This window comes from Stegodyphus dumicola, chromosome 4 (assembly GCF_044657685.1).
Source record: "Stegodyphus dumicola isolate Sdum_Otavi_A_Nest chromosome 4, ASM4465768v1".
NCBI lineage: Eukaryota > Metazoa > Arthropoda > Arachnida > Araneae > Eresidae > Stegodyphus > Stegodyphus dumicola.
The window spans coordinates 52,135,525-53,288,957 of record NC_140771.1 but is presented as its reverse complement, the minus strand read 5'-3'; the positions used below and the strand labels follow the sequence as shown (position 1 = coordinate 53,288,957).

General features: G+C 34.1%; 6 protein-coding genes across 27 annotated transcripts; 3 read left to right on the top strand and 3 right to left on the bottom strand.

Annotated features, from left to right (window-relative positions):
* The first annotated feature begins 368,297 nt into the window (after positions 1 to 368,297).
* On the top strand, positions 368,298 to 522,050 carry LOC118197575 (serine/threonine-protein kinase D3-like). 8 transcript variants are annotated; one of them, XM_035369102.2, is made up of 24 exons: positions 368,298 to 368,486; positions 368,900 to 368,933; positions 374,922 to 375,010; positions 387,330 to 387,481; positions 388,192 to 388,330; positions 402,338 to 402,469; positions 407,055 to 407,215; positions 416,234 to 416,429; positions 422,113 to 422,190; positions 434,474 to 434,627; positions 435,409 to 435,532; positions 436,888 to 436,932; positions 443,589 to 443,666; positions 464,728 to 464,944; positions 469,182 to 469,231; positions 483,969 to 484,041; positions 485,374 to 485,537; positions 497,748 to 497,852; positions 497,954 to 498,052; positions 498,212 to 498,296; positions 499,656 to 499,731; positions 501,406 to 501,512; positions 510,255 to 510,340; positions 514,608 to 522,050. In XM_035369102.2, exons 4-24 carry the CDS (start codon positions 387,338 to 387,340, stop codon positions 514,854 to 514,856), a joined length of 2,562 nt encoding a protein of 853 aa, XP_035224993.2. In that variant the 5' UTR covers positions 368,298 to 368,486; positions 368,900 to 368,933; positions 374,922 to 375,010; positions 387,330 to 387,337; the 3' UTR covers positions 514,857 to 522,050. The 8 variants fall into 8 exon arrangements, with proteins under 8 accessions (XP_035224993.2, XP_035224991.2, XP_035224992.2 ...); XM_035369100.2 differs by lacking the exon at positions 368,298 to 368,486 and adding an exon at positions 368,493 to 368,660; XM_035369101.2 differs by lacking the exon at positions 368,298 to 368,486 and adding an exon at positions 368,493 to 368,779.
* A 1,457-nt stretch (positions 522,051 to 523,507) lies between these two features.
* pcx (pecanex) lies at positions 523,508 to 790,850 on the bottom strand. 3 transcript variants are annotated; one of them, XM_085814871.1, is made up of 38 exons: positions 790,541 to 790,850; positions 772,316 to 772,515; positions 761,730 to 761,926; positions 749,075 to 749,221; positions 745,671 to 745,784; positions 736,846 to 737,961; positions 723,078 to 723,287; positions 721,290 to 721,433; positions 711,453 to 711,506; positions 710,681 to 710,786; positions 695,962 to 696,125; positions 695,636 to 695,741; positions 684,981 to 685,469; positions 670,690 to 670,843; positions 667,061 to 667,093; positions 657,949 to 658,123; positions 654,820 to 654,930; positions 651,519 to 651,610; positions 633,119 to 633,225; positions 630,652 to 630,760; positions 622,577 to 622,669; positions 621,304 to 621,454; positions 618,864 to 618,999; positions 614,130 to 614,307; positions 611,429 to 611,537; positions 610,994 to 611,123; positions 604,430 to 604,488; positions 596,289 to 596,504; positions 592,263 to 592,322; positions 587,503 to 587,696; positions 586,713 to 586,943; positions 584,055 to 584,158; positions 575,975 to 576,122; positions 569,057 to 569,208; positions 561,732 to 561,810; positions 561,349 to 561,623; positions 548,542 to 548,666; positions 523,508 to 527,726 (listed from the first exon to the last, which is right to left on the bottom strand). In XM_085814871.1, the coding sequence occupies exons 1-38, from the start codon at positions 790,691 to 790,693 to the stop codon at positions 527,341 to 527,343; spliced, it is 6,807 nt and encodes a 2,268-aa protein (XP_085670997.1). In that variant the 5' UTR covers positions 790,694 to 790,850; the 3' UTR covers positions 523,508 to 527,340. The 3 variants fall into 3 exon arrangements, with proteins under 3 accessions (XP_085670997.1, XP_085670998.1, XP_085670999.1); XM_085814872.1 differs by having other exon boundaries at positions 745,671 to 745,778; XM_085814873.1 differs by lacking the exon at positions 684,981 to 685,469.
* A 377-nt stretch (positions 790,851 to 791,227) lies between these two features.
* Positions 791,228 to 855,364, top strand: LOC118202383 (mitogen-activated protein kinase kinase kinase 11-like). The gene is made up of 9 exons (XM_035374555.2): positions 791,228 to 792,221; positions 813,537 to 813,717; positions 818,504 to 818,652; positions 826,759 to 826,934; positions 831,324 to 831,570; positions 841,035 to 841,163; positions 845,169 to 845,360; positions 852,057 to 852,317; positions 853,759 to 855,364. The coding sequence occupies exons 1-9, from the start codon at positions 791,510 to 791,512 to the stop codon at positions 854,757 to 854,759; spliced, it is 3,048 nt and encodes a 1,015-aa protein (XP_035230446.1). The 5' UTR covers positions 791,228 to 791,509; the 3' UTR covers positions 854,760 to 855,364.
* Mocs1 (Molybdenum cofactor synthesis 1) lies at positions 848,920 to 949,101 on the bottom strand. 8 transcript variants are annotated; one of them, XM_085814870.1, is made up of 11 exons: positions 948,895 to 949,100; positions 943,244 to 943,340; positions 936,410 to 936,577; positions 934,479 to 934,571; positions 922,077 to 922,210; positions 921,871 to 921,942; positions 921,637 to 921,789; positions 866,422 to 866,532; positions 866,189 to 866,309; positions 864,056 to 864,111; positions 849,072 to 849,240 (listed from the first exon to the last, which is right to left on the bottom strand). In XM_085814870.1, the coding sequence occupies exons 1-10, from the start codon at positions 949,009 to 949,011 to the stop codon at positions 864,056 to 864,058; spliced, it is 1,122 nt and encodes a 373-aa protein (XP_085670996.1). In that variant the 5' UTR covers positions 949,012 to 949,100; the 3' UTR covers positions 849,072 to 849,240. The 8 variants fall into 8 exon arrangements, with proteins under 8 accessions (XP_085670994.1, XP_085670996.1, XP_085670988.1 ...); XM_085814869.1 differs by lacking the exon at positions 849,072 to 849,240 and adding an exon at positions 856,992 to 857,131; XM_085814868.1 differs by lacking the exon at positions 864,056 to 864,111 and having other exon boundaries at positions 848,920 to 849,240; positions 948,895 to 949,101.
* Positions 949,102 to 966,279: 17,178 nt separating this feature from the next.
* On the bottom strand, positions 966,280 to 1,032,731 carry LOC118185470 (protein FAM50 homolog). Of its 3 annotated transcripts, XM_085814859.1 has the most exons (7): positions 1,032,584 to 1,032,706; positions 1,020,785 to 1,020,832; positions 1,014,694 to 1,014,916; positions 1,010,596 to 1,010,721; positions 1,007,455 to 1,007,706; positions 974,674 to 974,802; positions 966,280 to 967,250 (listed from the first exon to the last, which is right to left on the bottom strand). In XM_085814859.1, exons 3-7 carry the CDS (start codon positions 1,014,910 to 1,014,912, stop codon positions 966,903 to 966,905), a joined length of 1,074 nt encoding a protein of 357 aa, XP_085670985.1. In that variant the 5' UTR covers positions 1,014,913 to 1,014,916; positions 1,020,785 to 1,020,832; positions 1,032,584 to 1,032,706; the 3' UTR covers positions 966,280 to 966,902. The 3 variants fall into 3 exon arrangements, with proteins under 3 accessions (XP_085670985.1, XP_085670986.1, XP_085670987.1); XM_085814860.1 differs by lacking the exon at positions 1,020,785 to 1,020,832 and having other exon boundaries at positions 1,032,584 to 1,032,731; XM_085814861.1 differs by lacking the exon at positions 974,674 to 974,802 and having other exon boundaries at positions 1,032,584 to 1,032,707.
* Positions 1,032,732 to 1,032,942: 211 nt separating this feature from the next.
* On the top strand, positions 1,032,943 to 1,138,313 carry PolA2 (DNA polymerase alpha subunit B). Of its 4 annotated transcripts, none has more exons than XM_085814855.1 (17): positions 1,032,943 to 1,033,157; positions 1,033,296 to 1,033,423; positions 1,047,909 to 1,047,994; positions 1,059,724 to 1,059,754; positions 1,059,854 to 1,059,927; positions 1,078,714 to 1,078,993; positions 1,081,436 to 1,081,552; positions 1,081,675 to 1,081,737; positions 1,082,588 to 1,082,639; positions 1,084,190 to 1,084,308; positions 1,085,445 to 1,085,483; positions 1,086,478 to 1,086,551; positions 1,088,130 to 1,088,226; positions 1,097,169 to 1,097,275; positions 1,104,033 to 1,104,089; positions 1,104,180 to 1,104,306; positions 1,130,997 to 1,138,313. In XM_085814855.1, the coding sequence occupies exons 1-17, from the start codon at positions 1,033,082 to 1,033,084 to the stop codon at positions 1,131,147 to 1,131,149; spliced, it is 1,680 nt and encodes a 559-aa protein (XP_085670981.1). In that variant the 5' UTR covers positions 1,032,943 to 1,033,081; the 3' UTR covers positions 1,131,150 to 1,138,313. The 4 variants fall into 4 exon arrangements, with proteins under 4 accessions (XP_085670981.1, XP_085670980.1, XP_085670982.1 ...); XM_085814854.1 differs by having other exon boundaries at positions 1,081,436 to 1,081,591; XM_085814856.1 differs by lacking the exon at positions 1,085,445 to 1,085,483 and having other exon boundaries at positions 1,081,436 to 1,081,591.
* The last annotated feature ends 15,120 nt before the right edge of the window (positions 1,138,314 to 1,153,433 follow it).

The window sequence follows — 1,153,433 nt, the reverse complement described above, 5'->3', positions numbered from 1 at the left end:
CTGTACACCAAGTAATTTTTGTTAAAAAATGTCTTACAGGTACAGCTTTAACATTAATAAGATCAATTCGTGGAATTACTAATTGGGAACAATTAAAGCGCCATTTATTAGATGAATTTTCGGATAAAATTAATAGCCTTCAATTACATAAAATAATGGAATCTCGTCGCATGAAACAATTTGAAACCTTACAAGAATATTTTTTAGCTATGAGAGACCTCACACACAAAGGTTCTATGGATGATTCTTCTTTGATTGATTACGTTATCAATGGTATTCCTGATTCATCAAACAACAAAATAATTTTATACGGTTGTAAATCCATTCCTGAATTTAAAGAAAAACTGAAGATTTATGAAAAACTCTTTAACAATTCAAAACGTTTGAAGCAAAACACTCCAAAAAAATTTACAAATTCCTTTCCCAATGCTAAAATTCATGCTAAACATACATCAGACACTCAACCAGTATGTTATTCCTGTGGTTTAAAAGGCCACAAAAGAAATACTTGTCCTAATAAATCTAATGTCAAATTCTGTTATGGCTGCCAAAATTATGGTCACATTCATTCCAACTGTCCCAAACGTTCTGGTAGTTCTACCACGGAATCTGCTCCTAATTGTTCTACATCTGATAGTACTGTAAATGCACTTTCTACTCAAAATTTTCTAAAAATCCTATGCATGTTGATATTCAACTTAAAGAAACTCAGTTAACTGCTCTCTATGACACTTGATCACAAGCATCACTTATTACGAAGAAAACATACCGCAAAATTGGTTCTCCACCATTACATCCTTCCAGAATTACTTTCTCAGGACTTGGCCGAGACACAGTTCAAAGTATTGGATTCTTTCAGGACTACATTCAAATTGAAAGCACTATTTTACCTGCTAAAATCAATGTAGTAAAAGACTATATGATTCCTCTTGATGCAATTATTGGAATAGACTTTTTGCAACAAACTCGATTTACATTTCATAAAGATGGGATTCATTCATGCAACAATAATAATGATCAAATGCTTGTTAATGTTGTTAATGTTACTCATGATCACACAGTTCCACCTGATCTTTCACACATCTCAAAATCGGAAATTCTCGAAGAAGTTCAACATATCATTACTCCTCACAAACCACACAAAGTTAACACAGCTATGGAAGATTTTCAGAAAATAACAGAAAATGAAAATCAGTTGAAGAAAACAAGTAAGGAAAATGATGATGATACACATGACGATTTAGAATTGGATTTAGATTATGACAATTTGGATTTGGATGATCACGATGACAAAGATGATGCTGATACCAATCATGGAGCTCATGACGATGATGTTGAAGAAGACAGTGATGACGCAGACGACGACATGGATCAAGATCATGATATTGATGATGACGACAATCATAGCGCTAATGGTGGTGCTGCTGCTGCTGATGATGATAATGATGTTGATTAAGATGACGTTGCTGTTGTTGATGAAGATCATGTCAATGAAGTTGATGTTGATGACAACTTTGGTGGTCGTGTGCTTAATGCATGATATAATTAAAAATAAGAGTAGACAATCTCCTATAACAAAAGAATATATTAAGTACTAAATTACAATTTAAATTACATTGCAGAGATCAACACAGAGCTCGGAACACAGTTTATGCTACCTTCACGTACAGTTGTTTTGCGAGAAGTCTGAGTGAGTAAAGATGTCGCTTTGCTGCTCCGATTAAGAACTGGATTTTACACGTGGCGCCATCTCATGAATAGAAGTTGAAGTATCTGTCGGAACGCCACAGTACTCCCCCCAAGTACCATCGGTACGTTATAAGTACTTTGGGTTAAATTTAACCTTTCTTCCAGATCTGGTAGTTTTAGGTTGCTCTTTAACGGGATGTAAGCTTTCTTCCGGGAGTGATGTTGATGAGGAAGTTGTTGGATCTTGCATTAGAAATGCTGGTTTGAGACGATCGATTCCAATCACTGATTGTTTGCCATTGCAGATGATGGTGAAATGTTTCGGTGTTCGTTTGGCAACTTTGAATGGACCATCATGTGAAGGTGTTAAAGGTGGCTTAATTGCATCGTTGCGCACGAATACGTGCGAAGATGTCTCAAGCGCAGGATGTACAAAATAGCTTGGCTTGTTATGCGAAGATGCTGGGGTTGGCGAGATATTGCTCATGGTCTCAAGTAAACGTTGAAGGAATGTTGGAGGGTCAATAACTGGAGTAGATTCTGGGTGAAAGAATTCACCTGGCAGACGGAGGGTTGCACCATATAACAGTTCAGCACAAGTGCTACCAATGTCTTCTTTGAATGCTGTGCGAAGACCAAGCAAGACTAGGGGTAAGGCTTCTGTCCAGTGTGTGCTACTGTGGCACTTCAGACCTTGTTTGAGAGATCGGTGAAAGCGTTCCACCATCCCATTTCCAGATGGATGGTATGGTGTTGTGCGAATATAGCGAATGCCAAGAAGAGAGGTGAGGGATGCGAACAAGTGACATTGAAATTGTCGGCCTTGGTCAGTAGTGATGGTGGTAGGCATGCCAAATCTTGAAAGCCACTGGGAGATGAATGCTCGAGCTACAGTTTCAGCGGATATATTTTCAATAGGAATGGCTTCAGGCCATCTTGTGTACCGATCAGTACAAGTGAGGAGGTAAGTGTAACCATTTGAAGGAGGCAATGGGCCAACCAAGTCCAAGTGCACATGATCAAAGCGTCTTGCTGGAAGGTTAAATTGTTGAATGGGGCTGTGAGTGTGACGGGATACTTTACACCGTTGACATCTAATACATGAACGAGTCCATTCTGTGATGTCTTGATTCATTGCTGGCCAGACAAATCTGTCTGCGATCAGCTTTTTGGTGGCACGGATTCCAGGATGTGCCAAATTGTGCAAGGCATTAAACACTTCACGTCTAAAATTGACAGGAATATAGGGACGTATTCTATTGTTCTCTATGTCACAGTAAATTTTAAGCGTTGGATCAATGTGCAGCGGTTGTAACTGAAGGGAGGTTTGTGGATTTGAGATTATGTTCTTGAGTTCCTCATCATGCAATTGAGCTTTTGCAATTTCAGAGAAATCTGGGGTAGTGAGGTTGATATTGTTTACCCGAGACAAGGCATCAGCGACACAATTATCAGTACCAGAGACATATCTGATATCTGTACTAAACTGGGCAATGAAATCCAGATGTCGAAGCTGACGAGGAGAACATGAGTCAGAGTTTTTTCTAAAAGAGAAGGTTAATGGTCGATGATCGGTGAAAATGATGAAGTCGTGTCCTTCCAAGTTGTGCCAGAAGTATTTAAGAGCACAGTACACAGCAAGTAGCTCTCTGTCATATGTGCTGTATTTCCTTTCTGCAGTAGTAACTTTTCTGGAGAAGAATGCCATTGGGGAAAGTCCTTTAGTGGTATGGGCTTGAAGCACTGCTCCTATGGCTGTGTCAGATGCATCTACCATTATAGAGAGCTGATCACTAGGTGAGTGATAAGAAAGTGTGGCTGCATTTGCCAGATCGTGTTTGCATTGCACGAATGCTGCAGATGCAGATTCAGTCCAAGGGACAGCTCGTTGATCGTTTTTTTTTGCTATTCTTCAGAAACTCATGTAGGCAGGCTTGTGTTTTTGCGGCATTTGGCAGAAAGTGTCGGTAGAAATTTAACATTGCTAGAAAACGCTTCAGTTCAGAGATGGTTTTGGGCTGAGGTAGGTCGTTAATTGCTTTGACTCTTTCCGGTAAAGGTTTGACTCCATTCTGGGTGATAAGACATCCAAGAAAGGAAACTGAGGGTTGACCAAGTGCACATTTGGATGGATTTAGTTTTAATCCATGATCTTTAAGGCGAGTGAAAATCTGACGCAGATGATGAAAATGTTCTTCCGCATCTGTAGATGCAACCAGAATATCATCAAAATATGGGATGCAGAAATCGAGGCCAGACAGTACTTGGTGTATGAAACGCTGAAATGTTTGGCCAGCATTGCGAAGGCCAAATGGCATATATAAGTACTCAAAGAGACCAAATGGTGTAGTCACTGCGATCTTGAGCACATCTTCAGCATGCACTGGGATCTGATGATATGCTCTGGCAAGATCGAGGGTAGAAAATATGTTTGTTCCATGAAAAAGATGGGTACAGTCTTGGATATGTGGGACTGGATATCTGTCAGGGACTGTGACGGCATTAAGTCGACGATAATCTCCACAAGGCCGCCAGTCACCATTAGACTTTTTAACCAACCATGTGAAGTGGACTGGCCCATGGACTTTTAGATGGGCGAATGGTTCCCTGTGCTAGCATGAATTCAAACTCTTTGCGAGCAGCTTTTAGCATCTCTGGAGAAAGACGACGAGGCTTGGAAAATACAGGTGGGCCATGTGTTTCAATGTGATGATACACTTCTGGCTGATGAGTATGCTGCCCTGATTTGGATGGGTTTAAAATGTCAGGGAATTCTGCTAATAACCGATGAAACCGTGTGCTGCCCGATACAACACTTATGTTGGTAGGTACGTTCGATATGTGAGAAGTTTGGCCCTGTGATGTCAGCTGAGTTGTAGCATCAATTAAGCAATTATTCTTGACATCCACTAGAAGGTGGAAATGTGTCAAGAAGTCGACACCAATAATTGCTTGAGTTACATCCGCAATAATAAAAAGCCAGTTGAAAGTCCGGCTCAAGTTTAAATCAAGTGTCAATAGTTTGGTGCCGTAGGTTGCAATTTGAGTACCATTGGCTGCATACAGTACAAGTTTATTAAGTTGGTGAGCATTTGTTTTAGTTCTCGGGAGCACTGATATGTCAGCTCCAGTATCTACTAGAAAACATAACTGAGTTGAACGATCAGCCAGTACTATTCTGTCGATGTGGTAGACATTCTGTTGGCCAGCAGAAGACCGCCCATTTAGTTTCCCGCTTGTACAAAAGTGCATGGAGGGGCACACTTGCGAGCTTGAGAGCCAAAATTCATATGATAAAAACATATGCCACTTGTGGGTTCTTTGTACTGCATTCGAGTATTAAGACGAGATGGACTCCTGTTTCGGGCACGAAATTTATTACGTGGGCCCTGATTTGATCGATTGTATCTCCGCGAAGCATGAAGACTTGTAGAGAGTTCAGATACTTTTTTGGTCAATTCAGCCACTTGTTGTTCGAGGGATGAACTGGAAGGTGCAGCATTAGCCGCACTGACATAAGCTGGAGTAACAAGTTCATTAATTTTGTCAGCCATTGCTGCTAAACGGGTTAGATCTTCATTGGAAGCAGCAAGAATTATTTGTATGTTATTAGGGAGACGCGAAAGCCAAAGTGACTTCAACAAATCGTCACTAAAATGGCTTCCTGCCAGATCACGCATTCGTGACAGCAAGTATGAAGGTCGCTGATCTCCAAGTTCAAGTCCTTGTAGTAAAGTACGTATTTTTGAAGATTCACTTTCTGAATAGATTTCAATGAGCCGCTGTTTCAGTTTGGAGTATTTATCACAATCAGGTGGTTTTAGAATTAAGTCATGCACTGAATTCAGAATATCAGACTCAATTGCTGCAACTACATGGTTGAATTTTGTAGAATCCTCACTAATGCGAGCGATAGAAAATTGTGCTTCGATCTGAGCGAACCACAATGAACGATTATTTTTCTAGAAAGGCGGTTGCTTCACCGCAACGCGTGTGATTTGTGGCTCTGGTGGAATATCGTCGGGCATACTGTTAGATAATTTTCACTTTAATTAATAAACACTTAACAGCACAAATATCGTAGCATGAGGATACACTATTGATATTTTACCATGATAACAATAAATATTTTAACCATGCAGAAAAAATTTACGTAACGATACACACACAAAAAAGACAGGGTCAGCAATTACACACACAAATAATATTTTACCGAAATGCATTTGAAAAGAAAACCTTATTTGAGAAAAAAAATGATGCGTTCATTTTGTATTGCGCACACACAAAATCATTACTTCACACTGCTAAGGCACTTTCGAAGGAAAATGGAAATCATTCCTGTAGCACATGAGAAAAAAAATTCACTACTTTCGAACACTGAGGAAAGAATTTTGCCGTAGCACGTTGCAGAAAAATTACTGATGTAGCACATTTAGCGAAAATCACTATTGTATCACATTTGTCACAAAAGTTGAATGATCGAAGAATTATTGCACGACTGGCGAAGTCAGCGGAACGGAACAGATCACATTGATGATTTGCTGAAGCTCCTTGCGATGATATGCACGACTTTGAAAAAACACAAGCACTATATATCAATACTTCTAGAAATAATTGAAGGGGTACGTTGTAGCATACGTTTAATGTCCATATTCGTTGTTATTTTTAGTCAGTTCTTCAGAATGTCTTGGATGCACGTGGCTTAGGGTCGTTGAAAATCCATTGTCAGTAGCGTGCTCAGTCAAAAGGTCACCACTTTTGGTGGTCGTGTGCTTAATGCATGATATAATTAAAGAAAATAAGAGTAGACAATCTCCTATAACAAAAGAATATATTAAGTACTAAATTACAATTTAAATTACATTGCAGAGATCAACACAGAACTCGGAACACAGTTTATGCTACCTTCACGTACAGTTGTTTTGCGAGAAGTCTGAGTGAGTAAAGATGTCGCTTTGCTGCTCCGATTAAGAACTGGATTTTACACGTGGCGCCATCTCATGAATAGAAGTTGAAGTATCTGTCGGAACGCCACACAACGACGATGATGATGATGACACTCATGAAGCTAATGATGATGATGATGTCGATAATGATCCAAGCGTGCAGAATACTGAAGAAACTGTGAAAAATCAGCTGAATCAATTTGAACAAGCATGTGCTGATCAAGCAAACGAGAAAATACCTGCTAAAAGTGCAGAAATTCCCAAAGAACAGAAAAATAATCCAAGGAAACTACTTGTCTCTGACACTCCAGTTGAAGCTTTTGAGGCAAAAAAGAATGCTGAAATACTTGGATGACAAATTACTGTTTCATACACTTTATCTGCTTCAAGCCCAAAGAAACGCAAGAAAAGAGCCTGGAAGTATAAACGAAGAAAATTTAAACGAACTTCAAAGACAATGAAATTGCTGACACAGCATCATGATGACAAAGCTGCATTATGCATTGAAGCTCAACGGAACCTCCTCCGTTTACAGCAAGCACATATAGGAAAGTATAAGAAACGTCGCAAACCTGCCTGCAAATATAAACTTGGACACCAAATGCCAATCCAGCCTGAACTGAAACTTCCACTTGGACTGAATCTTCGATTTGAACTGAAACTTGGACTTAATCTTCGTCCCAAATTGTTCGGTCCTTATGAGACAGTACATCCCTCTGATTGTTACGAAGTACGAAAGATACGCCATGAAGGAACCATTATGATGTCAACCTGTGCTGATAAGATGAACTGATGGTGCACGAAGCTAACATTCGCCACCTGGACATTGATTTTTTTCCACTCTTTCTGCTTTTTTTTCTTTCTTTCTTTTCAGATCAACCCCCAGGCGAGGACGCTCGGCAAGGCAGAATGGCCGTGTGGTAATTCGCTCCTACAACACATCCGCCTTTTCCTAAATCTGGCAACAGCTACAGTAGCGAGATACTTCTTCAAACTGCGTGAGGAAATGGACAGACTTCCATTCCGATGGACGTGGCGATGGATAGAGCTGAACTTTCGTTCGACGATGTTAATTGATGATGTAGCCAGTCCGTTCGCTGGATTCGAACCTCGGACCGCACTACCAGTGTTCAGAGATTTTACTGCTTGGCCACTAGTGGGATCGATTTAAAAAGGGCATAAATAGGAATGTGTACTGCAATTTCCTTTCAGTGCATATGTTAATATATTTATAATACATTTAGTAACTTATTTATTTAAAACAGGTTTTGTATGTCTTAAATTTTTATGCTTTTGGAATTTACGAGAAATATGTTTGTAATGAAGCCCATGCAGGAAGCCCGATCGTGAGATTCGAACTTCCTTCCGAACTATCAGTGTTCAGAGATTTTACCGCTCGGCCGCTAGTGGGATCAATTTAAAAAGGGTATAAATAGAAACATGTACTGCAATTTCTTTCACTGCATATGCTGATATATTTATAATACAGTTATATTTGTATATAGTTATTTATTTAAAAAAGGTTTTGTACGCCTTAAATTTTTATGCTTTTGGAAGTTACCAGAAATATGTTGTTAATGAGAAATATATTAGTAATGACAGATATATTGATATATTGGTTACTAGAGATATGTTGGTAATGCAGCCAACCCGTTCGCGATATTCGGACCTCGGAGTGAACTACTAGTGTTCAGCGATTTTACCTCACGGTCGCTGGTGAGTTCGATTTAAAAAGGGTATAAATAGGAATATGTACTACAATTTCCTTTCACTGCATATGTTGATATATTTATAATACAGTTATATATATATACATTTTTTTCCAGTGCTGTATGTGAATTATTCCTTTTTACAAAAGAATTGTCATTTATCCGTTCACTCAATAAAGAAGAACATAAATTTTATCAACACATATATCGTTACATTGATGATATTATTGCCTTTAACAACCACAACAAAATAGAAGTAGCTAATATCTATCCCACTTGCTTAAAACTAAATAATACAAATACGGTGCAAAATAATGTAGTCTACCTTGACTTAAATATTATTGATTACAATTTTATAAAAGTGTACGACAAGAGAAGAGAATTCACTTTTTCTACACTAAAGTCAACCAACTGGAATTCTAATATTTCCAAAGAATCATCATTAACATAATTTTTTCACAGCCACTTAGAAATAAAAGAATATGTAATACCACAGAAAACTTTCAAGAAGAAATACTTTACTTCGTGACAATTTTGAAAAATAATCTAATTAATCATAAAATAATTAAAAATACTTATAAAAGCTGGCATTAGCCTTACCAATTTTTAGATAATTTTTTTTGGATAATGAAATTTTATACTTAAAGCCCAATGGGACGGTATAAAGTGGATGGCTGATTCAGATAATCTAATGTAAAAATGTACAGATAATTCTCGTCACTACATTTTCTTTCGTCCAAAGATTTTGGCACAATACTTTAATACTATTGTTTTAATAGTTTTGAATTACTTAGATGGCCAAAATTCTACTTTTATTAACAAATCGGGCCTCTTCATTTTTCATTGTAGCTTGATCGCCTTCTAGCTTGAAGAATTACGACTTTTATTCACAATTGAATTTTTCCATTTTACTCTTACTTTGCTGGCCATGATGAGTAATCTTAGCTGAATTAGCCATTTTCACAATTTGAAGCTGTTTTGTTTTTCTAACAACTTGACTGAAGCCATTTTGAATTCTTTCCATGTCTTTTCGAGTCTCTCTACCCCTCTTTAACAAGGGGTGATAAGAGTTCCCGCCAAAGTACAATCTAATCGCATTGGCCGATACGGAATAGCATTGCTTCACCCGCCTCCGTCACACGACGAGAGGGATGGCTTGATAAGACACGGAGGGGATTACTCCCCTTTTCAAGTATGTTTCGCGATCCAAAGGTCGGCACAGCCACAGGTCTGTTTTTTTATATTTTTTATGTTTCATTAAATCTTTTTCTTGATCCTAGCAAGACCCATTTATAATACAGTTATATATATATATATATATATATATATATTGTAAGGATCCTAAGTTTTACTAACGTTTATTTTATTTTAAATCTTTACTATCACTTCTTATTTTCTACTTCCAGCCAGAATTAAAAGCTTTAACTTATTTATGCAAATTTGTCTTGCTAACGCCAAGTAATTAAGTTATGGCTTTTTGCCAAGCAAGAGAGAGGAAAGAGTTATTGCAAGCCGCTTGCCATAGTAGTTTTACTCGGTTGCTGGTTGCCTTCAAGGCCAGAGGTTTAGTCCACTTGATAATTTTAAACGTATCGTAGTTTTAGCAGCTTTCTGTACTACATACGGATTTTGTTAAATAACGGCCAATCTTAAAGCTAGGCACTTGTATATTAATCCAAAGTTAGTTTTAGTTAGTAGTTTTATATTCTTACGTTCAGACCACAAGTGGTTGGTCTCTGTATTCCGAAGTTTCGGAAATCTCTGTAAAGATAGAAAAATAAAGGGTTTCGTATACCCTTCCTGTGTGTATTGTCTACTTCACAATTTATTGAACATAGCTTGAGTAAGCTCCCTGTTCCGAGTCAGAACAGTTCATGTTTCCAAAGCAAGTGAAGAGGAATACAAGTCCTGATAGTGGCGCCGACGAAGAAGAATAACCATGGCCGAGTTTCAAGAAGAACCTGTGGTGCCTGCAGAAGCGGCTCAGAATCCAAAAATGCCAGCTGCAGCCCTGGAAGGATTTGGGTACATCCTCCAGAACATGCGCGCATCGATGAAACCAGAAGCAACATTCAATGGAAACTCACCGGTAACCAATTGGAAAAATTGGATGACCACTTCATGCTGTATCCAGTCCATGAATTCCAGAAAGTCACCTTAGCTACCAGCGCTTTAAGGGGCCAAGCGCTTAATTGGTTCAAATGTATAGGCAGAAACCTCTTGGGTCAAGCGGGAAGTCCCACCTATACTTACGAAAATTTTAAGACTGCCTTAGTAAAAGCCTTCCCTGTCGTAAGATATCGTTCAAAATTAGAAGCGGAACTCTTCAGCATATACCAGCAACGAATTGAAAATCTCACAAGCTTTATTTTAAGAAAAATTGAAGTCTTTAAACTCTTGTATGGAAGCCGTCCGGATCTTGAGATAATCCAAGTGATTTTGCCGAGGTTACTTCCCCAAGTACAAGACTTTATTGAATTAAGGAATCCGACTACACTTGAAAAGTTATTTGAGCTAGCAATCCAGTTTGAAAGTAGAAGAACGGCAGACATTGAAAGAAGACGCCAGTATGAGCAACGAAGCCAATTTGGTGCGCGAAGACCACAGCAAAGGCAAGAACACGGATACGGAAGCAAATCGAATCAGTGGGCAAGGAAACCTGAGTATCCAAAAACAACCGGCGAACGTCGACAGTTAAATAGTAAGCCCGAAAAAAGTCTGAAGACCAGCGGAAAAAGAAGGAAGGCATGGAAAGGAAGAAAGAAAATATAAACTAAAACGGATTTCTGCTGACGGGAGTGTGCGGAAATCCGAACGCCAAGAAAACCCCTCTTCCTTCAGGTTAAATACAGTTATTGTGAAAAATTTGACTCTTCCAAAGATAGAAGTTTCGGTGAACAACATCCCAGTCACCGCACTCCTGGATACAGGCGCGCAGTGTTCCTGTGTGGCAGAAGATTTTTTAGGAAGTATTTCCGTAGATACAGAATATGTAATTCGGATAATACGACAGTGTTAGCTGCGCAGGGAGAAAGATGCAAATGCATAGGTAAAATACCATTATATATTCGCATTAAGGACGAGCAAGTAAAGATCATGTATTTTATCGTAAAAAATCTACAAGCACATGTGATTCTAGGGATAGATTTTCTCTCAGAGGCAGAAGCAACATTGGATTTTAACCAAGCGTCCCTTAAGCTGACCCTGAAACCAGTCCTGGAATAAAAAAGAGAACCACCCACGTTGAATCCCAACCACCTGCCTACGGGAGAGCAAAAAAAATTCGCCAAGTGGTAAGTGAATTTGCTTCGTTATTTAGTGATATTACCGGATTTACTCAAGTTACTAACCATAGTATCGACACAGGAGATTCACTGCCAGTTCGCCACGAGCCGTATCGGTACGAATTAGAATAAAGAAAAAATTATAGAGTGGCACATTCGAGATATGTTACGTAAAAAGATCATAACGCCCATCTCAAGTAGTTATGCTAGCCCGGTTGTGTTATGTAAGAAAAATAATGACTATCCAGTAACACATCCGAAAAGGTGGCGTTTTGCAATTGACTATCGTAAATTAAACTCCATGACTAAATATCCGGTATATCCGTTACCTATTATTAAAGAAATTTTAAGGAACATAACTTCTACGAAATACATGACTAAGTTAGACTTAACGACTGGTTATTTTCAAATAGGTGTTAAACCAGAAGATGTGCCTAAGACTGCTTTTATAACCAAGTCTGGCACTTATGCATTCTTGCGTATGCCGTTTGGCCTTTCAGAAGGACCGGCAACATTTCAGCGATGTATGGACATTGTTCTAAGGCCTGTTCTAGGAAAGACCACATTTATCTATTTAGACGATATCATTATTACTAGTGATAATCTGGACCAACATGTAGAGGATTTAAGACAGGTGTTTTCATTATTAAATGAGACCGGTATAAAAGTTAATGTCGAAAAGTGCAAATTTGCAGCCCCTGAATTAAAATACTTAGGTTACAAAATACCTCAGAAAGGAGTAGAGAAGGACGAATCAAAAATAATCGCTGTGCAAAACTATCCGCAGCAAAATACGGCGAAGTAGCTGTCTTCTTTTCTAAGATTTTGTTCATATTATAGGCTCTTTATAAAAGATTTTGCAGCTATTGCTGAACCATTGTTAAAATTAAAAAGGAAAAAGGCAAGATTCTCGTGGACGGCCGAAGCCAATAGTGCTTTTGAAAAATTAAAGCAAGCACAAACGCAAGCCCCTGTTTTGAAATTTCCTGAGAACAATGAGAATTTAGAAATTTCAGCGGATGCTTCAGATTATGCGCTAGGAGCTGCACTTTTGCAAAATCAGCAGCCCAGGGCATTTTTTAGTAGAACTTTAAATCAAACACAAAGAAATTATTCCGCGACTGAGAGAGAGTCACTTCCAGTTCTGTTAGCAGTGCAAAAGTTCCGAGTCTATTTTGGAAGGGCGCCAGTAACAGTGTATTCTGATCATTCGTCGGTAACTAGATTGTACTCAGGAAAAAACATATCCCCAAGGTTAATAAGATGGGAACTAATATTACAAGAGTATAATTTGGTAATTAAGCACACCCCCGGAAAGAAAAATATCGTAGCAGATGCCCTATCCAGAATAAAAATAGATAAAGAAGGTAATACTGTAAAGGTGGCAATGCTCACAGCATGTACGATACATTCCCGAGAAACTCTAATAACCGAACTGGGTAAGGATTCGGAATTTAAAAATATTTATGATTATTTAAAAGATCCTGAAAATTTTGGCCACCAAGATATTGTGGCGATAAGAAATAGGGCGGCCCATTACGAACTAATAGGTGGTCTATTATTTTATACAAAAACTACGAATTCAAACAACGAATTTCGACCTGTTATCCCAGCTAGTCTTAGATAAAATATACTGCAGCAGTTGCACGACTCCCCTTTAGCTTCTCATGCTGGTATTCGAAAAACCATCCAACGCGTACGCGAAGCAGTTTATTTTCCTGAGCTGCAAAAGTTAACAAGGGCGTATGTCCAGTCCTGCCCAACATGTCAAGCAGTTAATTATATAATTTCCGCCCGGCCGGGTTTCTAAATAGCATTAAATCGGAATTTCCAAATGAAATAATTGGCATCGATTTATTAGGCCCTTTCCCGAAAAGTCAGTTAAATAAAAGTCGGTATGTCCTTGTTATGGTTGATCATTTTAGTATGTGGACCGAAATTGTTCCCTTAAAACGAGCCTCCATGAAATTAGTTAATGATGCTATTTTAAATAAATATATTTTAAAATACGGGGCGCCCCTAAAAGTTATATCGGATAATGGTCCTCAATTTGTAAGTAATATATTTGAACACATGTGCGAAAAACTGGACATACGTCATTTAAAAATGGTCCCGTATTGGCCGCAATCAAATATAGCGGAACGGGTTAATAGAAATATAGTGAAAATTATCCGTAGTTATGTTAAAAATGTTCATAAAAGCTGGGATAACTATGTCAATGAATTTGCTTTTGCCCATAGGACCGCAAAACATGATACGACGGGCAAAATTCCTGTTGAGTTATTTTTAGGCAGAAAGATTATAACGCCGTTACATATATTGTTTTATGTTTAACAAAGAGCCCCAGAATTTAAAATGGGAGATATAAAAAAATTAATTAAAGAAGCAAAATAGAACACTGAAGTAGCACAAAGAAAACAGAAGCTAAATTATGATAGGAAACGACGGGGAGTAACTTATAAAGTAGCGGATAAAGTGTTAAAAATTAAGCATTCACTTTCTTCAGCACCAGAAGATAAAACTGCCAAAATTTATCCACGATTTGAGGGACCATATGTCATAGAAAAAGTAACTTAGGCTGTAGTGGTGTTAAAAGCCAGGAATGGTGAAACATGCTTCGCAAATATTGACCAGATAAAACCATTCTATAATCGTAATAAAATGCCAATATTTGAAGATCTTTTGCAGGATCCGGCACGGCCGGCATTGCAGGCACAAGCTCCAGAGGTGGAACAACGACAATCACAAGAGCAAGCCATTAGGAGGCAGGAGCAATTGAAAAGAAAGTTTCCCCGTTGGAAAATTGAAGGTAACAAGAAAAAGAAGCCGTTCCACCGACCAGAAAAGAGAGGGCAGGACCACCCCCAGAATGAAGATGAGAGAAGTACGACGAATGCAAAGAGAGCCAGGAGAAATGACTGCAACTATAACCCGGCTCCAAAACGGAAGATCTACCCATCGGATAGGAGTCTGCGCAGCAAATGTCGACGAATTGATGAAGGAAAACCAGCTGCAGATGCAAGGAAGCAAGAAACGTTTGAGCAGCTAGCAACGAGATCCAGGCAACAACGAGAGAGAGTTGCCCCGGTTCCGCCAAGACCAGCTGCCATCAAACGGCCGAGACCACAAGCAGATGCTAAAAAGAAGGTCTTCAAGGGTGACCGAACTGGAAGAAAAAGAAAGCTCATGGAGGAAGGCACCGAAGGGCCAACCCCCACAAGAGGGAAGATCAACCAGACTGTAGTCTTCGCCACTTTCCAGGACTGGACAGAAAAAAGGATGTCTTATTTTTATCACAAAGATAAGTAAAACTTTATGTTACTTTGAAACTTTTAAGTTAATTATTCATTCTTACTGCAAGTGGCAGAATTCAAGAAGTTTTACCTCATGTGAGGTCTACCTTTATCGCCAAAAAGGCGAGAAATGTGTTGTTACCTATTTTGGTATTTTTTTTTTCAATTACTCGCGAGTAAAACTAAAATTAATGTATAATAGGAATGTGTAAATACTTGAATATTGTAAAAGCATTGATAATCTTTAAGAAAGGTACCTTAAGAAAAGTGTAAAAATTATTGTATAAAATTTTATTTAAAAGATTCTGGCAAGAAAGAAATTTTAGTCTGAAAGACTCTTGAAATGTAGTATTTCAATGTAGAAGAATTGGCACTTGCTTGGAAAAGAATAGAAGTTAACAATGTACTACTAATGTATGTTTTAAAATGCGTAAAATTAACGGCATGTTAATATGTCCTTATATACAATGTGAACTGTTATTTTAAACGTTAAGAAATACTGTAATATGTTAAAAGTGAAAGTAATGCCAAAACTTTTAACTTATTAGTGTGACTGTAAAAGAAGCAAATTATTGTGAATATGTGTTAAAGGCTGAATGAATGTAGTTAGGCTGTCTGACACTACACTTCAGAGTTAGCAACTTTTCAGAATAGTACCGCAGGGTTTAGAGATAAATATAAGGTGTGTTCTGAGGTCTTGTTATGTTGAATTTTAACACGTTAGTGTTTTGATTGCAGGCGGTAGTGTTGAACACTTGTACATAAACACGTTCGTGTTTGGTGTTTTCCTTTACAACACATGTCAGAGAGCAAGGGAAGATAATTAAATAACGTCATGAATGAAATAAGAATTTTAAAAGAGAAATATAAATATTCATGTTATCAGGTTCTGTGTTCCTCCTTACTTGCTTTGGGAACATTAAATGTCCTGACTCGGAACAGGGAGCTTACTAAAGCTATGTTCAATAAATTTGGGAAGTAGACAATACACACAGGAAGGGTATACGAAACACTTTATTTTTCTGTCTTTACAATGATTTCCGGACTTCGGAATACAGAAACCAACCACTTGTGGTCTGAACGTAAGAATATAAAAATATTAACTAAACTCTAACTAAACTAACTTTGGATTAATCAAACAAGTGCCTAACTCCAAGATTGGCCGTATATTAACAAAAAGCAGTATGTAGTACAGAGAACTGCTAACACTACGATACGTTTAAAATTATCAAGAGGATTAAACCTCTGGCCTTGAAGGCAACCAGCACCCGAGTAAAACTACTATGGCAAGCGGCCTGCTTCTAGTAGCTCCTTCCTCTCTCTTGCTTGGCAAAAAGCCACAACTTAAGTACTTGGCGTTCGCAAGACAAATTGGCATAAATAAGTTAAAGCTTTTAATTCTGGCCGGAAGTAGAAAATAAGAAGTGATAGTAAAGATTTAAAATAAAATAAACGTTAGTAAAACTTAGGATCCTTACATACTTCCCGCCAGAGTTAATTAGTTTGAAACTGAGGTCTAAAACGACCTTGTTGAAAACTTTTAGTTTTAGAATCTAACGCGAGGCCAATCTTTTACAAACATTTCTCACTAGAAACTAGGGATTAAAAAAAAAAGTCGTTTTTACATTATCAACACCTTGGACAATTACGTTTCATCTGTACTGCATCTAAACAGGAGTTCTTAGTTGAAATCTGGTTCCTCTAGTTTAATGAAATGTTACACAATTAAATGGCAAGTAACATGAATACTTATATTTCTGTTTTAACATTCTTATTTCATTCATGACGTTATTTAATTATCTCCCTGTGTTCTCTGACATGTGTTGTAAAGGAAAACACCAAACACGAACGTGTTTATGTACAAGTGTTCAACACTACCGCCTGCAATCAAAACACTAACGTGTTAAAATTCAACATAACAAGACCTCAGAACACACCTTATATTTATCTCTAAACCCTGCGGTACTATTCTGAAAAGTTGCTAACTCTGAAGTGTAGTGTCAGACAGCCTAACTACATTCATTCAGCCTTTAACACATATTCACAATAATTTGCTTCTTTTACAGTCACACTAATAAGTTAAAAGTTTTGGCATTACTTTCACTTTTAACATATTACAGTATTTCTTAACGTTTAAAATAACAGTTCACATTGTATATAAGGACATATTAACATGCCGTTAATTTTACGCATTTTAAAACATACATTAGTAGTACATTGTTAACTTCTATTCTTTTCCAAGCAAGTGCCAATTCTTCTACATTGAAATACTACATTTCAAGAGTCTTTCAGACTAAAATTTCTTTCTTGCCAGAATCTTTTAAATAAAATTTTATACAATAATTTTTACACTTTTCTTAAGGTACCTTTCTTAAAGATTATCAATGCTTTTACAATATTCAAGTATTTACACATTCCTATTATACATTAATTTTAGTTTTACTCGCGAGTAATTGAAAAAAAAAATACCAAAATAGGTAACAACACATTTCTCGCCTTTTTGGCGATAAAGGTAGACCTCACATGAGGTAAAACATCTTGAATTCTGCCACTTGCAGTAAGAATGAAAAATTAACTTAAGGTTTCAAAGTAACTTAAAGTTTTACTTATCTTTCTGATATTCGGACATCCTTTTTTCTGCGCAGCCCTGGAAGGTAGCGAAGACTACGGTTTGGTTTATCTTCCTTCTCGTGCGGGTTCGCCCTTCAGTTCCTTCCTACATGAGCTTTCTTTTCTTCCAGTTTGGTCACCCTTGAAGACCTTCTTTTTAGCCTCTGCCTGTGGTCTCGGCCGTTTGATGGCAGCTGGTCTTGGCGGAACGGGGACAACTCTCTCTCGTTCATGCTTAGATCTAGTTGCTGGCTGTTCAAATTTTTCTTGCTTCTTTGCCTCCCCAGCTGGTGTTCCTTCATCAATTCGTGGACATTTGCTGCGTAGACTCCTGTCCGATGGGTAGATCTTCCGTTTTGGAGCCGGGTTATAGTTGCCGTTATTTCTCCTGGCTCTCTTTGCATTCGTCGTAGTTCTCCCTTCTTCATTCTCGGCGTGATCGTGCTCTCTCTTTTCTGGTCGGTGGAACGGCTTCTTTTTCCTGTTACCTTCAATTTTCCAACGGGGAAAATTTCTTTTCAATTGCTCCTCCCTCCTAATGGCTTGCCCTTGTGATTGTCGTTGTTCCACCTCCGGAGCTTGTGCCTGTAGTACCGGCCGTGCTGGATCCTGCAAAAGATCTTCAAATATTGGCATTTTATTACGATTATAGAATGGTTTTATCTGGTCAATATTTGCGGAGCATGTTTCACCATTCCTGGCTTTTAACACCACTACTTTTTTTCTATGACATATGGTCCTTCAAATCGTGGAAAAAACTTGGCAGTTTTATCTTCTGGTGCTGAAGAAAGTGAATGCATAATTTTTAACACTTCATCTCCTACTTTATAAGTTACTCCCCGTCGTTTCATATCATAATAAAGTTTCTGTTTTCTCTGTGCTACTTCAGTGTTCTTTTTTGCTTCTTTAATTAATTTTTCTATATCGCCCTTTTTAAATTCTGGGGCTCTTTGTTGAACATAAAATAACTTATCTAACGGCGTTATAATCTTTCTGCCTAAAAATAACTCAGCAGGAGTTTTGCCCGTTGTATCATGTTTTGCGGTCCTAAGGGCGAAAGCAAATTCATTGACATAGTTATCCCAGCTTTTATGAAAAATTTTAACATAACTACGGATAATTTTCCCTATATTTCTATTGACCCGTTCCGCTATATTTGATTGCGGCCGATACGGGACCATTTTTAAATGACGTATGCCCAGTTTTTGGCACATGTCTTCAAATATATTACTTACAAATTGAGGACCATTGTCCGATATAACTTTTAGGGGCGCCCCGTATTTTAAAATATATTTATTTAAAATAGAATCAGTAACTAATTTCGCGGAGGCTCGTTTTAAGGGAACAATTTCGGTCCACTTACTAAAATGATCAACCATAACAAGGAGATACCGACTTTTATTTAACTGACTTTTCGGGAAAGGGCCCAATAAATCGATGCCAATTATTTCATTTGGAAATTCCGATTTAATGCTATTTAGAAACCCGGCCGGGCGGAAATTGATATAATTAACTGCTTGACATGTTGGGCAGGACTGGACATACGCCCTTGTTAACTTTTGCAGCTCAGGAAAATAAACTGCTTCGCGTACGCGTTGGATGGTTTTTCGAATACCAGCATGAGATGCTAATGGGCAGTCGTGTATCTCCTGCAGTATATTTAATCTAAGACTAGCTGGGGTAACAGGTCGAAATTCGTTGTTGGAATTCGTAGTTTTGGTATAAAATAAAAGACCACCTATTAGTTCGTAATGGGCCGCAATATTTCTTATCCCCACAATATCTTGGTGGCTAAAACATTCAGGATCCATTAAATACTCATAAATGTTTTTAAATTCAGGATCCTTACCCAGTTCGGTTATTACAGTTTCTCGGGAATGTATCGTACATACTCTGAGCATTGCCACCTTTACAGTATTACCTTCTTCATCTATTTTTATTCTGGATAGGGCATTTGCTACGATATTTTCCTTTCCGGGGTAGTTCTTGATTACCAGATTATATTCTTGTAACTTCAGTGCCCATCTTATTAACCTTGTGGATAAGTTTTTCCCTGAGTACAATCTAGTTACCGCCGCATGATCAGAATACACTGTTATTGGCGCCCTTCCAAACTAGACTCGGAACTTTTGCACTGCTAACAGAACTGCAAGTGCCTCTCTCTCAGTCGCGGAATAATTTCTTTGTGTTTGATTTAAAGTTCGACTAACAAATGCCACGGGTTGCTGATTTTGCGAAAGTACCGCTCCTACCGCATAATCCGAAACATCCGCTGAAATTTCTCAATTCTCATCATTTTCAGGAAATTTCAAAACAGGGGCTTGCGTTAATGCTTGCTTTAATTTTTCGAAAGCACTATTGGCTTCGGCCGTCTACGAGAATCTTGTCTTTTTCCTTTTTAATTTTAACAATGGTTCAGCAATAGCTGCAAAATCTTTTATAAAGAGCCTATAATATGAACAAAGTCCTAGAAAAGAAGAGAGCTTCTGCGCCGTATTTGGCGGCAGATACTTTTGCACAGCGATTATTTTTGATTCGTTTGTCTCGATTCCTTTCTGAGATATTTTGTATCCTAAGTATTTTAATTCAGAGGCTGCAAATTTGCACTTTTCGACATTAACTTTTAGACCGGTCTAATTTAGTAATGGAAACACCTGTCTTAAATCCTGCACATGTTGATCCAGATTATCACTAGTAATAATGATATCCTCTAAATAGATAAATGTGGACTTTCCAAGAACAGGCCTTAGCACAATGTGCATACATCGCTGAAATGCTGCCGGTGCCCCTGTAAGGCCAAACGGCATACGCAGGAATGCATAAGTGCCAGACTTGGTTATAAAAGCAGTCTTAGGTACATCTTCCGGTCTAAGCCCTATTTGAAAATAACCAGTTGTTAATTCTAAAGTAGTCATGTATTTAGTAGAAGTTATGTTCCTTAGAATTTCTTCGATAATAGGTAAGGGATATACCGGATATTTAGTCGTGGAGTTTAATTTACGATAGTCAATTGCAAAACGCCACCTTTTTGGATGTGTTACCGGATAGTCATTATTTTTCTTACATAACACAACCGGGCTAGCATAACTACTTGAGATGGGCGTTATGATCTTTTTACGTAACATATCTCGAATGTGCCACTCTATAATTTTTTCTTTATTCTTATTATATCGGTATGGTTTGTGGCGAACTGGCAGTGAATCTCTGGTGTCGATAGTATGGTTAGTAACTTGAGTAAATCCGGGAATATCACTAAATAACGAAGTAAATTCACTTACCACTTGTTGAATTTTTTGTTGCTCTTCCTTAGGCAGGTGGTCGAGGTTTAACGTTGGTGGTTCTGTTTTTTCTTCTCGAACTGGTTTCATCTTCAGCTTAAGGGACGCTTCGTTAAAATCCAGCGTTGCTTCTGCCTCTGAAAGAAAATCTATCCCTAAGATGACATGTGCTTGCAAATTCTTTACGATAAAAAACATAATCTTTACTTGCTCGTCCTTGATACGAATGTATAACGGTAATTTACCTATGCACTTGCATCTTTCTCCCTTCGCAGCTAACACTGTCGTATTATCCGAATTATATATGCGGTATTTACGGAAATACTTCCTAAAAAAATCTTCTGCCACACAGGAACACTGCGCGCCTGTATCCAGGAGTGCGGTGGCTGGGATGTTATTCACCAACACTTCAATCTTTGGAAGAGTCAAATTTTTCACCATCACTGTATTTAACTTGAAGGAAGAGGGGTTTTCTTGGCCTTCGGATTTCCGCACCCTCCCGTCAGCAGAAATCCGTTTTAGTTTAAATCTTGTTTCTTTCTTTCCATGTTTTCCTTCTTTTTCCGCTGGTCTTCAGACTTTTTTTGTGGCTTACTATTGAACTGTCGACGTTCGTCGGTTGTTTTTGGATACTCGGGTTTCATTGCCCACTGATTCGCTTTGCTTCCGTAGCCGTGTTCTTGACTTTGCTGTTTTCTTGGTGCACCAAATTGGCTTCGTTGCTCATACTGGCGTCTTCTTTCAATGTCCGCCGTTCTTCTATTTTCAAACTGGATTGCTAGCTCAAATAACTTTTCCAGTGTAGTCGGATTCCTTAATTCAATAAAGTCTTGTACTTGGGGAAGTAACCTCGGCAAAATCACTTGAATTATCTGAGGATCCGGACGGTTTCCATTCAAGAGTTTAAAGACGTGAATTTTTCTTAAAATAAAGGTGGAAAGATTTTCGATTCGTTGCTGATATATGCTGAAGAGTTCCGTTTCTAATCTTGCACGATCTCTTACGACAGGGAAGGCTTTTACTAAGGCAGTCTTAAAATTTTCGTAAGTATAGGTGGGACTTCCCGCTTGACCAAAGAGGCTTCTGCCTATACATTTGAACCAATTAAGCGCTTGGCCCCTCAAAGCGCTGGTAGCTAAGGTGACTTTCTGGAACTCATGCACTGGATACCGCATGAAATAGTCATCCAATTTTTCCAAAAAACTGGTTACCGGTGAGTTTCCATTAAATGTTGCTTCTGGTTTCATCGATGCGCGCATGGTCTGGACGATGTAACCAAATCCTTTCAGGGCAGCAGCTAGCATTTCTGGATTCTGAGCCGCTTCTGCAGGCAGCACAGCTTCTTCTTGAAACTCGGCCATGGTTATTCTTCTTCGTCGAGCGCCATTATCAGGTTCTGTGTTCCTCCTTACTTGCTTTGGGAACATTAAATGTCCTGACTCGGAACAGGGAGCTTACTAAAGCTATGTTGAATAAATTTGGGAAGTAGACAATACACACAGGAAGGGTATACGAAACCCTTTATTTTTCTCTCTTTACAATGATTTCCGGACTTCCGAATACAGAGACCAACCACTTGTGGTCTGTAGGTAAGAATATAAAAATATTAACTAAACTAACTTTGGATTAATCAAACAAGTGCCTAACTCCAAGATTGGCCGTATATTAACAAAATACCGTATGTAGTACAGAGAACTGCTAACACTACGATACGTTTAAAATTATCAAGAGGATTAAACCTCTGGCCTTGAAGGCAACCAGCACCCGAGTAAAACTACTATGGCAAGCGGCCTGCTTCTAGTAGCTCCTTCCTCTCTCTTGCTTGGCAAAAAGCCACAACTTAAGTACTTGGCGTTCGCAAGACAAATTTGCATAAATAAGTTAAAGCTTTTAATTCTGGCCGGAAGTAGAAAATAAGAAGTGATAGTAAAGATTTAAAATAAAATAAACATTAGTAAAACTTAGGATGCTTACAATGTTACTTGCCATTTCATTGTGTAACATTTCATTAAACTAGTTTTCCTTCCAGAAGGAACCAGATTCCACTAAGAAACTCCTGTTTTTAGATGCAGTACAGATGAAAATTATTTGTCCATGGGGTTGATAATGTAAAAACTACTTTTTTAATTTCTAGATTAGGTAATTTCTAGAGAGAAATGTTTGTAAAAGATTGGAATCGCGTTAGATTTAGAGCTAAAAGTTTTCAACAAGGTCGTTTTAGACCTCAGTTTCAAACTAATTAACTCTGGCGGGAAGTATGTAGGATCCTAAGTTTTACTAACGTTTATTTTATTTTAAATCTTTACTATCACTTCTTAGTTTCTACTTCCGGCCAGAATTAAAAGCTTTAACTTATTTATGCAAATTTGTCTTGCTAACGCCAAGTACTTAAGTTATGGCTTTTTGCCAAGCAAGAGAGAGGAAAGAGTTATTGCAAGCCGCTTGCCATAGTAGTTTTACTCGGTTGCTGGTTACCTTCAAGGCCAGAGGTTTAGTCCACTTGATAATTTTAAACGTATCGTAGTTTTAGCAGCTTTCTGTACTACATACGGATTTTGTTAAATAACGGCCAATCTTAAAGCTAGGCTCTTGTATATTAATCCAAAGTTAGTTTTAGTTAGTAGTTTTATATTCTTACGTTCAGACCACAAGTGGTCGGTCTCTGTATTCCGAAGTTCCGGAAATCTCTGTAAAGATAGAAAAATAAAGAGTTTCGTATACCCTTCCTATGTGTATTGTCTACTTTACAATTTATTGAACATAGCTTGAGTAAGCTCCCTGTTCTGAGTCAGGAGAGTTCATGTTTCCAAAGCAAGTGAAGAGGAATACAAATCCTGATAATATATATATATATATATATATACAATTTTTTTCTCAGTGCTGTATGTGAATTATTCCTTTTTACAAAAGAATTGACCTTTGTCCGTTCACTAAGTAAAAAAGAACATAAATTTTACCAACACATTTATCGTTACATTGATGATATTATTGCCTTTAACAACCACAACAAAATAGAAGTAGCTTATATCTATCCCACTTGCTTAAAACTAAATAATACAAATACGGTGCAAAATAATGTAGTCTACCTTGACTTAAATATTATTGATTACAATTTTATAAAAGTTTACGACAAGAGAAGAGAATTCACTTTTTCTACACTAAAGTTAACCAAGTGGAACTCCTAGCAAGACCCACGGCGTTTTTTTCGTTAATATTTAATTTCATTTTAATTTGTTTTCAGTTCCTTTATATTTATAAAGGTTTTATTCTTCTTTAAGCTAGCAGGACCAGCCCGTACGTTATTGTATTATTTGACTAATAGCAGACCGCTATTCATTTTATTTTGATTTTAATTTGTTTTGCTCGGAGTTGCTTTTACTTTTACTTTTTCTTACACCTTAATGTGTTTTTCTGCGGACGCGTCGGGTAATTGGAACAGAGAATTGAGGCTCCAAAAAGATTTTTTCGGGACAATTATATTATTTAAAAAATAAATAAAATTTTTTTTCGTCAAACAAAGAGCTTCAATTGTCTGTTTCGGCGAAACGCGTAATGGTGTTAGCTTGGTTCGACATTCAACTATTTTTCCCTTGAAAAGCCTGGTTGGAAATCCAGTTGAGCTAATTTACCATTTTCCGCTTTGTAATTTTATTTTTGCAATTTATGTTTTAATTATAATTTTTATAATTTTTGCAATTTATATCTTAACCCTTAGCCTGACAAGTGATTATCTGCGAATCTCTTTAAAACTGTAGCTAGTTTTGGACCGAACTTCCCGTAAAATGTCGCGAAAATAACCCTAAACCTCTGAAAATTGTCAAGCAGTTCTTTTGTTATTTCCCATCCCTCTCAGAATTTTACTTCAAAGATTCCGCTAAGTGAGATTGATTGCCATATATTGTTCAGTACCTGTGAGCTCTCAAGAGAATTGCAAAAGGCTAGACTCTCCGTGATGTCCGTCTTAATGCCGAAGGCTACAGCTGCGAAACTTGAAAGTTTCCTTCCCTTAAACAATCTTATCTCTACATATCTTCTCTACATATAATAACAGAAAGAGTCTGTCTGTGTGTGCGTGCCTTTCGTTCGCGCTGCGCGTAAGCTAATAGACCCACGGCTACGAAATTTGGTACATAGGTACATCTACACAAGAGCCAGTGCACTTCGAAGCGATTTTTTCGAAATTCGAATTCGAATCTTTTTTATTTCATGTTTTGTAACAAAATCGTGTCATTTTGAAACATAATGGGCTATAGGAAAGTGAGATTTTACTCTACACACTCCATTTTCACATCGTCATGAAACGTAGGCACTTAGCTATTTTACGAACTTAAAATAAATTTCGTGTTTCAATAAATCGATTAAATACGAATTTATTTAACAAAGGGAGCTTAACACTTTTTCAATGGGATTTTTTCTAAAAAAGTTTATTTTTAAAAATGTATAGATTATTTTTCTTTGATTTTTGGACACGTTAAACTTTCATCCTTGCGAATGCTTTTACAAAAAAAATTTTGGAAAAATGATAATATTTTGTATTTTTAAAAGATTTTTTAAATGAAGCTTCCGAGTACATTTCTCACATCTCACATCTTTAAAAATGTGATTTGGGCAACAATTTTCCTGTCTTATTGTTGTTGATAGATTTTTGATGAAATCGCATCATTTTGAATAGTTTCATTCTTTTAGAAATATGGGTTTGGCAACAATTTTTCATCGTATTTCTGATGTCACTATTTTTAAGAGATTGGCCTATTTCATTGTCATTTTTATATAAATAGAATATATTTTTATTGATTTTTTTTTTTTTTTTTTTTTTTTTTTTTTTTTGGATAAAGTTGTTCTGTGGAGTAAAATTCTGCGCGGAATTTTATGTTTTTTGAGTTGCTTTCATGTCATTTTTTTGCTTATTTCACTGTTTATAAGATATTGAAAAGTTTTACGTGATTTTTGTTCTTCTACGGAAAGTTGGTTAATTTTTTAATTAGGATAATTAATATTTGTATTAAGGGATATAGCTTATTTCATTCTAATTTTTTCCCTTGAAAACATAAGATAAAATATCATTAATTATACTTTGCTTTTCAGAATTTTTCGTTTTTTGCATTCCTTTATTTTATTTATTGCTCATTTCACTGTTTTTAAGATATTGAAAAGTTTTGACTGATTTTTTTTTAGGAAACAAAGTTCTTAACCTCCTTTATACCATTTGAGTTCTTAAGATTTTGCAAAGGGAATTTGGTTAATTTATTTATTAGGATAATTAATATTTGTATTAAGGGACATTGTTTATTTCATTGTAATTTTGTTATACGTAATAACTTTTTTTATGAAGTTGTTCTGCAGAGAAATATTCTACGCAGTTTTTAAATTTAACGTTTGGAGTTCCCTTCAGCCATTTTTCCGGTACATTTAAAAGCCAGACGAAGGCTCGCAGCGAAGCTGACAGTTTTCAAATAAATTGGTTTAAAATTTACCCGGTTAAATTTTAAATTATTACGCATTTTTAACCTAAGTAACCTAAATCTGTATGTCACTGATTATCACCGGAATTTCAATGCAGACTGATTAAACTGCTATCACTAAAATTATATTCTGACAAATATCTGGTGCAATTTTCATTCCTTCTGAGATATTGCTGAAACATTTCGTATTATTTCCGATTTTCTGTATTTTTGTCATTAATTAAAAATCTTTAAAACCTTCTGCATTTTCCTATATTCTTCAACTGCAGGCAACTAATAATTATTTTAAATAATTTCTTTTTTCCTTAATTATTATGTAGTTTTAAGAGAGTAATAAACGAAATATTTGGGTGTTTTTAAGGGTGGTAATATTAATATTAAATTTGCATTTTACTTTTTCATATACATTCAAGATATTCAGAAAGGGAATTATAACATGAAACCGTTTTCAGTGTATCATAAATTTATGGATTCAAATTAAAAATTCTTGCTTTCCTGTCCAAGAAACACTAGTAAATTTTATCTGAAATAGGAAGGATGAGACATATTAATAACAAACAAAGCAATTAATTTGGAAGTCAAAGAACAAAAATCAGCGTTATATTTTCAAATTTTCACAGGACTAGTTTCGATGGTTTTACCGAACTATCATCTTCAGCTGCAAAAGCGCAAATGAACGAGATAAGATATAATGAAAATTAGATTGTGAAAATTTGAAAATATAACGCTGATTTTTGTTGTTTGACTTCCAATTTAATGTTTGTTCGGCTTGTTATTGTATCTTAATTAAAGAAAGCAATGTTGTTACTTATTAGCTTACAATATAATTTATTCAATATGGTATTTTTGTAAAGAAAGAGTGTTGCTGTACATTTGGTAAAGTATAAATAAGCATTTCATTTAATAATTATAAAAGTTATGAATTATTTAATAATTAATCATAAGAATATGAATAATTAAATATTTTTTCGAAGATATATTTTCCGGCGATATTTTTTTCTAGGTATCCCAGCATACATTTTTGAAGCATTATGCTCTAAATAAATGTCTTGTTTAAACATAGCATTTATTATTGACAAATATCCAACCAAAGGAAATACCTTACTAGGGAGGATATTCAAACAAAAAGTTTTATTAGAATAAATATTGTCGTTATTTTAATACTACTAATAATATACAAACATTTGTTTAAGTTCACTATAGTTGAGTGAATAAGATTGCTGGATGTTGGTATTTTGTTGTTGGCAACCGAACAGTTTAGCTGCTTGTGGTATTTATGATTTTCTCGATGCGTAACGTGAATTCAAGCCAATTTTATTTAGAAAATTGCCCACGAAGGTGTTCTCTTAAAGCAGACAACCCATGACTTCCTAAAAACTGTGAAATATAATCTGTGGATATTTTCCGTTATACGATAACACCAAGAAAATGATTTCCTATACGAAACATATGATCAGCGCTGTTATTGCCCGCCGTTGAATTAAATGCATCCATCTTATTCCTTACAATTAATTTTCCTTTTTCAAAGAAAGTTTGATTTCAGTAAAATGTACTATTTGCAATGTGTCATTTTATTTTGCTCGTTTTTTATGCAAATATTCAAATTCAGATAGATATTGCGTAAGTTCAGAAAGCCAACTAGTCTCCAAGCGGTAAGATAGCTGAGCACCGGTAAATTCTAGCGGCTGCATGGGAGGCTTAGGGGTTTTTCATAAGTACAATTGATTGTGAATTAACAGTTTGTTTCCCACAAAAAAAAAAAAAAAAAAAAAAAAAAAAAAAAAAAAAAAATCTACTCTGAAGACTTCCTTTCCCTTAGACAAACAGGTCCTGTGTGCTTTATCATAATCCAAAATCTTAAGCGTATAAATCTTTTATCATAGCCGATGATGACGATAAAATATTTTCTATCTGATGTGTCAAGTTAGCATAATTGTATATTTCTAACGAAAATTGTTTGGCTCATGTTACCCTATAATGAAAAAAAGATTCAAATCGGTTTTTAGCTTAAACAGTATTTTCATTATTAATTATATCACGAATTTTATCAATAGTATTCTTAGTATTAATTGCAGGCATGTATTCAAGAATATAATATACACAAAGCTGTGTCTAATGATTACGGCTAATTTTTATATAAAATTTTATAGTATAAAAATTTAGGTTCATAGGTCAGCCATATTTGAAAGAGTACTTGTGTATTATAAGAAAAGAGAGAGAGAAATTTAAGAATCAAAAAATTTACCACGAAGTAATATAAAAATGCAATAGAATACAAAAGAGTACAATACTATTTCATGTTTTGTGGATATACTTGAAGACAGAAACATGTTTCAGCTGTATTCGTTCATCGGAGAAAAACTTTTCATATGAAGCTATTTTTTTCAAATCTTTCACTATACAAGTAATACAAAAGCAGTATAGGAATTTCTTTTCTTAATACCCAACCGAAGAGCTGAGGGGACGTACAATGATTAACATACAATGGGTGCCTTGAATTATTTTGCTTTACATGCAGTTTCCTTATATATGTAAAACAAAATAAATTTTCACCCATTCCAAGATTTCAAGAACTCACAGAGAGAGAGAGAGAGAAATATCTATAACAAATTTTATTGCTGTCTGACTGATTGCTTCGGGAACGTCTTCCAACTCAAGCTTTCAAGCTTCAAGCTATTCAAATACGAAAGCTTCTCAGCAAAGCCATTTGGACCGCATGTGCTTTGTTAAAGAAAACTTTTTGGGGGTAAAATCATCCACTTCATCGGGTTTTTCAAACAAAGCAGTCAGTGGTCCTGTTACTACCGGCTCACCTAGAGAAATTTCTCAGAAACTTTTGTTCGAAAAAAACAAGTTTTATATTTTTAAGAATTTCCATTCTGACAGCAAGATTTTGTTATTTTTTCATATATAGATGAAAAGAAACTAATTTGTTTTTAATAAAGAAGAAAAAAATTAATAAGCTTATTTAAATTTTTTACACAGCACCGAGTAAGGAGACGAAATTTAATTTTCTTTATAAATATTTTTCTCAGACAATACTTTAGTGTTTTTCAAATTACGAGAATAGTGCGCTAGTGCATGCATTTTCAAATCAGATTTATTTAATTAATATATATGGATATGCCGAACAAGCACACTTTCGCACACATACGCTGTTTATTAGTACATACATAAAAATGAAATAAAATTTGAAAACAAGCAATTTAAAAACTACTGTATTGAAAAATTATTGAAAATTTGTTTTTACCTCATTTTTTTTTCGTTATATACATTTACTTCAATTTTTTTATATGCATTTACTTAATTTTATTTTCTTATATGCATTTACTTAATTTTATTTTCTTATATGCATTTACTTAATTTTATTTTCTTATATGCATTTACTTAATTTTATCTTGTTATATGCATCTGTTAGGCTTTTTGAAAAATTTTTAGATTTTTTTGAGTATGGCAAAGGAAACGAGACCTATCAGCCGAAGGCAATGTATGTCTGCATGGACGACTTTCTAAGTAAAACGTACTCATGTTCATGTTACACATAGGGGAAATCATAAAATTCAACCAGTTCGTTTGTTTGGGTTCGAATATGAGTCGAAATAGCGATAATCAGATATCTTAGCCAGGAGGCCATTGATTGGGTTTGAGATTTGGAAACCTAATAAATAGTATTTAATAAATATAATATTATTAAACGAATCGGATTTATATAAACCAAATAAAATTCTTATATCGAACACAACTAAAACTCGATATAACTTACACTGATAAACTGATGTGTAATAACACTGATAAATTAAAATACTAAATGGAATATACATTAATTCTACATAGATAATTTTTTGTAATTTATTTCGCTGGGAATGTATGGCCGCAAAATCCTGATTATATATACCCTTATTTTAAGGTTGTCACATATCTGATGGTTTGACTTTTACCTCAAAACACAAAGAATCCACAAAATTCAGTAAAATTAATAACTTTATTTCCATGTTGAAAATTCTCTGAATCTTTTCAAATATAAAAGCACACGCGCCAAGCAGTTTGCTTTAAATAAATATATGCATCAACGAGAAGATGCGCTTTTGACAGCAACTCGTTTCGAAAATCGAAAATTTTTCTAAATATAAGAGATTTGTCGTTTAAATTAATTTTTCATTAAACAAACAAACAAAAAAAACAAAAAAAAAAAAAAAAAAAAAGAATCGCATATTATTAAAAGAATTTTATTAATAATTCAGATTCTGAAAACAAGAACATTGTTGTTATAAAAAATAAACAACATACTTCATTCAACGGGGGCCAACTTTGGCGCATAAACTTTTCAACATAAAAATAATTGAAGCATTTTATGGATAAAGGTTTATTTGATTATGGCAAAGTACTCGATGGTTATTTGCCTAAGGTGAAGGATGCCTTCGTTCGAGGACTGCCTAACGGAAATTGGCTTGCATACATGTTACACATATGGAAAACTAAGAATATCATCTTGGCAACCAGCTCGTTTGCCGGGATTCGAACCCCGGACAGAACACCAGTTGTTCCGTTAGACTCCGCTCAGTCGCTGGTGGGCTGTCCGATAACGGAAAAGTTCAAAATTTCATATTAGAGTAAAAGTGGTAGCATAGTATAATTCGAAGTTATTGCCATTTCAGTAATGTGAAGAGATTTCAAGAATGTTTAATTATTTTATTTAGCTTATGACAAACTAAATAAAATAATTAAACATTCTTGAAATCACTTCTCTTAACACACTGGTAGTTTGACCTGCATTCAAACCCCCGTGAACAAGCTTATTGCATCGGCGTTTTTATGGTTTTAACTTTTTGTAGTGCGAGATTGTTTCCCTTAGAAAATCTGTCACGAAAGCATACCTTCCCTTAGACAGATCGCCTTCACGTGCTTAATAATCTAACAAGCCAAACCAAACACAACCCGAGCGAGGACTCGTAGTCAAGGCACGTCATCATGAAAAGCTAACTAAAATTGGCTCATATTCACATTAAACATGGGCAGCAAAAATTCGCTAAAACTGGTATGCAGGCAATCCATTCGTCAGGATTTGAACCCGCTTCAAACTATTAGTATTCAACGATTTTACCGCTACTTCGTTGGCGGCCTTTTGTAGTATCTATAAGAAAAGTAATCGCAAAGACACAATCATTGCGTACAGACGGATGAATTAAGTTCGGAATTTAAAGAATGACTTTCATTCGTGCTATTGCTGTTAGCATTGACATTTGAACAGGTGTTAATTTATTTTAAATTCTTTTAATGTAATTAATTCATATCTTTAAATAATTGATCTTCTGACTGTAATTTTTTGTGCGGAGTATATCTAACCCTTCCGTACACTAACTGTTTTAATTAATTTACACTCCATTAATTTTAAGAGATTTTATATCGATAGATTTCTTTCCAAAAATGTTTCAAGGATTACATATTTTTTTCTTTAGATTTCAAAACATTTTGTATTTAAAATCTTAATAATAAAATTTTTAAAACAAATATTTCTAGAAATTCCTTCGGCGTATTCATTCATTCCATTTAGTTGAAGTTTCGAGTAGAATATCTTCCTTTCAACATTCATGTAATATTTATATGTCAGTTCGCCATTTCTACGGAGCATAGAGCCACACATACGAGTACAAAACTCAGGCATGCTGCACAGTTTTAACATTTAAGAACAGCACAGTTTTAACATTTAAGAATGTAAAAAGAAGAATATAACATTATAATAATGCGCATTTGAAATACGAAGGCAAACAAGAAAGCTGGTTGCAACATTTTATATTGTTTCCTGACGAATCAGAAATTGTAATCGTTTTTCAATACAAAAATAAAATATTTGATTCTATAACATATAGGCATAAAGGCGTCCTCCGTTACAATTCTTATTTTTTCTTGTTTCTACTAAAATTCGGCAATGTACTATAACAACGTCGGATCCTGTTTGACTTTCATTTGTATAAAGTACCACAAGGCAAACAGTTGTAAAACGATTTATCTTCTTTCGCAAACTTTTAGTCGGCACACAGATAATACATACCTGCTGTCTGACAAAGATACTTCACTCTAAGGACTTTTTCCTAAAGTGCTCTTTTGAAAGAGACTTCACACCCTATTAAGAGCTTTGTGTCAACTGACAGCCGCTTGCAGAAAGGTAGGGGAAGGAAGACCAGATCGCGTCGTCTAAACACGTCTTAAGCAATCTTCGCGAAATTCGGGCTTCGTGTATACACGTCTTAAGCATTTTTCGTGCGATTTGAAATTCATGTAAAGACGTCTTAAGCATTTTTAAAGAAATTTCAAAAACGTTTAAACACGTCTTAAGCAGTTAAAGGGTTAATTATTATGTTTTAATTTTTTAAAATTTTGTTTTAACTTGTTCCGTCGATCTGTTTTCTATGTATTAACTTTTCACATATCACAAACGATCAGATTAGTCTTTTTGTGCTTACACTTGTTTTCCAAAATTGATTTTAACATTTTTATTTCGCGTGTAGGCTGTTGTTTCACTTTTCCATGTTAATATTTTTTTAAAAAATTACTTCTATGTTAATATTTTTAAAAAAATATTGCGTTGAGCTATTTCATGGAGCCACAACTTCTGGTAACTTTTTAGCAAGATCACTACAATATTTCTTCCTATTATTTCATGTTTTTGTAGCATTTTGCGCAAAAAATTTTTAAGACCAGAACGGTCTTACGTCGCATTAATTGTTAGCTTTTCAATTTCTATTTCGATTTTATATATATGTATATCTATATATATATTATATAGTTATTTATTTATTCAAAACAAGTTTTGTTTGCCTTAAATTGTTTTGTTTCTGGAAGTTACCAGAGATATATTGTTAATGGCAGATATATTGGGTTGAGAAATAAATATCAAGTTGGTGCATTTGAGAGGTTACATTGTAAGGATCCTAAGTTTTACTAACGTTTATTTTATTTTAAATCTTTACTATCACTTCTGTTAGCAATTAATTAGTTCCTTTATTAAAACACATTTCGTCAAACATTAATTGTTAGTTACTTGCTTTATTCAGAAACATAACCGTCAACATTACTGCTCAAAAAAAAACATTACAGTTCAAATTATTATCGTTCTGAAAAAAACTGTTGTTGCCAATCGGAAAAATACATTTTAAATAAAATTAATACGTTGCGTTTACATTCGGGCATCCTGACTTAGTTACGACCTCGGAACATTAAGAATTTATATTTAAAAAAATTAAATCTGTAATATTAATGTTTATAGTTCGAAAGTCTTTAGCTGTCATATAGATTCAGCGTCGTTTTCTATTCTTTTTCCGTGTCCTAGTTTTAGTTATATGCGGCGTGTTGTTATCGTTATCCACAGGAACACTAATGTCATCACCATCATCATAGTCTTCTTCTGATTCAGCTTGACACTGCCATGACTTTAATTGGCTCACATGAGCTGTCGTACTAAAGAAATGTCCTTTCACCTTCTCTTCTAATTGAGTCACTCTATAGGTATCACTTGGTAAAACTTCTGTAACTACCAAAGGTCCTCGATACTTTTGTTGTGTTTTGGTTGATTTTCCAGTTGATTTAGGTACTCTTCTCATAACTACTATTTCTCCTCGTTCGAATGTTAAAGAATTGCTTTTCTTCTTGTCATAATTTGCTTTAATTTTCATCTGCATATCTTCAATTCTCTTTCTAGCTTCATTCTGTAAGATTACTGGATTCTCCCATTCATCTGCGTCTTCATCTGTAATCATCCTCATCAATCCGTCGTTAAATTTTGGTGAATAACCGTGAAGCATTTCGAAAGAAGTTTTATTTGTAGTCTTATTTATCATATTGTTTAAATTTCTTTCGCATTCCTTAATCTTTTTGTCCCAGTCTCTCTGATTCGGATTTTCCATACTCGTTTTAATCGTAGCCAAAATTCTTCGATTTGCTCTTTCCACCATTCCATTACCACTTGGATGTTGAGTTGAATTGAGTGTATGACTGATTCCATTATTTTGACATTATTCTCGAAATTCTTTCGCTGTGAAACATGTTCCTCTATCGCTGATAATTTTTTCTGGTAACCCAAAATCATCTACAAAACTCTTCAATGCAACTAACACATACTTGGTTGCAGTACTTTTCATAGGATATAAGCGTGTAAATCTCGTAAATTTATCAATTATTGCAAATAATTCTGTATTTCCTCTTGAACTTTTTACGAATGGTCCTAAATGATCTATATGTATAATTGCAAAAGGTCTTCTACCAGGTCTAATTGGATGCAGTACTCCTTGTTTCTTACCACTAGGCATTTTATTTACTAGGCATTCGAAACACATCGAAATGTGACGCATAACATATCGTTTCATTCCTTTAAACCAGTATGATTCCTTGATTTTGGCAACAGTTCTGTCTGCTGAAAAATGTCCCAAAAGATCGTGAAATTTTACTACAATACCTTTTCTCATCGATTTAGGTATGACATATAACAATTTCTCCTTTTCCTGATCTTTCACTTTACGAAACAATCGATTATTCTTCAAGACGTAATTTTCAGTTACATATTTCTCTGCATTCGTTCTATCATTTATCTTTTTCTTTAAAATGTCTCTTAATTTGCGTAATTCTGGATCTGAATGCTGAATCATAAGAATTTGTTCATCTATCGTTAGCGTTAAACAAACTTCCAAGTTGTTTTCAATTATAGAGTCTAAAGTTTCTTCTGGCTGATCAACTGGCGATCGGCTCAATGCATCTATGTGACTCATTCTTTTGCCTTGCCTGTGCTTTATTTCAAGATTGTATTCATGGATCAGACTACTCCACCTTGCTATCTGAGGATTTGAAGTTTTCTTCGCGTTTAAATAAACTAAAGCTTGGCAGTCTGTAATTACCGTAAATCGGATTCCAATTAAAAATTCTCGAAGTCGTGTCAAAGTCCAAACTATAGCCATTAATTATAATTTGCTTGAATGATAATTCTTTTCTGTTTCTGTTGTTCCTTTACTTACACAATAAACTAAATGCCACTTTCTATCTTCACCTTTTTGCTGCCAGCCCTTTGTTGCTCGCGTCTGTGTGCACTTCAGTCTCTGCTTCGGGATTATATAATGCTAGTATTGGTTCATTAGTTAAATGATCCTTTAAAGTACTGAATGCTTCTTGCTGATCTTCGTTCTAACGAAATGTTTCATCCTTCCTCGTCAGTCTCGTTAGCGGCTCAGCTTTCTCTGCGTATTTCGGTACAAACCTTCTAAAGAAACTTGTAAGACCTAAAAATTGTTTAACTTCATGTTCATTGGTTGGTTTAGGAAAATTTAATATGGCTCGTACTTTTCTTGGTCCAGGTTGCATACCATTTGATTTTATTAGAAATCCCAAATACTCAACTTCATCTTTTCCAAATGCGCATTTTGTCAGTTTCATTGTCAGCATTGCTTCTCTCAATCTATCAAACACTTTCCTAAGTTTTTCCATCATTTCTTCCCAAGATTTAGCCGGAATTAATGTGTCGTCCAAATAGCACAATACTTCTTTATTAAGCAATGGACCTAAAACTCGATTCATGAGTCTCTGAAATTCTGAAGGTGCATTAGCTAACTCAAAGATCATACGTTGAAATTGACCAGTATCATCTGGAGTGATGAAAGCTGTTTTCAGTTTCGCTTCTTCAGTTAAAAATCTTCCCGAAATCGCTGATAAAATTCACGAGCTGGCCATTTCTACGCAAATACACGCAGTGCAGGCTCCCGATCCAGGTATTGTGGCGTTACAGGCTCAAATTGATGATTTGTCCAAACAGGTTGCTCATTTCGTAGCCATCCAAGCTGAACCTTTTCAGCGCAACCGCTCCACATCACGTGGTCGAAATACACGTCGTAGCTCACTGAGGAAACGTTATGAAAGCCCTCCTCCGGGTATTTGTTTTTTACCACCACAAATTTGGAAACAAGGCAAGAAAATGCCACCCACCGTGTGTCGTTATAACGACCAGGGAAACGAGAAGGGCCGTTGCTCGAAGTCGTGAATGACAGCGGCCGGAATTTTGCACGCCTTTTCGTCATCGGAAAGAATTCAGGCTTAAGGTTTCTTGTAGACACCGGGGCTGATGTTTCTGTCCTTCCACCACATTTTCACGAACAAAAGCGCCTTACCAAGTTACAACTTTATGTAGCAAATGGAACTCCTATTCTACTAACTTTTGGTGAACGCCTGATATCTATTGATTTAGGATTGCGCCGCAACTTCCAATAGCCATTCATTATTGCTACTATCCTATTATTGGCGCTGACTTTTCACAAAAAATTTTCTTTGCTTGTCGATCTTAAGAATCGCCGTTTGATAGATTCCACATCCAACTTAACTTATGCGGGAGTAATTCGCAATAGTGAAGATTTGAGCATTAAACTGATTTCGGGCAACTCCCCATGGCATCAACTTCTCAGAGAATTTCCTACAATCACGCGCCCAGTTATTGATATTTCCGAACACAAGCACGATGTACTACATTATATTGAAATTAGCGGACCTCCAATTGCCGCTAAACCAAGACGCTTACCTCCGGACAAGCTTAAAGCTGCCAAAGAGGAATTTGAATACATGACGGGATAAAAAAGTTCATGGGCCAGTCCTCTCCATCTAGTTCGGAAACAAAATGGTAAGTGGTGATTATCGCCGGTTAAATGCAGCTACAATTCCTGATCGTTACCCAGTCCTGCATATTCAGAACTGTATGCAAGTTTTAGAGGGAAAAGTTATTTTTACAACCTATGATCTTGAGCAGGCGTATCACCAAGTGCCCGTTAACCCAGTTGATATTCCCAGCTGTTAACCCAGCTGAAACTGCGGTTATTACGCCTTTTGGACTATTTGAGTTTCCGGTCATGACTTTAGGCTTATGTAGTGCTGCTCAAACGTTCCAACGCTTCATGAATAAGGTGTTAATCGGCCTCGACTTTCGTGTACCTAATTTTGAGGACGTTTTAATCGCCTCCTCTTCAGAGCAAGAACACCTATAACATTTGCGAACAGTTTTTGAACGTTTTCAGAAGTACGGTGTCAGTCTTAATCCTTCTAAATGCGTTTTCGGTCAACCAAGAGTATTCTTTCTTGGTCATGAAATTTCCGCTGATGGCGTTCGACACCTTACATATAGTCACCGCTATCCGCGATACGCCCGAACGATCTACAGTGAAGGACTTAAAAAGATTTCTTGCTATGCTCAATTTTTATCGACGTTTCTTACTTCATGCAGCGACCATACAAGCACCTCTAAATTCTTTTTTGGTTGGCAGCAAGAAAAACGATAAACGTGTTATAACCTGGACCACAGAATCTCGCGAAGCGTTCCAAAAATGCAAAAATGATTTAATATCGGCAACAAATTTGCAATATCCTTCAGCGTCTAAACCATTATCACTCTATGTTGACGCATCAACAACAGGTATAGGAGCAGTTTTACAACAGAAAGATCAAGAATTATGGAGACCACTTTCATATTTTTCAAAAACTCTCACCAGCACAAACCAGATACAGAACTTACGATCGCGAATTATTAGGAATTTATGAAGCTGTCAAATATTTTCGACATATGGTAGAGGGACGAGTTTTCATGATCTTCACAGATCACAACCTATACTTTTCAACAGGATAAAACTTCTCCTCGTCAGATGAGACACCTAGACTTCATAGAGCAATTTTCAACAGCTATCCCTTATATTGAGGGTGCGCAGGATATTGTTGCAGACACCTTGTCTCGTATTGAAGAACTAGCCGTTCCTTCGCCAATAAAGTTTGCTGCCCTTGGGGATGAACAACACCGGGATTCAGAACTACAAACCTTCTTGAAGAGCAAATCTTCCACCAATCTCAACTTGCAGCCTATGCAGCTGTCACCTGGAAAATCACTTTATTGTGATGTTCAGGATTCAAGATTTCGACCTTATGTTCCCTCCGGATTTCGCCATGCCATTTTTAGTCAGTTACATCGTCTGTCACATCCTGGCATCAAGGCTTCGAGGAAACTGATACAGCAACGTTTCGTATGGCCTAGCATGCAAAAGGACATAGCCAACTGGACACGTTCGTGCTTGGAGTGCCAAAGATCTAAAATTGTCAGACACACCTCCAGCCAACTTAAAAATTTTAATTTGCCCTCATCTCTCTTCAATCACGTGCACCTCGACTTAATCGGCACTTTATATTTATTAATAATAATATAATACGTGAATACAATTAATTAGTATGTATACATTTTTCTGACCTTGGATGAAGCAAATTTATCATTTACTTCATCAAAGTCGACCCTTTCAAATTTTTCTCTTTCCACACTTAAAAATGCTAGATGACTTAAGGGATCTTGTCCCATCGCTGATTGTACATATGTGAAAATTTATTTTAATTTGCTGAACGAACGTTCATAGTTAGCATTTGATAATGAAATAGTAAGTAGTATTTGAAGTGCGACTCTTAGGTTTGGAAAAACATTTTCTCTATGCATTTATAGTTGAGTTTTAGGTTCCGTTTCTTTTCTACTGCGGAATCTCTACGTCGAAAACTATGCGTTTTAGATAAGGAGTAAGGAGCGACCTGCGTATTCCTCTTGTACTCGTAATAGGAGATTAAAAACAATTGACATGCGTTGAATGCTTCGTAGCAGTAAATATACCATGTCTCAGCAAGATGACTTAGTTGAATCGGTAGCCAGGAAGGCCATCAGTCGTTTACAGGAGAGTCAAACTCAATCCATTGTAGCGGAGGCGTTAGGATTTTCCTAAAATGGCATTTCCAGATTATGGAATCGGATTTTGGAAACTGGATATGTTTGAGAAATTCGGGACAAGGTCGTGTTCTCGTTTTAAAATAAAAAGTGGGAGATATACGTGCATTTCGTTTAAAAAAATAAAAATATATCTCTGCTTTGGAGAAATAAAGTGGTCAGGAAGAACGTTTTGGTTGATGTACTGCAAACATTTTATTACACATTTTACCAGACAAATCAAGAAAATAAATAATTAATTATATTACAATAGTTATTAATTTTAAATATATTTTTCAGAAATCGATCAAAATAAAAACTAAAATTTTCCGGAAACCCTTGTTTGGAGACCATTTGGCGCCCCTCTACGAGCGGCGCCCGGGGCATCATGCACCCCCTTGTCCCCCCGTCGCTACGCCACTGCTTCAAGGAGCAAATAAAATTTATGATGCAAAAGGAAGATATTTGGTTTCATTATCTTTGTTGAATTATGTCAGGCATATACCGTTTACCACAAAAAGTTTGAAAAGTCTCATTGCCTCCAAAAATGTGACCCGACTACCGCTATACTTGTTATTGTCGATCATCTGAAAATTTTATCGGCTGGTTTAAAAGATTTGTAACTTAAAACAAATTGATTTTCCAACTTGGATGATACAGCCAATGCTAGTAGATTTGGCTGAAATTTCAAATATGCAGTAAAAAGAAGAACTCGCAGAAATGCAAAATGATGAGTCAATTAAAACTTTATTTAATATGAAAGGAGCGATGACATAGCTTTGTGAGGAAACTAGAATCAGATATCCGAATACAACAAAATTTTCAAGAGAACTATTGTTACCGTTTACGTCTTCATATTTTACTGAATGCGGATTTAGTGCCATAAATGATTTTCAGCAAAGAAAAAAAAAAAAAAAAAAAAAAAAAAAAAAAAAAAAAAAAAAAAAAAAAAATCTGAAATGTTTCAGATTTTAAATTACGTCCAAAGGGGCGTTTTTTTAACGTTTTAAGTGTTACCTTTATTTATTAAATATCATGTTCTTTGCACTTAAACCATAAAATTCAGTTCAAGAGCAATATCGCAAAATAATGTTAAATTAAGCATATCTTTAGAATTTCCGATATACACAGTCTCGCGAGCTGGAGATAAAAGTTTTTTTTTTCTATGTAACGTTGCCATTTCTCGCTTTTAAAGCATTGAGTTTGTAAATCAAAAATTCGTTAAAGTTGTACAAAATGTAAAATCTATAATAAAACAAATTCCAAATTTGGGATTTCAGATGCCCATATTCGCAGTAGGATTTCGACATTCAAAATTCGATGGCTCTATGTACCATTGTTTTATCACAATGCGAGAAATAGACAATAATTTATGCAGATTTTTCATTATTTAATTTCTTCAAATATAATGCAGGACTCTAACATTTTGTGGCAACAGTTTGAAAAGTGAACCGACGTTTATGAGTCCGACGCAAAATCGCAAAACGAAAACAATAGTCCTTCAGGGACAAAGCCCCTTTAGACTAAAAAAAAAAAAAAATCGTTTCGATATAATGAAACCGGGAGACTTGAGACTCAAGTTATCTAAACTGGAATCTTTGCAGCGAGTATCAAGCGCAAGGAACTCGCTAAATTTAAATAATAAAAATTACTAATACTTAAAATAAAAAACTTTCACTAAAATGAGTTTTTTCTTGAATTTCAGTTCTCCATGTTTTGAAAGTTCACTTACTGTGTTTGCTCATAAAATTTCGTAGTCATTTCTTCCTAAAAGCTATCATTCAGGTTTCTTTCGTGAAAATTTCTATTTTTAAATATTAAAAATTATGTATATGCAAGGGAGAGCTTAAAATTTTTAGAGAGGATCTGGTGAGATATAGCACAAAAAAGGTTGGGAAACACTGTTTTAGAGGAAGATGCCATTTTCGCAAGTACATTTCATCAAAAACAAATAAATACGGCATTAAAATTTTTGCAGCAGTTGATGCTAAAACACTTTATATATTGAATTTAGAAATATATGCCGGAAAACAGCTCGAAGACCCATTTAGTGTCAGTAATTCCCCACTGCGATTATTTTACCCAATTTTCAACAGCGGTCGCAATATCACCGCAGATAATTGGTTTACCTCTATTGATGTTGCAAAAGCCTTAAAATATAAAAAAAAATTCTTACGTTGGCACAATAAGAAAGAATAAAAAAGAAATACCTCCCTGTTTTGCGAAATCTAAAGGAAAAGAAGTACATTCAAGCTTATTTGGTTTTTCTAAAAACTGCACACTCAGTTTCATACGTACCGAAAAAAGGCAAAATGTTTTGCTTGTATCAAGTATGCCCTTTGATGATGCTATAGATGCAGACACTGGAGATGAAAACAAGCCAGATATAATCACATTTTATAATGCTACAAAATGCGGTGTTGATGCTCTGGATAAGATGTGTGGAACTTATAATTGCGCTCCCAATACGAGGAAATGGCCGATGATAGTATTTTATTCGATGCTAAATATTTCAGCTATAAACGGACTAGTTGTATTTTTGGGAAACCAGAATACTGTTCAGAACAGGAGACAGTATTTGAAAATACTGGTGAAAGAATTAGTCAATGAAGAAGTTGTTAAGCGCATAACTAAACCCAATTTATCGAAGAATTTGCAAATGAAACTTCAAACCTACAGACCAACTGCTGAAAGAAGAAAAAAGCAAAGGTTCCCAATAGCCAAAATAAACGCAAAAGGTGCTCTACATATCAAACAAATAAGAAAAGTAGATTGACCTAATATTCCTGCATAAGATGTGCTGAATATTTTTGTTTGGAACATGCAGTAATGATGTGTCAGAAATGTTCAAATGAAAACCAAACTTAAATTTAGAATTGAGTTAAAGTATAACTGATTTATTTTACATTTTATATTATGTATTTTTATGTGATATTAATTATTTGTGAACAAAATTATTTGTGAACAACTGCCATATTTTTATTTTTTTCAACTGTATTAACATGTTTCATTGTGTGTGTTTTTACACGGCATTTTAACCTGTGTAATAGTGACTGTAAATAATAAGTAAAGAAAATTAAAAATAAAGAAAGAAAGGTCTGGGTGTAAAAGCCTGGACCTAAAAAGAATAAAAATAGAAGATTTAAAGTAATACAGATCACCAGAAAACACGTAAAATAGAGATATATCTGACAGATACAGCGCGCCCGATGCCGCAAGATTCGAGACGCGCCCGACGGAGTGTTGAGAAACTTCCTTTTGTCCGAAAAGTTCGTCCACCCCCGTTCCCGTCTAAATGGGGAGTTCAAGCCGTTTGCTCAAGAATGAGTTTATTGAGGTATTCTAATGAGCTTCAATTTCTAGAGGAAAAAGAATCTGTGGACTTGCGAATATTATGACTAAAACCGATTCACGCTTCTTGGCTTGTGCGCGTATTTAACGGTATTGAAGCTAAACATGAAGTAATTTTGAATGGCTTCAAAGAAGCTGGTATAAATAGTATTTTAAGTGAATGAGCTGCCTTCTATTAATTTTATTGTTTTATATTCGAGAAATATAGTTGTATATTATTCAAAAAATAGTTATAAGAAAGAAAGTTGTCAAGAAAAACTTGTAATTGTGCAATAAATCATTGAATTTTGGGTAAGTGAAAAATTTCTGATTTTTTATTATTATTTGAGGCGAAAAAAAAAAAAAAAAAGGATTTCGTGAGGCTTAAATTTTCGCGATTACGACGAGCTCGCGAAAATTAAAGCCTCGCAAAAATAAGAGCCTTTACAGTATGTTGAAGATGAAACGGAGACCATAACAATTGTTTTCTCCTCTTGGCCAGTGAATGAATATTTTCTTTCTTCATCGAGAGGGGGAATGAGGTCAGGGTTACTAGATTTTGCAGTTTAGCCAGTAATGGCGAAAAGGTTATAGTTTCTTATCGATCTCTGAATGACTGTATATTTTAAAATAAAAAGTTTCATGAGACATAATCTATTGTTTCAAACTTTTTTTTCATTCTTTGCTCGCCCACCAGCGGCGGAGCGTTAAAGTCGCTGAACACTGGTAGTTCGGTTCGAGGTTTGAATTTCGCGAACGGGCTGGCTGCATGGGTATTTTCATAGTTTTCCCCATGTGTAACGTGTACACGAGTTTCCCTTAGAAAGTCCTCCACGAAGGTATCCCTCCCCTTAGGCAGATTGCCTTTGAGGCTTTGTCGTAATTAAGTAACCTAACCTAACCATTCTTTGCTCAACAGTATTTATATTTCTTATCATAATTTTTACAATATGACTTCTTGAAAGCGTAGAACTAAGATAACGTTTCAAGTATTTCTGAGCATTTTTTATAATTAAATTCTTGTTTTCATATTCCACTTCTGAATTCCGTGTAAATTTAAACAATAAGTCAGGTTACAATTCTTGATAATGGAAACAAATTCTCATGAGTAGCTGCGACTGACACTAACAATATGTAAAAAATTTTTAATTTGCATTCCTATTGGGGCAAAGTTTTTGCCCCTTCCTATGCCACAAAACATTTGCTATTATTATTTTTATGAATTTAGTTTCATAGTTTCAGTTTTCGAAGAACTATTGAATATCTTTTAATTCACAATAAATGTCACATATTATTTTTATGATAAAATTGTTTGCTGCGACTTATACTTGCATGAAATTTCTCCTGTAAGATAACTTCTCTTCAGTAAATGTTGTTACATGCCTAATGCAGCAAAGATTCGTTTTCTCTGTGCGTTCACTTTGCATGGTACGTTAAGTTTTGTTAACTAAGGCAAAAATATTACTGTTGCAAGGCTTGTAGGGTTGCCAGATTTGGTGCAAAATAACCCATTTGGTTACATGCCATAGACAGATGGAGAACCTTCTAGAACAAATTCTTACCGGTTTGGCCCAGAATGTTCTCAAAAGCAGGCCAAAAGCTATATAAACCTTGCCTGTATGAGGGGTAGAGTTTATCGAGTTGATCATCAATCTAGTGTCGAGCGTATCATAAGTTGGTGTATCGAGAGTGTGCATTGTTGGAGGCTCTTGTCGAGTGCATCGCGAGTTGTAGCGTGGAGAGTCTCGAGAGTATGTTGAGTTCTGAGAATGATCGAACAGAATTGGGAGCTGTACTGTAGTACTTTGCCATGAAGCTGTCTTCACCGTTATAGCCTGATAGCCTGAAGGCTGTGTTGCTGATTGTTTCACCGTGTTTGTCATGGTTTTTCGATGACTGTAAACGTGTTTTTGGAGCTGTCCTTAGTAATATTGGTTAATAAATTGCGTTTTAATTCTTCATCAAGTGTTGTCATCAATCAATCCAAATCCACGAACTCGTAAGAAATGCAACATTACTCATGGTTTCACATGTATAAGAGCCTTTGTGACAATTTGAATAACCTTATCACTAAATGCATTTGAGTAAATGAATTTTTTTTTTAAATTTGCATGAGTAAAATAGTAATTTTGGAAGTATACGTGATGGGGCAACACATATTACATACATAGTGTTTTTTTCATCTACATGAACAAGTGTATGATTCTGCAAATTTCTTCTATATCTGAAAGAAGTGGTACTTCATATAATAGGTAGAAACATGTCTTTGATCAGCTATAAATCACTAGTATAAAATTTCTGTCTACAATGCAAGCTGTGTAAGAGAGTGTGTTTTTTAAATTAATTTTTAACTTATAATTTATAATCTACATTATGTATATAACAATAATATTATTGGATGAGTCAAACTGCTATTTTAGTACATCAGATTAGAACCATTCGTTAATCAGTTCAGTTATGACTCATTGCTCACTTGAACTTGAAGAATAACCATGATGAAAAACATTTGGAATGATGCGAGAATGGAAAGCATCTAGTGAGCATGAACTGAAGAGTAGGGAGATTCAAATGAGCAATGGAATCCAGAATAGTAAGCGAGGTTTGGAGTGAAGAGAAAATAAAAAAGAATGTTGCCATGCCAAAGAATCTGAATAGGAGAAAGCAAGCTCTCGTAGACATAATGTAAACCAGCCTAACTCACCTCAGGTGACTTTCAAATTGAAGTCAGTATGCAGGAAAGCAAACGCACAGGGGGTTAGCGGAATTTCTTCTGTTCGAAATGTTAATGACGGACGAAACATAAATCTGTTATTTCAGGATTAGATTTTGCTCTTATTTATACTCGAAATTTTTATTCTGCATTATACTTTGCATACGATTTTTTTTGTTACTTTACAGAAAAAGTGTTCGTTTTACAATTAATCGTTTTCTCTCTTAAATATTTAATAAATGATTACTATTATATTCATATTTCTAATGTAATGCTATATTAAATTATGCTTTCATTTTAAATGTATGTGGTAATTCATTTCCATAAATAAATCTATAGATGTAACATTTATTATTATTAAAAAATGTAGAGTATCGAGAAGAGCTTAAAGGAATCTGCAAATATCCATGAGCTAAGTCCAATGTATTGAAAACTTTACACTCACTAAGACATTCAAGGAGATCATCTATCCTAGGGAGTGGAAATTTATCTTTAACAGTTTGCGAATTCAACTTTCTATAATCTATCACTAATCGTAATTCACCTGTTTTTTTCTTTACGAGTAAAACTGGACTAGCGTACGGAGATCTTGTTTTAGCAACAATTCCATATTTCTTCCATTCATTTATTATCTTCTTTATAGAAGCACGCTCTTCGGCATTGGTTTTATACGACTTCATGCAAATAGGCTTACTCCCTTCAATTTCTTTAATATCCATTTTTGTTAAGTTTGTACACCCTAATTCCTCCATATTTAATGCAAAACAATCTCGATACTCATTTATCAAATGTAAAACTTCCTGTTTTCTCTCTGGCGTAATATTGTTATTAACTTTAATTTCTTCTAAAGTAATCGGTCTCCTAAACTTCTTAATTTCATTTATTATCAGTATTTCCTTTTGACTTGAATTTTCAGTTTTCTGATCTGAACTTGGTTCAACTAATTCTGCTACTTCCGCTCTACCGATACATTGATTTTCTTTCAAAATTAGTTTTCGATCGCTGTAGTTAGTGACTGGTATCACTGTTTCTCCCTGTACTACTTCCAATAATGAGCCCAACTCATCTTCCGATCCACTTATTAAAACATAACCGTTATTTATTTCATCAGTTTTAACTTTCACGAAATTAACCGTATTACTTTCGATTTGAGTTTCTTGGGAAGCCTTCAGTTTAATTCGGGGAGTGTTGCTATCATTTTGCAACTGTGAAAATGGGCAGTCATTAGCATAGCGTAAGTGCAAGGTATTACCTATCTTGGCGTATGCAATATGTGGTAAATCAATCCATGTTCGACCAACTAATAAGTCGCATGGTTGCGTTTCATCTCCTACAATTAGAACTGTAATGTCCTTTCCTTCCACATTATCAATCTCTAAGTTAACAGTTACTTTTCCCAATTTTCTAGCGGCTGGTTTATTCTGGTTCCCAAAACCAAACAATTCCTCCACATCAGGTTTTATAATAAGATTCAGTCTCTTAGCAGCAGACTGTTTCAATAAACACGAACTAGAACCCGTATCTATGATTGCAGTAATTTCGTCTCCATTATTGATGCGAACATATTTTAAATATACAGCTGGTGAAACACCTGAATTCTGGTCCACGGATAAATAATTTTTAACATTTGTCAAGTCTGGATTCTTAGACGTACACTTTTTAAAAGTATGACCCTTTTCCTTACATTTCCTGCAAATAATTTCTTTTTTAGGTTGAGGACAATCCGTCGCTATATGTCCATATCATTACAATTGAAGCATTTCGGCTCACCCTTTTCATTGCGGATGCCAGGATTATATTCCCTTTTCCTTTCGTCCGTTTTATAAAATTTATCTCTCAGATTGTATTTATTATCAAAACTTGTTTTTAAAACCCACTTTGAAATTACCATCTGTCTGCATGGGATCGTTAACATTTCTTTGTCTTGAATACTGTTTATAGGATCCTTCATAAAATTTAGAACCAGATTTGGGCTTAGAATTATGCCTAAAAGTTTTATTTTCTACTTGAAGTACTTTTATCCCTGCCCGAATAATTTCATATTCATCTAGTTTTTCAGCCAACTCTTCAGGATTAATGAATTTAGACCAATCATCAATGAAATGGTCTCGGATAGCAGCGGGGACCCTCTTCTTTAATTGATCAGTAATAATAAGTTGTTTTAAAGAGTCAAAATCTGTTACATTTAATCCAGCAAGCCACTCTTCAAAATAATTTTTTAATTCAAACGTGAAGTCCTTCCACGTATTACGCAATGTTTTAATATGATCAACGAACTTTTGCCGAAACTGTTCAGGGCTTAACTTAAATTTTCTCAGTAGCAGTTGCTTAACGTGCTTATAGTCGTTAGCTTTCTCTTCTGATTCACGGGCAATTAATTGAGTTATTTCATAAGGCAATAGACCCAACAGCTGAGAAACCCAGTTTTGTTCTTCTAACCCAATACGTCGTGCCTGTCTCTCAAATAAAACTAAATAAAAACTTATATCACTTTCATTGAAATCATACTTATGCATTAATTTACTCATATCACAAATATTACTTCTACTAACATGAGAAGAAACAGAATCATTTACATTACTACTTCTGATTTCCGCTTCTATTTTCAATTTTTCAAGTTCAAAACTTCTTTGCTTATCTCTTTCTATAATTTCCATTTCAAATGCTCTTTGCTTATCTTTTTCTATAATTTCTAACTTTTCCCTGTCTAAACGATCATTTATAATTCTATCTAGCATTTGTTTAGTAAAGTCTTCGTTATAATTCTTACTATTCAAAATCATATCTCTTAAGCCTACAATTTTAATATCAGAAGCGACATCTACATTAAGTTCCAAAGCAAGTTCTTTTAAATCAAATTTTTTACCTCTTGCCAAATAAGCCATCTTAGACTTCAATTTTCAAATAATAATACAATAATTATACTTATGTTCTTTCCGTTTAATACTTAGACATACCATAAACAGTTTATAAATTCACGTACCTTTCTACTTTCAGTTTTGGCGAGCTTCCGCATTCAGTTTAGGCTTAGCGTACGTTAAGGCAATACGTTGTTAAATCTAGATAATAATTCTAGTTTATCCCACTTCTGAAATGTTAGCAATTAATTAGTTCCTTTATTAAAACACATTCCGTCAAACATTAATTGTTAGTTACTTGCTTTATTCAGAAACATTACCGTCAACATTACTGCTCAAAAAAAAAAAAAAAAAAAAAAAAAAAAATTACAGTTCAAATTATTATTGTTCTGAAAAAAACTTTTGTTGCTAATCGTGAAAATACATTTTAAATAAAATTAATACGTTGCGTTTACATTTCTTATTTTCTACTTCCGGCCAGAATTAAAAGCTTTAACTTATTTATGCAAATTTGTCTCGCTAACGCCAAGTAACTTAAGTTGTGGCTTTTTGCCAAGCAAGAGAGAGGAAGGAGCTATTAGAAGGAGGCCGCTTGCCATAGTAGTTTTACTCGGTTGTTGGTTGCCTTCAAGGCCAGAGGTTTAATCCTCTTGATAATTTTAAACGTATCGTAGTGTTAGCAGTTCTCTGTACTACATACGGCTTTTTGTTAACATATGGCCAATCTTTAAGTTAGGCACTTGTTTGATTAATCCAAAGTTAGTTTAGTTAACATTTTTATATTCTTACGTTCAGGCCACAAGTGGTTGATCTCTGTATTCCGAAGTCCGGAAATCACTGTAAAGAAAGAAAAATAAAGGGTTTCGTATACCCTTCCTGTGTGTATTGTCTACTTCACAATTTATTGAACATAGCTTGAGTAAGCTCCCTGTTCCGAGTCAGAACAGTTCATGTTTCCAAAGCAAGTGAAGAGGAATACAAGTCCTGATAGTGGCGCCGACGAAGAAGAATAACCATGGCCGAGTTTCAAGAAGAACCTGTGCTGCCTGCAGAAGCGGCTCAGAATCCAGAAACGTCAGCTGCCGCCCTGGAAGGATTTGGTTACATCGTCCAGACCATGCGCGCATCGATGAAACAAGAAGCAACATTCAATGGACACTCACCGGTATCCAGTTTTTTGGAAAAATTGGATGACCACTTCATGCTGATCCAGTACATGAGTTCCAGAAAGTCACCTTAGCTACCAGCGCTTTGAGGGGCCAAGCGCTTAATTGGTTCAAATGTATAGGCAGAAGCCTCTTGGGTCAAGCGGGAAGTCCCACCTATACTTACGAAAATTTTAAGTCTGCCTTAGTAAAAGCCTTCCCTGTCGTAGGAGATCGTGCAAGATTAGAAACGGAACTCTTCAGCATATACCAGAAACGAATTGAAAATCTCTCAAGCTTTATTTTAAGAAAAATTCACGTCTTTAAACTCGTGTATGGAAACCGTCCGGATCCTGAGATATTCCAAGTGATTCTGCCGTGGTTACTTCCCCAAGTACAAGACTTTATTGAATTAAGGAATCCCTCTACACTGGAAAAGTTATTTGAGCTAGCAATCCAGTTTGAAAGTAGAAGAACGGCGGATATTGAAAGAAGACGCCAGTATGAGTAACGAAGCCAATTTGGTGCACCAGGACCACAGCAAAGTCAAGAACACGGCTACGGAAGCAAAGCGAATCATTGGGAAGGAAACCCGAGTATCCAAAACCAACCGGCGAACGTCGACAGTTCAATAGTAAGCCACAAAAAAAGTCTGAAGGCCAGTGGATAAAGAAGGAAGACATGGAAAGGAAGAAACAAGATTTAAACTAAAACGGATTTCTGCTGACGGGAGGGTGCGGAAATCCGAAGGCCAAGAAAACCCCTCTTCCTCTAAGTTAAATACAGTGATGGTGAAAAATTTGACTCTTCCAAAGATTGAAGTGTTAGTAAATAACATACCAGCCACCGCACTCCTGGATACAGGCGCGCAGTGTTCCTGTGTGGCAGAAGATTTTTTTAGGAAGTATTTCCGTAAATACCGCATATATAATTCGGATAATACGACAGTGTTAGCTGCGAAGGGAGAAAGATGCAAGTGCATAGGCAAATTACCGTTATCCATTCGTATCAAGCACGAGCAAGTAAAGATTATGTTTTTTATCGTAAAGAATTTGCAAGCACATGTCATCTTAGGGATAGATTTTCTTTCAGAGGCAAAGGCAACGCTGGATTTTAACGAAGCGTCCTTTAAGCTGACGATGAAACCAGTTCGAGAAGAAAAAACAGAACCACCAACGTTAAACCTCGACCACCTGCCTAAGGAAGAGCAACAAAAAATTCGACAAGTGGTAAGTGAATTTGCTTCGTTATTTAGTGATATTCCTGGATTTACTCAAGTTAGTAACCATAGTATGAACACCGGAGATTCACTGCCAGTTCGCCACAAACCATACCGATATGATAAGAATAAAGAAAAAATTATAGAGCTGCACATTCGAGATATGTTACGTAAAAAGATCATAACGCCCATCTGAAGTAGTTATGCTAGCCCGGTAGTGTTATGTAAGAAAAATAATGACTATCCGGTAACACATCCAAAAAGGTGGCGTTTTGCAATTGACTATCGTAAATTAAACTCCACGACTAAATATCCGGTATATCCCTTACCTATTATCGAAAAAATTCTAAGGAACATAACTTCTACTAAATACATGACTACTTTAGAATTAAAGACTGGTTATTTTCAAATAGGGGTTAGACAGGAAGATGTACAGTCGGTGACAAAAGTATTCGAACACCGGTACCCTATCAGAAAATGACAAGATGGCGTTTTTTTTCTCTTTCTCTCTGTGTGTCGTGTTATTCCATCCTAGGTTTTCTTCTCCCCCCATCTTGGAAAAAACTGGAAAAAATTGGTTACGATCTCGTTTTGAATGGGGAGATGACATTTTGAGAAAAAGCTGACGACCCTATCTTGGAGAATGAACATGACCGCTTTACACACCCTTTCACTCTCTCTCTCTCTCTCTTTGAATTGGGAAACCATTTTGGGAAAAAGCAGACGACCCTATCTTGGAGAATGGAAATGAACGCCTCTCCCTCTCTCTTTGAAATGGGAAGCCATTTTGGGACCCTCTATTCTTGGGGAGGGAGAAAACTGAAGTCTGCACTTCGCTGTCTCTGAATGCGGAAAGCCATTTTGGGAAAAGCGGACCCTCTTCTTCTGATCTTGGAGAACTGGAAATGAACGCTCTACACGATCTCTCTTTGAATTCAGAAGGTATTTTGGGACCTTCTAATGTTGGAAAACTGAAATGGACGCTCTACGCTTTTTCTCTCTCTCTCTCTCTTTGAGATGAGTAGCCATTTTGGAGGATTCTCCACCACCATCCTAACCTTGGAAAACTGAAATGAACGCTCTACACCTTCTCTCTCTCTCTTTCTCTCTTTCTCTGAAATGGGTAGTCATTTGAAAACTCCCTAACTTTGGAAAAAACAGAAATGAACGCTCTACACCATCTCTCTTTGAAAATGGGGGGTGTCATTTTGAGACCTCCCTCCCCTAAACTTGAAAAAAAAACTGAAATGAACGCTCTACACTTTCTCTCTTTGGACATGGGTAGCCCTTTGGGGACCCTCTCCTCTTGGTAGAAAAAAAAGAACTGAAGTGAAGGCTCTACACAATCTCTCTTGGAATGGGATCCATATTTCGGGAAACGTGGATCACCTCATGCTGGAAAACTGAAGTGAACCACCAAGATTGGACTCTATATAATATTTTTTTTTAATTGACATCATGACCCTCCTCCAATTTGTTATTAAAAAGTTTTTTTGTTTTGGTTTTTATCCCATTTCCGATGTGATTTCAGAAATGCAATTCCATAACAGTTCAATTTCATTCGAGGTTAACTGATCTAAACAGTCTTTGACCCACCCATCCGTATGATTATTTTCTTCTCCTTCCTGTTGCATCAAATTTTGTAAGTCCATATAATCATTCCATACGGAAAGGGCTGGAGCCTCACAAGGCTGTCTTGAAACACTTGGAGTGTCTTTGGGATGAGTGGAGGGATCTAGGATGTCTGGACCCGGCTGCGATTCTACCTCCATGATTTCTGGACCCGTTGGAACTTGTGGACCGGGCTGTGATTCTGCCTCTACGATTTCTGGACCTGTTGGAACTTGTGGACCCGTCTGACATTCTACCTCTACGATGTCGGGACAGGTTGGAGGAGAAGAAGAAGAAGAAGAGGATACTGGAAGAGGTTCTGTCTGTGAGGAGTCCGAAAGAGGCTGCCTGTTTGAACAAGTCAGGGAAGAAGAAGAAGAAGCTTCTGGGTTCTGAAGCGGATCTTGCACGCCAGGTAGGTTCCGGTAAGTCGACCGTTTTTTAAGAGATAATTTTTTTTCTTCCTCCTCATCTTCAATTGTGATGACTTCAATTTCATTCCGTTGCCGGGTCGATTTTGTTTCGGGCCATGACGGTTTGGTCCAGCTCCTCCTATCATCTAAGGAAGGGATGGGTAAAGGTGGCGGGGGGGGTTCTCTTCTTTTTCTTCTTGAAACACCATCGGCGATTGGAAAGAAATCTCCTTTTTCAATTGTTTCCAAAGCGAGTACGAGCACCGATCGACGAGAAAGAGACTCTTCTGGGTCGTGACGATGAGATATTGCGTTTTCGGGGGAACGACATAGTTTTGAAAAGGTCTTAGAATATATTTCTTATATTTCATCCTGTCGCTGACTTTAAAACTTCTTTCCTTCAGATTGGGGGACGATGATTCGTAATAGGCGAGAGGAGCGGCTGTGGTCTGAACAATATGAACTTCGTCCTCAGCCGTCGTTCTCACTCCCAACGTAAAGTATCATTTCGTGAAAAAAAATAATCTTCCACCGAAAACTCGTGCGCGGATCCGTATATCGCCGGTCTGTTTGAATGGGCCGTCTCAAAGCTCGATCCATCCGATTCCACGAGAAGGGAGATTCCTCTTTCGTTTGTTGCGATTCGAATAAATTTCTGTATATATTCTGAACGAGCAGGTTTGAGGATTCGACATCTTGGTTGAAAGAAACGATCGCTTGATGAGGTGGTAAATGCGGAATAAATGTCGCACAATGACACGCCAAAAAAAATTTCAAGTTGGAGATTTGCTTTAGCGTCTTCAAATCCTCCCCGTTCGAAATCCGTTGAGTTGGAAAAACGTCTAACAGCGACATGGCTCCCAATGGAAAAGAAATGATCTCGCCCAGTACTCTCGCTTTTTTATATATATATAGACACACACAGACACACATAGAGGCTCTATGACGTCCGTTTTATTTGTTTTTTTTTGTTTCTCTCTCTCTTATTTCCAAGAAATCTTATCTGCTTGACCTCTTTTTCTTTTCTTAAAAAGATGAATGTGTGTGGGAATGAGGAAGTGAAAGTAATAATTTAATAAACAAAAAATTATCCAACCATGACCTTCTTTTTTTTTTCAGTCACCCTTTCCAATCCAAGGACGTCCAGAGATAGAGGAAGCAGGGGGAGAGGAGGAGAGAAGGGAAGGTCACACTCTGTTTCTCTTTATAAATAAAAGGGGAGAGCCCCAAAGTCGTATTTTTGTCCAAGTGGATCATGAGGAGGCATCCCCAGCTCACTACGTGTATTCCTTTCAAATATAAATATGTTGATCTTTCCTTTTATATCATCCAAGGAGTCGTTTACTTGACAGCCTCCGATTTTTCAAAATGTGCGGGTTATCATACCGTGGGGAGTTGTCAAAAGATGCGGGACGAATTTTTGTCCGACGAAAACGTGTTGATGGCTCGTGACATTCCACCTTTGGATGCACAAATTTTGTTAATGAAACGAGCCAAATATTTTTACACGTCCCAATTTCTAACCGTCTCGCAAATGAATAGGATTATGGATCGTCTTGAGAAGACAAAAGGGATTCTCGTTCATTTTAGTGAATGGTTGCACAAATGTCTGCACGAACCTCTCTCGATCGAGAAGACTGGGAAGAATACCTATTATATTCTTCTCGAGGACTCTCCTCCTCCGTCTCATCTTAAGGAGGCCACGACTTTTGAAAAAATCCTCGAGCAAGAAAAAATAGAATGGTGGAACAACTACCCCATCCCTCTCCCCGAGCATCAAGAGGAGCCTGTTCAGAAGAAAAAGAAAAAACCTTTCCAAAAGCCTATCCTCATCCTCCTCGATAATGATGGGGATGAGGAGAAGCCTGTTCAGATTCCTCTCCGTTTGTCAAAACCCGTCGAGGATGAAAAACCTCTCCCTTTCTCAAGACCCCTTGAGGAAGAGAGACCCCTCGAGAAGGAGAGATCTCTCCCATTGTCAAACCTCCTCGAAGATGAAAAACCTCTCCCTTTCTCAAGACCCCTCGAGAAGGAGGGACCTCTCCCTTTATCAAACCTCCTCGAAGATGAAAAACCTCTCCATTTATCAAGACCCCTCGAAAATGAGGGACCTCTCGATTTGTCAAGACCCCTCGAGGATAAGGGAACCAAAACTTCTCTCTCTTTCTCAAGACTCCTCGAAGAGCAGAGATCTCTCCCGTTCGAAGAGGAGGGACCTCTCAATTTGTCAAGACCCCTCGAGAATAAGGGAACCGAAAATCCTCTCCCTTTCTCAAGACTTCTCGAGGAGGAGGAGGAGAGACCGCTCCATGTCTCAAGACAGGACCCCCCTCTATCTCTTGAGGATCCGAGGGAAACGATTCCTATTGAAAAACCATCTATCGACGATCCACAGAAAAGGTCTTCGGAGGAGACTAGACTTCCATGTAGAAAACGAATCTGCCACAATCATCATCATAATAATAATAATAATATACCCCCTTCTCAACAACAGAATCCTACAACATTTGCAGATAAATGCATTCAAACCAATCCCTTTATAGTAACCCTTTTGATTGGAGAACCCGTGCATTAGCCTCGAAAAAAAATGAGATTCTAGACTGTTTCTATGACCAGAATGTTAAGCCAATAGATAGGTCTAGCTCAGAATTTTTCTTTTTAAAAGAAAATAAATAAATAATCCAAAGACTATTCGTAAATATAAATGGTAAAGTCTCGAGTCGGCTGGAAAAAAATTTTCAGAGCTGAGAAAAATTCTCCAACTAAAAAAAAAAAAAAAAAAAAAAAAAAAACTTTTTGTTAATTTTTATCATGTCTTAGACATGATAAAAATTAACGACCCCCTTCCCTTTTCGTCTGGGAATGTTGTCTCACTCTTTTGAAAAACAAATCGTGATTCATTCATGGAATGATTGCCATTAGAGAAAGGATGAGTCATGGTCTATTTTTAGAAAGGGTGAAACATCTTTCCCAGACAAAAAGGGAGGATCATAAATTTTTCATAAATATAATGTCCAAGACATGATAAAAATTATCCAAAATTTTTTTTTTTTTTTTTTTTTTTTGAGTTGGAGAATTTTTCTCAGCTCTGAAAATTTTTTCTCCCAGCCGATTCGAGACTTTACCATTTTTTTTAAGAATGATTTCTCCCTGATCTATTATTTCAAAATTCCAAGTTTCGCTTCAGAACCATCTGTTCTGTTGAAGAAGTAACGTGATATATGTATTTTTTTTAATGAGTTCTGTCAAGATTGAATTGTGCAGGATCGACCTTGCGAATTTCTTCTCTCTGTCTTTAAATAATAATGATACCGAACCGCTTTTTGTAGAGCGCAATGGAAAAAACCTTTTGTATGGTTAGGACAATTCATGTGTTCGATCCCATTGTATTTGAGAATCTCTTGCGTCGATCCCGAAATGCAATAAATGGATCTTTGCAACCATTTCTCTAAAAACCGCCGTTTCATTTCTCCTCGCACCCAAATCATGGAAAAAGGTTCCGTCAACATCGTTAACACCCATGGAAGATAACTGTACGGAATTTCTCCTTCGAACCACGACAAGCCGTGATAATAATCACTCGCCAAACAGCGGTTCGTTTTTCTTTCTCGGTGAGCATTTGCCATGGAAACGGGAGTTTAAAAACAAATACCCCTCGAGAAGTACCGTCCAATGTGACGTAAACCAATTCTTTCACAATAAAGGCTCCTTGAGAATCGTAGAAACCTTCAAAGTCGAGCACGAGTTCCATGTCTTTTATTTCTTTTTCTTTCCAAGGTGACCTTTATTATTATTATGATGGGTGTGTATTGAGATACGTACGATATTATTCAAAAACAAATATATATACGAATGTGACCTTTCCCGGAATTCATACGACCTGTCACGTGCAATCTTCTCTCTCTATAAAAGAGGAGACGGCGAGAGAACACTATCCATTTTTTCCTTCAGGACACACAGCGAGAGAGAGAGAGAGAGAGAATTTTGTTTTTTTTTTCGCAATTGAAGAAGATGGACATTTTGAGTGCCAAACCTCTCAAAGATTCCTACATTGTTCTGGACATGGAATACTTTCACTGTTATGATCCAAAGACGGGAGATATATGTTTCATCTTGAAAGAACTGGGCTACATCACTTGCGATTTAACCTTATGCGGATCCATGATTTTTCTCCCTCCTGTCCATTACGATGACTTATCGTCCCGCAATCAAGCTGTGGTCAACCAGACTACAAATAACCGACACGGCCTGCAATGGACCGAGGGTCGTCTTTCCTACGAGCATCTTCCTACGATCCTGAAATACTGATCGAAAATGTGGAGGCGATCTACGTCAATGGATACGATAAAGCCGAATTTTTCAGCAAGCTCTGCCAGCGATCCGTTTACGAGTTTTACATCCCAGGGAAAACCGAGTGGCGGAACAAGTCGAAATGCACGCGACACCAATATTTCCAAAAGATGATTCATTCTGCCGAGAACAAAGTGAAAAATTTTCGATACCATTTGATGGAGGATAGTTACGTTTTCCGGAAATTACATTGTTACCCCTCCGAGAGCAAAGCTGTCGAAGACGAAGAGGAGGCGGAAGAATCTCCCCAGGAGAACTCGTGCTACGATGAGGAGGAGGAGGAGCAGGATGAACTTTCTAATAATAATAATTGTCTAAGTTGGGATGCTTTAGAGACCCAAGAATATTGGTCTCAACCCTTCTCTCACCTAGACCTGAAAGAGGATCCTCAAGTGTACTCTTTGAGGTCCTCTTCTAAAATTTGGTCTTGGAGAGAACCCTTGAATGTTCATGAATGAAATGGTATGTAAATCCCTAGAGAAAAAAATAAAAAAAAGTTCCTTTTTTTGTAATATGTTGATTTCTTTCCAATCCCATTTCTTTTCCATAACTCCACCCCAATCGACGAGAAGAAGAAGAATTTTCCAAGTTACACAAGACGAATCTTCCAAGTTACACAAGACGAATCTTCCAAGTTACACAAGACGTAGAAAGATTTCGCAAGGATTTATAAATCACACGCTCCCACATGATATATATATAGAGAGAAAAAGACCCTCTGTTCTCTAGCCAATACGTCAAGACTTCCCTAAACTAAGAGAGATCATGAGTACCGAGGAAACCTTAGCAGAGCAAGTGGAAAGACTTTCAAAGAGATTAGAAGAGTTAAGACGGGAGAGATTTACAGTTCCGCCGACTAAAGAGGAAACTATCATCGATTTCAACAAACCGCTGTACTTTCATCCCCTACCCCAAAGAATGAGACGAGTGGACTCGCCGTTGAACAATTCCAATGAGAAACAAAATATCACTTATTTGAATAGCCAATTTCAACACATGAATATTTCATAAGTATTTTTTTGTTTTTTTCCCTAAAGCGTAGGGAGATCGGATCAGTAGTTTTTCCCTTTTCATCGTCGAAAAAGATTGGGAGGAAAAATCTTTCTCAGCTCTCTCAGAAAAATTTTTCAGCCTTAAAAAAAAAAAAAAAAAAAAAAAAAAAAAAAAAAAAAAACTTTTTGTTAATTTTTATTATGTTTTAGACATGATAAAAATTAACTCTACCCCCCTTTTGTCTGGGAATGTTGTCTCACACTTTCTAAAAATAGACCATCACTCCTCCTTTCCTAAAGAATAGAATTCCAAGAATGGGATCTGGTCTATTTTTAGAAACGGTGAGACCCTATTCCCAGACAAAAGGCGGGTAGAGTTAATTTTTATCATGTCTAAAGTTCAGGGTCCATCCATCTTCTTATGTGAAACGGTGACCCTGACGAGATCGAGATAAACAAGTCCTGTGAGTTGTTTTGTAATCTTGACGCGATCCAAGAAAGAATTTTTATTTTTTTTGAAATAGGCGGGGGGGGAGAGAGAAAATGTTCTCACGACCCTCAGATATCTTTTCATAAATATATTTTTTATCAAAGTGTTTCTTTCATTCCGATCCTTTTAAGAGGTTGGAATGACCCTGACATTTAGATGGGGTCGCGATCCCGACAGATGTCGCGCGAGTATAAAAGTGTGTGTCCTCCGCGAGATTTCTTCAGAGAACAGAAGAAGACGTGAACTGAGCTGGTAAGTCCCTTTGGTCCTATGAATATGGTTATCTATAAAATCGATTTGATTCTTAGTTTTTTTTTAATAATCATAATAATCATAACTTCATTTAAAAAGAACTCTCTTCTTAACCCTTTAAAAAGAAAAATGTCTCTTTCAAGACGACGACTCTAAAACGTTTTATTGTTTTTTTTTCCTTTCTAGGTCTTCCCTGTTATACATATATACCTTTCCGATTCTTTTTTTTCTTCCTGTTTGTGGAAGACATCACCGTATTCATCGCCATGGCGTGTTCAGAAAACTTTATCGTGCTCGATCTAGAGGGTTTCCAGTCCTACAACCACAAGAAGGGTGAATTTACCTACGTTTTAAAAGAATTGGGCTATGCGACAAAAGATTTTTTGACCGTGGGATCGTTGACGTTTGCTCCTCCACAACCTTTCCACCAACTGAGTGACAAAAACCAAAAGACGAATGCCTGGCTGACGAGAAACCGGCACGGACTTCGTTGAACGAGGGTCATATTCCCTACAACCATTTAGGACGCATTCTCCAATCGCTCACTCACAGCTTCTCCACGATTTATGTGGTGGGATGCCAGAAAGCTAAATTCTTTGCTAAAGCCTTGGATTATCAAAACCCCGTGACGGAAATTTATGTGCCAGATGGAATCATTTGGAAGTATCGGGAAAAATGTGCCCGACATCATCAAAGGAGGAAATATTTCCATTGTGCCGAAAACAAAGTGCGCAACTATCGATGGCATATTACGGAAGGAGATTTTCATATCAATCACGTCTATCCAGACGGAACGGAGAAAGAGGAGAGGATTCAGGAGGAAGCAGACAATCCTCTGCAAGCTTTTGATAAGGCCTACGATCAGTTAGAGAAGGATCCGTCCCCAAAAGCGTACGATGACCTCATCCAGAAATGGGATAATCTGTCCTGTTTCCAAGTGATGGAACATCCGGATGAGCATACGCCTTTAAACTTGATGGGCTCTTCTACTTCTTCTTTGTCGTCAACTTCCTCCAATAACTCGAGGAAAACGGAGGGTTGGGGAGACATACCTGAAAATATTCCCCATTACGATCCAGCAGCCTGTTGGGACGAACCTTCCAAAGAATCTCATGAGACCCCCAAAATATCTTCAGAGGATCCAAAGACAAAATCCACTGAGTGTTGGGACGATTAACGGACGACTCATGCTCCAAAATCCACTAAGACTATGTCCACTGAGTGTTGGGACAATGAACGGACGACTCATGCTGCAAAATCTACTGAGACTATGTCCACTGAATGTTGGGACAATGAACTGACGACCCATGCTCCAAAATCTACTGAGACTATGTCAGAGTGTTTGGACGATGAAACCGAAAAGACGACAGAGAATTGGGATGACCGTTCTCAAAAGTATTTGAATTGATATATACATAAACTCAGGAGAAAAAATAAAGAAAAGATTTTTAGAAATAAGTAGGGAAAGGTTCTCCGCTTTCCCTATATTTATGGAAATGGACTGAGAAGAGAGAGACGAATCAGGAGACCAAAAAAATGGATCTTGGAAGGAATGAGTGCAAAGGCATTCGATTCCTTCCGAGACCCATTTTTTTGGGTCCCTCTCTCATCCAATCTTGGAAAAGAACTTTGTCCTATTTTTCTAGGTCCATTCAAAAAGAAATGAATCTATCCATAAATTTTCTTAAAAGAAAAAAAAACAAAAAGATCCTTTACCTCTTGACGGTCCAAAGTCGAGAATCTTGGAAAATGTCATCCACTCTCCATCCAGTCAAGCTTCTCTGTAGAAAATCTAGTAGGTGCATCTGCATTCTTGAACACCCGGCAGATATTATTGGACGCGAAACGTCGAATGCTGAAATAGTTAACAGTGATCCCATTCTCAAAGAAACGGGGATGTTTTATTCATCCAGTCGAGTGCGGAAAAATTTCTGAGAGCCGGAAAAAAATTTCTCTGGCTGGAAAAAAAAAAAAAAAAAAAAAAAAAAAAAAAATTACCCCCCTTTTAGTCTGAAAATTGATTGAATTTTTCAAAAATTGAAGACATCAATTTTCAAATTTTCAGACTAAAAGGGGGGGTAATTTATTTTTCTAATTGCATCCAACGTCAGATCCAAGTCACGGTGGGTGTTTTCAAAAAATTGAAGACATCAATTTTTAGACTAAAAGGGTTTTTTTTTTTATATCTAACTTTGAGCCACAGAAATTTTTTCCGGCTCTCAGAAACTTTTCCCAGCCGACTCGATGTGAATAAAACTTTACTGTTTTTTAAGAATGTTATTTAATGGATCGATTTCAACCTATCGAGTTTCGCTTAAGTTCCGGCCGTGCTGTGGGCCCACCTGGATACAAGTTTTTCCCTTTTGGAATAGAATTTCCGTCAAGGTAGGCTACTTTTCCTCTTTTTGCATTTTTCATGTCATTTCATTTGTATTACAATATACTGAAAACGGGCGTTCGAACTGATTTCTAGGCTATTTCTATACAAATGGAGCTCGATCCAAGAAAGAAATGATGTCCTTTTTTTATTTTGTGGACTGCCAATTTGTATTGGAATATACTGAAAACGGTTGCTTGAGTCGGTTTTCAGTATATTTCAATACAAATATAGCTCGATCCAAGAAAGAAATGATGTCTTTTGTTTATTTTGTGGACTGCCAATTTGTATTGGAATATACTGAAAACGGTTGTTTGAGTCGGTTTTCAGTATATTTCAATACAAATAGAGCTCGATCCAAGAAAGAAATGATGTCTTTCTTATTTTGTTGACTGCCAATTTGTATTGGAATATACTGAAAACGGTTGTTTGAGTCGGTTTTAAGTATATTTCAATACAAATATAGCTCGATCCAAGAAAGAAATGATGTCTTTTTTTTATTTTGTGGACTGCCAATTTTGTATTGGAATATACTGAAAACGGGCGTTCACGTCGGTTTTCAGTATATTCCAATACAAGTGGAGCTCGATCCAATAAAGAAATGATGTCTTTTTTTTATTTTGTGGACTGCCAATTTGTATTGGAATATACTGAAAACGGGCGTTCACGTCGGTTTTCAGTATATTCCAATACAAGTGGAGCTCGATCCAAGAATGAAATGATGTCTTTTTTTTATTTTGTGGACAACCAATTTTGTATTGGAATATACTGAAAACGGGCGTTCACGTCGGTTTTCAGTATATTTCAATACAAATGGAGCTCGATCCAAGAAAGAAATGATGTCTTTTTTAATTTTGTGGACAACCAATTTTGTATTGGAATATACTGAAAACGGGCGTTCACGTCGGTTTTCAGTATATTCCAATACAAGTGGAGCTCGATCCAAGAAAAAAATGATGTCTTTTTTTTATGTTGTGGACAGCCAATTTTGTATTGGAATATACTGAAAACGGGCGTTCACGTCGGTTTTCAGTATATTCCAATACAAGTGGAGCTCGATCCAAGAAAAAAATGATGTCCTTTTTTTTATGTTGTGGACAGCCAATTTTGTATTGGAATATACTGAAAACGGGCGTTCACGTTGGTTTTCAGTATATTCCAATACAAGTGGAGTTCCATCCAAGAAAAAAATGATATCTTTTTTTTATGTTGTGGACTGCCAATTTTGTATTGGAGTATACTGAAAACGGGCGTTCACGTTGGTTTTCAGTATATTCTAATACAAATGGAGCTCAATCCAAGAAAAAAATGATGTCTTTTTTTATGTTGTGGACAGCCAATTTTGTATGGGAATATACTGAAAACGGGCGTTCGAGTCGGTTTTCAGTATACTCAAATACAAATGGAGCTCCATCCAAGAAAAAAATGATGTCTTTTTTTATGTTGTGGACTGCCCTATTTTGTATGGGAATATACTGAAAACGGGCGTTCGAGTCCTTTTTCAGACTATTTCTATACACATTCCACTATATTAAAATGACGTCATGGTTGAGTCCAAACAGAGTCGTCCCCGGACAGAGTCGTCTCCGGACAAAGTCGTCCCCGGACAATTTTATACCGAATTTGTATAGAAATATACTTAAAATGGGCTTGGCGGGGGGCGCTTTCTAGTATATTCCTATATACATTCGGTTACATTCAGAAACAAAAAGAATGTCTTTTTGAATGGACAGGATGACTATGGAAACCGGATCTCTCTCTCTCTCTCTCTCTCCCAAGATTGGATGAGAGAGTGCCTCCTATTTGTATTGTAATATACTGAAAACGGGCTTTCGAGTCAATTTCTAGACTATTTCTATACAAATGGAGCTCTATTTACGAAAAAAATTATTTCTTTTTTATTATGTGGACAACCCTATTTGTATTGCAATATACTGAAAACAGGCGTTCGAGTCGGTTTCTAGACTTTTCCTATACAAACTTCACCATCTATATAGAAATGATGTCCAAACAAAGTCGTCCCCGGACCATCTTAATGACCGAATATGTATAGAAATAGTCTGAAAATGGGCTTGAGGGCCGGTTTCTGGACGATTCATCTACAAATTCGGCCGCATCCAGAAAAACAAAAATACATAATTTCTTTTTTGGTGGACAGGAGATGATAAATTTCTTTTCTCTATCTCCCAATATTGGAGGAGAGAGTGGCCCAAAAAATGGGTCTCGGAAGGAATCGAATGCATTTTGAAATGCACTCATTCCTTCCAAGACCCATTTTTTTTGGTCTCCTGATTCAACTCTCCAGTCTATGGTATAGGGAAAGCGGAGAACGTATCCCCTTCCTTAAGCGACTGGAGACTATAGCGCATCATCATCATCATCATCATCACCATCATCCTCTTTCTCATACTTTTCAACGAAGGCTTGATGTCTCTGGATGATTTTGGGGAGATGATGGATCCCGAATGGAGTGATGAAAAAGAGAGGACTCTTTTTCCTTTCTTGTTCGTCTTGCACAGTCTCTCGGAGGGTGATATACGTTTCCCCGTCCTCCTCAATTTTCGTCAGAGGTCTCATGAATATTTTACACATCCAAGGGAAGAGCGACTTGTTATGCAGGGATTTCGAAGCGACGAAGGCCGCTTCATTCGAAGTGAGGACAATCTGTTTCGGATGACCCCATTCTTTGGAGTAGTTGTCCAAATCGCCTAGTCGAAGAAAATGGTGTCGATTAGGAAAAAAGACTTGGAGAACACTCGTCGTATGCGAGACGTTCGTAGGCAAGAGAGTCAAGATATCTTTGGCATTCCAGTACAGGAATCCTAAATCCACATACGCGTGCACGTAATAGTCATCGTTATATTCCAGTTTGAGCAGCATGGCTTTTGTTTTTTTTTCCGTTCTCAAGGCGAAACACTCGTCTGATATGAACAAGAGCTCGCTGGCGATCCATTTATATAGACTCCTCAGGGAGAGAGGGAGAGGGGGGGAGGAACAAGGTTGATGAATTCTAAAATAAAAAAAATGATAAAACATGAGTGTTTGTAAAGGTCATAGAGAGATGATTATAAAGTTGTTTTATTTTTTATTTCCTCAAAAGAAAAAACCAAAAGGGTCCCATTCCATACGACATGGCCTTTGAGAAGGTCACGGGGTCATGTGTCTACAAAGTTGATAAACTCTAGAATAAAAAAAAAGCTGTCATCACGTAGCTTTCGAGAAGAAAATGACAGGGGTCTCTAGGAGAAGGTCATAGGTAGTATACAAAGGATGGTTGTTTTTTTCATTCCTCTCAATCCCATGACTTTTAAGAAGGTGACGGGGTGTCCTTTAGGAAAAAAAAATAGAAGGTCATAGAGAGAGGTAGACAAAGTTGTTTTTTTTTTCTAGAAGTCAACCGTCACGTCACCCATGACGTGGTCTTCTCGTATATATAGAGAGGCGAGTGGAAGACAGACTATTTCCCAGAGAGAAAGACTGCTGTGCGTAGCCGTATTTCTACTCAAGATGATGATCCGCGTCTTATATAATGCGTTTGTGAGCATTCGCTGTTATGTGGATGACGGAAGATTGTTTTGGAACGCTACGGACATTTTGCCTCTGATTCATACTTCCAGTAAAAGAACCTGGGACATTCTCTCCGTGTTTTTCGACGAACACCATGTCTTCAGGAAAATAAAAGATCTTGAGAGTCTTGGCAGTTCTCAAGAGGGATATGTCCTCTCCAGCGAAGAAATGTTACATCTGGCCGAAAAGAATCCTAAAAATAATCAGCTTCTGGCCTGGGTGTATAGCATTTTAACTCAGCCGCTGGTTCGAGTTGTACCCAATCAACCCGTTTACCGACTGCTCTATCCGGGGGAGAGATTTCCCTTCATCACCCTCTTTAATCTGGGAGTGCGCTACATACCGCCGCATCCAGGCATGACGGACTCTTCTACTTACCTAAAGAATATGCCAGCGCTTATTGCCAGACAGACCCCCGTCAAGAAAAGGTCGCCGAGACTCAAACGGATCCTCTGGTGGTCTCTTTAAATTTCACTAAAGTTATCACCTTCTAAAACAAAAACACCACCACCACCCCAAAAAAAAATTTGTTCCTCCTCCAAATTTTTTTTATCTTCTCGAAAGAAAAAAAAAGAAACTTTTCCATCTAGCCTATTTCTTTCAATCCCTCTTACGAGAGAGAGAGAGGAGAAAAGAAAGAGAGTTCTGAGGAGGCAAAAGAAATGGGTCTGGAAGGAAACGGGTGCATTGCGAGAAAAAGAGGGTCCTCTTTTCTTTTCTCGAAATGCACTCTTTTCCTTCCAGACCCATTTTTTTTGATCACTTCTTCAAGCCAATCTTGGAAAGGGGGGATACAATAAATTGTGCGTAAAGTCCATTTCGATCAAGATTGGATTTTGTTTTTGAAAAGAAAACATGATGTTATATATAGATAGCTAAATCTTTAAGAATCCAAATTTCCTACACAAAAACCTTTGAATAGATCCCCAACCCCCATAAAAAGCGAACTGAGGGGCAATGACTTTATTAATCAAGATATATATAACAAAAATATGGAATCGTATATTATTCTTAATTACGAAGGTTTTGAAATTGAAAATGAAAAAACTCTCAAAGAGTTGCACATGTCTTGCAGCAATGAGCTTCCCAAATACATAATAAAAGAACTGGCTTATATAACAAGTGACCAGTCGAAAGGAATCATTTATGTAGAACCACCTATACCATGGACACAATTATCTTCTTCTACTCAGAAATGTTTCACTTCCATTTACTTACCTTTAGCTGACAGCACGCATGGCTTTTCGTGGAACGAAGGACATTTACCATATGATGAAATACAAGCATTCCTTATTTCATTAACTAAAGGATATAAAACCATTTATTGTCCCGATTATTGGAAGATTAATCTTTTATCTGAGATTCTCGCTCGTCCAGTTATAGTAAATTTTCGATCAGAGAGGGAAAATTTATCTGATTCAAAGGAAAATTTATGCGATTTAACGAGTGTATCTTGTACAGATACATACACATCGTTTTGTTCTAAACATTTAGGCCGAACAAAATATTGTGCTTTTCAGGAAGCTTTGGTTTATTTTCATCGTTTACAGGAATATAAATCAGAAATTCCCGAGTTTGTAATAATAGATAAAGATAAGGATGGGAAGACAAACGTAAAAGGTACAGAATAGTAAAAGAGTTGTCTCAGTGTTACTAATTAATAAAAAAACCTTTTCGTCTGAAATTGATGTCTTCAATCACTCTCTCATCCAATCTTGGGAGAGAGAGAGAGATCCGGTTTCCATAGTCATCCTGTCCATTCAAAAAGACATTCTTTTTGTTTCTGAATGTAACCGAATGTATATAGGAATATACTAGAAAGCGCCCCCCGCCAAGCCCATTTTAAGTATATTTCTATACAAATTCGGTATAAAATTGTCCGGGGACGACTTTGTCCGGAGACGACTCTGTCCGGGGACGACTCTGTTTGGACTCAACCATGACGTCATTTTAATATAGTGGAATGTGTATAGAAATAGTCTGAAAAAGGACTCGAACGCCCGTTTTCAGGATATTCCCATACAAAATAGGGCAGTCCACAACATAAAAAAAGACATCATTTTTTTCTTGGATGGAGCTCCATTTGTATTTGAATATACTGAAAACCGACTCAAACGCCCGTTTTCAGTATATTCCCATACAAAATTGGCTGTCCACAACATAAAAAAAGACATCATTTTTTTCTTGGATGGAGCTCGATTTGTATTGGAATATACTGAAAACCGACGTAAACGCCCGTTTTCAGTATATTCCAATACAAAATTGGTTGTCCACAAAATAAAAAAAGACATCATTTCATTCTTGGATCGAGATCCACTTATATTGGAATATACTGAAAACCGACGTGAACGCCCGTTTTCAGTATATTCCAATACAAATTGGCAGTCCACAAAATAAAAAAAAGACATCATTTCTTTATTGGATCGAGCTCCACTTGTATTGGAATATACTGAAAACCGACGTGAACGCCCGTTTTCAGTATATTCCAATACAAAATTGGTTGTCCACAACATAAAAAAAGACATCATTTTTTTCTTGGATGGAGCTCCATTTGTATTGGAATATACAGAAAACCAACGTGAACGCCCGTTTTCAGTATAGTCCAATACAAAATTGGCTGTCCACAACATAAAAAAAAGACATCATTTTTTTCTTGGATGGAGCTCCACTTGTATTGGAATATACTGAAAACCGACGTGAACGCCCGTTTTCAGTATATTCCAATACAAAATTGGCTGTCCACAACATAAAAAAAGACATCATTTTTTTCTTGGATCGAGCTCCACTTGTATTGGAATATACTGAAAACCGACGTGAACGCCCGTTTTCAGTATATTCCAATACAAAATTGGTTGTCCACAAAATTAAAAAAGACATCATTTCTTTCTTGGATCGAGCTCCATTTGTATTGAAATATACTGAAAACCGACGTGAACGCCCGTTTTCAGTATATTCCAATAGAAATTGGCAGTCCACAAAATAAAAAAAAGACATAATTTCTTTATTGGATCGAGCTCCACTTGTATTGGAATATACTGAAAACCGACGTGAACGCCCGTTTTCAGTATATTCCAATACAAATTGGCAGTCCACAAAATAAAAAAAAAGACATCATTTCTTTATTGGATCGAACTTTATTTGTATTGAAATATACTGAAAACCGACTCAAACAACCGTTTTCAGTATATTCCAATACAAATTGGCAGTCCACAAAATAAACAAAAGACATCATTTCTTTCTTGGATCGAGCTCTATTTGTATTGAAATATACTGAAAACCGACTCAAACAACCGTTTTCAGTATATTCCAATACAAATTGGCAGTCCACAAAATAAAAAAAAGACATCATTTCTTTCTTGGATCGAGCTCCATTTGTATAGAAATAGCCTAGAAATCAGTTCGAACGCCCGTTTTCAGTATATTGTAATACAAATGAAATGACATGAAAAATGCAAAAAGAGGAAAAGTAGCCTACCTTGACGGAAATTCTATTCCAAAAGGAAAAAACTTGTATCCAGGTGGGCCCACAGCATGGCCGGAACTCAAGCGAAACTCGATCGGTTGAAATCGATCCATTAAATAACATTCTTAAAAAACAGTAAAGTTTTATTCACATCGAGTCGGCTGGGAAAAGTTTCTGAGAGCCGGAAAAAATTTTTGTGGCTCAAAGTTAAATATAAAAAAAAAAAAAAAAAAAAAAAAAAAAAAAAAAAAAAAAAACCCTTTTAGTCTAAAGATTGATGTCTTCAATTTTTTGAAAACACAAACCGTGACTTGGATCTTACATTGGATGCAATTAGAAAAATAAATTACCCCCCTTTTAGTCTGAAAATTTGAAAATTGATGTCTTCAATTTTTCAAAAATTGAAGACATCAATTTTCAGACTAAAAATGGGGTAATTTTTTTTTTTTTTTTTCAGCCAGAGAAATTTTTCTCCGGCTCTCAGAAATTTTTCCGCACTCGACTGGATGAATAAAACATCCCCGTTTCTTTGAGAATGGGATCACTGTTAACTATTTCAGCATTCGACGTTTCGCGTCCAATAATATCTGCCGGGTGTTCAAGAATGCAGATGCACCTACTAGATTTTCTACAGAGAAGCTTGACTGGATGGAGAGTGGATGACATTTTCCAAGATTCTCGACTTTGGACCGTCAAGAGGTAAAGGATCTTTTTGTTTTTTTTTTCTTTTAAGAAAATTTATGGATAGATTCATTTCTTTTTGAATGGACCTAGAAAAATAGGAGAAAGTTCTTTTCCAAGATTGGATGAGAGAGGGACCCAAAAAAATGGTTCTCGGAAGGAATCGAATGCCTTTGCACTCATTCCTTCCAAGATCCATTTTTTTGGTCTCCTGATTCGTCTCTCTCTTCTCAGTCCATTTCCATAAATATAGGGAAAGCGGAGAACATTTCCCTACTTATTTCTAAAAATCTTTTCTTTATTTTTTCTCCTGAGTTTATGTATATATCAATTCAAATACTTTTGAGAACGGTCATCCCAATTCTCTGTCGTCTTTTCGGTTTCATCGTCCAAACACTCTGACATAGTCTCAGTAGATTTTGGAGCATGGGTCGTCAGTTCATTATCCCAACATTCAGTGGACATAGTCTCAGTAGATTTTGCAGCATGAGTCGTCCGTTCATTGTCCCAACACTCAGTGGACATAGTCTTAGTGGATTTTGGAGCATGAGTCGTCCGTTCATCGTCCCAACACTCAGTGGATTTTGTCTTTGGATCCTCTGAAGATATTTTGGGGGTCTCATGAGATTCTTTGGAAGGTTCGTCCCAACAGGCTGCTGGATCGTAATGGGGAATATTTTCAGGTATGTCTCCCCAACCCTCCGTTTTCCTCGAGTTATTGGAGGAAGTTGACGACAAAGAAGAAGTAGAAGAGCCCATCAAGTTTAAAGGCGTATGCTCATCCGGATGTTCCATCACTTGGAAACAGGACAGATTATCCCATTTCTGGATGAGGTCATCGTACGCTTTTGGGGACGGATCCTTCTCTAACTGATCGTAGGCCTTATCAAAAGCTTGCAGAGGATTGTCTGCTTCCTCCTGAATCCTCTCCTCTTTCTCCGTTCCGTCTGGATAGACGTGATTGATATGAAAATCTCCTTCCGTAATATGCCATCGATAGTTGCGCACTTTGTTTTCGGCACAATGGAAATATTTCCTCCTTTGATGATGTCGGGCACATTTTTCCCGATACTTCCAAATGATTCCATCTGGCACATAAATTTCCGTCACGGGTTTTTGATAATCCAAGGCTTTAGCAAAGAATTTAGCTTTCTGGCATCCCACCACATAAATCGTGGAGAAGGTGTGAGTGAGCGATTGGAGAATGCGTCCTAAATGGTTGTAGGGAATATGACCCTCGTTCCAACGAAGTCCGTGCCGGTTTCTCGTCAGCCAGGCATTCGTCTTTTGGTTTTTGTCACTCAGTTGGTGAAAGGGTTGAGGAGGAGCAAACGTCAACGATCCCACGGTCAAAAAATCTTTTGTCGCATAGCCCAATTCTTTTAAAACGTAGGTAAATTCACCCTTCTTGTGGTTGTAGGACTGGAAACCCTCTAGATCGAGCACGATAAAGTTTTCTGAACACGCCATGGCGATGAATGCGGTGATGTCTTCCACAAACAGGAAGAAAAAAAAGAATCGGAAAGGTATATATGTATAACAGGGAAGATCTAGAAAGGAAAAAAAAAACAATAAAACGTTTTAGAGTCGTCGTCTTGAAAGAGACATTTTTCTTTTCAAAGGGTTAAGAAGAGAGTTCTTTTTAAATGAAGTTATGATTATTATGATTATTAAAAAAAACTAAGAATCAAATCGATTTTATAGATAACCATATTCATAGGACCAAAGGGACTTACCAGCTCAGTTCACGTCTTCTTCTGTTCTCTGAAGAAATCTCGCGGAGGACACACACTTTTATACTCGCGCGACATCTGTCGGGATCGCGACCCCATCTAAATGTCAGGGTCATTCCAACCTCTTAAAAGGATCGGAATGAAAGAAACACTTTGATAAAAAATATATTTATGAAAAGATATCTGAGGGTCGTGAGAACATTTTCTCTCTCCCCCCCCCCCGCCTATTTCAAAAAAAATAAAAATTCTTTCTTGGATCGCGTCAAGATTACAAAACAACTCACAGGACTTGTTTATCTCGATCTCGTCAGGGTCACCGTTTCACATAAGAAGATGGATGGACCCTGAACTTTAGACATGATAAAAATTAACTCTACCCGCCTTTTGTCTGGGAATAGGGTCTCACCGTTTCTAAAAATAGACCAGATCCCATTCTTGGAATTCTATTCTTTAGGAAAGGAGGAGTGATGGTCTATTTTTAGAAAGTGTGAGACAACATTCCCAGACAAAAGGGGGGTAGAGTTAATTTTTATCATGTCTAAGACATGATAAAAATTAACAAAAAGTTTTTTTTTTTTTTTTTTTTTTTTTTTTTTTTTTTTTTTTTTTAAGGCTGAAAAATTTTTCTGAGAGAGCTGAGAAAGATTTTTCCTCCCAATCTTTTTCGACGATGAAAAGGGAAAAACTACTGATCCGATCTCCCTACGCTTTAGGGAAAAAAACAAAAAAATATTCATGTGTTGAAATTGGCTATTCAAATAAGTGACATTTTGTTTCTCATTGGAACTGTTCAACGGCGAGTCCACTCGTCTCATTCTTTGGGGTAGGGGATGAAAGTACAGCGGTTTTTTGAAATCGATGATAGTTTCCTCTTTAGTCGGCGGAACTGTAAATCTATCCCGTCTTAACTCTTCTAATCTCTTTGAAAGTCTTTCCACTTTCTGCTAAGGTTTCCTCGGTACTCATGATCTCTTTTAGTTTAGGGAAGTCTTGACGTATTGGCTAGAGAACAGAAGGTCTTTTTCTCTCTATACATGTATCATGTGGGAGCGTGTGATTTATAAATCCTTGTGAAATCTTTCTACGTCTTGTGTAACTTGGAAGATTCGTCTTGTGTAACTTGGAAGATTCGTCTTGTGTAACTTGGAAAATTCTTCTTCTTCTCGTCGATTGGGGTGGAGTTATGGAAAAGAAATGGGATTGGAAAGAAATCAACATATTACAAAAAAAAGGAACTTTTTTTTATTTTTTTCTCTAGGGATTTACATACCATTTCATTCATGAACATTCAAGGGTTCTCTCCAAGACCAAATTTTAGAAGAGGACCACAAAGAGTACACTTGAGGATCCTCTTTCAGGTCTTGGTGAGATAAGGGTTGAGACCAATATTCTTGGGTCTCTAAAGCATCCCAACTTAGACATTTATTATTATTAGAAAGTTCATCCTCCTCCTCCTCCTCCTCATCGTAGCACGAGTTCTCCTGGGGAGATTCTTCCGCCTCCTCTTCGTCTTCGACAGCTTTGCTCTCGGAGGGGTAACAATGTAATTTCCGGAAAACGTTACTACCCTCCATCAAATGGTATCGAAAATTTCTCACCTTGTTCTCGGCACAATGAATCATCTTTTGGAAATATTGGTGTCGCGTGCATTTCGACTTGTTCCGCCACTCGGTTTTCCCTGGGATGTAAAACTCGTAAACGGATCGCTGGCAGAGCTTGCTGAAAAATTCGGCTTTATCGTATCCATTGACGTAGATCGCCTCCACATTTTCGGTCAGTATTTTCAGGATCGTAGGAAGATGCTCGTAGGAAAGACGACCCTCGGTCCATTGCAGGCCGTGTCGGTTATTTGTAGTCTGGTTGACCACAGCTTGATTGCGGGACGATAAGTCATCGTAATGGACAGGAGGGAGAAAAATCATGGATCCGCATAAGGTTAAATCGCAAGTGATGTAGCCCAGTTCTTTCAAGATGAAACATATATCTCCCGTCTTTGGATCATAACAGTGAAAGTATTCCATGTCCAGAACAATGTAGGAATCTTTGAGAGGTTTGGCACTCAAAATGTCCATCTTCTTCAACTGAGAAAAAAAAACAAAATTCTCTCTCTGTCTCTCTCGCTGTGTGTCCTGAAGGAAAAAATGGATAGCGTTCTCTCGCCGTCTCCTCTTTTATAGAGAGAGAAGATTGCACGTGACAGGTCGTATGAATTCTAGGAAAGGTCACATTCGTATATATATTTGTTTTTGAATAATATCGTGCGTATCTCAATACACATCCATCATAATAATAATAAAGGTCACCTTGGAAAGAAAAAGAAATAAAAAACATGGAACTCGTGCTCGACTTTGAAGGTTTCTACGATTCTCAAGGAGCCTTTATTGTGAAAGAATTGGCTTACGTCACATTGGACGGTACTTCTCGAGGGGTATTTGTTTTTAAACTCCCGTTTCCATGGCAAATGCTCACCGAGAAAGAAAAACGAACCGTTGTGTGGGCGAGTGATTATTATCACGGCTTGTCGTGGTTCGAAGGAGAAATTCCGTACAGTTATTTTCCATGGGTGTTAACGATGTTGACGGAACCTTTTTCCATGATTTGGGTGCGAGGAGAAATGAAACGGCGGTTTTTAGAGAAATGGTTGCAAAGATCCATTTATTGCATTTCGGGATCGACGCAAGAGATTCTCAAATACAATGGGATCGAACACATGAATTGTCCTAACCATACAAAAGGTTTTTTCCATTGCGCTCTACAAAAAGCGGTTCGGTATCATTATTATTTAAAGACAGAGAGAAGAAATTCGCAAGGTCGATCCTGCACAATTCAATCTTGACAGAACTCATTAAAAAATACATATATCACGTTACTTCTTCAACAGCACAGTTGGTTCTGAAGCGAAACTTGGAATTTTGAAATAATAGATCAGGGAGAAATCATTCTTAAAAAAAATGGTAAAGTCTCGAATCGGCTGGGAGAAAAAATTTTCAGAGCTGAGAAAAATTCTCCAACTCAAAAAAAAAAAAAAAAAAACTTTTGGTTAATTTTTATCATGTCTTAGACATGATAAAAATTAATAACCCTCCCTTTTTGTCTGGGAAGGATGTTTCACCCTTTCTAAAAATAGACCATGACTCATCCTTTCTCTAATGGCAATCATTCCATGAATAAATCACGATTTGTTTTTCAAAAGAGTGAGACAACATTCCCAGACGAAAAGGGAAGGGGGTCGTTAATTTTTATCATGTCTAAGACATGATAAAAATTAACAAAATTTTTTTTTTTTTTTTTTTAGTTGGAGAATTTTTCTCAGCTCTGAAAATTTTTTTCCAGCCAACTCGAGACTTTACCATTTATATTTACGAATAGTCTTTGGATTATTTATTTATTTTCTTTTAAAAAGAAAAATTCTGAGCTAGACCTATCTATTGGCTTAACATTCTGGTCATAGAAACAGTCTAGAATCTCATTTTTTTTTCGAGGCTAATGCACGGGTTTTCCAATCAAAAGGGTTACTATAAAGGGATTGGTTTGAATGCTTTTTATCTGCAAATGTTGTAGGATTCTGTTGTTGAGAAGGGGGTATATTATTATTATTATTATGATGATGATTGTGGCAGATTCGTTTTCTACATGGAAGTCTAGTCTCCTCCGAAGACCTTTTCTGGGGATCGTCGATAGATGGTTTTTCAATAGGAATCGTTTCCCTCGGATCCTCAAAAGATAGAGGGGGGTCCTGTCTTGAGACATGGAGCGGTCTCTCCTCCTCCTCCTCGAGAAGTCTTGAGAAAGGGAGAGAATTTTCGGTTCCCTTATTCTCGAGGAGTCTTGACAAATTGAGAGGTCACTCCTCTTCGAAAGGGAGAGATCTCTGCTCTTCGAGGAGTCTTGAGAAAGAGAGAGAAGTTTTGGTTCCCTTATCCTCGAGGGGTCTTGACAAATCGAGAGGTCCCTCATTTTCGAGGGGTCTTGATAAATGGAGAGGTTTTTCATCTTCTAGGAGGTTTGACAATGAGAGAGATCTCTCCTTCTCGAGGGGTCTCTCTTCCTCAAGGGGTCTTGAGAAAGGGAGAGGTTTTTCATCCTCGACGGGTTTTGACAAACGGAGAGGAATCTGAACAGGCTTCTCCTCATCCCCATCATTATCGAGGAGGATGAGGATAGGCTTTTGGAAAGGTTTTTTCTTTTTCTTCTGAACAGGCTCCTCTTGATGATCGGGGAGAGGGATGGGGTAGTTGTTCCACCATTCTATTTTTTCTTGCTCGAGGATTTTTTCAAAAGTCGTGGCCTCCTTAAGATGAGACGAAGGAGGAGAGTCCTCGAGAAGAATATAATAGGTATTCTTCCCAGTCTTCTCGATCGAGAGAGGTTCGTGCAGACATTTGTGCAACCATTCACTAAAATGAACGAGAATCCCTTTTGTCTTCTCAAGACGATCCATAATCCTATTCATTTGCGAGACGGTTAGAAAGTGGGACGTGTAAAAATATTTGGTTCGTTTCATTAACAAAATTTGTGCATCCAAAGGTGGAATGTCACGAGCCATCAACACGTTTTCGTCGGACAAAAATTCGTCCCGCATCTTTTGACAACTCCCCACGGTATGATAACCCGCACATTTTGAAAAATCGGAGGCTTTCAAGTAAACGACTCCTTGGATGATATAAAAGGAAAGATCAACATATTTATATTTGAAAGGAATACACGTAGTGAGCTGGGGATGCCTCCTCATGATCCACTTGGACAAAAATACGACTTTGGGGCTCTCCCCTTTTATTTATAAAGAGAAAGAGAGTGTGACCTTCCCTTCTCTCCTCCTCTCCCCCTGCTTCCTCTATCTCTGGACTTCCTTGGATTGGAAAGGGTGACTTTGAAAAAAAAAAGAAGGTCATGGTTGGATAATTTTTTGTTTATTAAATTATTACTTTCACTTCCTCATTCCCACACGCATTCATCTTTTTAAGAAAAGAAAAAGAGGTCATGGAGATAAGATTTCTTGGAAAGAAGAGAGAGAGAAACAAAAAAAAAAACAAATAAAACGGACGTCATAGAGCCTCTATGTGTGTCTGTGTGTGTCTATATATATATATATAAAGGCGAGAGTACTGGGCGAGATCATTTCTTTTCCATTGGGAGCCATGTCGCTGTTAGACGTTTTTCCAACTCAACGGATTTGGAACGGGGAGGATTTGAAGACGCTAAAGCAAATCTCCAACTTGAAATTTTTTTTGGCGTGTCATTGTGCGACATTTATTCCGCATTTACCACCTCATCAAGCGATCGTTTCTTTCAACCAAGATGTCGAATCCTCCAACCTGCTCGTTCAGAATATATACAGAAATTTATTCGAATCGCAACAAACGGAAGAGGAATCTCCCTTCTCGTGGAATCGGATGGATCGAGCTTTGAGACGGCCCATTCAAACAGACCGGCGATATACGGATCCGCGCACGAGTTTTCGGTGGAAGATTATTTTTCTCACGAAATGATACTTTACGTTGGGAGTGAGAACGACGGCTGAGGACGAAGTTCATATTGTTCAGACCACAGCCGCTCCTCTCGCCTATTACGAATCATCGTCCCCCAATCTGAAGGAAAGAAGTTTTAAAGTCAGCGACAGGATGAAATATAAGAAATATATTCTAAGACCTTTTCAAAACTATGTCGTTCCCCCGAAAACGCAATATCTCATCGTCACGACCCAGAAGAGTCTCTTTCTCGTCGATCGGTGCTCGTACTCGTTTGGAAACAATTGAAAAAGGAGATTTCTTTCCAATCGCCGATGGTGTTTCAAGAAGAAAAAGAAGAGAACCCCTCCGCCTCCTTTACCCATCCCTTCTTTAGATGATAAGAGGAGCTGGACCAAACCGTCATGGCCCGAAACAAAATCGACCCGGCAACGGAATGAAATTGAAGTCATCACAATTGAAGATGAGGAGGAAGAAAAAAAATTATCTCTTAAAAAACGGTCGACTTACCGGAACCTACCTGGCGTGCAAGATCCGCTTCAGAACCCAGAAGCTTCTTCTTCTTCTTCCCTGACTTGTTCAAACAGGCAGCCTCTTTCGGACTCCTCACAGACAGAACCTCTTCCAGTATCCTCTTCTTCTTCTTCTTCTCCTCCAACCTGTCCCGACATCGTAGAGGTAGAATGTCAGACGGGTCCACAAGCTTCAAAAAGTCCCGACATCGTAGAGGTAGAATGTCAGCCGGGTCCACAAGTTCCAACAGGTCCAGAAATCGTAGAGGCAGAATCACAGCCCGGTCCACAAGTTCCAACGGGTCCAGAAATCATGGAGGTAGAATCGCAGCCGGGTCCAGACATCCTAGATCCCTCCACTCATCCCAAAGACACTCCAAGTGTTTCAAGACAGCCTTGTGAGGCTCCAGCCCTTTCCGTATGGAATGATTATATGGACTTACAAAATTTGATGCAACAGGAAGGAGAAGAAAATAATCATACGGATGGGTGGGTCAAAGACTGTTTAGATCAGTTAACCTCGAATGAAATTGAACTGTTATGGAATTGCATTTCTGAAATCACATCGGAAATGGGATAAAAACCAAAACAAAAAAACTTTTTAATAACAAATTGGAGGAGGGTCATGATGTCAATTAAAAAAATATTATATAGAGTCCAATCTTGGTGGTTCACTTCAGTTTTCCAGCATGAGGTGATCCACGTTTCCCGAAATATGGATCCCATTCCAAGAGAGATTGTGTAGAGCCTTCACTTCAGTTCTTTTTTTCTACCAAGAGGAGAGGGTCCCCAAAGGGCTACCCATGTCCAAAGAGAGAAAGTGTAGAGCGTTCATTTCAGTTTTTTTTCAAGTTTAGGGGAGGGAGGTCTCAAAATGACACCCCCCATTTTCAAAGAGAGATGGTGTAGAGCGTTCATTTCTGTTTTTTCCAAAGTTAGGGAGTTTTCAAATGACTACCCATTTCAGAGAAAGAGAGAAAGAGAGAGAGAGAAGGTGTAGAGCGTTCATTTCAGTTTTCCAAGGTTAGGATGGTGGTGGAGAATCCTCCAAAATGGCTACTCATCTCAAAGAGAGAGAGAGAGAAAAAGCGTACAGCGTCCATTTCAGTTTTCCAACATTAGAAGGTCCCAAAATACTTTCTGAATTCAAAGAGAGATCGTGTAGAGTGTTCATTTCCAGTTCTTCAAGATCAGAAGAAGAGGATCCGCTTTTCCCAAAATGGCTTTCCGCATTCAGAGACAGCGAAGTGCAGACTTCAGTTTTCTCCCTCCCCAAGAATAGAGGGTCCCCAAATGGCTTCCCATTTCAAAGAGAGAGGGAGAGGCGTTCATTTCCATACTCCAAGATAGGGTCGTCTGCTTTTTCCCAAAATGGCTTCCCAATTTAAAGAGAGAGAGAGAGAGAGAGTGAAAGGGTGTGTAGAGCGGTCATGTTCATTCTCCAAGATAGGGTCGTCAGCTTTTTCTCAAAATGTCATTTCCCCATTCAAAAAGAGATCGTGACCAATTTTTTCCAGTTTTTTCCAAGATGGGGGGGAGAAGAAAACCTAGGATGGAATAACACGACACACAGAGAGAAAGAGAAAAAAAAACGCCATCTTGTCATTTTCTGAAAGGGTACCTCTGTTCGAATACTTTTGTGACCGACTGTCTGATTATACTGGGAGAACCATGAAATCGGAAAAGCGATGGGTTTCACAGTTAACGAGGCAATCGAAGACAGACTGGGAAAGAGAGATCCTTTTTTTTAGCTGAGAAGCAGATTGCCCTGGAAATCCGTGACTCTGACCATATAATTTCTCCATAGACTCTTTGAACTGTATTCAGGAGACATCCTCCATGAGGGAAAAAAATCTCCCCTCCCCCTTCTAAATCGACTGGAAAGAGAATGAGGTGGAAGAGATCCATCCACGAGAGATCATACTCTTGAACGTCAGACAAATATGAAGTCGAATAGCTTAAACAAGAAGTGCTTGAAAAGTCATCGAGTCTCGAAAATCTAGTCTCTCTCTCTCTCTCTCTGAAGGAAATGAGAAAATGGGAATCTGCGTTTTTCTTCCTCAACGGCTGACATTCATCTGAAGTGACACTCGAAATGCTTAAATAGATAAACGAGAGTCCATTCTTAAAAAAATGGCGCTGTGTCGTCAATTGGAGAATCGAGTCGGCTGGGAAAATATTTTGAGAGCCAGGAAAAAAATTTTCTAACTCTGAAAAAAAAAATTTTTGGTTAATTTTTATCATGTCTTATAGACATGATAAATATTAACTACCTTCCCCTTTTGTCTGGGAATGTTGTCTCACCGTTTCTAAAAATAGACCAGAACCCATTCTTGGATTTTTATTCTTTTTAGAAAGGATGAGTGATGGTCTATTTTTAGAAACGGTGAGACAACATTCCCAGACAAAAGGAGGGTAGAGTTAATTTTTATCATGTCTATAAGACATGATAAAAATTAACCAAAAGTTTTTTTTTTTTTTTTTTTTTTTTAGAGTTAGAGAAATTTTTTTCCAGGCTCTCAAAATTTTTTCCCAGCCGACTCGATTGTCCATTGACAAGACAGCGCCATTTTTTAAGAATAAACTCTCGCTTATCTATTTAAGCATTCCCAGTTTGGCTTTAGATGAGTGTCAGCCGTTGAAGAAGAAGCATCCTGTCACTTGGGAGAGACATATTTTGAGGAGTCAACATGTTGTGTGGACCGTTGAGATAGATTTTTCTCTTCCCATTGTGTGGACATTGTTGAGCGTTTTGTGAAGCTTTGAAAGAATGGAGAGGTTTTGATAGAGAATATTTCTTTTTATTGAATTTAAAAAAAAAGATTTAAGAGTGACATTTTATAACAGATTTTACATGAAAAGAAGGTTTTTCTTCTAGTTTGACGACTTCTTTTTCTTGGGAGATGTTTCTATTGGAAAGATGGAAGGAAAGACGATTCCCACATTGAAGAAGGTTCATGAGAAACTCGTACGGATCTTGGTTCTCTTTTCGAGCCGATATATCATACGGAATCCGGGACATGTTTTGCAATCGCTCCAGTTCCTCCTCGTATTTTTGCTTGCTCGCCAATTTCATGCGGGGACGAAACTGGTCCAGAATATACAATCCCTGGGGTTGAGTCACTCGAGAAAAAGCGACATATTGCTGAAATCGATTAAAAGGTCCGTGCATGTAAATTGCGATCGACGGAAAGGTGGCTCCTTGGGCTTTATGAGCCGTGATCGCTTCGGCTAACATCAAAGGAAACTGTTCGCGATAAAATGCGAGTCTTTTCGTCGAACAGGTGTCGATACGAATGGAGACGCGATCGATAGGAGCTAGACTATTGGAAAATTGCAGCCAGACACGCGTCACAACTCCGTCTTCATCCTGGTCTATTTGGTGTAGTGTTCCAATCGCTCCATTCATCCATCCTTTGGATCTGTCGAGCGTTTTAGCCAATTGATATCGCGCTCCTCTTTGTAAATGGAGGACGGATTCGAGATTCGCCATCTGAGATCGATGTAAATGTCGACTCCGTTTCATCATCCTCTTCCGCAATTTTTCGCTCTCGGAATACATCACGTCTCGAGCGAGACACGAACAGTACGTCCCTCAGGATTGGAGACGTTTCATATTATATTTCTCTGCATCCTTGCTCGAAAAACAGAGAATAATAGCTTCGCGAGGAATTTCGTCGAAACTGCGAACGCGGGACTGGAAAAATGCCACATCGTCCGGTTCTAAAAAGTGATTTCTCGTTAAGCGATCGAGTCTCTCCTCGTAATCCAGAGAGAATCGCATACATTCGACTAGTTCATAGTAGAGTGTGGATTGAGGCGTCCACCACCCTTCAGAATAAAAAATGGGCGCGTCGCGAATCGGTTGGAGCTGCTGCAAATCTCCGAATTTAATCATATGCACATTCCCAAACGGCTTATCCGGCACATGACACAATTGTCGAAGTTGCTGGTCGAGGCGCGAAAATAAATTGGATCCGATCGTGGAAACGTCATCCAAAATCACCATCCGTAAAGGAGCATACAGGGGTCTGTAATAGTCTAAAGTCTTTTGGGTCAGAGGTCGAACAAAAGTCCCGTTCATTTGAAGACGCAGGGCATGATGCAAAGTATCTCCCGTAATGTAGACCGCTCCTTGAGCACTAAGTGTGAGTTTGAGAACCGAGCACGCTTCGATAAAAAGAGGCGTTCGAATCAGAGTTTGGTATAAAGCTTGGATCAGGAAAGATTTACCCGTTCCGGCAGATCCTTGCACAATAATATCCAGAGGAGGGGGACGTTTTGATTCAGGTAACGCGTAATAGGTGTACAAACGGACGAGAACGTAGATCAGGAAATTGTATTGCTCTTTATTACATTGTCGAATACATTTTTGATAGGCTTCTTCGGACCACATATCCTTATACTGCAAATTCGTATAGCTTTCCCACTGCTTGGGAGGAAGATGTTTCTTTCGCGGTCGGAAGTTCTTTTTAAAAACAGCATAACGTTCCCTTTGAAGTATTCGTTCTCGCTCTCGATTAGCTGAATTGCTTCGCCAGCGTCGTTTCTGTTCACGCATTCTTTCCCTAAGACGTTCTCTACTGGATAGGCTCATCGTGACACCACTCAAAAAAGGTGAAGTGTGTGTATGAAAATCACTTCCTTTAATTTATATATATACTTTTTGAGGAGGGGGGGTGTGAAATGACCTCGTCTCGAAACGAACCAATAGCACTTCGAGAAGACTTGGAACGAGATAGGTTTCTTAGAGAGAGAGGGACACAAAAAAATATATAAAAAATCAGAATGATTTATCCGTCGACCTCTGGGCTAAAAGTAAACAAACAAAATTTGAAAAGGTCAAGGTGAACTCACTGAATTCATTTTAGAAATCAGATAGGAAAACAAAATGAGGTTACCCATGTTTCCTCTTCAACAACATAGACTCATCTAAAACGAAACTCGGAATGCTTACACAAATAAACAAGAATCCATTCTTAAATAAAAATGGGGACGTCTTGTCAATAGAGTCGGCTGGAAAAAATTTCTGTTACTCTTAAAAAAAAAAAAAACTTTTGGTTAATTTTTATCATGTCTTCTAGACATGATAAAAATTAATGAACCCCCTTTTTGTCTGGGAAGGATGTCTCACCCTTTCTAAAAATAGACCATCACTCACCCTTTCTAATGGCAACCATTCCAAGAATGAGTCATGGTTTTTTTTTTCGAATGGGTGAGACATCCTTCCCAGACAAAAAGAGGGGACAGTTAATTTTAATGATGTCTATAAGACATGATAAAAATTAACCAAAAGTTTTTTTTTTTTTTTAGAGTTTTGAGAATTTTTTTCCCAGTCGACTTGGCTGGACAAGACATCTCCGGATTCTTTCTGGAATGGACTCTATCATCTATTTAAACATTTCGAGTTCCGAGTTTCGCTTCAGTTGAGTGTGATCCGTTCAAGAAGAAGAAACCATCCTGTGAGTGGAGAGAGAGAAGTATTCCTTTTTCCATTCACCCGTTGTGTTGAACCGTTCAGATATTTGCTTTTATTATTATTTTTTTTCCTAACCCACCCGTATTTAAAAAATGGAATAGTTTGAAAGGGTCAACCCATTTTATAGATATCAACCTCATACCCTCATCTCAACGGGTCTCGAGTGGGAGGAGGAAGGAGCAGGCGACGAGAACTAAGCATGTTTGTTTATCGAGTAGACGCATCGGGGAAAGAACGATACCCGACCGACCCCCAACATCCTCGTTACGAATTATACGTTACGGATCCTGAAGGAAATCCTATCTTGGCTCGAGACGAAAACGGTCATGAGTATTACGCGGTAGATTTAAACGGAAACCAATACATTTTAGCTCCTCGACGGTATGCCCGAACGGCTTTTGGACGAGAATACTACCCGAAATTTCAAAATGGGGACGAGTATTCGCTTTATACATCTGTTTTATTCCCTTATGCCAAAGACGAATCGGGGCATGAAATGTATCCTAAAAAGGCGAATGGAGTCGAATATTGTTTAACGGCCGGCGATCGAGTTCGTTATGCTCGCGATGCTTGGGGCAACGAGTTTTATCCTCGAAGAGCGGATCAGCAAACGGAATACCTCTGTGAAGAAGTGGGATATGCGAAAAGAGCCGACGGATCCGAAACGTATCCTAAATTTTATATCTACACTTCTGGTTAAGATCTCTCTCTCTCAAAAGAGAAGAAAATAATAAAGAGTGTGTTACTGCAATGGAGCATTCTGACGCAGAACCTGTTTCGTATTCCATTTGGTGTGTGAAATGCCGAGCCAAGACCGATACGGTCGACGTCCACTATCGCATGTCGAAAAATCGACGGCCGATGGTCACGGGAAAATGTCAGGTGTGTGGAACCAAGAAACAACAGTTTATTACAAATGCTTCCGTTCCACCTGGAATTCAGTTCCTGGATGAGGAGGAAGAAAAAGGAAAATGTTCCGAGTAAGAAGAAACAAGTATATTCAAATCGAAAATTGGAAAAAGATGGATCTTACTATTATATGCTCTCCTAAAGCGGGTGGTTCTCCTTTACAGTTTGGCATACAGACGGATTCGCATAATCCGGTTCCAAGACTCGTGAATTTTCCTCAACCGGCAACTCCACCCTTAGATACTTCTTCTTTGAAGGAGTTTTCTAGCATTCTGAAAGAATATCTAAACGTCGTGAAAGAATTGATTCTTCCGCTGCATCGAAATGTTGAAGAAAAGAGCTCTGAATGTGGAAGAAAGGACACGGATCCAAAGCCAAACTTGGAGTGTTGAAAGGGATAGGTGAAAGTCCATTATTAAAAAAAAACAATGGTCATATCATGTCTTGTCGATCGAGTCGGCTAGAAAAATTTCTCTAGATCAGATTGAAAAAAAAAAAAACTTTTGGTTAATTTTTATCATGTCAATTTTTATAATGATAAAAATTAACTCTCTCTTCTTTTTGTCTGGGAAGGATGTCTCACCCTTTCTAAAAATAGACCATCACTCACCCTTTCTCAAGGCAATTATTCCAAGAATGAGTCATGATCTATTTTTAGAAACGGTGAGACAACCTTCCTAGACAAAAAGGAGAGACAGTTAATTTTTATCATGTCTAGAAGACATGATAAAAATTAACCAAAAGTTGATTTTTTTTTTCATCACTTAGAAAATATTTTCCAGAGCTCTGAGAATTTTTTTTCCCAGTCGACTCGATGATCAAACAACAAGACATCCAAAATTGTTTCTAGAAGAAACTCTCGCTTCTCTATTTAAACCCCTCGCATTTCCAACTTCAGATCCGTGTGCGCTGTGCACTCAACCTAGATACGCGCTTCTCCTCCCTCCTGGAAAGAGCCTTTTTTTTCTGAGCTCTTAGCATTTTTTCTCAGCTTCATTTCCATTCTCCAGGTTTCTGTCTCCTCCTTTCCGTTAACACTGCAAAATTTCTAAATTTCTCATCACTCGGAGCTTGGAAATCTGTCATCAAAAAAACATGACATAGCTCTGCTTTCAAGGAGTCGGTTTAGATCCGTCAGGATAATGGCTGATTTTCCATGACGGCTCTCCAACCTCAATATTAGAGTTTGAAAGGAATAAGGTAAAAAAGTTCGTCCTAGATATCCAACGAAACGTAAAAAGAGCGACGAGGATCTAAAAAAGCTACGATCCTTTCCAGAAGGGGAGGGAGCAATGGGTATTCAGGTGAGTCCACAGCATGGACTGCACGAAAATGAAACGGCTTCCGCAGATAACAGAATGTTCGATGTCTCTCGTCGATCAAGTCAGCTGGTAAAATTTTCTAAGAGCTGAGAAAAATGTTCGCATACCTTCACGAAATTCTTTCCAGGAGGGAGAAGTGTGTATCACGGTCGAATTCACAGCACAGACTGAACTGAAGTTGGAAACACGAGTGGTTTAAATAGAGAAGGGAGAGTTCCTTCTAGAAAGAATTTGGATCTGTCTTGTTTGGATCATCGTGTCGGCTGGGAAAAAATTCTCAGAGCTTTGGAAAAAATTTCTGAGTGATGAAAAAAAAAAAAAAAACTTTTGGTTAATTTTTATCATGTCTTCTAGACATGATAAAAATTAACTCTCTCTTCTTTTTTTCTGGGAAGGATGTCTCACCGTTTCGAAAAACAAACCGTGACTCATTCTTGGAATAATTGCCATGAGAAGGATGAGTTTTGGTTTCGTTTTCGAAACGGTGAGACATCCTTCCTTGACAAAAAGAGGGGACAGTTAATTTTTATCATGTCTATAAGACATGATAAAAATTAACAAAAAGTTTTTTTTTTTCATTACTCAGAAAATTTTTTCCAGAGCTCTGAGAATTTTTTTCTCCCCCAACCAACTCAATGGACTAGACGATAAGTTTTTAAGAATGGACGTTTTGTTATTTATGCAGATATTCCGAGTTTCGCGTCAGGTAAATGCGCGCTCACCTTAGAGTGGATTCCCTTCAGACAGGTCTAGAGAGTGGATAACCCATCAAGAATTCTTCGACAGTTTTTTGGAAAAAAAATCGTCAAGAAGTGAATATTGATTTTGATATTTTTTTCAACCTTGGGTCAGTTTCTAGTACATTCCTATACTAATTCCATTGTATTTAAAAAAAATAATGTCAGCACGGACTGATCTGACCTGAAACGCTTGCCCATCCAGTTGGCTGGAGGGAGGAAAAAAAATAAATTTGTTTTGAAGGATATGTCAATTCTTTTCTAAAAATAGATTTCTAAGAAAAGAATGAATCTTTGTTGGAAATCTATTTTTAGAAACATGTCTAGACAACATGTTGACAAGAAAAAAATTCTTTTTTTTTCCTGAGAGTGAAATGATTTTTTTCTTTCCACCCACTTTTCTTTCTTTGGGAGGAAGGAAGAACTTCCCTTCCCCCCCCGCCTTTTTTCCACTAGTATTTGTATAGATCCGAGTTTTTCTACCTACAGGGTTCATTCTCGTTCTTCCTTCCCAACCAAGCAAAACTAAAATGTCGACCGATGCCGTTGCAGTTCTACCTACCCTGATGGAAATCACGCCCGTCTGTCATCTCGAACGAGCTCATCAATGGGAAACTCTCTCCCGTTTCGAAGAATGGTTTCGGGACCCGGAGCGTATGGAACAAATCGTCCAAGAAACCATGTGCTATTTATCCTGTTACGATGGAAAAATCCTGCATTATTTTTCGTCCATCGAAGCTTTCAAGCATTTTGCTTTCCAATCGATGATGGAGGCAGGAACCTTTCGCTTACACGCTTATCTGCAATGGGAAAATGTGATCGCTGTCGATGCTGGAACCTTTTTAAAACTGTTTTACGTTTCACCCGAGTGGGTTCATATTCTTCAAACCGGAGAAGCTTCTATCCGTCTTTATGAATGGGAAATGGAATCAGAAACCGACGGGTATCGTATGATTCCCTATCGACTGCGAGGTCGCTCCGTGTACATTATTCACGGACCTCTTTACTACCAACTCCAATTTCATGACAAGACGGTGTTTGCCGTAGACGCCCTCTCCAGGAAGAAAATGGAGCCTTTACGAGCGTTGCATCCTGAACAGCATTTCCAATTCCCTGCTCGCGAGAAAGAGAGGAGAAGGAAAACATCCAGAAGGAGGAGACACCTAAAGAGGTACTAAAAAGAAGTCGGAAGGTGGAAGCATTTTTTTTTCATTAACGGAAAAAAACTGTGGATCATTCTTTGTATATTTCTTGGAAAAAAAGAAAAGACTAATAGTCATAATAGAGGGAGTTAGGAGGGACCCTATCTATATATAGCTCTCTATATAAATCGGAAGCGTCAACAGGACGGTCCACCGAAAACAATCTGTCTTATCTTTCTCAGAGCAGAGTGGAAGAAAGGCCAAGATGCGTGGACTCATTGGAAGCAAAAATTCGAGTGGTTTAAGTAGATAAGTGAGAAAAGATTTTGAGAGGTGTTGTTTTATGGATGGAGCTGGCTGGGAAAAAATTGGCAAAGCTTAGAAAAAATTTCTGAATTAAAAAAAAAAAAACTTTTGGTTAATTTTTATTATGTCTTCAGACATGATAAAAATTAACTCTCTCTTCTTTTTGTCTGGGAATGATGTCTCACCGTTTCGAAAAATAGACCATCACTCATCATCCTTTCTAAAATAATAGAATTTCAAGAATGGGATATGTTCTATTTTTCGAAACGGTGAGACATCATTCCCAGACAAAAAGAAGAGAGAGTTAATTTTTATCATGTCTATAAGACATGATAAAAATTAACCAAAAAGTTTTTTTTTTTTTTTTCATAACTCGAAATTTTTTTCCAGAGCGCTGAGAAATTTTTCCCAGTCGACTCACTCATCCAAACAAGACATCTAAAATTGTTTCTAGAAGGAGCTCTCATTTTTTTCTATTTAAGGAACTCGAGTTTCGGCTTCCCATCAGTCTGTACTGTGCATTCAACCTGGATACCCATTTTTTGGAGATAGGGGGGGGGGAAACTTTCGCAGTTTTTTTTCTGAAACCCTCTATGGATCAGAGAATCTCACACATATCCTCCTCCGTGGATCGAAATGGACTGACCGCCACATCTGTTTTAGATAATAGTTTTGAATTTTCCACCTCCTCCCCAAGATTGGACTATCTCAATATTTTTTTAAAGAAAACAAAATTATTTTTTATGATTATTCTATAATTTTTAGTTTTTCTTTCCCCCCGACACTTTAAGAAGAATAAAAACATAAAGCACATTGAAACAGTTCCGATAAATTTTGAAATTGAAAGTCCATCACCTTGTTCTCCACGGGACTAAAATAAGTTTCCCCGGTCTGAGAATCTTCTTGGATTTGAAGAGGTTCTCTCATCACACTCTGAAGCCAGGTCGAAAAGAGGAGAGCGTCTGGACCCAAATCGTTGAGCAGTCTTTCCAGGGAATCGAAGGTGATAAAAGGGGTATGGCGGAGAATCCGGCTGGGGCGGTCCGACGTATCGATCCAGAGATCCGTCGTTAAGGATCGGTAAGGGCGAAAAGGGGCTCGAGAGATCCATTGCTGAAGGGTCCGTTGACCTTTCGGACTCATCCAAGTCCCTTGCTGGGAAAGGCAAGTCACGAGTTCCGATCCTCGAAAATAGAGCGTGCCCGACCCCAAGTAAAACGTGAGGGGGATCGTCTTGGCGAAACGGAAACGAATCGCGAAGGAAAAAGACTCTCGCCGTAACCACTCCATGGCGTTTGGTTTTCTCTCTCTCTCTCTCCTGAGGACGAAATGGAAAAAAAGAAAAGACAACTTTTCTCTCGGCTTCTTTTATATATAGGAAGAGAGAGGGGGAGGAGTGTTCTCGAAAAGACTCATGGGAAATTTCCTCTTCTTCTTCTTTTTGGGATAGGTGGGAGGAACTCGTTTTTTTTTTGGCAGAGAGAATGCGTCGGATGACATCCCTAGACATTTAAAAAAAGAATAGATAGGATGGATTCTTAAAATGGGAAATGCGGGGTGGCTAAGGGATCTTATTCCATTTTTTTTACTTTTCTAAATAACAAATAGAATCGGGTGGATTCCATTTATCTCCTTCTAAAAAATATAGCAACACTTGATCCTTCCCGTCCTTTTTCATTTCCTGTTGACGTGTTAGATACTTTAGAGCCTCTTCGATTTTAATTAAGTAACCCCGATAGACCATCCGATCATCAATACTCCCGATACTGCGTTCGAGAGCCATTCTATAAGCAGCTTGAGATTGGAAAGGAGAATAATTATCAAATTAGGTATTACGGCGTAAATGTTTAGGATGTTCGACTATAAAAAAATATTGTGTATAAATGCATTGATCTAATCCCGTAAATTCTAGTTTGATTAAGGGATACTGAGCCACGTCCGAGGGTTGGTAGGCGAATCGGTAGCCGGACTCTTCTTCAAATTCCTGATACGCGACTCTGAACCATTTGAATCGAGGGTCGTCATCTTTCTTGAAGCGTCTTTTATCCATTTGTCCATGCGGGAAATCCCATTCATCATCATAAGCTAATTTAGCCTTGTACCGATCATAATCGTCTTGTAAATTGGGATGGAGAGTCGGATAAATATGGTTTTCAAATTCATCTTGAAGCACCGATATTTTTTCCAAATCGAAGGGTGGTTTGATACGTTTATTTTTTAAAAGCTGAATTAAATAATTTTGAAAACAGTATGGCATTTTTCGATGAATCATCACCACCTGTCCTGATGAGGTCTTTACCACTAAACCATATGAAGTAGAGTATTTGTTTCTCTGGATCATCTGAAAAAAGGAAAAAGAGAGAAAAATTCCTTGATTACCTATCCACTGAATGAATACATTTATGAACAGCAAATTTCACTAATTGTTGGAGCGCTAGCATGGCCATAAATCGATGACAAGATTTCGATCGACAAGATGGACATTGCTGTGGCTGACGATGTTGAGGTTTGTAAATAACAGTCCATAAAAACTTGAGATGTACCTTTTGATGAATTTTTTCTCGAGTGGGTTCATTCGCCACGTAGAGTTTTTCAATATGAAGTCGTTCCAGATCCGCATTCAATTGCCGAATAAATTCCTTCGTGTGTGTTTTCAGGTCTCTGGCTATAAACCGGACGCAGTTCGTAAGAGTATATCCATCAGAGGTGACAGCCAACACACCAACAATTTTTTGGTGGAGCTTGGTCTGTGAGGACTTCTTCTTCTTTCTAGAGCGCTGATGAGTGGATGACGAGGGAGGAGAAGACAGTATTTCCAAAAAATGAGTTGGAGAAGGAGAAGACTTTTTCGGTACTCTAAAAACGGGTGAAAATGGTCCATAAAAAGTGGGTTCGTATCTGGAATATCCACAAAAGGATCTTCTTCACATGAAATGACTAAGTTATCCGTTGCCATGTGTTCGCTATCTTTTTACGAAACAGAATGAACTCCGATTTCTTTTTCAACCATTTATATACTAAGAGAGGAGGAGGGGGGGAAATAAAAGTAGGTAGAGGTATCGAGACATCGTAAATATTTTTGAGAGCTGGGAGAAAAAATTCTTTAACCTTAAAAAAAAAAAAAAAAAAAAAAAAAAAAAAAAAAAAAAACTTTTTGTTAATTTTTATCATGTCTTTTAGACATGATAAAAATTAACCCTCCTTTTCGTTTTGAATGATGTCAATATGTTGTCTAGACATGTTTGTAAACAATAGACTTCAAGGAAAATATGATTCATTCTTAGAAATCTATTTTTAGGAAAGGTGAGACATCATTCAAAACAAAAAGGAGGGTAGAGTTAATTTTTATCATGTCTAAAGACATGATAAAAATTAACAAAAAGTTTTTTTTTTTTTTTTTAACCTTTAGAATTTTTTCCACCTGATTCGATTGACAAGACATCCCAGTTTTTTTTTTAAGAATGGAATTTCTCTTCTATATATTTCAGCATTTCAAGTTTTGATTCAGATCCCTCTGTGCTGTTGAAAAAGCCTGCACTTCAACTCTCCTGGAAACAGTTTAAGCCATGTCTCTCTCAAGATTCTCTTTAGATCCAGCAAAGATGTGGATTGAGTCTCGTGAAAACAGTTCATTGTTCAAGAAATTCATAGAAGGATGGGGAGGTCTTTTTAAATGTATTATTTCTTTTTATTAACTCTTTTCTTATGTTTACGACCTTGACAACTTGTTGCTTTCTCAACTTCAGGTTCTTTGGTCGGCTGTCTAAAATCAGCTCTTACCTCAGTGGACGATGCATCAAATTCCATTGCACTGAATTCTCCATTTCCCGAAAAGACTTCTTTCAACATGTGGATGGCTTCTTTGGTCAATTCTAATGTTTTATCTATCATCTTATTCTTTTCATTTTCTCTACGTTGGAGGATAACGGGAGTTAAAAAAGGATTTTGACAACAGGGTTCAAATTCTTTCGTTTTGTCTTTGCGATTATGACGATGTATTTCTATAATCTTGTCATCCGTATCATCGGGGTTTATCCATATTTCCAAATCTAACTCTTTACCTTCAGAATTTTTGGGAGATAGATGAATAAGTACAGGATCCATCGCCACGGTAAAATTATTGCTTCTTCCTTTTTTATTACTCTTCTCCCTCTTCATTGTTTTTCAAAGTTTTTTATATAATCCCCTCTTCAAGTCCCATATTCAACGAATATACTTCTGGCTTTCTTTAAAAGCTTGCAATAGCCACTGAAATCGGTATCGTATCAAGTAGGCCAGAGCTCCAAAGTAAAATAATAGAATTAAACAGACGACATAATAATGAATCTTCAATACGTTGCCCAGTAAAGCAAAAAGAATCGTAGGACCCGCCGTTACCAGTAGTAAATGAATGGCGAACGTTTGTCTCTTCGACCATCCTTCCTCTTTGGGGCTTTCGTCTTCCTTTTCAAACCGACTCAATTCTTGGTCCGTTTGAAAATTTTTCTCGATTCGTTTGAAATGAGATGTCATTCTTGACCTCTCGAAATTTTAGGAACACTTCTTCCATGTACAATGACATAATCGTACGCTGTGTTGCCTCGCAAGACCCGTTTTGTGAACAGTAACACCGACTGATTCTCTGGACAATAAATCGGTCGGAATTCAACAGATTGGTCGGTCATACATTCTCGTTTTCCCGTTAACCTATGCTTTTCGTCTATGTGTGTATATTCCAAAACACAGGGGGAAGATAGATCGCCCAGAACTCGATGCACGTAGGGTCCACATTCACAGACGTGTCGTTCGGCGTCCCATCCTAGTCCGGGCACGTTCCACAAATCTCGAACGCAGTAATCGACAGAACAGACCCACGGAGATGTTTGAATCATTCGATTACCTCGTCGATCTAAAGAATGGCATTGACACTGGTATCGGAACGATCCATCTTCTAACGTTTCGTAATAATCGGCTACTTCTTGAGCGGGTTGTTGGGTTCGACGATCTATTAAAACATTGAGAGAAGGATCACGGGCTTCTGGATGTTGACAGGGATGGGTGAAAGAGGAACGAGGAGCACAGAGCCATCCCGAGGCCGAAAAAATGGGAATTTCCGAGGAAGAAAGACAAGCGGTCCAGATCCCTTGGGGAATACAATAAGTACCCGGTTCAAGATGATTCCATGTTTTATCAGAAAGAGTGAGTTTTTCGTAAAACGTGGGATTTGTTTCACAGAGCTGAGAACAATCGCAATGGCTATCGGGACACTGAAAGATTTGGAAGGGGCAATACGTCTCGGTTGAAATTTCTGGTAAGGCTAATGATGATGAGGGAGGAATAGAAGGCATCCGGAAATCGGGTTTATAAAAAAGATTCAAGAGAGTCACTAGAAATACAATGTATAGAATGATCGCGCTCGGGTGTATCATTTTTCTTTCTTTCCTTCTTTATAAATTAGAACCGGTTCCGATCCCTACGAGTTCTCATTATACTGTGATTCGACACTTTTCCAAGGACAAGTCGCTTCTGCAACTGTTTCCTCAAGACGTTTACGTGTTCGTCGATCAAGGTATTTGTTATTTGTACGAGAAAACCAACGAAGAAAAAACCTATATTTGAGCTATCCGGCTCGATACGCTGAGACGGCACGATCTTTTACATTATAAATACATGCTAAAATGGCCTCATACGATTGAAATCGTGTCGTATCCGAATCATCTCACCCATCCGATGGATATTTTAAATTACAGAGCTTGAGGTTCGGTTTTGATGAAAGGAGCCGTATTCTTCATGGCAATATCGTTTTTATTCTCCGTAGTATACCAATGAGCATCGACCTCCCAAATATTTTGAATAGCCTTGCGTTGTGTTTCATAGACGGGATCGTCGAGCGATTTGAGAGGCAATAACGCGTTCGGTTGTAACCGTTGTTCGGCATTCAAACCTTGGTGAACGATCCGTTTCAACATAAACGTGAGAAACAAGCGACGTTTTCCAAAGAAAACCAGCGACTCTTCTGTATGGGTATCCATAGCCGGATGAAAGAGTGTGAAATGGCGTCCTTTTTGGGGATCCATCGCGTATTGGATGACGATATGATGATACCAATCGCGTTGCCGCATTTGCGAGAGGAAGTGAAGCCGTTGCAATTGACGAAAATAACGTCGGGTTAGACGATACGAATCCATTCTGACTTACTTTTTTATCGCGCCAAGATCTTTCTTTTTTGTTGACAGGATAAACATTCACGATACAGAGCCGGCATTTCATCCAACGCGCGATCTTGTTTTAAAAAATGTCGATAATTCGGTTGGGAAACAACACGCTGCTGCGTCCTTTTTCGGAATTTTTTGCTCTTTCCATAATTGGCACATCTCGTTCATGAATAAAGGCTGGATGCTCGTCATACTTTTATTCGTTTTGGGTTTATACTACTGCTACTTGTATTTCTATAATTTTTCGGTCCCGTCCCCGAAAGTTCCTTTTTCTCCTCCGACGACAACGACGCGTTTCCAATATCAGATCGAGACCTCAAACGACAACGAGGTTTCGTTTCACACCTCCACGGGAAAAACATGGACGTTTCCTCTCCCACCCGAATATTATTTCGCGGAAGGACGGATTTGGGAAAAAGATGAGTGTTTTGGACAGCCCGATGATACTCAGCTCCCCGCAACGGGGAAAAACCTCTACCTGTTTTTATTACGATCGCAGAGTTTTGTACCCCGCGAAAAGTCCATGATGTATTATTATTATCGATGTCGGCACGGTCGTGTTCTAGACGTGCTCATGTATCAAGAAGAACATTCTCCTTCTACCTGCATTCCTGTCAATCCCTGCATCGATCAGCATGACGGATCGGTTTTACCCGATTCAACCAATCGACGTTTTTATTACGAATGCCAGAACGAACAACCGATTCGAATCGCCTGTCCACCCAAGACATTTTTCTACTACGACGCTTGCACTTCGCGAAAACATTTCGTATCTTACTGTGAAGACGGTCAACATTTTCCGATTGACGAGGTGACGTATATCGAGTGTCGTGGCCATCGACCGAAAATGATTCGATGTCCGCCCGGAGAAAAATATTCGACACATTATCGGCGATGCGTGTCTGATCTCTGCGACGGATTTCCGGATAATACGCAACGACCTCTCCCCATCGTCCAAAAAGGATCTTTTCTGTACTCTCCGGGTTACGCGATTTGTGAAAACGGAATGGTTCGGGACACTGTATCCTGTCCTCTTTCCTGGGACACATGGACCGGCGATGCCTTATTCCATTTACCGATGGTGTACGACGAAACGTCCCAAACATGCCAACCGCCTCTTTTCTGTGAAAATGTTCAACCGAGCTCGAAAGAAACTGTCGTTCCCGCTCACGAGTATACGAAACATCTCCCGTCCTATCAATTTTCAACATCCTTGGATCGAGCTGTAGCTTACACGTGTGATCCAACCCGAAAACGTACGGTTCTAGAACCAGGCTATCGAGTGTCGGATCAATATACGGTTGAATGGGCTTGTGAGGATAAATCGTCGTCGTCGAAACTCGCGATAGGCGATACGAGCGATCAATATTTTGATTGCGCTCGGAGGGAAATTCAAACGGGTCCTCCTCAAACATTTTTTGACGGAAATGAATGTCGACCGCGCATCCCCGGCGCGTTTCAGTATCGGCATCTCGATGTGTTTAAATTCGATCATTTATCGATCGTTGCGAATTGGATTCGGCCCTGGACGACTCTTGATCATGAACCTCGTGCCTCTTGTGACGAAACCAACGAAGAAGTTTATATTCCCGGCTATAATATTTGTTCTCATCCCGACTGCACGCCGTACCCATTCCTCAAACAATTGAAAACAGCTATTTATTTACCCACTTCTCCTCACATGTGTCTTTTCGAAAAGGGAAAAATTCGAAAGAAACGCGTTCGACGGCAAGGTTTGAAATTTTGGTCGCAGCGATTCGTGAAACAGGCTTCGACTTATAGCGTTTCCGAAACGTGTCGTGAAGGCCATCGCATACGATCGGGACGATTTATTCCCGATTCCGTATTATACGCCACTTGTAATTGGCGTCAACCTTTTGTCTTTTGTCCTTCTTCCTCCACAGAAGGAATTCGAGCCACTCCGTACGGGTATCACGTATGCGAACCCAAAGAAGAAGCCTATGAAGGGATTTTACCGGCTGGATTAACCCTTCGACTTGAAGTTCAAGAGCTGAGTCGTATTATACCGGAACATGGAGCGCGATATAAAATAGATGGACGAGAAGCTGTTTTTGATGCGACACAGCATCCCGAAGGTATCCCCCTCCTTACCTCAGTCTATGAAATTTGGACCGAGCGCGACATGAAATTGTTTTTTAGAATTCTCGTCACGCATCCTCGTTCAGCTTACTGGGAAGACCGAAAATTAAAAGCCCTCCCCGATCCTGACATGACGTTGTTGTACACGGGTGAAATGACCTAAAAGCCCGTCACGACCGATGACTATCCGGTCTCGGCCGACTCATTGATTCAAATGGAATAAAGTAGAAAAAAAATGGATCGTTATTTAGGTCAAGGCATATTGTTTTACTCTACGGTTTATATCAGCATCATCCTAGTAGCAGTCACCCTCTTAACGAACCGGCTCATCTTTTTATTTTTATTAGTCCTCACGTTTGGTCTAGCCGCTTACATAGCTTATTTGACCGTTCATAATTCCGAACATCTCAAAACGACGGGCCAATCGATTGAAGACTGGATTCGAAAGATGTATCAAAAGATAACTGGATAATCGTTTTTTAGGGAGGTGACTCATGTAAATATCAAGATCGGTAAAGGAAAAAAACATGGTTTCGGTTTACACCATAGATGAATTTGGAAAAGAATGATATCCGAAAGATCCTAAAAAACCTAAACAGGAGCTGTATTATTTCGATAATGACAATCGACCTATTTTTGCCAAAGACGAACATGGAAATGAATATTACGCTGTGGAATATCGGGGTCATGAATATATAGCGCTTCCTCGTCGGTACGCCAAATCCAATTCCGGAGACGAAATTTATCCTAAATTAAACAATGGAGGAGAATACCCGTTAAATTCATTGGATGTAAATGTGAAAACGTATGCTGTCAATGCGAGGGGAGGAGAGATTTATCCTAAATCCAGCATTGGAAAAGAATATTATATACAGGATAGAATTCGGGAAAAGCCAGAGACGAATTACATCCGATATGCACGAGACGAAAATGGAAATGAGTATTACCCGAAAGATCATAAAAACGAGGAATTTCTCTATATCTATCTAAGTTATGCTAAAAAAGCGAATGGTGATGAATTTTATCCGAGAAAGTGGTATTATTGAAAGATCTTCAGGAGAACAGTATCCGCAGCACGGATTCATTTGAAACGAAACTTGGAAAGCTTAAATAGGTAAACGAGAGTCCATTCTTAAAAAATGGTATCTTGTCCATCGAGTCGGCTGGGAAAAAATTTCTCAAAATTTTTTACAGCTGAAAAAAAAAAAAAAAAAAAAAAAAAAAAAAAAAAACTTTTGGTTAATTTTTATCATGTCTTCCCCCTTTTGTCTGGGAATGTTATCTCACCGTTTCTAAAAATAGACCAGAACCCATTCTTGGAATTCTATTCTTTAGAAAGGATGAGTGATGGTCTATTTTTAGAAAGTATGAGACAACATTCCCAGACAAATGGGGGAGGTAGTTAATTTTTATCATGTCTAAAGACATGATAAAAATTAACCAAAAGTTTTTTTTTTTTTTTTTTTTAATCTATAAATTTTTCTTAGCTCTTACAGTTTTTTCCCAGCCGACTTGATCCACAAAACCAGACATGTCAAAATTGTTTCTGGAAGGGATTCTTGCTTATCTATTTAAACTCCAAGTTTCACTTCAGATCACTCTGTGCTGTGAAAGAAGAAACATCTTCTTATAATTTGTAAGTACTAACTGATTTTTTAGTTTATTCACTGGTTAGTTACTCCCCCTCCAAGTCATTCGTTTTTTTTCCCCTCCAAAAATCTTCAGCTTTCATTTAGAATGACGATAAAAATAAAACACAAATAGGAAAAAGATGGTCACGCATAAGTAATGCATGTAGGGTTGAAATAGGAAGGTGAATCCTGTTAACAAATAAACAATTATCGTGAAATAAATCCAATTTTTCGGGGCTCTTTCGTCTGTTCGTGATTTTTGGAGAAATGACATTCGCGTTTGGGGTCGATCGGTCATGGGCACTTTATGGATAGCATCTAAATATTCTTGCACTTTCTCGGCAAAGAAGAGGTATCGATCGCTCGCATCTTCTTCTAACACGTCCCATAGAAGATCGGGTGTGATTTTTAGAACATGGTCCGTTTCCGATTGATAAAACTGAACGTCTAATCGCCAGTCGATATCGTAAAGAGTTCGAGCGGTCAGCACTTTATTGAAATGAAACGGATCCAATATATCGAGTACGGCAGACAGAATACTTATACCCGTCAGCACATTGGAAGTAACCGAGAATCCTGTCGCGGCGATTCTGGAAAGTGTTGCGAGCGTACTTAATTGGGTCCGAACGACGGCTTGAAGGATGGCCGATTGAATGGGAAGAGACTGCATACTCAATTTGGTTAAGAGTTTAGGCATCCGTTTTTCAAGGATTTTTTGCGCGGCTTCTAATCCAATATCGATCCCTACATCAATCGCCAATTCATGAACCAAGGACCGTTTCACATGTTTCTTGGGCCAGTTTTGTACAAAGTCGGGAAGATGAGGAGGATATGGTGGTAACGTATGATTTTTTTGCAGAGTGGAAATAGATCGATAGATACTGCTTCCCAAGAACACGCCAATATCTTGCCCCGTCGTTGTCACACAATCAGACCCGTTGAAAACAAGACCGTACGCTTCACAATAAGGCTGGTTGAGTCGTAAATGACCCTCGACGAGATTGAGGCCGGCATGATGACGAGGAAGAGAAGGATGATTCGATTGAAAGAAAACTTGTTCGGGCAAGAGAGCTAATAATTTCTTGGCGAGATTTACGGCTACACATTTTCCATTTCGATATTCCGTGTCCATACTCTGCTGCGTGTTGGAATAGGAACGATCGCAGGCGGGTTGGCAAGCTAAACTGAAACCCGTTCCGAGTCGAATCCATCGCGGTTCATCTTCCGGGGAACACGATTCTAAATTTTCTTGGAAAGGGAAGCAGGCAATCATGTCACATTCCGTTTGCGTAAAAACAAATTTTTCGACGACGTGACATTGTTCCGGATCGAGGGTTTTAGGTATGTAGTAATCCCGTTTGGAGTCGGCTTTTCTTATTTGGAAGGTGGTATGTTTAAAAATAAAAGCGTACCGACTTTGAAGAGCTTGTTCGTAAATATAGAGTTGAGTCGCTTCTTGAGCATACCGAATAGCGTGATCGAGATCGTAAGAAGTGACAGTATATTCATTTCTATTTTGAAACGAATCCCATTTCATCTTGGAGGAGGGCTTTGTTCCTATATATCGAAAAAAAGTTCGATGTTGTTTCTTTTTTAACAACAAAAATAAAAGGATTCTTTTTTTTTATATAGTAACAAGTATAAAATGAGATTCAATTCAGTATTTACAGTTGCGTATGGAACATATACAAAAACCAGTTCGAAAAAAAATTTTTTTAATTAAAAAATAAATTGTCTCAACTATAAAATCCTATAAATTTTAGTTTTTACAGTTGCGTATGGAATAGCGATAAAAACCAGTTCTCAAAAAATTTTTTTAGTGAACTATCTTATCTATAAAATCTTGTCAAAATCAGTTTTTACAGTTGAGGATGGAACCTGATGAAAAAATATTTTGGAAAGGATGCTATTCAAAAAACATTTTATCATGGTTAGTAGTTCTTGTAAAGGACAAAAACAAGTTCATTTCGTCTAATATTTGTGCATCTAAAGTATTTAAATCTATTCCAAAAAAATATATATATATAGTCTCCCACATACCTTCAATGTATTATTGGACTGTCCACTCTTTATATTCCATTAAAGAGCCATGGAAAAAATGTTCCGAGTCTCTAGGGGTTCATTTTGCCTTGTTCACTACTTGTAGTTTCTACATTTTCGTCTTCACACTCTAGTCTTTCGAAGGAAGCTTCTACAGGATCTTCTCCTCCTCTTTCCGATGGAGGTGGACTCTCGGGAGAAATAGGATCTTCTTCCCCCTTTTCCGATGGAGGTGGACTCTTGGGAGAAGGATAACGAACAGGTTGCAAATCGACAATCGAAGGGTCGAAATAATCACTCGAAGCTAAAGTAAGGTCCGACATATTATTTCTGTTTTTCTTCTTGATTCTAGGATCCTCTCTCACATTCTTTCTCTTTTGAGAATTATTTTCTTGTTGATTCTTTTTCGCCTGGTATTGTTCCAATTCTTTCGTCTTCCAGACTTTAATTTCGTAAAATATATTTGAAAATAGATCCTCTCCAAGATACTTTAAATACAATGCACCCCATTCGCTTACTTCATCACTGGTAGAAGGTGTAGTGTTTATTATTTCTTCTATAGTACGTCGAATCACATCCACGTAGAGAAGAGATTCCGATCGTTTGGAAACTTCGTGATATAAACAACGGACGATTCGAGAATGAACTGCTTTAAAATCTAGAGCTTCTTGTTCGTTTAAAGGTGTTTTTTCATCTCCTCCGTACTGTAGATTAAAAACATACTTTTGCAGATCCTCGCCCAGCAATCCGTCTACGGCAAATAATTTATACACTTCTATCTTAGGTATTTCCTGTCGTTTGAATAAGATGTTGGAAAGTCTTATTAGATCGGTCGATCTAGAATAGTCTTTAGATAAAACTTTCTCGATCATATTCCATTCATCTGGCGTGGAGATGGTTTTATTTTGTACCAACTGCTGTTGCACATCCATCCATAAACGCCAAATGGTATTTAAACAGTATCGATGGACGGGTACAAGAGGTTTCAAACCTTGAATCAAGGTCCACGGAAACATCATCATATTAGCTATTCTTTTTAAAACTCTCAACTGAACGGTGGTTTTAGTCGTAAACAAATTAGATTGACTAAATTCTTCCAGCACGACTTCATCCAACACGTACTTGAGACGATCCTTCAAGGGTAATGTCGAAGGTTCCAGGGTTCCAGTGTTTTCCTGCTCCATCTTGTCCTCAGTATCAAATGAGAAAATCGTCTCAGCTCCAGCTGTTTATATACTGTGAAATGAAAGGGAGGGAGGTAGAAAGGAGAAGCAAAAGTTGGGTAGTAAAAAAAAAAAAAAAAAAAAAATTTTTTTTTGTTAATTTTTATCATGTCTTTAGACATGATAAAAATTAACTCTCTCTTCTTTTTGTCTGGGAATGATGTCTCATCCTTTCGAACATATTTCTAAAAATAAATTTCCAAGAAAGAAATGAGTAATTTTCTATTTTTAGAAACATATCGAGACAACAGATTAACATCATTTGAACAAAAGGGGGGATAGTTAATTTTAATCATGTCTGAAGACATGATTAAAATTAACAAAAAGTTTTTTTTTTTTTTTTTTTTTTTTTTTTTAATATAGCTCTGGAATTTTTTCCCAGTTGGTTCGATCGATAAAACCAGAAAAAGGACTTCCACTTAACTATTTAAATTACTCGAGTTTCGGTTTCAGATCAGTCTGTGTTTTGGATACCAGCTTCGAAAGAGCTTCAGTTAAAGTCTATTATATACACATTTTGGTAAGTGAACTTTATTATTTTGTTGAATTGTTTTTTGGCTTTTGTGAATTGCTTGGATATTGTTTCTTTTTCTACTCGTTGTGTTTAAGCTCTTTTCTTTCTCAAAACAATACGAGCTTGTCGTGGCAATCGATCTCGAGCTGTTGGATGCCGTCGTGAGCAATGACTTAATAGATATCGACAAGCTTTATTGGGAATTTTCTTATTTCGTATGTGGGCCCCACCTTCGGTCACAAACGTAATGGAATGGTTACCATATTTATGAAGCAATCGATTAGGACCCACACGAACGGTTCGAGATCCAAGAACGTATCCTCGACGTTTTCTCATAGGTCTTCTACGAATGGGTCTTTGTGTTCCTCTACGATTCATATTGGAAGGAGAGGAAGAAGAAGATGCAGACGATGAAAAGGAAGCCGAACGACTTCTTATTACAGGACTTCTTCTTCTAGTATGACGTATTTCTAAACTACGACTACGATTTCTCCGACTTTTTCTTCTTCTTGGACTTGGACTCCTGCTCCTTCTTGGACTCGGACTGCGTTTTCTTGGACTTCTTCTTGAACTTGGACTCGAACTTCGAGAAGAAGGAGAAACGGACGGTCGAATAATGTAAGGGCTAGTGGTTACATCGGATTTGGCATACGTGTGGAGAGGAAATTGAAGTTCGAAATCGTCGGGAAGGTCGACTTGGTTTTGAATTTGTGAAGGTAGAATATCGTCATAATAAATAACTTCGGGTGTTCCAAGAGGTGGAATTTCCTTCGAAACATCATCTTCGTTAGGATCATTCATTCTGACTTTATTTCAATCGAAACACGGATCCGACGACAGGATCTAAGTTATATCGCATAGAAGCTCGATACGCATCTTGAACGGATGTGCAAAGAATATATTCCAAAGGTCCGAATCGTTTCTTTTCTAAAATAATGGGAAGATCGACTGTCCCTGCTCGATAAAAAGGCGTGAGGGAAAGAATTTCATTCAATTGTAACACGTTCCCGTGCTGGAATTCCCTACAACAGAGATAATCGATCCATTTCTGAACGAGTTTCTTATAAGCACGAGCTTCCGCGGACGTTTTAAAACACAATTGCCAGCCTTCAATGCGATCGATATGATTCAGCATGTAATCAAAAGCTGTCCAAAAATGAAATAACAGTGACGACGTATTCCGGAAGACCGTGAGATCGATTAAAATCCATGACATGTTTTCTAAGGGAGTCGGATCGGGATTCTCGGGACTGATCCATCGATCCAGGGTAGGACTAGGACCGATCGAAAGAGCTTTCTTGGATTCTTTAACTTCGGGTAGATCCGTTTTGTAAAGGAACGTCTGTTCCAAATCCATCAGCTGTTTGGTTTTTTCCATATACCTTTCTAAACTTCCTGGGAAATGAAAATAGGATAAATAGGAACACGTATGGTATCGATCGATAAAAATCATGTGGCTCGTTAAAATGACGAGGTGTTGAGCCGTTTTAATGTCGTGGTGTAAAACGGCATGCGGAAAAGGTTCAATGTAGAATAATAAATCGCACGTGTTTGTGCTCAATTCTTCCGGTTTAATCACACGCACATGAGGGGAAGACGGGTACGTATAAAAGGGACAAATGACAAAAATGGTGAGGTGGGATAAATGTTTGGAAATGTAATCGTTGATCACATAGGGTAATCGACTCAGGTTCCCAAACACAATTGTTTTCTTGTGTTGGAGAAGGTACTGAAACAATTCGTCTAAATGATTCATTCTTTGTTCTTCTTTTTCTTTTTCTGAAATAAATGAAAAAAATATTTAAATTAAGGAACCATGAATTCAGAAACGATTATGAAACAAACTGTAGCTTGCATTTCTTGGTTTTTGAATGAAACGTTCGGTCCCTCGATTGCCGATCGGTTCAACCAAGAAATTCAATGTTGGCCCGAGACGTGAAACCGGTTACGCGAATGGTTAGTTCATACGCCGATAAGTAACCCCAAAGACTGTATTTTATCGTTTGCTCAAACCCTGCCTCAGTACGAAACGTTCCAGGCCTCTTTAGAAAATTCGCTCGCTATTCACGAAGAATTTTGGAATAAAGTATTTACTAACTTGAGAGTTACCCAGTCGCTTTTAGGATCACCATGAATATTTCGAAGCTAGAACCGTTCGGTATCTTTGCTTTAGCGGGCGGATTACTCTATTCCATTTGCGTGTTGATTGTGCGTGAGGAAGAAACTCACTTTAAATTTCATTTCACGGTCTTAACGCTCGTCATTTTTCTAGCGCTCATGGCCATCACATCTTTCAAATATTTAAAATACCGCTATCAATGTGAGAGAATGGAAGATATAATGTCCGCTTTGAAAATTCAATAATAATAAGAAGAAAAAAGCACTTCCATCATGAATTTTGTCGAACAATTATACGAAATGACGTTGGATGAAATGGCCACTTATTTAAGTGAGAAAGATCCTATTTTCCGGAAATTGTTCACTGAATATGTGGACTATGCCAATTTATTACCCGAAGAACAAACTCAAGCCGAAACGCTTTACCGACAATATTTTCCAGATTCGGAGGATACTCTCGACGCGTTTATTGACAATTGGCGACGGTTTAAATTACAGTATCGTTCCGACAATGGCCGACAGGTCGAAGAAGATGTCGAACCGGACGAGGTGGAAGTTCGTTCTCAAAAAGGTGGACCTTGTCCGGGTTTCGTCTTTGATCCGAAGGGGAAACGACTTTACAGTCCGAGAGTCCTGAAACCGTTCAAATCCGATCGCCGGCCAAATGAATTTGATGTGTTCAAGTTTCTCATGGACAAAGAACGCAGTCATGAAGTGTATCACCTAAATATTGAACCGAACGCCAATGAGCTGTATTTAGATATGTCTTATGAAGATAGACGCAACATGGACACTCGATCAGATCAAGCGCTACGGAAAATGGCGAAAATGGTGACCATCTTAAATTAAAATTGCGATTATAAAATATTGGATCTCTATAGCGAAAGACGAATCACATAAACTAAACGCGAAAAGCCAAAGAAACAAAAAATATATTATTAACATACCTGAACAGAAGCTTGTATTCAGGTCATAGCACAGACTGATTTGAAGTGAAACTGGGATGGTTTAAATAAATAAGTGAAAGTTCATTATTGCAAAAAAAATGGTGATGTCTGGTCAATCGAGTTGGCTGGGAAAATTTCTGAGAGCTGAGAAAAATATTCTCTAGTAATGAAAAAAAAAAAAAAAAAAAAAAAAAAAAAAAAAAAAAAAAAAAACCTTTTTGTTAATTTTTATCATGTCTTCTAGACATGATAAAAATTAACTCTACCCTCCTTTTCGTTTTGAATGATGTCAACATGTGTCTAAAAATAGATTTCCAAGAAAAGTGATTCATTCTTAGAGATCTATTTTTAGAAACACGTTGACATCATTCGAAACGAAAAGGAGGGTAGAGTGAATTTTTATCATGTCTAGAAGACATGATAAAAATTAATAAAAAGTTTTTTTTTTTTTTTTTTTCAGCTCTTAGGAAATTTTTCTAGCTGACTCTGATCATTCCTGTTCTTCCTTCTTGAGTGGGCAAGATGTCAATAAAAGCAGTTGTTGGTATATTTCTTCTTGGATTGAAGTTACGCCCGTCCATCACCTTGAACGTGTTTATGAATACGAGTGACTCATCGTTATCTATGAAAGTATTTCTCTGAAAGATTTTGGATTCATCTTGGGTAGGTCTTGTCATATTTTTTTTAATTAAATCATTACTTTTTCATAAAAATGCCTCCACCTAGCATCAGAGCTATAATATGTAGCATTATATTTCCGTTTGCGTTGATTAAAATGTTCGGCTCCTGTTTTGGGTGTCGCATCACTGTAAATAGCTGTTGCAAGGTAGCCGAAATTGAGTAACGAGACAAATACAATTCCTAATAAGATAATCACCATGATAGCCTTTGTATCCATCGTGATGTATTTTTGAATCTAGTCTTTATTCTCTTTTCGGTTACACGTAAAGTAATAAACCGACCATTAGTATATTGATCACATTGACAACCGTTGGAGCAATGAGCAACATTTTATTGTTGGCCCAGAAATCGCTCGCTGACAAAACTCGCTACATTAAAGATCCGACTAATATGTGGTGTATACACATATAGAAATATGTGTATACACCACATATTTCTATGAATTTGAAATTTATCTTGGGCTCCTTTACAAGCAGAGCAAAACGCGGGATCGCACCGGTTCATGAAAAAACGACAATTCTCCGCAAATTTGTGTTGCGGATTCTCTTTCATGCTTTCGCCAATTTTAGTTAAAGGAGCACACAGTCGAGTCATGAACGAAGTTCCTGTTTTATTGTTCTCCCCCGGTTTCAAATACCAATAACCAGCCACGAGAACATTATAGCAATTTTGTAAACCAATAATGTTTCGGATGTGAACAGTATCTTTTCGAGTTCCTTTGGAAAATTGAACTTTTTGTTGACAATGTGTCTCGTACAGCGGATCGTGATTTAAAACATCTTCCCAGTCGGGACATATTAAGTTGAGAGCACCTTGACGTTCTTTTAATTCGTCGATAGCTTTCTCAAGGATGGGAGAAGAAAGAATATTCTTGATAATCAACGAATAATCCATTCTTACTCAATAAATTTCTTTTTTTCGAACAAAGTAGAATGTAGTATCTTGGTTATTAGACTACTGGCCTTAGATGTTACCTCTTCAGCAGCACAAACTGATTTGAAGCGAAAATGGGATGACTTAAATAGATAAGCGAGAATTCATTCTAGAAAGACTTTTGCAATGTCTTGTTTGGTTGATGAAGTCGAGTGGAAAAAAAAATTTTGTGAGAGCTGGAAGAAAAATATATGAAGAGTAAAAAAAAAAAAAAAAAAAAAAAACTTTTTGTTAATTTTTATCATGTCTTAAGACATGATAAAAATTAACACTACCACCCTTTTGTCTGAATGATGTCTTACCATTTTTAAAAATAAACTATGACTCATTCTTTTCTTGGAATTTTATTTTTAGAAATGGTGAGTCATGGTGTATTTTAGAAACATGATGCTGAGACATCATTGAAAACAAAAAAGGGGGGTCATTAATTTTTATCATGTCTAGAAGACATGATAAAAATTAACAAAAAGTCTTTGTTTTTTTCTTTAAATGGTTGTAAATTTTCCTGACATATTTTTTCCAGCCAGATTTTCAACCGACCTTTTCCCAATCATCATTTTTTAAAACTGGCTCGCTATTGGTTTGTTTAAAAATGACGTCATTGCTTCAAGAACAATATACACATAACTTTCTCGTACTCACTTCTTTATACGGAATGGGGTTTTCATCTGACATAGCAAAAACCCTATCTCGCTTCATCTACAACTCTCGTTGATGATCTATACAAAATTGGGTAATTTTTTCCACGACTTTATACAGTTCTTGGTCACGGGGATATATCTGCTTGTACGGCTTCACGTGAATTCCTCGTCCATATTTTCATTGACGTTATCATCGACCCCAATTAAAAGAATGTCGTAATCGTACAAAACTCTGATATGTTCCGAACATTTTGAAATATTATATTTTCGGCACGACGTTTCACATTGCGTGCGGCCAAATATCCGATACGCATATCGTGCAATATCGTGCAATGAACTGTTGATCACTCGCTCGACATAATCATCCGAACCTTTACTCCACAAAATGATATCGATATTGCAGAGACGTAAAAACTGGATCAGGAAATTGGTTTTGGGTCGAATTTGAAATGTTTCTCCTTCAAAGTATCCAAGCGTCTCATCCATATCTAAGACACAGACCACCACCATCTTTCTTTTTTAAAGAAAGAAGAAGATGAGTCGATCCACCACTCATACTATTATTGAACACGTAAAAGAAATTGTTTATTATGCTCCTTCCAAATGTCCTTGGCATTTTGATTATGCCTGTTTTCTCATTTTAAATAATTTCAATCAAAGACGATTCCACTGCCTGTTTACTTCCCACTCGATGCAATGGAGATCTTACAGTGCCAGCAGCTCTTGTGACTTGCCCGAACATTTTTTCGATTTGATCCTTCTTCATCGACAATTGAGTTCGGAGTATGTGTTGCCTTTTGCGACGCATTTCCGAGAACGTTCGGGATATACAATAGGTCTCTTTGAAATGAATCCTGGACTTTATAGTGCTCGCATTCTTCAACCGGAATATTTAGCAGAAACGTTTTACACGTTCATTGTTTTCTTGTGTAGTATTTGTTATCGACTCGGAGGAACGGCTCCCGTTTTAAAATTATGCTCTTTTGTGTACACGGACCATCATCCCGTGCTCGTGGATATTGGAGCTCTGAATGTGGAAAAGAGAGAACGCATCGGTCATCGAGAATTTTTAAACGAGAAGAAATGGCATCGGTTCTTGAAACGACGAACGACTCGAGACATTATTCGGTACGTGAAACTCATGCATCCGGATTATTTTAAGAAGAAATGTCGTGGTCAATGCATTCTCTCCGAGAAAGTCGTCTTCAACGATATTACGCATCAACTGATTTGTAAAAGTCGACAACGCAGTCTGGCCGAGGTTTTAGATACTTTTCAAGAACTCATGCCCCATGAGCCTATTCGTCAACTCATTCGAACGTGGCTTTCTGTGAGATAAACAAGAAGATGGATTATAAACAACTCGTCCTCGATTTATTGAAACAGAAAAAATATCCCATTTTAGTGGATTATGTAGTTATGGATATTTATTATAAAATGGTTTATAAATCAGACGGGAAAGTAAAACGATTCGACTCTCCATGTTTCGAGCTGAATCAAAGATATTTAGAAGAACCCAATCCGTATAAACTGGAATTTATCACTTCGGATGATAGTAGTAAATTGGTTATTCGACGACAAATCGATCCTAAACATTTTATTATAAATCAATATCCGGAAAAATGTTTTCGTGTTAAACTGTCCAGCCACCATCTTGCTGAATTTGATATGTTTAAATACAAAATGTTCGAAGAACAAATTTATAATTTCATAATGTACCTGAATAGTAATATTCCTGCCATTCGAGAATTTTTGAACTTAACTCACGACGAAAGTACTCGATATTTACCTCAGTCCATACGACTGTGGGTGTATAACTATGAAACGGCCAAGATCACTCATCAAGCTATGGATCCCGAATATTTTGGACCGCGTTCATCTCTTTTACTGGAAACACGCATGATTCAAGGTTTATTATCACCATGTACTTCTAAATCAGTATTATTGTCTCTTCGAGATGATTATGCTTGGAAGAATCATACCAATAAAGCCATTTTACCGTCTTATATATACGATTACGATCCTTATAATTTACATTATTCGGATCACTGGAAAGCTCTTGTCCCGCTGGCCTTTAACCCGTAAGAAAATCCCATCATTCATTAATATTCCAGTTGCAGCACATACTCATCGTCTTCACTCCCGTCACGAACAAAATTGATGTAACGTTTCGTTTGAGGATCCTTGTAGCGACAGACTTGGCGAATACCCCGACAAATAGATCCCGGCAAATTTAAATCTCGATCCATTCTTCGAGTCGGTTTTAGAATCAGACCTGATTCGTTTGTCTCGAGGGCTTTTATAAACTTTTGATCGTAGCCAACACGAGCTTTGAGTTTGGACTTTCTCTTTCTCCCTCTTTTTTTGGGTAGAGGAGCCAAGTAATGCCGAATGGGTATATCTATACTCGAAGAGCGACTTCGGGATCGATTTCGGACTCTTGTTGGACTTGGAGATCGACTTCGGACTCTTGTTGGACTTTGAGATCGTGTTCGGACTCTCGTTGGACTTTGAGATCGACTTCTCGATCGACTTCTAGAACGTTGACGTTGAGATCGATGCCGCATATTTGGATTTATTTCTACTTTATTACGGTTTAAGAAACGTTTTACATAGTCTTGGACACGAGGTTCTTCACTCATAGCGTCATACCAGTAATTTCCCGGAATGATTATAAATTTATCGTCTCGAAACTTTATAAACTTTTCTGGACTATAGCGGGGAAAAAATTTTTGTAAATGAGACAAGTCGAATAAAACGTGCCCCAACGAACATGTCCCTGTCAATTCAGAACGACGCACGTTTCGATTTAATTCCTCTTCTAACACTTTTTGAACATACTCAATAGGAACTTTGGAAGGATAAGACATTTTTTTTTTGCTTTATATTCCCCAAATGACTTGTCCATAGAAATATAATCGGAAGAAAACTGAATCTCGAACGTGCTGGTGTGTATCATAGTAAGCGTGATCATATAAATCAAACACATCTAAATGAGCCAAGGCATGTAAAGTAAAAATGAATAATAATTGCCATGTCGTTTCATTACGATAAAATCGAGTTTGATCTACATTGACCTGATTAGCATAATAGGTGTTCATATTGATCGTACCCCTGTTTTGATCTACCAGCATCTTGTTCGAAGTGGAATAGTTTAAGCAGTAATTGCGATGAATTTTAATAAACTTGAAAAGATTAAAAATAACGTAGACGGGAATTTTTCCTTCCTCGGTTTCGGTTTCATTAATATATAACTGAATAATCTCTTTGGGTCCTCCTGGCTCTTCACAATAATACATGGACATTTCGTAACTGTCCAATCGACGAATTGGATTTTCCAAGATACGATTGAGAATCGAGACCCATCGTTCAAATATGAAATGGAATTTTTTAAAATCGATCGTGGCCCAATCATCCATGATTTTAAAGCATGCCGTAAAAGCATCTCGCCAAGTATTAATTTTAGACTGAAGAGCCGTTCGACGACAAGATCGACGTTCTTCGTGTTGATCAACTCGTCTTTCCATATCCTTATCCTTTGTTTTTTGTCCAAAGAAAAAAGATGGTTGAAATATATATATTCTTGATGATGTTTGGTCTCTTTCTATTTTTCTTTCCTACTTCTGTTATGGAATCGGATTCCATCCCCATGAACGAATCGATACCGCTTAAAGATTGCCGACGAGAAAAAGTCTGGTGTGTGGATACATGTGATTTTCTTTGCACAAACGGGGAAGAAATGCAATTTGTTCGAGGACTCTGTATGCCCAAACTGAACCCTTACCCGTGTCAAACTGAAAAGGGGGGAATGATTATTCTTACGGAAAAAAATGGATTTTATCAGTGGTCGTGTTACTGCACGGATCCAGCTTTTTACAATGGACCAGATTGTGGAGAATTGGCGAAAGATGTTTGTCAAAATGGTACATTTATCTATAGGGGGTTCAATCAGCACGAATGCATGTGTCAATTTCCACAAGTAAAGGCTATAATTCAATGAAAACCTCAATGTGTACATAGGAATATAGCTCGGTTTTATAGGGAACCATAATGAACTGTTAGGATCAAGTCAATTGAGTTGGGTGAAAAAAAAAAAAAAAAAAAAAAAAAAAAACTTTTGGTTAATTTTTATTATGTCTTTAGACATGATAAAAGTTAACTCTACCTCCCCTTTTTTGTTTGGATCAGGTCTCAACATTTTCAAGAACAGATTTCCAAGAAAGGTATAATCAATCTTTTCTCACAAATCTATTTTTAGAAAAGGTGAGACATTATTCCCAGACAATTTTTTTAGTTTATTCATTCAACAAAACATTTCAAAATTCTTTCTAGAATAAACTCTCTCTTATCTATTTAAGTAATCTGACTTTCGCTTCAAAATCGCCTGTGCTGTTGAAGGAGGTAACATCTTCCAAATTGGCTTACATATGCATTATGACAAAGACTTCAGTAAAGGTAGGAAATCTTTTGCTTTTTACCTATTTTTCATTTTGTTTGAAAGAAATTTTCTCTGACCAACTCCTTTCATGGAATATTCTTTCATAACTCTGATTCTCTGACATATTTCTTCACTCCCATTTTTTTAACTCTATCTAAGCATTTCGACTCAATCTATAAACATTAACAGTTACTATATTTTTAAAAAATAAGCTGTTACGTTTATGATTCCATCTCTTTTTTTTGCTTCTTCTAGCATATGTTTACGATAACCTACAATTTTCATGGAACGTTTAATGATAGTATAGGAAGGATTAAAAGGTCGATACGGAAACTATTTTCGAAAGAATCGTTTTAACTTTCTTGAACAACTATCTAATCTTCGAGGGAAAAGTGGGCCGGCAATAACCCAAGCCAGAAATTCATACAAAAACCGATTACGTTGATCCCATATATTGGACGATACCAATTTTTTTTTGTGCATAATGCCGTCGAAGATCTGTTTCGTTCAGAATTTTTAAAATTTCTTTTGCTTTTAAATCAGTTTCAAGAATGATGAGAATAAATAATGCCATTTCTTCATATTCATAGCACTTTATAACTATTTCTTTCAGTTTCTTTAGGTCATCTAATGTAAGAAGAGGGCCTCGACACCTTTTAATATTAGTTTGCTTCGGACGCTCCCATTTAACACTTAATAAACGATATAAAAACCATAGTTTATTCTTCACTTGATTACGCGATTTCTTTTTTTCCTCAGTCAGATACTCTTCATATTTCTGTAGTGCTCTCTTATAATGATATTTTATACCATCACCATGTTTTCGATACCAGTCATAGAATTCATTAAAATGAAATTCATAATTAGTTCGTGTTGCTTCCGAAATATTCATCCGTTTAATAATATTTTGACATTCCTCCATTGACGGACATGGTATGAATACTGTATTGTCATACTTGTGTCTATGTTTAGGAAGAGAGTTTTCCCAACATTTCCATCGTCTCATTCGTTGGTATTCCCTCTCTTTGAATCGAACGTTTGGATCTCTTCTCCTCTCTCGTAATCTCCATCGATTTGCTTCTTTTACTCTTTCCAATGACCAATAATGTTTCATATAGGCCTTTTTCTTCCTTTTCCTTTCAGATAAAATTGTAGATTCCTCATTATTCATCTTGATTCAATCCCTTCATATTAATTATTATATATGTTATTTTTGATTCCGTCTTATATTTTTTTAATCTAATCCTTTTTTGGTATCTAAAAATTAAATTGATTAAAAAAATATAGGGGTTCTATAAACCTTTTAAATATCCTTTAACCGTAAAATACAAAGCATAATAAAGTTCTAACCCCTCTATTATTACCCCATTTCTCGAACAAGGCACCTTGATCAAGTAATGGGGTTATGATAGAAGGGTTAGAACTTTAGTTATTTTTGTTATTTTACAAAAATTTAAGAAAAAGGTTTATACTAGAAGGTTTCAAAATTTTATTAATGATATTAAATTATTATTAATGATTTTTTGAATGGGTGCCAGGATCTGACGCTATTGATAAAGAAATAACTTAATCCATAATATATATGTCTGAAAAACAAATACCATGAAGGGGGAACATAGTTTTCCTAATGTTTATCTTGCTGTGTTTTATAAATCATGTAGATGGTCAGACAAATCACTAATGTAATGACAAATAAACAGTAAAGCTGAATAGTATGAATAAAAGGCATAAATGTCTTATAATTAGATCCAAAAACGGATCGGAGAAATGATTCATAACTCATTTTATCTTGTTCATTCCTTTCTCTCTATTTACATACAAGTTCTATCAATATCCTTAATGGATCCAAGATTCTACTTCAACTATAAAATTGACTCATCGTAAGATTTTTTACTTGCAGATACTCAAGGCAGTTTGGTCTGTTTATTAGAATTCCAAATACATTTCCCGCATCTGTTCTAACCAATGGATTCTGGATTTACAACGAGCGGTTTTTATCAGAAGCATAAAAGACTTTCCCATCTATTCTCTAGCCATGGATTTTAGATTTTATTAGACCCCTTAGCGAATGTCAGTTCAGATACTACGCCAACTATAAAATCGGCTCATCGTAAGCTTTTCCACTTGCGGATACTTTCTCAGATGTCTATTTTCTTCTTTTTTTAATCCGACCCTCTCAAAAACAAAGGATAATGAATATTCATAAATACGCTACACTTTACAGCCAATTTCATGGCTTGCATTTAGGAGGATTCAATGTGATTCAAGATACGATTTTTTTCCCTTAGCCCATATGCGGCTTCAACCTTCTGTGATTCGAAAACTCGTTCATTTCGATAAAGTCGTCCCGAGTCAGAAACCACTCGTTCTCGCCCTAGCCGCCTATTGTAAAATGTCGGACTTGTCGTGTACCGTTTTTCTTCAACGCAATGCATCATGGATCCTTCTTTTAGAAAACGAACGGGTCATTTTCCCCACGATCCCGAATTCATCGGAATCCTCCCACAATCTTTTCAAACTTTTCGCCACACCATTTTTTGTGAAAGATCCTAAAACGGTCGAACGGTATTTACAAAATCCCGTGTTCGAAAACGTATACCGCTCCCAAAATAATAATACAATTCTCTATTTAGACGAATGGGATATACCGTATCCAGGAGGACATTACTTTGATGACGATAACGGGCCCAGATTACATTTACCAGAAGATGACGGAGGGAAAAGGTATCGTCTTTGTTTTTTGTCCAACCAGGTCCATCACGAGAACGACCTCGTCCATAATTTCATCAACGAATGGAAAGATCGACCGGACGTTTATTACGATCCTCTGAAAACGCGAACGGCTTTTCCGTCTTCCTTTATTGAATTTTTACCGTCCGTGAATCCTGAGAAACCCATCCCGTTTCCCATTGAGTACAATAAGAGTACGGCGCTCATTCAAAAACAATGGACGTATCAGCACCATCCTCAATATATTGTCCAAGATATTTTGAATACGTACGATCAGAGAAATTCGCTTGAGAAGGTCGGACTCTTGATCGAATACCCGTTTCAAATCAGGTTCGAAAATGCTACTCGATCGAATCCTAACGGGAAATGCATTGGACTCGTCGTCAACGGTTCTGAACCGGAAACGATTTTATACGTTCGATCACCGTATCAGCGGTACATGGAATATCAAGCCATCCCCACGACCGTGCACTGGATTCCTATTCTTTACGAACCAGAAACCACGTATCCACTCCAACCGGTCGTACTCTGTTCGACGGTCATCGGGTTTGAATACAAAAAGGCTTTCTTATGTTTAAGTTATGTCATGCTCGAATCTCATCCGAAACAACCTGCTAATAGAAACACGGCGTGTCTGTTCCATCCCGTCACAGATGTGAGCGAATTGACGTTTCTCGAGAGTTACGAATACGATTGTCAGCATGCGCTTCACCGAGTTCGATATGCTTCCATTCCTCATGATTTATGGTGTCTGACCAAAATCGAAGAAGAAAAACCAGTTCCACTTGCTAAACCCTATGCTCATCTACCTTACCTGGTTCAATCATGGCTGGAGTTTTATCATCAGAATTGTTCCACGGATCCAGAAATCAGGTACGGCAATCTGAAACTCTTTCAATTGGCTCTAACTTTGGCTCGACATAAAATATGCTTTTCGGCCGAAACGGTCGAAACCGAAGAAGAAGAAGGTATCATTGTACCAAGAAATTCATCGTCCCCGATCGTCATTCGCCTAAGTCGGGAAGCTCGAAAATTTCTCGATATTGTCCGGTTAAGAATTGAATTTATGGAACGACCAGTTTCCTCTCCATGTGTTCTGTTGTAAAGAGAAAAAAAAAACGAAACAAATATCTGTAGATTGAGAAATGGTGATTCCCTTAGCTCAGCTAGGAACTCAACTCACAAGAAGTGCGAAAGTTATCCACTGATATACACAATTCTTGAAACGATGACGTCATCTTGAAATGTCTTGTGAATCGAGTCGGCTGGAAAAAATTTCTGAGAGCTAAAAAAAAAAAAAAAAAAAAAAAAAAAAAAAAAAAAAAAAAAAAAAAAAAAACTTTTTGTTAATTTTTATCATGTCTTTAAGACATGATAAAAATTATCTCTCTCTTCTTTTTGGCTGGGAAGGATGTCTCACCGTTTCGAAAAACAAACCGTGACTCATTCTTGCAATGATTGCCATGAGAAAGGATGAGTTATGGTTTGTTTTTTCAAACGGTGAGACATCCTTCCCAGACAAAAAGAAGAGAGAGTTAATTTTTATCATGTCTTAAGACATGATAAAAATTAACAAAAAGTTTTTTTTTTTTTTTCATTTACAGAAATTTTTCCTAGCCGACTGCCGACTTGATTGGCAAGACATCTCAAAATTCTTTCTAGAATGGACTCTCGCTTATCTATTTAAACATTTCAAGTTTTACTTCAGATCGCTCAGGAGGGTTGAAGAAGAAGCATTTCGTCACTTGGAGATCATATTGTATTCTTTTCCATTTCGGAATTGGTCAAGATTCGATTAGGAGCAGCAATCAAGTAATCATACATCTGATTACATCGTAGCAAATAATCGACCGTGATCCAATTGAGTTGAATATTCACAATCAACACTGAAAAATAGAGTATTTCAACGCGAGTTATTTCGTACGTCATATCTCCCCGTTGAGCGAACTGGTCGGCTATCTGATCTATTTCCGTAATGATAGTAAAAAAGTTCAATGGATCCACGACCAATTCTGTATTCCATTGAATTGTAAATGGAAGTACGAGGTTTTGTTCACTCAAAAAATACAAATAGCCGTATTTCTCTTTTTCTCGAAACAGCGTTTGAATATAGTCTCGCACCGCTTCCCGTACTTCTGGATCGCGCACCAGTTCGAGCGTGACGAGGCTCGTGAAGGGCGGAAATTTATGAAATTTGATATATTGAGGTACCACGGTATTCAGTCGAGGACGATATTTATGATGAAGAAGGTGATCAATAGGAGTCTTAAATGATTGAAGTGTAACGATATCCATCTTTTCTTATACGAATTTCCAAATAATAAGGCCGATGATGACAAGAACGATTCCCAACAAGATTGGTTTTAGGTACGGTATATTACCCAAAACATCCAAAATACCACTCGTGATGGAACCCGTCACGTCTTGACTGAAATGCGTTAAAGCTTCTCCGATCGTGGGTCGACGGCATTTCAATTCTTGCGTCGGTGTACAATCGTGATATTGACAATCACATAATCGACAACACGTATCTTCTTTCTCGTTGTCGTACCCTTCACACGCATTCCATTGCTGAATAGGAAATCCCGTGCACGATTCGATCCCGTGAACAGGTTCGGGTTGACAACTCAATTCTTTAAGTTTACAAACCATGTCCCCTCCGTTGTAGAGAAAACAGCCCGAATTGTCCCGAATGTATTGGTTGACATATTGAGAACCGAGCGCGACGGCCGTCACCGCTCCTGCGGTCAGAAGAGCTTTCTTACTAAACACTTTATCAAAAGCTTTTTGAAGGGGTTTATTCTTCGCGATGACTTTAGCGACCTCCCCTGCTCGTTTGACAGGAATGTCGAATCGTTTAAATTGTTTAGCGACTTTGCCTCCAGACTTGTTAAAAAATCGCATGTCTCTTGACCCTTGCCAGATTTTCAGAAACCAAGACAATGAACGAATCCAATTGTATTTTTAGTAATCGAAAAATTCCTTGTGGATCGGACAATATTTCGGCGTTTCGGAATATTCTCTGCCTGAACCATCTTCGAAATCCTTATGGATTGCAAATTTATTATCATCGAATGGAATCGGAATCGCATACCAAGGTCGTTGGACCTTTCCTGATTGTGAAGGAAAATTTCTCGTTTCCGAAAAATACTGTCATTTTACCGACGCGCGAATTCCTGGATAAACATTTCCGACCCGATTTACACGACGTCCAGTTGGACGATCTCACGTTTAAACTCAACCCGTGCATCGAGCACTATATCAACAACCTGTATTCTCAAGACCCGACCGACTTGAAACGCAATAACGCCATGGATGTGTTTGATCGGCGTTTCCATTACGAACTGCTACGGAATTTAAGTGTTGGCAACACGAACGAAATTGGTTTAGGCGTGAACAATACCACGAAGATGCAAGAAGAAATGATGGTGCATTTCAAGAGCACGCTTCAGCAACGTCTTTGCGGTTTATACCACTATATTAATAATTCAAATGTAGCGACGCTCTTCGACAAGATAAAGGTATGCGACATGGCGAATGGAGGTCTTTTTGTCGACCCTAAAACGGAATTCTCTCCTTTTTACAATTTCCTGCTGGCGCATTGTTTATTCGATTTTCATAAACTACCCAATTTAGACCTCGTTCCCGAAACCGTCATTTCGAATGTCGCGTACAAGAAAGGGGTTGGGTTTTATACGTTAGAAGATATTTGTTACCCTGAACCGATTGTTGTGATGGGAGAAGAAACATGATCTTCGTATCTCTATCAATCCAAATGCATCACGTATCCCAAAGAAACGGCTTTAAATAAACAATTGACGAGAAAGGATTTGCCCGATAATCTCATTATGAAAAATGCCATGCAGTTTTCTGATACGCGGTTCCTAACTTGCTAAATGCGAAAAGGTTTGGAGAAAAAAATTGATTTGGTTGGGGGTTAAAAAGTCAGTACAGAAAAATTTCTATTATGTAAAAAGGAAAAAAAACAAAATGGCAATATACCTTGACACAGAATCTGTTTTCATCGTGTAGAAGCTTGTACACAGGCCACAGCATCAAACGATCTGAAATGAAACTCGAATGGCTTAAATAGATAAGTGAGAACACATTCTTGAAAAAAAAATGATGGTCTTGTTGATCGAGTCGGCTGGAAAAAATTTTTAAAATCTAAAAAAAAAAAAAAAAAAAAAAAAACTTTCTGTTAATTTTTATCATGTCTAAAGACATGATAAAAATTAACAACCCCCTTCCCTTTTTGTCTGGGAATGTTGTCTCACACTTTCTAAAAATAGACCATAACTCATCCTTTCTAATGGCAATCATTCCAAGAATGAGTCACGGTTTGTTTTTCGAAAGAGTGAGACAACATTCCCAGACAAAAAGGGGAGGGTAGTTAATTTTTATCATGTCTAAAGACATGATAAAAATTAACAAGAATTTTTTTTTTTTTTTTTTTTTTTTTTTTTTTAAATTTAGATCATCCAGATCACGACGAGACCTGAGAGCGTACGGTTTATACGCAAATTTACTAAACTTGTTCTTCATAGAACTGGCAGAAACCTCACCTACATAGACTGGATCCTCATTGCCTTTTACATCCTCAGCCTCCTTCTTAGGCTTCTCTTTCTTGAATGGTTTGCACAGATCTGGATTGATCTTGCTTTTGATGGGAACCTGGTCTGGATCCACCTTTTCAGTTTTGATTTTCTCTTTATCGAAGGTAGTGGAAATGGTTTCGTTAATAATATTTCTCGAAGAAGGTTCTAAAATATTTAACTGGAACACGGGTTTTTCGATCATATTCAGAGCATCTTCTTGAAAGAGAATCATATCTCTACAAATGCCTCCTACTCTACAATACAAAGCGTCCGTTTCGTAAAAGTACCGCGAATTAATTTTAATATTTAAAATACCAATAAACATATCGTTATTCACAAATTCTTGGTCCAGGGTTTCTTGAAACACGTTTAAAAGGGTCGTTCCATCAAACACTTTGGTTTTGCGTAAACACCATTGATTTTGAGACATCTGAGAATTCAGGTCATTTCGTTGACTCATTTGCCGACACGCTTTACAGAGAGAAGGTCTACATTTTTCAATGAAGAACCGACATTGTTCTGAAATCAGCATTTGGGAATGATCGGCGGCCACGGCTTTGGTAATGTCCACCAGAGGAGGACAGAGTTTACATATGAAAGAATGGGCATTCAGATTCCTCTTATAATTAGTAGCGCAGAGAACCCAATACCCCGCTACGAGAATATTATAATGATGATTGAAATCTTTAATATTTTCAATCTGAATATAACCTTTTTCTACGGGATGCTGGAACGGGATCGCTTTAGCTTGAAAATCTTGAAACTGAGGATTGTTGGCTAATATATTTTTCCATTCCCGGCTCACGAGGTTTAACGTTCTCGGGTTATTTTCAACGATTTCGTCAATCCCCGCTTTTAAAATTGGGTGCGCAAGAATACGATCGATTAACTCTGAATATTCCATAGTTCCCCTTTATTATTATTTTATGGACTTCTAAACATCTCGGTCTGTTTTCTCAATTCTTTCGCGTACCGGTCAATGATTTCAATCGTTTGATTCATGCAATAGGTTAAGAATTCATCTTTAATGTAGGCTGTATGCGACCCCTGCCAATCTAACCCTCCTGTCAGAGTTTGTACGTCCCACTTGATGTATTGCAATAAAACATCGGTCCATTCTTTCACAGTCATATTGGATCGAATGCTTCGATCCACGAAATCCAATTTATTCAGCACGGATCTAATATATTCCTCCGACGAAAAAACGGTTTTTCCGTACACGACATCAAATCGTAATCGAAAATAGGACACGTATAATTGATAAAACAGGTCGCTCAACATTTTGAAATCGGACGATACGGAGGGAGAAGGGGTTGGTTCGGTTTTAATGTGTTCCAATTCCTTTTGCAAGTGGGCTTTTTCGTCCAGACATCGATCTAAAGCGTGTTTGGCCTCTTGTAAATCCAATGACAGACCTCTTACATAGTCTTCGTCGACCGTCGATACGTGCTTTCGTTTATATTTCGAAGTATCGGACATTTCTACATCCTGCGGAGCTACGAGAGCTTTAGCCAGTTGGCTTTCTAAAGTTTGGTTTCGAGACCGAGACACTTCCAGTTGGTTTTGTAAATCTTTCACTTCCCGCTGTAATTCTTCCACTTGATCCGTAGGATACGTAATGGCCGGTACAGTAGTGGGTTCTTTCACTTCGGTGATGTAAGGACGTTCCTCCAACTGCCGTCGATATAGGTCTCGTTCCTGCTCGAAATATAAAATCACCGAATTCGCCAATTCTTCAATGGGATCCGGTATGTTCGGAAACTGGGCTCGAAGCGTGACAATTTGTTTATAAACGAGATCTTGAAATTGTCGATGCTCGTGAATCACGTTTTGGAGTTGATGGACAACAGCTTGCGGCCAATCTTCTCTTTGATCACTAGGGTCATTCTGAAGGATCGTTTTTAGGAACGTGGTCAATTTCGTTTTGGCGTAGAGAAGGTACTCATTACATTTCGTATAATTACTTTCGACTTGATCGAGTTTCTGTTTCAATTCGAAAAGTTGTTCTTTGGTTTTACGGAGCTCGACTTCACAATCGTTGTGATTCTCGACCTGTCGAGCCCATTCGATCATGCTCGACGCCAAATTATCGAATTGAACGACCGGTATTTCGGGAAAATGACCTTTCAGTTGCGCCAATTGCGTTTCGAGGGTCCTCTCTAGATTTTCTTTGAATTGGAATACTTTTTCGAGTTCCGCGAGAATCTGATCGTAATCCTTGGCCCCAAAATACGCATTCCATTTAGTCCGTATCAGAGTTACCAAATTCGTTTTCAGGACCTCCAGTTTCTTTTCCAAAGCGACGCGTTGCCGTTTTTCATGTTCTAGACTCTGCTGTAATTTTTTATGTTCTTGGCTACGATCCCGATGGAGTTGAGCTTGGATTTGTTGTAGGACCTCCTTCGCTTCGTTCTGGTTCTCAATCGATTGTTGAAGATCGTGCAATCGTTGCAAGAGGGTCGTGTCTTCCATCATGCTTTTAGAGGAAGAAGGGAGACTGTGAAGAACGGTATGAGCTAAATTGTCGGGCGTTAGCGATTGATTTAAAGCATTCCCGAGAAGTGTTAATTGGTTCAAAAGCTGGGTTTGCCAATTTTGTAAATACTGGATATACGTTTGAATTTGCAGGAAGAAAAACGTTTTCCAATCTTGGTTCGCACCTAAAGGTTTCCAAAATGAGGGGGGAAGGATCGTCTGTAAAAACGTCATAAACTGCGTTTCGTGGAACTCCTTCATTTGTTTAGCCATTTCGTCTCGAAGAATCGTCTCGATATGAGGATTTTTCTTTTGCAGCGTGTCAAGAACGCGTTGAATACCTTCCTGGAAATGTGTTTCGGACTCGATTTTCCATTTTTGCAGGAGGTCGGTTCGTTCTTTCTGACCCTGCTCCAACTGCTTTTCCATTATCCGTTTTTCGTTTTGACAAAGGGTCAATTGTCCTTTCAGTTCCTCGTTCAATTGCTGGACGTGCTGTTTTTGTTCCGATTGATACGATGTTAAAAACTGGTCGAGGGTTTCTTGTAATTGCTCTAATTTAGATCGCGACGACTCGATCATGAGCTGCTGAGAAGGAGGCAATTCGAGCGGTAAAGTTTCAATGACCGTAGTCGTAGAAGAAGGAGGAAGTTTCAGTTGCTCGATCGTTTCTTGTAAAGCCATTTGCAAAGGGCGGATTAAACTTTCCGTTCGTTACATCCATTCTTCAAGTCCCGCTTCGTAGTGTTGGTGGAGCATTTGCCATTCGCTCATCAAACGGTTTGGAAACTCGGTATTATTATTATTCAATTGTTGTTGTTGTTGTTGTTGTTCTACTATTTGCCTCTGCCATTGTATTTTTTCAGACTCGTGCGTTCGAATTTGTGTCTGTAAGGTTTCGTGATCTCGTTTCAATTGCTCGCACTGAGTTTGTAAGGTTTCGTGATTCCGTTTCAGCTGCTCCAACTCAGTCTGCAGGGTTTCTTTCTCCCATGTAAGGCGTTCCAATTGTCGTTGCAAATCCACGACTGAATGCTCTTTTCCGAATCGCGCGGTATTCACATATTGTTCTTTTTCTGCTAGAAAATAACGCATTTCGTTCCGGTGCTCTTGTTGGAGCGTCTCGATTTGTTTCTCGAAAGCTTTCCGATCCGCCTCCAATTGAGTTTCCAAAGAAGCGATTTTGTTTTCCAGGTCCTGCGATTCCATCGGAACAGTCTCTTCCAAATGCAAACCCGAAATGCGAAACAAGAAATCGATGATGCTCGAACTCTTTTTATACAGTTGAGGATAGAGATGGAGTAAAGGTCGACTCAGGAGAAAAGCATCGATCACGTCGTCTCGAAGATTTTGTTTGAGACCATCAACGACATTTAAAGATATAAAAGTGGGGTCGGACTGGTAATAAGACAACGAACCAGTTCTCGTAACATTCTTTTCTTTTTGCTTTTTTTAAATCATTAAAAGGTAGGCTACTTTGTTCAAATTGAGCAACATATATTGATATTTTTCTTCGGAGCGGGACGATAACCAAATCATGACTTCTTTCAAGTAGCGACGATTCTTTCTAAAGTGGGAAACGTATATTTTAAATCCTTCTCGGGTCCATAATTCATTATTTCGGTAAAACGGTAGCCAATAATTACATTGTTCACGATTCACGTCGAGGAACGTTTCATGATGGAATGACGCAATCATGGGCGAAACATACATCACTAAAGACATATTCAAAACGACAAACCAAACACCGGTTAATTTCGTGTCGTCAAAAGTAATTTCACAAGTATAAAAGTCCGATGGAGTAGAATCCGTATGCAGGTAAGGTGGAAAGGAGCGTTTCCACAATTTATGAAGTTTGGCAGCCAATTGAGCACTCGCAGCTTGTCCCGTTAAATGTATGAAGGGGAGGATGAGCATGGGATGTAAATAGTGATACCAGTTGGACCATGATTCCCAGACGTGCGTATTTCGTTTGAAAAATCGGAGGCGCATGCAGTGCTCTAACTGGAAAGGTTCTCTTTTTATGTAGGTCATCGTCAGATCGCTTAAGGCGCGAAAAGCCATATTGCGAGGAAGTACTTTCCAGAACAAGGAAAACGGATTGATGGTCGAACAAACAAATAAGGTATTATTTTCATAGGAGACCTTGATAAAATCTCGAGAGGGAAATAAACTTTGTAAAAACTGATCGGTCGTATCTCTAGAGACGTTAATCCAACTAGGATCCTCTTTTGTTCCATGCACGCAAAAGACTAAAGACCCACGAGGAAACGGATAGTCTTCGTCTAAATTTTCTCCTTGGAAAATGAGTCGATTTTCACTGACCACGAGAATACAAGGTGCTCGAACGAGACCCGGGCTAAAATGCTTCAAAGTATCGACATGGAAGATGGGTAGTTTGAAACGAACAGCCATAAAATAATATTGTCTATAAACATTTCCATACGCTTCCACATAATCCGAAACATTGTAATACTTTTCATTATCCATGACAGAGCTTACTTTATCTCGCCTTCTTCCTCGAAAGGAATAAGTCTACAGAGCCAACTTACACGCTTTATATATACAGGAGAAATGACGTCATTCAAGGACATAAACAAGAACGTTTATGTCTAGAAAAGTAAAAGCTGGCTGGGAAAAATTTCTCAGATAATCTGAAATGTATAAAAAAAAAAAAAAAAAAAAAAAAAAAAAACTTTTTGTTAATTTTTATCATGTCTTTTAGACATGATAAAAATTAACTGTCCCCTCTTTTTGTCAGGGAAGGATGTCTCACTCTCTAAAAAATATACCTTGACCCATTCTTTTATTGGAGTTCTATTTTTAGAAAGGATGAGTCATGTTCTATTTTCCGAAAGTGTGAGACAACATTCCCAGACAAAAGGGGAAGGTAGTTAATTTTTATCATGTCTAAAGACATGATAAAAATTAACAAAAAGTTTTTTTTTTTTTTTTTTTTTTAATATCTACTTTGGAATTTTTTCTGAGCTCTGGCTAGAAAGAACTCTGGTTTATCTATTTAAGACGTGCGAAACGAATTTCACTTTAAATCATTCTGTGCCGTGAATTCAACATTATATAGGAACAGACTTTATGAAGGTAAAAGTGCTCAGTTTATTTATTCTTTAGAGGAGCACGTGGAGATTTTATAGGATATTTACTTACAAAGCATTGCTTGTATTTTTTTAAGAAATATTAATCAAGTTAAAGATATATAATCATGTCGCAGAGCCTCCATTATTTAACAAGGATTAATTCGGGTTGAGATGCGCCCAACGATGCTTACATTTTCTACCAGATGTCGGGAGGAATCTTTTACTGTAACCGAAAAGACTACGCACAATTTTCTCGATTTTATACTCGAACGTCTGCCGAAAATCTTTTTTTAACGATGGATCTTTGCTCGACGACCCATCATTCCCTTATCCTAGATATTGATATTAAAACCGAATGCGATGCATCCCTTCCTTCATCAATGCTCTACGATTATGTAGATTCTATTATTCTCTCAACCTTAAAATTTTACTTTTTATCCCTTAAGCATTTTACTTTTATTGTGGCTATTCGTCCAGAAGGTGGTATTCATGTCCATTTGCCGGAAATCTCGATCGGTCATGATGATTATATTCAATTCTGCAGCCAACTTCAACCCCGGTTCTATCACGAAACATCTGAATTTGTTTTCCAGTTGGACGTTTTAGCGAATGCGACGCTTGTGAATTCCTCCAAGCCCTATACGAATAAATACGAACCCATGCTGATTATTTATGTAGACGAACAAACCACCTGGCGTTTAGATTTGACCAATCCCAATGCTTTCAGCATGCGATTGTTAGGCATTCAATCAAAATTTAAACGTCGCAAGGATAATACCAATTCCTTTTTTCGTAAACTGCTCCACCTCCAGCCAATGGATATTCAAAAACAACTTTATGAATATATGATGCCTGTGGTGACACTGTACGATCCTTTGTATCGAGTATCGTATCCCACGCTTATTAGCAAAGATGAGGAAGCTGGACCCGACGATGAAAAAGTGGCTACGTTTGTGTATAAACTAAAAACCCCGATGTATATTTACAAAGGGAAAGATTTTGGAACCGAAGGTCATCATTGGTTAAAAACGTTTTACTTTATCAAGTTTAACGGGTTTGTGATTTCAGACTTTGAATCGAATAACCGGGCTCTAAAACGATGGTACCGGGAAAGTCAAAATTCTATCGTCATCGAAAACGATGTATTCCAGACGGTGAATCAAGCTCTCAAGTTAGACAATCCTAGTTTGCATTCCGATCCCAATCCCCTTCGTACGATTATGCAGTACAATCAAGGTTACTATTTTTTACCTGTCTTTTGTGCCTTGTGTCAACATTTACGAATGTCCTCCCATACACTCGCATCCCATTTGCGTACGATATTAGAATCTCACGAACTCATAGATTCTGTAGAAAAAATCAACAGTAAAATTATAGATATCATTTCCCAAGATTTTACTCTCGACACGATCCTCTTTTGTGGTTCGAATCTCAATCCTAAAATTTACAAATTTAAAGATAAACTGGAAGCTATTATCAAAACCATGAAAGGCGTTATTTTATATTCGGTGTCTGGAGATCAGCTCGTGGAACAAATTCATCGAATTCAAGAGCGATATTTTCCGATTCTCGTCATTACCATGCACAATTCCTGCAAGAAACCTCAACGCTATATGTGGAATAATATCCACGAGTACTGGCAAGAAGTGCCCCACCAGATAGAAATTCTAAACCTGATGAATGCCATCTGGTCCTCCATTCAGGCATATGCTCGGAATCAGTTTGCCGATAAAACTAAAAACATGTGTCCTTTCACAGACATTATGAAACAGGTCGACATTAATTATGTGGTCTCGTCCATTCTGAGTCGAACCAACATTGATCGTAAAATCATTCAAATGGATCGACATAAATGGCATATTCGAACCCACGATGGGGTTCTGAATCTCTTGACGGGTCATGTAGGAGGGACGGTTCCGGAATTTTACCTATCGGATCGACGTCTGGGCATCAATTTTAGTCGACACGAGTTGATACAATTTCGTCACGATCCGGATTTGATAGCCATCTATCGTTTATTAACCGACCGGAAATTTTTTCGACAATACCTGAAAAGCTGTTTTCTCGACCTCACGGACGATTTAGTGGATACGCTGCGGGAAAAAGTGCGCGAGTTTCATGACAAACTAGAAACCAACCCGCTCATTCAAAGCATGCTTCATTTTTATGTGCACATGTGTAAATATACGTGTTTCGAATACGATCTGTTCATGTACCTTTTAGATGTCCTGGCCAGTCTTCTCATTGCGACCAATTACGGTCGCAAATTTTTTATTTTGAAAGGCAACACGCGCAATGGAAAAAGTAAATTCTTTCAAATGATCTCGAAGGTCTTTGGAGGCTATAGTCATGGTATTCGAGCCGTCAATTTACAAACGACGAGTGGTCAAGGACTATCAGCCCAACCCGAACTGGCCTCTTCGTTATTTTGGTGTCGGGTAGTGACTGTTGAAGAAATGTCGGGAAAATTAAACGAAAACCTCGTGAAAGAAATCACGGGTAATTCGACCACCAGTTTTCGGAATTTGTACGAACAAAATGTAGGAGCGATTCCCAGTGCCAAACTCATGGCTTCTACCAATACGTTCCCAGTGTTTACGGCCACAGAGGCGTTTAATGATCGCGTGGTAGCGATTCCTTTTGACGCCGTGTTTACGAAAAATGCTCCATCCTTCACCTCAGAACAAGTGATGCAGGATCAATATTTACTCGAAACCAAAGATTCTATCGTCGAAGATTCCTATAAAGGTTTCTTTTTAATGATTTATCTGCATCTGGCCCACAATATTAACATGGAGGACGGCATGATCCGTTACCGTTCCGAACCTGAAATATTAGTGGAATTCAAAAAAGAATTTTTATCTTCGACCGATATTTTTACACAATTCAAACAGTATGCCGATGTACAAATCATTCCCGGTTCTGTTATGACCTTTAACGAACTGAAATCGGCCATTCGACAATTTTTGAAAACGATGCGCGACACCTCCATCCACGAAACGGAACTCATTATGCGTTTCAATGATGAATTTGGACATTTGAAACGGACCGAAATGGATTTCAGTTCCTTTTCAGCCGAAAATAATATTTCCTCGTCTTTGGATATAGTAGAACCCCTTCAGTTTGAAAATGCCGAATTGAATTCGTCTCTCAAACGAAAGCATGACGACGAAGAGGGAGAACACTCAACCACGAAACATTTAAAAGTGGATGATGAACCCATTGATCTGCCTCAGCATAAAAGACAAGTTATTTATTACGATAATGTTATCATCAAAAATCTGAAAAAAGACAAGAATTACTAACCTTTTTACATATGCATGAGGTAGGTTCCCAACATTTCATTGTGTAATGACTTGGAAAAAACAAAAGTTGACTGAAGAAAGCCAGATTTCATGATGTTTCTTCTTCAAAAACACAGAATCATGTGAAGTAAAACTCGCAATGCTGAAATATATAAGTGAGAGTCCATTCTTAAAAAAGGGTGATGTCCGGTCGATCGAGTCGGGTTGGAAAAATTTCTAACAGCTGAGAAAAAATTCTAAAGATTTAAAAAAAAAAATATATATATATATATATACCCCCCTTTAAGTCTGAAAATTGATGTCTTCAATTTTTCGAAAATTGAAGACCTCAATTTCGGAAGAAAAAGGGGATTTTTTTTTTTTTTTTTTTTAATAGAATTTTTTCTCAGCCAGCTTCGAGTCATTCTTTCTCTTCTCACTGACTATATATAAGAACGTTGTTCTTACAGTCCTGGTATTGACATTAACGTAGCTGCTAGAATAAAAGCCATTGTAGGTATTTCAGCTAAGCACAAACAGAGGCATGGAAACAACTTTTTAAGAATTTCTTCAACGGGTACCGTGGATTGATAAACGCAGTTTCCTGCAGCATCGCATGTGCGTTTATAATGTTCTGAGAGAAGATACTTGTACTGTTCAAAATAATTCCAGGGAATGAGGACTTTTCCACTACATGTTTTAGCAAAGTAGATTTCACCTTGGGCATCTTTCAGGACGTAAGGTTCTTCATTTTTCACTAAATAATATTCGTTCCCTCGGAAATCCACCGGGTATCGTTCTTTTCCGTCCGCGTATTTGGCCAGAACGAATTCGTTTTGAATTTGAATAACGAGGGATTTTTTATGTTGTAGAGGATATTTTTCATTTCCTTTCCGATCTTTGGCATAATATGGAAGGCCGTCTCGGGTTTTAGCGAAAGGATCACCTTTGTCGGGATAGATTTCCCCCTTTTGGGAGTGAATGGCATACCTTTCATGACCATATTCACTTTTCACAAAGACTGGATCTTTTTTTCGATATTTGTAATATTCGCTACCATATCGATTCGGATAAAATTCCATTATATTGCTTTATCTTTTCAAAAATAAATTTCTCGTCTAATGATTTTATTTTTACTTTTCTTCGTGAGAATGTTTAGCTAATAAATATTGATGATATTTATTGCCGTGCATTAAATAATCCATTGTGATCCAAGTATATTTCGGATTCGCGAGTAGTGCGTAAAAATATAAGAGATAGATGCAAGTGATATGGTAATGAGCAGAATCTTTAGGAAAAAACTGACTGGCCATTTTGCGAATAGGGTCTAAGACTTCTTCATTCGATAAAATAAATTCTTCATCATTCCATTCCAGGGCATTAAACAGGGGCTGATGATCGATTAAAAGATATAGGTGTCCATATTGCGACATATTATCTAACACGTGACGGATATGAGCAACGGCCTGTGATTGAAAATCTCGAACGAGTCGAGGCGTAATCTCAAAAAATAGATTCAGAAACCGGTACGTCGCTTGATAGTTTTCAAGTTGAGGATTTTGCCCAATCACGAATCGGATGAGTCGATCAATCGGTAATTGAATAGTTTTCAAAACAGAAATATCGTAATACTCTGCCATGCTTGTTTAATCCTTCGAACCGAAGAAGAAAAAAAAATTAAATTAAATTGAAAAAAAAATGAATCATTCAACCTTTCTTCCATGGCGAATCACCGAACGGTTCAATCGACAAATAGGTCCCTCCTTTCGATATATTGTTCTTATTTCCCATACTGCCACGTTTGATTTGGAAAGAGATTTAAAATCGACCTTGGGTCTTCAATCTTGGTCCTTAATACAATTTCTACAAAAGTTTCGTCAACATCGAGTGGGTATAGAATATATAACTCTGTTCACTCGCAAGGATAAGATACGTCTAGGACCTATTGCAGTACAAGTATCAGAGCGGATTTGTTTCCAACAATTAAAGAAAAAATATGGAACTCAATCCATCCACTTACTTGGAGCCACCTATCTAAAAAACGAATTGAGAGATTTTCATGTGATAACCGTAGAGGATTTTAGATTCAATGTTCTCCTGAAACAAGATGACCGATAAAAATAAAACATGGAATCCTATATCGTTCTCAATTTCGAAGGTTTCGAATTGAATGGTGATCCTCTCGCCAAAGAACTCAATCTTCCTTATAATGATGACTTTTCCGACTATATTATTAAAGAAGTGGCTTATATCACCCATGATCGTTCCCAAGGCATTATCTACGTGGAACCACCCATACCGTGGTCTGAATTATCCTATTCCGCCAAACAAAGTGTATCGAGTGTTCATTTACCGTTAGCGGATATAACGCATGCCTTTTCATGGAATGAGGGTCATTTGCCGTACGATCAATTAAAACCGTTTCTCGTAGCTCTAACGGCAGGATATAAAAACATTTACTGCCCTCATTATTGGAAAATTAATGTTTTGTACCAGATACTGGCCCGTCCTATTTATTTCAATTTCGTCTCCAAGAACAAGGAGGCGTTTCATACCGCGCCCATACCAATGAACTATGAATATTCATCGTTTTGTCCGAAACATATAGGTCGGACCAAATATTGTGCTTTCCAAGAAGCTTTGTTTTATTTTCATCGCCTTCAAGAGTACAAGAAAGAAACCTTTCCGATTGTCATTCATAAATCTTTAGAAAAAAATGAAAAAGAAAGAGACTTACCTCCAACATTATCCAACACGTTATAGAATACTTTTTTTTCCTTCCCCATGAATGAGTCAACTAGGATCTAGGTGGGTCCCTCTTCAACAGCACGTACACATTTGAAGCGAAACTCGAAATGCTTAAATAGATAAGAAAGAGTTCATTCCTAAAAAAAATGGTGATGACTTGTGAATCCAGTCGGCTGGAAAAAATTTCTCAGAGCTATTAAAAAAAAAAAAAAAAAAAAAAAAAAAAAAAAAAAAAAAATTTTTTTGTTAATTTTTATCATGTCTTCTAGACATGATAAAAATTAACTATCCCCTTTTGTTTTCAATGATGTCTCACCATGTTTCTAAAAATACACCATGACTCATTTATTTCTTGGAATTTTATTTTTAGAAAGGGTGAGTCATGGTCTAATTTTCGAAAGGGTGAGACATCATTCCTAGACAAAAAGAGTAGATAGTTAATTTTTATCATGTCTAGAAGACATGATAAAAATTAACAAAAAGTGTTTTTTTTTTTTTTTTTTTTTTTTTTTTTTCCAGCTCTGAAAAATTTTTTCCAACCGACTGGATTGACAAGACATCCCAATCTTTTTAAGAATGGATTGTTTGATATTTTTCTTTCTCTCACGACTTTAGTTTTTAAACAGTATATTAATGCAGATTAGGAACGCAAGTATGGCCAAGATACCTATCATAGAAAGAATGATTTTAGTTCAGTTGGTGGTGGATTGATGATTATTTTCGTCAGACTGTATCGGGTTGGCATATATTTTCTTCTTTCTTTTTTTCTTTTTCTCTTCCTCTTCCACTGGATTTCCTGTCCTGGAAGACCGCTTTCCACTTTCTCGACCACTTTACCCTCCAAGTTATTATATATAACTTTATAGGGTTGGAACCCGTGTCGAGAAGCGCGTTTAGATCTCAAATTGGTCAAATAATCCATCGGTTTCGAATGCGATCGGTACAAGTAGCCTATCAAATTTTCGGGTTCAATTCTAGGGTCTCGTATAAATGCAGGCATCCAGGGCTTGTCATTTAAATTGGGAACAATGATGATTTGATCACACGTGATGGGGTATCCACTCGCAAAGATTTGTTCCTCACTCACTTTCTTGAACTGGACAATGTACTCGTTATTGTATCGATCGACCGGGTAGTAATATTCACCCAATTTATTTTGAGCGTACCGGTTTCCTAGAGGTTTTTGGGTAATGCGCTTATCGGCATGAATAATTTCCGGATAGATTTCATTATTGTCTGCATCTTTGGCGTATCGTTTCACGGCCGGATCTTTCATCAATTGATCGTACGATCCTTTGTCCGTCACTAAATATCGTTCGTTGCCGTGTTGATCGACCGGGTAAATAATGACCCCGTTCTTATCATGAGCATAAAAGAATTCTTTCAGCCTCGTCATGGCGAATTGACCGCTGTCCGGGTAAATTTCGCCTCCATCCGCTTTCCGCGCATACACTTGGTTCTGATCGGTATCTCTTCCAAAGATGACTTGCTGAGTGAAAGGGTGAAGGATTTGATAAAATTCATCGCCTGTAGCATTTTTAGGATAGATGGGTTTACCCTGAGAATTGATAGGATAGAACGGAATACCGTTTTTATCGAGGGTGTAAGACATGTATTCGGGCTTGTGTTCCGTATCGTCGGCGAACAAGGGATATTTTTCATTTCCTGTCTCATCTTTAGCATAATAATACCGCCCGTCGGCATCTCGAGCAATCATGTCGTTCCCAAACAAATCTTTGGGATACATCTCGGCCCCGGAATGCTCTTTGGCATAAATTTCTCGACCCTGGTACTTTAGAAAGACGGGCAAGTTATTGATTTTTCCATAATACTCCTCAAATGTTTTTTCTCCACCGATATATCCGGGTTTTTTAGCATAATGGGGAACTTTATATTTGTCTAGGGCATACAGTAGACTGGGATCGTCAGTGGTAATATATGTTTCAAATTCCCTTCGATCCTTTCTATATCGTTGATTTCCAAGATTGTCGACTGCATAATACTCATCTTTTGCCATCGAAGATCCTTTGGTAATCGTTTTGCTTTATTCGTCATTGTCGTCGTGGTAAATTCTCGGATAATATTCGTCCAAGTTTTCATCTTTCGCATAAATGCCTCCTCCTAAAGCATCTAAGGCCGGTTCGTCCCTATTTCCAATTCGAATATACGTTTCGAGACCGTTGAGTTGCTTGGGATAGTATTCGTCCCCACTCGCTCTCTTAGCGTAATAAGGGGTTCCATCGATGTTCCTAGCCGGCATTTCATTGTGCAAACGATCTCGAGCGTAAATTTCATCGTTGAATTCGTTGACGGGATAATATTCGCCTAGCGTATTGTTTCGGAAATACATTTCGTCCTGATCCGGAGAGAGTTCAAACAGCGGTCGTTTTGTGACGAGATTAAACGGGTATTGGAATTTATTGTTCTCTAAGGGAATATAGATCCGTTGACCGTTGGAATCGAGAGGGGCATATTCGATAGGGAATTGATTGGCATCGAGTTTTCGAGCATAGTAAGGCTTTTGATGCTCGTCTTTGGCAAAATAGGGTCGATGGTGCTCGTCTAAAGCATAGATTTGTTCTTTGGTCTGAGGATTTTCCGGATACCATTCTTTTCCTCCGTAGAACAGATACACCATTTTTCCGTTTTCCATGGGAAACATGGGTTCCCCATCACTATCAAATCCATACACGGGACGGTTTTGGGCGCCGACGGGTAAAATAGAACGGTTCAGATGATCGACGGCATAGACAGGGGTTATTTTACCGGTGATGGGAGAGATTTGTTTTGCAAACACAATATTTCCATCGGGATCCAGCGTATAAAATTCATCTCCTTGTCGATTCTTAGCATAAATCTCATTTCCGTCAGCCAATTTGGCATAGCGCTTATCTGATTTCATTCGATCGGGGTAGTATTCTTCGTAATTCAGGAGATCTCGCCTATGCCGACGAATTATTTCCTCATCCACGTCCATGGGAATATTGCCTACATTATCATTATTAGGAGGATTGTCATGGATTGGAGGAGGATGGTTAGATGGATTGCTTGGAGGGTGATTGTTAAGGGGGTTGTCAACGACTGGGTCTCCTACATGATTAGGAGGAGCTGCTTCCATTCGAAGCAATTTTCGTTCCGCTTTATCAGATTTGGATTTATCCCTTCGAACCATTTTTTTAAAATTAATATGAGTTACTTTATTATTATCTCTTCTCTTCTGACTCAGAACAAAGAAAACAAAAATATGGTATCGATCCTCTTATGGATTTTATTATTTCTCTTTATCCACCATCCCGTTTATAATGCTTACCAGAATATTACGTATCGGACCCTTTATTACGAGACATTAGGTCAAGAATAGAGAAGAAGAAAAAAAAAACAAATGGATTCCTTAACATTAGGAACGCTTTTAGTCGCTGGAGCGTATACGTCCTTCGTGATCCTGTTTTGTCTCATTTTAACACAAAGCTGGTTCTATCTCCTTTTCCTCCTCATCAACGGACTCATTTTTCTCTTTCTGGCTTTTGGATACATTCGCAAGCTAACGATTTTTACAACCTTCGGCGAATTGCTCGGCAGTTTGGTGCAAAATAAAGACGTGGGAGATTGGTATTGCCGTTTTCGTCAATAGTGGTTTAAGTAAAGAGAATGGATGCTCAAACCTTTAAACGTTTAAAACGAACTTATTTAGAAGATGAACCGATCGTTTCGAACGAACTCCAAGAAAGCCAGGCTCGTGTTTCACCGTTCGTGGCTCATAAAATTCATGAACTTTTACACTTCAAAACCCCTTCTTCTCCACCTCCTCCTCCGGGTATCGACGTCACCCACTTTACGACCGCTTTTCGAGAAGAAGAGCCCCAACAACGATTAGATGAAGTCGTCGTCACCTATTTATTATTCATGGCCAATTTAATGAACCAAGATAAATGGGGACGGACGTTTCTACGACCTGGAGCTTGGGTAGGCGAATACAGTTGGATTCAACTCTTTAAATTGACCACGTACTGCGTCTTAACGCTCCTGTACCGTATTCGATGGAAAAGCGAATACTTTTTCTTTTTAGACGAAGCGGTGATTGAATTACTCCAGGGGAAAAGTCAGGCGATTCGAGACTTCATGACCCGGATCGGCCTTTCCGTATCCCCACAACCTTTTTCAGCCGAAGATTATTTTCATCACATCAATTACCACAACACGTTGATCTTTGGTCCTTATTACTGGCGGCTTTTACATTGGATGGCCGAAGCGTTTTCGGTTCAGGACGAGCAGGACGAGGATATTCGTCTCGCGAAAACTCTTTGGAGAGACTTTGTGACAGAATCTTTATATCGAACTCTCCGATGCGGGATTTGTGTGTATCATTACTTATCCAAACTCAAAACGTATAAAGAACGGTTTTTAGGCGAACACTTTGCCAACGTCTGGTTTCAATTTCATAATGAAGTGAATGCCAGTCTTCAAAAGCCACCTTATCCTGAATCGGAATTCCAGAAAGATCAAGAATATATGCGAGCTGCGTTAAAAAAATAAAGAATAAGAAGCATGGGATCTTTTCTGACTCGTCTCGGGAATCAAGTATGCGGAACAACCACCATGGGTTCCATTCAAGATCTTTTCAAGAAATGTCAAGACGCACCCGCGACCGTTGTATTAGGTAATTTAGGAAGGCATCCTTCCCTCTTATCCTATCATTTGGAAACCCTTTTTGTTCGACATCATAAAACGGTCCATATTCTTCTCGACGATTCCAACGATTGGTTCGTCAGCGGGTTAGATCCGTCTTACGAATGCGACGGCACGCATTGCGATCTTTTCATCTGGATCGAACCGAATTTTGGAGACTCGGTGGTCAAACCAACCTATGCCGATCGTCTCATTGTTTTCACGAGCCATCTTCATCTCAATTTATCTAATTGTCAGTTACTGAATTATCATTTAGGCGATCCCTACGACCTTCCTTCCAGTACCATGAAACCGTGGATCGAAGATGAGGCTGAAATATATCCACACAATGAAGTGCTGTACCCAAGGAAATATTAAACTGGGAGATGGTGGAAGCAAGTCGAGAATAAAATGGATGTTGTCTTTCATTTGAAACTGTGTCGGACAGCTCAAGAATGCTATCTCAGCATGTTAAACGCTCTCGAGATTGTTGGAAAGTATCGTCCCAAAACCTGGCGATTCCTTCTTTCCGAATATATGAAAAAGTCATTGGCTTTAAATCTTCGGATGGGATTAAAGAAATGGGATGAATATCAGTCCCAATCCATTCCATCGGTTCGAGTCCGATCCCTACATCCGTCATCGGCTAATTTACTCAAACCCATCTATGGTCTCGATTCCTTTTTCCAGTCTCAATTAGTTTCCTCACTCTGGTTTTCTTCCTCAGGTTCGATTGATTCTGTTTCCTCCTCCTCTTCCTCCTCAGAAGTTTCCCAAGGCCCCAATAATTCATACATGAGTAAATCATCTAAATCAGCCTCATCCTCATCGTCTGAAAACCTGATGCGGTTTTCATAATCGTAAATTACATCATATAAAAAAGAACGTCGAAAAGGGAGAAACATAGAAATTAATTTCTGCAGAGCATCTTCAAACGGTTCTCGGCAGACAGGACACGTCAATGCTTTTTCTCTCCAAATGTCATTTCGTGTGGAACTGATGTTGACACGTTAAAGTAGAAATGGTTTCTACATCTTCGGCGATGAGTTCGTCTAAGCAAATTGGACAACATTCGGCCATTTTGTTTCTACTGTTTCTTCTTCTTATTATAAATATTTTTTTTTGATTCAAAACCTATTAAAAAAATTATAAATAAGTAAGAGTTCTTCATTATACCAAAAATAAAAGAAGCATCATGTCTCCCTCAAAAACTAGTAAATTAGTCTACTCTATTTATGAAAATCAATATGAAACTTGGTGTTTACAAATGCATAAAGATCTAAATCATACCGAAACACTTCAAGAATATCACCAATATCTTATCGATCAAAAACAACGTTCCGCGAAATATATTTCAAACGCTTTAAATGCTATTCGACGAAAATGGTTCTTACCTTCTGCAGATGAGGTGGTGGTCAAGAAACCTCGTCGTCGAAAACACCAACGTTTTACAGCAGAGCAAATGAATCAAATCCGTAATCACTGTCTCTCCAATTATGAAACAGATGAACTGTCGCTGATAGTCTTATTACTTTTAGAAACGGAATTGAGGATGATTCACATCTTGGGCTATCTAAACGATGATCCAGAGAAACGAGAAGCGTTTGCGTCTAAATCTTTAGAAGTCTATAAGGATCCAAATCAGATAAAGTTATTCCAGTTTCTTTTCAATGCTCCTCCATCCAAACTATTTGGAAAAAATCATTACCAGTATTTATTTAATCTAAAGCGACGATTGAAGAAACAGTATAACATCAAAGGGGCTTCCTTCGAAATGCTGAAGCGGTCTCGATATCTCGTGAAAGCAAAGGCGAAAACGAATGAATCAGAACCCAGTGAGTGAAACTTATATATCGTTATCAACATCTCCAAAAAAAGAAAGTAAAACCGACCGACTGGTGGAAAATATTTCTCAAAAATATCTAATGTAGTATTTAAAAAAAAAAAAAAAAAAAAAAAACTTTTTGTTAATTTTTATCATGTCTTAGACATGATAAAAATTAACTCTACCCTGCTTTTTGTTTGGAATGATGTCAACATATTGTCTAGACATGTTTCTAAGTATAAATTTCCAAGAAAAGCATGATTCAATCTTAGAAATCTATTTTTAGAAAAGGTGATATCATTCAAAATAAAAAAGAAGGTACAGTTAATTTTTATCATGTCTAAAAGACATGATAAAAATTAAAAAAAGGTTTTTTTTTTTTTTTTTTTTTAATACTATCAAATTTTTTGAGAAATATTTTTCAACAGTTGGTCGGTTTTACTTTTCCATTTAGAAATAGATCTGTTGATATAACGATGTATAGGAGATGGATCTGTTGATAACGAAATATTATACACCAGTCGTCAGTCTTACTTTTCCATTTTTGTTTACTGTTTTTATTTTTATTTTAAGAATCATCTAATTCCTTCTACTTCGTCTTTGTCGTCTCATTTCTCTCCAAAATGCATTCGGTCGACCAAAATAAGGATTGACTTCCCGTTCTTCATCATCTGAGGTAGGTGAACTTTGTCTAGGTGTATCCATATAAACATAATCTCCCACTAAATCTTCTCTTCTCTGTCTTCTGGGTCTCGTCTGACTGGTACTAGGCCCTGAAAAAATGAGACCATGGCCTCCCAGATCGACTAATTCTTCTTCGGGTCTTTGTCTTCGTCGTTGCCTTGGCGGTTCTTCCACCTCTGGTTCTTCCTCCTCCTCCTCTTCATCCGAATCTATTCTTAAATGTTCCATTTGCAATGTTCCGCTGGTGAAATAGAGCATATCATCCCGGCTGATACGAGTCCGACAGGTCGGGCATTTCTTTTTACCATACTCTCGAATCCATTTCTTTATACATTTAATATGAAAGGAATGCTCACAATCGAGATTGTAGACTTTATGGCGTTTCGTTTCTTTGAAGGCCTTCAGGCAAATTCCACAGATTTCTTCCTCTGCGTCTGCCATTTTTCCCAATGATTTACTTGATTATGACATATCCATCTCTTCGCCGTCTTCGTTTCTTCCTCCTCCTCCTCCTACTTGACATATTTCTTGACGAGAGGGAACTTGAGATTCCTTCATCGCTACATTGAGTAACATTCTCAATTCTTTTACCATATACCCGTCGGAACATAAGAACAATTTCACCATTTCCATCGTCCAGAAAATTTCTTCGTCGGATTTTTCAAATTCGCGTATTTTCAAGGCCACTTTCTGTACAAGACGGTAAAATTTCTTACCCATCGCGATCGAACCTTTCACTAATCCTTTACCTTTGAGCTTTGAAATAATAAACCCGGTCCCGAAAAGGTATCCGAGGTACTCATCAATTTGGGTGGCTTTTTTCGTCGTCTCTTCGTCTTCTTTCGGAACAAACAGGACGTAGGGGAAATTTTGTTTGAACGCAAACTGCTTTATTCGATCATCCGCTTTTCCTAGGAACACTTTCGCTAAAAAGGTTTCGATTGGACTCATTTTTTCAATAAATTCTAGTAAAAAGGCATCGCACGTGCCGCCTTGTTGAATCTCTCGAAGGAGGTAGTAGAATTCTGTATTCCGATGGTTCGTAATTTGAGAAGTGACCAGTTTTCGCAATTGCTGGGTCAAGAACGATTCTTTGAAGAAGAAGGGGCGACGACAAATGCGAACTCCAAACTCAAACACGAAATTTGAAACCACGTTGAGTTCGTTCCGGCATAAATTGCAATAAATCATGACGTGCACAAGATCAAATAGGGTCGTGTAAGGAGAATAACGAGCCCGAATTTGATTCGAGGCTTTCATTTCACAACATAATTGATAAGCGGGACCCTTTTCAACATCCTTGCAAGTAGGAGGTAGAAGGAACGAAGCATCGTCGCCGTCACATATTTTTACGTAGGGAGCTAGGACTTTGTGATAATAACTTAAGAAATTGAAAGGTTGGTCCTCGTCTTGATGGACATTTTCCATGAGCGATTTCAAGTTGGTGAAAAGAGCGTGCAGAGCCGCTTTATCGACTTGGGAGTGATTCTCTTCGTTGGCGATTTTTTCAATATGATGGGCGTATTCCTCCATGTATTCGATCATGAACCGTTCGAGCGATTCATACGATTCAAAAGGTTCGGCCTGGGATCGAAAAGGGGCATTCACGCATTGTAATAATCGAATCCCGTTTAATAAAATACGTAACGTGACGGAAACATTACGGATCGGTAAAATACCAGGAATCCCTATGAGAGGAAATGTGCAGGGTACGTTCAAATCTCCCGTCCAATTCGCATATTCTCGAGCTAGACGAGCTGATAAGAACGGATCACTGTCATCAGGAAAGGACGCTCGTAAAATAAAAGCATACGCATCTTGAATTTGATCACATTCCGTGCACTGCAATTGACCATTGACACCTGCTACGATTTTATCGGGACCGTGACACGTTGAAATGAAATCAAGGAACATGGTAACCAAGATCCTACTTGTATTATTCTTATTCTTATCATGCCGTATACACCTATTGAAATAAGACGGGAAATTCGTCGTTCGTATTATGAACGAGGGCAAACTGTTCGTCAAAGTGCTCGACACTTGAATGTCGCTCCTTCCACAGTTCAATATTGGATCTCCCGCTCCTCGGAAAATGAGGAGAACTATCAAACCAAACACAAATCCGGCCGACCTCGAGCCACGACCCAAGAAATGGATCAACGTATTTTTGAAATGTCGACGGGTGATCCCTTTTTACCCGCGACGGATATTGGTCGTCGATTACAAGTGCCTTGCACCGCTCAAACGGTTCGTCGACGATTAAAAGAAAAAGGATTAGTGTCGCGCATCCCCGTCCGAAAAGATTATTTGCGGGAGATTCATCGTCAACGACGCTACGACTTTGCTTCTCAGCGTGCGGAATGGACGGTTGACGATTGGTCCCGGATTATATTTTCCGACGAGAAAGTATTCAGTTCGATCGGGTACGGTCCTATTCGCGTATGGCGGCCTCGACAGGTCCTGCGTTATCAAGACGAACGTTATTTTTCTTCTGCGTTAGAAGGCCGTCAACGTTCCGGTCGTTTTAATCTCAGTGTCTGGATGTGCATGAGCGGAAAATTTCCCAACCAAATCCGTCGAATCGGGATCCAGCATTTAAATGCCGACTATTACCTCTCTAATATTTTAGAGCCGGTGCTTCTCGATCATAGTTAACCTCCCGATGTTTCTTTAAACCCTTTGATCACCGAACACCGTCTCTTGTTCATGCACGATCTCTCTCCGATCCATACGAGTTTACGCGTCACACAATGGATTCGAGAACATGAAATTCCTATGGTCGAAGACTGGCCTCCTAAAGGAGCCGATTTGAATCCCGTCGAAAATGTTTGGGCGGAATTAGAACGTCGATTAGCGAATCGGGTAGCTCGAAACCGACTGGAATTATGGGACTTGGTCCGCGATGCTTTTTATAGTTTGGAAGAAACTTATTTTGAAACATTAATCGCGTCCATGCCTCGACGAATTGCATCTGTCATATAACACAGAGGAGGTTGGACAAAATACTAATCATCATCCATAAAAAAAGACACTTCATTTGGTTCTTCAATGAATATATTTATTGACACCATATTTCACTATTTGTTGCAGGGCGATCATAGCCATAAATCTATGACAATATTTCGTTCCACAATACTCACATTGCTGTGGACGACGAGAAGGTTTATAGCTTACTGTCCATACAGATTCAACACGAGCAATTCATAAATTTTTTTTCGACAATGTTCATTCGCGACATACAGTCTTTGAATATGAAGTTTTCGCAGATCCTCATTCAATTGCTGAATCCATTTGGTATGCGGTCGATACGTTTTCATGTCTCTAGAGGCAAACCGGACACTGTTTCTCAGAGTGTATCCATCAGACGTGATGGCCAGCACACCTATGACACTCGGATGAATTTCAGTTCGATATTTCTTTTTTTTAGTAGAAGAAGTAGAATGAGATGGGGAGGGAAGATCTTCTTCGATTGTAGAACGCATGCGTGGTGGAGAGGATTGGTCCATTATTTCTGAATAATGAGAGGAAGAAGACGAAATGGGCGATAACGGCGGATTGAAATTCAGAGAAGAAGTATCACGAATTGGATTAGGTTTCTTCTTTTTGATCCTACGGCGGACAGGTGGGGGAGAAGGAGTTGGCGATATATCAGACCACGACGTCATATACTCATTCTCCGAAGAAACACATTCATATAAAGGCGAAGAAGGTTGCAAGTCCAAACAGGGTTCATCATCGTCTTCACACGTCATGATTAAGTCTCCCGTAGCCATCTGTTCTCGACCTATCTGCTCAAGAAAATGAGCCGCGATTCCTTCTGCAATCGTTTATATAGAGAAAGAGTGAGAGGGGGGAATGAAAGTAGGTAGGAGTAAAAAAGATAAGTCGTTGGGAAAAATATTTCTCTCAGAAAAATTTTCAACCTTAAAAAAAAAAAAAAAAAAAAAAAAAAAAAAAAAAAAAAAATTTTGTTAATTTTTATCATGTCTTTAGACATGATAAAAATTAACTATACCCTCTTTTTCAAATGATGTTGATAACCTGTTGTCTCGATATGCTTCTAAAAATAGAACATGACTCATTTCTTTCTTGGAAATTTATTTTTAGAAACATATTCGAAAGGATGAGACATCATTCTCAGACAAAAAGAAGAGAGAGTTAAATTTTTATCATGTCTTAAGACATGATAAAAATTAACCAAAAGTTTTTTTTTTTTTTTTTTTTTTAAGGTGTATAAATTTTTTTCTTGGCTCTCAGAAATTTTTCCCAGCCAACTCGATGGACAAAACCATCCAATTTTTTAAGAACGGACTATCATCTATTTAAGCATTCCGAGTTTCGCTTTAGTTCAATCCGTGTTTCCTTTTAGAATGAGTGTGTGCTCTCCAACATGGTTCTACCCTCTCTTCTCAAGAAGCCCGTCCAGTGAAGAATTTAAGGATATCTCCTACCTATCTATCAAAGAAGCTACGCGTAAATTTAATAGAGTTGAATTCAATATGAGTTTTTCTAACAGTTTTCATCAATGGATATTCACAAAATTAATAATAAACGCGAAACCACCCGTTTTTTATAAACACAGAGGCACGAAAAGAAATGCTTTGCATTTCGCTATTTTGTTCTCCATGGATGATATCGTTCGGCAACTGATTCTTCTTGGATGCGACATGAACAAACATGATATTTTTGGTTTTACCCCTTTACATTATGCCTGTCAATTACGATGCAAACTCATCGTGGATATGTTGTAGCTTGCTGGTGCAAATGTCCGGTGTTGCGATCCCAAAACAGTTTTAGAACGCTGGCGAAAAAATGGAAAATTGGAAGAGGAAAATATGCGGTTACTCAATTATGCTGTTGAACCACGTATTCTTAGCCTGGAAAATTTATGTTACATAACTATTAGAAAACATATGAGGCATGTCAAAAGGAATGCTCATCATCTCGGATTACCTGACTTAATGGTAAGACGTCTCACCCTCGAAGAATGGTAATAATATTCTTTAAAATAAGATCCCTTAGCCACCCCGCATTTCCCACTTGAAGAACCCATCCTATCTATTCTTTTTTTAAATGTCTACGGATGTCAGCCGACGCATTCTCTCCGCCAACAAAAAACCAGTTCCTCCCACCTATCCCAAAAAGAAGAAGAAGAAGAGGAAATTTCCCATGAGTCTTTTCGAGAACACTCCTCCCCCTCTCTCTTCCTATATATAAAAGAAGCCGAGAGAAAAGTTGTCTTTTCTTTTTTTCCATCTCGTCCTCAGGAGAGAGAGAGAGAGAAAACCAAACGCCATGGAGTGGTTACGGCGAGAGTCTTTTTCCCTCGCGATTCGTTTCCGTTTCGCCAAGACGATCCCCCTCACGTTTTACTTGGGGTCGGGCACGCTCTATTTTCGAGGATCGGAACTCGTGACTTGCCTTTCCCAGCAAGGGACTTGGATGAGTCCGAAAGGTCAACGGACCCTTCAGCAATGGATCTCTCGAGCCCCTTTTCGCCCTTACCGATCCTTAACGACGGATCTCTGGATCGATACGTCGGACCGCCCCAGCCGGATTCTCCGCCATACCCCTTTTATCACCTTCGATTCCCTGGAAAGACTGCTCAACGATTTGGGTCCAGACGCTCTCCTCTTTTCGACCTGGCTTCAGAGTGTGATGAGAGAACCTCTTCAAATCCAAGAAGATTCTCAGACCGGGGAAACTTATTTTAGTCCCGTGGAGAACAAGGTGATGGACTTTCAATTTCAAAATTTATCGGAACTGTTCAATGTGCTTTATGTTTTTATTCTTCTTAAAGAGTCGGGGGGGGGGAAAGAAAAACCGTTTCGAAAAATAGAACATATCCCATTCTTGAAATTCTATTATTTTAGAAAGGATGATGAGTGATGGTCTATTTTTCGAAACGGTGAGACATCATTCCCAGACAAAAAGAAGAGAGAGTTAATTTTTATCATGTCTGAAGACATGATAAAAATTAACCAAAAGTTTTTTTTTTTTTTTAATTCAGAAATTTTTTCTTAGCTTTGCCAATTTTTTCCCAGCCAGCTCCATCTATAAAACAACACCTCTCAAAAATCTTTTCTCACTTATCTATTTAAACCACTCGAATTTTTGCTTCCAATGAGTCCACGCATCTTGGCCTTTCTTCCACTCTGCTCTGAGAAAGATAAGATAGATTGTTTTCGGTGGACCGTCCTGTTGACGCTTCCGATTTATATAGAGAGCTATATATAGATAGGGTCCCTCCTAACTCCCTCTATTATGACTATTAGTCTTTTCTTTTTTTTTCCAAGAAATATACAAAGAATGATCCACAGTTTTTTTTCCGTTAATGAAAAAAAAATGCTTCCACCTTCCGACTTCTTTTTAGTACCTCTTTAGGTGTCTCCTCCTTCTGGATCTTTTCCTTCTCCTCTCTTCCTCGCGAGCAGGGAATTGGAAATGCTGTTCAGGATGCAACGCTCGTAAAGGCTCCATTTTCTTCCTGGAGAGGGCTTCTACGGCAAACACCGTCTTGTCATGAAATTGGAGTTGGTAGTAAAGAGGTCCGTGAATAATGTACACGGAGCGAACTCGCAGTCGATAGGGAATCATACGATACCCGTCGGCTTCTGATTCCATTTCCCATCCATAAAGACGGATAGAAGCTTCTCCGGTTTGAAGAATATGAACCCACTCGGGTGAAACGTAAAACAGTTTTAAAAAGGTTCCAGCATCGACGGCGATCACATTTTCCCATCGCAGATAAGCGTGTAAGCGAAAGGTTCCTCCCTCCATCATCGATTGGAAAGCAAAATGCTTGAAAGCTTCGATGGACGAAAAATAATGCAGGATTTTTCCATCGTAACAGGATAAATAGCACATGGTTTCTTGGACGATTTGTTCCATACGCTCCGGGTCCCGAAACCATTCTTCGAAACGGGAGAGAGGTTCCCATTGATGAGCTCGTTCGAGATGACAGACGGGCGTGATTTCCACCAGGGTAGGTAGAACTGCAACGGCATCGGTCGACATTTTAGTTTTGCTTGGTTGGGAAGGAAGAACGAGAATGAACCCTGTAGGCAGAAAAACTCGGATCTATATAAATACTAGTGGAAAAAAGGCGGGGGGGAAGGGAAGTTCTTCCTTCCTCCCAAAGAAAGAAAAGTGGGTGGACAGAAAAAAATCATTTCACTCTCAGGAAAAAAAAGAATTTTTTTCTTGTCAACATGTTGTCTAGACATGTTTCTAAAAATAGATTTCCAACAAAGATTCATTCTTTTCTTAGAAATCTATTTTTAGAAAAGAATTGACATATCCTTCAAAACAAATTTCTTTTTTTTTTCCTCCCTCCAGCCAACTGGATGGGCAAGCGTTTCGGGTCAGATCAGTCCGTGCTGACATTATTTTTTTTTGAAATACAATGGAATTAGTATAGGAATGTACTAGAAACTGACCCAAGGTTGAAAAAAATATCAAAATCAATACTCACTTCTTGACGATTTCTTTTTCCAAAAACCTGTCGAAGAATTCTTGATGGGTTATCCACTTTCTAGACCTGTCTGAAGGGAATCCACTCTAAGGTGGGCGCGCATTTACCTGACGCGAAACTCGGAATATCTGCATAAATAACAAAACGTCCATTCTTAAAAACTTATCGTCTAGTCCATTGAGTTGGTTGGGGGAGAAAAAAATTCTCAGAGTTCTGGAAAAAATTTTCTGAGTATTGAAAAAAAAAAAAAACTTTTTGTTAATTTTTATCATGTCTTATAGACATGATAAAAATTAACTGTCCCCTCTTTTTGTCAAGGAAGGATGTCTCACCGTTTCGAAAACGAAACCAAAACTCATCCTTCTCATGGCAAATATTCCAAGAATGAGTCACGGTTTGTTTTTCGAAACGGTGAGACATCCTTCCCAGACAAAAAGAAGAGAGAATTAATATTTATCATGTCTAGAAGACATGATAAAAATTAACCAAAAGTTTTTTTTTTTTCCATCACTCAGAAAATTTGTCCAAAGCTCTGAGAATTTTTTCCCAGCCGACTCGATGATCCAAACAAGACAGATCCAAATTGTTTCTAGAAGGAACTCTCCCTTCTCTATTTAAACCACTCGTGTTTCCAACTTCAGTTCAGTCTGTGCTGTGAATTCGACCTGGATACACACTTCTCCCTCCTGGAAAGAATTTCTGTGAAGGTATGCGAACATTTTTCTCAGCTCTTAGAAAATTTTACCAGCTGACTTGATCGACGAGAGACATCGAACATTCTGTTATCTACGGAAGCCGTTTCATTTTCGTGCAGTCCATGCTGTGGACTCACCTGAATATCCATTGCTCCCTCCCCTTCTGGAAAGGGTCGTAGCTTTTTTAGATCCTCGTCGCTCTTTTTACCTTTCGTTGGATATCTAGGACGAACTGTTTTACCTTATTCCTTTCAAACTCTAATATTGAGGTTGGAGAGCCGTTATGGAAAATCAGCCATGATCCTGACGGATCTAAACCGACTCCTTGAAAGCAGAGCTATGTCATGTTTTTTTGATGACGGATTTCCAAGCTCCGAGTGATGAGAAATTTAGAAATTTTGCAGTGTTAACGGAAAGGAGGAGACAGAAACCTGGAGAATGGAAATGAAGCTGAGAAAAAATGCTAAGAGCTCAGAAAAAAAGGCTCTTTCCAGGAGGGAGGAGAAGCGCGTATCTAGGTTGAGTGCACAGCACACACGGATCTGAAGTTGGAAATGCGAGGGGTTTAAATAGAGAAGCGAGAGTTTCTTCTAGAAACAATTTTGGATGTCTTGTTGTTTGATCATCGAGTCGACTGGGAAAAAAATTCTCAGAGCTCTGCAAAATATTTTCTAAGTGATGAAAAAAAAAACAACTTTTGGTTAATTTTTATCATGTCTTCTAGACATGATAAAAATTAACTGTCCCTCCTTTTTGTCTAGGAATGTTGTCTCACCGTTTCTAAAAATAGATCATGACTCATTCTTGGAATAATTGCCTTGAGAAAGGGTGAGTGATGGTCTATTTTTAGAAAGGGTGAGACATCCTTCCCAGACAAAAAGAAGAGAGAGTTAATTTTTATCATGTCTGTAAGACATGATAAAAACCAAAAGTTTTTTTTTTTTTCAATCTGATCTAGAGAAATTTTCTAGCCGACTCGATCGACAAGACATGACATGACCATTGTTTTTTTTTAATAATGGACTTTCACCTATCCCTTTCAACCCTCCAAGTTTGGCTTTGGATCCGGGTCCTTGCTTCCACATTCAGAGCTCTTTTCTTCAACATTTCGATGCAGCGGAAGAATCAATTCTTTCACGACGTTTAGATATTCTTTCAGAATGCTAGAAAACTCATTCAAAGAAGAAGTATCTAAGGGTGGAGTTGCCGGTTGAGGAAAATTCACGAGTCTTGGAACCGGATTATGCGAATCCGTCTGTATGCCAAACTGTAAAGGAGAACCACCCGCTTTAGGAGAGCACATAATAGTCAGATCCATCTTTTTCCAATTTTCGGTTTGAATATACTTGATTCTTCTTACTCGGAACATTTTCCTTTTTCTTCCTCCTCATCCAGGAACTGAATTCCAGGTGGAACGGAAGCATTTGTAATAAACTGTTGTTTCTTGGTTCCACACACCTGACATTTTAACGTGACCATCGGCCGTCGATTTTTCGACATGCGATAGTGGACGTCGACCGTATCGGTCTTGGCTCGGCATTTCACACCAAATGGAATACGAAACAGGTTCCGCGTCAGAATGCTCCATTGCAGTAACACACTCTTTATTATTTTCTTCTCTTTTGAGAGAGAGAGAGAGATCTTAACCAGAAGTGTAGATATAAAATTTAGGATACGTTTCGGATCCGTCGGCTCTTTTCGCATATCCCACTTCTTCACAGAGGTATTCCGTTTGCTGATCCGCTCTTCGAGGATAAAACTCGTTTCCCCAAGCATCGCGAGCATAACGAACTCGATCGCCGGCCGTTAAACAATATTCGACTCCATTCGCCTTTTTAGGATACATTTCATGTCCCGATTCGTCTTTGGCATAAGGGAATAAAACAGACGTATAAAGTGAATACTCGTCCCCATTTTGAAATTTCGGGTAGTATTCTCGTCCAAAAGCCGTTCGGGCATACCGTCGAGGAGCTAAAATGTATTGGTTTCCGTTTAAATCTACCGCGTAATACTCATGACCGTTTTCGTCTCGAGCCAAGATAGGATTTCCTTCAGGATCCGTAACGTATAATTCGTAATGAGGATGTCGGGGGTCGGTCGGGTATCGTTCTTTCCCCGATGCGTCTACTCGATAAACAGACATGCTTAGTTCTCGTCGCCTGCTTCTTCCTCCTCCCACTCGAGACCCGTTGAGATGAGGGTATGAGGTTGATATCTATAAAATGGGTTGACCCTTTCAAACTATTCCATTGTTTAAAGACGGGTGGGTTAGGAAAAAAAATATTAATAAAAGCAAATATCTGAACGGTTCAACACAACGGGTGAATGGAAAAAGGAATACTTCTCTCTCTCCACTCACAGGATGGTTTCTTCTTCTTGAACGGATCACACTCAACTGAAGCGAAACTCGGAACTCGAAATGTTTAAATAGATCATAGAGTCCATTCCAGAAAGAATCCGGAGATGTCTTGTCCAGCCAAGTCGACTGGGAAAAAAATTCTCAAAACTCTAAAAAAAAAAAAAACTTTTGGTTAATTTTTATCATGTCTTATAGACATCATAAAAATTAACTGTCCCCTCTTTTTGTCTGGGAAGGATGTCTCACCCATTCGAAAAAAAAAAACCATGACTCATTCTTGGAATGGTTGCCATTAGAAAGGGTGAGTGATGGTCTATTTTTAGAAAGGGTGAGACATCCTTCCCAGACAAAAAGGGTTTCATTAATTTTTATCATGTCTAGAAGACATGATAAAAATTAACCAAAAGTTTTTTTTTTTTTTTTTTTTAGAGTAACAGAAATTTTTTCCAGCCGACTCTATTGAGAAGATGTCCCTTTTTTTATTTAAGAATAGATTCTTGTTTATTTGTGTAAGCATTCCGAGTTTCGTTTTAGATGAGTCTATGTTGTTGAAGAGGAAACATGGGTAACCTCATTTTGTTTTCCTATCTGATTTCTAAAATGAATTCAGTGAGTTCACCTTGACCTTTTCAAATTTTGTTTGTTTACTTTTAGCCCAGAGGTCGACGGATAAATCATTCTGATTTTTTATATATTTTTTTGTGTCCCTCTCTCTCTAAGAAACCTATCTCGTTCCAAGTCTTCTCGAAGTGCTATTGGTTCGTTTCGAGACGAGGTCATTTCACACCCCCCCTCCTCAAAAAGTATATATATAAATTAAAGGAAGTGATTTTCATACACACACTTCACCTTTTTTGAGTGGTGTCACGATGAGCCTATCCAGTAGAGAACGTCTTAGGGAAAGAATGCGTGAACAGAAACGACGCTGGCGAAGCAATTCAGCTAATCGAGAGCGAGAACGAATACTTCAAAGGGAACGTTATGCTGTTTTTAAAAAGAACTTCCGACCGCGAAAGAAACATCTTCCTCCCAAGCAGTGGGAAAGCTATAAGAATTTGCAGTATAAGGATATGTGGTCCGAAGAAGCCTATCAAAAATGTATTCGACAATGTAATAAAGAGCAATACAATTTCCTGATCTACGTTCTCGTCCGTTTGTACACTTATTACGCGTTACCTGAATCGAAACGTCCCCCTCCTCTGGATATTATTGTGCAAGGATCTGCCGGAACGGGTAAATCTTTCCTGATCCAAGCCTTATACCAAACTCTGATTCGAACGCCTCTTTTTAGCGAGGCGTGCTCGGTTCTCAAACTCGTACTCAGTGCTCAAGGAGCGGTCTACATTACGGGAGATACTTTGCATCATGCCCTGCGTCTTCAAATGAACGGGACTTTTGTTCGACCTCTGACCCAAGAGACTTTAGACTATTACAGACCCCTGTATGCTCCTTTACGGATGGTGATTTTGGATGACGTTTATACGATCGGATCCAATTTATTTTCGCGCCTCGACCAGCAACTTCGACAATTGTGTCATGTGCCGGATAAGCCGTTTGGGAATGTGCATATGATTAAATTCGGAGATTTGCAGCAGCTCCAACCGATTCGCGACGCGCCCATTTTTTATTCTGAAGGGTGGTGGACGCCTCAATCCACACTCTACTATGAACTAGTCGAATGTATGCTATTCTCTCTGGATTACGAGGAGAGACTCGATCGTTTAACGAGAAATCACTTTTTAGAACCGGACGATGTGGCATTTTTCCAGTCCCGCGTTCGCAGTTTCGACGAAATTCCTCGCGAAGCTATTATTCTCTGTTTTTCGAGCAAGGATGCAGAGAAATATAATATGAAACGTCTCCAATCCCGAGGACGTACTGTTCGTGTCTGGCTCGAGACGTGATTTATTTCGAGAGCGAAAAATTGCGGAAGAGGACGATGAAACGGAGTCGACATATACATCGATCTCAGATGGCGAATCTCGAATCCGTCCTCCATTTACAAAGAGGAGCGCGATATCAATTGACTAAAACGCTCTACAGATCCAAAGGATGGATGAATGGAGCGATTGGAACACTACACCAAATAGACCAGGATGAAGACGGAGTTGTGACGCGTGTCTGGCTGCAATTTTCCAATAGTCTAGCTCCTATCGATCGCGTCTCCATTCGTATCGACAGCTGTTCGACGAAAAGAATCGCATTTTATTGCGAACAGTTTCCTTTGATGTTAGCCGAAGCGATCACGGCTCATAAAGCCCAAGGAGCCACCTTTCCGTCGATCGCAATTTACATGCACGGACCTTTTAATCGATTTCAGCAATATGTCGCTTTTTCTCGAGTGACTCAACCCCAGGGATTGTATATTCTGGACCAGTTTCGTCCCCGCATGAAATTGGCGAGCAAGCAAAAATACGAGGAGGAACTGAAGCGATTGCAAAACATGTCCCGGATTCCGTATGATATATCGGCTCGAAAAGAGAACCAAGATCCGTACGAGTTTCTAATGAACCTTCTTCAATGTGGGAATCGTCTTTCCTTCCATCTTTCCAATAGAAACATCTCCCAAGAAAAAGAAGTCGTCAAACTAGAAGAAAAACCTTCTTTCCATGTAAAACCTGTTATAAAATGTCACTCTTAAATCTTTTTTTTTAAAAAAATTCAATAAAAAGAAATATTCTCTATCAAAACCTCTCCATTCTTTCAAAGCTTCACAAAACGCTCAACAATGTCGACACAATGGGAAGAGAAAAATCTATCTCAACGGTCCACACAACATGTTGACTCCTCAAAATATGTCTCTCCCAAGTGACAGGATGCTTCTTCTTCAACGGCTGAGACTCATCTAAAGCCAAACTGGGAATGGTTAAATAGATAAGCGAGAGTTTATTCTTAAAAAAATGGCGCTGTCTTGTCAATGGACAATCGAGTCGGCTGGGAAAAAATTTTGAGAGCCTGGAAAAAAATTTCTCTAACTCTTAAAAAAAAAAAAAAAAAAAAAAAAAAAACTTTTGGTTAATTTTTATCATGTCTTATAGACATGATAAAAATTAACTCTACCCTCCTTTCGTCTGGGAATGTTGTCTCTCCGTTTCTCCGTTTAAAAATTAACGACCCCCTTCCCTTTTCGTCTGGGAATGTTGTCTCACTCTTTTGAAAAACAAATCGTGATTCATTCATGGAATGATTGCCATTAGAGAAAGGATGAGTCATGGTCTATTTTTAGAAAGGGTGAAACATCCTTCCCAGACAAAAAGGGAGGGTCATTAATTTTTATCATGTCTAAGACATAATAAAAATTAACCAAAAGTTTTTTTTTTTTTTTTTTTTTTGAGTTGGAGAATTTTTCTCAGCTCTGAAAATTTTTTCTCCCAGCCGATTCGAGACTTTACCATTTTTTTAAGAATGATTTCTCCCTGATCTATTATTTCAAAATTCCAAGTTTCGCTTCAGAACCAACTGTGCTGTTGAAGAAGTAACGTGATATATGTATTTTTTTAATGAGTTCTGTCAAGATTGAATTGTGCAGGATCGACCTTGCGAATTTCTTCTCTGTGTCTTTAAATAATAATGATACCGAACCGCTTTTCGTACAGCGCAATGGAAAAAACCTTTTGTATGGTTAGGACAATTCATGTGTTCGATCCCATTGTATTTGAGAATCTCTTGCGTCGATCCCGAAATGCAATAAATGGATCTTTGGAACCATTTCTCTAAAAACCGCCGTTTCATTTCTCCTCGCACCCAAATCATGGAAAAAGGTTCCGTCAACATCGTTAACACCCATGGAAAATAACTGTACGGAATTTCTCCTTCGTACCACGACAAGCCGTGATAATAATCACTCGCCCACACAGCGGTTCGTTTTTCTTTCTCGGTGAGCATTTGCCATGGAAACGGGGGTTTAAAAACAAATACCCCTCGAGAAGTACCGTCCAATGTGACGTAAGCCAATTCTTTCACAATAAAGGCTCCTTGAGAATCGTAGAAAGCTTCAAAGTCGAGCACGAGTTCCATGTTTTTTATTTCTTTTTTTTTCCAAGGTGACCTTTATTATTATTATGATGGATGTGTATTGAGATACGCACGATATTATTCAAAAACAAATATATATACGAATGTGACCTTTCCCGGAATTCATACGACCTGTCACGTGCAATCTTCTCTCTCTATAAAAGAGGAGACGGCGAGAGAACGCTAACCATTTCTTCCTTCAGGACACACACCGAGAGAGAGAGAATTTTGTTTTTTTTCTCAATTGAAGAAGATGGACATTTTGAGTGCCAAACCTCTCAAAGATTCCTACATTGTTCTGGACATGGAATACTTTCACTGTTATGATCCAAAGACGGGAGATGTATGTTTCATCTTGAAAGAACTGGGCTACATCACTTGCGATTTAACCTTATGCGGATCCATGATTTTTCTCCCTCCTTTCCATTACGATGACGTATCGTCCCGCAATCAAGCTGTGGTCAACCAGACTACAAATAACCGACACGGCCTGCAATGGACCGAGGGTCGTCTTTCCTACGAGCATCTTCCTACGATCCTGAAAATACTGACCGAAATGTGGAGGCGATCTACGTCAATGGATACGATAAAGCCGAATTTTTCAGCAAGCTCTGCCAGCGATCCGTTTACGAGTTTTACATCCCAGGGAAAACCGAGTGGCGGAACAAGTCGAAATGCACGCGACACCAATATTTCCAAAAGATGATTCATTGTGCTGAGAACAAGGTGAGAAATTTTCGATACCATTTGATGGAGGGTAGTTACGTTTTCCGGAAATTACATTGTTACCCCTACGAGAGCAAAGCTGTCGAAGACGAAGAGGAGGCGGAAGAATCTCCCCAGGAGAACTCGTGCGACGATGAGGTGGAGGAGGAGGGGGATGAATTTTCTAATATTAATAAATGTCTAAGTTGGGATGCTTTAGAGACCCAAGAATATTGGTCTCAACCCTTATCTCACCTAGACCTGAAAGAGGATCCTCAAGTGTACTCTTTGAGGTCCTCTTCTAAAATTTGGTCTTGGAGAGAACCCTTGAATGTTCATGAATGAAATGGTATGTAAATCCCTAGAGAAAAAAATAAAAAATAAGTTCCTTTTTTTTAATATGTTGATTTCTTTCCAATCCCATTTCTTTTCCATAACTCCACCCCAATCAACGAGAAGAAGAAGAATTTTCCAAGTTACACAAGACGAATCTTCCAAGTTACACAAGACGTAGAAAGATTTCACAAGGATTTATAAATCACACGTTCTCTAGCCAATACGTCAAGACTTCCCTAAAGTAAGAGAGATCATGAGTATCGAGGAAACCTTAGCAGAGCAAGTGGAAAGACTTTCAAAGAGATTAGAAGAGTTAAGACGGGATAGATTTACAGTTCCGCCGACTAAAGAGGAAACTATCATCGATTTCAACAAACCGCTGTACTTTTATCCCCTACCCCAAAGAATGAGACGAGTGGACTCGCCGTTGAACAGTTCCAATGAGAAACAAAATGTCACTTATTTGAATAGCCAATTTCAACACATGAATATTTCATAAGTATTTTTTTGTTTTTTTCCCTAAAGCGTAGGGAGATCGGATCAGTAGTTTTTCCCTTTTCATCGTCGAAAAAGATTGGGAGGAAAAATCTTTCTCAGCTCTCTCAGAAAAAATTTTCAGCCTTAAAAAAAAAAAAAAAAACTTTTTGTTAATTTTTATCATGTCTTAGACATGATAAAAATTAACTCTACCCCCCTTTTGTCTGGGAATGTTGTCTCACACTTTCTAAAAATAGACCATCACTCCTCCTTTCCTAAAGAATAGAATTCCAAGAATGGGATCTGGTCTATTTTTAGAAACGGTGAGACCCTATTCCCAGACAAAAGGCGGGTAGAGTTAATTTTTATCATGTCTAAAGTTCAGGGTCCATCCATCTTCTTATTTGAAACGGTGACCCTGACGAGATCGAGATAAACAAGTCCTGTGAGTTGTTTTGTAATCTTGACGCGATCCAAGAAAGACTTTTTATTTTTTTTTTGAAATAGGCGGGGGGGGGGAGAGAGAAAATGTTCTCACGACCCTCGGATATCTTTTCATAAATATATTTTTTATCAAAGTGTTACTTTCATTCCGATTCTTTTAAGAGGTTGGAATGACCCTGACATTTAGATGGGGTCGCGATCCCGACAGATGTCGCGCGAGTATAAAAGTGTGTGTCCTCCGCGAGATTTCTTCAGAGAACAGAAGAAGACGTGAACTGAGCTGGTAAGTCCCTTTGGTCCTATGAATATGGTTATCTATAAAATCGATTTGATTCTTAGTTTTTTTTTAATAATCATAACTTCATTTAAAAAGAACTCTCTTCTTAACCCTTTGAAAAGAAAAATGTCTCTTTCAAGACGACGACTCTAAAACGTTTTATTGCTTTTTTTTCCTTTCTAGATCTTCCCTGTTATACATATATACCTTTTCGATTCTTTTTTTTCTTCCTGTTTGTGGAAGACATCACCGTATTCATCGCCATGGCGTATTCAGAAAACTTTATCGTGCTCGATCTAGAGGGTTTCCAGTCCTACAACCACAAGAAGGGTGAATTTACCTACGTTTTAAAAGAATTGGGCTATGCGACAAAAGATTTTTTGACCGTGGGATCGTTGACGTTTGCTCCTTCTCAACCCTTTCATCAACTGAGTGACAAAAACCAAAAAACGAATGCCTGGCTGACGAGAAACCGGCACGGACTTCGTTGGAACGAGGGTCATATTCCCTACAACCATTTAGGACGCATTCTCCAATCGCTCACTCACAGCTTCTCCACGATTTATGTGGTGGGATGCCAGAAAGCTAAATTCTTTGCTAAAGCCTTGGATTATCAAAAACCCGTGACGGAAATTTATGTGCCAGATGGAATCATTTGGAAGTATCGGGAAAAATGTTCCCGACATCATCAAAGGAGGAAATATTTCCATTGTGCCGAAAACAAAGTGCGCAACTATCGATGGCATATTACGGAAGGAGATTTTCATATCAATCACGTCTATCCAGACGGAACGGAGAAAGAGGAGAGGATTCAGGAGGAAGCAGACAATCCTCTGCAAGCTTTTGATAAGGCCTACGATCAGTTAGAGAAGGATCCGTCCCCAAAAGCGTACGATGACCTCATCCAGAAATGGGATAATCTGTCCTGTTTCCAAGTGATGGAACATCCGGATGAGCATACGCCTTTAAACGTGATGGGCTCTTCTACTTCCTCTTTGTCGTCAACTTCCTCCAATAACTCGAGGAAGACGGAGGGTTGGGGAGACATACCTGAAAATATTCCCCATTACGATCCAGCAGCCTGTTGGGACGAACCTTCCAAAGAATCTCATGAGACCCCCAAAATATCTTCAGAGGATCCAAAGACAAAATCCACTGAGTGTTGGGACGATGAACGGACGACTCATGCTCCAAAATCCACTAAGACTATGTCCACTGAATGTTGGGACAATGAACTGACGACCCATGCTCCAAAATCTACTGAGACTATGTCAGAGTGTTTGGACGATGAAACCGAAAAGACGACAGAGAATTGGGATGACCGTTCTCAAAAGTATTTGAATTGATATATACATAAACTCAGGAGAAAAAATAAAGAAAAGATTTTTAGAAATAAGTAGGGAAAGGTTCTCCGCTTTCCCTATATTTATGGAAATGGACTGAGAAGAGAGAGAGACGAATCAGGAGACCAAAAAAAAATGGGTCTTGGAAGGAATGAGTGCAAATGCATTCGATTCCTTCCGAGACCCATTTTTTTGGGTCCCTCTCTCATCCAATCTTGGAAAAGAACTTTGTCCTATTTTTCTAGGTTCATTCAAAAAGAAATGAATCTATCCATAAATTTTCTTAAAAGAAAAAAAACAAAAAGATACTTTACCTCTTGACGGTCCAAAGTCGAGAATCTTGGAAAAAGTCATCCACTCTCCATCCAGTCAAGCTTCTCTGTAGAAAATCTAGTAGGTGCATCTGCATTCTTGAACACCCGGCAGTTATTATTGGACGCGAAACGTCGAATGCTGAAATAGTTAACAGTGATCCCATTCTTAAAGAAACGGGGATGTTTTATTCATCCAGTCGAGTGCGGAAAAATTTCTGAGAGCCGGAGAAAAATTTCTCTGGCTGCAAAAAAAAAAAAAAAAAAAAAAAAAAAAAAAAACCTTTTAGTCTGAAAATTGATGTCTACATCAATTTTCAAATTTTCAGACTAAAAGGGGGGGTAATTTATTTTTCTAATTGCATCCAATGTAAGATCCAAGTCACGGTTTGTGTTTTCAAAAAATTGAATACATCAATTTTTAGACTAAAAGGGTTTTTTTTTTTTTTTTTTTTTTTTTTTTTTTTTTTTTTTCATATCTAACTTTGAGCCACAGAAATTTTTTCCGGCTCTCAGAAACTTTTCCCACCCGACTCGATGTGAATAAAACTTTACTGTTTTTTAAGAATGTTATTTAATGGATCGATTTCAACCTATCGAGTTTCGCTTGAGTTCCGGCAGTGCTGTGGGCCCACCTGGATACAAGTTTTTCCCTTTTGGAATAGAATTTCCGTCAAGGTAGGCTACTTTTCCTCTTTTTGCATTTTTCATGTCATTTCATTTGTATTACAATATACTGAAAACGGGCGTTCGAACTGATTTCTAGGCTATTTCTATACAAATGGAGCTCGATCCACGAAAGAAATGATGTCTTTTTTTTTATTTTGTGTACTGCCAATTTGTATTGGAATATACTGAAAACTGTTGTTTGAGTCGGTTTTCAGTATATTTCAATACAAATGGAGTTCGATCCAATAAAGAAATGATGTCTTTTTTTTTTATTTTGTGGACTGCCAATTTGTATTGGAATATACTGAAAACGGGAGTTCACGTCGGTTTTCAGTATATTCCAATACAAGTGGAGCTCGATCCAATAAAGAAATGATGTCTTTTTTTTATTTTGTGGACTGCCAATTTGTATTGGAATATACTGAAAACGGGCGTTCACGTCGGTTTTCAGTATATTCCAATACAAGTGGAGCTCGATCCAAGAATGAAATGATGTCTTTTTTTTATTTTGTGGACAACCAATTTTGTATTGGAATATAGTGAAAACGGGCGTTCACGTCGGTTTTCAGTATATTTCAATACAAATGGAGCTCGATCCAAGAAAGAAATGATGTCTTTTTTAATTTTGTGGACAACCAATTTTGTATTGGAATATACTGAAAACGGGCGTTCACGTCGGTTTTCAGTATATTCCAATACAAGTGGAGCTCGATCCAAGAAAAAAATGATGTCTTTTTTTTATGTTGTGGACAGCCAATTTTGTATTGGAATATACTGAAAACGGGCGTTCACGTCGGTTTTCAGTATATTCCAATACAAGTGGAGCTCGATCCAAGAAAAAAATGATGTCCTTTTTTTTATGTTGTGGACAGCCAATTTTGTATTGGAATATACTGAAAACGGGCGTTCACGTTGGTTTTCAGTATATTCCAATACAAGTGGAGTTCCATCCAAGAAAAAAATGATATCTTTTTTTTATGTTGTGGACTGCCAATTTTGTATTGGAGTATACTGAAAACGGGCGTTCACGTTGGTTTTCAGTATATTCTAATACAAATGGAGCTCAATCCAAGAAAAAAATGATGTCTTTTTTTATGTTGTGGACAGCCAATTTTGTATGGGAATATACTGAAAACGGGCGTTCGAGTCGGTTTTCAGTATACTCAAATACAAATGGAGCTCCATCCAAGAAAAAAATGATGTCTTTTTTTATGTTGTGGACTGCCCTATTTTGTATGGGAATATACTGAAAACGGGCGTTCGAGTCCTTTTTCAGACTATTTCTATACACATTCCACTATATTAAAATGACGTCATGGTTGAGTCCAAACAGAGTCGTCCCCGGACAGAGTCGTCTCCGGACAAAGTCGTCCCCGGACAATTTTATACCGAATTTGTATAGAAATATACTTAAAATGGGCTTGGCGGGGGGCGCTTTCTAGTATATTCCTATATACATTCGGTTACATTCAGAAACAAAAAGAATGTCTTTTTGAATGGACAGGATGACTATGGAAACCGGATCTCTCTCTCTCTCTCCCAAGATTGGATGAGAGAGTGCCTCCTATTTGTATTGTAATATACTGAAAACGGGCTTTCGAGTCAATTTCTAGACTATTTCTATACAAATGGAGCTCTATTTACGAAAAAAATTATTTCTTTTTTATTATGTGGACAGCTCTATTTGTATTGCAATATACTGAAAACAGGCGTTCGAGTCGGTTTCTACACTTTTCCTATACAAATTTCACCATCTATATAGAAATGATTTCCAAACAAAGTCGTCCCCCGACCATCTTAATGACCGAATATGTATAGAAATAATCTGAAAATGGGCTTGAGGGCCGGTTTCTGGACGATTCATCTACAAATTCGGCCGCATCCAGAAAAACAAAAATACATAATTTCTTTTTTGGTGGACAGGAGATGATAAATTTCTTTTCTCTATCTCCCAATATTGGAGGAGAGATTGGCCCCAAAAAATGGGTCTCGGAAGGAATCGAATGCATTTTGAAATGCACTCATTCCTTCCAAGACCCATATTTTTGGTCTCCTGATTCAACTCTCCAGTCTATGGTATAGGGAAAGCGGAGAACGTATCCCCTTCCTTAAGCGACTGGAGACCATAGCGCATCATCATCATCATCATCATCACCATCATCCTCTTTCTCATACTTTTCAACGAAGGCTTGATGTCTCTGGATGATTTTGGGGAGATGATGGATCCCGAATTGAGTGATGAAAAAGAGAGGACTCTTTTTCCTTTCTTGTTCGTCTTGCACAGTCTCTCGGAGGGTGATATACGTTTCCCCGTCCTCCTCAATTTTCGTCAGAGGTCTCATGAATATTTTACACATCCAAGGGAAGAGCGACTTGTTATGCAGGGATTTCGAAGCGACGAAGGCCGCTTCATTCGAAGTGAGGACAATCTGTTTCGGATGACCCCATTCTTTGGAGTAGTTGTCCAAATCGCTTGTCGAAGAAAATGGTGTCGATTAGGAAAAAAGACTTGGAGAACACTCGTCGTATGCGAGACGTTCGTAGGCAAGAGAGTCAAGATATCTTTGGCATTCCAGTACAGGAATCCTAAATCCACATACACGTGCACGTAATAGTCATCGTTATATTCCAGTTTGAGCAGCATGGCTTTTGTTTTTTTTTCCGTTCTCAAGGCGAAACACTCGTCTGATATGAACAAGAGCTCGCTGGCGATCCGTTTATATAGACTCCTCAGGGAGAGAGGGAGAGGGGGGAGGAACAAGGTTGATGAATTCTAAAATAAAAAAAATGATAAAACATGAGTGTTTGTAAAGGTCATAGAGAGATGATTATAAAGTTGTTTTATTTTTTATTTCCTTAAAAGAAAAAACCAAAAGTGTCCCATTCCATACGACATGGCCTTTGAAAAGGTCACGGGGTCATGTGTCTACAAAGTTGATAAACTCTAGAATAAAAAAAAAAGCTGTCATCACGTAGCTTTCGAGAAGAAAATGACAGGGGTGTCTAGGAGAAGGTCATAGGTAGTATACAAAGGATGGTTGTTCTTTTCATTCCTCTCAATCCCATGACTTTTGAGAAGGTGACGGGGTGTCCTTTAGGAAAAAAAAATAGAAGGTCATAGAGAGAGATAGACAAAGTTGATTTTTTTTTCTAGAAGTCAACCGTCACGTCACCCATCACGTGGTCTTCTCGTATATATAGAGAGGCGAGTGGAAGACAGACTATTTCCCAGAGAGAAAGACTGCTGTGCGTAGCCGTATTTCTACTCAAGATGATGATCCGCGTCTTATATAATGAGTTTGTGAGCATTCGCTGTTATGTGGATGACGAAAGATTGTTTTGGAACGCTACGGACATTTTGCCTCTGATTCATACTTCCAGTAAAAGAACCTGGGACATTCTCTCCGTGTTTTTCGACGAACACCACGTCTTCAGGAAAATAAAAGATCTTGAGAGTCTCGGCAGTTCTCAAGAGGGATATGTCCTCTCCAGCGAAGAAATGTTACATCTGGCCGAAAAGAATCCTAAAAATAATCAGCTTCTGGCCTGGGTGTATAGCATTTTAACTCAGCCGCTGGTTCGAGTTGTACCCAATCAACCCGTTTACCGACTGCTCTATCCGGGGGAGAGATTTCCCTTCATCACCCTCTTTAATCTGGGAGTGCGCTACATACCGCCGCATCCAGGCATGACGGACTCTTCTACTTACCCTAAACAATATGCCAGCGCTTATTGCCAGACAGACCCCCGTCAAGAAAAGGTCGCCGAGACTCAAACGGATCCTCTGGTGGTCTCTTTAAATTTCACTAAAGTTATCACCTTCTAAAAAAAACACCACCACCACCCAAAAAAAATTTGTTCCTCCTCCAAATTTTTTTTATCTTCTCGAAAGAAAAAAAAAAAGAAACTTTTCCATCTAGCCTATTTCTTTCAATCCCTCTTAAGAGAGAGAGAGGAGAAAAGAAAGAGAGTTCTGAGGAGGCAAAAGAAATGGGTCTGGAAGGAAACGGGTGCATTGCGAGAAAATGAGGGTCCTCTTTTCTTTTCTCGAAATGCACTCTTTTCCTTCCAGACCCATTTTTTTTGATCACTTCTTCAAGCCAATCTTGGAAAGGGGGGATACAATAAATTGTGCGTAAAGTCCATTTCGATCAAGATTGGATTTTGTTTTTGAAAAGAAAACATGATGTTATATATAGATAGCTAAATCTTTAAGAATCCAAATTTCCTACACAAAAACCTTTGAATAGATCCCCAACCCCCATAAAAAGCGAACTGAGGGGCAATGACTTTATTAATCAAGATATATATAACAAAAATATGGAATCGTATATTATTCTTAATTACGAAGGTTTTGAAATTGAAAATGAAAAAACTCTCAAAGAGTTGCACATGTCTTGCAGCAATGAGCTTCCCAAATACATAATAAAAGAACTGGCTTATATAACAAGTGACCAGTCGAAAGGAATCATTTATGTAGAACCACCTATACCATGGACACAATTATCTTCTTCTACTCAGAAATGTTTCACTTCCATTTACTTACCTTTAGCTGACAGCACGCATGGCTTTTCGTGGAACGAAGGACATTTACCATATGATGAAATACAAGCATTCCTTATTTCATTAACTAAAGGATATAAAACCATTTATTGTCCCGATTATTGGAAGATTAATCTTTTATCTGAGATTCTCGCTCGTCCAGTTATAGTAAATTTTCGATCAGAGAGGGAAAATTTATCTGATTCAAAGGAAAATTTATGCGATTTAACGAGTGTATCTTGTACAGATACATACACATCGTTTTGTTCTAAACATTTAGGCCGAACAAAATATTGTGCTTTTCAGGAAACTTTGGTTTATTTTCATCGTTTACAGGAATATAAATCAGAAATTCCCGAGTTTGTAATAATAGATAAAGATAAGGATGGGAAGACAAACGTAAAAGGTACAGAATAGTAAAAGAGTTGTCTCAGTGTTACTAATTAATAAAAAAACCTTTTCGTCTGAAATTGATGTCTTCAATCACTCTCTCATCCAATCTTGGGAGAGAGAGAGAGATCCGGTTTCCATAGTCATCCTGTCCATTCAAAAAGACATTCTTTTTGTTTCTGAATGTAACCGAATGTATATAGGAATATACTAGAAAGCGCCCCCCGCCAAGCCCATTTTAAGTATATTTCTATACAAATTCGGTATAAAATTGTCCGGGGACGACTTTGTCCGGAGACGACTCTGTCCGGGGACGACTCTGTTTGGACTCAACCATGACGTCATTTTAATATAGTGGAATGTGTATAGAAATAGTCTGAAAAAGGACTCGAACGCCCGTTTTCAGTATATTCCCATACAAAATAGGGCAGTCCACAACATAAAAAAAGACATCATTTTTTTTCTTGGATGGAGCTCCATTTGTATTTGAATATACTGAAAACCAACGTGAACGCCCGTTTTCAGTATACTCCAATTCAAAATTGGCTGTCCACAACATAAAAAAAAGATATCATTTTTTTCTTGGATGGAACTCCACTTGTATTGGAATATACTGAAAACCAACGTGAACGCCCGTTTTCAGTATATTCCAATACAAAATTGGCTGTCCACAACATAAAAAAAAGGACATCATTTTTTTCTTGGATCGAGCTCCACTTGTATTGGAATATACTGAAAACCGACGTGAACGCCCGTTTTCAGTATATTCCAATACAAAATTGGCTGTCCACAACATAAAAAAAAGACATCATTTTTTTCTTGGATCGAGCTCCACTTGTATTGGAATATACTGAAAACCGACGTGAACGCCCGTTTTCAGTATATTCCAATACAAAATTGGTTGTCCACAAAATTAAAAAAGACATCATTTCTTTCTTGGATCGAGCTCCATTTGTATTGAAATATACTGAAAACCGACGTGAACGCCCGTTTTCAGTATATTCCAATACAAAATTGGTTGTCCACAAAATAAAAAAAAGACATCATTTCTTTATTGGATCGAACTCCATTTGTATTGAAATATACTGAAAACCGACTCAAACAACCGTTTTCAGTATATTCCAATACAAATTGGCAGTCCACAAAATAAAAAAAAGACATCATTTCTTTATTGGATCGAACTCCATTTGTATTGAAATATACTGAAAACCGACTCAAACAACCGTTTTCAGTATATTCTAATACAAATTGGCAGTCCACAAAATAAAAAAAAAAGACATCATTTCTTTCTTGGATCGAGCTCTATTTGTATTGAAATATATAAAAACCGACTCAAACAACCGTTTTCAGTATATTCCAATACAAATTGGCAGTCCACAAAATAAAAAAAAAAGACATCATTTCTTTCTTGGATCGAGCTCTATTTGTATTGAAATATACTGAAAACCGACTCAAACAACGGTTTTCAGTATATTCCAATACAAATTGGCAGTCCACAAAATAAAAAAAGACATCATTTCTTTCTTGGATCGAGCTCTATTTGTATTGAAATATACTGAAAACCGACTCAAACAACCGTTTTCAGTATATTCATATACAAATTGGCAGTCCACAAAATAAAAAAAAGACATCATTTCTTTCTTGGATCGAGCTCCATTTGTATAGAAATAGCCTAGAAATCAGTTCGAATGCCCGTTTTCAGTATATTGTAATACAAATGAAATGACATGAAAAACGCAAAAAGAGGAAAAGTAGCCTACCTTGACGGAAATTCTATTCCAAAAGGGAAAAACTTGTATCCAGGTGGGCCCACAGCACGGCCGGAACTCAAGCGAAACCCGATAGGTTGAAATCGATCCATTAAATAACATTCTTAAAAAACAGTACAGTTTTATTCACATCGAGTCGGCTGGGAAAAGTTTCTGAGAGCCGGAAAAAATTTCTGTGGCTCAAAGTTAGATATAAAAAAAAAAATCCCTTTTAGTCTAAAAATTGATGTATTCAATTTTTTGAAAACACAAACCGTTACTTGGATCTTACATTGGATGCAATTAGAAAAATAAATTACCCCCCCCCTTTTAGTCTGAAAATTTGAAAATTGATGTCTTCATTTTTTGAAAAATTCATCAATTTTCAGTCATCAATTTTCAGACTAAAAAGGGGGTATTTTTTTTCTTTTTTTTTTTTTTTAGCCAGAGAAATTTTTCTCCGGCTCTCAGAAAATTTTCCGCTCTCGACTGGATGAATAAAACATCACCGTTTCTTTAAGAATGGGATCACTGTTAACTATTTCAGCATTCGACGTTTCGCGTCCAATAATAACTGCCGGGTGTTCAAGAATGCAGATGCACCTACTAGATTTTCTACAGAGAAGCTTGACTGAATGGAGAGTGGATGACGTTTTCCAAGATTCTCGACTTTGGACCGTCAAGAGGTAAAGGATCTTTTTGTTTTTTTTCTTTTAAGAAAATTTATGGATAGATTCATTTCTTTTTGAATGGACCTAGAAAAATAGGACAAAGTTCTTTTCCAAGATTGGATGAGAGAGGGACCCAAAAAAATGGGTCTCGGAAGGAATCGAATGCATTTGCACTCATTCCTTCCAAGACCCATTTTTTTGGTCTCCTGATTCGTCTCTCTCTCTTCTCAGTCCATTTCCATAAATATAGGGAAAGCGGAGAACCTTTCTCTACATTTTTCTAAAAATCTTTTCTTTATTTTTTCTCCTGAGTTTATGTATATATCAATTCAAATACTTTTGAGAACGGTCATCCCAATTCTCTGTCGTCTTTTCGGTTTCATCGTCCAAACACTCTGACATAGTCTCAGTAGATTTTGGAGCATGGGTCGTCAGTTCATTGTCCCAACATTCAGTGGACATAGTCTCAGTAGATTTTGCAGCATGAGTCGTTCGTTCATTGTCCCAACACTCAGTGGACATAGTCTTAGTGGATTTTGGAGCATGAGTCGTCCGTTCATCGTCCCAACACTCAGTGTATTTTGTCTCTCGATCCTCTGAAGATATTTTGGGGGTCTCATGAGATTCTTTGGAAGGTTCGTCCCAACAGGCTGCTGGATCGTAATGGGGAATATTTTCAGGTATGTCTCCCCAACCCTCCGTCTTCCTCGAGTTATTGGAGGAAGTTGACGACAAAGAAGAAGTAGAAGAGCCCATCAAGTTTAAAGGCGTATGCTCATCCGGATGTTCCATCACTTGGAAACAGGACAGATTATCCCATTTCTGGATGAGGTCATCGTACGCTTTTGGGGACGGATCCTTCTCTAACTGATCGTAGGCCTTATCAAAAGCTTGCAGAGGATTGTCTGCTTCCTCCTGAATCCTCTCCTCTTTCTCCGTTCCGTCTGGATAGACGTGATTGATATGAAAATCTCCTTCCGTAATATGCCATCGATAGTTGCGCACTTTGTTTTCGGCACAATGGAAATATTTCCTCCTTTGATGATGTCGGGAACATTTTTCCCGATACTTCCAAATGATTCCATCTGGCACATAAATTTCCGTCACGGGTTTTTGATAATCCAAGGCTTTAGCAAAGAATTTAGCTTTCTGGCATCCCAACACATAAATCGTGGAGAAGCTGTGAGTGAGCGATTGGAGAATGCGTCCTAAATGGTTGTAGGGAATATGACCCTCGTTCCAACGAAGTCCGTGCCGGTTTCTCGTCAGCCAGGCATTCGTCTTTTGGTTTTTGTCACTCAGTTGGTGGAAGGGTTGAGGAGGAGCAAACGTCAACGATCCCACGATCAAAAAATCTTTTGTCGCATAGCCCAATTCTTTTAAAACGTAGGTAAATTCACCCTTCTTGTGGTTGTAGGACTGGAAACCCTCTAGATCGAGCACGATAAAGTTTTCTGAACGCGCCATGGCGATGAATACGGTGATGTCTTCCACAAACAGGAAGAAAAAAAAGAATCGAAAAGGTATATATGTATAACAGGGAAGATCTAGAAAGGAAAAAAAACAATAAAACGTTTTAGAGTCGTCGTCTTGAAAGAGACATTTTTCTTTTCAAAGGGTTAAGAAGAGTGTTCTTTTTAAATGTAGTTATGATTATTATGATTATTAAAAAAAAACTAAGAATCAAATCGATTTTATAGATAACCATATTCATAGGACCAAAGGGACTTACCAGCTCAGTTCACGTCTTCTTCTGTTCTCTGAAGAAATCTCGCGGAGGACACACCCTTTTATACTCGCGCGACATCTGTCGGGATCGCGACCCCATCTAAATGTCAGGGTCATTCCAACCTCTTAAAGGATCGGAATGAAAGAAACACTTTGATAAAAAATATATTTATGAAAAGATATCTGAGGGTCGTGAGAACATTTTCTCTCTCCCCCCCGCCTATTTAAAAAAAAAATAAAAAGTTTTTTTGGTTCGCGTCAAGATTACAAAACAACTCACAGGACTTGTTTATCTCGATCTCATCAGGGTCTCCGTTTCACATAAGAAGATGGATGGACCCTGAACTTTAGACATGATAAAAATTAACTCTACCCGCCTTTTGTCTGGGAATAGGGTCTCACCGTTTCTAAAGATAGACCAGATCCCATTCTTGGAATTCTATTCTTTAGGAAAGGAGGAGTGATGGTCTATTTTTAGAAAGTGTGAGACAACATTCCAGACAAAAGGGGGGTAGAGTTAATTTTTATCATGTCTAAAACATAATAAAAATTAACAAAAAGTTTTTTTTTTTTTTTTTTTTTTTTTTTTTTTAAGGCTGAAAAATTTTTCTGAGAGAGCTGAGAAAGATTTTTCCTCCCAATCTTTTTCGACGATGAAAAGGGAAAAACTACTGATCCGATCTCCCTACGCTTTAGGGAAAAAAACAAAAAAATACTTATGAAATATTCATGTGTTGAAATTGGCTTTTCAAATAAGTGACATTTTGTTTGTCATTGGAACTGTTCAACGGCGAGTCCACTCGTCTCATTATTTGGGGTAGGGGATGAAAGTACAGCGGTTTGTTGAAATCGATGATAGTTTCCTCTTTAGTCGGCGGAACTGTAAATCTATCCCGTCTTAACTCTTCTAATCTCTTTGAAAGTCTTTCCACTTGCTCTGCTAAGGTTTCCTCGGTACTCATGATCTCTCTTAGTTTAGGGAAGTCTTGACGTATTGGCTAGAGAACAGAGGGTCTTTTTCTCTCTATACATATATCATGTGGGAGCGTGTGGTTTATAAATCCTTGTGAAATCTTTCTACGTCTTGTGTAACTTGGAAGATTCCTCTTGTGTAACTTGGAAGATTCGTCTTGTGTAACTTGGAAAATTCTTCTTCTTCTCGTCGATTGGGGTGGAGTTATGGAAAAGAAATAGGATTGGAAAGAAATCATCATATTAGAAAAAAAAGGAACTTTTTTTTTATTTTTTTCTTTAGGGATTTACATACCATTTCATTCATGAACATTCAAGGGTTCTCTCCAAGACCAAATTTTAGAAGAGGACCACAAAGAGTACACTTGAGGATCCTCTTTCAGGTCTAGGTGAGATAAGGGTTGAGACCAATATTCTTGGGTCTCTAAAGCATCCCAACTTAGACATTTACTATTATTAGAAAGTTCATCCTCCTCCTCCTCCTCATCGTCGCACGAGTTCTCCTGGGGAGATTCTTCCGCCCCCTCTTCGTCTTCGACAGCTTTGCTCTCGGAGGGGTAACAATGTAATTTCCGGAAAACGTAACTACCCTCCATCAAATGGTATCGAAAATTTCTCACCTTCTTCTCGGCACAATGAATCATCTTTTGGAAATATTGGTGTCGCGTGCATTTCGACTTGTTCCGCCACTCGGTTTTCCCTGGGATGTAAAACTCGTAAACGGATCGCTGGCAGAGCTTGCTGAAAAATTCGGCTTTATCGTATCCATTGACGTAGATCGCCTCCACATTTTCGGTCAGTATTTTCAGGATCGTAGGAAGATGCTCGTAGGAAAGACGACTCTCGGTCCATTGCAGGCCGTGTCGGTTATTTGTAGTCTGGTTGACCACAGCTTGATTGCGGGACGATAAGTCATCGTAATGGACAGGAGGGAGAAAAATCATGGATCCGCATAAGGTTAAATCGCAAGTGATGTAGCCCAGTTCTTTCAAGATGAAACATATATCTCCCGTCTTTGGATCATAACAGTGAAAGTATTCCATGTCCAGAACAATGTAGGAATCTTTGAGAGGTTTGCACTCAAAATGTCCATCTTCTTCAATTGAGAAAAAAAAATTCTCTCTCTCTCTCACTCTCTTTCTCGCTGTGTGTCCTGAAGGAAAAAATGGATAGCGTTCTCTCGCCGTCTCCTCTTTTATAGAGAGAGAAGATTGCACGTGACAGGTCGTATGAATTCCGGGAAAGGTCACATTCGTATATATATTTGTTTTTGAATAATATCGTGCGTATCTCAATACACATCCATCATAATAATAATAAACGTCACCTTGGAAAGAAAAAGAAATAAAAAACATGGAACTCGTGCTCGACTTTGAAGGTTTCTACGATTCTCAAGGAGCCTTTATTGTGAAAGAATTGGCTTACGTCACATTGGACGGTACTTCTCGAGGGGTATTTGTTTTTAAACCCCCGTTTCCATGGCAAATGCTCACCGAGAAAGAAAAACGAACCGCTGTGTGGGCGAGTGATTATTATCACGGCTTGTCGTGGTACGAAGGAGAAATTCCGTACAGTTATTTTCCATGGGTGTTAACGATGTTGACGGAACCTTTTTCCATGATTTGGGTGCGAGGAGAAATGAAACGGCGGTTTTTAGAGAAATGGTTGCAAAGATCCATTTATTGCATTTCGGGATCGAGGCAAGAGATTCTCAAATACAATGGGATCGAACACATGAATTGTCCTAACAATACAAAAGGTTTTTTCCATTGCGCTCTACAAAAAGCGGTTCCGTATCACTATTATTTAAAGACACAGAGAAGAAATTCGCAAGGTCGATCCTGCACAATTCAATCTTGACAGAACTCATTAAAAAATACATATATCACGTTACTTCTTCAACAGCACAGATGGTTCTGAAGCGAAACTTGGAATTTTGAAATAATAGATCAGGGAGAAATCATTCTTAAAAAAAATGGTAAAGTCTGGAATCGGCTGGGAGAAAAAATTTTCAGAGCTGAGAAAAATTCTCCAACTCAAAAAAAAAAAAAAAAAAAAAAAAAAAAAAAAAAAAAAAAAAACTTTTGGTTAATTTTTATCATGTCTTAGACATGATAAAAATTAATGACCCTCCCTTTTTGCCTGGGTTTTGCCTTTGTTTCACCCTTTCTAAAAATAGACCATGACTCATCCTTTCTCTAATGGCAATCATTCCATGAATGAATCACGATTTGTTTTTCAAAAGAGTGAGACAACATTCCCAGACGAAAAGGGAAGGGGGTCGTTAATTTTTATCATGTCTGAGACATGATAAAAATTAACAAAAAGTTTTTTTTTTTTTTTTTTTTTTTTTTTTTTTTTTTTTTTTTTAGTTGGAGAATTTTTCTCAGCTCTGAAAATTTTTTTCCAGCCGACTCGAGACTTTACCATTTATATTTACGAATAGTCTTTGGATTATTTATTTATTTTCTTTTAAAAAGAAAAATTCTGAGCTAGACCTATCTATTGGCTTAACATTCTGGTCATAGAAACAGTCTAGAATCTCATTTTTTTTCGAGGCTAATGCACGGGTTCTCCAATCAAAAGGGTTACTATAAAGGGATTGGTTTGAATGCATTTATCTGCAAATGTTGTAGGATTCTGTTGTTGAGAAGGGGGTATATTATTATTATTATTATTATTATTATGATGATTGTGGCAGATTCGTTTTCTACATGGAAGTCTAGTCTCCTCCGAAGACCTTTTCTGTGGATCGTCGATAGATGGTTTTTCAATAGGAATCGTTTCCCTCGGATCCTCAAGAGATAGAGGGGGTCCTGTCTTGAGACATGGAGCGGTCTCTCCTCCTCCTCCTCGAGAAGTCTTGAGAAAGGGAGAGGATTTTAGGTTCCCTTATTCTCGAGGGGTCTTGACAAATTGAGAGGTCCCTCCTCTTCGAACGGGAGAGATCTCTGCTCTTCGAGGAGTCTTGAGAAAGAGAGAGAAGTTTTGGTTCCCTTATCCTCGAGGGGTCTTGACAAATCGAGAGGTCCCTCATTTTCGAGGGGTCTTGATAAATGGAGAGGTTTTCATCTTCGAGGAGGTTTGATAAAGGAAGAGGTCCCTCCTTCTCGAGGGGTCTTGAGAAAGGGAGAGGTTTTTCATCTTCTAGGAGGTTTGACAATGGGAGAGATCTCTCCTTCTCGAGGGGTCTCTCTTCCTCAAGGGGTCTTGAGAAAGGGAGAGGTTTTTCATCCTCGACGGGTTTTGACAAACGGAGAGGAATCTGAACAGATTTCTCCTCATCCCCATCATTATCGAGGAGGATGAGGATAGGCTTTTGGAAAGGTTTTTTTCTTTTTCTTCTGAACAGGCTCCTCTTGATGCTCGGGGAGAGGGATGGGGTAGTTGTTCCACCATTCTACTTTTTCTTGCTCGAGGATTTTTTCAAAATTCGTGGCCTCCTTAAGATGAGACGAAGGAGGAGAGTCCTCGAGAAGAATATAATAGGTATTCTTTCCAGTCTTCTCGATCAAGAGAGGTTCGTGCAGACATTTGTGCAACCATTCACTAAAATGAACGAGAATCCCTTTTGTCTTCTCAAGACGATCCATAATCCTATTCATTTGCGAGACGGTTAGAAAGTGGGACGTGTAAAAATATTTCGCTCGTTTCATTAACAAAATTTGTGCATCCAAAGGTGGAATGTCACGAGCCATCAACACGTTTTCGTCGGACAAAAATTCGTCCCGCATCTTTTGACAACTCCCCACGGTATGATAACCCGCACATTTTGAAAAATCGGAGGCTTTCAAGTAAACGACTCCTTGGATGATATAAAAGGAAAGATCAACATATTTATATTTGAAAGGAATACACGTAGTGAGCTGGGGATGCCTCCTCATGATCCACTTGGACAAAAATACGACTTTGGGGCTCTCCCCTTTTATTTATAAAGAGAAAGAGAGTGTGACCTTCCCTTCTCTCCTCCTCTCCCCCTGCTTCCTCTATCTCTGGACGTCCTTGGATTGGAAAGGGTGACAAAAAAAGAAGGTCATGGTTGGATAATTTTTTGTTTATTAAATTATTACTTTCACTTCCTCATTCCCACACGCATTCATCTTTTTAAGAAAAGAAAAAGAGGTCATGGAGATAAGATTTCTTGGAAAGAATAGAGAGAGAAACAAAAAAAAAAAACAAATAAAACGGACGTCATAGAGCCTCTATGTGTGTCTGTGTGTGTCTATATATATATATATATAAAGGCGAGAGTACTGGGCGAGATCATTTCTTTTCCATTGGGAGCCATGTCGCTGTTAGACGTTTTTCCAACTCAACGGATTTCGAACGGGGAGGATTTGAAGACGCTAAAGCAAATCTCCAACTTGAAAATTTTTTTGGCGTGTCATTGTGCGACATTTATTCCGCATTTACCACCTCATCAAGCGATCGTTTCTTTCAACCAAGATGTCGAATCCTCCAACCTGCTCGTTCAGAATATATACAGAAATTTATTCGAATCGCAACAAACGAAAGAGGAATCTCCCTTCTCTTGGAATCGGATGGATCGAGCTTTGAGACGACCCATTCAAACAGACCGGCGATATACGGATCCGCGCACGAGTTTTCGGTGGAAGAATATTTTTCTCACGAAACGATACTTTACGTTTGGAGTGAGAACGACGGCTGAGGACGAAGTTCATATTGTTCAGACCACAGCCGCTCCTCTCGCCTATTACGAATCATCGTCCCCCAATCTGAAGGAAAGAAGTTTTAAAGTCAGCGACAGGATGAAATATAAGAAATATATTCTAAGACCTTTTCAAAACTATGTCGTTCCCCCGAAAACGCAATATCTCATCGTCACCACCCAGAAGAGTCTCTTTCTCGTCGATCGGTGCTCGTACTCGCTTTGGAAGCAATTGAAAAAGGAGATTTCTTTTCAATCGCCGATGGTGTTTCAAGAAGAAGAAGAAGAGAACCCCCCGCCACCTTTACCCATCCCTTCCTTAGATGATAAGAGGAGCTGGACCAAACCGTCATGGCCCGAAACAAAATCGACCCGGCAACGGAATGAAATTGAAGTCATCACGATTGAAGATGAGGAGGAAGAAAAAAAATTACCTCTTAAAAAACAGTCGACTTACCGGAACCTACCTGGCGTGCAAGATCCGCTTCAGAACCCAGAAGGTTCTTCTTCTTCTTCCCTGACTTGTTCAAACAGGCAGCCTCTTTCGGACTCCTCACAGACAGAACCTCTTCCAGTATCCTCTTCTTCTTCTTCTCCTCCAACCTGTCCCGACATTGTAGAGGTAGAATGTCAGACGGGTCCACAAGCTTCAAAAAGTCCCGACATCGTAGAGGTAGAATGTCAGCCGGGTCCACAAGTTCCAACAGGTCCAGAAATCGTAGAGGCAGAATCACAGCCCGGTCCACAAGTTCCAACGGGTCCAGAAATCATGGAGGTAGAATCGCAGCCGGGTCCAGACATCCTAGATCCCTCCACTCATCCCAAAGAGACTCCAAGTGTTTCAAGACAGCCTTGTGAGGATCCAGCCCTTCCCGTATGGAATGATTATATGGACTTACAAAATTTGATGCAACAGGAAGGAGAAGAAAATAATCATACGGATGGGTGGGTCAAAGACTGTTTAGATCAGTTAACCTCGAATGAAATTGAACTGTTATGGAATTGCATTTCTGAAATCACATCGGAAATGGGATAAAAACCAAAACAAAAAACTTTTTTAATAACAAATTGGAGGAGGGTCATGATGTCAATTAAAAAAAATATTATATAGAGTCCAATCTTGGTGGTTCACTTCAGTTTTCCAGCATGAGGTGATCCACGTTTCCCGAAATATGGATCCCATTCCAAGAGAGATTGTGTAGAGCCTTCACTTCAGTTCTTTTTTTTCTACCAAGAGGAGAGGGTCCCCAAAGGGCTACCCATGTCCAAAGAGAGAACGTGTAGAGCGTTCATTTCAGTTTTTTTTCAAGTTTAGGGGAGGGAGGTCTCAAAATGACACCCCCCATTTTCAAAGAGAGATGGTGTAGAGCGTTCATTTCTGTTTTTTCCAAAGTTAGGGAGTTTTCAAATGACTACCCATTTCAGAGAAAAAGAGAAAGAGAGAGAGAGAAGGTGTAGAGCGTTCATTTCAGTTTTCCAAGGTTAGGATGGTGGTGGAGAATCCTCCAAAATGGCTACTCATCTCAAAGAGAGAGAGAGAGAGAGAGAAAAAAAGCGTAGAGCGTCCATTTCAGTTTTCCAACATTAGAAGGTCCCAAAATACCTTCTGAATTCAAAGAGAGATCGTGTAGAGCGTTCATTTCCAGTTCTCCAAGATCAGAAGAAGAGGGTCCGCTTTTCCCAAAATGGCTTTCCGCATTCAGAGACAGCGAAGTGCAGACTTCAGTTTTCTCCCTCCCCAAGAATAGAGGGTCCCAAAATGGCTTCCCATTTCAAAGAGAGAAAGAGAGGCGTTCATTTCCATTCTCCAAGATAGGGTCGTCTGCTTTTTCCCAAAATGGCTTCCCAATTCAAAGAGAGAGAGAGAGAGAGAGAGTGAAAGGGTGTGTAGAGCGGTCATGTTCATTCAAGATAGGGTCGTCAGCTTTTTGTCAAAATATCATCTTCCCATTCAAAAAGAGATCGTGACCAATTTTTTCCAGTTTTTTCCAAGATGGGGGGAGAAGAAAACCTAGGATGGAATAACACGACACACAGAGAGAAAGAGAAAAAAAAACGCCATCTTGTCATTTTCTGATAGGGTACCGGTGTTCGAATACTTTTGTGACCGACTGTACCTAAGACTGCTTTTATAACCAAGTCTGGCACTTATGCATTCTTGCGTATGCCGTTTGGCCTTTCAGGGGCACCGGCAGCATTTCAGCGATGTATGCACATTGTGCTAAGGCCTGTTCTTGGAAAGTCCACATTTATCTATTTAGACGATATCATTATTACTAGTTATAATCTGGATCAACATGTGCAGGATTTAAGACAGGTGTTTCCATTATTAAATTAGACCGGTCTAAATGTTAATGTCGAAAAGTGCAAATTTGCAGCCCCTGAATTAAAATACTTAGGTTACAAAATATCTCAGAAAGGAATCGAGACAGACGAACCAAAAATAATCGCTGTGCAAAAGTATCCGCCGCCAGATACGGGGAAGAAGCTCTCTTCTTTTCTAGGACTTTGTTCATATTATAGGTCCTTTATAAAAGATTTTGCAGCTATTGCTGAACCATTGTTAAAATTAAAAAGGAAAAAGGCAAGATTCTCGTGGACGGCCGAAGCCAATAGTGCTTTCGAAAAATTAAAGCAAGCATTAACGCAAGGCGCTGTTTTGAAATTTCCTGAAAATGATGAGAACTTAGAAATTTCAGCGGATGCTTCGGATTATGCGGTAGGAGCGGTACTTTCGCAAAATCAGCAGCCCGTGGCATTTTTTAGTCGAACTTTAATCCATTGCCGGTTTTCACTTTGACGGCAAAAACAGACCAAAATGTCTCACAAAAGTTTTCACATTTGTCCTCAAAACGGGCTTGCCTCCAAGACTCAGGGTGTCTCAAAATGGTTTTGCCTAGAGCAAAAACATTTCTTCCCCCTATTCGTTTTCCGTCTGTTAAGCATTCAAGAAGAGAGAGTTATAAAACTGAAGCGTAACTCAAAGCTTAGATCCTCCTAATTTTCCCCTCGGGTTATTTGGGGCAGGGATGAACCATAAAGCCTTCAACTTGTGTTCTGTAAAAACGTTAGCCCGTGTCCCTGACTTATTCTATGACTGAGGTGTTTGTATGAAGCAAAAATTAAGGATTAGAGTTTCTACGACGTTTCAGCAAGATAGCCTTTCCTATTAATCTAGATATTAATACAATATAAAGCAATAAATGTTTCTATGGAAACCCTACAATAATATTTAATTTTCATTTTATGCTTCTTATAACCACATTTATTAATACACAAGTCTATTATACGATTATAGTTCCATTAAATATTTGAAATTAAATTCTGTAGAGATTTTTGTGGAAATTAAACTTATCAGGTTCAATGTTCCGTCTTACTTTCTTTGGGAACATGCAAGGACCTGACTCGGAACAGGTAGCTTACTAAAGCTATGTTCAATAACTGTGGGAAGTAGACAGGATACACAAGAAGGGTATACAAAACCCTTTATTTTTCTCTCTTTACAATAATTTCCGTACTTCGGAATACAAAGACCCACTACTCGTGGTCTGAACGTAAGAATATAAAAATATTTAACTAAACGCTAACTTAACTTCAAAATAATAAACGTGGAAGATTGGCCTTATATTAACAGGAAGCCGTATGTAGTACAGAGAACTGTTAACACTACAATACGTTTAAAATTATCAAGAGGATTAAACCTCTGGCCTGGAAAACAACCAGCAACTGAGTAAAACTTCTAAGGTAGGCGGCCTGCTTCGACTAACTCCTTCCTCTCTCTCGCTTGGCAAAAAGCCACAACTTAAGTACTTGGCGTTCGCCAGACAAATTTTGCATAAATAAGTTAACGCTTTTAATTCTGGCCGGAAGTAGAAAATAAGAAGTGATAGTAAAGATTTAAAATAAAATAAACGTTAGTAAAACTTAAGATCCTTACATACTTCCCGCCAGAGTTAATTAGTTTGAAACTGAGGTCTAAAACGACCTTGTTGAAAACTTTTAGCTCTAGAATCTAACGCGAGGCCAATCTTTTACAACCATTTCTCGCTAGAAACTAGAAATTTAAAAAAAAAAAAAAAAGAAATTTGTTTTTACAATAGCAGCTCCAAGGACACGCAATTTTTCATCTGTACTGCATCTAAATAGGAGCTTTTATTCAAATAAGGTTCCTTCCAGACTAGTTTAATGAAATGTGCACAATGAAATAGCAAGTAACATGCATATTTATATTTCTCTTAACATTCTTATTTCATTCATGACTATTTTAATTATCTCTCCCCGTGCTCTCTGACATGTGTTGTAAAAGAACACCAAACACGAATGTGTTTATGTATACGTGTTCAACACTTAATCCTACAATCAAAACACTAACATGTTAAAAATTCAACATACCAAGACCTCGTAACACACCTTATCTTCAACTCTAAACCCTGAGGTACTATTCTGAAAGTGGCTAACTCTGAAGTGTAGCGTCAGAGAGCCTAACTACATTCATTCAACCTTTAACACATATTCACCATAATTTAGTCTTTTTACAGTCACACGAATGAAAAAAATTTTAACATAACTTTCACTTTTACCATATCACGGTATTTCTTAACATTTAAAATAACAGTTCACATTGTATATAAGAACATATTAACATGCCGTTAATTTTACGCATTTGAAAACATACATTAGTAGTACATTGTTAACTTCTATTCTTTTCAAAGCAAGTGCCAATTCTTTCTACATTGAAATACTACATTTCAAAAAGTCTTTCAGACTAAAACTTCTTTCTTGCCAGAATGTTTTAAATAAAATTTATACAATAACTTTTACAATATTTAAGTATTTACACATCGCTATTATACATCAACTTTAGTTTTACGCGCGAGTAATTGAAAAACATAATACCAAAATCGGTAACAACTCATTTCTCGCCCTTTTGGCGATAAAGGTACACTTCGCATGAGGTAAAACTTCTTGAAATCTGCCACTTGCAGTAAGAATGAAAGATTAACTTAAGTTTGCAAAGTAACCTAAAATTTTATTTATCTTTGTGATATTCGGACTTTCTTTTCTGAGCCCAGTCCTGGAAGGTAGCACAGATTCTCGTTTGATTTATCCTCCTTCTTGCGCGCGCCCTTCAGTGCCTTCCTCTAGAAGCTTTCTTTTTTCTCCAGTTCGGTCACCCTTGAATACCTTCTTTTTCGCCTCTGCCTGTGGTCTTGGCCGTTTGATGGCAGCTAGTCTTGGCGGAACCGGGAAACTTCTTTCGCGTTCCTGCTTGGACCTCGTTGCTGGCCGTTCAAATTTTCCTTGTAACTTTTCCTCCGCCGCTGGTGGCCCTTCCGCAGTTCGGCGACATTTGCTGCGGAGAGTCCTGTCGGATGAGTAGATCTTCCGTTTTAGAGCCGGGTTATAGTTGCAGTCATTTCTCCTGGCTCTCTTTGCATACGTCGTCCTTCTCCCTTCTTCATTCTGGGGGTGTTCGTGAGCTCTCTTTTCTGGACGGTGGAACGGCTTCTTTTTCTTGTTACCTTCAATTTTCCCGCGGGGAAATTTTCTTTTCACTTGCTCCTGCCTCTTAATGGCTTGCCCTTGTACTTGTCGTTGTTCCACCTCTGGAGCTTGGGCCTGCCGTGTCTGCCGTGCCGGATCCTGCAAAAGATCTGTAAATATTTGCATTTTATTACGATCATAGTAGGGTTTGATTTGATCAATGTTTGCGGAGCAGGTTTCACCATTTCTGGCTTTTAACACTACTACAGCGTGAGTTATTTTTTCTATGACATATGGTCCTTCAAATCGTGGAAAAAATTTGGCAGTTTTATCTTTTGGTGCTGAAGAAAGTGAATGCTTAATTTTTAACACTTCATCTCCTACTTTATAAGTTACTCCCCGTCGTTTCAAGTCATAATACAGCTTTTGTTTTCTCTGTGCTACTTCAGTATTCTTTTTTGCTTCTTTAATTGGTTTTTCTATATCACCCATTTTAATTTCTGGGGCTCTTTGTTGCACATAAAATAATTTATCTAACGGCGTTATAATCTTTCTGCCTAAAAATAACTCAACAGGAGTTTTGCCCGTTGTATCATGTTTTGCGGTCCTAAGGGCGAAAGCAAATTCATTGACATAGTTATCCCAGCTTTTATGAAAATTTTTAACATAACTACGGATAATTTTCCCTATATTTCTATTGACCCGTTCCGCTATATTTGATTGCAGCCGATACGGGACCATTTTTAAATGACGTATGCCCAGTTTTTAGCACATGTCTTCAAATACATTACTTACAAATTGAGGACCATTGTCCGATATAACTTTTAGGGGCGCCCCGTATTTTAAAATATATTTATTTAAAATAGAATCAGTAACTAATTTCACGGAGGCTCGTTTTAAGGGAACAATTTCGGTCCATTTACTAAAATGATCAACCATAACAAGGAGATAGCGACTTTTATTTAACTGACTTTTGGGTAAAGGGCCCAATAAATCGATGCCAATTATTTCATTTGGAAATTCGGATTTAATACTTTTTAGAAACCCGGCCGTGCGGAAATTAATATAATTAACTGCTTGACATGTTGGGCAGGACTGGACATACGCCCTTGTTAACTTTTGCAGTTCAGGAAAGTAGACTGCCTCGCGTACGCGTTGGATAGTTTTTCGAATACCAGCATGAGAAGCTAAAGGGCTGTCATGGAGCTCCTGCAGGATATTTAATCTAAGACTAGTTGGGATAACAGGTCGAAATTCGTTGTTGGAATTCGTAGTTTTTGTATAAAATAATAGACCATCTATTAGTTCGTAATGGGCCGCCCTATTTCTTATCGCCACAATATCTTGGTGACTAAAATTTTCAGGATCCTTTATATACTCATAAATGCTTCCAAACTCAGGATCCTTACCCAGTTCGGTTATTACAGTTTGTCGGGAATTTATTGTACATGCTGTGAGCATTGCCACCTTTACAGTATTACCTTCTTCATCTATTTTTATTCTGGATAGGGCATTTGCTACGATATTTTCCTTTCCGGGGGTATGCTTGATTACGAGATTATATTCTTGTAGCTTGTGTGCCCATGTTATTAACCTTGGGGATAAGTTTTTCCCTGAGTACAATCTAGTTACCGCCGCATGATCAGAGTACACTGTTATTGGCGCCTTTCCAAAATAGATTGGGAACTTTTGCACTGCTAACAGAACTGCAAGTGCCTCTCTCTCGGTCGCGGAATAGTTTCTTTGTGTTGTATTTAAGGTTCGGCTAAAAAATGCCACGGGCTGCTGATTTTGCGAAAGTACCGCTCCTACCGCATAATCCGAAGCATCCGCTGAAATTTCTAAATTCTCATCCTTTTCAGGAAATTTCAACACAGGGGCTTGCGTTAATGCTTGTTTTAATTTTTCGAAAGCACTATTGGCTTCGGCCGTCCACGAGAATCTTGCCTTTTTCCTTTTTAATTTTAACAATGGTTCAGCAATAGCTGCAAAATCTTTTATAAAGGACCTATAATATGAACAAAGTCCTAGAAAAGAAGAGAGCTTCTTCGCCGTGTTTGGAGTCGGATACTTTTGTACAGCGATTATTTTTGATTCGTCTGTCTCGATCCCTTTTTGAGATATTTTGTAACCTAAATATTTTAATTCAGGGGCTGCAAATTTGCACTTTTCGACATTAACTTTTAGACCGGCCTCATTTAATAAAGAAAACACCTGTCTTAAATCCTGTACATGTTGGTCCAGATTATCACTAGCAATAATGATATCGTCTAAATAGATAAATGTGGACTTTCCAAGAACAGGCCTTAACACAATGTCCATACATCGCTGAAATGTTGCCGGTGCCCCTGAAAGGCCAAACGGCATACGCAAAAATGCATAAGTGCCAGACTTGGTTATAAAAGCAGTTTTAGGCACGTCCTCAGGCCTAACCCCTATTTGAAAATAACCAGTCGTTAAGTCTAAAGTCGTCATATATTTGGTGGATGTTATGTTCCTTAGAATTTCTTTAATAATAGGTAACGGATATACCGGATATTTAGTTATGGAGTTTAATTTACGGTAGTCAATTGCGAATCTCCACCTTTTTGGATGTGTCAATGGATAGTCATTATTTTTCTTACATAAAACCACCGGGCTAGCATAACTACTTGAGATGGGCGTTATGATCTTTTTACGTAGCATATCGGTGATATGCCATTCTATAATTTTTTCCTTATTCTTATCATACCGGTATGCTTTGTGGCGAACTGGCATTGAATCTACGGTGTCAATACTATGGTTAGTAACCTGAGTAAATCCTGGAATATCACTAAATAACGAAGCAAATTCACTTACCACTTTTCGGATTCTTCGTTGCTCGTTATTAGGCAGGTGGTCAAGGTTTAACATCGGCGGTTCAGCCTTTTCTTCTCGAACTGGTTTCATTGTCCGCTTAAGGGACGCTTCATTAAAATCTAGCGTTGCTTGTGCCTCTGAAAGAAAATCTATTCCTAAAATAATATGTGCTTGCAGATTCTTTACTATGAAAAACATAACCTTTACTTGTTCGTCCTTGATACGGACATACAGCGGTAATTTACCTATACACTTACATCTTTCTCCTTGCGCAGCTAACACTGTCGTATTATCCGAATTATATATACGATATTTACGAAAATACTTCCTAAAAAAATCTTCTGCCACACAGGAACACTGCGCGCCTGTATCCAGGAGTGCGGTGGCTGGGATATTATTCACCAACACTTCAATCTTCGGAAGAGTCAAATTTTTCACCATTACTGTATTTAACTTGAAGGAAGAGGGGTTTTCGTGGCCTTCGGATTTCCGCACCCTCCCGTCAGCAGAAATCCGTTTTAGTTTAAATTATTTTTCATTTACGTGCTTTCCTTCTTTTTCCACTGGCCTTGAGACTTTTTTCCTGGATTGCTATTGAACTGTCGACGTTCACCGGCTGTTATTTAATGCTCGGGTTTCCTTGCCCACTGATTCGCTTTGCTTCCGTAGCCGTGTGCTTGAGTTTGCTGTAGTCTTGGCGCACCAAATTGGTTTCGCTGTTGATATTGGCTTCTTCTTTCAATATCCGCCGTTCTTCTACTTTCAAACTGGATTGCTAGCTCAAATAACTTTTCCAGTGTAGTCGGATTTCTTAATTCAATAAAGTCTTGCACTTGGGGCAGTAACCTCGGCAAAATCACTTGAATTATCTCAGGATCCGGACGGTTTCCATACAAGAGTTTGAAAACGTGAATTTTTCTTAAAATAAAGCTTGAGAGATTTTCGATTCTTTGCTGATATATACTGAAAAGTTCCGTTTCTAATTTCGCACGATCCCTTACAACAGGGAAGGCTTTTAGTAGGGCAGTCTTGAAATTTTCGTAAGTATAGGTGGGACTTCCTGCTTGACCCAAGAGTCTTCTGCCTATACATTTGAACCAATTAAGCGCTTGGCCCCTCAAAGCGCTAGTAGCTAAGGTAACTTTTCGAAACTAGTGCACGGGGTAGAGCATGAAGTGGTCATCCAATTTTTCCAAAAAACTGATTACCGGTGAGTTTCCATTAAATGTTGCTTCTGGTTTCATCGAAGCGCGCATGGTCTGGACGATGTAACCAAATCCTTCCAGGGCGGCAGCTGGCATTTCTGGATTCTGAGCCGCTTCTGCAGGCAGCACAGGTTCTTCTTGAAACTCGGCCATGGTTATTCTTCTTCGTTGGGCGCCACTATCAGGTTCAATGTTCCGTCTTACTTTCTTTGGGAACATGCAAGGACCTGACTCGGAACAGGGAGCTTACTAAAGCTATGTTCAATAACTGTGGGAAGTAGACAGGATACACAAGAAGGGTATACAAAACCCTTTATTTTTCTCTCTTTACAATAATTTCCGTACTTCGGAATACAAAGACCCACTACTCGTGGTCTGAACGTAAGAATATAAAAATATTTAGCTAAACGCTAACTTAACTTCAAAATAATAAACGTGGAAGATTGGCCTTATATTAACAGGAAGCCGTATGTAGTACAGAGAACTGTTAACACTACAATACGTTTAAAATTATCAAGAGGATTAAACCTCTGGCCTGGAAGGCAGCTAGCAACTGAGTAAAACTTCTAAGGTAAGCGGCCTGCTTCGACTAACCCCTTCCTCTCTCTCGCTTGGCAAAAAGCCACAACTTAAGTACTTGGACAAATTTTGCATAAATAAGTTAACGCTTTTAATTCTGGCCGGAAGTAGAAAATAAGAAGTGATAGTAAAGATTTAAAATAAAATAAACGTTAGTAAAACTTAAGATCCTTACAAACTATATATTAAAAAATGTTTCCTGCGAACTGATTGGTTGTGTAAAGTATTATTAAGTTGGGTCAAAAATAAAATAAAGGCACTTATTTCTGTTACAACTAAAATGATTATACTTATTACTATTGTTGTATTTAATTTATCAAGAAATATAAACATATCCCATTTCTTTCACGATTAGTAATATTGTATCCTCAAAATTTTTGTTATAAGAAGGAAATATTTTTTACCAAGTTGGATGTCAATTAGATCAAATTATGTGCATTTTTATTTTATTTATTGGTTATTAATAATAAAACTTCATCTTAAAATCGTTAAGTCTTTGATTCATGCCTACTTGCTTCAAAAGAAATGCACAATATTGTCATTCAGGTTGAATAATTGTTAAAAATTTCACAAATGTCAAATTTATTAATACTACCTTTAAGTTTTTAAGTTCTAAATTAGAACTGGGTTTTAACTTTCACAAGGATTGCTGAGGTATTTGTCTATGAAAATTTAGTGAATTATCACAGTTTTAATTCATAAACTTAAAATTTTAACTAAACATTTAATATTCTATAATGTTATAATTATTCATTTTAAAGCAACCTTTTTTATTACAAAATAAAATGTTATATTATTAACAACTTTTAATAAGCAAGCAATCTTAATGCCATCGTTTAAATATTTCAGTGTCAGTTGCTGTATAAATTTGAATGAAATGATCAAAACATTTGAATGAAATGATTTTCGAGTTTCTTTCCCTGCTACTATAAGTTAATATACAACTTTAATGTACATTATAAACGATATTTCTGTTTGAAAAATTAGTGACAGTAAACTTCTAGAAACTAGAGACTATGTTTTAATGTTACATGCAGCATGTTTAATGTTACATGCAGACTTCTTTCCATCACATTCACGAAATATTAAATTTTGAACGTTTCAGAGAAAGTTAATATGAAACATTCTGCGCTTATAATAGACAGAAGCTTATTGTCCGCGTCAAGTTGCAGTTCACGGATATGAAAACTCTCTAACACATAAATAAATAGTGGAAAAAAATACGAATTCACGTAGATTTTATGTAAAGTAACATCGATTGATCGATGTGTATTTTTTGCATTGAAGAGGGAAAAAAAAAGAAAACTGCAGTTTTTGACACCATTAGGAGTCATACATTAAAAAAAGAGATTCTTCTGTCTAGTAGAAAAGGTTATGCTATTAGAATATGACAGAGTAGATTAGGGCTATTTGCATAAGATGAGGAATGCTTTCGTGAAGGATTTTTGAAGGAAAACTGACTCGTATTCGCCTTCCACAGGTGGAAAACCACGAAAACAAATCATGCGCTCAATATTTTCTACTGGAATTGAATACCGGTTGAACTACCAGTATTCGACTGCCACATGTAGGACCTTTACACTTACAAAGAGCCTTTCGCTTAAGAACTGTTTATCACCTCTTTCCTTCCCCGATTTTTTGTCGTTATTAGGGGACGTTGTTTACTGTTGTTTGATTTCAATGAATAAAGGCAAATCAGACAAAGCCTCTCAACCTGAAAGATAAAATGCCTTCAGGCAGGATTTATAGGAAACTGGTTCGCGTTCGTTTCATGCATCAGGGAATTTCATACATCCGAATTTTGTTTACGTTTCTTTCATTTAGCTCAAAACTTAGGAGGACTCTCTATTTTAAGAAAAGAATGTTTTGGGAGAGTACTTTATAAGGGTAAATTACTTGTATTAATGTTACACATGGAGGGAAAATGACGAAAAGATCCGTACAGTTAGCTCGTTCATCAGTATTCGGAGCCATATTTAACTACTGTGGTTCAATGACCTTAATCACTTGTGTTCCAATGGGCCTCAGGAGCACTGCATTTTTGTTGATCAGGCTAATTTATGTCAAAATCGCACGAAATTTACCAAAATTTAAAAAACTGCTTTCTAACGAAATATTCCAGTAATTTTGATTTATCTTAAATTTCGAAATGTGTCAGGTTTCTGGAGTATGTGTACATGTGAGCATATAACATTTAAATTTAGTCATTTTAAACATAAATCAGATAGCATATCTTTTATGTTACATTGAGTAATCTTCAGTGCTATGTAATTAATTCCCTAAATATGAAAGTATGTGAAACTTAAATTAACTGTAGCAACTATAGCAAACCATTCCATAGAAATATGCTATGCTTGTATTAGTCTAGAAAGGATCAATTATGCGTAAATATTGTATTATGCATGTCAAGTAACAATTTGTCAGCGGTATAGATATCATTAATTTAAAGGAGATAATTACGATATGTGTGGCTTTTGTTTTAGCACACTTTTGCTCCCGTTACTTTTAAGCTAAACATATCACTTGAAATAAACTTCTTTCTAAATTCATAGGGATATTATTAACAATTCTTCTTTATAAATATAAAGTTTATCCTTTATTATATAAATAATTGAAATGTTTAAATTTGACATTCTAATAAATATTTTATCTTAACTTTCTGAAAAATTGAATTTCTTTTAAAATGAATAAAAATGAATTAAATCCTTATTTTTTTCCAGTCTTATGATAATAAAATTTTAGAATCATCAGTTTGCATATCCGTATATATTATAAGAAAGTATCTGATTCTTTTTTGAGGGCTTTTGTGATGTAAATGATAGTAGATCGGACTAGCAGTCGGAAGGTCTGCGGTTCGTATCCGTGAGAGAGCATAGAAAATTTTTCGTATTTTCTCCTGAGAAAAACGGAATGTATGGAAACGTGATAGACGATAATTCGTGAACACATGAATTAGGCCGACAGAGTCTCGTGCTTCTTTTCTTTCGCCCTATAAGTGGGAAAAAATAAGGAATTATGCCATTCTCCCTATCTTGCTACAAATGGATGTTCTTCCCATTAGAATTTGGAAGACTTTGTTGGTAAAAGAATAATGACAGCCCTGCTGAATTTTCGCATTTCTTGCTTCGAAAAAATCCAAGGTCCGCCTATTATTCCGCCTTTCGCAAATTTTTCAAATTTACTTTTTGTGTATCGCTTTTCCATTACAGTATGTTGATAGGTGAAACAATCATGTAAAACGTTTTTTACATAATTTACATTCAAGTTACTTTGAAACACAATTTTCGGAATTAAACTTCCTACATACGGGTTCCCTCATTTTTGATACTTCTAGTAAATTTATTTTAAGAGATAATATAATCAATATTTCTTTAGTAAATAAATTATTATTATCTTACTTTGCGCAAGTATTAGAAAAACTTGTTTTGAGCTAAGTGAATTTTAGATCATTCAACATTATACCTTAGAGAGTATATCTTTTCTAGTAGATTTCGTATTGCTTGAATTTTGAGGGAAAAGGAAAGTCCAGATTTCTACAAATTAAAAAAAAAAAAAAAAAAAAAAAAAAAAGAATGTACTTTCCTCCGTCCAGTGCTGTATCTCTTTTACTGACGAATTAACACCAATAGATAGGCTGTTTTCTCCCGAAAATTCAGCCTTTGTGTAAACGATTAGGGGAAACCGGAAAAGAACTAAAATAATTTTTCACTCATGAATCGGCATCTTCAAGAAGCATCGACTCCGAGTGAGTAAAAGCGACCATATGGGAAGATGTATTTTAGCATAAAATGGTTTGGAAATCCAAATAACATTAATTTAGAGAACTTTTTATGGATGCAATATATAATTCTTAGATAAAAGTATAAAAGTAAGTAAAAGGGGGCGATGTAGGGTGTTTTTCGCTACTTTTAATTTTTAGAATAGGGTCCCAAACATATTACTGTCGACCCTGTATTTAGATTTGATAACTTTCTCGATAACCTACCCAGTTCAAATTTTGTACTCGGTAGCACGCGATATCTATCTTCTAGGATAGAAATATTCCGCTTCCGGCGAACTTTCTAAGGAAAGCTTACATGCATTTAGGTTTACATATAGAGAAAAATCATGAAAATTCCATGCAGCTGATCTATTCCGTCGCTGAAAATAGAAGCCTACAAAAATTGATAGTGTTGTGTTGCTTCAGCGACTAGATTTCTCACTTTGATATTGAAATTAGAAATATAATTACAAAGATCTCCACTATAGGAGATCATAATTCATTATTTTTTTCACACGTATAAAATCTGGTTAAATATGTTTCCTCGTTTATAAATTATAGAAGTTTTTTTTTTCAATAATTCCTGATATTTTAAAAGAAAATTTTTATGTTTTTTTTTTTTTTTTTTTTTTTTTTTTTTTTTTTTTTTTCTTGTAGCAGGTTTAAATAATCGTTGATTGAAACCACACTAGTTTTAACTAACAATCTGAAAATGACACAAATGACGTGAACTCTTTCATAATTATATTATTCATTAGCATAAAAAAAAACTTAACTTGAAGATTACCTTTTTTTTTTAAATTTCTTAATTTAGATACCATACAGTCTGGTAATACATATCTAATAATACATAATAATAAGTCTGGTTATACTACAGCCATATCAGTGGCCGATAAAACCGCTAAATATTAGTTCTTCGATTTGGATTCAAACTCAGACGAACGAATGCGATGGCTGTAAGGTATTTTTCTATGTATAACATGAGTATGAGCTATTCGTTAGAAAGTCCTCTATGAAGGCATCTTTCTCCTTAAAAGCAGATAGTCCTCGTGTGTTTTGCTGTATTCAAATAATCCCAACCTTCAAACTACTTCACCTATCACTCTAAATCAAGATGAAAGCTTTCTAAACAAGATTTTTAAATCGGGCTGTGGGGGTTCCAGTGGCCAATCGCTAAAACCGCTAAATACTGGTAATTCGACAGAGGTTCAATTCCTGACGAACGCGCTTGTTCTATGAAAGTTTTCCGGGGTTTTTCTACGTTCACTGTGGATGAGATCTAGTTCCCCTCAGAAATTCTCTCCATGATAGTTTCAGTCCTCTTGCGCAGATTCGAAATCCTTTAAATTTTCTTTATTAAATGCAATTATAATTCTTTCTTTTTAGAGAAATCGCAGGGAAAAAACTGTAAACATCAAATCGAGTGCGATTACGAATATTTTAAAACAGTTAAAATTTTGAGCGGAAAAGTTTTTTTAATACGCTCATAAGCAACTGAAAATTAGGGAAAGAAAAAAATTTTAAATTGGCATAAAATTTTGTCGATTTATACAACAACTTATATAAATGCGTTTTCAAAAACTTCTGCTGAAATATGAAGAGTTGTATTTGTAAAGCATTTATTAGTGAGATCTGTAATTATATACTCAGCTTTTAGTTTTCATAACTTCCATTCATCAGAATAAAGTCATTAAGCGTAAGGGGGGGGGCGAAAAAGGAATTTTAAAAAAAAGATTATTTTTTAAATGACTCAAAATTTCCTGAGCTAGTATAAGTAATTATGTAACTCAAATGATTAAATATTTGCGAAAATTTTGTTGACCTCTCTCGGTCTTACCAATATTTCTGTATAGATAAAGAACATAATTACATATCGATAATGAGTATCATAGACAGTGGAGGATGTAGAACATCACATTATATAATTGTGCTTGTCGCAAAAGCAGCCACTTTGATAAATGAACATTACTGTCGGGAATCGCTTATGAATGTCACATACATGCTTTATAATACCAAGAATGTTATAAAAATGACGGTTATCTGATATCAACATTTACCGAACTTTCCAAAATGTTTAAAAATATAATATTTAAGAGTCGGCAAGTTTGTTTAAAAAATTGTATGCATTTCAATCACGGTGTTTGTCGCTATAATCAGAAGCTCGTCATCGATATTTAGACTATTTCTCGATAACCTACCGAGTTCAAATTTTGTACTCACACCGTTTACAGATGGAAATACGCGAGGTAAACCGAGTTTTATAAAATTCGATTTAGAGGTCTTAAAATTTAATGTTGAAAAAAATTTTTGCGCATATTTCCATTTAAAGAATAAACTAAAAATCTCACAGATTTTAAGTTTGCATCACTTTACAGAGCGTAAAATAGTTTTTGAAATAAAATTTGCATAAAATTAATATAATTTCTGATTTTGGGTGAATTTTTAAAACTTTATACTTTTATGAGGTAAGAGGAATTTTGGAAGTAAAAAACTGTACCAAAAGGAGAAAAATAATTTGTCGTACAGATTAATGGGAATAAGAGCCCCTTTGAAAAATTCCTGTACAGTTTTATAAGAATAATAGATTCTTAAATAACGAGATCAAATATCGAATCGCATTGTCAAAAGTATAAGATTTATAAATTTATCAAGAGAACCGCACGTTTGTTATTCGTGATATAAATTTGTCGAAATTTTTTTAAAGAGAATTATTTAATCACCTGTTCCCAGTGAATTATATAATACATTATTTTTCTCATTTCAATTTATTAATAATTTTATGAGTCATAAATAAAAGTTTATTTTGTAAAAACTTGTTTATTTTATTCAATAATTGTTCTAAAACGAAAATTCTTAATTCCTTTTATATATACATTCACTTTGTAACTGGTAATAAATTTGTTTCCTTAGAGTCAGTGTAAGGCCTTTATCTCAAAACATCAAGAAGACTTCTCCCCGCGATAATGACAGCCATTACCCATTGTCGTCAGGGGTGCGTGAACCCTTGTCCCCTTAGGCAATGGGGGTTGGAAGACGTACAAAAATACGGGCTAGTCCTTTTTGGAGCATTTTTTCGCTAATACAAAAACACGGGACGATCCGTTTTCGAGGGTACATTTAAACTTACAATAATCCGTAACGAACCGTTAAGAGACCTGCATAAAAGAACGAGATAATCCGGGTTAAACCGTTAAAGGGTTAAATCAAACACAAAGAAATTATTCCGCGAATGAGAGAGAGGCAATTGCAGTTCTGTTAGCAGTGCAAAAGTTCCGAGTCTATTTTGGAAGGGTGCCAATAACAGTGTATTCTGATCATGCGGCGGTAACAAGAATGTACTCAGGGAAAAACTTATCCACAAGGTTAATAAGATGGGCACTCAAGTTACAAGAATATAATCTGGTAATCAAGCACACCCCCGGAAAGGAAAATATCATAGCAGATACCCTATCCAGAATAAAAATAGATGAAGAAGGTAATACTGTAAAGGTGGCAATGCTCCCAGCATGTACGTTACATTCCCGAGAAACTGTAATAACCGAACTGTGTAAGGATCCTGAATTTAAAAACATTCATGAGTATTTAATGGATCCTGAAAGTTTTAGCCACCAAGATATTGTGGGGATAAGAAATAGGGCGGCCCATTACGAACTAATAGGTGGTCTATTATTTTATACAAAAACTACGAATTCCAACAACGAATTTCGACCTGTTATCCCAGCTAGTCTTAGATTAAATATAATGCAGGAGTTACACGACTGCCCATTAGCTTCTCATACTGGTATTCGAAAAACCATCCAACGCGTAAGCGAAGCAGTTTATTTTCCTGAACTGCAAATGTTAACAAGGGCGTATGTCCAGTCCTGCCCAACATGTCAAGCAGTTAATTATATTAATTTCCGCCCAGCCGGGTTTCTAAATAGCATTAAATCCGAATTTCCAAATGAAATAATTGGCGTCGATTTATTGGGCCCTTTCCCAAAAAGTCAGTTAAATAAAAGTCGGTATCTTCCTTGTTATGGTTCATCATTTTAGTAAGTGGACCGAAATTGTTCCCTTAAAACGAGCCTCCGCGAAATTAGTTACTGATTCTATTTTAAATAAATATATTTTAAAATACGGGGCGCCCCTAAAAGTTATATCGGATAATGGTCCTAAATTTGTAAGTAATATATTTGAAGACATGTGCCAAAAACTGGGCATACGTCACTTAAAAATGGTCCCGTATCGGCCGCAATCAAATATAGCGGAACGGATCAATAGAAATATAGTGAAAATTATCCGTAGTTATGTTAAAAATTTTCATAAAAAATTGGGATAACTATGTCAATGAATTAGCTTTCGCCCTTAGGACCGCAAAACATTAAAAACGGGCAAAACTCCTGCTGAGTTATTTTTAGGCAGAAAGATTATAACGCCGTTAGATAAATTATTTTATGTTCAACAAAGAGGCCCAGAATTTAAAATGGGCGATATAGAAAAATTAATTAAAGAAGCAAAAAGGAACACTGAAGTAGCACAGAAAAAAGAGAAACTTTATTATGATATGAAACGACGGGGAGTAACTTAGAAAGTAGGAGATGAAGTGTTAAAAATTACGCATTCACTTTCTTCAGCACCAGAAGATAAAACTGCCAAATTTTTTCCACGATTTGAAGGACCATATGTCATAGAAAAAATAACTCAGGCTGTAGTGGTGTTAAAAGCCAGGAATGGTGAAACATGCTCCGCAAACATTGACGAGATAAAACCATTCTATAATCGTAATAAAATGCCAATATTTAAAGATTTTTGCAGGATCCGGCACGGCAGGCACTGCAGACACAAGCTCCAGAGGTAGAACAACGACAATCACAAGGGCAAGCCATTAGGAGGCAGGAGCAATTGAAAAGAAAGTTTCCCCGTTGTAAAATCGAAGGTATCAAGAAAAAGAAGCCGTTCCACCGACCAGAAAAGAGAGAGCACGACCACCCCCAGAATGAAGAAGGGAGAAGTACGACGAATGCAAAGAGAGCCAGGAGAAATGACGGCAACTATAACCCGGCTCCGAAACGGAAGATCTACCCATCGGATAGGAGGTCTACGCAGCAAATGTCGACGAATTGATGAAGGAACACCAGCTGCGGAGGCAAAGAAACAAGAAAAATTTGAACAGCCAGCAACGAGATCCAGGCAACAACAAGAGAGAATTGTTCCGGTTCCGCCAAGACCAGCTGCCATCAAACGGCCGAAACCACAGGCAGAGGCTAAAAAGAAGGTCTTCAAGGGTGACCGCACTGGAAGAAAAAGAAAGCTCATAGAGGAAGGAACCGAAGGGCGAACCCGCACAAGAAGGAAGATAAACCCAACCGTAGTCTTCGCTACTTTTCAGGACTGGGCAGAAAAAAGGATGTTTGAATATCGCAAAGATAAGTAAAACTTTATGTTACTTTGCAACCTTAAGTTAATCTTTCATTCTTACTGCAAGTGGCAGAATTCAAGAAGTTTTACCTCATGTGAGGTCTACTTTTATCGCCAAAAGGCGAGAAATGAGTTGTTACCTATTTTGGTATTATGTTTTTAAATTACTCGCGAGTAAAACTAAAATTAATGTATAATAGGAATGTGTAAATACTTGAATATTGTAAAAGCATTGATAATCTTTGAGAAAGGTACCTTAAGAAAATTGTAAAAGTTATTGTATAAAATTTTATTTAAAAGATTCTGGCAAGAAAGAAGCTTTAGTCTGAAAGACTTTTGAAATGTAGTATTTCAATGTAGAAGAATTGGCACTTGCTTGGAAAAGAATAGAAGTTAACAATGTACTACTAATGTATGTTTTAAAATGCGTAAAATTAACGGCATGTTAATATGTCCTTATATACAATGTGAACTGTTATTTTAAACGTTAAGAAATACTGTGATATGTTAAAAGTGAAAGTAATGCCAAAAATTTTAACTTATTCGTGTGACTGTAAAAAGAGCAAATTGTTGTGAATATGTGTTAAAGATTGAATGAATGTAGTTAGGCTCTCTGACGCTACACTTCAGAGTTAGCCACTTTTCAGAATAGTACCTCAGGGTTTAGAGATGAATATAAGGTGTGTTCTGAGGTCTTGTTATGTTGAATTTTAACACGTTAGTGTTTTGATTGCAGGCGGTAGTGTTGAACACTTGTACATAGACACGTTCGTGTTTGGTGTTTTCCTTTACAACACATGTCAGAGAGCACGGGGAGATAATTAAATAACATCATGAATGAAATAAGAATGTAAAACAGAAATATAAGTATTCATGTTACTTGCCATTTAATTGTGTAACATTTCATGAAACTAGTTTTCCTTCCAGATCTCTGGAAGGAACCAGATTTCAACTAAGAACTCCTGTTTAGATGCAGTACAGATGAAAAGTAATTGTCCAAGGAGTTAATAATCTAAAAACGACTTTTTTTTAATTTCTAGTTTCTAGTGAGAAATGTTTGTAACAGATTGGCCTCGCGTTAGATTCTAGAGCTAAAGGTTTTCAACATGGTCGTTTTAGACCTCAGTTTCAAACTAATTAACTCTGGCGGGAAGTATGTAAGGATCCTAAGTTTTACTAACGTTTATTTTATTTTAAATCTTTACTATCACTTCTTATTTTCTACTTCCGGCCAGAATTAAAAGCTTTAACTTATTTATGCCAATTTGTCTTGCGAACGCCAAGTACTTAAGTTGTGGCTTTTTGCCAAGCAAGAGAGAGGAAGGAACTATTAGAAGCAGGCCGCTTGCCATAGTAGTTTTACTCGGTTGCTGGTTGCCTTCAAGGCCAGAGGTTTAATCCTCTTGATAATTTTAAACGTATCGTAGTGTTAGCAGTTCTCTGTACTACATACGGCACGGCTTTTTGTTAATATACGGCCAATCTTGGAGTTAAGCACTTGTTTGATTAATCCAAAGTTAGTTTAGTTAGAGTTTAGTTAATATTTTTATATTCTTACGTTCAGACCACAAGTGGTTGGTCTCTGTATTCCGAAGTCCGGAAATCATTGTAAAGAAAGAAAAATAAAGGGTTTCGTATACCCTTCTTGTTAGTATTGTCTACTTTCCAAATTTATTGAAGATAGCTTTAGTAAGCTCCCTGTTCCGAGTCAGGACAGTTAATGTTCCCTAAGCAAGTAAGGAGGAACACAGAACCTGATAACATATGCTATCTGTTCTGGTATTTTCACCAAATAGATAAATTTACATAGTTTTCAACAAAACAAAATCAAATTACGATTCAATCGAAAGTTTGGATTTTCTGGTGTCATCAGCGCTGTAGGATGGTACCCACGTATCTATAATTGTACCTACTGACACGGAAGAATGCCAGAGTTCATTTATATAAACAGAGAAATCTTTCCATTATCTTAATATGCAGCTGTTATGCAATTTTCTCTTCCATTTTATATAATATACATATGTTTATGTGTGTGCATTTATATGCAGGATGATATGTTTTGTGATTTAACCTATAGTTATTTAACTCTTTTTATTTTCCTTGCCATTACTTCTGTTAAAAATTTGTTAAATTTTTACTCACTAGTAAATCGTCTTTTAATGCATCAATCCAAAGTTTTCTGCTTTTTGGTATTTTCGATACATGGTATATTTGTAGCTACGTGATAAGTATAATTCCTGAATAAATAAAATTATTGATGTAATCATGGGCTGCTAAAAATTTAAAAAAATTTTGATTCAAATTCAATAGGAATATTAAACACGCGTACGCGATGCTATATTTTAATGATTTGATTTAGGACACTGTTACATAACCTTTTAAGACAAAAAATATTTTAGCCATAAAACTGTTAACAAATAGTTTACAAACATGTAACCTTTTAGAAAATTTCCATTTTGCAAAAGATCATACGTAAAATTATGCTTACGCTCTTCATATATCTGCAGTTTTGTGTAAAATATTCATTGACACTTCCCATTCCTTTTTTCTGTGCTCTTTACTAAATATTCTATCAAGTTTATCACTTAACAGCTGCAGAGGTTTTCGAAAAATTTCACCATTTACTCCAACTGATTGGTAATTTTTTTTTTTTTTTTTGATAACGCCATCCTCATTGAAAAGCACGTGCGAAGCAGCACTTTTGACAACAAACTACCCCCTTTCCCTGAGCCTCGAGCAATGTAGAGGTGAGACAGACTAGTTGCTATGCAATAAACGTCACTTCCGCACGGAATCTCCACTTCATTTTCCGCCGACGGAATTTGAAGGGGTCAGACTCGCTCTCCTGTCGAGGGCAAAGAGAACCCCGACTGGTTTTCCGATATCGATCTCGACAGGTGTCCAGACTAGACCCCTAAATCTCAACACTTTACCCACCAATCGGCTTTTATCGCCGACCGATAGCCTATTAATTGGCTTTTTTTCGCCAATACCTACCGACCGATAACCTATTAATCGCTTTTTTCTCGGGGCTACCAAAAAATAGCCTATCAATCGCAAGCCATTTGCTATATCATCTGCATTTTGTTATTAGTACTGAGGTATATTGCTCACTTGTGCCAAGTGTGTTGCTTCGTAAACTCCCACATTTTCACACCGTTTTTAAAAAATTTACCGTTCACAATGAGAAAAAAAAAAAAAAAAAAAAAAAAAAAAGAAACTCGTTATTTTTTGTTAAAAACTTCTATATTTAGGCTTTATTTTCTTTTTTCCTTAGTAATTGCTTTTCAGGTTTTATTTTCTGTGCGAGTATTTTCTCAAAATTCTTCTGGTTTGAGCAAAAAATATTATGGTAAGCCTAGTCATTACAGGATCGATGAAGAATAAAGTGTATATTTTTTAATCAACAACAAGAAAATATAAATATATAATATGGAAGATAGAGATATATAATATAGAAGAAAATACAGATATATAGATAGCTATAAAAACTGCATTAGAAAAAAATTGAAAAATGAGTTTCAATTAATTGATTATGGCAAAGCACTCAACAATTATTTGGATGAGAGATGCCTTTGTGGAAAATATGAATTCAAATAAATTTCAAAAGAAATTTTATAACAGTAAATATAAGATGGAATATCAAACAAAAATGCATTAGGAAATAAATATGAAATAAGGTTAAGTGAATTGATTATTAAGCGTTACAGAAACATACAGTATTAATTTAAAGCAATTAAGAAACATCAACAGGTCAACAAAGAACAACGTCTATTTTGAAGAAAGAACAACGTAGGTTACTGAGGATTTAAAAGCATTTCACATTTCTGGATTTATCTGAATAACAAATCAGTAATTCTTAATTCAAACAGTACTGAATATAAAATAAAGATTTATTTTTTGTATATGGATAAAGAACACAGCACACACAATTCGCTTAAATTTACAATGCGTGAAGCAAAGAAAGTCTATGTTACATATTTTTTGACTGAAGTCTACATTCATCACCAATGGACGAAGGTTGCCGTGCGGAAAAAAAAATGTGTTTTGCGCGTGCGTGAAGTTCCCTGAAGCGTCAAAAATTCGAAAAGTGGGGTATCCAAACCCTACCCCACTTTTCGAATTTTTGACGTCATGAACAAATCGACTAGTTTCGATTGGATGGTAATTCTTGAGCATGCGCTGAAGGGCGAGAAGTAACATAAACAGAACTTTGGCTTGCATTTGTAAACAGTATTAAGTATATTGTCTGAATGTGCATTCGTTTATGTAATTGCATAATTTTACTGTTTCTGTAATAAGAAAACTTCATTCAGATAAAATTTATTTTAATATTATTATTATCTGGTTATAGGATTATACGAAATGCTGAGTATTCTAGGTACTATCGTAATCTTTGCATAACCTTTCACATTGGATTTTGCCATATCATTGTAAAATATATTGTATTATAAAGATTAAATCAAAGCAAATTACTTTGTTAGAGATGTGAATGTTCTAACTGAATTTTCTTTTTATCACTTATTATTTATTTCCTCTTTGAAAAAACATTCATATTTGAATGCTGAAAATATTTTTTATTGTTTGAAAACTATATTTGTCAACAATGTAATAAAAACTCACTAATCTAGTGCTTCATAGATCAATATGACAACGAATTCAAAATGTTTTAAAAACAGTTCTTTAATCTTTATTTTGTAGTAGATGCAACTAATGTCACAGAGAAAAATATTTCAATAAAAAAGTTCTCCATGTTAATTCAATAGCAAAATTATTTCTATTTCAGTGAGAAATCCACTTTCAATGCTTATATAACAGAAAAATGGTATATAACATAAGCATTTTAGCCATACATAAGCAATGGGCTTATATAACATAAGCATTTTAGAAGTTTTAAATGTAAGCTAAAGGTTTACTGTACAATTTTATGTTTCCTCATGTGTAACGTGTACACGAGCCAATTTCCCTTAGAAAGTCCTCCACGAAGGCATCCCTCCCCTTAGGCAGATAGCCCTAGTGTGCTTTGCCGTATTCTCAATAAACCTGTAATGTTTCGCGCTTCCAAACTGCACGCAACAATAGTGGTGACTGCTAAGAACTTGAAAGTAGACAAAGTCTTGAGAAGGGTTTAAATCCCTTTTTATTCAACTTTAGAAATTACAAATGCGTGCTCTTGACGCTCACAAACTACGCCGACCCGGCGGTAAAATAAAAATAAGAAACTAAGAAAAGAATAGTAACAAGTGACTAACTACGAGGCTCTCTAAACGTAACTAACCTCACCGCGTTCTAAAATACCGCTGATAATTCAGCAAACTTCTGAATATTACGTTGAAAGATTAACAATCTGCCGAGGCAAGCACACAGGCCGAAACGCGTGGTACTTCAATTTCTAACTAGCCACCTCCACGCTCGTGAAGCAAGAAAGCACACTTTCGAACTCGTTTCCCTTCTATTTAACTCAGATTACTTCCGCTGACAATTTGAATCCTTCGCGTTCTACTAAAATTTACATACTCTGGCATTGGTAATTCCAGGGGAAAGTAAGGCTTGACAGGAAAGATAGTTTAAACTTAAAATAAATGTTAGTTGAAATAAATATAAACCCTACAAACCAATCAAGACAACAAAATTATTTTCTCTTACTTTGGCTTATTTTGTATTTGTTTTTATATTAATTAGATTATTAAATATAGTTCTAATGTCCAATTTACTAATAAGTATAATATTATTGAATTTACATGTAGGGAGAACAATATGATCATCTTCTACATTTGATCTACATTTGAAGAAATATGATCTCCTCTTTTCATTCGATATTCTTTTTTTCTATTATCCCATAAAATCGGATTCTGTTGCACTTCTGTAATTAATTTGCCGTCAGCCGTAATCAAATCTTCCGCCAAGTTTTTCGCATATAGCATCAACAAAACCCTCCTGAAAGTTTGTAAGTCTGTGATTGGCCAAAGCTTTCATCTCATAGGCGCCATCTCTTGGATTTACGTCCATTCCCTTTGAAGATTAACCGCTCGACTTAGGTTACGTTTCTTAGGACGTTAGCGTACGTTTCTTGGGACCAAAGTTCCGCTAGTGTAAACGGGCCTTAACTCTAAGTGAGCACCTCATCTTTGCTCTTACAATAGTTAAGTAGAATTGTAAATTCTAGGTAAGAGCGAAGATCAAAGGCCCACTTAGAGTTTCAGGAGATTGCTGGCATATTTCTTTCGCTGGAACGACTTTTTTGTAGAAAACTGCAATATAACTAGTTTTGTACAATTACCATCCAGATTTTGCAGAGTACTTGATCTTTATTATATCTCTTTTTAGTAAATTTACATTTTATATGCTATGTCATTCCAAAAATAAGCTTCGAATAGGAAGAATATTTGCACATTCTGCTGAATTTCCTAGATCTGAAGAATTGCTTCTGCTTCCAGATTTTTACCTTATGGACGTCTTCCTATTACTGATAGGAATTTGAGAGGTTTAGAATACTGAAGTTCATATGAACGGGAACAAATACGGCATTCTGTCATAATTGACTAATACTCTGAATAATAAAATTTTAAGAAAACATCAGTTTCATTCACTTGAATAAAATAAATACATTTTCAAAACAAAAAAAAAAATCATCCAGGAAATCTATCACAAGTGTCAACATAGACGATCTACAAATTTGTTTTTAAGTATTCAAATATTTCATAAGTTGAAGATAAACCAAGAAAGTATCTAGAATTCATAGGCATATACCAACCGCAAAGATAAAATAGTTTTCAATAGCAAAATGAAAACAGTTTCAAAATGTCTAAAGACTACCGAGAGCACACTTTCAAAACGTTTGCGAAAAGACTATGACATCACAAATACAAAAATTTTACAGAACATGACATTGTTTAAAAATTTTCGTTCGAAATTTTAGTTCTGATATAGGAAAATACACATTAAATAATTAAATGTGTGTATTCGTGTAAATGTTTGCAATAAAGGTAAGACGTGTAAAAGAGAATCCGCGAAGTTTTGTATAGTTGGCCAAAAAGTTAGTATAGTCATTAGTAATTAATGCAATACATTAGAAGAGAAAATTCTGAGTATCTGCATCTTAGGAGTATAAAAAGTAAGAAATGTAGTATTCCAGTTAAACTATATTAGAGTGAATATTGTGTGTATTGGTTTAAAGCTACAGAAAATATTATCCATCCAGAGTGAAGTTATATGCATGTAAAGCCCAGCTTAAAATTTCGTACTCAGAGATGTAGTTAACTTTACTTTTGGAGAAATGGAAGTGTAACATCATGTTTTATTTAACACAAGGGAAAAAAGTTAAGGTTAAAATAAAAATGTAACAAGGAAGAAATTCATTCCTTGTCATGATCGCCATATGGGGATCGCCTACATTTGTATACATTGTGACGTCTTGCTGCACCTGGATGGTCATGCTTTCCTGAAGATTGCAACTAAGGGTAGAAATCTTAAACAAACACATGGACTCAGTTAGTTGAGCTCACGAGTTTATTATTCTTGCTCTCTCGTTACTTTTCACGAGAAAAATAATGCGGTTATTTTAAAAGCACAAAAAAGTTACTTAGGAACAATTATTTTTGTTGTACTAAATTTCCCTTGATCATTGGTAAATAATTAATGTATTTATATATTATTTATCCTCATACTGTAATTTGGATGGGTACAATGAACCTAGATATATCGATTCCCATTTGAGGATCATGGCTGATACTGACTAAAATTGTAAAAAAAACTGCTTTTCTTTTTTTTTACAGGAAATGTCGCGTAAAAGATATCTTTCTTTAAAAGAAATAGAAAAAATAGTAAATTCTGATGATTTTTTTTTTCTTTTTTTTTTCATCTGACCATGACGACGATAATAGCCCCATAGCGATATTGTTGAAATTCCATCAGAGCGGGTTGAGGAGATTTCAGATAATGAGGGTATGGATGACAACGCAATTGATGATGAAGAACCACTTGATGTTTCTGGGTGTGTAGAAATTCACCATGTGGCAGGATTTGAGGAAAATGTTTTAGTGAATGCAACTAAATCTTCAGTAAATGAAGTAACAAAAGGTAAGTAACAAAGGAAGTAACTTACCACCTGCTAAGAAGAGAAAAGAATCATTGACTTCCAATTGGAAAAAGAAGCAACCTAAGTCCTCGAAACTATATGAAAATTCTGACGTTATAGAGACAAGGCAAAATGATGTCATTAGAACACTCAGGGAAAAATACCCGGTAGAGTGTTTTGAAATACTTTTTGATAATGAAACTATCACCTATATTGTCCAGCAGTCTGTAATATACGCCAGACAGATAAACAATCATCAATTTCAACTTTCTAATAACTGCCTAAAAAATTTATTGGAATACTTCTTTTCACTGGCTATCATTCACTTCCGCAAGAACAATTATATTGGTGTGAAGATGAAGACATGAACATTCTGTGTGTTAGAGCATGAATGAGTCGGAATAGGTATCTGGAAATTAAACGGTACCTACATATTAGTGACAACTCCGATTTAGAAAGGATTCCACTAGATAAACGTGATAACCTCTTCAAGATTCGCCCATTGACTGACAAGCTGAATGACAAATTTCAACATTTTGGGGTGTTTTCTGAAAGTTTCAGCATTGACGAACAAATGGTTCGTTACTATGGACATCACTACCTCAAACAATTTATAGGTGGTAAGCCAGTGCGGTTTGGGTTCAAGCAATGGGCTATCTGTTGTTCACAGACTGGATATTATTATCAGACTCAAGAGTATGAAGGCAAATCAAAGAAATTAGGAGATGATGAAAGTATCAGTGGCATTGACGAACAAATGGTTCGTTGCTATGGACATCACTACCTCAAACAATTTATAGGTGGTAAGCCAGTGCGGTTTGGGTTCAAGCAATGGGCTATCTGTTGTTCACAGACTGGATATTGTTATCAGACTCAAGAGTATGAAGGCAAATCAAAGAAATTAGGAGATGATGAAAGCATCAGTGGGCTTGGGACATCTGTTGTCCTTCGGATGGTATCTATTCTTCAGACACCAAATGCTCATAAAGTTTACTTCGACAATTTTTTCACAGGATTTTCTCTGATGAAACATTTGCAGGACATTGACGTTAGAGCAACAGGAACTGTTCGATTTAACAGAATGAACAAATGCCCTATTGCCACAGACAAAGAGATAAGGAAAAAAGAACGCGGGGCATATGAGTACAGATTTGATTCCCGTAATGACATTTTAGCTGTCACGTGGAATGACAGCAGTTGTGTAAGGCTTCTGTCTAATCATGAAACTATCGAACCAATATCAGAGGTGAAGCGATGGAGTAGAACAGAGAAGAAAGATATTCAAGTACCACAACTCAAACTGATATCAGAATATAACAAATACATGGGTGGAGTAGACAAGATGGCTTGGAATGTTCAAAAATACAGAATCAGAATAAAGGGGAAAAAATGGTATTTTCCTTTGCTTACTAATGCCATAGACGTAACACTGGTTAACGCTCAAGCACTGTATTGTATTTCAAATGATAAAATTCCATTGCTAGATTTTAGGAGGATGGTTGCTAAAGGATATCTTGCTTTATCTTCAGAACTCTCAGATGCAAAAAAGGGTGGAAGGAATTCTTTCACTAAAGCATCAATTAATCGTGTTCCTACTGTTATCTACTGTTAAAATAAATCTGGTAATCATTATATTGAACGGACCGAAAATGGTAAACAAAGAAAATGTGCAGTATGCAAAACAAATGCAAGAAAACAATGTGAAAAATGTAATGTTGGATTACACGTAGACTGTTTTGAACGCTGGCATTAAAAGTAGACAGTATCAGCCATATCCCCATTTGGGGATCGGACTTAAATTTAAAATTTCTGAAAAAAAAATTCACGCATTTATGAGAAAAACATGTTTTTTTTTATTATTTAGATGTAAACTAACAGAAATAAAATAAAAATTGATGAAATAAAAATTTGGCAGTTAATGGATTAAAGGTGTGTAGTGTAGTGTAGTGTATTGAGAATACGGCAAAGCACACTAGGGCTATCTGCCTAAGGGGAGGGATGCCTTCATGGAGGACTTTCTAAGGGAAACTGGCCCGTATACACGTTACACATGGGGAAAACCACGAAAACGCCCATGCAGCCAGCCCGTTCGCGGGATTCGAACCTCGGACCGAGCTACCAGTGTTCAGCGATTTTACCGTTCGGCCGCTGGTAAGCCCATAATAAGTTAAAGGAAAGAAAAAACTGAAATTTACGTTTGGAATTAAAATACATTAGGGGGGAAAACTGCATTTGTGTAAACAAAAAACTGAAAAAAAAATTAAATTTATGAAAATAAATTACTTTTAGAAAATAAATAAAGTTAAAAAATGTAGTAACACTTTTTTTAAAATAAAAAGCAAAAAGAAAAAATTAAATTTGAAAATAAATATCACTTTTGTAAAAAAAAATAAGTTTAAAAAAACCCTTTTTAAAGTTAAAAAGTTAAATGTAAATAAAAAATAAAGTAAAAATATCAAAAGGAATAAATTTGAAAAAAAAAAAAAACTTTTGCAAAATAAAAAAGTGAAAAGGAATAAATTCATAAAAATAAAATATTACTTTTGTAAAACCAAAAAAGAAAGTTAAATATAAAAAAAAATTAACGTAAAAATACGAAAAGGAATAAATTAAAAAAAAAAGGAAAAAACTTTTGCAAAATAAAAAGTAAAAAGAAAATGTAAATTCACTTTAGAAATAAACGTCAATTTGGGAAAGTTAAAAATAAAATTTTTTTGGGGGGGAAGGAAAAAAATGGAATGAAAAATTAATAAATTAACTTTAGTTAGAATGAGAAAAAAGAAAACAATTAAAAATATCCTAATAATAAAAAAATTTAAAATGTGGGAAAATGTTATATTTAAATCAGTAATGAATAATGTAATGATTTAGAAGACAAAAGAAATCCTAGTCGTCGTGTAATCAAATGTGTGACGCGGTTTTCATGTCAAAGCGCATGCGCAGACTTTCAGCCTCATGACATCAATGGTGCAAATAAGTCATAGGAACAAAGAGACTTTCAAATAACAAGATTAAAAAGATAAAGCATAGCCTTGTGGCTACTATCAAATAGCTATGAGACCCGAAGACATACATAAAACTGCGTTTATCACAAAATCGGGCACTTATGCATTTTTACGTATGCCCTTTGGGTTGTGTGGGGCTCCGTCAACATTCCAGAGAGCTATGGACATTGTTCTAAAGCCTGTCCTAGGAAAATCGACTTTAATCTATCTAGATGATATAATTATAACGAGTAGTTCGTTGGAACAACATATTAAAGATTTAGAAGAGGTTTTTAAATTATTAAAAGAGGCCGGTCTCACAATTAACGCATCAAAATGCAAGTTCGCGACTAAAGAACTTAAATATCTGGGTTATAAAATTTCGCAAAAGGGTATAGAAACTCAGGATTCAAAAATAAAAGCCATCAAGAATTTCCCACCTCCCAACACCGCCAAGAAGCTTTCTTCTTTCCTTTGGTTATGTTCTTATTATCGGTCGTTCATAAAAGATTTTGCGAACATTGTTGAACCGTTGTTAGTAACTAAAAGAAAGAAAAGTAAATTTACGTGGACAGCAGAGGCAAATACTGCATTTGAAAGGTTAAAAGAAGCACTCATCAATGCCCCTGTTTTGAAATTCCCAGAGGGGGACGAAAATCTGGAAATTGCAGCAGATGCGTCGGACTATGCCGTAGGTGCGGTTCTCATGCAAAATGGCTATCCTTTGGCATTTTTTTAAAACTTTAAACTCTATGCAAAGGAATTATACAGCTACAGAGAGAGAAACATTAGCCGTATTAATGGCTGTACACAAATTTCGAGTTTATTTCGGCAAAGCGCCAGTAGCAGTCTTTTCGGATCATGCGGCTTTGGTAGACTTTACTCGGGGAAAAACCTAACGCCCAGGTTAATAAGATGGGCTTTAAAACTTCAAGAGTATAACCTAATAATTAAATATAAACCGGGTAAGGAAAACAATGTTGCTGACGCACTATCTCGAATAAAATTGGACGATGAAGGCAATTAACTCAAATGCACTGTGTTGACTTCAAAAACTTTAGATTCTAGAGAAACAATTATTGCCGAATTGACAGCTGATCCTGAATTTGGAAGTATCTATGCGTATTTGAAAGACCCCGAAAGCTTTGAACACACAGATATTGATGCAATAAGAAATAGAGCAGAAAACTGTGAAATAATAGATAATTTATTGTTTTATACCAAAGCAACAAATGAAAATTTCGAATATAAACCATTCATCCCAGCCTCGCTTAGATTAAGCATTTTGAGGAATTACACGACGCGAAAAGAGCGGGTCATTTAGGGGTCAGAGAGACTTTAAAATGGGTACGCGAGGCGGTATATTTCCCGCAATTATACAAAATAGTAACTGCGTATGTCAGTTACTGCAATCAATGTCAATTAATAAATGATATTAATTACAGCCCGGTCGGGTACTTAAATGGCATTCGCGCTACATTTCCGAATGAAATTTTAGGCATAGATCTTCTTGGTCCTTTCCCCCAGAGTGAGTTAAATAAAAATCGTTTTCTCTTAGTAATTGTAGATTATTTTTCAAAATGGACATAAATTGTTCCACTTAAACGCGCGTCAGCCAAAAAGTCGCAGATGCATTCTTACACAGATACATTTTAAAATACGGTGCACCGATAAAAGTCATTGGCGATAACGGTAAACAATTCGTTAGCCAAATTTTTAAAAACATTTGCACTGGACTTGGCATACGCCATATCAAAATGGTTCCGTATAGACCACAGGCAAACATCGCAGAAAGAGTTAATAAAAATATTGTAAAAATAATTCGAAGTTATGTTAGCACACATCACAAGCGCTGGGATGGCTACATAAATGAGTTAGCTTATGCTTTAAGAACAGCAAATCATGATACTACGGGGAAAACTCCAGCAGAATTATTTTTAGGACGGAAGTTAAATACGCCACTAGATAAATTATTCTTTGTGCAACAAAGAGAGGAAGAATTCAAACAAAAAGATATACAGAAACTCATTGATCAGGCGGTTAAAAGTTCGGATACGGCAAGAAATAGACAGAAACTGTACTATGATCGAAAACGCCGTGAAGCAGATTTTAAAGTTGGGGATAAAGTGTTAAAGCGGAAATTTTCTTTATCAAGTGCCCCATAAAATTTCACTGCAAAGTTGGCTCCAAAATTTGAAGACCCCTATGTAATTCAGGAAATCAAGGGAGTCGTATTGTACCTTAAGAACGAGAGATGGGAAATCTGTAAAGCAAGTCCCGACCGGGTGAAAAAATATTATAATCAAAATGATTTTGAAATCCTTAAAAGTTTCTTGCAGGACTCAAGCGTAAAAGAAGTAGAAGGTCCAGAAATAACGTCACCCGTTCCACAACACAAGAAGCAGAGAACAAGAAGAGAAACCTAGCCGTTCTATAAGTCATGCGACGGTACCGAAAAGAAGAAATGAAAACGTCAGACTCCAGCATTTAAGAAATACAAGAAAGCAAAGCCGCCGCGTAAAGACACTTTGGTAAAGAGGAAACACCACTTACAACTTATCGCAGTAGAAATTCTACATCGAGGAGAACGCTTCCAGGGCCAGAGAGTCAGGTGCAAACAAGGCCGCCGTTCCCGAAAATGAAAAGACAGCAGGAGGAACGAAAAGACCACCACCAACAGAAGAAATCCAAGCACGATTCCAGACCGGAGGACGTCAAGACCAGCCGTCCAGGGGCAAAACGGAAAAGACAGCAACCCGACGACTACCACTCAAAGAGGCCAGCATGCAGAGGGCGAAAAAGAAGAAGCAACGTGGACGACACTCGAAGGACCCTAAGGAGACGACTGACGTCGATGAAATCTATAACATGGGAGCAGTTCTGCCAGAAGAGGATGTCAGAGTTACAATCATCGAAAACTCAAAGATAAGTTAAAATCTTCTATAACATTTTTTTTCTTTTGTTCCGAAATGTTATGCGTAAATACAAAGTTCTATGTTTTGACGGAAGTCAATGTGTCTCGGTTGAGACTTAGTTTTGTTTTACTCTATTTAGCTAAGGCAAAAGTATTATTTTCTTTAAGTATAAAATCTAAGAACAAGCAGTTTCTGTTGGTCGAAAGACTAATTCTGTTATGTTAAAGCCAAAATTTGGCCGAAGATAAAAATAACTTCGTATTCTTGTATTAATAAGAACTTCGCCAAGCTGGCGGCAGTTTCAGTGCCGCCAGCTTGGCGAAGAATGAGTAAAGTAAAAATTTATTTTTCTCTTATTCATTTTATGGTAAATTGTAAAAATCATATGTATTAGAATTTTGTAAATATATGTAAATACTTGAAAGTTATGTAAAAGTAGAATTTAGTCTAGAAGCATAAAATTTTAGATGCTAAAAGTAAATGCTCAAAAGCGATGAATTCAAATTTAAGTATTAAACTGTAGATAAAAGCATGCTTTAGAGCGAAAGCCTGCATGTTTAAAGATGAGTGAGGGGGAATTTAGAATGAATGTGTTTTGTAGGGTTCTCCACCTACACTTGAATTTTAAGAATGTTAAAGTAGCTCATCGAGTTGTAGAATGTCGAGTAAGGTGTGTCTATTTGGTCGTTGAATTCTAACAAATCATTGTGGTTAGGGGAAGTTTTGCAATACTAAAACACGAATATTCCCGTTTGACACCACACATGGTGGAGAGCCAGGGTAAAGTTAAATTCATGTTTGAATACTTGAATGAATGTGAATTAAGCAGTAACTAAGGAAAATAAATCGTTCAAAAACAAAATCTTATTCAGTGTCAAGAAAGTGTAAATTATAATGTATTTAGAAGATACAGATACTTATTCCTTCCAGATGCTGGAAAGAAGAGAAAAGATTGATTGCTGAAGACCAGAAAAGGATCCTGTAAGAAGAGATGGTAATTTTATGCGTCTACAGAAATTATTGTAATCTTATACGAAACAGTTTGGTTTATGTAAACGGAGCTCTTGGGTTTTAGATCAGAATGTGGAAACTTTTTCAACAGGTCGTTTCTAGGACCTGCTTCCAAGTTTACCAATTTCTGGCAGCTACAAACCTAGGGTTTATATTTATTTTAACTAACATTTATTTTAAGTTTAAGCTATCTTTCCTGTCAAGCCTTTACTTTCCCCTGGAATTGCCAATGCCAGAGTATGTAAATTTTAGTAGAACGCGCAGAGTATTCAAATTTTTAGCAGAAGTAATTTGAGTTAAATAGAAGGGAAACGAGATTTGTAAGTGTGTGCTTCTTGATTCACGAGCGTGAAGGTTGCTTGGTAGAAATTGAAGAACCGCGCGTTTCGGCCTGTGTGCCTACTTCGGCAGCTAGTTGAATCTTTCAACTCCTTAATCAGAAAGTTTGCTAAATCTCAGCTGTATCTTAGAACGCGGTTAAGATAGTTACAATTATAGAGCCTCGTAGATAGTGACTTCGTTAGTTATGCATCGTGTTATTTATTTTTAGTTTTACTTTTCTATTTTTATTTAACCGCCGGGTCGGCGTAGTTTGTGAGCGTCGAGTGAACGCAACGGTTATTTCTAAAGTGAAATATAAAGGGATTAAACCCTTCTTACGAGTTTGTGTAACTTCCAGTTCATAGCAGTCACTACTACTGTTGCGGACAATTTGGGGCCACGCAACATCACAACTGTATTATACACAATTAATTTCAATTAGATTCACAATATCAAGAAGAACCATTCAATTTAGAAAAAATATATAAAGATAAACTAAGGCAATAATAAACTGCCAAATAAAATTTCTTCATATGAATTCAGAATTAAGAACCAATAACTTTGGTAACTAAACAATATTATCATAAAATGCACTGAACCTGAGATATTATTACAATACAAAACATAAGTTTGGTTTAAAAACAAAATACACTCCAAGTAATATAAAAACTCTACATCAGGTTTGCTGGCAACGCGATAGAAATACAATACAAGAATAATGCCAACATAAAGATATGAGAAATTTCAAATTCAAAAACCACATTAATTAAAAAATAAGTCAAACATTCAAAAATAAGTCAAAGAAAATTATTATAAAATACTGCCTTAAATGCACATTTTACAATAGAGAACTCAAGGAAAACCAATCAAATTCACAAAAACAGGTCAACTGTTCAATTCAGAAAAGTGCAAAAAGGTGTACAAAATAATTATTCTAGATTAGGTTTGCTGGCATCGCTAAGACAAATGCAATACTAGAAAAATGCCGACATAAAATTTTACAGAATTTCAAAATCAAATACAAAATGCATTCAAGATTAAAATAAAGAAAATTAATATAAAATGACTATCATGAATGCAAATTTTTATAATAGAATGCACAATTAATGCCTATCAAATTCACCAAAGCGAATCAATTCAATTAAAAAGGAATGCATTAAAGTATGCAAAATAATTAAAATTGTCACAAAAATTTTCTGTTAAATTTAATTAACAATTGCAAAACTGAACAAAATAATCATGATATATATATGATTAAGAACGATTTCAGTACCATACAACAAATACTATGTGCGTCACAAATAAAACTGACTATTTGTACAACATAAGAAAGTAATAGGCTACAAGTAACCGTTACAATTTATAAGAGCATAGATGCATTCAATGTGAGATACGTCTGTTCTAAGTAAAACCATTTCTAATTTTAAATCAGTAACATAAGTAGTGGAAACAACAAAACTAAACAATAATAAGCATCAAACACAATAAGTTAAACTATTACTATTATACAGTAAAAATCTAACAGTCGCTGAAAGTCAATTACTCACTCCCAATAGAGATGATCTGAGAAAATTATTTACAGAAAAATTTAATTCCTGACAGAAAAGCATAATTTCCTTAAATTTCTTACTCTCACTAGAGTTTTTTAATATCAATTCAGCCCATTTTGGCCTGTGTTGATCTAAAGGTTTATTCAAGTGAAGTTTTTTTAGTAAATGAACAGTGAAAGATAAAGTGTTCAGGGTCTCCCAACTCCCCGCAAGAACAAAGCTCAGTCGTACGTAGTCCAAATCGAAAGAGATATGTATCAAAAGGTCCATGACCAGTGAAAAATTGAGTATAAAAATTCGATGTGCTTCTTTGATTGAGTGAAACTTTTGGAAAGAAAGAGAAGACTCGTCTTCCTGTTGAGTCATTAGTCCATCTTTCCTGCCATTTCACAAGCAGTGCATTTAAAGTCTTGCTCTTCAAGTGTGAAAAAGGCAATTTCGTTGGATTTTCAATTCTGTTGATATCATTAGCAACCCATTTAGCTAAAGTATCTGCTTCTTCGTTGCCCAGTATGCCAACATGAGCTGGCACCCAGGTAAGAAGTGGTCTTTCAGATGAATTAAATCTAAGCAATTTCTCTTGAATAACTTGTACAATCGGATTTCTATTCGTAATGTCTAAGATAACCTTCAGACTAGATAATGAATCACTGAAGATCTTAGTCTTGCCCGATAGATTTCTTTTAACATAAATGAGAGCAGCGTTTATCGCTAAAAATTCTGCCTGAAAAACAGTATTTCTGTCATCAAGCCTTTGAGTCCATGTATATACCTTTTGAGTATTGTTAAATACACAAAATGCACAAACTGTTCCACGTTGAGTTTCAGAACCATCTGTAAATACAGCAATGTCATTGGCTACTGGAGCCGTATAGTATAAATTGACTGCAGATTTGAGTTTTAAAGAGGCAGGATGGCCAAGATTAGATGGAACCCGTAGTTCATAATCATTTACTAGGTGATGTTGGTTTCATAAATCCCCATTCAATCGTAATCGTAGGATCCGTCCTAAGAAAGAGTCTCTTTGAGCCTGCAGATCTAATGGAGGTATACCCGCCAAAATCTGCAGTGAGGCTGTCGAGGTTGTTCTATAACCTCTGGAAATAAGCAATAGCTGATACCTCTGTATTGAATTCAGTAAGCCACTCATAGTTTTGTTCATATCAGAACTCCAAATGGAGACTCCGTACAAAGAACTCTTTCAGTGATTGTTTTATACCACAGCCGCAAGATTTTTGGGGAAGTACCCCAATTAAGGCCCATAATCTTTGTCATGCCATTCGTAAGAACGGCACATCTCTGCTTAAGATGTTTCACATGTGGAAACCAAGACAGCGTATTGCTGATAACAAAGCCTAAATATTTCAAGGTGTTTCCACATTTTATGGGCCTTCCATGGATTTTTATAGACGGATTTCGACGCATTTTTCTTTTCCTACCGATAAACAACATAATAGTTTTTTCTTCGGAAATTCTTAATTTATGCATGTCTACCCACTCTAAAAACTTATTAATCGCTTGTTGAGCTCTTACTTCAATGTCCTTTACGCCTGAGATAATTAACAGAAAATCATCGGCATAAGCTTGCAGAGTTACTTGTTCAGTATTTTCAAACATACCAAAGGCCGTATTAGCGACTAAGTTCCACAGGGTTGGTCCTAAACAGGAACCCTGCGGACAGCCTCTTTGCAAATCTTTTATTAAAATTTCATTATCAAGGGTTAACTGAATTTTGCGTTGTTCCAAATAATTTCGAATTAAATTCAAAATTTCTACAGGGCAGTTTGCGCTATCTAATGCATCAATTATGTCAGGCCACCAGACCGTGTCAAATGCACCACGTATATCAAAGGAGATGACTAAGGTGTGCCTGTTACCATCCCTGTTGCCTTTTACTGTATTTAGCAGATTAAAAACAGCCATTTCAGTTGAAACCCCCTTTTTAAATCCAAATTGAAAGTCGCTGATTACTTTATTTTCAGTTAGAAAATAATTTAATCTGTTCAATATTAATTTTTCAAAGAGTTTATTTAAAGAAGAAAGAAGACTCACTGGTCTATAAGAAGACAAAATGGCAGGATCTTTACCTTTTTTGCCAAATAAAACTATTTCGGCAATTTTCCTATGTCGTGGAAATAAAGCCAATTTCCAACATGCTCGATATAAAGATAACAACAATTGGGGGTATTCTTTGAAAAGTATCTTTATGATAATATTATCAAGACCGTCTGGTCCGAGGACCTTCTTAGACGGTAGAGAACGAATTGTATTTTCTAACTCCTCAAGCTCCAGCAGGGCAGAGTCACTTAAAGTAGAATTCCAAGTTTGATTTTTAAATTTTTCTCGCATTACTTTATGTAAATCCATATCGTCAATCTCTAAATCCAATGGAAATAACTCATCTAATTTTTTTTTATATTTCTCTCCCAGAGAAGTACAGTCCGGAGCTACCTCTACTGGCAGCTGAAGAGGTCGAAATACTCTGTCCACTGCAATCTTTTGAGTGATGCCATGAGGATTTTCAATAGCTGAACAGAATACCTTCCAAGATTCACTTTTTGTCTTTATAATCAATCTTTTAAAAATTGCTAGTTCCTTCTTATAAGGAATTTTAAGTCAATGCATTATATTGTCATCCCTTTCTTTTTGCATACGTCTCCTCAAAGTACGAACTTTGTTCCTTTTTATTGTGAGCGAGTCAGACCACCATGATGTAGAGGTTTTAATCCGTACTCTTTTCGACTTATAGGACGCTGTTGCTGCATCCATCAATGAACCAATAAAAAGTCGTAGTTATTTTCTAAATCCTCTCGAGAAGTATTAGATTCAAATAAATTTATAAATTGAGAAATTCGTGGACGAAGTTTCTCAATGAATTTTTCATGTCCACCATATGAAGTTTTAAATCTACGTTTCAAAATTATGTCTCCCGAGATTCCAATTTCAAACAAAATAATTTGATGATCACTAATAGACAAACCTGTCAACACCCTCCAATTTGTTATAGAAATTGCAAAAGGAGATGAAGCTAATGTAATATCAGGCCAACCCTTGGCTCTGACAGTCAAGAATGTTGGCTCTGAATCGGAGGAATTAAGAACAAACAATCTGTTTTCGAGGATAAAATCAAGAACTTTAGCAGCCCTATGATCTTCTTGATTTCCACCCCAAAGAGGACTCGTAGCATTAAAATCACCCGCAATTAAGCAAATGATCATTATGAATAATATGTGAACAAAGTTCGGTTAAATTGCTATCTAAATCTGCCGTCGGTGGAAAATAAACGTTAGTAATATTAATACTTCTATTGATAAATTGCAAGCGAATTGTCACTGCATCTAAAGTTCTCGCCACAAAAAAAAAAATGGATTTAGAGGGCCGTTATATATTATCAACGCTTTAAAAGAACCAGAAAAGAATATCTTACTACAATTTGGTAATCCAATGATCTTGCCATCTTTGACATAAGGTTCTTGTAAGAGAGCGAGCTGTATTTCATATCTAATCATAAAATCAATAAAATTTAACGTAGCTGCCCTTGATCTCTGTAAATTTACTTGTGCACAAGTCAGATCCGAGATGCTCTGAGTAACCGGTATGTTCATTAAGCCTGTCACTTCTGAGTGTTGCTGAGGCGAAGAATCTCCTGCCTGTATAGCGGACATTGTGATGAGCTAGCCTGATGTGATGTCTCGTACTTCGTTCCTGCAGAGGCGTTGGAGTGAGTACAATTGACGCAATTTGCAATGTTTTCGGAGCACTCCTGAGTAAGGTGGCCCTTCCCGCACTTTGCACAGGCCGGTGGATATTTGCAAATTAGACTTAAATGACCAAAGGCTTGACAGTGATAACAACGCGTCACTTTATGAAATTACCGAAAGAAGCACGATGCGAAACCAATATAGACTCTCTTCAGGTCCTTCAACAATTATGCCTGTTCTCTGGACACCTCAACAAGCCAGTTGCACGTACCGTCTGTTCTGGGTCTGGGTTCCTTTGGAAAAACAAAATTCTTCTCACCTGATGATAAGAGTTCTTGAAAAGCTATTTATAGTTCCTCAGAAGTAATATCCTGAGGAACCCCAAAAACTATGAAAGACACCCTTCGCAGTCTTGGAATTCTCAGGTCCAAATGTTCCTTCAAATCCGAGTTTTCCAAAATGGCTTTTTTTCAATGTCACCAATTATTCTTCCCCTTTACAACGAACAAGTAACTCTTTGGCTCTTGTTGGACGAACTTGTAAAATGCTTACTCCGAGCCTTTGCGGTTTAATATTCTGAACTAATTGCGTCTTAATACTGTTTGGCGATCTACTCGTACTTGTATCTTTAGCCTTGATAATCAAAACGTGATCCTGTTGAGCTGGAATCTTCCTTACCTGTGAAGGCTTCGAAGTAAGCCTAACAATTTCTGCAAAAGATAACTCCAAATTCACTTTATCAAATTTACCGTCTAAACTATGTGAATGACAAGCCTGTAAATTGGACGCTATTTCCGAATGTGGTAAGACAGTGGCTTGGTCAAGCTGTGTTAACTGATTAAATTTTAACTTAAGTTCCAAAAATCTTTTTTCCAACAAAGAATTCTTTTCCTCCAATGAAGAGACTTTTTCCTTCAAGCAGGCGTTAAAAACCTTCCAGGTGAGCTATGTATAATTCACGTTTGTTTGAATGTGATCTGATATTGCTTACAAAATTTTTAAGTTTCGCTGCATCTTTATTATTTAATTTATGTTTTGCATTAGCATCAACTAAAATGCTAATATACCGTCATAGGATTCATTAATAAATGATAGATGGTTCCCAGTTACCTTTTCTGGTGCCAAATCTTTCACAGAGCCAGGAGAAGATTCAAAGACTGAAGAAACTGATTGTGCCGGAGAAAGCGTTACATTAGAATGAGACATTTTATTATAATTCTATAAAATGGGCTTTTCTGCAGAGGGAGTTACTGTATAATCATAAAACTCTTAAACATATGACTTAAAAGTGAAACAGAAATAGAAACACTATGAAAAACAAATCGGTAAGCAGAAAAGAACCGATTAAACAAAAATCATTAATTAACAAAAGACTAATTAAAATTAAGTACGATTTGAATTATTAAATTAACAAAAAGGACCCCAAGGAACATTATAGCACAGAAATTAAAACAATTATCACTTGACTTCAAGTAGTAATATAAGCATGAATTTAACATATAGTCTATGGAGTTTTCCAGGAAAGAACCACGGTCTCAAAACGTAAGTTTCACAAGTTCAAAAACATTACTTCTCTAGAGATTATAATCAGTAACAACATATAAATTCAGAACATATTTTCTATGCGTATGGCAACTTCCGGTTACAGACTCTTAAGAATTTCGAGGGACGGTGGTGTAAGGTAGCGTCCCGTTTGTACCATAGTATAAAAATCTTAATTATCCTAATTGTGATAAAACTGTCCAAAAAATTTTTAAAAGTCATAAAATCATAAAAACATTAACATTTAAAAGAAAATTGCAATTACTTTCACAAAAAGGACCATAATTAATTCGAAAACTGTCTCTAGCTTAATATCAGTCTATTAACACAAAGTACAATGTAAACAAATACAAAATTGAAGATAAATCAGTAAATACTTATCTAAAATACATATGACGCAAATAGATGCAATCCACGGAAGCTGTAGAACATAATTTCTACACCTGTTTGGCACAAAACTTCACAAAACGAAGACCCCATTGCTGGAATCTCGCAACACTAAACCACAACTAAGTATCCAAAATGACCATAATTTTAAAATTTGCAGGTCGAATTTCACAAAATTGGTATCTACTTGATCAGGAACACTTTATGCACACATTTTAAAACATGAAAAATACCAACTGTAGCTATTTCCACCTTTAAAATCCACTAAAATCGGAGCACGAAGTTTAACGGCCACACCATCGACGATCCGGTCTGAACTTTTTGGTCAAGGTGACAGCCGGGGATGCGCGAGGACAAGGGAGAAAACCCATTTGGGTTGGTCTATTTCTTATAAAGTCCATGCATGCAAATGGCTGGTCGCCTCACTTACAGACCCCTTTCGTGAAGCCTTTTACGCATGGTTGACGTTGACATCAACTTTCCAGTGGCTGCAGAAAGGTAGGTCTGAGTCGAGTCGGAGTTCAGCTTTTATTCCTTCAGGCGCATAACAACAAATATCGGTCATCAGCGCTCGTCGTAGCGGTTGGCCGTCCTTGGATGAACCTTCTGAGTGCTGAATTAGTGGATATAAATTGTTGCCGAAATCTATGAAACACAGATAGACGCACATTTAGCCATCTGACCACCTCTGCCTGACTCTGTCCTGCCTCTAGTCTCCCAATGAGATACATTCCACAAGAGAAGGAGAGGAAAAATGTGGTCACGTGTTTAAGAACAACAATATCTGCATGTGCTATGTTTACAATTAAAAAATATGCTTGGAAAAAATGATTTCTCTTTTCTTGATGTCAATACGTAGGGCCTTCTGTTACTCAAGGAAAAACATGTGAACAATATTTGTTTTAAAGTAATGCCGGATATCAGGATACATATAAAAAGCCGTCAGTGTTAAAGCCGAAATGCAGAAATCAATTAATTATGAAACATCTGTGCAAATTTCTGCAGAAAACGAGGTAAGATTTATAAATTTTTCTTATGCGTGATGCTTACCAGTATTATCAATGTTTTTATTAAGAATATTAAGTGTATATCAGTTAGCTGAAAACTATTCCCAAGACCTTGAATAACGTTTTCCAAACTTTTAAATGTAAGTGTAATAATAATATATTCATAGTTCATGAATAGTTATTCTAAATTACTGAAATAGCCGAATTCGGGAAAGATCTGTTTATCTGCAAGAACAGACATACAAAGTCAATTTTCTCTCATGACTGTTAATTAATGTCATAGAACATTTTATGCTGCTAAAATTTTATTAATTTCATCAGGCTATGTTTTAATATTTTAGCTGTTGTAATCGATTTTTAATGAATACACATACGAGTAAATATCAGAATGTTAATTTTTTTAATACCTTTCATTGTAGATATTAAGGATACCAAGAGCTGTAATATTAGAAACATCAGTAATACTGAAACATTTTAATATAAAAGGAAGCTTTTATAAGAATTTTTAATTATAAAATTTCATGGGAGATTGCTGAGTTTTTTAATGTAAATATTGAATTAGCATGTATATTTAATGCTTGAAAATTAGTGGTTGTGTAACATAATAAATATTGCACATGTTACTTAAGTATATGCATTAGAATTACACTAGTCTATTTCTTATGGTAGATCTTTTCAATAAATACACTTAAAAATCTTTTTGAGCTACATGATTTTAAAATAAAAAATTCTGCACATAAATTATGTAACTTACAAGATTAAAAATAACTTCAAATTCATTTTTTGAATATTTAAAATGTATACAGATAGTACTTTTTTATTATTTATTATTATAAAATGAAAAAAAAATATTATGAAAAATTATTAGTTTCACTGCTAGTACTGCAGTGAACTCAGTTGCACAAATCTCCATATTTTTCTTTGTGACATTTAAATTATAGTATACAAAATTTGTTAATTTGCAGTTTATACTCTCAATAGAATAAGAGTCAGTTGCTAAAAATTAAATTTTAAGTTGCATAAAATTATATATTAATTTTGAACTCCGCAGAACATTGGCATCGTTATTCTTACATGATTTAAGGGCCAACTGTATTTACAGTCTTCTGAAAATTTGACTATTACGATTTTCAGAAACCAACTACTATTTATATTTACCGTTCTGCTTGTTAAGCTGATAAAATTATGACTTAAAAACATTTAGAGTAACTTTCTTTTCAGTGCAGAAGAGCACTCTATGTAAACATGATTTAACGTATTCATTTTTACATTTTTTGGTACTTTTCCGTTTCGACGGCGCAAATCTCGCCAAGCAGACTTTGTTGGCGACAACATACAATATACACATAAAAAATTTTGGTACTTTTCCGTTTTACCGGCGCAAACGATTGAAGTCGCCAATAATGGTACAACTGATGCCAAACGGAATATCTTCGCCTCAATTTTTACGCTTCATTTTCAAAACAAGTCGCAGCCATTTCTTACCAGATTGATTGTTTCTTTCAATACTAGCATACAATTACATAGAATATTTACAAAGATAATTAAATATTATGCTCTAAGACCATTCGCGGTAATTAAGTCAATTAGGATGCGATCACACCGCTCACTCGAAGGCGAAAATATAGAAAAGGCAACAAATCAAGGCTTAAATCCATCCATTCTAATGAGAATGCACTAGCGAAGTAAAGACTGCGGTTTTACATAATTTATGAGTAAGCTATTCTTACGAATTGAAATAATTCTTGCATTTAAACTTGTATTCCAAATTAAGATTTAACTTAAAGTTAATGTAGATAATTACTGAGAGAATTATATTTTTGTAGCGTAGTTTACGTGAGATGAGATCACTTGGCGTCACGTGATACGAACCGGCGAATCAGGATGTTGAACCATGATAGCATAGTAAATTTTCATGCTTCTTTTTACAAATTATCTTTATAAATTATCTTTTTACAAATTTGTTATCTTTATTTATTGGCTTTTTACAAAATTTTAAACCATATTAAAATGTTTATGCCTTCAAAATAAAAAATTCTTAGAACTAACATTTGTTAAAATTTTGGTACTTTTCCGTTTCGCCGGCGCAGGCGATAAAGCCGCCAGTAATGGTAAAACGGATGCCAAACGGAATATCCTCGCTGGCAACCTTTAACGCTTCATTTTCAAAACAAGTCGCAGCCTTTTCTTATCAGATTGATTTTTTTTTTCCAATAATGGCATAATTTTACATAGAATTTTTACCAGATAGTTCAATTTTATGGCCTAAGACCATTCGCGGTAATTAAGTCAATTAGGAAGCAATCACACAGCTCACCCGAAGACGAAAATATAGTAAAAGCAAAGTCAAGGGTTAAATTAATCCATTCTAATGGAATGCACTAGCGAAATAAAGCACTGCGGTTTTACATAATTTCTGAGTACGAATTGAAACAATTTTTGCACTTAAATTTGTATTCCAAACTAAGATTTAACTTGAAATTAATGTAGATAATTACTGAGAGGATTAGATTTTTGTAGCGTAATTTACGCGAGATGAGATCAGATCTCTTGGGGTCACGTGATATGAACCGGCGAATCAGGATGTTGAACCATGAAAGCATAGTAAATTCTTAAATTAATGACTTTTTACAAATTTATTGTCTTTATTTATTGGCTTTTTACAAAATTTTAAACGCTTATAAAATGTTTATGCCTTCAAAATAAAAAATTTTTAGAACTAACATTTGTTAACATTTTTTATGTGTATACTGTATGTTGTCGCCAATGAAGTCTGTTTAGCGAGATTTGAGCCGGCAAAACGAAAAAGTACCGGTTAAATTAGTACTTTCATATAGCACAGAAGTAGAATAAAAATAATGCTATAAAAACATTGCGCCAACGTTTAAATTGGATAAAAATATTACGTAAATTGAATATCGAATTTAAAACCATCATACCAACGTTTAAAAGAATTAAAATATTGCTTAAATTAAATACTTGAAAATAAGTAAATAAGAACGCTTCGTACACTAGAGCTAAAATGACAGCAATTAGTTTATTCTTGGTAAAAAAGGAGGAATGTCTAATACTTTTCTTACCGTTACAGCGGTTATTTCTTCCAACACGACCACAATACCATATAGGGCCGTCCTCAGAATCGACTCTTCTAACGATCTTCATCTGTGACCTACATTTTCGCACTTCATTGAAGAAGCAATTAGCGAGGTTTCCTCCAAAAATTTAAAATAAATTTCCTCTGACCCTTGTAACAATTTATAAATAAATCTTAGGAAAGCCAGGATAGCCAAAATAAGGTCTCAAAGGACAATTTTTTGATTTTGATACCAATAATTCTTGGTACTTACCAATAACATCCTTCATCTTTGAAAGAGACATTTTTGAAGTAATTCCAAGATATGAATTAAATTTTAAAATGGCGCGGTAATGCACAAATTTTCAGTAACCAATCAGGGAGCTGATTACAGCTCGTTAATGCACAAATATTCTATAACCAATCAGACAGCTGATTACATCACGCCTAGAATTAAAATTATTTGAATAATCATAAAAATCAGGTATTATTTGATTTTGAGGGCCGTAAAAAACCGCCAAACTATTGTTGATGCCAGTGCTGCCAAAAATAATTGCGGCAACCCTAACGCAAGAAAAGAAGTATAATAGTAAATAACTAAGACTGATGTTTTAATTTAGAATGAAAAGTTAATTTCATATAATACATTTTTATTATTATAATTTATATAAAAAAGGCTAAACATGACTGAATGGAGTAAGCAACTATTTCAGATCATTATTATAATTTATATAAAAATTGGTAAACATAACTGAATGAATGCCTGCATCGCTATTTCGCTACCAAGTTATCGCTAAAACATAATTTCATCTCACTGGTTGTTCAAACATAATTTTCTATAATGAATGATGCCTTTTCTTTGAAAAAATTCTCGGTTTACAGATTCTCAGTACAGAATCGCCCACTTTTGTTTGCCGCTTTTTACAAGGGAAAAAACAATTGGATTTTTGTCAATTTTCTTTTAAAGTGATAATAGGTCGATGTGTACATAGATAAAGTCAAGAGTGTGCGCAGTGCCATTTTTGTGTTAAAATGAAAATAGGTTGATGTGTACATGGATACCGAGTATGTGCAATTCTTAAAAACGCGTCAAGCAGTGGGTAATTCTGCACTTTACCAAAATTTTATTGCAGACTTTTCGCCATGGGCAGTTCCCAAATTGTTAAATCCATAGAATATCAAAAAAGGATTTAAAAATTAAACTAGCATTTCAATGGCGTCTTAAGAAATATAGAACTATATAAACTTACGCAATCTGAAATCAGCGCGTACATTAGATTTGGCGCGGTGCTAAATGGGCGCGTTTGCTAGATTTGGGACTTTTGCGCCTAAATTTTCGCTGCAATTTTTTTACGGTCCTCAAAACGGAATAGTACTTAAAATGATTTTAAGAAAAATGCAAAATTAAATTGTATTTAAGTATTTAACAGCCATAAATAATGTTTAAAACATTAGATTAAATTTATAATTAAAACCAATTACATTTAAAGTAAGGTGATGTCATTGATTACATCATCCACAACATAAAATATTATAAACAATAATTTTAATAAAATTTTTATTTCAAATAAAAATGCAAAATTAAATTGATTTAATATTTAGAAGACATAAATAATATTTAAAACACAGAATTTGTGCATAATAAAACGCATTATTTTAAAAACAAAATGACAACAAAGTATCGGTTACCATAAATAACTTATCCAGCAATGGGTTTACCATAAGTCGTATTGCTTGCCAAAAGAAAAATTGCCAAAATCCGTGCAACCGTCTACTAAAGTACCACCGAAGTAATATTTAAAGATTCAATGCAAATTTCATAACTAATTAAAAATAAACAAAGTTTCCGAATTTTCAACACATCTACCATAGCACAAGCTTGTTTGTTTACATTAGCAGTTCTTACATCACGTGACCTCCAACGTCACCGGAATGCATCTCATAGCTCTCCGTCGCAGTTCTTCGGGCAAATGATACCTGGAGGTCGTTTTTACGAATTGGATATCCCAGATTTCTTATCTTAGTATCACAGTGAAATTTGCAGACTTGCTTTGAAATATGCAATGTTATGCACCTGACAGATGACGTATTTCGATTGCAGCGCAACTAATTTGAATACCGCAGTTTTACTCAGCAATTCTTATTTGACAACATATTTAAATTTTTTACTTATTTTTGAACAAGTTATCTCTAGATTTGGGACTTTTCCGTAATTTTTGGAAACCAATACAATTTCTTAAATACTAACATTTATGACAAGTTATGATTCCAAGTTTTGAAACATTTTAAGATAAGAAATAATCTCATTTAAGTAGTCTGGATTTCTTACCAGTTATGAATAAGTATTGCTTAATAATACCCCTGCTATTTGAATTTATTTCAAAGTGTGAATAAATATAAATTCATAAACAATCTAAACTTTAACAAAGAAAAATTATGCATATCAAATTTATCACATTCTTTACTTATGAGCATCAATAAAGCATTTTTTGTAGGACTAGTACACAACTTTTATTTAATTTTTCCTTAGGATCATCTGAAATCAAATGATGTTAAAGAATAGATTCTGTTTATTTTCTTTTCTGATTAACGAGAAGGTGCTCTTTAATCGCCAAACATATACAAAGCAGTTTAAAAGCCTATAACTAATCCATCTGTTTGACTTTCAGCTGAAGATACACAATTTCATTTCCAAATGTAGATAGCAAGCAATTACATTGAGTGTTACAGCAAACAGCAGTATTCTGTTCGTTATTTTCTTTATAATTAACATCAAATGAGCAGTTTGTGATAGGAAATCAACCATGTTCCTTTAAATGAAGATTAAATACACTTTTATAGTTCTAATAAAACAATCTTGAAACTACACTCATCATACAAATAGAATATTGGGGATACAACTGCACAATCTTGAGGATATATGAAAATATTTTATTAATTCAATATATTACTTTATATAATTATGCCACATAATTTAAACTCTTATTTTCGTATAAAGTATTTTATGTTTGGAAATCAGTACGTATTAAAGTGTTGCTGACAGTTGTTAATTTAATTCTTGAGATTCAATTAACTTATAAAATTGGTTAAATTATAAGATGGGAAGAAATCAATACATATACCACAATTTCATATTTTCCCTTTCAATTTTAAACATAATTGATGTAAATTTTCTATTGTATCTTCAATGGTAAGTGGCTGCAAGACGATGAATTCCAACAATCCGTCATTCGCATACAAGAAACGTCTTGTGCATTCCATTTCCACAAAGGAATTTTTAAATAGAATTTCTGATTGTTTTCTTGATGACTTTTTTGAAACATTAAATACCTCTTTCAACAGAATACGAAATATCGTTAAGGATAATAATACAAAATGCATTTCAGACTGAATGATATCTGAATTTCAGAGTTAAAAGATCACCTGATTAGAATTTGAATATGTTGCCATACATTAGATTAGAATTTAAATTGTGTTAGATTATTTTGTTTCAAGTATCATTTCATGAGTCAAAATTGTTGAAGTTTTGAAGATTTGGATTTTTGAAGTTTCAGAATGAAGAACCTGTAGTCAGGCTATAGCTAGCATTTGTCTACTTTAAAAAAGTAAAGTAAAATAAATAAATGAAATAAAAATAGGTAGATAAATGAAAAAAGAAAAGAGGAAAAGCTTCAGATTTTAACTGTCGTCCAAAGCAGTTTATTGAGGTTTTTTACGCTCTTGCTGAGCTCGCAGTCTACCAGTCTGCTCTTGCACTCATTCCTACTAACCCATCTTTTTTTTTTTTTTTTTTTTTTTGTTTTTTTTGTTTTGTTCTTTGTTAGTGTCATTCTCTTCGTACTTACGTCAAATACAGTTCGACAACAAAAGCATAAAAAATTTCAAAGTTTAGAATTCTTAATGCAGTGTTAGCATACATTTATATTTCAGTCTTTTTTGAGATTATTAAATATAACGTTCCCGCACTTACGCCATATAAAATCCAATTCAGGAACAAATTCACAAAATATTTAAAATCAGCATGTGACGACAAAGTTTGCAACACTGAGATTCCATCTGTCAACCGGGCCCACCAGCGGCCGAGCGGTAAAGACGCTGAACACTGGTAGTTCGGTCCGAGGTTCGAATCCCGCGAACGGGCTGGCAGCATGGGCGTTTTCGTGGTTTTTCCCATGTGTAACGTGTATACGAGTCAGTTTTCTTTAGAAAGCCCTCCACGAGGCATCCCTCCCTTTAGGCAGATAGCCCTCGTGTGCTTTGCCGTAATTGAATAATTCAATCCATCTGTCAAACACTTGGCGTTTCTACTTACGTTTTGCTGAAGTGGCAACAGTAAAACGCGTTCGGGATAAAAAATAAATATTGAAATTTGTTTTTAAAAAGGAAACTCGGTATCATACGTTTTACTCCTGTTCTGTCATTAATAGCTTCATTTAAAGAAGTTTATTTCACATATTAACAGTATACTCTGCAGTATACTGTTAATACGTTCGTCCCTAATCAACGAACTTACAAATTTGCGATCATGATTGATTGATAACGATTAAACGTCTACAAATAAGAATCTTCAAACAGTATTGGAGAGAAGGTAAGCCTAAAAATTCCTCCCTTTTTGGATACCTGACCCCAAATATGCTTTGTTCAGTTCGAAGCACAATATCAATACTAAAATATGTGGTTGAAATGCGGTTTAGCACTGCTTGGCGATTGTTTTTTAATGGGCAATAAACGCGCCAACATGGCTAACCCGATGTTTTGAAGCTGTGTTGTTATTCTGCTGCCACTAGATGTTATCGCCCTGTGTTATATTTAAAGAAATTAAATATTGAAAAATCTGCATAAATGTTTCTCGCATTGATATAAAACAACGGTACCTAGAGCCATCAAATTTTGAATAACATACGTTTCCAAACTAATATGGGCATCTGGAAGCCCGAATTTGGAATTTTTTTTATTATCTGATTGATATTTTGTAAAACTTGAACGAATTTTTGATTAACAAACTCAAAGATTTCAAAGCGAACAACGGCAACACAGTACGTGGGAGAAAGAAAAGAAAAAAAAAAAAAAAAAAACATTTTTGCGTGCAAAGCGCAAAACTGTGTATCGGAAATTCTAAAGATATGCTCGTTTTAAAATTATTTTGCTATATTGCTGTTGAACTGAATTTTATGGTTTAAGTGTAAAGAACGTTATATTTAATAAACAAAGGTAACACACAAAACGTTAAAAAAAGGCCCCTTGGGCGTAATGTAAAATCCGAAAGCTTTAACTTTTTTTTTTTTTTTTAAATTTTTACTTGTTAATTTGAGCAGTTAATTCTGTTGCGGTTTGAATGTTCTTATGTGGTGGTTCTTTAAAGATGAGGGGGGTGGGTCCAAAAGGGTTTCCCACTGAGATAAATTCAATATACATATATAAAACCCCTCACAAAGACTTTACATTTTTCTTCAAAAGGGTAAGTGAAAAAATTTTCTTGGTTCGTTTTAAAGTTGCTTATTTTTAATATATTGTTTTTCTTTTTGGCTCGATCCTAGAAGATTGGAAAAACTGAGATTGTGCAATTCTCTGATGTTTTTTAAGCGAAAATAGATCGATAGGTACATGGGCAAAGCCAATGCAGTGCGCAATGCCGAGTTTGGGCAATTCTCTGATGTTTTTTTAAGTAAAAATAGATCGATGTGTACATGGGCAAAGCCAATGTAGTGCGCAATGCCTAGGTTGTGCGCGATGCCGAGTTTGTGCAATTCTCTGATTTTTTTTAAAGTGAAAATAGGTCGATGTGTATCGATAAAACGATCATTACCAAACGATTGAAAATATTGAATGCATGGGTTAAAAATTATTACCGTAATTCTGAAAATACAGAAAAGAATTCTTTTGCTTAAAGAAAATTTTGATTATTGATGAGTGTGTCAAAATTGGTGCTTACTGCAGAACGGATGAGTATCTGAATCTGGATTTTTTTTAACAGTTGGAGCGAAGAGGTAAAAAGAGCGTTATTGAGTGGTGTATGGAGAAAAGTTTGATTGCAATATGGTATAAGTGCCCAATTTGTGGAACAAATGTGAAACTAGTACAGCGAAAAAATCGTATAGAAGGTTTTGAGTGGATATGTAGAGTTACTGGAGGCGAATGTAGGCATCGAATTTCAAGGTCTGTTCGAAAGAAATCCTGGTTTGCGAAGAGTAAATTGAGCATGTGTGATGTTTTGCGAGTTACCTATATGTGGTTGGGTAAGTGCGGGAATGATTTTATACGAACGGAATTACGTATTGCTAAAAATACGGTGACAGATTGGAAAAGTTTTTGTAGGGAAGTATGCATGGAGTTATGTTTGAAGGAGAATGTCATGTTGGGTGGGGAAGGCGTGGTTGTCGAAATCGACGAAAGCAAGTTTGTCAAGCAAAAGTATTGTTACGAATTTGGTATTTGAAAATCTAAGGTTAGTTCAATTATAAATTAAATGGTTTTATTTCTCGCGCAGTGCAACGCGTGACGAATATTAAAAGCTAAGACAGAAAATTGAAAATACAAGAGCGCGTGCATTAAATAAATAAATATCTCTTTTTGATTTCGAGAACGTACTGGAAAATTCTAGCGCGTGATTTTAAAATCTTATAAAAGGAGGAAAACATCTCAGTTTGTAGTAGTTGCTTAGTTTGTTGTTGTTTAGAAAACTGCTCTTGTTGATTGTAGCGAATTCGCGGATTAGCGTTCTTTAGCTGTTTTGAATTACGTTCTATTGGACATTTGAGTAGTTAAAAGATAACTACTGTGAGATATTGTAAAACTGCATGATAATTTGAGAAAATTTAAGCATTTTTGTTGTGATAATAATAAATTTTTGTTCATTTTTCCTCGGACTTGTGCATTCATTTCATAACGAACCCGTACGCACGCAACAATTTTTGGTGTCAGGAGTGGGGTTTGAATGCCAGTAACAAGAGCGATGGAAGAACAATTCAGGCAAATAATGACTGCATTTGCTGCTTTCCAAGAAAAGATGGAAGGAGCAGTCAACTCCGTTAAAGAAGAAATTAAAGGCGAGATGAAATTGGACCAAGAATCCGTTAAGGAAGAGTTGAAGGCCATTCAAGCTGGTCAATTAATTATTAAAGACGAAATAAAAGCCGTACAAGTAAAGATTGAAGAAAGTCAATACGAAACGAAAAGAGAAATTGCCTGCATAATAGAAACCAAATTCGATGCTATGGAAGGTAGAATAGATGTGGTAGAAAATAAAGTTGGGCAAATTGAAGAAAAGGTTTCCTCTGTCAAAGATGAAATAGAAGATAGAGTGTCGGCTGTAGAGCGACGAGTCGAAGGAAGAGTTTCGGCCTTCCAACAGCAAATTGAAGAAAGAGTTTCTGCCGTCCAAGGACATATTGAACAACAAATCGAAGGCAGAGTTTCTGCCGTCCAAGGACTTATTGAGCAACAAATCGAAGACAGAATTTTGGCTGTCGTCGCCAAAGAAGTTGACACTTTAAAGAAATTCGTAGCGACGGCAGGAGCACTTCGGATGGTTTAAAATTTCTACCCATGCCTGCTCGTCCCTCTCTGAAGCTATCGACATATGATGGGAAGACCTCCTGGCAGGTGTATAAGACACAATTTTCTATCGTGGCGGATGCGAATGGATGGGATTCCCAAGCTAAGGCCTGTCATCTCGCCGCTTCTTTAAGAGCCGACGCAGCGGATATCCTTCAGACTCTTCCCGAAAACAAAAGGTTAGATTTCGAAGCTCTTTCCAGCGCTTTGGAGCTGCGCTTCGGGGAGAAATGTTTAAAAGAATACAGCAGGCTACAATTAAAATCCCGTCAACAGAAGCTCACCGAAACACTTCAGGAGCTCGCCACGGATGTTGAAAGGCTGTCACATCACGCCTTTTCGGAGTGCCCGACAGAAACAAGGGAAATTCTGTCCCTGCAATATTTCATCGATGGCATCCGGGACCATGAAATACAGAAAGCACTGCGAATGGCGGATGTTAAAGATCTGAAAAGCGTTTTAGTGTGCGTCATGAAATTCGAGGCAGCCCAGCAAGCCACCCGTCGAGACCGCCATCCAGTCAGAGCTGCTCAGGTCCAGGAGCCAGGGGATCAAGTCACTGCTCGTTTAGACGATTTAACTAGACAACTAAACGCCTTGAGACTATTGGTGACAAGAAACCGACCGTAAAGTGCTGGAACTGCGGTGCTGAAGGACACATACGATGAAACTGCAGAACACCCCAGGGTACGGATGTTAAAACCGCTCCTAACAAACAGCAGGGAAACTAATTAGTGGCCATCTCGTGGGCGGAGGTTGCCAGATAATGAAAAGCTCCAGTTTAAAGCGCTTCAGATTCCTGCAGTGAGAGGCGTCAGTAATGGACTTTTCATAATAGGACATGTTAATAGAGTTCCCTGCAATATGACGATAGATACAGGAGCCAACGTTACCATCATCCGAAAAGATTTGGCTGAACAACTGGGAAGCAAACTTATCTGGACGCCGCCCTGCGTTACCCTACAGACTGTGTGCGGTGAGAAGATCGACATCGATGGAAAAGTAAATGTTAACATCACGTTTGGAAGTGCCGCTTACCACCACACGGCATATGTAGCAGAGATCACTGATTCTTGCATACTCAGATTGGACTTTCTAAGGAAATACAATTTTTCCTTGGATTTTAAAAATAACGAATTGCATTCTACATCTGAGGGCATAGCGTTATTTGGAGTTAATGATGAAGAAGTTAAATCTGTTCATAAAATCATAGCACATGACAATATCACAATACTGGCAAGAACAGAAATTTTACTTCCTGGATCCATAGCCGAAAACAGAAATTTCCGCTACGGCATCATAGAATATCCCAATAACTGTAATAGCCCAAAAGGAGTACTAGTAGCCTCAACACTCGTCGACCTATCCAGAACGGTTATCCCGGTGAGAGTCGCCAATGTAACTGAAAAGGGGAGAATTATTAAGAAAGGTGAAGTGGTTGCAGCATGTACTCCAGTAACCAGCGTTGAAAGAAAGAGTAATATCCAAGAATCCGTGTCCTCAGAGAGCATTACATCGGAGTTATTGCAGAATGCGCAATTAAACGATAAAGAGAGGAATGCTGCCGATCGCGTCATTAAAGATCTTCAAGTTGTTTTCTCCCGTTCGTCTTCTGACGTGGGTCGAACTAGTTTGACACAACATAGAATAGATACCGGCGATCATCTCCCGATCAAGCAACATCCAAGACGTCTACCGTTTGCTAAACAGGAAGAGGTGCGAACACTGTTAAAAGATATGGAAGAAGGCGATATCATCGAGCCTTCAGTAAGTCCATGGACATCTCCCATCGTCCTAGTCAGAAAGAAAGACGGCTCAACAAGATTTTGCGTCGACTATCGCCGGTTGAATGAGGTTACGAAGAAAGACAGTTACCCTCTTCCTAGAATTGACGACATTCTAGACACTCTTTCTGGAAGCAAGTGGTTCTCAACACTTGATTTAAAGAGTGGGTATTGGCAGGTAGAAATACAGCCTGAGGACCGAGAAAAGACGGCATTTACTACGGCACAAAAGCTTTGGCAATTCAAGGTGATGCCGTTTGGACTGTGTAATGCGCCGGCAACATTCGAACGTCTTATGGAGACTGTTTTGAAAGGCCTTTCCTACGAAGCCTGCCTGATATACCTGGGCGACATCATCATCGTAGGAAAGAGTTTTGAAGAACATTTAGAAAATCTTAGGAAGGTGCTTCAGAAACTGAAAGAAGCCAATCTGAAGCTGAGTCCCGCTAAATGCAAATTGTTCCGAAAGGAAGTGACTTACCTGGGACATGTCATCTCTGCAGAAGGTGTGCGCACGGATCCTGAAAAGGTATCAGCGGTTAAATCCTGGAAACGTCCCGAAAATGTCCATCATCTGAGAAGCTTCCTAGGGCTTTGCACCTACTATAGAAGATTCGTGAAGGACTTTTCTTCCATCGCAAGACCCCTTCACAAACTGACAGAGAGCAACCAAAAGTTCTTGTGGACAAAAGAATGCGAGGATGCATTTAACAACTTAAAGGAGGCTTTAACATCTGCTCCAATCCTGACGTATCCTCAGCTCGACCGACCATTTATTCTCGACACCGACGCGAGCAATGAAAGTGTCGGTGCTGTTTTGTCCCAAGAAATTCGAAACGCGTCTTATACCGGAAATTCGAATCGGATGATGGGAAGACGTTCCGATGGCAGCTGATACTTCCAAGATCCCGCATTCCCGATGTCCCTAAAGAACTACATAACAGCCCTACGGGAGGTCACTTTGGAATAATGAAGACCTTACAGAGAGTTCGTGAGCGCTTTTACTGGAATAATGCAAAGGATGACGTGCAAAAGTGGTGCCGATCCTGCGATGCCTGTGCAGGTCGGAAAGGACCGAAGAGACGCAGCCGAGGCAAGCTGCAACGTTACAACGTAGGGGCGCCTTTTGAACGTATCGCCTTTGACATCTTGGGACCTCTGCCACGAACTGCTGATGGCAACAAATACATACTCGTTGTCATTGATTACTTCACCAAGTGGGCTGAAGCGTACCCTGTTCCTGATCAAGAGGCTGTCACAGTAGCTGAGGTAATGATACAGCACTGGATTTCCAGGTTCGGAGTGCCTCTTCAGTTACATTCCGATCAGGGAAGGAATTTTGCCTCGGCAGTAATCAAATAACTATGCAAACTACTCGGCATTGACAAAACTCAAACGACGCCATTGCATCCCCAGTCGGACGGCATGGTAGAGAAGTTCAATCGAACCATCCTTAATAACCTCTCATTAGTGGTTTCCAGAAACCAACAGGACTGGGACAAGAAATTACCACTGTTTTTACTGGCTTACCGCAGTGCTGTCCACGAGACTACTGGCTATTCTCCATCACAGATGCTCTTCGGTCGTGATCTTCGTCTGCCTTGTGATCTACTGTTTGGCCGCCCCCCCGGATGCTCCTTCTTCGTCTGAGGAATATATTCAAGATCTCCAGGCCCGGTTTGAAGTGATGCACAACTTTGCACGAGAGCGAGTCAACTTGGCGACGGAGAAGATGAACACCCGATACGACACAAGAGCTACTGAACATCAATTCCACGAAGGAGACAGGGTGTGGTTGTGGAATCCGACTCGACGGAAAGGACTTTGTCCGAAATTACAGTCACCTTGGGATGGCCCGTACACAGTCCTAAACAGGCTGAATGACGTCGTGGTTCGGATTCGTAAGTCTTCGAACTCTAAACCTAAAGTCGTTCATTACGACAGGTTAGCTCATTACTATGGCCATAGTACATAATGTAAATAATTGTAAATAGTATAAGACCATGGTCCATTTTGTTTCAAATGTGTCTTTGATTTGATTTGTATTTAGTATTTGATTTGCATTTAGTATTTGATTTGTATTTGATAGCATTTGATTTGTTTTATGTATTGCATTTATTGTTCATGTTGTTTATTATTGTAATGTAATGCTTATTAATGCATTTATGCCACAGTTGTAAGTTTAGCTTCCTGTCCAGGGATTGTACTGCCCGGGACGTGCAGTCCTTGGGAAGGGGGCAGTGTTACGAATTTGGTATTTGAAAAGCTAATGTTAGTTCAATTATAAATTAAATGGTTTTATTTCTCGCGCAGTGCAGCGCGTGACAAATATTAAAAGAAAGCTAAGCCAGAAAATTGAAAATACAAGAGCGCGTGCATTAAATAAATAAATATCTCTTTTTGATTTCGAGAAAGTACTGGAAAATTCTAGCGCGTGATTTTAAAATCTTATAAAAGGAGGAAAACATCTCAGTTCGTTGTAGTTGCTTAGTTTGTTGTTGTTTAGTAAATTGCTCTTGTTGATTGTAGCGAATTCGCGGATTAGCGTTCTTTAGCTGATTTGAATTACGTTCTATTGGACATTTGAGTAGTTAAAAGATAACTACTGTGAGATATTGTAATACTGCATGATAATTTGAGAAAATTTAAGCATTTTTGTTGTGATAATAATAAATTTTTGTTCATTTTTCCTCGGACTTGTGCATGCATTTCATAACGAACCCGTACGCACGCAACAGTATCATAGAGGGAAAAGAGTCGAAGGAAGATGGGTTTTGGTTTGGTTGAGAGAGGGACAGATAAATGCGTCCTTAGAGTTGTTGAAAACAGAGGTTCCGAAACATTGCTGGAAATCATTAAAGAGAATGTTCTACCAGGATCAATTGTTAAATCGGATTGTTGGAAAGCGTACGACTCTCTCGAGTTCGAAGAGTATGCGCACTTGAAAGTCAATCATAGCTTGGGTTTTTAAAGATCCAGAAACAGGTGCGCATACCAATAGTATTGAGGGAACTTGGGTAGCAATCAAAAGAAGCTTCCGTGGGTCTAGTAAAAGGACAGTTTTATTCCTATCTTGCAGAATACATTTGGAGAAAGAAATACAAGAAATCCGACGTCAGCCAATTGATGCATATATTTCTCAATGAGATCACAGCCATATATTCTGCAAAAAGAGAGGACTGAAGGTAAGTTTCATTTACTATTATTCACTTGAGTAAAATATTGGGTGCTTTTCTAATATGGCACTTTGGATGTTCAGTAGTAGCTTTATTCTGGCAGCTTTATTTTTGTTTTGCATCATTTTTCTGGACACATTTTTTTGCAACTCGAATCAATGGAGTTGGTTACGCGTGAGTTTCTGCAATTATCTGATTTCTTTAAGTGAAAGCAGATTTCTGAGTGTATAAGCAATAATTTATTCAATGTCTGATTTTTTTTAAAAAAATAGATCGGTGTGCACATGGGCAAAGCCAATGTGGTGCGCAATGTCGAGTTTGTGCAATTCTGGTTTTTTTTTAAAGTGAAAATAGATCGATGTGCACATGGGCAAAGCCAATGTGATGCGCAATGCTAAGGTTGTGTGCGATGCCGAGTTTATGCAATTCTGGGATTTTTTTTAAGTGAAAATAGTTTGATGTGCACATGGGCAAAGTCCATGTGGTGCGGAATGCCGAGTTTGAGCAATTCTCTGATTTTTCTTTTAAGTGAAAATAGATGGATGAGCACATGGACACCGAGTTTGTGGAATTCTTTGATGTTTTTCGAGCGAATACTGATCATTGTGTATAAGGGAAAAGGAGGTTGTGTGTGATGCCGAGCAGTAATGTAACTTTATTTATGTGCAATGTTTAACATATCGTTTGTGTATTTTAAATTTGTATTGTAGTTTTAATTGTGAATTATATTTAAGACATCATTTTTCATTTAAATTGTATTTTTAATTTTTTGATTTTGATATGTTTATAACACTTTCCGACTTACGATATTGTTGCGTGCGTACGGGTTCGTTACGAAGTGAATGCACAAGTCCGATGAAAAATGAACAAAAATTTATTATTATCACAACAAATATGCTTAAATTTCCTAAAATATTCGTGCAGTATTACAATATCTCACAGTGGTTATCTTTTAACTACTCAACGTTCAAGAGAACTTAATTCAAAACAGCTAAAGAAAGCTAATCCGCGAATTAGCTACAGTCAACAAGAGCAGTTTTCTAAACAAACTCTTAAACAACAACAAACTAACTAATCACTCACGAATTTTCCAAGTTCCAAGTACCGCTGGATGCGCCGCTGATTAACTTGCAGGATTTGCAAGTTTTGTTCCGGCTGTCTGAGTTAGTTGCTATAGAGCGCTGAAAGTAGGAGAATACATGAGTGAGACCTAAGTCAGGATTGCAGATGTTGAGAGGGCGTGACTACCTTGTCACGTGAGGTGTGAAGAAGTCGTTAATACGTTGCGAGATTTCAGGTTAGAAATGCTGAAAAAAACCTTAAATGTACAAATTTGCAGAAATAATTACATAAAAGGGAAATTTTTCTAGTAATCATCAGAGTAACAACATATGGAATAAACCAAATTTCATCACATAATACAGTCTAGCAGTCCTCTAAGTTGAAATTCTGAGTCCATGATAACGTGATGGGGGTGGTGTAAACAGAATCATGGTTTCATTATAACAGTCGAAGATGTTTCAGGAAAGCAATAATTTTAGTAAAAGTTACAAAATAACAAAATAAATGCAGAACAAATGTTAACACAAAATACATATATTACAAATTCAAAATGTCTATCCCAGAGTATACTTAGAATAAGTCACATATCACGTGAGCGGAATCAGGCATTCTGATTCGCTTAGCGTAAACTTGTCCAAAACTGATGAAAAGAGTAAAATAATTAAATAATGGGTTGCAATAGCGAAAAATCACTATTTTTCTCATGTTCTTCAATATGATAAATATAAGGAATACCAGAAATTTCAGTCCTAAAAAATGCAGAAAATCCTACAACAAGGCTGAACATAGAACTCAAGTTCTTAGGTCACGTGGGAGGTCACTCTCCCAGGCGCTGACTTTTAAAAGTGCTTCTTGAATATTGAAGAAAAGCAGTATTCTGGAGTAAAGTAAAGGAAAATAAGAGTAAAATCACTATGTACAGATCAAAATTTCCACTAACTTGGTATTAGGTGGGGAAATTTTCGTTTCCACTGAGTATGTAAGCTGCGAAAGGTCGAAGAAATCGATCATCGGTGAGAACTTCATAATGAAACATGTTGAAATGATTCATAAAGTTACATTCCTGCGCATTTTTGAAGAATTTATCGTTAAGTTTCCGCAGATGTACCGCGATGGTATCAATTTTGAGGTCCTCATGGAGGGTCTTGTTGCGGACATAATAGTGTGCGTTCGTGATAATACGCAGGAGTTTATTTTGAACGATTTGGAGTTTGTTCACATCTGAGTCTTTGGCTGCCGCCCAGGCAGGAGATGCATAAGTCAAAATAGGTCTAATTGTGGAGAGATAAACAAGTCTTTTCTTGCCCAAATCCATTCTAGAGTATTTACCGAGTATAGGAAGCAAACACTTGATAATTTGTAGTGCAGTGGTTCGAACATTGTTGATATGGTCAGTCCAAGTAAGACGATCATTAAGAGTGACTCCGAGAACACACGAATTGAGAGGTTTTCCTCCTTTTATAAGATTTTAAATCGCGCGCGAGAGTTTTCGGGAACGTTCTCGAAATCAAAAAGAGATATTTATTTATTTATTAAATGTTAAATGCACGTGCTGTTGTATTTTTAATTTTTCCGCTTAGCTTTCCTTTGTCACGCGCTGCACTTCACGGGGAATAAACATTTAAATTTATAATTCAACTAACATTAGATTTTTAAATACCAAATCCGTAACACTGCCCCTTCCCAAAGACTGCACGTCCCGGGCAGTACAATCCCTGGACAGGAAGCCAAACTTACAACTAAAGCATAAATACAATAATAAGCATTACATTACAATAATAAACAACATGAACAATAAATGCAATAAATAAAACAAATCAAATGCTATTAAATACAAATCAAATACAAAATACGAATCAAATACTAAATATGCATTTAGAAAGAAAAAAGACCATGGTATTACACTATTTACAATTATTTACACTACGTACTATGGCCATAGTAATGAGCTAACCTGTCGTAATGAACGACTTTAGGTTTAGAGTTCGAAGACTTAATGTTTTAATTATTTTCTTAATTAAACCATTACAGTCTTTCCTCTTTCTAACACCAAAAGAAAACCTAGATAAGAAATATAAAAATATCAGTAAAAATAAATTATATTATTGAATGACACTTTACATTAATTACACTTATGCATATATTATTTTATTATGAATTATTTCAAAATCAAAGAAGAGAAGGGGGAGAAACTTTAATATTGGCATTTCTAAAACGATATAAACATTAATCATTTAGTACAGTTTATTATTTCAGGCAAAAAGAATTCACTTTTCTGGATAGCATTTATATTTTCATCTCACTTTCAATGAAATATTAAGAAAAATGCATATAATTTAAACACCAGTTTATTTTATTTATCAGACAGATTATGTCAACTCAAAAGAAACCTATCAGTAAAATTCGGTTGTAATAATTCTGAATGTTAGACAACTTGCAAGATTCAACAAAAATTATCAATACTTTTATTATAATGACAATACTACAGTAACATGAACATAAAATTAAACTGCATATAACTATAAAATAAGCCAGCATATAATAATGGTGCATTGGTTTCTAAAACAATGGGCTGGATGAAAAAATACATGTATTATGGTAGCTACTTATATTCTTCAGCTTTCCTAATATTCCCATGTTCACTTTACATAACTAAAGTATCTAAAATACAATAAAAATGCAAACAATATTTATGAGAAAATGTTAAAAGCAATCATAAGCATTTGATTGAATGACCATATTTTGTCTTCCTGTAAGTCAAATCTTAAATTGATATGCAGTTTGAAAAATGCTTTATCCTTTTATAAAATATTCAAAAAAGATTAAAAAAAGGTACTGTTCTGTTATCAGGAAGGGTTCAGAAATGTATTTATGTATGCTTGTATATTTCCGATTCTGGTCCCGATAACAGAACAGTACCCCCCAAAAAACTTAAAACTTCTAATTCTCCATGTTTTAAAATTGAATTACAAACTAGATTAAGATAATGTTTCAACCATAAATATTTTCAACAAAACAATGCAAACTCTTATTTTTATACAATTGTTCAAACTAATTAACATAAATTTAGTGCTGCAATAAAATAATAAGCAATCTGATCACACATATTATTTTGAAACTGAATCCATAAACTAGACTAAAAGTAATACTGTCATAAACATTTGGATTTCAGGGCAACTGTGATAGCTAACACATTTAACTGTCAAAAAGACATAAATAACATAAATTCGAAAAGCAGAAAACGTAAACATAAAAGTATTGTAACTGAACTTACCTTTCATGCAACAAAAAATGTCCATACAAGTAAACCTCATGACGCAGCCATTTTGGATTTCGCTTCAAATCACACAGACGTTTACGGATTTGCAGAAGAATACGAGGAACTAGTAGTTTGCCGGATACAATGTGTAATGACGCGAAAGAATATAGTTCTGCAGAACTTCCAACATTATTCCGTAATAAACAGTACTATTTCATAATTTTTTCTTTATCTAATTAATTAATTAATAGGGAAATAGTTAAATAATGCTGAATTCATTTTTAATGAAATGTAAAATTTTGCATGTATGTGACGACCACCTTCTGTCCGAAATTTCTGAGAATATAAACAAATTTTGGAATCTGAGAGTATCAGTAAATAAATATATAGAATATCGCCTCTCAAACGACCACTTCTGAAAGTGACCAATAGTTCTAAGATTATAAATAAATATTGATATTAAGCATTATTTCTGTAAGATGAACCATCTCTATATAAGACTAAAGCTTCTAGAATCTTGGATAGTCATCAGTGAATTATTTTTACTGCGAAATTATCGCACGACTGTAATTTAATATCAATAACAGATTGTGCGATTGAAAAACATTTTCAGTCCTGTAATCAGAGGAAAAATTTTGTCCCCTTATAAGGTATTTCTCCCGCTTTCCTAGAGTGCCTTCGTGGTGTAGTAGTTCTGCCCGCTGGGCCGGAAATTCAGAGGTCCGTGGTTCAATTCCCGGCGAAGGCGGTGGCTAATTTTTCTTCTCTCCGGCACTCCAAAAAATCCTAATGTCTCTACAGTGGCGCCCGAACTAAAAGGGTTTTGGAAGAGATATATCCACACCCAGAATTTAGCAATTGGGTCTCTCTTTTAAAAAAAAAGTCGCTCTTTAAAAAGGGGGGGATGGCCCACCAGCGGCCGAGCGGTAAAGTCGCTGAACACTGGTAGTTCGGTCCGAGGTTCGAATCCCGCGAACGGGCTGGCTGCATGGGCGTTTTCGTGGTTTTCCCCATGTGTAACGTGTATACGAGCTAGTTTCCCTTAGAAAGTCCTCCACAAAGGCATCCCTCCCCTTAGGCAGATAGTCCTCGAGGCTTTGCCATAATCACACGCACACACACACACTTTAAAAAGGGGAGTAATATAAGGTATTTCTCCCGCTTTCCTAGTGTGGCTTTGTGGTGTAGTGGTTCTGCACTCTGGGACGGTATTCCAGAAGTACGCGGTTCGATTCCCGGCGAAGGCAGTTGCTAATTTTTCATATTTCTTCCTTCCAAAAAAATACCTAATGTCTCTACAGCCTAATTAAAAAAAAAATTCGTTTCCGTACTAAGAAAAAAAAAATTTACTTGTATTTATAGTAGGGTTTGTAATCTGTAAGTAATTTATACATTTTTTATAAAAAAATATATGTTATTTGGAATTTAGCAAATATTCTAGAAAATGCTAATCCATTGAAAAAAATCTTTTCATGACTAAATAATTTTTAAAAACCTCAGGAAAAATAGCAGTTAAAATTAATAACAAAATAACAAGAATAAATTATCAATCATATCAATATTTTTAGTGTACAGCATTTAGAAACAACTTAGTAAAATACATATGAAAATTAAATAATGTGCAAGTTTCAGATGTGCAATGTCAAAAAACTAAAACAGGTAAATTTGAGAACAAATATCCTCAGAATGTTTGACAACCAAAGTCCTCTGGACGATGCAGTATGAATGTCCTCAGGATGTGAAATTGGTGAAGTCCTCAGGACATCTGAGAATCAACATCCTCAGGACATCCTCTCCTATCCCGGGGACATAGCGACTTAAATAAGACATCCTCAGTATGTTAAATTACGATGTCCTCAGGACATTTGAGAAACAACATCCTCAGGACATCCTAAGTATGTCCAGGGATATTGCGACTTAAATAGGACATCCTGAGGATGTTTTGAGCTATGGGGGTTAGTTTTAAGCATGTAGGGTAGATATTAGCAACTTCTATTTTGTTGTAGTTGTTAAAGGCAATGACAACATCAATATATCGATAGATGTGTTGGTAAAATTTATGTTCTTCTTTACTGAGTGAACGGATAAAGGTAAATTTTTTTGTACAAAGGAATAATTCACAGACAGAACCATAAAAATTATCTCCCTTTGGAATTCTCTGTATTTGTTTAAAGATGCTATTGTTAAATTTAATAAAATTATTGAAAAGCACGCTTGAGAGAAAAAGTTGCCATTTTTCGGTATTTATTATTGTAGAAATTTGCGGAAATAAATCTGGAAGAGCAAGTAAACTTATATATATTTCTTCAAGTGGTAAAGTAGTATAGAGGTTTTCAAAGTCGTAGCATTGGATATGGTCCGTTTTAAGTGTATTTACAGTTTTTAGAACAAGTTCGTTACTTGAAATCCTCCACTTGCAATGCAGATCCTTAAAATCATAGTTATTAATTAAGTCACGTGTTGGGCGAAGTTTTGTGCAAAAAGATAATCTATTTCTTTAAGATAACTTTTGGTACTATTGGCAATGAACCTGAATTTGATCGGAGATTTATGAAATTTTGGTAGAGATAGGCAAATATGTTATTATATTTTCGGGGATGTATTTTAAGTCTTTAATGTAGTGCATTAAATTTATTGAGAAGAATCTTAGTGCTGGTAGTAATTTTTTGGTAAGTGCAAGTGTTATTCAATTCATTATGCAGAAGGTTGAAGTAAAACTTTTTTCAAATAACACTAAAATTGTTGCTGGCTTTGTCAACTTTCGTGATGATAAAGTTATCTTGCAGTTTTTGAATAAGATTTTCTAGTTGCTTTTTACTGTGCAAAGAATTGAAATAAGGTGACTTGAAAAGTAAAAGTTGAAATTCTTTAAGTAGTGCAGCTTTCCATATATATATATATATATATATATATATATATATATATATAATATTTATTCTGATATATATAGTCCAAAGAAGCTTTGCCCCTGAAGGACTATTGTTTTCGTTTTGCGATTTTGCGTTGAATCACTATAAATGTCCGTTTCTCTTTTCAAACTGTTGCCACCAAATGTTAGAGTCCTGCATTATATTTGAAGAAATTAAATAATGAAAAATCTGCATAAATGTATGTATATCTCTCGCATTGTGATGAAACAAAGGAAAATAGAGCCATCGATTTTTGAATGACGTAATCCTCCTACGAATATGGGCATGTGGAAGACCAGATTTGAAATTTGGAATTTGTTTTATTATCGATTTCATATTTTGTAAAACTTTAACAAATTTTTGAGTAACAAACTCAGCGATTTATAAGGGAGCAATAGCAGCACTCTACGGGGAAAAAAAAAAAAAAAAAAAAAAAAAAAAAAAAAAAAAAAAACCTTTTTGTCTCCAGCGCGTGGAACTGTGTATCAGAAATTCTAAAGATATGCTGCGACATTGCTATTGAACTGAATTTTATGGTTTAAGTGCAAAGAAAAGGTAGGGTACGAGCTGCGCCAAATTTGATCGAAAATTCCCGTCCCCCTCTTTTTTAATCCACGAATTGCGCGACGTTTCCTGTCCCCCATTTCTTTCCAAGAAGATTGGGTGCTACAAGAAGTCGTTTATCGATATTAATGGGACATTCTATTGAGACTGCAAGCCTTTATTTTCGTTTATCAATATTGTAAAAACTGTGCATGTAAAACAAATATTAATTTAAAGTCTGGCGTGTGCTAAAAAATAAATTTCTTTTACACTCATTTTAAAGTTTTATGATTCTTAAAGGAATGATGAGCCAGATCTTTTTTATACTCTGTAAGAATTAAAAACTTTCCAAATTGTAGATTTTAGTCGCTGATATATATATATCAGTTAGTAAGATTGATAGATTAATGACATACACAAAACTGATACATAATCAACGTATCAAATATCGGATTTGTAGCTCACCTTAAATAAGTTTCTTGTCTAGATAAATATTAACAAATCTTCTTAGACAGCAGAATGGTTTTAACTTTCAAATTTACCATTTTAGGTAAACAGTTGTAATTTAATTATAAAAATTATCTTTATTAAATCTAAAAATTGGGCTTCTTAAGTCGTTCTGAATTCACCCTAATATTATTGCAATATATTCCCGTATTAAGCTTTCCATTTTTAATCATTGAAGTTGTTTTAAGGTTATTTAACTTTGTTACGAATTCCATATTTTAATACTAGAAACGAACTTTATTATATTTAATACTAGAAACGAACTTTTAACAAATTCCATATTCTAAAACTAGAAAATATTTATTCTGTTTTCCACCTGATGTACTTTGGCATACATTTAATTTCTAATACACATTTAATTAATAAATTGATAATTATGAGCGTCATCAGAATTTTTATAATTAAAAAATTAAAAAAAAATTCAAACTCCCTTATATTCATATCCTGGGATTTTCAGTCTCCCTTTTAATCCATTCCTTTTTCACATATTGTTGCACTGTATTCAAGTTTTCATGTATGTAAAATTTATATAATTTGTATTGTATTTATGCCAATTTATATTTAAATAATAATTTTTACAAATTCTTGCTCAGTTGGCATTCTGAGTTATAATATTGAGTTCGTATTATTATTTTGCTCTACGAGTGTGATTCTAAAATTTAGGAAGTGAAGGAAATTTATTTATAAATAGTAAGTGTTTTTCGTTGGTCTCTTTCGAGAGGTGTACTTGGAGTAGCTCATCTGGACAAGTTCGTGAGTATACTTTTGATTTCTACGCTTTCATTATGGACATTGTCTTGTACATCGATAGGATAGCTTGACTTGGTAAATATGGATGAGATAAATGATTTAGCAATCCTTAATAAGCGCGATATTGTTGATAATATTCTTAAACATGGCACGATTGAGGATTGTAGGCAGATTATGTCTGAGTTTAACTTAGCGTTTAACACGCTTAGAAATGGCTTACGGAAAATCACCCCAGAAATGGAGCAATGGCTCCAAAAAACCTATGCAGAGCTTGAGAAGTGTGTAGCGATTAAACAAGCTGCAGGAGATTCAGTGCAAAATATCTGCGGTAGCATCCCGTTAGTTAATACTAGCAATGATTCAACATCTAATCAAACTACAAAGCAACCCAAACCAGTTTCAAATGTTATTCAGGAAATAAGCAAAATAAATAATTATAATGAAAAATGGATTACACCCAAAAAATACCACAAACGCACACTTAGTGAAAGCAGCAACGGTTCAATGACGTCAACCAAAAATAAATACGCTTCACTAAAAATAGATGATAAAATGGACACTACAAATGTTAGTTCGCTAAACTCACAAGAAGACAGTACTAATAATGAAGGTGATTTCATTACGCCCAACAAAAAGGCTAACAGAATTCCGCTGATTATCATTTCAGATGTCACGGACTGGAAAGCCCTCAGAGATAATATTAAGCAATTTACCATATCCATGGAATATGTAGAGAAAGGTGGTGATATCCACATTAAAGTTAAATCGGACACTGAGTATCGTGAAGTCACGAGATACCTAAACGAAAAGGAAATTCCTTACCATACCTTTCCTCTCCCTCAGGATAAACCGATAAGAGTTGTAATCAAAAAATTATCTGTTCACACCAAACCCGAGGACATTATGGAAGAACTAATAGACAATAACATCCCGGTTAAAATAGTAAGACAAGTTACCAAGAAAATAGACAATGAAATTGTCAAACTACCCACTTTCATGGTTGAAGTCAAACGCAGCATAGAAAGCAAGAAAATATACAACATAACGCATATTCTAGATTTGGCTGTTAAAATTATTCCCTTCAGACCCACTCCAGGACACAAACAGTGTCACCACTGTCAGAGGTATGGCCACAGTCGTGCTCACTGTAAGCACAAGCCCAGGTGTTTAAAATGCGGGCAAAACCATATTACTACTACATGTACAAAAGACAGAAACTTACCCGGCAAATGTTGCCTCTGCGGAGGCCCCCACATTAGTTCGTACCGTGGTTGCGAAATGCATCCGGATAACTTGAAAAGAAAAATTACAGAAAAAGAATTCCAAAAAGAAGCGAGAAAAACTTCAAAAAATAGTCCCCCTGATATCAACTTAAAAAATTTCCCACCTCTTCCAAGAAGAAACATAACTCAAAATAGCAGTGAAAATGTTAATGAGCAGAATGCTTCATCCACCAATCAGGACGCAGCTGTCGAAAGTGAGAACTTAGGCTCCGTTTCCGATTTCATAATTTGGCTGAAGAAATTATTCCTGCAAGGAAAAAATCTCTTCGAGCGGTTCTTAAAATCTAAATCAATATTGGAAAAAATCCAAGTCGGCTGGGAAGCCTTTGAACTTTTATCAAGCATCAATTATGAATTTTAACCACATTAACAGTAATTCAAGAACTCACCTCACTGCCCCCAGCAGTTTCAATCTTGCATTTTTTAACGCCAATGGTATTCGCCACAAGAACGTTGAAGTTGCAAACTTCCTTACTCACCATAATATTGATGTGTTTCTAGTGAATGAAACTTGGCTCAGACCTAATGATAAGTTCAAGATCAATGGTTACAACGCATTCAGGACGGACAGAGACCATAACAGGGGCGGCGGTACTATGATATTAATTAAAAGGCATCTGCACGCCAACGAGTTTAATATTCCAAACAGCAGCAGCATTGAAACCACTGCGATCGTTGTGCATTCGCGGACAAATGAGCCGATTGTCATCATTTCGGCTTATAATCCCCCCAGAAACATTCTCACCAACAATGACTTGCAAATTTTTAACAATATCACTCACCCTGTTATTATAGCAGGGGACCTGAATTCTAAACATCATAGCTGGAATTCTCAAAGAAATAACACAAATGGCAACAAACTTTACAACTATGCTCTTACGAATGACCTTAGAATTTTTGGACCAACGGAACCTACCAGGTATCATCATACAGGCAGCTCGGATGTTCTCGACATTGTTATTACAAAAAATATCCAGCAAATCCCTTTCCTACAGGTGATTAATCAATTAACCTCTGACCATCTCCCTGTTAAATTTACTTATCATGGCTTTGAGAAGACCTTGCCTTTAAAGAAAATTATAAACTGGCAGAAATTCAATAATTCTCTAGAACAATTACCTGCACACCCGGCTCTTGCCGATATTGTAGACATTGAGTACAATATCACTAAGATCAATAGTAAAATTAAGAAAGCCCTTGATGATTCCACCAAATTCAAAGATTATAAGAAAGATAAGCTCCCCGACCACATCATTGAGAAAATAAAAGACAAAAACCGCACAGCAAAAATCTGGCGAAGAACAGGCGATCCCACTGTTAAAAGAAATCTGAACAGAAAAATTAGGAACATCAAGACCCTCCTCCTAGAGTACAGATCAAATTGTTGGGACGATTTCTTAGACTCCATGGATTTCTCTCCGAATACAGTCTGGCGTATTGGAAATTCCTTAAGGAATACTAATAACAGAAATATTGGTCCTCTCCACACCAGTAGTGGAATTGCTTATTCTGAACATGACATGGCTGAAGCCCTTGCGCAGCATCTAGAAAAGACGTTCACCAATCATGCCTCTAATAATGATGAGACAGATGAAGAAGTCGATAATTTCATTAACCACCTAGCTGACAGAAATTGTAATAATCACTTCAACCCAACTTCTCCAGCAGAAATAAGTAATATAATTAGCAACTTAAAGTCCAGGAAAGCTCCCGGCTACGATAGCATCACCAATACGGTTCTCAAAGCTCTCCCAAGAACCTACATAGTCCTCATTACAAACATAGTTAATGCTTGTATGAGGCTCAATTACTTTCCGCAACAGTGGAAGCACGCGCAGATAATTACGTTTGTCAAGCCGGGGAAAAACCCAAAGGACTTAAACTCCTACCGTCCGATCAGCCTTCTCCCCAGTTTGGGAAAGGTATTTGAGCGTGTGCTCCAAAAGAGATTAACTCAACATCTAGAGGATAAAGAAATTATATGTAAAGAGCAGTTTGGTTTTAGAGCCGGTCATAGTACCGTGCACCAACTACTGAACGTTACAGAATTTATTGCAGACTCCTTCGCAAAAAAGAACACAATCGCCAGCTGCTTTCTAGACCTAGAAAAAGCATTTGACAAGGTGTGGCATGAGGGTCTCCTCTACCAGCTGCACCTTGTTCATCTTCCCATCAGTTTTATTAAGCTCATGAAAAGTTATCTTAAAAACAGGACCTTTCAGGTAAAAATTAATGACTCTCTCTCTTCAAGAAAAAGAATTAAAAGCGGAGTGGCTCAAGGAAGCGTTCTGTGACCGCTTCTGTTTAATATCTACACGAATGATATGCCGGTTCCTTTGAATGCAAAAGTAGTGAAATATGCCGACGACACAGCAATTTTAACCAAGTCGCTAAAACCTCAGCTCGCTGTAGATAAACTTGAAAGCGCAGTAAATATCATAGCACACTGTTATGATTCATGGAAATTAAAAGTAAATCCGTCAAAGAGCCAAATTCTCCTTTTCAGACGTCATCGGAAGTTCACTCCTGTAAATGTAAAGATAAAAATTAATGATCAAGCCCTAGCAATTGTTTTAAGTACCAAGTATCTAGGAGTGGTCTTCGACTCACAGCTGTTATTCAAAGAACACACCGAGTATGCCTTGCGCAAAGCCACCGCTGCTAAAATGTCTCTTTACCCTTTAATAAGAAGAAATGCTAAATTAAATATCAGTCTCAAGAAGAAGATCTATACCAGCTTAATAAGACCCACCCTACTTTATGCAGTGCCTATCTGGGCCACTGTGTACAAGACTTATAGACACAAACTACAGGTCTTTCAGAACAAAATACTCAGACAAATTGTTGACTCCCCATGGTTCGTACGTAACCTGCAGATACATAAAGAACTAAAAATAAGACCCATAGATGATCAAATTCTCACCACGAGCCACAATTTCTATGCTAAAATAGAACTTTCTCAATACGAACATATCCGTAATCTGATAAATTATGATCCTACTATAGAAATTGCAGCAAAGCGCCCAAGAGGCATCTTCCATAACAGCAAATGTTGAAATGTGTATATATTGTACATAGTACTATTATCTTTATTTTATCTTCATTGTGTCATTTTACCAGTGTCTTTGAAACTTTATAGACTTATGGACATGATCCGTGTACCTGGATCTTCAAAGCACTGATCTTATATTTGTCAATTTCGTAATCTTCTTATTGTTATATCAGAGACTTTGTAATATTGTGGACTTATGGGCATGATCCGTGTACCTGGATCTTCAAAGCTCTGATTATTTATTGCTAGTGTAAAATGTTTTTCACCATTTGCCACTTCGCTCAAATACCGCCGTCCCTATATGTACATAGTGTATAGTTACAGTAACTCATGTGCCTCAGTGTTGTACAAGAACTTTAGTGTTTAATTTCTCAGACCAAGACTTCACTGAATTGTGATATCTACTATTTCAAGATGCATTGGGCTGTGGACAGTTCACGGGAGGGTGACTCCCACGTGACTACCACTGTCCAATCTGTGTTTTACAGAAAGGATGAATTTGAATATTTTGTTTAGCTAATCTGTTGCACTTAGTTGTGCCATTTGTCTTCATTTAGATCGTGATATTAGTTTAATTATTCCAATCTAGATAACCTGTTTCAAAACTTGATAATTATTAATATTTCCAATATTTCTCATTGTACGCGTAAGCTGGTGACCACCCGCGTGACAGGCTCCTGCCAATCATCTCCCTTACTCCACCTACATTTCACAAAATTTGACAAGTTTCGCCTAGTTGGCGCGGCGTAAATCGCCTTAATTAAAAACTTAAGTACCAACGCCTTAGGGAAATTTACCAACAGAGACGGTTAAAGTAGCGGTTGGCTACTAATTGCCGCCTAGCCATTGACTCGATTTCGATTTCGAAATTCTTGCTTCATAACTCTAGTTAACAGAAGATGTTTCTAACACCTTGGCAAAGCTTAATCTTCAGCATGTAGCTTATTTTCTAACCTAGTTTCAGGCTGACTTATTTGTAAAATTAGTTACTTGAAATTATTTGTTAACAAAGATGGTCGCTAAATCACGCTAATAATATTTCTAACTGTTGTAATTTATAATGCAACGAGTTCATACGATTTATAATATAATTCATTTATAATTTTTTCAGCAGTATTGAAATTAATAGCAGATACTGATAATGTTATACATTTAGATTAGAATGATTTAGTTGCCATTGCCTTCTTCACTCATGCTTTTATGCTACTTCCTAATATTTCATAATGGCATACAGGTAAGTTTAATTTATTCATTAAACATGTAAATCTCTAATTCAGCCCATTTTTGTTCTTACGTGTGCTGTATCTTCTATTTTCTTTAATATACTGTTCAGCCTAATTTCAAAAGGTCTTATGATCAAGCGGAAAAGTCACTAAACATTGGTAGTTCGACCCGAGTTTCTAGTCCCAGTGATCCCCTAACTCTTTCTTTTTTTGTACTTATTTACTGTGTAAAAATGTATAGTAAAAATTTCAGTTCATGAAGTAAAAATACCTTTAAAATTTATTCTTTAAAAATATTGCAAAATTTTTCACCTTAGCGTGTCTTTTTACAAATCCCTCTGATAAGAAAAAATAAGGAAACAAATTAACTGGGTTTCGGTGATTGATACCTCAGTGCAAATTATGTGTAACTTTTTCCAAAAGCATAGAGTTTATATGGATATCAATAAATTATGGATTATTTCTCATCTAATTTTCTTAATATTTTTATTCCAGAATTTTCCTTTCACACTGTAGTGTTTAACTTTAGGCGTTTTCTATAATAATTTACATTTGTTTATAATTTTACGCGAATGAAAGTGATTATTTAATTGTATAAGCTTTGCTGAAAGATAAACGAGAAAACAAAATTCTATCACTTGCGGTCAAGAGACTGTTTGATGTAATAATTATTATATATTTTCTTTGATAGTTTGTATTTAATTTCTTTCATTTATTTATTACTACATAGTTCTTTTCAAAAAATATTTTTCTGTGCCGATATGTCCGTATTTCAGTTTCAAGGAGTGCGTGCTCCGTGTAGGGTATATAATGCTTAATAAACTTATGATATGAAAGATATCTAAATTCTCTTCTCATTTCTGCTGTATTTTTTAAATTTCAACCCCTAAGAAATTTACTCTAGAAATCTTAAACACTTATTTCCTGGAATAAATTCCAGAAAGGATTAAGCATGACTTAATTCACAATAATAATAAAAGAAGGCGTTATCTTTGTTGTTGCCGAAGCTTAGTTTCTCTAGATTGGCAACTAATCCACTATTCATTTATAAAAAATATATTTCTTTACTTTTATTTTCCTCTTGGCTACAGTTGGCTTCGAAAAATAAAATTGTAACCCTGTGGCCAACGAGGAAAAGAAATTTTGATCGGCACAGTTGGACTATCTCAGGACGAGGGGGGGGGGGGGATTTTCATCAGCGCAGTTGGAGTACACCCAAAGAAAATGATATTTAATAAATAAAGGTAACACACAAAACGTTAAAAAAACGCCCCTTTGGACGTAATTTAAAATCTGAAAACTTTCAGAATTTTTTTTTTCTCTCAATGGCGGGGTAAAATGAATCATTAAAAACGAAGCTAAGCTTCTTAATATCATTTTGCAGCTTTAGAATGATACCGCTAATTTGATTATCCAGAACTCGAAATATTGAATAAATTTGAGTTAAATAAAATTCAAAATTAATGCGAAAGAATTTGTTTTAGCAAATTTCATATGTGTTTTCAGTTATAAACTAAATTTTTTCTTTCTGCGTTTGTTGAGAGTGAAATAGGTTCTGTTCTGCTGTTCTGTAATTTTTAATTAGGATCGTAACAGAAATGTTTCTTGACGAAGAGGTGAAAACCGTTTAAAACAGTTTAAAACAGTCAATTTTCTATTTATGAGAAAACTTTATTATGACTTTGGAGATTAAAAAGTACATATAAATATTATATTTCTCATTTTTCATGTTTTAAATAATTAGCAAGAAATATGGATTCGAATGCAGCAATTGTAGTTTTAATTCTAAATGAACTATTTATAGCCATTGTTATCAATGAAGGAACAATTGTATAATTAAAAAATGAATGCAAAATTCTATTCTTGTTGTTTTGAGCTTAAGTTCTATGTTTCAAAAGCTTTCAAGTCTGAATGAATTACTTTTCAGACTTAAAATTCCAGTATAACTTTTGTGTTTCAAATTCTGTTAGCAAATTCTTAGCAGTTCCAAAACAAATATCATGCAGAATTTTAGCAGTATTACAAAAGGACTCAAAAAGAGCTGATAAGGAAACTTCTGCCTATCTTTTGGTTTTTTAATTGTTGAAGTGTATGGAGTCAAAATTAAAGCAACCAGTTTTGAAACAACCAGTTTGAAGGTTGTCATTACTTAAAACATTTGTAACTTTTAATAAGCGTCATGTTTATGAGGAAATGACAATTCAGATAATAAGTATAATAACGTCCACTGGTAAGACAAGATTCATGATGCGAAACTTAGCTGAAAATATCCTATTCCTATCTATTTTCATGGTTTAAAATTTTAGCCATTTATGGTGAAATATTTTCAGTTATAAAGCATTCGTGGTAGTTATTAATTATAAATGAAATAAATTCTAATAAGCAGATTTCGTAGCATTGCCCGCTTTTGTATTTGAATACAAATACGAAAGTGTTGCATTAGGTAAATATTTGATTAAAGGTATAATTTACAACTAAGTGAGAACCCATGAATCAAAAGTAATGTTATACAATGTCGCTTCTCAGTTGTCTTATTCGATGTCGTATGTAGAACAGAATGATTTCTGAAAAATCAATCGAATTTCAAGTTATTATGAAAATGTTTTCTACAACCAAATTTACCTGACAGAGCCATCGCATAAATGCTGCTTATTATTAAGTCGTCATTTTGAGGAGCTGGATTATAATTATAATTATAGAAGATATTTAGAAATACAACAAGATTTAATAGTTTAGGAAAATTGAAAAATACACTAATTATCATAAAAGATGAACAGAAAATAATTATAATTTAAGAAAGAAAAATTTTCTTCTTTCTTTTTGTTTATTTTCACAATTTTAGAAAAATGATATAACTCTAAAATTTGGTTACGGTGCTACTTTGGTAGACGGTTGCAAGGATTTTGGCGATTTTGTTTTGGGCGAGTAATACAACTTATGGTAAACCCATCGCTGGATAAGTTATTTATGGTAACCGATACTTTGTTGTCATTTTATTAAAAAAATAATGCGTTTTATTATGCATAACTTCCGTGTTTTAAATATTATTTATGGCTTCTAAATATTAAAAATCAATTTAATTTTACATTTTTATTTGAAATAAAAATTTTGTTGTTTAAAATATTTTACATAATTTTATGTTGTTGTTGATGTAATCAATGACGTCACCTTACTTAAAAAGTAATTCGTTTTATTAATATCTATAAATTTAATCTAATGTTTTAAACATTATTTATGGCTGTTAAATATTAAAATACAATTTAATTTTGCATTTGTTTTAAAATGATTTTATTATGAATGATTATTTAAATAATTTTAATTCTATGCATGATGTAATCAGCTCCCTGATTGGTTACTGAATATTTGTGCATTACCGCGCCATTTTAAAATTTTATTATTCATCTCTTCGAATTCGTCAGATTTCAAATGGAATTGGTATCTTCGTTTCGAAGATGAATGTTGTTATTGGTAATTACCAAGAATTATTGGTATTGGAATAAAAAAATTGCCCTTTAAGACCTTATTTTGGCCAACCTGTCTTTCCTAATCAAAGATTTATTTATAACTTGTTAATAGCGTCAGAGGAAATTTATTTAAAATTTTTGAAGGAAACCTCGCTAATTGCTTCTTCAATGAAGTGCGAGATATGTGGATAACAGATGAAGATGGTTAAAAGAGCCGATTCAATTATGATTTCGATTTTTTTTGTGGTACCTTTCAATAAAGAAGAGGTTAAATTACTCAAAAAAATGTAAGTACATATTTTTCTTTTATTTTATAATTGTATACTTCAATTTTTGTTAAAAAAATTAATACACTATTTTCAAAAATTGCTGAGATAATTATTGTCACATATGTTTTAATGTTAATTATATTTTATATAACGTATTTTAAAGTATTTGAATTTAATAATATTCTAATTCTTTTAAATGTTGGTAGGATGGTTTTTAATTCGATATTCAATTTCAGTAATATTTTAATCTAACTAACGTTGGCACAATGTTTTTATAGCGGTGCTTTTATTCTCTTTTTCTGCTATATGAAAGTAATAATAGCCTTACTTTAGTATTTTATACTCATAGTAAATATATTTATTTACACTTGCCTGCCATCTTAAAAAACGGCAACAAAACTTTTCAACAAAAAATTAATCCATTACTTTTAACGATATTTATTTTTTTTAAGTTTCGAATACTTTACTATGCGTAAAAACAGCGTTTTTCAAGATGGCTGACGATTTTAAAAAACGCGCCAACAGTTGCGCCAACGTAAATCGCCAAAAATCCGTGCAACCGTCTACCAAAGTAGCATCTTTGATTACTTAGGGAAATTACTATAAATTAAGCATAAAACAAATCAGCGCGAGAATGGTTTTGCATACGAACTGAGACTGCAACACATTTCAACCAGTTTTAACCAGCTTCAGATGTTAAAAAGTTCCATAATTAAGATCTTCTTATTGTAAATGCACAAAGTTTAAATCTTGGTATGAAATTAAATAACTTGGGCATTTAAAGCCCGAATATTGGAAAATATCATAATTAAGAATTTTAAAATTTTTGCAATAGCATACGTACAAAATAATGATCAACAATTGATTCAAGGCTTTCATACGAATACAATAATCCGAATGGAATGTAAAAGATTATTACTATTCTAATTTATATTGAAAGTTGTTACACGACCTTGAAAAATCAATATTATAATTTATAAGGCAGACATGTAACTGAAATTATTAAATGCCACAAAAATGCAAATATAATGAGACTTCTCTAATGCGACCACTAACGGCGGCTTCAAGCGATTTAAGCCACTTATATAGATGGTTGCATTAGAGAGGCAAATGTATAAAAGCCTATTTATTTATGTTGTAGGAAACACTTTTAGAGTTTGCCGTCATGAGATTCTCTGTACTTATATGTAGAATAGTTACAAATAATATGGCTTACTAAAACGATCTGACATATTTAGGCTTCTAAAATGATGTCAAAAATTTTAAAAAGGAAATCTAACAGAAAAAATTCCTGATTTGGTTAATTTAAAGCAGTTAACACAGTTTATGATAAATAAAACATTAATTAAAGCATCACAATCTTCAGTATGAGAAAAGATTAGCATGATCATCAAATCAGATTATTTAGGTTATCAGGTTCAGTGTTTCTTCTAACCTTCTTCGGAAACATACAATGACCTGACTAGAACAGAGAGCTTACTAAAGCTATGTTCACTAATTGTAGTAAGTAGACAGGATACAGACGAAGGGTATACAAAACCCTTTATTTTTTCTTTATGTACAATGACTTCCGTACTTCGGAATACAATGACCCTCCACTCGGGGTCTAACTTAAAAGATATCAAAATAAAACTAAACTCTAATTTAACTTTAGAATAAGATTGGCCTTATAATAACAGGAAGCGTATGTAGCACAGAGACTGTGAACACTACAATACGTTTAATTTATCAAGAGGATTAAAACCTCTGGCCTGGAAGGCAAGGTAGCAACTGCGTAACTTCTAAGGTAAGCGGCCTGCTTCGAACTCACGGCTTCCTCTCTTCTGCTTGGCAAAAAAGCCACACTTAAATACTTGGCGTTCGCCAGACAACTTTGCATAAACTCCTTCACGCTTATAATTCTGGCCGGAAGTAGAAAATAAGAAGTGATAGTAAAGATTTAAAATAAAATAAACGTTAGTAAAACTTAAGATCCTTACATACTTCCCGCCAGAGTTAATTAGTTTGAAACTGAGGTCTAAAACGACCTTGTTGAAAACTTTTAGCTCTAGAATCTAACGCGAGGCCAACCTTTTACAAACACACTTCGCTAGAAACTAGAAATTTAAAAGAAAGAAATTTGTTACAATAGCAGCTCCCAGGATATACAACAATCTTTTTTTCATCTGTACTGCATCTAAACAGGAGCTTTTATTCAATTCTGGTTCCTTCCAGAGATCTGGAAGGAAAACTAGTTTAATGAAATGTTACAGAATGACATGGCAAGTAACATATACAATTATACTGCTCTTAACATTCTTATTTCATTCATGACTATTTTAATTATCTCTCCCCGTGCTCTCTGACATGTGTTGTAAAAGAACACCAAACACGAATGTGTTTCTGTCTGCGTGTGCCACACTTCCTCCTACAATCAAAACACTAACGTGTTAAAATTCAACATAACGAGACCTCTTAACACACCCTAATTTCAACTCTAAACCCTGAGGTACTATTCTAAAAGTGGCTAACTCTAAAGTGTAGCGTCAGAGAGCCTAACTACATCATTCAACCTTTAACACATATTCCCCATGATTTAATCTTTACAGTCACACGAATAACAAATTTTTAACATTACTTTCACTTTTACCATATCACGGTATTTCTAAACATTCAAAATAACAGTTCACATGTATACAAGAACATATCAAGATGCCGTTAATTTTACACATTTGAAAACATACATTAGTAGTACATTGTTAACTTCTATTCTTTTCAAAGCAAGTGCCAATTCTTTCTACATTGAAATAATACTACATTTCAAAAAGTCTTTCAGACTAAAACTTCTTTCTTGTTAGAATGTTTTAAATAAAATTTATACAATAACTTTTTACAATATTTAAGTCTTTATACAACGCTATTATACATCAACTTTAGTTTTACGCGCGAGTAATTGAAAAACATAATAAGAAAATCGGTCACAACTCATTTCTCGCCCTTTTGGCGATAAAGGTAGACCTCGCATGAGGTAAAACTTCTTGAAATCTGCCACTTGCAGTAAGAATGAAAGATTAACTTAAGTTTGTAAAGTAACATAAAATTTTACTTATCTTTGTAATATTCAGACATCCTTTTCTGGGCCCAGTCTTTAAAGGTGCTGCAGACCGTAGCTTGGTTCATCCTCCTTCTTGTACGGGCTCGTCCTTCAGTGCTTTCCTCTGGAAGCTTCCGTTTTTCACCACTACGGCCACCCTTGAACATCTTCCTTTTGTGCTCTGCTTGTGGTCTTGGCCGTTTGAAGGCAGCTGGTCTTGGTGGAACCGGGAAACTTCTGTCGTGATCCTGCTTGGACTTCGTTGTTGGCCGTTCAAATTTTTCTTGTACTTTTTCCTCCGCCGCTGATGGCCCTTCCGCAGTTCGGCGACTTTTGCTGCGGAGAGTTCTGTCGGATGAGTCAATCTTCCGTTTCACAGCCGGGTTGTAGTTGGCGTCCTTTCTCCCGGTCTTTTCCACATACGTCGTCCTTCTCCCTTCTTCATTCTGGGGGTGTTCGTGAACTCTGTTTTTTGGACGGTGGAACGGCTTCTTTTTCTTTTTACCTTCAGTTTTTCCGCGGGGCAATTTTCTTTTCACTTGCTTCTGTCTCTCATTGGCTTGCCCTTGTACCAGTCGTTTTCCCACCTCTGGAACTTGTACCTGCGGTGTCTGCCGTACCGGATCCTGCAAAAGATCTGAAAAGATTTGCATTTTATTACGATCGAAGTAGGGCTTGATTTGATCAATGTTTGCGGAACAGGTTTCACCATTTCTTGCCTTTAACACTACAACAGCGTGAGTTATTCTTTCTATAACATATGGTCCTTCAAATCGTGGAAAAAATTTGGCAGTTTTATCTTCTGGTGCTGAAGAAAGTGAATGCTTAATTTTTAGTACTTCATCCCCTACTTTATAAGTTACTCCCCGTCGTTTCAAGTCATAATACAATTTTTGTTTTCTTTGTGCTACTTCCGTATTCTTTTTTGCTTCTTTTATTAGTTTTTCTATATCACCCATTTTAAATTCTGGGGCTCTTTGTTGCACATAAAATAGTTTATCTAACGGTGTTATAACCTTTCTGCCTAGAAATAACTCAGCAGGAGTTTTGCCCGTTGTATCATGTTTTGCGGTCCTAAGGGCGAAAGCAAATTCATTGACATAGTTATCCCAGCTTTTATGAAAATTTTTAACATAACTACGGATAATTTTCACTATATTTCTGTTGACCCGTTCCGCTATATTTGATTGCGGCCGATACGGGACCATTTTTAAATGACGTATGCCCAGTTTTTGGCACATGTCTTCAAATATATTACTTACAAATTGAGGACCATTATCCGATATAACTTTTAGGGGCGCCCCGTATTTTAAAATATATTTATTTAAAATAGAATCGGTAACTAATTTCGCGGAGGCTCGTTTTAAGGGAACAATTTCGGTCCATTTACTAAAATGATCAACTATAACAAGGAGATAGCGACTTTTGTTTAACTGACTTTTTGGGAAAGGGCCCAATAAATCGATGCCGATTATTTCATTTAGAAATTCGGATTTAATACTATTTAGAAACCCGGCCGGGCGGAAATTAATATAATTAACGGCTTGACATGTTGGGCAGGACTGGACATACGCCCTTGTTAACTTTTGCAGTTCAGGAAAGTAAACTGCCTCGCGTACGCGTTGAGTAGTTTTTCGAATACCAGCATGAGAAGCTAAAGGGCTGTCATGGAGCTCTTGCAGGATATTTAATCTAAGACTAGCTGGGATAACAGGTCGAAATTCGTTGTTGGAATTCGTAGATTTTGTATAAAATAATAGACCATCTATTAGTTCGTAATGGGCCGCCCTATTTCTTATCGCCACAATATCTTGGTGGCTAAAATTTTCAGGATCCTTCAAATACTCATAAATACTTCCAAACTCAGGATCCTTACCCAGTTCGGTTATTACAGTTTCTCGGGAATTTATTGTACACGCTGTCAGCATTGCAACTTTTACGGTATTACCCTCTTCGTCTAATTTAATTCGTGACAGGGCATCTGCTACGATATTTTCCTTTCCAGGGGTATGCTTGATTACCAGATTATATTCTTGCAGCTTGAGTGCCCATCTTATTAACCTTGGGGATAAATTTTTCCCAGAGTACAATCTAGTTACCGCCGCATGATCAGAATATACTGTTATCGGCGCCTTTCCAAAATAGACTCGGAACTTTTGCACTGCTAACAGAACTGCAAGTGCCTCTCTCTCGGTCGCGGAATAGTTTCTTTGTGTTTGATTTAAAGTTCGGCTAAAAAATGCCACGGGCTGCTGATTTTGCGAAAGTACCGCTCCTACCGCATAATCCGAAGCATCCGCTGAAATTTCTAAATTTTCATCCTTTTCAGGAAATTTCAACACAGGGGCTTGCGTTAATGCTTGTTCTAATTTTTCGAAAGCACTATTGGCTTCGGCCGTCCACGAGAATCTTGCCTTTTTCCTTTTCAATTTTAACAATGGTTCAGCAATAGCTGCAAAATCTTTTATAAAGGACCTATAATATGAACAAAGTCCTAGAAAAGAAGAGAGCTTCTTCGCCGTGTTTGGAGTCGGATACTTTTGTACAGCGATTATTTTTGATTCGTCTGTCTCGATCCCTTTTTGAGATATTTTGTAACCTAAATATTTTAATTCAGGGGCTGCAAATTTGCACTTTTCGACATTAACTTTTAGACCGGCCTCATTTAATAAAGAAAACACCTGTCTTAAATCCTGTACATGTTGGTCCAGATTATCACTAGCAATAATGATATCGTCTAAATAGATAAATGTGGACTTTCCAAGAACAGGCCTTAACACAATGTCCATACATCGCTGAAATGTTGCCGGTGCCCCTGAAAGGCCAAACGGCATACGCAAAAATGCATAAGTGCCAGACTTGGTTATAAAAGCAGTTTTAGGCACGTCCTCAGGCCTCACCCCTATTAGAAAATAACCATTCGTTAAGTCTAAAGTCGTCATAAATTTGGTTGATTTTATGTTCCTTAAAATTTCTTCTATAATCGGTAACGGATATACCGGATATTTCGTTATGGAATTTAATTTATGGTAATCAATAGCGAATCTCCACCTTTTTGGATGCTCCAAAGGATAATCATTATTTTTCTTACATAAAACCACCGGACTAGCATAACTACTTGAGATAGGCGTTATGATCTTTTTACGTAGCATATCGGTAATATGCCATTCTATAATTTTTTCCTTATTCTTATCATACCGGTATGGTTTTTGACGAACCGGCAATGCATCTCCGGTGTCAATACTATGGTTAGTAACCTGGGTAAATCCTGGAATATCACTAAATAAGGAAGCAAATTCACTTACCACTTGTCGGATTCTATCTTGCTCGTCATTAGGCAGGTGGTCAAGATTTAACCTTGGAGGTTCAACCTTTTCTACACGCACTGGTTTCATCGTCAGCTTAAGAGACGCTTCATTAAAATCCAGTGTAGCTTGTGCGTCTGAAAGAAAGTCTATTCCTAGTATTAAGTGTGCTTGCAAATTCTTTACTATAAAAAACATCACCTTTACTTGTTCGTCCTTGATACGGATGTACAAAGGTACTTTACCTACGCACTTACATTGTTCTCCTTGCGCCGCTAATACTGTTGTATTATCCGCATTATATATGCGGTATTTGCGAAAATACTTTCTAAAAAAGACTTCTGCCACACAGGAACACTGCGCGCCGGTATCCAGGAGTGCGGTGGCCAGGATATTATTTACCAAGACTTCAATCTTCGGAAGAGTTAAATTTTTCACCATTACTGTATTTAACTTGTAGGAAGAGGGGTTTTCGTGGCCTTCGGATTTCCGCACCCTCTCGTCAGCAGAAATCCGTTTTAGTTTAAATTATTTTTCCTTTCGGTGCTTTCCTTCTTTCTCCACTGGCCTTGAGACTTTTTTCCTGGGTTGCTATTGAACTGTCGACGTTCGCCGGCTGTTTTTGAATGCTCGGGTTTCCTTGCCCACTGATTCGCTTTTTCTCCGTAGCCATGTGCTTGAGTTTGCTGTAGTCTTGGCGTACCAAATTGGTTTCGCTGTTGATATTGGCGTCTTCTTTCGACGTCCGCCGTTCTTCTACTTTCAAACTGGATTGCTAGCTCAAATAATTTTTCCAGTGTAGTCGGATTTCTCAATTCAATAAAGTCTTGCACTTGGGCTAGTAACCTCGGCAAAATCACTTGAATTATTTCAGGATCCGGAAGGTTTCCATACAAGAGCTTGAAAACGTGAATTTTTCTTAAAATAAAACTCGTGAGGTTTTCCATTCTTTGTTGATATATACTGAAAAGTTCTGTTTCTAATTTCGCACGATCCCTTACAACAGGGAAGGCTTTTAGTAGGGCAGTCTTGAAATTTTCGTAGGTATAGGTGGGACTTCCTGCTTGACCCAAGAGACTTCTGCCGATACATTTGAAGCAGTTAAGCGCTTGGCCCCTCAAAGCGCTGGTAGCTAAGGTAACTTTTTGAAACTCGTGCACGGGGTAGAGCATGAAGTGGTCATCCAATTTTTCCAAAAAACTGGTTACCTGTGAGTTTCCATTAAACGTTGCTTCTGGTTTCATCGAAGCGCGCATGGTCTGGACAATGTGCCCAAATCCTTCCAGGGCGACAGCTGGCATTTCTGGATTCTGAGCTGTTTCTGCAGGCAGCACAGGTTCTTCTTGAAACTCGGCCATGTTTATTCTTCGTCGGGCGCCACTATCAGGTTCAATGTTTCTTCTAACCTTCTTCGGAAACATACAATGACCTGACTAGAACAGAGAGCTTACTAAAGCTATGTTCACTAATTGTAGTAAGTAGACAGGATACAGACGAAGGGTATACAAAACCCTTTATTTTTTCTTTATGTACAATGACTTCCGTACTTCGGAATACAATGACCCTCCACTCGGGGTCTAACTTAAAAGATATCAAAATAAAACTAAACTCTAATTTAACTTTAGAATAAGATTGGCCTTATAATAACAGGAAGCGTATGTAGCACAGAGACTGTGAACACTACAATACGTTTAATTTATCAAGAGGATTAAAACCTCTGGCCTGGAAGGCAAGGTAGCAACTGCGTAACTTCTAAGGTAAGCGGCCTGCTTCGAACTCACGGCTTCCTCTCTTCTGCTTGGCAAAAAGGCCACACTTAAATACTTGGCGTTCGCCAGACAACTTTGCATAAACTCCTTCACGCTTATAATTCTGGCCGGAAGTAGAAAATAAGAAGTGATAGTAGAGATTTAAAATAAAATAAACGTTAGTAAAACTTAAGATCCTTACAAGGTTATGGCAAAGTATCATAAGATTATCTGCCGAAGTGGATATGCATGCTTTCATGGAGGACTGTTTGTTTATGTACGCACTAATGTACCCTATTCGAATCACGAATGTCGCTGCCTACGCATCTAACTATCTAACGACGTATCTAAATGCCACATCTAAATTTCTGCAAGCAGTGGTTCAGCTATAAATCTATGATCAAATACTCAATCTAGTTTTAAAAGGAGTTATTAAAATACTAAAATTAATCTAATTTAGAATCTACAATCGAATCTAATGTTACATCTCATGAGCAGCGTTCTAGCTGCGTCATAAGAAATCGAAAGTCAAGTTCTCACTGTTGCCATTCTAAGGCAGAGAAAAGTTTGTTTCTAATCAAACCGGAACATCGGCATAGTGAAAGTTTCTAGTCAAACCGGAACATCCCGGCCCCCGTTGGACGATTGTCCAACATCATTTGGAAATGGGAGTGGACTGATATTGGAGACGGCTCGGCGAAAGATTCCATCTGAAGTTCTGACGTCTACGACTCGTACTAGTCCATGTGGACCAGGAAAGGTCTCCTCAATGCGAGCTAGTGTCCACTTCATGGGTGCCATGTTTTTATCCTTTAACAAAACTAGTTGTCCTGCCTTGAGATTGGATCTCACTTGATTCCATTTAGAGCGGTTCTACAAATGATTAAGATATTCCACGCTCCAACGGTTCCAGAAATTAGCTCTAAGTTTTTGAATTAAGGTCCATCTAGAAGACAAGGTCAAAGAATCTACAGAATCATTCGGTTCTGGTATCGACAAAAGTGGAGCTCCTATTAGGAAATGTCCTGGAGTCAAGGGCTGAAGATCTGTTGGATCAGCCGAAATAGATGATAGAGGTTGAGAGTTCAAGCAGGCTTCTATTTGCGTAATTAATGTATACAGCTCTTCAAAGTTCAAAATTGTCGTTTTCGCGACCTTTGTCAAAATTCTCTTCATTGATTTTATATTAGCCTCCCATAATCCGACAAAATGCGGGGAAGAAGGAGGAATGAATCTCCATGTTATACCTTCTTCGGAACTAAAGCACTGAATAGGATCCGATTTACAAATTCTAAAGAGTTTATCAAGAACATTCTTCGTTCCCTTGAAGTTCGTAGCGTTATCACTCCAAACAATGTATGGTTTAGATCGTCTGGCAATAAACCTTTCTAAGACATGCTACAAATGCTTCAGTAGACAAATCCGATACTACTTCTAGATGAATAGCCTTTGTACTAAAGCAAATAAATATCGCTATGTATGATTTTAACGTAACTCTAGATCTTTTCAAATTAGGCTTGGTGATAACTGGACCTGCAAATTCCAGTCCTATTTTCTCGAATGGTCTAGTTATTACAAGTCTATCTCTAGGTAAGTCTCCCATCATTTGGTTTATGGTTTGGTTCCTTGTTCGAAAGCACGTCATGCATTTACTTATAACGCGTCTAACTCTATCTTGTCCGGAAGGTATTCAGTATAATTGTCTAATAAGAGAAAGTGTTGTTTGAACGCCCGAAAGAAGAGATTTTTTGTGATAATAATCTATGAGTAATTCAGTGAAATTATGTCTTTTGGGTAAAAGAAGTTGATGTTTGTGGTCTTCTGAAAGATTGGAGTAACGTAGTCTCCCACCAACTCGTAAAAGTTCATCATCATCCAGAAATACATTTAAGGATAAAACCTTACCATTACTTGGAACTGATCGTTTCGACTGCAGGCACTTAATTTCAGGTTGAAATTCAGAATGTTGTATACATTTGACTAGCACCTTTGTTGCATTCTGTAGTTCAGAAGCACTAAAAAAACTTTCTTTACTTAATGGTGGATTGGTTCTACGGTTGTTCGCAAACCTTAAACACGACGCAGTAGTTCTAATCAATTTGCTGAATGACGAATACCTTTTAATGAATTCGTTCTCCATGGAATTTTCACCTGTGACTGTTGAGTTCACTACAGTTCACTACAGCTCCTTGAACCTTCGAAGTTCAAGCTCTTCATGATCCTTGAAATCTCTTACTAATTCTGAAAGTTTAGGCTATGAATCGATGCTCTGTAATAGCCACTTAGGTCCATACCACCACATGTTACTATTTCGTAGTTTAGACAACGTTATTCCTTTCGTGGAATTTGTCTTTGTTCCTCTGGTCAGCATATCAGCCGGATTTTCATCTCCAGGGCAATAATTCCAGGACTCAGGTGATGTTTTCTCTCGTATTTCCATTACTCGATGTTGGATGAATGGCTTCCATTTATTGAAATCGCCCTTTATCCAATGTAACGTAACAGAAGAGTCTGACCAAAAATATACATTCATCTGGAGTCTTTTTCTCTAACTGTTCTTTGACATTTGAGGCTAATCTTGCTCCGATGAACGCCCCCATCAGCTCTAATCTTGAAAGGGACAGCTTCTTCAGTGGAGCTACTCTGGTTTTGGAAATGACAAAACTACTTCCTATTTCACTGTCCTTCGTGACGTATCGCAGGTATATCACAGCTCCATATGCCTTCTGACTTGCGTCGGTAAAGCAATGCATTTGAATATCTCTCAATTCAGACTTGTTAGTCTTTCGGAAGTAATGTCGCGGAATGTTTACATCCTGAATCGCTGACAGTTCATTAATCCATTTTTTCATTCGTTTTTCAAAGTCCAATGGTAACGGATCATTCCAATCTACCCCAAATTGCCAAATTTCCTGCATTAGTATTTTTGCCCTAATAGTGAATGGACTTATAAATCCAATGGGATGGTAAAGCTTTCCAATGGTTTTAAGAACTTTTCTTTTTGTCATTAATTTTGTTTTCCCTTGATTAGTTAGATTTTGTGATTCTATCTTCAGAAGGTCTTCCTTGTAATTCCATTTATACCCCAATAGCTTCTTTTCCAGAACTTTCTGGATTTCACCATTTTCGTATTCGTCAAAAACTTCCTGCAGATTTCTACAATTTGTTTTCCCTTTTCGCATGTTGAAACCAGCAGCCTTCAAAATATATCTAATATCTTCATACATGAGTTTGGCTTCGTTTTCGTCTTCATCCCCACCTATTAAATCGTCTACGTATAAACATTCGTTCAATAGTTTAACTGCTTTCTGATTTGTTTCTTTAAAGGTATTTATGTGATGTTTGATAGTAGCAGTAAGCAAAAATGGACTGGATGTAGCTCCAAACAAAACGCGAGTCATCCTAAGTATTTTCGTGTTAGGTTTCCCAATCCTTATCTGTAAGGTTATTTGTCCACAAAAATCTTACAGCATCCCTATCTTCAGGTGACAGAGAAATCTGGAGAAAGGCCTGTTGAATGTCGGCAGTAAATGCTATGCTATGTGTACGAAATTGTATTAATATCTCTAACAATGGTGGATTTAAATTAGGGCCGGAATAGAGACAATCGTTTAAAGAGTATTCATTTTTCGAATGGCTGGATGCATCAAATACAACTCTTACGGGTTTATCAGGTCGAATAACTGGCTGGTGAGGCATGCAATAAATTCTTCCTGTTTCTTCAGAACTTGGATCAATTTCCTCAGCTATACCCATTTTTAAATGCTGTTCTATAACTGACTGATACTGCTGATGAAGCAGTGGATCATTTCTCAACCCTTTAACCAGTTTATTAAAGCGAACTTCTGCATTTACGTAATTCGTTTTTAATTCAGACGAATGTTCATTCCAAGGGAGTTTAACCTCATATCGCTTTTCTTTAAATTTGATAGTTCTGTTAAAATTCTCTAAAATGTCATTATCTATTTTACTAATTTCCTTCCCTTGTTCTATTCCCAATGTTTCCAATTCCCAAAATTGCTTTAACTGTGTTGAGACCAGTTTGTCGTCAACAATAATGTCCATGTTTAACAATTCACCGTTAGAATCAGTCCGGCCTTGGAGGCACCATCCAAATATTGTTTCGGAAGCTATAAGTTTATTTTTAAAACGTTTAAGTCTGTAAGGATCTTAAGTTTTACTAACGTTTATTTTAATTTAAATCTTTACTATCACTTCTTATTTTCTACTTCCGGCCAGAATTATAAGCGTTAAGGTTTTTATGCAAAGTTTGTCTGGCGAACGCCAAGTATTTAAGTGTGGCTTTTATGCCAAGCGAAAGAGAGGAAGCAGTGAGTCAACGCAGGCCGCTTACCTTAGAAGTTACGCAGTTGCTGTTTGCCTTCCAGGCCAGAGGTTTTAATCCTCTTGATAAATTTCAAACGTATTGTAGTGTTCACAGTCTCTGTGCTACATACGCTTCCTGTTATGATAAGGACAATCTTCCACGTGTATTATTCTAAAGTTAAATTAGAGTTTAGTTTTATTTTTTATACTTTTACGTTAGACCCCAAGTGGCGGGTCAGTGTATTCCGAAGTACGGAAGTTATTGTATATAGAGAAAAATAAAGGGTTTTGTATACCCTTCGTCTGTATCCTGTCTACTTACCACAATTAGTGAACATAGCTTTAGTAAGCTCTCTGTTCCGAGTCAGGTCCTTGTATGTTCCCGAAGAAGGTTAGAAGGAACCTTGAACCTGATAGTGGCGCCCAACGAAGAAGAATAACCATGGCCGAGTTTCAAGAAGAACCTGTGCTGCCTGCAGAAACGGCTCAGAATCCAGAAATGCCAGCTGCCGCCCTGGAAGGATTCGGTTACATCGTCCAGAACATGCGCGCTTCGATGAAACCAGAAGCAACGTTTAACGGAAACTCACCGGTAACCAGTTTTTTGGAAAAATTGGATGACCACTTCATGCTCTACCCCGTGCACGAGTTTCAAAAAGTTACCTTAGCTACCAGCGCTTTGAGGGGCCAAGCGCATAACTGGTTCAAATGTATAGGCAGAAGTCTCTTGGGTCAAGCGGGAAGTCCCACCTATACTTACGAAAATTTCAAGACTGCCCTACTAAAAGCCTTCCCTTTTGTAAGGGATCGTGCGAAATTAGAAACGGAACTTTTCAGTATATATCAACAAAGAATCGAAAACCTCTCGAGATTTATTTTAAGAAAAATTCACGTTTTCAAGCTCTTGTATGGAAACCTTCCGGATCCTGAAATAATTCAAGTGATTTTGCCGAGGTTACTGCCCCAAGTGCAAGATTTTATTGAATTAAGAAATCCGACTACACTGGAAAAGTTATTTGAGCTAGCAATCCAGTTTGAAAGTAGAAGAACGGCGGACGTCGAAAGAAGACGCCAATATCAACAGCGAAACCAATTTGGTACGCCAAGACTACAGCAAACTCAAGCATACGGCTACGGAGAAAAAGCGAATCAGTGGGCAAGGAAACCCGAGCATTCAAAAACAGCCGGCGAACGTCGACAGTTCAATAGCAACCCAGGAAAAAAGTCTCAAGGCCAGTGGAAAAAGAATTTAAACTAAAACGGATTTCTGCTGACGAGAGGGTGCGGAAATCCGAAGGCCACGAAAACCCCTGTTCCTACAAGTTAAATACAGTAATGGTGAAAAATTTGACTCTTCCGAAGATTGAAGTCTTGGTGAATAATATCCCAGCCACCGCACTCCTGGATACTGGCGCGCAGTGTTCCTGTGTGGCAGAAGAGTTTTTTAGAAAGTATTTTCGCAAATACCGCATATATAATGCGGATAATACAACAGTGTTAGCGGCGCAAGGAGAAAAATGTAAGTGCGTAGGTAAAGTACCTTTGTATATCCGTATCAAGGACGAACAAATAAAGGTGATGTTTTTTATAGTAAAGAATCTGCAAGCACATTTAATCTTAGGGATAGATTTTCTTTCAGACGGACAAGCAACACTGGATTTTAATGAAGCGTCCCTTAAGCTGACAATGAAACCAGTGCGTGTAGAAAAGGCTGAACCGCCAAGGTTAAATCTTGACCACCTGCCTAATGACGAGCAAGATAGAATCCGACAAGTGGTAAGTGAATTTGCTTCCTTATTTAGTGATATTCCAGGATTTACTCAGGTTACTAACCATAGTATTGACACCGGAGATGCATTGCCAGTTCGTCAAAAACCATACCGGTATGATAAGAATAAGGAAAAAATTATAGAATGGCATATTACCGATATGCTACGTAAAAAGATCATAACGCCTATCTCAAGTAGTTATGCTAGTCCGGTGGTTTTATGTAAGAAAAATAATGACTATCCTTTGGAGCATCCAAAAAGGTGGAGATTCGCTATTGATTACCGTAAATTAAATTCCATAACGAAATATCCGGTATATCCGTTACCGATCATAGAAGAAATTTTAAGGAACATAAAATCAACCAAATTTATGACGACTTTAGACTTAACGAATGGTTATTTTCAAATAGGGGTCAGGCCTGAGGACGTGCCTAAGACTGCTTTTATAACCAAGTCTGGCACTTATGCATTTTTGCGAATGCCGTTTGGCCTTTCAGGCGCCCCAGCAACATTTCAGCGATGCATGGACATTGTGTTAAGACCTGTTCTTGGAAAGTCCACATTTATCTATTTAGATGATATCATTATTACTAGTGGTAATCTCGACCAACATATACAGGATTTAAGACAGGTGTTTTCTTTATTAAATGAGGCCGGTCTAAAAGTTAATGTCGAAAAGTGCGAATTTGCAGCCCCTGAATTAAAATATTTAGGTTACAAAATATCGCAAAAAGGGATCGAGACAGATGAATCAAAAATAATCGCTGTACAAAAGTATCCGACTCCAAACACGGCAAAGAAGCTCTCTTCTTTTCTAGGACTTTGTTCATATTATAGGTCCTTTATAAAAGATTTTGCGGCTATCCCTGAGCCATTGTTAAAATTAAAAAGGAAAAAGGCAAGATTCTCGTGGACTGCCGAAGCCAATAGTGCTTTCAAAAAATTAAAACAAGCATTAACGCAAGCCCCTGTGTTGAAATTTCCTGAAAAGGATGAAAATTTAGAAATTTCAGCGGATGCTTCGGATTATGCGGTAGGAGCGGTACTTTCGCAAAATCAGCAGCCCGTGGCATTTTTTAGCCGAACTTTAAAACAAACACAAAGAAACTATTCCGCGACCGAGAGAGAGGCACTTGCAGTTCTGTTAGCAGTGCAAAAGTTCCGAGTCTATTTTGGAAAGGCGCCGATAACAGTATATTCTGATCATGCAGCGGTAACTAGATTGTACTCAGGGAAAAATTTATCCCCAAGGTTAATAAGATGGGCACTCAAGCTGCAAGAATATAATCTGGTAATCAAGCATACCCCCGGAAAGGAAAATATCGTAGCAGATGCCCTATCACGAATTAAATTAGACGAACAGGGTAATACCGTAAAAGTTGCAATGCTGACAGCGTGTACAATAAATTCCCGAGAAACTGTAATAACCGATCTGGGTAAGGATCCTGAGTTTGGAAGTATTTATGAGTATTTGAAGGATCCTGAAAATTTTAGCCACCAAGATATTGTGGCGATAAGAAATAGGGCGGCCCATTACGAACTAATAAATGGTCTTTTATTCTATACAAAAACTACGAATTCCAACAACGAATTTCGACCTGTTATCTCAGCTAGTCTTAGATTAAATATCCTGCAGAAGCTCCATGACAGCCCTTTAGCATCTCATGCTGGTATTCGAAACACTATCCAACGCGTACGCGAGGCAGTCTACTTTCCTGAACTGCAAAAGTTAACAAGGGCGTATGTCCAGTCCTGCCCAACATGTCAAGCCGTTAATTATATTAATTTCCGCCCGGCCGGGTTACTAAATAGTATTAAATCCGAATTTCCAAATGAAATAATTGGCATCGATTTATTGGGCCCTTTCCCAAAAATTCAGTTAAATAAAAGTCGCCATCTCCTTGTTATGGTTGATCATTTTAGTAAATGGACCGAAATTGTTCCCTTAAAACGAGCCTCCGCGAAATTAGTTACCGATTCTATTTTAAATAAATATATTTTAAAATACGGGGCGCCCCTAAAAGTTATATCGGATAATGGTCCTCAATTTGTAAGTAATATATTTGAAGACATGTGCCAAAAACTGGGCATACGTCATTTAAAAATGGTCCTGTATCGGCCGCAATCAAATATAGCGGAACGGGTCAACAGAAATATAGTGAAAATTATCCGTAGTTATGTTAAAAATTTTCATAAAAGCTGGGATAACTATGTCAATGAATTTGCTTTCGCCCTTAGGACCGCAAAACATGATACAACGGGCAAAACTCCTGCTGAGTTATTTCTAGGCAGAAAGATTATAACACCGTTAGATAAACTATTTTATGTGCAACAAAGAGCCCCAGAATTTAAAATGGGTGATATAGAAAAACTAATAAAAGAAGCAAAAAAGAATACGGAAGTAGCACAAAGAAAACAGAAGCTATATTATGATTTGAAACGACGGGGAGTAACTTATAAAGTAGGAGATGAAGTTTTAAAAATTAAGCATTCACTTTCTTCAGCACCAGAAGATAAAACTGCCAAATTTTTTCCACGATTTGAAGGACCATATGTTATAGAAAAAATAACTCACGCTGTTGTAGTGTTAAAAGCCAGAAATGGTGAAACCTGTTCCGCAAACATTGATCAAATCAAGCCCTACTTCGATCGTAATAAAATGCAAATCTTTTCAGATCTTTTGCAGGATCCGGCACGGCAGACACCGCAGGCACAAGTTCCAGAGGTGGAAAATCGACAAGTACAAGGGCAAGCCATTAAGAGGCAGGAGCAAGTGAAAAGAAAATTTCCCCGCGGGAAAATTGAAGCTAACAAGAAAAAGAAGCCGTTCCACCGTCCAGAAAAGAGAGCTCACGAACACCCCCAGAATGAAGAAGGGAGAAGGACGACGTATGTGAAGAGGACCAGGAGAAAGGACGGCAACTATAACCCGGCTTTAAAACGGAAGATCTACTCATCCGACAGAACTCTCCGCAGCAAAAGTCGCCGAACTGCGGAAGGGCCATCAGCGGCGGAGGAAAAAGTACAAGGAAAATTTGAACGGCCAACAACGAGGTCCAAGCAGGATCACGACAAAAGTTTCCCGGTTCCGCCAAGACCAGCTGCCTTCAAACGGCCAAGACCACAAGCAGAAGAGAAAAGGAAGGTGTTCAAGGGTGGCCGAACTGGTGAAAAACGGAAGCTTCCAGAGGAAAGCACTGAAGGGCGAGCCCGTACAAGAAGGAGGATAAATCAAACTACTATCTGCAGTACCTTTAAAGACTGGGCCCAGAAAAGGATGTCCGAGTATTACAAAGATAAGTAAAATTTTATGTTACTTTGCAAACTTAAGTTAATCTTTCATTCTTACTGCAAGTGGCAGATTTCAAGAAGTTTTACCTCTTGCGAGGTCTACCTTTATCGCCAAAAGGGCGAGAAATGAGTTGTGACCGATTTACTTATTATGTTTTCAATTACTCGTGCGTAAAACGAAAGTTGATGTATAATAGCGTTGTGTAAAAACTTAAATATTGTAAAAAGTTATTGTATAAATTTTATTTAAAACATTCTAGCAAGAGAGAAGTTTTAGTCTGAAAGACTTTTTGAAATGTATTATTTCAATGTAGAAAGAATTGGCACTTGCTTTGAAAAGAATAGAAGTTAACAATGTACTACTAATGTATGTTTTCAAATCTGTAAAATTAACGGCATGTGGATATGTTCTGTTATTTTAAATGTTAAGAAATACCGTGATATGGTAAAAGTGAAAGTAATGTTAAAAATTTGTTATTCGTGTGACTGTAAAGACTAAATCATGGCGAATATGTGTTAAAGGTTGAATGATGTAGTTAGGCTCTCTGACGCTACACTTTAGAGTTAGCCACTTTTAGAATAGTACCTCAGGGTTTAGAGTTGAAATTAGGGTGTGTTAAGAGGTCTCGTTATGTTGAATTTTAACACGTTAGTGTTTTGATTGTAGGAGGAAGTGTGGCACATGCAGACAGAAACACATTCGTGTTTGGTGTTCTTTTACAACACATGTCAGAGAGCACGGGGAGAGATAATTAAAATAGTCATGAATGAAATAAGAATGTTAAGAGCAGTATAATTGTATATGTTACTTGCCATGTCATTCTGTAACATTTCATTAAACTAGTTTTCCTTCCAGATCTCTGGAAGGAACCAGAATTGAATAAAAGCTCCTGTTTAGATGCAGTACAGATGAAAAAAAGATTGTTGTATATCCTGGGAGCTGCTATTGTAACAAATTTCTTTCTTTTAAATTTCTAGTTTCTAGCGAAGTGTGTTTGTAAAAGGTTGGCCTCGCGTTAGATTCTAGAGCTAAAAGTTTTCAACAAGGTCGTTTTAGACCTCAGTTTCAAACTAATTAACTCTGGCGGGAAGTATGTAAGGATCTTAAGTTTTACTAACGTTTATTTTATTTTAAATCTTTACTATCACTTCTTATTTTCTACTTCCGGCCAGAATTATAAGCGTTAAGGTTTTTATGCAAAGTTTGTCTGGCGAACGCCAAGTATTTAAGTGTGGCCTTTTTGCCAAGCGAAAGAGAGGAAGCAGTGAGTCAACGAAGGCCGCTTACCTTAGAAGTTACGCAGTTGCTGTTTGCCTTCCAGGCCAGAGGTTTTAATCCTCTTGATAAATTTCAAACGTATTGTAATGTTCACAGTCTCTGTGCTACATACGCTTCCTGTTATTATAAGGCCAATCTTCCACGTGTATTATTCTAAAGTTAAATTAGAGTTTAGTTTTATTTTTTATACTTTTACGTTAGACCCCGAGTGGCGGGTCAGTGTATTCCGAAGTACGGAAGTTATTGTATATAGAGAAAAATAAAGGGTTTTGTATACCCTTCGTCTGTATCCTGTCTACTTACCACAATTAGTGAACATAGCTTTAGTAAGCTCTCTGTTCCGAGTCAGGTCCTTGTATGTTCCCGAAGAAGGTTAGAAGGAACCTTGAACCTGATAAGTCTACCAGTTATTACTTCATGATAGTAATCTGCTCCGATCAAAACAGCAATATTTTTGTCACTTAATTCACAAGAATCAGCTAATTGTAGTCCTATTATCTCTTTGTTAATTTTGGAAACTGGGATATCAGGGAAAGGCAAATTAGTTGCCCATATTTGGTTAGTTTCTAAAGCTTCAATTTCTATAATTAGGGATGGTTTACTTCTGTTTTCTAGTTTAATTTTCACAACATAGTAAGTTTGTTCTGTTGCCTGGTTAACCCAAAGGCAAATACGGACAAAGTCTCCTTTCGAATAACAGGTAATTTACACTTATCTGAAATGTTCCGAATTATAAAACTTCTCATCGATCCATTGTCTAATAGAATACGAACTGGTTCTAAATTATCCTTATCCGACAATGGACGTATCATCACAGTACACGTTTGTAGCAATGCACTGCGGAAAGTTTCGGTTTTTAATTGACTAATCTGAACATCTTCTTTACTGGATGGAATTGTGGACACGACCTCGTTTTTCCCCGATTTGGTTTCGAGTTGGAAACAAATAGACCTATTGTGTTTTTTATTACATATTTCGCACATTTTTCTTTCCTTACACTGCTTAATTTTTTGCTGAGATTTTAAAATATTCCTTTTCTCCTCCACGGTTTTAATTTCACAGCGCTCCGAATCGTGTAGTTCGGCACAATATAGGCATTTACTGCTAGCGACTGGAGCAACATATTCATACGTTTTAGGCGAACTTTTTTCAAACTGTTTAATGCGCTTGTTGTTTACATTATCGTGAGCGGAGTGGAGACGATCGTTTGATTTATGCCTCCAGTTATGAATCATTTCCGCTCGGTGTTTTGTTTTTGTTTCTCTACTCTCATTTAACTGCGTAGCTCTTTCGCGGCTTTCTATTTCTTTACGAATAAATTCCATTAATTCGTTAACGTTCCATGTTTGGTCACTCTTTCTACTGCGACTGTATTCTAATGTTATCTCTGATGGAATTAATTTTAACAATATTGGGCAAAGTAAACTACCGTAAGTTTCTGATACGACGTTCATTGACTTTAAGCATCTAATTTGAGTTTCACACTGATCATATAAATTCCTAAGATTTTCTATATCCCTTACATTTCTAACAGGGAAAAGATTTAACAGTTTATTCATGTGAGCATTTATTACCAAATCTTTTCTCTCAAACCTGTTAGTTAACAATTCTATAGCTGAATCGTAGTTCTCATTTGTAAGCGAAAGACAGGAAACGGCATTATAAGCTACCACACCTAGTAATGACTTTAAGTAACTGAGCTTATTTACTTTCGATAATGAGTCATTGTTATGGATAGCTGCCTCGAATTGACTCCAAAATTCCTGCCAATTGCTAGAATCACCAAAAAATTTAGCGATAGCCAATTTTGGAAGGCGAATAATTTTATTATTTTCTAGTTTGGAATCTATAGCGGTTTCATTAGGAATCTTCATACTTTCCTTATCCGAATTTTCGAGTTTGTGTAATTCCCTCAATTTTTTTCTTGCTCTAAATTGCCACAGTTGGATCTTCATATTCTAGAGCGGATGAAACTTCAAGTTCAAATTCATCCTCTGGGACCTTCAAATCCTGTTCTATTTGAGTGTTTAAATCACTCAGAGTTTTTGGCTTTTCGTTTAATATGTCTGAAGTTTCTTCTATTACATTTATACTAACGTCATCTTTGCTTAATTCTGTCTCAAGTTTCTTTAGTACCTTGGACATTGCGGCCCTTACTACTTTGCGTTTCGATTTAAGCTTAGCGACAGGATCTTCCATAATTACACTTTAAATAGAAAACTTATCCTACCTGTTTTTTCTAGGCTTCGCACACTTCACACCGTGCTAATCCATACTTACGAATCCATATGTTAGCATTTAATTAGTTCCTTTATTAAAAATACATTCCGTCAAACATTAATTGTTAAATACTTGCTTTATTCAGAAACATTACCGTCAACATTACTGCTCAAAAAACTTACAGTTCAAATCATTATCGTTCTAAAAAAACTGTTGTTGCCAATCGGGAAAATACATTTTAAATAAAATTAATACGTTGCGTTTACATTCGGGCATCCTGACTTAGTTACGACCTCGGAACATTAAGAACTTATATTTAAAAAATTAAATCTGTAATATTAATGTTTATAGTTCGAAAGTCTTTAGCTGTCATATAGATTCACCGTCGTTTTCTATTCTTTTTCCGTGTCCTAGTTTTAGTAATATGCGGCGTGTTGTTATCGTTATCCTCAGTAACACTAATGTCATCACCATCATCATCGTCTTCTTCTGATTCAGCTTGACACTGCCATGACTTTAATTGGCTCACATGAGCTGTCGTACTAAAGAAATGTTCTTTCACCTTCTTTTCTAATTGAGTCACTCTATAGGTATCACTTGGTAAAACTTCTGTAACTACCAAAGGTCCTCGATACTTTTGTTGTGTTTTGGTTGATTCTCCAGTTGATTTAGGTACTCTTCTCATAACTACTATTTCTCCTCGTTCGAATGTTAAAGAATTACTTTTCTTCTTGTCATAATTTGCTTTAATTTTCATCTGCATATCTTCAATTCTCTTTCTAGCTTCATTCTGTAAGATTACTGGATTCTCCCATTCATCTGCGTCTTCATCTGTAATCATCCTCATCAATCCGTCGTTAAATTTTGGTGAATAACCGTGAAGCATTTCGAAAGGAGTTTTATTTGTAGTCTTATTTATCATATTGTTTAAATTTCTTTCGCATTCCTTAATCTTTTTGTCCCAGTCTCTCTGATTCGGATTTTCCATACTCGTTTTAATCGTAGCCAAAATTCTTCGATTTGCTCTTTCCACCATTCCATTACCACTTGGATGTTGAGTTGAATTGAGTGTATGACTGATTCCATTATTTTGACATTATTCTCGAAATTCTTTCGCTGTGAAACATGTTCCTCTATCGCTGATATTTTTTTCTGGTAAACCAAAATCATCTACAAAACTCTTCAATGCAACTAACACATACTTGGTTGCAGTACTTTTCATAGGATATAAGCGTGTAAATCTCGTAAATTTATCAATTATTACAAATAATTCTGTATTTCCTCTTGAACTTTTTACGAATGGTCCTAAATGATCTATATGTATAATTGCAAAAGGTCTTCTACCAGGTCTAATTGGATGCAGTACTCCTTGTTTCTTACCACTAGGCATTTTATTTACTAGGCATTCGAAACACATCGAAATGTGACGCATAACATATCGTTTCATTCCTTTAAACCAGTATGATTCCTTGATTTTGGCAACAGTTCTGTCTGCTGAAAAATGTCCCAAAAGATCGTGAAATTTTACTACAATACCTTTTCTCATCGATTTAGGTATGACATATAACAATTTCTCCTTTTCCTGATCTTTCACTTTACGAAACAATCGATTATTCTTCAAGACGTAATTTTCAGTTACATATTTCTTTGCATTCGTTCTATCATTTATCTTTTTCTTTAAAATGTCTATTAATTTGCGTAATTCTGGATCTGAATGCTGAATCATAAGAATTTGTTCATCTATCGTTAGCGTTAAACAAGCTTCCAAGTTGTTTTCAATTATAGAGTCTAAAGTTTCTTCTGGCTGATCAACTGGCGATCGGCTCAATGCATCTATGTGACTCATTCTTTTGCCTTGCCTGTGCTTTATTTCAAGATTGTATTCATGGATCAGATTACTCCACCTTGCTATCTGAGGATTTGAAGTTTTCTTCGCTTTTAAATTAACTAAAGCTTGGCAGTCTGTAATTACCGTAAATCGGATTCCAATTAAAAATTGTCGAAGTCGTGTCAAAGTCCAAACTATAGTCATTAATTCTAATTTGCTTGAATGATAATTCTTTTCTGTTTCTGTTGTCCCTTTACTTACACAATAAACTAAATGCCACTTTCTATCTTCACCTTTTTGCAACAGCATTCCTGCCAGCCCTTTGTTGCTCGCGTCTGTGTGCACTTCAGTCTCTGCTTCGGGATTATATAATGCTAGTATTGGTTCATTAGTTAAATGATCCTTTAAAGTACTGAATGCTTCTTGCTGATCTTCGTTCTAACGAAATGTTTCATCCTTCCTCGTCAGTCTCGTTAGCGGCTCAGCTTTCTCTGCGTATTTCGGTACAAACCTTCTAAAGAAACTCGTAAGACCTAAAAATTGTTTATCTTCATGTTCATTGGTTGGTTTAGGAAAGTTTAATATGGCTCGTACTTTTCTTTGTCCAGGTTGCATACCATTTGATGTTATTAGAAATCCCAAATACTCAACTTCATCTTTTCCAAATTCGCATTTTGTCAGTTTCAATGTCAGCATTGCTTCTCTCAATCTATCAAACACTTTCCTAAGATTTTCCATCATTTCTTCCCAAGATTTAGCCGGAATTAATATGTCGTCCAAATAGCACAGTACTTCTTTATTAAGCAATGGACCTGAAACTTGATTCATAAGTCTCTGAAATTCTGCAGGTGCATTAGCTAACCCAAAGATCATACGTTCAAATTGACCAGTATCATCTGGAGTGAAGAAAGCTGTTTTCAGTTTCGCTTCTTCAGTTAAAGGAATCTGCAAATATCCATGACCTAAGTCCAATGTAGTGAAAACTTTACACTCACTAAGACATTCAAGAAGATCATCTATCCTAGGGAGTGGAAATTTATCTTTAACAGTTTGCGAATTCAACTTTCTATAATCTATCACTAATCGTAATTCACCTGTTTTTTTTTCTTTACGAGTAAAACTGGATTAGCATACGGAGATCTTGTTTCAGTAACAATTCCATATTTCTTCCATTCATTTATTATCTTCTTTATAGAAGCACGCTCTTCGGCATTGGTTTTATACGACTTCATGCAAATAGGCTTACTCCCTTCAATTTCTTTAATATCCATTTTTGTTAAGTTTGTACACCCTAATTCCTCCATATTTAATGCAAAACAATCTCGATACTCATTTATCAAATGTAAAACTTCATGTTTTCTCTCTGGCGTAATATTGTTATTAACTTTAATTTCTTCTAAAGTAATCGGTCTCCTAAACTTCTTAATTTCATTTATTATCAGTATTTCCTTTTGACTTGAATTTTCAGTTTTCTGATCTGAACTTGGTTCAACTAATTCTGCTACTTCCGTTCTACCGATACATTGATTCTCTTTCAAAATTAGTTTTCGATCGCTGTAGTTAGTGACTGGTATCACTGTTTCTCCCTGTATTACTTCCAATAATGAGCCCAACTCATCTTCCGATCCACTTATTAAAACATAACCGTTATTTATTTCATCAGTTTTAACTTTCACGAAATTAACCGTATTACTTTGGATTTGAGTTTCTTGGGAAGCCTTCAGTTTAATTTGCGGAGTGTTGCTATCATTTTGCAACTGTGAAAATGGGCAGTCATTAGCATAGCGTATGTGCAAGGTATTACCTATCTTGACGTATGCAATATGCGGTAAATCAATCCATTTTCGACCAACTAATAAGTCACATGGTTGCGTTTCATCTCCTACAATTAGAACTGTAATGTCCTTTCCTTCCACATTATCAATCTCTAAGTTAACAGTTACTTTTCTCAATATTCTAGCGGCTGGTTTATTCTGGTTGTCAAAGCCAAACAATTCCTCCACATCAGGTTTTACAATAAGATTCAATCTCTTAGCCGCAGACTGTTTCAATAAACACGAACTAGAACCCGTATCTATGATTGCAGTAATTTCTTCTCCATTATTGATGCGAGCATACTTTAAATATACAGCTGGTGAAACACCTGAATTCTGGTTCACGGATAAATAATTTTTAACATTTGTCATCTGGATTCTTAGACGTACACTTTTTAAAAGTATGACCCTTTTCATTACATTTCCTGCAAATAATTTCTTTTTTTTTTGGCTGAGAACAATCCGTCGCTATATGTCCATATCATTACAATTGAAGCATTTCGGCTCACCCTTTTCATTGCGGATGCCAGGATTATATTCCCTTTTCCTTTCGTCCGTTTTATAAAATTTATCTCTCAGATTGTATTTATTATCAAAACTGTTTTTAAAACCCACTTTGAAATTACCATCTGTCTGCATGGGATCGTTAACATTTCTTTGTCTTGAATACTGATTATAGGATCCTTCATAAAATTTAGAACCAGATTTGGGCTTAGAATTATGCCTAAAAGTTTTATTTTCTACTTGAAGTACTTTTATCCCTGCCCGAATATTTTCATATTCATCTAGTTTTTCAGCCAACTCTTCAGGATTAATGAATTTAGACCAATCATCAATGAAATGGTCTCGGATAGCAGCGGGGACCCTCTTCTTTAATTGATCAGTAATAATAAGTTGTTTTAAAGAGTCAAAATCTGTTACATTTAATCCAGCAAGCCACTCTTCAAAATAATTTTTTAATTCAAACGTGAAGTCCTTCCACGTATTACGCAACGTTTTAATATGATCAGCGAACTTTTGCCGAAACTGTTCAGGGCTTAACTTAAATTTTCTCAGTAGCAGTTGCTTAACGTGCTTATAGTCGTTAGCTTTCTCTTCTGATTCACGGGCAATTAATTGAGTTATTTCATAAGGCAATAGACCCAACAGCTGAGAAACCCAGTTTTGTTCTTCTAACCCAATACGTCGTGCCTGTCTCTCAAATAAAACTAAATAAAAACTTATATCACCTTCATTCAAATCATACTTATGCATTAATTTACTCATATCACAAATATTACTTCTACTAAAATTAGAAGAAACAGAATCATTTACATTACTACTTCTGATTTCCGCTTCTATTTTCAATTTTTCAAGTTCAAAAGTTCTTTGCTTATCTCTTTCTATAATTTCCATTTCAAATGCTCTTTGCTTATCTTTTTCTAAAATTTCTAACTTTTCCCTGTCTAAACGTTCATTTATAATTCTATCTAGCATTTCTTTAGTAAAGTCTTCGTTATAATTCTTACTATTCAAAATCATATCTCTTAAGCCTACAATTTTAATATCAGAAGGGATATCTACATCAAGTTCCAAAGCAAGTTCTTTTAAATCACATTTTTTACCTCTTGCCAAATAAGCCATCTTAGACTTCAATTTTCAAATACTAATACAATAATTATACTTAAGTTCTTTCCGTTTAATACTTAGACATAACATAAACAGTTTATAAATTCACGTACCTTTCTACTTTCAGTTTTGGCGAGTTTCCACATTCAGTTTAGGCTTAGCGTACGTTAAGGCAATACGTTGTTAAATCTAGATAATAATTCTAGTTTATCTCACTTCTGAAATGTTAGCATTTAATTAGTTCCTTTATTAAAAACACATTCCGTCAAACATTAATTGTTAAATACTTGCTTTATTCAGAAACATTACCGTCAACATTACTGCTCAAAAAACTTACAGTTCAAATCATTGTCGTTCTAAAAAAAACTGTTGTTGCCAATCGGGAAAATACATTTTAAATAAAATTAATACGTTGCGTTTACACATATTTTCGAATATTAGCCGGTTTCCCGACCGATGCACCAAAAATGTTTATGTACGCACTAATGTACACTATTCGAATCACGAATGTCTCTGTCTACGCATCTAACTATCTAACGACGTATCTAAATGCCACATCTAAATTTCTGCAAGCGGTGGTTCAGCTATAAATCTATGATCAAATACTCAATCTAGTTTTAAAAGGATTTATTAAAATACTAAAATTAATCTAATCTAGAATCGAATCTAATGTTACATCTCATGAGCAGCATTCTACCTGTGTCATAACAAATCGAAAGTCAAGTTCTCACTGTTGCCATTCTGAGGCAGAGAAAAGTTTGTTTCTAATCAAACCGGAACATCGGCATAGTGAAAGTTTCTAGTCAAACCGGAACACTGTTTATACCGAGGAGTTGATACAAAAATTGTTTCATACGTCTGATAGAAACTGACTCGTATTTATGTTAACATGGAGAAAACCACGAAAATTTCCTGGTAAGCAGCACATCCGCCATGATTTGAATGCCAGTCGAATTACCAATATTCAACGATTTTTACCTCTCGGCTGCTAGTGGTCGAAGATCAAATCATCCATGTTATTCTGTGAATTTCAAAGTTATCGGTCTGTGCTTTATTTCACGATTATTCATGCTCAGATTTTTGGAAACTAGCGATAAATTAAAAATTGGAATTCGGATAACCAAGTTAAATAATTAAATTTATTTAATTTTCCGTTTTGATACGTTTTAGGTTATGAATACGAAAAGCTCCCACGTATGATTTATTTGGAGCTCAATTTAGAGAGTAGAATGAATAAGGTTCTTTAATTTTGTTGGTTTACTTGACTATAACAAAGCGCACGAAAGTTATATGCTTAAGAGAAGGGTTGCCTTCGTGGAGGGCTTCCTAAGGAAAACTAGCTCGTAACCACGTTATATAGGGAAAAAACCACGAAAAGCTGCTTTGCTAGGAATCGAACCCAGATCTAACAACCAGGGTATTCAGCAATTTAACTGCTCGGCCGCTTTTAAGTTTCCATAAGCTTTACACGTAATTGTAATTAATATAACTACTATGAGTAAAAATCCTTTCTAAGATATCCATCAGTTATCCATCAAATTTCAGCCTATCAGCGGCCGAGCGGTAAAGACGCTGAACACTGGTAGTTCGGTCCGAGGTTCCAATCCCGCGAACGGGCTGGCTGCATGTGAACTTTCGTGGTTTTCCCCATGTGTAATATGTATACGAGCCAGTTTCCCTTAGAAAGTTCTCCACGAAGGCATCCTTCCCTTTAGTTAGATATCCCTCGTGCGCTTTGCCATAATTGAATAATCCTAATCCATCCATGTTTCTAGTTAATTTTTGGTATTCTGTGAAGATCATCACCCTAGAAAGATGATATTCAGTGCAAGTGTTTGTTTATACCTATAGAAATGCCTATCACTTTTGGAAGCGATGTCGATAGTTGGCAATCGTTTATGGGCTACTAGATGGTCCGGCTCTGAGTAGGTTGCGCATTGGTGCATTGTAAAATGCATTAAATCCTCTTTAAGACGATCATCCCCGTTTCTAATTATTTTGGTTTTTGGTGGAAGTGATCGTCTTAAAGAGATAATGCTCGGTACAAGTATTAATTTCTACTCTGGGAAATTATTTTGAAGAGGTCGCCATAAGAGGGTTCATTGCATATTAAATGTTTAAATCCAGATCACGTGGTTATAGGATCCATTTTAATTAGATTTTAAAATTTTAGTAAAATAAAAAATTTGAAAGGTTTCAGATTTTAAATTACGTCCAAAGGGGCCTTTTTTTAACATTTTGTTTGTTACCTTCATTTATTAAATATCATGTTCTTCGCACTTAAACCATAAAATTCAGTTCAAGAGCAGTATCGCAAAATAATTTTAAATTGAGCACATTTTTAGAATTTTCTATTCACAGTCTCACGCCCTGGAGATAAAAATGTTTTTTTCTGTACAACGTTGCCATGGCTCGCTTTGAAATTCTTGAGTTGGTTAATCAAAAATTCGTTAACGTCTTACAAAATATAAAATCGATAACAAAACAAATTCCAAATTTCAAATTTGGGCTTCCAGTTGCCCATATTCGCAGTAGGATTACGTCATTCCAAACTCGATGGCTCTAGGTACCGTTGTTTTATCACAATATTTCGTGGCAACAGTTTGAAAAGTAAACGGATATTCAGATTCGACGCAAAATCGCAAAATGAAAACAATAGTCCCTCAAGGACTAATAATTTCGGACTAATAATTTTGAAATAAACCTCTTAATTTTAATAACTGTGGTATTCTTGTTTTCAAACTTAAGTGCAAAATTAAACAATTGTTTCCTGTGCAAATACGTTACTTTTAATTAAAATCAAATGAGAAAAAAAATTATGCGAAAATGAATTAGCTAAAAAATTTAGTATTATTCTTATCGCAAACCGTAACTTGAAATTGCATCTACAACTATTTCTTATGCCAAAGATCAGGATGAATTAGTTTTCTGTTGTGCGTCAATAAATATTTCACTAAACCGCAGCTTAAGGGGACTCATACACCTTAAAACCCATAAGGTGTTCGAATAGGTGATTGTTTCAAGAATTGGGATAACTTATTTATTTTAAAAGAAATTAGTACCAAGTTTTTACAATTGACAACATAATATAGCTGCTTTCTGAAATAGCTATTTCAGAAAGCAGCTATAATTTAATCCGCTTTGTGAAAAAGCGGATTAAATATGTTATAATTTAATCCGCTTTGTGACAACATTTTTCGTCATGTTTCCAACTTGCGCGCACAGTTCAAAACATTCTGCTTCATAATTTAATTCCATATTTAATATATAGCTTTTTATAACATCTGGAAACTACTGTGAATTGTTATGTAGAGAAATTATCTGATAGCGGTATAAAAACTATGTGAATGATTTTCTGATTTATGGAAATCTTAATTTTTATTTGATTATGAATTATTTATTTTAAGGCTTTAATTTTGGGGGAAAACAGATGCTTCTGGAAATATTATTTAGTTTAAATGAATATTATTTATTTTCTTTTATTTGCAAATCTTGTACAAACTTTTATTCATTGTGAAAGAAGCAGGGAAAGGGAGGCAATTTTTTGCCAAGTCATGATTTCGCGCGCTTTGTCCTTTAGAATGTTCGAGAAAGAATTTTCATTGTTAGTTGACCTTAAGAGAGGAAAGTACGTGACAGAAAGGTCAAAGGTTGCTACTTGTCTTTCAATGTAAGTCATTCAGGTTTTTGGCGATTGAGGGTCCGGTTGTTGGCTAAGTGAAGAAGGGCGCGCATGCGCGATCACCCTTATTTCCGCATTCTGGAGTTGAAAACGAAGATTTTGCCATAATTAAGGGGGCGATAAGTGAAGCCATAGTGGGGGCCCGGTTTGTGAAGGAGACGAAGGAAAATTCGAGTTGGATTCACTTTTTGACTCACTCTCTGACTGACTCGCTGATTTTCGGGCTTGCTGGACTTACGGGCTTGCTGGACAAAATGTAATTACGAAGAGAGATGTTTTCCGGCGGGGAGCGGCAAATATGCTCCCCGGCCGCGTTTGGTTAAGAGGCGAGACTCACTTACTCTTGGACTCGCTGACTTTCGGGCCGGCTGGACTAGTGGACGTTGCTCTCGAGACTCTCACTCTTGGACTCTCGGACTTTCGGGCTTGCTGGACTTGTGGACGTTGCTCTTGAAAACCGGCTGGAAAGAGATCGACAATATGTAGTTCACTACGAGAGATGTTTTCCGGCGGGGAGCGGCAAATATGCTCCCCGGCCGCGTTTTGGGTTAAGAGGCGACTCTCTCTTGCTGACTGGCGGGTGGAACTTACTTGAGACGGTACTCGTGAAGCTTGCGCTTGGGATGAGTAAGAACAGGCGAGCCGTAATTGCCTAAAAAAAAAACGTTTCTGGCCTGAAGCTGAAAACTCTCTTCCTTGCGGCGTGCTGGTAAAGAGGCGAAATTTGAACGAGTTACCTGCGGTTGACTGAGGACTTTCAGGACCAAGCGGATAGCCGTCCTGGGCAGCAGTGCTCCTGTTTCTGTTCTACAGTGGTGAAGTGGCGTCGACATCATGAGAACCAGTGTAAAGATGAGCCCGGCCGACGTCAACGCTTATTAAGATACATGATGTCCACATCAAGATGTCCACTCAAGATAAGTTTTATTTTTTTTTTTTTGGTGTGTTTGAACTTTAGGCAAGTTTTTGAAAAACGTCCTTAGCAGTAAAAACAACGTCGAATCTACAATTTAACTCTCAGGCCTTAAATTGTTTCCCTTTCCTTCTTTTAATTTACCAGACAAACCTTAAGTTTTTTTTATGAATTTAAATGAAAAGACTCTCAGATGAGGTTAAGATTTTTCTTATTGTGATGTAATTGAATAAACTGATATTTAATCTGGAACCTCTTACAGTATGTTTTCTTTATATAGTTAATATGTTTTTTCCTATATTTCTTGTATATGTTTTTCTTATGTTTTCGATCCTCTCACGGCGCGGTCCCGGGATGCATTTTTTTCACAACGCAAAAATGCTGTACACGTTTCACTATACCATCACTAAAATTTTGTTAGTTGGCAAATTCTTAAGAGTTTAGTTTTCCTCCCTAAGAGGAAGTAGAAACCTTTTCACGGCAAGTAGTTTCATATTTAACATTTAACATAATATGAATTTAAGATATAACATTGGTCAAGATGTCTTTACCAGATAAGTAATTTTTTTTTTTTTTTGGATTGAATTCTCACGGTAATCTATATAACATTGGTGCCGTGAAGTAAGATTCATAACATTATTTCCCGGCGTGAACTTAAGCAATTTAACATTGGTGCCGTGACCTCTGCTTAGTGAAGGATTGAATCAGTAATTGATTTTGAATTTACCTATTTTTAGTAATTTACTGTTTTAATGAAATTGTTAATACTAGAGGATAAAGTTTGAAAATGTGTGTGAATTTCAGGAATTTTGGACTTTAACGTTAGTCAAACAGAATTGAACTTTAAAATTAGGAAGAATATATATTTTTAATGTAGAATAGGTACTGTATATTTTTACTGTTGGATATCCTTGAGTGTTTTCTGGATGTATATTTTTGATTTCTGATTTCTGATACAAGATGGAAAATGAATTATTTCACGATAATCCTATGCTATTTGTATATCCTTGTAACAAGTTTCGAGTGCTTGTCTTTAAAAACTGGACTCATTTTTTGAGCACTTCTAAGAGAAAGAGATTAAAGACTCTAATTATTTTACTGAATGAGACAAGCCATAGCTAGAAATTTTTTTTTTTGTGTGTGTGTTTTTGCTAATTATTTAACCTAGAATCTTGTGAAATGTGTAATTGTGAGGGGTAACGTTAGAGAAATTTTGATTTTTTTGACTTAATTGAATAAAATTTTGTGAAATGTATGTAATGTTTTCATGATTATCTAGCGTAGTATATTATTACTTTTTGATTTACAATGTTTTGATATGATTCCAGTATATTGTGTAATGTGTTAGTAAATTTAATTTAGTTTTGAGCAATGAATTTTATAAGTTCTTAAGGCATAATGATACAAATGAATGAGTAAAAAAAAAATTGAAGGTTATTTTTCAATTGCAAAATTCTGTTTTAAAGTTAACATGGGTTAGATTTGAATTTTTGCCTGAGATCAGCAATAGTGATGTTTGGGTTATTTAATTTTTTTTTGATTGAATTCTTCAGCTTGAGTGAAGTTCTGATTAGTTAAATGAGTCAGAGTAATTGGGATTAGTTATCTTCTGAGTTTTAAGTTTGTGAAGAGTTGTCATGTGAGAATTGTTTAAACAGTAGAAATTGAGTTAGTCTTGTGAATTGTAGAAAGTGAATTTTAATGAGAATTTTGTGACAACGGGAATTTGTTTTATGAAATTTTTGAAATAAGTTTGAGAAGATTAGTTACTTTTGCTCTGTACTTATGAGTGGGAATTTTCGGTTTATTACAGGTAGTTTGTCTTGAATTTACTAGTGGATCGTAATAGATTTGATTTGAGTTATTGAATTTTCTTTCTTGGTTGGACTTGTTGCAGAATTTGGGGTTAATTCTTGTTTTGGCTTAAGTTTTGTATTTGAATTGGTAGTATCAAGATAGTTGTATCAGGTTTTTGTTTTGTTTTCTGGTGGTTTCTGCCAAGGTCCGTAAAATGTAAGTTCTCTGATGTTTAGTTTCTGTGGATGAATTGAGATTTCTGTGGTTATAGGATATAGTAGAATTTGAGTTATGGATTTCATTTGTGTGATTTTTAGGGATTTTTTGAGTTACGAGTTATCAGTATTTTTTTTAGTTTAGCACTTTTGAGAACTTTGCATTTGTTGCTTGCAGTTAGGTCTTGCGTGAAGTTGTAATGTCCTGAAAGCTCGTTTTTCTTGTAAATACTTGCACTTCATGGTGGCACTTGACCTCTTACACCGGGGCAAACAGGAACTTGTTATCTGAGAAATCTATTGTTGTATCTCTTTCATTGTGTTGGTTCAGAATTGTAACGTTTCAGTCAGCGCACTTTTCTTTCCGAGATAAGAGATCTTATGTTCTCTTTCAACGTGTCTGGAGGTTTGCTTGATACGTAAAGTTTGAGTCTGTCATTTATAATACAGCGCTTTTCTCAGCTTACATGGACGCGGTAAAGAGTTACTTTGCTTCTTTTGTTTGGGTGGAGGTGTTGCTGAAAGCTGCTACTTAGGTTACTATACAACGTTTTGGAAAAGTCTGATGCAGAATAGATCTCAGTTTTTGCCTAAATTCGGGGGTTTGTTTTGAACACTTTTTTTTTGATTTGTGATATTTTATTTAGTGTTCTAGTAACGTGCTTCAGTCCAGCTTTGATTGATTTCTTTGACTAGGTTGAATTTTTTTTTCTCGTGGACTTAGTGGATTTTTAGAATTACTGAATTTTTTTTGTTGTCTTATTAAGGGGACTTAAATATGGTGTTGTTACTCACTAGTGTTTACCGTGAGGTTTGAATGTTTTAGCGACACTTCACTCTTGCTGGTTGACTTTTTGGCTTGATTTGAATTACAGTGAAATTTTTTTTTTGACTTGATATGGTTTAACGTAATGACTATTCGTGTATTTGTTTAGGTATTGCAGTTTAAATTTTTTTTAAGTATCACTGATCTCATTGCTCATTTGAATTATGTACGAAATTTTTACAGTTTAATTGTATTTTCATTTTATGTGTATATGTGTATCTTGGTAGTATTTGTAAACTTCTGGCCAAACGTTATTTTGTATATGCATTAGGTTGTATTAGTATTATTTTTGTGTGTTTTGGATAAATTCTAATTGGTATTTGCACAGCGTATTCTGGATGCTATTTTTCGGAATTGATTTTGGTTGGATTGAATTTTTGGACAATCACGTTTTCTTTCTTTCTGATTTTTTGTGTGGGGTATTTTCGGCTGGTTCCGAGGTTCCTTGTGTTGTAACGTTCTTTTCTTTTCTAATGCTTGGCCCTGATCAGGCCGCTTCTGTTCTTAGACGTGATTGTTTAGGATTCATTCCTGGAAGTTATTCAATTTCGTAGTACTTAAGGGGGTTTTTACTCTTTGTTTGAATACGTTCATGTAACATATTTTATTTGGAATTGTTTGAATTATTAGTGTGTTACTTTTCTCAGGAATGTATTTTATGTATCTGCGGCGCGTTAATTATCTTATTTTTATTTATTTCCTTTTTTTTTTGTGGTGTGAGCAATTGGATTAGATTATTTCTTTCTTCAGGTGTGTGTATTCGAACACATTCAGTGGCTTATCTATCGTAAGGGAAAAATTGAAAGATAAAGTCTTCTTCAACTTTGAAAGAGTGATTGTTCTTCCTTGGTCGAAGGTGAGACGTAGGAGGGTGAAATCTGGTTTCTTTTAAGGTCAAGTTCCTCTACTAAGGAGTATTGTGGTGCTGAGTTCACATTACGGGGTTGGTTGCTTTCATTTTCTCGCGTTGAAGGCTGCAGGGGGGAGTTGCTAACACAATGAGTTCTAACTACAGGGTTTTCCCTCGATTGCATTGACAACTCCGTACTCATTTAATGTACTCCATGATTGTGCTCAGAAATTGTCACAATAGTAGAATGTGTTCGACCTCAGGTGAAATTGTTTACATTAATGGACTGAAAAGGAATGAATAGATAAATAAACGTTCAGAAATGTGGCCACACAGAGACTGCAACACTAGTGTGATGTAATGAACTGGAAAAAAAAAAAAAAGGAGAAATTCTTTTTGTCATAAAATTATTGAATGCTTGATCTTAGACATATTTTGTTTGTGATTAACGCCTTATTTTATATTTTTATTTTTGCATGTGTTCTGAGTATTTCTAGGTTTAATTAATTGATTTAATTGATGTTTTTGATTAATTGTTTTTGATGATCTTCCTTGAGTATTTTAATTAGTAATTGCTTTGATTAATCTTGTTGTTTTACTTGCACATTTTGGACTTGAAATTTAATGTGTCAGTAACGTCACTGTACCAAGGAGTCGTGTGAAATATTGTTACATTATGTTATCCTTTAGCCTTATTGCACAGTATGAGTCATGGTATTTCAAGAAGTGTCTGTCTTCTAAATTTTGGTAAACCAAAATTTAATTCCTTAGGGGAAAAGAATGTTATGTAGAGAAATTATCTGATAGCGGTATAAAAACTATGTGAATGATTTTCTGATTTATGGAAATCTTAATTTTTATTTGATTATGAATTATTTATTTTAAGGCTTTAATTTTGGGGAAAAACAGATGCTTCTGGAAATATTATTTAGTTTAAATGAATATTATTTATTTTCTTTTATTTGCAAATCTTGTACAAACTTTTATTCATTGTGAAAGAAGCAGGGAAAGGGAGGCAATTTTTTGCCAAGTCATGATTTCGCGCGCTTTGTCCTTTAGAATGTTCGAGAAAGAATTTTCATTGTTAGTTGACCTTAAGAGAGGAAAGTACGTGACAGAAAGGTCAAAGGTTGCTACTTGTCTTTCAATGTAAGTCATTCAGGTTTTTGGCGATTGAGGGTCCGGTTGTTGGCTAAGTGAAGAAGGGCGCGCATGCGCGATCACCCTTATTTCCGCATTCTGGAGTTGAAAACGAAGATTTTGCCATAATTAAGGGGGCGATAAGTGAAGCCATAGTGGGGGCCCGGTTTGTGAAGGAGACGAAGGAAAATTCGAGTTGGATTCACTTTTTGACTCACTCTCTGACTGACTCGCTGATTTTCGGGCTTGCTGGACTTACGGGCTTGCTGGACAAAATGTAATTACGAAGAGAGATGTTTTCCGGCGGGGAGCGGCAAATATGCTCCCCGGCCGCGTTTGGTTAAGAGGCGAGACTCACTTACTCTTGGACTCGCTGACTTTCGGGCCGGCTGGACTAGTGGACGTTGCTCTCGAGACTCTCACTCTTGGACTCTCGGACTTTCGGGCTTGCTGGACTTGTGGACGTTGCTCTTGAAAACCGGCTGGAAAGAGATCGACAATATGTAGTTCACTACGAGAGATGTTTTCCGGCGGGGAGCGGCAAATATGCTCCCCGGCCGCGTTTTGGGTTAAGAGGCGACTCTCTCTTGCTGACTGGCGGGTGGAACTTACTTGAGACGGTACTCGTGAAGCTTGCGCTTGGGATGAGTAAGAACAGGCGAGCCGTAATTGCCTAAAAAAAAAAACGTTTCTGGCCTGAAGCTGAAAACTCTCTTCCTTGCGGCGTGCTGGTAAAGAGGCGAAATTTGAACGAGTTACCTGCGGTTGACTGAGGACTTTCAGGACCAAGCGGATAGCCGTCCTGGGCAGCAGTGCTCCTGTTTCTGTTCTACAGTGGTGAAGTGGCGTCGACATCATGAGAACCAGTGTAAAGATGAGCCCGGCCGACGTCAACGCTTATTAAGATACATGATGTCCACATCAAGATGTCCACTCAAGATAAGTTTTATTTTTTTTTTTTTGGTGTGTTTGAACTTTAGGCAAGTTTTTGAAAAACGTCCTTAGCAGTAAAAACAACGTCGAATCTACAATTTAACTCTCAGGCCTTAAATTGTTTCCCTTTCCTTCTTTTAATTTACCAGACAAACCTTAAGTTTTTTTTATGAATTTAAATGAAAAGACTCTCAGATGAGGTTAAGATTTTTCTTATTGTGATGTAATTGAATAAACTGATATTTAATCTGGAACCTCTTACAGTATGTTTTCTTTATATAGTTAATATGTTTTTTCCTATATTTCTTGTATATGTTTTTCTTATGTTTTCGATCCTCTCACGGCGCGGTCCCGGGATGCATTTTTTTCACAACGCAAAAATGCTGTACACGTTTCACTATACCATCACTAAAATTTTGTTAGTTGGCAAATTCTTAAGAGTTTAGTTTTCCTCCCTAAGAGGAAGTAGAAACCTTTTCACGGCAAGTAGTTTCATATTTAACATTTAACATAATATGAATTTAAGATATAACATTGGTCAAGATGTCTTTACCAGATAAGTAATTTTTTTTTTTTGGATTGAATTCTCACGGTAATCTATATAACATTGGTGCCGTGAAGTAAGATTGATAACATTATTTCCCGGCGTGAACTTAAGCAATTTAACAGAATCTAAAATTCTAAAAATTTCATGTTAAATTTTTATTTTATTTTGAGTTTATAAAATGTATTTTATTAAAAAAATTTGTAATGTTTTCGTCCATAAACTTTTTCAATATTAAAATATTCATCAGATTGTTGGTTCAGTTATAAAATAGTGCCCATATAAAGAATTCCATCGAATTTCAAGTATATACAATTAGCCATTTTTAAAATATCATGCGCGCAAGGTGGAAACATGACGGAACATTTTGTCACAAAGTGGATTAAATTTCAAAAATATTTGTGGCAACACAAAGTTTCAGGTTACTATTTTCTAAAGCAGCTATATTATGTAAGTCAGCTTTAAAAAGTTGGAAGCAATTGTTTTTAAAATAACTAAAATATCCCAATTTTTGCAACAGTCACACATTCGAAGATCATAAGGGGTTTAAGGTGTATGAGCCCCCTTAAGGCTATAACTACATGCGGTGCGAGGAGAGCAAATACTAAAGACCTGATAATGACTGAGCTTCCCCGCTGGCTTCCATCGCGAAAGATTTCCCCACTTAACACCCCTTTATTTTTAACCTTAACGAAGAAACCAGCAGCTAACATATCTCCTTGCTTCTACTCGCACATGTTTTCGGTAATCCGAAGTTACGGTTGTTGAGATAAAACTTTTATCACCCATCTTGGTGATCTTTCTCAACATGCCTTATATTTCCCATTGCAAACGAAGGGTGACATTTTTTCCGTTCCTTATTTTCCTGGGACATTCTTTCCGTTTCCCTTTTTTCCGAGTGACATTTTTTCCTACAACCAATTTTTTAGCCTAATAAAATTATTCTTCTATTTATACATTCAAATTAAAGCAAGTTAAACCTCGTACAGACTAGTTTTTAAGTGCGTCTGTAAACTAAAATTTCGTTTTTTTAAAAAAATTATTGTTACTTATTACTGCACAGGACTAAACATCATTCATTACTAATATAATAGTTTAAGAGATCAAAAAGTATTTTTTTCTTTTGCAGTTTTAAAGTATAGTTTGCTAAGAACTAGCTAATGGAACTATTTTTGGATCTAAATCCTTTCAGTAATACGTTTTGCTCTAAAATCTTCGATGAATTTAATGGAATACTTTTATAACTTGATTTAGTAAGTGCATGGTTCAGCCATGCCTTAATATCCCGCATTCCGCCATATTCTTAAGCAACTTAATGCTTCATTATTTCAGATTAGTACCGCAGAGACGGGTAAGTGTTTAGTGAATGATTGCCGTACAGAAGGGCCCAAGTTCCAATGCTAGATAAGGCACGGATGTTAATTGTCTGTACCCTCATAGGAGGCAACGATGGCCCATCTTATTACCCTCATAATAAAGTGACCACCGCTTCCGGCCTTAGTAATGTTTTTTGCCTCTAACGGCTAGTGCCGGCCATTGGAATTTTTTTTTAAATTGATTAGCCTGATTTAAGGATCTGTGGCAAAGCACTCGAGGCAGTCTGACAAAGGAAAGGAATGTCTTTACTAACGAATTTGCTTTTTTAAGAGAGATTGGCTCGTTTATACGCTATATATGAAAAATGGGAAAAACATGAAAAATCTCACGCAGCCTGTTCGTTTCTCAGGATCTGAATCCTGTGGAGCTACCAGAGTTTAGCGGTTTCATTCTCTGCACCCTGAAGGATTATTTACTTAAAGCATAGTACATCATGTCCATCTGTTCATAGGATAAATGTCTTCGTAAGAGATTTTCTGAGCAAACCTATAATATAAATAATATTTGGGTTCAAAGATATTGGCAAAATATCTAAAATAATGTTTACAAAATATATTATGTAGCAATTAGAATTTAATCTTAAACACACTTTCAATATGAAACTTAAAACGGCTGAAAACACGTGCCTATAATTTGTAAGAAAGTGCTCTGACCACTAGGCACTGTGAAACAACAACAAAAATTTGAAAATATTATTACTTACAGCCGGCATATATAAGTGTAAGCAAACAATTAAATTTTCATATGCAGAATAGTAATCCATAGAGTAAGATTTCGATTCTTATAATATGACTTGCGTGTGGTACAAGATTACTTTATTTTAATATTTTCAGATATCAGCTTCCATAAAAAGTAAGTACTGAAGATATCTGAGAAACAACATCCTCAGGAGATCTTCATATATCCCGGGACATTACGACTTGAACAGGACATCCTTAAGATGTTAATTTACGAAGTCCTCAGGATATCTGAAAATCAACATCCTGAGGAGATCTTCATATTATCAGGTTCAATGTTTCTTCTTACCTTCTTCGGAAACATACAATGACCTGACTAGAACAGAGAGCTTACTAAAGCTATGTTCACTAATTGTAGTAAGTAGACAGGATACAGACGAAGGGTATACAAAACCCTTTATTTTTCTTTATATACAATGACTTCCGTACTTCGGAATACAATGACCCTCCACTCGGGGTCTAACGTTAAAGATATCAAAATAAAACTAAACTCTAATTTAACTTTAGAATAAGATTGGCCTTATAATATCAGGAAGCGTATGTAGCACAGAGACTGTGAACACTACAATACGTTTAATTTATCAAGAGGATTAAAACCTCTGGCCTGGAAGGCAAATAGCAACTGCGTAACTTCTAAGGTAAGCGGCCTGCTTCGAACTCACTGTTTCCTCTCTTCTGCTTGGCAAAAAGGCCACACTTAAATACTTGGCGTTCGCCAGACAACTTTGCATAAATCCTTCACGCTTATAATTCTGGCCGGAAGTAGAAAATAAGAAGTGATAGTAAAGATTTAAAATAAAATAAACGTTAGTAAAACTTAAGATCCTTACATACTTCCCGCCAGAGTTAATTTGTTTGAAACTAAGGTCTAAAACGACCTTGTTGAAAACTTTTAGCTCTAGAATCTAACGCGAGGCCAATCTTTTACAAACATTTCTCACTAGAAACTAGAAATTTAAAAAAAAAAAAAAAATTGTTTTTACATTATCAGCTCCATGGACAATTACTTTTCATCTGTACTGCATCTAAACAGGAGCTTTTATTCAAATAAGGTTCCTTCCAGAGATCTGGAAGGAAAACTAGTTTAATGAAATGTGCACAATGAAATAGCAAGTAACATGCATATTTATATTTCTCTTAACATTCTTATTTCATTCATGACTTATTTAATTATCTCTCCCCGTGCTCTCTGACATGTGTTGTAAAAGAAAACACCAAACACGAATGTGTTTCTGTCTACGTGTGCCACACTTCCTCCTACAATCAAAACATTAACGTGTTTAAATTCAACATACGAGACCTCTTAACACACCCTAATTTCAACTCTAGACCCTGAGGTACTATTCTGAAAGTGGCTAACTCTAAAGTGTAGCGTCAGAGAGCCTAACTACATCATTCAACCTTTAACATATATTCGTCATGATTTAATCTTTACAGTCACACGAATAACAAATTTTTAACATTACTTTCACTTTTACCATATCACGGTATTTCTAAACATTCAAAATAACAGTTCACATGTATACAAGAACATATCAACATGCCGTTAATTTTACACATTTGAAAACATACATTAGTAGTACATTGTTAACTTCTATTCTTTTCAAAGCAAGTGCCAATTCTTTCTACATTGAAATAATACTACATTTCAAAAAGTCTTTCAGACTAAAACATCTTTCTTGCTAGAATGTTTTAAATAAAATTTATACAATAACTTTTTACAATATTTAAGTCTTTACACAACCCTATTATACATCAACTTTAGTTTTACGCGCGAGTAATTGAAAAACATAATAAGAAAATCGGTCACAACTCATTTCTCGGCCTTTTGGCGATAAAGGTAGACCTCGCATGAGGTAAAACTTCTTGAAATCTGCCACTTGCAGTAAGAATGAAAGATTAACTTAAGTTTGTAAAGTAACATAAAATTTTACTTATCTTTGTAATATTCAGACATTCTTTTCTGGGCCCAGTCTTTAAAAGTATAGCTGATAGTAGCTTGGTTGATCCTCCTTCTTGTACGGGCTCGCCCTTCAGTGCTTTCCTCTGGAAGCTTCCGTTTTTCACCACTACGGCCACCCTTGAACATCTTCCTTCTGTCCTCTGCTTGTGGTCTTGGCCGTTTGAAGGCAGCTGGTCTTGGTGGAACCGGGAAACTTCTGTCGTGATCCTGCTTGGACCTCGTTGTTGGCCGTTCAAATTTTTCTTGTACTTTTTCCTCCGCCGCTGATGGCCCTTCCGCAGTTCGGCGACTTTTGCTGCGGAGAGTTCTGTCGGATGAGTCAATCTTCCGTTTCACAGCCGGGTTATAGTTGCCGTCCTTTCTCCCGGTCCTTTCCACATACGTCGTCCTTCTCCCTTCTTCCTTCTGGGGATGTTCGTGAACTCTGTTTTCTGGACGGTGGAACGGCTTCTTTTTCTTTTTACCTTCAGTTTTTCCGCGGGGCAATTTTCTTTTCACTTGCTTCTGTCTCTCATTGGCTTGCCCTTGTACTTGTCGTTTTCCCACCTCTGGAACTTGTACCTGCGGTGTCTGCCGTACCGGATCCTGCAAAAGATCTGAAAAGATTTTCATTTTATTACGATCGAAGTAGGGTTTAATTTGATCCATATTTGCGGAACAGGTTTCACCATTTCTTGCCTTTAACACTACAACAGCGTGAGTTATTTTTTCTATAACATATGGTCTTTCAAAGCGTGGAAAAAATTTGGCAGTTTTATCTTCTGGTGCTGAAGAAAGTGAATGCTTAATTTTTAGTACTTCATCCCCTACTTTATAAGTTACTCCCCGTCGTTTCAAGTCATAATACAATTTTTGTTTTCTTTGTGCTACTTCCGTATTCTTTTTTGCTTCTTTTATTAGTTTTTCTATATCACCCATTTTAAATTCTGGGGCTCTTTGTTGCACATAAAATAGTTTATCTAACGGTGTTATAACCTTTCTGCCTAGAAATAACTCAGCAGGAGTTTTGCCAGTTGTATCATGTTTTGCGGTCCTAAGGGCGAAAGCAAATTCATTGACATAGTTATCCCAGCTTTTATGAAAATTTTTAACATAACTACGGATAATTTTCACTATATTTCTGTTGACAAGTTCCGCTATATTTGATTGCGGCCGATACGGGACCATTTTTAAATGACGTATGCCCAGTTTTTGACACATGTCTTCAAATATATTACTTACAAATTGAGGACCATTATCCGATATAACTTTTAGGGGCGCCCCGTATTTTAAAATATATTTATTTAAAATAGAATCAGTAACTAATTTCGCGGAGGCTCGTTTTAAGGGAACAATTTCGGTCCATTTACTAAAATGATCAACCATAACAAGGAGATAGCGATTTTTATTTAACTGACTTTTTGGGAAAGGGCCCAATAAATCGATGCCGATTATTTCATTTGGAAATTCGGATTTAATACTATTTAGAAACCCGGCCGGGCGGAAATTAATATAATTAACGGCTTGACATGTTGGGCAGGACTGGACATACGCCCTTGTTAACTTTTGCAGTTCAGGAAAGTAGACTGCCTCGCGTACGCGTCAGATAGTTTTTCGAATACCAGCATGAGAAGCTAAAGGGCTGTCATGGAGCTCTTGCAGGATATTTAATCTAAGACTAGCTGGGATAACAGGTCGAAATTCGTTGTTGGAATTCGTAGTTTTTGTGTAGAATAATAGACCATCTATTAGTTCGTAATGGGCCGCCCTATTTCTTATCGCCACAATATCTTGGTGGCTAAAATTTTCAGGATCCTTCAAATACTCATAAATACTTCCAAACTCAGGATCCTTACCCAGTTCGGTTATTACAGTTTCTCGGGAATTTATTGTACACGCTGTCAGCATTGCAACTTTTACGGTATTACCCTGTTCGTCTAATTTAATTCGTGATAGGGCATCTGCTACGATATTTTCCTTTCCGGGGGTATGCTTGATTACCAGATTATATTCTTGCAGCTTGAGTGCCCATCTTATTAACCTTGGGGATAAATTTTTCCCTGAGTACAATCTAGTTACCGCTGCATGATCAGAATATACTGTTATCGGCGCCTTTCCAAAATAGACTCGGAACTTTTGCACTGCTAACAGAACTGCAAGTGCCTCTCTCTCGGTCGCGGAATAGTTTCTTTGTGTTTGTTTTAAAGTTCGGCTAAAAAATGCCACGGGCTGCTGATTTTGCGAAAGTACCGCTCCTACCGCATAATCCGAAGCATCCGCTGAAATTTCTAAATTTTCATCCTTTTCAGGAAATTTCAACACAGGGGCTTGCGTTAATGCTTGTTTTAATTTTTTGAAAGCACTATTGGCTTCGGCAGTCCACCAGAATCTTGTCTTTTTCCTTTTTAATTTTAACAATGGCTCAGGGATAGCCGCAAAATCTTTTATAAAGGACCTATAATATGAACAAAATCCTAGAAAAGAAGAGAGCTTCTTTGCCGTGTTTGGAGTCGGATACTTTTGTACAGCGATTATTTTTGATTCATCTGTCTCGATCCCTTTTTGCGATATTTTGTAACCTAAATATTTTAATTCAGGGGCTGCAAATTCGCACTTTTCGACATTAACTTTTAGACCGGCCTCATTTAATAAAGAAAACACCTGTTTTAATACTGTATATGTTGGTCGAGATTACCACTAGTAATAATGATATCATCTAAATAGATAAATGTGGACTTTCCAAGAACAGGTCTTAACACAATGTCCATGCATCGCTGAAATGTTGCTGGGGCGCCTGAAAGGCCAAACGGCATTCGCAAAAATGCATAAGTGCCAGACTTGGTTATAAAAGCAGTCTTAGGCACGTCCTCAGGCCTGACCCCTATTTGAAAATAACCATTCGTTAAGTCTAAAGTCGTCATAAATTTGGTTGATTTTATGTTCCTTAAAATTTCTTCTATGATCGGTAACGGATATACCGGATATTTCGTTATGGAATTTAATTTACGGTAATCAATAGCGAATCTCCACCTTTTTGGATGCTCCAAAGGATAGTCATTATTTTTCTTACATAAAACCACCGGACTAGCATAAGTACTTGAGATAGGCGTTATGATCTTTTTACGTAGCATATCGGTAATATGCCATTCTATAATTTTTTCCTTATTCTTATCATACCGGTATGGTTTTTGACGAACCGGCAATGCATCTCCGGTGTCAATACTATGGTTAGTAACCTGAGTAAATCCTGGAATATCACTAAATAAGGAAGCAAATTCACTTACCACTTGTCGGATTCTATCTTGCTCGTCATTAGGCAGGTGGTCAAGATTTAACCTTGGCGGTTCAACCTTTTCTACACGCACTGGTTTCATCGTCAGCTTAAGGGACGCTGCATTAAAATCCAGTGTAGCTTGTGCGTCTGAAAGAAAGTCTATTCCTAGGATTAAATTTGCTTGCAAATTCTTTACTATAAAAAACATCACCTTTACTTGTTCGTCCTTGATACGGATGTACAAAGGTACTTTACCTACGCACTTACATTGTTCTCCTTGCGCCGCTAATACTGTTGTATTATCCGCATTATATATGCGGTATTTGCAAAAATACTTTCTAAAAAAGACTTCTGCCACACAGGAACACTGCGCGCCGGTATCCAGGAGTGCGGTGGCCGGGATATTATTTACCAAGACTTCAATCTTCGTAATGTAAGGATCTTAAGTTTTACTAACGTTTATTTTATTTTAAATCTTTACTATCACTTCTTATTTTCTACTTCCGGCCAGAATTATAAGCGTGAAGGAGTTTATGCAAAGTTGTCTGGCGAACGCCAAGTATTTAAGTGTGGCCTTTTTGCCAAGCAGAAGAGAGGAAGCCGTGAGTTCGAAGCAGGCCGCTTACCTTAGAAGTTACGCAGTTGCTACTTTGCCTTCCAGGCCAGAGGTTTTAATCCTCTTGATAAATTAAACGTATTGTAGTGTTCACAGTCTCTGTGCTACATACGCTTTCTGTTATTATAAGGCCAATCTTATTCTAAAGTTAAATTAGAGTTTAGTTTTATTTTGATATCTTTTAAGTTAGACCCCGAGTGGAGGGTCATTGTATTCCGAAGTACGGAAGTCATTGTATATAAAGAAAAAATAAAGGGTTTTGTATACCCTTCGTCTGTATCCTGTCTACTTACTACAATTAGTGAACATAGCTTTAGTAAGCTCTCTGTTCTAGTCAGGTCATTGTATGTTTCCGAAGAAGGTTAGAAGAAACATTGAACCTGATAGTGGCGCCCGACGAAGAATAACCATGGCCGAGTTTCAAGAAGAACCTGTGCTGCCTGCAGAAACAGCTCAGAATCCAGAAATGCCAGCTGCCGCCCTGGAAGGATTTGGGTATATTGTCCAGACCATGCGCGCTTCGATGAAACCAGAAGCAACGTTTAATGGAAACTCACAGGTAACCAGTTTTTTGGAAAAATTGGATGACCACTTCATGCTCTACCCCGTGCACGAGTTTCAAAAAGTTACCTTAGCTACCAGCGCTTTGAGGGGCCAAGCGCTTAACTGGTTCAAATGTATCGGCAGAAGTCTCTTGGGTCAAGCAGGAAGTCCCACATATACCTACGAAAATTTCAAGACTGCCCTACTAAAAGCCTTCCCTGTTGTAAGGGATCGTGCGAAATTAGAGACAGAACTTTTCAGTATATATCAACAAAGAATGGAAAACATGTCGAGTTTTATTTTAAGAAAAATTCACGTTTTCAAGCTCTTGTATGGAAACCGTCCGGATCCTGAAATAATTCAAGTGATTTTGCCGAGGTTACTACCCCAAGTGCAAGACTTTATTGAATTGAGAAATCCGACTACACTGGAAAAATTATTTGAGCTAGCAATCCAGTTTTAAAGTAGAAGAACGGCGGACGTCGAAAGAAGACGCCAATATCAACAGCGAAACCAATTTGGTACGCCAAGACTACAGCAAACTCAAGCACATGGCTACGGAGAAAAAGCGAATCAGTGGGCAAGGAAACCCGAGCATTCAAAAACAGCCGGCGAACGTCGACAGTTCAATAGCAACCCAGGAAAAAAGTCTCAAGGCCAGTGGAGAAAGAAGGAAAGCACCGAAAGGAAAAATAATTTAAACTAAAGCGGATTTCTGCTGACGAGAGGGTGCGGAAATCCGAAGGCCACGAAAACCCCTCTTCCTACAAGTTAAATACAGTAATGGTGAAAAATTTAACTCTTCCGAAGATTGAAGTCTTGGTAAATAATATCCCGGCCACCGCACTACTGGATACCGGCGCGCAGTGTTCCTGTGTGGCAGAAGTCTTTTTTAGAAAGTATTTTCGCAAATACCGCATATATAATGCGGATAATACAACAGTATTAGCGGCGCAAGGAGAACAATGTAAGTGCGTAGGTAAAGTACCTTTGTACATCCGTATCAAGGACGAACAAGTAAAGGTGATGTTTTTTATAGTAAAGAATTTGCAAGCACACTTAATAATAGGAATAGACTTTCTTTCAGACGCACAAGCTACACTGGATTTTAATGAAGCGTCTCTTAAGCTGACGATGAAACCAATGCTTGCGGAAAAGGTTGAACCGCCGAGGTTAAATCTTGACCACCTGCCTAATGACGAGCAAGATAGAATCCGACAAGTGGTAAGTGAATTTGCTTCCTTATTTAGTGATATTCCAGGATTTACCCAGGTTACTAACTATAGTATTGACACCGGAGATGCATTGCCGGTTCGTCAAAAACCATACCGGTATGATAAGAATAAGGAAAAAATTATAGAATGGCATATTACCGATATGCTACGTAAAAAGATCGTAACGCCTATCTCAAGTAGTTATGCTAGTCCGGTGGTTTTATGTAAGAAAAATAATGATTATCCTTTGGAGCATCCAAAAAGGTGGAGATTCGCTATTGATTACCGTAAATTAAATTCCATAACGAAATATCCGGTATATCCGTTACCGATTATAGAAGAAATTTTAAGGAACATAAAATCAACCAAATTTATGACAACTTTAGACTTAACGAATGGTTATTTTCAAATAGGGATCAGGCCTGAGGACGTGCCTAAGACTGCTTTTATAACCAAGTCTGGCACTTATGCATTTTTGCGAATGCCGTTTGGCCTTTCAGGCGCCCCAGCAACATTTCAGCGATGCATGGACATTGTGTTAAGACCTGTTCCCGGAAAGTCCACATTTATCTATTTAGACGATATCATTATTACGAGTGATAATCTAGACAACATGTACAGGATTTAAGACAGGTGTTTTCTTTATTAAATGAGGCCGGTCTAAAAGTTAATGTCGAAAAATGCAAATTTGCAGCCCCTGAATTAAAATATTTAGGTTACAAAATATCGCAAAAAGGGATCGAGACAGATGAATCAAAAATAATCGCTGTACAAAAGTATCCGACTCCAAACACGGCAAAGAAGCTCTCTTCTTTTCTAGGACTTTGTTCATATTATAGGTCCTTTATAAAAGATTTTGCGGCTATCCCTGAGCCATTGTTAAAATTAAAAAGGAAAAAGGCAAGATTCTCGTGGACGGCCGAAGCCAATAGTGCTTTCGAAAAATTAAAACAAGCATTAACGCAAGCCCCTGTGTTGAAATTTCCTGAAAAGGATGAAAATTTAGAAATTTCAGCGGATGCTTCGGATTATGCGGTAGGAGCGGTACTTTCGCAAAATCAGCAGCCAGTAGCATTTTTTAGCCGAACTTTAAATCAAACAGAAAGAAACTATTCCGCGACCGAGAGAGAGGCACTTGCAGTTCTGTTAGCAGTGCAAAAGTTCCGAGTCTATTTTGGAAAGGCGCCGATAACAGTATATTCTGATCATGCGGCGGTAACTAGATTGTACTCTGGAAAAAATTTATCCCCAAGGTTAATAAGATGGGCACTCAAGCTGCAAGAATATAATCTGGTAATCAAGCATACCCCCGGAAAGGAAAATATCGTAGCAGATGCTCTGTCACGAATTAAATTAGACGAACAGGGTAATACCGTAAAAGTTGCAATGCTGACAGCGTGTACAATAAATTCCCGAGAAACTGTAATAACCGAACTGGGTAAGGATCCTGAGTTTGGAAGTATTTATGAGTATTTGAAGGATCCTGAAAATTTTAGCCACCAAGATATTGTGGCGATAAGAAATAGGGCGGCCCATTACGAACTAATAGATGGTCTATTATTTTATACAAAAACTACGAATTCCAACAACGAATTTCGACCTGTTATCCCAGCTAGTCTTAGATTAAATATCCTGCAAGAGCTCCATGACAGCCCTTTAGCTTCTCATGCTGGTATTCGAAAAACTACTCAACGCGTACGCGAGGCAGTCTACTTTCCTGAACTGCAAAAGTTAACAAGGGCGTATGTCCAGTCCTGCCCAACATGTCAAGCCGTTAATTATATTAATTTCCGCCCGGCCGGGTTACTAAATAGTATTAAATCCGAATTTCCAAATGAAATAATTGGCATCGATTTATTGGGCCCTTTCCCAAAAATTCAGTTAAATAAAAGTCGCCATCTCCTTGTTATAGTTGATCATTTTAGTAAATGGAGCGAAATTGTTCCCTTAAAACGAGCCTCCGCGAAATTAGTTACTGATTCTATTTTAAATAAATATATTTTAAAATACGGGGCGCCCCTAAAAGTTATATCGGATAATGGTCCTCAATTTGTAAGTAATATATTTGAAGACATGTGCCAAAAACTGGGCATACGTCATTTAAAAATGGTCCCGTATCGGCCGCAATCAAATATAGCGGAACGGGTCAACAGAAATATAGTGAAAATTATCCGTAGTTATGTTAAAAATTTTCATAAAAGCTGGGATAACTATGTCAATGAATTTGCTTTCGCCCTTAGGACCGCAAAACATGATACAACGGGCAAAACTCCTGCTGAGTTATTTCTAGGCAGAAAGGTTATAACACCGTTAGATAAATTATTTTATGTGCAACAAAGAGCCCCAGAATTTAAAATGGGTGATATAGAAAAACTAATAAAAGAAGCAAAAAAGAATACGGAAGTAGCACAAAGAAAACAAAAATTGTATTATGACTTGAAACGACGGGGAGTAACTTATAAAGTAGGGGATGAAGTACTAAAAATTAAGCATTCACTTTCTTCAGCACCAGAAGATAAAACTGCCAAATTTTTTCCACGCTTTGAAGGACCATATGTTATTGAAAAAATAACTCACGCTGTTGTAGTGTTAAAGGCAAGAAATGGTGAAACCTTTTCCGCAAACATTGACCAGATAAAACCATTCTATGACCGTAATAAAATGCAAATCTTTTCAGATCTTTTGCAGGATCCGGTACGGCAGACACCGCAGGTACAAGTTCCAGAGGTGGGAAAACGACAAGTACAAGGGCAAGCCAATGAGAGACAGAAGCAAGTGAAAAGAAAATTGCCCCGCCGAAAAATTGAAGGTACAAAGAAAAAGAAGCCGTTCCACCGTCCAAAAAACAGAGTTCACGAACACCCCCAGAATGAAGAAGGGAGAAGGACGACGTATGTGCAAAAAGACCGGGAGAAAGGACGGCAACTATAACCCGGCTGTGAAACGGAAGATTGACTCATCCGACAGAACTCTCCGCAGCAAAAGTCGCCGAACTGCGGAAGGGCCATCAGCGGCGGAGGAAAAAGTACAAGAAAAATTTGAACGGCCAACAACGAGGTCCAAGCAGGATCACGACAGAAGTTTCCCGGTTCCACCAAGACCAGCTGCCTTCAAACGGCCAAGACCACAAGCAGAGGACAGAAGGAAGATGTTCAAGGGTGGCCGTAGTGGTGAAAAACGGAAGCTTCCAGAGGAAAGCACTGAAGGGCGAGCCCGTACAAGAAGGAGGATCAACCAAGCTACGGTCTGCAGCACCTTTAAAGACTGGGCCCAGAAAAGGATGTCTGAATATTACAAAGATAAGTAAAATTTTATGTTACTTTACAAACTTAAGTTAATCTTTCATTCTTACTGCAAGTGGCAGATTTCAAGAAGTTTTACCTCATGCGAGGTCTACCTTTATCGCCAAAAGGGCGAGAAATGAGTTGTGACCGATTTTCTCTTTATGTTTTTCAATTACTCGCGCGTAAAACTAAAGTTGATGTATAATAGCGCTGTATAAAGACTTAAATATTGTAAAAAGTTATTGTATAAATTTTATTTAAAACATTCTAACAAGAAAGAAGTTTTAGTCTGAAAGACTTTTTGAAATGTAGTATTATTTCAATGTAGAAAGAATTGGCACTTGCTTTGAAAAGAATAGAAGTTAACAATGTACTACTAATGTATGTTTTCAAATGTGTAAAATTAACGGCATCTTGATATGTTCTTGTATACATGTGAACTGTTATTCTGAATGTTTAGAAATAACGTGATATGGTAAAAGTGAAAGTAATGTTAAAAAATTTGTTATTCGTGTGACTGTAAAGATTAAATCATGGTGAATATGTGTTAAAGGTTGAATGATGTAGTTAGGCTCTCTGACGCTACACTTTAGAGTTAGCCACTTTCAGAATAGTACCTCAGGGTCTAGAGTTGAAATTAGGGTGTGTTAAGAGGTCTCGTATGTTGAATTTTAACACATTAGTGTCTTGATTGTAGGAGGAAGTGTTGAACACATAGACAGAAACACATTCGTGTTTGGTGTTTTTACAACACATGTCAGAGAGCACGGGGAGAGATAATTAAAATAGTCATGAATGAAATAAGAATGTTAAGAAAAGTATATTCTATATGTTATTTGCAATGTCATTCTGTAACATTTCATTAAACTAGTTTTCCTTCCAGATCTCTGGAAGGAACCAGAATTGAATAAAGCTCCTGTTTTGATGCAGTACAGATGAAAAAGAAAAAAGATTGTTGTATATTCCGGGAGCTGCTATTGTAACAAATTTCTTTCTTTTAAAATTTTCTAGTTTCTAGCTAAGTTATGATTGTAAAAGGTTGGTCTCGCGTTAGTTTCTAGAGCTAAAAGTTTTCAACAAGGTCGTTTTAGACCTCAGTTTCAAACTAATTAACTCTGGCGGGAAGTATGTAAGGATCTTAAGTTTTACTAACGTTTATTTTATTTTAAATCTTTACTATCACTTCTTATTTTCTACTTCCGGCCAGAATTATAAGCGTGAAGGAGTTTATGCAAAGTTGTCTGGCGAACGCCAAGTATTTAAGTGTGGCCTTTTTGCCAAGCAGAAGAGAGGAAGCCGTGAGTTCGAAGCAGGCCGCTTACCTTAGAAGTTACGCAGTTGCTACTTTGCCTTCCAGGCCAGAGGTTTTAATCCTCTTGATAAATTAAACGTATTGTAGTGTTCACAGTCTCTGTGCTACATACGCTTCCTGTTATTATAAGGCCAATCTTATTCTAAAGTTAAATTAGAGTTTAGTTTTATTTTGATATCTTTTAAGTTAGACCCCGAGTGGAGGGTCATTGTATTCCGAAGTACGGAAGTCATTGTATATAAAGAAAAAATAAAGGATTTTGTATACCCTTCGTCTGTATCCTGTCTACTTACTACAATTAGTGAACATAGCTTTAGTAAGCTCTCTGTTCTAGTCAGGTCATTGTATGTTTCCGAAGAAGGTTAGAAGAAACATTAAACCTGATAGTAAGAGTTAAATTTTTCACCATTACTGTATTTAACTTGTAGGAAGAGGGGTTTTCGTGGCCTTCGGATTTCTGCACCCTCTCGTCAGCAGAAATCCGTTTTAGTTTAAATTATTTTTCCTTTCGGTGCTTTCCTTCTTTCTCCACTGGCCTTGAGACTTTTTTCCTGGGTTGCTATTGAACTGTCGACGTTCGCCGGCTGTTTTTGAATGCTCGGGTTTCCTTGCCCACTGATTCGCTTTTTCTCCGTAGCCATGTGCTTGAGTTTGCTGTAGTCTTGGCGTACCAAATTGGTTTCGCTGTTGATATTGGCGTCTTCTTTCGAGGTCCGCCGTTCTTCTACTTTCAAACTGCATTGCTAGCTCAAATAACTTTTCCAGTGTAGTCGGATTTCGTAATTCAATAAAGTCTTGAACTTGGGGTAGTAACCTCGGCAAAATCACTTGAATTATTTCAGGATCCGGACGGTTTCCATACAAGAGCTTGAAAACGTGAATTTTTCTTAAAATAAAGCTCGAGAGGTTTTCCATTCTTTGTTGATATATACTGAAAAGTTCTGTTTCTAATTTCGCACGATCCCTTACAACAGGGAAGGCTTCTAGTAGGGCAGTCTTGAAATTTTCGTAAGTATAGGTGGGACTTCCTGCTTGACCAAAGAGACTTCTGCCGATACATTTGAACCAGTTAAGCGCTTGGCCCCTCAAAGCGCTGGTAGCTAAGGTAACGTTTTGAAACTCGTGCACGGGGTAGAGCATGAAGTGGTCATCCAATTTTTCCAAAAAACTGGTTACCTGTGAGTTTCCATTAAACGTTGCTTCTGGTTTCATCGAAGCGCGCATGGTCTGGACGATGTACCCAAATCCTTCCAGGGCGGCAGCTGGCATTTCTGGATTCTGAGCCGTTTCTGCAGGCAGCACAGGTTCTTCCTGAAACTCGGCCATGGTTATTCTTCGTCGGGCGCCACTATCAGGTTCAATGTTTCTTCTTACCTTCTTCGGAAACATACAATGACCTGACTAGAACAGAGAGCTTACTAAAGCTATGTTCACTAATTGTAGTAAGTAGAGAGGATACAGACGAAGGGTATACAAAACCCTTTATTTTTCTTTATATACAATGACTTCCGTACTTCGGAATACAATGACCCTCCACGCGGGGTCTAACGTAAAAGATATCAAAATAAAACTAAACTCTAATTTAACTTTAGAATAAGATTGGCCTTATAATAACAGGAAGCGTATGTAGCATAGAGACTGTGAACACTACAATACGTTTAATTTATCAAGAGGATTAAAACCTCTGGCCTGGAAGGCAAATAGCAACTGCGTAACTTCTAAGGTAAGCGGCCTGCTTCGAACTCACTGCTTCCTCTCTTCTGCTTGGCAAAAAGGCCCCACTTAAATACTTGGCGTTCGCCAGACAACTTTGCATAAACTCCTTCACGCTTATAATTCTGGCCGGAAGTAGGAAATAAGAAGTGATAGTAAAGATTTAAAATAAAATAAACGTTAGTAAAACTTAAGATCCTTACAATATATCCCGGGATATTGAGACTTGAATAGGATATCCTCAGGATGTTGACTTAAGAAGTCCTCGGATATCTGAGAATCAACATCCTCAGGATATCCTAACTGTTTCCCGGGGCATTGCGACTTAAATAGGATATCTTTTTTAAGAATAAATATTTTTTAAAACGGGTCCCTTGGAACACTGGACATTCTGCATCTGCAACTTGCTTAAATTATGAATACATTTCAGGTCTTACATAGCATTGCTTTAATTTTGCGAACAATAAATATTACCTTTAGTTATTGCATAAGGTATTTTCGGGTATACTCCAACTGCGAGAATCAAAATTTCTTCCGTTGCCTACAGGGTTATAATTTTACTTTTTGAAGCCAATTGTAGCGAAAAAGAAAATAAAAATAAAGAACTAAAATTACATATCACAATCACAAGAACAAGTAAAGAATATATAACAAGCAGGCTAATTACTTGAATAACAGTAATAAGTGCGAGATCTAACAAAGAAAATAAAAGGTATTAGTAAATATACATACTAGCATGTACATATTAGCATTACAAATATCTTTCATTAATTACAATATTAGAGGAAAGAGTATTATAATATCATAAATAATAATATCATAAATTAAATAATTATAAAGCATATCAATTATATTTTTTTATAAATTACATCAATAATAGTCATGATGTCTGAACTAAACTGGAAAATTTAATATAGTTCACTGGCGTGGAAAAGATTATTCCGTATCAAAGTGTGTTAAAGTGCGCTAGAAATATTTTTTATTGACTTGTAAGGATCTTAAGTTTTACTAACGTTTATTTTATTTTAAATCTTTACTATCACTTCTTATTTTCTACTTCCGGCCAGAATTAAAAGCTTTAACTTATTTATGCAAATTTCTCTGGCGAACGCCAAGTACTTAAGTTGTGGCTTTTTGCAAAGCAAGAGAGAGGAAGGAACTATTAGAAGCAGGCCGCTTGCCTTATCAGTTTTACACGGTTGCTGGTTGCCTTCCAGGCCAGAGGTTTAATCCTCTTAATAATTTTAAACGTATTGTAGTGTTAACAGTTCTCTGTACTACATACGGCTTCCTGTTAATATACGGCCAATCTTCCACGTAGGCCCTTGTTTATTATTCCAAAGTTAAGTTAGATTTTAGTTAATATTTTTATATTCTTACGTTCAGACCACAAGTGGTTGGTCTCTGTATTCCGAAGTCCGGAAATTATTGTAAACAGTGAAAAATAAAGGGTTTCGTATACCCTTCCTGTGTATCTTGTCTACTTCACACATTTATTGAACATAGCTTTAGTAAGCTCCCTGTTCCAGAGTCAGGTCTTTGCATGTTCCCAAAGCAAGTAAGGCGGAACATTGAACCTGATAGTGGCGCCCGACGAAGAAGAATAACCATGCCCGAGTTTCAAGAAGAAGCTGTGCTGCCTGCAGAAGCGGCTCAGAATCCAGAAATGCCAGCTGCCGCCCTGGAAGGATTTGGTTACATCGTCCAGACCATGCGCGCAGCTTTGAAACCAGAAGCAACATTTAATGGAAACTCACCGGTAACCAGTTTTTTGGAAAAATTGGAGGACCACTTCATGATGTATCCCGTGCACGAGTTCCAGAAAGTTACCTTAGCTACCAGCGCTTTGAGGGGCCAAACGCTTAATTGGTTCAAATGTATAGGCAGAAGTCTCTTGGGTAAAGCAGGAAGTCCCACCTATACTTACGAAAATTTCAAGACTGCCCTAGTAAAAGCCTTCCCTGTCGTAAGGGATCGTGCGAAATTAGAAACGGAACTTTTCAGCATATATCAGCAAAGAATCGAAAATCTTTCCACCTTTATTTTAAGAAAAATTCATGTCTTCAAACTCTTGTATGGAAACCGTCCGGATCCTGAGATAATTCAAGTGATTTTGCCGAGGTTACTTCCCCAAGTACAAGACTTTATTGAATTAAGGCATCCGACTACACTGGAAAAGTTATTTGAGCTAGCAATCCAGTTTGAAAGTAGAAGAACGGCGGACATTGAAACAAGACGTCAATATCAACAACGAAACCAATTTGGTGAGTCAAGACCACAGCAAAGTCAAGCACACGGCTACGGAAGCAAAGCGAGTCAGTGGGCAAGGAAACCCGAGCATCCAAAAACAGCCGGCGAACGTCGACAGTTCAATAGCAATCCAGGAAAAAAGTCTTTAGGCCAGTGGAAAAAGAAGGAAAGCATGGAAAGAAAAAAAGATTTAAACTAAAACGGATTTCTGCTCACGGGAGGGTGCGGAAATCCGAAGGCCAAGAAAACCCCTCTTCCTTCAAGTTAAATACAGTAATGGTGAAAAATTTGACTCTTCCGAAGATTGAAATGTTGGTGAATAACATCCCAGCCACCGCACTCCTGGATACAGGCGCGCAGTGTTTCTGTGTGGCAGAAGATTTTTTTAGGAAGTATTTTCGCAAATATCGCATATATAATTCGGATAATACGACAGTGTTAGCTGCGCAAGGAGAAAGATGCAAGTACATAGGTAAATTACCGCTATACGTCCGTATCAAGGACGAACAAGTAAAGGTTATGTTTTTTATAGTAAAGAATCTGCAAGCACATATTATCTTAGGGATAGATTTTGTTTCAGAGGCAGAAGCAACGCTGGATTTTAATGAAGCGTCCCTTAAGCTGACGATGAAACCAGTTCGAGATGAAAAAACGAACCGCCAATGTTAAACCATGACCACCTGCCTAAGGAAGAGCAACAAAGAATCCGACAAGTGGTAAGTGAATTTGCTTCCTTATTTAGTGATATTCCAGGATTTACTCAAGTTACTAACCATAGTATCGACACCGGAGATTCAATGCCAGTTCGCCACAAAGCATACCGGTATGATAAGAATTAAGAAAAAATTATAGAATGGCACATTAGAGATATGTTACGGAAAAAGGTCATAACGCCCATCTCAAGTAGTTATGCTAGCCCGGTGGTTTTATGTAAGAAAAACAATGACTATCCATTAACACATCCAAAAAGGTGGAGTTTCGCGATTGACTATCGTAAATTAAACTCCATAACTAAATATCCGGTATATCCGTTACCTATTATTGAAGAAATTCTAAGGAACACAACGTCGACCAAATACATGACGACTTTAGACTTAACGACTGGTTATTTTCAAATAGGGGTTAGACCGGAGGACGTGCCTAAGACTGCTTTTATAACCAAGTCTGGCACTTATGCATTCCTGCGTATGCCGTTTGGACTTTCAGGGGCACCAGCAACATTTCAGCGATGTATGTACTTTGTGCTAAGGCTTGTTCTTGGAAAGTCCACATTTATCTATTTAGACGATATCATTATTACTAGTGATAATCTGGACCAACATGTACAGGATTTAAGACAGGTGTTTTCATTATTAAATGAGGCCGGTCTAAAAGTTAATGTCGAAAAGTGCAAATTTGCAGCCCCTGAATTAAAATATTTAGGTTACAAAATATCTCAGAAAGCAATTGAGACAGACGAATCAAAAATAATCGCTGTGCAAAAGTATCCGCCGCCAAATACAGCGAAGAAGCTCTCTTCTTTTCTAGGAATTTGTTCATATTATAGGTCCTTTATAAAAGATTTTGCAGCTATTACTGAACCATTGTTAAAATTAAAAAGGAAAAAGGCAAGATTCTCGTGGACGGCCGAAGCCAATAGTGCTTTCGAAAAATTAAAGCAAGCATTAACGCAAAGCCCCTGTGTTGAAAATTCCTGAAAAGGATGAGAATTTAGAAATTTCAGCGGATGCTTCGGATTATGCGTAGGAGCGGTACTTTCGCAAAATCAGCAGCCCGTGGCATTTTTTAGTCAAACTTTAAATCAAACACAAAGAAATTATTCCGCGACTGAGAGAGAGGCACTTGCAGTTCTGTTAGCAGTGCAAAAGTTCCGAGTCTATTTTGGAAGAGCGCCAATAACAGTGTATTCTGATCATGCGGCGGTAACTAGATTGTACTCAGGGAAAAACTTATCCCCAAGGTTAATAAGATGGGCACTCAAGTTACAAGAATATAATCTGGTAATCAAGCATACCCCCGTAAAAGAAAATATCGTAGCAGATGCCCTATCCAGAATAAAAATAGATGAAGGAGGTAATACTGTAAAGGTGGCAATGCTCACAGCATGTACAATAAATTCCCGAGAAACTGTAATAACCGAACTGGGTAAGGATCCTGAATTTAGGAACATTTATGAGTATTTAAAGGATCCTGAAAATTTTAGCCACCAAGATATTGTGGCGATAAGAAATAGGGCGGCCCATTACGAACTAATAGATGGTCTATTATTTTATACAAAAACTACGAATTCCAACAACGAATTTCGACCTGTTATCCCAGCTAGTCTTAGATTAAATATCCTGCAGGAGCTCCATGACTGCCCTTTAGCTTCTCATGCTGGTATTCGAAAAACTATCCAACGCATACGCGAGGCAGTCTACTTTCCTGAACTGCAAAAGTTAACAAGGGCGTATGTCCAGTCCTGCCCAACATGTCAAGCAGTTAATTATATTAATTTCCCCCCCGCCGGGTTTCTAAATAGTATTAAATCCGAACTTCCAAATGAAATAATTGGCATCGCTTTATTGCGCCCTTTCCCAAAAAGTCAGTTCAATAAAAGTCGCTATCTCCTTGTTATGGTTGATCATTTTAGTAAATGGACCGAAATTGTTCCCTTAAAACGAGCCTCCGCGAAATTAGTTACTGATTCTATTTTAAATAAATATATTTTAAAATACGGGGCGCCCCTAAAAGTTATATCGGATAATGGTCCTCAATTTGTAAGTAATATATTTGAAGACATGTGCCAGAAACTGGGCATACGTCATTTAAAAATGGTCCCGTATCGGCCGCAATCAAATATAGCGGAACGGGTCAATAGAAATATAGTGAAAATTATCCGTAGTTATGTTAAAAATTTTCATAAAAGCTGGGATAACTATGTCAATGAATTTGCTTTCGCCCTTAGGACCGCAAAACATGATACAACGGGCAAAACTCCTGCTGAGTTATTTTTAGGCAGAAAGATTATAATGCCGTTAGATAAATTATTTTATGTTCAATAAAGAGTCCCAGAATTTAAAATGGGTGATATAGAAAAATTAATTAAAAAAGCAAAAAAGAACACTGAAGTAGCACAAAGAAAACAGAAGCTCTATTATGATTTGAAACGACGGGGAGTAACTTATAAAGTAGGAGATGAAGTATTAAAAATTAAGCATTCACTTTCTTCAGCACCAGAAGATAAAACCGCCAAATTTTTTCCACGATTTGAAGGACCATATGTCATAGAAAAAATAACTAACGCTGTAGTGCTGTTAAAAGCCAGGAATGGTGAAACATGCTCCGCAAACATTGACCAAATAAAACCATACTATGAACGTAATAAAATGCAAATATTTAAAGATCTTTTGCAGGATCCGGCACGGCAGGCACTGCAGGCACAAGCTCCAGAGGTGGAACAACGACAAGCACAAGGACAAGCCATTAGAAGGCAGGAGCAATTGAAAAGAAAGTTTGCCCGTTGTAAAATTGAAGGTAACAAGAAAAAGAAGCCGTTCCACCGTCCAGAAAAGAGAGCGCACGACCACCCCCAGAGTGAAGAAGGGAGAAGTACGACGAATGCAAAGAGAGCCAATAGAAATAACGGCAACTATAACCGGCTCCCAAACGGAAGATCTACTCATCGGACAGGACTCTACGCAACAAATGTCGCCGAATTGCGGAAGGACCACCAGAGGCGGAGGAAAAGATACAAGGAAAATTCGAACGCCCAGCAACGGGATCTAAGCAGGAACGAGAGAGAAGTGTCCCGGTTCCGCCAAGACCAGCGGCCATCAAACGGCCAAGACCACAGGCAGAGGCGAAAAAGAAGGGTATTTAAGGGTGACCGAACTGGAGGGAAAAGAAAGCTCCTAGAGGAAGGTACTGAAGGGCGAGCCCGCACAAGAAGGAGGATAAATCAAACACAAATCTTTGCTACCTTCCAGGACTGGGCAGAGAAAATAATGTCCGAATATCACAAACATACGTAAAACTTTATGTTACTTTGCAAACTTAACTTAATCTTTCATTCTTACTGCAAGTGGCAGATGTCAAGACGTTTTACCTCATGTGAGGTCTACCTTTATCGCCAAAAAGGCGAGAAATGAGTTGTTACCTATTTTGGTATTATGTTTTTCAATTATTCGCGAGTAAAACTAAAGTTGATGTATAATAGGAATGTGGAAATACTTGAATATTGTAAAAGTTATTGTATAAATTTTATTTAAAACATTCTGGCAAGAAAGAAATTTTAGTCTGAAAGACTTTTGAAATGTAGTATTTCAATGTAGAAGAATTGGCACTTGCTTGGAAAAGAATAGAAGTTAACAATGTACTACTAATGTATGTTTTAAAATGCGTAAAATTAACGGCATGTTAATATATTCTTATATACAATGTGAACTGTTATTTTAAATGTTAAGAAATACTCTGATATGGTAAAAGTGAAAGTAATACCAAAAATTTTAAACTTATTCGTGTGACTGAAAAAAGAGAAAAGTATTGTGAATATGTGTTAAAGGTTGAATGAATGTAATTAGGCTCTCTGACGCTACACTTCAGAGTTAGCCACTTTCAGAATAGTACCTCAGGGTTTAGAGATGAAGATAAGGTGTGTTACGAGGTCTTGTTATGTTGAATTTTAACACGTTAGTGTTTTGATTGTAGGAGGTAGTGTTGAACACTGGTACATAAACACATTCGTGTTTGGTGTTTTCTTTTACAACACATGTCAGAGAGCACGGGGAGAGATAATTAAATAAGTCATGAATGAAATAAGAATGTTAAGAGAAATATAAATATGCATGTTACTTGCTATTTCATTGTGCACATTTCATTAAACTAGTTTTCCTTCCAGATCTGTGGAAGGAACCTTATTTGAATAAAAGCTCCTGTTTAGATGCAGTACAGATGAAAAGTAATTGTCCATGGAGCTGATAATGTAAAAACAATTTTTTTTTTTTTTAAAATTTCTAGTTTCTAGTGAGAAATGTTTGTAAAAGATTGGCCTCGCGTTAGATTCTAGAGCTAAAAGTTTTCAACAAGGTCGTTTTAGACCTTAGTTTCAAACTAATTAACTCTGGCGGGAAGTATGTAAGGATCTTAAGTTTTACTAACGTTTATTTTATTTTAAATCTTTACTATCACTTCTTATTTTCTACTTCCGGCCAGAATTAAAATCTTTAACTTATTTATGCAAATTTGTCTGGCGAACGCCAAGTACTTAAGTTGTGGCTTTTTGCAAAGCAAGAGAGAGGAAGAAGTTAGTCGAAGCAGGCCGCTTGCCTTAGCAGTTTTACTCGGTTGCTGGTTGCCTTCCAGGCCAGAGGTTTAATCCTCTTGATAATTTTAAACGTATTGTAGTGTTAACAATTCTCTGTACTACATACGGCTTCCTGTTAATATACGGCCAATCTTCCACGTAGGGCCTTGTTTATTATTCCAAAGTTAAGTTAGAGTTTAGTTAATATTTTTATATTCTTACGTTCAGACCACAAGTGGTTGGTCTCTGTATTCCGAAGTCCGGAAATTATTGTAAAGAAAGAAAAATAAAGGGTTTCGTATACTCTTCCTGTGTATCTTGTCTACTTCCCACATTTATTGAACATAGCTTTAGTAAGCTCCCTGTTCCGAGTCAGGTCTTTGCATGTTCGCAAAGCAAGTAAGGCGAAACATTGAACCTGATAGACTAAAGTAATCATGTAAATGTTTGCAGAAATTAATAGTTAAATTTAAAAAAAAACTTAGCACGAAATCTATTATAGCAACAATATTATGCTTTTGGAACACTGACGTATATATTATAAATAAATTTAAATTGTTATGCTAAGAAGTTTTTTCTAAAATTTATCTAAAAGAAAAGAATTAGATAAACAATACTGCAAATTAATATAATCAGTCAGGCCTCTCAATAAATAAAAGCTTAGTTTTTTAACCAAAAATTAAAAATTGGGATGCAAAAGTTTGTATAATATACTAGGAAATATTTGAACATATAATTAATTAGAAACGTATAACAAAATTAATAATAAACTAATTAACAACAACATTAAGCTTAATTTCATTCAATATAAAACAAACAATTGATCAGAAGCTCCGCATAACTGAAGTTTTGATGCTATTTTACATAGATTTGCGTATAAAATAAATATTTGCACTTATGAAACAAGTGCAGGAATTAAAATACAGTGGTTAAAAATATGACTACTTGTCAGAAGGTATGCATAATTGCTATAGCTTGAGAAATTGAATGATTATAGAAAATTCATAAAGTTAAGCACTACAGTATGAAAAGAAAATTCTGGAATTAAAAATGTTAAGAAAATTAGATAGAGAAATAATCCTTAATTTATTGATTTCTATATAAACTCTATGCTTTGGGAAAAGTTACATATAATATCCACCGAGGTATCAATCACAGAAACCGAGTTAATTTCTTTCCTTATTTTTTTTTCTTATTAAATGGATTTGTAAAGAGATATGCTAAGGTGAACATTTTTGCAGTATTTTTAAAGAATAAGTTAAAAAAAGTATTTTTACTTCATGAGCTGAAATTTTTACGATACATTTTTACACAGTAAATAAGTACAAAATCAACAACAAAACAAAACAAAACAAAACAAAGAAAAAAAAAAAAAGAAAGAAAGAAAGAAAGAGTTGGGGTATCTTCTTAGATTAGAAACTCGGGTTGAACTACCAATGTTTAGTAACTTTTACGCTTGACCGTAAGACCTTTTGAAATTAGGCTGAACAATATCTTAAAGAAAATAGAAGATACAGCACACGTAAGAGCAAAAGTGGGCTGAATTATAGATTTACATATTTACTGAATGAGTTAAACTTATCTGTATACCATTATGAAGTACTAGGAATGTAGCATAAAAGCATCAATGAAGAAGGCAATGGCATTCTAAATTCCGCTATTAGTTTCAGTACTGCTGAAAAAATTATAAATGAATTATAATGTAGAGTTCCTCATTTTGTAATTCTAAGTTAATGTTGGAAGTGAAGAATCTAAGAACTGATAAGCGAATAATCGCTTAAGTTCGGTGACAAGAAACAACAAGATAGAAGGGTAACTAACTCTTTATTATTTCAATAAGATTTAACAAAACTCCGCCTGGGAGTGTACAAACAAAGTCCGCACTTGGGCTTGAACTTAAAAGACTAAGAATTAAACTAAAACTAAGATTAACTTAAAGAAATATAGCCGAAGCTATCAAGGTTCAAATTGAGTTGGGCCCTTAATTTATTTGACTACGAAGCTTAGCAAGGGCCTGAGTACGGCCGAGCGTAATAACAGCTGTGAAAGAGAGAGTGGACAAAAGGGCAGACACGCGTAAATCAGAAAACTCTGATTCTCTCTGACTCAGTAAGTAACTTCGTGGTTTAAATACTGCTCCTCCTCATTGTTCAGCAAGATTCCAAAACTACGTTCTGGCCGGAAGTAATAAGTTGAAGTTAAGATCAACTGTTAGTACCCGTAGCTGCTGTAAAGGTTTCGTTTTGAGTTTTAGCTTGAAATGCAGATGCGTGTGCATTTAACGCATTGCTGTTTTGATCACCCAACTCCTGATCTGAAGTGTCTGCTCTTTCTACTGTGGTACCAACGGAATTATTTTCGTTTTGATAACATAAGAGAAAGCTATGTTTTTTCTTACACTTCTTGCACAAGTAATTAGAACGGCAATTTCTCACACTGTGCAAATTAAAACAACAAAAACATAAATTCTGTTTTTTCACTAATTCTACCCTTTCTTTTACACTTAATTTCTGAAATTTAGGGCAATTAAAAAGCTTGTGATTGCTCAAATTACATAATTTACACGAATTCTGTATATGTTTTTCATTTGCATTAGAAACGACCTCGGTAACTCTATGTGTAACTTTTTTTGTAGTCACACTATTTTGAAGCGTTGAGAGTTCTTGCATGATCTTTAAGAAATTCCACAAGATCTGTTAAATTAGGCAAATTCTCTTTCTCTAATTTTTTTCCCACAATATTTTGGTGTTAGGATTTAATTTTTGTCCTAAGATGTATGCAAATACATTGGAAGAAAATCCTTTAACACTCTGATTTAAAACTTCTAATGATCTCAAGCATTCATTTTTAATGTCAATTATGTTTAATATTGCTGACGCAGACTCATTTTGCATAGGATGCATATTCATAAATCGTTTCAGATGAGCATACACTTGTTCGCGGTGATTAGAGAACCTTTCTTCTACTAATGAAAAGGCTAACTTATAATTAGAGTCAACTATGGATATTAACTGCACACATACGATAAGCATCTCCTCTTAGCGCAGATTTTAAGTACTGTAATTTGACTGCATCTGTTAAGTTAGGATTTGAATCAACCCTGGCTAAAAAGATATCTTTAAATGAAAGCCACTCATGTAAGTTACCCGAAAACGTTGGCAAACTAATTTTGGGTAATTTAACATTGTTCTCGGTATTTGTGCAAACCGAAGGCTCCGATTTATTTTCTTTGGAAAGTTTAACTAATTTACGATTTAATTCGACTTCTACATCTAAGAGAATATCCTCAGTCTTTCCTTTCTCTTTTACATAAGCATCAATACTTTCTTCCATACATAACCCGAACAAAGAATCGAAATTGGAATTTATCTCTGTCTCAAGCACTTTAAACTTACTCTTCAGTACTTCCAAATCACTTCTCTGGACATTTTCGTCCGCAACTTTTTGTTTTAACTTTGTTAACTGTGTTTTCAATGTACATTTTTTCGCTAATACCTCCTTTAGTGACATTTTAATTAGCAAAAGTCAATAAACAAATAAAGATCTTCAAAAAGGGGGAGGGTACTGACCCTTTTGTTTCTACAGAACTTCAATCTGGAAGTATCCAAAGTAATCCTTCGTTTCACAAAACTGAAAGCAATATCATAGTCTCATAAACTTCATTAGCTGTTTCGGCTCTGACCGGCCAAAAGAAAAACTTGAATTGTTCTATTTCCCGTCGATAGCTATATATCACAATAAAATAACACCGCACACACATTACACAGAAATAACACGCTCTAACTTTCAATACATTTATTTTCCATAGCGACACTCTGGTGCTTGGTTTTTTTCTTACGGCGTAACATATGAATCGCGACTCCGAATGTACCACAAAAATCAAGTTTCTCACAGAATATATTTCAGCGCCAATTCTGGTGGCGCATGCGCTATTAGAAAAGATTCTCCTCTGTCGCCAAGTGTTTCTCAACTAATACAAAACAGAATAGAATGGCGTAATTAATTCGCCAGCGGTATTTATACTAAGTCTGATATAATTGTAGAAACAAGCTATGATTGATTAATTTGAGATTATTACATAACATAGGAGGATCTCGAATTTGGGAGAACAGATGAATTTTGGGGGAATCTAGAATCGTTAATTTTGAGTTTGCCAATTATTTTTAAAGCAGCTATCGTATTTTCTTACAGCTTACGCACTATATACACACACACACATTTAATAAATCATATATTTACATACACATAGAGAGAGAGATGCGATGGTTTAGAAATGTTTATTAGTATTAATGTAATGAATAAAATTTATATTAATGAATGCATATAAATTGTTTTTCATCATTCATAATAATAAATTCATAAATTTCCAGTATTTCAATATGTAGCATTTATAATAAAATATATTCCTTAATGTATTTATAATCTAAAAAGCATTTCATTAATAACATAAAGATAATAGCATACAAATTTAATGTGTATCCTCATTATTATATAATCTATGTTTTCCTTTTTTACGCACCATATATGTTGTTTACAGTATGTCGCTGATTATTCATAAATTTCATTGAAATTTCAATTTAAAAGTAGTAAATGTAATTAGCAGAAAAAGTAAATTTGCGAATATACAAACAGATTTTAAAAGATTAATTCACCTTACATTTAACAAACTTCTAATATATAACAATAACATTTCTTTTCACACGATCAGAGCGAAATACGACAAATTTGGCGAACTTTTGGCGACGAATAATTTGTACACAAACCATCAGAAATCTTCTTCTTCTTCAATGGCCAGGCAGCCCAGGATGGGCCCTTGCCTTCCTCAGGATCGAATTCCAAGCTCTTTTATCCCTGGCCATGGACATCCAAATGGTTATTTTTAAAATTCTTAAGTCTGTTTCCAAACAGTCGAGCCACCTTAGTTTAGGTCTCCCTCTTTTTCGGGTGCCGAATGGTCTGGCCGAAAAGATCTTTTTAGTTACTCGATTTTCATCCATTCTGCACAGGTGTCCTGCCCATTTAATTCTCTGAATCCTTACATAGTATATCTATTTCTTTAAAGCATTTATAGAGTTCAGAGTTAGTTCTTCTTCTCCAGATACTGTTACATTTTATGCCACCAAAAATACTTCTCAAAATTTTTCCTTCAAAGACAGAAATAATACTTTTAGCTTTTTCTGGCATCGCCCAGGTCTCAGCAGAGTATGTAAGAATGAGTCTGATTAAGCTTTTATAAATTAAGGTCTTCGTTTTTATGCTAATGAAGTTAAACTTCAAGTATTTTTTTAGACCGAAAAAATATCAGTTAGCATCTGTGACTCTATTACGGATCTCTGGCATTAAATCATTGAGAGTATTAACCTCTGATCCTAAATATTTAAATTTGTTAACAGTTTCAAATTTGTAATTCCCAGTTTCAAAATTGGGATAGCTGTTATTACCACATGGCATGTATTTAGTTTTATTTTGGTTGATTACTATATGCATTTTGCTGGCTGCAGCCTCTAGAGATGTAAAAGCCTTTCTAAGTGACACGGAACTGCGTGCGACTATGTCAATATCGTCAGCAAAAGCAAAACTTCTGAACATATTTGTTAAAGATAGTTCCACGGTATTAATATTGGAGTTTTTTGTGATTTTTTGAAGGGCAAGGTTAAAAAGCAAGCAGGCCAGTGTATCACCCTGTCTGAGCCCATTTGAAACAACAATAGGCTCAGAAAGATTATTCTGGATTTTAACCCTAAGCTTTGTCTCAATAAGAGTAATAGTGACCAAATTTATAAGTTTTTCAGGTATTGCAAATTCTCTCATAGCTTAGATTAAATATTTTCTGTTTATTGAATCGTAGGCAGTCTTAAAATCAACAAAAAGGTGGTGCGTTGCAATGCCATATTCACTAGTTTTTTCCAAAATTTGCCTGATGTTAAAGATTTGTTCTGCTGTAGAACTTCCTTTGCGGAAACCACATTGGTAATCACCCACAATATTTTCTATATAAGTTACATAAAAGTTACATTTTCTGTATAAATCTTACTGTAAACTAAAAAGTATATTGGAAAATAGTTTGTAGAAAACACGAAGGAGACTGATTACCCTGTAGTTGGTACATTCCAAAATGTTTCCTTTTTTATGTATAGGACTGATGATGCTCAGTTTCCAGTCTTCGGGTAAAACTTCTTGGTTCCAAACTGATTCGATGAGGTGGTGTATTTCCTCAATGTTTTGACCTGCAGCACTTTTAATGAGTTCTGAAGTAATTAAGTCAGGGCCTGGGGCCTTGTTATTTTTGAAATCGTCAGAAATAGTACGTCATAAAATACTATTTACTCTGAAATTTCCGCTATTATAAATTTAATGAATATATAAACATTTTTAAAATGACTTAGGCAGTTATACTACAACAAAACAGCAATTTATATACGGCTTTTTACCGTCGCCGTTCAGGATCTCACAGTCCCAGTCTTCGCCATACTGAAAAATACCCGTGATCCTTCAGAAGCAGAACTTTCGTCTGATTGGCTGATTTCTAAGTGGAACACAGCTGCGAACGAAACATTTTCGGAAAAGTTTCAAAATGTTCCTCATAGCTGGGACATCCCTTCCTCGGCTGGATAAACGGCTTTCACTTAACTTTCTATCCATCCTTACATGATTAAAGGCGAAATATACTTAATAATTAAATAAGGGTCTATAAGATACACCCGTCAAAGGTGTATATTATACATCCTTGACGGGTGAAGTAACAATTCACCCGTCAAAATACTATTCTTGATAAGAAACTCAAATTTAGATCCTACCTTGCTAAACTTAACAACGAATTTAATATTTCCATTTCATTATCAAGATTTCTTCTCGGAAACCATAAAATCTTACCAGTATATTTATATTAAAAGTATACTAAGCGAAGCAATAATTCATCTGATCTTGCTTTTCATAAATCCGTTTGAAGTACATAAACATAATATTCTCATAAATAACGCCAAAACTCTTTATTTTGTACAGAATAGTATTAAAATCTAGCGTATAATTTAAAAGTATATAGAATTTAGTTAAATATATAGTACGGATATTCTTCGGATTCATCAGAACAGCTTTGCTGGCGCAAATTTGGCTCCTTTAAGGATATGGGCGACATTTGATTATGCATGTATACATAAAAGTCAAAGCATTGCGCAATGCCGAGTTTGTGAAATTTTGTGATTTTTTTTAAAGTGATAATAGATCAATGTGTACATGGACACCGAGTTTGTACAATTCTTTGATTCTTATTTTGTTTTCGTGTTGTGGCCATCTTGAAACTGTGCCTTCCTGGTGCTGATCTTGGCGTCATAAAAGAATTGTAAAAAAAAAAAAAAATAAAAAAAAATAAAAAAAAAATCAAGAGGCACCCAATTGTAAACTTTTAAACTAGAATTATAGTTTCAATACAAAATCATGAACCGCAACCATTAGGAAAACCCAAAAGCTGATACTTTCTACTGTGGTGGCCTTTTAAACGCAAAAGGTAAATAACAGAAGCTGGAGGCAGCGTCTAGACATAACTCCGAAATTTCTAAATAAGTGTTTCAGTAAATGTTTTCAGTTTAATGCACCTTAAGTTTAATGCACCTATCCTTTGCAATGTTTCCTCCTCTAAACAATATCTGATTCTCTATCACTAAAGTTGTAAGGATCTTAAGTTTTACTAACGTTTATTTTATTTTAAATCTTTACTATAACTTCTTATTTTCTACTTCCGGCCAGAATTATAGCGTTAAGGTTTTTATGCAAAGTTTGTCTGGCGAACGCCAAGTATTTAAGTTGTGGCCTTTTGCCAAGCGAGAGAGAGGAAGCAGTGAGTCAACGCAGGCCGCTTATCTTAGAAGTTACGCAGTTGCTGTTTGCCTTCCAGGCAGAGGTTTTAATCCTCTTGATAAATTAAACGTATTGTAGTGTCCACAGTCTCTGTGCTACATACGCTTCCTGTTATTATAAGGCCAATCTTCCACGTGTATTATTCTAAAGTTAAATTAGAGTTTAGTTTTATTTTTATACATTTACGTTAGACCCCAAGTGGCGGGTCAGTGTATTCCGAAGTACGGAAGTTATTGTATATAGAGAAAAATAAAGGGTTTTGCATACCCTTCGTCTGTATCCTGTCTACTTACCACAATTAGTGAACATAGCTTTAGTAAGCTCTCTGTTCCGAGTCAAGTCTTTGTATGTTTCCGAAGAAGGTTAGAAGGAACATAGACCCTGATAGTGGCGCCCAACGAAGTAGAATAACCATGGCCGAGTTTCAAGAAGAACCTGTGCTGCCTGCAGAAACGGCTCAGAATCCAGAAATGCCAGCTGCCGCCCTGGAAGGATTCGGTTACATCGTCCAGACCATGCGCGCTTCGATGAAACCAGAAGCAACGTTTAATGGAAACTCACTGGTAACCAGTTTTTTGGAAAATTTGGATGACCACTTCATGCTCTACCCCGTGCACGAGTTTCAAAAAGTTACCTTAGCTACCAGCACTTTGAGGGGCCAAGCGCTTAACTGGTTCAAATGTATAGGTAGAAGTCTCTTGGGTCAAGCAGGAAGTCCCACCTATACTTACGAAAATTTCAAGACTGCCCTAGTAAAAGCCTTCCCTGTTGTAAGGGATCGTGCGAAATTAGAAACAGAACATTTCAGTATATATCAACAAAGAATCGAAAACCTCTCGAGCTTTATTTTAAGAAAAATTCACATTTTCAAGCTCTTGTATGGAAACCGTCCGGATCCTGAAATAATTCAAGTGATTTTGCCGAGGTTACTGCCCCAAGTGCAAGACTTTATTGAATTAAGAAATCCGACTACGCTGGAAAAGTTATTTGAGCTAGCAATTCAGCTTGAAAGTAGAAGAACGGCGGACGTCGAAAGAAGACGCCAATATCAACAGCGAAACCAATTTGGTACGCCAAGACTACAGCAAACTCAAGCATACGGCTACGGAGAAAAAGCGAATCAGTGGGCAAGGAAACCCGAGCATTCAAAAACAGCCGGCGAACGTCGGCAGTTCAATAGCAACCCAGGAAAAAAGTCTCAAGGCCAGGGGAAAAAGAAGGAAAGCACGGAAAGGAAAAATAATTTAAACTAAAACGGATTTCTGCTGACGAGAGGGTGCGGAAATCCGAAGGCCACGAAAACCCCTCTTCCTACAAGTTAAATACCGTAATGGTGAAAAATTTGACTCTTCCGAAGATTGAAGTCTTGGTGAATAATATCCCAGCCACCGCACTCCTGGATACCGGCGCGCAGTGTTCCTGTGTGGCAGAAGAGTTTTTTAGGAAGTATTTTCGCAAATACCGCATATATAATGCGGATAATACGACAGTGTTAGCGGCGAAGGGGAAAAATGTAAGTGCGTAGGTAAAGTACCTTTGTATATCCGTATCAAGGACGAACAAATAAAGGTGATGTTTTTTATAGTAAAGAATCTGCAAGCACATTTAATTTTAGGAATAGATTTTCTTTCAGAAGCCCAAGTTACGCTGGATTTTAATGAAGCGTCCCTTAAGCTGACAATGAAACCAGTTCGTACTGAAAACGCAGAACCGCCGATGTTAAAACTTGACCACCTGCCTAATGACGAGCAAGATAGAATCCGACAAGTGGTAAGTGAATTTGCTCGTTATTTAGTGATATTCCAGGATTTACTCAGGTTACTAACCATAGTATTGACACCGGAGATGCAATGCCAGTTCGCCAAAAACCATACCGGTATGATAAAAATAAGTAAAAAATTATAGAATGGCATATTACCGATATGCTATGTAAAAAGATCATAACGCCCATCTCAAGTAGTTATGCTAGCCCGGTGGTTTTATGTAAGAAAAATAATGACTATCCTTTGGAGCATCCAAAAAGGTGGAGATTCGCTATTGATTACCGTAAACTAAATTCCATAACGAAATATCCGGTATATCCGTTACCGATCATATAAGAAATTTTAAGGAACATAAAATCAACCAAATTTATGACGACTTTAGACTTAACGACTGGTTATTTTCAAATAGGGGTGAGGTATGAGGACGTGCCTAAGACTGCTTTTATAACCAAGTCTGGCACTTATGCATTTTTGCGTATGCCGTTTGGCCTTTCAGGAGCCCCGGCAACATTTCAGCGATGCATGGACATTGTGTTAAGACCTGTTCTCGGAAAGTCCACATTTATCTATTTAGAGGATATCATTATTACTAGTGATAATCTCGACCAACATGTACAGGATTTAAGACAGGTGTTTTCTTTATTAAATGAGGCCGGTCTAAAAGTTAATGTCGAAAAGTGCAAATTTGCAGCCCCTGAATTAAAATATTTAGGTTACAAAATATCTCAAAAATGGATCGAGACAGATGAATCAAAAATCATCGCTGTACAAAAGTATCCGACTCCAAACACGGCAAAGAAGCTCTCTTCTTTTCTAGGACTTTGTTCATATTTTAGGTCCTTTATAAAAGATTTTGCGGCTATCGCGGAGCCATTGTTAAAATTAAAAAGGAAAAAGGCAAGATTCTCGTGGACGGCCGAAGCCAATAGTGCTTTCGAAAAATTAAAACAAGCATTAACGCAAGCCCCTGTGTTGAGATTTCCTGAAAACGATGAGAATTTAGAAATTTCAGCGGATGCTTCGGATTATGCGGTAGGAGCGGTACTTTCGCAAAATCAGCAGCCCGTGGAATTTTTAGCCGAACTTTAAATCAAACACAAAGAAACTATTCCGCGACCGAGAGAGAGGCACTTGCAGTTCTGTTAGCAGTGCAAAAGTTCCGAGTCTATTTTGGAAAGGCGCCGATAACAATGTACTCTGATCATGCGGCGGTAACTAGATTGTACTCAGGAAAAAATTTATCCCCAAGGTTAATAAGATGGGCACTCAAGCTGCAAGAATATAATCTGGTAATCAAGCATACCCCTGGAAAGGAAAATATCGTAGCAGATGCCCTATCAAGGATTAAAATAGACGAACAAGGCAATACCGTAAAGATGGCAATGCTTACAGCATGTACAATAATTTCCCGAGAAACTGTAATAACCGAACTGGGTAAGGATCCTGAGTTTGGAAACATTTATGAGCATTTGAAGGATCCTGAAAATTTTAGCCACCAAGATATTGTGGCGATAAGAAATAGGGCGGCCCATTACGAACTAATAGATGGTCTATTATTTTATACAAAAACTACGAATTCCAACAACGAATTTCGACCTGTTATCCCAGCTAGTCTTAGATTAAATATCCTGCAGGAGCTCCATGACAGCCCTTTAGCTTCTCATGCTGGTATTCGAAAAACTATCCAACGCGTACGCGAGGCAGTCTACTTTCCTGAACTGCAAAAGTTAACAAGGGCGTATGTCCAGTCCTGCCCAACATGTCAAGCAGTTAATTATATTAATTTCCGCCCGGCCGGGTTTCTAAATAGTATTAAATCCGAATTTCCAAATGAAATAATTGGCATCGATTTATTGGGCCCTTTCCCAAAAAGTCAGTTAAATAAAAGTCGCTATCTCCTTGTTATGGTTGATCATTTTAGTAAATGGACCGAAATTGTTCCCTTAAAACGAGCCTCCGCGAAATTAGTTACTGATTCTATTTTAAATAAATATATTTTAAAATACGGGGCGCCCCTAAATGTTATATCGGATAATGGTCCTCAATTTGTAAGTAATATATTTGAAGACATGTGCCAAAAACTGGGCATACGTCATTTAAAAATGGTCCCGTATCGGCCGCAATCAAATATAGCGGAACGGGTCAATAGAAATATAGTGAAAATTATCCGTAGTTATGTTAAAAATTTTCATAAAAGCTGGGATAACTATGTCAATGAATTTGCTTTCGCCCTTAGGACCGCAAAACATGATACAACGGGCAAAACTCCTGCTGAGTTATTTCTAGGCAGAAAGATTATAACACCGTTAGATAAATTATTTTATGTGCAACAAAGAGCCCCAGAATTTAAAATGGGTGATATAGAAAAACTAATAAAAGAAGCAAAAAAGAATACGGAAGTAGCACAAAGAAAACAGAAGCTATATTATGATTTGAAACGACGGGGAGTAACTTATAAAGTAGGGGATGAAGTTTTAAAAATTAAGCATTCACTTTCTTCAGCACCAGAACATAAAACTGCCAAATTTTTTCCACGATTTGAAGGACCATATGTTATAGAAAAAATAACTCACGCTGTCGTAGTGTTAAAAGCCAGAAATGGTGAAACCTGTTCCGCAAACATTGATCAAATCAAGCCCTACTTCGATCGTAATAAAATGCAAATCTTTTCAGATCTTTTGCAGGATCCGGCACGGCAGACACCGCAGGTACAAGCTCCAGATGTGGAAAAACGACAAGTACAAGGGCAAGCCAACGAGAGACACAAGCAAGTGAAAAGAAAATTGCCTCGCGGAAAAATTGAAGGTAACAAGAAAAAGAAGCCGTTCCACCGTCCAGAAAAGAGAGTTCACGAACACCCCCAGAATGAAGAAGGGAGAAGGACGACGTATGTGAAGAGAACCAGGAGAAATGACGGCAACTATAACCCGGCTCTAAAACGGAAGATCGACTCATCCGACAGGACTCTCCGCAGTAAATGTAGCCGAACTGCGGAAGGGCAATCAGCGGCGGAGGAAAAGTTACAAGGAAAATTTGAGCGGCCAACTACGAGGTCCAAGCAGGAACACGACAGAAGTTTCCCGGTTCCACCAAGACCAGCTGCCATCAAACGGCCAAGACCACAAGCAGAGGAGAAAAGGAAGGTATTCAAGGGTGGCCGAACTGGTGAAAAAAGGAAGCTTCCAGAGGAAAGCACTGAAGGGCGAGCCCGTACAAGAAGGAGGATAAATCAAACTACTATCTGCAGTACCTTTAAAGACTGGGCCCAGAAAAGGATGTCCGAATATTACAAAGATAAGTAAAATTTTATGTTACTTTGCAAACTTAAGTTAATCTTTCATTCTTACTGCAAGTGGCAGATTTCGAGAAGTTTTACCTCATGCGAGGTCTACCTTTATCGCCAAAAGGGCGAGAAATGAGTTGTGACCGATTTTCTTATTATGTTTTTCAATTACTCGCGCGTAAAACTAAAGTTGATGTATAATAGCGTTGTGTAAATACTTAAATATTGTAAAAAGTTATTGTATAAATTTTATTTAAAACATTCTAGCAAGAGAGAAGTTTTAGTCTGAAAGACTTTTTGAAATGTATTATTTCAATGTAGAAAGAATTGGCACTTGCTTTGAAAAGAATAGAAGTTAACAAGGTACTACTAATGTATGTTTTCAAATGTGTAAAATTAACAACATGTTGATATGTTATTATATACAATGTGAACTGTTATTTTTAATGTTAAGAAATACCGTGATATGGTAAAAGTGAAAGTAATGTTAAAAATTTGTTATTCGTGTGACTGTAAAGACTAAATCATGGCGAATATGTGTTAAAGGTTGAATGATGTAGTTAGGCTCTCTGACGCTACACTTTAGAGTTAGCCACTTTTAGAATAGTACCTCAGGGTTTAGAGTTGAAATTAGGGTGTGTTAAGAGGTCTCGTTATGTTGAATTTTAACACGTTAGTGTTTTGATTGTAGGAGGAAGTGTGGCACACGTAGACAGAAACACATTCGTGTTTAGTGTTCTTTTACAACACATGTCAGAGAGCACGGGGAGAGATAATTAAAATAGTCATGAATGAAATAAGAATGTTAAGAGAAGTATAATTGTATATGTTACTTGCCATTTCATTGTGTAACATTTCATTAAACTAGTTTTCCTTGCAGATCTCTGGAAGGAACCAGAATTGAATAAAAGCTCCTGTTTAGATGCAGTACAGATGAAAAACATTTTTTGTATCCTGGGAGCTGCTATTGTAACAAATTTCTTTCTTTTAAATTTCTAGTTTCTAGCGAAGTTATGTTTGTAAAAGATTGGCCTCGCGTTAGATTCTAGAGCTAAAAGTTTTCAACAAGGTCGTTTTAGACCTCAGTTTCAAACTAATTAACTCTGGCGGGAAGTATGTAAGGATCTTAAGTTTTACTAACGTTTATTTTATTTTAAATCTTTACTATCACTTCTTATTTTCTACTTCCGGCCAGAATTATAGCGTTAAGGTTTTTATGCGTTAAGGTTTTTATGCAGAATTATAGCGTTAAGGTTTTTATGCGTTTTAGAGTTTGTCTGGCGAACGCCAAGTATTTAAGTTGTGGCCTTTTGCCAAGCGAGAGAGAGGAAGCAGTGAGTCAACGCAGGCCGCTTACCTTAGAAGTTACGCAGTTGCTGTTTGCCTTCCAGGCAAGAGGTTTTAATCCTCTTGATAAATTAAACGTATTGTAGTGTCCACAGTCTCTGTGCTACATACGCTTCCTGTTATTATAAGGCCAATCTTCCACGTGTATTATTCTAAAGTTAAATTAGAGTTTAGTTTTATTTTTTATACTTTTACGTTAGACCCCAAGTGGCGGGTCAGTGTATTCCGAAGTACGGAAGTTATTGTATATAGAGAAAAATAAAGGGTTTTGTATACCCTTCGTCTGTATCCTGTCTACTTACCACAATTAGTGAACATAGCTTTAGTAAGCTCTCTGTTCCGAGTCAGGTCCTTGTATGTTCCCGAAGAAGGTTAGAAGGAACATAGACCCTGATAAAGTTCCATTGAATTTCTTTATTTATTATTTTCATAAGATTCTAGTATTATACAATAGTTAGTAATTGCTTCAAGTCATGTAGTTCTTTTGTTCCTAACTATTCCGTGGAGACGTCACATCCTTTATCAGTAGTTTGTTCTTATCAGCAAGTCCCATCCTTCGGAGGCACCCCCCTTTTCGTGCTTAGGAATTTATTGCAAAGGGAAAATGGGGATCTTTTGAACCTCGATAAATATAGATTGTGATATTTGTAACTATTAATATCCCCGACTTTTTTCAGGTCTCAAACTTAGAATTATGAGCAAATATAAATACAGTGTGACTGAATTTGTTAAACTTGTACTATAATAAATTACAACGGTTAAATTAATAAATAAATTTTACATTTAACTAATATTTAAGAAAAATAAACTCTATAATTTATTTATTTATTTTTGCTGATATGCTCTCACACTGTGTATGGATTTATGATTTTGTCAATTACTGTTTTTCTGAAATATACATGATTTTTGGGGGAACGGTAATAGTTAATGTTACTTTAGTTACATATTAACGTACATCTCTGTGATGTCATGTGTCTTTTGTAGTTAGGTCTGAAAATAAAGGCATAGACATTGCCATATAAGTGTTTTAAACATATTAATATTTATTGATCTATAATTAAGTTCATTACAACACTCTCACATAGCACATTGTTTATTCCAGACCAACATCAACTGACAATTACTTCACTTCAGTTTGACCAGCAACTAGTGTATTGCCACATATATGTAACATCTCCCCTCTTTTGAGAAACTCACAGGAATCAATGCATTACATAATTATCATATTTGGATAGTCGATATACATTACGACCAGTTCTTGTTTTATATACACAATCACGATTAATATTATTGCTATTATTTTGATGGTGAGGATCATTACGTATTTTTGGATATTTTCCTCATTTTCATTACATAGATCATAATAGTCTAATGTCACTAAATTCTGATTTTTAGTTTTTCTTAAATGGAATTTATTCCGTCTAATTACCCTATTATCTTTTGTTCTAATCCAATATGATCTAGGAGTTGAATGGTTTTTTAAAACTATAGCAGGCTCCCATTTATTTTCCCATTTCAACATTACCTATTCCCATGGAATAAATTCAGGTCTTTCCCTTGCATGCTTATCATAATAGATTTTAGCCTGTTTCTGCTTACTCCTCACCTTTTCTCTATATTGATCTTTTACAGTTGGTTTCATTCTGTTTGTGTAATTGGTAATCGTGTTCATAAATTCCTATTTAATAGCATTTGACTTAGTGATAAATTTATACATGAAATTGGAGTATTTCTATATTCCAGTAAAGCCTCATTTAATTTCTCTAATCCTGCTTTTCTAAATAAACTGTTAGCTATACCTACCAACTTTTCTGCAAATCCATTAGATTTATGATATCGAGGACTGCTAGCGATTATTTCAAGTCCCCAATTCTTTGCGAAACTCTTCATTTTCAAACTATTAAATGGTACGTTATCACAAATTAAAGTTTTGGGTATTCCATGTGTTGCAAATATCGATTTCAATTTACTAGTAACTTCCAAGGCACTTTTATTTTTTAGAGGAATTATGTCTACCCATTTAGTTAAGTAACAGCCTATTACTAGATAACTTTTCCCCGCATACTCACAGATATCAGCACCAACCTTTTCATAAACTGGGAATTTCATGAGAAACGAGAGGTTCTTTTACTGTTTGAGGCCTGAACCTATCACAAATTAGGCATTTAGAAATCATATTCTCAATGTCACTGTTGATTCCTGGCCAAAATAATACTTGTCGAGCCCTAGCTTTTGATTTTTCAATCTCACTGTGAGCTTCATGCAATAATGTTAACATACACTTTCTTAATGCAACAGGTACTACAATTCGATTATTAAAAAAACCTAAATCTTGTTCAACACTCAACTCATTTTTAAATTTAAAATAAGATCTTGCTTCTTTAGGAACTTTATCAACACTCAAAGGCCATCCATTTTGCCAATATTCTTTCACTAACATTAACCCTTCATCATCTAATGTAGCTTTCTGAAATTCCCTTTTCTTACTCTCGGATATTTGCAGTTGTTTTGTTAGTGTATGAACAATCTCTTTCATATCCATGTTTTAATTTGTGTGTGCGTATCAATAAAGGAACGTGACCGTAAATCTGCAATATACATATATTTCTCAAGCAAATATTTAAGTTTTATGTTATATTTTAAGAACTTAATTTTTATCCTTTGCAATCTATTTGACAACACATTAGCAATATTTTTGTTCATAATTGAAACTAATGGTTTATGATTAGTAAGCACTTCTACCTCTCTACCATAAATGTAATAGTGAAATTTATTAACAGCAAATAAAATACTAAGAAATTCTTTCTCAACTTGAGCATATTTTTTTCTGCATTAAACTCCGAGACGAAAAAGCAATTGGTTGCCCCTTCTGCAATAAGCAGCAGCCTAACCCATCTTTAGAACTATCTGCCTGTATAGTTATAGGTTTACTGCTATCAAATATTCTTAACACAGGTGCATTGTAAATTAATTTTTTAATTCCCTGAATGCTTTAGAACGTAGCTGTAACCACTGCCATTCTACTTTGTTTTTCAAAAGTTCCCAAAATATGGCTGTTTTCTCTGAAAAATGTGGTACAAATTTCCTCGAATAATTACACATTTCCAAAACACGCTGTAATTCATGCTTATTCTGAGGTTCCTGTAACTCAGTAATGGCTTTAATTCGATCAGGATCAGGTCGCATGCCTGATACATTAAATAAATGACCTAAATATTTAACCTCACTAACCCTATAAGCAGCAGCATAACCCATCTTTAGAACTATCTGCCTGTAAAGTTATAGGTTTACTGCTATCAAATATTCCTAACACAGGTGCATTGGAAATTAATTTTTTTAATTCCCTGAATGCTTTAGAATGTAGCTGTAACCACTGCCATTCTACTTTGTTTTTCAAAAGTTCCCTTAATATGGCTGTTTTCTCTGAAAACTGTGGTACAAATTTCCTCAAATAATTACACGTTCCCAAAACACTCTGTAATTCATGCTTATTCTGAGGTTCCTGTAACTCAGTAATGGCTTTAATTCGATCAGGATCAGGTCGCATGCCTGACGCATTAAATAAATGACCTAAATATTTAACCTCACTAACACTATATTGAAGTTTTTGCTTGTTGAATTTAATATTGAGTTTTTTAGCTCTGTTGATGACCTCTGTTAAAACTTTATCATGTTCTTGTATAGTGCTAGCAGCAATGAGGATGTCATCAAAATAGATCAATACTCCTGGTATACCAAAGGTATCCTGCTGACTACGCCATGTTTTAATCATATTAATATTTATTGATCTATAATTAAGTTCATTACAACACTCTCACATAGTACATTTTTTATTCCAGACCAAAATCAACTGACAATTACTTCACTTCAGTTTGACCAGTAACTAGTGTGTTGCCACATATATGTAACAATAGGAACTTATTTTTTTAAAAAATTTAACTTAGCTAAAATTTTCTTCTTAAGACACTAATTTTTGCAAATGAACACAGCTTCCTCCCCTTTTGTCTACACTCATGGACACAATCGTATTGTAGGAAATTTTCTGCTTCTTTTCCTTTTCTCTCTATAAGGCCTTTTTTCCTCCTCTACTACATTCTCTATTACATTTGGGCCATTTATTTTTATTTTATTTTGTCCTATCTTTTCTTCCTGGCCTTTCGAACTCGTATAAAATGCACGAAGTTCCTTTTTACTCTCCTCTGAAATACGAAATTGCCCTTTTTCTATATATCTTTCCTTTGCACCTAAGCTTAATTTTTCGCCCATTGGAACAGAAAGACTTAACGGCTGCAAAACAAAACATCTGTCTATTTGTCTCTGTCTGCTTTCTACTGTACAAGGTGTAAAATCAAAAATTTAAGGCCTGCGTTAAATGAAGGAAGCTCCACTGTGTTTTTCTGGCAACTGTGGCGAGCATATTTGGCATCAATTTGTTTCTTGGTTGACGTCACGCCAGAAATGTTTGGTTTGGTTTACTGAGATTACGGCAACGCACACTAGGGCTATCTGCCTAAGGGAAGGGATGCCTTCGTGGAGGACTTTCTAAGGGAAACTGGCTCGTATACACGTTACACATGGGGAAAACCACGAAAACGCCCATGCAGCCAGCCCGTTCGCGGGATTCGAACCTCGGACCGAACTACCAGTGTTCAGCGACTTTACCGCTCGGCCGCTGGTGGGCCTCACGCCAGAAAGGAAGCTCCGCGAAATGGTATGGTTATGAGAAGAACTTTGAAGAGTATCTTAATACAGAACTGTTAATTTTGTGAGGTAATGAAAGTTATTTTGGTATCGATAATCTGGTTTTTAATTTCACTGAAGGACTTTAACTTAGTTCTTAAATATCAGGAAACAAAACTCATAAGATTTCATAGCATATTAAAATACAATAGCATATTAAAATTGAACTTTTGTAAAAGTATATCGTGAAACTTGTGTTAGCCAAATAATGGAATTATTTAAATCCTTTGAATTGTTTAGGTCGTTTAATATAATCAGAAAACATTAATGAAATGAAAGTACTGATGACTCAATGTAACAGGGAAGTTACCTATATCTGATGTTCGCTATTGCCCGATTTTCCTCTTGTAAACGTTAACAGATTATTATCAGAATTGTATTAAATTAGAAGTAACCGTAAAAAAAGAATTCTACAGTTTTGGCATAAAATTTAGATTATTCACAAAGTAATTTTTGTGTATGTATTTGCAGTATATGATTTTTTGCGATTATACTATAAATGTAAAATGTTACCAATCTTATTAGTATACGTTTGTAATCAACCAACGTTGGAATTAGTCTTTAAAACAACATTTTTAAAATTTCACCTTAAATTAATAAAGTTTAGAAAGTTAACTTGTTTTCCAATAACATCACATTAAAGGAAAAAGTTTTTGGAAAACCTTAAAATAATTCTCATTTAAAAATTATAAAAACTGAAAGTTAAAGAAATGCATATATTTTTTCCGTATGGAAATTTAATTTGCCATACGATATTAGAACAATTTAGCAGACACAACTTTGATGTCTTTGTCAATTTGACAAATCAATTTAAAAAATTAAAAACATATTATTAGTTTATTACTATATATACTATTATTATAGAATTACTTCAATAAGCAAATTTTATAAAAATTTAGGAATGATATTATTTTAATATTGTGATTCTTAACACTTGAATTACACAAGACATCAAGAAGAATGCTAACTCATAATGCAGGAAATTGGTGTTCAAGAAATGTTTAAAAATGTATTTGAAATGTTTTCAAATTTGCATATGATTTTGCTGAAGATTATAAGCATTATTCAAATAGGCAATAGTTTTTAGAACTTTATTTATCAAATGCCAGCCTTTTGGCCACTAGGTCATCAGGCTGTATGTTTTCCAGTATTTTTCAACAAGGCAATGAAAATACGTGTGGGGCATTTGTCAGTATCAGCAGTGGTCATATCTTGTTCAGTTAAGCACAAAATACACACAGAAGAGTCGGCGATATTAAAACAAGGTAAATGAGCACAGATACAGTTATGCAATGCATAACATGTGAAATTTGTATTCACAATGTAAGTTGCAACTACTTAGATTTTGTAATTAGGAATGTTATGCAAACACATATGTCTTGTCGTGCAAAAAATAAAAGTTGGGCAGAGTAGTTTGTGTGAACTTAAATTTGATACCAAATCAAAAATTTCAAATACAGAATGTCAGTTGGGAGCTTAACTATTGTACACACTGTTTCAAATATTTATTCACCAAGCAGTTCAAAAATCCATACTCTTATTCAAAGCACACCGAGTTCTCAGATTAATAAATCTGTTGAATTAATTCAGAAGATTAGCAGTCTAATAAGACAACTAGATCCTGTGACCCAAAACTAATGCTATAATTAAAACAAACAGAATATTAAATGATTTAAGCACTTTTTTAAACTCTCAGCTAGATGTGTCAGTTCACAAACTGCCTTCACCAACATGTCAAATTGTGAGCATATAAACCCAAACATCTTTTTCCCTATAAAACGGAAACCCAAAACTAGAAGAAATTAAATTTCTAATAAATGAAATGGATTATATTAAGGATGAAATTTTAAATGTTGCAAGTGAAGTTACTGATTATGTTGTTTCTTGTGAAAACCACACATATTCAAAAAAATAAAGAAGCCAATTTTTAATGAATAAAAATAAAGAAATTATTAAGATATAATTTGAAAATTGAAAAAATGTTTTAGTTAGTGTATTTATTTTTATTTGAATTGATGCTTCATTTAATACTGAATATATTTAATAAATTTTGCAAACTCGGGGGAAAAACAAATGCTGCACTTTTGTGTGAAAATTTTAATTTAGTGTTCAAACAGATTTTTAAAGTTTTGTTTTATAAAATCATCTTATATATTTATCTTATATATTTAGTTATATGATTTTTTTAGATAACAGTAAATCTAATTATGTAAATATTATTTCTATATCTTAAGTTTCTTGTTTTTTGTAATTGTGTGCTTATAATAAAAATACTGGATGAATACTTCATTAAGAAAAGAGTTTGATAAAATGTCTTTTCTATTGGAGTATTTTTCCAGACTTATAAAAATCAGCAAAAGCAATTAAATATGAAGTTCTTGTTCATTCTTTCAGTTTAATATTTTCCCTATACTTTCTTTATATATGTAACTATAAATTTCAAAATTTTGTGCGATTATATGAAACAGTATTTGTTTTATAAATCTAAAAATATTTCTTAGGTATGTTTTGTAATCCTTCTAAATTTTAAATTGTTATGTTATTAATATACATGTAATACTTATACTCATCTTAAGAAGCAACTGAATTGCACAAAAACTGTAATTTGTATTGTAGATTGTAAAAATAAAAGATGATATTCCTGCATGGTGTGCTAATGCTACTGAATATAAAGATACTTAACCAAATGGCTGAGTAAATTTTCAGTCAAATGCTTCCTCTATCATGTTAACTTGTTCAGTGGAAGTTAAAGTCTTGTCTAGTGTAAGTTAAAGTGGTTCAAAAGGAGTTTAACTGAAATACAAATTATTCTTTTGTTTGCAGAAGTCTGTTAAAGTACTAGTGCTTTTTCAGTGCCAGCGTAATTAAAGTCATTGAGCACTGGTTGTTTCATTAACATTAAAAAATAACATTTTTGCATAACCATATTCATGTTATTAACAGTCATAGAATTGTTATGATAACAATAAACAAAATATTTCCAGTTATTATACAGGCTGGTTACATGAGATTTTTGTGGTTCTTCTCTCCTCTTATGTCATATAAGCATAACCAGTTTTCCTTAGAAAGTTTTCTATAAAAGCAGTTTATATTGCTTCCCATTAATAAACTTAATAGTGCTTTGTCACAATAAAATATTTCAATCCTAGAAGGAATGGATGCATAGAACTTAAACATAACCAAACAATATTAGTGTGGCAGATATGTGTAGCAAACCTTGCAGAGCATGTTGGCAGACGCGAGCACTGTGTGGCCGGGCGTTATCCTGCTGAAAAATTGCATTAGGCAGCCCCTGAAGGTAGGGTATTGCCACCGGTCGCAGTACATTATCCAAGTATCGTTGGGCCGTCATAGTGCCCTGAATACGAACTAGAGGTGACCTGGAATCGTAGGCAATAGCGCCCCAAAACATTATGCCACGTTGTCGCGCGGTGGCGCGTCCCCCAGTTACTGCCGGATTAGATCTGTCTCCACGTCGACGCCACACACGTATGCGGCGACTGTCACTGGATAAACAGAAACACGATGTTTCACCATTCTGTCATTCACATCGCTCCAGTCCGGCACCATTCTAAACGTTGGCGTCTATGCTGTGAGGTCAATCGCAGTCTTCTTAACGGACGCCGTGAGTGCAGGCCACGTTCAACCAATCGACGTTAAATGGTTCTGATCGATCCGGGAACATGAGTATCTTGCACATGCTGCAGAATTGCAGTACAAGTGACTTGCGGGATCGCCACATCTTGTCGGCAGATGCGTCGATCCACGCGTGCTGACGTCACTCTGGCTGCACCTGCACCCCTTCTTCTTCCCACAATTCCTTGTTCCAACCATGTTCGCCATAGCCGATGCACCGTGCTCGCATCCATGTGAGTATCAGCTGCGATTTGACGTAATTACCAACCCACCCTTCTCAGTCCGATCACCATACCCCTCGTAAAATCGTCTATCTCCTGGAAGTGCGTTCGTTGACGGCGGCCTGGCATTCTTTCCTATTACCCGTATCCGCCGGGACAAAAACCAACTTTCTTCGCTAATTCGTCTGGCAGAAATAACGACACGAATATTGCCCATTCTGCTCGTTCGTTTCCCAGTAGGCGCTCAATCCCGGAACGAATTCTATTGTTTGCTGGAAGAGTCCAAGATTGTAGGTATGGTACGTGAAAGTAGGAATGAGCTAAGAGGAGAAAGGAAAAGGGATTTTGAGTATAGGGAATTTCAGTCGTTCCGGGATTGAGCGCCTACTATGAAACTAGCTCCTACTTTGTGAGCGTAGCTAGCGTTTCGTTAGTAAGTATATTATTTATTATTCTTCTTGATTGTCTGCCACCCTATTTTTACAGTTACAATTTTCTACAATACCTTAAGTAAATAAAAACTTTACTGTTACGTATTGTAACTTCATGTAATACTCTGTTACTTTACCGTAATAAGAGTTCTGATAAATATTAAATTTCGTTGGAATAAACAAAATTATGTAATTTCAGCAAAACTGTTATGCCTTTAAGCAAATTTTAAATAAACATATAATTTTACATGGCAAACACGTATTTCTCTACGAAATATTTTTTTTGTTTCATAAATTGATAAAAATTAATCTGTCCTTAAACAAAATGTTCAATAAAACAAGGAGGATAAAAATAAGCAGTGAAACTCCTTCCACGGTTCCGGAATAAGTCAGTGAGCATATCCATTTTTTCCCTAGTACCCATTGAAAGCCATTCCACTATCTAATTATTTTAGTTGGAAACAATTCCGGAACCTTTCCTTTCTATTCCTCTCACCTGCGTATATTGAGCTCGCCCAGCTAACAATAGCAGGCATTCCGAGATTGACGGTCTAGTTTCGTTCCCTTATATCTTACTTCACGTGCGTCGGATAGTTGCGCATTTCACATCATTCGCATAACTCAGTGGCGTGCGTCTACTCTAAAATTTGCATAAATTTCTGAGCACTCCTTCTTAGTGTTGCATTTTCAATGTCGAGCAGTATACTATATGTATCCTTTTTTTCCTTAATAAAGTAACCTTATACATGTCTAATTTAGACACGAGTTGATTTCAATTCACACTTCAGTAGAATTTAGTTTCATTAAAATTGTCAGGACTAGTGTTTCTCTTGCTTTGCGTTAGAACAATGAATGGTCCTGAATCGGAAAAGGGAGCTTACTCAAGCTATGTTCAAGAAGGTGTTAAGTAGACAACACAAGCAGGAAGGGTATACGAAACCCTTTATTTTTCTTTCTTTACAGTGATTTCCGGACTTCGGAATACACTGACCCGCCACTTGGGGTCTAACTTAAAAGTATAAAAATAAAACTAAACTCTAACTTTGAAAACTAAAAGCTAACTTTGAATTAGTATACAAATGCCTAGCACTAAGATTAGCCTTTATTTAAAAAAAGGTACGTATGTAGTACGCCGAGCTGCTAAAACTACGATATGTCTGCAATTATCAAGAGGGCTAAACCTCTGGCCTTAAAGGCAACCAGCAACACAGTGAAAACTCGTAAAACTACAATGGCAAGCGGCTTGCTTCCTATAACTTCTTCCTCTCTGTCTCTTGGCAAAAAGCCACAACTTAAGTACTTGGCGTTAGCAAGACAATTTGCATAAACAAGTTAAAGCATTTAATTCTGGCCGGAAGTAGAAAATAAGAAGTGATAGTACAGTTCTAAAATAAAATAAACGTTAGTAAAACTTAGTATCCTTACAAAATTACCTACTAAAATTCTTATCTGATGTCTAGGAATATGTTATTTTTTCCTCTTAACTGCTGCAAGCTATCTCAAATGAAAACATACTAATAAAACATAATCTTGGATACACTATTGAATTCTAAAAACTTTTCTACTTGGTTTGGCTGCACAAGCTTTAGTATGGTCTACCTGAGATCACATGCCTGTTGTCATATATTGAATGGAAAGCATTTTCATTCTCAGCAATATGGAGTTTCACACACACACACACATCTCCTACAAAAGAAGATCTGGTGCTTAATCAGTTTTGTAGTAGGAAGAGGTAAATTTTAAATATACCAGCAAAAGAAAAATATCGGAATTCTCCTTTATAGAAAAGAAATTTTGATTGCTTTTGATTAACTATCCGTGCAATATTTTTCCCTGTTGGCAAAATTCAACTTGAGACTGATGTACAACAATTGTATTTTGAGTGATTACCTGGTGCACTTTAGTGTCTGACGTACTCTGGTAATCTGCTCTAGATTCTAAATCTAACGCGAGGCCAATCTTTTACAAACATTCCTCACTAGAAACTATCTAATCTAGAAATTAAAAAGTCGTTTTTACATGACTAATTCCATGGACAATTACTTTTCATCTGTACTGCATCTATAAACAGGAGTTTTTCTTAGTTGAATTTGGTTCCTTCCAGAGATCTGGAAGGAAAACTAGTTTAATGAAATGTTAAACTATCAAATGGCAAGTAACATGAATACGTATATTTTTCTTTTAGAACTATTCTTATTTCATTCATTCCATTATTTAATTATCTCCCCGTGCTCTCTGACATGTTTTGTAAAGAGAAACACCAAACACGTGCGAGTCTATGTACAAGTGTTCAACAGTACCACCTGCAATCAAAACACTAAAGTGTTAAAATTCAACATAACAAGACCTCAGAACACACCTTATATTCATCTCTAAACCCTGAGGTACTATTCTGAAAAGTGGCTAACTCTGAAGTGTAGCGTCAGACAGCCTAACTACATTTATTCAACCTTTAGCACACATTCACAATAATTTGCTCTTTTTACAGTCACACGAATAAGTTAAAATTTTTGGCATTACTTTCACTTTTAACATATCACAGTAGTTCTTAGCTTTTAAAATAACAGTTCACATTGTATATAAGGACATATTAACATGCCGTTAATTTTACGCATTTTAAAACATACATTAGTAGTACATTGTTAACTTCTATTCTTTTCCAAGCAAGTGTTAATTCTTTTATATTGAAATACTACATTTCAAAAGTCCTTCAGACTAAAACTTCTTTTCTTGACAGAATTTTTTAAATAAAATTTTATACAATAATTTTACAATTTTCTTAAGGTACCTTTCTCAAAGATTACCAATGCTTTTACAATATTCAAGTATTTACACATTCCTATTATACAATAAGTTTAGTTTTACTCGCGAGTAATTGAAAAACATAGTAACAAAATAGGTAAAACTCATTTCTCGCCTTTTTGGCGATAAATGTAGGCCTCACCATAGACCTGTTATATACTAGACGGAGCATCGCCATTCAAAACCGGGTGAAAAAGTGGCACAGGAATGAGCTGCAGGAGTTTGGGCATGAAATGGAACTGAATCCAGACTTTGGCGTACTATCGCCATGGTTGGCGATTTTTTCCTCTCTTTTCTCTCAGTTCGAAATGCGAACTTGGAAAGACGTCATTTCGCAGAAGCTGCCGTTGAATTTGCAGAAGAGGTTAGATCGATAAACACCAGCCAAAATTAATAATTTCCCTAAAATTGGACACTTTATTTTAAAATTTAACTTATTTTAATTTTTAAAATTTAAATAACTTTCATGCTGTTGAATAATATTTTGCAATATGTCCATTGGCGTCTACAAAATTTAAAATAAAATAAAAAAAACTGGAGAGAACAAACTAAATAATAAACTAATAACTAAATAATAAACTAATAACTAAATAATAAATAATAAACTAATAGCAAACTAAAAAATAAATAAGTAAAATAAATAAATAAAGAAGAAGGCCTTTTTAGTACTTAGGACAGAATAAAAAATAAAAAAATTGATAACATAAGAAGAATGAGTGAAAACAGAAAATAGTACAAAAAAGAAAATTTAATATTAATACGAAAAGGAAATTTAATGTTAATACGAGAAGGAAATTTAATATTAATACGAAAAGGAAATTTAATGTTAATACGGTGTATTACAGAGAACTACAGAGTAGGCAAATCAAAGTGAGAAAGATATTAAATAAAATGAACTAAAAATGAATGTCAATATAGCAGATATAAGTTAAAAGGAAGAGAGAGAGTGGTAAATAATTAAATTATGAAACAAAAAGGTGGTAAATTAAGACTTCCTTTTACTAGCAAATATATATATATATATTATGCACGTTGCACAATGTAGTCGCACTTATTTTAAATAATTTTAGAAGGTAAAATTTAAATAATGTTCATTATTTTTAAAAAGAAACTTAAAACTATTAAAGTTTTGAAATTTAACTGCTATATAATTGCTGTTTTCTTAATACTTAACAAATTCTTAATATTTGAATAAATGCCAGAAACATGACATAAGAAAGAAAATATGTGATTGAAGGTAAACAAATTTGTTATATTTGGATGCAAGAAAAGAGGATAAAATAAAGTCATTCATGTCCCCCCCCCCAAAAAAAAACCATAATTTTATGCAGTTCTTACACAGTGTTACATCAACATTACCAAGTATTAAATACATACATTACTACTTCGCACATGTCCGCATGAGCAAACGCATACAAAGAATATATAAACAAACGCATTCAAAGCAGTCTGTTGGCGTATAAAAAATGTCGCCAAAGCAGAATACTAGACTAATTAAAATTATATTGTATTACTAAAATTTTAACATTTTTTTCAGAAAACAGTTATTAGAAACATATATATATATTAAGATACTTTTATTTAAATGTTATTTCAAGTATGCATATATTATATAAAATTAGAAAATCTATTTTTTATTAGAAAAAGGCAAGTAGAGTGGATAAAAAAACCTCTACATTTTATAAAATTAGGTTTTAAAACATTAGAAAAAGCTCAGTTGTGAAATGTTACTCCTCCATCTTTCACATATCTGGAATTACATCCATATGCGGAGCACGAAAGTATCATTTTTGAAGTCTGAAACAATGCGCTTACACGCAAAACACTTGCTTCTCACAAATTCTCCATAGAACTGTAATGGCAAGGAAGATCCGCGGGAAATACGATTTGGGAAATGTTCCAAATGTCACGTGGTTCGCATTCCTGTTCCCCTTCAGGGTTGCCGTTTCTCTCTCTAGTACATTACAGCTCTATGGGCCTCACATGAGGTAAAACTTCTTAAATTCTGCCACTTGCAGTAAGAACGAAATATTAACTTAAAGTTTCAAAGTAACATAAAGTTTTACTTATCTTTATGATAATCCGACATCCGTTTTGCCGCTCAGTCCTGGAAAGTGGCAAAGACTACCGTCTGGTTTATCCTCCGTCTTGTGCGGGTTCGCCCTTCGGTTCCTTCCTCCGTGAGCTTCCTTTTTTTTCCAGTTCGATCACCCTTGAAGAACTTCTTTTTAACATCTGCTTGTACTCCCGGCCGTTTGATGGTGTAGAGAAAAGAGATAGAGGGCGCTGCGCCGCCCGTATGTTTAGCTAATTAAGAGTTTTCAGCAGAGAGGGTTGAGAGGTAGATGAGAGTGGTTGAGAGAAGTGTAAACCAATTATCCTGTAATCTGTATATAATACTTGTACATAGTCTTCTCTTCATTAAATAGATTTAGTTAAAGGAAAGTGTCTTTGTTTGGCCAATAGAACACAAGAACCACCGATAAAAGAAGATGTAAGTAAGTTATTACATACATCAAGTTTTTGGTAGCATCAGGCCAGAAGGTGAGTCATTTCATTTTATCTGCATGCAATTTATCTTTGAAAATGAGTTTTGATGAAACCGTCGAGAGAAATAGAAAAATTAGAGGTTCGGTTCGTACCAGAGTAACAAAATTAATAAGGAAATTGGATGAGGAATTGCAAAGCGAGAATCCGAACCTAGAAGTGTTGCAGGAATCGCTTTCAGTGTTAATCCAGAGAGAAACTAGCTTGTTAAAATATGATGAAGTTATTAATGCTCAAAGCGCTGTTCAGGAATTAGAGACAGAAGTAGAACATTGTTTAGAATACAGCGAATCCATCATTAGAAGTAAATCGAAAGTCAATAGAAATTCAAAATGTGGGTAAAACCGGAACAACTTCACAAGTTTCGGAAATCAAAACTAATTATAATACTAAATTGCCTCGCATAACCTTAGAAACTTTCAGCGGCGATTTATGTAAATTTACTGAATTTTGGGCTTAGTATAAAGCTGCCATTCACGAAAACAATACCCCTCAAGATGTTGAGAAGTTTAACTATTTAAGATCTTTACTCACAGGCTCAGCTGCAAAAACTATAAACGGATTGCCATTAATAGGAGAAAACTATATAAAGGCCATCGAAATCTTAACTGACAGATTTGGGAAAAAAGAAATATTAGCGCGCATATGAACGTTCTCCTAGCTTTGGAGCCAGTACGCCGTTCAAGTGATGTATCCAGTTTAAGGTAACTATATGATGAAATAACAGTTCAAACAAGAAGTTTAGAGACATTAGATATTAATTTTAATTCTTACGGCAATCTATTACTTCCTATTTTATATAAGTGTATACCGCAAGATTTAGTGTTACAGTTTAGTAGGGAGCAAAAGGTCGACACAGAGTCAAGTCAACAGTGTCAGATTTATTGTTGTTTCTAAAGAGAGAAGTAGAAGCGCGCGAAAAGTCATTAACTCTGGATCTTAAACAACAAACACTTTCGATAACTAGTGAAAGAAATACCGAAAACTATCGTAAAAACTATTGCTCCAATTAAAAAGAAAATGGTATCAGCGGCGACGCTTAATACATCAGTCGAAAATTATATGTGCGACTTTTGTCTTAAATCTCACCTCTCAAAAGACTGCGGCTTAAGTATTTCAGAGAAACTCAAAGCATTAAACGATCAATTTAAGTGCAAGGGCTGTTTAAAAAAGGGTCACAAAAAGCCATTTTGTAAGGCAAAATGGGTTAAATGTAATATTTGCAAATCTTTGTCGCATTTAGAGAGCCTGATGAAAATGGGCAAGAAAATAAATCCATTAAAAATACTGCGAGCGCAGCAAAAGAGACAACTGTTAGTTCACTATTCCTCGAAACACTGGTAGGAACTGGTCAACTGGTAAGAAATAATTCCACATTTAACGTTAGGTTGTTATGCGATTCTGCTTCCGAAAGATCTTTGTCAGTCTATTTCCAGAAAAGCAAGTTTACCAACTATTGGTAAAGAAAGATTAAGAATTCATACATTTGCATCTTCGAATCCTCCAGTGCGAGAATTTAAAAGAAAAAGACTTTCTTTAAAAAATAAGACCGGGTTCACTGTAATCATCGAAGCACTCGAAGTAAAAACCATATGTTCCAATGCATTACCCAGGCCATCTGCAGAAATTATAAACAAGTTTCGCCAACAAGGATTTCACTTATCTGACAGCTGCGATAGTGAAGTGACAGAGGTACAGATTTTAATTGGGAATGATTACTTGAACTGCATTTTAACGGAGAAAACACATCGGTTAACAGACTATTTAGTATTACATGAAAGCATATCCGGTTGGACGTTGAGTGGTAGAGTGGGGGGAGAGAGTAAGAAGCTAAGTTCAGGGTCAGACTCCACCGGCTTGTTTATACATATCGATTCGGAAGAGGAATTAAAAATATCGGAACAAATTCGTCAGCTTTGGGAGATTGAAAGTCTAGGAATCTCAGAGTGCGCGTCGGAAAGGAGTGCTGGCGATGAGCGAATGATTAAACAATTGAAGAGGATTTGAAATATGAAGACGGAAGGTATGAGGCTCGCTTGTTGGGAAATAGGAGTCCAGATCATTTGGAAAATAATTTTGGTTTAGCGAAAAGGCATTTCGAAAGGGTGCGGCGAGATTTAAAATGTAACAGCTTTGTGAGGGAACAGTTTATGGAAATAATTAAATTTCAGACACAAAACAACATTATTCAAGAGTGTGAGGATACGAGAGAGGGATACTTTATGCCATTCCGAGCAGTGGTCCGTAAAGATAAAAAAAGCACTCAAGTTCGAATGGTATTTAATAGCAGCAGTAGCGAAAGAGGAAAGCTATCGTTAAACGATTGCTTAGAAAAGGGCCCAAACCTAAATCCGAATATTTTGGATATCATTCTTTCCTTTCGAAAATTTAATATTGGATTTTGCGGTGACATAGAAAAGGCATTTTTGATGATGGGATAGCAAGGGATGATAGGCAATATTTAAAATTTCTCTGGTATCCTGATAATGACAGCGAGGACTTTAAAATTATGCAAATGAACAGAGTATTATTTAGATGTAATTGTTCACCGTTTTTATTGAGTGCAACGATCAAACATCATTTAAAGAAATATGCGGAAACAAGCAAAAACTGTGTCGAGATGTTAAATAGCTCACTGTATGCATACAATTTGTGTTATGGAGGGGAAGTGTACAATCAGCTTTCAGTCTTTCATCAGAGGCGGTATCTATTTTGACAGACGCGACTTTCAGTTTGAGAAAGCTAAACACTAATTCTGGAGAGCTGTATGACTTGTGGATTCAGAAAGGGTTGTGTGAAGAAAGTAGGTTTGAGAGAGTTAGTAAGTTGAAAGTGTTAGGATTAGTGTGGAACTTAGAAGAGGATGGTTTGAGAGTAGACGTTACATCATTGTTGAGTAGTTTAGAATCGTTGAGAAAGAGCAAAAGATCGGTGTTAAGCACAGCAGTTAAGGTGTTTGACCCAGTCCGATTTATTTCTCCATTTGTGGTGCAAGTTAAGAGACTGATGCAGGAAATATGGGAGAAAGGTTTGGAGTGGGATGCTGAGTTGCCAAAGGAGTTACGATGCAAATGGATAAAGTGGTGCACTGAAATTGAGGAATTAAACGCGTTGAAAATAGAGAGGTACTACTTTAAAGAAGTTCTAAGTAAAGGTCAGTCGGTTGAAATTCATATTTTCAGTGATGCGTCAGTAGTGGCATATGGAGCGGTGGCATATTTTAGATATAAGAATGAGAGAGAAGACGTATGTACGTCGTTTATAGTGTCGAAGAGTAGGATAGCTCCGTTAAAAAAGTTGTCCCTCCCTAGGTTGGAAATGATGGGGGCTGTAGTTGCAGCTAGGTTAGGAAAATATCTATTGAAAATGTTTCAGGATTTGGTAGGTAAGTTAGTTCTGTGGACGGACTCCAAAAGTTGCTTGTGGTGGATAAAGGGGTCAGCGTGTGAGTGGAAGCAGTTCGTGTCGAATAGAGTTGCAGAAATACAAGACTGTACCTCGCCTGATAAGTGGAAATATTGTCCAGGGTCGGAAAACCCAGCAGATAAATTAACTCGTGGTGAAACAGCAAATGCATTGGTGAAAGATAATAACTGGTGGCATGGTCCATCATGGTTGAAAGATTCTAAAGATCAATGGCCTGAGCAGAAGTTTAAAGTAGAAACTGATACTCAAAATTTGGAACGTTTAAGCACTTATGTTCAGGTGACTATTCCAGAAGAAGAAAATGCGTTAAACATTACCAAATTCAGCAATCTCGAAAAATTGTTGAGAGTTACAGCTTGGGAAAGTGGTTTGTCGCCAAGCTAAGAAAATGTGCCTGTGAAGAAGGGCCTCTTACTGTATTGGAGATCCAAGAAGCTGAGGAGTACTGGATAAAACAAGTACAGAGAGCGAATTACTTTTCGGATATTCAACAATTAGAGAGGAATAATCTAATAACACCAGATTCTAAGCTTTACAGTTTAGCACCATATCTGGACAGTAGAGGTATTTTGCGTGTCAGAGGTCGTTTGGAACAAGCAGAATTAAAAGATGACGAAAAACATCCCATTGTTCTGCCGAAAACGAAGTTCACCGAACTAGTGATATTTAGTGGACACATAAAATTATTCCATTCAGGAGTCATGGCAAAATTGTCCAAAGTCAGGAATGAATTTTGGATACCTAAAGGAAGACAAGTAGTAAAGAAAGTTGTTAACGCTTGCCTGGTATGTAAAAAGGTCACAGTGAAGCCCGCCAAACAGTTAACGGGTCAGTTACCCAGAGATCGTGTAGTCCAAAGTAATCCTTTCACAGTTGTAAGCATCAACTTAACGAGAGCAGTTACTATTAGAGAAAAAGCGGATAACCACAAAAAGGTGTACATAGCCCTTATTTACTCGCGTCGTCACTCGTGCTGTACACATTGTAGTGGTTTCAGATATGTCAACAAAAAGTTTCATTTTTTCATTACGACGTTTTTTTAGCAAGAAGAGGAAGATGCAAAGTGATTTATTCAGATAATGCCAAGAATTTCCGCAGCACATGTGAAATAATTAAAGGATTTAAAAGAATCAAAGCAGATCCAAGTGTGAGTGATTTCTTGACATCCAAAGAGGTAACATGGAAATTCATACCTGAGCGTTCTCCATTGTGGGGAGGGTTTTGGGAGCGTTTGATGAGAAACATTAAGGAACCTCTGAAGAAAATCTTAGGCAGAGCATTACTGACTTTCGAAGAGCTCTCTACAATATTAACTGAACTCGAGTGTGTGCTAAATAATAGACCTTTAACATACGAGAGCAACGAGCTGGGTGAACCTCGCCCGCTCACACCTTCAGTTTTTATTGCCAGGACGTGGTACATTTAACTTTCCCAAGCATTTCTTGAAATTTTTAATAAGGTATCCGACAAAGAGACTTTAACTAGGAGGAAGCTTTACCAATCTAAGCTCTTAAAATTAACATGGGTCAAGTGGAAAGAGCAATATTTACTCCATCTTAGAAATGCGCATAACTTTGCTAATCCTAAAACTGAGCGGAACATTAAGACTGGAGACGTTGTGTTGGTAGAAGGCCCAAAACAATCCAAACTACTTTGGGACATGGGTGTAATTGAAAAGGTTATTATAGGAAGAGATGGATATGTTCGAGCGTGCCTCGTTCGCACGCCCAAAGGACAATTCAGAAGATCGATCCAGATGTTATATCCTTGAGTTTTTATTATATTATTAATTATTATGTTCATTTGTGGCTTTGATATATACTAGTATAGATTATTCTTTTATATTATTCATTTGTATATGTCGTACTATTTAGTATTAATACATTATTAATCAATGTTGATATTGTTATGTAAGTAATTTTGTGTACTCTTATTAAAGAGTACAGGTGGGGAGTGATGTAGAAAAAAGAGATAGAGGGCGCTGCGCCGCCCGTATGTTTAGCTAATTAAGAGTTTTCAGCAGAGAGGGTTGAGAGGTAGATGAGAGTGGTTGAGAGAAGTATAAACCAGTTATCCTGTAATCTGTATATAATACTTGTACATAGTCTTCTCTTCATTAAATAGATTTAGTTAAAGGAAAGTGTCTTTGGCCAATAGAACACAAGAACCACCGATAAAAGAAGATGTAAGTAAGTTATTACAGATGGCAGCTGTTCTTGGCGGAATCGGGATAACTCTCTCCCGTTGTTGCCTGGATCTCGTTGCTGGCTGTGACACCGTTTGTTGCTTCCTTGCATCTGCAGCTGATTTTTTTTCCTTCGTCAATTCGTCGACATTTGCTGCGTAGACTCCTAGCCGATGGGTAGATCTTCCGTTTTGGAGCCGCGTTATGGTTGCTGCCATTTCTCCTGGCTCTCTTTGCATTAATACAACTTTTCCCTTCTTCATTCTGGGGGTGGTCGCGGCCCCTCTTTTCTGGTCGGTGGAACGGCTTCTTTTTCTTGTTACCTTCAGTTTTCCAACGGGGAAACTTTCTTTTCATATTCACCTGTCTACTCATGGCTTGCCCTTGTGATTGTCGTTGTGCCACCTCTGGAGATTGTGCCTGCCGTGCCGGATAATGCAAAAAATCTTGAAATATTTGCATTTTATTACGATTATAGAATGGTTTTATCTGGTCAATGTTTGCGGTGCAGGTTACACCATTCTTGGCTTTTAACACCACTACAGACTGAGTTACTTCTCTATTACATATGGTACTTCAAATTGTGGATAGAACTTTGCAATTTTATCTTCTGGTGCTGAAGAAAGTGAATGCTTAATTTTTAACACTTCATCCCGTACTTTATCAGTTAATCCCCGTCGTTTAATGTCATAATAAAGCTCCTGTTTTCTTTGTGCTACTTCAGTGTTCTTCTTTGCTTCTTTAATTAGTTTTTCTATATCGCCCATTTGAAATTCAGAGGCTCTTTTTTGAACATAAAAAATAATCTATCTAACGGCGTTATAATCTTTCTGCCTAAAAATAACTCAGCAGGAGTTTTGCTCGTCGTATCATGTTTTGCGGTCCTAAGGGCGAAAGCTAATTCATTGACATAGTTATCCCAGCTTTCATGAAAATTAACTACGAATAATTTTCACTATATTTGTATTGACCCGTTCCGCTATATTTGATTGCGGCCGATACGGGACCATTTTTAAATGACGTATGCCCAGTTTCTCGCACATGTCTTCAAATACATTCCTATTATACAATACCTTACAAATTGTGGACCATTATCCGATATAACTTTAGGGGTGCCCCGTATTTTAAAATATATTTATTTAAAATAGAATCAGTAACTAATTTCGCGGAGGCTCATTTCAAGGGAACAATTTCGGTCCACTTACTAAAATGATCAAACATAACAAGGAGATACCAACTCTTATTTAACTGACTTTTCGGGAAAGGCCCCCAATAAACCGATGCCAAGAATTTCATTTGGAAATTCTGATTTAATGCTATTTAGAAACCCGGCCGGGCGGAAGTTAACATAATTAACTGCTTGACATGTTGGGCGGGACTGGACATACGCCCTTGTTAACTTTTGCAGCTCAGGAAAATAAACTGCTTCGCGTACGCGTTGGATAGCTTTTCGAATAGCACCATGAGATGCCAAAGGCGAGTCGTGCAACTCCTGCAGTATATTTAATCTATAACTAGCTGTGATGACAGGTCGAATTTCGTTGTTTGGAATTCGTAGTTTTTGTATAAAATAATAGACCATCTATTAGTTCGTAATGGGCCGCCCTATTTCTTATCTCCACCATATCTTGGTAGCTAAAATTTTCAGGATCTTTTAACTAATCATAAATATTTTTAAATTCCGTATCCTTACCCAGTTCGGTTATTACAGTTTCTATGAAATATATTGTATCGTATTGTATATGCTGTGAGCATTGCCACCTTTACAGTATTACCATCTTCATTTATTTTTATTCTGGATAGGGCATCTGCTACGATATTTTCCTTTCCGGGGGTGTGTTTGATTACCACATTATACTCCGGTAACTTGAGTGCCCATCTTATTAACCTTGGGGATAAGATTTTCCCTGCTTATAATCTAGTTACCGCCGCATGATCAGAATACACTGTTACTGGCGCACTTCCAAAATAGACTCGGAACTTTTGCACTGCTAACAGAACTGCAAGTGCTTTTCTCTCAGTCGCGGAATAATTTCTTTGAGTTTTATCTAAATTTCCACTAAAAAATGCCACGGGCTGCTGATTTTAGGAAAGTACTGCTCCTACCGCATAATTTGAAGCATCCGCTGAAATTTCTAAATTCTCATCGTTCTCAGGAAATTTCAAAACAGGAGCTTGCGTTAACGTTTGTTTTAATTTTTCAAACGCACTATTGGCTTCGGCCGTCCACGAGAATCTTGTCTTTTTCCTTTTTAATTTTAACAATGGTTCAGCAATAGCTGCAAAGTCTTTTATAAAGGACTTATAATATGAACAAAGTTCTAGAAAAGAAAGACAGATTCTTCGCCGTATTTGGCAGCGGATACTTTTGAATAGCGATTATTTTTGATTCGTTCGTCTCGATTCCTTTCTGAGATATTTTGTGTCCTAAGTATTTTAATACAGGGGCTGCAAATTTGTACTTTTCAACATTTACTTTTAGACCGGCCTCATTTAATAATGAAAACACCTCTCTCAAATCTTTTATATGTTGTTCCAAATTATCACTAGTAATAATGATATCGTCTAAATATATAAATGTGGTCTTTCCTAGAACAGGCCTTAGCACAATGTCCATACATCGCTGAAATGTTGCCGGTCCTTCTGAAAGGCCAAACGGCATACGCAAGAATGCATAAGTGCCAGACTTGGTTATAAAAGCAGTCTTAGGCACATCTTCTGGTTTAACACCTATTTGAAAATAACCCGTCGTTAGGGCTAACGTAGTCATGCATTTCGTAGAAGTTATGCTCCTTAAAATTTCTTCAATAATAGGTAACGGATATACCGGATATTTAGTAATGGAGTTTAATTTACGATAGTCAATTGCAAAACGCCACCTTTTCGGATGTGTTACTGGATAATCGTTATTTTTCTTACATAATACAACTGGGCTGGCATAACTACTAGAGATGGGCGTTATAATCTTTTACGTAACATATCTCGAATGTGCCACTCTAATTTTTTCTGTAGTCTTATCGTACCGATATGGCTTGTGGCGAACTGGCAGTGAATCTCTTGTATCGATTTCGTGTTTCGCCACTTGAGTAAATCCGGAAATATCACTAAATAACGAAGCAAATTCACTTACCACGTGGCGAATTTTTTGTTGCTCTTCCGTAGGCAGGTGGTTGAGATTTAACGTGGGTGGTTCTCTTTTTTCTTCGAGCACTGGTTTCATGGTCAGCTTAAGGGACGCTTGTTTAAAATCCAGCATTGCTTCGGCCTCTGAAAGAAAATCTATCCCTAAAATTACATGTGCTTGTAGATTTTTTACGATAAAAAACATAATCTTTACCTGCTGGTTCTTAAAACGAGTATAGAGTGGTATTTTACCTATGCATTTGCATCTTCCCCCCTGCACAGCGAACACTGTCGTATTATCCGAATTATATATTCTATATTTATGGAAGTATTTCCTAAAAAAATCTTCTGCCATACAGGAACACTGCGCACCTGTATCCAGGAGTGCGGTGGCTGGGATATTGTTCGCAAAAACTTCAATCTTTGGAAGAATCAAATTTTTCACAATAATTGTCTTTAGCTTGAAGGAAAAGTGATTTTCTTGGCCTTCGGATTTCCGTACCCTTCCGTCAGCAGAAATCCGTTTTACTTTAAATCTTCTTTCTTCTTTTCCATGCTTTCCTTCTTTTTCCGCTGGCCTTCAGACTTTTTTTCTGGCTTATTATTGAACTGTCGACGTTCGCCGGTAGTTTTTGGATACTCGAGTTTCCTTGACCACTGATTCGACTTGCTTCCGTACCTGTGCTCTTGCCTTTGTTGTGGTCTTGGCGCACAAAATTGGCTTCGTTGCTCGTACTGGCGTCTTCTTTCAATGTCCGCCATTCTTCTATTTTCAAACTGGATTGCGAGATCAAATAACTTTTCCAATGTCGTCGGGTTCCTTAATTCAATAAAGTCTTGTACTTGGTGAAGTAACCTAGGCAAAATTACTTGGATTATTTCAGGATTCGGCCGGCTTCCATACAAGAGTTTAAAGACGTGAATTTTTCTTATACTAAAGCTTGAAAGATTTTCGATTCGTCGCTGGTATATGCTGAAGATTTCCGCTTCCAATTTTCACGATTTCTTACGACAGGGAAGGCTTTTACTAAGGCAGTCTTGAAATTTTCGTAAGTATAGGTGGGAGTTCCCGCTTGACCCAAGAGGTTTCTTCCTATACATTTGAACCAATTAAGCGCTCGGCCCCTCGAAGCGCTGCTAGCTCAGGTGATTTTCTGGAACTCATGGACTGGATATGGCATGAAGTGGTCATCCAATGTTTCCAAAAAACTGGTCACCGGTGAGTTTCCATCAAAGCTTGCTGCTGGTTTCATCGATGCGCGCATGGTCTGGACGATGTTACCAAACCCTTCCAGGGCGGCAGCTGGCATTCCTGGATTCTGAGCCGCTGCTGCAGGCGCCTCAGGTTCTTCTTGAAACTCGGCCATGGTTATTCTTCTTCTTCGGGCGCCACTGTCAGGACTAGTGTTTCTCTTGCTTTGCGTTGAAAACATGAATGGTCCTGAATCGGAAAAGGGAGCTTACTCAAGCTATGTTCAAGAAGGTGTTAAGTAGACAACACAAGCAGGAAGGGTATACGAAACCCTTTATTTTTCTTTCTTTACAGTGATTTCCGGACTTCGGAATACACTGACCCGCCACTTGGGGTCTAACTTAAAAGTATAAAAATAAAACTAAACTCTAACTTTGAAAACTAAAAGCTAACTTTGAATTAGTATACAAATGCCTAGCACTAAGATTAGCCTTTATTTAAAAAAAGGTACGTATGTAGTACGCCGAGCTGCTAAAACTACGATATGTCTGCAATTATCAAGAGGGCTAAACCTCTGGCCTTAAAGGCAACCAGCAACACAGTGAAAACTCGTAAAACTACAATGGCAAGCGGCTTGCTTCCTATAACTTCTTCCTCTCTGTCTCTTGGCAAAAAGCCACAACTTAAGTACTTGGCGTTAGCAAGACAATTTGCATAAACAAGTTAAAGCATTTAATTCTGGCCGGAAGTAGAAAATAAGAAGTGATAGTACAGTTCTAAAATAAAATAAACGTTAGTAAAACTTAGTATCCTTACAAAATTACCTACTAAAATTCTTATCTGATGTCTAGGAATATGTTATTTTTTCCTCTTAACTGCTGCAAGCTATCTCAAATGAAAACATACTAATAAAACATAATCTTGAATACACTATTGAATTCTAAAACTTTTCTACTTGGTTTGGCTGCACAAGCTTTAGTATGGTCTACCTGAGATCACATGCCTGTTGTCATATATTGAATGGAAAGCATTTTCATTCTCAGCAATATGGAGTTTCACACACACACACACATCTCCTACAAAAGGAGATCTGGTGCTTAATCAGTTTTGTAGTAGGAAGAGGTAAGTTTCAAATATACCAGCAAAAGAAAAATATTGGAATTCTCCTTTATAGAAGAGAAATTTTGATTGTTTTTGATTAAGTATCCATGCAATATTTTTCCCTGTGGGCAAAATTCAATTTGAGACTGATGTACAACAATTGTATTTTGAGTGATGACCTGGTGTACTTTAGTGTCTGACGTACTCTGGTAAACTGGAGTTTTATCTCTGCATTTCAAAAATTATAATATGTGGGTTGAATTTTAATTGCTTTTAAAATCTCTGTTATTCCCTTACACTTGTTTTAAATTATCTTGGTTCTGAACTCTAGCATTAATATGTTGCAGCAAATTCTTGCCTTGCTGTTACACTGTTTCATTCTTTTCTGGAAAAGGCATGCGTAGATACTAATTAGAAATAAGTGAGAGCAGCCCAGTGGCCCTTTATGAATCATAAATATAAATGAGACTTACAGGTGCTGCTATTTGTCTTATATGTGGATTAATGGACTTAATATATATTAACCTTTCAGTATATAATATGCGTAGCACTAGCTGATAAAGAATGATTTGAAACAATAATAATTATTTAACATAACTAATTTTTGTCCCTTCTAGGTGCTCAAAGTTTTTCTCTGACAGTTTCTTAGCGTAATGAATAAATAATTCAGTAATAAATAATATGAATGAAAAATTGAGTAACAAATGTAATATTGTTACTGTGAACATAATGAACCACTACATCATATTATATAACCTAATTTCCATATAATAAACATTAAATAAAGTTTGAAATTTTGTAACAAGTATTACAATGTGTAACAGTAGTACAAATAATAAATATGGTTAATAAAAAAAGTGAATTTTCTGTATGTTTACAACATATCCATTTAACACATATTTGGTGTTTGTGATGAAATGCAGTATGCCTGAAACACACAAATCAAAGCAAAATAAAAATGACATACGCTCTTATCATAAATCTGGTTTTGTGCAAATTAAAGACATGTTTTTGAATTAAACAAGGAAACAAAAGAAAAAGTAATATTAATAAATTTCAGCAATTAAGAAACGAAATACTAAGACTGCACTATTGTTACAGTAATTTCAAAACATTTTGAACATAAGTTTAAATCAGTAATAACATAAATATAGGTGTATACACTATAATATTATTTACGGTATAGAAACAAAGATTTATGAACGTTTCAGTCAATGTACATGTGAAGCACAAACATAAAGTAATATTATATGCGCATATAAAAATTAAATTCAGGGTTCTGCCAAAAATATTATTAATCAAGTGCACTTCAGTTTCAATTACAATCCAACGACTTCATATAACAGGTAGACGGCTCACCCACAGAGAATTCGTCTGCTAGGCTGTCACCAACATATACCACGTGACTTATGGCCTTGGCGCTCTTGGGGAGTGATAGCTTAAGCTATTCATCGCCAGTTTCGCGTGCTTTTGATATGGCAGGTAGTGTTTTTTATTTCCGTTTGCTGGCAGATGGCAGACAACGACCTCGAATTAGGTTATTCGATTTTTTACAATTATTTTTAGATATAACTTAATCCCTTTTTTCCTGAATATTTAATCTATATTTTTAATAATCGCTTTAAATTATTTGCGCCATTGTTTAAGATGTTTAGGTTAAATAATTTTAGGAAGAAAATCTAAAATAAATAATAAAAAATTGAGATGGAAACTTTAATTTTGAATAACGTTTAAAAATTAATTGCACTACTGTTATAATATTTGAGAAGGTAAATAAATCTCGTTTATTTTTAATGCATTGCATCCTAAAGAGAAAAAGAAAATCACATTGTAATATATGTATTTATGCAATTCATGAAATATATACTTACAGACTGTTGACTTTCAGCTGGAACTATAAACTATTACTGTCCAAACTTATAATGTAGTTTATGATACAAAAAGATAAATTTATTACAGAAAAATATTTTACTTTCTTATATTTAAGTAAACATAATTTTACTTAATTTAAAGTCAGAAATAGTTTTTGTATCAATTTCATTTACCTTTGACCTTTCAGTGTTACCAATAGTACTTGCATTCTGGAAATGTACGATAGTAAATAAAATTTTTATTTTTAAAAAGGTCTTTCACTGATTTTAAATGCCCATTTTATTCAGTTACTTGGGTATTAAAGTGCTCATAAACTTAGCAAAATCCAGAAAATAATTTCATGCAAACTTAGAAGCTACTGCCTTAACTGTATGCTACTGTACAGTCGGTCACAAAAGTATTCGAACACCGGTACCCTAACAGAAAATGACAAGATGGCGTTTTTTTTCTCTCTTTCCTTCGTGTCATTCCATCCTAGGTGTTTCTTCTTTCCCCATCTTGGAAGAACGAGACTTACCACGCTTCTCTCACTCTGTTTGAGACGGGAAACCATTTGGGGAGGGGGACTTTGGAAGTCTGTACCCCGCTGTTTTTTTTTTTTTTTTTTTTTTTTTTTTTTTTTTTTTTTTTCTGAATTCGGAAAACCATTTTTTGGGGGGGGAATGGACTCTCTGATCTTGGAGGATTGGGGGGAAATGAACGCTCTACGCGATCTCTCTCTGTCTCTTTGAATTTAGAAAGTATTTCGGGACCTTCTAACCTTGGAGAATGGAAATGAACACTCTATATACCCTCTCTCTCTCTCTCTTTGAATTGGGTTACCATTTTGGACGATTCCCTAACCTTGGGAAACTGGAAATGAACGCTCTACACGATCTCTCTCTCTCATTGAAATAGATTTTGTTTCGATTGCTTTAATAGGTTAAGTGCCGTCTAACGTTACGTAAGCCAATTCTTTCACAATAAAGGATCCTTGAGAATCGTAGAAACCTTCAAAGTCGAGCACGAGTTCCATAGTTTCTTTTTTTCTTTCCAATGTGACCTTTATTATTTATATATTTTTTTATTAAGATGCGCACGATAATAATATATTGGGGGGAGGGAAAAAATGTAACCATTTCCCAGAATTCATAGGACCTGTCACGTGCTCCCTTGCCTATCTCTCTTTCTATAAAAGACGAGATCGCAGAGAGAACGCTATCCTTTTTCCTTCAGGACACATACAGAGAAAGAGAGAGAGAGAGAATTTTTTTTTTTTTTTTTTTTTTTTTTTTTTTTTTTTTTGTTTCATTGAATATGGAAAACCTGAGTGCCAAACATCTCAAAGGTTCCTACATTGTTTTGGATATGGAGTCCTTTCTCTGAAATGATCAAAAGACTGGAGATATATGTTTCATCTTGAAAGAGCTGGGCTACCTCACCTATGATTTAACTTTATGTGGATCTATGATTTTCTCCCTCCTGTTCCTTACGATGACTTATCGTACCGCAATCGAGCTGTCGTCAACCAGACCAAGCGGAGCCGACACAGCCTGGAATGACACAGTCGTATTTCCTACGAGCATCTTCCTACGATCCTGAAAATGCTGACCGAAAATGTGAAGGCGATTTACGTCAATGGATACGATAAAGCCGAATTCTTCAGCAAGATGTGCCAGCGGCCCGTTTACGAGTTTTACGTCCTGGGGAAAACCGAGTGGCGATACAAGACGAAATGCACGCGACACCAATTTTTTTCCCAAGCAGCAGTTGGTTCATTGTGCCGAGAACCAGGTAAAGAATTTTCGAATTCATTTGAAGGAGGTTAGTTACGTTCTCCGGAAACTACACTCCCCAGAGAACAAAACCTTTGAAAAACAAGAAGAAGAAGAGGAGCCAGCGGTGGAGGAAGAAGAAGTGTACGGGGTCGAGGCTTCCCAGGAGAATAATCCCTGTGATGATGATGAGGAGGAGGAAGAGAAGGATGAACTTTCTACGAAATGTCTAAATTGGGACGCTTTAGAAAACAAGAATATTGGTCTCAACCTCTATCCCACTTAGATGTGAAAGAGAATCCTCAAGAGTACTCTTTGTGGTCTTCTAAAATTTGGTCTTGGAAAGATCCCCTGAATATTCATTAATGGAAGAGTAGGTGGGCATTTTCTTTTTTTAAAAAAATTTTATGTATATATATGTAAATCTCTAGAAAAAATAATAATAAAAAAAGAGTTCCCTTTTCATGATGTGTTGATTTCTTTTCTTTTTTTCAATAAATCCACCAAAGTCTATATACGAGAAGAAGAAGAGGAATCTTCCAAGTTACACAAAACATATATATATAGAGAGAAAAGATTTCACAACCCTTCATGAATCCCAATCTCTCACACACACTCTGTTCTCTCTAGCTAATCCCTTTTTTTTCCTTAAGACCCTTTTTTTCCTTCCTTCCTTTTTAAGAGACACGATGAGTACCGAGGAAACCTTAGCAGAACAAGTGGAAAGGCTTTCGAAGAGATTAGAGGAATCAAGACAGGACTGGTGGACAATTCCGCCGGCTAAAGAGGAAACAGTTAGAGATTTCAATAAAACGCTGTTCTTTCACCCTCTACCCCAAAGAAAGAAACAAGTGTACTCGCCATGGAAGAGTTCCAATGAAAAAGAGAATGCAACTCATTTGAGTAGTTTGTAGGGTTTATATTTATTTTAACTAACATTTATTTTAAGTTTAAACTATCTTTCCTGTCAAGCCTTACTTTCCCCTGGAATTGCCAATGCCAGAGTATGTAAATATTAGTAGAACGCGCAAGGATTCAAATTGTCAGCGGAAGTAATATGAGTTAAATAGAAGGGAAACGAGTTCGAAAGTGTGCTTTCTTGCTTCACGAGCGTGGAGGTGGCTCGTTAGAAATTGAAGAACCACGCGTTCCGGCAGTGGCGTAGCAAGCATAACTGGCGCCCGGGGCAAAATACCTTTTTGGCGCCCCCCCCAAAAAAACTTTCAGTATATAATGTATAGAATATATTCGTAATAGGAAAATAATGCAAATAATAATAAAATGCTAAATCTGCCATAAAATACTCAAAAATATATTAAGAATAGTCACTACCTAACTACAGTAGCCTTGGGTTCGGAAATGCATCTGTGTCGGCGAAAAAATCAGACATACGATGATCTAGAATTAGATAAAAAGCTGTTATTTATTTTACATATTTATACAAGTGTTTTTAAAAAGTACAATTTTTAAACAATTAAAAGTAACGATACATTATAGATAAATAGATATGTGGCAACTTGCCTACTACAACTCAACTCTGCCAGTCTGGTAACCCATATCAACCAAAAACATTCTATTCAATTGTTATAATTATTTAACGATCTGTCTAAAAAAATTGTACTACCATAATTGGTAACCCGTATTTATTACGAGTAGCAATCTTCAATATTGCACGAATATGCACCTGTGATTTCAAGCGTTGTGCCGCATTCCGATGAGTCAATATACACTCATGTCCATAAATTAAGGATAATGCAAAATCAGGCAAAGGAAGACTTAAAAGCAAAACAAATTTGACTTATTTGTAAAGCTTATTTATTAAACAAAAGGTAAAGAGCAAAAAAAGATGCTATATGTTTAATATTATTAAAAATTAGCGATTTTTTCTCCCTGGAGCAAATTACAAAAAAAAAAAAAAAAAAAAACTATTTACAAAAAAAAATATTACATGGTTGGTATGATTTTTTAATACATTGCATGTTTCCCAGACGATGCAATACAGTCCGTACAACGCCTAGGCATGCTGAGTATCAAATTATCGATCTGATCTTGGGGGATATTACACCACTCAAAAAGCAATGCTCTCCGAAGTTCCGGTAGACATGTAGGAGGAGGTTGACGGGCTGCAACTCGTCGGCCAAGCATGTCACACACGTGCTCTACTGGATTCAAGTCCAGTGAGAATGCTGGCCAGTCCATACGGGTGATATCCTTCCATTGAAGGCATTCACTTACGATGTTTGCACGGTGAGGACGGGCGTTGTCATCCATAAACACAAATTGTGCGCCCATGGCGCCCCGAAAGAAACGTACATGTTGTTCCAGAATAACGTCCCGATAGATTTGGCTTGTCATGGTTCCAATTTGAACACGCAGGTCAGTTCTGGAACCCAGAATAATTCCACCCCAAACGAGCACTCCGGCACCTCCGTAACGGTGTCGTTCAATGATGTTTTCTTGGTGGTAACGGGTACCTGCAGCTTTCCATATGAAAGTCAGGCGAGAATCAGACTGCAAGCTAAACCTGGACTCGTCGGAAAACATGACACAAGCCTACTGTTGCGGTGTCCACAATGCATGTTCTCTACTCCAGGATAACCGGAGGCGACGGTGAGTTGCAGTAAGTGGAACGCATCTGACAGGTCTACGGGCATATAGACCAATGTGCCTAAGCGTCTGTACACGGTCTGCCTTGAAATTGTCGTACCAGTGGCTGAAGAGAGCTGACGAGACAGGTCTGAGGCTGTGCTCCGCCTGTTTCTTTTGGCAGTAACTGCCAAATACCGGTCCTCATTCGGCGTCGTTGTAACTCTGGGGCGACCTGTGCTGTAACGTCTACTCACATTACCATCATCTTGGAATCATTGCCAAAGCCTGGAGATGACACTTTGGGCAATTCCAAGTTCGTCTGATACTTCCAGTTGGGTAGGCCCACATTCCAGACGGCCGATAATTCTACCACGTAAAAAATCATCCAAATGCGTCCTTTGTGTCATAACTATTCGGTTATTGCACTGAAATGCTTATAAAGCGCCTGCGAACAATTTTACTTCTTTGCCTGTATTCCTTGTATATCACTCTCTTACACGCTCGTCATTGTGACGTACCATCGGTGTCATCTGGTTACTTCCTGAAATTTGCATATGATTCTTGAAGACGTGTGTAGTGATTTTACAGGTGATATATTTATTTTAGATTCCGATTTCCGCGTGACTCCGAATTATCCTTAATTTATGGACATGAGTGTATTTCTGTCATAATTTGCTGCATTTGAGCCGTCAAATTCTCTGATTTCAAGTACCAAGAAACTGTGTCACTATATACATATTGATTATTTTTCTATACATATTATTACTGTGCATATTTGATTGATCTAAAGTGGTTGACAACGATGCTGCTTCACAATTGGCATGAGTGGCAGTTAAGCCACCGCCTTTTTGTCGCCGAGACCCATCGTTATGGTTCATTCAATTGGATGCGCAGTTTAAATTGAGTTACATTACTGTAGACGAAACTCTATTTTATACAGCGATCGCCGCGTTAGAATCAGAGGTACTGCAATCAGCTCGTGAAATAATTTTGAATCCACCGGCGACGGACAAATACAAATCTTTAAAAAAAGATTAATTTCTGTTTATGAAGAATCCGAGATAGTTAAAATCAAGCAGCTGTTGCACGATTTACAGTTGAGTTATATAAGGCCTTCTTAGTTGCTATCTAAAATGTCAGACTTAGCCGCCAGTAACCTAACGGATAACATTCTTAAAACATTATGGACGAATAGACTCCCATCTAACATGCAAACCATTTTAGCGGCCAGTAGCGAGCCACTTAACAATCTTCCCGAAATCGCTGATAAAATTCACGAACTGGCCATTCCTGCGCAAATACACGCAGTGCAGGCTCCTGGTCCAGGTATTGTGGCGTTACAGGCTCAAATTGATGATTTGTCCAAACAGGTTGCTCAGTTAGTAGCCATCCAAGCTGAACCTTTTCACCGCAACCTCTCCACATCACGTAGTCTAAATACACGTCCTAACCCACTGAGGAAACGTTATGAAAGCCCTCCTCCGGGTATTTGTTTTTTACCACCACAAATTTGGAAACAAGGCAAAAAAATGCCATCCTCCGTGTGACCCACCGTGCCAACAAATGCCACCCACCGTGACCAGGGAAACGAGAAGGGCCGTTGGTCGAAGTCACGAATGACAGCGGCCGGAATTTTGCACGCCTTTTCGTCATCGAAAAGAATTCGGGCTTAAGGTTTCTTGTAGACACCGGGCTGATGTTTCTGTAGTTCCACCACATTTTCACGAACAAAAGCGCTTTATTAAGTTACAACTTTATATAGCAAATGGAACTCCTATTCAAACTTCTGGTGAACGCCTGATATATGTTGATTTAAGATTGCGCCGCAACTTCCAATGACAATTTATTATTGCTACTGCCCTATTATTGACGCTGACTTTTTACATAAATTTTCTTTGCTTATCGATATTAAAAATCGCCGTTAGATAGATTCCATAACCAACTTAACTTATCATGGAGTAATTTGCAATAGTGAAGATTTGAGCATTAAACTGATTTCGGGTAACTCCCCATGACATCAACTTCTCAGAGAATTCCCTACAATCACGCGCACAGTTATGGGTATTTCCGAACCCAAGAACGATGTACTACATTATGTTGAAACTAACGGACCTCCAATTGCCGCTAAACCTAGACGCTTACCTCCGGACAAGCTTAAAGCCGCCAAAGAGGAATTTTAATACATGATGGAAAAGGGAATTTGCCGTCTTTCAAAAAGTTCATGGGCCAGTCCGCTCCATCTAGTTCGGAAACAAAATGGTAAGTGGCGATTATCGCCGGTTAAATGCAGCTACAATTTCTCATCGTTACCCAATCCCGCGCATTCAAGACTGTATGCAAGTTTTAGAGGGAAAAGCTATTTTCAAAACCCTTGATCTTGAGCGGGCGTATCACCAAATGCCCGTTAACCCAGCTGATAGCCCCAGCTGTTAACCCAGCTGAAATTGCGGTTATTACGCCTTTTGGACTATTTGAGTTTCCGGTCATGATTTTCGACTTATGCAGTGCTGCTCAAACGTTCCAACTCTTCATGAATCAGGTGTTAATCGGCCTCGACTTTCGTGTACTTTATTTTGATGACGTCTTAATCGCCTCCTCTACAGAGCAAGAACACCTATCACATTTGAGAACAGTTTTTGAACGTTTTCAAAGGTACGGTGTTAAGTCTTAATCCTTCCAAATGCGTTTTTGGTCAACCAAGAGTATCCTTTCTTGGTCATGAAATTGCCGCTGATGGCGTTCAACCCCTTCCAGAGTCACCGCTATCCGCGATATGCCCGAACCATCTACAGTGAAGAACTTAAGAAGATTTCTTGCTATGCTCAATTTTTATCGACGTTTCTTACCTCATGCAGTAACCATACAAGCACCTCTAAATTCGTTTTTGGTTGGAAGCAAGAAAAACGATAAACGTGTTATAAACCTGGACCGCAGAATCTTGCGAAGCGTTCCAAAAATGCAAAAATGATTTAATTTCGTCAACAAATTTGCAGTATCCTTCTGCATCTAAACCATTATCACTCTACGTTTATAAGGTATTTCTCCGCTTTCCTAGTGTGCCTTCGTGGTGTGGTGTGGTCTGGTGATTCTGCACGCTGGGCCGGTACTCCAGAGGTCCGCGGTTCGATTTCCGGAGAAGGCGGTTGCTAATTTTTCAATCTCTCTTGCTTCCAAATATCCTAATGTCTCTACAATGGCGCTCGAACTAAAAGGGTGAGGATTCTCCACACCCAGGATTTGGCGATGGGGTTCCCTGAAAACATCAGTCGCCCTTTAAAAAGGCTTATGCTTTATGCTTTTCAACAGGATAAAACTTCTCCTCGTCAAATGAGACACCTAGACTTCATAGGGCAATTTTCAACAGCTATCCGTTATATTGAGGGTTCGCAGAATATTGTTGCAGACACCTTGTCTCGTATTGAAGAACTAGCCGTTCCTTCGCCAATAAAGTTTGCTGCCCTTGCCGATGAATAACACCAGGATTCAGAACTACAAAACCTCTTGAAAAGCAAATCTTCCACCAATCTCAACTTGCAGCCGATGCAGATGTCACCTGGAAAATCATTTAATTGTGATGTTCAGGATTCAAGATTTCGACCTTTGTTCCGTCCGGATTTCACCATGCCATTTTTAGTCAGTTACATCGTCTGTCACATCCTGGCATCAAGGCTTCGGAAAAAAATGATACACCAACGTTTCGTATGGCCTAGCATGCAAAAGGACATAGCCAACTAGACACGTTCGTGCTTGGAGTGCCAAAGATCTAAAATTGTCAGACACACAACCAGACAACTTTAAAATTTTAATTTGCCCTCATCTCCCTTCAATCACGTGCACCTCGACTTGATCGAGCACTTATATTTATTAATAATAATATAATACATGAATACAATTAACTACTATGTATACATTTTTCTTACCTTGTATGAAGCAAATTTATTATTTACTTCACCAAAGTCGACCCTTTCAAATTTTTCTCTTTCCACACTTAAAAATGCAAGATGACTTAAGGGATCTTGTCACATCGTTGATCGTAAATATGTGAAAATTTATTTAATATGCTGAACGAACGTTCATAATTAGCATTTGATAATGAAATAGTAAGTAGTATTTGAAGTGCGACACTTAGGTTTGGAAAAACATTTTATCTATAGATCTGTAATGGAGTTTTAGGTTCCGTTTCTTTTCTACTGCGGAGTATCGTCATACAGTCCCATTCACTGCTCAAAACAATTAGGGGATATTGTGGGTTCGGTATGAAATAACCATATAATCAACAACCTTTTTGAACAAAAGGAAATAGAAGAGATTATAAAGGAAAATTATAACGTTTACAAAGTTGGGAATATGCAAATTTAGTCTGTGACGTCAAAAACTATGCATTTTAGATAAGGAGTGAGGAGCGACCTGCAGTATTCCTTTTGTAATAGGAGATTAAAAACAATTCACATGCGTTGAATGCTTCGTAGCAGTGAATATACTATGTCTCAGCAAGATGACATAGTTGAATCGGTAGCCAGGAAGGACATCAGTCGTTTACAGGAGAGTAAAACGCAATCCATTGTAGCGGAAGCGTTAGGATTGTCCCAAAATGTCATTTCCAGATTATGGAATCGGGTTCTGGATATGTTTGAGAAATCGTTTTAAAATAAAAGCAGAACATATACGTGCATTTCGTTTAAAAAAATATAAATATATCTCTACTTTGGAGAAATAAAGTGGTCAGGAAGAACGTTTTGGTTGATGTACTCCAAACATTTTGTTACACATTTTATCAAACAAATCAAGAAAATAAATAATTAATTATATATAAATAATTACAATAGTTATTAAGTTTAAATATACTTTCCAGAAATCGATCAAAATAAAAACTGAAATTTTCCGGAAAATCTTGTTTGGAGACCATTTGGCGCCCCTCTACGAGCGGCGCCCGGGGCATCATGCACCCCCATGCCCCCCTCTCGCTACGCCACTGCATTCCGCCCTGTGTGTTTGCCTCGGCAGATTGTTAATCTTTCAACGTAATATTCAGAAGTTTGCTGAATTATCAGCGGTATTTTAGAACGCGGTTAGGTTAGTTACGTTTAGAGAGCCTCGTAGTTAGTCACTTGTTACTATTCTTTTCTTAGTTTCTTATTTTTATTTTACCGCCGGGTCGGCGTAGTTTGTGAGCGTCAAGAGCACGCATTTGTAATTTCTAAAGTTGAATAAAAAGGGATTTAAACCCTTCCCAAGACTTTGTCTACTTTCCAGTTCTTAGAGTCACCACTATTGTTGCGTGCAGGTTGGAAGCGCGCAACATTACATTGGCGCCCGAACACTTGTCGAACTCAAATGGCCGAAAATTGGATGGAAGCTGCGGGACAACAACAAGAAATGGCAAGCCAATTGGAAGGATTTGGATACCTGGTCCAGACGATGAGAGTGTCAATCAAGCCAAACGTCAATTTCGACGGAAAAAATTTGGTGGCGATATTTCTAGAAGGCCTAGAAAATCACTTCCAGCTCTAACCTGTGCCTGAAAGACAAAAGGTTGCCATCGCCACATCTGCAATGAGAGGACAGGCCTCGATATGGTGGAAGAATATAGGCAAATTTTTATTAGGGGAATTCGGAGGCCAGACATATACATTTGAAAATTTCAAAAAATCGTTATTAAAGGCCTTCCCCATAGTGAAAGATCGAGCAAGGCTAGAAGCCGAACTGTATAGTTTTTATCAACGGAATATAGAACAGTTGACGGACTTTATTCTGCGAAAAATTAAGCTGACGGATATGCCGTATGGGAAGAAACCCGACGCGGAGATTATTGAAATAATCTTACCAAGATTGTTACCTGCTGTTCAAGACTACTTCGAAATTAGAAACCCAAGCACATTGCAGGAGCTCTTCAAATTGGCGGTCAAGTTTCAAAATCGCAGAATAGCAGAAAAAGCTAGAGGGGCATCGTATTCTCAAAGTATCCGAAGACAATCTTCAAATGAGCAGACCAGAAATGCAAACCGCTCTTATGGGGAAAAGAGCTATCACGCTGACTCATCGAAGCTCGAAGGTCAAGCCCAGAAAGGAAATTTGAAAACAACCGTCCGCGTACACAGAAGGCAGAAGTTGAAAGGAAAGCATTAAACGAATAGAGGGGCCTGTGAAAGCGAGGGTCCAGACCCCGGAAGTTTTGAAAAAACCCTCAAAAAGATACTTAAATACGGTCATCGTAAGGAACTCAAAGTTACCAATTATACAAGTCCTGGTTGCCGATGTACCAGTAAAAGCCCTCATCGGTAGAGGAGCAGAAGGTAATTTTATGAGTGATATTTTTTTAAGAAGAATTTTAATAGGTTTCGATTATTTAAAAATAAAAACACAGAAATAATAGCAGCGCAAGGACAAACTTTTCATTGTATTGGAAAACTATCTTTATAAATACAAGTTCAGAACGAAAGCCTTAAAGTATTAATTTTTGTAGTAAAAAACTTGCAAAATCCACTTATTTTAGGTATGGAGTTTTTAAGGGCCGCGAGGGCCAAACTCAATTTTCAGGAAAGTTCTATTGTGCTGGAGATGGATCGGAGGATGGTGGAACCAGTGGAACAACCGCAAGTTGACCTTAGCCATTTGAATGACCATGAAAGTCAAGCCATCCAGCAAGTGGTGAGTACTTTTTCAAAATTGTTTTCAGAACGGCCTGGTAGCTGTCAAATAGTTACGCATGAGATACAGTTAACTGCCGACAAACCCCGTAGGACTAAACCTTACCGCTATGATAAACAAAAAGAGCAAATCATAGAAGAACATATTCAGGAAATGTTAAAGAACAAAATAATAACGCCCATAAATAGTGAGTACGCGAGTCCAGTCGTACTATGTAAGAAAAAGAACGAGTTTCCTCCTTCGGATAAAATGGCTTGGAGGTTTGCTATTGATTACAGGAAACTTAATAGTGTTACTAAATTCCCAGTTTACCCTTTGCCGGTTATAGAGGAAATTATTAGAAAGATTAAGTCTACGAGATACATGACTACGTTGGACTTAACGTCTGGCTACTATCAAATAGCTATGAGACCCGAAGACACACATAAAACCGCCTTTATAACAAAATCGGGCACTTATGCATTTTTACGCATGCCGTTTGGGTTGTGTGGGGCCCCGTCAACATTCCAGAGAGCTATGAACATTGTTCTAAAGCCTGTCCTAGGAAAATCGACTTTAATCTATCTAGATGATATAATTATAACGAGTACGTTGGAACAACATATTTAAGACCTAGAAGAAGATTTTAAATTATTAAAAGAGACCGGTCTTACAATTAACGCCTCAAAATGCAAGTTCGCAACTAAAGAACATAAATATCTGGGTTATAATATTTCGCAAAAGGGTATAAAAACTCAAGATTCAAAAATAAAAGCCATCAAGAATTTCCCACCTCCCAACACCGCCAAGAAACTTTCTTCTTTCCTTGGGTTATGTTCTTATTATCGGTCATTCATAAAAGATTTTGCTAATATTGTTGAACCCTTGTTAGTAATTAAAAGAAAGAAAAGTAAATTCACGTGGACAGCAGAAGCAAATACCGCGTTTGAAAGGTTAAAAGAAGCGCTCATCAATGCCCCTGTTTTGAAATTTCCGGAGGGGGACGAAAACCTGGAAATTGCAGCAGATGCGTCGGACTATGCTGTGGGTGCGGTTCTTATGCAAAATGGCCATCCCTTGGCATTTTTTAGTAAAACGTTGAATCATACACAAAGGAATTATACAGCTACACAGAGAGAAACATTAGCCGTATTAATGGCTGTACACAAATTTCGAGTTTATTTCGGCAAAGCGCCAGTAACAGTCTTTTCGGATCATGCGGCTGTTGGTAGACTTTACTCGGGGAAAAACCTAACGCCCAGGTTAATAAGATGGGCTTTAAAACTCCAAGAATATAATCTCATAATCAAATATAAACCGGGTAAGGAAAACAATGTAGCTGACGCACTTTCTCGTATAAAACTGGACGATGTAGGCAATGAACTTAAATGCACTGTGTTGACTTCAAAAATTTTAGATTCTAGAGATACAATTATTGCTGAATTGAAAGCTGATCCTGAATTTGGAAGTATCTATGCATATTTGAAAGACCCCCGAAAGCTTTGCGCACACAGATATCAATGCGATAAGAAATAGAGCAGAAAAACTATGAAATAATAGATAATTTATTATTTTATACGAAAACAACAAACGAAAATCTCGACTAAAAACCAGTCATCCCATCCTCGCTTCGATTAAGCATTTTGAGGAATTACACGACGCGAAAAGAGCGGGTCATTTAGGGGTCAGAAAGACTTTAAAAAGGGTACGCGAGGCGGTATATTTCCCGCAATTATACAAAATAGTAACTGCGTATGTCAGGTCCTGCAATCAATGTCAGTTAATAAATGATATTAATCACAGCCCGGCCGGGTACTTAAATAGCATTCGCGCTACATTTCCGAATGAAATTTTAGGCATAGATCTTCTTGGTCCCTTCCCCCAGAGCGAGTTAAATAAAAATCGTTTTCTTTTAGTAATAGTAGATCATTTTTCAAAATGGATAGAAATTGTTCCTCTTAAACGCGCGTCAGCCAAAACAGTCGTAGATGCATTCTTACACAGATACATTTTAAAATACGGTGCACCGATAAAAGTCATTAGCGATAACGGTAAACAATTCATAATTTCATAATTCATAATTTTCCAGAAAACACCATTCCTTCGGAAAAAGATTCGAATTTGAGCATAAGAGAAGCCTAAAGTTTGAAATATACCTTATTTTTCACTATCAGTTTGTTTAAAAAGCAGTTTTAAAAGACACATCATATTCCGTTGATTAAACTTGCAGAAATCATAAAACACCATTTTTTTATAATAATTATTCGAATATTATGCTAAACATCTTAAAAATATAAAAAGGTAAAAAGGAATATATCTATAAGGAATTATAGAACTGTTAAAAGATAATTATTATTTGCATGCAAATAAAAAATATAGAAAAAGATTAATTTCTCAAAGATTTTTAATTTATGCAAAAAAAATCGGAAAATAATGTAACATTCAAAGGAACTAATAAATAATGCTATTTAAATGTTGTAACAGTGTCGCAGAAGGAATGAAACATGTACCAGTTAATACAGATTTTATTAATAAATTATACTGCAATTTAATCGATCTGCAATGAAATCAGTGACTTCGAAATCTGGGTAACTTGGTTATAAAATGCATAAAAATTAAAAATGAAAACAGGCAAATTTTAAAAGCAATTTATTCGAAAATGAGATGTTTGTATGAAAGAATATCCTTTTAGTTCTGATACCGTTTACTCATGAAATGTTGATGAGTATTTGGTGGACAATTACCCTAGAGCACTCCCAGGGTCCGTCAGAGAGAAGCTATTCATTCGCAAAGTTCTTGACAGTTCGCATCTACTAATGTTTACAGTGCAATCAATCTCTTTTAGGCGGAACAATTGATCTAAAATTCTGGGAGGGACGGGAAATAACAAAAGAACTGCTTGACAATTTTCAGAGGTTTATTGTTATTTTCGCGACATTTTACGGGAAGTTCGGTCCAAAACTAGCGACAGTTTTAAAGGGATTCGCAGAAAATTACTCGACAGGCTAAGGGTTAAACATTTCGTAGAAAGTTCATCCTTCTCTTCCTCCACCTCCTCATCATCACAGGGATTATTCTCCTGGGGAGCCTCGACCTCGTACACTTCTTCTTCCTCCACCGCTGGCTCGTCCTCTTTTTCTTCTTCTTCTTTTATTTCGAAGGTTTTGTTCTCTGGGGAGTGTAGTTTCTGGAGAACGTAACTACCCTCCTTGAAATGAATTCGAAAATTCTTTACCTTGTTCTCAGCACAATGAATCAACTGCTGCTTGGGAAAAAATTGGTGTCGCGTGCATTTCGTCTTGTATCGCCACTCCGTTTTCCCCGGGACGTAAAACTCGTAAACGGGCCGCTGGCACAGCTTGCTGAAGAATTCGGCTTTATCGTATCCATTGACGTAAAACGCCTCCACATTTTCGGTCAGCATTTTCAGGATCGTAGGAAGATGCTCGTAGGAAATACGACTGTGTCATTCCAGGCCGTGTCGGGCCCGCTTGGTCTGGTTGACGACAGCTCGATTGCGGTACGATAAGTCATCGTAAGGAAAAGGAGGGATGAAATCATAGATCCGCATAAAGTTAAATCATAGGTGAGATAGCCCAGCTCTTTCAAGATTAAACATATATCTCCAGTCTTTTGATCATGGCAGAGAAAGGACTCCATATCCAAAACAATGTAGGAACCTTTGAGAGGTTTGGCACTCAGGTTTTCCATATTCAATGAAACAAAAAAAAAAAAAGAAAATTCTCTCTCTCTCTCACTGTATGTGTCCTGAAGGAAAAAGGATAGCGTTCTCTCTGCGATCTCCTCTTTTATAGAAAGAGAGATAGGCAAGGGAGCACGTGACAGGTCCTATGAATTCTGGGAAAAGGTCACATTTTTCCCCTTCCCCCAATATATTATTATCGTGCGCATCTTAATAAAAAAAATATATAAATAATAAAGGTCACCTTGGAAAGAAAAAAGACAATATGGAACTCGTGCTCGACTTTGAAAGTTTCTACGATTCTCAAGGATCCTTTATTGTGAAAGAATTGGCTTACGTCACGTTAGACGGCACTTCTCGAGAGGTATTTGTTTTGAAACCCCCGTTTCCATGGAAAATGCTCACCGAAAAAGAAAAACGAACCGCTGTGTGGGCGAGTGATTATTATCACGGCTTGTCGTGGTACGAAGGAGAAATTCCATACAGTTATTTTCCATGGGTGTTAACGATGTTGACGGAACCCTTTTCCGTGATTTGGGTGCGAGGAGAAACGAAACGGCGGTTTTTAGAGAAATGGTTGCAAAGATCTCTAAGTAGCATTTCGGGATCGACGCAAGAGATTCTCAAATAGAATGGGATCGAACGCATGAATTGTCCTAACCACACAAAAGGTTTTTTCCATTGCGCTAGACAAAAAGCAGTTCGGTATCATTATTATTTAAAGACACAGAGAAAAAATTCGCAAGATGGATCCGGCACAGTTCAATTTTGACAGAACTCCTAAAAAAATATCTATATAACATGATCTCTTGAACAGCATGGATGGTTTGGAAGCGAAATTTGGAATTTTTTTATCAGGAAGAGCTCATTCTTAAAAAAATGGCGATGTCTTGATAATCGAAAATCGAGTCGGCGGGGAGAAAATTTCTGAGAGCTGGGAAAAAATTTTTCTCTGACTCAGAATAAAAAAAAAAATTTTGTTAATTTTATGATGTCTTACATATCCTTTTTGTCTGGGAATGATGTTTCCCCTTTCTAAGAATAGATTTCTAAGAAAAGAATGAGTCATCTTTTTCTTGGAAATCTGCTTTAGAAGCATGTTGAAACATGTTGAGACCTGATTCAATCCAAAATAGGAAAGGTCAAGTTAATTTTTATGATGTCTAAAGACATCATAAAAATTAACAAAAAGTTTTTTTTCTTTCTTTTTTTAATCTGAGCCAGAGAAAATTTTTTTCCAGCTCTCAGAAATTTTTTCCCAGCCCACTCGATTTTTCGATTGGCACGACACCACCATTTTCTTAATAATGAGCTCTTCCTGATCTATTTATTACTTTTTTTTATTCTGAGCCAAATATACCCATTGATTTTTACTTTTTACTTCCCCCTCTCCTCCCTTTTTTTCCTAAACTGTCATACAAACATAGTAGAATCTCATTTCCCCCCTCCCGAAGCTAATACAGAGGTTCTCCTATCAAAAGGATTACTATAAAGGGATTGGTTTGAATGCATTTATCTGCAAATTCTCTAAGATCCTGTTGAGAAGAAGAAGATGTCATATTATTATTATTGCAGAGCCGTTTTTGGAAGAGAAGCATAGTTTCATCAGAGGGTCTTTTCTGAGGATCGTCCCTACATTGTTTTTCAGTAGGAATGATTTCTCTCGGATCCTCAAGAGATATAGGAGAATCCTATTTTTAGATATTGAGAGGTCCCTCCTCCTCCTCGAGGGGTCTTGACAAAGGGAGAAAAGTTTCGGTTCCCTTATCCTCGGAGAGTGTTGACAAATCGAGAGGTTTTTTCCTCTTCGAGAGATCTTGACAAAGGGAAAGCAGGTCCTTCCTCATTCTTCAGGGGTCTTGACAAAGGGATTGATTTTTCGTTCTCGAGGGGTTTTGACAAAGGAAGGAGATGAATCCGAACAGACTCCTTCGTGTCCTCCTTCTCATGGATGAGAATAGACTTTTTCTTCTTCTGAACAGGCTCCCCCGCTTTCTCATCCTCATCATCGGTGAGAGAGATGGGGTAGCTTTTCAACCATTCTATATTTTCTTGCTCGATAATTTTTTGAAAAGTCGTGGTCTCGTTCAGATGATCGTTCTCGAGAATATAATATGGATTCTTCCGAGTCCTCACGATCGAGAGAGTTTCTTGCAGAAATTTGTGCAACCAATCGCTAAAATGAACGAGAACCCCCTTTTTCTTCTGAAGACAATTCATGATATGGTTTATTTGCGGGAGAGTTAGAAAGGTAGACGTGTAATGATATTTGGCTCCTTTCATCGACAAAATTTGTGAATCCAAAGTTGAAATTTCACGAGCCGTGAAAATTTTTTCGTCGGCCAGAAAGTAATACCGCATCTTGTGGTAGTTCCCCACGATATGATACCCCGCACATTTTGAAAAATCAGAGGCTTTCAAGTAAAGAACTCCTTGGTTGATATAAAAAGAAAGTTCAAAATTTTTATATTTGAAAGGGATGCATGTGGTGAACTGGGGATTCTTCATGATGATCGACTTCTCTTCCAAAAAACATAACAACTGTTTGGCTCTCCTTTTTCTATTTTACATATAGAGAGAAAGAGAGAGTTCCCTCCCCCTTTTCCTCTCTCTCTATATATATCTCTGGACGTCCTTGGGATAGAGAAAGGGTAACTGAAAAAATAAAATTGAGGAAGTTCATGGTTAGTTCATGGTGACTTTCACTTCCGCATTCTGACCCACTCAAACCAAAAAAAAAATGAATGAAACTATGACGTCATAGAGATTCTACGTGTGTGTGTATATATATATATATAAGAAGGCGGAGAGCACTGAGCGAGATGATTCCCCCCCATTAGGAGCCATTCGATGTTTTTCCAAATCAACCCATTTCGGGTGTAAAAGATTTGAAAACGCTCAAGCAAATCATAAACCTGAAAATCTTTCTGGCATGTCATTCTGCAAAATTTATTCCACATGTACCCACTTATCGAGCCAACGTCTCTTTCAAGCAGGATGTCGGATCCTCTGACCTGCTCGTTCAAAACCTGTATAGGAATTTATTCGAATCTCAACAAAAGAAAGAGGAATTTCCCATCTCTTGGAACCGGGTGAATCGAGCTTTGAGACGGCCTATTCAAACAGATCGGAGGTATACGGATCCCCGCATGAGTTTTCGATGGAGGAATATTTTTCTAACGAAAAGATATTTTACGTTTGGAGTCAGAACGACGGCCGAGGACGAAGTGCATATTGTTCAGACCACAGCTTCCCCCCTCGTCTATTACGAATCCTCGTCGCTCCATCTCCAGGAAAGAAGTTTTAACATCGCCGACAGGACGAAATTTAAGAAAGATGTTTTAAGACCTTTCCAAAACTATGTCATTCCTCCGAAAACGTGCTACCTCATCCTCACGATCCAGAAGAGCCTCTTTCTCGTGGATCGATGCCCGTGGACGCTTTGGAAACAAATAAAAAAACAGATTCCTTTTCAAACGCCGATGATGTTTCGAGAGGATCCACGGCCACTTTCACCCATCCCTCCTTTAGATGATAAGTGCAGATGGATCAAACCGTTCTGGCCCGGAACGAGTCAACGGAAAGTAAGTGAAATCATCACCATTGAAGATGAGGAGGAGGAGGAAGAGGAAGAAGAAGAAGAGAAAAAATTACCGATTAAAAAACGGTCGACCTATCGTAACATGCCTGCTGACGGGGAAGATTCCTCCAAGAACCTGGAATCTTCTTCTTCTTCTTCTTCGCAGACGGGTTCAGACAAGCAGCTTCTTTCGGACTTCTCTCAGACGTGTCCAGAACCTTTTCCAACATCTTCTTCTCCAACGTGTCCACAGATCATGGAGGTCGTCGAACTTCAGCCGGCTCCAGAAGTTCCAACGTGTCCAAAGGTCATGGAAATAGAATCTCAGCCGGCTCCAGAAGCTCCAACGTGTCCAAAAGTCATGGAGATAAATTCTCAGTCAAGTCCAGAAGTTCCAACGTGTCCAGAGGTCATGGAAATAGAATCTCAGCCGGGTTCAGACATCGTGAATCCTCCCACTCATCCCAAAGAGGCTTCAAGAGTTTCAAGACAATCTGGGGAGGATCCAGCCTTTCCCATATGGAAAGACCATCCACTTACAAAGTTGGATGAATCCTGAAGAAGAAGGAAATAATAATACGGATGGATGGGTCAAAAATTGTTTAGATCAATTATCTTCGGATGAAATTGAACTGTTATGGGGTTGCATTTCTGAAATCACATCGGAAATGTTGTAAAGAAAAAAAAATTTTTTTGTAAGAGGGTCATGATTACAATAAAAAAAGAATTATACATACCAATCTTGGTAGTTTCCCAATTCAGAGAGAGAGAGAAGGTGTAAAGCATTCCTTTTCCATTTTCCAAGATGGGAAGGATCTTAAAATGACTACCCAATTCAAAGAGAGAGCGTGTAGAGCGTTCATTTCCATTCTTCAAGGTTAGAAGGAGGGGGAGGAAGAATCCTAAAAAAAATATGACTTACCCATTTCAAAAAAGAGAGATTGTGTAGAGCATTCATTTCAGTTTTTTTTTCCCCCCCCCAAGTTTGGAAATGGCGACGCATTTCAAAAGAGAGATTGTGTAGAGCGTTGATTTCAGTTTTTTTTGTTCCATGTTTGGGGGTGAAGGAGTCGCAAAATGGAGACCCATTTCAAAGAGAGAGAGAAATCGGTGTAGAGCGTTCATTTTAATTTTTTTCCCCAACGTTAGGGAGTCTTAAAAAAAAAAAAAAAAAAAAAAAAAAAAAAAAACAGAGATAGTAAAATGACAAAAATACTGGAAATAAAATAATAAATCATGCAGTTTTAACTCAGTTATGAAAGGTTACTGGTTCTCCTTTTACAAAACTTTCTTTACATACATAGGCGCTGCAGCGGATAACCATTTTTTCTTAAATTTTATGTGACCAAGCAGAGCAGGTGTCTTTCGTGCCTTAGAAATGAATGTAAAGTATTTCCGGACTTTCGGAATTCGACCAGCAGTCACGTGACACTAATGTTTTAACCTGTTGGAGGTTGCAATAAGCTCTCAACCAGTATATATCTCTTTGTTACAATCGGCAAAGTAAGGCACCATACACAAAAAGATTTAAAAGCTGCAAAACAAGACATGTTTTTAATTTTTGCCATTGGCGATATTGTCGCCAAATATAGTTTCCGTACTAATCACAGTTCAGAAATACTTTGGAGCTTCCTAAATTTAACGATGTGTCAAATTTAAACCCTCTTCGAAGCCGATCTATTATAAATAATTACTTCTGATTATTTTTTTTTGCAACGGAACAGAGAGGCCGGAACTTTCAAAGTATCATGTGTGAAACGACTAGCTGCGATCTATCAGTTTCGAATTGGAAATATATTCATTTAAGCACTTGACACCAGAGGGCGCACATTCTGATATGAACGTGAAAAGTATCATACAGGTTGCTTTTTATGTTTTTTTTCCTTTTTGGCAATACGTCAGAATAATGAACAATATTGACGTTAGGAAACTGTAATAGTAGCAAGTGTTTTTAAATGTCAAAATGGCATAAGGAATGGGTTTTAGTTTTTTAATTCTTATTTTCTTTAGTAGATAAAAAGCATTTGTTAGAATGGTGCGTATGTAGATGATGATGAAAGCATTTTTATTTATTTTCGGTGTAAACAGTGAATTAAAAATACAGTCATAGTACATAGGAAATAAAATATTTTTTACATATTTAGCTTTGCATGGGTAAATTGTCAAAATCTTTTTAATCGTATTAAATAATTAGAGACCAGAAGCATGCTAAGTTAAAAGAAAAGTTTCACCTTAATTTTTCCTGTCTTATGATTTCTTTCTTCCCCTCACTAGGAACTTGATGGTAGTTCGAAGTTTCCATTGACAGGTATAATATTTATTCATTTATTGTAAGGAAATTTTTGATTTTGTTTAGAAATTATTTTTATTGGAATTCTAAAATGTCTTCAGATAAAGTATATGTTTAAAAAAAATTCTTGTTTTCTGGATTTTTATGCAGTATTTGTGTTTTTTCAAAGTTAAGAGAATTCATTAGTTAATATAATAACCTGTATGCTAACTGAGGAAGTAAAGGAGACATTCAGTAAAGTAACTTCAGTTTTGTTGGAAAATTTCATGGCTGAATTGTCTTAGTCCATAATTATCAGGTCATTGGGAAAGTTATCAATTCATGCTAAGTTTTTAAAAATTGTATGTGAATATTAATTTTTGATAAGCAAATATATTTATTATTAGTAAATTAGTTTCTTAATCTCATACCACTTATGAAAATTAACATGGATGTTTTAACTGAGAAAATTAAATAAATGGAGTAGAAATTGAAAATATTACTTTTTAATTCTAAAGGTGCGATTTTCAAAAATTAAGCATGGTTTTGCTTCAGGCATTACTATGGTAATACATTTACCTGAATTTCAAATAAGGGCAAAGCATTAAGACCACACATTTTTTGTATATTTTCAATAATTTTACCTCCCTTCTGGAGTAGTTATGATGAATGTGGTAAAGTTAGTATCTGCTATGTTTATTAGGATTATGTCTCAAGCTATTATATACCAGAATACTTCTTATAAGTGTTAATATTATCTTTAAAAAAAGTAGAAATCAGTAATGAAATATTTAATCAAAATTAGCAACAAAAAAAAAAAAAAAAAATGACTGGTAATTAATTATAATGAAGTGTTAAAAATTTTATAGTTCTGGATAAATGTCTTGGTAAAGGAAAATCAGTTTATGTTTATATCATGTATGTGGAAGAATATGAAAGTATGCATCCATTCAAGCAGTCTGTTTTGTAACTGAAACATGCTTTTATGTCTTTATGAGAAATATAGAAAAAAATGCACGTTGTAAAATTAATTTATGATGAAAATCTTTATTATGTTTATAAGTTCTCTTGTATTCATTCCTTTTAATTTATAATTAAAAAAACTCGTATTATGCATAGCTTATTATTTTGAATATTTTTTGCTGACTTTATTGCAAAAATGTGCTACAATGCTCTTTCAAAATAAATGCCAGTCTTATTATGATTGAAAATTTGTACAGAATAATTTTCATCTTTGAGGGTATTGCCTTCTGTAAAAATAAGCCTTTTGTTAATAAAAGGCTGGGCCATTTGCTGTATTTATTTGTAATAAATTACTCACTTGGAAGTGAAATTCATTCAAATACGCGATGGTAAGCTTTACAGCAAAGAAATTCAACCTTTGACATGTGTGTGCAAATGTGTTTTCAACCGATAGCAAACAATTGTGTCAAAGAAAGGCTGACTGGTTAGCTGTTTTTAATTGGTATTGCAGAAAATAATGAAGTTTGTAATAACTTTATGGTAGTATAATACAAAATTAAAATGAAAGTCAACAATCCATCAGAAAATAATTTTCAATGTCAGATATTTTTCAACTAAACTAAGAACATGAGTATTGTTTTCCTAAACTTCCTCACGGTTTTGACTGAAAGCAAGATACCTTGCCCAGAGTTCCATGTCTATGCCTTTCAGAAATTTGAAGTTTGGTTCCAATGATATGTGTGATGCTAATCATTACGCCATTTTGGTCTGCTTTTTAAGTGTTAAACAAAAGTTTACTGGACACCTGATGAATAGCAAAAGAAAAAAAAAATGTTGCCATTTACGTGAAGCCATTCTTCAAATAAAATTTGATATTTACATATTAACGCAACCACATTAGCACAGGTTTGTGCTTTTTGATTATTGAAAAGGAAAAAAGTTATTTAACAGGGCCAAACTGTTGATTTTTACAACTTTTTAAAAAGCATTTGCAAGTTGTTGATAAATATCATTATATTGGCAGATATTATCAACATATCAAAAGAAAAGACACCTTTAAAGATTTTAAATATAAACTTTAATTGTTAGAAAAGAATTTTAAGATTGCAAAATCCTTTTCTAATTTTTTAATGTTGTTCATCTTCCCATATACCCAGTGATCTGGTTTCGGCATCGCAAAGCAACTTGGTACTGCTTTATGTGTACATATCAATCTTTAACTTGAATGAACATCAGAGAATTATCTAAGTTTACTTCATGGCATGTGAATTCCTACAATCTCCACCATTAAGCGATGCAGCATATTTCTGAAAAAATACAGTGCTTACTTTTTCACTAGTATGCAAACTACAAATTGGCATTACAATTAGATACAAAGGAGAAAAAACACTCCACACACTAATCACAATAAGCAAAAACCGCAAACATGACACTTAGATTTGAATGTTCGAAATTTCACGAACTGATTTCCCACAAAGGTTGCTGCCACAATAAAAGTCACTAAGCTCCATTGACTAATTGTCTCACAAATGCATAAATACGATCTGAGAAACCACTGCCAACACTTTTATAGCTTTTCATTATGCATTACATCATCTGCCAGAGGCACTTCGGTAGGGGATTGTCTGGATACTTTTGGCCAGGTAGTGTATTATCATTGGGAATTTCGGTTGATCTTTACAATATGGTAACTGGTAGTTTGGCGACATTTTGGAGGCGATAAAGGTTACTACCTGGGACTTTGGTAATAATGTGAGCAGTACTCAGTTCCGATTACGCATTATTTTGTGTGAGGGAAATGAGAGATCATGGGATATGTCATGTGATATTAATGAACGAATTACGGTTCTTTAATCGGAAAAGGAGGGAAATCGGGAAAAAATCTGGAAATTTTGTATTTGGTTTATTCTGTGTTGTGTGAAACAGTGTTCGTGAATTTTTGGATCCTATGGCCGTAACTAAAGAAAAGTTTATCGAACACGTAATCAAGATTCTGAAGAAGATTAGGTAAGTTAGTATTTTTAATTATTTGTGGATATTATTTTTATGCATTGTTCTAAATGTAAGGTGGAAGTAAAGGAATTTGGTATTATTGGGAAAATTGTTATTAGCAATGATTTAGTTTAAAGTAATTAGGATTGTAAGGTAATTTTTATTAATTTAATGTATGTGCTCATTTATATTTTAAGTAGTGTTTTTGAATTTAATTAAATGAAGTAAACGTGCATGAAAATAATTTAAATATTTGATACTAAGTATTTGTAATGCTTGCGGTATGAATTTGCTGGTGACGTGTATATAATGTAATAGATGATTTAGAGGTAAAAGTTTTTGGATATTTTATTTATTAAATATGTGGAAATGTTCATATTTGGAAAGGGTATAAACGTTTTCGCAATCATGTAATTTCATATATGTTCTTTTACCGAGTTTAAAGATTCAGAAAATTGTCATGTATTTTCGTGAAATTTCTGTAATTTATGAGAAAAAAGCAGTGTACATGGATATAGTGAAGAGTGTGCGCAATGGCATTTTTGTGTAATTCTGGGATTTTTTTTTAAGTAAAAATAAGTCGGCGTGTACATGGTTTATGTGTATGTGTTATTTTGAGAAACGCGTAAGGAGTATGGTATTGTTCACTTTTTCCCAATTTTGCAGTGAATATTTGTCATAATTAAGCAGTTTTGTTAGATAAAATTTCTAGCATAAGTGTAATTCGGCTAGTAGATTGTTGGAAGAAGTGTTCAGTAGATAAAAAGAAATGAAACATGTCTTTACTTCGTGAAGACAAAATGGCGGCGGGAAAAAAAAAATAGAGGGTTGCTGTAGGAGAGTTGGTCGACAAATTTTCGCCAAAAAAACGCCAAGTTACCATAATGTAAAGATCAACCGGAATTTCCATTTAAATTTTATTAAGAATTTTAACAAAGATCATTATATTAAGTGATGAATAATTAGCATTAAAAGTTATTTTTTTAAATCATTAATTTTAGGACTGTATAGGCAACACGTGCACAGATTTTTTGGTTAAAATTTTTACCAGCAAGTGAAAAATGAAAGTTGTTCAGTTTTACTTTGAAAACCAACATTCTATTATTTTGATGCAAAGAGCAAAATGCAGTTTCTTTAATGTTCAGAACATGCATAGTGCAGTTCAGTGGTTTTTGACAAAAAAATAATTTTTATAAGAAATTTTCAGCAAACATTTACAGCAATTTCATGTGCATAATTTCTTAATCTTTGAATTTTAATTGGCCGTCACAGTTGCCATATATAACAGCCGTAGATTTTTTCTCTGGGGCTACCTAAATGGAAAGCTATATACAGAAAAACCATGGGCTATGTATCGCAGTATTCAGCGAACAGCTCTAGTGCTGCAAAATTCTGTATTAGTTTTATTGAAAATTACCTGGATAGACCACATCAGGTTGCAGTATCACCATTTCCCAGATATTTTTTAAAGATACAATTTAATGTTAAGAAGGGGCAAATTGAAAAAAAAAAAAAAAAAAAACGTTATTTCATTATTAATTATAATGTCATATTCATCACCATACATTAAGTATCTTACAAAATTATGTGTATGCTGCAAAATATAAAGTACTTACAATTACATAAAAGCATTACAGTCAGAAGTCGTTAATTCCTCAAAGCTACAAACTTTCTGCGCATGCGTCGCACTGACGCGAAAGACCTTTACGGCTGCGAATATGCTTGTGCGCGTGCACAAAATACGTTTACGAGTGCGCGTTTAATGTACAACGGACGGTATAAGCTAAGCTAAAATTACCTCATTTTCTATTTCAGTTAATGTTGCAGATTGCGTTGTTCCTTAATCTTCGAATTGGATCCGGCTTATTATTTTTTGCAGACTGTTAGAGCAATTTTATAAAAGTAAGCTTGACCTTTCGATTATGTCAAATAGAATTTCTGATATATATTTATTAATATGTAAAGGATCTACAAAGCGAAAGTATGTTTCGAAGTTCATTAAACAAAAAGTGGAATCGCTGCAAAAAATGGATAAAGGCATATCCTTTGTTTATCTAAACTTTAAATTTGTTTATCTTTAACGCTGCTGCACGCAATGAATTGGAAGTTGATCTGTCAGCACCATCCTTATCTTCAGGGCAGATGTTTTTATTTTATTTCGCTTATAATTCCTTACTAAATGTAGTATTTCATTTCGATGTACTCCGTCTTTGATATGATTTAAATCAAATTCCTCGTCATTATAATTCGCTTCCGATAGCGAAGAAAGTGACAGAGGTTATTGAAAACGAAAAAATTTCGATTGACAAATTAGTCGGTAGACACAGCAATTATAGGACTTGAACAGCAGAACTTTGTAACTGAACAAGAAATTATGTCTGTTTATAGAATTAAAGAGAATGTATTATCACATAAAAAACGAAGCAACTTAAACAACTTACATTGAAAGAAATGTTTAATAAAGTAAACAAATATTAAGCTTTTTTTTTTGTAAATTTTGATACCCTTTAGATCATAATTGTTCTTTATTTCATAAATTATGGTCTCATATTTTTAATTTTATAATTTCTGCATGCCATCTTACCAGATTTAAACTGATGATCTATAATCCGGAAAAATCGATAATCCGTAATCGCCGAAGTCCCGACGAGTCCGGATTAACGACTTTTGACTGTATAAAAGTTATTAGACTTAATAGAAGTCATTTTTAAGATTTGTGTAATTTCTGGAAATTTGTAATTTATACAAATTATGTAAATATTATAAGGATTTGAGATTATATATAAGGCATCGTAATCTTAATCTATTAGTTAGGTTAATGATGAAATGTATTGATTAGGTGTATTTTACATCAGATTTTTTTTATTTATTTCTGTTAAGGATAATGAACTTACAATTCTGAGATTTTTAAATATTAAGTTCTCATTTTTATTGAACTAATATTCTTTAAAATTTGCTTAATTCCTGGTTAATGTAGATTTACCCTTCTCTGTTTTCTTTTTTTTTTTTTTGAAATTTTAATTTACGTATGTTATTACATTATTAAATTTAATCTTTTCCATTAAATTTTAGGTCAGTCAAGTCTGAGTATGCCATGATACCTAAAAGTCAAAAAATGGAAGCATTCTTCTAAAAACTATAAAATATTTTTTAATCTGCAGGTAAATTATAAACTTTAATTTTCACTATCTAATTATGAAATACATTTTTTATTGATATTTTAATCATTGCATCTCTTCAGTGTGCTGTCAAACAATGACATTAGGTAGTATACCTCTCAGCTGAGAACAAGTTTTGTGTTCGGTCAAGCATTGAACAGCTGTTTCTGTGCCCGATAATGTTTGATGCAAAACATTGGGTGAATTTTTTTCTTATTGGAATGCATCAGCTTGAGTCATTTTCATTTCAGAATCTCCAGACCATGACATTATTTTCCTGTAGGTCACATATCTTTGTTTCAGGAAGTAGTTTATTTCCTTTCTTAAACTTCTGAAATTTCTTACTCTTCGTTATTTCTCTTAACTGTACATGCTGAAAAATGGCCATGTATCAGCTGCTTGAAAAAGTACTATAAGATTTAAATTTTTTTTAAATAAAAAAACTTTAATATTTAAACAAAAAATCATTTCTGTATAATGCCTATTATGTATTTTTTTTAAATTATAAGAAAAAGCATTCTTGTAAACATATTGTATTTAAAATACGTATTTCTTTTTTTTTATTAATTTTTACCAAAACACTTGATTTTATGTTAATTTATGTATTTTTTACTAGAGGACCCTTGAATATAATATTTTCTATATTTTAAATTAAAATATAAGGTGTATCTTTTATTTCTTTATTTTGCAAAAGTAATGGTAAATTGGTTTAATATTGCCAGTTAAGTTGGCATGTATGTTAACATAAATTATTTTTGTTTTGCATATTTTATATTTATTTTAATGTTACCAGTCATCTTACATGCTATATTATGTATACATTAATAAAAGCCTGCTCGCCTACAGAAGCTAAAACAAGTTAAGCATCCAAACTTTTGAAAGGGTTTGAAAAATATACATTTTTTAAAATTGAACTTTTTTAGCAGCAAATGTATTTTTATATTAAAAAGCAAACATTATTACAATGGTAATTTAATTTAAAGTATAATGTAATACATTTTATAAAATACTTTAATATTTTCATAAGAGTTGTGTTTCTTGGACCATAAAAAAGCATTGAGAAATCTTTCACTGCAGTTATAGTCTGACATCGACATCACATGGAATAAACCAATGAATTTTGTTCATCAAGTATTTTAATACACAGTCCAGTCACATTAATGTGACCACCACGTACTTTCCATGTCAGAGTTAAATAACCAATCACAGAAGGCAGGTGGCAGCACAGTGCAGTTGAGCGTATATAAAGGGTGTGTGAGGGCTTCGGGAAAACATTTCAATCGTTGGCGTAATGCAGAAACGAAGCGATTTATCCGACTTCCAAAAGGGCATGATCATTGGCTTTCGGGCCAAGGGTGGAAGCATTTCCGAAACGGCTGAGTTTGTGAACTGTTCGCGTGCCACCGTGGTAAAAGTGTACCGTGCATGGCAAAATGGGACTGTCCAAAATCCGCGATGTGGCAAATGTGGTGCACCACGGGCCATAGATGACAGAGGCGAACGACATGCTGAGATGCGTTCGGGCAGATAGACGGGCTACCGTTGAGCAACTGACCACCAAAATGAACCAAGGGGCTACCAAAAGTGTCTCCCAAAGTACTATTCAGCGAACATTGCTGCGTCTGGGCCTCCGAAGCAGACGCCTGGTTCGTGCACCTATGCTGACTGCTGTTCATCGACGGCGAAGGCTAGAATTTGCACGCCAGTACAGCAGCTGGACGTCCACTGAGTGGTGACAGGTTGCGTTTTCGGATGAATCGCGTTTTATGCTCCATCAGACAGATGGACGTTGGCGTATAAGGCGTGAAACCTCTGAAAGGAACCACCCTGCAACCATTGCCGGAACGGTCCAAGCTGGAGGCAGGAGCATTATGGTCTGGGGAATGTTTTCCTGGCATTCTCTAGGTTCACTGATCATTGTGGAAGGCACAAGGATCAATACAAGTACACATCTGTCCTTGCGGACCATGTTCACCCCTACATGCGCATTGTTTTTCCTCAGGATGATGGCATCTTCCAGCAGGACAATGCGAGGTGCCATACAGCTGCCAGTGTACGTGCGTGGTTCGAAGAGCACCAGGATGAATTTACCGTCCTCCCCTGGCCAGCAAACTCACCTGACTTAAACCCAATCGAGCATCTGTGGGACCATCTCGATCGAGTTGTTCGCGCCATGGATCCTCAACCGCGTAATCTAGCGCAGCTGGCCACGGCATTAGAGTTGGCATGGCTCAACATCCCAGAGAAAACACCTTCAGGGACCTATGTGACTCTCTTCCTGCACGTCTCGCAGCAGTCCGCTCTGCGAAAGGTGGTTATTCTGGCTTTTGACAGATGGTCACATTAATGTGACTGGACTGTGTATGATACGTGATTATGTAATTGCTTTAAAAAAAAAAAAAAAAAAAAAAAAAAAAAAAACTGTATTTTATCTCATTTTTTCTGATTAATAAGCTTTTTATTCGTCTTCAATGGACTTAGTGAAGGCCATTCCTAGCCATTCAAACAATGCAACTTTATTTACCCAAAACCATTTTTCATTTTTTTGAATGGAAACATGATAAGGCTCTTGAAATATAAAAGTTTCATTAGCAAGGAAAAGCTAGACTGGTGGCATTAATTCAAGGACTTGTGTCGTTAATTCTGACTCTGATACATCAATAAATTTTCTGTAATTTAAAGTGTCATTAATCACAAATTTTTCTCACATCGTTTGTTGCCATATGATACAACCACAGCATACTCTGGATGCAAATATGCATTCAGAAGATGTGTATCCTCTGATTCGGTTAGAGTATATTTAAGGGTGCCCTTGAATTATCGCTAAGTTACTAATTGAGAAGTCAAACAACAAAAATCAGCGTTATATTTTCAAATTGTCACAGGACCAGTTTCGATGGTTTTATTGAACCAAGATCCTCAGCTGCAAAAGCGCAATGGTATTTGTGCTTTTGCAGCTGAGGATCTTGGTTTGGTAAAACCATTGAAACTAGTCCTGTGACAATTTGAAAATATAATGTTGATTTTCGTTGTTTAATTTCTGAATTAGTATTTGTTAGGCGTGTTATTGTGTCTTAATTATCGCTAAGTTGTTTCATTTATTGCCAAGCTCGTTGTTTCATTTATGGTAACCTAAGTAGTTGAAGCTTGTGAAACCCTATTGCAGTCAAAAGTCTTTAATCCGGACTCATCGGGACTTCGGCGATTCCGGATTATCGGTTTTTCCGGATTATAGATCATCAGTTTAAATCTGGTAAGATGGCATGCAGAAATTATAAAATTAAAAATATGAAACCGTAATTTATAAAATAATGAGCAATTATGATCTAAAGGGTATCAAAATTTACAAAAAAAGAAGCTTAATATTTATTTGTTTACTTTATTAAACATTTCTTTCAATGCGCGCATGCGTAAAGCATACATTACTCATAGCCGAAATTAGAAAATTGCAACCAGGAAACTATTTGATTTGTATTCGTAATATTTATAATGACAAGGAATTTTATTTAAATCATATCAAAGACGGAGTACATTGGGATGAAATACTACATTTAGTAAGGAATTATAAGCCAAATAAAATAAAAACATCTGCCCTAAGTTAACAATAGTGCTGACAGATCAACTTCCAGTTCATTGCGCGCCACAACGTTCGCCCCCTCGCAGAGCAGCGTGAAATTGATAAACAGATTTTGGAATGGTTAGATAAGCAAAGGATATGCCTTTATCCATTTTTTGTAGCAATTCCACTTTTTGTTTGATGGACATCGAAACATACTTTCGTTTTCTAGATCCTTTGGGAGCTCCAGCATCAGAAATTCTATTTGACATAATCGAAAGTTCAAGCTTACTTTTATAAAATTGCTCTTACAGTCTGCAAAAAATAATAAGCCGGATCCAATTCGAAGATTAAGGAACAATGCATTCATCAACATTAACTGAAATAGATAATTAGATAATTTTAGCTTATACTGTCCGTTATACATTAAACGCGCACATGAAAACGTATTCTGCGCTTGCGCAGATGCATATGCTCAGTCGTAAAGGTCTTGTGCGCAAGCGTAAATGCCGCGGCGCATGCGCAGATAGATTTTAGCTTTGAGGTCCGGATTATAGATCATTCCGGATTATGGGTGTCCGAATTAACAACTTTTGACTGTATTACATAATTGGTTGCGTGATTGCGGTGAATTTGACTGATGGGAAAAGATTTGTATGGGCTTGTTTGTGTGTTGGATGTTGGTTAGGAAGTATGTTGCTTATTTTGTGGTTTACACGTGAAAATGGCTAAGATTAATTTGAAGTTACTGTATGATTTGGAATGAAAGGGAAAAAAGCCTTAATTGACTGGTGTGTAAATGTCAAGTTTGTGCAATTCTCTGATGTTTTTTTAAGTGAAAATAGGTCGATGTGTACATGGATATTGAATTTATGCAATTCTTTGACTTAATATTTTGGCTTTGTGTAGTAGTGATTTTTGATGCAAAAAATAACACAAAGCCAAAATAACAAGTCAAAGGATTGCACAAACTCAATGTCTGTGTACCGCCAAAAATTGTCAATTTTCACCAACAGGCACCGTAAATATATCTTTTCCTCTGATTCTTCATCTGACACATTTCATTTTATTACTGTGAAATGTGGATTTACTGATTTCATTATTTGAGATGACACTCTTCCACTCTTTTATTCAATTAATATGTTTTTTTTAGCTGTTCTAATTTTCAACAAAAAAGGTTTTTTTCAAATGAAAGTCTTATTCCTTTGAATTCTAGAATGTAATCCAAAATTTCATAATTGCATGTAACGGTTTTGGCACTAACAAAAAAAGAAAAAAAAAAAAAAAAATCCAAAGGGCTCGCATTTCAACGATTACCCAAAAGGGTTTGTTAAGAGTTTTCTGTGCTCTTGCTGAGTTTGCATCTGCTGTTAAACTTAACTCCTGCTAACTCATTTTTAGTCCCATTTAAGGGCTTTGTATTTTTACCCATTTAGGGGCTTTGTATCTGAAGGACTATTGTTTTCGTTTTGTGATTTTGCGTTGAATCACTATAAATGGCATATTACTTTTCAAATCGTTGCCACCAAATGTTAGTCCTGCATTATTTTTGAAGAAATTAAATAATGAAGAATTTGTATAAAAGTATGTATGTTTCTCATATTGTGATAAAACAACGGTACATAGAGCCATCCAATTTTGAATGTCGTAATCCTATTGTGAATATGGGCATCTGAAAGCCCAAATTTGAAATTTGGAATTTGTTTTATTATCGATTTCATATTTTGTAAAACTTTAACAAATTTTTGATTAACAAACTCAACGATTTAAAAGCAAGCTGTGGCAACACCCTACCGGGGGGGGGGGAACCTATTTATCTCCAGTGTGCTCAACTGTGTATCGGAAATTCTAAAGATATGCGCATTTTAAAATTATTTTGCGACATTGCTGTTGAACTGAATTTTATGGTTTAAGTGCAAAGAACATGATATTTAATAAATAAAAGTAACACACAAAAAGTTAAAAAAAGTCCCTTTAGACATAATTTAAAATCTGAAAACTCAGATATTTTATTAGTAATTTATTTTTCTTATATATATATATATATATATATGTTTTTTATCTTTATTATTAAACATATTTTTGGCTCTACTCTTATATGCGCAGTAAGATCACCAAATGTGGTGATATGTATTCTGCGGTGGTTTTTGGCACGATTGCGTCTTGTATGGCAACCCTTTTGACGTTGAAATACTCTTTTGCTGGAGTGTTTTAATTGCTTAATGGTTCGGGTCATGCATGTTTTGAAATGGCTTATGTTGCAATGAGAGATGTGGCTGCAAGATGATCTGGGAGATTATTTTTAGTGGCTGTGCATGATAGAAGTAAGGAAGCACTGATGCAGTGTATTAAAGAGTGGATTGAGCCTTGTACAACTATTATTTCGGATCGCTGTAAATCTTACAAGGATTTAGGAAAAGAATGTTTAAATATTTATTTGGGAACCATAGTATGAATTTTCTGGATAGTGTGGGTCTGGCTTTCATATAAATACGATAGTGATTACGTGGCAGCATGGAATTGGCATTTCTGTTGTTCAAAAAAGCATTCATTCATGGTAAGTGCATTTTATTTTATTCTTGTTCTTATTTTGTAGATTCATTGTTTTTTTTTAGTATGAATTTCTGCGTAATGCTTAGATTGTGCAATTTGTAGATGTTTTTTTAAGTTAAAACCTATCACTGTGTACATGGATTCTTGTCAAATATTTTTGGTTGGAAACTTTACATTTTTGCTGTCTAAAGTATTTGTTTTTGTTTCGGATTTTTAGCTTAAATTGTGTGTTCAAAACGTGGTTTTTGCATGTGCGAAAACCACGTTTTTGGAGACATTTTAGGCTTAAAGATCGAAATATAAACAAAAAATTTAGATAGTAATATGGCACCATGGATTTTTGGTGAGAAATTTGGCGAGAGGGCACATATAAGAGTAGTTCCATATTTTTTTTTTTTTTTTAAAACAGCACATGTTAAGAATTCTCAATGAAGTATTAAGTGTTGGCATACATTTTTCTTTCTTTCATTCTTTTTTCAGTTGGTTGCATCAATGTATAGTTTTCTTAATAAGATGACTTGCAAAATTTTTTTTTCTTTTTATTAGTAATTATTAGTTATAACTTTTTATTAGTTATTTTCTTTGCACTTATACTATATACAATTAAACAGAAAAATTTAAAGCAACATGTGTTAAGAATTCCCAATGAAGTATTAAGTGTTGGCATACATTTGAACCAAAAAAAAAAAAAAAAGTTGGCATAAATTTTTTTTTTTTTTTTTTTTTTCCCAGTTCATCATATCAATGTATAGTTTCCTTAATAAGATGGCTTGCAAAACTTTTCTTTTGTCATTTTATTAGTAATGTTTTGTATGTTAAATTTATTAATTAAATATCATGTTCTTTGCACCTATGCCAGATAAAATTCAGTTGAGTAACAAAGTCACAAAATATTTAAAAAGAGCATATCTTTAGAATTTCCATTAGACATTCTCACATGCTGGAGATAACAATGTTTTAATTTCTACTGTGTTGTCACTGCTGGCTTTCAAATTGCAAATTGTTCAGTGTGTTAAAAATTCATTTACAAAATTTAAAATTCAAAATTCAGGTTCACATGTTCGGGCGAACAAAATTTGATGCCCCTAGGTACCATCGTTTTTTCTCAGTGCGAGAAACATAAATACATTCATGCAGATTCTTCATTATGTAATAGCTCTAAAAGTAATACAAGGTGATAATATTTCGTGGCAACAATTTGAAAAGTGATTCAGACACTTAAAGTGATATGCCGTCAAATCCCATTTCGAGACTAATAAGCCCATTCAAGTAGTGCCCTTTAGGGCTAAAAAAATAAACATTAGCATAGGTCTTGATTTAGAGAATGATAAGTCAAAAGGTTCTGTTCTTTGGTTGGGGGGGGGGTTCAAAGACAAAACATTTATGGGCCGAAGCTGTTTGAACTGCAGGTTATTTATTAAATCGTAGCCCAACAGAAGCATTTGCTTTAATACCAGAGAAATAGAATAAACAAAGACCTGAATAATCAAGCTTAATAATTTTGGAAGTATTGCATAAGTAAATAAGATTGATGAAGTAGAAAGTATATTTTTGTTGAATATAGAATAAACCATGAATCATTGGAGAGAAATACAAGAAAATAAAAATTTCCAGTGATGTTGTAGTATTTGATAAAAGTTTTCATTCAGGAATTAAGAAAATGTGAATCGAAGGAAAACAAACATGTAGACGCAAAAATAATTTTGTATGAAGGGAACCGAAATGAAATTTTAGAAAATTTTCAAGAGTAAACCATTTTCTTTTTAAAAGATGATGATTCAGAAGCTAGATAATGAATAATAAATAAATGGAAATAAGAAATAAAGCTCAAAATGAGGAAAAAGTTATCAGCAAACTATTAGTAAAGTTTAGGGATTTTGTGATGTTGGGATGCCAAAAAACAGTACGAGAAGAAAATGGGGGGGGGGAGAAAAGAAAATGTAAAGGCTATTAATTAAAAAATAATATATATATATAATTAATAGTAAATCTTCGAAAGTTCTGAATAAAAGTGAAGCAGAAAATGCGAAGATTTTGAGCTGTAAATGAATATTTAGTCCTCTAACTGGCCAAGGATTTGCCTTGGAAACTCCACATTTTCCAAAGATGCAGTGAGAAAAAAGGTATTTTCTATGATACTAAAATGCTCTTAATGTTTTGTACCTGGATTCATTTAGTATGCTGCCTGCATTTCATAGACATATTTCAAGATGCATATATATACTTAAAGGTATTATTAAAATATTCTAGAACATAAATATATTTGGCTTGTCCAGTTGTGGAGACTTAATTTCAAAAAAGATGCTGGTTCAAAGATAGACTTGTTGCTAGAGAACTTCAGTAAGAAGATGGATTTTACCTTGAAGAAACATGTAGTGCTTTGTAAGCAATGTAGTATTAAAGATATTGTTTTCAATAGCAGTTAACGACAAGTTTGAAATGACATTGTTTGGTATAAAAATTGCTTTTATTAATTATTGGAAACATTAAAAAGGATTTTAACAAGTTGGCTCAAATATAAGCTGCCCTACATGTAAACAGCACTCTAAAATATGAAGGAGTGGAAAAGAAGAAAGGATGATCCACAGATATAAACCAAGGGAAGAAAAGAAAATGCCGGTAATCATATACCAGCAAGATTCAGAAAAATATAATTATCAGTAGGTAGACAAAGTATTTTATTTTATCATAAATAGTCATATGTCATAACACAGTAAGTCATAACTTACTGTGTTTTGCACACAGTTACTTACTGTGTTATGATATATGACTGTATTTATGATAAAATAAAATACTGGTGTCTATCTACTGATAATTATATTTTTCTGAATCTGTTTCAAATCTAAAATAAGGTAGTAGTCGAAGACTAGACAATTCAATTTAATTTTAAAGTTGGCTTACAAGCCTAACTGGCTTAGAAATTCAAATATAAGTAATTATAGTGCAAACCTGAAGACAAGAAATCTTAACTGAGGTAACTATTCTAGTATCATTATTGAAAAATGTATATAACTCCTGGCTAAATGTATATAACTACCTCAGCTTAAATATTCAACAACATATTTGCATTCTGTTGAGGAATATGAAAAGAAGAAGTTTTAGATCATAGTAACTGCTAAATTAATGTAAAATCTTACAAGTCAGAGTACAATGAAGCAACTTATAAAGTTTAACCTTTTTAGCTATCACAAATTGTAGCCAAACTTTAGATAGACTTATCTCTAAGTTTGAAAGTTAATGACAGAAATTTGAGAAGGTTTAAACAAACCTTTTTATTAAATCAGAATTTGAGCATAAAATGTACTTCTCGTGCTTACAGTTCAGCGAACCACTTGTGGTGAGATAGCTTAAAGCAGGGTTGGCCAAACTTCATGTCAGTAAGAGCCGCACATTTGAATTCAGGAATGTTCGAGAGCTGCATCTAGATTTTCTAAAAGCCTTAAGTTCATATTTGCATCATTATAGAAGTAGAGGAGATGGTTTTAAATAGAAAGAAATCCCTGGTAAATTTGTAAAAAGAGTCTAAACTAATTAATTACTTCTTTTTGGACACTGAATAATTTTGGGGACTTGCGTATTATCGCAACCAGGTTGACGCTATTTGTAACTTTGAGTAAAAAAGTATGAATAGAAAGAAAATGTACATTTATTAATTACAGATAATTTTTAATACAGTTTTTTTATATTATTTTGTTTTAAAATATAAAATAGCAATTAAACCCTTCCGGTTTCGAATTTGAATAAGTTGAACCCTACTTACGGCTTTAGACCCTACTTACGGCACCCCTATGTGTTATACGTAGTTTTGTAAAAAGAGCATGTGGAGATTCACAAAATTTTCCTGCATTTTCGTGCAAATTTTTTTTAATTTATGAGAAAATAGCAGTGTACATGGATAAAGTCAAGAGTGTGCGATGCCATTTTTGTGCAATTCTGGGATGTTTTTTTAAGTAAAAATAAGTCGATGTGTACATGGTTATGGCGGATACAGTTTTCAATCAGTGCTAAAAGCAATAGCGAAAAGATTTCCGTTGAAAAAATAATTCTGCAAGTTATTCAAATTCAAAACCGGAAGGGTTTAATAAGTTGCAGAATTATTTTTTCGGCGGAAATCTTTTGGCTATTGCTTTTAGCACTGATTGAAAACCATATTCGCCATAACCATGTACACGTCGACTTATTTTTACTTAAAAAAAAATATCCCAGAATTGCACAAAAATGGCATTGCGCACACTCTTGACTTTATCCATGTACACTGCTATTTTCTCATAAATTACAAAAATTTGCACGAAAATGCAGGAAAATTTTGTGAATCTTCACATGCTCTTTTTACAAAACTAGTTATAACACGTACGGTTGCCGTAATTAGGGTTGCCAAATTTGGCAATTTATGCGAATTTTGGCCTGGTTGCGTTAATACATAAGTACCTAATTTTGGTTTACCATATTTCATACATATATTTTATAAGCATGAGCCGTACAAATTGCCTTCGAGAGCCGTACTTTGGCCACCCCTTGCTTAAAGTAATAGTAAGTTCAAATTTAAAATAAGCTAGTAGTTGAATACTATACAGTTCAGTTTAACATGAAGTTGGCTGACAAACCTAACTGGCGTAGGTATTCCAATATCAGCAATTACAGTGCAAGGTGAAGACAACAAATTTTATCTGAGCTAACTAACCTAGTATTGTGGCCTCGAGATGCAGAACATGCTCTGTTTTACAGTCTAAAAACCTCAGTTTTAAATACTTCTGGATTAATTTGTATTGTGGTGTGGAAATGGAAAGAAGTGACAGTAAAAGCTAAATCATAATAACTGGTTGATTAAAATAACAAACCCTACAAACTAATAATTGCCTTATCAACTATAGAAGCTGAATAAGTGGCAGAATCAGATTGTGTTAAAGAAATTTAATATTCAAAAACATTTTTTGAAGAAATAATTAATAAAACTTTTAAAGCCAGTTTGAATGGCGATAATCAGAGTTGATTAAAAATAGTATTTTAAATAGAAGAAGTAAATATAAAGATAAGAAGGGTTTATCAGATATAAGATAATATTAATTTAGGCTTTTGTAAGTTCTAATAAGCTGATATGTTTACAAAGTGAAATTAAGTAAATTAAGTATGTAAAGTGAAATTAAGAATTTCTTAATATATTAAAAGTTATATTACATTAAATACAATACAAAGTTAAAAACCTGGATGTCCCACGTTTAGACCTCCCGACCACCAGCAATTCTTATTATTTTTTTTTTTTAAATTGTTTTGCAAAAACGAAGAAAAATATAAGAATCCGAGAGTAGCACATGCTTAATGCTTCATGTATAGTACAAAGTCCATAATCCGGACTCGTTAGGACTTTGGTGATTCCGGATTATAGATCATCAATTTAAATCTGGTAAGATGGTATACAGAAATTATACAATTAAAAATATGAAACCGTAATTTATGAAATAAAGAGCAATTATGATCTAAAGGGTATCAAAATTTACAAAAAAAAAAAAAAAACTTAATATTTATTTGTTTACTTTAATAAACATTTCTTTCAATGGAAGTTATTTAAGTTACATTGTTTTTTGTGCTAATACTTTCTCTTTAATTCTATAAACAGACATAATTTCTTGTTCAGTTACAAAGTTCCACTGTTCAAGTCCTGTAATTGCTGTGTCGAGAATACCGACTAACTTTTCAATCGAAATTGTTTCGTTTTCAATAATGTTGTCTGTTACTTTCTTCACTATTAGAAGCGCGCATGGGTAAATGTTTGACTGGCTTTACGCACATGCGTAGTGGACGCATGCATCAAATGCGCATGCGTAAAGGCATTATGTTCATGCGTAAGTTTGTGACTTTGAAGTCTGGATTATAGATCATTCTGAATAATGGACGTCTGGATTAGAGACTTTGTACTGTATTCATTATCTCATGTATACTCAAGAAATGCCCAGAACACAGCAATTCTATCAACTGTTTGGAACCAAGGATGTAGATAATTGAAGTATCCAATTATGCTTATAGTTTAAATTTCATTATTCTGTTTGACATTTATACTGTACATGCCAGTTAATATTAAATTGTCATTTGATATATCATTACCACTCAGTATTATTCTTTTATTATTAAAGTACATTAACGAATGAGTGAAGCATTGAAACTACTTGATTTGTTATTTATCTAACTGGTTTCAAAATCTTATTTAATTGCACACAGGTTGAGAGATGGAGCCTCCAACTCTTAATCTTCCCGATGAAGTAACATTCATGATGCAGGCTGGTTTAACCAGAGATTCTATAACTGTAGATGTAGGTGACTTGAATTTGAAGAGTCTCAAAGATCTTGCTTGTAATTTTGTTGATAAGAAGGTATTTCTTTTTGCAGTTTGGACTATTTTCTAAAGTTTTAAAACTGAATAATTTTGTATGCAAAGAAGCATTTCTTGCATAATTTGTGATATGTTGAGGAAATCCTGAAATGAATATACTTCGAAGTTTTTGGCACAAAATTAAGTTTTATGTATCAGTCATGTTCTTTTGTTTACTGCATACTTAAATGTTAATGGAATTTAAAAATTAACAAACAGTTGTTTGTAAATAATTTTCTTTCAGATACTTTATAAAAAAAACTCTGATTGAATTTTTTCTATCATTATATTTAAAACAATAATCTGTGCATTTATTCTAACTTGATACTTCCGTGTGAAAATGAGCTGTATGCTTAATTTCCAAACTTAGCAAGCTTAAATCATCTGTTTTGTAATATCTAAATTTCAAATGTCACCAAAGGTTTATTCATTGGCCACTTCAGCAAGAAAGTACTAATTTCTTCAGCAGGTTTACCATATGTTGCCTAAATTGGCTAAAACATGCATTCTAATTGCTGTTTATGTACTCAAAATTTTTCTGAAGAAGGCAATAACCGATAATAATAATTTTTATTAATATCAGATGTGTAAATTATGAAATGGAGATATTGAAGATTTCTATTAGTTAAAGTAAATATCGTTAAAAATAAACATATTTATAATAAAATTAATAAATAAATGTGTTTCATAATATTTTACTTTCTCTTTTAGTTTCCTGAACATAATTTAAATAGACTAAGTGAAAGATTAATCCTGTTCCGTCATGACTATTCATCTACAAACATTCTACATCCTATAAATGCAGCATCTGAAGTGTCAGAAGGAACATTAGTAGAAATAGTAGTATCAGGTAAAACTAAGAGATTTACTAATTAACTATAAGTTTTTTAGTTTATTTTCTTATGTGTGTATTTTAAAATTATTTTCTCTTATGAAATTCTTTTTTGAGTTTAATATTTTAAAATGTATATTAACCAAGTGGTTGATGAATGTATGATTTGGAATGTATAATTGGTGTTTAAACATTTTGCAAATACAGTACGAAGTCCGAAATCTGGACGTCCATTATCCAGAATGATCTAAAGTCCGGACCTCAAAGCCACAAACTTTTTTTTTTGGTATGCTTTACGCATGCGCATTTCATTTTTCCTTCCATAATAAAACATGGGGATTTTCACTTAAAAATTCCGATTCTTAATTTTACTTAAGCACTAAACAAAATACCTCGTTATGGAAAAACAATCATGTAAGCATAAATTTGTGAGATTAATAATTTGGATCCGTAGCTGAGTATCTGCTTTTCATACATCTCAAACTGTAACATTCACCTTTTTTATACCCCTGACGCTGACCTGGCGAGTCTAAATTTTGCTTTCATTACTGCATGTTTATGAATACATGACAGCTTCAGTAATAACTCATGCAGTGATGTCTAAACTTTTTTTATATTAGTAATTGAATAACAAGAGTATGGCAACCTTTTATGCTAACATTACACTTGGCGATGATTATAGATTTTTAAATGCTCTAAGAAATGTTGACGAAAAAAAATTCAACAAAAATTTCTTTTCATATGCTAAAAAAAGATTTTGTTAATGAAACTCATAGGCCAAAAGATTACATTTAGTGCTTTAATTAAGAATAACTGATATGTTATTCACCATAAATCCAGAAGTGGCGGCAGAATATGTCGGCTCCAGACGGCAGAATTTAGGGAAGATGAAATATTTGGAATTTGGGCAAGCAATGAGCGGCAAAATTAAGGGATGAAAAGTTTTTTATGATTTAGGGAAAGCACTGGGATGCAAAGTTTAGGTGCTGGGAAAATTTAGAACTTAGGAGGAAGGCGCTTTGTAGCAGAATGTAGGACCTGTAGAGACTGCACCAGGTGGTATTTAGCGCAGGTCCTAGATAAAGCGTTAACTATATGTGGGAGTTTATTTATTTAGGACTCAGATTAGTTTTAAGCATGTGCAAAAAATAAGCATAGGTATAGTAAATAACTAAACTAATACAATTCAGGCTTAATTCCGTGCACAATAAGAGCAAGACAAAATTTAGCGAAACCACTTGGCTTTCATCGCCAATCTTGTGATACACAACCAATAATGTATAACAGACACTATTAAGCTAGGCTAAAATTATCTTTACTGATTCTAAGACATTTCACTTAATGTAGTGGACTGCATTGCTCCATAATCTTCTAGTTTCATCCAGCTTATTATTTTTGCAGAGTGTTATTATTGCTGCAATTTTATAAAAACTAAGCATGAACTTTCGATTATGTTGAAAAGAGTTTCCAATTCTTGAGCTGCCAAAGGATCTACAAAGCAAAACCATGTTTCGATGTCCATTAAAAAAAAAGTGGAATTGCTGCAAAAAATGGATGAAGGCATATCCGTCTCAAAATTATGCAAAGAGTATGGCATTGGAAAGTCAACTGTGTATGACATAAGGAAAAAGAAAAAGGAACTTTTTAAATTTTTTGTGGAAGCAACCAGAAGCGTAGCTAGGATTTTCAGCGCTCGGGGACAACTGAGATTTTGCGCCCCTTTCTGTGTACCAAGAATGTAAAACATTTCATTCAAAAGTTTCATAACATCAATTTGGCGCCCCCTGGATGCTGCGCCCGGGGACAGCTGTCCCTCCTTGCCCCACCCTAGCTACGCCACTGGAAGCAACTTAAACAACTTACATTGAAAGAAATGTTTAATAAAGTAAACAAATAAATATTAAACTTTTTTGTAAATTTCGATACACTTTAGATCATAATTGTTCTTTATTTCATAAATTACGATTTCATATACCCATCTGAAAAAGTACAAAACATAGAGTTCAGTCATTAATTCAGTTTGGACTGCTTTATGTTTTAATGCTGTTTGCATTAGCAATTCAGACTTCCTCAAAGAATTATCTGATGGTAATGAAACCAGTTAAATGAATTTGATAGCTGTTGCATTGCTACTTTCAAGCCGATAGTTTCATCATACCAACAGTTCATCTGGCAAGAGAGACAGAACAATGATATTGTCGCTAGCACGTTCATAACATTTGTGAGAACTGAAGTGCTTAAATTATGGAGAGCACACTAGGATATTTGCCTAAATAGAGGATACCTGTTCAGAGAACTGAATTTGTGGTTTATTTCTTTTCCCATATACAGTGTAAACACTGGCTGATATTCATATTACATATGGGTCATAAAAATTTCTATGCAATCAGCTCATTTGCCTGAATTTGAATTTGGGTTGAACTACCAAAGCATAAAAACTTACCATTCGGCCAATGCTAGGCCTATGTTTATGGCAGAAGAGGCAGTTATATACTGTATTTTACCACTGATTATTTTTTATATTTTGGTTTGATAATATTTACGTGAGCAATCTTAAATCCATTTTAATTATTTTTTTGTGACATCTGTTTGTACAGACAAACTAAAGGACTCTTTATTCCAAAATGGATTGTAAATGGTTTCAAAATGGATGCTTTTGGAACATCCGTATGTGCGTATGTATCTCACATAACTAAAAAACGATTAGGCATAGAACATTAAAATTTTGGATATGGGATTGCTATTACAAAAGTTGTGCACCTCCCTTTTCTATTGCAATCGGTAGTACCGAAAGTATATATATATATATGTTAGTTAATTGTAACAGAACAGGCAATTAATTAAGCAAACTTAAGCAAAAATACTAAACATTATTAATCAAAATGAAAAGTGTGAATTTAGTGTATGTTAAGTAAAAAGCAAACAGCATTTGGTTGAGTTTGACAAGTTATAATTATTAATCTAAATATAAAAATAAAATACAGTAAATACAACTTTGATAAAGCTGTCTTATCACTCTCAGATTCAAACTTTATCAAGTTGGTAGAATCTGACCCTGATATCTCTACTTTATCTGGCATTTGGATATGTTTTTGCTCATCTCAAATTCGCATGGGTATCAAAGTTAATTATTTAAAAATTATTTGTGCCTCTGAAAATTAATGCCACTGCTCCAACACATTGAGCATGCCAAAATAAATTAAATCAAAATTCAAACAGAAAATCAGTGTATCAAAAATTCTGGAAAGTTTGCCAAAAAAAAAAGGGGGAGGGCTTGATGGGGGCATTTAATATGAAAACCATGAACAGTGGCAAAAAATGGTAATTTGTACAATCTGGAATTAATTAAACTATCATCCTTGTTTAATTCCTATTCATGTTTACTTGCCAAGTGGTGTAAATAAGTAATCCTGGAAAAGCATTACTTACTCTAAGCTAGTAATCTATAAAATGGCCACTGAAAAATGTAGGGGAAACATGGTTGTTAGAAGGAATGTTAAGCAGGATTACTATTGGCTTCTTTTAATCTCACCAAGTAATATTGGTGAAAGAAGTTTCAAACACAAAAGAAAAGCTGTAAACTATCAAAATGTAATTAAATAAGTAAATTAATTCTGGCAAAGCTAGGGAAAATGAAATAAGAAAACTAGGACAAAGTAATCGTTCTTGACACTTTTTTGGCTGCAAAAGCCATCAGCTTCTCCATCATTTTCCGATATTTCATTATTAAGGGTGGTAGCAGCAATAATTTCTGTATTAGACGTAATATGTTGCTCAATATCATTCTGGAACCACTGTTTGACGTCATTTTCATTGGCTTCTGCACATCAGGAACTCGTTTCAGGATGTCGAGTTAGTTTACATTTTCTGCATCATCATGTTCAATGAACTCATTTCCTTCACAATCAAGGAGTTTTCGTCAGGAACAAACTAGTGTTAATGACCCTAACTTGTTCCAGGCATCCGCCACCCATCCAACTACATCTAATAATGAATTTTAATTAAAATTTGTTTTTTTAAATTTCTGGATAAGACGTTGACCATCATCGTTTGCTGAAAGAAGAGAGGATAATAGAATAGCTTGTGCCTTCTCTTGAGACTAAAACTTTTTGGTCCATTGGCTGGCTTAACACTGTGATATTGGGCGGTAAAAACATTGCTCGTATGATACCATTTTTTAACTCTTCAATGTCTAGGAGTGAAGATGTGTTGTCCAAAATCAAAATAGCTTTCCTTGGCTGGTTTTTAGATTTTAAAAATCTGATGTGTACACCACATGACTACCTTGTACGGAATATTAAATTATATGCATTTTTTTCTTGCATTTCATTTAAAATAATTGGATTGAATTAAATTTACTTCATCGATAGCACATAAACTACAATAGAATAAATGCACTCTTTAAAATTCACTATGTTTGTTTACTGGCCCTAAGCAGTTTACTGGCACACTCTGGCCCTAGGTTCACTTAACAGCATTACATTTCATTTATTTTTTAACTCATAATGGATAAATTTTATATCATCTTAAGAATTATCTAATAATTGCCACATGTTCTATTTAAATACTATAATAAATCTAAAATGATGTATAAAAGAAATTAAGCAAACAACGACAAAAAAAAAAAGTTTATCACAGACGATTTCAGTATTTCTCATTCAATTAATTCAGTTTTCACTTCGTGACAAGGCAAAAATACATAAAAACTCAAAATATCTGTATTGAAAGTTATGAAGTAAATCTTAAACACTTATTTTCTCGAATAAATTCCAGAATGGATTAAGCATGATTTAATTTGCAGTAATAAAAGAAAGCGTTATCTTTGTTATTGCAAAGCTTACTTTCTCTAGATTGGCAACAGATCTATTATTCTGCGGTTTCAAATGTAAACAAACATTGCCGCCATTGCAAAAAGGATTAGGCTTAGCTGCACTTAAACAACTTTTAACCCTTTGCGGCATGGTGGGTCAATATCTGTCCCACCTAATTAATATTTTTTTTCTCAGTTAGCAATTCCCATTAGAAGTTTTCTAATCTTTTAAAAGTAATCGATTTTAGTTATTAGTTTTCTCAGTAGATGTCACTACTATACCAGGGCTTAAGTTTATAAGCAAAAAATATTCAAAATAGGATCACAAGAGTGATATGCAGGTATCTCGCATTTTTCAATATTTTAAAAAGTTTGGTATACAATTTAGGATATCTATGATTGTTTTTAATGTTCAAAGGTATTTTATTTTCAAAAATCTTAATTGGATTCAATATTTTATAGTATTAATTTTGAAGTTGAAATAAGTGGGTTAAAATTTGTCCCACCACACACTTGAATTTCTGCTCAATAGATGGCAGCACTCACGATTATTTTTTTTCTTTTCTTTTTTGCATCTACTTTTTTCGTGATTGCGCGCGCTTTTACATCCTTTGTTTGCTCTGATGTGCTAAAATGTCTAGAAAAAAATTAACAACTCAGGAAGCTTTGGATCTTTTTGCTGAATTGCCATCCGATTGCGACTCAAATGCTTCAGATGTCAGTTCTGATTCAGATGAAATTGAAATCCAGGAGAGAATAACTGAGGTTGAAGTTATTGCTGAAGAAGAAAGGGATACCTGTGAGAACGAGGCTGAATTTACAGAACTCTCAGAATCTTCTGTTCCGTGCTGGAACAAACAAGAAGTTGATATTTCACTGCCAGAATTCAAAGAAGATTCGGGACCGACAGGTGAGATTTTTGATTTGAATGATCCAACACCTGTAAATTTATTTTTAAGTATATTCACACTTAAGTTCATTGAACATATTGTTTTTCAATCAAACTTATATGCAACACAGAAAAACAGTGTATTTTCCCCTCATGATAGTAACGAGTTTTTGCGATTTCTCGCTGTAAATTTGCTAATGGGCGTAAAAAAGTTTCCAAGTTATCGGGACTACTGGAGAAGTACTCCACTATTACACGATGATTATATAGCAAACATAATGCCTGTCAACAGGTTCAGTTGGATATTGAGAAATTTTCATATAAATGATAATTGTTTACAACCTAAGAGAGGGGAAGCTAATTTTGATAAGCTATACAAAATACGCCCTCTTTTAAATCATCTCTCAGAAAGGTTTATGGCAGTTTTTAATCCTAATGAAACTCAGGCAGTTGACGAATCAATGATTCGCTTCAAAGGGAGAAGCAGCCTAAAGCAGTATATGCCTAAAAAACCCATCAAACGCGGTTACAAAGTATGGATGCGATGTGATGTCACTGGATTTGCATGCCAATTTGAAATTTATACTGGCAAACTCGGTGACTCTGTGGAAAAAAATCTAGGGGAGAGAGTAGTGAAAACTTTGTGCCAGCCTCTTTATGGTAATAACCATAGAGTTTTTATGGACAACTACTTCAGTAGTTATAATTTGTTTCGCTTTTTAAAGACACAGAACATCTATGCATGTGGCACTGTAAATATGAATCGGAAGTATCTACCCAAAAATTTAAAAGAAGACAAATTTATGTCAAGAGGAGATATAGGCTTTTCAGTTAGCGATGATTCAATTTATTGCATAAAATGGAAGGATAAAAGATCCGTTTCTATACTGTCTTGCTTGGAAAAGGCAACTGAAATGAAAGAAATTAATAGAAAAGAACGAGATGGAAAAACAAAAAAAGTACTGTGCCCAGACAGCATTATTTCATATAATAAGAATATGGGATATGTCGACTTATTTGATCAACTGAAAGGATTATATGAAATAGACCGCAAAAGCAAGAAATGGTGGCACAGGATCTTTTTTTACTTTTTAGATGCGAGTATAGTAAACGCTTTTATTCTATTTAAGTTTGTTCGCAAAAGTGATCATGATGTAAAAACAATGAAAGATTTTCGTCTCTCAGTTATAGAAGGTCTAATGGCACTTGCAGGCAAGAAAGAGCTGAAAAGAAAACTGAAATCCCCAGTTCAAATAAAAACTAAAAAACCGTTCGTACAATCAGAAAAGAGACTAAAAAATGTAAGTCACGCGCCAAAGAGAACGAGCAGGAGAAGATGTGCATATTGCAGCACATCGAAAGAAGAACGACGAACATTTTGAATGTGTGAAACATGTGAAGTGCCTCTATGCTTACAAAAGAATGAAACAACATGTTTTTCAAAGTTTCATGAAAAATGACTTTTTCAATTTTAATCATATATAAATGATTTTGAATCAAGTGTCAATTTTAATATTTTATTTAGTATCATATGTACGAGTATCAAATTTTAATCTTAAAATAATATCCAAGAAAATATTTTCTTTTGTTCCTAAAATTAAAAATTATTAAATATATTGTACAAAATGCATTTTAATGTATTTATTATCAATATTTTAGGAAGCATGCTTTATTTTGTTTATTCATTCCGCATACGATTTGTTTTTCCTGCTGTACACCAATATGCTATAAGACATGTGCTAGTTGCATGGTGGGACAAATGGTATCCCACCTTCCCCCGTAAAAAATAAAAGCGCAGAATTTTTTTCAAGTCTGAAAGGCACTTAAGTAAGTCTATCTGACTTATTCTAAGACATTTTTTTAAAGATTAAAATATATTTTAAATATGCGTGTCGCAAAGGGTTAAATTGTTAATAATTCTAAAAATATTGCATGCAGATTTGCTAAAGGCATAAAAACCTAAACCGGAAGGTAAGAACAACATAATTCAATCATTTTTAAAGCAAAAGTGCACTATTTATAAACATATAAGAATAATGAAACAGAGATCACCGAGCCGAGTAACAAAGTGGATATATATATATATAGATATATACACATATTATTTATATACTTTTTGGTGCAGCAAATCGCAACCAAAATATGAGGTGCACATCTACATGTTATAGCATTCCTTTATACAAAATTTCAATGTTCTGAGGCTACACGTTTTTGAGTTATGCATGGTATTTACATATGCACAGATGCCACACAAATTTCTCTTCAGAATTCATTTTAAATCAGTTTCATAATTTTTTTTTTTTTTTTTGGATGTCGCACAAAAATATCGTTAAATTGCATTCAAATGGATATTTTCATTGGAAATATAAATGGATATTCAAATAGATATTTTCATTGAAATATGATGCCTGAAGTTTTTCGCGATTACAATACTTCCTTTTTACTTGGTACAAGAAAGTAAAAACTGCTCAACCGATGGAACAAATACTTCATGGGACCATTTTTTTGAAAATTGCATAACTCATTCAGGCATTTGACTGGTTTAGATATCAAACGAAAAATATATCCATTTCAGTGTGCTTAAATGCATTTGGTTTCTTTGATTTTCCTATGACACCAAATTTTAATTTGTGGTCACCTATTGCATTATTGCATGCTAGTATTGTTACCCTGTCCTTGCTTCTTTTAATACCAGAGTCTGACTGTTCATCCTTGAAAGCAAGACTTTTAGCTGGTAAGAGTTTATAATGTAACCCTGTTTCATCAGAATTGTACAATTGCTATGTGGTCAAACCTTCAACTTTGATAAATTTCTGAAAGATTTCGTTAAACTGAGGCATACCCTTCGTGTTGTCAGATAGTTTTCCTTCACAAACATTAAGCTGTCGCACTTCATGTCATTTCTTCCAGCGATCAAGCCAGCCAGCACTTGTGACAAATTTAGGATCGTTGTCTTTTTTAATTTTTCATAAAATTTCAAGGCCTTATCTTGCAAAATTGGCTCACTAATTGGCATGCCCTTCTCTCTTGTTTGGCGAAACCAAATGTAAAGCGCTTTATTTACCTCATTAATTTCACTTTCCTTCATTTCAATGGTTGTGTACACATTCTCTTAACACACAATGATTCAATTTCTGTCCCCTACTTCTTCCAGTCTCCAGTCGTATTTTTGCTGACTCCCAAGTCCTTAGCCACTGTGCTGACACTTTAATGCCTCCAACTTTTTCTCCATAGACAAGTTCATTTGTTTTCTTTCAATGGAAGATGCAATCGCAGAGTACTGTCCAGCACCCACAAACTTTGAAGCAGCTCTGAACAATACAGTACAGTCACTCACATCGAATTACGCAACGTGGCTAAGAAATCAAGTAATCCTGGCAGAGACTGCAGGTAGACTGAACAGCTGGCCAGTCACATGGTGGAGGAATGAGAGTGTGAGGCAAGACAAAGGAATGCAGGAAGAAATGGACACATGCAGATGACCTTGAATGGGTCTGGGCACAGGTTTTTTTTTTTTTTTTTTCAACCTGTCAGGGTGTGTCCAAGTTTACCTGGACTTGCAGGTTATCGAGTACTGAGTTTATCAGAATGTACTGTATTAACAATAATTTACATAAAAATATTATTTTTCTGTTTTGCATCACAGAAAAACCTAATGACTAAAAGAAAGGGAATAGGTTGTCATCATTTAATCTCAAGTTTTTTTTTCTCTCATGGGAGGCTTTCGTATATTTCTTTTTCGTTTGAGTAGTATTTAGTTTTAACCTTTTTGTGACGGCACACCTTTGTTTAAGACACTGGTGCAGGACGGAAGGGAATTGAAGGCAGTCACTGTACAGGACGGGAATTTTGCATTGCCTAATTTTATAAAAGCCTAATTTTATAAAAAAAAATCAGAAAAAAATTTTTCACTTCTAGCATCGTAATTTTTGGTATCGTTTTAGATTATTACTTGAGGTCTTATATACATTAAAATTAGCATTTATAAACTTTATTTTCTTTATTTTACATGAAAATATATTAAAAAAATTGCTTATCTTGATAAATAATTTTAATATTTTCGGAAGTTTAAAATTAATAAAACAATACAATAAAGCCTATTTACAGTAAGAAGTAATAGAATTTAAGGTAAAATTCCGTTTCGGGGACCATAAAAAATTACAGCGAAAATGCATGCGCAAAAGCGCCAATCTAGCAAACTCGCCCATTAAACAGCATGCCAAATTTCGCGAACGCGCTGATTTCAAATTGCGTAAGTTTTAGATAGTTCTATATTTGTAAGTCGCCATTGAAATACTAGTTTAATTTTTTAATTCTCTTTTTGATAAAACTATGGATTTTACAATTTGGGAATTGCCGAGTGAAGAAAAGTCTGCAGTATAATCTTTAAAAAAAAAAAAAAAAAAAAAAGGCATCATTTATGATAGAAAATTGTGTTTGAACAATTATGAGATGAAATTATGCTTTAGAAATAACTCGGTAGCAAAATGGCAGTGCAGGAAAGAAACCTGTAATGAGAAGAAAGGATTAAGAAGTCAAAATTGGTTTGAATAATCGAAAATCCTTTTCTTTACAGCCGTTAGGTTCATCTGTTTTTGGTGTCAGGAAATGACATCTGTTGAATTTAGTGAACTCCAGCTCAGGATGAACCACAGTACAGTTGTAGACTGGAACAGTTACATGCGTGAAGGTGTGTGCCACAGTGTTAGTTGCTCGGCCCAAGTCTAAAATTGACAGATGTGGCAAAATTATTGAAGTAGACGAAAGCCTTTTCAATAAAAGAAAGAATAATGTTGGACGTGTTCTTCCACCACAATGGGTTTTCGGCGGATTATGCAGAGAATCAAATGAGTTTCTTAGTCGCTGTTCCAGATCGATCGGCGAAAACCTTATTGAACATCATAAAGGATAATATTGCAGAAGGAAGCATTATTTATACTGACTACTGGAAATCATACAAGTCAGATGAACTGCAAGATGCCGGTTTTGAACACTTTACTGTCAACCACAACTACAATTTTGTGGACCCGGAAAGTGGGTGTCATACACAAACAGTAGAGCGACTGTGGGGCCATCATAAAGGATAATATTGCAGAAGGAAGCATTATTTATACTGACTGCTGGAAATCATACAAGTCAGATGAACTGCAAGATGCCGGTTTTGAACACTTTACTGTCAACCACAACTACAATTTTGTGGACCCGGAAAGTGGGTGTCATACACAAACAGTAGAGCGACTGTGGGGCAGTGCTAAATGGCGTAATAAACGCCATCAGGGCACTGCTCGACAGCATTTTGATTCTTACTTTTCCGAGTTTATGTACAGACGTTTGCACAAAAAAACTGAAATTTTTTCTGCTATGTTGGAAGACATAAAAAATTTTATGCCACCCGTTTAATTTCAAGTATATTTAACCTTTTTTTCATAAAGTAATACAAAATTGTATTATATGAAATTAATGTCTCATCTAAATTAAAATAAAAATCTGAAATAGGTATTTACTATTATGTTTCCATTCAGTTATTTTAGCCTTTTTTATATAAATAATAATAATAAAAAATTGTATGATGTGAAATTAACCTTTTATCTAAATTAAAATCATAATCTGAAATAGTTATTTACTCTTATGCTTCCATTCAGCCATGGTTAGCCTTTTTTATATAAATTATAATAATAAAAAAGTACTATATGAAATTAACTTTTCATGTAAATTAAAACATCAATTCTAAATAGTTATTTACTATTATACTTCCTTTCTTTTGCGTTAGGGTTGCTGCAATTATTTTTGGCAGCACTGGCATCAACAATAGTTTGGCGATTAATTACGGCCCTCAAAATCGAATAGTATCAAATTTAAAATGAAGACAGAGTGTGGTAAATCTCGAAGCATGGAGAAGTATCACTTTCTAACTCTTCAGAAAATAAATCATCACTCTTATCCGTGTTAGTAAATGGTTCATTAACCATACGAGTGTATTCTTCCTCTGAAAAATTGCACCTTCACACCATAATAGACTGGAGGTGAGGCTTTCCAAAATAAGAGCCCACTCTTGTTTGCGCCCCCCCCCCCCCCACCTTCGCAATAGTTGATCAGTAAAATACCAATGTCAGACAGAATATATCAAACTCAAGGTCAGGAACCCAAAACTGTGTTAATTTCAAAAGTAATGGACATAGGATGCCATCTAGTGGTCTTCAGAAAAACGTTTCAGCTTAAAATGCATATATGCATCACCTGCCCTCTGAATGCAATCCCTAGTGATGCATGGATGAAATACCCGGCTGTAAGAGATGTTCTTAGGGAATGAGTATATGGGATGCCCATCCTGAAAGGATTAAAGTAAGTTATTGGGTAGTTCAATATATTATAATTAGTTGAAAAACACCAGCCTGAATATTTTAATATTTAACTCTCTGTTTGAATTCCAAATTGTGACCAACAGAAATTTCTTGCAGATACCAACTTTTAGATTTCAGGCAAAATATAATTATAAATTTGATATTTTTCTTTGTGTTATTTTTATTTGTATGTTTTTACAAATATCTAGTAAAAAGTTTTTAATAACAAATTTTACTTTGTTGGAAAAAAAAAAAAAAAAAAAAAAAACCTGCCTTTTTTTTGGTAACTGCTGCCCAGCAGCTACTTTTAAACTGTGCAAACAACATGACCCGCGTGCAGTGTAAGTTTGAGACCACTGTTCTAAAGTATCATTTATGTAATATGTCTTCTTGCGTTGTAGCCATAAAATTCATGGAAATAAATTTGAAAACTCATTTTAAGGTTGAGTACGAAAATGATGATAGGAATAATAAATTAGATACGAATGATTTTAAAAAAGAACTTGCCAATGATGATGTAAACATTGCTGAATGACCCAAATGTAAAAATATACAAGAATGCATTGATAATTTGTAAAAAATAAAGATAGCTCAGCAATTTAGGTAATTTATAATCCTATACAGCCTCAAATTAATTTCAAATAAAAAAGATCTTCCTTCTTTGTCCTCTTTTGAAAGATTATGTAATAGTCCTTAGATACTGTAAGCAAAGTTGTTTTGTGAAACTTAAGACAATGATCACATATTTGTTTAAATGTAATGCATGTGTATAAATGTGACTATAAGTTAGACAATTATTTTAAAAATACCTGCTATTATATAAAATCGGAAGAGAAACAAGCCAATGTGAAATTCATTATTAGGTCAAAAAAGCAGTCTTAGATTAGATTAAATTTTGAATAAAAGTATTGATTTCAAGGGTAGTCAAACATAAGTTCATCTTTAGCTGCAGGAGGGGGAAAAAATGACACATATATTCAAAACAATGCCAAACTAAGGTGTTATTTTTTGGGCCTAACTATGAGAAGCTATTATTATAGTTATTATTAGAAAGATTAATAGAATTCACCCACTTAGAATGCAGATGAAGAAAAGATAATGAAAGCCATCGTTTTTTTCTTCATGATTTAATAATAAATGCAGATAGGGGAAAAACCTGCAACTTACGTAGAAAACATAGTGTGATTTATCCATTATTTTAAAATTAATAGACAGGTATTTTTAACTTTTTAAATGTTATAAGTGCATACAGTAATAACACCTTCTCTTTTAAATTATCTAAATCAAAGCTCTTTTCCATGCACAGTTTTTTAAGGCTGCTTTTTGAAATTTAAAATGTTTATTTCTTTGCTGCAAATTGCGTCTTTGCAATCAGTGTCAGCATGACAATGCCATCATTCTTCTCTTTCTATTTCAGGGGAAAAGCTCTATGAACTAGCCCTTCTCTTCTAAGTCCTGGCATATAAATTAGAAAAGCTACTGTATTCTGAATTTAGTGATAATTTAAGTTTCTTGTAAAAAGCATGAAGCTTATTTTCAAAATTGTTGGTTGTTGACATATACTTTTAGTTAGAAAAGTGTTTTAAATGATGAAAGTACTCATGTTTTGCCTTTTTCAAATTTAGAAAAGAAAAAAAAAAAAAAAAAAAAAAAAAAAAAAAAAAAAGAGGACAAATAATGAAATGTAACATTTAATGTTAGTTTGTCAGTTCCTATTCATTTTTATACTTATTATGAAAGAATAAAAATACAAGAAGTTTGTCTCCCATACAACAAAAATTGACTGGAATATTCAATTTCAAAATTTGTAGTTTTTGACATCATTTTGAACTTACCCTGGTGAATTGATAAATTTAGAATAATTTGAGAAAACAAATTTAAATGAAGTGTAGCAAAAAGTGTGTATAATTTAATAAGTGTACAAAGAAGTTACGTGGTGTCCATATCAGATTATTTTAATATATAATATTAATTTTCTTAAATAGGTAAAGATCCATCTGAAGATATCCAGATCATGCCACATTCATTAATGGTCCATTCATACAAATCTCCTACATTCTGTGATTTTTGTGGTGAAATGCTATTTGGTCTTGTTAGACAAGGGCTCAAATGTGAAGGTATGTAAAATATCAAATAAAAATACATTTTATGCTGTTTTTAATATATGTGGAGATAGGAAGCAGAATTATTGGAAATAATCTTGCTGTATGAGTTATATGCATTTTGTATTCTATATTCAATTTATGGTTTTAAACAAATTTTAAAACTTTTAATGTTATATTATCTAATGCTATATATATATATATATATACAGTCAAAAGTCGGTAATTTTATAAAAGTAAGTTTGAACTTTTGATTATGTCAAAAAGAATTTCCGATTCTGGAGCTGCCAAAGGATCTGCAAAGTGAAAGTATGTTTCGATGTCCATCAAACAAAGTGGAATTGCTGCAAAAAATGGATAAAGGCATAGCCTTTGTTTCTCTAACCATTCCGAAATCTGTTTATCAATTTCATGCTGCTGTGCGGCGGGGTGGGGGGGACGCCGTGGCGCGCAATGAATTGGAAGTTGATCAGTGAGCACTATCCTTATCTTTAGGGCAGATGTTTTTATTTTATTTGGCTTATAAGTCCTTACTAAATGTAGTATTTCATCTCGATGTACTCCATCTTTTATATGATTTAAATCAAATTCCTTGTCATTATAATGATGTCAATGAATTGGAAGTTGACATCATTATAATGACGAGTAAATGAATTGGAAGTTGACCTCGTCAATGAATTGGAAGTTGATCTGTCAGCACTATCCTTAACTTCAGGGCAGATGTTTTTATTTGGCTTATAATTCCTTACTAAATGTAGTATTTCATGTCGATGTACTCCGTCTTTTATATGATTTAAATCAAATTCCTCGTCATTATAATTCGCTTCCGATAGTGAAGAAAGTGACACAGAGGTTATTGAAAATGAAAAAATTTCGATTGACAAATTAGTCGGTATTCTTGACACAGCAATTATATTACTTGAACAGCTGAACTTTGTAACTGAACAAGAAATTATGTTTGTTTATAAAATTAAAGAGAAAGTATAATCACATAAAACGAAGCAACTTAAACAACTTACATTGAAAGAAATGTTCAATAAAGTAAACATATAAATATTAAGCTTTTTTTTTTTTTTTTTTTTTTTTTGGTACATTTTGATACCCTTTAGATCATATTTGTTCTTTATTTCATAAATTACATTTTCATATTTTTAATTTTATAATTTCTGCATGCCATCTTACCAGATTTAAACTGATGATCTATAATCCAGAATCGCCGAAGTCCCGACAAGTCCGGATTAACAACTTTTGACTGTATGTGTGTTCAGTCTACCATAAAGTTTTGCCCATTTTTGGAATAAAACAAAACACAAATTTTCTTACCCTCAGTAAATTAAATAATATAATTGCCATTATTATTAATGACTTCTTGCCAGCGTGAGGGCAATTTATCCCATTTTTGAAAAATGTTGTATCTTTTGAAGCGAAAATTTGAACCAGTGCTTGTTTGATTTCATTTTTGAATTTTTTGCTCTTCAAAAAGTTTTGTAAGGACAAAAACAAATGATAGTCGGAGGGTGCTAAGTTTGGAGAATATGGTGAATACAATAGAATTTTCCAGCCTAGTTCTGCAAATTTTTGACAAGTCCCCAAAACAACATGTGGCCTGGCATTATTATGATGCAGTATGATGTCCTTCCTGTTGAATATTGCCAGCCTCTTTTCTTTGCCTGCTGGCTTTAAATTATCATTTGCTGACTACACGTCTTCGAATTGAGCTTTTCGTTCAGTTTTAAAAGCTCATAAGGTATTGGTCCTCGAATGTCCCATCATATACACAACATTCTCTTATTCAGAGTCAAATTTGGTTTAGAGGTGGAAGGGCTAAGTCTTCTGGGTTCACAATATGCCCTTTTCCTTATGATGTTTTCATAGGCAATTCACTTTTCAAACCCATTTATCACTTGATTCAAGAAGGGCTCGATATTGTTCCGAGCAAGCAGATATGTGCATATGATGACTTGATCATCCAAATTCTTCTGACTTAATTCATGTGGCACCCATCTTGAATATTTCCACACTAATCCTATCATCCGAATATTGTCCAAAATGATTTGATGAGCTGAATTAAGCCTTTCTGCAATCTCTGATATTGTCAGAAAAGGATCTTGCTCCAACATGGTCTTAACAACATTATTGTCTATCAAAGATGGTTGTGCAGAACGTGGCTTATCAGAAAGTTCAAAATCGGTTGTTTCAAATTTCTCAAACCATCTTCTGCATGTCCTATCAGAAACTGTACCTTCACCAAGCATTTTTAATAAATTTCTACATGCTTCTGTAGCATTTCTTCCTTGTTGAAATTCATATAAAATACAGTGGCATAAATGAACTTTATAGTAGCCATGGGTACAGTATCACTTCACCCTTAAGACTAACATGAATCAATTTTATTTTAGTCAATTTGGTACATCAGTATATATATATATACACATTAAGCAATAAAAATAGAAAACCAAACATGCGACAAATGAATATGAGTTTACATGTCGGAAATTGTTGTCATAAAAATGGACAGAACTTTTCTGTAGACCTAATATGATATATATATATATATAACTAAAAATTTCAGAGATTAGCCGTTGGGTTAGTTCACAGGTGAGAAGTTTGTGAAGCAGATGTATAGTTGCTTGGGAACAGATAAATCACATTAAACTAATCTATTATTGACTTGTATGAAGTCAGCAAAATAATCAGCTCCTTTACTATTTGTTAATATTTCATAATTTTTTGTGCATATTTTAACTCTGTTTTACTGACTTTTTATTACTTCTAGAATTTATTCATTTAATTAAACATATATAATTTTATATTATAAGCTGTTAGTTATACTGAGCTAGCTTTTGATAAGTTTTTTAAAGCAGTAAGTACAGTTTTTTTTGTAAGATTTTGTTAAAGCAGCTACTTACTATGAAGGAAAGTCACCCCTTTTATGATTAATCATCAAAGCTGTTTCCCAATTGAACCCCATTTCTATTTAACTCCTCATGTTGGCAACATAGTTACTTTACTTTTTGTTATGTTCCCTCCAACTTTTAATTAATTTTGCCTCTTGAAAGGAAAGTGTAGAATGTAAATCTTTTCTGAAAGCAGGCATTAAAGCAAGAACTCAGTATTGCACAAGAAAAAATATCTTTTATTATTATTACTGTTTTCCATTTTTCAAGGAAATCAGTTGAGAATTACTGCTTTCAATAATGTTCTTTTATCTACTTCATATGCATTTCTGTAGTCTCATATCTTGTATATAGTTGCCATAAATAAATAAAATTGTAAATCATATGCTTGAAGAACTATTCAAAAATGTAAAAGGAGAAGAAATGTGCAATAAATTCAATACTTTAGTCAACAGTTTCACATTTTAAAACTGCTTCTTGCACTTTTTAATCTGCCCCAATTTCAATGAAGTTGCCCAAGTGCAGTTCAAGGGTCTCACACCCCTCTTTTCTTGTTGCCACCCACTTGAGAGGACTTCCGGCTTGATGTTTATTTTGAATACACCATTGTCACACGGACACTATACACTTACAAACATCCATGCGTTCTGTGGGATTTTAACTTTGGCCACTGGTATGGCAGGCAGCATCATGGTATTATTTTTAATGCATCACAGTTCTTCTGCCAATAGTTAAATAAATTACACTATTATCAGAAATGATAGCTGGAAGGCATAGAACCAATATCCTATACAGATACCTTACTGTGAATCAAGTTTCACAGTAACTTTGTATAAGTATATAATATTTTTTGGGCAAAAATTTTTATTATTCTCTCAAAGAGTGTCTCTTTGCTTGTAAAAGTTAATCAAATGTGACATCTTGCCATTGCTACTTATAGAGTTGACTGATCAATTTGTGTAATCAAGTTTTCTAAGCTTCCAATCTGACTGGCCATTCTTTCCTCCAAATACTCATTCTGTAGGCATATTTGTTGGTGAGTTCAGAACCATATAAATGAGATCAGATGTAAAAATAAAATGAAGACTTTTAGAACATGAAGTTTTTTTTTTTTTTTTTGAACTATTTTATATTTGGGCATAACAACACATTCTTAGATCTTGGACAATTTGTGTACATCCTCAAAAAAAAAAGAATACTTCATGCATATTCTAATGCTCTTCCTATTGATATATAGATATCTTTCATGACTATTTTTACATGTTTTATGGAAAAGTAAAATGCCTTTTTTTTTTTTTTTTTTTTTTTTTTTTTTTTTCAGAAGCCTACTTTTATGTGTACATGACAGTTATAAATTACATGTGATAATTAAATGCAATAATAAACTGTATGCAGGAAATAAGTCTAAATAAAGTGTAACAAAACTGCACTTTATTTGCAACTGTTTTATTCTTTTTGTTTTGACAGTTTTTCCATGCCATACAATTTATGCTTGTTGATTTCCTCTAAGCACCATTTGAGATAGTATATGTCACAAAAAGTTTTTTAGTAAGTTGAGAAAAATTTAACTACTAAAAAATTGGTTGCATTATAAATTATTATTTACTACAATGAATACAAATACAGTATTTAATGAAAACAAATCCTGATAAATACATATAAACAGTTATGAAAATTCTATTAAAAATATTGTCCTTTTTCAGGGTGTGGACTAAATTTTCATAAACGCTGTGCCTATAAGATACCGAATAACTGTACACACACTCGGCGGCGTCGATCTGCTACATCCCTTTATCCTCGAAGTCCAACAGAAGCATTAGGACATACTGCTAGTAATGCTGCTGTTTATCCTGATGAGTCATTGGTTAGTATAAATCAAAAATATTTTTTTGGATTACATAGAATCATTTACAGATTTGTTTTCCACATAATTAAAAAATATATCATTATATTACCATTACACAAGCTTTCCTTTTAAGGAATTTTTCAGTTTCTATTATTCTAACTTTTCAGTAGGAGTTAAATTTCTTAGAATTTTCATTTTAAATGACAATGCTTAGTTGTGTAAATATTACTTAAAGAAATAAAGACTTATTACTTTCAAATTTTGATTAGATTAAAATTAGCAGGGAAAAAGAATTCTTTTACATGAAGGAAATGTTTTGTTTGATTCTTTTCCTATTATTGAAGGACTAAATTTACACCTTGTCCACAAAAGTTCTGATGCAGCTTTTATGTAAGCATACACATCCAATTACGAAAATGTTTTAAATGACACAAAGATTGATGTTTGCATTTTTCTAATTAAAAAATATATAAAAATATGAAATCTAACTTTTTACATATTCCTCTGGTCCTTCTACTAAATGTTTAGGAAAATTTTGTACTTGTAAAAAATGAATACTAAAAGTTTGACTTCCACGTTATAAAAATTAACTGAGATATTTAAGGGATTGGTTAATAAATAAGGTAGGATAATTTAAGTGATTTTTTTCCCTAATTAAATACCATTCAACGTTATAAAAATTGACTGAGATATTTAAGGGATTGGTTAATAAATAAGGTAGGATAATTTAAGTGATTTTTTTCCCTAATTAAATACCATTCAAGGATTCACTGTTGTTTTTACTCGTAATTTTTGGGCCCACCAGCGGCCGAGCGGTAAAGTTGCTGAACACCGGTAGTTCGGTCCAAGGTTCGAATCCCGTGAACGGGCTGGCTGCATGGGCGTTTTCGTGGTTTTCCCCATGTGTAACGTGTATACGAGCCAGTTTCCCTTAGAAAGTCCTCCACGAAGGCATCCCTCCCCTTAGGCAGATAGCCCTCGTGTGCTTTGCCATAATTAAATACAGACACACACACACAATACTTGTAATTTTTGTTACATTCGGTATAGCTTTCACATAAGTAATTTATAAGTCCAAAAATAGGTTAGCAATACTCTTATGAAGTTCTCTTACTTTACAATCATTATCTGGTAATCTTAAAAAATTCATTAAAGTACAAATATTTTTCATTTTTAGTTCATGCAAATAATAATACAAATTGACTACGGGTCAATACTGCAGCCTATGAATGTTTTCCAGTAGATGAATTGTATGAGATTCTGTTTAAAAAAAATAATCAATAAATTTTTTGAAAAAAGTGTAGTATTCAATATTTTATCACAATAATCTGCATACAAATGCTTGTCATATAATATCTTAATATCAGAAACCTTTTTCTAAACAATATTTTATTTTTAATTACATATAAATACCAAACCTTTCTCCTTTCAGTTTGCATGTAACCCCTGAATGTGATTCCAATTTTTGTATGAAATATCTCAATTTTTGTCATACAAGAGGTAAACTTTGTATTTATTTTTTTTTGTGAAAAGTAAAAATATTTCTAAACATAAATATTGGAACCTGAAAAATGTGTAAGTGTTAGATTTCCTAAATTTTACAAAATTGATTTCTTTAAATTTAAAAGTGCCCAATCATGAATCTTTGTGTTATTTGAACCATTTTGTAAGCAAAAGTGTATGTCTATGCACAGTAGTTGTGAAAATAAGGGCTGGGTAAAGTATACTTTATTTGCAGATTTTTCCAAATTACTATGATTTTGAAATCTTGCTTATATTTTATTCATTTTTAAATTTATAAATGAATATAATGTTTGATTATTTCTGATTTCGTGTTTGTTTAAATTTCTAGTATACTGAATTCATTAAATGATTTTAAGATGGGAGGTGGGATAAAAATTATTTCTTGTGTAATGAAAACATAAGTCAAAATTTTGAAGGAATAATTTATAGTAATAATTATGAATAACATGGTAAAATATTTAGTTTCAGTATTCTAGAGTACGTTAACATCAAAACAATGGCAATTTATTAGTAAAAAAAAATTTTTCGAAAATTATTTCATATAGAAATGATTTTTGTTCTCCGAAGTCACAATTGATTTTAATAAAATAAAAAACTTTAAGAAAAGCTTTTTTAAAATTTTAGTTTTATATTCTTGTTTAGAAAGTTTGCTTTTTATATATAGCAAGTTATATACTTACATATATATATATGTAAGATATAGTAAAATTTGCTGGCTGCTTTAAGAATAATTGGCGATCTCAAAATTAATATTCTAGATTTGGTGCTCTCCCTCTAAGTTTATCCTTTCTCCCAAATTCAAGATCTATCTAAATTACATAACACTGCTTGAAAAAGGTAACTAAAAATTAACCATTCTCAACTTTGCATTTGCATCTACATAGTATAAATACTGTTTAGCAATTATGCTGACCCTTTTTTCTGACTTCTGCTATGCAAATGTAACCATGCTGCGTATGCTTTCCTGCTTACATCATACTTTTAAAATCAGTCTGCATAAAAATTTATTATACAGTCAAAAGTCATTAATTCGGACACCCATAATCCGGAATGATCTATAATCCGGACCTCAAAGCTACAAACTTTCTGCGCATGCGTCGGATTACCGCATGCGCGTAACACCTTTACGGCTGCGAATATGTGTGTGGGCATGTGCATAATACGTTTACGCATGCATGTTTAATGTATAACGGATGGTATAAGTACTAAGCTAAAATTATCTAATTCAGTTAATGTTGCAGATTGCATTGTTCCTTAAGCTTCGAATTGGATCCGGCTTATTATTTTTTGCAGACTGTTAGAGCAATTTTATAAAAGTAAGCTTGAACTTTCGATTATGTCAAGTAGAATTTCCGATTTATATTTACCAATATGTAAAGGATCTACAAAGCGAAAGTATGTTTCAAAGTCCATTAAGCAAAAAGTGGAATTGTTGCAAAAAATGGATAAAGGCATATCCTTCGTTTCTCTAACCATTCCGAAATCTATTTATCAATTTCACGCTACTCTGCGGCCGGGGTGGGGGGGGACATCGCGGCACGCAATGAATTGGAAATTGATCTGTCAGCACTATCCTTAGCTTCAGGGCAGATGTTTTTATTTTATTTGGCTTATAATTCCTTACTAAATGTAGTATTTCATCTTGATGTACTCTGTCTTTTATATGATTTAAATCAAATTCATCATCATTATAATTCGCTTCCAATAGTGAAGAATGTGACACAGAGATTATTGAAAATGAAAAAATTTTGATTGACAAATTAGTCGGTATTCTCAACACAGCAATTATAGGACTTGAACAGCGGAACTTTGTAACTGAAGAAGAAATTGTGTCTGTTTATAGAATTAAAGAGAAAGTATTATCACATAAAACGAAGCAACTGAAACAACTTACATTGAAAGAAATGTTTAATAAAGTAAACAAATAAATATTAAGCTTTTTTTTTGTAAATTTTGAGACCGTTTAGATCATAATTGTTCTTTATTTCATAAATTATGGTTTCATGTTTTTAATTTTATAATTTCTGCATGCCATCTGACCAGATTTAAACTGATGATCTATAATCTGGAAAAATCGATAATCCGGAATCGCCGAAGTCTCGACGAGTCCGGATTAACGACTTTTGACTGTATTCAACGATGATTGAAAAATAATTTATCTGCCAAAGAGATGATTTGACATGTGTAGAAATAAAGATGGTGATTCTTCAATTCAGTTTTGTGTTCATCTTATTCCTGCCTTCCACCCAGCTATGTCTACAGCCAGAAGTTAAACTGCACTCTTAAAATATTACATATATATTAAACAAGGTGCAGCTACTTACTGCTCCCTGAGGAAACCCATTTTGCGAATTAAAACATTTAGAGAAGGAATCTTCAAACTTTACCCTGTATATCCTCTGACTTGTTTAAGACCTAATCCAATTAAATAATTTTGATGAAATAGCAATACTCAGGAGCTTCTGGTAGAGCTTTTTCCTCTAGGCAGAATCATAAGCCCCCTTGAAGTCAACACAAACAGCTGTCAAAATGTTTCTCTTATCCAAAGCATCCTTAATAAACTGGCTGAATTTTGTCACCTCCATCACACATTGACCTATTCCTTCAGAATCCATCCTGTTATACATCTAAAATATTATATTCCTCAAGATACTAGTTCAAACAGTTTTCTACTAGTATTTCCATAGTTTTTGCAAAAATGCTGATAAGCAAAATGGGCCTATAGCTGTCGTGCTGCCTTGGATTCTTACTTTTCTTTAGGACTGGAATAATAGCAGCTCTTCTCCAATTTGCCAGAATCTAACCTGACTCCCATACTTTATTAAAGACATTCAGTAGTGTATACAGGGTGTCCTGTAAATGTTGCGACAAACTTTCTGGGGGAAGTAGGGTACATCATAATGATTAAGAATTGCATAGGGACCCATGCCCAAAAATGTCATTGTACACCGCCAGGGGGTGCTGTACAGCAGAGTGCTAGTGGAAAGTGAGGATTGCCTCATTCGAGCAGTATGCACCATACGAAGAGAATGGAACGCTATACCAACAGGGAGCTTGTAGACATGCACTTAAGTATATGGAATAGCTGAGAATAATGATAATGGGCAAGCCACTGTACGCATTTATTGAGAACGCTTCTCGGACAAATATCAACCACACCACAGTTTGTTTGCATGTCTGCAAAATTTATGCAACTATGGGCCATTAAGAAGTGGCAGGATAAGTGAGGGCAAGCCATGATCGACTCGGTCACTCGTTAGGGAAGAACATGTATTGGATGTGGTGGAAAGTAATCCAAGGACCAGCATAAGTGCTATTGCCCTTCAATTAAGAATGTCTCATACCAGTGTCCAGCATGTCTCGAATGCCCAGTCCTTCTACGCCTCTTGTCACCAGAGGGTTCAGTTACTGCTTCCCAGTGACCATTCTAGTAGTTTCTGCAAGAAATTGCCTGTAATGTTATTTTCCCAGCTTATGTGCCGTTCATGGAGGAGGTTACATTCAATGGGGATGGCATATTCAATCACCACAATTAGCATTTGTGTGCTCAAAAAAACCCTCACTGCGTGCGGCATAAAAATGCTTCAAAGTTAATGTGTTAGCAGGGTTGTTTGGCGACTGCTTAGTTGTGCTGTACCTCTTACCATGCAGGTTGAATGCCGCGAATTATCTGATATTTTGTGGAGCAGGTTCTTCCTGGCTTGCTTGACGATGTTCCACCAAATGTGAGGCATAATATGTGGTTCCAAAATGACGGGGCACCTGCTTATTTTGGACTGGATGTTTGTAGCCATTTGAACAGATCATTCCCACATCGAAGGATTGGGTGTGTTGGACAGGATCCCTGGCCCCACACGCTCACCAGACTTATTGAGCCTTGATTTCTTTTTGTGGAGAGCCATCAAAATTTTGTGTATCATGATCCTCTTGTGTCTGAAATGGATCTCGTGGCAAGACTCGCCTGTGCAGCAGCTACAATCAAAGAGACTCACGGTATGTTTGAACATGTCTGGCAATCAATGGTCTGATGGTGTCAGGCATGTTTGGCATCTGATGGTGCAAACTTTGAGCATCTGTTGTAACATTCAAGCTGTCGTACACCATTTGTATTCATGCCCAATAAATGTTTAAAATTAATCACTGTGTTGTTTCCTTCTCCATCTTCTACCTCTGCAAACACTTACCCCTGGCATTTCCGGGCTTGGCTTCCTATGCAATTCTTAATCCTTATGATGTACCCTACTTTACTTAGAAGTTTGTTGCAGCATTAACAGAATACCCTGTATATATATATATATATACACACATTCATTTTTAGCCCTCTTGTAGAAATTATCCAAAACTTTTATCTTCTGTACTTGAATTATTAAATTTATTTTTCCTTTGCTATTTCATCATTTTCTAGTTAGTAAGTAATTTTATCATAACAGATTATCTATGAAGATTTTCATGAATTTGAGGTGATTTTTTGAGATTTTACAAATTTCAAAGGTGTTTTCTGATTATCTGCACCCCCACAAAAAGTCGACTGCTCATTAGTAAAACATATTATCTGGCTATCTTTAGGTACAGTGTATTGCATACATAGGTATAATTTTGTTCATAAATAACAATATAAAGAATCATTTATAAGAAACAAAAATTGTTTTGGGGAAAAAATATTTTGCTTGATATCTGTTTGATATCTTGATTTGATTGCTTGATATCTGCATTTTGGATTGCATTGCATGTAATTTTGTCTATACATAAATGACCTTTAAAATTTCTTAAAAGTGCTTATTTTCTGCTCTTGTATGTAGTATTTTCCACCAAATAAATTCCATGTGTCTTTTCACATATGTGCGTGTTTGCATGTATGGTTAGCATATATGCCTATTGTCTTTTGTGTACTCTAAAGTACATTAAAAAAAAAAGTGGGCAAACCTATGGAATTTTGAAACTGGAGGTGCAAATAATTAGAAAGTACATATCAAATTATTTCAGTTGTTTTACCTACTTTTCTTAATTTCTGTTATGATTGCTATCTTTATATTTAATATTAATAATCACACTTTTTAAATTAATAATATAATAATACAGTGATACTTCAGTACACATTATTCATTCATTCCAGGTACTTAGATGCATACTAAATGAACTTTTCCAGTAAGAAATGAAAAAAAAATATGTTTTTACATTAAAAAAAACTTTATAATTGTTGTTATAACAGTGCTTAATACTAAAATACTAATTCAGTAAGTGGAATATGTATTTCAGTAGGTGGAATATGTACTGTACTTAGGGAAAAAAAAAAAAAAAAAACACTGCATATGACACTTGTATATAAATATTTTTCTGCTACCCATATCAAAAGCAATTTTTCGACATGTTTTAATATTTCTGATCTTTATTTAGTAATTGATTTTGCCCTCTTTGCAATGTTAGACAAATTAATTTTTTCCTTGGGGGCTGTGGCATATATGTCTCATGCAAACTGTGTACATACTGTTTTCATACTTATTAACAATCTATTTTTTCAGTTCCATGGTGATTCTAACCATTTTCTCCACTGCCTAACTTTTCTCATTAACTTGTCTAAAACTCATTATTAATGAAGTTACAAAAAATTTATATGAATGAAAACAACATTTTTTGAAAATTTTCAGAGTTATAGCACTTGTTTACTGTATAGTACCAACATGCATAATGATGCTTATGGGCAATCATCAAATTTGAATTGTATTCTTAAAAGAATTTTGTACACGAAGCAAAAATTTGGTGTCTGAACAGGATATATATATATATACCAAGGTACTGTTGTATTTTTATTCAAATTTACACTAAAATAATGCTAAAAAATAACTCTAAATTCTAAACAAGAACTTTGAATCTAGAATCATAGAACTTAAAATTACTAAACATGTTGTATGCACCTGTAGGAAAGCATTAAGCATTATTGTTGGAAGTATTTTTTCTTCTGCCCCAAACTTTTTCGAACATGCACATCAGTTTATTTCTTTGGATCATTAGGTAGATCATAACAGTATGTTTTTTTATGTTTTTTTTTCCCCAGCTATATTCCTGTGTTTAAAGATGAGGACAAACCAGTGTATGAATTTTATTAATATAAACTGTGTGTCAAAGTCTTTTATGTAAAGGAAAGTGTACAGTCAAAAGTCGTTAATCCGGACTCGTCGGGACTTCGGTGATTCCGGATTATAGATCATCAGTTTAAATCTCGTAAGATGGCATGCAGAAATTCTAAAATTAAAAATATGAAACCGTAATTTATGAAATAAAGAACAAATATGATCTAAAGGGTATCAAAATTTACAAAAAAAAAAAAAAGCTTAATATTTATTTGTTTACTTTATTAAACATTTCTTTCAATGTAAGTTGTTTAAGTTGCTTCATTTTATGTGATAATACTTTCTCTTTAATTCTATAAACAGACATAATTTCTTGTTCAGTTACAAAGTCCCGCTGTTCAAGTCCCGTTAATTGCTGCGCCGAGAATACCGACTAACTTGTCAATCGAAATTTTTTCGTTTTCACTAACCTCTCTGTCACATTCTTCATGTCTTTATCCATTTTTTGCAGCAATTCCACTTTTTGTTTGTTGGACATCGAAACATACTTTCGTTTTGTAGATCCTTTGGAAGTTCCAGCATCGGAAATTCTATTTGACATAATCGAAAGTTCAAGTTTACTTTTATAAAATTGCTCTTACAGTCTGCAAAAAATAATAAGCGGGATCCAATTCGAAGATTAAGGAACAACGCAATCATTAACATTAACTGAAATAGATAATTAGATAATTTTAGCTTACACCGTCCGTTATACATTAAACGTGCAGGCGAAAACGTATTCTGCACTTGCGCACACGCATATGCGCAGTAGTCAAGGTCTTACACGCACGCGTAAAATGCCTGTGTGCATGTGGCAACGCGGCACATGCGCAGAAAGTTTTTAGCTTTGAGGTCCGGATTATAGATCATTCCGGATTATGGGTGTCCGAATTAACGACTTTTGACTGTATTAGATTTCTTGAATATGAAAAAAAGCAAATAACTCTTTTCTGAACTTGAAAATGTTCATGGCTACACATTTTCAAGTTCAGACAGTGCATTAACTAAAGACTACAGACAGTGCATTAACCAAAAAAATCTGTGTGTATGTACACTGTCTTTATCGAAACACTTTACATTGAAATAGAAATCTTGATCTCATGAAATAGCATTGATATTAATGACAAAATTTGACTGTTTCATAAAGCTAAGTATCAATTAAAAAGACATAATGTTTATAAATTATTTATTAACTATTTTTATTAGTATTCTGTTTATGCTGGACTTTTGTGAAATATTAGTATAAATCTGAAGCCACAAAATTTTTGTGAACATGGTAATGGGAATCCGGCTGCAAAATTTCATGATTTACCCCTGAACACCCTTCAATTTTACCTTCTCTTCTCCATGATAAATTTATTATCTTAGTTATCTCACATAGTTTATAAATTTGTAACTTTTTTAGTTTGGTGGATCATCTCCAAGTCGTGCCAGATCACCGTCCTTAAATATGGGACGACCAGTTTGGGTAGAAAGAGAACTTGCAGGCCGCATAAGAGTTCCCCATACATTTGTTGTCCATTCTTATACTAGGCCTACAGTTTGTCAACACTGTAAGAAATTACTTAAAGGACTTATTAGGCAAGGTTTGCAATGTAAAGGTGAGTGGTTTATGTATTCATATCAAATTTTATTAAAGTAGCATTTATGCTTTTTCTAGTAATAATTTATAATAGTCTAACACAAGGTCTGTGTAAAAAGTACCTGACTTTTAGCTAGGAAAAATATATTACTCGCATGACAGGATTGGGACTTTAATTTCTTTCAGAGTAGGCCACTTGCATCTCCACGCGCTTAACCCCCCATTCCTTCCACTGCTGAAAACACTTTCAGGCTTCTTTCAGAATGGTGTTCAACTTCACCGTTGCATTATGCATTCAATTCCGGAAACAACCAGAAGTTCCGAGGAGCCATGTCTGGGGGGAGGTTAGTGAATGATTGGAATTCCATGTTTTGCCAAGAAAGTGTCATGTGGTGAATGAGATGTGGTGAATTATCACATGTGGTAAATGAGATGAATTATTATGATGCAACTGTCAATTTTTTGCAGTCCAGAGGTCAGGTGTTTTTCACCTAACTGCATTACGCCGTCGGCAGAGAACTTCTTGATAGTACTCTTTTCTCGCTGTTTGCCCTTCAGGCATGCATTCTTGACACATAATTCCTTGGATATCAAAGAGCATAGTTAGCATCACCTGTTGCGTTTTTTTGGCCTTCGGTATCTGGGATGCTTTTATTGCGATGACTGCTTTTTTTTTCAAGTCGTAACTATACACCCATGACTTATTTCCAGTTATCATGCTATTAGAAACTCACGATTAGTGTCAGCAGGTCTTGTGCAACCTCAAGACAAAATTCTTTCTGTTTTGCCAACAAAAGCTTGGACACAAATATCGCAGCCACTCTGTGCATGTTCAAATTACCACTCAAAATTGCATGTACAGAATATTTACTGATCTTAACTTGTTCGGCAATCTCTCATGTGGTCAAACGACGATCTCCCATCATTAGATTTTCTGTCTTCTCAACAGCACCTGCATTTCGAGCTGTTTGTAACCTCCCTGAATGCTGATCATTGTCCACCAGTGTCTAACCATTTTTGAATCAGTTGAACTGCTCCTTAATTTGTGTTACTCTCATAGCCTCATCTCCAAACACCTGCTTAAACTAACGAATTGTTTTGCTTTGAGAATCACAAAGTTTCTGACAAAATGTTTTACATTACCATTGTTCAACTCATTCAGTCATTTTAACAGAAATCAAAATTCAGTGTACACTTAGGAAAAAAAAATTCACTTGACAACTAGTAGGCAACGACTGACTGAAGTGCCGAGAAAAAATTGAAGCATGTGCATTAAGCTCTTTCCACTGTGCAAAGTGGCACCATCACTACTATGCACAGGAAAATTCAAGATTGGGTACTTTTTAGGTAGACCTTGTATCTTTGAAAATACCTGGCCTCCATGAATTTAAGAATGAATTTATCTATGTGTGGAGATTGGCAGCAATTAGAGTACTTAAAAATAAGATGTTAAATAAAAGATATGAGTATTTTTTTCATGTATTTCATATATAACCAGTGCGTGCGATCTGTTAAGATTGAACTTCCATGTAATGTGCAGCAATTGGAAATTGCCAGGCCATACAAAAAATACTAAAGGGACATATCCTTTAAACTGATTTTCTGTGCAGGTCATTTTCAGAGTTACCGAGTAATATATTTACTGTATATTACTCTAATCAGGCAGTCTATAATTATATATTTATTTATCTTATGGTATTATATTTATTTATGTCATTATTAGTTTTATAAAGTTTACATTATTTGTTGTTTTAATCATATTTAAAATAATTCTGATGTGATAATTTTTGTCCTTTCTTTTCCTTCTTCTTTTTTCCATACTTTTTACTCTACATTGTTTTATTTAAAAAGCTTGGCATTTAAGTGAATAAGATCGTTGAAATTTGTTATATTTTTTGTTAACTTTTTATTGTCTCATTCCCTAAAACAAAACATGTTCCATGGATTCTTCATAAAAAATACTTTTAAAGCAATTAATCTGTTTATGGTAATTTAAATAAAAAGTTCTGAATTTCTTACAGTTTTAATGCATGTAGAAACACTGTTCATGCAATTTGTATGCAGTTGGTACGGAATTTATGAACTATGTGAAAAAAACTCCAATTCCCTTACAAAACCAAAACTCGATGGAAAATACTGTCTTTTTAAGTGTTTGGGTATATCGGGAGTTTTCTGATTTGAGTCATTTCAATATAAAATCGAATTTTTATAAATAATATATACAGTCAAAAGTCGTTAATTCGGACACCCATAATCTGGAATGATCTATAATCCGGACCTCAAAGCTAAAATCTTTCTGTGCATGCGCCGCATTGACGCATGCGCATAGGCGTTTTACTCGTGCGCCCAAGACATTTACGACTGCACATATGCGTCTGCGCAAGTGCAGAATACGTTTTCGCGTGCGCGTTTAACGTATAACGGACGCTATAAGCTAAAATTATCTAATTATCTATTTCAGTTAATGTTGATGATTGCGTTGTTCCTTAATCTTCGAATTGGATCCGGCTTATTATTTTTTGCAGACTGTAAGAGCAATTTTCTAAAAGTAAGCTTGAACTTTTGATTATGTCAAATAGAATTTCCGATGCTGGAGCTCCCAAAGGATCTAGAAAACGAAAGTATGTTTCGATGTCCATCAAACAAAAAACGAATTGCTACAAAAAATGGATAAAGGCATATTCTTTGTTTATCTAACCGTTCCGAAATCTGTTTATCAAATACCACGAATACAAATCAAATAGTTTTCTGGTTGCAATTTTCTAATTTCGGCTATGCGTAAGGTATGCTTTACGCATCCGCGCGTTGAAAGAAATGTTTAATAAAGTAAACAAATAAATATTAGGCTTCTTTTTTGGTAAATTTTGATACCCTTTAGATCCTAATTGCTCATTATTTTATAAATTACGGTTTCATATTTTTAATTTTATAATTTCTGCATGCCATCTTACCAGATTTAAACTGATGATCTATAATCCGGAAAAATCGATAATCCGGAATCGCCGAAGTCCCGACGAGTCCGGATTAAAGACTTTTGACTGTATAACAATTTGATGCATATATGACACAAATGAATTCTTAATGGAAATTATGTAAAGTTAGATCCATTACATGAAGCTTTCTTATGTGGAACAGTGTCAAAAATTGCTAAATTATTTTCATAATAAAATTGCAGTAAAGATGCTACTTAATTATTTACAAATTTGTTAAAAGTTCAGCTCTTAGATTAAAAGAAAATTGTTATTATAGTTAAGTATGGTTTCTTCCCTTGTGGAAGAAATACAGTGAAAATTCTTAATTCAGAAAATATCCAGAGTAAAACATTTTTGAAAAAGGTGAAATCAAATCAATATTAAATTCATATTTTACTGGAAGCTCAGAAAATTCTTTGCTGGTAATATATGATCTTTTATCAACAGATTATCAGTAATAATAGCTCCTGCATTTTAGATATTATTACATGGAATATGAAATGGATGATAATAGCAATTGTAAGTTGTTATATTTTTCAGTTTCTTTTGGGTAATAATAACTGGTATAGTGAGAATTTTGTTCTTTTTATCATGCTTTTATAATTGGCCATGTTCTTGTTTATACTTTTACTAAGATTTTTATTGATGCCATTAGAATGGAACTTGTGTATGAATATGATTTTAGAATTACATTATAATAATTTAAATATTGCTATTAATATCAAAGGATCTGTAAAGAATTAAAAGCAAGTAAACAAGATAATTAAAAATTAAATTTTCATGTTATGTGTAAAAATAATCTTTTCCTATCATTCACATATCAGTGAAAATGTTCTTTTCTGTTGTTTTGCATTCAAATTTGTTTAAGAAGAATACAGCATATCCAAAAAATCTGATGTGTGCACCACATGACTTCCTTGTACAGAATATTAAATTATACACATTTTTTACCTGCATCATTTTTAAACTTATTTCCTCGAATTTCATTAGAAATGTATTTCTCATTCAATTAATTCAGTTTTCATTTTGCGGAAAGGCAAAAATTCATAAACACTCAAAATATTTTCAATAAAAATTGAAAATTACAGAAAAACATAAAACACCAAATACAGTTAAAATAATTAAAAAAACAATTTTGCTATTAAAATTTCAGTTTCTATGCAAAAGCAAGCAGTTCAGCCAGCAGGCAAGAAGACAGATTTTTCAGTCTGCAAAACTAACAGTTTCCTTTTTGTCCCATTTGGTAAAAAGGTGCTGAAAGACTTAATTCACTATTCTGCTAAGTTTTAAATGTAAATCAAAATGGCTGCTATGGTTTAAAAAAAAAAAAAAAGGCTTAGCTGCACTTTAACAGCTTTTAAATTGTGATAATTTTACAACTATTGCATGCAGATTAAAGGCATAAAACCCTAACTGAAAGATAATAACAACATGATTCAATCATTTTTAAAGCCCCCCCCCAAAAAAAATGCACAATGTACCAACATATAAGAATTTAAAAAAAAAAACTGAGTTTACTGAGTCGAGTAACAGAGTGGGTATATATATTTATTTACGTACTTTTGGTGTGGCAGATTGCTACCAGAAATGGAGGTGCTGAACTACATGCTATAGCAGTCCTATATATAAAATTTCAGTATTATGAGGCTATTTATTTTGAGATATTTATGATACATACATACATATAGATGCCATGAAACAATCTCTTCTGAATTTATTTTAAATCAGTTTTGTAATTCGTTTGGGAAAAAACAGTCCTGTATTCTGTTCTTATGTACAGATGTCAAGCAAAAACATCATTAAATTGCATTCAGTAGTGGTCAAAATGAATATTAATGATGAAATATTGTGCCCATCATTTTTCGTAATTACAATACTTTCTTTACTTTGTACAAGGAAGTAAAAATAGCACTCATTTAGTATTAAAAAAAGAACAAAAGAAATTAATTGAACAGAACATTTTATTTTCCAATGTCCATACCTTCTACTATGTCACAAAAGCATTTGCAACACTCAGATATTTATCATACCAGAACATAAGTTTTTTGTGTAGTTTTGTCACTTGCTTTAGCTTTTGTGTACTTTTATCACAGTGTTTGATATGGCACTGTTTGCTATATGTTATTGTTGTCAGCAGTGCAAAGATAATAATTGATGGGGACAAGTTAATTCAATAAGCAGCAGACTTCCTCTAAAAGTTCTGAAGTAACTGTTATGTGAATAGAAAATACATAGCAAAGCTTTGCCATGGAAGATAGTTGTAGTAATAATAATTTAATAGTAACATAGTTAATTGTAGTAGTAATAATTCAGTAGTCTGTAAGTGAAGAGTTTCGCAAATGATATAACTGCATTTCTCAATGAATTGGAGGTAGATAGAGATGTATAAAAACTCATTTCCCGCTATGATAAGTGCCTAAATGAAATAATATGCTCCAAATGTGTACATTTGAATCAAACAAGTCTTGTTCATCTAATTTGTTTCAGTCTTTTTTTTTTTTTTTTGGTTAGTTGACAAGTATATTACTTTTTGGATGTTACTTGCATCTTTGTTTTATTAAACAAACTGGCAAAGCTATTTATATTTAATTTTAATATGTTTAAAAGTACCATGATGAATATTAGAGGAATAACTTTGTAATAGGCAGATCATGGCATAATTATTTACATTTAACTTCTCATTTCTTTGTATTACTAATTTCTAATGCAGCTTTATCATTGTTGTTGCAGACTGCAAATTTAATGTTCATAAAAAGTGTATGGATAAAGTTCCAATGGATTGTGCAGGTGAAGCACCTAAGGAATGGGGTAAGTAATCATAAAAGATTAAAATATTTCCTTCATGTTTTTATATGCAACTAAATGTGATTTTACTTTTTATTGTAAGTAGTTATCATGCTCTATTTCCTGTATATTGGTTTCTTGCCATATTGTAATATTTTAGGTTCCCGCCCCCCCCCCCCCAAAAAAAAAAAGCCATTGCTGTAGACTTATAAACTGGAAGAAAAAAAAAAAAAAAAAACAAAAAAAAAAAAAAAAAAAACAAAAAAAAAAAAAAATTCATTTTGTGAAACAGTATTTTTATGTGTTTACATTCTTGATTATCAGATTTAACACAGTGAGGGAATCCATTGTTAGTGCAGTCCAAATGTAACAAAATAATTCAAAAGCTGTTTTTAGTAAAGCTAATATTCGCTATTAAAAACTGGCATTTTAACTGCAGTATATGCCAATTATTCATTATTGCTTAATCTGCAAATGTCTGTGATCTGCATTTATTTTTGAATGTAACAAAAAATATTTTGGTTTCCAGAAAAATTCAGCTTGTCAAATTTAATGAGAATTTCTTCTTATATGTTAGTAAACATTTTAACAAAGATATACTATATTATTAACCTATTCTAATTAAGGAAACAATTTTATTATTGAAGTTATTTAGCATTTTCTCCATGTGCATCAGAGCTCTCATCTTATAGTAAGTGTATACTGTAAATTTCTACAATATTTTCCCCTTTAGATAAATTTGTCTTTTTAGATGCAATAGAAGCCCCATTATCTGTCATTCAGCTGACCAGAAAATTCAAGTAATTGGAATATTTTTGAATTTTAGAAAAATATTTGTAACTCCACTCTAAAGAACAAATAAGAATACGATTTGAATTGAGTAGAAACTGTTCCCAAACAGGGCAATTTACCACCAATAGTGATTAAGGATGATGTAATGCTTTGGCTTTGTGTAGACTTAATTAATTCTTGATAAGTTGGTTTAGTTTTTGTGAAAAACAAGTTAACTGTTATTTATCTGTTTTTCAGTTGTACTAAATATTAAAAATTCACTTGTCTTCAGTGAAACCACTTGCAGTAGAGTATTTTCAAAATTATGGTATCCTGGCATCAAGAAAAGTATGACTTATGTAAAAATGAATACATTAGCTGTTCAATGCCCCTCCCCCCAAAAAAGAGTGATTAAGTTTTATATGTTATGCGTGCCACTTATTATATGTTGATTATATAACTAAATAAAGAATGATTTGTTTCTTCTGACTTCTACTAAAATGAGTGGTGCACATTTTGGGAGATATCTGCCAGTTTTCATATTTGATGCAATTTCATAATTAAATATGATGCTTTACTTTGCTGTTTGTCGGATACGCTCTTTTTTTTTCTTTACAAAATGTCACATACAGTGGAACCTTGAGATATAAGCACCTCTATATATGAGAAATTCGAGATACAAGGAAAGTATGAGCAAAAAATTTGTCTCTAAATACGAGCATTGACTAGAGTAACGAGGAATGAGTCAGGCTGTTGGTGCACGTGCTACATTTCTCAATCTGACTCGACTGAGGAATTCCCTCGTCAGGTCACTCAGTGTTCTTTGATTAATTGTTTTTTACATTTAATGTGAAAATAATTATTTCACGATGCCCCCCAAGAATACTTTTTCCTCAAGTATTGCTGCAAAGAAAAGGAAGGAAGCTATGCCCTTTTAAATTAAGAAAGAAATCATAAATAAACATAAGCAGGGTGTAAGAGTGACAGAATTGGCAAAGACTTATGGTCGTTTCACATCGACAATCTGCACTATTCTGAAGCAGAAGGAAGAAATTAAGAAACTTGATGTGACCAAAGGGGTTACTGTTACTTCCAAGCACCGTCCAAAACTCCTAGAAGAGGGAGTAAAATTCCCAAGAAAAGAGCCTTCCTGAATCAGAGGTAGACTCTCTTTTCCCATAGTAACCCGTTTTGTCTTCCCCACATCCTTATCGCCAGCCAGTACACTGTTAACTAGGGTTATATTATTTTTACTAGTGTTATTTATTAGGAAACTTGATTTTTATATTGATATTTTTGGGGGTGCAGGACATATTAACTAGATTTCCATTATTTTCAATGGGAAAATTTGTTTCTAGATATGAGAAATTTGCTATAAGAGCTCAATGCTTCAACAAATTAAACTTGTATCTCGAGGTTCTAGTGTAATTTAAATGTAGGCATTTGGTATTCAAGTTGGTAACAAATATTCATTTGACTTTTTTATCATGAGTGGCACTTCTTGTGCACAATTTATTTAGAATTTTCATGTATTCTTTCTGGATAGCTGAGCTCTTACCATATATGTTCCTCTGTCTTTTTTTTAATTAATTTTTTGAAGACAAAAATTAATTTGGGTATATGTGGTTTACATGTGTAATAATTTGTTTATCCATAACTTTTCAGACATTTGTTTCAACTTAAATGCACCTCATAACTGGTTTGTGCACATTTCTCACAAATAGTGGCTTTTTTGTATTAGCTATTCAAATACAGATAGATTGTTAAAAACAGCATTTTTTAAGGTCTTTCTGTCATAAAAAATGATGGGAAAAATAGGTTAACCTTAATAAATTCAAAGTTTCATTTCTGGCACTTTTAGTTAGTTGCTGATGGTGTTAGAAATCCAGTTGCGTATGTGGAATGTGATTAAAAAAAATTGTGTGAAGAATTAAATTTAGGGAAAATATTACTGTAGGAATTTTTGTAAACTATATTATTTATTTTTTTGGTTCTTTTTGATTATCTGCAGCTCTCTCAAAAGTGTTCATGAAGCAAAACAGATAACCCATGAAATCACCAAAGCTTATTTGTGTGGTAATTTAGGTATGCACAACACACACATAGCAGATGAGAGCTGATTTCTGCCTTCAAATTTGACTGTCTTTTCCTAATTTGTGTTTATTTTCAATGCATTTGAGTACCTTTTTTTTTTTCTTCTTTTTCTGTAGGGTATCATAATGGGACTGTAGAATTTGTTGGCTGTTGGAAAAGAAAGCATGTCTTTTTTTTTCATTTTTTCAGCAATATGACATTTTGTTCAACAATACAGAGTGCAAAAATTTGCATTTTATAAAGTTGTACTTCTCAAAGGATTGAATATTACAGATCAAAATTTGTTCACAATGCCAAATACCTGCAATTCTCTTACGTTTTAAGTGAAAACAAATTGCTATGTACCTGGGAAAATCGGGGATGGGAGGAGTTTTTTTATTGTTGATGTTTCTTGCATTTGAAATTTTTAATAATTGCTTGCTGTTTTATGTATTCTTTATGTAACTCATTTTTGAAACTGGTTCTCTTTCATATTTTAGCTTGGTGAAAAAGTAGTTGCCAGTGGTCAGTGGTTGGTGATTTTTCGGGAGGAGGCAGATAATCATTTTCCCCCTTTTGTTTAAGAGCATAAAAATTATTTGAAAGTAATATGATAATGTTTAAAGATAAGTTTTTCTTTTCAAAATATTTCTCTGATATATATCTCATATCATATGCAGAAGCTAAGAGGGTAGGGAATCCACGGCAACATTCAAATAATTTTTACGCTGTAAAATTGGTAAAGTCAACTGGCTCACAGACAGTTATTATCATGTAATATCTACTTGTTTATCTTCTTAAGTGACAGCTGAAGTATGTGTAGGAACCACACAGGAGAAGGGTTAAAAAGAACCCCTTATTAAACTCTTTGAAATTCACAATGGGTCAATTTGACACTAACAAACTATGTCTCACTCGAGCGATAACTCAAATAACAAGAATTAAACTAAAATCTCGGAGATATTAAGAAGCAGTAGAATTACTCTACAGGACTAAGATAATCCTGTTACCTAAAACCACGTCGAATCTAGTGGCAGCAAAGATAGGCTGTTACACCACTTTAACCAACAAGAAATTCAGAACTAGAAGCTCGCACTATAGAGGTATGGTGCTTGTTCATACTCTCTAACTTTGCCTTCTAGGACTCAGTATTTAAACCTTTTTTCCTCCTTTTGTAGTAGAATTTGGATGCTAACAAATTTAAATATTCTGGCGTTGACAATTAGGGGAATGGAGGCTTATAGGAAAGCATAAGACTTAACTTATTAGTGAAAATAACTCTAAATTCCTACAAGCACATACTGTAAGAAACTGCACAAACATCATCTAAAAGTAGTACTTCATCTGAAACCAAAAAAAGAAGCAATAATTCAGCAGGAAACTGAAAATAAAAGTATTTCTAAATATAGGAAAATTATGAAAAAAATTAAGCAGCCCAAACTCAAGATATCAGTTGAACTCCTTTGAATGCTGAGAATGCGGAAATGGAAAAGGGATTGGAATTACCCAAAAGTCTCCTTCCTCATCTAACTAAGCAGCAGCATTGGCAACATAAGTACTCAATTATGCTAATTCAGAAGTCAAACAACAAAAATCAGCGTTATATTTTCAAAATTTTCACAGGACTAGTTTCGATGGTTTTACCAAACCTGGTTTCACCAACAGATGGCGCCACTTGCTTATTTTTGTCCAGGCTTTCTTATCTTATGTAATCATTATTTCCTATCTTGTTCATCTGCGGTTTTGCAGCTGAGGATGGTGGTTTGGTAAAACCATCGAAACTAGTCCTGTGGAAATTTTGAAAATATAACGCTGATTTTTGTTGTTTGACTTCTGAATTAGTATTTATTCAGCATGTTATTGTGTCTTAATTACTCAATGATGGCTACTCTAATATTGTGGAACTGCCGCAATTTCCTCGCAAAGTCTCCTAAATCAAGAACCGGATTTTGCCCATGATTGATATCCTTTGTACTGGTTGCTTAGCTGTGGAAGAAATGTTCTTAAAATCTGATTAGAATGTTAAGCTCTGGAGGCATTTATTAGTGAGAAATGATGACATGAATAATGCAGATTGTGTTAATGGTGGTGTTGGCCAGATAACTGCTGACAGTATTTTATTCATGCACACCTAGAGAGTTATATGTGGGGAGTAGTGTGAAAGGAAGTATGTTTCCAATGACCTGGAGAAAAGCTTTTGTTATCCTTATACTAAAGCGAGGTAAGGACTCAAATAACTTCACAAGTCATCTTACAGTCACTCTTACAAGATGTCTCTGTAGAATTTCTCCAAAAATGGTTAACTACTGCTTTATACCTATATTATCTAGAGTAATATGGTCTCTGTTCTGTTTATCAAAGTGGATTTTAAAGAAATTGATGATCTATTGATGATATCTTGGTTTTGGAGACAGCTATTCGGAAAATTTTTTGAAAAAGAACCACATAGTTTCTTTTCTTTCTTTCTTTCTTTTTTTTTTTTTTTTCCAATACAAAAAAACCTTACAATAAGATCTGGTGGTATATCATGCTCTGAATAGTCTCGTAGTATGTGCAGCTAGCTACCTGCCAATTTTTTTTTTTTTTACAGAACTTTTCGAAGGACAGAACTGTTTACAGAACGAAGCTCGGAACTTCCAAAGTAAAATGAGTTACTCTGATGTCTGATAATTTCATTTAAAAAGAGGATGTACCACAATGATGTGTTCTGAGTGTTACACTTTTAGCCTCAAAATTAATTCCATTTTAAATGAACTCCTCTCAACAATAAGAAGAGCATTACACATTGATGGTCTCCAGATAAGCTGCCAAGACGCTGATATACATTGCATAGAAAGACAGTTGTAAATTGCCTTGAACAGGATTGTTTTCTAGGCAAATACCGAAAGATTTAAGTTGTGTAACCATAAGATCATTTATGCCCATTTGTGTCATAAAAGAAACCATTGCTTTGCATCATGATCCAGAGCTCTGTCTGAAGAGATGCTGCATTCAAGTGCTGTCAGAAGAAAAATTTCTTGGCCTTATATTCGAAAAGAGTTAATCTTTCAAATATAAGGCCAAGAAGAGAGTCTCCATTACTTTATACATATGAAGAATAAATGTTTAAAACTTCTGAACATATTTAAAGCTCCGTCCAGTAATTTTAGGAGTGCAGATCACATGGTTCTGTCATCTTTGGTGCAGCACTGGTTCTTTATAGGTAAGGCTTACTCCCGTACCTCACCAAGCTTTACTGATGTTCTCAGATGCATTCAGGATTTCCCTGGGGCAAAGCTTGTGTGCCAAATGTGTTGAACCATTATCAAAATTAGGGCATGATAACCATTTATTTTAGCTATTATTTTAAGGTCATATTTTATCCATGTCATCATGCTCATATCCATGTACAAGTTGATATTTATCTTTCTGTGTACCCAGCGAGGCCATTTTGTATTTTACCTTTTGGTTTGCAAATTTGATTATGTTTTGAAAAGTATTCACTGAATGATTTGAAACCTAAAACTGATGAGTCCATGGGAAAATGCAAAAATAGAACTTTTGAATATTTTCCCACTTTCCAACAGGAATGACATCAGTGAAATTACATACATTCATATTGTCTATGAGCATACAAATATTTACAGTGATTGTACTGTTTTATTTACTGATGGATCAAACATGTTGGATCGTCATATGTTTGCGGCAGTGTTGTTGAGGGCATTTAATAGTTTACTCAATTTTTTTTTTTCCGCAGAAATTATTGCTATTCATCAATTACTTATACTTATTTCAAAATTACAGAAAAGAAAGTTTATCCTGTACTGTTACTATCTGATAGCACTTAAATTGTTAGAATATGGAGGTCATTCTGTAAATCCTCTGCTGATCAAGGTTTTTAATCTCCATTTAGATCATAAGATTCGAGGGTATTGTATTGATAATGTGTGATTCTTGACCATGCTAGTATAAGGGGCAGACAGCTTACTACCATTGCTGCTAAATCTGCTAATGCAAGTTATGTATCTGATACCCCTTATACAAACATCATAAAATATATACAGCAGCAAATTAAAAAAAAAAAAAGAATAGGAGCAGTACTCTGAATCACAAATGAATAACAAGCTACAGCACATGAAGCCTGAAATCAAATATTGGGTCGTTAGAGATATATATATTAAAAAAAAAAAAAATCATACCATACAGAAAAGAAAAAGCTTCTCTGGCATACTTACAGGTTGGTCTCTTCTGGATTACCCATCAGCGTATGCTGAAAAGTGGTGAATAGCCTAATCTGTGCAAATTGTAATGCTGCATTATCTATGATTCATACATATTTTAATTGTTTGTCTAAGCCTTAAACTCTTAGGTTGAAACATTTTGGTTCATTCAAACCATCTATGTTTCAGGTAATTGGATCCTCATTTTAATGGGATTTTAGTAAAATCTGTAAAGCTTTGCATGGTGCAGTTATATTTTTAACCCATAGTAAAGTGTTTTTAACATTGTGCAATTGTTACACATGATGTTGTACAGTATGTTAAAGATCATTAAAAATAATTTGGAACAGTTTTTCTGACTAAACAGTCAACTGTAGAATTACAGCTATTATGACAGATTTGTCTTAGTCTGTGACTATCTGTAGTTATCGTTTTGGAATTCCCACCATATATTTAAATGATGTGCTGAATAAATTATTGAACTAAACCATTAGTAATTGATTTTTACTTTATACTATTTATGTTGTATTTCAGCTTTAATTTATCATCAGGGAGCACTGTAATATTATTTGTATATGCTGAGAAAATAAATATGTCATATTTTTAACCGTTGTGAAAAGATTATAAGCTTTAGTTGCTGTTATAGTTTTAATTTCTAGCATTTGTAATGACTGAATGTAATTATTCCCCCATTTTTTGGTATTAAAAATGTACATAACATAATTTTTCCATTTTTTACACAAAAATATTCTGAGTTGGTTACTGCATAAATAACATCAACACAGCCAAGTATACTGCCATTTCTGCGATTTTTTTTTTTTTGGTCATTATCTCGCCCCCCCCCAAATGACTGGATACTCGCTTGTTAAGCAATTATTTGAAGAGGTCAAATCCATCAATTGTTTAGTCGTATCATTATCGAGAACATAGACCAGGGTGCATTTCAGAAAGTAGACCAAATATTACATTCACAAGAAGGGAATATACACAAATACACCTTCTTCCAGGATTCGAACCCAAGCTGAACAGTATGGCAGTTGACATTGCTGCCATTAGCTTATCATGTTATAGCAGAATATTTGTCTTCCATGGCAAAATGCCAATCCTAATGGTTGTTAATGATATTGAGTTAGAATAATATTTTTTTATTGTAGCATATTTCTAAATTGTATTTTTTAAACAGCATTTAAGAAATGATTCAAGAATTTCATAATTTGTCTTTCCTTTTTTTAATAATATACCAATTTTTATATTGTAATTTTTTTTTTTTATAATGTAATGAAATCATCAGTTACATACATCATTTAACTGCATCAAACAATGTAGCATGCAATGCATCTAGTTGATGTTTTTATTAGCCATTTCAGGGTTCGTACGGTCCTTAAAAGTCCTTAAATTTTTTGGAATTTATTTTTGGTCCTTAAAAGTCCTTAATTTTGGTCAAAATCAGCAGAAGGTCCTTAATTTTAATCATCTAAAATTTCTGTCTGTTTTTATGACTGCCATTTTGAGTGTGAATTAGCATTTTGGAGGAATATTTTTGGCGATTCACTGACATATATGGTTATCTTTTGAATGGGTTCGTGGGTTATAATTTGTTTCTATTTCTAATAAAAATGATGGGATACTTGAGTTTCTAAGCAAGAAGTGAAACATAAGCATTTTGAAATTCCTTTTTTCTAATAAAGAACTCTTAAACAACATTTCGCTTTTGAGGATGTGAATTCTTTTATTAAACAGCTCTAAATTTGGCGACTTGTCAACATTTTGGCGATTTTAAGATCAGTTTCTATAGAAAATTTTTAATTCCGAGATCTGACAATTTTTCGACCAGTTTTTTTAAAGCATCATAACATTGATAAATTTCATTAAAATAATGGTAATATATTGAAATTATATATAAAAAATAACATTCTATTTTTCCCTGTCATATTTTAAAGTTTCATTTTGGCAACTTATACAATATTATGAATCTGATAAATAAGGCATATTGCTATAAAGCATAATTTACGAAACAGCTCTTAGCAAGAGCAAAATTAGCTATGCAATTAACTAAAAATGTCTTCTTTTTAATTTTTTCATAGTAAGTTTAATTTTTTCATTCTTTTTAATTTTTTCATAGTTTCAAACTGTAAAAAGGGAGTTGTGGCTTTCATTGTAAGAATTCAGCCGTCTACCTTCTATATATGTGCAACAACAGGGTTCGTACGGTCCTTAAGAGTCCTTAGATTTTTTTGGAATCGATTTTTGGTCCTTAAAAGTCCTTAAATTTGGCCAAAATCAGAAGAAGGTCCTTAATTTTAATCATCTGAAATTTCTATCTGTTTTACGACTGAAACATAAGCATTTTGAAACTCATTTTTTCTAATAACGAGCTCTTAAACAATTTTTCGCTTTTGGGAATGTGAATTGTTTTATTAAATGGTTCTAAATTTGGCGACTTATCAACATTTTGGTGATTTTAAGATCAGTTTCTATAGAAAATTTTTAATTCAGAGATATTTTCAACGATTTTTTTTTAAAACATTGTAACAATTATAAATTTCATTAAAATAATGGTAATATATTGAAATTATATTTAAAAAACAACATTAAAATAAAAATTTTTTATTTTTCGCTATCATATTATAAAGTTTCATTTTGGCCACATATTATACAATATTTTGAATCTGAAAAATAAACAAGGTATAATGCTATAAAACAAGATTTACAGCAAACAGCACTTAGCAAAAGCAAAATTAGCTATGCAATTAATTAAAAATGTCTTCTTTTTAATTTTTTCATAGTAAGCGTTTTTCTCATGTAATTGTCTCAGAATATTCAAAATTCTCAGAATATGCATCGGTTTTCTCTATAAAAGTTTTCCCTCCTTCTTTTTTTTCAAAATATTTCTGACTTTTTGCTGTTAAGGAATTGGTAGGGATAATTTTTCTTTAGTATTTTAGACATTGCAGCTTGGAAAGTTTAGAAGGGTTTGAAGTCAAGATTTATAGACCCACGATTCTAGAAGATTCGAGAAATATGTGACAAAATGAAAAATGTCTCCATGATATCGACACGTAATGGATGTATTTTACAGAAAGTTTGCGATGAATTTCTTACCTTTTGGAGAACGTCTGGAAGAACAATGAAAACATAATATTTAAATGTTTTACTCCTGATACTAGAATCTTTTTCTTAACATGTTTATCTGCCCTTTATTTTCTCTACCTTTCACTAGACACAAGCATCAAAAATATCAAAAATGCTTCTAATCTTATCACTGGGCAGGCATTATAAAAAGGGATTTTTTTATTCATAAAGAAATTGAAAACTTACAATTTAAAAGATTCATCTAATATGCCTTAGTGCATCATACACAGAGCTGGCACTAGGCATTTTCCCACCTGATGCAATCTCTGTGAATCCTAAAATCTAAACGTTTTGCTATTTCTAGATTTTGTTGTTCAGTGTGTCACTAAATTCTAAAAATTCTGCCACACCAGCTTTGGAACCGGGTTTTACCATATATATTTCATATCTCTTCTGAATGTTCATATTACTAAAGAAATAAAATTAGCCACTTTTTCTATACATTCTAAATGCATTTAGTGTTTTTTAGAATAACAGAAATAATTGGATCAAAAAATTCTAAAATGAAAAGGAACCGTGTTGAAGAAAGAAACTGAATACGTAAAGAAAATTACTCCTCAAAGATATGTGCTGTTATTATTATGTAACTTACCCAATTGTTTATAATTTCAGCCTTTCAGTTTATGATTCAGTGGGGGGGGGGGTTGGGACTATTTATTTTTTTACCAGATCAAGTAAGCCCTCATAGGTACCTTGTGGAGATGTTGACAAGTTAGGAGATAAGCACGCAGAAACTAGCGAGAGCATTGGTTTGCATATTGAGACAACTTTCTAATTGTTAGAAAAGATGATTAAAGAGAAGGAAATCTATATAAACTAGCCAAAATGTTTGGAAAGGCTTCAAATTAAAATGAAGGATAAATATTTTGTTGAGTGTTGTTATAAAACATAAATGTTTTGTAGCTTTTAATGTGTATCCTAATATCATTTAAGAATCAATGTCATAAATTACATGTATTTTAAACTGTGAAATTTTATCAGATTTTGATTTTAATAGGCTTTTTTAACAAATATTGTTAAAAAATAAAATTTAATAGTGGCCATGTAAATCCATAATGACTAAGGTTATCTAATTACCTAATTTAATTATTTATAACTAACTGCTTACCCTTAAAAGTTATCTCTACATATTAAAGTGAGTTATTGCCTTTCATTAACACTTACTGTGGTCACAAGATAAAACACAAAAATTTAAAAATTCAAGTAAAACTTATTCTTTGCATCTAGTGAAACTTAAAAATAATACAAAACAACTTATCATCTCTGGTACTTTAATCACTTATTGGAACATTAAAGTATATTAACTGGGCTACAATTCCTCTTTACACAAAGCTATGACACTAACTGCATCAAACACAGCCTGACTAAGTTTCAACACTTTCCAACTGTGTCTACATCAGACCTTTCAGGTTTGTTCTAATGAGCAGGTCTCTCTCTAGACAAGCAACAGCAGTGATAACATTTAGTCTTTTGTTATGAATCATGCTGATTATGATCTTACTTCTCATTTTAACCTATACCGTTTGACATAAAATCTACCTGCTATTTACTAAACCTCTAGACTGACTAAGTATGTAACAAAATGAGACATAAAAAAATCAACATAAATCTAACTATTAGTAAAACATAAGTAAATGACATCTTCTTTCAAATATGTCCAACTATTATAAGTGTAAAATATTTAATCCTACTTGATAAATTGTATAAAGTTTATTTTATTCTCAAACTTATTAATCATTATGTTAATTAATTCATGTTTAGTAATAATGCATACTACTCACGGATCTATTTTATTTTTAGGATGGTATTACAAAAGTGAAATTCAGGCATAGAATAGTATTTTTAATTGAATTTATTCAGTTCCCATTTGCTCATAGGTCCTTTATTTTTTCATTAATGTCCCTTAAAAGTCCTTAAAAGTACTTAATTTTTGTGTGCAGAAATGTGTACGAACCCTGCATTTGCACCATTAATGCAATTAATGATTTTGTTATAATTTACTAGTCGTGTAATAATAATTTTTTTTTTTTTTTTTTTAACTTTTATTTAGAAGAGTTAACAGTATTTCAGTCTGTATGGAAGTAATAATGATATGAAATTTGTTTGCCAATTAGTAATTTTTCTTTTTTCAGCTACTGATGCCAGTCGAAATGGAGAATGTGAAAATGAAGGGGAGCGAGAAAGCATAGAAGATGAATCTGATAATGAAAGTGAGCAAACGGAGAAAACAACTGAAACTACTGAAAATCAAGATAGTCAAGATGATGATTCTAAGATGCCAGCAAAGTATTATTTTTCTTTGTGAACAAAATTAATTTATTCATAAATTTGTCATTTATAATAGTAAATTTATCCTTAATTTATGATAAATGTTGAATTGAACTATTAAATTTGTAGTTTATTCATATTAAAATAAAATAATATTTATTTGTGGAGGCATGATTTCTAGTTATTGTATTGTTTAAATAAGATTTACTGAAATTTCTAAAATTTGGAAGTTTAAGAATTTTAAAATTTCATATGTAGGAAATTCCTCAGTGTTTTGGAATGGCATCCTCATGATGGAGATGTTTTGAGAGCTGAAAACAACGCTTTATCAATTTTCAGAAGTTGGGAATGCATCATGAGTGTCACTATTTTAATGTTAATTGTGCATTTTATAATGCAATCATACACTTGATAATTTGATAATGATTAAAAGATTAATGAAGCTAGATATTATTTCTCATGTTAATAAACATGTCAATAAAAGTATTTTTGTTATATAGTTTCTCCTGTCATTTATTTTTATATTTCCAGTGAACTATCACTGAATTTGTTATGGTTATTGAATTAAATATATATTTTTTAAAATTTAATACTAAAGAGTAGAATCCACTGGAAAATAACATATTCATAATCTTACTGGAATAAATTGTTTGCATTTTAAACAAATTTTTGAATGAGATTGATTTTTGATTGTAATGAATTCATTGTATGTTTTTTATCAGTTACAATAATAGCTTTCTTTGAATTCATATGGAAGTGATAGTTGTTTTTATTAGTGTTTGCTATTTTTATATTTCAGTGTTACATCTAGTAATAATATTCCATTAATGAGGATAGTTCAAAGTATAAAACAGATGAGGAGAAAAGGTTCCAAAATATTGAAAGAAGGATGGGTGGTACATTTTACAAGCAAGGATAATATGGTAAGTCCTCCCCCCCCCAAATATTTCAAGTTTTTGTCTTCTTTCTTACAGTATCAAAATCTTGAAGAAACAGTGTATTGTTTTCTTATATAAATTCAGAACTTTTTTGTTAATGGGGCAACATATGTTATTGTGTGCCAAAGTGCCAAACGTGGTAACCTGTTATCTCACCTCTCTAATAGCTATGCAATGATATCATTTGGAATAAGCAAGAGGAATTAACATCGATCCAGTTATTTTCCCTGTGCCATTTTCACTTGCTTCTTTTTTTTTTTTTTTTTTTTTTTTTTTTTTTTTTTTTTTTTAAGTATTGATTTTTTTTTTACCCCTCTAAATAAAGGATCAATATGGATTACATGATAGTCTGTAGATGAGTGATGAAAAGTTGCGTTGCAATTGCATTCTTTCAAAACAAAGCTATTATCCATACTGAAAGATTTTTTTGAAAACCACAAAATGGAACTGTATGTTCTTCTACCAAATGCTAAAAACCAGTACGCTGCAATGAAAGATTCCATTGCAAAAAGAATATGAAAGTTTGTGCATTTTTCATCTGAAAGCAGTTTCTGTATTTCAAAAATTCTATGAACTATGTTTACGAATGAATCGCTGTACGACTGTCAATTACACTAATTACATACATTTCTATTTGTAAATTTCTGGATCTATTCTTTTTTTTTTTAAAAATTATTTTTTTATTTTGGATTTAATAAAATGGTCATTAATTAATGTCATTCCTTCTCTAGTTAGATTCCACACCACAATTAACATTTAATACCAACTGCCACCACGTTAACAGAAAAGTACCATACATTTATTTCACTTATTATTTTAGCAGAGTTGTCTGATTCTCTAAAATGTATTTTGAAATACATTGGACATTTCTTTAAACAATGCATTTAGAACTATTTAATATATTAAAGCATATGATTATTATGTTCAACTGAAGGTAGAGTCTAAATTAAAGTTATTAAAAAAAGTGATTGTTTTTTATTGTATGTGATATTAAATGACTAGTCTAGTTTTACGATAAATGATATTCTTTGAAGATTTGATTTTTTAGGACTTTCCAATAAAATATTTTTTTGTTAAATTTGAAAAAGGATATAAAAAGTAATTTAATGATAATAATGATTATATTTGTATTAGTAACAGTGATATATTTTTGTACTAAAATTTTGATTGATAATTCCAGTAAGGTAAGAAAATGTATTTTCATTTATAGTTGTGACCTTATTTTGCATGTTTTTATTTGTATGTGCACGTTAATTATAACTGTTTCATAAAATTTCTTTATGGGCTATGATGATGCATGTTTGTTTTTATTTTGTAAAATTCATGTACTTCCATTATAGAATTGGAAATTCCGAGGTTATTCATCAGAGTTTTGCGTAGTCAAGGTTAGTATCTCATTTAGGCTAAAAATATAATATTTTAAGCTGAGTGTGCTCTGGCAGAAAGTGGTTTTTTGCATTTTAGATTTTCAGGCTTCTTTTCTAAAAATTTTCAAATTCAGAATGTATTTTTAGCATTAAGTATTCATGAATTGGGATGCTACTTAAATCATGTATCTAATTTTATGAAATGAAAATGTTAAACTTATTTTACTTATTTTTAAGTCTCATAAAAGTTTATTCTATTTTGAGAGTCAAGATAATGTAAAGGAAAGACAAGTTTGTGTATATAAATATAAATTTTCATATATATTTTTAACAGATGCAATTTATTTTTGACATGCCAGAACAGAATGTCTATGTCAGAATGGAATTGATAGTTTTATTAACTTCATTAATAACATTATATTATTCTCTCATACATTATGTAAAATAACTCCTGCTCAAGAAATAAGCAACAAAGGCAGAACACAGAATAAAACAAAAACTATTTAATAGATATGTGTGAAATTGATCCAAGAGGTTGATGTGGCATTACTAGATCACATAGCAAAGATGTACAAAAACACATGTATTAAGACCATCACATCGTGAAAAACCAAATAGGTCAGAAGATTGCACAGTGGAAACATCACACTAATAATGGGCATGATACTGTCTAGTTGAAATGCGTGCTTAACAATGGCAAGGCAAGCTGAACAGTGTTTCCTGTAGTAGTGCATGTCAGAGCTTGTGGAAGGTGCCTGGCGACACACTGTGACCTTCTGTCTGTCATTACAACATGTCTTGTAGTTGCTGTATGGGATTCAGGTCTGGTGATGTACCAGGCCAAGGCAGATGTGGAATGGTTTCACTCTCCAGGTGGCTCCACAACACTCAAGCTGTATGTGGGTGGCATTATGGTCCATAAATATTGCATTGATACCCACTGCAGCAATTAAAGGACACACAAGAGGGTGTAGAATATTGTCGGGATATTGGATAGCTGTGACAGAACAACCAGGAATCATGTAGAGGTCTGTGCCGCTGTTTGTTGCTATCCCAGCGCTTACAGGTAAGTCACCTCCTCTTTAATGGTCTCTTTCAATTATATTTGATGCCGATAACATCTCCCTGACTGACACCATATTGTTACCCTTCAGGAATCATTGTAGGTGTTATGTCAAAACTCATCCATAAAGAGTAAAAGACCCTACTGCTCTGAGGTCTGATTCAATTATGCTCTGATATGCGATGGGTAGAAAGGAACACAAATAGTCATTGGATGTACATTGCACATTCATGTAGTCGATACGATACAGTTTGACAGGATACGATACAGTTTGGCAGGATATGGGCTGTATTACAGCAGCAGAGAGATGCGATGCCAGTTGTCATGTTGTTAATGATCTATAGTGTCTTGCACATAGCAACACGAAGCAATCGTCTGCCATTGTGGTAATCCTCTGGCATGCAGACTTACATTTTCTACAGGGGTTTTGATCCCTTTAATAACAATTCCTTAGCCTGTTGATGGCAATGTGATGTACATTCAGCTCTCTTGGAACAGTGGATTGTATGGCACCAGCTTGCAACATCCTGATAACCTTCCAACATATTTCATTGTATAAATGGTGTGTTTGGTTATTTTAGATTACATGGAACTATTGCTACTTTTGAACTGATGCATAAATCCACTATACTTTTGAATTGATGCATAAATCCACTATGTCCCTTTTTAAGGCATTGTGGTGTTACTGCAGGACTACATTTTGTGCTAATTTTGGTTGCCTATTTGCATTTGGCAATACAACTTTTACCTCATAGGTAAATTGTATGTTTTAATTCTCCTTTTCACATTTGTACTTTTTCTTATAAAGCATTTATTGCATATTTTTTTAGCATGGGTTTAAGATATGTGACTGAGTACTTTAGAGCGTTGGTTTGCTCTTTATGCATTAAAGAAATTTCTTCTTCTTTTATCCTTTGAATACTATTTTCTTCATAATTACAACTGTATTATTGTCATTAAAAATATTTTTATATGATAATTATATATTCAAATTATGCAAAAATCTACTCCAATAAATTAATATTTTACTTAATCCAAAATGTTAAATGAATGCAAGCAGTATTTTTGTGCATACAGTGCACAAGTATGTAAATTTTATTGAAATAATCATTTCTAGAAATTCATATGGGAAGAGTTACTTATTTGATACACCTACACTATCCCAAATTACCAAAAAATCACCCCAGAGTAATCATAGAGATCGTCAGACAACTTTTCATCCCGTTCTCCATCTAACTAACAACATCAAAAACTAAGTAAAAGTTTTAAAAAAAAGCTATTTATTAACACATTAGCTTAACAGTTACATAAACTCCAAGTGTACAGAAACTAGTTTATTGTCTTGACATTTACACAAACTCAAAATATAACAGAAACAGAAATCCATTAAGTTGTGAATAACCAGAATTCAAATTAAATGAAATGTGAAGTAAAAAAACACAATTAAATCTCACTCACTCTTAAGTGTTTGTGAAGCAATTGTATCTAACAGAAACTTGTACCAGCATGTGAAATTGCAACAGCAAGAAAGTAAAGCAAAGTGAGTGCCAATTGTGAAAATTCAGACTTATTTATTTTGGGAGATGGGAACTTTTGCACACATTCAAGTTTTCTCATTCTCATCACATTATGAATGTTTTTAAGCACTCTAAACAAGAAACATACACATCTACATTAAATTGTCCATTTACTTTTTTCCCTCAAGCAGTAAATAATTCATAACACATCGTTCAATAAGTCCCGGGACTAACCGACAGATGGCGTAGTATTATCAACGTGACTTCGTTGTTCGAAAGAACTAACCTTCAAATGACACACGTCTGATTTTCATGCCATTCATACCGGAAACAGTGAAGCTACTGTGGTGAAGGGGACACTACTTGTGCATTTTGGGACAAAATGGAGGAAAACAAATTTCAAGTGTTGATCAAACATTGCTATTTAATGGGCAAAAATACCGTCCAAGCTCAGCAATGGCTTGAAAAATGTTATCCAGACTCTGCTCCATCGCGAACAACCATTTGTCGTTGGTATGCTGATTTCAAGAGTGGTCGCACGGATACAAATGATGCGGCATGTTCGGGTAGGCCAAATGAATCAGTCACTCCGGAAAATGTGAAAAAAGTGTTGAAAATAGTGATGAATGACCACAAAGTGAAAGTTTGTGAGATTACCGAGAGGGTAAACATATGAACTGGAAGTGCATGTGCGATTTGAGTGTTTTCCGAATGGGTGCTGCATGTGCTCACAATGGAACAAAAGCAACAACCAGTCGACGATTCACAGAGCCGTTTGTCACTATTTACTAACAATAAACAGGTTTTCTTACGTCGGTATGTGACAATGGACAAAACGTGGATCCATTATTTCACTGCAGAATCGAAGCGGCAGTCAGCTGAGTGTCGTGCAGCTGGTGAAAGCCATCCGAAGCGTCCAAAAAATGCAACAGTCAGATGGCAAAGTCATGGCATCAGTGTTTTGGGATGCGCGAGGTGTAATTTACATCGACTACCTTGAAAAGAGAAAATCTATCAATAGTGCCTATTACAATGAGTTACTGGTGCATCTGAAGAACGAAATCGCAAAAAAAAAAAAAAAAAAAAAAAAAAAAAGGACTGCTCATGAAGAAGAAAATACCATCTTCCATCAAGACAATGCCCCGTGCCACAAGTCAATTCAAACACTGGTTACATTGAACAAGTTGGGCTTCACTTTGCTTTCCCACCCACCATACTCCCAGATCTAGCCTCTAGCAACTACTGGCTGTTTGCTGATCTGAAAAAGATGCTCCAGGGAAAAAGATTTGGCTCGAATGAGAAAGTCATCGCTGCCACTGAAGCATATTTTGCAGACAAGGACAAATCGTTTTACAAGCATGGTATAGAAAAGTTAGAAAGGCGTTGGAATGATTGCATAGCACTTGATGGTAATTATGTTGATGAATAAATGTGAATTTTGTGAAATGGATGTGTTTTTCTTAGTTAGTCTCGGGACTTATTGAACGATGTGTTACTGTCTCTTTACTGTTAAATTGGTGACTTGTACCTTTCCTGATTTTGTTCTTGTTTAACTAATTTTCATTTTCATGGAAGTTAATGGAAGTAGAAGTAAAGCCAAAGAATAGGATCGCTGGGTTAACTAATATAAAACCTTGCATTATAAGAGGTTTATTGATTATTAAAAGAAAAGATCTTATGCCATACACGTGAGATGTGTTATTCTTCTAATCAAACGAAAGCTCTTTTTAATTGCAAGTTACTTATGCACATTATTCATAAAAACATTGCAAAATTTTTTTTTAGGTTGAGTTTGTCAGCTATCAGGCACTTCTGCTAAATAGCATTTTGTGCCAAATTGCAAAATTTTTAAATTAGCATCTAAAATAGCAATCATAGATATTTCATTTTAAGTTCAACAAATTGCAACACTAAGTTAAGCATTAAGATTAGTAATTTTAATTATACAATGCCATTTTGAAAGAGGTTGTGAGATGCAGACTTCTTATCTTCAAAGAGCAGTTTTATAATTGTTTGTACTTAATTAAACTATATTAAACACCTTTAAACTATTTAAAAGTCATTAATCATAAATATATATGCTATTTTTTTTAAACATGTTCTGAAATATTTAAAGAAAGCTGTGAAAATTTATAAGAAAATTTAAAAGATATTATACTTAAGTTTGATTTTAATTAAAAGAAATGCTAAACATATTTAATGAGCATATATAGATAGACCCTAGGTATTAAATCAGTATCATAAAAACACTCGCTTGCAATTAACTCCTGAACATTTGTAGTTAGAGCTAATTTCTAATCTTGATTGCATGGAAGTTTTCTTGGTTTTTACCACATGCAGTATGAATATAATTTAGTTATTTCTAATGAATCCTCCACAAAGACAGTCTTTGCATTAGACGGGTAACCTCTGTGTTCTTTATCATAATCTAGAAAATAAATAAAAAATAAATAAGTTTAAAGTGTATGAATTAATTCTAATAATCTAGAAAATAAATAAAAAATAAATAAGTTTAAAGTGTATTATGTATGAAAAGATTGGTAATCCACCATCATAAAACTTTACATACGAGAAAGCAATTACAAAGTATTGCACCAATAAAATCAGAAAAGATATGAGTCACAAATCTTCAGAGTTAGACAGTATGAAGCAAGAAGACAAGTTTCTTATTTCCTGTTTGAAAAACATATTTCATAAAAATGGTAGATAGACAATATGTAAAGCAGTAGTATAAGTTTCTTATTTTTACAATGCTTAAAAAACGTACATATAATGTGGTAAGAATGGAAAAATTTGAATTTGTGTAAGGAATTTCCACTCCCTCCCAAATCTCTTGAATTTAAGAGATTGAGTTTTGCTGTTTCTGATCTTATTGATTCAGTCATTATGGTAGTTAATCAATTCGGTACCACTTAAAATATAATAAAAAGTTACAGTGAAATGAAAGTAGTCAATAAAAATACCATAGCAAAAGAAGTAATTTTTAAAAAAGAAAGCATTGTTTTAGAATATTTTTCAAAGCAGCAAAAAACCTGCAGTTCTGAAATGAAATTTGCATTTAAAATGTTAAAATTCTGCATTGTGTATTATGGCTTGAAATTGAGAAATTGCTAGAAGACTGAAAGGCATGGTTGAGAATACAGATTGCCAAAGAACCAGCTGTGTTATTTTATGGTATTGCTCAAATATAAAGACTTCATTATGCTAGTCAGCAATCAGACAAGAATTTTCATAAATTTATGCTTAGGACCACAAAAAAAAAAAAAAAAAAAAAAAAAAAAACAATATTTTTATTTTATTAATTTCCACATCCATTACATTAATAGTATGTTTCTGAACTATTTTTTTAAAAATAATTTCTAATATTGCATGTGAAAAGATTGTACTTTTAAAGATAATTTGCATGGATTATTTTTTATGAATGAAATTTTGAAGTTTCCCCATAAAAGTCTATTATGTATTTTTTCTTAATAATAATTTTTCTATGTAACAGTGCCATCTGTTATAAGGCATGTATAATTGTCTTTCATATCAGCTGAATGGTTTACTTTTTGAAATTATTATTCTTTTTCAGTTTTTATTAGCAGATATTGTTGATTCTTTTTTCTTTGTTTTGATACACTTGCTTTAAAATTGGAGCATGAGTTTTTCTTGCATGTAAATGCTATGCTTTTGAATATGTGATTATATTAAGAAAGTCTATGTATGCATGAGCTATGAGCCAAACATAATATTTATGCATTTTAATATTAATTAAATGTGAAATTTTTGTTTTTTTAATTATATATTATTTTGTGATATAAAAGTACTAGTATTGGAATAGGAAATGAATGAATTTTATTTGTAATTTTGCACAAAACCTTAATTAAATTAAAAAAAATTCCAAGATAATTTCAAGTCACAATTTCACTGTATTTGCATGAGGAAAAAGTAGTGTAATTCATGCATACTGAAAAATTATTTTTATGTGTATGAATACTGTAGTTCATACTGATTCCTTTTGCATTGTAATATTTTAAAGTTTGTATTTTAAATCATGATTTTAATTACTTACCAAATTAAAAATTTTGATATTTTTAAAATTTTGTTTTCAGAAAAAACGTCATTACTGGAGATTAGATACAAAGTCAATAATTTTATTCCAAAATGAAACAACAACTAAATATTACAAGGTAACAGATTTTTGTGTTTTTAATTAAATATTAATTTTATGGTAAAAATTTGTATAAGTAAAAAAATGAAATCAGAACTCAGGATACTACTAAATACTTTTTATTAATTTTATATCTATAAAATCTGTATGTGCATAGTATAGTTCTTCAGTTAAAGCATTAAACTTATGTCTATTTTTTCATTTGGTTTGATATGAAAATTGTTCCTCAATATTTTGAGGAATGTGTAATGCTGCATGAGCAGTATTAAAAAGAGTTATATTTTATTACATGTTTCATGTAAAAAGTATGATTTTCATAGAATTTTATTGAAAGAATTTTATATGATCTGTCATCTTAACTTTTTTAGTTTAGATAAATTTTCTGTGATAAGATATGTATTATATATTATGTATGTAAAGATTGGTTTTCCAAATCAGTCAGTTTACAATAATGCAATTATAAAGTGCTTAGCCTTATGAAGAAGTCTTTGTGTTCTTTGCGAAAAGATATTTATTTTTATTTTGTAATTTTGTGACATTAAATGAATTCAAATTTTCTGTAGTCAGCTATTTTGGGTCATGTTAAAAGCTCTGCATTTTTCAAATCGAAGCATATTTTTTCCTAATTGTTTTGTTACTGCTAATATTAAGTGACCTTGATTGAAGCAGGTGTTTAAATATGATCTTTTTGGCTTGCATAATTCTAAGATGCATTTTGTAATTCTAGGGTGTTGCATTGCATAATTCTAGGATTCTCTTATGCATAATTTTTATTTCATTCAGTGCTAAGCATGGAGAACCAAAAAGATGATTTTTGTCATATTATGCTGTTTTATTTAAAAAAAAGGGGGGGGGGGAAATGTTAGATAGATAGGTTGTAAAATTTTGTTATGAGTGGAAAAGTGCAGTTTGTGATGACAAAGATCGAAGCTAGTTCGAGAAGTGTGGAAACTTAAGCCTTGAAGAGCATGTTCACTGTGGACTACCAACTTCTGAAACAAGAACATGTCTATAAGAAGAAACTGTAGCTGAAAATCCATGTGATACAGTTCAGGAACTACCAGACTAAATATTCCAAAAAATACAGTATGTGATAGTTTGAAGATGACTGAATATGAAAGCCACTATGATGTATGAATATCCCATACTTTAACATGACAGAATGTGTTTGCTTAATTTTAGCATGTGATTATAAACTGGAAAAAAGAATAAAGAAGCTGTTTGGAGGTATTATTATTGCATTATTTTCACTTCAACAAATTAATCAAGGTAAAACAAAAGGCGCTTACCTTGCGGGTTCGTTGCCAGGGCCACTGGTTGGTGATCTTTCTTCCTTTTCATTTATATCCTTAGAGATTAAAAATCCAAAAATGATCAATACAGTCTTTACACAAAACACAGGTTTAATATGATGCAAATATCTACATAATATATTTACAGATAAAAAGTTTTTAACTTGGCACGACGCAGCATGCAACTTCTCCCTTCAGAGTTCTCGAGTGATCTCTGACCGTGAGTTATGTTATGTTACCATGAGTTAGATGTTGCTGTGTGACGTATGATCAATACAGTCTTTACACAAAACACAGGTTTAATATGATGCAAATATCTACATAATATACTTACAGATAAAATGTTTTTAACTTGGCACGACGCAGCATGCAACTTCTCCCTTCAGAGTTCTCGAGTGATCTCTGACCGTGAGTTATGTTATGTTACCATGAGTTACATCGATCTTGACAAGGGTTGAGTTGCAACATCACTGGCCTGAAAGGACAATTACTGAAATTGTCCTTATTACATTCCAGCTGCACTGGATATAGTAGCTCACTGGGCTTTTAATTTTAAATTGTATGGCCATTGGGCAAGCAGACAGCACATGCTCTCAGCTTGCCATCTCTTCCTGGAAAGATTTTCATTAGGATACCCATCAGGGTTGCCACGTTACCTGGAAAACCAGAAAAAGTCAGGGAATTCTAAAATTGACTAAAAAAGTCTGGGAATTTAAATATTTTAGACAAAATCTGGAAAAGTCGGGGAATGTCATATGTCCATCCCCCCCAAAAAAAGCGTGTTTTGCATCAATGTTGGAAGCGATGACTTTGTTGGCGAATTATGTATCGGATGAGTGTCATTCGGCTGGCGTAGAGCCAATTTTTGCCGCTCCAATCAGATTGTCTTTTAGAAAGGCAAAGCAAGTTTCCGGCAAGTTTGGTTTCCAGTAACCTCTAGAATCCTAAAACTCGCATGTGCAGGTTATGTTGAACTAAAGAAAATACCTTCCCATTCTCGTATACAACAGATTTTTCATTTTGCAGTAAAATAAAAAAATAGTAATCAGTCATCTAGGCTAATGTTTAATATTTGCAAAAATAGCATTGATTATTGAAATTCAATTTTTAAGTAATTACTTCATTTTAATGTTATTTATATCATTTAATATTCTTCTTTCCTCTAAATTTATTTATTATTAGTTAATAATACTTTCAAATTTCAGGCAGATTTCTCTGGCATAATTCTGAAACTAAATCTAGCAGTATGATGACATACTATCACAAAATTTAATGCACATATTTTTGTTTATGTATGTGTTTAAATAAATATAAAATACCTGAATTTATTTAAAAATATCATTAAATAGATTTCTTTCTTTTGTTTAGCTGCAAAATGTGTGCACAAAAAAAAAAAAAAAAAAAAAAAAAAAAAAAAAAATTAATCCAGATTGGGCAGATTCTAATCCCAGTCTTCAATGGAGAAAACAACTTCTATTATAGCTATAATAATAATTCTTTCAGGATTCTATATATAACAAGTCATATGCAAATTTTTGTGTTTTCAAGTGGTAACATAATTAATTTACTTCTCAGCGCAGCAAACTCATACTATGCGGATAGACTGGAATTTACTCAAAACACACCTGGAAAACCTGGAAAAGTCAGGGAATTTCATTCTCCTCTTTAAGTGGCAACCCTGACCCTTCTTCCACATCATGCTTGGAATTTTATCTTCCTGCACTAATACAACAGATCCTTTTTTCAAACAGGTGTCAGTTTTTGCCAGTTTGAAATGATGAGCAGATTTTAAATTCATCAAATAATCCTGTCTCTATTTTCTCCAGATTCTTTCTACCAGTACTTGTTGATGTCTAAACTGATGTGTAACTCTCCTTTGTTCAAGTTTGTTTGTTAATTTAGTGCTTCCTTGCAGCAATGATAGAAACCTTCTTCCTATGAAGAAATGATCAGGGGTCAAAGATTCTGGCTGTCCTAGATCCAGGTATATATATGTTAAAGGTCTGGAGTTCAATATAGCTTCAACTTCTATCATGGCTTTCTATAATTCCCTGAATGTCAAGGATAATTTGCCTAGGATTCTCTTCAAAAGAATTTTGAGAGACTGAACCATACATTCCCAAAAGCCTTCCCACCAGGCTGCCCTCTCAATTATAAAATTCCATTTGATTCCTTGTTTAGAGAACTCATCTTGAACTTTATTGTTTTTCATCACCTGGTTCAATAACTCTAATTCTTTTTTTTGCTCTTTTAAAGGTTTTGGCATTGTCTGTATACACTATTGGGCACAAACCTCTTTTTGCTACGAATCATCTAAATGCAAACAAATTTCTGTGGAAAGGTCAGCTGTAAGTTCTAAATGCACATCTCTAGTTACAGCAGAAGTAAACAGTAAAATGTATGTCATATAATTCTCTTCCATTTTTGATGTACAGTAGACCTGCGTAATCTATCCCAGAGTTTTCAAACAGGAAGGCTTCTCGGCATCTGTCTGGTGGGAGGGGTGCTATTCTTGCATGACAGATTTTGTTTGAAATATTTTGCAGACATTGCAGTTGTACAGAACACCACTTAATTTTCCTATAAGCTTTCAGCAACCAAAATTTATCTTTTATTTGATTGGATGTGCTTGTTTGTAATCCAAATTTGAATTTTCTAATCGCCCACCAACACGAATTACACCATTTTCAACAAATGAATCAAATGTCAATTCATAACAAATGGATTTACGGACTTAAATTTTGCTTCTGAACTTAATTGCTTGTTGTTCTTTAATTAATGCCCATATTTCATTTGGAAAATTTCACTCCTGAACCTGTTTAATCTAATAAGTTTCCTCTGTTTCCAATTCAGGAACCTTCAAGCATCCTGATAACTTTGAAGTATTTCTAACATTGTTAATAAAATCTTAAGCACCACGCAGTAATTCCGTAATTCGGTGTAAATTGCTGTAATTTTGGGTTTTAAATAAATCTTCGGAAGGTTTTGTGATGCATGAATTTACGAGCACTTCCTTCAGTGTTTTTCTCAGTTCTTTGTTGCAAACTTCAATGTACTTTGTGGAACATAAATTCAGTTTTGGCCAGTGTTTCATTTCTTCTTTTAACCACATGGGCCTTTCCCACCATATGCTATTCTGCTTCAGATGTTTGACGTTTTCACTTCTAATTAGCAAGTCAGTTGGATTATCTTCACCAGGGGTATATCTCCAGTTGAACACATCTGAATTCTACTGTATTCACTCTGTTCTGCACGAATGGCTTCCATCTTTTCATATCACTTCAAATCTAGTGTAATGTTATACTAGAATCAGTCCACATATATACAATTAAATCAATGCTTTTAAGTTTCTTTGGGATGTATTTTGACAATCAGGAGCCCATCAAAGCACCCATCAATTCCAATCTGGGAAGTGATAATTTTTTCAAAGGTGCTACTCATGATTTTGATGTAACAAAGCTTGTATGAATGACTCCATTTTTCGAGTAACGAAATACAGAACAGCCCCATAGGCCTTCTAACTCGCATCTGTGAAATGGTTACAGCCAAAAACATCGCAGATGAAAATGTCGTGGAGAAAACAACGCAAGGCGAAAACTTAGTGCTACAAAACATCGTGGGAGAAAACACCGTGGTACAAAACATCGTCATCGAAATTAAAGCGGTTCAAAAACTTCGCAGTTTGAAAACATTGTCGTCGAAAATATCGTGGTAAAAAATAAAGTATCTACAAATCATCGCATAACGATAACATCGCAGACATGCTTTAATAACTGTAAATGGATATTCCCATAATGACTTGTGAACGCAAGATGGAAAGAAGCATAACTTTTACTTTCATATTTTTTATTAATTAATAAATTTTTGCTGAGAAAATAAAAAGGAAACTTAAGCATAGAAAATTAATGCAACTTATAGCACTTGATAGAATTTTAAACCGGCATAGTTAATTAACAAAGGCCATTAATAAATCATTTTTATGAAGTTTTTACTGGTAATTTTTCATGAAAAGTATAATCTATAAAACACATTTAATTTTCTATGCTTAAGTTTCCTTCTTACTTTTTCAGCAAAAAATTTATTAGTTAATAAAAAATGTGAAAGTAAAAATTATCCTTCTTTATACCTTGCGCTCACAAATCATTATGGGAATATCTATTTACAATTATTAAAACCTGAAAAAAAAGCATGTCTGCGATGTTATCGTCATGCGATGATTTGTAGATACTTTATTTTTTACCACGATATTTTCGACGACGATATTTTCAAACTGCGAAGTTTTTTAACCGCTTTATTTTCGACGACGATGTTTTAGAACTGCCATGTTTTCTCTTTGCGATGTTTTCTCCCACGATGTTTTGTTTCCCACGACGTTTTCACCTTGCGTTGTTTTCTCCGCAATGTTTTCGTCCTCGATGTTATCGGCGGACACCCTGTGAAACAATGTAACTTTAAACAATCCTTTATATCCCTTTTCCCAGCACCTGCAAACTGATGTCTTGGTATTTCTAAACTAAAAATATGAGGTAATTCATCACGCCAACTTTGCCAATTCTTTCTGTGATTTTCTAGTATGTCATTCTCCCATGCTATCTTTAGTTCCCATAAATCTTGCAATAAAATCCTAGCTCAAATTGTGTATGGATTTAAAAATTCCAGTGGATCAAAGAAACATCCTACAAATCTCAAGATTTCTCTTTTAGTTGGTATGTTTACTATCCTTTTGGCGTCTTTTACCAAATCTTCAATGTCTATCAAACATGTATCATTTGACCTATTCCATGTATATCTCAATACTTTAGAATAAGTCTTTAGAGTAATCTTGTGTCAAAATCTTCTTCATTTTATAGTCTAGCATGACAGCATGTTAAATCCATCTTCTTTCAGTATGTGTTTAATATGTTCCTGTTCTTCGAATGCTTCTGATTCTTCATCTGCTTTAGTGATTAAGTCCTCCACATATATATTTTCACTTAGCATGGAAAATACATTCGGATACCGTGACTTGTACTTCTTAACATGACCATTAAGAGTTGCTCTAAGAAGAAACGAACTAGATGTTGTTCAAAAAATTACCCTTGTCATACGAAGAACCTTTATTTTGGTTCTGTTTAATCCTCCATTGTTCCATAGAAACTTTACCGCATTTCTGTCTTTATTAGTAAGAGAAATCTGCGAGAATGCTTGCTCGATGTCAGCTGTAAATGCAATTCGATTTTGATGAAATTTAAGGAGCAATTCCAGTATGTCTGGACACATCTTTGGGCCTGAATGTAAACAATCATTCAATGACAAACAATTCTCCGCATGTGATGAAGTGTCAAAAACCACACGAAGTTTTGTAGTTTCTTTATTTTTCCTTATAACGGTTTGATGGGGCATAAAATATGTTTTTGATGTTATTTCAATGTTGGTCTCCTTGGCGATTCTTTCTTTTGAATGTTTATCAATTATTTTGTGATATCTCTCATAGAACTGACGATTATTCTGAAATCTATGACTTAAACTCTTAAATCTAATTCTAACAATCTCCTAGTTCATTTGAATTATGATTCCAGGGAAGACAAACAATATAACGATTGTTTTCAAATTTCACGGAGCTTTTGGAATTATTGAAAACTGAATTATCTTTTATTTCAGGTTCTTTATCTGAATCGTAATTTATCCCTGTAGATTCAAGCTCACACGGATTTTTCAGCAAGCTAGACACTGATTTGTTTTGTGTTTATCTTCGTTATTATGAACTACAACCTTCATAGTATTCACATTAGTTGGCGAAATTCCATAAGCCCTTTCTATTCCACTAATGGTTCAACCTAATTTTGTTTCGACCGCTACTAAGAAATTAGACAGTCTGTGAACCTGACCTGTAACTATTTTCCAATAAAAATCCACTCCTATCAGCAAAGAAATTTTCAATGTTTTATTCCCTTATCCCCATTCATTGGAAAGTTGTATTCCTTTATTTTAGTAATGTTAATTATTTCATTTTTTGGAGAATGGATATGTGATCCATTAATGACAGCAGTAATTAAAGCTTCTATTTTTATTCCTTATTGATTTGCACAAAATGAGACTGGTTCTTTTCACCGTCTGTGCCTTCAGTGTAGTGTAGCTGAAAGAGAATATTTTTATTTTTTCTTCTCGAATAACCGGAAGTTTTAATTTCTTGCATATGTCCTCTGTAATAAAAGTTCACTGTGATCCTAAATCCAGCTGTCTGTGAACTCATTCCTGCCACTGATTGTTTATAATTTCTACTCTAAGTGTCTGAAGAAATGAGTTATGTGCTGTTGCACAGTCAGAAACAGAAGAGACTACTTGCCTCTTGAATGGGCCTCTTGTCTGATGCATTCGTTTCATCATAGTGTATCAATGTGTGATACCATTGATCACAAATACTACAAGTTAGTTCCGATTTACAATTCCTAGCTAAATGATACCTTTTAAGACTCACGAAACAATTCCTGCTTTACTTTAATGCTTCCTTTTTTCCTGGTACAGTCTTTTGACATGATTCTGAAGTATGATTTTCAGAACAGAATAAACAGCTATTGGAAAGAGATGTGTTTAACACTGCCACTGAAGGAATTCTATCCTTATTATTATCCTGATTTCTTTCATTGTCTCAAAGCCGTTCTCGAAACTTCCGCGTGTTTTTAAAGTGAGATTTGCTTTCACTGACTACAGAATCTGTTGGCTTAATTAAAAATCCAGTTCGCTCTCGACTTATTTCCTTTCTTAGAAAATTTGGCAAATTGGTAATTTTTGTCTAGTTATCATCTTCATATTTCTTAAAAAATTCTATTGCTAAATCAATCGGAATCACTTTTATTAGTAATGGGTACAATAAAGTACTATACAAATTTGGCAAAATATTACATGATTTTAATCCTCTAATTTGTACTTCACAACGGTTATATAATTTTCGAAGTGCTGTCACATCGCAAGACCTATTAACAAGTTTCAGAGTTAACAAATTATTTATGTGAGAATCTATTATTAGTTCCTTGCATCCGAAGAGATCTTTTAATATTTTCACAGCTTTCTCGTAATTTTCTGCTGTTAATGTTAACCCTTGTATTGCAACAAGGTCTGTCTAGCTTGCTGACGAATCCCTACATTAGAAGTAAGAATTGGGGTTAAATAAATAAATTTATGTACTGCGTGTAGACTTTCATTTTCGTGTACAGCTGTCTGAAATCGGGCCTAAACCTGGGCCAACTATGCACATCTTTTTCCGAAAAAGTTTCCAAGGCCAATTTTGGGAGTTTAATTTTGTTTTGCAATTCAGTGACTGTTCCACATGAAGTAGAATCAGCACTGTGTGGATTAATATCTAAATATCTTTTCGCACCTAATTTCCAAACAATAATTTTACCTTTATACTCTTCTCTAGAAGTTATTTCATCTTCTAAATTTTTTACATCAATTAAAGTTTCAATATCTTTGTCCGCTAAGATTAGTTCTTCTTCTTTACTAATTAACTGAGCAGTTGTTTCTTCAGCTACACATTTATCCCCCTCATTGGCAATTTCTGTTTCTATCTTATTTATTAGTTTTGTAACTAATCCTGTTATAGCAGATTGTTTCTTTTTTAATTTTTCTAGATCCATCTATTAAATTTTTATTCAGATTCGACCCAGTGGCCCAATGTTGGGCACAACAATATTATTATTATCGTACTATTTTCTCTTCAACTAATTGATCAAAGTTAAGCAAAAGTTGCTTACCTTGTTCTCAGCGGGTTCGTTGCCAGGGCCACTGATTGATGATCTTTCTTCATGTTCATCTATATCCTTAGAGATTAAAAATCCAAAAATGATCAATATATTCTTTACACAAAACACAGGTTTAATATGATGCAAATATATACATAATATATTTACATATAAAAAGGTTTTAAACTTGGCATGACACAGCGTGTAACTTCTCATTTCAGAGTTCTCGAGCGATCTCTGACTGTAAGTTCGTATTTCGTAATGACGTCACACAGCGACATTGGATCTCAACAAGAGTTGAGTTACATCCAGGAGGATGGGACTGATTCAGTTTAAAAGGATTTGCTGATACTGCATTGGGTCTATGGAGATATATGATCTTCAGATCATGCTTGTACAGTGGAATATCTATTAACAAAGCTATATTATAGTTAATTTCTTGCAGCTAAAGTAAGATATGAATTTTCTTTTCATGTTAGACATGATGTTTGCTAAATAGGGGAAAAATTATGAAATATAGCAGCATACTTGTTTAATCTTTTGAAGTTTCACTTATATACAGATATGCATATACAGCAGTTCTTTCCAGTAAGGGATATCCACTGAACCAGACTTTCCCCCCTAAAATAGAGGTGTTCCCGTTTTCAGAGGATACATTCTAAAATAGTTTACATTGATATTTAGAAATTCAGGTTGTATCAAGCTTTAAATATATAATATATCTCAATAACTTGCATAGTCACAGGTCTTAATTAAAGTTTAATCGTTGTAGAAATGTGTGAAATGAACAATAGAGTTTTGTACTTGCAGAAATTTATTGAAAATAATCCGTTACACACATTTGTTTGAAAGTCTGCATTGCAAGCATTTTTTTTTCCCAGGTGCCTATTTAAATCACTAATCTAAAGTCCTTTACCGAACAGCCAACAGTCACGTGTTTGAAAGTCTGCATTGCAAGCATTTTTCCCCCCCAGGTGCCTATTTAAATCACTGATCTAAAGTCCTTTACCTAACAGCCAACAGTCACGAACAGTTATCATGAATTCTTTTAATTGGGAGGTGTACTTTAAGCCATCTGTGTAGTTTTTTATATCACAGTTTTTATCTGGCTTTTCTTTGTCTTCCTCTGCTTTCCAAGCTATTTTTGTTAAAGATCACATCGTCAGCTACAGTTGAAATAAAAGATTTTATGTCTTCATTGGTCTTCAGTACACAAGCATTCATAGGTTTCTAAATATTCTTGCCTTTTAACACTGCCACTGATTTTGACAAGTTGAATAATTCATTTTCATTAGTAATTAATTTCATTGAGGGTATTTGAAACTGGAATTTTAAAGCATCTTTTCATAAAATGGCATCCTGCGGTCTCCTCGGAGCCTTCAGACCCTTATATATATATGGCCATCAGAATACTGCACACAGAGCCGGGACTCATCTGAAAAGATAACATTGTGCCCCTCCTGTATGCAGCTTTTTTGTTCGGGGCATCAGAGTTCCCATTTCTCTCTATGCTGCATTGTCATGGGAAGCCCAAGTAATGGTCATTGTGCTCATAATCCACGCTGCACAAATGTCGTTACACTCTATAAGTGGATACCGGGCGCTCTGCAAACATGCCCATTTCCTGACTTATGGTCTGTGATGTGGTTGTATGGTTTTGCAAGGCTCACAGTATATCTGTCCTCGTATGTGTTAGTAATAGGAGGGCATTAAGTTCTACATGCCATTCAGTATGACCCTCCACAACCCATTGATTCCATATTCACATGATAGTGGTTGGATTTTGACCAGTGCAATGGGCAATATCATGGCATGATAATCCACATTCTCAATAGGCAGCATTCCTGCGTGTATCAAATTCCGACATTTGCTGGTAAGCATTTCTTCTTATTATTCAAAGCATAACAGGATATTCTGAGCAAACTCCGACCTTACAAACTGATTTCCGAATGAGAAATCCACTACAGAACTTTTCTTTTATGCAGTGTTTCAGATGTCATTCGTCCCTCCTGCGTCGTCTAAATGTGCTGAAATGTTAATCATTTGCATATCGTAACCTCTTCTTTCTTTCATGTGATTTTGACTTTGATCAGATCATCAGGGTTCGTATGGTCCTTTAGGTTTTTTGGAATTGATTTTTGGTCCATAAAAGTCCTTAATTTCGGCCAAACTCGGCAGGAGATCCCTAACTTTAATCTTCTGAAATTTCTGTACTATTTTTTACGACTGCCATTTTCAATGTGAATTGGCAGTTTGGAGAAATATTTTTGGTGATTCATTGATAAATATAATTAACTTTTGAATGGGTGAATAGGTTCATGATTAATTTGTTTCTATTTCTAATATAAATGGTGGGATACTCAAGTTTCTGAGGAAGAAGTGAAACATAAGCATTTCGAAATTATTTAATTTTTTCTATTCAAGGGCTTTTAAACAACCTTTTGCTGTTGGGAATGTGAATTATTTTATTAAACGGTTCATAATTTGGCGACTTATCAACATTTTAGTGATTTTGAGATCAGTTACAATATTTTTTTAACATTGATAAATTTCATTAAAATAATGCTACTATTTTGAAATATATTCAAGAAATAACATTAAAATGAAACAGTTTTTCGCTGTCATATTATAAAAAGATGTTACTTTACATTTTCGCTACCTATTATACAATATTTTGAATCTGAAAAACAAACAAAATAATAAATGCATGAAGCAATTCTTAGCAAAAGCAAAATAGCTGTGTAATTAATTAAAAATGTCTTCATTTTAATTTTTACATGGTAAGAGTTTTTCCCATGTAATTGTCTCAGAATGCATCAGTTTCCTCTATAAAATTAATTTTGCACTTTTTCCTCCGATTTTTTTTCTTCACAATATTTCTGGTTCTTTGCTGTTACAGAATTGGTAGCGGTAATTTTTCTTTAGGATTTTAGACATTGCAGTTTGGAAAGGAAAAAAAGATTTTAAGGCAAGATTTATATACCCATCATTCTAGAAGATTCCAGAAACAAATGACAAAATGAAAAATGTCTCCATGGTATTAACACACAATTTCTTACTTTTTGGCGAAAGTGTGGAAGAACAATGAAAACATAATAGTTAAATGTTTTTTACTTCTGATACTAGAATCTTTTTCTTAACATTTTTATCTTCCCTTTATTTTCTCTACTTTTCATTAGACACAAGATATGGACTGGCATTATAGAAAACACATTGTTTATTAATAAAGAAATTGAAAGCTAACAATTTAAAAGATTCATCTAATATCATAATGCATCATACACAGGGCTGGCACTAGACATTTTCCCACCTGAGGCAATCTCTGTGGATTTTAAATTCTGCTGCCTGATGCCTTTCTAAATTCTGTTTCCAATGTCTGTTCTAAATTTTAAACGTTTTGCCATTTCTAGATTTTGTTGCTCGTTGTTTTACTAAATTCTAAAAAATATACCTTAGCAGCTCTATAATCGGACCTTACCATATATATGTATTTCATATTTCTTCTGAATTTTCATGTTACTAAAGAAATAAAATTAGCAGCTTTTTCTAGACATTTTAAATACATTTAGGTTTTTTTAGAATAACAGAAATTTTTAATTAAATTCAAGAATTCTAAAATGAAAAGGAAACATGTAAGAAAGAAACCAAATACATAAAGAGAAAGAAAATTATTCTTAGATATGTACAGTTATTATTATGTAAATTACTCAGTTGTTTACAATTTCAGCTTTTACTATAATTTCCCATTTCTATTTTCAACAGCAGAATGCAAATCACTTAGACAGTTTACTTAGGTTTTTGGAGTGTAAGACAAGAGTGTGTTTCTGACCTCCACTTATTCCCTGTATTTGTTGTTGCCAGCTCTGATAATTTGTAATTATTTGTCTTTGCTTTACCACTGCCGACATTTGAATTTGTTATGATGTTAAAGTTACTTAGCCAGCTTAAAATGAAATTAAATTGTATAGTCTTTGACCTCTGGTCCATATTTTTAGTTTGAAATTGACTCTTCTTGTTTAATTACATCACTACATGCTGTAATTGACTTTGTTAGCATGAACATGCCTTTATGTTCCAAGTTTCTTTTAAATAAGAAGCTTATTTAAACTTTTGTATGACTTTGTATTTACTTTCAGACATAGCAATAATTTGCTTCACATTTGTCAGTGGGTTTTGAAATTTTAACTTTTACCAGATCAAGTAAACCTTCATAGATACATTGTGGAGAAGTTGACAGGTTAAGAGATAAAACACGCAGAAACTAGTGAGAACATTGTTTTGTGTATCGAGACAAATTTCTAATTATTAGAAAAAATGCTTTAAAGAGAAAGAAAGAAATCTGTATAAATTAGCTGAAATGTCTGGGAAGGCTACAAATTAAAAAGATGCATAAATATTTTGTTGAGTTTTGTTGCTGCAAAATGTGAATGTTTTGTAGCTTTTAATGTGTAGTTATTCAAATATTGTTTAAGAATCAATGTCAAAAATTACATGTATTTGAAACATGTTAATAGATTGTGATTTTAACAGTGCTTTTTAAACCATTTCACTATCAATATACCCTATCCATGGGACATATATGTCCCAGTGGTAATGAAAGGGTTAACAGATATTTTTTAAAAATAAATTTAATAGTGGCCATGTAAATCTATAATGACTAAGGATATCTAACTAGCTAATTTAATTATTTGCAACTAACAGCAAAAGCTGCTAGGGTCACGTGTAAATGTTATCTCTGCATATTAGAGTGATTTATTTCCTTTCATTAATCCTTACTGTGATCACAAGATACAGCAAAATAATGTAAAACTCATTCTTTACATCAAGTGAAACTAGTGACTTATTGGAACCTTAAAATATATTAACTGGGTTACAACTCTAGAAACTCTACATGAAGCTCTGACACTAACTGCTTTAGACAGGCAGAAGACAGCTAACTTTCAAAATTTGCCAACTATGTCTACATCAAGCCTTTTAGGTTTGTTCTGGTCAGCAGGTATTTTTCTAGGCAAGCAGCAGTGGTGGCAACAGCTAGTCTTCTGTTACGAATGATGCTGATTATGATTTTACTTCTCATTTTAATCTATGCTGTTTGACATAAAATCTACCTGCTAACTGAACAAGTACGTGATAAAATGTGACATAAAAGAAAAAAAATCAACATAAAGCTAATTATTAGTAAAATAAAAAAATGTCACTAATCTTCTTCAAATATGTCCAACTATTTTAAGTCTAAAATAGTTAATGCCACTTAATAAATTTTATAAAATTGATTTTATTCTGAAATTTATTTTATAATTATATTTAATAATAATGCATTGTACTTGTATATCTATTTTGTTCTTAGGATGGTGTTACAAAAGTGAAGTTCAGGCATAGCTAATATCTTTAACTAATTTTTTTCAGTTCCCATTTGTTGATGAGTCCTTAATTTTTTTTCATTAATGGTTCTTAAAAGTACTTAATTTCCACGTACAAAAATGTGTCTGAACCCTGGATTATTCCTTTCTGGTGTTGCAATTTTAATGGCCAGCAGTGCAGATGTTTAGAGCCTCGTATGCTTCACAAATTTAATTTAGTTTTTTTTTTTTCTTCTTTCTTTCTTTCTTTTTTTTTTTTTAATCCAGTCTGCTACATATTGTATATATTTTTCTCTACCAGAAATAGTTTTAAAAGTAATGTTATGTCCTAATAAACTATTTGAAGTTTTGTAGTCCCAGACATCTCAAAATTTCTTTTGCCTTTTCTTGCAGTAATACTCCAGTTATAGAAATATTCTTTGCTGTTACGGAATAAAATCAATTGAACATTACTGTATCAATTTCACATGCTTCAGTTTTTCCAAATTTTAGTATTGGAATGTTCATATGAATTAGTAATTATTAATGTTTTTATTTATTCTCTATCCTTTAGCATAACATACTTGGTTTTTATTTATTCCAAATTTCTGCTGTAAATCCCTCAAACTAAGCTTTTCAATTTCTGCTATAGAGCCCACCAGCGGCTGAGCGGTAAAGTCGCTGAACGCTGGGAGTTCGGTCCGAGGTTCAAATCCCACGAACGGGCTGGCTACATGGGCTTTTTTGTGGTTTTCCCTATGTGTAACGTGTATACAAGTCAGTTTCCCTAAGAAAGTCCTCCACGAAGGCATCTCTCCCCTTACGCAGATAGCTCTAGTGTACTTTGCCATAATTAAATAATCCAAACCAAACCAATGTCTGCTCTATGAATTCAGGGTTGCCACGCTACCTGGAAAACCAGGAGAACCGGGAAAAGTCAGGGAATTCGAAAATTGACCAAAAAATTCAGGGAAAAGTCAGGGAATTTAAGTATTTTTGTCAAAATCCGGAAAAGTCAGGGAAGTTCATACAATGATCTCGCCAAAAAAAGCGATTTTTGCGCTGACGTCGGAAGAGATAACTTTTTTGGCGAATTGCCTATCACGTGAGTGTCTGCTGGCATAGAGCCAATTTTCGCAGCTCCAATTTGATTGCCTTTTAGAAAGGCAAAGCAAGTTTCCCGCAACTTTTGGTTTCCAGTATTCTCGAGAATCGCATGTGCAGTGCATGAACTAAAGAAAGTACCTGTTCTCGTATAAAACAAAATGGGTTTAATCATAGTATACGGTACCATGGAGGTTAGAATCAAAGGATATGTGTTGTAAAGAAGGAAAACCTCTCTGCAACAGATGTGGCTCCGTTCCATCATAGAGGGAAACAGCTGTGCATGCGTGATATATCTGCCGCCAAAGCTGGAAACCGGTGTCGAAGTTCGAAGGTCACGTTATCAAGAGTTCATTAAATGAATATCCTTTAAAATTTCTTTAACCACTTGCGCTAAAAAGACGTGCCACACACGTCAAGATGTTTTTGTCTCAAACCGCGAGCGACGAGAACACCACGTCGATAAGCATTTATCGCAAAAATGAAAATAACATGGTGCACACGTCGCCTAACAACGAGATTGTTTATTTCTCGAGTTACAGCTCTGGATTGCACTTGCAGATGCGGAGCGGCGTAAATGAGACACTTTACCACTTGCTATATTGTAGCGCACGGCACCACAACCGTGAAGCTTAGTCTTAGCGCAAGTAGTTTTAAACTCTAAATTAAAAGAAAACATTTTTTGGCGCAAGTAAATTAATTCATAGGTTAGTAATTTTCAGAGGGTGAAAAAACTACGAAAATCCGTTTTTAAAATTATTGCAAAAAATCCAAGAAGAAACGTCCTATGATAAAACGTTTCTTCTTGGATTTTTCGCAATAATTTAAAAACGGATTTTCGTAGCTTTCTTTTTGTCAAAGAACGTTTCTTCTTAACACGTTTTTCAATTTCCGGTACACATCGCGGAGAGGGAAATTCTGGCCGCCAGGTTCCGTCGCCAAATCCCTTGGCAAATTTTCCCTCCGCATTCTAGCGGCGTAATAGCATTTTACTGGTATGGAAAATTTTCTTTTTTACATAGACCAAAGAATTAGAGATTCTTTGCATAGACGTTTTTTGGTTAAAATAATCTCCATGTATGGATTTGGCGACATGATGATGCGCAGTAAACGGGTCATTTTGGTCTTGGCGACAATTTTCAAAATCGTGCCAAAGCCTTACCGTATACTAGAATTTTACCGCAAAATCTTTTTAAACTTTTCTTTTTAATAAATACCTTGCCATTTTGCAGTAAAATAAAAAATAGTAATCTGTCATCTAGGCTAACCATGTAATATAACTAACTATATTCGCTAAAATATCGTTGATTCTAATTCAGTTTTTAAGTAATTATCTTTATTTTGATGTTATTCGTATAATTTAATGATGCTTCTTCCCTCTAAATTTATTAATTATTAGTAAATAATATTTCTAAATTTCAGGAAATTTTCTCTGGCATAATCTTGAAATTAATTCTAGCAGTATGATGACATACCATCACGAAATTTAATGCACATATTTTTTTCTTATGTATGCTGCGAACTAAATATAAAATACCTCAATTTATTAAAATAGATTTCTTTGTTTCATTTAGCTGCAGAATGTCTGCAAAAAAAGCCTTATTTTATTCCAGATTGGGAAGATTCTAATCTCAATCTTCAATGGAGAAAACAACAACTATTATAATTATATTTGTGTTTTCAAGCGTTAAGGTGCTTTTTCAGAACATACCTCACTCAAATTAAATTTACCTAAAATCTAACCTAACTATTTAGCCTTGCGTTGTGATTTATAAGGACCGGATTAGGCTCGTGTTGAACTGGTGATGATCATGAGTAATAATTAAATAAAACATACATTTGTTATCCAATGTATATATCTTAAATTTTATTAAGTTTCTTAAGTGGAAAAGTAAACAAAATTATTAAACAAAGTATACCAAGAATAATTAAGAATAAATGTCCTCTGGGATTTATTGAATAATTAAGTGAATTTGCTACACAAGTAATACCATAATTTACCTCTTAGCGTAGCCAACGTACATTACGCGGATAGACTGGAATTTTCTTGAAACGCACCTGGAAAAGTCAGGGAATTTCATTCTCCTGTTTGAGTGGCAACCCTGGAATTACATCAACTTTTTCTTTTAATGTTAATCTTATCCTCTTTTAAGCCATTGTAGCTAACATATATAAAAATAACACACAAGTACCAAATAACATTACTTTTACTTCCCAACTCTAGTAAGAACTAAAAATGATAGTTTTCCCTCTGTTCCATTTCTTGGCAAATGGTCCTGTCATCTCACCCCTTTTCTTTCTCATTGGTTTATGTCTTAGATTGCCTTACAGCTTGCTGTGTAGCAAGAGTAACTAGACTATAGACTAAATGTAGCAAGAGTATCTAGATTTTGAATTCTATGAATGTGAATGCACCATAACTTGTTTTTTCTCAATATATTCTTTTCCCTACTGAAAAGCAGTTTTCAAAAGAAGGGGTTAATTTTTATTTTATTGTTCCTTTGTCTTGCTTTTGAAACCTCAAAAGATTACTAACAAAGAGTATTCTGTTTTTGTTTCTCCTCCTGTGTCTAGTTTTTAAAACATTTTTCAATCTCTATTAAATAGAGTGTCCCTTAATAAGAGTAAATATATTAAGGTCCCTATTAAAAGGGACCGGGACCAACAGATTTATCCCTTAGATAGAGGTGTCCCTTACAGGAGGTGCTACTATATATATATATATATATATATATATATATATATATATATATATATATATAATCGAAACAGAAATTGAAAAGCTAACAAGTAATGTGACGTAAATGCGTAGTCGTGATAGGAGTGGAAAGACGAACAGATGATGGCAACACAAATGAATTTTGAATAAGTCCCAATCTTTATTTTCACAATATGAAGCCATCTTAGTAGACATTTATCCAATTATAATGAATTACAATAACTCTTATGTACACAGATAGAGGGATTCTACATCATTTGGGCTAGTAGGCTTAGAAAGCGAGGATATATTAGCAGTGACCAAGCTAGGGAAAGGAATGATGTAATTAACTCGCCAGCAGTATTTATACCAAAGTAGATGGAATTGTAGAGATAAGCTAAGATTGGTTAATTTTAGTTTTGGTTACCCTTTCCAAGTAAATGCTTAATTCAGATACCTCTTACCCAATCAAATAATTGTAAACCAAAACTTAACTCGAACTGAAACTTTTGACTCCCTCCCTTCTTCCTCTGAACTGCTACATCCTTTTTCACTTACTCTTTCCTCCTGGTAATATGCTGCCATGCTCCTGGCCACGCTGCTGCTTACTTGCCTAAGATGATGTCATACTTTAAAACCTGTGTACATGGAAAGTATTGTACTCAACTAAGATTGAAAAATATTTTATCTACAGAAAGGTGATCTGATGTGAATTATCCTGCAATAAAATTGTTTTAAAACAGCCATATCTGGAAGTTTTTGGTTTATACATCCATCCTTCCAACTACGTAAATGGTCTTTGGAGGCCAGAAGTTCCTTCATTAAAACATGATATGTAAAATATAACAAAATATGAAGCAGTAGTTCCCAACCTGTGTTATTCCTTCCCCTGAGGATATGTAAAAAATAATCATTAATGGCAGAAAGTAATAATGTGTTACAAGAAATGCTAATAAAAAGAAAAACATTTAGAAAATATGAATTTGTCATTAAAGGAAAAGGAACCAGCTAAGAGGATTTCTGATATGACCAATACTGACGTATAACAGCAACAGATAATGATACGTTGCATTTGTACACATTAGCAAAGTATAATTAACTAACCCCACTCACAGCTGCCATATTACTCAGTTCCTTACACATTGCATGCAACTATTCCTATTGCCCCTTAATCACTACATATTGCATAAAGCAGTTGAGAGTCAGCCATATTTTCAGTACTAAGGAAATCACGAAATCAGTTATGAAATTCTCTTTCTTTACAAATATGGCATTCTAATCAGTTTGAGTATAAAGCTTTGTTCCAAATTATCTTTTATTCTTTTTAGGTTGTTGAAATGTAAAGTGTTCTTCATATAAAAATGGGTAAATGGTTAAAATGTTCTTTGCTGGAACTGAAATTGTCCTAGATAATTGATTTGATGTCTACACCTAGCACTTTTTTTTAAAGATTGCTCACATTAGCAAAGTATAATTATATTACACATTAGTTCATTTCAGTTAAGTTTGAAATTTCATGATGATAAATAGCTTCAGAGACACGTATAAGCATCTGATAGTTTTTTAAGAATTGCTGAACAGTTCCACAGTTGCTTTCAAAGTTTCTGATAAAACTGATTCATAGGTAAAAAGTTATATTTTTAGATATTCAGTTTTGAAAAACCAATGGACCAAAGTATTTTACAATTTTATGTCTAAAAATGGGTTTCAACTTGCAAACAAAACTTGTAATCTGTTTAAGTGGTATTAACCTCTGTAATTTTAGTTGTTTATTTATAGACCATGATACCCATCTGAATATATTGCAAGAGTCGTAATTTCAAATCTTTTTAATGAAAATTTCTGTAATTTAACCTCAAAATTGTTATTCTGTGAATAGAGAACAACAAATGGATTTTATGATCATTTTATGATCTTATTTGTTGCAGTTTATTGAATTTATTATTTTAAAATATACAATATTAAAATATATTGTGGAAATACTGAAGGGGGTGAGGTTCATAGGTTCTGAAGGGGGAAGTTAAAAATACCCTATAATTTTATTTACCACTTCTCTGTTTGCTCTAAGACAGACTCGTTGATTTGAAAAGTATTGTTAGTAGCTCTGAACAATTTTAATAATTCAGATAATATCAAATAATGCCAACGACCATCTTAAATACACAAAAAAATTGTGTAAAATATGTATATATATATATATATATGTACATTTGTTATATTAGGGTTCAAAGCTACTGACAACATTTTTCAAATCAACAAGCTTATCTCAGGTAAATGGGTAAATGGTGAAATGTTTAAGTGCTGAAGAAGTACATGAAAGAGAAAAGGTTGGGAACTACTAGCGTAAGGCATAAAAATTTTGTTTTTTTTTTTGGACGGAGACAAGCTGGTGACGGGTTGTATTATGCTGTGGGCAATGTTTTCATGGAGCACATTAGGACCCATAATTCCCATAGAACAATCCCTGTGCGCTATGGAAACATCATTGCAGACCAGTTTCACCCATTCATGACAACAGTATTTCTGGCAAGGGATGGTGTTTACCAACAGGATGTCATATGGGTCGAATTGTCAGGGAGTGGTTCGAGAAATATCCGAGTGACTTTCAAGTCATATTTTGGCCTCCAAATTTACCTGAAATTAATCCAATAGAACATTTGTGGTCCCACTTGGAAAATCAAATTCGTGCTGCCACCAATGAGCAAGAATTGCAGGAGCAGTTGGTGAGTGCTTAGTATCAGATACCTCAGACTACCTATCAGCACCTTGTGGACTGAATGACATACCAGGTGCTGGCAGTTGTGAAGGCTGAAGGTGATCCTACATATTATTAACAGGTTGGTCATAATATAATGGGCCTTTGGTGTATATATATGTGTGTGTGTGAAAAGGAATTTTATAATACACAGTTCTATCTTTATTATAGGAAATACCTTTATCTGAAATCCTTTCTGTTGAAGCTACCAAACCACAAGTGAGTTCACAATCTGGACAGAGTTATTGCTTTGAATTAAGGACTGCTAACGTGGATTATTATATTGGTGAAGATCCTGATATATCAAGAGGTTGGGAAGTAGCAATTCGTCAGGCTTTGATGCCTGTTACTGCAACCACAACTATATCTCTCATCAAAGATGTGGGAGGTATAACTTTTTTTTAAATTTAATTTCATATAGTATTTACTTATTGTCTTCAGAAGGATATATACAGTTATCCTCATAATTTCCAAAATTGTCTGTTTTGAATGGAAAAGAATAAATAAAATTATTGCATTATGACAGACATAATTAGGCAAAAAAAATCTGGTTTGCCACAATTTTTACCAGTAACATATCTTTTTCAGTGAGCTGAAAATATTTTCATAGTACTAGATATTTGAGGGTATTACATACTGTATTATTTACAGGGTACTGTACTCTGTAGTTAACACAGATATATGCTGCTGCAGAAGCATATGAGAGATTGTGTACTTTTACTTCATACTCGAAATACAGATAAAATTATATAAGTAAAAGTAACTATGCATTCCTTAGTAACTTTACTCTGTTATTACATTTGATGACATAAATATTAATGTGGAGCTATAAAAAAACTTGATAATCATGTAGCATGCTTTTAGTTAGCTATTTATGTTTTAGATGGCAGGTCTAAAATTGTTTATTGTTTTCATAATTTTTCCTTCTGCCATTATCCCATGTTTAAAATTAAAAACAGCATTTAATAGTTCTATCTGAGTAATAATTAATGCCCCTTATTATGCATACACACACACACACACACACACAAAAAAAAAAAAAAAGAAAAAAAGAAAAAAAAAAAAAAAGAAAAGCTCATTCTCAAAACAGTAAATTTCTAATAAATTTAAAATTTTTGTTCTTGCAAGCTTTTTTATTTTTCATATTTTTTTTTTTTTCAAAAAGCTATCATAGTTTAATCTAAGTAACTGGAGTAGAACATTTTTAATAGTTGTACTACTTCATGTCAATTTTTTAAAGATGTTAAGAGAAACGGATAATTGTTTGTTGTTACAACTTAATTCTAGCTTCTGAGGCAAATTTTAAACAATTTTTATTGTAGCAAGAGGGATTTTTCTGTATTAAGTTATTTGAAAAAATAATTTAGGGGAGGTGAATTTGTGAGCTAGGTGCATTTGTTCTTTGATTTTAAGATGTAATCTTAATGTAAATAATATCAGTAAGGAGATGGAGTCTTTTGATTCTGATTATAAATAAAATATACAAAACATTCTGATACATTAGGGAAAAATTATCAATTTTGATTTATTAATGACAGTAATATATTTATTAAGCTTAATGTTTTGGAATTATTCAGACTAATTACCTATTTTGAACATCTAGAATTTTTAGACACCATCTTTTCTAGGAGACACACCATTCAACCTTTTTATATGCATAAAAAAATGTTTTAAAACGGAAGAAATGTGGTAATAATCAACTAAAACCTATTACTACTGTTTTTTAAATTGCATTCATCATTTTTAATCATTTTAACCAAATAGATCTGCTGACATTTTTTTGTATACTTGTTTGCATAAATTATTAATGAATAATTAAAATTTTTAACTGAATAGGAATTCATAACCCTTTTCTGGTAGTCATGTCAGTCACTGAACTGCTCTCTCAGAATGGTGCAGTAACAGCAGTCACTTTTGGGAACTATAAATTAAATTTATGGCCCAGTTATTCCAATTTTTGGTACATTATGAGAAGAGCGCTTATAATTTTCCTTTAAAATTTTTATAAAAATAAAAAAAATCTGAAAGGTTTCAGACTTTAAATTACGTCCAAAGGGGTGCATTTTTAACATTTTGTGTGTTACCTTTATTTATTAAATATCATATTCTTCACACTTAAACCATGAAATTCAGTTCAAGAGCAATGTCACAAAATATTTTTAAAACGAGCATATCTTTAGAATTTTCGATACACAGTCTCGCTCGCAAGATATAAAAATGCTTTTTTTCTTTACAGCGTTGCCATTGCTTGCTTTGAAATGAGTTTGATTATCAAAAATTCATTAAAGTTTTACGAAATATGGAATCATATAAAAAATTCACTAAAATTTTATGAAATATGAAATCGATAATAAAACAGAAGCCCATATTCGTAGGAGGATTACATTATTCAAAATTTGATGGCTGTAGGTACAGGCTGTTGTTTTATCACATTGTGAGAAACGTACATACATTTATGCAGATTCTTCATTATTTAATTTCTCTAAATATAATACAGGGCGAGAATATTTGGTGGCAACAATTTGAAAAGTGAATCAACACAAAATTCCAAAACGAAATTAATAGTCCTTCTTGGAAAATTGCCCCTTTGGACTAATAATCAATTTTAGAGTAATATAATTTTGGGTAGTGTATACTTTAAGGTACTCCTTGTATTATGGCGAAATTGTTGTTTGATTTATCGCCAAGTTGCTGTTTGATTTATCGCGAAGTTGTTGTTCATTTATGGTAGCTTGAGTAGTGGAATGTTAAGGAAACCCTATTGCGACGTAATCGGGTGCATGATTCTGGGAAATTTTGAATCATGGTATGTTTTTGTAAGCATTTTTTTGGTGTGTGTTGGTTTGATTCTTTAGACGGTAGAATGGCCGAATGTAGTATTTTGAACATCTAGATTAAGTATTTAAGATTAATTTGAAGTTTATGTACGATTTGGAGCGAAAGTGAAAAGAGCTTTAATTGACTGGTGTGTAAATGAAGGTTTACTTAGTAGCCAGTAAACCTTAGTAGCCAGTAAGTGTTCTGTATGTAGGAAGGATATGCGTCTAGTCTAACGTAAAAACCGTTTAGATGGATTTGAATGGGTTTGTAGGAAGGAAGGTTCAGATGGTCACTATGTGAAGCGTTCGATCAGAAAGAGTACTTGGTTTGAAAAAGTCATTTGATTATGATTGATATTTTGATTTTTACGTGGCTCTGGGTGTAAGAAGCGAACTTGAAAATCATGGTAAGTGAGTATTTGCTTTTGGTAGTGCTTAAATGTATAATATGTTTTTCCTTTTTTATGTTATTTTATTGAGATTATGTGTTTTTTGTTTGCCTTTATTGTAGAAGTAGGTGCTCCTTTGACTTTTTAAGTGAAAATATATCGATGTGTACATGGACAAAGTAAAGGGAGTGCGCAATGCAAGTTTGTACAATTCTGGGATTTTTTTTAAAGTGAAAATAGGTGGACGTGTACATGGATAAAGTTAAAAGAGTGCCGAATGCCATTTTTGTGCAATTTGGGGATTTTTTTTAAGTGAAAATAGGTCGAGTCAAGTCAAAGAAGTGCGCAATGCCATTTTTGTGCAACTCGGGGATTTTTTTTCTAAGTGAAAATAAGTCGATGTGTACATGGATACCAAGTTTGTGCAATTCTTCGACTCGTTATTTTGGCTCGTATCCATGTATTGCCAAAAATCGCCAAGTTTTGCCAAGGGGTACCGTAAACTATACTTTTACCATAATTTTTGATGTGCCTTAAATATATATAGAAAAATATCGAAACAATCACAGGCTTTATTTAATACAGGGCATTAATAAAAATCAAAATTATTAAAACTCTCTTTCATAAGAAACCAGCATGTATAATATTTAACTTACTTTAAATAAATATATATAAACAAACTAATATTTCTATGTTAAAATTGCTCTAACTATCATTTTCCAATTCTGCAGAATTATGGGTTTGTAGTACACTTATGGGTATGTCATTTATCATCAGTGTCAGAAAAAGACTCATTTATCATTCCTGTATAGGCTTCTTTCTGTTAAATGTTATTTTTATTTTGCTGTTTAGGTGGAAAAAATGCTTAGCTGAATGGTATAAAATATCCCTTTTAATGCCAGAAAAAAATATAAGAGGAGTAAATAAAACCTCTGAAGTGACAGATCATCTATCCTGCTATATCAACTCCCCCATAAAAAACACATTTTAAAGCATCTCAAATGAATCCCACTCTCATTCTTGAACAAAATACCAAAATTAAAAGTTATTGGAAAGGAATGTCAAAATACTTTACTTTTGATAAATTTTGTTATAACAGACATAAAGCTGCATCTCATGGCAACAAAAAACATTATTTAAATGTTGTATCTGAAAATTGGGCGACAGAATGAATTTAAACGATGACACATCAAGCACAAAAGGGTTAAGAAACTGAGTATTTTGGTAAATTATAATATGTAAGGGAAATCAGAAAGTAAGAAATTATTGTTTTAATTTTGAAATTTACTTAAATATATGAATTGATTAGACAGTGCTTTGTCAAGCATGTACTTTAATTACCAGCAGAAGAAATTTAATATTTTTAATTAAATAAACTTGTAAAAATTGAAATTATGATATTATTATTGTTTATTAGCACCTCACCATGATGATAATGGCAAGACAGAAAATGTTGACCAGAATATTGTAAGCACTTTTGATAAAATTTCTTGTGACTATTAATAATATCTTTCTATATGTTGAAATATTTTTATTGGATCATTATTTGTGTATGTACTAGAATTTTATTTAATCATAAAAAATTTCTGTTCTGATCAGTTGTAGATAAAGATATTTTTCCAGATAATTGAATATATATTTCTATAACTTACCTAATCATGTTTTATGTACACTGCACAAATATAAAAAAAGGACAGTTCTATATCTCCCGTTCTTCTGGGCTGATTGACAAAATTCAAATTGTGTTTTTCCTGTCTCGAAAGCACCACTTAGGATATATATTAGATTTATATATAGCATTGTTCTAACATAGTTATTTTGACACAAAATCGGACTTTTTCTGAAATAACGTACCAATTCTTTTCCATATTTCGATTCTACGACTCAAATTATGCCTAGATATTAAATTTTGTAAAATTTGGTGCAAAATTTATGGAGAAATTCAAACATTTGTCTTGGCACAATTTTTTCAGTTTTCCCCAAGAATAATTCACTTTCTACCTTTTTATATTGTGCCTTGTCACCTTGTTTCTACCTTTTTATATTGTGCATGAGTGGAAAAAAGTCCCATCATTTCTACTTCCAAACTAATTTTAGAAAAGGACTTTATTTTCCAAAACAGATTGTAAAATGTATAAAAAAAACCGAAAGGTTTCAGATTTTAAATTACGTCTAAAGAGGCACATTTTTTAAAATCTTTTGTGTGTTACCTTTATTTATTTATTATCTTGTTCTTTGCACTTAAACCATAAAATTCAATTCAACAGCAATGTCGCAAAATAATTTTAAAATGAGCATATGTTTAGAATTTCCGATGCACAATCTCACGGGTTAGAGGTAATTTTTTTTCGTACAGTGTTACCGTTGCTCACTTTGAAATTGTTGAGTTTGTTAATAAAAAATTCATTAAAGTTTTACAAAATATGGAATCGATAATAAAACAAATTCCAAATTTCAAATTTTGTCTTCCAGATGCCCATATTCGCTGTAGGATTATGTTATTCAAAATTTGATGGCTTTAGATACCATTGTTTTATCACAATGCAAGAAACATGCATACATTTATGCAGATTCTTCAATATTTAATTTCTTCAAATATAATTCAAGGCATTAGTATTTGGTAGCAACAGTTTGAAAAGTGGGTATGTATTAACGCAACCAGGCCAAAATTCGCATAAATTACCAAATTTGGCGACCCTACTTACGGCAACCCTACGTGTTATACGTAGTTTTATAAAAAGAGCATGTGGAGATTCACAAAATTTTCCTGCATTTTCGTGCAAATTTTTGTAATTTATGAGAGAATAGCAGTGTAAATGGATAAAGTCAAGAGTGTGCGCAATGCAATTTTTGTGCAATTCTGGGATTTTTTTTTTAAGTAAAAATAAGTTGACGTGTACATGGTTATGGTGAATACGGTTTTCAATCAGTGCTAAAAGCAATAGTCAAAAGATTTCCGCCGAAAAAATAATTCTGCAACTTATTCAAATTCGAAACCGGAAGGGTTTAATTGCTATTTTATATTTTAAAACAAAATAATATAAAAAAGTGTATTAAAAATTATCTGTAATTAATAAATGTACATTTTCTTTCTATTCATACTTTTTTACTCAAACTTACAAATAGTGCCAACCTGGTTGCGATAATGCGTAAGTACCGAAAAGTGAAATGGACATTCAGAGTGATTCAACGCAAAATCGCAAAACGAAAACAATAGTCCCTCAGGGACAAAGCCCCTTTGGACTAAAACATGTCTAAATCACATTTGATCTTTCATCGCTTTCAACAAATAAGCCAAATTTCAAAGCGCACCAATGTAGAAATTCACGTGTATCTTCGAAAATTTTGAATAGAAAAACTGTAATTTTTTGCAGGTATGTTTAGAAATATGTCTATTTTAAGATGATGGTAAAAATTTTATAGATTATAATTCAAAAATTTTGTTATAAAATTTATAAAAATTATTTAAAAATACAAATTTTAAATATAAATAAAAAAAGGGTGAATTTATTTGGAATGAACGTAAATTTTGAAATGTGAAAGGAAGAATCAAATAAGTTAAAAAAAAAAAGAGAGATTAATAAATATATGCCAAACTCAATTAACATTGAGGAGCTGAAATTTTGAGAGCCAATTTTTTAAAAACTACTTGTGCGGTTTTTACAAAACTTGGTAGTTTGGTGTAATTTGAGAATTACAGAATTCGTAGCATCGGAATATGGAAAAAAAATTGGTATGGTATTTCAGAAAAAATCCGATTTTGTGTTAAAATACTTATATTGGAACAATGCTATGTATAAGTCTAATACATATCCTAAGTCGCGATTTCGAGACATGAAAAAAGCAATTTGAATATTGTCAATCGGTTTAGTTGAACGGAAGATATAGAACTGTCTCTTTTTTTTCCCCTCCCCCGCAGTGTACATATTCATTGCAGCATGCAAAGTCCATTGGTTTTGTTTTTTGACCATTGGCCACTATTAAATAAATAATATAAAAAATCCTGCATTATATTTAAAATTAAAACATGGAAAAGTGATTTTATATTTCATAAAAATAAAATTAAAAACAATATTTTAAATTTACCATATATTGTAATAATTATAAATTATGTGGACTGTTTCTGATAGTCATGGACACTATATTCAAAATTTAAACATTGACACATAAAAAGAGATTAATAGTTCCATTTTTATGTTCTGGATAATTCAATTTTTTAGTAAGCTTTGTTATGTTGGATGGCAGAAACATAAAACAGATGTTTTCCACTTTTAAATTTTCAGGTTTTTAGTCCATTACATATCTTTTTATCTCATAAGTCTAAATTTTGCATTTAAAATTTAAACCTTCAAAATGCCATTATTTTGATATTGCTGATTAACTTGTATCATGTTTTTAAGAGATTTTACTGCACATAGCTATGTAGATTTTTTATAGAGCAGTGGTTCTCAATCACGGGAATTCGCCCTGAGAGATAATTTCATGGTTTCAGGTTAAATGTGTTTAGCCCTTTTTTTGGGGGGGGGGTATATTTAATTCTAGTTCATCGATATTAATAGCTACTTTTATTCAAGTTTTGGTATTTATCAACATTTTATAATTTTAAATACTGTTTGTTGTTTAATCTATAAAAGCACATTAAAAAAAGTATAAGTAATTGTATATTTATTTTTTGGGTTTAGGAAAGGTAGGGGGAAATGATCTTCTAGCTGTGGTGAAAGGAGTGCTTTGGATAAAACCAGTTCGAAAACTTCTGTTACAGTGCATATTTTTTTTTTTTTTTTCCTTTTAAATTCAAGCTGTGTATTACAAGTACCAAATATTAAAGCATAATTGTACAATATATAGAGAGATTATCATTGGCTTATCCTTAATTATTACTTATTTATACTCCATAAATTATTTCTGCTCTCTAATATTGAGTTATATATGTGAAAAATTGCCACAGAAAATGCTCATGGCTGCTCCAAGTAAAAGATTAAAGCTTATAATTGTCCTGATGTGTTGATCAATATGTCATATTGAGCCTAATTGTTGTGCTGGTGTCACAGTTGATACATCGTATTGAATCACCGGTTGTGCTGACTTAATATGAGCATCTTATGTGAGCTATGTCAGGCTTTACTTTATTTCTTATTGAAGCCATAAATACATTCATATGATTTTCATGTATAGTTTTATTAAAAACTGCTATGATAAATATACTTACAATGTCACTTTGAAAGAAATTAAAAGTTCTTCAGAAATACAAATAAAATTGTAGTGAAGAATGGGCATATTTATTCAATTCAAATAATTTTATAAAATGTGTTATGAAATTGTTATTTTTCAGTTGGTCATGGAAGTCGCAACAATTACAGGCAGCACATGCAGTCTAATAGACTTTGTGAAAGTAAAATATACTTTGAAAGCAGTATCAACATTTTTCATAAAAAATGTGATAATTCTGTTAAAAATAGAGCTTTTATCCTCATGATTTCTGGTGGAATGGATTATTCCGGTTGCTTGTTCCAACCAGGCAAATTCTCTCTTTTGATCAAGATTTCCCACCTTTGCCATAACCAAAAATATTGCACATAGAAGGGCATGTTAATCTTGTTAAGTACATGGCAGATCCTACAAAGAAACAAATTGTTCCAGTGTTATAAAATATGCTTTTTGCATTAGCTACCAATGGTAATTCATGTTATGAATTCTATAAAGTAGTATCCCATTCTTGTTTCACATTACAATAGTAATCACAGCAAAATAATGCTTATTGTTACTGTCAGAATCCTTCAATAATTTAGGGGAAGGAATTTACAATGTCCTTAGTAATGATTTTATTCAAAAGTATATATCTATGGGAAATTGTGTAGCCTTTGGTTGTAAGACACTATGTTGGGCAGTATAAAGGGATTGTGGCTTTCATTGTAAAAATTCAGCCTTCTACCTTCTATATGTGTGCAAGAACAGGGTTTGTACGGTCCTTAAGAGTCCTTAGATTTTTTTGGAATCGATTTTTGGTTCTTAAAAGTCCTTAAATTTGGCCAAAATCAGCAGAAGGTCCTTAATTTTAATCATCTGAAATTTCTATCTGTTTTACGACTGAAACATAAGCATTTTGAAACTCATTTTTTCTAATAAAGAGCTCTTAAATAATTTTTTGCTTTTGGGAATGTGAATTGTTTTATTTAATGGTTCTAAATTTGGCGACTTATCAACATTTTGGTGATTTTAAGATCAGTTTCTATAGAAAATTTTTAATTCAGAGATATTTTCAACGATTTTTTTTAAAACATTGTAACATTGATAAATTTCATTAAAATAATGGTAATATATTGAAATTATATTTAAAAAACAACATTAAAATAAAAATTTTTTATTTTTCGCTGTCATATTATAAAGTTTCATTTTGGCCACATATTATACAATATTTTGAATCTGAAAAATAAACAAGGTATAATGCTATAAAACAAGATTTACAGCAAACAGCACTTAGCAAAAGCAAAATTAGCTATGCAATTAATTAAAAATGTCTTCTTTTCAATTTTTTCATAGTAAGCGTTTTTCTCATGTAATTGTCTCAGAATATTCAAAATTCTCAGAATATGCATCAGTTTCTCTATAAAATTAATTTTACAGTTTTTCCCTCCTTTCCTCCCACCCAAGATATTTCTGGCTTTTTGCTGTTACAGAATTGGTAGGGATAATTTTTCTTTAGTATTTTAGACATTGCAGCTTGGAAAGTTTAGAAGGATTTGAAGGCAAGATTTATAGACCCACGATTCTAGAAGATTCGAGAAATATGTGACAAAATAAAAAATGTCTCCATGGTATCAACACGTAATGGATGTATTTAACAGAAAGTTAGCAATGAATTTCTTACTTTTTGGAGAACGTCTGGAAGAATGAAAACATAATATTTGAATGTTTTACTCCTGATACTAGAATATTTTTCTTAACATGTTTATCTTTCCTTTATTTTCTCTACTTTTCACTTGGCACAAACATGGAAAATGTCAAAAATGCTTCTAATCTTATCACATGGGCAGGCATTATAGAAAGAGATTTTTTTATTAATAAAGAAATTGAAAAACTTACAATTTAAAAGATTCATCTAATATGTCTTAATGCATCATACACAGAGCTGGCACTAGGCATTTTCCCACCTGATGCAATCTCTGTGGATCCTAAATTCTGCTGCCTAGTGCCTTTCTAAATTCTGTTTTCAATGCCTGCTCTAAATTCTAAAAGTTTTGCCATTTCTAAATTTTGCTGTTTGGTGTGTCACTAAATTCTAAAAATTCTGAGACACCAGTTCTGCGACCGGCCTTTACCATATATATTTCATATTTATTCAGAATGTTCATATTACTAAAGAAATAAAATTAGCCACTTTTTTTATACATTTTAAATGCATTTAATGTTTTTTAGAATGACACAAATCCTTAATTAAATCCAAAAATCCTAAAAGGAACAGGAAACATGTTGTAGAAAGAAATGAATACATAAAGAAAATTATTCTTTAAAAATGTGTGCAGTTATTATTATGTAAATTACCCAAATGTTTATGATTTCAGCCTTTACTATAATGTCTCCTTTCTATTTCTTCATATGATATAGTTACTGAGCCAGATTAAATTAAAGTTAAATTGTATAATCTTTGACCACTAGTCCACATTTTTAGTTTGAATTTGACTGTTCTTGTTTAATTACATCACCGTGAGCTGTAGTTGATTTTGATAGAATTAGAACATGCCTTTATGTTCTAAGTTCTTTTAAAAAATCTGATATGTACACCACATGACTTCCTTGTACGGAATATTAAATTATACACATTTTTTCTTGCATTTCATTTAAACTTATTAGATTGAATTAAACCTACTTCGCCGACGGCGCATAAACCACAATAGAATAAATGCATTCTTTAAAATTCGCTTTGTTTACCATAGCGACACTCTGGCGCTAGGTTTACTTAACAATATTATATTTCGTTCATATTATAACTCAGAATGCACAAAATTTATATCATTTAAAGAATTATCTAATCGTTGCCACATGTTCTGTTCAATTACTATAATAAAGCTAGAACTGTGTATAAAAGAAATTAAGCAATCAAAACAAAAAAAGAAACAGTTTTTCACAGACAATTGAGTATTTCTCATTCAATTAATTCATTTTTCACTTTGTGACAACACAAAAATACATAAAAACTCAAAATGTCTGTATTAAAAATTACGAAGTAAATCTTAAACGCTTATTTCATCGAAAAAATTCCACAAAGGATTAAGCATGATTTAAATAATAAATGAAGGCGTTATCTTTGTTGTTGCAAAGCTAAGTTTCTCTAGATTGGCAACAAATCCACTAGTCTCCTGTTTCAAATGTAAACATCAATGGCCGCCATCAAATTAGGCCTAGCGGTACTTAAACGATTTTAAAATTGTTGATAATTCTAAAAATATTGCACACAGATTTACTATAGGCATAAAACCCTTAACCGGAAGATAAAAACAACATAATTCAATCATTTTTAAAGCAAAAAATGTACAATTTACAAACATATAAGAATAAAGAAACTGAGATCACCGAGCCGGGTAACAGAGGGGATATATTTATAAATATATTTATTTATATACATTTGGCACGGCCGATTGAAACCAAAATACGAGGTGCACATCTACATGTTATAGTAGTCTTATATACAAAATTTCAACATTCTGAGGCTACTCGTTTTTGAGTTATGTGAGATACGTACGTACGTACATACATTCATACAGACGCCACGAAAAATTCTCTTCAGAATTCATTTTAAAGTAGTTTTATAATTTTTTTGGAGAAAAAGAGTGTTTTATTCTGTTCTTACATACAGATATCACGGAAATACATCGTTAAATTGCATTTGAAAAAGGTCAAAATGGGATATTTTCGTTGAAATATGCTGCTTGAAACTTTTTGCAATTACAATAATTCCTTTTTACTTCGTATAAGGAAGTAAAAAGAGGCTTATTTAAGCCTTTGTCTGATATTGTAGTTACTTTCAGACATAGCAATAATTTGCTTCATGTCTGTCGGGGGTTTTAGACTATTTAACTTTTACCAGATCAAGTAAACCCTCGTAGGTACATTGTGGACAGGTTGACAAGTTAGGAGATAAAACACGCAGAAACTAGCGAGAGAATTGGTTTACATATTGAGATAAATCTCTAATTGTTAGAAAAGATTCTTAAAGAGAAGGAAATCGATATAAACTAGCCAAAATGTTTGGGAAGGCTTCAAATTAAAATGACGGATAAATATTTTGTTGAGTTTTCTAGTTGCTAAACATAAATGTTTTGTAGCTTTTAATGTGTAATTATCCTAATATCGTTTAAGAATCAATGTCATAAATTGCATGTATTTTAAACTGTGAAATTTGATTAGATTTTGATTTTAATAGGGCTTTTCTAACAAATATTGTTAAAAAATAAAATTTAGTAGTGGCCATTTAAATCCATAATGACTAAGGTTATCTAATAACCTTGTAGAGTCATTAGGTTATTTTGAGGCTGGAGAGATGAAAAATTAGCAAACGCCTTCACCGGGAATCGAACCACGGACCTCTAGAATACCGGCCAAGCGTGCTACCGTTACACCACAAAGGCACGCTAGGGAAGTGGGAGAAATACCTTATGTACTCCTCTTTTTAAAAGGCGACTAGGGTTTTAGGGGACCTAGTCACCAAATTCTGGGTGCAGAGAATCATCATCCACAATCCTTTTAGTTTGGGCGCCACTTGTAGAGTCATTAGGTTATTTTGAGGCCGGAGAGATGAAAAATTAGCAACCGCCTTCGCCGGGAATCGAACCATGGACCTCTAGAATACCGGCCCAGCATGCTACTGTTACACCCCTAAGGCATGCCAGGGAAGTGGGAGAAATACTTTATAACCTAATTTAATTATTTATAACTATTTGCGTATCTTTAAAAATTATCTCTGCACATTAAAGCGAGTTATTGCCTTTCATTAATCCTCACCATGGTCACAAGATAAGACACAAAAACACAAAAAATTCAAGTAAAACCTTTTCTTTGCATCTAGTGAGACTTAAAATAATACAAAACAACTTATCACCTCTAGTGCTTTAGTGGCGTATTCAAACCTTAAAGTATATTAACTGGGTTACAACCCCTGGAACTCTACACGAAGCTACGACACTAACTACATCAAACAAAGCCCAGCCAACTTTCAAAACTTGCCAACTGTGCCTACATCAGGCCTTTCAGGCTTTGTTCTAATCAGCAGGTCTCTCTTTAGACAAGCAGTAGCAGTGACAACATTCAGTCTTTTGTTATGAATCGTGCTGATTATGCTTACTTCTCATTTTAACCTATGATGCTTGACATAAAATCTACAAACTACAAGAATCACACAGCATCCCATTTGTATCTGCTCCAACAGCCACTCATCTCTCCATGTCATCCTGAATCACCGCCACTCATCACCAGTAATTACAGGCATACAGAGTCAACTTTACCTCAGCAGATATAGCAGCATTCAACTAACCATAGTCAAGGCGCTCGAGGGCAACGAGGCTGCAGACGTCCTGGCAAAGGAAGCTGCAATGCACCCGACGCCCATTTAGAGAACATCCCAGTTCTGCCGTCTCATCTAAAACCAATATTGCATCAAGCAGTCCTCAGAGATATCTTTCTTCCAAAAGTGTCAACGGCCTGTCTTATTGCAACCCCATAACTCAACTTTCACTGGATCACTGGACACGTCCCTTTCCCTTCATATTACTTCAGACACCATATCTCTAACACAGACACCTGCATCTGCGGCCGACAAGGAGCACCCGATCATTACATCTTCCACTACCCACTGACAACCTTAACTCATATTAAGCATGCCACAACAACAACTGAGGCCTTCTAGCGCTACATTATCAGCACTAAGCCAACAAAAACACAAATCTGCAAAACCATCAATGCTAGCCTCCGTGGGCCAAGATGTGTACCAGCCACATTAAACCCTTGCCAGCTTCCCACTTACAAGAACACGATCTACATGAGCAACCAAAGAGTATCGACTTCAAATATTTTAGGTTTCATGAAATTGTCACAGGATGCAATGCCTGCACTCTACTAATGCACAAACTGTGAAACTGCAGAGTGTGTAAATGTTCATCCTCCTGTACTACAACTGCAGCCAGCTGCATCCTTCTGTGCACGTTCCTAAACAGAGACCTGAATCAACTGTAAACTATGTGCAAATTATGAACAACGCATGCAAACAGCGAATTATTTGCGACTACACACATGTGCAAACTGTTTACCTGTATGAACTACACAACCATGGGCAACCTTATGTGCAAACGCTTGTGTAATCTATGCCCTACGAACAGCGACCTATTGTCTTTCATTAATATTCACTGTGGTCACAAGGTAAAACACAAAAATGTAAAAATTCAAGTAAATCTTATTCTTTTCATCTAGTGAGACTTAAAATAATACAAAAAAAAAAAAAAAAATTATCACCTCTGGTGCTTTAATGGCTTATTGGAAGCTAGTAAAACGTAAATGTCACTTATCTTCTTTCAAATATGGTCAACTATTATATGTGTAAAATATTTAATGCTACTTGATAAATTGCATGAAGTTTATTTTATTATCTAACTTATTAATAATTATGTTAATTAATTCATGTTTAGTAATAATGCATGCTACTTGCGGATCTATTTTATTTTTAGGATGGTATAACAAAAGTGAATTTCAGGCATATATAATATTTTTAATTGAATTTATTCAGTTCCCATTTACTCATAAGTCCTTAATTTTTTTCATTAATGGTCCTTAAAAGTACTTAATTTCCGTGTGCAGAAATGTGTACGAACCCTGAAAAATGTTCTTGCTATTTTCTTCACATAACTGTTCAGAATGCTTCAAGTCAGCTTATGGACTTATATGCTTAATAGCTTTTAATTCAGTTATACTAGTTTGTTCAGAAACGTTTTGAATGTAAAACTACTCTCACATTGTGCCAAGCTGTGTGTGGAACTAAACTACACAAAATTTTTAAACTTATGGGGAGCACCTGCTGCTTATGTCTTTTAGATTCTGTTAACAGGATAATTGGACAATTTTATTTTATAGCATTTCTTTTCTAATGAAAATATTGATTTTATAATTTACAGTTGTAAACAGAAAATCCTGCACGTAACGTTTACTGTTTGCCTGTCTGTAATAAACAACCCCCTTTTTCCCCCTTTTATAAGAAGCTCCTCAAACATATATTCCGTGGGAAATTTGTTGATTTTTGCAGATTTAATCAGAAGATTTTTTAAACTTGCAGCTATTTAAGGCTGGTGCTGATGATGCATTCAATTTTTAATTTTGACTATCATTGACAGAAAAACTAGGAACATGTTCTTGATCTGGTAATACAAGACTAGAGCTTATGTTCTGAAAAAGAAATTTACAATTTTATAGATAAGTCAGTTTTGTTCCAATGTAAGGAAATTTTACAAAGCAAGTTGCGATTGCATCCTTAAGGAAATGTCTACCGACAATGAACCTCTGAAGCTTACAAAAATAATATATGTTTCTTTAGGGAGAAAGATTTAATTTTCTGTTCAGTACCTGGTTTGGTTGTTTGGAAATTTGTCTGTTAATGATATTAATTTGAAAATGAATTTGCTTCTTGTCAGTCCACTGATTTTGGATGAGCAAATTTTTGTTACACCTCAAATTGATGTATCATGGCACTTCATTTCAAGATTGTGAGATAAAATTAAGTTGTAAAAATTAAAAGGCCTTAGCAAAGTAATGCTGATTGTTTTATTAGTATCTGGCATCAATATACTACTTGAAAGCATTTTCAACATTGTGAGGTAGATTATAATTCAGTTTAGACTGAGTTTATTCATTGACACACTGAATTGTACATAGCGTGTTTTTTAAGTAAGGGCCATTTTGTCGTATACATTAATAGATGCCGCGTAGCAACAAGTGCTTGCGCCGTGTCCTGGCAACCCTTGGAAGCAACTGTGCTTGGTTGCAGCTGTGTAGGTAACTTGGATGGTCTATCCTGTGTCTTTTAAAATGTTCAAGATTATTGAATCGCCTGTCCTGTGTAAGGTACGGTCAGTGTACATTTTTTGTCGGCAAGAAACTTGTCTGCTGCAGACGTTCACCGGCAGATTTGTGAAGTTTACGGAGCTCTTGCCAAGAGTAAAGAAAAGCTGAGTAAGTGGGTCAGAGACTTCGAAACTGGCCGTGACAACGTCCATAATGAGTCTCACTCTGATCGCCCATCTGTGATCATAGACAATATGGTGGCTTCAGTTGAAGAGAAAATTCTTGAGAACGGATGCTTTACAATAAGCACTCTTTCAAACAGCAGCAGGAGGTTGCCAAACATTTTAGCATTTTTTATATTTCTTTAACTTTTTATAATAATTTTACAACTATCAAATATTTTTACAAAATGTATCTGAAAATAGATAAAGATAAGACAATACAGACAAAGAAAAAACGAAAACGTTTCAAGGCATTCTTTTTATAATAGACGTTCATTTTCCTTGCTTTGCACGTGACGTTGTCATTTCATCTATTACTTATTTAAAATTTCATGTTGTTCTATGTCTTAAAAATAGAAATTAAAGTTAATGGCCTAAAACTGCAATAGTATATTACAGAACAAGTGAAAAAATTGACAGTTTCACTCATGTGTGTGTCGGATTTGCGCAATATTTATGGAGTCCCACAAAATGTTTCTAAACATTATGCCATCCTGGGGGTCGCGAAAAAATCTCTGTGATAAAAAGGGGTTACGACTGAAAAAAGTTTAAAAAACCCTGCTGTAGAAGATTATTTTTGAAAGTTAAGATTTAAGAAACTGTGCTCCCATTGGGTTCCTAAACTCCTAACGGAGGACCACAAAAGCAAAAGATTTGAGTATTTGCTTAATTTTTTGACTCGTTATAACAAAGAAAGAGATGCCATGTTTAGTCAGATCGTAACTAGAGACGAAACAAGGTTTTCACATGTCATGCCCAAATGGAAGCAACAGAGAACGGAGTGGAGAGACACACATTTTCCTGTAAGAGTCAAGGCCAAACAAACTCTGTCTTAGTATAAGATAATGGCATCCATGTTTTGGGATAGGTATAGGTGTTTTGTTGGTCGACTTCATGTAACGTTGAACCACCATAAATGCAGTAATCTATGGCCAAACCTTGCTAAAGCTAAGAAGAGTGATAAAAACAAAAGACATGGCATGCTGACGGAGAGAATTTTGCCACTCCATGAGAATGCAATGCCACACACTGCAGCTCAGACCCAAGCTTTATTGGAGTCTTTTGACTGGTTTGTTTTGGACAACCTCTGTGCAGATCAGACTTTGCACCGAGCAATTAGCATCTTTTCCGCTATCTCAAACATCATCTCGGCAGCAACCACTACAATGATAATGAAGATGGGAAAATGGCTGTGACCTCTTGGTTATCAGAGAAGGCGGCTAGTTTCTATGAAGAGGGTTGTTCAAAATCCATTTCTAAGGTATGATAAGTGGTTAAACAAACTTGGCAACTATGTTGAAGAATAGAGGAACATATGTAAAATTTGAAAATAAATTTGGTTTTTGAAACTTTTCCTTTGTTTGTTTTTTTATTTTCAAACGTCTCTTACTTAAAAAACACCCCTCGTATTTCTTTTGTGGAAAACCCATAACATTATTTGTTACCAGAATAAATTTAACCACAGAAAACTGGCTCAGCAAAATGTGCTACGAAGTTTACCTTATTAGGCCAGGGAAAGTAACATAGGAAAATATACCTTAATTTTTTTTTTTTTTTTTTTTTTTTTCTTGTGCAAAATTGCAACTTATTTTATACAGTATAACATCCATCCAAGCTAGGAAATGCTCATAGATCAAAGTCATATGAGTATTAAACTATATGTCATTGTGAGAAAAATTAATCTTTACTAGAATGAACACAAAATTCTTTAACATAATTTTACAGCTGTATCTTGAAAAATTCTAAAACTAAAGTGTAATAAAATATTGATTATTTAGTGAAAAACAGTGACATTATAAATGCAGTCAAAAATGTTATTACTAGAAGATGTATGAAAAACCTTGTGTTTTACTTTATAAAATGATGGAATAAGTAATAAACTTTACTGAGAAACATAAAACTGGTAATTTATAAAATCTAAGTTGATTTCTATTGAAAAACCCAATTTGATAAAATGATAAATTAAATAAAGAATTGAGAAGTATTTAGCACAAAATTCTCTTCAGATACCTATTGTGTGATGAATTTTTTATATTTTATTGTAACTAAAATCACCATGCTTACTTGTAATGATGTTATATTCATCACAACTGTCATGTTTAATGTAACACAGTACACATCTTATTGTAGCACTTAAGAAATTTGTATGATAAATATTTTTATCTATCATAACATATGATCTATCATATAAATCTTATGTTATAAATCATATAACATATGATCTATCATATAAATCTTATGTTATAAATCATATAACATATGATCTATCATATAAATCTTATGTTATAAATCATATAAATCTTGTTATAAATCGTATAACATATGATTAATATTATTTTTAATTACTTTTTATTAGTTTTGATTTCTGATCTGAAAAATCATGACCTTAAGTAATATAGCACAGTTGAATACTGTGTTGAAAATAAGACAACTGAAGCATTTATTTGACTGAGGGGAAAAATAAGGAGTAAAATTTAATGTGCAATAAATTAAATGCTAATGTAATTAATGCTAGTAATAAAATGCATTAGATTATTTTGAGATTTATCTCAAGTATTAAAATTTGCCAAATATGGCTCCTGTCCAAGTCCTTTTGACTCATGTGACCTATTTTATCTAATGATTTGGTTTACTTATCTGAAGAATATCGTATCTCCATTCTTTTATAATTTTGGGTAATAGTAATGAGTGTATTTTATTTCGAAATACAATTATTAATCATTTACATGTGTATACATTGTATCAATATTACTGGTTGCATCTAAATTTTATATTGTATTGTACAAGTTAAGAGTTTAAACTTTCATCTCTCCAGGTCTTAACATTTTGGTGTAAAGTATACAAAATATATGTTTTAATTAAATTTTTTTTATTTAAGAGGTTTTGATATAATTTGAGAACTATATTTTAATAATTAAATATTTGGTTGTTGACATTTTTAGGATATAAGTTTACAGTATCAAATTTTTCCAGAAGAAGTTTTAGGCTCAGGACAGTTTGGGGTAGTTTATGGAGGTAATAGCATTATTTCATTTCTTGGAACAATTGTGCTATAGAACTGTATAGTTGTGCATTAATTATATACCCTTTTTTCTTTGTTTCTCATTCTTATGTCCTGCCATCAAAATTTTCTTTATAAAAGATTCGTGATACATTTTTTAAATACCTAATGCTTCTCTTTGCATTGTCTTTATCTTAGGCAAATGATTAGATTAAACTTAGATTAAACTTTTCCCCTTAGTTAGAAAGGTAATTATGAAATTATGATATGCATATATAAAGAAAATATACTTATTTTTTATAATTAGTCAGTGTTATAAAATTAACATTCTTCACTGAAAAAAAAAAAAGAAAATGAAGAATATTAAAATAAATAAAAAGTCATGTAGAAATAAAAAAAGCAAAAATACTTTTCAGAAATCAAATATGCCAAATGGTAACAAAATCAATAGTTATAATTATATTGAAATACATTAACTGATTAAATAAGTACTGTCTCATAAAAGTGACCAGTAAAGAAATTAAAAGCACAAGTTTTTTCAAGGTAGTAGCAGTGTAGAAGAGTCATCAAATCCAAGTAAATTACATTTCTGATTATGGGAAAAGATGAAAACTTTAAATAATGAGAATTATAGGGTTTAAAATAAAATATAGAACTATTGAAATAGCTCATTTTAATGATTACTTTCAACAACAGTTTTTTTCTAATTTGTTGCAGCAATAGTTTCTGTTCCCCCCCCAACAACAACAGTTTGTTTCCTAATTGTTTAGCTTATTTATTTTAATCAAATTTAATCTATCTAATGAGAGTTTTTACATATTGCATTGTTTTGGGTGCTGTTTTACATATTTGGTTTTATGCAAATAATTTTTATTTAGTTCTGCATCATGATTTTGAAATGATTATTTATTTAGCCTTCACTAAGGCTTTGTTTTCATTTAGAGAATGAAAATTAATTATATAATTATGAGCAGTTTTACATAATTACTATTTGCAGCAGTAGTTTTTTTTAATAGAGTTTTTCTGTTACTTATTTTTTATAACAAAATTGAGTTTTTACATTGATTTTTGTAGCAATTATACATTTTTGGTTTTATGCAAATAGTTTTTATGTATGCATGCTTCCTTATTTTTAAGTGTTTATTTACCTAATATTCTGTTGCACTTTTTTTTATCCAGAGAATTGTGAAAATTAAATATTCAATTATGTTCAATTTTGCATTTTGAGTCCTATGTATGAACAGTTTTTAGGGTTAAAATGATTCTTATTAATATAATTATGTCATTTTTTAAATGTTATGTATAGATATATTCATGTCTATATGCATGTGTTTGTTTTACTGCAGGTGTTCATCGGACTAGTGGTCGAGCAGTAGCAATCAAGGTTATAGAAAAAGTACGCTTTCCAACAAAGCAAGAGGCTCAATTAAAAAACGAAGTCTCCATATTGCAAAATATTCATCATCCTGGTGTTGTAAATTTAGAAAAAATGTTTGAAACACCTGAGAGGGTTTGTTGAAATATTTCTGTTGAATATATATATTTTTTTAATACTTTGTTAAAACTTAGGAGTTAAAAGAGTATGCGAAGTATAGAAATGACTCTTTAATTAGCATTCTTTAACAATATTTAAAATGTGTTGTCTTTTCCTTAAATGGTAAATATGTATAATCTAGCTCAACTACTTTTGTTTGTCTTGCACAAATATTTAAAAATTAATTTCATTTCATTAAGAAATTTGTTTTTTTAATATTTGCCTTTACTTTTATTGTAAAAAGTTTGCTTCACTTAAAAGCGCATATTTTTTGGCAAATTGGGAGAGGAGTAAAATAAAAATGTTAAAACATATTATATATGTGTTCAAATTTAAAGCAGTTTGCAGCAACAATGATTTATAAGTTTTCTTTCTATGAGAAGAGGCAAAATGTAAGGAAACTTTACTATGCCTATTTTGCTGTGAATCTTCTTTTTTTAATAATCAGTGTTGCAGAAATAGTTTTAGGTACTTGAAATAGTTCTAGGTAACTGTATATTAATTTTATTTTAAACATAGGAAGTTTAGCAAATATAATATACTCCAGTTGTTCTCAACTTTTGACTAACGCCTACTATCTAAACAAAAACTGAAAAACTTTAGTACCACCACTACAATTTACAATGATTATTTTTCAGTATCTTAATAGAAATACTAAAAAAATATATTTTGCCATTTTCACAACAAATTGGCTATTTGTATTAAATAGGCACACATAAAGAAATATTAGATTACAAATTGGTTACCATTTTAATTATCAAAATTTAAGTTATAATACTTAAGTGTGAAATTTGGACCTTTTTAAAAGAGATAAATTTCTTTGTGTCTGGTCTTATTTTGCTTAGTTTTAACCATAAATTAGGATTCAATTAGATTTTGTTCTGTGTTTATTTTTTAAATATAACATGAAGAAAATCTTTGTTCACACAAATAGGTTGTGCAAAAAAAGGCTATAAAATTTAATAGTTTTATTTGAAATGCCTTTAAATTCATTTTTTCGGTTTAACCAAAAGTTAACAAGTGTGTTATTTTTTAAATCTTGAGTTAGAGTTTGATAACGTGAAATTTCTATTAATTGTTCTTTTTTTCAGGAGATAAAATTTTAGATACACTTGGTTAAAATGAATTTCTAATTCAGTTTTCTCATTCATAATTGGAAAAAAATACATGTTGAAATTATTTATCAATGAAAAACAATGATTTTTAATTTAGGATGCTAATTATTTTGTTTTTGAATTATCTTCAGTTGGAAAACTCTCTAAAAGTAATAAAATGCTTAAAATATTATTATCCAATTCTCTGATTATTAGCTCAAGTTCTTTTTATCATTGCATTTATTTTATCATTGAGGGTAAACAAATTTACACTTTGCCCTTGTAATTCTAAATTTAATTCATTTAACTTCCGAAAAGTATCAGTTGAATTTGCTAAATGGGCCAACCAAAATTCACTAAATAAACAATTTTGAAATTGAAATTTTGAATCTTAGAAGAAAATTTGAATTACTAATTGAAGTTGTAAAAGACAATTTACAAGCTTTGGCTCTGGATAATTAATTACCTTACTTTGGAATGTAACAAAAGCATTTCATGTTCACTGCCCATCTTTTGGCATAAAATCGTTAATACTTTTTACTTGCTAAAAGGTCTTTTTTTTTTTTTTTTAAATTAACAATTTTCACAGCTTGATTCAAAATAATTTTCAGGTTTTATTTATTGTTTTGGCTACTAAAGCTTCATGATGAGTGGAGCAGTAAGTAAATTTAGTTGCAATTGCATCTTTCTTTATTTGAGAAATAACAAGGAAATATTTTTCTGTTAAAGCCCGAGCTCCGTGACTCCATCGAGCAATGCACTTATTCTAAGGAATACAATTTTAAGAGATAAAATTGTCAATTACTTTGAAAATTTCATTTGCAGTTGCTCTATCATGAAGAGATTCACAAAATAAATATTCTTCGGTGATTCATTTATCTTCTTTGAAACATATGGAAACTAATAATTAAATAAAGTTATTTATTATATTATTATACCTTATATATTATTTTATAAAGTTCATTATACTTTTATCCAGTTGCAGTGCGAAATATTCACTGTGTTCTATTTTTGAATTAGTGTCTATTATGAAATTTACCATTTCATGAATTCGTCAGCTTACTATACATTTGATAATGAAATATTTTAAAATTCATTAGTGGCATTTTTGCTGAATAGTGTTAAAACAATATCTTTAGCTTCTGGTAATGTAAGGTTTTTCTCTAATAGTGTGAACCTGCCCAGTCTTAACAATTTGTAGCTTACTAAGGTCACTAGCTTCCAAAGCTTTTTCACTTGAAGTAACAAAACCTTTCATTACTTGTTTACTATTTTGAACTCCAATAAGTTCCTTTTAAAATAGGCTTCAGGTTTATACTTTAAATTGGCATGCTTAGATTCAAGATGTCTATTAAGAAACGATGGTTTCATACTTTGATTGGCTAATAGTTCATCGCAAACAACACACTGAGGTTGAGGGTCCATTTCATCTCCATTCCAAGTAAACCCAAATGATAAATAAATTTCACTGGATTTTCTATAAGGAATTTTGCTTTCCTTTTCAATATTCTTAGTGCTAATATATTGTCCTGGATCCATCACCTATGAATCAACTTTTTTCCGCTTAGTCAATCCTAGCCATTTTTCTATTTTGAAAATCTAGGTTTCTTTTATTATTTTTTCACAAATATTTAAATGCACAATATATTACGAGTTCTTCAAAAACAGACCACGATATTCTTAAATCATGTAGAAAAGTAAGGAATACAAAGCAACAAGGAGACAAAATACTAGTGGTTAAAGACAGCAAATCACCGTCAAAAATTATTCTAATTGAAAATAGAGCAATAAGAGCTTGAAAATGGTGGCGAGATATAATGTAGATATGCTAATATATAGATCAACTCTTTAAGAATTAATGAGATGCTATTATCTTTTTATGAGAGTTTATTTTTATTTCCTATTTCATACAATATCCATTTCTATTACTCCTTTTAAAAAACATCATTTATGACAAATTTTGTTATGTCTATGGCTCAAAGAATATTTGTGAAAATAAAAACGGATTATTATAAGTCTATGATCGGCTATGGACCTCGAACAAAACGATGATCGCATAAATTTGCGTGTGTTAGAGAAAGAAACTTGAACAGGATGTTGGGGTATTTTATTTTTTAATTTGATAGTTAAAAATACTTTGTTTCTTTGCATACCACCTTTTTTCGCTTGCACACCACCAATTGAAAATCGTTGGTCTAGTGCAGGGCTCCTTAAATTTTTTTTTAGTCGCAACCCCTTTCTATTACTGAGATTTTTTTCATGACCTCAGGACCCCATAATATTTATGAAAATTTTGTGGGACCCCATAAGCATTGTGCAAACCCAGCACACATGTGAGTGAAACTGTTGATTTTTTCACTTGTACTGTAATATAGTATTGCAGTGTTAGGTTATTAACTTTAATTTCTAATTTTAAGACATAGAACAATGGGAAAATTTTAAATAAGTAACAGATGAAATGACAGTGTCATGTGGACAGCAAGTAAAATTAACATTTATATTATAAAAAGAATCCATCGGAAACATTTTAATTTTTTCTTCGTCTGTATTGTCTTATCTTTCTCTATTTTCAGATACATTGTGTAAAAATATTTTGTAATTGTAAAATTATAATAAATTAAAGAAATATCAAAACTGCTAAAATCTTTGGCGACCCCCTGCTGCAGGTTCCGCTGACCCCCATCGGGTTACGACCCAAAGTTTTAAGAAACTCTAGTGTATTTAAAATCATTAGTATTTCAGATGAAAACTTCAGCTGTTTCAAAAAAATAATTTGTTGATCTGTGCTTTACTGAAGAGTATTACAATTCAGGATAAGGAGGAGTGGCCTAATTATTGAAGATAATGACATTGTATATTTAAAGCAGATTTCTCCAAGCAGATTAAGCTCGAATGGGATAAAACTATGGCATAGTTATTAAGTATGTGGGAGAAAAATTTTTTAGCGTACCCATGCTGGAAACAGAATGTTTCAACTTCTATCAAATAACTAAAAAAAGAAAATTATAATAAATGAAAAAATGACACAATACAGTGGTTTTCAACCTTTTTTCCCCTGTGTGCCCCTTTCACTATTGCTAGATGATCATATTTCTCTGTTATCCAAAACTTGAAAAATACATATAGATGTATTTAAATTAAGATTTTTAAGTGCGTTTGAAAAACTAAAAAAAGGAAAAGTATAGAAATGTAATTGCCAAAAGTTGAAGTAAAGTAGTCTTTTATAAAATAAAATTAAAATACTTAGCAGATAAATTAAAGGCTGACGGCAAACCCTCCTGAAACTGTAAAATGCACCCCCAGAGGAGAAATCCCCCCCCCCCCGAGTTCAGAAAGTCTAATATAATAGATATGTAAAATGACTTGCGTATTATTTTGTAAACTGTCTAACATAGGAAGATTTTAAATATTCTGTAAGTTTAAAATGAATTATTTTTAGTTTTAATTATAAATACAATTATTAGTGAAAACCGTATGGTGTGTAATAATTATTCAGATATAATAATTTATATCTGTTAGAATAATAGGAAGTATTCGAATAGTCAAATGCCTTAAGAGTTTGTAGAGTCATTAAGATTGTTTTGATGTTGAAGAAGAGAAAAATGAGCAATGCTGTCACCGGGACTCGATCTGTGGACCTCTCGAATATGCACCAATTGTGTTACCATTACACCATGAAGGCATGCAGAAAGATGGGAGAAAATACTTTATAAAAACACCCCCTTTTAAAAAGCGACTGGGGATTAGGGGACACAGTCGCCAAATCCTGGTGGTGAAGAATTATCATCCACCACCTTTTTTTAGTTCAGGTGCCACTGTAGAGTCATTAGGATTTTTTTTATGCAGGAGAAGAGAAAAATGAGCAGTGCCTTCAGTGGGACTCGAAAAGTGGACCTCTTGAATACACGCAGAGTGTGCTACTGTTACACCACAAAGGCATGCAGAAAGAAAGAAAATATACTTTATAAGTTATTTACCGTTTTATTGTTTGTAACCAATGCAATTATGTATACTTTGTTTAAAAATCTCTTAAATAATATGAAATGAATTCATTTTATAGAGTTGCCAACTCTCCCAATTTAGATGGAGACTCCCAATTTCTGACCACACTCCTGCCAAATCGATTTGCAAATATTTCTCCCGACTTTCTCTTATTTTTAAAATTTCATGTGATTTTCATATAGCCTAGCAGATAATGTTATTTGCACCCAACAAAAGTAGTTTTTTGCATCCAAAAGTGCTTTTTTTCCTCCTCTAGATATATATAAATGGAAACCGAAGTCATTTCATTAGTGAGATACTGTGCGTTTCTGCTTTGTGTGTGAAAGTCCAAAATACAAGCTACGTGTGATTGTGTATACTAAAGAACATGGAAGTAGGGCTGCAGAGTGGCATTTTGGGCCACCCCCAACTGAGAAAATAAGAAATTGGTAGAATCAAGAAGATCTATAAAAAGCAACTCACAGTAAACATAACCTACGAAGGGGAACTGCGCAATGGCCTGGACTTGAGGCAGAGCTGAATACTCTGATTTTAGACCCAAAAAAGTGGGACTTTCAGCCTCTATGAAAATGATGATTCAGCAAGTGAAAGCGATAGTGACTGATAAAGAGATTGCCGATTTTACTGGATCAACTTCATGGTGTTCAAGATTGATGAAAAGAAACCAGCTATGTATGAGGACTAAACCAAAAATATCACGAAAGATGCCTGATGAATATGAAGGAAGAAATATTGAATTTCATCAATTTGTCATTAATGCATGAAAACAAGAAAATATTGAATTGTGCAAATAGGAAACATGGGCGAGGTTCCTGTGACTTTTAAGGTGCCCTCAAATGAAACTGTAGATTCCAAAGGTACAAAACATGTTACTGTTTAAACTTTAGGGCAGGAAAAAACTCACTACACAATTGTTTTATCCTGCTCTGCTAATGGGGCAAAATTGACTACACTATTGATTTTTAAAAGGAAGACACTACTCGAAGAAAAATTTCCTAAAGGAATGTTTATACATGTTCACTCAAAAGGCTGGAGGTATGGAAGACGAATGAAGTTATGAACAGATAGAAATTTGGTTGAGATGCCCTGGTGGACTGTGTAAGAAACCTGCCATACTAGTATGGGATCAGTTTCATTCTCACAGAACAGAAGGTGTTAAAAATAAACTCAACTGACAACTCAGTTAGCTGTAATTCCAGGAGTTCTAACTAGTCAGCTTCAACCTTTAGATGTCTGCATTAATAAACCACTTAAGGGATTTATGAAGGAGAAGTGGAACAGCTGGATGCAGTCTTCAAATTGAGGCTACACCATCAGAAAGAAGGAAAAGGCCTCCTTCTTGATTATGCAAGTTTGTGAATGGGTCAAAGCTTCATGGGGATGCTGTGAAAACAGAGACAGTGGTTAAATCAATTTAGAAGTGTGACATTAGTAATGCACTGGATGTTACAGAGGACAATTTGTTGTATGAGGACTCAGATGCTGATTTAGAAGCAGTGTCAAGTGACTCTTCATTTAGCTCTGGAGATGAGTGTCTGGGTTTTGATGAAGAAAATCAAAACGTGTTCTTTCCCAGGTAGATTAGGTATTTGTAGAAATTATTACTTTATATTTAAAATACTGTAAATTCCTTATAATGATCAGTATAAAATTCTTCAAAAATGTGTATAAAAAAGTGGGTGGGTCTTGTATGCCGCCAAATACGGTATTAGCCAACAAGTACAAAGCAAGATCAAGGTTGTTTATTTTGTTTGTCTCGGCAGTGAGCAGCGTGAAGTTTCTTGTGCTACCCAGAAACATTTTATGGAACTGCAGTCTTTTGTCTTAGTTATTTCTGTGAAAAATGTAAAATATTCATGTCCTTTTCAAAAATCCTCCACATATGACTTTCTTTCTATTATTTCGTGAAGGAAATGCAATATTGCACTGTGTACCATTTGTCATTGCAATTTTTTAATTTCACACGGTGGAAGGGCCAGTCTTTTTAAACACAAGGACAACGTGAGTTGTATTGGGTAAAAAGTTAAATTTTTCCGTGCAAACAAAGGACCAAAAATTATTAATGCAGAATGCCTGTTCTTTGCCTTTTTATTTTAACACAATGTGCTACTGAATGCATCATATTATGCTGTAGCTCTTTTAGAAAAATGTTTCCTTTCAATAAAATCGCTAAGAAATACTCAAGTGTGGGGTCAAAAAAACCTTGCAGTTGTAGGAGAAATGGGTTCAAGAAATTGTTATGAAAAATAAGTGTGTAGTTATTGATTGCATTAAAACAGTTTCATTCTGCCTCTCAATGGATGGAAGCAATAATGCCAATGAGAGTCTTTAGAAAGAGTGTAGTTTACTTTCTGTCCCCACTTTAGGAGATTCGATAGGCTTTAATATATAGCACAGCTATTTATTACCTTAATTTCCGGAAAAAAAGGCCACGTCAGTATGCACTCAAGAAAAATAACGGAAAGATAAACTAAAATTGTACCTTCATCGTGAACATTATAGATGCAAAATCTTCACATTTGTCCTATTATGTGGCATATCAATTAAGAAAAATGCATGAAATTAAATCGTAACTCAGAAATAAATGATGGGTAAGAAATGTTGAAAATATACTTACGTTCACAAATGTACTTATATTTACCCACTAAAAAGGTCCATGTTTTTAATATTCATACTAGATTATAAAAAATATCGCAGCAATGAGATATTAAATTTGAGTGACAAAAGAAAATTTTGAATGTTACTTTTGCTTACAAAAAGGATTACAGCAAACTGTACACCATACGAAGCCATCAAACTTCAATTTTTCACTATCTGAATTAAAAAGATTTAGCAAATCCCGATCTAAATAGTCCAAATCTTCCAGATCGCCACATTTATCCTCTCAGTTTTCAGTCTCCTTATCTGAGGATGTTATTTTAGCTACTTTGAACCCTGCTGATATTGATGATGTTGTCACCAATTTCCACTTACATTGTACCCACTTTTTTACGTCTTTATGCTTTGTTCTATGCATTTTGCCGCTTTTGGTATATGTGTGTAATCCTTCAGTCATCCACATTCCTACTTAGACCTGTTGCAACACAAAGACACACTGTGAGTAAAATTGTACCTACCAGAGTCGCAACACGCTATATTGATAGAACTGTGCCGTATAATACTTATAATTGACCGGAATCTGATCCTTACATTACTCATCGAACGACTTATACCTATTACACAACGAGGCTGAGGGGAGAAACTTCTCATGTTGATACAAGATATGTTATGGAAACAAATATAACTCCTAATCCAACGGTTCCCTATGTTAGAGGTTCAACTGTTTATGCGCAACCAAATTACGATGACAGTTATTATGAAACCGTATGCCCCACTGCTTTCAGACTTCAGTTTTGAAGGATTTATTAACTGACAAATCTAATGGTTGTAAGATTTTTGTCAAGCCACCAGGAATTACAATAGAAAGTCTGAGATCCAGACTCATCATGAATTAAGTGATTCTGGATTTGGGGTTTTTCTGGATATTAGATCATCAGTTTGAATCTAGTAAGATGGCATGTATAAATTATAAAATTAAAAATATGAAAAGAAGTAATTATGATTTAAAGAATAACAAAATTAAAAAAAAAGCTTAATATTTATTTCTTTACATTATTAAACATTTCTTTCAATGTAAGCTGTTTAAGTTGCTTCTTTTTTTATGCTAATGCATTCTCTTCAATTCTGTAGACAGATATAATTTCTTGTTCAGTCATAAAGGTCCATCGTTCAAGTCCTAAAATTGCTGTGTCAAGAATTTTGACTAACTTGTCAATTGAATTTTTTCATTTTCAATCATCTTTCCTTCACTTTCTTCACTACTGGTAGTATTTTCTGGATCTTGAACTATACTACAGATTTCAATGTCCATTAATTGATTAATGATTAGGGCATTGTCCTGACTATGAAAAACTTTTGTTATATCATCTTTTTTTATTACTGCTTCTCCACATTTCTTTACAAAATCCATTAATTGGAAAGTTTTATCTTTGGTTTGCAATATCCAAAAAACTTCAAATTCGTGCTTATTATCTTCATCTTCCTTACCATGAAATATGGTAGCTGGCCATAAATTATGTTAAGTATTTTTGAAAGCATCTGGAAGCATGATCCAACGAAAAGCATCCCACGATCTTGTGACGCTCAACACAGCAGATTTTATGCTAAAATATTTCAAAAATGTTTTGAATAGTCTTGCCATTATTCAAAAAATTTAACATGGATTTTAAAAATTCTACTTAATATTTGCATTTCAGGGCATGCACTATTATTCTGGTATTTATAGGCTGAATGATGGTCACACAATTTAGAGGAAAGAATAATACGGATGTGTTATCTTTCACTAAAGCTTTAAGTGAAGTATGAACCTAACAGTTGTTTATAATCAGGTTACTTTTTATCTGTTTCTTCGAGTAATCTGATGGCATTTTTTTACAGCACACAAATTTAAATTTATACAGCACTGTAATATATCAGATAGACTGGGGGAAAAAAAAGTGACAGTTCTGTATCTTTCGTTCTACTTGGCCGATTGACAAAATTCATCTTGCATTTTTCATGTCTCGAAAGTTCAACTTAGGATATGTATCAGATTTATATATAGCATTGTTCTAATTTAAGTATTTTAACACAAAGTCAGACTTTTTCTGAAATAACATGCCAATTTTTTTTCATATTTCGATTCTACAACTCAAATTATGCCAAACTACCAAGTTTTGTAAAAATCACACAAGTAGTTTTTAAAAAATTAGCTCTCAAAATTTCAGCTTCTCAATGTTAATTGAGTTTGGGATATATTTATTAATCACTCTTTTTTTTTTTTTTTTTTTTTTTTTTTTAACTTATTTGATTCTTCCTTTCACATTTTAAAATTTGTATTTTAAAATCATTTTTATAAATGTTTCGAAAAAAATTTTGAATTATAACCTATAAAAATTTTACCATCATCTTAAAGTAGATATATTTCTAAGCATATCTCAAAAGAATTAGTGTTTTTTATTCAAAATTTCCTAAGATATACATGAATTTACATATTGACGTATTTTGAAATTTGGCATATTTGTTATAAGCAATAGTAACACCAAATTTGGTTTACTCACTTTGTTAAAATTATTTGAAAATATGAACGTTGACCTTTGTCTGATCATGTACAATGGAAAAAAAAAAAAAAAAAAAATATTTGAAAATATGAACATTGACTTTTGTCCGCTCATGTACAATGAAAAAAAGGAAAATAGATTGCTATAAATTAAGAAGTTCGCCAAGTGAATTATTCTTGGTGCAAACTGAAAAAATGCAGAAGTATAAATTTTAAAATTTCTCACCAAAAATTATGAAATTTAATATCTAGGCACATAATTTGAATTGTAGAATCGAAATATGGGAAAAAAATGGTATGTGATTTCAGAAAAAGTCTGATTTTATGTCAAAATACCTGTGTTAGAACAATGCTATATGTAAATGTAATACAAAGTCAAGTTTTCGAGACATGAAAAATGCAATTTTATTTTCGTCAATTGGCCCAGCAAAAGGGATGATGTAGAACTGTCTTTTTCCTTCTTTCTTTTTCTTTTCTTTTGGAGGGGGGCACAGTGCACATGTGAACATAATGTAGGCGCATTAGTACTCTTTTTACTCCTTTAACAAAAGCAGCAATCAATTTTTTATTAGTACACTGCTTCCTACATTTTTCGTGGCTCTCAATTTTTGTACACCTTGTAAACAAAACTGCCTTTCCATCCTCTCATTTTTTACTTGTTTCATTGAAAGATGTCAACCACTTTGGCTTCAGCACAGCCGTCTATATTCCATCATGCAATGATCTGTCAAATATAATGCACTCCCGACATTATGCTGTCATAATAACTAAAAAAGGCTCATAATATTTTACAGCTTGATCACAGCTGAACATCAACTAGGTGGATGGTTATAATATGAGGTGGCTTCTTGAAGGTTTGGAGCTTGGAAGGAGTTGGGGAGAAATCATGCAGGATTGATGCTAAAAATGTATTCCGCTAATCACAATTAACATATTTACAGTAATACATTTTTCATGGAGAGCCAAAAACTGGCCCTTACTCAGCACATTCTAGTAGCATCACATATTGTTTAAACATTTACAATATATGCATTTTGTAGGAAATTTTGTCTACTTTAATTTAATATAGAGATATCATCTTTGAAAAATGCTTAGATTTTTAGTTATATGCCAAAAACTGAAAAAAAGGTGCCAAAAACTTTGAGGTTTTATTTCCATTTCGATAGTGAAGCTGACCTGTAATGAGGTGGCAAACTTCAAATTCGGATTCAGTACCTCAAAAGACATAGAACTGGTGATGGGGGGGGGGAACAAAAAACTTCCGTTCTTTTTTTTCTGAAAGCATCCTATATTGAACTTTGGATGACTGGACCATAAATAAAAATATAAATAATGATCGCTTTTTTGTTTATGAATTTCTTTATATCATATTCATGGCAATTTTTGAACAGTTCCTCTCAGTGCATTGTTTATCAATTTACAACCATAATTTTGGGAAGAAATTTTAAGCCACTTAATAATTTGTGACTGTCTTAAATTGTATTTACTTGGAAATATACAAAAAAAAAAAAAAAAAAAAAAAAAAAGTAAGCTTCACAAATAATACATATATATAGTTGATATGAAGGTACTGATAACATTTTTAGGAAGGAAATTATTTGCAGAGTTTTAACATAGTAGGATGTTGTTGCTTATGCTATTCAAGTGTAAATTCTGTAATATATATCCATGTAGAATTGTTAACTACAGAATTTAAACAAAAACTTTTTCTTATTTTTATTGAATGTTGAAATATTGCATGTTTTAATTCAAACAGTTAAATGGAAAGTTAACATTTTTTTTTCATCATACAGATACAAACTTGTGTTGCATTTATTGTTTACAATCCAGTGTAAATGGAAATAGTTGAGTGTTATTATTTAAATTTGAAAATGAATATCATACAACTTCTGCTCTTATTGATACTGAATTTCCATTTTACCTGTGTAACATAATTATGTACTTTGTATCTAGATTTTTGTTGTGATGGAGAAATTAAAAGGTGATATGCTGGAAATGATTTTATCTAGCGAGAAAAGGAGATTATCTGAGAGAATTACAAAGTTTCTAGTGTTTCAAGTATGTTTATTAAAATTTTGTTTTCTGTTTAACTTAAGTAAAAATACAAATTTTACAATAAATCGAATTTCTTTCTGTACAACTTTTCTGTTTCTTTTTAGATATTATCAGCATTACGTCATCTTCATTTTAAGAACATAGTTCATTGTGATCTGAAACCTGAAAATGTGCTTTTATCATCAGATTCGGATTTCCCTCAGGTAGTGCATTTATTTTCTAGAAAATTTTCATTTCTTAAGGAATTATTTGATTAATAATTTACTGAGTTATTTTCAATAGTTTATGTTGATGATGACTAATATCTAGATAAAATTCTTGAATTAGAAATTCTTTTAAATTAAAATTTGATATTTGAATAGGTAAAATTATGTGATTTTGGATTTGCTCGGATAATTGGTGAAAAGTCTTTCAGAAGATCAGTTGTTGGAACGCCTGCTTACCTTGGTCTGTTTGTAATGAAGTTTGAATTACTTAAATATTCTTTGGTCTTGTACATGCACATTTTAATTATTCTTGTAATAATTTTTAAATATTTTTATTGCACAAATATGTTATTGTATACATTTTCAGTTCATTAGTTGTATGTTTCATTTTCAAAAATAATCAAGTACTTTTAACTTTTTGAATGATTTTTTTGGGGTACTTAATGTATTATCTTGTCGACCATTGGTAAGAATTTTATCTTTGTTGCCATTCACCAGTAGTTACTGTGGAATTCTAAAGGACATGGTCAACCATAATTGGCATTTAATCACACTACTTGTGCTACTCATTTGATGTGATAATACACAAGTACCATTTTTTTGTTATGTAAATAGTGAAATTTTTCTGATTTAAGTAGCTTTTATGTTTTATAAAAGGCTAATCTAAGGTTATCTAAGGATGAGAAGGGCTGAGATCTATATCTAAGGCTAAAAAAACTGCATACTTAAGGAATATTAAATAAATAGAAAAATATGTTGCTGATAAAAAGAATATTGAAAATTTTTAAATATTGATTTCACATAAATTCTTGATATCATGTATTTTTGGCTGTTTATTGCAAAACAATTTGGGGAAAGGGTCTTTTTATTTTATTTTTTGTTTGTTTGTTTATGTGAAAAATTTAAGTTTTTTTTTTTGTTGTTGCTATTGTTGTCTGAAAAGAAGTGTAGAAATTTACGTTATGAACCATACTGAGAGCATCTTATATGTTTAAAAACATTTATTTTAAAAGTATATAATTGATTTCATTTTGAAACTAGTTTTAGATAGCCTCTAAAAACTTTTGTGAGTTATGAATACTCACAAAAACATTTAAATTAAAGATAATTTTAAGTATTTTTGAATTTTTTTAGTATTTTTGTGTTTTTTTATACAAATATTTATGGATTTCCTTTTTTATTTTGTACTTGAAAATTATGACTTATTTTAATAATATTTATTAGATATTATGATTATGTTGTATGCTGAAAATAGATTCTAAAGTACAGATTTTTGATTATTGGTGAGTAATTCAAAAATCTCTATTTTAGAACCTATTTTCAGTATAAACGAAAATCATTTAAATTATTGAATAGCTAAAAAACTGCTATCTTTCAGATTTAAATTATATTATGGTAACAAATATAATATATTTAAATTATTAGCTAGCATAAAAGTAATTATGTGTTTCCTACCTTTCTTAGCATAGCTTAATTGCAAACTAAAAACTGGTAGAAATTATTGAGTGATCATATTTTAATTATGTTATCACTGCTATTTCTATAAATGAAAATTTAAGAATGTAGTTGAAATTAATTAGAAAATTTCATTTATTTTTAGCTCCTGAAGTTCTTAGAAACAAAGGCTATAATCGTTCATTAGATATGTGGTCTGTAGGAGTTATAATTTACGTTAGGTAATATATTTGTTGCTTTTTTATAAACATATCTACAGATAAATTTTTATTTGATCAGTAAACAGCAAAAATAATTTATTGATTTTTTAAGCTTTTAATAATTCATAAGTATTCATTATATATCTGTATCATATTGTTATGAAATCAAAATGTAGAATTAGAAATCTTAGACGTGAAGGAGGGGGCACAGATGCATATTGAAACAGTTTCCATAATTTTGTTTTGAAAAATGTGTGTGGTGCTGAAGTGGTCTATGGGAGGCAGATGAAAGTGATATTGGATCGGGGTTGGGACACTATATAGCAGTTGGTGGGAGGTAAAAAAATGGTGTTTATTTAGCAATATGCAAGTTGTTCCTCCACTTTAATATTGAAAGAGCTGATGACTTTAAAGCAAGTTCAGTAAAAGTGTTTAAAAAATTTTAAAAATCAGTTTTCTTTTATTTATACAGTGTGCTTATGCAGCATTTTATAAGTGCTTTTATCAACAAAAAGTTATATTTTATGCTTCGCTTTAAATAAATAGTTGTCAACATTAGCATGAATACATTATGATAGTGATGAGTAGAATCCGTGTATACAATGACTAATATGCAATTAAAAGATTTTATTAGCTTATATTTGTCAAAAATTATTTAGCAGTGCAAAAAATATTAGAATTGTTGGTTCGAAAATCACATCTTCAATTTTTCTGCAGCCAAAATTATTTAGAAAACGTCTTCCTTTGGTGAATTGGATTTTCTGGAAGCATTCCACCTTTAAAAAAAAAAAAAAAAAAAAAAAAAAAAAAAAAAAAAAAAAAAATCATTCTGTTGTAGTAAACGACCCTAATTCAAATCCATCTTTGCCTTCAGCCTTTAAGGAGATTACAAATTAGTTCTCGTTTCATCAATAGATGGCACCAGTAGTTTAACTCCTGTTCAGCCATTCTTATCTTATCTAATCACTATATCTTATCACGTTCATTTTTGCTTTGGCAGCTGAGGATGATGGTTCGATAAAACTATCAAAACTAGTCCTGTGAAAATTTGCAAATATAATGCTGATTTTTGTTGTTTGACTTCTAAATTAATACTTGTTGGCATGTTATTTTATCTTAATTATTTAATGTATTTTTGGATTTTATTGACAAATAGAAATGTTTATTCACTAAGAGGCATTGAGCATTTTTTTTTTTTTTTTTTTTTTTTTTTTTTTTTTGTAAGAGGGTGATGAATTAAAAAAGTTTGAGGAACATTGCTCTAGGCACTTTGAAATTTTCTCTGCATTTTGGATAAAGGTTTCTTGGTGCTTCTATATTTGAAAAAATAATATGAGCTTTAGACATTATATATTTAACCAAAAGCTCAAGGCTGTGATGTAGTTAAAAAAGTGAATATGAAGTATACATTTTCTTATATTTTTAACAAAATTCCAAAGGCTGTATGCAATATATGTACTTATTTAGAACAAAAATTAATCAATATTTGTACATTTCCTAGATTTTTCATTGAATGCTTTCACAGTTTCCTGAATACATTCACATGAATCTGCTGATATGCTGCTTTCCTATACACATTGTGTAGAATCTAGATTTTGCTATGATTTCGAATTTTCAATTATATCCAGTTCTCATGAGAAATATTCATGGTATTTTGGATGTTGTAAATTTTTTGAAGTTATTCCTTTTTTACAGTTTAAGTGGAACATTTCCATTTAATGAAGATGAAGACATTAATGATCAAATTCAGAATGCTGCATTTATGTACCCTCCTTGTCCATGGAAAGATATATCGTCTGATGGTATGGAATTTTATTGTTTTAAATTTTAATAATTGTAGAGATGTTTTCAGTTTCCTGATATAAGTACTGAAAGTTATTATATGTCTATTAGTAGACTTTGATTTCAAGAAATCAAATATTTTCTTATGAAATCTAAAAACAGTATGATTAGTAACCAAAAAATCAATTAGTTTTATTATTAGTGTTTCCAGTATTTAATACATTTTTGTGTAGATGAAGTGATCGTACAAATGAAGAGGAAAGTACTTCTCGACTCAAGCTGAATAATTTACTGTGTATATACACTTCATTAATGAGGCAGAATATTCTAGACTTGGAAGTTTTAGAAAGTGGAGAAATTTTTCCATTAAGTGGGACATAAAGGGAAATTAATTAAAAAGAAAGAAATTTAAACAAAAATTTATTTTAGGTGACTTGCCTTTGATGGATTTTGAACCTGACACCTGAAACCTGACACCTTACCGAGCCTCAGTGTGCTCATTCGAAAGGAATCATTTTTGCTACATTTCCCCCTTCACTGCCCTCTGGTCTGCCTTCTTATAACAGATTTCCTGGAAATACTGGGCATTCTCCCATTGTGTAATCGTCTTTTTGTATCAAGGTTTCAATCTTAATACATGAACGATGTCTTTTCAACTCAGTCATCTCCTGATTTGTTCCGTACTTTGTACATTAAATCTGATAGTTGCCATGTTATTTAATACTGTTAGCATCTAAGGAGTTTTTCTGCTAACCTTGCCTTTTGTCCTGGAGTGAAGACCCAGACTGCAATATAAGTCTCCGATATTGTAGCTGACAGGTCGATGCCTCTCGTCATATCAGTAGTTGTCTATGGCTTGTGCTTTGAGGATGTAGAGTTTTACAAGCTGTCTAGCTTCTTCAGTTCTGGTGATCAGTCGTCAGGATCCTCGGCATTGGATGGTAAAGTTATGTCGAGAGGAGTCTGGATTTTCTACCATGAACAAAAAAGAATGGCCTGAATCCCGTTGTCTCTTGTTTTGCTAAATTAAATTATTACTAAATTATATTTGCTGATTGTTTTTCTAAATTGTATCTTGTTTAGCTAAAATAAAGTCACATATGGTAGGATGGTATCCCAGTTTCCCATTGTATAGGATGAAGCTGTCCTGGTGGAAGTTGTGGTGCTGATTTCCATCTTTAGTATTCTCGACAGTGGGATACATACCATTGTGTGTTATATACTTGGTTGTATGTTTCAGCAAATCCGAGATGACTGGTGGTTGGAGCATCATGAAGAGTTCTCAGAACATTACTGTGAAATAACAAGCACTGATCAGTAACTTTCTGAGTATTGCAAAAGTTCCCTTCTGTGATGTGTTCCAGGAAAATTTTGCATCTTTTTTCAAAAAGTCGTGCAGGAGTTTTGTGATATCAGTGAAATTTCTGTTAAATTGGGTGTAATAGGAGCTCAAAAAAATTAATTGGATGATTTTTTTACTTTTTTAAAAGATATGCAATGAAGAAGAATGGGAAATATTGGGCATCAATTTGAAAGATCGGTTTCAAAGTAATAATCTCATTATACCACACTATATTTATGACATTATTTATATATATAAGTTGTTATTGTTGCCAGTTGTTAGTTCAGCGTGAGATCGGAGATATTTCCGAGTTAACTTTCTCTTAAGGAACGTTTTGCATTGCATTGCGTTTAATGTTCTTATTAGATTGAAGTGTAACTACTGATTATGATATTCTAAACACTTGTATGAGTATTTCTGTGGAAAATTCCAGAACTTTGATGTGTTTCTGTTGATAAAATAAATTAATTAAGCTATCATCGTATTTGAGTGCAATGATAATCATTTACAAACTATTATCAGTCTATTACGAACCCGTACGCATGCAACAATATTATAACTAATTAACGTATTAAACTTGTTTTGAATGTGTTTTACAAAACAAAAACAGGTAAAGAAAAATTCTGTTTGCATTTTATGATGTTTTTGCAATTTTTCTGCCAGATAAGGTTTTAAAAAAGGTTTGTAATTTATTTTTATATTTACCAATTGAATAAATAGCACTAGGTTTGATATATATATATATATATATATATATGTGTGTGTACTGAAATTCAGTAATAAAATTTTAAATAAATTTGAAATGATTCAGTGTCTATTTAGACAGTTTGTATTCTTTAAACTGCAAATGCAAACTGAGAAACCTTTTGCATTTTTTCAAAAAATCCTCTTACTTAAAGTCCTAAAACATATACAGGTATTGACTGAATTATTTATTATTTTTACTGCGCATTTAAAATTGTATACTTTATAGAAACAAGGATAAGTTTTGCAAAATACTAAAAAAAAAAAAAAAAAAAAAAAAAAAATGAAAATGTGACTGTGATCATATTTGTTTTAAAGATTTTAGATAAAAGTGTATTTTTATTTTTTCTCAGAAACTAATTTATTAATTGTAAAATCATTCCTTTAAGTTACTAAGAACAGTGTAATAAATACAATAAAAAAACTGGGGGGAGTCATTGAAAATTGTAGGAGAAGAAAGACATTTTTATTGTGAGATTTTTCTTCAAAAATTTAAATTTTAAAAAATTACTAGCAAAAACTTTTTTTCAGCTTAAAATTATTTTGTCTCACAAAACCATTTAGTAATATTCATAAAAAGTAGATGAAAATGCTTAAATGAAAAAAAAAATCATTCAAAAGGTACCGAGTCCCTTGTCGTGTTGAAGCCGATATGCACTTGTCTTAACTTTAGTTTTAATTTGAACGATATTTCTGGAATACCCAGTATCAGATAAAATTGTCTGTATTTGTCTATGATTTCCGTATCTTGTACAGTTCTATCTAATTTTTTGGGGAATGCTATCACATCCCCAGACATCTATCAGTGCGATTGTTTCGCTGACAGTCCAGCAAGCAGTAACTAAAATTAAGTGAACCATGCAAACGCTCAGTATAGTATGGAAAATCCCCCCATTTGCTCTGCTCCTGAGAGGTAGGAGTATTCTAGTAAATTCTACCTCCAATTCGGAGAAGCAGTTAATGCTTGTTTGCCATGTGAATGGGACACGTTGGAAGAACCGGTTTTCCCCGCCGGTCGAATCTGCTCTTATGAAGGGGGTTTGAGTCTCTTTGAACCATCTCAAGTCTGACCACTCCGGGAGCAAAAGCCTAAGTTCATCCCTTTTGGTGTCAGTAGGGTTCATCAAGAACACTTACTTTACTTCATCTTCCATACTTTACCACAACCATCTTCAGTGATGGTGATTGAAGATATCAAAGCTGTCTTTCACACATCAGAAGTCTGCTCACAACAATCACAGCTTCATCTGCATCCCACACTTCTGGATTCAAGGGCACATATTTGTCTTGCCAAATTTCCTTAAGTAATCTATTGCAGCAAACAATGATTATTCTGATTTATTTAAACCTTGATTGTCTGGAAATTTTCTGAAAGGTGAAGTTCTTGAATTCCGCTATCAATAATGGCATCGGTGGCATGAAAAAAGTTCTATTCAAGTAGCATTTAATGGCTACATTGCAGAAACAGGAGGAATTCAAATGGCCTTTTAGTTCCACTCAAGTCAACTTTTAATATACAGTGTCCCAAGACAGGTACAGATTTACCAGTTCACAGTATAGGTTCATTCTCAGAGCATTCTATTGGTGTAATTCTTCGGATTTGACTGAATAATCAAGATTTTTGTTGATTCCAGTTGAGAATCAACAAGGGCTATTACACACTGTCCATTAATGGTGATAAAGGTGGCATTCTTTTTTAACTTAGCTGTGTTACATATCAGAGAATTTTCTTCTATTGTGGCTTCACTTCCTGCACAGGTCGCTTGAAATAATTTTCGTCATTGAGTTGGCATGAGGAACGGCAGGAGCAGTGTACTGGTAACTGTGACTGTCAGTAATTGTGAGAGCACCGCAGATAAGGTGAACTGCTCATTCATACTTATCATCGAAGCTGTATAGGGAGTTGGTTTTCATATTCCATTGAGGGTTGTATATCCTAGCAGTTTTTTAAAATATTTGACATCTCTCAATACAGTACCTCAGATTGTAACCTGGGCTTCTGCAGTGATAGCAGAAGGGCATATTATTGTCAGTCTTTGACAGGTCTGCCCTGTGAAGCAGCTCTCTTGCTGGCTTGGCTGTGGCCTAACTGGAATGGAGCTTTGGAGAGTGGTTTTGCTTCTTCCTGTATCTATGAGTGGTGCTAGAGTCTCCATAATTTTCTCCCAGTCATTCATTGGCTCAGGTTCGTCGTCTATATAACCCTGAACCTTCTGAAGCTCTTCCCTGATGATGGCACACTCTATAGACCTTAAGTCATTAATGTCTGCACCGGCCAATATTGTGGCAAGATTAGGTAGCCTTCGAATTTGTGGTTTGGTGATACATCTTCGTCAAAGGTTCTCTATGTGATAGCAGCATTTCATGAAAGCATTAACTGTGTCATACTCCTGAAATGACAGGACCTGGTACAAGTCTTCGCCAGTGCGTTTTACAAGTTGGGCCACTTTCTAATCTTCGAGCATGATGGGGTTTGCTTTTTCGCAAAGAGTAAGTACATCTTGAATGTACTTACTCTTTGCGAAAAACCTCTTATCAGACCTCTTATCGATTTGCTGCACATGTGTGAGTAGCAGTCTTTCAGCTTAGCACTGTACATGAGCTGCATTGCAAAACATGTTTTTCAGAATATTTCAGAAAACACTCCAACTAGTGAAAGTGTCTTCATTATTAAAGCAGCACTGTTGAACGTTTTCGGCGAGGTAAAAAATGGCATTCATCTGTCACATTTGATTATCCCAGTTTTGGTTTGAATTGTAATTGTAAATTTGTTTGAATGTAAGCTTGAAATTACTTATGTTATGGAATTGTTATGGCTTCACATAAGTTGCTGCCCAGCACAAGAACTTTCAGAGAATGTTGAGTGCAATTGCTTCACAAATGTGTCGGGAACGTTCAAGCAGAACTTTATGTTACAGTTTTAAGATGGACAATAACATGTCAAATACTTGTATATGTAACACTTTCATGCAATGTGTCATTAACATTCTAGTATATTGTTTTTGGCATGTTTTATCTGAGCATTCTGAACCATGACTGTGTATTGCAGTTCAATAACGGACAGTAGCACATCAAAAGCAGTTCCTACTAACACTTTTTTATAACATTCTATGAATGTTCTAACAGAGCATTTCTTTAACATTCTGGCAGAATGCGGTGAATCACGTCAAAATGTTACAGTTCAGTAGTCGTTACTACCACTTTTGTAAAATGGTCCTAGAACATTCCATGGAAGTTCTGGTAACCTTCTAACAGAACGTTTCTTTAAAGTTCAGGCAAAACGCTCAGAATTACATCTGTAGGATGTAGTTCATTATTGGACAATAAAATGTCAAACTTCTAGTAACTGTGATACAAGTAGCAATTTTATGTAACTTTCATAGAATGTTGTAACGTATTAACAGAATGTTCTTTTAATGTTTGGGCAGAATGTTCTGAATGTCATCTACAGATTACAGGTTTATAACGGGCAATAGCATGTCAAGTGCTTGTACTATTAACACTTCTGTATAACATGCAAAGAACATTCTGAATTCAAACTGGAACATTCAACTAGAACTCATTCAAACTAGAACATTTTGAATTGCGTCTAACTAGAATGTTCTGAATCCTGTCTCTGTGTACAGACTCTAAGGAACAACAGTGTTTGAAATATTTGTGTTTGTAATACTTGCATCTAATGTGCCAGAAACTTAGTTTCCAAATTGTGAATTCACATAATAATTTACATTTCTTTAATGTAAGAGAACACTGCAATTTTCTCGAAAAAACATTGCCTGTTTGAAGACTTGAGCTTGAAATGTTACATTTACAGATATTTGGCATGCTTTATATATGCATCTAAATTCATATTCTAATATTTTGTCACATTACTCAGTACTTTTTTTCACTCACTCAGTACTTTTTCTGCAGTAAATTAAAATTTTTTTTTCTTTCAACATTATAAAGCTCTGATGATCCAATTTAATAACTTTATTTAACCTTTATATGAGACTACTGTTATCTAGAGTTTTAGTCATTGTAACATCCTAAAAGTATCATGATGATGGAAATTTAAAGTGAATGTTTGGATATTTCTTATTATTAAAATTAATTTTAAAATTTAGATTTAAATGTATACAAATTTAAAAAATAATAAATATTTTTTCCTGTGTTCTGTTTGCAAGCAATTTAGCTGTACTAAGCAGTTCTTTGAAAAAATTACTTCTGACCATAAAATTTTACAATTTGAGAAGACTTGTTTTGGAAGTTAATAAAAAATAAAATGATGATATAGCTTTGTTAAATTCATTATTTTGTCATAAATTTGATTTATAAAATTAATTCAGTATGACTCCAGTCAACAGACAAGGATCTTAACAAGCAGTTTTCAGTTAAAATATAATTATTGTTATTATTTAAAATTTGAAGCATTTATTGCAAAAGGTTTTCAATTTACTTTTCATTTAATTCAGCTGATAGGAATGCATTAAATTTCCAAAATATATAAACTTATACTTTTATAAAATTTTAAAGTATTAGAGGAAATGTAATGAAATTTATTTCCATATTCATATGATAAATTTCTCTTCTAGAATTCAAGCATTCAAATTTAATAAACTATTTTCATATTCAGTAATGCAATGCATAGGATACAATATTTGCTTAAGCTAAATATCCTCCAGCAATCCAAGTCTTCATGAGAGTTATTAAACAAACTGAATAATCAATAACTTTAATTATAGTATTTTCATACAAGATAATACACAATTTTTTTTATTCTGTTAATTGTTTCCTAGCTTCCTTCTGTTGAAACTAATTTTCCTTTTTGTTTATCATACTTTTCCAGAAAGGAAGCATGCTTCAACAAGTCTTTTATAATAATATTTTCAGTAACATTGCAAGGTACCTCTATGGTGGCCTGATTTTTTTTAAATGCACCTAAAAACATTTTTAAATATTTGTTAAACTAAATAATGTGGAAATATTAAATTTTCTCGAATTTTAATAAAAGCGATGCTGCTTTACTCTATGTCGGTTTAATGTAAATATGTCTTATCTTGAAATAGTACTACAGAATAATGCTTTAAAAATTTTAGTATTTGAGATTTCATCATTAAAGCTGATTTAAAAAAAGCACATAATTTTTTTTTTTTTTTTAAGAATTAAACAATTGTAAATTGAGTTGTCATTTAGAAAACAGGAACTAAAAATGCATTGAATTAAGAAAAAGGATTTTTTATCAGATATTATGAGCTTTGAAATACAAATACCTCATCTTTTGGCAGTTTAAGTAAAAAATTATATTTGTTTTCTTGCCAGAAAACAAACAAAAATGATGATTTAAATGATGAAATTCTGCACTAGTTAAATATATTTGAAAAGAAGCTATAAAAGTTATAAAATTATCAAATTTAAGATTACAAATTTAAGTGAAATAAACATCTATTCTTTTTCTCACTGACAGCCATCAATGCTGAAGGTGTTGACCACAATTTTTAACTGGCTTGTCCTTATTAGAAAACAAAGATATTATTTTAAAATTGAGAAAAACAAAAGATTTGTCATTCTTTAAAAAGTGAATTAAGATTGTGAATTGAGATTAGAAAATAAGATTTTAAACAGAATGAAACATAAGGTCAAATGATTTCAGTTAAATATATGGAAGTATAAGACAAATTCTTTTGACAAGAGTGACAAGAATACCTGTGGTGGTGATGGGGTGATCAATTAACAGTGCAAATAAGAATGCTGATCAGTGAAGGAAATGTCCACAGGAACTTCCATTTGCTTTTTGTGTTTAGTGGTAACTCCTTAGAGTTAAATGTACCTATTTTTTACATTTGGAAATTCCATGAATTTCAGCAGATGGATTGAATAAAATGGATCTGAAATCTCAGTAGAATGGTTCTTCTCTGTATTCCAGTGGTGCCAGCAGTGCAACCTCTCCACCACTGAATGAAAGTTGAAATGAATTAAATGAATTTGTCCTGAGATGAGTGAAGCTCAGACATGTGGCTATAATACAGCACTCAGAGTTTGAATTTATAGAAAACTTCAAAATTTAATGGGATCACTGTTAATTGATCCCATACAGATTTTCAGTTACATTCATAGAGAATTATAAATTTATTAAAGAATTTGTTTTAGTCAAAGTTTAGGTAGAACAGGATCTTACTATAAAAGAGTCTCCTTTCTTAACTAATGATATTGATTTAGTGATAGGCTGCTTTGTGGAAATTACATAAATAACCAATAAACTAAAATCTCCTCTTCATCTTGTCATTTAAAATTAAATAGATATCAACCTAATTTCCTCTTTTCTCATCATGATGTTATCTTTTTCACATATTTGTGTCTTTGTAATAAGATGTAGATCCCGTGAATACATAAAATAAAGAATTCATGTATTAAACATAGGAGCTCTAAGATTTCTTTCTCCAGCAATGTAATAAGCTGCTTAATAAAATGAATGGTTAATTGTCATGATCAGTTATCAATTTTATGTAAGCTTGTTAAGGAGAGAGCTTTAAAATCATCATTTATAAAATATTTAAACTCGCATATATTTTACAAAATCTATCAAGTAAATAAAATTTTACCAAATAGCATATAAAAGTGCAAAACTGGAACCTGTTTTATAAAACTTATATTAGTTAAATTTCTGGGTACTAATATGTGCATTTTATCTTTTCAGCAATAGATTTAATCAATAATCTGCTTCAAGTAAAGACCAGAAAGAGGTTTACTGTAGATAAATCACTCTCTCATGCATGGTTGCAAGTAAGACATTCGCATATATGATATTTTTGAACTAGTTCGTATAGTGATTTGGACTGCATTTATAGTACTTTACTAGTTATATGACAGTTTTTAAAAATGCAGATGATGATTTTTATCTTTTGAAATCCCTAAAAATTTACTTACATGTTCTGTAAGTAAATTTAAAATTAAAATAAAAAAATAGAATTTCGAAGAATTAAACTTTTTTACTTCCTTGTATGAAATAAAGGAGGTATAGCAGTCATGAAACATTTTGGGTGTCATATTTCAGTGAAAATATCCATTTTGACTGCTCTGAAATCCATCTGAATGATGTTTTTGCATGACATCTGTATGTAAGGACAGAATAAAGGTCTCATTTTCCCAAAACGAATTGAAAAAGGCGTTTAAAATGAATTCAGAAGAGATTGTTTTTGTGATGTCTGTAGATATGTACGTATCTTGCATAACTCAAAAATAAGTAGCCTTAGAATGTTGAAAATTGTATGTGAGATTGCTATAACTTGTAATTGTGCATCTCCCTTTTTGGTTGAAATTGGCCGCACCAAAAGGCCGCATTTATATACTCACTCTTTTTCTCAGCTCGGTGAGCTCAGTTTATTTTATTATGTGTTGTCAAATTGTGCATTTTTTGCTTTAAAAGTCATTGAATTATGTTTTTCTTCTGTTCCAGTTAAGGTTTTTATGCCTTTAGTTAATCTGCATGCAATAGTTGTAGAATTATCAACAATTTAAAAGTTGCTTAAGTACAGTCAAAAGTCGTTAATCCGGACTCGTTGGGACTTCAGCGATTCCAGATTATCGATTTTTCCGGATTATAGATCATCAGTTTAAATCTGTTAAGATGGCATGCAGAAATTATAAAATTAAAAATATGAAACCATAATTTATGAAATAAAGAACAATTATGATCTAAAGGGTATCAAAATTTACAAAAAAAAAAGCTTGATATTTATTAGTTTACTTTATTAAACATTTCTTTCAATGTGCGAATGCATAAAGCATACATTATGCGTAGTCGAAATTAGAAAATTGCAACCAGAAAACTATTCGATGTGTGCTCATGATATTTATAATGACGAGGAATTTGATTTAAATCATATCAAAGACGGAATGCATCGAGATGAAATGCTACATTTAGTAAGGAATTATAAGCTGAATAAAATAAAAAAATCCGCCCTGAAGATAAGGATAGTGCTGACAGATCAACTTCCAGTTCATTGCGCGCCGCGACGCCCCCCCCTTGCAGAGAGCAGCGTGAAATTAATAAACAGATTTCAGAATGGTTAGAGAAACAAAAAGGATATGCCTTTATCCATTTTTTGCAGCAATTCCACTGTTTGTTTGATGGAAATCGAAGCATACTTTCGCTTTGTAGATCCTTTACATATTAGTCGATTTACATATATCAGAAAATCTATTTGACATAATCGAAAGTTCAAGCTTACTTTTATAAAATTGCTCTAACAGTCTGCAAAAAATAATAAGCCGAATCCAATTCGAAGATTCAGGAACAACGCAATCTGAAACATTAACTGAAATAGATAATTAGATAATTATAGCTTATACCGTCCGTTATACATTAAACGTGCGTGCGTAAATGAATTAGGTCAGTTTCTGCACCTTTAGTGTCTTTTTGCCAAGTGGAACCTAAAGTAAACTTTCAGTTTTGTACACTGGAAAATCTGCCTTCTTGCCCGTTGACTGAATTACTTGTTTCTGTGTAGAAATTCTAATTTTAATAGTAAAAAATGTTTTTTTTTTTGAACTGTTTGAATTGTATTTGGGGTTTTATGTTTTTCTGTATGTTTCAATTTTTAATGAAGATGTTTTGAATTTTTATGTGTTTTTTTTGCCTTGCCACGAAGTGAGAACTTAATTAATTGAATGAGAAATATATCTCTAATGAAATTCGAGGAAATAAGTTGAAATGAAATGCAGCAAAAAATGGGTTAAATTTAAGGAAATCATGTGATGTCCACATCAGATTTTTTAATTTACTTTCAATTTTTTTTGTGCAGATGTGTTTTAGTGCTTCTTGGGTTCCTGAAGAAGTAATTTTTTTACCTTTTGGTGGGAAAAGAGACAAATTTTTTATAATATATAAATATTTTATTGAATTATATATTGTCTAATTTTGACTCAATAACTTTTGCCGTCTTTCTCATAATAGTGTGACTGCACACTTATAAAAGCTTCAATCATTATTTACCCCCCCCCCCCCGAAAAATAAACACTTCAAGTAATTTTTGACATCTTCATTTGAACTAAAAACTACTTAAAAATTTTTGTAAAGCTCTGTATGAGTAATAATCCAAGAGTTCCAGATCTGGCAAATATGGTGCTCATGGTAGCACATCACATCCAAGCTTACAGCTTCTGATGAGTTGTCAAACTTATGTGAGATTTGGTGTTATCATGGTGAAACATTACTGCTGGTCAATTCTGGCCTTTTTTGTGTGATTGTATCACTGAATTGTTCAGTTGATTGTAGTACCCTTTTGAATCAATTGTGGAATTTACTAGTGAAGTTAGATAAAAAATTAATAAAACCCACCAGATAGCTTTTTAGCCTAAAAGGTCTTGAAACACAATTTTGTGTTGCTTCACTTTAATATGTTTTTTTCACTTTTCATTCAAATCCGTTGCCATTTGAAAAAATGTTAAGATATTATTCTTTTACATTTAACCTGTCTGTTATTAATTAACAAAGAAGTTATTTAAAAGCAGTAGATGCAGTGATTAATGTTATTTTTTTACTTTTTAATCTGATTGATTTATATAAAAATACATCTAATTCATCATATATCTAATTAAAAACATGAAATATTTTTACAGAATTAGATTACATATTTTTTGATTTATTAAATATGCAGAAGATATAGTGTTTCCATGTTAGACTAAGTGCATATTCATCTAACATCCTAAGAAATGTTTCACTCTTCCACCTGGCCATGTCTATTAATCAAATAATGTAAGCATGTAATAATTAAAGTGATCTCTACTGGTAAGCCATATTAAACTTTAAAAGAAACCTTTTTGGTGATCATTAAAATCTGAACCCTTTCAGATTTTGTTTAACTTCATTTTTTTTTAAAAAAATCAATATCAGCTTTTGAAGTGTTTTGACCAGTTTCATTTTTCCTGCTTCATGATAACTTCCTTTTTTTTTTTTTTTTTTTTTTCGTCGTAAACAATACATTTCTGATTGATCACCAGTTATGATTCACTTCAAAACAAGTTTGTCACTTCAAACAAAATTTTCTTGTTTGAGAAGCCAGTAGCAGATGGAAGTGTGGCAGGGCAATCTCTTTCTTTAAGAAATGTAGAACCCTGCACTAAGCTTTGAAATGAAACCAAGCCATTTCATGTGATTATAAGTAGCTGAATTTGACAAATGTAATGGCTTTAATGATTTCTTTTGTTGTTATTTGCCGCTTTGCTTCAATCAATACTGATATTTTGCTTTCATCAACTTAGCTGGTCTTTCAGAATGTGATGCATCTTATATATTGAATTTGCCAGAATGAAATTTTGCATGCCAGTTTTGACAGTGGTTTTCTATTGACCCTTTTTCGTACGTGTCATGAAGTTTATCTTCTTGCTTGAATGGCATTCTTACTTTTAAGTAATAAAAAGGCAAACAAAACATGTTGAAAATACTTCTTTTGATTTTTTATATTTGATGGGGGATTACCCCCCCCCCAGGAGAAAAAAAAAAAAAAAAGGAAGTTGCACTGAATCCAAGAAAAGTTTTTACAAATAAGCTTTGAAATATCGGCTGTCAAAATGTATAATGAAGATATGTTTTGAAATGAAGTTGGATGGTTAAAAATACAACTAATATTCAATTTTTTATTATTTTATGTAAATTTTTGTCTGCATATCATCCTATAAGGGAAGAACTTCGAAATTATTTGGGAAAACTGATTTTAAAAGAGGAAAATTATTTTTTTCATATTTGTATAGAATTGATTAAACTAAGATTGTGCATGTAGATAAAATCATTATAAATATAGATTCTTTTCTTCAAGTTAAACAAGAACATTAAAAACCAAAATTAATATTTTAAAATCATTACCCTTTTAAAGCCTTCATAATATGCACTTTTTGTTCAGGATAAGTGCCATACAACATGATTAATCCATGTGTTTATTTCTTAATGAGTTGAACTATGCTGTTTCTTAAAATGTCCTTAATGCACTGTTAGTCATAGATTTTAGAGCTTTTTTTCAACAGAATTATAATATAACTCTTTTGTTCCTAGGATTATCAAACTTGGTGTGATCTCCGAGAGCTAGAATCTCAGGTTGGTTGGCGTTACTTGACACATGAGTCAGATGATGCTCGTTGGGAAGCGTACCGCCGTGAGCATAACCTCCCACCCCCACCTCCAGTTCCCCAAGAGAGAATGACTGATCGCATTCCTCGTGTTCCCTCAAAACTTATGCCATGTCCAGAAGCTAAAAAAGAAGAAGAAGCTAATAATAATGTTTTTGGAAGGATTCGCTTGTGAATAATGTTAAAAATATAGCTGATTTGAAAAAAATATTATGCCTTTCTATGTTGTGATCTATCATCTCAGCATTTGAAATGTGCTCAAAAGTATTCCCAGTGATGTATTTTGACACTGTATTATGTTTGATGGATTTTAGATAAAACTTTGTAAATATAGTATATGTTAAGGCAACTGGTTTGCCAAACATTGGTGCATGTTTTATAAATGATTTGTGCATTGTTTGTCAGTGTTTTTGTATTAAATAGTCATATGCTTTAACATTCCAATTTACAATACAGTTTGTATTTTGAAACAATGCCATTGTTCAGTATTCATTTGATATTGTACATAAATCTGTTGTGCTAGATAAATGAGATTTTTCAAAATTCCATTTTGATGTGTACAAGAACATCGAATAAAACAAAAATATTTCTTTCATCAAACATACTTTATTCTGATACCATCTGTGCTGTTATATTTGATTAACATTCTTTGGTGATATCTGTTTAAATATGAGTATGTATAATAAACATTCGTTCTTTAATGAGTACTTATGTAAAGTTAAAAGCTCAATGATATATATATTTTTTTAAATTGTGATAAATCTCTGGAAATTATTTTATTTATTTATTCATTGTTGAAGAAATGCAATTATTATTATTTTTTTCAGTCTACCAAAATTTTCAAATTGTATTTGTAAAAAAGCCTAAAGACTTTTTATGAAAGTTGGTTTTTTTTTTTTTTTTTTTTTAAATTCATGAAAGAACAAAGTACATTTTTGCAGTATTTTTTAAAATGTGATGCTGCAGTTGTATTTCAAGGTGTTCAGATTTAATGTTCTCTTTTATTCATATTTAGCATAATTTCTCTTTAGTGCCAAATACTTATTTGGCTCTTACATGTAAACTATTTGGAATTTCATAGATGGTTTTTGAAAATTTTAACTTTGTTTTTAATGTAGTGTATACTTAGGAGTAGTTGAAATAATAATAATTTCTGTTTGAATTTTTAGAAAAGTTGTAGCTTATACCTAGTAGTATGTGATTTTATTTATAAATGCAACATTGAATATTAAAAGATCTGATGAATTTTATAAAATCATATTTAATTTATGTATACAAAACAATGTTTTTTTCATTATTTGTTAGTGTTAATTGTAAATACGTGTTATTTTTATTCATCTTAAAATTATTACCTTCTTATTTACTTCTACATAGTTTTAATTTTAATTACTAGTGTAAAGCAATAAAAATAAAAACCCAGGAAAAAATCTTCACTCTTTCATGAAAATTATAGTTAAAAAAAAAAAAATAGCTTCATTTGAAATTTCTCATTTGTTATACATTTTCTACTGAATGCAGAAACTAACTATTTTAATATTTGAAACAAGTGATAGAAAATTAACAAAACATATTTTGAAGTACAGCTATTCAATTTTTTAAAAATTTCTTATGTGAAATGTTGCTACACATAAGAAATGTTGAAACATGCAAGTTTAAATTCTTTGAAATGAATACCTCATTAGTTTTTTGTTCCTATACTTTTATTTGATTTACTTGTGTTTTAGAATGTTATGATTTGTTTTCTTTTTATTTATGGAGATAATTATATATTTATGTTTCATGTTGTGATACACAGGATTTATTTTTTAAATTAATATTTTACTTATCAAAGTGCATTTTGATGTTTACTCTTGTGGATTTATGGTTTGTCAGACTTTTATTCAATTACATAAATTGATTTATTACTTGCATTTTGTCTCTTAGAATATATTTATAATTTTTTTAATGAAAAATGTCATTGAAATTTGTATATATCTATATATTTAACGTTATTTGTCATTCTTTGAGCTAAAGATGGTTTATACTGATGATGTCAAATATATTTTCAATAAACTTTATGAAATAAAGAAATTTTCCATTTTCTTATTATTCTTTTTGTACCTTATGCGAGTAATAGTGGTAGGTACTCTTAATTTCAGATATGATTGAATTTTTCCTAATATCCAAAATTAATTTGTATGTGCTATATTTCAGATATTGTTAGAAAATATCTTCACAAATGTACAAAGTTAAACTGATGAAGTATAGAAAATGTAATAATATGAAAAAGAAATACTTTAATGGTATGGAAGTATTTCTGAAACAAGCATAAAACAGGAAGTATCTCATACTTTTAGGAGAGGGATAACCATTCCATAGATCTGGTGTAAAATAACAATAAGCAATAATTTTAATGGTATTATCTGTAACATTAGTCTTCTCCTTTATGCACAGTATAATATTTTGTATTAAAGATCTTGCACTTTATATAAGCTAAGTGTCATAGTAAAAGGCCTGATTTAAAAAAAAAAAAAAAAAAAAAAGAGAGAGAGAGAGAGACTTAATATGTAATATAGAATTTCTACTAAAGTATTGTTCCTGTTTTATAACTACAATTTGTTTTAAACTTAAAATATGAAATGTGTAAAATATTTGTGGAAGTTAATTTATACAGCATTTCAAAGCTTTGAATTTAGAAGATAAAATGATTACATTTTTGTTCAGGAAATATGTCAGTATTATGTTTTCAGAAATATGGCTGATGTGTGTGTGTATATATATACGTGTGTGTGTATATATACACACACACGCACTCTCATATATTTATATATATAGGCTATTTTAGGAAGCATTTTCTCCTTGAGAATTAATATGAAATATCATTTAAATGAAAGAACTAGGAACTGTTATTTCTTTTCTATTCAAGCTTATCTAATTTTTTTCCAAAAACTTGTTCCTAGTAGCAGCATTAAATGAATAATTAGAATCACTTTTAAAGCACATATCAAGGGAATATCCTACCTTTGTGCCTTACAAGAAGATTTAAAAACTAAATTATAGCTTAAAGTACTAATTGCAAAAGAATTTTGTACTATTAATAGCAGTATAGGTATTATTTAACATTTGAAGTATAAATTTTTCCGAAATAAACTGATGAATTGTAATTTGAATATCTTTTTATTATCAACAGATGTTAGAATTTTTCATATTTTGAGTCATCTTGGAGTCTTGAGTCATTTTGATTTCATCTTTGGAGCATTTCAAATTTCATGAATTTTTAATTATTATTTCAAAAAATTTTGAACTATACCTATAGAGTGAGAAGTCTTTAATCCGGATGTCCATAATCTGGACCTCAAAGCCACAAACTTTCTGCGCATGCGTAAATGAATTACGCGTAATATCTTAATGCATGCGAATATGCGTTTACGCATGTGCATTTAACGTATGATGGACGGTATAAGCTAAGCTAAAATTATCTAATTATCTATTTCAGTTAATGGTGCAGATTGCGTTTTTCCTTAATCTTCTAATTAGATCCGGCTTATTATTTTTTGCAGACTGTTAGAGCAATTTTATAAAAGTAAGCTTGAACTTTCGATTATGTCAAATAGATTTTCCGATATATATTTACTAATATGTAAAGGATCTACAAAGCGAAAGTATGTTTCGATTTTCATCAAACAAACAGTGGAATTGCTGCAAAAAATGGATAAAGGCATATCCTTTTTGTTTCTCTAACCATTCTGAAATCTGTTTATCAATTTCACGCTGCTCTCTGAAAGGAAGGGGGCGTAGCGGCGCGCAATGAACTGGAAGTTGATCTGTCAGCACTATCCTTATCTTCAGGGCGGATTTTTTTATTTTATTCAGCTTATAATTCCTTACTAAATGTAGCATTTCATCTCGATGTATTCCGTCTTTGATATGATTTAAATCAAATTCCTCGTCATTATAAATATAACGAGTACACATCGAATAGTTTTCTGGTTGCAATTTTCTAATTTCGACTATGCGTAATGTGTGCTGTACGCATGTGCGCGTTGAAAGAAATGTTTAATAAAGTAAACAAATAAATATTAAGCTTTTTTTTTTTTGTAAATTTTGATGCCCATTAGATCATAATTGCTGTTTATTTCATAAATTACGGTTACATATTTTTAATTTTATAATTTCTGCATGCCATCCTACCAGATTTAAACTGATGATCTATAATCCGGAATCGTCGAAGTCCCGACGAGTTCGGATTAAAGACTTTTGACTGAATTTAAACTTTCTAGAAAATGTGTAAGATATATATGATTTAACTGCTTTATTATTATTATTAGTTTTGAAGAGTGTAAACAGGAGGGTTCATTTTTGAATTGAGATACTTTTTAAATTTGAAAAGTTAGAAAAAATATTAATATAGGTGCTAGAAAGCAGCTTAGTGGTATATTAAGTATTTTCCAGTTTCTGTTACAAAAGCTTGAGGAGAGTAACAACTCAAACATGAATTTCCTAAACACTTTTTAAAGAGAATGACATGCTTATTTTATAAATAAGTAGGAGAGCTGTCATAGAACATGTTAAAGGAAGAGATACATCTGTGAGTAACTGTTATATTTGTTAAAAAAAATTGTTTTCAGTTTTGTATTGACTAATCTCACGATGCAAATAAGTTAAGTTTAAAAATATACTATATTTATTTCAGTGTTGGATGAATATATAATCAGGTAGTATAAAGAAAGCAGCTGTTGTAAAAACCTGGAATGGACCCTGAAATAATTTCATTTGTATTGATGCTATTAATATGTTGTCATCCGGAAAGTTCTGCAGTTTTTTTATGATGAATAATACACATGAAGCAATACAAAAATATGAAATTTCAATTGAATAAAATAAGCAAAAAATTTTTTTCTGTGAATTTTCACTATCTCTAGCAGCTGGAAAAGTCCTTTTATAAAGAAGTTATTAGGTTTATTTGTAAAAAGTGATCAACATGCTGTTAAATAACATCCACTGAACTGAATTCCAGAGAATTTTGAAGCGACTTGAAGAGATGAAAATCTAGGTTAAGGTTTCGCGGGATGAGGAGGTAGTGACATAAAACATCTCAACCATACTCAAAAAGTTTTGACTGACATTCAATTGAAATTTAGGGTTGAACATTGTCATAATGGAAAACACATCGTTTCTGGGCACTTCACATCATTTTGGGAAGACTATTTTTTCTGAATTTACTGTCTGATTTGGTAGCAATAATTCTTAGTATACAGTTCCTTTGTATTCCTACCATAAAAAAAGCATTACTTTTTGGAAATGCAGACAAGATTATTTTAGCTTAGCCTATGATCTTTTTCTTGTAACATAATTGTAGTATCCATTTATCATCTCCAGTAATAAATTTAAAAAAAGGAGCTTCTTTATGTTTCTTCAGCAAAGAATCATATGCCAAAACTCAAGCAAGCATCCTGCTGTGTTAGAATGTGGGGTACCTATACATCTTAGTAGCTTACATACCAATCTTCAAATGATCATGTACTATTCTTTTTGAAATAAGTCTGATAAGTTCCTGAAATGTATAGGTGGTTTTTCAGTAATAGCTTGTATTAATAGGTCCTTGTTTACAGAAGTGTAGAGTGGGCATCATCTTTGAGGCTTAAATTTCCACATTTAATTTTATCAACCTGCCTTCGAACCTATCATCAGAAACACTTTATTTAATGAAGCACAAATTTTAAGGGCAGGTGTGGCAAGCATTTTTTTCCTTTAGCATATGTCGAAAATGAATTTTTGGTTCTCCATTAGCACTGCTATAAACCACAACACATTGTAAAGTTGTGCAATATGAGCTGAGAAAACCATATTTAAATATCTGCCTTGACAAAGGTCACACCTTGTCAATAGTAACAAAATAATTAGAAGAAAACGTGATTCAATTTGAAAAATCGCATATCTTTTCGGATGACCCTATATTTTGCATTTCCAAAAAATATATTTTAATGATGTTAATATTTAAGCTTCGCGAAATGCATTTCTGTGTTATTCATTCACAAAATGGCTAATATTTAAATACACTCAAGAGCCAAAACATTATGACCACCTGTCAATAACGAGTTGGCGCCACCTATGGCGCGCAACATAGCTTCAACCCGCCTTGGCATGGATGCCACAAGTCCTTGATAGATGGCTGGAGACTGATTGTACCAGATGTTGTAGCAACGGTCACGCAAATTCGAGATATTGCGAATTGATGGTCTTTGACCTCTGAGCTGCCATCGCATGACATCCCAAATGTGTTCTATCGGATTGAGATCCAGTGTGTTAGGCAGCCAGAACATTAACTGGAAATCAGCATCATGTTCCTGGAACCACTCCAACACAATTGTAGCCTTGTGACACGGGGCGTTGTCCTATAGGAATATTCCATTTCCAGCTGGAAAAACTGAGGCCATGTAAGGGTGCAACTGGTCCGCAATGATGTTCAGATACCCTGTAGCATTCATGGTCTGCTCTACCATAACCACGGGTGAGTGCCCAAGAGAACGTCCCCCAGAGCATAATACAACCACCACCCCCGGCCTGTGTATGACCTACTGTGCATTAAGGGAGCAACTGTTCGCCTGGAAGACGGCGTATCCTGACACGGCCATCAGCGTGATGAATGACAAACCGTGATTCATCTGACCAGGCAACTCTCTCTCACTGATCCATGGACCAGTCGCGATGTTCCCGGGCCCAGCACAGGCGCAGTTGGCAACGACGCTTGGTCAGCAAAGGCACACTAGTAGGACGTTTGCTGTGTAGCCCCATATCCAACAGTGTATTCGACTGCCAGTTGAGACACTGTCTGGCTCCAGTTTTGCTTCACCATGCGAGACAGTCTCCGACGACCTTTTTCTTTGATAGCATGTGGACATCCAACACCATGTCGTCTACTGCTGGTTTCACCGTCATTCATCCACTTTTCATATGTACTAACAACTGTAGATCGCGAACAACCCACAAGTCGTGCAGTTTCGGAAATACTTGTTCCGAGCCTTCGAGCCATTACAATCTGCCCTCTATCAAAGTCGCTTAGATCCACAGCCTTTCCCATCACACACAGAAGTAAGTGAAAGAATGTTTCTTCAGACTCTCCAGCAGCAGTTAAATACTACTTCCACGTCATCCAGGCGCGTTCATCGCAAAATGTAGGGCTGGTCATAATGTTTTGGCTCTTGAGTGTATTTTGATACTGTTTGAATAGGTCTGGGTATATGTATGTATATGCATAAATGCCTCGATGTAAATATTGAAAATATGTAAGTACCATATAGAAAATACACAAATCAAGAATCTGTAGAAACTGATCTTACTACTAATCAAAAATAAAATTCTTTTCTTGCTTTTAGCGTTACTGATTCAAGATGGTTTCTGTGCATTTTTTATATCTTTGATATTGTGCAATTCTGTAGTTATAATTTTCTTATTCCTGTGATCATTATTATTATATATAAGCTTTGTTCTGCTGCTGTACCAAGTTAAACACTGTAGACAACAATTTTCATGTAGCAATAGTTTAGAATAAAACAAAAGCTTCCTTTAAATTCCCATTGTTGTTATATTTTAAAACCTATTAAAAATATCTTATTGTTAAATAAATTTAGATTATGAATATTGTTAATAAAATAGAAATATTTATATTGAGCGACAAGTAGTCAAAAGTAAATTAATGAGAAATAGCAAATTATTTCATACAAAATATTCTTGGAAATCTTTTTTAAGAAATTTTTTCCCATTTTCTTTAGGATTGGTCATACATATCATGTTTTGTAAAATAACAATTAAAATGCAATGATTTTCTCCATTCTGTCTTAATTTACTCAGGTAATTAAATTTTTTAGGAAAAAATTATTATAAAATACATGTTAAATTTTATGTATGTATGGATAACTTTTCATATAAAAGCTTGTTATTATGGAGAGGGGAATCCAATTTTTCATATTTTATTACTATTAAAGGACCATTTGCTAAACTGATTTGAAGCACCTTATAGAACTTTTTTTTAAATCCAACAACTAAATATTTTTCATAGCCTTTATTTATTTGAGACTAGCAGCTATGCTGCCAGCCATCGTCTGGCTTTTAAATTTACCAGAAAAATGCCTGAGGAATATCAAACGTTAAATTTAAAAACTGCGCAGAATTACTTCATAAAAAAAGTAGTATTACATATAACAAAATTACAATGAAATAAGCAATATCCCTTGATACGAATATTAATTATCCTAATAAATAAATTAACCAATTTCCCGTTGCCTTCTCTCAACAAACATCCAATATCCAAGAGTCTTAATGCTAAATGTTCAGTTATGTCTATTATATGAAGGAAATGCAAAACATGAATTTTCTAGTATCCTTAAGACACAAAGAGTAAAAAAAGTAGCTTCAATATGGCAATCAGAATTAATACAGTTGGCAGTTGTAATGTATATGTTAAGTTTCTTATTTAAAGATATTAGTGTGTGCATTGGTTTCACGGTTTCATCAGAAATAAGATATTAGTGAACAATATGGTTTCAAGCAATGTTTAAGAAAGTAAAGTCAGAGAGAAGTTAAATGAAAACAGTCAATCAAAACAATTATTTTTTAACCATGAATGAGAGATTCAAGTACAATGAAATAACTAACCTGATTCAGGACATTTATTTGAGCTCTAATGAGAATTATATTTAAAAAAGAAATAGTTTTCAATCTTATTTTTGTATATTTTATTAATAAATATTGAAGTTACTTTTTGATTCTTCCTCATATTGTTTTCATTAAATAATTCATATATATGTATTATAAGCCACTAAATGTAATATTTAAGAAAACAGTCAATTTTGTCATCAAAACCATTTATTGAATGTGATAAAATCTTAAATAAGTATCACAATATATATAATATATATTATATATATATATATATATATATATATATATATGGCTGGATAGCATTTCTCAGCTTTCAGTTGTGGCAAGATTATGGAAACATATTCAACATTTCACAGACAAAAACAAAATTATTTAATTACATTAAATATAACAGATTTAAAAAAATTAGTTCAAATTCTTTGTGGTAGAAATTGTATAATATGTGATTATGCATTCATTCTCTACCTTCAAAGCAACAGGAAATAACAATGACAACATTCGCTAAAGCTCATTTTCAATTATTTGAATATAAATAAAAATTATCCAGAAGAATCTAGATAAAATTTACTATTAAAAGAAATTAAATATTAATTACTGAAAACAACAAATTAATAATAAAGAATTTCATTAATTTCAAATGTATTTCATTAAATCCAACAGTTATTTAACTATTACATTTAATTTATTAAATAAATTTGATATTTCTTTGCTTTAATTTTATATCTTATGGATGAAAGTCTAGAATGAAGGTAAATTATACAAAGATTGTCATTTTAGGCCGTTTTAAATGCAATATGCATTCATGTCAAGATTTGCTATGGAAAAAAGATTTTGAGAATATATAACATTTCTAAAGCAAATGACTCAAATTAAATGCTAAAAATCAGCTCTTAATTTCACATAAAACATTATATAATTTATGTACATAAATCATTTATAGTATTTACATTTTTCATTGATTCCATCAAGTTACTTCTGGATTTTAAAAATATGTAATAGGTTCTTTTTATGTGTAAACCATTACCATCATTATTTTTATTTTCTGTTTATATTTCCAGTTTTAATACAAAGTAGGTCAACATAATATTCATTCAATTAAGCTGCTGTACCAACTTAATAAAATGAATCCAAATAAGACTTAATCCAACTAAGTCTACATTTTATACTTACTGTGTAAAAATTTTTATAATAATAAGCATATATTGAATTTCTGACATTTTGTACACTGTCACAAAAATACGATAAAAAATTATCTAATTTTCAAAGCCAATATATTATTGCACAATAAATGTTTAAACTAAACATCTGTCAATCCCATATCACTAGTACCAATCAATCAATAGCAAGTTTATATGTGAATATTAAAGTAACTGCCAATTTCTACTAATTTTCAACAATAAGTTAATAAAAAAGTAATATTTTGAAAATTTTCATAAAAGAATAATGTCAATTTACATACATTTAAATATACATTTGCACAAAAATGAAAATCTCGGGGAAAAAAACAAGTGAGTAGTGATAGAAATAATGTATTTTTTAGTTCTGAATTGAGTGTTAAAATAAAATGTAAAAATTAACAGTCTCAATTTTTTAAACCTATTAGTTTTATATATATTACTTTCTTATATCCCTTTTTTACAACCATTACTTAAATAATGAATCCTGCTCTACTTTATTTGAATAAAATTAGTTATTAAAAATTATTAAATTTATCTAATAAAAACAAGTTTCTTCATTCTAAAAACAATGGTAAATTTTGCAAACAGCACAGAATAAAAAATATACTTTATTCAAGTAGAATATTAATTATCGTTCATAGGCTTTTCTGTTGTTTTATAAATACAAAGATTCACAAATATATTATTATTTTTATACAATGTGAAGAAAATATATGTTTTATTTACAAAAAAACTTCTCCCTCTCACATCTATACAGTCATCCCTACACAAAATAAACAAGTGTTAAGACAATAAAGGAATTTAATATTGTCATATATGAAAAATAAATGCAGTAACTTGATTCGAACACATGTAAATTTAAAATACAAACTATGTTTAATTTCATTAGTTAAAACCCTTATACATGTTTATAATACTGAAAATCAAAGAATTACACAGAAGTAAAACTGCAGATATAATGCTGATTATAGAATGTCACAGCAAGCTTTCCTTGGAAATTTTTCGTTGTTTTATTGAGCAACAACCATGTTAAATATTCTAACATGGTCTCACAGTTAAATTAAGCTGTATTATTATTTAACAAAAATGGCAACAAATATAATAGTGGAAAATGTTTTGGTTTGTTTTACACTTGGATGACATAAGACTGCAATGTAACTATAGGTCATGAAGCACTCTTACATACTTTAACAATACACTGATGTGCATCAAAATGCATTAATATATCAGATTCATTTCAAAATGGTAGTCAAATTAAATACACAACTGCTATGAAACACAAAAACATACCTTACTACATAAAACACAGAACTTACATTATGTATTAAAATATTTAAAAGATACTTAGTTCAAAAAATGCTTTTATACCTTATAGAAAAAGCATTTTTTTAAAAATATGCAAACATCTGTATAATCCAAGTCTTTATTTTAAACTTAAGTTTTATCATATAATAAAAGGTGACATGTACAAGATTTATGAGGGATGACAGCATAGTTTACAGCTTATAAAGAAAAATGACATATTTGGACTGCAAATTTCAATTCCATAAAAGTAACGAATCCTTGTACACATTTAATTTCTTACTTTTTTATATAATAGCATTTTTATTAAAAAATTTGCATCTGTTTTTTTAAACCAATTTTATGATATAAAGCAGAATATGCATAAAAATATAAAAATTAATTTTCTAATAATCAAAATCCTTTTATTAATTACAATATGATAATAGTCATGATAAAAGAAATTGGGTATGCCATTCATTAAAAAAGAGCACAAATGCTGCTTTTAGAAATCTAAACATACTAGTGCTGCAATAATGAACACAAATAAATTTCTTTTTTTAAAAAAACTGTTGTTACAAACAGCATCAAAATTTATTTCATGATCCAAATTTACTATAGCCATTACTTAATTATTACTTATTGTCTTTAACTTAAAGAAATATAAACTTATAAGAATCAATTCTATAAATTTATAAATACAATGAAATAAATAAATATAAAATTAGAAAATATGGCTATTTCGTACAAGGCATTTTCACTAACAATTGCATTAAACTTATAGTAAAAGCAGAAAGAAAATATCTTCAGAAATTTCTGAAGAGATCTTTCTGCCTCAGAAAAAGCAAATTCTCCTGAAATCTTTCTGCTTATTGAAGATTATTATTACAAAAAATACTTATTGAAGATAATCAAAAAATACTTAGGATATTTTCTTTATCAAATGTTGTCACTAAAATCTATCCTCAAATAGCTAAGTTCCATACCAGAGTTTCTATTGTTAACTTGAAACTGGTACAAATTATGACTACTAAAAATCTTTTACTCATGTCAAGTACAGTACATGAAATTTATTCAAACGGGAATGACTGCAGTGATGAAATCGTCTTGGCATCTAATAAGGAACCATAGAAATGTGCTAAGCTCATTAGAAGGTCACACCACCAGTTAAATGGAAAGAGATACACACTGCAGAAATTTTGTAGGTGACTAGCATTTGCCACATTATATGCTCAAGGAGAAAACATACTTGTTTCTCATTAGAAATGGAAGTTTTCAATTAACTACATTTAAATTTCTCACAACTATTTACCCAATCTGAACTGTATAATAATTACAAGATCAGTACTAGAGTCACTCAACATTAATAAATCCATCAAACACCAGTTGTGAGTACAGCAATACTAGACACACATCTGATTCTTTTGGAACGTAAGTAGTCCCTATCTTTCTTTGCGTCACAACACTTAGACGGAGAGCAAGGCACCTTATCAAAACGAAGCTGTCACTCATTTTGAAGAGGAAACTTTAAAAAAAAAAATAAATAAAATAAGCTTAGTATCAAACATGTACATGATCCGAGCGGTGACTGTGGTGATTAAAAATTGTCAGAGTTCGTGTGTCTTCTACACTACCAGAGTTGGCCGGGATATTTAAGCCATTGCTCCCAAATGTACTAGAGTCACAAAGTTCTCCATTTAGAGGACGAAACGCTGTGAGATTAACTAAAGTGGCAGATGTTTTCCCAACACCTGCCGCTGCAACATTTCCAGAACTAGTCCTTGTGAATGAAGTACTGTTCCTTCCGAGACTTCCAACAGTACTACCACGACCAACACTACTCGTGGCACTAGCACGTCCTGTGCTCCTTGCAGTGTCACTGGCAGCATCTCCAGAATGACTGCCTGAGCGAGATCCACTTTGACCGCTTGAATGACTTCCTCTTTCTGCAAAATTAAATAATTCCTTAAATTGTTATAGTTATGAAAAGTATTTAATCTCATAAATAAAATATTGTAAATGATCTGAGACTTAAATAAAGACTTAACTTTTAGAATCTTGAAAAACAATTAATACATTCAATAATAACTTTTTTTCATATTCCTGAAAAAAGGGCTTTAAGTAATATTTTTTATTCATATTTTCAAAAAATAAAAATGTGTTGCAAAATTTTAAAAAGTTGGAACTTTCATGAACTTCAAAGCTTATTGAGAAACAATACAACTATTTCTATAGATCAAATACATAAAAAATTTCAGTTTGTGAGAAACAGTAATGAAAACCATGATTCTAGTTCAAACAATAAAAACCAATTCTTTGTTATTCTGAATTGCTAACAACAAACTAAACAAAACTCTTCACACCCAAACCAAGCAAACCATTTCCTAAAAAGGGGGGAGGGGGCTGAGTTGTGTTCTTCTTATAGGTATTCTCACAAGCTGCATAAATATGCTCAAGCATGATTTATCAGATCAGATAACAAAGTCTGCAGATCCTCATAATCCTGTTTAATAGGATTTGGGAACTAAATGTTAATCTTTTGATATCTTGGAAATCAGTAAAGGAACACAATGTTACTACAGTACAGCCCATATTCCGGACTTGTCGGGACTTCGGCGATTCCAGATTATAGATCATGAATTTAAATCTGGTAAGATGGCATGCAGAAATTATACAATTAAAAATATAAAACCGTAATTTATGAAATAAAGAGCATCAAAATTTACAAAAAAAAAAAAAAAAAAAAAAAAAAAGAAGCAGCTTAATTAAACATTTCTTTCAATGTAAGTTATTTAAGTTGCTTCCTTTTTTTGTGCTAATCCTTTCTCTTTAATTCTATAAACAGACATAATTTCTTGTTCAGTTACAAAGTTCCACTGTTCAAGTCCTGTAATTGCTGTGTCGAGAATACCAACTAATTTGTCAATCGAAATTCTTTCATTTTCAATAACCTCTGTTACTTTCTTTACTATCGGAAGTGCGCATGGGTAAACGCTTTATGCGTAAGTTTTGTTGGCTTTAGTTTTTCTTATGCAAATTTTGATTGGAGGTCAATCGGTGGTAAGCTAACATGGTTGCCACTGATGTCAAGATCAGCGAGTTGGCCGAGTATTATACATATGTACGCCGGTATCGGCGAATGTCTGATTATGAGTTAGCATTATGCTAGTTTTCTCTCCCTTAAATGGTTTTAAATGTAAAGGCTACAGTGTTAGCTTATTTTAATTTACGGAATAAAGCATGAATTTTATTTAAATTAGTCTTAGCTTTATTTAAGGGAAGCAAAATATGCTTTGCCTATATCCCCACTGCCAATAGGGTTATAGGCCTAGCGCCAACGGCTAGCCTGTCACCCAGTTCAACTCAGCATTGAAGGAATGTAGGTAACGAGGGCCGTTACTCGCGAAAAGAAGCTGACCTGTCTTAGAAGTTCGTTCAAGTTGTTGTGCTCACACTTAATTGCAGATGTCATTACTACCTGTAGGTTATAAGCTGTTAAACCATGACAACTGGGATCGATGGAAAGTAAATATGAAAATGCTGTTATTGGATAAAAATTGTTGGAGCTTCATAGAGGACAAAGAAAAAGAATTAGATAAAAGTGCAACAAGGCGTGAAAAGCAGGAATTCACATTGAGAGAGAATAGAGCCTTCATTACATTATATTATGGAATTAAAACTGAGTTCAGGCCGCTGATACAAGAACGTTCAAGTGGTAAAGAAGCATGGGAAGTTCTACAGAAACAATTCGAACTCAAAACAAGAGCAAGGATAATTCAGTTACTGGATGAATTTTTTAGCATTAGATATACTCTAAATGAAGAAATAGGATTATTCATCACGAGGGTAAGAATGACTGCAAAGAAGTTGGCTGAAGCTAGACACAACTTGGTAGATCTTTTTAAAGGATTTCAAGCTATAAGGAGATTACCCCAGGAATACTCCAACATTGTACAGGTGATCTATAGGTGGAAGGATGAAGATTTTATGCTGGAAAGAATTGCTGAAGAACTGGTAAGGGAAGAAAGCCGACTTCGCCAGGTGAATGATGATTTAGAAGTCAGCAAGGTAAGCGTGTTTAATACTATTAGTTCAAATGCAGGGAAAGATAAGAGTTGAAAATTAGACTAAATCTAAGAAAAAAATGGGGAATATGAGACTAGGACCTTGTTTCAGATGTTATAAATTTGGACATATAATCGCTCAATGTAAAGAAAATATAAGTAAAAATCAGAAGTTTAAAATAAGACGATAAAAATGGACAGTTTAAAGATAAAGAATTAATGTCAGTAGAAAATTCTGTAACAACTACAGATAAAGGAGGTAACGCAGATAAATTTAATTGGGTCTTAAATACTAGCTGTAGGAAATTGTGAAAGTAAAGTACTAGAAAAGGGTACCATCTAATTTGCAATAAAAGTAGGCAATTGAATAAATTGGATCGAGTTAGATAATGTGTTATATAATCCAAATCTAAGGAGAAATTTACTATCAGGAGCAAGGTTAGAAAAGGCAGGTGCTCATTTTCTGATTTTAAAAGGGAAGATGTGGATATACTTTAATAACGGATAGATTATGCTATGCTAAACAATATGACAGACTTTATCACGTAAAACCATTTAGATATGCTACAGATAAAAAGGAAGCTGGTTACGGTACAGAAATTGGAAAGTTAAATAAAGTAGACAATGCGATGCTATGGCATCGGAGATTTTGCCACGTAAATTTTGATTATATTAAGAATACTAGTAAGAATCAAAGTGTGAAAGGGTTACAAGAAATTGAAAAACCAATGGAGAGGTGTGAACCATGTATTATTGCTAAATCTAGTAGAACAACTTTCAAAACTGTTCCGAAGAGATCGGATAAACCATTGCAGTTGGTTTATTTAGACGTTTATTGCCCACTCCCAGTTCTATCTAAGGGTGGGAGTAAATATTTCCTCGCTATTGTGGATGAGTATAGTAGATTAGTAACAGTGTATTGTATGAAAAATAAAAATGAATCGTTCTACAACTTTAAAGAATTATCATAGGCAAATGGAAAGACTGACGAATGGAAAATTAACAAGTATCCACACCGATAATGGTGGGGAATTGTGTAACAGGCAATTCGAAGGGTACTAAGTTGAAAATGGAATTAGTGTTGAATGCACAGACATGTACACCCCAGAAGAGAACGGTGTGTGTGAATGTTTTAACCGAGCGGCATTAGACACAGTTAAAACTATGCTTAATGATGGTAAAATGGGAAAAGAATGGTGGGCAGAAGCTCTTGGCTGTTTTGTACATTCGTGGAACAGAGTATGTCATAAAAGCAACCGAACCCCTTATGACATGTTCCTAAATAGAAAACCCAGTGTTGTTTATTTTAAAATATTTGGTTGTAAAGGTATTGGCATGCCGAAACAGATTAGAAATAAATTATGAATGAGGTGCAAAGAAGGAATCATGGTAGGATATGCAAAGAAAAAGTATCAGACTTAAACTGAAAAGATACTAAAGAAATATCAGACTTAAACTGGCAAAGAAAAGCAGTTAAAAGGCCAGATGGAACACGTACAGATATATATTATTATGTAGAGGGAAGACATCCGTTTTAGATCCTATAATGATATTGAAAAGTATGGTGAGGCAAGAAATATTAAATTTGAAAAAGATAAGTTTGATTTTAGTGGAAAAAATAAATACTTGGGGAAGTTAATTTTGTAGAACAGGAGACTAGCTCCGTATCTAAAGAGGCAAATTCCGTAGAAATTGTTATCCCACAAAATTTTAAAGAAGCACGAAAATCAATAATTGCGGAAGAATGGGATAAGGCAAAGAAAAGGAAATTGACACAATGAAGAAAAGAAAGGTTTGGGAATTAGTCGAAAAGCGAGAAAATAAAGCTATGCTAGGAAACAATGGGTCTATACGCTAAAAAGAAATGAAAAGGTTAGATACAAGGCATGTTTAGTAGCACAGGAATTCAGGAAGAAAAGAGGTGAAGATTTTGATGACATTTACAGTCCTGTAGTAAATTTTTCAATCATAAGAATATTTTTCACTATACTGGTATGTTTATATGAATGGACTAATTGTCAGTTAGATGTAAAGAACGCATATTTATATACAAACCTAAATGAAAAAATATATATGACTCAACCAGAGGGATTTATTGAAGAGGAAAATAGAGTGTGTTTATTACACAAGGCCATTTACGGTCTACATCAAAGCGGCCATGAATGGTTTTGTGAATTTGAAAGTACTTTAGAAAATCTACATTTTAAGAAAATACAATGGTGTAATTGTGTTTATAAGAGTTCAAATGTAATTTTCTTGTTATATGTAGATGATACTGTGATTTTTAGTAAAGATCGATATAGTATAAATAAAGTAATTTCACAGCTGAGTTAATTTTTTTATCTTAAAGCATTAGGCAAAACTAAAACTTTACTTGGAATTGAATTCTTAGAGAATGAGAATGGCATTTTTATACATCAGCAAAAAATATCGAAGAAATTTTTGAAAAATTTAAACATTTCCAGATACCAATAACTTCACTTCCCACAGCTAAAAGCACTATTCTTACAAAATTAGATTGTCCATCTACAAGTGCAGAAATTGCAGAAATACGTATATTATCCTTTAGAAATCTGTTGGGATGTTTAGTTTTTGTACCTAACAGGACAAGGCCTGATATTATATATACAGTGAATATCTTATCACAATTTCAGGAGAATCCTAGAATTAGGCATTGGGAAGCATATTTGAAATTGATTGCTTGGTTATCTCAATAGTACTAAATTATATAAGTTAAATTTATCAAAGATTAAACATCTAAATTTATATTGTTATTCAGATGCTGATGATGCAAGTAATAGGGATGACTGCGTGTCCATGGGAGGATTTATATTATATTTAGATGAAGTACTGGTAATCTGGAAAACTGTTAAACAAAAATGTGTACGTTTATTAACCATGGAAGCGGAGTATATCGCCTTATCGGAGGCATGGAAGGAATTAATGTGGATGAAAAATGTCTTACAAGATAAAATTTAAAAATTTAATTTAAGAGAATGTAAACTATATTTTGTGATAACAAATGTGCCATTGATTTTTCTAGATCGCCAATAGAAAATCTCCAGACTAGCACATAGACATAAAATACCACTTTATTAGAAGACTAGTAGATGATGGAGCATTTGACCTTGAATTTATCACCAGTAAATTATATACTGCAGACTTATTTACAAAAGCGGCGACTACTGTTAATTTAAGGAAGTTTTGTTTAAATGCTTTCAGTGTTTAAAGACAATAAGTGTTTTCGTATAATAGAATTGAACTACGAACTTCTGTAATTCTGTGGAAGTTTTGTTTTTGTTTTTGCATGAGGAAAAGAGGGCCGTTTGTTGGCTTTAGTTTTCCTTATGCAAATTTTGATTGGAGGTCAATTGGTGGTAAGCTAACGTGGTTGCTGCTGATTGGCCGATGGTGTCAAGATCGGCGGGTTGGCCGAGTATTATATATATGTACGCCGGTATTGGTGAATGTCTGATTATGAGTTAGCATTATGCTAGTTTTCTTTCCCTCAAATAGTTTTAAATGTAAAGGCTACAGTGTTAGCTTATTTAAATTTACAGAATAAAGCATGAATTTTATTTAGATTAGTCTTAGCTTAATTTAAGGAAAGCAAAATATGCTTTGCCTATCTCCCCACTGCCAATAAGTTTGTAGCTTTGAGGTCTGAATTATAGATCATTCCGGATATTGGATGTCCTGATTACGGAATTTGTACTGTATAGCCTACTTTTCCCATAGTACAATGAAATCTTTGGGTATAGGCTTGTCAATAAACCTTCAATTAAAAACTGGTAGAATAATACAAGATTATATTTACAACCTCATGCCAGTGTTGCTGCTGAGCAACCTCACAAACTGAAATGAACTGAGGACTAAAATAAAACCAGAGAGATTTAGAACGAGAACGAAGGGGAAGCAGCCATGATTGCTGCTTATGTGGTTGAAACAAAGAGAAGCAGCCACGAATGCTGCTTATGTGGTTGAAACAAAGAAAAGCAGCCATGAATGCTGCTTACATGTTTATAATTTATATGCTTCTATCATTTAAGTTCTTTTGTAACTACTAATAAATATGCTACTACGCTTTTGTAACTACTAATAAAGTATGCTACTACGCTTTTGTAACTACTAATAAAGTATGCTTGTCTTGTGAAATGAAGCCTCCAATTTTTTGACTAAATTAGCTCATTTTAAATTGGATTTTTAGAGAGCTTTTGTCAAGCCATCTACCCATGAAGAAGACAAAAAGTAAGTTTACCTTTCGACATATTTTATTGATCTTCTAAAATATTTAAATGGCACCCCCGGGTGGGTGGGTTTGAAGGATTTATTCATTGTATTATTGTATGATTATTTATAAGCTCTAAAAGTGGAAGATCTAAAGAAATTACATACTCATTTAGGAATTGTTTTTACACGAATATCTAATAAACTGGACGACTGTTTAGGAAAAGAAGTACATGATATAGAAGAAACCAAAATCCTAATGACACAGTTAGATGAAAATGGTCAGAGCTTGATTTGGTAGAAAAAGAAATTATAAAATTGTTTTCTGATCATCCTAAATGTTCTCAGAGTAATTTTGATAAAGAATATGAGGATAAAGTGAAAAATATGCGAGGCCTAGAGCTAAGGTACAGAAAATAATGAGTAATACTAGTTCAGATAATAACAGCACTCTTAATGCTACAGTTCAAAACTGGAAGTTTAAACTGCCAAAAATCGAATTTAAGAAATGGTTGGGCTCCTGGGGTCAATTTAAGAAAATTCACGATGATCCAGAAATTCCACCTGAAGACAAATTTCAATAGTTATTTCAAGCCACTGTTGAATGATGCAAGAACTATCGTTGAGTCTTTCACCCCGTCGGCTGACAATTATTACCAAGTACTGGAATGTCTTAAAGGTCGATTCGGCAGAGAGGATCTCCTCTTAGAATTATATGTGAGAGAATTGTTGAGCTTAATTTTGAATAATTCATTGAGCCAAAGCAAAGCAACACAATTCATCAAGCTGTACGGTGAAATTGAAACTCAATCTGAGAGCACTCAAGACATTAAATGTCACGTCTGACAAATATGCATGTATGTTATACCCTCTCGTTGAATCTTGTTTCCGGAAGATGTTATTAAAGTATGGGAAAGAAGCGTAGGTTTACATGAAACTAGTAAATCATCAAATAAACTTACTGCTTTAATGAAATTTCTAAAATCTGAAGTAGAGGGTGAAGAGAGAATATCGCTGGGAAAGCAAGGTTTCGGTTTCTCGAAAGTAAAGTACAACATTTTACCCTCCCACCATCTGCTAATGAAATGCAAAACATTCCTACTGCCAATGGACTTTTTGGCATTACAGACACTGCGAAAAATAAACAAACTGTCTGCTTTTTTTGTGGAAAGGGTCATGATTTATAAGCATGTAAAGCTGAAAATGCAACTAGATGATAAGAAAAAATTATTATCGAAGAAATCTGTTGTTTTTTATGTTGTTGAATCAGGCATAGGGCGCGAGACTGCACGTCTAAAATTATTTGCAAAAATTGCCACATCAGACATATGGAATGAAGAAAAATTGAAAAATATAAAGAACAAAAGGAAAATACTTCAGAAGTAAAACAAAATGTTATTAGTGATGCAGTGTTAAATAATAGAATATGTATGCATAAAGTCCTTTCACAGACATTGTATGCAAGATTACGGGGTACAAATGGAAAAATAATTCATGAAATAGTACAAATGGAGGAAAAATAATTCGTGCTCTCATCGATACAGGCTCCCAACGATCTTATTTAAGTAAACATGTCGTAAGGGAAATGCAGTACCCGAAAATTAAGGAGGAAAACCTTATTTATAATTTATTTGGTGGTAAAGAACATTCTAAGAAGCATTTTTGATATCGGTGTATTTAAGCAGTGTAAATGAGGATTACCACTGAAATTTTGAAGTCCTTGACCAACAAGAAATTTATTCAGAAATTCCTATTCCAAAACTAGAACCATGTTCTAAAGAACTTTATGATAATGGTATTGTAATGACAGATGAATTAATCCTTGGGAGAGATAAATAATTAGAAATTGATCTGTTAATAGAGACTCATGTAGCAGCTAAACTCTTTAATGGCAAAGTAATACATTTGTCTTGCTGGTAGCTATTGGAACACTGTTAGGATGGATTTTAATGGGAAAGATACCTTATACTATAGATACTGATGCTAATTCTGCGATGACAGTGACAAGTCTTGCTTGTTTTTAATGATGCCATACTCTCAGAACCGTCGAAACATATTTCTGGAACAAAAAACCCAGCTGACCATCCATCAAGAGGTTGCACCACCAAACAACTTTTGGCAGTTAGATGGTGGGAAGGCCCCGACTGGCTGAAGAAAAATCAGGAAGAATGGCCAAGATCAAGATTGGTCTATAATCATGAAGATATAACTCATGAAATGAGATAAAGCATAATGAAAACTCATTTAAGCATAGAAACTGAACTTCCACAGAATTTCATCCTACGAAAAACTCATTAGAGCAGTTGCTTAGATTTTTAGATTTTACTTTAATCTAAGATTTAAAGCTGTAATGATCTTAAGTTTTACTAACGTTTATTTTATTTTAAATCTTTACTATCACTTCTTATTTTCTACTTCCGGCCAGAATTATAAGCGTTAAAGTATTTATGCAAAGTTTGTCTGGTGAACGCCAAGTATTTAAGTTGTGGCTTTTTGCCAAGCGAGAGAGAGGAAGCAGTGAGTCGAAGCAGGCCGCTTACCTTAGAAGTTTTACGCAGTTGCTGGTTGCCTTCCAGGCCGGAGGTTTTAATCCTCTTGATAAATTTAAATGTATTGTAGTGTTTTCACAGTTCTCTGTACTACATACGCTTCCTGTTAATATAAGGCCAATCTTCCACGTTTATTATTTTAAAGTTAAATTAGAGTTTAGTTCTATTTTTATATTAGACCCCAAGTAGCGGTCTGTGTATTCCGAAGTACGGAAGTTATTGTAAATAGAGAAAAATAAAGGGTTTTGTATACCCTTCTTGTGTACCCTGTCTACTTCCCACAGTTTTGAACATAGCTTTAGTAAGCTCTCTGTTCCGAGTCAGGTCCTTGCATGTTCCCGAAGAAGGTAAGGCGGAATATTGATCCTGATAGTGGCGCCCAACGAAGAAGAATAACTATGGCCGAGTTTCAAGAAAAACCTGTGCTGCCTGCAGAAACGGCTCAGAATCTAGAAATGCCAGCTGCCGCCCTGGAAGGATTTGGTTACATCGTCCAGACCATGCGCGCTTCGATGAAACCAGAAGCAACATTTAATGGAAACTCACCGGTAACCAGTTTTTTGGGAAAATTGGATGACCACTTCATGCTCTACCCCGTGCACGAATTTTAAAAAGTTACCTTAGCTACCAGCGCTTTGAGGGGCCAAGCGCTTAACTGGTTCAAATGTATAGGCAGAAGTCTCTTGGGTCAAGCAGGAAGTCCCACCTATACTTAGGAGAATTTCAAGACTGCCCTAGTAAAAGCCTTCCCTGTTGTAAGGGATCGTGCGAAATTAGAAACGGAACTTTTTAGTATATATCAACAAAGAATCGAAAACCTCTCAAGCTTTATTTTAAGAAAAATTCACGTCTTCAAACTCTTGTATGGAAACCGTCCGGATCCTGAAATAATTCAAGTGATTTTGCCGAGGTTACTGCCCCAAGTGCAAGACTTTATTGAATTAAGAAATCCGACTACACTGGAAAAGTTATTTGAGCTAGCAATCCAGTTTGAAAGTAGAAGAACGGCGGACGTTGAAAGAAGACGCCAATATCAACAGCGAAACCAATTTGGTGCGCGAAGACTACAGCAAACTCAAGCACACGGCTACGAAGCAAAGCGAATCAGTGGGCAAGGAAACCCGAGCATTCAGAAACAGCCGGCGAACGTCGACAGTTCAATAGCAATCCAGGAAAAAAGTCTCAAGGCCAGTGGAAAAAGAAGGAAAGCACGGAAATGAAAAATAATTTAAACTAAAACGGATTTCTGCTGACGAGAGGGTGCGGAAATCCGAAGGCCACGAAAACCCCTCTTCCTTCAAGTTAAATACAGTAATGGTGAAAAATTTGACTCTTCCGAAGATTGAAGTGTTGGTGAATAATATCCCAGCCACCACACTCCTGGATACAGGCGTGCAGTGTTCCTGTGTGGCAGAAGATTTTTTTAGGAAGTATTTTCGGAAATACCGCATATATAATTCGGATAATACGACAGTGTTAGCGGCGCAAGGAGAAACATGTAAGTGTATAGGTAAATTACCACTGTATGTCCGTATCAAGGACGAACAAGTAAAGGTGATGTTTTTTATAGTAAAGAATCTGCATGCACATATAATCTTAGGAGTAGATTTTCTTTCAGACGCACAAGCAACGCGGGATTTTAATGAAGCGTCCCTTAAGCTGACAATGAAACCAGTTCGTGCAGAAAAGGCTGAACCGCCGATGTTAAATCTTGACCCCCTGCCTAATGACGAGCAAGGAAGAATCCGACAAGTGGTAAGTGAATTTGCTTCGTTATTTAGTGATATTCCAGGATTTACTCAGGTTACTAACCATAGTATTGACACCAGAGATTCAATGCCAGTTCGCCAAAAACCATACCGGTATGATAAGAATAAGGAAAAAATTATAGAATGGCATATCACCGATATGCTACGTAAAAAGATCATGACGCCCATCTCAAGTAGTTATGCTAGCCCGGTGGTTTTATGTAAAAAAATAATGACTATCCTTTGACACATCCAAAAAGGTGGAGATTCGCGATTGATTACCATAAATTAAACTCCATAACTAAATATCCGGTATATCCGTTACCTATTATTGAGGAAATTCTAAGGAACATAACATCCACCAAATATATGACGACTTTAGACTTAACGACTGGTTATTTTCAAATAGGGGTTAGGCCTGAGGACGAGCCTAAGACTGCTTTCATAACCAAGTCTGGCACTTATGCATTTTTGCGTATGCCGTTTGGCCTTTCAGGGGCCCCGGCGACATTTCAACGATGTATGGACATTGTGTTAAGACCTGTTCTTGGAAAGTCCACATTTATCTATTTAGACGATATCATTATTACTAGTGATAATCTCGACCAACATGTACAGGATTTAAGACAGGTGTTTTCTTTATTAAATGAGGCCGGTCTAAAAGTTAATGTCGAAAAGTGCAAATTTGCAACCCCTGAATTAAAATATTTAGGTTACAAGATATCTCAGAAAGGAATAGAGACAGACAAATCAAAAATAATCGCTGTACAAAAGTATCCGACTCCAAACACGGCGAAGAAGCTCTCTTCTTTTCTAGGACTTTGTTCATATTATAGGTCCTTTATAAAAGATTTTGCAGCTATTGTTGAACCATTGTTTAAATTTAAAAGGAAAAAGGCAAGATTCTCGTGGACGGCCGAAGCCAATAGAGCGTTCGAAAAATTAAAGCAAGCATTAACGCAAGCCCCTGTGTTGAAATTTCCTGAAAAGGATGAGAATTTAGAAATTTCAGCGGATGCTTCGGATTATGCGGTAGGAGCGGTACTTTCACAAAATCAGCAGCCTGTGGCATTTTTTAGCCGAACTTTAAATCAAACACAAAGAAACTATTCCGCGACCGAGAGAGAGGCACTTGCAGTTCTGTTAGCAGTGCACAAGTTCCGAGTCTATTTTGGAAAGGCGCCAATAACAGTGTACTCTGATCATGACTCAGGGAAAAACTTATCCCCAAGGTTAATAAGATGGGCACTCAAGCTACAAGAATATAATCTGGTAATCAAGCATACCCCCGGAAAGGAAAATATCGTAGCAGATGCCCTATCCAGAATTAAAATAGATGAACAAGGTAATACTGTAAAGGTGGCAATGCTCACAGCATGTACAATAAATTCTCGAGAAACTGTAATAACCGAACTGGGTAAAGATCCTGAGTTTGGAAGCATTTATGAGTATTTAAAGGATTCTGAAAATTTTAGCCACCAAGATATTGTGGCAATAAGAAATAGGGCGGCCCATTACGAACTAATAGATGGTCTATTATTCTATACAAAAACTACGAATTCCAACAACGAATTTCGACCTGTTATCCCAGCTAGTCTTAGATTAAATATCCTGCAGGAGCTCCATGACAGCCCTTTAGCTTCTCATGCTGGTATTCGAAAAACTATCCAACGCGTACGCGAGGCAGTCTATTTTCCTGAACTGCAAAAGTTAACAAGGGCGTATGTCCAGTCCTGCCCAACATGTCAAGCAGTTAATTATATTAATTTCTGCCCGGCCGGGTTTCTAAATAGTATTAAATCCGAATTTCCAAATGAAATAATTGGCATCGATTTATTGGGCCCTTTCCCAAAAAGTCAGTTAAATAAAAGTCGCTATCTCCTTGTTATGGTTGATCATTTTAGTAAATGGACGAAATTGTTCCCTTAAAACGAGTCTCCGCGAAATTAGTTACTGATTCTATTTTAAATAAATATATTTTAAAATACGGGGTGTCCCTAAAAGTTATATCGGATAATGGTCCTCAATTTGTAAGTAATATATTTGAAGACATGTGCCAAAAACTGGGCATACGTCATTTAAAAATGGTCCCGTATCGGCCGCAATCAAATATAGCGGAACGGGTCAATAGAAATATAGTGAAAATTATCCGTAGTTATGTTAAAAATTTTCATAAAAGCTGGGATAACTATGTCAATGTATTTGCTATCGCCCTTAGGACCGCAAAACATGATACAACGGACAAAACTCCTGCTGAGTTATTTCTAGGCAGAACGATTATAACACCGTTAGATAAATTATTTTATGTGCAACAAAGAGCCTCAGAATTTAAAATGGGTGATATAGAAAAACTAATTAAGGAAGCAAAGAAGAATACTGAAGTAGCACAGAGAAAACAGAAACTCTATTATGACTTGAAATGACGGGGAGTAACTTATAAAGTAGGGGATGAAGTTTTAAAAATTAAGCGTTCACTTTCTTCAGCACCAGAAGATAAAACTGCCAAATTTTTTCCACGATTAAAACGACCATATGTTATAGAAAAAACAACTCACGCTGTAGTAGTGTTAAAAGCGAGAAATGGTGAAACCTGCTCCGCAAACATTGATCAAATCAAACCCTACTATGATCGTAATAAAATGAAAATATTTTCAGATCTTTTGCAGGATCCGGCACGGCAGACATCGCAGGCACAAGCTCCAGAGGTGGAAAAACGACAAGTACAAGGGCAAGCCATTAAGAAAGTTTTCCTGCGGAAAAATTGAAGGTAGCAAGAAAAAGAAGCCGTTCCACCGTCCAGAAAAGAGAGTTCACGAACACCCCCAGAATGAAGAAGGGAGAAGGACGACGTATGCAAAGAGAACCAGGAGAAATAACGGCAACTATAACCCGGCTCTAAAACGGAAGATCTACTCATCCGACAGGACTCTCCGCAGCAAATGTCGCCGAACTGCGGAAGGGCCATCAGCGGCGGAGGAAAAGTTACAAGGAAAATTTGAACGGCCAGCAACGAGGTCCAAGCAGGTACACGCAAGAAGTTTCCCGGTTCCGCCAAAACCAGCTGCCATCAAACGACCAAGACCACAGGCAGAAGCGAAAAAGAAGGTATTCAAGGGTAACCGAACTGGTGAAAAAAGGAAGCTTCTAGAGGAAGGCACTGAAGGGCGAGCCCGTACAAGAAGGAGGATAAATCAAACAACTATCTGCACTACCTTTAAGGACTGGGCCCAGAAAAGAATGTCCGAATATCACAAAGATAAGTAAAAATTTATGTTACTTTGAAAACTTAAGTTAATCTGTCATTCTTACTGCAAGTGGCAGATTTCAAGAAGTTTTACCTCATGCGAGGTCTACCTTTATCGCCAAAAGGGCGAAAAATGAGTTGTTACCGATTTTGGTATTATGTTTTTCAATTACTCGCACGTAAAACTAAAGTTGATGTATAATAGCGTTGTGTAAAGACTTAAATATTGTAAAAAGTTATTGTATAAATATTATTTAAAACATTCTGGCAAGAAAGAAGTTTTAGTCTGAAAGACTTTTTGAAATGTATTATTTCAATGTAGAAAGAATTGGCACTTGCTTTGAAAAGAATAGAAGTTAACAAATGTATGTTTTCAAATGTATAAAATTAACGGCATGTTAATATGTTCTTATATACAATGTGAACTGTTATTTTAAATGTTCAGAAATACCGTGATATGATAAAAGTGAAAGTAATGTTAAAATTTTTTTATTCGTGTGACTGTAAAAAGACTAAATCATGGTGAATATGTGTTAAAGGTTGAATGATGTAGTTAGGCTCTCTGACGCTACACTTCAGAGTTAGCCACTTTCAGAATAGTACCTCAGGGTTTAGAGTTGAAATTAGGGTGTGTTACGAGGTCTTGATATGTTGAATTTTAACACGTTAGTGTTTTGATTGTAGGAGGAAGTGTTGAACACATAGACATAAACACATTCGTGTTTGGTGTTCTTTTACAACACATGTCAGAGAGCACGGGGAGAGATAATTAAAATAGTCATGAATGAAATCAGAATGTTAAGAGAAATATAATTATACATGTTACTTGCCATTTCATTTTGTAACATTTCATTAAACTAGTTTTCCTTCCAGATCTCTGGAAGGAACCAGATTTGAATAAAAGCTCCTGTTTAGATGCAGTACAGATGAAAAAAATTGTGTGTCCTGGGAGCTGCTATAGTAAAAACAAATTTCTTTCTTTTAAATTTCTAGTTTCTAGCGAAAAATGTTTGGAAAAGATTGGCCTCGCGTTAGATTCTAGAGCTAAAAGTTTTCAACAAGGTCGCTTTAGACCTGAGTTTCAAACTAATTAACTCTGGCGGGAAGTATGTAAGGATCTTAAGTTTTACTAACGTTTATTTTATTTTAAATCTTTACTATCACTTCTTATTTTCTACTTCCGGCCAGAATTATAAGCGTTAAAGTATTTATGCAAAGTTAGTCTGGCGAACGCCAAGTATTTAAGTTGTGGCTTTTTGCCCAGCGAGAGAGAGGAAGCAGTGAGTCGAAGCAGGCCGCTTACCTTAGAAGTTTTACGCAGTTGCTGGTTGCCTTCCAGGCCGGAGGTTTTAATCCTCTTGATAAATTTAAATGTATTGTAGTGTTCACAGTTCTCTGTACTACACACGCTTCCTGTTAATATAAGGCCAATCTTCCACGTTTATTATTTTATTTAAGTTAAATTAGAGTTTAGTTCTATTTTTATATTTTTACATTAGACCCCAAGTAGCGGGTCTGTGTATTCCGAAGTACGGAAGTTTTTGTAAGTAGAGAAAAATAAAGGGTTTTGTATACCCTTCTTGTGTATCCTGTCTACTTCCCACAGTTTTGAACATAGCTTTAGTAAGCTCTCTGTTCCGAGTCAGGTCCTTGCATGTTCCCGAAGAAGGTAAGACGGAATATTGAACCTGATAAAGCATCATTATGCTCTGGTGAACTAACTATAAAGGAAGCAAAGCAGAATTTATTGTTTTGAAAACTGCCCAATGAAAAGAATTTCCTGATGGAATAATTGACCAGCAAATAAAACCTCTTCGTCCAGTACTGCTTGGTGATGCGGATAGTGGGAGGGATTGATCAGCATGGTCAAATAGATTTTGCGCAGAGTATTCGGTCAAGCTTCTCTTAATTATGAAGAACTAAATACACTGTTGTGTGATAAGTCTGATAAATTCAAAAATTTTTCTAAAAGAATTTCCAAACTGATTTCTATTGGAGATATAGTACGCATTGGTTCTGATAATTTGAAGCGTCGTCAATGGCCAATAGCACAAGTTGTCAAAGTCATACCTGGAAAAGATGGTACTGTGAGAATTGCAAAATTGAAAATAAAATCCGGCATCGTCACAAGACTATACACCGTGCTTATACTTTAGAACTATCAGATGATCTTCAAGGTCCTGATTTGAGAGGCAAAGCCCTTAGTAATTATAAGACAAAGACTAAAATTGATAACTCCAAAAGTTATGTTCCACTAGAAGGACAATCAGAATCCTCACCTCAAGTAACAGTCACTCGTAGTGGACAAATTATGAAACCTGTTCATAGACTGCAGTTGTGGCATGTGTGACAGTAGGTTTTCCTCCAGAACTCAAGGTGGGAGGATGTAGCTGCTGACAAACTGAAATGGACTGATGACTAAAATCAAAATCGGAGAGACTTGAAGTCAGAACGAGAACAAAGTTCTTTTTTAACTACATAACTTAATAAAGTATTAATACTACTAACTTAATAAAGTATGTTTGTATTGTGAAATGAAGCCTCCCATTTTTCTACTGGATTAGTTCATTTTAATCTGCATTCCTTCCCCTTTTCAGACTGGATTTTTAGAGTGCTTCTGTCAAGCTGCTCACCACAAAAAAGATGAAAGGGTATGTTTTACCTTTTAACATATTTTACTGATGCTCTTAAGCCAAAGTTTAAACAATACAGAACAATTTGTCTTTACATTAGGAGTCAAAACCTATTTAACAAAGCACTTTCATTTCTAGATTTCTAGCTGAACGTTAGCATATGGCTAATCCCTTAAGTTAATAAATCCCTTAACTTCAATAGTTACAAAAATATAAAAGTTAGACCTCATAAAAATTAAAATTCAGCAAACTGTCAACACTACCAATGTTGACTGCTGCTAGATCCCATGATGCATTCTGGATTTCTCTTTTATCCATGATCATATTTTTGTTTCTATTTCTAAATGCATGGAAACTTGCTTTGCTTATTGCTAGCATCAGTTGTAACTGGTCATGAGATATGTGGCACTATTTGATTGCACATTATTATCAAGCTATATATAATAATTTGTTATTTTAGTTTATAAATCATGAGCTAAAATATTCAAGTTTTCTGCCACTTCTGAAATTAGCCAGCTGTAAATCAGCTATACCAAAATAACTGCAAAGCAAGCTACTGACTTCTTTGTTAATAAATTGTAAAATTATAAAAACAATGCTTCAATGAGTTTAATGGAGAATATCCATTCCTAATGCAAGACTTTTAATGCTGAATAATATTGTCTGCTTAAAAAAGTCATAGAGATGAATTTTGAGAAAAAGCCATCAATCAATTAGAAATCCATGCAGTTATAATAAAGCTATTGGAGAAGAGACAGCATAATAAGCCTATTAGTCTAACATACAGAAAACATGCAAATGAAACATTTACTAACTATCACTACCAATCTATTATCTATCTTAACATCTTATCACAGTGAAGAAATTATCAATTTTTGACATTTTACATTTGCCAGCTTTCCAAATAAAATTCTATAAACATATAATACTATTTTATGGGATTAATGAATCAAATTCCAGCATTCTCTTTTTCTCATATTAAAATATCATAGCCCCATCCTTCTACCAGAAAACTAGCACAGAATCTTGTACATTTTAAATACATAAAGCTTAAGTTTCATGTGATCTCAGAATAATAAGCAGTTTCACATGAAAACATAATTTTAATATTAAACTTATTATGAAAGTAAAAATTATTATATCACACAAAAACGGAATACAGTCTATAATGAATTACAACTTTTTTTTTCTGAAGCTGAAATTCCAGAGTATAATATTTCTTACTTTTCTGTTAAAGCCATATTACTTGGTGGTATTTTTTGTTTTGGCATATTTCTTTGGTGACAGTTGTTACAAATTTGATTTGGCTTCTTTCCTCACTATAGTTGTCGTTATATTAATTGTTTGTAAGAGTATATGTTTCATGTAATGTCCTTTGTTTTTTCTTTCTTTGTAATAACAAAGGATTTTTTAATTTGAAATTTTCCACGAGATAAAAAAGCACCTATCATGTTTCTTCAAGACAGAGATGTTCTTCACAAAGAAAGATTACCTCCCCTTAGGCAGATAGATATGCTTTGTCATAATTTATCAAACCAGCCGACTTGCTTTTTCATATGTCAAAGGTTGACACACATTGTTCATCTATCCTGTTTAATCTCAGGAAAGATCCACTAAATATTACGTTATTCACTTACATCCCATATCTCCACGAAGTGGTAATCCATCCAGTGTAGAATTCTGCTGTATCTACAGCTTTTAAGACCCAACATATAGAAAGTTCATTCTATATAATAATATACAAAAAAAACATGCATTTATTAGAAAAATTTCCTTTCCAGCTTTAATTTGAATTTTTTTTTCATTACAGTGAAATTCCAAAAATATTTATGTTGAATATATTCATCAGATTACAAAAAGATGTATGTTTTTAAACCACACAACAAAATATGAAAAAAAAGGGGGGAAAGGAAAAAAAAAAAAACAGGGAAGGGATAAGAATTTTATCAGGTTAGGTTTGTAACTGATTTTAAAGTACTAAATTTAACAATGTTTAACTTAGCAGAAATAAGATCTGAAAATATGTTCCTTGCAAATGCTGTGCTTTTGGCTATTATGTCATTACCACATTAGCTCTTTTAAACTTTTGATCAATGTTACTACAGTTCTGACATGCAACACATGTACCTAAATTTCATTATTAATTTTTAATTTTTTTTCCAGAAATACAAAAAACACAGATGAGAATCAACAACATTAAAATGAGTAAATAAAAAGACATACATCATGCCCTATCAAATGTCTAACACAAATTACTGACACAGAATGATGACAATCCAGAACAATACCTTTCTTTATAAAAACTAAGCTTCTTTCCGTCAGCAAATATGTCAGTCTGCCCTTATAATATTAACATTCCTTTTAAGCATAAGAAGTCTGGCTGAATTAAAGAGACATATGGCAGATAGGTTTATAAACAACAGTGGTAGCCTTTTTACCAAGAAATCAGCCGTGTTATTTGTGTACATATATACCACAATGAATAGGTCTGGTTGGTTTGTAGTTTTTAATATGGGAAAGCACATAAGGAATTACCTGCGTAAGGAAAGGGATGCCATTGTGAAGGACTTTCTAATCACAATTGGTAGGAACCCATTGTAAGACCACTTCAGCATTAACTGCTTTATGATGGTCTTACAGTGCAAAATATGAGGAATAAAAAGTACACTTACTATTAGAAATGGCCTGTGAAAGTGTATGCTAAATATGACAGGATCACAGTTTTAGTGAATCCATGTTGATGAATGTGTAATTGTTAAAGAGCTGCTAAAGGACTCTCAATGTCATCATTAATTTGCATACTTGCCAACCTATGACACTCAAAAATCAGGAGATTTTTTTAAGAAATCGGGAGATTTTTCACAATGTTAAAAAGACTTTTTAAATGATGAAAATATAGTTTTTAATAATGAATTAACTTTAAATAGTAACCAATTCTTAAATGCAAGCAACACAAAATACCTTACACATAAAAAACATTTTTATTACTTGCATCGATTAAGAAAAAAGAAAACCACTTTAATTAGTTTTCGTACAAATGTTATAAACAGTGGCAGATTTTGCTTTCTTTAAGAAAGAAACTTCATAATTTTGTTCGTAGTAATTGCCACGTAGGCCTGCTTTTCTAATGTGTCATCACTAATATTAGATTCAAATTTAGTCCTCGTTTTCGCAACAATACTGAAAATTTTCTCACACTCTGCATTATTATGGGGAACTGTCAAGATGGCCAACATAATTCTAGACAGCTCACTATATTTTAAAATTCCATCAGCAGACATTTTGCATTAGCAACTTTTTGGTCCTCTGTTTCCGAAGAAAAATTTTATTTTTCGTTTTTTTCAACACAACTCATGTTGTCCTTGTGTTTCTGTGTACGCACATGTTTGAGAACATCCGCCCTTCCACCACGCGAAATCGAAAAATCGCAACGACAGGCAGTACACATCACAAATTTATTACATTTCCTTGAGGAAATAATGGAAAGAAAGTCAACTGTGTACGATTTTTGAAACGTACACGAGTATTTCACCTTCCTGGCAGACATAACAAAAGATGATAATTTCTAAAACTATTTCCCTAAGGCACGTATACTCAAACAACTCAGGACAAAATGACCGAAATAACTAAAGAACATCCAAATAACAGCTTGCTTTGTCCTCATTGGCTAATTAATATATGCCAGATGACACGTAGTGGAGCACGATGCCCCACTGGAGAACGACGTTTCTGGATATGTATATGCTCTGCTCTCACTTACAAAGCAGAAGTTATCTAATTCGCAATGTTTTGTTTTAGATATAACCTAGAGAAAATTCAATTGCTTTCAGACTGCCAAAATCACTTTTTATATATATATATATATATATATATATATATATATAACAAAGTATTAAGCCAAGTTCCATAAAAATCGTGAGAAATTTTAAGAATAAGAAAAAGTCGGGAGAAATATATTGTAAATCGGGTTGGCGGGAGAGCGGTCGAAAATCGGGAGTCTCCCGCCTAAATCGGGAGAGTTGGCAACTCTGAATTTGATATGAAAATGTACTTTTTTAAATCAAATATGTTTTTTCCTGCTTCAATTTTTACAGTCAATATTTGCTTTAAATAATAAAAAAAATACAATTTGAGATATTTTTACGCGATCTCTGTGGTAATGATTTTGACACAGTTCTTTAATTTCAAAAATAAACTACAAATTCAAACTTCAATACATTTCCTAACATTTTTAATAAACACCTACGAGTATATAAATTACTAAAAGAATAAGTAATATTAGATTAAATTAACAACCTCGTGGTGGAACATTGTCAACTATTGATGCTGAACCTAATGCACCAGAATCACGAACAAAGCCATCATCACTGCACTGAGCTGTACCACCACTGGAACAACCTTCACCACACCTCGTACGCAGTCTGTTAAAATTTAAAAATAATTTAAATTTCCAATAAAAAAAGCATAAATAATTTTTAAAAGGATTAAAAACATTCTATGACCTTAAAATTATTTTAGAAAATATTTCACCATTAAAAAAATAATAAAATGTACTGCTCAATAATCTTTACAGCTGAACTGAAAAAAAAGTGTACAAAAATATACACTGCTGCTTTCAAAAGAATTTCAATTTTGAAAGCAGCAGTGTATATTTTTGTACACTTTTTTTTTAAACAAGAAATTTCATAAATAGGGATATATCAAATAATGAATAATATACTATTGCTGGGAATGAACAGAAAAAGTATATACACCAAAGGGCCATTACATTATGACCACACTGTTATTAACATGTAGGACCGCCTTTAGCCCTCAAAACTGCCAGCACCTGGCCTGGTATTGACTCCATAAGGTGCTGATGGGTAGTCTGAGGGATCTGGTACCAAGCACTCATCAATTGGGCCTGCAATTCCTGAACATTGCAAAGGGGTAGCGTTGCAGCACGAATTTGGTTTCCGAGGTGGGACCACAAATGCTCTATTGGATTAATGTCAGGTGAATTTTGAGGCCAAGATATGACTTGAAGTCACTGGAATGTTCCTCAAACTACTCCCTTACGATTTGACCCTTATGACATGGTGCATTATTCTGTTGGTAAACACCATCCTCTGCCAGAAATACTGTTGTTTTGAATGGGTGAATCTGGCCTGCAACAATGTTCACATAGCACACAGATGTAAGGGATTGTTTTATGGGAATTATGGGTCCTAATGTGCTCCACGAAAACATTGCCCACACCATAATATCCCGCCATCAGCTTGTCTGTCCAACTGTGCATCTGGGAGCCACGGTTTAATTTGGCTATTGGCGTAATAACACATGCCCATCAATGTGATGAACCAGAAAACATGGTTCATCGGACCATAAAACTTTCTTCCATTCTTCTAATGTCCAATTCTGATGTTTTTTGGCCTACTGGAGATGCAGCTGGTAATGATGTGCAGTCAGTGCAGGGACATGCTTTGCCCTCCAGCTGCGCAGGCACATACGCAGCAATATACGGTGCACAGTGTGCTGAGAAACACTGTTTGGGTCACCACTGTTGTAGCTGGAGGTTATTTTGGCTGTTGTAGCTCTTAGGTCACGGTGAACAATGTGTAGCTATCTCTGCACTCCTCTGGAATCAACGTGCCGTCGACAACACATTGTTGGCCGGAGACTTGTTATTTGACCATCCATATACCACTTTCAATATGTGCTCACAACGACTGCACGTGAACAGCCCACTAAATGCACTGTTTCCGATATTTTTCCCAGTTGCCAAGCCATAATGATTTGACTTTTATCGAAGTCTGATAAATCAGCTGTTTTTCCAATTATGTCGCTAATCGCACTATGTTTGGAAAGACAATTGTTGACACCAGAGGCGCCAGCTGTGAAAAATATGTAATATTTGTGTTCTAAAATGATGACGCTGATGTTTTTATAGTGCCACCTGGCGGCCACTTGCATTGAGTTTGAGTGTGTTCTGAGACGCCGCCAAGAGATGTGAACTAATAATGCGGCTTTTTGAGTAATTAATAAATTTTAGTATACAGTCCATTTTTGAGTTTTTGTGTAAACTGATTTATTTAATTATGAGTTTTACTGAGCTATTGATGGGCCCATTGTTGGTCCTTACCGAGCTGGAGTTTGAATTGTGTTTCAAAGTCGGAAGACAAGTGTTGTGGAAGGAAAACTAGCGGATTACTCTTAAATAGAAGGTAAGTGGCTTTAATTGTAATGACTGTGTAACTGAAAAAGTAGATTCAAAATGTTTAAAAGTGCAAAAAAAGAAGATTATCAGCGTATTGCTGTAGAGCTAAATTTAGACATTTCAGAAATGAAAGCTATATCAGATTTAACTGATATAATTAAAAACAGTGGAAGATATAAGAAGGATCCTGTATTAGTTGAAAGTATAGCTAATAATATTATTGACAAAAGGAAAAGTGACGAGAGCCGATTGCTCGAACTTGAGAAATTGAAAATGGAACAAGCGAAATCGGAGCTAGAACTCACGAAGTTGCGAGCAGAATCAAAGAGTGAAAACCTCATAGAATATGAGAAAAGAGAAAATGTAGAATCTCTTGACTCTCTTATTAAAAGTATACGCGCATTAACAACTAAAATTCCAATTAGACCGGAAGGTTTGGGTTATTTCTTTTCATCGTTAGAAAGGGCATTCATTTCAAAAAGTGTTCCAGAGAAACTTAAATCGAAAATTCCTCTAAATTTGTTGAGAGATAAAGCCACAAATGTTATTACCTATATTAAAGACGATGAATTAGGAGATTATTCAAAGGTGAAAGAAATAGTGCTAAGAGAATTCGAACCATCCCCCCAAATTTGTTTAGAAAATTTTAGGAAGACACAATGAATGACGAATGAAACTTATATGCAGTTCATGTCTAGATTAACCACGAGGTGGGAATATTATTTGAAACTGAGAAAGGTAAATGACTTTGAAACATTAAAACAATTAATGGTTTCTGATAAAATATGTCAAACACTTGATAGAGGGGTTATATGTTTTATAAATGCAAGGCAAGGAAATTCTTGGTTTAAACCTGTAGAATTGGCGAAGGAGATAGATTTATATTATATATCAAAGGAAAAACCTGTAGCGGATAATTCTAGGTTGAGTAATAAAAACAGTTATCCTAAAAATATGTCAAAGGTTTTTCTAACTGATGTAAAAAATTCGAAATGTATTTTATCATGCAATGAAATTCATCCTTTGTACAAATGCCCTGTTTATAAAAACATGACAGTTAGCAATAGAGTTGGGCTAGTGAAATTGAAACAGCTATGTTTCAACTGTTTAGGAAATCATAAGGTGATTAATTGCAGCAATAAATTCTCTTGCGGTATTTGTAAAAAAAAAAAAAAAAAAAATCACGTGACTCTTCATTTCCCTCATGACTCTTTATTTCCCTCGCGAACAAAAAATAAACAAAGTCATTGCTCAGGTGGTGAGTCATGAAAATAAAAATATTCCTTCGAATTTGGACGCTTTGCTTCGGCTCCATCATCTGAACCTCTGCAAGCTAAAACGAGTACTGATGAAAATTTATTATCAACAACGTGCAGTCTCATGAATGAATTAAAAGCTGTCTTACTCAGCACTTTTGTTTGTTTAGTTAAAGATGCATCGGGTAACTTTTTAAGGTTAGAGGTTTGTTGGATGTTGGCACTAATTCAAATTTCATGAGCAAAAGGTTAGCAGATTTGCTTCAATTAAAGGGAGAAAAGACTAACATTTCTGTTTTAGGAATAAATAATTTGTCTTTGAATATAAAATCTAGAGTTAGTGCAACTATTTTAAATAGGGACAAGAGTTTCGATTTAAGTTAAAATTTTTTGGTGGTTCCTAAAATGACAGAATACACGCCCTCTAGGCCTCTTGAAATTAATGTTTCCTCTTTCGATAATATCAATTTAGCAGATGAGAAATTTTTTGAGCCATGCCCAATTCAGTTTCTGATAGGTGCAGACATTTCTATGAGCTTTTAAAACCAGGTCAAATTTCCCTTCAGGATTCAAATTTAAGATTACAAAATAGTGTTTTCAGCTATGTTGTAAGTGGGACTCTTCCTGCTAAAGGGAAAAGTAAATTACATTGTGGGCTTATTACAGATAATTTGGAGTTAGAAAGAGCAGTAAGAAAGTTCTGGGAGAGAGTCGAAAACGTAGAAAGAGAGCCTGAGATTTCTAAGAGTAAAGAAGCAGAAATTTGTGAACAGCATTTTCTCAAAAACTATTACAGGACTGAAACTGGAAAATATGTAGTCAAGATACCATTTAAGGAAGATCCAATGTGTTTAGGGAATTCGAAACAAAGCGTGCTTAAGAGGTTGAACTCGTTGTGAACTCATTTAAGAAAGGATGAAAATTACTTATTATTGTACTCTGATTTTCTACAAGAATATAGTGAACTAGGTCACAGGACTGAAGTGAAAGATGAAGCTGAGCAAAAGGGGAAATATTATATTCCACACCTTGGTATATATCGCTCTGAGAAATGTTCGACACCTTTGAGAGTAGTGTTCAATGCTTTGACTGCAACGTCAAAAAATAATTCGCTGAATTCAATTCAGTATAATGGTGGTGTAATTCAAGAGGACTTGCTTTCAATTATGGTACGTTTCCAAAAACATATTTATGCTTTTACAGCGGATATCAGAAAAATGTACCGAATGATATCGCGGCAGCTACAGAGAATTTTGTGGAAAGAGTCAATTAATGGTCCAGTTAAAACTTTTGAGTTAAACGTGGTCACCTATGGCACAGTAAGTGCACCTTTTTTAGCTATGAGAACATTACGTCAGCTTGCTATAGATGAGTTCACAAATTTTCCATTAACAGCTGCAGCTCTACAGAGTGATTTTTACACGTATGATGTTCTAACAGGGTCCAGTTCATTGAGTTCGGCAAAAGAGCTACAGCATGAATTAATTGAGATTTTAAAAAGTACAACTATGACTCTGCACAAATGGCGTAGCAATAATCCGGAGTTTGCAGTTAATGTTGATGATGAATACACATTTCAATGCGCGAATGAAGTGTCAGCCATTGGTGTTTCCTGGAAAGCAGATAAAGATTGTTTTCATATTAAAGTAAAACTAGAAAATGAGCCTAAACTTACTAAAAGGCAAGTTTTGTCAACAATAGCGAGAATCTTTGACCCACTTGGTTTATTGGGTCCTGTGATAGCTAAAGCTAAAATATTTCTTCAGAGACTAATTTGTTTTGAAGCTCAATTGGGACGATCTTGTACCTGATAAAGAAGCCAAAGAATGGCAATGTTTTTTCTCTGAACTAGCACATATATGTAAATTAGAAATTAACAGATGCATTCTTGTCGCAGAAGCAATTGTTATTGAGTTACACGGATTTTGTGATGCCTCTGAGTTAGCTTATGGAGCTGCAGTTTATTGTAAATCCGTCTCCCAATATGGTGAAGTGGTGATAAGTCTGGTAACAAGTAAATCAAAAGTTTCTCCTATAAAGCAAGTTACCATAACAAGATTAGAGTTATGCGCAGCTGTATTGCTTGCGAAGTTAATGACTCGAGTAATATCTGCTCTGAAACTTAATGTGAATAATGTATTTTTCTGGAGTGACTCTTCGATAGTCTTGGCTTGGCTGAAAAAGGAGCCCTGCTGTATGAAAACGTTTATTGCTAATCAAGTTGCGATGGTTCAAGAAATGACGGAGGTGCGACAGTGGCATCACGTCCCATCTAAACAGAACCCAGCGGATCTCATATCAAGAGGTGCTGATCCGGTCAAACTTCAATTGTGTGAAATGTGGCGTTGTGGTCCCCCATTTCTTCTTCAACCTGTGTTGACTAAGTGCCAAGGTGATATCCCTGAGGAGTCCGAAGAACTGTATCTTCACGAATTAAAACCAGCAGTAGTAAGTGAAATATGTGCACTTATTAACACTTATGAGCCATTAGATGTCATCAATAATTGTTCATCTTACAACAAAGTGGGTTGGTGCAAGAGATTCTTGCATAACACCAGGCATCCATTGCATGCTACATGCGGAACGTTGACAAACACTGAACATTCTAGTGCATTATTGTGTATTGTGAAAAACATTCAAAGGACTTCATTTGTGACCGAAATCTGGTGCTTAGAAAAGGGTGCTCGTATTCCTAATAGTAGTAAACTATTGAATCTGTGTCCATTTTTAGATCATGATGGAGTACTCAGAGTGGGTGGCAGACTGAAAAACAATGACTTAAGTGAAATGAGAAAACATCCTATGATTCTGCCAACTAAACATAATTTTACTGTTATTGTGATTAATCATTTTCATATTCTTTATTTTCATGCAGGTGCTGAAACAACCCTATCACTTATAAGGATTAAATTTTGGATTGTTTCTGCAAGAAATATAATTAGAAAAATTATATTTAATTGCATGATTTGTAAAAAGGTAAATTCTAGGTCTGTGTAGCAACAGATGGCTGATTTACCAGCTGCGAGTGTGACCATATCAAGAGTTTTTGCTAACACAGGACTCAATTTCTGTGGTCCATTTGCGGTAAAAAATTTTGTAGGCAGAAGTAAACATGTAAGAAAAGTATTTGTATGTATTTTTGTATGTTTTACTACGAAGGCCTTGCACTTTGAAATTGTAAATGATTTAACAAGTGCAGCATTTATAGCAGCACTTAAATGCTTTATTGTCAGATGAGGTAAACCTTCATATTTTCAGTGATAACGGCAGAAATTTTGTGTGTGCTCATGGTGAATTAAGAGCGATTTTAAAATCTTTATTTAAGGATAAAAGTGAGGAAGAAATCAAAGGTTATTTGGCTACTGAAGGCATAAATTGGCATTTTAATCCTCCCTCTACTCCTCACTTTGGAGGTTGATGGGATGCTAGTGTGAAATGCCTTAAATAGCACTTGAAACATGTGGTGGAAAAAACAGTTCTAACTTATGAAGAATTTTTTACTCTAACTGTTCAAATTGAATCTGTACTTAATTCTTGCTTTCTTTGTCCCATATCAAATGATCCAAATGATGTAGAAGCATTGACACCTGCTCACTTTCTTATTGGTTCATCTTTAATTGCATTGCCTGCACCTAATTTTACAGAGATTCCTATAAATTGGATAACTAGATGGCAAATGGTTCAGAAATTAAATCAAAATTTTTGGAGAAAATGGTCATCTGAATATTTAAACAAACTTTTAAATAGACCTAAATGGTATAAAGGAAAAGTAGAAATGAAGGAAGGAGATTTAGTTTTAGTAAAAGATTCGAATAATTACTCTCCTTTAAAGTGGCATTTAGCATGAGTTATTAAAATCCATCCAGGTCAAGATAATATTATTCGAGTTGTAATACTTAAAGATAAAAATGGAAACTATAAAAGGCCAATGAGAAAAATTGTACCTTTGCCTTTTGTTAATGAAAAAGTTTCAGTTACTTAAATTTTATTTGTAGTTAATTATCAAATTGAGTTTGTATAATTGTATAACCATCATTATTATTATATTGGAGTGTGGAGTTTGTATTTTATAACTTGTGTTCTAAATTTATTGTTGAATGTAACATTCAAGGCCAGGCTGGATGTTGATGCCAGAGGCGCCAGCTGTGAAAAATATGTAATATTTGTGTTCTAAAACGATGACGCAGATGTTTTTATAGAGCCACCAGGCGGCCACTTGCATTGAGTTTGAGTGTGTTCTGAGACGCCGCTGAGAGATGTGAACTACCTATGCGGCTTTTTGAGTAATTAATAAATTTTAGTATACAGTCCATTTTTGAGTTTTTGTGTAAAGTTATTTATTTAATTATGAGTTTTATTGAGGTATTGACGGACCCAACAATGCATAGCTATTTATATACTCCAACATCAGCTGCGCACGCACAGTGGTCTTGTTCCTGGGCGAGTCCATTGTTATAGAAGGAGGGTGGTCCCAATGTAATGGTTCTTCAGTGTATATACGATTTTTTACAACTTCAAACTTCGTATTTCTCTTGCCGACCGGCTTCACTACCTTCATAATAGAAAGGAACTCGACAAATACAACTTCCGCGTACAAAAGTAATAATTACCCAAATTGATAAAGAAAGCAATAACTTCAGTATTTTATGAAAAGCATTCTATTACAATTTTATTAAAAAGGAACTACAAAGTACTATCACTTAAAAAAAAAAAAAAAAAAAAAAAAAAGTGGTAAAGTCCAAAGGCAAATCAAAGTTTTACATCAGAGATTTAAAATTACAGCTGCTACTGACAACAACAGATTTTCAAACCAGTATGCATTCCCTAAGTTGCACAAGACACCAGTTAAATTCAGATTAATCATCAATGGGACTAGGAATTACTTATAAGAAATTGACTATAATTTTGGTAAAAATGTTTCCTGAATTCTAAACACTGTAAATAATTCGGAAAATCAAGAACACAATTACAACTGGATTATTAATAACCATGAACTGATTCTGACAGCCTTACTATAGTGGACATCAAAAATACTAATTGCTACGACACTGAGAATCTGTATGCCATGTTACCAATACAAGAAATTTTTCATATTCTCTTAAAGCAGCTTTTTTTGGAGATTCTTACAATTGCTACACAAGAAAATTTGTATTTTTACCTAAAAAGTGTGTTATTTCCCAATTATGTGAAATCTAATGGCACTCGAAACAACTAAATGGTATCTCAATGAGCTCTTGCTCATCTTCAGCACTTTGTAACCTATAACTCTTCATGAAAGAATATCAATTCCCAAAACAGCTTAGTAAAGACCAATACACCTTTTCCCCCAATATTTACATGTATGTCAATGACATTTTAGCAATCAAGAATTATGACAAAATTGAAGAAGCTAATATTTAACTCATTTGTTTTAAACTTCAGAAAACTAACCTTCAACAAGAAAATACTTACTTAGCTTTACAAAGTCTGAATTCCAAAAAGATTAAAATCTATGATAAAAGAATAGACTTTTAACTTTCACACCTTTACACTCATTAATTGGCATTCCAATATTTCTCTCCCCCCTCCTTCCAAAAAATCTATAATACCATTCACACACAACTGCTTAGAATTAAAAAAAGTATGCAATAAGATTGATTAATTTCAAGAATTACATCATTTAATTGATTTGCTCATTGATAATCAAATTCCCAAATTTAATTTGCCTTAGATTAAAAAAAAATTTACATGTTGACAGCAATATAATTATTGTTACCTAAACTTATAAGGAGGTTCCAGTAGGATGGCTAAGACAGATAATTTAATTTTTATATGAGATTAATTTGTTTGATATCATCTATTCATGTAAATATTTTTTTGGAATGTATCTATCTATTTTATGAGTTTTCAGATTAGAAATTACTATTCTGGCAACTACTTTCACTAATAAACCAGGCATTTTTTTCTTTTCTAAAATGTATTGCAGCTCAATAACGTTGACTAATTTTTCATTTTCAAAAACTTTTGGCCAGAATTTTTAAAATCATCCGAGTTTCAAGTAAATAGCCATTTTTGTTTATTTGAACGACCTTGCAAATTCTGATGCCATTGCTCCTACTGAAACCTTGACAATAACCCCCAGGAAATACCTCCCCCTGTAATTAGTACAATTACCCCCGTAACACTTCTATGCGATTGGACAAAAATCTTTAGCTAAGAGACCACAAAACAGAACCATTTGAAAGTATCCTTTTACTTTTTCTTTTGTTTTTCAACCAGTTCAAGTCCCCCCTTCTTTTTCAATGATTGGTTCTGCTTTCCCAATGTGATAAGCAGAGTTCAGATACTGAATTTGGCAACCATACTGTTCTCATGCTTTTCAGTTTGAATTTTTTCAGCTATTTTGAGGAGCGGCGTCTACTACAATAGTTAGTTTTAATAGTTCATCATATTTGCAAATTCTTTTTTTTTTTTTTTTTTTTTTTTTTTTTTTTTTAAATTTTATAGTTTTTATCCACTGAACCCAAAATGACTACAAAAAGTTCTACTTTTTAATCAGTTGCAAAAATTTCTATGACTAAAAAGATAAGTTTCAGGTTCTTGAGACAGCCCTCTTCATACTTGATTAAAAGACTTTTAAGTTTGGCACTAAATCACTCTTTAGATTAGTTCCTTATGTTTGTGGATTTTTCTTAGTTTTATTTGCATATTACTTTCTTTTTCAATATATTGTTTTTAATTTTTTGTACATTTCGTTCAATTATTTACTATCATTACTTAAGTACTCTTTATTATTTACTTTTAGTTTTCATTTTAATGCTTTTTAAGAGTATGAATGTATGTAGAGAAAGCTCTGACCTTATTTGAGACTCAATTTGATATTTTTTTAAATAGCAATATTTTGTTTAACAAACAGTTTTAAGTTTCATATAGTCCAAAGGAACAAAATATGTATTCAGAACTCATTAATCAACCAGTTTAAAGTTTCAAAAACTTGCCTCTTGACAACTTCTTTTTGAAACAGTAAACATGGAAGATTAATATTTTTCCACTTATCTAAGTTTCATATGTTCATTTTTCACTTGTGCTTACATGAATTTTTAGCTTTAATTTTAATCTTAAGTTCAAATTTAAGATTTAGCTGGTTCATATATGTAACTACAAAACAATTTCTTTAAAAACAAAGAATTTAAAAAATGTTAAAAACCAAAACTTTTAAACAAGCAATACCCAAATTCAAAAAATTAAAATTTAGTGAAAAAAGAACATAACAGAAGAGGAATCCAATCAACTTTAGTGCCACTTGTCGGGGGGAGGAACATTGAAATCAATTGAAATCTCTCTTCTACAAGCATGAGATTTTGCAAGCAAGGATTTCTGTGTGTGTGTACCGTACATGGAGGTTAGAATAGAATACATGGAGGCTATTCTAACCAAAGAACGTCTATGTAAAGAAAGAAAGATTCCATCAGACATAATGCTATTGCACTGCTAGAATGCGAAGGGAAAATTCGCAAAGGGATTTGGCGATGGAACCTGGTGGCAAAAATTTCCCTTTCCACGATGTGTACAGGGACAAAACTTTTTTTCTTTGACTTTTTGCAATAATTTAAACACGGATTTTCATAGTTTTTTCCCCTCAAAATTAACTAATTCATTAATTAATTTACTTACGTGAAAAAACATTTTCTTTTCTTTTAAAGAAATTTTAAACAATATTCATTTTATGAACTCTTGATAACGTCCTTCGAACTTCAACACCGGCTTTTGAGCTTTGGCAACAGACATTTCGCACATGCTCAGCTGTTTCCCTCTACGTTGGAATGGAGCCACTCCTGTTGCAGAGTTTTCCTTCTTAATAAACATATTCTTTGATTTTAATCTCCATAGTACTGTATACTAGGATTAAACTGATTTCATTTCTATCATTTAGTTCAACATGTACTGCACATGCAGATGCGATTCTCAAGGTAACTGAAAACCAAAGTTGCTGGAAACAAAGTTGATTTATCTTTGTAAAAGACAATCTAATTGGAGCTGGGAAAATCGGCTCTATGCCAGCAGCCTGAATGACGCTTAAGCGATATACAATTCGCCAAGAAAGTGGCTGCTTCCAACGTTGGCGCAAAACTCGCTTTTTTGGGGGTGATCACCATATAAAATTCCCCGACCTTTCCAGATTTTGACTTAAATATTTAAATTCCCTGACTTTTCACTCAACTTTTTGGTCAAAGAATTCCCTGACTTTTCCCGGTTTTCCAGATAGCGTGGCAACCCTGACACAAATACTGCATCTTAACAGCCAATCCTGATCTACTGTCTAAATATATGGTAATTTAGCAACCATCAAAGATGCCAGCATTTTGAGGGAATTAAAGAGGTTCACTTAAATGCTGATGCAAAGTGTTTATAACTTTCATAGGATAATATTTTATGATATTTGTGCATCTACGGATGAAAGAAGACCAATGGCAGATAGTGGGCATTGGTGCACTACCATACCTATTAAAGAAGGACAATCAATCAAGGATGTTACTTTTTTCTTTCATCCTGATCATTCAGTAATTCCTTAGATGTGGAAAATATTCTAAACAAGTCAAGCAGTTGATTGGACACGTGCCTGGTCAACTCTTCTGAAGACTTCTATAGTCGAAGAACAGCCATATCTTATTGTTGCAATGTCACTTGGTAAGACAATATCTGCCAGTACTGTTCACTAAAGGCTTCACATGAAAGGCCTCTATACTGAAATACTAAGTGTCTGTAGTTCATTAACCATCCACAGAGGTTCAAGATTAAAACACAGTCACCAACAACTTAATTAGACTGTCTCAGATAACATGTGCAGTGATGTTTTGATCACTAAAACTGAAAAAGCAAACAAACATGAAGGCAAAGATGGTGGTAATGATAATGGTGCATTGAGTCACTGGAGATATCATAGCCAGAGATATAACGTTAGTGGAGTTGAAATGAGAGAACAAGTGTCAGTTACTAATATATTAGCATCATTTCTATCCATAAGTTCACCAAGTTGAAAAGTCTAAAGTTTTAATGTTTGCCTTATGAAATGCATAAAATCGAATTTTGTTACGCTTTTCTTATCGCAAAAGGATTGAATTAAATAAAAACATTTGACTTCTGGGACAACTTCCCCTTCCCGTAATATAGTTCTTCACAGGTAATCAAAACATCTTTAAAAAAATCAATTTCATTCTGTATGCTATATGCACACAAACACACACGAAAACAAAATTAACTAGACTTTTTTTAAAAGTAAAAATCCTCTTCTTTAGATTTCTTTCATTAATCCCCTTCCAAAAAAGGCACTAATATAAGTTTTTCCTAAAGGTTCGATTTTTGTAAAGTAAATGTTCATAAAGATGTACGGACATCTGTATTATTGCAGAAGTTTAAAACATTTCTATCATACTCAGTCCTGGAATGAAACAACCCATTAACTAAGATCAAGAATTACAAAATTCTGCAACAAAAAGTACATTACATCTTAATCATAGCTCACAGATACATCAAATTTATACAGAAATCACACGATTATCCAAATATTTTCAAAGGGAATGGAGAATGACTGTTATTAATATTAAATGAAAAATATGAATCTACAGCATACATTACAAAAACCTAAAATCTAAAAATACAAATAGAACTCACCTATTCCAAAAGTCTATTATTATCTTTTTGAATAAACCAATACTAACAGGTCCACCAATTATGCTACTTAAATTATCACTTGTCTCAGCATATGAAGTTGTGAGAGGTGAAACATATATTGGGTAACCTATAGGCTGATCACAGGAAGAATTTATGATGTTTCTCAAAGCTTGCTTAGCATTTTGGATGCTTCCTCTTTCTGGATTACGATTTCTCAAATACACAAGTTCTTGCTGCTGTCCTGCCCACAGTCCACGAACACATTCTCTATTAATCTGCAATGATTTCAGATTTCAACACACATATATTCCTTCCCCATAAAACAGAGCAAAATATGAAAAATGCAACATAGCTGTGAATAATAAATTTGAAAAAAGCATTACCTTGATGACTCTAAAGCTTAAAAATCTTTTGTTCAACATGATAATTTTATATTCATCACAGCTATCTTCAAAAACATGCCTTTAAGAAAAAAGACATGATAAGAATACAATACAATATATAACTCAGAAATACATAGGTTACAAAGATATTTTCCTTACAGTTGTAGTCAGAAAAAATTTAGCATAAATTTATTATTCATATAGGATGGAAAATGAAACACTTTGCATCTGGATTATAATATTTTTCTAACATGGTATAAGCCTACTTTTGGAGATTAATATTGCAGCAATTCTTCTTAGAAATAACTGAAACAAATTTTGTACAATCAAAAAGTGTATTTTTAGTCATTTCTCATGCAAAAACAGACATTTATTTTATGATGATGGAGGTGGAAAAATGTTTTCCAACTCACTTCTCAAGCATACCCCCCTACAGGTTCAATGGTATTCACATCACACAATTATAAAGAATATGACTGTACTTCATAATCGATAAGCTGATTTTCAACTTCTCTTAACTCATTCTAATCACAGTTTAGTGGTATCACCTGCAAAAGTAGCGACTGAAGATTTCAGTGTGAATTAGCAGGTCTGATGGAGGACACCTGATTTGGGATAAAAATGTGTGGACTTGTCCTTTATCATATGTTGATGGTCCTTGATAATTATGTGACCATCAAGAACATTTAGTAACACTCATGATACTCTGGCTCGAACAGTCATCATTTTACTTTCATGTTAATTCTTCACAAAACAGCCTCCATCAGGAGTCAGAAACATTGTGCCTGCGAAGCAATTTTAAAGTAACTAAAATATCTACATACAAATTGAGATATTTGAACACTGCCTATTAGAAGCACTCATAATTGCAATAAACATTTTAATAAAATTTATCTCGGTCATTTAAAAAAACTGTACGAATTTTATATTTTACCTTAAACTGAATCTTAGCAACATCTAGATAACATTACATGATTAGACGAATAAATTTTTGACTGTTAAAAACATTTGATTTTACATACAGTTAACCATTTCCTTATACATTTTATACAGCCATGGTATGCTATGCATTACACTGCAACCTCTTTTAATATATAAACTTGCCATTTTATGAATTTGCATTTCAGTTGCAAATAGAATACACTTTCTTCTCTTCAAATTAAAAGATAACAAAATGATACAGCAATCCATAGCCTTTTGTTATAGTTGGTACAAAGGAAATAATTTCATTTCAACTGATTGTTGTGTGTCAGTAAATTATTTCAGCTGCATAACAACAATTTTCAATGTCCTTACTTAACTAGCAACATTTATGAACAACATGCTGTAATAAAGCTTTTTTTATAACTGTATTTGCAGTAACAACTTTGCTAAACATTACAATGTTTACAAGGAACATAAACGAAATATTTTGATATAATTCTATATTTATTTTTACTATTACTAAGGGTACCCCATGGTGTTTGCTAAATTCCCTCATTTTTTAAATACGCCCTCCTAGTAAAAAAAGTTCCTGGAACCTGGCTAGTTCATATGCCTGTGAAGAAGTTCTCTACATATAAATGCTGCCAGAAGCAAAAAAGGCAATGAAATTGGATTCATTGAGGAGCAATACACATTTTGCATCTGTGTATGCTTTGCATTCCTGACATCACTGAAACTGGAGTTTAACATGGGCACTGGTTATTAACCATTTCGAGATGGCATATTTTTGTTTAAGACATTTTCTTGGGATGGAGGGGAGTCAAAAAGAATTGTACCAAAGGACAGGGGTTTTGTGCCACTAAGGCTAACTTTGGGGGAGGGGGAACAAGTCCCTCAAGCCAATGTAACATTATGTCATCAGGACTGATCCTTAGAACTGGGATAAGCACATCACATAATTGCTCTTTGCTTGTCGGGAAGTACTGAATTGCATCACCGGAGTCTCACCATTTCAGTTGAAGTATGGAAGGCAACCAAGAGGTCCTTTAGCAGTACTGAAGTCTTCATGGTCAGGAGAAATACCTATACTACCTAATATAAGTAAGTTGACATTGGATTACTTACAGCATTTAAAAATAAGGTTGAAACAAGCAACCGAACAAGCCAAGTTAATTGCAACAAACTTTATGCATGTTGGACTGGACCAAGAGAAATTGTAAGTCAACGTCCATCTCATTCCTATAAAGAAAAGCAACCCGACGGAAAGATGAAGCATGTATGTTCAAACAAAATTCAAAAATTTCAAGCAAGCATCAATGTAGTTGGAGTAATATGGGAAAATGCAGAAAAATTTGGAGAAATCATAACTTTGGAGAGAAAAGATTTTTCACACCCCCTGGAAGATTTGAAAATAGAGGTGAATCTGAATTTAGAAAATTTAAATCCCCAGCAAGGAAGAAAATTAATTACTCTTATTAATCAACACCAAACATGATTCACCAGAAAGTTGAAAATAGTCAAAGTTGAAACTTATAAAAATAGATTAATATCCAATATGGAGAGGAATAAATCTTATATCTACAGGATTCCTGAAGCATTGAAAACAAAGGTTGATGAAGAAGTAGAAGATTTACTGAAATCAAGACTAATAAAAGAAAGTAATGCAAAAATAGTTTACCCAGTAGTGCATAAGTAAGAAAGATGGAAACATTAGATTGTGTGTAGGCCATCGAGCATTGAATGCCGTGACGAAGCTAAACGCTTTTCCAATGGATAACATCATTAATTTGATGTACAATATAGGAAGAGCAAACGTCATAACAACATTGGATTTACTCAAATGATATTGGGCTATACGGATGGCAGAACGAAGTAAAAAATACACATCATTCAAAATTCATCAAGGTCAATATTAGTTTAAAGCATTACCTTTTGGTCTAATGAACGCAGCGGCAACTTTTCAAAGAGTAAAGAATAATGCATTGTAAAATTTCAACAATTTTCAATAGCCTACATTGATGGCACAGCTATATTTTCCACTGATTTCAACACTCATCTCCAAGATTTAGATTAAGTTTTCACCAAACTAGAGTAACTTGGATTTACTATCAATCCAAAGAAATGTTCTTTTGCAACAGGGTTCATAGCCACATTTTAGTTAAAAAAATAAGCACCTATAAGCACTTTTCAAGCACATTTTAAGGAAAAAATAAGCACCTGTCTAATTACATTATACACAACTGCATAACCTTAAAAGAAAAATTAGACTTGTAATTTAAAATATGAGCAATGCAATATTTATTAAGAGAATGAGCATTACCTCAACCATGGAAAACAATTAACTTTTTTTTTTAATTTTAAATGACAGTTCAATTTACAGAATTGGTTTACAATGAGAGAAAAAAAACTATGCAGAACTAAACTATATTACCAGATTTAATGATGAAATTTCAGTTCAAAATATAGAAAATAAATAATAATAAGCCATTTTAACTGTATTCGTTTGGCACCTAATAATAAATACAATTTATTTTTCCACTCATATTAATATTTAAATAATTTAACTTAAAATCAAAATTTTGAACATTTTCTAAATTTTCATTGCATAACAGTTTGCCCTTAACATATATTCCAAGCAAAGTAATTTAAGTAAAAAAGAGGCACATTTCTGAAATCAGAAGACGGGAAATTGCTTCATGTAGTCATCCTTTAACAGTAGAAGCTTAACTAACCCGCATACTGGGAAATTGCTGAATATTCCGGGTAGTAACTGGAAAAAGAGGAGTGAGGAGATATTGTAGCCGTTCTTTAGATTTCTCGGCTAAATAAATGATTTTGACATTTGAATATGTGCATCATATAAAAATAGACCAACTGAACTGAGAAATATTCTGCTTAGAAAGCACAGTAAAAACTCTTTTAAGTGTTCATAAACAAATCTCAGACTAAACATCAAAATTAATTATCTCTGCAAAATACCGCAAACGTTATTGCGCAATACATGTGGCATAATCTTCCATATGTGATATTATGCAATCGGAATCAACAGCTGCCGGTATTCGGAGAATAAAGAACTAAATAAAAGAAAAGAAAGAGACTTACTAATCTGGGGTGTTTCCGATTCTAATTTTCAACAGACTGCGTTAAATTTCCGAAATAGAATCAATCTTCGCTTAGGTTGGGTAGACCGTAAAAACTTTTAGTCCTATTCAATCCAGATCGGACAGTGACAAAAAAAAAAAAAAAAAAAAAAACTCTGCTGCTTCAATATTAGAGATTTTGCGGAGAAAGGGGAGAACCTCCCAACCTCCGTACTGTATGATGTATTGGGAGGGGGGGGAATTCTTTTGACTATTTGATTACTTTCCTTTTATTTAAGCCATTCCGAATATTATTCCTTAGAAAGCTATTATGTGTAAAAACACACCCATTTTTTGGAAGTTTTATCTATACTTCACCAGTTACTGCAACTATATTATTATAAATATTCATGCATATACTCATAATATAAGCATAACGATCATAATAAATTGACCACGCGGAACAAGAATGCAAATTATTAAAATCTTGACAGAAATTCAAACATGTGTAGTATTTGGATGGGAGGAAAAGAATACCGAATGTACCGAATTTTCTACCGTTTTCCCAATTCTTTAACCAATAGAACGACGTGCACCTGTCTGTACTCTCGCGTGTACCATAGGTTACGTTCATGCAGAGAAAGGGGGGAAAAGCAATTTCCGGGAGTATGATTCACCATCTGACGTTGCATATAAGGAAGAAAAGTTGTTTATTTAGTTTTGGCTTTGGTACGGGGAAAAATGCGCATTCATTAAAAAAAAGCACTAAAAGCAAAAAATAAGCACTAAAAACAAAAAATAAGGGCTTTACAGAAAAAGTAAGCACCTATAAGGGCCTTTATATTTTATTTTCAAATATAAGGACTTATAAGCACTTGTAACGACCGCTACGAACGCTGTGCAAAATCACAAATTAAATATTTAACACACATTATTAGATTGGGGAAACATCATTCAGATCCCAAGATAATAAAGGCAATCAAGAAACTGGAAATATCAACAAACGAAGACCCATCTGAAAATCCTTTTAGGATTATGTAATTACTATCATGATTACATCTCAGGGTATGTAGAGATCATCTATCCACTCATGGAACTCATTAAAAATAAACAAACAGAAATACTAGAAATTCATGAGTCAGTACTTCAACAACTGAAGGAATGATTAGCAAAGTCAACAGAATTGATTAACCCAACAGTGCAGGATCCGTTTGTTGAAACTACAGAAACCCCAACAAAGCTGGCTGACTATAGAGCATGAAGCTTACACTACAGTATGTGCACTGATTTGGACTGTGGATATTCAGTTCAGCTCTCAAAATTGTGATCGATCCCAATCCACTGGCATTTATAGTTAGAAATGCTGTGCAGTTGACCAAATTGCAACGATGGGCCATAGCATTGCAAAAATATAATCTTGAAATATAACACTGCCCCAGAGGAAATCTCTCTAATGCCAATGCAATATCCAGACGCCCCACCAGTGAACTTTGAACATTAGTGATTAAGCAGTTTTTCTTTTCTTAATCGTTTTACAATTTTGCACAAAAAAGATATTTATATAAGTTGAAATAAGTGGAAAAAATTGTGTTGCAACACCACTAATTAAAAACTTTAATAGAATCTGATTGAGAGGAAAAGATTTTCTGTGTAATAAAAATGTTCTTTTTATTTCACGTAACTGAAAAGAACAGAATTATATACTAATTTAAATAATTTGAATATAGATATTTTGACAATGTTTTTAAATAATCTTTACATGTAAAAGTAAGAAGCTAAATTTTACTTTCATTATTGGAGTAATACTATCATGGGTATATTTTAACATATTTAGAAAGAATACAAACTTGTTTTCTTTTTTTAAGAACTTATAAATTTTTATGAGAATAAAGAGTATTTGGAATCACTGGGTGAAGTTAAGGAAAAAAAAGTGTTATCTATGTTGATATAGTAAAATGGTGTGTAATTGCAAGTATTTCATTGCAAATATTTATAGTAGTTAAGATTTGAATTTTAGTGTAAAATGTTTAAATGTATATGTAGGCTTTTTTTTTTTTCCTCTTTTTCTTTTCTTTTTCTCATTGATGACAAAAAATTTCTCAATCTTGGTTTCCAGATTGATGATTCATTTGTAAACAGCAACAACAAACAATCTTACGACGGGGGTCTAGTATCTGGTGAATGTTTGGTGATCAAACAAGGCATGTTTGGCTTGCTTTTTCTCTTCTCCCAAAAGGTTGCTATATTTAAAGTAGTTGAACGTTTGCCATGTAGGCGTGAGGTGCTTTCATTTTCTATGTTGTAGGAGCAATATTCTGTTCAGAGTTAAATAATATGCCTTAATGTTATTTTAATAAATATTCTGTTTCGTTTTGAAAAATGGTGCCTTCTTAACCACGAAGCCATCGCAAGGTAAAAATTTATTTAGTATTTCACATTTATTTACATGCTCATTATAAAATACTTCTCACCTTTTTTTATTTCTATCATTAGTAAAATAATCTAATAATTAAAATTCAAAATGAAAAATCTGAATTTTAGTTTTGTAATAAATGGAAATACTCGATGGTCAGATAAAATAAGCACTTCCGAGGAAATTGCAATTTCCCTGCAATAATTTAACACATTAACTAACATATTTCTTTAAACAATTTTTTGTCTTAAAAATGAAAATGAAATGAGTATCTATCAACTGACAGATGTTTTGATAAGAATAAAAATCAATGAATAAGTGTTAACACTGAGATTTTTGATGGACTTCTTCAATGCAGTCATGACTTAAAGAGTGATTGCTTAAATGGTTTACAGATGAAAACACAGAAATTTCCAAAGGGGGAAAAGTGCTGGTGGCTGAGTAAAAAATTTCAGGCTGGGAATTGATAGAAAACATGGTGTTAAAATTAATTAGAAATTTTAGTAATGCAAGAAATGTGATAAATCTTTGTGGTCTTTTGCAATCAATGAAAAATACTGGAAGTTAAGATTAGTGTATGAATATTTCTATTGCAAATGGGGAGAAGGGGGAAAAGAATGACAGTGCCACTAAACAGATCATAAATAGCAAAACAATAGCTAGAAAAGCAAAATAATAATTTTCAAAGCAAAACACTAGTAGAAATGATAGTAATTAAAAGCAAAACAATAGTTTGTGACTGAAATATTTAATAAGAGTTAAAAGAATTATTAAATCTACTTAATGACCTATACACATGTATATTATTAAGGTGTCAGATGTCCTTAATGATTGATAAATACAGTGTGCGCATTCTCTGACTGAGTTAGTGAATGGGTACTAAAGCACATTTAAAATTTAATTCAGACCTTAGTGCTAATAACGATGGAACACTTGACAAAACAGCATTCCTCCAAGCAGGATCAGCTTCATGTGTGATGACCATAGTTTTCTCGTAATTACTAATTGCATCATATAATGTAGCATGTTCTTCATACTCATCAGATGTCATAAAATGATCCTAGAAGGAAAAATGTTTGTTTGGTTGAAATATTGAAAATCAATTCAAATACTCGTTCAAAGTCTAAAATTTCTCAAGAAAAATTTCAAATAAAATATTAAAAACTTTCCCTGTTATTTTGATAGAGTTAAAAAGTAATATAATTAGTTCTAAGAAATTAATTTCAAAAATGTCTCTTGAGATGAAGATTCAGTTGAAGAAAACTGCAACTAATCCCAGGAAGCCAATAAAATCTTTTAACTGACCAATTAAATAAACAGAAAAATATGCAAACAGATCATTCACGCTGAATGTATGTAAAATCAAATAAATAATAGATATTACAACATTAAAAAATATTTAAGCATTTTATTGGCAAATAACTGAAAAATAGTTTTCTTACTGCAACATGAAAATAATTAGTAAGATCATCAGTAACTTTATTTAAGGATGAGGAAAATTTTTTTTAAAAATCTGTTGCCAAGGGTTTTAACCCGGCAGAAGGACATTGGAAATCGCACGGGGTGGCTGCATCACCCGAATCAGTGTCATTACGAAAATGTGTTATAAATTTTATAGAAACCATTTAATTATAAACAACAATTGCAATATTTCATTAGGAAACTATACTTCTTTACTTAAGAAAACTTATTTCAATCTTTAAGAAAAAATTCCATTCAAAATAATTACATACCAAATCAAGGATCAGAAGCTAACATACACTTCTGGCAAACATAGAAAGAATGAATTTTACATGAAAAATTATCACATATTTTGCAAGAAATTGTAATTTTATTGTCTTTGGACCTTGGACACATAGCATGTCGGCCTTTGTCGAATTTTGGTTTAATATGAGAGTGAGTTATGAGAATAAGGCAACTCGGGCATTTATTGCAGCGACGTTCAACACAGTAAAAAACAACCATCGGCCATTCGTTGATTTTTCGAGCTGTTGACTATAAAGATGACATTTCATCAACTCTGTTTGCACCATCTTTTGTTGCATTATAAAAGTGAATTATTTATGGGGTTTTCGTATGACCACTTTCATCAATGGCGTCATCGCAATGCATTGTAGATAACTAAACTACACATTTTGAGTTTTAAAGGCACATACGATACTAGTGTAGCGTTCTTTTGGAACCCGAATATAGGTGAATAAGCGTTCCTAGTTTTTGTCTGGACGAACTCGGTGTGAATTTCAGCCTTGTTTCTCTTCAGGGTTTCTACAATAGTTAGCTTCTTTGATAAAAGTTCCTTTGCTAGAGCATAACTCGTATATAATTATCCATTGCTACGTTTCTGCCTGATCCAAACAAAGGGCTGCACAGGCATTTTCTAATTTCAAATGGTAAATTTTCAACTCTAAAAGGACCTTCTGGCTGTTGCCCTGCGTATATCTCCATATAGTTGTAGAAAGTTCTTGAATCTACTAATCTGTCAAATATTTTGATTCCATACTTTGCTGGTTTGCTGGGTATATACTGAAGAAAGGAACACCGCCCTCAAAATTTCTTTAATTTTTATTCGATGGTTACGTATTCACCAATAATGTATATCTTCTGGCAATTTTCATTGAAATCGGCAAAAAATTCTCTCGCATCCGCCAGTTTGTCCAATTTTTTCCGAGCTTCACGATTGGTCACATTGTCTAACCATAGATACCTGAGAAGAAAATTAAATCTTTTATATGACATTGTGTTCCATGAAATTTCAATGCCTGATCCATCAGTAGCCTACAAATATTGTGTATTTGTACGTGACATGTGTGTGTTTGTGTGTGTGTGATTATGGCAAAGCCTCGAGGGCTATCTGCCTAAGAGGAGGGATGCCTTCGTGGAGGACTTTCTAAGGGAAACTGGCTCGTATACACGTTACACATGGGGAAAACCACGAAAACGCCTATGCAGCCAGCCTGTTCGTGGGATTCGAACCTCGGACCGAACTACCAGTGTTCAGCGACTTTACCGCTCGGCTGCTGGTGGGCCCCATTTGTACGTGACGATTTATGCAAGCCGCACGGATATAAAAGTGCTCTAATTTCCACATCATTTGTCATTTTGGCATCCCGATCTCTGGTGTAATTTATCGATATTTTTTCAATATAATATTTCTACACTCTACAATGGATCGTATCATTTTAGCATTGAAAAACAATTCCCAACTCTCTACAGGCTTTTTTATATTGCGTGCAGTTCCTTTTATCCTGGTAAATGAGTTATTATAATTTGAGAAGACGTTTTCACTTTTTGATTTGGTTTTCCTTTCTGCCAAACTGTTATTTTTGCTAATAAAAATAATTTTACTAAATCAGGATTTCCGTCGTCTTCATTCTTCTTCCTTATACAAAAAAGTATGCTCAAATTCACTTTCGCTGTCATGATAACTGTATATTTCTTCATCAGATTCATTTTTAATATATTGATCAATTTCTTCTTCAGAAGACACAACTTCATCTAACAGAGTTCATCCAATGTTTCCATATTTGGTAAATTTACGTTTGTAAGCCATTATCTATCAAATAATCCAACAGACCAGCAATGGCAACACTCGAGAGCACGAAGCTATACTGCTACTAATGAAAAGTTTCGAAGCAGTAACGGTCGCACGGGGTGACCGAGTCACCCCATTCGCTTATGGATTCCAAGAAACGATTGCTTCTCTCGCAGAAAAGAAACACAAGCAAAAATAACAATACACATTCCAAGGAGAGCATCAAACAGGAGGATACTAGAAGGATGATTCATTAAAATGAAATATTTCCGGTTAGGATTGTTGATTTGTGACGCATGGGGTGACTCTGTGCCCTGCGCGACCTCTCCCGGGTTAAATGTACTTTTGGTTTTAAAAGGTGGCTTCCTATATAAATATTTTAACAGAACAGAATTTTTGAACATTAAATTATCTTTGAAATGAATTTTCACAAAACACAAGAAATTTGAATTACACTCTGATTTGAAGGTTAGAGCTTAGAGGTGAATCAAATATGATAGTTTTTATATGCTACCTAATGAATAAGCAAGTTTAAGTTTTTTATAAGCTAAAACTTGTTTATTCATTAGGTAGTTTATGCTTGTATGCTATGTAAATAGTAGTTTATGCTTGGAGAACTATATTTTATAAAAGACAGATAAGAGGAATTATATTTTCACATAAGGCTATCATGACAATTTAAATATGCTTTAATTGTAATTTACTATAAAGTCACTTTGCTTCTGATAAGATTATTCTATATACAATAAATAAAATAGTCAGATACTCTACAACTTATTACTGTCCATATTTCACTGAACTGTGTACTTTTCAATGTTTCAGTTTATTATATTTCTTTTAGTGGATAGCTTCAAAATTACATGAATGATTTCCATGGGTGAAGGAAGTGTGGCCACAATGGTGTTTATTTCACAGCTATGAGATAATATCAATGAATAAATAAATAGAAGTATATGAAGCCACTTTAAAGTAGAATTAACTTATGCATGAAAAGATTTGACTAAAATGAAGAACAAAACGTTGCATCCATGACATGGTACATGAATTTGAGATAGAAATGAGTTTTAGAACTACTACAAAAACATTTGAGACATATATTTGGAATGCAATTCTGATCTTAGTACCATTAAGTGGCGCAAACTTCAAAATAGTGAATATAATTTAAGTCCTGTTCTGGGAAACTTTCCCAACAAAAATAACAATATCATATGTGCTTAAGTGAAAAGAGTTCAAGAATTGCAAGTGAGAAGATTACAGACAGGCTTGAGATTGATAAATCACTAGAATTACCCCATTTATAGAAAATTAGATAAACTTCCAAGGTTAATATATTGTGTGTCACACTGTTTGACGATAAAAGTTGGACAATATTTCTAATTTTGCATGTTATGAAAAACAGCAATTTGCAGATCAGGTCATAAAGGAGCATAAGAACATGCTGAAAGGAGCTGAAAATGAACAAATGAAATTTCAGAGTATAAGCTTACAAAAGCTGCCTTTCAGGTGGTGAAAGTATTATTGTCTATTAGCTGAAATTACATGGAAGTCTTTTTATCTGAATTACTTCAATCCAGTAAAACAATCATTGTGAACAAGTACTAAACACAAGCAAATTACCAAACACAATAAGGAAATTTTGAAGAAAAAAAAAAAAAAAAAAAGTGGTATTAGAAACTTGAAAGGGCATTATTCTACTGCACAATGGTAGGCTGCACAGTGCTCATGCCATGTATAAAAATTCAAGGATTTCAAATAAGTAGTCCTGTAATAGCCACCTAATCTTCCTGATGTTTTCACTCCACAGATTTACATATTTTGTTCTCTATAAAATAACGTGAATGGCAAGAAGTTGAATTTAATGGAAGCTGTTAAAAACTATTTTAGGATCTCTTTTGAAGAAAAATCAGTTTCTACGAAGAAAGAACACAAAAAATTGGTAAAATACAAGGGGCAAAAAAATAACATTTAAAACAAATCTGAAAGCTTTCAGATTTTACATTATGCTCAAAGGGACATTTCTTTAACATTTTGTGTGTTACTTTTATTTATTAAATATCATGTTTATTAAATATCATGTATTTACGAGGGCCATCCAGGAAGTAGATTACGTTTCCGTCTGTGTCCGCTAGGGGCGGGGCTAGCGCGGCCATCTTGGGGTCAGAGCGTTGCGCAGCTCAGTCTGCATCTAGCCGTGCTAGTGAGAGGTTCGTGCTGTGCTCCGTTCAGATACTGTGACGGTTTGAAATGTCTGCGTTAATTGAAAATCCCGCGAGCTGCGAGGTGCGCTCAGTAATAAGGTTTCTGACTGCAAAAAACTGTAAACCGATACAAATCTATCGGCAGCTTCGTGAAGTGTATGGGGACAACATTATCACTGAAGGTGGAGTGCGTCAGTGGGTCATAAGATTTCAAAATGGCCGAACCAATGTTCACGACGAAGATCGAAGTGGGAGACCCAGCATAGTGACCGCCGAACTTCTCGAAAAAGTCGATGCTAAAGTCCGTGAAAATCGAAATTTCACAATAACGGAACTTTCTTTGAGTTTTCCACAAATTTCGCGAAGTTTGTTGCACGAAATCATCAGCGAAAAGCTTGGTTACCACAAGTTTTGTGCAAGATGGATTCCAAAAATCTTGACAGAGGACCACAAAAATCAGCGAATGGCTGCAGCGTTGAACTTTTTGGACGCTTACCATAAGGATGGTGACTCTTTACTCGATCGCATCGTTACTGGTGACGAAACATGGGTGAAACATGTGAACTGTGAAACGAAATTGCAATCAATGCAGTGGGGGCACACAAGTTCTCCCCAAAAACCCAAGAAATGCATGCAAACAATGTCGGCAAGGAAGATGATGGCGACTGTTTTTTGGGACAGAAAAGGTGTAATTTTGGTGGACTTCCTGGAAAGAGGCACTACAATAAACTCTCAAAGGTATTGCCAAACTCTCCAAAAACTCAGAAGAGCAATTCAAAACAAGCGCAGAGGAATGTTGAGCTCTAAGATCTTGTTGATTCACGACAACGCAAGGCCCCACACGGCAAATGTCACTCGTAAAGTTCTTGAATCTTTTAAGTGGGAGTTGTTTCCTCATCCGCCGTACAGTCCCGACCTGGCACCGAGCGACTTCCACCTATTCCCAGCAATGAAGAAGTGGCTGGCTATGCAGCGTTTTGATGACGACGCACAGCTGCAAGAAGAGGTAACGAAGTGGTTGAAGGCGCAGGCGGCCGAATTTTTCGACGAAGGAATTTCCAAGCTCATACATCGCTACGATAAATACCTTAATTTGTATGGTGACTATGTAGAAAAGTAGTATTTGAGTGTGGCTTTCATCTGTATATAATAAAATTTGTTTCCTATACTTTGTTTATTTTTTTATTCCAAAATGTAATCTACTTTCTGGATAGCCCTCGTATTAAATATCATGTTTTTTGCATTTAAACCATAAAATTCAATTCAGCAGCAATGTCACAAAATAATTTTAAAATGAACAAAGCTTTAAAATTTCCGATACAGATCTTTTTTTTTTTTTTTGTGTGTGTGTGTGTGTGTGTGTGTGTGTACAGTGCTGCCACTGCTCACTTTGAAATCCTTGAGTTTGTTAATCTAAAATTTGTTAAAGTGTTACAATATATAAAATTAGTAATAAAACAAATTTTAAATTCCAAATTTGGGCTTCCAGATGACCATATTCGGTAGAAGATTACGTTATTGAAGATTTGATGGCTGTAGGTACCATTGTTTTATCCCAATGCAAGAAACATACATACATTTATGGAAATTCTTGATTATTTAATGTCTTTAAATATAACACAGGGTGATAATATTTGGTGGCAACAATTAGAAAAGTTAACTGACATTTATAGTGAACCAACACAAAATGCCAAAACGAAATTAATAGTCCTTCAAGACAAACTGCCCCTTTGGACTAACAACAGTAGAAAATGATTGTGAATAAATTCATCAGATATGAGTGCTTGTTCTCTGTTCTTAGAACAGGCACATACTTCTGCAATCACCCAACTCTCCAAATCTTATGACTTCAGTTAAGACATCTGGATGCAGCCCATTAAAAAGAAGGTGCTTGGCACTGCTTAATTATTCAGGGCCTTAATAATATGGAAAACTTAAAACTATACTCAAATTTGGCATCCAAGCTGAACGTTATAACATATTTATACATTTCCAATTACACTGTTCAAATTATATAAAATTAATAAATGTATATATTAAGTTACATATAAAATCTAAATTACGAGAATTTGATTTAAAAAAATAATGAAAGATACTTGGTGTAATTTTAAAGCCATGCGAACACTTGGGGCAATAACTCTTCTCAAAAGGTCCATATCTTGAAATACCCACTCATCTCTGACTGATGTAATTCGAAAATCTCCTTTAAATAATGCATGCAGACCATATAACAGGAAATCCACACTGAAAATAAAATATTTTAATCATGAAAGATGGTAAAAAGTGTATTTACAACACAAAAATAAATTATAAATATTAAATTACAAATATGAAATAAAAAAATATAAATATTTATTTGATGAAAAAATCTTAAAAATTTTGTTCATTTTTTTTAACTTCTTAATTTTTAATAGAATTTTTTTTAATACAACTTTCAAGTATAGTGCATCTGAAAAGCCTGCATGTTTTGTCTCTTTGTTGTATAAAATTTAAAACTACATATAATTAGGGTGTCAATGATTTTAATCAGCACATTAAAAAAATCATCAATTAATATCAGATATTGCCCAATTTTTTTAATAGTACACAAGTGTTAAAATGAAAGATTAAGATAACCTGTAATGCTGTTACACAGATTTTAATAACTGAATGCAAGAAATAAGAAGCTTTTTAAGAGGAGTTATTGTTTAAAATATCTTTGACAGCAAGTTAATACACTGCAAAAAAATGCATGACTTCCATGTCCACTTAATCTCAAGCACAAATCTGATGATGGGTGCATTAATTCAAAATACAAGATGCAGGATATAAATGTAGTATCTGTAAGTGCGACACAACCACCAGAGGGCCTCACCGATGCGCCAGCAGCGAGGTGAAAGATGAGTATGACATAGACAGAGAGACTCTTGTGTTATCCCACGCGAAGGTGGTGAGCTGCACGTGAAGGTGTAGAATAAGGAACTGTAGTTTTCCACGCGAAGGTGGTAAATTGGACTGTACTGTTTAATACATCAGCAAATGCGAGTAGGCACTAATCGGTTATGTGATAAGACTGGTAAAAGCTATACATAATCCTCTTTGTATCAAACGGCACTTGTATTTAATCTAATTTGTACCTTTTCTGATTATCTTATTAATTAAATGTTCTGTAGTGTGGAAAACAAAGTTGGAACTGTTATTTAGCATCTTCAAATCCCCTACTACAGAAAATCTGGGGGCCTGTCCGGGATATTTGGATATTTGGATACTTCAGAGAAGGTACTGTGAAAACTTTGCTTTATTTCTTTCTTGAAGATAGTGATACTTTTGTTTCGTTTTTAAAATGAGTTTCCTAAATAATTTAAAGAAAAGTGATTTAATAGTAATTGCGGAACAAATTGGACAGACTGTTCCAGAAAATGCTAAAAAAGCTGACATTACAAAAATTATTGAAAATTCTGATGTTTTCAAAACGAACGCTGAATTTGTTCGTGGTGTCGTCAAGTCGATCGCAGAGGATCGGACGCCTAAAACAAGTAATGAACACTATCTTTTAGAGATCGAACGTCTTAAATTAGCTCAAATTGAGAAGCAGATTGAATTAGAAAGTTTAAAATCACAATCATTATCGAGTGATAGAAGAAACGCGCAGACTAGTGTTGAAGATATTATTAAAAGCATCAAAACACTAACTATAGCTGTACCTCAGAAACCGGAAGCTATGCATTTGTTTTTTCAGTCACTTGAGAAAGCTTTTACTACTAAAAGTGTACCAGTGGAGTTAAAATCAGAAGTGTTGATTAATTTGTTAGGTGATAAATGTAATAATGTTCTAACGTATGTTTCTGAACAAGAAATCGCGGATTATGATAAATTAAAAACTCTAATCTTGAAAGAATTTCAGCCAACACCGCGTGAGTGTTTGAACAATTTTAAAAATGCGCAGAGACATTTATCTGAATCGCATGTTCAGTTCGCGTCTCGACTCAGTGCAACTTTCAATTACACTCACGTTTGTGAAAATTGCAACACCAAGAAGGAATCGTCATAATTGAATGCAATTTAATACACAGTTGAGTGGTAGTGGTACAAATAAATGATTAAATGTTCAAAGCAAACAAACAAGAACAAGAGATCAGAATCAGTATTTTGTGTGGCCACCACGCGCCGCAATAAGTGCTGCTACACGACGTGGCATGGAGTCAAACAAAGTTTGAATGTCTGACTGAGGAAGAGCATTCCATATCGTTTGTACGCATACCCAAAGTTCGTCTGCAGACGCAACAGGACGAGGATCACGAGCAAGACGCCGACCAATGACATCCCACACATGTTCAATTGGCGACATATCCGGGGAACACGCAGGCCAAGGAAGAAGCTGTACCTGCTGCGCTGCAAAGAAGGATTTAACAATCCGAGCAGTATGAGGGCGGGCATTGTCCTGTTGAAATACAGCGCCTTGCAAGCTTTGAAGGAAGGGAACAGCTTCGGGCTGTAGAACTTCACGGATATACCGGTTGCTGTTCAGATTGCCCACAATTCATAGCAATTGAGATCGTCTATGATATGCTATGGCGCCCCAGACCATAACTCCGGGTGTTCGTCCACTGTGGCGTTCGATAATGCACTCCGGAAGGTGGCGTTCACCGGCATAGCGTCTGACACGAATGCGGCCATCATGGTACCACAAATTAAAGCGGGATTCGTCAGAAAACACAACATGCTGCCAATCAGCACGCCAGTCTCTATGCTGATTGGCCCATTGTAGCCGCAGGCGGCGATGGTCGTGCGTTAGGGGGATCCTGTATAAAGGAGTCCGTGCGTGCAGTCCACACTGCAGCAGACGTCTACGAATTGATGAAGCACACAATGAAACACCTGTAGCTATTGACCACAGTGCTGCCAATTGTCTAGAGGAAGCTGTACGGTCCGTCCGCGCCATGCGGACCAGGTGTCTATCATCGTGAGCTGATGTCACATTTCGGGGTCCACTCCCGGATTTCCGAGTTGTCCGACACTCGTCCGTCCACTGCTTCCAAACGCGCATCACTGTGCTGCTGTTACGCTGCACACGAGAGGCTACTGCACGATACGACAATCCAGCTTCACGAAGGCCGATGATTCTCCCTCGTTCAAACTCTGTAAGTTGTTCAAATCTCGCTCTCTTTCGTCGACGAGGCATAAGTACAGATTGAGTTAATGTTTACCACTAGTGGATAACCACCGATAACCATACACGCCTCGCTACAGCCGTCTATTTATTCGGATCCATCAGCCGTTCAGAGGGCGCTGCTCAGCATACGCATGCGCTACGGATTTGCAATTCTAATCATTTGCATATCATGCGCTACTTTGCATTTCCTGAAAATTTCAGCTCACTCGCGTAAGTCCTTCATGGTGTTACAATTTTCACAAACATGAGTGTATTATTGCAAGTTAAGAGAGGTAGATGACTTTAAGAAATTGTGTGATCTTATTGTATCTGATAAGTTGTATGAAACTCTTGATTCTAAAACAAAGGAACATATTAGTGTTCGGGAGGGTCAAAGTTGGTTCCCACCTAATCAATTGGGAAGAGAATGTGATTTATTTTATTCATCTAGGGGTAAATCTTTAGTTGATACCAGTAACACACGAATTGAAACTCCAGAAAATAAAAAGCTTAATTTTTTCAAAAACAATCTTCGAAAAGCTCAGAGCAATTTCAAGGATTCAGGGAAGTTTGTAAATCAGGGTAGTAGTAAACCAGAACGTATTTGCTATGTTTGTGGGAGTAAAGGGGAATTATTTCATTTTGCTAGAAATTGTCCCAAATGGTTAGGAAAGGAGGAAAGTTTGTCTCCAAAAAAGATATCTGGGTTAGAGATTGACTCGGACAATGCAGCTAGAAATAAGCTAGAATTTATTGAACTGTTGATTGATGGTAAAAAAGTAAAATGTTTAATAGATTCTGGAAGTGAATTGATAGTTGTAAAGAAATCCCTTTTTCCGAATAAATTATCAAGTGGATGTATCGAGCTCAAAAGTTCGTTTGGTCACGTGGTTAAAGCGGAAACGGCTAAGTTTATTTTTTCTTTATGCGAAAGCAAAAAACAAAAAGAGACTGAAGCAGCGATAGTTGATGAATTGATAACAGACTGTATTTTCCCCCCTTCCTGTCTAAAAATGATCTGTTGTGACCAAATGATGAATACGCAACATGAAAATGATTCCGTCTCTTCGGAAAGGAATTTTTTGTCTTTTATTTCTGCAGCCATTGAGGCAGACAGCGAAACAGATTCATGGCATATTAAAGATGAAGGATTATGCAATACTGTTTCCACTCTTATTAATGAGTATAAACCGTTAGAAAAGCCACGCAGTACAGACTTAAAAATGAAAGTAATATTAAAAGATGATATTCCAGTTTCTCAGCGTTCGAGGAGAATTCCTTTTGCTGATCAAAAAATTGTTGATAATCAAATAGATGAATGGTTAAAGGATGGGATTATAAAGCCGTCGTGTTCAGAATATGCTTCGCCAATTGTTTTGTGTAGAAAAAAATCGGGCAAGAGGATTTGTGTTGACTTCAGGCAATTAAATAAAAAAATAGTTAAGGATTCTTTTCCTATGGCACAAGTAGAAGAAGTTTTAGATCGTTTGGGTGAAGCAAAGGTTTTTCGACATTAGACTTAAAGAAAGGTTTTTTTCATGTTCCAGTTGAGGAAAACTGCACTAAATATTTGGCATTTATTACTCATGCAGGCTTGTATGAATTTCTAAAAGCACCTTTTGGTTTGTGCACGTCCCCTAGTGTGTTTCAAAGATTTATTTATAATGCGTTTAGAGATTTAATTCGAGATGACACTGTTGTTAATTACATGGACGATTTTATTATTCCAGCACGAAATGAGAAAAAAGGCTTAGAAAAGTTGAAACGCGTTTTAGAAGTAGCCAAAGAATATGGTTTGGAGATTAATTTTAACAAATGCCAATCTTTGAAAAGAAAAATAGAATTTCTCGGGTATGTTATTGAGGATGGTACAATTCGCCCCTCTACTGAAAAAACCAGGGCTGTTCAAAATTTCCCGGAACCCAAAAACCTTAAGCAGATTCAAAGTTTCTTGGGCCTTACTGGGTATTTTAGGAAATTTATTGCCAATTATTCAAAAATAGCGAAACCACTAAGTGATCTTCTTCGTAACGGAGCAGAATTCAAATTTGGGCCTGAACAAAAAGATGCATTTAATAAATTGAAAGAACTTTTATCGACAAGTCCGGTTCTTCATATTTTTAAACAAGGAGCACCATTAGAATTGCATACAGACGCAAGCAGTCATGGTTTCGGCGCTGTATTGCTACAAAAGTCAGATGATGGACAGTTACACCCCATTTACTTCATGAGTAAAAGAACTAATCTCCAACAAGAGAAGCTATCTAGTTATGAGCTTGAAGTTTTAGCTATAGTAGAAGCTCTAAAGAAATTCAGGAATTACCTTTTAGGATCTAAGGTCAGGATAGTTACGGATTGCGATGCTTTCCAGAAGACCATGTTTAAGAAGGATTTAACTCCTAAAGTGGCGAGATGGGCGTTACTTCTAGAAGAATTTGACTATGAAATTGTTCACAAATCTGGGCAACAAATGAAGCATGTGGATTCCTTAAGTAGAAACGCGGTCATGATGGTTACTTCTTCTCAGGGAGAAATTACAGCCAAAATTGCAGCTGCGCAAAGAAGTGATGAGCGTCTCCAGTTGCTAAAACCCTTAGTCGAGCAAGGACTAAAGAAAGATTTTCTAGTGAAAAATGGAATATTATACAAGTTCGACAGTGGTCATGAGTTACTTGTGGTACCCGAAGTATTAGAGCTAGAAATCATACGTAGTATCCACAACAAGGGACATTTTGCAGTGTCTAAAACAGAAGATCTGCTAAAAAAACGACTTTTATATTCCTAATCTTAGAAAATGAATTGAGCAGGTTATTTCAAATTGTGTAGAATGTATTTTGTGCGACAGAAAACGAGGTAAGAGCGAAGGGTTGCTGAATTCCATACCAAAAGATAGTATCCCTTTGAGCACTTTTCATATCGATTTTATAGGACCATTACCGTCGACAAATAAGAACTACAATCACATCTTAACTGTGGTTGATGCATTCACAAAGTTCGTATGGCTCTATCCAGTAAAGTCTACATCAGCTCAAGAGGCATTGCAGAAGTTGAAACTGCAACAATCAATTTTCGGTAATCCTTTGAGAATTATAAATGATAAAGGTACGGCATTTACCTCTAAAGACTTTGAAGATTACTGTAATCAAGAGATAATCCAGCACATATTTACAACTACAGGCATTCCTAGAGGAAATGGGCAAGTGGAAAGAATTCATCTCACTCTGATTCCAGTCCTATCCAAATTATCCATAGATGATCCAACCAAGTGGTACAAATATGTTGGAGATGTACAAAGGATCTTAAACAGCACTAAGAGCAGAAGCACAAAGAGTTCTCCATTTGAGCTTCTCACTGGTGTTAAAATGAGAAATCGAGAAGACTTAAAGATTATGGAAATTCTTGAAGAAGAAGAAAGAAATACTATGATGAAAGATCGAGAAGATATGAGGGAGGAAGCAAGGAAAAACATTCTAAAAATCCAGGAAGAGAATAGAAAAACATACAACAAGAAGAGAAAAGAGGCACAAGTATACAATGTGAACGACTTAGTTGCCATACAAAGAACGCAGTATGGAGGTGGTCTAAAGTTAAGGCCAAAGTTCTTCGGTCCATATCGTGTAACAGCGAGGAAAGGCAAAGATCGTTACCAGGTGGAAAAAGTAGGACACCATGAAGGTCCTGGATGTACCACTACAGCAGCTGATTTCATGAAGCCGTGGACTTCTACTATATAAAACTATGTGTGGTTCTTCCACACTTCTTTCTTTTTTCTTTTTTTTTCCCCCTTTTTTCTTTTCTCTCTCTCTCTCTCTTTTTTTTTTTTTTTTAAATTTATTTTCAGGTGCTGTCTTGATGTTCCAGTGTTGCTGATCCGTGTTTTCGAGGACAAAAAAGCGTCAGGAAGGCCGAACTGTAGTATCTGTAAGTGCGACACAACCACCTGAGGGCCTCACCGATGCGCCAGCAGCGAGGTGAAAGAGGAGTATGACAGAGACTCTTCTGCTATCCCACGTGAAGGTGGTGAGATGTCTGTCTGCACGTGAAGGTGTAGAATAAGGAACTGTAGTTTTCCACGCGAAGGTGGTAAATTGGACTGTTTAATACATCAGCAAATGCGAGTAGGCACTAATCGGTTATGTGATAAGACTGGTAAAAGCTATACAGAATCCTCTTTGTATCAAACGGCACTTGTATTTAATCTAATTTGTACCTTTTCTGATTATCTTTATTAAATGTTCTGTGGTGTGGAAAACAAAGTTGGAATTGTCATTTAGCATCTTCAACTCCCCCACTACATAAATATGTTTAAAAATGCCATCATTTAAATGATTATTTTGACTCTGAAAGTTATTTACACCAAAAAGCTCCCAAAATATTTTATGTTTCTAATTAATAAAATTTTGTACAATTCATATTATCATTAACTATTATTTTAATTTATACATTACAATATGTGTTACACTTCTTTTTATTTCATCCAATGAGAGGTTTAATTACTTCAAAAAATTTCAAGACATGGTAAGCATTTAGCATGCGATGTAGAGAAGGAAATACAATTTAAATGAATTAAGAAAATTTAAATAATTTTTTTTTTTTTTTTTTTTTAATGCTCTATCTTTACAAGCATCTTCAGGAATTGAAAGCCTTTATAAATATAAAAAAAGTACGAGAACATCAATTAATTTTTTAAATAAAAATATTATTTTTCCTGACTAGTGAAGAATTTTAATATTATTATATACATATATGTCATGTCTATGAACTTTAACAGGACCACCAGTGGCCGAGCGGTGAAGTTCCTGAACACTGGTAGCTCAGTCTGAGGTTTGAATCCTGTGAACTAGCTGGCTTCTTTGGTGTTTTCATGGTTTTCCCTATGTGTAATGTGTATAAGAGCCAGTTTCCCACGAAATCATCTCTCCCCTTAGGCAGATAGCCCTCGAGTGCTTTGCCATAATCAAATAAAATAAACCAAGCCAAACTCTATGAACTTTTAAATATAATATCTAGATAGCATATAAGGAAATTTATCTAGACTCACTTACCTAGCAAAAGAATTGTGTGAAGCTGTTCCAAGAACTCGCCTGGCTAAAAGACTTAGACCAAAGCATAAAGACACCATTGGTGAATCTTTAGCACTATTAATAGACTGAAATCAAATTCAAGAGAAATTTCAATGTGAAAATTACATTATCTACATGTACACAAATTTATGTTAAAAGAAAAATGCAATAATATATATATATATTAAAAAAATTTTGACTTCAAATAATTTAATGGCTACAGTAACTGAGTATTTTTTTAAACTCATGTCTAAAAAATGTAGAAACATTAATAAACTGAATTTCTCTTTTCTGAAAAATAAACAGCTTTAACATCCATACTCACACATGAAATAAATTAATAGCCTATATATTAAAAGTTAAAATTCAGATATGAAGTAATAAATAAATAATGGCAAAAATTTCAAATATAAAGTAAACAATGGCCTTATATGTAACAGCAAAAAATTTAGACACAACAATTTGACTTATGAACTGTATTTTAATTATAAAAGTGTGTATAGGTGTGGGGAGGAGAATAAACATAATTTCAAAGAAGGAAGACTATATTTAATATCCTCCTAGTGAAGAATAAATTTAATAAACTACATAACTTATCAGTTAATTACATATTTATTTTTTCTTTAATATAAATATATTTATTTTTGCATGCAATGTTTTAAGATTGTTATATGATACCTCCCATCTTTATAAGAGCAAAAATCAGTAGACTTTTGAAAAACGCATAAAATGAATTATACAGAGAAAAATGATATAGATTTTGGAACAACTTAATTTGGGGGAATAGATAATTAGAAAAACATTAAGTAAAATAGAACATAATTTTGATATATTAACAACATTATCATATTTAAATATATATATATATATATGATATATATAAATATCATGGAATTCAGAAACACCAAATGAAAAATTTTGTATCTTTCAAAAAAAAAAAAAAAAAAAGCTTTACACTCTAAAAACCATGTTAAACTTTGCTAATTTTTCAACAGCATTTTTTAAAACAGCTAAAATATTGATAGGCCAGCAAACATAGCAGCATGTAACAAAGGAATGTTCGCCCCAAAAAGTGAAAAATGCATTTTTTGAGGTAATTAAAAAAAGAATTAAAATGTTAGCCCAAATGTATACAATTTAAATAGAGATTTAGTGACAAATGGTCAAATTTGCATAAATTTTGGGTTACAGGTGAAAATATCACAGCCAAAACATTGCAGAGGAAACAGCGCAAGGCAAAAATATGACTGGACAAAACATCATGAGAAAAAAGAAAGCAAGCAGAAAACACTGCAGCTCTAAAAGATCATGATACAAAATATCGTCGTAAGAAATAATGCAGTTTGAAAATTTCACAGTTCAAAAACATTGCCGTCTGAACTTACATTCCTGTAAGAATGCACAGTAATATTAACATTACAATATCTAATAAAATATTTTCATTTCTACTTCCCTGTGACTAAAATCTTGGCTGTTTTTAATGCTATCTCTGCTACTCCTTAGGCCTCAAATTATCCATAAGTAATTAAAGGTGAATATTCAGCTGTCTCAGCAGAATCATAAACTGAATGTTAGTTTGTGTTTGCATGGCTGTGCTTGGTCAGTTCTCGTATTAGGTTAGCGTAAAGTTCAACATTAGAAGAGAAAGTTTTGGCATAATCTTCACAGGTGGTTTACAAGGGTTTTATTAGTAAGACAAAAAACAATCATTGCATAGAAGAATCCATCTTAAAATTTATTTGATCCTGTTCTCTAAGCACACTGAGAAAGGAGAAAATCGTGAACATTAAAAAAATTTTCAGGGTTCTGAAAATTTTAAAGCAGCTGGGGGAAAACACAGAAAGAAGAAACTACAAGAGGAAATATGGCACATGTGTACGATTGCAAAACCAGAACAAAAACATTAGCAGATATGCTACATCTTGAAGCAAATACACAAGTAAAATTGTAAAAGCATAACACTCATTTTGTTGAAGTATACACAGACTACATTCAATTTTAACTTTTTATAGTCATATTTTCCATATGCACAGCAGTTTACAGTTAGAATTATTTTAGTATAGCCATGTTTTTTCAGTTACTGTTTAAAAGCACGTAGCTTTTATTCAGATAATTTTATGTGAGCTATATGCATATTATTTACTATCAAAATATTGGATATTTCATAATTTAATGTCACTGCCAAAATGATTATTGAATGAAAAATTACTCAGAAAAGAAATCATATTGGTTTAGATTTTTGTTCTGCTAAAAGTATCCACTAAGCTCCTCCATTTCATGAATTTGTTTGAAATCTTTTACATTCATAAAAACTAATGAATTCCACAATATATTTTCATAGCTTTCTCTCTCCGATTATTATTATTTTATTAATTTACACTTTTCAACCTTAAAAAGTACTTTCATTTAAAATCTATGCCAATCTACGATTGCTTTTTACCTAAGTTCACATTTTATATAAGCATTTTCCCCAGCTTATTGATATTTCTGGTAAGATATCCTGGCTTTGAATGAAAGAGTTAAAGATTAAAATTTAGAATAAAGTCTTCTTTTATCTGTCTGTTGAAATCAAAAATATATTTTCCACTAGAAGGCAGATAATGTGGTGAACTATATATGGTTGCTAATTTTTTCACTTACCAGTTTATTTTTAGATATGCAAAACTGAATCCAGTCCAAATACACATTACAAAAACTATTTCTAGATACACCAGATGCTCTAAAATCATAGTCTTCATCTACTGTCATATTAAAAACAGGATCAAGGTCAGCATAATTTTTATCCAATGTTGGTCTGAGTGCTTCTTGAATATGTTCTGATTGCAACCATTCCTCTAGCTTAGGATTATTTACAGTATAATAGACTATACTCTGAAAGGGCAATAGAAATTCATTAAATAATATATAATAAGTTTATAAACAAATCAACATTTCATATCAGATTTGGAAATTTACAGAAAAAGGTTTGTTATCTTTCCCTAAACACCAACTTTATCTAACAACAATTTTACCAATTTTACCTATTTTTTTCCATTTAGAAGTCACATTCAAACTGTCATTTAATGCATTAAAATACACATAATATTCCATTAAAAAATTGTAGACTTTTAACTAACAAAAGTATATTTTGTCATATCAGATCTTGTTTCAATGAAATCAATTTTAAAAAAGTGACAGACATTCCAAATGAAATTTACGTAAGCTAATGGAATCGTTAAAAATATGGCTCAAGTGCATATTCTTTAAAAGTATTGTAATAACTCAAGCAAAGTCAATTACTTATAACTACTTAGCATAAAATGAATGAGGATTAAAAAAGTACATTTGTACATAGAAGTCACAAATATGAAATTCATGTAACTTGGCATTTTTGTACAGGCAACATAAGAACTAATTTATGGGTGACTATTAAAAGCATATTTTTAATTACCTTGACATAGTAAGTTATTAGGGCTTTTCTAAGATCAAAAACTTGTAACATTGATACAGCACTGTTATCAGAAATACTGTAACCCTCTATTACATATTTTGAAGCTGTCACTTCCCAAGCTAGCCACCTCTGATTGAAAGCAGCATTAACTGAGAGCAGATGAGGAAGATGTCCTGGTCGACAACAGCAACAACCTGAAAAAAATGCAATTGGAATCTTATATTATACATATAAACTTAATTATTCTCCTCAAGGTGAATTATTTTTTTGCATAAGAATTATCTTAAAAATACTATATTATAAATAAACACTAACTGTATTTTTAATATTAAGTGCTGAAAAATAGCTCAAACATAAAATAATATATTATAAAAGAAAAATCAATAAATTTCATGTACATTAAGGTGTTTTCTTTTAAAATATGGTAGTTATTCCAAGCACATTTGATTTTGCATATAAATTTAGCACTGAAATCAGCATGAAATTATTTTTATTTCAGAATTATACAGTTTTTAACCCTTTGAAGGGCACTGGTATATAATATATACTGCTTGTTTGTCAATTTTTTAACCTCGGGAAAAATGCTAATTTCTCTACACCAAAAGCTGTAATCGTAAGTTTCTAGTGTTTCCTTTCGATTAAAAATGGCAGCAACACCCTATGAATGCTCAATATTTTGCAGTTATGAAATTAATATACCTTATTCCAAGGTATCATCTTTGAAGATTGATGAATTCTTTGGAGGGAAAGAAAAAATTCAAAATCTGTAAATATATGTGCTGAACCTTTTATATTTACTGCATTTCAATCAAAACTGATAATTAAAAGAAGATTATGTATATGTTTTTAATACTGGTATATAATATATACCGGCGCCCCTACTGAAGGTACCTTGCCAATAGATGGCAGCACCAGGATTGTCCTTCTCTACTCTGTGAGATGACAGCATTTCTTTAAATTATAATAGTTTATGATGTAATAATTTGTTTATGATTAACTTACAAGTTGTTTAGGATTCTGTATTATGTTTATGAAGGGATGGGGAATTTACTGACCCTGCACTAGAACTGAATACAAGTATATTTGTTTCTTTTCATTCCTTTTTTACTCTGCGCGATTTTCATTCGTCTCTATTTAGCTAAATTAGCTATATTTTTTAACTTCAGCAATTCACCCTTTCCCAAGAGAAAGATTCACCGATTTCAAAATAGAAGCCGTCTGGAGTCAAAATTTTACACAATTGTCCCAAAAGACACCCATTGCTTCGTGTTTTCCAAAATCCTAGAATCCAATGAAAATGAAGGGAAGTGATTGACAACTGATTTGTCATTCGGAAGTCATGCCTTCTTCCCTTTATGTGGTGTGATAAGATCACACAAAGAGAAAGCTCACTTAAAAATATGAGAAATGGAAGTGCACTTTAGGTCGATCTCTTAGTGTAATCACAAAAACTGCTAATTTGAAAGCATGCTTTTATTCTTACCGTCTTTGTTAATTTTAGATGGAAGACTGGGAATGCAAGAGAAATTTAGGGTTGGGTTACAAATAGGTTGTTTTTCAAAAAAATTTCACAGTTGGTTAAATAAGAGAAAATATTTCTAAGGCCCATTTTAGACGCAAACTAGAATTTATACAAAAGTTGAAAAGGAGCCCCTAGGAGGCCAAAGGGATTGAAAATCGAGATAAGAGCTTTGGGGTGCATAAAATAATAAAGTTGTTTAATGGCGTTTCTTCCTGGACAAAAAGATATATTACAACCTATATTTACAAAAAATAAAAAAAAGGGGTCCTCGATAATCTAAAGCGTAAAGTGTGTGTGCATGGGGGGGGGGGGGCGATTGTTAGTAGTTAGTATCATAGTATGAACCATGGTTTTTTTTTTTTTTTTTTTTTTTTTTTTTTTTTTAACATATTATCTAAAGCATAAAATATTACTTCAAAAATGCAACATACTTTCTCACCTGAGTAGCAATGTTTCATTTTTAAATTTTTCGGCTGTTATATCTTCTTGTAATATTATACTAGTTCAGTTACAGCATGATACGATTCACGCATGCAGTGTCAAATTTACTAATTTTTTTTTATAAAATAATAATATTGAATTTAAATCAAGTTCAAAAGCTTTTTACCCATATTTTACATAAGTATGTTCAGTCAAATTGCATCATCAAAGTGCATAAAAATATAAATTTTATTTTTAAAATTTTAAATTTCTACTGAAATTTAAAAAGTTTTTGTCTTTAGAATTACATAACTATATTCAAGCACCCATCTCTACAGATGTACATCAAAAGTACACAAAATTAATTTAAAAAACAAAAATTAACAGCAGGCATACTTATATATAAATTTTAGGCAGCTACCTGAAAAAAAAATGTCTTAGAGGGGCTCTCAAAATTTGGGATTTCGCTTTAGATTTTTAATAAGTCTCAACTTTTTGTCCTTAGGGTCCATAAGTTATAGTTCATGCAAAATTTTACTGCAGTTTAAATTATTTTATATACCGCCCCTCAAAGGATTAAGTCATTCACAAATTTCCTTCAATCACGGATATAAGGCGTTTTCTCCCTCCTTACAGCATGACTTCATGTTGTAATTGGATAGCATGCCAATTGGCATTGGGAGATATGGTGTTCAAATCTCAGCCAGCCTTGCGTTAGGGCAAAGGTGAACCAACACCTTTTTTTGCTGTAGCACATTAAAAAAATAATATGAGCAGAATAAAACTGAAGCTATGAAGATAGTTTCTGGATATATATTTTTTAGTTTTAAAAATCAGAAAACAGAGGCATATTTGAAAGAATAGCATTTTACACTGTTTATTGAAAATTAGCTATAAATGTTATTTTTTAGTTATTAATAAATAAAAGAACCTTAATTCACCAAAAATACTAACTTATTTAGCAGTGGAAAACCATAGTGGAAAGCTACCTTTTTTGTTTTGTTTTTGCAAATTCTCGTCTTTCTTTCATTAATCTCACAGCTTAAGAAGATAATGTAATTTATTGCATAAAATTTTTTTACTATATTATTAAAATTACAGTAACTTTTTTATTAAAAAAAGTGTTCGAATTGGAAGGGAAAATGCACAGAGTATACAGTTTTTGAAGGACTGGTTAAGAAGAAATCATATGATAATTAGTTGTTGTCTTCAATACCTTGAGTTATTTACACAATTTAACACTTCATGAGCCCTTGAAGAAGTTTCATCATTTCTTCTTCAGTCTTTTCCTTTTTGGCATAATGCTATAAAATGATAAAAGTAACTCCGAAGAAATCTTGAGAAAATGTAGAATATTCTAAAGCAACAAAGCTGTTTATGATTTACATACACAATTATCGCAGATTCTGATGTGGTAACAATGAATAGGGAAAGTCAGAGACCACTGAAAGAGATTTGTGACTAAATCTCCAGGTGCATCCTATTTTTAACACTTAACTTTATCCTTTCATTATAGAAAATGGAGGGGAAAAAACATGATTAATAAAGTGGACATCCTCACTTTTCAAATAGAGAATACTACGACCATTATAATGGTCTTCCCATCCAGAAAGAGAAAAAATGAATAATTATTGCAAATTAATGAACTATATATTCAATAGCTCAAATACTAAAGTACTTCAAAAATTTGTAAAAGGAGTGCCTCAAAACGTTGTGCTCAATGGTTTAAATTACTTATGCAAATTAGAAAATTGTTTTTTTTTTGGGGGGGAGTGGTACTTCCACATTTTTAAACATACAGATATGAAATATAGTTAGAATTTCTAAACACACACATCAAAGATAATTCTGATAATCACAGATAATGTTCAGAGACTACTATTAAAAACCTTTTCTCATGAAGCTAAAAAAATGAAAAATGTTTCTTTTGCACAAAATGCAATTATTAAATGTTTAAAAAGTTCCCTTATCAATCTATTCCCAACAGGAAAATTCTGAACATTGACACTTTAAAAGATGGAATGCAGAAGTTGGATTTCCAATCCTAGCAGTTTTCCACGGAAAAGGAGCAATTACTATTTCTAGAATATTTAAAATACTATTGCTAGAAGATTATGTTAAGATAGAGATTCAAATGTGCCTCTCTTTAGTTAGCTGTAATGGTCATCCGATTAACAATTTTTCAAAATATGTCTCAAACGTTTCACGTAAGGGGAGGGAGATGCTTTAAAAAAAGAAAAAATAAATAAATAAATAAATTTTTTTAACGCATTATATAGTTGACTGATAAATAGGCCACTGTAACTGTTAAGATAAATTGTTCTCACAGATAATGAAAACTGAAACCCATCAAATTTGCAGAATACCAATCTATATTACAGACTTTTAATTTAAGCTAGAATTTAATCTTTAGATCATCTATATAATTACTCCTTTTTGAAATGAGACTGTCTTTTAAATATGCATATTTCATGTCATCCATTTACTGCAACTAAGAACTAAAGTACAGTTTTAGTATTTTGTCTTTATCTACACATTAATTTCTGTTTTCATCATTAGCTTTTCATGTAATTTTGATTAATGCTGTTAATAAGTAAGAGTAATATGTACAAAAAATATAATTCTAACCAAAATATGATTTAGATTTATTAAACATTTATAAATGAAAGTTTTATAACACTGCCTCAATTGCAATCTAAAATATTTCACAGCTAAATCAAACTAAAGACACGACTAAATAATAACAGAAGCTCAAAAATTTGTGATTACTGCAGAAAAGTATTAAATTTAATTAAAAAAAAACATCAAATTTTAATACCTTCATCTTCATGAACTCCTTCATTTATTGCCTCTACTTCTCTTTGTTGACAGTATGTACCTATAATAATAATAACGATGATAATATTAAAAAGCAACTCAATACTCTTACCTAATTTTAAAATTTTACATCAAGCTAAATACATATTATTGAAAAAATAAAAGGAAAAATATAATTTGCAACTTATTTACACACATTTAATGTAAAATATGAGCTCTCTTTATTTTATACTCTCTTGACCTATCAAAGGAATATTTAAAAAAAAAAATAATAATTATATTTCCACTACAATCTTAAAATGAATTCCTCCGTCTATACTTCATTTTCGACTATTCATTATAATGATTAAAAAATTCACCTTCTGTGTATTCAAGATCACATCATAATTTTCAACAATTAACTATAACTGTTCTACACTTATTATTTTTAAAAATTTCAAATACACATAACTGGCCCTTTTTAGCAAGCAAATTTAATTGGCACAATTCATAATCATGTATACAACGCATTAGTTATCGGAAGTGCCAGTTCTGCATTGTATATAATAATTCATTAAAAAATTATCTTTAGATATATAAATAAAAGATAAATATCTACAGAGTTTTAGCAGAGAATAAATGAATGTATTGTTCGTATTGTTCATAAACAGAATAAATACTAACTGATTTATTAATTTTCATTATTAAATTTTAATATAACATTCAATTGTTAATAATTGTCCTAAAACCTTTTTTTCAGCAACAGCAATAAAGAATCAGCAATGATTTTAAAATGAAAATTATATATGACCTGCCATTAGATCTCTACCTCAAAATTAGATCTCTCTTTAGAATACAAAAATCAGAAAACAAAATTAAAACATGTATTACACATCAACACACATCAGACAGACTGGAGATCTTGGAAGTCTCTCTCTGGCCTGCCAGTATCTAACATATAAATGTCCAGTCACTTCAGAAAATTCTTTGAGATGAGAAGCATTCATAACACTGTCTTTCCTACATAATACACAGTTAGGGGACAAAAAGATGTTAAATCTAAATAAACGTTCCTGCAAGGATATCATGCCTGGTCTCTAACCAAAAAGCTGCAACAGTAATTTATCTAGGGGCAGCTGGAACCTTTAAAAGAGATTCCCTCCAATGCTTTTCCTTAATTTAATCTGCTTGCATAGATCGAAAGTCTTTATTCAGGCATTCTTTTATTACTCAAACTGTAGTAAATTAAGTGATAGAATTCCATGGAATGTATACGATTTTAGTTCCCTTTTTGGCTGAAAAGTCAGCCATTTCATAAATATATATTCCACAGTGAGCCAGAACCCTATGAAATATAACTTTTTTATGTAAGGTTTGCAATATAAAGTCAAAAGTCGTTAATCCGGACACCCATAATCCGGTATGATCTATAATCTGGACCTCAAAGCTACAAACTTTCTGCGCATGTGTCAACGCATAATGCGTTCATGCATGCACATAGGCGTTTATGCAGGCGCATAATACGTTTACGCATGCGTATGCACATGCGCATAATACGTTTACGCATGCGCATTTAATGTATAACGGACGGTGTAAGCTAAGCTAAAAGTATCTATTTCAGTTAATGTTGCAGATTGCGTTGTTCCTTAATCTTTGAATTGGATCCGACTTATTATTTTTTGCAGACGGTAAGAGCAGTTTTATAAAAGTAAGCTTGAATTTTTGATTATGTCAAATAGAATTTCTGATGCTGGAGCTGGCAAAGAATCTACAAAGCAAAAGTATGTTTCGAATTGCTGCAAAAAATGGATAAAGGCATATTCTTTGTTTCTCTAACCATTCCAAAATCTGTTTATCATTTTCAAGCTGCTCCGCGAAGGAAGGGGGAAGACGTCGCATCGTGCAATGAACTGAAAGTTGATCTGTCAGCACTTTCTTTATCTTCAGGGCAGATGTTTTTATTTTATTTGGCTAATAATTCCTTACTAAATGTAGTATTTCATCTCGATGTACTCCGCCTTTGATATGATTTAAATCAAATTCCTCGTCATTATAATTCGCTTCCGATACTGAGGAAAGTGACACAGAGGTTATTGAAAACGAAAAAATTTCAATTGTCAAATTAGTCGGTATTCTTGACAGAGCAATTATAGGACTTAAACAGTGGAACTTTGTAACTGAACAAGAGAACAAGAAATTATGTCTGTTTATAGAATTAAAGAGAAAGTATTAGCACATAAAACGAAGCAACTTAAACAACTTACATTGAAAGAAATGTTTAATAAAATAAACAAATATTAAGCTTTTTTTTTTTTTTTTTTTTTTTTAAATTTTGATAACCTTTAGATCATAATTGTTCTTTATTTCATAAATTACGGTTTCATATTTTTAATTTTATAGTTTCTGCATGCCATCTTATCAGATTTAAACTGATGATCTATAATCCGGAAAAATCAATAATCTGGAATTGCCGAAGTCCCGACGAGTGCGGATTAAAGACTTTTGACTGTACTTATATTAAATATACAATTTTTAAGTCTTTGAAAGCCAGCAGGTTACAAAGAGATGATAGCATGAATTGCAAACTTACAATCTGATAAAGTAACAGCATTATCAGAATTCTCACACCTAGAAATCAGTTATTGAGATGCCAAACTAATGGCCTGCACTTATCCATCAAATGGTATGGTGAAGTAAACAATGGACAAATAGAATGCAAACAAAGTCAGAGAAGACACCAGCTCCAGCACTTCAATCTTGTGAAAGTCGGTATCCATCAGTACATATAGGCAACAGTTCTGATCGGGATAATTAGTACGCATAGTCTCCAATGGTTTCAACTCCGCTTGTTATTTTCTTATAGAGAAAATGGATCAATTGGATTCTGTCTTCGGAACAACCATCACACTGAGTGTCCATTTGGTTTGGAAAAATTTCAGCAGTAGCAGGTGCCAAATCTCTCTTTAATGGTCAGGAATCTCTGAAAAAAAAAACCTGACAGAAAGCGTTTTTTTTTTTTTTTTTAATCATATTTTTTTCAGTAGGTGTTACCTGTATTTTTCAAAAAGACACAAGGCTTTTTCCTCAAAAATTTCTTCTGTCAGTCTATTATTGGTAAGCAATCACATAGACTGGATTTGAGTCGTTTTTACTGCACCAGTAATCAGTCTCGGGATTTTATTTTGAGCAACTTCCAGCTTATTCATTACCTTGTAGGGATTTATATTTATTTCAGCTAACATTTTAAATTCAGACTTATCTATAAGCCTTCATTCCTCTAATTGTCAGAGCCAGAATAGTTAAATGTTGTAGCGCATGTGAACGCATGCAAATTTTTTATGTTGAAGGAAGTAGTTAAAAGCCGAGTTTTGGTAGGAGAATGGGAGAGTTAGGCTCTAGCTGCCGTCTCTGTCATAGGTACGTTTGCTTATTACTGGTTCAAGTGGCTTAATTGCATTGCCTTGCTGTCACTAGCATAGAAGGGGGTTGAAGTTCGGGATTTCGCTGAGCCCTGTAAGTTAGTTTATCACTTGTTAAACATTTAAACTTTTAATTTTCAATTATTTGACTTTCAGTTAGTGCTCAAGTAGAGGTGAAGTTTGTTAGCGTTGAGTTGACGCATTGTAAATTTTAAAGAATTAATAAAGGGTTTGAACTCTTCTTCTGTGTAGTTTCCTGCTACTCCAGTATCCAGACAGAAGTTAACCCACCTGGACTCTACAACCTCTTGACTAAATGTTGTAAGAGGTTTGCTGCAATAGGTTAAAACAGGTCTAATATACACTTTAAGCATTAAATTAAGAACGTTTCTGCTGTAAACCTACCTTGCACCTGCGAGTCTTTCCCAAATCCCTGATCTGTCTTTCACCTTTGATTTAAGTTAGTTAAATTCCAAGTTAACTTCTTATCAAATACAACTCTTTTTTTTTTATTATTTTTTTATATTTTTTTAGTATCCTAACATGCTATATTGATGTCAAATCATTTCTTAAACACATTGAAAAATAAAACTAGTTCTATGAACCTGAAACTTATGTGTAAATCTTACCTCGGAATTCTAAGCCTCGGACTTGAAAAGTAACAAGCCCATTTCCCAATTCGATAACATGCACCAGACAATTTAGATTATCTGACGCAAGAACAAAGCAATCACCTTGGGCTACAGCACCCCATCTTCCAAGTGCTATATCACCATACAAGGAATGCTGCAGCGAACGAGTCAGATGTTCATAAAATATTGAATTTAAATTATTGTCATCAGCTCCTGAAAAATTACTGGCATTAAGACTTTTTCCTTTTTAAGAATTTATGACAAAAATATAACTCTTAAAGAGCAAAGCATACAGTGAGACATAGTGAAATGGTTATAGAAAAATTAGCACTCACTGAAATTAGAAACTTTTTCTTAGCAATATCGCAAAACACAAAAATAAAAGATATGTTTAAAGTTATTAATAATACAATGAACCTTCTGTATAATGACCAACCACAGCGCCAAGCAATTTGATCTTCTAAGGAGGTGGTTCACTCTATACAGACAGTGCTTAGTACAGATGTTTTCCAGAAATATTCTTTTTCAGAGGCAGTAATCCACAAGGAGGTGGTTGCCATAAGAGGATATATTATATGTTTATATTTAAATGAAAATATAATGATTATCTTATTATGAATTGATTAACAAAATCCATATCATTTAAAACATTAACATATGTGGTAAATCTATGGATTAATATAAAGATACCTTAAAACTACTAAAATCCTTATTAAAATAAGCATATTAAAAACTTCAGATAGATTAAACATTAGATAAGATAGAGCTTAACTGATTATATTCTATAATTTTAACCGTAGCACCTTTTAGTAGTCTTTAATTTAACTTTACAAAAAGTCACACTTTAGGGTCATTCAAATCATTACTATAAAAACATAGGTAATATAATAACAAAATAAAATATCACAAATATAATTTTTAATTAATGAGATATGAAATCACATCAGTACGAGTACAAATAAATATGATAGCCTTTATATTATGCACATGCGAATATAAGTATAAATTTCTTTCAACAATTGTTTGAAATATATGCATAGATTATTTATACATGTATTTCTAAAATACTCTTAAGAAAGTCGAGAAAGAATTCTTAAAACTAATCTTTAAAAAAAAAAAAAAAAAAAAAAAGCAAAGAGATGAACCTGCGTTTTTTCTTGACAGGTTTTTTTTTGAAGCATCAACCAAACATTAATACATAGTTTTTGCTTATTGTTCTAATTTGTATTATTTTCAGGTCTGTATACATAGTTGAAGTTTCTTTTAATTTTACGCATACTCCTTTTTGGTTACGACTTTGATTAAGAAAGAAATGGCTAGGAACTTCATAGGGAAGAAATTATAATCTATCTTTTAAGTTCCGATTTTTTCTTTTAATTTTATTAATTTTGTTATTTCTAAAATACATAGACCAAAAAAAAAAAAAAAATCTTGAAAACATATGCAATTTTATTACTGCTACGAAATTCGTTAATAGACTTTATCCTTTTTCTACAGAGAAGTGTCATATTCTATTCTAGAACTATTCTGAAGTTCACTCTTACTGACATAATAGTATTAGAGTTTAATAACTTTGCTAGTTCATAAGCAAACAGTAATGCTTAAAATATTGATTTTTATTTGTCGAGAATTGTTTCTTGCAAAGGTACTTCTCAATTCTATTGCTTAGTCCCTCAGAGACTATTGTTTTCGTTTTGCGATTTTGCGTCAAATCACTCTGAATGTCTGTTTCACTTTTCAAATGTTTCCACTAAATATTATTGCCTTGTATTATATTTGAAGAAATTTAATAATGAAGAATCTGCATCATAAATGTATGTATATTTCTTGCATTGTGATAAAACAACGGTACCTAGAGCCATTAAATTTTGAATGATGTAATCCTACACCAAATATGAACACCTTGAAGCCCAAATTTAAAATTTGGAATTTGTTGTATTATCAATTTCATGTTTTGTAAAGCTTTAACAAATTTTTGATTATTAGACTCAAGGATTTCAAAGCAAGCAATGGCAACGTTGTACAGAAAAAACATTTTTATCTCCAGCGTGCGAGACTGTGTATCGGAAATTCATGAAATATGCTCAATTTAAAATTATTTTGCTATATTGCTGTTGAACTGAATTTTATGGTTTAAGTGCGAAGAACATGGTAATTAATACATAAAACTAACACACAAAAAAAATGCCTCTTTAGATGTAATTTAAAATCTGAAACAACCTTTCTTTTTTTTTTTTTTTTTTTTTTTTTTTTTTTTTTTTTTTTTACTTTTATTTTCTGTTTTCAAAATAAATTATTTCAATGGATAAACTTATTATAGCTTATGGTGATTTCCTGTTATGTTTTTACCACCAATCCTCAAATTCCATATCACAGATTATGTTCTTACTGCAATACTGCAATTAATATAAATATTAACAAGACATAGTGCACAATAAAAATTAAACTTTATTTAGGAACATCGCGCATACTCCCCAACAGCCTGCCTGTTTCGCTCTGCTCGCTACTCGTAAGAAAACTTCCCCTCTAGGGTTGCCACACTTATCGGAGGGCGCAAGGCGCGCTCCTTATCGCCATCACCACAGAGTTTCCCCCCAGTTCCTTTAATGGCTATTCAAAGGAACGACATAGGTTATGAAATTATCTCAGAGTATCCGTACTGTCGGGTATTTTTACATGATTACAAAATTAGAATATAAAATTAGAAAAGATCAAAATGCAATTCAATATATAACAAGGTATTGACACATATAATAAAAATGAAATAACAAAAAATATGTTAAGATATGAATTTAAAAAAAATGTTTTAAATTGTTATGTAAGAAGCAAGTTTCTTAGGGAAGCGAACATGTCTTCCCGATCTGGTGACAGTTTGTGTCTTAGAGAGTTCGTTTGCAGATTTATTCTGCTGAACTGTCTTTAAGTCTTTATTTGTTTTCAGTTCAGGCAAATTAGAGTCCGAAAGCAAATAGGCTGGTTTCACACGGTCTATAGACACAGTAGATTTCAGACCGTTAATATCAATTGTGAAAGTTTTGTCCGTTCTAGAAAGAACTTTATGTGGACCTTGGCTTTACTCGATCGACACGTAAGTATACATGCGTACACGACTTTAAGGTAGCACTTACGTAACATTTTTCTTGGCAATATGCAGATGTTGCTATTGGATTCAACTGTTGCATTCTATGCCTAAGATTCGTGATAAATTGTATGTCATACGGAGATATCTTAGATGACGTTATCATATCACTAGGCAGCTTGAGAGTTGTGCCGTACACCAGTTCAGCACAAGATGACTGTAGATCTTCCTTTACGGCTGTCCGAATACCAAGCATAACAACTGGTAGTGTTTCAGTCCAGTTATTGGTCTCGTGAGCCTTGAGAGAAGATTTTAAATGTCGATGAAATCGTTCAACAATGCCGTTTGACATTGGATGATAGGCTGTTGTTGTGATTCTGTTCGTACCCAAAATGCGCGTGAATTCTGCAAAAAGTGCGGATCTCATTTGAGAACCTTGGTCTGTTGTTATGATCGATGGGCAGCCAAAACGAGATATCCAACAGTTGAAGATGGCTCTGCAAATGGTTTCCGTTTTCATATCCGGGATGGGAATGGCTTCAGGCCATCTGGAGAATCTATCTATTAGAGTCAAAAGGTACACGTTGCCTTCTGATGGAGGTAACGGTCCAACAATATCCATATGGATTTCTGAAAAACGTGCATCAGGAAGAGAGAATGTGCCCAGTGGTGCTTTAGTATGCCTAGTAATTTTCGATTTTTGGCAAGATTCACAGGATTTCACCCAATTTTTGATATGACATTTCATATCGGGCCATACATAACGAGAACAAATAAGCTTCGTAGTAGCTGCAATTCCTGGATGTGACAGATTATGCAGATGATTAAAGATGAGTCTACGAAAGGAATTTGGAACAAATGGACGAGGAATGTCTGTTGATATGTCACAAAGAATATTACCATCAGAATATTGGCACGGTTTAAATTCCAGTTTCAAAGATGATGTGTTGTTTTTGAGAAGGTCTTGTACCTCCGGATCATGCCTTTGAGCTTCCGAAAATTATTTAAAATCCAAAAATGGAGATTTTGTTATGGAATCAATTTCGATTCTTGAAAGAGCGTCAGCAACGACGTTTTTTGAACCTTGCACATGCCTAATATCAGTAGAGTACTGAGAAATAAAATCTAAATGGCGCAATTGTCGAGGTGAACATTTATGAGGGTTCTGTTTAAAAGCGTATATTAACGGTTTTTGATCCGTATAAATTATAAAATTTCTGCCCTCTAACATGTGTCGGAATTTTTTAATTGCAGAATAAATAGAAAATAATTCCCTATCATACGCGGACCATTTCTGTTGACTTTTACTGAGTTTCATAGAGAAAAATGCTATAGGTTCCCATGTTTGTTGAGACAACTGCATAAGTGTGCCGCCGATTGCGACGTCTGAGGCATCTACCCAGATGCTTAGCTGGGCTCCGGGAATAGGGTGTCTCAAAAGGGTAGCCTGAGCAATGGCATTTTTGGCAGCAATAAAGGCTTGTTCAGCATTCTCGTTCCAATTTAATTGTGGGGATGAATCCTGAACACGAGAACGAGATTTCTTTTTATTAATATAGCCTTCTAACAATTTTATTAAAGGAGAAAGAATATGTGCTGCTTTAGGTATGAAACATCTATAAAAGTTAAACATGCCTAAAAATCGGCGAAGCTGAGTGAGAGTGGTAGGTTGAGGAAAATCTAAAATACATTTGACTTTGTCAGGAAGAGGTTCAATTCCGTTTTCACTAAGGTGAAAACCTAAGAAATCAATAGATGTTTGACCAAAGGTGCATTTTGAAACATTTATGCAAAGTCCATATTCCTGAAGTTTGGAAAATAAAGCTTTCAAATGCCTGCAATGTTCCTCAGAATCTTTAGAGGCTATGAGCAAGTCATCGACAAAAGTGTAAACACCTTCTAAATCCCGCGTGACTTCATCTATAAAACGTTGAAAAGTCGCGGATGCATTGGATAAGCCGAATTGCATACGGGTACTTTCGAATAAACCAAATGGTGTGCATATGGCGGTTTTGTGGATGTCGGCTGGGTTAATTGGTATTTGATGGTATGCCTTAATCAGGTCGACATGACTAAAAATTTTAGTACCGTGCAATGCAGCAGTAAAATCGGCTAAGCATGGAATAGGGTATTTGTCTTTTATTGTTTGAGCGTTCAATGCTCGATAATCTCCTACAGGTCTCCATTCCAGACTTCCCTTTTTTGGAACCATGTGAAGTGGGGATGCATAATTGCTGCTCGAAGGTCTCAAATGCCCCAATAGCATCATAGTTTGAAATTCTTGTTTTGCTATTTTTAAGCGATCTGGAGCTAACCGACGAGGTTTTGCAACCACAGGTGGACCTTTAGTTATGATATAATGAACGGTGTTGTGTTTAACAGGTTGGTTAGGATCTGGTAATCTAGTAACTGAAGGAAATTCTTTTAAAATTTTGTGATATGGTGTATCACTAAATACAGTTTTTACTGAATAAATGCTTGCATTTTTCACGCAACCGACGGTTTTAAAATGCATTTTTAAATCTTTGAGACATTTGTTTCTGAGATCAGGGACCAATTCAAAGAAATGGGGAAAATCTGCTCCAAGAATGGGTGTACTAACATTTGCTATAAGAAAAGTCCATGTAAACTGTCGTCTTAATTTGAAATCCAAAGAAAGTGTTTTTTGACCATAAATATGAATAGTAGAAGAATTAGCAGCGAAAAGTGTTTGTTGGGACGAATTCCGTTTTTGAGAATTATTTGCTGGAAGTAAGGACACGTCAGAGCCGGTATCGACCAAGAATGAAAGGTTTGTTCTACGGTCACGAACGAACAGGCGACGTGAAACTTGAGGCAAAGAATAAGTCGCCTCTATTCTTTGCTGGTTTCGTTTCCCTGCCATGAACAAGGTTTTGTACATTTGTCATCTCCACACTTTTTCCCAAAACGTCTATGATACCAGCAAACAGAATAATCTCTCCTTTTGGAATTGCTTCTTTCCTTATTGCGATCTCCGAGATTTGGCGAGCGACCACAAGAAAGAGAAATGCGATCAATACGTTTGTTTAATATTTCTATTTGTTTAAATAATTTATCCTCAAGAGACTGATCGACTGTGCGAGAAACGGCACAAGTCCCTGGGGTTGGATTTACTTCTAAAATTCTGTCGGCAATTTCTGCAGCTTTATCTACAGTTAAATTGGAAACCGCTGCCAAAATAGACTGAACAGTCGAAGGCAAACGTTGAAGGAATAATTCTAACATTAAGTTATCAGGAACATTTAAAGATTCTGCTCGACGTTTCATATTTCTAAGCAAATCGGAAGGTTTTCGAGAACCTAATTCTTCTCCAGATAATAATTGGCGAATTTCTTGCTGAGAAGATTCTCCTGAACGATTTATTAACTCAGTTTTAAGCTTTGCATATGGATCAATAGGGTCTGGTTTCATAAGTAAATCCCGTACTAGTGATGCAATATCTGGAGGAAGATGAGAAACTACATAATTATATTTAGTAATGGATTCTGTGATAGGTTTGGGGGTGGCAAGAGCAAAAGTACTTTCACACATAATAAACCATAAAGATGGGTCTGATCGGTTATAAACCGGAATTTGGACGGCATGAACATCAGACATTGTGCAAGGTTTTTAAGCCAAAATAAAAGCAAAAATTTAACTAAAGAAAATGAAATTAAATGATAAGTAGAAAACAGAATTATAAAATGATCTATAATTAGTACTCATCTGTGATTCGGAGGATGAAAACCGATGTAATCCATTACTTCTGGTTTGGAGATCTTGAGTGATGGCTTGTAGTCAAAACCGAAAGTGCTTGAGAACTGTTCATACGATTTAACACAGTCCGGGTTACCATTATGGAAATTTCCGGTTATGTTTTTACCACCAATCCTCAAATTCCATATCACAGATTATGTTCTTACTGCATTAATATAAATATTAACAAGACATAGTGCACAATAAAAATTAAACTTTATTTAGGAACATCGCGCATACTCCCCGACAGCCTGCCTGTTTCGCTCTGCTCGCTACTCGTAAGAAAACTTCTCCTCTAGGGTTGCCACACTTATCGGAGGGCGCAAGGCGCGCTCCTTATCGCCATCACCACAAGCTTATAAAAATATCTTAAAATAAATTTCATAAAATTATATACCAGCAACATTGTCAGTTACCTAATATTCAAAACTTCTCATATCTACATATAAATCTTAAAACTTAGCTGATAAACTTCACTTACTTGAATTTCGTATGCGAAGAACTTAACTGTTCTTCACATATGAAATTCAAGTGAATGAATTTAAGAAAATAAAAACCGAGAAGATTTTTCCCCCCCCTTAAATTAATCTCAAATAGCAAATGGCATTGATAGCATATAAAGGTAAAATTTAGATGTAAAGAGGAAAAAAGTAATTAAATGAATTTTATATTTTACTGAAAGAATTGCCACAAATCAAAATATTTTAGTATACAGTTACAAAAGGAAATAAATACCATTAGAAAATGAAAAATTATACAAATGCAATTTATTTCAAGATATCTATTGTACCTTTTATTTTGTTTTTGTTATTTAGCTCCTCCTCTCTTTGTTAAATAGAAATTAGAAAAATTATGCTAAAAACATTTATTACTTCCTTCAAATATTAAACCTGAATTTTAAAAAATCACTAAATGTGATACTTAAAGCATTAAACATTCAAAACATTAAAGTGATAAAATTTCTAAAATCACATGATTTTATCATTAAGGTTATATTAACAATATAACAATAACATTATATTTTCTGAAAAATCATGATGAAAATGTAAATCAGAATTTTTGAAGCTAAGGTGATCTTAAAATTATTAAAACTGTAAATGCACAATTCAGAATCTAAAAAGGAGAAAATGATTCTAATGCAAACTGGATTTTTGAAAACATAGATTTGACTTTAATACTATTTTAAGAATTTTGATTATAAAAAGTAAAATTCATACAGATTTCATAAAACTGAGAAAAATCATTCATAAAAGTTTTCATTCCTAAAGAATGAATAGCTATCTTAGTTTGTTTAAAAGCATACCTGGATTGCATTCTAACTGAGATGACAAACGTGTATTTGAGTGATCCACTCTCTTTGTGCTGGAATAATAAAAGTTGCATTTTTTATCAATAATACAGAAAAAACATGCTTGTGAGATAAAAAAACAATAATAATAATAAAGAAGCGGGAAAACAGCAATAACTTTTTCAATTTAATGAAAAATTTGTGATCTACCAAGCATGCTATGAATGAAAACTGAAAGAGGGAAGGGAAAAACCATCAGGTGATCAAAAGTAACAGAAATAGTAAAAATTCAATAATTTGCAAAATACAGACAGTAGCATGACATGGTTTCTTACTGAAATGTGCAGTAACACAGGGGAATTTTTTTTTTTTTTTTTCCAGAAGTTCGTATTATAACTAGGGCTAAAATGTTCAGTGTGGCTGTTATTCATGCAAATGGACATCAGATGCAGCATAACATTTTCCAAAGTATCAAAGAGAGTTCAGCTATTAATTCCTGTCATCATGAAAGCAAACAACTTCTTTCAATATAGCCAAAATTCTTGGCCAACTATTGCATACTTACAACTTTAAAGATCCCATTGAAAAATGTCACTACACATAATGCCATTTTTCTCTGGGAAACAGCGAGTAAGGATGCAATCAACAACAAATGATGACTGCAGCAGGTGCTGGTTAGAAACTATGCTAGATCACTATGACTGTTGCATTATGGAATACTTGTCTCCCTTGCAACGAGAAAATGTACCACTTCTTAAATAGCACTGCGTAATGCTTGACTATGATAAAATGATCTCATAATGCATCACTGTGAAATTTACCATATATACCCGCGTATAAGTCGACCCCCCCCCCCACTTTGACATAAAGAATTCGTAGAAAATAAGAAACCTGCGTATAAGTCGACCCCCCGCTTCCGAAATCGATCGAGAAACTTCGAAAAAACTTTTTTAAGTACTACATTTATTCAAAATCATCTGAGAAAAAAAAAAGTAAATATACGATAAAAAATACCTTGGTAAATAAACAAAATCCAAATCCTTCAACATCCGATTCATGTTCAGATTCGCCAAACATTTCACAGAACTCTTCTGTCGTCATTGGCTCGTCATCATACATATTTTCAGTCTCGAACTCTGTATTGTTATTTACTACTAGATTACTTTTAAATTTTAACGTGTATGCCTGTTAACAAAAGTATTTCATGAATGAACAATAACTATTATAAAGACTTATACGTACGTAAAATCTATTATATTCATTTCTCTTTTCTTGGCGTGTTGGCGAAACTTTTTTATTGCTCGATATTGATTGGTTGTTCGGGGGCAGAAAATTCTTTGGTTTAATCAAAACTTACTCTAGTTAAAGTATGAAACTCTGTGATTAGTTCTTCACATAATTTAAGTCATGAAATTACTTCAAGAAGTGACTTATTTGATTAAGTCGTCCAATTTGAGTGCGGGAAGAAAACAACTGCATTATATAAAGAAATTTTTGAATTTCCGATTCTTTTAATTTTTTATGGCCCCGCGTATAAGTCGACCCACCACTTTGAAGTCTTTTTTTTTTTTTTTTTGTCCAAAATATCTCGACTTATATGCGGGTATATACGGTAAAAGACTTGTAATGAATGCCCTTAAAGATAATGCTGCTACTTAGGTTGATGCAATAGTCTCCAAATTTGCAAGAGGCTTCTTTAATACTCAAAGATGGTAGTAACACTCATATTAAAATGAAAAGCACTTCTCATCAGTCGACAATACATTTGACAGCTAGTTCACATTATTTTTCTTCTGTTGCTAGATTCAATTTGCAAATACGTGATATTTCTCAAAATCAGGCCTTATATATGTTGCATTTTGTAAGGATACATTTTTAGGACAATCCTAAATAATCGTCACACACCCAGTACAAAATGGCAATTCTGCAATTATTACAATGCAACTTATATGTGAAAAATTTAACTATTTAGGTAATAAAATTTTTCATAACTAAAAATAATCCCATATCTCACTGTACATTTCTATGAAAATTACATTGTGTCAATGCCTATAATTTTTCAATAACTGAATTTTTACTTTTTCTGCTACTTTTTAATCACCCAGTATTCAACAGCATCACAAAAACTACCCAATCACCTGTTGATTGGACAGTTTTTCAAACAAAATGACTGAAATATCATGTGGTCTCGCTCCCAATCATATATGAGCATTCCTTAAAATATATTTTAGTCAAAGAAATTTTGCAGAACATTTATTGAAATCAAGTAACAAATAGTAACAAAGTAATATCTAGTAACAAATCAAACGGAGACAGAATGGTTCAGAGTACCTAATTATTTCTGAAAAATGCATGAAATGATACATTCAGTTAAAACTATGCTGATATCAATAATTTAAACCAAAAAACACAATTTTGTGGCTTCACAAATGTTACAGTAATTCAATTAAATATAGTTTTTCACTTTTTTTTTTTTTTTTTTTTTTAAATGTGTTACTCATAGCAGTATTTTTTATCTTTACCCTTAAACAGAAGATTTAGCCTTCTGTTAAAATAAACAATAAAGTTAACTATTTCACAGAAAAATTAGTTTGTCAATCAGCACATATTCTGAACTTACTTATCACATTAATTGTTGAAACATCTATTTTAAATCCATTTTCTCAAAGTCATTTATTTACAAATAAATTAGACTGAAAAAAAAAAAATACTCATAGTTTCGAGGAGAAAAATGAGCTTTGTGATATGCTAATCAAAGTATTGTTATATACAAATCCATTAAGGTAATACAGTTACTATAAATACATCCATTAAATATATTTCATTTTATTTAGTTTGCATTTCCATCCTGTTGATGATGTTGATATTATAATGTACAATAGATAATTCTAAGAATTAAAGAAATAACGTGATCTTAAAAGCTTATAGCGATTTGAATAATAATTAATGTTTTCAACTACTTAAAAATATAAAATAAATTTACTTTTCGCAAATGAAGTATACTTAATTATTCAAATAAGTAAAAAAATTAAAAATTCCTGATCATTAGTTTGCTGAACTAAATTTGTAAGAATATATTACATAAAGTTAATTATTTAATGCTTTCAAGTAATTTGTTAGTTTAATTAATGATAATTTATTTAAATTAATATTTTTTCTCTACAAAGGAAAATCTAATACCCTGAACACATCGATATTCTAGCAAATTTAGTAAAATTGAGCATTAACACTAAATAATTGTAAATTTCAGATACTTTTACTAAAACACATTGTGTAACTAAAATTGTTGTGCCCTGAAGATCTATCCTAAGTTAATCCTTTAATTTCAACAATGAATTTGCTAGCAGCCATTCAAGAGTATGCAATTCAGTTGTGGAGTCTTGTTCAAACACCCTCCTTTTCTTAACCAAAAATTTCATTAAGTATGGTAGCTTTACTTTTGCATCTATGAAGAATGACTTCAGAAATATATAATTTACTTGATTTCAATATAGTAAGAATTTATGACCTATTCCCCCTCCTTCAAACTGGCTGCACGATATGCTAAAAAAAAATCAATAATTTTCCACAAAAATTAATTACTTTTTCCTTCTATGGGTACCTGTCTCCTTTTCTAACATTTGATACATTAAAAAAGTATTTTTATTATTTTATAGCCTTCACTATACAATCAAACCTTGCCACAACAAATTTTAAGCAAGCAACAAAAGTTCAATTTCCTATATATCTTATGTGAGAAGGGAGATTCAAATTACCTCATGAAATAGTATAAAAATTAATCAATGAACTGAAACAAAAAAATCTCATGAGTACTATTACATTTTTTAAAAGAAATTAATAACAATCTAAAAATATTTAAAAACAATAAATAAATAATTTTAAGAAATCACATTAATGTTTAATTAATGTAATTAATGTTTAATTAATTTAATTGCATGTAATTACTACATTTCTTTTTTGTAGTTCTTAGCTTCATCATATGTTAATAATTTTACATGATAAATTAGTTTGCATATAAGTCATGTTTTAGATTCATCCCTGAATTACATATTTGTAATTTGCCCAGATAATAGTTGCAGCTTCTTTGAACGATCAACCATTTCAGCAATATTCTTCAACATCCTTAGGCTTTGTCTTTGTAAACTTCTTCATTATTTAAACATCTTCCTTCCTTCTTCATTTTCCTTCACCAACAGAAATTATCAAGACTCAAATTTTCTACATGATACCATACATAGATTTGAATAAACTGTATTCCCAACACACTGGCTATACCCATTCTATAATTCTTTTAATAATACCCATTCTGCATATTTATTATACTATATATATTGAATAATATATGTTTACTGTTCAAGACTCAGGTGCTAAGTACATGTTTTGTCAGGCATCTGGATTTAAAACCACATCCTGTGTAGAAAGAACAATGTAAGAATGTACATATCTTTCTTGACATAATGTATGATAGTTCATATGAGAGAAATTAATTCCCATGCATTACATAGAATCAAGTCTTCGCATTTCAGTTACTTCGGCTAACGATGTCATTGAAATAATGGCAATTTGCTGCTGCAATTATTAAGGCATAACGATGGTGAACTGCTAACCTCAGAACAGCAAAGTCTCTACTGATCAAGAAGGTGTAAGATATGATGGAGGTTGGTCGATGGGCGGAGCTAACTGGTTCAAAACATCCTGTGGCCAATGGCAATCCTAGAGAATAAGCGAAGATATTTACAGTTCAGGCATTGGTTGAAGGAGGGGGTAAAAGTACAAATTTTGAATTTGAGGAATTTGAGTTAGAAATAATAATTAAGTTACAATATGGAGAGGGAATAAATAAAGAGATCAGGGAAAGAATTAATAGCGGTTTTCATGCTGGTTTTCAAAACTTAGTGAATCTGTGAACAGGCTTTTAGAGTGCCCAGTAATTCCTGTAGTAATAAAGGTTTATTTACAATGAAAAGTACCTTGAAGCTCTAGTAGAGTGCCGGGTGGAAGCTGTAGTGATGCAAGAAATCATCCTAGCCCACCCCATGCATGTTTCATCAGATTTTAATCTGCAGAATATTTGGTATATTTGGTAAGGATGGAATATTTGCTATTCCATCCTTTTGTCTCAAGATAATCAGTATACATGATAAGAGCAGCATGATGGGTATAAGAATTATCATCCATTAGGAGGAATATATTATCGATTACACCCCTAAACAACTTGATTAGTAGGATGAAGAATCTCATCTTTGTACATTTCAGCATTCATTGTTGCACTGGTAAAAATGTCTTGGCTATTCAAAATGATGTCTACCTATACAATGATTCCACCACCTCTGCATTAATTCCTTCCATATTCTTGGGCTTATTGCGTGTATTTGCTTCCTCCAGACTGTAACACATCTGAAAATAACTCCTCAAATATAAACAAGACTCATCAGTAGAGAGAGCTTGACCCTAGTCAGTGGCATTACAAGCCAGATAATCTTTGCATCACTGCAAATGGGTATGCTTTGCAGCCCGCTGCAGTGTTGCAGATAGTCCTTGCAATATAGGCTGACATTAATTATCCATTTTTTTTAAGCAAATGAGCATATTTGGCATTTTTTAACATTGATCTAATTGTCTGTATACATTACCTGTTCTTCTAAACAATTTTTAGACTTTTAATCATGGTAATATCCAACTGCTAACAAAACATTTGAAATATCTCTTTGCACTTCTTTCCACATGTGCTGAAAGAACTGGAGCAAAAATTTCCATATTTCTGAGTAGCAGAAGATAATTCCACTGGATTGCATAATAATGTCAATCTTAAGCTATCTTACACTTACCTCAACAGAATTATAGCACTTTTCATAGTTGCTCCTTTAATTCCCCCTATAAGTACATTACTCGTGTGAAAAATAGAGAAACATCACGCAACCATTCAAAAACAGAACTTGAAATGGACTATCAAACCTCTGCTAGTTTGTTGGTAGGAAATTTTGTATATGAAATATTTTCAAATCGATTCTCAGTCTATGAAGTTTTACCATCAAATAAAAAATCATAAGCATTTTTAATGTACAAATTTATACAAGTTGTTCTAAATTATGCAAGATCACAAAAATTAACAAGAAATGTGAAAAATCTAATGAACCTTTGACAACTTCAGTTTCACATATAATAGAGAATCAATTGAGAAAAAGATGAGAAAGTATTTAGCTTGCAATGGTTTCCATAGGATATAGTATAAAGGCTTTTTAATTTTAATCTTTCTGAAACTATATTTTTTAATGACAAAAGTTTTTTTCATAAACTGCCCACTTTTCATTTCTGAACAATAAAAATGTTTTCAATAACTTTAAAAATTACAACTTTATGTTTTTACAGCTGCTCTGCAATTCTACATAGTTTCACAGATGTTTAGGCTCCGACCAGCATTTCATACAGTATATTACAAATAATATAGAACAGTCTTAAAAAAAAGGCTGGATGATGTATTAGATGATGAATACTAATAATAAATAAATGTAATTACATTGTTACTGTACAATTAAAATCCCAGCAGAAAAAATTACAAAAAATAATATTAAAACTTACTTATAATCACGTTCCCAAAATTTCACTGGCCGAACGTAAGATGTAAAAAAGATGGCACTACCCAAAATAGGACTAAGAGGAGTAGATAATATGGATGATATTGCAGCTTGTACAAATAACATAGCAGAATCTTTCATTTGTTAAGAGTGAAGCAATAGCTAATAATTTATAAACAAGTTCTTGATCTTCTTATTAACAGAAAATGAGGAAGAAACACACACTTCAATTTTTTATTACACAAAAATTTTTTATTATAATGAGTTAATTATTAAAACTATATATAATTCTTAAAGGGAGAGATTACTATTGTATCATAACATTAATACCTATATCTTAAAAACATTGATACCTATATCTTGTAAGATTCACATTCTTACAAAGATATAGGTTTCACACAATAAAAATTTAATATCAATTATCATTAAAAAAGGATACGGGGCACACTGAATGGCTGAGCAAAAGCATGAAAAGCAGAGCCCCATGTAATTTGCCAAGGTGCAATGTAAATAATGATGAATCGAACTTTCAGCAGAAACTCATAACACTGAAACAGTAATAATAAACAGCAAATAATGATAAATAGCTTAATGAAACTTAATTACATATCTAATCATTAATTACAAAACTTATTTTATAAAAAAATCATGCCAAATACACAAAAAAGCAAATTTCTTTCAAGCCCACACATAATAAAGCAGCTCAAAATAAAACCAATAATTTTTCTAAAATTAAATTCTTAAAACAGGTCTCATGACTTGGGTTTTCAATAACACACTTATTATCAGCGTTAAAAAATTCTGTAATGTGCTAAGTAGCATCTGAATTAAAATGATATACAGAATTAAAGAACAGATTCACTGTATTCCCCTGCAAATAAGCTGATATTAAATTTCAAATAAAAACAATATAACTTACAAAAATTTATAATTAACCCTCTGACTGTTAAGGACATATATAGATATATATATATATATAACCTAGAATATTTTTTGACATCTTGAGGAAAGTATTTATATATGCATCTTGAAATATATCCAAGAAATTAGGGCAATAGCTTAAAGTATATAAATTTCGATGTAAAGAATCACGGGCATTTTCGTATTAAAGTAAAAAAAAAAAAATACCTCTTTCTTATTGCCCTTTTTTTTTGGGAGGGGACTTTTTTAGTGAAACCCTTAGGCAACTGGAGAGTTAAACACCACCATGAAACATGACATTAAAATAACAAATGATAAAATTATTGCCATATAAATTAAATATATATTCCAGAATGAATTGAATAATTTTAGTAATGTAAACTCTTAATTTGCTCTTCTTTTATAAACAAACATCTTTCAATACAAGATGACATACAAACCAACATTTACTGCAATATTCACATAAATTTATATAATTCATGTTATAAATATATATTCATTAACTTATGATTTTTATAAATTATATATTAATTAATTTATTATTTTTATAAATATATATTAATAACTTATGATTATATTCGTATTCAGAGTCTTTACTTCAATAAATAAATATTAATTTCACATCCACAGTTTAAAGACTATAGAAACTAATATCAGAGTACTGTTAGATGAGAAACTAAAACATTCACCTTAAGTATTTTAAAGTATGTGACACATAGAATAAGAAATATTATTAGAAATACTTTCTTATTGATTAGAAGAGTGGTGCAAATGCTCCTAATTATCAATTAGAAGCATTACAAACTAAATGTACTTAAAGATATATAAACAGACATATTTTTAGAAAATAAAACAAAATTTAATCATTAATACGTTCTTTAAATCATTCAATTTACTAAGCAATACTCTTGCAGTTTGAAAAACAAATTGAAAACTTTATGCTACATCAAAAGGGACTGCTCTGGGAACTACAGGCTTTACCACACTGTTTTTTGGGGGAGATTAAAGATATATATCATAAATCATGCTATGACATTACAGCTTCATTATTATTGCTAAATTGTGAAAGTCATTAATGTACACTATACCTAGCTAATTTGCAAATTAACTGATTTGCTCTGTTAAAGTGCAGAAACAAGAGTTATCCGCATTTAACCCCAATAGTGTGTACATTAACGGCTTCCATATTGTTACAGTTCAAAAGTTTTTCTCATTCTCTTTTCCTCTCTCTCCACTTTCCACATTACCTAACAGGCACCACATTGCCTATTAAGTACACATTAAACTGAAATTAAGATCTTTCCTGGAACAACAGCTACATTTCTGTATGCTTAAATTAACACATAATGTTATTTATTTATATTTCAATACCTGAAAAATCAAATTAATAGAATCAAACTATCAACAAATAGGTCGATAGAATCAACCATCAATCAATTAAAATCTATTATAAAAAGAATAAAATAGTTAAAAATATTATTACAATCAAGGAAATGGAATTTGCAAAGCCTATGATAAAATTATGTTCACTTATTAGTGCAAATGAAAGATTGGTGAAACTATGAATTGCATAGCAATTGGATTTTGCGACAAGCACATCTATTTAAAGTACATTTAGATTTGCAGTAACATTTTCTGAAACCCTGCCTTTCAAAGTCTAAGTGGAAGCAGTTCAAAAGTCTAAGTGGAAGCAGTTTTAAGCATACAGAAATGTTGCTGTTGTTCCAGCAAATATCTTATTCTACCTTTAACAAGTGCCCAGTAAGTAATGCGCATATTATCTAGGTAATTTGCATATTACCAAGTAATTTGAGAAATGAAACAATTTCCCGCACTTTATCGGACCACCTTATTTAATCTTCAGATTAACTAAATGATTTCCGCACTTTAGCGGTAACATCACCATATTCTGACTTAGCATTATTTTTGAGCTATTCACCAAACATTTTACAAGACTTCACAAATGGAATATGAATCAAAATTTTTCTGCTTTCTGATGGGATTTCTGTAACATTGTAATTACTGTTGTCTATTTTACTTACAATTATAAACCTCTTTATCGCACCTATAAAATAGTAAATTATTATAAATTTCATTAATTTAATCACTTTTAGACACACACTTTATATTCATAATCAAATTCTTTAATTAGCTGTGAAGAAAATTATTACTACTTTTTAATGAATTACATACTAAAATAATCCATGACAAAAACTTACCTTACTAAAAAATATTAAAAAAACAAAAAAGTTGATTAAAAATGGTTCCTTATATCCATTAAAATCAAAGTTGAAAAAGAGTGTCATAAAAATGAGCACAAGATAATGGTGAGAAGAATCACAAAAGGCACTGCGCAGGCACTTGAAACTGCACACTACCACAATCAAAGAGCCAGCGCTAAGGAAAAAGGAAGATGGAAACTCATTAATAATATGTTATAAGTAATTATTTAATCATTTAAAAAATATTATTATAACAACTGCAATATGCACAGGGTTCATACACAATTCCATGTATGGAAATTAAGTACTTTAAAGAACCATAAATGCAAATACATTTTTCATAAATTAATTAGCGTTATTATGACCATAATTTGAAGAAAATGTTTAAGATTTTAATGGTTTTAAAGTTCAGTTTTAAACTATGTTCATTATCACAAACAAATGTAATACTTCGGAAAACCTAGAAAAAGAGCTAATTAATTTACACCGTGATATAATTCTTGTTCAAAGATTTTAATATAGAAATTTGATTTACTTTTATTAGTACTTGTCAAAATATAAATAAATACCTTAAGTTACAAATTTTTGCAATAAGAATACTCACTTTGCTTTTGACTACATATACATGGTAACTTTTTTTGGGGGGGGGAGTAGTTCAAAATTAATAAGTCTACGAAAAGAATCAGACGGCCGAAGGGCAACCACAATTTGTGATCATACTTTTTAGTAATTTCCCTCCAAGATTATAAACTTCATGAAAATTGAAACATCGTGAGGTGGTGAGCTGAATAGTGTAGTAAAAAACAAAGATGTTTACACTAATTTACATATAAATATTTTTTTTTTTTTTTTTTCTATTTTGTCACATAGATAAACCTAATAAATCAAAGATAGAGATAGGTTGTTATTATACTCAAGTTTTGTTCCTCTTGGGAAGCTTTTGTATATTTGTTTTTAGCTTAATTTACAAAATCTAATTAAATTAAATGTATGTTACATAGTAATCAATATATTGCAATTAGTTGAATATATGCAAATCTGAAAATTTTAATATTTAGCAGTTTGAATTCCTAATAGTGACAAAGAGAAATTTCTTGCAGATACCAATTTTTAGATTTGTCATCTTGTTTGAATGCCTTCAATTTGTTTTGAAAATACATCCTTTGTCAGATAAGTTCCAGGACAGAGGACGTAAGAATAGAAAATTGCATTTACCAAGCAATGATCCCAGCTGCTATCAAAATAGTCCGCTTGATTAGTCTCTATCTACACACAACTGCTAATGTTTTTGGAGATCTTGGAAGCAAGCATGGAAATCTTCAACTGCGATGCATGCAAGCTCATTTGTCATAGCCTGTTGGATGTCTGCAATAATCTTGATAAAGCTTTCCTTTCAGTCACCTTTTCACTCACAGAAACAAGAAAAGATTACAATAATCTTTGACACAAATATGGGATCACATCTGGCTCTATCCAACAGTTCAGCAGAAATTTTTCGTCTTTCCACTTTCTGTTTCTTTATCTGTTAGTGGGTGAGAGACAATTCTTGCATTAAGTTTCCATTTCCCTAAATTTTCATGTAAAATCTTATGACATATATCATGATTCAAATTCAGTTCTTCTGATATCATACACACAGTTACACTATGGTCTTCTTGCAATAGCTGCCTTACATGCTCCACGTTTGCGTCGATATGTGCTATAGATGGGCGACTAGCTCTGGGATCGTCTTGCACTGAATCCCTAACTTTATGAAACCTTTTGTGCCACTCGAAAACACAACTTCCTGAAAGTACCTCACCTGCATATGCTTGCTTAATCATGTTCCACATTTCACTAGGTGTTTTCCCAAGCTTAATGTAGAACTTAATATTCACTCTTTGCTCACAATCAGCATCCATTGCATCATCTTAATAAATGTGACAATAGTCCGAACAGTGTGTTGCTAAGCACAGCCCTGCACCCTAGTAAGTTTGCGCGAAAACATGGCCAAGATGAAGTCAAGAATACTTACCAGGTTAACATGAAAACAACATTTGTTCTTTTTCAGTACTGTAGATGTAAAAAAAAATTTTTTTAAATTGTCCTGGAACTTTTCTGAATAAATTCAATACTTTTCTTTTTTTTATTTATATGTTTTTACAATTATTTAGTAAAAAGTTTTTAATTACCAAATTTTGTTTTGTTAAAAAAAATCCAACCCTCTCTTTTTTTAAATGCTGCTTGTCAGCTACTTTCAAATTGTGCATTGGCCCGTGTACAATATAAGTTTGAGACAACTGTTGTAATGTATGCTTTTATGCAAATCCTGCACTGCGTCTAATTACTGGTGCAGTGAAAAAAAACTAAGACTGATTGCACACATATATGTACCAATAACAGACCTATCAGTGTGACTATTCGGGAAAATGATGTACTTTTTTGGGAGATAATTATCAGAACTTACCGATGGTTTTCCTTTTGGTATTCAAATTTCATTTGGGCCTGAGCAAAAGCTGAAGATAAAAAGAGGTTTTGTCTAGGAAGTTTATAAAGTGATTTCAAATTTGGATCTAAATTTTGAAGTTGAACGATTCTTACTATCTCGTAACCCTATAGAAAACAAGAGTTTCTCAATCCACCTTAGACTTGAATAAGAAATGTTTAAAACTGTCACTAATGAAAATATGCTCAATATACAAAACTATAAATTCCTGCTACCCAGAAGAAGAATGTTTGTGACTGTATATGTGTGGTTACAAAATATGATTCCACTAATGGTGGTGCAGCATTCATTGTGAGTTATTTATGCACCCACTGACCCATATGCAACTGCTCTTGATGGTGAAATTGTGACCATCCACTGAGCCCTGCTACAACTACAGACTCGACTGGGGCAATTTTTAAAGGTGGTCCAGAACCATTCTTCAATCTATCAATCATCAGCATCAGATTCCAGAACCACTCTTCAAGCTATTAATTACAGAGTGACTTCTGCTCTTCAAGTGTTGATTTCTGTTTTAATCTCTTTAACTGGCTCTCATGTAAAGGGCTGCTTGATTTCTTGACTAGGAGCTTCTATCCTTCAGATATCACTATCTGGTCTTCGCTACAATTTCATTAAGTTAATAGCTATGAAAGCCCTCAGGGACTGTATTTTCCAAGAACTTGCAGATAAAAATAGAAATAAATTATGGTTTAGACATTCTTGAAGTACCCAAATGGCTTAGAAAGAAATCTGTTGCACTTTTCCGTCTTATGTATGACCTTCATAAGAACATCCAACCCATCAATGTTGCTCCCGAATCTCTTTGCCCCTTATGCAATTTCAACAAAATAATAGATTTCTGTTAACATGAAATATTCTGCTGCTATACTGCTGCAACTCTCAGAAAAACTAAATTACTGTACGGCTCATCCTCAGCATACAAAATGATATCTTAAAAATATTTTCTTCAAGATGCATTTTCTCATTAAAAAGCCTAACAAAACGAGGCAAAATATCAATTGCAACTTGTTATTTCATCTATGATTAGAGGAAAGCTGCAAATCATTAAAACCAACATGGAATTTTAGTAACAGGATTTTTGAGCACTAAAACCTGCAATCTTAATTTATAAAGTTCTTGCTTAGCTAATGGTAGGCAGTATTAAAATTACTTCAGTCTAAAACAAATCTAATAATTACAGAAATTTAAAAGAATGTTGGGGGGGGGACTTGAAATTTTTTACTTTATTTGGCATTTACAGAAATCTGCTCTGTAATAAAGTTACTGCAGTACATGGCATCCATGCTCTATTCCTTTATTCACTATATGTCTTACTTCTGAAGCATTCACTGACATTTTAAACTTTTCTTTGTTATATGTTGCCCACAGACTTTAACAAAATATATCCACAATAAAATGTATTCTAATGGGGGAAAAACATACTGAAATCATAACTTTTACACACTAATTATATAAACATATTTGTCATCAGCTTTCTTTTCAGTCAGTTCGATAAGTATGCATTATTCAAACACTTGTTTGTGCACAGGTTGCATATTTACTACTACTGATGTAATGCTAATTTCTGATATATTATCAACATGGTTGTTTTAATATACACACAGCATTTAAGGTATCTTTTGAAAAAAAATTTTAAAGCCATATGTTACAAGTACTGATAACATGAATTTGTGAGGCAAAAAATGCAAATAGATAACATAGACTTTTTCCAAAAGTTATTGTATCATGAATCACATAATGCACTTTAAGTCCATTATGACTTTCAAATTTCCTCCTTAGATATTGACTAATTAACAATTATTCATATATAAAACAGATTGTTAACTGCAGGCCCTAAGATTAATAAAGGTCCTTGTTGAGTCATTAGGACAGCTTAGCTTTAAGATTAAGCCGTTTTTTCTCTTCTTAGCGCCTTGCATAGTGCAGATGGTCATTACAGTTACTGTAATGACCACCGCTCAAATTTTTTTTTGTTGTTGTTAGATAAGAAAGTCATCACTTGAAAAGATGGCATGCATGTGATTAAGGCCGTAAAATAAAATATTACTTAGTACAGTCCCTTTAGTTAATTTTGAATTGTACGTATAACAAACCATACATCAGATAATCAGTCCTTAAGCATTAACCCCAAACAAGTATTTGCCATACAGCTTACACATTTATACAATAACAAAATACAGCATTTAAAAATCTTTTATATACAAGTAATTCTATTAAAAGATAGTGAGCATACTCAAACTTACTAAAGTCCAAAATTCTTAATTATAGATGGAGAATCTGTTGTCAAGGCACTGAGAAAAAGCAAAGGATAAAGAGCATTTTTCTCCACAAACCACAACCAAACTTGTACTTTTTCAAACCACATGATCTTAGCAGCTTCTAAACAATGTGAACAGAAATATTTAAATATGCAACATACTTAAAAAAAGTTTAAAAAAATACTTTATATTTACATAATGCTTTTGTAACTAAATTTTTATGCTAGAACAGATAAATTTTAATAAAATAATTGAAGTATATTACAAAATTATTAAACGTAACCATAACAATCAAGAAAATTATAAAAAAATCCAGTTTGAAGAGAAAAGGTGGTGGTGTATTTAATTATGGCAAAGCACACTAGGGCTATCTGCCTAAGGGGAGGGATGCCTTCATGGAGGACTTTCTAAGGGAAACTGGCTCGTATACACGTTACACATGAGGAAAACCACGAAAACACCCATGCAGCCAGCCCGTTCGCGGGATTCGAACCTCGGACCGAACTACCAGTGTTCAGCGACTTTACCGCTCGGCCGCTGGTGGGCCCTTGAAGAGAAAAGGACATTATGAAGTACACAATATTAAAACATAAAAACATTCATCAAAACTTGAAATGAAGAATGCTTTTATGTTGCACACTAGTATACTATTACTGCACATCACACACTAACTTAGCATAATAATTAACCAAATTTGTTTATAATTGTGCCTCTGACATATAAAATAACATAAATTGAACAGGTAAAAATAATAAATAAAAAGTGAATTTATAAATACCATTATAATTAAAAATTATAAATGTTTATTTAAATAGTTATGCATATATACTTAATTGTCATAAAAGGGTTATGCAGAAAGTAAGTTTCCACGGTCCATAAAATGAAATAAAACATTTTAAAGAAAGAAAAGATTTATTGAAAAAGATACGCAAAACTTCAGGGACTTCTCAATATAAGAAGCACCAGAATTGTAACACTTGTCATACTATGGGTTAAGTTTTTGTAGTCCAGCATCATACAGGTCTGCCACCTGCATGTCACAGTTGTCTATTTTTCTTCATGTGTGGAAAAGTGATACCCAGACAGGAATTTCTTCAGGTACAAAACCAGGTGGAAGTCACTAGGAGCAAAATCTTGACTATAGGGTGGATGGCCAAACATCTCTCAGCAAAACTTCTGCAGCATTTTTTTTTTTTTTTTTTTTTTTTTTTTTTTTTTTTTAAATTTGCCATGTAGGAGCACACATTTTCACGGAGCAATGCAACACCAGCACTGAGCATCCCACATCTTTTGTTCTGAATGACTCCTCGCAAATTCTTTAGTGTTGCGCAGTAATGTTCAGCATTCACCATGGCACTCCTCGGCAAGAGGTCAATAAGCAGAATACATTTTCTGTTTCAAAAGACAATGCTCATCAGTTTCTGTATAGAGGTATCTGCTTGAATTGGGTCCGGCATGAAATTCCACTGTGATGGCAATACATCAGATGTTGTTTGGGTGAAGTGAGCAACCCATGTCTCATCATCTGTAATGATCTTGTTGAAGTACTCATCACCTTCACTGTGGTATCACCGCAGAAAAGTTAATGTTGCTCCCAAGCATTTTATTTGTAGTTTGGGTGTAAGATTCTTTTACACCCTCTTGGTGCACTATTTCTAAAACAATAGGTTTTTCTTCGTGATGATTTCAGCATAGTATGTGATATCCGTGGGAAATGGCTACTGAGTTCCGTTACCATAAAGTGACCGTTCTAAAAAATGCACTGCTGCATCTGCTCCACAGGGCCATCATCGATGACAGATGGCCTATTGCAGTTGCTTGCTCATCACATCCATTCCATATAATAAACACAACTGATGACAGATTTTGATTAGTGCTACCTTCTGTGTACTAAAAAACTTTATCATGGACGTCACCTCACAGTCAGTGGGAGAAGAAATAAAAGCCAACATTTTTACACGTTACAACAATATTAATGTAAGCGAATGGGAAATTACAACTGCCACATATGATAGCCATACCTACAAACTAAATAGCTTGTGTCTTCACGTTTCAGTTCTTTTGCAGCACCATTTTTTGCTGATGTGGGAAACTTACTTTCAAAGCGATCCTTGCATATGCAAATTATTGAGTTTTAGAAAGTTAAATCCTATTTAATATTACACTAATTCTAGGCTTTTAAGTATTGAAATATTAAGAATACACCAGTTTATTCTAAAACAGAATTTATGCAATGAAATAAGTTTCTTAATCTAAATTTAAGATTTTGTTTCACAAACAATTTTTGAAAGTTTTTTTTCTCAGTTTAGGATAACCTCAATCACTAACACCATAAATTTAAAAATATCAAACATTATATGTGTATGTAATAGATTGTTTGGATATTAACAAGTTTACTTTCAGCCTTCTAAAAATTGCACTTTACCTAGCACTTCAAACTGATCGAATTCGTGAGCTTTCAGAATTGGATGAGCACAGCACAGCCATGGTAACTGCTTTTTCATTTGAGGTATAATATAATGTAATAAAAAACCCCAGATTGTTACAGCTACATGAATCACCATTTGAAGATAGGGCTGAAAAAAAGTTAGAAAATGTATATGATTAAAATATAAATTTAAAGAAAAATATGCTTTAAACAGGTGTTAGTAATTCAAATAACATTCGTATGATAATATTTGCATAATTTTCCTACCTAAAATGAAATAAAATACCATAAAATGAAATAAAACATTTTAAAGAAAGAAAAAAGAAAAGATTTATTGAAAAAGATAAGCAAAACTTCAGGGACTTCTCAATATAAGAACCACCAGAAATGTTTACAACACTATAAAAACAAAGGTTAAAAATCAGAATTTGGTAATTTTTAGAATAAATATTTTGAAAAGTTTAATTATAGTAAAATAAACAGAAAAATTTATGATACAAGTTATACATAATACAAGTATATTTGCAACAGATCAGAAAAACAAGCCCCCGCCCCAAAAGGAGCACTCATTGCTGAACTTAAATCCTCTCACAAAATGTAACCTGAAATCGCAATTGCAACCCAACAAAACATTCAAGACATTACTGCTTAAAAGTATAGGGAACGCTTATGAATAATGGAGAAAAATATCAGACATTTTTTGTGGTGTGAATAATTTGTAATTCTTTTCCTGGCATGATCATTGATTTCTTTTACTGAAAAAAATTAATGGATTTTCATCATTTGATAATAGGTAAATACTGAAATCCATCTCGTTACTTTTTCAAGAAATCAGAATGAATTAAAACCTTGTCCAACACAATGCTCAGCACAGTTGGTGTCACCAGCATCTTTGCATACATTTTGGCTTCTTGCAGATTAACAGAAAAGCATCAGATAATAAAATATTATAATAATTGATAATTATTAAAACTTATACTAAAATGCACAAAATCTGAACGAATAATTGCAAGATATACAATGCTAAAACAAAGGAGAAAAGTTAATACATATAGATATCAATATAAGAAAGTTAAAGCATATCTTTAACACACAAACTTCAAATTTTTTAGCTAACAATTCATCAATAGAAGGAATTTTTAAATACAATTTTACAGTAACAAAAATTAACAAATTCCTTAAAAATTTACTGCCAGAAGTTAATGGCAACTTTTGAAAAACTGACTTAACATTTAAAAACCATACATGTATATGCACAGAGTTAACATACCTGTAATACAGTAAAAACAGTGCTGACATGTATCGCAAACACAAAAACAGCAATAAAAACACAAAGAATGGCATCAGAAAGAAGTCTTGTTAGCTATATAAAAGTAAAATAAATATATCATAACATAAAATACATTGTAAATTATACAATTTTAAATTTTCTTAAATTTAAAATTGTATAATATACATTAAATTTTTGCAATCTAAAAATAACTGCATTCACACTAAAAATTTTACTTTATGAAATGATGCATCATACGCATATTAAAAAGATAATTTTAATGTAACCCAAGTTTACATCTATGTAACATGATTTAGCTAATGCAGTTGATACTCTTATAATTACTCATTAACAAGGAAGTTATAACAAGTGGTTAAATAGTCCCTACAGTGAAATATATTTTAATGTACTTGCATCAATTGGAGATATTTTGTATGAATAGTCGTAATGAAATAGTTATAATGAATGATCATTATACCAACCTCCATGTATATTTTTAAAAGTGACAGCCCATTATACCAACCTCCATGTACATTTTTAAGAGTGCCAATCATAAGGCATGGCAGAAAAAGATATAGGTAAAAAACTTCAGAATGAAGGAACCTCAAAAATACTCGAGTTTAGTTCCTTGCACTGTAATAGATGATACTTCTGATCATTGTAAGTCAAATAATTTTTTTAGGAGCTCTTCCAATCTTTGTACAATCAGTGCAAGGTAATGATATATATAGGGTGATTATAAGTTCCACTTTCAAAAGGTTGCAAAAACAAAAACCACTAGTCTAAATTACCTGAATGTACATGAAGAAATGAGAATTTATTTGTGGAAAACAATAGTTCAAAATTTTACGAGTAGATGGTGCTGCACTTATCATAATTTTAAACAAAGACATGACATGTGCAACACATGTTTGTTGAGAGGCTTTAGTAACTTTTATTATATTTGTTTCTCTAAATATTTGCTGTAGTTCAAAATTATATCTTATTCTCCACACTCCATTACTGCTCCAAAAATTCTTCTCAAAATCTTTCATTCAAATCTCATTACTTTATCCTCATTTACTTATTCGTTGCCTAGAACTCACTTCCATACAACACTACAGAACCATACACACTTACTAAGGTTTTATACAACAGTACTTTAACTTTTACTGCTTAAGTATTTTGATTTAAACTGGTATTGTAATCCATAATAGCATCTGTTAGCCATGTTAATCCGGTTCTTGATTTCGGAAGTTATATTACTGTTATTATTTATAATTGTATCCAAATATTTAAATTGTTCGACTTGCTCAAAAACAAAGTCATTTATTTTCACAGGTATCAGGTTATGTTTTCTGTTTATGTTCTTGTAACTTATGTTCTTATGTTAACTTCTTGTTGTAAATGTCATGAACTTAGTTTTTTCTTCTTTGATGGTTACACCAATATTTTTGACTGTCGATTCAAGCACACAAAAAGCCCCAACTATTGCCACCTTCATTCTTCCCACGATCTCAAGGCCATCAGCAAAAGACAACAACTGCAGAAAATTTATTAATGTAGTCTTTTGAGTTTGTATGCCCTAAATTTAGTCTCATTGCTTTTTCAACGATGAAATTAAACAGCTGGCAAGAAAGAGAATCTCCTTGCTTTAGTCCTTTTTCAGTATAAAAGAAATTGGATAATTTAGCTTTCCCAATTTTACTCTCCTAAGGGTCATCTTTATCAGATTAATCAATTATCCAGTTATTAAGTCCAGTATCACCTGAAACAGTTTCTCCCTGCTAATGCTATCATAAGCAGTTATCATAGCATATCATAAAGGTGTTAAGTATCTATTTCATGCTTTGTCTTTTCGAGTATTTGTCTAATACTGTGTATTTGGTCAGTCACAGATCTACCATTTTGAAATCCACACTGGTATTCTCCCACTATTTGTTTTTGTAAAAGCAGCTAGACATTCTGATAAAATGTTTGATAATATCTTATGAGATGTGTTCAATATTGTGATTTCTCTGCATTTCTTTCATTCCATATTATCTCCTTTTTTTATATATTGGTCATACAATCCACAACATTGTATGGAACTATCTTCCCATTTTATGGGTATTTTTTCCAAATGCCAAACAGAGACAATAGAGTGTATTTCTTTAGTCAGTTTAGGCTCCTCGATATTCAAGAGCTTGACCTTGATACCATACGGTCATGCTGAACTGTTATTACTTAAATTATTCATTATTCTTACCACATCATCCACAGTTGGTGGTCACCTGATTCTTCTCCCAATTCATCCAAAATATCTTTTCCATCAAGAGCAGTCTTGAAATATTCTCACCATCTTCTAAGTATTTAAAATTTGTCATTAATAAGTTGATTGTTTTTATCACAACAAGAGTGCATTCTAGCATAAAAACCTTTTCTGATATTTTTTACTGCATTATAAAACTTCCTTGCCTGTTTCTCTTTTTTTTTTTTTTTTTTTTATAGCTCTGCTCCAATATACAATCTTCTTCATTTCGAATAATCTTTTTTCCCGTATTCTCTATACTCATCCTCAGCATTTCTTATATATCTGAAATATATATATATATGTATGTGTGTGTGTATATATATATATATATATATCTGAAATGTAGAATCTCATACATTATTTATGTTATGCAGCCGGGCAACAGGAATGATACAAATTTTAGAATATAAAGTGATACGTTTATTTTAGCATCCATCTCACAAGCGTTATTCCTGTACCTCGAGAAGCTCTATTTATAGATATGTGTGCATCATGGTGCTAATCCAATCAGCGATATTAATTGAAATCATGAGATGACACTACCTTCTCATCAGGAGTGTTCTTAAGGACTTTATGTAATATGACAGATTTATGAGTTTGGTGATTTGGCAGGCACCAACAAGTTAATATAATATATAATAAAGAAAGGATTTCGACAAAATTTTGGAACAGATATACAATTTAGGTAGAGAATCACCAACACATTATTAAGCAATGTGATTAGAATTTAATTTAATCAATTGATTTAAAAATATCATTACACACACACACACATATATTTTTTTTAAGGGACTGGCAGCACTTCTTTAGCTGCTTCTAATGTTAAGGGCTTAAGTTTTTCTCACCTGGGATCCTCATTATTCTCAGTCTCAGTCATTACAAGTTTTTCCTTTATTTTATTTTTATACACACTAATAATCTTAGGAGTTCTTAAGATCTGTGCCCAGGATACCATCCCCCCTTTTTTTATGGATAACAACACTTGGAAATCCTGCCTCTTACTTTGGAATGACCATATAATGGTCAGAGTCTATGTTAGCCCCTCAATAACTTCTAATATCATGTAAGTTACTTTTATGGCTCAAGTCCATCAATACATGATCATTCTGATTCAATGTATTCCCAACTAGGGAGCACCATGCACTTTTATATATGTACTATATGCAAAACTTGTGTTCCTGATGACTATTTCCACTCCAATTGCAAAGTCCAAAAGTTTATTTCCACTGTCATTGAACTTTTTATGCACACTATGCTTTCCAATATAGTTCCGTACATTATAATCTGTACCTATCTTCGTATGAAAATCTCCTATCACCATTCTTATATCATTAGATAGACATTTTTTGTAAGTCTCATCTAGCTTGTCATAAAACATCTCTTTTTTTCTGGTTCTTCTTAATCCTCAGTAGGTGCATGTACACATATAATGCTACCATTTTGTGGTAAATTCTTTTGTTAATAGATTCAAAATTTGTAACTTTATCTCTATTTTTTTTTTTATTTACCACCAACCCTGTACCAAACTGACATTTTTATCTAGGCAGCTACAGACTGCAACTTCTCTTATCTAGTTTTCCCTTTCCTGACCATTTTATCTCCTGCACAGTCAATATATCAATTTTATATCGATTAGATTTTTCAGTACTCCACTCTCAAAGAATGTCAATCTCCGTGCCCTTTTTCATTCCATATCATTTGGGTAAGGTCCATCTAGTTTTTTCTTCCTGAGATTTCTTAATATGTAGTTTTTTACAGTTTGAGGTTGTCAGCCTCATACCCAACCTAGAGGAACAGTTCACTTATATAATTCCCAAGGGAGGTTACTTTGAACTACCCCCAGAAATTGGGTACCTATTTTAGTCACCTTTTTTTACATGCATAGGCTACGCTGGGACTATTCTTTCACACCCAGTCACCATATGGGTGGCACCACATAGTAGACTAAAAAAAAAAAAAAAAACAGTGTGCATGCAGTTCACATTATTCTGCATCTGAGACACTCATCATGACTCTATCAATGAACTATTGGGCTCTGCTTGTGAAGCCTTTTTATACGAATCGTGACTGCACTTTAATTGCCTTAATAGAGTGAGAAACATTAACGGTATCAAATGCAGCTCTGGTTAGATGTCTGTAAAGGACTTGCAGAAGATTTTTCCAAAATTTAGAGACTGGTTTATTTTGGCAGGAGATGAGAAAAGTTACTGGTTCATTTTGGCATGAGATGAGAAAAATTATTGCATAAAGAGGGAGGAAAATGATTGCTCCGACATCAGGGGAAGATGTAGCTATAGCACTGCAAGAAGAGATGAGAAGTGGTGGGGGAATGTGAGTGCAAGGAAAATTGTCTGATCTGTAGACATGACTTTCAGCATAGTTTGTAAAATTGTATGAAACATCCTGCAAAGCAATCTATTCAAAACTATACAAATTCAAGGGTTGCTTCCTGATGATTTGCTAATTTAGCAAACTTTTGCCCTGCAATTACTTGCTCAGACAGAAGCAGACAATGTATGGCCATGGAATATTTTCTGGAGAAACATTTCCATCTCCAAAGTTCTGTCAATACTCAAAATTAAAGGACAATGCAGACATTGGACCAGAACAATGTCTTACACTATGACAAACTTCTCATACACTGATTACTGGATACTGCAAGTACTCCATGTTTTTATTACGTCTAATGTGTGGTGTGCATGTCATGTCTTTTAATTACCATATTATGGAAGTATAGCACCATCTACTGGTAAACATTTTTTACAATTTATCCCCTTCTGTGAGACAAATTCCCACTGCTTCATGTATATTCAGATCAAATTTCTGGTCATTCTGACAAGTGGTTCTTTTTACACAGCCTTCTGAAATTAGAACATTAAAATACAATCATCCTGTATTTATAAAAGAAAATTGCATTCTCAAGATTTCAAACAATAGTCAAGATCTTGAAGAAGAGTTTACTACACTACAACGTCCGAAATCTGGACATCCATTATCCGGAATGATCTAAAATCCAGACCTCAAAACCATTAACAACTTTTCACGTAGGCTTTATGCATGCACATTTGATTCCCCATTCCATGAACAACAAAACATCTGGAGAGTACCAATTCTTAATTTCACTTCGACACTAAACAAAATACCTTGTTATTGAAGAAACAATCATTTTAGCTTAAATTTGTATGATCAGAAATTTGGCTCCTTTGCTGCATATCCATTTGGCATACATCTCAAACCGAAACATTCTACGTAAGTATACCGTTGATCTGACACCAACCTGGCGAATCATTATTTATTATACTTTCCTTTCAACACCACATGTTTATCAAAATATGACAAATTGAGTAATGACTTATGCAGCAATGCCTAAACAATTTTTTTATGTTAGTAAGAATTGAATAATAAAGGAGTGTGGTAATCTTTTATGTTGACATTACGCTTGGCGATGATTATAGCTTTAAGTTAAATGGGCTAAGAATGTTGACAAGAAAAAATTTAGCAAAACTTTCTATCCATATGCTAAAAATAGGTTTTACTGATGATATTCATAAACCCAAAGATTACATTCAGGGCTATTTGAATTAAGAATAACTGATTTGTTATTCACATAAACCCAGCAGAAACAGCGCCAGGGCTCGTATGGCCGCATTAAGTCACAGAATTTAGGACCCACAGAGACTGCATCAGGCGGTAAGATATCAAGCGCCAGCCCTCAATAAGGCTTAAGTATATGTGAGAATTTATTTATTCAGAACTCTGATGAGACTTATGCATGTGAAAGAAATAGACATAAATATAATAAATAACTGAACTAATACAATTCAGGCTTAATTGTCTCAGTGCATGATAGAAGCAAGATAAAATTTAACTGAACTACTTGTCATTAGTTGCGAAACTCATGATGCATAGCCAAATATGTATAATGAAGAATAGCTAAATTTGATGATGTTAGCCACTAATTTTAAAGGTTTTTGGATATCACAAATTTTCCAATTAACGGATTTTGTAAAGAAATGTGGCAAAGCAGTAATAAATGAAGATGATATAAAAGAAGTTTTTAATTGTGATGACAATGCTTCTCAATCATCAATCAATAAATGAATGGCGAAATCTGAAGTATGGTTCTAGATCCAGAAAATATTGCTATTGATAGTGAAGAAAGTGACAGAGAAGTTACTGAAATCGAGAAAATTTTGAATGACAAGTTAGTCAGAATTCTCGAAATAGCAGTTACAGGACTTTAACAATGTAACTAATTAAGAGATTATGTCTGTCTACAGAATTAAAGAGAAAGTATTAGCACAAAAAATGAAGCAACTTACATTGAAAGAAATGTTTAATAAGGTAAATAAATAAATACTAAGTTTTTTATAAACATTTTTGATACCCTTTAGATCATAAATACTTCATTATTTCATAAATCGTGATTTCATATTTTTATTTTTATAATTTCTACATGCCATCTTACTAGATTTAAACTGCTGATCTAATATCTGGAAAAATCCCAAATCCGGAATCACCGAAGTCCAGACGAGTTCAGATTTCAGACTTTGTACTGTATTACAAATTTCCAAAGTAAATAACTAAATAAAAAAAGAGTAGAACATAATGTATAGCTTACTTTAAGTTTCTAACAGTTATTTTACATTTAAACATGCTTTACTGTCTACTCTCATTTCCTATCTACTATTCCCTACTAGAATGAGTTTTTAGTATCGTGTTTCATGCAAATAAGTTAGGAGGAGTACTTAAGGCAGGAGGCTTTCCTGTAAGCCCGAGAAGGGGTCATCTGTTATTATTTCTTTGAGTACTACTCTGTCATAAATACTTGAATTCAGTGATAAGTCGCTACTTAGTTCACAAGGGTTCTCTACATTTAGCATACACAAAGTACGAAGGAGCATTATAAAAATTAAAATCTCAAATGACTGTATACAAGTTATGTAACATATGGTGTTATAAATATCATATATTTAATTACAATATAGCTGGAAATATAGTTTAAATCAGCATTTCCCAACTGGAGTCAACAGGACAAAATTGTATTTTGGGGCACAAGGAACCCATGATAAAATATCGCTAATAAAATAATGTAATAATAATAATAATAAAATAAATTGATGTCATAAAATAGACTAAAAATTTGTGGTTAGAAGATACTCACACTTTCCACAACTTATTTAATGGGAGGGGGGAATTCTGTTCTTAGAAAACTGTGAAGAAATCATTATTTAAACTCAAACCAAACAATTCCCTTTTCCATAGTCAACCACTGAAGCTTGAAGTTTAAGATAATTACATAAATAGTAAATATTAAGATTACTCTCACAAAATATGAGCCAGATATTAACATGCTAATGTCAAAACAACAGTCACAAGGTTCTCATTGGTAGGGCCTGACTGTTTAATGGGATTCCCTTGGAATATATGTGCATATTTTGCCTGAAATGGTATACAATTTATGTAAATAAATATATGCTTGTTTCATCAATAAAAATTTTTTAAATTCTTAAATTACTTTTTTTTTTTTTTTTTTTTTTTGTACTACATAGAGTTGTTTAATTATTATCGTTTAATGCCCTAGAAATAAATATTTCATTTAAAATTGTTTTTATTGTTTAATTATTAGCTTTTAATATTTTACAAAAACTATTTTATTTAAGAATATTACACATGTGCATAAGGGAGTCCAGAAACAAAAAAAGGTTGGGAACTCTTGGTTTAAATAGTACACTTGGTTTTTATAGTAATTGCTACTATAAAAACATCATAATGCATGACAAATTGTTGATATAGAACTTACCACAGTGTTCTGAAGCTTCAATGGTAATGGGTCAACTAACTCAGTACCATCATCCTCTTTACCTTTTTTGGGAGCATCCTCAGACCAAAGATGTCGTTTTATAAGAGACCTTAGTAAAGCAACATAAATAAATAAATAACATTAAAAAGATGAAAAATGTTAATTAATTAAAATTCAAAACTTAAAAAAATCTTTAAACTTTAAATAATAGTGCAAATTCAATTTAAAAAAAGGCTTTCATGCACATCATGCAATAGCTTATTCATCCTATCCAAAATATATTAAGCCTACTAGAAGCCTATGTGCATCAACTATAAGAACTAAAGTGAAAAAAAATTAAATTTGCATCAATGCAGAGCAGCAGTACATACTATGATTTTAAATACAATTTAATTATTTTTAAAATGCTTTGGCAAAATGAACAGAGAAAGCTAATTAAATCCATATTGGCTTTTTAGAGTGAAAATTAATTATAGAGGAAAGGTTAAATACATTTATAAGGTTAAATTTTATTTTTATCAATCAAGAAAAATATCACCATTAATATTATGGCAAAACAATTTTTGGCTATAGTATGAAATATTCTGAAAGTTTTAAATTTATTTCCATTCTTCACGAGCTTCTAATTGTCAGAACACATGCTTTCAAAAGTAGAGTTTAAAAACATTTTTTAGTGAGCGGGGAGTAAAGCCTTCAACAACCTGTAAGTTAGATTTACATTTTGTTCATATTTTACATTTTGTTCCAGTTTTTCTGGAAAATTATAGAAACAAATAAATGGCCAATGATTAAATTATGAACAATATACAGTCAAAAGCCTTTAATCCGGACTCATCGGGACTTTCGTGATTCCGGATTATCAGTTTTTCTGGATTATAGATCATCAGTTTAAATCTGGTAAGATGGCATGCAGAAATTATAAAATTAAAAATATGAAACCATAATTTATGAAATAAAGAGCAATTAGTATCTAAAAGGTATCAAAATTTACAAAAAAAAAAAAAAAAAAAAAAAAAGCTTTATATTTATTTGTTTACTTTATTAAAAATTTCTTTCAACGTACGAATGCATAAAGCATACATTACGCATAGTCGAAACTAGAAAATTGCAACCAGAAAATTATTTGATGTGTATTCCTGATATTTATAACGACAAGGAATTTGATTTAAATCATATCAAAGACGGAATACATCGAGATGAAATACTACACTTAGTAAGGAATTAAAAACTGAATAAAATAAAAACATCTGCCCTGAAGATAAGGATAGTGCTGGCAGATCAACTTCCAGTTCATTGCATGCCGCGACGCCCCCCCCCCCCGGCAGAGCACCATGACATTGATAAACAGATTTCAGAATGGTTAGAGAAACAAAGGATATGACATTATCCCTTTTTTGTTTGATGGATATCGAAACATACTTTCGCTTTGTAGATCCTTTACATATTAGTAAATATATATCAGAAATTCTATTTGACATAATCGATAGTTCAAGCTTACTTTTATAAAATTTCTCTAACAGTCTGCAAAAAACAATAAGCCGGATCCAATTCGAAGATTAAGGAACAACGCAATCTGCAACATTAACTGAAATAGATAATTAGATAATTTTAGCTTAGCTTATACCGTCCGTTATCCTGAATCCTCATGTGCATAATTCGGTTATGTATTATTGTATTCTGTTCCTTTTTATCTGTAAATAAAAATGCTATGTATTGTGTTATAACATAGATATGAAATTTAAACGTACAGTCAAAAGTCGTTAATCCGGACTCGTCGGAACTTCGGCGATTCTGGAGTATTGATTTTTCCGGATTATAGATCATGAGTTTAAATCTGGTAAGATGGCATGCAGAAATTATAAAATTAAAAATATGAAACCATAATTTATGAAATAAAGAGCAATCAGTATCTAAAGGGTATCAAAATTTACAAAAAAAAAAAAAAAAAAAGCTTTATATTTATTTGTTTACTTTATTAAAAATTTCTTTCAACGTGCGAATGCATAAAGCATACATTACGCATAGTCGAAACTAGAAAATTGCAACCAGAAAATTATTTGATGTGTATTCCTGATATTTATAATGACAAGGAATTTGATTTAAATCATATCAAAGATAGAGTACATTGAGATGAAATACTACATTTAGTAAGGAATTATAAGCTGAATAAAATAAAAACATCTGCCTTGAAGATAAGGATAGTGCTGACAAATCAACTTCCAGGTCATTGCGGGCCGCGACGTAACACTCTACATGTGCACTTAAAGTATGTTTAATGGATATGTCACAAGTATCATTTTCATAATTATGTTCTGAGAATAAAATATTTGACAAAATACTTTCTTAAGGTGAGTAAAAGAGTTATTTGCACTTAAGGAAAATTCTTAATAAAAAATACTGATCACTTAAAGTGTATACATCAAGTAAACTAGAAATACAAATTCAAACAGCATAGGAAAAGGTATACCATAGCACTGTAGGATCACTGGCATTGCGACTGAGATGATAACACAACGATACCAAAAAACCACAATAGATGGAAAACATGATATTCTGAGATGGATTATTAGGCTCCTGGAAAAAAGAATGAGAAGTAAATGATGCACACTCACATAAAATTTAAGGCTTGTAATATGATTGTTGAAAAGAAATTTTTCAATAAGTTTATAGTGTTCCTCCCTTAAATATTATCTCAGTGTTGAGAAACCTATTGAGAATAATCACTTAATATTATCTGAGGGTTGAGAAACCTAGTGAGAACAATCGCTTAAGTTCAGAAATAAAAGCATAGATAAAGAAGGGTTAATTATGTTTATTGCTCACAGTGAAGATATACAGCCAGCCCCTTTTTCAGGGCATACAGCAAAACCTCCACTTGGGCTTGAACTCAAAAGTGTAATAAATAAAACTAACTAATGAGGTTTAGCCGAAGCTAACATAAATCTAAACTAGTTGGCTTCTAAATATCGAATTATTTAGCGAAGCTATTAAGAGCACGTAATATAGCCGAGCGTAGTAACAGATTACAGAGACATAGCTAAAAGGCAAGCATGCACTATTCAGAAATTCTGATTTTCTCTCAAAAATCAGTGGAACTTCAACTTAATTACTACTCCTACTCATTTGCCTTAAATGCGTTTCTAAAAACTCATTCTGGAAAGGATTTGTAAGCTGAAGCTAGGAGAGATAGAAAAGGTTCATAAACTTAAAAATAACTCTTATAACGTTAGGATAAAGCTTACATCTTGTTTTAATAAATATAACATATATACATAAATATTAAGTCTATCTCGCAACTAAAACTTTTTGCAGATATTTCTCGATACCTAAAAAAAAAAGGGAGGGAGTGGAACAAAAATAAAGTGCATTTGAAAGTTAAATAAGCAATGAATTACATAAAACTATTAACTACAGTTACTAAAACCATTGCTACTGACTAGGAATACTTATTCAAGGCTCTATTACAAACTTCCAGGAATACTAACAATTCCAGCAGGCCTATTGCTGGATTTAAATAATTTCAGAATGATTTTAAGAACATAGCGATAAATATACTAATTGGCATGTTCTTGGAATTGCTTTTGTAATAACTGAATCTTATTGTTCAAAGATCTTTGAGATAAAGTTATATGGATTTTTAGCATAAGAAATGAAATATCCTCTAATATGCAAAAACACACATACATGCTGACCTTAGCCATGCTATGTATATATATGGTTCTAGGAAACAAGTCCACAGGAATAATGCTCACAGGAAAAAGCCCACACAGAAATATGGCCACATATAAAAAAGCTCACAAGGAAAAATGCTCACTTAGAAATATGCTCAGACGGAATAAAGCTCACATAGGAATATGTTTACATGGAAATAAGTCCACTGATAAATAATGCACGTAGAAATATCCTTACATTAATGAATCAATAATTAATAGATTTAAACATTCTACACCTACTTGAATTTTCTAAAGGAAAATTATTTAAATTACCAAAACATATAACTGGCACATATTTCAAAACCTGTATAACTTATGTGTAGATTCAGTTGCTATATAAGATTAACAAATGGGCTGTTTTGAATTATGAAAAGGAGAGGGAGAAGGTAGTAAAAATGAAATAGAATATACAGTGAAAAATTATTACAATTTTAATTGTTAAAAAAATAAAATAAGTATAAATATAAGTTACACATTTTATAATACGGAGTGTTTCGAAAAGAATATACCTATTTCAAATGCATATGTTTATTAAACTGTATGACATACAAATATAAAACTTTACACACATATGTACGAACCTCTCAAGTTCAGATTACAGATGTTACAGATGTTCAATATGTCCTGCATTTGCGACACGAATAATATCGCATCGACACTCAAATTCCTCCCATACTCAGGCAAGCATGTCTGTTGTCACTGACGTGGATCCGGTTTCGGCAGTAAGGATCTGGTTCTTCACCTCTTTCAGGTGCTGTGGGAGTGGTGGTACAAAAACATTGTCTTTAATGAAACCCCACAGGAATAAGTCACAGGGTGTCAAATCCGGTGACTGTGGAGGCCAGCTGAGACATGCTATGCCGTCAGCTCCTTGATGACCAATCCAATGGTTTGGTGTAGAGTTTCATTCAGATAATAACAAAATCGGCAACACCAGTGGTACCCCGTCTCGTTGAAAAATAAAGTTGTCTTCGTGCAGCCTCGGAAACAACCAGTTTTGTAGCATAGCGTGATACTGCTGACCATTAATGATGTTTCCATCAAAGAAGAATGGGCCGTAAACAGCTGATTGAGGTATCGCGCAAAACACATTGATTTTGGGCAAATCTCGTACATGTTCAATGTTTGCATGTGGGTTCTGTAGCCCCAAATTCGAACATTGTGTTTATTTACATGAGCACTAACAAGAAAAGTCGCTTCATGACTGAACACGCGCTGTGTGAAAGTGTTATCATTGTCAATAGCATCAATAATCTCGTTACAAAATGCCCCACATTTGCGTTTGTCATCAGGAAGCACAGCCTGTAAGAAATGTAACTTGCACGACTTCAAAACCAACCAACGTCTCAAAACACACCAACTTGTTGTTGTAGGCAGTTGTAACTCCCGACTGACACGAGGAGTTGATTTTGAAGGACTGACTACATTGAAAGCAGTTTAAATTCGTGCAATATTTTCGTCAGAAACACGAGGGCGACCAGCACTCTTTCCTTTACATACACACCTTGTATTTACAAACTGGCAATGCCATCTACAAATGTTCCACCCATTCAGAGGATTACTTTGGTACCTCAAACATCTTTGCACTGTAATCACGGAATTGCATTTCGCAAACTCGAGAACACAAAATGATTTCTGCTGCGGAGTAGCGATTTTAAACGTGATGGTTACCACGCAAAACAGAAGACAACTGACATCTGGCGGCTATTAATATAAACTAGATTATGTATTTGTTTTGACAATAGCCAAGCTGAGGCACAGTGATCGATAGTTTGGACAAAAGAACACTTTGTAATTCATATATTCTTTTTGAAACACAATGTATAAACATTTAGAAGAATAAGCAAAAAGAAAAGATTATTTTATTTAAATTACATAAAATAGTTAATTTTTCATCGATTTTATGATAGTTTCTTACATGATTTTTGATTACCAAATGTAAGTTTTTATATTTTCTTTCTTTTTATTTCAGTACATCCTGTATTTACATTAACTAATAACAAATGTTGACAGGTTAAATCTTTTTTCAGTCTGTCAGATAAAAACCACATACTGGGATGGCTACAATTAAATAATCAATTTAGTGCATTATGAAATGATGAAAGCTTTTACAACAATTTGTGGTTTTAGGAGATTTTTCGAAGGCTACTTCATAATGTTCAACTGAGAGGCATCATTAAAGTGCCTAAAAAATGTTAATTTTATTTCTAAAATTTTAAATTTCTGCAGAAATTTTACAACTTTTCTGGCTCCAAACTTAAATAACTACATTCAAACATCAATTTGTATAAGATACACATCAAAAGTATGCAAAAATAGAGTAAAAAAGCAAAAATTAATTATTGGCAATTACAGGAAAAAATTGTTGCACAGGGGCAGTGGTATAAACATATTACAGAACATGACAAATTTTACTACAGTTTTTCAAGCTTTTATTTACTGCCCCTGAAAAGGTTAATGCGAGCATTTGTCCATGTGAACATATTTCATATGAGATTTTTTCCGTGTGAGCATATTTCTAAGTAAGCATTTTTCCATGTGAGCTTTTTTCTATTTGGGCATATTTCCTTGTGGGCTTTCTTTCTGTGAGCTTTAATACCTGTGAGTATTTTTTCTGTAGTCCTTTTTTTCCGATGTGCATTTTTTCGGTCACCATATATATATATATATAAGATAAAAAATATGAAGCAAACTTCTAAATTTAATTCATTATAACCACTTTTATTTTCTATTTCATTTGGGAACTTCATCAATCTGTCCTAAAAATAGCGCTGCAAGTCTAAATTGTGTCATTAAAATTAATCATGCGATCTTACGTAACCCTCAATGCGGCCTCTTGACCAATCACCAAATCGTAAACCAAAACTTTTTCTCTTCATGTGCTTCCGTCTTTCATAACTACGCACTTTAGCTTCTGTCTCTGCTTTGCTTGAATGCAATTTCCCTATGTGGCATCCTATTGCAGAAATATCAATAATGTAAATGTTCTTGAACAGGCACGACTAGGGTGTCAAGTGATCTGTGGTCACATAATGTCAATTGGAAATAAAAATGGAAATAAAATCGCCTCTACTGCCAAGTTTTACTTACGAAGTCAACATGTTAGTTTATGACGCAATCAGAATACTTCCTCTTCAATATAGGATCAACAGTGTTCTGTATTTTCTTTGCTCTATTATGTCTATGTAGTGCCAATGTTGAATACCAGATGGTGTACAGATTGCTCATCGTATAATTCTTTTAATGTTTTATTTTTTGTTTTGTGAGTTGGACTCGATGCAGTAAAAGATCAACGATAATAAAGACATAAATAAAAATATATTGAAGAAGTTAATTCAGTTTATACTAACTTATTTGTTAAAAATGTAAATACTTTAAATGTAATTAAGCATGCTGTCCTTTCAAGTAGTTTCTTAGATGTCTTTTCTAGAAGGTATTACCACATATTATATCAGAAGTTGGGATTAGAGAATACCTCAAGCAATTACTGAAATTCTATGCAAGATTATATGTTGAAAAAACATCGAAGATAGAAGGTATGTAGATTTTGTTTTCATATTTGAAAATGATCCTAAGTAAAATTAATCAATCAAATCAATGTTGCATTGAAGAATTGTACAGCAGAAAAAATTAGAACTTCACACATATTTATTTTCAATACACACGGTGACAGATCTAACAGAAAATAATTAGAAACTTTTCTGGTTTTGACTTTGCTTCAGATAGTGATGAATTTCAAAAGAAATTAAAAGATGTAGAAGAAAACTTTTCATTTAATGAGCTAGTTACAATTTCTAACATTTTAAATAATTTGATGGCAATAAATCAGAAATAGCAAAAAGAATTTTATATCTATTATGTGATAGCTGAAACTCTAGCTGAAAATGTAAACAGCGCTAAAACATCTAGTTCCGATGAATTAGAAACAGAAGTATTAATAAATAAAAAAGTGAAAATGATTTTTCAATGCAGTGCAATATTTTTTATGAGAAAATTAACCTCAATTCTTCTATACAGTGTGATTATGCTTGTAAAAATGTAAGTACTGTAAATTCTATAATTCAGAGTGTTAACATTAATTATTCTAATAATGAAAGTACTATTACAAAGTTTAATGCTGAACCGCATGAAAATGTTGTTCAAATGGTAAACATTTTGAAAATACTTCTACATTGTTTAATTTGTCAGATTTACAATTATCTTCGCCAAACGATCACTTGGCTGGTATGTAGCATTATTTTTTTTAACAGAACCGAAACTCAATTCCTGGCCAAATTTAAGAAAAGACTTAATTGACGAATTTTCTTTTGAAATAAATTCTGCTAATTTACATGAGCTATTAGGTCAAAGGAAAATGAAAAATACTGAATCAGCTCAAGAATATTTTTTAAAAATGAAAGAATTATGTAATTTTGGAAAAACAGATGATGCTGCCTTAATACATTATGTTATAAAAGGAATAAATGATAGGCACAAAAATAAAATTATACTGTATGGATGTAAAAACCTAATCAAATTTAAAGAAAAACTCGAAATATTAATAGACACTGGGAGTCAAGCAACACTGCTTAGAAAATCTGTTTTGATAAATTAAATGTTGAAGAATTACATCCTTCCAATTCTACTTTGATGGGGTTTGGAAAATGCTGAGTAGAACCATTACACTGTTTTAAAGAATGTATTCAAATTGATGACTTTAAGTGTAATGCTGACATTTGTGTAGTGGAGAATGATGTTGTGCCTTGCGACGTCATCGTAGGACTTAATGTGTTAATGCAGGGTGAAACTCTAATAAATGAAAATGGAGTTACAATTAGAAATAAATCTCAGTGCATAAAAGATATAAATATTTCTTTTATTCTTCCAGTTGATTTAATTTGTGATGAAACCAAAGTATATATTGAATCTGATGTTCCAAATATTTTCAGAGATAAGGTGCACAATTAGTTTCGAGGTATGTACCGTGTAAAACTAAAACATCAAACATAGAAATGAACCTTTTGGTAAAAGAATAATGAACCTACGAGTATATTTCATCAGCCTCATAGGTTGCTGTTTTCAGAAAAAAGAATTGTTGAAGTTCAAGTAGCTGAATGGTTAGCACAAGGAATAGTAGAACCTAGTTCTTCAGAATATTGTAGCCCTGTTGTAATCGTTAAAAAGAAAGACCGAACACCTCATTTATGCATTGATTATAGGAAATTAAATAAAGTAATAGTAAAGGACAGGTTTCTACTTCCTTTAATTGAAGATATTTTAGATCGGTTACAGGGATCACATGTGTTTAGTACGTTTGATCTCAAAAATGGGTTTTTCCATGCTGACGTAAGCAAGGATAGCAAGAAGTATACACCATTTATAATGCATTAAGGTCAATATCAATTTCTCAAAGTTCTTTTTGGTCTATGCAATTCTCCTGCTGTATTTCAGAGATACAGCAAAACCATTTTTTGATCTTTAATTAATGATGGTATTGCTTTGCCATATATGGATGATGTAATAATCTTGTTCTCCCTTGAAGAAGGAATCGAACGGCTTGAACAGGTCTTAAATACAGACTCAAGATTAATTTTAAGAAATCTCATTTTTTGAAGAAGCGAATCAAATTCTTGGGTCATGTTATCGAAGAAGATAGAATTTTTCCATCCACTTTAAAAATGAAAGCGGTCGTTAATTTTCCAGAACCGACTAATTTGAAACAAATTCATAGTTTTCTTGGACTCACCGGATATTTCAGGAAATTTATTCCAAAATATTCCATTACTGATAAGCCTTTGAGTGATCTCTTGAAAAAGGCTCATAAATTTAAATTTGACGAGAAGGAAAGATATTCTTTCAATTGGTTAAAGTCATTAATAGCTGAAAAGCCTGTCTTAGGAATCTATACCCCCAATTATGAGACTGAATTGCACACTGACACTAGCTTAGATGGATATGGGGCAATTTTAATGGAGAGGTCTCCAAACGATAATAGTTTCCACCCTACCTATTTCATGAGTAAAAAGACCACAGATGCGGAAAAGAAATACTCTAACTACGAGCTTGAAGCTCTAGCAATCATAGAAGCATTAAAGAAATTTCATGTGCACCTATTGGGAATTCCTTTTAAAATTGTTACTGACTGTTCTGCATTGGAAAAGATTATGTTGAAATGTGACTTATCAACTCATATTGCTCAATGGGCTTTATTACTACAAGAATTTAATTATGTGAGTGAGCATCGCTCTGGTGCTCGGATGGCTCATGTCAATGCTTTAAGTAGATCCCACATTAATATTCTCTGTGTTTCAGTACATAACATCTTACCAAAGTTAAAATCGGCCCAGGATAAGAATAATGGAATAAAAGCAATTAAAAGTATTGCTTAAAATTTCTAGTTATGAAGAATACTGCGACAAAAAGAGAATTTTATTTAAATTTGTTGATGGTAAAGAATTAGTGGTTGTGCCTGAAAGTATGCATTACACTGTTTTTGTTACACAATAAAGACGTAAATAAAAATGTATTGAAGAAGTTTATTCAGTTTATACTAACTTATTTGTTAAAAATGTAAATACTTTAAATGTAATTAAACATGCTGTCCTTTCAAGTAGATTCTTAGATGTCTTTTCTAGAAGGTATTGCCCCATATATAATGAATAAAATACAACGTAAAAAGCAGTTCGAAACCTAACCAAACTGCACGCTGAAAACACACCAGATAAATGAAAACATACCAGGTAATAAACTGCAAATAGAAATAATAACAAATGCTCATGAGAAAGCACATTCAGGAGTCAAATATATTGAGAAAAACATTGAGCAGTATTATTTTATCCCTAAACTAAGACAGAAAGTAGAAAATATCATATCAAATTGTGGTCATTGTATTCTTGTGAATTATAAGAGAGGAAAGAAAGAAGGTCTAATACATCCATTACAGAAAGAAGATGTGCCATTAAAAAACATATCATTTACATCACCTCGGACCTTTGGAGAGTATACATAAAAATTATAAGTACATTTTAGTGGTTATTGATGCATTTATTAAATTTGTATGGATTTACCCGACAAAGTCCACAGCAAAGTTGGAGATACAAAAGGTTGTATTTAGCATTTCTTCTCAAATAATTTTGGATAGAGGTACAGCATTCACATCCAGTGAATTTGCTGATTACTGTTCTAAAGAGAACATTAAGCATCATCTGATTACTACTGGCTTGCCTACAGCCAACGGTCAAGTCGAACGTATCAATCAGACTATCATAACAGTTCTTTTAAAGTTATCTTTAGAAAATCTGGCTCAGCTGTATAAACACACAAATGAAGTGCAGGAGGAATAACTCAACGTACCAGCGAAGTATACATACCCCACACTTTGAATTGCTCTTTGGGACAAAAATGAATGCTAAGCGTATTGATTGAAATGATCTAAGCTGAATTTCAAGCGAATTTTGAAGCTAAAAGAGAACTTAGAAAACATGCAAAGCAAAAGCTATTTAAAATTCAGGAATAATATAGGAAGACATACAATTTAAGGAGAAGAGAACCAAGACCTTACAAAGTCGAAGATTTGGTAGCTATAAAAAGAACAGAGTTTGGTCCCCATTTGAAATTAAAACCAAAATAGCTTCGACCATACAGAATAATTAAAGTTAAAGGAGGAAATACTTATGACGTAGTCAAAGAAGGAAGTAATGAAGGTTCCAACTGTCTTAAGACGAAAGGAAAGATGCTTAACGACGAAAAGAAAGACGCCTAAAGAAGAACGAGAGGATGCCTAAAGATAAAGAAACTGTGGTTAAAGATGTTAACTACTGTTTCTATGGCAGATGAAGCTTGAAGACGATGTTTGCTCATTTTCTTATTCTTGAAACTGAAAGACAATCAGGATTCTAAAAACATTTAACTTTTATTTTTATTATCTTTCTTGCTCTGTTTCTGTCTTTTCTTTGTATTTGCAGTGTCGCCTGAAGGACCAGACGAGTGCAGGATGGCCGAATGATGTAGCGCCAATGTTGAATACCAGATAGCGTACAAATTGCAATTCGTATAATTCTTTTAATGTTTTATTTTACGTTTTGTGAGTTGATAATTAGATGAGTAGTTGGCAATTAGATGAGTGAGATGCAGTAAAAGAACGACGACAATAAAGACGTAAATAAAAATGTATTGAAGAAGTTTATTCAGTTTATACTAACTTATTTGTTAAAAATGTAAATACTTTAAATGTAATTAAACATGCTGTCCTTTCAAGTAGATTCTTAGATGTCTTTTCTAGAAGGTATTGCCCCATATATAATGAATAAAATACAACGTAAAAAGCAGTTCGAAACCTAACCAAACTGCGCGCTGAAAACACACCAGATAAATGAAAACATACCAGGTAATAAACTGCAAATTAGGTGCAAAAAATACCAAAAAAGAAAAGAAAAAAATAAACATCTTTCGGTGTATCATTATCAAGAGGTGGCTTCTTTTGCTGCACCATTCATCTTGCAGTTTGAAATTAAGCTTCTGGTTTTCTTTTATTTATTGCATATGGTTCATTCCGAATTAAATAAGGGATGGATTTTAAAAGTATTTTATTTTGCATTATATATACATGTATACATGCAGTACCCACTGCTTATTAAATTATTTATTACATTCAAATTTTCAGGAACCAAAACAAATACATTCTAATCAATAGAAAAACTACCATTTATTACACAGTCAAAAGTATTATTATACAGTCAAAAAAATTAAAATGAAATCGGGGGAAGAAAGTGCCCACTGTTTCTTTGGGAACTACTGTGGAATGATAATACAGTCAAAAGTCATTAATCCAGATTCGTCAGGACTTCGGTGATTCCGGATTTTCAATTTTTCCGGATTAAAGATCATCAGTTTAAATCTGGTACGATGGCATGCAGAAATTATAAAATTAAAAATATGAAACCATAATTTATGAAATAAAGAGCAATTATGATCTAAATGGTATCAAAATTTACAAAAAAAAAGGTTAATATTTATTTGTTTACTTTATTAAACATTTCTTTCAACATGTGCATGCGTAAAGCATACATTGCACATAGTTGAAATTAGAAAATTGCAACCAGAAAACTATTTGATGTGTACTCGTGATATTTATAATGACGAGGAATTTTATTTAAATCATATCAAAGACGGAATACATCGAGATGAAATACTACATTTAGTAACGAATTATAAACTGAAAAAATAAAAACATCTGCCCTGAAGATAAGGATAGTGCTGACAGATCAACTTCCAGTTCATTGCGTGCCGCGACGTCCCCCCCCCCTGGCAGAGCAGCGTGAAATTGATAAACAGATTTCGGAATGGTTAGAGAAACAAAGGATATGCCATTATCCATTTTTTGCAGCAATTCCAATTTTTGTTTGATGGATATCAAAACATACTTTCGCTTTGTAGATCTTTTACATATTGGTAAATATATATCGGAAATTCTATTTGACATAATCGAAAGTTCAAGCTTACTTTTATAAAATTACTCTAACAGTCTGCAAAAAATAATAAGCGAGATCCAATTTGAAGATTAAGAAACAACGCAATTTGCAACATTAACTGAAATAGATAATTAGATAATTTTACCTTAGCTTATACCGTCCATTATACATTAAATGCGCATGTGTAACGTATTCTGCGCATGCGTAAAAATATTACGCCATGCGTAAATGCCTTTGCGCATGCGTGAACGCATTATGCATTGATGCATGCGCAGAAACTTCGTAGCTTTGAGGTCCAGATTATAGATCATTCCGGATTATCAACTTTTGACTGTACTCATTTTCTCCAATTATTAAACTCAGATTGGCAAAAGACTGATTCTTCAGTGAGAAAATATCCTACTTGTAGGGTTTTCATAATTCATCTATTTGACACATTGTGGACTGTAGCTTTATCAGATTTTTCGGGTATGTAGTGCTTCAATAAAATGAGTTTGAGTAAAATTTTCCTTTCCCCTGGTCCTTGTACATGTAAGACACTGTTCACTGTTTGAATTGAACTTAAGCAGAATTTCTTTATCATAAGGTTAACAAAAACAATTCTCTAGAAGAATTGCAAATGAGTGAAGGCACTTTCTCGAAAATCAGCTGACACAGGTGCAATTTTTTTATCCCATCTTTTTAAGATTCAATCTTCAAAATCCTCCACTTGGGATATATACATTATATTCACAGAGAGTTACAGAAATGTTCATGAAATGCTTCTAAGCATTACAGCACATTAAGAGTCTCTTAATGGAAAGAATATGACAGCTTGAAGAAAAAACAGTAAAAGCATTTGTCATGCTTGTGATTTTGAAGGGCCAGATTGACTAAATAGACAAAAAGCAATTTTTCTCTTGGCTAGAAGCACAAATCTTGAAGTTAATAAATTACTGAGAGAAGTTTTTGTGTGTGTGCTCAGCTTGCAGTTCATCGAAATGCCAAGCAAAAAGATTTAAGAATAGGGGGTGGAGATATGCTGTTAGAAGATTTTAATGTTGTTCATAATTGCAGATCAAGGAAATCTACATTTAACCTGACAGTTTTCCAAACAACATTGCGTAATTTACTTAAACAAGGGAATATAATTAATGAAGAATTGGTAAAACATGCAATATCTCAAGAAAGCACAAAAGAGACACAAAACCGAGAGACACTCAAACTAGCTTTTCTAGAAAGTTTTCAAGCTATACAGCTACAAAATGCTTCTATTTTTAGCACTTTTCACTAATTTGATAAATGCTAGAAGAGAATTTTATTCAATTGACATAAGGCTCACAAGTTGGAGAAAGAAAATTCCAACATTATTCACCAGGGACTATGTATGGTGAGAAGGAAGAAACAGAGCATCATGCAACTGATAACTGACTATGAAAGTGTAACTGCAAAAACTGACTGTGAAAGTAATAACATTCCATTATTAATCAAAAATCGAAGCAAATTCTAAGAAAAATCCTTGAATGTTGATCAAAAAAGCTATCAGCAATTTTACGAAATTGACAATGTTGAAAATCTGCTGAACAATATGAAAAAGAATAGTTGTTTATAAGACATTGAATTTCATCAAGAATATAACAACAAATATATTTTATAAAAAATTTTAAAATGAATTTAAAAGTTTCATAAATAACTAAGTTTTAGTGTTAAATTTAATTATTATTTTAGGATAAATTAAGGAATAAACAGTTAGTTATAATTTCACTTGAAAAGTTTAAAACTGTTATCACAATTTGCTATATACAAATTGTCATTTATTAAACTCAGCTGCTTAATAAACTCAATAAAAAGAGCAATGTATGTTCAATGTAAAGATTCATGGATGCATGTTCAATAAAAAGATGGAAGTATGTTCAATAAGAAGAGGGATTTATGTTCTTTATGTATATTTCTAAATTACGATATGTTCCTTTAATTTATTTATTACATGCCTTCATAAAGGACTTCTAACAAAATAAGGAAAAGAATGACTCGTGTTCACATGACACACTATATTTATATACATGTAATGTATGTCTGCATATATTACAATATATATATATTGTAATATATGTAGTATCCGTAAGTGCGACACAACCACCAGAGGGCCTCACCGATGCGCCAGCAGCGAGGTGAAAGATGAGTATGACATAGACAGAGAGACTCTTGTGTTATCCCACGCGAAGGTGGTGAGCTGCACGTGAAGGTGTAGAATAAGGAACTGTAGTTTTCCACGCGAAGGTGGTAAATTGGACTGTACTGTTTAATACATCAGCAAATGCGAGTAGGCACTAATCGGTTATGTGATAAGACTGGTAAAAGCTATACATAATCCTCTTTGTATCAAACGGCACTTGTATTTAATCTAATTTGTACCTTTTCTGATTATCTTATTAATTAAATGTTCTGTAGTGTGGAAAACAAAGTTGGAACTGTTATTTAGCATCTTCAAATCCCCTACTACAGAAAATCTGGGGGCCTGTCCGGGATATTTGGATATTTGGATACTTCAGAGAAGGTACTGTGAAAACTTTGCTTTATTTCTTTCTTGAAGATAGTGATACTTTTGTTTCGTTTTTAAAATGAGTTTCCTAAATAATTTAAAGAAAAGTGATTTAATAGTAATTGCGGAACAAATTGGACAGACTGTTCCAGAAAATGCTAAAAAAGCTGAAATTAGAAGAATTATCGAAAATTCTGATGTTTTCAAAACGAACGTTGAATTTGTTCGTGGCGTCGTCAAGTCGATCGCAGAGGATTGGACGCCTAAAACAAGTAATGAACACTATTTGTTAGAGATCGAACGTCTTAAACTAGCTCAAATTGAGAAGCAGATTGAATTAGAAAGTTTAAAATCACAATCATTATCGAGTGATAGAAGAAACGCGCAGACTAGTGTTGAAGATATTATTAAAAGCGTCAAAACACTAACTATAGCTGTACCTCAGAAACCGGAAGCTATGCATTTGTTTTTTCAGTCACTTGAGAAAGCTTTTACTACTAAAAGTGTACCAGTGGAGTTAAAATCAGAAGTGTTGATTAATATATTAGGTGATAAATGTAATAATGTTCTAACGCATGTTTCTGAACAAGAAATCGCGGATTATGATAAATTAAAAACTCTAATCTTGAAAGAATTTCAGCCAACACCGCGTGAGTGTTTGAACAATTTTAAAAATGCGCAGAGACATTCATCTCAATCACATGTTCAGTTCGCGTCTCGACTCAGTGCAACTTTCAATTATTATTGCAAGTTAAGAGAGGTAGATGACTTTAAGAAATTGTGTGATCTTATTGTATCTGATAAGTTGTATGAAACTCTTGATTCTAAAACAAAGGAACATATTAGTGTTCGGGAGGGTCAAAGTTGGTTCCCACCTAATCAATTGGGAAGAGAATGTGATTTATTTTATTCATCCAGGGGTAAATCTTTAGTTGATACCAATAACACACGAATCGAAACTCCAGAAAATAAAAAGCTTAATTTTTCCAAAAACAATCTTAGAAAAGCTCAGAGCAATTTCAAGGATTCAGGGAAGTTTGTAAATCAGGGCAGTAGTAAACCAGAACGTATTTGCTATGTTTGTGGGAGTAAAGGGGAATTATTTCATTTTGCTAGAAATTGTCCCAAATGGTTAGGAAAGGAGGAAAGTTTGTCTCCAAAAAAGATATCTGGGTTAGAGATTGACTCGGACAATGCAGCTAGAAATAAGCTAGAATTTATTGAACTGTTGATTGATGGTAAAAAAGTAAAATGTTTAATAGATTCTGGAAGTGAATTGATAGTTGTAAAGAAATCCCTTTTTCCGAATAAATTATCAAGTGGATGTATCGAGCTCAAAAGTTCGTTTGGTCACGTGGTTAAAGCGGAAACGGCTAAGTTTATTTTTTCTTTATGCGAAAGCAAAAAACAAAAAGAGACTGAAGCAGCGATAGTTGATGAATTGATAACAGACTGTATTTTCCCCCCTTCCTGTCTAAAAATGATCTGTTGTGACCAAATGATGAATACGCAATATGAAAATGATTCCGTCTCTTCGGAAAGGAATTTTTTGTCTTTTATTTCTGCAGCCATTGAGGCAGACAGCGAAACAGATTCATGGCATATTAAAGATGAAGGATTATGCAATACTGTTTCCACTCTTATTAATGAGTATAAACCGTTAGAAAAGCCACGCAGTACAGACTTAAAAATGAAAGTAATATTAAAAGATGATATTCCAGTTTCTCAGCGTTCGAGGAGAATTCCTTTTGCTGATCAAAAAATTGTTGATAATCAAATAGATGAATGGTTAAAGGATGGGATTATAAAGCCGTCGTGTTCAGAATATGCTTCGCCAATTGTTTTGTGTAGAAAAAAATCGGGCAAGAGGATTTGTGTTGACTTCAGGCAATTAAATAAAAAAATAGTTAAGGATTCTTTTCCTATGGCACAAGTAGAAGAAGTTTTAGATCGTTTGGGTGAAGCAAAGGTTTTTTCGACATTAGACTTAAAGAATGGTTTTTTTCATGTTCCAGTTGAGGAAAACTGCACTAAATATTTGGCATTTATTACTCATTCAGGCTTGTACGAATTTCTAAAAGCACCTTTTGGTTTGTGCACGTCCCCTAGTGTGTTTCAAAGATTTATTTATAATGTGTTTAGAGATTTAATTCGGGATGACACTGTTGTTACTTACATGGACGATTTTATTATTCCAGCACGAAATGAGAAAGAAGGCTTAGAAAAGTTGAAACACGTTTTAGAAGTAGCCAAAGAATATGGTTTGGAGATTAATTTTAAGAAATCCCAATTTTTGAAAAGAAAAATAGAATTTCTCGGGTATGTTATTGAGGATGGTACAATTCGCCCCTCTACTGAAAAAACCAGGGCTGTTCAAAATTTCCCGGAACCCAAAAACCTTAAGCAGATTCAAAGTTTCTTGGGCCTTACTGGGTATTTTAGGAAATTTATTGCCAATTATTCAAAAATAGCGAAACCATTAAGTGATCTTCTTCGTAACGGAGCAGAATTCAAATTTGGGCCTGAACAAAAAGATGCATTTAATAAATTGAAAGAACTTTTATCCACAAGTCCGGTTCTTCATATTTTTAAACAAGGAGCACCATTACAATTGCATACAGACGCAAGCAGTCATGGTTTCGGCGCTGTATTGCTACAAAAGTCAGATGATGGACAGTTACACCCCATTTACTTCATGAGTAAAAAAACGAGTCTCCAACAAGAGAAGCTATCTAGTTATGAGCTTGAAGTTTTAGCTATAGTAGAAGCTCTAAAGAAATTCAGGAATTACCTTTTAGGATTTAAGGTCAGGATAGTTACGGATTGCGATGCTTTCCAGAAGACCATGTTTAAGAAAGATCTAACTTCTAAAGTGGCGAGATGGGCGTTACTTCTAGAAGAATTTGACTACGAAATTGTTCACAGATCTGGGCAACAAATGAAGCATGTGGATTCCTTGAGTAGAAACGCGGTCATGATGGTTACTTGTTCTCAGGGAGAAATTACAGCCAAAATTGCAGCTGCGCAAAGAAGTGATGAGCGTCTCCAGTTGCTAAAATCCTTAGTCGAGCAAGGACTAAAGAAAGATTTTCTAGTGAAAAATGGAATATTATACAAGTTTGACAGAGGTCATGAGTTACTTGTGGTACCCGAAGCATTAGAGCTAAAATCATACGTAGTATCCATAACAAGGGACATTTCGCAGTGTCTAAAACAGAAGATCTGCTAAAAAACGACTTTTATATTCCTAACCTTAGAAAACGAATTGAGCAAGTTATTTCAAATTGTGTAGAATGTATTTTGTGCGACAGAAAACGAGGTAAGAGCGAAGGATTGCTCAATCCCATACCAAAAGATAGTATCCCTTTGAGCACTTTTCATATCGATTTTATAGGACCATTACCTTCGACAAATAAGAACTACAATCACATCTTAACCGTGGTTGATGCATTCACAAAGTTCGTATGGCTCTATCCAGTAAAGTCTACATCAGCTCAAGAGGCATTGCAGAAGCTGAAACTGCAACAATTAACTTTCGGTAATCCTTTGAGAATTATAAGTGACAAAGGTACGGCATTTACCTCTAAAGACTTTGAAGATTACTGTAATCAAGAGAAGATCCAGCACATATTTACAACTACAGGCGTTCCTAGAGGAAATGGACAAGTGGAAAGAATTCATCTCACTCTGATTCCAGTCCTATCTAAATTATCCATAGATGATCCAACCAAGTGGTACAAATATGTTGGCGAGGTACAAAGGATCTTAAACAGCACTAAGAGCAGAAGCACAAAGAGTTCTCCATTTGAGCTTCTCACTGGTGTTAAAATGAGAAATCGAGAGGACTTAAAGATTATGGAAATTCTTGAAGAAGAAGAAAGAAATACTATGATGAAAGATCGAGAAGATATGAGAGAAGAAGCAAGAAAAAACATTCTAAAAATTCAGGAAGAGAATAGAAAAACATACAACAAAAAGAGGAAAGAGGCACAAGTATACAATGTGAACGACTTAGTTGCCATACAAAGAACGCAATATGGAGGTGGTCTAAAGTTAAGGCCAAAGTTCTTCGGTCCATATCGTGTAACAGCGAGGAAAGGCAAAGATTGTTACCAGGTGGAAAAAGTGGGACACCATGAAGGTCCTGGATGTACCACTACAGCAGCTGATCTCATGAAGCCGTGGACTTCTACTATATAAAACCATGTGTGGTTCTTCCGCACTTTTCTTTTTGTTTTTTTTCCCTTTTCTTTTGTTTTTTTTTTAAATTTATTTTCAGGTGCTGTCTTGATGTTCCAGTGTTGCTGATCCGTGTTTTCGAGGACGAAAAAGCGTCAGGAAGGCCGAACTGTAGTATCCGTAAGTGCGACACAACCACCAGAGGGCCTCATCGATGCGCCAGCAGCGAGGTGAAAGATGAGTATGACATAGACAGAGAGACTCTTGTGTTATCCCACGCGAAGGTGGTGACCTGCACGTGAAGGTGTAGAATAAGGAACTGTAGTTTTCCACGCGAAGGTGGTAAATTGGACTGTACTGTTTAATACATCAGCAAATGCGAGTAGGCACTAATCGGTTATGTGATAAGACTGGTAAAAGCTATACATAATCCTCTTTGTATCAAACGGCACTTGTATTTAATCTAATTTGTACCTTTTCTGATTATCTTTATTAAATGTTCTGTGGTGTGGAAAACAAAGTTGGAACTGTTATTTAGCATCTTCAACTCCCCTACTACATATATGTAATTAAATTTATATATATATATATATTGTAATTAAATTTTATTAAGTACTAAAATTATAACCTACTAAAGTTTTACAAAAATGCAAAAGAAAAAGTGTTCTCTGTGTGTAGAATATCATAAATTTGGTAATTAAAGTGGATGGGGACCAAAGTGGTAATGTAGAGATATAAAGCAACTCAGTATACACAATGTAAATTAGTTAATGCACATCAGCCATCAGTTATATAAATTTCCCCACTTGTCTGATAATCTTAAGCCTCTCTCTCTCTTTTTTTTTTTTTTTTTTTTTTTTTTTCTTTTGGTTACTTATACTCACATCTCATGACAAACAAGTTTGAAGAGCTATTGTAAAAAATTATAGCACTATACTGCTATGCTTTAGTGCAAAAATGTTTCATATTAACATATACTTCAAAACTTGGCATAAAATTACTTACCCTTAGAGCAAAATATGCTAATCCATACAACACTGCAACAGTTGCAATACTCCTAACTAAGCAATAAAAGGCTGATATGAGACTTGTACTAGCTGAAAAAAGTATGAAGGATTTAAATGTTAATTATATATATCAGATTAATAATATTCCAAATATTAATTTAGAAGTCAAACAACAAAAATCAGAGTCATATTTTCAAATTTTTGTTGTTTGACTTCTAAATTAATATTTGTTCATCGTGTTATTGTATCTTAATTATAATATTCCATATGTTGCAATATAATCACACATTTTAACTGCAATGTGCTTTATAATATATTATGTAAAGTACACTGTTATTATAATTTAGACAATTTAAATTGCAAAACTCAATGCACTTTCATAGTATATAATTTTATAATTAAAATATTAAAATTTCAATTAAAAAATGTTAAAAGCAATCAGAATTTTACGACCAATTTATATAATGTGAATTAATCAATTATAATTAAGTATTTATAAGTAGACGATAAATGTGTCTTGAATTAATTTTCACTGATTTTACTTATCATTAATTGTAGCTAAAATTCATTTTAACAATACATTTTTAAAAATTCTATATTCACTTACTACTATACTTCAAATAGTGTTCAGAAAATCATTCCAATTGTTTTAAAAAGTTATATTATTTACTTAACATTAGTTTGTTCAAAAATAGAATGAAGACGAATTAATCACATACAGTGCAATAATTATCACATTTTTTTTTCCATTGTATGTTAATTGGCAATCAAAAGAAAAAACTGTTAAAAATAAAACATTAAATAAAGAAGTCATTAATTACTGTACTTACTAGCGAATTTCCCCATTTTTTTTACTAATTATATTGTATGAAAATCGAGAGAGGAAAATTATGCAAATAATTTAATTTTTGAAGGACACAACTGCAGTGAGAAGATAAATTAAAAGTATGGATGCAAAAATTATTGACAACTATCATCATATTATTTACTTAAAAGAAACCTATATTCCAGTAAAATATTTTCATTTCTCTTTCCCTGCATTTTAAATCTTGCCCACTTTTATTATTGTCTATTGTTATGCCCTTTTCTTCAATTCATTCAATGCTGCTGGAACTGCTCTGTGTCATCTGCTACAGTTTCCGTATTATTGACATCACTATTCAGTGTGTCTTTCTATGTGTAATGATTTTCACAATTACTACAAGTATTAGATATTTCTGGATTCTTCTGGTTCTAGCAAAACTGTGTGACCCTGCTAACATTCACTTGTTATAAAATTTTCAGTGATAGTCTTTGAATGATTCATTCACCGATATGCCCAATGGTTACAGAAAACATATGTTCTCCAGGAATGAGAACATAAATGTTGTCTGTTCTGTTATTTTTCTTAAAAACCTTCCAAGAGATATTACATTGCCTGTCCAACACTAACTGCAAGCTGTCCAATAATGGTTGCAAAAAACATATGTTCTCCAGGAATGAGAACACAAATGTTGCCTGTTCTGTTATTTTTCTTAAAACCTTCTAAGAGATATTACATTGCCTGTCCAACACTAACTGCAAGCTGTCCAATACTAATGGTGACTTCTTATGCAGAAGAGCACCCAGCCAGTGGTCCATACAATTTTGAGCCACTTTTTCATTAACACAGTTATATTTTCATAAACTTTTTCATTAACACAGTTGGTTCTAATAGAACTGAGTGAACCTGCTAACATTCACTTGTTATAAAATTTTCAGCGATGGTCTTTGAATGGTACAGTCATTGGTTGCAGAAAATGTACGTTCTCCAGGAATGAGAACAGAAATGGTGTTTGTGCTATTATTTTTTTTTAAACCTTCCAAGAGATATTGCATTGCTGTCCAACACTAACTGTTAAGCTGCCCAATATTAATGGTGACTTCTTGTGCAGAAGAGTCAGTGGTCCATGCAATTTTGAGCTATGTTTTTATCAACACAGCTACATTTTCATCAACAATTTTCAAATAACACAGTCTTTCTTGTGTACCCTGATTATAATACCATTAAGAAGTTTTTGTTTCAGTAACATTTTCCATTTAAAAAATGCAAAAAGCAGCAATTTTTTACAGTCAGCGGTCACTGCTAATGTAACTCTGTACTGCATATTTATTGTTTCTGTAGTACCCAGAAGATAGCCCCTCTTGACTCATTATAGTATTGAAAGGTATATAAAAAAATACAAGATTTTAATCTATGTTTTCCATATGGCTAAGTTCGTAGTTGTATCTTTTCTTTGCTGGATTACAAACCTGTGACATTCCAACACTTTTTCATTACAATACTTTGACAGCATCATTACAAGTGTTGTTCACCATTTTCTTTCATTTCATGAAATAAGTGGTTCATTCTATGCTCATTTCATACTGCCGGGCTTTAATGCCACATTTCTTAATCTCATTCCTTGTTTTCATTGGCATCATTTCATTTGAGACAATTATGCCATTTATTCATTAGTTCTATCATATAATTTAGCACTTCACTGTCAAATTCTGGAAACTTTTCGATTTTTTAGTCCTTGAAATGTTCTCCACTTTGAAATGGTCTTTAACAGTGCATCTTTCCTCCTCCCTCCAGTATCAAATCAAACTAGGTTCAATATCAAACTAATTACAGACAAGTCTGACACTACTAATACACATGAATTTCAAAGCTTCAAATCTAATTTTTGCTGTGCAGCTACACTTCACCCATGGTTCTGAAAATACACAGTACACACACCTCAAACCTTCTCAGTACAAATTTTTTATCTAAAATATTGTTATGAAGATAAATAGGAAAGGTAAACTTGTGCATGTCTGAATGTGTGATTGGTTCAGTGAAATTGTAGACCAAATGTCAGTTTGTGCTTCCTGTGCTGTGACTGGTTGGTTCTTCCACCAGTTTGGCATAAAGTTTAACAGTTAAAACATTTAGACAACATCTTTATAACAGTTTCTGTAACATACCAAGGTCTTCTTGCCTAGTAACAAAGTTACTAGCTTATCCCACTTATTTCTCACAAAGCCCAAAGCCCTCATAAGAACATTTTATTACTTTTGGCAAGTTATCATTAATAGTGAGTGAAAAGGAGAAGGTTTGACATGACCTTCACAAGTGGCTTTCCATTTTACAATTTAGGGAGCTCTCTTTCTGAATGTCTTTAAGAAGGGAGAAATTACATATTTACTTTGAAAAACTTCAGAATCTTGTCCTTTCTACAGAAAAAAATATATTAAGAGAAAATACACAAATATGGAATTTAATTTTAGATAAAAAATATTTTAGGAATAAATAATACCTGTTCCACCAAATATATGAATGTCAATCTGTTCAATCAGATACATAAGGAATGTATTAACTTGTGGTAGTAAACCCAAACTGAAGATCACAGGAAAGAACAGCACAAAAACTACAGAAACATATATTTAAATTATTAGTTGCATGCCTATAAATAATCCATGTAAAATTTATCATAAAGCAATTTAACTGTTATAAAATTTGCACTAGATGTAATGTTAATCTGCTCAATCAGATACATGAAGAATTCATAAAGTTGCCAGATCAAATACAGTTGAGAACCACAACAAAACACAGCACAAATGGATTATTAACTAAATTATAACAGAATTCATATAACATACTAATAAAACATTAAAGTCAGATATTTCAGATAAGCGCTTATTTTTTAGAAACCTTTGTGCACTTCACCAGAGTTCAATTCCTATTTCTCTTAAACTGTTCTTACATATAGCAATTCTAAGAAATTTGTATAATGTGAGACAATTATTGGATGTAGTCCAAGGAATCAATTAAAGGAAGTAAATATATGGTGCATCTTCAATACAAAAGTTCAAGTGATTTTTGTGTATGCTTAGAGATGACAGAACAACCCATCAGCTGTATCTGGAAGATTTATTCACACTCAAATAAATGGCAGAATCAAGAAGAGATGAAATAAAAGCAACAAACAATTTGGCAATGTTCCTAGCATTCTATTATGGAAGAGTACATGCCCAGATGACTTCAGTTACAGCAAGAAAATGCAGTAGTCATTTATGAAAATTCAGCTCAAAACTATTACATACTCCTAAAAGGCTAAAGGCTCAATCTCTAATGGCGACATTATAAAGAAGTATAAATGGGCAAAGAATATGTGATGTTATGATTTATTGTAGTCAGATGTTTAAAAAACAGAAAACTGTAGAAAAATAAGTCTACAACAAAGGTTCTCAACCAAGGGGACTCAACAGATTCAGGAAGGAAATATGGTCAGCATTTTATTTAGTTGTTAAGTATTTTAGTTTAAGAATATAAAAAGCTACTTTTATGAACATGCTATGAATGCTTTTATGCTTAGCTATGAATATAAAGCTACTTTTTTTTAGTTCAGATATTTATCAAAATTTTCTAATTGTGATACTTTTTGCAGTCTAATTTATAAAATATATTAAGAATAATCTAAATAAACACATGTATGCATTTTTCGACTTTTGGAAAGGAAGGAGGAATGATCTAGCAATGGTAAAAAGAGTACACAAAGCAAACAAAACAGAAGGTGGTATTTTCTGATGCAGTATATCTAGTCTCACTAATTAAAAGTACGACATCATGCTTCAATTTTAAGTAATGTGATAAGAAGCTGAAATATGATATCATAGTAAACACAACTCAGAAAAGGATTAATTTGGTCATGGTACTGAGAAGCAGTAAACTGGATAAATGTAGAAACTCTATGCACAGGAAATAATTACAGTAATTATTGAATCCTATTGCAACAGTTAATTATAATTACTCTTCACAACTTTACTTCTTAACTATTTTCTCTTCAGAAAGATATTATTATCCAAGATTTCTGCTTCCAGATGAAAGAGCTGTAATGTATTCAAATGCTACATATAACTGCACTTGGGCTGCTGCAATGTGAGGTTATTCAGCAGAAAGATTAACTCACATATTGCCCATAAAACTTATATGTAACATTCTGAAGTGATATCATTCAGTGTATAATTCACACAGTATGCATGGGTAATGCTACTGCAAGAATTGATTAACAACTTTATATGATAATACAGATAGAGAGCAAAAATTGTGAATTCATAAATTAGAGAACTTCTGCCTAAGATCATATTTTCTTTTCATCCACGAACACATTTCTATTATAATTACAGCATAATTATTTCTGAATAGAAACCTTTTCTTGAACTGTTTTTTATAAATTGTGAACGTTTTGTATAAAACCTTTTTTGTAATCTTTTGTGAATCTTCTCTTATAAACTATGATTATACTCTGTCATCATTCTAATCTTTCACAAGTTTTCTGTGGAAATAAGTGTTCAGATTAAGATTATGGTTATGAACCATGAAGGCATGCTAGAAGGAGGGAGAAAATAGCTCTTGTACTCCCCCTTTTACAAGATGACTGGGGATTAGAGGACCAAGTCGGCAAATCTTGGTGGTGAAGAAACATAATCCACTACCTTTTAGTTTGGGCCCCGCTGTAGAATCATGATTTTTTTAAAAGCGAGAGATGTGAAAAATTAACGCCCTCGCTGGGACTCGAAACTGGTCCTCTCAAATACATGCCGAGTGTGCTACCATTATACCACAAAGGCACATGGGTAAAAGAGAAAAAATACCTTATAAGGTTCTTTCTGAGTTTTCCAAATACTTTTCAATTCATGAATCTAAACTTTTCGCTCAAACAAAAAAAAAGGGGGGGGGGAATAACTGAATCATAAAAATCATAAAATTAATGTTCTAAAAACAGATGGGTGTTGTAAAATGGACAAATAAGTACAAAATTCATGCTAAAAAGCAATAATAAAGTGGTTAAAATGAAAAGCAAAGAAAAAGGTACATCTAAAAGTGTCTGAAAGTTACATCATTTGTTGAAGTTTCCATTATTTTCCTTTATGTGGAATAAATAAAAGGTTATCAGAAAAAAAAAAGTAGTTTATTTTTCACACACTGAAAGTATCAGGGGGGGAGATAATAATTATATTAAAGTTAAATCTATTTTTATAATTACACTATGAATGTTAAAATATCTCTTAAACATTAAGAAAAATTTAAATTTACAGTCTAAAGATTATGCTCTAAAACTCCATTCTTTAAAAAAAAAAAAAAAGAGAGAGAGAGAGGGGGGGGAAAGAGGGATGGTTTCAGTGGCTTACTTATTTTCTTATTTAGCCCCTTCACTAGTAACTATCAGTTTTCATTAAAGGATGCATTAAAGAAACTTTCTACTTTCATATTAAATTTATGAGAATTCACAGAAAAAAAGAATTCAGAACAGTTTGTTTTTTAAGCATTGGATTTTAAAAAGGAGCGGTAATGTATAATTTATTTCTACTGCAACACAAAAAGTCTCATTTCATTCATGTACACAAATTACAATTAAATGTCTGAAAATTTAAGTTATACTTACTAACAGCTATATCTTTGGCTTTGATAATGAGATCACTAGACAATAAAGCAATCCCATACAAGGTTACTGAAGGTAATGTCAGCCTATAATCAATGCTTGTTTGAAAAGCATTTAACAGCAAGCAACAGAGACAAAAGTATACAGGACGGCTATACAAAATGACTCTGTTGTAACCCTAATAATAAAAGTGACTCTTATTATATATGAAATATTTTGCTTTTTAAGTAAATTTTAACATTAACATTAATTAAAAACTACTAAATGTACATAACACTGATCAACATACACATGGTGATTGAAAAAGGTAGCCACAGTCTTTATTTCACAAACATTCATTCTAGATATGCTCTATCAATTAATAAGTTCTTCAGAATATGATAGATAATTCTATGAAACCTTTTTAACATTGATGCATAAATTTCTGTAAATATAAAATCTAACTTTTCATATGATTCCAACATAATGAAAATTTTAATTAGTAAAATATTCATAATACTTTAATAAAATAAATATAATAACTTTATTTATAAAATAAAAGGAGATATTCTATAATAAATTCATCAAACCAAGATATTTTTCAAGATGTATTACTAGGGTTCATATACTGTGAAACGCAAAATGTATACAAAATGAACTATATAAAAAGAATTAGATTGGTTGGTTACGGCAAAGCATATTAAACAGAAGGTTAAAGAGAAGTTTGCTTTCATAAAGGACTTTCTATGGTAATCTGGCTGAGATTCATGTTATGCATAGGAAATAAATAAATAAAAATAAATTATTCACCCAAACATAAATAAATAAAACAAAAGAATAAAATAAAAATATATTTGACTGAAAAAAAAAATAAACATTTAATGTTCATAAACATTCAGTTTAACTGCACATTTATGTTTTTCAGAAGAATAAAATTTCTACTAAAAGGCTATATGGTTCATATTCATGTTACACATACGAAAACAATAAATAAATAAAAATACAAAATAAATTATTCACCAAAACGTAAATAAATAAAACAAAAGAATAAAATAAAAATATATTTAACTAAAAAAAAGAAGAGGAAGAAGAAGAAACAGTGTTCATAAACATTCAGTTTAAATATACATTTATGTTTCTAAGAAGATTAAAATTCCTACTAAAAGGCTATGTCATTCATCAGATCATAGAACTCAGTACATGAATCTTTTATACTTTAAATGTACTGACAAACTGGACCCTCCTCTTTTTTTTTTTACAAGCTGACATAGTTTTTAGAAAAGTCTAAAGTCTGGTATCAACAAAGACTTCAGGACTTCAAAAATGCGATTAACCTTGTGCAAGAAAGACTGATGACTGAAGTGTGAAAGAAAATAAGATTTCAATTCTGTCCAAATTTTTAAAAAAATCTTAGCAAAGCACAAAAATATGAAAATTTAGAGAAATGTGTAACAATACTATTTTATACTTCTTATCTATAAACTCATATAACTATTTTAGCTTTTCTATTCTTACAGTAAAAATGCAAAAATACCTATACATTTTATTTTTAATCATTTATCTATAAATGAATTAAAAATTAAGGATCCATAACTCAGCGTCACTTTACACACGGTTGGTGAAAAATATGACCTGAAAACAATATTTCTAAAATTTCCTAATAACATTAATTCTACCTTGTGTTCTCCTTCCTTCAAAATTTGTGTGCACTGCTTGCACAGTACAACTGAATAACGTTTCACATATCAAATTCTATAAAAGTTTAAGTAATACGTTAAATTAAAAAATTTGGTATAACTCTTATAAATACCAAAGTACACAAAAATGGAACATGTTCAACATCAAATCTGTCGGAAGCATCTATAATTAAGGAAAAGGGGAATACAGTAGAAGTCCAGAAATCTGCAAAGCTTGGGACCAGAGGTTGTGCAGATTTTAGGATTTTGCAAATTTCGAGACAGAAAAGATAAATCATAATATTCAGGCTCAAAGTGCAAAATAAATAAGGCATATTAGATACATTTAATTAAATTATTATATACATTATTACAATAATTTATTACATGCATTAAATTATTATTATATATATAAATTGATTATATTATATTATTCATTTACATTAGGCTCCTCTATTTTTGAATCAACATGAATCTGCTTCCCCTTTTCTCTCAGGAGCAGTCCTGAAATTGGTACTCCATCACTCGGGCCCTTGCCGGAACCACTCGTACGAGACTGCATCGAGGTTTGCCGATTTCACCTCGTGTAAAGATTTCCAGTTTCGAATTCTGGTGTTAGAATCACTGTTGCTGTAAAATTTTAACAGCTTATCTTTATTTTTCCATATATCACACACGGTCCGTGTCGCAATTTCATACGAATCTGCTATAAACCGAGGAGTAGCACCTGCCTTTCATGTTTTGCAGAATTTCCACTTTTTCTATTATCATCAATGCAACGTGATTATGTTTTTCAAAGTTGCAAGCAGTAAAATCATGAGAGCATTTCTTATCTGTCATTGTATTAAAAAGCACTGAAATTTAAAATATTCTTAATTTATCCACAAAATATCTGGATAAAAAAAAAGACAGCACTAAACAATCTCGTGAAATAACAAAGCTCAGAAAGTACAACAACGTGAATCGCGTACTTGAAGGAAGAGTTAAAGTGAATCATCTGCTTTTTTACCTCTATGCAGAGTGAGAAAAAAACTTTTATCATGATGTCAATAATTTGGTATTTCCAATAACTCATTTTATTTGGTAATTATGACATCATTATCCAGTAAGTATTTTTTCTTCAATATTTCGTACTCCATGTTGCAGTTTCCGAAACCTACAAACAGAATGTTTATATTTTGAGAGGGAACATGGATTTCAGGTCGGCGGATTTTTGGTATTTGACTGTATTTATTTAATTTTTTATTTATATTTTTAAACCATATTTTGAAAAACTTTTTAATTGGAAATAAATGTTTAGAATAAATATTTATCTGCAGCGTTTTCAGAAAACCACATTCAAAATAATTATGAGTACTTGATTGGTTTTTGCAAAAATAACAGCTATTTCGGCTCAAGCTACCTCACAAGTGAGGTTCCATGCAGGTATAATTAAGAAAATCTCCCCCTCTGTTCAGTTTAATGAGTAAGATTAGTTTTTCTGCCTATGGTATTTTCAGAACTTCAAAAAACATTTTATCTTATATTTGGCTACTTTATAGTTTCTATATTAACAACTATGTTATATATTAGCTTAACCAAGATATGCACCAAATACAGAGGTCGACAGTATGCATCATTAGAAAAAATGTAAAGTATTTTAACCCTCTCAGCATAACGACCGGAAAATTCCATATAGAAAGCTGCCTTCTATATTCATTATACATGAAAATTTCTACCAGCTTTTAATATATCTGGTTCTGGTTTGGACGTAAATTAGAAGAAAAGGAATCAAGGTACAAAATGAGAGAATTATTTTTTAATTAAATCATAATAAGACAATACCACTTATTCATGACATTTTACGGAAATTTTAGGGCTAAACCCGTAACGCTCGGAGGGTTAAATTTCCAATTTCTTTAGGAAATAGCTTCGATAATACTGAAAAATTAGTCTTATTTTTTAACAGCCATTTTCTGTGAAAATATTTTTTAATAAACATAGTGAAAGGAAATCCCCCCCCCTGTGTTCCAGTTTTCGTATATATATTATTTGCAACTTATTTTAATATTATATTTACATTTAACTCTCAAATATTTTAATTTGTTTCAGATTCAACTACAAAATTTAAATAATTATTTATATCACATCATAAATTTACTAGTACAGGGTTCGCTCACATTTCTGCACATGGAAATTGAGTACTTTAAAGACTTTTAAGGACCATTAATGAAAGAAATTAAGGACCTATCAGCAAATGCGAGCTGAATAAATTCAATTAAAATTCCATCAACTTAAGTCAGAACTCCGTTTACATTTTACTAACAGTTTGCCTTATGCTGATTTTTTCTTTTATGTATCATTTTGCCACGTAAACGTCTAGAAGTTTAGTAAATAGCAGGTAGATATTATGTCAAATGGCATAGGTTAAAATGAAAAATAAAATCATAATCAGCATGATTTGTAACAGAAGACTGGCTGTTGCCAGTACTGCTGGTTGCCAAGAGAGATCTGTTGATCCGAACAAAACATAAAGCCTGATGTAGTTTTGAGGTTGGCAAGATTTGAAAGTTAGTTGTGCTCCATCTGTCTGACGCAGTTAATGCTCATGTAGCTTAATTTAGAGTTTCTGACACTGTAATCTAGATAATATATTTTAAGGTTCCAATAAGCCATTAATGCACCAGAGGTAATAAGTTGTTTTGTATTATTTTAAAACTCACTAGATGCAAAGAATAAGTTTTACATTATTTTTTACATTTTTGTGCTGTATCTTGTAACCACAGTAAGGATTAAAGAAAGGCAATAACTTGCTTTAATATGCAGAGATAAATTTAAAAGGTGAGCAGTTAGTTACAAATAATTAAATTAGGTAGTTAAATAGCCTTAATCGTTATAGATTTACATGACCATTATTAAATTTTATTTATTTTTTAAAAACATTTGTTGAAAAAGCACTATTAAAACCCCTATCTAATAACATTTTACAGTTTAAAATGCATGCAATTTTAAATTGTCGGTTTTAAATCAATGACATAACATTGATTCTTAAATGGTGTTTGGGTAATTCAAGATTAAAAGCTAGCAACAACACATAACAAAATATTTATGCGTCTTTTTAATTTGAAACCTTCTCAGACATTTTGTCTTAAGTTATATCAATTTTCTTCTTTTTAAACATCTTTCTTAACAATTAAAAATTTATTTCAATAAACAAACCAATGTTCCCATTAGTTTCTCTGTGTTTTATCTACTAATTTGCCAGTCTCTTAACAGTGTACGTAACTAGGTTTTACTTGATCTGGTAAAAGTTAAATAGCCCAAAACCTCTTATAGACATGAAGCAAATTATCGCTATGTCTTAAAGTAACCGCAAAGTCACATAAAGGTTTAAATAAACCTTTTATTTAAAAACAACTTAGAACATACAGGCATGTTCCTACATTGACAAAAATCAACTACAGCTTGTAGTTATGCAATTAAACAGCTACAGTCAAATTCAAACTAAAAATGTGGACTAGTAGTCAAAGACTACACAATTTAATTTTAATCTAAGCTGGCTAAGTAACTCTATCGTCGTAAAAAATTTAAATGCTAGCGGCAAGTAAGAAATTCATCACAAACGTTCTGTAAAATACATCCATTGTGTGTTAATATAATGAAGACATTTTAATTTTGTCATTTTTTTCTGGAGCCTTCTGGAATTGTGGGTCTGGAAATCTTGCCTTCAAATCGTTCTAAACTTTCCAAGTTGCAATGTGTAAAATCCTAAAGAAAAATTAGCCCTACCAATTCTGTAAGAGAAAAAGGGCTAGGTAAAATTAATTTCATAGAAAAATTGATACACACTCTGACAATTCTAAGACAATTACACGGGGGAAAATTCTTACCATTCTTACCATGAAAAAATTAAAAAGAAATTTTTAATTATATAGCTATTTTGCTTTTGCTATGAATTGTTTTGTAAACTGTGCTTTATAGCATTTATTATCTTGTTTATTTTTCAGATTAAAAATAGTATATAATAAGTCGCCAAAATGGAAAGGTAATGCCATTTTATAATATGACAGCAAAATAAAATAAAAACGTTTTATTTTAAAGTTATTCCTTAAATGTAATTTAAATATATTTCCATTATTTTAGTTAAATTTATCAGTGTTATAATGTTTCCAAAAAAAATAATCGAAAAATTCCAAGATCTCCAATTTAAAAATTTTCTATAGAAATTAATCTTAAAATCGTCAAAATGTTGATATGTTACCAAATTTAGAGTCGTTTAAAAGAGAATTCATATCCCCAAAAGCAGAAATTTGTTTAAATGCTCTTCATTAGGAAACAAAATGAAATAATTTTGAAATGCTTATCTTTGACTCCTTGCTCAGACACTCCAGTATCCCCACCCTTTACATTAGAAATAGGAACAAATTATAACCCAGGAACCCATTCAAAAGATAATCATTCAGTGAATTGTCAAAAATATTCCTCCATGATGATAATTCACACTCAAAACAGCAGTCATAAAAACAAGACAGAAATTTCAGATGATTGAAATTAAGGACCTTCTGCCAATTTCAGCCAAAATTAAGGACTTTTAGGGACCCAAAACCAATTTCATAAAACCTAAGGATGTTTAAGAACTATACAAAGTCTGTGGTAGTTAGTTATTAACATTGTAGTATTTTGTTATCATTTTGAGTAAGAGTTCAACCCACTGTCAACTGATTGTCTTGTATATGTACCATCAAGAAATGCACTTATTTCCCGGTCGGCACGCTGGTACGCCAGAACGTTTTCTCATTCATCCCCCCAGCTGCCACATATTTGTACCAGTAATTCAGAACATTTTAAAAACTATAACTTTTGCAAAAGCTGGCATTGCAAGTTCATACGATTTGATATACATGTAGTTTGACATCCTCAAAATGAAAGAAATGTGACTAACTCAGGGAGCAAAGGAAGGCAAACACGAGATTGTCTCTTTGACTTACTACATTATCTACATTTGACTAGTTCTGTCATGATGTCTGTAAGTACATGTCACATAACTCAAAAACGGTTCACCATAAAATGTTGAAATTTACATTGTTACAATGGAAAGATATGCTAAGAGCAGCAACTAAGAAATTTTCTCTCTCTTCCATCACGAAATGCCTAAGGGGGCAAATTTCAACACACCCCTGACAAGAATGGGTAATGGCCCTCATTAGCGCAGGGAGAAATCTTCTTGATGTTTTGAGATAAAGACCTTAAACTGGCATTAAAACTAGAAATTTATTAACAGTTTAGAAAGTGAATATATAGAGAAAGAAAACTAAAAATTTCCTTTTTATAGCTGTTTAAGGAATTTAATTTTTTTTCAAAATAAACTTTTATTTTTAAATATAAAATCAATGATTTAAAAAGAGAAAAATAATTTAATATATGACTTATTGAGAATATGAGCTTAAATAATTTTGTTTACAAAATTCATCTACAAATTACACTATGAATAATAAAAACATGGGATAATTTGATAAATTTATAAATCTTAAACTTTTGCCAATGTGATTCAATTATTTCATTTTGTTAAGAGCCTATGCCTTTATTATTTGTGTCATAAAACTCTGTATGAATTTTCAAAAGAGGCTTAATTAATTTCCAGTTCTGTTTAAGCTATATGATAAATTATTTTTCTCCTTTTGGTTCATTAACGATTTTATGAATTGAAATAAAAAAAAATTATAAAAATATTTGTTTTTCATTTTAATCTTAATTATTCAAATTATTTGATTGAATCAAATTATTCAATTTGAATCAATCAAATTATTCGATTGAAAAATCATTTTTCAACAAAAAATAATCAGTACTTCACATCCAACACCTTGATATCATAGGTATTTTACACAAAAATTAACTGATATTGTTTATAAATATTAAAAAATCTATGCTGTAAATTGCATGACTTAATAAATTACATGATACCACTCTTGCTGAGAATGTTATACAAACATTCTCAGCAAGACTGGTATCATGAAAATTCAATAATATACTGGATTTACTACTTCTTTTTAGAAGGTTTTAAAGGGATATGTGACAAATTGACTGGCAAAATGCAACTATTTCGAGACAAAAGTTATTAGGGTATAACTTTTCAGAAACTAAACGTATACTCTAGATTCGTTTTTTCATTTAAAATAGACAGATTGTGGCTTATATAAAACATTTAAAATGTAATTAAAAGCCTAACGTTTTTAAAAATGATTTGTTGTAAAAATGAGTTGAGTAAAAATGTTTAATTTCTCTTACTTTTGTCTAATCTTTTGTGACAGTGTGCTAATTTAGTAAACTTTTGTTAACAAAATATTGCACCAAACATCTTCAAATGTTGCATGATGGTTAAAAACATATCACTAAGAATGATAAGCAGTATTTTACACTTTACTTGAAAAGATATTAAAAATAAATTAGTAAAATATTTTGGAAATCATAGAAAAAATGGTATTAAAATTTTAATGTATCCAAAACTAATAATCATAATTTTTTATATCCTGCACAGTTTCAAAGAAGTAGTTAAGATAAACAACCATGAAAAATGTAAACCTTCCAGGTTGAATACTTTTTAAGAAAAGTGTACCAAAATTTAAAAAAAAAAAAAAAACACATTTTGAGTAAAACTGAAAAAAACATTTAAACACTAATAATTTATAAAAAAAAATCACTTTAATATTTTCCTGCACCATAATCGAGTTGAATTGACATTTTTGCATCTAACTGTTTTTGTTTTATTAACTTATGTTTCTTTTTGGCCATTTTAGAAAGCTTTTAGTAAGGGAAATGGGCCTCAACGAATTCTATCAAAATCTATTTTTGCAAAGACTTTACCGTATAAAATCCTATTTGTATTCCTAATAATTCCATTACTTTACTGCGGCTTTGTACACCATCATTAAAACGTATTATCGCATCTAATAAACATAATTTTAATGAGAGAACACTCACAAAAACAGTTTTGAGAATGAGAGTCCAGATGCAATTATTAAAACTTTCATTTGGATTTTGAGTTCTTCCGTGAATATAATTTGACAGTAGATTTTTTTATCAGAGAGGCTTCTAAACACACTTTGAACAGGTAATAAAACAGGTTCTGTCAAAGACAGTTTATGAATACTTTTTACCAGCTGATATGGCTTTACTGCCGATACACCAGACATCTATCCCTTCTAAGCTGGTGAGTTTGCTAGTGCTTGTTTAAGTTTTGTAATGAAAGATTTTGTTTCTTTAAAATTTCAAAACATGCATAAATTATATATTTTTGAAACTGTCTCAGGCTACTTTATTTTTTTAGCCCAAAATTGAAAATTTTAAAATTTTTAAGTCGTATGTCCCCTTAATGTATAGTTTTAATAACTTAATTTTAAGGAAATCAGGAAAAGAAACAACTGTGATACATTTGTACAATACCAGATACATAACCTTATTTTAAAAATCAGAATAATACTTACATGTGTAGGAGAGGCTGCATCAGGCTGAACACTCTGCAATAATAAAAACATTTAATTTGATATTATTTATTAAATAAAAGAAATCTGAAAATTTATTTTTTAAATAAAGTTTAGTAATAGATACAGGATGATTAGAAAATTTTATAACCCCTTTGAGAAGGGGAAAGCAATCACAATACCTGAAAGGAAATATATTTTTTTATCAGAGCACGAACAGCATTGAGAAACGAACAGCATAATTTTACATTAGGTAAAAGAGCAAGATTTACTAATACACTCTTTTGCAACAAAATCGAAGCACCATGACCATGAAGGAAGTGGTTGTTTTTGAGGTAACTGAATATGTGTATAGCTCATTCACAGATAATAAAATGATTATTTATTTATTTATTATTATTCCACCTGCTTCACCCCTCAATGGGCACTACAGGTCAGTCATGTTATTCTCATCGTTGCTACAGCAACCTATTTTGGTTGTTTATCTTTTCAACCTTATTATAGATAAACAGACTTAACAATAGTTATTACTTTTGTTGGGTGCTCCAACTTAAAACTTTTTGGGAATGTGAGTATAAAATTAGCAAAAAGGGTTAGCTAACTTGGAGATATTTACATATATACATGAGTAGAGGCTTGCTGCCTTTACACTTCGTCAGGTGCCTAGACCTGGTTATCTGCAATGATTATGTTAAAAATCAAGGTCATAGTACCTGTTCACGGCTCACAATCACCCATCGAGTGTTCAAATTGGTAGCTGGTCGAACTGCCCCTCACGGCAATGCATGCCTGAATTCATCGAGGCAAGGAGTGGTAGAGGTTCCTAATGTCATCCTGTAACAGATTCTGCCAGGCATTCATCAGTTGTCGCTCCAGATCTGCGATATTTTGTGGTGCCCAAATCTGGCGGCCTACTAGGCCCCAGACATGCTCGATTGGTGAAAGGTCTGGTGACCTTGCTGGCCAAAAAACTGTATCAACCACACGGAGACAGTCCAGAGATATGCGAATGCTATGTGGCCTGGCATTATCTTGTTGGAAAATGGCCCCAGGATGATGTGCCATGAAGAGTAATGCAACTAACAGCAGGATGGTATCAACATATCGTTGCGCTGTTAAAAATGTACGGAGGATGACTAAAGATTACCTGCTGTTATAAGAAATAGCACCCTACACCATTATACCAGGGTTAATGGTTGCATGCCTTTGTAAAACAAAGGCTGATTGGGACCGCTGGCCCCATCCTCTCCAGACACGAACACTGTGGTCATCTGCTTTAAGAGTGAAGCGGGATTCATCGCTGAACACTATGCAATGGCAGTCTGATGGCAGCCATGATGATCGGCTGTAACACCACTCCAGAAGACTCCGCTGATGTCGTGGGGTCAAAAGCAAATATCTTAAAGGCCTCCCTGCCTCAGACAAGCGCCCTGAGATGGTGGACGGTACCACGGGAGATATAGACTTTGCTGTAGTGCATTGAATAGTTGACAATGATACCGTTGGGGCGGTTCAGGGCTGGCAAACAATCGTCCTATCTTGCCTCGCATTTGTGCTCCTTGGCCTTCCAGAACCTTCATTTCGTCGGCAATTTCCTTGTAGCAACCATTGCTGCCAACATCTTTGCACAGCAGTGTCTGTACGCTGCAGGTGGCAGTCTATTGCTCGGTATGACCTACCAGCTTCACGCAAACCTACAATGCGACCGCGTTCGAAGTCATTTAATTGTCTGCAAGATCTTTAACATTAAAATGGCATTTTTAGTTGCTTCTTTACAGAATTAAAACACAGCAATAAAAAAAGATACATTTTCTGCCTCTGTTACTGGTTTCATACTTTGCAAACTGCGCATTAGAAATGCGCACTATGATCGCAATTCCTGTTCAATTGCCTTGAAACTTTGGTCATTTGCATGTTCAATCAAGATGTTTTCGCATACCAAATTTCGTCACGTTCGCAAAAGTGCTGCTTGGTGCTTCGATTTTTTTGCAAAAGAGTGTATATGATATAGTCACCTCATTTTCTACAACTGTCTTTCAATGTTTTACAGACCTGCAGACTTTACTTTTTTTTTTTTTTTTTTTTTGGTAGAAATTGTTTCCCCCCCCCCTTGCCATTCAAGCTCTTTTATGGAAATTGAAAAAGATGAAAATCTAAAGACTGAAGGTGTGAAAAACATCATAGTTGCTGGAGGATTTTCTACTTTAACACCTTCAATTTTCAGAGGATCACTTGGGCAATAACAGGCCTAGCACCATCTGGATGGATGATGATGCCATTCCAAATGGTAAAAACCAGATATGTTTGGCAAGTTTTACATTGAGTTTGATCAGCTCCTCACAGAACTAGTTTGACTCATTGTGCTTCCCAATGGGAAAATTTCAAACAAAATTATTCCCCAACAACCCTACTAAATAGATAGCAATAACTTCAGTAACATTATCATAGGCTGTGCAATTTCACCTACTTGTTTCACCTCTTTTTCCATTCACTATATATTCTTAAACAGGATCTACTTTTCAAAAGTTGTTACGACTCCATCTAAAAAAGCTATTTTTCATGCTGTCATATGGAAAAATGGCTACCACACTAATATTTTTTGCCATTAATGAATTAACTAATATTTTATCCATGTATGAGTTATTGTGGTTTCAACTCTCACTCCTTTTCAAAACTCATGAAACATAACATGGCATAACTATATTTTTTATTTCTATTTTGATAAACCCCTCTCATGCATAAATGAACTATACTCAAACATGTCTGCTTCTAACACACCTACTTATTCCAAGAATGATCATGAAATATGCCCCAGTACTGCCATGTAGTTATGCTTTCAACCCCTATAAGAATCAAGCACAAAATTTTGCAATCACCCAATACATATACCTTTACAGTTCTACTATAAAATAAAATAAAAAAAAATAAATAAATAAATAAAAAATGTAGACTTGTTACATCTCATCAACGACATCTTCAGAAATATAAAATTTTGTACAATGTCTATATGGATTAACAGATTATCATGATAAGAAAGTAATAGGAAAACATTAATTACACATTTACAATGATTATAATTTCACTCATTGGAATTTATTACATGTTTTATTTTATAATAAAAAATAAGTGAAGAAAGATATTTTCAATAATATGTTCAGACACAGTTAAGAAAACCCAATCCAAACTCTGAAACTATACTATTAAACAAACAAATGCACTTCCCTCCCAAAAAAAGATCACATTAGCATTTAAAACTGCCACATAACTGTAAAATGAATAAACAGAGATTTGATTTGAAAATAACACAGACTGCCAAATCATATGAACTAAGAAAAACAGTTTTCTGTGTATTGGGTTGAGAATAATGAAACAATGGTAAGAAATCCCAACCTACAGAATAACGAAACAAAGTTTTAAAATAATATAATTTAAAATATATAGCATATAATGAATAGCCTATAGTTATAAATTAAAAGTAAAAAATATAAAAATTAAATTTCAATTTCTCCAATTGCCTACAAAAACAGGAAAAAAAATTAAATATTTTTTACTATCTATTTTTAATCAACATGTAATTATGTTTTAAGTTTTCTTACTACGACTGTTATAAGTACAGCAAAAAATTTACCAACCTTGAGCAATGTATACTGACAGCTTGCAATTATGAAACAAAATATAAAACTCCACATATCTTCAAATAAATTTCGTGACAAACTTAGAGCACCAAAGGCAGCAACCAGCACTGCCAGGACAACAGATATAACATTTTCTGTCACTGTAAGGTTCCTAAAATTTAAAAATATAAAACTTGTTAAGAAAACAGTTTACCTATCTTATTAGGTGCAAACAGTTTCAATGCTTAATGATTCATATTTTTTAATCAAAGAATCATACACTAGTATTCTGTCCAAAAATTCTATTTAACAGGCTACTAGGATAAAATGCACATAATAAATCAACTTGATCTATACTATAATTCCAAAGAGAAATTAGTAAAACTTTACAAATACAAAATTTTAAATTTAGATTAATTTTATAGAATATCTCTACAGTTCTCTAGACGATATAATGCTGTCAATACAAATAGAGTAGGTAAAAATATAATAGTTTATACTTGCACCATATAAAACATATTTTAAAGCAACAGAAAAATAAAAATTCTAGAGGAACAATGATAATGGTTATCTTTTGAATAAATAATCTAATAATTATCTTTTGAATTAAAACAGAGGCTATCAACCATAAAAAATTCCACTCTAATGAGAAGTATTTCATGGCTTCAGAGAGGTTTATTATTAAACACTGGACTAGTAGATTCAAAAAGTACCAAAAATGCAGAGCTAAGACCAATTACATTATCTAGTAAGCCTAAAGAAAAAGTTAATATAGGTGTTACAAATTTATAAATGAACTTTTTAACATATCTGTATAATATACTTTAATTTTCAGTACTACCTGTTATTTAAAATGCAATACATAAATTAATGGTTTCTATTACTTTTTTCTATGTGTAATATGAATACGAATTGTTATGCCTTGGATCTTAAGGTAAATAAACAGTCTTGCATTACTTTCCCAGTATATATATCAACCAGCCTATTAAAAATGATTCTGGTATAAAACTGAAATTAAGGTGAAATAGATCCACTATTTCTCTTATTTACAAAGTAATCATGCTTCTTTTAAATCTATAATATTAATACAGTTGAACTTAAATGCAGCAACAGATCATTTACTCAGACAGTAAAAAGCATGAGAAATTTATTTAATTGTGAACAGGCTGAAAATTATGGTAATTATGAAATGTTAATTCTTGTTAAAAATTTTGCCAGTTGGGATTGACAAAAAAGAAATGAAGACATTTAATACCAGAATGTCATTTTGGGTAATGAATAATGTTAGCTATGGTGAATATTTGAATACGCCTTTTTGGTACACATCTCTAAGCACTATGCCCTTAATGCTGGCAATTTTTGACAGAAGAAAAAGAAAGGTGATGCATAATTGAAAAAAAAATCATACATTCATAATTTATTTCATACATACATGTGATGATGTACATATGTTGAATGTGTAGATAGATGTTGAAACATACATACAAGATATGTAATGACAAACAAACTTGGCAACTGAAGCAGATTTAATGAGAAGCAGCTTGCTACACTTTTAATATTCATTTTTATTTGAATTTAATATTTGTGGTTAAAAACAGATTGGCACATTAGTCATGCCCATTAAAACATTAAAAATTTTAAGATTTTTTTCGTTAAGAAGTGAAGTAATAAGCAGTATTCTAACTACGCTGAGATGCAGAAGCGAAATGAGTAGTTATCCAATGTGGAGTCTTAGTTTAACAATAGAAAGATTTCAGTTAGGAAATTTTGACTTCCATGTTCAGAATTTACTATATCATTATGTAAAGGATGGAAAGCAAAAATATCCAAATTAAAATGAAGAATAAAGGTGTTACTGGAAATTTAAGTTAGAATTTTGATGAACATATTTTCATCTAATATTCATATTTCATTTTTTAATTAGATTTATTCCTAAAATCAATGATTAAACTTACTATGAATAGGTTTTTGTTTCTTTCGTTCTAATGAAACTTTCATTATTATTGCTTTAAGAATACATTCAATTCTCTTTAGCGATTTTCTGGCAAATATATCCCTGCAGTTTTTTCCATTGCAGGGAAATAGCGCAAGTGCAACAGTTTTTTAATTTAAAGCGCTACGACTTATAAAAATCACTGAAAACAGGAAAACAACTAAAAGACTGCATGCGAAAATAGTGACGCTGCTTGTTATGATTGACAAATGCTTCTGTTAACATTAAAACTGGCGATGGTAGTTAAAACTCATTATGCAGACGGTAAAACTCATTATGCAAACGTATTAATGTATCATTATGTGATGCATATAATATCCACTTGCATTGGCAAATGTTGTCACTGCAAGCTTTTTAATTTATTTTTCGCTCAAAAAATAGTCTTAGAGTGTTGCCATTGGGCAAAGTATAAAATCTGTAATTGTCTTTCAAATTTAATCAGCCTGCAATTGCCTAAAAATCAAGGGATAAAAAGCAATATTCACACTTCTTAATAATGCAAATATCAGTTTTATTTTTAGCCCAAAAGGGCTATTAATTTCATTTTGGCATTTTGCATTGTTTCACTATAAATGGTGTTTCCCTTTTCAAATTAGTGCCACAAAATATTAGAACCCTGTGTCATATTTAATTAAATTAAATAATGAAGAATCTGCATTAATGTATGTACGTTTCTCGCACTGTGAAAAAACAACTGTACCTAGAGACATCGAATTTTGAATAATGTAGTCCTCCAGTTGAATACGGGCATCTGGAAGACCAAATTTAGAATTTGTTTTATTATATATCTCATATTTTGTAAAACTTTAACGACTTTTTGATTAATAAACTTAACAATTTCAAAATGTTCCATTAACATTAACATAGCGTGCATGGATCTTCAAGCACGGATATTTTATATGTAATTTTTTTAACATTTCTTACTGGTATTATGTTGGTAGTGTAGCAATGCAAAGATGTTACAATGTCTAATTTTATTTTGCATCAAATGACTTTGACTGGCTGTACCACTTTTCATATCCTGAATCCTGTTTTGAATCCCCCGTGAAAAAAACACCCTTTGGACATAATATCATGGAGGTAAGAAAGGAAGGAGTAGCTAAACTGACACTAGAAGTGAAGCATTACTTCAAAGCTTCGGTCACCATATGGAGTGTTTTTTCTTTACATTCAGAAGCTCGCTTGATAGTGCTCTGATTGTATTTCGACACACAACAGTTCCATACAAATCGAAAAACAGGACACTTTCGCATAAAAGAAACATTCATAATGTGATGGAGAATAGCAATTTGTATAGTTGTGACATTTATGCAAAAATCACATCTTGGTTGTTTTTCGGTAACTAACAACAGCGATTTTGATTATGAATTTGTTTTATAAAATTCTAAGCTGTTGAACTATGTTATATATTTTAGCAAAAATGTTATGCTTAAAGAATGAAAAATACCTTACGGTACCTTTAAAATTGTATACATCTTTCGATACCCTTGATACAGTATTTGCTACTTTTATTTTATGTTCCAAATGCCAAAATGTTGTAAATAAAATTATTTTTTTCACATCCACATATTATTGTAATATGTACTTTTTAAAATTTTTTAGAGGAGAGGCTTCACTGTTGCTCATTTTATTTTTATATATCTGAAAAATAATCACTTTGAGCTTACACGTTTTACTTAGTTATTATTATTTATTATATTATCAGAGAATTATTAAACTGTGTAAAATCGATAAAAGAGGTATTGAGTGCTCTGCCAAAGTATATTTTCTAGAAGATTTGAATTTGATGATGAATGTATCCTAAAACACGTTTTAAGTCAAAAGTTTGAAACTTGATGGCTAAATGTAACTATAAAATTATGCATGTTAAAATATTTATAATTAGGCACATATGTCAGGTTAAGTTTTTATTAAATAGAGTAACGCAGGCAACGGTTATCTGCCTAAGAGGAAAGATGCCATCATGGAGGAATTTTGAAGAAAAACTTACCTTTGAGTGGGTATTAAAAGTAATGCATATAATTTTCATTCAAATTATATTTATACATATTTCTTATGTAAAACTTTTGGGCATATGTTAAATTAGTGTAAATTACTTTACTCGAAAAATATAGTGAATGCACAGAAATTAAAGATTTGCACATGCCTGAAATGAAAAATGTGAGATATGTATGAGTATTTATTTATGCATGTGCTTGCAAAAAACATGTATCTGCCTTTAACAAAATATGTAAATATTTATTAAATTATTTATAAATGTATTTGAAATGAAGGATTTATTCATTCATAAACAAGTGAAAGTTACTGTGAAAAAATCTGATTATTAAATATATCTAAATTTATAATGATTATAAATATTATCTAAATATATAATAAACTTAGCATTGAATCATAAACATAAATTGAAATCCTGTTGACAAATATGTTATAAATCTATTTAAGCAAGAATTGTTCGTACTGGAAAGCAATCTGTTAAAAGGTATTGTGTAAAGCAAATTCTATGAGATGCGTACTTAAGAAAATATTAAAGAAGAGTTTTGGAATACGTATTGTTGAAATTATGGGTAAGAAAAATCTGATAAGTACAATTAAAAGAATTATTCCCCTTATATTTTATAATAACTCAGTTACAAGTTTAAAATAATATTTAAAAAATATTCCTTATTTTATTCCCTTTCAGAAATATTCAGAGAAAGTTAAGTACTATTTAAAGTATTTCGTTATTATTAAAATAAAAGGTGCTCTAATTTGAAATGGACTGAATAGAGCATCAATTATAAATTGACTTATAGTTTTCCATTTAAAAGATGCCTCAGAAGCTAAAATATGTCATATTTGAGAAAGTATTTTAGGAAGAAGCTACATAAATAGAAAAGAAATATTGCATAATTTTAACATTAATAATACAATAAACTTTGATCTTAATTTTTGTAATCCTTAAAAAATTTTCTAATGTAATTAATGAAAACTTATATATATATGTAATTAACGAAAACTTATATATATATGTAATTAACGAAAACTTATAAAAATTAAATCAATAACTAAAACATTTTTGAATAAAATCCATCCACAAAATTAAATAATACTTTTAAAGAGCTTATAAGAAATTTCTAAATGTAAAGTTAAACGTAAAGAATTATATTTTAATCAACTGCTCAAGATTCTGCTATATCTTTTCGAACTTCCGTGGTTGTGCTCATCTTTGATAATAACTAATATTTATGTTTATTTCTGCTCACAAAAACACTAGCCGTCTTAGGGAGATACCAGTATTTCTGAGAGGGGTTCATTGCAATTATATACTAGTTCAAAAAGAAAAAAAGAAGAAGATTTCATTTTAATTTTCTGAGTATAATTTTAAATTTGAGTCTCCCCAATGACTCATGTAAAAAGGAACTAGTTTCTGTTAATATTCCTCCACTGAGCTCGCCACCAGAGCCCGAGCAGTAAAGTCGCTGAACACTGGTATTTCAATCAGGCGAACGAGCTGGTTTCATGAGATTTTCATGATTTTCCTAATGTATAATGTAAACATGTGCCAGTTCCTGAGCTTACTCTACAAAGGCATCCCTCCTCTTAAGCAAATAGCTCTAGTGCTCTTTGGCATAATCAAATAAATCCAAATCCCATACTAACAAATTATGTAACTGACTTTCATCATAACTACAAAATCAACATTTAAGTAGTTGATTATACACCATACATGAAAATGTTAATGACACTTTAAGAGTAAACGGAAACAAAAAAAAGATATAATTTTCACTAAAACAATATTAGATTAATAAACGTGAAAGAAAATAATCAGATAATTAATTAAGCAATTTTTAAACAGTATTTTTCTTGAAAAACTATCAGTAAAACTTTATAAAAAAGATTCATTTATTAATGACCTTTGTTAATTAAGTAGGTAAATTTAAAATTCTATTAGATGCTATAATTCTCTACTCATTTTTAATTTTTAAATACTTAAGTTTCCTTATAACTTTTTTTAACAAAAATTTATTACTTAATTCAAAAATATGAAATATAGAAGTAAAAATATCCCTTTTTCCTTCTTGCGCTCCCAAATCATTATAAGAATAAGCATTTACAGCTTTTGAGACCTGAAAAATGCATGTGTGCGATGTTATCGTCATGCGATGATTTGTAGAACTTTATTTTTTACCACGATATTTTCGATGATGATGTTTTTAAACTGCGATGTTTTCTTTTGGATTTATTTTCTCCCACAATGTTTTGCACCATCAGATTTTCGCCTTGTGTTGCTTTCTCCATGACATTTTCGGCAGATACCAAGAGATATACACTCTCATCTCGTATGGATATTCCTTTTAAGATAATGTATGGGATAAAATCATTTCCATAAAACTTTACTTTGAGTAATTTTTACATCAAAATCATATATCAAGGACCAACATTTTTTTTTTTTAAGTACTCATGTTTTCCAAATACTCAGTATACAGGAATGAAGATGCAGATTTAAATCACAAGAATTTTTTTAGATAAGTTTTTTGCATTAATATGTTCAGTGCTTTAGCTAATCGACTGAAAATTCAAATGTGATGGTACATATCAAATTTACAACACTAATGATGAACAAATATTATATACAAATATATATGATATTGCCAATCAACAATAAAACTTTATTTTTACTGACATGCTGCATCAACTGTTTTTCAACAAATTAATAGAAGTTGCATGCAACAGAACAAGAATAAGAGTTTTTCTTTTCAAGAAGTATATTTTTTTAAGTTAAAAACTAAAATTCAAATGGTGTAAACAAATATTTTTTAAATATAACATTACTACTCATTACAATATAACACTATACTTAATACACTGGTTATCATAAATTAAGGAAAAATTTAAAAAATAGCGATAACTCCCTCTAAAATAAGCCAAACCATGTAAAATTTGAATATGTTGCCAAGTAAGAGTAGCTGAGTAAAACAGCGATATGCAAATTAGTGGTGCTGCTTTTGGAATACGTCATCTGCGAGGAGCATAAGAGTCCATGTTTGAGAGCAAGCCCACATATTTCACTGTGACAGTGACATCAGAAATCTGAGATAGCCAATTCGTAACAATGACCTCCAGGCATCATTTGACTGCAGAACTGTGATGGAGAGCCATTGGTAGACTAGAGGCAGGCTAAATGTGAGTCCTTCTGTGGTTCATAGACTTTGGAGGCAATTTCAAACCATAGATTCGACATCTAGGAGGTTCAGCCAAACACGGCCAACTGCTACGACGAGCGCCAATGACCGATATTTGACATTATGTGCAGGCAGGAATATAACCGCTACTCCGACTCTTCTTAGATCCTCCCTTACTGCAGCCACCAGAACGTTGGTGTCAACGTCAACTGTGCGTAGAAGGCTTCACAAAGGTGGTCTGTATGCGAGGGGACCAACCATTTGTGTGCCGCTCATGTCATGCCATAGGAGGGACCGTTTTCAGTGGGCACGACAACATGTCCACTAGACGCCTCATCAATGGAGGGTGATTCTCTTTACAAATGAGTCCAGGTTTAGTCTAGAAAGCAATAGTAGGCATTATTTGATATGGAGAGAACCTAGAACCCGTTATCATCTGTCATACAACTGTGAAAGAGATGCATACGAAAGGGGCAGTGTCTGTGTTTGGGGTGGCATCTCTTTGGGTGGACGCACAGACCTCCATGTCTTTCCAAGGGGAACCGTGAATGCTCAGATTTACAGAGATGATATCCTTGATGTTCATGTGCGCCCATATGCCAGGCAATAGGTGATGCTTTCCTGTTACAGGACAACAACGCAAGACCACACAGGGCTTGCCACACAGGGCTTGCATCCTAGATGATTACCTTCAACAGGAAACAATTATGTGCATGGAGTGGCCAGCTCGATCCCCGGACTTGAATCTTATCGAGCACGTTTTAGATTATTTAGAGACGTCTAGCTGCTCTTAGTCAGCACCCTCAGACCCTTGCAACAGCTTTGCAAGAGTAATGGCTCTCACTTCCCATGGAACTGATAGACCGCATAATTGAAAGCATCACACATCGCTGTATGTGCTGCATTGCTTCTAGAGGCGATCATATTCCATATTGAAGGTACTTTTCCTATTGCAAACTGACACCTTCGATTTGTTCATTTTAAACATGTTCGAATTTCTATACTACCATATTTGTCCGGTATTTTTTTTCATGTTATTTGATACCTTACTATGTGTTCATTGTGGGTAAGTTTCATTAAATTCTACATGTAACTTTTTCCGTAATTGTGATTTTTCCTTAATTTATGATAACCAGCATAGAATAAGAAAATGGGGATTTTTTTCCCACTTTTAATGCTTTTAGAGCATTTTTTATTTTATAAATTTGGAGTATAAAAATTCCTAAATATCTGCTTTTATGCCCTAGATGTCTGCTTTTTCAAGTACACGCTATATGTAATGAATAATGTTTTACAGATATTACATAAAATTCTCTCATACTTACATAAATTTTGAGGTTTACACATTTTCAAGCTGTTTAGATGTCATGTTTAGTGTGGTACAACTTAAAGGAAGGTGCAATGCAAAGTCTTGCATTGCAATCAGGGCAGAAATATCATGTTTCTTTTTTAATTCTCTTTCTATTTCATTTTTCTTTGAACAACAAACTGCACATTGTCTTTCAGGTCGTAGTTTCTTATTTGTGGAAGCATTGATTTTCTATATGTCTCTTGGTCAGTCTGAGAGGATTAGGTTCAGAAGCTAGTTGTCCATGTCTGAAATTTACTCCTAAATGATATTTTTCAATAATGCGGTCAAAGAGATCAAGTCAAAACTCTAGTTGTGTGTTTTTTCCTCCTTTTTTAGAGTAGATGACATATGAGTTCCATATAGCAATACCAAAAGTGTGGGAAAATTAAAATCTTCCTTAATATTCCCATCCACCCCCTTTTTTTTTTGTTTTGATAATTTCAAAATTATTCAAATTTTTATCCATGCAGTCAATTCCTCTCATTGTGTTATAGTCACATGATTCTTGGTTTTTCTTTTGTTTTAGAGCGGACAGGAATTTTTCCTTTTTCAGTGCTATGAATTGTAGAAACTAATGACACATTTTTTTATAGTTATTCACTTCATCCCTGTAACTTTTCTTCTCTGAAAAGCTATTCCCCCCTTCTGCATTTCCTTTGGGACTTCTTTTCTCTTGAGGTTTAGTGTGCCATAAGTGCCTGTTCAACATGAAACTAGTTTGTCTCCTAATTCTGGGGAAGAATAGTAATTGTCAATTGTAAGACATTATCCTTTATGAAGCAAGAGCTCTATCATTGTTAATACAACTTGTGACAAAATGCAGAGCTTGAAATACTCAAGTTTCAGAATTGTGTCTTTAACCTGCAAAGAAGCGCGCTACTTTTAGCTATGCGAGGACGCGTGTTGGGCTACTTAGGCACGAAGCGCTATTTCTTAACAAAACAAAAATAAAATTGCTTGTATAATTGAAGAAAAGCATTTAAATAATAAAAACATAGTGTATAAAATGTAAAAATATACTTTTAATTTAATAAGTGTAAGAAAATTGTATTTTAAAACCATTTTGGTGCAAATGAAATTTAGTACTAATTTATGCAATATTAAATTTACAGCAATAATTTCAAAATAAAACTTACATTTCACATTTTTTTTTTTTTTTTTTTTTTTTTTTGCAAATAATCGTGCTGTGTTTACCACAAACGTTTTTCTCGCACATAGCACAGCAAATGTGTGATTTTCGGTCCATTACCCCAAGACTGTAAACGTTTTTGCAATTTTTCAAACGCATATCTTATCATATGCAGTTTATTTATTTCCCTTCTAGAAGGGCGATCTCTTATGTCACCAAATCTCAAACATCTCATTAGAAATAAAAAATGTTTATTAGACATTGTTCGATGAAAAATATCAAGCACTGTTCCGTCAGTCACCCAAAGGTCGAGAACATTGACATGAGAAGCCTTGTGGAGTCCTCCAAAATAAAGAAGACCGATAAATGCTCTGATTTCTGTAATATTTGTGGATCAAGATCTCTCTATCTTCCAAATTTGACGGCAATGGATTCAATATAAATGTTCGCACAATCTACTAGAATTTTTACTATTATTTTATCCATAAGCAGTTTCCAAGAATTCATACGGGAGGACACAAATTTTGCTTCACAAATATTTCCGAGCAACTTTCTCACAATATTATGAGCAAGAGTTCTCACAGCAAGTCTTGGTTCTTTTTTATTCCATTTTGTCACAATATATTTGCAAAGATAACAATTTGCTGACGGGCAAAAAATTACTTAATTCATTACTAGATTCATCGCTTGAGTCTAATGCCTCTTCAAAATTCGATTGGTGATCACTAAACTGTTCTTCACCAACTATTTCTTCGTCCTCTTCATTAATTGTATCTTCATCAGTCGACACTTCGGCTAATAGTTTCTGTAGTCTTTTCATTTCATCATCATGTAAGTTCAAATAGCAAGACCTTTTTGCAACTGCTTGATCTCTTTCACAACTTTAAATGACAATGCGAGCGAGCGCCTCGGGTCTCGGGAAGCCCGGTTACTCAGTTTCTGAGAAAAGCTGAAGGGTTAAATTCCGGAAATGCTTGTGAATGACAAGTACATGACCTTAAATGCAGCTACTGAGGAGGTAGAAAATTTTCCCCAAAGAGAGAAATTTTTGTATTACGTTTTCGTAACGACCGTGCCTCGCAGGCCCGACGTGCGCTCTCACGGGTTAAACTGTGCATATATTATTGTCCAAACATAACCAAAAACTGATACACACAGAAGAAAACATTTTACTCTGAATCTTGCTCTTTTGAGTGGAATATTTTGTTTTCAACCTAGTCACCCTTTGAATAGCATGAGGCTCTCATCTATTGTTCCTCCTCTCTCTCTCTGGTGTTACCGTTTCACTAATTTTCTTATTGAGATGTTTCAGAATTGGCCACAATTTGACTAACTTTGGGCATTTCTGATTTTGTGGGTCAAATACTACATTATCAAAAAATGCAAGTAGCACTGCAAAAGGAGGAATCGGTGATGAGACCTAATTTTAGAGAAAAAAGTGTGTAAGTTGAATGTCTTATACTCTAATAATGATAAATTCCAGGTTCCCCCTCCCCATTCTTTAAAGCATATTCGGCACAAAAAAAATGCATGCATCTCTTCAAGAGTTGTTTATTCCCAAAATTTACTCTTTGAAAATTTTCTTGTAACACTCGATTTGATGCACTGTTTAGCATATTTATTCCTCTCCTCCAAAATTTTACTCATCAGTGAAGAATTGATAAACATTTCATAAAATTGAAGAACTTAAAAAATGTCATGAGCTTGCATATGCATAGAAGGAATGCCCATAAAATTAAACCGGGGATATGGAACAGATGTATTTTTCACATCAACTGGCAGAACTCAAATCTTCATCTGAGCTCAACTCACTGCATGAGTCATCTGATGAATAATCCAGATAGTCGGAAGACAGTTCTCAATCAGTATCAGAAATCAGTTCATCATCTAACTAGAAGATATTTTCATTGCTTACTTCATCCATAATTTAAAAAAAAAAAAAACTACGTTTTTGAGTTCACAAATGTTGCACTTAGGAAAACAGAAATTTCACGAAAGAGAAAACATTCAGTCCCAGCCTCATAAAGAAAATCCAAGATGAAAAGCATGGACAAGCTACATCATCTGTTGAAACATACTGATACTACATAGTTTCCTTAGAATTAAAAATATGGTAAAACCAGAAAAGAAAAAATGTTGACATCCGTACAGCATACAGGCACACCAGTTAAGGGTTAATATATATGTAAAAGAGAGTGAGTTATGATCTGCTTGTACATCTGCTAATTGCTGAATCCTGATTTTCAGAAAATTGTTATAGTGAAAAGCAAAGACCTTATTTTAATGACCTAAAAATTCTCTGAAAATGCCTTAAAATGAAAAAAAGAGCCTTTAAAAAAAGAAGTTTTTAAATATTTCCTGAAAAACAAAATTAATAATATAAAATTGACACAATGACTAATACAAGGATTAAAACTCAAACAACTACACAAACCTTTATTTTATTTTTTGTCTCTGAACTTTCAACCTTACACAAATGTATCACTACTGCACTGAATTATTAAGCACTTCTTGATGTTTTTGAAAGTAAAAAAAATTCTGTTGTCAGTACATAAGTTTTTATATTAGGAAAAGCTTCTCTTACCATCTAGTGCAGCCATTGGAGCATACAAAAAAAAAAAAAAAAAAAAAAACTGCATCTCTCATCATTAACTCTTTTTCAGTTTCCAAACAGTCTGCTTCTCCTGTCAAGATGAGTGATACTTTCTGCATAGTTATGAAGCCAGAGTGTTTAGTCAGATGTGTTAAATTTAGCAAATGCACATTTAGTAAATGCACTATCCGCAAATCTGCTTTTGACCTTTTTTGAAAAGTCACCAAGTTTTGTTTTTTTTTTTTTTTTAATGTTACTGCATCGATATACTTTATATTTTGCATCTATAAGAATTTAATATTTGAAATTAGAATCTTGAAATTGAATCTGATGTATGCAAGATTTTTTCCAATTTTGTCTGTAAAGAAAACATTCTGTGTAATTTGAAACAAAACAGCATTATCCTTATCAAATCATATTCACAATTGACTTCAATTTGAATCACATAATTTCAGATCATTCTATTCTTAAAATACAGTGAGAGACAATGTACTGCTGGCAAAGAATCTATGGTAACTTAAATACGGCTTCCATATTTGGCACTGTTAGGCCATTTTTTAATGTGAAGTCATGGTCGGAAATTGAAATACGATTAATATCTAAAGCCTGATTATTGTTATAACACTAAAAAGTAACTACAGCTTTCTTACACAAAGCGGTGAGTGTATTATTCCAAGAGCGTGTCTGTGGAATATATTTTTCTTCTCTACATATAATCCTATGAAAGCATTCATGCAAAGAAAGTCTTAACCCTCTGGGTGGTAAGGCTTTTTGTATCTGCTCATGAAGACCTGTATTTAAACAGCATTTATTAGCTGAATTTGTATAATTACTTATCTTAGAATCTGTTTTCTTCTCCCATTCATTCAGATAATACTTACATCATTAAAAAAAGTGAGAAAGTAAAATATTTTAAATTATGAAATAATATATACCAAGTGAGAAAAGATCTCATGACTGATTAAAAGTGGTGCTTCCACTCAGATAATTAAGAAATGCCTGTTTGGAGTCCTTATAAGAGACACCTTGTGAGAAAAGCCAGTTGAAATACGCTTAATTAATAAGAGCTTTCTGTCGATGAGACATGCCTGCCCAGTAAAGGTTACAGCTGAAAACATCACAGCAAAAACATCATGGAGAAAACAACACAAAGCGAAAATGTTGTGGTACAAAACATCATGGCAGAAAAGAAAGCAAAGAGAAAACGTCGTAGTTAAAAAAAACTGTGGTCGAAAATATAGCAATTAAACGCATATGTGTGATATTATAGTCAGGCGATTTTTTGTAGGTACTTTATCTTTTACCTCGATATTTTCAACAAGGAAGTTTTCAAACTGCGAAGTTTTTTCATCACTTTATTTTCGACCATGATATTTTGTACCATAATGTTTTAGAACTACAATTTTTTCTCTTTACTTTCTTTTATGCCATAGTGTTTTGTACTGCGAAGTTTTTGAATAGCATTGTTTTCTCTGCAACATTTTCATCCGAGATGTTTTTGCCATGATGTTTTCAGCGTACACACCAGTAAAAAGTAGTTCATAGGAGTTGAGACAGTATTATTTCAAGAATAACTTTATTTTTCAATTTACTTACTCAAATATTTCTCAGAATTTCTTGAAATGCCCCAAAAATGCTATTAAAAAGCCTCAAAAAAGCTCTAAAAACTTCTATAGTGCTTTAAATGAGGAAAATACTTAAAAAAATGCACATGTCATGAAAATCTGAGCCTTGGTATTAAGTTACATGCATTACATTAAGGATGATTTTTCTATAACTAGTTAGTCCTACCAAAACCAAAAACATAAGATTTACATATTTATTTATTATATATTATATATCATTTTAAAAATCAGAAAGTTGCCTCTTTCATTAATCTTGGTGGTTTTTGCATTTGTTCAGTAACTAACCTTTTTTTTAATAAGTTCTCCTTTTCAACTAATCTTCCCTGATAAGAAAGTTTTCATCTTTTGGGCATTCAAAAATTCTTAGAAAGGATTCTGTTGTATGTATACAAATAAATTTATCTGTGTAAATAACACACATGTACGTGTATAATAAAAAGCAAAAATATAACAAACCTGTCCAGCAGGGCCAACAGTGCAAGTCTGTCAAATCTGATCTTGATATATTTAAATGGGAGTACCCAGTATCTATAATAGTGCTTAGATTTAGGAGGTCGCATTCGTGATATGTCTGAAAAATGAATTCTTGCACAAGCAATATCAGTATCAGTTCCAGCTTGAGAACTTGCTGCTTGAGATAAATTAGATAAAGTGGTGGGTATTCCAGCCGTTGAGGCTCGAACTGATGTAGCTATATTTGTTGCCACATGTTGGCTTCTACTTCTTGCGTATGGTACTCCACTATTTTCAATTCTTTCCTTCCTCAAGTTACACATAGGAGCTGCTGATGCTAAAGAGGGGACAGAAGTCATGGCATCAGAATTTCGATGGAAATCTAAACCTGAAAAAATTGGGCTTGGCACTTTGTTAGCATGAAGTATTGCTGCTGGACTGTCCAAAATAACTGTAGAACGGGAGCTTGAAGATGAATGAGACAAAGTTTCCCTAAAATGAGGTATTTTCATACTAATACTACCTACGAACATATATTCTACATTCATACATAAAATATTACAATAAGATATAAAAAAAGGATACATCACTATTAAATAATCTTTAAAACAACAATATTAATTACTACAGGTCTCCGAGCCCCCAGAAAAGCACCCAAATTTTTCCAAAGGAAGATAATTTTTCTATCAATAATTCTTTCAATAATATTTTAAATATTGAATCATGCTATACTACTCAAATATGAAATCTTCTCAGAAATTTGATATCTTGAAATCCTTTTCAAGGCACAGATTACTTGTTCACAGAAGACATATTTTTCTTTTAAAGCTTCTAAATTGTAATTACTTCCTATCATGTAAATATGCAAGTACAGACAAAAGTCTTTAATACGGATGTCCATAATCCAGAATGATCTATGATCCAGACCTCAAAGCTACAAACTTTCTGCACATGCGCATAGTACGCTTACACATGCACGTTTAATGTATAACGGACGGAATAAGCTAAGCTAAAATTATCTAATTATCTATTTCAGTTAATGTTGCAGATTGCGTTGTTCCTTAATCTTCTAATTGGATCCGGCTTATTATTTTTTGCAGACTGTTAGAGCAATATTATAAAAGTAAGTTTGAACTTTCGATTATGTCAAAAAGAATTTCCGATTCTGGTGCTGCCATAGGATCTACAAAGCGAAAGCATGTTTCAATGTCCATCAAACAAAAAGTGGAATTGCTTCAAAAAATGGATAAAGGCATATCCTTTGTTTTGCTGCTCAGTGGAGGGGGGGGGACGTCGCGGCGTGCTATGAACTGGAAGTTGATCAGTCAGCATTATCCTTATCTTCAGGGCAGATGTTTTTATTTTATTCGGCTTATCATTCCTTACTAAATGTAGTATTTCATCTCGATGTACTCCATCTTTGATATGATTTAAATCAAATTCCTCGTCATTATAAATATTACGAATACAAATCAAATAGTTTTCTGGCTGCAATTTTCTAATTTCGACTATGCGTAATGTATGCTTTATGCATGCGCGTGTTGAAATAAATGTTTAATAAAGTAAATAAATAAATATTAAGCATTTTTTTTTTGTAAATATTGATACCCTTTAGATCATAATTGCTCTTTTTTTCATAAATTATGGTTTCATATTTTTAATTTTATAATTTCTACATGCCATCATACCAGATTTAAACTGATGATCTATAATTCGGAAAAACCGATAATCTGGAATCGCCGAAGTCCCAGCGCGTCCGGATTAAAGACTTTTGACTGTATATAAGTTAAAGTTCTTAAATACAACTCCCTATTTTTTCAGTACTCCTTTCATTCAACAAAGAACTTCCTATTGAAATGAAAAGACAAATATATAAAGCATTCAATCTGATGTTGAATGCTATGTATAATGGATATCCAAAAATCTTTTTCTTCTTCAGAAAATGCTGAATTATAGATATTTCACCATTTTAAAAATGCTGACTATTTTAATATTGCATGCAAGGAATAATGCAAGCTTACCTTAGCCCCCTTCCCCCCACTAAAAATTTATAGTTCTTTCTGCTTTGGCTGCAAATTCTTTATACTTACGGTGCTTCTTCTTCTTTATTTATTTATTTATTTATTTCTATGATAAAAATCTGTTCTGTTAGATTGTGCAAAATATAATAAGATTCTGAGACTAAAATTTAACTGATAAACCGCTCCACAAATCTAATTTGACCCTATTAAATACCATTCATTTAGTCAGTTAATGGCCTTCTAGCAATTCTTTTGCAACTGTGCTAAATGCCTTCCTCAGATCAAATGCAATTTTTTTCAAAAGATAGATACTTGCCACATACTACAGAAACATAAAGTATATAAAACTCATCAGAAAAATTAATATTAAACTAATAAATGTAGGTATAATTATGTTTATTAATTACAGTTTATTAACTGTAGATCTAAGATTAGAAAAAAATGATGCACAACTTTTAGTGTATTACTGGAACATTATACGAGGGTTGGAACTTTAATAGTGGCAACACAGCTGAAAAAAAGCTACGCAACAAAACCAAAGAATATCGCATATACCACACGTGAACTACATACCTACTTTACCTCTCAGCAAAAAGACTCGTCCTACCAACGTCACGCGCATGCGGAGTGACGCGAAGAACGAATCCTTGTATTAGCTCGTGGTCTAAAGTAAGTGTTGTCAGGATGTTTTCAAAACAAGAACAACGATGTTGGATAAAAATTGAATGTGCCAGAGGTCGTACAGCACGACAGTGTAATCAAGGGCTTCAAGAGGCTTGCGGGGAATCTGCATTGCCTTACAGAACCATAGCAAGATGGATGAAAGCATTCAATGAAGGACGCCAAAACGTAGCAGACATGCTGCGGCCAGGTCGTCCGAGTGTCACCGATGCAGACATACAACAGGGTTGCCACTCAAACAGGAAAATGAAATTCCCTGACTTTTCCAGGTTTTCCAGGTGTGTTTCAAGAAATTTCCAGTCTATCCGCATAATGTACGTTGGCTGTGCTAAGAGGTAAATTAATTATGGTATTACTTGTATTGTGTAGCAAATTCACTTAATTATTCAATAAATCCCAGAGGACATTTATTCTTAATTATTCTTGGTATACTTTGATAATTTTGTTTAGTTTTACACTTAAGAAACTTAATAAAATTTAAGATATATACATTGGATAACAAATGTATGTTTTATTTAATTAATACTCATGATCATCACCAGTTCAACACGAGGCTAATCCGGTCCTTATAAATCACAACGCAATGCTAAATAGTTAGGTTAGATTTTAGGTAAATTTAATTTGCACCTTAAAAGGCACCTTAACACTTGAAAACACAAATATAATTATAATAGTTTTTGTTTTCTCCACTGAAGATTGAGATTAGAATCTTCCCAATCTGGAATAAAATAAGGCTTTTTTTGCAGACATTCTGCAGCTAAACGAAAGAAAGAAATCTATTTTAATAAATTGAGGTATTTTATATTAATTTCGCAGCATACATAAGGAAAAAATATGTGCATTAAATTTCGTGATGGTATGTCATCATACTGCTATAATTAATTTCAGGATTATGCCAGAGAAAATTTCCTGAAATTTGGAAATATTATTTACTAATAATACATAAATTTAGAGGGAAGAAGCAACATTAAATTATATAAATAACATAAAAATAATTACTTAAAAATTGAATTATAATAATCAACGATATTTTAGCGAATATAGTTATATTACATGGCTAGCCTAGATTACTGATTACTATTTTTTTATTTTACTGCAAAATGGCAAGGTATTTATTAAAAAGAAAAAAAAAAGGTTTAAAAAGATTTTGCGGTAAAATTCTAGTATACGGTAAGGCTTTGGCACGATTTTGAAAATTGTCGCCAAGACCAAAGTGACCCGTTTACTGCGCATCATGATGTCGCCAAATCTTATTATTATTCTAACCAAAGAACGTCTATGTAAAGAAGAAAAGGTTCCATACAAGCAAAATGCTATTACGCCGCTAGAATGCGGAAGGAAAATTTGCCAAGGGATTTGGCAACGGAACCTGGCGGCCAGAATTTCCCTCTCCGCGATGTGTACAGGAAATTGAGAAACACGTGTTAACAAGAAACGCTCTTCGACAAAAAGAAAACTACGAAAATCCGTTTTTAAATTATTGCGAAAAATCCAAGAAGAAACGTTTTATCAAAGGGCGTTTCTTCTTGGATTTTTCGCAATAATTTTAAAAACGGATTTTCGTAGTTTTTTTTTTCCTGAAAAAAACTAATCCATGAATTAATTTACTTGCATCAAAAAATATTTTTCCTTTAGAGTTTAACCACTTGTGCTAAGACTAAACTTCACGGTTGCGGTGCCATGCGCTACAATATAACAAGCTGTAAAGTGTCTCATTTACGCCGCTCCGCATCTGCGAGTGCAATTCAGAGCTGTAACTCGAGAAATAAACAATCTCGTTGTTAGGCGACGTGTGCACCACGTTATTTTCATTTTTGCGATAAATGCTTATCGACGTGGTGTTAACGTCGCTCGCGGTTTGAGACAAAAGCATCTCGACGTGCGTGGCACGTCTTTTTAGCGCAAGTGGTTAAAGAAATTTTAAACGATATTCATTTTATGAACTCTTGATAACGTGACCTTCAAACTTCGACACAGGTTTCGAGCTTTGGCGACAGATATATCAGACATGCACAGCTGTTTCCCTCTATGATGGAACGGAGCCACAGCCACGTCTGTTGCAGAGAGGTTTTCCTTCTTTACAATACATATTCTTTGATTCTAACCTCCATGGTACCGTATACTAAGATTAAACCCATTTTGTTTTATACGAGAACAGGTACTTTCTTTAATTCATGCACTGCACATGCGATTCTCGAGAATACTGGAAACCAAAACTTGCGGGAAAGTTGCTTTGCCTTTCTAAAAGACAATCAAATTGGAGCTGCGAAAATTGGCTCTATGCCAGCTACCCGAATGACACTCACGTGATACATAATTCGCCAAAAAAGTTATCTCTTCCGACGTCGGCGCAAAAATCGCTTTTTTGGGGGGATCGTTGTATGAACTTCCCTGACTTTTCCAGATTTTGACAAAAGTTCTCCCAGTTTTCCAGGTAGCGTGGCAACCCTGATACAAACTGTTGCCGCACTAATGGACAGTGATAGCCGCCAAACAACTCGTGAGCTGGTCGGACAAACAGGATTAGCACATACGACTGTGCTGCTAATTCTAAAGGAATGCCTGTCCATGAGAAAAATTGCTTCACGATGTGTTCCACATCAATTGACGGAAATGCAGAAATGGCTACGATAGGATGCTGCCCGAACCCACCTGGAGCGTTATGAGCGTGAAGGAGATGCTTTTTTATGCCGTATCATTACGTTGGATGAGACTTGGGCCCGATCGTACCAGCCAGAACTGAAACGCCAATCAAAGTAATGGCGTCATCGCGGGTCACCACGACGTTCGAAATTTCGTCAGAACCCCAGCAATGTGAAAGTTATGGTGATTCTCGTGTACAACTGTGATGGTGTCATCCTAACGCAAACCGTTCCTCCTTAGCAGACCGTCACTGCGCAGTATTGCTGCTCATTTTTGGAGAACAATCTCCGACCAGCTTTGAGAAAAAAACGGCGACACTTTCTGCAGAACGCTCCTCTCATTTTGCATGACAATGCTTGGCCGCATGCAGCGCAAGCTGTGACTGATTTGTTCAAGCGATGAGGCTGGAAAGTGCTTTACCATCCACCATACTCCTCAGATCTAAACCCTTATGACTATGACTTAATTCCTAAGATGAAGGAATCACTTTGTGGCATTCGCTTCCAAACTGTTCCTGAGATTCTTGCGGCAGTAGACCGGTCCATTCAAACTATCAACAAAACAGGTGCTGCTACAGGTATTCTGCGACTTCCACATCATTGGAAATGGGTTGTACACAATGCTGGCGACTATATTGAAGGACTGTAAAACATGGTGACATGAATCACGTTTGTATTCCTTGTAAATAAATAGTTGCCACTATTAAAGTTCCAACCCTCGTAGATTATGTGTTAGTAGTAAATTCTCTGAGAATGCATGATTAAATCAATATATGGATAGAAAATTGTATGCATATAACCTTCTGCTCTGAGATAACTTAGAGCAGATCAGGTGACAGTATGGAATAAGGCCTAGCAACAATTAGATGCCATTTAGCAAGGTAGAACCAGTGACATTTAATTCCCTACCAAAGGTTATTTACTTTTCATTAGAGGATAATTTCTATATACTTTACTTGAAATATCTAATCTGATCCAGAATTGTCCATAAGTAATGTCATATACGTTATCCCTACCCCATTGCTATTAATGTAGCAAAATTAAAATTGGATCTAATGTTTTTAATGACTTTGATATCATGTTTTCTGATGAAGAATTCAATTCATCTTCCAAACTTTCCATTACTTACGAGAATAAAAGAGTTATTCAAAACTTACAGTTCCTCACTCATGTGATTCGTTATAATCTATGACAATTCTTGACTTCTATCAAAGCATATCCAGAAATTTACTGAATACAAAAATTACATAAGCAAAAAGTATATAATTTTACAATAACTGTTTTAGCACTGCAGATAGAGAGATTCTGAAAATATGTAATTTTGCAGATTCTGTGAAACAATGATCAAATTAATAAATTATTGATTAGTCGCAGAATATAAGCAAAATTTGAGAAGATATTATAAAAAAAATTTATGACTTTCAAATACATATTTTAGATTAAAATTAAATATTCCATAAAAAAATTCTTAAACAAGTAATTACAAAATAAGAGAGGCTCATTTTATAGTCTAGCCACCTGTGCAACCTGCAGTGTAAAACAGTTACTATAAAAAAAAGAAAACAACACATAATGATTACAATGAGTACAGTGGTGTCATTTAATTGACCCAGTGTGTAATAATAATAACAGAAATGAACAAGCGTGTTTATTGCTTTCAAATCACTTAGTTTGTTAATCAATAACAGATAGATTAAACTGAAATTAAATCAAATAGCTTAAATTTAACTGAATGGCAATACACTAGTACAGCAATTCTCAACTGGTGGCATGCAGACCACTGGTGATACACAAGAGAAATATAGGCAGTACGCAAAGAAACAAAGTATTTTTAACTATTAAATTCAAAAGTTATTATCAAAACATCCTGTTTAAGTTTTTTCTCTAACATTCGTAAATTTATACGATCTGAGTTTTGTTCAAGGTCAATAGCCACTCATAGATTTTAGCAAAATAATCAGTTTTTATTTTCACAAAAATTTTTTAGCCATAGACATTACAAAATTTGCCATAAATTCTGTTTTAAAAGGAGTAATAGAAATGGATGATACATTTAATAGGAAATAAATATAAGTTCCTATAAAAAGATAATAGCATCTCATTAATTCTTTCAGAGTTTATCGATTTATCAGCATGTATACCCTTTAAGTCGGCACCATTTCCGGGCCATATTACCCTATTTCCAATCAAAATCAGTTTTTTTTTAAACATTGATTTGCTGTCTCTAACGGCAGGTATTTTGTCTCCTTATTGCTTCGTATTCCTTATTTTTCTAGGCGATTTGAGACTATCATCCTTTGTTTTTGAAGAACTCATAATGTATTGTGCATTTAAATATTTGTGAAAAAAATAATAAAATAAATATAAATTTTTAAAATGGAAAAATGGCTAGGATTGACTAAGGGGAAAAGTGGTAATTCAAAGATTCAGGATAATCTACCAGCACTAAGAATATTAAATATATATATATATATATATATATATATATATATATATATATATATAATGAAAGTTATTTATTATTTAGGTTTACTTGGAATGGAGATAAAATGGACTCTTAACGTGTTGTTTGCGGTGAACTACTATCCAATCAAAGAATGAAACCATCATTTCTTAAAAGGCATCTTGAATCTAAACATGCCAATTTAAACGATAAATCTGATGAATATCTTAACAGGAAATTATTAGAGTTCAAAAATAGTAAACAAGTAGTGAAAGGTTTTGTTACTTCAAGTGAAAAAGCTTTGGAAGCTAATTACCTAGTAAGCCTAAGAAAATAACAATTGCTAAGACTGGGCAGGCTCACACTTATTAGAGAAAACCTTTATACAGTCAGCAGTCGTTAATTCGGACACCCATAATACGGACTGATCTATAATCCGGACCTCAAAGCTACAAACTTTCTGTGTATGCGTCGTGTTGACGCATGCACGTAAGACCTTTATGGCTGCGAATATGTGTGTGCGCGTGCCCAAAATACGTTTACGCATGCGCGTTTAATGTATAATGGACGGTATAAGCTAAGCTAAAATTATCTAATTCAGTTAATGTTGCAGACTGCGTTGTTCCTTAATCTTCAAATTGTATCCGGCTTATTATTTTTTGCAGACTGTTAGACCAATATTATAAAAGTAAGCTTGAACTTTCGATTATGTCAAATAGAATTTCCGATATATATTTACTAATATGTAAAGGATCTACAAAGCGAAAGTATGTTTTGAAGTCCATTAAACAAAAAGTGGGATTGCTGCAAAAAATAGATAAAGGCATATCCTTTGTTTATCTAACCATTCTGAAATGTGTTTATCAATTTCACACTGCTCTGCAGCAGGGGGACGCCGCCACGCGCAATGAATTGGAAGTTGATCTGTCAGCAGTATCCTTATCTTCAGGGCAGATGTTTTTATTTTATTTGGCTTATAATTCCTTACTAAATGTAGTATTTCATCTCAATGTACTCTTTGATATGATTTAAATCAAATTCCTTGTCATTATAATTCGCTTCCGATAGCGAAGAAAGTAAAGTAAACAAATAAATAAAGCTTTTTTTTTTTTTTTTTTTTTTTTTTAAATTTTGATACCCTTTAGATCATAATTGTTCTTTATTTCATAAATTACAGTTTCATATTTTTAATTTTATAATTTCTGCATGCCATCTTACCAGATTTAAACTGATGATCTATAATCCGGAAAAATCGATAATCCGGAATCGCCGAAGTCCCGACGAGTCCAGATTAACGACTTTTGACTGTATTATCATTCCACAGTAGTTCCCAAAGAAGCAGTGGAAACTTTTTTTTCACGATTTCATTTTAATTTTTTTGCTTCTATTTCCAGATTGATTTTAGAATTTATTTTAACTTCAACAACATTGTCAGTTTTGAAACAAAGCTTGCACAAAATATCCATTTCATAATCTTCACTAGCATGGCTACAGAAGGTATGAATATTTTGACAATACTTTTTGCTTGCAAGAGCATCGATATGCATTTTTTTACCACATTTTTTCATGCAAGAGCATCACTTGTTTCCTTTAAACACACACAACAGGTATCAGAAATGGAAATCTCTTCGGTAAGCATGTCTTCATCACATTGGTTTAATCCACTATCGACTATAATCTCATCCATGTTTTTGAAAGATGCTCTTTTTCTTGCATAATCTAATTAGGTAACCTTTTCCCACTGTTTGGACACTTTCTATTATGTATTTCATACTTTGAGAGAGATACTGAAATTATTTCATACTTTGCCAGTTTCTCAGTTGGCATGGTCAGGAAATGTGTGAAATACAATGCCTAAGCATTCTACAGAATGTCGGATTTCAAACTTTGCTGGTAACATATAGGGTGTCCAAATCAAATGTACCTATTTTGAACATTCGATTAAAAATGTATGTAAAATGATTGTAGCATCATGAAAAAAATATTGGCCACATGTGAGAGCTGAATTCGTACAGTTTGGCGACAGTATTTTTTTCTTTCGTCTGATGCACCTGTGCTTTTACTGAGTCGGCAAACAGAAAAATGGCATCACCACAAGAGAAGACACAAATTGTTCTCACAAAGAATTTTTTAAACAGTTTATGAAAGAAATCCACCCCAGGCTAAGAGCATAAAAAAGTGGCACAAAATGTTTCATGAAATGGGAAGTGTATGGAAGAGATCCGGAGGTGATTGGCGTTTACATTCTGATTCATGTGTGGAAGATGTTCAACAAGCTTTCGTTCGGAGCCCTCGTCAGTTGATCAGGCAGCTTCTGAATTATCTATGCCACGATAAACTATTCATGATGTGCTGCATTGAAAACTGAGGATGCATATTCTGCAGAAACTGCAACCAAATGATGGGCCGCAGCATTTGCATAACCGATGGATAGGACGTGGCAGTCGAATTGCCTGGGTGCCAAGATCTCCTGACATGACTCCTCTTGGTTTCTTCTTTTGGGGCTGCGTGAAAGTCAAAATCTACTCAGGGAACATCCGTGATATTGAAGAACTTTGTGCCTCCACAACAGCGGCTACTGCTGCTGTGACTTCGGAAATTCTACACCACACGTGGCTGGAACTGGATTACCAGCTGAACATTCTCAGGGCTACTAAGGAAGCTCACATGCAATTGTACTCATTGTTTAATAAAAACTTTGTGAGTATTGGTATATAATTTTAGAGTTTTCTTATGCTTTTAAACTCTCTGTTAAGTAGAGCAACCTCTCCAAATTAGGTAAATTTGATTTGGACACCCTGTACATATACTAATTCACACACATACCCCCCCCCAAAAAAAATTGTGTTGCACCCAAAGTAATTTTCTTACCACTTGGAATCCATCATGAATTCTAAAAGTCTCACATCAGTAGCAGTTCCCAGACCTCTGGCTATGCCTGTACTGTTTTCATCAAATGTATACGTTAACCAGTTACCTGAAAAATGAGGAAAATATTTAAAGTAGCATGTAAAAAATGCATACTCTTATTTTATACCTGAGTTATTTGAGTATAAAAAAAGACAGTCCCTGTTTCTCCAAATTAAAACCACATCAATAGAAAATAATGCCACTGAAATTACTCATAATTTCTTAGTTTCATCAAAAATATAACTTCCATGAATATGAATTTTAAATGAAAATAATGATTAGATTACCATGCTCATCTTGAAAGCAATGAATTGCTCCAGGAGATGTGTCATTATGAGAACTGGCTAGGTGGGTACCAGGTGTAGACAGCAAGTTTGCAAGTAAGTAAGCTGGAGGGCCTTGAGTTGACTGTTTCTTTGGAGACATCCAACTTGTACTGCTGCTATCCTCTCTAATAAATTAGAATAAATTAAATTAAATAAGTTAACAAATAATACTCCCTATCAAGTGAAAAACAATTTTTAACATTGTCTACAGTTTTAACTAACAAAAAACACCAAATATTTTCAAAAAGCACTAACTTATTTATTAACATATTACCAAAGGTCAATAAAAACCAAAGAATATTTCTGCACTGTGATATTAACAGCTTAATGGACATTAAATTAGTTCAAACTAACAGCAAGTAAATACACAGTAATGACAAAACTTGGCACATTTAACGTTTTTGAAATACACATCATCTAAAAAGTAGTATTTAAAGAAACATATACTGGTATTAATTTAAGTCAAACAGCGAAAATCAGAGTCATATTTGTAAATCTCCACAGAAGTAGTTTCGATAGTTTTACCGAACAACCATCCTCAGCTGCCAAAGTGAAAAAAATATCATGCTGATTTTTGTTGTTTGACTTCTAAATTAATACTTGTTTGGTGTATTATTTTATTTTAATTATCTTAACATATACTGGTGTTCAAAATTTAAGATAACACTCATTTCTAAATATTTCAAAAAATACTTAAATTAAACGGAAAATACGCGATCAAATAATAATGCAATAATGCTGTTGCAGAATAAGTAATTGCACTTGTATATGTTAGTGGCACTGTAACAGCAATAGCAAAATACATAAAAAGCACACTTTTTTGTTGTTCCACCATTTCTTTGTTCAGACACATAGGCAATAATCTTAGTGTTTGATGCAACATTTTTCTTACATTCATAAGAGGTGCAGTAGAATAGGGAACCACCAACAGTTACATGATGGATTGAAGTGGAAAACTGCTAGAAGACTAATTGCAGGGCAATCCTGAAGCAATTAGAAATGAGGTCAATATACACTCATGTCCATAAATTAAGAATAATTCGGAGTCACGTGGAAATCGAACTCTAAAATAAATATATCACCTGTAAAATCACTACACACATCTTCAAGAATCATACGCAAATTTCAGGAAGCAACCAGATGACAGCGATGGTACGTCACAATGACGAGAGTGTAAGAGAGTGATATATAAGGAATACAGGCAAAGAAGTAAAATTGTTCGCAGGCGCTTTATAAGCATTTCAGTGAAATAACCGAATAGTTACGACACAAAGGACGCATTTGGATGATTTTTTACATGGTAGAATTATCGGCTGTCTGGAATGTGAGCGTATCCAACTGGAAGTATCAGACGAACTTGGAATTGCCCAGAGTGTCATCTCCAGGCTTTCGCAACGATTCCAAGATGATGGTAATGTGAGTAGGCGCTACAGCATAGGCCGCCCCAGAGTTACAACGCCGAACGAGGACCGGTATTTGGTAGTTACTGCCAAAAGAAACAGGCGGAGAACAGCCTCAGACCTGTCTCGTCAGCTCTCTTCAGCCACTGGTACGACAATTTAAAGGCAGACCGTGTACAGATGCTTAGGGCAGATTCGTCCATATGCTCGTAGACCTGTCAGATGCATTCCACTTATTGCAACTCACTGTCGCCTGCGGTTAGACTGGAGTAGAGAGCATGCATTGTGGACACCGCAACAGTAGGCTTGTGTCATGTTTTCCGACGAGTCCAGGTTCAGCTTGCAGTCTGATTCTCACTGTACTTTCATATGGAGAGCTCCAGGTACCCCCATTACCACCAAGAAAACATCCTTGAACGACACCGTTACGGTGGTGCAGGAGTGCTTGTTTGGGGTGGAATTATTCTGGGTTCCAAAACTGACCTGCATGTTCAAATTGGAACCATGACAAGCCAAATCTATCGGGACCTCATTCTGGAACAACATGTACATTTGTTTCGGGGCACCATGGGCGCACAATTTGTGTTTATGGGTGACAATGCCAGTCCTAACCGTGCAAACATCGTAAGCAAATGCCTTCAATCGGAGGATATCACCTGTATGGACTGGCCGGCCAGCATTCTCACCGGACTTGAATAAAGTAGAGCACGTGTGGCACATGCTCGGTCGTCAAGTTGCAGCCCGTCAACCTCCTCCTACATGTCTACCGGAACTTCAGAGAGCATTGCTTTTTGAGTGGTGTAATATCCCCCAAGATCAGATCGCTAATTTGATACCCAGCATGCCTAGGCATTGTACGGACTCTATTGCATTGTCTGGGAGACATACAATGTATTAACAATCATACCAACCATGTAATATTGGTTTTTTGTAAATAGTTTTTTTTTTTTTTTTTTTTTTTTTTTTTTGTAATTTGCTCCAGGGAGGAAAAAATCGCTAATTTTTTTAATAATAACAAACATATAGCATCTTTTTTTGCTCTTTACCTTTTGTTTAATAAATAAGCTTTACAAATAAGTCAAATTTGTTTTGCTTCTAACTCTTCCTTTGCCTGATTTTGCATTATCCTTAATTTATGGACATGAGTGTAATATCTAGTGCTCTATGGAATTTGTGGACTGTTTCTTATTCAGAAGGTCTGGGCAAGGGCATCCAAAAGCCAAGATACCCAACAAAGATCAGTATTTATTGCCTTCAGCCAGACATCAAAAGGACAGTTATAGCCACACAGCTCTCTCATAGTTACACTGAAATTTTAGTTTCAAAGGTTACTGTTTCCCATGGGCTTCATGAGAGAGGACTTTTGCCAAAAGATCTGCTCTTGCATTCAGCTCATTCTCTCACACAACAGAGCACACATAAAACAGTGCAGAGACCATCCAATTTTGAACTCAAATTCAATCGACCAAAGTTCTCTTCAATGACAAGATTCAGTTTAGACATTCTTGATTTGTCTTCATTCAAACAGGATCTCAGGCATGATAACCAATCTTCGAACATCAACAGAAGAGGCCACTACGGCAGAAAAATGTGTTCTTGGCCAGGGAAGGTATCATGCTACATGACCAATGTAACACATGTGCTTGATAGACACTCTCTAACTAATCAAAGGCAGACAAAGTAAATCTTAAAAACTCTATTGACTTTTGAGAAGCATAGTTGACTCACAATTCCTTTTAATGAATAATAATGCTCGTACCCATAGGGTTCAACTAGTGGACATATTCACAGTAGGGATGTTCAGCATATGGATTGGCCAGTCTCATTCCTAGACCTTAACCAGATTGAACATGTCTGGGATGCACTTAAAGAGGTAACTGCAATTCTTCAGCTGCCTCTGAAAAACATGAGGTAAGAGCTGCTTTGGTGCAGGAGAGAGAGTGTAGTTACTACAAGGACTGATCAACTGCTTCATTAAAAGTACAATTTCTATCTACACAACCTTCATAAGAGTATGAAATCTGAAATGAACACAAATGTGTAATTCAGTAACATAGTGTTTTCACTTCTGCTTATCAAAGCCAATAATATACGATTTTTTGAGTAAAAATAACATACTTACAAAGTAATGTTTTACACACATAAAAAAACATTAATTTTACATAATTAAATACTAAGACTATAGGAAATTACCCACACTACTTATTATGCAAAATATACCAAACATGGCATTATACAATATAAAAAATTTTATACATACGGTTCTGAATACATATTCTGAAAAATCATTCATTTCAAGTATACTAAATTTACTGCAAATTTTAATGAGATATATAACTAAAATCATTACTGGAAAGTACACAGAATTACTGAAAAACACAATTTTAGAGATGTAGTATTATAAATTAAAAAGTGAAATTATCATACAGTAGATGCCACTTAATGTGATTGTTGTTGATGTTATTATTCCAAAGTTGTTATCGAATTGCCAAAGCCCTGGCCATTTCCGTACGAAAACACGGAAAGTACCCCCAATCGCATGGCAATATTGCTATGACATTGCAAACGTGTCACACTGTGACGATCTCAATGTCACAGTAACGCTGTGGGTAAGGCTTAATGTCTGCTTATTGCGACATTGATGTGAAGTCACACTACGACGTTGATGCTTAGTTACACTGTGATATTGTTGTGAAGTTACACTGTAATACTGTTGTGAAGTCGCACTGTGACATTCATGTAACGACACATTACAGCTTTAATATAACGCCATAGAGTGACATGAGTGTTAACCTAATAAAGTGCCATGAATGTAATATCACTAAAGATGCAAAAGATGCAACACAGGATTACTTTCTAAATAATTAGCGTGATGTATTCTTATTTTAGTGAACAGGTAACTACAACAGTATTTTAGTGATCCAGTAAAGAATTATGCTCTTCAAGGTATAGAAATATTTCCATAATATTTGAAATTTTTAAAATTTTGAAAATATTCAATATAATCATTTGAAATTTTCTCTTCATACTAAAGTTGTACCTCATCATATTAAGCTCATATAACTGTAATCCATTTATGTTTGATATATATATGTGTGAACCATAGTGTAGAGAAAATGCTCGATGTAGTATATATGATGAAAAAGTGTTCATATGGACATTTTTAAGCGTATTATATCGCAAATACCTTTGAGCATTACCTGTTCAGAATCTACATAATTTTGCTTTTATTCTTTAGAATTTAATATTTAAAGATAGTTCATACTTTTCCAAAATTTCTGAATTGTATTAAAAATCTGAGTTCTTATCATAACTTATTAAAGGTTTAACTATATTTCTTAAGTTAACACATTCCCCCCTCTTTCATAATAGAAATATTTAAAAAATATTCTTTGGGTTGAAATGTTTATTATAACCATATCTCTTATAATAATAACTTGTAGAGACATTAGGTATTTTTTGGAAGCAGGAGTCATGAAAAATGTACAATGCTTTCTCAGGGAATTGAACCACGGACCTCTAGATACGCGCCCAGCGTGCAAACCACCACACCACTAAGGCACACTAAAGAAGGCAGGAGAAATACCTTATACACTATATTTCTTAACTTAATACTTTTTCCCCCCCTCATTCTAAACAGAAATACTTTTAAAAAATGCTATTTCGCATGAAATATTTTTTTTAACACTTTAGCTTTTAATACTGTTTTCTGTTCTCCATTTCTTTCTTCCTTTTAATTGTTTTCCTTCTAGAAAAAGAGTTAAATTATTTTGATAATTGGATGAAAGGAAAACCATTTTAATACTATATTTATAGGACATTTACCTATTTTATTATATAACGAAATGTTTCATTTTGAATTAAAAGCTTTTATAAATCAACACAATCATAGTTTCCAAATTAGTTAACTACAATCTTCGTTTCCAAATTAGCGATTTGTAGCTTAATCTTTAATTTGTAGCTTAATAATTTTAATCTTTTTGAATAACTAGTTATGGGTACAAAAGTCAGTAGCTGGAAAATGTGGTTATAGAAATTAAATTACAAGGAAATAAATATTTATACTTTATTATATAATATTATACAAAGTGGGTTATTAGTTACACAAAATCAGTTATTAGTGAGAATATTAGTTATACAAAATGGGCATTCTCTTTCACCTTTATTACCCCATTGACGAATTACAATTTTATTAGATATTTAAGCTATAAATTTAAAATAACTCTCTTACACTGCACAGCTTCAATGTATTTAAATAATTATATTATGTAAAAATAACTAAATAAATGATTAATGTAAATCATTTGTTTTAAATATTTCAGTATTTCCTAAATGCATTTTTATGCTCTCTTGTATTTCGGCATTTCCTAAACGCATTTTTCTGTTTTCAGTTTATTATGCAAAAGCATAACATATTTGCATGAATTAATAATTCCAGTTCATAAAATAATTATTGCTGCCAAAACTGACTTACGAAAAATCTGAATCATCACTTTTGAGAATATATATATATATACACTATGCTATGACCTTCATAACAATGCTTAAATACTGTTCGTAGCTCATATGGTAAACTGTATGAAACTCAACTGCTTCTGCATTAAAGTTCACAAGTTCCTTTATTTAAACAACACATATGGGGAGTAAACACTTATTGCATACTGACTTGAACGATAGAAGTAATAATTAATATATAATAATTGAAGATAAATTTTAAAATTATTATTAAGAATGAAGCAATTATCAATGAGAAAATACCAGAGATGCTTAAACTTTATAAAAGCGCGAGAAAAATCAATGAAGATTCTTTGCTATCCACAAATTTCTGCAAAAATACAATGAAGTCAGGGCATCTGGAATTATTTTAATACAATTTTTCAGTGCAGTGATGAGGATCCGGAAAAAGTGTTTTGATGTAAAGTTGAGGTAACATGAGATATAGGCGTTCTTGCTATCTTTCTCCTTTAACATAATATGATTCAGTTTTTTATTTAATTTAAAAAATACGAAGATATCAGATTTTACAATTCATACTTTCAAAAAGTTATTAATTTAATCTAAATGAATCTGTACAACACAAAACCGTACCGTTTTTGGGTGAATCAGGCACCTGCCAGTAATGGGGCACATATACTGCATAAATAAGGATTTGGAAAGTAAATAAAAATTTTGAGGAGAAGCAGTTTTGAGGTTAGTATCACATATTAAAATCTAATGATAAGGCCCTGATGGTGTACTTTCTTTGAAGTACTTCAGTTTTCTTTAAACTGGACTTTCTTTTGATTTCTTTATTGAAATCAGAAATGCTTTCAAACTGCTAAAATGTCAATAAGGCATCAATAGGTTTTAGTAGTGACTTTATAGCTTTTTTATTAGACGGGAATTAAAGAAACAGTTTCCTTAGTATACTTTTAACTGAAGAGAAAAAGATTATTTGATTTCCTTACTATAAAAAATAGTTTTCTAATTTATTTTTAGCACAGTAATTATGAAAACACGTTTATGCCTTTCATTTTAGAATCTACACAATTAAAACTTAATTTCAGTTATTTACTTAAGTTCAAATTGAAATTGGCTGTATTTTTGAAAATAAAAGTAATTCCACTACTTAATTTTATAGGAATAAATTTACAACTTTTGTTAAAATTAAAAAATAACGAAAATATAAGACTCCTCCTCTTACATTAAAAGAAATATTTGTTTGCCCTACATTATAATGCAGCGCAATTATATGGACTTTTCAGAAACTTCAATCGACTCTCCAGGAACTGCCTTTCTGCTATAAAATTTCCAAAGAAATTTATTTGTTTATTTAAATGCGGCAAAGAACTGAGGTCTGTCCCAATTAAAAGATTTCCATGAAGTTATATTTTACCTTAAAATCAGTTTTCTTCACCTATAGCAAATGGCAAAGACTTTACTTTAATGAATCAATGTTTCATAATATGCCAATTTCTAAGTTATCACAATGAAATTTTTAAATTCCTCTGTGAAAGCTTCCTTTCTTAATACGATTGCAGAAATTAGTATCTTTTCACTGTCTATTTCTGTAAGTGATACATTAAAGCAAAACTAAATGTGATTACGTTAGATAATTAAATTAGACGTAATTAGATGGGTTAGATGTAATTTTTATGTTTCTAATAACAAAATGAAATATCTTGTTTGCAGAAGTGAAATATATTAATTTAAAATAAAATTATTGTTTCAAATAAAGTTTATCAGTGGAGCTTAAATATACATTTAGATTTATAGTAATTTTCATTACATTTATAAAATTGTCTGCAATAGGTTAAATTTTCTTAAAACACAATTTGAAATTCGGTCATTTATAACATGAAGAAACTTGTACTTTTAAAGACAAACTAATATTAATTTATACTCTTTTGTCACAAAAGAAATTCTAACTTCCTTCCTATATAAGTAACGATGAAATGTAATTTCCTTATTTTTACATTGTCATCATTTAAATAATTTATGTATCTATTTAAAAAATTAATACCATAAATATATTCTCTTAATCTCTCAAGAAACAAATACTTTTGCACAGTTAGTTTTTATGTTTTTCTTAATGTGCAAAGTGAATACGAGTTAGTTTTCCTTAGAAAGTCCTCCACAAAGGCATCTCTTCTCTTAGGTATTCATTCAGCTCTCATGTGTTTTGCCGTATTCAAATAATTATTTAACCTACACTAGAAAATATTTTTCTCGAACTAAATCTCTTAATAAGGAAATTAGGTTACTTTAACAACACAACTTAGATCTACACTACAAAGTCCGTAATTTTAGTTTCAAAGGTTACTGTTTCCCATGGGCTTCATGAGAGAGGACTTTTGCCAAAAGATCTGCTCTTGCATTCAGCTCATTCTCTCACACAACAGAGCACACATAAAACAGTGCAGAGACCATCCAATTTTGAACTCAAATTCAATCGACCAAAGTTCTCTTCAATGACAAGATTCAGTTTAGACATTCTTGATTTGTCTTCATTCAAACAGGATCTCAGGCATGATAACCAATCTTCGAACATCAACAGAAGAGGCCACTACGGCAGAAAAATGTGTTCTTGGCCAGGGAAGGTATCATGCTACATGACCAATGTAACACATGTGCTTGATAGACACTCTCTAACTAATCAAAGGCAGACAAAGTAAATCTTAAAAACTCTACATATTGACTTTTGAGAAGCATAGTTGACTCACAATTCCTTTTAATGAATAATAATGCTCATACCCATAGGGTTCAACTAGTGGACATATTCACACAGGGTTGCCACTCAAACAGGAGAATGAAATTCCCTGACTTTTCCAGGTTTTCCAGGCGCGTTTCAAGAAAATTCCAGTCTATCCGCGTAATGTACGTTGGCTACGCTAAGAGGTAAATTATCGTATTACTTGTATTGTGTAGCAAATTCACTTAATTATTCAATAAATCCCAGAGGACATTTATTCTTAATTATTCTTGGTATACTTTGTTTGATAATTTTGTTTACTTTTCCACTTAAGAAACTTAATAAAATTTAAGATATATACATTGGATAACAAATGTATGTTTTATTTAATTATTACTCATGATCATCACCAGTTCAACACGAGGCTAATCCGGTCCTTATAAATCACAATGCAATGCTAAATAGTTAGGTTAGATTTTAGGTAAATTTAATTTGTGTGAGGTATGTTCTTAAAAAGCACCTTAACACTTGAAAACACAAATATAATTATAATAGTTCTTGTTTCCTCCATTGAAGATTGAGATTAGAATCTTCCCAATCTGGAATAAAATAAGGCTTTTTTTGCAGACATTCTGCAGCTAAACGAAACAAAGAAATCTATTTTAATAAATTGAGGTATTTTATATTTAGTTCGCAGCATACATAAGAAAAAAAATATGTGCATTAAATTTCGTGATGGTATGTCATCATACTGCTAGAATTAATTTCAAGATTATGCCAGAGAAAATTTCCTGAAATTTAGAAATATTATTTACTAATAATTAATAAATTTAGAGGGAAGAAGCATCATTAAATTATACGAATAACATAAAAATAAAGATAATTACTTAAAAATTGAATTAGAATAATCAACGATATTTTAGCGAATATAGTTATATTACATGGTTAGCCTAGATGACAGATTACTATTTTTTATTTTACTGCAAAATGGCAAGGTATTTATTAAAAAGAAAAGTTTAAAAAGATTTTGCGGTAAAATTGTAGTATACGGTAAGGCTTTGGCACGATTTTGAAAATTGTCGCCAAGACCAAAGTGACCCGTTTACTGCGCATCATCATGTCGCTAAATCCATACATGGAGATTATTTTAACCAAAAAACGTCTATGCAAAGAATCTCTAATTCTTTGGTCTATGTAAAGAAGAAAATTTTCCATACAAGTAAAATGCTATTACGCCGCTAGAATGCGGAGGGAAAATTTGCCAAGGGATTTGGCAACGGAACCTGGCGGCCAGAATTTCCCTCTCCGCGATGTGTACCGGAAATTGAGAAACGTGTTAAGAAGAAACGTTCTTTGACAAAAAGAAAGCTACGAAAATCCGTTTTTAAATTATTGCGAAAAATCCACGAAGAAACGTTTTATCAAAGGACGTTTCTTCTTGGATTTTTCGCAATAATTTTAAAAACGGATTTTCGTAGTTTCCTCCCCCCTGAAAATTACTAACCTATGAATTAATTTACTTGCACCAAAAAATATTTTCTTTTAATTTAGAGTTTAACTACTTGCGCTAAGACTAAACTTCACGGTTGCGGTGCCGTGCGCTACAATATAGCAAGTGGTAAAGTGTCTCATTTAGGCCGCTCCGCATCTGCGAGTGCAATCCAGAGCTGTAACTCGAGAAATAAACAATCTCGTTGTTAGGCGACGTGTGCACCATGTTATTTTCATTTTTGCGATAAATGCTTATCGACGTGGTGTTCACGTCGCTCGCAGTTTGAGACAAAAACATCTCGACGTGCGTAGCACGTCTTTTTAGCGCAAGTTAGAAATTTTAAAGGATATTCATTTAATGAACTCTTGATAACGTGACCTTCGAACTTCGACACCGGTTTCCAGCTTTGGCGGCAGATATATCACGCATGCACAGCTGTTTCCCTCTATGATGGAACGGAGCCACGTCTGTTGCAGAGAGGTTTTCCTTCTTTACGATACATATTCTTTGATTCTAACCTCCATGGTACCGTATACTAAGATTAAACCCATTTTGTTTTATACGAGAACAGGTACTTTCTTTAGTTCATGCACTGCACATGCGATTCTCAAGAATACTGGAAACCAAAAGTTGCGGGAAACTTGCTTTGACTTTCTAAAAGGCAATCAAATTGGAGCTGCGAAAATTGGCTCTATGCCAGCAGACACTCACGTGATAGGCAATTCGCCAAAAAAGTTATCTCTTCCGACGTCGGCGCAAAAATAGCTTTTTTTTGGCGGGATCATTGTATGAAATTCCCTGACTTTTCCAGATTTTGACAAAAATACTTAAATTCCCTGAATTTTTTGGTCAATTTTCGAATTCCCTGACTTTTCCCGGTTTTCCAGGTAGCGTGGCAACCCTGTTCACAGTAGGGATGTTCAGCATATGGATTGGCCAGTCTCATCCCTAGACCTTAACCAGATTGAACATGTCTGGGACGCACTTAAAGAGGTAACTGCAATTCTTCAGCTGCCTCTGAAAAACATAAGGTAAGAGCTGCTTTGGTGCAGGAGAGAGAGTGTGGTTACTACAAGGACTGATCAACTGCTTCATTAAAAGTACAATTTCTATCTACACAACCTTCATAAGAGTATGAAATCTGAAATGAATACAAATGTGTAATTCAGTAACATAGTGTTTTCACTTCTGCTTATCAAAGCCAATAATATACGATTTTTTGAGTAAAAATAACATATTTACAAAGTAATGTTTTACACACATAAAAAAACATTAATTTTACATAATTAAATACTAAGACTATAGGAAATTACCCACACTACTTATTATGCAAAATATACCAAACATGTCATTATACAATATAAAAAATTTTATACATATGGTTCTGAATACATATTCTGAAAAATCATTCATTTCAAGTATACTAAATTTACTGCAAATTTTAATGAGATATATAACTAAAATCATTACTGGAAAGTACACAGAATTACTGAAATTCATTTATAACATGAAGAAACTTGTACTTTTAAAGACAAACTAATATTAATTTATACTCTTTTGTCACAAAAGAAATTTTAACTTCCTTCCTATATAAGTAACGATGAAATGTAATTTCCTTATTTTTACATTGTCATCATTTAAATAATTTATGTATCTATTTAAAAAATTAATACCATAAATATATTCTCTTAATCTCTCAAGAAAGAAATACTTTTGCACAGTTGGTTTTTATGTTTTTCTTAATGTGCAAAGTGAATACGAGTTAGTTTTCCTTAGAAAGTCCTCCACAAAGGCATCTCTTCTCTTAGGTATTCATTCAGCTCTCATGTGTTTTGCCATATTTAAATAATTATTTAACCTACACTAGAAAATATTTTTCTCGAACTAAATCTCTTAATAAGGAAATTGGGTTACTTTAACAACACAACTTAGATCTACAGTACAAAGTCCATAATCCGGACTCGTCGGGACTTTGGCGATTCTGGATTAGGGGTTTTTCCTGATTATAAATCATCAATTTAAATCTGGTAAGATGGCATGCAAAAATTATACAAGTAAAAATATGAAATCATAATTTATGAAATAAAGAACAATTATGATCTAAAGGGTATCAAAATTTAAAAAAAAAAAAGCTTAATATTTATTTGTTTACTTTATTAAATATTTGTTTCAATGTAAGTTTTTTAAGATGCTTCCACAAAAAATTCAAAAAGTTCCCTTTTCTTGTGTCATATATAGTGGACTTTCTAATGACATACTTCTAGCATAATTTTGAGACGGATAGGCCTTTATCCATTTTTTGCAGCAATTCCACTTTTTGTTTAATGGACATCAAAACATGCTTTCACTTTGTAGATCCTTTGGCAGCTCCAGAATTGGAAACTCTTTATGACATAATCGAAAGTTCAAGCTTAATTTTTATAAAATTGTTCTAACAGTGTGCAAAAAATAATAAGCCGGATCCAATTAGAAGATTAAGGTACAGTGCAGTCTGCTACATTAACTGAAATGCCTTAGATAATTTTAACCTAGCTTATACCGTTCGTTATACATTAAACGTGCATGCGTAAACGCATATGCGCATAAAGTTTGTAGCTTTGAGGTCCGGATTATAGATCATTCCAGATTATGGACATCCGGATTACGGACTTTGTACTGTATTACACATAAAAAGTGTTACATAATTTGCAAAAAGAAAAGATCTATTATAAGAAACTTTTAAAATACTCTCAGAAATTTACATATAGGAAACATGTAGAAAAATGCAGTGTTTTGAAGTAATACACCATTTCTTAAGTTATAATAATTAAAAAACGTATTCTATATAACTATGGGTTATGGAAGTATGGCATCATTTGTAATGTGGCACTAAGTACCACGCATGGAAGTAAGTAATTATTTTGTGAATAATTTCAAAAAATAGGTGAACACAATGAAAGTACTGTAGTAAAATGCATAAAATAAATTCATTTTTAGCATTATCTTTTAACATTAAAAACAACAAAAAGTGAATTATATCTACAAAATAAACCTGACTTGCTAAATTAAAATTTCTAAGCAGTGAGACAAAAATAAAAGTAAACTTTTGATAACGGCCCTTGCTTCTGTACTCTTTGTAATACAAATAAAAGTTAATCAATTGCCAGCATTTCTTTTTGTTCATAGCATTTAAATTACATTTCTTTTTTTTTATAATAATTATTACTGATATCATTCACATCAATGTACAATAAACAGTGCTCACCTGAAAATGTAGCACTGATGATGTGTTCGGCGAACGAAATTAAAAAAATAGTTGCGAAGATTCTTAAGACAAACAAACACTATGCATACAACAAAGTCTTTCGTCAGTCTCTCTTGATAACACTAGATATGGCAGAATGTGAATTCATTCACCACAATATAGTTCAACAATTTCGAAGTACCACATCAATAAAAACACGCTATAAACTGTTAATATTTTAATAAAAAGGAAATAACTAAAATTGCAAGCTATTAGCATAAAAGAATAATTTATTTTGAAAGGTTTACTGAAACACATAACAATGAATTGGAGGCAGAGAGGTCAGTGCGCAAGAATACCTCCCAGTAAAGAAGAATTATGTGAGCAAGGTCAAGAAAGGTCAGGGTGGGGAAGACTGCAAATTCGTCGTCACATTAAACGTTTGCTGCGACGTGTATAGGACTTCCGTGTGACATTCACATCCACATCACGATGGGACATTTCTGCAACATCGTACAGTGGTCATAAATGTAATGTGAACAAAATGCAACATTCAGATGTCATTGCAACGTCATAGAAACTGTGTTATACAGGACATCACTTATTGTGATCAATAATTCAGTTAACATTATTAAAGTATCATATATTTTTTTAATAAACTAATGCTAAATAAGTCACGAAATAAGATATAAATTTAGCAAACAAGGTCGAAATAGATTATAAAAATTGCCAAGTGGCACAGAAATGTCTTTAAATAAGGGATTAATTAGCCAAACAGTTCGGTTTCATTTTCAGACCAAGTATTTGAAATTCGGCAAGAAAGCAAATTTAGTTCAGCGTAGATTTTTCAGTAACTGTATTAATTTCAGAGGTAATCAGACACAGGTCCTCCTTATGGAGGAAGAAAAAAAATTCTGTACAATTTTATTTTCCCTCCTATTCTTTAAAATAATAATAAGAAGAAGAGTTCCTTAAGACCTACGCTAAACTAAGATTACTTTTTTGCCTAATTTTAAACTTTACATCGGCACGTTCTCTTCCAGTGACTGAGGGATGCTCTCCGGGTATTAAGGTTAAGGGTACAGTATTAATCAAATAATTTCCAGAATGTAATGAACTTTTAGCATTATAATAAAAATACTGTGAGATATGTTTCTAGTTTTATTTATATCAAAGTAATTAAATTTCATTTTTGCTCTGAAAGATAATTTTTCTAATCATTTGGTTAATGTAATCAAAATAGCCATGGACAAACTTGATTACATTAAGCAGCACCTACTGCAAATAAGTAATTGTAAAGACTTAAAACAGTGACTGGGGATATGATTAAATATTCCCTTGTCATCTTAAAATTGAAAAAGGGTTTCAGAATAGGGGTTTTAAACAATGCATACCCATCATCATCAGTAGCTCCTGGAAGTAAAGATAACATCTCAGGAGCCCCATCTGGTGTTCTCCTTCTCCTAGCAAGAAGTTTTGGTCTTTTGGGGACAGGAATTTCTAAATAACACAAAAAAAAAAAAAAAAAGTTAGCTAAAGCATTATACCAAACACATAAAATATCAAATGAAAATAACTCCTGGATTCAATTCAAAGACATGATGCAATCTTCTTAAATACTCTGTGACGCAAAAATCACTAATTATTACTTGTGCTGATCAGCAAATTCACACATTTTCAAAGATGATAATTTATACTTGTTTTGCACACTGTCCAAATCATTACTTTAAATAGTGAATCAATATGGTATAGCTTTATAATATGCTGTATAACTTTGATTTTAATCTATAGAAGGATTTAAACTCAAAAAGGTAATAAAAAATAGCTGTTCTCAGATTTATAGAATTTAAAAATTGGAAAACTGGAAAATAATAAAAAATATAAATGATTTTATAACAGGTAATGAAAATTGCCTGTTATAAAATCACTTCGATTTTTAAGGCTGGAAGAATTTTTAGGACGATTTTTAGGAATCAAAATTACAGCTCAATGTATTACTGGAACGATTTTTAAGAATCAAAATTGCAGCTCAAAGTAATAACTGGATAAAACTTAACTGGATCGATTGATTTTTAGGAGATTACATGAAAACACATTGCAAGTTATCAATTATATAAAGCTGCAATTCAGTGATATAAAAGAAAAATTACATTTTGCATTACTTACCTTTGGTTGGACTATTTTCACTAGCTTGTGCATTTCCTTCTGAAGGCATTTTTCCTATAAACAATTTTCTTTTTAAATTTAAAGTACACTAGTTGTAACTTTTGCAAAAAGTTATTGTAAAAAACTATCAAAATTGTCACCAAACTCTATTAACATCTAAATGCATTCAACCAAGTTAATTCGGGTATACTGAACCAAATTATTTTGAACACCAAAAGAAACATACTGAAGAATTTTTTTTTTTTTTTTTTTTTTTTTTTTTTATGAATACAACAGAATATATCTGCTATAGTTTTAAACTAATATAAAAGAGGTTAAAAGACAGTGAAATAAAGAACAATAAAATAGGCAGAAAAAGAGCACTTTGTGAATTTTTACTTCCTTGTACAAAGTAAAAAGGAAGTATTGTAATCACGAAAAGCTTCAGGCAGCATATTTCAACGAAAATATCCACTTTGACCGCTTTCGAATGCAATTTAACGATGTTTTTGCGCGATATCTGCACGTAAAGACAGAATAAAAGACTCTTTTCCTCCAAAAAAACTAAAAAACTGCTTAAAAATGAATTCTGAAGAGAATTTTTCGTGGCGTCTGTATGAACGTATGTACGTACGTGCGTACGTATCTCACATAACTCAAAAACAAGTAGCCTTAGAACGTTGAAATTTTGTATATAAGACTATAACATGTAGATGTGCACCTCGTATTTTGGTTTCAATCGGCCGCGCCAAACGTATATAAATAAATATATTTATAAATATATCCACTCTGTTACCCAGCTCAGTGATCTCAGTTTCTTTACTCTTATATGTTTGTAAATTGTACAATTTTTGCTTTAAAAATGATTGAATTATGTTGTTTTTATCTTATCTCGGTTAAGGGTTTTATGTTATCTCGGTTAAGGGTTTTATGCCTATAGTAAATCTGTATGCAATATTTTTAGAATTATCAACAATTTTAAAATCGCTTAAGTGCCGCTAAGCCTAATTTGATGGCGGCCATTGATGTTTACATTTGAAACAGGAGACTAGTGGATTTGTTGCCAATCTAGAGAAACTTAGCTTCGCAACAACAAAGACAACGCATTCATTTATTATTGTCAATTAAATCATGCTTAATCCTTTCTTGAATTTTTTCGAGGAAATAAGCATTTCAGATTTACTTCGTAATTTTTAATACAGATATTTTGAGATTTTATGTATTTTTGCCTTGTCGCGAAGTGAGAACTGAATTAATTGAATGAGAAATACTCAATCATCTGTGAAAAACTGTTCCTTTTTTGTTTTGTTTGCTTAATTTCTTTTATACATAGTTCTAGCTTTATTATAGTATTTGAATAGAACATGTGGCAACGATTAGATAACTCTTTAAATGATATAAATTTTGTGCATTCTGAGTTATAATATGAACGAAATATAATACTGTTAAGTCAATCTAGCGCCAGAGTGTCACTATGGTAAACAAAGTGAATTTTAAAGAATGCATTTATTCTACTGTGGTTTATGCACTGTCGGCGAAGTAGGTTTAATTCAATCTAATAAGTTTAAATAAAATGCAAGAAAAAATGCGTATAATTTAATATTCCGTACAAGGAAGTCATGTGGTGTACACATCAGATTTTTATTGGCGCTTTAACCCTTCACATACAGCTCTCCAATTTGAGCACGATTATCAATTTGGACCACTATTATGGTTAAAATCATGGGTGAAGATTTCTTCCTCTTGATTTCAATTTAAAGCCCACTCTTTCTCTATGCAAGGTAAAAATTGGAGGGCTTGCAGCAAGAAGGGCATGGGTCTTTTTTGTTAAGAAAAAATGTTCTTTGCATTGGAGTAGCCGAAAAAAATCCTTTTTATTAGCACTTTTAATGAGGACAAGCGTTTAGAATGTAAATTTAAAAAATGAATTTTTTGAATATTTGAATTTTCTGAAAATTAAAAAATGTGAGCAGGGCCCTTCTTGCTGCAAGTCCTTCAATTGTCTTAGCAGTCATTAGTTTGATAATTGTCAACTCTAAGGGGTCGATTTTACGGTAGAGAATTTGCTGAGAAGTTACAAATATGATCATCAAAATGTTCTAGTGATGCTAAAGGGGGATGAGCTGCATTCACTCAGTAGAAAGGCATTTTGCCTGCTATATATCATCAAATCCTATGAAAAAGGAACCTAGAAGACAGTATGCTGTATGTTGTTTCAAGAAAGATAAAAATTTAAAGAAAATATGTAAAGAGACTCACATTTAGTCTGAAGAGTGTCAAGTTGGATTATGTTTCATGTTTCAAAGTTTATCACTCGCAAAAAAACTTTGCATAATAATAATGAGGGAATAAAAATAAGTGCTAGTTTTATTTTTAAGAACAATGTAAAGTACTTGTAATATTTACAAATAACACACTTTTTGCCACTTTAAATATTTCTTTTTTTGGTATGTACATAATTTAATACAATTTTTATATTTTCTGTTTTACTGATAAATATTTGCAACAAATTAATTAAAAATTAAATTCATCTAAAAATAAAAATATCATGTGCATTTTTTAACTTTCAATTTATGCCTGCTGAAATTGTGTGCACCGTATTATATATAATTTAAAACCACAAAAATAATTAAAATTCTTGCATTATTTAAAAACTGTCGATAACAATATGAATAGTAATAAATGCAAGTTCCTTTCAAGGTTCTTTTGATCCTTGAGAACAAAAAGAAATCTGCTGGTACCAGATTGGGGCTGTACAGTGGGTGGGGCAGCTTTGCCACACCCACTTTGGCCAGCAACTTGGAAACAAGCAGTGTGGGTTGATGTGCTGTCGTGGTACAAGATTCAATTGTCCCGGATTTCATTTCAGGTGCGCCGAACCCTGTTTTGAGCACATTAAAGCAAAACACCTTGTTGACTGTTTGTCACTGTGGCATGAATTCCCTGTGAACCACACCTTTTCTGTCAAAAAACACACTGAGCATTGCTTTGATTCACGAGTTGCTCATCCTTATTTTTTTCGGGTGAGAAGACTCCTTTGTGTCCACTGCTTTGATTGAGGATTGTATTGAAAAATTCTCATTTCGTTCCCTGTGATCACTCTGTCCAAAAATTCTGGCTCCGTTTCATAGCGTTCATGCAAATGCTGGCACTTCAACAAACACTGCTTCTCTATCTCACTCGTCAAAACTTTTGACACCATTTTCATACAGACTTTCCTCTTGAAGGTCCTCCATTAAAATGTAATGAATAATTATTTTGGGTATTCCACACTCCTGTGCAATCATCCAAACACTTAAACTGTCTAAAATTTGATGCACTTTTTGCACCGAATCTCCATTTGTGATGTTGAGGGGTGTCCCACGCGATCGTCATTGACGGACTCTTGACCTTCCCAGAACCACTTGTACCACATGAAAGATTGGTCTTTTTTATTGTCTTGCCACTGTAGCCTTTCCGAAGCCTTTTGAGCATCTCCACCCTATTTTTAACTAGTTTCACACTGCCTGAAGCTCCGCCCTGTCAGCCAGCATTGCTAACTATAAAAAATCATTCCGGGAACTTCCGGAACAAACCCTGTATAAGTTTCAAACTTGCACAGTATCTTCATTTCCAAATATGGCATAAAGAAGCCTTTTTTCTCTTACAAAATCTCTTTAAGAAACTGTATTATTTAAAATGAGATAGCAAAAGCAAATCTATATTGGTAGAGGTTTTGAAAAAAATAATTATTTTGATTTTGAAGATATTGATGGCAATCAAGCGTATGTCCTTATTTCTTCTCCTTCCAAAAACTTTTTATGCTTGAAATAAAGAGGCCTTAGTATGAGACACATTATTAAGTAGAGTAGTAAGTAAAGAGATACATGACTGCCTTCAAAACTGATAAAAAAAAACAAGTAATATTAAAAAGAAAAAAAAATTAAAGTAAATTCCTACTTAGGTCAACAAAGAAAAATTCTATTTTGGTTACTTTTTATTCACATTATCTTTTTTTTTTTTTTTTTTTTTTTTTTTTTTTTTTTTTTGTTTCTAATTTATGAAAGTGATGATCTATAATTTCTCATTCTATCAATCTCCTGTAATGCTTTGTAGGGTTTATATTTATTTTAACTAACATTTATTTTAAGTTTAAACTATCTTTCCTGTCAAGCCTTACTTTCCCCTGGAATTGCCAATGCCAGAGTATGTAAATTTTAGTAGAACGCGCAAAGTATTCAAAATTGTCAGCGGAAGTAATCTGAGTTAAATAGAAGGGAAACGAATTCGAAGGTGTGCTTTCTTGCTTCATGAGCGTGGAGGTGGCTAGTTAGAAATTAAAGAACCACGCGTTTCGGCCTGTGTGCTTGCCTCAGTAGATAGTTAAATCTTTCAACGTAATATTCAGAAGTTTGCTGAATTGTCAGCGGTATCTCAGAACGTGGTTAGGTTAGTTACGTTTAGAGAGCCTCGTAGTTAGTCACTTGTTATTATTCTCTCTCTCTTTTTTTTTTTTTTTTTTTTTTGTTTATAAAATTATGGGTTATAAAATTTCGCAAAAGGGTATAGAAACTCAAGATTCAAAAATAAAAGCCATCAAGAATTTCCCACCTCCCAACACTGCCAAGAAACTTTCTCCTTTCCTTGGGTTATGTTCTTATTATCGGTTATTCATAAAAGATTTTGCTAATATTGTTGAACCCTTGTTAGTAATTAAAAGAAAGAAAAGTAAATTCACGTGGACAGCAGAAGAAATTCCGCATTTGAAAGGTTAAAAGAAGCGCTCATCAATGCCCCTGTTTTGAAATTCCCGGAGGGGGACGAAAACCTGCAAATTGCAGCAGATGCGTCGGACTATGCTGTGGGTGCGGTTCTAATGTAAAATGGCCACCCTTTGGCATTTTTTAGTAAAACATTGAACCCTACACAAAGGAATTATACAGCTACAGAGAGAGAAACATTAGCCGTAGTAATGACTGTACGCAAATTTCGAGTTTATTTTGGCAACGCGCCAGTAACAGTCTTTTCGGATCATGCGGCTGTTGGTAGACTTTACTCGGGGAAAAACCTAACGCCCAGGTTAAATGGGCTTTAAAACTTCAAGAATATAATCTCATAATTAAATATAAACCGGGTAAGGAAAACAATGTAGCTGACGCACTTTCTCGTATAAAACTGGACGATGAAGGAAATGAACTCAAATGCGCTGTGTTGACTTCAAAAATTTTAGATTCTAGAGAAACAATTATTGCTGAATTGAAAGCTGATCCTGAATTTGGAAGTATCTATGCATATTTGAAAGACCCCGAAAGCTTTGAGCACACAGATATCGATGCGATAAGAAATAGAGCAGAAAACTATGAAATAATAGATAATTTATTATTTTATACGAAAACAACAAACGAAAATCTCGAGTACAAACCAGTCATCCCAGCCTCCCTTCGATTAAGCATTTTGAAGAAATTACACGACGCGAAAACAGCGGGTCATTTAGGGGTCAGAAAGACTTTAAAAAGGGTACGCGAGGCAGTATATTTCCCGCAATTATACAAAATAGTAACTGTGTATGTCAGGTCCTGCAATCAATGTCACTTAATAAATTATATTAATTACAGCCCGGCCGGGTTACTTAAATAGCATTCGCGCTACATTTCTGAATGAAATTTTAGGCATAGATCTTGGTCCTTTCCCCCAGAGTGAGTTAAATAAAAATCGTTTTCTTTTAGTAATTGTAGATCATTTTCCAAATTGACAGAAATTGTTCCACTTAAACGCGCATCAGCCAAAACAGTCGCAGATGCATTCTTACACAGATACATTTTAAAATACGGTGCACCGATAAAAGTCATTAGCGATAACAATTAACAAGCCGTTAGCCAAATATTTGAAAATATTTGAACTGGCCTTGGCATACACCATATCAAAATGGTTCCGTATAGACAACAGGCAAACATCGCAGAAAGAGTTAATAAAAATATTGTAAAAATAATTCGAAGTTATGTTAGCACACATCACAAGCGCTGGGATGGCTACATAAATGAGTTAGCTTATGCTTTAAGAACGGCAAATCACGATACTACGGGAAAAACTCCAGCAGAATTATTTTTAGGACGGAAGTTAATTATGCCATTAGATAAATTATTCTTTGTGCAACAAAGAGAGCAAGAATTTAAACAAAAAGATGTGCAAAAACTTATTGACCAGGCGGTTAAAAGCTCGGATACGGCAAGAAATAGACAAAAATTATACTATGATAGAAAACGCCATGAATCAGATTTTAAAGTTGGGGATAAAGTGTTGAAGCAGAAATTTTCTTTATCAAGTGCCCCAGACAATTTTACTGCAAAGTTAGCTCCAAAATTTGAAGGCCCCTATGTAATTCAGGAAATAAAGGGAGTCGTATTGTACCTTAAGAACGAGAGAGGGGTAATCTGTAAAGGAAGTCCCGACCAGGTGAAAAAATATTATAATCAAAATGATTTTGAAATCCTTAAAAGTTTCTTGCAGGACTCAAGCGTAAAAAAAGTGGAAGGTCAAGAAGTAACGTCACCCGCTCCACCACCTAAGAAGCAGAGAACTGAAGAGAAACCTAGCCCTTCTACAAGTCATGCGACGGTACCGAAAAGAAGAAGTGAAAACGTTCAGACTCCAGCATTTAAGAAATACAAGAAAGCAACGTCGCCGTGTAAAGAAGCTTTGGTAAAGAGGAAAACACCACTTACAACGTATTGCAGTAGAAATTCTGCATCGAGGAGAACGCCTCCAGGGCCAGAGTGTCAGGTGCAAACAAGGCCGCTGTTCCCGAGAACGAAAAGACCACCACCAACAGAAGAAATTCAAGCATGATTCCAGACCGGAGGACGCCTAGACCAGCCGTCCAGGGGCAAAACGGAAAAGACAGCAACCCGACGACTACCACTCCAAGAGGCCAGCATGCAGAGGGCGAAAAAGAAAAAGCAACGTGGACGACACTCGAAGGACAGTAAGGAGACGACTGACGTCGATGAAATCTATAACGTGAGAGTAGTTCTGCCAGAAGAGGATGTCGGAGTTCCAATCATCGAAAACTCAAAGATAAGTTAAAATCTTCTATAAAATTTTTTTCTTTTGTTCCGAAATGTTATGCGTAAATACGAAGTTCTATGTTTTGACGGAAGTCAATTTGTCTCGGTTGAGACTTAGTTTTGTTTTACTATATTTAGCTAAGGCAAAAGTATTATTTTCTTTAAGTATTAAATCTAAGAACAAGCAGTTTCTGTTGGTCGAAAGACTAATTTTGTTATGTTAAAGCCAAAATTTGGCCCAAGATAAAAATAACTTTGTATTCTTGTATTAATAAGAAATTTAGTTTCAGTGCCGCCAGCTTGGCGAAGAATGCATAAAATAAAAATTTATTTTTCTCTTATTCATTTTATGGTAAATTGTAAAAATCATATGGATTAGAATTTTGTAAATATACGTAAATACTTGAAAGTTATGTAAAAGTAGAATTTAGTCTAGAAGCATAAAATTTTAGATGCTAAAAGTAAATACTCGAAAGAAATGAATTAAAGTTTAAGTATTAAACAGCAGATAAAATCATGCTTTAGAGCGAAAGCCTGCATGTCTAAAGATGAATGAGGGGGAAGTTAGAATGAATGTGTTTTGTAGGGTTCTCCACCTACACTTGAATTTTAAGAATGTTAAAATAGCTCATCGAGTGTTAGAATGTCGAGTAAGGTGTGTCTATTTGGTCGTTGAATTCTAACAAATCATTGGGAAGTGTTGCGATACTAAAACACGAATATTCCCGTTTGACACCACACATGGTGGAGAGCCAGGGTAAAGTTAAATTCATGTTTGAATACTTGAATGAATGTGAATTAAGCAGTAATTAAGGAAAATAAATCGATCAAAAACAAAAACTTATTCAGTGTCAAGAAAGTGTAAATTATAATGTATTTAGAAAGGTACTGATACTTATTCCTTCCAGATGCTGGAAGGAAGAGAACAGATTGATTGCTGAAGTCCAGGAAAGGTTGCTGTAAGAAGAAAGGGTTAAATAAGTATCTACAGAAATTTATTCCACCTTTTGTGAGAAAACAGTTTTTTTATGTAAACGAGGCTCTTAAATTTTAGTTCAGAATTGTGGAAACTTTTCAACAGGTCGTTTCTAGGACCTGCTTCCAAGTTTACCAAATTTTGGCAGCGGCAAATGTAGGGTTTATATTTATTTTAACTAACATTTATTTCAAGTTTAAACTATCTTTTCTGTCAAGCCTTACTTTCCCCTGGAATTGCCAATGCCAGAGCATGTAAATTTTAGTAGAACGTGCAAAGTATTCAAAATTGTCAGCGGAAGTAATCTGAGTTAAATAGAAGGGAAACGAATTCGAAGGTGTGCTTTCTTGCTTCACGAGCGTGGAGGTGGCTAGTTAGAAATTAAAGAACCACGCGTTTCAGCCTGTGTGCTTGCCTCAGTAGATAGTTAAATCTTTCAACGTAATATTCAGAAGTTTGCTGAATTGTCAGCTGTATCTTAGAAGGCGGTTAGGTTAGTTACATTTAGAGAGCCTCATAGTTAGTCACTTGTTATTATTCTTTTTTTTTTTTTTTGTTTCTTATTTTTATTTTACCGCCAGGTTGGCGTAGTTTGTGAGCGTCAAGAGCACGCATCTGTAATTTCTAAAGTTGAATAAAAAGGGATTTAAACCCTTCTCAAGACTTTGTATACTTTCCAGTTCATAGCAGTCACCACTATTGTTGCGTGCAGGTTGGAAGCGCGCAACATTACAGCTTCATTATTGCAAGAAACATTTCCAGTGAGTTTCAAGCAGTCCAATTCTTCAATTAATATTCCATCTAACGATTTCATACGACTCAAGGTGACATATGCTTGACCTGTTGTGAAGTGTATAATATTAATGGGTTATTAATCGTCGCTTGCATTGTGTTGTAGTTTCTTTTCACATTCACCATTGGTGAAGCAAGGGACATTATAAAGGGTTATATTTTAAACATATATTATCATCATATTAACATAGAAATATGGGGAGAATTTTCACTATATAATGAGACATTACATCCACTTCATCCAACTCTTAAAGCTACAATTCTTTAATTCCATACACTTTAAAAATCTTTAAAATTCTGTCTTACTGTTGGCACTTATTTTTGTTAAAAATTACAGTCCCATTTATCACAGTCATGTACTATTATTTATAAGTTGTTATAAAATAAATTTTACAGCATGTGAGAATTCCTAATAAACTGTCATTATTTAATATATTTAATAAGAACAACATACCTTTAGTTCCGATAAACAGGAATAAATAAGTAGGAATTAACTTTAACATGTGAAAAAACTGTATTAACATCAAGTGACATCCACTACAAGTGTAAGAAAATGTATTTGAACTTGAGAGGATGAATAAAAAGTATTTTATTAATGATTGAAAATTTGAATAAGATATAGAGAGAGTGTGAGTTTATAGTAGGAATTTAATAATGAGATTCAAAATTTATACCAATCTGTTATTCTTTTTTCCTTGGAGGGGGGCCCAATTTAACATTGATATATTTCTTTTCCAATTAGAACTGTACCTCTCTTACAAGTGCAGAACCAAAAAATCAAATATTTACAAATTATAGATAATTTGTCACTTATTACTTGAATCTTATGCTATGTTCCAACATGACTGCTTTTGTCCCTCATGCAGTCTGTTGGTAAATTGTATATATCATCATAATTTAAAATATTTTACTTTCCTACATTTTTAATTATTTACATACCATTTTAACAGCATTAATGTACCCAATGTTTAATATTTATCACTTCCCATGTGACAATACCATTAAAATACATATTTTTTTAACTCAAAATTTTGCTATAATACTCACTTTTCATGTCTAATTCTCGTTTGAGTTTTAGCAATTCAAGTTCACACTCAACAGGATCATTTTTACTTAATATCTCTAATAAACGCTGACTTAACAGTCCTCTTTCAGTTGGTGACATTGGTCCTTGACATGGCTGCTTATGATCTGCAATTTTTTAACAACACTCATTACATGAATATATTCAGTATACATAAAAGTACTTCATAAATGGGCACAAATTTTAATTTCAAAATCTCGGCTCTGGTAAAATTAAGTTAATGATGACTAACAAATCTGAAAAAAATTAAAATAATAACTTATATAAAATTGCACAAGTGGCATTAATGTTAAGAAAGAGATAAATGTATTTTCAGAAAAAAAGAACAAATCTTTACTTCTCCCAGTTGGCAGTGATCACCTTTGCTGGCTACTCAGGTTTGCAGATTGCAATCAAAATTAATGATTGCTTAAAAAGAATTTCTTGAGGACTTCTGTACATTTCTCATTTTAATTTAAACTTCAGCTGATTTTAATTTCTATTCTCACTATGCACAATTACAATATAATGAAAGAACTTGTTTAAGAAATATATAAACCATGTTTACCTACTAAAATGCATTAGGATTCATGAAAAACCAACATTAAATTAAAAATTTAATTTTGTTAATTTGCTGACAGAAACTTTCCACTTTGCACTAGTAATAAAGCAGTTAAAAAAATGCAATTCACCATGGTGAATTACAGTCCTCAATTAAAAACTCTGTGATTAATTAATTTTATTGAGAAAGCAGAAACACAACTTCTTTGGCTGCCACGAAATTACACTTTTTGTGACTGCATTCTATATAAATATGCACAATTTGTCCCACACTATCAGTTCTCATATATATGATGATCTATTTTAGCTTTAAAAAAAAAATCAGAGAATTGCATAAATTTGGCACTGCCAATGCTGTTGTTTTACCACATACACAACAATCTTTTTTCACTTAAAAATATACCAGAGAATTGCAAAAATTCGGCATCAACGCACAAACTATGATCCATAAAGTACAATTGTTTACTGAGTGGAATGCAAATTTTTTGCAGTTTCTACTGTTATTCACAAGGCCCTATTTCTGAAGAAATGCAATGCTTACTTTTTCATCAGCTGGCTAACTGCATCGTCCCAACATGATTACTTACAAAAAATAAAAAGCACTCATGCAAAAAAAGAAGAACACCAATGACTATCAAATTTAAAGGTGGAAACGTGGCCTTTGGTGCAAATTGGCACTCACCTGTTGTGTACCTGCATACCTGGTTTCTCATATAAATATATTTTGAAGCCATTATAGATTGCATATTTTGGCGACACAGCGACTCGTTAATGCTTTTCAGGGAGGTGCGGGTAATCAGAAAGTGCCTTATATAGATATATATAATGTTTTCAGGATTGTTTTCTATGAATTCACATGGAACTTTTTATTTCGCTCAGGATTAATTCTTTATAAAGTATCACTTTACTATTTAAAGATATTTTCAGGCTTTCATTTATAAATTTTGAAAAACTCAATATCTCACTGGATTAAATTTACTTTGAGGTTTAAGAATTCATTGGCTGTTATTTATAATTCCCTCTTAATAGATTTTACTTATTATTTATAACAATCACGCCTTTCCCCAGTCAAGTTTAATTTTTCTCCAAAAAATAACATCAACTTACTTTTTTTATACAATTTTTAATGTTAGTAAAATTTAGTTTTAATTACATATTATAAATGAGTATGTTTCTTAATAAAAAGAAAGCACACATGGAGAAATACACACTTCTTTCTTTTCCAGAGCTGTCGTTTCTACGATACTTAGGAATTGCACCTTGGGATCTGCGAGCAGAAGTTGATTCCAAAGGTGTAGTTTCATCTGGAGAAGAAACTGTACTATCAGACTGACCATCAAAATTACTTTTTGAGCGCTGACTATCAGGACTTAAGGTTACTGGATTATCATCATCTTTACTAGCACAATGTGGAGATAATGCTGTAAAAGAGAAGATAATACAAACAAAATTAAATTATATTTTCTTAAAGAATGTTTACTAACACACAAATATATGTTCCAAAATTATATCAGGATATTAACTGGCACTGGTCAATATACTGCCAAAAATACTTGATTGCCTCATGCAAATATTACGTTAACCCAGTGATGGGCAAACATTTTCGGTTGCGGGCCAAATATAAAAAAGAAAAAAAGTTTGGAGGGCCAAGATAAATTTTTCTAAAATTTAAGAAGCAATATACGAGTATTACAATTTAAATATGTTAATGAGATGAATGAAATTGCGATTTCATTTTTAAAAGTTCCTTATATTAAGGTTCGAAATGAGATGTACAGATTCTAAGGAATGAGGATAAATGCTCATCAGTCAGTCTACTTCTGAAATAATTCTTTCTAAGATTCATAGTTCAAAGCACTTGTTCACATATATAAGATGAAGCAAATATAGCACTGGTTTTTCTGGGCATGAGATATTAAATTTGGGAACTTACTTTCGATAATGATTTGTAAAACTCTAATTTTGGCATGTTTACAAACAACTGCTTGAGATGATTGTTAGACTGCAACTCATTTAATTCAAACTGCAAATGTGACCTCACTGCTTCACAATTTACGTTGAAAAGCATGCTAAAAATATCCAATTCTGTTTGAATGGCACTGAAATCTTGAAATCTGCATTCAAACTCAAAATGCAGTTTATTCAAGCCATCTTCATAATGACTAAGATCCTCATTTACTGAGGATATTGAATTTAACCTCGGGAAATAAGACAAGTCGTTCTTAGATAGCTGTCGAGCAAACAGATTAAGTTGGCCCAGATCTCTTAAATAAATTGATTTCCCCCTTGCATCTTGACATTCAAGTTGCTCATATGACAAAGAAGATCTGTAAAAAAATGCAAAGTCCGAAAGCTATTCCGTACCTTCTAATATTTCGTACTCCATAGAACACTGTTTCTCATGGAAGATTGACACAATGTTGTCTTTCAGTTGCCAAACTCGCTCGAAAACAACTTTCATGTAATGCAGTACATCAGAGTATTCAGATTGCAGGAACTGAAGGAAATTTCGAAACTGCCTGTGATTAAGCCCACGGGATCAAATAGTATTTACAAGCTTCACGACGGATTTCATATTCAATGCAGATTTACACAGAAAATCTTGATGTATATAACACAATGTAGAAAAACGACATTTTTCCCGGGAGAGTTTTGATTAAAAAGTTCAAGAAAGCTGTAGTTGCTCCCTTTAAAAGTAGTAGCTTTTGTAGTTAGCTCCCTTTAAAAAATGCATGCATGCCAGTTTCTCAGTAATTTCAAAGTTCTCATCATCATCTCTTATAAATAATAGTAATTGAGCAGTACTATTTATATCAGTGCTTTCATTCATAGCTATGGAGCAAAATTTAAACAGGCCAATCTTTGACTCTAATTGTGATGTCAAATTTTTATCGGTCTTTGATTCTAGAAGTCATCGTTTTCCGAGATATGCTTACAGTCTCAAAATTATTTTTCTTGTCTGAACATAAAACATCACAAACTTTATTGCATTTCAAAACACTTTATTTCAGATCAGACACACTGGTTTATCTTTTACAACTATAAAAAAATATTTCCAGTTCCATACATCATTAAAAGCATGGCACTCAGAATCAACTTTATGCTTTTCAGTAGCCATTCTGGGATTGAAATATTTTATGAATAACTCAAACAAGTACTAAGTTATACTTTTAATAATTTCACTACTATTCACAATGATACTACATGTCCTCAATCTTTCTATACGCAATCAATAATATTAGAACTTGCACCAAAAGAAAAAGCTACTGGCTGGAGCTTAAAATGCACAGTCTGCCACATGTGGTCTAATTCACCTTTATTGAATTCCATATGTCTTCTCCCCAAGAAAGAGGTAACACTTGTTGGGGCCAATCTAAAGCTAACGAAAAACTTCCGCTTTTAACACTTTACCGCTTGAAAGCTGTCTATGCTTGCTATTTCCGTTGATTTATATTTTATAGAACAAAAACAGAGAAAGTAAAAAGGTTATCAGTCCTTTGAAAAAAAGGAAGAAAAAATAATATTTAAACAAAGTAGAAAAAGAGATGGATATATAATATATAAATATATATTTCTTTTAATTTGATTTGGACCAGCATATCCGTGGGCCACATAGAACCTTCCGACAGGCCGTAGTTTGCCTATCCCTGCATTAACCCTACAAGCTATTCTAAATTCTTCTAAAAGCCACAATTTTACTTTTCCTGTAAGACAACATTTGTTCATTTCGGGCTCTTATTGCCTTCAGCATCAAATATTTAGAGTTGCCAAGAAATAAAACAAATATAATTCCTTATTTTCATGTATTTTACAAAAGAAAATTGTCAATTATGCAACTCTCACGCAGCAAAATTGTAAAATGCTTTATTAACAAGCACAGGCGCAGTGTTAGTATAAAAGTTGGGAATTGGTTTGACTCACCAATTTCCAACTCTTATTAAAAGTCACCTTCATATTTAGCAGATACCATCTGGAGGCAGAGATAATCTGTAGAGAACAGCAATTAATTTGACAGGATTCTGAATGAGATTTCCAAAGCCAGCTCGGAAATTACAAGACCTGTTTAATCTGCTGATATCAGAAACACATTACACTAACAAAAAGCATCAATAGATTTTGGGTGATGTATCAGGAAGTGCCAGAAAATACTCAATTAACTGCTGGAGGGGGAGAACTCTATGACCAAATAAGTGCAACCACACTTAAATTAATTTTGCAGACAGAATATGTAATTTAAAATGGATCCAGAAACTTAGCCCTTTTTTAGAAAAACAAATTCAATATTAAATAAATACTTTGAATGGATGAAGGCAGATATTAACTTTTCAAGTAAGCATATTTTTTATAATTATCTTAAATGATTGCTTTAGTAGCATAATTCATCCAATGAGAAAGATAAAATACAACATTTAAAACAAAATCATGACAAAAATTTAAAAAGTACATGGTGGAATATGCAAATGCAGTACACACATTTTCTCCTGCATCAGTGAAAATAGATTTACTATTGGTTACAAAGAAAAGCTATTAAACTGCTCTATTTTAATCCTATTATCTTTTACCAGAAAACTAGTTGCATGACAAAAGTTTATCCAGAAGCTCCTTTTGTGCAGATTTTTTTTTTTAATTATGCTAGAACAAAAAATTTAACTCATAAAAAGGTTCTATTAAATTAGAATTTTCTTTAAATAATAATTTTTTAATTTCATAATAATTAACACTAGAACGGCGGTAGAGGTCATTTTGACCCTTCAACACTTTTGCCCATTGATTACTTTTGTTTTATTGGAAGAAATCATTTGGAATTTTTTGACTTTTTCTAAATAGATAACAAATATTCATAAAACAATTTTCAGCATTCTATGTTTGTTAGTTTTTGAAATATTGGCATATATTCCTAGAACGGCGGACGGGGGTCATCTTGACCCCTTTACTTTTATCCCACTTTCTCCTCGAGGCATTGTCAAATAACCATTAAAACCATTCACTGATAAGGATTTTTCGATTGCATTCATACTATCCCCCCCAGAGGGATAAAAACCTGGATGGTCTCACTACTTTGTAATGTCTACATAAGTTGTTGTTCCTTTGTTTGCAATTATCTATTCGTTTGAAGAAAATACTGCAAGGAAGGTAAGATGCAGGATTTTTCATGCTTACATTTCTTTTCAGAAATAGCTTATTTTACAGATTCGTTTTCCCGTTTGTTAGTTCAGCTTACTTACCGCAAGTGATAACAGTTAGGGACAGTTTTTTTTTTTTTTTTTTTTTTTTTTTTTTGTGTGTGTGTGTGTGTGTGTGTGTGTGTAATCTCAAATCAGTATTTCAGTACATATGAATTCTGCCGTCAAGTTCATTATCACCTTTCCTTTACGCTGTGAGAATCATATGCTAAAAAATATTCCCTGTCGTTTTTCTGATAGTCTGATATTTTTCTACTTTTTTCTTAAATTAAAATTAAAATATGTCTAATAAGCAGAAAAGAGGTCTTACGGATGAAGAAATTAAAAAATTGTTGCAAGAGCTATCTGAAAATGAGTCTGACGGAGGTGAAATTGATAATTTTTCTAAAGAAACTGAAGATGAATTCCAGACACAAACTATTAGTGAATCCGAGGACAGTAAAGTAAATGAAGAAGAACTCAGCAAAAATAAACGAGCAAAAACAGATCAGGGTATTTGCAAAACTGTTTTTACAGCTCTTGATAACACTATATGGAATGAAATAAATTCCATAAATTCCGTCTGTGGCCATGTTCCTGATTATAATGTTCTAAAAGAAACAGTAAGATCAACATCTTTTGCAAAGAGTCGTGTTTCTGAAGACAAAGTGCCTAGTGCTTTCAAGCTTTTTATTGTTGATGATATCTTGCTGCATATAAAGAAATGTACAGAATCCGAAGCTCATCGGAAACTTGGAAATAAAGACTGGAAGTTATCTGTGGCTGAGTTAGATGCTTTTGTCGCTATATTGTATGTTCGAGGAGTAATAGGAGCAAAAGGCTTAGATTTATATTCCTTTTGGTCTGAAGTGTGGAGAATACCATTTTGCAAAGAAACTACATCAAGAGATTGATTCAAAGAAATAAAAATATTTTAAGGTTTGATGAAAAGAGAAGAAGATCTACTCGATTACAGACTGATAAATTTGCTCTTGCATTAGACATGTGGAACAAATCTATTGAAAACTGCAAAATGTGCTACCGCCCAGGACAAAATATTACAGTTGATGAACAATTATTCCCATCTAAAGCTAGGTGTAGATTTACACAATATATGCTAATAAACGTGACAAATTTGGAATAAAATGTTGGTTATCCGTCGACGTTGATACTAAATACCTGCTTTATACTAAATACTTTGTATCAACTGCATTAATTCTTAATACGTATGTGTAATCTCTAATATTTTAAACATTAAATAAAATTGAAATGAAATGCTTTAAATATTCCATTCAGCTACACATATAATGATATAACTGAAAAATCAGAGAACATTTCTCATTTCTGGATTTAGAGATTGAATCATCTTCCGAGTAAATACATAAAAAATATTATTATATAAATTGTGTTTTATTTTAGTTAACATTAGTTTTAATTCGGGAAACCATTTATTTGAAATCAATTCTTATATCAAATTAATGAGTTATTAGAGTAATTGTAGTCTGATCCAATTGATCGCCATGTACTCAATACATTTACAGTATTTTAAAAAGTCAATAAATTATCATGTGATATTAAATATAAATTATGAAGTACATATAAAGTACATATTTGTGCCAATGTATGGTATTCAAAATTGTTTTACCATTGTTATTTCAGTACTTTCATCGAAGGGTCAAAATGACCCCTTACTGCCATTCCAGAAGGTAAGATTTTCCCGCCGTTCTAGTGTTAACAATTTTTCATATAAATCACAAGATACATAAAACATAGATTCTTTAAAAGATTTTTTTTTCTTAATTAAGAATTAAATAAATCACTTTTACACACATAACTTTGCTGAATAAAACTTTTCACTATTTAAAGGAACTTCTTTTACAGTAACAAACTTTAAGTCCTTTTTTGCACGGAACTTCTTTTAAAAACTTTAAGTCCTTTTCTGCATAAGGCAATGCAATTTTAACAATGGAATTTCTTAATTTTTTTTTTATGTTAACTTCATTTAATGGCATAAAAATTTTACTTGGCCAATTTTATGATTCTTGGGCATCTCAAAATCACAGAAACATGGCTTTCAGTACATGATTAATTTTTATTTTAAACAGCTAATTAATATGTAGAGACATTAGGATTTCTTTGGAAGCAGGCAAGATGAAAAATTAGCAACTCTCTTCATCGAGAATCGAACAACGGACCTCTGGAATACCAGCCTAGCGTGCAGAACCACTGCACCACAAAGGCACGCTAGGAAGGCGGGAGAAATACCTTATACACTCGCCCTTCTGTTATTAGGAGACCCAATCACCAAATCTTGGGTGAGGAGAATCATCATCCTGCACCCTTTTAGTTGGGGTGCCACTGTAGAGACATTAGGATTTTTTTGAGCAGGCAGGATGAAAAATGAGCAATCACTTTCGCCGGAAATCAAACCACTGACCTCTGTAATACCAGCCCAGCGTGCAGAACCACTGACACACCACGAAGGCATGCTAGGAAGGCAGGAGAAATACCTTATAAATATATATACATATTTTTTATATTTAGGGAAGAAATGAGAGGGGGGAACTTCTCTAAATGACAGCATAGCTACATAATTAATTTTTTACTCAATGCTGACACACCAAAAATTTTTAAAGATTGATAATTAGATAAAATAAAAATAAACTACATAGCACATTGTCGTAGATTCAGAATTATTGAGACTTGCATGTTTCTGCATTTTAAATCTTCAGTTTAAATATAGTAAGATGACACACAGAAATGGCAACATTGAAGCATTACTTATTGTTTAGGTCAGATAAAAAAAATGCTAACCCTCCACTACCAATCAAAGGCCAAAAGTGTGATCATGTCAATCAAAGTGTCACTGGCCATGATGCCACTCCCTAGTAAGCAGGTGTTTGAAAGTTGCATGAAGAAATCTCAGTTAGCCAGGAGGATAATCTCATTTACAGCACTTGTTTCCCGTTAAGTATTATGTTCTCCATTTCTAAACACTGTAGAGGGATTTTTTATACAATTAATTTGGAGAGGCAGGGCTGGTGATCTGGATATTATATCATTCCAAACATCAGACATCCAGATTTTGGACTTTACATTATATATGTATGCATGTAATGTCAGATAACATAAAACGTTTAAACACACTCCCACAGATAAACTGCTATTATAATAAAGTGTATTTTATTACAAATAGAAAATAATTGTTCCCATCATAATTTTTCTAAAAAACTTGAATAATTTATGCAAAGCCTATAAAGATTTTGCCTCAAAATATATGGATATTTCATACAGGCTTTCCTTTAAAAAAGGGAGCAAAGAATTATAAGCTTGCAGAACATTTTGTTGGAAAATGAATAAATATAAAAATCAGTTTGGTGGCATTAATGATATGGCTGCTAAAGCAGTCTTCGAAAAGAAAAAAAAGGATATAAAATGAATGCTCATAAAATGCTAAAAAAATTACCTAAATTTCAGCAATCTATCTTTTGTTAGATTGTACTACATTCAAACATTGTCATTATTATAAATTTGTATCTTCAAAATCTGCCTGTATAATATAGAAATCAAATGCACTATGTCTACAAATACTGAAGTTCAAATGCAGAGCTGCAATATATAAAGCTAAAAATTTTTGCCAAAATATTTTTTTTTTCCCTTAAAAAAAAAAAAATTCTCTCAAACTGAATGAAGCTTTTATTCTCTTTTTTAATTTTCTGGGCACATAAATGAAAATTTCAATTATAAATTTCTGTATTCAAACAGTATTCTAAACATTTTATGACTCTTGAAAAGAACTTGACAATATTTCATTCACTATTTAAACAATTCACTGTATTAATTCCTTTAGCTTTTGAAACAAATTTGAATGAAAAATAATTCTTATTAAAATATATCTCAGATGATTAAAATACATTGTGATAAACATTGTAAGCATAATCACAGTTATCTTTCTTAATCTCTTTCTTAATGAATTTCCAAACAGCTTGGAAATATTCATAAGAAGGAAAGATGAAAATTTTATAAAGACAAACACATGCATGAATGTGCGTGCACACACATTTGTACCACCTGTTCTCTACACCTCGCGACAATCTAACCTGAAAACATGTACAAGGCTAGAATGAACTTTTAACTGTTTTTCACCCGGTTCTTTAAATTAACCATATTCATGAAATTGCCTGCAAATGTGCACATTTGGCAACTTCTTGCCAAACCCAGTACATTTAATTAACCATATTTTTGTGCAATGAAGCTGTAGTTGAACCTGATAGTAAACTGTAGGGTTGACTTTTCATTTTCTTAATTCAAATCAAATTTTTCACTATTATCTATATGTAAGAAAAGAATATAAGAATATGATAATGTTTAAAAATCAAATCATTGCTTAAACTCTCAATTGTCCTATCCTGTTTATCACTGTTTAGAGTAAAAATATTAGGTAAATAAAAGTAATGGAAACTGAGAAATTCAGATTGCAGTTTAATGACTTAACAGTTTGCTATAAAAATTTTAAAATAATAGAAAATATTAAAAACTTCTAAATCATAAAACATCCATAAAAATTACGAAACAAATGATCTTACACCAATCAAATGACAAATAGTTTTTGTTGATTACAACAAAGCGTAAATGTTGATATGAATTATCAGTGCATTATAAATTAAAATGCAATTTCCAATCAATTAGACATATAATTAACAACTAAATAAAGATATAAATTACTAAGAAGTGCGTGTATTGCTTTTAAATAACAGTTACCAAGTACACTTATTTAAAATAACAAGGAGTTTGCTATTAAATTTTAAGTTATAGAGTAACAATGCATCTCACTGATATACACTGTTCATCAAAATTAAAGAATAATGAGAAAAAATATGCTAAGCTAAAGTTGCAAGCAGTGCCCAATGCTGTAATTATTTACGTTAATTAAATACAATTGAAAACAAAACTGCACTTGTGCTCTGTCATATTTAATTTAATTAATTAATACTTCCATATTGATTAAGGTGGGTGATTTCAATACAACAATGTGCATGAGGACTATCTCACTAAGGGGTGAGATTCATTTGTGGTGAGCCTTCCTCAAGAAAACTGGCTTATATTTATATTACACATGGAGAAACCATGAAAACCAATCATAAAGCCACCCCATTGACTTGGATTCGGACCCACCTCAAAATACCAATATTTAGTTATCTTAAACACTTTGTTACTTGTGGGACACTTTCATGTCGGACTTTCTAAGAAATGACAGCTTTTACTTATTACATTACTTATAACTGTTTAAAGTTCTGTCCCCCCCCCCCAATTTGAGGCTCTGAACAGAGGATTTGTATTTTTAATTTATGGGCCTGAAAAGAGCATTTGTATTTTTTATTTATAGCCCTGAAAAGTATATATATATATATATATATATATAAAGGGATGGAATATATTAAAAAGTAATCCCTTTAACTGAAGTATTCAATCCTGCTAAAATATCATCTGAAAAATCTAAATATATCTATCTCATCAATGTTAAATTTCAAACACTCAGTCGTGTTTCCCAACAGATAATCTAATTTCCACATTTCTGTTACATGCTTCACACATTTAGTCCATTGCTTAGGATTTAGCAAATCAATCCCTTTCTCAATCAATTTATGACCTTCATCCTTTTGAAAGTTCTGTTTTCAGATGCTACATATCCTTTACAGTACTCCATATGAATTCAACTGGGTTCAGTTCCCAGTGATATAGTGTTAAACAGATAACAGTATGTCTGTCTTCAGCAGCTACAGCATTGATACGATGCCATTCAAAGTGTTTTTGAACCTCAGAAACAAGAACTAAAAGTTCCTTGTCCTTGAAGAAGGATTGTTCTAAGACAAAATGCTGTGGTATGTTGCATTATCCAACACAGTTACACTGCTAGATTACAAGTTATACAGTAATATTTTACAAACCAATTTTAATAATATTCTGATTGCTCCATGATAATCTACATTCTTTTTTTTTTTTTTTTTTTTTTTTGGCTTCGAATATATACATGTTTCAGGAATAAATCCATTTTCGTTATCAGCATGAACAACTATGCATCATGAATCTTTTCCTGAGAAAGCATTGAAATCTATTGAAAGGACATTCAAAAACTTTTTATTGTTGTATCCTACCAAAGTTTGGTTCTAGAATACCCAAAATCTACCCAGTTCCCAATGGTATGAAAATTACACTATTCTGTTTATATCTTTTGTATCTATTAGATATCTGCCTCTAGCATTGAATATCGTCATGTTGAATCAAAATTCGCAGTCTTTTCATTTTTTAAATGCAAACCCTAAATCATTCAGCATTCATCCTACTGTGTGAATGGTCATACGTGGCAAATCAGCTTCATCATTTGAAACATTTAGCACTTTTTTCACAGTAGGAATTCATTCCCTAAAAAGAAAACTAACTTTTCTTCACATTGTTACTATAGTTGCTATCATATCATTTGATTTGGGTTTGTAAACTGATTTTTAGGGGTTGTCAAAAATTTACCATTTTTTTCACACTTAACACAAAAACACCAGACAAATAAACAGCAAAAGTAACAATTTCATTATCATATTTATTAGTAAAATGCTCCCATAGTTTATCAGACACATTCATAATGATAAACTTAGCCAAAATGCATATTCGTTTTCCAAACTTATTAGGTTAGATATTAATACAGTCAAAAGTCGTTAATCCGGACTCGTCGGGACTTCGGCGATTCCGGATTATCGATTTTTCCGGATTATAGATCATCAGTTTAAATCTCGTAAGATGGCATGCAGAAATTACAAAATTAAAAATATGAAACCGTAATTTATGAAATAAAGAACAATTATGATCTAAAGGGTATCAAAATTTACAAAAAGAAAAAGCTTAATATTTATTTGTTTACTTTATTAAACATTTCCTTCAATGTAAGTTGCTTCGTTTCATGTGATAATACTATCTCTTTAATTCTATTAAACAGACATAATTTCTTGTTTAGTTACAAAGTTCCGCTGTTCAAGTCCTGTAATTGCTGTGTTGAGAATACCAACTAATTTGTCAATCGAAATGTTTTCGTTTTCAATAACCTCTGGGTCACTTTCTTCACTATCGGAAGCGAATTATAATGAGGAGGAACTTGATTTAAATCATATCAAAGACGGAGTATATCGAGATGAAATACTACACTTAGTACCGAATTATAAACCAAATAAAATAAAAACATCTGCTCTGAAGATAAGGATAGTGCTGATAGATCAACTTCCAATCCGCAGCGTGAAATTGATAAACAGATTTCGGATTTCAAAACATACTTTCGCTTTGTAGATACAAATTACATATTAGTAAATATATATTGGAAATTCTATTTGACATAATCTTTCTAATCTATCATAATCTAATAATGACGTTTCTGTCCCCCCCCCTCTGCCGCAGAGCAGCGTGAAATTGAAAAACAGATTTCGGATTTCAAAACATACTTTCGCTTTGTAGTAAATATATATCGGAAATTCTATTTGACATAATCGAAAGTTCAAGCTTACTTTTATAAAATTGCTCTAACAGTCTGCAAAAAATAATAAGCCGGATCCAATTCGAAGATTAAGGAACAACGCAATCTGCAATATTAACTGAATTAGATAACTTTAGCTTAGCGTATAACTCCGTTACACATAAAACGTGCATGCGCACAAACATATTCGCAGCTGTAAGGGTCTTATGCGCTCTCGTAAACGCCTGTGCGCATGCGTGAACGCGACGCATGTGCAGAAAGTTTGTAGCTTTGAGGTCCGGATTATAGATCATTCCGGATTATGGGTGTCCGAATTAATGACTTTTGACTGTACATTTGTTGGAAAGGAAGAAGATACCATAACTGCTTTCTTCTCCTCCTGGTCAACGAATGGGTAATTGCTTTTCTCCACAAAAATGCAGTGAGGTTCGGTTGCTGGAGTTTGCAGTTTCACCAATAATGCTACAACGAATGATTACCATAATATTAGCAATTTTTCATGTAAAAAGCTGGATGCAACATAAGCTACAGTTTCACACACATTTTTTTTTTTTTTTCCTTCCATTCTTCCTTTCTTCCACTTACGTTTCATACCATAATTTTTGCAATACAACTTCTCAAAATGGTAAAACTTCAAGGTAACCAAAAAAGTTCTTGCCATTTCTGATATGACATTGGAAGACTGAACCTCAACATAAAAATAATCACAAACCTTGAGATTATTTTATGTTGTCCGTCCTAACAACTCATTAGGATGACAGTATGAAAGCGCGTTGCATCGGTATTTCAAACATAAATTACACAACGACTAACTAAAACAGCAGCGTCAAAGTAGCTCCTTCAGAGTTGTTTGCTGTATGATTTTAAAGTAGGTCGTCAGCAGCAGAATCAAGCAGCTAAATTTGCCGGGCCTTTGGGGATGATGCTGTTAATGAACGAACCACTAGGCAACGTTTTAGAAGTTCAGGTGTCAGGTCAGGGGATATGTCACTTAGTGATGCACCATGCAGCGGTCGGCCACAAGCGCTGGACCATGAGTCCCTGAGAAGAGCCATAGAGAATGAGAGTAGCCAAAAGTGAAGTGAGCTTGCTGCACACTTCCAGGTATCTTATGAAATGATCAGACTCTATTTGCATGGCATAGGAAAGGCATACAAGCTGAGCAAGTGGGTACTCCACTCACTGTCCGAAGCAAACAAGTAACAGCATGTCGCTGCCTGTTTGTCATTGCTTACTTGGTACCACAATGCATCCATATTTGATAGAATACACACTAGCGATAAAACATGATTCCAGTATGACATACCCAGGCGTTCCATATATTGGTTGTCACCACGGGACCTTGTGCCTCACACTGCGACACTTTCTCGCCACCCACGCAAGATCATGCTTTTTGTCTGGTGGACTGGTCACCAAAGTAGTGCACTATGAGCTCCTGCCAGTGGGCCAAACCATCACGGCAGGCCTGTACTTCGCAGCAGTTGGAACATGTCCATCAGGTACTGATGCATGAAGAGCCAGCATTGGTCAATTGTAAGGGTGTACTCCTCCTCTATGATATTTCACCCTTCATTTGCTTTTTTTTTTTTTTTTTAAGTTCTTTAGAAACTTTATTTTTAAAAAAACAACCCTTTAACACATTAGAAAGACTTAATAAGTACTTGCTGGTCTCCCTTGTCATTATGCCATGAAAATTCTACTTGAACTTTTCACTAACAAAATCTGGTTTTCAGCTATACTGTTTGGCAATTGCATTCAAAATGTCATCAAAACAGATTATTATTCTCTGCAAATTATTTCTGCCTCCATATGAACTCTGGCAATTAAGAAAAATTATAACAAGCTGTGCCATATTGTCGCTTATTTCTCCATTCTGATGATTTACAAATGCATCTCATTGTTTGCATATTAACGCCTATCTCAGGATTGAAGCTGACACTGAAATAATAAAAGGAGACTCTCCCCTCAAAAAAAGAGAGATAATGTAAAGAAAAAAGAAAAAGAAACAAAAGTTTAAACTTTTTAGAAAAATACATAACAGCTTCTAAGATTGCTAAATGTTTACAAAACTCAGTCATTAGTAATATTTTAGGCAATGCATTGGCAGGTACTAGATAATTGACAAGTACCTCTAAAAATTACTACTTGAATATCTAAATTAATTTAATCATTAAATAAATTCCAAAATTCTTATAAGAATTCAATCTAATTACAAGAAGAAAAGACAAGTATGAAATCGCATACTATATTTACACATCATGGTTAAATTTAATGTAAAAAAAGAAGAGAATACTTTCACACCAAGATTTGCTGAAGAGTTGAAAAGCCAATCAAATCCTGCAATGCTGCTTCCTTCAGAAGGAGCTGGAGATGGACAACTGTTTGCTTCACTCCAAGGCAAGAAAGAAAGTTGAGTTCGCTCATAACTTTCACAAGGATATGGTTTGTACACAAGGGTGTAATGACTATCATTACTGTCTGGTAATGATATTGAAAGTGTCTCACTAGATACAGATGATGCTTCACTTCCACAGTGCCCAGATTTAACACCACAATTATCTTTTGACACTAGTTTGTCCTCCTGCACTGGATGAATCATAAAATTTACAGATGCTTTGTCTTTTCCATGCTTAAAAGTTTCTAACTCAGGGGGCAGTAATGAATACTGTTTCTCACCCACACAAGATTTAGAATTACTTGTATTTACATTACCATCAGACTTTTTAGAATTAAGCTGCCTTTCTGAGTACAGCTCTTCAGATATGCCTAACGAACGGCTACTTCGGGCAGAAAATGTCCGCATATGCTTTGAAGAACCAGCAGTTTCTAATGAACGATGTCTCACTAGTGAATAGTTTGAGGAAGAAGTATTTTCATCATCCTGAGATGAGTTAGGTTCAAATGTAGGTATAGTAGATATGGAAGAATTACCAGTTCGATTATTTTCCATGCAGCATGCCTGATGCTCATCACTGAGTTCAACTATAGGTTTTATAGCCTCACTAAAACTAGGACGCAGAAATTCAACACTGCGTAATGGCACACCAGGCCTAGCACCAATTCCACTACCACTACTACTGCTTCTGCCAATCATCTCTAAACTTACTGGATGCGATGGTGGAACACTAGGAGATGGCTTTTCGGGGCAAGTTTCTAGCTCACTATGAGCTCTTCTTACAAATCGTTTATCCCGCTCAGCACGAGCCTGGCTTCGATTTCTACTCCTAGCAAGCTCAGCAGCCCGTATGCTAGGATCTTGCGACATGAAACCCAACTCTACTGAGCCTGTACCCTTGAGTAAAGCTTCAGAACTCGAACTTGATGAAAGACTCAAAGCACTAGGAAGATAATTTGCATGATGAGAATCAGAAAGTATGTACACAGAACTTGCAGACACAGCTGTATCTTCTGAATGTCCTAGAAATAAAACAAAGATCAATATAAAAGATTTATTCACTACTAAGCCAATATACTCAGGTTAAGAATAACGATATAGTCCCCATTAGTATTTCTATGGCAGTTATTCTATTAAAGTAAAAATTACTGGAAAATATTCTTGACATTTTGTTATGATAAATTTGCTCTAGTAAAAAGTCAGAACTACTTCAAAGAGCAGAAACATTAATATTTATACAGTTTATTTATAAAATTATTATTATTATATATGGAATGATTTGAAACTTGGTGGTGGTGTAATAGAAGTGTAGCGAAGAAACTTGATTCATATTAAAGAGGAATAAATGGAGCTGGATTAATTTCCCATTTTTATTTAGATTCACATTTGTGACCACAATTCACTTGGCACTCCAATCATGCCTATTTCCAGAACAATTTTGATACTATTGCAATAAAAGTGAAAATAGATTGCAGAGTCTTAACAGGATGAAAGTGTAAGCTAAAAGGGAAGAGTGTCGCAATACTTCAGAGGAAGGGAGGCAGTCGAAAAGTTTCAGTTCCAAGTTAAAAAATTTTGGTTTACAATTATTTGATTGGGCAAGAGGTATCTGCATTAGGCATTACTTAATTGCATGATTAATTTGAATGACACAGTTTAAACATATAGCACTATTTTTAAGATAGATAGATGAAGTCCCTAAATTAAATAAAAATAAAAGAGGTTATAGACAATTAAATTTAGAAGCTTACGTTCATATTTTTTACTTTATATACACACACACACATGCATGTATGCATATGGCACACCCAGATTTAACATTTATGGGGAAAGGGCGAACTAATAAGTTTTTAGTTATAAATGAAAAACAGTATATTATGTAGAATAAAATGAAAAATAATTTGCCAGAATTAACAACTTCATTATTTTGTTATTTAGACATAAAACTGAAAAATTGTTTCTTAAGAAAAGTGTATTTAAACATTAAGTATGCACTCAATTTTTTTAAGAAATCAAATTATGACTTATACAGAATAATTTTCATAGATCTTTGTTAGAAAATATGAACCTCTTTCTTTTAAAATGCAGCAATACATTGAGAAATAATACAGAAAATGAAAATTAATTTAAGAGAAAATAGTAAAAAAAGCACATTTTTGGCTTTAAATACAAATAATATTATTTTAATTCTCCACTAAATAAAATATTGTGCTAGCTTTAAATTGATTACTAGACACAAACAAGATCTGCTGAAGATGCATTGTTTAGTCAATTACCCATCAACAATTAATTGGAATCAATTTGTTGAGAATTTGGAATAATCTGATAAGCTAAATCTAAATTTTAAACTTAAATGAGCTCCTCCCATACACTTTTTTGTGGACCATAAAATTAGCACAAATCCTGACAAACTTAATAAGTCATGCCAGTGGAAGTTTGAAAGAACAGACTATTAATTTTGAAAATATTTCATGGTGTGCCATTCTGGTGAAGGTATATCCCAAGTTTTAATCAGTTTTTCAAAATGTGAGGGTAAAACATAGAAAGATTATATTATTCTCTATAAAACCTAAACTGGCTTATCAAGGATAAATCCAAGCGACAAAAAAAACCAAGACGGAGATCTTATGAGGATCTTATAAAGCTTACCCATTACTGGTCTTAATCATTTAAGACCATTCACAAAACCATATTCAACTGGTGGTAAACCGGTACTTCTAACATGTCCTATTCACATGACAAAGAAGCATTAATTGCTTGTCAAATTGGAGGTAGAATGTTCCTGCCTCTTGAAAACACGGCAAATGAGGAAAATTTACTACACTGAATTGCATGGTTCATTCAATTCTAGTAAATAACATGGCTGACATGCAGCTGATCACACACAGTATCAGCAAAATTATCTAACACATTGATAAATATGTGGGAATGCAATAGTGTTCAAAAATGATTAGATGGTATTACTCATACATAATACCAAAGCATATAAAGAAATATCTACAAGTTTAACTGTGGCTGAATATATAAGAAATACTTTTTAAATCAAAGTGCTGAGGCATATATATCACCTGCAATGCAACAAATTAACGGTAATGTCTCTCTAGATATGTTAGTTTTAGTGATTATTATTAATGTTTCAAAAGGAATATAAATTTCCTTTGAAACCACCTCCTTTGATGAAATAGGAAGCTGTCCTCTAAACAATGCATACTTAATTATAGGTTCAAAAATAATTCTAGGAGAAAAAAATTAAAAAACTTTTACTTAAAACTAATAAAATTATTTATAAACTAAAAAGAGAAAAATAATATATCAAATAGTTTAATGGAAACAACACATTTAATAATATTCTCAACAAAATACATTACAATTTTATATAATTTATAATAAAAGCATGGAGCACCCTTAATAAATTTATCAAGATAGTAGCTTATACACTTGACAATGCAATTTGATAATTCAATTTCATTATTTTGGTATCCTTGCTTGCATTATTCATAATGTGAAATCGTAAATAAATTTTGCAAAAAAAAAAAAATATTTAATCCTTTTTTACTTCCTTGTATACAGTAAAGGAATTATTGTAATAGCGAAAATTTTCGAGTGTCATAGTTCAACGAATATATCTAGTTTGACCGCTACTGAATGCAAATTAACGATGTTTTTGCACGACATCTGTATGTAAGGGAAGAATAAAGGGCTCTTTCTCCCAAAACAGGTTGCAAAAAAAAATTTTTAAATGGATTCAAATGAAATTTTTTCGTATGTATGTATGTATCTCATAACTAAAAAATGAGTAGCATCAAGATGTTGACATTTTGTACATTGAACTGCTATAACATGTGGTTGCACACCTCCCCTTTTGGTTGCAGTCAACTGCACCAAAAGTATATAAATATACGAATTCTGTTACTCGGCTCCATGAGCTCAGTTTATTTTATTCTTATATGTTGGTAAATTGTGCATTTTTTGCTTTAAAAATTATTGAATTATAATGTTCTTACCTCCTGGTTATGATTTTTATGCTATGCAGGAGGTTCTTACCTAATGGTTATGATTTATTAATTTGCATGCAATAGTTGTAGAATTATCAATAATTTAAAAGTTGCTTAAGTGTGGCTAAGGCTAATTTTTCTACCACAGCACCCATTTTTGTTTACATTACTTAGCTGAATAGTAAATTAAGTCAGTTTCTGCACTCTCAGTGTCTTTTTGTGGAGTTTGGGGAAAAAAACCATGTTCTAAATTTTTTTCCCTCTTTGATGATAATAAATGAATCTCCTTTTATTGCAATCATTTAAATATATCCAAGATTCATCTATTGTGACAACATTTTTCCGTTTTTGTTCGAGTAATTGTTTCAATAGAGAATTCTGCAGAGTGCTTTTGGCGATATGTCATGGAAAAAGACGACACACCTTATGTTTTTTCGCCTTTTTAAGATTTAAATCAGCATTAATCACCTTGTTTACAATTGACAGTGAGCATTTTAACCTTTTGGCTACTATCGGGTCATATATGTTCCACTAAAAATTTAAAAATTACTGCTGTGTTAAAAAGTAATTAGAATCTCCTGAATGATGGGGATCATCTCCCAGTAGCTGAAAAAAACAAGATGCCGCTGTGCTCGTTGTACACAAATTACACAAATGAACAAAGAGAAAAGAAAAAAAAATACGAGTTGTCCAATGTGTAATGTTGGGTTATGCAAAAAATCCTTCACCCTGTACCATAAGATGTAAAATTTATTTCACATAATAAAGTTTTCCAGAATAACAGGTGTGCTTATAGTAAGTCAACATATGTGTGGGGCATATGTCTCCCACCATTAACTACGGCTGGGACTACTAGTATGTGTTCCAGCCTTTGGCTTGAAAACCGTTTGTCAAAAAAATCCCAAATGCTAAATTTATGTTATTTATGACACATTTTGTTCACTTGGATAGAAAACAGGGTAATTTTTAGTCCAAAGGGACTTTGTCTCTGAAGGACTATTGTTTTCGTTTTGTGTTGAAAACTTTAAAAAGGCTGTATCACTTTTCAAATCCCTACCATACTATCACCCTGTATTATATTTGAAGAAATTAAATAATGAAGAATCTGCATAAATGTATGTATGTATGTTTCTCGCATTGTGATAAAACAACGGTACCTACAGCCATCCAATTTTGAATGACGTGATCCTACTGCGAATAGGTGCATTTGAAAGCCCAAATTTGAAATTTGTTTTATTACTGATTTAATATTTTGTAAAACTTTAACGAATTTTTGGGTAACAAACTCAATGATTTAAAAGCGAGAAATGGCAACACTATATGGGGAAGAGGGGGACTTTTTAGTATCTTCAGCATGCAGAACTGCATATTGAAAATTCTAAAGATATGCTCATTTTAAAATTATTTTGCGACACTGCCGTGGAACTGAATTTTATGGTTTAAGTGCAAAGAACATGATATTTACTAAATAAAGATAACACACAAAACATTAAAAAAAAAGCCCCTTTAAATGTAATTTAAAATCTGAAACTTTTCAGATTTCTTTTTTCTTTTCATTCTTTTTTTTTAATTCGTAGTCAAAGGGTTAATAATTATTCAATTGTCCTTTGACTTCGCAGATTTTTTTTTAACATTAAAGTTCTTAGATTTGCAACATTCCAGTTTTTTCTTGGATGTATTTTGAACCCCTTTTCCACCTTGAAGTCAACACCTGACTTTTTTTAACTTTCTTGTTGACAATATTATCTATCGTTGCTTTAGATACCGAAAAATCATGGCTTTCACAACATTTTTTTGGAACTGAATAAAAATAATTTTCTTCAGAGAGATCACAAACATAGCCTTTTGTCCATTGCTTCTTTAAAAGGTGCAATTTTGCATGAAAACAAAATTGTCAAGCAGCAGGAGATAATTTACTCTTTAGAAAATTAATGTGTAAATTAAGTTATTTCCCCCACACACACACTCAAGAGGTGTTTCTTTTTCAAACAAACAAAATTGTCAAGTAGCAGGAGATAATTTACACTTTAGAAAATATAGTTGAAGTTCATTTTTTCCCCCCACTCAGGAGGTGTTTCTTTTTCTTTTTACTTCCTTGTACGAAGTAAAAAGGAAGTATTGTAACCGCAAAAAACTTCAGGCATCATATTTCAACGAAAATATCCATTTTGATCGCTATTGAATGCAATTTAACGATATTTTTGCGTGACATTCATACGTAAGGACTGAATAAAGGACTTTTTCCCAAAAAAAATTATAAAACTGATTTAAAATGAATTCTGAAGAGAAATTTTCATGCTGTCTGTACATATCTGGCATAACTCAAAAATGAGTGGCCTCAGAACGTTGAAATTTTGCATATAGGAATGCTATAAAATGTAGATTCGCACCTCACATTTTTCTCACAATCTTATGCACCAAAAGTATATAAATATATGTATATATATATCCACTCTGTTACTCGGCTCAGTGATCAGTTTCTTTATTCTTATATGTTTGTAAATTGTGCACTTTTTGCTTTAAAAATGTTTGAATTATGTTGTTCTTACATTCTGGTTATGGTTTTTATGCTTTAGTTAATTTGCATGCAATAGTTGTAGAATTATCAACAATTTAAAAGTTAGACTAGAAGAGAAACACGCTAATGTGACAATCAAAATCGTAAAAACAACCTTGTATTTAGCGTAAGTATGATGAAACACTCAATCGATTTTGAGGGCAGCTAAAGGTCCCACTTCATCAGGAGAAAGAAATACTTAGAAAGAAGAAAATAAAGGAAAAGGAGTCTCAGAAACACGTGATCCTTATCAGCACTGCACGTGGTTATAACTGGCTTTTTAATCAGAGTTGCACTGGCCGCCTACTTTTACTGAGCCAGGCTATCTGATCAAGCATAAAGGACAAGAAAAATTAGTTTTCTTTATTTTTTCTTTATTTTCTTCTTTCTAGGTATTTCTTTCTTATGATAAGGAGGGACCTTTAGCTGCCCTCAAAATCGAATGAGTGTTTCATTATACTTATGCTAAATACAAGGTTGTTTTTACAATTTTAATTTAAAAGTTGTTTAAGTGTGGCCAAGACTAATTTTTTTACCACAGTAGCCATTTTTTTTACATTTGAAACTTAGCTGAATAATGAATTAAGTCAGTTTCTGCACTTTGTTTCTTTTTGCAGAGTGGGGCCAAAAGTAAACTTTCAGTTTGGTTAAGAAAAAAAAAATATGCGTTCTTGCCCGCTGGTCGAATATTTTATTTTTGCGTAGAAACTCTAATTTTAATTGTAAAAATTGTTTTTTAATTATTTTAACTGCATTTGGTATTTTATATTTTTCAATTTTTAATAAAGATATTTTGAGGTTTTATGTATTTTTGTCTTGTTGCAAAGTGAAAACTGAATTAATTGAATGAGAAATCTAATGAAATTCAAGGAAATAAGTTTAAATGACATGCAGGAAAAATGCATATAATTTAATATTTTATACAAGGAAGTCATGTGGTGTACACCTGAGAATTTTTCTATTAAAAGTGTATGATAAATTCTTTTATTCCTTTTAGTACATTAATTATTTTATGAGCATTTAATAAAAGCTTTCCTTTAATTTTTTACTTCCATCTTTTTAGTCTCAATGGGATGTTGTCAATCAAATTATCAATTCAAAAATCCTTATTTAAGAATGAATAATCACCATTTTTTCTCAACAATTCTTTTATATTGAATGATGAAAAAATTCAAAGGTTTTAAAAAAAGAAGGGAGAAAATAAATTACATATCATATCTCATCAAAGTAAAATCTCATATAAACCTCATTTAAAAGTTTTCTGCCTTCTTGTGCTATCTAAAAATGCAAAAACAAAAATTTTGAGATTTTCAGATTCTTCTTAGAACAAAGATGCATTCAATAAATCACATTACCTTTAAATTTTAAAACTTTTAATTTCATTTAAAAGATATTTTTTCCTGCTCTAACCAATGATACAAACTATAAAATTCTGAGATTTTGAGTTAGTTCATTAAATGAAAATATAAGCAATAAATCATTTCAATATTAAACTTTAAAAAAAATTATTTGAATTTTGAAAATATCACTGCATCTTAGTGTATTGTCATCCACAAATAGTGTAAGTATAAATTTAAAACTAGATAGCTTATCAGGAAGTAGTTTAAAAATCAATGCAAACTTTTTACATAAGACAAACACAAGTGAGCTACATAAATGTTTATTAATAATAATAATAAAGCATAACTCTTTAAGAAATCTTATGAAATTTTTGGTAGCATCTTTAGAAATGAACAACATTAAAAAAGTCTAAACATTATAAATCAGGCAATCCAATTCAGTTTTGTGACATCACTGTTCCCAGTGGCTTATGATAAAGGGGTGGAAGATGGTAGAGCTATAGAATGCTTCCAAAAGACAAAAATCTTTCATGTCTCCTTTTTCCTCTCTTACTAATAGCAGCCGTGTGGAGGACATTTGAATGTGAACAGGGCTACAGTTTGGCGACACTTTATTTGACAGAAATAGTGATGGGAATCTCTAAATACTTTTTTAATTTTTATGGTGATCAAAATGGTGCAAAATATAATTTTCTGCTTAGGATTTATTTCTGTTACCAAGTATCGGTGTGATAAAGGAAAAAAAAAATATACATTTTCCTGTTTAACTAAAAACTTAAATACTCATTTAGGTATCATAATTGGTCATTAAACAGCATGATTAACTTAAACAGATATACCTATTTGATCTTGTGAAGCATTATTATTTGAGAGAGCAGATATGAGAGTGGTCATCTCTTGCATATTATTTTTGCCAATATCTGCAGTCCATGACCTGCCTTCTGATGCTGCAACTAACAAAATATTAATGAAAAAATAATACAATTAGTAAACTTTTACATACATTTGGTAATTACCCATACTTATGTTTATATGAGAACTTGTAACTTAAATTTTCTTCCATTAATAAACATTTTTAAAAAAACTTAATAAGCCTTCCATCACTGGATATTTTGCAGCAAAATTTTCTGCATTTAGTACTAAGTTAATTCTTCCACTGCATACTTTTATGATTTCTACAATCATATACAGCATTGATTGACTGCAATAGCGATAATTACTCAAAGCAATATGCATACATATAATTCCAGCATTTTACATTTATTGACCATAAGAAAAGCTAAAAATTTTTGTATCTCCTTCATCACATACGGTAAAAAGAATATAATTTGGAAGACCCTTGGATTCCTCCTCTGGGGTGCTCTTCATCAAAACTGGGTCAAACTGGCCAAAGTCATACTTATATGATCACCTATATGGGCTCAAAGTCCATGCCAATGGCAGAGGCGATTTCACACTCATTGCCACAATAAAATTCAGACGTGTTCTGATTAGGTCAGACAACTAAAATAAGACAACTAAAATACGGCAAAACAACATGAACAATTTTCCTCTTAGCCACTATAAAATGTATAGACTGAAAGTACAATCTGATTCAAGATCACAAAGCTTAGAAACAACAGACCTTTGAATATAGTCACTATCAATCTTAATGCATTTCTCAAGTAGATATTCTCAATAACATTCAAAATTATTTTTGACGTTAATCCAGTTAAGCTTGTTGTGCTCTCATGGGAATCATCTCAGTCCTAATACAAGGCCTGATTTCTAAAAACAGACATAAATCAGCTTATGCCAGCATAACTAGAATCAGTTGCTTTCCAAGACTCTACTGGAAGGATTATCTTGGCCATGAGTGCTACAAATACACTATGTTCACATCTGATGAAACACATAAATATTCATGGTAATAATATAGATGAATGCTGAATATCTAAATTGCCAAAGGTAAAAAAAATCAATGTCTTAATTATTTCTATGAAATTAAAATGACACTTGAATTTCTCCACATAGATGTCGTTTAATCACTTAAGCTACTCGTCACATACCCATGGGTTGCAGTTTAGGAAATAAAAATATAAATTTTCAGACTACAATAACTTCCACCATCAGATATCTTTTAACAGAATTATACAAGACTGAAATTATTATACATTCTTCACAGAAATAATAACTTCACACATACTAATAATGAAATTTCTGGAGAATCAAATAAATATTCCTAAAGGGAGTTTTGTTTTTTAATTCAAATTTCTTAAAGAAATCTTTTATGACAGAAAATCACAACTAGAAGCATGAGCTTTAAATTCCTATTTATAGAAATGCTAAAACCTGAAATTTGTATCAAACATTAAAATTTTATATCAGCCCCTAAACCAGATACATTTAGCACCAGATGAATGTGGTTAAAGTTGTATTATTGTGGCAGTTATTTTTAGGGCCAACTTTGCATAATACAAAAACTAGCATCCCTCCATCTACAAATATTTTGAGTAAAGTATGGAACAACTTTCTAATTTGAATTTTCTACATAAAACGATGACAATATCAAAATTTTCATTTTACAGACAAGGTGTGACATAAAAAATGAGACTGTTCCAATAAATCATTGTACTTACAGAATCAGTTTTCAGTGGCATTATCACCTTCAAAGCAGTTCTTTTCAGCATTCACACACTTCTGCATTCGGTGCTGCCATTGCTTGGTAACAGTTCTGGAACAAGGTTTTTGGAAGACTCTTCAGGAGATTCTCCATTTTTTCCTGAACCTCTTCAGCTGAGGTAAAATGGATTCTCTTTAAGCACGATTTAACTTTAAGAAAGTAAAAAAAAAAAAGTTGCATGGAGCCAAATTAGGTGAATAAGGAGAATGCCCCATGACAATAATGTTTTCGCTGGTTAGAAACTCTTGATAGATAGGGCCATGTGAGAGGGTGCACTGTCCTGGTGCAACAGCCATCCACAATGGTGGCCATTTTTTTCATAATTTTTTCATGAAGTTTTTTAATATTTTAATGTAGTAGTGTTGATTAACAGTCTGACAATTGAGCACCCATTCAATCATTATGAACGTGCTAGGCGCCCCGTTCATCATCTTCCACACTGTCCCTTCACCCTGAAAACCACTTATGACATTCAAACACACGTGCATGAGACAAAGTTTCATCTCCATAAGCCTCAGTTAACATTTAAAATGTTTCCTCCATGGCTGATTTCTTAAGTTTCACAAGAAACTTGATGTTGATTCGCTGTTCAGCTTTAACATTAGACATTTTTCTGGCAGAATGCAGTTGCATGTGTTCACTCAATGACGCAGTAATCCCCACTGGCGTGGTCGGTTAAATCGAAACTGGCCTCATGGATAGAGAACGTGTGTGACATGACATCACCAAAACAGCTGTTGCCAACTCCACTCTATTTTTCAAGCTACATACTTAGTCTCATTTCTTTTGTGTCACACCTTGTATATTTTAACAAAAAGATACCATGTGATCAAAACTATCATAATCTGAAAACTAATTAGAATCATTCCTTAAATTGAACCTACAAGTCTATGATTAATGAGAGTTCAAGAGCTATTTAATTATAAAATATTTTTTTTAATGTCCTGCAGGATGGTTATATAGATAAACCTTCTCAATGCATCGGAAGACAAAAAAATTGTAATGCAATGAGGTTTTCAAGAAAATTAATTTGTAAGGCATTTTCTCCCTCTGTTCCACGTGCCTTTGTGGTGTAACTGGAAGCATACTCGATGTTTATTCAAAAGGTTCAGGATTTGAGTCCTGGTGAGGGCACTGCACTTTTTTGTGCATAAAAAATCCTAATAACTCTACAAATTATTAAATCACAGCTGTTTATTACATACTAAACCATTATGTGAAATTAAATAAAGCACAAGTTAAGCATAAGAATAAAAACTGCTATTATACAAATGAATATAAACACTTCTGCCACATTATACATGACTTTGTGTGATAAACTTGGAGCCAAGTTTATGATGCTGTTTATGTGTTATAAAATACTATATCTAAAAATTACACAGACAAAAATAATTTCAGATTAAAGGAACTACAAGAAAAAAACTTTTGTTAAAATATTCTCAACTAATTTTACTTGAATAACAAACGATGTACTCGAAAGAAGAGCATATGGTATTGAAAAGGGAACTTAAGTACGGGGGAAAAAAAAATTACAGAGAAGTATACAAGATTTAACATTACAAAATACACATATTTTCACACCTTGTTGCAAAACTTCTGCAACAAGACTTGAAGCAAGCCCATCTTTTCCTTCTTTCTCCTGCTGTGCAGGTTCTGACACACTTTGCTTGACAGACGCAGCACCAGAACTACCAGAACTCTCACGATGGTGAACGTCAACTTCTAGATCTGTGAATATTATAAATTCTGTGTTATGTAACACTGCAATAAGAATGCAAAGTTTACCAAAATGAAACTACTGATTTTAATTGCTTAAGTTACAGAAATGAAATAAATGAGGTTATTACATATAATATCCAGCCAATATGTATACTGACTACAGCATTACACTGGGCAATACACACAATGGCCTTTTAATCATTTTTACGTATGACTTACACATTAATATAAAATATTTCTTTTACTTCTAGATGTATTTTATCTCATAAAATATCACAGTATAAAAAAATTTTATAAAGCTGAATTTAGTTAGAATATTTTATGATCAAGTTGATATCTTTTCCTTTTATTATTTTTTGAATACTTATTCTTCTACATAAAATTTAAAGAAATGTTCTTGTTGGAGTCAAAAATAAATTCTTACACAATTTTAGTAAACATTAAATATATGATACTTTTGCTTCAGTGCAACCTAAATCATTCAATTTGAATTGCATTTCTGGAACATTCATGTCACAATCTAAACAATTTTTTGATTCTGCACACAGAAATATGAAGTATATTTCAAGCAAAAAACTATGATTCTTTTAATATTTACCAGTGCGACCCATATAAACAAATCTTTGATTATGTGTCTTTTTACATCAGTTATGGCCAACAATGTAATTTTGTGCCAGAAATATTTACAATACTTTAAAAAAATCTGGCAGTGACTTGCTGCAATAATACATTAATGCTTCCTTATAAATATTATATATGGCATGAAGCTGTTTGTCACAATAATATGCGTTAATTTAAATGACAGGAATATATAAAAAAAATGATGAATGACTTTTATTAACTGATAGACATACTGTGATGTTGTGAATATCCCAGATTCAAGAAAGATAGCCTTAGTGAAACATCAATCTTTTATTTACGTCACTGTCAAAACATACGAACACGTCGACATAAATTTTAATTTGCACAAATTTAGAAATATTAATAGATATCCAAGTTGGTGACATGTTCAGAGACTGCAAAAATAGGTCATGACGGATCCGTCACACCTGACCTCAACAGACAAAAAAAAATCTCCATACTTTATCTTACTGGCAGAGCTTCCAATCTCTTTCTCACAGACCAAACGTCGAACACTTTGTTGTTCTACTTACACAGACATAGTACCTCAGATCAGCCTGGTTGCCTAGAGATATGGAATAATAGTTCATTACAACAGTCTCAAGAAATAATTTTCTAAGCAAGCACATCAGCTCCTTTTACATCGTCATGTATGAACGAACATGTCACCCCTTTTTTATTTATCAAAGTCTACTTGGGAAATAACTAAAATACTCAAAGGCTATGGAAATACAATATCTGGACTTGTTGGGACTTTGGTGATTCCAGATTTGGGATTTTTCTGGATTTTAGGTCATCAGTTTTTTAAATCTAATAAGATGGCATGTAGAGATTATAAAAATTAAAAATATGATATCGTGATTTATGAAGCAATGAAGCATATATGATCAAAAGAATATCAAAATTTACAAAAAAAAAACTTAATATTTATTTGTTTACTTATTAAATATCTCTTTCAATGTAAGTTCTATAAGTTCCTTTGTTTTTTGTGCTAATATGTTCTCTTTAATTCTACAGACAGACAGGGAAGGGGGGGAACATCCCGGCATGCAATGAACTCGAAGCTGATCTGTCAGCACTATCCTTATCTTCAGGGCAGATGTTTTTATTTTATTTGGCTTATAATTCCTTACTAAATGTAGTATTTCATCTCGATGTACTCGGTCTTTGATATGATTTAAATCAAATTTCTCGTCATTATAAATATCATGAATACACATCAAATAGTTTTCTGGTTGCAAATTTTCTAATTTCGACTATGCGTAATGTACGCTTTACGCAAGCGCGCGTTGAAAGAACTGTTTAATAAAGTAAACAAATACATATTAGGCATTTTTTTTGTAAATTTTGATACCCTTTAGATAATATAATTGCTCTTTATTTCATAAATTACGGATTCATATTTTTAATTTTATAATTTCTGCATGCCATCTTACCAGATTTAAACTGATGACCTATAATCCGGAAAAATCGATAATCTGGAATCACTGAAGTCCAGACGAGTCCCAATTAGAGACTTTTGACTGTATCTGGAGACATCCTCCCATGATCTTGCAATTCTTCATAGAGCAGAATTAATGATAAGATATTTTAAAAATTCTTTAATGGTCTTGCCATTGCTCAATAATTTTTAATTAATTTACACGGATTTTTAAAATGCTACTTTATTTGCATTTCAGCACACGTTTGCATTTCAGGTTGAATGAATGACATACAATTTGGAGAAATTTTTGCATCATCAAACCATCCGAATTCAAATGTTGCTGAGCCTTGGGTATGAAATGATTTTCAAACCAATCATTCTTTAATGCTGTGCGAACCATGCTTTTTTATCGGCATCATATATAATGGGGAAAATCTCCATTCCTTTAAATGCTCGAGTTCATGTATGCTTTCTGATTATGAAAAGTTTACACTTGTGCGTTCCTGCAGCATTCGTACATTCTAAAATTGTTAATCTCTCTTTGGAATCTTTGACAGCAGTTGGAGCCTTTTCTGTAGAGGTTGCCAGGATATTTCTCAGTATATATTGCCAGAAAAGACTAGTTTAATCAGCACTGTAAATTTGTTCTGGAGATAACTTTTCACTAATGAGTTCAATGAATTCATCTGCTGGGTCATTCTGACAGGTCCAAAGCTAATGGCTTGAGTCATCCGCATTGCACCTGTCAATGGCATGCTCTCGCTGCAATGCTATCTGACCCATTCAATCATCACACTGTCATGATCATCACTTTAGCATAAAGAATAATTTTTCTTTTATTCATTGAGAGTGGGGGTCAGAAACCAAAAAAAAAAAAATAATAATAATAATAATAATAAATTTCCTTTTTCTGTTTTCTTATGTCATATAAAGTTGACTTTCTAACGCCAAACTTTTAGCTTAATTTTGAAATGGATATACCTTTATCCATTTTTTGCAGCAATTCCACATTTTGTTTAATGTTAAACATGTACATCCTGTTGAAGCTCCAAAATTTGAAAATCTTTTCAACACAATTGAAAGTTTAAGCTTTAATTTTCCCAAAACTGCTGTAATACAGTCAAAAGTCGTTAATTCGGACACCCATAATCCGGAATGATCTATAATACGGACCTCAAAGTTACAAACTTTCTGCACATGCGTCATGTTGACGCATGCACGCGTAAGACCTTTACAGCTGCGAATACGCATGTGCGCGTGCGCAAAATACGTTTACAAATGCGCGTTTAATGTATAACGGATGGTATAAGCTAAGCAAAAATTATCTAAATCAGTTAATGTTGGATATTGCGTTGTTCCTTAATCTTCGAATTGGATTCGGCTTATTATTTTTTGCAGACTGTTAGAGCAATTTTATAAAAGTAAGCTTGAACTTTCTATTATGTCAAATAGAATTTCTGATATATATTTACTAATATGTAAAGGATCTACAAAGCGAAAGTATGTTTCGAAATCCATTAAACAAAAAGTGGAATTGCTGCAAAAATTGGATACAGGCATATCCTTTGTTTATCTAAACTTTGTTTATCTTTAACGCTACGGCGCAATGAACTGGAAGTTGATCTGTCAGCACTATCCTTATCTTCAGGGCAGATGTTTTTATTTTATTTGGCTTATAATTCCTTACTAAATGTAGTATTTCATCTCGATGTACTCGGTCTTTGATATGATTTAAATCAAATTTCTCGTCATTATAAATATCATGAATACACATCAAATAGTTTTCTGGTTGCAAATTTTCTAATTTCGACTATGCGTAATGTACGCTTTACGCAAGCGCGCGTTGAAAGAACTGTTTAATAAAGTAAACAAATACATATTAGGCATTTTTTTTGTAAATTTTGATACCCTTTAGATAATATAATTGCTCTTTATTTCATAAATTACGGATTCATATTTTTAATTTTATAATTTCTGCATGCCATCTTACCAGATTTAAACTGATGACCTATAATCCGGAAAAATCGATAATCTGGAATCACTGAAGTCCAGACGAGTCCCAATTAGAGACTTTTGACTGTATCTGGAGACATCCTCCCATGATCTTGCAATTCTTCATAGAGCAGAATTAATGATAAGATATTTTAAAAATTCTTTAATGGTCTTGCCATTGCTCAATAATTTTTAATTAATTTACACGGATTTTTAAAATGCTACTTTATTTGCATTTCAGCACACGTTTGCATTTCAGGTTGAATGAATGACATACAATTTGGAGAAATTTTTGCATCATCAAACCATCCGAATTCAAATGTTGCTGAGCCTTGGGTATGAAATGATTTTCAAACCAATCATTCTTTAATGCTGTGCGAACCATGCTTTTTTATCGGCATCATATATAATGGGGAAAATCTCCATTCCTTTAAATGCTCGAGTTCATGTATGCTTTCTGATTATGAAAAGTTTACACTTGTGCGTTCCTGCAGCATTCGTACATTCTAAAATTGTTAATCTCTCTTTGGAATCTTTGACAGCAGTTGGAGCCTTTTCTGTAGAGGTTGCCAGGATATTTCTCAGTATATATTGCCAGAAAAGACTAGTTTAATCAGCACTGTAAATTTGTTCTGGAGATAACTTTTCACTAATGAGTTCAATGAATTCATCTGCTGGGTCATTCTGACAGGTCCAAAGCTAATGGCTTGAGTCATCCGCATTGCACCTGTCAATGGCATGCTCTCGCTGCAATGCTATCTGACCCATTCAATCATCACACTGTCATGATCATCACTTTAGCATAAAGAATAATTTTTCTTTTATTCATTGAGAGTGGGGGTCAGAAACCAAAAAAAAAAAAAAAAATAATAATAATAATAATAAATTTCCTTTTTCTGTTTTCTTATGTCATATAAAGTTGACTTTCTAACGCCAAACTTTTAGCTTAATTTTGAAATGGATATACCTTTATCCATTTTTTGCAGCAATTCCACATTTTGTTTAATGTTAAACATGTACATCCTGTTGAAGCTCCAAAATTTGAAAATCTTTTCAACACAATTGAAAGTTTAAGCTTTAATTTTCCCAAAACTGCTGTAATACAGTCAAAAGTCGTTAATTCGGACACCCATAATCCGGAATGATCTATAATACGGACCTCAAAGTTACAAACTTTCTGCACATGCGTCATGTTGACGCATGCACGCGTAAGACCTTTACAGCTGCGAATACGCATGTGCGTGTGCGCAAAATACGTTTACAAATGCGCGTTTAATGTATAACGGATGGTATAAGCTAAGCAAAAATTATCTAAATCAGTTAATGTTGGATATTGCGTTGTTCCTTAATCTTCGAATTGGATTCGGCTTATTATTTTTTGCAGACTGTTAGAGCAATTTTATAAAAGTAAGCTTGAACTTTCTATTATGTCAAATAGAATTTCTGATATATATTTACTAATATGTAAAGGATCTACAAAGCGAAAGTATGTTTCGAAATCCATTAAACAAAAAGTGGAATTGCTGCAAAAATTGGATACAGGCATATCCTTTGTTTATCTAAACTTTGTTTATCTTTAACGCTACGGCGCAATGAACTGGAAGTTGATCTGTCAGCACTATCCTTATCTTCAGGGCAGATGTTTTTATTTTATTTGGCTTATAATTCCTTACTAAATGTAGTATTTCATATCGATGTACTCCGTCTTTGATATGATTTAAATCAAATTCCTCGTCATTATAATTCGCTTCCGATAGCGAAGAAAGTAACAGAGGTTATTGAAAATGAAAAAATTTCGATTGACAAATTAGTCGGTATTCTCGACACAGCAATTATAGGACTTGAACAGCGGAACTTTGTAACTCAACAAGAAATTATGTCTGTTTATAGAATTAAAGAGAAAGTATTATCACATAAAACGAAGCAGCTTAAACAACTTACATTGAAAGAAATGTTTAATAAAGTAAACAAATAAATATTAAGCTTTTTTTTTTTTTTTTTTTTTGTAAATTTTGATACCCTTTAGATCATAATTGTTCTTTATTTCATAAATTACGGTTTCATATTTTTAATTTTATAATTTCTGCATGCCATCTTACCAGATTTAAACTGATGATCTATAATCCGGAATCGCAGAAGTCCTTACGAGTCCGGATTAACGACTTTTGACTGTAATAACAGTATGCACAAAATAATAAGCTGGCTCAAATCAGAAATTTAAGGAACAGTGCAATCTGCTTTATTAACTGAAATTCCTTGGAATCAATAAAATATAATTTTAGCCCAGCTTAATAGCGTCCGCTATACTTTATTGGCTATGTATCATGAGATTGGTGATGAAAGACAAGTTGTTCTGCTAAATGTTGTCAGCAGCGAGACAATTAAGCCTGAATTGTATTAATTTAGTTATTTATTACACTTATGTCTATTTCTTGTACATGCTTAAGGCTTATCTGAGTCTTGAATAAACAAATTCCCACATATACTTGAGGCTTATTCGTGAGCCGACACTAGATACTATACCGCTTAACGCAGTCTCTGCAAATCCTAAATTTTGCTACCAAGCGTCTCCTTAAATTCTAAGTTTTTGCCCCCACCCCCCAAGTTTTAGGTCCCAGTGCTTTCCTTAAATTCTAAAAATTTTGTCATCCCTTTATTTTTTTGCTCGGTACTTCTCTAGATTCCAAAAATTTTGTCTTCCCTAAACTCTGCCATCTGAGCTCTGGTGCCGGTTCTGGGTTTATGTGAATAACAAATCAGTTATTCTTAATTCAAGTAGCACATGTAATCTTTTCAGCTATGAGTATCATTAACAAAATCTATTTTTGTTAAATCTTTCCTCGTCAACATTTCTTAGCACATTTAACTTAAATTTATAATCATTGCCAAGCATAATGTCTAAAAAACTACCCTATTCTTTGTTATTCAATTATTAATATTAAAAAAGTGGTTATGTTTTGCTGCATGAGTCATTACTCAAGTTGTCATGTGTTGATAAACATCCTGTGATGAAGGCAAAATATAATAAATAATGATTCGGCAGGTTGGCATCAGGGATATGAAATATTAGTAGGTGTAAAATCAGAGATGTTTCTATGCAGAATGTTTTGGTTTGAGATGTATGCGAAGCAGATACGCACATACGGAGCCAAATTATTGATCACACAAATTTATGCTAAAATGATTGTTTCTTCAATGACGAGGTGTTTTATTTAGCGCTGAAGTGAAATTAAAAATCAGGACTCTCCACATGTTTTATTATGGGAGAGGGGGGAATCAAATGCACACATGCATAAAGCATTAAAAAGAAAACTGTTGGTGAGTTTGAGGTCCAGATTTTAGATCATTCCAGATACTGGACGTCCAGCTGTCGAACTTTGTACTGTATAAATAACTAAAATTCTGATATTTATAGCTAAAAACAAACCTGCTGCTCAAATAGCAGAGATTTTTCTAATAATCTTATTACTTTTTAAGCATTTTAAAACATTAATAATAAATATTAGTTTTGCACTGTTGTTAAAAACTGCATTTTTAGATGCGAGCTTATAGACGCATGCAGTTGGCAATGAATTAATGATTTCTGATGCAATCACTCTATTTTTTTCTTCTTCAACAATAAAAAAAAAAAAGCTTTTATAAGCAATTCTGAATAAATAATCTATCTGTACAGAGAAATTTAGCATACATGCATACAATGAATATTGTTTCAGGATGGACCTCTAAACAACAGCTAAGCAAACAAAACATAGTATGCTCCCCAGAGAGCTAGTATACATTGGCCCTCTTATATGCAGAAATTGGCCAATGCTGTTGATTTAAACTATATTTACCTAATACATATCTGATCTGGAAACACATGACTTCCTTGTATGGCCTATTAAATTATACACATTTTTGTTGCACTTAATCATTTAAACTCGTTTCCTCAAATTTCATTAGAACACTGAAGAGCCGAAACATTATAACTACCTACACAATAATGCATTATGCGACCTTGGGCATACAAAAAAGCTGCAAGTCACCTTGGTATGGATGCCACAAGTTTTTGGTAGATGACAGGAGACAGGCTATACCAAATGTCTAAGCAGTGGTCACGCAAAGTCGACATATTCCAACATAATGGTGTTTGAGCTCTCAGCTGCCGTTCCATGACACCCCAAATGTGCTTTATCAGGTTAAGTTTCTGTGAGTTAGTTGGCCAAAACATTAACTGAAATTCATCCTTATGTTCCTCAAATCACTCGAACAGACTTCGATCCTTGTGACATAGAGCTTGTCCTGCTGGAAGATTTTATTTCCAATTGGGAAGGCAGATACTATGTAAGGGTGCAACTGATTCACAGTATTAGGTTCAGCTAGTCTGCAGCTCTCATAGTTTGTTCTACCACAACTTAGGGTCCCAGAGTCACGTATGAAAACGTCCCTCAAAGCATAATTCTGCCGCTACCAGCCTCTGTATGACCTGCTGTAGCAACAGTTCATCTGGAAGACAGCATACCCTGACATGACCATCGATGTGATGATTGAGAAATCATGATTCATCTAACCAGGCAATTGTCTTCCACATATCCATGGTCCAGTCTCTATGTTCCCAGGCCTATTGTAGGCATAGTTGAGGTAGAACATTTGGTTAACAGAGGCACATGAGTGGATTGTCTGCTGTGCAGTCCCATATCCAGCAATGTTCGTTGAGCTGTGTGTTCTGAAATACTTGCACTAAGCCACTGTCCAGTGCCAATTTTGCCGTACCAAGCAGGATAGTCTCCAACATTCTTTTTCTTTGATGATGATTTCAGAGCAGTATGAGATGTGCAAGTAAATGCAAGAATGATCCTTTACCTTCACCAGTCATTCAGACAATCTATCCACGTCATCCATATGATTTCATTGAAAAATGTAGGGATGGTCATAATGTTTTGGCTCGTCAGTGTATTTCTCATTCAATCAATTCAGTTCTCATTCCCCAGCAAAGCAAAAATACATAAAAACTCAAAATATCTTCATTAAAAATTGAAAAACTTGAAACACCAAATACAGATAAAAACACAATTTTTACATCTAAAATTAGTTTCTATGCAAAAAGAAGCAATATGGCCAGTGGGCAGGAAAGGCAAATTATCGGTGTACAAAATTGAAAGTTAGCATTTAGTCTCACTAGATCAGGGTTCATAGTCACATTTTAGTTAAAAAAATAAGCACGTATAAGCACTTTTCAAGCATATTTTAAGAAAAAAAATAAGCACCTGTCTAATTACATTATACACAACTGCATAACCTTAAAAGAAAAATTAGACTTGCAATCTAAAATATGAGCAATGCAATATTTATTAAGAGAATGAGCATTACCTCAACCATGGAAAACAATTAACCTATTTTTTTTTTAATTTTAAATGACAGTTCAATTTACAGAATTAGTTTACAATGAGAGGGGGAAAAAAAAAAACTATGCAGAACTAAACTACATTACAAGATTTAATGATGAAATTTCAGTTCAAAATATAGAAAATAAATAATAATAAGCCATATTAATTGTATTTGCTTGGCACCTAATAATAAATACAATTAATTTTTCCACCCATATTAATATTTAAATAATTTAACTTAAATCAAAATTCTGAACATTTTCTAAATTTTCATAGCATAACAGTTTTTCCTTAACATATATTCCAAGCAAAGTAATTTAAGTAAAAAAGAGGAACATTTCTTTAATCAGGAGACGGGAAATTGCTTCATGCAGTCATCCTTTAACAGTAAAAGCTTAACTAACCCGCATACTCGGAAATTGCCGAATATTCCGTATAGTCGAGCGCAACTGGAAAAAGTGGAGGGGGGAGATTGTAGCCATTCTTTAGATTTCAGAGCTAAATAAATTATTTTGACATTTTGATATGTGCATCATATAAAAAAAGACCAACGGAACTGAGAAATATTCTGCTTAAAAAGCACAGTAAAACTCTTTTAAGTGTTCATAAATAAATCTCAGACTGAACATCAAAATTAATTATCTCTGCAAAATACCACAAACATTATTGCACAATACGTGCAGGGTAATTCTTCCATATGTGATATTACGCAATCGGAATCAACAGCTACCGGTATTCGGAGAATAAAGAACTAAATAAAAGAAAAGAAACAGACTTACTAATCTGGGGTGTTTTTGATTCTAATTTTGAACACACTGCCTTAAATTTCCCGAATAGAATCATTCTTCGCTTGGGTTGGGTAGACCGCAAAACTTTTAGTCCTATTCAATCCCGATTGGACAGTGACCCGAAAAAAAAAAGGTCCGCTGCCTAAATATTAGAGATTTTGCAGAGAAAGGGGAGAACCTCCCAACCTCCGTACTGTATAATGTATTAGTATTGGCAAAAAAAAAAAAAAAAAAAAAATTATTATGACTATTCGATTACTTTCCTTTTATTTAAGCCATTCCGAATATTATTCCTCAGAAAGCTAATCTGTGTAAAAATACACCCATTTTTGGAAGTTTATGCACACTTCAGCAGCTACTGCAACTATATTATAAATATTCATACATATGCTCATAATATAAGCATAACGATCATAATAAAGACGAATATGAACTGACCACGTGGAACGAAAATGCAAATTATTAAAATCTTGATAGAAATTCAAACATGTGTAGTATTTGGGTGGGAGAAAAAGAATACTGAATGTACTGGAATTTTCTACGGTTTTCGCAATTCTTTGAGCAATAGAACGACGTGCACCTGTCTGTACTCTCGAGCACACAATAGTTAATGCAGATAAAGGGGGAAAAGCTATTTCCGGGAGTATGATTCACCATTTGACGTTCCATATAAGGAAGAAAAGTTGTTTATTTAGTTTGGGCTTTGGTACGGGGGGGGGGGTGCACGTTCATTAAAAAAGCACTAAAAGCAAAAAATAAGCACTAGAAACAAAAAATAAGCACTAGAAACAAAAAATAAGGGCTTTAAAGAAAAAGTAAGCACCTATAAGGGCCTTTATATTTTATTTTCAAATATAAGGACTTTTAAGCACTTGTAAGGACCGCTACGAACCCTGTAGATACCGAAGCTGTGCTGACTTAATTCACTATTCTGCTAAGTTTCAAATATAAACAAATGGTGGCCTCATTAGGCTAGTGCCACTTACACTTTTAAATTGTTGATAACTCTATAACTATTGCATGCAGATTAACTATAGGCACAAAAAACTTCAACTGGAACAAACAACATAATTCAGCCATTTATAAACAAAAAATGCACAATTTACCAACATTTATGACTAAAAATACTAAGCTCACCAAGCCAGAAAATAACGCTGAATATACGGTACAAAGTCTTTAATCCGGACGTCCATAATCCGGACCTCAAAGCTACACACTTTCTGCGCATGCGTAAAACACACGTGCATAATACGTTTATGCATGCGCGTGTATAATGGACAGTATAAGCTAGGCTAAAATTATCTAATTATCTATTTCATGTTATAATGTAATGTTGCAGATTGCGTTGTTCCTTAATCTTCTAATTGGATCAGGCTTAATATTTTTTGCAGACTATTAGAGCAATTTTATAAAAAGTAAGCTTGACCTTTCGATTATGTCAAAAAGAGGTTCTGATTCTAGAGCTACCAAAGAATCTACAAAGCGAAAGTATGTGTCGATGTCCATCAAACAAAAAGTCGAATTCCTGCAAAAAATGGATAAAGGCATAACCTTTCTTTCTCTAAACATTCCGAATTCTGTTTATCAATTTCACGCTGCTCTGCAGGGGGAAGGGGGGACATTGTGGCATGCAATGAACTGGAAGTTGATCTCTCAGCACTATCCTCATCTTCAGGGCAGATGTTTTTATTTTACTCGGCTTATAATTCCTTACTAAATGTAGTATTTCATCTCGATGTACTCGTTCTTTGATATGATTTAAATCAAATTCCTTGTCATTATAAATATCACGAATACACATCAAATAATTTTCTGGTTGCAAATTTTCTTATTTCGACTAATATATGCTTTACGCATGCAATATTACATTGCGTAATGTATGCTTTACGCATGCACACATTGAAAGAAATGTTTAAGAAAGTAAACAAATACATATTAAGCATTTTTTTTTTTTTTTTTTGTAAATTTTGATATCCTTTATATTATATAATTGCTCTTTATTTCATAAATTACAGTTTCATATTTTTAATTTTATAATTTCTGCATGCTATCTTACCAGATTTAAATTAATGATCTATAATCCGGAAAAAAACCCTAATCCGGAATCGTGGAGGTCCCGACAAGTCCGGATTAAAGACTTTGTACTGTATATATTCTTTATTTTAAACTAAATCATTTATTTTAATGAAATAAATTTTTAATGTGGTAATTTTCAAAGCATTTATCCTTATGACTTGGATTAGCAATAATTTCCAAAATGAGAAAAATATCTTTTAAAAACTCTTAAAATGAACTGAAAATTAATTTTCTCTTTAGTTTCCACTCACCAATAGTGCTACCACAAGGTTTTGGATCAAACTGAGAAACTATAAGCCTATTGAACAGCTCCATGGAATCAACATGGGAAGAAATATTGCTCTTGCTAGGTCCTTCTACATAAGAATTACGAGAGCTGCACTGAACAGGTGGTGTTTCACCATCTCGACGAGAATTTAAAACAGACATTTCAATCCGTTCTGTCTCTCTGTTAAAAAAAAAAAAAAAAAAAAAAAATTGAGAGAAAATACAAAATTCCATAACCTTTTGAGACAATATGATTATTAAGGAAAATTAAATTAAAATGCTTAGGTGGGTAGCAAAAAGGGTACTTACGGAAAATTCCATCGATCACAAAAGACGGCGCCAATCGCACCAAATGAAAAAAAAACCATTCACTAAATACAAAAAAAAAAAGTTCTATTCTTATTTTTCTTTCAAATTTATACTGCTCAACATTGAATATGCAACACCAAGAAGGAGTGGTCAGAAATTTATGCAAAAATGCACGTCACTGTGTTATGCGAATGATATGAAACGCGCAGCTCTCCGACGCACGTGAAGTAAGATATAAGGGAAGGAACTTGCAGAATGGGCAATATTCGTGTCGTTATTTCTGCCAGACGAATTATCGAAGAAAGTTGGTTTTTGTCCCGGAGGATACGCGTAATAGGAGAGAATGCAAGGCCGCTGTCAACGAACGCACTTCCAGCAGATAGAAGATTTTACGAGGGGTATGGTGATCGGACTGAGAAGGGCGGGTTAGTCCTTACATCAAATCACAGCTGATACCTACATGGATGCGAGCACGCTGCATCTGCAATGGCGAACATGGTTGGAACAAGGAAATGAGGGAAGAAGGAGGGGTGCAGGTGCAGCCAGAGTGACGTCAGCACGCATGGATAGACGTCAGCACGCATCCGCCGAGAAGCTGTGGCAGTCCCGCAAGTCACTTGTACCGCGATACTGCAGCATGTGCAATATACCCTGGATGTTCCCGTGTCAACCAGAACCATTTCCCGTCGATTGGTTGAAAATGGCCTGCACTCACGGCGTCCGTTAAGAAGACTGCCATTGACCCCACAGCATACACGACAACGTTTAGAATGGTGCCAGACTGGAACGATGAGGATGACACAATGGCGAAACGTCGTGTTCTCAGATGAGTCACGCTTCTGTTTATCCAGTGACAGTCGCCGCATATGTGTGTGGCGTCGACATGGAGACAGATCTAATCCTGCAGTAACTGTGGAACGCCCCACCGCACGACAACATGGCATAATGGTTTGGAGCGCTATTGCCTATAATTCCAGGTCACCTCTAGTTCATATTCAGGGCACTATGACGGCACAACGATATTTGCATAATGTACTGCGGTCGGTGGCAATCCCCTACCTTCAGGGGCTGCCTAATGCAATTTTTCAGCAGGATAACGCCCAACCACACAGTGCTTGCATCTGCCAACATGCTCTGCAAGGTATACAGATGCTTCCCTGGCCACCGTACTCTCCTGACCTGTCACCAATCGAACTTGTGTGGGATGTGAGACGCCATTTGCAGACTCTGCCCCTGCCTCGTTTAGAAGACAAACTGTGGCAAATAGTTGAAAGGGAATGGACAGCCATCCCTGAGGACGCTATCCGCACTCTTATTCACTCTATGCCTAGATGTGTTTCTTTGTGCATCGCTGTCTGCGATGGTCCTTCATCCTACTGATCCAGGTGGTGCACTGCTTCCCTGGAAGGGTAATAGTGGTGGTTGAACCTCCACGAAGTGTCCAAAGGGGAAGTAGATCTATAATGTGATTTAGTTCACGGGACGGGGAAGCCAAGTTTATCTTATTTCATCCTACTGATCTGACGCCGTTCTTGCTCTGTATTCTAACTATCATTTTGAAATAAAGATCACTTATTACTGCTTGCTGTCTCTGTCTTTTTTCCAAATTTCATCACTTTCTGACCACTCCTTCTTGGTGTTGCATTTTCAATGTGGAGCAGTGTATTATATCATTTATTTTATATTTAATTTTTCCTTAAAAATTTCCATTATTTTTTATAAAAGTTTTTATAAAGTTTAGTTATATAAAGTTTAGTTATATATTACTTATAAATTATTTTTTCCATTATTTTTATTTATTTTCCATTATTTTATTTTTTATATACTGTAAAAGCAATTTTTTATGTTACGGAATAACTTTGGAAATATTCTACAGCATGCTCTTCTGTAGTAGGCATGTCCCATATTTTAATAATAATTTTTTTTTTTTTTTTCCAAAAATGAGTGATAGAGATAAAAAAAGGAGTCTTTACTCAGGAATAATAACTAACACGTGTAATCAAGGTTACACGAAACCTAGCATATTTGAAGAAAGCTTCGCGTAGTTTGCCATCTTTTCTTTAATCGGCAAAAATGGTCAACGGGATTTTCCGTAAGTATCACAAAACATTTGCAAGGCTTTAAACTGTTTTCTCATTATTGATATATACTTTTCCAAATTATACTAACCCCTGACTACTTATTTAATATTGAAGATACTCTAATTTTTTCACACTATTTATTTAATTTTACATTCAATTACAACCTGACAATCAACAAAATGAACTAATAAAATCGAACTCAAAAAAGTTTTGACAAATCAGAATTTTTTTTATATATATATAATGATTAAAAGCATGCAATGTAGAATTTTTCTCCCTGAATTCAAACACTCAAATTCTTAAACCTGGAGGAATTGAAACAGATATGTAACTGTGCAAGTGCTTGGAAATTTGCATTCTATCTTGTGGCTGCACAATGCTGAAGATGCACAAAGTTCAACGCTAATATAGTACCCCAACAGAAACCAAGATGGTGCATGCATGTATGTGTGTGTCTGTGAGAAGACTGTCTGTCCTCCTGACATCCTGGTTATCAATGTGGCCATAACCTGGTATTATCTTCAGACGGTGCAACAATCTGACATATGGAATCCTAACATGGAAAGGAGCTGTCAAAAATTATAATGGAAAAAGGAATCAAGCTGAATGTGCCAGAGATTATTTATATCAAGTATCATATAGAATTCTTGGTGTTAAGAGACAAAATTCCAGTCAAGTTAATCACCCGTCACACATCCTTATCTTTTTCATGTTATGTTCTACCTCACACGTCATAGGTTGGCATATCATGTTCATTGGTTTTGTTAACTAAAGTTTATGTTTAACTTACAGCACATATGCTCTTTAAGTGAGGAATCAAGTTTCATATTACACTAAAAGTCTTAACATCACACCCAAATTAAAATTCAACAGCAAGAAAATGTAAAAATTAAGTACCTTACGCCAAAATGATACTCCAATAAGGTAAGCCAGGAGTTCCCAACCTTTTTCTTACCCTAAGAGTACGTTCTAGAATATCTGTCGGATGGCGGAAACCATTTACTTTTTCAAGGTGAATTTATAGTTGGATAGAGTTAATAATACATGCACATAAAAAAAGAGGCTGGTCGCATTTCACTTTGTGCTGGTATCTATCTCTGTTGTACACAATTTCTATTTCATTAAAAATGAGAAAACATTCACATAGAATTTTATTGAAACCTAAAACATTTTTATTGTGATCGCACAGTGCCAGGCACACGTTAAACTATCAACAGGCGACATGGTGCCCACATGCATAGGATTGGGAACCCATGAGGTAAGAATATGAAAAACATTTTATATTAAAAAAGTAATGCTGGATTTTTTTTAAATGTTATTAATTATGTATCTAAGTCTGCATTTGTATGAGAGATTTCTATTTTTAATTAATTTTTTTTAATTTAATCTATTGAAACATTAAATACACATAATATTTGAGATAGGTAGTATGAGTAAATTATATGGGGAACGTGCAGAATCATCCACTGCTTTGAACATTTCTCAAAATTGCCTGCCATATAAGTGGGCATTTCTGCATCAACTTGAAAATAACAAGTCAAAGAATTGCACAAACTCGGTATACATGTACACATCAACCTATTTTTACTTTTAAAATAAATCGGAGAATTGCACAAACTTGGCACTGTGCACTCTCTTAACTTTGTCCATGTCACCATATAAGTGGGCAATTCTGCACTTTACCCAATTTTATTCCAAATGCAATTGTTATATTTTTATTATATTTGATTACTTATGATTATTATACTTTTACTATATAAATTACATTTTGATTACAAGCTAATGCAGTTTGTACACCAATCCTAAATGAAAAATTATTAATCAATTAATAATGTATATATTTATGGATAATGAATAAACTGTGCACCATTTACTTGTTCATATGTTGCAATGCAAAGACTCACTGTCATTCTATTCTTTATCATTCGTCTTTACGAACTCGATCACCTTCTGTGGCAACAAGCACATTTGAGAACAACATTTTCTGTGGCAACAAGCACATTTGAGACTTTAAGAACATACCAATGATGAATTTTCTTCAGAAATATTCTTACAGATGTAGTTATTCTACACTCACTTGGATTAACTCATGTCACCCATCCCCTAAGCATTAACATTCCATCTCTTCTGCAGACCTACTCTTTGTACATTTTTATCATCCTTGAATGGCTTGTTGATGCACGTCAAGAATTGAAGAACTGATGTCATCCTATACAGAATTATAGCCAAGTTTATTTGTAAAACAAGAAGGCTATACAAAATAAACATGGTGCCAGAGTTATACTGCCAAGAGAATCTACTCCATCACCATGATATGCAGTAAACCACCCATTTTTGTTCATTCACATAATAATGCCTTTTTTAAATAAATTTGACTTTTCCAATGTCAAAGACCAACTACAACAAAGAGCGGGAGGCTATGCCCATGAACAACATACACGAATAAGTTATGCATTGTTATTCAATTTCAGTTGACAAGATTTACAGCTTTCTTTCTCTTCTTCAACTTACAATTTAATGGCATACCAAAATTACTGTAGCATTTCTTATTGGAAAAAGGGAAAAGTTTTCATTGAGCAACTTTACTATAAAATGCTGAAATTCTACTAATTTCTTTTCATAATTTTCTGGCAACTTCTGTCCAACCACACCTTTTTTTGGCAAATTATTCACCTATGAAGTGAAAAATCTTCACAATTTATGAAGAGATCAACATAATGTCAAGTTCAGAGGGAAATTTTAATTTTCTGTTCATGAAAAATTTTGTAAATTTTAATTAATTTTGACATTTACTGCTAGAAATTTTTTTGTTGCTCCTTCCCAAAACCATTTAAAACAACTTTTACAGCATGGTGATGACTCCATTTTGATTTGCCAGATTTTTTTTTTTTTTTTTTTTTTTTTTACTAAAACACCATAAATATTTGGTATTGCTATCTTCTGCACCACATGGTATCACTTTCATCAAAGCCACATTTTTATCATACACCAAAGATCAAATTTCTAGAAGCCTATTTGTAGCAGGCTTTGATAATACAACTATGCCTTGAAATTATGCTACTTAAAATAAATATGTAACTCAGGGTACACTCTCTATATAATAGCTTTGTTTACAAAGTTGGAAGCCTACAAATGAAAAGGAATCCAAATTTTTTTTGGATGGCTGCTACTTCAGGTGCCAGTCAAAATGAAGGTTAACAAGAAACACACTTTCAAACAATTAAATCCATTTTCTTATATCTTACACAAAAATAACAATCAACACATAATTGCTTTAACAACTACTTAATCACAATTTATGGACTTCAGAATTATTAATTTTTAATATATGTATAGAGAAAAAAATGCCAATATAAAGGTAATAATGAAAAGATATAAATAAAAGGGAGATATTTTAAAGTAACTAAAACTATAAAAATACAGCGAAATATTTTATGTAAAAACAACTGATATAACCCTAGTAAAATCATTTTCAAAATGATTTTTATGTCTTAAATCAAAAATATAACAGATCCTGTTTACAAAAATCTGTGTCTTGAAGTTTTACCTAAATTTAATTAATATACTAATTCCACTATTAAGCATAAATAATAATAGAGTAATAACACTACCACAATATAAAGTCCAAAATCTGGACATTCAGTATTCAGAATGATCTAATCCCAGACGACCATACTGATAAGTAAATAAATACATAAATTAAATAACAAGAAAAATGCCCCGCCTCGCTTTACAAAGTCTAGAAATGGAGAATACAATACTCAATAAATGATGCAGGTGTGCCCTAAACATTATTTTTCTTCTCTAAATGTTAGAGTTTGTTGCACAAAACCAGCAGTGCATACCATTCAAAATTATCAATAGAGGAGAGGAATGTTTGCAAAACATTTCACTGATATGATTACTGATGACATTAACGCTATGATGTATATGACTGCGACAGTGAAATGAATGCTGGATATGGATAAATGGAAGGTACAACCCAGTCGTTTCAGATAACCCTTGATTCTGTAAAAACACCACAATGGTAAAATTCAAGAATAGCAGCTTGTGATTACAGATACCATTAACCCAGGGATAAATAGAAGGGCTAGGTCATTCCTTTGTTCACCTCCTCACCGACGCAAGCCTCATAGAGGGTGTTAAGTGGAAGTAATCTGACGTGTCTGTGTTGCGCCTGCTCTGATTTTGCGTGTTTAAAACTGTAGTTTCATTCAGTTGCGAGACGATTTTCTGGAGGTCGCATATCCCAAATTAATTTTAATCATACATATTTGTTTTCTAATAATGCAAATGTTTAATAATTTATATATAGATATATATATAGTTTTAGTCAGTTTTCCTTTTAAATTCTATATTTAAAGTATCCTTTATGTAATATGGCTTCTTGTGCTGTAGCAATGTGCCGTAATACTTATAGAAATACGAAAGGAAGAGATATTGTATTCCATGCTTTCCCAAAGGACAATTTTCTTTTGACGAAAGAATGGATACATAAATGTCAGAGGCAGGATTCTATTAATGTGAAAAATGCAAGAATTTGTGGCGAACATTTTCTGTGCAGTGATTATGAAGATGACATGAGAAATCGCTTGCTTGGATTACTGCAAAAGAAACTGTTGAAATGCAATACTGTGCCGAAAATAAATTTATCGTGTGCAGTAAACGAAATAACACCAAGAAATCGGAAACATTTGAAAAGAAAACTAATGCAGAGTCCTTTTGAAAGACTACACGAATTAAGCCCAAAGAAAATTTATTTTGAGGCCGAGAACGAAATTGAAGCTGACAATAATAAATCAAATGTGAATGATTTTGAAATAAAATTTCACAAGTGACAATGCCCTAAGTGACAATATCCCTGAATGGCCCAAGTGTAAAGATAAACAAGAATATATTGATAATTTGAAGAACAAAATATCCTTAGAAAATTGTAATAAAATATTGAAAAATAGAGAAAAGAAAAATTTTAGAATGTTTGCTCAGTGACAAAGAAGGTGGACGACATCTAGAAAGAAATTTGTATCGGAAATTCAGAAATTAAAATCCCAAACAGCGAAATTTAGGAAAAAACAGCACAGATTGGAGAATTTGGAAAAACCTCTAAAGCATATTTTTACAAAGACACAGGTTAACGCATTGCTAGAAAAGAAGGAAAAAATCAGGTGGACTAGTGAAGATATTTCATGTTGCATTGTCATAAGAGCTCTGTCATCTAAAAGCTATGATTTTTGGAAGGAAAAAATGGGAATTCCTTTACCTAGCACTAGCACATTAAAGAGATGCTGCACTAAATTTTCCTGTAGTCCAGGAATTCAGAGTGATGTCCTTGCTGTAATGAAGGAAAGATGCAAATATTTGAATTCTGTAGAAAAAATACACATTCTCAGTTTCGACAAAATGCATATAGATTCTAAACTCTTCTAAGACTCTAAACTGGACCAAATTCTCGGTCCTTTTTCAAAAAATGCAGTTTGTTTTAATCAGAGGTCTCATTTCGCAGTGGAAACAACCAATATTTTTTTATTTTAACACTCTAATGAAAAAATAACTTTTTTCACTCATAAGGCATATTCAATCATCTGGAGCAGAAGTGAAAGCAATAGTGTCTGATTTAGGAGGATCTAGTACTTTGTGAAAAGAGTTACAGATTTCGATTAATAGTTCTCAGTTTCCAAATTCAGTATTGCAAATGAAAAAAATATGGGCTTTTGAAGATTTAATGCGCTGCTTCAAATTACTGAGAAACCACTTTTTAGATAAAGGATTTGTTTCAGAAGATGAACTGTTTTAAATTTTGATATTATTAAAGAGGTTTTAAATAGATTCAGGAGAAATTAAATTGTGTCACACACTAAAACCAAATTATTTAATGGTCAAGGCAAACGAGAGACAAAAAGTCGTTCCAGCAAAAACATTATTTTCAAGAACTACTGCAAAAGGTATACTCCACCTCACAGGAAATCAAAAAGCATCTGACTTCTTTGAGTTAATCGAAAATTTTTTCGATGTTATGAATAGTACCAAGCCATACCTTCCTTCAGATAAAATACTTAAAGCAGCATTTGGATTAAATGAACATCATGAAAAACAAATTCAAGTTTTGGAATTAACGAAGAAAGTCATTGGTGGATTACGAGTTCAGGGAAAATCCAATATACTGCCTTTCTAAAAAAAAATAATAATTTCATTAAATTCTCTTTTTGGCCTACACCAGGATTTGAAATCATTGTATGATGCTATATATATTTTAACCTCTAGATTAACTCAGAATGCACTTGAAAGTCTCTTTAGTCAAATTTGACGGCAAGGTAGGTTTAATGACCATCCATCACCTAGTGAAGTTATACACTGCTTAAAGCAATTAATACTCGCTAATAAGCTACCAAATTTATTTTCAAAAGTGTGCATGACTAAAGAAAGCAGAAATATTGATTCATATTTAACATCAAAAATACTTGAAAGGGCTTTGAAAACTGAGGAAGAAGATGCTTTTCCATTAAACACTATTAATGATTTGGATTTCACAGAGGAACCTTCTCCTATGGCTTGGGAATTAGAATTGAATTCCACCAGACAATTTTTGACTGCCAAAAAAGAAGCATTAACATATGTTACAGGTTATACTGCCTACCGTGCGCGAGACAAAGACCCATCATTTGGAACAATATCTAAAAATAGTACTGATGAACCAATATTTAATTCAGAATGGATTAAATTATTTTCCTTTGGAAGTTTGACTACACCTTCCCATTTATGGATGAATACAGTTTACGAGTTCAAAAACATATTTTGTGCAGTTCATGGTACAACTTACTATAAAGGGAAACATGTAATTGGCTCTTTATTAATAAACTGGAGAAACATTATCCTGAAGTTAATAGAGAAGTAATTTGTTTATTTTGCAGAGTGTGAACTTTTATTAGAATATGTTTCTTTCTTTCTTAAATAGAAATGCATATGTATGAAGAACATAATTCTATCATATGAGAACTCATTTTGTTAAGTTATTGTTAAATTTATTTTTATTGCATCCTGTGTTATTATTGATTCGATTTTGTGCTAGCTTAGCATTCTAGATAAAATATAATAGTATAACAATTAAAGTAATTGGCATAAGAAGACCTGCCTCCTTAAGCCCCACTTTTGAAAAATTAAATAATTTTTTTAGGTACTGTGAGTAAAGTTGTTTTGTCTAAATTAAGATAACAATCTTACATGTTTTTATTTAAATGTAATATTGATGTAAGCCTAAGTTACAAAATTATTTTTAAAAATATATGTTATCATATTGAATCAGGAGAAAAATATGCCAATGTATTAACAATTAGGCTGAAACTCAAACTTAGATTAGCAGAAATTTGGAAAACTATACCAATTTAAGGTTGTATTTTTTTTATTAATTTTAAATAGCTGTTATTATAGTTATCTTAGAAGCTGTAGTAAAGTTCTCTTAGTTAACATGCAGATAAAGAAATGATTAGAAATAAACAGGCATTTAAAAGAAAAAAATCCCTACAAATTTAAAAAAAGGGAATTTTATGCTAAGAGTAGCACATTTTATTTGTTATTTTTAAATTGAGTAAGTAATATTACATTTTTTAACGTTCAGTGTAAAATGCATACTGTAGTAACATTGTCTGTTCTAAATTGGAGTTATCTTTCCCACACAGCTAATTTTAAACGCTGGTTCTTCAAATTTAAAACGCTAATTTCTATGTTGTCAATTGTCATCATGGCTACATCATCACTCCCCACTGCCTGTTTCAGGGGGAAAACTTCTATGAGCTAGCCCTTCTCTTTCAAAGTCCTGCCATGAACCTTGCATTATAAATTGCCATACTAGCTCATCACCTGGAATTATGGTTTGGAATATCAGCAGATTGTCTAATACCATTTAAACACACTCAAAAGCCACTGCTAAAATATTAAATATTTTTTTACATATCACCGTTATTTGATTATAAATTCAACTCCTAGACTTCATTTTATTTAAAAGTTTTTTTATATATTTATTCTTTCTTTTAAGCATATTTTCTGTTACTTCAATAACCCTTATGTATTATTTGTCTTAAAATGACTTATGTATTATGGAGCCATGCTGAATATTTATGTCTACAAAACTAAATACTTAAAAGATAATTGAATTTTAAAAGAAATATGAAAAAAAAAATGCTTACTTTTTCTGCACTTTGTCTGGCAAAATAACAGTATCACCTTCAATGTCATCTGACTTTCCAGATTCATCACTAGATTCTTCACAGTAATCACCAACATCAAACATTTTATGCAATTGAACATTGATAATTTTTAACGTGGTAAACACCACACCTACGATAGTGCAGTATATAGTCCATACTATCAAAGAAGGAGTACAGCACTGTATAAAAAGGAGTAAAATAACAGTTTTAATTTCTGTTTTTATTATATGCCACTAAGAATTAAGTTTATTACAAGACAATTACACAGAGGTTATGAATAACAATTTTATATTTTGCATATATCTTGTCAATACATAAAAAGCAAAATATTCTACTAATGCAGTTATTTTACATTGATTCAATCATAATATATTAAAATACATCAGTTCATATACAACAGTACTGTTTTACCTTGCCACTCTCAACAATAAGAATGACAATTAATCCTCTGACTAGCAAGGCCCCACACACACATATATATATAAAATGTTGTATGATCTTAAATTCACTTAGTTCGAAAACATGTTATTCTAATACTTGCGCAATAGTTACAAAGTAAGATAATAATTTATTTACTAAAGAAATATTGATTATATTATCTCCTAATATTAATTTTAGTAGAAGTATCTAAAAAGAGTGAATCCATAGGTAGGAAGTTTAATTCCAAAAATTGTTTTAAACTAACTTGAATGTAAATTGTTAAAAATGTTTTACGGGGATTTGAATTAAGTCATGAAATAACAAAATTTCAAATTTAGAAAAAGAAATTAAATTAAAAGCAAGTAATTATTGCTACTGATCGGAAATTAGTTGACTTTTCAAGGGGAACAAACCAACTCCCGTTCAATGAACAATAATTAATAAATAAATATGAAGGTGTTTCGTCTTTTACTCAAGTAGATGCCAAACTGGCAAATTAAGTTAGGCCAAATATTTCCGTGAAGTGAAGGCATTTAGAACCAACGTAGAGTACCAAAGAACTCATTCTGAATTAAGCATTTTCGCCAATATAATTTTGACTGGAAAGCAATTTATGTAGTAAAATTCATAAAATACTTGAGTAGTTGTCCCCACCCTCGTTTTTATGCATTTTAATTCATAACTATTTGTAAAAAAATTAAACATTGGTAATTTTAATTGGAATTATGAAATATAACTCAAAGTAATTGATATAAACATTAGAAAATTAAGAAATAGAATGCATTCTTTGCAAAAACAAATCAAATAATAAAAATTGAAAATTAATATATATATATATAATAAGAAAAGAGAATGTACATGAAGATATAAAAGGCCAGAAAAAGCATTAATTCACTTACGTTCTTTCTAGTGGGATGTGGGCAAAGTGTTCTCTTCGGCATCTTACTCAGAAGGGTTGTGTGTCGGAAAATTCTTATCGGAAGCGGGGGCTTTGAATTATTTCAGGTGGCGAAACTTGTGAGAAGTAATTTATGGGACAGTGGAGGGACTGGGGAGTTCTTATATGAGTGAAAACATCTGTTAAAATTTTGAATATACTAGTGAATGGAAATTAATTAATTTCTGGCTAATTGTCATGTCGGAATGAAGAAGAAATTAAGAAAAGGAAAAAAGTAATTTTTCCTGTCAAAGAGCTATTTGACAGACTAAAGATTATGAAACAGGCCCCCCCCCCTTTTTTTTTTTTTTTTTTTTTTTTTTTTTTTGTAACAGCATAAGAAAAGTCTGAAAACAATTAGCTTTTTACATTATATACAGCTTTGTAATTACACTATGTACAAATCCTTCAACTGATAGTCATCCAACTTATACTGCCTTCTCAGGTTTAGAAACAAATTATAATATCCCTATCAGTTAAATGATTTAGAGTGAGTATTTAACGCCTGCTCTTTTAAGGCAATGGTTAATAAATTGATTAGGTACTAGATTATTTTTGGGAATTTTAATAAGGAGCAAAATTTTGTGTTGTAGATCTATCGTATCTGTGCAAATATTTTTAATATGTTGTATTTGATTTATTATTGTATTACAAATTACTTTTTTGGAGATGTTGGAATTCCAATTTATTAATTTGTTAGTATTGAAACTGAAGTTTCTTGTTTTGTCAAACAGTAAAATTTTTTCAGAGTCAATGATTTGAAGAGAGATAGTCTATGTTATTTTGCAAATTTAGTTTTATTAAGTGTAAGGGAATTTGGATAAATCTCGGAGTATTCAATGTTATTAAAATTATTATATGTAATAAGGTATATATCTGTAAGTGTGGTTGTAGTAATTTAATTCTTGCTGTTGTAAATTTTTTTGGAAGTTAAATTCTTTGATAAATAAAAAGATATAAGTTTTCAAAATCATAGCAGTTAATGTTTTGTATGTCAATTGTTTGAATGGCATTAATGACAGGAGTGTTATTATGGATGATCCAGCAATTTATGATTAGTGTTACAATCGTTGAAAATAAATTTACAAAATTTTTTTTAAGTTGAATTGAAAAATAATAGTCTACATTTTTCTTGTAGTTACTAGTTCCATTTGCTATAAATCTGAATTTTAATGGTGTTTTATGGAATTTGGGAAGTGCATAGAAGTTAGTAAATCTGTTGTAGCTTAGATTTAAAGTGATATTTAGTTTTTTATGAAAAGTTTTAATTCTGTTTATTATAGATGTTTCAGTAAGGTTTGCTAATTAAGTAGTTGCGTTGAAAAGTTCTTTTTGAATAATTTCTACATTTATATACCTCACTTCCTTTAGAAGAAATTTATACTAGTCTACTAGATCTGCCTAAACTCTTCCCTGATATGGTCACGATTATGAATCTTGCAGGGTTTGTACACATTTCTGCACACAAATTAAGTACTTTTAAGGTCTTTTAAGGACCCTTAATGAAGAAAATTAAGGACCTATGAGCAAATGGGAACTGAATAAGTTCAATTAAAAATATTATTTTATGCCTGAATTTCACTTTTGTAATACCGTCCTAAAAATAAAATAGATCCTTAAATAGTATGCATTATTACTAAACATGAATTAATTAACATAATTATTAATAAGTTTGAGGATAAAATAAACTTCATATAGTTTATCAAGTAGCATTAAACAGTTTACACTTATAATAGGTTGGACATATTTGAAAGAAGATAAGTGACATTTACATTTTACTAATAGTTAGCTTTATGTTGATTTTTTTTTTTTTTTTTTTTAAATGCCTCATTCTGTCACATACTTGGTCAATCTAGAGCAGAGGTTCTCAACTGCTGGTACACAAGAAAAAATAGGTGATACACAAAGAAGCAAAGTATTTTTAACTATTTATTTCAAAAATTAAAACCCCAGCATCCTGATTGAGTGTTTTCTCCAACACTCGAAAATTTATACTATCTGAGCTTTGTTCAAGAGTTGTGGTGGTAGTAGTACTTTGTAAAAGGTGGTACTAAAGGTTTTCAATTTTTGTTTAGATGGTAGACATTAGTCAAAAGGTTGAGAACCGCTGGTCTAGAGGTTTAGTAAAAATAGCGGGTAGATTTTATGTCAAACGACATAAGTTAAAATGAGATCATAATCAGCATCATTCATATCCAAAAGAGTGAATATTATCACCATTGCTGCTTGTCTAGAATGAGACTTAATTTTTAATTTTAATTTGAAGCCTTCCCAAACATTTTGGCTAGTTTATATCGGTGTCCTTCTCTTTAAGCATCTTTTCTAACAATAATTTGAAATTTGTCTCAATATGCAAACCAATATTCTTGCTAGTTTCTGTGTGCTTTATCTCCTAACTTGTCAACCTCTCCACAACACACCTATGAGGGTCTACTTGATCTGGTAAAAGTTAAATAGTCCAAAACCCTCGATAGACATAAAGCAAATTATCACTATGTCTGAAAGTAATTACAATATCAGACAAAGGTTTAAATAAGCCTCTTATTTAAAAAGAACTTACAACAAACATAAAGGCATGTTCTGATGCTACAATCAAGCCAATTACATCTCACGGTGATGTAATTAAACAAGAACAATCATAATTCAAACTAAAAATGTGGACTAATGGTCAAAGATTACACAATTTAATTTTAATTTAATCTACCTCTGTAACTTTATCATATAAGGAAACAGAAATAGAAAATTATAGTAAAGGCTGAAATCATAAACAATTTGGTAATTTACATAATAATATAATAATAATTGCACATATCTTTAAAGAAAAATTTTCTTTATGTATTCAGTTTCTTTCTTCAGCATCTTTCCTTTTCATTTTAGAATTTTTTGATTTAATTAAGGATCTCTGTTTTTCTAAAAACCACTAAATGCATTTAGAATGTATAGAAAAAGTGACTAATTTAATTTCGTTTGTAATATGGAATTCGGAAGAAATATGAAATATATATGGTAAAGGCCGGGTACAGAGCTGGTGTGACAGAATTTTTAAAATTTAGTGACACACGCAATTTTATAAAAGTAAACTTGAACTTTCGATTATGTCAAATAGAATTTCCGATGCTGGAGCTTCAAAAGGATTTACAAAACGAAAGTATGTTTCGATGTCCATCAAACAAAAAGTGGAATTGCTGCAAAAAATGGATAAAGACATGAAGAAGGTGGCAGAGAGGTTAGTGAAAACGAAAAAATTTCGATTGCAAAGTTAGTCGGTATTCTCGGCACAGCAATTACGGGACTTTAACAGCGGAACTTTGTAACTGAACAAGAAATTATGTCTGTTTATAGAATTAATGAGAAAGTATTATCACATAAAACGAAGCAACTTAAACAACTTACACTGAAAGAAATGTTTAATAAAGTAAACAAATTAATATTAAGCTTTTTTTTTTTTTTTTTTTGTAAATTTTGATACCCTTTAGATCATAATTGTTTTTTATTTCATAAATTATGGTTTCATATTTTTAATTTTAGAATTTCTGCATGCCATCTTACAAAATTTAAACTGATGATCTATAATCCGGAAAAATCGAAAATCCAGAATCGCCGAAGTCCCGACGAGTCCGGATTAACAACTTTTGACTGTATTAGGAATAGAAATAAATTATAACCCATGAACACATTCAAAAGATAACCATATACGTCAGTGAATCACCAAAAATATTCCTCCAAAATGCTAATTCACACTCAAAATGGCAGTCGTAAACACAGGCAGAAATTTCAGATGATAAAAATTAAGGACCTTGTATTAATTTTGGCCAAAATTTAGGACTTTTAAGGACCAAAAATCGATTCCAAAAAATTTAAGGACTTTTAAGGACTCTTAAGGATCGCGCGAACCCTGTCTTAGTAAATGGAAAACCAACCTAAAATGCACACTTTTTCATAACTACATTAAATTTCAAAATCAACTTTTTAAACAAGTCAGAGGTCTTCCAATGGGCTCCTATTCCAGTACCTCGATCTGTAATATCTTTTTATTTATTATAGAATTTAAGTTCCAAAAAAATTTACAACAGCAAGAATTAAATTACTACAAGCACACTTACAGATATACAGATGATCATATTACATTTAATAATTTTATTTAATACTCCGAGATTTATCCAAATTGTCTTACACTTAATAAAACTAATAATTCGCAAAATAACATAGACTATCTTGATCTTGAAATCATTAACTACAAAAGATTTTACTGTTTGACAAAAAAAGAAACTTCAGTTTCAATTCTAACAAATTAATAAATTGGAATTCCAACATCTCCAAAAAAGTAATTAGTAATACAATAATAAATCAAATACAACGTATTAAAAATATTTGCGCAGATATGATAGATCTACAGCGCAAAATTTTGCTCCTCATTAAAATTCCCAAAAATAATCTAATACCTAATCAATTTATTAACCATTGCCTTAAAGAGCAGGCGTTAAATACTCACTCTAAATCATTTAACTGACAGGGATATGATAATTTGTTCCTAAACCTGAGATGGCCTAAACCTGAATTTCCATTCACTAGTATATTCAAAATTTTAACAGATGTTTTCACTCCTATAAGAACTCCCCAGTCCCTCCACTGTCCCATAAATTACTTCTCACAAGTTTCGCCACCTGAAATAATTCAAAGCCCCCGCTTCCGATAAGAATTTTCCGACACACAACCCTTCTGAGTAAGATGCCGAAGAGAACACTTTGCCCACATCCCACTAGAAAGAACGTAAGTGAATTAATGCTTTTTCTGGCCTTTTATATCTTCATGTACATTCTCTTTTCTTATTATATATATATATATTAATTTTCAATTTTTATTATTTGATTTGTTTTTGCAAAGAATGCATTCTATTTCTTAATTTTCTAATGTTTATATCAATTACTTTGAGTTATATTTCATAATTCCAATTAAAATTACCAATGTTTAATTTTTTTACAAATAGTTATGAATTAAAATGCATAAAAACGAGGGTGGGGACAACTACTCAAGTATTTTATGAATTTTACTACATAAATTGCTTTCCAGTCAAAATTATATTGGCGAAAATGCTTAATTCAGAATGAGTTCTTTGGTACTCTACGTTGGTTCTAAATGCCTTCACTTCACGGAAATATTTGGCCTAACTTAATTTGCCAGTTTGGCATCTACTTGAGTAAAAGACGAAACACCTTCGTATTTATTTATTAATTATTGTTCATTGAACGGGAGTTGGTTTGTTCCCCTTGAAAAGTCAACTAATTTCTGATCAATAGCAAAAATAATTACTTGCTTTTAATTTAATTTCTTTTTCCAAGTTTGAAATTTTGTTATTCATGACTTAATTCAAATCTCCGTAAAACATTTTTAACAATTTACATTCAAGTTAGTTTAAGACAATTTTCGGAATGGTAACGGGTAAGTTAAGAGTGAACTCATAGCGGCTACCTATGGGTTCACTCTTTTTAGATACTTCTACTAAAATTAATATTAGGAGATAATATAATCAATATTTCTTTAGTAAATAAATTATATATACAGTCAAAAGTCTTTAATGCGGACTCGTCGAGATTTCGGCTATTCCGGATTATTGGTTTTTCTGGATTATAAATCATCAGTTTAAATATAGTAAAAGGCATGCAGAAATTATAAAATTAAAAATATGAAAATGTAATTTATGAAAAAAGCAATTATGATCTAAAGGGTATCAAAATTTACAAAAAAAAAAAAAAAAAAAAAAAAAAAAAAAAAAACCTTAATATTTATTTCTTTACTTTATTAAACATTTCTTTCAACACGCGCATGCATAAAGCATACATTGCGCATAGTCGAAATTAGAAAATTTGCAACCAGAAAACTATTTGATATGTATTCGTGATATTTATAATGACGAGGAATTTGATTTAAATCACATCAAAGACGAAGCACATCGAGATTAAATACTACATTTAGTAAGGAATTATAAGCTGAATAAAATAAAAACATCCGCCCTGAAGATAAGGATAGTGCTGACAGATTAACTTCCAGTTCATTGCATGCCGCGACGTCCTCCCTTTCTGCGCGGAGCAGCGTGAAATTGATAAACAGATTTTGGAATGGTTAGAGAAACAAAGGATATACCTTTATCCATTTTTTGCAGCAATCCCACTTTTTGTTTAATGGACTTCAAAACATACTTTCGCTTTGTAGATCCTTTACATATTAGTATATATATATCGGAAATTCTATTTGACATAATCGAAAGTCCAAGCTTACTTTTATAAAACTGGTCTAACAGTCTGCAACAAATAATAAGCCGGATACAATTCGAAGATTAAGGAAGAACGCAATCTGCAACATTAACTGAAATAGATAACTAGATAATTTTAGCTTAGCTTATACCGTTTGTTATACATTAAAAGCGCTTATGCATGCGCAGAAAGTTTGTAGCTTTGAGGTCCGGATTAAAGACTTTTGACTGTATGTATATATAACAAAAGAAAAGATAACAAGCTAAAAAAGACCTATGTGGTCAAAAACTTTGCGCATTGAGCTCAAAATTTAGAAAAAAAGTTAAAAGAAAATTCCTAGTTCGTACGTGAAAACGTTGCTTAGATACTGTGGTTCTGTTTACAAGATTAACATAAGTAAAATAAAGTGCAATGAAATGTGTAAATATAAAAGATTAAATAAACAATATAAACACTTGAATATTTACAAATAAAATTCAATACTAATTGTAAGCAATATGCTGATCAAAGTAAGGCATATTTTAAACATTAGAATTAAAGTGTGACAAAAGACTTAAGCAAAAATACAAAAACAAAGAAGCGGTAAATGGTAGATTAGCTTAATTCGAATCTTATTAACTCATATATATATATATATATGGGGCCTTGCTAGTCAGAGCATTAATTGTCATTCTTATATATATATATATCGCCTAGAATACTCTTTGTGCTGTCTGTAAGAAAGTATATATATGCACGTTTCTTGAAATGTCAAAGAAACTAAGGCAATATATCAAAAAAAAAAAAAAGAAGAAAAAAGAAAAACATGAATCCATGTATAAAGTATCAGGGGGAATCTCACATGAAAATCAAGAAAATAATTCTTCCTCGGGGTAGTTTTGGGTAATTTAGCAAAATTTTAAGCCCTTCAGAGGGTTAATATATAATCTGGATGAATATTACATGCTTAGTTGTATTTAGATAGAAAATTATGATTTGTACTGTTTTTCATTCCTTCAAACAGTATATGATATTGTTGCAGTTTTTGTATTAATTTATTTAGTTTTCTCATTTTTTAATAGAATTGTTATTAAATTGTTTCATTTCCCCGTGCAATGCTGCACGTGACTTATTTGAAGAGAAATCTATGCCGGAAAATTTTTAAATACAGGAGCACACGCATTTAATAGATTTCTCGTAATTGTACGCTTTTCGGGAAGAATCGAGAAAATACCAGACTATGCTTGTGCTGATTAAAAAGCTTTTAAAAGCGAAATCAAAACCACGAAATCGGATTAGCTTTCTTTATTTTGAATTGGTTCTGTTGAACATTTTCGGTAGTTTAAAAGATAAGTACTATATTGCAACAGTGTATGAATATCTGAGGAAATTTAAGCATTTTGTTTTTATTTGTGGTGATACAAGTAAATTCTATTCACTTTTCATTGGACTTGTGCCTTCAATTTATTACAAACCTGTATGCACACAATACTTTTTGGTGTCAGAAGAGGGATTTGAATGCCAATAAGAAGAGCGATGGAACAACAATTAAGGCAGTTGATATCAGTCTTTGCCTCATTTAAACAAGAAATGAAAGATGAGATGAAAGCAGGACAGGAATCTGTTAAATTAGAGATGAAAGCAGTTAAAGATGGATGCCGGTCAAGAAGAGATGAAATTGGGCCAAGAATCTGTTAAAGAGATTACCCGCATAATAGAAAACAAATTTCAGTCTATAGAAGGCAGAATAGACGCAGCTGAAAATAAAGTTGGAGAAATTCAAGAAAGAGTTTCTTCTGTGAAAGAACAAATAGAAGAGAGAGTTTCTACTGTGGAGCAATGAATCGAAGGAAGAGTTTCGGCCGTCCAGCAGCAAATCGAACAATAAACTGAAGAAAAAGCTTCTGTCATCTAAGAACACACCAAAAAAATTGATGACCGGGTTTCTGCAGTTACCAAATTTAAAGAAATTTGTAGCGACGGCAGAGAGCAATTCGGATGGCTTTAAGTTTTTACCCATGCCTACTCGTCCCTTTCTGAAGCTGTCCACATACAATGGGAAGACATCCTGGCAAGTACATAAGACACAATTTTCTATAGTGGTGGAAGCAAATGGATGGGATCCCCAAGCTAAGGCTTGTTATCTTGCTGCTTCTTTAAGAGCAGACGCAGCGGATATCCTTCAGACTCTTTCTGAAAACCAAAGGCTAGATTTTGAAGCTCTGTCCGGCAAGAAATGTTTAAAAGACTACAGCAAGTTTCAATTAAAATCCTGTCAACAGAAGCCCACCGAAACACTATAGGAGCACGACACGGATGTTGAAAGGCTGTCCCATTTCGCCTTTCAAGAGTGCTCGAGAGAAACAAAGGAAATCCTGTTCCCGCAATACTTCATCAACGGCATCCGGAATCCGGAAATATAGCAAGCTCTACGAATGGTGGATGTCAAGGACATAAAAAGCACTCTGTTGTACGCTGTGAAACTTGAGGCAACCCAGTTAGCAACTCGTAGAGATTGCTACCCAGTCAGAGATGTGCGAGTCTACAAGCCAGTGGATCAATTGATGGCTAGTTTAGATGATTTATCCAAACTAGTCAATGCTTTAATATGGAAAAACAGTGAGAAGAAACTCTCCTTAAAGTGTTGGAAATGTGATGTTCAAGTCCACGTATGAAAGAACTGCAGAATATCCCTGGGCACTAAAAAAAAAGATTACTTAACCAGACAACTCAATGCCTTGAGACGGAATATTAATCACAAGAAACCGACCCTAAAGTGCTCGAACTGCGGTGTTGAAGGCCACATAAGAAGGAACTGTAGAACACCCCAGAGCATGAAAAATATGACAGATGATTTAAACAGACAATTAAATGCCATGAGACGGAAAAGGAGTGACAAGAAACCAAAGTGCTGGAACTGCGGTACATACGAAGGAAGTGCAGAACACCCCAGGGCACGGAAAATAAGACTATTTTGCAGCAACAATGCAGGAAACAAATTAATGATCCAAGCAGAGCGGGATTCGAACGATAGTAAAAAACCTCGTTTTAAAGCGCTCAAGATTTTTATAGTGAGTGACAACAGTAATGGACATATCACCATTAGCGAGTGGACAGTAATGGACATCAATGGGCATATCGATGGAGTTCCTTGCGATATGATCATTGACACAGAAGCTAATGTTACCACCATTCGGAAGGATTTAGCTCAACAATTTAAAGATAAACTCATTTGGATGCCATCCTGTGTTACCCTCCAGACTGAGTCTGTTGATGAAATCTCCATAGCTGGTAAGGTAAACGTGAACATCGCGTTTGGAAGTGCCACCTACCATAACACAGCATATGTGGCTGATATTACAGATCCATGCATACTCGGATTGGACTTTCTAAGGAAATACAATTTTTCTTTAGACTTTAAAAACAACAAACTGTTTCAGAATCAGAGGACATAACTATGCATCATCAGAAGGGATCCTCACCTGGAAATGCAGACGCCTTGTCTGAAAGACCCTGCACAGAAAGCAGCCGAAATCATACTAGGGTCGAAGAGAAATGCAAAACGGCTATTCTGCATTTCAGATGCTCTTCAGTCGTGACCTTCGTTTACCTACTTTAAACCACTAAAACATAAAATAGAACGCAATCTAAAGCACAGAGAAAGCTAATCCGATCTCGCCGAGAATCCACTACAATCAACAAAAAACAGTTATCTAAACAACTCAGTTGAGATAGTTCTAGCAACTTCTGAAAAGCAAAAAATACAGAATTACATATAACATCATAGTCAATTACATTTATTCAAATTAAATATCAATTACAGAGATAATAGTTTTATTCAAGGTTAAATGAACATGCTCTTTTATTTTTACGTTTCCTGCGTAGCTTTCTCTTAAAATATGTCATGCACTGCATTGCACGGGGAAATAAAACAATTTTAATTATAATTCCGTTGATCTTTAGATTATGGTAACTTGGCGATTTTTTGGTGAAAATTTGGCGACCAACTCTCCTACAGCAACCCTCTATTTTTTTTTTCCCGCCGCCATTTTTTCTTCACGAAGTAAAGACATGTTTCTTTTCTTTTTATCTACTGAACACTTCTTCCAACAATCTTCTAGCCGAATTACACTTATGCTAGAAATTTTATCTAACAAAACTGCTTAATCATGACAAATATTCACTGCAAAATTGGGAAAAAGTGTACAATACCATACTCCTTACGCGTTTTTCAAAATAACACATACACATAAACCATGTACACGTCGACTTATTTTTACTTAAAAAAACATCCCAGAATTACACAAAAATGGCATTGCGCACACTCTTCACTATATCCATGTACACTGCTTTTTTCTCATAAATTAGAAAAATTTCACGAAATAACATGACAATTTTCTGAATCTTTAAACCCGGTAAAAAGAACATATATGAAATTACCTGATCGCCAAAAAGTATATACCCTTTCCAAATATGAACATTTCCACATATAAAATAAATAAAATATCCAAAAACTTTTACCTCTAAATCATCTATTATATTATAAACATCACCAACGAATTCATACCGCAAGCATTACAAATACTTAGTGTCAAATATTTAAATTATTTCCATGCACGTTTACTTCAACTTAAACGTATACCAAATTCCTACAAACATAAAATTCACAAAATAACTATCATTTAATTAAAATATAAATAAGCACATACATTAAATTAATAAAAATTAGCTTACAATCCTAATTACTTTAAACTAAATCATTGCTAATAACAATTTTCCCAATAATACCAAATTACTTCACTTCCACCTTACATTTAGAACAATGCATATAATTAAAAATACTAACTTACCTAATCTTCTTCAGAATCTTGATTACGTGTCCAATAAACTTTTCTTATTTCCTCCGCTAAATAAAAAGCAAGCGTATGTGCGCCTGTTTCAGGATCTTTAAAATCATACTTATAGTTCACAGCAAGGTACCAGGTAAAATAAATAACTTAATAAAACATCTTTACTTCTATCTCGCACAACCTTAAAGAAACACTTATTACTACCCCTTGCAATCCCACTAAATATCCCATTTCGAATTCACTTTAGTTAAGGCCATGGGATCCAAAAATTAACGAACACTGTTTCACACAACACAGAATAAAGCCAAATACAAAATTTCCAGATTTTTTCCTGATTTCCCCCCTTTTCCGATTAAAGAACCGTAATTCATCCATTAATATCACATGACATATCCCATGATCTCTCATTTCCCTCACACAAAATAATGCGTAATCGGAACTGAGTACTGCTCACATTATTACCCAGTAGTAACTTTATCGCCTCAAATGTCGCCAAACTACCAGTTACCATATTCTAAAGATCAGCCTATAATTCTACTAAAAATAACTAACTGAATATATGAAATTCGTAACAATATAAACATAGAAGAGGAATCAGCTTGCAGGTGAAGACTCACAGATGAAGATAAGCAAACTTGACGAATTTTCACACATATAAAATCATCTCAGTAAATATTTATCCAATCATAATGAAATCCGAGACATTTCTATGATACAATCATAATGAAATATGATAAACTGCCATATACATTGATTCTTAAAACTAAGATGCAGGCATTTTAGATGGGAAAGCAAAGCAAGGAGATATTAGCAAGGTAGAACCAGCAGAAGAATGATGTAATTAACTGTCAGGGGTATTTATACCAAGTTTGATGTACAAGTGCAGCTAATCTATGATTAGTTAGTAGCATTACATAATCTAGAAAAATCTCAAATTTCGGAAAACAGATGAATTTAGGGGAAGAGCACCAAATTTAAAACGTTAATTTTGAGGTGCCAATTATTTTTTTAAGTAGCCAACGTATTTTGTTATATCTTACATATATGTGTTTCATTCCAATATAAAATAAGGTTTAATAGTGAAAATACTTAATTCAAAAACTCACAGAGGCAAAAACAATTTCCTTAAACTTAAAAATGTTACAATTTAAACATCCTATTTCAAAGTTAAACCTTAAACCAAAAAGCATTTGTAGATTATGTTTATATTTCCCCCCTCATCACTTATTCAAGAATCTAAATTTTCTCATCAATAAATATGCTTCTGTTTTAATTACAAAACCTGTGGGAAATAAAAGTTTTCTCCTTTGAAATATGATGCTCTGGACATACTTTATATGTTTGTTAATTAATACACTATACTTTTATTTAAAAAATTACTTATCTTCGCTATTTTAAAAACTATTCATGTAACTATGTTTACATAAATATCACACACTCACATAAATATGTTATTGTTTACTTTTACTACTTGGATATGAATTTTAATAGTCTGATACATTTTGCACTCTTTTTAAGAAGGAAATCTAAAATAATAAATATCTGTTACATTTTAGAAGGCAGGACGGAAGGCAAAATTACTAAATGATAGATGCTTGGGATAGGTCACTATTCCATGCAAAAATGATCTCTTTTATATAAATCTTAAATATTAAACAGTATTTTAAGAATGCTTCCAACTTCTTTGCATTAAACAGAAAATAAGACCTTTTTAAGTGAGAATTTATTATTTTATCAAGAAGTTCCATTAAAATTAAGCATTAAATTTTATTATTTTCAAGAATAAGAATTTAAGTTCAAGGTCAAGGATAGCTTAGTTAATTTAAAAAGCATAAGCAAAAGATATTCATCAGCAAGTTCAGAATAAAATCTGAAATTTTTCTTTTTTTAAAAGAGCAGATAAAATGACCTATAGTGGCCATATATACAAAAGAACAAATCAAATGTTCAGATCACTGCATTATCTTAAAAATACAAAACTTTCCATTAAAGTTTGTTCCATCCACATTTTTTCTTACCACACATTTAATCTTTAATCATTAGAATAACTTTTTGCATTAAAATGCAGCTGTACAAGTCAAAGGCACAATGTTAATTTTGTAGGACAAAATATTTGGAGACAGTCAAAAACACAGTCAAACATGCACATCTGTTTATATAAATTAAACAAAATGGGTTAGAGTTGACTGAAGGGTACCCCTTGTATTATCGCGAAGCTGTTTCATTATGGTAACCTGAGTAGTTGAAAGTTATGGAAAAACCCTACTATAACGTAATCGATTGAATTATTCCGGAAAATTTTGAATCATGGAATGTATTGTAAGGGCTTTTGTGGTGTGTGTTGGTTAGGAAGTAATTGTCTTGTTTAGAAAGAAGAATGGCTGAATGTAGTAAGAATAATTTGAAGTTTCTGTAAGATTTGGAACGAAAGGGGAAAAGAGCATTAATTGACCGGTATGCAAATGAAGATTTACTTAGTAACCATTTTCCGGACAGTCTGGAACTATGGAAGATATTTTTTACTCTTATTTTTGTGAATTTATGTGGTGACGCCGATATACGGATTCGAGTTTGGATAATTTTAAGAAGTTTTGGGATGCTGTTAAGTAATTTAGTGACTGAAGACGAAGAAAATTCGGAGAAAGTGTAGAATCGCCCACTGCTTGACGCGTTTTTAAGAATTGCACATATTCGGTCCATGTACACATCGACCTATTTCCACTTTAAAAAAAAATCCCAGAATTGCACAAAAATGGCATTGTGCACTCCCTTGAATTTATCCATGTACACATCGACCTATTTTCACTTAAAAAGTCAAAGAAAATTGACAAAAATACAATTCTTCTTACTCTTGTGAAAAGCGCCAAACAAATAAGTGAGTGATTTTGCACTTTAGCCGAAATTTCTAATTAAGAAAAGTGAATATTTGCTTTGTGTAGTACTTAAATGCATAAGAGATTTTTCCTTTTTTATGTTATTTTGTTTGGTTTAAAATGTAGTTTATTGAGATTATGTACTTTTTGTTTGCCTCTACTGTAGAATTGAAACCCCGTAAACTCATTGGACTTTTTAAGTGAACATATATCGATGTGTAGATGGACAAAGTGAAGCGACTGCGGAATGCTAAATTTGTGTAAATATCTTATTTTTTTTAAGTGAAAATAGATCAACGTGTACACGGATAAAGTCAAGGGAGTGTGCAATTCTGTGATGTTTTTTTAAGTGAAGATAGGTTGATGTGTACATGGATACCGAATATGTGCAATTCTTTGTCTTGTTATTTCGGCTTTGTGTAGTGGCGATCAAGCCAAAATAGCATATCAAAGAATTGCATAAACCTGATATCCATGTACCGCCAATTTTCTCCAAACGGTACCTGTAAATATACTTTTACCAACAAAATGTAAAAAACTTTTTTGCATGTATTCTAAATAATAATAATAATACTATGTTTCAGAGGCTAAGAAAAATACTAGCGATACTTATCTAAATGTTCAAAATGTGAAATTGAAAATAATTTGGTTAATCTTTGGATTATGATAACTTGGCAATTTTTTGGCAACCAACCCTGCTACAGCAACCGGCTAGTTTTTGTTTGGACGCCATTTTGTTTTCACAAAGTAAAGGCTTTTTTTATTTTTTTTTTTTTAACTCAAATTTTTTTCCAACAATCTGCTAGCCGAATTACGCTTATGCTAGAACTTTTATGGAACAAAAGTGCTTAATCATAATGAAGATTAGGTGCGAAATTGGGAGAAAGTGCAGAATCGCAAACTGCTTGCCGTGTTTTTAAGAATTGCACATACACGGTATCCATGTAAACGTCGATCTATTTTCACTTAAAAAAACATCCCAGAATTGCACAAAAATGGCATTGCGCACACTCTTGACTTTATCCATGTACACTGCTAAAGTCCTAGGTAGTAACCTTTATCGCCTTACCAAAATGTCGCCAAACTACCTGTTACCATATTCCAACGATTAGCGAAAAAGTCAACAGGTGTTTAACCTAAAGTCAGCCTAAACCCACGAAATTCCTTGTAGCAAGGATCGGAAGATGGAGCCTGCCACTGGCAACAGCTTTGAGTACCTTACAGGTGATAGTGGGACTTTACTCAGTCCTGCCCCCAATTTTGATGAAGAGCGGACAGATCCAAGGATCTCCCACCCCTCTTTCCCTATCAACAACCTCTCGAGAGAGGTTTCAGTTTGCCGCATATTTAGAGTGACCCCATGCTGCACTGACACTATACATTTGCCATTCTCTGGGATTTGAACCCAGGCCCTTTGGTATGGCAGTCAGCGATGCTAAACACTATACCGGTTTGGTAGCTCAATTATGTATAATAACACAATGAGATTTTAGCCCTCCAAATCAAAACAAAATATAATAATTATTTATCATAATATAATTATTCTAATTTAATAAGAATATAATAATAATTAGAACAGTAACTATAATAAGAATTATAACAGTAGCTATAATAAGAATTTATTATCATATAATTATTAAAACTTATTAAGAAATTTTTTTTTTTTTTTTTCAGTGTATATTAGTGCACATATATTTTAGTTCAAAGATAAAAAAAAAGATATACAGTATAAAGTCCAAGATCCGGACTCATCAGGATTTTACCGATTCCAGACTTGGGATTTTTCCAGATATTAGATCATCAGTTTAAATCTAGTAAAATGGCATGTAGAAACTAAAAAGTTAAAAATATGAAATCGGGGTTTATGAAATAATGAAGCATTTATGATCTCAAGGGTGTCAAAATTTACAAAAAAAAAAAAAAAAAAAAAAGGTTTTTTGTTTACATTTCTTTCAATCTAAGTTGCTTCAACTTTTGAATTATCTACGTACACTGCTAAAGTCCTAGCTAGTAACCTCTATCGCCTTATCAAAATGTCGCCAAACTACCTGTTACCATATTCCAAAGATTAGGCAATAATTTAAGAAGTTGCACTTCCAATGTTGAAATTATGGTATAATTATGAGAGGTAACAAACATATTACTGGCAGAGATTTGTATTTAGGGCTTTTTAGAGAAACTTCTACATGCTTATTTAGTAATTAAAGGTAAAGCACCTGTTTGGAAACATAATATACCTTTCAATTTATTTCATGTAATCTGATAATAACATATCACTTTAATTTTGAAAAATGCAATGTAAAGGTCAGAACAAGGAAAATACTTTGGAAATTCTTAGTTAAATGTATTATTCTTTCTCTAAACAAATAGAAAAATTTTCTAATGACGATTAACCTTTAGGACAGATGAAAGTTATAGAATACAATTTAAGACATCATAATTTTGTTCCAACTTTCGAGCATCTATTACTAATAATAGAAAATAAAAATTACAAGTATCATTAGCATGATTACTTTACGATGGCATACACATAACATTATGGAAAACCAACAAAATTTTACTAAACATATTATACTAACACAATCTAAACACATATACATAATTTACAAGTAATATAATTTTTTCTCATTTACAATAAGAGAAATAAAACCTTTGTAGAAGAATAATTTAAAAAAACATACAGATAACTTCACTTACTGAAAAATAAATCTATCATATAATGAAGAAACTAAAATCTACAATATGATAACATTTTTTAGCAAAAAATATTTTACATATCCTAATATTCATTTGTTTACTCAGCTATATACATAAATAACACATTATTTTGTTTCTAAGAAATCCATTCTTTAAACATAAAATGATTGTATTTAATAAAAGAAAATCTATCTCACCATATACAATCCAAATGGCAGACATAATAAAAGTAACCAAATGTAGAGATGAGCTATATTGCAAAAATGATCCTGACGAGGATCATAAAACCATCCCCCCGTAAACGATGCCCATACTGCTTGACGGAGAATTTCTAAAGTTTGATAACCCATTTCTCATTTCATTACTATTTTCCTAATATTTAGGTCCATGATATTAAGAAATTTGAGGAACCCGAAATAAGACATAAGCGCACTATTCTGCATAAACATTGAACGGGGGAGTATTTTACTGCCATGTTAAATAAATCTCTTTCAGTTTCAGCAGCGTGAAGAGGTGATGCCTATATTTTGTTATAAAATCTTCTTTGAAATTTATGCTGGTGAAACAGTAAATATTGCTTCACAATTTAATTAAATGGGAAGTATAAATATCGTTCTCCATACGAAAGCATGTTTAATATTCATCAGAATTCTAGTTTCCATTAAATAAATTTAATGAAAGAAAAATTTTTAAAAGAGCCAAAGAACTAATTTATATTCAAAATGAATAAATTTCGTAAAACTTGCAAAATTTCAGTAATGTATGATTTTATCAAGCTGTTAAAGAGTTCATTCGATATTCGACTTTCATCCGGTGTTTCGAATGCAAAACTAATGTAAACAACGGTGATCCAGCAGTTGCAACTCTACTCCGTCCATTTAATCCTAGCAATACTAATAATTGTAAACTTGTATGGGGGTGAACGAAGAGGTGTCAGGGTTCTGACTGTGTATTAAGAATGAATGTGGGTAGATTCTTTTTTGCTGCGCCTATCTCACTTTACCTAAATATAATTTTAATTTATGATGTTTAATTCGTTTTTATTATGAAATGTTGTAAGAAGATTCCGAGTTCTTGGTTATTTGTCCTTTGTTTAGGCTTAAGTTTTCAAGTAATGAAATGCAAGATCACTTAAACATTCTGTTGAGCTGATTACTTATCAACGGATGCCAGATTTTATTAAATTTTCCATGGAATCTCTGCATTCTCATGTCATAGAGAATCATGGAATCGGTGATAAAACGAGGCTTTGGACTGCCATTTATGATTACGAAGCATCGGGTGAAGATGAATTATCATTGCATCGGGGTGAACAAGTGGAAGTATTATCAAAAGATTCTAAAATATCTGGAGATGAAGGTTGGTGGACGGGAAAAATTTATGATAAAGTTGGGATATTTCCCAGTAATTTTGTTACTCAACTTGATGTAAACAATGTTCGCCCCGTAGGCAATGATGGTAGACCATTTACTATCAAATTTTCTGAATTGGAACTGGAAGAAGTCATTGGTGTTGGTGGATTTGGGAAAGTTTATAGAGGCTATTGGCGACAACAAGAAGTCGCTGTCAAGGCTGCCAGGCAGGATCCTGATGAAGACATAAGTGTAACCATTGAAAACGTGCGCCAAGAAGCAAAGCTTTTTTGGTTGCTCAATCATCCAAATATAGTTACACTAAAAGGAGTATGCTTAGAAGAGCCAAATTTATGTCTTGTGATGGAATATGCCAAGGGAGGTTCACTGAACAGAGTACTTAGTGGGCGAAAGATTCCACCTAATGTGCTTGTCAGTTGGGCCATTCAGATTGCACGAGGCATGCATTATTTGCATTCAGAAGCTCCAATTTCTCTTATACACAGAGACCTGAAATCGAGTAATGGTAAGAAATTTTATCCCATGTTTATATGGTACTGTGAAATCAATTTTGTATAATGTTCAAGTAGATGCATACATAAGGTTAAAATGTAAATTCTAAGCACAAAATATTCAACTATTCCTTTATTGAGGAATTGATTCTAACATGCATACTACTTTCTGTCAGATGATTAGTGTAGTAATAACATCTTTCTGTCAGATGATTAGTGTAGTAAACATGATACGGTTGATCTTTACAATATGGTAACTGGTAGTTTGGCGACATTTTGGAGGCGATAAAGGTTACTACCTGGGAATTTGGTAATAATGTGAGCAGTACTCAGTTCCGATTACGCATTATTTTGTGTGAGGGAAATGAGAGATCATGGGATATGTCATGTGATATTAATGGACGAATTACGGTTCTTTAATCAGAAAAGGGGGGAAATCGGAAAAAAATCTGGAAATTTTGTATTTGGCTTTATTCTGTGTTGTGTGAAACAGTGTTCGTGAATTTTTGGATCCCATGGCCGTAACTAAAGTGAATTCGAAATGGGTATTTATGTATGTATTAATTTAATGTATGTGCTCATTTATATTTTAAATAGTGTTTTTGAATTTAATTATATTTTAATTAAATGATAGTTATTTTGTGAATTTTATGTTTGTAGGAATTTGGTACACGTTTAAGTTGAAGTAAACGTGCATGGAAATAATTTAAATATTTGATACTAAGTATTTGTAATGCTTGTGGTATGAATTCGTTGGTGACGTGTATAATGTAATAGATGATTTAGAGGTAAAAGATTTTGGATATTTTATTTATTTTATATGTGGAAATGTTCATATTTGGAAAGGGTAAATACTTTTTCGCGATCAGGTAATTTCATATATGTTCTTTTTACCGGGTTTAAAGATTGAGAAAATTGTCATGTATTTTCGTGAAATTTTTCTAATTTATGAGAAAAAAGCAGTGTACATGGATATAGTGAAGAGTGTGCGCAATGCCATTTTTGTGCAATTCTGGGATGTTTTTTTAAGTAAAAATAAGTCGACGTGTACATGGTTTATGTGTATGTGTTATTTTGAAAAACGCGTAAGGAGTATGGTATTGTGCACTTTTTCCCAATTTTGCAGTGAATATTTGTCATGATTAAGCAGTTTTGTTAGATAAAATTTCTAGCATAAGTGTAATTCGTTATAGTAGATTGTTGGAAGAAGTGTTCAGTAGATAAAAAGAAAAGAAACATGTCTTTACTTCGTGAAGACAAAATGGCGGCGGGAAAAAAAAAAATAGAGGGTTGCTGTAGGAGAGTTGGTCGCCAAAAAACGCCAAGTTACCATAATGTAAAGATCAACCCATGATACCTCATAAAAGTATATTGTTTTTAGTGTTAGAATATTATGGATGCATCAAAATATTGTAAATTATCAAATATTGTATTCTTTGGATATACAGATTCATAAAATAAAGCCTGAATTATGTGATGAAAAACTATGATATAAATCGGTGATGTGCACTTATTAACCAGAACAGCATCATCAGATGATCTTAAAATGAGCAAAATCAATAGAACTTAGGTTAATTAGGTACAAAAATATGTCATTAGTAGTAATGAATAACATGAACACCTTTGTCACTAGTTGTAGAAAAACTGAACTCAATATGCTGTAGTAGAAAGGCCAAATGTAGTTTAATTTGTCAATATTGTAGTCCCTAATCTTTTTAATTAAAAAGACAGCCAGAGGAAGAAAATGTAGTTCATAAAAGTGTATCTTTTAATGTTTTCTTGATTCTTATTAGAGTAAGAAATGAACATGTTTACTTGCCAGTCCTGAAATTTTATGAACTTTAGCATGCGAAAAATGCTGTTTTTTTTTTTTTTTTTTTTTTTTTTTTTTTTGGTTGTTGTTGTTTTGTTTTTTATGAAATTGGTTTCTTATTGAAAATGTTTATAAATATCTTTCCAGTTATAAGCATCTTCATCGTGGCCTCCACTTATGTAATTTATAGACAATGTTAGCTTTTCTGTGCCTGTTGGATTCGGGAAGATGAATTCATTTCTTCTAAATTTAAGAAAGTGGTGTAGTGTATTAACTCTATTATTTTTTTATTAAATTCTTTGTATATGAAAAAACTGAAAAACTCCCAGGTTTATCTTTTCCTTTCATAGTTTGTCATGCAAGTAATGATCAACTTGCCAGCAATCCAAAGTCAAGATAGTCTTTTGTCTGTGCTTATCTTAAAGGTACAAATCAATAGTGGGCAGTTGCTTTAAAGTTCAGGAGTTTTCTGTAGACAGCACTGCCTCTTAGTCTGTTTAACAAACAAACAAGTATCATTTCCGCAATATCCTCTGGAGGAGAAGAGATACAAGGGAAGGCTCATTTATGACAAGCTAGTGACAGTACCATTTAAATGACAAACTAGTGACACTACCAGTTAAATATCTAAGATCTCTGTCTTTGGATCTGAGGAAGCTGTGAAGATTAGACATTATGGTATTTGATTGTAAAGTTCGGAAAAATATATTTCAGGGTACCCCTTGGCAAAAATTGGCAATTTTTTTGGCACCATTCTTGTTTACGTTCAATGCCCTCCCAAGTAAAATAGAGTCTAAAATATAATGCAATAAAACATAATTGAAATATAAAGGATTATAATCTCAATAAACCGCACTTTGAATAAAAACAAAACAAGGAAATAAGATAAAAATAAAAATACATGTTATCTAATATGCCCAATATAAAAAGGAAATATAGACTTACCTTATTTAGAAATTTCTTTGTCTTCTGTGTGTCCCACACAGAATTCCTCAACAGCATACAAAAACTGTTTAAAATTATCTGAACTGGAATCTGTATACTACCATCGCCACATAAATTCACAAAAGTATCGGACTGTTGGGGGCATTTCTTTCGAAAATCCCTTTTTTATTACACCCCTCATACCTTCCATAGTTGGGTAAAAGTATAGTTTAGGGTACCCCTTGGCGATACATGGATACCGAGTTTGTGCAATTCTTTGACTCGTTATTTTTGTGCCACAAATCACCGCTACACAAAGCCAAAATAACAAGAAAAACAATTACACAAACTCGGTATCCATGTACACATCAACCTATTTTCACTTTAAAAAAATCCCCGAATTGTACAAAAAATGGCATTGCACACTCTTTTGACTTTATCCATGTACATGTCGACCTATTTTCACTTAAAAAAAAATTCCCCAAATTGCACAAAAATGGCATTACGCATTCCTTTGACTTTATCCATGTACACATCGATCTATTTTCATTTTTAAAAAAATCCCCGAATTGCACAGAAATGGCATTGCACGCTCCTTTGACTTTATCCATGTACATGTCGACCTATTTTCACTTAAAAAAAATTCCCCAAATTGCTCAAAAATGGCATTACGCATTCCTTTGACTTTATCCATGTACACAATCTATTTTCATTTTAAAAAAAATCACAGAATTGCACAAACTTGCATTGTGCACTCCCTTTACTTTGTCCATGTACACATTGATATATTTTCCCTTAAAATGTCAAAAGAGCACCCAATTATACAATATAGGCAAACAAAAAATATGTAATCTCAATTAACAGCATCCAAAAGCTTCCTAAAATTATCTGAAGTGAATCTGTATGTCCGCATCGCCACATAAATTCACAAAAATAAGAGTAAAAAATATCCTGTGTAGTTCCGGACTATTGATAACACTTTTTTTTTAAATCTCTCTTCACCACACTTTTTGATTTTTGAGTCCGCTTCGTACACCCAGAGCCATGTAAAAATCAATCATACTCAAATGACTTTTTTCAAACCAGGTACCCTTTCTGATCGAAAGCTTCACATAGTGACCATCTGAATCTTTCTTCCTACAAACCCATTCAAATCCATCTAAATGGTTTTTACGTTCGACTAGACGCATATCTTTCCTACATACAGGACACTTATAATGGCTACTAAGTAAACATTTACTCAATTAACGCTCTTTTCCCCTTTCGCTCCAAATCGTGCAGAAACTTCAAATTAATCTTACTACATTCAGCCATTCTACAGTCTAAACAATGAAACCAACACACACCACAAAAATGCTAACAAAACATCCCATGATTCAAAATTTCCCAGAATCATACACCCAATTACGTCACAATAGAGTTTCCATAACATTCAACTACTCAGGCTACCATAAATGAAAAACAACTTCGCCATAATACAAGGGATACCATAAAGTTTACTCTAACCCATAATGTTGATATGAGCTCCAGTTTCCGAATCCTTAAATATCTGCAGAATTTACTGAGAGGTGAACAAAGCCATTTAAATCTTTATTTACGTACCTGTCAATCAATGTTTTCTTTCCCATTCATTCTAAAGCATATAGAAACTTCAAGTTAATCATCCCACAAATGGGCATTTTACAGTGTAAAGCAAAATAAGCAACGTATTTCATAACCAACATCCAATGCATAAATAAGCCCTGAGAAATATTGGCTAATCTTTGGAATATGGTAACAGGTAGTTTGCCAACATTTTGGTAAGGCGATAAAGGTTACTAGCTAGGACTTCAGCAATAATCTGAGAAGTACAGAGTTCCAATCACAGATTATTTTGTCTCAGAGAAATGAGAGATCATGTGACATTTATGGACGAATCAGAGTTCTTAAATCCGAAAAGGGGGGAAATTTGCAAGAATATCTGCAGTACTTCATGCCATCTTGTATGTTCAGCTTCATTCCATCTTGTATCTTGTGGGAAACAGTGTTGCTTAATATTTGGATCACATGGGCTTTCTATAGTAAATTCCAAATTTTTATTGCATTTATGTGATCATCCAAAAGAGTTGCTTGAATGGTATGCCTTTGGTTCGTAAAAACAAAATGGCGTCCAAAAAAAAAATAGCAGGTTGCTGTAGCAGGGATGGTCGCCAAGTTACCATAATCCGAAGATTCACCGAAATATTTTCTAAACAATCAACAATCACACATTACAACCAATCACGTCATAATAGGGTTTCCAAAACGTTCATTGGAAAATACTCAAGATTACCATAAATGAAACAACAACTTGGTGATAATCTAAGGGGTACCCTAAAGTATAGATTACCTGCAAAGTTTGACAAAACACGTAGTGTTAAATAGTTTTTAAAAAAATAAATGTTGCAAAGCATAATAATTGGTTGAATCTTCAAAAAACATTTGCAGGTGAAGCTAAAAACTTATCTCATCTCTAGAAATTGAAAGATGTAAAAGTAGTATATTCTCCCTGCACAAAGCAAAAGGCACAAGTTTCAGGTTGTGTATTTTGTTGTTCACTTCATATTCAACTTTTTGTTGTCAGCTTTCATGTTGTGTCACTCATTGCTGTTTCTGAGTTCTTCAACAAAGCATAAAACCATTAAATATCCAGAAATATAATCAACCAGTCATTAATTGATATGCTGAATGATTTAAAGGTAATAAGTGCATTTCTTAATACTACACTTTTAGTAATGAATCCTATTGAAATAAATTAGGTGTACTGTAATTTATTTCAATACAATGCATTGTTATGCATTGTACTTGCGATTTAAAATAAGTGTACTTGATATCTACAATTTAAAAGCACTAACCACACTTCTTAATATCTGGTTGTAATGAAAGTTTTCTGCCAAAGAAACGTTTTTAATAAAGTTAGGAAAAAAGAAACATGAAAGCAGTATCTTTAGTGCGGGTAAGTAATCACCACTCAAATCTACGATTTTCTGCCAACATTTCCTGACAACAACAGTGATCGTGACAGACGATCATTAAGGGCAATTGTGACGAAAAATAAGAAGACCACAGCTGCAAAAGTTACTGCTGAAATTAATGTTGTGTTACCGAACCCTGTGAGTACCAAAACAATTAGAAGGGAGCTTCATAAACAGGGAATTGCTGGCCGTGCTGCAATTGAGAAGCCACTCATCAGTGATGCTAATGCCCGTAACAGGAAAAGGTGGTGTTTAAGTCATAAAGCCTGGACTATAGAGCAGTGGAAGCGAGTAATATGGTCTGACGAGTCTTCTTTCACATTGTTTCCCACTTCTGGCCGAGTTTACGTCTGGAGAACGCCATCTCAAGCCTATAATACAGACTGCTTGTTTCCAAGAGTGAAACATGGCAGGGGTTCTGTTATAATTTGGGCAACCATATCGTGGTTCTCTGCTAGCCCCATGATAACTGTGTCAGGGCACATGACTGCCAAGACTTATGTGAACATTTTGGCCGATCAAGTTCATCCCATGGTACAAACTTTGTTCCCCGATGGTGATGGCGTCTTCCAAGACGACAAAGCCCCTGTTCACACAGCTCACATTGTCCAGGACTGGTTTTCTGAGCACGAGGATGAGTTGTCCCATCTCTCCTGGCCACCACAGTCACCAGACCTGAATATTATCGAACCTTTGTGGTCTACATTGGAACGGAAAGTGCGTTCTCGTTATCCACCGCCAACATCGAACATGAACTTGTCACCGTTTTGCAGGAAGAAGGGTATAATATTCCCTTGGCAAACATACAAGAACTGTATTTATCCATTCCGAGAAGACTGCAAGCTGTTTTGAATGCCAACGGGTTTCCTACACCATATTAAGCAAAGAAACACGTTTTTTTAAAGGTGTTTCCATATTTTTGTCCAACCCCTGTGTACGTATCCAAATGATCAGAAGGTTGTTGATGCTTGTTCCTTGATCTATTGCACCAAGATATTTTACTGTACATTTATTTACAATTTATTTACAAGTCGTATGCCACCTGGCATGTTTACAAGCGTTATGCCTCCTGGCATGTACGTGATAGACATATTCTGCCACCTGGCATGTGAATTGATACATCATACTAGTTTTCTGCCACCTGACAGATACGATGCAATTACCTCAATTAGCGGTAATATGCCCGACATTTTGGCGTGTCCGCTTCCCTTACGTTCTGTAACGCAACTAACTTTTTGTGCGGTGCGCCCTCTGGGCACAAATCACCGCAATCACCGAGGAGGCCAAAACATCCTCCCCCCCCCCCCGATGAATTACATTCATCTTAATACAATCTTCAATATATGCAAACAAGTAAATGAAAAATATAGAAACTGAAAACATACAAAAACCTTCAAAAAGTATAAAATTACATATTACACTTACCAATCTTCTAGCAAAACATCTTATATCTTACTATATTGAAACGTTAACTATGAGGGTTAAACTAGAACAAACAAATAAAATTATTAGTACAATAAGAAATAAAAAAATAATAAAACATATTCAATATAAAACAAACACTTAAGTTAATGTTCTTCAACTGGTAAAAGACACAGTTTGGTAATAGGACGTTTAATGTCCCCGTGCACAGTTTTTAGTCTAACCACTCGGACATTATTGTCTCTTCCAGGAAACACTTCTATTACTCGCCCGAGTTTCCAACGTAATGAAAGCATATTATCTTCTTTAATGAGAACCAAGTCATTTAGACGAATATTTCTGCTAGGCTGTCTCCATTTGCTACGCTGCTGTAGTTGGCACAGGTACTCTTTAGACCACCGCTTCCAAAACCCTTGGAACATCTGCTGTGTTAGTTGCCATCTTTGCAATGGAGACACTCGTACTTCGGTTAAATCTTGTTCCGGAACAGCTGTTAAAGAAGTCCCTATAATAAAGTGTCCAGGAGTCAAAGCTATCAAATCATTGGGATCACTGGAGACCGGTGTTATTGGCCTCGAATTTAAGCATGCTTCAATTTGTGCAATTAGAGTTAACTCTTCATAAGTCAAAATTTGAGTTCCAACACATTTCTTTAGATGCAGCTTCATAGATCTAACAGCTGCCTCCCATATACCGCCATGATGTGGAGCAGCTGGCGGGTTGAATATCCACCTTATGTTTTCATTTGCTAACCACCTTTGAAATTCTGAAGCCTTCCGTAACTCATAGGCGGTAAGCATACCAGATTGCATTTCACGAGCGGATTTACAGTTGTTCACGAAGCGCAGAACATAAGCCATTATTCCCAGTATTTTGGTTAAATTTCCGTACAGTTTAAGATTTAGTAACGGTTCTGTAGACTCCACAAGTGTTTTCAAAGTAACACATTTTCGTTCTTCACTAACGTTTTGCAAGTCAGCTTCGGTATTCATTTCGTTTATGTGATGTCGAATATCTACTTCTGAAAGCCAGGGTGGCCCAGAAAACCAATCACTATCATTAATTAGAGCTTCAGCATCCATTCCCCCTTTACACCTAACTGTTGCTGAAAACGTCTGTAAAAGAACGGAAGTCGGTAGTTTAATTTTGTTATTATTTTCATTACATAAGAGCGAAAGAGAAGCTTCAGGGATTGGCGTTTCTTTTGTCTGATTGGAAGTATCCGTCTCTAAATCTTTCGATGCGGCGTCACATATTAACGAATTATGTAAACCTTGGACATTGCACAGTCTGCATTTTTCATCTTTATGAGCACAGAAACGCCTTGGATGCCCTTTCGAAAAGCAAATAAAACATAAACCTCGATCCATTAATGCCTTTCGGCGAGCCTTTAAATCAAGTGCGCAATCATGATTCATATGACAAGCAGATAAACAAAATATACAGACATTTTGATTCTCTTTCTTAGGCGGGGTAGAGAACTTTCGATTTGGATTAAAATGTGAATTTTGAAAGTATTTAGAGGGAGTTTCGCTTTGACTAGTTAATACCGAAGCACCTTGCTTATTCGTACTGTAATCATTTCTTTCAGAATGCATGTAAGATTTATTTTGATAACCTTGATGGGAACTTTTGTTTCGTATTGATGTTTCATTTACATCAAAATTCTTAGAACGCGCTAACATCATTGATGTTTCCCTACATTCCACTTCAGTTTTCAAGAACGTTAGTAGTTCATTAACATCGAAATTTCGTTTATCACTTCTTTTCCTAGTGAATTCTAGAGTTAAATTCTCGGGTATTAACTTTAACAAAATAGGGGATAATAAATGTCCATAAGAACCACTAGTAACATTTAAAGAATTTAAATTCCTTATTTGTATTTCTATATCGTCATAAAGCTTCCTCAAAGAAGCCGTATTTCCGGAATATTTTACAGGTTCTAAACTCAACAATTTATTCATATGCGCATTAATTAGCAGGTCATCTCTGCCGAAACGGTTTTTTAGTATATCAACAGCCACCGTATATTTTTCACTAGTAAATGTTAATCCACTAATAGCATTTAAAGCTAAACCTCCCAAAAGCGATTTTAAATAACAAAACTTGTCAACCGAACTGAGACTTTCGTTTTGGTGAATGGAATTACTAAACTGATTCCAGAATTCAAGCCAAGAACAAGGATCACCGTAATATTTTGTAATCGTTAATTTTGGCAATTTTAAAGTATTAACTTCACAAGTTTTCAACTTCGGGGATATAGTTTCCTCACTAGAATTTCTAGATTCAACTTTACACGCGTTTTTTCTTAATTTTTCCTGAATTTTACATTTAAAACTTATAATTCTTTCCTGATATTCCTGCGCGGAAATTACTTCTGTTTCCAACTCCTGTTCCGTAATTATAAGTTTTTCAATCTCAGAATCGTATTGTTTCAACAACTGCGATTTTTCAAGTAACATTTCGAGTAATTCTTTTAATTTCTCATCCGCGGTTTCACCCTCTTCTAACAATGCAGAATCTATTTTACTCATCAACTTAGTAGTTAAGCTACGCGTCACCATACGCAACTTCTTTGCCTTATTCATAGCCTCCATTTTACCATTAAATTCTATCAACTATAATAATCACCAAGATTTTTATTCAACAATTCTATTCAAAACTGGAAAAATGAAAAAGGGCCTACCTCGAATTTCTTCGCGTTAAATCCTGGCTTTTCAGTCATGAACTCACTAATTTTCTTCGTCCATTCTTCATCTTCACAAATCAAGTCCGGTGTCACCAGAAAAAAATGTACGTATCCAAATGATCAGAAGGTTGTTGATGCTTGTTCCTTGATCTATTGCACCAAGATATTTTACTGTACATTTATTTACAATTTATTTACAAGTCGTATGCCACCTGGCATGTTTACAAGCGTTATGCCTCCTGGCATGTACATGATAGACATATTCTGCCACCTGGCATGTGAATTGATACATCATACTAGTTTTCTGCCACCTGACAGATACGATGCAATTACCTCAATTAGCGGTAATACGCCCGACATTTTGGCGTGTCCGCTTCCCTTACGTTCCGTAACGCAACTAACTTTTTGTGCGGTGCGCCCTCTGGGCACAAATCACCGCAATCACCGAGGAGGCCAAAACACCCTGTATATTCTCAATGTATATTAATTTGAATTATTTCATTGGTTCAGATTTGGTATTGGATGTTAGGAAAAAGTTACAATTTACAATGCTTAACCATTTATTTCCCAAGAGGCATTGGTATGAAAACAAGGCGCCTCTATGCTATCGATCTGTTTCTCATTTGAATATCTCTGTCTAGAGAGAGGACAACAGAGGAACTCTAGGTGTCACTTACAGGCACCAAAGACCAAGGCATTTACCGAATACCTTTGTAGTAAAATTACGTGTTGGGTTGGGAGAGGGACAAAGTCATCTGACCTTGTCAGTGACGTGCTGGAGTACGTCTATTGTCCTCTCTCTGACCTTATCTTTAGAGTCGTATTTGGCTGTACTTAGTTTACTTTTAATTGTTTGTTTTATTAAAAGGTTTCCAAGTAATTAATTATAAATATTCTTGAAAAAAGTTGTAAACCTGGCTTAAAAACTACTAATGCTGTATCAAAATTTGATATCATTCCAAATATGATCCAGCACCACGCTTGAATTTGCCGCCCGGGCCACAGGCCCCGGCTTGCCCCACCCCCCCACCTAGATCCAGGACTGTGCAAGTGCGGCATTTTCAAAAAAAGAAAATGTTGAAAGGTATTTGAAAAGCATGCATGGAAGTTTTGATACAGATTTCCCATTAAAAAGCAAATTGAGTAGACAAAAGTTAAACGAATTTCAATTTTAATTAATCAAGAACAACAAACATATTTTATCAAACCGAATACTATATGTAAGGCTGCAACCGTTGCATCTTTTTGTCTGAGTCATGTTAGTAAAACATAAGAAAAATGTCGGAGATGATAAAAGAAGTGTTTCTGGAAGGCAGTGATTAATTATTTGATTCATTCAAGAACAAAAATGAAATTATTTCTGCAATTAGACACACACAACTTTTTCCATAGAACTGTCACGCGCCGCATAGAAATGAGGAATTCTGATTTGGCTGATCATTTGACCAAAGATATCATTAACTGTATTTGCTTTTCCTTGCAGTTTGAGATGTCTATAGACATGTTTGATAGTTCTCAACTTTGCATTTTTATAAGAATGGTTTTTAAGGATATGAGCTTAAAAGAAGAATTATTAGCAGTATTACCTCTAAAGAAGAAAACATGAGGTGAAGATGTTTACTGCGCCTTCAATAAATACATGGAGGAGAAAAAAATTCCAATTTAAGAACTTGTTTCAATGGCAACTGATGAGGCTCTATCAATAACTGGCTCATTCAATGTATTTTTGGTTATGTGTATCAGAGGCGATGACTTACCGCATTTCCTTTCTTATCATTGCATTATTCACCAACAGGCCTTCTGTTATAAAATTCTAAATATGTGTCATGTTATGAGAATGTGTATGAAAATTGTGAACTCAATTTGAGTCAAAAGTCTTCAAAGAAAAATATTTCAGGCCCAACTAGAATAAAACAAATCTAATTATGGGATAATTGTTATATCATGCAAATGTTCGTTGGTTAAGTTGGAGTATATTTTTACAAAGATTCAAGGACCTACTACAAGAGGTAAAAGATTTTTGGAATCAAATGGTAAAGCATATGTTGAACTTGGTGATGGCATTTGGTTGATGGATTGAGCTTTTGTTGTTGATATATAATGAACTGAACTTACAATTGCAACGAAAAAATTCAAACAATAGAACTCATTGGATTTGTTAATACTTTCAAAAACAAATTAAAGCTAATATCTTCCCGGATAATGAAGAATGAACTAAAAAATTTCAAAAATATTCCCGATGTGTTGTCTAATAATAGAGGTACCTTAAACAAAGAGAAATATTAAAACTTCACTCTGAACTTGAGAGATGTTTTCAAGAATTTACTAGACTGATACAATTGTTACATTCATGTGTTACCCATTCGGCAATGTTGATATGGAAGAAATAATTGAAAATATGAAATATATATTCTCCTTCAAAATGACATAATTTTAAAAGCGTGTAGTTCAGAACTTAAGAATAACTTTTGGAAGCTAAAAGGCGAAGTAAATTATACTAATTTTAAAAAAAAAGTAGCATTTCATTTAGCATCGTTCTTTGGCTCTACCTATTTGTGTGAAACTGCATTTTCAACAATGGACATAATTAAGACAACGTATCATTCCCATCTCACAGATGACCACTTAGAGTTGAGTGTAAGATTAGCAGTTATTAATTATATATAATTAATTGGCAGACAATACGCAGCCTAATTCTTCTACTAACTATAAGTACGAGAACTATAGATGAAAATAATTTATTTTTTAATGTATTTTGAATTGTTTGATAATAAATGCATCATTTGAAATTATTATATTTGTGGCTATTAATATTATGTTTGTGTCTTGCATTTTGCTTTAAGCGTGGTTTTAAAAGAGTAGTTTTTTTTAGGTAGAAAAGTACAGATTCTGTATTTATTATTGAGTTATAATAAATATTGTAGAACTTTTTTTTTAGCTCACCACACCTATGCCACTGGGTGGACCGCAACACCTTGAAAACATTTAGAAGTAGCCCGTACCCTGGAAAAGTCTGCCCATCCCTGCTTTAGATCATGAATGATTCATTATTTCATATATTTAATTTTAAAATTTCTACATGCCATCTTGCTAGATTTAAACTGATCTTAAAGTCAGGAAAAGTCCAGATCTCTGACTTTGTACTTAATGTAAGTAAAAATCTGATCGCATTTATAGTAATGTGATAAGAACATAAGTATTTTGAAGCTCCAAGAAAAGCCCCTCATATGCACATAGCGAGAGTCGTGTGTAATAATAAGCTGCGAAACATTCATTATTACATTAAACATCATCATTAAATCATTACATCAAAACATTAAAATTTTTCTTTGTTTGAAAAATGTTTGAAACTTCTTAAAATGATGTTATTATCAAAGAAAAACATTAGCTGAATACATGTGCTTTTTTTTGGGGGGGGGGTTGTGATTCATTATTTTGAATTGAAATTTTAGTCCTCTGATATGTTTATAGTGTAGAAAAAATTGTGAATGGTTTTGGAAATATATATATATATATATATATATATATATATTTTTTTTTTTTTTTTTTTTTTTTTTTATGGTTTCAATTTTTAAATTGGTTGCTTATAAACCAAGGAGCATTGACTATTTATCTAAGGGGCTTTATTTTTGAATTTGAATATTGTAGAGTCTTCCCCCAGCCTATTCCCATATGAGAGAGGCTTTAAAAGTAAGGCTTGACAGATTATTGTTTTGTAAAATATTCTAATATGAAGAGAAAGACTGCTATATTTTCCAAGAAGAGGTCTTAGGTCACCTCTTGAAATATTGAGTTTATTTTTGAGTTGGCAAACTAATGTCTAAAAGTGAGTTTGTTGTCAAGTGTGATGCTTAGCTAAATGACTTCTTCAAATAACATATGAGTAGATGGTAAATTGAATGAATGACCTTTCAAATACAATGACATTTGATTTGTTAACATTAACTGAAATTCTCCAATCTATAAACCATTCCTCTAGCAAATCCAGATAGTGCTGAAGTTGTACAGTGAATTTTTCAGGTGTTTTTCGGCCTGTGTCAGAATAGCTGTATCAACAGCAAAGAAAGTTAATTAAATTGTAGTGGACTGGGATAGTATAAGTGTATATATTATATAAAAGAAAATATGCCCAAAGGGATTTTTTTTTTAACGTTTTGTGTGTTACGTGTGTATTTATTTATTAAGTATCATGCTCATTGCACTTAAACCATAAAATTCAATTCAACAGCAGATCGCAAAATATTTTTTAAATGAGCGTATCTTCAGAATTTCCGATACACAGTTTCGTGCGCTGAAGATAGAAATGTTCCCCCCCCTCCCCCGTACAGTGTTGCATTAGCTCGTTTTGAAATCTTTTGAGTTTGTTAATCAAAAAGTCATTAAAGTGTTACGAGATATGAAATCGTTGCTAAAACAAAATCGAAATTTCATGGCTCTAAGTACAGTTGTTTTATCAGTGTGTGAGATATATCTATACATTTATGCAGATTCTTCATTATTTAATTTCTTTAAATATAGGAGGGCAATAATATTTGGTGACAACAATTTGAAAAGTGAAATGGACATTTAAAGTTTTCTATGCAAAATGCCAAAACAAAATTAATAGCCCATCTGGCCTAATAATAAACTTAGAACTGAATCTTAAGGTATGCTTGCTTTAATGGGCCTCTGTGAGAAGTATGCATTTCCAGTATAGATGCTGAATGATATCTTATAGAGAAAAGATGAATAAGTTTGAATAAGATTATCTGAAAAATTTGGTTTGAGTAATTTATAAATAAGGCTACAATACCAGTTGCGGTCAGTTGCTTTTGCAACATCAAGACAGACTACACCTGTGAATACTTTGCTATTAAAGCCTTCAGTTACCATGTTGGCAACATGAGTGTTATGTTTTACTTTAAATCTAAATTGCTCAAGTGATACAAAGAAGGAAGGTGGAATACTAGTTTGAAGTGTTCGCTGCTAATCACTTTTATTCCAAGCATTTAATAAATGATGATTTGAGTATAACAAATTGTGATTTCAGTTTTAAACTTATTTTACTTTAAACCAGTAACTAATAATTAATCTATTAAAGAGCTTAGTAAGCTTATTAGTTGACAATATGGATAAGTGCTATTTTGATTTGGTTTAAGAAAAATAATTATACAGTCAAAAGTCGTTAATTTGGACACCCATAATCCGGACCTCAAAGCTAAAAACTTTCTGTGCATGCGGCGCGTTCACACATGCGCGTATGCGTTTACGCGGGCATGTAAGACCTTTACGACTGTGCATATGCGCGTGCGCAAGTGCAGAATACGTTTTCGCGTGCGCGTTTTATGTATAAGGGACGGTGTAAGCTAATTATCTATTTCAGTTAATTGCGTTGATGATTGCGTTGTTCCTTAATCTTCGAATTGGATCCGGCTTATTATTTTTTGCAGACTGTAAAAGCAATTTTATAAAAGTAAAATTGAACTTTCGATTATGTCAAATAGAATTTCGATGCTGGAGCTCCCAAAGGATCTACAAAACAAAAGTATATTTCGATGTCCATCAAACAAAAAGTGGAATTGCTGCAAAAAATGGATAAAGACATGAAGAAGGTGGCAGAGAGGTTAGTGAAAACGAAAAAATTTCGATTGCAAAGTTAGTCGGTATTCTCGGCACAGCAATTACGGGACTTTAACAGCGGAACTTTGTAACTGAACAAGAAATTATGTCTGTTTATAGAATTAAAGAGAAAGTATTATCACATAAAACAAAGCAACTTAAACAACTTGCACTGAAAGAAATGTTTAATAAAGTAAACAAATAAATATTAAGCTTTTTTTTTTTTGTAAATTTTGATACCCTTTAGATCATAATTGTTCTTTATTTCATAAATTACGGTTTCATATTTTTAATTTTAGAATTTCTGCATGCCATCTTACAAGATTTAAACTGATGATCTATAATCCCGAAAAATCGATAATCCGGAATCGCCGAAGTCCCGAAGAGTCCGGATTAACGACTTTTGACTGTAATTCCTTTTTTCCAACAAATACGAGTGATAAAGTTTGAGAATGACCTTACTAAATTTTGTAATGCAAGTGATACCTTTTAGTGGCATATTTTTTAAAGCTGTATATTTTTATATTATCCTGTGTACTTGCTTTAAGAAGTTTGAGTTCCCTTGTAATGTTCTCTACTAAAGAAGTTGAGACAATAAAGGGAATATTTGTTGGTGAAGGAGTGCAAACCTATTCGTGAACTGTCTTCTTAACATGTGTAATTAAGCTAACATTGTAAAGTGTTTGATTACATTGAAATGATGCTTTAAGGTTGTCTTAGCTTTGTCTTCATCACTGTAAGCAGGCCTGGTGATGCCATACAGGGAATTATCTTCAACTAGGAAACTGTTTAAAATGTCGGTCCATTTCTGCTGTTTAGATTCACATATATCATGTATGATTTGGTTGTTTAAGGCCTTGTATTGTCTTTTAACCGCGGAATCACACATAAAAAATATCGGTACTATTCGGTTTCGAGGGCCGTAAAAAAATTGCACCGAAAATGTACGCGCAAAAGCTCCAAATCTAGCGTACGCGCTGATTTCAGATTGCATAAGTTAATATAGTTCTATATTTCTTAAGACGCCATTGAAATACTAGTTTAATTGTTAAATCCTTTTCTGATATCCTATGGATTTAGCAGTTTGGAAATTGCCCACGACGAAAACTCGGCAATAGAATTTTGGGTAAAGTGCAGAATCACTCACTGCTTGATGCATTTTTAAAGAATTGCACATACTCGCTATCCATGTGCACATCAACCTATTTTCACTTAAAAAAAAATCCTAGAATTGCACAAAAATGGCACTGCACACATCCTTGACTTTATCTATGTACACATCGACCTATTTTCACTTTAAATGTAAAAGAAAATTGACAAAAATCTAATTGTTTTCACCCTCGTAAAAAGCACCAAACAAATAAGTGAGCGATTCTGCACTTTACCGAGAATATTTTCAAAGAAAAGACATCATTCATTATAGAAAATTACGTTTGAACAACCAAGATGAAATTATGCTTTAGCGATAAGTTGGTAGCGAAATAGCGATGCAGCCATCCATTCAGTTATGTTTAGCAATTTTTATATAAATTATTATAATGATCTGAAATAGTTATTACTCTTATGCTTCCATTCAGTCGTGTTTAGCCTTTTTCATATAAATTATAATAATAAAAATGTATTATATGAAATTAACCTTTCATCTAAATTAAAACATCAATATTAAATAGTTATTTACTATTATACTTCCTTTCTTGCCGCAATTATTAGGGTTGCCGAAATTATTTTTGGCAGCATTGGCATGAACAATAGTTTGGTGATTTTTTACAGCCCTCGAAACTGAATCGTACTAAAATATTTTTATAATGGATATTTTTAGGATTCCTGATAAAGTGTTAAATGTTGCTATACATTTTTTAAATCTTTTCTATATTATTTATTAAAAAATGACAGTAACATTTGATGGCAACATCCTTTTATTTGTGTTGCCATAAATTTTTACATTTTCTATATTCTTTAAAAAAAATAGGGGTTGATAACATTTTATATCAGCATTTAAAAAGTGGTATGGACAAAAAAGTAAGGTATGAGTGTAATAGAACTTTCCTCGTCGGTTGAAATATTTATTGTAACAGGCAATGAGTGTTTGGCCACCATCCTCAAAGCACTCTGCCACCAAGCATTTTATAAGGAATGTGGTGATGGTAGCTAGTTTTTAAGTAATTTTCATTTCTTAAGTCTTTAATTTACATGATTATAGATTTCAGCTGCACTAAATTTTCACTTAGTGGTAAAGTTTCTAAACACTGGGAATTCAACCTCTGTTCGTTTCTATGCAAATGAACTGACTCCATGGGTGTTTTTGTGATTTTTCTCATACGTAACATGGATACAAGCCAGTTTCTCTTAGAAAATATTCCACAACAGCATCCTCTTCCCTTAGGCAGATAACTTTCAGATACATTGTGTTAATCAAATAAAGTGAACCATGATTCTTTCTGTTAAGCATATGCTGCACATTTTATCTGCTTTATTTATATAAATCATACTGAGGAAATTAAATGTGGAATTAAAATAAAATCTTGCATTGATACGTTTTCGTGAAAATATTTTTTTAATGTGGTTTCTAAATTGAAGCTTCGACTGAAATAAGCAAATTCCTTCTTTGGTATATTTATCATTTCAGAATTAAATTTAAAATTTGGGAAATTTTTATGGAGGAAAATAATGGAATCTACCAGACACGTAAAAAATGCGTTCCAAAAACTCATTAATCCGATTTGAAAAATTGAATCAATGAACCAAAAAAGAAGTGCAGTAATGGGCAAAACAATTATCAGGAAAAAGAATATGAGTTTTTTTTTTTTTTTTTTTTTAACTGAGTAAAATTGGACAAGATTTTCTTTCACCTAGCTTGATTTTAAACTTTATATATGTGGTAAACAAACAATGACTTGAGAAATGAAACTAAAGTACGATCTAAAATATGCAATTTGGAAATTTTCTCTGAAGTATAAAAAAAGTGTATAAATTAAGGCTTGGATTGTAAAAGATCAGAAAAAAAACTTGTATGAAAAATTTGATTGATTTTTCTTATTTTAACTTCGTTTTAACAAATCAGTGGACAGTATTTTAAAAGTTTTGAAACTGAAAGAATTAATTTATGTGGTGTTAGAATTCACCATCTTTTCTAACTTCATTTTAACAAATCAGTGGACTGTACCTTGAAACTTTTGAAAATTCAAGAATTAATGTGTGTTATGTTAGGATTTACTATCTTTTCTCTTCTTTTCTTCTCACATCTTTTCTCTGCATCTTACTACTGAGTCTTTTAAGAAAATCAAATATAGCTTGAATTTTGTCAGTTGTTAAATTTGATAATCATTCCAACTGCGCCAGGGCCAGCCAATAGCTGGTAATTAAATTTGAAGGAAACACAGGATGAATTACCAGAGTTTTATGGCAGTCATAGTAAAGTCGTAAAACGGTGGTAATGCGTACTGACTTCTTTTTCGTTCAGCTGAATGCATCACTGTGTGCAGTTTTTGTATTTTTATGTATTGTTGTAATATAAGTAATACATTGTTGTGTGCTAATGGATTGAATGCTCACAGAGCCAATGATAGCTTGATAAAATTTGTTTTCACAAAAGAAAAACTTTACAATTCTGGAACTTTCCACAGAAGCACTTGCATAGCTCTTCTCACTGTTACGGAGTACAATTAGTAGTTATGCTTCATACTACTAAGAATGCTAAACACAACACACTGCAAAGTACAACCAAAAGCAAAGCTTGTATGGAGATCTCAGTACTCCAAACTCTTTGCTAAACTACACAACTGTGAAGTGGTGCTCTGTCAAGTTTTATATATTTTTCTGCTAGCTGCTGAGAAATCTAATATACGGTCTACCGGAAAGTTCTGTCTGTTTTTGAAATAAAACAAAGTACAAATTTTTCATACCATCAATAATCTTAATTAAATAATATAATTGCCATGAATTATTAATGACTTTTTGCCAGCGTGAGTGTAGTTTGTATATTCCATTTTTGAAAAATGTTGTAGCTTTTGATGCGAAAAATTGAACCATTACTTATTTGATATGTTCTTCATTTTTTTAATATTTTGCCCTTCAAAAAATTTTGTAAGGACAAAAACAAGTGATACTCGGAGGGAGCTAAGTCTGAGGACTATGGTGAATGCGACAGGATTTTCCAGTTTAGTTCCACAATTTTTTTAAGAGTTCCCAAACAGCAGTGTGGTGTGGCCTGGCTTTGTCATGATGCAGTATGATGTCCTTCCTATTGAACATCGCCAGCCTCTTTTCTTGGAATGCAGTCTTTAAATTATCCAACTGCTGACAATACTTCTCTGAATTGAGCTTTTATTAGGTTTTTAAAAGCTTATAATGTATTGGTCATCGAATGTCTCACCATATACACAACATTATCTTATTCAGAGTCAGATTTGGTTTAGAGGTGGAAGAGCTAGGTTTCGGGGGTTCACAGTATGCCCTTTTCCTTACGATGTTTTTGTAGGTAATCCACTTATCGTCCAGTTCAAGAAGGGCTCGATTTTGTTCTGAGCAAGCAGAGGTGTGCATATAATGACTCGATCATCTTAATTCTTCTTACTTAATTCATGTGGCACCCATCTTAAATATTTCACATCAATCCTATTTTCCAAATATGGTTTGAAATGGTTTGCTAAGCTGAATTAAGCCTATCTGCAATCTCTAACATTGTCAAAAAAGGATCTTGCTCCAACACGATCTTAACAATATCATCGTTGATGGTTGCCCAGAATGTGGCTTGCCAGGAAGATCGAAATCACCTGTTTCAAATTTTTCGAACCATCTTCTGCATGTCCTATCAGAAACTACCTTCACCAAACACTTTCAATAAATTTCTACATGATTCTGTAGCATTTTTTCCTTGTTGAAATTCGTATAAAATACAGTGGCGTAAGTGAACTAGCCATGGGTACACTATTACTTCACACTTAAGACTAAGGTGAATCAGCTTTGTTTTAGTTAATTTGACACTTCAGTATGTATACATTAAGCACTAGAAATAGAGAGCCAAATGTGCACCAAATAAACATGTACGTACGTGTTGAAAATTGTTGTCATAGAAACAGACAGAATTTTCTGGTAGACCAAATAGCTTCCATTTCTTGAAATAACTGGAAGGCGTATATGGTTTAAGTTACTTATAAGGGCTGAATATGGTTGTTGTAACAACACATAGGGATGAATTACATTTATTCAATTAAAATACCAATTATAGTTAGACAGGTTCTAGACCAAAATGTTGCCAATTTTGGCGATTTCTGGTCAGATTTGTGCTGATTGCAATAAATTGGTCAGTTATCAGTTACTTGGCGATATCTCGCCAATTTAGCTAGATAGTTATTTACTCAGTGTTAAATAGACTTGCCCTGTAATCTTATTTCTATTAACAGAGCTTCATTTCTTATGACTTTTCGTGTAACATTATGCAAAAGCTACTGCAGTTTCATATATAACTTTACTTAAATTATGTACTAATTATGTACACAAAATTTATAACAATATGATGAAGTTTGCGGTAGGAGAACCTCCATAAAGGTAAGTCTTCTCGCAGTAGACAGTCCTGATGTGATTTGCTTTATTTAATAAATTCAGTCCAAAACATTAGCTGTTAGTGCTTAACAACAAAATTGTCATTAAAATATTTATGAACTGTTTGTTGGACAGTGGACTTACTTTATTCTATCTTATTTCACTAACACTTTTTTAGCTACTGTAATGCTACTGCCAGGATGATAAGTTTCATATTTCAATGTGAAAATAGATCTTAAAAAGCATATTGTACAAGATACATAAGCATTTGTTTAGCTTAAACTTTCTTATTATAAATTCATAGCATAAAAATAAAATAATTATAATAAATTCCAACTTTTCTTTACAGTACTTCTAAGTGAACCTGTGGGCATCAATGATTTGCAGAATAAAACTCTGAAAATCACAGATTTTGGTTTAGCAAGAGAAGTGTACAAAACCACAAGAATGTCTGCTGCTGGGACATATGCGTGGATGGCCCCTGAGGTTATCAAGTCCTCAACTTTTTCTAAAGCTAGTGATGTATGGAGGTATAAAACTATTGTATTTAAACACTTTTTTATGTATTTGGAATTTTTGTATACAAATCAACAAATTCAATGTTTACAAAGAATATTTTTAGTCTAAAGAAAATATTTTTAAAAAAGGCTGAAATTGATCAGTGCACTTCTTATCCTAAAAAAGCATTTAGAATAAAACATAATGAATTTTTAATTTTCAAATGGCCATACAAATGACAAATTTCAAGTGGCAGTTTTCTAATTCAAAAATTTCATTTTTATTCAGAAATACTCAAAAAGTCAGTATTTGTAGATCTTTGAGACAGCCACAAATAAATTTCATGCAGTGTTAACTTTAATGGATTCTAATAAAGCAACCATTTTTTATTCACTGTTTTCTTCACTGTTTTTGCATGTGCATTTTGTCTTGTTTTGTGTTAGTTTTTCATATTCAGGTCTGTGTTATATTATACTATTATTTTTTTTCATCTATTATTTACATTTCATGCATAAACATAATGGTCTGTAATTTTGTGCATGCATTTTCCTTGTATATTATTCTTATATTTTACATGTTAGCATCTCGTATTAAGTTCTACGTCATATTTAGATTTCATTTGCTTTTTTTTTTATACATTTCCGTTTTACCTGCGCAGGCAGTGAAGTCGCCAATAATGGTACAACTGATGCCAAATGGAATATCCTCGCTGGTAACCTTTTACGACTCATTTTCAAAACACATCACAGACATTTTTTATCAGATTGATTGTTTCTTTTAATACTGGCATACAATTACATAGAATTTTTAGCAGATAGTTCATTTCTAAGACCATCCATGGTAAGTCAATTAGGATGCAATGACACCACTCATCCAAAGGCGAAAATATAGAAAAGGCAAAGAGTTAAATTCATCGGTTCTAATGAGAAAGCACTAACGAAATAAAGCACTGCGGTTTTACATAATTTCTGAGTAAGCTATTCATTCAAATTGAAATAATTCTTGATTTTAAATTTTTATTCAAAATTAAGATTTAACTTGAAATTAATGTAGATAATTACTGAGAGAATTAGATTTTTGTAGCGTAGTTTACGTGAGATGAGATCACTTGTAGTCACATGAAATGAACTGCCAAATCAGGATGTTGAAAACATAATAAATTCTTAAATTAATGTCTTTTTACAAATCTATTGATTTTATTTATTGGCATTTTACAAAATTTTAAATGGTATTAAAATGTTTATGCCTTCAGAATAAACAAATTCCTAGAACTAACATCTGTTAACATTTTTTATATGCATACTGTATGTTGTCACCAATAAAGTCTGCTTGGTGAAATCTGCACTGGCGAAATGGAAAAGTACTCCTTTTTAATTTATATTTAATCTGTAAACATGTTAACTAATTTCAATTTTCCATCAATCAAGAAAGATATTTTTCTGTCCCTCCAGTTAAAGAAAATTCTGTAACAAGCTAGATATTATGAGAACAGTTATGAAATAAAACTTTACAGTGAATTTATATAGATGGTTAAGTAAACAGTGCTTCAGTTAATGGAGCTGCTATTCAAAGAATATATGGAAAATGAACCTTGATTACCTCATTTCCGTCCACAGTTCCATGTATAGAATGCATGTCAATGAGCTTCTTGTTTGTGTAGTGATTCATATCTCTCAAAATCTGCACAGGGAGTAATGATTTTGACCAGAAGAAAATACTTTTATTTGCTGCTCAATGTGCCATTTTTATACATATGTGCCATTACAAAATTTGCTTATTTTGACCTTTCTACCTGCCTTTATATTTTTGCCAGATATTTTTTAATCCCCTTTTATATTTTAGTGAACTTTCTTATCAAAATTTTTTTATTTAGTTGTTTTATTATCTGTTTCAGATTTTGTAAAACTTTAGCGAATTTTTAATTGACAAACTCAACAATTTCAAAGCGAGCAGCGGCAACACTGTATGAAAAAATGTTTTTATCTTCAGCATGCGAGACTGTGATTCAGAAATTCTTAAGATATGCTCATTTTAAAATTATTTTGTGATATTGCTGTTGAACTGAATTTTATGGTTTAAGTGCGAAGAAGATGATATTTAATAAATAAAGGTAACCCACAAAATGTTAAAAAAAAAACGCCCTTTTGGGCATAATTTAAAATCTGAAAGCTTTCCATATTTTTTTCTTTTAATTATTTTGTTATTGCTAATAAGAATTTACCTTGATTGAAGCAGATGGGTAAATATAGTCTTTTCTGCTCACATTGCATTATGTGTTGTGGTACAATTTTTGTTTCAGGTGTGTGCTAAGAATGGAAAACCCAAAAGCTCGTTTTCATCGTATTATCTTCTTTTATTTAAAAAAATGGGAAAATGCCAGTCAGACTGCTCATGAATCTTGTGCTGTATATGGACAGAGTGATGTTCTGATGGCACAGTTCGAAAGTGCTTTGAGAAGTGCGGAAACTTCAGCTTTGAAGATGATATCTACTCTGGATGACCATCTTTTGTAAACAATGACCTATTAAAAGAAGATACCTCTAAAAATCCACAGTAAATATATTCCGGGAGCTATTAAATAGACTAAATATTCTGAAAAGTACAGTGTACCATCATTTAAAGAAGACTAGGTTCTTTCTGATTATCTGCAGCCTCAATGAAAACTCGCAAAACTTATTACTAACTTTTGAGAGCCTTCATGAACTCATTGGTGACATATTTTTCATCAACATAATATGGAAAAAGCAACAGTCATTTTCAATATGGTGGTGTACTAAGAATTCCATACAAGATCAGTAAAGTTAAAAAAAGCAAGAAACATTGGTAATAAAATACTTCTCTTTTTCACAAATTTTGTCCTATTATGGCTGTTTATCAACCCATGTACAAAGCAATCTGTTTTCATTTAACAAAAAAAAAAAAAATCAGATAATTGCACTAAATCAGTTCCATATAACTTCTGCCTTGCTCGCAAGTTAAAACAAACCTGTGCTGCATGCACACGTGTTGCCACATGAATACTTTTTGATGACATACTACTTTGCCTTATGACTATTACTTCCTGACTTTTCAGCTGGAGTGCAAATAATCAACAGGTACATAAGTCCCTACAATGTATTAGTAGCTTTAATAGAACAGAATATTGCTCAAATTTCAGCATGCATTTCTTATCCAAAACAAAGTAAAGAGGCTTTTTAGGTGTTTTATACTATTTGCACATTAGAATGCTTGATGAAACCTTATAAAGATGCAAATTATCTTCACATTAGAATTTATTTAAGACAAGTTTTGCAAGTCTGGAAATATAACAACATTTCCGAAATTGAAACAGTAGGAGCTTTTAACATCGTACCCTCCGACGCCTGTCTGCTTATCCTCTTCTCGAGCCGTGCCACCACCTTTCTCCTTTGTCTTCATCCAGTGCACGCCTTTCAAGAAATGTAGTCCGGTGATCGCTACAGGCGTCATTTTTGAAATGGCTCATTACCTAAAATAAGAAGCAGATGCTATACAGTAACGTTAAAAATCATGTGATAAGACAAAAGAAAAACATTTAGGGGCTGTATGTAATGTTTTGTGTATGGTGGGACTGCGAAGGAGTTGTATGTTAAAAATAGTTGCCACCAAATCGGGAAATAAATTTGGAAAAATACTGTTCCAAAATAGCAGTTTAAAAGCAGAAATCAAAGGAAAGCATTTAAAACTGATCAGTCATCATGGTATCTTCTGTCATGACAATGCTTAGCCTACATTTGGGTGAACTGGCACAGAGATTTATTAAATATGGCTGGAATATTTTGTTCACTCCTCATGATCACTGCACCTTGCTGCCTCAAATTTTTATCGCTTGTGGTCACTTCAAAACTCTCTTAATGACCTCTAGCTCACTTCTTTGGAGGCTGTCAAACTGCACCTCAATAACTCCTTTATAAATAAACCTAATGACTTTTAAAAAAAATTCTCCAGCTGCCACAGAATTTTCAGAAAGTCATAGAAGAAAATATAGATGTTAATGTAATGGTAAACTTTATCTCTGACATAATATGCAAATATTGAGTAAGTAATGAAAAATTAAAACATAAAAAATATGGTTTTAAGTTATGATAAAACATTTAGGCAGATTCACAAAGTTCACTAACTGGGGGCAAAGCTATCATTTTGGCATTATGTTAAAATCATTGATTATTCTCTTTGCAGGTTTCAAATAAATTAACAATATAAGTTTGCTGTGATCTTAGTTTGATTTTCCTGACTGTGCATAGTTTTGACAGTTTTGTCCACCCTTCATAAATAAATGTAGTTTTATAGAATTGAATTTTCATTTAGTATAATTTTCATATTTACATATTTCATTTTTACTAATATTATAAGGCCCCCAATAAAATTTATCTTTTATAGTATTTCAGGCATTCATAATTATTGTCATAACATGTTATTATTTTTAATTGTGTTATTCTTTTAAAAAATTACAAATGATCATTTCTGTTGACAGTAAAATATAACCCATTGAAAACTGACAGAAATATTTTTAAGCTAGTTTAAAACTCCTGAAAATAAAGAAATAGATCTTTCTGCTAACTTGTATTAGTTATTCTTAAGGTAACTTATATTAAAAATTTGTAATTATAAAAAACTTGAAATATTTTCAATTACATACTAAACTTTATTTTCTTAGCTAAATAAATTGGTATACTTAGAAGCAAACGTAGAGTAGGTACATTTGGTACTAAAAGTTAAATGAAATTCTTTTATAAGTATTGACTACATATTATTTGTGTACAAAGTCTTTTAAAATAAAATTATCTTTAATGTTTATAGCTATGGTGTACTTTTATGGGAGCTTCTGACTGGAGAAACGCCATATAAAGGAATTGATGCTTTAGCTGTAGCTTATGGAGTTGCCGTGAATAAACTTACACTACCCATTCCTTCAACGTGTCCACTGCCATTTTCATATCTTATGAAAGGTTGGTTGATTAGTTCATTAAAAGTTTATTGCACAGATGAAAATTCATTCCCAAAAAGAGCTTAGAAAGTAATAATAAACATTGTATGAATACCTGATATTTCCTACTCTGAAGCTGAAATTAAATATAAATATCGCCAAAAAAAAGTGGTAAATGTCTAAATTAAATAAATGCCAATGTTGAATGGAAACGTAGAAGTATTACATTAAATAAGGGTCATTACATTAAATAAATGAATTAATAATTGACAGATATCGTAATAAAAAAAATTCTCTTGAGTGACTTTAATTATTTTATCAAACAGTACAAATAGTAACTCAAATTTATATTTATCCTAATTATTAGCAGAAGCTTAGTTATGCTCTCTGTTTAAATTTTAAATAGAGAATAGATTTAAACTTGTTAATAACCTTTGTTATCCATTTGTATTAAAACTGCAGAAATATGTGTGAAGAATATGTAAATAGTTCTTGAGTCATTAAGTTATATCGATGCAGGAATGTGAAAAATTTGCAGTGCGCTTGCCAGGATTCATACTCTGGATTTTGAGTGGGCTTCTGGTTATGCCAAAAAGGCCATGCAGAAAGGTGGGAGAAAATACCTTATCTAGTTTTTATCTCTAAGCTTAACTGATTTTTTTAATGTATTTTTGCCATTTAAAAAAATAGTTTTTTATAAAAAATAGTATGTGTGCTTTATTTAATAATGTATAATAATTATTTTTCAGAAAATATTTTATAAATAGTTTCAGAGTGGTTTTGAGTGTTGAAGTTGTAGTTTGCAACCCATATTTACGAGGGTTGGAACTTTAATAGTGGCAACTATTTATTTACAAGGAATACAAAAGTGATTCATGTCACCATGTTTTACAGTCCTTCAATATAGTCGCAGAATACCTGTAGCAGCGCCTGTTTTGTTGATAGTTTGAATGGACCGGTCTACTGCCGCAAGAATCTCAGGAACAGTTAGGAAGCGAGTGCAACGAAGTGGTTCCTACATCTTAGGAATTAAGTCAGAGTCACAAGGGCTTAGATCTGGAGAGTATGGTGGTTGGTAAAGCACTTCCCAGCCCCATCGCTTGAACAAATCAGTCACAGCTTGCGCTGCATGCGGCCGAGCATTGTCATGCAAAATGAGAGGAGCGTTCTGCAGAAAGTGTCGCCGTGTTTTTCTCAGAGCTTGTCGGAGATTGTGCTCCAAAAATGAGCAGTAATACTGCGCAGTGAAGGTCTGCTGGGGAGAACGGTATGCGTCAGGATGACACCATCACAGTCGTACACGAAAATCACCATAACTTTCACATTGCTGGGGTTCTGACGAAATTTCTAACGTGGTGGTGACCCGTGATGACGCCATTCGTTTGATTGGCGTTTCAGTTCTGGCTGGTACGATCAGGCACAAGTCTCATCCAGCGTAATGATACGGCGTAAAAAAGCATCTCCTTCGCGCTCATAGCGCTCCAGGTGGGTTCGGGCAGCATTGTATCGTAGCCATTTCTGCATTTCCGTCAATTAATGCGGAACCCATCGTGAAGCAATTTTTCTCATGGACAGCCGTTCCTTCAGAATGTGCAGCACAGTCGTATGCGCTAATCCTGTTTGTCCAGCCAGATGACGAATCGTTTGGCGGCGATCACTGTCCATTAGTGCGGCAACAGCTTGCACGTCTGCATCGGTGACACTCGGACGACCTGGCCGCAGCATGTCTGCCACGTTTTGGCGTCCTCCATTGAATGCTTTCACCCATCTTGCTACGGTTCTGTAAGGCAATGCAGATTCCCCGCAAGCCTCTTAAAGCCCTTGATTACACTGTCGTGCTGTACAACCTCTGGCACATTCAATTTTCATCCAACATCGTTGTTCTTGTTTTGAAAACATGGTGACAACACTTACTTTAGACCGCGGGCTAATACAAGGATCCCTTCTTCGCGTCACTCCGCATGCGCGTGACGTAGGCAGGACGAGTCTTTTTGCTGAGAGTTAAGGTAGGTATGTAGTTCACGTGTGGTATACGCGATATTCTTTGGTTTTGTTGCGTAGCGTTTTTTCAGCTGTGTTGCCACTATTAAAGTTCCAACCCTCGTATTTTCTTAATATGTCTGATTTGAAAATGAAATAAAAAAATTTTCACTTGTTGCATAATAACTGTAATTATGAATTCATATGTAGATCTCTATGTATTCTTAGTGAAAGAGAAACATGCTAATGTAAAATTTAAAATTTGACATAAAAAGCAACTTTAGTTTGGCATGCATTTTGATTAAAACTGTATTGATATTAGGAGCAATTACTCAAACTCTATTGATATCAAGCTATCACATTCCTTTCAAGAATGTCAGAAAACGCAGAGCCAAAAACATTTTTGCCCCTGAAGAAGAACTTCTGTCTGATCACTCTGAAAATCGGGTGTTTTCATTGCTTTTTCTTATGTCCAACAAGCACAAGCCAGCCTTCTATGAAGACTGCCCTCCTGTTAGGTAGACACATTTGTGTGCTATACCATAATCATCTGAAAACCATTCTATCGTAGGTTATATACTTCTCTTTTTTGTATTCCAACCTCATCGACAGAGCTCATTGACATTAAAAATAATGGCATACTCTGGTTCCTGTTATAGAGGCTCTAAATGGAACTGTGTAAAGCCATACTGTCACCCGCAGACTGTAAAGAAGGAAAGCAAACTCCTAGAGCACTCTTACCCAGAAACAGTGTATTTTGTCACATAGTTTAAAGAGAGCCTTGCTGTGCTATAAATTTAAGGTTGCATTTCTTCCCCTAATCTATATGTATTATTTAAAAAAACATTTTTCATTTGAATATAATGTTAAAAAAATTAATTCAAGTAGAAATCAAACAAATTTATTTTAAGAAATGCATTGTAGTAAATATAATGCAGTATTTATTATTAGAAAAGTTATTTGTATATTATCTCCAAGGAAAAGAAATTTAATTAATGCTATGAATTCTAAGAAAAAACTTTCCAAGTAAGTATCCAAAGTTATTTATATCTATTGTAGTAAAAAGTATTTAAAATCTGTAAACAAAAATTCTTTGATCATAAAAATCCCAAATATTAAATTCAAAATACAAAGTACTAAAAAAGTAGCTATTGTTATTGATCGCAGATTAATTGACTTGTCAAGGGGAACAACTACTATCAATTAACAATAACCAAATTAAGTAAGAGTGTCTTTTTTCAAATAAGTATCAAATTAGTAATTTTGTAGAGTTGGTTTATAAGTGAAGAACAATAATAAATTATTAGAAAGATATTGGTCAATTAAAGCCAAAAAAAATTTTTATCATAAATAAAATCTAAAATAAAAATTAGTAATAATTTAAGGTATACGTTAAGAACTGAATTAAACAATATCCTTATTTTAAAAGAAATGTTCCCCAACACTCCCATAGTATTATAAAAATACTTTAAAAAATTATCAATATTTCTACAAATTAAGATATATAAAAGAAGCCATAAATAGAAAAAAATGTATAATGAATGTATTATTTTAGATTAAAACTTTTTCTATACTCAAACTCAAAATCAAATGTAAAATGAATATATTATTTTATATTAAGACATTCTTTTGTAATCAAATCCAAAGTCGATAGTTAAAATAATATTCATTCTTTCTGATAAATTAAAATGTTAATTTCAAAATCAAAAGTACAATTAAAATTTATATATTCCTTTATATTAATATGTTAATATAAAATAGCTGTTTACATACATATTAAGAACAATGCCAGGAAGGGAATTAAAATTAACTTGCTTGTCTGCAAAATTTAAAATGAAATGGTAATACATGTAAATGTATTCAGTGTTGGAATGTAGTAAGGTTGCTGTAATAAGTGGTTGGCAAACTGATGTTCTCTATTTGAGATATGGTAGCCTTAAATTTGGGAGAAAATCTTACTGTTAGTTAAAATTGTAGTCAGAGACTAGATTTTTTTTTTTATTTATTTATTTAATTAAACAAAAGAAAATAATTGATTCTTTTCTGAAATGGTCTAAAAAAATACAAAGAAGAAGGAGGTATCGTCACGGATAGAAGGCTGTTTACCAGACTGAGAGAAACATGAAATAAGTCCATTAATTAGTAACAGACTAGAATACCAGAAAACATTTTGTAATTTGCATTATTTACAAAATTTTTTTACAAATCTTTAACTAACAGATATCCAACTTATTCTGCCTTTTAAAGGTTTACGGATAAATTATCATAACTGTATTAGTTAAAAAATTTAAACACAGTATTTAACACTTACTTTCTTGAGACAGTAGTTTATAGATTTATCTGGTAATAAATTATTTTTAAGTGCTTGAATTAGTAGTAATATTTTGTATTGAATATCAAGTGCATCGGTAAAAATACTTTTGAATCGTTGTATTTGACTAATGACTGTGTTGCTGATTACTTTTATGGAAATGTTCAGAGTCCAATTAATTGTTCTCCAAAAATGAGCAGCAATACTGCGCAGTGACGGTCTGCTAAGGAGGAACGGTTTGCGTTAGGATGACACCATCACAGTTGTACACGAGAATCACCATAACTTTCACATTGCTGGGGTTCTGACGAAATTTCGAACATCGTGGTGACCTGCGATGACGCCATTCGTTTGATTGGCATTTCAGTTCTGGCTGGTACGATCGGGCCCAAGTCTCATCCAACATAATGATACGGCATAAAAAAGCATCTCCTTCACGCTCATAACGCTCCAGGTGGGTTCGGGCAGCATCCTATCGTAGCCATTTCTGCATTTCCGTCAATTGATGTGGAACCCATCGTGAAGCAATTTTTCTCATGGACGGGCATTCCTTTAGAATTAGCAGCACAGTCGTATGTGCTAATCCTGTTTGTCCGACCAGCTGACGAGTTGTTTGGCGGCTATCACTGTCCATTAGTGCGGCAACAGTTTGTATGTCTGCATCGGTGACACTCGGACGACCTGGCCGCAGCATGTCTGCCACGTTTTGGCGTCCTTCATTGAATGCTTTCATCCATCTTGCTATGGTTCTGTAAGGCAATGCAGATTCCCCGCAAGCCTCTTGAAGCCCTTGATTGCACTGTCGTGCTGTACGACCTCTGGCACATTCAATTTTTATCCAACATTGTTGTTCTTGTTTTAAAAACATCCTGACAACACTTTCTTTATTACTTATTAGTTGCAAATTTAAAGTTCCTGGTTTTGTCATAGAGTTTTATGTGTGTGTAGTTAACTATTCGAAAATCTAGAATTTCAACATTTTGTGAAGAATTAGTTTTATTAAGAATGAGGATTTCGGAATAAATTTGGGAATTTTCTATTTTGTTAAAATTATTAAAAGTGATGAGATTATCAATGTATCTGAAACTATGTGCATATACGAGGGTTGGAAATTTAATAATGGCAACTATTTATTTACAAGGAATACAAAAGTGATTCATGTCACCGTGTTTTACAGTCCTTCAATATAGTCGCTAGCATTGTGTACAACCCGTTTCCAACGATGTGGAAGTCACAGAATACCTGTAGCAGCGCCTGTTTTGTTGATAGTTTGAATGGACCGGTCTACTGCCACAAGAATCTCAGGAACAGTTTGGAAGCGAGTGCCACGAAGTGGTTCCTTCATCTTAGGAATTAAGTCATAGTCACAAGGGCTTAGATCTGGGGAGTATGGTGGATGGTAAAGCACTTCCCAGCCCCATCACTTGAACAAATCAGTCACAGCTTGCGCTGCATGCGGCCGAGCATTGTCATGCAAAATGTGAGGAGAGCTCTGCAGAAAGTGTCACCGTTTTTTTCTCAAAGCTGGTCGGAGATTGTTCTCCAAAAATGAGCAGCAATACTGCGCAGTGACGGTCTGCTAAGGAGGAACGGTTTGCGTTAGGATGACACCATCACAGTTGTACACGAGAATCACCATAACTTTCACATTGCTGGGGTTCTGACGAAATTTCGAACATCGTGGTGACCCGCGATGACGCCATTCGTTTGATTGGCATTTCAGTTCTGGCTGGTACGATCGGGCCCAAGTCTCATCCAACATAATGATACGGCATAAAAAAGCATCTCCTTCACGCTCATAACGCTCCAGGTGGGTTCGGGCAGCATCCTATCGTAGCCATTTCTGCATTTCCGTCAATTGATGTGGAACCCATCGTGAAGCAATTTTTCTCATGGACGGGCATTCCTTTAGAATTAGCAGCACAGTCGTATGTGCTAATCCTGTTTGTCCGACCAGCTGACGAGTTGTTTGGCGGCTATCACTGTCCATTAGTGCGGCAACAGTTTGTATGTCTGCATCGGTGACACTCGGACGACCTGGCCGCAGCATGTCTGCCACGTTTTGGCGTCCTTCATTGAATGCTTTCATCCATCTTGCTATGGTTCTGTAAGGCAATGCAGATTCCCCGCAAGCCTCTTGAAGCCCTTGATTACACTGTCGTGCTGTACGACCTCTGGCACATTCAATTTTTATCCAACATTGTTGTTCTTGTTTTAAAAACATCCTGACAACACTTTCTTTATTACTTATTAGTTGCAAATTTAAAGTTCCTGGTTTTGTCATAGAGTTTTATGTGTGTGTAGTTAACTATTCGAAAATCTAGAATTTCAACATTTTGTGAAGAATTAGTTTTATTAAGAATGAGGATTTCGGAATAAATTTGGGAATTTTCTATTTTGTTAAAATTATTAAAAGTGATGAGATTATCAATGTATCTGAAACTATGTGCATATACGAGGGTTGGAAATTTAATAATGGCAACTATTTATTTACAAGGAATACAAAAGTGATTCATGTCACCGTGTTTTACAGTCCTTCAATATAGTCGCTAGCATTGTGTACAACCCGTTTCCAACGATGTGGAAGTCGCAGAATACCTGTAGCAGCGCCTGTTTTGTTGATAGTTTGAATGGACCGGTCTACTGCCACAAGAATCTCAGGAACAGTTTGGAAGCGAGTGCCACGAAGTGGTTCCTTCATCTTAGGAATTAAGTCATAGTCACAAGGGCTTAGATCTGGGGAGTATGGTGGTTGGTAAAGCACTTCCCAGCCCCATCACTTGAACAAATCAGTCACAGCTTGCGCTGCATGCGGTTGAGCATTGTCATGCAAAATGTGAGGAGAGCTCTGCAGAAAGTGTCACCGTTTTTTTCTCAAAGCTGGTCGGAGATTGTTCTCCAAAAATGAGCAGCAATACTGCGCAGTGACGGTCTGCTAAGGAGGAACGGTTTGCGTTAGGATGACACCATCACAGTTGTACACGAGAATCACCATAACTTTCACATTGCTGGGGTTCTGACGAAATTTCGAACATCGTGGTGACCCGCGATGACGCCATTCGTTTGATTGGCATTTCAGTTCTGGCTGGTACGATCGGGCCCAAGTCTCATCCAACATAATGATACGGCATAAAAAAGCATCTCCTTCACGCTCATAACGCTCCAGGTGGGTTCGGGCAGCATCCTATCATAGCCATTTCTGCATTTCCGTCAATTGATGTGGAACCCATCGTGAAGCAATTTTTCTCATGGACGGGCATTCCTTTAGAATTAGCAGCACAGTCGTATGTGCTAATCCTGTTTGTCCGACCAGCTGACGAGTTGTTTGGCGGCTATCACTGTCCATTAGTGCGGCAACAGTTTGTATGTCTGCATCGGTGACACTCGGACGACCTGGCCGCAGCATGTCTGCCACGTTTTGGCGTCCTTCATTGAATGCTTTCATCCATCTTGCTATGGTTCTGTAAGGCAATGCAGATTCCCCGCAAGCCTCTTGAAGCCCTTGATTACACTGTCGTGCTGTACGACCTCTGACACATTCAATTTTTATCCAACATTGTTGTTCTTGTTTTAAAAACATCCTGACAACACTTTCTTTAGACCGCGAGCTAATACAAGGATTCGTTCTTCGCGTCACTCCGCATGCGCGTGACGTAGGCAGGATGAGTCTTTTTGCTGAGAGGTAAGGTAGGTATGTAATTTACGTGTGGTATACACGATATTCTTTGGTTTTGTTGCGTAGTGTTTTTTCAGCTGTGTTGCCACTATTAAAGTTCCAACCCTCGTATGAATATTAAATCATTGTAGCATAAATGTATATATGTTATCTTATTACAGGTTGTTGGAACCCTGACCCTCATGCTCGGCCTACATTTGTAAACATATTACGTGAACTGGAGGCAATATCACGCTCATCCTTTATGAATACACCTCAGGAATCATTTCACTCTGAACAAGAAAAGTGGAAATGTGAAATAGAAGAAATGTTTAACGAACTGCGATGCAGAGAAAAAGTAATAAAGCCATTTTGGCATTTTCAATTATTAACAAAAAAAAGTTGTTTCTGTAATTTAATCTGAAGATGTTTAAGGGGCTATGTGAAGTCAAATTTTACAGGAGCAACAAAAAGCTATACCATTCCTCACAAGAATGTCTTAAAATGTTTTAAAAATGCTGAATTAGGTGGATTCTAGTTACAGGAATCTTATACTTTTTTGTTGTTGACTTTTGTCACACAGCCCCTTTTTGCATCTTCTCATTCAATTATTTCATGTGAAATGTTTGCCCACTTTGAGCATTTAACTTGTCTTCTTACTCTTTAAACTGGATAAATTTTATAATTTGAAGAGGTTAACATTAAAACTTCTGTAGTCTGTAAAAAAAGTTAAAAATTTAGTTGCATATAGAATATTCACAATCTATTCCTCCCTACTGCAATATTATGTAGCTGTAAATAAGCTACTTGTGTAAGAGAGTTTTTAAAATCTTAATTATTGTAGAAATTTTGCATAAGTACTCCTAAAATAGGATTAGCTGGCATTATGTTTGAAAAGTATACATGCAAGCATCATTTGCTGTTTAATAAGCAAGGTAATAACTCTCCAGTATGTTCCTAAACTAAAATTTTTAATAATTTTGCAACAGTGCAGTGTATAAGAATATGAAATAGAAAAAGTGCTTATTACTTATACCATACATTAATCTAAGAACTACTGTAAATGGACTCCCCTTCCTATACTGTAATGAAAAGAATAAATTCTAGGGTGGATTGGCGGTCTGAAGTTGTGTAAACGTGTTAGTTTCGAAACAAGAATAGCAAAATTATAGGAAAGCTACATGGTTATGATAAGGTGCAGTGATTCTTAGGTATGATTGTTCATTATCCTCTTTGCTCCCATACCCTTGAATTTCCAGTGCTGAACATCACTGTGTGCCTAAGCATGCTTTGCAGTTGAACCTAACATGTAAAAATAATTCCTATAAAATCTGCTTTTTTGCCCCAACATTTGAAGTTTTGCATATTTTATTTAAATATTGTTTCTTATAATATAAACAAAAAATCTTAATATTTAACAATTATAAAAATTTTAAAATAAATTAATGTTTAATATTAGTAATAATGACTATATTTACATATTTAACCTTTAAAAGACTGGGGAGTTTGGAAAGGTTTCACTTAAAAGGACGGGTAATCCAACTTTAGTCGCCTTTGTTAACTGTAAGATAAGAGACTAGGGAATAATGCAAAGGAATATTTTCCCATTGTTGTCCCTTTTCCCTAAACTAGGGAAACATATCATGGTGAGATTTCGTAGCTAATTGTCAAATAGTGGAATATAATATGCATATATCTGTTTGCATACACATATACTATTAGCATACATACATGTTACACATTCACATTTCTGCTGCATGTGATGTACACCTTATTTGCATATGTACTATATACTGTATGCACATGCATATCGTTATGGTTAGGTTACTTATGTAGAATTCTAGAGAGCAAGTTAATCATGTGAAACACAACTGGAAGTTTTTCTTTTGAGCTAACATTGCACTGTTGACAGAAAATGAAAGGGAGTTTATGAAACCCCATAGTTGTGAGGCATGAAGGTCATCAGACAAGTGGCAGGGGAAGGTTATTGCATAATGACTTTCTCCTCACCCTAAATCATTGGAGGGAAAGAATTTCTCTGGCCGAAATTTCGGGTACAGCCGTCATTTTGAGACTCTGCAATTTTGGCCTATATTTCAGTCACCCATCTTCTAAGTATTAAATTATTTCCATACAATAATAAAATAAAAAAAAGTTAAGAATTGAATTGTCAGTGTTTATTATATCCTATTTCCGTACTTGCATACAAAATTGTAAGCCGCTTGCACTGCATGAACTTTTCAAAATTTTGAATACATGCTGTAAGCATCACATTTTTACATTCATAAAATAAAATAATAATTTTTAAAAATCTGAAGGTTTCAAATTTTAAATAACATTCAAAAGGGTATTTTTTTTTTTTTTTTTTTTTTTTTTAATGTTTTGTGTGTTACCTTTATTTACTAAATATCATGTTTTTTGCACTTAAACCATAAAATTCAGTTCAACAGCAATGTTACAAAATAATTTTAGAATGAGCATATCTTTAGAATTTCTGATACACAGTTCCGCGCACTGGAGATAAAAAGGTTTTCCCTCCTCTTGTGGAGTGTTGCCATTGCTCGCTTTTAAATCGTTGAATTTGTTAATAAAAAATTCATTAAAGTTTTACAAAATATGAAATCGATAATAAAACAAATTTGGTCTTTCAGATGCCCATATTCGCAGTAGGTTTACTTCATTCAAAATTCTATGGCTCTAGGTATTATTATTTTATCATAATGCAAGAAACATACATACACTTATGCAGGTTTTTCATTTTTTAATTTCTTCAAATATAATGCAGATCAATAATATTTGGTGGCAAGGATTTGAAAAGTGATACAGCCTTTTAAAGTTTTCAATGCAAAATTGCAAAAGAAAAACAATAGTCCTTCAGAGCCATTTTGGACTAATAATATTCATAACAACAAGGCTAACCCTCAAAAGATTTTATTAAAGTTTTGCAGCATCCCTGACATAAATGCTTATTTAAAGTTTGAAATAAGCATAAATTATGTCAGGATGCTGCAAAACTTTCCACTTCAGTATATCAGATATGGTACAGTGGGCCACCAGTGACATTTTGCTCTTGTGTATTTGATACATTCAGTACAGAGAGTAATTGATTTTAAATATGATACACGTAGAGTGAAAAGCTGTTACTGTTTATATTTGCAATGTAACCTCAAACTAACATTGCAAAAGAAGCCCCAACTCTTTCTGCAGAATCCTGCCATTATTTTGAAAGACAGTGTGCTTGAAAGCTTGGTAATGCAATCTATGCTTGACATATTTGGGAAGATTTAGGAAGTGCTCTACTATGAACTATATTCCTTGACCTTGTCCCTGTGATTAAACTTTGATTTCTGAGATGGAAGAAGCACATTATAGCACAAATGTCTGAATTTTTCCAAAAATTTGTCATTCAATAGACTGCTCTATTTGAACTTTTTTTTTTTTTTTTTTTTTTTTTTTTTAAGTGCACTTGAGTATATTTTGACTTCCAAATCTCTGGCAGTAGATTGTACACCACACTGGTAACTATGTCAAATGACATTAAAAATGAAGTATCTCTTTTATGTCAGTTATAAATAAATAGTTGCAGATATCAAAGTTCTAATCTCTACAGATGAACAGGTAACCGCAGATTTGCATGGTATTTAATTTGTATGATTTTGGTTTAACACAGTAGAAGAAGAGTGGAAGAACTTCCATTTATACAGCTTTGAGTGCCACTTTAATATGATCAGTTCAGACAAATGTAAATATTGTATATATATAATTTATTTACTAATGGAATATTGGGTATATTATCTCCTTATACAAAGTTAGTAGAATTGTATCTTAATGAAGTAACCCAAAAGCGTTGAAATTGAATCCCGAAAATAATTTTTTTTATTATTATAAAAAGAAACTTTAATTTTAATCATGAAAAATAGGAATAGAAGCTTTTAAAATGAAAATTAATCAATAAACTAAGTAATTATCGTCATTGATCAGAAACTGGTTGACTTTTCAATGGGAACAAACCAACCCCCCGTTCAATTAACAATAATTAATAAATGCGAAGGTGTTTCGTCTTTTACTCAAGTAAGAAGTATGATGCCAAACTGGTAATGAGTTTAAGCCAAACTTGTAAGTTGAGTTTAATCCAATTGGTGAGATTAAATTAAGATGAATTAAAATGAAGGACTATATAGAATTCATTATGAATGTAGCAGTTCCATTAAGCTAGTCCAAAAAAGTTTATTGTAAGCAATTTCTATTTTTGGAAAGAAAGAAGAAAGTACCCAAATAATGAAGAATTAAGGAACTATTGCAAGTTAGGATTTTGATTTACTTTTTTTTTTATCTTATATGTTCAAAACTTTTTTTACAAAAAGCAAACAATATGGTTTCATATGTATATGTTAAGTTTATTACATTTGAATTTCTTTTCAATATGAATTGTAACTTAAATGACACATTTTTAGCTTACATGGCATTTTTGGAGAATCAACCTTTCATGTGTAAATCAAAAGTTCCCTGTAGTTTATTAACAATTAAACAGTCACTTTCACCTGGTTAATTCTTTAGTGTAAACTGAATATTAATTTTGTAACTTGTTTAATGTGCTAGTAGTTACAATAAACATTGATGCTATAAACTGAATTTTCATTTTCAAAAAATGGAATTTTTGTTGCTTTCTATGTAGTTTGAATTTAAGATGCCAGAAGCACTTTAGATTTCTCAATCTGCATAATATTAAGATTTGCCTTGTATACAGGAACTTCGCTGTCGAGAGGAAGAGTTAACAAAAGCTCTAGTTCAACAAAAAATACATGAAGAGCTTCTGAAGAAAAGAGAGCTAGAGTTGCATGAGCGAGAAATAGATTTATTAGAAAGAGAGCTTAATATCATGATTCTTCAGCAACAACAAGACCGTCCTACACCAAAGAAAAGAAAAGGCAAATTTAAAAAGAGTAGATTAAAATTACTGAAGTATGGGGGTCAGCAGATCAGCATGCCTTCAGGTAAAATTGTACATTCCATTTTTTTAATAAATGCACTTTAATTAAAGATATTTAACGAATTAGAAATCTCTAAACAAAGGCCTGATACTTTTATTGTTAGATATTTATTTTGCTCATTGTCAGATATTTTATTTAGTCGTTTTCCTTAAATTTCTTGAATGCGGAATATGTCTGCAAAGTTTTGAAAAAATTTTATCAACCAGTTGCAGTGGAGCTTTAAAAAAATGATAGCTTGTGGCAATTGTTATTAATACATCTTAACATGCATTAAAATGTCATCCAGAAACTTTATGAACATGTTAAGATACACGTATAGCATTAGTAGGAATGTGAGTGGTAAGCTAAATGGTGGATAAATTTTTTCCTTCATATCTCAACTTTGGATTTAATTTTGAAACTTACGTGCATTACAAGTTGAAAAAATATTTTATGAAAATGTGCTGTTTTATGATAAATATCAGATTTATTTTATAGAATCCTTGTCTTAACTCTCTAATTTTCATTAAATCACTTGGGGAAGAATGTGTTGGTATTACTTAAATAAGTTTTTTCATGTAATCTGTCACTTTAATCCTATAAACAGGAAATTTCTCATTTAACCTCCATTTCAACTTAATATTTCTTTGTTAAATGTATTTTTCTCTTTTTTAAAATGAGTAAACCAGAAAATACTTGAAATTTAAATTTTGGATGCAGTGAAATTTAAATAATTTTCCCTATACATTTATATTTAAATGTATGCAATTTGACACACCAGTGAAATCAAACAAATCAAAATTTTATTCCACAGCAGAATATTTTACTTCAAACATCTATGACTTTAGCTTGCAACTAATTGCTTTTGCGAGTTTTAAGTGATGTTATTGTTTAATGGATTTCTCTCTCTAAAAATATCATTTATAAACTGATAGGATGATCTTTAAAAAAAAAAAAAACATGATATAAATATCATTTATAAACTGATAGGATGGCTCAAACTCCCACCAGAATGCAAAGTGCTAAAAGAAATAATTGAAAGAAAAGTCATTATTTTTCCAGCTTCCATTACTAGAATTTTAGAGTTCCTGTTGAAGCAAGATAGCATTAGTCAACAAAATATTTTGATACATGGGGTGATATCAAAATATTTATGCTGCAAGAACATGCATAAAGTGTGCATGTTCTCGCAGCATTTTTTCTTGTGTCAACAAGATCTAACACCATCAGGAAGGCTCATCAAAATATGCATCATTAAGTATACCTGTGAAGAGTGAAACATTGAAGATCAGAATAAGAAAGAATTCAATTAGGGAAGGCATTAAATAGTTAGAGAGATACTATATTAGAAATCAACTTAAGCTAAGAAAATTGGATATAGTAGAAAGTGTATGCATTTGCTCTAGAGTATAGTTCTGCCTGCTCAAGAAATGATATTGTAAAAATTACAATACATGTATGAAATGTTAATATTGTTGAACAAAAGTTAATGAATGAAAAAGATGTCTGAAATTATAGATTACATAGTATCCAGCTCTTTATTTTGAAATATATTAATATCACATCAATCACTTGATGACCTGATGACCATTAGGAAGGCATCCTCTTTTTTCGTGAAACTGCTAACACCACCAGCCACACCTTCACCCCACTCCCGCTGAGAAAAATAAATAAGCATTCATTCGCTGACTGAGAGGAGATGAAAGCATTTGCTATGCTAAATGATTTAAAAGCAATAGACATACTTCAATCCATATGAGTATGGCAGGGATATCGCACAAAGCACGTGTCCTTTTCGATGATAAATATGCCATATAGGTGCATGACAGTGAAAAACGGACGAAGCAAAGGGTGGTGATCATGTGTCACAAGAAGAGACGAAATGACCAAGGAGAGGCAGAAGTCGCACAAAAGTTAGTGTAAGTTTGTGACCGGTACATGTGAAATGAACACAGCAAACAAGACAAAATAACATAATATACTATATGCAAAATACATATGAAGCAAATTATAAACTTACATACAAATAAATGAAGTTATATACATATGTACAAAAGCACTTAAAGAAATTAAATTAGGCTGGGAAATTTGCATTTCTGGTAAGATGTACAGCATAAGGTCTTAATTTACAGTCCTCCTCTAAAGGGATATAATCGAAAATTTTAAAGTGCGATAAATGCGGGCAGTTAATCACCCTGTCAAAGTCACCCTACTGTTGATACGATGAAGATATTCTTCAACACGCTTGGTTTTCAGGTCTCTGTGTAGTGCATCATTTGAGACGAAATAGTGGGCATTTGTCATCGGTCATAAGGCTTTATTCTGTAATACTTATAGCTTGTGCAAATCCTTCTGTGTGGCTGCCACCCAGGCAGGTGAAGCGTGTGAAAATATAGGTTGAATGACCGCAGTATACAAATGTCTCTTCTTAGAAAGTTTTAATCTAGAATTTTTACCGATGAGCAGTAAGATACTCGTCAAAGCAGACATAGCTTTACTACGTGCTTTCACAACGTGGTCCTTCCATGTAAGCTTATTATTGAGAATGACTCCTAAATATGTAGCCTTACGCACAATTGGTACATCCACGTCGAATAATTTTAGAGTGACATTAAGTGGGGTCCTGGAAGTTTTTCTGTGTATTATAATCAGCTGGAATTTTTGCACATTTATGGCTATCTTCCACTTAGTGCACCAATGCTCAACTGGAGGAATGACATTTTGAAGTTTAGAGATAGCATGTTCAGCTCTGAGCGAGGTGACGGCTCACACAGTATCATCTGGCGTAGCATCCTAGAAAAGATTTATGGTCCATGTTATATTTTGGAAAGTCTGCGATGTAAAAAAGATACAGGACTGGTCCTAAGATTGACCCTTGGGCCATGCCAGCATTAAGCCACTTACAGATTTGTCACTTCCCATACTTACAAAGAATTTTCTATCCTTAATGAAAGAATAGATCAACAAAATCAGATCTCTCACGAGGTCGATGGAAATAAGCTTCAAAATGAGCCCCTGATGCCAGACGTGGTCGAACACTTTTGTCACGTCTAGCATCTGCAGGGCAGCACCAGTAAACTTCACCAGTTGAATTATCTGTTTGGTGGTAGACAAACCTCTCCTGAACCCAAACTGCTTGGGAGGGAGCCTAGTCATGTAGGGTTCCAGTTTATTGAGAATCACTCTTTAAAAAATTTTCCTGAGTCCTTGGAGTAAACTGATAGAATGATACCCATCACGACGAGTGATATCCTTACCAGGCTTGGTCAGTAAGATTATTTTTGCAGTCTTCCACTTGGTTAGTAATTTATTATTCATAAGACAGGCATTTAAAATACCTGTGTATTTAGAAATAATATTAATAGGTAAATTTTTGATGGCAAGATTTGTAATAGTGTCATAGCCGGGTGCTTTTCTATAGTGTGCTATAGTTACCACTATAGATAGGTATATTACATTGTGGCTTGCGTCGAAGATTTCTAGCAAAAGTCCAGAACATATTATCGGGTTTATTAAAACTCAGCATCTTCTTGTTCCATGTATTGTCGCGGTGAGTCTGTATAATCTTTTTAATTTTTCGATTCAGTTTATTTAGTTCCTTCCTAATGCGAGTGACCCAGGAAATGTGATATCTTTTCTGAAGTCTATTTCTATCTTTGATCAATTCACGGATAGAGTGTGGTAATAAATCCAAGTGTTGATCAGCAGGGATATTCTTAGTGGCTAAGTTATATGCACTAAGTATAGTGCATATATCAACGAGTCAATAGCATTATCGATATCCCTAATATTTTTTAGACTATTAAAGCATAGACCATTAACCTACAGGAGATCACTGTAAATGTTCCAATCTGTGCATTATTTATATTTCTCATTGATACATTGATTTGTACCAAGCTTGCCTATGACTGGAAGATAATTCATCTCAACTTTAACATCAAGATACATTGGAATAGATGTAGTGGTGAGGAGAATGTCTCCTCTTCTGGGATTCTCCGGAACATAACTAAATTCAAATGGGACATTGAAGTAAATACGTAGCGTATTCGGAAACTAAGTACCGTTTCATTCTAGCGCTGTGGTAGGCATCCCGCGCATGCGCACTAGTCTTTCTTGTTCACTGACTTTCAATTGTCGCCATTTTGGTTGCTCTATGTTGTGTTTTCAGTTTGCTGTGCACATTCAAAATGTTTAAGACAATTAGTTCTCCCGCTGACTGGGAGATTCGTGCCGTGATTAAATTTTTGAACGCGAGGAATGTTAAACCGGACGAAATTTATCGTCAAGTGACAGAAGTTTACGGTGAATACACGATAAGTGATGGAATGGTGAGAAAGTGGGTAAGAATGTTTAATGCAGGTCGAACAAATGTCCACGCCGAGGCTCGGACTTCTGTTGTCACCGATGATTTGGTAAGGAAAGTTGATGAAGCAATTCATGAGAACAGATGCTTCACAATGACAACTCTTTCAGAGGCTTTTCCACAAATTTCACGTACTGTTTTGTTCAAAATTGTGTCTGACCGCTTGAATTATTGCAAACTGTGTTCCCGATGGGTTCCAAAAATGCTCACTGATGTTCACAAAACAAAGCGACTTGGTAGTGCCCTGACATTTCTCACATGGTACAGTGATGAGGGAGAAAACTTTTTAATCCAAATTGTGAGAGGTGATGAAACTTGGGTGTGTCATTTCACACCAGAATCGAAACAACAATCCATGGAGTGGAGACACACTCATTCTCCAAAAAAACAAAAGTTCAAAGTGACAATGTCAGCACAAAAAATCATGTGCACTGTCTTCTGGGATAGGAAAAGCATTTTGCTGACTGAATTTCTTCCCAGAGGTGAAACCATTAATGCGGCACGATATTGTGAAACTTTAACAAAACTAAGGTGTGCCATTTAAAACAAACGATGAGAAATGCTCAGTAAAGGAATTGTGTTGCTCCATGACAATGCTCGGCCCCATACTGCTGGAGTCACTCAATCGTTAATTCGACAGTTTCATTGGGAGCAGTTCGATCACCCGCCGTACAGCACGGACTTGGCGCCGTCCGACTATCACTTGTTCCTGCACATGAAGCGCGAGCTTGGTGGCAAGCACTTTGGATCTGACGATGACACGAAAAATGCTGTGGAGTCGTGGTTATCGAAACTGGCGGGAAGTTTCTTTGACGATGGTATACAAAAACTGGTCACCCGCTATGACAAGTGTTTGATCATTGGCGGAAACTATGTTGAAAAATAGTTTAAGACGTATTTTCGTGTAAAAATAAAATTGGATTCGAAAAAATTGTTTTACTTTCCCCCCCCCAAAAAAAACGGTACTTAGTTTCCGAATACGCCTCGTAGAATGGTTATTGATGAATTTCAGAAGGTTCTCACCATTACTATTCATCCTACGACAACCCCACTTGGTATTCTTTGCGTTTAAGTTGCCTGCTAGTGTTACATTTTTATCATTTGGAAGCAGTTCAGCTAAAAAGCTGTCATCCATTGAATTTTGAGGTGGGTTGTAAAACATGGTAAAATACACCACACCATACAATGTCAATAAAACAGAAACAGTGAGCACTTCGAGTCCATCTGTAGGCATATGTAGGCAGTTTGGTGCATGTAATATAATTTGAAAAACAGCATGGAAAGCTATTAACAGATCATTTTAGCCTTGCACATGTTCTAAGGTTAGATTTTTGTGAGGTATAGCAAACTGAAAATGCCTGAAAAACAGACAGAATTTTATTAGAGGAATATATGTGACATACAACCAGTCAGAGGGTGATAGCCTCATTACAATTTTTTTTCAAAACTGGAATTCCTGTGAGAGCTTCTGACATTTAATAGAAAAGATCAAGTAATGTTGAAAATCCAGCAAATGAGATAGAAAAGGTGAAGAAACAAATTCATTAATCAGCTGAAGAGAAGAAAATCACTACTTTATTCTCTTTGCATGATAATCTTAAGAAAATTCTATTGCTTCCAAGTCGTACTTTAAGCTTGTATAATTGAGATGTTGCTTTTCTGTTCAAGTTCATCAAACATTGTGAAAGGATCTTGTAGTTTTGAAGCAGGGAAGATTAATCTTCCCTGCTTCAAAACATGTATTTTCATGTAAAAAGAGTTATCTTTTCTTGAGATTGTGCCTTTCATCACAGTCTTCCCACGTGAGTCAAAAGGCAATCTCTCTAAAAGACCCTTCATCCTTTCACCCTTGCAGAAGCAGATATGAAGGAATTTTGAGCATACATCAAAATTCAGAAAGTGGTCTTTTTATACACCAAGTAAAAATGAATTTTTAGTTTTTAGGAAAAGAGCAGATATGTGACAGGTGCTTTTGTATGTACTTGACATATCATGATAGATTATGACTATGTTCAAAGGCTTATAAATACTAACATTGGAATTGGATAAGGGTCTTTGTTTTTCTGTAAGACTGGATATTTACACTTAAATGCATGAGCATCTTCGTTTTGTATATAACTAGTTTGCAACCTCCAATGAAAATACCAGAAGTTTTTCTTCAATGGAATTTAGAGCCTTAACAATATTTCATTTTGGCGATTGTGATGTTAAATTGCATAATGGTATGGAAGCTACATTTTATTTCAATAAAGGCTGTGGTCTTCTCAAAACAGCTTTGATCAGTGTCCATCTTCCTCAGAAAAAATGCTGAAAGAATATAACTAGACAATAAACTTAAATGATAACTAAGTTGACGTTCCTGAATATAAAAATGAAAGTCAAAATTTTATAACACATATCATTTTTATGTCACAAGATTGAAATATTCTGCTGGCCATTAAAATTGCAACATCTGGAAGGAATAATGTGACAAACGTCAAAATCACATGAAAGAAAGAAGTTGGGATATGCAAATGATTAGTATTTCTGCGCATTTAGACGATGCAGGAGGGAGAAACGACATTTGAAGAATTGCATAAAAGAAAAGTTGTTTATTGGATTTATGTTATGCCTCGAACAAGAAGTGCTTACCAGCAAGTTTCGAAATTCGATAAAGACAGGATGGTTGCCTATTGAAAGTGTAAATTATCATTCCGTGATATCACTGGTCGCACGACATCCAATCACTATCATGCAAATATGGATTCAATGGATTCATACTGAACAGCATGCAGGATCTCAATGTTCTCCCATGACTAACACCAGAGAGAACAAGACATATTGTGAGGTGCAAAACCATATGACCACATCACGGACCATTAATCAGGAAATGGGCATCTTTCAAGCACGCCCAGTATCAGCTCCTAAGGTGCGTCGACGTCTGCATCAGCAGGATGACTTCGGCTTCCTTTGACAATGCAGCATAGAGAGAGATGGCGATTTTGATGCACTAAATAACAAAGCTGGGTACAGGAGTGGTACGATGTTGCCTTTTCAAACGAGTCCCAGTTCTGTGTACAATATTCTGATGGCCGTATACGTGTCTGGAGTGTCCGAGGAGACAGCACTTCGCCTGCTTGCATTTGATATTGGCATAGATGCCCTACACCTGGTGTGATGGTTTAGGCAGCTAGTGAGATACACGACACATCTCTAGTTCGGATTGACAGTGATGAATACATATGGGTACATTTCTGACATCTTACATCCAGTAGTTGTGCCCTAAAACTTCGAGGCCTCCAAATGCCATGTTCCAACAAGATAATGCAAGACCATATGTTGCATGTCATGTTTTGATCTTCCTGGATACACAGGATATTCAATTGCTGCCCAGGCCTGCACACTTTCCAGATCTGTCACCCATTGAAAACATCTGGTCATGGGTTTCTAAGAGACTCCCCTGCCATATTTCTCCAGCTAATATGGTTTATAAAGTGTGGCACAGACTTGAAGCAGCATGGAACGTGTTGCCCATTTCTATCATCCAAGCCCAGTTTGACTCCATGCCTAACCAGGTAAGGGCTGTTTTAGCTGCCAGGGGTGGAAGCAGTTTCTACTAATTTCATATCCTTGTAAACCCCCAAGCTGCTTACAAATTTAATCATTTTGTCTTCATGCCATACTATTTATGTACAGTAAATATCTTTTTTGTATTTGCTTTCTTTCAATGTGTTGCAATTTTAATGGCCAGCAGTGTACTTTTCTTTTGAAATATCATCATGCTACTTGTTTCTGCCATATTTCATTAAAAATTTTTTTTAGTGTGATGGACTGCACAATCTTGCAATTACCTAATGACAAAGAGGCTACCATAAGATTCTTTCAGGACAAAGGAATACTTCATAGCAATTGACTTCAAAATGAATTCAAAGGAATAGTTCTCAAAATCATTCAATGAATTAAACTTTGGACTCAAACAAAGCTCCTATATGGCATTGTTACGTACGTTCTTGCTGTGAAAAAAGAGGTCTTAGAACGAAAACATGGTCTGAAGGCTCGTGTTATTCTTTCCTCAGTGTCGTTCGTTTTATCTATCTTTGTGATGTTAGGAATAGATGCCGATTGATTTTTCTGAACTTTAATTAGAATTCAAACATAATACAACAGTAAAATTGGAAAAACTACTTGAGGGAGGTATGTGATTTGATGTCTCATAAAAAATAAAATCAGTGGAGACGACAAAATTATAACAATAGACGAAAGTTTTTTCAGGAAAAGAAAAAAAAAAAAGAAAAAAAACTTTAGATGTGTTCTTTGGGAAAATGGCATGCAGTGCACAACCTGTCTAGCAATTGTGGGGCAGTGCTAAATGAAGTAATAAATGTCAGCGGGGCACTCTTCGCCAAGAATTTATGTGTTGTCAGTTATACTCAAAAATTAAAAATTTTTCTGTGGTATTGAATGATATTTATAATTTTATGTTACCTGTTTAGATTGAATTTAGTTTTGTTATTTTTTATTTATGTGTAGAATTTTCTTTATGCCACTTGTTTAGATTAAATTTCGCTTTGTTTTGTTACTCTTTGTGTGTAAAATATTCTACATTAAAAAATTAAAACAAAAAATTTACTCTCTTTAAGAATTATGAAATTAAAAAAATTTACTTTTTACAGAACTAATTTTTTCTAGTCTTTTGAACTCTGTTATTATTTCATAATTTTATACTTGGCCGCAATTAGTTGCAAAGAAAAAGGAAAAAAGTGGCACATTTTTAAATGACGCCGCTCTAACGGAATTGTACCGAGGTTTCTTAAAACATATTGACAAACAAACTTCTTTTGTTTGTTAACTGCACACTTAGATTGTATATTTTTAAGGAGAGGTTAACCTGAAAGCATTATAATGTGCTTTCAGAGTAAAGTGGATGAAAGTTATTTTTCTGTACAAAAAATTTCAAATTTTTTTATATGAACTTTGCAGTTGCATTGCATTATAATTAAAACAAATTGATGCATTCTGTATGGTGGGTTTCATCAACTTAAAGATTCACCTGTAGACATGAAATATTTGTTATTGTTACTTAAATCTGTTTGTATATGTGTATGTTATTTCATTTATAGTATATGAAATATATACTTTTTGGTAGATTTTCGACACAATATAACAGTGCAACAAAGCCCTACTGTCCGAGGAAATATTAAAGGCTTACATAATCCTTCTAGTCCTGACAGCCCACCTTCTTCACCTAATCTACCTCGTCTTCGAGCTTATGCTTGTGAGTCTCTTTTTTTATTTTAATCTTTATTAAAAATTTTGTGCAATCATTATATATGTTTTTAAAATTATGTGAACTTTGTTAAACATAAGTGATGTTAAATTTTCTTATTTGTTTTAACCGGAAAAAAATGTAAATTTGGTTATGTTTATAGATATTAAATTTAGTTAATTTTTATAGGTATTTTGAACTTATTTAAATATAGTTTACCCCAGTCCAGATGAATTTGCACAACTGAGAATATGCAAGGCGTCCATTAATGTTTACCCCGTATACAAAACACGACAACTCATGATTGTGTTCAGATAATTAAACATGCATTGAACCTCAAATGCATAAACTCTCAAGGTTTATAATTATATAGAAAAAATTAATAAACTTCCTGATGTGCATCACCTGATAGCATGCAAAATATTCAACTATTTCACCACACATATTTTTCAACATTTCTGGCATCGTGTGAATGACGTCTGATATAATGCCGTAAATTCGCAACATAAAGAACTAGCGTGTGATACACAATATTTTAACATACCTCCAATGAGAGAAATCAAGGGGTTATGTTAGGAGAACTGGGGGAAATAGACCCCTCTGGCCAATCCACCTTGTAAAGATAAGGAATGTTCATGCACATGCAAGCTTAGACTTTTCATGTGATTCTGGGGGGGTGGCAAAATTCCAGGATGCTTCTTCCAGCCAAGCCTTCTCTTTAGGGAACTCAGAAACAAATCAACACATCTAGTGTAATGTTACAAGATCAGATGCCCACATTCCATTCTGTTGCAGGCATAAAAAGAGGCTCAACACCAAGCAATAGAGAATTTTCAGTTCTTGAGAATTCATTCATGCTGGCAACGAAAACAGATTTATTCCTGAAGCATGTGATATATTCGAAGCTAAGAAAAAGAAAGGAGGTTATCACGGGGAAATGAATACAGAATATTATGAAAATTTGTTTGAAAAAAAAAATACTACCTAACCTGCAACCAAATAGTGTAATTATGTTGGATAGTATGTCTTATCACAGCTTTTTGTGTGAAAACATTCCTTCTTCAAATACAAGGAAAGGAGACGACATTCAGCTTTGTTGACAGAAAAAATATTCCTTGGGAAGCTGATATGTTGAAAGCAAAACTTTTAGTTCTCGTTTCTAAGCAATTTCTAAATTTGCATTGCATTGTATCGATGCTGTATCCAGACATATTGAACATAAGGAACTAGCGTGTGGTACACAATATTTTAACATACCTCCAATGAGATATATCAAGGGGTTATGTTAGGAGAACTGGGGGGAAATAGACCCCTCTGGCCTATCCACCTTGTAAAGATAAGGAATTTTTCACTATACCATTATACGAACTGAACTCGTATGGAGTATCCGATAACAGAATTTTTAAAAAGGACACAAAATTTTAAAGAAGAGTAAATTGTTTGAGAAAGGGATTGATTTGGTGACTCCTGTGTATTAATGCATGAAGCATGTAATAGAGGAAAATGGGGGAAATTGCATTGTCTGGTAGGGGAACACCGTTGAGTGCATGAAGTTTAATACTGATGAGTCGGATAGCTCAGATTCTTCAAATGATAATTTTAGTGAGATTGAATACCTCCGTTAAAAAAACAGCCCTTTTCAGGGCCGCAAAATAAAAATGCAAGGGCCGTTTTCGAGGGCACAAATTAAAAGAAAAGGTACAACTATAAACAGTTATAAATAACATTATAAATACAAGCTAGCATCCCTTGAAAAATATAATATAAAAGTGTATGTCTATACGCACTGATATACAAATTACACAACCTGGGTTTTCCAAGTTACACACGAACATAATTAAATTCTACCTAACTGGCAGACACTTTGTTGTTCACGTTTTAAATACACTTTCTGCACACAGGGCAATCCTTGTAGGCATTCCCAAGGGGTCTCTGCATGGACCCACATCATTCAATATTTACGTGAATGACATCTCCACTACACAAAACTCGCAATGTATGCTGACGACACTGCAATCCTCTCACAAAGTGCATTTGTTAGCCCAGCAATACAATGATTATAAGACTACATAAACATACTTGAGACTTGGCTGACAAGATGGAAGATCAAAATTAATGTGCAAGTAAATTAAAATGCAAGCAATCCTAGTTACCAAGAAAAATAAATTCAATAAAAACCTGCAACTTTAGTTGCAGATGTTGTCCCATGGGCCAAGCAAGTCCTTTATCTTGGGGTGATCCTCAGTAAAACTCTTTCATAGAACCCACACATAACATCTATCCTTAGAAAGTTTCGAATTAGTAAAATCACACTTCACCCCTTAATTTCTCAAAACAGTGTACTTTCAATAGACAAGAAAATTGCTTATTTATAAAACCATATTGCATCTCTTACTATGTTATGCCTGCCCGGTATGGGCATATTCATGCAAATCTTATAGGAAAAAATTGCAACAGGCACAAAATTGTGTCCTAAGACAGATAACCAACTCACCTGGGTGCGGTTCATAATCAAAAGTTACATGAAGAATTATGTACAGAACAACTGAAATATTTTTACTGCTGGCTGGCCCAGAAATTTTATGCTAATCTTGTAAACATCAACAACCTGGTTATAAGGGTGTATGATTACGATATTGTGTGACTAATTAAGATTCTGTTTTGTTAATTTTAAAAGTGCATCAAGAGACTCACATTATATGCCTTATTACTTGTGTACATATTATTGTCTTTAAATAGTAGGTTAAAGCCAGCTCCCCCTCCTCAGCTTTTTTAAATGGCATTTCAGGTCTCTGATTTTTCGCACACTTTAGTCTGTTAGATACATCATTTAATTTCTTTCTTAGTGTTGAGATAATTCTTGCCTTAATATGTTTAGCAAAATACTTTAAAAAAAAAAAAAATCTGAATGTTTTCGGATTTTAAATTACGTCGAAAGGGGCATTTTTTTAACATTTTTGGTTGTTACCTTTATTTATTAAATATCATGTTCTTCGCACTTAAACCATAAAATTAAGTTCAACAGCAATATCATAAAATAATTTTTAAATGAGTGTATCTTTAGAATTTCCGATACACGAACTTTTTATCTCCGCACACACAAGATAAAAAGTTTCCCCATAGAGTGTTGCCATTGCTCGTTTTTAAATCGTTGAGTTTGTTAATCAAAAATTCGTTAAAATTTTATACAATATGAAATAGAAAATAAAACAAATTCCAGATGCCCACATTTGGGTGGAAATGTACATTATTCAAAATTGGATGGCTCTAGGTACTGTTATTTTATCACAATTTGAAAAACATACATACATTTATGCAGATTCTTCATTATTTAATTTCTTGAAATATAATACAGGGCGATAATATTTTGTAGCAACAGTTTGAAAAGTGAATCGGACATTTATAGTGAATCAAGGCAAAATGCCAAAACAAAAATAATAGTCCTTCAGCGCAAATTGCCCCTTTAGACTAAAAAAAAAAAATGCTCTGTAAATATGCACATAGTTTGTTAATCTTATGGTAGTTATTTCTTGATATCATTTGAAATGACTTACTTATTCGACAATAGGTAGGGTGTCTGACCCAGGCCTCCTGGTGCTGCACCACTAGTTCTCCAGTGCAAATTTTAGTTTGGGTGCCACTGTAGAGACATTAGGTATTTTTTTTTTTTTTTTTTTTTTTTTTCTCCAAAAGCAGGAGATGTGAAAAATGAGGAATGTCCTCGCCGGGACTCAAACCACTGACCTCTCGATTATGTGCTGAGTGTGCTGGTCATTACACCACAAAGGCATCCTAAGAAGGTGGGAGAAATACTTTATACCCTTATAAAAACTTCATTGCTGCAAAAGTAGTTATCTTTAAAAGTAATTCCAGTTTCTACCATATTATTTTAATTACATAAACTGCCACAATATAAATGTCACAAATTGATGATAACGTAGCTAAGTGAAGAACTTGTATTTATAACCTAAGTTGAATATATTATTTTAATTGTACTTTTGTGAATATTTTCAGTACAAACAGATGGTTTGAAAGGCAAAACATGGGGACCAAGTACAGTGCATCAAAAAGAACGTTGCCATTCTAGACAAATGCTATTAATTGATGGCAATAAAAGATGGTCAAAAAGTGCACCAAATCTTGAAAAACCACCAATTCCTCTTTCTGTGCATGGAATTCATAATGCTGTAGCATTAACAGACAGTGGTGAGTACATTAAGCTGTTAATTTTTTAAGTGCTAACTTTAACCTGACCTGTTTTGCTGGTCATTGTATTCACTTTGCATTCTACTGTCAAGTGGAGATGTCCGTGTGTGAGTGCAAACTTTAGTCCAAAAAAAAGATGAGATATGTAATAAAAAGTTGTAATCTTTTACAATAGTTATAAAGCAAAATGTAACCTTTCTTTGAATTATTTTAATAAAACACATTAATTTTTGTTAAAATGTTATATTCATTTCCTAAAATCTTCGATTGACAAAAAATCAATGTCACTTGTAGGAGATTCATAGTCTCACAATCAGTACACAAGAAATGGTCTTAATGTAGCATAAGTCTGAATGCTAAGGAGAAACCAGAATGCTGTTAAATCTGTTAATAAGTGTGATAAAACTGAAAATATATATATATGTGTGAGATTTAAAATATATAAATCAAAATTATAATTTAAACTAACGGTAAAGCTTTAATTCTCCCTCTCTGTTCTAAAATTGTAATAACTTCTTGGGATTGCATCATTTCTAGATCATTCCATTTTACATGGCCTGTGCAGCGCTGATGACGTAATATTTGGAAACTGAAACTTTTTAACTCAAACCAAAACTTTTCTCTTTGTGTGCTTCCATCTTGCACAACTACTCACTTCAGCTTTTGCCTCAACAATATCAAAAATGTAAATGTTCTTGAATAGGCACAACTATAGTGCCACGTGAACTGTGGCCACAAACGTCTACTGGAAAATAAAAATGGAATTAAAACTGCCTCGACTGCTAAGTTCCTTAGATATTACAAACTCAACAAATTGGCCTACTATGCAATCGGAATTTTTCCTCTTCAATATGGATCTATGTACACATCAACACTGCTCCATTTTCACTTGTGCTTTTATGACATATATATATTAGAAGATTAAAAAAAGTGTTGAAAATTAGAGCTTCCCCTCCCCCCAAAAAAATCATGTAGAAGTATTTATTATAATGCAAGTGAAGGAGTTTTTTTTCACTTACGGAAGATGATACAGTTAAATTGTTATTCATGATTTCCCAGCTGATTTCTTTATTGATCACTACACATAGGAAATCCCACATATCTAGAAATAGAGAGGATCCTTCAGTTTTAAAAATACAGGGAAATCCCTTGTACTAGAACTTGTTGTATTGTTGTAAAAGGGTGCTGACAGTAGCCAGGATAGCAACTACTTGTCGATGTGTGTCTTTTATAAATTGATTGAAAGTTTTTTATTTAAATTTTTGCTTATTATTAAACAGTATTGATTTATTATAACATCACATTGCACATACTCTTCCATAAGAACATCTACAGGACCATAATGTAAATTGTAAGGAAATCAAATCAGGATAACAGGCATTTATTTTTCAGTGATTATAGTCGTAGATATCATGTGTCAACTGCACTGATATCTGTGCTGATGGAATGAAGGCAGGTGGGTAGCATTAATGGGGCCATACAACTTCTTAAAAATATTGCATAAACTGTTTAACCCTCTGAGCACCATGACCGCCTTTATTCGGTCATCAGAAGTTTTTTCCTTGGCATATATTAACTTATAATTTAAGATATTTTGCTTTCTTACTTTCTTTAATAATGTAAATATCTTAATTAATGCAAGTTTATGAAAATAGAGACTAAAATAAATAATTATACAAACTCAATTAATAAATGCTGTTTAAATACTAGTCTTCATGACACATTTAAAATCCTGTACCACTCAGAGGATTAAATAACCACTGTATGATGCATAGGCAGGCACTTGCAAAAAAATATATCTCCTGAGATATCAAAATGCTTTTAATTGAGGCCAAGTCATTAACTTCATAAAATCTTGCTACTAGATAATTATTTGTTCAAAATACTGTGCTAGGACATATGGACATACATCTCTTCTTTTAAATATTGAAGTCGAGGAAAGATACTTTTTACTTTTAAGTACATACTTTTAAGCTAAGCGATAAGGTGCATGCTTTCTCTTGGAACACAGTTCAAATTGAGAGCTTGATTATTTGATAGAAATTGGCTGCTTGAAATTGCTTATTGAAGCAAAACTTTTGCAAAGATCAATGAAAATCTCATTAAAATTTAAAGGATTAACTTCAGGACAAACAAGTGTATGTATTTACTACTCATGGTAAATTCTTGCTTTCAGAAAGAAGAATTCGGGACAATTTGTATGTGCTCCAATGACTTCCCAATAGTAAGAGATATTTATTAAAATTATTCAGCACTTGAAAGCTTTGAGAAACTTGCAATCAGTATTTTCTAGATGAACAGCAGATTAAATATCAAAATGAATTGTGGATTAAAATCTATTTATTACCAATGCACAACTTTCGACCATGTCAGCAGAAGAATATGGAACTTTTATTTAAATTGCATCTGATTCATCCCTGCAAGGAAAATATAAATTAATGCTGTTTGTGAAATTCTGGTGCAGTTTAAAAGACAGATATCTTCAGTTGCCACAAAAGACCATGTTGGCACTTTTACAATTTGCAATTCATGTATGTGTGAAACAGAGTTCTCAGCTTGTGTATTTGACAATAATAAATACTGCAATAAACATGATGCCGAACAACGAATATAACTTTCATTCAAAAAAACCTAACATCAATTATATCTGTGATAATAAAAGGCAGTACTACTCATCTCATTAGAATTTAAATGACCTATTTAAATAGGTTATTTTAAGAGCTTTTTGCATTAATTTTGAACTTAGATTAATTTTGAACTTTGGTTTTGAAGAAAATAAATATTATTTAAAATAATTGTCATTTTTGTGGCAAATAAACTGTTTATAAAATGTTGCATTAAAACCATACTAATGAAGCAAACAAAAGGTTTTATAATAAATGAGGACAATAAAAAGGGTTCCACTTATCAAAAAGATTAAGAAATGCTGGTATACAGCATGAAAACCAATTCTAGTATCAGTGTGCCATCACTTCCCAAAGGGAAACAGAAAGCTATTAATGTAAATGATTCTTGAGAAAAATATGCAGATTCTATATTTTCTAATATTAAGTCTGAATATTGAAAAGAAATCTGTAATAGCAGCTGCCTGAAAATACAAGACAGTACAGTATGGCAAAATGGTTAAAAAGTGACACAAATTCACCATTAAATATACACTAAATTCTTGGTGGTCTGTAACATAATCTCATAATCCATTACTGGTAATTAAGGTTATTTGAATGTGGCAAAGCATACAACCTGCTCGAGCAGAGGGATACTTTTTTCAAGGACGTTTTAAGAGAAATTGGCTCATATTTACATTACACATTGGACTGTTATTTAAAGAAGAGGGCAAAAGAAGTAGTCATATTTATGGCAAACCCATCTTTAAAGCCAGTGCATATTTCTGTTACCATTTCAAACATCACAATAAACAATATCATGAAAGACCATGATTCTTCGCCAGGTGGGATGTTTCTATGAAAATACTACTGTGAGATCACAGCATTGAAGTTCATATGAAAATTTATGGACTGTATTGCTGCCAGTGCAGTTGACAACCATAGGAGAAGCCATGTTTGTTCCTTTTTTTTTAATTGATGTAATTACAAGACAATATAGTGGACAATAGGAATAACTTCTACATTATTATGAATTGTTTGGTAGAAAAGGTGTTTATGTCAATAATTGTAATTGAGGAAAGATTTTGCATATGGAGAAAAACAGTACTAGAGGAAAAAAGCATTTATGTCCAATTTGCTTTTATCAGGCTTATTCATGTTTATTCTTATCTCTTGTAATGACATCCGGTTGTTTTCATCCATCAGTTCTTCATTAGTACTTGTGAACATGGAAATTGAAAATTCCAGAACAGGCTCTGATTCAGTGGCCGAGTTTTCTGCCAAGAAAAGAAAGAAAACAATGAGAATCCATAATGTCGTGAAAGTTTTAAGAGCAACCACATGTGAGTCAGAACTTGACTGTAAGTGCAAACTGTTTCATTATTTTTCTTTCATTTGTGATATGAAAAACAATGAGTTCTCTTTTTAGTGAACTTGAAAATAACACCTAAAATCATTATCTTGCCGGTCTTATAATGCTTTTGCCTGTAATGCACTGATGTTTTTGTTTAGGAAATGAGACAGGCAATATAATGATGCATACGTTTATATAAACACCTTTGCTTCATTCCATGTCATTGAAAAAAAAAAAAAAAAAAAGGTACCAAAAATAACAGAAGCTTTGGCAATTGATAGGAAGATTGCAGAGGAAAACATACAAACCAAAAACATGCAGTTCTTAAGGAAACAATTTCTAAAATAATAGAGTTTATCAGCTTCTTTAAGAGAAGAAAATTTCATTATTCTGTAAAAAAGAGTAAGAAAATTACATAAGATCACAAAATTACATAACATGTACAAAACAAACAATCCAGTGTCATATGATAAACTCAGAGATATTTTTAAGTTCGATATCAGAATCAGTTACCAAAGTAAGGACACTTGTAGTCTTTGTGATACATTAAAAGCAGAAATTTATATGCTTACTGAAAAAGACTAGAAATCTTGCTGAAGAACAAGAAAAAGCAAAACTGATTTAAAACCTAAAAAATAAAATGGTGTAAAAAGAACTTTATTTGAAACAGCTACTTACTACAGTAAAGAAGATTTATATTCTGAAGATTAACAGAAGAAACCGGGAAAAAGAATTAGTCACTTTTGGGGGGGGAACTTGAAAATTCACTTCTCTCCTCTTTTGTATGTATGTATATATATTTTAAATAAAGGTCGAAAGCTTGTTACAGATCTTTTGCATGATTTTATAACAACATTTTCTTTATGATTGAAGTTGCACAGACTAAAAATTCATTTTTCTCAAAATTTCTATCAATGGACATTAATAGTTTTTTCCCTGGGTATTCTGTTGATATCAACATAGCATTTCAATATCATCAAAACTGATTTGAACTCATATCAAACAGGATGTGGTCACTAATTTGGGAAAGACAACTGAAGACACATTTTTATGCCTATCAGGATAAATTGCATCAAAAAATGCTCATCATTTGTTGTGAATTTGATGTGTTTTTAAAACATTGCATTGCAACAAGTCCCCAAATATAGGACTTGACTGCAATATGAGTGTTAAGCTACCTTCAGATCTTCTGTTGTTCTAGTTTTGGATGCATAAGATATTCAGGGTTGATTGCAGAGCTAATGCCACCAAGGCCACACCAGGCAGAAGAATTTAGTAGCCACAGAATTTGCAATGGGTGGCAAAGAGCTTAATGCCAACCCTGAGGGTAATGGAACCAGAAATAACAACAAATTTCCTTTTATTACAAGACTCATGGTCTGACAAAACTAATAAATCCCTTTTTTAAAAAAAGTATATTTTCAGTTAATGATTATACTACCTAAGAGCACAAAATACTGCTTAGTTTCTTACTTTAAAATAGGCACTTCATGATCTTTCTGACCCTCTCTCATTTGCAGTCATAACATGTGTCATCATCGCCATAGAACAATTGCACCAACTGATTTGAGACTGTAGTCCAAGTCGGCCTTCATTTAAGTGCTTTTCACGAAGAAAAACAAAATGTACTGAATTGGAACAGGAAATAAATAATAATTGGACTTGACCATCTGCCATAGCTGTAGTTACCATGGTTACGGTGAGAGCTGAGCAGGGAAAAAAATTACCCTGTGCCTTTCTGAAGCAAAATGACTGCAAAATGCCACACATCATACTTGTCTTTTTATTTGCATGTTTGTCCATTTCTAAAGTTTAATGGCAATTGCTATTGGAAGATCTAATATCTTCTCTGGTAAGACCTTTTTTTTTTTTTTTTTTTTTTTTTTGTGTGTGTGTGTGTGTGTCTGTGTTAGTTAGATGAAAATATGTAAATGAATTGACCAGAAGCTTAAGTTAATATGGCACAGAAAGAACAATTGATTAGTAAATTGAAATGTGTGAATTCTTATCTCATAAAATAAGGATTCAGTTAATTACAGTATAACTCCAGTTATCTGGACTACAGTTATAACTACAATACTTCAATTATGTGTTGTAAGTATATATTCTTATTCTGTTTTAGCTGTTGATGTTAATTACAGTGAAGAATTTAACAGGTTAAATTGTCATTCAGAATGCTTTGTAATTTTAGCAAATTAGAGGATTTGACCATTTAATAGCTGAAGTTGCCATATGTTTTGAGGGGGGTAAGAAATGGCTTTGAAATGCCTGTTCTTAAGTAACAGATTAGGAGCCGGAGATTTTACAAGCTTTTATATCTCTGCCCAGATCTAACAAAATAATGATCTGGTTGAAATTTTAGGTTTCCTCCCTAGCATTCTTGAAAGGAAAACTACTTCAGTATAATATTTCAACATTTTTCACACACACACTAGGACATAGACATCTGACATGTTCATAACAATTTACTAACACATTATTTCTAGCTTTCCAGTTTCATATTTGTATTAAAAGCCTTGTGTCTGCATTATAAAAAGACAACCTCTACTTCTTATCACAACTGTTATTTGTTTTTGTTAACATGTTAGATCTCAAGGACCCTGTACTTCAAAATCTAGACTGTCTCAATTAATTTAATTTCAAAGGAAAGAGCTTTTGCATCATTATATTTTGTTTTTTAGCATTTGTAATTTTATATATTTGCAGTTTTCAAATAATTGTTTCATTATTTTAATCTAGCTCTTGAAAATGAATCATCTAGTAATTCTAGATCACACAGTCTCCATAACGGAAATGGTGAAATTTCAGGAGTAACAAAACGATCTTCACTACCTCGAAGATTTGTAGGTTCGATACTTGGAAACATGAGTGCCATTCTAGCATCTGTTGCAGCAGGTTTTGATATAAGGACTGCTAAATATTCCACTTTGCATCCACGTTTGCCATCAACATGGCCAGATGATGTTGAGGATGATGAAAAGTGGTGGCCAAAAGAGACAGGTAAGAATTTATTTTTGTGTTTATACCTTCAGAATTAATGGTATTGTAAAATGCCTTTTGTATGCATCTGTAAGTACATAAAACTCATTTTAATATAATAAGAGATTGGTAATGCTTGATTGAAAGGATACCTGTTCCTTGAACAAAGAATATATCAAAATCAGTTTGTAGAGTTTTGAAATTTGGCAACACATTAAAGTTGTTACTTTTTGCAAAACTGGCAACACAATCATTTTTAGATATTTTGTTCTAACTTGAGAGTTTTTAAATGAGGCAGGTTTAGATTATTTATATTGACTTCTGTTATTTTAAAATATGTAATTTTGCTGTATTCATATAATTCCTGCAGTAATTGAGCTTTGTTTATTTACTGATGAAAATGAATGTTTGTTAGAATATGCATTGGTAGATACTTGATCCTAATGTTTTAGGAAAACATGACTCTAGGAATTTAGTATCCCTATAAACAAAACTCCATATTATGCAGCTCCATTTTCATAATCAGAAAGTATTTCTTCTGATTATGAAAATTTTGTTTAGAGTTTGTTTGAATCAGTGAATCAAGAAACTGAATTAGATGAATAATTTTGATCTCAATGGAAAAGAAGTACCATTCCTTATGTTGATCAAATAAAGGGAAAAAAATGGGATTCTGAATATAAAATGTGTTCAGATGAAAATTTTATCTTTAATTAATTCATTTTTCCTGCGAAAGTTTATAAAAATATAGTTGATCAGAAAACTGTCCAATCCAATTAAGTTAAAAGAAACTTACAAGAGCTGCTACGTCTGTCTTTTTCAATTTTATTTTTCAGTGTTTAAAAATATCTGCTAATTATTAATAGCATCATTTTCTTAAGCTTCACTCATTGCTTTTACTAGTATACTTGTAGTCTCCTAATTTTTTAATAAAATATTATTTTTATAATTTTAATTTTAGTTCTGTTGTTAAAATTGTGTTTATAACTTCTAAACATATTAAAAGACTTCAGTTTAAATTTTTTTTAAAAAAAAAAGGTATTTAAGGTCCATCTTCTAGTCATAACTAAAACTTAACATGTGCACAATTTAAAATATGCTTTTTAAGTTATGACATATGTTATGAAATGTGTTGAGTGTATTTTTTAAATATTTTTATCTGAGATCAGTTATTCCTTGACATGTGTATATATGATCTCATTTTTAGAAAACTGAAAATTGCAGTTCATTAAAACATATAAGTATATTGTCAATTAAAAATACTGACAAATTATACAAAGCAAACTATTATCCCTAATCTTCCCTAACATATTTGTTATTATTAGTATGCAGATTCTCAATAATACTTTGGTTGAAGAGGAGGGGGGAAAATTTTAATCTTTACATGAAGAATGTATTTTTTATGTATATGTAAAATCACATTATTCAGATTTGTTTTAAATTTCATATACTGTAATTTCAGGGCCACCAATCCTCGGTTCAGATTATGAGTTCTCTTCAACATCTGGTTATCCACATAACACTTACCATGGCCAAACTCGTCATTATCGACCTAGTCTCAATCTAGATGGTGCTTCTTATACAAAATGCTGTGATTTGCAGTGGAACAACACAGGTGTTTCTCAGTTGCCAACTTCCCGAAAACTATCAAATACAAGCTGTGAAAGTGATAATTTGAGCTCAAATGTAGATTACCATTTACCAGAGTGCCTTCATGTACACGACAAGAACTTCCAATTCTTCCAAGATTCTAGACCTGGTGAAGAGAAGCCATATCATGAATGGTCTTGTCTTCAAGGTACATATGCATATGATAATCCTGGTTCACAAATTTCATCCACCAATGACTTGGCAAGTATTCAGACACGTTTACCACAACAGGGAAAATACGGGCATCGGCGTACTCCTTCTAATGTGTCAAATGCTTCTAGTGCTTCTTCTAATATTAATCCTACTTTTCACAGTGATGAAGCTGATCCCATTGATTCTGAAATAATAACAACAACTCATTTACTTAATTACTCTAATAATACTCCTGCTTTTCATCGTAGAAAAAGCCAAGATAGACCTCCGGATAGACCATCTACTTTGGACATTCAAGGGCACAGTGGACGATTGCCTCCATTGCCTAAGAAAAGTGCCTTTGGTCGAACTTCACCTAAGCAGTGGACAGCATTTTCAAATACGAGCTCGCCTTCAAGAACAACTCCAACTGATGGCTTGGGAACACCCAGTGATGAAAGCTCAGGCAGTATATGTACTTCAAGGGTGCGTTTTACTATTGATGAAAATGGTGGATATGTAAATCGTGCTGCTAGAGCAGAAGAAGAAAAGACTTTATTAGATCTTCCTGCAGAAGGACAGTCACAAGATGGCACTGTTCCTCTGTCTGTCACATTGTACCGTAGCTTAAAGCAACGTCAAATTACGCCTCGCAGTTGGGAGCGTAGTTACTTGGCATAAGTCCAGTTATTTAATGTTTTGGAATTTGTGAATGTTCATTTTTAATGCCAAAATATGCTCATATCCATTACATTCCTGTTAATGATTGTATAACAGTTTTAAGATGTGGTAATATAGTAATAATGTTTTACTTGAGATACTTAAGTGAATGCTGCAGAATATCTCATATTATATTTTTATAACTTAAATATTTTCCATTTTAATTTCCAGTACATTCCTTCCTGTAAATTCCAAGCATTTTGAAACCAGACTTAATATCATTTAGGGTTTGCTGCAGTATTCATAAATATAGTTTTGTTATTTCTGAATTTGATTTTCAGTGCCCTTTTAATATGTGCAATGAATTTTACAGATCTGATAGAACAAAATTTTAATTTTGTTGTATTGTTTTTATTAATATAACTTTAGATCTGAAGATTCCTAGCATATCAAGGACCAAATACCAAATTTTAAAATTCTTTGTGTAATAAAATAATTTATTAATTTAGAATTTTTAAATATGGTACACATGTGATAAGAGAGGTCATTTGCTGTAATTAGCACATTATGTAATCTGTGTTTTATATGAAAATTATTATATCAAATAAATCTAAACAAAAATATTATATTATTGTTTTCTTGAATTTAAATCAAAACATTTGATGGAAACTTAGTGTATTGTAAAAATAATTTAAAGCTTTGCTGAGACTATATAAATTATTGCTCAGAGTTACTTTAGAATATTTAACACTAATTGTTACATTTGTAGATTGTTTTGTGTTGTTATTTTATATTTATAGCTTAAGATGTTTCGGGCAATAAAATTATATTGTGTCATGAAAAGCTTTAAATAATGTTGGAAAATTCAATGCTCGTTTATTTATTACTGTGTTAGTGTATATATATATATATATATGGAATTTTATTTTTTTTTAATTTCTTAAGGCAAAATTTTATTTCAGTTGATTATCAGGTTGAAATTATTTTAAATTATTAATTATTATAACACTTCCTTTTGTGAGAAATAATGCACATGAATATTTTTGAATTCATACAGGATTTTAAAATTTTTATGACATTTAAAGTAAAATTATGTATAATTAATGAGCTTTTAAAGCTCATAAGTTACATAAATAAAATAGAAATTTTTAAAGTTGTGAATTTGAACATCTAATATATAAAAGCTTATGTTTTGAAAATGTATCAAATGAAAAAATATAAATTGATTATAGTGTACAAAATCCAGTTCATTCTAATGAACATATATATAGAAAATTTCTGCTGAAAATAATGTGGAATTGTACTTAAAATTTCTTTTTTAAATGGTTGTAAAGTGTTGCATGTAATTGTGTGATAAAAATGACCAATATTTTTCAGAATAATTTTTTGAAAGATTTTGTAGCATATTAGTTTTTATATATTGTGAAAAAAAAGTTAATATAAATGTTTATATACTTCGATCAGTCTGAATTATTAAAGAAATCATTTCTCAAAAGTGAAAATTGGATTTTTAAGATAAATGTTTGCATATTTAATTAACATGTGAGATTAAAATTTTATCACATTCTTAACTTTTTTAGAAATTTACAGTAAATGTGCCTTGAATTTTTAGCTGCTTTGTAAAAAGAAATATTTTTGTATATATTTAACTTTATACTTATAATAATGTATGCAATATAAATTAATAAATGTAACATGTTATGTTGTATAATTTAATCTTTATATAGAGGTCAGTGATTTAAAAAAAAATCATACACAAAGAAGAATTAAATATAAAATAATTTTAATTATTGTTTAATTCTTGGTAAAAGAACTTTTTCCACCAGTTTTTGTAAGAAGATGGATAGATTTAATTGTAATCTCTTTTGATACTGATTTGCACATATCATAAATAGTCAGAGCTGCAATAGTAGCCGAGGTCATGGCTTCCATTTCAACACCTGTTCTGTCAACTGCTTTCACACTAGATTTAATTATTACTTCATGCATACTTGCATTTAATCTCATACTCAAATTTATTACATCAATGATAACAATATGGCACAATGGTATAAGTTCGCTAGTTTTCTTGGCTGCCATTATACCTGCAATATTTGCAATGGATAAAACGTCACCTTTTCTAATTTGATTTTGCTGTAATAATTCAAATGCTTTTGGACCAAGATATACTGTAGCCTCAGCTTCAGCAGTTCTAATGGATTGCGATTTTGAGCTGACATCAACCATATTAACTTTTCCATCATTATTTATATGTGTTAATATCAAATTAGAGGATGTGCAAAACTGTTTCATAAAATTAAGAAAATGACTGTGACTGAGCAGTTTGGTTTTGCTATATGGAAGACATCTGATATGTAAAATACTTTGGCATACTTGCACAATAGTCTTTATTCCTGAAAAATACATTTTATATTACATTTTGTAACTATCTTGGTGCTCTTCTGTTATCGGAACCAGATTCATAAATTTATGCATGTATGCATGTCTTTATATATATGTATGTGTGTATACATGCCCAACATGCATACATGAATACATCTATCCATCCATACATTTCTGAATCCAGTCCTGATAACAGAAGAGTACCACTATCTTCTTATCTTAAATATTATATTAACTGATGAAGTTCTCATTAAAATAAATATTATTTATTATGTTGTAAAGAAAAATTAGGGTACTTTTCCATTTTGCCGGTGCAGGCGATAAAGTCGCCAAAAATGGTACAACCAATGCCAAACAGAATATACTCGCTGGTAACCTTTTACGCTTGATTTTCAAAACAAGTAGCAACAATTTCTTATCAGATTGATTGTTTTTTTCAACACTGGTATAAAATTACATCGAATTTTTACCAGATAGTTCAATTTTATGCCCTAAGTGATAGATATTACTTTCAACGTGTTAGGCTTAGCTTCGCCGGCACTGTGGATGTTGTTTCTTTTTCTTTTGGAAAAATCAAAATTTCTTCTTCGTTTCTGCTAAATAAACTTCTACAGAGCATATCGTGCAGATAACATGATAGAAATTACTTAAATGGCAGATATATTTTGAAAATGTAGTAGAAAGAAAACACAAACCACATATGCACGTTACATGTTTAATTAACCAAGTAAATAAACATGTAACGTGCATTTGTGAATTTTCTTTCTACTATATTTTCAAAGCCATATAAGTAATTTATATATAGCTGCCATATAAGTAATTCGTATCACTAAGGGCTTTCGTGATAATTAAGTCAATTAGGATCCAATCACAATGCTCACCCGAAGGCGAAACTATAGAAAAAGCGAAGTCAAGGGTTAAATTCATCAATTCTAATGAGAATGCTCTAGTAAAGTAAAGCACTGCTGTTTTACACAATTTCTGAGTAAGCTATTCATACGAATTTAAATCATTCTTGCATTTAAATTTGTATTCTATAAGATTTAACTTGAAATAAGATAAGCATTGTTATTTGTGTGGGCATGGCTTGTCCAATTGGATTATTGCTCATCTTTCCTGCCAGTACAGTATTTAACACTAGATTGCCAAGGAAGTCATTTTGACTGCTTTTTAATTTCAATTAGAAAAACAATTATGTACGTTCGGAAACTTAAGTACCGTTTCATTCTAGCACTGTGGTAGGCGTCCTGCGCATGCGCACTAGTCTTTCTTGTTCACTGACTTTCAATTGTCACCATTTTGGTTGCTCTATGTTGTGTTTTCAGTTTGCTGTGCACATTCAAAATGTTTAAGACAATTAATTCTCCCGCTGAGTGCGAGATTCGTGCCATGATTACATTTCTGAATACGAGGAATGTTAAACCAGCCGAATTTTATCATCAAGTGACAGAAGTTTACGGCGAATACGCGATAAGTGATGGAATGGTGAGAAAGTGGGTAAGAATGTTTAATGCAGGTCGAACAAATGTCCACGCCGAGGCTCGGAGCGGTCGGCCTTCTGTTGTCACCGATGATTTGGTAAGGAAAGTTGAAGCAATTCATAGAACAGATGCTTCACAATGACAACTCTTTCAGTGGCATTTCCACAAATTTCACGTACTGTTTTGTTCAAAATTGTGTCTGACTGCTTGAATTATCGCAAACTGTGTTCCCGATGAGTTCAAAAAATGCTCACTGATTTTCACAAAACAAAGCGACTTGGTAGTGCCCTGACATTTTTCACGCGGTACAGTGATGAGAGAGAAAACTTTTTAAACCAAATTGTGAAAGGTGATGAAACTTGGGTGTGTCATTTCACACCAGAATCGAAACAACAATCGATGGAGTGGAGACACACTCATTCTCCGAAAAAACAAAAGTTCAAAGTGACAATGTCATCACAAAAAATCATGTGCACTGTCTTCTGGGATAGGAAAGTCGTTTTGCTGACTGAATTTCTTCCCAGAGGTGAAGCCATTAATGCGACACGATATTGTGAGACTTTAACAAAACTAAGGCATGACATTCAAAACAAACGAAGAGGAATGCTCAGTAAAGGAATTGTGTTGATCCATGACAATTCTCGGCCTCATACTGCTGGTGTCACTCAATCGTTAATTCGACAGTTTCATTGGGAGCAGTTCGATCACCCGCCGTACAGCACGGACTTGGCACCGTCCGACTATCACTTGTTCCTGCACATGGAGCGCGAGCTTGGTGGCAAGCGCTTTGGATCTGACGATGACACGAAAAATGCTGTGGAGTCGTGGTTATCAAAATTGGCGGGAAGTTTTTTTGACGATGGTATACAAAAACTGGTCACCCGCTATAACAAGTGTTTGATCATTGATGGAAACTATGTTGAAAAATAGTTTAAGACATGTATTTTCATGTAAAAATAAAATTGGATTCGAAAAAATTGTTTTACTATTTTTTTTTTCAAAACGGTACTTAGTTTCTGAATACGCCTCGTATATAATCATACAATTTCTTAGAATATTGTGACTTTTTGTACAACTTATAAATGCATTTATTAATAATTGTAGTTACTCCCCCCTCTTCTTTCATTTCCGGTAGATATATATATATATATATGTGTGTGTGTGTGTGTTATACCTATATCGCCCAAAAGTGGTCATATTGACTGCTTGGGAAGTTTTAAATAATCAAATGACTCTTATTATTGAATTGAGTAAATTTGTTATATGACCAGTTCGACTCTGTATTGAAATAACAGTTTTCATTTCTTTCCGATTACCGTCACATGATAAATTGTCGATTTGGGCGTATACTTGATAAGCTGCAGTTTCTCAATAAGCTAAAGTAGTACTTGTTAATTGAATCTTGGTGAACACATTGTTCTGAAACTTGTCAAGCCACATACAAGCTGTGAAAGAAATATCACGACAGATAACTTTTCCACTACCATGTCACTCACGACAAAATTATTGGCCAAAAAAACAACTCTAGTTGGTACTATTAGACGAAAAACAAAAGAGACTCAAATCAGCCAAACAAACGAAGGATAATATGCCTCATTTTTCCACTCTGCTATATAAATCAAAGAATTGTGTACCTATATAAAAGCAAACCAAATAAAAGAGTAGCTGTTCTAAGCATAAATTTGTGAAAATTCATAAAAGTAATAAAAAGATGTTACTGGAAGCTGTTCAATTTTATAACAGCACAAAATTTAGAGTTGATATGATGGATCAAATGGCCAGAAAATATACAGTAAAAGCTAGATCTCATAGATGGCCCTTCCAAATATTTTTCAATATTTTAGGTTTGGCTGCTATAAATGCTTGGATCCTTTACAAAGAAATGACAGGAATACAAATACAATGAAAAGAGTTATTGTTTCAATTAGCAGAACAGCTTTCCACCGAATACAGAGCTGCAAGACAGAAAAAGTCATCAGAACATAAAGACCCACAAGCATCAAATGCAAATCATTCTAACAAACACAAAATTTGTCAAGTACGACTTTGCCACAACAACAAAACAAATAATATATGTGAAGAATGTTTGCAAAAGAAGTACACATAAAAAGTTTTCCACTTTCATTTGCAAAAAATGTACAAATATTAAAGCATAAATTATTTTTTTTTCCAAGTGAAGTAGTTTTTTTATTGTTAATATTTACTAATAACTTGTTATATAACTTTAAATAATATAAAAAATATTAAAAATTAATGTTAAACAAATTTCTTCATACATTAGTTATTCTTTCACAATGCAATCATTTTGACTGCTTTTGGGCAATATAACACAGTGCTCGACATTGAAAATGCAACACCAAGAAGAAGTGGTCAGAAATTTATGCAAATTTTAGAGTAGACGCACGTCACTGAGTTATGCGAATGATGTGAAATGCGCAGCTCTCCGACGCACGTGAAGTAAGATATAAGGGAAGGAACTTGCAGAATGGGCAATATTCGTGTCGTTATTTCTGCCGGACGAATTATCGAAGAAAGTTGGTTTTTGTCCCGGAGGATACACGTAATAGGAGAGAATGCAAGGCCGCTGTCAACGAACGCACTTCCAGCAGATAGAAGATTTTACGAGGGGTATGGTGATCGTACTGAGAAGGGCGGGTTGGTCCTTACGTCAAATCGCAGCCGATACCCATATGGATGCGAGCACGGTGCATCGGCTATGGCGAACATGGTTCGAACAAGGAAATGTGGGAAGAAGGAGGGGTGCAGGTGCAGCCAGAGTGACATCAGCACGCGTGGATCGACGCATCCGCCGACAAGCTGTGGTGGTCCCACAAGTCACTTGTACCGCGATTCAGCAGCATGTGCAAGATCAGGGCTAAAGAAAGAGATACCCTGGATGTTTCACCCGATGCTATTCGCACCAACATTAATCACGCATGCGCGTCAGATCCGTCATTTGAACCCAATCGAAAAAAACGGATTCTATGCACGCGAACTACCTAAGTGTTGTAGTGAATCTTTTTTTAAAGGCGGGTTACTACCTTGGCGTCGTTTATAATTCTTTAAGCGTTGGCGACTTTAAAAAGTTTAGAAAGGAAAATGGGTATCTAATCTTATGAAAAGAAGGAACACATTTCCTTTTATTAAAGTATATATAAAAAAAAGGCAGATTTTTATATTCGCAATGTTTATCGTTTTCCTGAAATGTTTGAATAGTTTTAATGTCTGATTTGGGGGAGGGACAAAATCTTGTTTACATTTTTTGTACTTCTTAGAATACATTTAGCTTCAAAGATGTGTTTTGCGCAATCAAGACTTTAATTCATTCCTCTTTGAAAATTTCCGTCCCAGAAAAGATAATAAAAATTAGACAAAGGATTTCTGTGTAGAAAATTTAGGCATGAAATGAGTTAAAAGCTATTAAATGAATAATTAATCATATAATACTGGTTATTAACAATTCTGTATGCCTCTTTATTTTTATTTTTATTCTTTTTTATGGAAATACTTGGCGTTTTTAGACCAGAAAAAGTATTTCAAAGAACTTGAAATATTAGTACAAACACATTAATAAATTAAATTGAAATAAATAATGGGATGTAATTTAAAAGACACAAATAATTTAATGTAAGAGATTTAGATTTAAAAATTTGCACACACAAATGATTTATCAGATTTTATAAGGTTTTATTTCATTAATAACTTTGATTTTGAAATATGGCATTTGAACCTGTAAACATGTGTGGATACTGAAAAAGTGATGAATTTTCTTATTGAATAATAAATTCTGACAGTCCTATGCTATAAGACTAACGTCTAAGTTTGCATAAAAGTTCCTCGATTAAATAGAATAATTTAAGTAATTTCTGTATTCTTTTTGTCAAAACATTAAAGATTTTTTAACTAATTACGCGTCCTCGCTTGCAATTAGAACCATCATTAAATCCCTATTTTATCTAATCAGTTCCTAAACATTACCATGTATATAGATTGCCCTCGTCTTTGTAACTGATAATTATTACTTGCAATTTATTCTCTTGCTGGTGAACTCTTAATTCTTTCTATTGCTGAGTTAGGGTTAACAACCTTTGTTCCCGCTACCCCCTGCCTTACGGAAATCGGCGTAAAATGCTGGTACCTGGGCTGATTGTGCGCATGCGCGAACGTATGTAGCTATTCGCACCGTCGGTGCGATTAGCCACTTCGGAATGTTTCCGTGTCGACCGGAACCACTTCCCGTCGATTGGTTGAACGTGGCCTGCACCAAGGCCAACTAGATATCTAGGACACTCACGGCGTCCGTTAAGAAGACTGCCATTGACCCCACAGCATAGACACCAACGTTTAGAATGGTGCGGGACTGGAACGATGCGTGGATGACAGAATGGCGAAACGTCGTATTATCAGATGAGTTACGCTTCTGTTTATCCAGTGACAGTCGCCGCATACGTGTGTGGCATCGACTTACAGGCAGATCTAATCCGGCAGTAACTGTGGAACGCCCCACCACGCGACAACGTATCATAATGGTTTGAGGCGCTATTGCCTACGATTCCAGGTCACCTCTAGTTCGTATTCAAGGCACTATGACGACTCAACAATACTTGGATAATGTACTGCGGCCGGTGGCAATACCCTACCTTCAGGGTTGCCTAATGCAATTTTTCAGCAGGATAACGCCCGACCACACAGTGATCGCATCTCCCAACATGCTCTGCAAGGTATACAGATGCTTCCTTGGCCACCGTACTCTCCTGACCTGCCACCAATCGAACACGTGATTGGATGCCGTTTGCAGACTCTGCCCCTGCCTCGTTCAGAAGACGAACTGTGGCAAATGGTTGACAAGGAATGGAGAGCCATCCCTCAGGACACCACGCATTCTAATTGACTCTATGCCTAGACGTGTTTCTTCGTACATCGCTGTCCACGGTGGTCCTACATCCTCCTAAGCCGACGCCGTTCTCGCTCTGTATTCTGACTATCATTTTGAAATAAAGATCACTTACTGCTGCTTGCTGTCTCTTTTTTCCAAATTTCATCACATTCTGAGCACTCTTTCTTGGTGTTGCATTTTCAATGTCGAGCAGTGTACTAAGTTTCAGTCTTTCTAGTATTAACTCTGTGTATGAAAATCAAACTTTTTAATGTGACATTAACACTATACATTTAAAAAGTTGATAATGTTCTTTGCTGCTGAGATTTGCTGTAGCTGCAGAAACCTTATCACACTTGAAAATTCGACGATGTTTCTATTAATACAATTATCTTGAAAATGATTTTTGCGATGCTGGTACAACACCTGTGCCATCTACTGAAGGTTTTTGAACGCTATATTTATTTGCTTTCCCTCAGGCAGGAAATTTGAATAATATCTTGTTACTTTACTTTCTGAGTTGCCTTTCTAATTTACTAGAAATAACATTTATAAACAATAAAAAAGAATTTACATACTTAACCACCAATGAGAATCATGGGCCTATTTTTTGATTTTGAGAGATTGAACATACCTGTAAAAAAACATTTTATGATTTGGAAAATTTATTCAGTTTTTTTCAATTCCATAAAAATGATACTTTCCCATACTAAACATTATACTAGTAAAATATTTTAATAGATATATAAATTTTTAAAAATATGCAAATAGTCTTGAGAGTTCTCAACTGTAACATATGTACAAGTTAGTATTCTGCACTGTTAAGTATATGCTCTTCTGCATACACTTAATAGTGTAGCTATATCCAGCTTATGCTATACATTTACATAAAAGTTTGGAGAAAAGATCTAAATTACAGTTAAGAGGGTTTTTTTTTTTTTTTTTTTTTTTTTTTTCCCTCCCTAGTCCTGATGTTTTCATTGTGGTGTGAAAATCTGAGATTAAATATTGATTCTGCTCATATGTAATAATTCTTCAATCATTAACTATGTAAATCCAATTTTAATTTTAAAAATTGCTGGACAGAGAATTGTTCAGTTTTATGCAACTGATTTTTAACTTTGTTTATTATTCCTTAGGGCTTAAAATTCTGTATTATATAATTTGCTACAGTTTTATAATGTATAATTTAGGCATTACATTGATGAATGCAAATCATGACAGGCAAGTTTTCTTAAAAGTACATTCTTCCAGAACTAATTTGAATTGCAGATTCCTTATGTATACAGTTTTTTAAGTCAATAGGTTAAAAGTTGTATTAGATACTGAATTATGTATCTGAATTATGTATGTATCAACTGAAAAGAAAGCAGTATTGTGGAACCTAACTACAGAAAATTTCTGGAACAAAATATAATTCAGAAGGTTTAATTTGATATAGTACTGTGGAAATTTTACTCTTATAGCACCTCTTGCCGAGCTGACAATTTTTAATTTTCTATAGAACATTATTCCTATATTAACAATTCACATTTTAACCTTTTTAAGTGATTCTCGGTCATTGAAAATTCCTCAGCAATCATTTTTGGCCATACAGATTGGGTTCTTTTGAACTTCTTCAATGGGCTTTTCGATGACTTAGATCTTGCTTCGATTCTAGTGTCACATGATGGATGCAGGTTTCATCCAATATAAGAATACAGTGCGGAAATAATACTTTCTTCATTAAACCACATTAAGTGCATAAGAGAAAATACGATCCTTACAATTTTTTCGCCTTCTGTGAGTTGCTTATGAACCCAGCAGAAACGCATATTCTAGTAGCCCAGTTGCTCATGAAAGGATACAGTGCACATTGCCCACAAATATCCAAAGATATGGAGTTCCTTTAATAATATCACTAAATTGTATGCAGCAATAATCTTAAATCAGGGTAAGGCAAACACTGTCACCTGTGTATCACTGGACACCTGGATTATGTGTTATTTAACTGACCATTTTTTAAGAGAAAAGCATTAAGGCATAACCTATTCTAAAAAAAAAAAAAAGAAAAAAAAAGAAAAGAAAAAAAAAAAAAAAAAAAGAAAATCAGCTGAAGATTATTTTAAACTGTGAAAGATATATAAAGCTCCATATATTTTCATCTATGGTACTGCAGTTACTTAAAAATTATATTACCAAAAAGAAATTGTTTTACAGATGCAAGTACAGAAGAATTGCAGATAAAGGGACCAACTAAAACCACTGCCCATATTGGATATTAAAATTTGGTGAGTGGGCTGGCTTCTCTTGCTGCTAAACAGGCATTTAATATGATGCAAATGAGAAAAATGTTATTTTGTCCTTTATGGTGCTTTATTCGAAAAAAGATTATACTAAAAAAAATTAATCAATTTTTGTTTTTCTACTTTTTATAATCTCAATTTTTTACATTTTTTCCAATAAAATTTATTTTTATTCATGAAGATTCTAAAGTTAAACATATAGCTTGTTTTGCTGTTTATTATATTAAAATTAAAGAAATATTTTATTTGTATAAAATAAAATATGTTACATATTCTAAAATAAATATTATAATATGATTGAATTTTTGCACTTACATTTCATGATCTTAATTAAAAAATCACAATTTTAAAATGGTGCATATTTAAACTTTGCAACTATTTAAGCACATATTTTAGCTCTGGAGAAAAACTTTAAAAAAATTATACCTGCGTGTTGCTGCTTTTTTCCCTGTACTGCTATTGAAATGATGTTTTCTACAGTTTCACTCGAAGATTTTTGTCGTAGTGCATCTCTTAATGATATTTCATCTTCTCCAAACAAGCAAACCTATAACCATGCATTACTTATAAAACATTACAAATATCTCATTTTAATTTTCAGTAAGAGAAAAGACTTCAGTAATTAATAATATTTATGTATCTAAATTATTATAACTTACCTTAAGATTACCATCGGCAGTAATACGTAGGCGGTTACATGAACTGCAGAAATTTTTGGTCATTGAAGTAATAAATCCAATCTGCCCTTTAAAGCCAGGCACCTTGTAAGCCTATATTTAAATATCTGATCAGATATTTATAAAGTACAAATATTTCATTATAATAATAATATTATTATACACTGGTTATCATAAATTAAGGAAAAATCACAAAAATAGCGATAACTTCCTCAAAAATAAGCCAAACCGTGTAAAATTTGAATATGTTGCCAAGTAAGAGTAGCTGAGTAAAACTGCAATATGTAAATTAGTAGCGCTGCACTCGAAATACGCCATCTGCGAGGAGGAAAGAAGTCCATGCTTGAGAGCAAGCCCACATATTTCACTGTGATAGTGACATCAGAAATCTGAGATAGCTTCCAGGCATCATTTGCCTGCAGAACTACGATGGAAAGCCATTGGGAGACTAGAGGCAGGATAAAGTCAAACACAAGTGGCCAGATGGCTCAATGTGAGTCCTTCTGTGGTTCATATACTTTAGAGGCGATTTCAAACCACAGATTCGGCCTCTAGGAGGTTCAGCCAAGGACGGCTAACTGCTACGACGAACACTGATGACGGATATTTGACATTATGTGCACGCAGGAATAGAACCGCTATTTTGACTCTTCTTAGATACTCCCTTGCTGCAGCCACCGGAGGGTTGGTGTCAATGTCAACTGTGCGTAGAAGGCTTCATGAAGGTGGTCTGTATGCGAGACGACCAGCCATTTGCGTGCCGCTCACGTCACGCCATAGGAGAAACCGTTTGCAGTAGGCACGACAACATGTCCACTGGACGCTTGATCAGTGGAGGGCTGTTCTCTTTACGGATGAGTCCAGGTTTAGTCTAGAAAGCGATAGTAGGCGTTATTTGATATGGAGACAACCTGGAACCCGTTATCATCTGTCAAACATCCGTTAAAGAGATGCATACGGAAGAGGCAGTGTCTGTGTTTCGGGTGGCATCTCTTTGGGTGGACGCACAGACCTCCATGTCCTTCCAACGGAAACCCTGAACGCTCCGGTTTATAGAGATGACATCCTTGATGCTTATGTGCGCCCATGTGCCGGGGCAATAGGTGATGCTTTCCTGTTACAAGACGATAACTCAAGACCTCGCATCAGGGTTCGCATCGTAGATGATTATCTTCAACAGGAAACAGTTATGCGCATGGAGTGGCCAGCTCGATCCCCGGACTTGAATCCTATCGAGCACGTTTGGGATGATTTAGAGAGACGTCTAGCTGCTCTCAGTCTGCCCCCTCAGACCCTTGCCGCGCTTGCAACAGCTTTGCAAGAGCAATGGCTCTCGCTTCCTATGGAACTGATAGACCGCATAATTGAAAGCATCACCCGTCACTGTATGTGCTGTATTGCTTCTAGAGGCGACCATATTCCCTATTGAAGGTACTTTTCCCATAGCAAACTGCCACCTTTGATTTGTTCATTTTATACATGTGCTAATTTCTATACTACCATAATTGTCTGGTAATTTATTTTTATGTTATTTGATACCATGCTATGTGTTGTATATTGTGGGTAAGTTTTATAAAATTCTACACGTAACTTTTTCAGTAATCGTGATTTTTGTGATTTTTCCTTAATTTATGATAACCAGTGTATATTACTAATGTAAGAAATAAATTATATTATAATAAACATAATTAATATAATAGGTTATGATTTTTTTTCTTTCTTATTATGCGTGCATGTATTTGTTATTTATACTATAATCGCTTTTTAATATACCTGTTTAATATCTTTTTAAGTTCCATAATAAAACTCAAAATGTACACAAAGATGTAAAATTTGTCCCGAATTATGAAGTTACCATTTAAGAAGTCTTAATTCCATATGTAAGCACGATCGTAAGTTATTTAATTGTTATTAGACAAAATATCTATTGAGAAAATGGCAACAGCTAATTTCTGGATGTCGTTCTATTTATAATTCTAAAAAAGATATTGAGATGATGTACGCTTGAAATGTTTAATGGTACGATGCAGTAAGTACGTTTGTTATGTTATGTAGAATACGTTACGTGTAAGTTATTAAGATTTATCTTTAAATAAATGTTTGTCTTTTGCAACCATTTTACGAGTGATTAATTTAACTACAAAAGGAAGTTAACACATGACACCAAAAATATAATATTTTTATCAAATTTTACTAACTCTGTAAGTTTTAAAGTTAATAAATATAAAAATTTTATGTCCTTTGAAGATGAGAAAAGTCTTTCGAGTTTGAATCAACTAACTGATTTCTTCCTACTGATGGTATATGCCATGCTATAAACAAGTCTCTACTTACCTGGCAAGTTTATGTCGTACATTAGAGAAGTTAAAGCGGCAAGAATCATCGTAATGTTCATAAATTTGTAGGACTATTTCGAAGGTTTAAATATAAAACCTGCTTCTTCAGCTGCAGAAGTGCAAATCACAAAAGGAAACCAGAGCTCAGGCAATATGAATGAAAGGAAGGAAGGTAAGCTACTGGTGCCATCTAAAAATTGGAAATGGGATCATTAACTAGATTTGAAAGATTTTTATAAATGAGAAACGCTTCTAGAAAGTCTAATTTGCCAAAAGAGAATGTTTTTTGAATAATTTTGGCTGCTAAAACATGGAAAATGTTATTTTCTGACCAACAGTGTTGGGCATCAAGGGCTTTATGTGTTTCATTTTTTTCTTAACATATGCCTCATGTTCCTTAGCGCGAAATTTTAAGGCTCTTTTAGTTTCACCAATGTAAATTATAGCATATTGGCAAAGAATCCTACACAATACTCCCAGACGTTCATATCCAGAATGGAATCCTTAAGTATGGAACTGCGAATTTTACTGACATAAGAGAAAATTGTTAAAGTATGTTTAAAACAAAAGCAAATAATAATGCATAATTTAGTTAATAAGTTCTGGCAATTGTGAGTGTTGTTATCATCAGGAGATCGCGCTTAACGATGCTGTTGTTCTAAAAATGTAGTTAAACTTTTGCTTTTATTTCCAATTACAAAGTTACAACTTTTACTCTATTATCAGTTTTTGGGCTGAGTGACGAAATGGCCTCAGAAAATAAAATCCACTTCACCCGGTTTAAAATACTACGGTGTTTATTTTTACAAAAAGAATACGAAAACGTAGTTAGAACAGACTCGCATCTTTATTACCATTTTTAAACTCAACTGACAGATAGAATATTCTAAGTAAACAATACAATTTCTGTTGCCATTCCAAAAAGGTAAATATAAAACGATATAACTGTATTCATTTCCAACATTCTCCCCACCTTGCAAAATGGGGATTTTGCAACATCAATATAATTTAAAGTTCCAAACTAAAATTTAAAAGAATTTAAAAAAATCAATAAAGTTCATATAATTCCAAATTCTCAATAAATTCATAAGTCCAGTTTTTGTGGAGGATGTACTTCTCTGACAAGACGAGTTTTTCTAAAACATCTTAGATGACTTATTTCCTGTTTTTTGATAGGTGTATATTGAACCTTTTGATCGTTTTGTTTTATTTTATAAATTTGCTTGCCTCCTACATTATTCTGAACTATTGTTTAGTTCGAAAGGGAAGAGGCGTTGAACCAAGGCCAACTAGATGGCCTAAGTACAACTCCAAAGGATGTTTTTAGCTTCACAAGATGCGTGATATTATCTTTCCCTGGGAACAATTCAAGTACTCGACTCAACATCCAGTCTAATCGTTTCTTTTTATCATTTCCGATGAGAACAATGTCATTCACTTTAATTATTCCTCTTTTACCCTTTGCAATATTCCGGAGAAAGCCTAGATATTCCTTCTTAAATCGATTTTTCTAAGTCCTTCGCTAATTCGTTGTAAGTATTTCCATCTTTCCATAATACTCATAAAATTAATTTCATCTAAATCACACACATTACTGCCAATTCAGTTTTGTAGGAACATAGAAGGTTTTAACGGTCACAAATCATCGCCTTCCTCCAACAGAAGGTCAAAGGTCTGTTGTTCATTAGGCTTTCACATTCGCAAAGGAGGGTTAGAAATTCTTCATACCCTAAACAAGCGTGTCTAAAATTTTTTCCGAGGAGATCCTTTAAAATTCTTATTAACGTCTCCCAAAATCCTCCTCATCATGACGCTGTGGGAGGATTGAATTTTCATTTTATTTTGATTAATGCACACTTCCTTTCGATATCAGCCCAATCCAATTGATTCATAGCTTTATTTAAACCTACGAAATTCGAACCATTGTCCGAGTATATGACTTCAACTCGACCTCTTCGTGAAATAAAACGTCTAAATGCATCTATAAAGACGTTTGTGCTCAAAGAAGTAATTAATTCAAGATAAACAGCTCTAAAAACTCCACAAGTGAAAATTACTATCCAAGCCTTTAAATTCCCTTTCAAGAAAACTGGGCCGGCGAGATCGATTCCTGTCACTTGAAAAGTTTTGAGCATTTTTATCCTGTCTTCAGGTAAAAGAGGAAGAGGTACTTTTAAGGCTTTTACAGCATATCTCTGGCATGTGACACATCTTTTACCACAGAACGTACAGTTTTTCTACCTCTGATAATCCAAACTCTTTCTCTCAAAATCATTAGAAGTGTTTGTGTTCCAGCATGTTTATGTTCTAAGTGTAATTGCTCTATCATTCTTTCTACAATTACACTTCTGGAAGGTAGCAATATAGGGAATGTATATTCCAGCAAATCTGAAGAATCTAAAACTCGAGATTTCATTCTTAAAATTCCACTTTCATCAACAAAAATCTGAAGATTTTTCAGATCAGACTTTTTTCTTTCTTCTTCAAAAGCATCCTTTTCTATAAGAAAAAATGAAGTTATTTCGGCTTTCTCGAATTCTTCAACGGATATGTTAGCCAAACGATTTTCATTTTTCATATAAGTGGGTCGGAATCTTAAAATCCAAGCAATAGTTCGTACAATCATAAAAAATTTCGAAAATCTGGAGGCAAGTTTAGCTAGAATAGTTTCAACTGTTGAATTCTTCGCCGAAATGACAGTTTGACGTCGTTCTTTATCGATTTCTTTCATATCAAAATCAGGATCATTTGAAGGCCAAGTTTCTGGAGGTTTCTTCAGAAATTCAGGTCCTGTCCACGATTGGGATTTTAGGAGTTGCAATGGATAGCATCCTCTTAACAATAAATCAGCAGGGTTTAAGATCCCTGGTATATGTTTCCAACATCCTTCTTTGCTGTAATCTTGAATCTCTTTAAGTCGGTTTTCTACAAAAACAGACCAATTATTTCGCTTCTTTAGCCATGCTAAAACCACTGAAGAGTCTGACCAAAAATAAGTCTTCGTGTTTATACAATTCAAGCTTTTAATATCCAGTTATTATAATCTTACACCCAGAAGTGCGGCCATTAATTCCAACCTCGGTAAAGTGATTTCTTTCAATGGGGTAAGTCGGGATTTTGCTAGGACAAGACTCAAGTAAACTTCTTCATGTTCTTCCGTTCTTAAAAATATACAGGCAGCATAAGCCAGTTTACTTGCATGGCAGAAGATGTCTAAAGAACTTGTTGAATTAATGAAAATTTTTCTTGGGATTCGGCAGTCATTCAAAAAAATGTACTTCTGTAGACCATTTAAATTCTTTCTGAATGTCTTCTGGTAGTTCCTCGTCCCAGTCAGACTTTAATTTCCAAGTCTTCTGCAAAATAATCTTGGAATAAGAAGAGCTGGTGAAGAAACTCCCATAGGATCAAAAACTTTCTGAATGCATGAAAGGAGGATTCGTCTTGTGGGAGCTTCAGACCAAGATACTATTCGGCATCCCAATTCATCTGATGGGCGGTACCACTGAAGACCGAGCACATTTTCTGGACTTTCATTTAAATCTAAACTACTTTTCCAATCTCTAAGGTTGAATCAAGCTGTAGACATCAGTTCTGTGGCTTCATTAATGTGTGATTCGGTTTCTTCTTCTTTAAAAACAACACTAAGACAATTATCCATGTAGAATGTGCCTTTTCTGCGATCTTGCTTAAATATCCAAGTGGATTTTTTAACAAATTATTTAGACATGCTGAAAGAAGAAATAAGGAACAGCAAACACCAAAAACTACTCTGCAATGCCTAAATTTAACAATATTTCCATTTTCCCACCACAAGAAGAGTAGGAAATCTATCTGCTGGATCAATTTCAATTTATAGAAATGCCTTTTCTATATCAGAAGATAAAGCGATTGCATAAATTCTAAAATTAGTTAAAACTATTGGAATTAAATCTATTAAATTTGGACCAACTTCCATACAATCGTTCAGAGAAGATCCATTTTCATCTTTGTTTGATGCATCAAATACTGGCCTAATTTTCCTAGTACTACATTCTTTAAAAACAGCTCTGTGTGGTAAGTAATGGGTCCTTTCATTTACATTTGTTCCCGGTACAATTTCAATTATTCCCATTTTCCACCAGTCTTTAATTACATCGTCATATTCTTGAAATTTGTTTAGTTTCTTCAATTTATTCGATGTATTCTGGAGTCTCTTTTCAGCAACCTTAAGATTAGATTGTAAGGAAGGGCAACCATCAATCCATGGAAGACGTACTACATAACGACCTGTAGCTTCATTTCGTTTGGTAGTATTCTCAAAAAATTTCATGAGTTCTTTATCTTTTTCCTCCTGTGTAATTCTTTCAACAGGATCTCAAATGCATAGTGTTTCTAACTTCCAAAATTTCGATGTTTCAATAGAGCATTTCATTGAAATAAGTAAACAGGAAAAAATAGACGTTGGGTCGTAACTAAGAGTGTCCAACCTAAAGTAGTTCTGACAGCCACTAAATTCTTTTCAACAGATATGAACTCAGGTGTTACAATTTTCGCCCAAGCATCTGCACCTAGTGATACCTCGATATCTTCCGAACAATGATTACCTTTTAAATAATCACTTATCTCAATTCCTTTACTTTTAAGGATTTGATAAACCTTCTCATTTTTAAATTTTGGTACGTTAGTACAAATTTCACCAGATCCAATAACTTCAAATTAAAAAACAATTTTAAAATCAAGGTTTGATAAGTTAGTTTTGTACATATCATATGTCGAGAACGGGATCCTCTTAACACCGAACAATACTTGCGATAAAGTTACCTTGCCCTGTGGTATCAAATGACATTCTTTTGCAATTGAATTCTTAATGTAACTTTTCTGAGAGCCTGAATCAGATAATACTCTCACTGGATATGTTTTATTATCAATAACATTATGTGCAATCAGAGTTTTTAAATATGAAACAGAATAATTAGATGAAATAGATAAAGTTTTAACTACTTCTGATTCATTTTCATTCTGAGACGTTTTATCATTTTCAATATTTCTAATTTTAGAACACATTATAGAACAATGCTGACCTTTACATAACGCACATCTTACAAAAACTCGACATTTTGAACTTATATGACCCGTTCTTAAACATTTAAAACAAACACCTTTATTCTTCAGTATTTTATTACGTTCATCAATTGAAGAATCAGCAGCTGTAGCACAGTCTTGAGAATTATGACTTTTTCTATCACAATGCAAACTCTTTCCTTAATTCGAGAATTCTCTGTTGAAACTAAGGCAGCCGCTGTAGGAATATATTTATTTCTGCTGTTAATTCCCGAATTACCTTTTGTTTAGCCATTAAAAGGAAATTTTCTTTCATCATTAAAAGAACCATTTCTAAGTTTTAATCTTTCCTCACCTCCTACTTTTGTTTTTAAAAATTCCAATAACTCGCATAAACAATCATCAGGATTTTTAGTCGAAGCCTTTTTAGTTACCCGGTGTCTTTCCCAGATCTTAAAAATATTTTCTGGAATAGCTGACTCAACTAACGGAAAAAGGATCACTGCATATTTTTCTTTAGTTACGCCTAAAGATTCTAAAGCACGTAACTGTGTTTCTAGTTTGTCATAGAGTTGCGAAATCGGAATATTTTTCCCTTTCAGTAGAATTAGAGACAATAATTCACGAACATAGAATTCTATTAAAAATTCTTTTCCATGTCTGGATATTAAAAGCTCAATAGCTTTTTCATAATTTTCTTTTGATGGTCGGAAACCTTCGATTAATTTTTGTGCTGATGACCCAAGTTTCATACTAAGTCTCAAATATTCAAATTTATCTTCATTTGATACAGAATGATCATTATGAATTTTAGTAAACTGCCCCCAGTAACCAATCCAGTTTATTAAATCTCCATCAAATTTTGTTAATTCTGTCTTAGGTAATTTTATCTGAGTTTTGAATCCAGTCTGACATATACTAGCTTCAACATCTGAGAGTACTGTTTCAGTAAAAATTGTTTCTTTAATTTTAAGAAATCGTAATTCGTACTCACCACATTTCGCCATTTCCTCTTCCACTTTATCTTCTGTCACATTTTTATCTTTCAGAAGTTCTTCTAAATGAGTGGAATTTAGAGTATTAATTCTTTCATATTTTATTTTTAATGCTTCAAATCTTGCTTTCAGTTCTGTTTTATCCCCTCTACTGGAGATAAGTTCTTCTAAATTATTTGCTTCAGCTGTGAACAACCACCGAAGAACTCTTCGTTTTGTCGTATCCATATTCTTAATGCACAGTTTTGAATCAGAAATGAAACTTAACACCGTAGTTCAATTTACGACTTTTATTTAAAAGTCCCTATTCCGGGCGCCAAAATGTGGCGAAATGGCCTCAGAAAGTAAAATCCACTTCACCGGGTATAAAATACTACGGTGTTTATTTTTACAAAAAGAATACGAAAGCGTTGTTAGAACAGACTCACATCTTTATTACCATTTTTAAACTCAACTGACAGATAGAATATTCTAAGTAAACAATACAATTTCTGTTGCCATTCCAAAAAGGTAAATATAAAACGATATAACTGTATTCATTTCTAACAAGGCGTTCTAGAATCATTTTTCCAGTTATGGGCCCAGGCATGCTCTTAAGTGTGCAGAAAATTTTAGAAATAAAGTAGAGATATAAAAGTTAAGCCAAACACGACAGTCCTTAAGCCTTACGTAAGTAGGCAAATTATTTCGCAAAAATGGAAACTGCAAAGATATCATGCGGAAAAAGTGATTGGCCTATTTGGAAATATCGAATTAAGTTCGTATTAAGTTATCACGGAGACGCTTTAGAAGTCGTGGAAGGAAAATTAAAATTGCCAGTAGAGCCTGATCAAACCGCCGCTGAAGAGATTCGAAAGAAATACAGAGATGAAAGCCAATAATTATGCTATGGAGATTCTTACGAATTCCATAACTGAAGATACTTTACAAAAGGTAATGAGATTTGCCAGCACAAGAGAAATTTGGCTCGAACTTCGCAAAATATTCGAAGATTCATCCGATAACCAACTTTATAATATATGTTTACAGTTCTTCAAATTCAGTTGGTCAAATGATGAGATGGCCGGTCATTTATCAAAATTGAAAAGTTTATGGAATGAACTGAACAGTGGACTTATAAATAAGGAAGCAAAAAACAGACTCACAGAGATGCTGTTAATTTGCAAAATATTAGATACTCTTCCTTCCAGTTATCGTACTTTTAAATCGAGTTGGTTTCTTCTTGATGATTATTGACAATGGAGCCTCAAAACATGTCATCAATAGCAGTCACTACTAAAAGTTTGTAGTAGTTTTTGAAAAATTTGAGCTTCCCCATAGCATCACTGTAGCACATGGAAAGTCATTACCAGCAATTAGAGAAGGCGCTGTCAGGATAATGACCATTGTTAATGGGATGAATCAGATAAAAAAATCTTGAAAATGTGTGACATGTTCCAGAAATAAGCAAGAATCTATTTTCCGTGTTAGCAACTCAAGATAGGAACCAAAACAGTGTGTTTGAATCAACATTTACAGACTGGTATTTAAAAATACATGGTGAAATAGTTCTTTATGGTACAAGAAATGCTGATGGGTGGGGGGATCTTCAAAGCCATGATTAAGGCCTTAGTTTCTGAAACTCAGACCGGTATAAATGTTATCGAGAATAATGAATCAACTCTTCAATTTTATCATGAACGATGGAGTCACCAAGATAAAAAGCACATAAACGCATTCTTGAGAAAGAGCTGAATATGAAGATTTACCCTTATATGAAATTATGTGAAACCTGTGTATATGGAAAAGCCCACCGTTTAAAGTTTGGAAACACAAAAGAGGTTGCAAAAGTTGGAGAATTGTTCTCGACAGACATTTGTGAGTCATTTGATGAATCATTTAAGAAATATCGATACTTCACAATCTTCAAAGACGCTTACACCAAATATCGATATTGTTTTTTCTTAAAGCACAAATCAGAAGTAAAAGATGTGCTTGAAAATTTCATAGCTCATGCTAAAAACTTAGGGCATACAGTTAAAGAAATCCTCAGTGACATTGGTGGAAAGTTTGACAACCAAGCGAGTCGAAAGATCTTGAGCAAGCATGGAATTTCGCAGAGGCTCACAGCTCCTTATACACCAGAGCAAAATGGCAGTGCTGAACGAGAGAACAGAACAATTCTTGAAAATCGCCAGAACTCTCAAATATTCAAATGAAGAAGTCAACTTTCCAGCTTTCCTATGGGTATAGTTCTTTAGCACTTCAATTTACATAGTGAATATGACGATGGCAAGTCTTCAGTTCCTAATTCAAGTCCTCATGAATTATGGATGAGAAAGAAACCAGTACTATTCCGTTTTGAGGGCCGAAAAAAAATTGCAGCGAAAATGTATGCGCAAAAGCGCCAAATCTAGCAAACGCGCCCATTTACCAGCGCGCCAAATCTACCGTACGCGCTGATTTCAGCTTGCGTAAGTTTATATAGTTCTATATTTCTTAAGACACTATTTAAATACTAGTTCAATTTTTAAATCCTTTTGTGATATCCTATGAATTTAACAATTTGGGAAATGCCCATGACGAAAAGTCGGCAATAGAATTTTGGGTAAAGTGCAGAATCCCCCACTGCTTGACGCGTTTTTAAGAATTGCACATACTCGGTATCCATGCGCACATCGACCTATTTTCACTTAAAAAAAATCCTAGAATTGCACAAAAATTGCACTGTGCACACCCTTGATTTTATTTATGTACACATCGACCTATTTTCACTTAAAAGAAAATTGACAAAAATCCAATTGTTTTTACACTTGTAAAAAGCGGCAAATAAGTGAGCGATTCTGCACTTTATCGAGAATATTTTCAAAGAAAAGGCATCATTCATTCTAGAAAATTACGTTTGAACAATCAACGAGATGAAATTATGCTTTAGCGATAAGTCGGTAACGAAATAGCGATGCAGGCATCCCTGTAGTTATGTTTAGCAATTTTTATATAAATTATAATAATGATCTGAAATAGTTATTTATTCTTATGCTTCCATTCAGGTCATGTTTAGCCTTTTTCATATAAATTATAATAATAAAAAAGTATCATATGAAATTAAACTTTCATCTAAATTTAAAACATCAATCTTAGATAGTTATTTACTATTATACTTCCTTTCTTGAGGCAATTATTAGGGTTGTCGCCATTATTTTTGGCAGCATTGGCATCAACAATAGTTTGGCGATTTTTTACGGCCCTCGAAACCGAATAGTACCAAGAAACCTATTGTTGCGTGCGTACGGGTTCGCTTGAATTGAATGCACAAGTCCGATGAAAAATGAACAAAATTTATTATTATCACAACTAAAATGCTTAATTTTTCTCAGATATTCGTTCAGTATTACAAATATCTCACAGTAGTTATCTTTTAACTACTCACACGTTCAAGAGAACTTAATTCAAAACAGCTAGAGAAAGCTAATCCGCGAATTCGCTAGTCAACAAGAGCAGTTTTCTAAACAAATTCTTAAAACAAGAACAAACTAACTAAAATAACAACGAACAGAGAGGTTTTCCTCCTTTTATAAGATTTTAAATCGCGCGCGAGAATTTTCTCGAAATGAAAAAGAGATATTTATTAAATGTTACATGCACGCGCTCTTGCATTTAATTTTTCGGCTTAGCTTTCCTTTAATATTTATCACGCGCTGCATTGCGCGGGGAATAAAGCAATTTTCTTTATAATTCTACTAACATAAACTAATTAAATACCAAATCCGTAACACTGCCCCCTTCCCAAGGACTGCACGTTCCGGAGCTGTACATCCCTGGACAGGAAGCCAAACTTACAACTAAGGCATAAATGCAATAATAAAAATCACATTACAATAACAACCAAAATAAACAATAAATGCAATAACTAAAACAAATCAAATGCTATCAAATAAATACAAATCAAATCAAATACACATTTAGAAACAAAACAGGACCACGGTTCAACACTATTTACAATTATTTACATTACGTACTATGGCCATACTCATGAGCTAACCTGTCGTGATGCACGGCTTTAGGTTTAGAGTTCGAAGACCTACGGATCCGCACCACGACGTCATTCAGCCTGTTTAGGACTGTGTGCGGACCATCCCAAGGTGACTGTAATTTAGGACTCAGTCCTTTTCGTTGAATCGGGTTCCACAACCTCACTTTGTCTCCTTCTTTGAATTTATGTCGAGTAGCTCTCGTGTCGTATGTGGTCTTCACCTTCTTCGTCGCCAAGTTGACTCGCTTTCGTGCAGAACGGTGCATGACCTCAAACCGGGCCTGGACATCTTGGACGTATTCCTCAGGCGATGAAGGCGCATCCGTAGGGCGACCAAACAGGCGAACACAAGGCTGACGAAGGTCTCGACCGAAGAACATCAGGGGTGGAAAATAGGCGGTAGTCTGGTGTTTCTCTCGAAGCCTAGTATTATTTCGGCAGCTTTCTGAGCTGGGTCTTTCAGACAAGGCGTCGGCGTTTCCAGGTGAGGATCCCTTCTGACGATGGATAGTCATGTTCTTTACTGTTCAAAGCAGTTTGTTGTTTTGAAGTCTAAGGAAAAATTGTATTTCCTTAAAAACTCCAGTCCGAGTATGCATGGATCTGTAACATCCGCCACATAAGGCGGCACTTCCAAACGTGATGTTCACGTTTAACTTCCCAGCTATGTTGATCTTATCACCAGATGCAGTCTGAAGGGTAACACAGGATGGCGTCCAAATAAGTTTATCTTTAAACTGTTCAGCTAAATCTCTCCGAATGATGGTAACATTAGATCCTGTGTCAATGATCATATTGCAAGGAACTCCATCGATATGCCCATTGATGGACAGTCCGTTACTGTTGCCATTCACTGTAGAAATCTTGAGTGCTTTAAAACAAAGTTTTTCATTATCTGGCAACCTCCGTCCCTCGATATGGTCATTAATTTGTTTCCTGCGTCGTTGCTGAGAAATGGTCTCAATTTTCGTACCCTGGGGTGTTCTGCAATTCTTTCGTACATGGCCTTCAGCTCCACAGTTCCAACACTTTAGTTTCTTGTCAATCCTTTTTCATCCCATGGCATTTAATTATCTGTTTAACCCGCCTGTCTTATTTTCCGTGCTCTAGGGTGTTCTGCAGTTCCTTCGTATGTGGCTTTCAACACCGCAGTTCCAGCACTTTAGGGTTGGTTTCTTCTCACCAGTATTCTGTCTCAAGGCATTCACTGGTCTTATCAAATCATACATTTTATTATCCGTGCCCTGGGGTGTTCTACAATGCCGTCGTATGTGCCCTTTAATACCACATTTCCGACACCTTAGAGCCACTTTGTCCTCACTCCTACTCCGATCAAAGCATTGACTTCTCTGGCTAAATCATCTAAACGAGCCATCAGTTGATCCACTGGCCCGTGGACTCGCATAGCTCTGAGTGGGTAGCGATCTCTACGAGTTGCTTGCTGGGCTGCCTCGAACTTCACGGCGCGCAACAGAGCGCTTTTTATGTCTTCCACATCTGCCATTCGCAGAGCTTCCTGTATTTTAGGATCCCGGAAACCATCGATAAAATACTGCAGGGACAGGATTTCCCTCGTTTCTGTCGAGCACCTCGCAAAGGCGAGGTGGGACAGCCTTTCAACATCCGTAGCGAGATCCTGGTGTGTTTCCGTGGGCTTCTGTTGGCGGGATTTTAATTGAAGTCTGCTGTAGTCTTTTAAACATTTCTCGCCAAAGCGCAGCTCCAATGCGCCGGATAGAACTTCGTATGTAAGTCTTTGGTTTTCTGGAAGCGTCTGCAGGATATCCGCTGCCTCTGCTCTCATAGAAGCGGCGAGGTGACAGGCCTTAGTTTGGGAATCCCATCCATTCGCATCCGCAACGATAGAAAATTGTGTCTTATACACTTGCCAGGAGGTCTTCCCATCATATGTAGATAATTTCAGAGAGGAATGAGCAGGCATTGGTAAAAATTTAAAACCAGCCGAATTGCTCCCTGCTGTCGCTACGAATTTCTTTAAAATATCCACTCCTTTGTCAACCGCAGAAACCCAGTCATCAATTTGTTGTTCGATTTGTTTTTGAACGGAATACCCTATTCCTTCTATTTCTTCTTTGACAGAAGAAACATGTTTTTGTTTTTTTCAATTTGTCCCACTTTATTTTCAACCACATCTATTCTGCCTTCCATAGCATCGAATTTGGTTTCTATCAAGCAGGCAGTTTCTCTTTTCATTTCGTATTGACTTTCTTCAAGCTTTACTTGTACAACTTTTATTTCTTCTTTAGCAGATTCCTTAAAAACTTTTATTTCGTCTTTAAAAGTTAAATTTACCAGCTTGAATGGCCTTCATCTCTTCCTTAACGGATTTTTGACCAGCATCCATTTTCTGTTTAACGGCTTCTTGTCCCCGCTTTAATCTCTGCTTTAAAGGATGCTTGGCTAGCTTCCATCTTTTTCTGACCAGATTTCATCTCCGCTTTAATTTCTTCTTTAACCCTCTGACTGCTCAATTTCTAGACCGAAATCGCTTCAAAAATTGTGTTTTTTTTTTTTTTTTTTTTTTTTTTTTTTTTTTTTTTTTTTTCTCAATTTAAATCTATATATATTGGAGAATTGAAAAATACGTTTTTTCTTTCTAGAAAATATTTTTTATATAGATTTTTAGCATGAGAAACTAAGTTGCCAGAAATACCAATTTTTAAATGTTATCACCAAAAAAAATTTGTTTAAATAAATTTCAGTCGAATTACAGTTAATTTCTATTTATTGCATAATATAAAAGTTAGAATTATAAAATATAAGAAAATATAAAGCACTGAGGAAAAAATACATTAAAAATGCAGTTTAGTACGATAGAGCTCAAAATGGGGTTCAAGGCAAAGTCCAACTTCACAGTTTTTGCACGAGATTCAATAAATCTAATTAATAATCAATTTAATTATTAATCTAATCAAAAATCTAATTAATAATTCAATAATTTAATTAAATAATCAAGATAATCGCTGAATGTTTTCGAGCGGCCATTTCTGTAAGAAAAAAGCGGCAAAATGTCGTGTTTGTGCGGTAATACCACGTGCCTTCAAACGCCCCAATTTAGCGGACAACTAACGATATTTGTTCTCCAAAACGTAAACTAAACGTCTAATAATGTATATAATTTATTTCCGTGGTCAAACGGGGCAAAAACGGGATGCGCTCATCAATAAAGGAAGAAAAACACATGCCCGCGGAAATCGCGAGACGAGGAGATTTTGCTATATTTGAGTTGCCCGTGGAAATCGCGGGATAAGCAGGGTTAAAAGAGGCAAATGCTGATATCAACTGCCTTAACGGTTCTTATTGTTGGAAATGAATACGGTTATATCGTTTTATATTTACCTTTTTTGGAATGGCAACAAAAATTATATTGTATACTTAGAATATTCTATCTGGCAGTTGAGTTTAAAAAATGTTAATAAAGATGTGAGTCTGTTGTAAGTACGTTTTCGTATTCATTGCGTAAAAATAAACACTGTAGTATTTTAAAGTGGAATTTATTTTCTGAGGCCATTTCGCCACACTTCCATCGCTCTTGTTACGGGCATTCAAATCCCACTTCTGACACCAAAAATTGTTGCGTGCATACGGGTTCGTTTGAATTGAATGCAGAAATCTGATGAAAAATGAACAAAATTTATTATTATCACAACAAAAATGCTTAATTTTCCTCAGATATTCGTTCAGTATTACAAATATCTCACAGTAGTTATCTTTTAACTACTCAAACGTTGAAGAGCGAATTCAAAACAGCTAGAGAAAGCTAATCCGCGAATTCGCTAGTAAACATTTTCCTCAATTTGTCCCACTCAATTTTCCTCAATTTGTTGTTTTAAGAGTTTGTTTGCAGTTTTCTAAACAAACTCTTAAAACAACATCAAACTAACTAAAATAACAACGAACTTATTTATTTATTTATTTCTGATTCACCGCAGGTATACAACTACTTTGAGTTTTGATCTGTTCAATCTGTGCAGCCTATGAAGGCCATTCACGGTTTTTAGTTACATTTCTAGTTACATTAAGGTGCTACCTCGCCCGGCGGCGTGACATTAGAACAAGGTGCAATCATTCCGTGGCGAAGTCAAGCTGAATATACGAAAATTGGGAAATTAGTACTTGGAAAACAAAATCATCCAGCATTCAAGTCCATGCATGATGCATTCGGTCAGGATAGTAGCGTAAGGTTACTGAGATAGGGTGCGCAGTCCAGCAGGTAATCAGGAGTAGAACCACAGCAGTGGGCGTGGTCAGATCACACAATACACAGTCTTTAACACATATTAATTAATTCAGAGTCTCTAGCCTGCCTCCAGGCAAATAGCCAATTTTGGCAGTAACACAGTACTTGGTTAAATAAGGTTAGATAGAGCACAAAACACAACTTCATATGTACACTATTTACATATTTATACCACCACCGCGCATTATGGTGAATTGACCGAGGTCTCTTCACCACGCTGTCCACCGTAGGCATGGAGGTAGGAAGTAAGATGGAGTCGCCCTAAACAAGTTTCTCCCGTACCCTGCTCTGAAGCACCGGGATCCCTACGTGGTGACCAAAACATTGGGTCATTTACAATGGGATTTGACGCGTTCGGATGTAAATATTTTGTAATTACGTCGTAAATATACATATAAATGTATATATTTTCTTTTTCTACAACACTTCAGAATCCTAAGTATGTGAAAACAACATATTTTTAAACAACATTTCATTCTGAACGGAATTAAATGCTATACTTTTCACAGGACAGTTTTCTCAGAATGGTTTAATTTGAATGAAATATTTTCACAAGTTTTCGTTAATTACATTAGAAAAAAAAATTAAGGTAATTCGATTTTATTCGGTTAAGGTACAAAAATTAAGATAAAAGTTTATTGTATTATTAATATTAAAATTATGCATTATTTCTTTTCTATTTATAGAGCTTCTTCCTAAAATACTTTCTTAAATATGACATGATTTTTTGGCTTCTGAGGCATCTTCTAAATCGAAAAATGTAAGTCAATTTATAATTAATGCTCTATTCGGTTCATTTAAATTAGAGAAATATTAGGAATTAGCGAAATACTTTAAATAGTACTTGACTTTGTCTGAACATTTCTGAAAAAGGAATAAAATAAGTTTTTTTTTTTTTTTTTTTTTTTTTTTTTTTGTTTAATGTATTATTTAAAACTTGTAACTGTTATAAAATGTAAGGGGAATAATTCTTTTAATTATACTTATCAGATTTTTTTTACCCTTCATTTCAACAATACATAATCCAAAACTCCTTATTTCGTTCTTAAGTGCGCATCTCATAGCATTTGCTTTACAATACCTTTTAACAGATTGCTTTCCAATACGAACAATTCTTGCTTAAATAGTTTTATAACGTATTTGTCAACAGGATTTCAATTTATGTTTACAATTCAATATTAAGGTTATTATATATTTAGATAAAATTTATAATTATTATAAATTAGATACATTTAATAATTAGATTTCTTCACAGTACTTTCACAGTTGTTTATAAGTGAATAAATTCTTCATTTCAAATACATTTATAAATAATTTAATGAATATTTATGTATTTTGTCAAAGGCAGATACATGGTTTTTGCAATAATATGCAACAATAATATATGGATGTGAAAAAAATTTGTTTTATTTAAAACATTTTGGCGTTTGGAAAATAAAATAAAAGTAGCGAATACTCTATCAAGGTTATCGAAAGACGTATACAATTTTAAATGTACCGTAAGGTATTTTTCATTCTTTAAGCATAACATTTTTCTTAAAAATCTATATTTTTGTAGTTCAACAGCTTAGAATTTTATAAAACAAATTCAGAATCAAAATCGCTGTTGTTAGTTATCGAAAAATAACCAAGATGTGATTTTTGCGTAAATGTCACTAAACTATACAAATTGCTATTATCCATCATACTATGAATGTTTCTTTCATGCGAAAGTGTCCCTTTTTCGATTTGTATGGAACTGTCGTGTGTCGAAATATTATCAGAATCCTGTCAAGCGAGCTCCTGAATGTAAACAAAGAACAGCCCTGTAGGGTTTATATTTATTTTAACTAACATTTATTTTAAGTTTAAACTATCTTTCTTGTCAAGCCTTACTTTCCCCTGGAATTGCCAATTGCCAGAGTATGTAAATTTTAGTAGAACGCGCAAAGTATTCAGATTTTCATCGGAAGTAATTTGAGTTAAATAGAAGGGAAACAAGTTCGTAAGTGTGCTTTCTTGCTTCACGAGCGTGAAGGTGGTTAGGTAGAAATTGAAGAACCGCGCGTTTCGGCCTGTGTGCTTGCCTCGGCAGATAGTTGAATCTTTCAACTTAATATTCAGAAAGTTTGCTGAAATATCAGCGGTATCTCAGAACGCGGTTAGGTTAGTTACGTTTAGAGAGCCTCGTAGGTAGTAACTTGTTATTATTCATTTTTAATTTCTTATTTTTATTTTACCGCCGGGTCCGCGTAGTTTGTGAGCGTCAAGTGCACGCATCTGTAACTTCTAAAGTAGAACGAAAAGTTAGTTAAACCCTTCTTAAGAGTTTTGTGTACTTTCCAGTTCATAGCAGTCACTATTATTGTTGCGTAAAGGTTGGAGCCGCGCAACACCACATTGGCGCCCGAACACTTGTCGAACTGAAATCGCCGAAAACTGGATGGAAGCTTCTGGACAAGTCCAACAACAAGAAATGGCAAGCCAAATGGAAGGATTTGGATTCCTGGTCCAGACGATGAGAGCATCAATCAAGACAAACGTCAATTTCGACGGAAAAAATTCGGTGGCGATATTTCTAGAAGGCCTCGAAAATCATTTCCAGCTCTACCCTGTGCCTGAAAGACAAAAAGTTGCCATTGCCACATCTGCACTAAGAGGACAGGCCTCGCTATGGTGGAAGAATATAGGTAAATTTTTATTAGGGGAATTCGGAGGCCAAACATATACCTTTGAAAATTTCAAAAAATCATTATTAAAGGCCTTCCCCATAGTGAAATACCGAGCAAAGCTAGAAGCCGAACTGTATAGTTTTTATCAACGGAATATAGAAGAGTTGACGGACTTTATTCTGCGAAAAATTAAGCTGACGGATATGCTGTATGGGAAGAAACCCGACGCGGAGATTATTGAAATAATCTTACCAAGATTGCTACCTGCTGTTCAAGATTACTTCGAAATTAGAAACCCAAGCACATTGCAGGAACTCTTCGAGTTGGCGGTCAAGTTCCAAAATCGCAGAATAGCGGAAAGAGCTAGAGGGTCACTGTATTCTCAAGGTCTCCGTAGACAATCTTCAAATGAGCTGACCAGAAACGCAAATCGCTCTTATGGGGGAAAGAGCTATCAAGCTAACTCATCGAAGCTCGAAGGTCAAGGTCCAAAAAGGAAATTTGAAAACAAACGTCCGCGTACCCAGAAGGCAGAAGTTGAAAGGAAAGCTTTAAACGAGTAGAGGGGCCTGTAAAAGCGAGGGTCCAGACCCCGGAAGTTTTGAAAAAACCCTCAAGAAGATACTTAAATACGGTCATCGTAAAAAACTTACAATTACCAATTATACAAGTCTTGGTTGGCGATGTACCAGTAGAAGCCCTCATCGATACAGGAGCAGAAAGTAATTTTATGAGTGATATTTTTTTAAAAAGAATTTTAATAGGTTACTATTATTTAAAAATAAAAACACAGAAATCATAGCAGCGCAAGGACAAACTTTTCACTGTATTGGAAAATTATCTTTAAAAATACAGGTTCAAAACGAAAGCCTTAAAGTATTAATTTTTGTAGTAAAAAACTTGCAAAGTCCACTTATTTTAGGTATGGAGTTTTTAAAAGCCGCGAAGGCCAAACTGAATTTTCAGGAAAGTTCTATTGTGCTGGAGATGGATCGGAGGGTGGTGGAACCAGTGGAACAACCGCAAGTCGACCTTAGCCATTTGAATGACCATGAAAGCCAAGCCATCAAGCAAGTGGTGAGTACTTTTTCAAACTTGTTTTCAGAACGGCCTGGTAGTTGCCAAATAGTTACGCATGAGACACAGTTAACTACCGACAAACCCTGTAGGACTAAACCTTACGCTATGATAAACAGAAAGAGCAAATCATAGAAGAACACACTCAGGAAATGTTAAAGAACCAAATAATAACGCCTATAAATAGTGAGTACGCGAGTCCAGTCGTACTATGTAAGAAAAAGAACGAGTTTCCTCCTTCGGATAAAAGGGCTTGGAGGTTTGCTATCGATTACAGAAAACTTAATGGTGTTACTAAATCCCAGTTTACCCTTTGCCGGTTATAGAGGAAATTATTAGAAAGATTAAATCTACAAGATACATGACTACGTTGGACTTAACGTCTAGCTACTATCAAATAGCTATGAGACCCGAAGACATACATAAAACCGCGTTTATAACAAAATCGGGCACTTATGCATTTTTACGCATGCCCTTTGGGTTGTGTGGGGCCCCGTCAACATTCCAGAGAGCTATGGACATTGTTCTAAAGTCTGTCCTAGGAAAATCGACTTTAATCTATCTAGATGATATAATTATAACGAGTAGTACGTTGGAACAACATATTAAAGACCTAGAAGAAGTTTTTAAATTATTAAAAGAGGCCGGTATTACAATTAACGCCTCAGAATGCAAGTTCGCAACTAAAGAACTTAAATATCTGGGTTATAAAATTTCGCAAAAGGGTATAGAAACTCAAGATTCAAAAATAAAAGCCATCAAGAATGTCCCACCTCCCAACACAGCCAAGAAACTTTCTTCTTTCCTTGGGTTATGTTCTTATTATCGGTCATTCATAGAAGATTTTTCTAATATTGTTGAACCCTTGTTAGTAATTAAAACAAAGAAAAGTAAATTCACGTGGACAGCAGAAGCAAATACCGCATTTGAAAGGTTAAAAGAAGCGCTCATCAATGTCCCTGTTTTGAAATTCCCGGAGGGGCACGAAAACCTGGAAATCGCAGCAGATGCGTCGGACTATGCTGTAGGTGCTGTTCTCATGCAAAATGGCCATCCTTTGGCATTTTTCAGTAAAACGTTGAACCCTACACAAAGGAATTATACAGCTACAGAGAGAGAAACATTAGCCGTATTAATGGCTGTACACAAATTTCGAGTTTATTTCGGCAAAGCGCCAGTAACAGTCTTTTCGGATCATGCGGCTGTTGGTAGACTTTACTCGGGGAAAAACTTAAACCACAGGTTAATAAGATGGCCTTTAAAACTTCAAGAATATAATCTCACAATTAAATATAAACCGGGTAAGGAAAACAATGTAGCTGACGCACTTTCTCGTATAAAACTGGACGATGAAGGAAATGAACTCAAATGCGCTGTGTTGACTTCAAAAATTTTAGATTCTAGAGAAACAATTATTGCTGAATTGAAAGCTGATCCTGAATTTGGAAGTATCTATGCATATTTGAAAGACCCCGAAAGCTTTGAGCACACAGATATCGATGCGATAAGAAATAGAGCAGAAAACTATGAAATAATAAATAATTTATTATTTTATATGAAAACAACAAACGAAAATCTCGAGTACAAACCAGTCATCCCAGCCTCGCTTCGATTAAGCATTTTGAAGGAATTACACGACGCGAAAACAGCGGGTCATTTAGGGGTCAGAAAGACTTTAAAAAGGGTACGCGAGGCGGTATATTTCCCGCAATTATACAAAATAGTAACTGCGTATGTCAGGTCCTGCAATCAATGTCAGTTAATAAATGATATTAATTACAGCCCGGCCGGGTACTTAAATAGCATTTGCGCTACATTTCCGAATGAAATTTTAGGCATAGATCTTCTTGGTCCTTTCCCCCAGAGTGAGTTAAATAAAAATCGTTTTCTTTTAGTAATTGTAGATCATTTTTCAAAATGGACAGAAATTGTTCCACTTAAACGCGCGTCAGCCAAAACAGTCGCAGATGCATTCTTACACAGATACATTTTAAAATACGGTGCACCGATAAAAGTCATTAGCGATAACGGTAAACAATTCGTTAGCCAAATATTTGAAAATATTTGCACTGGACTTGGCATACGCCATATCAAAATGGTTCCGTATAGACCACAGGCAAACATCGCAGAAAGAGTTAATAAAAACATTGTAAAAATAATTCGATGTTAGCACATATCACAAGCGCTGAGATGGCTACATAAATGAGTTAGCTTATGCTTTAAGAACGGCAAATCACGATACTACGGGAAAAATTCCAACAGAATTATTTTTAGGACGGAAGTTAATGGCGCCATTAGATAAATTATTCTTTGTGCAACAAAGAGAGCAAGAATTTAAACAAAAATATGTGGAAAAACTCATTGACCAGGCGGTTAAAAGCTCGGATACGGCAAGAAATTGACAAACATTATACTATGATAGAAAACGCCGTGAAGCAGATTTTAAAGTTGGAGATAAAGTGTTGAAGCGCAAATTTTCTTTATCAAGTGCCCCAGACAATTTTACTGCAAAGTTAGCTCAAAATTTGAAGGCCCCTATGTAATTCAGGAAATAAATGGAGTGGTATTGTACCTTAAGAACGAGAGAGGGGAAATTTGTAAAGCAAGTCCTGACCAGGTGAAAAAATATTATAATCAAAATGATTTTGAAATCCTTAAAAGTTTCTTGCAGGACTCAAGCGTAAAAGAAGTGGAAGGTCAAGAAGTAACGTCACGGGCTCCACCACCCAAGAAGCAGAAAACTGAAGAGAAACCTGGCCCTTCTACATGTGCGCTTGTGATGTGTGCTAACATCGAATTATTTTTACAATGTTTTTACATGTCATGCGACGGTACCGAAAAGAAGAAATGAAAACGTTCAGACTCCAGCATTTAAGAAATACAAGAAAGCAACGCCGCCGCGTAAAGAAACTTTGGTAAAGAGGAAAAGACCACTTACAACGTATCGCAGTAGAAATTCTGCATCGAGGAGAACGCTTCCAGGGCCAGAGTGTCAGGTGCAAACAGGGCCGCGTTCCCGAGAACGAAAAGACACCAGGAGGAACGAAAAGACCACCACCAACAGAAGAAATTCAAGCATCATTCCAGACCGGAGGACGCCAAGACCAGCCGTCCAGGGGCAAAACGGAAAAGACAGCAACCCGACGACTACCAGTCCAAGAGGCCAGCATGCAGAGGGCGAAAAAGAAATATCAACATGGACGACACTCGAAGGACACAAAGGAGACGACTGACGTCGATGAATTCCATATCGTGGGAGCAGTTTGGCCAGAAGAGGATGTCGGAGTTCCAATCATCGAAAACTCAGATAAGTTAAAATCTTCTATAAAATTTTTTTCTTTTGTTCCGAAATGTTATGCGTAAATACGAAGTTCTATGTTTTGACGGAAGTCAATTTGTCTCGGTTGAGACTTAGTTTTGTTTTACTTTATTTAGCTAAGGCAAAAGTATTATTTTCTTTAAGTATAAAATCTAAGAACAAGCAGTTTCTGTTGGTCGAAAGACTAATTCTGTTATGTTAAAGCCAAAATTTGGCCGAAGATAAAAAAAACTTCATATTCTTGTATTAATAAGAAATGTAGTTTCAGTGCCGCCAGCTTGGCGAAGAATGCGTAAAGTAAAAATTTATTTTTGCCTTATTCATTTTATGGTAAATTGTAAAAATCATATGTATTAGACTTTTGTAAATATACGTAAATACTTAAAAGTTATGAAAAAGTAGAATTTAGTCTAGAAGCATAAAATTTTAGATGCTAAAATTAAATACTCGAAAGAAATGAATTAAAGTTTAAGTATTAAACAGCAGATAAAATCATGCTTTAGAGCGAAAGCCTGCATGTCTAAAGATGAATGAGGGGGAAGTTAGAATGAATGTGTTTTGTAGGGTTCTCCACCTACACTTGAATTTTAAGAATGTTAAAATAGCTCATCGAGTTTGAGAATGTCGAGTAAGGTGTGTCTATTTGGTCGTTGAATTCTAACAAATCATTGTGGTTAGGGGAAGTGTTGCAATACTAAAACACGAATATTCCCGTTTGACACCACACATGGTGGAGAGCCAGGGTAAAGTTAAATTCATGTTTGAATACTTGAATGAATTTGAATTAAGCAGTAATTAAGAAAAATAAAACGACCAAAAACTTCATTCAGTGTCAAGAAAGTGTAAATTATAATGTATTTAGGAAGATACTGATACTTATTCCTTCCAGATGCTGGAAGGAAAAGAACAGATTGATTGCTGAAGTCCAGGAAAGGTTGCTGTAAGAAGAGAGGGTAAAATGATTATCTACAGAAATTTATTCTAATTTGTGAGAAAACAGTTTGTTTTATGTAAACGAGGCTCTTAGTTCAGAATATGGAAACTCTTCAACAGGTCGTTTCTAGGACCTGCTTCCAAGCTTACCAAATTCTGGCAGCGGCAAATGTAGGGTTTATATTTATTTTAACTGACATTTACTTTAAGTTTAAACTATCTTTCCTGTCAAGCCTTACTTTCCCCTGGAATTGCCAATGCCAGAGTATGTAAATTTTAGTAGAACGCGCAAAGTATTCAGATTTTCAGCGGAAGTAATTTGAATTAAATAGAAGGGAAACAAGTTCGTAAGTGTGCTTTCTTGCTTCACGAGCGTGAAGGTGGCTAGGTAGAAATTGAAGAACCGCGCGTTTCGGCCTGTGTGCTTGCCTCGGCAGATAGTTGAATCTTTCAACTTAATATTCAGAAGTTTGCTGAAATATCAGCGGTATCTCAGAACGCGGTTAGGTTAGTTACGTTTAGAGAGCCTCGTAGGTAGTAACTTGTTATTATTCATTTTTAGTTTCTTATTTTTATTTTACCGCCGGGTCGGCGTAGTTTGTGAGCGTCAAGTGCACGCATCTGTAACTTCTAAAGTAGAATAAAAAGGGAGTTAAACCCTTCTTAAGAGTTTTGTGTACTTTCCAGTTCATAGCAGTCACTATTATTGTTGCGTGAAGGTTGGGACCGCGCAACACCACACCCCATCTGGTGACCAAAGCTTCAAAGCAGTGCTTCACTTCTAGTGTCGATTGGCCCCTCCTTCCTTTCCTACCTCCATGACCGTTGGGTCATAATTACCGAGTTCTCTTAGCGTGTGCACTGGAGAATTATCCATTTTTTCGAAGAAGTTGTGCGCCTCCATGAGGATTTGTTCAGGAATGGGCTTTATTTTCAAGTCTGCATGAATGATGCTATTTCGTACAAACCATGGCGCATTAGTGATGACTCTCAAAGTTTTGTTTTCAAGGACTTCTAGTTTTCTCCTATCCGTCTTATTGGCAATTGCCTACGCTGGGGCGGCGTAGAGCATAACTGGCCTAATCATAGTGAGATAAATCATGCGTTTAGCTTTTAAGATCAATTTCGATTTCCTACATATAACAGTATAAAGCGACATGAAAACTCCGTTTGCTTTATTTGCTTGGTTGGTTACGTGCTCTTTGAAGGTGAGCCTATCATCTAGGGTAACTCCCAAGTACTTTGGGGACGAGAAAACTGGAATCACATCATTCTCTATCTTGATATCCGTGTTCGTAGTGGCATTTCTTCTGTAGCGACGGAATTGGACAATTTTATATTTTGCGGTATTAATTTTAATTCTCCAAAGTTGACACCAAGCAGCTACTATGTTGATGTGAAACTGTAGGTTAGTAAGAGCAATTTGAGGGCTTTTAGATTCCGATAAAATCACCGTGTCGTCTGCATATTTCAGGGTTTTAGCATTCAGTGGGTTGGGTAAATCATTAACGAAAATTTTGAATAATTTTGGGCCAATAACAGACCCTTGCGGGACGCCGCTGGCAATGATTTTCCTTCCGGAAAGGGAGTCTCCAACTCTAACCTGTTCTTCTTTTTAGGTATGAGATGATTAACTTCACACGGCTGACAGGAAAAAGGAAGTTATTTAGCTTGTAAATCAGTCCTTCGTGCCAGTCTTCGTCGAAGGCCTTCTCAAGGTCTATGAAGCATGCTGCCACACCAGTCTTGTGGAAAAAAGCTCTCGTGATAAACTCAACGATATTTAGTACTTGATGGGTTGTACTGTGGTGTTTCCGGAAACCAAATTGGGCCGGGTCTATCAGATCCAATCTTTCTAGGTGGTCTGTAATTCTGTTGTTTACAGCTTTCTCAAATATTTTTCCGATAGCCGGAAGAAGGCTAATAGAACGATAACTGTCTGCAAGTGAAGGGTTTTTCCCCGGCTTCAGTATAGTGATAATAATCGAGTGTTTCCACTGCGAAGGGTAATAACTCGTCCTGATGCAAGCATCAAAGATGTTTGTAAGTAGCACTATACACCTTGGAGGGAGGGCCTTCAGAGCACGATTGCTGATCCCGTCAAACCCGTGAGCTTTCTTGGTATTGATATGTTCAATGATAGTATGGACTTCTTTCCGGGAGATAAATTTTATATAATCCGTATTATCCCTGTTTTTGAGCATGTTAACGACATCTTGAACCTCCTCTTCGTGCTGGGGGTTGGTCGAGGGGTTGGGCCTAAACGTCTCCTCAAGTTTCTCTGCGAACACATTGGCTATGTCTTCTTCAGAATAGTGGGTGGATACCATGTGACTAATTGGAGCAATGTGATACGTCCTATCATTTTTCATCGCATTTATAATTTTTCACATAGAGCTTGTATCAGTGCTAAAATGCTCTAAAAGATTATCCCAATTACTTGACCTGAATTCCATGATGCCGGCCTGAATTTTCTTGTTGAGGTAGTTTATAGTCCTTATAAGTGAAGGGTCTTGCGTAACATTAAACCTTTTCCTAATTCTATTTCTTTCCTTTATGTCGCGAGAAATATCTTCAGGGAGTTTATTCCTCAAGGTATCTCTGCAAGCATACGAAGAACTCTTAATCGCATTTTGAATTTTGGAAGTCAGCGAATAAATTTCACTTTCAATTTCCCCGCTGTCTTTCAGATGGGAATTACAAGGCATGTTTCGTAGTTTATCTGTAAAGCTGGTCCAATTCACTTTAGTGCGTTTCCTTGGAGGGTCAGGGTAAAAGCCGTGAAAATCAAACACTACTGAATAGTGGTCTGACGACAGTTCTTTCTTGACTTCTAAGTAGGGAGTCTGACTAATATTTTTAAGTAATGCAATATCTAGTATGTCTCCGCCACTTCGACAGTAAAAAGTGTATTCACTTGGGGTGACTAGCTGTAAGTTATTTGCATAGATATAGTTTTTAAGCAGACTACCATTTCTGTTACCCATCCTGGCTCCCCAGGAGCGATCTTTTGCATTTAGATCACCCGCAAGTATGGTACGGAAATTCGTCGACATTATGATGTCTAAGCCTGTAAGTTGATATCCTGCGGGGGGTTGTACGCTGCTATTATAAAGTAATTCTCATTGGTCGTACTGCTAGCAAGAATTGCAGTGTATTCTAATCTCGTCGTCGTCGGGAGCTTGATAGTGTTGAATTTAATGTGATTCTTGATCACAACTGCAGTACCTCCGCGGGTAGTCCTGAGCCTATCGCTTCTAATAACAACAACGAACTGAGAGGTTTTCCTTCTTTTATAAGATTTTAAATCGCGCGCGAGAATTTTCTCGAAATCAAAAAGAGATATTTATTTATTAAATACTAAATGCACGCGCTCTTGTATTTAATTTTCCGGCTTAGCTTTCCTTTAATATTCATCACGCGCTGCATTGCGCGGGGAATAAAACAATTTCATTTATAATTTTACTAACATTAACTAATTAAATACCAAATTCGTAACACTATAATAAAACACATGCGCATTATCGGATCCGTCTGCTATGCTCATGTTCCAGTTCAGAAGAGGAGAAAGATGGACAAAAAAGCAGTTAGGCCTATCTTCTTGAGTATGATGGAGACGAAAGATACAGCATATGGATAAAAGAATACAATAGTGTTATCTGTTCACGTGATGTTATATTCAATGAGGAGCTCGCAGATTGTGAAGAAAAGGTGCAGTTGCCTATTCAAGTTCAAAACAGACTAATTTCTGGCTCTGAGTATCAAGAAGATTCAGAAAAAGATAAGTCAGAAAAGCTTCTTAGTGAAGAAGAATCAAAAAAGGAACACAATGAACAAATTATCTGGAAATAGATTAGAAAAAGATTTTGAACAACAAAAATGTGAAGATATTAATTTGCAAAATAATGCTCAGTCAAAATACCTAAGAAATAGAGTTGAGAAAGCCAAAGCGTTTTGAAGATTACATAATGGTACGCGAAATTTGTGTTGCTTACGAAGAAGCGATCAACTGTAAACAAAGTGTACATTGGAAAGAAACTATCGATTGTGAGATGACGTCACTAATAGAAAATGAAACATGGACTTTAGAAAAATTACCAAAGGATGCTAAAGCCATATTATATATTATAAGATCAAAAAGAATCCTAATGGATGTATTGATAAATTCAAGGCTAGACGCGTTGCTAAAGGATTTAGTCAGCGCTGTGGAGTTGATTACGATCAAACATTTAGTCTAGTAATAAAGTTAGGAACTATTTGTTCAATTCTTATTATTGCAGCCAACAAGAATATGCATCTTTCTCAGTTTGATGTCTGCTCAGCATTCTTATATGGAACACTTGAAGAATCCATATACATGCAGCAACCAGAAAGATATAGTGATGGTTCTGACAAAGTCTGTAAGCTGAAACGCAGTTTATATGGACTAAAACAAGCTCCAGGGTGTTGAAATAAATACACTGAAGTGACAAAAGTCATGGGATACCTCCTAATATTTTGTCGTTCCTCCTTTTGCCCGCGAAGTGCAGCAAGTCGACGTGGCATGGACTCAACAAGTCGTTGGAAGCCCCTGCAGGAATCCTGAGCCATGCTGCCTCTATAGACGTCCATAATTGTGAAAGTGTTAACGGTGCAGGGTTTTGGGCACGAACTGACCTCTCGATCATGTCCCATAAATGTTCGATGGGGTTCATGCCGGGCGATCTAGGTGGCCAGATTATTCGCTGGACTTGTCCAGAATGTTCTTCTAACCAATCGCGAACAGTTGTGGCCCGGTGTGACATGGCGCATTGTCATCCATAAAACTCCCATCGTTGTTTGAGTACGTGAAGTCCATGAATGGCTGTAAGTGATCTCCAAGTAGCTGAAGGTATCCATTTCCAGTCAATGATCGGTTCAGTTGCACCAGAGGACCGAGTCCATTCCATGTGAAACAGCCCAGACCATTATGGAACCACCACCAGCTTGAACAGTGCCTTGTTGACAACTTGGGTCCATGGCTTCGTGGGGTCTGCGCCACACTCGAACCCTACCATCAGCTCTTACCAACTGAAATCGTGACTCATCTGACCAAGCCACGGTTTTCCATTCGTTTAGGGACCAACCGATATGCTCACGAGCCCACGAGAGTCGCTGCAGGCGATGTCGTGCTGTCAGTAAAGGCACTCGAGTCGGTCTTCTGCTGGCATAGCCTAAGGAAGACAAATTTCGCCGCACTGTCCTATCGGACACGTCCCTCGTACGTCCCACATTGATTTCTGCGGTTATTTGACGAAAGTGTTGCTTGTCTGTGAACATTGACAACTCTACGCAGACGTCGCAGGTCTCGGTCGTTAAGTGCAGGTGGTAGGCCACTGCGCTGTCTATGGTGGGATGTTATGCCTGAAATTAGATACTCTCGGCACACTCTTGACACTGTGGATCTCGGAATGCTGAATTCCCTAACGATATCAGAAATGGAATGACCCATGCGTCTAGCTCCAACTACCATTCCGCATTCAAAGTCTGTTAATTATCGTCGTGCGGCTATAATCACGTCAAAGCCTCTTCACATGAATAATTGAACACAAATGAAAGCCCTGCCAAAGCACTTCGCATTTATACATTTTCTACGCGATACTACTGCCATCTGTATATTTGCATATTGCTATCCCATGACTTTTGTCACTTCAGTGTATTTTGGTATTTTGGAGACTTTGTGTCACAACTTCGCTTCAAGACCAGTGAAGCAGAGCCATGCTTGTACATAAAAAACAAAAATGGGAAGAAGCTAATGATATGCTTATACGTAGGCGATGGTTTGGTAGCATCAACGGATCTACAAGAATCTGAAAAATTTCTTAGGGAATTGAAGTTAAGATTCTGAATCGAAACTATACGAGCAGTATACTTTCTTGCACTTGAAATTAAGCATCTTGAAGATGGAAGTATCAGAATTAATCAACAAGCTTATGCAAAAAAATAAATAAATAAATAAAAAATAAAATTAAAAAAAAAAATCTGAAATGTTTCAGATTTTAAATTACGTCCAAAGGGGCGTTTTTTTAACGTTTTGAGTGTTACCTTTATTTATTAAATATCATGTTCTTTGCACTTAAACCATAAAATTCAGTTCAAGAGCAATATCGCAAAATAATGTTAAATTAAGCATATCTTTAGAATATCCGATATACACAGTCTCGCGAGCTGGAGATAAAAGTATTTTTTTTCTATATAACGTTGCCATTTCTCGCTTTTAAAGCATTGAGTTTGTAAATCAAAAATTCGTTAAAGTTTTACAAAATATAAAATCTATAATAAAACAAATTCCAAATTTGGGATTTCAGATGCCCATATTCGCAGTAGGATTTCGTCATTCAAAATTCGATGGCTCTATGTACCATTGTTTTATCACAATGCGAGAAATAGACAATCATTTATGCAGATTTTTCATTATTTAATTTTTTCAAATATAATGCAGGACTCTAACATTTTGTGGCAACAGTTTGAAAAGTGAACCGACGTTTATGAGTCCGACGCAAAATCGCAAAACGAAAACAATAGTCCTTCAGGGACAAAGCCCCTTTGGACTAATAAATAAATAAATAAAATAAAATAAATAAAAATAATTTTTTTTTTTTAAATTTCGAAAATTTGGGATGGAAGATTGGAAACCAATGTCAACTCCTATCCTGAAGGAAAGTTTAACTGAAAAGAAAAAGGAAAATAAGCCAAACACAGAAATTTTCTCCTATAGAAAAGCTGTAGGAGCTTTAATGTATCTTATATTAGCTACAAGACCAGATTTAGCTTATTGTGTCATTCTTTCACGTCATCTTGAAAGATCATCTAAAGACGATTGGATCAATGTGAAACCTATATTTAGATACATAGCAGGTTCTCTTACTAAAGGTATTACATACAAAAATAAGTATAAACCAGGAGTACTGGAGTGCTATAGTGACGCAGATTTAGGAGGATGTCAAGTAACAGGGAAATCTACAAGTGGAGTAGTGATATTATATAGTGGCGGAGCTACATTATAGATTAGCCAAAGACAGTCCGTTCAACAACTGAAGCAGTGAACGTTTTAGAGAAGTAATTTAATTAAAGCGATTATTTAATGATGTTACCAAGCTACATAAAATTCCAGTAATTCAAGTAAATAACACCGCTGCAGTAAAACTCTCACAAAATCCTGAACTTCATCGAGAAACAAAATACATCGATATCAAGCACTTTTTCATGTAATACTTCAACGAATTTCTGAGTAACAAACTCAATGATTTAAAAGCGAGCAATGGCAACACTGTACGGGAGAAAAAAAAAACTTTTTATCTCCAGCGCGCGGAACTGTCTATCGGAAATTCTAAAAATTAATAATTTAAATAAATTTGTTACTCAAAAATTCGTTAAAGTTTTACAAAATATGAAATCGGTAATAAAACAAAAATTTGGAATTTGTTTTATTACCGATGTCATGCTCATATTCGTAGGAGGATTACGCCATTCAAATTTCGATGGCTCTATGTACCTTGTACTATCACAATGCGAGAAATGTACGTACATTTATGCAGATTTTTCATTATTTAATTTCTTCAAATATAATGCAGGACTCTAACATTTGGTGGCAACAGTTTGAAAAGTGAAACGGTCATTTATATTAAACCAACGCAAAATTGCAAAACGAAAACAATAGTCCTTCAGGGACAAAGCCCCTTTGGACTAAAAAAGACAGTTCTATGTCCCCCGTTCTATTGGGCCCATTGATGAAATTCTACTTGCGTTTTTCATGTCTCAAAAGCGCGATTTAGGACATGTATTAGATTTATACATAGCATTGTTCTAATCTGGGTATTTTGAAACAAAATCGAACTTTTTTCTGAAATTAAATGCCCCTTTTTTTCCATATTTCGTTTCTACGGCTGAAAGTATGCCAAACTGTCCAGCTCTGTAAAAATCGCATGAGTAGTTTTTAAAACATTAGCTCCTCAATGTTAATTGAAGTTGATATGTATATACACTGACTACCAATAAGTATTTGGACACCTATGCAAATGACGATATCTGCGGTCCTAAGGTTCGTCACGGACTCCGCCGGTATATATCGTGTAGGAAACAGCATCGGCTTTAGTGGCATGCAAGATGCTTCGCAGTTCGGAGCTCTCTGATTTCGAGAAAGATATAATTATCGGGTATCACAAATGTGGCCGATCCTTAAGGGACATAGCTAGCTATCTGAAGTACCCAAAATCGACAGTGGCCTATGTGATTAAGAAGTGGAAGGTGAGCGGTGATTGTCGGAATGTGCCCTGAGTCGGCAGACCAAAGAAACTGGGAGAAAGAGACCGACGAGTGCTGTCCAGAGAAATTCGGAAAAACCGCACCCAACCTATGGCCCTCATCCGCGAGGAGTTTCAACAGGCATCCGGGAGTATTGTTTCAATGAATACCATCCGTAAGGAAGCACATCTGCTTGGGTTTCATGGTCGTGCTGCTGCCCATAAGCCTTTGATCATAAAGTCCAACCGCGCTGCTCGGTTAATGTGGTGCAAAGCACATCGAAATTGGACCGTAGATCAGTGGAAACGGGTTCTTTGGAGTGACGAATCAAGGTTCACCCTTTACCGTTCGGATGGCAGGGTCTAAGTCTGGCGTCTACCTGAAGAACGTCTCCTGCCAGAATGCATTGTGCCAACAGTCAAGTTCGGCGGAGGAGGAATTATGGTCTGGGGCTGTTTGTCCTGGTATGGGCTGGGGCCCTTGGTCCCCATTCATGGTAAGCTCAACTGCGATGCCTACTGCACTATTTTGGATGACAATGTTCTTCCTACGTTGTGGAAGTTTTACGGGTTGGACCCCTGTTACTTTCAGGACGACAATGCCAGTTGTCATGTTTCGACGTTAACCAAGGCTTGGTATGGTGCCAATGGAGTTCATCGAATGGACTGGCCTGCCCAGAGTCCAGACCTGAACCCTATCGAGAACCTCTGGGACGAGTTGCATTGCCGAATTCAGGGGTGCACTACCCGTGCAAAATCGGTGAAGGAACTTCTATGTCTTCTCCAAGCGGAGTGGAAGAAAATACCACTAGCTGTCATACAAAGACTTGTGGAAAGTATGCCCCGGAAGGTCCACGCTGTAATTACCTCTCGTGGAGGCTCTACCAACTATTGATTTTGAATAAAATTAATTTTTCTTTTCTATCACAGGTGTCCAAATACTTATTGGTAGTCAGTGTATATGTATATTTTGACTAATAGCATATCGCTATTTATTTTATTCTGTACATCGGCATTTCCATTCCATTATTTATTATCCTTATTACACCTTAATGTGTTTCTTCAAGCGGACGCGTCGGAAGTAGGAACAGAGAATTGAGACTCAAGATTATGACAAAGTTTATTTAATTAATTGAAAAATGTGTCGCGTACAGATTCAATTGTCTGTTTCAGCGAACCACGTGATGGAGTTAGTTCGAAATTCATTAAAAAAATATTTCCCCTGACGTGCCTTAATGAACTTCGAATTGGGCTAATCTGCCATTTACCACTTCTTAATTTTTATTTTTAACTCGAATAACTAGTTAATACTTTTACTATTTTAAATATACCTTAATTAGTTTAGTATATTGCTTACTTATTAGCATTGATTTTTACTTGTAAATAATCAAATGTTATCTTTTTCTTTTTTAACACATTTCATTGCAACTTATTTTGCTTACGTTAAAGTTTTCACGGAACCACAGTATTTCACGGCTCTTTAGCGTTCGTACTAGGATTTTTTTTTTAATTATATATATATGTCATAATAAAAGCACAAGGAAAGGAAAAGACAGTTTTAATTCCATTTTTATTTCCAGTTGATATTTGTGACCACAATCACTTGGCACTCTAGTTGTGCCTTTCCACAGAAGATTTACATTTTTGATATTGTTGGGATAGAAAGCAAGCCAGCGAAATTACATCTTAGCACAGTAGAGAGCAAAAGCTGAAGTGCGTAGTTATGAAAGATGGAAGCACGCGAAGAGAAAAGTTTTGGTTTACAATTCGGTGATTGGTCGTCAAGAGGCATCTGGTATTAACGGTTACGTAAGATCGCATGATTAATTTGAATGACGCAATGCAGATAAGTTATTACGATTTTAGAATAGAGAGGAAGAATTAATGTTTATAGTTATATTATAATTCTAATTCATACATTGTTATCTTACATATATATATATTATTATTATTATTATAAGTAAGGTTGTAAGAACAAACGAAAAAAGACCAATTTATGTCAAAATTTTGCGCATTCTGCTGCAAAATTAAGGAAATTAGAAGATAAATTTTAGAAAGCTCGCCAAAAAGTTACCAAAAACTGTGGCTCCGAGAAAACTCCAACATAAGCATATTTAGTTGCTATGAAAAGTGTGAAAGAGGAGAAAAAATATTTGAATATTTACATGTTGAATTAACATAATTAGTATCTATGAAAAGTGAGAAAAAGAGAAAAAAAATTTTTAAATTAATAAAAAAATATTTGCTAAATAAATTAGGAATTTTTAACATAGTAAAAAAATCAATTGAACGATGTAAAATAATTCGCTATATGCTGAATAAAAAGTTAATTATAAACACAGAAAAATACTAATCAATTGAACAATGTAAAAAACATATTAAAATTAAGAAGCGGAAAATGGTTAATTAGCCCAATTCGAAGTTCATTTTGGCTTTTCAAGGGAAATTTCTTTAAAATGAACCTCGAACTAAGCCAACTCCATTACGCGTTTCGCCGAAACAGACAATTGAAACTTTGCGCGACAAATTTTTAATGGATTAAATAACCTATGTCTAAAAAACTTTAGTCTCAATTCTCTGTTCCAATTTTCCAACGCGTCCGCATATACTGACACATTAAGGTGTAAAAATGGAAAAGCAATTCCGATGTACAGAAAAAAATAATAAATAAATAGCGGTATGCTATTACTCAAAATATACTATAACTTATGGGCTGGACCTGCTAGCTTACAGGATTAATACTTAGCAAAGGAAACGTAAATAATATTTAAATTAAAAAGGGGGAAAAAATTAAACAAGACGACAAGCAGCATGGGTCTTGCCAAGACCTAGAAAACTTTTAGAAAAAATTATAAAAAACAGATTTGGAATGATGCCGTCTTCTCTGGTGACGAGGAAACTCGAAAAGGGCTGCACATCCCCTTACGTTTCCATTGCCCTCCAACTAGTTGCATGACGTAGAAATGGGGAAAAAACAACGTCACTGGGCAATAGCCAATGTCAAGCGACTGTCCGTTGGCCGCAATCTGACTAATCGCAAAAGGGGGTGAAAAAAGTGGGAAAAGTTCAAAATGGCGTCTTGTCATAGTAGTACGAAGAAAAAGGACCGGACAAAAGTGAAAATGGCTAATTCAGCTTAAAAAAATGCCTAAAATGGCCTCTAAAGTAAGAGAAATAATGAAAAAATAGTAATTTGTTAATTAAAGTCGTAATTCTTCAAGCTAGACGGCGATCAAGCTGCCAGAAACGAAAAAGCCCATTTGTTAATACTAGTATAGAATTGGCCATCAAAGTAATTTTAAAACCATTTAAAAATAGTATTAAAAGTATTGTACCAAATTTTAAGAGGAAAGAAGACGTAGTGACAAGAATTATCTGTACATTTATACATTAGATTTCAGAATCAGCCATCCACTTTATACCGTCCCATTGCACTTTAAGTATAAAATTTCATTATCTAATTTTAAAAAATCTAAAAATTGGTAAGGCTAATGCCAGCTTTTTTTTTACGGTATTTTTAATTACTTTTTGAGGAATGAGGTTATTTTTCAAAATTTTAACGAAGTATAGTACTTCTTGAAGGTGTTTTGCTGTATTGCAGATCCTTTAATTCTAAGCAGTGTGAGTAAATTTTGTTGAGAATGACTCTTCAAGAAATATTTGAATTCCAGTTGGTTAGTTTAAGTGTTGAAAAGTTGAATTCTCTTCTTTTGTCATATACTTTTATTAAATTGTAATCTATAATATGTAAATCAAGGTAGACTATATTATGTTGCACGGTATTTGTATTATTAAGTTTTAGGCACGAAGGGTAGATATTAGCATTTTCTATCTTGTTGAAGTTGTTGAAGGCTATTACGTCATCAATATATCGAAAGATGTGTTGGTAAAATTTATGATCTTCCTTACTGAGTGAACGTATAAAAGTTAATTCTTTTGTAAAAAGGAATAATTCACAGACAGAACTTGAAAAATTACCTCCCATTGGAATTCCTTGTATTTGTTTAAACATGTTGTTGTTAAATTGAATAAAATTATTGCAAAGTACGCTTTAAAGAAAAAGTTGCCATTTTTCAGTATTTATTATTGTAGAAATTTGTGGAAATAATTCAGGAAGAGCAAGTAAACTTTGATGAATTTTTCAAGTGGTAAAGTAGTATAGAGGTTTTCAAAGTCGTAGCACTGGATATGATCTATTTTAAGTGTATTTATAGTATTTAAAACCATTTCGTTACTTGAAATCATCCATTGCAATGCAGATCTTTAAAATCAAAATTATTAATGAGGTCACGTATTAGACGTAGTTTTTGCGCAAAGAGATAATCTATTTCTTTAAGATAACTTTTGGTACTATTGGCAATGAACCTAAATTTGATCGGAGTCTTATGAAATTTTGGTAGTGCATATAGATTTGCAAATCTGTTATAATATTTCCGAGGAAGGATTTTAAGTTTTTTATGTAGTGCATTAAATTTATTGAGAAGAATCTGAGTGCTGGTAGTAATCTTTTGGTAGGTGCAAGTGTTATTCAATTCATTATGCAAAAGATCGAAATAAAACTTTTTTCATATAACACTAAAATTGTTGCTAGCTTTGTCAATCTTTGTGATGATAAAGTTATCATGCTGTTTCTGAATAAGAATTTCTAGATGCTTTTTATTGCGCAAATAATTGAAATTGGGTAACTTGAAAAGCATAAGCTGAAATTCTTTAATTAGTGCAGCTTTCCATTCCTACTACTACCAATTTACCTACTACTACCAGAAAAGTAGTAGTAGGTAAATTGGATCTATTACTAGCTAAAATGATAAATTTGTCAAGGATCATTATTGAATTGTTTAAGGCTAAAGTGTTTATTAATACTGAAAGTAGGACGAAATTTAGTGCCAAGTTGCATAAGGTTACGTAAGTGTTCATCTTCAATATATATATATTAATATCTCCTTTTTTTATTCAACTTACTTGGTTCCTTCTTCCAGAATTCGAAATTTACGCTTAATCCACATATAATTCGCACATTTTTTATGATTGATTTTCAAAATTTGTATTTTTAAATATTTTTTATAAATTTCTCGAAAAAATGTTTGTATTATAACCTATAAAATGTTTAATATTACCTTCAAGTAGATGTTTTTCTAGGCACATCTGCAAAAAATCAAGAGTTTTTTTATTCAAAATTTTCTGAGATATACATGAATTTACATACTGGCGCATTTTGAAATTTGGCATATATGTTATGAGCGGTAATAAAGACAAATGTGGTTTACGCCCTTTGTTAAAATTACTTGAAAGTATGAACGATGACTTTTTTCCCGCTCGTGTACAATAAAAAAAAGGAAACTGAAAAATTAAAAAAAAAAAAAAATTAAAAAAAAAGTGCCAAACTAAATTTTTGAATTTCCCGTAAATTTTGCACCAAATTTTCTAAAATGTAATTTTTAGGCATAAATTGAGTCGTAGAACCGAAATATGGAAAAACAATTGGCATTTCAGAAAAAGTGCAGGAAAATCTAATAGTAGACGGAAATTCATTCAAGACTTAGTTGAAGAACTCAGAGAAAAGTTCGTTCTCTCCCCGAAAAAAAAAAAAAAAAAAAAAAAAAAAAAAAAAGGGCATATCGGTATACAGGAACTACTGAAAACGATGGACAACCACAAGTTAAGCGGAAACGAGTCCGATGCCACAGTTCAAAATGTGAAAATAAAACCCAAGATATTTGTTCAAAATTACAAAATTCCCATTAGTGGTAAATGTACAAAACTTATCACTAAATTTTATGTACAATGCATGCAGAGACATTAGGTATTTTTGGAAGCAAGAGAGATTGAAAAATTAGCAACCGTCTTCACCGGGTATCAAACCACGACCTCTGGCCCAGCGTGCAGAACCACTACACCACGAAAGCACGCTAGGAAGGCGGGAGAAATACCTTATATGCATACAATAAATCGGATTTTTAAAAAATCTGTAAAAAACTGATAAAATTTTTATTTATTCTCTAAAATTATGTCTAAATTTATTTAAATGATATACTGTGGTTTTACACCAAAATTACAAAAATTAAGTTTTATTTTCTTTAAAAAAATGTTATTATACTTACGGAAATAAAATTTGAAATAATACAGTTTTCTAAAAATTTAGATAATTTCCGTTGATTTATATAAAACCGTTGATATATATAATTATATTCCGTTGATATATATAAAGTATTTAACGTAAAGTTTGAGAAATATTGTTTGTTACATTAAAAAAAATGTTTTAGTTAAGTAATCACTTGTGCATATTTTTAGGTGTTTTCTGTCTAGGGCCAAATTAACCCGCACCGCGGTTCTAGGTATATCTAAAGTTCCGTGGTTCTGGTGTTAAAATTTTAAATAATTTTGCTTCATAATAATGCATATAGATATCAGCAAGGATAGTACTAAGCCAACTTCCCATGGTTAATCCCTCAGTTTGACTGTAATACTCATTCTGAAAAATAAAATGTTTCACACATAAAATGTTTAAAATAAAATGTTTAGTAAGGGAAATTAACTCATCAATTTTGATACAGGAGAAATGAAATTCTTGAAGACTTGTTTCTAGGTGTTTAAATTGCACTGGAACATGGGTGATTAATGATTTTACATGGACAGAGAAACTATGATGAAATTTTCAGAGAAAAAACATTTTACTTTTCTTATATACTCTATATTTTATAAACTTTTTATAGACGTAAGTGTTATTAACTAACAAAGCCGAAAATCAAGAAACTAAACATTTAGCTAATAGGTATAAGGCAGCGGCTAAATTTGATCCAATAGGATGGAACGGAATACCACTTTTATGAATTTATGAATTTTGGGTAGTGCATATAATCTGGGACAATTCGCAACAGATGGAATAAATGATTTTGTTATGTAGATCAAGTAGATTTGTAAAGTGGATCAAGTAGATTTTTTTTTTTTTTTTTTTTTTTTTTTTTAAAGGTCCGAAGGTGAAGAATCCTTAGAGGTCAGATTTAATGGGCCTTCTTTTAAGAGTTCAGCTACACCATCAGTGTAAGTATTTTGGTCCATGGCAACTATATGGCCATCTTTATCACCCTTTGAAATAACAATATATAGATTAGAGTTACTTTCGTATAATGAAGCTTCTTCTCTCGCATTCAAATTAGGGTTAAAGGATTACTGTTAAATTTCACATTAAGGGCAATAAAGTGTTAAATCATTTCTTGAGTATTTGAAACTTTACTGAACTTGAAAGCCTTTTTCATTAGGAGGTAAAATCTTTGGAATCGAAGGTTTTGAGGTTTGTGAAGTTAAAATTATATTTCAGAATTACCTTTGGTGTTTAAGATGCGAAGATTTTTTTAAAATACTTAAATTACAAGACTGTGAAAGGAGGTTCTGGAGTTTAGACTCAAGAGTCTTTTCTATGGCATTTAATTTCATTCTGACCAGGACTCATTTTAGACCAGGACTCTTGTTCAATGGCAGTGAATTCTGGACATGAATTAGCAAGTTCCAGATGAGGCTTACATAGCTTCGATAACTGTCGACTTGTGTCCCTTATGATAGACCGAAGCAAGACTAGTTTCCAATTCAGGAGAATTTTTTAAAACATGACTGAAAGGTTTTTGATTACATTTAAACTTGGGGGTTAACTTTTACGCTTAAACAAAAATTTAAGATAATTTAGAAATTCCTACTGTTTCAGGCGTAATTTTGTAAATGATTAATGGTTGAAGACATAGCGAAAAAATGAAAAACTGCAATTAAATTTAACTAACCTATAGTAAAGCCTAAAACATTTTTAAAAAATTCACACTTAAAATGAAAAAAAAATAAAAAGTTGGGAACACGTCAGCACTAAATCAAATATGAAAAATGAAAAACACTCTAATGCAAAAAAAGGTGTAAATTATAAATGAAACTTAAAAAAATCTTACTTCCACGCATACAGCGAAATTTTATTCCAAATGAAAGAAGAAAATGTTAGCACAAAACGGTGTGTATACCTCGTGGAAGATGGTAAAAGGAAGGGGGGAGTTTGTTTGGAGCTAATCGAATTTGAGGTAAAATAACACGTCATCTTATGTCGTGAGCAAATATTCTCACTTTTCAGACCAGACTGCAACTAGCTCCGACATACACTGGTGTGCAAAAATCAAGGACGAGACGGTTTTTTTCAATATAACTTTGTACAAAAGCTTTCCAAATCAACACATTTAATACCGTAAGATCCCCAATACGTAAGGACATGAGTAATGTAAGCAACACATACTAAAAGAGAAATCAGAGAGATAAAAAGAAGTTTTATTGAAAAAGTAGCATGGAGCGCAATGCGACTGAAGGCCGAAACATCCCTGTGATGGGTGTCCAGCAAGAAACATCCAGTCTTTAATAGGGAATATGATCTCCCCTGACTGCTAGGCAGGTTTCACAGCGTCTCCCCATGCTGAGAATGAGGGTGTCAATGAGTTGTTGAGGCATTGCTGCCCATTCGTCTTACAGCGCCAATCGAAGCTCCGGAATCGTTACTGGTGGTAAGGTACGAGCTGCCAAGCGTCTGCCTAGAAAATCCCATACATGTTCGATGGGATTGAGATCCGGAGATCGTGCCGGCCAATCCATACGTTCAATATCCTCACTCTCTAAGAGCTGTTCGGCAGCTACTGTGCGATGACATGGTGCATTGTCGTCCATGAAAAGGAACTGCGGACCCATAGCGCCTCTAAAAAGACGCACATATGGAAGAAGAATCTTGTTACAATAACGGGTCCCGTTGACTGAACCTGCGTCGAAGATGTGAAGGTCTGTACGACTACCAAGCATGATGCCTCCCCAAACGAGAACACCGCCACCTCCATACCTGTCCCTTTCAATGATGTTAGAGGGATGATTGCGGCTTCCCCGCCGTCTCCAGATGAGTAAATGATGAGAATCGCTACTCAGACTGAATCTGCTCTCATCTGTAAAGACTACTCGTCCCTATTCATTGTCTCTCCAATTCCGGTGTTCCCGGCACCACAGAGAACGCCTTCTCCGATGGGCAGGCGTTAGAGGTACACACCGTACAGGGCGTCGTGCAAACAGACCACCACCGTGCAGTCTTCTGGCCACGGCAAAACGCGATATCGGTCGTCCAGTCGCCTGTGTCGTGTGTCTAGCGATTTCTCCCGCTGTCTTCCGCCTGTTTCTTCTGGCATGTAAGGCAATATACCGGTCATCTGCGGGTGTGGTTCCTCGTGGACGACCACTACTAAACCCCCGGATAGCTGTTCCTGTAGTTTGAAATTGTCTCCAAAGTCGTGAAACGATGCTGTGAGCAATTCCGAACTCTGCAGCCACACTTGTCACACTGAGGCCTTCCGCCAACTTCCCAATGATTCGACCTCGGGTAAAAGCATCCAGATGTCGTCTAACAGATTGATTATTCTCCATTTCTCGCTGAGGGAGCAACTCGGTGTGATTTTGACTGCTATACGGCGTGCAATCTCGTTGCCAGAAATACTGATCTTACACCGACAACATGCTTTATACTACTCAGACACTCCCCCATTACGTCTACCTGCATATCTGCGCATGTGCTACCGTACATCACTTTACTTAATCTCCTGATTGATCTTTCTGTCCGCTCTGCCTCTTCATTCAGCTGATATGCTAATTTTTCGACTTCGTCCTTAATTTTTGCACACCAGTGTAGAATGTATACTCAACAGCTACAAATTTAAATACTATTCCAGATTTTTTTAAGACTGTATTTAATAGAATTCTAATCATATTTATATTGCAAATTATATATAACCACAATAACATAAAATTTCACTTATCTGAATAACGAAAATAAGCCCAGCATATTTTTTCTAAACTTGAGAAAACTTTTGTAATTTAAATACCACAAACTTAAACATAGCAGTCCTCATCTTCTCAAACGCAGCCAATTTGATAAATATCACTAATATCCGCAGCGGATTCCATTTCATTCACACCCAAACTCAATTTCGTAACGCAATAGTCTCGCACGAATTGACTGCATTAAAAAACAAAAATGTATGGAATCTCATCCGCTGCTGCCCTTCCAACGATTGTAAGATATGCACACCTCTGTCGAACATGTGCTTAATGAGAAGAACTTCCTGTTCGTCTAAGAGATTAATTGTCAGTTAGAACTTTGAGAAAAGGTGTTGCGGCAATCCCCTGGTGCGGGTTCCGGGCCAAGAGACGTCGTAAATTACCCCATTCCAAGCTATTTCCGACAAGACGTTTAACAAAACGAAAGAGAAAGCTTTTTGTGTGAGCTTTTTATGCAGTGAACGAGTTGAAAGAAGACGCAACCAGCGTCGTCGCCGCATCCAGCGGCCATTGTTTGTATTATGGCTGTAACGATTTGATTATTTTACTTAGTATTCAAGAAATTCTTATTAAGTTTTTAAAATAAATATTTAAAAGACAACCGCTCTTTCCTTTCACCCAACACGGGAGTTCAGACGTTACACGATGCACAATTTTTTCTACTACAGTTGTTGCCAGACTTATTCTCGATGTATGTGAGGGGCACAACATTCTCGCACCCTGAGTTTCTCAAAATCAGACATTACACAAAGTGTTCTAACATTACGAATGAGACAAAACCAATATTAATGCATTGGTTAGGAAAACATAATAGAAACTTGGTTAACATACAATATATATGATGGAGCATACTAAAATGAGATCAATAAAGAATAAACTTAAAACAATTACAGTCATTGCTAAACAAAAGGATATAAGTCCAAAAATTCTATGTTGTGCTTTACGTCTATGAGTTTGTCCTTGGTTTTAAGAGTCTGCCGTATCTAGATCTGTTTTCAGTTGCCAGGGTTAGCGCAGGATCGCTGGCAGCTAAATTCCTTATTGGATATAGTTTTTTTAAATGGTCTTACCAAATATCCACTGCTTGTTTTTACTTCTACTACTCTTGTAGCCCAATCTCTACTATTGAATATTTTTACAATTTTGCCCGTTGGCCACATTACGTGTTTTTTATTATCTAGCTCTATGAGGACTATGTCTCCCACCTTTAGGTTTTGACATGCTGCCCTTCTGCGCCAGTTGGGCCAGATATTCCTTGCGGAAGCAACTTCTCAATTCTTGTTTCAATGTACTGCAGTAATTTGCCCACACATTCAATTTCTGAGAATCGATGTAATTCAGATATGGTACCCCCACTTGTTTTATGTCTTGCAAAAATAGGGAAAGTGTCAGAGGTACGAGCTCTTCTGAATCATCATAGATGTACGTTAAAGGACGTCTGTTTAATATGGATCCAACATCACACAAGACCGTCAGTAACTCCTCGAAATTCATCGACAATCTCTCTAAACTTCGCACGAGATGGGTCTTGGATAAACGAACTAAGCGCTCCTACCATCCCCCACCACGAAGCTGTAGGAAGGGTCAATCTCCACGTTATTGGAAAAGACTCGGTTTCTGTGATTTTTCTCCAATCCAGGCATTTCAGAGCGTTGACTGTTCCGATAAAATTAATTTCGTTATCGGAATACACTGTCGCAGGACGGCCTCGTCTGGCAATAAACCGTCTCAGAGCATCTAGAAAGGTTTCAGTACTCAGAGAGGTGATAGGCTCTAGGTGAATTGCCCGGTATACTGTGCAAGTGAAAAAGACGATCCAAGCTGTACCCTTTGGTCTCAGAAGTAAACGGCCACAGAGATTGACTCCAGCTGTTTCAAAGACTGCCAAATCTCTTACTCTGTCAAGGGGTAACCGGATCGAAGGAGTGGATAAAGCCTTAGCGGTAAATCTCCTACATACCACACATCGGTTTACGCAAGATCTTATATTACGTTTGGACGAAATGATTCAGTATCGCTCTCTTAATTTAGCAGCTAATATCTGCGCTCCAGCATGACAGTTCTTTTCATGATACTCTATTATGTATTCAGTCAAATAATGCTTGTACGGAAGTAAGAGGGGATAAAGGAAGCAGAATTTACCATCATGTTCCGATGATTTAATTTCAACTCTGAGGACTCCGTCCTTGCCTCTCACTACCAAGAGTCCGTGGATGCAATCTCATTTCTCTTGAAAATGCTTCCTTTGCTCTAAACTCCACAGAAATATTTCGGCGCTAGTTTTTCTTCTACTGTTAGGGTATCCGAAGCATAGAAGGGTTTCTTTAGGAGTTTATCAGCAAAGCGTAGAAACCAACAGAATGCTCTTAGCTATTTTAGAAAAACATTTGTACCACTCGGAAGCTTCTAATTTTATACTCGAATTGACAATCGCTCCCTTTTTAATTTCTGCTGCGACAGAATTTTCGTCTAGAGTAAATTCAAAATCTGGCCATTCTTCCGGAAAGCTTTTCAGAAATTCGGGGCCCTCATACCAATTGCTTTGCCGTAAATGTTCAGGAGTGCACATCTGCAGGATTCAGTTTCCCTGAGATGTCTCCAACATTACTGTTTCGAGAGTTTCCGAATCTCCTTTACTCTATTATTTACATATACGCCCCAATTTTCCTCTCGTTGTATCCAGATAAGAACCACAGTACCGTCTGTACAGTAATATATCGGGACATCAACTAAGCACAGGGATTTAACAGTATACCTTGCCAAGCATGCACCTAGAACACAAGCTAGCGACTCCAAACGCGGAATAGTTATTTTCTTTCAGGACGATACGCGTGATTTTGCCATGACGAATTTCACGAAATTGTCTTCCTCCTTAAGAAAATGACGGTTGTATAAGCGGCTTGACTGGCATCGCAAAAGACGTGCAGAGTAATCGACTCCTTACTTCCATAACCCATGCGACGAGGTAATTTAAGGCGGGAGAGGCTAGACAACCTCTCGTACCATCTCGTAAATCTAGTTTGAAGTTCATGGCATATCCCAGTTCGATTTTGTTGCCCAGGCTTCTTGAAGAACTATTTTCCGCAGGTAATATGGCGAGCACAAAGAAACTCAGCGTGTCAAAAACCGCATGGACTAGAGACAATAGTATCTTTTTTGATAAGTCTCTTTTAACGATTTCTCTTTAGACGGATATTGTAAGGCTATCAGCTTGTCGGTCCCAGTGCAAGCCTAGAACTGGGGAGACTGGATCGCTATCTTCAGTGCTAGCTTTTGATCGCCATTGTGATTAAAAGTCAACATTCGAAGATCCATTTTGGCTTCTGCCATAATAGTAATCGACTGGCTCATCAAAAGTTTTAGTTCTTCGATATCATCGACTGACTTGACCCAATTGTCAACATAAAATGATTAGGCAAGTTTTTTCGTAACAGCTTTGGATTCAGGTATAACATGGGACAAATGAAATGAAATCACAGCTGCCAATAAATAAGAGCTACTAGTTAACCCAGAAACAACTGTTTGGTGACAAAATACTTCGATTCTATTATTTACCCACCACAATCTGCCTCAATCTGTAAAAAGGTCCGTCTAATATCGGATTTTACACCGATTGTCTTTTCCCTAAACCGCATTAGAACGGCTGAGATTTCTTCTACAAGGTTTGGACCTTTTATCAAGTAATCATTTAGCGAAAGCGAACCAAAGACTTTGCTCGATGCATCGAATACAGACCTAATCTTGGTACTGAGGCTACCTAATTTTATTACAGAATGGTGTGGTAAATAATGGCCTCCATCATTCTTTACTGATATTGGGACAATTTCTATGACATCTTCCGATAGCCAAATAAATTTGGTGAGTATAGTACGGTATTTAACAATACCGTCCCTGGTAAAAATGCCCCATAGAAACCCATAAAATTTTGTACGGGACCCGTAGGTACCCGTAGCCCCGTAAAAAGCCCCGTAGGCCAAATCCCCGTAAAAACCCACAGACAGAAACCCGTAGGCCAAATCCCCTAAAACCCACAGAAAGAAACCCGTACAGCTGTGCGGGTACACGTAGGCCAAATCCCCTAAAACCCACAGAAAGAAACCCGTACAGCTGTGCGGGTACACGTAGGCCAAATCCCCGTAAAAGCTCATAAAAAGAAACCCACCCGTAGGCCAAATACCCATAATAAAAAACCCATGGAAAGAAACCTGCACAGCTGTACGGGTTCCCGCAGACCAAATACCCGTAAAAAACCTGTAAACAGAAACACGTACGACTATACGGATACGAGTAGGCCAAATCTCTGTAGAAAGCTGTAGAACTGTAGACATTATAAACGAAATCCCAGTAAAAACCCATAGCCAGAAATCAGAACTTTATGCATATCCATTGATCAAATCTCAATTTAAAAAAATCGATATTCCGTAGGTCTATGCCTCGTAAAAACCAGTAGACAAAAGCACGTACACCTATACAGGCACCCATAGGCCAAATCCTGTAAAAAACACTACATAAAAATCCACAGACCAATAAAGGTACCTCTTAGAAAAATCGCTGAGCAAAACAGTACACAAATACAACATAGAACGGTTATCCATATGCAGAATCTCTATAAAAAGAATACACAAAAATAGAACTGTAGATCAAATTTTCATAAAAACATAAACCAGCAGAAGTACCGTTATATAAACAAGAACATTTGTAGCTTTTTCTCCAATTAATTTCAATAATATTTCCGATTTGTATTCTTCGGGAACCTTCTTGTGCTTAAATGCTCTTTCAATAGAACCGAAAAATATATTCCATGCTTCTACTCTCTTCGGTATTGGTATAGTCAGTGTTTCTACTCCTTTGATCAGCTTGTCGAGGTAAATTTCGGTTTCTCGTTCTGTGTTTTGGATTGAAGATGTCGGATTTCTATTTCCTTCATTTTGAGTTGCTCAAATCTTTGCTAATTCTATTTCGTGTTCTCTTTCTGTTCTTAATCTTTCTTCTTCCATTTGTATTCTTTCCATTTCTTCTTTTCTTTTTCTATTCTCCACTGTAGTAATCAGAATTTGTTTAACGAAATCAGCATCTTCGATGTATTCCTTGCTACTCTGAAGTTTGTGTTTCAGTTCTACCAGCTTCAAATCTGGGGATGCTTCTTCGCCAATTTTCAATAGAACTGTTACTAAATCCTCTTTCTTTGCGTTTATGAACATTTTCTTCTATTATCCTTTAGAATCAAGCTTTTCGAACTCTCGATTAAATAATTCTCATGTTTTTACTCTCTTTTGCAAATGAACACTTCTTTCGTTAGTTAAGCTTAACTTTACGCCTCTTCCGTAAGCTTCTAACCTCTTTTGTGATCTCGTAAGAGAGCGTGTTGTAACGACTTCGTGGTTTAATAAGGCACCACATAAAAGACGAAACAAACATTTATTAAAAATATGGTTCAAAGCATAATAATAACTCAGAGCAGTACGTCGCTCTTACAGCATTGCGAAATCTACTACCTTTATATCTTGAAAATTATAATTTAATCAAAAAACTACATACAAAAAAAAAATAAATAAATCTAAATATAATTCCTAACTCTCTATAAGGTAACTCTACCTCACAAGCTCCAATTCATGTTAATAAAACTCAATTTACAAAAAATATTCAAAACATAAACTTTATAAAAGGATAAAATCCAGTTCTACGAAAATTATGTTTATAAACAAAAGGTAAAAAATATAAAATCATCACAGATATAACTAAAGCAATAACCCCTCCAATTTTTCCAACCTCTCCCGAGGCTAACATGCAACTCCCAATAAATACATTAACCCTTCTTGGCGAAGAGCTACATGCGCCGAGCACGCTCTGTTGATCGCCAAACAGTCGCCAGATATCACAGGACCCAATCGCCAAATCTTGAGTGAGGAGAATCATCATCCAACACCCTTTTTAGTTCGGGCGCCACTGTAGAGCTATTAGGTTATTTTAAAGCAGGAGTGATGAAAAATTTGCAATACCTTAGGCGGGAATCTAACCACGGACCTCTCAATTACGCGCTGATCGTGCAGACCACCAAACCACGAAGGCACGCTAAGAAGGCGGGAGAAATACCTTATAATGGGAAGCTATTTACATTGAAAAACGTACTATTCACTGCTCGCATTTCATGCATTAAGTAAACATTTCCAGTGCAATAAAATGAAACAGTTTGTCTTTTCAAAGCTTGTTAAAAGCCTTTTTCACCACTTATAGTGCTCAAAATATTGTAAAAAAAAATATTTGAGAATCTTGTGTGCATATCTAAGATATTATAGAAAAAGTATTAAAAATTATTAAATTATTAATTGTATTTTATATAAACAAAGGAACTTGAAAGTATTAAAAATATAAAATCTATATTTAGTTGATAAAAATTTATATAGGTAATTTACATACATAGCGATGCATGTAATAATTTTAAATAAAAGTATACAAAATAAAATTTACTTTGAATTTTACCCAATAATGCAATTATTTCTGCTGTTAAAATAAAATACAGACTGCAAACAGAAAAGCATCATGAATTAGGACCAGTCTGATTTTTTGCAAAAAGAAAATAAATCAGCATTAAAAGAATTTAATTTTTATAGCATTCAAAATACACAATAAATTCTATATATAACCATCATTAAGGCACATAACTAAGACATAACAATATTAATAATGAAAGAAATGCAACTTGCTCAGGCATTAGGATGAGTATCTATCAAAATCATGCATGGAAAATTTGCAATAAGGCACCACTTAACAAGACGAAACAAACATTTATTAAAAATATGGTTTAAAGCATAATAATAACTCAGAGCAGTACGTCGCTCTTACAGCATTGCGAAATCTACTACCTTCCTCTCCCGAGGCTAACATGCAACTCCCAATAAATATATTAACCCTTCTTGGCGAAGAGCTACATGCGCCGAGCACGCTCTGTTGATCGCCAAACAGTCGCCAGATATCACAGGACCCAATCGCCAAATCTTGGGTGAGGAGAATCATCATCCAACACCCTTTTTAGTTCGGGCGCCACTGTAGAGCTATTAGGTTATTTTAAAGCAGGAGTGATGAAAAATTTGCAATACCTTAGGCGGGAATCGAACCACGGACCTCTCAATTACGCGCTGAAGATTTTAAATTTTTACAGATGCTTGTTCATCTCTCTCTAAAATTACCTATATATGATACAAAGTCCTCTTGGCAAGTGTATAAGACACAATTTTCTACCTGGCAGAACATTTCGATCTATATTCCTACGACAAAACGATATTGGGCTCTATGGGGACTCACTCCATATTCGAAACAGCGTCTTATGCCGGAAATTCGAATCAGAGGATGGAAGGGTATCCCGTTGGTAGTTGATACCACCAAGATCCCGGATCCCGAACGTGCCCTATAGGAGATCACTTCGGAATAATAATGTATGTGTTAATACATATTTACAACATACTTCACTGTATGTAAGGATTTCTCTGCACTTTAGGTTACATGTTCAGAAATAAAAATGTGTGCGAATATTTACCTCACACTTATTCCAAAAAAAGAAGAAACTTCTTTTCATTTTTTTTTTAAACCTCCCTTCAGAATTTTCTTGAAATAACTGTATTATTAATTAAGACCCAAAAATATCTTTGCCCATTTTTCAGGCATACAGTGATTAGTAAAGTGGCTGTATGACTAAACTGAAAGTACTTAGCTAGATAAAACTATCATAACTACCAACAGTTGTGCAGTTTATATATACAGTAATGACTTATGTAAATAGAATTTTTATTCTATATAGCATGATAATCCAATTTCTTCCTTTCATCCTGCAATTTCGGATATCAAATTATCTAATTATAAGACTACCAAATTTTAGAAAAGAAGTATAGCAAAAAAGGAGGCTTGAAAACAAGACCCCCTTTCCTTACTTACTATTATTAAAAATATGGTTCAAAGCATAATAATAACTCAGAGCTTAATATATGGCATTTGAATTACTTTCAATAATATTGTTACGGATTTTGCATTTACTTAGCTATTTTTAATAGAATTATATAAAATTGTTTTACATCCCCGTGCAGTGCAGCGCGAGTCTTATCTGAAGAGATATCTACGCCGGAAAAGTTAAAATACAGGAGCACGCGCTTTTAACATGTAATAAATAGATATCTCGTAATTGTAGTCTTTTGCTTTCCAGAAAGCTCGAGAAAATACAAATTACCAGAATGTTCTCGTGCATGTGTAAAAAGGTTTAGAAAGCCGGAGGAAAACATCTCAACTCAATTGTTTACTTAGTTCTTGTTGTTGACTGTAGCGAATTCGCGGAGAGATCGGATTTCTCTGATTTGAATTGTGTTCTATATAACGTTTTAGTAGTTTAAAGACGAGATGATATCAGGTTAAGAAAATATGGGAGCTGGTCAAAAATCAGTTAAAGAAGAGAGGAAAGCCATACAAGAAAGACTGAAGCAGGTGAAGAAGAAATGAAAAGAGAAATTACCTGCATAATAGAAAATAAATTCGAGGCTATGGAAGGCAGCATTCACGCGGTTGAAAATAAAGTTGGACACATTGAAGAAAGAGTTTCTTCAGTAAAAGAACAAAGAGAAGGCAGAGTTTCTGCCGTAGAATAATAAATTGATGACAGGGTTACTGCGGTCGCCAAACTTACGATACTTTAAAGAATACTTTAAAGAAACTCGTAGCGACGGTCGATACTTTAAAGAAATTCGTAGCGACGGCAGGGAGCAGTACAGATAATTTTAAATTTTTACAGATGCCTGTTCATCTCTCTCTAAAACTACCTATATATGATACAAAGTCCTCTTGGCAAGTGTATAAGACACAATTTTCTACCTGGCAGAACATTTCAATCTATATTCCTACGACAAAACGATATTGGGCTCCCTGGGGACTCATTCCATATTCGAAACAGCGTCTTATACCGGAAATTCGAATCAGAGGATGGAAGGGTATCCCGTTGGTAGTTGATAACTCCAAGATCCCGGATCCCGAACGTCCTTAAAGAACTGCATAGCAGCCCTATAGAAGATCACTTCGGAATAATAAAGATCTTGCAGAGAGTTCTAGAACGCTTCTACTGGAGTAACGCAGAGGATGACGTGCAAAAGTGGTGCCGATCTTGCTATGCCTGTGCGCGTCGGAAAGGAGCGAGGAAACGCAGCCGAGGCAAGCTGCAACGTTACAATGTGGGAGCGCCTTTTGAACGTATCGCCTTTAACATCTTGGAGAATCTGCCACGAACTGCTGATGGCAACAAATATATCCTCGTTGTCATTGATCACTTCACCAAGTGGCCTGAAACATATCCTATTCATGATCAAGAGGATTTCCCAGTAGCAGAGATGATGATACAGCACTGGATTTCCAGGTTCGGAGTACCTCTTTAGTTACATTCCAATCAGGGAAGGAATTTCACCTCGGCTGTAATCAAAGAACTCTGCAAGCTACTCGGCAATGACAAAACCCAAATGACTCCCTTACATACCCAGTCGAATGGCATGGTAGTGAGGTTCTATCAAACCATCCTTAATAACCTCTCATTGGTGGTTTCCAGAAACAAACAGGACTGTGACAAGAAGTTACCACTGCTTTTACTGGCTTACCGCAGTGCTGTCCACGAGACTACCAGCTATTACCCATCCCAGATGCTCTTCGGTCGTGACCTTCATCTGCCTTGTAAACTCTTGTTTGGTCGCCCTCCGGATGCGCCTTCATCGCCTGATGAATACATCCAAGATCTTCAGGCTCGGTTTGAAGTGATGCACAATTTTGCCCGAGAGCGAATCCACTTGGTGACGGAGAAGATAAGACCCGATATGACATCAGAGCTACTGGACATCGATTCAGTGAAGAAGACAAGGTGTGGTTGTGGAATATGACTCAACGGAAAGGCCTCTGTTCGAAACTACAGTCACCTTGGGATAGTCCGTACACAGTCCTAAACAGGCTGAACGACATCGTAGTTCGGATACGTAAGTCATCGAACTCTAAGCCTTAAGTTGTTCATTACGAGAGGTTAGCTCATTACTATGGCTACTATGGCTATTTCTTTTGCTTTCCGGAAACCTCGAGAAAATACAAATTACCAGAATGTTCTCGGGCCTGTTTAAAAAGCCAAAAGAAAACATCTCAATTCACTTGTTTACTTGGTTCTTGTTCTTGACTGTAGCGAATTCGCGGTGAGATCGGATTACCTTTCTCTGCTTTGAATTGTGTTTTATATAACGTTGTAGTAGTTTAAAATATAACTGCTGCGAAATATTGTGATATTGTGCGAATGTCTCTGAGGAAATTTCAGCATTTTGTTTTACTTCTTGGAATAAGAATAGATTTTATTAACTTTTTATCGACTTGTGCATTCAATCCATTACGAACCCGTACGCACGCAACAATAGTTTGGGCAACTGTAATATTTGTGTTAAAACTTTTTGCGTAAAGTTATACATATTTATTTTACTAATAATACTAGCACCCCAGAATTTTTATAATAGAAAAAAATTAAGAAATTTATTATATATTAAGAAGTTATTTTATAAAAGAAATGTATTAAATTGTTCTTTGTGTAACTGAGTTGAATGTGCTCATTTAACATCCCCCACCCCCACCACCACGCCACACACAAAAAATCTTCAAGCTTCACTGAATGCATTATATCAAACTAATTAGCTTTTAGAACACCTAATATAATTTCTTTGTCTGGGGTGTTCCCAAAGAGGGATATATATCAAATTTCCTCAAAATACAAACAGAAGCTAAAAACAGACTAAGGCTGAATTTTGCCTAATTATAAAAATGATACAGGACACTCTAAAAATTACATTATTATATTTAGTATATTGATAATGCAACAAATTAGTTTAAGTCAGTGGTTCTCAAACTTTTTAAGACAACAAACCCATTTTACAAAGGGTGTTTACACATTTTTGTAACGATTTTGATCTTCTCCATGAATTTGAATATTAATGTTAAAATATAAATATAACTGGCATCAAATTGGAATAAGGTTTAGTTATTGTCTGCAGCATTAAAAATATTCTTTTCTTAAAAATGTCGTTGAAAAATAAACAACAGACCGAAGGCTATATTTTTACGCTGTCCGAAGAAAAATACTCTTATTCAATTATTAAAAAAAGATGTGAAAAGCATGGTTTAATATTTCTACATGTAAAATAAGTGACCTAATTAATGTGAAAGAAAATAAACGTCAAAGTTTACATCTGACTGGGGAAAAGGCAAAAAAAGTGCATACCCAACTAAGGTAAAGCTCTTATTAAATCTAAAGTCGCATCTAATGTTTTAAAGGAAAATTCAGCCCCCCAAAGAGCTAATGCAAAATCTTTACATATCTCTATAAGCACCGAGAACAAAATTATAAAATCTGATTTAAAGCTACTCAAAACAAAAAAAAAAAAAAAAAAAAAAAAAAAACATGATGTTCATCTCCTAACGCCGAAACTTATTTCTCAGCTTAAAAATATGTGCAGATTGCTGTGTGAAAATTGTTTAGCAGGTGGAAAATAGAAATATATAGTTATAATTGATACATATTGGACATACTTATCTGATTGCAATAGAAAAAGATCAATTTACTACCGAAAAAAGATGAGAAAAAGACTCAATATGTTGGTTTACAGAAAACAAGGAAAGTTTTTCTAAAGGTTTTATGGTAATTACTGGATTCCCTTATGACAGAAAATTTAAAATAAAGAAAGTAGGAAAAAAGTCAAAATGAATTCGTATTACAATCAGAAATATGTTTTAACACACCTATTTTTCTTTATGCAAACAATCATCACTGTCTTAAGTTCCATCAGGATAAGGCTCCAAGCCATAGCTCTAAATCTACAGCTCTATTTTTTGAAAAAAAATGAGATATGAAACCCGAATTGAAGTTATTTTCTTTAAATGCATCCCAGCTAAATTCCCTGATGTGTCAAATTTTTGTCAAATCCTCTCGTGGATTACTGTGCATTAAGACTTTTAAAAGAAGCTCTTATAAGCGACATAAGCCCAAAATATTAGATGGACTCTGGAAGACTGTGAAAGAGAAGTGGAATAAAATTAACCTTAATGTTTTAAGAAAAGGACTTTTATCTTGGAAATATGAGACCTAATATGATAGTTCAACAAAAGGAATATCAGACTGAACATATTACAAAATAAAATTCTAAGGTTTGTTTATATATAATGCAAAATCGTTGCAAAAATGTGTGAACACTCTCTGTAAATGCTCATGCTATGTTGCGACATCAGGAATATGCATTTCATAATATGTTTGGACCCCTGTTATGCAGATTTTAGTAACTTTGTGACCCTTCAAAAAAAATTTTCTGGCCCCAAAATGGTCTGCAATTCCTAGTTTGAAGACCACTGGTTAAGTTTATTTTTTACTATATTATTATTACAGTCAGATAGAAATAGCAAAATTTAATTTCCGGACTGTGTTGCTTACTTTTGATGTGTCATGAGACTGATCTTTTATGCGCTGCAGCTCAGGAAATTCATTTTTGATTCTGCTAACCATTTCAAAGTATGGTACCAATTTATTTTTATTCCACTTATTGCCATTGAAGGGTGAATATTCAATGAATCGGATATCTATATTCTAGGAAATGATAATAAAACAATGAAAATCAAATGAAAATTTAAATAAATATCATTTACAAAATATTTTTTTTTCAAATACCATTTTTTCTGTCATTCTTACAAATGATCCTAATTCATCATCATTTATTCCTCTCATGACAACACAGTTTATCTATAATAAAGATACATCTTATTTTAATACCTTTATTATCATCAAGGCTTTTACTAAAGAACTAAATCTTTCAATTTGAATATGGCTTTATGATTAATAAATCAATAACTACTTTCTATATTAGCTAACTATACCTTAACTGGATTGAACCCTTGATCTAAACATGAATTAATACTTTTCATTACATTATTCCAACCTTTACGACGAGTCAGAAATTCAAACTTTGCTGGCACAAGAGTGTCTAAACTGATATTCACTGCATTCAGTCCTGGAAAGAAAGATTAAGACATAAAAAACAAATTTGAAATTTTAAAATAATTATTAATATTTTATCAGCTTCATGTTATTTTTTAATTATTCTTCACAAATTTCTTTCGTGTTTTAAAATGGATTACTATTTCATTTTATTGCATAAAAATTTATTTATAAAATATTGCACTATAAAACTATAATAATGTTTAACACATTTTACTTCCTTGTACGAAGTAAAAAGGAAGTATTGTAATCGCGAAAAGGTTCAGGCAGCATATTTCAACGAAAATATCCATTTTGACCGCTATCGAATGCAATTTAACAATGTTTTTGCGTGATATCTGTACGTAAGGACAGAATAAAATACTCTTTTCCTTCAAAAAAAAAAATTATAAAACTGCTTTAAAATTAATTCTGAAGAGAATTTTTCGTGGCGTCTGTACGAACGTATGTACGTACGTATCTCACATAACTCAAAAACGAGTAGCCTCAGAACGTTGAAATTTTGTATATAGGACTGCTATAACATGTAGATGGGCACCTCGTATTTTGGTTGCAATCGGCCGCACCGAACGTATATAAATACTATATTTATATATATATCCACTCTGTTACGCGGCACAGTGATCTCAGTTTCTTTACTCTTATATGTTTGTAAATTGTATATTTTTTGCTTTAAAAATGATTGAATTATGTTGTTCTCATCTTCCGGTTAAGGTTTTTATGCCTTTCGTAATTCTGGAAGCAATATTTGTACAATTATCAACAATTTAAAAGCTGTTTAAGTGCGGTTAAGTTTTAAATAACATGGCGGACATATTTGTTTACATTTGAAACAGCAGAATTGTAGATTTGTTGCCAATCTGGAGAGACTAAGCTTCGCAACAACAAAAATAACGCCTTCATTTATTATTGCGAATTAAATCATGCTTAATCCTTTCTGGAATTTTTTCGAGGAAATAAGTGTTTAAGATTTACTTAATTTTTATTAATTAGTAATTTAATTTTTAATAATTAGTAATTTTTAATACAGATATTTTGAGCTTTTATGTATTTTTGTCTTGTCGCGAAGTGAAAACTGAATTAATTGAATGAGAAATACTCAATCGTCTGTGAAAAACTGTTTCTTTTTTATTTTGTTTGCTTAATTTCTTTTTTACATCGTTATAGCTTTATTATAGTATTTGAAAAGAACATGTGGCAACGATTAGGTAATTCTTTAAATGATATACATTTTGTGCATTCTGGATTATAATATGAATGAAATATAATACTGTTAAGTGAACCTAGTGCCAGAGTGTCCCTATGTTAAACAAATAGAGTGAATTTTAAAGAATGCCTTTATTCTATTGTGGTTTATGCGCTGTCGGCGAAGTAGATTTAATTAAATCCAATAAGTTTAAAAGAAATGCGAGAAACAAATGCGTATAATTTAATATTCCGTACAAGGAAGTCATGTGGTGTACACATCAGATTTTTTATTCTTCATATTGTATTTTTAACCTACTCTTAAAAGGTATATATAAATAGAACATAAATTTTAAAATACAAAAATTTAATTTATGACTTTAAATTGCTTGCTGAATAAGAAAATTTTCTGATTTCAATACTGATAAAATAATATATACTCAAAAAAATTATAATGGTCATACAATATTATAATTTTGAACTATTACTATTAACATTTAGCTTGGATCTATCATATTTTTACAAAATTTATTATTGCGCTTTTTGTACAGAATGAACTGATGGAAAAGAAATACTTTCTTTCTAGATCAGGAGCTCTCAACCATAGGGACTTCCCTTGGGGCAAGGGGGAATTTCATAGTTTCAGGGTGAATGTGGTCAGCTTTTTATTTACCTGTTAATTATTTAGTTTTAGTTTATGAATAAAAAAAAATACTTTATTCAGGTTTTGGTATTCATCAACATTTTCTCTACTTTTCCTTGTTTAATTTCTAAAATACATTAAATAATAATCTAAATTTAAATAAATGCATATGTATTTTTTGAGTATGGGAAAGGAAGGAGGAATGATCCTCTAGCAAATCGATAAAAAAAAGTTTGGAGGAACAAGATAAATTTTTCTAAAATTTTAAAAACAATATATAAATATTACAATTTAAAATATGTTACTGAGATGAGTGAAATTGATATTTCATTTTTAAAAGTTCCTTATATTGAGTTTCGAAATGAGATGTATTGATTCTAAGGAACAAAGCTTAATGCTCATCTGTCAGTCTACTTCTGAAATAATTCTTTCTAAGGTTCATAGTTGAAAACACTTTTTCACATACACTGGTGTGCAAAAATTAAGGACGAAGTCGAAAAATTAGCATATCAGCTCAACGAAGAGGCAGAGCGGACAGAAAGACCAATCAGGAGATTAAGTAAGGTGATGTACGGTAGCACATGCGCAGATATGCAGGTAGACGTAATGGGGGAGTGTCTGAGTAGTATAAAGCATGTTGTCGGTGTAAGATCAGTATTTCTAGCAAAGAGATTGCACGCCGTATAGCAGTCAAAATCACACCGAGTTGCTGCCTCAGCGAGAAATGGAGAATAATCAATCTGTTAGACGACATCTGGATGCTTTTACCCGAGGTCGAATCATTGGGAAGTTGGCGGAAGGCCTCAGTGTGACAAGTGTGGCTGCAGAGTTCGGAATTGCTCACAGCATCGTTTCACGACTTTGGAGACAATTTCAAACTACAGGAACAGCTATCCGGGGGTTTAGTAGTGGTCGTCCACGAGGAACCACACCCGCAGATGACCGGTATATTGCCTTACAGGCCAGAAGAAACAGGCGGAAGACAGCGGGAGAAATCGCTAGACACACGACACAGGCGACTGGACGACCGATATCGCGTTTTGCCGTGGCCAGAAGACTGCACGGTGGTGGTCTGTTTGCACGACGCCCTGTACGGTGTGTACCTCTAACGCCTGCCCATCGGAGAAGGCGTTCTCTGTGGTGCCGGGAACACCGGAATTGGAGAGACAATGAATAGGGACGAGTAGTCTTTACAGATGAGAGCAGATTCAGTCTGCGTAGCGATTCTCATCATTTACTCATCTGGAGACAGCGGGGAAGCCGCAATCATCCCTCTAACATCATTGAAAGTGACAGGTATGGGGGTGGCGGTGTTCTCGTTTGGGGAGGCATCATGCTTGGTAGTCGTACAGACCTTCACATCTTCGACGCAGGTTCAGTCAACGGGACCCGTTATTGTAACGAGATTCTTCTTCCATATGTGCGTCTTTTTAGAGGCGCTATGGGTCCGCAGTTCCTTTTCATGGACGATAATGCACCATGTCATCGCACAGTAGCTGCCGAACAGCTCTTAGAGAGTGAGGCTGATAATTTGAATCCTTGCGCGTTCTACTAAAATTTACATACTCTGGCATTGGCAGTTCCAGGGGAAAGTAAGGCTTGACAGGAAAGGTAGTTTAAACTTAAAATAAATGCTAGTTAAAATAAATATAAACCCTACAACATTAATAGAATCTTCTCTTTGACATTTGTGTATCCATTCTTTCGTCAAAAGCAAACTCTCATTTGGATCCTTTGGTCCCATGAAATAAAATATCTCATCCTTTCATACTTCTGTAAGTGCTACGGCACGTTACTGCAGCGCAAAAAGCCATATTACGTAAACGATACTTTACAATATAGAATTTAAAATAAAAACTGACTAAAATTACATATATATAAATTATTTTAAATATATACATTATTAGAAAACAGATATATATATTATTAAAATTAATTTGGGATATGTAACCTCTAGAAAATCCTCTCGCAGTTCAATGAAACTACTGTTTTAAACGCGGGAAATCAGGACAGGTGGCATCACAGTGACGTCAGATTATTGCCTCTTACGTCCCCCCATTAGGCTCGCGTCGGCGAGGCGTCGAACAAAGAAATGAGCTAGCCCTTCTATTTATCCCTGGTCTGACGTCTCCGTTAATGTAAACAAAAACCCCGAAAGCGGAAGTCGTTCGGAAATTAATTACCTTTCACATCTGGTGAATGCTATTTCTGTCAACGACATTGATTTATCGCATATTTCGAATGCAGAAAATAAAGAAAGACTGTGTAATTTAATTAATTCGTACCAGCCTCGGAAAAATAGACAATCTGACTTAAAGATGCGATGCAAATAAATTTATGCGATGAAATTCTTGTCTGTCAAAATAGAAGATACATGTCTTTCGCGGAACAAAAAATTGTTGACGATCAAATTAAGGAATGGTTGAAAGAAAAAATAATAAAACCTAGCACCTCTAATTATTCGGCGCCCATTGTTTTGTGTAACAAGCGTGATAATTCGAAACGATTATGCATAGACTATCGCAAATTAAATAAGAAGATTATTAAAGACAAATTTCCACTGCCTTTAATTCCGGAAGTACTTGATCGTTTAGAACAGTCAAAAGTCTTCACGACACTAGATTTGAAAAATGGCTTTTTCCATGTACACATAGATGAAAATTGCACCAAATATACCGCTTTTGTAACGCATAATGGTATGTACGAATTTCTTAAAGCTCCTTTTGGTTTATGTATTAGTCCAAATGTTTTTCAAAGGTATATTTATTCAGTATTTCGTGACTTGTTAAATGAAGGTGTACTAATTATTTATATGGATGATATAGTCATACCGGCTAGTGATGAAGTTGAATGTTTAGACAAATTAGAAAGAGTATTCAAAACTGCTTCGGAGTATGGATTACTAATAAATTTCAAAAGGTGCCAATTCTTAAAACGTAAAATTGAATTTTTGGGACATGTAATTGAAAACGGAACTATTCGACCATCACCTTCCAAAACTGTTGCTGTTCGAAACTTTCCACAACCGCGTAACTGTAAACAACTACAAAGCTTTTTAGGACTAACGGGATATTTTCGTAAATTCATTCCTCAGTATGCTAAAATAGCTAAACTTCTTAGTGACTTACTTAGAAAAGGTATTGGTTTTAAGTTCGATTCCGAACAACAGGAAGCTTTTTGCAGATTAAAAGAAATTCTCTCTCAGGCACCTATTCTACACATATTTAGGCAAGGATATCCATTAGAACTTCATACTGATGCTAGTAGTCAAGGCTTTGGTGCGGTATTACTCCAATTGTCTGATGATGCTAATTATCACCCAATCCAGTATATGAGTTAGAAGACTTCACCACAGCAAGAGAAACTCTGTAGCTACGAATTAGAAGCCCTTGCAGTAATAGAAGCTCTGAAGAAGTTTAGAAGCTATTTGTTAGGGACTAAATTCAAAATTGTAACTGATTGTAGTGCTTTTCAGAAAACTTTAGATAAGAAAGATTTAACTCCTAAAATTGCGAGATGGGCAATGTTTATTGAAGAATTCGATTATGAAATTGTACATCGTTCAGGAAGCCAAATGAAACATGCTGATGCTTTAAGTAGAAATGCTCTAATTTTGACATCATACACATCCGATGTAAATGAGAAGATTCGGTTAGCTCAACAACAGAATGAAGATGAACATGTGAAATTGATCAAGAATTTAGTTGAGAAAGGAGAAGAAAATGGATTCTTCGTGAGAAATGATATTTTGTACAAATTTGATAATGGTAAAGATCTGCTAGTAGTGCCAGAATCCCTACAGAACGAAATCATACAGAAGGTATATTAAAAAGGTCACTTTGCTGTAGATAAAACTGTGAATGCCGTAGAGCAAGAATTCTATATTCCCAGACTGAAATGCAAAGTTGAAAAAGTAATTGCTAACTGTATAGAATGTATACTGTACAACAAGAAGCAAGGAAAAGCAGAAGGATTTCTTCATCCTCTACCGAAAGAAAACGTTCCTTTGAGTACGTATCATATCGACTTTATTGGACCTCTTCCATCAACGAACAAGAGATACCAACACATTCTCACTGTTGTCGACACTTTTACGAAATTTACTTGGTTCTATCCAGTGAAATCACCGACTACGCAAGAAGTTATTTCAAAATTGAAGCAACAACAGACTGTGTTTGGAAATCCAGCCAGAATCATTTCAGATCGAGGTAGTGTCTTTACATCGAAAGAATTTTGAGCGTATTGTGCAGAAGAAGGTGTAGAACATGTCAAAATTACTACCGGTATTCCAAGAGGTAACGGACGGATTGAACGAATCCATAGAATTCTGATTCCTGTTTTGTCGAAGTTATCACAACGAAATGGTTTAAGTATGTTCCAGATGTACAGAGGATAATCAACAGTACAACAACGAGAAGTACGAAATATTCACCGTTTTAGCTTCTCATAGGCACGAAAATGAAGAACAAAGAAGATTTGAGAATTAGTGAAAAATTGAATGAAGAATATCTAAAGCAATTGATACAAGAACGTGATGAAATAAGAGAAGATGCGAAAAACAACTTTTTGAAGATACAAGAAGAGAACCGTAAGAAATTCAACAAAAAACGTAAGAAACCGAAACTATACAAGATTGGCGACTTGGTAGCCATTCAGAGAACTCAATATGGAACTGGCTTGAAACTACGACCAAAATTTCATAGACCATATAAAATCATAGCTGTAAGACCAAATGACAGATATGAAGTCGAAAAATTAGGATGCCATGAACGACCGAATTTGACATCTACTGCGGCTGACCATATGAAGCCATGGTCAAATTGATTTCATGTTTGTATCAGCTCAAAACCTAAGGACCTGATACTCTTTCTTTTCTTTTCTTTTCTTTTTTTTTTTTTTTTTTTTATTTATCTTTGCAGGTACATGATGGTGATGTCCATTCAACAGACATCGAGGACGATGCCTTTTCAGGCTGGCCGAAGCTGTGGGAATCATCACCGCTCGAAGCTGAATTAGAATACCAGGATTATGACGTCATCAGTATAGCCCAGCGCAGTAAGAATCATCCGAGACAGCGAGAGATAGACTCCAGACCTGGTCGAGAGCGGAAAGTGGACGTGAGCAGACGGCTCACTCGTCTTCAAGAGTTTATGAATTTAGATTCTGCTTTTGATGTTTCACCTTTAGCTGTGATGACTTTAGATGAACATACTAATTAAAACTAATTGTGTACTAATATATCCTATCAATGCCGGAGGAACTCTGTGTAAAGGACTGTCTGTGCATCATTATGTTAATCCTGCATACCGTTAACTTCATCTTTACTTAATTTATCTCAATTATTTTTATTTCTTTCTATTAAAATAAAGCATACTTAAATTACTTCGTGCTCTATTCTTCACCCCATATGCGGTCAGATCGTAAATTTAGAACCCTTTTTTTCACGGGGGGCTGAAAAGGAGGGAATAATCTTGCTCGTCGTCTTGAGAAAATGTGGGGGTCGTTCAAACATCTAACTTCTCTACATATACTTTTTATACAGAGGAAAATACAAATTGAATTCTTCGAATGAATGCAATTTTGTACAATGGAAATGTATTAGTGAACTATAAACTGTAAGGCAAATAACATCTTTCTTTAGAGTAGAAAGACAGATATTTGTTACATCAATGAATTGATAGTAAATACTGAATTTTTCCTTTTGAATGCTATGTTACATGTATGCGAAGTAGCTGAGTATCTGAGAAAATAGTCTTAACCCAAATGGCTTTCAACCTTTTCACGTCTAAAGACTGTTTTTCAATTACATTGTGGTCGCTGCTTTTTGGTTAATTTTCTAATGACATATAAACATTAAATTGTTTTTAATTTGAGACTTATGAATAAAATAACGCAAACTAGACTGCAGAAAATTCTTCAGAATGAAGTTAATACCGAAAAATACATTTATCCTATTATCCAATTTTATCCTGCAATAAATCTTTTAAAAATTGTGGAATTAGCAGTGCACTAGGTGGAAATAAGGATGACATTGTGTAAGTGGCAAATCTAGTTACAGTGACAACCTAAGTGAAAATAACTATGATTTTAGCAACAGTGATAACGAATTTCTGGGCTTATAAGAAACGCTGATGTATTTGCTAATTTTTTAATGCAACAGTTCCGTTTTCGTTGTATAAAGTGTCATCATTAAAATAGGTACTTAATTCTTTTCTGTCTAAGTATTTTTCACAAGTTTTAATCTGATAAATCACTGCGCGTCTTACTGCACGTCTTACTTTACTTACTTATTTACAATCACTGCGCCAGGAAATTGAGGTATAGTATAAATCGCCCTTCATTTCGTATCAGTGCCGACGATTTCGATGAAAAAGGGTACCTTTTTAAAAACGAACTTCTTAACGAAGAAAAACCGTTTTATGTACAGCTTAATGTCTAAAAATACCGTCAAATTAAACAGTAATCTTGACTTTAATGCTTTTGTATGCATTTCTTGAATTGATTAATAAATGTAAATTTTTAATTTAAAAAATGTATGATATTTTATTTAATTACATGCTAGTTATCTGTGTTATTGCTTCGTTTCTGGTATGGTTTCCCCCCCCTTCCCAGAAAAAAGCGTTTTGCTCCTCGATCGCGAAAATTTCTCGATTTTCCATTACTTAACCAATAGAATTTCCTACATTTACCCCAATACTTTTACTCCCCCCAATAAAATTACAGCTCTGTGACAACAACTGAGTGAAATATTTGTAGCTATCTACACGTAAATTGAATGTTTATTTAAAAATAAAATATTTCCTAATTTTTCTAGTTTCATTTTCTAGTTTATATGAAATTTCAAAATTAAACGATATCAGTTAATGAAATACTTGCAAGTAATATAATGGTTCTGCGAAATATATTCTTGATTCCAAACACTTACTGCTAGGCATCAGCCCATCGCTCTTAGAATACATTATTAGTTCAAATGGGCAATTTGCCCAGAAGGATTATTAATTTGATTTTGGCATTTTGCGTTGAAAACTATAAACGGCGAATCACTTTTCAAATTGTTGCCACCAAATATTATCGCCCTGTATTATATTTAAAGAAATTAAATAATGAAGAGTGCATGAATGTATGTATGTTTTGATAAAACGACGGTACCTAGAGCCATCAAAATTTGAATAACGTAATCTTCCATAGAATACCGGCGCGTGGAAGCCCTAATTTGAATTTAAAATTTGTTTTATTATCGATTTCATATTTTATAACACCAACGAATTTTTGATTAACAAACTCAGCGATTTCAAAGCGAGCAATGGCAACACTGTATGAAAAAAAAAAAACATTTTTATCTCCAGCGCGCGATATATATTCCTGATATACTGATACTGAATGAGACCTAAAAACACTTTTCTTTTAAAATACCTATATCTCCTCTTATGATCCCTGACACAGCCGCTTACTTTCCCCTTCCGTAATTAACGTCAGTCTCCTGCTCTTGACCGCATTTGCAAAGCCACCCTTGCGTTGCTGGTCTTCCTATCAGGGGCGTAAATAAGGGTATGCAAAGAATGCTGTCGCATAGGGGCCCAAAGGCTTAGAGGGGTCCTTAAATGTCCTGCTGAACTACATTTATATGTTTAAAATTAAAAGACGATAGATTCTTTTATAAATACTACTATATTGTTGCGTGCGTAGGGGTTCGTTTGAATTGAATGCACAAGTCCAATGAAAAAAGGACAAAATTTTATTATTATCACAATAAAAAAATGCTTAAATTCCCTCAGATATTCTTTCAGTATTACAATATCTCACAGTAGTTATCTTTCAACTACTCAAAAGTTCAACAAATGTTAATTCAAAACAGCTAAAAAGAAAGCTAATCCGCGAATTCGCTACAATCAACAAGAGCAGTTTTCTAAGCAAACTCTTAAAACAACAAGCTAACTAAAATCACTGACTAACTGAGAGGTTTTCCTCCTTTTTATAAGATTTTTAAATCGCGCGCGAGAACTTTCTGGAACTTTCTCGAAATCAAAAAGAGATATTTATTAAATGTTAAATGCACGCTCTCTTTTATTTTTAATTTTCCGACTTAGCTTTCCTTTAATATTCGTCACACGCTGCACTGCGCGGGAAATAAAACCATTTAATTTACAATTCAACTAACATTAGCTATTTAAATACCAAATCCGTAACAATATATATATAATTTATTTACTATAGAAATATTGATTATATTATTTCCTAGTATAAATTAATTTAGTAGAAGTATCAAAAAAGAGAGAACCCATATGTAGGAAGTTTAATTCCGAAAATTGTGTTTTAAAGTAAAGTAACTTGAATGTAAATTATGAAAAAAAAAAAAAAAAAAAAACTTCAGAGACTTGAATTTAAATCATGAATAACAAAATTCCAAACTTTGAAAAAGAAATTACATATATATAGAATCCGTCTTCTTTTAAATTTCCATGGACCCTCTGCGTCATATAACATAGTTGGGGGCTCTTCGAAGCATATTAAAGAAAGCTGAATTCAGCGTTACATACACCAAAACTTCAACTGAATACAAAGCAGAAAAGATATGCTTTTATTTTGATTCCACCCTAGAACAGAGCTTTCGGCGCCCAACCAGTATAGTGGTTAGCGTCGCTAACGCGAAAAATTCCAAATGACGTTATGTCAAATTTTAAAAAACATAATTTTCGACAAATAACGAAATTTAACTTTTCATTCGGTCTCCCGCTTACTCGTTATGAAAAAATAAATTAGAAGAAATTTGACTCCGTACAACAAAACTTATATTATATTATATTATAGGTTTTGTACGACCAAGATATTTAATTAAAAAGGTAATTTTTGATGTCATTTTCAACTTGCTTTGAAGGATCGGGTAATTAAGTTAAAATTATTCGAGGAAATAGCTTTAAATGAAATGCAGACAAAAAAGTGTGTAATTTAATAGAGGATACAAGGAAGTCATGTGTCTCCATATCAGATTTTTAACTTTTTAAACCTGATCTGATAAAAATCAATCATTATCAAAATGTTGGCTGCTGGAAACCTGGATTTTTTTGGGGGGGAGTAGTATTGCAAATTTATTGGGAGGGAGAGTGCAAGATTTTTTTTTTTTTTTTTTTTTTTGCATAGGGGCCCTAGAGTTCTACTTATGCCACTGCTTCCTATCCTTTATCCATCTTTGCTCCTCCTTACAGCGGACATTATATGAAGATAGTCTTATGTTATGGCGCCCATCTGGCATAAATTTGATTGAGCAGATAAACTACTGATTTCAGTTTCTGGCGATAAGTTATCAGTCAGTCTTACCTAGGAATTGATATTGCTGCACAAAAACCAGAATAGAGAGTAGAAAGTACAGCATTACCAATGAAAAAAATTGAAATAGCACTACAGGGAAAAAATTCTGAAATTAAAAAGAAAAGGAAGAAGAAAGAATATTATAATATTCTTTGTCATTTTCATTTCACATGATCACAAATTACACATACAGCGAAATCTTTCTTTGCCAGCACCTCTGAAAGTGATCCGTGTTCTTTAGAAAATAACTATACATCAGCATTTAACATCATCTTTCTAATGCTATCACTCTGTAAATAATAATATGGAATAATGAGTGATCATCTTAGGCAGATTTTACTTTAATAATTATTTTTATATAAAGTTTACAGTGATTATAAAATTGGATATTTTAATATTTCCTTATTTATTTTTATCACATATATTTCCATTATCAGATTTTAAATATCTGCACACAACATTACATTCATTAATCCCTTTAAAACAGTAGTTATGACATTTTAATCATTAATATATAATATTAAAATTAAAATCTTTCCTAAATAAACTAAACCTTTTTTGTATACACAGCATTAAGTCTGTATACATAGCATTAAGTCTTTTATCGTCTGTAAAGCTAATTATATTGAAAGTATAATAGCAACTACATTGAAAATAATATATTACCATCTCAGCAGGACTGAATGTCTAAATTTAGGATGACTGGAACTCTATGAAGGGCCCTCAGCAAAGGTAAACAAAAATAAATAAATATAAAAAAAATTTATATTAATAACAAATAATTAAACTAATAGAGCTCATCACGGGCTTCATCTCATCTTATTTCTGCATCTGGAACTACAATTTCATGCAAAAACTGACAAGTACCAGAGCTGGGCTCTGGATAAATTGAAGCCCTGCATCTAAGAGATTTTTACTAAGTGATTAGATTTGTTCCCACTACATATTATCTTTGTACTTCCAAATATTTTATTTTCTATGCTTCTTTACACTCTAAATATCATTTTCAAATTATAAGGAAATGTAGATTACATCATTTTATAAATGAAGGGATCAATTTTTATAATACTACTTATCTTGATTAAGATTCTTTATATATACATTTTAATAAATTTCATTTTTAATAAAAGTGTAATAATAATCTTACCCGCCTTTTTCAATTCTTCTATTTTTTTATGTAATGTTATACCATTTGAAGTCATTGCAATTGTATTTAAAGACTTCATTTTTGCTAATGCACCTGAAAAATAAACAATGATACTTTTAAAATATGTATGATTTTCAAATTTGGATCCAAGGATAAAGGAAAAAATTTAAATTAATTAATATATTTAAATGAAAATTTAATATATTATTTTTATTTATTATTATCTTTATTTTTCATTAAATGCAGTTTTATATATATATATTTTTATTTTTAAATTTAAATATATACTAAAAAAATCACAATTTCAAATATTTCGGATGTATGTTTTCTTGTTGCTTACAGCACTAATAATGCACTCAAAATCTTGAACATTATACAAACCTACAGAAATGGGCAGAAACTAAAAAACTAAATATATTATATAACTGGGAAAAAATCAAATTTAAATTCATTAGTTTAATCTCAATCTAGTTAACCCTTTCCGACACAGTGTGTCCGGTTTGGACACACCTAAAAATTTCCTTCTTTACACACAGAAAAATTGAATGAAAAAGGATTTATAGGTTACTATAGGTTACTCTGAAACTTCTTTATTTATAGTAGATGGGAGCTCAACACAAAACAGTCCATATATTTTAGCCCAGTTTTTTAAAACCCTCATTTTCCAAAGAAATCTTCCAGATTTTTTTTTATGGTATAAAAGGAATTGTTTGAAAAGAAATTTCTATGTTATTTTTTGGCTGTATGCTAATCCCTTATTCTATATTAGTTTTAAATTTTTACCTTGAAATCTTGCCTAAAATCAAACGGCGAACCCTAGGTGTGCCCAGACCGTGCTCACCGATAATATAGGACGACTGAGAGTCTGTATTCTTTGTTTTTCCGCATTCTCATAGAACAGTTCATTGACAACAATGCTCGTTTCAGCACTCTTTTCAAAGCTCTATTCCAATCAGTGTGCCCACTTTGGACACACTCACAGAATTAAAACAATAAGTGCTATCTTCACAAAATTTTACTTGTGTACTCCTCTAGGCTTAATCAGACCTTTTTTACCTTTTTTTTTTTTTTTTTTTTTTTTTTTTAATCAAAACTCAAACTTTAAAAGGTAGTGTGCCAGAAAGGGTTAATCTAAACACATTTGAAAGGTGCAGTAATATTTTTATTAATAATGCTTTTTAAAATGTGTTTGCTTTTTCATTAAGATCAATCACATGAAGGTTTAAATTCATTATCAAACATTTTATTTCGAAAATCAGTTTTAAAATTGGGGGTAATCAACTGGCTGTGTAGAATATAAATAAGGAAAAAATATTAAGAATAAAAATAAAAGTGAACACAGGAAAACTTTAGTGAAGTTAACTATGAAACAAAAGTTAGAAGTTTTATTAGGAAAAATGAGTAAAAGTAATTTCATTTTTTAATAAAGGTACTTTGTATGTAAGTATGCAATTAAAAGTTCTGGAATTATATTTTCAACCAAGTTTAATATTACTAGCACAGAAAAAATTTCAGAATTTATATAGCTATTAGGAATGTGAAGATTTAAATGTTTTTATAAAAAACATGGCAAGAGTCATAATGAAAATTTAAAGAAATTAGCATTATTGTAATGCAGTGGGGGGGGGGGATATTAACCATTTTATAAATTCTTATTGCAAAAATTTGGTTATGATATAAAGTAAAAGGGTAGAGGATAGACAAAATGAGTAAGCATGATATTGTATTATATTAAACTGTAGTATTACTAATAGAGGATGCATATTTAAATTGCTGTAGAAAAATCTGCAAATAACAATGTCTCCAAATGTAAATAATAAAATGCTAATTGAAAACAGGTACTAAGATCAATAAAATAGTAGCATTATATTCTAACTGCTTTTAAGTTGACAGTTAAAAAAAAAATTTAAATGAAGAAAAATAAACCATACCCACAATTTCCACAATATCCTTTCGAATGAGAGGTTCTCCTCCAGTTAAACGAATTTTTGTCACTCCTAGTTTAGCAAATATGCTTGCTAAGCTGATAATTTCTTTAGTAGTTAAAAGATGTAACTTTGGTGTGAGAGGAACCCCTTCTTCAGGCATGCAGTATTGGCCTGTTATTTATTTAAGGGGGAAAAAAAAAGAGCAGGCAAAAAGTATGAAAATAAGTCATTATAATCAGAAAATTTTATACATTAACTGTCAATATCTATTAAACTAATATAATTTTTTTAACCAACAAGTTATTTATATTAGAAATATACACTTTTAATTTGCAATATGGTAGTTCTATAAACTAGAGGACACAGCAGATTAGCCCAAACGATTGTTTCTAACATTCAAAACTAGTTTTCTCATATTTTCCTTCAAATAGCTCATGGAATAAAGATTAAAAGAAGTTTTTAAATATAACTGCAGTTTTATACATTACACATCCTTCATATATTACATAATATGTAAAAATTAATGCCTTTATGCAAATATTTTGCAACTAAGGATTTATATATGATTATCAGTTTAAAATTTTAAAGAAAAATATTTTTGATATTTTCTATCACTCTATAGCAAAATAGAAGGTGTCATTCAGATAAAATAACTTCAACAAATTTATCTAGAGAGTAATGAAATTTTAATGTAATGTTTTGTTTTGTACAATTCCATGGAAATTTATTTAACTCATTTAGTATAAAAAAAATTAAATAAGGAATATTCATTTAAAAAATTGATACTATGAGAGTAGAATATAGAACATGAACAAGAGAAATCGTATAAAGATATTAAAACTTCTTCACTTCTTGATGGAGAGGGATCTCTATCAGGGATCTACATAAAAAATCAGTTTCAAAATTTTTCTAACATATTTTTAACTAACTTTCTACAGATCTCATATCCTTTCCCCCTTTCCCCCCTGATACATACACTCACTTTTGACTCTGCCAACAAAAAAGCTCATTTTACATACCAAGTATTTCATAATGTAAAAGAATTCTTATAATTTTGCTTAGCTTTACAACAATTTTCAGTTCTGCAGAACCTATACATGAGGTAATGTAACATAATTTCAGAAGGTGCAATAGAGTTATTTCTGGGCTTTAACAATTAGTCATGAGTCCTCACTTAGCCAGCTGCTAATATGTGACCATTGAAAAACATATGAAAATTAAGCAACATTTCTAGGGATTTTGAATACAAAAAATATTGAAAATCATCATCTTCTCACATTACCATGTGCTTTTTGCTAATATTTTATTTAGAACATACAATACTGCATGGTTTTACTTGATGTAATGATTGATCCCATTGACATTATCATGCTATCATTGACAAGATAAAGATAGAAAATTATCTGAAGTTAGGACATACTATAAAAAGATTTTATGAAGCTAATGCAGCAAGACCTAAATGACATAGTGCTAGAGGCCACATTAAAAAATTCATAAATTATTATGACACCTAGAAAAGAAAACCACATACTTACATTCAAGGTCCCAATAAAAACCATTAAAATTAAATGTAAACAATTATTGTAATACAAATTATATGACGCCACATTTTCTTTATATGGTACAGAATGAAGTCAAAATCCAGATGTCCAGTGTCTGGAATGATCCAAAACCCAGACTGCAGCAATTTTTTTTTTTTTTTTTTTAAGAATTTTTTTTTTCCTGTATGCTTAACATATGGACAGTCCTTATTCTTAACTGCACTTCAGCATTAAATAAAACTCTTCCATACTGAAGAAAAAATAATTTATTAGCGCATATCCATATTATCAATAATTTGGCTCTGCAGCTATCTTTTTGCCTGGTATAGATCTCAAATCAAAATATTCTACATCATAACCATTGATTTTACGCCTGCTTAATAATTTATATTTCTAACCCTGATCTGACGAATCTCATTTATTATCAACACATGGCAGCTTGAGAAATGACTGATGCAGTGATGTCTAAATACGTTTTTTTTTCGGGGGGGGGGGGTTATATTAGTAGTTGAACAGCAAACAGTGTGGTAATCTTTTATAGTATTGATATTATGCTTGGCCACAATTACAGACTTCAGCTAAATCTGCTCAAAGTGTTGAGTGCACTGATGAGGAGGAATTTGACAATAATATTTTTTCACATGAAAAAAAAAAAAAAAAAAAAAAAAAAAAGATTTTGTATATGATACTCCTAGGCCAAAAGATTACATTTACTATTGTTTGAATTGAGAATAACTGCTATGTTACTTAGCTAAACCCAGAACCAGCACTAGAGCTGATGCAGCTGCACCGATGGCACAATTTAGAGCAAGCAAAATTTTTAGGATTTAGAGAAACACTGAGCAACAAAATTAAAGGATGACAAAATCTTTAGAATTGAGGGGAGGCACTGGGATCCAACAATTTTAGAATTTTGGGAGTCACTTGGCACCACACAGACTTCACCGGGCCCCAAAATATCTAGCACTGATACTGGATAAGCCTTAAGTATACCTGAGAACAGGGTCAATCGTAGCAGAAGGCATGATGGTGCATGGCATATGGGCGGCGAAATGGTTATCAATGAATTCTCTAAAACAGGGCTCCAATTAATTTTCAGGGGCTAACAAAACAGGGCTAACAATTTCTCTAAAACAATGCTCCAATTAATTTCGTAGATCATCAGCATGTGAGCGGCCGACAATCTATGATCTGCATTGCATGAGAATTTATTTATTCAGGATTCAGATGAGCCTTACGCATATGCCGGAAATATGTGTAAACACAATAAAAAAAACTAATATAATATAATTCAGGCTTAACTTCATCAGCATGCAATAGAAGCAAGAGAAAATTTAGTGGAACAACATGTCTTTAGTTCCCAATCTCATGAAATTTTCAATTAACAAAATTTGTGATAAAATGTGGAAAAGTGGTAATAAATGAAGATGATACATATAACAAACGTTTTTCATTCAGATGATAATCATCAGTCATCAGCCCCAATCATCAGTTAACTAACAGGTGGTAAAATCTGTGGTATGGTTGGTTCTACATCCAAAAAATATCACTACTGATAGCGAAAAGAGTGACAGAGAGGTTGCTGATAACAAAAATATTTTTATAGATTTAGTAGGAATTCTAGGAACTACTGGACTTGAACAATGGAGCTTTGTAACTGAACAAGAAATTATGTTTATTTATAGAATTAAAGCATTATCTCAAAAAATGAAGCAAAGTTAAACAACTTACTTTTAAAAAATGTTTAATAAAACAAGTAAATACTAAGCTTTTTTTGCAAAATTTAATTCCCTTAAAGTCACAAATACTTCATTATTTCATACACCAGTATTACATATTTTTAATTTAAAGAGTTTTTACTTGTTATTATACTAGATTTAAACTGATGATCTAATCTGGAAAAGTTCCAAATCCATAACCATCCAACAAGTCCCAACTATTCCAAGAAATTATATAATATTAATGCTTTCAATTTATAACAAAATTAACACATCTTAAGTATAAAATAACTACATTTTTTTCGTGCATATTGTTATTATAGTGTATACGAACTATGACTTCTTTTCCACATAAACTAATCTAGATCCTACAAATGAACCTGGCGAATTCTTGCACAGGCATGAAGTAATACCAGCACAGAAGAAGGGTGAAAATAACCTTTTATTATCTCCAACTACAGTCAAAAGTCGTTAATCCGGACTCGTCGGGACTTCGGCGATTCCGGATTATCGATTTTTCCGGATTATAGATCATCAGTTTAAATCTCGTAAGATGGCATGCAGAAATTCTAAAATTAAAAATATGAAACCGTAATTTATGAAATAAAGAACAATTATGATCTAAAGGGTATCAAAGTTTGCAAAAAGAAAAAGCTTAATATTTATTTGTTTACTTAAATAAACATTTCTTTCAATGTAAGTTGTTTAAGTTTTGCTTCGTTTCATGTGATAATACTTTCTCTTTAATTCTATTAAACAGACATAATTTCTTGTTCAGTTACAAAGTTCCGCTGTTCAAGTCCTATAATTGCTGTGTCAAGAACACCGACTAATTTGTCAATCGAAATTTTTTCGTTTTCAATAACCTCTGTTACTTTTCTTCGCTATCGGAAGCGAATTATAATGACGAGGAACTTGTTTTAAATCATATCAAAGACGGAGCATATCGAGATGAAATACTACATTTGGTAAGAAATTATAAGCCAAATAAAATAAAAACATCTGATCTTCAATTATAAGCCAAATAAAATAAAAACATCTGCCCTGAAGATAAGGATAGTGCTGACAGATAACTTCCAATTCATTACGCGCCCGCCGCGCGGCGTTCCCCCCCGCCGAGCAGCGTGAAATTGATAAACAGATTTCGGATTTCAAAACATACTTTCGCTTTAGATCCTTTACATATTAACAAATATATATCGGAAATTCTATTTGATATAATCGAAAGTTTAAGCTTACTTTTATAAAATTGCTCTTACAGTCTGAAAAAAATAATAAGCCGGATCCAATTTGAAAATTAAGGAACAACGCAATCATCAACATTAACTGAAATAGATAATTAGATAATTTTAGCTTATACGTCCATTATACATAAAACGCGCACGCGAAAACGTATTCTGCACTTGCGCACACTCATATGCGCAGTCGTAAAAGGTCTTACGCACACGCGTAAACGCCTATGCGCATGTGTCAACGCGGCGCATGCGCAGAAAGTTTTTAGTTTTGAGGTCCGGATTATAGATCATTCCGAATTATGGGTGTCCGAATTAACGACTTTTGACTGTATTAACATATTTTGAGCTTTACAATAACACCAACAACTTGCAGTGGAACTTAAATGTTACTACATAAATCAATTCAAGGTTAAATATCAATAGAATAGTGCTGGATTAGCACATTAAGTTACAGCTAGCTTAGGTTGACTCAACAAATGTAACAGGCGTAACAATTATTTGAAATGGCCAAGAGGTATATTAGCATAACAGTAAGATCAGCAACAAAACATGCACTGGCTAGCAAAACATGCTCTGAATAAAACTCCAAAATTCACCTGTTTAAATACTCACTTAATTTTAAATTAACATCCTTTCAAACAAACATGAGGGGGAAGTTGAGGAGTTCATGAAATATAACAAAAATTTGAATAATATGTTAGTTGAACTAAAGGAAACCCTACAAGTACAGGAAATGACTAAATTGCTTTGTGCAGATTGTTATTAAAGCACAGAAAATGGCTGAACTCACATTGTGCATAAGTGCAGGAGATAATCAAACTCATTTTTTTATGAATTATTGGTGGGTTTTTTGGTGGCAAAATGATTTCTTTACAATAACTTATTTACAGTAAATTCCTAAAAATGGACTATAGTAGAATAGAATGTATGATGAAAAACTATGAGCAGATTTATCGAATTATTCTTGCAAAAACGACCTTACAAATGATAATTCTACTGATGACAAAATTATACGATGTACTAGACATTTTCCCGACCAAGAGTTTTAAGCCTAAATTTGGATCATTCTGAAGGGGCATGGTTATTAGTATATTTTGAATGAATGTAGTCAGTTGACCTTTTATGAGCTATGTCTTGAAAAAAATTTTAGGCTGCTCAGGAATAAATACAGTAAGATTTCGAGATAGTATAGATACTGTAGCTTTATTTACTCATAATGATTATATATTAGATGCTGTAGCTTTATTAACTCACAATGATAAGATATTATATGCTTTGCCTTTATTTACTCACAATGATTTTTTTACACTCGTTGTACAAGAGTCAAACAGATATTATTACCAAAATGTTGATAAATTCACAACTCCCAAGAAAGCCCTCAAATGAAAAAACATTACAGTACAAGACACGAAAAGATTTTTGAGGCTTATTCTTCTTATGTGACACGTGCATAAGGATCTAAAGGGGGACTGCTGGAGCAGGGATCCTTGTAGAGAAATACCAGTTTTTCCAAAAATAATGATGAGACAGATTTCATCACTAATGGAAGACCTGGTACTTCAGTAATAATGAAGACTTGGATGATAGATCAGATATGCTTTTGAAAGTAGATCACTATTGAATTACTTTATTCTCAGGTTTATAAGTCTATTCAGCAGCTGTCTTTAGAACAAGATATACGTTGAAGAGAGAGTACCTTGGAGGGGGATTATGAGTAAAAAAGTTTGGAAGAATCTCCTGATTTTACCAAAGATAACTGAAAAAGAGCGAAAAAAGGTGGTTTAATTATGAGGCAGAAGTAATTTCTCATGCTAACTGCAAAAAATCATCTGCTATATTGTAAGAGTTTGGTTAGCAAACATGTGCATAAAATGTGTTAATATTTATTAAATTTGATATTGTCGGTCACCAGTGTCAGATGCACTAAACAGTTCACTGGCATTCACCAATCATGATGACATGGAACTTAATATGCTAAGAATGTTGTAACACAGTTTAATTTCAACTGTTTAGTTTCACTAAAATAATAATTTACTTGAAAACTATCACTCAAATTATAAGAAATTTTGGGAATTTAATAACTAGTTTATAATTCATATTTATTCTAAAAAGAATCAAATAATATTTCGTAATATTCCCTTAAAATCCTAATTTTAGCAACAAATAATAATTAATATAACTACACATTTATTTAAAAATCTTCAGATGCCCTCAATTAATTTGGAAAAAATTTTTCGTTTTTGAAGACATGTAGTCTTTTTAGTCACATTAATTTTTTTAGCAATAGAACTGATGAAAATTTTTAGACCCATACAGAACTAAATATAAAAAAGAGCAACTTACATCTTAAATTGCACCGTTCTGTGAGAGATATGCGTAAATAATTATGGCTTCTCCCAAAAGTATCAATCAAAGCTGGTGATACACCAACATGTGGCATCTGTAATAAAGAAAATGACACACTCATGCTACTGCAAATAATCCAAAAAATACATATAATAATGTACATGATTTATATTTTAAGAAAGGAACATAGTTTAATTAATAATAATGTAACTTAATTCATTTGCATCATAATAATCATTATTTACAAAGAAATACAGATGACTCATTAGATTTATGTTACTATGGATTAATTTACACTACACATGTAAAACTGCCAAATCTGTGAATCAACTAATGAAATTCTGGATGATATATAACCACAGAAATTTGCAATTACAAGATGCAAAAGTAGTCAAGGTTTCATAATTATGTTTCAAGAGTTTTTTTTTTTAGTTTTAAATCACAAGCTTTTCAAGCTAGTAAGCTGTGCAAAATACTAAACTAAAAGGTAGTACATACTAAGCTGAAAGAGAGGGTACAAAGTCATCATTGCAATTTTCACAGAAAGATATAAAAACCATAAGCATTAACATTTTTAATTATTTTAAAAAGAATTCTTTTCTTTATATTTTCAGTTATACAAATTTCAGAGAAGTTTTTCATTGTTTTATTGTCATTATTTGACTTTCAAATAAATATTACTTTTACTACTACACACATCAGTCAGCAGCAATCTGGCAGAGTTAAATATTTCATAATGAATTTGTTTTGCTACGTCAGAGAATATGACAGTTTCTGAAATCTATTTGCCAGTTGCAAGCTAAGATGGGCCATTCGATCCTATGTAAAACTTGATTTATATGTTATCTTTGTATATTGTTGTATGTTATCTTTCGTCTTCTTTTTGGATGAAATTCAGTCACTTTCTGAAATACATCTTAGACCATGTTTTCAGTAATGAGATAGATAATGATTGATGGATTCACCTATAACATATGCTCTATGACAAATATCCTTGCCATCATATTAACACCAGGGCTAATGCTACAGCCAGTGCAAATCATGCAGCTACACTGCCCAGCACAATTTAAGGGTGGCATTTTTTTTTTTTTTTTTTTTTTTTTTTTTTTTTTTAATTTAGTAAGGATCCAAGTGGCAGAGTTTGGGAGTCTTGGAATTTATACTGGGGCAGTAGAAAACTAGCTCCACTCCCGATTAAAATGAAAATAATGAAGACATATTCAAGTTAAACATTTCAAAACACAAGCTGAAAATTCAAAAAATTTACAATATTATTATAATAAATATATTAAGATTATATTATATTAAGATCATTATTTCACATATAATTATTTAAGCTCTGCATAACAATTTACAGAATATTAGATAAAATTCTCTTTAGTTAGCTCAACTGCAGTGGCATAAATAAGGGTATGCAAAGAATGCCGTCGCATAGGGGCTCGAAGGCTTAGGGGGCATACAATATTCTGCTGAATTAAATTCAAATGCTTAAACTTAAAAGAAGATGCATTCTTTTATAAATACTATGACCAAAGGCAAGGTGCCCCTAAAAAAGTTGAATTCAGTGCTACATATACCAAAATGTCGGGTATCATATTTCAACGGAAATATCATTCTGACCATTCCCTAATACATTTGGACAGTTTTTTTCGTGATGTCTGTACATATGGACAGAATAAATAGCTGCTCCTTTCAAAAAAAGGATTATAAAATGAGCTTAGAATGGATTCAAAAGTGATTTTTTTTTTTTTTTGTGGCATCTGTACGTTTGCATATACATACATACGTAAGTGTACAGAGAGATATGTACATATATATCTTGCATAACTCAAAGACGATTAGCCGCAGAGCATTGAAATTTTGTATATGGAAGTGCTATAGTAGCTAGTGTACACTTCACTTTTTTATTACAGTTGACAGAATATATATCCCCCCTTACCCAGCTTAAAAGTCCTTACCCGACCTTTTATTTTCGCAGTCGTTGGTTGAAGTCATAGCTTTTCATTCAAAAATCTCTCAGAACGAAAAATGTTTTGCAATGTCAAATTTAAAAATAATAATAATAAAAAAAAACATAATTTTCGACAAATAACCAAATTTAAATATACGACATATAACCAAATTTAAATTTTCCTCCAGTCTTCTATTTGGGAAAATATTATACTCATGAAAAAAATTAATTACAAGAAATTTGACTTCTGTGCAACAAAAACTGACTGGGATATTTAGTTCAAAATTTTCAATTTTTGATGCCAATTTCTTCTTGTCTTCAGAGATCGGTTCATTAAATTAGAATCATTCAAGCAAGTAAGTTTAGATGAAGCGCAGAAGAAAATGTGTATAATTTAATACAAAGAAGTCATGTGGTGTCCATATCAGATTTTTTTTTTAATTATTATCTGATCATCATCCAAATCATCATCAAAATTTTGGCTCCTGGAATCATCGAATTTGGGGGAAGAATACTGTAAATTTAATAGCGGGCCCAATTTTTTTTTTTTTTGCATGGGGAGCCAAAAGTTCTAGTACCACTGCACAATTGATATAATGGCTTGGTACAAAATATATCTAACACTGAAATGTGGCAACCTTAAAACCAATTTCAGTTACATCATTCAGCTCCTGTACAAAGAAAAAAAAAAGTGCCTTTGACTTGACAGAAAAATTTCATTTCAGAATGCAGCTGAACTTCAGTTGTAAACCAATAAAAATATTTTCATTTATTTACTTTGCAAAATTACTATACTCCCCTTCCCCCACCCATTTTTTACTGCCCTACTTACACTTCACTTTTGGGAAGAAAAATACCCTAGCATTTTTTTTATTGAAATTGACATTTCAGTTGATGAATGCCTCAAAGACAGAATTCAAAGGATTTACATATAATAGATGCCTGGATAATCATAATTTAAAAAAACAGACATAAAGCATAGCACTGAGGCTTTAAAGCAATTAAAGAATGGATGACAAAGGTAATGAAATGAATTTTACTAATAACAATTAATACAGATTTAAGAAAACCAAGATCCCAACACTTTGATTGATTATAATCATGATATGGCAAGTTGTTGAAAATAATGATATCCATGAATCTATAATATCAAGCAAAGATAGAGATTCACACACCAAAAAAATTAGGAATTCATTAACATTTTGAGGCACTGTTAGAAACTGCAGAAATAATTCTGCCATTATACCTTTAAATATTTCTGTTTGATTCCTACAAGTGCATTAGATCAAATTTCTTTTAAATTTTAAAATATTAATCTAGAATAAATGGACTAGTTATATGATGTTTATTGCAGAAAATTTCAAATTGTTCAGAACAGAAATTTTGAAATATTAAATCTGTCATACAAAATTATGCCTTTTCTGTTAGTCCAGTACACATAAATCCCTACCTTAAAAAAGTTTGGGGTATTTTTCCCACCACAATTTTCAATTAATAAAACAAACATAAAATGCTAAAAAAATACACTAGAAAATCTGATGCAGTTATCAAAAGTTTCAAAATCATTATTTAAACGGCTTTTCTTTATATTGCTTCAAAAATTTACTTTTAATATTTCAAATTATAAATTTAAAAATATATATATTTATTCGAGAAATTTCACATGAGCAAATCACTGTTTAAAGCAATAATTCTTTAATAAAAAAATGTCAGAACATTTTTTAAAACATAAATCATCATTAATGAAATAGCAGCAAAATGCAGATCTTGAGAATGAAATAGAATTCAATTCTATTTAATCATCTGCTACTGAAAAATAAATTTTAAGACAGCTTAGATTCTACTTAAAAAGTAATACGCATGAGTGTTAAATTAAAATAATTTTTCAGTGTGCTATTTTAAATATCTTTAAACTTTAAGTTTTACAGAACTAATCATTAAGAAAATAATAATAAGTAATTTTAGTAAAATTAAAAATAAGATCAGAAGCAGCCATTCACCTAAGCTTACCCAGCATGACCAATAATTTTTTCTTATAAAAATTCAATAAATTGCTAGGTGCTGCAAAATTTTCTGCAGAATTTAATAAAAGATTTTTTTTGCTGTTGAAACTGAAAAAAAGAGATTAGATCAGCCAGAAACCATGGTCATTCTGAAAGAAGAATTTTTTTATTAGAACAAATACTTAAGTCCTTATTAAAAAGTAACTAATAAACAGACTTTTTATCATACTGGGATTATGCCATCTTTGCAGATCAAATTTTATATTTTTAGTTTGGATGATTACATTACTGTCTGACAAAGCAACAATTCAGAAATTTTATATAAAAAAAAAAAAAAGAAAAAAAAGAAACCAAGCTGTAATTTACAAATCACTTAGAAACAGACTTTCATAAGATTGGGTTATTGTCATCTTTGTGGATAAAATTTAATATTTTCGGTTCAGATGACTGCATTTTTATCTGGTGGTCCTAATAAGGCAAGATGAGACTAATCTTTGGAATATGGTAACAGGTAGTTTGGTGACATTTTGGTAAGGCGATAAAGGTTACTAGCTAGGACTTTAGCCGTGTACATGGATAAAGTCAAGAGTGTGCACAACGCCATTTTTGTGCAATTCTGGGATGTTTTTTTAAGTGAAAATACGTCGACGTGTACATGGATACCGTGTATGTGCAATTCTTAAAAACGCGGCAAGCAGTTTGCAATTCTGCACTTTCTCCCAATTTCGCATCTAATCTTCGTCATGATTAAGCACTTTTGTTCCATAAAAGTTCTAGCATAAGCGTAATTCGGATAGCAGATTGTTGGAAAAAAATGTTGAGGGAAAAAAAAAAAAACATGCCTTTACTTCATGAAAACAAAATGGCATCCAAACAAAGGTTGCTGTAGCACGGTTGGTCGGCAAATTTTCGCCAAGTTACCATAATCCAAAGTTTAGCCCAAGCTGAATCCAAAGAACTTGACATTCATAGTAAAACACGATGATGGAAGTATACTTGTATGGGATTGCAAATCTGCTGCAAGAGTAAACTAGTTGCTACTGAAACAGTAATAGATCATTAAAATACCTGAATACTTAATAAGAAATCATCAACTAAATATTAGAGATAGATCCAATCTTAAAAATTGCATCAAGATAATACCTTTAAATATTCTGCTCTAACAGTGCTGTTGCGATTGTACTACAGTATACTCAAAATGTAACCCCTCTCCTGATATAAATAACATAGAACATATCTGGCAAGATTTGGAGGCATGAATAAGGAAATATAGCATTTCATCAAACTTTATAATGAAACGCATTAAAGAACGATAACAGAATATAACACAAGCAGAAAATAAATATATAAATGTCAATCCAATTAAATTAGAGAAATAGTAAATGATTGGGTACTGACAATTTTGTAACTTAAACATTTTAAGTCAGTCCTCCACACGCTAGAGTTACTACACTTTTCTGGAGAAGGATCATTTCAGGTTAATTCTTGCCTTTTTAAAGACTTTTTTTTTTTTTTAATTACTCTTGTGAGAAAAGTCAGGCGTATGGGGAAAAAAATGGAAGTATTATTTATAAAATACATAGAAGCAGCATATTATAAACTAATTTTCTGAGAGCTAAGCTTTCTCAGCAGAATCTAATGTGAGAAATCATTTCCGGGAAAAAGTGGATGTTATTTCTGAAAATAATACGCACATCGGTAAGAAGAGTTCTGAACAGCTGGGAAGTGCATAAACTCCTTTTTACAACAGAAAAAATTCGACATCCCATCATAATTTCTTGTTCAAAGGAAATTAATTTGAACATAAACATTCAAAAACAACATATATGAATTACACTAAACCAGACAACCTCCCTCAAAGTCTAGGACAGAATAATTAATCAACAAGCAGACGACAGATAACGCACTGTTGCCAAATTAAGAATGAGAAGAAGCGTATATTGTGGCCGTTTCCGTGACTGAAAAGCCAAAACTAGGCAATTTTTTCCACTTTCACAAGCCGTTTCGGAATTTCTTTCCCTGCCAAGGAGGTGGCAAAGTTCATAATTGAGATAAAAAATCTCGTGAAAGTGCAATTTTAGAGTCTTCAGATACAGCAGGCGTTGAGATAGTAATTAGAGCCACCTAAGTTCAGGTCTCCTCTTTTTAGGGTGCCGAATGGTCTAGTCGAGAACATCTTTTTAGTTACTCGATTTTCATCTCTGCCAGGTGTCCTGTACACTTTGATCATCTACCGTGTCAGTGGGCAGTGGGCACATCTAGTTTATGCTCACAATGATACAAAGATTTTACATTATCTATGTGCCACCAGTTGCTTATAATTCGAATGTATTCAGCAGTTTGTTTCCAGTCTTGAATATCATATACAGGACCAGCAATACTTCAGCCACTTTCAAATTAAACAACTGAAGAGCTAGTTTAACATTTTATCTTTCTAGATTTTTTGGATACAATGACTTAGTAGTCAGAATCGGAGCATATTTCACAATATTGCTGTATTCAATATCATGAAGTTTCCTTAAGCACAATAAAGATGCTGGTTTTAAAATTTCTGCAGATTTCATTTCTGGTGTTTCAGGGAAGTCTGGGAAATACATGCATTGCCCTAAATTCTTTTATCAATTATTGTGAACACATTATTAAGTACATGAATACTGTCAATTATATAAAACAATGGTCGAATAGGATAAATTGGATGTTGGTATACAATACTATTTTTTGGAAGATTAGCAAAATATGAAAGAGCTCGTCTGTTTAAAGCATTAATATCTGTAGCAACACTTATTACACGAAAAACTAAATTTTCTAAACCTATTATTACTTTCATAATATATCCATGGAAAAATTGCGCTGATAAGGATTTAACCGGAACATAACATCTTTATATGAAGATACTCTACACCATAAAAACACAAGCGCAAGCACTGAAAATTGAATGAACAGCATTTTCTTTCAATCGTATTTGTTTTAATGGAACTTCTATTTTTTCCCCGTTTTTCATCGTAGTATTCAGTGTAGTGTCGCTTCAGTTCCGTTAAGTTTCTAATTAAATTTAGTTAAAGCGGAATGGCAACACCTTCTAGTCTCCGCGAAGAACGAAGTAAACAAACTCCGAGTTTTTGTCACGCGATGCTACGTGCATGTAAAGTGTAAATAAATCTTATGAATAAAAATCTATAACATCGTATGGAATAAAATATTGGTTCCATAGGAGTCAGAGAAGTGTTATTTTCCTGCATTTGCACACCAGACACTTCACTGGTGTATCCCGGCGTGATCGAATTCTACAATGGCTGACGAAGACGAAACCGAAATTAAAGCAACAACTGCATCTGTCGCCAAGGTAAGCGTTAAACTTCCTCCTTTTTGGAAGCCAGATCCTAAAATATGGTTTATTCAACTAGAAGCACAATTTAGAAATGCAAAAATTAGTGTAGATCAAACAAAATATGATTATGTTATAAGTTCCATTGAACCCGATATTTTGTCACAGGTATCTGATATTCTGCTAAGTCCACCACAAGATAATAAATATGAGGCAATTAAAAATAGACTAATTTCATTATATGCTGATTCAGAGACTCAAAAAACCCAAAAATTACTGAGTGAGTTAAGCATTATATCTGTTAGTAGTGAAGATTTGTCAAAAGTGGCTACAATGGCCGATAAGATTTGGGAATTAAACCCTGTTACTCCCCAAATAGCTGCTGCATCATCCATAACGGTAAAAGCGGAAGTGATTGAAAGTTTACAAAAACAGGTTAGTAAACTTACAAGTTTTGCTTACAAGTTTCTGCTTTAAGCAAGCAACGTCATAGTCGTCCCTATTGTCGTAACCGATCCAAATCAAGAGATAGGAGTTACAGTGGTAACAGATCTAGTGATATTTGTTACTATCATAAAAAATTCGGTGATAAGTCATTTAAGTGTAAACAACCCTGAAACTACTCATCAACATCACAGACAAATAGTCCGGAAAACCAGCTTCCCGTCTCTCATTGACGACGGAGGGACAAGGGGTGCAGCTGAGTCGTCTTTTCATCAGCGACAAAGAATCGGCTACCCAATTTTTAATAGATACTGGGGGAGAAATTTCTGTCATTCCTCCCTTGCCTGCAGATAAAAAAAACATCTCAAAATTAGAACTCTTTGCTGCAAATGGTACGAAAATTCAAACATATGGCCAAAAATTACACAAGCTTGATCTTGGACTCAGACGATCATTCACATGGCCTTTTGTAATTGCGGACGTAAACAAACCGATAATAGGCATGGATTTTCTTGCAAATTTTAACCTTTTGGTAGATTCTAAAAATCGCAAGTTGATTGATGGTACTACATTCTTCACAACCAATGGAACTCCTTGTTTTCAAAATAACAATAATAATATTCCGATTTTAAATGCCGTAAATGATCCATATAAACGTATCATTAACGATTTTCCGGATTTGTTAAAACTGAATGTAGTTAATAATAAAGTTAAAAATCATAACATCGAACATTATATCGAAACAAGAGGTCCACCAGGTTTCGCTAAAGCCAGGAGACTATCAGCTGAGAAACTTAAAGCGGCTAAAAAAGGAGTTTGAATTTATGCTCCAAATGGGTTTATGCAGACCATCCAAAAGTAACTGGTCGAGCCCACTACATCTCGCTGTGAAGAAATCAGGTGATTGGAGACCTTGTGGAGACTATCGAGCGTTAAACAACGTCACGATTCCTGATAGATACCCTCTACCATTTTTAACAGATTGCAGTTCCATTTTAGCTGGAAAAAGAGTTTTCTCATCCATAGACCTCATTAGAGCGTACCAACAAATTCCTGTTCGCGAAGAAGATATACCGAAAACGGCCATTCTCACTCCCTTTGGCTTATTCGAGTTCCCATTCATGATGTTTGGCCTACGAAATGCGGCCCAAACGTTCCAACGTTTCATGAACAGTGTGTTGAATGGACTAGAATTCGTGTTTTGCTATTTGGATGACATTCTAATAGCCTCTCCAGATGAAGAAACTCATCGAAAACATATACGAGCAGTCCTCGAGAGACTAAACGAATATGGCCTGTGTATTAATGCGGCAAAGTGTAAATTTGCTCAAACAAAACTTGCATTCCTGGGATACGAAGTGTCAGCTGGAGGACTTAAACCTCTCTCAACGAAAGTTGATGCCATCAAAAATTTCCCAGAACCAAAGTCATTTACTAGTTTAAGACGATTTTTAGGTATGGTGAATTTTTATCACAGATTCATACCAAATTGTGCGAAATTGCAACAACCTTTAACAACATTGCTCAGTGGTATTAAAAAGAACTGCAGAAAAGAAATAACCTGGACGGCAGAAACAAGAAACGCCTTCCAGATCTTAAAGGATGCACTTATTCATGCCACAAACTTAACTCACCCATCCGAAAAGGCTGAAATATCACTAACAACTGATGCTTCCGATACTGCCATTGGAGCCGTTTTACATCAGATTGTGAATAATGAAAAACAACCTTTAAGTTTCTTTTCCCGAAATTTGACATCAGCACAACAAAAATATAGTGCCTACGATAGAGAACTCTTAGCCATCTATACAGCAGTAAAACATTTCAAATACATCTTAGAAGGGCGAACTTTTGCAATATACACGGATCACAAACCACTAACATTTGCCTTCCAACAAAATTTGGAAAAAGCTTCCCCACGACAAGCTCGACAACTGTCATATATTGGCCAGTTCTCAACCGATATCCGATTCATACAAGGGCATGAAAATACCGTCGCTGACGCTCTCTCTCGCATAGACACCATTTCTGTACCATCTGCAATAGACTTACAAACTATAGTAGACTGTCAAGAAGATGACGACTTGGAGATTTTAAAAAACAACCCAAACTTAAAAATCCTACAGATCCCTATACCGGACAGCGACAAGAAAATTTACTGTGATACTTCTACAAATTATAATCGACCATACATCCCTGCAAAGTTTCGGCAGAAAATATTTTCTTCAATCCATAATTTATCTCATCCTGGAATAAGATCCACGATAAAATTGATAACACGACGCTTCATATGGCCCAATATGAATAAAGACTGCCAACTATGGACTAGAGCATGTTTATCTTGCCAAAGATCTAAAGTTCACAGACATACACATTCATCTTTGGGAGAATTCAAAGTACCTCCACACAGATTCCAGCATTTAAACATAGATCTGGTGGGTCCGCTACCTCCTTGCAAAGGATTCAAATACCTTCTAACCATCATCGATCGTTATACACGGTGGATCGAAGCGGTACCGTTAGAAGATCAATCAGCAGAATCTATTGCTAAAGCTTTGATTTATACTTGGTTTTCACGCTTTGGAATTCCGAATCGCATAACATCTGACCAAGGTCGGCAATTCGATAGCCAACTTTTTCAAGCTTTAGGAAAATATCTTGGTTTTCATACAAACACTACAACTGCGTACCATCCACAGGCAAATGGCCTGATCGAAAGACAACACCGAACATTAAAAGCAAGTCTCAAATGTCATTTACTCGAATCAAAATCATGGTTGGAAGCATTGCCTTTCGTTCTTTTAGGCATAAGATCTGCCATCAAGGAAGACTTAGGTTGCTCATCCGCAGAACTTGTATACGGAACTCCTTTAGCATTACCTGGTGAATTCTTTTCAACAGTACCTCATATGAAACAGTCTGAATTTTCTCAAAACCTTCAGAAAATAATAAGAGCTATGAAGCCAAGTTCTACCACCACCCATGGAAATAGAACAGTCTTTGTTTCCAAACATCTTTCCAACTGTTCTCACGTATTCCTATACAACAACATTAATAATTCGTCGCTACAGCCTGTCTATCTTAGACCGTATCCTGTAAGATCAAGAAAGGATAAGTACTTCGATATTGAAATCCAAGGAAAAGTTAAAAGAGTTTCAATAGACAGACTAAAGCCATGTTTCCTAGTGCAAGATTCTGATATTCCTTTTCAAAACTCCCATTCCAAGAAAGCGGAACTTGGGGAAACACCTGCACTCAAGAACACTGAAGAAAATTCAGAAACTCATCATAAAACTAAGACTACTAGAACCGGCAGACATGTGAAGTTCCCCAGTCACTTTAAAGACTATCTTCCATAATCGCTGTCACTAGGAAGGGGGTGTGTAGTGTCGCTTCAGTTCCGTTAAGTTTCTAATTAAATTTAGTTAAAGCGGAATGGCAACACCTTCTAGTCTCCGCGAAGAACGAAGTAAACAAACTCCGAGTTTTTGTCACGCGATGCTACGTGCATGTAAAATGTAAATAAATCTTATGAATAAGAATCTATAACATCGTATGGAATAAAATATTGGTTCCATAGGAGTCAGAGAAGTGTTATTTTTCTGCATTTGCACACCAGACACTTCATTCAGAAACACGCTGAAAAATCTTTCTCTTGGAAATGTAATTCACAGACATAAGTCCTGCAAATGTAAACATAGACCTAATTTTAAAGTAATAAATGTAACTAATTTTAAAGTCCAAAAATGATTATCCCATTTTAAGGAATATTCCAAATATAGGACTAATAAATATAGGACTTTATGCTCCTTGTGTGCTTAGGAGTAGTACAAAAATTGATTACTATTAGGAGAGGCGGAGGCACCTTACAAGCACGATTACCACATAAAAATGTTGAACTAATTTTTTTTAAATGACCAGTTTTTAAAGCCTTATGTACCAATTGAATTTGCAAGAAAACCAAGGAACCAACTTTAAAAGAATTGAAACACTGGAAAGCTACAGAATACAGTCAATTTTTACTGTACACTAACCCACTTATTATTATTATTATTATTTTTAATTTAACAAAAAGCTAAATGATAATTTTTTACCACTTCATATTTCGATTAGACTCATGCAAAATACAGAATCAGACGGATATTGATAAATACGCAGTCTCTATTAAAACTCTTCGTAGTAAATTTTGGGCTTTATTATGAAAAACAGTATATTTCTCATAATGTTCACGGCCTACTGCATATTTGCGAAGATGTAAAAATGTTTGGGCCGTTAGATAATTACAGTGCATTTAAATTTGAAAGCTATATATCTTCTATAAAAAATGAATTATGATTTAATCAACGTAACCGACTTAAGTTCAGAATTTCAATATTTACACACATCTGGTGCACTACTTAAAGGTTATTAAATGCTTAATTTTATTATTGAATTTTGAATACAAATTAACTGAAGTCAGAACTGAATTTGTAGAATAATTTAATTATGAATATATCGAAGAATTCAGTTTTGGGCTATTGAATGTTTAAAAATGATCGAAAGATTTTTAATATTTTAAAGCAAAATTTTCTCTTATAATATTTTGTCTTAATAATTCATTTCAAGTCTCTTGCTCAGTTTTAGATATATTTACAAATTATTAAATAAATTGAAATTCAAATTAGAAAAATAAATTGTATAAATATTCTTAACATTTCTTATTTTTCCATAGTAACACAGATGGAGGACCTGATACTGTTTGTGGAAAATAAGCAAGTTTCAGGTTATCACAACACCTTCACACACTTTCACTGAAATATAAAGCAGATTTCTGGGGATATACTGGGATGTAACATTAATCAGTTGAGAGTATGTATTTAAGAGGTTAAAGGGATATTATAACTAGTATTTCAAATCCTGATAACATCCCATACGCTGTCGGTGGGACCTAGATAGGATGTCCTAAGGATATACTGGGATGTGACATTAAGCACTCGAATGAGTTTAGGAGGAAACTGGGATATTACGGGATGTCCTGAGAATGTAGTAAGTAGAACATTAAATCCTAATAACATCCCATACGCTGTTGATGGGACATAGATAGGATGTGTTTAGGAGGTTAGTGGGATATCCCGGGATGTCCTGAGGATGTAGTAAGTAGGAGTTCATATCCTAATAACATCTCGCACGCTGTCGATGAGACTTATTTAGGATGTCCTGAGGATATTCCGGGATGTGACATTAAGCACTCGGGATGAGGTGTTTAGGAGGTTCGCGGGATATTCCGGGATGTCCTGAGGATTTGCGCATATCCCGCGAGCAACATCCTCGGGATATCCCATTGATGTTTTTGCGCTATGTGGGCTTGAATTAAGATGTTTTTTTCCTGCAGAAAATCATGAATTCTTGCCAGGATAACAGCCTCTGCACTCTTGCTTAATATCGATAAGAGACTTATCGGTTTGTAGGAGGCAGCGCAGGTTGGATCTTTACCCGGCTTCAAAATCGGGGCGATAATAGCTGTCTTCCAATTGGTCGGGAAGTGCTGTATTTTGATTATAATATTCAGGATTTTCGTGAACTTGCAGAGCATCTTGGGTCCCATTTCTCTTATCGTTTTATTGCTTATTTTATCCAATCCTGGACTTTTACGATTTTTTCCCTTCTCGATATAACTACTAACTTCTGAAAGCATAATTAAGGGTTAGTTTGTGTGTGTTCTTGATTGGTGATTGTGTGTCGAGGGAAGAAACTAAGTGTTCTGTTTGTGGGTGAGAGATGTTGTGTGTGCGAAATTGAGAAGCATAGTTTTCTGCAATAGACTCAGCTTTCTCAAAATCAATGTATGCGATCCCGTTGGGGTCGTTAATGGGCGGAATATTAGTGTTGCGTCTCTTAAGCAGTGGCTCAGCTATTTTAGCAAAATCTTTTATGAAGGATCTATAGTATGAACACATACCAAGGAACGATGATAACTTTTTAGCTGTGTTAGGAGCAGGATAATTTTGGATAGCTATAATCTTGGACTTATCGGTTTCAATGCCATCCTAAAAGATTTTTAAATCCTAAGTAACGTAGTTCTTTTGCGGCAATTTTACATTTGGATGCAGTTACTTTTAAACCGGCTTCGTTTAATAATAAAAATACTTGTTTTAAATCTTTTAACCCCTTCGAGCCGGGTAGCGAAAACGCGCGCTTATCGCGGAGGCCGGTAGTGTCTTCCGCGAGCGTCTCTCCAGGGCCGGGCGCTTTTTTGCTACTAAGCCTAAATCCATGAAATTTCCGAAGTATCAACGCATTGTTAAATAATGCTCTATAGAGTATTTAAACGGCTTATGCTTTATAGATATTTATATATATATACTTTAATTACCTTATTTCTTGTTTAAATGCATATTTTACACATTTTATTTTAATTACTCACCATTTTATGACTTTTAACATTATAACTTGAAAACTAAATATATTACTTAAAATTCTCTTTTCGTATGAAAAATTTGAAAACAGCGATCTACACACAGTCCTACGTTACATTCCTTGAACTCGTAATAACTCATTTGCCGTTTTGGAGGATTTTTCCGGGAATGTGAACAAACGAAGCATCGTCGTCTTATTTTCTTATCAGTCTCTTCTGAACAAAGTTTTGGAAAATATCTTTCAGTTAATCTTTCAGAATCAATATCAGAATATCAGAATTTCAGAATGAATATCTGAAATATTTTGCATCATTTCTGCTATTTCATGCTCTGTTAAACATTTTCGACGCTTCGACATTGAAACGGTAAAAACAGAAAGAATTCACGTCTAACAAGATCTAATTATTTTCTAAAAACTGAACTGTAAATGGAAATACTCAACGCTTTAGCGCATATAAAACTTCTACTTACAATAAACAACTACCACGTGCGAATAAAGTGCGATTTAAAGAGACGTCATAAATCACGCCATTCGGAAGCATTTAGTTCCCCGTTTGTTTATATAATCAAAAACACGTGTATGTGAGTCATGCTTCTCTCATTTCAAGTAGAAGGTCTAATGCACATGTATCTGAAACCATATGAACATACAGTGCCATCTTGTGGCAGAAATTATAGTTTGAAAAACGTTCCCAGGTACTGGCACAAATACGTGACAGTCGGTAGAGAATGCAACAATGCTCTGGCACGCCTGCGTGTCGGCCGGTAGATAAGTGTGTTCGTTGCTGGCACGTATACGTGACAGTCGGCGCGAAGGGGTTAAATGTTGTTCCAAAATATTACTTGTGATTATAATATCGTCCAAATAAATGAACGTACTTTTACCAAGGACCGGTCTTAAGATAATGTCCATACATCTCTGGAAAGTTGCCGGTGCGCCGGATAAACCGAAAGACATCCTAAGAAATGCGTATGTACCAGACTTTGTTATGAAGGCGGTCTTAGGGACATCGTCAGGGCTTACGCCAATCTGGAAATACCCACTCGTAAGATCTAAATGTGGACATGTACTTCGTGGAGGTAAAATTGCGGATTACCTCTTCGATAATAGGTAAAGGATATACGGGATATTTTGTGACGGAATTTAACTTTCGATAGTCTACAGCGAAACGCTACCGCTTCGGGTGTGTAATCGGGAACTCGTTGTTTTTCTTGCATAACACTACTGGGCTAGCATAACTGCTAGAAATAGGAGTAATAATTTTATTCTTCAACATGTCCTTAATATGAATCTCAATTATTTCTTCCTTAACCTTATCGTATCTATAAGGCTTCTGCCTTACTGGTTAGGCATCCCCGGTCTGGATTTCATGACTGGTGACCTGAGTGAAACCAGGTACATCACTGAATAAATTTGAGAATTCACTTACCAAAGCCTGCAGTTTTTCTTTCTCTTCTGCCGGCAAATGCTGTAGATCAAGCTCCGGGGGGGGCATCGTCCTTCTTGTTAACTGGTTGCATCGTGACTGTTAGCTTGGCTCCCTGAAAATCGATTGCGGCTTCTGCCAATCTGAAAAAGTCCACACCAAGGATAACACATGTTTGCAGGTTTCTCACGATATAAAATAAAATTTTTACTTTCTCGTCGTTGATACGCACAAAAAGTGAGACTTTACCTAGACATTTACACTTCATTCCTTGGGCCGCTATAACATTAATGTCTTTTGCGCTAAAAATTCTATAACGACGAAAGTGTTTCTTGAAAAAATTCTCAGAAATGCAGCTGTTTTGCGCACCTGTATCCAAAAGGGCTGTCGCCGGTATATTATTTATTAAAACTTCAATCTCCGGTAAAGTTAAATTTTTAACTACTACAGTGTTTAAATTAATCGCGGAAGGATTTTTCAGGACTTCAGATTTCTTCACCTTCTTTAAAGAAATCCCCCTTAGTTTAAATCTTACTTAGCTGAATCCTTCTCGATTTGCTCAGTTTCGGAGTTTTTCCCTGCTTTACGATGAAAATTTCGCCGTTCGTCTTGGGGGATCCATCTTTCTTTCGCCATTGCTTCGCCTTGTTCCCGTAGTTCTGTTGTTGATTCTGCTGCGGTCTTGGCGTAGTCCACTGACTTCTTCGCTCAACTTGGCGACGTCTTTCGTCGTCTGCAGCTCTTCGACTTTCCAACTGCACGGCGAGTTGGAATAATTTATCCAAAGTCGTTGGGTTCCTGATCTCGATGAAAGGTTGAACTTGGGGCAGTAGTCTGGGGATTATCACTTGAATGATTTCAGGATCCGGGAGACTTCAATACAAATGCTTAAAAACTTGAATCTTTCTTAAAATAAAATTTGACAAATCTTCGCTTTTTCCTTGATATCTGCTAAAAAGTTCCGCCTCTAGTCTGGCTCTATCTCGTGCGACCGGAAATGCTCTCACTAAAGAACTTTTAAAATTTTCATACGTATACGTGGGGCTCCCTGGTTCACCCAAAAGATTCTTTCCAATATATTTAAACCAGTTTAGCGCTTGACCCTTCAAAGCGCTGGTAGCAAGCGTGACTTTCTGAAACTCGTGGACTGGATATAACACGAAATGTGCATCTAGGTTTTCCAGGAAATCACTTACGGTTGTCCTGCCGTTGAAACTTGCCGCTGGTTTCATGGATGCCCGCATAGTTTGAACAATGTAGCCAAAACCTTCTAGGGCAGGAGGTGGTAATTCCGGGTTCTGTACAGGTACTGCTAGTACGTCAAGTTCATCTTCTTGCCTTTCAGGCCATCCTCTTATTCTTATTTTCTCTCGGGCGCCAGTATCAAGACTTGTTCTGTGCATACTTTTGGCAAATATAATGGTGCTAGTATCAATGTCCTGACTCGAACAGTGAACTGAATGCAGCTATGTTCTTAAGAGTGCTAGAAGAATTACAACTTAAGAAGGGTGTAAAAGACCCTTTTATTGAAATCACTATTTACAGCAACTCCCAATCGAGAGTGATAACAGAAAAGATAATAATCGCGCTTGGGTCTTGAACAATCAAGCAATTTATAAGTAAAACTTCAGTAGACATTTAAATAGTTGCTGTCACAGAGCTTAAACGCGAGATTGGCCTATTTATGGTGCGTAGCAAGCCTTTGCTAAGTACTAACGCACTGAAATCACTTCCATCAGTATTTGAGGAATAGCACTAAGGCGTAAGAATTTAAATACTAACTATTCTGGCGAACGTCCACTGAGCCGACGTGGTCTGAGACTAAAAGCTCTCTCGCACTTGAGAAGTTTCTCACTAACCTTAAATACAAAACTTGGCTCAAAACAAAATTAGCATAAAGCTGAACCGTGCGCTCATTCTGAAGGGAAGTTGAAATAAGAGTTTACAGGAAAGGGTAACTTAAAATAAAAAGAAATTTGGTTAGTTTAACTTAAAACCTTACAACCTATTTACAAAAAAACAATATTACATGGTTGGTATGATTGTTAATACATTGCATGTCTCCCAGACGATGCAATACAGTCCGTACAACGCCTAGGCATGCTGAGTATCAAATTATCGATCTGATCTGGGTGGATATAACACTACTCAAAAAGCAATGCTCTCCGAAGTTCCGGTAGACATGTAGGAGGAGGTTGATGGGCTGCAACTCGTCGGCCAAGCATATCCCACACGTGCTCTACTGGATTCAAGTCCGATGAGAATGCTGGCCAGTCCATACGGGTGATATCCTCCGATTGAAGGCATTCGCTTACGATGTTTGCACGGTGAGCACGGGCATTGTCATCCATAAACACAAATTGTGCACCCATGGCGCCTCGAAACAAACGTACATAATTGTTTCAGAATGACGTCCCGATAGATTTGGCTTGTCATGGTTCCAATTTGAATATGCAGGTCAGTTCTGGAACACAGAATAATTCCACCCCAGAGGAGCACTCCTGCACCACCGTCGGTGTCGTTCAATGTTTTCTTGGTGGTAACGGGTACCTGGAACTCTCCATATGAAAGTCCGGCGAGAATCAGACTGCAAGCTAAACCTGGACTCGTCGGAAAATATCACACAAGCCCACTGTTGCGGTGTCCACAATGCATGCTCTCTACTCCAGGCTAACCGCAGGCGACAGTGAGTTGCAGTAAGTGGAACGCATCTGACAGGTCGACGAGCATATAGACCAACCTGCCCTAAGCGTCTGTACAAGGTCTGCCTTGAAATTGTCGTACCAGTGGCTGAAGAGAGCTGACGAGACAGGTCTGAGGTTGTGCTCCACCTGTTTCTTTTGGTAGTAACTGCCAAATACCGGTCCTCATTCGGCGTTGTAACTTTGGGGCGACCTGTCCTGTAACGTCTACTCACATTACCATCATCTTGGAATCGTTGCAAAGCCTGGAGATGACACTCTGGGCAAATCCAAGTTCGTCTGATACTTCCAGTTGGGTACGCCCACATTCCAGACGGCCGATAATTCTACCACGTAAAAAATCATCCAAATGCGTCCTTTGTGTCATAACTATTCGGTTATTGCACTGAAATGCTTATAAAGCGCCTGCGAACAATTTTACTTCTTTGCCTGTATTCCTTATATATCACTCTCGTCATTGTGACGTACCATCGGTGTCATCTGGTTACTTCCTGAAATTTGCATATGATTCTTGTAGATGTGTGTAGTGATTTTACAGGTGATATATTTATTTTAGAGTTCGGTTTCGGCGTGACTCCGAATTATCCTTAATTTATGGACATGAGTGTAAATGCAAGATCTACAGCTATACTAGAAAAGACCTTTTTGGCACTACAGAATTCAGCCACGAAAATGAAGTACAGATTAAATGTGTAAAAAACTAAATATACTTACCATGGTAAAAAAGAAAATGCACCTAAAATATTTGAAACTGGCTCATTTAAATTTGAATCTGTGAAAGATTCCACCTATTTGGGCTCTGAAATTAAGTATAAATATGACACTAATTCTGAAATGACAAAATAGATTACTGCTGCAAAATCTTTGCTTCTTTGTTTGGTTTAGACCTATTCTGAAATCCCATTTAACTCTTTGCGGCGCACTATACGTTAGCGTCGGAATTTCAACAAAAAAAGTTGTATGCAGTCTATTTAGTCCTAAAGGAGTATACAGGTAAAATTTTGTAAAAATTGCACTTACCGTTTTAATTCTGTGGGTGTTCCATGAGGTGGAACACTGCGCCGCCAGAGCTTTTAAAAATGCGACTAAGCGAGCATTGCAGTGAAACATGAAAATGAGTAGAAGCGTTTGTATAAGAATGAAAAAAAAACTCTGTATTATGGCTGTATACATGGTTTCCTGGATATACAAAATATTCTTGAATATATACGGATAAATGAGATAAATATCTATATACACAAGTCCTATATACAAAAATATTTACAAATTTTCCTATTTCTTAGCTTCGTGAAATTGTTCAAAGCAAGTCACACCTTTTTGATGGAAGCACAAACCAACTACGGTTAAAATAATTAACTACGATTAATATTAACAATAAAGAAAAATAAGCCTATAATATATACATACACGAAAAATATCTACACAATTATTGAAAAAAATGGGAATGAGACTAAAAAGCGACAGCAAAAAATTCGCGCAGGTCTAAGTAAAGATGAGTCAAGCTACTAATAAAATTCTCGCCTAAAAAACTAGTCCCAAAATATTCGAGATGCCAATATTAGGGCTTTCATAACACAAAACAAACCTTACCCCTCAATACTGCTTTGTTTGAATACATTCCCCCCAAAGCAACGGAAACAGAAAACGTAAACAACGGATGTTCTCTCCTAAGCACAGATGTTCTGATTCATAACAGCATGAAATAGCTAAAGGTGCGGTGTTCTCGCTAATGTAACACCCCGGTTTATTCAATGATTCTGCGTATGGTTTTTGTATGAAAGATTTAAAAAAAAAAAAAAAAAAAAAAAAAAAAAAATAATTTGGAGTACAGCCAGCAAAATTATGCCTATTTTTTTTTCCAAATAAAATTTTTTATATCATTTAAAAAATAGAGAAAATTACTTGAAAAAAAGTGGATTTTAATAACACATAAAAAATTAAAATTCTGTGTCTCCTTGTGATATACTGCTATCTACTGTTTAAAAAGAAAAGTTCAAAGCATATTATAAAGGCATTTTTATCTATTTACGGTTGAATTTAAAGGTTTCAGAAGCGATTCAATTTGGGTGTTCCATGTAGTGGAACACTGAGCCACAAAGGGTTAATAATGACAAAATAAATTACTGCTTCAAAATCGTTGCTTCTTTGGTTTAGACCTATTCTGAAATCCCATTTAATAAAGAGAATGACAAAAATTCTATTATACAAGATATTAATAAAACAACTCTTAAACTATGCTTCAGAGACATGGACTCTGACTATGCAGGAAGAAACAGCCTTGGCGATCTTTGAAAGAAAGATTCCAAGAACTATTTTTGGTGCTATTTTGGAGAACAAACAGTATATGGTGTAAATGGTATAATTTCAAACTCTACAAAATTTATAAAGATGAGGATATTATTAAATCCATAAAATTAAGTAAAATAAGATGGACAATTCACTTCCTGAGAATGAACGTAGAGATAACGATCTATTTACTGCAACTCCTGTTTGTAAAAGATCAAGAGAAAGATGGAGGAATTACCTGGTTGAAGATTTTGCCATTTGAAAAATTAAGAATTGGAGTTCAATTTCTGGAAGGAGGGAGAAATGGGAAAGGCTTCTCAAGAAGGGCAGAGCCCACAAGGGGATGTCATGCGAATGCTGCTGCTGTAAGAAGTTTAATGCAAGACTGAGAAATAATTATGCCACATAGAAAATTAAATTTTATTTCACACATACAGTATAATGGTTTATATTTTTGCTGCTAGCAAATTTTTATAAGAATTATAAATATTTGCTCTGTTACAGAATAAAGAATATGTTTGAATTCTCAAAATGCAGATTTTTTTTATCTGAAGATTGTATCAATTTTCTAAACATGATCAATGGCATTGTGAAAGAATACGTTACACAGTGTTACCTACACTGATCTTTTTTTTCAAACATGCACTTCAATGCTTCATGTTTCTTTCATATTCAAATTAATCCTTAAAAAATATTAATTAACTATGTTTATTACCTTCGATGATTAACCCTTAGTGATGTGTTGGCTCCACTACAGGGGCCATTTGACATTTGCTCCGCAGATCTGCTGCAGAGCGAAATGTTTTTAACTCCGTTGGCTCTGGTACAGGGCCATCAAGCATTTGTTCTGCAGCTCCATAGGCTCCGCTGCAGAGCCAAATGTTTTTAGCATGATTTCGCTTAAGATGAAGTGGTATCGCTGGCACTGGCAATTGTTATCTGTAGTTAAAACGAGCCCAGTCTCTGTACTGTTACAGTTAAACTGTTTTTTGACCTTTTTTATGGTTCGTAACATGGAGAAAAATAATTATTATGATGAGAATTTAGAGTTGAGTGGTAGTGAAGACGTGTCTGATTTTCAAGTTTTAAAAGATATTGCGAAAGACAATATTGATTCTAATTCTGACACTTCAAGTAGTGGTTCCAAAATTATACTACCAAAGAGACATTGAATGAGAATTATTGAAAGTGAAGATGAAGATTCGCAGGAAGACTTCGACGTGACACTTGTCCAAGTAAACTCAGTATGCACATGGGAGATTGTTTCCAAAGATATAACACCATGGTGAATTACAGAATTTTAAATTTATCTTTCATTTTCAAAAAGAAAGTGCATATGTATAAAATAAATAAAATTAAAAACATTCACAAGCATGCATAATTTTTCTCACTTAAAATAAGACTCCATTTCACTCGTTCCACTGCGAAAATGTGCCAGAGTTGCCGTTAGGCAATGGTACAAAAATGCCGTTAAGCAATGGCATTTTCTAAATATTTAAAAAAGAAAAAATATATAGTGTATTTTTATAAAAATATTTATTAGGTTTATCATGAATTAAATGCACTTTTATTTAACTGAATCATATAATCATATCCCTCCCCCCCAAAAAAATCTTAAGAACTGCATAAATAACTTAATTACTATTAATTAATAATTACTCAGTTTGTTCATCAGTAGCAAATAGATTAAATGTGAAAGGTAAATTTTACATTTCTTACATTTTCCCAATCACAACAAATTTGAATGAAAAGTAGGGCTAAAAACAGGAAAAAGAAATACTTAGTATTATAATTAAGAGAAAAATGGCAGGAAAAAATCTGTATTTATAAGCTACATAATTTGGAGAATAAGTTCATTTGGTTATGTAAACTAAATCAGAACTCAAATTGAGAACATACAAAACAGAAAAAAGAATTTTCTGCTTATATATTTCCACAGAAGTCAATTTCAAAACTACTAATCCAATAAAGGTTTGTAACTATCATCAGAGTCAATTTTGTTCTTTCGGTGGTTCAGGTTTTTATGTAATAAGCGATAAAAGGCTCGGTCTAAAAAACACAGCAACAACTAATTTATTTACAAGTTACTAAAAGAGAGCATAATATTCTTTTGCCGGTAATTGTTAGGGCCAGCAACTCTCTTACAAAACATTCTAATTTGGAGAAAAATGGAGGAAGGTGGAGGGCCCTCTAAAGGTGTTTTGCAACAATCAATGAGAAAAGAAGATAAATAGCTATAGATTTAATTTACTTTTGCAAAAATTTTGCTTTACTCAGCTGGATTATGATGGTAATTCTTTCCATCATTCTGTAATAAATAAATGTATTTTTTTTGACACAGACAATTAATCTGCATCCTGATGTTGAATTTGTATATATATATATATATATATATATATATATATATTTCTTACAGAACTTATAATTAATCATTCACTGTTTTTGTACTTCCTTATATCCTCATGATAAAGAAATTATTGATGCATTTAGAAACAAAACATTGTTTTCCAATGCTTTATTTTCATAAAGACTCTCAATACATACATATATACTACTGCTTTACCATGTTTCACAGTATATTTAAAATACATAATTTTAATTATTTTTTAAAAATATGCATTCAAAATTATTTTGATTATGACGTTATGATTTTGAATAAAAACATATGATACTTTTAAGAGATACAGATGAAAGGTTCTACATTCTGCATTTGCAGTCTATACAATCAAAAACGTACATCCCACTATGTGTTCATGTGGGTATTGCGAGCAGTGTATAAAATCTAAAAACTCTTAAATTGTTTATTTGACAGAAGTTAAAGATAATTGATCTATGATTTATCATAGTAGAATGTGTCTAAGTTTTTCTGTTTCCACTTTTTTTATAAGATATTATATATGGCAACAAGACTAGTGGTTGATAGAATATTGTGTTTGTGATAAAGTGAAAAAAATACAGTCCCTGTGATTTATTTAGTGACCCAGCCATAGCACAACATGTTAAGTTTGTGCCAATCTATAACATGCAAATTTCAAATATAACTTTTAGCTTCCTTCAACATAAGAAGTTAACTCACATACCCTTTTATTTATTGGAAATAAGACAAGTATTTGGAGTTTTAATCTATTTCTTTTTATCAGATATTGTATATTTATCATAATTTTTGGTAGGATCATATGGTTCCCATCGAGATGCAGGAAATATGTGCTTATTTCTCTCATACCAGCTGCGAAGAAGAACTTTTCCAGCATGAGATTCATCTTTCTCAACAGTTGCATCACTTACTAACCTAACATCATCATGCACATCAAAGTTAAACAGAGGTCCACTTTTGCCTCTCGCTTTTGTAACAATAAAATCATAAAATGTGTAATGATGAGGAATTATTAAATCTTCTTTCACATACATCAGTTGATCCCCAGTTACAGCTCTTAATTCATGAAATTCTTTGCGTAAAACTTCTAGGCATTTCTGCAATAAAGTAAGAGAAACGATTAGATGATTTACAATGAAAAAAATCATGCACACAGCATAAAAATTTTTATATTTAACTAACAATACTAATTAAAGTAAGTAACAAGTAACATTTTCTTTTCTAGTACATAAAATTAAAAAAAGCATCTTTTGACAAGTTATTGACTCCATTAACTCAGTGGTTCTCAACCTTTTCCCCTCATGCACCACTTTCACTATTGCTAGACAGACAATCATCCCTCCCCTTTTACCAAAGCTTGAAAAATACATGTACATTTGTTTAAACTTAGATTATTCTTCAATGTGTTTCACGAATGAAACAAGAAGAAAGTATACAGTCACAAATTAAATTATTTACATAAATTACTTTAAATACATTAAACAACATAAATTAGAGCACAGGGTGAAATTAAAAACCGAGTTCACTTAGCAATTTTTCTGTCAGTGTAATATGAGTCACCAAATGAGGTAGCCACTTTATAGCTTGTCATAAAGAGCTGTGCAGTGATAATATATATAATATTTAACATGCTGAATACCAAATTTTTGCAAATCTTTGATGTTTTTTAAGTAAAAACACATCGCTATGTACACAGGAAGAATGAAAATGTTGTGCATTGCCCTGCTATTGCACACATTAAACATTATATATATTATTCATTCCGTATAAAATAGTTATTCTTTTCATGAAGCTTTACATATCATTAGGGTTGTCAGCATCTAGCTAGATTTCATGCCAACATTTATGTTTATCACTAAATATTGCCAAAATATAAGCACTGACATGAAATATCTAATCAAAATCAAACTTATAAAAATTAAATACAGTCAAAAGTCTTTAATCTGGACTCGTCGGGACTTCGGCGATTCCGGATTATCGATTTTTCTGGATTAGAGATCATCAGTTCAAATGTGATAAGATGGCATGCAGAAATTATAAAATTAAAAATATGAAACCGCAATTTATGAAATAACGAACAATTATGATCTAAAGGGTATAAAAATTAAAAAAAAAAAAAAAAAAGCTTAATATTTATTTGTTTACTTTATTACACATTTCTTTCAATGTAAGTTGTTTAAGTTGCTTCGTTTTATGTGCTAATACTTTCTCTTTAATTCTATATAAACAGACATAATTTCTTGTTCAGTTACAAAGTTCCGTTGTTCAAGTCCTATAATTACTGTGTTGAGAATACCGATTTGTCAATCGAAATTTTTTCAATAACCTCTGTGTCACTTTCTTCACTATCGGAAGTGAATTATAATGAGGAGGAATTTGATTTAAATCATATCAAAGACGGAGTACATCGAGATGAAATACTACATTTAGTAAGGAATTATAAGCCAAATAAAATAAAAACATCTGCTCTGAAGATAAGGATTGTGCTGACAGATCAACTTCCAATTCATTGCGCGCCGCGACGTTCTCTCCCCCCCCCACAGAGCAGTGTGAAATTGATAAACAGATTTCAGAATGGTTAGAGAAACAAAGGATATGCCTTTATCCATTTTTTGCAGCAATCCCACTTTTGTTTGATGGACATTGAAACATACTTTCGCTTTCCTTTGGCAGCTCCAGCATCGGAAATTCTATTTGACATAATTGAAAGTTCAAGCTTACTTTTATAAAATTGCTCTAACAGTCTGCAAAAAATAATAAGCCGTATCCAATTCGAAGATTAAAGAACAATGCAATCTGCAACATTAACTGAAATAGATAATTAGATAATTTTAGCTTAGCTTATACCGTTCGTTATACATTAAAAGCGCATGTGTAAACGTATGCGCATGTGTAAACGTATTATGCGCATGCACACGCGCATATGCATGTGCATAAAAGTATTACGTGCATGCGTTGACGCATGCACAGAAAGTTTGTAGCTTTGAGGTCCGGATTATAGATCATTCCGGATTATGGGTGTCCGGATTAACGACTTTTGACTGTAATAATTATTCCAGATACCAAAATTTATACTGAAAAGTATTTCAAGTACCAAAACTTATACTAAAATGAAACACAGAGACAGAGAGAAAACAGGAGATAATTTAACAGTGGGAAAAATTTTCTAGATAAAAGCTCTAGCGATCACCATAGTAGGCCGCAAGATGAAAAACAAGGGGTGGAGAAGCAGCAGTTAAACAAATCTGTGGTGCTGATGGAAAGATTGTGCAGTTACCTGGCTTGTATACAAAATCCTTCTAAATTACAATTAAAAATAGTGTGCTTAAAAAATTTAGATTTTGTTGAATTTGGTTAGCAGAAGTCCAACTGGTTACAGAGACACAAACAGACTTCCTTTCTAAAAACTATTTTCATAAAAATTTTGAAACAAATCAAATTTAGTGTAGAAAATATAAAAGTCATTGCTGCATAAGGCAAACATTACACTTGTGTAGGAAAGGCCACTTTAAATGTTCAAGTTAAAAATGCAAGACAATTTTTTTCGTTGCTTATATATTGTTATAGGCTCCAGTAATTTTAGGTATGTACTTTCTCAAGACGGCAGGGGCTTGGACTGTTAAGCTACAGTTGCAAGCCAAGCCAAGAAAGCAGCACAGCTACCTGTATTGGTGCTGGAGCAGATGCAACCTGAAGAAACCGGAAGACCCAGTAAGAAATTTTACTGATTTATTTTCTCATAGAGTGTAACTCAAACAGTGCATGATGAAATTGAATAGACAAATAATGGCCCATGCAGAGCCAAACCTTATAAATATGATCAAATTAAAGAAGATATAATTGAGGAAAATACTGAAGAAATTCGAAAAAATAAAATAATTATTCACATCAACAGTTCACATGCTAGCCTGGTAGTGTTACATCGTAAGAAGAATGATTTGTCTTGCATTGTCATGGAGAAGGAGTACATGCTTACGATTCACCAATGCTGGCTCTTTATGCACCCGTGCCTGATGCACACATTCCAACTGTTGTGAGTAAAGGCCTGTCATGATGATTTGGCCCACTGACAGAAGCTCACAGTGCACCACTTGGCGATTAGTTCACCAAGCACATAGCATGATCTTGCATGCATGGTGAGAAGGTCTCACAGTATGTGGCACAGGTTCCGATGGTGACAACCAATGTCTTGAACGCCTATGTGTGTCATACTGGACCTATGTTTCATTGCTGGTGAGTACTCGATCAAATATTAATGCATTATGGTGCTGAGTAAGCAATGACAAACAGGCAACTACACACTGCTGCTTGTTTGCATCAGACAGTGAGTAGGGTACCCACTTGCTCAGCTTGTATGCCTTTCCTATGCGGCGCAAATGAAGTCTGATTGTTTCCACAGATACCTGGAAGTGTGCAGCAAGCTCACCACATGTTTGGCTACTGTCACTCTCTATGGTTGCTCTCAGGGCTTCATCATCCAGAGCTTGTGGCTGACTGCTGCATGGTGCATCACTATGAGATATTCCCTGACTTGAACTTCTGAAACTATTGCTTAGTGGTTTGTTCATTAATGGCATCATCCCCAAAGGCCTGGCAAATTCGGTGATTTGATTCTGCTGCTGGCAGGTTCACTTTAAAATCATACAGCAAAGAACTCTGAACAAGCACCTTTGACATGTCCACTTCAATCAGTCACTGTGTGAGTTATGTTTAAGGTACCGATGCAACACGTTTTTATACTTTTGGTCTATGTTCAGACTCCTATCCTAACCACTTCATCGCCAGGTTTGGCGACTATTTCTAATTTGGGGTTTACTCTTCCAATGTCATATCAGAAATGACAAGAATGTTTTAGGTTTACAAATCTTGGTTAATGCGAAAAAAAGGCAGCATGGGAAAAAAGGAACAGTGTATAAATGGTAAGCGCTCCGATGGACATGGAAGGCAGTGGTGGACCACATTGATGGCCGAATGTCCAGCAGATTAGCAAATTCCCCTCCTGGGAGCAGTTTGTCCAAAAGTGGATGCCTGATTTTAACAAACAAAAGATAAGTGAAAATTACTCTATTTAAGTATTAACACTTTCCAATCCTTAATTTATTTTTTTTTTAACTAACCAACAATTCTTTAATTCATTTATAAAATAGATAAAAAAAAAGAGGGTCTCAATAAAACATATTGCAACAGTGCAGAGTGCATAACAAATATTTAATCATTAAAAACATCGATTTTTTTCAATGGACCAGAAATTAGTTTCTAAGAAACATCCATCTTAAAAAAAAGACGGAAGTCAGTTTATAATAGATACCTGCTTATGGATAAAATTACACAACTAAAAAAAAAATAAATATAAATTATAGTTGAATATAATATAAAAATTAATATAATTTTACTTATATTAAATCTAAGAAAATTATTATTACAAAGTTCATACTGCCCAAGCAATTAATATACAGTGGAACCTCAAGATACGAGTTTAATTTGTTCCAGCATTGAGCTTATATAGCCAATTTTTCATATCTAGAAACAAACTTCCCCATTGAAAATACAGTCAAAAGTCATTAATTCGGAATGATCTATAATCCGGACCTCAAAGCTAAAAACTTTCTGCGCATGCGCCGAGTTGACACATGCGCATAGGCGTTTACGCGTGCATGTAAGACCTTTACAACTGCGCATATGTGTGTGCGCAAGCTCAGAATACGTTTTCGCGTGCGCGTTTTATGTATAACGGATGGTATAAGCTAAAATGATCTATTTCAGTTAATGTTGATGATTGCGTTGTTCCTTAATCTTCGAATTATTTCCGGCTTATTATTTTTTGTAGACTATAAGAGCAATTTTATAAAAGTAAACTTGAAATTTCGATTATGTCAAATAGAATTTCCGATACTGGAGCTCCCAAAGGATCTACAAAACGAAAGTATGTTCCAATGTCCATCAAACAAAAAGTGGAATTCCTGTAAAAAATGGATAAAGACATGAAGAAGGTGACAGAGAGGTTAGTGAAAACGAAAAAATTTCGTTTGACAAGTTAGTCGGTATTCTCGGCACAGCAATTACGGGACTTGAACAGCGGAACTTTGTAACTGAACAAGAAATTATGTCTGTTTATAGAATTAAAGAGAAAGTATTATCTCATAAAACGAAGTGACTTAAACAACTTACATTGAAAGAAATGTTTAATAAAGTAAACAAATAAATATTAAGCTTTTTTTTTCTAAATTTTGATACTCTTTATATCATAATTGTTCTTTATTTCATAAATTACGGTTTCATATTTTTAATTTTATAATTTCTGCATGACATCTTACGAGATTTAAACTTATGATCTATAATCCGGAAAAATCGGTAATCCGGAATCGCTGAAGTCCCGACAAGTCCGGATTATAATGACTTTTGACTGTAATAGAAATCCAGTTATCCGTTGTACCCCCCTCAAATATAAATACATAAATCAATTTTCCTAAAAAAGTAACACTGGTGAGTAATACCTGGTGTTTTTCAGATAAGGTCCAAGTACAGATTCTTAGTCTTAGTGCAAATGATAGTTTCTGAAATCGAATCGCCCTTTAACTTCTCATCAATCCACACCAACAGCTTCTCAACACCTACTAGGGGTTTTCGACAGTGCTTGGAAGTAACGGTAACTCTTTTGAATACATCACGTTTCTTAATTTCTCTCTTCTTCTTCAAAATGGTGCAGATCGTCGATGTTGAACAGCCGCAAGTCTTCGTCAATTCAATCACATTTACACCACACTTATGTTTATCTACGATTCCTTTCTTACTTTCAATGGCTATGGTTTCCTTCTTTTTCTTTGCAACACTATCTGAGCCATAAATTATTTTAAGAGGCATCGCAAAATAATTATTTTCATGTCAAATGTAAAAAACAATTAACTCAAAAGTGCACAAACACATAGATCAAAGAACACTGAGTGATCTGATGAGGAGATTCCCCAAGTTGAGCTGGACTTTGAAACATGCCCCACATGCCAAAAACCTGGCTTGGTACCTGAGTCAATCCTTATATTTAGAGAAGAATTTTTGGCTCATACATTCCTCACATCTCGGATATCTCATATATAGAGGTGCTCGTATCTTGAGGTTCCACTGTATAAATAAAATAAATTAACTTAAATACGAGGGCTATCCAGAAAGTAGATTACGTTTTGGAATAAAAAAATAAACAAAGTATAGGAAACAAATTTTATTATATACAGATGAAAGCCACACTCAAATACTACTTTTCTACATAGTCACCATACAAATTAAGGCATTTATCGTAGCGATGTACGAGCTTGGAAATTCCTTCGTCGAAAAATTCGGCCGCCTGCGCCTTCAACCACTTCGTTACCTCTTCTTGCAGCTGTGCGTCGTCATCAAAACGCTGCATAGCCAGCCACTTCTTCATTGCTGGGAATAGGTGGAAGTCGCTCGGTGCCAGGTCGGGACTGTACGGCGGATGAGGAAACAACTCCCACTTAAAAGATTCAAGAACTTTACGAGTGACATTTGCCGTGTGGGGCCGGGCGTTGTCGTGAATCAACAAGATCTTAGAGCTCAACATTCCTCTGCGCTTGTTTTGAATTGCTCTTCTGAGTTTTTGGAGAGTTTGACAATACCTTTGAGAGTTTATTGTAGTGCCTCTTTCCAGGAAGTCCACCAAAATTACACCTTTTCTGTCCCAAAAAACAGTCGCCATCATCTTCCTTGCCGACATTGTTCGCATGCATTTCTTGGGTTTTTGGGGAGAAGTTGTGTGCCCCCACTGCATTGATTGCAATTTCGTTTCACAGTTCACATGTTTCACCCATGTTTCGTCACCAGTAACGATGCGATCGAGTAAAGAGTCACCATCCTTATGGTAAGCGTCCAAAAAGTTCAACGCTGCAGCCATTCGCTGTTTTTTGTGGTCCTCTGTCAAGATTTTTGAATCCATCTTGCACAAAACTTGTGGTAACCAAGCTTTTCGCTGATGATTTCGTGCAACAAACTTCGCGAAATTTGTGGAAAACTCAAAGAAAGTTCCGTTATTGTGAAATTTCGATTTTCACAGACTTTAGCATCGACTTTTTCGAGAAGTTCGGCGGTCACTATGCTGGGTCTCCCACTTCGATCTTCGTCGTGAACATTGGTTCGGTCATTTTTAAATCTTATGACCCACTGACGCACTCCACCTTCAGTGATAATGTTGTCCCCATACACTTCACGAAGCTGCCGATAGATTTCTATCGGTTTACAGTTTTTTGCAGTCAGAAACCTTATTACTGAGCGCACCTCGCAGCGCGCGGGATTTTCAATTAACGCAGACATTTCAAACCATCACAGTATCTGAACGGAGCACAGCACGAACCTCTCACTAGCACGGCTAGATGCAGACTGAGCTGCGCAACGCTCTGACCCCAAGATGGCCGCGCTAGCCCCGCCCCTAGCGGACACAGACGGAAACGTAATCTACTTCCTGGATGGCCCTCGTAACATATATTACTTGATTAAGCCAATAATATCAAATACCTGTAAAAACTGGTAAATGCTATTGCCCTTTTTCATTTTTACACTTCGTCGATGACCTGACCCATCCCAATAGCTAAAGGTAATTTCAATTTCTTCATTTTTTAACTTTTCTTGCTTTTGTACCCACTCCTACATAAATAAAACATGAATGTAATTATAAATAAAGCAAACTAATGACTATGAGCTGCAGTTTAATTCAAAATAAATACACTTAATTTTTAATCTTGATTTTAAGTATATCTCTGCTTCTTAGATGATTTTATGTAAACGTTTTACATTCTGATTATCTGGAGTCTTACTGCAAGACTCCAAGATTTGCAAGGAAAAGTTGCAAATGTGCTGCCAACTCTAGACAGTATTTATAAATTTGTTGCCAATTTAGGACAGAAGCATTTGTTTGGATATCAAAACTATTTTGGTACTATTCTTTTAATAGGACTACATTCAGAAATGTATGTACATATGAATCGTGTGCATATATGTGTATATCATGTACATATATACATGCATTTATTTCTTAGTATGGCCATGCTAACAGAAAAGTACCATGTATGTAAGTGTGCATGCATGCACACACACACACATATATATGTTACAGTGAAACACCGAAATCTGGAGAATGTCGACTTTCACCAATGAATGTCAACATTCACATAGTCTCTTGGTGTATGACCGAAATATTTTCCAAATACTCTTATTTCTGACTTACACCGGTCAATGTCGACATTCACCATGTACTAATGGTGAATGTTGAACATATAACAATATTATATTTTCTTCTCCGTAATTCAGTCGCGAATAAACGCACTTGAGACTTGAAATAAGAACTTAAGAACATGAGAACCTAAAACACACAATACATTCAAAATGAGAAAGGAAAATAATAGAAGTTAAAAACTTACTTAATTATACAGTACGTTCTAAATGAGAAAATAAAATAACAGTAATAAAAAACTTACTAAATTATGTGATTCAAATCTTATTTATTGCAACAACTTAAACTATTATGGCACTTTATGACCTCTCTTTTCGACTTACACCAGAGCATATCTGTGATTGTCGACATACACCAGTGAGGGTCCGAATATACAAGAATGTAGTGCAATATTCGATCTTTCACCAACGTATTTATTTGGTGAATGTTAACATTCTCTGGTGAAAATCGACATTCTCCAATTTCGGTCTTTCACGGTAACATATATATATACATAACTAGGTTGCCATATAAATATCTTTTGCTAACATTGTGCGTTACCTCCTCAGTTCATTTTTGAAGATTTTTGAGTAAGTGTGGAGATAATCAGACAGTATCAAATTTTACTTAGGTTAAGTTTAGAGCGAAAAGGAAACATACAAAATTCATAATATGTAGTTTAACAAATAAGTAATTACTTTCATTGGTAGTTATATTTATATCAGCAACTTCTCAGTTCAAAAACATAAATAAAATGTTAAACTTAAACAAGCAAATTAGCAATAACAATTAAAACACAGTAAATACCATTTACACTGTCTAGGCAGAGCTCAACTTAAGAATCATTACAATTTACAACAATAACAACCCCCCCCCGAAAAAAAAATCAAAATTTCCTACTGAATATATTTATTCTCGACTTTTTTAGTTAAATCATAAATATACATAGAAGAATGTTCCGAATAAATTTATACTCTTCAATACTTTTAAAATAAAGAGAAATTTTGTAAACATTTCAGAATACCAATTAAAAAAAAACTCTACTGAAAATGATTACATGGTATATGATAGAATGTACCAAAAAAAAAAAGTTGATTTATATTAAAAAATCGCTTTCTTTGCTATAACAAAATGATCAGGCCAAGGGTCCTGTTGAAATATATCTGTTAGCCACACTATTTAGAAATTTTAAATTTTGCATATACAACATATGATGTACATGAACTCAGTTACATATTGGTAAGAAAAAGTTTTGCTTGGAAGATTGATATCAAAATTCTCAAGATGAAATTCATCTGAGCTAGATTTTTCTAGCAAAATTACTTAAATATACTTTTAATTGTGTTAAAAAAAACTCGTCATGCACATTGTAACACTACCGGACAGCACTGCGATAAGCCAGTAAGAACAGAGGTAACTTCTTGTTATAGTCCAGCTGGTTTCTGGAAGCCATGAGCAAGAGTTTATTAGAATGGTTCAATTAACCCTTTAACTGCTTAAGCCATGTTTAAACATTCTCAGAGTTTCCTTTAAAAATGCTTAAGATGTGTTTACATGAATTTCAAATTGCACGAAAAATGTTTAAGATGTGTATACATAAAGCCCAAATTTGGCCAAAATTGCTTAAGACGTGTTTAGACGATGCAATCTGGTCTTCTTTCATCTACCTTTCTGCAGGCGGCTGTCAGTCGACACAAAGCTCTTAATAGGGTGTGAAGTCTGTTTGAAAAGAACACTTTACGGAAGAGTCCTGAGAGTGAAGAATCACTGTCAGACAGCAGGTGTGTATTATCTTTCTGGCGACTGCAAGCTTGTAAATGAAGATAAATCGTTTTAGTACAACAGTTTGCCTTGTGGTTATTTATACAAATGAAAGTCAAACAAAACCGCTCGTTGTTATAGTACAATTACAAGAAATTTAGAAGAAACAGGAAAAAAAAAATAATTGTAATAATAATAATAATAATAATTGTAACTTAAGACATACTTTTTAATAACCCATATATTATACAATGTATTAAAAGTTGACTATAATTTCTGATTCGTCAAGAATAGGAAAAAACATATAATGTTGCAAACACCTATTTGTTTGCTTTTGTATTTTAAGTGCAGGTGATTTAATGGTATATTCTTCCTTTTTACATTTTGAAATGTTAAAACTGTGCTTTCAGCATGTCTGATTTTTGTACTCGTATATGTGAATGTGTGTTCCTTATAAATGCGAACTGACATACAAAAATATCTTGGATGTTGAAAGAAAGATATTCTACTCGAAAATTTCAATTAAATTGCATAAATTTATATGCTGATAGAAATTCTAGAAATATTTGTTTTTTAAAGTTTTATTATTAAGATTTAAAATACAAAATAGTTTTAAAATCTAGGGAAAAAAGTATGCGTTTTTTAGAAAGAAATTTACCGGTATAAAATTGCATAAAATTAACGGAGTGCAAGTTAAGTAAAACAGTTAGTGTATAGAAGGGTTACATATACTGCGCACAAAAAATTAGTCAGAGGAACAATTAGCTAACAAATTAAATAAATTACATTAAAAAAAAAAACGCGTTGTTAGAAAACCTCTCCAAATGTCAATGCTGATAGCAGCACTACAAATGAAAGTTATTAAGTTCCTAACTTAATCCGTTGGTACTCAATAATTTTGGCCCACCAGCGACCGAGCGGTAAGGTCGCGGTCTGAGTTTCGAATCCCGCAAACGGGCTGGGTTTCATAGTTTTCCCATGTGTGTGACATGGATATGAATGAGTTTTACTTAGAAAGCCTACCACAGCGACTAGTCTATCATTTAGACAGACAGATCTCGTTTGCTTTGCAGTATTCAAATAATCGGACAAAATTTGACAACAAAGACTAATAAATGCATATACCGAAATAAAAATAAAATAAATGCCTATTACAAAACTAAAATAAATGCATACAGCCAAAAGTCGTTAATTCGGACACCCATAATCCGGACCTCAAAGCTAAAATCTTTATGCGCATGCGCCGCATTGACGCATGCGCATAGGCATTTTACGCGTGCGCGCAAGACATTTACGACTGCGCATATGTGTCTGCGCAAGCGCAGAATACGTTTTTGTGTGCGCGTTTAATGTAAAATGGACGGTATAAGCTAAAATTATCTAATTATCTATTTCAGTTAATGTTGATGATTGCGTTGTTTCTTAATCTTCGAATTGGATCCGGCTTATTATTTTTTGCAGACTGTAAGAGCAATTTTATAAAAGTAAGCTTGAACTTTCGATGATGTCAAATAGAATTTCCGATGCTGGAGCTCCCAAAGGATCTACAAAACGAAAGTATGTTTCGATCTCTAGGCAAATGTGTTAATTACAGGGAAGGTTTCATGGTTTTCCCTCATGCGAACGTAATAAGAATTCTTTCCCTTTAAACGTCCTTTACAAGACGCGACTCTATTAGTCATATAATCCTCAGGTGCTGCGAACAATTCTAATAACAATTTTTATTATATAAAATTTCATATAAATTTATTCTAGCTGCCGCTTTTGTGTACATTATATTTATGAATACAAATCTGCGATTAATATTGAGAATACTATTGATGCAATTGATGTTATGATTAATACTGAAAATAATGTTTAAGCTAAAAATCAATTTGAACCCTTTTTTATAATAAGTTAACATGTGCCAAAGACTTCCCGACAAAGATTTTGGATTATGGTAAAGCAAATAGGGCTTACTTGCCTAAAAGAAGAGATTTTCTGAGGGAAACAGGTTGGTAATTCACAATACACTTGTGAAAAACCTCGAAACATCCCATGCAACAGCTAGGATTTAATATGCTCAACTATCTTTCCTCTCGACTGTTACTGGGCTTTCTCAGCTTACAAAATATGTATTTTACACTCATGTCCATAAATTAAGGATAATTCGGAGTCACGTTGAAATCGGACTCTAAAATAAATATATCACCTGTAAAATCACTACACACATCTACAAGAATCATATGCAAATTTCAGGAAGTAACCAGATGACACCAATGGTACGTCACAATGATGAGAGTGTAAGAGAGTGATATATAAGGAATACAGGCAAAGAAGTAAAATTGTTCGCAGGCACTTTATAAGCATTTCAGTGCAATAACCAAATAGTTATGACATAAATGATGCATTTGGATGATTTTTAACGTGGCAGAATTATCGGCCGGCTGGAATGTGGGCGTACCCAACTGGAAGTATCAGACGAACTTGGAATTGCCCACAGTGTCATCTCCAGGCTTTGGCAACGATTCCAAGATGATGGTAATGTGAGTAGACGTTACAGTTACAGGACAGGTTGCCTCAGAGTTACAACGCCGAATGAGGACTGATATTTGGCAGTTACTGCCAAAAGAAACAGGCAGAGCACAGCATCAGACCTGTCTCGTCAGCTCTCTTCAGCCACTGGTACGACAATTTCAAGGCAGACCAGACACTTAGGGCAGATAGGCTTGTAGACCTGTCAGATGCGTTCCACTTACTGCAACTCACTGTCGCCTGCGGTTAGCCTGGAGTAGAGAGCATGCATTGTGGACACCACAACAGTGGGCTTGTGTGATGTTTTCCAACGAGTCCAGGTTTAGCTCGCAGTGTGATTCTCGCCGGACTTTCATATAGAGAGCTCCAGGTACCTGTTACCACCAAGAAAACATCCCTGAATGACACCGTTACGGTGGTGCACGAGTGCTCGTTTCGCGTGGAATTATTCTGGGTTCTAGAACTGACCTGCATGTTCAAATTGGAACCATGACAAGCCAAATCTATTGGGACGTCATTCTGGAACAACATGTACGTTTGTTTCGGGGCACCACGGATACACAATTTGTGTTTATGGATGACAACACCCGCCCTCACTGTGGAAACATCGTAAGCAAATGCCTTCAATTGGAGGATATCACCCGTGTGGACTGGCCAGCATTCTCACCGGACTTGAATCCAGTAGAGCTAGTGTGGGACATGCTTGGCCGACGAGTTGCAGCCCGTCAACCTCCTCCTACATGTCTACCGGAACTTCGGAGAGCACTGCTTTTTGAGTGGTGTAATATCCCCCAAGATCAGATCGATAATTTGATACTCAGCATGTCTAGGCATTGTACGGACTGTATTGCATCATCTGGGAGACATACAATGTATTAACAATCATACCAACCATGTAATATTCGTTTTTTGTAAATTGTTTTTTTGTAATTTACTCCAGGGAGAAAAAATTGCTATTTTTTTTAATAATATCAAACATATAGCATCTTTTTTTTGTTCTTTACCTTTTGTTTAATAAATAAGCTTTACAAATAAGTCGAATTTGTTTTGCTTCTAACTCTTCCTTTGCCTGATTTTGCATTATCCTTAATTTATGGACATGAGTGTAAGTTGGTTATTTACATAACAGAAGAACATAATAAAATGACAGATTATAAATAGTGCATTTTACTGACAAAACGTTCTTCGGGGAGGAAAAAACTACTGTAAAGAATAAGATTGATGCTGTTAACTTAACGGCAGCTGATAACCAATGCTGGTGCATATGTTTTTTCAGAGAAAATCGTTTTGCTCATGTTGTCGTAAAACGAAAAATATTCATAGATTATTTTTTACAGTTGTTAAAATAGTTATGGATTATCTGTTTTAAGAGAATATCTTCTTGGATAATTTTCAAAATGAAATTGGCTTGAATTCACATTACGCATGGGGAAAATTATAAAGACACCAAGCCGCTAACCTGTTCGGTTGCCAGCTACAAATCCAAGACAAATATCACACATCCAGCATTCTTATTCACTCAACTGCAGTGAACTTAAATATTTGTCTGTATATTATTAGTAGTATTAAAGTAATAAAAATATTTACTCTAATAAAAACTGTTGTTTAAGACATTTTCTTTGGTTAGGGATTTCATGTGAATAATAATTCTGCGTTGAAGCAAGACAATTTCTTAGAACTGAATGCTTCAAAAAATTGAATGCTGGGATTCCTAGGAAAGAAATTATCATAAAAAAATATATTTCACAAAAAATCTTATAATGACTTCTTAAATAATTAATAATTGTTATAATTATTAAATATAATGCTTAATTATTTTTTACAAAATGTACAATAATACCCTTTATTTACAAAAATACTACATTGAACAACTATATTGTAAGCTAATAAATAACAACATTGCATTGTTTCTTATTAACTATGGGTCATTTTTCCTTTTCAGCTTTCTGCTATAGGGTAATGTTTTTAATCCTATTTCAGACAAAGTGTACTAGTGTTTCAAGGACAGGAAGGCAAGAATTTTTAAACTCAGTCAAGAAATACATGATCAACTGAAAATTCATAAAGACTGTATCGGGTTAAAATTCCCTTTCAAAATAGAAGTGTATATAAAAAAAGGGAAATGCAAATTTTAAATTGATATTATCACTGTTTCAGTCCTTAAATAACTCCTAAATGTTTGTTTATTGCTCTTAAAACCAGATCAGGTGTTTAAAAGTTAATACCGTAATGTTTGTATTAAAAAATCTCGAAATTATTGCTTAAGAAAAAGCGAAAACAAGGCATTATTATTACTTATTTATACCAAGGGCACATTTAACTTCTTTGAGATCGAGAAGATATTTAACAAAAAATTTTATGCTATATGCTGAAATCACCTAATTTTTTGTTTTCATAAATCAGATGAAAAATAAGTCACATTTGAAACCCATCCTTTTTCAAAACAGCTATCCACGTATAATCATAAAAATCTTTTTTTCCGCCACTGAAATTAAGATATTCAGTTACCAAATTTTATCTTGCTGAATATTTAACTTTACTTAAAAGAGCATATTTGTACACATTTTTAAGTATATATTGTTCATAAAAAAAAAAAAAAAAAAAAAAAAAAAAAGAAATCTTTCCAGAAAATAATATTTGTTTTAAAAACTAACTTCAGCATTAAATATGCCTGAAAAGTTAAAATTTTGAAATCTCTTTAATATTTAACTAGAGTTTATTTAAAGAGCAAGTTTAAAAGTGACATCAAGTTAAATTGATTAAATTTGGCAGAAATAATAAAACAGATGTTTTTCAGAATAATTATACAAATATTATGCTAAATATCTATAAATAAACAAAATTATTATTTGCATGAAAATGAAGAACATAGAAAAATGTTGAAAGATTTAAAGATTTTTAATTTATGACAAAAACAGAAAATCAGAAATAATATCAAATGCAATCAAACTATAAATATTGCTTTTCAAATGTTTCAGGAATCTCACAGAAAGAATGAATATTGCACCAGATATTTTTAATATGGATTTTATTAATAGCAGTTTAACCAATCTGCATTGAAATTCATATGATAATCAATGACCCAGAGATTTAGGTAATTTAGATTAAATATGAATAATAATTAAAAAAAAGAGCGGGTAAATTTTAAAACCAAGTTGTTTCAAAATAGAGGAAAGAAAACTTTTAAGATAGTATTCACACATGTACACTGCAGCATTTAGATGGTCATCACAGAGAAACTAGTCTTTTGCAAATAGCTTGACAGCTCACATCTAGGGGTACTAATATTTATGGTAGTAATCCATCTCACTTACAGTCAGAACCCTTGATCAAGTATTCTGAGAGGGAAAGAAATAATATTGCAATAGCTGGCATTTTTCAGAGGTTTAGGGTTACTTTCCCGACATTTTAAGGGAAGCTCGGTCCAAAATTAGTGGCATTTTTAAAAGTATTTGTAGAAAATCACTCGACAGGCTAAGGGTTAAATCTTTCTACCATGCTGCTTGACTATGAATGTAAAAGTGTCCTTTGGGTTTTATTATGCTGAGTAGTTTACAAAGTTCTTTAATTACAGATGAGATAAAATTCTTTCCTTGATAAGAATATAACTGAAAAGGTACTCAAAACCTGGAAATCCAATTCTGTATCATTACTTCTGCTACCGCAACAGCCTCTTGAACAGAGATAGGATATGCTTCTGAGCACTTTGTAAAGTAATCAATGGCAACAAGGATGTATCTGCTGTCATCACCAGATTGGGCTGGCATCTCAGGTTATCGAAGGCAACACATTAAAAGGCACTCCCACACTGTAATATTGCAGCTTCCTTTGGCTGTGTTTCTTCAGTCTTATCTGTCATCATCTTGAATTGCCAAAGTCCTTGTTGGGTAGTAAATGCCAACTTTTCTCCATTATTAGGATGTATCTTTCCCTGCCAATATCCACTCTTTAAAGCAAGCATCAAACACCACTCACTTCCAGACAGAGTATGCATTATGTCATCAATTCTAGGAAGAAGATAGCTGTTTTTCTTTTTGAAGTCATTCTACTAGTGATAGCCAACACAAAATCTATTTGAACCATCTTTGTTTCAGACAAGATGATGGACAGGCCCAAGGATTTGCTGAAGGCTTCATAGCATCACTTTCTTGCATGTCCTTTAGAAGTTTTTTTTTTTTTACCTTTCCCTATTTACCAATCTGTAGATATCTTGGATGTTGCTTGACTGGCGGATGATCTCTCATATTAATTTTATGCCATGCCAGACTGGTTAAATCTATATCATAAGATGAGAAGGAAAAAACATCTTAAAATTCTTTAATGATACACTCTGCAGCACAGTTCTCTATCACATTCTACAGTAACTCTAATATTAGGTTCTCCAAAGACGAGTGACTGGAAGAGTGTTGGCTTGTTTGATGCAGGTCAAAGCACTTCGTCTTTCCTATTGACTTCTGACTTGTCACTTACGTTGGCAACTCTGATTGGGATGACGGTCCTCAGCAAGTGCCCAGGCCACTAGTAGTCTTTTCAGGCTGTAACAGTTCTTAGGATATTCCATTATGCTGTACTGAAAATTTCTGTTTACAGCTATGGATCCAGGTCGTAAATGTTCTATTCTTGATGGTATTGTGATATTGTCTTGTACTACTATTTGGTGGACACAGTTAATTCCCTTATTTTTAATTCTGAATAAGGCTATGTTCTTAGAGGCAGAATGTGGTTCATTATTTTTGTTTATTTTTAATTCTGAATAAGGCTATGTTCTTAGAGGCAGAATGTGGTCCAATAAAAAACTGCATTTCCTTAGAAAGTCTAATTTGACTATGCAAGAGTTTGTAATATCTGCCACACATGCCATGTGATAATAGGCGGCATTTCCAAACATCATGCTGATGTTTAAATTTCCATCGATGCCAATTTTATCACCAGACACAGTCTGGAGGTAAATGCAGGGCAGCATCCAGCAAAGTTTACCTTTCAGTTGTTAAGCAAAATATGTTTGGATGATGGTAAGGTTGGCTCCTATATTGATGGTGATATTGCAGGGAACTTCCCTGATATGTCCCATGATGAAGAGTCCATTACTGCCGCCACTGACTGCAGAAATTTGGAGCACTTTAAAATGCAGCTTCTCAATATGTGGCCTTGTGAGAAGGCAATTAATATATTTCCCACTTCCTAGCTGAAGAGTGGACTATCTTCTGTGTCTTACTTCTGTGTGTGTGGGACTTATTTTCTGTGTCTTACTTCCGGATTTATCTTCTGTGTGTGTGTGGATATTCTGCAGTTCCTTCATACATCACATTCACCACTGCAATTCCAGCACTTCAGGATTGTTTCTTGTCATACTGTTTTGCTTCAAGACATTGATTTGCTGGTTAAATTGTCTAGATAAGTAGATAGTTGATCAACCCTGTTTGGGTGGCAGTTTCTACAGGTTGCTTGATGGGCTGCCTCGAATTTCATGGCATACACTAAAGCACTTTTTAGATGTTTTTAGATGTAAAGCATGTTTTAGACATCTGCCATTCATAATGGCTTTCTGTACCTAAGGATCCCTGATGCCATTAATAAAGTACTGTAGGGACAGGAATTCTCGTTTCCCTTGGCAGTCCAGAAAGATGAAATGAGACAGTCTTTCAACATCTGTGGTGAGCTCCTGGATTGTTTCCATGGCCCTCTAATGGTGAGATTTAAATTGAAGCATGAAGTCTTTTAAATACTTCTCAACCAAAATGCAGAACCAATGCGTCAGATAGAGCTTTAAAGTTTAGCCTCATATTTTCAGGCAGAATTTGAAGGATATCCTCTGAATCTGCTCTCACAGAAGTGGCAAAATTTAGTTTCAGAATCATATTCATTGTCTGCTATTGTAGAAAACTGAATTTTCTACACTTGACATGAAGTCTTTCCATTACATGTGGGCAGCTTTAGATAAAATGGAAAATACATTAGGTAAGAGTTTAAAGCCATCAGAATTGTTTCCAGCTATCACTATGGATTTCTATAAGCTAATAACTTCCTTGGCAACAATAGAAACATTGTTTTCGATTTATTGTTTAGCAGAAGAAACTCTTTCTTTGATTTGTGACTTGACAACAGAAACTCGTTCTTGAATTTCTCCAACTTTAATTTCAGCCGAGGCTATTGTGCTTTCTATACCCTCAAATTTGTTTTCTATAAAAGCAAAAATTTCTCTTTTTATTTCCTCTTCACCTGCTTTGATCTTTTTTTAGCTTCAACTTGATGGCCCCTTCTATCATTTCTTGGCCTACTTTCATTTCATTTTAAATGTGGCAAAGGGTCAGCAATTGTCTTAGATGTTTCTCCACCACTCTGGATGCTGGCATTCAATCTCACACCTGACCCAAAATATAGTTACATTTGTACTGGTTCGTAATGAACTGAGTGCATAGAGAACTGATGAAAGCTTGATGAAATTTATTTTTTCCTGAAAACACTTTACAGTTCTGGAACTTTTCATGTGAAAGTACTCACACAGCTCTTCTCAAAATGACAAAATGCAATCAGTAGTTACCACTTCAAACTACTAAGAACTAGGTAATGCAAAGCCTCAAAAGTATATGCTCACACAGTAATTTTTGAATACTCACTACTCTGAGCTAAACTCTAAAATAAAGCTGAATGATTTGAGCTAGAGCTGAATAATGATGCTCTCTCTGATGTTATACATATCTTCCCTGACCACCAAAAAATTTCTTGAAATTGCTGGGAGGCAAACACAGTTACAGTTACGTAGAGATCGGACCAGCTACAGTTACACGGGGATGTCATTAAACAGTTTCCAAGCTTGGCGACAAAAATTAGTTGCTAAAATCATCCCCATCTTGACTCTACCTCGCCGATTTCGGGAGATAAGTATTTACTCCAATGTTAAATGGACTTAATACCCTGTAAACATATTTTTCCAGCGATGCTTTGCATTCTTGAGGTCTTTCATGTTACATTATACAAGCAATACTACAATTTATATATAATTTCACTAAAATTATTTACATATATACAAAATCCGTAACAATATTTTTTTTTTTTTTTTTTTTAAGTTACATTGGCCAGCCACTGAAAGACTCATTTTAAGCAGTCTGCTGTGATTAAATTCCCCATGAAAAATAGTAAAGACATTATTTGGGCAGTTCATGATACATTAAAAGAACTGTACAGATGCTATATTAATGCAAATGTTTATATTTGTCTTAGAAGCACTTGTAAATAACTCTGATGTATAAAAATCTGCTGAAAGAAGCACTTATAGCCAAGATTAAGACTTCAATCAGTCTAACAGATTCAAACACTGAATGAATTGATTCAAAATGATAGTGCAACAAACCATGAAAAGCTACATAATCTTCTCTCATTTGAACCTGAACTCTACCACTACTGATAGAAAATAAAAAGAAAACCGAGTGACTACGAAGACACTATGGCATAAGGATATATGTATAACCTGCCACAATATGCTGTTTTATGTTCTTTAGTAACTGTTTTATGTCATTAAGTAAATATTTTCAAGCAATTCATTGAGTCATTACTATGGGAGAAATTTCCCTCCTGTGTAACAAAAACTGGCCTTCCTCTCAATAGCCTTAATGCTTATGGCAATCCAAGATGGCTGAATTTCTTTCTTATTCAATATAGCGTTAAAAAAATTGCTGAATCAAGCTAAAAGCAAGGTTTTTCAAGATTCAGAACTCAAATTAAGCTTTAAGCCCTGCAAGACTTGTTGAAAAAAGATGCAAAATTTTCTTGGGAAACACTGTAGAGGGGATCTTTTTCAACGCTCAAACAGTTACTGACCATTGGCACTGTTCTGGGACATTTTTATTCCAGATGTAGAAATGAAACACTCTGATGCCAGTGGCTATAGCATCGGTGCAGTATTGGCTCAGATTTAAGATGGCAAAGAAAGACCAATAGCCTCTGCACCCAGATCCCTTACTGCAGCTGAAAGGAACTATTCTACAGCCAAAACGGAATGGCTTGCCATCATCTGAGCAATTCGTGAATTCAGGTCATATCTCTAGGAAAAAACCCATCACAATAGTCATGGATCACCTCTCTTTACATTGGTTGGCCTATGTAAAGGATCCATATGGAAGACTTGCATAGTGGGCTCTCAGGCTGCAGGAAGTACAACATAAATATAGTCTATGAGAGCGGTCATGAACACTCTGACGCAGATTCACTATCAAGGAAGCCCCCTTGCCGAACCCGTAATTGACAGCAATGACGACATCCCTTTTCTCACAGCAGTCAGATTACGGAAAAAGCAGCAGAAGGATTAACAACTGAAGTCCATTGTTACAACTCTCCAGAGAGGTGATGCATACCAAAATTATAAAATAAAAAATGGTATACTGTATAAAAGAAGCTATTATTGCATGCGTACGGGTTCGTAATAAATTGAATGTACAAGTCCGATGATATTAAAATTTATTCTAATCACAATGAATAAATACAAAATGCTTAAATTTCCTCAGAGATAATCATATATTATCACAATATCTCACAGTAGTTATATTTTAAACTACAAAACCATTTTACAAAACACAATTCAAAACAAAACTAATCCAATTTCACCGCAAATCCACTACAATAAACAACAGTTTTCTAAACAGTTCATAAAACAACTGAACTGAGATGTTTTCCTCCAACTTTTATACGCTTTTTAAAAGAACAAGAATATTTAGGTATTTTATCAATTTTTTCCAAATAGCAAAAGACAGGGTTGCTACTCAAACAGGAGAATGAAATTCCCTGACTTTTCCAGGTTTTCCAGGTGTGTTTCAAGAAAATTCCAGTCTATACGCGTAATGTACGCTGGCTGTGCTAGGAGGTAAATTAATTATGGTATTACTTGTATTGTGTAGCAAATTCACTTAATTATTCAATAAATCCCAGAGGACATTTATTCTTAATTATTCTTGGTATACTTTTGTTTGATAATTTTGTTTACTTTTCCACTTAAGAAAATTAATAAAATTTAAGATATATACATTGGATAACAAATGTATGTTTTATTTAATATGATCATCACCAGTTCAACATGAGGCTAATCCGGTCCTTATAAATCACAACGCAATGCTAAATGGTTAGGTTAGATTTTAGGTAAATTTAATTTGTGTGAGGTATGTTCTTAAAAGGCACCTTAACACTTGAAAACACAAATATAATTATAATAGTTGTTGTTTTCTCAACTGTAGATTGAGATTAGAATCTTCCCAATCTGGAATAAAATAAGGCTTTTTTTTTGCAGACATTCTGCAGCTAAACGAAAGAAAGAAATCTATTTTAATACATTGAGGTATTTTATAATTATTTCGCAGCATACATAAGGAAAAAATATGTGCATTAAATTTCGTGATGGTATGTCATCATACTGCTAGAATTAATTTCAGGATTATGCCAGAGAAAATTTCCTGAAATTTGGAAATATTATTTATTAATAATAAATAAATTTAGAGGGAAGAAGCAACATTAAATTATATGAATAACATAAAAATTATTCAAAAACAAGAATATCGTCATCACTACTGTTTCCATCATTGTTAGTATCACCTTCTTCGAATAATGCATCGTCTTCTGTTCCGTCAAGAGCATTACTGATTCCGCACTTCTTAAAGGACTTAACAATTACTTTAGCCTTTACGTCCTCCCAAGATCTTTTTACCCACTTGCACACTTGTGAAATAGAGGTCCGCTTCATTCTACCTGTACTCAATGATATTTTAGCGAATATAGTTATATTACATGGTTAGCCCAGACGACTGATTACTATTTTTTTTATTTTACTGTAAAATAGCAAGGTATTTATTAAAAAAAAAAAAAAAAAAAAAAAAAAAAGGTTTAAAAAGATTTTGCAGTAAAATTCTAGTATACGGTAAGGCTTTGGGCACAATTTTGAAAATTGTCGCCAAGACCAAAATGACCCGTTTACTGCGCATCATCATGTCGCCAAATCCCATTGTACCATACATGGAGATTATTCTAACCAAAGAATGTCTATGTAAAGAAGAAAAGGTTCCATACAAGTAAAATGCTATTATGCCGCTAGAATGCGGAGGGAAAATTTGCCAAGGGATTTGACGACAGAACCTGGCGGCCAAAATTTCTCTCTCCGCGATGTGTACAGGAAATTGAGAAACACGTGTTAAGAAGAAACGTTCTTTGACAAAAAGAAAGCTACAAAAATCCGTTTTTAAATTATTGTGAAAAATCCAAGAAGAAACGTTTTATCAAAGGACGTTTCTTCTTGGATTTTTCGCAATAATTTTAAAAACGGATTTTCGTAGTTTTTTTTTTTCCCTGAAAATAACTAATCCATGAATTAATTTACTTGTGCCAAAAAATATTTTCTTTTCCGTTAGAGTTTAACCACTTGCGCTAAGACTAAACTTCACGGTTGCGGTGCCGTGCGCTACAATATAACAAGCAGTAAAGAGTCTCATTTACGCCGCTCCGCATCTGCGAGTACAATCCAGAGCTGTAAAACAATCCCGTTGTTAGGCGATGTGTGCACCACGTTATTTTCATTTTTGCGATAAATGCTTATCGACGTGGTGTTCACATCGCTCGCGGTTTGAGACAAAAGCATCTTGACGTGCGTGGCACATCTTTTTTGCACAAGTGGTTAAAGAAATTTTAAACAATATTCATTTTATGAACTCTTGATAACATGACCTTCGAACTTCGACACCGGTTTCGAGCTTTAGCGACAGATATATCACGCATGCACAGCTGTTTCCCTCTATGATGGAACGGAGCCACATCTGTTGCAGAGAGGTTTTCCTTCTTTACAATACATATTCTTTGATTCTAACCTCCATGGTACCGTATACTAGGATTAAACCCATTTTGTTTTATACGAGAACAGGTACTTTCTTTAATTCATGCACTACACATGCAATTCTTGAGAATACTGGAAACCAAAAGTTGCGGGAAACTTGCTTTGCCTTTCTAAAAGACAATCAAATTGGAGCTGTGAAAATTGGCTCTATGCCAGCTGCCCGAATGACACTCACGTGATACACAATTCGCCAAAAAAGTTATCTCTTCCGACGTCAGCGCAAACGTTTTTTGGCGGGATCATTGTATGAACTTCCCTGACTTTTCCAGATTTTGACAAAAATACTTAAATTCCCTGACTTTTCCCTGAATTTTTTGGTCAATTTTCGAATTCCCTGACTTTTTACGGTTCTCACGGTTTTCCAGGTAGCGTGGCAACCCTGAAAAGAGTACAATTATGAGATATCTATTTATTACATGTTAAATACGCGTGCTCCCGTATTTTAATTTTTTCAGTGTAGCTTTCTCTTCAAGTCTTAGGCTGCATTGTTAAAACAAATCAAATACTACAGTACAAAGTCCGTAATCCAGACGTCCATTATCCAGAATGATCTATAATCTGGGCCTCAAAGCCACAAACTTATGCATACGCGTTTAATGTGCGCATGCGTGTAAAGCCAGTAAAGCGTTTACCCATGTGTGCTTCCAATAGTGAATAAAATGACAGAGAGGTTATTGAAAACGAAAAAAAGTTTGATTGACAAGTTAGTCGGTATTCTCGACAACAGCAATTACAGGATTGGAACATTAGAACTTTGTAACTGAACAAGAAATTATGTCTGTTTATAGAATTAAAGAGAAAGTATTAGCACCAAAAACGAAGCAACTTAAACAACTTACATTGAAAGAAATGTTTAATAAAGTAAACAAATAAATATTAAGGTTTTTTTTTTTTTTTTTTGCAAATTTTGATACTCTTTAGATCATAATTGCTCTTTATTTCATAAATTATGGTTTCAAATTTTTAATTGTATAATTTCTGCATGCCATATTACCAGATTTAAATTGATGATCTATAATACGGAAAAATCTCTAATCCGGAATCGCCGAAGCCCCAACGAGTCCGGATTACGGACTTTGTACTGTATTAAATACTAAATACAAATTTAGAAACAGAAAGGACCATGCTCTTATATTAATTACAATTATATACACTATGCATTATGGCCATAGTAATGAGCTAACTTGTCGTAATGAACGACTTTAGGTTTAGAGTTCAATGACTTATGGATTCAAACCATGACATTTTTCAGCCTTTTTAGGAATGTGTATGGACCATCCCAAGGCTACTGTAGTTTTGGAAAGAGTACTTTCCATAGAGTCATATTCCAAAACTACACCTTGTCTCCTTCATTGAATTGATGTCCAGTAGCTCTTGTGTTGTATTAGGTCTTCAACTTCTCTGTCGCCAGGCTGGTTCACTCTCGTGCAAAATTGTGCATCGCTTCAAATTGTGCCTGGAGATCCTGGATATACTCCTCAGGCGATAAAGGCGCATTCAGAGGGCAACCAAAGAAGACAAGTGTCTAGGTACAGCAGGGTCACAGCGCGGCGCGCATGCGCAATATGATCTGCGACCAATATGAGGGTTGTACCACTTTTGCGATGATTTTGTTCATCTCCACAGAAGTCACAAAGCGGTATGTTGGCGGTGAATTTCGCGTATATCATAGCAAAAGAATGAACTTAAAACATCTGAAGTTAAAAGTAAACTGGAGTCAGAGCAAGACTATTCCTCAACAATATTAAAAATTGTATCCTTGCAAAGGGGTTAAACATAAAATCTAAACAATTCAAAACAAAAAATGATCATAGTAATACAAACTCGAAAACTAAAAATGAAAAAAGGGAAAATATATATACAAGATAATAATAATATAAAAATTAATCTTCCTTTATTGAAACTCCAATTCAGAACTCATCAGGACAATTTTTGTCTTGTCATCAACTATCTCTCAATTTTTTCTGACATACCTGCCAACCTCTAAAGATAAAAATTCAGAAGATTTCTCCAAAATTCAGAAGAACATGAAGAATTAATATCATGCTTTGATATTAAAAAAATAACAATTTATACAAATAGAAAAAAGAAAATTGTACTTACATTAGTAAATCTCAATTAAGTAGTAACTAAAAAATTTATTAGGAAGCATAAAACAAGAACTTAATGTTACACAAAAAAATTATTGCAATGAATTTAGAGTGCATTTTTTGGCTTTAGCCAATGGAAAATTTCCTGTCATAACAATTAGTTTCCTCATAACATTTAGCAATTAAAATGTTTTCTAGAGTTTTTGGTGAAATTGAAGAACGAAACATAGTTTTGTTTTTCTTCACAACACTGAAGACTCTCTCACACTCAGCATTACTGTGTGGAATTACGAGAATAGCACATAAAACTCTTGCTAGTCTATCATATTTTGGTGTTCCATCAGCTCCTTTTATTCATTTTAAGGTACCAACGAGGACATCAAGTCTAATCTTCTCCAGAACTGGCTAAGTCTTCATACTGTGCAGCAGAAAATTGGTTCTGTAGTTCATCTAAAGCATCATTATGGCATTCATTTTCTTTAATTGTTAACAAAAATGGAAATTTATCAATAACAAAACTAATCTTTTCAAAAGATGAATTTTCAATTTGTTTCAAATTTGCCACTTCAGCATTTAAAAAGACCTTCATTTTGCAAAGGAAACTTCCTTACAATGTAATCACAGGCTGAGGAAAAGTACTTTCTAACACATTGAAAAAATTCTTTTTTCTCATGACCTTTCAAAGAATTTACAAGTTCTCTGGTTTGATTTAAATTATAAGATCATTGTTATCTTTTTGATTTGCCAAACTATTATAAGCAACACGAATCAACACACTATTTTTCACAACGGACGGTTTTACAAACTTAGTATGAAGTTCTTTCAAAAGATCATTAAGAATTTGGATAAGCAGGGGAGATTTTGGCAAAGCTGATTGTAGAAGGGTATTTACACTTTCAAAAATCTTAATGGTACTTAACACAAAACTACAATATGCTTTGTTCAAATACGAAGAAAGAAGATAGAAAATCCTTTCCTGCCAGCTAATAGAAGACTATTTTTTTGAAAAAAATAATCTGGCGCCCACAAAGAAAAGAATAGGAGAAACAAGTTCAGTGCATTGGATTGGCTGGTTAAACGGCGAGTTGGGAGAAACCGCAGGTTACTGGATTCGAAGTAGTCGGTAAAACACGATGCAATTGGCAAAAATCGCTGAATTGGCGAAAAATTCTAAAATTTTGACAAAAGTCACTAAAAACACTTGAAAAAGGAAAAAATCGTAAAAAATGGATTACGATCGTAAAATCGTAAAAACAAACGCATTTTCGTAAAAATTAGGAAAAATTCGTAAAAGTTGGCAGGTATGTTCTGATATTAATATAAATTTTTCTTTCTCATAATTTGATTTCTTTGGATTTCATTTTTGAAAAAAAAAAAAAAAAAAATAAAATAAAATAAAATAAAATAAAATAAAATATTGTGCTATTTTATAAGAAAAGTAGCACAAGAGTTGCCTTTCTCCTTTCCTAATTAAAAAGATTTATTTTCAGCTGCTGCTTCATGCATAATTTCTTCTCTAATCCGTTTTATTGCATATTTTCCTGCTCTTAATTAATAGCATTCTTTACACTGCTTAATATTTATATAACGATTTAATTTTAGGAGTTATATTCTGCAAGCATCATAAACCTCTTTACGTATGTGATTTGGAGAAGATAGGAAAATTTGACAGTTTTCTCTTTTGATGTGTATAAAAGCAATTTAAAATGAAACAATTCCTGTAGAAAATAGTAAATATTATTAACAGGTAAACAATTGGGAATGGTTTTGTATTTGAGATAAAGCATAGATAATTGTAACTGTAGTAGTAGTACTTTTGTAAAATTGGAGCACATGAAATCTTCTGCTACAAAAGTTTTCTCAAGAGCTTTGTGATAATACACAGGAAGCTGTATCAGATTTGATCGTTATGAATTTCACACATATGAGTGAAAAATAATGTGTATTACAGTTACATATTTCTTAAAATCATTTTGAATTATTTACTGTTTCCCATATTTAAACATGTAAACCATAATTATAAATAGAATATGTAAATGTATGTGCATCATTTATAAAAATGTAAAATCACACGAGGGAAAAAATCCTTAATGAGCTACATTGGTATGGGTTGAATATAAAAGCTCATTATGTACCACATGTTATATACATTTTAAATATAGTCCTCACTTATTAATTATCTACACATCAATGATGTTTAAAATATTAATAATTATATTTTGTTGATCACATAGTTTTAGCTTTTTTTTTTTTTTTTTTATAACTATTATTGTAATAGACATTTATATAATGAAAGGTTTTCTTAAAAGAAAAGTGATAAAGTTTCCTTCCTTCACTCTAATTTAAAAAGATTTATGTAGCTTCAATAAGCTGATTTGTTTCATTCCTATTTTTTAATTACAAATTTTTTTACATGATTGTGTGCAAATTATGTGATAATTTTAAAAGTTATATTCCTTTAAGAAGTAAGATTGGATTATTTGAATAAGGAAAGCACAAAAATGCTGTTCACCTAAATCAAGTCAATCAGATATCTTCAAGTGACAGAAAAACAATGCAATGCAGAGAAATAAGTGTTTCTAAATTAATACTAAATAGGTAAGTAATAAATTAAAATATAAAAATTAAATAAAAGAACAAAGAATTGAAAGTAAATCACTAAGAAATCATGATTTAGGCAATATAAAATTTAAAAGATAAAAGGAATGAAGAATAAATTAATAAAATATTATAAAACTCAAATGAATAGTGAAGAAATTATTAGTAACAAAATAGATTACTGAACGTAAAATAAAAGAGGTAACTATTTTCAGCAACATTGTGTTCAGCTAAAACTGGATCTTAATTTTGGTTTCTGCTATAATAAAGGCCATCTTTACATCATGGGCACTTTATTAATTAGATGGGTACTTCTAAAAATTATTTTTTGTGACTGGATCCAGTTTGGATATGGAGATTTACATATTCAGCTGTTCAAGTGTTTGCCATATATTTTGATTTTTCCAAGGAAATTGATGCATGCATACGGGCTACTATAAATGCAAATTTTACTATAACATGTTGCATTCATAACAAAATTTTTATGAATATCATCATTCATTTATGCATTTAAAAAAATATTGGTATTCTTCTGTTATCGGAACCAGATTAAAAAATTTATGCATGTATGAACTGGAGGATCTATGTGCGTGTCTGCATATACATACATACACACATATACATACATAAGTACATATATATATGTAATAATAAAATTCCATAGTCAAGAATACACTTAAAATTCTAACTGTATGTTCTTTTCATTTTTAATGGCGACGTTCTCTTATTTGAAAGTACGTGGAATTAAATTCACAGCCCCGTAGTCAAGTTGTTTTTCCCGCCTTTTCTACACGTACAGTTTTAGAATATTCTCAAGATATTTAAAACAAACTGGATTGGCTGACGAGGTTGACGTCATTTCTTGGAAGCTCTGCCTTTCCAGAGGCTATATAATGACTCGCAAAAGGAATATAGGGGCTTTTTCTTAAATGTCACGATGCAGTAAACTTCATACAAAAAGTTATTAGTAATTCTTTTTATTTACTCCGGATATCTGATTTTTGTAACTGCTATTTCTCCTGAATAATAATAAATGGATCCTGTTTTTTAAACTTATCGTCTGATTGTTTAAGCTACGACTACATCTTCACAAATCTATTTATTCCGGACAAAAGCTGATACATCACATATACATATATACATTCATAAGCAAGCACATATATCCATACATACTACATACATGCATTCTTCTGAATCCAGCCCCGATAACAGAAGAATACAAGAGGGATGAACACTAACTTGAATTATGATTTCACTTAAAACTGAGAGGTACTGAGTTCTGGTAGGCTCCAATTTTAAATCTTACGTACTCTTATACACAGCACGTGAATGCCATATGTGAAAAATGTGTGAAAAATGATACAGCAATCTTCAGTAAGTTACGAGACTTTCTTGGATCACCCATAAGATGACAAACTGTAAATTACAGTTCATATGCTAACACCAGTTTAAACAGAATTCTTTGTTCTTATTCAAAAAATACAGTTAAATAAACTATATGTGTACATAAAATTATTGTGAGATTTATTCAGAATGATTTTAAACAAATAAAGAAATTCAGCCCAATTTTACTGCAGTTTTCTGTTGTTGCTGAAAGTTCCATTGCTACTAATTAGCAATAACAACAGTTACTTCATATAGGTGGAATACGTTGTGACAAAATTTTGTTTTACGTGGCAGTACATTAAACAGCTTTACAGCAGCTCTGAACATGAGTATTTCTTAATTTCTAAATCGGTAAATGTAAAAGTTTGAAGTGTAATGTGAGGTTTTCCCCAATTTATATTATTACGTTAACTGTATAATAAGTTCCTAAGTTTTCTCTTTGTAATGGATATCCATGAAAATTAATAATGCTCCATAATGAAATTGCATTAAGTATGCTTTACATTAAATGTATTATATTGTTATCATTCATAAGGGTTCTATGAGTAACACTACAATTTTGAAGTTGAATCGGCATCTTGTGGGGTCATTTTTAACATTAAATTGTTAACTGAAATAAACAGGTTATGCATTTTGATACCATGATGTAATTTTTTGTGGCAAAGACCTTGAAAAACTAATTTATATATTCATTTGAAATAAAAATTCCCTAGTTACAATCCCATATTTTAATTTATTATAACACCAAGTTTTTCTCCACAAATTTTTAAGGCAAAGCATATTTATTTCGTTTTTATCTGATTATATTTCTGATTTTGGCCATTACTCCCTATGTCACGTTATTAATATTACATCTTATTAAATCTTTTTTTTATTTATACAAATTCAATATCTTTCACTTATGATGCATGAATGTACCAGATACAAAGGTGCATTTTGTCTTTCGAATGGTTTTCTTTTTTCAATAGCAATATTCGAAACACGATTTGGTTTAGAATCGGCAGATTTTTGGACGACAAAGAGTCACTCATAACTATTATAAATTAAACATGCTAATTCATAGTTCCACCTTCAGTCGGATGACCTCCTAACTAAAATCGACTAGCACAATGCCAATTGGCGAGAAATGTTGCCAGCCTGGAATAATTCCAGTAGCAGGGGCAGACGGCGGTCATAGAAGCGGCGGCTCATAATGCGCATGCTCGCCGCATCATGATCTGCTGGCCGTAGACGCTTGTCCAAACAAGAGGTTACAAGGCAGACAAAGGTCACAACCGAAGAGCATCTGGGATGGGGAATAGCTGGTAGTCTTGTGGACAGCAGTGGGGTAAGCCAGTAAAAACAGTGGTAACTTCCTTTCCCAGTCCTGTTGGTTTCTGGAAACCACTAATGAGAGGTTATTAAGGATGGATCGATTAAACTTCTCTACCATGCCGTCCAACTGCGGATGTAAAGGCACAGTTTGGGTTTTATGAATGCCCAGTATCTTGCAAAGTTCTTTCATCACAACCAAGGTAAAATTCTTTCCCTGATTGGAATGTAACTGTAGAGGCACTCTGAGCCTGGATATACAGTGCTGTATCACACTGCCTCTGCTACTGTGACAGCCTCTTGATCAGGAATAGGATATGCTTCAGGCCACTTTGTGAAGTAATCAATGACAACAAGGATGTATTAGTTGCCATCAGCAGTTCGTGGCAGAGGTCAAAGGGGATATGCTCAAAAGGTGCTCCTGCAATGTAACGTTGCAGCTTGCCTCGGCTGTGTTTCTTCGCTCCTTTCCGACCTGCACAGGCATCGCAAGATCGGCACTACTTGTGCCCGTCTTCCTTGTCATTACTCCATTAGAAGCACTCAGAAACTCTTTGCAAAGTCTTCATAATTCTGAAGTAGCCTCCTGTAGGGCTAGCTATGTAGATACTTAAGGACATCTGGAATCAGGGATCTTGGAAGTATCAGCTGTCTTTCCATCACCTGACTCGAATTTCCAGTACAAGAGGCTGTTTCGAATATAGGGTGAGTCCCAGAGAGACCAATATTGTTTTGTCGTGGGGCTATAACTCGAAATGTCCTGCCAGGTAGGTTTCCTGCTTGAAGTCAATTATGGGCACCCTGGGAACCCATAAAATCAATTATGGGTTTAATGTCACGGTCTTCCAGCTGGTCTTTCCTGACTTCATCATCACTGCACGGGTCTCAATCAGCCGATGTTGATATTGCAATTTGTTTTGCGACCGGACTCGGCAGCTAGTATTATGCTTCGACTCTGGAACGATATCGACAGCTTTCTGGGGAAGATCTTCAAGACAGGGCTTCGGCGTTTCCATGTGATGATCCCTTCTGATGACAGATAGTGATGTCCTATTCCTGGAGTCTCTGTATCCCCCTAACTATTTGACCCTTGGGATTCTTGAAATGTAAAAGCCAGGCCAATGATTTTCTGCCATATAGATAATGATGGAAATGTTCTATGGCTTTGATGAGCAACTCTTTCCTGGTTAAACAGTAATTCCCCTCCGGTTTAGACAGTACTTGCACCAATACACCACTACACTATCTTGGCCGTTTTCTTGGGACGAAACAACAACGACACTTTCATTGCTTGCATCAGTGTTGCGAATAAATGGTCTGTCGAGCTGAGGATATGTCAGGAGTGGAGCAAATGTTAAAGCTTCCTTTAAGTTGTTTAATGCATCATCCCATTCTTTTGTCAACAGGAACTTTTGCTTGCTCTCTGTCAGGTTTTGAAGGGGTTTTGCAATTGAAGAAAAGTCGTTTACAAATCTCCTATAATAGGTACAAAGGCTTAGGCAGCTTCTCAGCTAATGGATATTTTCAGGACGTTTCCAGGCTTTAACGGCTGATACCATTTCAGGATCCATGCACACACCTTCAGCAGAGATGACATGTCCGAGGTAAGACACTTCCTGTCTGAATAATTTCCATTTAGCAGGACTCATCTCTAGATTGGATTCTTTTAATTTTTGAAGCACCTTTCTAAGATTTTCCAGATGTTCTTCAAAACTCTTTCGGACGATGATGACATGATTCAGGTATATCAGACAGACTTTGTAGGAAAGACTTTTCAAAACAGTCTCTATGAGATGTTTGAATGTTGCTGACACATTACACAGTCTAAACAGCATCACCTTGAATTGCCACAGCCCTTGCCCTGTAGTAAATGCAGTCTTTTCTCGGTCATCAGGATGTATTTCTACCTGCCAATAACCACTCTTTAGATCAAGCATCAAAAACCACTTGCTTCCCAAAAGAGTGTCCAAAATGTTGTGAACTAGGAAGAGAGTAGCTGTCTTTTTTTGTAATCTCGTTCAACTGGCAACAGTCAATGCAAAATCTAGTCAAACCATCTTTCTTTCTGACGAGGACGATCGGAGATGCCCATGAACTTGTTGAAGGCTCGATGACATCACTTTCTTGCATGTCCTCTAAAAGTGTTCTGACCTCTTCCTGGTTAGCAATCGGTAGATGTCTTGGATGTTGCTTGATTGCTGGATGATCACAGTTATTGATTTTATGTTGCATTAAAATGGTTTGACTCACGTCAGAAGACAAGCGGGAGAAAACTTCTTGAAGACCTTGAATGACACATTCGACAGCATTCTTCTCTTCATCGTTTAATTGCACATTCTGCAATAACTCCAATGTAATGCTCTCTGAAGATATGGATTCCGGAGTGTTAATGTTTCGTGTAACGCTGGTCACTGGAGTACATGCTGCAACCACTTCACCTTTTTTAATAACTCACGTCTTATCAGTTACATTTGCAACTCTCACCGGGATAACAGTTCACGATAGGTCGACGAGCGCTGAGGCTACTAGTACTCCTTTTGGGCTGTTACAGTTCTTGGGATATTCTATGATGCCATAGCAGAAGTTTCCATTTTTGGCTGTGGATCCAGGAAGTAAAAACTCTGTTCTTGCGGATATTGTGATATCGTCTTGAGCTATAAATTTGTGGATAGATTTCTCACCTTCATCATTAATTCCAAATAGGGGTATATTATCAGAGGCACAATGCAATTCGTTATGCAGTCAAAGGAAAAATTGTATTTTCATAAAAAGTCCAATCCAAGTATTGCAAGGGTCTGTAATCTTTGCCACATATGCCATGTGATGGTAGGCGGCACTTCCAAACGTGTGTTAATATTTACTTTTCCATCAATGTTGATCTTCTCGCCTGATACAGTCTGGAGAGTAATGCAGTATGGCGTCCAAATGAGTTTGCTTTTCGATTGTTGAGCTACATCTTTTTGAATGATGGCAACATTGGCTCCTGTATGGATGGTTATATTACAAGGAATGCCATTGATGTGTCCCATGATGAAAATTCCATTGCTGCCACCACTCACTGCAGAAATCTCAAGCGTATTCAACTGGGCTTTTCATTATCTGGCAACCTTCGCCCCATGAGATTGTCACTAATTAGTTTCCATTCTTCTTGATAGGCACAGTCTTAATATCCGTGGCCTGGGGTGTCCTGCAGTTTCTTCAAATGTGCCCTTCTGCACCACAATTGTCTGGTTATATCATCTAGACGAACAAAGACTTCATCGCTTGGCTCCTGGATATGAATAGCTCTGATTAGGTGACGGTCTCTACAAGTTGCTTGCTGGGCTGCCTCGAATTTCATGGCGTACAATAAAGCCCTTTCTAAAATTTTAGCATCCGCCATTCGTAGAGCTTTCTGTATTTCAGGATCCCAGACGCCGTTGATAAAGTATTGCAAAGACAGGATTTCTCTTATTTTTGTCGGGCACTCCGAGGTGAGACCGCCTTTCAACATCTGTGGCGAGCTCCTGGACTGTTTCGGTGGCTTCTGTTGAAGGGACTTTACTTGAAGCCTGCTGTAGTCTTTTAAACATTTCTTGCCATAGCGCAGTTCCAATGCACTGGATAAAGCTTCAAAATCTAGCCTAGGTTTTCTGGAAGAGTCTGAAAGATATCCGCAGCGTCTGCTCTCAAAGAAGCGGTGAGATGACAGGCCTTAGCTTGAGAATCCCATTCATTCGCATCTGCAACTACATAAAATTGTGTCTGATATACTTGCCAGGAGGTTTTCCTATCATACATGGATAGCTTCAGAGACAGACGAACAGGCATTGGGGAAAATTTAAAACCATCTGTATTGCTCCCTGCCGTCGATACGAATTTCTTCAAGGTATCAACTTCTTTGGCGACCACAGTAACATTGTCATCAATTTGTTGCTCCATGGTAGATATTCTCTCTTCTACACTGACTACCAATAAGTATTTGGACACCTATGCAAATGACGATATCTGTGGTCCTAAGGAACGTCACGGACTCCGCCAGTGTATATCGTGTAGGAAACAGCATCGGCTTTAGTGGCATGCAAGATGCCTCGCAGTTCAGAGCTCTGATTTCGAGAAAGGTATAATTACTAATTCAGAAGTCAAACAACAAAAATCAGCGTTATATTTACAAAATTTTCACAGGACTAGTTTCGATGGTTTTACCGAACCACCATCTTCAGCTGCAAAACCGTTTTGCAGCTGAAGATGGTGGTTCGGTAAAACCATCGAAACTAGTCCTGTGAAAATTTTGTAAACATAACGCTGATTTTCGTTGTTTGACTTCTGAATTAGTAGTTATTCGGCGTGTTATTGTGTCTTAATTAAGGTATAATTATCGGGTATCACAAATGTGGCCGATCCTTAAGGGACATATCTAGCGATCTGAAGTACCCAAAATCGACAGTGGCCCATGTGGTTAAGAAGTGGAAGGTGAGTGGTGATTGTCGGAATGTGCCCCGAGTCGGCAGACCAACGAAACTGGGAGATAAAGACCGGCAAGTGCTGTCCAGAGCAATTCGGAAGAACCGCACCCAACCGATGGCCCTCATCCGCAAGGAGTTTCAACAGGCATCCGGGAGTATTGTTTCAATGAATACCATCGGTAAGGAAGCACATCTGCTTGGCTTTTATGGTCGTGCTGCTGCCCATAAGCCTTTGATAACAAAGTCCAATTGCGCTGTTTGGTTAATGTGGTGCAGAGCACATCGAAATTGGACCGTAGATCAGTGGAAACGGGTTCTTTGGAGTGACGAATCAAGGTTCACCCTTTACCATTCGGATGGCAGGGTCTGGGTCTGGCGTCTACCTGGAGTACGTCTCCTGTCAGAATGCACTGTGCCAACAGTCAAGTTCGGCGGAGGTGGAATTATGGTCTGGGGTTGTTTCTTCTGGTATGGGCTGAGACCCTTGGTCCCCATTCATGGTAAGCTCAACTCTGATGCCTACTGCACTATTTTGGATGACAATGTGCTTCCTACGTAGTGGCAGTTTTATAGGTTGGACCCCTGTTACTTTCAGGACGACAATGCCAGTTGTCATGTTTCGACGTTAACCAAGGCTTGGTATGGTGTCAATGGAGTTCATCAAATGGACTGGCGTGCCCAGAGTCCAGACCTGAACCCTATCGAGAACCTCTGGGACGAGTTGCATCGCCGAATTCAGGGGTGCACTACCCGTGCAAAATTGGTGAAGAAACTTCTATGTCTTCTCCTAGCCGAGTGGAAGAAAATACCACTAGCTGTCATACAAAGACTTGTGGAAAGTATGCCCCGGAGGGTCCACGTTGTAATTACCTCTCGTGGAGACTCTACCAACTATTGATTTTGAATAAAGTTAGTTTTTCTTTTCTATCACAGGTGTCCAAATACTTATTGGTATTCAGTGTATTTGTTCTTTTACAGAAGAAACTCTTTCTTCACTGTGCTCAACTTTATTTTCAATAGCTTCAATTCTGCCTTCCATAGCCTCGAGGTATATTACGCAGGTAATTTCTCTTTTCATTTCCTCTTGACTTGCTTCAATCTTTTTCTTGAACAGACTTCATGTCTTCTTTAACAGATATTTGACCAGATTCCATCTTTTTGTGACCTGCTCTCATCTCTTCTGTAACAGAATATTTCATCGCTTCTTTAAATGTAGCAAAGGCTGCCATGAATTGCCTTGACTGTTCTTTCACTGCTCTTGTGACTGGCATTCAAATCCCACTTCTGACATCAAAAACTGTTACGTGTGTATGGGTTCGTAATAAACTGAATGCACAAGTCCAATGAAAAGTGAATAAAATTTATTCTAATCACAACAAATAAATACAAAATGCTTAAATTTTCTCAGAGATAATCGTACAATATTGCAATATCTCACTGTAGTTATATTTTAAACTACTAAAAGATTTTACAGAACACAATTCAAAACAAAGCTAATCCGATTTCACTGCGAATCCACTAGAATAAACAACAACAGTTTTCTAAACAGCTCATAAAACAACTGAATTGAGATGTTTTCCTCCGGCTACTATAAGCTAAGTACACGAGAATATTCTGGTATTTTCTCCATTTTTCTGGATAGCAAAAGAGTACAATTATGAGACATCTATTTATTAAATGTTAAATGCGTGTGCTCCTGTATTTAAAATTTTCTGGCATAGCTTTCTCTTCAAGTCTTGTGCTGCATTGCATGGGAACATAAAACAATTTTAATTACAAATTCTACTAAAAAATAGTTAAACACAAAAACTGTAACACTATGATCCTATGGGACAACAGCGGTTCTTGGTAGCACCAAGCCAACTTTCTAGCGATGTTCCAAGAAGGCTTCATGATACTCCAAAAATAAAACAAAATAAGGAGGAAGTACTATTGCTCAGGGTTATATGTGAGCACACAGCAGTATGTATCCCACTGTCTAGAATGCAAAAGACAGAAATTACCACAGCAACTTCCACTAGAATAGAATTATTGGATAAAAATATTTCTTCTTTAGTGAATAAAATTAATTTTTTAACCTTTTCAAAATTCTAATATCTTAGCACTAGCACATTTTATTATTTTCTGTGATAGATCACGTTACATATGTTTTCACTTAGCTCTGGTCATTTCCTTAAATATACAACTGTTTCACTCTTTTGAATGCTGAAATTTTCTATTGCACTTCTGAAATATAGAGACAGCAGCCACCAATAACCACATTGTAAAGTCGTTGAACACTGGTAGTTCGGTATGGTGTTTGAATCCCTGCGGAATGGTTGGCTGCATGGGTGCTTTCATGGATTTCTTCATATGCAGTGCTTATATGAACCAGTTTCTCCTAGAAAGTCCTCCATGAAGGCATCCCTCCTTTAGGCAGATAACCCTCAAGTGCTTTGTTATATCAAATAAACCAAACTGAAATAGAGATACCTATGTCTCTTTACTCTCAAAACTGATTTCAAAATCTGCATTAAAATAGGTTGCTTTTCTGTTTAATTTTAAAATCCAGAGTTTTAATCTGATCTTTTTAAAAAATCTGATGTGTACACCACATGACTTCCTTGTTTAGAATATTAAATTATAAGCATTTTTCATGCATTTCATTTAAACTTATTGGATTGAATTATATCTACTTCGTTGATGGCACATAACCATAATAGACAATAGAATAAATGCACTCTTTAAAATTCACTATAATTGTTTACCATAGCGACACTCTGGCTCTAGGCTCACTTAACAGCATTACATTTCATTCATTTTATAACTCCGAATGCACAAAATTTATATTATATGAAGAATTAGCTAATTGTTGCCACATGTTCTATTCTAATACTATAATAAATCTAAAATGACATATAAAAGAAATTAAGGAACCGCCTAAAAATACCCTGTTTTTCACAGACAATTCAATATTTCTCATTTAATTAATTCATTTCTCACTTCGCAACAAGGGAAAAAAACATAAAAACTCAAAATATCTATACAGTCAAAAGTCGTTAATCCAGACTCGTCGGGACTTCGACGATTCTGGATTATCGATTTTTCCGAATTATAGATCATCAGTTTAAATCTCGTAAGATGGCATGCAGAAATTCTAAAATTAAAAATATGAAACCATAATTTATGAAATAAAGAACAATTATGATTTAAAGGGTATCAAAATTTACAAAAAAAAAAAGAGCTTAATATTTATTTGTTTACTTTATTAAACATTTCTTTCAATGTAAGTTGTTTAAGTTGCTTCATTTTATGTGATAATACTTTCTCTTTAATTCTATAAACAGCCATAATTTCTTGTTCAGTTACAAAGTTCCGCTGTTCAAGTCCTATAATTGCTGTGCCGTGAATACCGAATAACTTTTCAATCGAAATTTTTTCGTTTTCATTAACCTCTCTGTCACATTCTTCATGTCTTTATCCATTTTTGCAGCAATTCCACTTTTTGTTTGATGGACATCGAAACATACTTTCGTTTTGCACGATCCTTTGGGAGCTCCAGAATCGGAAATTCTATTTGACATAATCAAAAGTTCAAATTTACTTTTATAATATTGCTTTTACAGTCTGCAAAAAATAATAAGCCGGATCCAATTCAAAGATTAATGAACAATGCAATCATCAACATTAACTGAAATAGATAATTAGATAATTTTAGCTTATAACGTCCGTTATACATAAAACGCGCACGCGAAAACGTATTCTGTGCTTGTGCACACGCATATGCGCAGTCGTAAAAGATCGTACGCGCACGCGTAAACGCCTATGCGCATGTGTCAACGCGGCGCATGCGCAGAAAGTTTTTAGCTTTGAGGTCCGGATTATAGATCATTCCGGATTATGGGTGTCCGAATTAACGACTTTTGACTGTATTAAAAATTATGAAGATCACTTATTTCCTCAAATAAATTACAAAATGGGTTAAGCACAATTTAATTTGCAATAATAAAAGAAGGTGTTATCTTTGTTGTTGCAAAGCTGTTTCTCTAGATTGGCAACAAATCCACTATTCTGCTATGTTTCAAATTTAAACAAATATGGCTGCTATTCTAACCAAAAATTAGGCTTAGCCGCACTTAAAAAACTTTTAAATTGTTGATAATTCCACAATTATTGCATGCAGGTTAATTAAAGGCATAAAAACCTTACATGGAAGATAAGATCAACATAATGCAATCATTTTTAAAGCAAAAAATGCACAATTTACAAACATATAAAAATAAAGAAACTGAGCTCACTGAGCCGAGTATATATATATATATATATATATATATATATACATATATTTATATACTAATGGTGCATTCAATTGCAACCAAAATGGGAGGTGCTCATCTACATGTTACCCTACATACAAAATTTCGATGTTCCGAGGCTACTCATTTTTGAGTTATAGGAGATACATACATACGTACGTGCACACATGTATGCCCAAAGGCATAATGTAGGTGCCTACATTGCCCCTTTTTTAATGCCTAATTAACATAGGGGGTCTTTTGGCCTTTTTTTTTTAACATTTTGTGTGTTACCTTTATTTATTAAATATCATGTTCTTCACATTTAAATCATAAGATTCAATTCAACAGCAATTTAAAATAATTTTACGAGCATATCTTTAGAATTTACACAGTCTCCCAGGCTGGAGATAAATGTTATTCTTCTGTACAGTGTTGCCATTGCTCACTTTGAAGTCTTTGAGTTTGTTAATCAAAAGCTCGTTAAAGTGTTACAAAATATGAAATCTACAATAAAACAAATTTCAAATTCGGGCTTCCAGATGCCCACATTCGGATCTAGACGTACGTTTATCAAAATTTGATGGCTCTAGGTACTGTTGTATTATCACAATGTGAGAAACATATGTACATTTATGCAGATTCTTCATTATTTAATTTCTTTAAATATAACACACGGCTCTAATATTTGGTGGCAACAATTTGAAAAGTGAATCGACATTTATAGTGAACCAATACAAAATGCAAAAACAAAATTAATAGCTCTTCTGAGCTAATGCACTTTGGGCTAACAAATAAACAAAATTTTTTAATATAAACGCAAAGACTGCACCCAAATTACCTGACGAAGAACTTCCCTTAATCTCCGTTCTTCTTCTTCTCTTTCCCTGTCGGGTAAAAAGCTAGTATCAACATCTGGATTTTTTGTAATTTTTCTCTTCTTTTTTACTTGTTCTTTGGTATCCAAGGAATTGCTATCTGAAGAGAATCCTTGACTATCTTGATCATCAGTTAAAGGCCTTTCTTCAAATGCATTTCCTTCATTCTCATCAAGTTCCTCATCTTCCTCAAGCCGAAATGACAGAGCAGCTATCTAATTTGTATGACAGATTTAGAATTAATTAGCATTTTAAATAGCAACTTTGATAACTGGCACATGAGTAATGAATGGATAAGTTTTTTAACAGCAACTATAATATAATAAATAAATATGGTATTTCTTTGATATAGCGCCCCTCCGAAATTGAATTACCAATCAACTGAAATATCTGGCCAAAATCTGGCTGGATGTTCTTATACCTCGCCACATACTCATATATTAGCACTGGCTGTGTGTTCTTATACTTCGCAACATAGCTGTATATTAGCAACATATTGCATTTTTGCTGTCATCGTGTGTTCTTATATTATTCATTTTTGATGAGGTTTTTGAATTAGTACTGTTTATTTAAAAATATATTCATTGCTTCTTTTGTGAATATGATATTAAAAATCTTTAATTTACCAAGTAATCAGGGGGATGCCATCACGTAATCAACTCTGGGCTTTTCCTCTTTTGTCAACTAAATGACACTAAGAGTTCCTTTGCCTCGCTGAACAGAGGCACAGGAGTTCAACCCCTGCCTTTGCACCTTGGAGAAAGAGACACATAACTTTTGCGAGACTGAACATTATGATTTGCTATTTGCCAGTTCGCCCAAGGGCATTACCCAGAATACCTGGAATGTCATTCCCTGGTAGAACTCGAGACGCCATCCCCGGCTACTAGAGCCTTGAGCTCTAAGACATGCCAGGCCACAGCGCCAACTAATAAGTGATCTTTGTAGGTCCTTTAGAACCACTAGGTTCATGACTTCTTTATCCTTGTGGCCGATACTGTCTAGTAACAAATCCTAGCCAGTAGCTTCTCAGAGTTCTCTCTTGACCCCTCAGGGTGGGGAAGATGCCATATCATTTTTTCAAGAAAAAGGTCTTTTACCTGATAAACGTGTATGCAAAAATAGCCACAACATGAAACTTATCATTACTGAATAAACCATTTGGAGGTGTAATGTTAAAAACTGCAAAAAGAAGAAGGGCCTCTGTGTTTGAAATTGGTTCAATGGTTTTAGAATATTATTCACCACTGCTATTAGATTTAATATATTCTCAGGAAGAGGAGATGACGCTCATGAAATGGTGTAACAAACAGCTTAATATGTATGGAAGTGCTGCAGCTGACTGGAAAAATGACATGCGTTAAAATAATAATAAGGATAAGGATGAAGATTCTTAAAAATATTCTTAGGAAATTAAATGTGAGTATTATTGTTATTCTTATGCATTGAGTTGTTTATTTTTACATTCATGCTTCATGAGCTTGACAAAATTATAGCTGAAATCGTGGAACGAATTTAAAATCGGCAAATACATTTGGGGGCCGCTATAACAAAAAAATAGCTTTGATTGCAACCGCACAAAAAAATTCTCTATTTTAAACCTGCCAACCTTGAACAATGAAAAACAATGAGGTTCCCACATAGAAACAGAGTTTCTGGAAGTTTGTGCTATGCAATGACATCAAAAAAAACTCTAGACTGACTGAAATTCATTTCATAATGCGTGATTCAGTTTGCTAATCTATTTACAATGCGATTCTGATACAAAAATACATTAATACTGATTCAGATTATTCCAAGTTTTATTTCTTTGGCTAATTTCATTTTTTAATTACTTACACTTTTTACACTGAGAAAATCCTTAGTAAAGAAGAAAAGCTTTTATTTTACAATGCAATGAAAATTAATGATTAATGTACCTAAGCACTGTGAGGATAAATTTAAAGCAAATACTGATGTTAAAAAAAGCACAGGTTTTCGAAAACAACAACATTTTCTAGTTATTTCTTGAAAAATTAGGACATTTGTTACAATATTTTTTCAGAAAAATTAACTTTCAGACTTTCAAAATTTGAAGAGAATTTTCAATTTGCATTTATTGTTAAAAATGATATCTAGAAGATTTCATTATTTAATAAAAATATTTAGATCCAAGTTCTATGATTTTTATTTCCCAAAATTGTATTTTTTTTTTTTCCCCCTTCTCTAATGCTTTAAAGCTATCTTCTAAACAGGCTTTTCTAGAACTAAGCCCTTTTCACTTTGACAGGGGTAAATATGTAAGATAAAAATATGAAAATAAAAATTATAATTTAAACTAATGGTAACCTCTTAATTCTCTCCCTCTGTTCTAAAAATCCTAATAACTTCTCTGGATTGCATCATTTCTAGATCAATCTATCTTGCATGGCCTGTGCAATGCTGATGATGTGGGTAATTCACAACCTAAACTCAAAATTTTGATAACTAAAACACTTTCTGACATACAGCAAAACCTTCCTCTTGACGTTCTTCCATACTGGATAAATGCACACTTCACTTCAACTTCTGTGCTGCTTGCAAGCAATTTCGCTGTGCTCTCCTCCTATAACAACAGTATCAAAAATGTAAATGTTCTGGAAACAGGCACGATTAGATTGCCAAGTGAATTGCGGCCTCAAATGTAAATTTAATCCACCTCAACTGCCAAGTTTCTAATCATTAAGGATTTAATATTCTATGCACTCAGAATTCTTCCTCTTAAATAGAGATAGACATGCTTCACAATCGGTATTTCTATGTCTCCGTGTTTCTACATAAGTACTTCTAAAAATTGCTTTTATTACATAAATAAATATTAATTCAAACTGAATTATAAATCTTCAATATGTAATGCATGAAGTTAATTAAATACAAAGAATTATCTTAAAAGTTTTAACTCCATTGCTCAATGAATTATAGCAAAACTGAAGTCATTAAAATGCCCCCATAATCTTTACATTTATTTCACATAAAAAAAAAAAAAAAAAAAAAAAAAAAAAGCTTTTTCAGTTATTCTAATACTAGGAGAACTTAAGGCATGCAATTACTCTCTTGGATTTCTAGCATATATTACATAATCTAACCTGCCGCTTTTGTCTTTCCTTCGCCTCTTGTTTCTCTCTAATTTCTTTTTGTCTCTGGAGTTCTTTCTCATGTTGTTTCTGAGCTAATTGCCTTTCTCTTTCTTTCACAACATCTTCTTGTTTTGCCTGAGGATTACAAAATAAATTTTTATAGCTTCTATATGAACAGCATAATTACATTAAAGGAGAATTAAAAATTAATATACAAATACAAAATTTTTGCTTAATTTAAAATTTGCATAATGGAAGTAACACATTGTCCCTTTCTTATTATCCGCTCTCCCACAAAGCATTGCCAAAGCATAGGCAATTTTGTGAATTGGTAAAAAACATTTGTTTGGCTATTTTTATGGTTTATATTTACTATTTTGCTCTTAAATAATAGTAAAAAGAAACACTTCCTAAGAAACAAGAAATTTTATGCGTGAAAAATTTATATCACTAATGCTTACATTTTTACAGCAACTGAAAACTGTTAAGTGAAATGGCAACTAAACATGAAATGATATGTGAAGCATATAAATCACATGTTCTCAGCTATGTATATGACATGTGCATGTACAAATTGTCTGTTGTCACACATGTACTTGAAAATATGCCAAAAAACATGACAGTTTTACCACATGTTGTAGAGAACTATGCAAAGCTACTAGCTAGGATCTTAACCTAGGCAGGCTGGCCCAAGGGCCTGGCACGTCCAACAGCAGTTGGCTCTAGTAGCCTGGGGGTTAAGCCTCAGGTTCGCTGGGTAATGTCCCTCTGCGATGGGCAGCCTAAGCATCTGGCAGGTAGCAAACCATAGTCAACGATCAGTGTTGCAAAAGTGATGCGTCCCTCTCCGTCAAGGTTCGAGGGCAGGAGTTGAACTCCTGTGGCTTGTTCCAAAGGGGAAGGGAACTCTTAGTGCCCTAAGGTGGAAAGAAGAATGCCCATATTGCTAGACTTATTGCTAGACCACATGTTAAACTGATAGTGCGGACAGTCATTATCAAAACATCTTATGTTCTCAAAACTTATATTAACTGAGATATGCACATGAATAATATACTAAAATACACATCCAAATTGCAACAGAATAAAACAAAGCTAGGACTTTACTACACACAGATACCTACAATAAGTTTTTTATTAATAAGCATATAAATATTTTTGCTACTAAACTATAATGAAGAAAAAGACATTGATATAGAAAAGAATAATAAAAAGTAATAGTGATACAGAGGGAGAGAGAGATTTCCCTCATCTAGACTTAATTCTAATTGCTTCAAAAATTTGCATTCAGTATTGTTAAATTAAGTATTCAAAGCAGTTAAAAACGATTTAAAACTTTATTTTTTCATGTATATATTTACAACAACAGAACAATCTACACTGTTATAGCAATGAAATGTATGTTGGCTAAAATAAGAATTCAGCTACATTTGGATAATCTAAATAATCACCAGCAAAACATCAAAGCTAAAAGTAAATAATCGTCAATAAAATATGAAGGCTTATAATTAATTTTGAACAATATTATTTTAGTACAACTTACATAATCAAAAACTAATAAAACTATTAAAGGACCCATGCCATTTAACATTGTACAATAAGCTATAAAAGTATTAACATCAATCATCAAGAGAAGAGAACACTGAAAGACAAATTACAATCAGCACTTTCAACTCTTACTTTACATTAAAAACTTTGTTCACAACTGGTAGAGCACCTTCTAGTAAAATTAGTGAGAAAGATACTCTTCTGTTGTCAGGACTGGATTCAGAAATGTATGTATGTATGCACATGTGAATGTATACAAATTAATATATGTGTGTGTGCATATATGTCTGTGTATTCACATATATATATGTATGTACACCTTGCACAAACAAAGAAAAAAAAAAGAAGAGGAGGAGGAAGAAAAGACAGTTTTATATATCCCGTTCTACTGGACCAATTGTTGAAATTTAACTTGCATTTTCCATGTCTCGAAGGTGCGACTTAAAATGTATATTAGATTTACATATAGCATTGTCCTAACATAAGCATTTGGACACAAAATCCTTTTTCTGAATGAAAATGACTGTTTCTGAAAAAGCATACCAATTTTTTTGTCATATTTTGATTCTACAACTCAAATTATGCCAAAGTGCCAAGTTTAGAAAAAACTGCACAAGTAGTTTTTTAAAAAATAGCTCTTTCATGTTAATTGAATTTAGTGCACATTTATTAATATCTCTTTTTTTTAATTAAACTTATTTGATTCTTTCTTTCACATTTCAAAATTTAGCTTCATTCCAAATAAAATTTGCCCATTTTTTATGATTTATTTTAAAAATTTGTATTTTTAAATAATTTTTATAAATTTTTCAAAAAAAATTTTGAAATATAATCTATACAATTTTTTCCATCATCTTAAAGTAGATGTAATTCTAAGCATACCTGCAAAAAATTAGAGTTTTTTTATTTTTTATTTAAAATTTCCTAATATATACATGAATTTACATTTTGTCGCATTTTGAAATTTGGTATATTTGTTATCAGCAATAATAACACCAAATGTGCTTTACGCACTTTGTTTAACATTTCTTTAGACAATTTATTAAAAATATTGTCCATTGCCAGCTATATATTTTCCCCATGTCTCTGGAAATTTATGAATGGCATGCCAAAAAAACTGTTGCTCTTTTGAGGCAAACAAGTCATCGAACTATTTTCAAAAGAAGTGAAATGCTGCTGAGAAAGTGCATAATCCATCAATGCAAATAAATAGTAATTGGATGGAGCCAAGTCTGGTGAGTAAGCTGCATGCACAAGTATTTCCCAACTAAATGCCTCAATTGTTTCCTTGACTAGTTTTGCTCTATGTGATGCTGCATTATCATGAAGCAAAATCAGTTTGTGTTGGCTTTTTTGATATTGTGGTCATTTTTCAGGCAATGCTTGATTCAAATCAATCATTTGTTGTCAGTAGCATTCAGTATTAATGGTTTCACCAGGTTTTGACAGCTCATAATAGATCACACCCTTCTGATCACGCCAAACACAGGGCACTGTCTTCTTTCCATAGTGATTTAGCCTTGCATTCGATGTTGATGGTTTGCCTAGTTACTCATGAGCGTTTAAGCTTAAGATTCTCGAAATATATCCACTTTTCATTACCTGTCACAATTCAATGGAGAAATGACTTTCTTTAGGCAAGCAGCATTTCGCAAGTGGGTTTTTCGGTTTTCTTGCTATCTGTCATTCAATTCATGTGGAACCTATTTTCCCATGGCTTTCAAACATATGGAGACGATTTCTAGAGTTACATTTAATTGATTCGCAAGTTTTTTTGGGGGGAGGGGGGGTGTTTCAGCATCATCGTCATCCAACAATGCTTGCAATTAATTGTCTTAAAACCTTTTTGGTGGTCTTATATGTTTTTCGTTTCTCATGTCCAAATTGCTACTTTTGAATTTCTTAAACCACTCGAAGCACCATGCTTTTACTAAGATTATGCCCACCATAAGCTTTGAAAAGCATTCATTGTGATTCGGCAGCAGTTTTCTTTAAATGGTAAAAGAAAATTAATGCTGTCTGCAAATACCAGTTTGTAGGCACAAAAAAATCAACATGTTTAATGCTATTAAACTATGATGTTATATGAAACTTGTATTGTTGTGAATTGAAAATCTTTGTCAGCTGTTAAAGAAATAAAATGGCCCTAATGATGCAGTTTGAAGGTAACTACATCGATAGCTACTGCCATCTATGGGCAAATTTTGGTTTCATATTTACACACAGGTAATTTAAAATGAGTGGCGAATAATAAAGTTGTGTCTTATTCATGTTACACATGGAAAAATACAACACTACAATACCTTCTCAGTTGCATAATATAAAATTCATAAGTTCTTATATATTTGACTACTAGTATGGAAGCCATACATTAACTAAATACTCCAATAAATCAGGTACACATTTCAGATAATTTGTGTTTGCTCCTGACAGTCAGGCAAAAGCCTCCACATTTAAAAATCCAGCCCAAAAAAACTCATTTTTAAATAATATTTACATTTTGAATTTACATGCATATTGAGCCTTTAAACACATTACTGCAAGCAGCTGGAATTTTACCTTCATTTCATCCAGTGTAACTAATCCGATTGTACTTGATTTCAATTGCTGCTCTACAGCATCATAATGAGCAGCAAACTTATTCCCAATATTTGCTAATTTCATCTCTTCTTCAATTTTCTTTTTTCTATGTTCTAACTCTTCTAAAGCCTTTTCTCTCTTTTTCTTCAGCTGTAAGGCACGGCCAGCTTCACTAGCAGCTCCTTTATAAAGAGCCATGATTCTAAAGGCAAAGAAATTAAATTTTCTGTCAAATAGTTTAAAGAATAATCAAGAAAATGTAACATTTCTTTTATACAGAAGCAAACACAAATTCCTTTAAAAATCAAAGCGATGAATAAATCAGATGTTTATTACACATTTTTCTTTACTTCTAAAATAAAGCAGGAATTTCTCCTAGCATCATTTGCAACACACCATTTTGTATTTAAAAGTATATTTTACAGACCTTTTCCTTAAATTCCTTTAGTGAATTAATAACTGTCTGTTACTGAATTTATTCTGCAACATAATCTAAGGATTTCAAATACAAAATAAACTTTAAAAAAGCATTTATATAAAATAAGCTTTTATTTAAAACTTATGAAACAGTTAATGAACTTGTAAAGATATTAAGTATCTTTTGGAAGCAGGGAAATTGAAAAATGAGCAACGCTTTCGCCGGAAATCGAACCACGCACCTCTGGAACATGCTCCCAGTGTGCAAACCACCACCCCACGAAGGCGTGCTAAGAAGGCGGAAGAAATACCTTATATACTTCCCCTTCTAAAGGGCAACTGGGGTTTTTAGGGGACCCAATCGCTCACTCCTAGGTGTGGAGAATCATCATCCCCCCACTCTTTTAGTCCGGACGTCACTGTAGAGACATTAGGTTATTTAGAAGCAGGAGAGATAAAAATGAGCAACGCCTTTGCTGAGAATCGAACTTCGGACCTCTGGCACACACACCCAGCATGCAGACCACTACCTCACGAAGGAATGCTAAGGCTTATATCACACATGCATCATGCATTTGTTTCACACGAACAACTGTTCTGGAAAATTTTTATGCCTGGTTTTCTACTGAAAGAAAGACGCATGATTCTGTCCTTCCTTTAGAAAAAAATTGCAAGTTGTTCGTTTTCAACCTATCAACTTGTTTGTAATGAAGAACCGGTTTCCCCTGTGTTAACCCCAAAGCAATCTGTGATGTGATGATTGGCTGTTGTGACAAAGTAGAAAAAATTTTCCAAACATTTGTGCTTCCAAAACAAATGGATGTGTGATAGCAGCCTAAGAAGGCGGCAGGAGAAATACCTTATATAGTTCCCCTTTTAAAGGGCGACTGGGGTTTTGAGGGAACCCAATCACCAAATCCTGGGTGTGGAGAATCATTATCCACCACCCTCTTAGTTCGAGCACCACTGCAGTCACATTAGGTATTTTTTGGAAGCAGGAGTCATGAAAAATTAGCAATGCCTTCGCCGGAAATTGAACCAGGGACCTCTGGAATACGCGCCCAGAGTGCAGACCACCTCACCACGAAGGCATGGTAAGAAGGAGGGAGAAATACCTTATAAACTAAAAGGAGAATATTTTATCATGCAATAAAACAACAACAAGAGATGAAATAACTTTCTTTACAAAAGTCATTTACAATTTTGCCCCATGAACAATAAAAAATGCGAGTCAGGCTTAATAAACTTAGATAATAGTTTATACTTTTAATACTATGATTCAATTATTAGACTTTTCTATTTAGGTGCTCATGCTTTAAGTTAAATAATTTTTCTCCTTTTAGTTCATTAATTACTTTATCTGTTTAAAAAAAATCTCATTTTATAAAAAAAAATTATGAAAAACAATTTTTTTTTTTTTTTACTCTACTTTAGTTATTATCTTTTCAAGTTTGAAATTTTGCCAAGATAACTGCCACTGCCATAATTGTTGATTTCGTTGACATTGGAGGGTAGGTAGCTGGTCTCTGGCTCTCTCCATATGAAAGTACAACAAGAATCGGTGTTTAGGATAAATCGGGACTCATCGGTGAACAGAACGGTCACCCATTGCTCCGTACTCCAATCACTATGCTGCCTGCACCATGCTAATCCGATTCTCCTGTCTGTAGACGTGAGCAGAACGCAAACAGCCAGTCTTCTGGAAAACAACCCTCTCTCACTCAGTCTGTTGGAAACAGTCACCCTTGTTATATGGGTGCCTGTGGCTGCATACAGGTCCCGAGAGAGCTGAAAAGCAGTAGCCCCTCCGTAACGCCTCGCTAAAATGGACAAATAGCAATCTTCTCTAGCCGTTGTGGCTCTTGGACGATCTTGCCCAGGCTTTTTCTAGATGGATCCAGTATCCTGGAATTGTTTCCATAGGTTACACACGACGCTGGGCATTAAACTCTCTGCATATCTGGACTTTCAACTGGAATGCCTCTATCCTCTCCACAATTCGCCACCTCATTCCATTAAACTTTCTGCATATCTGGACTTGCAACTGGAATGCCTCTAACCTCTTCACAATTCGCCACCTTATTCTATCATCTAAATGTTGGTGGTTACTCATTTTTACTGTTCCGATGTGAATTTAACTGATTGCTGTACGATAACACCAAGAAATTCACCAAGGTGTGCTAGCGAATGTAATACGTCTTACCTTCCATGAGCTTATAAAGCCTGTTTTTCTGCTGGCTTCACTTACACATACGTGTATGCTTACGTATTTGCAGTACAAGATTTGCATTTTGGTCTAGAAGCAGTGGTTTTTCCTTCAGCTCAATTCTTTTCAGGCAATCCAATAAAATATGCAAATTCTCTTAATTTATTTCACCAGTGTATTATAGTTTTATTTATCAACTATTATTCCTGTTTGAAGAACTGAAATTGTCCCTTTAGTTTAGAATTAGAATATTAGCTGTTCAACTCAGGTTCAAATACAGGTAAAAGGACTGGTTCTGTAAGTGCATTTCACGGTTTTTCCTCATATGTAACATGACTACAAGACAGTTTTTCCTAGACAGCAATCCAAAAATGCATACCTCACCTTAGACAAATAACTTTCATCCATTTTGCCACATCCAAATAACCTAACGCAACCTTACAACAGCTATATATGAAACATATTTATTATACAATACCATTCGAACTTGCTTCAAACATGTATTATTAGTATATGTAAGCCTACTTAATTGTTACATTATTTAGATCATGTAATTGCACCAAATTAAATTACACAAAATAAATGAAACACGTACTTTAAATTCAGAAAATATGTATAGAGTACATAAAATATACTCAATAAGAACATATTTCCAGAAAATAACATCAATCAATAACTAATTCTTTTCACTACATATTTCCTGAAATCTTGGAATCAAACTGGATACAACTGTCTTATATACTATATCATGCTTATTTTCTTAAGATATTTGCTTTGTATTCTTGCATGTGCCTAAAAATCAGAAGCATAAATCTTACAATAGGTAAAGAATTAAGATTTATTTAGATTTACCGCTTGGAACTTTTATTGATATCTAAAAATCACATAGTTCCATGCTGCACTAATATTGACAAATCACCTTCTTTTGTCCTTTGCGATGCTATTTAGCAGAGCTCCAAAATCATTCGATTTTTGCTTCTAGAAGCTATTTGTTATTACAAAGCTGTATTTGTAATTAATTCACTACAAAATATTGAAAATCAGCATATTTAAATTAAATGCACTAAAATTTGGCTAGGATAGATTTAACAAAATGTTTTTTTCCATATGCTAAAAATATATTTTCTTAATAATACTCATAAGCCAAAAGATCATAGTTAGTACTATTTAAATTAAGAATAACTGAATTGTTATTCATACAAAGACAAAACCAGCAGCAGATCACGCATGGCTGCACCGGGGAGCAAAATTTAGGGAAGAAGAAATAACAGAAGATTTTCATTACGATACAATGCCCCTATCATCAACAGACGACGAAATCTGTAGAATGGTTCTAGATCCAGAAAATACCGCTACGGATAGTGAAGAAAGTGACAGAGAGTTTACTGAAAAAAAAAAAAAAATTGATTCGCAAGTTAGTCGGAATTCTCGACACAGCAATTACAGGACTCGAACAGTGGAACTTTGTAACTGAACAAGAAATTATGTCTGTTTTTAGAATTAAGGAGAAAGTATTATCACAAAAAACGAAGCAACTTAAACAACTTACATTGAAAGAAATGTTTAATAAAGTAAACAAATAAATATTAAGCATTTTTTGTAAATTTTGATACCCTTTAGATTATAATTGCTCTTTATTTCATAAATTACAGTTTCATATTTTTAATTGTATAATTTTTGTATGCCATCTTACCAGATTTAAATTGATGATCTATAATCCATTAAAACCCTTTATCCGGAATCGCTGAAGTCCCGAAGAGTCCGGATTACAGACTTTGTACTGTATAAATACCACATTCACTCACATATTTTCTCCCTTTTTCCTATTAATTTTAACACTTACAAACCAGAAGTGGAAAAATATGTTATTTCTGAAGAGGAAGCTAGCTTACTTGATAAACACAGCACATTAAAAAGTATACATAAAAGACACACTAATGTCACATTATAATAATATTATGATCATTCGCCGAGAGGTGTCGACCCTAAGGTCTTTACCGCTACTTGTTATACATTGCATTGGAATTATCAATTTTAATATTCTTCTTACTTATGCAAAGTAATTTTTTATTTTTTTAAACATTTTGAATTATTACCATTAATTAGAAGTTTCTAAATCATATGCCTAAAAAACAGGATGGGAAAGCCTGTGAGGGGAAAAAACATGTGAATAAATATGGCATAAATCAAAACTTACATTTGTTTTGCTTATTAATCTAACCATGGTTTCTAAAAATTTTAATGCATTTTTAAAACATAGACTAAAGGTTTTCAATATTGTTTCCATGCTTCCTGTGTTTCATAAAATCAATGAAACAGAGTCAAATAAATTTGAAATTTGCTGATATTACTTTATCCTCCACAAATATCTGTCATTATATAAAACTAAGTATTAATATTTTGAAGCAATTAGTCATTCATGGCCACACTATTCAAGGATACTCCTGGTCTTTCAGCTTTCCTAATATCAAATTTAATTAACTCACTACTCATAATAAATTTTCAAATGTTAGTAAAAATAAATGTTAGGATGGAGAGCAATATTTTGATTTTTATGAAAGATCCATATTGTATTCCTTTTTGGTTAAGAAGTACGGCTGTAGGGTATTATCAATTTAGTTTATAACGTAAAATGTCTGCAGAAACCACATAAATCATTATTATTTAGTTTATGCCAATTTAGTTTATCAAATGTCTGCAGAACATATAAATCTGTGTTTCTCAACCTTCTCTTACTTGCATACCTCTTGACCTATCATCATTATTCCACATACTCCAACTCCACTACCAATTATGCATAAATACTAACATCTACATCTACAGGTACAGTAATTACTCTATAATACACACATATTTTTCTTTTCCCCTGTTATGCAAAGCTGGTAAACAGTGGTAATTATCTACATTTAATTAAATTTAAAAATAAATATAAGCACATTAAATCAGAATCTAGAGTGCATGGTAATTTAAAATCGAGATTGGAAGATGAAAAATACAATCTCAAATCCGAACTTGGCAGGAAAATCTGTTCCCGTACTTATGTATTTTTAAAATATGCATAGGACAAGATACCCCTCTCCACTAATAATATAGTGCTTGTGAATGGTAACAGAATAGTGACTGCCTTGTTGAATATTTTGGGATATGTTTCTCTCAGGTCAGTCCAGAATGAGGCGAGGGATTGTTTCTCAACTTCTACCTTCGCTGAACAATCCCTTTTCAGTTTAATCATCTTAACTTTCTTTAGGACTGATAAAGATACACAGTGGAAATACTTTTCACTGAAAGGGCACACTATCTAGTGGTCATCTGCTCCACATTAGAAAAAAGTTGCCTTCAGTCCATTCAAATGTTGCAGTATCCCATATTTTCACAGAAATAAAATTTTAATATAAACAACAATGCCAAACTGCCTGCTTGCTTTATGCAAGCATTTTTGAAATATACCTGTTCCTGTGTATTGGTCAGTCCTACCCCTCTTGACTGGTGCTGGTCCTGCAAATAAAATGAATACCTAAATTGAATTTAAAAAAATCATATCTTTCTAAATTAAAATTATTTTAGATTATTTTGATTTTTCATACTGAAATATAATTTGGATTAAAATGCCAGTTGTCACAACAGTTTTTATCTTTCCTCATCCAGTTTTTTCTTTTTTAATCAATCCACCAATGATCACCATCACATCTTTTTTTCATGTATCCCTTGAAACCATTTAATGTATCTCTTGGGGTGTGCATCCCATAAGTTGTGAAGCATTGCTATAAATTGTTGAATTATTTATTTAAAGATTATCCTGAATTTACTTCATCCAATAACAAAAGAAACAGATGATGTTTAATCTGTCAGCATATGTACTTTTGGTGCAAGAATGAAGATATGTGATAGAAGAAAATTCTCAAATTGAACTTATTTATGTGTTAATTGCCAAAGAGAAAGGCAAGCATAAAATAATTTTAAACTTAACTTCCCTTGAACTAATGCAGTTCAGCTCAACAGGCTCCACAGCTGGCTACCTTATCTTTATCGAACACTGGGCGACTTTTAAGGGTCATTCCCACTGGGGTTTATCTGAGTTAATGGAGACAACTGATGTAATACCCATCTTCAAAACCAGTTTTTTTTTTCCCACAGGGCAGCAAGTTGAAAAATTTGAACTCCAGGCATAGCGGAGCTAGTCGACACATGGAACTTACTTCATTAGCTCAGATAAACCGCAGCGTGCATGGCACTTTATAATGTTGGATAGCATTTCTAAGGAGTTAAAATGATAACATATTCATATTTGTAGGCAGACAGTGTAGAAGTAGCAACTGATCGAATACGATAGCAACTGTATGGCAAGATAGTCTTAAGGAAAATGCAGCTTCAAATGCAGTGGCCAAGTTAAGAGACAGAGTAGTGGCTTCATCCATATAGGTTGGCTAGGTTACAGTCTGAAGAAAAAGGAACAGCAGGTTTTCAGTGGTACAGAAAAACTTGGCAAAAAGATTGCCATAATTGTACAAAACTACTGATAAAAATAAAGGTTAACACGTTGAGCGCTATGCGTATTTCTTAGGCAATCCTGTTCAGGCCACGTGCGCCGCTTAAAAGCACTGGTATTGTAGGGTCAGGAGTAATGGCCAGAAAAAAGACTAAGAGAGTTTTCACATTTTGTAATAGCAGTAATGGAGAACCGTTTTTATATTTACCGTGTTTCAATGAAATCCATTAGTCCTGTAATGAATCAAAATTAAGTAAATTTTAAATAAATTTTCTGTAATTCCATAAAACAGTGAAAATTTTATAGTTATATATCATGATACACGCTGTTAGCCAGTGGCGGTCGACGTGGCCTAAACGGAAAGTCTAATGTTGGCCACAGATGGCTGACACAGCCTAAACGGAAAGTCTAGTGTCGGCCACAGATGGCTGACACAGTCTAAACGGAAAGTCTAGTGTCGGCCACAGATGACTGAGGCGGCCTAAGCAGAAAGTCTAGTGTCAGCCAAAGATGGCTGATGTGGCGCTCAGCGTATTAACTATATTTGGCACTCACTGCTATTTTGATAGCTTTTAACCCTGTGCTAGAATTAGAGTGGAACCTCAAGATACAAGTTTAATTTGTTCCAGCATTGAGCTCGTATAGCAAATTTCTCTTATCCAAAAACAAACTTCCCTATTTAAAATAATGCAAATCCAGTTAATCTGTTCCGCACCCCCAAAAATATCAACATAAAAATTAATTTTTCTAATAAATAACATCGGTAAATAATATAACCATAGTTCACCTTTATGATAGCTTCTGACACCGAATTGCCTTTTAACTGCTTCTTGTTAATCTACATCAACAGCTTCTCAACATTTTCTACAAGTTTTGGACAGTGCTTGGAAGTAACAATAACTTCTTTGGTTACATCAAGTTTCTTCCTTAGAATAGTGCAGATCATAGATGTCGAACGTAAGTGTTCACCAACTCCATCACTCTTACATCGCACTTATGTTTATCTATGATATCTTTCTTAATTTCAATGGCCATGGCTTCCTTCTTTTTATTTGCAGCACTATCTGAGGCAACAATTATCTTGGGAGGCATCGCAAAATAATTATTTTCACATTAAATGTAAAAAACAATTAACTCACAAGTGCACAAACACGTAGATCAAAGAACACTGAAGGCTCTCACAAGGAGATGTCCCAAGTCGAGTCGGATTGAGAAAAAGCGCCATACATACAAACAGCCTGGCTCATTGTTTGTTACTCGAGTCAATGCTCCTATTTAGAGATGAATTTTTCACTCATACTTACCTTGTATCTTGAATTTCTTGATGTGCTTGTATCTCGAGGTTCCACTGTATGTTGATCTGAGATTTGAACTGAGATTCTATAACCTGTATATATATATATATATATATATATATATATTTAAGGTTAGTCTATATTTTAGGGTGCCCCTTGGATTATCACCAAATTGTTGTTTCAATTATGGTAACCTGAGTAGTTGAATGTTATGGAAACCCTATTATGACGTGATTGGTTGCATGATTGTGGTGAATTTGACAAATGGGAAAATACTAATTCAGAAGTCAAACAACAAAAATCAGCGTTAATTTACAAAATTTTCACAGGACTAGTTTCGATGGTTTTACCGAACCATCATCTTCAGCTGCAAAACCGCAAATGAACAAGATAGGAAATTATGTTTAGATAAGATAAGAAAGCCTGGACAAGAATAAGCAAGTGGCGCCATCTGTTGGCGAAACCAGAACTAAAACATAATTTCTCTGAAAGCCGAAGGCAAATTTGGATTGGAATTAGGATCGTTAACTAGAACAGAAAGAATTTTATGAATGTGAAATGCCTCTAGAAAATCCAGTTCTCCAATGGAAGATGTTTTTTGAATAATTTTGGCATCAGAAAAATTGAAAGTGTGATTTTCGGACCAACAATGTTGAGCAACAGAAGACTTCTGTGTTTCCTTTTTTCTAACATATGCCTCATGTTCTTTGACGCGAAATTTTAAGGCTCTCTTAGTTTGGCCAATGTAAATTAAACCGCACTGGCAAGGAATCCTATAAATACCCCAGGAATTCATATCCGGAATGGGGTCCTTGAGTATAGAAGTTGGAATTTTATTGATGGGAGAATAAACAACCCGAAAGTTAAATTTCTGCAAAATATGTGCAACTTTATAGCTAATTGATGGAAAGGGAATGACAACAGAATTTTTATAATCTCCTAAAATAAGAGTGTGGCTTTTAGTGTGTTGAGATGAGAATTTTTTAACTGCTTGATTAATAATGTTGGGTGAAAAGCCCCTGTCAATAGCTATTGCTTTTAAATAATTTAGTTCTTCATCAAGGGCTAGTTTGGAGGAGCAAACTTGAAGAGCACGGAAAACATAGGAATAAAATGAAGCTAACTTTTGTTTAGTCGGATGACATGATTTAAAGTATGGTGGAAGGCAAACCGATGAAGGTTTACGGTAAACTGTAGTACTGAAGTTGGATGTGTTACGTGTGACCAGAATGTCGAGAAACGGAAGAGAATTGCAAGTCTCAAGTTCAAAAGTGAACTGAATAGCAGGATCAATAGAATTCATTGTTGAAAGAACTCTATTTAAATCATCTTTATTACCTTCAAACATGGTAAAAGTATCATCTACGTAGCGGAACCATGCCGGGAAGTTTAAAGTTTCAAACAATTTTGATTCATAATAATGCATGTAGATATCAGCCAGGATGGGACTGAGGGGGCTTCCCATGGCTAATCCCTCAGTTTGCTTGTAATATTTCTTTTGGAAAACAAAATGTGTTTGTTTCAAACAGAGTTGAGTGAGAGAAATTAGCTCATCAATTTCGATGCAAGAGAAATGAAATTCGCGAAGTCTGGTTTCTAGACACCTTAATGCACCCTCCACTGGGACATTGGTGAATAATGATTTTACATCAAAAGAAACCATGAGTAAATTACGAGGAGAAATGTTTTTAACCTTTTTTACAAACTCTATTGAATTTTTTATGGTGTAAATGTTATTGTCTAATAGAGTGGAAAATCTAGAAACTAAATATTTAGCTAATGGATACGAGGCAGTACCTAAATTTGATACAATAGGGCGGAAAGGAATACCACCTTTATGAATTTTGGGAAGAGCATATAATCTGGCACAATTCGCAACAGATGAGATAAGCGAATGTTTTAAGTTGCTTGAAATGATTTGCGAAGATTTGATCGCAGTTTTTATTTTGGATAAGTCCGAAGGTGAAGGATCTTTAGGGATCGGATTATATGGTCCTTCGTTTAAGAGTTTAGTGACACCATCGATGTAAGTGTTCTTATCCATGACGACTATCTGGCCACCTTTGTCGGCCTTTGAAATGACAATATCCGGGTTAGAATGAACCTCGCGCATTGTAGCTCTTTCTCTCGCAGTTAGATTTGGTTTCAAAGGTTTATTATTGAATTTCACATTATGAGCGATAAGATGCCTAATCATTTCTTTCTGTGAATCTGAAACTTTACTGAACTTGAAAGCTTTTTCGATAGGAGCCAAAATCTTTGGAATCGAGGGTTTACAGGTTTGTGAGAAGTTAAAATTATATTTTAGAATTCTCTCTTGTTCTTCTGAAAGACTAACATTAGAAATATTAACTATTGGCTTGATGTTTACAATGGGAAGATTTTTTGAACTACTTGAACTGGAAGACTGTAAAAGAAGTTTTTCGAATTTAACTGCAAGGGTGTTTTTATGACGGTTAACTGCATTCTCCGTTCTAGACCAAGACTTCTAGACCGACCAAGACCAAGACGTCATAAAAACACCCTTGCAGTTAAATTCGAAAAACTTCTTTTACAGTCTTCCAGTTCAAGTAGTTCAAAAAATCTTCCCATTGTAAACATCAAGCCAATAGTTAATATTTCTAATGTTAGTCTTTCAGAAGAACAAGAGAGAATTCTAAAATATAATTTTAACTTCTCACAAACCTGTAAACCCTCGATTCCAAAGATTTTGGCTCCTATCGAAAAAGCTTTCAAGTTCAGTAAAGTTTCAGATTCACAGAAAGAAATGATTAGGCATCTTATCGCTCATAATGTGAAATTCAATAATAAACCTTTGAAACCAAATCTAACTGCGAGAGAAAGAGCTACAATGCGCGAGATTCATTCTAACCCGGATATTGTCATTTCAAAGGCCGACAAAGGTGGCCAGATAGTCCTCATGGATAAGAACACTTACATCGATGGTGTCACTAAACTCTTAAACGAAGGACCATATAATTCGATCCCTAAAGATCCTTCACCTTCGGACTTATCCAAAATAAAAACTGCGATCAAATCTTCGCAAATCATTTCAAGCAACTTAAAACATTCGCTTATCTCATCTGTTGCGAATTGTGCCAGATTATATGCTCTTCCCAAAATTCATAAAGGTGGTATTCCTTTCCGCCCTATTGTATCAAATTTAGGTACTGCCTCGTATCCATTAGCTAAATATTTAGTTTCTAGATTTTCCACTCTATTAGACAATAACATTTACACCATAAAAAATTCAATAGAGTTTGTAAAAAAGGTTAAAAACATTTCTCCTCGTAATTTACTCATGGTTTCTTTTGATGTAAAATCATTATTCACCAATGTCCCAGTGGAGGGTGCATTAAGGTGTCTAGAAACCAGACTTCGCGAATTTCATTTCTCTTGCATCGAACTTGATGAGCTAATTTCTCTCACTCAACTCTGTTTGAAACAAACACATTTTGTTTTCCAAAATAAATATTACAAGCAAACTGAGGGATTAGCCATGGGAAGCCCCCTCAGTCCCATCCTGGCTGATATCTACATGCATTATTATGAATCAAAATTGTTTGAAACTTTAAACTTCCCGGCATGGTTCCGCTACGTAGATGATACTTTTACCATGTTTGAAGGTAATAAAGATGATTTAAATAGAGTTCTTTCAACAATGAATTCTATTGATCCTGCTATTCAGTTCACTTTTGAACTTGAGACTTGCAATTCTCTTCCGTTTCTCGACATTCTGGTCACACGTAACACATCCAACTTCAGTACTACAGTTTACCGTAAACCTTCATCGGTTTGCCTTCCACCATACTTTAAATCATGTCATCCGACTAAACAAAAGTTAGCTTCATTTTATTCCTATGTTTTCCGTGCTCTTCAAGTTTGCTCCTCCAAACTAGCCCTTGATGAAGAACTAAATTATTTAAAAGCAATAGCTATTGACAGGGGCTTTTCACCCAACATTATTAATCAAGCAGTTAAAAAATTCTCATCTCAACACACTAAAAGCCACACTCTTATTTTAGGAGATTATAAAAATTCTGTTGTCATTCCCTTCTTTCCATCAATTAGCTATAAAGTTGCACATATTTTGCAGAAATTTAACTTTCGGGTTGTTTATTCTCCCATCAATAAAATTCCAACTTCTATACTCAAGGACCCCATTCCGGATATGAATTCCTGGGGTATTTATAGGATTCCTTGCCAGTGCGGTTTAATTTACATTGGCCAAACTAAGAGAGCCTTAAAATTTCGCGTCAAAGAACATGAGGCATATGTTAGAAAAAAGGAAACACAGAAGTCTTCTGTTGCTCAACATTGTTGGTCCGAAAATCACACTTTCAATTTTTCTGCTGCCAAAATTATTCAAAAAACATCTTCCATTGGAGAACTGGATTTTCTAGAGGCATTTCACAATCATAAAAGTCTTTCTGTTCTAGTTAACGATCCTAATTCCAATCCAAATTTGCCTTCGGCTTTTAGAGAAATTATGTTTTAGTTCTGGTTTCGCCAACAGATGGCGCCACTTGCTTATTCTTGTCCAGGCTTTCTTATCTTATCTAAACATTATTTCCTATCTTGCTCATTTGCGGTTTTGAAGCTGAAGATGATGGTTCGGTAAAACCATCGAAACTAGTCCTGTGAAAATTTTGTAAATTAACGCTGATTTTTGTTCTTTGACTTCTGAATTAGTATTTATTCGGCGTGTTATTGTGTTTTAATTGGGAAAATATTTGTAAGGGCTTATTTCTGCGTTGGATGTCAGTCAGAAAGTACGTTGTTTATTTTGTGCTGTACACTGTAAAATAACTGTATATAATGAGATCAATTTGGAACGAAATGGGAAAAAAAAACCATTAATTGACTGGTGTGTACATGAAGGTTTACTAAGTACTTATTATAAGTGTTCTCTTTGTATGAAGGAAATGCGTATGGTTGAACATAATGATCATTCAGATGGCTTTGAATGGGTTTGTTGCAAGAAAGGTTCATGCGAGAAATACCACTGACATTCCAGAACTACGGAGGATATTTTTGTGAATTTATGTTGTAACAGCAGTATACATATTCTAGTTCAGATAATTTTAGAAAGTTTTTGGATGCTGTTAAGGAAATTTGTGAGTAACAGACTGAAGACGCAGAAATTTCTAAATGTGGTAAGTTGATATTTCCTTTTTGTAGTGCGTATATGCGATAATATGTATTTCCTTTTTTATGTTATTTCATTGTGTGATTTAAAATGCAGTTTATTGAGTTTCGATTGGCTAAAAAAAGTTTTCAATTTTGGTGATGAGTAACTATGTCTTGACATTGGGTAGAGTAGACTTTAAGGTACCCCTTCTATTATGGCGAAATTGTTGTTTGATTTATCGATAAGTTGTTGTTATATTTATGGTAGGCTGAGTAGTTGAATGTTATGGAAACCCTATTGTGATGTAATTGGTTGCATGATTCTGTGAAATTTTGAATCATGGGATCTTTTGTAAACGTTTTTGTGGTGTGTGTTGGTTTGATTCTTTAGACGGTAGAATGGCTGAATGTAGCAAGATTAATTTGAAGTTTCTGTATGATTTGGAGCGAAAGGGGAAAAGAGATTTAATTGACTGGTGTGTAAATGAAGGTTTACTTAATAGCGATTATAAGTATCCTGTATGTAGGAAGGATATGCGTCTAGTCGAACGTAAAAACCGTTTAGATGGATTTGAATGGGTTTGAAAGGAAGAAAGGTTCAGATGGTCACTATGTGAAGCATTCGATCAGAAAGATTACCTGTACCTGGTTTGAAAAAAGTCATTTGAGTATATTTGATTTGATATAGTCATTTGATTGATATTTTGATTTTTATGTGGCTCTGGGTGTACGAAGCGAACACGAAAATCATGTTAAGTGAATATTTGCTTTTGGTAAAGCATAAATGTATAACATTTTTTTCCTTTTTTATGTTATTTTATTGTTTGGTTTAAAATGTATTTTATTGAGATTATGTATTTTTTGTTTGCCTATATTGTAGAATTGGGTGCTCCTTTGACTTTTTAAGTAAAAATATATCGATGCGTACATGGACAAAGTTAAAAGAGTGCGCAATTCTGGGATTTTTTTTAAAAGTGAAAATAGGTCGACGTGTACATGGATAAAGTCAAAGAAGTGTGCAATGCCATTTTTGTGCAATTCGGGGAAATTTTTAAAGTGAAAATAGGTCGACGTGTACATGGATAAAGTCAAAGAAGTGCGCAATGCCATTTTTGTGCAAGTCGGGGATTTTTTTTTTAAGTGAAAATAAGTTGATGTGTACATGGATACCGAGTTTGTGCAGTTGTTCGTATTGTTATTTTGGCTTTGTGTAGCGGCGATTTTTGGCGCAAAAATCACCGCTTGACAAGCCAAAATAACGAGTCAAAGAATTGCTTAAAATCGGTACCCATGTACCGCCAAAGATTGCCAAGTTTCGCCAAGGGATACCCTAAACTATACTTTTACCCTTGACATTATATGACGTCAACATTCTCCTATTTTTTTTTTTTTTAATCAAAGTAGATTGATGTGTACATGTACAAAGTCAAGGGTGTGTGCAATGCCTAGTTTGTGCAATTCTCTGATTTTTTTTTTAAAGTGAAAATAGATTGATATGTACATGGACACCGAGTTTGTGTAATTCTTTGACTTGTTATTTTGGTTTTGTGAAGCGGCCACCTTGAAGTACCTTGCTGGTTTATTGCCAAAAATCCCCAATCTTCGCCAAGGGGCACCCTAAAATATATTTTTACCATATTTAATTTCCTAGTATTCTTCTACATATATCAATAGTGTGAAACCTAAAAATTCCACACAAACCTGATTTCGTTACAAGTGAGATGATACATTTGAATAGAACATGTGGTAATTCTGTGAGATGATACATACTTTAAAAACTAATTCTTAATTTCACTCGTCATCTTAAAAATTAACAATAAAATCACAAGTGTTGGTATACATATAACAAACTGCAGTTTAGTCTTAGTATACGGTACACACGGGATTTGGCGACATTATGATGATCAGTAAATGCAGTGTTTATGATAAGCAGTAAATGAGTATTTTTGGTGTCGGTGAGAATTTGAAAAATTGCACCAAGGCCGTACCGTAAACTAGGATTTTAATCAAAATGCACTTCAATATAGATATACAAAATTTATCTCAAATTATATTTCGAGTTTAAGATTTAAAAATAAGGCGGTGCCGTATAATAGAATTTTCTATCAATGATTGGAAAAGCATTAATTCATGAAATATAAATTAAATATGGTTAGCAATGCAAAAAAACAATATTAACATAAAAATCAATTTGAGACTCTTCTATTATTGGGACCGGATTAAGAAATGTATGCATGTATTAGCATATATTTATATAGTATATATACACGTACATATACCACATGGGTTAGAGTAGAGAGAAGGGTAACCCTTTTATTATCGCGAAATTGTTGTTTCATTTATGGTAGCCTGAGTAGTTGAATGTTATGGAAACACTATTATGACGTAATCAGTTGCATGATTGCGGTAAACTAGTAAGGGTTTGTGTGTAAGTTAGTATATTGCTTGTTTTGTGGTTTAGACAGTAAAATGGCTGAATGTGTTAAGATTAACTTGAAGTTTCTGTACGATTTAGAAAGAAAGGGAAAAAGAGCATTACCTGACTGGTGTGTAAATGAAGGTTTACTTGGTAGCCGTTATTTAGTATCCTGTTTGTAGGAAGGAAATGTGTATGGTTGAATGTTGAAATGGCGCTACAGAGGATATTTTTTACTTTTATTTTGTAAAATTATGTGGTGACGCCAGTATACAGATTCTAGTTCAGATAATTTTAGAAAGTTTTTAGATGCTGTTAAGGAATTTTGTTTGAGTGAAGACATGTTAATTCGTAAATAGGGTAGAGTAGACTTGTATTATGGCGAAGTTGTTGTTTGATTTATTGCCAAGTTGTTGTTTCATTTATGGTAGCCTGAGTAGTTGAATGTTATGGAAACCCTATTGTGACGTAATCGGGTGCATGATTCTGGGAATTTTTGAATCATGGGATGTTTTGTAAGCGTTTTTGTGGTGTGTGTTGGTTTGATTCTTTAGACGGTAGAATGGCCAAATGTTGCAAGATTAATTTGAAGTTTCTGTACGATTTGGAGCGAAAGCGGAAAAGAGCTTTAATTGACTGGTGTGTAAATGAAAGTTTACTTAGTAGCCATTATAAGTGTCCTGTATGTAGGAAGGATATGTGTCTAGTCGAACGTAAAGACCGTTTAGATGGATTTGAATGGGTTCGGAAAGGTTCAGATGGTCACTGTGTGAAACGTTCGATCAGAAAGATAACCTGGTTTGAAAAAAGTCATTTGAGTATGATTTAGATTTTGATTTTTACGTTGCTCTGGGTGTACGAAGCAAACTCGAAAATCATGGTAAGTGAATATTTGCTTTTGGTAGTGCTTAAATGTATAACATGTCTTTCCTTTTTTATGTTATTTTATTGTTTGGTTTAAAATGTAGTTTATTGAGATTATGTATTTTTTTTTTTTTTTTTTTTTTTTGTGCCTATATAGTAGAATTGGGTGCTCCTTTGACTTTTTAAGTGAAAATATATCGATGTGTACATGGACAAAGTAAAGGGAGTGCGCAATGCAAGTTTGTGCAATTCTGGGATTTTTTTTTAAGTGAAAATATGTCGACGTGTACACAGATAAAGTTAAAAGAGTGCGCAATGCCATTTTTGTGCAATTCAGGGATTTTTTTTAAAGTGAAAATAGGTCGACGTGTACATGGATAAAGTCAAAGGAGTGCGCAATGCCATTTATGTGCATTTTTTTTAAGTGAAAAAAAGTCGATGTGTACATGGATACCGAGTTTGTGCAATTGTTTGTCTTGTTATTTTGGCTTTGTGTAGCGGCAAAGCCAAAATAACGAGTCAAAGAATTGCACAAAATCGGTACCTATGTACGGCCAAGTTTCGCCAAGGTGTACCCTAAACTATACTTTTACCCGTAAATATGGTAAGTGGATATTTCCTTTGTGTAGTGCAAAGATAAATTTCCTTTCTTATGTTATCTCATTGTTTGATTTAAAATGTAGTGTATTGAGATTATATATATTTTTTGTTGGCTGCTCCTTTGACTTTTTAAGTGAATATAGTTCGACGTGTACACGGACAAAGTCAAGGGAGTACGCAATGACAATTCTGTGCAATTCTCTGATGTTTTTTCAAGTGAAAATGGGTCGATGTATTTAATCACAATGGGTTACACTGAAACAGCATAAATTTAACAGTTTTAAACCAACAAACTACATAAATGAAACAAAAAATTACAAGAATTTTTTTTTGCTTTTTTTTATGATTGGAATAACAAACTGGTGTCATCCAAAAGAGGGCATGAAATATATAGATATTAAACCCATTGATTTTCACTAAAGAAAAGAATTATATGAAAAGTATACTTAACATACACTATATTCAGTATTTGACAGCCAAAATATCCTTTCAAGTATAAATATTTCACTTTTCCTTCAGCTTTTCCCAAAAATTTTGTAAGCAAAACAAACGTTGCCACACTGTCAGCTTACAACGATGTTTACTTTTTAGGGAACACTTCAGACACATATCGCTTCACTAACATTTACTCTACTAAATTCGACAGAATAAATGAGTATTGTACGAAATGAATTATTTTTAGCACAATTTTTCAATTATTTTTGTAAATCTTTTAATTAAAAACCATTGATTTATTTTCAAATCGGAAGCACCGACACGGGAGCTATTCGCCGGCATTTTTAACAATATGTTTTAATTTTTGGCAACAGTAAAAACTGTTTTACTAATTTTCCCGCGTAAAGATAAGTTCTTGAATTCTGTGTGCGTATGGAATAAAAAGCATGAAATTAATTATTGAAAGATAGCGTTTTTTAATTCGGAGGATTGTTAGTAATTAAAAAAAAACCTTCAGTATGGACATCACCAACGAAATCTTAGAGCAACTTGAGGAATTCTCTCTTTCTGCATCTGAAGAGATTTTACTCAAAAGTATGATATTATCCAAGCTCTTTTTCCTCCCCTTAATCTGTATATTATATAAGCATTAATTTATTTTTCTTACCTTTTTTTTTGGTTTATAATGATATTTGATGCATTTTTTCTTATCATTACTTTTAATTATTTCAGTGAAGGAATTTTGTTTTGCTTATAATTGCACTGCTGAACATATAGTCGATACTTGGGTAGCCTTTTCTGCTACAAAAAAATGTGACATGCAGCCGACGTTGGGAATGCTTGATCATATGGAAAAAGAAGTGAGTGATATTTGAAATGAGGTTTTTACACTGTGATAGGGAAATAATATAAGTAAAACATAAAAAGTGCCTTTACATTAGTCTTAAAATTTTCAGGCTTTTAAGTAAAGTGCACTCTGTTTCACCATGTCAACCATGAATATTATCGTAAATTTAATTAATATATATTATAAATTTCCAAGCATTTTTGTTACATTCATAAAGAATTAATGATGAATAGGCCTCTTTATAGCTGAGTAGGTAACAATGCAGAAAAGTACAGTGGCTGATATAAGTGTTCTTGCACTTACAAGTTTCAGTGAAATATTGCTTTATTAAAATAATATTGCTAGTAATATTTAAATATTGCTTATATAAATTATCTCTGAGAATGAGAATTTTTTTTATTGGTACCTATAAATTTCTCTTAACAAAACTACATCAATTTTTTTATGAACATAATAAAACTATTTTTTGAAATTTAATAGTTAAAAGGTAATAGAAAAGTTAGCACACAAAAGTCTTGTTACACTTTAAAGTAATCTGCTCATTAGTAAATACTAATATTTCTGTCAGTTAACATTTTGTATAATATCGTGCAGGATTTAGACAGCTTTTAAATATTTGGCCATAAAGTTCACTAGTTTTTTTTTTTTTTTTCCCCATAATATCTACATCATTGTTCCTCCATTCTTCCATCATTACTGTTTTTAGTTTGTTTTTCATTTTAATGTCGTGTCTTCGTACTCTAACCTCTAATTCTCTCTAGATGTGTTTGTTCGATTGGGTTTAAATCTGATGAATGAGGTGGTGTTTTCAGAGCTTGTGAACAGTTATAGACAAAAGTAAATGTTGAGGGCCGTGTGCTTAGGATCATTATCCTGATAAAAAATAAAGTTGTGAATTTTGAGTTTATAATTTAAAATTATCTTTTAAAATATTTAATGAAGAGCTTGATTCATTATGCCATTAATAAGTACTAAATCACCTTATCCTGATGCTGACATATATCTCCCACACAAGGACATCACCACCATCTGTACAGCACTGCTCCAATGAAGGTCTTAAGTTCCTCATACAACTATATGCCCATCAGAACCAGATATGTTAAATATGCTTTCATCTGCAAATAAGGTATGATTCCATTACGTTTCTTGCTTACTTACCATTGATTTTGCAAAGGACAGCCTCAGCTTTAAATTTTTTGCACTTGCAACATCAGAGAATTGCACAAACTTTGCCTTATGGAATCCCTTGAGTTTCTCCATGTACATATCGATCTATTTTCATTTAAAAAGTCAAAGGAGCACCCAATTCTACAGTAGAGGAAAAAAAAAACATAATTTCAAATTATATTTTAAACCAAACAATAAAATAACATAAAAAAAAGGAAAAACCTGTTATGCATTTAAGCACTACACAAAACAAATATCCACTTACCTTATTTAGAAATTCATTCATCTTCAGTCTGTGGCACACAAAATTCCTGAACACCATCCAAAAACATTCTAAAATTATCTGAAATAGAATCCGTATATTGGCATCGCCGTATAAATTCACAAAAATAAGAGTAAAAAATATACTATGTAGTTTCGGACTGTCAAGAAACTTGCTACTAAGTAAACCTTCATTTACACACCAGTCAATTAATGCACTTTTGCCCTTTCATTCCAAATCATACAGAAACTTCAAATTAATCTTACTACATTCAGCCATTGTACCGTCTAAACAATGAAACAAGCAATGTACTTCCTAAGCAACACACACCACAAAAGTCCTTGCAAAAGATCCCATGATTCAAAATTTCATGGAATAATGCAAATGATTACATCATAATAAAGTTTTCATAACATTCAACTACTCCGGTTACCATAAATGATACAACAACTTGGCGATAATACAGTGGGTACCCTCTAACCAAGTCAACTCTAAATAATGTTTTAATGTTACCATATATATATATAAATATGGTGACAGTAGCAGACCATAATTTTATTAATAAAATTTTACGAAAATGTTTTAGTGTATGATCACTTTTGTGACGTGTTTTATCTATGCTTTCTTACATTTCCAGTTTCAAAAAAGAAAATAATTCAGCTTTAAAAAAAGTTTGGTTTTATTCAAAATCACACGGAGATGATATGAAAAAATACTAGGCTTTTTGTTTGAATTCATTTCTGGGCTATAGTGCTTTTTCACAAACTCTTAAAGTGTACGAAAATTTTTGGGAGTCGCTGAAGTTTATTTAATTTCCTAATTGAATAGGCAAACTGCATTTGTGTTTCCCCATTGTAGTGTTAATGAAAGATATTTTTGGTATTTTGTCTTTCTAAACAAGATAGCTAACAAGTATTGTAGCTGTCTTATTTAGAAAAATAATACGGTCTGACCACAAAGAGTGCAAATCAAGTTGGCCGTCTATCAAAATACGTTGTATGCATATCAAGAGTATATATCTCAGAAAACTATTTGAATGTAACTTAGGATTTGATATGAGATTAAATTGATCGAATCACAGCTTTTACCTGTGTTCATCTAGTTATAGTGACCTGACCCTCTACTGATATCTGATTTCTGGAACATTACTTAGAAGAAAGTCTCATTTTCACCTGTCTGAGTTATAGATGTATGTTTGCATTTATTATTATGCCATCTGATTTAACTTTGGCGATATTAAAGGTACTTGGGAATATTTTACGTCAGATGTGTTTTTATGTAACAGTGCGTAAATGTTGTTACCATGCACTTTTTAATGAGCTTGACATTATAAATTTATGAATAAATTGGCAAATATCTGTGCATTTAGAGTATAATTATCTATTTCATGTATTTTTTAAATGCATATTTTATAGAGTTTTAATTATGGTGTAAAAAGATTTTTTAATGAGATACTTTTATTTTTTATCCATGAACTTATTAAATGGGTTAATCTATACTCTATGGTTCCACTTGGCAAATTGTTGATATTTTGTCGCCAACATCGGCACCAATTTCAAGATGGTGCCGATCCTTTTTGATGCCAACATCAGCACCACAAAGGGTCGGCACCGATCCTTCCACCCCCCTACAGAAAATCAAAATAAGAAATCAAACACACAAACTCGGTGTCCATGTACACATTGGCCTATTTTAACTTGAAAAAACATCAGAGAATTGCACAAACTAGGCATTGCTCACTAGTTTAACTTTATCCTTGTACACATCAACCTATTTTAACTTAAAAAAAAAAAAAAAAAAATCAGGGAGTTATACAAACTAGGCATTGTGCACTAATTTAACTATATTATGGTGTATTGAAATCAGTATATTCATCTACACGTTGACCTATTTTAACTTGAAAAAACAGAGAATTGCACAAACTAGGCATTGTTCATTAATTTCACTTTCTCTATGTACACATCTATCTATTTTCACTTAAAATCAGAAAGTTAAAACAAAGTTAAAACTGTCATCTTAACCAGAAAAAATTCACTGCTGTCTTAACACACAGACACAAACAAATAACCAAAAATACGCAAATACAGAGTAATAAATAACCAAAAATGCATATTTCCTTACATAAAAACATTAAACAACAAAAATTAACACAGAGACACAAATGAATAAATAAAATGTTAAATTTTTTACATACCTTTTCTTTACTTGCTTACCTTAACGCCTCACCAGCATCTCGTCCTTTTAAGCAATTCAATTAAATACAGTCAAAAGTCGTTAATCCGGACTCGTCGGGACTTCGGCGATTCTGGATTATCGATTTTTCCGGATTATAGATCATCAGTTTAAATCTGGTAAGATGGCATGCAGAAATTATAAAATTAAAAATATGAAACCGTAATTTATGAAATAAAGAACAATTATGATCTAAAGGGTATCAAAATTTACGAAAAAAAAAACTTAATATTTATTTGTTTACTTTATTAAACATTTCTTTCAATGTAAGTTGTTTAAGTTGCTTCATTTTTTATGTGATAATACATTCTCTTTAATTCTATAAACAGACATCATTTCTTGTTCAGTTACAAAGTTCCGCTGTTCAAGCCCTATAATTGCTGTGTCGAGAATACTGATTAATTTGTCAATTGAAAATTTTTCGTTTTCAATAACCTCTGTCACTTTCTTCGCTATCGGAAGCAAATTATAATGACGAGGAATTTGATTTAAATCATATCGAAGACGGAGTACATCGAGATGAAATACTACATTTAGTAAGAAATTATAAGCCAAATAAAGTAAAAACATCTGCTCTGAAGATAAGGATAGTGCTGACAGATCAACTTCCAATTCATTGCACCGCAGCGTTAAAGATAAACAAAGTTTAGATAAACAAACGTTAAAGTTTAGATAAACAAAGGATATGCCTTTATCCATTTTTTTTTTTTTTTTTTTTTTTTTGCAGCAATGCCACTTTTTGTTTAATGGACTTCGAAACATACTTTCGCTTTGTAGATCCTTTACATATTAGTAAATATATATCGGAAATTCTATTTGACATAATCGAAAGTTCAAGCTTACTTTTATAAAATTGCTCTAACAGTCTGCAAAAAATAATAAGCCGAATCCAATTCGAAGATTAAGAAACAAAGCAATCTGCAACATAAACTGAATTAGATAATTTTAGCTTAGCTTATACCGTCCGTTATACATTAAACGCGCATTGTAAACGTATTTTACGCACACGCATATTCGCAACCGTAAAGGTCAATGCGACGCATGCGCAGAAAGTTTGTAGCTTTGAGGTCCGGATTATGGGTGTCCGAATTAACGACTTTTGACTGTATCTGGTCATTTCGGCTCATCCACTGTTAATAGCAGATAAATACGCATAATAGTGTCCAAGAAAGCCATAAATCCATTCCCTCTATTTTATGTACTCCTTCAGAAATTATTAGTTGTATCCGGAATAATATACTCATTTATAACACTAAGCAAACTTTCAGGCACCACTTTCATAAAACATTATGCACGTGCAACCAAACACAGCAATTCAAAATCTCCGGTTCACACAAAAGGCAGGGTTCGTATGGTTCTTAAGAGTCCTTTAAAAGTCCTTAAGTTTTTTTGGAATCGAATTTTGGTCCTTAAAAGTCCTTAATTTTTACCAAAATCGGCAGAAGGTACTTACGACTGCCATTTTGAGTGTGAATTAGCAGTTTGGAGGTATAGTTTTGGCAATTCACTGATAAATATGGTTATTTGAATGGGTAATGATTTGTTCCTATTTCTAATATAAATGGTGGGATATTCGAGTTTCTGAGCAAGAAGTGAAACAAGTATTTCGAAATTATTTCACTTTTTCTAATGAAGAGCTCTTAAACAATTTTTTGCTTTTGGGGGATGTCAATTCTTTTATTGAACGGATCTAAGTTTGGTGACTTATCAACATTTTGGCGATTTTTAAGATCAGTTTCTATAGAACATTTTAAATTCCAAGAGCTGGGAATTTTTCGACGATTTTTTTTAAACATTCTAACACTGATAAATTTCATTAAAATAATGGTGTTATATTGAAATTATATTTAAAAAGTAACATATTAATTTAAAAATATCTTTTGAATTTTTTCATGATAAGAGTTTTTTTCATGTAATTGTCTCAGAGTATTCCGAATTCTCGGAATATGCATCAGTTTTCTCTATAAAATTAATTAATTAATTTTTTCGTCTGATTTTTTTTTTTTTTTTCTTCTTTCAAAATATTTCTGGCTGTTTGTTGTTATAAAACTGGGTAGGGGTAATTTTTCTTTGGGACATTAGACATTGCAACTTGGAAAGTTTAGAAGGATTTGAAGGCAAGATTTATAGACCCACCATTCCATAAGATTTTAGAAAAATGTGACAAAATGAAAAATGTTGCAATGGTATTAACACGTAATGTATGTATTTTACAGAAAGTTTGCAATGAATTTCTTACTTTTTGGATAACATCTGGAAGAACGATGAAAACATAATATTTGAATGTTTTACTTCTGATAGTAGAATCTTTTTCTTAACATGCTTATCTTCCCTTTATTTTCTCTACTTTTCACTAGACACAAGTATGGAAAATATTAAAAATGCTTCTAATATTATCACATGGACAGGCATTATAGAAAGGAATTTTTTGATTAATAAAGAAGTTGAAAACTGGCAATTTAAAAGATTCATCTAATGTCTTAATGCATCATACACTGGTCTGACGCTAGTCATTTTCCCACCTAGTGCAATCACGTGGAATATTAAACCTCTCTGTGGAGATCATAAGTTTTGCTGACTAGTGCCTTTTTAAATTCTGCTTCCAGTGTCTGCTCTAAATTCTAAAAGTTTTGCCATTTCTACATTTTTTTGCTGGGTGTGTCACTAAATTCTAAACATTCTGCCACACAATCTCTGTAACTGGCCCTTACCATATATATTTCATATCTCTTGTGAATAACTAACTAATATTACTAAAGAAATAAAATTAGCAGCTTTTTCTATACATTTTAAATGCATTTACTTTTTTAGAATAACAGAAATATTTAATTAAATCCAAAAATTCTAAAATGAAAAGAAAATGTAAACAAAAGAAACTGAATATATAAAATTATTCTTCAAAGATATATACAGTTATTAGTATGTAAATTGCCCAGTTGTTTACAATTTCAGCTTTTACTATAATTTCCCATTTGTATTTTTTCCTCAGAATGGAAATGATCTAGACATTTTTTAAACTCAGGTGTTTGGAGTGTAAGACGAGTGTGTTTCTGACCTCCACTTGCTCCTTGCATTAGTTCCTGCCGGCTCTGATAATTTGTAATTATTCGTCTTTGCATTACTGCTGCCGACATTTGAATTTGTAGAGTTACTGAGCCAGCTTAAAATTAAATTAAATTGTATAGTCTTTGACCACCAGTCCACATTTTTTTTGCTTGAATTTGATTGTTCTTGTTTAATTACATCACCTCAAACTTTAATTGATTTAGTTAACATAAGAACATACCTTTAAGTTCTTTTTAAATAAGAGGCTTATTTAAACCTTTGTCTGACTTTGTAGTTAGTTTGAGACATAGCGATAATTTGCTTCACGTCTGTCGGGAGTTTTTGGACTATTTAACTTTTACCAGATCAAGTAAACCCTCATAGGTACATTGTGGAGAGGTTGACAATTTAGGAGATAAAGCACACAGAAACTAATGAGAACATTGATTTGCATATTGAGAGAAATTTCGGCTAATCTTTGACATGGATAAAGTCAAGAGTGTGCGCAATGCCATTTTTGTGCAATTCTGGGATTTTTTTAAAGTTAAAATAGGTCGACGTGTACATGGATACCGTGTATGTGCAATACTTAAAAACGCGGCAAGTAGTGGGCATCATGATTAAGCACTTCATCATGATTAAGCACTTTTGTTCCATAAAAGTTCTAGCATAAGCGTAATTCGGCTAGCAGATTGTTGGAAAAAAATGTTGAGTAAAAAAAAAAAAAAAAAAAGGCATTTACTTCGTGAAAACAAAATGGCATCCAAAAAAAAAAAAAAACTAGCAGGTTACTGTAGCATTGTTGGTTGCCAAATTTTCGCCAAAAAATCGCCAAGTTACCATAATCTAAAGATTAAACGAAATTTCTAATTCTTAATAAAGATGCTTAAAGAGAAGGAAATCAATATAAATTAGCCAAAATGTCTGGCCATACTTCAAATTAAAAAGAAGCATAAATATTTTGTTGAGTGTTGTTGCTATAAAACATAAATGTTTTGTAGCTTTTAATGTATAATTATCCTAATATCGAAGAATCAATGAAATAAGTTGCATGTATTTTAAAGTGTGAAATTTTATTAGATTGTGATTTTAATAGGGACTTTTAACAGTATTGTTAAAAGATATGTAAAATTTAGTGGCTTATTGAAACCTTAAATTATATTAACTGGATTACATACTCTGGAACTCTACATGGAGCTACGACACCTTAAAGTATATTAACTGGGTTTTAATCCTTGGAACTCTACACGGAGCTATGACACTAACTGCAACAGACAGAGCCCAACTAACTTTAAAAACTAGCTAACCGTGCCCACATCAGGCCTTTCAGTTTTGTTTTGGTCTGCAGGTCTCTCTTTAGGCAAGGAGCAGCGGTGACAACAGCCAATCTTTTGTTATAGATCATTCTTATTATGATTTTACTTCTCATTTAACCCTATGATGCTTGACATAATATCTACCTTGCTATTTACTAAACCTCTAGATTGAGCAAGTAATGAGACATAAAAAAAATAATGGAAAAAAAAATCCAACATGAAACTATAACTATTAGTAAAACGTAAATAAAATGTCACTTATCTTCTTTCAAATATGCTGAACTATTATAAGTGTAAAATATTTAATGCTGTTTGATAAATGTCATAAAGTATATTTTATACTCAAACTTACTAATAATTATGTTATGTTTAATAATAATGCATCCTACTTAGGGATCTATTTTATTTTTTGGATGGTATTACAAAAGTGAAGTTCAGGCATAGATAATATTTTTAATTGAATTTATTAATTTGCTATTTTCTCATAGGTCCGTAATTTTTTCATCAATAGTCCTTAAAAGTACTTAATTTCCATGTGCAGAAATATGTACAGGGTTCGTACACATTTCTGCAAAAAATAGATCATTTCTGCAAAAAAAGATCATTACAAAAAATAGCCAGAATCTCAACTTATCACAATACATTTGGTAATATTCGCAATTTTACCCAAGACAACATTAAGGTTACCAAAAGGCCTACTTCATGCAGCAAGCTTCCAGATTTCACAAACAATCAATACCACTTGGCGTTTTTTTTTTCAGGCGGAAACCAAGCGGAACTGTTCAGTAAATTTCAACTATTAAATGGCTACTGGGCACTGATACCTTTTGAAATAATTAAACTTCTAATCAGATATTATTAGGAAGTGCAATATATTTATACAGTATGGTACTATTCTGTTTTGAGGACCGTAAAAAAATTGCAGCGAAAATGTATGCGCAAAAGTGCCAAATCTGGCAAATGCCCCCATTTAACAGTGCGCCAAATCTAGCATGCGTGCTGATTTCAGATTGCATAAGTTTATATAGTTCAATATTTCTTAAGATGCCATTGAAATACTAGTTTAATTTTTAAATCCTTTTTTGATTAAAAATTTTTTTTTTGATATCTTATGGATTTAACAATTTGGGAATTGTCCATGACGAAAAGTGTGCAATAGAATTGAATCACCCACTGCTTGACACGTTTTTAAGAATTGCACATACTCTATATCCATGTGCACATCAACCTATTTTACTTAAACAACAACAAAAAAAAAAAAAAAAAAAAAAAACCCAGAATTGCACAAAAATGGCACTGCACACACCCTTGACTTTATCTATGTGCACATCGACCTATTTTCACTTTAAAAGTAAAAGAAAATTGAAAAAAATCCAATTGTTTTTACCCTTGTAAAAAGCGGCAAACAAATATGTTGGCTATTCTGCACTTTACCGAGAATTTTTTCAAACAAAAGGCATCATTCATTATAGAAAATTATGTTAGAACAACCAACGAGATGAAAATATGCTTTAGCGATGACTCGGTAGCGAAATAGCAATGCAGGCATCCATTCAGTTATGTTTAGCAATTTTTATATAAATTATAATAATGATCTGAAATATTTACTCTTATGCTTTCATTCAGTCATGTTTAGCCTTTTTTATATAAATTATAATAATAATAAAAAAAAAACATTATATGAACTTAACCTTTCATCTAAATTAAAACATCAATCTTAGATAGTTATTTACTATTATACTTCCTTTCTTGCATTAGGGTTGCCGAAATTTTTTTTTGCAGCACTGGCATCAACAATAGTTTGGCGATTTTTTACGGCTTTCAAAACTGAATAGTACCTACAGTACAAAGTCCATAATCCGGAATGATCTATAATCTGGACCTCAAAGCCACAAATGTGTATTTTGTATGCTTTACGCAAAGGCAAATTTTGTATGCTTTACGCATGCACGTTTAATGTATAATGGACATTATAAGCTAGGCTAAAATTATCTTTACTGATTCTAAGGCATTCCAGTTAATGTTGCTGATTGCGCTGTTCCTTGGATTCGGCTTATTATTTTTTGCAGACTGTTAGAGCAATTTTATAAAAATTAAGCTTGAACTTTCGATTATGTCAAAAAGAGTTTCCAATTCTGAAGCTGCCAAAGGATCTACAAAGCAAAAGCATGTTTCGATGTCCATCAAACAAAAAGTGGAATTGCTGCAAAAAATGGATAAAGGGCATGTCCGTCTCAAAATTATGCAAGGAGTATGACATTGGAAAGTCAATTGTATATGACATAAGCAAAACAAAAAAGGAACTTTTTGAATTTTTTGTGGATTTCGACACCCCACTTGCAATGAATAATAGGAAAAGGGTTCGTTATGCTAAAAGTGACGATCATGACAAAGTGATGATTGAATGGGTGAGACAGCGTCAGAGCGAGGGCATGCCATTGACGTGTCCGATGCTAATGGCTCAAGCCAAAATATTTCATTATTTCATGAAGAAATGAACTTAAACACTGAGTGCACATATTTGACAGGTTGTTTAACCAAATTTAAAAAGACAGGTTGTTTAACCAAATTTAAAAAGACAACTAAAAAGGTATAAGACAATTAAAAATTTCTAGTGAAAGAGTGAAGTAGTAACGATTTCCCTCGTTATATATCGCGCAAATAAAAGAGCATGAATGACACAAGTGTTGATGAATGATTGGTTTGAAAATCATATTAAACCCAAGGCTCGGCAACATTTGAATTCGATTGGTTTACCTGATGACTCAAAAATAGTCCTGATTGTTGACAACTGTTTGGCGCATACTTCACATAAAGTTTTAGTGAAAGATAATGTATCCGTATTATTCTTCCCTCCAAATTGTACGTCTATCATTCAGCCTATGGATATGGGAATAAAGCACGCACTGAAATGCAAATATAAAGTAGCATTTTTAAAATCTATGTTAAATTTCTTGAACAATGGCAAGACTATTCAAGACTTTTGGAAATTTTTTAGCATAAAATCTGCTGTGTGGAGCATCGCAAGATCGTGGGAGGATGTGTCTCCAGATACGTTAAAAAATGCTTGGCATAATTTATGGCCAGCTACCATATTTCATGGTGAGGACAATGAAGATGATAGCCGCAAATTTGAATGTTTTCGGACATCGCAAAATAAAGGTGAAATTTTCCAGTTATTGGATTTTGTAAAGAAGTGTGGAGAAGTGGTAATAAATGGTGATGATATAATAGAAGTTTTTTGTTGCGACGACAATGTTCCAATCATCAGTCAATTAACAGACGGCGAAATCTGTAGTATGGTTCTAGATTCAGAAAATACTGCTTCCGATAGTGAAGAAAGTGACAAAGAGGTTATTGAAGACGAAAAAATTTTGATTGACAAGTTAGTCGGTATTCTCAACACAGCAATTACAGGACTTGAACAGTGGAATTTTGTAACTGAACAAGAAATTATGTCTGTTTATAGAATTAAAGAGAAAGTATTAGCACAAAAAACGAAGCAACTTAAACAACTTACATTGAAAGAAATGTTTAATAAAGTAAACAAATAAATATTAAGGTGCTCTTTTTTTTTTTTTTTTTTTTTTTTTTTTTTTTTTTTGTAAATTTTGATACCCTTTAGATCATAATTGCTCTTTATTTCATGAATTACGGTTTCATATTTTTAATTGTATAATTTCTACATGCCATCTTACAAGATTTAAATTGATGATCTATAATCCAGAATCGCCGAAGTCCCAACGAGTCTGGATTACGGACTTTGTACTGTAATAATATATGTTATTACATTTACCATAGTTGTTTGCACATTTGATTCTGTTTTTTACTAATTTTATCATACAAAAATTGAGAGGGAAAATTTAATTATGTGAATAATTTAATTTCCGAAGGATGCGGCTACAGTAAGACCATAACAAATGAAAAGTGTTCATGGATGAACTACCATTAACTAGTACAATGTTATTTATTTAAAAATGCCTAACAATTTAATAAAAGTACATGGTGATTTCCATGAAGGAAAAGCGATTGTAGATAATGTACTCCTCCTGGAAACATCCATTCGTAAAGCTCTGTGAAAAGAAACCATCTGGTTTCTGTATTTTTTTATGTAGAAAAAATTTACACTAAGGTATAGAGCTATGACATTCTGCGTGATCTTCATGCTAGTGAGTGGTGTGAAAGGTGGCTTGCACAGCAACTACTTATTTTCATTCAAACATTTTTAGGGCGAGGATTTATCATGTCAAAATGGCTCTGTATGACAGATGTCTTTGTAACAAGAAGAGGGTGTGTCTCAAGGGAGCATTCTGAGTGTTACCTTATTCAGTTTAAAAATAAATTCTAATTCTTATTCAGTTTAAAAGTAACTTCCTGTAACCAATACAGATTCATTATATATTGATGACCTTCAAATAAGTTGCCATGGTGCAGATCTGAGATATGTTGGGAGACAGCTGCATATCACATATAATAGGTCCAGAAATGGTCAAATAAACATAAATTTTCATTTCAAATCAGAAAACTGTGTCCATTTTTGCTGAAAACATAATCTTCATCCTGAGCCAAAGCTTTATTTTCAGGGATCTTTGATTTCTGTTACATCCGAGGTGAAATTCTTAGGTGTGATTTTTTGTCAAAAACTGATCTGCCTTCAACATGTCTTGTACCTCAGGAAGAAGTGTCTGTAAACATTGAACCTTCTAAAAATCCTAGTGAACAGCTCTTGGGTTGCAGTCATTGCCCATTGCTTCAGATGTACTGAGTATTTATCTGCTCAGGATTGGATTATGGCTCAGGGGTTTATAGTTTCTCATCATTATCTGTCTTACTGAAATTCTGTTCTTCTCATCACCAGGCTCTGTCTGTTCTGGAGCATTTAGAATATTTCTAGTCTTATTGTTATGAATCACTTAAGTTGCATGAGCAACTCTTTCTACGTCATTATTCAATATGTTATTGCAGCATGGCCATCCATGAAAGCTGCTTTTGCTTGATGGCATGTAAGCATCTGTCTGAAGCATGACCATCTCGTGTGCTTTATATCTCTTTAAGAGTTTGTCTTTTATTGAAGAACATACCATGACTGATCTTTATAGCCAAACAGTAAAGCATTTTAGAATTCCACTTTGGGAACAAGCACAAATCTAACTTAATGATGCTTTACACCAACTTTATAAGAGAAATGCCAACAAGATTATATGTATGTAATCCTTTCTTGAGCATATGCAAAAATACAGCGGAAATATTCTTATATATACAGATAACTAACTAATCATGTTGTAGCAAGTAATGTGTTTGGTGGCAATCATATAGAATGTATCTATTTACTTGAGGTTTGCTCAGTCCTTACCTCTGAATTATCTGCTATATATGATGCTCTTTCTTTCATTTCTAAACTATGCTGTAGGAAGTTAAAAATTTATAATGATTCGCTTAGTGTCCTAAAAGCTCTAGAAACATTTTCTGGCATGTAGAATCCAGTACTTGTTGATGTAATAAAGCTAAATTTGAAATTGAAAAAGCAAGGTTATCAGATACTTTACTGCTTGGTTTCAGAACATGCAGGAATAAAAGGCAGTGAGCTGGCAGACATTGCGTCTAATTCTGCAATTTAACTGACCAGTCAGCTTGTTCCTTTTAAAGATATCAGCACTGTCATCAGGCCGAATATCATCAATAAATGGCAACAAGTCTGGGATGTTCAGTTTCACAACAAGTTGAGACCCATAAAATCTAAAGTGGAAGACTGGCATGGTAATAGAAACTGGAGGGAAGAAGTTCAATTTGCTCAACTTAGAATTAACCACACTCATGTTTTACCATCTTAGCTGAGATTAAGGACCTTTGCTCAAAGTGTCTATTTTATTGGTATGTTTAATCTGATTTTATGTTTAAAATTATCATGTGAATTTGTAGTAAGTAGACCATGTATTTGGTGCATCATAACCTTTTAGTTTATGCCCCAAGAATTCCACCAACAAACTACCCGTACATATTGCTTGATTAACTATTCTTGCATTTTTGCATCTGTGCTTCATTTGTCATTTAATAGTTTACCACTTAGCCTCTTAAATGGTATGTTCAGTTTCAGGCTTATCCAAAACATTCTATGCTAGATTTCCATGATCTATTTGGTATTCAGTTAATTCACACCTGAAACATTTCTAGGCATTTCTTTAAAAATTTCTCTCTTTTTTTTTTTTTTTTTTAAATTTAGCAATTAATATTTCTTTATAAAAGAATTACAGACTTTCTTGATCTTTAACACATTTCTTGTAATGTCTTTAAAAAAATGAGGAAATTGTCCAGTTTTAATTGATGATTTTTTTTAATCTGCTGATTAAAATCAGGATTTAAATCATTAATTTAATCATCTGATTAAAGATGATTGACATCCTGTTTAGTTATTCATGAAGATGCTCATATTAAAGTATTCCAATATGATTTATGCATTTTTATTATTTATTTTAAAGGTATTAATGAAGAATTCTAACAAATCTGCAAAGAATCGCAAATCTGTTACTACACCTGTCTATAATTCTGCCAGCATTGATCTGATGTATCCTTTATAATATAGTTTGATAAATATTTTATTAAATTTTATTTGTATATATAATTGCATTTATATCCTTAACATAAATTATGGAGGGGGGAAAAAGTGTTTTAAAGCAGGTAATTGGTTTCCTGTTCCATTCTTGTCATTTGATTCATCAGGAGCATCAGAAAAGAAGAAGGAGATTTAAAATTGAACAAAATTTGTTCTTACATTAGTGCTGTTTTTAAAGAAAATTTCAAATGTTTTTGCAAGTGGGAGAGAACACACTGATTGAAACTGACTAAGAATACCAGTGACAGTAAATCTTTTTTTTTTTTTTTTTTTTTTTTTTTTGTAGTCGTTGAAGCTCTTTTAGCAGTTTAAACATTATTCCTTTCTTCATTCACAATTGAGTGAGACATCTCATTGTCTTTCATTCATCTGCAGTGAAAAGAATACAACAGTGTTTGAATCACCAAACATACTACAGCTAAAATAAAATCTATGCCAATTATTGTTGATCTTCTTTGTGTCACTTCTGTTAGTAAACTAGCTTAAGATTAAACTTTACTGATTTATGAATTTCAAACTGACAATCCATCTTCATTTATCCTGAGAAACCTTTGTACACATCTGCTAAAAATGCACATTTAAAAACCATAAATTCATGCCCGCAAAAGTCCTTATCCATCGTTTATTTTTATAATCATGGATTGTAGACAATACACTCCTCTAAAAAATAAGCAACAAAGGTAAAGCACAGAATGAAACAAAAACTATTTAATGGGTATATATGAAATTGATCTAAGATGTTGACCACATAACACACATAAGTGTTGACTAGACCACATAACAAACAATAAAGCAAAGACATTCAAAAACACATTATGACCATCACATCGCAAAAGACCAAATGGGACGGAATAATGTGCAATGGAAACATCACACTTATAATGGGTATTAGAGGAAATGCATACTTGATAGCAGCAAGGAAAGCTGGCAATAGTACAGTTGATCGCTTGTTGTTGCAATAGCGCCCATTCCTGTAGTAATGTATGCCGGAGCTTGTCGAGGGTGCCTGGTGCCACACTATGATCCGCTATCTGTCATCTCACATATGCTGTATGGAATGAAGGTTGGGTCAGCAGGCCTCAGCAGATGTGGAATGTTTTCTGTCTCGAGATGACTCCTCACCACTCGAGCTGTATGCGGGCAGGTAACTATTGCAGCAATAAAACAATAATGCACAAGGGGATAGAATTTCAGTGCAATATCCGATGCCTATGGTGGAACCACGAGGAATCGCAGTGTGGCTATTCTTTGCTGTCCCAGCTCTATCCTCTGTAATGGTTTCTTTCAACAATGTTTGGTGCCCAATAACATGCCCCGGCTCTCGCCATATCACTGCGCTTCGGGAATCATTCTAGATATTAAATCAAGACTCATCTATAAAGAATACATTGCCTCTCTGTTCTAGTATCCATCTGCAATATTCACAGGCCCAATTCAACCATGCTCTGGCATGTGATGGGGACAAAAAACACAAACCACTGGTCATCGGGCATACAGTCCACCTTCATGCAGCTAAAGTGACACTTTGACATGATATGGGCCACCCTGCAGCAAGAGAGAGGTATGACACCAGCTGCTGTGCTGTTAGTGATCTATGGCAACAGGAAGTGATCCTCTGCCATTGTGGTAATCCTCCATCAAGACCTACGTCTTCAACGTGAGTTTTGATCCCTTTGATAACAACTTCATAGGCTACTAAAGACACTACAGTGCACATTCAGCTCTCTCGCAACAGCAAATTGTCTTCCACCAGCTTGCAACAGCCCTCTAACCTCCAGCATAATTTATCAGGCAAATGGTGTCTTCAGCTCATGCTTTTTGCTGTGGCTACCACGGATTATACTGAAATATTGCTGCTTGTGAGCTGATGCATAGGTCCGGCATGCCCCCTTTAAAGCATAGTGCTGTAACTGCAGGATTGCATTTTATCCTAATTGTGGTTGCTTATTTTTATTCATTTCCTCTACTTTTTAAATAAATTGTATGTTTTAATTCCCCTTTTTTACATTCATACATTTTCTTTAGTGCTTGGTACTTATTTTTTTTTAGAACAAGTGTACTTCCAATTACAAAAATGTTTGAGTCACACAAGGATTGATATTTTGGCATATTGATGTTTAAAGAAATCGGTTTTAAAAAATTATAAAATGTAACTTTTTATATGTTCCTTTGGTCCCTATATTTAAATTTAGAAAAATAATGCACTGTTTATAAAAAATAAAACAAAAAAGTCTCCTGTGCAACAAAAAATGAACGAGATATTTAATTTAAAATTTTGTGATTTTTGATTTCATATTCAAATTGCATTGAGACGTTGGTTAATAAATAAATTTGAATAATTTAAAGTGGATTTTCTTATCTGTAAATGCCATTCAGTGATATTGTTATTTGATTTTTTTTAGCATCTTTAATTTATACTTTTGTTACATTTGATTTGCTGAAAGAATTTCCAAACAAGTTATTTATTAGTTTACAAAGTTTAAAATTGTTATTAATATTCTCATGAAGTATTATTATTGTAGAATTTTAATCTGGTAATTGTACCAAATTTCATTGAACTGCAAATATTTTCCATCTTTAATTAACAGGAACAATATGGCTACTTGCGAATAATGTTTTCTAGATTGCAAATTATATAAGATTTAATGAATAAGATCTCCATTTTTTTTAAAAAATTATATTGATCAGTATTATTCGTAATAATCTGCATAGAAATTTTTGGCACGTAATTTCTTAATGTCAGAAACATATTCCTAAATGGTGTCTTTTTAAGTTATGCACAAATGCAAACATTTCACTCTTCAATTTGTGTAGAGCCCCTAAATATAAGTCGGAATTTTAATTTTGAATGTCTTGATAGTTTTTGCCACATGAGAATCAAACTTTTTGTGTTTAATTTTTTATAAGAAGTGCAGAAGTGTCCTAAATATATGTGCAGGGACCAGAGGAATGGAGAAATGTTAGATTTCATAGTATCAGTTCTTTTAAATTTAAAAATGCCAAAACACAAATCTTTTGAAACACTTTTGCATTTAGAACTATGGGCCTAAGATCAACAGTTGCGAAAATAAAGGCTGGGTTAGAACTTTGGTGGTTGCAGTGTGTAAATTAATAGATTCTTAATAGAAATTAATTCTGTGTAAAAAGAATATTTTTATAGTATTATTATTATCAAGTGACCTCGAGTCTTGTAAATATAATAGTAATATATTAAGGCCATGACTCATTTTAATCTATGTTATCTGAAATATTGTGCTCACAAAAATAAATTTCTCTTGTTAACCCTTTGCGGCACAGTGTGTCCGGTCTGGACACACCTAAAAATTTCCTTCTGTATGCACAGAAAAATTGAATGAAAAAGGATTTATAGGTTACTCTGAACCTTCTTTATTTATAGTAGATGGGAGCTCAACACAAGACAGTCCATGTATTTTAGCCATGTTTAGTTTTTTAAGACCCTCATTTTTCAAAGAAATCTTCCAGATTTTTTTTAGGGTATAAAAGGAATTGTTTGAAAAGAAATTTCTGTTTTATTTTTTGGCTGTATGCTAATCCCCTTATTCTATATTAGTTTTAAATTTTTACCTTGAAATCTTGCCTAAAATCAAACGGCGAACCCTAGGTGTGCCCAGACTGCACTCGCCGATAATCTAGGACAACTGAGAGTCTGTATTCTTTGTTTCTCCGCATTCTCGTCGGTCAGTTCATTGACAACAATGCTCGTTTCAGCACTCTTTTCGAAGCTCTATTCAGTCAGTATGCCCACTTTGGGCACAGCCACAGAATTAAAACAATAAGTGCTATCTTCACAAAATTTTACTTGAGTACTCCTTTAGGCCTAATTAGAGTGCCTACCTTTTTTTTTTTTTTTTTTTTAAATCAAAACTCCAACTTTAAAAAGTAGTGTGCCGGAAAGGGTTAAAGAAGGCGTGGTTTTAGATTTATTTGATTTTGCAAAGTACACGAGAGCTATCTGCCTAACGGGAGGAATGCCTTTGCGGAGGTTTTTCTAAGGGAAACTGGCTTGTATGCATGTTACACATGGGTAAAACCATAAAATGTCTATGCAGCCAACCCATTCGTAGGATTCAAACCTTGGACTGAACTAGCAGTTTTAAGCAACTTTTTCGCTTGGCTACTAGTGGGCCCTGTCTTTAATGAAGTAATCTGATTTATTAATGGGAACTTGTTAGAATGGATTGTTGATAACATGCAGCAGCAAGTTCAACTATGTCTGAAAGCTATGTGAACATTTGCAGCATTTTTTTGTGATTGAAGCTACACTCCCATGCTCTACAACATATTATATGTTATATGTCAATTCTTTGTCAAAATATTATTAGCTCTTTGGGAATCAAGTGAAATATTTTATTCTCTAGGCACACTTGGGAAAGTTGTGTACATAAACTTTTTTTTTGTTGTTGTTTTGTTGCATAATTGCAGCATGCATCTTTAAGGAATTAATCGATCAACTAAAAACTGAGCGATATAGTTGATTTTAAAAATAAAGTGCAACATACTAAACCTGGCAGGGTGAATCAGAAATAGGTTTGTAGATTTAAACAAAAGAATTGGTTACTATATATTGCAGAGGGAAATAGTGAGCATTAAACTTGAAACTTCATTTCAAGAAATAGTTGCATTCCTGAAGTTATGTCATAAGCTAAGATGTGCTGACCATGCTGAGCAAGTTACAGTTGCAATTTGAATGATTGCTTTCTAAAATGAAGTCGTAAGAGTGGCAAGACATGGTTTATTGTAAAATTATTGCTGTTGGCTCTGTGGAAGTGAAAACAGCCAATTGTTTATAATCAAAAACACCTAAAAAAGGAAATCTCCTGGAAGGACTTTGAGTAGTATTAAAGTGTCAGCAACAACAAGCGTACTATTATGAAAGTGAAGTTATGAGAGTGGCAAGATGGGGTTTATTGTAAATTTATTGCAATTGGCTATATGAAAGTGGACAAAGCCAATTCTTTACAATTAAAAACACATGAAAAAGGAAACCTCCTAGAAGAGCTTGCACTAGTACTTACATATTAACAATAACAAGCTGTTTGAGACTGTAAAGGTGTTTGGTCTTGTTCTTCAGTTTGAAAAGATGTCTTTGCACTCACTGCTGGCTTAACATCAGTATGGGTCCTTGGGCAAACCATTGTGTTGGGGCCCCCGAGCAAGTGCCAGTATGCCCATGTAATAGCACGACACTGTTTCTACTGTCTTAACATGCTGTAACCATACTATGGTAAAAATATATTTCATTGGACCCCTCAGTAATTTTTTGGCACCATTCCTGTTTATGTCCAAACATATGCAATAAAAACATAATTAAAACTAAAAATATATAATCTCAATAAACTGCATTTTAAATCAGACAAGAAAATAACATAAGAATGAAAATACATGTTATTTAATCTACGCAGTACAAAAAGGAAATATCGACTTATTTAAAAATTTCTGTTTCTTCGATATGTGTGACACACAGAATTCCTCAACAGCATCCCAAAGCTATTTAAAATTATCTAAACTAGAATCTCTATACTCCCATCACAACATTAATTCACAAAAGTAAAAATGAAAAATATCGTCTGAACTGTCAGTAGCATTTCTTTCAAAAATCCCTTTTTATTACACCTCACATACCTTCCATAGGATTGATATGAGCTACGGTGTCGAAATCTTTAAATCTCATTGCGTAGTTTACTGAGAGGTGAACAAAGCAAATAAAATCTTCATTTACACACTATGTAATGTTTACACCAAGCAATGTTTTCTTTTTCAATCATTCCAGAGTGTACACAAACTTCAGATTAATTGTACCACCAGTGGTCATTTTATAGTATAAATCACAAAATAAGCAATATACTTCTTAACCAACATCCATACCTAAGTAAGCCCTTACAAATATTTTCCTATCAGTCAAAATCACCACAATCCTGTATTACAACCAATCATGTCTAACAGGGTTTCTATAACATTCAACTACTCAAGTTACCATAAATTAAACAACTTGACGATAATCCAAGCGGTACCCTAAGATATACACTAACCCATGCTATTGTTATCACAAAATGCAGTCATGTTTGTAACATAATTTCTGACTTAACCTGTAGAGTCTGACTAAAGCACTTTTTTTACAGTGTGTCATTCTTAAAGATGCAAAATGAAATCTACAGGCATTTATAAATATCCAGATTCAGAATTTTGGTATAACTTATTTTAAAACGTTTTTATTAATTTTATTACTTTTATATATTTCATATCAGTTTAAATTTTATTGAATGTATCATATTCAGCATATTTTTTAAATATCTGTTTTAGCTTGTGCATTAGAAGTGATGCTATTATGCTTTGTCAGTGCTGTTTTTTAGTTATTTGCATGAAATTAAACTATTTTAGTAGATAAGTAACTGTCTCTTCAGAAATATAGGTTTTTTAAAATTAATTAATGATTTGTTTGAGCATAGTAATTTGTGATGAAGGTTTGGTGAAAGTAAACCTGAAACAAATGTAAATTTGATTTAAAATATATGTTCTGTACCTAATTATAAGTATTATTGTGGCAGCATGATCAAGAAGAAGAAAAAGATTAAGTTGCCATGGAAATCGCGAGCAGCATTTATTTCAGATTTTGGATTCTAAAAAATTAGGAGAACCGAGAGTTAAAAAATGTTGTGTTTTCAAAATGAAAGTAAATAATATATATACAGTCCGCTGAAATTTTAGTGAAAAATGTCTGTATTCATCAGTATCTGGTCCGTAGAACCAGAGGAGTTATTAAGTGCACTATGTATAATTATGAGATGGGAAAATTCAACCTTCATTTTTTGATAATGCTACGATGCTGCATACCAAAAAGTGAATCGTTCTGAAGATGTACTACTGAATTAGGAATTAGTATTGAAGTAGTTGCATGAGCTTTTCTGGTTATTTACCCTCGTATCATAATTTGTGTTGTTATTTTTACTGAATTAAGAGTTAGTTATGTTGGGTTTTACAACTGATTTTTTTTTTTTCAAATTGTTTAAAAACACGAGAAAAAATTATTTGCAGCTTGCTGCTACAGAGTGAGGAGAGGTAGTAACAGATAGAATAACGATTACAGATCTGATTAGTATTATAAAGAATACTGAGAAATTCAGAAAAGAACCTGAATTTGTATCTAATCTCATAGAATAATTGATGACTGGAAAGTAGAGACTAGATTAGAAAACAATTAGATTGTCACGCATGTGAACAGCTCCAAAAACTAGCAGCAACACTTAAGAAAATAAAATTGAGAAAAATGATTCTCTGGAATCACAAATAAAAATTATAAAAACTTTAACAATGAGAATTCCAAGTCGGCTAGAAGGATGGTTTTTTTTTTTTTTTTTTTTTTTTCCTCTCCCTTTGGAAAGATCCTTCATAAAAAATACATGCCAGAGAAATTTAAGGGTAAAGATTCTTTTGAATTTACTAGGTGAAAAATCTTCAAAAGTAATTTCTTACATAAGTCATAATGAGTTGACTATTATGATTAATTAAGTAAAGAAAATTGTATTACGAGAATTCAAAACAACGTCTCAGTTGTGTTTAGAGCAAGTCAGAAAAACTACCTAGCAAGCAAATGGAACCCATAAGCAATTTGCATCACATTTGATGACTAGCTTTAATTATTATTTAAAATTATAAGTGTCTGATTTTGAGAAACTAAAGCAATTAATTATATCAGACAAATTGTTTCAAACATTAGATAAAGAAACTGCATCCCTTATCAGCATTAAATAATCAGATAGCTGGTTTGATCCTGTAACCTTAGGGAAAGAAGCAGATCTGTTTTTTGTGTCACAGGGAAAACCATTGACGAATAATAATCAAAAATTCTCAAATTCGAGAAATGTACCTAGGATATTTCTAGCTGATAGCTATTTTTTGTTTCGAAAGCCATTCCTAAAATAAATATAGAAATTATATGGCATTGCCTGTTTCTGAAAGAGTAGAAGTAATTAAGAAAAATAATTACTGCTTTAATTGTTTGGGCCAACATTTGTTGGTTAAATCTTGTAAATCACAATTTTCATGTGCTTTGTGTAAGCGAATCGGAATGATGAAGCGCCATCATGTTTCTTTACATTATCCAAGAAATTCTGAGTCATTGCTCAGTGAAATGCAGCTAAAGCAAATGGCCATGAACTTCATTCCCCCACTGTAAGAGAAAAGGACTGGTTTATCGCCACATGCTTCTGTATTTCAGACAGCTGTCTCCACTTCATGTAGTCAAAACAGTAATTCCGTGCTCTCTTCACCGGTAATAAATCAGACAGAAAACCAGAGGGAATAAATCTAGAGTGATTTTAGATCAAGAATTCATGAATAATTATATGATGTCAGACTGTGTGAATAGCCTTAATTTAAAGAGAGGAAAAACTAATTTGACAGTTTGTGGTATTGGAGATACATTCATAGCAATTAAATTTGTTGTTAGTGCAACTATTTCTAACTTTGAGGGAAAATTTGGAAAAGAATTATATTTTTTTATTGTATCTAAAATTATGGATTTCATGCCATCAAAAATGTTTAAAATTAATATACCAGAATCAAAATATATAAAACTTACAAATGAAAACTTTAATATGCCAGGCCATATAGATTTACTTTTAAGTGCTGAGATCTTTTATAAACTGTAGCAGCCAAGTCAGATTTGTCCGATTAATAGTAATCTGATTTTTTTGGATACATAGCAAGTGAAAGCGTTCCCATGGAAATGTAGGGAAGTGTACATTCCAGCTTGAGAATAACACTGGTCTAAACAAAACTTTGGAGAAGTTTTGGGAAATAGAATGTGTGCAGATTGAGGTACCCTTCACGAATTTGTAGATGCTTCCAAATCTGCTTATGGATGCTTTATTTACTACAAATCAACATCAGAAAAGGGAGCCTTTAAAGTAAGCCTGGCTTGTGGCAAATCATGTGTACAGTACAAAATCTGAAATCTGGATGTCCATTATCCGGAACGATCTAAAATCCAGACCTCAAAGCCGCAAACCTCTTTTTTTTTCCCCCCTTTGTTGTTGTTGTTGTTTTATTCTTTACGTATACGCAGTTTGATTTTTCCTTCCATTGTAAAACGTGTGGAGATTTTCACTTAAAAATTCTGATTCTTAATTTTACGTAGGCACTAAATAAAATACCTCATTATGAAAAAAGTCATGTAAGCATAAATTTATGAGATTAATAATTTGCTTCCGTAGCTGAGTATCTACTTGGCATACATCTCAAACTGAAACATTCACTTATTTTTATATCACCTATTTTATATCTATATATTATCCCTGATGCCGACCTCCCGAGTCATTATTTATTGTATTTTGCTTTCATCACTGCATGTTTATCAATACATGACAGCTTTAGTAATAACTCATGCAGTGATGTATAAACTTTTTTTATATTCGTAATTGAATAACAAGAGTATGGCAACCTTTTATGCTAACATTACGCTTGGCTATGATTATATATTTTTAAATGCTCTAAGAAATGTTGCTGAGGAAAAATTCAACAAAAACTTCTTTTCATATGCTAAAAAGAGATTTTGTTAATGAAACTCATAGATTAAAGATTACATTTAGTGCTATTTTAATTAAGAATAACTTATATGTTATTTACGATAAACCCAGAAGCGGCAGCAGAATATGTCGGCACTGGAAGGCAGAATTTAGGGAAGATGAAATTTTTGGAACTTTGGGAGCACCGAGCGGCAAAATTAAGGAATGAGAAGGTTTTTTTGATTTAGGGAAAGCACTGCGATCCAAAGTTTAGGTGTGGTGAAAATTTAGAACTTAGGAAAGTGCTTTGTAGCAGAATTTAGGATCCGTAGAGACTGCACCAAGTGGTATCGAACTCCAGACCTAGATAAAGCCTTCAGTATATGTGAGTTTATTTATTCCAGGCTCAGATTAGTATTAAATAGTTTTGGCCTGTCCATCGAGAAACTTCCAATATATGTGATTTTTCTAAATTGCTGGAAACCACGTACAGTTACATATTAATTGGATCCAAACGGTAGCCAAGTTTCATGATTTCTCACCATATTTGACTAAAAAAAATTAGGCAGCAAAACCATTGCCAGCTAGGTGCTATCTTGCCAAACTAAACATTTACCTCAATATTAAATTGACTTGTCTCTGTAACCTCATTTTTCTAGCGAAGCTTCATATTCTTGAGGCCTTTCATGTTACATTATTCCATTCAGAATTCCAATGTGTCAAAATTTTGGGACTTGAAGACTTTATGAGTAAGAGATCCCATTGCAAAGAAATCTGCTGATATCTTGGACAAAAAAATGCTAGTTTATTTTCGAGAAACTGTTTAGATCAATCAAGATAAAAAATATGAAGCAACAAATCCATGGTTAGGCATCCTGCTCTTGGCCATAAATATAATATAGCTGAATCAAGGTTAAGCTCTATGTCCAAATGCCTACTTAAGGATGGCATGTTTAGAAGTTATAATAATGTTTTACTGAAATGGATATGACATAATTGGAAGTATGTTAAACCTAATCACTAATGATTTTTGTCATGATTTGTGTAATTGATCTGTCTTAAAATTTTCAAGCAGTACTACAGAATTACACCTTTGGTGCATCAGCTAAATATTGAGATTTTGCAACCTTAAATAAGTGCTCAAGTAAGGGATGAAGCTTGTCTCTATAAATACTATGGGAATTTTAGAAGCAATAGTTTTTATGGCAAGCTTTTCTGCAACTAAATATTCCTCTCCCCAATGGCAGATTTTAAACAGTTACAGTTTTGTAACAGAGTCTATTAATCTATACTAAGGCCAGATGTGGTGGCCTCTTTATTATAGAGGCACCTAACAGGTGGGCCACCATTGCCTCCTATGAAGGGATGGACAATTACAACCATGCCTTCTCCGGAATTTGAACCCAGGCCATTTGGTATCGCAGTCAGACTTCCCTAACCACTATACTATCTGGGTGGTACTCTGCAACTAAGTATAAATCCAAAAAAGCGAGATGTCTTAAATTTTTTATGATAGGAGGATAAAAGAATGAGAGAAAACTGAAATTTAGTGACACTGTCATGTGGTATTCAGAGTCACATTAATTCCTTTCCTTTTAAAAGCTACCATAAAGTATCAACTGAATATGGAAAGCTAATAAAAATGCTGTATTTCAGGAAGCATCCAAAAATTAAAATTAGTTTGAGTGTGAATAACATTCATGAGTTGCACCAGCTGATGTCTCAAGTGAAAGACATAATGGGAAGGATAATTTTAGCTCCTGTTAGGCTTCAAATGGAAGTGAGGAGCAAGATCAGATTTTACTGAGGTTGAAATAGAATACTCATTAAGATGAATTGTTTTGCATTGCCCCTAAAGAATCTATTGAATCTGTTTTTATTACTAAGCTCAATTTACTTTCAGTTTTAACTAGTATCTGCAGTCATATTGGATTCACTTGTTTCACGAAGTTACTACTTGAATTACTTTTACAAGAAGCTTGCAGGCATAAAGGTGGTTGGGATGAATTGTTTTCACTGATATGCAAAAGCACTTCAGTACATGGAACACTAATTATAATGCAATATTATGTTATTTTCTTCCTTATTGTTTTATGAAATTTTAACTTTTTGTATATTAGGCTCACTGCTAGAAAATTTCTTTAATAAATAATTTAGCTCTGATGAACGTTATGACATTTCTGATAAAGTAAGTATCTGAATTTTGTCTTTAAATTTAATTATATTATTGTCAATAATGTTTACCTTTTAAAGAAAATTTTAACTTTGCTTGTTCAAAATGTTTCAGTCCAATAGAAGAAATTCTGCCACCGTGAAGAAAAGTCCTATCATATTTTCTCCAAATTCACTAACTCCAACGTGGTAAATAAAATTTATAAATTCATCTTTCTTTTAAACACATCAAAGTTATTTTTCTTCTTTTATGTTATGTTGTGATAAAGCCTTCTAATCTAGACTACATCAGTTTTAAGAATTTATTGTGGCCAGAAAGGAAAGGCTTGTTTGTGTTGCTGGCAAATCTGTGATTATTTATTAAATTAGGTGACATTATTAAATTAGGTAATTAGGTAAATTAGGTGACAATGCAAGATTTCTCTGCTTCTACTTTTGATGGAGAAGACTACAGTTGATGAGTCCAAAGTCTCCTGCTCCCTTTTCCTCTAACACAAGCTCTTAACATTATTATAAGAGCCATCATGCCACAAAGAGCTACGGATTTAATAAATATCTGCGTTCTCTGAATTTCAAGCTTGAGTCAACAATATGCCATTTGGTACTGCTAAATACTAAATGAAACAGCTACCTTTTTTGATTAGGTTGGAAAATTTTTTAAAAATTTAGTAGGTTTAACTTCAGAGAGACCAGAAGCTGCACGTAATATTCATTGAGAGTAAATTTGGAGATTAATATTCCAGATTAATTTTCATTGATGTAGAGGCAATTGGTAAAATTTATTTTATCGTACATCCATGAACCCACTGTGATTTTGGCCACAAATATCAATTGGAAATAAAAATGGAATTAAAACTGCTTCGACTGCCAAGTTCTTTAGATATTACCAAGTTAACAGTATTAGCATCCTATGCAATCAAAATTCTTCTTCAAATATGTATCTAAGCAAGCATCAACACTGCTCTGGCTTTTCCTTGTGCTTATATAATTTCATATACATATATTTATATACTTTTGGTGCAGCCAATTGCAACCAAAATGCGAGGGCACATCTACATATTATAGCAGTCCTACATTTTCTGAGGCTACTCGTTTTTGAGTTATGTGAGATATGTACGCACAGATGCCGCGAAAAAAATCTCTTTGGAATTTATTTTAAATGAGTTTCATAATTTTTTGGGGGGAAAGAGCCCTTTATTCTGTCCTTACATACAGATGTCACTCGAAAACATCATTAAATTGCATTTGATAGTGGTCAAAATGAATATTTTCATTGAAATGTGACACCCAAAATGTTTCGCAATTACTGTACTTCCTTTTTACTTTGTACAAGGAAGTAAAAATAGGAATTAACAGGGCTATTTCCAATTAAGTTAGCAATTTGTTAATTTCTTTCATATGTTGCATCTTATACACACACATATATGGGAATGTGTACATGGTGTGAAACAGAATCCAAGAAAACTTCATTAAAAAAAATATGTTCAATAAATGAAGTCATTTTTTATTACATCAAATCATAATTTATATAGTTGTTAGGTTTATGCTTTATATATAACATAAAAATTATGTAAATCAAAATTCTAACTTAAGTTTGCTATAACTCCTTTACTTTTCCTTTTAATTTGAAGATTTCTCTTTTTTACTTCCTTGGACAAAGGAAGTACTGTAATCATGAAAATTTCCAGGTATCATATTTCAATGAAAATACCCATTTTGACCGCTATCGAATGCAATTCAAAGATGCAAAAAGGATTAAAAATGGATTTAAAAGAGGTTTTTTCGTGACATATGCATGTATCTCACATAACTCAAAAACAAGTATCCTCAAAATGCTGACATTTTGCATATAGAACTGCTATAATATGTAGTTGCGCACTTCATTTCTTGGTTTCAATCAGCTGCACCAAAAGTATATATATATACCCACACTGTTACTTGGCTCTGCGAGATCAGTTTTTTATTCTAATATGTTCTTAAAAAGAGCATTTTTGGCTTTAAAAATGAATTATGTTGTTATTATGTTCTGGTTGAGATTTTGATATCTATAGTTAATCTGCATGCAATAGTTATAGAATTATCAACAATTTAAAAGTTGTTTAAGTAAAGTTAAGCCTAATTGTTTTTTACCATAGCAGCCATGTTTGTTTACATTTGAAACTTAACAGAATAGTGAATTCAGTCAGTTTCTGCTTCTTCAGTGTCTTTTTGCCCAGTGGGACCAAAACTAAACTTTCAGTTTTGTGTACTGAAAAATCTGCCTTCTTGCCCGCTGGCCGAATTGCTTGTTTTTCCATAGAAATTTCCAAGTTTTAATTGTAAAAAAATGTTTTTAATTATTTTAACTGTATTTGATGTTTTATATTTTTCAATTTTTTTAATTAAATGTATTTGATGTTTTTTATTTTTCAATTTTTAATAAAGATATTTTGAGGTTTTAAGCCTTGTCATGAAGTGAAAACTGAAGTGATTAAATGAGAAATATATCTCTAATTAAATTCAGGGAAATACGTTTAAATGAAATGCAGAAAAAAATTTGTATAATTTAATATTCTGTACAAGGAAGTCATGTGGTGTACACATCAGACTTTTATTTTAAGAACTGATTATAATAAATTTTTCTGACCTTATTATAAAAATATTTATATATGTAAAAAACATATGATATGGATCAATACCTTAAACATATGATATTAATCCATATCATATGTTTTGTATATATCGATATGACAAAAATAATTTATATAAGTAAATAATAATTTTAGAGTGTAATTAATTTGAAGTTAAAAGGGCTTTTGCCTAGTTAAAGTTAGTAGTTTTTTTTTTTTTTTTTTTTCATATTTCATATCTTACATATATAAATTCGATACCACCTATTTAACAGTAGAATGGCTGCAATTATAGTCATAAAAGTGGTGTCTAGGTATAGTAAAGTGGCTGTGCGCTACTAAATGAGACTGTTTATAGCAGCACCTGATGGAAGAAGACAGAATTAGCGCTCCTATCTCTAAAACGGTACGAGCTAGAAGAAAAAATTGAATGAGAAAGTTGTAGAGCATCATCGATTTAAGTACGATAAGATACCTAGTGGACATGAATGTTTTAAATGTGTGTTAGTTTTCACAATTTTCTATACTATGACGGGATGAAATGATCTTAGACAAAGGAAAAAATAGATAGTTATCACAACTTATTTTTATTTTCGATGTTCAGACTTCTCTCCATCAGCTGAAATGTGTATCTGGATCCTTGTTAGAATTTCACATTGTAGCATAGCAGGTGACACATTTGTACAAGTTTCTGTAATACGTTGAAAGTTTTGCAGTGTTTACAGAGGGTTTGCATGCACCTGCTGTTTGAGGTATCCCCATAGGAAAATATTCATTGAAGTAAGGTCAGATGAATGTGGAGGCCACACTAAAAAATTGCCTTACCCAATTATTCATTCTCCTAATTCCTCCGTCAGGTACTGCTTCACTGGTGATGTCTTGTGCACAAGCGCGCTGTCATGTTGGAACCAACCATTTCAGAGTTGAAGCAACGGCAAGTTCTCAACAAAATTGGATATGTGTCTTGCAGAAAATATAAATATTTTGTGGCTGTTAATATGTACCCTGGCCAATTAACCTGTTATTGTAAATTTCACAGTGTAATTCAAACAGTAGTCGAAAACTGTATTTGATGTTGAACATCGGCAGAACATGATGGATCTTCCAGTACCCAGTAATGGGTGTTCTGCCTATTGTACATTTCATTCCACGAGAAGCATGCCTCTTGCATCCACAGTATATGCACTATGAATGTTGGCTAAATATCTGTCTGGTTCATGACTAAATTGCACCATGCAAAACGTCTTGGAATCCCCGTCCAGTAATGCTTGATGAGGTTTTTTCAGGTATGGATGAGCACCTAATTTGTGTAGGAGTTTCCAAACTTGACCTATTGAAAGGTTACAGTTTTAAACTCTTGTCTTGTGGACTACTGTTTGGATATGTGAGAGCTTATGATAATACATCTTCCGACTTTACTTTCTGCCCTATGTTAGCTGCTCTGCCGGTTCAATGTCAGCTAGTCATGTAGCCTGTCTCCCTTAAACCCTTCGCAACCTGTGGAATGGTTTTGTGTGAAGAATGCGGACCTGCAAAAAAAGGTGGATCATACTACCACATTGCTAATCGTGCCTTGAACCTGATAGAAATTACTTAAATGTCAGATATACTTTGTAATATAGTAGAAAGAAATAAGCAAATCACAAATGCACATTACATGTTTATTAACTTGACTAACTAAACTATTGCCATTCAGCAAAAAAGCAGCTACACATGAATATTAAGGAACATAGAGTCTATAATTATAGCATTGCTTTGGCAGATACAACATCATAAAAATAAAATAAAATTTATTTCTAACACTTCTCCTTGCCAAAATATGCCTAAAAAAACTTTCACTTAAATTGATTAAATACAACCTTCAAAATGAAGGATTAATAAAAAAAATAAAAAAATAAAAAAAAAAAAAAAAAAGGAATTTACAGAAACTCTTCATAACTGAACAATAAAAAAATTGGTAAAAGAAATTTACAAGTGTTATGAGCATACACAGTCACCTTTTATATTACACATGGGAGGGCTATTTGTAAAAATCTAAATATTTTCTCAAGTTGGTTAACACTGTCTTTGAGATGTTTTTTTTTTATTAGATCAGCTATGTTTTCCTTGGAATTTACATATTGCAATTTAATCACCTTGCTCAGTATTGTCACAGATGAAGTAATGCTTGATGTCCATGTGCTTAGTGCGTTCAAATGTAGTTTGGTTTTGTGTGATGAACATAGTTGTTTTGTTGTCTTCTTTTATAACTGAGGGCGATAGGATAAACTTCAACACTCCCCTTATCCATAAAACTTCCTTTGTAGTAAGGCCAGCAGACACATATTCGGCTTCTGCTGTACGATAGGGCAACAGTAGACTGCTTCTTACTACACCAAGATATTGCAGCAACACCTGAGATCAAAACATATCCACTGAAGGACTTTCTGTCGACCTTGTCAGCATCAGAGAATGTTTCAAGGAACTTTCCTGTCTTTCTGAATGTAAGGGATAAATGTTTGGTCTCTTTAAGATAGCAGAAAAGATGTTTAACACTCCTCCAGTGAAGTTCAGATGGCCTCTCATTAAACTGCCTCATATAAATTGCACTAAATACAATATCAGGACGTGTTCCGCGAGCAAGGTATAATAGGCTACCTATAGCTTGCCTATATGGAATTTGGTCACTTTCTGCTTTTATATCTCTCCACTCTTCATCATCTACCTTTTGGTGTTTTACAGTGTGATCCATGGATTTTGAAGCTCCCTTGACTGATTCTAATTTGAACTCTTCCAAACACAAAACAAACTTTCCAACACAAAATTCAATTATTTGCAATACAAAAAAAGTTATATGTACTTTAATATAAATAAAAAACACAGTTATGAAGTGGTTTGTAATGTCTAGCTTTCCTGGCCAATCACTGTTCTTGTTCTGAGAACCAATCAAATGTTAGTAACTGCCAGTAGAAGCTGACATCATGTTTACACTTGAAAGAATTCATTATTTTGCTTTGTTCTGTAGTGTTTCTTATACACAAGTAGGAATTTTTGTAAAAATTTTTAATATTTAGTCAAGAAGCAATGACATCAAATAAAAGAGTAGATTGGACACCTAGAAAGAGATGTAATATTATTGTTTTACGAGAAAGTGGTCTTTCCTATGCTGAAATTGCAAGACAGGTGTGTGGTTCAGTGAGTACATCTGGAGTCCGAAAGTTTTGTTAATGATATCAGGAGACAAATTCAATAAAATACAAAGAAGGAAAAGGCAGAAAAAGGTGCACCACATCTATTGATGACAGAAGAATATGTCTAAGATAGAAAAATGTCATCAGCAGCCATCAGAAGTGATCTGAATGGTGCTGGTGTTTCTGTCTGTTCAAGAACAATCGGGAGAAGATTAACAGATGTTGGACTGAAAGGTAAAATTCCATAAAAAAAGCATTATCTTAATTTTCAGCAATGAAAAAAAGACTACAGTGGGCAAAGGAACACATTAATTGGACAGATGATCAGTGGTCACAAGTTATATGGAGTGATGAAACTAATATATCGTTATTTGGTAGTGATGGGCGAAAATATGTAAGACTTAGAATAGGAGAAGAGCTACATCCTGACTGCATTCAAGCAACTGTGAAGAACCCAGTTAGTGTTATGATTTGGTCATGCATGTCAGCAGATTGTATTGGTCGCCTTCATGTCATCGACGGGACACTGAATGCCAGAAAATACATTGACATTATTCTAGAACCAAAAATTCTACCTTCCATCAGAGATCTCTTTCTCCACAATGCTTTGTTTATTTTTCAGCAGGATTCTGCTCCTTGCCACACGGCCAAAATATCGAAAGAGTGGTTTCGTACAAAGAGCATTAAATTGTTGTCATGGCCAGGAAACAGTCCTGACCACAATCCTATGGTGATTTCCTATATGTTTTTACCACCAATCCTCGAATTCCATATCACAGATTATGTTCTTACTGCATTAATATAAATATTAACAAGACATAGTGCACAATAAAAATTAAGCTTTATTTCGGAACTTCGCGCACACTCCCCGACAGCCTGCCTGTTTCGCTCTGCTCGCTACTCGTAAGAAACTTCTCCTCTAGGGTTGCCACACTTATCGGAGGGCGCAAGGCGCGCTCCTTATCGCCATCACCACAGAGTTCCTCCCCAGTTCCTTTAATGGCTATTCAAAGGAACGACATAGGTTATGAAATTATCTCAGAGGATCTGTACTGTCGGGTATTTTTAACATGATTACAAAATTAGAATATAAAATTAGAAAAGATCAAAATGCAATTCAATATATAACAAGGTATTGACACATATAATAAACATGAAATAACAAGAAATATGTTAAGATATGAATTTCTAAAAAAAATGTTTTAAATTGTTATGTAAGAAGCAAGTTTTTTAGGGAAGTGAACATGTCTTCCCGATCTGGTGACAGTTTGTCTTAGAGAGTTTGTTTGCAGATTTATTCTGCTGAACTGTCTTTAAGTCTTTATTTGTTTTCAGTTCAGGCAAATTAGAATCCGAAAGCAAATAGGCTGGTTTCACACGGTCTATAGACACAGTAGATTTCAGACCGTTAACATCAATTGTGAAAGTTTTGTTTGTTCTAGAAAGGACTTTATGCGGACCTGTATATGGTTGGCACAGAGGTGGCTTTACTCGATCGACACGTAAGTATACATGCGTACACGACTTTAAGGTAGCACTTACGTAACATTTTTCTTGGTAATGTGCAGATGTTGCTATTGGATTCAATTGTTGCATTCTATGCCTAAGATTCGTGATAAATTGTGTGTCATACGGAGATATCTTAGATGACGTTATCATATCACTAGGCAGCTTGAGAGTTGTGCCGTACACCAGTTCAGCACAAGATGACTGTAGATCTTCCTTTACGGCTGTACGAATACCAAGCATAACAACTGGTAGTGTTTCAGTCCAGTTATTGGTTTCGTGAGCCTTGAGAGAAGATTTTAAATGTCGATGAAATCGTTCAACAATGCCGTTGGACATTGGATGATAGGCTGTTGTTGTGATTCTGTTCGTACCCATAATGCGTGTGAATTCTGCAAAAAGTGCAGATCTCATTTGAGAACCTTGGTCTGTTGTTATGATCGATGGGCAGCCAAAACGAGATATCCAACAGTTGAAGATGGCTCTGCAAATGGTTTCCATTTTCATATCCAGGATGGGAATGGCTTCAGGCCATCTGGAGAATCTATCTATTAGAGTTAAAAGGTACACGTTGCCTTCTGATGGAGGTAACGGTCCAACGATATCCATATGGATTTCTGAAAAACGTGCATCAGGAAGAGAGAATGTGCCCAGTGGTGCTTTAGTATGCCTAGTATATGCCTAGTAATTTTCGATTTTTGGCAAGATTCACAGGATTTCACCCAATTTTTGATATGACGTTTCATATCGGGCCATACAGAACGAGAACAAATAAGCTTCGTAGTAGCTGCAATTCCTGGATGTGACAGATTATGCAGATGATTAAAGATGAGTCTGCGAAAGGAATTCGGAACAAATGGACGAGGAATGTCTGTTGATATGTCACAAAGAATATTACCATCAGAATATTGGCACGGTTTAAATTCCAGTTTCAAAGATGATGTGTTTTTTGAGAAGGTCTTGTACCTCCGGATCATGCCGTTGAGCTTCCGAAAATTTTTTAAAATCCAAAAATGGAGATTTTGTTATGGAATCAATTTTGATTCTTGAAAGAGCGTCAGCGACGACGTTTTTTGAACCTTGCACATGCCTAATATCAGTAGAGTACTGAGAAATAAAATCTAAATGGCGCAATTGTCGAGGTGAACATTTATGAGGGTTCTGTTTAAAAGCGTATATTAACGGTTTTTGATCCGTATAAATTATAAAATTTCTGCCCTCTAACATGTGTCGGAATTTCTTAATTGCAGAATAAATAGAAAATAATTCCCTATCGTATGCAGACCATTTCTGTTGACTTTTATTGAGTTTCATAGAGAAAAATGCTATAGGTTCCCATGTTTGTTGAGACAACTGCATAAGTGTGCCGCCGATTGCGACGTCTGAGGCATCTACCCAGATGCTTAGCTGGGCTCCGGGAATAGGGTGTCTCAAAAGGGTAGCCTGAGCAATGGCATTTTTGGCAGCAATAAAGGCTTGTTCAGCATTCTCGTTCCAATTTAATTGTGTGGATGAATCCTGAACACGAGAATGAGGTTTCTTTTTATTAATATAGCCTTCTAACAATTTTATTAAAGGAGAAAGAATATGTGCTGCTTTAGGTATGAAACATCTGTAAAAGTTAAACATGCCTAAAAATCGACGAAGATGAGTGAGAGTGGTAGGTTGAGGAAAATCTAAAATACATTTGACTTTGTCAGGAAGAGGTTCAATTCCGTTTTCACTAAGGTGAAAACCTAAGAAATCAATAGACGTTTGACCAAAGGTGCATTTTGAAACATTTATGCAAAGTCCATATTCCTGAAGTTTGGAAAATAAAGCTTTCAAATGCCTGCAGTGTTCCTCAGAATCTTTAGAGGCTATGAGCAAGTCATCGACGAAAGCGTAAACACCTTCTAAATCCCGCGTGACTTCATCTATAAAACGTTGAAAAGTCGCGGATGCATTGCATAAGCCGAATTGCATACGGGTACTTTCGAATAAACCGAATGGTGTGCATATGGCGGTTTTGTGGATGTCGGCTGGGTTAATTGGTATTTGATGGTATGCCTTAATCAGGTCAACATGACTAAAAATTTTAGTACCGTGCAATGCAGCAGTAAAATCGGCTAAGCATGGAATAGGGTATTTGTCTTTTGTTGTTTGAGCGTTCAATGCTCGATAATCTCCTACAGGTCTCCATTCCAGACTTCCCTTTTTTGGAACCATGTGAAGTGGGGATGCATAATTGCTGCTCGAAGGTCTCAAATGCCCCAATTGCATCATAGTTTGAAATTCTTGTTTTGCTATTTTTAAGCGATCTGGAGCTAAACGACGAGGTTTTGCAACCACAGGTGGACCTTTAGTTAGGATATAATGAACGGTGTTATGTTTAACAGGTTGGTTAGGATCTGGTAATCTAGTAACTGAAGGAAATTCTTTTAAAATTTTGTGATATGGTGTATCACTAAATACAGTTTTTACTGAATAAATGCTTGCATTTTTCACGCAACCGACGGTTTTAAAATGCGTTTTTAAATCTTTGAGACATTTGTTTCTGAGATCAGGCACCAATTCAAAGAAATGGAGAAAATCTGCTCCAAGAATGGGTGTACTAACATTTGCTATAAGAAAAGTCCATGTAAACTGTCGTCTTAATTTGAAATCCAAAGAAAGTGTTTTTTGACCATAAACATGAATAGTAGAAGAATTAGCAGCGAAAAGTGTTTGTTGGGACGAATTCCGTTTTTGAGAATTATTTGCTGGAAGTAAGGACACGTCAGAGCCGGTATCGACCAAGAATGAAAGGTTTGTTCTACGGTCACGAACGAACAGGCGACGTGAAACTTGAGGCAAAGAATAAGTCACCTCTATTCTTTGCTGGTTTCGTTTCCCTGCCATGAACAAGGTTTTGTACATTTGTCATCTCTACACTTTTTCCTAAAACGTCTATGATACCAGCAAACAGAATAATCTGTCCTTTTGGAATTGCTTCTTTCCTTATTGCGATCTCCGCGATTTGGCGAGCGACCACGAGAAAGAGAAATGCGATCAATACGTTTGTTTAATTTTTCTATTTGTTTAAATAATTTATGCTCAAGAGACTGATTGACTGTGCGAGAAACGGCACAAGTCCCTGGGGTTGGATTTACTTCTAAAATTCTGTCGGCAATTTCTGCAGCTTTATCTACAGTTAAATTGGAAACCGCTGCCAAAATAGACTGAACAGTCAAAGGCAAATATTGAAGGAATAATTCTAACATTAAGTTATCAGGAACATTTAAAGATTCTGCTCGACGCTTCATATTTCTAAGCAAACCGGAAGGTTTTCGAGAACCTAATTCTTCTCCAGATAATAATTGGCGAATTTCTTGCTGAGAAGATTCTCCTGAACGATTTATTAACTCAGTTTTGAGCTTTGTATATGGATCAATAGGGTCTGGTTTCATAAGTAAATCCCGTACTAGTGATGCGATATCTGGAGGAAGATGAGAAACTACTCAATTATATTTAGTAATGGATTCTATGATAGGTTTGGGGGTGGCAAGAGCAAAGGTACTTTCACATATAATAAACCATAAAGATGGGTCTGATCGGTTATAAACCGGAATTTGGACGGCATGAACATCAGACATTGTGCAAGGTTTTTAAGCTAAAATAAAAGCAAAAATTTAACTAAAGGAAATGAAATTAAATGATAAGTAGAAAACAGAATTATAAAATGATCTATAATTACTACTCATCTGTGATCCGGAGGATGAAAACCGATGTAATCCATTACTTCTGGTTTGGAGATCTTGAGTGATGGCTTGTAGTCAAAACCGAAAGTGCTTGAGAACTGTTCATACGATTTAACACAGTCCGGGTTACCATTATGGTGATTTCCTATATGTTTTTACCACCAATCCTCGAATTCCATATCACAGATTATGTTCTTACTGCATTAATATAAATATTAACAAGACATAGTGCACAATAAAAATTAAGCTTTATTTCGGATCTTTGCGCACACTGCCCGACAGCCTGCCTGTTTCGCTCTGCTCGCTACTCGTAAGAAACTTCTCCTCTAGGGTTGCCACACTTATCGGAGGGCGCAAGGCGCGCTCCTTATCGCTATCACCACAATCCTGTCGAAAACTTGCGGCACCGTTTGAAAACTCTTGTCCGAACGAGGCACCCATCAAATAAAAGGGAACTAATTGAGGCTATAATTGTTTCCTGGCATCATGTAATAACGAAAGAAGAGCTTAAAACTCTTGTCAGCTCAATGAAACTTCGATGTGAAGCTGTAATCAAAAATAAAGGGTATCCTACTAAGTACTGATAACTCACAGCAATCATCACTATCTAATGTATATTGATAACTCTTATCGTTTAACTTTTTTTGGTATTGCAAATAATTGAATTTTGTGTTTTGTATTGAATTCAGTAATAAATTCTCTTTAAAATGATATATACAAGTTTGCATTTTATGAAACGTAACGTTTTCTATAAGCATACAAAGTTTAAAAACATAAAAATTTCCGAAAGCGTCCACATTTTGGCCACCACTGTACTGATTGCAGACCAGCACGGTTTATATAGCTTTCGGCTTGTGTTTGGGAACATTCTGGACTAAACCGGTAAGAATTCGTTCCAGAAGGTTCTCCATGGTATATCGCCAAATGGAAGGTTTCTCGCCAAATGTGGCAACTCTGCCTTCCGTTGCCATTTTATGGCAACCCTAAAACTGCTTTGCAGGGAAGCCATCTCACCGCGCCTGTACATTTCGTAACACTGCCCCCTCCCAAGGACTGCACGTCCCGGGCAGTACAACCCTTGGTCAGAAGCATAATTCGATACAAACAAAACGTAATAAAAACAAGCTAAATAATAACGTAAAACAAAACGTAATAAAACAAGCTAGAAGAGGCATCAATAACGTTTTTACAAAACTTAACGAACATTCGAACCAAAAAATTATTGCAGTAGGTTGTGCAGCGCACATTCTACACAATACTGTTCAAACAGCATCTGACTTACTTTCAATGGATGTTGAAAATATTATTGCTAAAAATTTATTCGTATTTTTATATATGTACTGTGCGTGTTCAAAGTTTGAAGAATTTTTGTCAAAGCGCAGAAATCGAATATAAAAGAATTATTGGTTACAGTAAAACACGATGGCTAGCTCTTTTACCAGCTGTAGAAAATATTTTTAAAATATACGAACCATTAAAATCATACTTTTTATCACAAGATAAATGTCCAAGAATATTGCAGCTCTTTTTTGAAAATTACACATCACGAATTTGGCTTCAGTTCATCCATAACCAAGCTGCATTATTTCACAATGCTGTGAAAATTATTGAAGGAGACAAAATTTCAATTACGGAAGTGTTAAATGAAATCAATAATTTAAAAACAAAATTGCGAGAAAGAATTGATAACGATTACGTTCCTTTAGTTATTCGAAAGGGTTGGAAGAACAAGGTGCCATTAAGCGACCTGATTTTCTGAAAGAAGTCAGAAATTTTTAAAATAACTGCTTAAAATATCTTGAAGAACGGATAGTTCAACTCGAGGATATTAAAAATTATCATTGGGTGACATTGAAAAAGTTGATTTTATGGGAATATCTGGAAAAATCTTTTTAATATATTAGTAACAATATTATTTTTCCGAAAATGCCATTTTCCGAAATTCCGATATTTGCGAGAAGGATCTTTTTGATGAGGTGTCATTGGTAAAAAGGTACGTTACTGATGAAAAAAATTAAATGTTAGTTAAACAGTCCTGACCTCAATCCTATCGAAAATTTATGGCACCGTTTGAGAACTCTTTTCCGAATGAGGCGCCCATCAAATAAAAGGGAACTAATTGAGGCTATAATTGTTTCCTGGCATCATGTAATAACGAAAGAAGAGCTTAAAACTCTTGTCAGCTCAATGAAACGTTGATGTGAAGCTGTAATCAAAAATAAAGGGTACCCTACTAAGTACTGATAACTCTGAAATCATCACTATCTAATGTATATTTATAACTATTATCATTTAACTTTTTTTGTATTGCAAATAATTTAATTTTGTGTTTTGTATTGAATTCAGTAATAAATTCTCTTTTAAATGATATATACAAGTTTGCATTTTATGAAACGTAACGTTTTTTATAAGCAAACAAAGTTCAAAAACATAAAAATTTCCAAAAGTGTCCACAATTTTGGCCACCACTGTCTGTATATATATATATATATATATATATATTCCATTAATTTTTCAAGGACTTGATCTTTAGATTTCATAGTTTTAACCACAGCATACCTTGAGTAGTCATCAATGACGTACTTTGATATACCATTTGATGTAGGTGTGATAGATCCAATTATGTCAGTATGTATCAACTGAAATAATCTAGTTGAACGTTCGGCTTTTTTCTTGGGAAATGGGGTCTTCTCTTCATTTTCCCAAAACACATTTAGAGCAAATAGTCTCCTTTTCTTAGATTTCTTCACACATCATATTTGAATCATCCCTTTTCATAAGTTTCTTAACTGCATCAAAGTGAAAATGTCTTAATCTTCGATGCGTAATTTCTTCATGTCTGGAAAGGTACAGTCAAAAGTCGTCAATCCGGATTTGTCGGGACTTCGGCAATTCCGGATTATCGATTTTTCCAGATTATAGATCATCAGTTTAAATCTGGTAAGATGGCACGCAGAAATTTTAAAATTAAAAATATGAAACCGTAATATATGTAATAAAAGAACAATTATGATCTAAAGGGTATCAAAATTTGCAAAAAAGAAAAAAAGCTTAATATTTATTTGTTTACTTTATTAAACATTTCTTTCAATGTAAGTTGTTTAAGTTGCTTCGTTTTATGTGATAATACTTTGTCTTTAATTCTATAAACAGACATAATTTCTTGCAAAGTTCCACTGTTCAAGTCCTATAATTGCTGTGTCGAGAATACCGACTAATTTGTCAATCGAAATTTTTTCGTTTTCAATAACCTCTGTGTCACTTTCTTCACTATCGGAAGCGAATTATAATGATGAGGAATTTGATTTAAATCATATCAAACGCAGAGTACATCGAGATGAAATACTACATTTGGTAAGGAATTATAAGCCAAATAAAATAAAAACATCTCCCCTGAAGATAAGGATAGTGCTGACCAATTCATTGCTCACCGCAGAGCAGCGTGAAATTGATAAACAGGTTTCGGATTGGTTTTAGAGAAACAAAGGATATGCCTTTATCCATTTTTTGCAGCAATCCCACTTTTGTTTGATGGACATCAAAACATACTTTCGCTTTGTAGATCCTTTGGGAGCTCCAGCATCAGAAATTCTATTTGACATAATTAAAAGTTCAAGCTTACTTTTATAAAATTGCTTTAACAGTCTGCAAAAAATAATAAGCCGGATCCAATTCGAAGATTAAGGAACAACGCAATCTGCAACATTAACTCAAATATATAATTAGATAATTTTAGCTTATACCGTCTGTTATACATTAAAAGCAGAAAGTTTGTAGCTTTGTGGTCCGGATTATAGATCATTCCCGATTATGGGTGTCTGAATTAATGACTTTTGACTGTGCATTTTGTGTGTTTGCTTCTCTTCAATTTTGTATTATCTTCCATGCCTCTTTGAAATTAATAAGTTTTTTAGCTTATTTTAATAACTTTGGATGAATGGAAATATATTTCGCAGAGAAAACCTTTTTAATTAACAACGAACCTATTTATTTACCATTCGAAGCATAACAAAAAAAGGAACATGCAATGCGTTATCACACTCAAAGCATATGTAAACAAAACATCAATCACTGTTGCCACAAAAAATATGCTTTATAATGAACATATTAAATAATTGTTTATTAATTGAGTTCATGCAGTTTATTAATATCCTCCTACATTGTAATTTTTAGAAATTGCAGCATATTCTCTACTCAGTTCATCAGTTTTTAGTTCTGACTCTTCAGAACGAGGCCATTTATCAAACCAATCCGGTTAACCAATATCTTGTTTAAACCAATTTCCCTCCCACCATCTGCTCTGTAGCAACATTTTGGCATCGCACTGTCTAGAGGGTGTTGGCAGTGGTGATAGAGGCAAAGCATATTTTGCTTCCCTTAAATAAAGCTAAGACTAATCTAAATAAAATTCATGCTTTATTCCATAAATTAAAATAAAAGAGCTAACACTGTAGCCTTTACATTTAAAATCATTTGATTGAAAGCAAACTAACATTATGCTAACTCATAATAACACAAGAGAACAAGACATTCGCCGATACCGGTGTACATATATATAATACTTGGCCAACCCGCCGATCTTGACGTCATCGGCCAATCAGTGGCAACCACGTTAGCTTACCGCCGATTGACCTCCGATCAAAATTTGCATGTGGAAAACTAAAGCCAACAGAGGGAAGATCAGCTGGATTGCTTGAGCATGGTACATAATGCCAGTCATACGGATTTGTACATCTCCTTATTTAAGCTACACTATTTGCCACAAAAACACTCCAGTGGAAATATTTTGAGATCTATGTCAAAACTACAGACAAGTCGCTCCAAAGGTACATTTTGCATTTTGTCAATTTAAGAGCATCAATGACTTGACGATACAACCCATTAGCTATATGTACTCCAAGCAACACTAATCTAGGAATAGTTACTTCTTTGGCAGGCGCTACTCTTGATTTGCATAATTCCAATTGTACTGAAGTTTTGCTCTCAAAATATGCACATAAGAAAATGCATGCCGCATAAGATACCTTACTAGCATCACTAAAAACAATGTAAAGTGACAGAGCATTCATCAAAGGGTCGAATCACAAGTCTTCTTGAAATTTTATAATAATTCAAGAATTGTAGTCTTTTGAGCCAAGTCTGAAATTCTCTTTCTGTACCTTGCGAAAGATTTTCATCCTAGGAAAATTTCATCTTCCATGTTTTTTGCAGAATAAGTTTTGGCATTAACGTAGTTGGACTAGTAAATCTGTTGGGGTCAAATATCCTCTGTAAAACTGATGGTAGAGATCTTTTCATGTGGACACTCTTAGAAAATGTCAAAGGGGTTAAATTGCAATAAATTTCATCATGGTGTCCCATGAGAGTCGCAACATCATTGTTGCCACAAAAAATCTACGTTATAAATAACATATTAAATTATTATGTATTAATAAATGAGTTTGTGCATGTTCTTAACAATACTTATGTGCAGTGATGACCTTATCTTATTGTCTTGGATCTTTTATGATTGCTTTGCGTCTCTCAAAGGAAACAGCCATTCCCATTTCTTCTATTCTTCGTACTGAAAGAAGATTACCATGAAGCTTAGGGACATACAGAACATTTGCTAGGTGAATAGCATCTTTCCCACATTCTCTGACAGGATTCAAAAACATATCTCCCATGCAGAAACTTCAATTTTTTTTTTTTTCAGAATCGGCTAACTTCTGATTTCACTGAAGCTAAATTCATAAATTTCTGCTCTTGTGAACACATATGTTCAGTGGCTCCGCTATTGAGGTACCAATCATAGACAGGTTTCTCACCACAAGAATCAACAAACAGTACTTGATATACTTCATTAGAAACCATTTTTGCATGTGAGATTTTGCCAGCAGAGCAATTTTGGGCAATATGATGCTACTGCTCACAAGAAAAGCAATGGATTTTTCTGTCGGTATTTTTATGCTTTTTCTCTAATGGCTGCATAGTTTTAATTCTGTACTTATCTTGAGTTTTGAGGGCTTTCTCTCCCATGACCTTACTGGTAGCAACTTCTGATTTCACTTCTGTGTAGCGCAGTAACTTTTTCTCTTCAACAATGAGATGCGATTTTACGATTTGAGTTGACAACGGATCTTCTTCTTGTTCTAAATTAAGGATAAGGCTTTCATATTCCATGGGTAAAGCCATTAACATAACGAGGGTAACTTCTCTGTCCGCAAGTCCATGTCTGCAAGACGATACCTTTTGGTGAAGTCCATCAGTCGACTTAGATAAGAACTGACGCTTTCTCCTGGTTTTAAAGTTACATTAACTTTTCACCTTTTATTCGAGTTTTGTGATGTCAAAGTTTTCAGCATTCTGTTTTTAGCATTCATATTCACAAGATGTCTTTTTGTACTAATCAGTGATGTTCTGCAATTCTGTAGTTTACTTTTTCTTCCTATCTTCTACTGTTTTCGACATAGGAATTCTCAGGTGGTACCGAACTTTAGTGGATGCCCTGTGTGTATATATATATATATATATATATTATGTCTATGCACTACCTTACATTGAAAATGCACAGCTTTCTAGCAAAGAAAAAGATATATAAAAAGGAACCTGCAGAATGTTCAATTTTCATGCCATTATTTCTGCTAGGGAAATCATCATAGAAAATTTATTCTTGTCTCAGAGGATGCATGTAATAGCAGAGAATGCCAGGCCATCATCAGCAGAGGCAGTTTCAACAGACAGATGATTTTAGGAGGGGCGTGGTAATCAGACACAGAAGGGCAGGTTGGTCCATATGGGAAATTTCAGCTGACACACACCTAGATGCATCCACAGTGCATCGACTGTGTCGACGATGGTTGGAACAAGGAAATGTGGCAAGTTCAAGTGGTGTCGGGGCATCCAGAATGGCATCAGCATTTGTGGGTTGACGCTTCTGCCAACAAGCGGTTATGAACCCGCACGCCACTTCTGACTCCATTCTGCAGCATGTTCAAGATATCCTTTGGATGTTCCCATGTTGACTAGAACCATTTGCTATGGATTGATGGCTTGTGGCCTGCACTCATGGTGTCTGTTAAGAAGACTGCCATTGACCCCACATAATAAATGCCAATATCTGCAATAGTACCAGGCTCAAGCGATGTAGACGACGGAATGTCTCTGAGTTAATGTTGAGACAGGTCCACTTAGGCAGCAATTGTGGAACATCCCATAGCACGACAACACGGCATTATAATTTGGGGTGTAATTACATACAATTCCAAGTCACTTCTAGTTCATATTCAGGACACTGACGGCCCAATGAAATGTGGATGATGTGCCGTGATCGGAGACACTCCTTTGCCTTCAGGGTGTGCCTGGTGCCCTGTATCAGCAAGATAACACCTGACCACACACTGCTCGCCATTAGCCAACATGCTCTACAAGGTGTACAGATGCTTCCGTGGCCACTGTTCTCTCCTGATCTCTCACCAGTCAAACAGATTTGGGATGTGATTGGATGCCACTTGCAGACCCTGCCATTGCAGCATTCAGAAGATGAACTGTGACAAAGGGTTGACAGGGAGTGGAGAGTCATTCCTGAAGACACCATCAGTAATCTCACCTAGAAGTACCTAGATGTTTTGCTTTGTGTATCGCTGTGTAAGATGGTCCTACAACCCACTGAGCTGACGCTGTTCTCGCTCTGTATTATGCATATCATTTTGAAATAAAGATCACTTATTGTTCATTGCTATATCTCTTTGTCTGCCAACTTTCATACTTTTTGGCCATTGCGTCTTAGTGTTGTATTTTCAATGTTCAGTAGTGTATGAATTATGTATACTTGTTGTTAAACAAAATCCAAGTAAATTTTGTATGTTGAATGCTTTCAAGTAATTTTATTACATCAAATCATAATTTATATAAGTTATAGGTTTATACTATTCCTACTTATTTTACTCTGATGAAGTTCTGTGTTTATTTACTAGAAATTTTCTTTAACAGTTTTACACCATCAAGAAAATTTGCATCCAGGACTGGTGCTGGAGAAGTTGTTTGTTCATTTGGTGACACACAAAATGTGGGATGGAAACTTTCAGATGAGTTTTCTTGTTCAATAATTCCTTATAATGAAAAGACTATTCTCCAGGATTCTTACCATTTTATGTGTGAGAAACTTCGAGATCGAGCATCAATACTAAATGACATGATACAAGATGCAGCTCAGTATTTTGAAGGCAAATATGATATTCATGAGTGGGGTCATATTCAGTTGCCTTCTGTGGTAAGCACTTCTAAAACTGTTTTGATACTTTCATATTTTTAATAATACCTTCACCCTCAGCTTCAACATTTGGTAGAAATTCCTTGTTCCCGGCATATTTGTAAGTATACACATATCAATAGCTAACCTACACATATGCATAATACCAATGCATACACATGGGTTTACACTCTGTGTATTTAATGACAATTTCATTGAACAGATCCGCCTGTGAAATTGTAGATATCACACATAAAGATATTTATTTTTCTCATAAAATGTTTTTTTCCTTATAAAAACCTTTTTTGTGTGTGTGTTATCATTATTTTTGGATAGAATAGTGCCTGTGAGCCATAAAGTTGGCCAAGAAAATATTTTTCACTGAATCACAAAGCTGCCAATGAGTTGGCAACTTTTCCTGGGTGTGCAGATAATCAGAAGGTACCCTTTTTTTTTAACTGTCTGAGCGGCACACGTTTTTGGGTCTATCATAAAGGCCTGTACTTTAACAGCATTTATTAGCTAAATTTGTGTAATTTCTTATTTTAGTCTCTTTTTTTTTTCCTAAATTTACATTCATCAAGATGACATTTACATTATTAAAGAAAGTAAGAAAGCAAAATATCTTAAATTATAAGCTCATATGTGCTAAGTAACAAAAAAACTCTTGACCCAATTAAGCCAGTCATGCCACTTAAGCCCTGTTCACATGAGCAGATTCGACCAGCAACAAAAACCGGTTCTTCAACATATCCCATCCTTACGGTGAACAAGCATTAACTATCTCTCAGAATTGGAGGTAGAACTTGGTTGAATGTTCCTACCTCTCCAGAGCTGGGCAAATGGGGAGATTTCCCATACTACATTACGCGATTGCGCCGTTCACTTAATTGTAGCAAACAACATGGCTGACATGCAACTGACTGCTTGCTGGACTGTCAGTGAAACAATCGTTTTGATAGGTATTTGGGGATGCAATATCATCGAAAAAAATTAGATGGAACCCTACGAAATATGGAAATTTGTAAACAAATAACAGACAAAGTTGCCTGGTGTTCCAGAAATACCATTCAAATTAAAACTAAAGACGCGCATATCGCCTTCAACGCGACCAGGGGACTCGATACCTTTTGAATGATTTATTATTATTATTATTATTATTTAAGAACTTTCATCTACTATTCATGAATATTACTAAATTGTTTTTTGTAAGACAAAATGATTTTAAGCTAAAAAAAAAAAATTTTTTTTTAATATCTTTCTTCTACAATTTTCAATGTTTTTCCTCCAGTTTTTCTTATTTTATTTATTATAGTGTTCTCAATAACCTTAAGGATCAATTTTGCAATTAATGAATTAGTTTTTGAGAAAAATTAAAAACATGTTTTTATGTAAAAACTTTGAAACAAGTATGATCTCAATCACATTTTCACTTCAAATAATTTTTTCTTTTCAGAAATTTGCAAAACCGATTCTTGTATTTATAAAGTGTATAATTTTAGATAAGCAGTAAAAATATTAAATAATTTAGTCCATATCAATATGAGTTTTAGGACCTTAAGTAAAAGGATTTATCAAAAAAGTGCAAACTAAAAAAACGCAGTTTAAAGAATATAAACTGTCTAAATGGTCATAAAATCATTTTAAATTTCTTAAAAATTTTATTATTGAATTCCAATGCATATATATATAAAATAAAGCCTAGTGCTATTCAATTGGTTAATATAAATATAAATTACAAGCTTTTATTTAAAATCTTTGTAAAACACATTCAAAATAGTTTTCATATATGAATTAATTATAATAATATATTTTCTAAAACATTTATAATCAATATTAATAATACTAATTTGTTGTTTTATTCATTTTTAAAAAAACAAAGTTTGAAATTTTAACAGCCACAAAACATTTTATTTAAAACCGTTCAGCTGCATAGGTGATTTCTCTTTCTTCTTTTAACCATTTCATCTTGTACATAAACTGCATTTTAAATTAATTTAGGTGCATTTTCGTTAATTAAAGAGTTAATGTTGCTCCGAAGGGGTTCTATAGCAATAGTAAATAATGTCAAAAAAAGATGTAAGCAAACATTAGAAATCCGCCAATCCGTTTGTTCGTTTTGCGTTCGTGACATCATTGCTAGCATTGGCTTGTGGGTTAAGGGATGGAAGACAATGTGCATCTGAACTGGTCCTGAGGGCGAAACTGTTTTATATTTCCGTTTCTCCCTAGTAAAAACAGTAGCTGCGTGAAAGAGCGTTGCATGTGAACGGGGCTTTAGAGGCTTAAAGCAATATTTGGGGGAAAAGCAAAATATTCTTATAATTTTTTGTAAATATAATCTGATGATTTTAATGAAATGATTTTCTATTGTTTTATTGCTTGAATGGAAGTTGTTTTGCATGTAAATTTTTATTCTGAATAATTGTTAATTTTTCTTCTGAAAAATTATTATTGTTTAAGGAAACTGTTTCTGTAATTGGCCGCATTTGTTCAGATGGTAGTGGTAGACTGACTGCATCCTCTTTGCTACTTGAAGGTTCTCAAGAAATGTGCTCAGGTGCAATTATGCCATTAGATGTTAGTCGTTTGGAGAGTTTTTCTTTATTTCCTGGACAAGTTTGTATCCATTTGTGTAATTTATATTTAAGCTACTATTTTGAATAGGTTTACAAATTTAAATTGTTTTCTTTTTAAAATAGATTATTGCTGGAACAGGAATAAACAGCTTAGGGAAAAAAATCATTTTAAATAATATATATGAGGTGAGCATTCAAACTTTCAGCTTTTTACATAAATAATAGTTTCCTTGTAGTTTTCTAAATTAAGACATTAAATAAAAAATTTTACCATTTTTAAATGTGTATTTGAATTTTTACATGATCTTTCCCATAAATATAATGCTAGGTTTTTTTAATGCAATTATTAGATATTCATTCATTCATTCGTAAAAGTTTATTTCATGTCTGTAAATAAATACTTTATACAGGAAATAAATTTTGCATTTATTTAAATATGATATGGCATATATTTATGTTTGAAGAGTCGCCATGTAAAATATTGTGATCTCGTCATTTCTCAACAAAGTTAATCGTTGATTGAAAACCAACCCTGTTTAATATATCATGCACAGAAGCTGTTCTTTCAAGAACGATATTTTATATACCACAAACAATTCTTTCAGTTATGAATTATGCAATCAGTTTTTGATTTATTAAATGGTAAGAAAAATGCAGTTGTATTCTTTCAATTAAAAGACATTTTACCTTGTGGAGGAATATGTGAAAATAGTTATCAACAATATGAGATTCAGAGATGAAAGCATTTGGTAATATAACATTAAAATTTGCAGGCAGAAGAATGGCATCCAAGTGAGAAACAATATGCAAGAAATAAATATAAGTGTGATTTCATTATATTTTATTTTTTCCATAATGTTTGTTATTTCTGGATATTTTTTGCTTGTTGCCTTCTTTAGATGGTTCATCTTATGTGTGTGAATTCTCTATAAAATAAGTGTCCTGAGGAAATTTTTTATTTTGGAACTGTGTGGGAGGAGGAAAAAATTGAATGTATTTTCAGTGTTTTAAATAGTAATCTTTCATCCCAATATAGGGTGTTTTCCCATTACCATCCCCTGAGGCTCCTGATTTAGCCAATTGTTTTGGTAAGATGTTTATTTATTTTATTTTAACAGTACAGCCAATTTGTTAGATTGCTTTATTAGTGCCTTACATTTTCTTGAATTCTTTAGCTGTAATAAGCTGAATCAACAATAAATATATCATGCTGTTCAAAAAGTATCAAACTTAATTTTTTTTAATATTTTTCCCCGCATAAACCAATGAAGAGTGGGAGATTTTCTTCTGTGTAAGATGGTAAAGGGCACACATGCACATTCATGAATTTTTTTCCTCTTGCAAAATGCGTCAGTTGCTGGCGGTCAGCCAACAAGTGAATATGTGTAGTGAGCATTCATCAGAATTCAGTGTTTGTGCAATGGTTCAAAAAATTACTAAAAATTGAGCAGTGATACTGCATCAAATTTTGTCAGAAACTTAGCGATACCAAGCAGAAACCATTCGCGAAATTCAACAGGCTTTCGGAGACGATTCCATGAGCACTTCTCGTATCGAGAAGTGATATAATTGTTTCAAAGATGACTGCACATCAGTGGAGAGTGAACCATGTTTGGGTAAGCCCTCAACAAGCCGGAATGACAATGTCGTTGTGCAAGTGCTTATTCTAGTCTTGCAGGATCGCCATATCACAGTCCAAGAAATTGCCAACACGACAAAAGTAAGCTTTAGATCAATACATTCAATTTTGCATGAGGAGAGTGTCTGCAAAATTTATACTGAATAGCTTCAATATAAATTTAATATAGCTTCAGTATAAATTTAATATAGCTTCAGTATAAATTTAATAATAATGGAGTAGAAGCAATGGCATCTGGACATTGCACAGCATATGCTGTTTAAGTTTCTGAACACTGGGGTCACAGTCAAAATCAAGGTGTAGTCATCACTGTGGCAACCTCCATCATCCTCCACCAAAGACAAAAAAAGCATGGCAGGTCCACAGCAAAGTCCTGTTAACCATCTTGTGTAATTCCCGTGATGTTGTTTATCATGGATATGCCCCCAAGGCCAAACCATCGCAAAGGAGTACTACCAGGCAGTCCTTCGTAATGCTGTGGGGCACCAATGACTGAATCTGTGTGCAGCAAAAACTTAGCAGCTCCATCATGGTAATGCACCCGCCCATTCTATGCATCTGATTCGGGCTTTCCTGGACAAACACAACATTACTGTGGTTCGTCAGACTTCCTACTCACCGACATGGCTGTGTGTGATTTTTGACTGTTTCTCAAGCTGAAAATGCAACTAAAAGGGACCCAATGTGAGTCGAGAGAAGACATCATCTAAAATGTGATAGAATGTTTGCTCACCATTCCAAAAACTGTATCTCAGCGGTGTGTTTCAACAATGGCAGGAGCCCTGGGAGAAGTGTATCCATTACCAAGGAAGCCTACTTACTTTAAAGGGAATTAGTCTTTCAGGTTTTCCATATCAATAAATGTATTTTTTCGATACTTTTTGAACAGGTGGTATGCTATTATTTCAGTTTAACAAACATTTCCCCTTTTAATGTGTGGGTTTTTTATGTGAAAGTTTCATGCAAACTCAAGGATTATCAATTTAATATATTTTTTAGATTCCCTCAATGTTGTTGTAGCTGCTGGACCTTTTGCTACTTCTGATTCTTTGTCTTATGAGCCTTTAAATGACCTCATGAAATATGTCAGAGCAAATTTGCCACATGTTGTGATTTTAGTATGTATTTAGCATTTTATTCTATAATTTTTTTTACAAATGTCATATTTTAAAAAAAAAAAAAAAATTCATTTTTTTATGAAAAATTGCTTGATGAAGCTTTTCACAATTACTGTCCGTTATTACAAAATAGATTGTATTCAAAATAAATGGGAAAACATAAACTGTGAAAAACTGTATATTAGCATTGGTGCAGAATTGAAAACATCTAAGTAAAATTTAAGTTATAAATAGAAAAGTTGAAATTTTTGTGTGTGTGCTTTCTGATTATTCACACCCTTAAAAAAAAAAAAAAAAAAAAAAAAAAAAAAAGAAAGAAAAAGAAAAAAGAAAGAAAGAAAAGAAAGACGATTGATAATTCACCATGTGGCAAAAAAATAGTTATCTGACAACTCAAATACCAACAACTGGCAACTTAAATGCTTACAAAAAGTGTCTAATTACTCAAGTAATTGTGTAGCATCCTTGCTTTCACTTCTTAAGACATTTTTATCAGTATGACCGCAGATTATGGCCCATGCTTTAGGAATTTCGGTGTTACCTTAATGGTAGAATACATACTGCAGCTTTCATAATTTTCGGCCCATTTGGGGCATAGCTTTCTGCATGCATAGAGTGTTGAGGTCTAGTTTCTGCATTTGTGTGATTTGTTTTAGCAAAAGCAAATTGCTTTGTACATTGAGTGAATAACAGTGCAAAAAACTGAGAAATGTGCATCTTACATGCAAAAAGAAAAATTTCAAAAAATAATGTGGCACTGGATCATGTTTGAAACAGATATAAAGATACCTAAATAAACATTTCTAAAATTGCCAATGAGCTTGTGACTTTTCAGTACGGAGCAGATAATCAGTCCCCCACCCTAGTTAAAAGTCAGGCGTGAAATCTGATGACCTTTCTTACCAATTAGGAATATTCAGAATATATTTCGCATTTCATCATTTTGCATGTTTAAGAAAACAATATCATTTCAAGGATTTAGTTTTTTATTATTTCACTTTCTTCTAATTATGCATGTGATGAATCATGTACCTCAGTGCAAATTTTAGTAATTATTTTTTTTTAGATATTGAATATGTATTTCACTTCAGTTTGGCTTTAAGAAATGGTAATTTTTGTCATATTTCCAAATTTAGATTGGCCCCCTAGTGGATATAAACAATGATCTGATTGAGGTAATTTTAATTTCATTTTTTCATTAAAATATGTCAATCATTTCTAATTTTAAATTAAAAGAACATGATTAGTAATTTGTTATACTAATCTATGTGGTGCTTAATGTTAACCCAAGTTAAAAGTAAATATCTCCCATGGCATTTTAGTAACCCTTCTCTACTGTTGTATCCAATATTCTTTCCATCAGATAATAAATTTATTAAACTGTTTGCCATGCCATGTGTAATTATCTCCTATCTGCCTATTCTTTTTTCTGTTATTAAAAGAAAAAGTGGTGACAGATATCACTGATAGTTCATTATTTCAGTGTGATTTTTATAATTTGTACCTTTGCATGTGAAAGAAAAAATATAAGTTTTATGAGCATTTTATTTGATGTACTTTTATCTTTAGTACAGTATGCATTTCTTTTGAATTCAAGTTTTCTGAATTACTTAACTTTTTATTTCCACCTTTGATATTTACTTTTGATGTTTTATTTCTTAGCAAAAAAATTGTTACAAGAAAATTTAAGTTGGGATAACTTGTTAATACCATTCGTTTTATGAAGACATGTATAACTGCCAATGTGAAAATGCCAATCTAAGTTTGCTCTTTTTGCCTAGTTTTAAATTTTATATTGCTCATTACTTAAAATTAAATCTATACTATTTTAATCAGGCAGTGTTGAAAAAAATTGGAATTTTGGTGTTCCATTAACAAGTCTGCAGTCAAAATGTGTATAAACTTGTTTCCCTCTCATATGAACCTTACTTCTGTGAAGACATATTAGTTAATATGTGAAAAATTATGGTTTGGGCTATCTCTCAAACAAGCTTGAGAGAATAGTAATTTTTAGATTTAATTACTGTTGTTTGCAGTTATTATTGAACATAATGCTGCCTTTCAAAAATTGCTTAATAATAAAATAAAATAAAAAGTAATTTCCTTATTTTAGAGAAATGCAAGCAATGATAGAAGAAATGAAAGCTTAAGTATTTAATCTCTTTTCAGAAAGGAGATCTAAATGAAACCTATGATGAACTATTTCAGAATTTAATAGCTGAAATCTTAAAGCACATTGAATCGTAAGTATATTTTGGTCCTTTCAAATTCACTTACTTTTATACTCGCTTTATTATTTGCTATTGTCATTCAGTATTAAATAAAAATTCAATTAAAAAAGTTTTTTGGAGGGGTGTTTAATTAAAAAAAACATTAATCTTAACTTAAATGCCATCATGTATTTAGTATTATGCTTCTGTATCTTCAGTTTCATTTATTCAAGATTTACAGCAGGATGGGGGGATGAAAACCATCATTGTTATTTATGTGCATACTAAATGGCAGTTGTCAAATACTGATTCATAGCTGCTCAAGCATGTCCAATAATCAGGTCACTTCATATTTAGGTTTCCTCGTCCATATCCTGCTCAATTTAAAGAGCATTGGATTTTGGTGTTTAGAGTGAACTTGACTTTGTTTTCAAAAACCACGTTTCTCCATTAAAATTTGCATTACTCTGCCTGCATTTTCCTTCTTTTTATTAGTTCTGCTTTAACTTTTCCAGCGTTTTGGGAAAAGAATCATATTTATTTATGCCATCATTTGCATTAATATATTACACTGTCCACTACAGAAAAACACATTTCTTCTGCTGTCATTGGTGAATTAGGCTAATATGACAAAATCTTTTATTTTTATGCACTCAAAAGAGATACTGTAGTATACGATATAGTAATGTAGCATACAATATGATTTTAATATTAAATAGTGATATATTTGCTTAAACTTGGCCATATTTAATTACATTATTTTATGTATTATACAATGTTTGCTATCATTTGCAGTAGGTTCTACAACTGATACATAGGCATTACTGCATTTTTTTTTTTTTTTTTTTATTATTATGTGTCTAAACAGTCGAAACTCAAAGAATCAAACTTGAGCTCTTTCTTTTAGTCTTAAATATAATCTTAATGTTACATTTCTTTCTTTTAGTCTTAAATATAATCTTAATGTTACATTTATTTCTTTTAGTCTTAAATATAATCTGAATGTTACATTTCTTTCTTTTAGTCTTAAATATAATCTTAATGTTACATTTCTTTCTTTTAGTTTCAAATATAATCTTAATGTTACATTTCTTTCTTTTAGTCTTAAATATAATCTTAATGTTACATTTCTTTCTTTTAGTCTTAAATATAATCTTAATGTTACATTTCTTTCTTTTAGTCTTAAATATAATCTTAATGTTACATTTCTTTCTTTTAGTCTTAAATATAATCTTAATGTTACATTTTTATCCTCTAAAAATAATTGGATTCTATCATAAAATATCAACTAATAATAACCAAATATTTCAGGGCTTTGCACTTAACCACTTCCATCTTAAAATTTGTAAACTTCATCTTGCAAATGAAAATCTTAACTGATGAACTGTGATTCTTTAATTCCCCCCCACACACACACACACTATTTGGAGGAGAACAGATTACCTCCTAAAAAAGAAATTAACTCTTTATGACAAAATAATTCTTTAAAAAAATATAAGAAATTATCAGTTTACCAAACATTATTTTATTAGGTCAAAAAATCTATTTATATATCTTCAGACTTTTAAAAGTACAGTTCTAATTATTATCTGTTTATTTTTTCTCTCATAGCTCAAGTACAAAAGTTGTTCTTGTGCCCTCCATTAAGGACGCCCATCATGATTTTGTGTACCCAACACCACCATATAAAACAAAGATGTTAACTAAGGTAATTTTTTTCCTATAATTAAAAAAAAATTGGGGGGAATCGGTAAGATGAGCAATTGAAAACCACTTCCACTTCTTAGTTGTATGAGTTGGGCTGATTTCAAATTTCTTATCTTTTATTACACAAGAGAAGAAGAAAATCCACCAGAATCTGAAATCCCTTATGGCTTCTCAACAGTGAAATGCAACTGGCATTTTGGCCAATATTTCTGCATAGGGTGACAGGCTTTCTTATCTACTATTGAGACAGACTACCATATTCTGTTTGCTGTTGATTTTATAACCATTGCCACATGAATATATTGCAAAATTAATAAGTTTGTGCTCATTACTTAAAATTAAATCTATACTGTTTTAATCAGGCAGTGTTGAAAAAAAAATTGGAATTGGTGTTCCAGTAACAAAAACTAAACTCAGTGGCGTAACAGCCTTAGTGGACCAAGCCAAGGCCTGCAGTGCCCGAAATCTGCTTTCTTGACTGGGGTGCATAAGCATATGCCCTGAACAAGTGGTCAGCTTGGTCGCAGGACCCCCAGTGTTTAGTCTCCAAGCAAACTTGGTACTCATTTTATTGACCCAAGTGATGGAAATCAACGGATGAAAGGCTGAGTCTCCCTTGACCAGCCCGTGAATCGAACCCCGGACCTGTGGTGCTGCTTCGTGATGCGCTAGCCACTGCGCCACCGGGCCTGTTCTATTCACAAGTCTGCAGCCAAAATGTGTACAAACTCGTCAGTGACTGAACTGCACTAAACATTGTAATTTGTCATGTTTTGATCTAGACACATTTTTGTGCAAAATTTTAATCCAGAAACTGAGCTGAATATTACAATTTGAAAATTTCCAAATGCCAAAGAATCTGGCAATAAATACTTTCAAGCAACAGGAATTGTCTATGGTAAGATTTTGTACAAATAACTATTAGATGAAGTTTTTTTTAATGCTGCAGCCAACATTGTGCCAGGAGAGAAATCCAAATTGATTAAATGAAATTGATCACTTCCCCAAACTGTATTTTTCTCAATTATGCATGCATGATTATATTTTTGAATGATGCCTCAGTCTATTACTAGGACTGCTATTATTATTTCAGGATTCATACCAAAATTTATGTTTACACAGGGTTCGTACGGTCCTTAAGAGTCCTTAAAAGTCCTTAGATTTTTTTGGAATTGATTTTTGGTCCTTAAAAGTCCTTAATTTTAACCAAAATCAGCAGAAGGTCCTTAATTTTAATCATCTGAAATTTCTGTCTGTTTTTACGACTGCCATTTTGAGTGTTAATTAGCATTTTGGAGGAATATTTTTGGCGATTCACTGATGTATATGGTTATCTTTTGAATGGGTTCATGGGTTATAATTTGTTTCTATTTGTAATATAAATGATGGGATACTTGAGTTTCTAAGCAAGAGTGAAATATAAGCATTTCGAAATTAATTTTTTCTAATAAAGAGCTCTTAAACAACTTTTAGCTTTGGGAATGTGAATTCTTTTATCAAACGGTTCTAAATTTGGCGACTTATCAACATTTGGACGAAATTCCGAGATCTGAGAATTTTTTGACGATTTTTTTAAAACATCGTAACATTGATAAATTTCATTAAAATAATGGTAATATATTGAAATTATATTAAAAGAATAACATTAAACTAAAACATTTTTATTTTTCACTGTCATATTATGAAGTTTCATTTTGGCAATTTATTATACAGTATTTTGAATCTGAAAAATAAACAAAGTACAATATACGAAACAGCTCTTAGCAAAATCAAAATTAGCTATGTAATTAATTAAAAATGTATTCTTTTTAATTTTGTCATAGTAAGAGTTTTTCCCCGTGTAATTGTCTCGGAATATTCAAAATTCTCAAAATATGCATCAATTTTCTCTATAAAATTAATTTTACACTTTTCCCCTCCCCCCCCTTTTTTTTCCAAAATATTTCTGGCTTTTTGCTGTTACAGAATTGGCAGCGATAATTTTTCTGTAGGATTTTAGACATTGCAGATGGAAAAGTTTAGAATTATTTGAAAGCAAGTTTTATAGACACACGATTCTAGAAGATTCGAGAACTATGTGACAAAATGAAAAATGCCTCCATGTTATCAACACATAATGGATGCATTTTACAGAAAGTTTGCATTGAATTTCTTACTTTTTGGAGAGCGTCTGGAACAACAATGGAAACATAATATTTGAATGTTTTATTTCTGATACTAGAATCATTTTCTTAACATGTTTATCTTCCCTTTATTTTCTCTACTTTTCACTAGACACAAGCATAGAAAGTATAAAAAAAACTTCTAATCTTGTCATATGGGCAGGCATTATAGAAAGGGATTTTTTTATTAATAAAGAAATTGAAAACTTACAATTTAAAAGATTCATCTAATATGTCTTAATGCATCATACACAGAGCTGGCACTATGCATTTTCCCACATGATGCAATCTCTGTGGATCCTAAATTCTGCTGCCTAGTGCCTTTCGAAATTTTGCTTCCAATCCCTTCTCTAAAATTCTAAAAGTTTTGTCATTTCTAGATTTTGTTGTTCAGTGTGTTACTAAATTCTAAAAATTCTGCCACACCAGCTCTGTAACCGGCTTTTACGATATTTATTTCATATTTCTTCTGAATGTTCATATTACTAAAGAAATAAAATTAGCCACTTTTTCTATATATTCTAAATGCATTTAGTGATTTCTTTAGAATAAAAGAAATCCTTATTTAATTTCAAAAATTCTAAAATGAAAAGGAAACATATTGAAGAAAGAAACTGAATACATAAAGAAAATTATTCTTCAAAGATATGTGCAGTTATTATTATGTAAATTACCCAATTGTTCATGATTTCAGCCTTTATTATGATTTCCCATTTCTGTTTCCTCATATGGTAGAGTTACTGAGCTAGATTAAATTAAAATTAAATTATATAATCTTTGACCACTAGTCCACATTTTAGTTTGAATTTGATTGTTCTTGTTTAATTACGTCACTGTGAGCTGTAATTAATTTTGTTAGCATCAGAACAAGCCTTTATATTCTAAGTTCCTTTTAAATAAGAGACTTATTTAAATCTTTGTCTTTTAGACATAGCGATAATTTGCTTCACATATGTCGGGGGTTTTGGACTTTTACTCTATCAAGTAAACCCTCATAGGTACATTGTGGAGAGTTTGACATGTTAGGACATAAATCACACAGAAACTAGCTACAGCATTGGTTTGCATATTGAGACAAATCTCTAATTGTTAGAAAAGCTGCTTAAAGAGAATGAAATCGATATAAACTGGCCAAAATGTCTGGGAAGGCTTCAAATTAAAATGACGGATAAATATTTTGTTGACTGTTTTTGTTACAAAACATAAATGTTTTGTAAAAGGTACTTATATTAAAATTGATTTTAAATGTAAGTTCTTAAAAGTACTCAATCAATATCATAAATTACATATATTTTAAACTGTGAAATCTTATTAGATTTTGATTTTAATAGGACAAATATTGTTAAAACATAAAATTTAATAGTGGCTATGTAAATCCATAATGACTAAGATTATCTTAACTACCTAATTTCATTACTTATAACTAAGTGCTAACCCTTAAAAATTATCTACATATTAAAGCGAGTTATTGCCTTTCATTAATATTCACTGTGGTCATAAAATAAAACACAAAAATGTAAAATTCAAGTAAAACTTATTCTTTGCATCTATCGATACTTCAAATAATACAAAACAATTTATCACCTCTGGAGCTTTAATGGCTTATTGCAACTTTAAAGTATATTAACTGTTAATTTAGAAGTCAAACAACAAAAATCAGCTTTATATTTTCAATTTTTGTTGTTTGACTCCTAAATTAGTATTTGTTCGCTATGTTATTATATCTTAACTATATTAACTGGGTTACAACCCCTGGAACTCTACACGAAGCTAGGACACTAACTGCATCAAACAGAGCCTGACTAACTTTCAACACTTGCCAACCATGCCTACATCAGGCCTTTCAGGTTTGTTCTAATCAGCAGGTCTCTCTCTGTAGACAAGCAGCAACGGTAACAACATTCAGTCTTTTTTTATGAATCATGCTGATTATGATCTTACTTCTCATTTTAACCTATCCCATTTGACATAAAATCTACCTGCTATTTACTAAACCTCTAGATTGAGCAAGTATGTGACAAAATGAGACACAAAAAAATCAACATGAAGCTAACTGTTAGTAAAACGCAAATGTCTTTTGTCTTCTTTCAAATATGTCCAACTATTGTATGTGTAAAATGTTTAATGCTACTTAATAAGTTGCATAAAGTTTATTTTATTCTCAAACTTATTAACGATTATGCTAATTAATTCATGTTTAGTAATAATGCATACTACTTAGGGATCGAGTTTATTTTTAGGATGGTGTTACAAAAGCTAAATTCAGGCATAGTTAATATTTTTAATTGAATTTATTCAGTTCCCATTTGCTCATAGGTCCTTAATTTTTTGCATTAATGGTCCTTAAAAGTCCTTAATTTCCGTGTGCAGAAATGTGTACGAACCCTGTTACAGACAACTGTTCTTTTAACTTCTATTACAATTAAAAATAGTATTTTTTCATCGTGTAAGAATTACAAGTGCTAAATAAACTGATGACTTTCCTGCTAGTAATAGTGTAAAAAGAAATTTAATACAGTAAAACTATATAATTGAAAGGAAACAATGACTCAGACTAGAACATGTTAAAATTTTAAACTACTGTTCACAAACATTCAAAAAATGTTTAAAGTAATTTTTATGTGCATTTCATCCTAATTTTTTACATAAATTTGCATTTAATATGTATTTCTTTATAAAAACAGGGTTTGTACGGTCCTTAAGAGTCCTTAAGTTTTTTGGAATCGATTTTTGGTCCTTAAAATTTCTTTCTGTTTTTACGACTGCCATTTTGGGTGTGAATTAGCATTTTGCAGGAATATTTTTGGCGATTCACTGACAAATATGGCTATTTTTTGAATGGGTTCACGAGTTATAATTCGTTCCTATTCGTAATATAAATAATAGTGGGATACTCGAATTTCTGAGCAAGAAGTGAAACATAAGCATGTCAAAAATTATTTCATTTTTTGTAATGAAGAACTCTCAAACAACTTTCTGCTTTTGAGGATGTAAGTTATTTTATTAAACGGTTCTAAACTTGGCGATTATCAACATTTTGGCGATTTTAAGATCTGTTTCTATAGAAAATTTTTAATTCCAAGATCTGGGAATTTTTTGACGATTTTTTAGAACATTCTAACATTGATAAATCTCATTGAAATAATGGTAATATATTGGAATTATATTTAGGAAGTGACATTAAAATAAAGCATTTTTTTTCACTGTCATATTATAAAGTTCCATTTTGGCCACATATTATACAATTTTTTTAATCTGAAAAATAAGCGAGGAATAATGCTATAAAGCACGAAGTTTACAAAACAGTTTTTAGCAAAAGCAAAATAGCTATGTAATTAATTAAAAATGTCTTTTTAATTTTTTCATGATAAGAATTTTTCCCATTTCTCAGATTGATCAGAATTTTCACAATATGCATCAGTTTTCTCTATAAAATTAACTTCACACTTTTTTCCTCCGATTTTTTCTAAAAACATTTCTGGACTTTTGCTGTTACAGAATTAGTAGGGATAAATTTTTTTAGGATTTGAGACAGTGAAGCTTGGAAAGTTTAAAGATTTCAAGACAAATTTATAGACCCACGATTATAAAAGATTCCAGAAAAATGTGATAAAATTAAAAATGTCTCCATGGTAGTAACACGCAGTTTCTTACATTCTGGAGAACATCTGGAAGAACAATGAAAACATAATAGTTGAATGTTTTACTTCTGATTCTAAAATCGCTTTCTTAACATATTTATCTTCCCTTTATTTTCTCTACTTTTCACTACATAAAAGCATGGAAAATAGGAAAAGTACTTCTAATCTTATCATATATACAGGCATTTTACAAAGCAATTTTTAATTAATAAAAAAATTGAAAACTGTCAATTCAAAAGAATCATCTAATACGTCTTAATGCATCATACACAGAGCTGGCGCTAGGCATTTTGCGACCTGATGCAGTCTCTCTGGATCCTAAATTCTGATGCCTGGTGCCTTTCTAAATTTTGCTTTCAATGCCTGCTCTAAATTCTAAAAGTTTTGCCATTTCTAGATTTTTTTTGCTCGGTGTGTCCCTAAGTTCTAAAAATTATGCCACACCAGCTCTGTGATTAGACCTTACCATATGTATTTCATATTTCTTCTGAATGCTCGTATTACTAAAGAAATAAAATTAGCAGCTTTTTCCATACATTCTAAATGCATTTAGTCTTTTAGAATAACAGAAGTCTTTAATTAAATAAAAAAATTTAAAGTGAAAAGGAAACATGTTGAAAAAAGAAACTAAATATGTAAAGAGAAAGAAAATTATTCTTCAAAGATATGTACAGTTATTATTATGTAAATTACCCAATTTACATAATAATAACTGTACAGTTCAGCAATGTTTTAAACAATGTTTTACATTGTTTAAAATATAATTTTGCATTTCTGTTTCCTCATCAGAATGCAAATCACTTAGACAGTTTTTAAACTGAGTTTTTTGGAGTGTAAGACGAGTGTTTCTGAACTCCACTTGCTCGCTGCATTAGTTCCTGTCAGCTCTGATGATTTGTAATCATTAGTCTTCCCATTACTGCTGTTGACATTTGAGTTTATTATGACAATATAGTTACTGAACCAGATTAAATTGAAATTAAATTGTGTAGTTTTTTACCACTAGTCCATATTTTTAGTTTGAATTTCACTCTTCTTGTTTAATTATATCACCACAATTTGTATTTTATTTTGTTAGCATAAGAACATGCCTATATGTTCTTAGTTCTTTTTTAATACGAAACTTGTTTAAACCTTTATTTAAATTTATTATCTGATTTATAGTTACTTTCAGACATAGTGATAATTTGTTTCACATCTGTCAGGGGGAGGGGGAGGACTATTTAACTTTTACCAGATCAAGTAAACTCTCATAGACAGTACATTGTGAAGAGGTTGGCAGTTAGCAGATAAAACACGCAGAAACTAATGAGAACATTGTTTTGCATATTGAGACAAATTTCTAATTGTTAGAAAACATGCTTAAGGAGAAGGAAATCGATATAAATTAGCCAAAATGTCTGGGCAGGCCTTCAAATTAAAAAGACGCATAATTATTTTGTTGAGTTTTATGTTTTGTAGCTTTTAATATGTAATTATACTAACATTGTAAATCAATGTCATAAATTGCATGTATTTTAAACTGTGAACTTTTACGAGATTGTGATATTAATAGGGTTTTTTAATAATTATTATTAAAAAATAAATTTAATTTAATAGTGGCCATGTAAATCCATAATGAATAAGGTTATCTAATGCCTAATTTAATTATATCTAAATGCATTCCTTTAAAAAATTATATCTGTATATTAAAGCAAGTTATTGTCTTTCGTTAACATGCTGAGCACGGTGTCGGTCCCTGGGGACAGGCACTGGAATTTCCGTTTGGCTGGCGTCGGTCCACGGGACGACAGTATTAAAGTTAACAAATAAGTGTAGTCTCAATGAAATGTAATCAAATGTAGTTTTAATGAAATTTATTGAAGCTTTCTAAACAAAAATACGGCTTAGCTTTACACATATTACAATACGAAACAACTATTTTGGTAGCATTTTTATCTATCTTGCATCCAAATAGCTTTGAATTGTCATCATAACATTTCGAACAATACTTTTGGACTTTATGTGCGTCTCCTTCCTTTTTGTATAATTTATGAATAATTTAAGTTGGCAATATTGCACTGCTTGATCGCTCGCTGCCGGCTGAACTGAAAGGATAGCAAATTCGGCGCCAGGCTCAACTTGTTAACCTTTACCGTGGTCACAAGGTAAAACACAAAAATGTAAAAATTCATGTGAAACTTATTCTTTGCATCTATTGAGACTTAATGCAAAACAATTTATTACCGCTTATGCTTTAGTGGCTTAACCTTAAAGTATATTAACTGAGTTACAACCCCTGGAACTCTACACAAAGCTACGACACTAACAGCGTCAAACAGAGGTCAGCTAACTTTCAAAACTTGCTTAAATGTACCTACATCAGGCCTTTCAGGTTTGTTCTGATCAGCAGGTTTCTCTATAGGCAAGCAGGAGTGGTGTCAATAGCCAGTCTTTTGTTATGAATCATGCTGATTATGATTTAATGCTCATTTTAACCTATGCTGCTTGACATAAAATCTACTTGCTATTTACTAAACCTCTAGATTGAGCAAGTATGTGACAAAATGAGACATTAAAAAAGGCTAACGGTTAGTAAAATGTCACTTATCTTCTTTCAAATATGTCCATTTATTATAAGTGTAAAATATTTAATGCTACTTGATAAATTTCATAAAATTAATTTTATTCTCAAACATATTAATAATTATGTTAATTAAGTTATGTTTAGTAATAATGCATCCTATTCACGTTCAGGCACAGGTATAATATTTTTAATTGAATTTACTCAGTTCCCATTTGCTCATAGGTCCTTAATTTTTTTCATTAATGGGCCTTAAAAGTACTTAATTTCCGTGTGCAGAAATGTGTACGAACCCTGAAAAAATATCAGAAAGGAATTGATTGCTGTTCCCCCTTCCTCTCTCTCTTTTTTTTTAAAATTATTATTTTTATTATTATTATTATGACCAAAATCTGCACAACTCAGGCCCTAATAAGTTGTGTGTTTTCATCTTCTACTTTATTGAACAGCGATGACAAACATTTTTATTCTGAATATTTACAAATTTGTGTTGTTTATCTATGATTTCAAACATAAAAATATCTTACCTCCCCTTTCAAATGTAAGAAATTTATTATTGTATATTCTTTGATTATAGCGACTATATTTAGCATCAGATCCTTGCATATTAAATATAGAAGGTGTTCTATTTGGCTTGACATCGGTAGATGTTTTATTTCATCTTGGTAAAGAAGAAATTTCCTTGTAAGTTTATTTTAGAATGTTTATTTTAAATTCATATATCTTTTGCATAGCATTTGAAAATTGTTTAGTTTGATGTATTTAAACTCATTAAAAATGTTCATGCTTAAAATGAATGCTTTCAGTTTAACATATAATTGAGAAATATTCTTCTTTCTTCTTAAATTGAAATAGTCAAAACTAGTTTTGAAGAACTACTTTTGTTATTTATTAACTATATGTCTGCAAGAAAAACTGGTTTTAGATAATTATATTTAATAGCAAAAATGTGTTATGTTTTAAAAGCTATTTAATAAGTTTCACTTATAATAATTATCATCTCTAAAACATAGTGTTCTCTGTACCACCTGTAAGATGATGGCTGAATTTGTTCCAAATGCATTAGAAATAGTTTCCTGCTCTAAAATTTACTGCAATATCATTATGTTTCTGAGCTTGTTTCTGTGAACAAGTAATGGTGGAGCAGACATGTTCTTTTACATATCCCCACATGGCAAAGTCACACTGTGTAATGTTTGAAAAATCTTGGATAACAAAGTGTGCAAACCTATCCAAAATTGAGGCAATACAGTGAAACCTCCTTACAACAATATTTTAGGGACCAAATAAATATATTGTTGTAGAGAGGCATATTGTTATATCGAGGGCCCACATATTTTGAGCATTTAATAAGAGTTTTTTATTATTATTATTATTAGTTTAAGGTGCATAACATACTACTTTTAAGTCTATATTTAGAAGAAATTAATTTGTAAAATACTAATAATAGTGGTTTAAATACTAAAAAAATAAATAAATAAGATAAATTCAGAAAATAAGCACAGAAATATTCACATACCTGAAAACACTTTTTATTGAAAATAATCCAATATTTTTGTTTGTTTATTGATTTTTTTAACTGTTAAGTTGACCAATACTGTATGCATTGAGTCTAGTGCACGAAAATGTTCTTCATTTGTCGACGGAAGGCTTGAAAAAAATGTTCGTAGAGAATTCACAGATTGAAGAGCTTCCTGGGATGACAATAAGGACCGCGATGGACCTGTATTATCATCATCATCTTCATCATTGTTTCCTATCTCATCAGTAATTTCAGAGAGAATACCTTCATCAGTAACTCCTGCGAAAACCATAAGATCATCATCTGCTGTTAAATAGTCTTCTATACTAATTCCAAACTTTTTACCGCTTGTTTCCTCAAATTGGGATACGGATTTTTTGATGTGCAAAACACATTCTTGATCATCTGAGAGATCATTGTCTATGGAATTTTCATCATTATCAGATTTCTTATCTTCCATAACACAAAGAACGGCCTTTTTCCAGCAATTCCGAATAGTTTTTTCTGTTACTTCCCACCAACTTCCAGCAATATTGTCACACGCTTCCTTGACATTTACAGCTTTGAAATGGTCTTCTACTTTATTTTCAAAGTTTACAAGTATGGAGTCCACCAACCGTTTTCTGTAATATCCTTTGAAGCACTTAATTATGCCCATATCAAGAGGCTGTAAAATTGAAGTGCAATTGGCAGGGGAAAAAGCAATTTCGATATTTTATAGCTTTGGAAATGACGTGTGAGCACCGCAGTTATCTATCAACAAAACGAATTTTTTCTTTCTCTTCTTCATTTCATTGTCTAACTTCTGTAACCATTCGGAAAAAAATTTAGACGTCATCCAAGCCTTCTTATTTGCTTTATACTCCACGGGAAGACTTTTCACGTTCTTAAAGCACCTTGGCTTCAATGATTTACCAATGACGAGAGGTTGTATTCTATGCGTTCCTGTGCTATTTGTACACAGAAGAACAGTCAGTCTCTGCTTTGATTTCTTCCCTCCATAACAGTTTTCACCCTTGAATGCCAATGTTCGATCGGGTAGGAGTTGGAAAAACAGCCCAGCTTCATCTGCATTATAAATGTCTTCTGGAGCATATTTTTCTAAGATTTCTTTCATCTTGTTTTGCCGCCATTCATTTGCGTCATTTATCGGGGCTGACTTTTTCTCTCCGTAAACTTCTTGGAAAGTTATTCCATGACGATCTCGAAAACACATTAACCAACCATTGCTAGCTTTGAAAGTTTTGTTCCCTAGCATTGCTGCAAATTTCCGTGCTTTTGCACATAATAAAGGTCCATTTATTGGGACATTTGTTGCTCTCATCTCTTCAAAACCATTTTAAAACAGCAGCATCAATGTTTTCATTTGTCGCAACTTTCAGTCGTTTTCGCTCTGGGTTAATTTCATTTGAAGTTACAGCATCTTCAATTTGCTTTCTCTTCTTTAGGAACGTTGCAACTGTAGATTGCGATAATCCATGTTTCTTAGCCGCATCAATCTGCTTCATTCCCTCATCAATATTATTGATAACGTTCAGTTTATCTCGAAAAGATAGTTGCTTTCGCCCTGCCATCTTAGGGAACAATATCGCATGAAAGAAAGAAAAGTTTAAACCAAATGTTTCGCATAGACCTCAAAATCGTTAAAGACTATAAAACAACCTTTGAACTCACTTTTCAGTACGTCACTTAACAACACCCCGCCTCCATCTCCCCCTGTTCCTCTAACAAAGGGCACTTGTTCTGTGACAAGGTGACCAGACAGGTCTAGATGTCCTTAAACCTTATCAGAATTCCAAAGCTTACTGAGAAATGAGACTAGGCATACATTTACACTTCACCCTCCCTCACCCACTCCAATGCCCAAAAGGGTGGTCTTCATCTATTTTGAAATCTGAACAATAGCTATTTATTCAGGGATAAGTTGAATATCCACAATGAGTCTTAATAGACGGAAAAAATAACAAAAGAAAACGGGGGGGGGGAAAGCATTTGAAAATCAAAATATTATTATAAAGGGAGAAAATAATACTGAAATTTAGATTGAAAAAATTGTTTTACAGAGGTTTATTGTTCTAGAGAATATAGCAATATTGAGGGGAGATTAACATTAGTTTATATGTAAAATCACAGGGACCACAAAACATTATTGTAGTAGAGGGAGTTATTGTTGTATCGGGTATCGTTGTAGGGAGAGTTTACTGTATTCCATTTTGGAACAAACAAACTTGGTTGTACCAGTGTGGTATCCTATATCTTGGTAAAAAATGAAAAACATAAATTTTTCTTTTTATGTGAATGTGAATATTGTGGCACAAAATTTTACCACAATATTCACATTCACATAAAAGATGAATTTTCATGTTCACTGTACTTTAACATGGAAAATTGTCTTACCAATTAAAATCATAGTATTTCAATACCTACATTTTTCCAAGTTTAATTTTTGAAATAAATTGTAATACTGATAAAGAGGAGGCTTAATAGCAGATTAAAAAGTAACAGTGATTAAAAATACAAAGTATGAAGAATAAATAAGAGTCGTAAATTAAAAAAGAAATGAAATTAATGAAACATGAAAGGAAAGCAATTTATTGTGAAAAGTAATCATGAAAATACATATAATCATTCATTTTCATAAGAGAAGAAAAAATAATCAATTACTTCATATATTGCATAAAATACATCATATATAATTACATTTATAATAAAACAGGAATTTTAAGTACATGAAAGATGAAAAAGAAAGTTTATTACTTTATAAATAATGCAAAAATGTCATAATGATACAGAGGGTGTGCTGACTGTCCATATTCCTATCACGTGACAAATTTGACTTCATATGACAGATTTGCAACTGAGAGAGGATTATGGTATGTGTTTGAAATGATTGCCAGCAGCTTCTGTACAGCACTCATTGCACCGAACTGCACACTGAACTACAGCTGTTAGGTGTATCTGGTGTAGTGGCGGCACATTACTCTACGATTTTTTTCATGCTGCTCATTGATTGTTGCTGGTTTTTGTCTATACACATCATTCTTAGCAGTTCCCCAGAGGTAGAAGTCCAGAGTTTTAAAATCAGGACACCAAGGTGAGTACTGAACAGCACCTATTTGACCCACCCATTGTTCCAGTAGAGTTTTATTGAGGTACAACCTGACATCTCAATGATAGTGAAGTGGTGCTCTGTCTTGTTGCATGTAAAAAGGTTCATACAGGTTTTGGGTGGCAGGCAAAATCCTTGTCTGAAGTATAACAAGATACACCTCACCAGTTACGTATCTCGAAGAAGGGACCAATAAAAACATGTACTGATGGACCATACCACACAGTAATTCCCAGTAGATTCACTGCCTTGTTCACATGAGCATGAGGATTTCAGAAGCCCAGTAGACACAAATGTGGCATGTCACAGTGCCGCTAAGTTTGAATTACACCTCGTTGTTCTATACAAACTTCCCTGCAAATTCATCATCCTAGCCAACCATGTGCTGAAACCATTCACAGTACTCCATCTTTCTTCAGTCTGTGTTATCCTCATTCATCACATGTAGTAGTCTTGAAATGCACACTTTCCAGTCTTCAGAATGTGTCTTATTCTTGACTGGCTAATCCTACTTTTTTTCCACACATTACCTGCTCACTGATTTTTGGAGTCATTGTGTTGAAATGCTGCAACACCAGACTTGCAGCTGTTTGTTGTCAGTAGGATCTGTTCTTGTGCTCTTCTTTAACAGTACCATGGTTTCGAATTCTTCGCGAATGCAGGCAATTGTTCAATGTGCTGGTAGCCATGCTGCAAACTCTCTGACACTGCCGTTGTTTCTTATGAATATTCCCACAAAATGGCATATAGCAACTTTACGACACAATGTTTGCATGCTTGCATTCAACATTTTGGTGACTATAGCGGTTTTAGACAAATGCTTTGTCTACATTTCGTTCCTTTAAACTGATTTCTTGATGTTCGGATTTCATTTTTCTTCAGTGTATGCTGTTCAAACACACTGCACTTTATCACAGCTGAAATTTTACTAGATTTGCAAACATAAATTACTTTCATATGAACTATTTAAGTTAACATCTATTTGGGTTCCAAAAGCAGATTCTAGCAAGTTATTTAAAATTCTGGGTCATGGTCATTCAAATCATACAAGTTTCATTCATTGGTTTCATAGATGTAAAGTTTTATTATCAGATCATTCTTTCTTGAAACTCCATTTTTGCTAAATGACATATGGGGAAATTTTACTGAATGCTTGCATGTGATTCATATGATATATAGTGGCATATCATTCATATTAATGAGTTAAATTTGTGTATAACACTTTATGGGCTTTTAGTAAATTATTTTTTACTGAATGGATATGTCACACTTATTCATTCGAATAAATTTACTGGGCTTTAGAATATAGACTATGTTGTTTAATCATTTGTATTGTAATTAAATCAACTGAAAACTTACAAATTAACAAGTATAAATTTACATGACCTCAAAAGAAAACGTGATCTGGATATTTAGAGCTGCGTGTAACAAAGCAAATGATTAGTAAGAGCAATCAAATCTAAAATGATAGCAAATTTCCAGTTTTCCCTTCCCTCCTCCTTTGTAGTCATGCTATCAAAGTAAAGAAAAGGCTGCAAGATTCTCTTGATTCCCATCATTTAGTGCTCTTTTGGTCAAAGTTATAATAGAAGTTAGATTAATGGTCGTTGCATGCTTTGTTGCCTGTATGGATTAATCCAAACCTGGTCAGGCGAGTATATTGTATGATACACAACTGTCAACTGGCCACAAATGTTTTGTTCCCAAATGGTATACAGTCAAACCGGACCTCAAAGCTACAAACTTCCTGCGCATTCGTGAACGCATAATGCGCTCACGCATACGCGTTTAATGTATAACAGACAGTATAAGCTAAACTAAAATTATCTAATTATCTATTTCAGTTGATGTTGCAGATTGCGTTGTTCCTTAATCTTCTAATTAGATCCGGCTTATTATTTTTTGCAGACTGCTAGAGCAATTTTATAAAAAGTAAGCTTGAAGTTTCGATTATGTCAAAAAGAGTTTCCGATTCTGGAGCTGCCAAAGAATCTACAAAGTGAAAGCATGTTTCGATGTCCATCAAACAAAAAGTTTAATTGCTGCAAAAAATGGATAAAGGCATATTCTTTGTTTCTCTAACCATTCCGAAATCTGTTTATCAATTTCACGCTGCTCTGCAGATTGGGGGGGGGGGGCATCGCGGCGTGCAATGAACTGGAAGTTGATCCCTCAGCACTATCCTTATCTTCAAGGCAGATGTTTTTATTTTATTCGGCTTATTTATTTATTTATGTTATTTCATTTCGATGTACTCCGTTTTTGATATGATTTAAATCAAATTCCTCGTCATTATAAATATCGCGAATACACATCAAATAGTTTTCTGGTTGCAATTTTCTAATTTCAACTATGCACGCGTTGAAAGAAATTTTTAATAAAGTAAACAAATAAATATTAAGCTTTTTTTTTTTTTTTTTTTTTTTTGTGTGTGTAAAATTTGATACCCTTTAGATCATAATTGCTCTTTATTTCATAAATTGCGGTTTCATATTTTTAATTGTGTAATTTCTGCATGCCATCTTACCAAATTTAAATTTATGATCTATAATTTGGAAAAACCGATAATCCAGAATCACCAAAGTCAGGACGAGTCCGGATTAAAGACTTTTGACTGTATATGTATTTCTCGGTTGTCTTTTCCCTTTCCTATATTTATTATTGTGTATTTTTATTTAAAGATGACATTAAAATAATACTAATGCACCAAATATTTAAATGCTTGTTTAAAAAGAAGCCATTTGTTAAATGAATAGGAATCTCTATTTGTTGAATAACATTTTTAAATCCTAAATTTCTTTTTTTTGTAGCCCACAGTTACCTGATCGTTTAGGAAGACTTTGTGGTCATTTATTAACTCAAAGAAAGTATGTAGCATTTTAATGTTCAATTATGATGAAAATCGTTGTACATTTTTTCTTTGAATCTAAATAGTGTTTATTTGTTTACTATTTCAGCTTTTATCCTTTGTACCCACCCAGTGAAGATATTAATGTTGATTACCTCCATTTTGAATTGTATTCTGGGCTTCCAGTCATGCCTCATGTATTATTTCTGCCATCAGACCTGAGATATTTTATTAAGGTACTTATAATTTTTTTCTAAATCATATACAAATGACTAAAAAATTTCCTCCCTTCTATATAGGTATCTTTTCTGTACTATTGACCCCTCAGGAGCTCCCTTTTGTGAGTACGGATGTGGAAATACCGAGGTACCCTAACCCTTCAAGGGATTACTTTCTTGGTGAGACGGAGGTTACAATCTTAGAACCCTAGTGATCTTTCCTCCTTTCCGTTTCATCCCTCCTTCTCTCTGCTATTTTCATTTCTTCCATCCTTTTAGTATTTCTTTTCAGAGGTTAGGGTTCGAAGTGAGATTCTGTCAAATCCCTTTGTTTCAAGTTTTTCATGGACAGAAAAGCGCTTGCACGCTTGCCATGCATTGTAACCCATAAAGCTGGAAAGGAGGGTCCTGGGGGCAAGGTACTGTCCCCAACACACTGCTTTGGCTTCTGCTTCAGATTGAAACAAGAGGCACTTAGTTGTCCCTGCTAGTGTCAATTGACTGGACATTTGTCCTTAAGCCTGGAGATAAGCTTTCGGGAGAGCTGAATGTAGGGTCTTCAGATCATAGACCTGGTTAACCCTGGCACAGGTTTCTGCGTCCCCTTGTTGGACTCCGGGGTGGGTGGGGCTGCCGGGTCTGAATCATTTCTCTTTTCAATATGGAAACGTCAACCCAATATAATACATCTTAAAATATTGCAATTTCAAAGAAAGATTTAAAAACATGTGTAAATGCAAATTCACAAGAAATAAAATCATTGCCTTGTTTTGTAGTTCTGACAAGCACAACAGACAAAATTTCAAAATTGTCACCCTTTTGATGGAAAAACTTATCCTGTATTGGTGAGCCTAAAAACATCAAACAGCTTAGCTCGTAGGATCTTCTGAAACTACATGTCCTAGCCAACCCGCAGCCCTTCTCACTCTAAAGAAACTAGAACCTGCCAATGTAAATGTCTCAGTTTACAAAACCCTGAACTATAGTAGCAAAGTTATTTCAGAATTTGATCTACTGGACGTCTTGGAGGAAGAATTTATAACTGAGCTCTACGACCAAAATGTCTGTGCTGCTAAGTTAATCAAGATGTGTAAAGAGGATCAGTTGATAAATACCAAGTATGTTATCCTGACCTTCAACACACCTGATAAAAAGCATATAGGTTGGGCATCTTCATTGCCATAATAAGATCGTACATTCCAAACCCCATGCGATGTTTCTAATGCCAGCAGTTTGGCCACTCGAAAATGTCCTGTTGAGATAAGCCCACATGTGCACGTTGCTATGCGGAGGGCCAAAACAGTGACAATTGCAATGCTGTGCCACTGTGTGTCAATTGCAAGGGAAAGCACACAGCATTTTCTCATTTGTGCCCCAAAATGGAAAGCAGAGAAGGAAGTACAGTCCCTAGAATTTACCAAAAACATCACATATGCAGAAGTTAGGAGAATTATAAGTAGTACACAGCCCCGTTTCAATATTTCTTGTGGTGATGCTGCAAAACAATTTAAAACAATTGAAATAAAAACCAATTTAAACATATAGTGTAAGAAGGGAAGTAATCAATTATAAAATACCACAAAAATGAAAATAATAGAAATTAATATAGTAAGGAACAAGTTGGCAGAAACCAACAAAACTCAAGAAAATAATACCACCAAACCAAATAAATCTAATGTATTAAATGAATTTAAAAATCCTACTCCTGAACCCGGGAGTCGCGCTCGAGTTAGTTATCATCAAAGTCAGAGCTCACTCGAAAATATGAGTTCTGACTTTGATGATATGGAAGTTGAAGCAGGACTTGAGCTTCCAAAAATCCTCCTTCCCCGCTTGACAAAGAAGCAGTATCGGTGAAATAAACATTCCTAATGACCCCTTTTATTTCGTGGAACTGTCGTGGTTTCCACCAGAGTCTCTTTAATATCAAAAACGGGATCAATGAGCATCACACAGCATTGTTATTAGTGAACTCTTCTGTGGGAGTGTAGTCCTTCTCACCTCACATGACTATTCATCAATTGTAGTTCCATTAGCAACATCCCTTCAAACGGTTGCTATACAGGCTAATATTAAAGGATTGGTTTCTGTCGTTTCCTTATATCTGCCCCCGAATGAAGCTATCGATCAGAGAAAACTGGATAAGTTGATATAGCAGCTGCCAGAGCTGGTTATTATTACTGGAGACTTTAACGGACATAGTCAGCTTTGGGAAAGTAGAGATACAAATCCTCAAGGTAGACAAATTGAGCAGTTAATCGAAGGTCATTGCCTTTTTCTTCTCAATAATGGTCAAGATACCTACTTCCTTGAGCCAACCGAGGCATTTCACACTCTTTATCTTGCCATCTGTTCACTATCTCTGTTGCCATTATGTACATTTAGTGTTGGAGATGATCCTGACAACAGTGGTCATTTCCCTACTTTTGGTAATTTTTACAAGAAAAGGAATGAATTTTGTCATAAGGCTCTCATGCTTTACATTTGAAAGGGCGGACTGGGAACTTTTCTCCTCTCTTGCCCAGTTAACAGAAAAAGTTGTGAATGATGTGCCGGTCAAGGATCCAGTAAAAAGCCATTACTGATGTTATCATCCAGGCAGCTACAGCCTCTATACCTTTGACCACTCCAAAGCCTCCAAAATATCAAAACCATGGTGGAATCACGAATGCCAAGAAACTGTGAGAAAGCAGAGAAAAGTCTGGGTTGTTTTCAAAGATATCCCACTGTATCAAATCTCATTGCTTTCAAAAAAGCAAATGCACGAAAAGTATGATGGCAGAGTAAGAGAGATTCCTGGGTATTGTATGTTTGTGGAATAACACCCAGTAAACAACTATGCGAAAGAGTTAGAAAATCATGTGGAATATACTAAGACCACTTGCTTTCCATTCTTGAAAAAGATGGACGAGCAGTCAGCACTACGGAAGAAATTGCAAATACTCTTGGTGAAACATTTGCAGTCATCTCTGATGACCATAATTATTCCCAGTTATTTCTGTCCACTAAGCAACGTGCTGAAAATATTCCCATTAACTTCAGTCCTGACAACTCAGAACCTTACAACTGTGAATTTTCTCTGGTTGAATTAAGGAGAGCTCTGTTACAGACACATAGGTCATGGCCTGGTCCAGATGGCATTAATTACAAAATGCTGAAGCATCTATCCTGTAAGTTAATGAATGCCCTTCTAATTGTGTACAATCGGGTGTGGAAAGAGCATAACTTCCCCAGTGCATGGAAAAAAGCTGTTGCCATTCCTATACCTAAGCCAGGAAAAGATCTGAAGAATCCCACCAACTACAGACCCAGTTGTGTTTGCAAGCTTACCAGTTGTGTTTGCAAGCTCTTTGAAAAAAATGGTGAACTGCTGCTTAGTCTATTATTTAAAAATGAACAATGTAATTTCACCATATCAGAGTGGTTTCTGTAAAGGCAAAACAACTATTGATAATATGCCTCTATTAGAAACCCCCATTTGTAAAGCATTTAGCAAAAGAAACCATCTAGTCTTTGTAATTTTGATATAGAAAAGGCGGGGAGACATGGGATTTTTCTTGATCTTCACGCAAGTGGATTACACAGCAATTTATATTTTTGCAAAATTTTTTTAAGGGTAGGACTTCTCAAGGATTGGCTCTGTTGTATCAGGTATTTTCTCTCAAGAAGAAGGTGTGCCTCAAAGCTGTGTACCAAGTGTTACCTTGTTCTGCTTAAAATCAACTCTGTTCTAAAAGAACTTCCTACTACGGTTTCAGGTTCTTTATATGTTGACGACCTCCACATATGCTGTCAAGATGCAGACATAAGATATGTAGAGAGGCAACTGTAAATCACTCTTAATAAGATCCAGCAATGTTCAAAGAAGGAATGATTTAGTTTTTCTAAACAGATGTACGCTATTTCAGGAAGCGCAACCTCCAAGATCCACTGATTCCAGTGGAACACGAAGTAAAATTTTTAGGAGTGATGTTCGACTGGAAATTGACTTTCCTTCCACACATCTTGTAGCTAAGGAAGAAGTGTTTCAAGATACTGAATATTTTAAAACTCCTGGCGAACACCTCCTGGTGTACGAACCGTTCTTCATTACTCAGGATCTATAGAACACTTAAATGCTTCAAACTAGATTACGGCTCAGTTGTTTATGGTTCTGCATGGCCTTCCGTGTTACTAAAACTAGATCCTGTTCATCACCAGGCTCTGTGTAAATGCTCTGGTGCATTTAGAACATCTCCTGTCCAGAGTCTCTACATTGACTGCTATGAGCGATCGCTTCAGTTAAGATGTGACCAGTTGTCTCTCTGCTACTATTTTAATGCTTTATAATTTTGTAATCATCCAAATCATGTTTCTTTCATTGAGGACAATTACAAATTCTTGTTTGCAGCCTGACCATCCTATGTGCCTTATTTCTCTGTTAGGGTTCACTCACTAATCGAGAAATACCACATGTCACATTTCAGTACTCAGGCAGTAAAGCATTTGGAAATCTCACCGTGGGAAGATGCTTAGATTCAGCTTGATGTTTTACAATATTTTGGCAAAAGATATACAAATGAGTTTATATACAGACAACTCTTTTTTTTTTTTTTTTTTTTTTTAAACCACAGGTGCAAATACACTACTTAAGTTCCCATATTTATGGATGGGTCAAAAGCAATAGGATATGTTGGTGTATCCTTTGTTATTGAAGAGCACATGGAGGGTAAAAGACTGCATAATGCCTGCTCTGTCTTCATCTCAAAATTAAATGCCATTTATTATACGCTTTCATTTACTTCTAAGCTACGTTGAAAGCAGTTTATAATTTATGCATACTCGTTAAGTGCTCTAAAATGTTTAGAATCATATTATAATGCTCAAAACCCTATCAATATTGACATCTTAAGTTTGAAATTATTGAGCCGTGGGTATGGCATCCTTTACTGTTGGGTTCCAGGACATGTGGGTATAAAAGGAAATGAGCTAGCAGACTTTACAGCGAAGTCTGCAGTTCACATGTCAGATCAGCTCATTCCATTTAATGGCATATGTAAAGTCATTAAGCAGAGAGTATTGATCAAATACAGCAACTCTGGGATGTCCAGCTAGATAATAAGCTGAGAAAAATCAAACATAAAGTTGAAACCCCATTAGGAATCGAAAAGAAGTAGTCTTGTTAACTTGCCTGAGAATCGGTCACTCACTTATTACTCAAGCGGAGAGGGAACCAGTGTGCTAACATTGTTATGCTGTAATATTGTCATTTTTTAACAGACTGCCCATATTTTAAAAAACTTCATTTCAAACATTTTAACAAATGTGACTTCCCTCTAGAACATATAATTGGGAAAGAGGTCAATCCCAATTTGTTTCAATACCTGAAACAGATTGCTATCTATTATTTAATTTGATTTGTTTTAATACTATGCATTTTAATATAACTCATGTTTTATGGTTTTACATCTGTCTCACACATTTCATTATCTGACTTATAGACAACTTCATCTTAACATTTATCATTTAATATGCTACCTTGGATTTTACTTTTCATGTGGCATGTCTGTTTTTGTTCTATGTGGCACGTCTGTTCATGTCTGCATGTGGCATGTCTGTTTGTTGATTTGTCTATATGTATTGCATCACTGTCACTGTTAATTGCCTATATGTTAAATGTTAATCACTGTTAATTGCTTGTGTGACATATTTACTACATTCAATGAATTGAATTTAAATTTGCAAGGCTTTGGTTTAAATATTTTCAAAGTATCAGAAAAAGTCGCTGCAATAATTTTAAAAAAGACTCTGTGGAAACAACGACTTTCAAAAGGAAATTTTAAATCATTTGAAAAATTACATAAATTTATTGAAACCCAGTCAAACTACAATGAAGAATTACATCTTGAAACACTATCAGTTTCAACTCAAGAACATCTTTCGGAGCTAATAAATAGTTTTAAAGCCTACTTTTCGGATATTTCTTCAAATGATATGTGGATTAAAGATCCTTTTTCTGTCTATATTGAAATGTAAGAAATGCTTAATCTTAGTGAACAAGTTGATAATTTAATTGAAATTCATGCGACACCGATCTTAAAAAAGTTTTTAAAACTGTACCACTAATTAATTTTTGGTTGCACTGTCAAAAGGAATATCCAAGCATAAGCGAAAAAGCAATACAATTTTGAATTCCTTTTGTCACTACTTATACGTGTGAAACTGCGTTCTCAGCCTTGGTGTACTTAAAAAATAAGTATCAAAACAGATTGGATGTCGAACCTAATTTGAGAATAAAATTAACATCAAGTCCTAATTTGAAATTACTATGTAACGAAAACAACATCATCCTTCACACTAAGATCAAAATATGTAAAACAAAATGTACTTTATTTATTTATTTTTTTTTTCTTTTTTACTTTATTTTACATCTATAAGTTTTAAATGAAGATAATGGATTGTCTTTAATTATGTTTTTATTATATAATTATTTTGCAATTTTTGTATATGAAATAAACAAATAACTTGAATTTTGATTTTTATTAAAAAACAAAATTTGTTTTGTAAGTAAATGTTTTTTTATAAGGTGGGTCGCGAAAAATTTAAAAATCTCATACCGGGTCACAGTCAAAAAAGTTTGGGAAACATTGCCTTAGCCTTTTCAATATTATCCAAATATTTCTCAAAATCTAATTCATCCATGGAAGAGAATGATAGAGACTCGGTTGCAATGTCTGCAGTTTGACTGTCCTGATTTGAATACTTCAGTTGTTCTGAGAATAATCTCATTCTTAATGAACGTTTACAGATGGCTTTCTTTGCCTTTTTTGATTTGTTCATCATCCAACAAAATTCAGAGTTTTGGATCTACACAGCAAGATCTTATTGTCTAGTGAATTAATTTCTCTTTTCTTCATTGAAGAAATGATTCTTTCTGCAATAAACCCTCCATTTCAGAAAGAACAAACATCACATTCTTCCATTCACGCCTCCTGTTAATTCTTCTAAAGATCATTCCACAGTCTTTCTGTTAGTGAAACATTAAGGTTATCTACGTCTTCTAACATTCTTGCCTACTGTTAATTATTCAGTTTGTGGCTATATATGGTGTTTAAAGAAGAGTTTCCAATTCTGCAAGATCATTCCACAGTCTTTCTGTTAGTGAAACATTAGGGTTATCTACATCTTCTGAAAAAGCTCTTCATTCTAACCACTACCATATCATCAAATATGTACTTCTCCATCACGTTGCTCGATCAATAATAGGTCCTTTTCCTGCTTGCTTCCTAAGAATGGAATCGATTTTCGGAGTTCTTGCTGCTTATCTAAATTTACCAATGAGATTTGTAATTAAATTAATCGTTTTAATCAATAATGGCAAATATCACATCCATCCTTTCCCTTATATTTATTTATTAATATGTCAATAAAATAGAAAATAACTATTTAATAATGTATATAGTTCATAACTAAAATATTACCTGACTTTGTCTTTTTTTTTTTTTCCAATACACTTTAATTTCATTTCAAATTTAAAATGTCTAACAAAAGTCGGAGTCGACATGTTTTTAGTGACTCCAACTCTGACTCCTTTTACCCCAAAATGTACCCAACTCCGATTCCGACTCCACAGCGCTGCTTATTATGATTTTGTCTCCAGGAATTAAAACTCTGTAGCCTTTACTTCTGCTATCATAGCTAATGAGTTATGACAACAGCTTTTATAACAGTTCATCCATTTTACCCATCTTAGATTTATGGATGTGAGCAAAAGCCTTGCACCCAAATGTCCTAAGATGGTTTGGTAGATAATTTGCAGTCAGCACTGCTTCTGCCCAGTATTTGTAAGGTTGACCTGAATCGGCTGAAAGACATTTTGTCATCTCCATAATATATCTCATCTAAAGATGTATTTTTGCATTAATTGTGTTTTGTGATGGATAATGCAGTACAGTTAGCTGGTAATGTATACCATGTTTTATGAGATATTCTTCAAATTCTTTACTTGCATATTTACCACCGTTATCACCTCTTAGCGTTTTCACTTTTCTTCCGAATTTATTGTTTGTTAGAGCAATAAATTGTTTTAATTTAGAAATTATTTCATTTTTTCTTTTCATTAGGTAAATCATTGTAAACCTACTGTAATCATCAATCAAAGTTGTGAAGTGTAGGTAACCACTGACAGATGGTGTTTGTACTGGTCCTAATATGTGAGTGTGAGCAAGTTCAACCGTTTTAGATGCTCTAAATTTCGATTCTTTGGAATGTGGAAAATCAGTTAGTTTACATTTTGTGCGCTGAATGCATTTGATATCATGTTTGCAATTATCTAATCTGATTTCTTCAGCGAGTTCTTTGTTTACAAGTTGTTTGATTGCATCATCATTTGTGTGAGCAAGGCGTCTGTGCCAAAGTTAAACACAGTTTTGATTTTTGCACTGAAATGCTACATGAACTAATGTTTCATTATTCCTTTCAATTGGTTTAATTTGGTAAAGATTGTTAGTTGTGTGACATTCTAAAATAATTTGATCTCCTTTTACGGTCATACACTTATTTCCTTCAAACAGAACTGAGAATCCTTTTTCTGTTATTTTCTTAATTTAAATTTAATTTGTTTATAATCCAGGAATGGATAAAACTTCCGATAAGAGAACTTCAATTATTTTTTGTTTAGGATTTAATGTTTTAAAACTAACAGTTTCTATTCCTGTAGATTTAAGGTTTTTACCTGTTTGCAGGATTTATGGCTTCAAACTCTGTGAAATATTTTTTATTATTTGCTAAGTGGTTGCTTGCCCCACTATCAGAAACAAAACTCTGTACTGATTGATGTACGATGTTAGTAGACAGAGTTATGACTTCAAATCTGGAGTCGATTTCTGGTGTTTTATTTTTTGTTTTTTCTTGATTCATCATGAAGTTACATGCATTTTTTGCTTGGCAATTTTTTGAATCCGCATTTTATTTGATTTTTGGCGCGGTTTACCATTTTGTTTTGATTTTAGATAAAAAAAAACACTCTTATCTAAAATTATTATTTTTGTGACAGTATGAGAAAATTTTTTCTCTCTTTGTTTTATTTTGAAATGAGGCTCTTTAAATGCCTTTGATTCTGATGAATTATTTTCAACTCTCTTATTGAATTTGTCAATTAATTTTCCCTTTATGAAGTCTGGGATTAATTCTGTTTCTAATCTCGCTTCAAGAGCAGTTATCAGCGTATCGTAAGAACTAGACATTGAACAAAGCAAAAGTGCTGAAATATGATCATCCTTTATGTCCTTACCTATTGCTTTATTGACTAACTCTAATACGGTATTTATATGAGTTTGCATATTTCCATTTTCCTCAAGTTTCAAACTGTAAAGCTTTTATAAAAGAAATAGTTAACTTGAGAGATTAGACCCTTCGTGTATCTGCCTGAGGTTTTTCCAGGTGGCTTTAGCAATGAGTTCATGTTAAATGTGCGTTATCTGGCTGTCTTCGATAAATAAACGTATCATCGTGTGACATTTCCGATCATGTTTATTCTATTGTTCTCTAATAGGGCTTGGAGGTACATTGTAAAGGTCGTCTGTCTGCTATTAGTAGCATTTACATTTTGAATTTGCATGCTGAATAATTGCTGGAATTCAGTTCTGCGATTTGCATTTGATTTGAATGCAACATTTTTTTGTATCATCAAAAATTTATTTTCGGTTTTGATATGAAACTGCAGCCTTTAGTTTTTTTCAATGTATATTTTATTTATTTAAACTAGTTGATTTTTTATTTAGTCTCGTAATCTTTTGTTGTAAAATATTACTACAACAAATTACTAAAGGAAGGATAAAAACAATTTCTTACTTTGTCTTCTCGGTAGTGCCCAGCATCATCATTGTTACGAAGAACACAGAAAATATATAAATCAAATATATTCAAAACAGTTCATTCAATTGCGGGCTGCCTCTACCCGAGGCTGGTGCATTATGAATAAAGACAGAAAATTCTTAATAAGCCATTCTTTATTTTCATCAAAACAGTCTTGCTTTTCCGAGACAGCTTTTGTTCTGTCTACAAGCAAAACATTTGAAACACTCAGCACACAGGCTGATGTCACGAACAGCAGCGCCTCGTGCCAGTTATTACTTCAGTTCATTTCACAACATCCTCCCCCCTTGAGACTCAAGTTGAGTCTCAAGCTCAGAACAAACATTATTTAAAAGATCAAGTCTTTTTGGTGCTTTTAAAAAGTCGTCCAGAGGAGGAATATTGTTGCATTACCATTTTATCCGGTGCAATTCCCCTTTTTAATATACATCCAGCACTAGAATTAGATGCCTCTGCACCCAGTTTCTTATCAGGAATTATGTTTCTGTCATTGGCCTGTATCTCCAGAGAAAAGATGCGTTGTATTGGTCGTATAGCTGTTCCATGCTGGCTCTTAAGTTTAACCGTGCAAATCTTTCCATCACGTCCAGGGATCAATTCTGTAATTCGGGCTAAGGGCCAAAATAAATGCTTTTTTGTTATCATCCCCCATCAGTACTATTTCTCCAACTACAGGTTCCCGAGATCGTTTTTCATTATGCTTTTGATCCAGTTGACTAAGGTATTCTTTTCTAAAGCATTGTCGCAGATCATTTAAAAATTTAGTTTTATTTTTTAATCTCTTATTAAGACTTGATGAATCAAGATCTTCAACATTGGAATCTCTCTTCTCGATAAGAAACATGGCGGGTGTCAAAGGGACAAATTCTTGCAGATCTTCAGAAACATATGTTAAGGCTCTACAATTAATTATAGTTTTACAATCACAAATAATAGTATAAAGTTCTGCATATGATAACACTGATTTACCTAAAGTACGTTTCAGTAATTCTTTTACTGTACTAACCAACCTCTCCCACCAACCGCCTCACCAAACTGCAGTAGGTGGAATAAATTTCCAGAGTATCTTTTCAGTTCTCATTTCTTTTAATACTTTAGCCCAATTTAGTTTTGATAATCATTAGATGCGCCCCGAAAATTTGTCTCATTATCACTATAGATTATTCTAGGGCGTCCGCGCCTAGCAGCAAATCGTTGAAGCGTCAGAAGAAAAGCATCAGTAGAGAGAGAATTTATGAGTTCAAGGTGAATGACACGGTACACAGCACACGTGAACAGCGCGATACACACTTTTCCTCCATTTTTTAAAAACTGGTCCAGCCAAATCAATCCCTATGATTTCAAACGGCGCACAATCTGTAACTCGGTCTGGTGGCAGAGGTGTTGGTTCGCTTGACATAGCCTTAGTTTTAAATCTTTTACAAATGATACATTTAAAGAGGATATTTTTAATGGCCTTTCTAGCTCTGACTATCCAAAATCTTTCTCGTAATTTACATTGCATCATCTGAAGACTAGCATGACAGTTCTTATTATGTACATTTCTGATTAATAACTTAGTGAAATCACATTTTTCTGGTAACAGTATTGGATACAGAAAAGATTCGTGGTCATCTCTATTTAGTATTCTCGTTTTAACTCTCAGAATACCATCATCATCAATGAGCGTTTATATAAAATTATAAGATTTCTTATCAGTCAGATAATAATTTTGAACCAAATGAATTAAAATTTTCTCAGAATTTTCAATTTCATGCTGTGAAAGTTCAGTGTTTTTATTCTTTTCAGAATCATCTTTACAATTATTTACAAATCTAAATATCCATGCAAATATTCTAATCATTTTATCATAATTGGATACACTGATTCGATGCCAAGGTGGTGCATCTTTTGATAGATTAATATTCACTATTTTTATCTTTTTCCTCTCCAATTCTACTCTTTCATGCAAACAAATAATCTCACTAGTGGGCCAGTTTTCAGGGCCTTCTCGCAATCACAAGGGACCTTCCCACCATCTAGACCAAAGCATTTGCTGTTTTGTGAATACAAGTCAGCAATATTGTTTCCCTAGGACATGTCTCCATGAATTACCTCGCGTCATTTCTCGAATCTCTTTAACCCTATTTTCGACAAAAACGGACCAATTTCCTTGCTCTGTTATCCACCAAAGGGCAGTGGTGGCATCAGACCAAAGGGTAACTTTTAAGTCGGGCAAACTGAGAGCCTTGATAATAGAATTTGCAATTCTAGAACCTATACTACAGGCCATTAATTCTAAGCAAAGAATGCTTAAAGGTTTCAAAGGCGATACTCTAGACTTCGCCCGTATGAGATATATTTTTGCGTCAGAATTAAATACCGATCAAAGAAAGACTCACGCTGGATACGCCCCCTTGCAAGCATCCACAAATATATGTAGTTCAGACGTGTCATTAATAAACAAGTATTGAGGCAAAGTAACATCTTTCAAAACATTAAGTTCTTTAAACCAGTTCAAAAATGTATTTACATCATTTAAAGACAATTCATCATCCCATGCAATTTTCACTTCCCACAATTTTTGCAACAGCAGTTTCGGAAGCAATGTAGTTGACGTTAGTAAACCAATAGGATCAAAAATTGTCTGCACAATTGCTAAAATTGTCCTTTTTGTGATTTTCGTATCACATGTCAATGTATTTGTATCTGTGCGGCACCTCAGCGTATCGTTATCTAAATTCCAAATTACCCCCAAAACGGAAGTATCCCCTGAATGTTTGTCAACATTTGTACCAGCCACATTTCTTTCAAAACCGTGCAAGTTAAAACATCCCTTTGACATGATTAATTTGGAATGTTCAATAAAAGTAAACTGTTCATCAATACTAAAAACACGAGATAAACAATTATTCACATAAAATTACGATTTCAATTTTTGAGCAACTTCACTATACTGACGTGGACAGTTTTCTAATAGATGTGTTCAACAAGTAAGGGCTCAAAGAAACTCCAAACGCAACTCTGCAATGCCTGCCTATAAATTAATTGCCCTTCATTGCATGGGGAAAAAAAATCTGAGAAAATCTCTATCTTTAGATGCGACGGATAACATTAAGAAAGCTTTTTCAATATCGGCACTAATACCTATCGGATACATCCTAAAATGATCTATAATATCGGGTATTAATTCAATAAGATTCATTCCTTTACACAAACATTCGTTCAAAGAGAGTTTCCCTTTCTCAGATGCAGAGGCGTCAAAAACAGGGCAAATTTTCATGGTTTCACTTCCTAATTTGATTACAGGCCTATGCGGCAAATAACGACATTAATTATTCAGTTTGTTTTCTGGTACGCGTTCAATAATTTTCAACCTTTCCCATTCCTTGAACGCATTTTGATAATCATCGAAAAATTTACTACATCTGAGTTTATAGATCATCTTTTGATACCTTTTCCATGATAATTCTTTATTGTCGGTTAAATGTGTCGTATCACATTTCCATGGAAGTTCTACTTCATATCTTTCATCTGGAAGAATTTTCATTTTGTTCTCAAATTCAGATAAATTAAAACTTTCTTTCATTTTAACAGTTTTGATTGGAGCGCATATTCCTATTTTTTCAAGTTCCCATTACTCATTCAAAAGAACTCTCCTGACATGTATGGAAAATGTTTTCAAAATATTATCCTTTTTATCCGAATTTCTTTTTCCAAATACCGTCCACCCAAGTTTCGTTTCGACAGCCGTTACCCCCAACTGTAATTCAATAGAATTTCCAGTCAATTTTCCTATAACATCTGCTTCGATTAAAAGGTTAATTTCACTTTCCTTTCGCAATGGATCAGAAAATTTGATTTCTTTTTCTTTTAATTCATTCAAAATCTCTTTATCCTTAACCTTAGGAATAAAACCGCAAATCCTTTTTTCAAAAAGTGCTTCAAAGCTACATGCGAATGTTCCTTTTAAATTGCTGACCTCGACCGAAAACACTTCTTGTTGTTTAGGTTTCATTTCGTCCCCCCCCTAAAACAGTGCATCTATAACTGTCTCCTCCCTAAGTGGAGATTCTTTAAGCTGACTCATCATACTTTCACTAGCGTAGCTACTTGATGACTTCCGCTATCAATTATGCAGCGAATAATTTTCTCACGACCTTGACACCGAACTCAAACACACAGCGTTTGCAAAAATACAGTTTTGCTTCTGCTGCAGTTTGAAACACGTATCTGATCGCTATTTTTTAGCATTTGATTTCACATTACATCAAAATGATTACAACTTTTGAAAATGGAACATCTTAACTTACCTTTCAAAGGACAAAATTTGCTAATGTTACTCGCTCTTTTCAGACAAGAGAAACAAACACTTTTTTTCAATAACAATTGTTGTTTTTCAGCTAAAGTCATTTTTTTCCCGGAGTAACATTTTTCACTAGAATGTTTCTTTTCACAAAAATTACAGTTCGGAATACTCTTACCTGAATTCTCAAGACTTACTAGAGCTAACGCTGTTACAGGTTCATTTTGCTTTACCTGTTCGTGTGGAAAGTCTTTCTTCTAATAATTCTGTTGGGAAGCGAAACCAGATCTTGCGAGTAGAACCATCTCTTCACCCTTAACTTCCTCTTTTAAGAAATTCATTAAATGTTGCAAGGATTGAGTCCCTTTAGTTTCAATGGACTCATGATTTCGGCTTCTTTCCCACATTATCAGTACTTCTTCTGGTAAGCAACTTTCCACTTAAGGGGGTTAAAAAATCCCCATATTTTTCTTGGGTTCTCCCCAAACTTTCCAACGTTCGTAATTTTCCTTCTAGTTCATCATACAGGGAGGATAGATCAGTTTTTGCTCTTCCGGTTACAGCGATTTTCATCATTAGGCTTAACAAGTCTCTCGCATAGATTTGCACAAGTAAATCTTCGCGTCCAAAGCGCTCTCTTAGTTGTTTGATCGCTTTGGGATAATTAGCTGCCGTTGCCGGGAAGCTAAGGACTAGGCATTCTGCCATCGATTTGGGTTCCATGGCCTGCAACAGATACTGCATTTTATCTTCATCAGCAATACTTTTGTCGTCGTGGATTTTCTGGAACTGACTCCAAAAATTCAGGTAATCTTTAGCTTCAACACTGAATTTTTCAAGCTCAATTTTAGGCAATTTAAATTTCCTCAATTCGAAGTTACTCGGAAGAGAGGAGGCTTGTATTTCCGCATCTATTTGAGCACACTGTTCTAGAAACTTATCTTGGTAATCCTCCGCTTCTTGAAAATCATCACTAAGTAAATTTTCTCCATCTTCAGTCTGCAAAATCTGCTGCGAGATAGCACTCTGGCATACGTCAAGTCTCTGGAATTTATCACAAAGTTGACACTTCAAAATCGAAAGTATTTTTAAATTTCTTACTTCTTTAGTGAATTCACTTTCGGTTTTCTTTGAGGTTTGAGAAAACACAATTCGAAGTCCTCTTCTTTGGGCCTTTAAAGCAATCAAATCCATCTTCAAAGTATATTCAAAAGTTCAATCGGAAAATACTAATCCATAGCACCCAGTCCCGCCGAGGGTACCACTATGTTACGAAGAACGCAGAAAATATATATTCATCAAAACCGTCTTACTTTTCCGAAATCAGCTTTTGTTCTGTCTACAAGCAAAACATTCAGCACGCAGGCTGACGTCACAAACAGCAGTGCCTCGCGCCAGTTATTACTTCAGTTCATTTCACAACAATCATAGTCTTGTGTAATCCATAAAGCAAGTTTTACACAAAATTGCAAACGAACACACTTATTTTACATATAATAATAATTGAATAAGATTCATTAGTTCTTTCATTGATTTATATTAAGAGAGCATTCAATAATTAGTCATAATGAGAGAGTTTTAACACTGTTCTTACATGTTCATATAAAGGAGTGAGAAGAATGAAAAAGTGAGTTGCTCAGTTAACATGTCGAGTGCTATGCATATTTCTTAGGCAATCCTGTTCAGGCCACGGGCTCCGCTGGTATTGTAGGGCCAGTGATTCTTATCGCAGTAGAAGATAGTTTAAGTTTGGAACATGATTCCTATAGGCATTCATTCAACAAGTTATGCGCCAAGTCTGTTTTGTTTTCTTTACCGTTTGGCCAACTAGATAAGATTTTATCGAAATGAATTCATGGTCAGTGTTCCCTTTAAAACAAACCAGTTCATTGCAGTTCTTCTCCCCATGCAGACAAAAAATTTTTTTAGCCTTGAGCGTCAAATGTCAGAATATCTAAAAAACAACAACATAAACTCCAAAGAAAACCAGGAAAACCCTCTGAAGTACGGAAATATTGTAAATTATGTTATGATAAAAATGCAACAGAAGCTGGTAGAGTAATGGCCAGAAAAAGAGTAAGAGAGTTGTCACATTTTGTAATAGCTGTAATGGAGAACCATTTTTATGTTTACCGTGTTTCAATTGAATAAATGTTCTGTAATTCCATAAAACAGTGTAAATTTTATAGTAATATATCATGTTACACGCTGTCAGCCAGCAGCGGTCGACACGGCCTAAACGGAGAGTCTAGTGTTGGCCACAGATGGCTGACGTGGCGCTCAACATGTTAATACTTCTGAAGTGCACCCAGATTACATCATCTGTTGCCTTATTGGTGGCAGTTCATCACTGCATACCAACATTATTAAAATGTAACAATTTCATGTAATATCTTAAATATGAAACTGCTTCTCAGATTATTGATAGATTTTCTATTTATTTATGTGTGCTTTTGCTATAAAATGCAATGCTTTTCATAAGATATTCCAAAAATGGAGCCAGAAATTCTAATTACATCATTGTGCTGAGCTTAAAAATAATTTTAATCAAAATTTCAGAATTTACAGATGCTTTTTATAAGCCAAAAACTTGTATAGTTTAACACATCAAGATTTACCTCGAAACAATGTGGTGTAAAATTGTACTTCTGATATGAAATAAAACTAGTTTTAGTCATTAAACCAGACATTTTAGCAAGTGTAATTCTGCCATAAAATAAAATATAAATGAAAATAGGCATTTTAGATGTCATATTTAACTCGAACATAAAATTAAGTTTTGTAAGAAAAAAAAAAGTTGGCATATATAGCATTAATTGATATTGAGCTTGCAGAAGAAAGATTAACCAGAAGTTTCTCATCTTGTTGAGTTGTTTTGTGGGAACTTGATATTAAATTTAGGACAATTTAAATTGATGATAATTCATAAAATTCATGTGTTTTACCAAGGTACCAAATTTTGGAATTCATTATCGCCATTTCTACGAGAGCAAGGTGCAAGTGGCTATAAACATAATATTTCTCCCTCTAAGAAGGCAATTACATGCGTTGATGCAAAATAAAATGTATCAAGTTTACACAGACTTGCTACAGTGTAAAGAAAATACACAAATAATTTTGTAAAAACAGTTTTAAATTCATTTACCATAGGAATTAAAGCATTGACATAATACAAAGCATAAATAAAACATGACTGAGAATCTTGAAATCTCTTCCGAAAGTAGAGGTAGCAAACTTTTATCATAAAAAATACAAAAGATATTATTGTATAAGAATTATTTTGTTAAAAACATATTGTAAAATACAAAGCACACTTCTCAGTCTTTATGAGCCATAACATATGATGGCAATAACAATAAAAATGTCAGCAAGTTTTTTGTCCCATGAAACAAACTAAGCAAAAGTAGACATTTTAGATGTCATATTTAACTATAATATAAAATTACTGAGTGAAATTTTTTAAGAAACAAAAAAGAAAAAATTCCATAAAACAAAAAAACTTTATCCAAGTAAAATTTAAGTTGATCACATGTCATAACCAGGTGGATTATGTAAGTTTTTAGTATCTTTCCTTAAATTAATTTAATTGCACTGGCAGTTTATGTTGATACTTTTTCTCATCTTTTAATGTTAATAAAATAGACTTGATAAATATATGTAGTCTAGTTTATATATGTAGAATTTGACTTAATTCACAGCATGAGAGCACGAAGTAATATTTAAATGGTTTATTTAATAGAAAGAAATAAAAGTAAATAAAGATGAAGTTAACGGTATGCAGGATTAACATAATGATGTAGTCCTTTTACACCTAAAGGCATAACATCAAAAGCACAATCTAAATTCATAAACTCTTGAAGACGTGTGAGCCGTCTGCTCACGTCTGCCCTACGCTCTCGACCAGGTCTCAGCGCTGTCTGGGATGATTCTTACTGTGCTGGGTGATGCTATACTGATGACGTCATAATCCTGGTATTCTAATTCAGCATTGGACGTTGATGACTCCCACAGCTTCGGCCAGCCTGAAGAGGCATCGTCCTCGATGTCTGTTGACTGGACATCACTATCATGTACCTGCAAAGAGAATTTAAAAAAAAAAAAAAAAAAGAAAGAAAAAAGAGTATCAGGTCCTAAGGTTTTGAGCTGTTACAAACATCAAATCAATTTGACCATGGTTTCATATGGTCAGCCGCAGTAGATGTCAAATTCGGTCCTTTATGGCATCCTACTTTCTCGACTTCATATCTGTCATTTGATCGAACAGCTATGATTTTATACGGTCCATGAAACTTAGGTCGTAGTTTCAAACCAGTCCCATATTGAGTTCTCTGAATGGCTACCAAGTCGCCAATCTTGTATAATTTCGGTTTCTTATGTTTTTTGTTGAATTGTTTACGGTTCTCTTCTTGTACCTTCAAAATGTTGTTTTTAGCATCTTCTCTCATCTCATCACGTTCTTGCATCAATTGCTTTAAATATTCTTCACTCAATATTTCACTAATTCTCAAATCTTCTTTATTCTTCATTTTCGTGCCTATGAGAAGCTCAAATGGTGAATATTTCGTACTTCTCGTAGTCGTACTGTTGATTATCCTTTGGACATCTGGAACATATTTAAACCATTTCGTTGAATCTTCATGTGATAATTTTGACAAAACAGGAATCAAAATTCTATGAATTCGCTCAATTTGTCCGTTACCTCTTGGAATACTGGTAGTAATTTTGACATGTTCTATTCCTTCTTCAGTACAATACGCTGAAAATTCTTTCGATGCAAAGGCACTACCTCGATCTGAAATTATTCTGGCTGGATTTCCAAATACAGTCTGTTGTTGCTTCAATTTTGAAATAACTTCTTGTGTAGTTGGTGATTTCACTGGATAGAACCAAGTAAATTTCGTAAAAGCGTCGACAACAGTTAGAATGTGTTGGTATCTCTTGTTCGTTGATGGAAGAGGTCCAATAAAGTCGATATGATACGTACTCAAAGGAACGTTTTCTTTCGGTAGAGGATGAAGAAATCCTTCTGCTTTTCCTTGCTTCTTGTTGTACAGTATACATTCTATACAGTTAGCAATTACTTTTTCAACTTTGCATTTCAGTCTGGGAATATAGAATTCTTGCTCTACGGCATTCACAGTTTTATCTACAGCAAAGTGACCTTTTTAATATACCTTCTGTATGATTTCGTTCTGTAGGGATTCTGGCACTACTAGCAGATCTTTACCATTTTCAAATTTGTACAAAATATCATTTCTCACGAAGAATCCATTTTCTTCTCCTTTCTCAACTAAATTCTTGATCAATTTCACATGTTCATCTTCATTCTGTTGTTGTGCTAACCTAATCTTCTCAGTTACATCGGATGTGTATGATGTTAAAATTAGAGCATTTCTACTTAAAGCATCAGCATGTTTCATTTGGCTTCCTGAACGATGTACAATTTCATAATCGAATTCTTCAATAAACATTGCCTATCTTGCAATTTTAGGAGTTAAATCTTTCTTATTTAAAGTTTTCTGAAAAGCACTACAATCAGTTACAATTTTGAATTTAGTCCCTAACAAATAGTTTTGAAATTTCTTCAGAGCTTCTATTACTGCAAGGGCTTCTAATTCGTAACTACAGAGTTTCTTTTGTTGCTGTGAAGTCTTCTTACTCATATACTGGATTGGGTGATAATTATCATCATCAGACAATTGGAGTAATACCGCACCAAAGCCTTGACTACTAGCATCAGTATGAAGTTCTAATGGATATCCTTGCCTAAATATGTGTAGAACAAGTGCTTGAGAGAGAATTTCTTTCAATCTGCAAAAAGCTTCCTGTTGTTCAGAATCGAACTTAAAACCAATACCTTTTCTAAGTAAGTCACTAAGAAGTTTAGCTATTTTAGCATACTGAGGAATGAATTTACGAAAATATCCCGTTAGTCCTAAAAAGCTTTGTATTTGTTTACAGTTACGCGGTTGTGGAAAGTTTTGAACAGCAACAGTTTTGGAAGGTGATGGTCGAATAGTTCCGTTTTCAATTACATGTCCCAAAAATTCAATTTTATGTTTTAAGAATTGGCACTTTTTGAAATTTATTTGTAATCCATACTCCGAAGCAGTTTTGAATACTCTTTCTAATTTGTCTAAACATTCAGCTTCATCACTAGCCGGTATGACTATATCATCCATATAAATAATTAGTACACCTTCATTTAACAAGTCACAAATTACTGAATAAATGTACCTTTGAAAAACATTTGGACTAATACATAAACCAAAAGGAGCTTTAAGAAATTCGTAGATACCATTATGTGTTACAAAAGTGGTATATTTGGTGCAATTTTCGTCTATGTCTACATGGAAAAAGCCATTTTTCAAATCTAGTGTCGTGAAGACTTTTGACTGTTCTAAGCGATCAAGTACTTCCGGAATTAAAGGCAGTGGAAATTTGTCTTTAATGATCTTCTTATTTAATTTCCGATAATCTATACATAAACGTTTCGAATTATCACGCTTGTTACACAAAACAATAGGCGCCGAATAATTAGAATTGCTAGGCTTTATTATGCCCTCTTTCAACCATTCCTTAATTTGATCGTCAAAAACTTTTTGTTCCGCAAAAGACATGTATCTTCTATTTTGACAGACAGGAATATCATCGCATAAATTTATTTGCATCTTGAAGTCAGATTGTCTATTTTTCCAAGGCTGGTACGAATTAATTAAATTACACAGTCTTTCTTTGTGTTCTGCATTCGAAATATGCGATAAATCAATCTCGTTGACAGAAATAGCATTCACCAGATGTGAAAGGTAATTAAACGTCGAGCTACTTCTGCTTTCGGGACTTTTGTTTACATTGCCAGAGACGTCAGATGACTTCGAAGGATCATAAACATTCTTCAATGACATAGCAATATTCAAATTTCCCATAACGCAATGAACGTTAGAATTTCGAGATGACTCAGCAGTTATCAAGTTTACATTACTTTTATTCCGATGAGAAATTATTTGAAGACCATTCTCGGTAAAAGAGAAGTTAAACTGATTCAATACATCCAACCCTAATACAATTTGATTACATAATGACTTAACAACATAAATTTTCGTACACAGTGAAAAACTATCAATTGAAATATCAGAAATAAAAAAGCCGATGGGGTACGTTTGCTTTGATTCAATTCCGTTTAATGTGATATCACTACAATTTAAATTAGGAGAACCAATCTGCTTGTGTAACTCTACGCTGCATATCGTTACATCTGAACCAGTGTCAACTAAACTATTAACTAAATGATTATTTATTTCTACAGTCTTCATAATTCTATCCTTGTCACAAATTCGTTGAATTAAAGCTGCTTGTTTCTCGGGGGTCTGCTCTGGATAGTTCGTTGAATAATGCCCGAACTTCTTATATTTTATACATTTTACACCCTTTGATTTGTTTACACAATGCTTTGAATAATGCCCAAATTCCTGGTAATTAAAACATTTGACCTTATTAACGTTAGATTGATTTCGGTTTGATGACGAAAGCTTACTTCTATCTTTAACTTGAGTGTCTACTTTCGGTTTCAGATTTTTAAACTTATCATTGTCCGATCTCATTTTATCATAAATTTTAAGCCTTTGTTTAAATTCAGCTATTGTTTCGCAACCATATAGTATAGTTTTCCTCACTACAGAATCGGGAATACCATCAATAACATATTTAATTAATGAAGCTTCTTCAATGTTACCTCGCGAACACATTTCTTTCATTTTCAAAAAATACTCATCTAAAGATTCATTAGGCATTAATTTACGTTTACATAACATTTCATGCAACTCAGCAGAATTAAAAGCTTTACCATATTCAGATTTCAAAAGCTTTTTTAACTTATACCAGTCATTAACTTTAGGTTCACTCTGAATAAATAGTTTCGCTTTACCTTTTAATGATCTTTTAGCAAAAACTAATTTATGCAAATCACTTAATTTCAAAGAATTTATAACATCTTCAAATTCATCAATCCATTTATCAACATTTTCATATGCATTACCAGAAAAAGGATTAGCAATACTTTCAATATCAGAAAAACTAAGATGAGGTTTAAAATGATCTTGAATTGGAAGCTGCATACTGTTGTTTACTTGAGACTCATTAAAACCAGGATTGTCTCTTTGATTATCATCAAGCATTACTTCAGAAATTTTATTAATAGTTTCATCTTCAATATCACTATTTTCTTCATGCAAAATATTTTCAAATAGTACAGATAAATCACATAGGAAAGAGACAATTCGGGTTACTACCTCCGATTTCAAACCTTCTGAATTTATGCGCAATACATTGCAAACTTTAATTAACTCATTCAAAGTAAATCTATTCTGAACTGTATCTAATTTCTTATTAAATTCTTCAGAATCTGGTTTAAATATAAAGCCAGAAAATTCACGTAATCTTTTCCGGTTATTTCGATCTCCATCAGTATTAAAAATAAGCTTATGCAAACTTTTGATTTCAGAACTTTTACAGTTCTTTAAAGCTGCTTCCAATTCTGGAATTTCTACTAACTTCATATTGGAAAGAAAGTTTTGTACTCACCCGACAGATGATCATCGTCAATTGGGTAATCCACGCTTTATACGAGTAATCCAATAAATTGTGACAACAGTTCCCTCAGTTCACAGTTCAAAGCACAGTTCTACTACTCGCACATTTTGGAATTCGAGGCCGCACGATTGGTCGCCATGTTTTTTTGTAGAATTTGACTTAATTCACAGCATGAGAGCACGAAGTAATATTTAAATGGTTTATTTAATAGAAAGAAATAAAAGTAAATAAAGATGAAGTTAACGGTATGCAGGATTAACATAATGATGTAGTCCTTTTACACCTAAAGGCATAACATCAAAAGCACAATCTAAATTCATAAACCCTTGAAGACGTGTGAGCCGTCTGCTCACGTCTGCCCTCCGCTCTCGACCAGGTCTCAGCGCTGTCTGGGATGATTCTTACTGCGCTGGGTGATACTGTACTGATGACCTCATAATCCTGGTATTCTAATTCAGCATTGGACGTTGATGACTCCCACATATATACTTATAGTTTAACTATGACTTCTAATAAACTGCAATATTATTTTAATGCAGTAGTTATTTGTTGGGGATTAATGTATTAAGAAATTTCAGCTGCATATTTCTGAAACATATGCTATTCTATTGTACTTACAATTTTCAGCACTGTTGTGTTACATAAGAAGTTTAAAATCCCAAAGACAGATTTCTTAATGTACATAAAATGGGTCAAAATTCATTAATAATTATAATGATTACTTTATATGATTCGTAATGGGAAGCTTATATAGATTTTTGGCATATTTTTATCCAAGAACTATACCAAATAAAAATGTTTGTTTTATTAAAAAGTTTTTATTAGTATAAGTTGTTTTCTCATGCATGAAATATAAAATATGTTTTGCAATAAATGAAAAAAAGTTATACAGTACAATGTCCGAAATCCGGACTTGTCGGGACTTTGGCAATTCCGGATTCGGATTTTTCCAGATAATATATCATCAGTGTAAATCTAGTAAGATGACATGCAGGTATAAAATTAAAAAATATGAAATCACAATTTATGAAATAATGAAGTATTTATGATCTAAATGGAATCTTTGGTTCTATGAGTATCATCAACAAAATCTATTTTTAGCATATGGAAAGAATTTTTTGGTAAATTTTTCCTCGTCAACATTTTTTAGCACAACTGAAATCTGTAATCATTGCCAAGCGTAATGTCAACATAAAAGGTTACCACACTCCTTTATTATTCAAATACTAACATAAAAAGATTGTTTAGATATTGCTACATGAGTCATTATTCAAGTTGTCATGTTTTAATGAACATACGGTAATGAAAGTATAATAAATAATGATTCGCCAGGTTGGCGTCAGATCAACGATGTATCTATGTGGAATGTTTCGGTTTTAGATGCGTGCCAAGCAAATACGCAGCAAAGGAGACAGTTTACTGATCGTACAAATTTATGCTAAAATGATTGTTTCTTCAATAACAAGGTATTTTATTTAGTTTCAAAGTGAAATTAAGAATTGGGACTCTCCACATGTTTTATTATGCATGGAGGGAGAAATTAAATGTGCATGCGTAAAGCCTATGAGAAAAATTTTGTTGGTGGTTTTGAGGTCCGGATAATGGACGTCCGAATTTCGGACTTTGTACTGTATAAAAGTCGCTTTATTGAAATGATCTATAAAGTATTCATGTATATCCTCTATTACTGGTAAAATGTCAGTGGAGGGAAAAAAAGGATGAGGAATTATATTTTCTCATGGTATATTTTGCATTAAAATATTCTTACCTATCATGTCAAAAATATTTTTATGTGATTCTACATATTTTGAAAACTTTGTTACTGAAATTTCAGTAAACCAATATAATATTAGGAACATTTGTTTAATTTGACAGCAATTAAAAAAAAAAAAAAAACAGGAAAGAGCGTAATCTGTATTATAATTAGCAAAGTATTATTAGCAGTTTTCTTGTATTTTTAACTAGTTTAATTTGCGGAATTCATTTTCCTTATCCAAATTAGATTAACATTCAAAACAAAAAGAGCAATATTTTAGTTTATGTCATTCTTGTGTTTTGATAAAGGTTAATGAGAATCAGAAAATTATCTACTTAGTTGAATTTTATGGTTTAGCAATTTATTTTTACAGATGATTTAACAGTGCTTATATATTCCAGATTATGTACAATTAAATTACATACTGTTGTTGATAATACCTAAATACTGTGATATCATCCACTATGTTTTGCTATCATTTTCTCCTATTGTATTTCTGGTATAAATTTTGCGATATTCTGATGATTTATGATAGTAATTTTTCCACAATAAATTTGACTTTTTTTTTAAATTATTATTTGACAATAAACAGATTTGATTGTTTGTTGTGGATTTATTCCATAATAAACAATTTTGATAATATTATCCTGTTGCAAATAAATCGGACTTTGAAAAATCCAGGTAATTGTTAACTCTATACGTTTAATATTAATACACTGACTACCAATAAGTATTTGGACACCTGTGATAGAAAAGAAAAACTAACTTTATTCAAAATCAATAGTTGGTAGAGCCTCCACGAGAAGTAATTACAGCGTGGACCCTCCGGGGCATACTTCCCACAAGTCTTTGTATGACAGCTAGTGGTATTTTCTTCCACTCGTCTTAGAGAAGACATAGAAGTTCCTTCACCGATTTCATATGGGTAGTGCACCCCTGAATTCGGCGATGCAAATCATCCCAGAGGTTCTCGATAGGGTTTAGGTCTGGACTCTGGGCAGGCCAGTCTATTCGATGAACTCCATTGGCACCATACCAAGCCTTGGTTAACGTCGAAACATGGCATTGTCGTCCTGAAAGTAACAGGAGTCCAACCCGTAAAACTGCCACAATGTAGGAAGCACATTGTCATCCAAAACAGTGCAGTAGGTATCGGAGTTGAGCTTACCATGAATGGGGACCAAGGGCCTCAGCCCATACCAGGAGAAACACCCCCAGACCATAATTCCACCTCCGCCGAACTTGACTGTTGGCACAATGCATTCTGGCAGGAGACGTTCTCCAGGTAGACGCCAGACCCAGACCCTGCCATCCGAACGGTAAAGAGTGAACTTTGATTCGTCACTCCAAAGAACCCGTTTCCACTGATCTATGGTCCGATTACGATGTGCTTTGCACCACATTAACCGAGCAGAGCAGTTGGACTTTGTGATCAAAGACTTATGGGCAGCAGCACGACCATGAAAAACAAGCAGATGTGCTTCCTTACCGATGGTATTCATTGAAACAATACTCCCGGATGCCTGTTGAAACTCCTCGGGGATGAGGGCCATCGGTTGGGTGCGGTTCTTCCGAATTTCTCTGGACAGCACTCGTCGGTCTCTATCTCCCAGTTTCGTTGGTCTGCCGACTCGGGGCACATTCCGACAATCACCACTCACCTTCCACTTCTTAATCACATAGGCTACTGTCGATTTTGGGTACTTCAGATCGCTAGATGTGTCCCTTAAGGATCGGCCACATTTGTGATACCCAATAATTATACCTTTCTCGAAATCAGAGAGCTCCGAACTGCAAGGCATCTTGCATGCAACTAAAGCCGATGCTGTTTCTTACACGATATATACCGGCAAAGTCCGTGACGTACCTTAGGACCGCAGATATCGTCATTTGCATAGGTGTCCAAATACTTATTGGTAGTCAGTGTATTTAAGGAAGCAGAAACTTATAACTACCCCTTTTGAATGTATGTATATATTTTTTTATTTTTCTAAGCTCCGCTATATTAAACTGAATAGAGTAGTGGACTTTAGTGAATTTGTAAATAATCTAGATCTTTTTTGCTTTATTTCTACTTTTATATATTTTGGTGAAATTTTAATAATTATTTCATAGAATTACATGTATGAAAATTTTGGTTAAAAATGTTAGTATTTGTAAATTATGTTGTGTGGGGAGTATTTAATCTTTTCTAATATGTTGCTTTTTCCTCCCTCCCCAAAGGATATAAATGGTTGCTGCTGTATTAATCCAGAAAGATTGACTAAACGTTCTGCTGGTGGAACTTTTGCAAGAATGAAAATTAAAAAAGTAGATGCAGAAAGTTATGATGGTTCAATCACAGATTCTTTGCTGGTGGAAATAGTTAAGATATAGTTTTTTAAAATAATTAAATTAATTTGTACATATAAATTGTCTCATTTTTGTTATTTTGAGAAAAAAAATCAGTAATTCTGTTTACATTTCCTCGCTTAGCACTTTTTGTCATTTTTCATGAAGTTAATATGGAATTATTTAAATGTAAATATTTCAAATATGTTAAGAATGATTCAAAGCTATTTAAATAGTATTTGCTGGAACTGTGATTAAAATAATGTGTCTGTTTTTATTTCAAGTTTTAAAGCATTGTATCATGGTATAAAAAATACATATTTTTTTTAATTGCTTTTCAATTATTTTTCTAGTTAGTTCTTTCCATAATTAGGGAATCAACGAACAATTTTCTACAAGTATGATTAGGCCAACTATTTGGCACTGTTACAATGCCTTCTAGCCTCTTTAATGAAATGCTCCATGAACCATTCAGTCATAAGTTGTTTTGTGAACCAAGAATTTTTATTACTCCTGTAAATCACAGGTAAGGATTTTACTCCTTTCAGAGCTCTGGGATTGGTGCTCTTACCCACTACCACTGGTTTACATTTGTAAGTTCCAGCTGCATTGTTGCATACTAAAATGGTAACTCTTTCTTTAGCTTCTTTCACCCCTGACGGTGCACTTTCTTCGCTTGTCACAAATGTGTTTTTTGGCAAACATCGCCAAAAAGTCCAGTCTCGTCCATATTAAACCCTGTTCTGGGCTAAGATTTTCTTCAGCCACTAACACAGAAAACTCATCAATAAACTCCTCTGCAGCATCTTTATCTGCTGAAAGTTTTTCCCCACATGCTTTCAGATAACGTATACCGTGTCTCTGTTTAAATCTGTTCAGCCAACCACTGCTGAAATTGCACAGCTCCTCTATTTTTAAATCAGCATGAATCTGCTTCGCCTTTTCTCTCAGGAACGGTCCTGAAATCGGTACTCCATCACTCCGCCGCTGCCGGAAGCACTCGTACAAGACAGCATCAAGGTTTGCCGATTTCACCTCGTGCAAAGATTTCTGATGTTAGAATCACTGTTGCTGTAAAATTTCAACAGTTTTTCTTTATTTTTCCGTATATCGTACACAGTCTGTGTCGCTATTCCATATGATTCTGCTATAAAGTGAGGAGTAGCACTTGTCTCCATCTTTTACAGAATTTCCACTTTTTGCATTACCGTCAATTCAATGTGTTTACGTTTTTCAATGTTGCAAACAGTAAAGGCATGAGTGCATTTCTTATCTGTCATTGTATTAACAAGTGCTGATATTTAAAATATTCTAAATTGATCCACAAAATATCCGGATTAAAAAAAAATGGCAGCACTAAACAATTTCGTGAAGTAACAAAGTTCAGAAAGTACAACAACATGAATCGTGAACTTGAAAGAAGAGTTGAGTGAATTATCTGCTTCTTTACCTCGATGCAGATTTCAGGGGAAAAACACTTTTATTTTATCATAATGTCAATAATTTGCTATTTTTGTTATGACTCATTATTATTCGGTAATTATGATGTCATTATTCGGTAAGTATTTTTTTTCCAATATTTCGTACTCCATGTTGTGGTTTCTGGAACCTATAAACTTAATGTTTACATTTTGAGAGGCAACGCGGATTTCAGGTCGGCGGATTTTCGGGATTTGACTATAGTTGCAGTATGCGACTTTATTGGAAAAGGTAAAGATTATGACAATGCAACATGAAAAATATGCGAAATGAGATAAAAGTTTTTTTATATACTATATTTGTAACTTGTATCAGTTGGTTATCTAAATAAAGAGTAATCATTTCTTCCAAACTTCTGCCAAAATCACGGGATTTCTGTAAAATTTCAAATTTCATTGTTGGTTTAGATGTTTTGCTTTCATATGTTTAAAACCCATGAAAATACATCAACTTTTATGTCTGAATTCCCCCCCCTAAAAATCTTAGGTTATGTTAAATGTAAGTATTTGATATTCAAGCTGATTTTTAAAAAAATTCACTGTTTATATAATTTTAGATCAGAAATTTCTTCTATTCATTTGGCTTTTCTACCTAGAATTGCATTCTTTTATGTGCTCAACTATCTGCAATATTCATTGATTTGGAATTCAGCATTTTCTGAGGTTTAACTCTAATTGCACAATAGCTGCTAGATAGGATAGTGGTTACTACCATACCGAAGAGCCCAGGCTAGAATACCGGAGAAAGCATGGATATTTTTAAGCATAAAGTATCTGTGTAGCAAGAGGGCGCTCAAAATACATGGCAAACGAAATCCTCTCAAGAGATTGTGGTAGGGAATGAGGGCTGGGAGATTACCACACTACACTGTAGGTTTTCTATCTTGGAATTCCAACCCAGGGCAGAAACTTAATTGAGACTTTTAAGACTTCAACATTTGTTTGAATTAATAAGAATATTTCCAAAAATGAAGATGATACCTAAATTTCAAGCATCAGCATAATTAAAAAACGATCATATGTGTCTCAGAGTCAATTGCCAGCTCCTTAGCAGAAAAAAAAAGGGAAAAAAAAAAATTGCTTTCCTGACTTATGACATTTTCAAATACTATACTGTTTATAAATATTAATGGAAAGAAGCATTTTACAAGTAACAAGAAATTTTATGAGAACATTTTATTGCTGATATTTGCATTGTTATTGCAGTTCTGCCAAATAACTTCAGTAAGATAATTGGGAAAGTGATGTTGATCTCTTTCTCTGTGTTTCTTGTGTATTATGCACGCATTTGTGGGCTGTTGTTGCATTATACTTGAAAAATACGAAAAATATTTTCTGTCATATGTTGAAACTATAAGTGCAGGTAACCAAAAAATACTTTATCAAATTACAGTTATCTCTGGAAAATGTCGATTATAGCTGTTCAAGTCTGATATAATCAGATTTATTTCAATAAATGCTGAGGGAATATTTTTGAAATGTAAAAAAGTAACTATCAAACTGACTAGCCCCCCTCCCAAAAAAAATATGATACAAATATATAAAATCTATATATATACAGTCAAAAGTCTTTAATCCGGACTCGTCGGGACTTCGGCAATTCCGGATTATAGATCATCAGTTTAAATCTGGTAAGATGGCATGCAGAAATTATAAAATTAAAAATATGAAACCGTAATTTATAAAATAATGAGGAATTATGATCTAAAGGGTATCAAAATTTACAAAAAAAAAAAAAGAAGCTTAATATTTATTTGTTTACTTTATTAAACATTTCTTTCAACGCGCGCATGAGTAAAGCATACATTACGCATAGCTGAAATTAGAAAATTGCAACCAGAAAACTATTTGATTTGTATTCGTGATATTTATAATGACGAGGAATTTGATTTAAATCATATCAAAGACGGAGTACATCGAGATGAAATACTACATTTAGTAAGGAATTATAAGCCAAATAAAATAAAAACATCTGCCCTGAAGATAAGGATAGTGCTAGCAGATCAACTTCCAATTCATTGCTCACTGCGGCGTCCCCCCCCCACCGCAGAACAGCATGAAATTGATAAACAGATTTCGGAACGATTAGATAAACAAAGGATATGCCTTTATCCATTTTTTGCAGCAATTCCACTTTTTGTTTGATGGACATCGAACCATACTTTCGTTTTGTAGATCCTTTGGAAGTTCCAGCATCGGAAATTCTATTTGACATAATCGAAAGTTCAAGTTTACTTTTATAAAATTGCTCTTACAGTCTGCAAAAAATAATAAGCGGGATCCAATTCGAAGATTAAGGAACAATGCAATCATTAACATTAACTGAAATAGATAATTAGATAATTTTAGCTTATACCGTCTGTTATACATTAAACGCGCACGCGAAAACGTATTCTGCGCTTGCGCACATGCATATGCGCAGTCGTGAAGGTCTTGCGCGCACACGTAAATGCCTATGCACATACGTCAACACGGCGCATGCGCAGAAAGATTTTAGCTTTGAGATCCGGATTATGGGTGTCCGAATTAACGACTTTTGACTGCATATATATATCAGTCAATTTATTATTTGTTGTCATAAATTAAATATAAATTTGCCTTAAAATATGAAACATTTTTAAGATTAAATTTATTTGAAATATGCATTATGCTGTTGTAACATTTTCATAGCAAACTTCTGTTTCTAGTATTGTAAGTTGTTTGTGTTGGGAATCTTTGATTAAAACGTTCTGAAATGTTGATCGTTTTATCAAATCCAATGAAACACAGTTTTGTGTGGTTTTCAGAATTGGTTACTTTTTAGAATGTTTATTGCACTACTAGAACAACATTACAGGTATGTCCAGGGTTCATACGGTCTTTAAGAGCCTTTAAAAGTCCTTAGGTTTTTTTGGAATCGATTTTTGGTCCTTAATTTCAACAAAAATTGGCAGAAGGTCCTTAATTTTAATCATCTGAAATTTCTATCTATTTTTACGACTGCCATTTTTGAGTGTGAATTAATATTTCGGAAAATTTTTGGTGATTTTTAAGATCAGTTTTTATAGAAAATTTTTAATGCGGAGATGTGGGAATTTTTCGGCAGTTTTTTAAAATATTATAACATTGAAAATAATTAAAATAATGGTAATATATTGAAATTATATTTAAGAAATAACATTAAAATAAAGCATTTTTATTTTTTGCTGTCATACACTGACTACCAATAAGTATTTGGACACCTATGCAAATGACGATATAAACGGTCCTAAGGTACGTCACGGACTCCGCCGGTAAAAATCGTGTAAGAAACAGCATCGGCTTTAGTTGCATGCAAGATGCCTTGCAGTTCGGAGCTCTCTGATTTCGAGAAAGGTATAATTATCGGGTATCACAAATGTGGCCGATCCTTAAGGGACATATCTAACGATCTGAAGTACCCAAAATTGAGAGTGACATATGTGATTAAGAAGTGGAAAGTGAGTGGTAATTGTTGGAATGTGCCCTGAGTCGGCAGACCAACGAAACTGGGAGATACAGACTGACGAGTGCTGTCCAGAGAAATTCGGAAGAACCGCACCCAACCGATGGCCCTCATCCCCGAGGAGTTTCAACAGGCATCCGGGAGTATTGTTTCAATGAATACCATCGGTAAGGAAGCACATCTGCTTGTTTTTCATGGTCGTGCTGCTGCCCATAAGTCTTTGATCACAAAGTCCAACTGCTCTGCTCGGTTAATGTGGTGCAAAGCACATCGTAATCGGACCATAGATCAGTGGAAACGGGTTCTTTGGAGTGACGAATCAAAGTTCACTCTTTACCGTTCGGATGGCAGGGTCTGGGTCTGGCGTCTACCTGGAGAACGTCTCCTGCCAGAATGCATTGTGCCAACAGTCAAGTTCGGCGGAGGTGGAATTATGGTCTGGGGGTGTTTCTCCTGGTATGGGCTGAGGCCCTTGGTCCCCATTCATGGTAAGCTCAACTCCGATACCTACTGCACTGTTTTGGATGACAATGTGCTTCCTACATTGTGGCAGTTTTACGGGTTGGACTCCTGTTACTTTCAGGACGACAATGCCATGTTTCGACGTTAACCAAGGCTTGGTATGGTGCCAATGGAGTTCATCGAATAGACTGGCCTGCCCAGAGTCCAGACCTAAACCCTATCGAGAACCTCTGGGATGATTTGCATCGCCGAATTCAGGGGTGCACTACCCATATGAAATCGGTGAAGAACCTTCTATATCTTCTCCAAGCCGAATGGAAGAATATACCACTAGCTGTCATACAAAGACTTATGGAAAGTATGCCCCGAAGGATCCACGCTGTAATTACCTGTCGTGGAGGCTCTACCATCTATTGATTTTGAATAAAGTTAGTTTTAGTTTTCTATCACAGGTATCCAAATACTTATTGGTAGTCAGTGTATTATAAAGTGACATTACTTTCCATTTTGGCGACTTGTGCAATATTTTGAATTTGAAAAATAAATAAGGTAATAAATGCTATAAAGCACAGTTTACGAAACAGTTCTTAAAAAAGCAAAATAACTATGTAATGAATTAAAAATATCTTTTTTTTTAATTTCTTCATGGTAAGAATTTTTCTCATGTAATTGTGTAATATTCAAAATATGCATCAGTTTTCTTCATAAAAAAAATTTTTACACTTCTCCCCCCGAAAATATTTCTTGTTTTTGCTGTTACAGAATTGGTAGAGATAATTTTTCTTTAGGATTTTAGGCATTGCAACTTTGACAGTTTAGAAGGATTTGAAGGCAAGATTTAGAGACTGAGTCTAGAAGATTCCAAAAAAATGTGACAAAAGGAAAAATATCTTCACAGTATCAGCACATAATGAATGTATTTTACAGAACGTCTGTGATGAATTTCTGACTCTAAAGAATTTTTGGAAGAACAATGAAAATGCAATCTTTGGATGCTTCACTTCTAATACTAGAAGTCTTTTTCTTAACATGTTTATTTTCTCTACTTTTCACTAGATACAAGCGTGGAAAATATCAAAAATTCTTTTAATCCTATCACATGGGCAGGCATTTATAGAAAGGAATTTTTTTTTCTGTTTATAAAGAAATTGAAAGCTGACAATTTAAAAGATTCATCTTATATGTCTCAATGTGCCATAAATAGGGCTTGCGCTAGGCATTTTTCTTACCTGATGCAATCTCTGTGGGTCCTAAATTCTGAAAATTCTGCCACAAAATTTCGGCTCTTACTATATATATTGCATATTTATTCTGAATGTTCATATTACTAAAGAAATAAAATTAGCACCTTTTTCTATACATTCTAAATGCATTTAGTTTTTTAGAATAACAGAAATCTTTAATTAAATCCAAAAATTCTAAAATGAAGAGCAAACATTTTGAAGAAAAAACTGAATATGTAAAGAGAAATAAAATTATTCTTCAAAGATATGTACAGTTATTATTATGTAAATTAATCAGTTTATAATTTGAGCCTTTACTGTAACTTCCCCTCTCTGTTTCATCACCAAAATGTAAATCAGTTAGGTAGTTTCGAAACAGGTTTTTGAATTGTAAGCCAGAGTGTTTTTCTGGCCTCCTCTTGCACACTGCATTAGTTCCTGCAAGCTCTGATAATTTGTAATTATTTGCCTTTGTGTTATTGTTGCCGATATTTGAATTTATTATGACAATAGAGTTAATGAACCAGCATACATTCAAATTAAATTGTGGAGTCGGACTATTAGTCCACATTTTTAGTTTGAATTTGACTGTACCTGTTTAATTATGTCACCACGAGCTGTAATTGATTTTGCTAGCTTAAGAACGTGCCTTTTTTTTTAAGCCTTACTTTTTTAATAAGAGGTTTATTTAAAACTTTCTCTGACTTTGCAGGTAATTTCAGACATGGCAATAATTTGCTTTACATCTGACAGGGGTTTTGGACAATTTAACTTTTACCAGATCAAGTAAAATCTCATAGATACATTGTCAAGAGATTTACAAATTAGGAGATAAAGCACATAGAAACTACTGGGAACCGTTGTTTGCATATTGAAACAAATTTCTAATTGATAGAAAAGATGCTTAACCTTCCAGAATGTGCGGTTTTCGGAAAATTTGCAACAAAATTCTGTTTTTAATGCATATTTTTCGCATATCGCAGCTGAAACATCTGAAGGTCATTTCTATTCCTCCTTTCTACCCTACCCCACATCATGGAATGTGCCAACAGGAAGTCATTTGACTTTTTTTTTTCTTTTACTGGGCTTTTATGCTACATGGCAGCTACTTCATAAAAGTTAAACACGCACGTGGTTGTGGGTGAAAATTCGGAAAATACTATTTTTTCTTAAATATTTTGTAATTTTGTGTTATTAGTTGACGTGTATTATTTTAATTTGTATAAATTCGATCTGTAATTTTTATATTGGTTTCCATCGCAAAAAAATATGTGCAACCAGCTTATTTTGCTTGAATTCAAAGAAGATGTTATGTCGTGGAGCAAAAGCAATTTTACTTTACACCTACTGCCACTGGCTCCGACATAGCAATGTGAATACTCTACATCTAAAATTTTAAACACCATTCCAGAATTTTAAATGTTTATTTAATAGAAGTCTATTCATATATTTGCAAGTTATACACTATAAATACAATAAACAAAATTTGAACTTATCTGCACCAGCGTAAATAAGCCTGGCATAATATTCTGAAGTCGGTGCAACTTTAGGAGGAAAAATACCGCAAATTCAAACACAAGGTTTCATCCTTTCCAACGCAGCTAATTTTCTAAATATATTTTACTAATATCCGCAGCGGATTCCATTTCATTCACCCAAAACTCAAATGTTATAACGCAATAGTATCGCAAAAGACGGGGGGGGGGGGGGGGGAAACATCGACTCAAAATAAAAATATCTATAGAATATCATCCGCTGTTGCCATTTCAGCACTGCCAAGTTTTTTTTTCTGCAGCTGTTGCCAGACTTATCCTCGCTGTATGTGAGAGGTACAACATCCTTCCACCCTGATTTTCTCAAAATCGGACATTGCACAAAATTTTCTAACATTACGAATATAACAAAACAGTACTATGTATTAGTTTAGAAAACACATAGAAGAAACTCGATTAACATACAATATATATGACAGATCGTACTAAAATGAGATCAATAAAGAATAAACTTTAGTCATTGCTAAAGAAAAGAGGATTGTACATTATGTTTTAGAGCATGTCCTTGGTTTTAAGAGTCTACTGTATCTAGATCTTTTTGTCAGTTGCCAGAGTTAGCAGAGGATCACTGGTAGTTGAAACTTCTAGTGGGTACAGTTTTTTGATTGGTCTTACCAAATATCCACTGCTTGTTTTTACCTGTACCCACTCTGGTAGCCCCATCTCTACTAATGAATATTTTTACAATGTTGCCCATTGGCCACATTACACGTTTTTTATTGTCTAGTTCTATGAGGACTACGTCCTCCACCTTTAGGTTTTGACATGAAGCGCTTGCCTTCTGCACCAGTTGAGCCAGATATTCCTTGCGGAAGCGACTTCTCAGTTCTTGTCTCAACATATTGCAGTAATTTACATGCACATTCAGTTTCTGGGAATCGATGTAATCCAGATCTGGTACCCCCACTTTTTTTATGTCTTGCAAAAACAGGGAAGGTTAGAGGTACGAGCTCTTCCAAATCATAGATGTACGTTAAAGGATGGTTGTTTAATGTGGATTCAACATCACACAGGACGATCAGTAACTCCTCGAAATTCACCGACGATCTCCCCAGAATTCGCACGAGAAGAGTCTTGGTGGAACGAACTAAGCGCTCCCACCATCCCCCCTACCACGCAGCCGTAAGGGGGGGTGCATTTCCATTTTATTGGAAAACACTCGTTTTCCATGATTTTTCTCCAATCCAGGCATCTCAGAGCATTGTCTGCTCCGATAAAATTGGTTCCATTATCTGAATACACTGTCGCAGGACGGCCCCGTCTGGCAATGAACCATCTCAGAGCCTGTAGAAAGGTTTTGGTACTCAGAGAGGTGACAGGCTCCAGGTGAATTGCCTGGTATACGGCGCAGGTGAACAAGACGATCCAAGCTTTACTCTTTGGTCTCAGAAGAAAAGGTCCACAAAGATCGACTCCAGTTGTTTCAAAAACTGCCGAATCTCTTATTCTGTCAAGGGGTAACTGGATCGGAGGGGTAGATAAAGCCTTAGCGGTAAATCTCCTACATACTACACATTGACTTACGCAAGATCTTATATTACGTTTCGACGAAATGATCCAGTATCGCTCTCTTAATTTAGCAGCTAATATCTGCGCTCCAGCATGACAGTTCTTTTCATGATACTCTATTATGTATTCAGTCAAATAATGCTTGTACGGAAGTAAGAGGGGATAAAGGAAGCAGAATTTACCATCATGTTCCGATGATTTTAGTTTCAACTCTGAGGACTCCGTCCTTGCCTCTCACTACCAAGAGTCCGTGGATGCAATCTCATTTCTCTTGAAAATGCTGCCTTTGCTCTAAACTCCACAAAAACGTTACGGTGTTAGTTTTTTTCTTCTACTGTTAAGGTATTCGAAGAATGTGAGGGCTTCTTTAGGAGTTTATTAGTAAAGCGTACAACCCAGCAGAATACTCGAACTATTTTAGAAAAACTCGAAAAACGTTTGTACCACTCAGAGTCTTCTAATTTTATACTCAAATTGACAATTACTCCCTTCTTAATTTCTGCTGCAACAGAATTTTCGTCTGGAGTAAACTCAAAGTCTGGCCATTCTTTCGGAGAGCTTTTCAGAAACCCTCCAACCAATTGCATTGCCGAAAATGTTCAGGCGTACAGCCACAACATGCCACATCTGCCAGATTCAATTTCCCAGGGATATGTCTCCAACATTCCTGCTTCGAGAGTTTCCGAATCTCCCTTACTCTATTATTCACAAATACTCCCCAGTTTTCCTCTCGTTGTATCCAGCTAAGAGCCACAGTAGCGACTGTCCAGTAATATATTGGGACATCGACTAAGCACAGGGTTTCAACAGTATACCTTGCCAAGCGTGCACCTAGAACACAGGCTAGCAATTCCAAACGCGGAATAGTTATTTTCTTTAAGAGCGATACGTGTGATTTTGCTATGACGAATTTCACGAAAACTTTGTATTCTTCCGTACTTCGTAAGTAAATGACAGTTGCATAAGTGGCTTCACTGGCCACTTTGACAAAAGAAGTGTAGAGTCCATGAATCCTTAATTCCATGACCCATTCGATGAGGTAATTTAAGACTGGAAAAACTAGGCAACCTTTCGTACCATCTCTCAAATCTTGTTTGAAGTTCATCTGGTAATGGCTTATCCCAGGTCGATTTTGTTGCCCAAGCCTCTTGAAGAACTAATTTCGCAGGTAATATGAAGGGCGCAAAGAAACCTAGCGGATCAAAAACACATGGATTAGAGACAATAGTCTCCTTTTTGATAAGTCTCTTTTAACGATTTCTCTTTGGACGGATATTGTAAGGCTATCATTTCGTCGGTCCCACTGCAAGCCTAGAGCTGTGGAGACTGGATCACTATCTTCAGCTGCTAGCTCTTGATCATCATATTGATTAAAAGTCCACATTCGAAGATCCATTTTGGCTTCTGCCATAATAGTAATCGGCTGGCTCATAAAAACCTTTAGCTCTTCGTTATCATCGACTGACGTGATACAATTGTCAACATAAAATGATTTGGCAAGTTTATTCGCAACACCTTTGAATTCAGGTGAAACGGGGGACAAACGAAATGAAATCACAGCTGCCAATATTCGGGGCTACCCAGAAACACCCTCTTGTGACGAAACACTTCAATTCTATTATTTACCCACCACAAAAACTTTAAGTAATTTTTATCCTCACGCTCTACCTCAATCTGCAAAAAGGCCCGCCTAATATCAGATGTTACACCAATTGCCTTTTCCCTAAACAGCATTAGAATGGCTGAGATTTCTTCTACAAGGTTTGGACCTTTTATCAAGCAATCATTTAGCGAAAGCAAACCAACGACTTTGCTCGACGCATCGAATACAGGCCTAATCTTGGTAGTGAGGGTACCTAATTTTATTACTGGATGGTGTGGTAAATAATGCCCTCCGTCATTCTTTACTGATTTTGGGACAATTTCTATGACATCTTCCACTAGCCATTCGTTAAATACTGTACTATACTCATCAAATTTATTCAATTTTCTCGTAGTAGCAAATAGCCTCTTTTCTGCAATATGCCAGTTAGAGGGAATATCAGGAGGGAATTTTAGAGCCCAAGGTAAACTCGTGCAATGTCTACCATCTCCGTTTCTGCAAAGGCCCCTAAGAAACTGCTCTTTCGCTGCTTGATCTTCTGCGACCCTGGAAATGCTTTGCACATCATCTGCAATGCCGATAGTTTCTAACTTCCACATAAAGGAAGGTTCCATGTCTTGAATAAGAAGATTAGTTACTAACATAGATGGGGTACCCTCAAAACTTTGGATAATCGTTCCTTTCGATTCCGCGCACAGCATCCATCCCAGTTTAGCATTTATGGCTGTCAAACCACCCTCAAGCTGAATTACTTCACGAGTAAGTATTTGCCCATAAATATCACTCCCTATGAGGATTTCTATTTCCGGGTGACCCTCACCGACATCTGAAAACCAAATTCTGTGTCTTTTTAATTCCTTCAATAATGGTCCTTTTGGTATGCTTCCACAAATGGTATTTTGATCCAGAAAACTAAATTGGTACACTTTGTTTTCTCAACCGGGCTTAGACCTATAGAATAATCTCTTGTGAATTTTTGACTCAGTCCTTGTTCCGCCAAATAACGCGCGAGTTAAAGTCTCGGAGGAAGTGCTTTTCAGATCTAAAGCTTCAACTGTGGATTGTAAAACGTAAGATCGTTGGGATCCACAATCCAAGAGGCACCTGACCACCTTCTTTACAGTGCCTACAACTATTTCAACCATTAACGTCATAAGAGTGACTTCATTCATACATAAGGGAGAGGACATTGTACTTTGTACCATTACTGACTCGTTTCGTTTTTCCTTATTGTCAGCATTTTTTTCTGATACCATTGATAGGGTGAGATTGCCTACACAAATAGCATTGAATAAACTGTGGACATTTCTTCGCAAAATGCCCTGGTTTAAGACAGCGGAGGCAGCATTTTAATTCTCTTAATTTGTCTAATCTTTCCTTTAAGCTCATCGATCAAGCTGTAAAACATTCTTTGCTTTCGTGAGATTTTCCGCAAAAAACACATTTTTGTTCTTTGACAGCAACTAGATTTGCTGCGCTAACGATTGGTTTTTTGGTCTTAACTTTTGCATCTTTAGAATGTTCATTGCGCGAAGTAGAAGAAATTTCAAATCCAGACCTGGCTAGTTTAACTCTCTGCTCTCCTTCGACCTCTTTACGCAAAAATTCCAGGAGATTTGTGAGACGTGATCCTTCTTTACTGAACAAAACGCTTCTCTGCCATACTCGAAGCATCTCAGCAGACAGACAAGACTCGACCATGGGATATAACCAGGAAACATTAGTATCCAGGACTAAGCCTAAAGACTCTAGAGATCTGAGATGAGATTTGATTTTGTCAAACAGTGACACTAGCAGCAACCGATCCTTCCCTTGTGAGCGTACATTTTGGATAATTAATTTTAACAGTTCCCTCACATATATCTCAGTTAAAATTTCCTTGTTTCCAAAACGCTCCTCAAACGCAGAAATGGCTTTCGGGTAATTTTCAGCCGTTAAAGAATAACTATTCATCAACTCACTAGCCCGAGTTCCGGGTAACATTGATTGAGCTAAATAAGGGAATTTGTCAACGTCATTAAGCTCCTTATCCTCATGGATTTTTTTTAATTGACCCCAAAATGTAAGGTAACTTAATAATTGTCCATCGAATTTTTTAATTTGAATTTTCGGCAACTTGTATCGTTTTTCATTAGAAGCACTTATGCTACTATCCGTGTTAGAACTCGTATGAACACTACGGTCAACCGCATTATCTATATTCTCTTTCACCCGACGATTAAGCGTGATAAACTCATCTGAATATTCTTCACAGCCTATGACCTCTGTTTCCAGATCATCTTCAGCGGCTTTTCCCTTAAACATTGAATCTAGTATTTCTGAATCGCAAGATCTCAACTCAGCAATTATCATCTGCAACTTCAAAATTTTGTCTTTCAATACATCTCTATCAGCTTGAACATCTTTACAAAGTTCGGTTTTTGGAATCTTAGCCGTCCTAGTAAAGACACTGCGTACCGTTGGACACTTTTTCTTCAACATATCAACATCCATTTTATCTTTAAATGCAGACCCTCTTAAAACTCAAAATCTGTAATGTTATCATCAATCCAACAAATCCTCAAAAAATTCTTTACTCAGCAATTCCAAAAATATAACTCAATATAATAAAAATGAATAACAATATGTCATAACATTCATAATACAGCAAAACAAAATTATTTTGAATAGCACCGCAGAAGATTTAACACATAACCTTTTCTATGTTTACACAGCAGACAATTTAACGCATAGCATTTCGATTGAAAATTGAAACTAATTCAAATACAAATACAGTCAAAAGTTGTTAATTCGGATACCCATAATCCGGAATGATCTATAATCCGGACCTCAAATCTACAAACTTTCTGCGCATGCGGCGCGTAAGACCTTTACCGCTGCGAATTTGCGTGTGCGAGTGCGCAAAATACGTTTACGAATGCGCGTTTAATGTATAACGGACGGGATAAGCTAAGCTAAAATTATCTAATTATCTATTTCAGTTAATGTTGCAGATTGCGTTGTTCCTTAATCTTCGAATTGGATCCGGATTATTATTTTTTGCAGACTGTTAGAGCAATTTTATAAAAGTAAGCTTGAACTTTCGATTATGTCAAATAGAATTTCTGATATATATTTACTAATATGTAAAGGATATACAAAGCGAAAGTATCTTTCGGAGTCCATTAAACAAAAAGTGGAATTGCTGCAAAAAATGGATAAAGGTATATCCTTTGTTTATCTAAACTTTAATGTTTGTTTATCTAAACTTTAACGTTTGTTTAACTAAACTTTGTTTATCTTTAACGCCGCGGCGGTGTGCAATGAATTGGAAGTTGATCCGTCAGCACTATCCTTATCTTAAAGGCAGATGTTTTTATTTTATTTGGCTTATAATTGCTTACTCAATGTAGTATTTCATCTCGTCTTTGATATGATTTAAATCAAATGCCTCGTCATTATAATTCGCTTCCGATAGCAAAGAAAGTGACAGAGGTTATTGAAAACGAAAAAATTTCGATTGACAAATTAGTCCGTATTATCGACACAGCAATTATAGGACTGGAACAGCGGAACTTTGTAACTGAACAAGAAATTATGTCTGTTTATAGAATTAAAGAGAATGTATTATCACATAAAAAACGAAGCAACTTAAACAACTTACATTGAAAGAAATGTTTAATAAAGTAAACAAATAAATATTAAGCTTTTTTTTTTTTGTAAATTTTGATACCCTTTAGATCATAATTGTTCTTTATTTCGTAAATTACGGTTTCATATTTTTAATTTTATAATTTCTGCATGCCATTTTACCAGATTTAAACTGATGATCTATACTAATTCAGAAGACAAACAACAAAAATCAGCGTTATATTTACCAAATTTTCACAGGACTAGTTTCAATGGTTTTACCGAATCACCATCTTCAGCTGCAAAACCGCAAATGAACAAGATAGGATTATTTTTGTTGTTTGTCTTTTGAATTAGTATTTATTCGGCGTGTTATTGTGTCTTAATTGATGATCTATAATCCGGAAAAATCGATAATCCGGAATCGCCGAAGTCCCGACGAGTCCGGATTAACGACTTTTGACTGTACGAAATTCAACATTGCAGATGATAAAATGCATTACGTTTGCAAATAACACTAAAATTAATATTTACTTCTACAATAATATAATATAACAAACATAATACTTTCTCAAGTATATTAATATAATAATCCCAACACATTAGAATCAGGATTGCAATCCTGGCTGGCTCGCCATTTTGTTATGTCGTGGAGCAAAAACAATTTTACTTTATACCCGACTGCCACTGACTCCGACATAGCAATGTGAATACTCTACATCTAAAATTTTAAACACCATTCCAGAATTTTAAATGTTTAAATGAATGTTCTACCTCTCCCATACAGCGAGGATAAGTCTGGAAACAGCTGCAGAAAAAAAAAATTTGGCAGTGCTGGAATGGCAGCAGCGGATGATATTCTATAGGTATTTTGATTTTGATTTTTTTTTTTTTTTTTTTTTTTTTTTTTCCCCTCAGCTGTTGCCAGACTTATCTTCACTGTATGTAAGAGGTACAACAGAAGACAAGGAAACCTTGGGATGTGAGAACAATAGCGATTTGAGTGAGGAAAATAGAGAAATAAATAATATCAGCACTGAATCTGAATAATATTTTGGATAATGTTAATAATAATGATATAAAAAAAGGATTGATGATGATGATATGATCTATATTGCTAAGGATAAATCTTCCAAGTGGCGAAAACAGAAGTATGCAATCTGCTCAAAGACAAAAAAGATAAGTATTGTGAAAGTGTTACCAGGCCTAAAACACCATGCAAGGATATAGAGGATTTAATAGGATTATTTTTGAAAATAATTGATATAAATATGCTTGATGAAATTTTGGAATGTACAAATAAACATGTGAGTTTGCTAAAAGGCAAATGCTCAAGAGACAGAGACTGCACGATTACCTTAAGCATGGAATTGATAGCATATTTTGGATTATTATATATGATAGTAATAAAAAAAGGATGCCGTGTAAATATAAAGGAATTGTTCTCAAGTGATGGGACTGGAATTGAAATAACATACATGAGCTGTGATGAACTTCAAGAGATTTTTATTTTTGACAAGTTGTCTTCGATTTGATGATAAATCAACAAGACAGAACAGATGTAAAACTGACAAATTGGCAGCTATCTGGAATATCTTTGAATCATTTCTAAAAGAATTTAGTGATTGCTACTGGGCGAATTCGTCACTATTGATGAGATGCTGCATCTCTCTCAAGCTGTCAATGGATTCCCTACATGCCTAGTAAACCATCGAAGTGTGGGATAAAAATGTATGCCTTGTGCAATTCAAAAACATTTTATATATATATGGCTTTGAAATTTATTGTGGAGCACAACCTAGTGGTTATTAAGCTGTTGCAAACAGTACTATGGATGTTGTGAAAAGGTTGGTCTCTCCACTTGAAAACTCATGCAAAAATATTACAACGCAAGCATCCCACTTGCAAATGATTTACTGCAAAAGAAACTGACACTTGTTGAAACATTGAAAAAAATAAGAGGGAAGTTCCACAGGAATTTTTACCAAATAAGAGACGGATGGTGCGAACAGTAGTATTTGATTTCCAGCCAGCCAAAGTCCGTGTTTCTTATGTTCCTCGTAGAAACAAAGCTACAGTGGTGTAGATAGGATGGGGCAAAGGGGGACATCTGTCCCCGGGCACAGCATCCAGAAGGTGCCAAACTGATGTTACAAAATTTTCTAAAAAAATATTTTCCATTCTTGGCACACAGAAAAGGGCGCAAAATCTTCACTTGTCCTCAGGCCCTGAAAACCTTAACTATGGCTCTTAACTATGGCCCTGAAAACCTTAACTCTGTGGTTCTTTCTACTATGCATGATGATGCCAGCATTGACACAACCACAAATAAAGCTGAAATAATCATGGATTATAATGCCACAAAAGGAGGAGTGGACACCATCAATAAATTGTGTGCAACCTATTCAGTTTCGAGAATCACAAGGAGATGGCCTTGTGCTATCTTTTTCAGCCTTCTGAATATTACTGGGATAAATGCCCAGGTTTTGCACATGCCTGGAAAGCCAGCTAACACAGCTCCATGCCGAAGGATGTTCCTAAAGAATTTATCTATTAGTCTTATGAAAGAGCATCTTCGTTCGCACGCCAAAATCCAAACATTACCTTCCAACATTTCTATGTCAATTATGCTGCTTCTAATGATGAAGTGCCAAAGCAATCCTCATCGAAACAAAGAACATGTGGTTTGTGTGTCAGAGAAAAAAAGAGATCATCAGCATTTATGAAATGCAAGACATGCCTTACATACACATGCAAACGTCATTCTATTACTGAAATTATTTGCATGGAATAATGCAATGCGAACTTTGAACATTGAAAAATATCTTTAGAATTCTGTGTTTCCATTATTACCATTCTTTATTTTTTATTTCTATTTTTTAGAAATAAATAAAAATATTAAAATTAAAGTTAGTTTTAAATTATTTTGTGTGACTAGTAAGAAGTAAGTTTCCTTGCAGAAGTAAGTAATGCTAAACTTACCTTTTTTTGCTACCAAGGTGTATTTTCCTTTTTTATTTATCTATACTTGCCTTTGATGAATATGAAAATTAGCTTGGATCTTAAAATATAGTTATTAAATAATAAGTTTTAAATTTTCTATTATGAAATACATCACTGCATTTCCACCTAACTAATATAAGAACTTAAAAATAATTTACTTTCATCTGAATGTGACATCATTTGTATTTTTCAATAATAAAGTTAATAGTTTATTTCTTAACAAATTTATTATCAATATTCACTCATTTCTGTCATTTTACTTGCCAAAAACGGTAAAATAACAGATGTAAAAAATACGACGCGCACGTGCTCATGTAAAATTCCCAAACACGCATGTTGGAAGGGTAAAAAAAAAAAAAACAAAATTGATATAAATTAGCCAAATTGCATGGGAAGGCTTCAAATTATAAAGTTCTGGTTAATTTACGTATCCTTGGCTTCTAAAACTCTAAGAAAGTGTCTAGTGACTATTCTCTGGTCTTTGTACAACTATAAAATTAAATATCAAAGAATGATTAAAATATCCTTTTATTCACTCAAAGAAATATTAGCAGACAGCCCTTCTAAGTCTTAAAGGAAGGCCTCCACTTGGGCTTTAACTTAAGATAGAAAATAAGAAACTAAACTAATTCTAACTAGTTAAACTTTAGCTGAAGCTGTATAGAGATATCTAACTGAGTTGGCCCATAATTAAACCTCACTGGCAAATAGTAACAGGCATGTAAGACTTTGGCTCTACTTAGTAAGATAGGCTTAAAACAACGACTTGACCCAAACTCAGAACATGCTGTACTGAGAACTTCTGAGCGTTTCTATGGAAGTGACTGATTTACCCATTAAATACTGGTTTTACTTCATTTAAATAAAACACAATACTTAAATCTTATTTTGGCAGGGAATTGTAGAAGAAAAACAAGAATTTAAAGGAAAGAGTTTCAAAATTAAAAATAAATATTAGAAAATTTAAATAATCCCTACAAAATTAAAAAGACGCTTAAATTTTTTGTGTGTTGTTGCTACAAAACATAAATGTTTTGTAGTTTCTAATGTGTAAATTATCCTAATATCATTTAAGATTCAATGTCAGAAATTATATATATTTTAAACTGCGAAATGTTATTTAATTGTGTTTTTGATAGCGCTCTTATGACAAATATTTTTAAAACATAAACAAAAATTTAATAGTGGCCATGTAAATCTATAATGACTAAGGTTATCTAACTACCTAAATAATTTGTAATTAAATAACTGCTTACCCTAAAATGTTATCTCTGCATATTAATGCAAGTTATTGCCTTTCATTTATATTTACCGTGGTCACAAGATACAGCACAAAAATATAAAAATGAATGTAAAACATTATTTGCATCTAGTGAGACTTAAAATAATACAAAACAACTTATCATTTCTGGTGCTTTAGTAGCTTATTGGAACCTTAAAGTGTATTATTAACTGGGAACACCAGGAACTCTACACGAGCTATGACACATACTGCATCAGACAGACAGAGCATAACTAACTTTCAAAACTTATCAACTGAGCCTACATCATGTTTTCAGGTTTGCTCTGATCAGCAGGTATCTTTCTAGGCAAGCAGCAGTAGTGGTAACAATCAACCTTCTGTTACAAATCATACTGATTATGATTTTACTTCTCATTTTAATTTATGCCATTTTACACAAAATCTACCTACTATTTACTAAACCTCTAGACTGAGCATGTGCATGACGAAGCATAAAGGAAAAAATCAACATAAAGCTTAGTGAAACGTAAATAAAATGCCACTAATCTTCTTTCAAATATGTCCAGCTTATTTTAAGTGAAAAATATTTAATGCTACTTGATAATTTTTTTAATTGATTTTATTCTCAAATTTATTTTAGAATTATGTTTAATTATAATGCATTCTACTTACGATCTATTTTATTGTTGGGATGGTATTACAAAAGTGAAATTCAGGCATAGATATATCATTAATTGAATTTATTCAGTTCTCATTAAGCCTTAATTTATTATTATTACTATTATTATTATTATTATTAATGGACTTTAAAAGTACTTAATTTCCATGTGCAAAAATGCATATGAACTCTGTATGCCACTAGCTATCAGGTTCATGTAGAAGGAGGTGAAATTGGTACATTGCTTTGGGGCATGACACCCAATATGTTGGACAATTTTTATTAGAATTTGAACATTTATTTATTTAATCATTTATTAGCCCAAAGAGCGTTAACCCAGAAGGACTATTAATTTTGTTTTGGCATTTGTGGTGTTTCACTGTAAACAGCATTTCACTTTTCAAATTGTTGCCAGCAAATATTAGAGCTTTGTATTACTATATTTAAAGAAATTAAATAATGAAGAATCTGCATAAATGTATGTATATTTCTCGCATTGTGATAAAAAAACAAGGGTACCTAGAGCCATCAAATTTTGAATAACGTAATCCTCCATCCGAATATAGGCATATGGAAATTAAATTTTGGAACTGGGAATTTGTTTTATTATCTATATTTTGTAAAGCATTTATAAGTTTTTGATTAAGAAACTCTGCAATTTCAAAGGCAGCACTGTAGGGGATGTGTGTGGGGGGGACATTTTTATCTCCATCGCACCAGACTGTGTATCGGAAATTCCTTTTAAATTATTTTGTGATATTGCTGTTGAATTGAATTTTATGGTTTAAGGGGACATATGATATCAAAATTTCAATTTTTGGGCTAAAAAAATAAAGTAGATTGAGACAATTCTAAAAATATATAACTTATGCAAGTTTCGAAATTTTAAAAGACCAAAATCTTTTATTACACTTTTTTATATGATTATATTTACTATTTTTTATATGATTTTCAAAACATTTTAACAAGCACTAGGAAGTCCACCAGCTTAGAAGGGACAAATGTCTGGTATGGTTACAATAAAGCCATATCATCTGGTGAAACAGCTGGTTCATATACATTCTTTGCCAGAACTTATTGTATTAACTTTTAAATGTGTGTTTATAAGTTTCTCTAGCAAAAACCTATTGTCAAACTGCATTTATGGAAGAACTCAAAACCCGAATGAAAGTTTTAATAGTTGCATCTGGACACGCATACCAAAAACTGTTTTTGTGAGTTATAACATTAAAATTAGATTTGTTAGATGCAGTATGTTTGAATGATGGTGTACAAAGCGGCAATAAAGTAATGAAATTATTAGGAATACAAACAGAGTTTGGTAAAATTTTTGCGAAAAATAGGCTGTGATAGAATTTGTGAGGCCCATCTTGCTTACAAAAAGCTTTCTAAAATTGCCAGAAAGAAATATAAATTAATAAAACAAGAACAACTTGATATAAAAATGTCATTTCAGGATTATTTTTGTGCAGTAAAATATTAAAATGATTTTTTATATAAATTATTAGTGTTTAAATATTTTTTTTTTTTTTTTTTTCAGTTTTTCTCAAAATGTGTTTTTTGTCTTTCTTTACACTTTTTTTGAAACCTATTCAGCCTGGAAAAGGTTTAACACAATTTCCCACAATTGTTTATCTTAACTATTTCTTTGAAACTATGCAGGATATAAAATTTATGATCATTAGTTTTGAATATATTAAAAATTTAATACTATTTTATATGATTTTCAAAACATTTTACTAATTTATTTTTAATATTTTTTCTTTTTAAGAAAAATGTAAAATACTGCTTGTTATTCTTAAATGATATGTTTTTGAGCATAATGCAACATTTGAAAGAGTTTGGTGTAGTATTCTCTTTAAAAAAAGTATATCAAACTAGCACACTGTAACTAAAGATTCGTGAAAGGTAAGAGAAATTAAACAACCATTTTTTAAAAACAGGTTTTTTAATTTTTATTTTATTTGCTTTATATAATCTACAATCTGTCTATTTTAAACGAAAACGAGAATTTAGAATATAAGTTTATAAGAACAGTTATAATCTGATAACTTTTGTCTCAAAATAGTTGCATTTCGCTTGTCGAGATGTCACATGTCCCTTTAAGTGCAAAGAACATGATATTTAATAAATAAAGGTAGCACGCAAAACGTTAAAAAAAAAAAGGTGGCTTGGCAAATGCGGTCGAGAGCAGGAGACTGACGTTAATTACGGAAGGGGAAAGTAAACGGCTGTGTCAGGGATCATAAGGGGTGATATATTTAAAAAAAAGTGTTTTTGGGTCTCATTCAGTATCAGTATATCAGAAATAAATGATGCACATGGTATTAGAATGGAGACAAATTACATAAGATACGAAAAGTTATATTTATTTGTTTATTAACATTTCATTATTACATTGTTTTCGTTCCGGAATTTCCTTCCACCCCCCTCTGAGCAATACAAACAGGTACATGTAAGTCGGCTGAAAAGCACTGCTATAAACAAATAATCCAACCCAATTCCAGTTGAACAGCGCTTATTAA

Excerpts from the sequence above, each read along its gene's own strand:
- LOC118185470 (XM_085814860.1), bottom strand. The coding sequence starts at position 1,014,912 with ATGGCTCTTTATAAAGGAGCTGCTAGTGAAGCTGGCCGTGCCTTACAG. Across the intron at positions 1,007,707-1,010,595 it reads AGGAAAGACAAAAGCGGCAG|ATAGCTGCTCTGTCATTTCG; the intron begins GTTAGATTATGT and ends CATACAAATTAG. Across the intron at positions 967,251-974,673 it reads GCATTTACCAGTTTTTACAG|AAATGCCTAGAAGTTTTACG; the intron begins GTATTTGATATT and ends ACTTTATTGCAG.
- PolA2 (XM_085814854.1), top strand. The coding sequence starts at position 1,033,082 with ATGGACATCACCAACGAAATCTTAGAGCAACTTGAGGAATTCTCTCTT. Across the intron at positions 1,047,995-1,059,723 it reads TCTGCCAGCATTGATCTGAT|CTCTGATGAACGTTATGACA; the intron begins GTATCCTTTATA and ends TAAATAATTTAG. Across the intron at positions 1,081,592-1,081,674 it reads TTTCTTTATTTCCTGGACAA|ATTATTGCTGGAACAGGAAT; the intron begins GTTTGTATCCAT and ends TTTTTAAAATAG.
- LOC118202383 (XM_035374555.2), top strand. The coding sequence starts at position 791,510 with ATGCCAGATTTTATTAAATTTTCCATGGAATCTCTGCATTCTCATGTC. Across the intron at positions 813,718-818,503 it reads AAAGCTAGTGATGTATGGAG|CTATGGTGTACTTTTATGGG; the intron begins GTATAAAACTAT and ends TAATGTTTATAG. Across the intron at positions 831,571-841,034 it reads GCAGATCAGCATGCCTTCAG|ATTTTCGACACAATATAACA; the intron begins GTAAAATTGTAC and ends ACTTTTTGGTAG.
- pcx (XM_085814871.1), bottom strand. The coding sequence starts at position 790,693 with ATGGGTTATCAAACTTTAGAAATTCTCCGTCAAGCAGTATGGGCATCG. Across the intron at positions 670,844-684,980 it reads CTGTTGGCCCTGCTGGACAG|GAACCTTACAGTGACAGAAA; the intron begins GTTTGTTATATT and ends TTTAAATTTTAG. Across the intron at positions 630,761-633,118 it reads AGTGATCCTACAGTGCTATG|GTCTCTTATAAAACGACATC; the intron begins GTATACCTTTTC and ends TGCTTTACTAAG.
- Mocs1 (XM_085814862.1), bottom strand. The coding sequence starts at position 949,011 with ATGTTTATGTTCAAATTAATTTCCTTTGAACAAGAAATTATGATGGGA. Across the intron at positions 921,790-921,870 it reads TAAGAATGACAGAAAAAATG|AATATAGATATCCGATTCAT; the intron begins GTATTTGAAAAA and ends ATCATTTCCTAG. Across the intron at positions 866,533-921,636 it reads AGTCTCATGACACATCAAAA|GCTTACAAGGTGCCTGGCTT; the intron begins GTAAGCAACACA and ends ATTTAAATATAG.
- LOC118197575 (XM_035369102.2), top strand. The coding sequence starts at position 387,338 with ATGGAGCCTCCAACTCTTAATCTTCCCGATGAAGTAACATTCATGATG. Across the intron at positions 422,191-434,473 it reads TGAAGCACCTAAGGAATGGG|CTACTGATGCCAGTCGAAAT; the intron begins GTAAGTAATCAT and ends TTCTTTTTTCAG. Across the intron at positions 434,628-435,408 it reads GATTCTAAGATGCCAGCAAA|TGTTACATCTAGTAATAATA; the intron begins GTATTATTTTTC and ends TTTATATTTCAG.